At 41.6% G+C, this 1,153,433-nt stretch overlaps 8 protein-coding genes, 2 long non-coding RNA genes and 5 pseudogenes across 78 annotated transcripts; 9 read left to right on the top strand and 6 right to left on the bottom strand.

Annotated features, from left to right (window-relative positions):
* Window positions 1-2,379: 2,379 nt before the first annotated feature.
* LOC100407012 (glycerol-3-phosphate acyltransferase 3 pseudogene) lies at window positions 2,380-3,056 on the bottom strand (annotated as a pseudogene).
* Window positions 3,057-3,185: 129 nt separating this feature from the next.
* LOC100406650 (gamma-tubulin complex component 6 pseudogene) lies at window positions 3,186-8,793 on the bottom strand (annotated as a pseudogene).
* A 13,026-nt stretch (window positions 8,794-21,819) lies between these two features.
* Window positions 21,820-70,415, top strand: LONRF2 (LON peptidase N-terminal domain and ring finger 2). Its single transcript, XM_017964097.4, has 12 exons — window positions 21,820-22,640; window positions 34,759-34,877; window positions 40,857-40,979; window positions 43,185-43,328; window positions 43,929-44,130; window positions 44,523-44,616; window positions 44,894-45,008; window positions 48,910-49,031; window positions 50,030-50,188; window positions 53,989-54,151; window positions 56,966-57,115; window positions 59,670-70,415. The coding sequence occupies exons 1-12, from the start codon at window positions 21,965-21,967 to the stop codon at window positions 59,862-59,864; spliced, it is 2,262 nt and encodes a 753-aa protein (XP_017819586.4). The 5' UTR covers window positions 21,820-21,964; the 3' UTR covers window positions 59,865-70,415.
* On the top strand, window positions 31,072-31,229 carry LOC144579406 (U2 spliceosomal RNA; annotated as a pseudogene).
* Window positions 70,416-125,855: 55,440 nt separating the features above from the next.
* Window positions 125,856-131,797, bottom strand: LOC118147458 (uncharacterized). Its single transcript, XR_004733892.3, has 4 exons — window positions 131,629-131,797; window positions 128,867-128,912; window positions 127,565-127,620; window positions 125,856-126,976 (listed from the first exon to the last, which is right to left on the bottom strand). It is a non-coding gene; the product is annotated as an uncharacterized LOC118147458 (long non-coding RNA).
* Window positions 131,798-233,943: 102,146 nt separating this feature from the next.
* AFF3 (ALF transcription elongation factor 3) lies at window positions 233,944-800,512 on the top strand. 13 transcript variants are annotated; one of them, XM_078348796.1, is made up of 24 exons: window positions 233,944-234,210; window positions 235,340-235,462; window positions 329,037-329,111; window positions 331,350-331,470; window positions 333,086-333,398; window positions 333,528-333,913; window positions 503,028-503,075; window positions 587,823-587,903; window positions 599,844-599,880; window positions 613,661-613,712; window positions 672,314-672,365; window positions 696,129-696,166; window positions 743,703-743,889; window positions 752,317-753,411; window positions 758,604-758,728; window positions 762,455-762,656; window positions 766,355-766,479; window positions 775,636-775,699; window positions 780,525-780,661; window positions 785,272-785,343; window positions 788,256-788,349; window positions 792,302-792,351; window positions 792,548-792,723; window positions 796,165-800,512. In XM_078348796.1, the coding sequence occupies exons 1-24, from the start codon at window positions 234,152-234,154 to the stop codon at window positions 796,284-796,286; spliced, it is 3,834 nt and encodes a 1,277-aa protein (XP_078204922.1). In that variant the 5' UTR covers window positions 233,944-234,151; the 3' UTR covers window positions 796,287-800,512. The 13 variants fall into 13 exon arrangements, with proteins under 13 accessions (XP_078204922.1, XP_035127639.3, XP_035127640.3 ...); XM_035271748.3 differs by having other exon boundaries at window positions 792,500-792,723; XM_035271749.3 differs by having other exon boundaries at window positions 696,126-696,166.
* On the top strand, window positions 668,821-668,939 carry LOC118147653 (5S ribosomal RNA; annotated as a pseudogene).
* A 53,769-nt stretch (window positions 800,513-854,281) lies between the features above and the next one.
* LOC100412058 (REV1 DNA directed polymerase) lies at window positions 854,282-938,992 on the top strand. 44 transcript variants are annotated; one of them, XR_013526324.1, is made up of 25 exons: window positions 854,282-854,502; window positions 876,396-876,459; window positions 878,757-878,883; window positions 891,400-891,568; window positions 897,643-897,795; window positions 901,053-901,762; window positions 904,408-904,515; window positions 906,229-906,345; window positions 910,798-910,903; window positions 915,235-915,342; window positions 915,866-915,994; window positions 918,467-918,621; window positions 920,822-920,941; window positions 927,113-927,333; window positions 928,823-928,995; window positions 931,578-931,680; window positions 933,011-933,176; window positions 933,407-933,609; window positions 934,825-935,058; window positions 935,644-935,764; window positions 936,373-936,593; window positions 936,682-936,838; window positions 937,142-937,244; window positions 938,121-938,286; window positions 938,536-938,992. XR_013526324.1 is itself a non-coding variant. In XM_078348781.1 (25 exons), exons 12-25 carry the CDS (start codon window positions 915,888-915,890, stop codon window positions 938,230-938,232), a joined length of 2,196 nt encoding a protein of 731 aa, XP_078204907.1. In that variant the 5' UTR covers window positions 854,282-854,502; window positions 867,761-867,874; window positions 876,396-876,459; window positions 878,757-878,883; window positions 891,400-891,568; window positions 897,643-897,795; window positions 901,053-901,762; window positions 904,408-904,515; window positions 906,229-906,345; window positions 910,798-910,903; window positions 915,235-915,361; window positions 915,866-915,887; the 3' UTR covers window positions 938,233-938,530. The 44 variants fall into 44 exon arrangements, 34 of the variants coding, with proteins under 34 accessions (XP_078204907.1, XP_078204895.1, XP_078204906.1 ...); XR_004733382.3 differs by having other exon boundaries at window positions 910,795-910,903; XM_078348781.1 differs by lacking the exon at window positions 938,536-938,992 and adding an exon at window positions 867,761-867,874 and having other exon boundaries at window positions 915,235-915,361; window positions 938,121-938,530.
* A 594-nt stretch (window positions 938,993-939,586) lies between these two features.
* On the bottom strand, window positions 939,587-946,049 carry LOC100414409 (eukaryotic translation initiation factor 5B-like). The gene is made up of 4 exons (XM_078348795.1): window positions 944,635-946,049; window positions 944,448-944,524; window positions 944,150-944,314; window positions 939,587-941,954 (listed from the first exon to the last, which is right to left on the bottom strand). The coding sequence occupies exons 2-4, from the start codon at window positions 944,480-944,482 to the stop codon at window positions 941,762-941,764; spliced, it is 393 nt and encodes a 130-aa protein (XP_078204921.1). The 5' UTR covers window positions 944,483-944,524; window positions 944,635-946,049; the 3' UTR covers window positions 939,587-941,761.
* Window positions 946,050-961,995: 15,946 nt separating this feature from the next.
* On the top strand, window positions 961,996-996,555 carry LOC118147206 (putative POM121-like protein 1). 10 transcript variants are annotated; one of them, XR_013526330.1, is made up of 12 exons: window positions 961,996-972,815; window positions 973,572-973,773; window positions 974,086-974,212; window positions 975,537-976,875; window positions 977,161-977,282; window positions 988,559-988,779; window positions 990,343-990,517; window positions 992,620-992,785; window positions 993,059-993,218; window positions 994,433-994,678; window positions 995,276-995,384; window positions 996,147-996,555. XR_013526330.1 is itself a non-coding variant. In XM_078348789.1 (11 exons), the coding sequence occupies exon 1, from the start codon at window positions 962,521-962,523 to the stop codon at window positions 963,037-963,039; it is 519 nt and encodes a 172-aa protein (XP_078204915.1). In that variant the 5' UTR covers window positions 961,996-962,520; the 3' UTR covers window positions 963,040-972,815; window positions 973,572-973,773; window positions 974,086-976,875; window positions 977,161-977,282; window positions 988,559-988,779; window positions 990,343-990,517; window positions 992,620-992,785; window positions 993,059-993,218; window positions 994,433-994,678; window positions 995,276-995,384; window positions 996,147-996,555. The 10 variants fall into 10 exon arrangements, 6 of the variants coding, with proteins under 6 accessions (XP_078204915.1, XP_078204917.1, XP_078204918.1 ...); XR_013526329.1 differs by having other exon boundaries at window positions 974,872-976,875; XR_013526331.1 differs by having other exon boundaries at window positions 974,086-974,245.
* A 1,055-nt stretch (window positions 996,556-997,610) lies between these two features.
* On the bottom strand, window positions 997,611-1,056,912 carry EIF5B (eukaryotic translation initiation factor 5B). Of its 4 annotated transcripts, none has more exons than XM_017964094.3 (24): window positions 1,056,711-1,056,912; window positions 1,036,668-1,036,793; window positions 1,036,457-1,036,565; window positions 1,035,208-1,035,877; window positions 1,033,501-1,033,712; window positions 1,032,944-1,033,094; window positions 1,028,119-1,028,217; window positions 1,026,769-1,026,858; window positions 1,025,098-1,025,172; window positions 1,020,480-1,020,763; window positions 1,018,004-1,018,111; window positions 1,017,707-1,017,817; window positions 1,014,926-1,014,993; window positions 1,014,229-1,014,370; window positions 1,007,154-1,007,285; window positions 1,006,583-1,006,765; window positions 1,006,293-1,006,454; window positions 1,003,577-1,003,708; window positions 1,002,252-1,002,383; window positions 1,002,065-1,002,141; window positions 1,001,767-1,001,931; window positions 999,837-999,975; window positions 998,434-998,595; window positions 997,611-998,083 (listed from the first exon to the last, which is right to left on the bottom strand). In XM_017964094.3, the coding sequence occupies exons 1-24, from the start codon at window positions 1,056,743-1,056,745 to the stop codon at window positions 997,976-997,978; spliced, it is 3,672 nt and encodes a 1,223-aa protein (XP_017819583.2). In that variant the 5' UTR covers window positions 1,056,746-1,056,912; the 3' UTR covers window positions 997,611-997,975. The 4 variants fall into 4 exon arrangements, with proteins under 4 accessions (XP_017819583.2, XP_017819584.2, XP_002757462.3 ...); XM_017964095.3 differs by having other exon boundaries at window positions 1,020,480-1,020,760; XM_002757416.7 differs by having other exon boundaries at window positions 1,036,481-1,036,565.
* A 1,002-nt stretch (window positions 1,056,913-1,057,914) lies between these two features.
* TXNDC9 (thioredoxin domain containing 9) lies at window positions 1,057,915-1,074,212 on the top strand. Of its 2 annotated transcripts, XM_002757418.6 has the most exons (5): window positions 1,057,915-1,058,009; window positions 1,061,012-1,061,232; window positions 1,066,255-1,066,373; window positions 1,070,854-1,071,108; window positions 1,073,438-1,074,212. In XM_002757418.6, the coding sequence occupies exons 2-5, from the start codon at window positions 1,061,044-1,061,046 to the stop codon at window positions 1,073,553-1,073,555; spliced, it is 681 nt and encodes a 226-aa protein (XP_002757464.1). In that variant the 5' UTR covers window positions 1,057,915-1,058,009; window positions 1,061,012-1,061,043; the 3' UTR covers window positions 1,073,556-1,074,212. The 2 variants fall into 2 exon arrangements, with proteins under 2 accessions (XP_002757464.1, XP_078204913.1); XM_078348787.1 differs by lacking the exon at window positions 1,057,915-1,058,009 and having other exon boundaries at window positions 1,061,182-1,061,525.
* On the bottom strand, window positions 1,068,941-1,119,187 carry LOC128929562 (uncharacterized). Its single transcript, XR_013526333.1, has 3 exons — window positions 1,118,604-1,119,187; window positions 1,117,852-1,117,940; window positions 1,068,941-1,070,556 (listed from the first exon to the last, which is right to left on the bottom strand). It is a non-coding gene; the product is annotated as an uncharacterized LOC128929562 (long non-coding RNA).
* Window positions 1,119,188-1,119,364: 177 nt separating this feature from the next.
* Window positions 1,119,365-1,147,350, top strand: LYG1 (lysozyme g1). Its single transcript, XM_035271722.3, has 8 exons — window positions 1,119,365-1,126,599; window positions 1,127,182-1,127,240; window positions 1,130,551-1,130,646; window positions 1,135,745-1,135,822; window positions 1,138,811-1,138,915; window positions 1,140,039-1,140,223; window positions 1,146,789-1,146,921; window positions 1,147,079-1,147,350. Exons 4-8 carry the CDS (start codon window positions 1,135,780-1,135,782, stop codon window positions 1,147,195-1,147,197), a joined length of 585 nt encoding a protein of 194 aa, XP_035127613.3. The 5' UTR covers window positions 1,119,365-1,126,599; window positions 1,127,182-1,127,240; window positions 1,130,551-1,130,646; window positions 1,135,745-1,135,779; the 3' UTR covers window positions 1,147,198-1,147,350.
* A 2,236-nt stretch (window positions 1,147,351-1,149,586) lies between these two features.
* Window positions 1,149,587-1,149,966, top strand: LOC100402408 (transcription initiation factor TFIID subunit 13 pseudogene; annotated as a pseudogene).
* Window positions 1,149,967-1,153,433: the final 3,467 nt, after the last annotated feature.

The raw sequence follows: 1,153,433 nt of genomic DNA, 5'->3' as shown, positions 1-1,153,433 counted from the left end.
AATCTGACTCTCCAATTTACTTATTTAAAAAGTGGGATTGAACTTGTTTTTTATATTGCAAGAGCTCTAAGTATTCATTCTGAAGTTCAAACATTCTCAACAGAACTTTTTTCTTTGAACTATCTCAACATCCAATAATAATTATTATTTGTGATCAGCTGTCATGTTTTCACACAATAAAAAGAATAATCGTGAATTAAACACATTTTGCTATTTATACTATGTGACTTTAGTTTAGCTGACTTGTTTTCATAGCAAGCGTTTCTCCACGAAAGCAGTGGTGCAATATTTTACATTCTGGTACAAATGCTTAATCTGACAACTCCAGAATGTTTTCCTGTCATTGCAACTTCACCATCAGAACACGTCTACACAAAACCTAAAATCTAAACACTTTTCTGTAATTTTTCTCATGCAGTTCTTCCTACCTGTATACTATTCAGAACTTGTTGTGTTTGTTGGCAATAATGTTGTAATAAGGGATTCTCCACATCAACACAGTGTTCAAATTCTACTAAAATAATTGCCATGTTAATAATATCTGCACATTTATCAAGTTGCAATAAACAATGCTTTGCTAGTTTAATTTGCTCTGTTCGTTTCCTGTAACATTAGCCAGTTCTTGAATCCTTTGCGCTACACGTCACTGGGACATGGTTCTTGAGCTACTAATTCTCTTTGTCTCAGATTCACTCAACATTTTAAAAAAACATCTTTGATGCAGTTTTCCACTAACAGGTAAGTGTGCGTGTACCTATATCTTTTTTCTTAGTGTTTCAATGTATTACTTTGTAAGATGTGCTTAAGGCACTCATGTCATATGTAAAGTATTAAATGTTTCTTCTGTCGGCTTTTATAATCCAATCTTGGCTCACTGCAAACTCCACCTCCTGGGTTCAAGAAATTTTCCTGCCTCAGCTTCCCAAGTAGCTGGGACTACAGGCATGCGCCACTACATCCAGCTAATTTTTTGTATTTTTTAGTAGAGACGGGTTTCACTCTATGTTAGTCAGACTAGTCTTGAACTCTCAAGTGATCTGCCTGCCTCAGAATAATCCTTCTCTTAAAGAATTATTTCAGTTTTAGCTCTTAATTCTTTATGGTTAATTGTAAATGCCATTAGGCTTTGATGATTTTATTGTTTCACTGACCAGGACATCTCTGCAAGTAACACATTGTGGTTTCAGCCTTTCACCATCAATCACAGCCAGAAACCCAAACTCACTATGTGAAAAATCACACTTCTGAGGGAAACTGAAGCTAACGTTTTTGGTCTTTACTTCTTCATATCATTATGTCATCATCACAAGCTTTACTGTTTCACTTCTACCGCTGTATGCAGAAAACCTGTGTCTTCACTTGACAAAATAGTCCAGGGACGCTTGTTTGCCAATCTGCAAATCAGAGTTTCAAATAATACAGATTTACTTCCGTGTTTTAGCACACTAAACCAGAAATTTTTAAAGATGACTTCATGAAAATGAATATAATAAATAACAATTCTAAAATAAAATAAATATTTAAGTTTTGTATTTTATACACTCATGGGATACATTTGGCAAAAATCACATGTCATGTGTGGTCCTGCTGTGCAGAGGCTTATCCTGAGGGCCTGACAACACTAAACTTGTTTATGCCCCGTTCCCTGAAACCCAGGGCTTGGAGAGCCCAACAGTGTCACCATATCACATGCTGCAGAGGTTTCTAAATGTTTACCCTCTGTTTATGTACTCAGCACAGACTGGAGTACTACCTCACTTTGGTAGTACACTCGAGACTCTGAGACTACCTCATGCTTACAATCCCAGCACTTTGGGAGGCTAATGTGGGAGGGCCACTTGAACCCAGGAGTTTAAGACCAGCTTGGGCAACATAGAGAGAACATGTCAAGACATGTTTAAAAACTTAAAAATTAGCTGGGTATAGTGCTATGCAGCTGTAGCCCCAGCTTCAGGGAGGCTGAGGTGGGAAGATCACCTGAGTCTGGAAAGGGCAAGGCTGCAGTGCAGTCTACGGCAGCGCACTCCATCTTCGGCAACAGAGACCCTGTCTTTAAAAAAATATGTTTTTTTTTTTTGAGACAGAGTTTCGCTCTTGTTACCCAGGCTGGAGTGCAATGGCGTGATCTCGGCTCACCGCAACCTCCGCCTCCCAGGTTCAGGCAATTCTCCTGCCTCAGCCGCCTGAGTAGCTGGGACTACAGGCACATGCCACCATGCCCAGCTAATTTTTTGTATTTTTAGTAGAGACAATCATTCTATAGAAAGATTAACAATAATAAAAACAAAACAATAAAACAAAACAAAAAAATAAAGCCATTCCATTTCTAAGGGCTAGTTCTAGAAAGCCAAGTATATGTACAGGCTGTCATCTGTCCACTCAGTTGAGAGACCCATTGCCCACAATCATCTTGCTATAATTTATCTGCTGCTCTTCCTTGAAGGTGTCCTTCATTTTTGCTCTCTTTAGCCCTCCATCCCAGGGAAGTTCAGTCAGGCCTCCTTGTATAGCAGTAGCAGACTTAACCCTGTTGGCAAACTGGACTGCATCTTCTCCTTCCTCTCTGGTCATGGGGGCATGTACCACACGTCACAGACGATGGCCCAGCTGGTCATCATTCACAGCAGGTAGCTGACCATGTTGTACTTTCTACTGTTCCAAAATGCATCACCAAACTGAGGGTTAGACTTAATTGCAACTGGATGTATGGTTCCTCCAATTTCAAAGCTCCCCTTTTTAAACAGCATGACTGAAGTATTGTTGATGCAGGTTCCTTCAGGAAAAATTAATATGGGTAATTTCTTCTTATCAGCAATATGTTCTTTTGGTCTCTTAGTAACCAGGTGTTGATATTTCATTTCTGAGCATTCAAACCAGACATGAGGACAAGGCTTGATCATAGCTCTCTGAGTAATTCCCATCAAGCCACCATGAACCTGGGCAACCATAGCATAACATCCATCTGTTGTCAAGATTAAAACATCAATTGGGGAAGTATGGTTGGCAACACAAATGCCTCCCTTCTGGGATCTGTACTGCTTGTTATGATAATGAATGGTACCAGAGAGGGCTCGAACACAGATCCGGTAGCAAGTCAGATGGACCAGTTCACTCAGCCAGTTTTTGAGGCCATATCTGGCAGCTTCCCAACCAGTGTAGTTCCTATAACCAGCAAACTGATACAAATGAAAGCCAAGGTAACCCTCAGAGGCAGTAGGACACAATAGCGCACTATGATGCCCAGCACCCACACCATAGTGAGTTGCTGTTTTCTTTTTTTCAGGATCCGAGGACACCTTTATTGTGCATGTGCCCCGCAGAGCAGCCTCAGGCATTCTGGCAGTAGCTGAAGTTGATGCGTAGCAGGAAGTCCTCCAGGTGAGGCTGGTAGCCGTGGTTCACCAGCTTGGTCACCACTTAGAAGAGAAAGTGGGAGTAGTACTTGAAGGTGTTGTAGGACTGCTGCATGAGTGCAAAGTTGGGGTGTCCTGCACCCCACGGGCCCCCAGCAGGAACCCAGGCCTGGGATATGAGCTGGCTGCGGAACTTGAGCACAAGGCTGAAGATGCTGTGGATGATGTTCATGACGGGCGCCGCCTTCTCGGTGAGCAGGGCCCTGAAGACGGCCTTGTGCAGGTACTCCGCATGCATGCGCTGGATCTCCTCCAGGTCGCCCATGGTGGCCAGCCTGGCCCCGAACTCACACCAGGTGACGTGCAGGATCTGGTTGGCAATGTAGCCCTGGATGACCCTCACAAAGTGCTGCATCTCGTGCTTGAACAGCTGCAGCTGGCAGAACTGCATGGAGCTGGACATGTGGCTCAGCAGGGCTGTGCGCTTGAGGTGGAAGCAGATGTCCTTGAGTGCCCACATCATGAGCTTCAGCTGCAGCAGGAAGAAGACGCCGCTGTACTTGCTCAGGCAGCCCTCAGTGATGAAGATGTTGAGGGGCCAGTCCACCTTGTACCTGAGCTCCAGGCAGCTCAGCACATCCGGGGCATTGGGGGCAAACACCTCCGGAAGGTACTTGAGGGCGAGGGAGAGGTTGGAGGAATGCGGGGTGTCCCCGTGCAGGCTGCACTGCAGAGCCTTGCTCAGCATGGAGTTCAGCACCAGCGGGTTGAGCAGCTCCCCAGGCATCTGCCAGGCCCCAAGCTTCTCAAAGAGTAGGTCGCTGAGGGACTGGGGGAACTCGCCGTCTTCCATCAGCAGGAAGTGCCCCAGTGCCTCATAGTGTGCCTCCAGGTGCAGCTCCACGAAGAAATAATCAACGGCGGCCTTGTTCACCAAGGAGATGTGGGCGCCCAGCGGCGCCGTGCTGGAGGGCTTCATCAGCACGGGCAGCGTCAGCAACTCACTCAGCTGCACAGCAGTCTTGTCTGTGGCAGACTGGACCTGGGGGTCCCCGGGGAAGGCGAAGGCCCAGGGAAACATGGGGCACAGAAGGTAACTGATGGGTGGCTCGGACATGGACTCCTAACTGTCCAGGTACCGCTCCAGGTGGTACTGCCCTGCCAGGCCTGCCAGGTAAACCTGCTCCCCGTCCCAGGCCTCCGCCACCTCCTCACCAGGTCCTGGGCTGCTCTGGGCAGCTGCGTCTTCCTGTGAGTTCAGAGGCCAATTTGGAGAGAGGTCCTCAGTGTCCGCATTCCTCCCAGGGCCTGGTTCTTCAGAGACGCTGTCTCCCAGGGTGTTGGGCCAGCATGGCCCAGTGGGAGACACACCCGACGCATTCTCTCCCATGCTGGTGGTGTCGTCAGACACTTGTCCCTAGATGTTCCACTGTGGCCGGGAGGGAGCCATGTCCGACATGTTCTCTCCCATGCTGATGGTGTGGTTAGACACATGTCCCTTGATGTTCCACTGTGGCCAGGAGGGAGCCACGTCCAACATATTCTCTCCCATGCTGACACTCTCCTCCCCACAGCCTAAGCTGTTGGGGGGAGAGAGATGGTCCCACTTCTACAGGCAGCCATGGCCCACAGTCCAGAGCAGTGTTCTGTGCTCCCAGGCTGAGCGCTGACTGGGACGTGTGGCCAGGGAGGCTCTGTTGGGGCCTGGGTGTGTTGGGCTCAGTTTCTGGTGAGAGGGCCCCCAGCATCACATGGGGTGGATGGATAGGTCCATGGGTGTTCCACCATGGCCAGGTGGGAGCCATGTCCAACACACATCCCCAAGCTGATGCTGGCATTGGACACGTGCCTATGGGTGTTCCACTGTGGCCGGGTAGGAGCCACATCTGACACATTCTCCCCAATACTGATGCTGGCATCGGACACATGTCCATGGATGTTCAAACGTGGCTGGGTGGGAGCCACGTCCGACACGTTCTCCCCAACCCTGATGCTGGCATCACACACATGCCCATGGATGTTCCACCGTGGCTGGGTGGGAGCCATATCTGACATTTGCTCCCCGACCCTGGTGCTGGCATCGGACATGTGCCCATGGGTGTTCCACCATGGCTGAGCGGGAGCTATTCCAGAATTGTAGCCCCTTGTGGGAACACCACCCCCTGACACATGACCAAAAAGCTGCTCTGTGTGCTGGCTGCTCCCCTCCTCCAGGGCAGCACACCTGGGTGGGTGTGAGGGAGGCAGGGCCACTGCAAGGCAGAGACACAGGCATCCAGCTTCCCATGAGTGTCCTCCCACAGCTGCAGCCCTGAGCCGCCCAAGCTGCACTCTGCAGCCTGGAGGGGCCCTGGTGAAGATGAGGCGGCCACAGCCGGCCTCAGGACAGTACTAAAGTCGTACTCCTGTGGCTTGGAGGGCTGAGTGCTGGCTGCTGCGGGTGCCTCCCCAGGAGCTGAGGCGGGCAGGTCCGAGCTGATGGTCTGTAGCACTGCCTCCAAAAGAGGGATTGTGCCAGTCTGCACAGACTGCTCAGCCCCTGGGCCCACAGGTAGGAAGTCTCCAATGCTGAGGCCATCAGAGAAGGGCCCAGGCTCTTCTGCCTGCTGCAGCCCTGTGCCACCAGCTCCCACTGCTAGAGGCTTAAGGGGCTGTAGGGTCCGCAGGTCTGGCCTGTTTGGACAATCACAGGAAGCTGAGTGTTGCTCTGCAGTCCCAGAATCACAGCCTTGGCCTCCGTCTGGGTGCTCAGGGCCAGATGTGACCTGGGAGTGTGGGCTCAACAGAAAGTCTGATGGCTCCTGGGGCTGGTGAGCCTCAGTCATCGCTTTCAGCATCTCCCGAATGTGTTTCTCATCTTCTAAGAGAAAGCGAAGCCGTGCACTCTCCAGTCGGTGCCTCTGGATTCTCCACAGCGCCTTCTGCTCCCGACAAGCTGCCTCTGCAGAGAGCTTGCTATAGTGGTTGACCAGCGCCTGCCTCGCCTTCCTCTCCAGCTCCTCCTCCAGGGACTTCAGCCTCCTCTCCCTGTCTCGGAGCCCACGGGCATAGCTGAAGTCATCATCCAGCTCCTCCTGCCTGGCCGCCTGGCGTCGCTCCTGGTCCTTCACAAACTGTTCCTTCAGCCTCTGAAACTGCTCGCACTTCCAGTCATCCAAGGCCATCCGCTCTGACATCTGCGGCTCACTAAGTGCACTCAGGACCCTGGAGGCTGCTTCCTGGGCATGAGCGATTAATTCCTGTTTTGCAATTTCCATACGTAATTCCTTCTCCTCCTTGCTGACAGAGCTGTGGCGGGCCACTCTCTCCATGCGCCCAACATAGACAGCACAGTCCTTCTCAATCTCCTTCAGCTCCTCCAGGGAGAAAATCACTGAGATCCAGGGGACGGGGACGTCGGACCAACAGAGGTAATGCCGGAGACAGCAGAGCTTCAGCAGGTTGATGGTCTTCCCGCAGACGTACACGTCATGGGCAATGTGCTTCAGAAACACAGGAGATGAGCACGTAGCCATGGGTCCAGTATGACTTATCTTGGAAGCTGAGGTACTCCTGGTTCACCTGAATCATGAACTTGCCATAGTGAACACCCCACTGTACACCCAGTCATGGATGAAGCGCGTGTAGGGCTCACAGCTGGTCTTCAGCAGGGACAGCAGCACAGGGTAGTGTTCATTGCTGCAGTTATGCAGCGCTTCCTGGTAGAGGTAGGACAGCAGCTTCATGCCAGTGGGAAACTCGGCCCTGGGCCCTCCTCCGCAGGTGCCTGGGAGTGCAGCACCAACACCACAGAGCTCGGCCAGGTACCTGAGCTGCCGGCCCAGTTTCTTGAAGAGAAAACCAAGGGTGAGGAGGCTCAGGGTGGGCAGAGTGGCGAGGAGTCAGGCCCAGTAATACTGCAGGTACCTCCTCAGGCCACTGGTGAAGGCCTGGAACACAAGGCCCTTGCTGTACGAGGAGTCCAGGATGGGCTGCAGAGAGAAGTGGCTCAGGTACATGTAGCAGGTCCCATACTCGGCCACCTCCAAGAGGAGGCTGCTGACGCTCTTGGGAGACACTCCTGACACATGGATGCCCCGCTTTACCACAAAGGCCTGAGCCAGCTGGCAGAGGGAAAACATGGCAGACACAACCCCAATCAAGACGTTCAGCACATCCTTCACCAGCTCGCACTCCTTCACCAGCACGGGCTGTGGGGCCTGCAGGATGCCCCCTGCAAGCAGCTGTAGCTCCCTGTGATGAAGCCTGCAGAACTTGTGGAAAGCCTCCCTTCCTGCCTCTGTCAGGTGAGGCTCCTCTCTGTGACCAGGCAGGCATCCAGCTCACTCCCAGCACCTCTTCTTGCTGGCCTCGTAGGTGAGTGCGGCTTCCCACAGGTCCATGTCTGGGGTCACGCTGGGCTCAGACTGGGAATCAGGAGTCAGGTTGGATGCTGACTAGAATCCTTCATCTTCCCACTGATCTATACTCTGTGGGACCTTAATGGCCAGCCCAGAGTTGTCCGCATTGTCCGGCATGGGGGGCAAGTCCAGTCGGACATCCATGCCGTAGGCGGAGCTGTGTACAAGCACACCAAAGAGTGAGACTCGGGTGTCTGTCTTGAACTTGTCCCCACAAGGGTCACCAAATGAGAAGAGCCAGACGGTGGGCAGGCAGGAGCCTGAAGTAGCCTCCATAACCTGAAGTGTATCCTGGATCATGTTGTGACACAAATACTCCTCTCTGGAGATCTCTCTCCAACACACTCAGGTTGTAGCAATCATAGCCGCCTTATGGAACGTTTCTCCCCACATGCTTGTTGTTAAGGAAGTAATCTTGTTTTCTCGGCAGCACTTGAGGGGGACCGCTCCCTGCCAGCTGAATCAGGAGTTCCAAAACAGACCCCACCTCCACAAGCGGACAGCAAGGGGCTGTCATCGACTGACCTGCTTGGTAGTGTCTGAGGTACACTTTGGGGGCTGCGCACAGCCAGCCATGCGGACACTGGCGGTCTGAATCCCACGGCCGTGTGGGCCAAGTAGGAGGCCATCTCCCCAGGCACGTGGCTTCAGGGTGTTTCCCATTGACTAGTTTGACCCTGGTTTGAATAAAGAGAAGTGCGTTTGGATTAGAAAAAAAAAAAAAAATTACCACGCCTGGCCTAAAAATAAAAATACCATCCTGTTCTTAAAAGATTTTAACCGAAAGTCACCTTTTTTTCATACGTCTTACAAAACTTATGATCTGGAGGGGGTCTATAATTACATATTTCCATGAAAAGTGTTCACTAGTAAAACAAGAGGAGAAACCTTGTCACAGGGGATCTTACAATGTAAAGATTAGATTTGTCAAGGTGGACTCTCCCCTTCTGCAGGAAGGATCAGAGCCCTGCAGCATCCTGTTCTTCCACCCTAGCCAGGTATTGGGCCCTTTCAAATGCAGAACTCCCTCCCTGCTACTCCAAAACATGTTCCAAGATATAGATACTATGACAGCCTTTAGAATGTGCAGGAAAAAAAAGCAAAAAAATACTTTTCCAAAGATGTCATTGCAAAGTCATTTCACATAGAATTTGCAGTCGAATTTTTTCAAAAAGAGTGTAGTGAATATATGGTAGTATAAGGAATGTGTATTAATTTCTTTTTATACAAGAGGAAATAAGACATAGAGAAGTAAGATGATGAGCCTATGGTGATATAAATATTTAGAAACAATCTACAAGTCAGATTGGGAAAAAAAGCTCTGCTGACTATCATAACAAAATTATTACAAAGTGTTTTAACTTATTTTACAGGTAACCATCCACATACATGTTACCATACTTGAATGTTTCTTGGAACATGTGGCTGAGAAGCGATTGGAACATGTGGCTGAGAAGCGACTGGAACATGTGATTCTAAGTTTCTTTTTATAACTTGTATCTTTCATTCCAGTGCTGTACGAAGTGACACATCTCAGCCTCTAGTACATTGTTATTTGTAACTGAAAAAAAAACAGTACTGCTTATCAGATTATCTGGAATTAACTATCAGTTCCTTTAAAAATCTCTAAATTAAATGACAGAGTGCCAGGAATTCTCATTTACTTATTTTATTGGTATCCTTAAAGATATTTATTGCTAGATGAACAGTAGATACTTAGTGCTTTGTTTGAAATGCCAGACCACACTCTCAGACCAATCTTGAAATGCAAGATTAATTTTTTTTTTTAGTCTTAGAGAACTATGACCCAGATGACATTGGGTACCATATATATTTTTAACATTTATTTTATTTTTAATAGAAAAACCATAAAGTTGAATACCATATATGTTTTAAACTTACATTATGTTTTAATGTAAAATATATAGCTCTAAAATCTAGATAACTCCTTAAAATTTTTGAAATACATATATATGCATATTTTTCAAAAACATGGTGCATAAAGAGAAAGAAACATTTTCCATTGAAGAGATCTAGAAACGGTGACCCACTCAGAAGAAACAATGAAATAAGCACACCTAAGGCCAGATTATTTTCTGATTACTATTTCCCACTAAAGAAACCAGAGTTCCTTGGAGAAACAGCTGGTTTCAAATCCAGCATAGAAAATGTACCCAAAGAACTTATAATATCTTGTCATTCCAGAATGCAAGGAAGCTCTCAAAGACTTCCAGGGTTATGTCAAAAAAATATCAGCACCCAAATTTCAGGAGCTTCTACTTCCCATCCCAGGCTGCAGTGTGTGTTGTTCTCTTCCCTGTGTCCATGTGTTCTCATTGTTCAGCTCCTACTTATAAGTGAGAACATTCAGTGTCTGTTTTTCTGTTCCTATGTTAGTTTGCTGAGGATAATGTCTTCCAGCTCCATCCGTGTTCTTGCAAAGGATATGATCTTGTTCCTTTTTATGGTGAAAAGATAAAGTTAAAAAGATAAAGGAGAACGTCTATGTTGAAAGACACTGATGAGAGATATAAACCAATAAGAATGTATGGACCTTATTTGAATTCTGATTCTGACTCAAGCAAACAAAAGTAAAAAGTTATAAGACAGTCTGAGAATTATGAACTGACTGGAGATGTGTATATATATGTGTGTGTGTGTGTGTGTGTATGTATATATATATACATACATACACACAAATATTTGAGATGGAATCTCAATTTATGAACTGACTGGAGATACATGTTATTTATATATATTTGAGATGGAGTCTCACTCTGTTGGCCAGGCTGAAGTGCAGTGGCATGATCTCAGCTCACTGCAACATCCACCTCCCAGGTTCAAGCGATTCTCCTGCCTCAGCCTCCTGAATAGCTGGGACTATAGGTGCGCACCACCACAATGAGTTAATTTTTTTTTTTCATTTTTAGTAGAGACAGGATTTCACCATGTTAGCCAGGATGGTCTCGATCTCCTGACCTCCTCGAGCTCCCAAAGTGCTGGGATTACAGGAGTGAGCCACCGCACCCAGCCAAACTGACTGGATATTTGATGGCATCATGTGACTTTTTTTTTTCATGTGACGAAGGTGTGGTGTTTTCTTTTTAAAGAATTCCTTACCCTTTGGGGATACATGTTGAGTTATTCACAGATGAAACAATTTGATATCTGAGATGTCTGTTGAAAAGGGCAGAGGAGGGAAAAGTGAGAAACAAGATAGGCTGTGAGTTGAAGCTGGGAGATGGACACATGGCGCTTTGTTATTGCTCTCCTCTGCTTTGGCTATGCCTGCCTGAAATCTTGTATAATAAGGGACTTTATAAAGAAAAAAAATCCTTTTAAAAAGAGTACAATTTCACTTCTACTGACCACTTCTTGTCTACACAAGTAGTTGCATCAATTTCTTTTCCTAATACATTTTGAGACTCTTTTATTAATTGCATACCTGCTTAGAATTTAGTATGTTCGTGATGAGTTGAACCTTGTATCATTGTGACTAATGATGCTTATTGCCTTAGGATCTATTTTATCTGCTATTAATATAGCCATCATAGCTTTATTTTTGTTAGTACTTACCTGATATGTCTTTTTTTCATCTTTTTATTGTTAACTTATATCTGTTTTCATAATTTAGGTGTATCTTTTTTAAAGAACTTATAGTTGGATTGAATTATTTTACAACCTATATTCAGTGATTAACTGGTAAGTTTAGTCTTCTTACATTTATTAAAATTTCTTATACATTTAAACTGATTTCTGTCCTCTTAACTATAGTGTTTCATTTTGTTGCCCCTTTACTCTTTTTTTCTCACTTTTGAGTTGATACCTACATCTTTTTCTTACCAAGATAAGAACTATTCACTAGTTTCTTTTGTTTGTCTTCTTACTACTTTTAGAATTTATTGTTTGTTTTTCCCCCAGCTTTTTAAGTTAGATGTTTAGCACATTGTTTTTTAGTTTTTATTCTTTTTTAATATAAGCATTTAAAGTTACTATTTTCTGTAAAATATAGCTTTAGAAGCATCCTATATATTTTTTTAATTTTTAATTTTTAAGTATCTTTTTATATATGTATATCATCAGAATGGCCTTTAAAGTATCTTTAAGTTGACACATATTTAAAAGCAGCCCTAATGAGGTATAATTGCAACACAATAAGATGCATATATTTGAAGTATATAGGCTGGGTGCAGTGTTTCCCGTCTGTAATCCCAATATTTTGGGAGGCTGAGGCAGATGGATCACTTGAGCTCAGGAATTGGAGACCAGCCTGGGCAACACAGCGAAACCCCATCTCTATAAAAAATGGCTTTTGTAATAAAAAGCTTATACTATGGGAAGTTCTGACACATAAATACACCCATGAGATCATCGTTATAATCAAGATAACAAATATATGCATCACCCCTAAAAGTTTCCTCATGGATCTTTGTAATTCCTCTTCCAGTCCCCATACGACCACTGATCTGTAGTGTAGATTTTATCAGTGTAGATTCACTCATACTTTCAAGATTATTATTATTATTATTGAGACAGGGTCTCACTCCTGTAGCCTAGGCTGCAGTGGCACAATCACGGCTCACTGCAGCCTTGACCTCCCAGGTTCAGGTGATCCTCCCACCTCAGCCTCCTGAGTAGCTGAGACTACAGGAATGCGCCATCATGCCTGGTTAATTTTTTGTATTTTTAGTGGAGAAGGGGTTTCACCATCTTGCCCAGGATGGTCTCGAACTCCCGGACTCAAGCAATCTGCCCACTTCAGCCTCTCAAAGTGCTGGGATTACAGGCGTGCACCACCACAGCCAGCCTAAGATTTTTGTATAAATAGAATAATTTATATATATCTACTCTCCCTTGCTGTGTTATTTCACTCAGCATAATTATTTTGGATTTCATCCATGTTGTTTGATACATTAATAATTCATTGCTTTTTATTTCTGAATAGTTTTCAATTGTGTAGATAAATCATAATATGTTCATTCACCCATTGATAGATATTTGAATTATTTCTAGTTTGGGGCTATTACAAATAAAGCTGCTATAAACATTCATGTAGAAGTGTTTGAATGGACATATGCTTTTATTTCTTGATAAATACCTAGAAGTGGGATGTCTGGTTAATATGATAAGCATACAGTTAACATTTTAAGAAACTGCCACACCACAGTCCAAAGTGGCTGCACCATGGTACACTCCCACTAGCAGTGTGTGGAAGTTCTGCATGCCCCCTGTATTTGCCAGCACTCAGCATGGTCAGCCTTTTTAATCATAGACATTCTAGTAGGTGCACAGTACTAGCTGCTTGGGGTTTCATTTGCATTTCCCAATGACTCATAATGCTGAGCATCTTTTCATGTGCTTATTTGCCATCAGTATAACTTCTCTACTGAAGTGACTGTTCAAATCTTCCACTCACTTTTTAATTCAGTTATGTATTTTCTTATTGAGTTCTTAGATCATATTTTTGGATCATATTTTATCAGCTATGTGATATGCAAATATTTCCTCCTAGTGTGCAGCGTGTCTTAGCAGTGTCTTTTAAAAGCAGAAGTTCTTAATTTGATCTGATTTATTGATTTATCAGTGCCCTAGAAGTCCTTTTAAGTTGAGATTTGTTTTATGGCTCTAAGATGTTCTATATTGGTAAATGTCCCATATGTACTTGAAAATAATGTGTATTCTGAAGATAACTGAATAGGACAACTCTGGAGTGCCATTCCCAAAGACAACAATGCAGAGGATGAGTGATCACTGCATTTCCAAATGAGTTTTTACTGCCCACAGATCAGGAGATTTCTGGGCTGAAAAGTGCCACAAGTTTCCAGCACAGCTGTTTCAGATGGACCCAGGGGTCTCTGCATAAAAACTCACACAAATCTGGGTGGCTATTTCAACTGGCACCTGGAATGCCTGGGAGACAGAGCTGCCCACTCAACTGAAAAAAAGGGGGCTGAAACAGGTAGCCAGGTGATCTGGCTCAGCGGGTCCCACCCCAACAAAGACCAGCAATCTGAAACGATCTGGATTGAGAGTTTTGCAGGAAGTACCGCTGGACCCAGGATAGTCCAGCTCAGTCAAGGGAAGGGTTTCAGCCATTACTGAGGCAGTCCACCACTACCGATGCAGTCTGCCACTACCAAGGCAATCTGCCATTACGAAGGCAGTCCGCCATTACTGAGGCAGTTCTAACTGTACCTCTGTAAACAAACTGCAAGGAAGTTCACACAGCAGTTGTGCAGAGACCCTGGCAGCTTGGCAATGCCTCTACTGGAAGACTGTGACTAGACTACCTCCTTGCAGGGCAGGTCATCTCTGAAAAAAGGAAGCAGCATGTCAGGAACTTATAAATAAAGCCCCACCTTCCCAGGAAAGAGCACCTGGAAAAAAAAGGTGGTTATGAGTTCCAATGCAGCAGACTTACACATACCTGCCCCACAGCTCTGAATGGAACAGTGGAGCTCCCAGCTTAGCACTTGAGCTCCTATAAAGGACAGACTGTCTCTTCAAGCAGCTCCCTGACCCCCATATATCCAAAGAGACACCTCATAAAGGAGAGCTCAGGCTGACATCTGGCAGGTACCCTCCTGGGATAAAGATAACAGAAGAAACTGGCAGCAAACCTTACTGTTCTGCAGCTGCTGCAGGTGATCCCCAGGCAAGCAGGGTCTGGAGTGGACCTCCAGAAGTCCTACAGCAGAGGGGCCTGACTATTAGAAGGAAAACTGAAAAACAGAAAGAAATAACTTCAACATCAACAAAAATGATGTCCACTCAGAGACCCCATCCAAAAGTCACCAACTACAAAGACCACAGGTAGACAAATACATGAAGCTGGGAAGAAACCCGTACAACAAGGATGAAAACACCAAAAACGAGAACACCTCTCCTGCTCCAAAGGATCACAACTCCTCACAAGCAAGGGAACAAAGCTGGATGGAGAATGAGTCTGATGAATTGACAGTAACAGGCTTCAGAAAGCGGGTAATAACAAACTTCTCTGAGCTAAAAGAACATGTTCTAACCCAATGCAAAGAAACTAAGAACCTTGAAAAAAGGTTACATGAAATGCTAACCAGAATAACCAGCTTAGAGAACGTAAATGACTTGATGGAGCTGAAAAACACAGCACAAGAACCTTGCAAAGCATACACAAGTTTCAATAGCTGAATCAACCAAGAAGAAAGGATATCAGAGATTAAAGATCAACTTAGTGAAATAAAATGAGAAGGCAAGAATAGAGAAAAAAGAGGAAAAAGAACAAAGCCTCCAAGAAATATGGGATCATGTGAAAAGACCTAATCTACGTTTGATAGGTGTACCTAAATGTGATGAAGAGAATGAATCCAAGCCAGAAAACACTCTTCAGGATATTATCCAGGAGACTTCCCCAACCTAGCAAGGCAGGCCAGCTTTCAAATTCAGGAAATACAGAGAACACCACAAAGATATTCCTCAAGAAGAGTAACCCCAAGGCACATAATCATTAGATTCACCAGGGTTGAAATGAAGGAAAAAACGCTAAGGGCAGCCAGAGAGAAAGGTTGGGTTACCCACAAAGGGAAGCCCATCAGACTCACAACAGATCTCTCGGCAGAAACGCTAAGCCAGAAGAGAGTGGGGGCCAATATTCAACATCCTTAAAGAAAAGAACTTTCAACCTAGAATTTTATATCCAGCCAAACTAAGCTTCATATGCAAAGGAGAAATAAAATCCTTTACAAACAAGCAATTGCTGAGACATTTTGTCACCACCAGGCCTGCCTTACAAGAGCTCCTGAAAGAGCACTAAACATAGAAAGGAACAACCAGTACCACCCACTCCAAAACGTACCAAATTATAAAGACCATCAACACAATGAAGAAATTGTGTCAACTAACAGGCAAAGCAACCAGCTAGCATCAAAATGGCAGGATCAAATTCACACATAACAATATTAACCTTAAATGTAAATGGGCTGAATGCTCCGATCAAAAGACAATGTACCAGGATCTCTGGGACACATTTAAAGCAGTCTCTAGAGGGAAATTTATAGCAATAAATGCCCACATGTGAAGCAAGGAAAGAGCTATTATCAACACCCTATCATCAAAATTGAAAGAGCTAGAGGAGCAAGATCAAAAAAACTCAAAACCTAGCAGAAGACAAGATCAGAACAGAACTGAAGGAGATAGAGACACAAAAAAAACCTTCAGCAAATCAATAAATCCAGGAGCTGGTTTTTTTTGAAAGATCAACAAAATAGAGAGCTAGCCAGATTAATAGAAAAGAAAGAAGAATCCAATAGATGCAATAAAAAACTATAAGGGGGTATCATCACCGATTCCACAGAAATACAAACTACCATCAGAGATTCCTACAGACAACTCTACGCACATAAACCAGTAAACCTGGAGAAATGGATACATTCACGGACACTTGCACCCTCCCAAGCCTAAACCAGAAAGAAGTGGAAACCCTGAATAGACCAATAACAAGGGCTGAAGTTGAGGCAGCAATTAATAGCCTGCCAACCAAAAAAGCCCAGGTCCAGATGGGTTCACAGCAGAATTCTACCAGACATACAAAGAGGAGCTGGTACCTCTCTTCTGAAACTATTCCAAACAATACAAAAAGAGGGAATCCTTCTCAAATCATTTTATAAGACCAACATCATCCTGATACCAAAACCTGACAAACAACAAAAAAAGAAAACTTCAGGCCATGATGAACATAGATGCAAAAATCTTCAATAAAATACTGGCAAAACGATTGCAACAGCACATCAAAAAGCTTATCCATCATGATCAAGTGGGCTTCATCCTGGGTATGCAAGGCTGGTTCAACATATGCAAGTCTATAAATGTAATCCACTACATAAACAGAACCAAAGACAAAAACCACATGATTACCTCAATAGATGCAGAGACGGCCTTTGACAAAATTCAACAGCCCTTTATGCTAAAAGCTCTCAATAAACTAGGTATTGATGGAATGTATCTCAAAATAATAAAAGCTATTTATGACAAACCCACAGCCAATATCATACTATATGGGCAAAAACTGGAAGCGTTCCCTTTGAAATCTGGCACTAGACAAGGATGCCCTCTCTCACCACTCCTATTCCATATAGTATTGGAAGTTCTAGCTGGAGCAATCAGGCAAGAAAAAGAAATAAAAAGTATTCGAGTAGGAAAGGAGGAAGTCAAATTGTCTCTATTTGCAGATGGCATAATTGTATATTTAGAAGACATCATCATCTTGGCCCAAAATCTCCTTGAACTGATCAACAACTTCAGCAAAGTCTCAGGATACAAAATCAATCTGTACAGAAATCACAAGCATTCCTATACACCAATAACAGACTAACAGAGGGCCAAATCAAGAACAAACTGCCGTTCACAATTGCTACAAAGAAAATAAAATACCTAGGAATACAACTAACAAAGGATGTAAAGGACCTCTTCAAGGAGAACTACAAACCACTCTTCAAGGAAATAAGAGAGGACACAAGCAGATGGAGAAACATTCCATGCTTATGGTTAGGAAGAACCAATATTGTGAAAATGGCCATACTGCCCAAAGGAATTTATAGATTCAATGCTCTCCTCATCAAGCTACCTATGACCCCCTTCACTGAACTGAAAAAAAAACCACCTTAAACTTCATATGGAACTGAAAGAGAGCCCACATAGCCAAGAAAATCCTAAACAAAAAGAACAAGGCTAGAGGCATCACGCTACCTGACTTCAAACTATACTACAAGGTTACAGTAATCAGAACAGCACAGTACTGGTACCAAAACAGAGATACAGACCAATGGAACAGAACAGACACCTCAAAGCAACACCACACATCTGTAACCATCTGATCTTCGACAAACCTGACAAAAACAAGCAATGGGGAAAGGATTCCCTGTTTAATAAATGGTGTTGGGAAAACTGGCTAGTCATGTGCAGAAAACAGAAACTAGACCCCTTCCTGAATTTAGACCTTACACTAAAATTAACTTCAGATGGATTGAAGACTTAAACATAAGACCAAACACCATAAAAACCCTAGAAGAAAACCTAAGGCAATACTATTCAGGACATAGGCATAGACAAGGACTTCATGACTAAACCACCAAAAGCATTAGCAACAAAAGCCAAAATAGACAAATGGGACCCAATTAAACTCCAGAACTTCTGTACAGCCAAAGAAACAATCATTAGAGTGAACCAGCAACCAACAGAATGGGGAAAAATTTTTTGCAATCTACCCATCTGACAAAGGGCTAATATCTAGAATTCACAAAGAAATATAACAGATTTACAAGAGAAAAAAAAAACTCATTCAAAAGCAGGCAAAGGACATGAACAGACAGTTTACAAAATAAAATATACGAAGTCAATAAGCATGCAAAAATGCTCATCATCACTGGTCATAAGAGAAATGCAAATCAAAACCACATTGAGATACCATCTCACACCAGTTAGAATGGCAATCATTAAAAAATCTGGAGACAACAGATGCTGGAAAGGACGACGAGAAATAGGAACACTTTTACACTGTTGGTGGGAGTGTAAATTAGTTCATCCATTGTGGAAGACAGTGTGGCGATTCCTCAAGGACCTAGAAATAGAAATTCCATTTGATCCAGCAATCCCATTACTGGGTATGTATCCAAAGGCTTATAAATCATTCTATTATAAAGACACATGCACATGTATATCCAATCCCATTATTGGGTATATATCCAAAGGATTATAAATCATTCTATTATAAAGACACATGCATATGTATGTTCAATAGCAAAGACCTGGAACCAACCCAAATGCCCATCAATGATGGACTGGACAAGGAAAATGTGACAGATATACACCATGGAATACTATGCAGCCATAAAAAATGGATGAGTTCATGTCCTTTGTAGGGACATGAATGAATCTGGAAACCATCATTCTCAGCAAACTGACACAAGAACAGAAAATCAAACACCACATGTCCTCACTCATAGGTGGGTGTTGAACAATGAGAACACATGGACACAGGGAGGGGAGCACCACACTCTGGGGTCTGTTGCGGGGGACTAGGGGAGGGACAGTGAGGGGTAGGGAGGTTGGGAAGGGATAACATGGGGAGAAATGCCAGATATAGGTGACAGGTGATGGAGGCAGCAAACCACATTGCCATGTATGCACCTATGCAATAATCCTGCATGATCTGCACATGTACCCCAGAACCTAAAGTACAATTATTTATATATATATAAATATATATAAATATATATAAATATATATATATATATTTAAAAAGAGAAAAGAAAAGAATGTGTATTCTGCTATTTTTGGGTGGAGTATTCCATAAATATCAGTCAGGTTGAGTTGGTTTGTAGAATTGCTTAAGTCTTCTATATCCTTACTGATTTTCAGTATACTTGTATTAATTGTTGAAAGTGGGGTATTTTATTTTTATTTTAAGTTGCTGGGTACATGTGCAGGTTTGTTACATAGGTAAACATGTGCCATGGGGGGTTGCTGCACCTGTCAAACCATCACCTAGGTTTTAAGCCCAGCATGTATTGACTATTTTTCTTAACATTCTCTCTCCCTCAATCCCACCTCCGACAGGCCCCAGTGTGTGTTGTTCTCTTCCCTGTGTCCATGTGTTCTCATTGTTCAGCTCATACTTATAAGTGAGAACATTCAGTGTCTGTTTTTCTGTTCCTATGTTAGTTTGCTGAGAATAATGTCTTCCAGCTCCATTGATGTCCTTGCAAAGGACGTGATCTTGTTCCTTTTTGTGGTGAAATAGTGATATTTAAATATTTAACTACAATTATTATCTATTTCACCTTACAGTTCTTCAGTTTTTGCTTAAAATATTTTAAAGCTCTGTTATTGGGAACACAAATGGTTAGGACTATTACGTCCTCTTGATGAACTGACACGTTATTATTATGAAATAGCCATCCTTTCTCCTAGCAATGTTCCTGGCTATGTAATCTACTTTGTCAGATATCAATATAATCACTCCAGATTTATTTTAGTTAGCGTTAACTAGAACATCTTTTTCCATCCTTTTACATTAACCTTACTTGTATTTTCATATTTAAATGTTTTTCTTGTAGGCAGCATATATGAGTCTTCCTTTTGACAATCTTTACCTTTTAATTAAGATATTTAGATAATTAATAATTAATGAACATTAACCAGTATAGTTGGGTTTAAATCTGCCATCTTGCTATTTGTTCTCTATTTGTTTTATCTAATTGTTTCCTTCCTCTCTTTTTATGCCTTCTTTTGGATTAATAGTTTTGGGGTTTTTTTTTTTTTTTTTTTTTACAATTTCATTTCATCTCTATAGGCTTTTGAACTACAGCTCTTTGTGTTATTTAGGAGGTTGCTTTAGAGTACACATCCTTACTTCATTACAGTCTTTCTTAAGATAACATTATACCATTTGACATATAGCAACAGAACCTTACAACAATATCCTGCCATTTCTCTTCTACCTGCCTTTGTGCTAGTTATGTGATACATTTTATTTCTACATGTTACAAACCTCACAACACATTAATATTTTTGCTTTAAACACGTCTTCCTCTCAGCAGGCATATTTCCAGCAAGCTTCTTTCTGTTCTCTTGCTAGAAATTTGTCTAAAATAAGAACAAATAGGATCTGAGATCATAAGGTTCCATAATCTTTACTGTATGGTCTGTGCTCTGAAGCTCTTTCCCCATTGCTTCCTGATTGTTAGTTGTGAATTTGCTGGATAGATCACCTTCAAATATAAGTGAATTGTTATTTTATAAAGAAAGCAGATAAAATCCAAACCGTGATTGAAAAAGAGAATTTGAAACAATTCAGTAATGAAAAAGAGACCCGAATAGTAGACTGTTATCAACTAAATTAAGGAGATAGCTGGGGAAAATCCTTCACGGAAAGGGAGGTGGGTACTCTGTATTTGTTTATTGTAGAACTAGAAGGCCAACCAAAAGTTGCCTCTTTTTCCCCTTTTAGGAACTGGTCTAAAATATTCTCTCACTTAATGAGGTATTTCTCCTTTCCAAAAGTCAGATGCGGTCGAGGTATTTTGTATTTTCTTTAGCCAGCAGTTTTAGGTGTAGAAAATCCTTTCCCATCTTAAAAAAAAAAAAAAAAAAAAAAAAAAAAAACTTCTTGAAATATGGATAGTAGCATGAATTCTAGAATATCGTAATGCCTTTTATTGTATTCAAATATAGGATAAAACATACTGCGACAGGAAGAAGGGAGCAGGCTACAGAGGAGAAATTCTGAACCTGGTTAATGTGCACAGAGGATTTTAATTTAATCCTTGTTTGTACACCAACGGAGCGTTTAACTCCCTCTCTCCAGCAACTTCTGTCTGCAGTACTTCATGTTAAGGCACACTTTCTATTTCTACTCTAAATCTGTTAACTAGAATTCTATTTCTAATTCGATTTCTGCTTTCTAATCAAGGGCGCAATACAATTGTCCATTTCTCAAATCCCTCCTCCTCCCCACCTCTGGTTCTCTTGGCCCTCCACGTTCCTGTTCAAATGAGTTCTAAAATGCCTCAGCCTAGAGTTTCGTTAAGGGAAGCTCGCTGAGGGCGGCGGTCTCTGGGTGTCCACTTCCGCCTCCCCAGTCATTTAGGACAATATCCTAAGTCGAAGCTAGAGATGCGTGGTCCGTTTGGTGACTTTTCCTGGGTTCTCGCTTAAGCAGAGCCACAGGTTACGGGGCGACCAGGCCTCTGTGGAAGGGCAGGTGCCTCGGTGCGCGCGCGCGAGCAGCCGGCAGCCAAAGCCACCTGCTTACAGGGCCCCAGCACCTCTGCGGGGAGTCGGAGGACTCGCGTGCAATCGCGCAGGTGCCCCCAGGCGAGGGGGAAAGCATCGGAGGAGACGCAGAGCTGGAGCGAGGTCACCGTGTTCTCGCAGCGACCTGGGTTACCTCAGCCCGCGGGGCTGGAAGGCCCCCCGCCCGCGAGCGCTTGCGACCCTGCGGAGCCCGCCGCCCACGCCGCGCTGAGGACGCTGCCCAAGCCGGGCGCCCGCCCCCCGCCCACGACTTCAGCGGCTCGCAGCGCGCCGCCCCCAGACGCGCTTGGCTGCCGGCGAAGGCTGAGACCGCGCTCCCGCCGGCCAGTTCCCAACAGTAGCAACAGCAGCAACAGCAGCAACAGCGCTTCCTCCCCTCTTCGCGCCTTCGCTCCGGACTCGCGTCGTCCAAGCCCCACGGTGATGAGCCCCGAGCCTGTCCCGCCGCCGCCGCCCCAGTGCTCCGGCTGCGACCGCGCGGAGCCGATAGCCCAGCGCTTGACGGAGGGCGACGAGGCCTTCAGCGCGGGCGAGTACGAGATGGCAGCCGAGCTCTTCCGCTCTTTGCTGGCCGGGCTGGCGCAACCGGACCGCGGCCTGTGCCTGAGGCTGGGGGACGCGCTGGTGCGCGCCGGCCGCCTCCCCGAGGCCCTGGGCGCGTTCCGCGGCGCTGCGCGGCTCGGGGCGCTGCGGCCGGAGGAACTGGAGGAGCTGGCGGGCGGCCTGGTGCGCGCCGTAGACCTGCGCGAGCGGCCGCTGTCCGCGGAGAACCCGGGCTGCGAGCCGGAGGCGCCTGCGGAGGGAGGGCCGGCCTCGGCGCCTCGCACGCCCCGCGACCTCCTCGGCTGCCCGCGCTGCCGGCGGCTGCTGTACCGGCCGGTGACGCTGCCCTGCGGGCTCACGGTCTGCAAGCGCTGTGTGGAGCCGGGGCCCGCGCGGCCGCAGGCGCGGCGCGTGAACGTGGTGCTGTGCGGCCTGCTGGAGAGGTGCTTCCCGGCTGAGTGCAGGGTGCGCAGGCTGGCGGGCCTGGCGCGGAGCCTGCAGCGTCAGCAGCAGCCCGAGGCCGCGCTGCTCAGGTGCGACCAGGCCCTGGAGCTGGGTGAGTCGGCGATGGGGCGGGCCCGCCTCCCCCACACCTGTCGGGCCCAGCAGCGGAGTGGGGAGCTGACTGGTGGAGGCGACAGGCTTTGAGCTTTCGCGCGCTTTGTCCAAGCTTGGGGATCGCTTCGCTTCTTAACTATGGGAAAGTGAAAGGTGGGGCGGCCACACCGTGCCGCGATGGTGGTCGCTGTCAGAGGCCACGTGCACCCCACTGGGTTTGTCTTTTCCAGGATGTTGATAAGTTTCCCGCGGTCCCCGGAGCAGCTCAGTAAGGACCTGTAGGCCTTTCTTTCAGCCCTTCCTGTGCTGTTGGGGAGTGGGAGGATGACGAAATATTTTTGCCCATCCTGAAGGAAAATGCACATAGCTGACACACTGGAGGCGCCAAACGGGGTGCCTTGTGCTGGGGCAGGATTTGCTTTGGGTTTCACCTAGTACAGCCAGGAAGGAACCCCTTCCACTCTACTGTCATCCTGTCACATGCTCCGGCTCCAGACTGCTCTCTGTCTCCAAGGCCATCATTCGATGTCATAGCGTATTTAACTTACTAGATAGTTAGACTGACTAGTGTGTGTCGTTTTTAATTATTCATTCACTCTTATTTATCTTAGGCCTAAGGCCAGCAACAGACATTCTCCTGCCTTCACCCAACCACCACCTGTTAATGGCATTAAACTAAAAAGAAGACCAAACTTCTGTCGTCGTTTTAACTCTGACATATGAGTATGCGCTCTATTAGCAGTTGTTTTTGGCAGTGTGAGGAGAACGGTTTGCTTTCTGGTTTCACTGGTTTTATAACATAGGGTATATGTGATTTAAAGCACTAGCCAAGAAGACTTGTTGAATCTCTTGTTCCTAAAAGAATCTTCTAGCATGCTACAGGCAATATGCATTGTATTTTAAAGTTAAGGTTAAGGTTTTCTCTTTTAGGAGGCATAGATTACAAAATGACTAACGTTCAATTTTGTCTTGCAAAAAAAAAAAAATGATCCGGTAATTGAGCAAGTGTTCAATGTCTGTATCTAACTGGGATATTCTCTGCTGGAACAGCCCACTAAACTCAGCTTAAGTAACAAGTATTCTGGTTTTTGCAACCAACATATCCATACTTTAGCAGGCATATTTTTTAGTTTTCTACTAATTTAGGTATTGATGGTGTTAGAGCAGCACTATCCAATAGAACTATTGTGGAAGCCACACATAATTCGAAATTTTCTTATAGCTACATTATAAAGGAGGGAAAAAAGCAGATGAAATTTATTTTAGCAATTTTTAACCCTATGCATCCAAAATATTATTTCAGCATGCCTTCAGTCTCAAAATATAATTGAGATTTTACTTTTTTTTAAACTAAACCTTTGAAATTCACTATATCTTTTGCATTCACTGCACTACCTAATTCCAACACCAAATTTTCATTGGAAATAACTTCATCTATATTTAGATGTTGGACAAGATGTAGAAAAATGAAAACTGCAATATTCATATGCTGCTGATGGGACTGCAAGTTATACCCCTGAAAATTAGTTGGTAGTAGCTACAGATGTTAAGCTTATCCTTGGCTAAATCGTTTCAAAGAGGTATATGCATATGTGCCCCCGAAAAATGTGCAAGTAGGTCTAAGAGTGTATATCATTGTTAGAGATACCCCAAAAGTTCAAACAACCCAAATGTGCAGTAAGAGCTGAAGGAGTGAATATGTGATTGTGTCGTCTTAGCATACTATACAGAAAGAAAATAAACCAATTACAGTTACAAACTACAGTGTGGACCGATCTCACAAACATAATGTTAAGGGAAAGAAGTCAGACTCAGTCGTTTTTACTATATGATCCTATTTATCTGTAAGTCCAAACAGACAAAATTACTATAGTATGTTAGAAGTAAGGACAGTGGTTACCTTGGGTGGATAAAAAGGGAGTAGTGATTGTGAGGAAGTATAAGAGGGATCTGTGGGGTCGTGGTGATGTTCTGTTTCTTGACTTAGAGGATGGTTACACAAGTGTGTTCACTTCGCAATAGTTCATTGAATTATATGCTTATATTTTTAGCTTTTCTGTGTATGTATTAGACCTAATTTAAATATGTTTTTAAAATAGACTATTTCAGTTAATTCATATGAGAACTTATATAGAATCTACTCAATATATTCATTATTCAAAGGTTAATTTAAAATTTTATAAAAACATTTAGTTTCAAAATAAATTAGCTCCAAAAGAGGTTTTGTTGTAGTAAAAAATACATAATAAAAGTTCAAAAATGTTTGGAATCAAAAATACCTGTGTTTAGATCCAAGCTCTGACTTTTTTTTTTTTTTTTTCTTTTTTAATTGAGACAGGGTCTCGCTCTGTCACCCAGGCTGGAGTGCAGTGTCAGGATCTCAACTCACTGCAACCTTTGCCTCCTGGGTTCAAGGGCGATTCTCGTGCTTCAGCTTCTCAAGTAGCTGGGAGTATAGGCATGCACCATCACACCTGGTAGTTTTTTTTTTGCATTTTTGGTAGAGATGAGTTTCACTATGTTGACTAGGCTGATTTCCAACTCCTGTCTTCACATGTCTGCCTGCACCAGCCTCCCAAAGTGCTGGGATTACAGGCATAAGCCACTGCACCTGACCTCTAATACTTATTTATGTGACCTTAGCCAAGTGTGGTAGTCATTAGTGCTGTTCTCCAAGTATGTATATCTCTATACCTTCCCCAAACAAGACAGGATTGTACTTCCTGGTCCACTTGTGGTTAGGTGGAGCCATGTGACTACTTTTGGCCAAAAAGTTATTAGTGGAATTTAAAATGACTAGTATGTGTGTTAAAAGAAGTAAATGAATGTATGAAAATATAAATCATTCAATAGACAGTTTTCTATAAAAAAGAACCAAATGGGTTTTCTGAAAATTCAAAATACAATATCTGAAGTTGAGAATTAATTAGATTTGTTACAAACCAGATGGGACACATCAGAAGTCTGAATGAGAAAACTCAGAAGCAAGTCAACAGAAAATATCCAAACTGGATCACAGAAAAAGAATAAAAGAGAGCATGAGAGTTATGTGAGACACAGACAAAACTTCCCACAACTATGAAATTGGAATCCTAGAAGAAGAGAGAAAGGAAGGGCAAGAGAGATATTTAAAGAAAAGAGTAATTGAGAATTTTCCAAATCTGATGAGAAACTTTAAATCACTGAATCAAAAAGTTCACTAAGCCCAATAGGGTGGACACAAGTTGGACACAGTGCATACAGAAACATATACACAAAACCCATCCAAATACAGTCAAGTTCCTGAAAATCAAAGATAAAGAGAATTTAAATGCAGTTAGAGAAGACAGGACATACTTCCTTCAAAGGGATCATAGCAAGACTGACAGTTGGCTTTTAAACAAAATTATTAAAGCTAGAAGACAAGGGAATAATGTCTTTAAAGTGCTGAAAGACAAAAACCTAGCTGGAATTCTTTACCCAGCTGGAAATATTTTTCACAAATGAAGACAAAATCAAGGTGCTTTAAACCAAATAAATAAATCAAGTGAAATGATTTTATTGCCATCAGAATTGCATGTCATGATATACTGAGGGGAAGTCTTCAGGCTAAAGGAAAATTATCCATATGGAAGCATGGAACTAATGGACAGAGTAAAGAGTGCTAGAAGGTGTAACAATATAAGACAATATTGACTGTTTCAAGTAACAATATTAATGTCTTGTAGTGTTTGTAACAGACATAAAAATGAAAGATATGGCAATAGTACAAAGTCAGAATGGGTAAATACAGTTAAATTGTTGTATGGTTTGTACACTTTTTTGGAGGTAGTAAAAGTACTCATTTAATAAAAGCAGACTGCTAAATCAGGTTTGTATATTCTACTCTCTTGGGTTACCACCAACAGGACAATGAAAGAAGGTAAAATTAAAAAGCTATAGTGGAATAGCAAAGTAATACTTGATTAATCCAAAAGAAAATGAGAGGGAAGAATAGAGCAGCAGAAAATGAATGGGACAACTAGAAAAGAAATAGAAAAATGGGGATTTAATTTACATTAAGTGTGAATACCTGAATTTTCCCTTTAAAAACTAAATGTTAGCAGACTGTATTAAGTGAAGTATAGCTACATGCTGTTTACATATGAGGTAAACTTTCTAGATGTAAGAACACAAAAAAAGGTTAAAATTAGTAGGATGGCAACTCATACTATACAAAGATTGACCAAAAAAAAACGCCTGATAGGGCAAAATGACTATTCTTTAAGGCAAGGACTATCAGAAGAAATAAAAACACTTATGATGAATGGGTCAGTTCAACAGAAAAAAAGGTAATAATATTCCTAAATTGTTATGTACCTAACAACAGGTATACACACACACATGCAGAGAGAACAAAAGGAGACAAAAATAAAAGGGGAAATAATTGGAGATTTTGAACAAAACTTAAAATAGGTAAGGATATAAATACAACATACTTCAGCACTTTGATTTAATTAATGTGTGTCACTACATACAACCATTGCAAAAATACCAACCATTTAGGCTCCCATGACCATAGGCAGGGCACTGGAGTTGGCCTTTGGTTGTGTTTGCCAACTCCTGGGTTAGGCCATGAAAGAAGTTGAAATAAATATTGAAATCAGTATATGTTCTTTAAACACTGTGGGCTTAAGCTAAAATTAAATAGCAGATAAACAGAATATCTTCAAATATTTGGTAATTAAGCAACATTTTTATCTAATGATGGATAAAATGAATCACAAAAATTGGAAAATTTTCTGATTAGAAATTTTTCTGATTTAGCTGAATGATAATGAAAATACAAATATCAAACACTATGGGATGCAATGCAACAGTACTTAAGAGGGAAACTTACTGTTTTAAGTGCCTGTACTACAAAAGAATAGCTGATAGTCAGTAATCTCTAGGCTTCCTTTTCAAGAGGCTAGAAAAAGAAAAGCAAATAGAATCCAAAGAGGATAGAAAGAAGAAAAAAAGGAGTCAACATCTATAAAAGACAGGAAAAGTACAGTCCAATGTTTCTTACGAGTATATTTGCAAAAATCCTAAACAATATATTAGCAAACTGAACCCACTGGTATCCTTAAAGAACCATCACATCATGATCAAGCAGGTTAAGTTTTGTTTTATCCATGAAAATCAAGCAATGTAATTCACCATCTTTACAAAAAAGAGAAAAATTATATGATGCATGTTAGTATCTCTCAGGAAACTACAAATAAAAGGGAACTTTCTTAATTTGTTAGAAGTCTACAAAAATGAGATGGCAGCTATCATAATTAGTGATAAAATAGTGTTTTCCCATTGAACAAGAAGGTAACAATGTTCTGTTGTCACTGCCATTCTGCATTGCACTGGAGATTCTAGCTAGCTATGTATTAAGACTAGAAAAATAAAAGATTTTTTTAAACTATCATTATTTGTAGATGACATGGTGTACAGGAAACTCCAGAAGAATATATGAAGTATTAGAAATTATAAATGATTTATCCAGATTGCTGACTACAAGGTTAATATAGAAGTATCAAAGATAACTATATACTTAGCAAAAAGCAAATAGAAAACAAAATTTAAAACAATTTATATAAAGAAATTCCTTGGAATAAATCCTGAAATATCTGAAATATGTTTAATACCTCTACACTGAAAATTTCACTGCAATACACTGAAAATATGAAACATTTCCAAGAGAAATTAAAGCAGACTTAAATGGATGGATATGTCGCTTTTTTCACGGATTGCAAAACTCACTGTTGGCAAGATGTCAGTTTTCTGTTGATTGAATGATAAATTCAGTGCCAAAAAAATGTTTCTGGTGGAAATTGATGAATGGCCAAGGCAATAATGAAGAAAAACAACAAAGCTGGAGGATTTACACTGGCAGATACCAGTACTTACTATAATGATGCAGTAATTAGGACAGCATTTTGTTGGCTCAAAAATAAACACATTGAAACTGGCTCTCACATATACAGTGTCTTGATTTACTACAAAGATGCTAGTGTAATTCAATGGGGAAAAAAGAGTCAGTTGCTTTTCTGTATGGAAAAAAATGAACCTGAATTCCTAACTCACATCATAAAACACAATTACAATTAAACATCTAGGAGTCATAGGAGACTGTTTCCATGGACTTGGAGTATGCAGTTATTTCTTAAGTAAGATGCAAAAAGCATAACCATAAAATTTTGTTACCCCCAAAAGAGTGAGAAGGTAGCAAGTATACAAATATCTTACTGAGACCGCTAATGCAGAATAAACAATGCCTGTGATTCCAAAAGAAAAGCCAATCAGTCTAAAGACAGTAAGTGCTCACTTAACGGCATCAATAGAAAACTACAGCTTCAGCTGAAACTATGTGATAGGCAAAGAGTTAAGCAGATGCTTTATAAAACTAGATCTCAAACTGAGCAATTAATATCTAAAAGACTGTGCAACATAATTAGTGATCAAATGCAAATCAAGATTAAAATAAGTTAGTACATACCCACCAGAGTAGCTGAAATGAAAAGAACTGGCAGTACTTAGGGTTTTTTTAATTTTTATTTAATTTAATTAATTAATTTTTTTTTTTTTTTGAGATGGAGTTTCGCTCTTGATACCCAGGCTGCAGTGCAATGGCGCGATCTCACCACAACCTCTGCATCCTGGGTTCAGGCAATTCTCCTGCCTCAGCCTCCTGAGTAGCTGGGATTACAGGCACGTGCCACCATGCCCAGCTAATTTTTTGTATTTTTTTAGTAGAGACGGGGTTTCACCATGTTGACCAGGATGGTCTCGATCTCTTGACCTCGTGATCCACCCACCTTGGCCTCCCAAAGTGCTGGGATTACAGGCTTGAGCCACCGCGCCCAGCCATTACTTAGTTTTTATTTGAAGGAATTGGAACTCTTAAATTACTGGCAGAAGCACAAGTTTGTACAACAACTCAAGAAATATGTTTGGTAGCACCTTCTAGCGCTAAACACATACAACCTCTGATATGACGTTTCTACTTTTGAGTATATTTTAGATAAAAATGAATGCTTATGTCCATCAGAATATGTGTACAGGAATGTTCATTGCAGTTTTATTTATATATGCCAGAAATTTTGGGGGAACAGTTTAAATGTTCATCACTAGTACAATGAGTAAATAAGTCATACAGTGTAATATTACACAATTTTTAAATTTTATTTAAAATATTACTGAGATATAACAATATGAATGAATCTCACAGAATGATAATTTAATGAGAAGTCAGATACAAAAATGTACAGTCCATCTATAAATATCCATGTATAGAAGTTAGGAAACAGGAAAAATGAATCAATAGTGATAGAGGTGAGAATGGTGGTTCCCTTTAGCAGGGGCACACTAAGTAGGATAGTGCTCAAGGGAACCTTCCTAAGCCCTGGGAATGATCTGCATGGTGATTGCCTGGGTGTGTATGTAAAGGTTCAAGATGTATACCTAAGATTTGTGGACTTGACTTGGTAAGTCTCTCATCAGTTTGAATAAATAGGCTATGAGAAGTATTGCCATTCATTCTTTCTATCCACAGGGAACACTACTCAGTTTTTATTGCTTTCTGTGTCTGTTCATTTAACTTGTTTGTTTGTTTGTTATTTGAAACAGGGTCTCACTCTGTTGCCCAGGCTGGAGTGCAGTAGCACAATCTTGGCTCACTGCAACCTCTTCTTCCCAGGTTCAAATGATTCTTGTGCCTCAGCCTCCTGAGTAGCTGCAATTACAGGCACGTGGCACCACACCTGGCTAATTTTTTACTTTTAGTAGAGATAGGGTCTTGCCATGTTGGCCAGGCTGTTCTCAAACTTCTGACCTCAAGTGATCCGCCCAGTTTGGCCTCCCAAAGTGTTGGAAATTACAGATGTGAGCCACCACACCCAGCTCATTTAACTAATTTAAAATAACATACAGTTCTCCATTTCTCAGCACCGCACACATTTGACAGATTTTATAGCAGTAACCCTAGCTCCTAGTACAACAGGGGCTCTGGGTTACAGTTGGAAAACAGCCTTTGATCAACCCTAAACACAAACGTGGTACATATCGCTTCTTTTCCTTGCAAAGCCTGGGTCTTAGGCTGCTCTCTTGTGACTTTTCCCCTTAGAGGGGTCAATTGGCAAACCTACTGAAATTTTATGTCATTTCTTTGGAAAGTACATATGTACATTTTTCTTCCATGTTTTCTCTACACGAAGACTTTTAATTTGCACTTCCTCTTCCACTTATTTTTGAGTGGCCCTTGAATAATTCCTTTAGCTTTGTTACGCCTAAGGTTTAATGCTTAGAAAATGTGTAGGCATTTATTTTACGTATTTTAAAAGACTAAATTGTGAAGTGCTGACCTCATAAATGTATCACCAAATGGTAGAAGTCCACAAAGAGACAGTTTGATTCATTCAGTGTCTAGTTGAGAAGTGACTGCTTCTTGGCCTTTTGGCTAAGATCAAGTATAGATGGAAAGTGAATTTTTTCCGGTTTTTTTTTTTTTTTTTTTTTTTTTTTGAGAAGGAGTCTCACTTTGTCACCCAGGCTGGAGTGCAGTGGCACAATCTCGGCTCACTGCAACCTCCACCTCCCGGGTTCAAACAGTTCTCCTGCCTCAGCCTCCCCAGTAGCTGGAATTATAGACACATAGCATTATACCCAGGTAACTTTTTGTATTTTAGTGGAGACTGGGATTCACCATGTTGCCCAGGCTGGTTGCAAACTCCTTAGCTCAGGTGATCCACCCTCCTCAACTTCCCAGAATGCTGGGATTACAGGTGTGAGCCGCCGCACCCAGCAGGGAAGTGAATTTTATGAAATTTGGACTTCAGTTAAAGCAGCCTTTGGACTGTAAGGAGTAGAGACTTAAATGCATTCATTAGAAAAGAATGATTTAAAATAAATGAAAGTGAAATGTATTTTTAACACTGGAAACTTTATGAAGATTAGTTAAGCTAACAAAGATAGTATAAGCAAAGGAATAATGAACAAGATATTAGCAAAACAGAAAAAAATCAGTTAACAGGTCAAAAACTGGTTCATTACAAAGACCATAAGGAACAAATATTTGACAAATATGTTGAAGAAAAAAGCAAAGCATAAATACCATCAGGAATAAAGAAGAATAATTGTAGATATAAAAGGATATTTTAAAATAAGATTTAAAAACTTATATAAAAAGACAATTTTAAGGAAAATACAAATTATCAAAATTTATCCATGAGAAAGTAAAAGCCTGATATGAACCAGTTAAAGAATTGAAATGCTCCTCAGGGATTCTCTGCTGCTGAAAAGGCACTAAGGTCAAGCAAGTCCTTACAGCTTTCAATGATTAATTTCTATCTTATTTCAGATTATAGAAAAATGTGGGAAGATTTTCATCTCGTGTAATAAGGTTAGTATAATCTTGACCCCACAATCAGGTAAAGCTTGCACAAGGAAAAAATATATAGGCCAGTCTTACATATGTATATACATGTCAAAATCCTAATTAAATTTCTTAGTGTTTTGAGTCCAGCAGTGTAATAAGAGTTAAGCTCAAGAAGAGCTTATACTAGGACCATAAGGATAATTCAGTACTAGACAAATCTTTCAGAGTAATTCACTGCAGCAGGTTGAAAGAGATAGACTATATGTAATCTCTCAGATGCTGAAAGCAGTCTGTAAAATTCAACACCTACACTTGTTATAAAGTCCTTATTGAAAACTTGGAATAGGAGAGAAATCACCTAACTTGATAAATATTTTCTCTCAGAAACTTACAACAAACAGATTTTATATTTAAACATTAGACACATGCTTTTTAAGTTCAAGAATAAGAGAACATGCTATCACTATTATTGCAGTATGAGAGTGTGAGGAAATAGGAGGCACAATATGTAAATACTAGAATGAAAAAGAGCGAATTGCACATGACATTCTTGTTTAAAACATTCAAGAGAATTCACTGGCAGATTGAACTAATAAACTTTAGCCAAGTGGAAACAGGATATGAGATCTCCATTCTCACACAGATTTGCAGCAGGCATAGTTCCCAAGCCTAAAAACCTATAGTTCCAGGAGGACTTTTTTTTTTTTTTTTTAGATTTCCAAAAATATCGAAAGGAGAATTATATATTTCAAAATGCATTTAACTGTGCGATTGAGGCACTTTCACCAATCTTTTAGTTGGAAATAATCCAATAACATGCTAAAAAGGCAGATACCGTGAGGAGAATCTAATTGAATTCTATAATGACTTCCCGGCAATTAAAATGCTGAATTTAACATCATATGAATTGATGCCAGCATTTCACAGTTACTATACGCATTTTCAAAGATGAAATACATAAAATCTCATGTTAGATCATATTAACAGATGAACATTTTCAGTTGTTTTGATGATAGGAAACAATAACTTGGAAACTTAATTAAGAAAAATGTTATTTCCCAAACAAGAATTCCATTCTTCTCATTAGTTGATCTGTATTACAAAAAATACTTAAATTGTTACTGTTACCATATTTTAAATTGCATCAATAAGAAATCTGTCAAAATTTGTTTTCTTTCTTGTTAAACAAGTGTCTATATAATATCCTTCAGTTTGCCTCTTTGTCTGCAAAACCTAAAATATTTACTATCTGGTCTGTTACAGAAAAAAAGTTTCTGCCGCCTGCTGAAGCCAGTTGTTCATACCCAGCAATGTCTCTTTTAATAATTCAAATTGTATTGTTTCATTCTTGTTGTTTCTTTCCCCTTCTGCTTTTTTCTTGTTGTACCTTCTCTGTGTTACACATATGTGGTGATGACACATTCATAAGTAGTTACTGCTCATCATGTCTTGATGTAATATCTTTGTGCATAAGTTCTTTGGTGCACACTTGCTCAGTTACCTACATAAACTAAAAGGAGACTACTAGTTTGGAAATGACCAAGTGGGTAGTTTGAAAAAGAATCAAGGTGAAGGATTTGGAGGAAACTGTTAACATATATGAGGTAGAGGGATGAGAACACATCTTAAGAGCTCAGAAAATTTGTTGATGAACTAAAATGCATAGCTGTAGCCCTCCTACGAGGATCATAGATGGCTATAGGTAGAGTAAGCTAGGCCCTGCAGTGTGGGAAATGGCTGTGATACTTCTGCCTTCCTGAGGTCTGGTGTCCTGCCTTTTCCATAGGACCCTACCAAGTCAATACTTCATAGACTACAAGTCAGCTCAAAGAGAGAACCAATCTTGGCCTTTGTGTAGGTGGACTTATGTCCGTAGCAGCATGTGAGTCATTATCAGGACCTCTGCTGTTGAGGAATGGAGAAAAAGGATTTTTTTTTCTCCCCTTAAGAGAATATATGCTAGGTACTATTATGGGGACAAATCAACATCTACCAAATTGTGTAGAAAGACAAATTATGGTCCAGGTGTGTTGGCTCACGCCTGTAATCCCAGCACTTTGGGAGGCCAAAGCAAATGGATGACCTGAAGTCAGGAGTTTGAGACCAGCCTGGCCAACATGGTGAAACTATCTCTCTATTAAGAATACATAAAATTAGCCGGGTGTGGTGGCACACACCTATAATCCCAGCTACTCAGGAGACTGAAGCAGGAGAATAGCTTGAACCTGGGAGGCGGAGGTTGCAGTGAGCCAAGACTGTGCCACTGCATTCCAGCCTGGACATGAGAGCGAGACTTTACCTCAAAAAAAAAAAAGAAAGAAAATTGTGTTTTACTTTTCTGTTTCTTAAACATGAATTTCCTTGCATACTTTCACAAAAGTTATTTTAAATCTCTTTTAAAAATACCTAGTTATAGCAGTAAGAGGATTCAGCAGTTGCTGAATTTATTATTGGAGATGATGTTGTAGCTTGTGTGTGTGTAGGAGTACTCCGTGGCAGTCTGTTTTTCTTGATGCATTTTGAAGCCTTGTTATCTTCTTCCTGTTTTCCTGAGAGGCACTATCTAAAGTATACTTATCAAACAACTAAACTCTAAAGAAAAAATTCTTATTTATTCTTTATACTTATTTTCTATTGTATTGCATTTATACTTTATACATATATATATATATGTATATGTAATGACATAAAGATTACTTGTTTTTAAATGCAGTCATTTTTATTGATTTGTATTCCTCCTGTCTTTCAGTTCCTGATGATAATTCATTATTGCTGCTGCGGGCAGAGTTATATTTGATTATGAAGAACTATGAGCAAGCTCTCCAGGATGCCAGCGCAGTTTGTCAGAATGAACCTCTCTTGATTAAGGTATTTGTATTTATTAGCCTTGGAGATAATCAATGTAAAGTTTATAGGATTTTCTTAAAAATTAAAATAAGATTATTGTGATCAGGTACCTGTAGACAACATGCATTTCCCTCAAATTACTGTACCTACATTTAGCAATCCACTTTATAAAGCAACCTAACTTAAAAGACTAAATCTCCAACTGGAATTAGCTGAGAAACACTAATGTTGATTACACTTAATAGATATTTAGCTGAATAATATGCTCTGTACATTGAAAAAATATATAAACAAAGTCATCAAATTTTATAAAGTTATAAGTGAAGAGAAAATATTCAAAATTACAACGTAAATAGGAAGATCACTTAATGATCATGATTAGCTGTTGAGTTCTAATATGCATATGAGCAAATCAATGCTGTTGGTGAAGGGGTTAACATTTTGTGTACATTTTACACTAATTTTAGTCTCTGTGTTTTGATTGGAAAGGTTTAATATTTCTGTCTCTCATGACAAAAAATGAACTTTGCTGATCTGATAATGATAGTTTAAGTTGTACTTAAAGAAGTTTAAGAAGCCAAAGAATAAAAGCTTTTTCATGAATCTTTGAATTTTAAAGTGTTAAAGAACTTGTGATGAAATTAACAGCTAGAGCATGCTCTATTAGTCAGTTAATAACTAAAAATATTTATTCTGCTATATTACTTTTTATCATCTTTGTTTTAGAAACATTGAAGAGACATTAAGCCAGGTTAGTAGTCAAGCTCTGGGAAGCCTGCCCTTCTTCCCTCCTGTCTTTTAAAGCAAATGTTTTCAGATTAGCCTGAGTGTCAAGTTCAACCTGGGGGTAAGCCCAAGAATGGGAGCAGATGTTTGTTGGACTAAGTTCAGTTTGTTGCTTGTTTGCTTTCCTAAAAAAAAAGTTTGGACTCCAATTTCAAATGCCTTTTCTCATATGCCTTCACCTATTCTTTAAAATTATGTTTTTAATTGACCAACAAAAATTTGTATATATTTATCATGTGTAATATGTTGATTTGAAACATGTATACACTAAGAAATGACAAAATCAAGTTAATTAACATGCATTACCTCACATACCATTTTTTGGTGAGACACTTAAAATCTATTCTCTTAGCAGTTTTCAAAAATACAATACGTTGTTACTAACCACAGTCAACATATTGTATTGCAATAGATCTCTTGAACTGATTCTACTGTTCAGCTGAAATCTTGTATCTTTTGACCCACATCTCCCCAGTTCTCCTACCCTGCCTCTCTTCTTCTGAGGTAATTTCTATCAGTAATGATCAAGCCTTAGTTATTATTAATTATAAGTATTATTTCTGACTGACAGCCCTGCATTGCACTCTGAAGCTAGATTCCTCTCCATAGTATTAATTCATTGAGCTAAAAACTTGACAGTATGTCTCTGACAAAAGATAGACTTAATTCCTACAGAGGCACATGGCTTTTTAAGGGAGGCAGCATTAACTATTGAGTGTTGGTGTTGGTGGTCATATCTGCAGGGTTTATTGCAAATCTGTGGATCTCAGTTCTTGATAGATGACGAGTGAAGAGCAGCTTCAGCCAAAACAGTTTAGTAAGTAAGTTTAAGATAGTGAAAGATAAATTCTAAATGTATTATTATAACTAAGGATTAGGGAAGAAGTCCTATTGGAAGATAGTTAAGGGAATGGGAAGTAAGTTGACTGAGGGGTAGACTGACTAAGGTGACTGAGTGTGGTCAAGCTGAGATGGAAGCTGCTTTAGAATCAAGCACTTTGAGAAGTACTTTTAGATTCTGAGGGGAGGTGGGGATGTTACAGCAGTGTGTCTTATTCAAACAAAACTGCCCTTTCAAGCAGCTAGTCATGGCTAATATTCATCATGGCTAATGAGACAAAGCTTTTGGAGCAACTGGAGATGAGCCATTGCCAGCAAAATATTTGTCCATTTGCATAAATAGATGTAGGCACATGATCAGTTTGAGCTTATCCAAACATCAAACCTGTAAGATTTAAAATTACATAAAAGTCAGTTAATTCAGTTAACAAACATTTACTGATACACTGTGGTATCAAAAATGCAAATCTTGATTGAGATTCTGCGCACACGTATGAAATACTTGAAACTTTATGTGAAGTTCTTTGTGCATATAAGATAGTATTATTCTTTCAGAAGTTTTGATAATCAAAGCAAATTTAGATACTACTGAAACATGAAAGTCGGGGACTTTTATAAGGCCTGAAAGGGGTCCTAGGAACTTCGTATTCATAATTTTGTACTCTTCCTGACCAGGTGCAGTGCCTCATGGCTGTAATCCCAGCACTTTGGGAGGCTAAGGTGGAAGGATCACTTGAGGTCAGGAGTTCAAGACCAGCCTGGCCAATATGGTGAAACCCTGTTTCTACTAAAAATACACATACACACACACACACACATTAGCCAGGCGTGGTGATGCACACCCGTAACCCCAGCTAATCAGGAGGCTGAGGCAGAAGAATCACTTGAACCTGGAAGGTGGAGGTTGTAGTGAGCCGAGATCATGCCACTTCACTCCAGCCTCAGTGACAGTGACACTCCATCTCAAAAAATAATAATAATAACAATTTTGAACTTTTCCTTAAACAGACTTTCCAAATTATGTAAGATTAAGGCTCCACAAAAGTTAAATCTGCACTTATGAAAGAAGAATAAGATAATTAGTAAAACTTCACATTTATTGTAAATGTAAAGTCCCATAGAGGAATCATTGATTGTCTGAAGTGTATTTGAGACTTCAGGGAGCTCAGGGATGAAACTGATTATTTGTTGTCTAAAATACTCATCATGTGTCTTGAAATGGCTGTTCTTCTAGAGAGCTGCAAGGTAAGGGATATGATAAGTAGACACTTAGCAAATGTTAGGAGAGATGTTGGTGCTGGAGATGGAGCCTGGGCACCATCGGCACGGTCATGGTATTTAAACGGTGGAGAGAGAAGTCTGGTAAGCTAGGACCTGAAAATGGGCCTTTACATTTACCCATTAGTGGCTGTCAATGTTCTGGAGCATTTTTAGTACAGAAATAATTAAAATGATGGTAACAGGGGTGGTGGTTTACCTCTGTTAACAGTGAAGGAGTGAAGTGGTCATGTGAACCCAGAGGGGAAAACAGTTATAAAAACTGGATTTAAAAAAGTACACTGTAAAGCATCCAAAAACAGAAGCTGGAGGAGCATTTCTAAAAAACCTGCACATGAAAGGGATAAGAACTGTGTGGGGGTTTTCTGTTTATTCTTTTGTTTTTGTCTTTTTGGCCCCTGAGTTCTGTCTGTCTCCACAGCTGCAGCTGTAAGAAAATAGTAGTGGGACAAACACTCAGCATCACCACCTAAAAGTACCAGGAGTTCAGAGTTCTAACAGAACACCTGGAAATTAGGGGAATTCCTAAAAGCAGAGAAGTCCCAGCGTGGATAATTCCCAGCTCTGACCAAATCCTGGCTTATTATCAGATTTCATAGGCATTGGGGAGAACCACAAGACTTAAAAACGAGCTGTGGAAGTTGGGCACGGTGGCTCAAGCCTGTAATCCCAGCACTTTCAGAGGCCAAGCCTGGTGGATCACAAGGTCAGGAGTTTGAGACTGGCCTGGCCAATATGGTGAAACTCCATCTCTACTAAAAAACAACAACAACAACAAAAAATTACAAAATTAGCTGGGCGTGGTGGCAGGCACCTGTAGTCCCAGCTACTCGGGAGACTGAGGCAGGAGAATCACTTGAGCCTGGGAGGCGGAGGTTGGCATGAGTTAGGATTGTGCCACTGCACTCCAGCCTGAGCAACAGAACAAGGCTCGGTCTGAAATAAAAAATAAAAATAAAGGAGCTGTGGAATAACATATTAACAGAGCAGAGATATACCAGCTCTATACCATGAAGAAGATAACAGGTCACAGTGGAATCCAGCAAGGTTAACTGCCTATTAAAACAAAAACCCAGTATTCTCAAAAGAATACCACAAAATGCAGAGGTTGATGCAACATGTTTTGTGCAGAGTCTAATTTCAGCCAGAAGTGCTTGCCATGTAAAGAAACAGAAAATGGTTACCTGTACTAGCAAACTGACACAAGAACAGAAAATGAAACACCGCATATTCTCACTCATAGGCGGGTGATGAAAAATGAGAACACATGGACACAGAAAGGGGAGTACTAAACACTGGGGTCTATTGGGGGGAAAAGGGGAGGGCCAGTGGGAGGGGGAGGTGGGGAGGGATAGTAGCCTGGGGAGAAATGCCAAATGAGGGTGAAGGGGAGAAGGAAAGCAAAGCACACTGCCATGTGTGTACCTACGCAACTGTCTTGCATGCTCTGCTCATGTACCCCAAAACCTAAAATCCAATAAAAAATTTAAAAAAAAAAGAACAGTCAATTAAAATTGTCTCTGAGTGGGTACAGATACTATATTTTCCACAAAGAGACTTCAAAGTAGCTATTATGAGTAGGTTCAAAGAGTTAAATTGCTTCCCAAGAACTGAAGGAAAATATGTTATCTTTGAGATTAACAGCAATCTCAACAGGGAAATCGAAACTACAAAAAATGGAAATTCTGACTGGGTGTCATGGCTCATGAATGTGTGCCCAATGCTTTGGGAGGCTGAGGCAGGAGGATCGCTTGAGGTTAGGAGTTCAAGACCAGCCTGGGAAACATCATAAGATCACATCTCTACAAAAATTAAAAAATTAACCAGTTAGGGTAGCATGTGCCTGTAGTCTGAGCTACTCAGGAGGCTGAGGCAGATTGTTTGAACCCAGGAGTTAAAGGTCACAAGGAGATCTGATCATGCCACTGCATTCCAGCCTGGGCAACAGAGTGAGACCCCATCTTTTAACAAAAAGGAAGTTCTAGAGATAAAAATTATCAATGCTGAAATTATAAAAATTATCCATGCTGAAATTTAAAATTTCTAGGTAGGCTCAATCGCACATTATACATGGCAAAATAATCAGTGAAATTAAAGGTAGATCTGTATAAACAAATTATTTGATGCAAAGAACAGAAAGAAAAAAGATTAAAGAAAAATGAAAAGAATCTCAGAAACTTGTGGAATAATATGAAGTGGTACAATGTATGTGCAATTGGAATCCAGTAAGAAGACAGAAAATGTTTGGCAAGAAAAAAAATGAAGAAATAATGGGTGAAAAGTTTCCCAATTTAGTGGGAAACATTAATTTCAGCTCCAAGAAGGTTAACTCAAGTTATAAGCAATGATACATTCTAATCGTAATCAAATGGTTATGCTGTAAGCCAAAGATAGAAAGTCTTGAAAGCAGTAAAGAAAAATGACATGAAATGAGAATGAGCAAAATGACATACAGGGAAATAATATTGATGGTTGCCATCTCATCTGAAATTGTGGAAGCTGGTCGACATTGGAACAGCATATTCAAAGTGCTAAGAGAAGGTCTTTCAACTATATGTAAACCAGCAGAAAACAAAAAAATAGTATTTTTGCAGATTTGAGAAAATACTGCATTCATAAGTTGAAAAGCAAATGCCATGGGAAATTACTGATCCATATTGTATTCTGTTTATTTTTATTGTGGCACTCAGTATATTATGCTTTGTATTGTAATTGTCTTTAGTCGTGTCTGTCTTCGTTCATGAGACTGTAAACTCCTGGAAGGTAGGAAGATGGTAGTGACCTGTAATTGCTGAATAAATTTAAAGTTGATAGCCAGTTTGCTCTTAGCACGTCCCTTAGTACTCCTTTGTGCAGTACATTTCAGGTATGGTAACTCCTTGTTCTGACTGTAGATTGTATTTATGAGCTATTGAAGTTTGCTAAGTTTCCAGGTAGTGAGATACAGTAGCAATAGAGTCATCCTTGGTGGTTTCTGTTTATTCTACTTAATGTGAAATTAAAACAATTTATAATAAATTTGTTCAGCAAAGTTTGTATTCAAGTATGTAATCATGCTGGGTTTTAAAAATGCATAATTTGTCTTGTTGAATCTAGGGACATCATGTAAAAGCTCAAGCTCTTTCTGGATTGGGAAGAAGTAAGGAAGTGTTAAAGGAATTTCTCTACTGCCTTGCTCTAAATCCTGAATGTAATGCTGTGAAGAAAGAAGCACAGAAGGTATGAGTTCTGTTAAAGGACTTTCTCCTTCCGGTCTTTTTTATAGCCTTCATGTTCATGCTGAGTAACCCTTGCATGTGAGATAAACAAGAAATATAATTCTGAATGCTCATGACAATGTGTTACAGAATACATGGTAATAATTATAAGGTTCATGCTTGGATCACTTCTAGGTAAACATTATGTTTTGTCCCTGGGTAAAGTAGAGTGTCTCATGAGACAACATAAACATACCTTAATTCTGTTGACATAATGACACACGTTAGGCAAGGCAAGGTTGCTGTGTGAGGCTAGGGAGGCAAAGTATTTTCTCCTAGAGTTTGTAGTTTCAAGTATTATATAGTTTGTGTAGGAGCCTTATGAAAGACATTATGATACATGTAAAATATATCAACTCAGCTCTATAGGGTGACCTATAATTTTCAGCAAAGCTTCACCAGCACAGTGCAGAAATACCTGCTCTTTTACCCATCATCCAGTCACACTGAATATAGAAATCTATCCTGTTAAAAAACCTATACGATGGTTACCTGACATTTACTTAGCACTTCCAATGACCAGGAGTTTTGTTTTCATGTTTGTGCTTCCCTGTTTTAACACTGTATATTGTCACCTTCTACCATATACTTACCCTGTAATTTTTACTTACCTGTCCAGTTCTTTTCTCTGGAATAACAGAAAATGAATCAGTTCTTCCTTGTACAATTCAACCCACATTAGATATTTGAGAACAGCTATTGTCTTTGCCTTAACATCACCGTGTGGGCCAAACATTCTTTTCTCACAGAATGGGGTTTTTAAGATTTCCTCTTCTGGATACATCCTCTGGATGCATTCTAATATTTCAGCATCTACATGTGACAGCCACATTTGGTGAAATTTTACCTTCACTTGTGTTCAAATTAGGGGGCATGTTTATTTCTAAATATCTAGATCATCTTTTTTTTTTTTTTTAAAGAAGAAGTTTCTAGCAATGTTGTTTTTTATCTTCTCTTTTGCACTTGATTGGTGGATTGGTGTTAGTCCTGTTTAGTTGTCCTGACAGTTGTTCAGTTGACCAGTGTCACTCATTGGTTTTTGAACATCATTTCAACCTGTCAAAATAATATTGCATCTTCAGCCTGCTATTCAGCTGTCTCTGCCTTCTTTGTCCTGTATGCAAACTTCCTAAGAATCTTAAAACATGTCTCAACTAATTCCATGACCCTCTTCTGAGAAAGTCAGCCCAAGCTCAAAGAGATTAAGCATATTCACCAAGGTTCCTGGTGAGGGGTTTAGGTCTTGTGGGTGTTGTCTGCCTGGAGCTTTTTCAGACATGGTGTTTTCCCATGGGCATTCTATGGCTGATAGATACATTGTATCACAGACAGTACCAAAAACAATGTTAGCCTGTTGATGTGGAATGTGGCTCCATCACCAGCAGCTCTGCTAAGGCTCTCAGAACTGGAGGTGAGGACATTAATGTCCCTGCTAAGAGTGCTGGTGCACATTGCTACAGAGCCATGGACTCTAGTGAACCCACCTTGAACGATGAGGAACAGTGGAGAGTGAGAGGAGTCTTTGTTTAGGTTTCAGTCACTCCTTTCTGCTTTTCTCAAGCCTTGGATGCAGCTGAGGCCATGAGGTTTGACAAGACCATTTGAGGGTCCACTAGAATTGGGTGTCAGCTAGAATGCCTAACTGGCCATCACTGTCCACCCTTCCCCTGCCCCCACCAATGCTACTCCCTGGTTCTTGAACCAGAATTATGTCCTTTCCCTCTCTTTTTCTTTAAAGTTCTTTATGAGGTGGCTTTTCTGGTTCTCATAAATAGAGCAGTTCTGTAGAGTGACCTCAGTCCTGTGGGTGATCACAGCTTAGATTTAATTCAAGTCCCCAGCAATCTTTATATCCAGTTTCTCTCTTATCTGTGTGGCTTTTAAGGGAAAGTTTTTGTAGCAGATGTGTAAGGACCAGGTAGAGGGAAGTGGTAATACTATTATTTTGTCATTGGGAAGTGTAAGATGGAAAGGGATTGGAAGCTAAAATACTTAAAACATTGACTCTGGTTTCAAAAATGTTTGTTTCTTAAAAGGTTGGCAGATAAATTATTCTTTTCAACATTTTAGGCTTATTTAGCCTCGTAGTTTTCTTGGAATCTGTAAGACATACTATATTTTTACAAAAGTATTTAAAATTTTTTTTCTTTTCTTGGCAATTTTATAGGTAATGTGTGAAGTGCTGTTTTCAGCTACAGAAAATGTGCATGAAAATTTAACATCTTCCATCCAAAGCAGATTAAAGGCTCAAGGTCACAGCCCCGTGAATGCCCAGTCTCAGCAGGAAGAAGGTGATGCAGGGAGCTCTGAGGTATGAAGTGCGTGTGTTTGTCAGGATTCTCTTGATTAAGGTTTATGTAATTGCTTCATTTTAAACAGTTTACAGATTATTCACACATTATGGCATTGTGTTAGTTAGACATATTTCTCAAGACCAGCTGTAGCTCCTCAACCTGGGAGTTGGAACTTTTACACAAAGTCTATGGAAGTAATGAAAGTGATTAAAGATTCAAAGAAGCTTTAGAACATCACCAAATCACCCACAACGGCAGGAGACTTGAAGTTATCTTGGCTTGGAGAAAATAAAACAAAGGGTTGGTTTGAATGTGATATATGGGTGTGAGAGTGTGTGTGTGTGTGTGTCTATATATGTGTGTGTGTAGAGAGATTGCATATGAAGATAACTTTTCACTTGCCCTGGCTCAGGAAGAAATTATCCTGTATTTTATTGTGAAAAGAATAAAACTCATCCTAGAAATTAATAGATGAAACCAATTTTGAAAGAAGAGTGTAAGCCCTTTTTTTTTTTTTTTTTTTTTTTTCAAAGATTTCTAGTCAGGCTACTGAATTCTTTATTCCTTATGCTATGATTTCTTTAATATTCAGGATTTCTTTTTTTCCTACTTAACAGAATTCATCTGAGAAATCTGATATGCTTGGAAATACCAATTCCACAGTTCTGTATTTCATACTGGGTCTGCACTTTGAAGAAGATAAAAAGGTGTTAGAAAGCATCCTTCCAACAGCACCCAACACTGGCTTGAAGAGACAGTTTCCAGATGACATGGAAGGTGCACCTGACCTGAACGCACCTGGAAAAATTCCCAAGAAAGGTCAGTTAATTATTTTCATCAGGCAGTTCTGTGACTCCAAAGTGATAGAATGCTAGCTAGTATTCAATATATTTTTTAAAATTCTGTACCATTTAATATTAGTAATGAAATGATTATATCAGCTCTATATAGAGCATTTTAGATGTTTTATACAGAAGACTTCAGAGTCAAAAATAACAGAGAAAATTTAGCTATAATTTTAAATTTTATTCACGTTTATCATCCAGATAAATAATTGCTATATGCTGTTAACTGGACAGGAACTATTTCTGTCCAGCGTGATTTGTTACATTGATGCAACCCATTTTGTCCAGAGGAAATACCTTTCTTTGCATGCTGTTGTTCAGATGCTTAGGTGTTAATTACAGCATTCTAAATTTTTTCACATTCAGATTTCTCGCCTCAAAGGAGCCTGAACTCTGATATGGAAGAAAGTCAGTGGCTCTCGCTTGATGTAACTGACTTTGAGTGTGCCCTCTGCATGAGGTAGGATGATACAGATTCCATGCAACTCTTTAAAACTTCGGCATTTCTGAAATGTGTACCAAAGTGTAATGGGCTTTTTATTATTGGGGAAACTATGTAGAGCTCAGTAATAATTGATTTATTTAATAAACATTTGATAAAGAAGATGTAAAAATGGAAGTGCATGCAAGTGATTTCTAAAACAGTAATGGAATTGCATAAGGAATCCTTCTAACCAATCCATGATTTGAAAATCTGTCCTGGACATTTCTTGCTGAAAACAGGTATTTTCTTCCAGGTTGCTCTTTGAACCTGTCACTACACCCTGTGGACACACATTTTGCCTAAAATGCCTTGAGCGCTGCCTTGACCATTCCCCACAATGTCCATTGTGCAAAGACAAACTTTCGGAAGTAAGTACATTTTAGGAAATGACAAGACAGTTCCTCCTGTCATCCCTTGGTAGATGCATATTCCCTGTCTTGCGTTGCATCTCCCACCCAATTGTTAAAGAAAGAGATTTCTCCAATCAAAGATAGGTCTTTTCTCATCTCTTTGATTAATCAAGAAATACACAAGGAAGGTTTACATGGCAGAAATTGCTAAAATTTAAGGAAAATTTTAGGTATAAATTTTCGTTGAGATAGATTGAATTTAAGGAAAATTTTAGGTATAAATTTTCGTTGAGATAGATTGAAAATAGCTAGCATTATTGAGTCCTTACATCACATTCATTGTAAATGGTTGAGACGTTGTCATGTACAGTTAATGTGTTCCAGAAATTCTCATTTTCATCTTGAGAGTTTTTCATAGGATTGAAGGCTTGATCATTTCTGACCCTTAGAGCTTTCACCAATTGTCAGTTATTATTGTCTTTGGTCTAAAATCAAAATCAGTAAAATTCAGGTTCCATGGGGAAGCTATTTAATGATATTTAGCCCTAATATATACTATTAAATCCATTTACGTTAGGTGTGGCAAATACAACGAAGAATATTTAAAAGCTGAAGACCTGTGATCAATTTCTGAAATAGCAAATTCTTATCAGCTGTATTGGGCTCTGGTTCCATTAGTGCCACTAACTTAATATGGAGCAAGTTATTCAACATCTTATGGGGGTAGGGAGTGTCTTCCTTTGTTTTCCATTCGTTAAATGTGACTGATAATATTTGCCTTAATTACTTTCCAGAGATTAAACTTATTGAATGCATTTTAAGTAGGATAAAGGTTTTTCTTTTTACATATGTATAGTAATATTTATTTTTAAATCTTATATGATAAGAGGAGATATTATTCTTAAGTGAAGTTTTAAATAATTGTAACCTTTAAAATTTACTGCCAAAACAGCAAACCCCACCTTGCCATGTATGTACCTATGCCACAGTCCTGCATGATCTGCACATGTACCCCAGAACCTAAAGTACAATAAAAAAAATTACTGCTGGGCACGGTGGTGCATGACTGTAGTCCCAGCTACACGGGAGGCTGAGGCTGGAGGATCGCTTGAGTTCAAGAGTTTTGGGCTGTAGTGCACTATGCCAATTGGGTGTCTACACCAAGTTGGGCATCAATATGGTGACCTCCCAGGAGTGGGGGACCACCAGGTTGCCTAAGGAGGGGTGAACTGGCCCAGGTCAGAAAAGAAGCAGGTCAAAACTCCCATGCTGATCAGTAGTGGGATCATGCCTGTGAATAACCACTGCACTCCAGCCTGGGCAACATAGCGAGACCTTGTCTCTAAAAAAAAATTCACTGCTAAAAGATTAAAATAACTAGTTACCATAGAAACCATTTTCTAAAACATTGTATGTTCATACTTTATTAAATTGTGTGCATACTGAATCTTTCTAAATTCTTCAGAGCTCTCATGGACATCAATGACTGTGCTGTGTGCTGTGCGTCATTCATGGTGGTGGTTCTGTCTGAGTCTGCAGAGCGGTTTCTTAGGCAGCTCCTGCGTAGTCCTCCTCCTGGTGTTTGCTGTCTCTTCTTGCTAGTAGATGCCTCAGACCCATTGCCTCTTGTTCTGGTGCCTGCCTGGGCCAGAACAGGCTCATCTCTTCTAACAAGAATAAAATGCATGTCTGTGTGAGCCCTGTTTTTTTTTTTGAGATGAAGTTTCGCTCTTGTTACCCAGGCTGGAGTGCAATGGCGCGATCTCAGCTCACCGCAACCTCTGCCTCCGGGGTTCAGGCAATTCTCCTGCCTCAGCCTCCTGAGTAGCTGGGATTACAGGCATGCGCCCCCATGCCCAGCTAATTTTTTGTATTTTTAGTAGAGATGGGGTTTCACCATGTTGACCAGGATGGTCTCGATCTCTTGACCTCGTGATCCACTCGCCTCAGCCTCCCAAAGTGCATGAGCCCTGTTTATAACACAGACCTAACTCACTTCCGTTTCAGTGCTGCCTTATAGGAGGCCGAGTGAAGATGCAGTAGCTGGAGGTCGGCACTAGAATAGAAGCTGCTTAAGTACTGAGAATTCCTGTGACCTGTTTTCCCTGTATTTACAGGGACCAGCACATACACCAGAGACTCTTGAAGTCTTTGTTGAATAATGAATGAATTAGTGAATGAATGAATGAATGATTATATGCAAACTATACATGGATTACTAACGTTCCAGAAATTGCAATACTAGAAAATGAAATAAAATCCAAAATTATAGTTTTGTCTTTCTTCATTGCAGAAATCATATCATGCTCATAGACACCTTTGCATGCACTACCAGGGACCTGAATCATCATTTATATATGAATCAACAGAAGTGGTTAGCATCATGCCAAGTAAAGCATGTTTTATTGTATTACTCTTCAATGAAAGGACATCATAAACCATTTATAATGACAATTTTATGAGGCAGTTTTGTGAATTAGATGATAGCGTGTTATTCTACTAGTTGACCTGCAATAGCGGTTCCCAAACAAAAGCTTTTCCAAAGTTTGAACTCCTGGTTCTCAATCACAGCAGTACATTTAGTTTGTGTCACACCAGCTACAGGGAAACATGGCAGTATGCGAAGTACTCCCCCAGCCAAGGTATGTCGGAAATACGTGGCGCCATGCCAAGCCCATAAATGCAGCAGGCCAAAGAGCAGAGCCCTGAAGCCCGCCAGGCCTGGGGTCCTCATTATGCCATGGTGGCTCAGCACTCACCCTTACTTTTTCTGAATCACAGCTTTATGAGCACAGTGGAGAGAAAAACTATAGCATTATACTGCTTTCAGGACTAATAATGCACCTGCAACAGCACCTAATGTGTATCAGAATGTCAGTAAAAAGAGCTACTATTTGGGAGGCCAAGGTGGGTGGATCACAAGGTCAAGAGATCGAGACCATCCTGGTCAACATGGTGAAACCCCATCTCTACTAAAAATACAAAAAATTAGCTGGGCATGGTGGCGTGTGCCTGTAATCCCAGCTACTTAGGAGGCTGAGGCAGGAGAATTGCCTGAACCCAGGAGGCGGAGGTTGCGGTGAGCTGAGATCGCACCATTGCACTCCAGTCTGGGTAACAAGAGTGAAACTCCATCTAAAAAAAAAAGAGCTACTATATGCTAGTATACATGCCTGCAATAAAACAGTGCAAGCTACCGAACTACTACTCTGTGTCCACACACATGCGCACACACACATACACACACACACACACACACACACACACGCATACAGAATAGTAGTTCAGCCACATTGTGGCCCTGCAACCCACGAATCACAGCACTTCCTCGTTTAGTCTCCCACCTTCCCTTCACATCCAGCTTTAATCCATGGTCCCTCACTCCCTTTCTCAATCCCAAAGAAGTCAGCCTTTACCATTTGCATGCATCCTAAGTAACCATAACAAAGCTAGAAAAAAAAAAGCAACATTGGGAAGATTGGTGTCAGTTTAGATTAACAAAATTTTAAGTCTTAGACTTAAAACATCAGTAATCATTCTTACATTCTTTCTCTAGTAGTTCAGTTTTTTACTCTCCAAGCTTATCATTGCATATCTCTCCTCTCCCAGCATGCCCCACTTCACTTCCTCCCCTCTCATTAATATCACGGCACTTGGCTGAAAATGTAGATGCTGTCAAGATTGAGTTGCCTCATCCTTCGTCCAGATGAACACCACCTCCTGGCCTTTTCTCACAGTGGAGGGGCTGCCCCTGCTCCTGGCACAATCTGGCCCTCTTCTCTCTCCACTCTGCTCCTTCTTACCTGCTCAGAGATCCCATCCACCACCTCCTTGTTCACTGTTCAACTGGGAAGCTTGGTCCTTTAGAGTCAATTACCATACGGTATCATTTGACTTTTTTGTTGTTGTTTTATTACAGTTATTGGCAAGCAGAAACTTTAATATAACTGTTCTGGCTGAAGAATTAATAATTCGGTATTTGTCAGATGAATTGTCTGATAGGAAGAGAATTTATGATGAAGAAATGTCGGAACTGTCAAAGTAAGTGCTCACGTATGTCCTTGGTCTTAGGTTCAGATTGAACTTTGTCAACCTCAACTTCACCTCCAGTTTTCTTTTCCTGGCAGGGAACTCTTTTGGTCTGTAAGTGGAAAAAAAAGTTAATTGCAAAATATTTTTGGAAACATAATTGCAAGAAGTTATAAGAAATTTTTTATAAGATATTTTTAAGTGTTTTAACAAAATTACATAGTTGCTTTTTGTATATAAGTAAGTGATACTGAATTTTTCAGGATTTAAAAAGCAAAGAGGGCTGCGCACAATGGCTTATGCCTGTAATCCTAGCATTTTGGGAGGTCAAGTCAGGAGGATTGCTTGAGCCTTAGGAGTTCTAGTCCAAGCTGGCAAACATAGCAAGACCCTTCCTCTATATTAAAATAATTGGTAAAAAATAAATGAAAGAATATAAATGTATTTGTTACTGATGAAGTGTACACTTAAGAATAGTAGATTATATATGTATATTTTACCTCAAAAAATGTGTTAATGTAATATCTGCAAAGTGGAGTAAAGCGAAGCACAATTTTTAAAAGTAGAATGAAAAGCAAGGCCCAGGATTGCGAATCACAACAGGCTTGACAGTTTTCATCATTTAAAATGGTGGAATTTTTGTGTTTTTGTAGAGATCTTATCACTTTTCCACTCTCCTATTTAAAACTCATTGCCTTTGACTATTATGTAGTTTTTGCTTTTATCAGAATTTTTTTAGAGTGCTCAAAAGCTGTAACTTTTCCAAGCAAAGTAATATAATTCAGCATGTTCCCTTTTTTCTAATTAAATAAGACAGATTTGTCAGAAAACCAGGGTGAGCAGAGAATGTTCACATGCTGTGGTCCTTGGCTTTCTTGTCCCTCTTAGCCTGAGAGTTTTGTTTTGTAGCGGGGAGAACTGAGGTTGAGTGTTTGCTGTTTTGGTGGCCACTACCACCCTCTGATCTAACAGATCATACATCTGAGATAACATGTCCCCTTGTTCTGCAGTCTGACCAGAGACGTGCCCATCTTCGTGTGTGCCATGGCCTTCCCCACAGTCCCATGTCCACTCCATGTCTTTGAGCCCCGCTATCGGCTTATGATAAGAAGATGCATGGAAACTGGCACCAGGCGATTTGGCATGTGTTTATCTGCTGAGCACGCAGGGTAAGAACTGTCAGCATTCAAAGGGTCCTAATTAAGGGCATTGTTTATCATCTTTGTTGCAGAATGATTTAGGCTAATGCTTGAAAACCTCCAGTGACTCCCATTACGTAACAAAGTCCAAGTTAAGGCTGCGCATACTGCGGTCCCATCCCTCACTGCCCACCTCTTCCTTTCAAGCATCACACCCGCTAGTCCACTGCCATGCTACCTGCCCTTCTCTTGTGACAGCTCATGCTTCCACCCCTCTGTGCTTCCCTCTGCCTGCAAGTTTCTTTATCCCCATCTATATACAAATAAATCTTGTCCAACTTTTGAGGTCTAGGAAAATTGCAACTGGGCTCAGTGGCTCATGCTTGTAATCCCAGCACTTTGAAAGGCTGAGGTAGAAGAATCGCTTGAGCCCAGAAGTTGGAGACCAGCCTAGGCAGCATAGGGAGACTCCATCTCTACAAACAATTTCTAAAATGAAAAGTTTTTATATCCTTCACAAAGCTTTTTCCCTTTTTTGTCTCTATAGCCAAATCATTTTCAGTCTTATAAAAACACACTACACATGTTTTCACTTCTCTCACTTCATGTCTTTGTCAGGGGAGAATATTGCAAGCCAGCAGGTCGTTCCCCTCTGTGGACTCATTTGGGGACTCAGGACCCTCCCATCCCTTAGGAACTTATCAGCCCTACATGGTCATGATAAGGTCACTGCCTCCAAGTGCTAGCTGTGGAGGAGGTGCACATGCTCTTAAAGGACTCTGAAGAAAGGGGGCTACCTTCTGTTCACACCTGCTGCAAAGGAGCCTGGCAAATATAGTCCACCCACGTACCCAGGAATAAGAGGAGAGTGCATTTTTAGGACCACTCAGAATTTTCTACCATAAATACCTAAATCTTTTAAAAATATATGTAGGACCTTTGTGGAGAAAATTCTGAAACTTTATTGAAAGATACTCAAGAAGTTCTGAATCAATGGAAAGAAATGCCATGTCCATTGGTGACAGACTCAATGTCACAGAGATGCCGTATCTATGCAGTTCCACAAATCCAGAATAAATTCCATGAACATCCCCAGGGGGCTTCTTCATGGACTTGCTCAAGCTGACCTTAGAATCAGTATGGAAAAGCAAAACACCAAGCCTAGATATGGCTGAGCAAACGGGCGAACACTCCTATAGTGTCAGGTTTACAAGCAGTAAGTAGTAAGTAGACCAATGAAACAATAATGCAGAGATCCAAAACAGGTCCACTCATATATGGACAGCATATTTACAGACAATTTTCTGAGAAAAGACAAACTACTCAATAAAGGGTGTCCAGAAAATTAGTGGGTAGTCCAAATGAGAAGGGGGAAAAAAAACTTTACCTTATACCATAAATGAAAAATAACACGTTTACATTGCTAATGTAAAAAACAAAATATAAAAATATTTAAGAGGAAATATTGGGGATCACCTTATAATTAGGAATGGGGAAAGATTCTCATACAAGGTGCTGAGAATACACAACAGAAAAAGAGATTAATAAATTAGAATATATTAAAATGTGATTAATCAAACGTCAGTAAAGTGAAAAAATAAGCTATAAGAGTTTCATGTGCACTGAGAATATAGAACGCTGAAAAGAATGTCATTCCCATCCAAACAACAAGAAAAAATAGACAAACCACAGAACATTTGTTTCTTGAACCCATCAGAGACTGGAGGTTGCTCTGAGTAACCAAACAAAGATCCCACAGGGCAAGAGTAGACGGAGCCCAGGAAGAGACATAAAAGTGTGTGGGAAGAATTCAGCTAATTTTTTTTGTTTAACAAATTGCCAGTGACCTTGTGTGGGCTGGCATCAGAGTGTAGGTCCCTGAAGAGCTGCACTCACAAAGGGAGCTTGCTTCACACACAGGCTCTTGTCCACAGATAAGAGGCTCGTTGGTGAGTCATGTCTGCAGCAAGGCAGGCTTGGAGGAGCTGACCTTTATTTGGAGGCCTCTGCTGGTTGCTGGGGCAGCAAGTCCTCCCTTGAAGAGGGATCTTCAGGATGCCTGCAGGTTCACCATGCTATGAATGAGATCATCCTGTTAGGTGAACAGGAAGAGAGTTTTATTAAGTATATAAGTAGAGGCATCCAGGCGGCAGTTTGATGTACAGACCTGTAACTTGGGAATCATCACTGCTCATTAGTTTGGGGAGGTATAGTAAAGTTGCTCACCATGAGGACTTTAGAATCGTACTGCTTTGAGTTCTCATTTTGGTTCTAAATCTCCCAGTGGCCATAGATAAGTTAATTCCTCTGAGCCTCCATGTTTTGTGGGCTTGAATTCATGTGTATTATAAACTTGTGTGTGGTACTTGGCACATGGTAGTATGAGAATATCACTAGATTACAGGTGATAGTTACAACTGGAATGTAGGTAAGATCTGGGGAGAGCTTTGGAATGAGAATAGACATAGCTTAGGACACCACCCTGTGCTGGGTAGCATGGAGCGGGAGGGACAGACAGAGGTAGGGGTGTGAGGGGCCGGGCTGGTTAGAGAGGGTGCAGGAGAGCAGAGGCATTGGCTCAGCAACAGTCTGCAGGGTCGTGCCTTAGGGGGGTCAGACAGGAGACTGTCCAATGCTTTGAGCAATTCAGAGGACATCTCTGACTTCTTTTGGAGTCATTTTAGTGAAATGGTGGGAAATGGAGCAGTGAAAGGGAGGCAAGGAGATGGAGGCAATGGCCGGGGACTGCTTACCACGGCACTTTGGTTGGGGAGGGCAGCGCTGGCAGAATTGGAATGAGGGGAAGACCTTGTGGGCAAAGGCAGGAGGGAGGAGGAGCTGAGTGCTTTTGAAGGTAGAGAGCTTGCTGCCCTAGCAACCAGCACCAGCAGAGCCTTCTAAATAAATGTCAGCTCCTCCAAGTCTACCTCACTGCAGGGCATGACTCACCAAGGAGCCTCTTATCTGTGGACAAGAGCCTGTGTGTGATGCTAGCTCCCTTTGTGAGTACAGCTCTTCAAGGACCTACACTCTGATGCCAGCCCACACAGGTCATTGGCAATTTGTTTAAAAAAAAATTAGCTGAATTCTTCCTCTGTACTTTTATGTCTCTTCCTGGGCTCCGTCTACTCTTGCTCTGTGGGATCTTTGTTTGGTTACCCAGAGCAACCTCCAGTCTCTGATGGGTTCAAGAGACATATGTTTTGTGGTTTATCTGATTTTTCTTGTTGTTTTTCACATTCTTTTCAGTGTTCTGTATTCTCAGTGCACATGGAACTTCTATAGCTTGTTTTTTCACTTTACTGACTTTTGATGAATCAAATTTTAAGTGTGGGCTTGCATTTGTATGTATTGCTCTGTGTGGTGCTTGGCACGTGGTAGCATGAGAATATCACTAGGATACGGGTGATAGTTACAATCGGTGTGGGTAAGAGCTGTGGAGAGCTTTGGAAAGCCGTGTGTGTGCATGGCACCAGCTAGGCAGTCCTAATGGTGCCTGGCCAAGGCAGCTGAGGAGCCACATTTAAGATTTTTGTCTCTTCCCATCTCTTGGGTCTTTCCCAAAACACTAGCCCACTGGAATTGCTAAGGCACAAGTCCTGTCTCACCTGGAGCCCTTCCTCTGCAGCCACCATCACCACTATATTTAGCATCTGGCAGAAGCGACTGTCTGCACATGTCCCTTAGCAACAGAAAACTTGCTGGTCTGATATGGAGATACTGTTTTGTGTGACTTTGTATTCCTTTTAAAAGCAAACTCTCATCCAGGGAAAAATAAAGGCCTCCTGCATTTTAAAAATCACCGTCATTTCTCCCAACCATCTTTCCAGGCTTTCAGAGTACGGGTGCATGCTGGAGATTAAGGATGTGAGAACATTTCCTGATGGAAGTTCCGTCGTAGACGCAATTGGCATCAGTCGGTTCCGAGTGCTAAACCACCGCCACAGAGATGGCTATAACACAGCGGACATTGAGTATCTTGAAGATGAAAGGGTAAGGCTTATTGTACTGGTGTATTTTATAGAGGTCGGTCCTCTTGCTTCCCTCTGCATTGTAAGAAATCTTTGTCAAACTTGTGTTGACAATATTACTTAAGCACTTAATTCACTACTTAAGTTATTTATTTACCTACTTATTTATTTTTGAATCAAGGTCTCCTGTCATGCAGGCTGGAGTGCAGCAGCATGATCTCGGCTCACTGCAGTCTTGACCTCCCAGGCTCAAGCGATCCTCCTGCTTTTGCCTCCTGAGTAGCTGGGACTACAGATGCACACCACCACACGTGACTAATTTAAAAATTTTTTTTTTGTTGAGACAAAGTCTCCCTGTGTTGCCCAGGCTAGTCTCAAACTCCTAGGCTCAAGCAGTCCTACCACGTAGGCCTCCCAAAGCACTAGGACTGCAGGCATGAGCCACTGCCTATGGCAGACATTTATTTTCTCAGCGGTTTTTACCTGAGTTGGGAGCTGGAAGATAAATCTTTTTTAAAAAGTGACCTTACTATACTTACAGAGCATGTAAACCTGCACATTGAAAAATAGGCTTGTGATTTTCTTACTGGATGTTCTAACCTGGAGCTGGCAAACTTTTTCTGTAAAGGGCAGGATAATAAATACTTTAGACTCCGCAGGCCATATGGTCTCTGTCAAAGCTACTCAGTTCTGCCCTTACAGTGTAAAAGCAGCCATAGACAATGTGTAAAGGCATGAGCAAGACTGGTTTTCCATTAAATGTTATTTCCAGAAACATGGTGGTAAGCATGGGCTGACTCATGAACAGCAATTTGTCAATCCCTGTTCTCTGTGTTGGTGTTAGTTCAGAATGTGACACAAATCTACAACTTAAAAATACCTATCAAAGCTAAATATAAAAGCCTTGAATTTATTGCCCATAAGAACTTTTTATGTATCTAATAGAAATATCAGGACGTATAATTTGACAAATTAGCAAAATGTTTTGAGAGATTCTCTAACAGACTTGCACAGGGATGTCCGTAGTAGTCTTACTCAGTAGTAGCCCCAAACCAGGAGCAGCCCAGGTGCTGATCTCCGTTGAGTCAGTAAACACACTGTGGTACATTCATGCAATGGAATTCTACCTGTCAATAAAAAGAAATGAAATGCTGGTGCAGTTAAGTGAGAGAAGCCAGATACAGGACGAACACGTGCTCTGTGACTTGATCTGTATACTTTCAGGAACAGGCAAAACTAAACTCCGGGAATGGAAGTCAGAAAAGGCTCGTGGGGTTGGCTTTGTAACTGACTCGGGAGGAGGGCGTTCAAGAATCTTTCTAGGTAGTGGAAGTGTCTGTCTGGTTTTGGGTGATGGTCAAACTGGTGTATACAGTTGAGAAAACTCTTCAAGCTAAACAAGATCTATGCACTTTTCGATCTGTAAATTATACTGCAGCAAGACATTTAAAAATACTTAAAATGAGGAAATCCTTGGAATTATTGTATCCCTCTTTTAAATTCTTTGGTTGACATTTGGAAATGCAGAAGTGAGAGTATGTAGCCACCCCACATCACACAGGAAGTCATTTTGTGGGCAGTGGTGTACGCTTAGGATTTTTGAATGGAGTCACATCCAGGATGCTAGCTCTGTGCCACCTCCAGCTGCTGATTCTGATCATCCCAGTGCAGCAGAGCAGTGCAGAGAGCCCAGCCTGGACCAGACAGTTGGGTTTCAAAGCTATAGCTGAAAGTGATAGTTCTCAGGATCCCTCTGCTGGGTTGATAGACCTGACGGCAGGGTTAATTGACTGTTGTTGGAGATGACAGCTTTTAATAGTGTATGTGTTTATTTTTAAATGGGGGCTTAAATAGCTACAACATGAAATAACTTTAGCTTGTTTTTAAAAGAAAATCCTCTATCACATATGAATATTTGAATTCTGTATATCAAATTCAGGGTAGTATATGCCTTACATTATAATTTCTCAGCACACCATAGTTTTTGTAGTACTGGAATTTTATAACAGGAAAGGACCTTCATGGTTTATTCCTATTTTACACATGAGAAAACTCTGCCCTAATGAGGCTTTGAGACTAGCTAAATTCACACATGAGAGTCAGCAATGAAGCCAGAATGAACCCTGGCCCCCTGATTTCCAGTTCCATGCTCTTCCTCCTCTTCCAGGTGTTCCCAAACAGGACTGAGGCGTAACTTAAATGACACACTTGATAGTGACATAGGGACTAGAGGCCAAGCTTGGTCCATCTAAAGTGCTGTGGCCGACCGCAAGCTGGAGTCCACCAGCCCAGGCCAATGTCATGAGTGCAGTGTTGTCCTATCAAGCCTTTAGGAATATAGCTTGATGATATGGAATACAGTTTTTAAAATGTCACTCTTTGTCTTGGTAATTCTGTCAAGGTCTCTAGGAAACTATTCTAAGGAAATCATATCTCCCTCCCTTGTCAAAAAACCCACAATTTTTCATAAATGTTTATATTACTGTGTTATTTTTAAAAATAAAAATCTAGACTATTCTAAATAACTTATGTGAATAGCTAAGTAAATTGGCATATATCTTAAATATATAATTGCATGCGGCCATTGAAAAATATTTACAATTACCTGAAACATGTACTTATAGTATGAAGAGAAAAATCAGGATACAATTGATAGATTTCAATTATGCAAAAAAAATATAGATTTCTATGTTGAGCATGTACCATTTTTGTGAAATTGATGAATTATTAAGGTGCTAAATGTCACAAATCCACTTAGTGGTGGTGCAGAGGTCACTAAATGTGTTGTGTGCGTAACCATGAATGGCTCCCATGGCTGTGCCTTTTCCCCGATCAGGTGGAGGGTCCAGAGTATGAAGAACTTGCCGCTCTCCACGATTCTGTGCATCAACAGGCGGTTTCCTGGTTTGCGTCTCTCCAGGATCGCATGAGAGAACAAATTTTAAGTCATTTTGGGGTGATGCCAGAGAGAGAACCTGAGCCTCAGGTATCCCCTCCTTTCCCCTTTATAATTCTGTTATTTCCTGCTGTAGTGTGCTGAGCCATGATCCTGGTGGAGAGCTTGGCAGTATGATGCTGGGTACCCAGTGTGGTTGCTTGTGAACCAGTTCATCTACTCACAGCCCAAAGTCATGTGGTAGCACATGACTTATGAAGCATAACAACGAAGGCTTAAAGGCTTTCTAACAGAACATAATTTCTTTTCTAACAACAACCAATTTATTCCGCTTGGCTGTCAGCTTTTGTAGCCTTTTGCTTCTTTCACTCACATTTTAAAATTTAAGTAGTAACTTTATTGCATTGGCACAAACACTCTACATTCAGCACATAGCATTGCCTTGCACCTGGTATACAGATGTTGGATAAGTGAGGAAAAAATCTACCATCCTTGTGACGTTAGAAGCGTGAGTTCCTCGTCCTTTGTATACCCCGCTACCCAGCTGTCATGGGTTTTCTCCAGTGCTCCCTACGAGTGCTTTTGGTGAAGCTGGTTCTTTAAGCAATGAATGAGCTTCAGGTTTGTGGAGCATTTCTAAGCTCAGGTGGCCCTCTCCTCTGCATTAGACGGGTAAGCCAGGCTGGGCTGGTTTAAGATGGTGCATGAGAGTGTATACCTCCCACTTGTGCATTGACTGCTCAGCTGTCAAAGACAGCAGGGGAGGGGATCAGCTCCCAGCTCATTTAGGGTGATATGAAATGTCTTTTGTGTCTTTCCCCATCCATTTTAACTCTTTTTCTCTCTCTTGGAGTGTCTATATTTTACCCACTGCCTGAATTCTTTCTTTTCCAAACACAGAATAATGCTTTAAATGCCAGAAATTGCCATTAAGTCCTTCCTAGCTTGCCCTGTTTGTGTAAGCCTTTGTTCTACACTGTCCTGGAACTCAGATTCAGAAAGCAAGGTGGTCGCATTAGAATATAAGTCATTCTTTCTCCTAGGAGTTTTTGTTTATTAACCAAATTAATCAATCTCTACTTGGTCGATACATTAGCTTCCTACTACTACTGTAAGAAATTATCACAAACATGGTAGTTTAAAACAACACATATCTATTGTCTTCCAGTCCTTGTTCTGCAGGCCAGACTATGATGAGGGTGATGGCAGCATGCATTCCTCTATGGAGGTTGTCGGGGAGAGTGTGCTTCCTTGCATTTGCAGCTTGTAGAAGCTGGTGGCATTCCTTGACTTCCTTTCTCCATCAGAGCTGGCAATGTTGCCTCTCTCCGACCGTTCTTCCACAGCCACATGTCCCTCTGACCACAGCCCAGAAAGGACCCCATATGAACACATTGGGCCATCAGGATAATCTCCCCATCCTAAAGTCATTAACTTAATCACATCCTCCAAGTCCGTTTGCCATATAAGGTACCATATTCACAGGTTTCAGGCATTAGTCTTTGAGGGGACACTTTTCTGCTGACTAAAGTGGGATTTTAGGTAATACATCAATTTTCTTATTTAGGGTCCTTCTCATTAAGCATGCTACTCAGTTTTTCTTTCTCTCTGAGATGAGGAGGGAAAAAGAGTGTGAATCTGTATAAAAGGTTGTTTTCTCCATCTGTGCCTTTCTCCCTCTGAAGGGCAGATTGATGTCTTCCTCACAGTGACTTTGGCTACCCCGGGTGAGCTTTGGCCACAGTGCTATTCCTAATCCTCCAGTATAATCTACCTCACCCTAAACTAAGGCAACTTGGGCATCCTGCACATTTTTTGAGGAGGAATAGAGTCAAGAATCCAGGACCCTGGAAACAAAAAGACCTGGATATCTTGGTTCTAATACCAGGAATATTGAGAACAATTTATGATCAGCTTTTGCCTAGTACTCAGTCTAGAAGTGCTTGTTTGATTATGTAAAATAAAGGTTATTTGGTAGCATAATAATTCTTACATACCTAATTTATGATAACTCTTACATATAGCATGCATACATAATACATGTTTCATGCATACACTCATTTGCCACATCAAGTATGTCACTCAAATGTGTACACATACTTTTAGCCTTTATAATATTATGCTTTATATGGCATGCTTAAGTGTTCCACAGAACACTGCAAAGTGAAGGTAAACGTGATGGTCTTCTCTTCTGACCAGAATGTATTCTTAACTGAAGGCTTGAGAAACAAGAAGTAACTAATTCATAGAAATTCCCTGTGGAAGATGCTTCTCTTTGCAGGCTCTTCCTTTTGTGAGTTTCCCACCTTTAAATTTCCCACACTTGCCAAATATTGAGTCCTCAAAAATGACAACTCTGTGTCTGGTGGGATCTGACCTTGTACAAGGTTAGCCTGAAGTCTGAATGGAGCCCATAGTTGGAAAACAACCTAAGAAAATTTCTTGGAGGCAGATGCGGGGAATGCAATGTGTACCATAAAAGTAAACTATGTATTTTGAGAGCTGAATGAATTGTGAAATAGCCCTAAAATACAAGGTGGCATTTAATTCTTGCTCAGGTGTCTGTTGGTGGAGCACAAGACTGTGTGGGGAACAGGCTTTTATTATCAGTGTTAATCTTGCTTTCTTCTCATCTCTTCTACAGAGTAATCCCAGTGGCCCTGCCTGGTCCTGGTGGATCCTGGCCGTGCTGCCCCTGGAGCGCAAGGCTCAGCTGGCCATCCTCGGCATGACCTCGCTCAAAGAGCGGCTCCTTGCCATCCGACGGATATTAGTCATCATCACGCGTAAGATGAATAGTCGGCAGGAGCTGGCAAATGCCAGGCAGAGAAATAATTGATTTTTTTCTCTGTGTTAAGGTTTCTGGAAGCCCTTGTACTTTTATAAATGTCAGGCATGGACGAATAGCTGTCCATTCATTGTGCTTTGTCAAGTGCTTGTGGATAAGGTTCCAAAATGGAACATTTGCCAAATATTGAGTCCTCCTCAAAAATGACAATTCTGTGTCTGGTGGGATCTGACCTTGTACAAGGTTAGCCTGAAGTCTGAAAGGAGCCCATAGTTGGAAAACAACCTAAGAAAATCTCTTGGAGGCAGATGCTTGGGGAATGCAATTCATTGACAGCACAGGACCCTGCAGATGGTTTACATGTGGTTTAGGTTTCACGAGAAAGAAGGATTCCCTTCCAAGTCAGTATCTTGCTCTGCCAGATGGAAAAGGCATGCTTATGTGTCTAGACAATAGGGGGAAGTACGTTTTTATCTGGAAGTGGATTTCTTAGAGCACAGGCTAACTAAAACGACGCTTAGGCTTTGTGTGTTGCTGTGAAGTTATCTGTGATGTGAAATTGAATCATCACACCATTGTTCAGTGTGGGAGCCCAAACTAGTCCTTACCCAAGAAGTAGTAGCCACCGGGTAGAACTGTGTTTAATGTCCTGTTGTAGTCCCAGGTGTTGTAAATTGCATGTTGTAATCAAATGAATGTCAAAATATAAGAAAGTGTACCTTGGATATAGGAAAACCTAAGAACAGTATAGTTTACTTGAGGAGATATATATATATATATATATACTTATACACGTGTATATATATATACACACACACACACACACAGAGTAAAGTGAGCAAAAGTGAGTTAAAATTGTATATACATTGGGGTGTCAAACATAAAACCACCAAGTGCAAAGAATGCCTTGAAAGTAGAACCTTGTCTCTCTGACCAATGGTTAGTAAGCATTTAGAAAACAGTCATCTTTTCTACTGGGATTTGCATTAGCAATTAGCTTCATCAGTAAATTTCAGTTTACTGTCCATTTATTAATACACAAAAACATTAACAGTCTGTCATGCCATGATAATCCGTCTATTTCAGGAAAATAGATCAGAATATATGAAGGGAGATGAACGGTATGAGATGTAAATATTCAGCAAGTTTTTCTCCAACACCAACCTAAGATTATATTTTTGAAAGAAAGTTTTACAGCGATCAGACCATGTGTTATCTGTTAAAGGACAGTAGTATAACTTCCATCCTGTAATGCACATTGGTGATACTGATTGGAATAACTGAATCTGAGATACTCATATGTTCTCTCTGGCCTAACCAGCTGGTGCATTGACTTGGCTTCCTCATCTGCAAGGTGGACATTATTAACCAGAGGGTCACAACCGCTAAAGAGCATATCACAGCTGCAAGTTTTGCTTTGTTCATTGAAGGTGTGTGTGATGTTTCAGTTTTTAAATATATATCTCATAATATACAGTGTTGATGGTTATCAGTCCATCAAGCATTTTATTAAAAAGACTTTATAATATTATTAATTTTTCTTGTAGTTTTCAGTAGATAAAACTTAGTCTTGTCGTGAGAGTTAGAAAATAACAGCGTCACTTAACTATAAAGAGAAAATGTGAAAGTCTTTTCCAATCCAGTGTTTCAAGTGCCTCACTTATTGTGAATCTCAACTATCATCTTGAGATGGTTTAATGGCAGTTTGGCCAAGTGATTTCTAAGAGATTTTATTAATTTATGCATTAACAATAGTATTGAACTTTCTTAGGCATCATAACCTAACCCTGTCATTTAAAAGGAAACAAAATGCAGCTCACATGCCAGAAGACCTTAACCAGAAGTGGTTCATGAAAATTGATCTGCATTGACCATTCTCTGCCTTCCTCTTTTGGAAAGTCTTTTTGTACCTTCATATCACAGCCGAATAGTTATCATTGCTGTTTCCATTTGGAAGTGTCTAAATAACCACAATGTGATCACAGCTTCTTAAGCCTTCCTAGAGTTAACTTGGTACACTTGCTATAACATTTGGAACCTGTTGCTTTCTCTTGCTTACTCTTTAAATGTCATGTCACACAGTTCTTGGAATCAGAACTATTCAGTTATTTCTTCATGATTCTGCCTGCCTTTCTGGTCTTCTCATTCTGCGTGTCATTATGTAAAAGCCTGAACAACAATGATGACGCAGATGAGAGCAACACATGCTTTTATTTTTTGATACCAGAGGGAATTAACTATGATCACATCATGCTCTCTCTGTTCAGCATTCCACCCCCACATGCTGCAGCGTGGGAGTAGATTGGTACTTACTGAGCACTTAGAAACATTACGCATCAGGAACAGAGTCAGGGTGACTGCGTCCTATGGTCATGTTGTGAAGGAAGCCTCCTTTTACAAACCGAAAAGCAAAACAACCCCCAGCTTCAGTTTGCTACCAATCAAGCCAAAGCAGAACGTCTGCTTCCTCCTCTGCCTGCCCCCTTCTGCCCCTTTTCTGTCAGGGAGATGCCAATTCTAAGCATTTCTCGGAAAATAATGTAATTTCTCATTCAAAATCAGGACATTCCAGCTTAATTGAATTGAAAGTGCTCCAACAGTCATGCTCTAGTTACATTGGAATAAAAGCAAAAAAGAGTAATAGCAGAGTGGGGGAGTCATTTTTCTTCTTGAGGAATAATACCTGCTGTTCAGTATTTTTCCATTCATTGCCCAAACCTGCCTGTGTCTTTGAAATTCAAGTAAGTTCCCAAAGGCAGCCTTCCAAAAGCCCCATGGCCTTTTTATCATATCCCATCTCCTATGTGTGTCCTCATCTTCAGAATTGAAAGTTAGGATACTTTTTAAATTTTCAAAAGAATTCAAAATGTTAAGGTTTACCTAAAATGTTAAGGTTTATCCATAGAAACACAATAATTCTTAACCAATTCATATACCAAATTCAACAGTATTATCTCATTTATAGGGTCACAAATGTGTCATTTTTGCACTTAAACCTCTTCCCCCTCAAAAACAAAAAACACCAAGACTGTTTAACAAATTATACAACTCCTAACATATGTCAAGTCTTACCATGGGACTTCTGAATAATAAGGAACAATTGCAGTTTATGGATGGTAGAATTACAATGAACTATTGGCATTATCACTTCATTATAAACTTTCTGGAAAATTGGCAGTTGCTACCATCAAAATAATCCATTGCCTATATTACATAGAATTTGTTATAATTTTTAAGTGCTTTAAAAAAAATACCCATCTGTTTCCTCTCCTTGTCTTCTTTTGTGCCCCACTGCTTAAATTACTTGGGTAAATGCTATTCTTCAAAATTTAAATACTGTCTATCAAATAAGAAGACGTGTGAAAGATATGAAGAAGAAAGGTAATTAGAAACAAATTAGGAGAAAATAAATGTGGGTGATTTCTTTTAGTTGACAGCACAAAGTTTTATTTTTCCCCAGTATCGCTATCAAGTCGAGTAGGGAGGTCCCTATCTCCCCACTTTTTAGCATAGACAGCAGTGGCAGCCAGTGGAAGGAGTTCTTCCCCTTCAACACCTTCCTGAAGGCCACATTCTAATTCTGTTGTTCACCAAAACCTAATTCCCAGGGAAGCTGGCTCTGGATAGGAAAGATCAGCTGTGTGAGCCATCACCCACACAGGGAGATAACTGAACCCCTTTGCCAGCATCACCCCCTCTCTTCTAGGGTGAGACACTTCATTCGGTGCACTAGCTCTGACTCCCAGGGGAAAGTCTTTTTCCCTTTACAACTCCTCACCTCAGCCTCACCTTGACTTTCACTTCTCAACTGCTGAATTTTATAAAATAGTCTTTTAGCAGTAGCTCAGCTTTTAGGAGAGCACAAATAATGAAGAAATTGAAGTGCCCCCATTGCACTTCCCCAAGTTGGGGACGTTAGCTCTAATTTGAACCCAGGTCTGATAAAGGTGACTGGATGAGGACACAGAGAGGTGGATGCCATGGATAGTGTTTACTGTTTCTCACAATTCCTGTAGACACGAGAGAATGAGAGGCAGCAGACCACACCAGGGCATGCAGGGAAGCACGGGAGACAGGCAGAAGCAGGGATGAGGGCGAGTGTGGCTCAGACCCTCTACTGTGTTGTTCTGCAGGACAGGCAGGGCAGGCAAACAGCTTAGACTGTCTGATTTAAGTAACAGCTCAGACTCTAGGCTATATGGGTGGTCTGTAGCCATCTGGCATCTGGCCCTGGGTGATCAGGGTTGGGGATATTGCCTCCTAGTTTATAAGAGCCAGATAGAGAAGGCAGTTTGGAGGATGGGCTCTGGATTGGTTACTTTGCTCCCAGGATAGCACTTTGCTATGTCTAAGAATTGACTCACCCTGGGACAGGCAGTTTCTCCTGGGTCAGCGAGGCCCCTGAGATGTCAAAATATCAAAAAATATAGAAATCACGACTAATACAATTGGTCCTCTGCTGTTTTGAGATACTGAGGTCACTTTTGGAAGCAAAAGCTTTTAAAGAGTAGGGCATTGCCTTAAAAAGCATAGAAAACGTTTTATTCTGAGAGTAGGAAGGAGGAACACACATGGAAATACAGGAGTCCCTTAGGCTGGCCCATAGCTAAGGCTCTCATGTATATGGCATTAGTCAAGAACATAGTTCTGCAATTTGGGGGGGGGGCCTCTAACAATTTCCTGGTGCACTTGTTAACGTGTTAAACATACGAGTCTGGTGATGATATTACGGTGTTTCTTGGCTTGGGGTGGCAGGTCTGGCAGTTGTGTGGTTGGGGGTGCACAGCGATAGTTCAGTAAAGGATATGCAGAGACTCGTGGTGTTCATGTATCACCACAGGGAGGGAGTGGCTATGGAGGCACAGGGCAGGAGGTCATGTGGAAAGCCAGCTGGGGTGGTAGGAGAAGGCCCTGGGAGTGGGTGCTCCTCCCCTAGGGGTTGAGGAGTTGACTGATAGGAGGCAGTTACCTCCTGGGAAATCAAGACACTCCCTTAAGTTTTACAATGGCACAGATAGTAGTCACTTCTTCCAGAGTTTTCATTTAGACATGGGAGTTTAGGGAGCCATGTTTTGGCATAAAGCAGGGTATGTATCAGGATCATGGGCTAAGCAGATGGGAGGCCAGCTGGACTCTTCAATATTAAAAGGAAGAACAACAAAAATGTCATATGCCCACTTGGTGCCTCAGGAGAGGCAGCCTATGGGCATCACTAGGGCAGAGGTTTGAATATCTGGGACTAAGTCATCTCCCATGGTGAGGCCACGGCTGGGGTCATGTCATCTTCAGCCATGAGCTGCTGGGCTGGGCAATGTCTTCCGGGATGTGAGACATGAGGTCTCCTGTTAAGCGGATCCCTACTCGTGCTAATGTGGTTCCCAGCACTTGGTTGAAACGGTGGCTTACCTGGAGGGTCTGGGCCTCTGGATCATAAACCAGTGAAAGCCCCCAGATCAGTGGTGACAGGATCAATAGACACCAGAATGTGTACAGCTGCACCTGACAGGGCTTTGATTCTTCCTTTTTGGTGGAAGTTTAGGTTCAAGTGGGCTCCGTATCAGATGAGCAGCTGCCTGGCCTGTGGGATCCCTGGCGGTTAATGGATTCAGGAGAGAACATATTCTCTCTCTGGTCTCTAGCACTTATCAGGTGGGGACAAGATCCAAAATTTATAGGAATAAGGAGAAACATTATGAAAGGCCCTAATATGTGATGAGCTTTTGTATACAAGAAAGTAAGACATAGTCCTCTTTTTGTTTAAAGGGGACTATAGTAATGTTTTTTAAAGTTTGTGTGAGGTGTGAGTCAGCCAAGAGGCCATAAATTAAGAGAGATTAAGGTTTGTGGTGCAAGATAGAGGCCCATTTCAGGGTCTCTTTGCAGACCAGAGTTTGAAATGGAGCTGTTTGAGGAGACATTATATCTCTTAGTTAAACCGGTTGTGTGGAACCTGTCAGGGCTGTGGAAGTTGTGACGAATGCCTTTTCCCAGAGCCCAGTATGGTGGATTCTGAGACATGGCATGTGTGTCTCAGTTACTTTCAGTGATGCCAGCCACCCTGAAGAGGCAAGGAGTGCCACGGCAAGACCTTGTATCCCAGCTGTAGCACATGGGAACAGGTGTGATTTAGATTTAGGTTTTGGTATCTGTGAGGAAGAGTCCCAGAGTTTTTAACCCTGAAGGGGGCAACTCTTGAGCAGTGGTCCAACAGTCAGCCATAAATGTGAAGTTGGGGCCCTGTGCTGACCAGGGCATCCAGCGTTAAGACCACTGCCTGACATTGGCCATATGCGTTGCTTTTTGGGTTCCATTTTGTATCAGGGAATCCTGGCTAAAGGATGGAAAGCAGCAACATTCTATTGGGCTCCATCATTTATATGAGGGTTGGCAATGCCATCTGTACTGTCTGTGAACTCCCAGTGCTGTTCACTCAGTTAATCTAAGGGACTCCAAGGGATCTGGGGGAGGATGACCTCACAAGGGACTGAGGACATGGGAGACCACCCTCTTGAGGATAGAATGTATCAGAGGGCCCAGACTTGGATCCGTCCTGTGTTAAGGAGGCATCAGGAGTTTTGCTGAGCTTGTCGGGTGCTTATGATGGGCAACTAGAGATTGGGGTCCTAGGCTCAGGTCTCTATGAGCCTCTGTGTTCAGGAGAGCCCAGCAGGCACCCAGCCATTTACTGTTTTAATGGGGTATAGCATGAGTCTGAGAGGGGCAGTTTCTTGCATCTGAAGCCCTTGGGCACCTATGTCCATCCTAAGTGGGCCAGAACTCCAGGCCTGTGTAGAGCTTGCCAGTGTTTCCATAATGAAGGGGCCTCTGAGGGTACCAACAGGAGTGCCCATGGATTTGAATTTTGTTTGATTTTAGAGGTTGTTTTCACAGGGAGCACCATTTAAAGCAAGCTGATTTGTAAGCAGCAACAAGAAAATTAAGTAGACTGTGTAAATGAGGACTACATTGCCATCAGAACCTCAAAAGTATTTAAAGATATTGGTCTTGCATGTCCCTAATGAGCGTGATGATGAATCTCCTCATTCGTGCTACTGGAGAAGGTGAATGTGGTATAGACCTTGTCTGCAGAGATTGTGTGCCATGGCAAAGCTGTGGAGCTCCTTGTGGGTGGCCTGCAAAGGTCTATGTGTCACTTCAGAGCAGGAGGCAAACTGCAGCCGAGAAGCTGTGCAGGCAGACACTTGATGGGACATGTTAGCCAAGTCTGGAAGAGCAAGATGTTGGCCAGTTATTTATAGCATAGAATTCTTAATTTTAATAATACTGGAAATTGGGTAATAGATGGGACCACAGCAATAAGGTTGTAGTAGTCCACCATGAGGCACCCCTTTTTTTTTTTCCAGGTTTAAGGATAGAAAAAATTCAATGGAGAGGCAATGGGTATAATTACTCCTTTATTAGTTAGTACGTTTTAATCCTTGAAGGCCTCATATTAACTGTTTTAACTGGAGGTTCAGGGACATCGTTTATCAAGCTAGTTTGTAAGTGCCAAAGACTGATTTTAATTTTAATTTATATTTGTTATATTAGAGTATCTGTGTCCAATATTGGTTATTAGGGCACCGGGTACTATGACCACGGGAAATTTAGACAGGCTACAGTTAAAGTGAAGCATACCTTCTTTTCCCCTATTTTATGTTTGATTGCCTTCTTTAAAAGCTTATAGGGGTACAGTGTTTAGATTTAGTGGGATCTCCAGGTATAACTATAATTTGAGCCCCAGTATTAAGACTATGAAGCTTTAATGGGTGCATTTTAGCAAATGTTACAGTTAATTTAGAACCTAAGTTATGGAGACTCAAAAGCCAATAGGCACCCTTTTAGCTTTTGGTCATGTCAATTTTTTAGTATATAAATCTTATTTATATGTAATATTAATATATAATTTGTTGCATAAATTTTGAGTGCCTAAGTGTTGGATATCTAACTGGATCAGATAAAGGATCTCCATTTTAGTTTAGTTGTGTATGTACAATACATGTATAATTTATTCTATATTTGCATTAAAATATTCTATCTATATGTGTGTGTCTATATAGATGCGCACACACTCATACACACACAGTCTATTTAGTTACCTTTCCTTTTCTCCCCTTGTACCTAGGGTTTTTCTTGCTTTTCTTTTTTTTTTTCTGATTTTGTGGCTATTTAGTTGAGAGGCAGGGAGTTCAGGAGTGCGAAAACACACTGGCCTCGGCGGGGTTACAGGCTCACATAGCTCAGGGGCTGCTGCAGGTCTCAGGGGAGTGGGGACAAAGCGCCCCACCCCTTCCCCTTTCTTTAAACCTTGAGCCACTGGTCTCTGTGGATAGATCCTTTGTGTCCCACTGGATGGAGAAACAGGTCACGATAGCTGCAGGGCTCTTAAAGCAACATTTAAACCTTTTGGCTGCCGTCATTCTGTGGGGAGGGCGTCTCTCACCAGCCGCATGGCTGGAGGATCCCTGAAGCACTTGGAGACCAATAGCCAGATCCTTTTCCCAGTAGTGCAATTAATTCCTCACTGGATGCCAGAGGAGGGCCCTGCAGGTGAGCAGCCCACTACCGACTTTAGCATTGCTGGCTCGGTTATCAGACGCTCATCCAACACAAGCTCACAGGGAAAGCAGTTCCTTGCTCCTTTTGGAGGGAGTTAGCCTCACTGCCCTGTGACTACCAGCCAAGCAAGTAGGTATGTCCAGGTAGGGAATTCAGAGGGACCCAGTGCATCCAATTATACGTCCCAGAAGGTTCTGCATCGGGGACTATGATTGACATCACCCTAATCTGCAGCACCAAGGACTAAATGAGCTCAGTCCTCTTATAATTTAGGCTGGACTGTCACAGACACTCTGGCAGACATAGCCCACGTGCTGCAGCCAAAGTGCAAACATGCCAGCAGTGGCCATGCTCCCCAGGGTGGATCCAGCTAGTAAGCCACACGTGGCCAAGAGGCGAGGCATGCCCTCTGCCACACACGGACTCACCTGCTCACTGTGCCAGTGGTATCAAAATGCACCCACATTTTTTTTTTTTGAGACGGAGTTTTGCTCTTGTTACCCAGGACGCGATCTCGGCTCACCGCAACCTCCGCTTCCTGGCACCCACATGTTTAATTCATAAAGGAGAGGCTGATGCACTGGAAGAAAAGTTTGTTACTTGCGTTTCTGGAGGAAAAGTGCGCCATGCCATGCAGGGCCGCAGGAGGAGGAGCCACAGGAGTGGTCAGGAGGCAGAACTAGGGACAAGCACAGGCAGGCATCTTTCCATTGTGTCTCCATGGCAAAGGCGCAGCTGGGCAGGGGCAGAGTTTAGGATTGGAAGGTTTGAATGTCTTGGGCTGTAGCTATAGATGTGACCTCCAGCTGTCTGGTGCCTGGCCCTGGATGATGAGGACAAGGGGATGCTGCCTTTTGGGTAGAAGAGTCAGATCGAGGAGTTGGCTCAGAGGACAGGCTTTGAATTGGTTAGTGTGCAAAGGTGCGCTCCCAAGGGAGCCCTTTGCTCTAAGAATTGGCTTACCTGGGAAGGGCAGTCTCTCCCCAGTCAGCGAGGTTCCCAAGATGTAAAAACATTATACATTGTAAAAAAAAAAAAAAAAAAAAAAAAGCATGATTAATATAAGCTCATTCTAGCATTTCAGGTTATAGCTGCTAGAAGAGGTTTGTAGTCTCCAAATGAGTAGGTTTTTTCTCTAGAGAGGGGCGGGCCTGGACCTTCAAGCACTCAGGAGCATAAGCACCTGCCTACAGCCCTGCGGCAAAGGAAGCCTCTCTCAGTCACTCAGAGCAGGGAAGGGCTGGGAGAGGCACCTGACGCTCCCTGGGTACTATGACAGCCCCCAAGGCGGAGGATTGGCCCTGACCATAATAGAGAACCCTGAGAATTTTGCTGTCATGGGTCTGAATTGGTTGGCACATGTGACCTTTAAAGGAATGGAGTTTCCAACATGAATATCTCTAACCTTTTGCTTTTCAGAGATCATTTTTCTTAAAAAATTCCATTGGGACCTTCATTATTTACCATACATTAATAGTTTTGTCACCTTTTGTACTACAAACAGTTCAACCAGTGATCAACTTCTCTCTCATGCTATTTACCCCACACACAATTTTCCACGCAATTCTGAAAAAAAAAAAAGCACCTGTTAGTAGATAGGTTGGAAAGCTGTGTACTCTATTCATATATTGTTCTTTCATGCTAGTGGAGAGTGGTGTCATTAGCATCTTAATTTTAGCGTTGTGAAATGGTTATACCAATTAAGAATTGAATGTGTACTTTTTATTCTATTTAATTAGAGCAAATTTGAATAAATAGGCTGGTATACATAAACGTAATAACCATGCTTTTTCCCGTTTGGAGATAGGCAGTGTGTTGTCATATCCTGTGATAGGGGTCACTCATCTGGCCTCATGATTCCTAAGTTTAAGTCTGGTTTGAAGACGTAATAGTAATACTCAGCATTTCTTGTTGCTTAAATGAGACCAAACTTAAATGTTACGATATTTACTTCATGTATTCTTGTACTGTTTATTTCAATTAATTGGTATTGTATATCTAATATGTGATATTTGAACTCAATAAAACGTACAGTGTTGTAAATGTTCTTTAATAAATAATCACACCTAAGTAATAGGCTAGACTAATGAGAAATTAGGTCAAATCAGTGCCTAGGCTGTGGTGTTAGTGTCATAGGGATGTCACTGGCAGCTTTTCACAATAAATCAAACAGTTTTCTTCACTCACATTTCTGGACATGAGACATCCAAAGCCAGTGTGCTAGTAAGGCCGGGCTTTCTCTGAAGGCCCTAGGAAGACTCATCTGCCTGCTCCAGCTGGTGTGGCTGCCAGCCACCCTCAGCCTTCCTCAGCATGTGGCTGCATCACCCCAGGTTTTGTGTCTGTCAGTAGCCTTATTCCCTCTGTGTGTCTGTGTCCAGATGTCCCTTTCCTTATATAAGGACACCAGTTACTGGATTTAACACCCACTCTAATGCAGGATGACCTCATCTTAATTTGATTACATCTGTAAAGACCCTATTCCCAAATAAGGTTACAGCCAGTCGCGGTGGACATGAATTTTAGAGGAACACTATTCAACCCAGTGCAGATGTGGAATGATTCCAATTTAAGTAGGAAAAAAAGGAAAGAGTACTGCCAATGGCTTTGCCTTAAAACCATAATTACTTTTTAAAATCATTTCTATCCAAGGCAGATAAGATTTAACGGGAACTGAAACATGTCTAGTTGTTTATTGGGGAGAAAGGGGGTAGTTTTCTTAAGGAATACAAATTGCAAATGCTGAGTTAACTATGAAAGCACATATTTATTTACAATTTTTAAAGGCAGAAATTAAAATATTTAAAACTTGGCATAACACACTCTACAAAATACCGATAAGTATTTTTATTAACTTCCTGGCACCTTTGTGACACCTTTTCCATCCTCCTCTTTTTTTTCTTAACCTACATACTTTTTTTTTCTTTTTTGGAGACAGGGTCTTGCTCTGTCATCCAGGCTGGAGTGCAGTGGTGCAAACATAGCTCACGGCAGCCTCAACCTCTTGTACTCAGAGGATTCTCCTGCCTCAACCTTCTTAGCAGCTGGGACCACAGGTCATGCCACTCACTCAGCTAATTTTTTTTACTTTCTTTGGAGATGAGGTCTTGCTCTCTTGCCCAGGCTGGTCTCAAATTCCTGGGTTCAAGCAATTCTCCCACCTTGGCCTCCCAAAATGTTGAGATTACAGGGGTGAGCCACCACACCCAACCCTGCATACTCTTTAATCATCTCTTCCTTCTTAAGACAATTTTGTGTTGGTTGCTAAAGAGAGTGATATTCAAGTTCCTCCTCTAACGTGTATATGGGGCAAAAATCATAGACTAGACGTTTCCGTTTTCACAAGTCATTATTGGTAATGTCATTTAAATAGGATTGTTGTCAAATTTGGGAAAACCTCTGATGAAGTCTTGGGCAGTAAGGGTCAGGCATTTTCCCACTTCCTCATGCAGTGACTAACCTTAAATCCTTTAGCACTGTTAGATGCAACTTTCCATGACAAGGGACATGCTCTGGATTTGTGCTGTATGGTAGCCACCAACCACGTGTCACTATTGAGCGCTGATGATGTGGTTAGTGTGGCTGAGAAACTGAGTTTTTATTTAATTTGATTTTAACACTTGGCTTTTCCCCCAGAAAGCTGTCCCCTCCCGGCCCTGTGGCCCACCTTGCTGTCCTCATTTGGGCCTCCCTCCAGGCCCAGTGACTGTCCGCAGACTCAGGCCTGAGCCAGTGGATTTGGTGAAAGCTAACCAAAGTTTCTTATAAACAAAATTATCCACCTCACTCACCCACCTGAGTATGCTCGGAATGACTGTTGAATCAACGTGTTTGAAAATGAACATGCGTGTGCTTCTGGACGGGTTCCTCTTTATTTTCTTCCCCTCGTTTCACATGAAGTCAGGTGTTTCACTCAGGATGGGCTACATGATATGGTGGTAACAAGCATCCCCCAAATCTCAGTGTTCTCGGTGGCAAAGGTTTATTTTTTACTGTTAAAACATATTTCTTTGTGGTGGACCACAGAGTGTGGTCCACGGCCCACCTTCCCTTCAGTGAGAGACTGGTTGCTGCAGCTGCTGGGATCTCTGCAATAGTGGCTTTCAGCTGTCTGCCCCTTCACAGGGCCACCTCACCCAAAGTCTTCCTTTTTGGGAAAGTTTACATTCTGTGACTGATCAGAGTCATCACATAAAGGCCTGGCGGTCTCAGCTAAACATGCGACAACTCTGAAGGGCCAGGTTGATCTGAGCTCTGAGCCTAGCTGATGCTGTCACTATGCCTTTGGGACAGCTGGACTTCTCCCTTTGCCCACAGACACTTCCTTCCTCAGGCATGAGTCCCACCAGTATTAATCCCAAGAACGTTCCTTAATAAGCATCCTGCCTGCTAAGTCCTTATCTCAGATCTGCTTCTGTAGAGTCAGCCTGCAATGGTTAGTTAGTACCAGGAATGGGGATTACAGCTGAATCACTCATCACTTTCCCCCATCACTGGTGGTAGGTGGAACACGGCCCCATCATGAAGTGACAGTCCAATTTTTAAAACATGCACTGGTCATGAACTGGGATGGCATACTAGCCCCTGCAGCATATCAGCCCTTTAAGAAATATGCAGTAAATCATAACTATAAGGACAATGGAATTGGGTAGCCATCGCTAAAATTGGTCAATGCTCCGGAAAAAAGTTTAAATATATGAATAGTTAATCACCAGCTGAAACCAGGGGAAGAATTTGAATATCGAGATTCCCCTGAATGTGCAGAAGTAGCTTGGAGATGATGGTACAAAGGCTTCCTGCAGGGGCTGATGCCACATGCCCCGCTGAATTTACCTCAGCTTCCCTCCTAGTCACTTAGCCTATAGCTAGGCTGAAATATCAGTGAAACCCATTGGGATGTTCTGAGCCCGATATCGGGGGAGGGAAACACTGTATCCCCCAGGAGCTGTTAAGTCCCAGCCAGCATGGACCAGCAGAAGCCAGGAAACTGCGCTGGGTGGGAATCTGAGGGTGTTTTATCCAGGGGACTGATACGCAGTGTTGAATAAAAGAGAGCTGGTCAATTTGCGCATGCGCTCCTGGAATTGCAGATTTGGCACACTAACGTGGACCCCAGGAGATGGGCGATTATCCCAGTGAAAGGGACATCAGCAACCATGAAGTCCAAGCCAGAGCCAATGACAGGAGAGGCTGCTGCAGAACTCGGCTCCCTCATGGCTATCGGGATGGTACAATTCCAAAACAACAGAGGCCACGCAGAACCACCAGAAGCCAGGGGAGCACAATGGCTGTGATGAGGCACTGTGTCTCGGGAGTCGAGGGAGGGCTGCTGCTGGCTCGTAGGTACAGAAGAGGTTAGTAAAGCAATGAATCTCTTGGGGCAAAATAGCTGGCAGGGAGCCGCTCAGCTCTACTAAAAGCAATCAGGAGTGACAATGAGGAGGCACGGAGGCATGGTCCTAATCAAAATTCACATTCCCTTGGTCTGGTTTCCATGTCTGAGCTGGTTTCAGACCCAGAACCCATTGACTGAAGAAGAGAACCACTCTCCAGGAGGAAGGGCCTGCAGTACCATGGCCAGATTCCCGTTGATAACAGTGCCAGCACCGTTTGCTCAGATAACAGTGCACTGGGGGAAACGGAGGTGGTGCATTTCAAGGACTCTGGGGAGTCCAAATCCACATTGCTTCCAAGAACATGAGAACAAGGTAATGGGGTACATGAGGACCAGGTAATAAATGCAGCCTCAGTCGGGATTTGGGTCACAATGGGTCATTTTCCTGGTACATAATTTTTCCTGGCACCCAATATCAGAATGGGCATATTTTAGAGTATTCTTGGCCTGAGAGGCAGGAGGTATTATAGTGAAGAGGAGAAATGGAAGCCTCTAAAACCGTTTCCTCTTCCCCTCGGCCACTGTAGTAAATAATGGTATCATGTCCCAGGAGGGGCAGCAGAATTTAGCATCGCTGTTAAATATCTAGAGGAGGCAGAGGTTGTGGCCCATCATTTATCTATTTAACTTACAAGGCTTGCCATTGAAAAGTCCTGGTGGACCCTAGAAAATGAGAGTAGACTCCTCTAAACTCAACTGAGGATTAGTACTGATTGCCATCTGCTGTGCCAGATATGTTTTTATATCTTTGTTAGGACACAATCACTTAGACTGAAGCAAATGGTGTACAGAAACTGATTTTGCCAGTGCATTTTCTATCCGAAAAGCACTAATTTCACATGAAACAAACAATGTGTACATTTACAGTTTTGCCCCAGGGCTAATGTTGACCCACCTGCCCTTTGTCATAATTAAAGTAGGAAGAGATCTGGACCATTTAGAAGATTTGTAGAACCTCATTCAATCTACTACATCGCTGATGGTGGCATCTAATCAAACTGGATGAGCAAGAAGTGGCTAGCACATCAGAGGCCTGGGTAAAACACACGCACTCCAGAGGATGGGAGATAAACCTTACAGTGATTCAGGGGCTTGCCACATCAGTGAAATTTCCAAGAGTCAGGGATGAGGGGCATTCAGGACAAATCACTGCATCTTGCACCTCCTGCTGTGAAGAAAGAAGCACCGTACCTTGGAAGCTTCTTTAGGTTTTGGAGGCAGCGTATGACACATCTGAGAGGGCTGCTCAGATCTGTGTCCTGGGCGAAATAAAAAGCTGCCCGCTCTGGGGAGGGCCAAGTGCAGGAAGAGCTCTGCCCTGAGCCCAGGCTGTGGTGCATGGAGTGCTGACACCTGCGCACGTAACCTGGCCGACTATGACCTTAGGAGGATCACTCGGGGGTATTGCAGGCTGAACTGTGTCAGCTGACATCCCCCTCCCACAGGAATTCATATGTTGAAGTCCTAAATCCCGGTACCTTAGAATGTGACCCAAACAGGGTCATTGCAGAAGAGTTAATTAAGGTAAAATGAGGTCATTAAGGTGGGCCCTAATCCAAAATGACTGGTGTGCTTTTAAGAGAAAATTTAGACACAGCTACATCCAGGGAGGAAACTCATGTGAAGACACGGGAAAGCCAGCCATCTGCAAACCCAGAGGAGAGGCCTGGAGCACAGCCCTCCCTCTCAGCACTTAGAAGGGACGAGCCCTGCTGACACCTTGACCCTGACCTCTAGCCTCCACAACTGCAATAAAATACATTGCAGTCGTTTAAGCCTTTCATTCGTGGGACTTTGTTATAGCAACCCTAGCAAAATACTACAATAGAAAAAAGGAGCTTGTGGAATTTATCGCAAATTATGATAGGAGAATCACAAGACTGCCAGCATGCTGGTAGAGACAGAGCCCTTGACCATGGCCCAAAGCGGACATGCAGCCACAGCTGCCCAACTCCAGACCTATCATGTCATGAGATGAGGCGGGCCAGCAAAACTCCATCTTAAGATGGAAGTGGTAACCCTACAGTTTCACACGACAAGACCAGAGCACAGCACACCATGCAGACATAGCCCAGAGTCCGCCATTGTGTGCACCAGTGCGTCTTACCAGTTCATGCCCATGGCTGTGTGGGGGATTCTCTATAACCAAAGGAGGAAGAAAACATCTCAGCTTAGTTCATGGTCTGGGGGCCTGATAGCTTTGAGTGAGCTGAACATAGATGGCAGCTGCATACAGCCTCAATCAAGGGTGACCTCAAAAGAGCAGCGATGGAGACACCTCTCAATGGGCAGAATTGGGGCAGAGTACCTGGTCATCCACTTCATGTAGAAAGAAAACTAGGCCAGAGTTAGAATATATATGGACTCATGGGCAGTGCCAAATGGCTTATCTGGCTCCAGGAGCCTGGAAAGAAAAGGCTGCAAGATACAGAGCAGGGAGTTCTGGTAGAGGCACGCAGGTGGACACGGGGGAGCAATGGGCGGCAAGTGTGATGACAGTCTTATGACATGGTGGTGCTCCCTGGAGAGCATCCACCACAGAAGAGGCTTCTAACAGCCAAGTAGGCAAAACGACTCGGCCAGGTGACACGGGCCAACCTGAGTCATTGGACACCCAGTGCTGGCACCACGGTGGCAGGGATAGAGGCTATGAGCGAGCCCAATGGCATGGGCTTCTGCTTACCAAAGATCATATAGCTACTGCTTCCACCAAATCTCCAATCTGCCAGTAATGGAGACAAATGCTAAAGTTGGTAGAAAGCCGAAGGGCCAGTGATTCATTCTGAAATAGAAATAGACTGGTACTCTGAGTAGAGATTTCTCTCTCCCAACCACAGGGCCTCCATCAGAAGCACTATTACAGGGCTCATGAAGGGTTGGCTTTGTCAGCAGTGGCCAGCACCTCCAGCGTGAAAGACACAGCAGGGGCTGTGATGGCAGACGCATGTCACCTGCTAAACTAGACAGGCACTTCTGATCGTATAGGAAATTGGCATGGCTGTTAAAGGCCTAGTGCCCGCTCACAGGCACCACTTTACAAGAATAGGATGCTGTGCTCCAGGATGCAGGAGGCACTTGGGATCAAGCAGTTTTGCATGACACTTTGTCCCCAGTAGAAAGCCCGTGGATCTGGAAACCAAGACGTGCTGACTCCAGTTCCCGGGAGCGCACTTGGAGCATCTGGCTTCCCATGCCCTGAATTCTGAGCTCTGCAGGCTGAAGTGTCTGGGTTCCCAAAGGGAAATTTTTGAACAGCAACCCAGCCTGTTACTGGAACTCAAAGCAAAGGAGAGAACTGCCAAGCTCACAGACTAACCTGGGCCCATGCTAGGCCTCAGGCCTCCTGGATCCCTGCCTCTGGCCTGACCACAGTCTCAGGCAGGACCACTGCTTCTGATTCACACAGCCTCAGCCACCACCCTTTCATAGAGTGCATGGCCTCCACAGGGTGGATCCAGGCCAGACAGTGCCGGAGCTTCCAGAAGATTCAGCACAGTGTATGTGGGGTGAGCACCTGCACCCAGCTGGCACTCCCTGTAGGGAGGGAGGGCTCAGGGCTGGGCAGAAGGAGAAGGGTGGGGTTGGTGCTGGGGAGGTGGGAGTCTTGCATTTCTCCATGCCCTAGGGCCCCTTTCCTTCCTCGTCCTGGTCTTGAGGTGCGGGCTGTGACTCCTAGCACCACACATATTGTGCCCTTATTTCTAGGGGAGGAGGTGGAGACCCCCACAGTCTGGCCAGAAAGGAGAGTGTGCTGAGTCTCACACCCCTCTATTTCCAGGTAGAGTGATGGGTGTGGTATCCCACAGACCCCTGAGACCTAAGACCCCTAACATGGGCCTGGTGGCATGCATTGTGGCCTGAAGGAGCAGTCGCCAACTGCCCAGCAAATAACCAAGGCACCAGCTGAGAGGAACCAGCCTCACAGGCCTACAGAGACCCAGATCTGTATGTTGTCCCAGGTCCCAGAAATGGAACACTAGGCTGTTCTCAAATCCATGCACAAGGCTGAGCAGGTGCTACCTGCCCCCAGAGGCCACCCCACCTGGGAGATTGTCCCTCCACTGTCATTGAGTCATAATGAAATATTCAGAAACCTGGGGATACTGGGACTGGCCAGAGGCATTGATCTGTGACTCCAATGCTCAACACAGTTCCTGCATAAAGATGCTTGTGAAAGGAAGGAAGGAGGGAGGGAGAAAGGAAGAAAGGAAACAAGGAAGAAAGGAGGAAAGGACGGAGGGAGGGAAGGTGGAAGGAAGGGAGGGAGGAAGGGAGGAAGGAAGGGAGGCAGGGGAGGAAGGAAGGAAGGAGGGAGGGAGGGAGGCAAGGAAGGAGGGAGGGAAAGAGGGAGGGAAGGTGGAAGGAAGGGAGGGAGGAAGGAAGGAAAGGAAGGATGGAGGGAGGGAGGGAAGGAAGGAAGGAGGGAGGGAGGGAAGGAAGGAAGGAAGGAAGGAAGGAAGGAAGGAAGGAAGGAAGGATGGAGGGAAGGAAGCAGGGGAAGAAGGAGGGAGGGAGAAAGGGAGGGAGGCAAGGATGGAGGGAGGGAAGGAAGGGAGGGGGAGAAGGAGCAAAGGAAGGAAGGAGGGAGGGAAGGAGGGGAGGAAGGAGGGAGGGAGGGAAGGAAGGGAGGAAGGGAGGGAGAGAGAGAGAGGGAAGGAAGGAAGGAGGGGAGGGCAGATTCTAGCAGAGACCTTCTCTCATTCAGTGGTTCAACGCCACAGCCTACCATAAGGCTGTGCATGCCCAATGTCTCACTGGATGCTCACAGCGCAAGGGGCACTTGGGGTTCTCCAGTGTGGGCACCAGAAGCCCTGCCGGGGCTGCATCTGATTCACATAACTGCAGCCACTGCCATGAGCCTTCCTCCACCACCTTTGCTGAAGTCAGGATTCCAGGCGGGTCCTGTTCCTCCCTTGCTTTCCTCCCTGCCAAGGTTTCCCGTGGGGACCTCTGAGGAGGTGGAGGCCCGCACCCCACTATCAGGGGGCCTGCTAAAGTGAGTTTCCATCTGCCGAGGGCCAGCATGCACCCCTCGGTTTGGCTGACTGGCACAACTCGGCAAGGGAGGATGCTCTGTAGAACCTGGGAAGCTGCACACTTGGCGGGGGGAGAGAAGAAGCCCCTTCTAGAAGACCTGGGCTCCCCCTGGAGACTCTGATGAGGGTCTGGGAAAGGGGTCCTTCCTCTGCCGACTGCTGTCTCCAAGGCAGTCTTAGGAGAAGTGGGATCGACTATGGTTTGGGTGTCAGCAAGATCAAGGAGGGCTAGGCATTTGGGGATTCCTAGTAAAAGGGGGACACAGCAAGGCACATCTGGGGCAGGATTGGTGAGGAAGCCATGGTCACAGGGAGATCATCCTGGCATTTTCCAGCTACAGGTTGACTTCGGGAGAAATGGCGTTTTCTGTGGATGCTGCAGCTGGCTTTTTCAGAGTCTGTCCTCCCAGCCAGATTATCAACTGGGCTGCTTTATTCTCTTTTCAGTCCAGGCTGATTTTGACTGTCATGGAGAAAAGCGTTCAAGAAAATGTTGAAGAACTGTTCACCCTGACTGCAAATCCCCACTCATGGGAGTATTCTTTCTATTTACTTTGTACCTCCCATAATAACAAGGACAGCCTTCTGCACACGGTTGGCCTACAAATGTCTATAGAATAAATGAATGCATGCAAGAATGAAGGAGTTATGTTTGAAATAATGTTTTGGGGGCTTTTTTACATGTGCTAAATGTTTTAGGTATGTTAACTCCTTTATACCAACCTTATGAGCGCGTCTTAGGGCAATCTATTGTAATCCCCATTTTACAGATAAAGGCGTTTGCACAAGCTTGCAGCAAGTGTGGAATCGGGACCAGAAGACAGACGAGACAGGTTGTTCTGACTCCAGAACCTGCAGGCTGCGATGCTGCTGCTCAAGACCGACACTGACTGTTTCCTCAAAACCTGTGCCACCTGCGGTATTTCAGTTGTTTATTATTCTACTTCTTTATTCTACTCCAGGTTCCTCAAAGGCAAGGGACCCTGTCCTAATTCATCACCTCAGTATCTTGCACAGAGCTCCGCTTTCAGGCTTTCATGGATACTTGATGATTCAAGGAATAAAGAAGAAAGAGAGGGACAGAAGAGAAGGAGAAGATGGAAGGAAGGAAAGGAGGGAGCTATCATTTTGGTCAAATTTCCTTCTAAAGGACAAGCTGTGGATAAGGCGAACCCTTGTCTTCTGCGCCACCTCCTGGACATCCTCAGTACTGCAGAGGACTGGAGTGCTCGCGTTATGAGCTGCAGGCAGGGATTCCCTGCTTTCCAAAGCTTTGGGATACATCAGCGACATTGACAAGGCTTGGCTGAGATCCCAGGATTAATGGCTTCAAGACAACAAAGCATAGGCCAAGTCACTGCGGAGCACGCCCACCCTAGATGTCTCTCCACTGTCACGTGCCCTAGGCAGAGTTGGAAGTCCTTCTGTCAAAGAGGCCAAATGGAAGATCCTATCCTCCACCAATTTCCCGGCTGACCTACACAGCCAGCTGCTTCACCTCTGGTTGATATTCAGGTGGCACTGTGTCGTACACTCTAGCTTTAAGTTTGTCTGTTCTCAGGCCTCTTTCTTGAGCGGCTAATACTTTAAAATATTTTATACTTAAAAATACTGGAGACCTTCAAGACAAAGGATTCATCTTTTTTGTACATCTAAACGATTTTTTTTTTTAATCCTGGACACAGCTGTACAAATAGTAAAAGATGATGGACTGATTATCTTTTACTGATCATGGTGAAACCAAAATTACCTAGTTCCCGTTCCGCTTGAAACTTTAAAAAGAGCCCGAGCTCATTTTCTTCCTTTGATATAACATTGAGTCTTAGCTGGTATTTCTCGGCTATCTTCAGAAGTTCAGTGCATGTCTCTTGAATGGAGTGAAAAACCTCAAGTTTAGCATCCAGTTCAGCATCAGATGCCAGGACCACCACGTGCTCATCCTCCTTTTTTCCTGTTGCTTTGATAAAGACCTGTTTAGTTTCCCAGTATTTCTTTTGCATTCTGTTCACTACTGACTGATTATCTTCTGGTCTGGGTTGCCCAAAGAAATCCATGGAGTGAGGCGACGCCGGAGCCGCGAGGTGACGCTCCTCCGCCGCCTTGGGTCGCGTTAGGCCGCGCGGGGGTCAGTCCCGGAACCCGTTCCGGCCGCCACCCGCGAGCCCTGCGCCGCCTCCGGGCCGCTCCAGCAGCCCGTGCCCCTTCGCATCCGTGCGTGGAGGTGTCCTTCTTTTTTTTTTTTTTTTTTTTTAAGTTAATCTAGTTGTACTCTTTATTGGCTTATGTATTTTAAGAGAGAGGATCTCACTCTGTTGCCCAGGCTGGAGTGCAGTGGGGCAACCATAGCTCACTGCAGCCTGGACCTCCTGGGATCAAGTGACTCTCGTGCCTCAGCCTCCCAAGTAGCTGGAATTACCAGTGTGGGCTACCACGCCAGGCCTAGTTGTACTGTTTAGATTTGCATGTTTTCTTCTATTTAAATTATGCATCCTCAAAAAATGAATAAACACGACAGCCTTTGACGAAGCACATCTGACAAAAAAGAATAGATTAAGACATTTTTTCTCTACAACCAGAAGCATTAAAGAGTAAAATCAATTACGTTGTATGGTTTCAGAAAAGTTTTACTTATCTTATAAAAACTTTATTACATAACAATCACAATGAGGTAGGGTTTCAAGTGGAAACCAAATGCTGTGTGTCCATGCCTACATGGATAGGGAAGTTGAGGAGACCAGAAACGCAAGTGTTAAGTGGGTAACTTTTGGTGGTCCGGCGCCGTGCAGGAGAAGAACTAATTCTGTACAACATAAAACAAGAGTATAAACGAATGCAGAAGAGAAGACACTTAGCTACGTTTCCAACAGACAGATCCATGTTGTACTTCTGATGCACAGCCTGGTGGACCAGATTCACCAGGGACTTCATCTGCAGCATCCTCACCATTAAAAAAAAGAACAGCCCTTATTTACTCTACTGCAGGTTGGGATGATCTGTGAACGTTTGTTGAAAGAACATGAAGAGAAAGTTCGAGAAGAATATGAAAAAAATATTGAACACAAAACTTGCAGAACAATATGACGCGTTTGTGAAGTGTACTCATGATCAAATGATGCGACGATATGGAAACGGCCTGCTAGTTATGTTTCTTGAATCACGTATTCTACATTTTTGGGCTGCCTTGTTCCTTGCTGAGTTGTTGCAAGAAGTCGCAATTATGACATGCAGCAATGCCAATACCCCTTCTGTGAATACAGGTTATTTCAAGCTTTCGTCAGTGGCAACCACTCTTAGGCAGCAGCAACTGGTTTTGGAAATTTCCCTGATGTCAGTACCACCTGGATGTGGACCTTTCCTACCTGTATTAATACTAGTGGCCTCATTTTGCTGTATCATTACAATTTGGCTTCTTATATTAATGTTTGAAAAGGATTAAAGCTGGTATTCTAGAACATGCAAAAACAAACAAAGACTGCAGCTGCCTTGGAATCAGCGGGGCGGCCCCGGCCGCCTGCAGCGCCAGGGGCGGGAGGCTGCGTGGGGGGCCCGCGGGGGCGGGGCGGGACCCTCGGGGATCCGCGGTCACACGCGCTAGTGCCCCGCCCGCACCAGCCCACGCCCGCGCACCTGCGCGCACCCTGCCGTGACGCAGCATTCCAGGGTTGGAGAGGGCGTGCGAAAGCGAGTCGGTGACTTGACCTCCAGCCGAGCTTCCGTGGACTTTCGACTGAGAGCCTGCACCCCTGGCCCCGCTATCCATTCTGCATCCGCACGGCCTCGCTCACCCGCGCCCCCACCCACCTGCCATCAGCACCCCGCGCACACCCACCCTCAGAGAGGAGCCGGGCGCTTGCCTCCCCGCCAGAGCGCGGCGGGTGGGGCGCAGGGGACCAGCAGAAAACGCGGCGACAGCGCAGGTGCAGGGAGGGGCCGGCGGAAAAGCAAAGGGGCCCCAGGTCCACGAGACGCGTGTCTGCCGTGGGAAGAGGCCCTCATGACGCAGCAGCGCAAAGGGACGGTCTGGTGTTGGGGGGATGGACCCCACACACACAGGCCAGCACCCCCCCACATTCCGCCCAGGGCGCTGGGCCTGGAACCACAGCGAGGCTCCAGCGGGCCCCCAGTGGCCTTTTCTTCTTGAAGACGCGTCCTGGGCCTGTCTACGTCGCCAAGGAAACTCGCGATGGCGTAAATGGGCCGTCAGAGGAGTTGCAGTTGAAGTTTGGCTGGAAGGGAACGTCAGAAGCGCAGCTCCTCCTGGCGGGGTCCTGCCCACCCTATGGCGCTGCGAGGCCTGGGGTGGGACTGCGCCTTCTTCTCCGCCTCGGCATCTCCCGTCTGTGGAGAGGCTGGGCTTGCTCTGGGCGTTCATTCCGGGAAGACCCCCGACCCCTCCTCCTCGGTGGTGCTCCCACCCCACCCCCGCCGAGCCAAGCTCCCCCTCAAGCCCTGGCGCTGCTGCCCGCGCCCCACAACCACGTCCCTTCCATGGTTCTGTGGAAGGTTTCTCCTTGAGTCTGTAAGTGTGACAGCAGGTCAGAGAATGGATTAAGGGTCTGGGGAAATGAACTCTTGGGTAAACTTGCTTACTGGATACAGACCCAGGACAGTGCTCCGTCCTTCCCAATAATGGTGACAGCGGCCGCGGCTCCTTCCGCAAAACGCATGTTTTCATGCTACTTTCTCCATTTACAAGGCAGTATTGGTGGTTACCACACCAAGGGAGAGCAGCTTTGTAACTTAGCTTTTAAAGCCTGAGTCCTGTTTCTCTGGCCCTTTGTTGGGTGCTGTAACGTGAAGACCACAGGATTTCAGTCAGAGCTAGGTTCAGGCTTTGTCCCCAGCCCTTACCAGGTGTGGTTCAGTTAACCTGAGTTCACCAAACTTCACTTTCCTTACCTACAAAATGGGATAACAACTCTATCTGCCTGGGTTATTGTGAGGATAGATAAATTCATATAAACATAGTAAGCTCCAGAGAAATGGTAGCTGTTATTATCCCCAGTACAGATGGGTAAGGCCTTTAGAAATCTATACCTTCATTCACCCCTTCCTTCTAGGAATACGCTCAGCTTACAAACTACAATTCTGATGGTCCATACAATAAAAGGAAGTTATTGGGTGAAGCCTCAGGAAATGCTATTGAAAGGGAAGCTTATGCCTCTGACATCTGGCCTTTGAGCTTTCCCTCTTCTTCCCTGCCTGGGACCCCTGAGTGATGGGCAAGCTGAAGCAGACATCATGACCGTGATGTAGCCTTGTGGATAAATGCCATGTTTTAGGACTGGTGAGGCAGAAGACAGCATTGGGGTCTCTCATGACATGGTGGGGCCTTCATAGCAACCCTGGACCACCTGCTTCTGAGACATTTCAGATTATATAAGAGAAAGACATTCCCTACCTAGCTGAAGCCCCTGTGACTCGGTATATATTGGCAACAGCTGGATGCAGTTTCTCACTGGCTCACACATATTAGTGGGTGGCCATAAGAAGAGAACTTGTCACACTCCGGCCCTTGCTGTCTTTATAAAATGTGGGCATGACTTTGATAATCCCATGGGCCCTCCAACTCTCACATGACAGCCCCCCACTTCCGCCTCCTGAGTCTGGGGCTGACTCAGTGCACTTTCCTTGGTCTCATCTGTCTCTCTCTCTCTCTTTTCTCTACAATGCTGCAGCCAGGCTGGGGCCTACAAGGCTTTAGGCCAGCCATCACAATCACCTGTTGCTGCCCCTCCAATGTGGCCTGAAGGGGGCGCTCTCAGCCCACCTTCAGAGCTGGAGGGTTCTTGCGGCCCAAGTGTTAGGAGGACATTGTCCCTGCACGCTCAGCCCCGCCCTCCCCAGTCTGAGCTGCCTCTGTTGCCTCTCCTCCTCAGTGGAATGAAAGCAAAACTTCCAGCAAAAAAACAGCAATTGGAGAATTGTTTAAATGGTGACAAAATAGCAGTCACAGCCCAATGACCATCAAGTGGCTACATTTGGAATTGGCCACATGGGGTCACTGCACCCTCAGGAATGGAGAGACAGCAGCTGGGTGCCTCTGTCTCTGAAGTATGGACTGGAGAAAGTGGCTGCCTGTGGAATGGATAGGAGATGCTCCTTTTCTGCAAAGCTGAGCTGCCTGGGACAAGCTAAGTCCCTCCCTACGGCCAGGAGGGAAGGCGCTTAGTGTAAGGTCTTGACCCAGAAAACAATCTTCCAAAATATGACTCTTAGCATGATTTGCATTACAGGATTTTGGAATTCCTACATACTCTTTTTGTTGTTGTTGTTCACAGCTGATGAAATACATAGATCCGCTCTGTAAAAAGGTACAAATATCAAATGCAATAAATCCAGGTCCTAGACGGTGAGTGAGTTTCTGGCTCTGTCTGCTGGGTGCATGATGCTAGGTAGTGTGGCAGAGTGAAAGGACTGTGCTGCAGGCCCCAGGCCTGGGTTTCAATCCTTGCTAGCTAGGTGACCTTGGGCAAACTGCTTCCATTCTTGGAGTCTTGATAGCCTTATTTATAGAATGGAAATTCTAATATCTACCTTGGTTTGGAGTTAATGTATATGGAGTTCCTGTGAGTGCTAGGCACATGGTGAGCAATTAGTAAATGACTGGCCATGTTCTTCTCGGGTTAGGGAGCCCAGGAAGAGGAGAGGCTAGGGAGAAGGTGCTGAGCTCAGCTGTACGTTCAGATGTAAGTTCTCAGTAGCCTGGGAAAGGCAGGTGCAGGTGGAGCCAGCCATGAGCTTGGGAGACCTGAGGCTGCCACCTAGGGTGAGATACAGGTGCCAGTATGGGCATCAACAGGAAACTGAAGCCAGTATCAGTGATATAGACCTCTCAAGCCTTTACACACTCAGAAGCATCCGGGTTTATTGAAACACAGCTTGCTGGGACACTCGATCCTAAATACTATGTGGTTGGAACCAGTTTTTTTAAGATGCACAACACAAGGCCTGAGCTCTGGGGAACTTCGGAACTTCCGTTTGGTCTGGAATTGTGCCTTAGGACGTGTCTGGCAAGGCACCCCAGCCCTATGCCATCACCTTGGTTGATGCCTTAGTGTTTGGTTTGTTTTTGTTTCTTTGAGGTGAAGTCTTGCTCAGTCATCCAGGCTGGAGTGCAGTGGCACCATCTCAGCTGACTGCAACCTCTGCCTCCAGGGTTCAAGTGATTCTCCTGCCTCAGCCTCCCAAGTAGATGGGACTGCAGGCACACACCACCTTGCCTGACTAATTTTTGTATTTTTAGTAGAGATGGGGTTTCACCATGTTGCCCAAGCTGGTCCCCAACTCCTGACCTCAGGTGATCCACCTGCCTGGGCCTCCCAAAGTGCTAGGATTACAGGTGTGAGCCACCACACCCATCCTCATTGCTTTATTTTTGCCTCCAAAGATTTCATTTGACCAAGGGTTCCCAGGCTTATGAAACATTTGGGTTTAAACGATGGTTCTCAAAGTACATTCCTTAGACCAGCCATGTTTGCATCGCCTGGGAACTCACCAGACATGCCGTCTCGGGCTCCATCCCAGACCGGCCAAATGAGAAGCTCTGGGGTTGTGACCAGCCAGAGACCCAGACTGGGACCAGTCTAACAAACCTGCAGCAGCCACACTTGTGCTTAAGAGTCAGAAAACCACTGCTCCCGAGGAAGGGTGGCGGGCACGGCCCTGCCTCTGCCATTCTCCTGTTGGTGGAGTCTGCCTCCAGCATCAGTTTCCTTAAAGTGATCCTTTCCTCTTGGGCATTCCCGGGCCCTACCTTGCCTGCTGCCCCTCATCATGCTCCAGGTGTTACTTGTTTATTCCTGTGTTCCCTGCTCTGGCATCTAGCAGTGGGTGGCAATGAGATCGCCAGGTGTGACAATTTTTACTGGTCATGTAAGGGGAGTAATAAGGTCCCATCCCAGAGCCACCTGCAAAAAAAAAAAAAAAAAAATGCATGCTTTCTGAATAACATTAAAAAGGAGAAAGTACCACAGGGCTGGATGTAGATATGGGGACATTCTGTGGCCTTTGGACACCCCTCAGATGGCTAATGCAAAGACCCCATTGATTGAGCCATCATAATCGCAGTCCTAAGAATGATCATGATGAGGACAGCCCACAGCGTCTGACACCTGAGGGCTCCTCACCGCAAGCCCACGTGGCTCCACAAATATTATCCCATTTTACAGAAGAGGGAAGGTAGACTCTGGGAGCTTAGGTGACCCTGCCGGCATTCACACATCTGAGGTGTGGGGGAGCAGGCTTTCCACCCCAGTCAAAGTTACAGAGTTACCCCTGCCCTGTACCAATGCCGTCCCCAGCTCCCTGCCCGCCCCCAGGCCCTGTGGAGTGTCTCTGAAGAGATGATGCTAACAGGAAAGCTTATTTGGAAGATACTTTCTTTAGGCCAACCAAGTCTATGCACCTGAAATTATCTGGACACACCTGTGGAATGAGCATCCTCCAGGATCATGAGCATGGAGCCGGGAGTGGGAGGGGCAGGAGCACTGTGTCCACAGGTGGACGATGGACCATGAATGTCAAGTTCTAACTTCAGATGCCCCCTGGGGTGACAGGGGAAGGGAAACTTCTTCTCTGATCCACGAGACGAGAGAAAAAAAGTACCCCCCCCAGCACCCTGTATACAGTAGGTGCTCAGGAAATGCAAGTCGGACCCATGACTGCCCATCTGCCAAGGACCACCAGGGTCTGGATTATTGGTTTGGTTTTTCTGAGGGTCATGTTTTCTAAGGACTCTGTTTTCTCTTGACACGAAAATGTGCCTATTTTTAGCCTTGATTTGTGCAGGCTACAGGACGAACCACCTAAAATGCCCCACTAGAAAGAGCTCAGATTAGAGAGCAGAGAGTTGAATTGGACTCAATGTCCCCGCATGAATGCAGGACCCTGAAGACCCTGGAGGGTGCAGGGCAGGAGGAAGCTGTAGTGCCTTGTAGAGGAAGGGGCTCTGGGCCTTCTGGGTATCTGACCCTCCTGTGTGTATTTAGTCCAAAAAAAGCAGGTTTTCACACAATCCTTCTATCTGATGGAATTCCACCTTCAAAAGGCCCTAAATCCAAAAGCTAAAATGCAGTAAAAGAAAATAAGATGCAAGCCACTGGAGTGATTTTTAGTTTAATTGGGACCCTTCCTGGCTCACCCCTCATACTCCTTGCTTCAAATTTCTCCAGCTTCTCTGGCCAGGGTCCCAGCCACACTATAAAACTACCAATGACACCACCCAGGGTACCAGGGGCAGCCCTGCACCCTCTGCATGTGCTGCCTCCAAGGTGGGTGCTGCCCTGGCCCCACTGCGTAGACAGGGACACAGGCAGAAAGAGGCAAGATGGCCCGCCCAGGGCTACACAGGGGGCAGTGGCACCGCTAAGGATCCGAGCCAGAAGATCAATGCTATTTGTTGGTCTCTCTCATTGGCAGGGCCCTTCCTCTCATCACTCCCTGGCATCCACCTGGGAGGACCTGTGATGCCCAATCTTATGTGTCAACTTGACTGGGTCACAGGGTGCCCAGATGTTTAGGCAGACATGATTCCAGGTGTTTCTGTGAGGTTGTCTGTGCATGGGATTTACATTTAAATCAATAAACAGAGTAAAGCATGGCCCTTCCTAATGTGGGGTGAGGGATTCCCATCAACTGATGGCTCAGATAGAACAAAAAGGCTAAGGAAGCGGGTCCCTCTCCTGCCTGACTGCCTTGATTTGAAAAAGACACCTGTAATCTCAGCTACTGTGGAGGCTTCGACAGGAGAAGTGCTTATACCCAGGAGGCGGAGGTTGCAGTGAGCCAAAATGGTGCCACTGCACTCCAGCCTGTGCAACAGAGCAAGACGTCATCTCAAAAAACAAACAGAAAACATTGTTTACCAGTGCTGTTGTGAAACCATTTTGATTTCAGGTGATCTGATGTGATTGAAAGGTGTCTACTGTGATTTTGATTTGCATTCTTCTGATTTTAGCACAGCTGAGGATTTTTTTTTTTAATAGGATCTCACTCTGTCACCCAGGCTGGAGTGCAGGGGCACCATGGTGGCTCACTGCAGCCTCAACCTTCTGGGCTTAGGTAATCTTTCCACGTCAGCCTCCTAAGTAGCTGGAACTCCAGGCACATGCCACCACACCCAGCCAAGTTTTTAAAGAGATGGGGTTTTGCCATGTTTCCCATGCCAATCTGGGACTCCTGGGCTCAAGCGATTCTCCCGCCTCAGCCTCCCAAAGTGCTGGGATTACAGAGGTGAGCCACTGTGCCCGGCCACGGCCACGGCCACCTGAGGATCCTTTCATAGGCCATTGATCATCCTGCTTTCTTCTTCTATGAATTGCCTGTCACAGCTTTGATATGGACAGTTTCTTAAAGTAGGCGTGTCATGCTTGACGTGGTAAAGTGATGGTCCAGCATCTTCCAATGGGAATGTCTTCCCAGCAGAATGACCCCAACAAAGAAGGCATTCAGTAAAGGCACAGACCATCTCACGAGCCACAGGATTCGTTCAGTCGGCACCTGAGCCAGGTGTTCTAACAGAATGGGACCAATGCTGACTTTAGTTGCAGCGATCCCTCTGCACAGTCCCTTTTAGGAAACTTTACAGGTGAAAATGACGTGTTTTCAAAGCGAACACATGCATCACCAGGTTGTGCTGATGGAAAACTATTTGTATTCGTTTTCTGTGGCAGACATGACGAATCACCACAAAATTGTGAATTAAAACAATAAAAGTGTGTTATCTCACAACAGTGGAAGCCAGAGTCCAAAATCAAGGTATTGGCAGGGTCATGCGCCCTCTAAAAGCAGCGGGTGGGAGCTGCTCTTACCCTTTCCGGCTTCTGGTAGTTGCCAGCCTTCCTTGATTTGTGGCTGCAATGCTCTGGTCTCGGCCTCCCTCTTCACGGGACCTTCTTCTCTGTGTGTCTCCTATAAGACACTCACCATTGTGAGACTTTTATGAAGGGAGAGTGTGTGTGTCTGTGTGTGTGTGTGTGTGTGTGTGTGTGTGTGTGAGGTGGGGCTGAAGGAAAGGTCAGTATTTTAAGCAATCCATGATCTTTTCACTGTTCTGCTGTGTGACCTGAGCCCATTAGTTCGAGCCAATGACCCCCAGCTCTTGGAGTCAGCAGTATTCATGTGGGTGTGAAAGCACCTGGCATGTGATCATTACTCAAAAAATAACTTTGAATTTTGCTCTTTTAAGGGGAAGATGCTTACAATCTGGGGGAAGACAAGATTGAGTGCTTAAAATAATAGGGAACATTTCCATGTGTCTGAGGCTGTTCTCAGAACATTACATGTATTCATTCACTCTGTCCTCTTCATGAGAATGCCAGGCCTGATGTCAGAGTCCAAACATCCTTTCCCAAGTAGGGTGACCACAGAGACATGACTATAAGGGACAGGCCCTATGACCATCCTCAATTTGCAGATGGGGAAACTGAGGCCTAAGGTCACAGAGCTGCTGCGTGTTAGAACTGGGGTTTGAACTGAGGCAGACACATCCCTGATCCTTGCTCTAGGCTGTCTCTCCAGAGAAAGACTGTCCTAAGGGAGGAGAAACAAACTCAGTGTGGACTTGAGGCTCAAAGAAAGCTCACTGTCTGGTTGGAGAAATACGGGAAGAAGTTCAGGAAGGCTTCAGGACCCGGTGGCCATTGACAAAGTGGAGCTGGACAGTCACGAGGTGGGTGTGAAGTGAGAGCCTTTGAGGTCCCTCCCCATGGACAGAGCAGTCTGCTCTTTGCAGCAGTTTCTACTTTCACACCTCCCTCACCTTCACCGGCCTTTCCAGAGCTGCAGGGAAGCAACCCTGATCCCTGACCCATCCAGCAGGGAGCAGGTGACTCAGCCAGGCCAGATGTCAGAGCCCAAATGTCCTTTCACAAGTAGGGTGGCCACAGTTATTGTCCAAACTGAGCACTTTGGTGGGGTGGGGGTTGTAACCATTAGCCAGGATATGAGATGTCATCTTGGACTGTCCCAGCAAACCAGGTCAGAGAGTCACCTTGTCACTTTAGCAGCAGCTGCTTGAACCTATAGAACATAAACTACAGTTTGACAGGACCCTCCTGGACACAAAATGTGTTCAAGAGGAGTTTTGGAATGGTGGGATCCCTGGTGAAGGTGGCCCCAGTCAAATAGGATTGGGTGACAAGACAAATCCAGTGCCAGACAGCAGGGAGAGGCGAAGCCACCCACATGCCCAGACACACTTGCAGCTCCCTCTGTGTTTAGAGTTAACAAAAGGCCAAAGACAAAGATCCGAGCAGACGCCTCAGAGAAGATACATAGATGGCAAATGAGCAGATGAAAAGGTATTCCACACCATATGGCACCAGGGAAATGCCAATTGAAACAACAAGACATACCTACTGGATACTACACACCTACCAGAATGGTCCAAATTCAGGGTACTGATAGTACCAAATGTGGTGAGGACATGGAACAACAGGAATTCTCATTCATTGCTGGTGGGAAGCAAAATGCACAGACTCTGTGAAAAACAGCTTGGCGGTTTCTTCCAAAACTAAGCAGCCCCTTACCACTCAATCCAGCAATCATGCTCCTTGGTATTTGTGCAGATGAACTGAAAACTAATGTTTGCACAAAAACCTGGCCACAGATGTTTATAGCAGCTGTGTTTATTGTTGACAAAATTTGGAAGTAACCAAGATGTCTTTTAGTAGGTAAATGGATAAAATACAGATACATCCTGGCCAGGTGCGATGACTGACACCTGCAATCCCAGCACTTTGGGAGGCCGAGGTTGGTGGATCACTTGAGGTCAGGAGTTCAAGACCAGGCTGGCCAACATGGTGAAACTTCATCTCTACTACAAATATGAAAATTACCCAGGCGTGATCGTGGGTCCCTGTAATCCCAGCTACTCAGGAGGCTGAGGAAGGAGAATCGCTTGAGCCAGGTAGGCAGAGTTTGCAGTGAGCCGAGATCACACCATTGCACTCCAGCCTGTGTGACAGACTGAGACTGTGTCTCAAAATATATAAATAAACAGGTACATCCAGACAATGGAATATTATTCAGCACTAAACACAGCTGAGTAAAATGGAGAAAATGTAAATGCTTCCAACTACATGGCCTTATGGGAAGGGCAAAACAATGCAGTGAAAAGATCAGTGGTTGGCTGGGACTGGGGGAAAGGATGGATGAACAGGAGGGGCACAGGGGATTTTAGGGCAGATAAACTATTCTGTTAAAACGGTGGACGCATGTCATTACATGCTCTCCACACCCACAGAATGTACAAAACCAAGCATCAACCCTAATGCTAACACTGGGCTTTGGGTGACGATGTTGTGTCCATGGGGGTTCATCAGTTGTCACAAATGAATAACCAATGGGGGATGTGAGCAGCGGGGAGGCTGTGTGTGTCCTCAGGCAGGGGGGATGTGGGAAACCTCTGTACTTTCCTCTCAGTTTTGCTGGAAACAAACACTTCTATAAAAAAACATAAAGACTAATTCTTTTAAACTACCATCTTAAACAAAAAGAAGAGGCCCAGGTAAAAGACCTCGACCCAGAACTTTCCACGGAGAAGGGACTTTCTCACCGGTGGAAGGAGGGCACACCGGGTCATTATTTGAGTAATCCCAGCAGGAGACTCTGCCTGGTTTGAGTAATCCAGGTCTCTGCTTCGCCAAGAGACCACCTCAGGTGAAAATAGCTTTGCGGTTGTTTTTCGTCTTTTCACCCAATGGGTCTTTGGGGGTTTGTGGCATGTCCTATGTAACACTGAACTCTCAGTTCCTCTTTCTCATTCTACCCAGGGAGACAAGGCACCCTGCGGGGAGAGTGGCCACCTGCACCAGCTGTGAGAGGAGCTGCACCAGGGCCGAGCCCCGCATCCTGGTCCTGTCTCTCCATCCAGCATCCCTGCAGGAGGCCCTGCCTACAGAAGGTGTGAGAAGCAGCCTCCCTGTGAAAGTGCTTGTGTGTCCCCGAGGGGAGAAGTTGGGACACTGGTTCCTGTCATCAGGTGCAGCTCAGAGCAGGGCCCCAGGATGTGAGCTGCAGACAGGAGCACAGAGAGGGTGGGCGCTACTGGGGTGCACAGGCAGCTTGAGGAGGATGGAGATGGCAAACTTCCTGTCATCATGCTAGGGCTGTGTTTAGGGCCATGTTTAGGGCCAGAGGACCAGCAGGTCCCCAAAGCCTCCAGTGCTTCCAGAGGCCAGTGGCAAGCAGTGTCCAGGGACCCCACAACCACCACTGAGGCCCACCTGCTCATTCCCCAGCTGGATGCCTACTGGCTGCCACACTCCAGGTCTCCAGGCCCTGCCTGGGACGCGTGTTGGGCCTTCTCTCCCAAGCAGGAGTTATCTGCGTGCCCTCGGCATCCCACAGGTTTGCTTTGTCTCTGAGGAAATAATTAAGGAGTGTTAGTATGATAACAGAAAATTGCTAATTATGGCAAAGAGCTAACACGGCGATCCGGGAACTTGTGGAGCTCTAGTTAGTGATGACAGAAGAGGAAAATATTTGACTGTTTTGTGCTGCACCCAGGTTCTCAGGAGGCGGCGAGAGATCAGACTTGGCACCGTGCCACGCTCGGAGCCCTTGGTCCCAGAGATGCTGCTTTCCCTGTGGGAGTTCGGAGCAGAGGCGGTCAGCTGGGAAGCTCAGGATGGAGTGAGGAAGGAGGGCGACTTGGGGTGCTTGGGTTGCAGAGATCTAACACCCCAAGAGGGACTGGCTGTGGCCTGTGCCCACCCCAAACTCACACAGTCTGTCATGCTCACACACATGTACACACATTTCCACACTCATGCATACACATGCCCAGGCTCACACACCACACTCACACGGCTTAGTCACACACATTAACACACATACACACTCAGATTTACACATCCACATGCACAGTTATGCACCACAGGCACACACACTCTCTAAATTCACAGGCCATCATACACATTTCACAAACACGCAATCACTCCATACACACTCTCACACATGGACACACTGACACACTCTCATTACACACATTCACCTGTCCTCCTGCGCACACACACACTTCAAGCCAAGTCAGAGCTCTCTTCTTGGTCCCACAAAGAAAATGGTAACCTCAGCATCTTGGTCTCCATCAGAACTGGGTGCAGGATCCCATCCAATCACAAGAGGGAAAATGAGGAAACAGGTCCTCCATGTCCTCAGACTCTGGAGAACAAAACTATACATGAGGCAGCTCTAATGCTTTCCACACACAAACAGGAGGGATCAAAACAGAGAAGCGTTTCCTCCCAATGCGTGGTGCTGGCAGAGCCCAGTTCTGCCACCTGCCAAGCACCACCTCGCCCCTTGATGATGGAAAATGGTTGCATGTCTTGTTTCCTGGCCCCTATCTCTGTCTTGGTACAGAGTAAGTACTTGAGCCTCCCTTCCAAAGACAGGAGTCCTGCTGAGCTGACCCACCAACTGACGAATGAAGCCCCGCCATCTGCTGACCACATTGCCCAAGACCCCTTGAGCCTCAATTTCTGAAGAGGGTCTGCTCGGAATTCCCTATGTCGGAGCTCTGCTCAGCTGTCGGGACCCCTGTAGCCTCTGTCTGACAGCGGGGCTGGATGACTGGCCACCTCTTGACTGTGCCCACACCTCTACTGCCATGTTCTGCCTGGGGCACAGGAGTTCCTTCAGCCCTGGCAGAGGGGGCTACCCTTAGGATCTGTCCCACCCCAAAGTTTGGAGTCCTCCCAGTCTACGTGGGTCAGCCCACATGACCATCGGCCTCCTAAAACATGAAGGCCTTTCATTTAGTGAGCTCGGGGAAGGATATGACCAGAGAAATGGCCAGCAAGGCTGAGATGAGGGAGCTGCTCTGGGACACAACCTAAATTAGTTTTGAGCCCCCTGCAAATCTTTGCTTCTTCCTTCCCTCAGTTAACTGAAAACCCAACAGCAATTCAGCTCAATTCAGAAGCTGAACACTGAGCCTGGCACTGTATAAATGCCTGGGACCAGCAGTGAGTAAAAGACTGAAAAACATGGCCTTTGCCCTGTGGGGTTTGCAGTCTATGGGGAAGATGGATATTAAACAAATGTGAAGGTACAAAAGACCTATGTGCGTGGGGAGAGGTTACTAGAGCTCTGTAGAAGCATATACAAAACGGAGAAATCACCCTAGTCTAGTGGCTCGGGAAAGACCCTCCTAGGAAAATGGCATTTACTATGAAACTCAAAGTGTGAAACAGTGCTTGGCCAGAGAAACAGGGTGTATGGCTTAAAAATGGTCACAAGACACGCATGAAAGGTCACAATTCTTTGCTCCTCCTTTCTCTAAAAGGTAGAGTTGAATTCCTCTTCCCCGGACTCTGGGCTGGCCCTAGCCCTGCCCACAGAATGTGGTGGAAGCAACTTTCCTGGTCTTCTGAGGTTATGTCATGAGACGCCTTGAGCTTCTGCCCAGACCTTTCAGTAAACATGCCTGGGGGAAGCCAGAGGCCAAGTAAGGAGTATAGCTACTGAGACCACCATGCTGTGAGGAAGCCCAAGCTAGCCTCACGGAAAGGCAGCATGGAGAGAGGGATACCCAACCAGTCTCCTACTGCTCCTGCCACTCCAGCAGAACCCAGGCAAGCCAGTAAGGAAGGCTTTGATGGTACCAACCCCAGCCATCCTCTGACTGCAACTGCAGGAAAAGCCCTGAGTGGGAACCACCTACATAAGCCCAGTCCACCACCAGAATTGTAAGAAATAATAAGTTATGCTTTAAACCACTGCATTTTAGAATGATTTCTTCTACCACTATAGATAACTGGATAAAGGAGTGGAAAAGAATTCCAAACGGAGGAACAGCATGTGCAAAGGCCAAAACTGCACCTGCACCCTCAGACCTCCTTCAGAGAATATGGCTTTTAAACCATCTTAGAGCCAGCTCAAGACCAGCTGCAGTGTCTCACCCTGAGGCATAGGACAGACAGAGAGAGGTCTTTTGTTTGTTTGCTTGTTTGTTTGTTCGAGATGGATTCTTGTCTTGTCACCCAGGCTGGAGTGCCTTATTGTGATCTTGGCTCACTGCAACCTCTGCCTCCCAGGTTCAAGCGATTCTCCTGCCTCAGTCTCCTGAGTAGCTGGAACTACAGGCATGTGCTACTATGCCTGGCAAGTTTTTTTTGTTTGTTTGTTTGATTGACTGATTTTTTTATTTTTATTTTTATTTTTTTGGTATTTTTAGGAGAGACAGGGTTTCACCCTTCCTAAAATGTGAAGGCCTTTCTTTTAGAGAGCTCAAGGAAGGCTATGACCAGAGAAATGAGCAGCAAGGCTGTGATGAGGGAGCCACACTGGGATACAGCCTAAATCTGTTTTTGACCCCCCTGCAAATCCTTCCTTCCCTCAGTTAACTGACAACCCAATAGCAGTTCAGTTCAAGCTAGACTCATGGAAAGGCAGCAGGGAGAGAAGGATACCCAGCCAGTCCCCTGCTGTTCCTGCCACCCCAGCAGAGCCCAGGCAAGTGGGTAAGGAAGCCTTTGATGGTTCCAACCCCAGCCACCATCTGGCCGTAGCTGTGTGAGAAGCCCTGAGTAGGAACCACCTTTATCCGTTTATCTACAGTGGTGTAACAAATCATTCTAAAACTCAGTGGTTTAAAGCTATAACTTATTATTATTTCTCATAATTCTGTTGGTTGACTTGGCTTATATAGGTGTTTCCCACTCAGGGCTTTTTACACAGTTACAGTCAGATGTTAGCCAGGCTGGTCTTGAACTCCTGACCTCAAATGATCTGCCTGCCTCAGCCTCCCAAAGTGTTGGGATTACAGGCGTGACCCACCCTGCCTGACCCCGAGATAGTTTTTTACTCCATCCACAGAGGGACCAGGGAGAGGAGTGATTCATCAGCCTTTTGAAACCATATTTAAGTTAGCTTGGAGATCGGTGCATTAAACTTCTCCCGGGGAGAGGCTCTATCAGATTTTAAAAAGCGCCTGAGAACACTCGAGGAACCAGAGATTCACTATCGTGTTTTCTAAGACAGCCTTAATTATGCTGGGGAACTAAGACATGCACCTAGCTGGGTACAATGCAGGTTCCCCAAAAGAAGAAAGGTCATCAGATCTGAGTTAAGAAATAGAGATTTCCTACTTACTCTATGTTGATTTAGTTCAGAAAAACAATGTAGATTGCTCAAAAAAAGAACCAAAGTCCTAAGATTTAAGAAATAGAGATTATCTACTTATTCTATGTTGATTTAATTGAGAAAAATAAACATTTCCTTTTTGAGGTCTAAGAGTGTGTGGGGCTGGATAACATTTGGTAAGACTGTGAATAAGAGAACCGAAAACAGAAGTCCAGAAAGAGCTGACAGAGCGCAGGGCCTGCCGGGCTCTCCTTGTGTGCAGAGGGTCCCTGGGCCTCATGGGTGAAGGGCCCTGGCCCCGCTGGAGCCTGTCTAGGGCAGAAGGTGTGAGATTGGGGTCTCCCAGGCCTCCTCAAACCGATGAATGAAGGCAGGGACAGAGGGCAGGGCAGACCCTGTCCTGATAGGCATGTTCTGTCTCTGGGGTACCCGCGCCTGTGTCTCTCTGCATGTTTAGATCGCCTCTGCCTCCAGGTGGCACTCTGAGGCCACATCCTGCTTCTCCTGCTTCCTAACAGCCAGGCCACCTGCTCTGGCCTTCAGTATCTTCCAGAGAGCCCAAGCCAGGCCTGCCCTGTGGGGGTCAGAAAACCCCACACAGTGCTTTTCAGAAGTGGGGGAGACAGTAGCATAGCCTCCTGCCTCCTCCGGGTCTTGGCGTCTGGGTTTCTCTATTCTTGAAGAGACAGAATTCACATCCTACCTTCTTCAGCCCACGAAACTGGAGTGCTTGTGAGAGGTCCAGGTCAGCTCCAGGTCAGCACAGCGTTTTCTCTCTTCACCCCACCTGATTTTCCAGTGTCCAGGTGAAGGCTGTCTCCAGAGCGCAGGGGCGCAGGGGTGCAGAAGGCTGCCTGGAGGGATTTCCCCACTCTTGTTCCCCTCCACCGCCACCTCACATTCTTTCCATCAGGCTTCATTCGCCAGTTCCTGGAGGTCTGAGCACACAACACACACCTCAGACAGCTGCCCCATCTCCTGGGCGGCCCACACCACATCAGCCAGGAGGTGGCTGTCAGTGCCTCCCCAGTGCAGCCCCACAGAGGGAATGTGAGTGCAAGAAGCAAGGGGACAGCTGTACCTGCTCTGAGGGGAGTCCCTTTTCAGCTCGCACCCAGTCAGCAAGTGACTCTTCTCTACAAAGAGGGAGGAGATGAACCTCCTCTCTAGCTTTGGCAGCAGAGGCCATGAGACCCATGGCGAGAGGCCAGAGCTGTGCAGGCTGAGGGGGCACCAGCTCAGGGATTCCAAATGGAGGAAGGTACTTTCCAGAGAGTACTGCTGGAGTCCAAGCCTTCTCCACAGTCCCACCACTAAAACCCCTGGGGCTCAGCCTAAACCTAATCCTAGAAATGACATCCCAGCACAAGCTTTGCAGGATAAGCAAAATCTAGAGAAGAGAAAAGGCAGACCCAGGTAACGAGAAATACAGGTCATCTGGACCAGCTCAGAGCAGAAACAGCGCCTTTTCCACATGCAGCAAATGATGTTCTCGTGTTTGCTAGTGTAAGGAATCCAACATTAATCTCAGAATCATTCTGTGTTACCTGCAGCTGGCTTTACGTTGCTATGCCAAAGTCAACTGGATGACAAACTGTCTTCTGTCTTCATTCTAGAGCAAGGACTAACTATTCCTTTCATGGTCTTTATGGAAACTCATGTTAATAAAAACTCTTCTGGGGTTCATCATGAACATATTTCTAGTTTGGGCAACTAGAGAAGCCAAATGAGCAGCTGCCATGCTCACGGTGCACTGCTCTGAGAAGCCATGTTCCTGCCTGGTTCTCCACAGGCTATGGCGTGTAGCAGAAAACACGTGGAAACATCCTGCCTCAGCCTGATTTCCCCTAAAGTGCATCCCGAGACAAGGGCTAATGGGATTGAGGTTTATTCAGGGATGTAATCCCCAACAATAGGAGAAAGGGGCAGGAGAGGGGGCAGGAAGGAGAGGCATTATGGAATTGGGCACCACAATGGGTCATTAGATGATTTCAAGAATCTTCTGAACCCACCAGGTGAGAAACCAAGGAGCACATTGGTTCCCCATTCATCCCCCGCATTCCTCCTCCCAGGGCATGAACTCTCCTGTACTCCCAGGTGACAGGATGTGAATCACTTTCAGGCACCCCACACCTGGGCATCACAGGGAGGTCCTGAGGCAGGGCACTGTTAGTTCTGCACTTCGGGGTGAAGTTGGTTGCCACCAGTTGAGACCTACAGCAGTGATGAGGCCGCAGGAGCTGGGGTGAGTCACAAGAGATGTTATCCACACAAGCGTGGACCACCGTGGGGAAGGGGTCAGTGTTCAGACCACAGTTCTCCATAGGAACAGTGTTATGAATAAACAATGACCAGCGGAGCTTACAGATGAGTCCACAAGCAACTTGAGCCCCCTTCTGAATAAATTGCCCTGGGAAAAACAACAAGACTCTTGAGATGAAAGTCAACGGAAAAGCTATCGTCTGGAGTAGCATCATGTGGTTAGTGTTCATCGTGGATGCTGGCACTTGAGGAAAGCAGACTTCCTTGGAGACATGGAATGAGGTCATTAGAGACAGGACTGAGACTGGAAGGTGCTTCTGGGTCTCTTCCAGAGCTTAAGAAATGAAAGGCCTGGGAGCATCATTGCATTGACCTCCCCCACAAAACATGGGCGTGTGCTTTTCCTCAATGCACTCTGATCGCCAACACCACACCCATGCTGTTCGCCCCTAATTTTGGTTAGTAGTTAGCTCTCAAACAGAAGGAAGAGAGGGATTGAAAATGGACAAGATTTTCCTGGAGAAACTCCTTTGAGTTGCAAGAGAATGAGAAGGAGGAAGAGATTAGAGAATAAAGATGGGCGTGTGTGAGGGAGGATGCCCACAGTGAGATGCACTAGCTCTGCACATCACTCACTGTTCACTAAGGACGAAAGGGCCATGGCACAGGGGGGAGGTGCATGGCACAGACTGGCTCTTCTCAGAAGGATGGGCGGAGTGAGGAGGAAGCCAGCCATCAGGAGTTGGTAGCAGGGGACACTGTTGACCCCAGGAACTGGGTTGCTGCTGCCGATGGGGCTAGAATGCCCAGGGCTGAGGACCAGGGCAGCGATTGTTTGTGTGAATGGAAAACATGTTGTTTCTTAGGGAGGTGGTGCAAGGCGTGCGAACTCCAGTGGCTGGTTTGCATTTTTTTTAAATGTTATGCTAATAATACGTCACTGCAATGGAGTAAAGGCTGTGGTCTTCCGTGGAGTCCATTCTATCCCTGAACTGTTCTTGCAGGTAAAGATTTATATAAAATGCTCAGAGGAGGCTGTAATAGATTTTGAGACATATTTCATAATATTTTCTAGCATACCACTTGATGTCACAGGCAGATTTATGAAAAGGCAGTATTTATTATACAATATTCATGTTTTATTAAATCTGATTACACTGTAGGAAAGAGAGTTGTGACGGCAGCTTCCAGACTGAGCCGGGGCAGAGTTCCCCGCCCCTACCTGTCGCCTAGAGGGGACCCAGATGTGGCACTGGGCTCTCAGATGTGGACCCTCAGCTCTGTCAATGCCTCCCTCAGATAACCTGGGTGCGGGGGCATCCCTTGCCTCTTCTGACTCTCACTCTGTAGGAAAAGAACTGCACTTGCCCCTCTTCCCACCTGGGCAGGCAAGCAGCAGCCAGAGCAGAGTATTAATAACACACGGGGAGACAGAGGACCTCTCTCTTATCTGCGGGAGAAAGGAGCCTGGCTGGCTATCCAGACTGCAGCCCGAAGCTTCTCTAAGGAGCCACACAGTGTGGAATTCATCTCTGGGTCTCAGTGCTCCCAGCTCCCCAGCCAACCTGCCCTCCTTGGAAACCTGAGAAGATTCACTTCAAACAGGGCCCCCTGGGCCAAGAATCAAATTGGCTCCCCTCTGATCTCTGGGAGTCTGTGAGCAGGGGGTCCCGGCAGCTGGAGTAACTCGACCCCTGCACAACCTAGGTTCTTTTCTTTTCCTGGACAAGATTTATGCAGCAGGGTTTAGTCTTACCGTAGATAGACATTCCCAGGAGAGGCCCTCTCAGTCCCTGCCAGCTAACTGGAAGATGGGCTTTTAGATAAAGTTGGGTTGATACCCAAGGAAAAGAGAATTTGTGTGAGATTGAGGAACCACTTTGCACAACCTGATGGACTGTGCTGAGCCTTGGAGGGGAGGAGAAGGAGGAAAAGAAAGGCCTTTGTCAGCTGTGACAGTGTAAAATAGTCAAGGCCTGGGCTTGGGAGATAAGAAAAAAAGCAGATTCGAGCCCCCGCTGCCTTGTGTACTGCTTGTGTGACCTTCGGCACTGACATCTGTGTCTCAGGTCTCTTACCTGTGTAACAAGGAGGATAACAACCTCGTAGGGTTTTTGTGAAATAATGAATATTAAGCACAGCCCTGGCACAGAGAAAGAATTCAATAACTGTCAGCCATTATTGAGAGGTCATTTCGTTAATTCATTTAAGCCACGGAGCCGATGGCTTTGCTGTTGTTTGATACAGGTCATTACTGACCAGTAGACAGTGTCCCCATAGAGAGGGGTGTCGCCCGGGAAATGATGGGGGAACAGAGAAGCAGGCCCCGATTGTGATCAGTCCCCACCCAATGCTAGGTCCACATTGGCCGATGCTTGACCGCTAAGGATGTGAGAGTTAGGAGGATGTGCTAAGTGACCTGAAACAATGAAACACACTGTGCACAAAGCATTCCATGTGGTAGGGGCCGCAGACATTTTCCACAGGAGGGCCGTGCATGCTGTGGGTACAGCTCTGTGCTTTTCCACCGCAGGACCCAAGAATGTGCTCAGGCTGCACACAATCCCCTTTTATTTACCTGGGGATGTCAGCTCCAGACAGCCTGCGCCTGGCTGCTGATCTGAATCCTAATCAGCTCCTCATGTCTCCCTCTCTTTAAGGACCCAGGACACTAATCACTTCCCCGGGGAGGGGCTGCAGCTTTGCCAGCATCTGCAGTGGATGCAGGGTGGGCCTCACTCAGCCTTTAGGCAGTGGCCAGGGAGAAAAAGGATTTTTTTACTTCAACAGTTTCAATTAAAAAACAAAACAGAGGGGCCGGGCGCGGTGGCTCATGCCTGTAATCCCAGCACTTTGGGAGGCCGAGGCGGGTGGATCACGAGGTCAAGAGATCGAGACCATCCTGGTCAACATGATGAAACCCGTCTCTACTAAAAATACAAAAAAATTAGCTGGGCATGGTGGTGCACGCCTGTAGTCCCAGCTACTTGGGAGGCCGAGGCAGGAGAATTGCTTGAACCCAGGAGGCGGAGGTTGCGGTGAGCCAAGATCGCACCATTGCACTCCAGCCTGGGTAACAAGAGCGAAACTCCGTCTCAAAAAAAAAAAAAAAAACAGAGTAAGTTCTGCGTCTGTTGGCCATGCTGGAGTGACATTTGTATTTTTTAAACCACTACTCAAAATTACTTTCTATGCAACCTCCATTTTAGTTTGTCTTTAAAGTTGTCCTAGTCTATTGATGTATAACTCAGTGCCCCCAAGAAATTGTAACAACAGTCGTACACCCCACTCTAGGTTTCCCATCCGCACTCTAGGGGGTTGTATTGGAGGAACCTCCTTTCCATACAGGCGCCCCGAGAAAGGACTTGGACTGTTATAAGAAGGGTTTTAATGTCCTTGGAATTGGATCCAGCCCTTCTTTCACTGGGTGTATATGTGCTGGGGGCACAACTGGGAGGAAGAGGCCCTGCCCTCAGGGGCTTCCACTCAAAGCGAGATTCTAGATGGCTTCAGCCTCTCCTGCTGCCCGGGGCCCCGTTGGTCAGCTCTCCCTGTTGGACAGCCACACACTTCCCCAGCAGATAGTTCTGGGGTGCATCATAAGAAAGGAGGTGACACATCTAGTGAGGATGTTGGTGGAGGAAGGCCCATGGCTCCATGACGCACATCCCCACAGTGGACGTCTGCCCTGCACTGCGCCTGTCACCAGACTGTAGATAATGGCTGCAGGGACTCCTGGGAAGGTTTCCTTTCCTACCGTTACATTTATTCCATCAGAGTTTTTTTGTTTCTTGTGTGTGTGGATTTTTTTGACCTAAGTCTAATGGGTGCAGTCATTATATCAGAGTGAATGTTATTATTTTAGTAAAAAGCAATAAACTAGAAAAGACAGTCGGTATGACAGCTTTCCTCTCTGTCCAGGGCTGATTTTTAGGAGAGGCCCCACAAGACCTGACTGTTTACAGTTGTCATCAACCCAGACCTTCCAGGCCCCAGAGAAGAAATACAAAACTGACCTGTGGAATTTTGCCTCCCATAATCTTAAGTGTAGTTGTGAATGTTCACAAATTCTAGACTACATCTACCTAGAGAAGGAAGATAGCTCTGCGTTCCTTTCCTCCTAGGAGTTGCTTGTCTATCTGGTGAGACTCCTCACCATCGAGTGCTGAATGCAGTAATGGGAGAGGAGTGGGTGTTTGTTGAATGAATGAATGAATGAAATATTCGGCATGTGTGTGTGTGACACACTGTACCATGTTAGTGCTGCATGAAGCAAATTAAACATAAGCCTCACCTTTGGTGAGCTCATGTCCTTCTCACCGCCTGCTGGCTGCTGGGTGACATGAGAAAACATACAAAAAGGAACTTGTGTTTATACTTCCACCCAGCAAAATGCATATCTGATTACAGAAAAATCAGAAATGTCTGTAGTTAGAACTAGAGTGCAGAGTTTTATCACACCATCAAAGTAAACCATCTTTGCCAAATTGCCACAAAATTGTGCATGTTCTCATGGCCCTAATTCGGAATATGTTCCTTAAACAAAGACCATCTTTGCTTGATTCCATTTGTTTTGAAGCCCATATTCTACAGATACATTCTTTCCCAGTATGATACAAAAATGTAAGAATGCTAAGTGGAAAAATTAGATCATTTTGTCAGATGCATAGATTTTCCAATGGCAATTCTACAGAAGACTAACACATGCTTACATGTAATCAATATGCATTCAGTCTAATTATCATCTAATAGTTTGGGACCTTGTGCTTTGAGTGTCATCTCCCTAAGTTGTTTGTTTGTGTGCTTATTTGAAATCTGTCATTAAAGACAAATATTTACCACAGGACACACAACGCTCCTTTCCATAGATGGTTCTTGGAAGGTTTCCCAAGAAGTGAGGGAAATGTCACAGAAAACCCATGGTGATTTTGAGCTGAAATCACTAACTCTGCCTTTGCTGTATTATAATGTGTAATAACTAGAAATAATTCGAAAAAGGCTGAAGCCATCTAGAGTTTTGCCCTAACAGTTCTCTTACACCTGAGAACCGTTGTCCACAGTAAAGGTTTCTCTTAGAAAGACTTTGAAAATGAGCTATTGCATTCATTTGCTAAGGCTGCCATTAGAAAGTACCACAAACTGAGCAACGTAAACTACAGAGAGGTGTTCTCTCACAGCTCTGCGGGCTGGAAGCCCAAGACCAAGGCGTCAGCAGGTGTGTGCTTCTGAGGGCTGTGATGGAGAGTCTGCCTCAGGCCCTTCTCTTTGGCTTGTAGTTAGTTTCCTTCATGTTCACATGGTGTTCCCTCTGTATGTGGATCTGTGTCCAGATTTCCCCTTTTCATAAAGTCATATGGGCTAGGGGTCCATCCTAATCCAGTGTGATCTCAATGGCTCAATTTCCAAATGTGGTCACATTTTGAGGTACACGGGTTAGGACTTCAAGCTGTGGATTTTGAGGACCACACTTCCAACTCATAATAGCTGTGGTGAGAGCTGACTCTGACATTATTTGAGAGACTGAGGAAGGTCTCTCATTCTCCCCTCTCTCCTCTCCTCCTTGCCCCTCCCAAGTCTTTCCCTACCCTTCACCCACCGATGTCTGAAACCCCTTAGAGACGTGTCCCTTTGCATCTTAATGTTGGCTTATCTCTGAGGATCTCACCCGGATTGCAGTCATGCCCAGGAGAGGCAGCCGGAAGCCGTTTCCAGCGAGCTCCCCACCACGTGGCTCTTCACCTCCATGTGTTTAGGTGTGTCCATGCCTTCACTGCCAGGTCCAGCTTTCTGACTGGAAGGGTTCCAGCATACAAGAAAGCCATGGGGCACACTCGGTGGGATGGAGAAAGGGGTGGGAGATCAGTTTGAAAGATTCAAAGCCAAAAATCAAAGGCAGCAATATCAGAGCAAGAGGAACCGGGGGGACCCAGGTTAGAATCCTGGCTCTGTTACTTCTGGCTGGGTGACTTGACCTCCCCGTCTGTTTGACGTGCTTATCATCATACTTACCTGTGGGTAAGGTAAGGCTGGCACAAAGCGCGCAAGAAATATGGGGGCTCTAATATCCTCAACGACTTCATCATTCTCCCTAGGCCCAGCCCCGGCTGGCAGTAAAGGCACAAGCTCTGCAATGCCTCGAAGACTCAGCAGCTGGGAACTTGCCTTTGCCACAAGAGCTGCTCCTACAGTGAGAACAGGGCCTGGAGCCCTCAGCTCCCCAGGCTCCTGACCTGCGGCTGAGTTCTGCATGCACAGCCAGGGCTGCACAGCTTCCTGAGCAGTGGGGAGGCTGTGGGCAGGAAGGGGAAATGAGAGTGGCCGAGGCTGTGCACACCTGGGCTGGATCAATGGCCACGTTGTAGAGCCAGCCCTCCGGGACAGCCCGCAATGCCCGGATCTATAGCTGTGTTAGTCATCGCCTCGCCAGGCCTTCGTTTGTTTTTCAAACTTTTGTTAGTGTGACTTGCACCTCCAGTAACTCATCTTCAACTCCCCTCCCTCCTATCTGACCCAGTTTGTTCGCCATTCATCTTTTCTTCTTCCTAATACATTTATTTTTCTTTACACTCTCCATCTCAGTCTTGCTCTCTCTCTCTCTTTAATTTTATTCAGTCAACTGGAGATGGGGAAGCAGACCACCTGGGATAAAGGAGAGAAAGTGCTGAAGGGGAAAAGGCCACCTAGCTACATTAAGCTGGAAAAGTCTGTTTAGCTGACTCTGAGGTCTGCTAGCTCTCAGACACTTCTCCCAGCAGACATGAGCGGCAGACACCTTCCATTGCTAGGAGTAATCATTTACCTAAATTCCACTTACCTGCAGGCTGAGCCCATTTCAACTAGAGATGTCCTTAAGAAGATTGCCTTGCCCAACCACACTCTGCAGCTGAGAAAACCAGCACTCTAGAAGCTTACAAATTACTTGTTCAAAGACACATAACCAATTGCAACTCTTGATTCAAGGATCTAAATAAACCTTGCCACACAGACTTGCCCATACCATCCTTTGCTTATTCACATGGGAAATTTGTCTCTTCAAGCCTCTATGAAATACTCCCTCGAATGCTCATGCATTTACAAATGTTATGAATAACCCTACAGATAGCCATTGAATGGAAATGTGTTTCAGCAGCACACAAGATGAGCCCTGCCTTTTTGCTCTGATTGCATGATACCAAGTTATGTAAGATTCCAAACCTTACAAGAATGTACATAATCTCATTTCTAGGGACATGCTGCCAAAATTTGGTGCATAATTATCTGTCTTCTTTTTTTACACTGATACTCACTCTCTTGTTGTTGCTGTTGATTATTTTGGATGTAGACTCATACCACCAATGCTGTTCGGAGCTTGTGTGTTTCACTTTACATATCAGTAGGGACCTGAAGGTCTAACCCAGTCTTAAGTTGTGTGCGGTATTTCACCGTTCAGCTGAACCAACGTTTATTTAATCTTCTTCAGAGTTCATTTGGGTTAGTTTTACATTTTTAGTACTTTAAAGTCTTTAAACAAAGCCCCAAGGAACATTCTTGAGGCTTTAGAGGCTTAAATGTTGGAAGTAGAAATACAGAGTTAAAAGATTAGAACTTTAAACATCTCAGTAGCAATTGCTAGGTTGCACGCCAAGAAGGTGTGCTGATTTACACTTGCACCAACAATGTACCTGGGTGCCCATTTATTTCCTCTGCCCTCACCAATGCTGACCTTCATCAGCCCACTTCTACATGGGTCAATTTGACAAATGGAACAATACCTCATTGCAGTTTAATTAGTACATCTTGATTAGCCCTGGTTTCCTCTTCCTGGCCAGTCTCTACTTCGTGACTCTTCTCACCACTTAATGCGTATATACATGGGAAGTATCCACACATTTTTAGTTGATGTTTTAGTTAGCAAAACATAGCCCGAAGGCAAATAAATGGCAAATTCGTACCCTACAGTTTAGAGTGGAGAGTAAGTAACTTTCAGACAAGTGGTACTATCACCTCCATTAGCCCAGCTACATGTCTGTAACAATATTCAAAACTCATGACCAAGACATTTTCTGGCTGTCTTGACACAATAGGGATGATATTAACAGGATGAGAGCACTTAAGAACGATCTGATTTCACAGGCAGGTGTCTTCTCCAGCCAATAAGGCAGACACCTCTGCAATCACTCCTAGGGTGATGCCTCACATCAGGTAAAACTTGCAGGGTCAACCGTGAGAAATGAACCTCAGCCCTGCTTGCCTGCAGTCTTTAATCCTTTTCCACCTCTGGCCTGCTGAGCTACTTCTCATCTCAGTATGGGGCATATGCTGGCTGGTCCCCAATAGACCTCACGTATGGCAGGTGCCGACAGCCATGAGAAGGAAGTTGCTGATTATGACCCAACCCTGGATCTGATTGGCTAGGGTGTCCATGGGGTCTGCTCTGTTTGGATTCCCCATGAAATTTGACCTGCCCCTCCTCCCACTCTCTCTCTTTAACCTCATCTAACGCTGCCTGGAAATGAGCAAGTTCCAGAACTGGCAAGAAACCTGATTTGTCCAGGTGGCCACAAGACCACCCCCAAAGCCAGCTTGGACCTCTGCCCCTGAGTGGAACCAGTCATAAAACATGTTCTGTGCTCCTCCTCTCAGACACCTATTTCTGAAATTAATAAATCACCACTCTCACTGGGGTCCCTGCCTGATGGAAGGCAAGGCTGTGTATACTCATGTACCTGGCGGCAATATCTGACTTATTTTTTTAAGAAAAATGCTCACATTTATAGCACTACATATGTTTCTTTAATTTCCCTAGATTAGTTTTTGAGTACCATGTTGCTTTCATAGTACTCGGTCTAAACACAATTAAGCCTACTTTAAATAAGATTCACACTTGAAGAGTGTGAATAACATAACTCATTCAGCCCCACTTATAAAGAGAGGAAACATGCAAAGCTCAGGCATTCATTTAGATATTAATGAGCAGTTTTTGAAATACCTCATCAGAACCTTTCCAGCTCTCTTCAGGAGCCCTTCCTGAAATCAAGACTTTATTACCGATTTCGGGCACATTTGCTCCATGACACCTTCTATGAAAAGAAAAATTATTTTCCTTGAATATTCAAACCTGCAGAATATTGTGGACTAAAGTATGAATGAAAACTTGTTGAGATATGTGATGAGTGAAAGACATTCTGTTGCAAAGGGCCCAGAAGATTATTAAGGAGTAAGGAAATGAAATAGGTAAAAGACACTGGAATAATTCATCCTGGGGAAAGCCCCAATAAGCAACTTGGGGAAAAAAAAGCTCACTAAGTTCTCACCATCATAAAATTATTCATGCTACTTTTCTTTCTTTGTCGAGACAAGGGTCTCACTATGATGCCCAAGCTAGTCTCAATTCTCCTTTCTTAGCCTCCCAAAGTGCTGGGATTACAGGTATGAGCCACCACACCTGGACAAATATTCATACTAATCCTAGAGAATGAAATTTTAGAGGAAAGGCAAGGGAAAACCACTCCTAAGCCCACCCCTAAAGAAAATTTTTATTAATTCCCAGGCACTTTCTATACACACATCATTTTACATTGTTATAGTCAGATTACATATGTGAATTAACAGTCATATCATCGTACATTGATATAGATTCCCAACATAGTTTGTTTCATGATCATAGCTGCTACTGCCCTCCTCAAACCCTGTATATTTAGTTGCTCATTCAACAAATACTTACGGAGTCCCTCACTAAAGGCAGGTCCTCAGAGGACTGGAGTGAACCAAACAGAAAGGAATCTGATGGAATACACATTCTAGGTGAAGGAGACACAATAAATCAGTAAACAAGTGTTAAGTGTGATGGAAAGTGATCAGAAATTTATAAGCAGAGAGTAGCACTGTCTGCTTTAAATGCCTTAAAAAGTTTCCTTCTGTGTGGAGGGTGGATTGCAAGGAGAAGAGAGCAGCAGTCAGGAGGACAGTTGGGACTGCAGTCATAGCAACCCACAAGATGGCGTGTATTGTCTGTTTTCATGCTGCTGATAAAGACATACCCACCCCAGACTAGGCAATTTACAAAAAAAAAGAGGTTTAAGTGGACTCACAGTTCCATGTGGCTGAAGAGGCCTCACAATTATGGTAGAAGGCAAGGAAGAGCAAGTCACATCGTACATGGATGAGGACAGGCAAAAAGAGAATGAGAGCCAAGTGAAATGGGTTTTCCCCTTAGCCAACCGTCAGATCTCATGAGACTTATTTATTACCACAAGAACAGTTTGGGGAAAACCATTTCCATGATTCAATTATCTCCCCCTGGGTCCCTCCCACAACACGTGGGAATTATGGGAGTACAATTCAAAATGAGATTTGGGTGGGGACACAGGGGACACAGAGCCAAGCCATATCAGGCAGCCTGGCTGGAAGGGATAAAGGGAGGTGCAGAGGAGAGAAATGGACAGCAGTGGGGTCCACAGAGCTTGCTGATGTGTGTTATGGATATGAAACTGATTTGAGGAAAAAGGAGGAATCTAGGATGGCTGCCAGGATTCTAGCTTGAATGACTGGCTGAATGAAGGAGACACAGGTTTGAGGTGAAGTGGAGAGCTCTGCTGTGGGTGGGCAAGATGCCCATTAGACATCCAAGAGGCACGTCAAGCTTGCGGTTGGATGAGTGCCTCTGGAGTCCAGAGCCAAGGTCATCTAATGGAGACTTGTTGATACATGGCAGCATTTAAAGCTGTGGAACTGGAGGAGACCTTGAGGAGACAATGAATGGAGAAGAGGAAGGCCCTGACTTAAAAGCTGAACAGAAGAAAAGGAGCTCCATGGCCTATACCTCGACCACATGCTCTCTGCCCCCACCACAGTCCCGGGGATATGTGAAATAAGAGATAGGCTCTTACCGATAAATTAGGCCATTTTTATAAAGGAATATGCAGTATTCTATAACCTCTTAAAACTGTGGACGTCAAAGCAGCATTCTACAATTTTGATTTAAAAGATGGCAAGCTTTGTATTGACAATCCAATGTTTAAACCACATAATAAAATATGTTTAAATTACTTCGTAAGTCCACATTATAAAACTCTTTGAAAACAAAGGCTGCTTTTCAAATTTGGTGTGCATTTTTATGCAGTTCTGTGTATATTTTTAAATTTCCTTTGGAACTTACTTCTTGACCAAAGAATTAATTAGAAGTGTACTGTTTAATTTCCAAGTGTGTAGAGATTTTCCTGTTTTCCTTACCTTACTGAGTTCTGGCTTGATTTCATTATGGTCAAAGAACACAATCCGTGTGATTTTAATCCCTTTAAACTTTTTAAGGTTTGTTTTATGGCCCAGGATAGTTCATGTCTTCAAAAGACTCTTGGAAAAAATAATGGATATTCTGTTGTAGGGTGGAATGTTCCATATGTATCAATTAGATTCTATTTGGCTAATTGCGCTGTTCAGATCTTCTCTCTTGCTGATTTTCTTTGTAGAAATTCTATCAGCTGCTGAGAGGAGGCTGATGAAACATCCAACTACAACTATGGAATTGTTTATTTTTCCTTTCAACTTTATTAGTTTTGCCTCATGGATTTTGAGGCTCCATTACTTGGTGTGCACACATTTAGGATTGCTATTTTTCCTAGTGGATTGATTCTTCTGTTATCATATAATATCCTTGTTTGTCCCAAGTAATTTTCTTTGCTTTGAGATCCACTTAATCATATATTAATACCGCTACCCCTGTTTTTGTATTATTGTTTGCATCTATCTTTTTCTATACTTTTGCTTTCACTGTACCTGTCATTGAATTTGAAATAATTTCTTATAGGCAACATATAGTTGAGACACATTTTTTAATCTGCTAAACCAATCTCTGTTTTTTAATTCGTATATTTAGGCTACTTACATGTAAGGTTAATTATTGACATGTTAGAGCTTAAGCCTTCCATTTTATTAACTGTTTCTTGTAACTTTCCTATGACTCTTATTTCTGTTTCTCTTTTTTGCACCTTCCTCTAGATTACTTACACAAGTTTTAGAACTCCATCTTGATGTGTTTATAATGTGTTTGAGTGTATCTCTTTGAATATCTTGTTCATTGGTTGCTCTGGATATTGTAGTGAACATATGTGCCTTATCACTATCTACTGCTATCAGCATTTTACCACTCACTACAAGCGGTGTGTGAAAACCTTGCTGCCATGGAGGCCCTTTTACCTCCCCTTCATTGACTCAAATGAGAACTCGTCTTGTAATTTTTATTCACTTAATCAAATATGATTAATGACACTCATAAGGAATAGGATAGCCTATTGTATGTGCCCATATATGTTCTCTTTCCATTGTATTTTCTTCCTGATGCTCAAGATTCTTTCTTTCATCGTTACCCTTCTGTTTGAAAACTTGCTCTAGCCATTCTCTAAAATTAGGTCTGTTAACTGCACAGTCTTTTGGTGTCCTGTCATCTGACAGCAGATTTATTTACCATTTATTCCTAAAGGATAGTTTTGCCAGTTATAGAATTTGTGATTGGCAGGTATATTTTTTCCCCCCTTTCAATTTCAGAGCTTGAAAAATGTGTCACTTTCTTCTGGTCTCCAGGGTTTCAGAGGAAGAGAGATCCACTATCACACAAACTAGTGTTTGCCATAGGTAATGTGTCCTTTTCCTCTGGTTGCTTTTAAGAATTCTTTTTAGGCTGGGCGTGGTGGTTCACACCTGTAATCCCAGCACTTTGGGAGGCAAAGGCAGGCAGATCACCTGACATCAGGAGTTCAAGACCACCTGCCGAACATGGTGAAACTTCATCCTTACTAAAAATACGAAAAATTAGCCAGGTGTGGTGGCAGTTGTAATTCCCCCTCCTCAGGAGGCTGAGGCAGGAGAATCACTTGAACCTGGAAGGCAGAGGTTGCAGTGAGCTGAGATCAGGCCACTGCACTCCAGCGTAGGTGACAAAAACAAAACCCCATCTCAAAAACAAAAAAAAAGAATATTTTTGGTCTTTATGTTTTCAGAAGTTTAATTATGATGTGTCTTGGCATAGATTATTTTGGATGTATCCTGTTTGGGATTCACTCAACTTCTTGAATTTATAGGTTTATGTCTTTATGCCAAATTTGAGAAGTTTTCAGCCATTCTTTCTTTGAATTCTCTTTCAGCCACATAATCCTCTGGGACTCTGATGTTACAAATGTTGGATTTTTTTGTTGTTGTTTTCACACAGGTCCCTGAAGCTCTGTTCTTTTCTTTTTCAGTTTATTTTCTCTCTGCTGTTCAGATTGAGTGAAGCCAACAGGTCCTTCCTCAAGCTTACCAGTTGTATCCTCACTCAGCTCCACTGTACTATTGAGCCCATGCAATACCTTTTAAAATTTTCACATATTGAATTTTTCCATTCTGTAATTTCTGATTGCTTCTTTTTTATAACTTCTATTTATTTTTTGAGATTTTTAATTTTTCCATTGTGTCAACAGAATTTGTTCATTGTTAAAGCAGTTTTACAATGACTACTTTAAATACTTGTTAAATACTTTCAACATCTGATTTGTGTCAGTATTGGCATCCATTGATGGTCTTTTTTCTTTCAAATTGTGATTTTCCTGGTTCTTGGTCAATGGGTAACTTTTTACATTATATCCTGAACAGCTTGGCTATTATGTTTGGAGATTATCCTTTTAGGTTTTGTGTTCATGCTTGTTTTGTGGGCTGTGGTTGCAATGGTAATTTCATTTTCACAGCCTGTGTGGTGCTACTTCGGTCTTCCTGGTTTGTCTGGAGCTGCTGAAGCTGCCACTGGACCCTCCTGGTGCTACCTGAGGGGATAGGAGGAATTTCCCTAGGCTGGTACCTCTAAAGGTGGAAAGGGACCCTTCTATGCCTTGGAAATAAGGAGCACTTCCTGGGCAGAATCACCCTTGCTGGGGCCATCCTGCCATCCATGTCTCTGGGTAGGAGGGAGGAATCTCAGATCCATGGAGACCAAGAGGATGTCTGGGCTGGAGCTTCCCATGGCAAAACTGCTCTTGCCAGTACTGCCCAGCTTCTGGTGTCTCTCAATGGAGGAGAATGGTCTCAAGCCTGCAAGAAAGGAGAGCACTTCCCTTGTAGCTTTTTTCAGTGGAGCTCCCGACCCATCCCTCTTGGCATTGTCCAGGAAACTCTTGTTTCATCCAGCAGAGGAATGAGCCTTCTTGGGTCACTTTCTATTGTAAATTTGGTGGTTGGGAATCACAGATGAGAGTCTCGTTCTTTGCGTGGGTGGAAGGTTGCACACACAGCATAGCTATGCTCCTCCACTCTTTAGTTTCCAATCAGTTCACCTTCCTCTTTTCACCTTTCATAGCACTCTTGTGGTTGCCTCTTACATTAAAGAGAAATTCCTTGGAACTTAGGGCCAGGCAAACAATTCTTAGGCTTGACACCAAAAACACAATCCAACTGATAATTTTGACTTCATCAAAAGTAAAAACTCTCTATGAAAAATTCTATGAAGAAGATATAAAGGCAAGCTACAGACAGGGAGGAAATATTTCCAAGCCACATATCCAATGAAGAATATCTAATCTAAAACTCAATAGAATCAAGAGAATGAGAAGACAAGCCACAGAATGGGGAAAAAATTTGCAAGAGACACATCTGATAAAGAACTGTTATCAAAAACATGCAAAGAACTCCTAAAACTCAACAGTGATAAAACACACAACCCAGTTTAAAAATGGGCAAAAGGCCTGAACAGACACCTAACCAAATGAAATATTCAGATGGTGAATAAGCATATGAAAAGACATTTCACAAGGGTACATATTACATAGTTCCATTGATATAATATAATTGAAGTAAAAATTATAGAAGTGGAAAACAGATAAGTGGTTGCCAAGGCTAGGGACAGACAAGAGTCTGGGGAAGGAAGTGTGTGTGCCTATAAAACGTTAACAGAGAGATCTTGGTGGTGAGGGACCTGTTCTGTATTTTGACACAAACACACTCTTACATATGTGATAAAACTGCATAGAAGTAAATACACGCATGCACATACACATACACACACACAAGTACCAATAAAACTGAAGCAATCTAAATCAGTGGATTTTTATCAATGTGAATATCCTGGTTGTGGTATTGTACTGTAGTATTACAAAACATTACCATAGGAGAAAACTGGATAAAAGCATCTCTGTGTTACTCTGAACTTGAATCTGTAACTATTTCAAAATTTTTAAATTGCTTTAAAAACAATCCGTTTGTAATTTACTTCTTTGGGTGAACTGAAGCTGGGGTGTGTGTGTGCAGGTGCACATGTATGCAAGAGAGAATAGAGCCTCAGGTTTAATATTTGTGCTTTTGGGGTCCCATGGGGTGAACTGGCAACTCAATTGTCAGCCTCAACCCTTCCTGGATTCTGGAGAATGAGGACACTGGGAGGAAACTCCTCTTTGTCTCTTCAGCCTTCCAAACACTACTGATTCCAACACTTCACACAGCTATCTGCATTCATTCTAAAAGGAGACGTTGGTCTAGGTGAGGCTTTTCCTGTCAATAACACTTTTCTGTTGTTCTTTGATTGTTTGCTTTTTAATGGGAAAAATGGCCACACTGTGGTAGAAAATCAAGAAGTTTATAGGTTTCAATATTTGTAATAGATGTTAAGTGCTGTGACTTATTAAAATGCTAATAATTCTTTAGCATGTAAAAATTACGCATAAAACCTCTAACATGATCAACTTAATTGTGTGTGGTAGTCATGGAGAAGGATGGTAATGGATAATGCAGAGTGAAATCTTTACATTATGTATTTGTAACAAAAAAGAGGTTGGCCAAAGCATTATCTGAAGAGAAATGTAATTAGACCATTGGAAGCACAACAGAAGACATCGAATCGGTGATTGTGAGCTGGAGTCAAAATTTTCCAGGCTCCTAAAGGAAATCTGTGGATGTCTTTTGCTTCCTATGTGGATAACCTGGCAGCCTCCCAGGGCTGATTTTTTTTAAACTTAGTATCAGATTACAGTAGAAACATTTCTTCAAGTCAATAAAACTCTTAATACACATAATTTGAGTGTCTTTATAATGCTCAATGGAGTAGATGCATCATTATCTTCTTAACTATTTGATATGTAGGCCTTTTTATTTTATTTTTATTTTTTTTAATAGCCATAGTGTTTATTATATTCTTATGTGATAGTCCTGGGAGAAACACCAGATGAAAAAGAATGAACATCTTGATGTAATATGATGTATTTTTGTCTAGATTTTCTTTTCCAAAGGTGTTGTATAAATCTCATCCCTTAGAAGAGAGTTCACCCCAGGAAAGCCTTTCCAGAATCTAGCGGTGTATGCTTAGAGAGAACACGTGCTAATTTAGTAACAGGAATGTGATATCCCACAGTTCTTTTAATTTGCTTTTTTGTGTTTGCTAGGTGGGTGAAACTTTGGCCCTGTGCATCTGTTAACAATTTAAAGTCGCTTTTTAAAATTGCTCGTGTCCTTTAAGTAATACTTATGAATGATTTCATCTGTTTTATTGACTCTAAAATTCCATTGAGGAGCCAAAATGTAATTTACTTCATCTTTTTTTGGCTGTTGGACATGGGTTGCTTATGAATTCCACTATTGTTAATTGACGCTTGTATTCAATAGTGGATGTTAAAAGGGTGGCTTTTGCATGTCAGTCACTGTTCCTGTAGCAGTGAACTGATCAGAGGGACTGCCCTCAAGGAGTTCACACTCCCCTGTAGCAGAAGAAACAGACCATAAACAGATAAGCACATGATATGTCAGCAGGAGCCAAGTGATGTGAAGAAAAATAAACAAGGTAAGGGGAAACAAGGGTAGTGGGAGGTGGACTCCAGGCTATTTCACGGAGAATATTCAGAGAGAGTCTGATTTATAGGAGACCAGAAGGAGATAGGGGAGCAAGCCAACAGATATCTGGGGAGAAAGTACTCCAGTCCAAGGATATAGACAGTGCAAAGGCCCTGAGGCTGGTATTAGAGGAAGGACAGGAGGCCCATGGGCTGGTATGTAGCAAGTTAGGATGAAGTCAGAGACATGGCCAGGGACCAATTTGTCTGTAAGCAGGTAGAAAGCCATCTTGAGGCTTGAGGCATGGAAGTGGCCAAGACCAATGATGTGGCTTTTTGTAAAAGCTGTCTCTGGCTGCATGGAGGGAAAGGTGATAGAGGGGCACAGGGGAAGCAGAGCCCAGTGAGGCCACTGCAGTATTCCTGGTGAGGTTATGCTGGAGGTGGTGAAAAATGATTGGATTCTAGACGTAGTTCGAAGAATTGGCCAATGGGTTAATTGTGGCATCTGAGAGAAAAAAATTTTGAGTCAAGGACAACTCAAAATTATGTTGGCTTAAAGTACTACTCATATAGCAGTATAAAATAGCACGTTGGCTCCAGAGCCCTATTATGGATATAGGAAGTTTGAGACGATCCTTGAGCCAATGACAGATGTGAAGTGGGCAGCTGGTGGGAGCCTGCCACACCTGGAAGAGGCCTAGGCTACATATCCAAACCCAGTGATCACGAGGAACTGAAAGTCATAGTACCTCCTAGGGAGCAGGTTCAGTGGGGAGGAAGAGCTGAGAACCAAGCCCTGGGCACTCCATCGATCCCCCATTAGGACTGATGAAGAGGAAGCAGTCTGGGAAGCAGCACTGAGGTAGGAGGAGAGCCAAGAGATGTGGTGCTCAGGATGCTGGGTGAAAAAACTGTTTCAAGGAAGAGCTTTGGAGGATGCTGGAAACCAAGCACGTGGCTAAGCATAGGGATCTTGACAGAAGCTGATGTAGATACAAATGAAGGTCAGGTTGGAGCGAACTGAAAAGAGATTGGAAGAGAACGTAAAGATGGAGACCACAGACCAGCATTTCGAAGAATTTTACCATAAAGAAGAGCTGACACCTGGGGCTATAGTTCACAGGGGACGAGTGACAAGAGGGTTATCTCTTCCTTTTTTGTAAATTGGGAGATATTTCAGCATGTTTGCATGGTCATGTAGAGAGGCGAGAAATTATGATTTGGGGAAGAAAAGGGGACAATTGTTGGTGTGAAGTCCTTGAGTAGGCAAGAGGAGACCGGACCAATGCCCAAGAGGAGGTGTGGGCTGTGGTGGGCACATGATCGATTCCTCCATGGTAAGCAAGGTGTTCCTGCAGAGTGCCTAGGTCTAGACTCGGGTGAGTTCCTAGGTTTGCTCATGGAAGTCTGCAGTTCTTTTCTGATTGCTTCTATCTTTTCATTGGAATAAGAAGCAAGTTCATCGGCTGAGAGGATGGTTGGAGGCAAAGCGGGTGTAAATAGCTGTCAAGGAGAGCAGAGCAAGCACATAAATGGATGAGGGGACTTCAGGAGTGCTCAGGCACCACTTGACGCAAGTGGGCAGGATTTTTCATTCAGACCTGCTGGCTGGCTGTGTTTATCATCAGCTCCATTCAGCTGCTCAGTTGCAGGTGTGCGGAAGGTTGGGTTTCACCATGATTGGGGATTTGCAGGCAAGCATAGTGCAGGGAAAGAGGGCCAGAAATTCTAAGGAATAAGCACAGGAATGATGGATCTCACTGGAATCTAATCCTGGTCAAAAAGGAGGCAAAAATATAAAGGATCTACTACAATGTTCGTCATGAACATAGCTTCTTTCATATTCCCAACTTTAGACAAGAGTCACAGCACTACCTACAGAAGCATGAATGTACAGTGCTAAAAGTTTAAGAGAGAGAAATTGAAAAATTAATTGCCTTACTAATTAGCTCCTACTTAACTTCTTACTGACTTGATTTAGGAAAGTCTGGACTTTATGTGGTTAACCAGGTTTTTAGTTACACCTGGCAGCTGCTTGAGTGATGAGACGTCAGGCAGTGTAAACCACATTCTTATTCAACCTCCAATCCCTTCAGTGAACAAATAGCAAAGCTCTGCCCTCATGTAGCTTACAGTCAGGTGGGGAAGGAGACAATCGCAGAACTGAGAAGTAAAATACAAGGCAATTAAGAGGGTAGAGTGTTTTAGGGGTTGGGGTTGGGGACTTCCTTGTAAATAGGGTAATCATGGACAGCCTCACTTTGAAAGTGACATATAAATACCTGAAGGAAGTAAAAGGGTGAGCCAGTGAATATCTGGGGAAAAGTATTCCAGGCAGAAGGAATAGCAAACGCAAACGGAGGAGTGTCCCTGGCGTGTTTAGGAAGACCACTGAAACTGGAACTGGTGGAGAGGTAGTGCTTTCCTCTGGTCTGTGTGATAAGGATAAACCTGGAGGCAAGGGAAGAAGCAGAGGGAGCTGCAAGGTGATCCCTGCAGTCACCCAGGTGAGAGGCTACGGGGGTGTGGTCAGTGGGGGATGCCATCATGGCCCTTCACTCTCAGTTCTCATTCCACCTTTGCAGACCCCATCAGGGAAGAAACCAATAGAACTTTGAGACAAGGAAAGTCTAAATACTTGAAGAAGTTTGATGACATCTCCCCTCGGGAACAAACTTGAAGAACAAGAAAAAAAGTGTTTCTGGGTTCCAGGCAGGAGGAAGTCAATAACCATAGTCCGAGAATGGGAGAACTTGGTTGGATTTCTTTATTCTGGCAACTTCCCCACATTTATTAGCTTGTCACCCTCAGTACATTTGTCGTGATTAGCAGTAACTGCGAAATGCCTCACAGAGAAAGAAAGAGATTGGGATGTCAAGCAAATGGCAACTTTCTTTGCAGCCAGGCTGGAATGGAAAATAACTCACAAGGAACTGGGGCCATGGTGACAACTCAGGAAGGCTGTGGTGCAATGGGGTGGGGGAGGTGCTTTTGTTGATGACACCTCTCTAGAGGCCTCTGAACTATCTGAAAGTGGTAGAAAACAAAGACATTGTTTAATGCTTTTCCTAAAAGCTGACGATCTTCAAGAAGCCACATAATATCACCTAGCCATCTCCATCTTCAGAGAAGTGCTGCCGGCATCTGAATTAACAGCTGTTGCATTTTGTGTTGGACTGCAAAATTATGGGAATTTAATTTCGTCACACTTTTGCTCATTCACAAGCTCATATTTTGGATCAAATGGTTCAGGGAGTTCAGCTCACTCAAGAAAAGTTTCTAGATGACCAAACACAATCTAGTTGCTTGGAAGAAGGCCAAGACTCAGCCTCGAGTATCAATTTGGTAGAGTTTTTGACTTTTACCTCCAACGGTGTTCACTCTTAAAGGTGACTTGATTCCTTTAAGAGCTTCCCAATCAAGAAGAAATGGAAAAAATCTGAAAAGACTAATAACAAGCAGAGAGATTGAGTTAGCAATCAAAACGTTACCTACTGAGAAAAACCCAAGTCCAAATGGCTTACTGGTGAATTCTACCCAATATTTGAAGAAAAACGAATGCCAATTCTTTACGAACTCTTCTAAAAGATAGAAAAGGAGGGAACACTTCCCAGCTCATTCTATGAGGCCAGGATAACCCTAAAACCAGACAAAGACATCGCAAGAAAAAAAAAGCTGTGGACCAGTATCTCCTGTGAATACAGATGCAAAACATTCTCTGCAAAATACCCCCAAACTGAATTCAGCAACATGTAAAAAGGATTATAAACCATGATCAAGAAGGGTTGTATTAGTTAGTGTTCTACAGAGAAACAGAGTCAATAGGATGTGTATACATACATTTATAATCACATGTAAAATTGACTCAGGTGGTTCTGGAGAAGCCCAGACTGGGATAGATTCAATTTGAGTCTTAGTCCAGACATCCCGGCGCAAAGACAGTGAGGCAGAAGAGAGAATTCTTCACTAGGCGTGGTGCCTTGCACCTGTAATCTCAGCACTTTGGGAGGCTGAGGCGTGTGGGTCACTTGAGGCCAACAGTTTGAGACCAGCTTGGTCAACATGGCGAAACCCTGTATCTACTACAAATACAAATATTAGCTGGGCGTGGTGGTGCATGCCTGTAATCCCAGCTACTTGGGAGGCTGAGGCACAAGAATTGCTTGAACCTGGGAGGTGGAGGTTGTGGTGAGCCGAGATCATACCACTGCACTCTAGCCTGTGCCACAGAGCAAGACACTGTCTCAAAAAGAAAAGTGAGAATTCTCTCTTACTCAGCCTTTTGTTCTGTCCAGGCCTTCAGCAGATTGGATGGGGCCCCAATAGTGGGAGGGCCATCTGCTTTAAGGGGAGGAGCCTCTGGTCAAGATTACAACTACAAGTGGTCCCACATTAACAACAGCGATGTGATTACTCCCAGCAGGTTCACAGATCCATGCAAGTTACCCTGGGTTCCTGTGGAAAACTGCTCCTTTCAGACCACATCCCTTCACCACAGGTGAAGCAGACAGCTACCTATCGATTGAATTTGGGGAATCCAACAGGCCTCCCTGGCCTCAAATGAGTCCCTTAATCCCTCATTCAAAGAACTTTAGCAGGTCAGATCAAAGTTTTGTTTCTTGTAACTAAGAAAATGTCCCCATGAGAGACATTTACACTTTGGTATAAATAAAGTTACACCCATTTCATGCTATGCATGAATAAAAATGGAGAGAGGTTGAGTACCTCTGAGGACCTAAAGATAATCTAGGAAACAAAAGGTGATGAAAAGGAACTGCTCTTGATTCTCAATGTTGGCTTTGACCCCTCTAATAGTAAATCAAAAATAAAGGAAGATCCCTTATCCTTGGATAAAACTTTTTAGTTGATAGTACATGTGCATCATCTAATTTGGTCTTTATAAGTAGCTCAGTGATGTAAACATGAATGTGATTCCCATTTTCAGGGAAAGAAGGTAGAACATAAAGATAATGATCACCCAAGGCCACCCTGCTGTTAAACAGTGGAGCTGGGACCTAAGCCCAGGTCTCTAAATTCCAAATCACAGATTCTTTCAGTTACACTAATGTGGAAGGAGTTTGTCTACTTTTCCCCAGACAGAGCTTTTAAATCACAGCTGGTACCCTTTAATATGAGACAACAATTATTTCAAAAATAATTTTCAAGGAGTTTCTTAGATCAACTGAAAACCGAAGAGAAAAAGAATGACAAGCACTCCTTTTATAAATTCATCATCAGATTGCTTAAGTTAATCTCTTGTCCCAAAAGACCGTACCCTATAGAGGATGTGCTATGCCATGAGCCTGTGTTTGAGAATTGGTTGTTTTAATTCAGGCCCTTGATGCAGCAATCGGGTTCTGACAAACGAATTAAGGCGAGTTTCAGAACCCTTGCTAGAGGGAGGAGGGGTTTGATTGAATTATTCCAAATCCTAGGAGACATGCTAATGATATCAGCATTTGTGCTGTTCTGAGTCAACAGGAATCTGCTTTACCCAAGAGTACCTGTGCTGGTGGCCTGAAAGTGGGTTAGAAATTTTTTTTAAGATAAACATTCTTATATTTCCATATTAAACACTATGTAGGTCATCCCCTACCAAAGGGCTCAGTTGATATTGAAGCTGAAAAAATCAGAATTGTATGTCTTTCTGCTACACAGGGCTGTGGTGTCAGGGGAAGCGGCTGTTTTTGATGCAGGAGGTGGGGTGCAGTGGAGCTGAATGGGAAAAGACACGAAGGAAGAGCCTGTCAGCCTTAGATCTTCTCTCTGAGAATCAGAGACCTTGGAAGGTAAAACAGGACAAGCATGGGGTCTCCAAGGTAGGGCACTTTGATATAAAAGGAACTTTCAATCTTCATGAGCAAACATGAACTGCACCCCCAGATCACAGGAGACCTTGGTCACCCCTCTGTCCTTCTCTTCTGGCTAGCTAGGGGACCAGGAGCAGGCCTGCATTGAGTCTGGTGAGGTGTGCATTGAGTTGGGGGTGCTGCTGAGGCAGGAACTGCACATTGTTCAATCAGTTGCATTAGCAATGAGATTTGGAATCTTTGCGCCTTCTATATCTTGCAGCCCCGACATAAAACCTAGGGTGCCCCACCCTAGTTAGGACTCTAGCACTGAGGATACCAGATGGGATCAAAGGATCACCTCCATCCCTGCTGATTAGTTTTTCTATGATCTTGGAGCTCCTGCCTGTTTCTATTAAAACATTCCAGTTAGAGAAAAGCCTTTCTGGGAAACAAAGGGAAGCGTGTCGTTGTATTTTTATTAAGACATCTGGGAATGCTTTTAAACATACACCTTTAAAGAGTCATACTTCTAAGGCATGAAAAAGAACGAGGAGGTGAAGTGACCTTGACCATGCAACTTCCTTCCCCTGGCCTCAATTTCTTCATCAACTGACAAACTGCTGAAATCAGCAAGGAGTTTTGGGCTTGCTGATATCATAACTGGAGGATTCCTCGAGGACACTATTCTGCTTAGGAAAGCCTGGAATATAAGGATGTTAGAGAGAGGCTGGTCAAGATCTTGTGCTGAGGCTGACATATGACTACAGTAAGAGCTCTGCATCCCCCAGCAGGGCTGTCTGATGCCTTGGCAGCAGGGAGTGGGTTTTTCCAAAACCAATTCCTGAAGAAGACCTTAGTTCACTACACCTGGTTTACCTTCCACAAGTGGGTACCCGAGACTCAGCTCTCAAAGTGAATGTGTCTAACACGTGTGAGCAGCTCTTGGGGCAGAGCTGACATGGACAGCTCTGAGGGACCATCCCGGTTCCAGAGCTTCCTGCGTAGTTGGCTGAGGCCTTCACTGGGCGTCAAAGCCCAACTTCTCACCCTCCCAATACTACCTCCTTCTCCAGTATTGATCCTGGGAGCCCAGAGGAACCCCAATGGCGGAGATGAGATTGCAGATCAGACAAAAAGGAAGAGGTTGGACTGGATGGCCACTGAGGTGTGATGCTAAGTGTTCGCAGCCCTGAGGGCTCTGGGCTGCTCACTAATATGACAGATACCTTGGCCAGCCCCACTGACCAGCATTTTCAGCAAGCTCCAGGCCCATTCACCCAACCACTAAGGGAGATCTGCTGCCTTAGCAAGGAATCCTTGTGGTCTTGATTCCTGCATAGCTACAAAGCAGGTCAGTTTTAAAAAAAAAATTTAATTTTATCTTGAAATTTTTATTTATTTATTTTCTTGAGACTGGGATATGAGACTGGCTAATTTTTGTATTTTTGATAGAGACGGGGTTTCACCATGTTGCCCAGGCTGGTCTTGAACTCCTGACCTCAAACAATCCATCTACCTTGGCTTCCCAAAGTGCTGGGATTACAGGCATGAGCCACCATGCCTGGCCACAAAAGTTCTGAGTCACCTGAGGTCAGTGTGGAATTTGGCTAACAGTCTTCTGGGCATAAAGCAAGAGGGCTGGGATGACAGGAGAGCTGTATCTTTCACAGAAGCAACTGTCATTTAAGGAAATATTGGCACCCACTGCCACCTCTTCTTGGTCCAGCAGGCTGTCCTCACTTCTCATAGTGAAGTGACCTGCAGGTTTGAATGGTTTTGCTATTCATGTTTCCTGCCAGGCCTGTTACTCCAAACAGATTTTTCCGAAGAGGTAATTTACATAGGTTATATTGAAAAATACAAGGGTCAGAGATCATTTGCAACCTTCAAGTGCAATTATGCAAGGATGTTGATACCCATCCAAAAAAAAGAAAAAAAACCTCTAATCAGCTATTAAATATTTATAGGTCATTGTATTATTAATTTATTCCGGCAGGAACTCAGGAAAGCGCCCACATTTTATAGTTGACCTAATCATTTAGAGCTAACCCTGGCCACACAAAATGAGCATGAATCATATCAGGAAATTCTGCAGCAAAAAGCTCAAATCTTTGCTTTGTACTTTCTTAATTATTGAGCTGGCTTCCAGCTTTGCCCCCAAACACACTTTCTCTCTGGTCAGTCCTTGCTTCTCCAAGACATAGCCAGGGCCGCATGCTGCAGACAGGCACGAGGTTTTGCATACAGAACTCCCGCACTGGGTAGCCCTGTGGCCTGTGGAAGCTACTCGAGCTCTCTGAGCCTCACCTCCCTCACCTGTAAAATAGAGCCACTAAACTCTTTCCTTTGCAGGTTTCTTATGGGGCTTGGCTGAGATGAAGGCTCCTAGCACATAAGAGGAGCCGAAGCACCTATCCAGCGGGACTGGGCATGCCTGAGTGCATGGTAAACAGTCAGATAAATTCTCCTGTTAGCAGTTTTAGGTGGAATTAAACAAATACCCACAGCTGGGGCAATGGCAGGGTCCTCACCACCTATTCTGTGAAGAAGAAATAACAAATGACAAGACAAGGAGACAATGCTAAGCACCAAATGAGCAGCGAAGATTAATACTACAGAATTAACATTGCAGAAGCACATGATGTGGAAGGCCCAGGACGGCTCTCTAGAGCAGCGGCTCTCAACCTCAGCTGCATAGTGGCACCCTCTGAGCAACCTAAACAAGGTGTCGAGACCCACATCCTGCTCTCAGTGACTCTAATGGAATCTCTCTGGGGTACAGCCTAGGCGTTTGTGTTTCTGGAAGTCTCCTGCTTATTCCAGCACGTAGCCAGGTGGGGATCTGCTGCGCTAGAGAAATACAACCTGAAAACAGCACTTATTTACTCTGACATCTGAACAGCACTTGGCTATTTCCAGGCACTTTCACCTGCATGGCTGCAGGAGACCCAGACTGGTGGGAGAAGGGGAGGAGTTTGGAGCAAGGCCTGGAGGGTTATGATGTGACAGTGACGTTTCCCTTCCAGAGAATTCTGGGTCTACTCCTTGGGTTCTGTGGTCACAAAGCTATCAAATTCACCATTTTACTTACTCCTTAGAGAGAAAAACATGATTATCCCTTAAAACAGGTAAATAGCCCTCAACAATGGGTGGAAATAACCCCAAGTCTTCACAGCTCATGCCATCTGAGGTGCCCTCACAAACAAAGGATTCAGACTTACAAAAACAAAACCCTTGAGCTTCATCAGCTTTAGGATAGATCAGCTGCTGATAGGGGGTCACAGCGTTTGCCCCTCGCAGGGTTAGCTAATGTGCCCGAGGTCCCACGGTCAGTACCGGGTAGGACTGGCACTGGAGTCCAGGTCTAACTCTATAATCCCTTCAGGGCTACTGGGAACCCCAGTATCAGCCTTATCAGAATCACTCAAATGTTTTTATTTGAATGCTGGTCCCTCAGTGGAAGTTAAACTTGTCTGAGTCCTGATCAACTGTTTGTCTCCATCCATAAGTGTTTCCCAGCAAGGGGGCCAGGAAAACCTCTGCCACCAAGGCCCACCCTTGCACAGTGGCCCCCAGGCAAAGTGCCAAGGACTGCAAGGGGAAATCTCTGGTTGTGGCTCCAGCCAAACGAAGGATGTTTATGGGCTGGACCTGCCAGAACATTTTCTGGGATTTAAAAACTGAGAGCTGTACTAAGTCCCTTTAGGGAGGCAGAAAACCAGTGCAGAAGCTGCTGCTGGCAGAAGGGAGCCAGGGGCTGTGAGGAGTCTGCCTGGGGCTGGCAGAGAGGGAGAGAGAGAAGCCCAGGGATGGGATGGGGTAGGGGAAGAGCCAGGGGCCACCGCAATCCTGGGAACACAGGCCAACCCCAGTAGTGGGGAGAGACGAATCAGTGGCCAGCCACCTCCCCTCAGCCTGTTGGCCTTAAATGTTCTTTCATCCTTGCAGAGGGGAGGTACCTGCTCAGAGTCCAGGGATCAGGGTTCAGCTGCGGGCTCACACTTCCACGCCCTCACCCTGACTTTAGACTAGACTGTGTCTCTTTTGGCCCTGGTTTTTCATCTGAAAAATGAGGAGATAATTATAGCTTCCTTGCGCTGACCAGAGAGGAAGTATGCAAGGGCTCGGGCATGGATTAAGGCCTCAGTGAACCACAGCTACGCTTGCGATGCTAGCTTTTTTGAACATTTTATTTATTTTGAATGAATGAGGAGTAACATTGCTTACTCTCACAGTGAAATAGACACAGAGAACCTCAGGGCAGAAATGGGGACCTTGCCACTCCCAGAATCACTGCAGCCTCTAGAACTTAGTGGCCTGCAGATGGTCAGCAGTGAAGAAAGCCTGGTGGATTGATTGGGCTCAGAACTCCAGAGAGCCCACGGTTGAGGCTGACTCTTCTAAGTGAAGGCCTGCCTAGTGGCAACCTCCAGTTTGACTTTTAGTTATGGCCCATGAGCCTCGGGCTAGGAACACTGGCTGTGGTGGGCTAGGTCAGAAATGCATGGCTCCCGTGCTAAGCCACAGTAGACAAGTCACCATGAGGCTTTAGAAAACCTTTTCTGCTGTTAAAAGGAGAGGATTCTTTTTGGCATCTCGTTATAGGCTGTACTGATGAGCGGTGCCGGAGCGAGCCAGGCGGGCTGGCGTCCAGACCTGGCTCTGTTGTTAGCCAAGTGTGTGACCTGGAGATGACATTTTCCCTGATGAGGTCCAAGAGGCCTCATTAGCCAAATGGAGGTGTGGCCTGGATGACCTCCAAGCTGCTCATGCACTTTATTGCACCTATTGCAATAGTCCATGGAAATACATCTAATAAACTAACTTTGGCTCTATTATCAAGCAATAAATACAGTCAATGAATAAACGAATCAATCGACCAGGCATTTAAAGAGGACCCATTAAGGGTTTAGTGTGGTTCTAAACACTTGGGGACATTCAAAAGAAACTCTGCTGACAGTTAACTCTCAGCCTCAAGAACCTGCAGTGCAGCTGGCATCCAATGTCTCTGCAGTGGCTTCTCCCAATCCTATCACCCACATCTTTGTTTGCAACTCTCTTGTGCACAGCGATCTTGGTCTCTAAATGCCATTTCCCATAAAAGAAACCAGGGCTGCTTGGAGAAATGGCTGATTCCAGGACTGGGGCAGGAAAGAACAAGATTGACCCGGAGCATCTTGTAATGCCAGAAAGGAAGGAAGTTCTCAGAAAATGCTGGGGACATGTTCAAAGGACTCAGGAGACAGATGCCAGCTTGAAAGGGCTCCTGCTGACCAAATATGGGATAATTTGATTAAACAAGTCATGATTGTAATATATTTTAAGTCATGAAAATAATAAAATTCCTCAAGTCTATGCCTGCATAAATACATAGCCACTACTGGAAAAGCAGTCACGTGTGGTCTGTGCATCCCGCTCAGCTGTGGAAGATGGGCCTTGGGCCTGGAACATTTCCTTACAGGAAGATAAAGAGCCTGTGTAGCCTCTTTCTAGGCTTATCACCTGGGCAGAGATGTCGTTTCCTGTTACAAATTCTATGTGGGCGCCTGTGTTCTGCTTTAGTGTGTAGGCTGATGGCCATCAGACACATCCCCAGTTTTTTGTATTTCAGATCTTAGGTGGGGAGAGTCTGGGGTTCCATGAAGAGAGATGTGTGTGGTCACACTGCCTACATCCCCTGTGGAGTGGACCCACCGGCCATGGGGGCCAGTGCAATGCAAGGGGCTAGATCTTGGGTACACGCTGACTCTCCCCTGGCTGCAAGTCATAGCTGGGCCATTCGAGCCAGGTGTGCCTGCTGTCTGTTCTCAGAGACCTCAAATCATGTCTGGTGTCTTCCCTGGGTGATACTTACCTTTTGATGTCAGCCATATGCATGTTATGTTCTATCTTGCAGCCCAGTCTGACGACCTAGTAAACAGGAAAACACCCTCGGATATACAGTGGTGGGAAAGCTCTTTCTTACAGTCAATTGCCAACTAATATATGTTGAACAATGGAGTTAAAAAAAGAATGATGGAGTTTTTTTATCAGCATTTTGCAACCATAATGGTAATAATTAATTCAGGCAAAGAATCAGCAATTTTGCTAAAATGGTGGGGTGAAATTTTGATGAAGACTATGACACTAATTACAAAAGGAAAACTGGTAAATTTAACAGATGAGATACCTTCACCAAATAATCAGAGTTAATATCACCAATAACGGGACAAGCTGACATCAGGTGCTGATACATTAAGAAGGATAATGAGTTTGGTCACTGTATAATGTTGACAGACAGACACTTAAGGTGGTCTTCATGATCCCACCGCCTTGTGTTCTTTTTTGAGCTGGAGTCTTGTTGCATTGCTCAGCCTCGAGTGCAGAGGCATGATCTTGACTCACTGCAAACTCCACCTCCAGGGCTCAAGTAATCTCCCTGACTCAGCCTCCCAAGTAGCTGGGATTATAAGCACCCACCACCATCACAGCTAATTTTTGTAGAGATGGGGTTTCACCATGTTGGCCAGGCTGGTCTCAGATTCCTCACCTCAAGTGTTCCACCCACTTTGGCCTTCCAAAGTGCTGAGATTACAGGCATGGGCCACCACGCCTAGCCCACCTGGTGTTCTTGACTTGTGTGACACCCTTCCCTTGAGAGTGGGAAAGACCTGTGACTGTCTTCTAATTAATAGAGTACGGCAAAGTGACTAGAGGTCTGCAGTTACGTGTACATCATTACATAATTGTTATGTAAGACTGTAACCCCTTCCTGCTGGAATCTCTTACTCTGTTGCTGGTTTTGAGGAGTCAGGCTTCCATGCTATGGGTGGCCTGTGATGGGAGTCCCTGAGAGTAACCTCTAGGAGCTGACAGCAGCCTCCAGCAGAGAACCCACAAAGAGCTAAAGCTCTCAGTCCTACAGCTGAAAGGACTGAACTCTGCCAAGACAGGCAGATTCCTCCCCAGGTAAGCCTCAGATGAGGCCGTAACCCGGACCCACCCTTGTGCAACCCTGTACAAAGAATCCAGCTAAGCCAAACCCAGACTATGAGATAATCCCACGGAAACTATGGGATCATAAATGTTGTCTTGAGCTGCTAGGTTTGTGGTCATCTTTAATGCAGTAACGGAAAATGAGAGTGAATGTGTTCTGTAACAGAAGGTCCTCACTTACAGAGGATGCATCCTGAAGTATGTAGGGAATCATCACACCGACAACTCTGAAAAGGATCAGCAGAAAATAAATAAAATAACATAAAACTATCTATGTTCACAGAGAGAGCGAGATAGAGCTTATGTGGCAAAATGTGAACATTTTGTGAATCTACATAAAGGATATATAGGAGTAATTACTTAGTTTCTCTGTAAGTTTGAAATTTTTCTAAGTAACAAGTTTTTTAAAAAGAAAGGCTCTGTCCTGATCACATGACAACCTAGTGTCCTGAATGCCCCTCACATTCTCAGACCAGTCCATATTCCACTGTGTTGGAAGGAGTAGACTGAGGAATCCACAACTTCTGATTTTTTGGTGTCTTCCCAGCCACACCCTCCCCGAGCCTGACCTTGGGGGTAACTGACACAATCATCATCTCATTGGCTAACATTTTCTGTGTATTGTTTCTTTTGGTTTTGGAAACATGTGCCTTTGATTTTATCATTTCCTTCCCTTTCTTGCAAGTAAGAGGTAAATTAATCTTACGGCTGATGTCCTGTGTTTTGGCATTTTGAGCTTGAGCTTGCACTTGATTGTCCATCCTACTATTATTAATTTGTGTTTAAGGGTTGTGGGTTGGAAAGTTTGTCTGAGGCATTTTAGTGAAACTGGAGCACCCCATTATTTGCAGTGTCCACAAGAGAAGGAAGCAAGTGACTTCATCACATTTAAATGCACAATTTCTGTAAAGAGTCAGCTGGGTTTTGGAAGAAATGGGCTGCTTGATGTGTTGGCTCATAATTGTGGTGGAGGTTTAGATCACCTATTGGTTCGGGTGCCCCAGGGGACTTGGTCTGAATGGTCCCCAGACCCTAATCAGATATTATGCAAATTTTGCTCTTGAAGACTTGGTCTGGGCATAGATTTTTTTGAGTAAGATCTCAAAAGCATAGGCAACAAAAGCAAAAATAGACAAATGGGATAATAGCAAGCTACAAATCTTCACAGCAAAGGAAGCAGTCGAGAGAGAAGCAACAACTCACGGAATGGGAGAAAACATTTGCAAACTACCCATCCTATAAAGGGTTAATCACCAGAATGTGTAAGAAACTGAAACAACAATAATAATAGGCCAGGCACAGTGGCTCATGCCTATAATGCCACTTTGGGAGGCCGAGGCAGGCGGATCATGAGGTCATGAGATCAAGACCATCCTGGTCAACATGGTGAAACCCCATCTCTACTAAAAATACAAAAATTAGCTGGGCATGGTGGCGTGTGCCTATAGTCCCACTCGGGAGGCTGAGGCAGGAGAATTGCTTGAACCCAGGAGACGGAGGTTGCAGTGAGCCAAGATTGCACCATTGCACTCCAGCCTGGGTAACAAGAGCAAAGTTCCGTCTCAAAAAAAAAAAAAAAAGAAGAAGAATCAGGTTTTAAAATTGGCAAATGAGCTAGGCACGGTGGCTCATGCCTGTAATCCCAGCACTTTGGGAGGCCGAGGCGAGTGGATCACAAGGTCAAGAAATCGAGACCAGCCTGGCCAGTATGGTGACACCCTGTCTCTACAAAAAATACAAAAATTAGCCAGGCATGGTGGCATGTACCTGTAGTCCCAGCTACTTGGGAGACTGAGGCGGAAAAATCGCTTGAACCTGGGAGGTGGAGGTTGCAGTGAGCCAAGATTGCGGCATTGCACTCCAGCCTGGGCAACAAAAACTCTGTCTCAAAAACAAAAAAAAAAAAGCAAATGACTTGAAAAGGCATTCCTCAAAAGAAGACATACAAATGGCTGACAGGCATATGAAAAAATGTTCAACATCACTAATCATTAGGGAAATGCAAATCAAAACCACAATGAGATATCATCTCACCTCGGTTAAAATGGCTACTATCAAAAGACAAAAAAATAACAGATGCCGATGAAGATATGAAGAAGGGGGAATGTTTGTGCTCTGTTGATAGAATGAACGTATGTGCACCCACTGTGGATAACAGTAAAGAGGTTCCTCAAAAACTTAAAAGGGGAATATTATATGATTCAGTAATCCCTCGGCTGGGTAGATATCCAAATGAAAGGCAATCAGTATGTTGAAGAGATGCCTGCACTTCCACGTCCATTATAGCACTGTTCACAACAGCCAAGATATGGAATCAACCCATGTCCATCAATGGTTGTTTGAAAAAAGGAAATGTGGTATGTATACACAATGGAGTAGTATTCAGCCATAAAAAAGAATGAAATCCTGTGGTTTGCAGCAATGTGGATGGAACTGGAGGTAATTATGTTAACTGAAATAAGCCAGGCACAGAAAGACAAATATAGCATGTTATCACTCATATGTGCAAGTTAGGAAAAGTTGACCTCATGGAGGTAGAGTAGACAGTTATCAGGGGCTGGGAAAGGTAGAGGGGAGAAGGGATTGAAGAGGCTGGTTAATGAATACATACAGTTAGATAGAAGAAATATGTTCTAGGGTTCGATAGCACAGTAGGGTGACTATAATTAACAATGGTATATTGCGTATTTCAAAATAGCCAGAAGAGAAGATTTGGAATGTTCCCAACACAAAGAAATGATACATGTTTGAGGTCTCAGATATCCCAATTACCCTGACTTAATTATTATGTATTGTATGCATGTATCAAAATATTACATGTACTCCATAAATATGTACAACTATTACGTATCAATTTAAAGATAGATGACAGCCAAGGAAGAAGGGCCTCCAGAGAACCTGATAGGCCAGGACCATGTGAGTAAATAAGCTTCCCAAGATTACCTGAGCCTTGGTGTGTCCATCTATGAGGAGGCCTCTTTCCTGAAGAGAGAATGGAGACTGAAGGGTCCGTGCTGCTCCAGATGACACAGACAGAGCCTGGCAGGGAGGCACTGGCCACCCTCCCCCACCTTTCTGCTGTGCACCATACTGACTCAGCTGCAGATCTGCTGCCAGGACATTGGGCCCTTGGGAGTCTCTGAGAAGCAGTCATTGGTCTTCCAGCTCATTATGAGCCAATGGCGGGCGTGCTTGTCTCGTGGAAATAATTCCTTTATTCCCAGTGCTCCAGTTTCTGATAGCTTTACCACATGGATGGGTGTTCCTTTCTTTTCCTGGACAGACGATGGCATCATAGCACTTCCATAGCATTCAAAGCACCCGAAGCATCTTCCCTTGTTTGACTGAATCAAACATGCTGGAAGAGTCTGAGGTTCAGAGTTTTGCTTTTCAAGTCCTGGATGAAACAGATGAACGCCATAATCTCTGTATTTCCTAAAAGGGAGACATGAAAATCTTGCGTTTATACTAAAAAGTGTTCCCATCTCATTGAAATTCAGGCTTGAACTATCCACCCTGAACACGTCCAGAAGCCCTTTCTCTAATTCTGGAAACAGCGATCTCGGGAGAGAAGTTTTCCATCTGTCTCCTTATGATGCTAAGCTGTTAGTGCAGTTCATTATTTATTACATCTCCTGCTTTATGTTAAGCTGTGATTTTCTTTTTTGCCATGTATTAAGAATTCAGTTGGGATAGTATAAAAATAGGGTTGTTACCCGTGTCTCCAGACTGACTTTTTGAACAGCATATTTTTGGGGGTAGGGGAGGTGGTTATAATTCTTTCCAAACTACTTTCATTCTTATCCAGTACTTAACATTGATTCTGGCTATTCACAATAATGTTGCTTCTTATCAGACACATGTGCAGCGAGTGTGGCCGGAGTGGCAGTAAAGAGATTCCGAGGCCCTATATGTGTGTGTAGAACTGGCGGACATTTGCTCCCATAGGCAGAGAGATGGCATGGGAGAATGTCAGCATATCAAGGCACAGCGTCTCACGATCACAGCAAATCCACAGTCTCCAAATAGGCAGTTTGTGGCATGTGCTTTTAAAATACAAACATATTAACAGATACAACCACTGGCATTCCAAACATCTCCTGGTCCTTCAGGAGAGACAGTGCCAAGGCAATAATGCATTCATTCATCAGAACTAAGCTGCCCAGGCTCAGGTGGTGAAGGGAGCTGTGCTTCGGACTCTAACTCCCTTTCTTCTGTAAGGGTCCAGTTTCCTCCTCTCAGCCCCGGGTCCTCTGCTGGCTAATGCACAGGAGGAATCGTGGCCCGCCAGCCTGCAGAGACATAGCTGAGTGCACTGCCATGGGGCAGGAAGGCTGTCCTGCACACGACAGCCCCAGGAGGGACAGAAGGAGGAAGGCACTGACACTGTGGTCCATTCTCTTCTTGGCAACTCCTGGCCCCTCATGTCCTGCTCACAGAGGCTCAGGGGTGGTGAAATTGCCTCAAAGGATGGTTATTTTATTGCAACAGAGTCAGATCATTTTCCACTCAGCATCTTATTTGTAGAAAGATCCTATTAGACACAGAAAGGAAAAGATCAGTATCTTTTACACCATAATTAAAATATCACTTTTCTCAATGAAACATTATCTAGATTAACCCACAAAACAGTGTTGCTTACAACAGTGACTATAAATGTGATACTGCCAGCTAGAAAACACTAGAAAATGTTAGTTACTGCAGCATCTCCCACAGTTGTTCTTTTGATGTACTGGCTTGGAATAAACAGACTTATCTTTCCTGTCATACAGCACTGTCTTTAATTTAATGGAGACGTTATGAAGATAAAATCTCTATTCAATTCCATATTGTACCATATTAACACACACAATTAGTAATGCTTTATCAGTTATGAAGAAAGATGATGACTGCTTTTAAGCTAAATTACCTTTATCATAGTAGCACATGAAAGAAGCGACAAATATTTATCTGAGTGTATGTTAATTCTTATTTAATTTTAATGCTGCTTTTATCAACCAAATTAACCAATGAATGTTATTAAAGGGAATGTATTATAGAAGAGAGCTTCCAATACTCCATTCCATCTGTTTTTATTTATGTAATTTCCATGGTTTCTTTTTCTCTTTCATTTCATTTCTAATTAAAAGGAACACGTGGAAAATTGAACAGTTGGGCTTAATTTTAGCAGCATTTGGAATAATTCGAAATGCTGTTTCTTGTTAATATAAGGATTGTCCGCGCTGCGATTGCAGGCCTTGTGTCTGTGTATCTGAACCCCGCCCCCTGACAAGACATCTTACTCAGTAAATCTCATGGGGTCAGGGGGGCATTGTAACACAAAAAAATAATCTCACCTTGGTGATTTTACATTTAGGGAGGCCAAGCAATTCCCTTTTACAGTTTTAGAAATGCAATTTTTAGTACAAAGAGGTAGAATGTGACAGCAAGACAAATCTTAAATTCAGGTTGGAGCATTCTTCTCGGCAATATATAAACCTCGCTTCCCTTGGCCCTGGAATCACCCAGGAACTTGTAATGTGTATTCTAGTCATGGATGGCACATACAGATGGGAGAGACTGAAATAAAGTAAAACTCTCCTCCTTGGACTACGACTTTTTTTTGACTTAAACCTCTTGACCTTTTTTTCTCCCAAGGTGAGACATCAAGTGTAGTAGCAATGTCATTGGGAATTAATATACCCTCAGGTAACAATCTGCAATCAAAAGGGACATACTTATTCTATCTTAGAGCATGTTCAAATTTGAATTACGATAGTTCTGATTTTTTGTTTTTGAGACAGGGTCTCATTCTGTCACTCAGGCTGGAATGCAGTGGCACAGTCATGGCTCACTGCAGCCTTGACCTCCCTGGCTCAAGCACTCCTCCTGCCTCAGCCCCCCCAGTAGCTAGGGCTACTGGCATGCAGCCACTATGCCTGCCTAATTTTTAAGTTTTTTATAGACATGGTGTCTCACTATGTTGCCCAGGCTGGTCTAGAATCCTGGCCTCTGGTAATCCTCTCCTCTCAGCCTCCCAAAGTGCTGCAATTACAGGCGTGAGTGATGGCGCCCCAGCCTGTGCTAAGTTTCTTATTTGCTCTTTGGAAACCTACAGGGACACAAAACTTATTCCCATCTTTCATTACTTTCAGGAAGGAAACCACAGTGACTGAGTGACTTGAGAGATGCCTTTAGATGCAGTCAGTGAACAGATGGCCCTGAAGGCCCTTGGCAGTGCGGATGGCATAGCTGGTGTCCCTCCAGCCACTTCACATGTGCCCCACTCTCCAAACATAGAGCCAACCCAGTTTTGGCTGTTTCAGACACCCCTTCACATCAATCTGATGGTAAGTGTGCAAAACATAAAGACACCAGCCCATGAGCTTGGCAGGCCCTCACATCGGACCAGTCTGGCCAGATGGCACATTAAAGGTCACATCCTTCTGTACGAGCCATGCTCAGGAAGATTGTGGTGAAAGTGCATTGTGGGTTAGTTAACAGTAAATGGAGTGGTTTGCATTTCCTATTATCCATATTTCACCTTCTATGGTTGAAAGCTGCAGAGCAGGACATGTGGAGCCTCCCAGTCTTCATGCTGACACTTACTTAATGTGCGACCTTGAGCAACCGGTCTCTCTAAGCCTCAGTTCCTTGTCTGTAAAATGGAGCAAATACCTATTTAATCTGTAACGTACAGTAAATCACACAAATTCTCCTTATGCTTGGGATCTTTTAAAGAGAGCAAAAATAACACGTAATTGTTTTTAAATAGCTGAAAACGTGACACCATGCAAACTATCACTATTATTATGTTTTTAATTGAAATCTGAGTCATTTTTTATTCCTTCTAAGCCAGAACAAAAAAATCTGAACAGTTTACTGAAAAAGAGATTGGAAAATGTCTGTGGCTGGCTGATAGAAAACTATTTCCAATTCCAGAAATACCGAAATCTGAAAATCTAGCTCTGGTTTGGATGCTAAGGGCATTTATAATCATATAAACTTGAAAACAGTCAAGGGGCATTTTATCAAGTTGGAAACAATAGTTTGAATTTGGTCCATACGTGTCTGTCTTCAAGTAGGAACTTGCTCATCATACTGGCAGTGTCATTATTACCACTGAGAGATGATAGCCATCTGAAAGCTGGGTTAGAATGGATAGGCTTACGAAATTTTATAGCAGCTCTAAATGACAATCGAATGCATCCAAAGCCTCTCTATTCCTTACTTAAACCAGCACTTCACAGCTATGGAAGACTCATAAAATTCCTAGCCTGGCAATTTATACTTAATCTCTCTAAAGAGCATGTGTTCAGGGCAGCCCCCTACTCTGTGAGATGGCATTTGAGCACCAATACCTCTGCTATAAAATGCCTTATCAGTAGTAAACATATTAATTTGACCCCAAGGGAGAGAAGGTGAGAGCAAATCAGCCGCAGCAAGCCATTTACATTCTTTATTTCTGCAGATGAATTCTCCATCTATTTTCATCTTGTAATCAGGCACTTGCCAAATACACAAGAATTTCATTTTCTGTCTCCACAGCATATGTGTCTCCTTACTTTGATATGTCCTGTTTTTAGGAAGTAGAGATGTTTTAAAATTATATTTCAAACAGGAAAAAAAATCAGTCTCCATATAATTAGTGAATGTAACCAGATTATTTGCAATCAACATATACTTAATGCCTTATTACCCTAATGCAAGTTATTGTAAGTGATGATAAAATTGGCAGAAAGAAGTTATGCTAAGTGATGATAAAATTGGTATTATTAAGTGATGAAAACCTTTTACCTTCCGCTGGGTTTTTTTTTCCCCATCTCTAATCTACCCAAATTCATCTTTAATGAGAAAACCTAGAGGACGCATTTATGGCACCTAGGCCAATGAGGAAAATACAGCAGCTTTTACCCACAGCCAGAGCACACATGCCAACTTCCAACCTCAAAGGGCAGAGGCGAGATGGACAGTTGGAAAAGCTCTCATCCTATTGTTTATAAGCTTCATATGCTCTTGCCCGTTGGTGTCCTCCTCTTTGTTCCTAATCTATGATTTTCCTCTTGACCTGTGACTCCCAGGATTTGTGTAAGAAATCAGAAACAAAATGATCATCCTCCCAGCAGAAGAAAAACAAATAGAAAGGTATCCTCCATTAGCCAGGTGCAGTGGCTCCTGCCTGTGATCCCAGCACTTTGGGAAGCTGAGGTGGGCGGATCACCTGAGGTCAGGAGTTCGAGGCCAGCCTGGCCAATATGGGAAAACCCTGTCTCTACTAAAAATACAAAAAATTAGCCAGCAGTGGTGGTGAATGCTTATAATCCCAGCTACTCAGGAGGCTGAGGCATGAGAATCCTTTGAACGTGGGAAGTGGAGGTTGCAGTGAGCCAAGATCTCACCACTGCACTCCAACCTGGGGGATAGAGTGAGACTCTGTCTCCGAAAAATAAAATAATAAAGAAAATAAAAGGAAAGCAAAGCAAAGAAAAGAAAGGTATGTGCCATGTAAATGAGGGAGGTCCTGGAGCTGGGAGGGTGGCTTCTTAAACTCGTACTAGGAACTAGGAATGGGTAACAACTAGGAAATCACTCTCCTTTGGCAAGTAGCACATCACCCACTCGCACTTGGCTGATACTTGTGGGACTCCTTGGCTCTTTTTAGGAACATGTCTTTGATAACCTGAAGGGAGAAACAAAATAAACGTGGATTTCTAAGTTGGCTATAACTGACTCCAGCTTTCCTGCTAAAAGCTCTAGTGACATCTTTATGTCAGTGTGAGAGAGGTGGATGAGGCAGATGGCAACCTGTTTTCAGGGGTGAATAAATGGCAAGTCACTGGAGAAGGGCATGGGGGTCTTTGGCCTGCAGTTCCTAGGTCATAATGCTCTTGAAAGAAAAAAAGCCTTGTGTTCCTGTTCCTCTTATCCCCTGCCCCAGAATACAAGCTCGGTGCAGGTGGGCACTTTGGCTTGTTCATTTAACCACGTTCTCCTCAGCACCTAGGACAGAGCCTGAAGAAGCTCCACACACACTTGGATGAGGACACACACGATGATGACCATCATCCGGGTTTAAGAAGAGGAACTGAAGAAGTTACTAATCCCTTACTTCCAAACCTTCTCATCTTTTCAGAACTTCCCTTTCTGCCTCAATTTCCTCTCTCTTTCCAGAGGCTGGCTTTTGGAAGCCCTGGGTCATTTTGATTCTTCCTCCACTGCTCACTGCTCACCACATTCCTTTCACTGGCAAATCATTCCTTTCTGATCTACAGTGTCCTCTGGATTCCCTCCACCAGGTACAGGGCTGGACCCTCTTGTCTGGGCAGCTACCACAGCCTCCTCTCTGATCCCGCTGCCTCCGCAGTGCCTCCTACAGTCTAGGGCCAGGTTGGTCTTCCTCAGGGACATCTGCTGTCATTGTCTGTGTGCTCAGGAGCTTGCAGAAGCTTCCCACTGACCCAGGCATGGAGTGCAGTTGCCTCATGCAGGCATGTAAGGCCCCCAAGATGGGGTCCAAAGTCACTTTTTTGGCCACATGACACTCTCTGGTCACATGACATTTTGATGGGGTTTCTTTGATGCTGGGTACATTTTGATGTGACTGTTTTAAGATGTAGGTTTTAATATTGTTCCAGTATGGTAAGGCCTAGAGATCAGGAGATGATAGCTGTTGAAAAGATAGTTTGTTACTCGCAATTCCTGAGAAGTGAGGACAGGCCATGCCATGCAGGGCCACATGAGAAGTGCCAGGGACTGTCAGGAGGTAGAGTGAATGAGGGGGAAACATGGGTGAGAGCTTTGATTGCGGTTTCTTCAGGAAGGAAAGAACAAGGCAGGGTAGGCAGGCTTAGGATTGGCTGGTTTGAATAATTTCAGCGGGCTCTGGGGTGTACAGGCCTTCCCAGGTTGTCTGGTACTTGACCATGGGTGATTACAGCAGGTGGAGACTGTGAGAGCTTGATGAGAGAAGCAGTTGGGGGTGTAGGTTCTGAGTGAGTTAGCTTTTGTATGAAAGCCTGTTGGCATAGTAAAGGCAAGTCACTTACTATCTCTAGGATTTGGCCAGCCCTGGAAGGGGCAGTATCTTCAGAGTCAAGCAGGACCCCAAGATGTCAAAGTACCAGGAAACATAGACAAGAAAAAGAACAATTAATACAATGGTCTTAAAGCCCCCTCAAGTTATTTGACTGTTAAATAACCCCTAAAATAGTCTCACCCCGTCCCTGGGCTTCTCCCGCTCTAAGACTCACTCCAATGCAGATGCTCCCCACACTCCTACTTCCAGCTTCAGACTCACCCTTAATTTGCTAGAAATTTCTCAACAATGATGGTAAATTAGACTTGGGCTTTTCTCGTTTGCTCTCTGGGGAACTGCTGATCCTTAAATTTAGATGTACCCATGCCGCCGTTGCAGCACGGACGGCTACTTCTGTGTCTGAAAGCCTGTTGTGGTCCATTTCCCTTACAATCGGCTATTAAGAATCCAAACCAGTCATCTGTTCAGCTAGGCATTCGCCATTTGCCAATTCATAACGCTTAAAATAGTCATCTCAAACTATTTTGTTAATTTTTAATAGGCTCTGTCTGTGCAACTGGATGCTGATTCCTGAGAACAGCCCCTCGGCTTAGCCTCCCAATTATTTAAGAACTTGGCCAAGCCCCCTAAAGGCTTTTTTTCCATCTCATAGACTTTTATTCTGGCTTTAGGATAACATAAATTCCACCTGATTACTCACTTCCCTGTTTGTCCACACTTAGTCATTAATCAGTTTTATTAAAAAACGGTGGTTGACTCAACTTGCCATTATATGTAAAAGCAGTTAACCCTCAGTATTTGTCTGAGAAGGATTCTCTTTTGAAAATTGATTTATTTCACATTTCTTCCCAGAAAACATATATGGGTAATGAACACAGATATTGAGATAAGAATAGGAGACTGTCATTTATTATATATTTCTCAACATCCTTCTTTAAAAGAAATACATTATTACCTTCTTAATCTATTGAGAATTATTTACTGTACTGTAGCAACTTTGAAAAACACTATATATATACATATGTATATATGTACACATACATATATATATACATATGTATATATGTACACATACATATATATATATGTATATATATGTATATGTACATATATACATATGCATATATATGTATATGTACATATATACATATGCATATATATGTATATGTACATATATACATATATACACATATATACATATGTATATGTACATACGTATACATATGTATGTATACGTATACCTATGTATATATATAAAATAGGTTAAGAATAATTGTTAAAAATTATAGTTAAGGTCTATCCCCTAATCTGACAATAAATGAAACAGTAGATGTAAGAAAAAATGCTTTTATGATTAAATTTTTCTCCTCCAAATTTCTTTTGCCCTGGAGGATTGGGAAAAAAACTCTCACAGAATACTTTTGTTGTCTACTATTCATTATGGCAGTGTTTTTAGTGCTCTAGACTTTTTATCTATGCCTAGATGCATATATAAGAATAAAGGACATTCAACTTTGAGTGGTGAATTGCACGTGAAGTAGTTAATCCCATAGGACACAATCATTTGCAAAACTTGTAGGACCAGCTAATGCCAAATTTGCCCATTAGTGAAGATGATTAACATTGGGGCGAGCTTGCCTGAGTGGGTGATAATAACAATTTTGGACACTGTGCTAGGCAAATATTTTTATGTAGATTTTATTCATTCAATCTTTAGAATATGCCTAGGAGGCAGACACTCTGATGTTTTCCATTTGGCCAACGAGAAAACCGGTCCATAAATGGACCAAATATAAATACTTTATAAATACGTAATTTATAAAGGAATACCATTCTTTATAAATACCTAAGACTGGGTAATTAACAAAGAAAAGAGGTATAAGAGGCTCACCATTCTGCAGGCTGCACAGGAAGCATGGTGGTATCTGCTCAGCTTCTGGGGATGCCTCAGGAAACTTACAATCATAGCAGAAGGTGAAGGGATGCTGGCACTTCACGTGGCCAGAGCAGGAGGAAGAGGGAAGAAGGAGGTGCTACATACTCTTAAATGACCAGCTCTCAGGAGAACTCACTGTCATGATGACAGCACCAAGGTGGGGGATGGTGTTAAACCATAATCCCATCACCTCCCACCAGCCCCCACCTCCACACTAGGGATTACATTTCAACTTGCGATTTGGGTGGGTACACAGATCCAAATCTTATCAGTCGCCACCACTTTTCTCACAGTGGCCAGCTCACCATCACAACATGTCCTTGAAGAAAATAAAATGATCCCAACATGCCCTGGAGATTTGAGGACTATGTCTTGGTGATTATTTGGGCCAGGAACTGCTGAACTTCGATTATCCTCATGAAGACTGTAAGCTCCATGGGGGCAGGATCCGTGTGACCCTCACTTCCATTAGTCCTTCCAGACCCAGCCCAGCGCCAGGCACATGGTAGAGCCCCACTGAGGAGAACCTCATGGACAGAGCTCCTGCCTAGGGGGTCACCTGGGGAGTCAGGCGCCTGGTTTTGACTCTTGCCTCTGCTCTTTGCTGTGTGACATTAGGCAAGTCACCTCACCTCTTTGAGTCTTGGCTTTCTCATCTCTAGATATGAAGATGAAATCTGCTTCCTGGTGTGCTTGCTAAAACAAGTGAGAAAATTATTGTGAAAGTGTTTTGTAAACTGTAATTAATACAAATATAAAGAATTAAGTGAGATCTAGTTGCCTTGCAAGGCACTGATGGTGAGGCCCAGGGACCTCCAGCCGCCCGCTCTCCAGGCAGCCTACCTGTCCCACAGCTCCCAGTGCCTCAGTCCACATTGGGTAAGTTCCCTTGGAATGCTGAGAGTAAAGATGAATATACTTCGTAATGCCATAGGCACTTCAGGTCAAAACCCCACACAGCTGAGTCCCTCTGCTGGCCCCACTCCCAGGTAAAAGAAGGGTGATCTCTCATACTCACCATCACTCACCGTGTGCCGGCTGTGTCCCATCACCAATGAGGCAAGCGGAACAGCCTCATTCACTGGGTGACCAGCTGAGAGCACAGGCTGGAGGGCACAGGCTGTGGAGCAGGGCAGAGGCCACGACAGGCTGCCTTCCAGGCCTGCTGTCCAGCTCCAGAGCCGCCACCCAACCAAGGGGCTGTGCTGACAGGCTCTCCACTGAGAGCCTGAGGAGTTTTGAGGCTAGAATCTGTCTATCCCGTTCACTGGGGCCCAGTCCCATCTGGGAGATAGTGCCACAGAAGCTGCTGGCTCACTAAAAATTAAATCTTCCTCCAGCTAAGTCCGGGCATAGACTGGAAGGACTGCCTTCACTGCTTGTGAGGAGGTGCGACCGTGCCTGGCCAGGTACTGAGTTGCTGAGCCTCTTGAGGGGTGGGTGAGGGCAAATGGGGGTGCCCCAGGCAGAGTGAGGAGGACAAGGAGAAGGGCTGCGATCTGCTGAGGGCAAGTTTGCAGGAAAAGGGTTTTAGTTTCTGTTTTTTATTAAGGTGAGATACACATAAGATTAAACATTTAAAATTATACAGGGCAACTCAGAAGCATCTAGTATCTCCCCAGAGGAACGCAGCCATCACCTCTTTCCAGTCTTAAAACATGTCTATTCCGCTAAAGGAGAGCCTGGGGAAATTCTGGAGCTGTGAGCCTGACCACTTCCTCCACGTAAGTCCTCAGGGCGCCTCGTGCTGCTTTCGTGTAAATGGATTTCAGGGGACAACCTGGGGGAGTCCACATCTGATTCTTCCTAAGGACACGCAACACTGAGGCCGAAGGCTGGTGGGACCTGCATCTAAAGTCAGTCTGGGGGTGGCAGGAGTCAGCAGGAGGCAACTGAAAAGAGGACATTTGTGAAGCCACCTTTACCCCAACTCCAAGGACAGAGAAGCTCCAGCTAACCCCTGGGTTATATAAGCATTTTATGAGTCTAAAACACAGCTTCTCAAGCTCAGCACAGAAATTTCTAGTACATAAAATGCCTTCCTCTGAGCTGTACCCATTGTGCCTTGCATTCCACAAGCAACTGTGCTTCAGACAGCTGCTGTAAATTGTCCATGAAGCAAGGCTGTTCTCCTATTGGCTCTGTGATCATCTCCAAGGCGGCTTCCCATCTCTCACTGTTTCTGCCTTGGGCTGATAATGGTGCAAAGCAGGCAAGGAAGCGGGAGGGCGGGGAAGAAGGGCCGAGCTCCCTGCTGGCCTTGCGGGCAGCCGCCTCCCAGGAGCAGGCGGCATCCAGCTACGCAGAGCCACAGCCAGGCCCAGGCACAAGCTGCGCCCCTCCCCCAGCCTCTGCTCCCTACACCCAGCCTCTCCTCTTGTCTGAGTCAGAGCCACATTTTTTATTTCCCTCTGGTGCATTTCTGGTATTTCTTAGTTGCTTTACCGAAAAGCCACTTTGAAGAACATCTCTATTCTTTAAAGCGAGGTGTCCCTATGTACTCTTGAACTAAGATTTTATTTTATTGAGGATTTCCTTATATTGTGATTATTTAATGGACAATCTGCCCTGCTGGGAATGGCAGCAAATAAAACTATTGACAGGAAAAAAAAAGATGCACTTTCTGAGACGCATTTGGCAAAGTAAATCCAGCTTCTTACAAGAAAAGAATGTAATGAATTTTTTCTCTATTTTTAGTCACACATAAATCCCTTTAATAGGTTCGAGCTCAAAACTCCATATTTGTCTTGGCCTGAAGTTCAATTTACAGGGTAAGTTTAAAGGACAGTGTTCTTGTCCGGCTCTGTGCATCGAGTCCCCCAGTGGGCAGAGAGGCCTTCAGGATCCGGGATGTCACAGCCACCCTGCAACTGGGGCCCTCAGACATGTCCAGGGATAGAAAGGAAAGGCCCTCCTCTCGGCTTTTCTGGGAGGAGATCAGATGGGAATAAAATGCCCACTGTGGGCCTGGGAACAGCAATTGTCATATCCTAGTCCAGACAGATGGGAGGGGACACTTTTGAAGTCCACCCTTAGGGAATTTAAATGAAGTCCCCAGTGAGAAGGGGTGGATTCACTACACTGAAATGAAAGATGGAGGGGAAAAAAAGCATTGCAGTGGCTGGGCGCAGTGGCTCATGCCTGTAATCCCAGCACTTGGGAGGCCAAGGCAGACAGATCATCGGAGGTTGGGAGTTGGAGACCAGCCTGACCAACATGGAGAAACCCTGTCTCTACTAAAAATACAAAATTAGTTGGGCGTGGTGGTTCATGCCTGTAATCCCAGATACTCAGGAGGCTGAGGCAGGAGACTTGCTTGAACCCGGGAGGCGGAGGTTACAGTGAGCTGAAATCGTGCCACTGCATTCCAGCCTGGGCAACAAGAGTGAAACTCCATCTAAAAAAAAAAAAGGAAAAAAAAGAAGAAAAGAAAATTGTTGCAGCCTCAGGTCACTGTAAGACTCTAAGCCTCCCTGTTGGACGACTTAATTTGTGTTAGGTCTTAACACAGAAAGCCTTTGCCCTGTACAAGGGATGTGGCCAGGATTATGTAGAGGGAGGTAGGCCCAGCATTGGCAATGAGGGGTGACTAAGTAGACAACATTAGCAAGGGAGATTAAGGCCAGGGCCACACCGAAAGTTGCACGAGGGCCACACCATGTCACCCACCCTGCAGGAAGGCAGAAGTACTGGAGGCTACAGGCAGTGAACAAGAAAGGGTGGTGTCTTGGCTTCAGAGATAAAGGACCCCAAAGGACCACATGTGGCTAACCTGGGAGCCCTGCCAGGAAGCTAGAAGGGCATTGTGGGCTGGTGGGGGAGAGGGGTTCGGGAGTGATAGGCAAATCAGCCAGTAGACCCAATACCTCCTTGACCACAGCGTCAGGTTGCCATGGTCTGGGAGCCCCAGTGCATATATGGTTACATCAGGGCAACACACTTGAGATGAAAGAAAAACACTACAGCTCAGGTTGTCTGTAGTCTGGAGATCTCCCCTATTCTTATCACATGCCCTGTTTAGTGAAAATACAGGGTTCAGAGTTTCTGGGACCAAGGAGGGGCTGGCATCACGAGCTAGGGGTGTACCCACGGCTCACCTCCTTCAACATCTGCCCAAACCGGCTGCCAGCCGAGCAGTCAATATGCACTGCATCCTTTCCATCCACCCCTCCGCCTTCCAACTCCCACAGGAGTCAAACCAGGTTACACTCCTGTGTGCCTGGCAGACTGCCTTTGTCTGATGCTCTGTGCTGCTTGAAACACTTGAACATGCTTACACTCTGTCCCCATCGGCCCTCAGTGAGACAAGCGAGGCAGGGATTTGTATCACAGCTTAGTCATTGAGAGACTAAGCCACAAAGAGGCTCCACCACTGCCCAGGGTCAAAAGCCCTGCACTAGAGCCCAGTCTCTAGCCCAGACAAAGCCTTTGTCTCTCCACTCCAGTTCTGATGGATGCACCATGGCCCCCCCACCCCACGCTGGCAACCCATGGGATATCAGCATCCTGCACATGGCATGGACATAAATAACTCATTTTTAAAATCTATGTAGTCTTAAAAATTACAACATACAGAGAATAGCCTCCATGAGACTGCCATCATTGACGGCACAAACCAATAGAGAACTGGAAATCAATCCGCTTTCCAGGTCCAAATCCTTTAGTATAAGCTCTTATTAAAGACTTTTTTTTAAAGTATCTTTGCTGTCTTCAAGTTCTTTAAATGTCTTTTGCCTTCTTACCGCCTTTATGTGTGTGGTAAGAACACTTAACATGAGCTCTACCCTCTTAACGTTCAAGTGCACAGACTGCATTGTTAACCAGAGGCACTGTGTTGTGTAACAGAGCTCTCTCTGGAACTTGGTCTCTGCACTTTAAGCATACACAGCACCACCTGAGCCCCTCCAATGTGGTCACCAGGTGTGTCTGTTATTCCGGCCATCGCTGGGAACTTGCACAATGCCTGGCCCCTGGGTGTTTACTGGGGAGGCAGGAGTGCACGCCTGTTGTCCCAGTCTCATTTTTCAGAACTTCTAGTGGAGAGACAAAGGCTTTGAGATTGTTCTGACTAAATCACAGTAAGAAATCTACTCCGAATTTTACATTCTAAACCTCATTTGAATAATAATGGGATCTGAGTTCCTCTCAGTCTATGCCCTGGTTCATTCCCTGCAGTGCAGAAATCGACCCCCAACCGTTCTCCCTCCAGTCATGGAGGAACCAAATCCACCGAAAGTTCCTTCTGTCTCAGGAAACAAGGACCAAACCAATCCAAATCTCACTTTTTAAGAGAATTATGTTTTGAGAGGAGGACATGTATGCAAGTTTTCTGTTTAATTCAGAGCTATGGGGAAATCTAGATTGATGACAAAAGTTGCTTCCACCCTTCTCTGTGTCACTGACAACAGCACGTGCTGCACATGCGATTGTGGAGGCCTGAGCATCAGCAAATGCACCCGTCACTGAACGAACAAAACAAAACCCCTACACAACTGAGTACTTCGTTTTCATTTTTACTCCCAAGGCCAAGTGTTACATAGAGCTCCTCTGCCGTGGCAGCAACTTCCCCAAATATAAAAATGGTAACTGATAAATAAGTCAAATCAAACAATAACATCAACAGCAAAAAACTCTAAACTAAAGGAACCAAAAAAAGAAAATCTTGAAAACAGGATCTTTTCCTCCATCGTTTCCTGCACACTTCTGCCTCAGCTCCAGAGTGAGCTCTTCTTGGAAGAACTCTGCACTGGTTGCTGTCTGCTTGCTCCCCATACAGATCCCTTCTCTCCACCCCTCTGCTCTGTTCTGTGTGTGCCCCAGTAGTAGGCTGCCCTCTGCAAAATGTGTTGCGCTGGCAGGACTTCCGGTTGAGTTCAGCCAATAGGAGAGGCTGGCAAGAGATTGGAGGGCATGAAGAAAAAGAGGGAATTTCTTCCTTCTTCCATGCTTTGGGGCCAGGCCTCTCATTGTAACCAGGTCCACAACTCTGCCTCTTTGCTCTAACAGGACTGTTTTCTTTTCTTGTCCCTTAGCCCCAGGAGAAGCAATTGAGGACAGGAACCCATTCTTAGGGGCATACTCGGCCTGCCCCTCCTAACCCCACACCATACACAGAAATCAAGGAAAGTCTTGAGTTCTTTCAAGGGAAGCTCTAGGAACCTAGCTAGCCCTGAGAAAATAAATGAACAACTTGATAAGCAAGAAGGTGATTGCAGCTTAAAACAATAGCAAATGGAAGTTAAAATCAGAGATCTTTGGTTCCCTGTGGAAACTAAAGATAACATCTTAACATGTGTCCCTGAGTTGTTCCTCAGACACCCTCCCCTCACCAAATGGATCTGCTGGCCTGCAGACCTCAGATAAGGGGAAATTGTAAGCTAAACTCTGACCACCATTGTTTGTTCTAATGTTCTTCCTGGGGGACCTGGAGGAAGTCTCACCCATGGGCCACACCCGGCATTATTTTCTGCTGACTCCAAATCTTTAGACGAAGCTTCTCTTCTTTAGCCAATTGCAAATCAGAAAATCGTTGAATCCACCTATGACATGTAAGGCCTTCCCCAAGCTTCAAGATATCCCAAATTTTTAGGCCAAACCAATGTGTAATCTGCACACATTGATTTACAATTTTGCCCGTAACTTCTGCTTTTCTGAAGTCTACCCCTGCCTTTAAAAACCTTTGTTTGTAAGCCATCATGGAGGCAGGTCTTAAGCATGAGCTGCCCAGTTCACCTGGCTTGGCACCCTCCTTTCTCCTGCTGCGAAACCTCAGTGTGAATGTTGGGCCCTATTGCACCAGGTGAGCAGACCCCAGGTCGGTTCAGTAACACAATGACTCCTCAGTGTTACAACACATTCCTTGTTGGTTCCTTAAGCTTCTCACACCTTTGTACCTGATCCTTTCATCACACTCCCTCTACCTGAATCACCTAGCATGAATTTTGTTTCCTGGTGGGACCCAGACAGATACAAACTCACTTTACCACTCAGGATACATGAGTCAGCTACCCTCTGATGCCCCCCCCCTACATTCTACTCTGTTGGCATTTATCAGCTTCATAGTAATCATAATATTTATGTTGGTCTCCACATAAGACTCTGGGCTCACTGTGGCCTAAGGCTGGCACATTCACCTTTCACCCCTGGCATCTACCACACTATCAGGCCTATGGTGGGAACTGTGTCAACACCACTTGAATGCACATGGAATTGCAGACTAAACGAACAGGGTCTACGTGTTCTTCCAACACAGACAAGTTACCCTTTACTTTTCACTTTAGTCTGTACATTCATTGAGCACTTGCTGCAATGGAGTATGATACATGATTTTGTTACAGGAAAGGGGTCCTGATCTAGACCCCAAGAGAGGGTTCTTGGATCTCACACAAGAAAGAATTCAGGGCAAGTCCAAAGAGTCAAGGGAAAGCAAGTTTATTAAGAAAGTAAAGGAATAAAAGAATGGCTACTCCATAGAGCTGTTGTTTCCCTATTTTTATGGTTATTTCTTGATGATCTGCTGAACAAGGGGTGGATTATTCAGTCCTCCCCTTTTTAGAGCATATAGAGTAACTTCTTGACGTTGCCATGGCAACGTCATTTGTAAACTGTAATGGTGCTGGTGGGAGTGTAGCAGTGAAGACGACCAGAGGTCACTCTTGATGCCATCTTGGTTTTGGGGGTTTTAGCCGGCTTCTTTACTGCAAACTGTTTTATCAGCAAGATCTTTAGGATCTTTAGGATGTGTATCTTGTGCTGAACTCCTATCTCGTCCTGTGACTTAGAATGCTTTAACCATCCAAGGATGCAGCCCAATAGGTCTCAGCCTTAATTTACCCAGCTCCCATTCAAGTTGGAGTCACTGTGGTTCAAATGCCTCTGACATTTTGACTCATGGAGGGAAAGTCACTCTAAACATCCAGCAAAAACCCAATCCAGATTAAGAGTGGGCAGTCAGGAGTAGCCTAAACCAGGGTTGGAAATCACCAGCGTCCACAGGGCCAAGCAGGTGATATAAGTGATTAACCTAGCCAGGTGGGAGCTGAATGAGTTAGAGAGAGCATGCCCTGCCTAAAGTGGGCCACTGATCCTCAGCTTCAGCAAATGGGGTGCCGAGACTATGTGGATCTGGTGTCTGTTCCTAATGTTCAAGAGATGTCCAAAACACTGGGTTTTTATTTTTAAATGTCCAGAACTAATCCAAAAATAGAAAAACACTGAGGGAACTAAATGCAATATGTCAAGAGACCAGAGGCTGCCAACTTCCCATTTCTGGCTTAAACTATAGACCTAAGGGCCAAGCAAGAGTTAGCCAGATGGAGGTCTGTGTGTGTGCATGCACGTGTGTGTGTATTAGTGTACACACATGTGTGTGTGCACGCAGTGGGGGCTGGGGATAGGTGCTTCCTATCCCCAGTGGAAAGAGAATTCCAGGCAAAAAGAACAGTGTGAGCAAACACCCCAAACAAATTCAGAGCTGGCAGGTTGAGAAAAGAAGAGGAATTTCACTGGCTGAGGAATGGGACATGAAGGGGACACGGTCATGGAGAGGCTGAATGAGCAAGCCAGGCTGGTAGAGAAGGTTTGCTGGGCTAGTGTGGTGTGCACTGCTGATTATGCTACCCCTGGCCACACATCTTCACAACTGGAACCTAAGTTATTTAACTAGGAAGCAGCAAGTCACTGGGAAAAGGCGAGGCCCCTGCCCCCTCCAGGGTCTAAGCCAATTATCGTAGTTCCATGACCTCTCCAGGATTGGTTTCACACTAAAAACAATGCAATGCTGTGCTGTGGAGAAGACAGTGGGGAAAAGTGCTTTCTACAAAGGTTTTCCTGATGACTAAGAGTGGCACAGGAGCAAAGGTCCCCTCCCCACCTTTTGCCTTTATTCCTCTGTGGCTATATTCTGGCTACATCTAATCAATATGCTGGAAGGCAGAGTGGCCAGATGGACAGAATTTCATCCATGATAGGATCACTGGGCTAAAGAATCAAGCGGTTCTGAAGCTTTTTCCTGGGAATTCTTGTTCTGTGAGATATTAAATTTTCTTCTTGTTGACTCATTATGAGTTCTGTTGTCTGATAATTACTGCAGAAAATGTATGGAGTGATCACCACTGCTTAGGAAGTTAGCACTTTATCCAGAGGGCACTGGGAAGCCATTGAGGGCTTTAAGGACAGAAGGGCCCTAGGTCTGAAGGATCACTCCTTCTGTGGTAAAATGAAGGGACAATGACAGGCAAAGTAAGAGTTGGGGAGGAACTTGTGTGTTTCATTTTGTCCCAGAAACTCGGTTTCCTGGGAATCTCTTCCTTAATCTGTCACAGCTGCATGTTTCGTATGGCTGGCCCTCATGTTTGTTCAGTGACAGATGAATTGCTGAGTGGTCATCCCTTCCTTTACTGCAGAAATAGCTGGAAGTCCACCTCCAGCTGCATCAGTAGAAAATACCCACAGGTTTGTTTGTTTTTTTTTAACAAGAATTTCCAGTTAACTTTTTCTTTTCTTCCTTCTTTTCTTTATCTTTTCCTTTTTTTTTTTCTTTTCTTTTTTCCTTTTTTGGCAAAAAGTATTTCTATCAGCAGAACCAGCTCTGTAATCAATTGAAAGAGCATAGTGCAAAATGAATACATGAAGCGTCTTGTCCAAAAGGAAGGAAAAAAAGTGCCATTAAAATTACTAAAATACAACCAGGTGTGGTGGCTCACCACCATACCACACCCAGCTGTAATCACAGCACTTTGGGAGGCGGAGGCCGATGGATCACCTGAGGTCAGGAGTTCAAAACCAGCCTGGCCAACATGGTGAAACCCCGTCTCTACTAAAAATACAAAAATTAGCTGGCCATGGTGGTGGGCACCTATAATCCCAGCTACTCAGGAGGCTGAGGCAGAAGAATCGCTTGAACCTAGGAGGCGGAGGTTGCAGAGAGCCTAGATGGCACCACTTCACTCCAGCCTGGGTGACAGTGAGGCTCTGTCTCAAAAAAGAAAAAGATAGTAAAATACAAAGGTTTTCACTTCCCTGCGTACATTTCCTCTGTTCATATGCATGTTCCATTGCCACACTGGACTTGACTTGCAAAGCACAAGTTCAAAGAACTATTAAGAATTTAAAGCTGGTGAGACCAGAGCATCAAATCAGAAGCCTGGGACCCTTCTGAGAGTGCGGCCCCGTGGGCCTGCACAGGTCTTGCATCCATGAAGCCAGTCCTACCCGGAACCAAGAGCTTTAAGCTGAGAGGTACACATGCAACCAGTGGGCCGGTAGTGCGAATGAGTACACAGGGCTGGGTTTCTAGGGTGCTAACTGCGTTCCAGTTATTGATCTGTGGGTTCTTTATAATTATGACTTACTGGAATGTGTGTTTTTAATACATTTCTCTCTATCTGTATTATATTTTCCAATTATAAAAATGCAAGGAAGAGATAAAGATAAATTCATCATCGTGAGTTTAATGAATTTTCTACATTTTTCTCCCCTGGAATCTTTTTCTCTGTTTTCATGATTGTTTTGGGTGTTTCTACCTTTGGGAGGTTTCCTTCAAATGTCCCAGGAGTAATCCAGATGCACAGGTCCCAGGTTGCACACTTCTTTACAATCCTGCAGCAAGGTAAATAAACCCAGAACAGAGTTCAGGGGCAAATTTAAAGGGTTAACCTTTCCCAAAAGCACTGAGGGAGATGAACAAATTATTTCACACATCAGAAAGCACAAGTGACTCTCTTCAGTGCACAAACGATGTCCACTTCCCTGTCTCCTGGCTAAAAACAAGACTTTGTGTTTGTTCCATACAGGTCTTGTCCTTCTACGAAGGACCCGACTAACCTCTGTCTCCAAGAGTAACAGGGTGTGCATCGTGCAGGCCACCCAGTGTGCCTTCTCCACCTGTCCTGACAGCACTGTTACTCCTGCTTTTGTGGCTTCTTCAATGAGGTGGGCCGTGCCCTCCTTGCCCTACTCACCAAGTTATTAAGTAGTAATTTTAAATAAGGGGCTGGGCTAGAGCAGAGGCTTCCTATCAAGTGATCCATGTGCAGAATACAATACTTACCTATTATACTTTATCAATCTATGTCATCATTTCTAAGACACACATTTGTTTTTTTACTTTAACCTTCCAGGAATTAAGACATGCCTTGCAATCCATGACATCATGTGACTTTTGTTAACAGTCCTGGCATAATTGCCCCTGCCGGGGCAGGCACTGGCTTCTAAAACACCAGCATCAAAACCATGCAGAATAGGATCAGCTGCTGGGATGAAAATCTCCAGGTCAGAGTGGAGTGCTGTTTAAACTCCTGGGAGCTAAAGGGTTGCCAGGACATGGTAGGGAGACTGTATTTAGATGGTAAACCAGGCATATTTAGCAACATTCTCAAAGCAGAGTCACAGGTGGGCTGGCTCTACAGAAAGAAGATTAGCTGAGGAGCCCAGCACCAGTGCTTTTAGGGGCTTCTTCAGAAAATGCTGCATCACCGGTCAGTTTGATGGCCTTACAGCACAGAGCATAACACTGGGCAGGAAATGTCACCTTCTCTGAATCACACCATGCCTCAGGAAAGTCAGACTGGATGTGAAGAACTTTCAGGAATGCCTGAAATAATTAATTTCACTTATATTTTCATTTTTACGGAACTGCAAGAGTGCTATCTTATACGAATCTGTGTCTCATTAGGATGGCTATTATTTTAAAATGGTAAATTGTAAGTACTGGCAAGGGTGTGGGGAAAGGGGGGGGCCCGTGCACTGTGGGTGGGAATGTAAAATGGGGAAGTCAATGTGGAAAACAGTAGGGAAGTTCCTCCAGAAATGAAAGATAGAATGAACATGATCCAGCAACTCCAGTTCTGGCCATATACCAAAGTAACTGAAGGCAGGGTTCAAACAGATATGTGTACACCCATGTTCATAGCAGCGTATTCACACTAGCCTTAAGGAACCTGAGTGCCCATCCTTGGATGAATGGACAAATTCATCCTTTGTGCCTTAAAATGGAAGGAAGTGCGGACACAGGCTGCAGTGTAGATGAACCTTGAAGACATTTTGCTAAATAAAATAAGCAACTCACAAGAGGACCACTACTGTATGATTCCACTTACACGAGGTACAAGAATAGTCGAATCCATAGAGACACAAAATAGAGTATCAGGGCTCCGAGGAAGAGTTACTGGGGAATTGTTTAATGGGTACACAATTTCAGTTTGAAAAGTTCTGGAGGTAAGGGGTGACGGTGGCATAACAATGCGAATGTACTTAGTGCCACTGAGCTGTGCACTTAACAATGGTTGGAGGCCAGGTGTGTTGACTCATGCCTGTAATCCCTGTATTTTGGGAGGCCAAGGTGGGAGGATTGCTTGAGCCCAGGAGTTTGACAGCAACCCTGGCAACACGTGAGACCCTGTCTCTACAAAAAAGGTTCATTTAAATTAGCCGGCGTGGTGGTGCGTGCTTGTGGTCCCAGCTGCTTAAGAGGCTAAGGTGGGAGGAACTCTTGAGCCTGGGAGTTCAAGGCTGTAGTGAGCCATAATCACACCACTGCATGCCATCCTGGGTGACAGAGAGACCCCCCTCTAAAAAAAAAAGGTTGGAATGGTGAATTTTATATTATGGATATTTAACTCCAATTTAGCAAATCTATCTTATTAAACCTATGTTAGCTCTATTACTAAGCATAAAATTATAATTTAAGTGATAAGAAAGCATTTTGCTACAGCTAATTTACATCATTTTTTTTCCTTAATGGTAGCTAAACAATGGTCCTCTTTCAGACACTGACATCCTAGATTTGTGAAATATGACCATATGCCTTCTTTCACCCTCTCCCTCTGTATGAAAAAGGTCCACGTGAGAGTTTCAGCTATGGAAAGGGAAAGTTGTGCCCTGCAACTTTACTTCTGATCAATTATAGGATTTACTTCACACCCAGCATGAAGCTAGGAGCTGGGATTAGAGACCTAATTCCCAACCTCAGTGACTATATGGCTTCTTGGTCAGGTAAAAATAATGCAAAATGCTTAGGGGTGGAATTGTAAGTTCTGGGCCTGGAATCTGAAGAGGAATATTCTAGTCCAAATTGCACCTGGCAAGTCATCTTGCTTCTCTGGGCCTCATCTGTAAAATGAGATGTTTGAATTAAACTTCTGTGTCCCCTTAACACTTTTCTGTATCCATGAAGATAATTAGACAACATATAATCACTGTGAAGCATCAACAAACAGAGCAGAGACAGTGCTTATGTGCCCACCAAATGTGTCCCTTTTCCTCCTGGGCCAATAACTTCACTACATTACAGTGTCCCTGGCAGAGAGGCACAGCCAGCTGCCTGAGTTCTGGCCAGAAGAACATGGTTAGAAATTACATGTGCCACTCTCAGGCCTGGCCCCTGGGACATTCCAAGGAGATCCTCCACTCTCCATCCTTCTTTGGTGCCTTAGGAGGTCATGGGATGAAGATGCTTCTGCCACAATGGAAGGGGCTTGGTTCCAGTTCCCAACCCACATGGACTGTGACATGAGCAAGAATTACATTGTCATTCCTTTAAGCCATCCAGCTTTTATTTGTTTGTTTGTTTTTAATAACTAACCTACCCTGAATGAAACAAAAAGCAAAGAGTTTAATAAGAGTTCTGGTCATGTATGGTGGCTCATGTCTGTAATCCCAGCACTTTGGGAGGTCAAGGTGGGTGAATCACCTGAGGTCAGGAGTTTCAAGACCAGCCTAGCCAACATGGCGAAACCCTGTCTCTACTAGAAAATACAAAAAATTAGCCAGGTATGGTGGTGAGTGCCTGTAGTCCTGCTACTCATGAGGCTGAGGCAGGAGAATCGCTTGAACCCAGTAGGCAGAGGTTGCAGTGAGCCCAGATCACACCACTGCACTCCAGCCTGAGTGACAGAGCATGACTCTGTCTCAAAAAATAAAAATAAGAGTTCTTCAGATGTAGGAAAGGTCAGAGGGGAGGTCATTGACACAGGCCCTAAAGGCACGAACAAAATGGAAAAGGGAGATGTTCAGCCCTGGCAGAAGCAGAAACACTCAGAACGTGGATATTTGGCTTTGGTTTGTTCTGAGAGCTGGAGACAAACGTTTGATGTTATAATCCACCTCCATGCCCAGCTCCCCTTGCCCACCTGCCCCCACGCACATCCAGAGATTCTCCATTGTCCAACAGTATCACCGGAAAAATCTTCTAAATGAGCCTGGATGGATCCAATAATATGGAAACAAAGTACGCATCACCATAAAGAAGCCAAATCACTGTGAAGCCTGGGTAGACACACTGTGCGTGTGCCGAGCATTCCGCTAGCCTGAGATCCACCTTGAATAATACACGCCAGAAAACCCAAACTGAGAAGAGGAGGCAAAGAGCAGCTGGACAGGGGTGGATGAAATCCCAAAGGCGGAGCTTGCTAGGGTCCTTCCAGGCAGGAGGCCAGGATGAACTCTAAGACCCTCACTGTGCAGGTAACAGGCAGCATGGGGGCTATCAAGGAGGAGCCCCTCCACTAGTCCTTTGGGGAAGACCCACCAGCCTGAAGCTGCATCACTGGGTTCATCACAGAACACCAGGGGAGGTGTGGGTAGGGAAGAGGGAGACAAGGGAGAAAAGCAGATTGGGAGAGGGAAAGAGGTGGGGAGGAAAAAAGGGAGGAAAGAAAGTAGGAGCGCAGGTGGGTGGCAGGCTGTAAGAATTGACTTAACTTTGAGGGAAGTTTGCTAAGGATCTTAAATAAAAGGCAAAACCTTCCTAAATGGTTCAGGAGCAAACATCCAAGAGGTCAGTTGATCCCTTCTCCATGACCAATTGATCTCCTTACATAAATAAGAAGGGTCAACACGTAGCCAGAAAGCAAAACAAGGGTTTTTTCACTTGTCTACATCCAAGCCTCTGAATTCCTGCAGCTTCCAGGAGGGATTTCAGCCATTTAAACAAAACTTTGCAAGCACTTTATTGTAACTGCAAACTCAGAGACAAAGATGAGAATTAAGCACGTGTGAACAATGATTGGCCTTGGCCAGGAGTGGAAAATGGGATGGGGCAATGGATTGGAGCCAGGCTGAGAGATGGGGATGGCAAACGGATGTCGAGTAGGCTTCCACCCCAGGGCCTTTGCACTTGCTGTCCTCTGCCTCAAAGGCTCTACCCCTGGATATTTTCAGGGCTGGTTCCCTCACTTCAATCAGTTCTCTATCCAAATACCATCTCCCAGAAGCCTTTTTTTTTTTTTTACATTACCATTAGCAAAATAAGTCCCTAGGAAACTCCATCTCCTTACCCTGCTTTAGTTTTCCTTCATTATGTTATTTTCCCTATCTGACATTCAATTGTATACCTGTTTGTCTACCTCTTAGGAGGGTATGTGCTTTCCTGTGTTTCCTGCTTTGCCCTTAGGGCCTAGAAGGGTGCTTGGAGCATAGGAGCCACAGATAGTTACTTGCTGAGCAATCTTCCTTGCTAACACACCTGAAGCTAGAGGCCATTTGGAGGGCTGCTTTGAGAAAAATTTGGGAGAATCAGAGTGTAGTCATCAATGACCAACATCCTGCTCAACTTTGGGAGGCAGAGCTACACTGCCTGGTAGGCTGGCAACACTGCTGCCTGGTAGAGGAGTTGAGATGGTGCTGAATTGGGGCATCACCAATATGCTAGCCAATGAGTTAGCACTATGGGTATACAGGTGGAAGGAGGATCATAAGAAAAATGTGATAGGGTAAGAGATTTAAGGGATTTCCCCTGGCGATGTACACAGCTTCTGTCAGAATGGTGCTGATATGGGTTAAGACTGGAGCTGGAGGCCGCTGTGGGAAGCAGCCCAGGCTGGGGTGGTGAGGCCCTAGGCAGAGAGAGTGCTTCAAGCAGGCTGCACTGGATGGTGAGCAGCCTTTGAGATCTCACCCCCCGGAGGCAGGGCTTGTTTGAGATATTGCCCAGGGTTAAAGGAAGGACAATTAAGATGAGAAGGGACCAATCTGTCCACTGCCACTGCCCCCACCTCAGCATCCCAGCATCCTCGAGTTACCCACAGCTGTAGGCCCCTTCCCAGTTCAAAGCAGAGCTGAGAAGAGTCCATGAAACAAGAGTCAGCAGTGAATAAATAAGCTCACCAGTTAATGTGTCATTAGGCAATATCCTTTAAACACTCCTTAAATTTGGACTTGTGACACAGTTTCTCTTGGTTCACAAAGCAAAACTTGACAGAAAGGAAAAAACCTCTTTCCCCTTTCCAGCTTGAAGAGTCTGCCAGACCAGGCAATGCCAGGAATCCTTTCCGTCATATTTTTAATCATAAGTTGATTGTGAGCTCTTAAGCAATGCCCTCAGTGCCGTGCCAGGGCCCCGCACAATAGTGCTCACTTCCCAGGTCTGAAACACCTTCCAACTCCCTCTCTCTCCCTCCCTGTCTCTCTCTCTCCTCCCCTCCCCTCCCCTCCCCTCCCCTCCCCTCCTCTTCCCTCTCTCTCTCTCTCTCTCTCTCTCTCTCTCTCTCTCTCTCTCTCTCTCTCTCTCTCTCTCTCTCTCTCCAAAGCAAATAAATGAGCATTACTGAGCATCTTGGATCTGCATCGCCCAATTTCTGGGATAGAACACAGAACTGATAGGCACATCTTTATTTCTCCCTACAATATGTATTCTTGTGTAATAATCTCCCTCCCATTTCCTAGAGTCTCTTCCAGCCAAATGATGACAAACATGATACCAACACCACTTGCAGAAGAGATGGTCTTTTATTAGTTCTTAGAAAGGGCTTCATTTCCTTCCAGGCTTGTCTTTGTGACTGGGAACCAGCTGATGGTTGGGAATAAAGCAAACACATTAGAAGAGTAAACACCAGGTTTTGGAGAAATGATTATGTTTACAACAGTAAAATCATTATGAGCAGGAACCTCAAAGCAGACTGGAGTTTGCCCCAGGAAGAATTGTACTATTAGAGTTTTATGATGGATTAAGATTGGGGTTTCAAAGGGTTTAATTGCATCTCTTTTGAAGTGCTACCACTTTATTTCTGATATAGGGAGAAAATAATATTTTGTTTCATATTTATAATTTTTTTCTGAGGAGCTGTTTGGGTTTCAGAACTGATTTCTCAAGCAGAGGAGATATGAGAACATCAGGAAATTATTCAGAGTTCCATTTTAGCAATCACCACTCGGGATGATTTAGTCTGCCGCAGAAACCAGAGTTTCTGGTTCTGGTACATAGGCTCTTTTTATGCAAATAGAATTTTACACAAATGACTCCAAATCCCAGGTCATTCATTTCTCAATTATCGTTCACTCTTAAGCAAGAATTGAGTTCAAAAGTATCCCCATTACAGACTATCTGTACAATTTGTGCCACCTGCATACTGCCTTTCCGACCGAGTGACTTTGTTGATGCCACCGGAAATTAGCAGCCATTAGGGCTTATTTCTGCAAATCTACGTGCCTCGGCCCAGATATTGCAGATCATTAGTGAGCCCAAATGGAGGCGTAGGGAACGAGCACCCGCCAGCACTTGTCACTTCACTTTGACTGCTGCCTGGTCTGATAAAATGGAACGAACCAGCAAGTGGGACTTTCTTCCCGCCCAGGACGATTGAACTGTTGCATAAAATGAGATAGCACACGGAGCGGAGACAGTATGATCTCGCTAGAGAGACTGGCGTTAATGTGCGTCTCCCAAGTCACTCAAGTGAAGGGAAAGATTCCAGCGGATGGCAGGAGGCCAAGTGACAAAGAAAGCCAAGGGCACAATGGGAAAGACGCTCTGAGGCCGCACTGGGGAGAGGTAAGAGACCCGGACAATGGCCCAATTACTGTGAAGAAATCAAAGGCGCGCTGGCTGTGCACCAGGCACTGGATTTTCAAGTGACTCAAAGAATGGAAAGGCTAACCCGGTGTGCGTTGTCTGATGGATGCAAGGTGGTGCATGCGGGTGTCTGGGCCTTTACAGTGTGTCCTCGCTAGATGAGGTCCCCTTTTAGGCCTGCCCAGGGAGAGTCACGGTACAAGGGGAGTTCCTGCAAGGTTGGAGGGGTCGGACCTCCTGGAAGGAAGAGTCCCGAAGCCCAGATTTTCATCCTCCCTGGAGGCCTTTCCCTTCCATGGGGGCCTCTCCCTCCACCCAGCTGTTCCTACATCCCCCACCTGCAGTGGCTTTAAAAGCCTGAGGATCCCCTTAGCCACATCATCCCTCTATTAAACAACAAAGCAAAATCATCCCAGGATGCAGGAGAAGAAAGCCACTGCTTAATGAAAAGCAAATGAGGGCCATTATACTTAAACTACAGTATTAGTTGTTGCCAGAGACAAAATCACCGCCGCAGTGATGCCTTTGTTGCCAAGCAAAGTAAATCAGTGAGAGTCCATAGAGATATATTTCTTCCATCTAAATAGCACAGCTTTTTGGATGATCAACCATTCTGGTTTGCCTGGATGCTCCCCGCGTTAGCACCGAAAGTCCCAAGACAAACCTGCAGTCTTGGGGAAACTGGGGTGGTTGGTCACCCTTTAGCTAATATCAGGGTAGCCAATTTAGGGTACAGTAAGATAAATGACTCCACGTTTTCAGACCTGGGTAACAAAAATCAAATAGAAGATTCAGTCTCTTTGCTTTATCTACAGACATGAAGGTGTTATGACAAATACCACGTGACCCAGTTTAGCAGGTAGACCCCAAAGACTCTGGAGCCAGGCCAGCTGGACTGGGATCCCTGCTCCACCACCCACAACTGTATGAACTTTGGCAAGTCTGCACTCAATTCCTCCGTGCCTCAGTTTCCTTCTCTGTGAGGTGGGGATGCTAATAGAATAAATATGTCTCAGAGGGTTGTTATTAGAATTAAATGAACTGATAGAAGTGAGGGGCTTAGCACAATGTCTGGAACATAGTGTTTACCATGACTTAGTTACTGTCATCATTGTTGTTATTATTTCTCTTCTTACAAACTCCAAATTGCCAACAGGTATAGCAAGGGTTAAAATAAATGTAACCCCTGAGTACAGATTAAGCCTCCCTTCGCTACTTAACTGCTGTAATTCCTATGTCAGTAAACACTGTCTTCTTTGAGACCTAAGAATGTGATTTTTTTTCCTTCTTGACTCTGTGCTGGCCTGGACCCTTCCCACGGCCCTGGCTGCGGCTGCTCATCCTGCTCAGGGAAAGGCACTCATTTGCTTCCTAACAGCCCCTCTGCCAAAGTTTTCTTCCGAACCTGTAGTTCAAAATCCTGCTGTCTTTCTTTTTTTTTTTTTTTTTTTTTGAGACAGAGTTTCACTCTGGTTGTCCAGGCTGCAGTGCAGTGGTGCAATCTTGGCTCACTGCAACCACTGCCTCCTGGGTTCAAGCGATTCTTTTGCCTTAGCCTCCCAAGTACCTAGGATTACAGGTGAGCACCACCACATCCGGCCAAATTTTTCAATGTTTTTTTTGTGTGTGTATTTTTAGTAGAGGCAGGGTTTCACCATGTTGGTCAGGCTGGTCTCAAACTCCTGCCCTCGAGAGATCCACCCGCCTCGGTCTCCCAAAGTGCTGGGATTACAGGCGTGAGCCACTGCGTCTGGCCGCCCTGCTGTCTTCTGTCTCTACCATGGGGCACTAACTTCCACAACACACATACACACACACACCACACACATATGTCACACACACACATCACACACACACACACACACGCACACACACAGTTGTGCACCATTCCTGGTGCTCCATGGACTCCATTTCACCCCTAGAGAGTGCACCAGAATGTTTTCACTATTTCCACATGGATTCAAAGTTGAGCGTCTTCCTAAAGAACTTTTAAGAAAAGAAAAAAAGACACTTACAAAGGTCATTTATATGTGGTTTTCTTCACTGTCACATTACAGACATCGCTTATGTAAAAGTGATGTAAAAGTGATCACTTACATCAAATATCAAAACTGTCATATACATGCAGGTCCTTTGATATATTCAACAAATAATTAAAATTGCAACCTTTGTCTCCAGGACTTCACACAAGATGTCTCCCAACGTGTCATTTCATGTATTGAGGAATTCTTATATGCAAGGCTCGGCATTAGAGGCTATGAAACTGTCTAGTCTTGGAGTAGGTGTGCGTGTGGTTGGGGGCAGCTCCAATGTGAACTATCTGGGGTTAAGCAGAGGTCAAGAAATGTTAACTAGGAGTAGAAGGAATAGAGGCTCACCTGGCTCCAAAAATGCAGCTTGTGCTCAGGCACCATGGTTGAGTGGGGACAATGGTTCTGATATGTGAGTTATTCATTCTAAGTGACCAGCCAGGCCGCTGAGGAAAAGTGGCAGAGAGGCTGAGTCCTGGTTCCTGGCGACCCATCCACTGCCTATGGAAGATATTTGGGATGCTGGATCCATGGAGCTGGAGACCGATGGTGAGAGTATAATAGCGAGGTGGGCTGGATCTCAGGGAAAGACATCGTGGTTAAGGGAAACTGAGGAAAGAGCAGACCACAAGAAGCCCCAGGTGGGATGGGAGGTAGAAGATGCTGCAGGTTGGGGGGTACTCCTGGGATTCTGTGAATCCTTGTCTGATTGGAAGGAGACATAGAGGGGGCCAAGGGCATCTGTGGCTCTGGCCCCCAACTACCTTCTCTCAGGGCCAAGCATTGCCAGGTGGGAACTGAAAAGTATTAATGGGGGTTGAAACTGTTCATCCATGTATCACTCAGTCGGACACAGAGAACACCACAAACTGGGTAGTTGGATGATTTAATAAAGGAGCTCTTTACAAAGGTACAGGCAGAGTTTAGGGAAGTCAACAGAAGCATTAGAAACAGTCATTACCACCCTGAGATAGGACTGGAGTGTGGAGAGAGCAGGGCTGCCTGATGGAAGCTGTGGCCTTCGTGGAGGGAGGCAACCAGCCCAACACCATCCGTGTGCAGGGAGCTGGCAGAATCAAGCCCTCCACCTCACTCTCCTCCCACCCTCGAAATAACCAGGAGGCAGAGGGCAGTGACATCTGTTGGTGTGGTCCACAAAGGCTAGCCTCCCCAGACAAGGGGACTAGCCAGTCGACTTCACCCTGCTGCCCCTTAGAGTCCTTTCTTTTATTCAGGAAATAATTGGTATCTCCAACCAAGGGACACACAAAGTCCCCTCAGTGACTGTATTACGGTTTATTTGGTCGTACCCTCTCCTGAAACCTAAAACGTTATCCATGACTTGTACTCTTCATGAGGGGAGAAGACAGGAGGAACCACAAATCATCATCAGACACACAGATGCTACCGCCCCCTCTTCTGTAGCGGGTCATGGTCTGAGCTGACATCACTCCCTTCTTCCACCTTTCCCTCTGCCACCACCTTGGACAGACAGGTAGGGTGACTCAGATCTTTATTCCTGAAAATCTCAGTCCTCAGTGGTCTTGCCTTCATCAGGTTGCCAAAGTTTTTTATTTGTCCAGGATTTCTGGCAAGTGAGTGCTAAAAAGCACCCTAGGGAACCCCCTGGTTGGAAACAGAGTTCTTCCTTCCCCCATACTGTTGCAGTCACTCATCACCCCTTTGGTAACTAGATCAACCTGTGGATTTACTTCAATAATTACAGCGTGATCAGAACCACCACGGGAATCATTGGCCCCCTCTGGTTAACATTGTGATCTTCTTAGTTATCCTCCTGGAGCCATCTGGCTATTTCAACAGGTGATTGAAGTAGAGATGTGGCTGGAGTCTCTCCTCTTGCTTATATCAGGTCTTTGATAGCAGCACTCATCTTTGCAAGTTCCCAGAAACATGGCTCTCTTTTGGTTTACTTTCTTAATGTTGAGTGCTGGGGGCAATTTCAGAGACTTCCACTTGACTCTTCCTACTGTAGTAATCTTCACTCCAGGTCCAGGAGCCAATGTTAAGATTGGACCAGTTACTAAGTGTATTTATTCCCACTGTAATCCTGATAGGGAGGAAATTAACCACAGGATGGGTTCACAGTCTCACTAGACCTACTGTGATATAGTGTAGGCCAAAGACTTTATCACTTATTTCAAAATGTCTCTACTGTGATATGAGGCCCACAGCTGTGGCAAAACAGCTGAGTCCCAAAATTGTGAGGTGTTTTACCTTTACCCAGGAAAGAACTTAAGGATAAGCCAGTGATGTTAGACGGCAGTCGTTTATATAGAGATACCTCATAAGTAGTTTACCCAGAGTGGCAAGGAAGGCTCTTGGTAACTCTATTTATACTCACATAAACCCACTTTCAATTATATACAAATTAAAGGGTGGGCCAATGCAAATTAAGGGGCAGGTTATTTAGAACTTTCTTGGAAGGGGGCAGTAACTTCCGGGTTGTTGCTATGGAAGAGGGTTGGGTCACTGCAATGGCATCTGCAAACTGTCATGGCGCTGGTGGGAGTGTCTTATGTTAATGATCACTTTCATCATCGTCTGCTGGTTCCTGCCAGTTTTTCACTTTATCCCATCTGGACCAGATTCTGTTCTTGTCAGCAGTGTTGTGACCAGAAAACAAATCCTGCCGGTCTCTTACCTCCTAGTGGCTACTGGTTCTCCAGGGATTAGCGCAAGTTCAGAGCCAGGACCTAATAACACCTGGAAAGTCTGAGTACCTCAGGACACAGTCTTGAAAAATGGTCTCAGGTCTCTCTGGGAAGGTTTGGAAGATTCTGCACAGTATACTATACCTCTGTGTACACAGTGCTTTATCCTTCTTCAAAGGAACCCAGTCACCCCTTCAATTAAGAAATTCTTGGCTGGGCATGGTAGCTCTTGCAGGCCGAGGTGGGTGGATCACTTGAGGTCAGGAGTTTGAGACAAGCCTGGCCAACATGGTGAAATCCCATCTCTACTAAAAATACAAAAATTAGCCAAGCGTGGTGGTACATGCCTGTAATTCCAGCTACTCAGGAGGCTGAGGCAGGAGAATTGCTTGAACCCAGGAGGTAAAGGTTGCAGTGAGCTGAGATCGCCACTGCACTCCCATCTCAAAAAAAATAATAATAATGTTCTTGAGCTACAAAATGGCTTATGTCTTAGAACTGCACAGAAGACCTTGAATTCCCACTATGGCAACTCAAGTTAGGTTTCGATTAATCAGACCTCAAATTTTTTAACCTCCATAGATCAAGCAGCACCATCTATTTCATTCTCAGGGACCCCAGGGACCCAGCTCTTGTCATACTCACATTAAAGCATTCTGGTAACAGCCCGCTGTTGTTTATTGTGATGATTGCACGTACCTTGTCCCTGAAGGTTAAATGCAATCACCTGGATTCAAAATGTCAAGCCTACATTTAGATAAGAAAATTCAATAAATTGCCACACCTACCAATATCTCCAACTTTCAGAAGACACCACCTCAGAGCTGCCTTTCAATAACTTTCAATAACTGCCCTGGGCAGTTGTAGCACAAGGCCCACTGCCAGCTGCCTTGCTGCCTTGAAGCCCTAAAGAGAGTTCATCTCATTGCAGCCCTGATGCAGGGGCACGAGGCCTGCTCTGGGAGGTGATACACCACACCCTCAAAAGAATTTCAGAATTTGAGTATTACTGAAATTCTCAAGGATTGCAGGCTCCACTTCTTTTCCAGTGCGATTCTTGTGGCCTGGTCATTCTTATGCACACCAAAGTTTCCAAAGCTTTATGAGGGAGTTCAGCCTCATTGACTATAGGCCACTGTTTGAGTCCAGACCTCCATGAATCCTAACCAACTACTAATGCCACCATCAGGTGCACAGATCAGTATTTTATTTATTTAGTTATTTAGAGACAGAGTCTTGCTCTGTCACCCAGGCTAGAGTGTAGGGGCATAATCTCAGCTTGCTTCACCCTCGGCCTCCCGGGTTCAAGTGATTCTCCCTGCCTCAGCCTCCCAAGTAGCTGGGATTACAGTCGTACACCACCACATCAGGCTAATTTTTGTATTTATAGTAGAAATGGGGTTTCGCCATGTTGGCCAGGCTGATCTCGAGCTCCTGACCTCAAGTGATCTGCCTGCCTTGGCCTCCTAAAAGTGTTGGGATTATGGGCGTGAGCCACAGCACCTGGCCCAGACCAGTATTTTAAATCCCAAACCCTGAGCAAGTACATCTATATTAATTAATTTGGCACCATCTTGTTTTAGATTTTTCTTCCTTGGCTTTATGTCCAGAGAATTCACTTCCATACACGCTTCCTAGACCGTTGCTAGTAAAACTCAGCAAAGTTCTACTCTCTAAGTGTGGAGGTTATCACCTCATAGAGTAGGCCTGGCACATCTCCCTCCGGCCTGCAATGAGATGGAGCTCTCCTCAGGGTACAGAGGCAGTGAGGGTGGTGGCAGTGGGTCTTCTCCTACAACTGCCAAGTGCAGTTTTGAAAGGCTGGAGGGAAGGTGTTTGGGAAAGGGCAAGAGTCTGCTTTCTGCCTCAAGGGCTTAATGGGGATTTGGTAGTTCAAGACTCTCCTCTATAGTCTGTGCAAATATCCCCATCTCATTTCTTAGTGTGCATCTTATTCTCTACAGTGTCCTAATGCAATGACATAAGAAAAGTTGGCATAAGAGACCTAGCAGAATTGAGTAATTAATGGGTGCAGCAACACTGCAGTTATTACAACCAGACCCTGGCCTTGGTTTGTAGCTGCCCCACAACTATGTAATAAGGAACTCACTCAGTACTTCCACAGAGGTTTTCTGATTGTCCGAGAATTCTGGGGTTTTTTTAAGTTTGTCTCTTCCCTATGTTGACTCCATAAGGCTATCAAAAGCAGTCATCTGAACCACATCATTTATAATGACTATCATGCCTGCGCTGGGTTGGATAACGCCCCTTCAAAACTCAAGTCTACCCAGAAGCTGTGCATATAACCTTATTTGGAAACAGGGTCTTTGTAGATATTACCAAGTTAAGAGGAGGTCATAGTGATTCGGGTGGGTCTTGAATCCAATATGACCAGTGTCCTTCTAGAAAAAGGAAAATTTGGACACAGACATACAGGGGAAAAGGCCAGAAGCAGATTGGAGTGATGCATCTGTAAGCCAAAAGACACCATGGATTTCTGATTCTTCCTGGAGCCTTTGGAGGGCGCGCAGTCCCACTGCCATCTTGACTTTGGACTCCTAGCCTCTGGAACTCTGAGAGAATAAATTTCTGTTGTCTTAAGCCACCTAGCTTGTAGTACTAGAAACTAATGTATTGCCATGGCAACTGATTGTCACAGCCCACCATCTCCCAATACTTGTGCTGCCCCCCACCCACCCCCCTGCCAAACACACACACACTGCCCAAGCTGCCATGGGAAATCATTGAGTGGTGCTGCTCTGTTCACCCCCACTCCCCCAGTCTAGATCTAACACTACTCAGGGCCTGGAAATCTGCTGTCATTTTTTGCACCCATCCATCTGATCATGCACATGAAAATTTGAGAATCATTGGCTTAAACCTTAAGGTGCTTAGGTTGGTGTTCTTTATGGCAGATCTTACTGGAATGAGTCTCCAGTGATAAAATAGGATAGGATGGCAGTCAGAGTAGAGTAGGCTTTAGAAAAGACCTAAGCAACTCATCAATTTTGGTGATTTTTAGAATATACATTGTTTTGGAATATGAGGACCTAAAAATCCCAACCACACTTCTACTGACTGAATAGCCTCGAGCAGGTCATATAATATCCATGTCTTAGTTTCCCTGGAACTCCTATATGTTACTATTCTTACTTCTCCCCTTTCTGCCTCCAGAGTTCTTCCATTCACAGACATAGGGTAAAAAGGTGTAGGGAGGGGCTCAGATCACTTGGTCAAGGAGGGCTGCTTGGGGCTGGTCATCAGCAGTTGAGTTATCCCACCACTTGCTGCAAGGAGGCAAATGCAGGCAAGGTGTGCTAGCTCTGGGAACTTCACTGACGCCTTTTTACCTCTTCACCTGCTTTCAATCCTTTCACTTCATTTTCTCTATGTTTCTATCTTTCCGTCTTAGACTTCATTTTCTCTTCCTCCTGCTGCTGCCTCCCCACACACTTCGGACACTCCGACCTTTCTCTCCATTCTGATGGTTTTAAACCCTCTCCTGCCCATCCTGGATCACAAGCTCCTGGATGCCATGCCCCCATTTAATACCCTATGCTTGTTCCCTTCCTCATTTTCTAAAGCTACAATTTTTCTAAGAAGCTGAATCCGACTGCATATCTAGCTCAACTACTATCAAAAGAAAAGTCAGGATGCATCACTTTTTCTACCCAGAGTTCAGATACAGCAGCATTTCCTAGGGTTGAGCACTTTCTTTTCTTTTCTTTTTTTTTGAGGCGGTGTCTTACTGTGTTGCCCAGGCTGGAGTGCAGTGGCTCCATCTCAGCTCACTGCAACCTCTGCCTCCCAGGTTCCAACAATTCTCCTGCCTCAGCCTCCTGAGTAGCTGGGACTACAGGTGTGTCCCACCACACTCGGCTAATTTTTTTTTTTTTTTTTTTAGTAGTGGAGATGGGGGTTTCACCATGTTGGCCAGGCTGGTCTCAAACTCCAGACCTCAAGTGATCTGCCTGTCTCAACCTCCCAAAGTGCTGGGATTACAGGCATGAGCCACTGTTCATGCCCACACTCTAGGGCTTGCCCTCCAAACCCACCCGGCAGAATGCTGGTCTGAGAACACCGTGCTCAGAGAGTCATCTTCTTATCTGTCCTGTGGGTCACAATCTCAAGGTTTCACCCAGCCCCCGAAAGGATGAAGGTTCTTGGCTCTGTTGAAGTCTGGACACAAGAATGTCCTTGAGAAAGCATTTCTGAAATCTCTATTACTGGAATGTGGATTAAAAAGGCTTGCTGGGGTGAGCTGCTAAATCTTTACAAATGTTTAGGATAAAGCACAAATGAGAAAAATATGTTAAACTAAGCTTTTTGTTTCTAACGAAAGAGTGTTCTTAATTCTCTCCTACTGAAATAGAAGTGCTGTGATCCAGCACAATGACTGCGGGCCAGATGCTGGGGCCATTGTCCTCAAGGGCTATGCTCCTCTCCATTGCTTTCCAACTCTGTCTTGCTTCCTCTCTCTTTCTCTCTCTTTCTCCATCTCTCTCCCACTCCTCATGACAAGGAAAGCCAGTATTTTGCTTTTATTTAGCAACTGTCGGGTGATGATAATCTTCCGAGCCACTGGCAAACATTTTAGATGGCCCTGGGTATTTTGGTGGGCTAAGATTTTACTGATTAGGACAGTTAAAAAGAAACTGGCATACAGTTAAGAATTGGCAAATTTTATTGGCAACTAAGAATTGTGGGGGGAAAACTGAACTTCAGTGATTTTATAGGATTTTTAAGTAAAATTATTATGGAAGTATAATATACATTTAGAAAACTATATAAATCATATGTGTATTTCTAAGTTTTCACTGAATGCATACACATATGAGGACTGCCGAGATTAGGAAACAAAACTGCCAGCACCTCAGATGCTCTCTGCGTACCCTCTTCCATCACTACCGTTATCCCCAAAGGTGACTGCTATCAAGCCCTCTACTGTCATCAGTTTTGCCTCGAATTACATGTATGTATTCCTCTGAAAATGGGTTCTGTGAGGCAAAATTCTGTTTGCGACATTCATTTGTGCTATTGCATGCAACACTAATACATTCATTGCTATTGATCTAGGGCAGGGACCGGCAGACTACAGCCCACCATGACCTGTTGTTGTATGAGTCGCAAGCTAACAATGGCATTTATTTTGTAAAGGACTGTAAAAAAAAATGAAGAATAGCAGCAGAGGCAATCTGTGATCTGCAAAACTGAAGATGTTAGCTATCTGGCTCTTGACAAAAAAGTCTGCTGACCCCTACTGTAGAGTATTCTGTTATAGGACTATACCACAATTTATTGATTCATTCTACTGCTGAAGGATGTTTGGGTTGTTTTTTCATTTCAGCATTCATCAAGTACTGCTGCTATAAATATTATTGCATGTGCATTTTGTCGTGTGTGTATATACATTTCTGTTGGGGATATACCCCAGGGGCATGAGGTATGCAGCTATTCAGCATTAGTAGATTAGTAGTGTCAGAGTTGTACAAATTTACACACTCATCAATAGTGATTTGGAGTTCCAATTATTCCACCTCCTTGTCAACACTTGGTATTGTCTGTCTTTTTAAAATTTTAATCATTTTGGTGTACATGTAGTAGTATCTCCTTGTGATTTTTGGTTTGTATTCATCTGATGCCTGCAAAACTCTTTCATATAAACATTGGACATCTGTCTTCCCTTTGTAATATAGTTGCTTGCATGTTTTGTCCAAGATTTATCTGTATTTTTTTCATTTATTGGTACCATTTATTTATCAAATTTCCTATTATATAAATTGCAAATACTTTGGTCTATTCAGTGATTTGCACCTTAACTCCCTAGCATTCTGTTCTTTTGAGGAACAGAAATTTTTAATTTTAATGTAATCTAATTTATCAATTTTCCTTTATAGTCAGTGCATTCTGTATCCTATTTAATAAACATTTGCCTAACCCTGTGTCACAAAGATATTCTCCAATGTTTTCTTCTAGAAATTTTATTGTTTACCCTTCACAGGTAGATTTACAATTCCCCTGGAATTGGTATCTTTGTGTGGTGTGATATAGATGTCAAGATTTTTGTCCCTTGTGGGTATCCAATTGGCCCAGCGCTGCCTTTGGAAAAAATGTCCCCACTGTACTGCAGTGTCACCCTTGTCATAAATCAGTGACAATGTACATGCTTGTCTGGACTGTCTATTTTTTCCATAGGAATTACTCTGTGGTAATGGCTGGGTGCAGTGACTCATGCCTGTAATCCCAGCACTTTAGGAGACTAAGGTGGGAAGATCACTTGATGCCAGGAGTTCAAGACCAGCCTGGGCAACATGGCAAAACCCCATCTCTAGTAAGAATACAAAAATTGTCTAGGAGCAGGGATGGATGCCTGCGCTCCCAGCTACTTGGGAGGTTCAGGCAGGAGGATCACTTGAGCCTGGGAGGCGGAGGTTGCAGTAAGCCATGATCATGCCACTGCACTCCAGCCTAGGTGATAGAGCGAGACCCTGCCTCGAAAACTAAGTAAATAAATAAATAAATGAGGAATTGGAATTACTCTCTGGTTAGATAAGATCTTCATCTTTCTTCTTATTCTTCAAGATTGTCTTGACTCTTCTTGGCCCTTTGCATTCCCATACAAACTTACTGAATCAATAGATCAATTAGAGGAGAAATGAGATCTTTAGAGGATAAAAAAACATATGGTATATCCTCCATTTATTTAGGTCTCCCTTAATTTCTCTATATACTATCTTGTAATTTTCAGTGCAAAAGAATTACACAACTTTCATTAAGTTTATTCCTAGTTATATGATGTTTGCCAATGTTCTTTTAAATGGTATCTTGTTAAATTTTTATTTTGTGGTTGTTTTTTGTATATAGAAATACAATTGATGCTGTATGTTGACTCTGTTTTCAGTGTTCCCACTAAATTTATTATTAATTCTAAGTGTTTGTGGAATCTTTCTTACATAAACAATGATGCTGCTGTAAAGAATAAAAGTTTTATTATTTCCTGTCAATTCTTGTAATTTTTTTCTAACCTTCTTGTACTGGCCATATTATACAGTATAATAGTAAACAGAAGTAATGAGATTGAGGCTAGGTGCAGTGGCTCGCGCCTGTAATCCTAGCACTTTGGGAGGCCGAGGTAGGTGGATCACTTGAGGTCAGGAGTTCGAGATCAGCCTGGCCAACATGGTGAAACCCCATCTCTACTGAAAAACACAAAATTTAGCTGGATGTGGTGGTATGTGCCTATAATCCCAGCTACTCAGGAGGCTGAGGCAGAACAATCGCATGAACCCGGGAGGCAGAGGTTTCAGTGAGCCAAGGTCATGCCACTCAACTTCAGCCTGGGTGACACAGAAAGACTCCATCTGAAAAAAAAAAAAAAGCTACATATAATATTTTCTTTTTAAAACAACCTTGGAAGACCATAATCTAGAATTTGAGAGATATGGTCCATCATTCCTTTATGGAAAAAGAAGTATGAATGGAGCCAACATTCTGGCTGTTTTAAGGCTTCAAAATATTGGAGAATGTCACATAGTAAACCAAAGCAAAGGTAGGGACTGTAACCACGGCACCTGATTCAAAGATCATTTAGTGACTCCCACGCCTCATCCCTCACCTTGATGGCACTTGGCATTTTCTTTAAATTTAATAGAGGTGAAATCATATGTCTATTATTTTTGTCAGTCTTCTTTCACTCAGCATAACTATTTTGAGATTCATTTGCATCGTGCTATGTATCAATAATTCTTTTTTTTTCTTTTTTTGAGCTGAGCGATACTTCCATTGTATGGACACACTGCAATTCATTTAACCAATCACCTCTTGATGTGTGTTAGTTTCCCATTTGGGGCTATTACAAATAAGACTGCTAAAAAGATTTGCATACAATCTTGGCATGGACATAAGCTTCTTTTCTTGTCTAGTCTATCTAGGAGTAGAATGGCTAGGCCATATGGTAGGTACGTGTTTAACTTTCTAACAATCTGCCAAACTGTTTTTCAAAATAGTTGTGCCATTTACATTCCCACCAGCAATGTATGAGAATCACAGTTGCTTCACATCCTCTCCAACACTTGATACGTTTGGACATTTTAATCTTAGACATTCTAATCTATGTGTAATGATATCTCATGGTAGTTTTAATTTGCATTTCTCATATTAATAGTATTGTGCATCTTCCATGCACTTACTTGGCATCTGTATATTTGGTGAAGTGTCAGTTTAAATCTCTGCCCATTTTATATTGAGCTGTTTGTTTTCTTATTACTAAGTTTTAAGAGTTCTTTATATATTCCAGATCCAGGTCATTAATCAGAAACGGGACTTGCAAAGCTTTTTTCCCAGTCGGTGGTTCACTTTTCATTGTCTCAAAAATATATTTTGAAAAATGAAACTTTTTAACTTTGATGATGTACGATTTATCTGTTTTTTGGTGTGTATTCTAATTTTAATATTGTATCTAACATGATATCTAACCTAAGTTCATGAATATCTTTGTTTCTCCCTAGAAATGTATAGTTTTAGGTTTAAATGTAAGTGTATGATCCATTTTGTGTTAATTTCCTTGTATATGGTAGTTTGGCAGTTTCTTATAGAACTAAATGTATCACTGCCTTACAGCCCAGCAGTTGCATGCTTGGGCATTGATCCCAGAGAAATGGAAACTTATGTTTCCATTGCAAAAGATTGTATGCAAATCTTTTTAGCAGTCTTATTTGTAATAGCCCCAAATGGGAAACTAACACACATCAAGAGGTGATTGGTTAAATGAATTGTAGTGTGTCCATACAATGGAATTATCGCTCAGCTCAAAAAAAAAAAGAAGAATTATCGATACATAGCACGATGCAAATGAATCTACACAAATATCTGTACAGAAGTGTTTGCAGCTGCTTTATTAGTAGTAGTCAAATAATGGAAAGAACCCAAGTGTCTTCCAACAGGTTAGGATTAAACAAACTGGTTCATCTATTCATAGCATTCTACGGAACAATGAATAGGAATGAAGCATTAATCATGTTTCACTGTTATTCTGCGCAACAACTTGGATGGGTCTCCAGAAAATTATGCTGAGTGAGAAAATCCAACTCTTGTCTAATTCTGTCTGTACAACTTTATTAAAATGATAAAATTATGGAGTAAAAGAAAGTAGTTGATGCTAAGGATTGGAGATGAAGCAGGAGACAGCAGTAGTAAAAAAGAGGTGGCTATCAATATGTGAGGGCAGTATGAGGGCTCTTTGCAACTGAACTGTTCTGTATTTAGCTTATGATAGTGGTCACAGAAATTCACACATGTTAAAACTGTAAAGAACTAAACACACACACACAAATGACAGCTGTTAAAACTTATGAAATTCGAATAAGATCAGTGGATTGTGTCAATGGAAGTTTCCCAGCTGTAAAACTAGTTAAACTACTTTAATAAAAATGTTGATAATGTGGACAAGAATGGGGGCAATAGAGTGAGAAAAAAAGCAATGTATGTAACACACATACTGTACAATAAAATATAGTAACCTGGAAACTAATGTTCAGCAGAAATCACAGGAAAGCCGTTTGACTAGATGTTCATCAGTTTTGTTAAAGAACCAGATCTTTGTTTCATTGATATTTCTCTATTTTTTGTTTTCTATTGTATGAATTTCTGATTCGATCTTTATTATTTTCTTTCTTACTGCTTACTTTAGGTTTCATTAGCTCCTCTTATTTTAGCTTCTTAATGTTTGTTTTTGATTTGAAATTTTTTTCTTTTCTAGAATAGGCATTTAGTGCTATAAATTTCCTTTTAAATATAATTTTAGCTGCTTCTCTCAGATTTTGATAGGTTGTATTTTCATTTTCATTCAGTGCAAAATACTTTCTAACTTCCTTTTTGATTGTTTTTCTGGGATCCACGTTATTTAGAAGTCTGTAACCTAGTGTCAAAATATCTGAGGATTTTCTATGGATTTTTGTAATTTACTTCTGATTTAATGCCATTGTAGAGAACAATACTTTGTATGACTTGATCCCTTTTTAAATTATCGAGAATAGTTTTATGGCCCAAAATGTGGTCTGTTTTGATCTATTTCCATATGCACTTGAAATAAATGTACATTCTGCTGTTATAGGGTAGAATGTTCTATAAATGTCAGTTATTTCAGGTATGTTGGTAGAATTGATCATCTTTCTCCACTGATTCTCTGTATACTTGTTCTCTCAATCATGGAGGCATAGATGGTGAAATCTATTGTAATTGTGCATGTCTCTATTTCTCCTCACAGTTCTTCTAATTTTTGGTTCATATATTTTGAAGATCTGTTTTAGATATATAAATGTTAGCACTGTATGTTTTCTTGATGAATTGATCTTTTTATTATTATATGACCCTCTTTGTCCTTGGAATACTAATATATCCATTCAAGCTTTCTTTTGACTGGTGTTACTGTGGTATCTCTTTTTCCATTATTTTACTTTTAACCTATTTGTGTACCTATCTGCTAATCTGTGCCTTTAAATTGAGGTCGTAGATCATTTCATGTTATTTTTATGCAGTTGCATTTCACTCCATCATCTTGCTATCTATTTTCTATTTGTTTACCTATTGTATGTTCTCTTTCCTTCTTTTTCTGCCTTCTTTTGGATTGAGAGTACTTTGTGATTTAATTTTATCTTTTTGGTTGATTATTAGTTATAATTGTTTTGTTATTTTAATGGTCACTTTAGGATTTATGATATACAAATTTTACTTATCATAATCTATCTTCAAATGGTAAAATAAACCACTTTACATATAGTTTAATAACATTGCAATAGATTATATCCATTTCTCCCCTCCTGGTCTTTGTGCTATGTGCTATTGCTGTCATGCCTTTTTCTTCTATATGCGGTAGTCCCCACTTATCTGTGGTTTTGCTTTCTGAAGTTTCAATGACCCACAGTCAACCATGGTCCAAAAATGTTCAATGGAAAATTCCAGAAATCAATGGTTTATATATTTTAAATTGCATGGTCTTCTGAGTAGCATGATGAAATCTCACACCATCCTGCTCTGTCCCACCCAGGACATAAATCATTTGTTTGTCCAGTGTATCCATGCTGTATATGCTACCCAGCCATTAGTCACTTAGTAGATGTCTTGGTTATCAGCTTGACTGTCATGGAGTCACAGTGATTGTGTTCAGGTCACTCTTATTTAATTTAATAATGTCCCCAAACCACAAGAATGGTGATGATGGCAATTCAGATATAGCAAGGAAGCTATAAAGTGCTTCCTTTAAGTGAAGAGGTGAAAGTTATTAACAATCAGTAAAGAAACAATGGCAGGCTGAGGTTGCTAAAGCCTACAGTAAGAATGAATCTTGTATCCATGAAATTGCAATGAAGGAAAAAGGAATTTGTTTACAGTATATTTAGGATTCAGTACTATCTGTGGTTCCGGGCAATCCCTGGGGGTCTTGACATACCACCCACGGACAAGAAGGGTATTATTGCATGTTATAAACCTCAAAATACATTGTTACTATTTTTCTTTTACCCAGAAATTCAAATAGTAAGAAAAAGCTTTATGTTTACCCACATACTTAACCATTAGTGGTGCTCCTTATTCCATTGCGTAGATTCAGTTTTCCATCTTGTATCATTTTCCTTCAGCTTGAAGAATCTCCTTTCACATTTATTGAAGTGCAAGTTTGATTGTGACAAATTCTTCCAGCTTTTGTATGCTTGAAAATGTCTTCATTTTTGCTGAGTTAAGAATTTGTTGACAGATTTTTTTTCTTTCAGTACTTTAAATATTTTGCTCTACTGTCTTCTAATTGGCATTGTTTCCACCAAGAGATACGCTGGTGTCTTTCTCTGTGCGTAATTTGTCTTTTTTGTCTGAAGCTTTTATAATTTTTTTCTTTTAATGGTTTTAAGCACTTTTATTATGACATGAATAATGTATAAATAGTTATTTGGTTTCATTGCTGCTGTTGTTCAGAGATTGTTAGAATTTTGCCCAGAGTTTACAATTTTTTGTCAGTAAGTTAATTTAATACAGGCTCCTCCAACATTGTTGAAAACAGAGCCTCTTATGACTTATTTCAAAATATTTTCTAATTTTCATTCTGATTTCTTCTTTGATCCATGATTTGTTTAGAAATGTATTACTTAATTTCCAAGCATTTGGAAATTTGCTGGTTATATTTTGTTACTGATTTATGGCACAATTTCACTTTTAGATGAGATGATCTGAATGATTTCACTGCTTGTGTTACGGACCACAGTGTGTTCAAGTTAGGCAAATACACAATGTAGATTTGAAAACCCTGCATTTTGGGATGCAGTTTTCTATACATCAGGTCAGCTTTCTTAGTCATGTCGTGCAAGTCATTTATGTTCTTACTAAATTTTTTTTTATTTCCTTGTTTTGTCAGTTCATTAGAAATTCAGTTAAAATGTCCCAGTAAGATTGTAGATTGGTTTATTTTAGTTCAGTTTTGCTTTATATAGTTTGTAACCATGTAATCAAGTAAATACAAATTTATAGTTTTCATATGCTGCTTGAAGATTGAACCTTTTATTATTAAGAAAGCCTCTCCTTAACTCTGGTGGTGTTTCTTGCCTTAAAGTCTACCTTGTCAGTTGAGTACAGGTTGTTAGGTTAGTAAAGGTATATTAGCTTTCTTCTCCTTAGTGTTTGCAAGACACAGTTTACTTGAGCCTTTCATTTTCAATCTTCCTATTTTATCATTATTTTAAGATATGTCTCTTGGTAGCCATATATAATTGGGTTTGGGTTTTGTTTTTTTTTTCATCTAGCCTAAGTCTTTGTATTTTAAATAGATCATTTGGTCTTAATGTAATCAGTAATTTGTTTAGGTAGCTGCCATTCTTCCCATTACATATACCTTTTATCTAACCTTTTTTAAAAAATTCTTTTACATAACTAAAAAACATGTTATTATTCTATAATTTTATGTATTTGCTTTTAGTTATTTTTTTACTGTTTTTTTAAATGGTACCCTAGAGACTACTACCTGTGCTTTTTACTTTTTAAGGTTCAATACAAATTAGTTCTCTTACCAGTTCTCAGGCTAGGACTTTTCACTCTATTCCTTTTCTGCTTTTTGTGATATAATTGTCATGAACTTTAAATGTACACACATTTATTTTTTTTGAGATGGAGTTTCGCTGTGTTACCCAGGCTGGAGTGCAATGGCGTGATCTCTGTTCACCGCAACCTCCGCCTCCTGGGTTCAGGCTATTCTCCTGCCTCAGCCTCCTGAGTAGCTGGGATTACAGGCACACGCCACCGTGCCCAGCTAATTCACACATTTTAAGATACATATATTGTTTTTGTTCTTCTTCATATATTCTTCATTGGTACATGTGTGTCTCTCCTTTATTCTCCATTCACTTTTGTACTTCAGTCTGGGATTATTTTCCTTGCCTTAAAAGCCTAATTTACTGTTTCTTGTGTGGGTACCCATGGTGAGAAATTCTGTTTGTTCAAAAGTGTTTTTATTTTTTCTTAATTTTTAAAGAACATCTATTTGAGTATAAATTTCTAGTTTGGCAAGTATTTCTTTTCAGTACCTGAAGATATCTTTCCACTGTCACAGGTTTCTCAAGTTTCTGTTGGAAAGTCAGCTGTTAGCCTTATTGTCTGTTGCTCATTTGAAAGTGCTGCTGTGACTTTTCTTTTTCTGCTTTTAAGATTTTCTTTTTGTTTTTAAGATTATTCATTTTACTATAATGTACCTAGGTATATGGGTTTTTTTCCATCTTTGTTTATAGTGTTTTAGGGTCAGAATGATCCTTACAGTGGTGGCATCATGTCTTTCATCAGTTCTGGAAAACTCTCAGACATTATATTTGTAAATATTATTTCTATATCCCAATCAATCTATCTCTTCCTGAAATTCTAGGTCATATTTTTAGACTTTTTCATTCTAATCCATATGTTATTAACATTTTAAAAATATTTCCTATTCTTTTTTTAATCCTTGTGTCAATGTGTAAATTTTCTACTGACTTTCAGATATACCAATTTTCTCCTTAGCTGTTTTCCGTGTGCTGCATTTATTAGGTCTTAATTTTAGTTGTATTTTTAATTTCTACAATTTTCACAATAGTTTAGTATATTAGAGTTTTCTGTTGAAAGAAGATATCTTGTCATCTTCTTTCAAAAAAAGAATATATGAATATATCCTGTGTCTAATAACTGAAATATCTTGATCACTTTTGGGTCTATTTTTATTGCCTATTTCTATTAACTTTGTGTCATACATACCTGATACTTTAATTAAATGGCAAATATTATATACAAAAATTGAAAAGACTAAGGAGGATTTATCTTCCTTCAGAGAGGTTTAATCCTATTCTCTGACAGGTAACTCAAATACAAGCAGTTTATTTAAATCCCTGGTTCAAAACTATGTTGCAGCCTTTGTTAGTCTGAATCTATCTCATTCAAACCTACCTTTTAGTATGTACCACGGGCTCTAAACAGAGATCTTGAATGTTTACTAGAGCTTGGAGAGACTAGACTCCAATTTTTGTCTCCCCAGCTATGTAAGGTCACTAAAACCTCTGTTTTATTTTCCAGCTGTTTTGTCAGAGATTTCTGAGCCTTTTGCATTGCAAAAATTAAGAATCAGCAAATGTCTCAATGCAGAAACTAGTGTGGCATGTCTGGCCCACTTTTCTGAACTTCACTTCCCCCTGAATGCTCGGCCCTTCAAGTCTTGACTGCCTTGGCAACCCTAAGCTCCTGTTTGCCTTGCCACTCCTATTTGATATTATTAAACATCCTTCAGACTTAGCTGATTCTTGGCATCCTTTTTTTTTTTTCTTTCTTTTTTGGCCAGTTTAATCTTACTGTCTTTGGATCAGGAATCAGCAATTGTCCTAAGAGGATGAATAGAATAAAAATAACTGAGTTCTCCTCAATAAACTTTCCTTTTCTCTAGGAGTTTGGGTCCTGGGATCTATCCCAGCATCTCTCCAATGCCTTCAAACAAGCTTATCTTGTGTTTTCTCCAGCTTTCCTACTTGTTTTCAGCTGAAGCATTAGTCTACTACAAGTCATTCCATCATAGCTTGAAGAGAAATACTCTGATGGATTTTAATAAAATCAAGTTTGAATTATGAGCTCCTAATGTCAAAGATTGGATATTATTTTTATGACCATAGTGGTTCACACTTGCTAAGGTTAGTATTCATAAGTGTTTTCATAATAATGTTTTCTGATGTGCTCACAGTGATAAAATAACTAATGGCCATGTTGGTAGTAGCAACAGTGGATTCTAGGAAAACATAAAGTTCTGAGATAAACCTCCTATTATTTTCACCTTTTGTTTTTCATCCATTTGTACAGACAGTTTGCTCTGTGTATACTTTCTTATGTGATAATATGGTAGAATAGACAAAGGCACCTGTAAGTTTCTGGTTTTCGTGTTTCCAAAACTTATTTTTTTTTTTGAAGTTGGAGTTTCACTCTTGTTGCTCAGGCTGGAGTGCAATAGTGCTAGCTCAGCTCACCGCAACCTCTGCCTCCCAGGTTCAAGGGATTCTTCTGCCTCAGCCAAACAAGTAGCTAGGATTTTAGGCAAGCACCATCATACCTGGCTAATTTTTGTATAGTAGAGATGGGGTTTCACCATGTTGGACAGGCTGGTCTTGAAGTCCTGACCTTAGGTAATCTGCCTGCCTCGGCCTCCCAAAGTGCTGGGATTACCAGCGTAAGCCACCACGCCCAACCCTAAACTTAGTTCTTTCAAAGAACTTAGAGAATTTAAGAACTTCACAAAATTTTTGAGAAAAGTGGAGTAGACAGGGTAGAGTTCTCCTCCCTCCAAGACAAGAAAATAGCTCCCCTGAGTTGGTGGTGATAGGAAAGCATGTCTGGAGAGAGCCACGGTGGAGCAGATGCTGTGGAGGTCTGCCTCATCCCCTAGCCCTCCGGATCTGCCTTACAGTTGCCAGTCTGACTTCCAGCTGCCACCACCTGAACTTCTTTGACTCAGAGTTATCACTGGCCTCCAAATCCCACTTTGCCTTTCTCTATGGCAGACTGGAAGTGCAGAGAATTAATGCCTATAGCAAGCGGCCTTCAACTGATAAGAGTTGGTTGAAATACTCAATATAAATACTCCAGCCCTCCACCCCTGAGCTGAGCTATGTGTTCTACACTTGTTCTCAGGTCATTTCCCCAGAAGGTTAAGCTCCAGTTGGGCACAGTGCTTGATAGTACCCACTTTGGACTGCTTTCTTTTCCCTGTCTCTCTCCCCAGCTCTCCTACTGGTATTTCTGTGACTTCCCAAAGAAGCTATTTACCCTGGAATCTTTGTCTCAGAGTCCACTTCTGGAGCAACCCAAAGCACAACTTTTGGCTTGGACTAGTGCAGATATGCCAGGACCTGGCTACCAGAGAACAACTAGAGGAGGCAAGGAGACTCCAGAGATGAAAGGCTGAGGATGCATGAGGGCTTTGAGCCGTGGGTCATGGTCAGCCTCCCAGAGGGTCCAGTAGCTGTATGTTGGAGGGGTGATACATTTAAAAGAATCCTTTACAATACTGTGTGGTCTGTTTCTTATTTGGGTGGGTATTAATAAGATAACATCTTGAAAATAAGTGAAAAACACCAGCTATAAACCAGTGCTTTTCCTGTACTAAGCTTTTTATCAGGATGACATGTTGTGCTTCCTTTGTCATTATTTGTCCCATACTAGCCAGTGGAATGTTCAAAAAGAGGGAAATTACCCTGAAGGTATACAACCAAGTAGATTTTGATCATTATTCTAGATGACATTCATTTCAGATCTTCTGATAGACTTACAGAGGAATCAGAAGTTAACTTTTTTCTTAAGCCATTAAAAGTGTGATACAACAAGGAGTGATTTTCAACTTAATTCCTTTCTGAAACTTTCATTTTGCTCATTAAACCTTGCAAATCAGGTTATATTATAAAACTGGTGGTTAAGGCTTAAAATCTTACATTTTAAATATGTCTTGTCGCTTTAAAATGCCAGAAAGCATTTCTAGTGACCAAAATGCCCATCACTCCTAGCTAACTCAGTAAATTCACTCATGCAATATTGATGACATTTTTCTGTATGTGTGTATGTATACAAAAATATGCCCCTACACACTTTACCCCTTGTTCTGTTTCTACTCTCTTCTCAATAGAAGAAAAATCTTCTCCCTAGAAGGGAAACTATAGGAGATTACATTTGCCTAGTAGTTATTGTCCAAATCACCATAGTTATGAGGTAATACAGCAAGGGGATCTTATAAAACGAGAAGGTCCATAACAAACTGACCTCCTATAAAGTTTGTTCCCACTTAATGTCAGTCTGCTGAGTCACAAAATCCATGTTTTAAGTCAGTATAAGAGGTATTTTTGTTTGTCCCTCCTGATCCAATTTCTCCCTTCAGGTTTTTGTGGGTTTTTTTTTTTGAGACAGAGTCTCACTGTGTCACCCACGCTGGAGTGCAATGGCACGATCTCAGCTCACTGCAACCTCTGTCTCCTGGGCTCAAGCAATTCTCCTGTCTCAGCCTCCCCGGTATCTGGTATTAGAGGTGCCTACCACCACGCCCGGCTAATTTAGCCATTTTTAGTAGAGATGGGGTTTCACTATGTTGGCAAGGCTGGTCTTGAACTCCCAACCTCAGGTGATCCACCCACATTGGCCTCCCAAAGTGCTGGGATTACAGGCATGAGCCACTGCGCCCAGCCCAGTTTTCCCCTTTCTACCCAACTTTTTGTCCTGGGAAGCTGAACTTTCATCAGTGTGATCAAGGGGCTTTACTCTCTGGAATCCATTAGGGTTTGGCCAGTGGGAGTCAGTGGCAGGAGACCAGAAGACAGGAAGAGAGTGAAATCAGGGCAATTGTTCTCTCAGCTCCCTCTCAGCTGGGTTAAAGGAATGACTGTGACCTAAGTCACAGCTCCTTTGAGGCAGCTCTCCCCTCTGGCTACAGCTCTTTGCGTCACAGGCGGGTTGGGGGAGGGGGTCGTAATGGATTCCTGCTGATGCCAGATATCCTTCAGCATCCTTTGCTTGTTTCCCCAGTCCTGCCCAACAACATTTTGTAAGTTTTCTTTACTAAACTCTCCTCAATTATGCAGTCCGGGTGAGTATGCCATCTGTTTCTTGCAAGGACCAGGGCTGTTATGGTTTGCCCCACCTTGATTGTCAGACAGTAGCACAAAACGACACAATACAATGAAAGGACAATGCAAGTCAATTGCACAGTGAAATAACCTCTTGATGGGATGGTGGGATTTCATGAAGGAGACAAAAGTGATGTTGGAGAATTGTATGAATCACATGTAAAACTATTAATCTGTTTAGTTTGGCAATTTCTCTAGTTATAAACAGAAAGGAAAACCAATGCTTAGGCATTGCAAAAGAAAGAGAGTAATTTCTTCCTTTTGAGACGGAGTTTCACTCTTGTTGCCCAGGATAGAGTGCAATGGCACAATCTCAGCTAACTGTAACCTCCGCCTCCCTGGTTCAAATTATTCTCCTGCCTCAGCCTCAAGAGTAGCTTGGGACTACAGGCATGTGCCACCACAACCAGCTAATTTTTTTTTTTTTTTTTTTTAGTAGAGACGGTGCCAGGCTGGTCTCAAACTCCTGAATCTCATGATTTGCCTGTCTCAGCCTCCCAAGGTGCTGGGATTATAGGTGTGAGCCCCTGTGCCTGGCCAGAAAGAGAGTGATTTTAATGCCAAAGGATTAAGAGAGGCATCAGGCAAATATATGAATCCTTTGCATCTAATTTTTTGTTAATAAAAGAGACACTTTCCTTATGCTTGGATGCAACATTCTGTGTGACGTAAAGGGTGTCCTGATGAGCTACCCTAGTCTTCCGTCAGGAATGTTGTACCCAAAAGCCACCCAAATACCATTCAGTTTGTTCCCTTTCTTTCTTAGGAATTAGCACATACATAATTACAATTATAACATACATTTTAATAAATATAAGATAAACTTACTTTCATAATTTTCACTCTATTTTTCAAGATAGTCAAAATTAAACTTATTATTCCTCTATTGAGTGTCAAACTTTGGTCCTGCTTTAAGTGGATTTAAGTGGTGCTTTCCCAGGACCAGTTATCTTTGGCTAATGAGACCTTCTGAACATCCCTGGAGGAGCCAGAGAAGGCCACCTTGGGAGAGGCTGTTCCTTCCCATATTTCTGAGGGCCTCCCTTCTGAGTTGGGATTTGGCCTCCTGAATCACACAGCCTGAAGTTCAGGTTCTGGCTCCATACTCTGCTACCACTTTCTCCTGGGAAACTGTCATTGAGGCATTCTTTGAAACACTCAGCACAGGTTTCAGACATGTGGTAAACACTCAGCTCACAAAAGCTCCTACCAGAATTACTAGGATTATTGTGCCCTTAGTAGTTCTACTTCGACTCTGTTCAACATAGTATCCATTTTACTAAGCTTCAACCCTTAAATATTGCTTGGTTTTTACCAGTTTCAGAATGATTAGATTTAAAGAAGAAAAGACTAATGGAACTAAAATGGGATCTCTACCTTTTAAAGAAAGTTATACAAAATTCAAATAGAAATATCAAAACAAGTAGCAAGAAATATCAACAAGCAGTCTTAAAAAAAAACAGAAAAGGCAAATAAACTAAGATAATAAAAGTAAATGGGAAAAAGTTCTTTTCTAAAGGACAAATGCCAGATAAAACACAAACCTTAAGTAAGCTTCTAGGCTCCTAACATATTAATCAAATTGATAAAGAAATATTAAAATTTAAAGAATAAAGACTCTTGGAAAATGCTTAACATAAAGGAAGCAGAGTTTATGGTATTTCTATTCAAACAAGTTCAAATACAATGTAAAATGAATTTCAATTATAATGAGAAATGGAATCATTTTATAAATTGGTTAATCAATATCAAAACTAAAGTTAGCAGGAACATTCATGTGCCCCAACATATAGCATCAAAAGGCAGAAAGCAAAAATTTTAAGACAAAGGAAGGGCTACAGTAACAAAGATGTTTCAACCAATGGCATATTGAGTTTGAAAATAATAGCCAACTCTTAGCTTCTGTTCTTTAGAACAGTTTCCCAAACAATAAGCACCCCTGTGCCACAGGATTACCTGAGCCCTTAGGTCACCTACAGAGCTTAGGGCTGCTGAAAACTTCAGGTTGGCCACCTCCAGGTTGACCAGCTTTTTCTGGACTCCTTAATGACAGCCTAAGCTGACTGGAGTCTGACCACATGGCCCACAGTATGCCAGAGACAGAATACAAGAGTTACACCTGGCTCTCTCCACTGCCCTGCATTAATTGAACATGGACCAGGAAGCGTCTACTGCCTGGGCATCTGATTACACAACCACCCAAAGAGATCTGCAGGGGCCCCTCATGAAGCAGGAAATTTCATTGAGGGGTGCCTGAGGAGCAAGTCACATAGCAGGGATGAGGCTGGGCATCAGGGAGAGTGAGAGCAGGAGCACGTCTAGGTCTCAGCCCTGAAACTCTGTCATTATAGACTTTGGACATTTCCTTCCAAAAATTTGCTAGGAGCAGAGCAATACTCCTAGCAATGTGTGCACAAACTGCAAATAAGGGCTTTATTACTATTTTTTTTTTTTTTGAGAAAGAGTCTCGCTCTGTTGCCCAGACTGGAATACAGTGGTGTGATGTCAGCTCACTGCAACCTCTGCCTCCTGGGTTCAAGCAATTCTCCCATCTCAGCCTCCCAAGTACTATTTTAAAACATTGATACGTAGCTTAGTTCAATACAAAATCCATTCGCAGTTCACAATTTCTTTCTTTCTTTTTTTTTTCAAATACAGGGTCTTCACTCTGTCATTCAGGTTGGAGTACATTGGCCCAATGACAGCTTACTGCTGCCTCAACCTCCTAGGCTCAAGGGATCCTCTCACCACAGCCTCCCAAGTAGCTGGAAATAGAAGTGTGCACCACCACACCTGGCAATTTTTTTAACTTCTTATAGAGACAAAAATCTCACCAGGTTGCCCAGGCTGGCCTCGAACTCCTTGGCTCAAGTGATCCTCCAGCCTTGGCCTCCCAAAGTGCTGGGATTACAGGAGTGAGCCACTGTGCCTGGCCCACAATTTATTTCAACAATGCATTTTTCAAGAAAAGTAAAGAAAGACTATTAAATTCTTTAAACATAATTTTAACTGTTGTAACATTTTGAGTGGTTATTTGTAAAAGTTTACATTTTTCTGACCTATTTGTGTAAACAGTTTGTATCAATGGTAAAGAAGTATTTGAAGAAATTGTTCTTAAAAAGTCTTGCCTAGGAATTGTATGCAGCCTATCACAAGAGAATTAAAAATAATGTTTATGAAAATTTGGTATTTAGTTTAAAACATTATTTCCTAAAATAATACTTCAAATACATAAGACCAAGCAATAAAAATGAGACACACACACACCAAATATTGGCTAACATTGTGAATTGAAAGTCATGTACCTGTTTAAAGCTCAGTAAGCCATTTAAAATTTATTTTGGTGATGTAATATAGTCAACCCTACATGGTATCAACTTAATGATTTTTTTTTTTTGCCTCCTGACATGCTTTAATATCATGTATGAGGACTTATCACTATCCTGTTCCTGTGCTTTCAGTATCTCATTTGTATGCAAATTCTCGTGTATGCAACTTATTCTTCGGTAAATGCTACCAGCAGATTGAGTGTCTCTGTAATTATGTTCCATCCCTGTCGGCCCTATTTGTGTCTTATTATATCACTGCTGCAGTCCCTGCTTCATGTTCCAGTCATGAATTACATTCAGAGTGGCCCAGGCAGCAATTTTTCTTACTGGTGATGGGCTGCTCCACATCTCTCCCCTGAATGCATTCCCTGCTTACACAATGTCTTTCTAAAATGCATGCATGGGACTTGTGCCTCCTTTCCTTTTGTTTCCTTTTTTTAATCTACTTCTTATTTTTATTTTTTTAAGAGTAGGGGTTGCAGCCTCTAACTCAAGCTATCCTCTTGCCTCAACCTTCTGAGCATCTGGGACTACAAACCTATGCCACCACGCTTGCCTAATTTTTAACTTTGTATAGAGACAGGGCCCCATTATGTTGCCCAGGCTGGACTCAAACTACTGGCTTCAAGCAGTCCTTCCACTTTAGCCTTCCAAAGCACTGAGATTACAGGCATGAGCCACAGCGCTTTTACCTACTTTTAAAACCAGATGTCATTTGATTCTAACAGAGATATGTTGTTCAACTAACTAACTTAGCCTCTTCTCATTTTCTTCCTTTTTTTTTTTTTTTGAGATGAAGTCTTGCTCTGTCATCCAGGTTGGAGTGCAATGGCACCATCTCAGCTCACTGCAACCTCTGCCTCCTGAGTTCAAGTGATTCTCCTGTCTCAGCCTCCCAAGTAGCTGGGATTATAGGGTTGTACCACCACTTTCAGGTAATTTTTTTTTTTTTGTATCTTTGTAGACATGTATTTCACCATGTTGGCCAGGCTGGTCTAGAACACCTGACCTCAAGTGATACACCCGCTACAGCCTCCCAAAGTGCTGGGATTACAGGCGTGCTCTCATTTTCTCCCCTGGTTTGATTTATGTGATTCTAACATATGAGGTAAAATCACTTTGTATACATGTATATGTTTTGGGTTGTTTATAACAAGGCTGAGTAATCTAATGAAAATTTCATGTGGGACAGCCATGCCGGGAATAAATATTATGCATATAGATTTGCATAAAAACATAAACACAATGTGTACACCTGTCTTTACACATACATACAAGTGTATGTGAATGAAATGTGTGTGTGTGTATGTGGAGAGAGAGAGACAGAGATCGTATGCTCTGGAGCAGTCATGCCTGGATTCAAACCCTAAATCTATTTTTGTTTTTTTCTTTTTTTTTTTGGAGATGGAGTCTAGCTCTGTTGCCCAGGCTGGAGTGCACTGGTGCTATCTCAGCTCACTACAACCTCCACCTCCCAGGCTCAAGCAATTTTCCTGCCTCAGCCTCCCCAGTAGCTGGGATTACAGGCGCACACCACCACACCCGCCTAGTTTTTGTATTTTAGTAGAGATGTGGTTTCACCATGTTGGCCAGGCTAGTCTCTAACCCCTAACCTCAGTGATCCGCCTGCCTTAGCCTCCCAAAGTGCTGGAATTACAGAAGCGAACCGCCATGCCCGACCCCTAAATCTGTTATTAATGATCTGTTTGACCTTGGGCAATTTCTTAATCATCTGTGCCTCATTTTCCTCATTGGTAAAACAAGGCTAAGATTAAATACATGAATGTACCACAGAAAGTGCTTCTCGGTACATAGTAAGCTTCAGTAAATGACAGCTTTTTTTAATCACATAGGATAAACAAGAGATATACATAGAACAGGCATTGATTAGATTCAATTTCCTGTTCACTCTGCCAAAATTCATGGTACCTGCTGAGAGCAGCTACCCTGCCAGCTGTGAGCTGGGAGTCCTCAGGGTCAATGAAGATGAAGTCAGTGTCTGATGGGCATTCATGACCCTCCTCCCTCCTTGCTCATTCCTGTACCCAACCTCACACCAGGGCAAAATGGGCCACCAACGCCCAGCCTGGTTGGAAATTGTGATAAATGGTCCCAGTCAGCTCTAACCAGTCTTCCCTCACCCACTGCCACCTTAGCTGTGCCTTTGCTCAATGGGGATTCCTATACACATGTCTCAGTCCCCTCTCAGCCTCACGAAAAGACTCATGCAGCCCCTCTGTGTCCTTGCCATCCTTGTGCCCAGAGAGTACAGGCTGCGTGGGCTTGTTTCCAGGGTTCAGGAGGACAGGACAGGCTGTGTTTCCTATGGCCTCATTCCCAATCACAGGGCATGACTCGGCTGTAAGATGCACTTCTTCCCTCCAGGAAAGCCAAAGGAACTTTGTATGGTAAACAGGGAAATGGCCCAGGGGAGCTACAGCCATAGACACTGTCCTTCCTGGAGGTGGTGGTGAAGCCCCGGCTTTCTCCTGCTGGAGAAGTGGGGCCTGCTTGGTGTACAGTGTTCCTGCCACCAATCTGCTTAGACACAGAGCATGGCCCAGAACTCTTTCACCATCCTCTAGCCTCACGCCTTGCTCTGCTGGTTCCCCAGGCTGTCTGGGCATCCAAGAGACCAAAACCAAAGGTTCATTCTGCGTCAGGACTGTGACAAGTGTTCCAGACCTTTCTAGAACAAAGCTACCCCAGGAAAGGAGAAGGGTCCAGATACACCCAGCCGCATCACTTCTGTAAAAATCTTTGCAGTTTATGGCCTGCTTTGGCAGCAACCATGCCCCTGTGGGAGGATGGGTATTGATTGGGCTTTCCATTTTACAGCTGGGGAAACTGAAGCTCCAGGATGTTACAACTTGCTTGAGGTTACACAGTGACTATTTGACCAAATTGGTGCTCAAGTTTGTTTTCCCCCACTGCAGTCCAGTAAATGTTTCATTCATTTATTCACTCGACAAATATTTACTGAGGTCCTACTATGTGCAACAGATCCCACAGTCACAGACATGGCCAGACAGACATGGTCACAGACGGACATGGCCAAGGCCAGCACCACCTCCACCTCACAAAGCCTCCAGTCCCAGGCGGGAGATACACAAGTGACTGATTGATTGTAATTAAGTGAGGTGGATGTTGCGGCAGAAGTACATTTATTAAACATCATGCTAGATGTTCTGCCAGAGGCTGGAAATAATTTTAAATGAATGAATATTGTGACCAGTCCAGCCTTAAGGAACCTGTTGCTGCTCACACTGGACGTCTGCCTTCAGCATGTCCAGCTGCTGACCATGGCAGGGATGTCTGCATGGGGTAGATGGTGGCAGCAGGCTCCTCTGAGTCCTCCCAGGCAGCTCAGGGACAGCAAGGACCTCACGCAGATACACAGTGGCCAGACACAGCCCAGAGAGGTTGGTTGGAGTTTGGCAGGCAGCAAGGGAAAAGTGGAGGGCAACGTGGATGTGGTGTGGCTGGAGACGTCCACACCTAAACAGCTCACAGAGAGTGCCTTCTAGAGTCTTGCTCTGTCACCCAGGCTGGAGTGCAGTGGTGTGATCATAGCTCTCTGTGGCATCAACCTCCCCAGCTCAAGTGATAATCCTCCCAATTTGGCCTCCTGAGTAGCAGGTACTATGGGTGTGTGCAAACAGCTGATTTTTTATTTTTTGTAGCAACAGGGTCTCACTATGTTGCCTAGGCTGGTCTCAAACTCCTGGACTCAAGCCATCCTTCCACCTTGGCCTCCAGAGTAGTTGGGACTACAGGTGCATGCCACCATGCCTGGCTTTTCTTTCTTTCTTTCTTTCTTTTTTTTTGAGAATGAAGTCTCACTCTGTCACCAGGCTGGAGTGCAGTGGCACAATCTTGGCTCACTGCAACCTCTGCCTCCCAGGTTTGTTCTAACAATTATCCTGCCTTAGTCTCCCGTGTAGCTGGGATTACAGGCATGTGTAACCATGCCTGGGTTAATTTTTGTATTTTAGGAGAGATGGGGTTTTACTATGTTAGCCAGGCTGATCTTGAACTCCTGACTTTAAGCAATCTGCCAACCTCAGCCTCCCAAAGTGCTGGGATTACAGGCATGAGCCATTATATCTGGCAACCTAGCTATTTTTTTTAATTTTTAATTTTTTGTGCAAACAGGGTCTCACTCTGTTGCCTAGGCTGGTCTTGAACTCCTGGCCTCAAGCAATCCTCCTGCCTCCCAAAGCACTGGGATTACAGGCATAAGCCACCATTCCTGGCCAACTGTGTAATTAAAATGAAGACATTCTGCCTTAGAGGTAGTAGCTCTCCTTGGTATGAAATTTATAAATTTTGCAAGGAGTTTACAGAATAGTGAGATAAACAAACAGAATAACCATCAAGATAATCCCCACCACTTGCTGAATACTTACAACATCCTGAACAGACACTATGTTGCTCAATTTCTACAATCACTCTGTAAGTGGGTACTGTATAGACGAGGATGCTGAAACTAACATCCTCAAGGTACCCCTGCTAGTAAATGGTAGAGTCTGGACCCAAACCCAGATCTTTCTGGAGGCAGAGCCTACCCTCCTGACTGCCAAAGTGTTCACAGTATCATCTGACATGAAGGCAGTGGCTTCAGTGCCCGCAGCACAAGGTGAGGAATTCTGCTTTGAGAGGAGCAGGAGGAAGGGTTTTTAACATCCATGGGGATCTGCCAGATAGCCGATGGATGTGAAGGCACCCTGAAAGAGGAAATAGCATGTGCAAAGCTGTGGCCTAAAGCAGCCTGAAAGCTCAAGAAACCACGAGTGGTGTGGGATTGTTGGGTGGTGAGGAAGGAAGCGGTATCAAGGATGGTGAGAGATGGTGTTGAGAATTGAGCAGAGGCCGCTGAAACCAGCATCTCGCCTGCCCAGCCATGGAGCCTCGGGATTTTCCTGTGGGTGACAGGGAGCCACTGAAGAGTTTAAGGACTGGTCATCGGGTAAGGAGAGTCATCATTTTTGTAGTCTTTTGCAGAGAAAATTTGGAGGCAGTCTGGAAATACTCTAGAGCCTGACATGTGGGAGATGAGTTAGGAGGTCACGTGTCCCCACATTTCTAATTTTGTATCCTCTTCAGCAAAAAGTCTTTGCCGCCTATTCTGAGCAGATGTATAATTATTCACAAATGATATACAATACAACTGTATTCACACATTGCATGCATTGAAACATACACAAAATGTAAACAGTAAAAACATGACGTAAAAATAGACGTAAGTCTTGGAACTCGATGGAGGTTGTGGCAGCACAACATTGTGAGTATACTCAGTGCCGCGGGATTCCCCATCTTAAAATGGCTCATTTTATGGAATGTGAATCTTAACTAAATACAAAAACCAGACAAGTGTGGGTGGATAGACATTCAAGTCCTTTCTTCTCATCCGTCAGTGAATGGTCTGGTGTGCCCTGGGTGCACATACCCTCTCGGGGATTACGGCAGTGATGACAGGCGATGGAGGGAGGGCGTGGCTCTGGAGATGGGGACGAGAAGAAGGAACTGAGGAGTGGCTGAAGAGGTAGAATGGGCAGGGCTTGGTGATGGAAGGTTGAAGAGTATTCAGGAAAGAGAAGAGCATGGGAAGCCTCCCCATTTCTAGTTTGGGTATAAGACAAAGGTTTTCCCATTGCCAGGACATGAGGCAGCCGATACTGGAATAGTTTCCCAGGGCTTGGGATAGGACAGGGTGGAGAAGTTTCTAGGTCTCCAGTCTGAGGATGAGGATGAACCTGTTTGGATGAAGATAATGGAAGGTCAAACCTGAAGAAGCCAGATTAGCAGAGGCAAAGCAAGAGGTCAGAAGATGGTAAACTCAGAAGTGCAAGGAGCAAGCCGAGGACCAGACAGGAGGATATTCACAGGCCGCATGATAAGTAATGAGCGAGGCAGAGGATCCAGCAAGGTTTCATTCCAGCCAGTCGGACCGGAGGTGCTGGGGGATGTTCTGGAGAATAGCAGAAGCTCCTGGCGCTGCAGATGTGGGCTTGGCAAGTAGCAACTGGAAGGGGGAGAGGCCACCCACGGAGAGCAGGAACCATGAGGCGGAGAGTGGAGCTTGCAGGAGGGTGAAGATTAAGACCAAGGAATGGAAGCCTGACGGTGTGAGAGACCACCTGACAAAAACCGGGAGAAGATGGCATCATGGCGGCCCAGCCAGAAGTTCTGAGAGGAAAGAAATGGTCAACACTACAGGGGAAACAAACACAGCAGGGGAGGCAAATAAGACGGGGACCGAAAAAGCATCCATTGGTGAATCTCTGGTGTCCTTAGTGAAAATAATTCCAGGAATGAATGGGGAGAAGGAAGGGTGTGGGGCTGGAAGCCGAGCAGAGGTGGGTTGATGCCTGGGAGATGAGGAGGTAACCCCTGGCATGTAGGTTATGAAGACCAGCCTTGGGACATCTGATTCCTCGCCTAAGACTCTTCTCTTTTCCTGGTGTAGCTTTGTTCTAGAAAGGTCTGGAAGACTTGCCACAGTCCTGACACAGGATGAGCCTTTGGTCCTGACGTCTTGGATGCCCAGACAGCTGGAAAACCAGCAGAGCTTTGGACAAGTTAAGCAGCCCATTGAAATCAACATTCCTGATAATGTATCTAAGAGATTTCAAAACGTTCCTGGGATCCTTTTACAGGGTCCACATACGGTTGGAAAGCAATTGTGTCACAGAGGCCTTCTCCCTTGGCCTCCATGGCCACCTTCCTCTGCTTTTGCCAACTGGTCTCCCCAGAGTACAGTCCAGGTTCCTGCTTCCAGCCGTCTGGTAGACCAGGCCTGCCACAAGTGAGAGTTGGCCGGTTGGGTATCTGGTTTAGTCACTCGCCTCCACACTTTCACATCCTCTATCAACACCTGCACACTTGGGTTGCGACCACACATGCTCTTCCTGTTTGTACAGAAAGTGCCATTCAGAGAGCTCACCAGTGAGAAGGGAGCTCCACGCTCAGCCTCAGAAGAAAGACATTTAACGACTTACTGGGGAGAGAAAGAAAAGGAACAGGAGCTAAGAGGTAAGATCAAACTGGAGGGTGTGCAGGCCCTCTGGGCTGCCTTGGGTGGAAGAGAAGTAGCCCCCACTTTGTGCCCTGCAGGGTGGCACTCCAAGTAGCTGGACCCATGCTCCGCTGGGCTGGGCAGCAGGGAGCATTCTCCGTCGGCCCCACTGGGATGGTCCAGGCCCTGGTGAACAGCCAGAGGAAGTGAGAAGGAAGAGATGGGATGTGTCCAAAGTCGGTCACTGAAGCCATGAAAGACAAAGAGAGAGGTGGAGGGTGCATGTGAAGAAGACTTAGCCTGGGTGTGAACATGCTCACGCACACATTTATGATGCTGCCTGCGGCCTTATGAAAAGCGTGTCTTGACTTCATGTGGCCCATTAGCTATAACCTCAAAAAAGAGAAACCATGACATGGCCACAGACTGGACCCCAGTCATTGACCCCAGTGAGTGAACTCACAAGGAGAGAGCATGGGTGTTTCCACCTAAGGCCACCGTCACTCCTGCAGAAATGACTTTGAATGCATGAACTTCTTTCTCACTGTTAGGGCTAACGGCACTATCTTTGTATTCCTTGGATGGCACATTTTACATGTGTGTATTTGTGTGTGTGTGTCTGTGTGCATACACACATCATATATTTATACATATTACACTGTGTGTATATGTGTGTTTATGTGTGTATATATGTATATATACACACACACATATGATTTAATGCAATATACACCATGACTAGATTTTTTAAACTAAAGAGAACTAATATTAAGACAAAGAGTTTTTTTCCTAATATGTGATTTCCTTGCTATTTAAGTCTCCCAAATATAAAAATGAAATAATACCTAGATATGCATTACATAATTCCTTTTATTCAAAGGGGTTTCAGGTAGCTAAAAGCCAAATGTTTACAATAAGAAAGTGGGGTGAACTCATTCTTTGAATGTTGATTACACAAACTATTCATCAAAAAATATTGTCTCTGCCTTTATTAAAAGCATGTGTTCCTTGGTGCAAAATTTAAGAATGTTCTAAGTACAAGAGCACCTTCTTTACCTGGGACTGTCCCATCTCACTGTTAAGTGAAGTGATTACAGTGAAAGTAATTCAGACATTCAGTATTCTTTGAGTTTTGGTTGTGTTTCTGTCAACTGCTATTCCCTTGTTCTAGGCGCTACCCACATTTAGTGTTTTTGTTCTGTTATGCATACTTATATTTGATTTGAGTTTAGAAACTAGAAAAATATATACATTGCTTATTTTCTAGACTTGGAGGTTTAAATCCTCACTCTAACATGATGACTTTGGGCAAGTCACTATACATCTCTGCATCAGAGTTCCTACATTTGTAACACAAGTACAATCGTAGTCCCTTCCTCTTAAGTAAGAATTAAATGAGCTAATACATGCCAAGTGCTTAGAAGAGTGCCTAGCACATTGAATGGGCTCAGTAAGTATTAGCAGCTATTATCATTGTCACCATCATCATCATTATCATCACCACTGTCTTTTGTACAATTAAGCCATCAGACTTGAAGGGACATGGTAGGAGGTTGGGAAAGGTGGAAGTTGGGAGATGGTGTGTGTAGAATGGGTTTGGAAAGTGACACTTAAGACCAGAGCAGTGACATCAGAGTCCTTACACTGCAGCTGCAGACAAGTAGTGAGAAGAAGGAAAAGCACAGAACAGCCCTCCCTGGGAGGCCCACTTGTGAGAGGAGCATGCTTTGGAGCTCTGTGGCCTCGATCACGTGTACTCATACACATCTTGTACAGCAACCCAGGAAATAGATACATGTAACAATGACATCCAAATGGTAGTACATAACATGCGTTCAGTGCCTGTCAGGTGTGAGACAGGCACTCAGCATTTTACGCACATTTTGTTATTGTAGCTAAGCCATTGCGATTATGCTTATTTTAGAGGAGAGTCTGGTAGATAGCCTAAGAATACAGAGCTAGAAAATAGCAGCATTGGGTTCTGACCATCTCCAGATTCTATGCCTCAATGTCCCATGCATCACACCCAGAATACAAAGCAAGTAGTAACAAAATGTGACCAGTGAGGACGCCCAGTCCCAGAGAGTTTAAGAAGCAAGTTCAAAGTCACAGTGAGAGCTAAAGGCATGGTGAGGAGCTGGATTGTGGTTTCCAAATTTCAATTCTTTTTTCTACACCACTGCTCAGAGGATGGACCCATAGTCTGACATCCTGCCTATCAAGGTTGACAGCTCATAAATCACTTTTATCTTCTGCACTTCCACATCTTTTTCTGTGAAGTGGGTATGTCTTGTCCTTCAGAGTTCACAGGATTTTATAAGGGCTGAAGGAGTCTACATATGTAAAATGTTGTTATATTATTTCTGAGTCATGTAGTGAAAATGTATTGAAAGCCACCTTTGGTAAAGACAAGTTAAATGGAAAGGAAAAGTACAAATGATGTTGGTTCTTAATGACACGTCATTAGGTATGATTTAACTTGTTCTTTCAAATGACCCCTTTGCACTCTCTGGAGTCGATATTCCATAATTTGCAGAACCATTCACATATATGAAAATGTAGTTGATTTCCAATTTTTGAATATTACAAGTTAAATTGCAATGGCTGTTCTAGAAATCCTTTAGTGCAATCATCCTATTTGTTCTTTTAGTATTTCCAAGTCTGATAAACAAGGCATATTTCATTTCTGTTTTCATTTGCCTTTTTTTGGTTATTAGTGAGTTGATTCTCAATGTTTTAAAACATAGCTTTGCCAAAAACAAAAAACATTATTCTTCATCCAGAAAACAGCCAAAAATACATGCTACTTTTAAAATGAAATGGCACCATTGTTCTCATCATTAAAATACAAGCAGGTGTTTGTGTACAAATATAAACCTATTAAAAAGCATCTTGCACAGATATTTCTCTTTATAGCTTTTATCTGTGCTAAAAATGGGGGGTTATAATGAATACAAGACAACTAGACTCCTGCAATAACTAATAAACATGACAATTTGATTTATTGCTGTTCCTTGACTATAGCCTGTTGACAGATTTTTCTTTATGGAAAAATTACCATGGTTTAAATCTCTATCATATGGCACTTAATTCAATCAGCAATATGTTACCAATTAGATCCTGCTTAAACTATCATCAGCCAGCAGACCAGGGGACATGTTAAATAGAATGGCAATCAGATAACTAGTAAAATGCTTTGTGGCAGCTTTCTCAGGGCCAAGGAGCAATGTGGAGACCATGGATAATGAGGAGAGAAAGGGCAAATAGAGCTTCTACTTTTCCCCATCCTAAAAATTGAAATAGTTAAAAGCTCTCCTAAAAGCATGCAAAGAGTTTGTGTATGAGTGGTGGTTGTATAAGTTATTTACCACTCCCCTTCCGCCCCTTCATCTTCTTGCCCCTTTGATGATAAATTGGCAAACAGAAAGGCGTTCTACCCCCAAATCCACTCTAATGTGATGAGGCATAACTTCAGCTCAGTTTTGTGTCCCATTTAGTGGTGTCTTTTTTTTGAGATGGAGTCTCACTCTGTCACCCAGGCTGGAGTGCAGTGGTGTGATCTCAGCTCACTGCAACCTCCACCTCCTGGGTTCAAACGATTCTCCTGCCTCAGCCTCCCCAGTAGCTGGGATTACAGGTGCCCACCATCACACCCAGCTAATATTTATATTTTTAGTAGAGATGGGGTTTCACCATATTGGCCAGGCTGGTCTCGACCTCCTGACATCAGGTGATCCGCCCACCTCGGCCTCCCAAAGTGCTGGGATTACAGACGTGAGCCACTGTACCTGGCCTAGTGGTGTCTTTTAATATTTCACCTTTCTCCCCAGCCCTGGATGATAACAACATAAAGAAAAATCTTCGTAAGTGCTCCCTTTTTCTATTTTCCTCTGGTTGTATCAGACAATGCTCCTGTTGCAAAAGACAGAAACAGAATCAGGCTATGCTGAACAAAATGTCAATCTATCAGAACAATAGTGGGAGCTGACCAACTTAAAATAGAGCAGCAAGAAGAGGTAAGAACACCATTAAGAACCACAGGAATGGAAACATGGCAACAGTCTGGGCCATAAAATGGGCTGCCACAGTGACAGATACAACCTCAATTGTCACCATATTGGGATGTCACTTATTTAAAATCCCAGAAGAGGGGACAGAGTGATGACCCCTGTTTGGGTCACATGCCTGTCTTTTGGGGAAAGATCAGACCCTCCATTATACTCCTACTTCCCAGAGCTATGCATAGTGAGGCATCCCCAGAAGGAAGACTGCAGTGGTAACAGGAAAAGTAGATGGTCGATGTTGACAGCAAAAAAAAAATCACAAATTTCTTCTACAGAGTCATTGCATGGTGAGCTCTGAGTGGAGGCCGGCTTGTTATCATGGGCAATCTATCCGTTGGTGGGTTTGTTTGCAGAGATAGGCAGACAAAAGAGAGAACTGGCAGATGGCCACCCCATGCTTCCTGCATTCGCATTCTGGTTGCTTTGCTTCTACAGTTGGGAGTGGAGTATGAAGAGTAAGAAGTTTTCTTAAAGATATGAGCAGTTATCTGGAACTCCTCACAAAATCATAGTAATGAGTAATATTTCCCAGCTCCTACTCTACACTGGGCATATATGTTATGGACATTTTCTGAGTCCCACAAAACCCTTGCAAAGCAGATATGATACACTCCTTTCACCTATGGAGAACGGAGACTCAAAGAGCCTCAGTGACCCCAGAGGCTAAGTGACCCTCAGTGCACACAGATGAGGGGTCCCTGGCCAGTCTACCCAACTCTGAAACCTTCCACGCCAGCTCCCTCAGGGCGATCCTGAGTCTAGGCTGCACAAGCAGTTCATGTGGTAGCATTTGAATAAAATCCCTTTCCTCCAGGATGTGTATGTGTGTGTGTGTGTGTGTGTGCGCATGCACGCATGTATGTGCCTGCACATATGCACGCACCAGACGCACATAACCAGGAAGAATTCAGGAAAGTTAGGGGCTCAGAGGAAAAACATCCCATGTGTTACAACTTTGCCTGAGCTGTCCCTATTTCTAAATACCGTGACAATATTTTCTGAAGCAAAGATCAAAGGACATATGGTCTGACTCATGGGTTAACAAAGGGAAAAATCTTTGAAATTGAGAATATCTGGGACATTCCGAGATGTGTGGCTACAGTTATTCCCAGAGCACCTGGAAATCATGAAGTTCTTTGGGAAACACCATGAAATGCTGAAACATTAAATCCCATTCTCCAAACTAAGAATGATTTTACTAGCAGAGATTAGGACAGCCTTATACACCAGTTATATAACTTCATACATGTGAGATCTCATGCCATGAAAATAATAAAGGTCTTGTAATCTGTTTGTATCAGCTGTAAAATCATTCAAAATAATATAATTCTTTATATAAAAATAGATTTCTTGTGGCAAAAAAAAAAAGAAGCCAGGAAGAAAATACACTGGGGAAATGGAATGCAATTCACAAAAGGCATCAAAACTTAAATACCTAGAAAAGAATTTAAGAGGAAACGCACAAGACCTATATAAAGAGAATCTATAAAATCTACTGAGCGATGTAAAACATATATAAATGGAAACATATACCAAGTAGAAAACTCAGTATCAACTGTCAACAAACTAATTTTTATTTTAAAACATTAAATTAAAAGTCCAATGCATTTGAGGAGGGAAAGGACTTATTAAATTTAAATGTCAAATTTTAAATTAATTTTAGATAAGTACGACCAGGATACTTCTGAAAAAAAAATGAGGCAAAGAAGAAGTGTGGTACCTGCTTTGTCAGATACAAAAGCGCCAGTGGTCACATAGCTCCAGATGGATAAACAGATCAATGGGGGGGAAGAGAAACTGTGAAAGTGCACAGACATTCACACGGGCCCATTTAGAACATGGGAAAAGCCCCTTTTCAAATCAGTAATTTCAAGAATGAGGACAGTAATAGAATTGTCAGTCTTTATTTGACTTGATTCTTCAGCTGATTTGACACATTCACTCCTTCCTTCTGGAAACCTTCCTCCCAGATCATCATTCTCTTACTCTTTTACTACTTCAATGGCCGCGCCTTCTCTGTCTCCCTTTTGGATGCCTTCTCTATCTCTCCCACATCTCTGGGTGCTGAAGCGCCTGGTCCCCGGATCGCTCTGCTTTATCTGCATTTGCTCCCAGATGATCTGGTCCACTGTGGCCACTAAAACACCAACGACGCCCAAACTTACATCTCCCTGCCCTGACTTATTTCCTGATGACAGACCCAGCTCTCCCACAACACCCAGTCTCTCCTTTTGAATGTGTATGCAACCTCACATCTTAACATGTCCAAAACAGAGCTGCTCATTTCTCTAACTCCAGCCCCATTCCACCCACGGTTTTCTCACATTCCCACAAAGCCCCTTCCTTCTTCCAGTGTCAGCCTAGGATCTTGAAGCCATCCTTCACTTCTTTCCTTCACAACCCACAGCTAATCCGTCAGCAAATCCCATTCGTGTGTTCCTTGAAATCATCCAGAATTAAATCGCTTCTTGCCACTTTAGCCCCTACCTCCCTGGTCCTGGACACTATGGTCTCTCCTCTGCTCTCCAAACGAATCTCCTTCTTTCCATGCTCTCCCTCCTTCACTCTGTTCTTAGCACAGAGCCAGACAAATTCTTATAACACTCAAGTCAAAATTTGTGATGGTTCAGAACTCTCCTGTGGGTCCCTACTTCACTGTCCCAGTTGTCCCTTGCTGCATAACCAACTACCCTAAACCATGGTGGCTCAAAACAACCTTCTGAATTTCCTCAAGCTGTCATGGGTCTTCGGTGGTCTGGGCTGGCTGAGCAGGAGGATCCCTTTCCACTCACGTCTGATGCCTTGCAGCTACCTGGGCGCTCTCTCTCTCCACGTGGCATCTCCCTCTCCAGGGCTCCCCTGTGCCTTGGGCTTCTCACAGAATGGCTGTCTTTTGATAGTTGCACTTTCCACATCGTGATTGGTTTCTAAAAGGCAGGAAGCAGAAGCTGCCATACCAATTAAGAGTTGCTCCTAAAATACACAGCAGGTTTTATGCCATCTTCTATCAACCAAAGCTGTCACCAGGCATGCTCAGACTCAAGGAAGTTGAGGGATAGATTCCGCCTCCTGAGGGAGGCATGGCAATGTCACAATGCAAAAGAGCTCATGAGCACTACTGTGGCCTTCTTTGGGAAATACAAGCCACTGTCCTCACCCAGTGCACAATCCAAGGCCTTCACCGTGACCTAACAGGGGCTATATGATCAGGCTCCCATCACCGCCCTGAACTGTTCTAGCACCCCCTCCCTTATTTATGGCACTGCTCCAGTAGAGCGGTCTCTTCATTTCTTGAACACTCCCATGTCATGGCCTAGCGCTCTGCTTGGAGCTCTCCCCTAGGTGCATAGGTCATCTCTCACTTCCTTTAGCTCTCTGCCCAATGCCAGTATTTCAGAGAGAGCTTCCCTGACCACCCTGTACAAAATAGCCAGCCTCTCCCTGTTCACTGCATTTAGCTCCATTTAACATGTATATTTAGTTGCCATTATCTGCTGCCTGTTCACTGCATTTAGCTCCATTTAACATGTATATTTAGTTGCCATTATCTGCTGTTCCCATTAGAATGAACGTTCCTTCTTGTATCCCAAGGACCTAGAACGATGCCTGCTCAGAGTGGCTCTTAGATAAACTGTTTGCTGCATAGGTGAATGATTGGACAAGTAACTATTCAGTAAATGTTATTGAGACACTGTCTAAGTGCTAGGGGTGGTGGAAAGGAGAGTAAAAACTAGATGCAAACCTAGTATATTAAACCAAAATAAATTCTAAGAGGATTGTCATATGAGATAATAAAGCTGTAAAACGGCCAGGCATGGTGGCTCACACCTGTAATCCTAGCACTTTGGGAGGCTGATGGCAGGGGCGGGGGTGTGGATCACGAGGTCAGGAGGTTGAGACCAGCCTGGCCAAGATGGTGAAACCCCATCTCTACTAAAAATACAAAAATTAGCCGGGCATGGTGGCGGGCACCTATAATCTTGGTACTCAGGCGGCTGAGGCAGGAAAATTGCTTTATCCTGGGAGGCAGAGGTTGCAGTGAGCTGAGATAGCACCACTGAACTTCTGGGTAACAGAGCCATACTCCATCGCAAGAATAAATAAATAAATAATACAGCTGTAAAATTACTAGGGAAAATTCAGGTAAAGATTAAATGATCTTGGGATGAAAGAGGTTTTTGTAAGCCTGATGCTAAATAAATAAAGTATAAATGAAAATAAGGATAGCTTTGAGTCTTTTGAAAATACCACAAAAACATATAAAAATGAACAGCAAACCTGGAAAAATACTTCAATATGTAATGTCAACTTACTGTCCTTCATCTATAAGGAGCTCTGTCAAATAAATTTGGGAAAAAATACAAATGTCTAATAAGTAATTGGGAAGAATAATTGTACTTTATTAGTAAACCAAAGCTACACATTGAAATACAATAATATTGACGAAATTTTAATGCTGGTATTAGTGTTAGAAAATGATATAATTTCCTACAAGGCTTATATGAACACATGTTGGTACAAACTTTCCTGTGGATAATCCCCTGTAGCTGTCAAAACCCTTAAAAACTAGATATTTCTCCTGATGGGTGTGTGTGTAAACATATTTATCATAATGTGTTTTGTCATAGCAAAAACTTGGAAACAAGCTAAATTACAAAAAATAGTAGCTTGAGAAAATTGTGCCATATTAGTCCAGTGAAATACTATGCAATCATGTAAAATCCTGATATATATTTCTTTTGAAATATAAAGATGGCCCCTACATATTATTAAGTGAAACAAAGTTGGTTAAGAAGTAGTACATATTAGTCGGGCAGGGTAGTGGGCACCTGTAAACCCAGCTACTTGGGAGGCTGAGGCAAAAGAACTGCTTGAACCTGGGAGGCAGAGGTTGCAATGAGCCGATATCGTGCCACTGCACTCCAGCCTGAGCAACATAGTGAGACTCTGTCTCAAAAAAATAAAAAAATAAAGATTTTAGGCTGGGCGTGGTGGCTCACACCTGTCGTCCTGGGCAAATTGCCTGAGGTTGGCAGTTAGAGACCATCCTAACCAACATGGAGAAACGCCCTCTCTACTAAAAGTACAAAATTAGCTGACGCGGTGGTGATGCATGCCTGTAATCCTAGCTACTTGGGAGGCTGAGGCAGGAGAATCACCTGAACCCTGGAGGTGGAGGTTGCAGTGAGCTGAGATCATGCCATTGTACTGCTGTCTGGGTAACAAGAGCAAAACTCTGTCTCAAAAAAAAAAAAAGAAGAATAAGTAGTAGCACATGATTGTCAGCATGGTGGCGGCATGTGCCGTAATCCCGGATGCTGGGGAAGCGGAGAAAGGAAAATTGCTTGAGCCCAGGAGTTCAAGGCTGTAAGCCACTATCATCATGCCTGTGAGTGGCCACTGCACTCCATCCTACACTACATTGTGAGACCCTGCCTCTAAAAGAATAAAAAGTAATATGTATAGTATGACTGCACTCTGGTTCAAAAACAAACATCAAAACATATATAGCAAAAGATATATATTCAAACATTAAAGTGGATATTTCCAGTGCTGAAATTGTGGACAAGTCCAGGGTTTTCCATTAAAGTGGATATTTCCAGTGCTGAAATTGTGGACAAGTCCAGGGTTTTCCATTAAAGTGGATATTTCCAGTGCTGAAATTGTGGACAAGTCCAGGGTTTTCCATTAAAGTGGATATTTCCAGTGCTGAAATTGTGGACAAGTCCAGGTTTTTTTTTTAATCCTTTTTACTTATTTATTTTAGAGACAGAGTCTGGCTCTGTTACCCGCCCCAGAGTGACGTGATAATCACAGTTCACCGCAGCCTCCAACTCCTGGGATCAAGTGATCCTCTTGCCTCAACCTCCCAAAGTGCTGAAATGGGTGTGAGCCACCACACCCAGCTAACAGCGTTCTCTTTTAAAATATAAGAGCCGGCCGGGCACCGTGGCTCAAGCCTGTAATCCCAGCACTTTGGGAGGCTGAGGCGGGTGGATCACGAGGTCAACAGATCGAGACCATCCTGGTCAACATGGTGAAACCCCGTCTCTACTAAAAGTGCAAAGAATTGGCCGGGCATGGTGGCGTGTGCTGTAATCCCAGCTATTCAGGAGGCTGAGGCAGGAGAATTGCCTGAACCCAGGAGGCGGAGGTTGCGGTGAGCCGAGATCGCACCATTGCACGTCAGCCTGGGTAACAAGAGCGAAACTCCGTCTCAAAAAAAAAAAAAAATATATATATATATATATATATATATATATATATATATATATATGAGCCAACAGGGCACAAAAGCTCAGGCCTGTAATCCCAGCACTTTGAGAGACTGAGGTGGGTAGATCACGAAGTCAGGAGTTCAAGACCAGCCCAACCAACATGGTGAAACCCTGTCTCTACTAAAAACACAAAAATTAGCTGGATGTGATGGGAGGCACCTGTAATCCCAGCTACTCAGGAGGCTGAGGCAGGAGAATGGCTTGAACCTGGGAGGTGGAGATTGCAGTCAGCCAAGATCGCACCATTGCACTCCAATCTGGATGACAGAGAGATTCTGTCTCAAAAAAATAATAAAATAAAAAAATATATATGAGAGCCAGATATGGTGGTGTGTGCCTGTAATCCTAGCTATGGGACGCTGAGGTGGATCAGTTGAGCCCCAAGAGTCTGAGGCTGCTGTAAGCTGACCACACCTCTGCACTCCAGCCTGCAAGACAAAGTAAAACCCTGTATCTAAAAAGAAAAAGCAAAGAGTGGTGGAGGCCAAAATTTTAAGAGAAAAACAGAACATTGAGAAAACCCAACCCACTGACCTAATTTTTTTTTCAAATTTGAAAAGACCAGCATCATTCAATTTAAAAAGTTGTTTAATAATATATTTTATTTAATACAAAACAAGAAAAATATTATCATTTCAATGTGTAATCAATATAAACACAGGAAATGAGACATATAACATTTTTTGGAGTACTAAGTCTTCAAATTAGATTAGCCATGATTCGAATGCTCAGCAGACACATTCGGATAGTGGCTACCATAGCAGACAGCGAGGGTCTGGCTATTCACTTGGCATTAGTGTATACTGCCTTGATACTTTGCTTAATCTTCAACTAAGCCGAAAATAGAAAGGAAAAAAGATATCACACCTTTTTATTTCCAAGAAATTTCTCAAAATTTCTCTAGTCCTTTTCTTATCTCTTCATTAACTTATTATATCTTATTGATCTTTCCCTTGATTAAGCAGAAAAAAGACTTAACTACATTCTTTGTCTTTTTAGTGGTGTTGGCTTTGTTTTGTTGTTTCTGGAGCTGGACTATCTTGTTTTACTTATTTGTTTATTTTTAATTATTTTTTGATTGACAAAAATGTGTATATTTATGGCACATTGCATGATGCTTTGATATAGGTATACATTGTGGGATGGCTAAATCAAGCTATTTAACATATGTATTAATATGTATTACTTGTCATTTACTTATTTCGTGTGTTGTGAGGATACTTAAAATCTATTCTCTTAGCAATTTTCAAGTACATAAATTTTCAAGTTATTAAAGTCTAGTCACCTTGTTGTACAAGATCTCCTGAACTTATTCCTACTGTCTGAGGCATCCTTCAATTTCAATAGCAGAATCCTAAGTATAACCTGTGGTCTTAGATGGGGAACCAATTCTTCAAGATGTGAAACTAAGAATGTTCTGCCAAAGGAGGTGGAATGTGTGGCAGCCCGGTCCTTCCTCAGAGCTGGGAGCAGTGTGCCCCTTAAGGCAGGTGCTCCATCCCACCCTGACTCCTTCATGTCCTAACTGGGTGAGGGTGAGTCAGCTACCTGTTCCATAAAAGGGGATGGCAGATTCAATGAGCAAAGATATGAATCTTTCTTAGAACAGTGTCTGGCATATAGTAGGTGCTCAACAAACATTAGCTTTTAACAGTACTATTATCTTCTAATGCTGGCATGACACACAGATGGAACTTTAAAAATGTTTATCCACGCCTGTAATCCCAGCACTTGGGGAGGCCAAGGCAGGTGGATCACTTGAGGTCAGAAGTTCGAGACCAGCCTAGCCAACATGGTGAAACCCTGTCTCTACTAAAAACACAAAAATGAGCCAAGCGTGGTCGTGTGCACCTGTAATCCCAGCTACTCAGGAGGCTGAGGCAGGAGAATCACTTGAACCTGGGAGGCGGAGGTTGCAGTGAGCTGAGATCATGCCACTGCACTACTCCAGCCTGGGAGGCAGAGTGAGACTTTGTCTCAGAAAAAGAAAAGTTTATGCATTCTCTTTTACTCATTCATTCCTAGATCCTTGGGGTACGTGTGGTACTCTTTGGCAGCAACACTCTTGCTTTCTTTCAACATTTGACTCATATAATGGAGAGGGTACTGCAAGAGTTGTTTAATTCTTGAGAAATCTATTTTAAAAGGCAGCCTCTCCCAGGAAAACTGCGCTCACATCATATCATTAACACTAACCTGAAAATCATACTCATTCAAGTAGTTTAAGGGATGAGAAAGCACTGTGGACAGACTGAACCAGCACTTCCTCAGTTTGGTTAAACAAATAATAAACTCTGTCCCCGGGTGTGAGTTTCCCAGGATTAGTAAGCTGCCCTGTTCTTAAGGAGTGGCTGGAATGCTCAGTGCATCTTTTTTGTTTGTTTGTTTTTTAAATAGGGTGTTTATAATCTGGGGCTAGAGAAACTCAGAGCTGAAAATATTGCTGTGGAGTTTCTGACCATTAATTTTATGAGTCTATTATTCAATCTTTATTGTTGTCTGGCCTGCAATTATATTTTTGTACTTTAAGAGATGCTTGAAAATCTTTGTTTAGAAATGAAGAGTGAGTGGTTAACCTTCTGGCCTGGCAGGTGCCCTCTGTCATTTCAACTGAGAAGTCTGCGGTATTGCTAGCATCTCTGTAGGGCTGTCCCGGAGGCAGCTCATGCCCCGGGGAGCTGTGACAGCAGCCCAGCAATCTCATCAACCCACACTGCAGCAGATGATTTTGCTCACAAACCTCCTAAAAGAACACCAGGAAATTTCAGACTCCGAGGCTTCCTGGTAATCAGTATTTGAAACTGCCCCTTTGGTGCCTGGGGGCTTTTATTTCTCGTGCAATGCATGTGCTGTACTATGCACTGCTATAAGATTCGTGCAGGCAGTGATGTGCCTGTGGGCACTAGGCCTGTGGATGGAGACTAAAATTCAGCACACACTCCATTTACTCAGAGAAAGGGAAACCTGTTTTCTAATTCTCATAAAGGCATCGGCATCTCATCAAGCCCTGTGACCATGGGGTGCGCTCTTCAGAGTGGGTGTCTGCAGAGGACAGGCCCAGGTGAGGGGAGTGTCTGCTCTGGCAGAAATCTGGAGTGCAGAAAAGTGGAGCTGAAAAGGAGCCACGCCTGCAGAGCAGTCTCGGGCACATCAGTTTTAGGAAGGATGACATCTGCAAGCTATGAGACTAGTCATGACACCGAATGCACTAACACCGAATGTGTTGACGAACTTCTGGAAACTTCATGCACCCTACCTGAGTTTGGAGACTCCTATCTTAGTCATTCTGCTTCACGTGCTACATGCTGTCAACTGACAGTGAGCTACTAAAAGTGTGACATATACAAAATGCCTCCGTTAGGATAGGGATTCCCACTGGCAGCATTTGGCCATGGCATGCTTCCTTTTCATGCACAGTGTGAGTTGTATGAGGCAGAACTACATGGAGGCCACGTGTAAAGGCTTCAATGAGTGTTAGACCTGGACTGAAATCCCAACTGTGCCTCCTACTATAAATTATTATTAATCATCACTCATTGAGCACTTACGTGCCAGGCACTAGAAGCTATGTGACCATGAGCAAATTACTTTTCTCTCTGAGTCTCAATTTACTCTTCAGTTAAAATGGGGACAACAATGGATCTCTCATCTGGGTTGTTGTGAGGATTTATTGAGGCTGTGCAATTCATTTAGAGTGCCAGGAACATGCTAGGCATTCAGTAAAAATTAGCCATTTTTATTATATAGACACTGGACCTGCATCAGCTTTAACGTGCCAATTACTTGAAGAACAAATGAATTAGACACATTGGGAAGAGGGTTAATTCCTCAGGCTGGCGGGGCATTTTGTGAAGCACAATAGTAATTTTCTAAATAGCTCTGAGTAACCAGTAAAAAAGCATGCATGTAGCGCAGGCCCCGTTAGTTTCCTGGAGAGCAAATTGCCCAGCAGAATGACCTGACAATTACTTGCTTGTAAAGAGAACTGTTTTATACATGAATATGTACACACACACACACACACACACACACACACACACACTTAGTTGCAGCACATTTGCCAAGAAAACTACTAAACAGATGTTTTTGCCTAAATGCCCAATTGCTTTTGTTTTGCATAAAGTTTGACACATATGATTTAGACCTTACGATCAGCCATTGTTTACATTGGGAAGCATCAATCCAGAGTAACTGGCAAGTAGGGTACACATTCCAGTGATACAGTGATACCTGTGCTGCAGTTTCCTATGATTTAAGGGGAAAACTCATTCAGGATTTTTGTTTCAGAATCTCATCAGAATTGATCTTTTGGTTATGTTACGTGGTTGCTGCTGCTAAGGCAGTCAATGGTGACAATGTCCATGAAATCAGGGGATCTGAGAAGGTGGCCAAGCCTATGAGCTGTAGTCCTGTGTTGTGTCCAGAGACAGATGCTCTGGAGCTGCCTGACCATTGGCCCTGAACTCTGACCCCACTCCCTCCCTCTGTACTCCAGGACACAGAAATGTGTCCACAGGAAGTATATACAAATTAAATGTCTCCATGCTGAGACCTTAGAGGTCATCTATTCTAACCATCCTCTCCCTTCCCAGCACACTTTGATATGTAGTCAACAACTCTGTTTAACTACTTCTGGCAATGAAACCTTTTGACAGAGCCATTCCTTTTCTCAGAGTTCTAATTACTTGAAAGTCCTTTATTTCAAACTGAAGTCAGCCTCTTTGTAATTTCTACCCTTGTGTCCCATTTCGCCTTCTGGTGTCACAGTGGATCAATCTAAGGTTATGGGATTAACTTAGGCATGCAGGTCATAATTCTCTGCATTCAAAGCCTCCTCCGGGCCTAGTAACAATAACCAACATTTATTAATCTCCAGTGGCATGGGTTTGAAGAGGCAGACTCTGGGAAGGTCATTGCTTGACCTCTGAAATTAACTTCCTTCAGTGGGTCATTCTGGTCTTCCTTAACCAACCACAAAAAACATCAGAGGCCTCTAGAGAAGTTTTCCCATGAGGCTGGGCTAGAGGAAAGAGAGAGAACTAGGGTGGCATTGCCCATACCTGTTCTAAAGGAGCCTCTGTTACAGGAAAGGGGTCCCAATTCACACCCCAACAGAGGGTTCTTGGATCTCTCACAAGAAAGAATTCATGTTGAGTCCACAGAATCAAGTGAAAGCAAGTTTGTCAAGAAAGTAAAGGAGTAAAAAATGGCTACTCCATAGACAGAGCCTCCCCGAGGGCTACTAGTTGCCCATTTGTATGGTTATTTCTTGATGATATGCTAAACAGGGTGTGGATTACTTGTGCCTCCCTTTTTTTAGACCATATAGGGTAACTTTCTGACATTGCCATGGCATTTGTAAACTGTCATGGCACTGGTGGGAGTGTAGCAGTGAGGACAACCAGAGGTCACTCTTGTGGCCATCTTGGTTTTGGTGGGTTTTAGCCGGCTTCTTCACTGCAAACTGTTTTATCAGCAAGGTCTTTAGGACCTGTATCTTGTGCTGACCTCCCATCTCATCCTGTGACTTAGAATGCCTTAAATGTCTGGGAATGCAGCCCAGTACACTTCAGCCTAATTTTACCCAGCTCCTATTCAAGATGGAGTTTCTCTGGTTCACATGCTTCTGACACCTCAGCTCAGAAAGGGAACTAGCAAGACAGGGTTGAAGATCTACCCACTCCATGAAGAACTGTTTTCCGATGAATGCAGGCGATGTCTGGCATCCTGAGAGCTCTCCAGGCCTCTGGGTAACTCATCAGTCCCTGGACAGGAGCCTCCTTGGACTGCTCTTCTCAGGATTTGTTTATTCAAACATTCAGACCATTTGTGCAGCAGTGGCGTGGAAGGGCAGTTGAAGCTGAGAGGTCAAGCAAAACAGGACTGGAGGTCAGGGAGTCCACAGGAAGTGCCCGCAAGGAATCAGAAGACCCCCAGGCTAGTTCTGACTCTGCCACCCAGCAGCCTGTGACCTTGGGCAAATGTCCTCAACCTTTTTGAACCTTGTGTTCCTTACCTATGGAAGGGGAGTGACGTTCACCCCCACCCACATTACAGCAGGAATGTGAGATTCAGATGAGACAATGGAGGTAAGTGACAGAGAGAGGGAGCAGGACTGAACATTCAGATTAAAATGAGACAAATGGGGTTCGTAATCCTGGATTTTCTAAACAGCTGAGTCAGGAGCACTAAACACCTGGGGGAACCTCGATCATTTTTTCTCTGACTGGATGAATTGTGATTGCAAACTTACCTCCTAGAGATGATGGGATGATGTCTCTGAGAGGGCCACCACTGGGGATCTCCCAGAGAGGATGGAATGATGCATATAATAGTGCCACCACCCGGAACTGCCAATAATATTTCTATAACCTCACAGAGCAGCCGACAGCTCATTGAAGCAAATTTATATGCATCAGCACTGTTTCCATCTTAGACTTTAAACAACTTTAATTAATAATACCCTCCTTTCCCAGTGTGTCAACATAACTCCACCTTTTCATTTTGAAAGAACTTAAATAAATATAGAAATAAAATATTCAATTATTGGAAACAGAAATGAGAAAATATAATTGATTTGAGAGGCTTTTGCTACAAAAATTCCCTGGGGCCACTAACTACATTTTATTAAAAAATATCACACACTTATATTTCTACATTTCTTATGTAATAATTTTGAGTTTCTCAGGGGGGAAATAGTATTATTGAAAGAAAAATAATTATGACAAGTATTAAAGATTAGTGAGCCGGATTCCCCTGGTGTGCAACCAACATCCTGGGAGTAAGTTAAGTGCCTTAGAAAGCTACATGAACTCTTGTCATTGAGTAAATTACTGCTTCGATGCACTAACAAGGACCCTAGTGGGTTGGAAGAGTTAATTCAGCTTCCCAGAGCACCAAGCCTAATCCCCATGCAGCATTTGTGCTCTGCGAGAATCTGGATTTGTGTGCATCCACATCTATTTCTGTCTTCTAAGAATGGGCACTTCTTCAGAATAGAGCCCATATCTTTACAATTATCCTTGGCAGATGGCCCAGCCCCGTGCTCCTGAGAGCCCAGTAAATGCTCCTCTGGCTTCTCGAACAGAACATGCTTTGCCACTGATCAATGCCTAAATTGTCCTGATCATGTTTCTCTGCCTCCCTGTTAAACCAGTGTCACAACTTCCTGACAAGTAGCAACATCTTGGTGTGGAGAAAATCCAGCCATTTCCCTGGCGTTCCCAGCACATCTCCATCACCTCATGCAATAAGCACAGGATGGGTACGAGAAGTTGGCCACACTCTATTCGGTTACCTAATAGGTAGCATTTTCTGGTTGCTCAAAGTAATTAGATTCCATACATCGAATCCAAAGGTCCAGGCCATTTCTGATCAGTGAGGAATAGAATGTCGTGGTAGCCCTTGTCCCAAGTGTGTGCACAGAGCATTTCTTGAGCAATTCATCAGCATCCTGGATGTGGCCTACCATGCCTGCATAGACCTGGCCCCTGTCCACCTACTCAGGCTCATGCAGAGCCCGTCACCCACCCCCCCTGCTGTGCTCCAGACACCGAAATCTGTCTTCCTTCCACCTTGAGCCTCCACACTATTTCCTCAGCTGGGAACACCTCCTCTCCTTCCCTGGCTGGCTCCTCCTCCAGATCTCTTCCTACATTCCCCTCCCCAAGGTGACCACCCTTTTCACGGCACGCCTCATTCTTCCATGAGTTTTTGCAATTACAGCTTTTCTTTTAAATCAAAATAATACTGCATCCACAACCCCTCAGTGTTGGAAAGTAACAGCCCTTCTCCCCACCTCCAATACCATTGCCCATGGTGAACTTATTTTCATTCATTCATTAAACAGGTATGTTTGGCACCCAACCATTCTAGGCTCTAGGGATGCAACCTCGAACAAATGCGACAAGTATGGGCCCCACCCTGCAAGCGTGTTTCCATTTTTCCATTCTCTATTCTGCTAGTCTTGCCTTTACATAGACAGCATGCTTACACCTCTATTTTTTTTCATCTGTCATCGATAGATCATATTTACAGCTTCTATAACATGGAAGTTGAGGGTATAGCTCCATAATACCACCCCTTTCCTCTCATAATCTTGGACATTCCCAGAGTCTGACATGAGCATTTTTATCTCTGTTCTTCTTGTGTTTATTGTTGTAATGTTAGGTGTTACACTAAATCTCTATTTCTTGCATCATCAACTTTCAATATGTCTCTTGATTTCCCACTTTAAAAGATAAAGTTATTGGTGGCCCTCCCCTCTTCTGCCCCCTCACCCCCACACCCATCTCCCCACTTCTGCTTCATCTGTACTGGCTTCCCTCTAAGTTGGTAATGCAATTGCCATTTTGTAAATTTCTTCTAACTGCTATCAGGGGTCTGGATTGGAATCACAATTTGCTGGACCCTGAAACTTCCTATTTCAGTCTTGTTTTTCTGGAGAATGTCTATAATAGCCTGTTAAAAAGGATGTCTAAAAAATAAACTTTCTGAGATCTTTCTGTCTGAAAATACCACTTGATTGATATCTGGCTGGGTATAAAAGCCTTTAGAAGTTTGTTTCTATCCTTGGTACTCCGACACATCAAAGCTGTGTCTAGGCAATGCTTTCTTTTCACTAATTGTTCTGGACACTCAGGAAACCCTTTTAAGTCTGAAGAATTTTGTCCTTCAGCTTTGGAAATTTTTTCTTCAAGTATTTCTTTGATAATTTTTTTTCAACTCCAGCCTTGTATGTTAAGCCTCCTAGACTCATCTTCAAGGATCTCTCTCATAGTTTTCAATTCCTTTGTCTTTCTTTCCCTACGTTCTGAGAGAGGAAAGAGTTCTTGGGCTTGTTTCCTAAGCATTTTAAATTTAAAAAATGCAATTAGTCCTGTTTTTAAACCTGTGAACACTCTCTTTTATTCTTTGTTTCTTTTTGTCAGCATTTTGTTCCAATGTTAAGAGTGTAGTATTTTCTCCCCTGGCATATTAATTAGAGTGTTTTTAATGTTGTCTTCTGTCCCTTAGTTGTCATTTTTTGGTGGTGGGGTGGGGGGCTTTCTTGTTTCCTCTTCTTTCATGCTGCCATTCTCTTTATGTGCCTGGTGGTTCCTTGGTTTTACATTTCTATCTTAGGGAGAGGGGCTAAGTGACTGTGTTTCACATGCTTACATAGACCCCTGATAGCAGGTCTATGTTTTGGCTCTGACTTCTTTCCTTTAGAACTGTGAGTGGAATGGGGTGGGGCATGTCTGTGAGGACACTTTGCTTTAGGGTAGGAGGATGATGAGCTATGTTCTCCTGGAGATTTCTAAGTGCCAAAACGAGGAGGCCTTTATTCTACACTATTCAACATTATATGCCAACATGTATATGCCATTTTACAAAATGGAAGCACAGAGACTTATTGTTAGAAAGCTACAAGTAATGATGCCAAAATTTGAACTGGAGTATGCCCGATGAACACATATGTTCTCATTCCACAAACCCAAACACATTTCAATGTAAAGTGAAAAATAGTGTTATATGAATATTAGCTCTACTTTTTATAATTATCAACTTCCTTGATGGTCATGTCATGAGGAGCACACCAGGAACTCTGCAACCTTCCACCTATGTAACAAGACATTTTTTGTTCCTGTTAAGCAATTAATCGACCCTCCTTTAATCAACCCATGTAAAAGAAAATGAAATAATTAAACTTCGCTCACAGTCAGAAGGCATCTAAGCAGAATGAGCAATTTCAGAGGAACTATATGCTGTAGAAATTGAGGGAATAATTTATCCCTGGGTTGGCCAAGTCAAATGGTAGACATTTTTTCATTATTTTGCTGGATGTTAGTAAAGCCATATTCTTCCTGATTCTAAGGTTTTCGGTTTTCTTCTGATTCTGAAGGTCATGGCTACTTCATTTTCTTTACATCCATTTTTGAACAACTGTTGACAACAGATACAGATTTTTTTAGAAAATTGCTTCTAAAAATTCAAAAATAAGCATTTATTGATCACCTACCAAATTAAACATTCGTGTCTTAGCTCAGGGTTTCCCACACCTTCCTGGGAGGTGGTAATAGGTATTCCATGAAAAATGCATTCCAAGGTCAAGTTAGTTTGGTCCACATTGGGTTTAATGAAGTTAAATCGTTTTCTTTGCTGCCAGTATTCTCAGAGTCTTTCATTGCTGGTATGCATCGTGAATCTCTAAAGATTTAAAATTTGAAAAATGTACATTTTGGGAAATGCTCATTTTAGAAAACTCACATTTTGAGAAACATTGATTTCATTTATCATAGAACCATTTTGCTTTCCTCTCTTCTCTGGAGACATACTTGTTCTCAATTACACACACCTGGGTCATGACTCTCAAGCATGTCATTTTCCAATCCAGGGTCTCATATGTTCAGTTTTTACTACTTTGGGTCGGGCAACCTTGTTATTATAGTTTTCATTCTCTGCCTTTCTGCTAAGACTATCTCTTAATTTGACCCTGCACATCCTTGAGTGATGCTTTATTTTAAGGCGTTCATTTCTGCATCTACAGAATGTTGACACAATAACACATAGCAAGAAATGAAATCAAGTGACAGCCTAGCTGTTACTGGAAGGTGATGATAAATAAATTTGAAATAAAGTTCCTGATTTGGGATGGTTCTCTCATGATCATCTCAATCTTTAGTAAATAATATCCTGTTATGCCAAACAACAAAATTAAAAGACTGGCTCTAGGACAGTCAAAGAATGCACCAATAAAAAAGATTGTAAAATGATTCAAGTTGTGTCAATATGGAGAAGGGCAACTTTAAACAGTAACATTTGTCATGATGTATCAGTCTTTTAAACATTAATTTCCCCAACTTGTGGCAAAGTATCATACGCTTGTTATTAATTTGACTGACACCTCTTTCCCATCCACTATCTTTTTTTTTATCAATGGCACCACTGCCCACCTAACTGCCTGAACAAGAACTTGAAGGTCATCCTCACCCCAGGTGCCTTTGCATGTGCTTTCTTTGTTTTGAACTCGTTCCTTCTCCACTGGCTGAATTCATCCTTTAAGATTCAGCTGAAAAGCTCAGACACTGTCAAAATCAATTTATTTACATAGCAAGCATTCATTGAGCACTTAGTGTGCCAGGCATTATTCAGGATTACTGCCTGGCAGTGTACAGAGCTAGTTTATGGAGAACTTTACTTACATATTTCATCATGGGAAGCCACTGCTTTATTCTATATAATCACTGCTCCTTTATTGCCACCATCTTTGTGAAGCAGGATATTCCCATCCCTGGCCGGACTCCCCTCCAAAGCTACACTGTCAAGCTGTCCCTCTGAAGTCAAGCCACTTCTCTCTGATGTCCAACTATAGTCTCCAACACCCAGCTGCTTCTCCTCTCTCTGCTGGCTGAGCCTGGTGTATTTATGGGTACAGGGAAGGGGGCAGAGCATAGGTGGTTTTGGAAAAGGCAACATTCAAGCAGGAAACCCAGGATGCCAGTTCTCACTTTGGCGTGTGGTATCAGGCTTTTCAGCTAGAGGGTGGGGCCCTCAACAAGGACCTGACCTCCCAGAATTTCTCTGCCTCCTGTCCCTATCATTTGGAATAAGTATTTTAGACCTTTTTACCTTCACACTTAAACCTTGACATTAACAGTCCCTGAATCTATTTCTATCCTTACTTAGATTTTGGTCAGACTAGGATAAAAGGTAAAGGTGGCCAGGCATGGTGGCTCATGCCTATAATCATAGCTGCTCATGGAGGCTGTGGCAGGAGGATCACTTGAGGCCAGAAGTTCGAGACCAGCCTGAGAAACACAGGGAGACTTCCATCTCTAACAAAATTTAAAGGAAATATTAGCCAGGTATGCTGGCATGGAGGTATGGAGGATAGCCTGAGCCCAAGAGTCCAAGGCTATAGTACGCTATGATCACATCACTGCACTCCAGCCTGGGTGACGGAGCTAGATCCACTCTCTTAAAAAAAAAAATAAATGACTAAGGTGGAATGAAGGAACTCTTCAATTTCATAATAGTTTTCCGAAGCTGCATTTTAATTGCCTCAAGAAGTTAAGGGGAGAATTTCTTCCCTTCCCTCAGATATGTAAGAATAACTAAAACTGTTTGGGTAAATGTGGGTCTCAGCCTTTGGCTACAGGCCTTTGGTTGGATAAGTATTCACAAGGCAGAGGGTGGGGGCGGGGGTGTAGAAGCAAAGTAAAAAAGAAAACCTTGCCTAAGAAGGCAAGGCAGCCAGACCACTAAGTAACTTACCATTTTTTTTCTTATTTTAATTTCATTTTGCCTTCATAAAAGATACTCAAATGCAATGATTTCTGTGGAATGCCTCAGACTGGGCTGTTAGAATCAATGGGGGTAAATTCTGTGACCATGGATTTGTGCTGACTGTGTCTAGTCAGAGAGCCCGTGGAAATACATATTCTAGCTGGGCCTGGAAGGCTCGTTTTTCACAGACCTATACTGGCAGGTGTGTCACCTTCCATTTTGTCAATTGTAAGCCTCTCTAAGAAGCTACTTCTCAAGACCTGATAATGCTTCTTGTATGAACTATGTATTAAACATCATCCCTTACATGACTAGATGATATTCCTTTGCTGCCAGACTTTTCTCCCCCTATCGAGATGGTTTGATGTTTGCTTTAATTTGGTCCCCAGGTTCTATCCCTGTCGGGATAGTCTTTAGAAGCGTAATCTACCCCATTCTAAGAGAGCGATTCTGTTAATAACTATGGACCTGTTCATTTGTTAGCATTCCTTCAAAAACTTCCTCCATAACGCACTGAAGGTCTGCGTTTCTCAGGCTAATATTCTATGTGGGGCACACACAGACTCCGGGAAGGGCTGACATGAACACTGTTGCTGGCTTGTGGTCTCAAGTTAAATAGTTTGCCCCCTGTAAACTACACTCTCTTTCCTGTAAAACGGTGGGGGGCGGGTATTGACAGGGCCCACCTCATTTGGTTGTTATGTTAATCAAATGAGAGAATGTGTGCACATTGCTTGACACTTTATTAACACTCAATACTTGTTAGCAACTATTAAGCAATAATTAACTATTGTTTGAACTCTTTCATTGTTTTGCAAAGTCTGCCAAGAATAACATACCATTGTTTGCTGCTTGTATTGACTTTTCACGGGGCTTTGACTCTGGGGTCAAGACCAGGTTGGGAATTAAGCAGCATGAGGCCAATGAAGACTCCTAGTTACTGATGTTTAAATGAGCACGCTTTCAAATGCCCAACAGTGGGAATTGGCAGGAACGGTCTCCTGAAGAGTGGATAATCTCTAGACAAGTAAAACAGGGACAAGTGGCTTAAAGTAGGGCTATAACAATGAAGCCCCTGAGGGTAATCATAGGAACTTTACTAGTGCACTTTTGGCCTTACTTGTGGGTAAAGAGGGAGCTAGTAAAGGCATTAAGACAACTGGAGCAATTGTAGAAACTGAGACACATAACCAGGGATCTTACACATCTCTGGTTGAAGGTATGCATTAAGACCAGGTGTATACAAAACTAGAATTAGGCCCAGGTGGGGTGGCTCATGCCTGGAATCCCAGCACTTTGGGAGGCTGAGGTGTGTGGATTACCTGAGGCCAGGGGTTCAAGACCAGCCTGGCCAACAGACTGAAACGCCATCTCTACTAAAAATACGAAAATTAGCTGGGTGTGGTGGCGGGTGCCTGTAATCCCAGCTACTCTGAGAGGTAGGAGAATTGCTTGAACCTAGGAGGCAGAGGTTGCAGTGAGCCAAGATCACTGCACTCCAGCCTGGGTAACAGAGCAAAACTCTGTCTCAAAAAAAAGGAGCCAGAATTTTCCTTAGTTGGAATTTGTTATCGATCCAAGAATGCGAGGAAATACTCCAGCAGGCTGAGTTCTAAAACATAAACAGTGCTAAAACTTGGGTATGGAAAAGTTATGACGCAGGTATTCCCAGGACTCAATTCAAGAGAATAAATGACCTAAGAGTTCCTTCCTGAAATACAACAACCAGAAGGAAAAAACTACCATAATTATAACCATTTCCAATCTAAACTACTATTCCTCTGTAAATGTTACATTTAAATGGCTGATATCAACTAAGAATAGATGCCATTTGCTGGCTGCTTAGACTCGATGCCAACACTGTAATATACCTTTGCAATGTTATTTTATTGATTTATCAACAATGAAGCTATAATCATCGGCTCCCTTTACCAGTCAGGGAAATGGTAACTAGAAAGTTTAAGTAAGTTGCCTAAAATTACACTGCTTCTAGGAGCATAACAAGGATTAGAACCAGATTTGCCCACTCTAAATCTTGCACTCTTGGCCCAAACACAGGACAGTTTGCAGCTGTCCTGTGAAGGTCAGTGGAAGAGTATGTTACTCAACTCCAAATAAAACTTTATAGTTTTCACAGAATATATATGCCTATATTTTCCACAGAATATATATGCCTTTATATATGATATAAGGGGATTAGGGATCTAGCAATTGAGTAAAGAATTATAGCATCTTGCTCCAGAAAAAGATAGAAATCAAAGGAAGTAAATGTGTTTAGGACCACTTTCCCCCTGGTGGCCTTCCCTGGTTTTGGAGGCGGTGGACGAGAGGTGAACTATGCTCTTAGTTCTGGAGCTATGGTGAGGCCATGAAGTGAGGGTCCAGCCAGGAAAACTAGAGTATAGTGAATCCCTATCATTTTCGTTGGAATACTGAAAGCACACACTAGAAGAAATGGGGTCTTAAAAGTACACATGTCCCTAAAGGGACTGCAATATATTTTAAAATCCCCTGAACTTGTGAAATTATGTAAAGATAATCCTGAATTACTAATGCCCCCAAGTACTTGGCAGAATTGGGTGTGCTCTCTGAAGAAAGGTAACATCACCCTAGGTCTCAAATATTTTTGCACATTATTGTTTTTCAAATACGATGTTGATCACATAATTAGAAATAACTAGCTATAAGGAGATGAATGAAATGTCAGCAGAAACAATAGACAGGAGAAATAAGACATCTATGGGCTCCAGATAAAAGAGTCAGTAGACCCAAACTTTAAGATAACTATGCTTAAAATCTACAAAAGGCAAAAAGATAAGGTTGAGAATTTGGCAGAGGCATAGAAAGCATAAAAAAGAACCAAGCAGGCTGGGCGCGGTGTAATCCCAGCACTTTGGGAGGCCGAGGCGGGCACAAGGTCAAGCAATCAAGACCATCCTGGCCAACATGGTGAAACCTTGTCTCTACTAAAAATACAAAAAATTAGCTGGGCACGGTGGCGCGTGCCTGTAATTCAGCTACTCAGGAGGCTGAGGCAGGAGAATTGCCTGAACCCAGGAGGCGGAGGTTGTGGTGAGCCGAGATCGCACCATTGCACTCCAACAGGGGTAACGAGCAAAACTCGGCCTCAAAAAAAAAAAAAAAATCGACAGCACTCAAAGTACTTAAACAAAAGAACTGTTAATCTGTCAATTAACTGTTAACTGTTAATCTATTTAAACCTGGCAAAAATACCCTTCAACTATAAATGTAAAATTGATATTTCTAGACTGAAAGAAACAAAAGAAAAGTTGATGTTCCCATGCTAAAAGAAACTAAAAGAGAATGTTTCACCAGTGAAAACATGGGAAATAATGGTATTATTTAAGGAGAAGAAAAACTATCCTAAATGGAAGACCAGAGATGCAGGAATGTATGAAGGGCAAGCAAAATGCTAATGAAAATTAACCATAGAGAAGGACTCAAGATGGCGCTGTGAGAACAACCGAGGATTGGAGCTCGCATTGTGTCCGCGGAAAGGTGAGTCTGAGCTGCATTTCCAGACTGATCTCTATTGCCCATGGAATGGGGAAATTCCCAAGTGAAGAGGAGACGCGGGACGCCAGGCAGAACCTCCGCCTGGCGAAGCTGGCAGCCGGGGTGGCGGCGGCCGGCCCTACCCAGCGCTCCCCACAGGGCGCGCTTGTCCGGGTGCCCCGTTGAACCGGCAACAGGAGACGTGAGAGGGCTGGACTTGAGACTGATCTAGACTTGGACAGTGGGCCAGCCAGGGGATCGCAGGGATAGAGCATTAGGGTTGGCCCAGTGGGACGAACAAAACCGCAATTTCAAACAAGCCCCGGGCAGATGGCCCGAGACGCTCTGATGGGGAGGGGCGTCCACCATTACCGAGGCAACCCGCCCCAACTGAGATACACGCCCATTGCTGACGCAGCCAGCCGGTGCCGAGGCAACCTGTCCCTACTGAGATACACGCCCACTGCTGATGCAGCCTGCCGTTGCCGAGGCAACCCGTCCCTACTGAGATACACGCCCACTGCTGACGCACCCTGCCATTGCCAAGGCAACCCGTCCCTACTGAGATACACGCCCACTGCTGACGCAGCCTGCCGTTGCCGAGGCAACCCGCTACAACAGAGAGACTCCGCCGCAGGGCATGGCGGAGACCACAGCAGAGCCTGCAGGAACAGGGCTAATCACACAACAGCAGGGCAGAGCCTCGGCAGCCAAACAGCGGCTAGTCTGCGTCCTAGCTGGGCAGGACCTCAACGGACATCCAAAAATAAAGCCCAAAACCCTCAACACAGAGCATTTGGGAAAAAAAAGGGTTTTTTAATGAGCTCTGTTGCTGCAGAATCAAACATAGCAGCCTAACAGCCCTGAATGAACAACAGAGCTCACAGCTCAGCAATTAAGCCCCTATAAAGTACAAACTGTCTCCTCAAGCAGCTCCCTGACCCCTCTATATCCAAAAGACTGACATCAGGCAGGCATCATCCTGGGACAAAGATAGCAGAAAAAGAAACTGGTAGCATCCCTCGCTGTGCCACAGCTGCTAGAGGTGCACCCCAGACAAGCAGGGTCTGGAGCGGACCTCAGCAGTCGTACAGCGAAGGGGCTAGACTGGTAGAAGGAAAACCAAGCAACAGAAATACTTTATCATCAACATGCTGGGTGTCCACTCAGAGACCCAATCGAAAAGTCAGCAACTACGCAGACGACCAGCGGACAAATCCACAAAGATGGGAAGAAACCAGCGCAAAAAGGAGGAAAACACCCGAAACCAGAACACCTCACCTCCTAGAAAGGACCAAAACTCCTCACCAGCAAGGGAACAAAGCTGGACTGAGAATGACTGTGACGAAATGACAGAATTAGACTTCAGAAGGTGGATAATGAGAAACTTTTGTGAGCTAAAAGATCATGTATTAAATCAATGCAAAGAAACTAAGAACCTTGAAAAAAGATTTGAAAAAAGATTCGAGGAAATGATAACAAGAATGGATAACTTAGAGAGGAATATGAATGAATTAAAGGAGCTGAAAAACACAATACGAGAACTTCGCGAAGCAAACACAAGTTTCAATAGCCGAATTGACCAAGCAGAAGAAAGAATATCTGAAGTCGAAGACCAACTCAATGAAATAAAACGAGAAACCAAGATTAGAGAAAAAAGCGCAAAAAGGAATGAACAAAGTCTCCAAGAAATGTGGGACTATGTGAAAAGACCTAACCTACGTTTGATAGGTGTACCAAAAGGGGACGAAGAGAATGAATCCAAGCTGGAAAATACTCTTCAGGACATCATCCAGGAAAATTTCCCCCACCTAGCAAGACAAGCCAACACTCAATTGCAGGAAATACAGAGAACACCATAAAGATATTCCGCAAGAAGAGCAACCCCAAGGCACATAATCGTCAGATTCAACAGGGTTGAAATAAAGGAGAGAATACTAAGGGCAGCCAGAGAGAAAGGTCGAGTTACCCACAAAGGGAAGCCCATCAGACTCACAGCAGATCTCTCGGCAGAAACACTACAAGCCAGAAGAGAGTGGGGGCCAATATTCAACATTCTTAAAGAAAAGAACTTTCAACCCAGAATTTCATATCCAGCCAAACTGAGCTTCAGAAGTGAAGGAAAAATAAAATCCTTTGTGAACAAGCAAGTAATCAGAGATTTTGTCACCACCAGGCCTGCTTTACAAGAGCTCCTAAAAGAGGCACTACACATAGAAAGGATCAACCAGTACCAGCCATTCCAAAATCACACTGAATGCTAAAGAGCTTCAACATAATGAAGAATCTACAACAACTAACAGGCAAAACAGCCACTTAGCATCAAAATGGCAGTATCAAATTCACACATAACAATATTAACCCTAAATGTTAATGGACTAAATGCACCAATCAAAAGACACAGACTGGCAAATTGGATAAAAATCCAAAACCCATCAGTGTGCTGTATACAGGAAACCCATCTCACATGCAAGGATACACAAAGGCTCAAAATAAAGGGATGGAGGAAGATTTACCAAGCTAATGGAAAGCAAAAAAAAGCAGGAGTTGCAATTCTCATCTCTGATAAAATAGACTTTAAAGCAACAAAGATCAAAAGAGACAAAGAAGGCCATTACATAATGGTAAAAGGATCGATACAACAAGAAGAGCTAATGATCCTAAACATATATGGACCCAATGCAGGAGCACCCAGATACATAAGGCAAGTTCTTAAGGACTTACAAAAGGACTTAGACTCCCACACAATAATAGTGGGAGACTTTAACACTCCACTGTCAATACTAGACAGATCAACCAGACAGAAAATCAACAAGGATATCCAGGGCTTGAACTCAGACCTGGAGCAAGCAAACCTGATAGACATTTACAGAACTCTCCACCCCAAATCCACAGAATACACATTCTTCTCAGCACCACATCACACCTACTCTAAAATTGACCACATAATTGGAAGTAAAGCACTGCTCAACAAATGCAAAACAACTGAAATCATAACAAACAGCCTCTCAGACCATAGTGCAATCAAGTTAGAACTCAGAATTCAGAAACCGACCCAGAACCGCACAACTTCATGGAAACTGAACAACTGGCTCTTGAATGTTGACTGGGTAAACAACGAAATGAAGGCAGAAATAAAGAAGTTCTTCGAAACCAATGAGAACGAAGACACAACGTGCCAGAACCTCTGGGACACATTTAAAGCAGTCTCTAGAGGAAAGTATATAGCAATAAGTGCCCATATGAGGAGAATGGAGAGATCCAAAATTGACACCCTATCGTCAAAATTGAAAGAGCTAGAGGAGCAAGATAAAAAAAACTCAAAACCCAGCAGAAGACAAGAAATTACTAAGATCAGAGCTGAGCTGAAGGAGATTGAGACACGAAAAACCCTTCAAAAAATCAATAAACCCAAGAGCTGGTTTTTTGAAAAGATCAACAAAATAGACAGACCACTAGCCAGATTGATTAAAAATAAAAGAGAGAACAACCAAATAGATGCAATAAAAAACCACCATGAACTGGAAAAAACCACCATGAACTTCATATGGAACCAAAAGAGCGCCTGCATAGCCAAGTCAATTCTAAGCAAAAAGAACACAGCGGGGGGCATTATGATACCGGATTTAAAACTATACCACAAGGCTACAGTAATCAAAACAGCATGGTACTGGTACCAAAACAGAGATATAGACCAATGGAACAAAACAGAGGCACCGGAGGCAACACAACATACATACAACTATACAATCTTTGATAAACCTGACAAAAACAAGCAATGGGGAAAGGATTCCATGCTTAACAAATGGTGTTGGGAAAACTGGCTAGCCATGTGCAGAAAGCAGAAACTGGACCCCTTCCTGACACCTTACACTAAAATTAACTCCAGATGGATTAAAGACTTAAACATAAGACCTGGCACCATAAAAACCCTAGAAGGAAATCTAGGCAAAACCATCCAGGACATAGGAGTAGGCAAGGACTTCATGAACAAAACACCAAAAGCATTGGCAACAAAAGCCAATATAGACAAATGGGACCTAATGAAACTCCACAGCTTCTGCACGGCAAAAGAAACAGTCACTAGAGTGGATCGGCAACCAACAGAATGGGAAAAAATTTTCGCAGTCTACCCATCTGACAAAGGGCTGATATCCAGAATTTACAGAGAACTCAAACAGATTTACAGGAAAAAAAAAAAACAAGCCCACTCAAAAGTGGGCAAAGGATATGAACAGATACTTTACGAAAGAAGACATATATGAGGCCAACAATCATGTGAAAAAATGCTCATCGTCACTGGTCATCAGAGAGATGCAAATCAAAACCACATTGAGATACCATCTCACTCCAGTTAGAATGGCGATCATTAAAAAATCTGGAGACAACAGATGCTGGAGAGGATGTGGAGAAAAAGGAACACTTTTACACTGTTGGTGGGAGTGTAAATTAGTTCAACCATTGTGGAAGACAGTGTGGCGATTCCTCAAGGCCTTAGAAATAGAAATTCCATTTGACCCAGCAATCCCATTACTGGGTATATATCCAAAAGTCTGTAAATCATTCTACTATAAGGACACATGCACACGAATGTTCATTGCAGCACTGTTTACAATAGCAAAGACCTGGAATCAACCCAAATGCCCATTGATAATAGACTGGATTGGAAAAATGTGGCACATATACACCATGGAATATTATGCAGCAATCAGAAATGATGAGTTTGTGTCGTTTGTAGGGACATGGATGAATCTGGAGAACGTCATCCTCAGCAAACTGACACAAGAACAGAAAATGAAACACCGCCTATTCTCACTCATAGGTGGGTGATGAAAAATGAGAACACATGGACACAGAAAGGGGAGTACTAAACACTGGGGTCTATTGGGGGGAAAAGGGGAGGGCCAGTGGGAGGGGGAGGTGGGAAGGGATAGCCTGGGGAGAAATGCCAAATGTGGGTGAAGGGGAGAAGAAAAGCAAAGCACACTGCCATGTGTGTACCTACGCAACTGTCTTGCATGCTCTGCTCATGTACCCCAAAACCTAAAATCCAATAAAAATTAAAAAAAAAAAAAAAAAAAGAAAATTAACCATATAAAATAATAATGTCTTTGGAGGTTTAATATATAGAAAGTTAAATACATGACAACAATGGTACACAATCTTGGAGAGGTGTAAGTGGATTTAAAGTGTTCTAAGGTCCTTGAATTTTCCTGAAAGAAAATAAAATAATAATTAATTTAAAAAATGACAATATTGGACTTTGATAAGTCAAGAATTGATTACTTTCAAGTTCAAACACTAAAGAATGGTAAAAAAAAAAAAATGTATATTCCAAGGTAACAGAGAAGGAACATAGGATAATAAAAACATACCCAAATAATCCAAATGGGGACAGCACAAAAATAGACAAAGGAACTGAACAATCAGAACAAATAGCTCCCTGCAAACGGTAGACTTAAAGCACAATAGAAATGTGATTACATTAACTGTAAATGCAATTTTACAGTTACAGATTAATTTCTTTAATTAAAAGGCAAAGTTTGTCAGTCTGAGTTAAAAAAAAGCAAACATAGAGCTGTATGTTATTTACAAATGACACATCTAAAGCATAAGTATATACAAAGGCAAAAAGTAGAAGCATGGAAAGATACTTTTCCTACAAACATGAACCCAAGGAAAGCTGGTGTAATTATATCTGTATGAGACAAAGTAAAAAAAAAATTTTTTTTTGAGACAGTCTTGCTCTTGTTGCCCAGGCTGGAGTGCAATCACGTGATCTTGGCTCACTGCAACCTCCACTTCCCGGGTTCATATTCTCCTGCCTCAGTTTCCCAAGTAGCTGGTATTGCAGGTTGCTGCCACCACACCTGGTTAATTTTTTTGTATTTTTAGTAGAGATGGGGTTTCACCATACTGGCCAGGCTGGTCTCAAGCTCCCGACCTCAGATGATCCACCCATCTTGGCCTCCCAAAGTGCTGGGATTAAAGGCATGAGCCACTGTGCCAAGCTTGAGACAAAGTAGATTTTTAAGGCAAAAATCTAGGTAGATTAAGAAGGACCACTCATCACTATAACAGGGCAATTCAACAGTGCGCTGTAACTATTCTAAATCTTAGGAACATTTATTTATTTATTTATTTATTGAGACGGAGTTTCACTCTGTTGCCCAGGCTGGAGTGCAATGGCACGATATTGGCTCACTACAACCTCCACTTTCCGGGTTCAAGTGATTCTCCTGCCTCAGCCTCCTGAGCAGCTGGGATTAGAGTCATGCGCCACCACGCTCGGCTAATTTCGTATTTTTAGTAGAGACAGGGTTTCTCCATGTTGGTCAGTCTGGTCTCGAAATTCTGACCTCAGGTGATTCGCCCACCTCAACCTCCCAAAATGCTAGGATTATAGCAGTGAGCCAGCATGCCTGGCCAATCTTACACACTTAATAGCCTGACTTCAAATATGCAAAGAAAAACTTTAAAAAAATTATGACTTTTTTTTTTTTTGAGACTGAGTCTCCCCATGTCACCCTGGCTGGAGTGCAATGGCACGATCTTGGGTCACTGCAACCTCCATCTCCTGGGTTCAAGCGATTCTCCTGCCTCAGCCTCCTAAGTAGCTAAGATTACAGGTGCTACCTGCTCAACTAGTTTTTATATTTTTAGTAGAGATGAGGTTTCACCATATTGGCCAAGCTGGTCTCGAACTCCTGACCTCAAAGTGATCCACCTGCCTCAGCCTTCCAAAGTGCTGGGATTACAGGGGTGAGCCACCACTCCGGGCTGGTATACACATATTTTAAAGCACGCATGGGATAATTACAAAATTAGCTATATGTGGGATCACAGAGCAAATCTCAACGAGTTTTAAAGTATCAAAATGATAGAGTCTGCTCTGTGATTACAATGCAATTGAGCTACGAGCCGATTTTAGGAAGATCACCAGGAAATCCCAGGTTAATTTTGCAGAACCGTTTCCTCCTCCTCTCAGGTTCCCTAAACTACATCTCGATTGTCACCTTGCAAAACAAACAAAAGTCTTTTTGAGGACTCTCTCTTAAGGGGAGAAAAAAATTGAAAGTACATACCTATAATTTGACATTTCCCCCCCAAATACATACTTACTGCTGTGCATGGCTTGAATTGTCTTCCTGCGTGTATATTATCAATACAATCAGGAACCAAAATAAACTTTTCATTTTGGAATGGACTCAACAAGGGAGTTTGCATGACATTATTAGTTCAGTGCAGAGCTCTCAATGTGTTACTCAATTAGTCCTTGTGACCTCAGTCTCCAGGAAGCCATCGCCCACCCATTTTGTAGAAGGATGCCTGAAAGGGCAAAAATGCAGGGCTGGCTGGTTGCAGTGGCTTACACCTGTAATCCCAGCACTTTGGCAGGCTAAGACAGGTGGATCACTTGAGTTCAAGAGTTTGAGGCCAGCCTGGCCAACATGGTGAAACCTCATCTCTACTAAAAATATCAAAATTAGCCGGGTGTGGTGGTGGGTGCCTATAATCCCAGCTACTCAGGAGGCTGAGGCAGGAGAATTGCTTGAACCCAGGAGGCAGAGGTTGCAGTGAGCCGAGATCATGCCACTGTACTCCAGCCTGGGTGACAGAACAAGAGTCTGTCTCAAAAAAAAGAAAGAAAGAAAAGAAAAAAAAAAAAGCAGGGTTGCAGGGTTGGTTTCATAGACCTGCAACCTGTGCATTCACACAGGGCTCTACCCTTAGAAGGGTGCTATCTCTATCTAAAGCTCTGCTATCAACATTTTAAATGTTTAATAATTTATGAACAACACACTTCACATTTTCACTGTGCTCTGGACCCTGCAAATGATATGGCCAGCTCTGTGCAGAGGGAAGGGGTTTCCAGACTTGCTGTATTTTATAACCAAGAAGAGAAAAAGCCCTGGGCTGAATCGACGTTGAAATACTTTCTCTGGCTTCTCAGAAGCCATTTCCTCTTTTCAATTCTCAGTTGTCCCCCTGGGTTTGGCAGCTGGGTGTTCACTTGCTGCTTTACTGAATCTCTGATCTTGGTTTCCTGCTCACATGAAAATGTTTTTACATCAGTACAGGTTTCTTTCCATCTGGCCCCAATCTCTTGCCCTGGCCTTGGCTCCTTTTCCCTCTCTTCATTCTGCTTCTTCTCCAAACCCCATTTGACCTACTGACTTCTACAATCCTCCACCTCAAGGCAACATTCGGACCACATAGAAGCTTCTCTGTTAGGGGTTTGTGTTGTATGCTTCTTCTGGCCTCTGTGCCCCGTTCTGTGCTTTCCCCTCTGCCTGGAATGCTCTTCCATCACTGCCACCTCACCCTCACTGAGACTTTCATTCCATTAGACCCAACCCAATGTCAGGGGCTGTGTGAGGCCCTTTAGGAGTGCCTTGGCCATCACCCACTTGCTCCTGCTCCTACAGCTCCGCAGATGTGCTTCTGTTAGAGCAGGTAATACATTACAGTACACGGCGTTTGTTCTATTCCATTCTCCCCAATTCACCTAGTCCTGATAATTCAGTTCTTGACTTATCCAAGTCAGTCATTCTTTCTGGGAAGATCTCCCTGAGTACCTGCACTTCTCTCATCATAGCACTAAGCATATTTAAACATCATTATATATGGCCTGTTTCATGAGACCATGGCTGTTTCACTTTGGTATAACCTCAGTACCTAGCATAGTTCTAAGTACCTGAGTCAAGAAATATTTGTTCAATTCAAGGATGAGTAAGTGTATTAAGATGTGTGTGCATTATCTTCTAGACGGTGGGCTTTTTGGCCTTTTAAGCTTCTCTTTCTCATCTTTTTTCTTAGCTCCCTGCTTGGCACATAATAGGTACTCGATAATGTTTGTTCAGTGAATCAACATCTGAAATGACTTGTGTGATCATTGAGATCATCCTCTTGGGGCCTGACCCCAGGACCCTGGTTTGGGAATGCATCCCCATTGACTTCAGCCCTGACTTGAGGTTGCATTCTTCAAGGGAAGATGACAGGGATGACAGCATGGGGATTTGGGCTGACACTCACTCAGGTCCGAGAGGATGAATTTCCCTTTATGTTGTAATAAACCTCGTATTGTTGTCTAGAGAGTGACAGAAAGCAATGCTAAATTCATAAAATTGTAACTGTCTGTGCCAAGCATATAGAATTATAATAAGCAACGCCGGTGAGTAGGAGCTTTGGAAAAACACTGGGAGCCATCCCTGGAAAGAGTTGCTCTCATTATTGATAGTGGTGAAGCAGGGCTAACCCTCAGGCCTGTAGCTCTAGTAGGAGCCCCTTCCTTCATTCTCCTCCTCTCATGACCTTGGGCTCCTGCTTTCTACCTCCCATTGTGCAGCTTCTTTTTTTTTTTTTCCATTGGAGACAAGGTCTCGCAGCAGTGTAATCATAGCTCACTGAAGCCTTGACCTTCGGAGCTCAAATGATCCTCCCACCTCAGCCTCTTGAGTAGCTGGGACTACAGGCATGTGCCACCACGGTCAGCTAATTTTTTATTGTTCGTAGAGATGGGGTTTCACCACAAGGACCAGGCTGGTCTTGAACTCCTGATTTAAGTGATCCTCCAGCCTCAGCCTCCCAAAGTACTAGGATTACAGGAATGAGCCACCATGCCTGGCCCAGCCTCTTTCTTGAAAACTAGCAGGGAGGTATCTTTCTTTCCAGGGGTTTCCTGCCTCCTTTCTTGTAGTGGGCATTTTCCTTCTTGTGGCCAGCTCCAATTTTCTTTATGAAGCTCCCTTCTTCCAAGAAACCAACTCAAATTAGAAGGTGGGGTTTCTCTTATCTCTATGCCCACGTGCTCCTCTTAAGAGACTGACTCCCCATCTCTCTATGGTATTCCACGGAGCAAAGACTTCTTTCTACCAAAGTGCTGAGGAAATACTTGAGCCCATAGGTCTCAATATATGGAGGACCAATAGAACGAATTCAGGGAAGCTGAGCTCTAACTGCATGCTTACTGTGAGCTTGTGATATGTTAAGAAGGTACAGGGAAATCAATTTGGGATCCATAAATATAAGGAAGAATGTTCCAGCCAGAGCTGAGCTCTTGAAAATAAAATAAGGAGGCTTTTCAGAGAGTGCACTCCCTACCACTGGAAACATACATGTGGAGACTGGCCATACCAGGGTTCATACGGAGGGAATTGCTGCAATGGGTAGGAGGTTAGCTAGAGAGACTCCATGCTTTCTCCCAACTTTCAAGCTTCTGTGATCTTATTATAGGGTTCTAACCCTGTAATGCAGTTTATATTTCAACATACTGTACTTAATTATTTGTTTTCCTAAACTTCTTCTGAAGTAAATCAGCTTCATACAGTGATAATTAGTTTATTGGTAGAAACAATGACAAACTCTGAAACATGCATATTTCTGTGTATGTGGCAAGGACACAAGAAAGGCTGACTACTATTATTCCTACAGTGTTTTTCATAAATGCAATCTGTTAGTATCCCTGTGAGGATATAACAGCAACTTAACCAGGTTAACTAACATGAAAATAAAGAAACAATTAATAATGTGGAATATTAAAAATATGCTGGAGCCAGATTAATCAGTCTTCAGACAATTCGGCATGAGTTTCTTATTAATTAACTTGCTTACAATGAGAGTGAACTCAGAAGGCAAGATTACATGTAAGGACACAATCATAGTTTTTTGTAAATCACACTTAATTCTTTGACAGTGCTGCCCCCATTGGGGCATATAGGCTGGGATGTCTGGTAGACCTGACTATACCTAGCAATGTGCGGGACACACTTAAGGGACTGTGACTTCTCTAATGGGTTAGCTGCAATGTTCAAAACACTGCTAGAGTGCCTTAGCCACATAGGGTCTTCTTTTGTTCCTGAAAGTCCAGATCTAGGTAGGATTGTCTAAAGATGGTAGAGTTATATGAAGCAGTCATCAAGGATCTAGCTTCCTTTTAACTTCAGACCTGCCAAATTTAGTCTCTGGCTTTTGCTCCTAAAATCCATGATGGCTTTTCCACCTCAGGCTTCAACCCGCATTCTGGACAGGAAGAAGAAAGTGACCTAGAAGAAGGGGTGGTATCTACTGCAGGGAAGCAAAACATTCTGAGAAATCCCAGCTGACATAAACTGGTGTCTTATTGTCCAGAACTGAGTTACATGTCTAGTTCTTGCAATAGGAGAGACTGGAAAATACACTTATATGAGCTGGGCTTGTGGCTTCCTCAAATCAGACTTACGCTTTGCTATGAAGGACAAGTGCAGATGGATGTTAGGTGAGCAGCCAGCCATGTCTGGGGCCTGAACTTGTTTACCTCAAGCTCCTGATTAGGTGACCTCTGCTGTCTGTTTCTTCTTGTTTGGGACTTAGGGACTTCCTGCGAGACTGAGCAGCGGGAGATGCCTCTATCTGAAAGACCTTGTGAGGATCTTCTGTTGCTGCCCCTTCCCCATCAATGTTTTACACATTAAGATGCAATTTTGAAATGTCACTGTTTTCAGGTTGTGAGCCATAATTGCTGCATTTTCAGCTTCAGATTCCTCTGGGGGCTGCATGGGGACCACCAATCCATGCTTGAATACTCTCTGGTGTCCCAGAAAAAAGAGTCTGATGCCCACAGTTGTATTGTGACTTTTTCCCCATACTTCCCCTAGACCTAAGCTAAGTGTCTTCCTCATGAACACATTCCTCTTGCCATCTGTTAATATTTCACCGATAGCATAGCATTCCCATTTGAAGCAGACCAACACCTTGAGATTTGTTTAAGCCATGAAGGGGGTCCTACCTTTAAACAAGAAAAGGTTTATGACTCTCCTGACATACTCCAGGGATTCCTGTCTGGCAGTGCTAAGGCAGAACAACTGAAAAAAACAGAACTCTAACATTTCAGAACTGTCAGAGACAAAAACTGACAGAGACAAAGAACATCCAATCAAGCCTTCTCATGTTGCAAAAGAAGATGCTGAGGCTAGAGACAAGGAGCACCTCACTCCAGGTGCCGTTATGGCAGGACCCAAGGGGCAAAACTGGGTGGGAGGAGAATTGCAGAGAGGGGTAGAGGGCTGTCTCTCACCTTCCAACTGGGACTGTATTACTTTCATTATTTCAGTGTCTGTGAGCATGAGAATGCACCAGTGCTATAGATAATTAAGGCAAAGGTTGTGGGAGGTGGAGTATGGTATCACAGCTACCAGTGATACCACACCAATTCCCAATCTGCCACGCTTTGGTTTGTGACACTAACCTGTTCCTTAGCATACTCACCTGTAAAATAAAAACAATGGCAACATAACTTACGTGCTTTTGGGAGGACTAAATGGAGTTGATACTTAGAACAGCACCCCGTTGATAGTAATATAGACATGTTTGCTAATGATATGGTTAGTTACCTCTCATTCTCAACAAGGTCTCAACAGAGTCTTCGAAACTTGCACGAATGGCCAGGGCACATCTTGAAGAAGCATAACAAAGAACCTGTGGGGATATTAAGATTTAAGTCAGGATGACTGGTTCTTGTTACCAGCACCAACGGATCTTTTCATATCCCAAAATAATGAGATTATCCCCCAACATAAGTCAGCATGGCATAGAATACATATTCTGTGATAGGAGATGCTTTTTGGATCCTTTCATGGAAAGTAAATGTCCTTCCTGATTGCATTTTCAACTTTAGTATGTATGCCTGCCTTTTTCTTCTTTTAAAAATGTAGTAAGCTTCACCCACCAACCTTTAGTACCAGCTGTATAAGGAGCAACTAACATCAAGACAAACATGCATGAAATGCTTATGCCCCATCCACTTTGTTTTAAAACACTCTTCAATATGTCAGTACCTTAATCTCTAAGCAATGTTATAGTGGCTGACCACTTTTGAAATTATCTGTGTTTTGTTTGGTGCTTGAAGGGCATGAAAAACTTCCCTCCACTTCCTTCTTCTCTCCCAGGGCTCATTTTCTCTTTTCTTTACTCTGCCCTGCTTGCCCTCTGACCCTGCCTAGCTCTGCTGTTTCCACGGACTTCTGAATCTAATTAATGTCATAGTGGCTATATAAGTGAATTATGTAGGCAGGAGGATGCTGGAAACTTTGAGGAAGGTGCATTCCTTAAGGAAAAACCTGGTTTTGTTAAAAAGGAAGAAAGGAAGAAAGAAGAAAGAAAGAAAGAAGAAAGAAGAAAGAAAGAAAGAAAGAAAGAAAGAAAGAAAGAAAGAAAGAAAGAAGGAAGGAAATGCACATTCCCAGGAACATTCATTCCCAAGGGGGCAGAATGGCAGTGAAGTGTAATACCTCAGCAAGTACTTACGCTTAATAAATATCTGTTGTCTGATGAGCAGATGAAACCCTAGGAGGATCTCTTTTGACATCTGGGCAATATTAAGCTATTATGGAAGCTGGCTGCAGGGACAGATAGCCCAAATATGGTGCCATCTAAAACAGGTCTCCGCCCTTGACTGGGGTATTGGCCTCCTTTCTTCCCTCCCTCCTTTGCCCAGCCACTTCACAACCATTTGCAGGGAGTATGTCCTTAGATGATCTCTGAAATGACCCTGGCTCCCAGGGCCCCAGAAAGGTCTCCAAATCCCCAAGACAGCAAACAGGCTAGGGGGAGGGGCATGAGTACTGAAGTTCTCCGCCAGAGGATACTGTCAGAAAGCCCAAGGCGGAGATGGTCCCTATGCCCCATGTTTCCATGGAAACATAGGAGGAGTGATGACAGCCAGCACAGCCACACCATCTGCTCAGGACCTGGTGAATGATGAAAAAAACAGAGAAAGAAAGGCACCTCGAATTCTAGGTTAGAACCATTCAGAGATACCTGTGGAGAGAGAGGGAAAGGTCTGAAGACACAAGAACTCCTGGGAGATTCTAAAATCTATGCTGTCCTGGAGTTTACCATATTAGCATGTAATTTGCAAGGAGAAAGCCTAGAAGGTTTATCCTACAATCCCTGGATACAGTTTCAAACACCCAAGAAGCCTCTGGAAGAAGAAGCAGATCGAGTGATGCATCTGCAGCTTTGCTGGAACAGGGGAGAATGGTGTCCTTAGTGATAAAGCTGGAGATGCTGTAGGGGCTGAGGAATCTTGATGCTGCTCCTATCAACTTCCAGCAGGACCACCTGAAGAGCTAGCTTTTGGCCAGACATATTTTTCTACGGGAATGGTGGGATTATAAAGAGAAAATATCCCACTTGGTTACAAGAGTGACCTCTCAGTTGCAGCTGAGGCTTCAGAATAAGGCATGAATTAAAGCCATGCAAGGCTTCTCTTCTATCAAATCATATCTGGAGGTAGATCTTAGATGCTATAGGTTTGTTTCTGGGTCTGTTTAGGAAGCTTCCAGTTCTAGGTTGGCAGAATATAAGTAGGGCCCCAGACTGAGGAGGATTCATTTGTTAGTCTCTTTCTTTGGTACATTTAGTCTACACCAACCAATCAACCAACCAACCAACCAACCAACCAACCTGACCCAGGAAGCCAAGCAGCTCCTCTCATTTAGCTGCTTCCCCAGGAGCCCTCCCCTCACCTGGGTGGTTTGATTCAGCTCTCAGGGGTGTTACTTGCATCCATGTGGGGAGAAAAGCCCCTTGGGTCACAAGCAATATAGGATGAGCAAAAGCTAAGATACAGTTTCATAGAAAACATCATTCTAAAATTTTTATTTTTAGATGGTCTCTTTCTCTTTTACATAAAAAAAGTCCCTTTTACTTCTGACATTCTAATCTCCAAAAGTCCAAACCCTTTTTTCGTTTTGTATTAAGGAGTTAAAATTTTGACAACTAGATTAAATGCTCGTTTTAGTTTGTGTACCCAGAGGCTGGAGGATAACAGGAACATCTTCATAAACCAGATAAATAATAAAGATCTCCCATAAAGGCTCTCACTAACTGTTCTACATGTTACTTGTAAAAACTATTAATTTGGATTTGTCTCCATGACAGCTTAGTAAAAACAGTATCTACAACTGTTATTTGGGTTTCCTCAAAAGTCCTCATTCTCCAAGACAATATTACACGAAAATGTAACACTGGAAATAATCCAACTACCCTCATGTTAGAGGCACCAGACAGAAAATCATGGCAATTTCTGAAGACACATTTTTAAATACTTGCCTTGCAATTGCTTTAGGTGCATGCACTCTCATATATTAACACAAGACACGAGAGTTTAAATTCAAATGTAAATCTTCCTGTTACTACATGGTTTTTGGGAGAGCCGTTCATGAGTAAACCCCTCAAGCAGCTCTATACTATCCCAGGGACTTCTGTCTTTCCTTTTCTGGGATCATCTATTTATCTTCAGCCTCCATGGTGAGGGCAAATCTGTATCTGAGCTCCAAGCCCAGCATGGGACTCGCAGTAAACACGGTTATGTTTGTCCTTCAGCGGCCCTCCTTTGTATAAACAGATGTGGTGGGAAGGAAAGGAAAGCCAGATCCCGGTGAGGCCCGGGAGGTCTCCTTTCAGAAGAAGCTTTCCAGCTGCAGCCAGGAGCAGGGAACAGGACACATTTCTTGTTCAGGCCTCAGAACTTGCAGTTCTTCCAGACAGGGGCTGTTCCTGCTCCCTCCTCCACCCTCCACCCCCAGCCTTTGTTCCTGGGAATGCTGTCTCAATGTCTCGTTCTCACTTTTCACCAAAGCAAACATTTCCAACAAGGCTTTATGCTAAGGAGATATTAGGAAGACAGATTTTTTTTTTTTTTTTTTTTTTTTTTTTTTTACCTTTTCTCCAAATACACTGTGCATTGGGATTTGGGCAGCCAGCCCTTCACACCTGTACTTTTCCCTACATTCGTATTCTCTATGTTCTTTCCTAACCTTGTTGCTACCTTCAGCTAATGAGGGGGAGTTTTAAGGGCTGGGAATTATCAGCTTGTAAAATAACATCCATTTTCCCAGACTATGTTGATGCCGACTCTGCCTTAATTTAGCGTTTTACATTTTGCACATTAGTTATAGATGCTAATGAAGAAAGGATTGATTCAGAGCTGGGGGAAAACGGGGGCCAGGCTGAGCATTCTGACATCTAGTCTCAAACAGGAAAGAAGTCTCAGTCTCACTGGCCTTTTGGTCTTCTGTGTCCCGAACTGAGTTTGTTAATCCTCATTCGGAGGTGGGTGAGGCGAGAGTGTGACTCTTCGGTTTGACGTTGGAGGGATCCCGTCACTTGCACCCAAGGGTTTCCATTTCTGGCAGCCCCAGTCAGCGGTTCTTGTCCAGAAAAAGGAACAAAGGGGAGAGTGCTGGAAGGGACTCCCTTTTGGCTGGGAGTGCGAGGTTTGGTGTGAGTGGTGAGGCACAACTGCAGGCTCTGTGCTGCTCTCTAGGAATGCTGGGGAATCCCTGGTGAGAATCCGGAGCTGTGGCCAAGAGGTCAGGAGAGTCAGGGGGCCTTGGAGGCGCTTCCGGTTCTAGGCCAGCTATGGAGAAGCAGAGGTATGGCCCTGACCGAGACAGGCGCTTCTCAGCATGTCTAAAAAAGTAAGCCGGGGGAAGAGCTGTCTGTACAGTGAGGGAGGTTATTATTACTCTTTAGGAGCCACGATGAGACCCCTTCTAGCTGATCACCTGCCTCTCCAGACCGGAGACTAGCGGCAAGTTTGCAGTCGACACCCGGAGGCCAGTCTGTACCCCTTCCCCGTAAGAAATAAAAAGAAAGGAGGCTGGTTTCCAGGGCTGGCCAGCTGGAGGGTGGGTGGGACCCCCACTGGAGGCCAAACCGCAGAGGAGAGCAGGTCCGGGTGTAAGAGGTCTCCTCCGCGCCGCCCCTTTATTTCGCTGAACTTGCGGGCTCCAGAGACCTTAAACGGTTTGTTTGGGGCGCTGCTGCGGGCGGCACAGCTCTCTCCCTGCGCCTGGGCGGCCGGGGAATTCCCACGCACCCACCCGGTTCCGCCGCCCGCGGGAGCGCCCAGCAGGGTCAAGTGGATCCTGGGCCTAGGGAGAAGTGCGTGCAGCCCCGGCAGGGCCGGGCGGGGCCAGGAGCAGGCGGGCGGCGGAGGGATGCGGCAGAGCCAGGCAAAGCTCCGCATCCCCGCGCACTCGGTGCTGCCGCCTCTCCGCCCTCTCCCGCTTGCGGGTTCGCCTCGGGCACCGCCGGGCAGCCGTGGAGCGGGCGGGCCGCGGAGGCGGCGGGAGAGTGGCGGCGGGGCGGCGCGGCCTGCGAGCGCCGCGGGACCCCGAGGAGCGGCGCGGGGAGCGCAGGGGCGCGCGGGGCGGGCGCGGCGCGGGGCTCACGGCGCGCGCGCGCGCGCCTCGGCCTCGCCCGCGCACACGCGCCTCCCGGAGGAGAAAGAGGCGGGCGGGCGGGCGCAGAGCACCGCGGCGGCGGCGGCGGCGGCGGCTGCAGCGGGCCGGGCCGCCGGGAGGGAGGGAAGGAGGGGCGGGCGCTGGGCCGGGGGAGGGGGGCGGCGGCGGCGCGGCGAGCTCGCCGCTCTCTACAGAGTGTGCCTGCACGCAAGCCGGGGAGCGGGTGAGTGCGCTGGCCGCTGCCGCCCGGCCGGCCTGGAGTCGAGGGTGGGGGGCGCCGGGAGCCCCGACCCCGGGGCGGGCGGGCGGCGGCCGCTCCGGCGCGGTTGGGATGCACCTTGAGCGGCGCTTTTCGTTGCAGCGCGCGGGCGGCCCGAGCCTCGGCAGCGGCGGTAGCGGCAGCGGCGGCGGCGGCGCTGACACCTCCCACCATGGACAGCTTCGACTTAGCTCTGCTCCAGGAATGGGACCTCGAGTCGCTGTGGTGAGTACCCGTGCCGGCTGCTTCGGGCGGGCGGGAGCGGCGAGGGGCGTTCGCGCGGCCCGCGCGCCCTCACCTGGGCCGGGGGCTCCGGGCGGCCGGCCGTCGTGGGGGCGGGGTGGGTCGGGGGCGCCCGCCTCGCCGGCCCTTTCCTGCCTCCCCGGGGGGATGCGCGGCCGCCTGCGGGTCTGTTTCCTCCTCTCCCGTCCCCCTCCCTCGCGGCGGCCAGCCCCAACCAAGGGGCTGGGGATGTAGGTAGCCAGGGGCAGAGCGCAGCTTTGGGGAGGAAAAGAAGCGATTTGAAGACTGTCACTAATGCCTGGGGATCCACCCGTCGGCCCCCTGCTCCTCTCACTTCCTTTCCCTCCGATTGCTCCCCCTTACTCCTCCCCGAGAGCCTCCGGCTGGCACCAGCGACCCCCTGGAGTTGGCGCTGCTGTGAAGTGCCCTTAGAGGATGCTCCAGCCTCCCTGCCTGCGCCTGGTCTCGGCTGCATCCTTTCTGTCTCCCACCCACTCCTACCGAGATGGAAAAGTGAACACCCAGGGCAGGAGACGAGTGTTTCTCCGTGCGGGAATTCCAGAGGCCTTGGCCCAGGGAGACTCTTTTTCCTCGAGGTTCACGATTCCTCTGGGCCCTTCACACCTCTTCACAGTTGCACTCCTCCTCCCCACCCCACACAGGCGCCCCGGGTATCCCTTTTTGCCACCCTCACAGCTCGCAGCCCGGGGGCACTCCAGGTTCTGTTTCTTGGGGATCTCACACTGGGGAGCTGCTGTAGGTACATCGCTGCTGGAAGCAGTTTAATTCCAGTTGCGGGTGTCTTAAAAATTCCATTGATTGGTTCAATATCCCTCTTATTCCCTCTTCCTTCTCTGCCCCCTCCCGCCCCCCACTATCTCTTAAATGTTTCCAACCAGCACTATTCAGGTGATAAAATTACTGCCTGCATATTCCTGGAGGAACTTGTGTTATGTTTAATATTTACGGGGATGAACATCTGCTGGAACAAGCATATTAACTGCACTCTGTTCTGCCTCTGGTAATCGCTTATTGTAGAGCTGAGCTTTTTTTTTTTGCTTTTACTTTAATTCAGTAAAGAGTTCACATGTGTCTAAAACTGCAAGTGGTGTGCACATGAATATGCAATCAATGTACAGTTTTAAAGCTAAACTGCTTTATGATTTATGACTCATATAGATGATATGTGGATCTGCGTGTATTTTCTGTGATTTGGGTTTCCAGTGACTTTTATTTTCCTAAAGACAGGTGTAACAAAATAAACTGGACACAAAGCTAGCTCATTATCGAACGGTTTCTTACAAAAGATCCTGTGATGAGTAAGTACAGCTTGCTCTGCATAATGTTGGTGCCTATAAAACATACAAGGATGGGCCCTAATGTAATAAAACTTTTACATATTGCACTAGAAACTTCAAAGAGCCAGGGCAGAGAGAATGTGAAACATGTTATGACTCTGTAAAAGTTGCTAATTACTGTGTTGCTGCTCCTAGGGTTTCATTTACAGACACCTATTATTTTATAGGTTTACATTTAGAAATGTTGGTTTCTGGCACAAATTCAATAGCTTTCCAGATAGCAACTGTACTTGAAAAATGACGTTTCCTTTTAAAAGGCAGTTTTTCAGTCAAAGGGAAGAACTTAACTGTTTTGGTATGTTTTTATGCTGCTTGTCTGTTTGCTGACTCAAAGTGAACCCCCTCATGACTTTTATAAGTAATATTTTGAGATTATCAGCCATAATTTGTGGGCTCTTCCTGCACACGGCTTGAGCTCTGTTTCCTTTTGTATCCTTAGTTCCCAGCTGAATTACCCTGGAGCAGTATCACAGAATAAACATCTTTTGAATTGACTTAAAATTTACATTAGATACGGTACATTTATTATTTTTTAAAAAGCAGAAACATACATGTTTTTTTAAAAAGTTGATGCACATGCAATCAGATTTTAATCAGTGCATTGATTATTGGCTTATGACAGCGTGCAGACTTTCTTGATCACAATATATTAGGGCAGTTTGGCTTGACCAGGGAGGGTTTCCAGTTTTGCAGATGTAGAATTACGTTTTACAAAAGCTTTTATGGTTCTGGTAAGTTAAAGATAAACCAGACTTGAGTATGCATTTCTAACATGTTTAGACATTTTTCTCAGTTAACAGATGAATTTTTGGATGATGTTCTCAGTCTTATGGTTTACATAAATTTTTAAGTTTATGGTTTATTTTTAAGCTTATAAATTGATTCAGAACATGAATATTTGAGTACTTTCTGCATGTCCAATATTTTGATATCCATTGTTTTCTTACTTGAATGTCTTAATCCTGGAAAGGGTAAGTGGTAGTAGTCCCATTTTATAGATGAGGAAATAGAAGCTTTGAACTATTAAATGACTTTACTGAGGTCATAAAACAGATGACAGTAAACTTTTAAAAACTAACATTTACTTATCAGACACGGTTCTGGGTACCTTTGATGTTTTAGCTCAGTTAATCTTCACAACATTATAAAGCAAGTATTGTTATTAGTTCTGTGTTACAGATAGGAAAACTGAAGATGAGGAGATAGGGTAATCTGCCCAGCGACACACATCTAAATAGGTAGCAGCTGTATTTCCACCAAAAATTAGCTTCAAAGCCCAACTATCTGACTTCAAATCCAGTCAGACAATGCCATTTTCTAGAGTGCTTCAGATGTCTCTCAGTTTATAAGGACAGCTCTGAAATTAATTACAAAACAAAATCTGATGGACTGAAAGTTAAGGTTCTTTTAAAATATCAAAGAGAAAGTTAGAGCCCTAAGTGGTATTAAAATTAAAAATTTGAAAATCAAATACCATAGTTACGAAAGTATACCTGTTAATTATGAATTACTGTATTAGAGCAATATATATTTTAAATAAAGACCGTTGAAAACTTCTTCTTTAATTCATCATAGAAAACCTTTTTTTTTTTGAAGGGGGAAGGAGGAGATACAGATTAATGGCAAAAGAGAATCTTATTTTAATCCCCAACAACTTTTTCTAATTGATGAACATCATTTTCCAGTTGAACAAATTGGAGTTTATTAGTTGTGACTGTGGCTTTGAATCTGAGCCAGTTTATTCTTGCAGTCACAGAAAGTGTCCTCAAATGACTGTATAGATAATATGAAGGGAAAAGCTCAGTTCTGTTGAATATAATCAATATACACAATCAATTGATACTTCAAGAACTACCTCCTTTGCCTCCTTGCATACTCTTCCCCCGACTCAGAAACATCTATACTTATTTTTCAGTATGGGTTTTTTGAGCCTGAATTATCCAAATGGCTGTTTCAACCTTTTTAGCCATACCATAAAGTTGAAAAAGATAGTCCTAATTTCCATCTCTAATTCCACTTCCAATTTATGCTTTGAAGCAAGACTGGAGGACTTGGAACAAGGTGAAGGTGCTCATTCAGAACCCGACACTGTAGCTTTGTTCTGTAGTCTTGAGAGTTGGGCATTCAGTGAGTTAACAGGGACCGATATGCAGAAGCTCAAGACCCTCCCCTTCCACTCCCTGCTCCTCCTTCTGTGGTATACCAGCTTTTGATTAGGTGCTAGACATATAAGCCATTCCTCAGGGCCTTTAAAATAATGACCATCCTTTTTAACAGGCCATCTGTTGCTTTCATTTATTCATTTAACAAATATTTATTGATCATCTCTTAAGTGCAAGACCTTTTGCTGGTTGCTGTGGGGGATGCACAGATGAGTAAAGTGTAGGTTTTATATATTGATATTGTCTAGTGAGGAAATTAAGACAAGTACACACTTGAAAAAAGGAAGTTTTCAAAACTGGTGATTCAGAAAAAGAGACCATATTTGGGACTGGGGTGGTAGTAGAGGATGGAAAGAGGGAAGATTGAGTTAAAAAAAGTCTTCCATGAAAATAGGTGACCTTTGAACTAAGTCTTGGAAGACAGATGGGATTTTTACAGATGGTGGGGCTGGGAATATTGAGAGTACATTGGGGCATCTTGGGCAAAGAAAACTTGAACAAGGGCTTTCATGGTGTCTTTGAAAGATCCTTTTATGCGTCATGGTGGAATTACCTATACTGCATATTTTAAAGATGCAGACTCATGAGGTAGGTTTAGTGAAGTTTTCCAAAATGAACTTGTATTTCATCTTCCTTAAATCTTAACACATTTTAATCATTGGCGAGAAAGTCTATCAACATACAATAGTATAATAAATATTCTGATTTCCCTGGCACTCACCCCATTCCTCCATAGCTTCATATAAGCCATATCCATATACTTTTGTTCAGATAGGCATTATTCTTTGTATTCCTTTAAGGTGGAGCCTTCGAAGTTATAATACATGCATCATTTCATGCTCATCAACCTGTTCAATTCAATAAGTATTCACAGAGTATTAGGCAGAGGAGAGGTACCATTAAGGCAGTGACTTTCAAATGCTTCAGACCGTGACCCCCAGTAACAAATACACATTTAACAGTGTCGCCCACCACCCCTTGCACATGCATACATATAACTGAAACAAGAGTGTCATGAAATATCTCTTGTTACTATGTATAGTACACTTAGATATATCCTATCCTGTTTCTTTTTATTTTTCTCTTTAAAAATTTTCCATCCATAGGCTGAAACCTGCAGTTTAGACAACCCTGCTGTATCCTCTAACAAAGGATAGAGTGTGTTTGTTGAAAACTTACAGGAGAATAAGCCATACCCATAAATACTTGTAATCCAAGGCCTACACTGCCTGTTGGAGGGGGTTAAGATATTCACTTAACCATCCATATCTTACTTTCAACAGGAAGATATTCCTGATTAAGTGGCATTTGAAATGGGTCCTGGAGTAGAGTTTCAGGAGGAAATGAAAAGGAGGAAATCCACGTGGAAGGAAGACTGTGAATAGAAACAGGGAGGGAGGAAAGTGTGGATCTTGTTTGGTGAAGGTAGGCTAACACAGGCAGGGAGGGACGAAGAGCCACTAGCAGTTCAGGCCCCCTAAGGGCACTGCCCGGTAGTGCCCACTGACGCTTTTGCTTGTCTTCACATCAACCCCCAGGGGGCATGCCCAGGCCATTGGACGGCTTCCTCCAGGCCTCTTTAGACTTCCCTTCATAGTGCCAGAAAATGCCACAGATCCCTGATCTTGACCCTCAGTTGCCTCTACCCTTTCCTCCAGCTGCAGTAAAGCAAACATTTTAAGGCCTATTTCTATCCTTTGGTCAGCCCTTTTGGGTCAAAGCAGAGCACAAAGAAAGGGCAGAAGGAGAGTACAGGTGTCTGAGCCCCAGGTGTCCTAGAGTTGATTAGCAGAGAGCAGCCCTGCGGAGCTGGAGCTGTGTGATGTGCTTACTCACACTGGCCAAAGGTCACCATGTAGTGTAGTTGACTGCTTGGCTCTCATTGGTTCTCAGCGTACCCCTGGAGGGGCCTCGGCAGGTACTGGGAGGCAAAGGCTTCCCAGAAGAGTGGCTTCCAGGGCTAGGGCTGTCGGCAGCAACGGGGAAGGGGCCGCTCACCATGGAGGAGGCAGGGGGCCTCAATGGGAAGCAGTGGAGTGCTGCATCTGCTGTGGAGGAGCTCAGGCTTTCTGAGAAAGCCAGGTGGAGAGACTGGTTATTTCAAGGCACTGAGAACTTGGGGACTCCAGCTGGGCTGGGGTCCCAGAGGATGCCAGGGAGGAGGAGCCCAGGGAGAGTGCGCATTAATGTGCGGATGGGTTTTTGACCAAATGTCTTTTGATGATGATGAAGATGAATATTGTGTGTAGGGAAATGATTCCTTCCTGTGTTCCAGATTCTCCTTTGTGAAAATGTAGGAGGGTTTTAAAATGCTAAGAATCTATTTTTGGAGAATGTCCTTGTTAACCACAATCGGTGTAATCAATGGCACTCGAACAACTTGAACCGACGGCCTTTGCTTTATACAGGTTAAAGTAATAGGCAAATTAAGAAAAAAGGAAACCTCTCAATATAAAATGCAAGATTTTGTGTGTGTGTGTGTGTGTGTGTGTGTGTAAGTGGAATTTTTAACCTGGAATAGATTTGCCTGTTTGGTTTTTTTTCTAATTTTATTTTTTGGGAATAAAGCCTTGGTGGCAAAATCAAGGCCATAAAAGATGATTTTAATATCATTTAATGGTAACATAATGTTTTTTTGGTTGTTGCTTTATTTCAAAGCTAAATCCATAAAACTTATTTTCAATGTTGGCTGTTCCCTTTTGTCTTGGAATTTAATTGAGGTTTCTGAATTCAGCTGGCTCCAACCTTGCTTTTTGTTTGGCCCTGGGCAGCTCATGATTTTTCTCATTTCCTATTCTCAGTCTTGGTTTAATCACTTATAAAATGACAGCACTTAGACTGGCCTACCTCATAAGGTTGTGATGTTAAGTAATAAAAGTGTCAATTGCTTTGAATGCCAAATGTAGCTCTTCTATACCCTTTGCTTTCTTAAAAATGTCTCTTTTTCATAAACAAGGAAAGATACAGAAAGGCCACATGAGGTCAGATTCAGCAGTCCATGTAGTGCAGCGTTTTGTCCCTAGCAATAGGACCCAGGGACGGTTTTTAGTAGAGGTTGGTAGTTTCTCTTAGTCGTGCATCATAGTCCAGCAGACAAATATGCTCTTTCTGTGGTTGTACTACTAACATATGTAGATCTATTAACCATTACATAATCTTTTATGTTTCACTGAGAATGTATTGCATTACCAACCATTACATCGAATGACCTCATTTGGCACTGTGGGTCTCATTAAATTATGTCAGGCTACTCATAATTTAGTTTCACTAGAAACAAAATACACAGTGTTTATACCAGAGTAAGAGGACACCACCCAGTCCAAGAAACTAAATGGATTGAATCTAAGGAAACTTACACCCAGGACATGATAGGGGCCTCGAGTGTTTGAAGGCATTCAGCTGGGAAGTGGGTATAGAGTTATTCTGGGTTGCCCAAGGGCAGGAGTAAGATCAGTGGGTGTGAGAGCATTTAACAGTGATGTGATGTGGGCCATCTCAAATTTGTAGAAAGACATTCCTGGGTGAGCAGAGTGGCAGCAATATGCTATCTCTGAGATTCCTTCCAGCTTCAAAATTCTATGATCATTCCCCTCACAGGGTAGCAGGAATCAGAGTGCAGAAGTCATTAGTTGTATTCACTTGTGTATTTTCCCTCTGCAATTTCCCCACTCACCTGTGGAGAAAGGCACAGAGGGTACTTAAACTTCTTCACATAATTTCTTCCCAGGAGGCTCATTGTTAGTGGAGGTAAACAAAAAAGACTGTAATTTGGAGACCACTTTAACATAGCAACTCCGTTTAGAGTTATGTGCTTAACTTGATACTGGAAATAATTTTATTTTTCCTTTTTTTATGGACAGGAAATTAGTTTTCGAAAATCCCCTAGAGGACTACGATGTGAGTCTGTTGGTCTTAGTTAAATTTTCCTTGTCATATCTGTACTGTTTACCTGCACTATGAAGTGACAGAACAGAATTTCAGTCAGTGTTCATTGACATGTTAATTAGCTACCTGGCAGTTTAGATAGAAAAAGGCTTTACTATAGTGGATCACCACCAGTGCAGGGAAACCATCTGATTTTGTTTTAAAATTTCAAAATATGTTTGTTTTCACATAGAATGCTTCTAGAAGAAGAAAAGACTCAGGGTGTACAAACAGTTTTGAGAGCATAGGTCAGTATGCTTAGCTCTCACTCGGGGAATGCTTCTTAGACTTTCATGTGCATCCAAATAATCTAGAAGCCTCGTTAAAATACACATCCTAATCTAATAGAACCAGGAGTCTGCATTTCTTTTTCTTTCTTTTTTTTTTGTTTGAGATGGTATCTTGCTCTGTCGCCAGGTGCCAGGCTGGAGTGCAGCGGCATGATCTTGGCTCACTGCAACCTCTGCCTCCCAGGTTCAAGCAATTCTCCTGCCTCAGCCTCCCAAGTAGCTGGGACTACAGGTGCACACCACCATGCCCAGCTAATTTTTGTATTTTTAGTAGAGACAGGGTTTCACCATGTTGGCCAGGATGGTTTCGATCTCTTGACCTCGTGATCTGCCCGCCTGGGCCTCCCAAAGTGCTGGGATTACAAGTGTGAGCCACCGCTCCTGGAGGAGTCTGCATTTCTAACTGGCTCCCAAGTAATAGTTTGGTTCACAAACCAAACTTTGACTTGTAAGGACTAAATGGATAAACATTTCCTTTAAAAAGAAGCAGTTTCAACATTTGCATCTTCTTCTCCCTGTTTTGGGGATGCCTTTGTGTGATAATGGTAGAGTTCCACACAGCTTGATAGTTACATTTAGATGCAGTATTTATCTTATTTTTGTGAGTCTTTCTAATACAATTCTGATGAGTGAGGGTGGTTAATTGTATTCTACTAGAGATACAGTGGGAAGTAAACATAAAAACCTAAGTGAACATAATTTGTAATAAATAGGCTAATCACTTTTTATAGCCTCTCGGTTCTAATCATTCTTTCAAAGCCCAGGATCTGCTGTACCAGGCCTGAATGCTGACAGTAACTGGATAGTCTTATAGACACTTTTGGATTTGTGGAGAATCTCTTAGTAACTCCTGTAGGTACTCAGGATTCAGACCAAATGTCCCTATTTTCTCCTAGCCATTCTGTCTTTGGGAGGGTTGGGGTGGGGAGGATAGGAGTATTGGGGGTGGGGTCAGCTGTTTACAGAATTATTGCACTATCCCATGGCCATAGCTGCAAATTGTAACTTTCCTAGTGTCCTAGGAGAAATTACAACTCAAGACTCTACCTGCAACCAACAGTAGGTTTCAGATACCTCAGCTGGGAACCTTGCATCCCAGCTCTGCTATCCATCTTCTCTCTGCCCATTACCGGAGTACCCCAAATCCATTAGGTGGTCAAACTTACATGCCGTTTTCATGTGTAATTTCCCGTTCTATTTCATTAGAAAAATGTTTGCATATAGAATGGATGATGCAAGGAAATATGGCACAATTGACTTTGCATGTTCTGTGATACTGACAAGAAGCTTATTGACTTTATCTTTCTAAGGAGGGTGTTTGTGTGCACATAAGTACCTGAATGTACATACACACATTTTCATTCTCTGAAGTAGGCATTGAAAACAGCAACTAACGGCTGGGCGCAGTGGCTCACGCCTGTAATCCCAGCACTTTGGGAGGCCGAAGCGGGTGGATCACAAGGTCAAGAGATCGAGACCATCCTGGTCAACATGGTGAAACTCCGTCTCTACTAAAAATACAAAAAATTAGCTGGGCATGGTGGCGCATGCCTGTAATCCCAGCTACTCAGGATGCTGAGGCAGGATTGTCGGAACCAAGGAGGTGGAGGTTGCGGTGAGCCGAGATCACGCCATTGCACTCCAACCTGGGTAACAAGAGCGAAACTCCGTCTCAAAAAAAAAAAAAGGTGAATTTTCGTCAATAGTAGGGCAAATTTAAATCTTGCTGTCTTGAGACACATGTGAACTGGTGAATGTAGGGCTTGCGATAGTATTTAGCATCATTTGGGGCCACAGTTGTTATTTATACTCCTAGGGGCTGTGATACTGCCTTAATACATCATCGTCCATTATGTGATCTCACTAATTGTTTGCAATATTACTTTCTACTCTTCTAACTACCTTCAGATTTCGGGAGAAGAGAGAGGAAAACAGTTGCCCTCAAGCCTGAAGACAGATCAGACCTATAATAAGATAAGCAAATATTTGATTATTGCTTCAGTACGAGTGTCATCAAATTAATACATTTCAATTTTTATTTTTTTTGAGATGGAGTCTTGCTCTGTCTAGAGCGCAGTGGCATGCTCTTGGCTTACTGCAACCTCCACCTCCCGGATTCAAGCAATTCTCCTGCCTCAGCCTCCCGAGTAGCTGGAATAACAGGTGCCCACCACCATGCTCAGCTAATTTTTGTATTTTTAGTAGAGATGGGGTTTCACCATTTTGACCAGGCTGGTCTTGAACTTCTAACCTCGTGATCCACTTACCGTGGTCTCTAGAGTGATGGGATTATAGGCATGAGCTACTGCATTTGGCCTACATTTTCTTTTACATTGAAGAAAACACAGTTTACTGACTATAAATATATAGTACAAATAACAGATAGGTGATTTAGACAACTTCCCCACCAAAAAAAAGACTGTCAGACTCAGAGGTTTCCTCTATTGGGTCCCAAGAAGAAGCATTCAGGAGTTTCTTAACAGGAAAAGCAACTGATGATGGTCAGGTAGGTTCTGACCTTTAGATGCATTATTCGGGCTTTTGCCCTGGGACCCTGCCTTGGCTGAGAAGTGGGCCCCATAGGGCCCACTTGCTTCTTGTCCTACTAGTCATATTCCATGGCAGGGAGGCTTCTGGTGTCCTTTCTTAGCACTGCTGAGGTAGAAAGTGAAGTTGGATGTCGAAGACTTTTATCTCATGCTGTAAAGTATGTATCTTCATTGGTCACAGACTCTGCAGTTTACTAAAATAGAAGCTCAGAGTGTCCTGGGAGGAAGCAGGTAGACTTTCCTTGCTAGGCCTTCTCAGTGTCCTTAGGATTTGAATGTTTACATCCTTCCACGTTCTGAAACATCCTGCCAGGTCCCTTTTCCCTTTAGGAGTGCCAGAGTTCCCAGCCCCTGGGCTGTGGATTGGTATTGGTCCAGGGCCTGTTAGGAACTGGGCTGCACAGCAGGAGGTGAGTGGAGGGTGAGCAAGAGAAGCTTCATCTGTATTTACAGCTGCTCCCCATTGCTCATAGTACTGCCTGAGCTCCCGTCTCCTCTCAGATTAGCGCTAGCATTAGATTCTCATAGGATCATGAACCCTATTGTGAACTGTGCATGTGAGGGATCTAGGTTATGTGCTTCTTATGAGAATCTAATGCCTGCTGATCTGTCACCATCTCCCATCACCCCCGGGTGGGACCCTCTAGTTGCAGGAAAACAAGCTCCGGGCTCCCACTGATTCTACATTATGGTGAGTTGTATAATTATTTTATTATATCTTACAAAGTAATAATAGAAATAAAGTACACAATAAATGTAATGCACTTGAATCATCCTGAAGCCATCCCCCCACCGCTAGTCTACGGAAAAATTGTCTTCCACAAAACTGGTCCCTTGTGCCAAAGAGGTTGGGGACCACTGCTGTTGTGGGAGTGGAAATGAGGATTCACCTGAAAGGAGGATACAGCTCTAGCAACCCTCTGAGCAAAATACATAAGCTGTCTGTCATCTCGAGGAAATAGATGGCAACCTCAGGATTAGAAAGACCACAGTACTCCAACTCGCATCTATGATTATGTGCAGTAGCCTGTCTGTTTTGATGGATAATCAAATGGGCTCACATTTTACCATGGTGGGCCAGCTGTGGCCCTAGCTGTATGACTCTCTAGGATGAAGCCATTAACCTGTCTGGACTTGGGTTATAGTGATACGGATAAAGTCCATTTTGCCTGAGCACCAGTGATCATCAGGTGCGGAGGAATACTGTAGAGCCCAAGACAGTGTTTGATGCGAGCCTGCTTATTCCTTCACAGGAGCATGTCCATGTTCAGGAGAGGACAACTCAGTGGGTACCACCAGGACTCTTACTTACATTCCTTTCATTGAAGGTAGTTCCTTCCCGATAACGTGGCCTAGCTGTTTTTGAGAACCAGTCCTTGTAAGTGACTTCCTTTAATTTTTTTCAATAAGTAGAGTTTTATCTTTTAGTATGAACATAGCACCTGAGAAAATTCTTTGGAGTCTGAAAGGAAGTAGGGTGTTTTGGTTTCTAATATTTAGGTAAATAATTAGTTACATAAGTTGATTTCTAATCTTTTTCTTACTTTTATTCCTCAGCAGAACAAAAGTAGTATTTTAGGCCAGGCATGCTGGTACAGGTTGATCGCGCCTGTAATCCTAGCATTTTGGAAGGCCAAGGCAGAAGGATGGCTTAAGCCTAGGAGTTTGAGACCAGCTTGGGCAACATGGGGAGACCCCATCTCTACAGAAATACTAGCTGGCCATCGTGGTGCAGACCTGTGGTTCCAGCTACTTAGATTGCTTGAGCCTGGAAGGTCAAGGCCGCAATGAGCCGTGATTGTGCCACTGCACCCCAGTCTGGGTGGCAGTAGGAGACTTTATTTTAGAGCCCTATATACAATAATGTAACACACTCTGTCTACAGTATAGAGGGCTTTAAGCTGCTCTTTGTAACTTTCTTCCTCTGGATTTGTAGGTTTCTGGGTTGAGATGGAGCATCCTTTTATTGAGTCAGACACAAAAGTGAAGAGACCACATTTCTAGCCCTTGATATGTTTATACTTCAGCCTGATAATAAGAACAGATTATTATTTCATTAGTATAAGTGGAGTTTTTACCTGCCCAGAATCCTGTGGAGTATATACAGGGGTACCCTACCCAGCATGGTATTTTAGGGAAGATTTCCTAGAGAAATGACATCTGATTAGAGTGGTTTTTGTTTTTGTTTTTGTTTTTTTTTTGAGATAGAGTCTTGCTTTGTCACCCAGGCTGGAGTGCAGTGGCACGATCTCAGCACACTGCAACCTCTGCTTCCTGGGTTCAAGCGATTCTTCTGCCTCAGCTCCTGAGTAGCTGTGATTACAGATGCATGCCACCACGCCTAGCCAATTTTTGTATTTTTAGTAGAGATGAGGTTCCACCATGTTGGCAAGGATGGTCTCGATTTCTTGACCCCCTGATCTGCCTGCCTCAGCCTCCCAAAGTACTGGGATTACAGGTGTGAGCCACCGTACCTGGCCCTGATTGGAGTCTTAAAGGAGGAATAAGAGCTATCCAGGTTGGAAGTGGGGTGGGGATATGGTAGGTACAATAATGTAAGCAAAGGCAAAGAGGTGAAAATTAACAAGTTGTGAACAATAGCAGTGACCAGTGTCAGTTTCAGGTCTGTGGGATTCAGGTAGGGAATGGCAGGAGGGGAGGTTGGGGAGCAGAGCTAGTAGCAGTTCTCGGAGGGCCTTGCATGGCTTTCTAAGGAGCTTGTACATTTTCTAGTAGGTGATGGCCTGCATGAGGCCTTTAAGCAGGGGAGCAAAATGGTCACATTTGCATTTTGTTATTTTGAGAAGGCACTGTATGTGGATGAGTCTGGTGGCTGTGAGAGGCCATGTCTGAAGGTTACTCAGGAGTGAGGGCTGACCAATCCAGGCCAGTGAGGATGGAGAGGAGGAGAGGGACTAGAGATCTGTTGGCGTGACGGGCAGAATTCACTCATTTTCTGGGTAGGAGGGAATGAAGGTGCTTTGAGGCTATCTAGCTTGTGTGATGAGGTAGGGAAAGGAGGAAGAAGAGGGAGCTGAGTGGGGAAAGAGGAACCCTTTGGATTTAAATGTGTTGCATTTAAATGCCCTTGGGCCATGAAGATAAAATTGCCTGCAGGAAGTTTACTAGAGAGCATGACATTTAGGGAAAAGGTCAGGATGGAAATAAGTGGGCGTTATCAGCATACAGGTGCTGGTGAAAGCCATGAGATTGGACAAGATTGTCTAGGGCAGAAGAGGAGAGAATAAGAAGTAGGCTGCAGGCACCACAGTACAGTGGTAGGGAAAGCAGCCAGTGAAGAGTGTTAAAAAGGAAAGGTCAGTGAGAGCAAGGCCAAGAGCTGGTGGGGTCTATGGCCAGTTGCTTTATGGAATTGGCAGTGGGAGTGAAAGAATGAATGGGCGGTGGGAAGAGGGCTGTGTGTGCTCATCCACTCTTGAAGGGAAAGATGGACAAACTGATGGAGGAAGGCCTCAGAGGACATGTGGGCAGGGCAGGCCCAGAATCAGAGGAAGAAGGAGAGGTGGAATCCATGTAGATACTTTGAGGTAAACCTGTGGGCAGGGGCAATATTTAACAAAGTATCTATGAGAAATGGAAGTTTCACAGAATGAACTACAAAGAAGAGGATAATATGAAGTATCAGATTGTAAAGGGGAACTAGTAGGTTCTTCCTAGTTATTTTTGAAAATACAACTTAAAAGTCTGCGTAAGTACCTTTGGCATACATCTATGTCATACTATCTGTAATTTGAAGTAATTTTGATTGAGAAGTAATTGGGTGAGGGTATGTAACCAGGAAAAATTAGTGAGGTTGTCTAATTGTAGGCTGTTTTAAATGGATTTTTTTTTTTTTTGAGTTGGAGTCTCACTCACTCTGTCATCCAAGCTGGAGTGCAGTGGCATGATCTTGGCTCACTGCAACCTCCACCTCCTGGGTTCAAGCCATTCTCCTCTCTCAGCCTCCCAAGTAGCTGAGACTACAGGCTCATTCCACCACGCTTTACTAAGTTTGTGTATTTTTATTAGTGACGGGATTTCACCGTGTTAGCCACGATGGTCTCGATCTCCCGACCTCGTGATCTGCCTGCCTCAGCCTTCCAAAGTGCTGGAATTAAAGGCGTGAGCCACTGGGCCTTAAATGGATTTTTAAAAGCTGTTTTCAAATGGGAAAGACAGAAAAGAGTCCCAAGATGTTGTCCTAATGTTTGATGGCAGATTCTCCTTGGAAAGGCACCTAGGCCAGCTGGCCTCGGTGTTTTGTTTCTTACACATAAGAAGTGTCCTGAGCCCTTCACAGGTATGCATTATCTTATTTAATCTTCATTACCTGTGGGATGGGTTATGGAGAAGGAAACAAAGGCACAAGGTAACTTGCCCAAGATCCCATAGTTAGTAAGGCAGAGTTGGGAATTTAATGCAGGTAGTCTGGCTCCGGAGCCCTTACATGTCACCACCCTTAAGGACAGAATCAGAGGGCTTGAGTCCTGAGGTCCCATGTGACCTTAAAATACATGTGATATAGGCTGGGCACAGTGGCTAACGCCTGTAATCCCAGCACTTTGGTTGGCTAAGGTGGGCAGATCACCTGAGGTCAGGAGTTCGAGACCAGCCTGGCCAATGTGGTGAAACCCCATCTGTACTAAAAATGCAAAAATTAGCTGGGCTTGGTGGTGGACGTCTGTAATCCCAGCTCCTCTGGAGGCTGAGGCAGGATAATTGCTTGAACACGGGAGGCAGAGGTTGCAGTGAGCTTAGATCGCGCCATTTCACTCAAGCCTGGATGTCACAGCGAGACTCTGTCTCAAAAAAAAAAAAAAAAAGTGTGTGTGTGTGTATTTTACACATATAAGATAAACATCTTGAGATTTATTTTGAACTTCCAAACTCTGAATAATATAGTATATTATGTTCAAGCTATTATAGATTTTGGACTACTGGAATTCTAGTTAAACAGGCTTCACTGTGCATAGATTGCAGTTCATTGTTATTTTAGATTCTGCTCTTTTTGTATTTAAAATGTATAAAAATATACTGCTTATATATTTTCTCCTTATTATTTGTATACTCCATAAAACCTCCAATTTGACAAATTTTGTGGGAGAAGACAATGGTAACAACTGTTTGCCACATCTGGTCAAATCTACCATAACATCTAAATGTAACTTTATTAATAACAATAATGATAGTACAACAATATAATTTGTAAAATTACCTTATGAAAGTCATCTGAAAGTGTAAGGTGAATTTTTTTTTTTTTTTTGAAACGGAGTTTCACTCTTGTTACGCAGGCTGGAGCGCAATGGCGTGATCTTGGCTCACCGCAACCTCCACCTCCTGGGTTCAGGCAATTCTCTGCCTCAGCCTCCTGAGTAGCTGGGATTACAGGCACGCGCCACTGTGCCCAGCTAATTTTTTGTATTCTTAATAGAGACGGGGTTTCACCATGTTGACCAGAATGGTCTCGATCTCTTGACCTCGTGATCCACCCGTCTTGGCCTTCCAAAGTGCTGGGATTACAGGCTTGAGCCACCGTGCCTGGCCAAGGTGAATTTTTTCCATGTAGATCATTTTACTGTTTCTTCTTAGGTTCTATACAAAGTCAGACCATCTCTTCTAGCTTTATGACTCTAATTCTAGAAAGAAGCATTGCTTCGGTGACCTGGAAGGAGTAAACAGGCTTCATTTGTGTCATGAGATAGTTGGGTAAAGTAAAAATTACAGATTCTTAGGTTAAGGGATTGGGACATATTGAAACAGATGACAAAAAATAGCTATAAATGTCGTCTTTAAAAATCTTTGAGAATAAGATGTTAATGTTTAAGTTAAATTAAAAAAAAAATCCACTTGGCTGGCAAAATTCCAGAAAGGCACAAATTAATTTTGGGAAGGGCAAAGGATTCAGAGCCAGCCAGCAATGGGTTCAGATTCTGACATGCCATTTACTAGCTGTGCCATCTTTAGTAACTCAACCTCTCTGAGTTTCAGGTTCCTTATATATAAATTTAATCCATATATATATATATATATACTGCCACTGATTTGTTATGGGGATTAAATTAGATAATGTTCTTTTATGCTATCAAAAATCTCTGCCTTAGACTGTGTGGTTTTCTTTTTACTAGACTTTATCATCTGTTGAATTTTCATGGCAAAATGGGGGAAGTGATGAAGAAAGTCACTGAAATGTTTCCATCAAAAGGGCTAAAGTTTTCATGTGATAGGTTTAAAATATTAGGGAAATTGTCTTTCAAAGTATGTGTTTGCCTTCACCATGTAAAGAATACGATAAATTTATGTCCTCTTTTTTTTTTTTTTGAGACGGAGTTTCGCTCTTGTTACCCAGGCTGGAGTGCAATGGCGCAATCTTGACTCACCACAACCTCCGCCTCCTGGGTTCAGGCAATTCTCCTGCCTCAGCCTCCTGAGTAGCTGGGATTACAGGCACTTGCCACCATGCTCAGCTAATTTTTTGTATTAGTAGAGACAGGGTTTCACCATGTTGACCAGGATGGTCTCGATCTCTTGACCTCGTGATCCACCCACCTCGGCCTCCCAAAGTGCTGGGATTACAGGCTTGAGCCACATCCTGACTCTTTAATTAATAATTCAACTTTGCTTGCCACTTAAACATTAGAATTGAATTCTGAATGGAGAGTAAAGCCTGCATATATATTGGAAAGGAACCAGGCAATACACTTTCTGACTTACAGAAAACAAAGTGTTTCATGAATGCTTTCTTTAACCCAAACTTTACTTGTAACTTGAGCCTGATTTTGATTTTTCAAAAAATTTAAACAGCAAAAATATGTGAACCTACAAATAAATAGGGAGTGATAATCAACTGTTGTGGCCAATGAATGAACATGTATTTGATGTAGCCCTGAGATAGAGGCTGAGAAAGGAGTTTCCTGGATCTTATCAGGAGCTCCCAGAGCATAGGTTCATACTTTACCTCATGACTTTTAGAGTAGGCAGGGTCTGTATTCAGGTCTGCAGAAAAATAAATATAATGCTTTTTTGAGATGTAGAACAATGTTTGGTTTGGTTTGGTTTATATTACCTAAGAAGCATGTTCTGTAGTATTAGGGTAGATACCATTTCTGTGTTTGTTCTAATGAAAATGAAGAAGGAAACAGTCCCTACCAATTGTGAAGTACTTAATGGTATTTAAAATCTCTGGGAGACTGGGCCAAAGTAAAAACATAAATGAAAGAAATGGGAATGTAGCCATTACTTTCCAGTTTATATGAGTATCTCGATGCAATATTTGAAATTGATTGCATCTGCTATAAAGTACTTCGAAGGAAACCCATTAGAAGAGAATTAAAACTTGAACAGATTAGCTGCTCACTAATGGCCCTAGCAGAAGATACTTTGTTGCTTCAGAATCTTTTCTGATTCTCATCGTTCAACCTTCTTGGCTGCTTAAACAAAGCGAGCTTTCCTTTTTGTTTTCCAGACATTTGGAAAACAAAATTTACCAGAGGTGTAAATTACCAGGAAACATTTCTTTTAACCTAATACTATATATAGTTTTAAAAGCTAAAGTAAATTCTGGATTTTAGATTTTTATATCCCAGGTTGAGAGTAATCAAATGAAAACAGGAAACTTTTTAGATGCCGGTAATTATTTAGTGATTGTAACATGGATCACTGATATTTTTAGTTTCTATTTTTGTATATTGATTTTGTATCCTGTGACCTTGCTGAGTGTATTCATGAGTCCTAATAGTTGTGTGTGTGTTTCTTAGGATTTTATATATCCACATGATCATATCATCTGTGAATAGAGATAGTTTTGCTTCTTCCTTTCAAATCTGTTTTTTCTCCTTGCCTGATTGGCCTGGCTATGACTTCCAATAGAATGTTGAATAGTAGTGGAGTGAGTAGACATCTTCGGTTTGTTTTTCATCTTGAAGGGAAAGCTTTCTCATTCAGTATTGAATGTGATATTATCTGTTGGTTTTTCATAGATGCACTTTATCAGGTTAAGGAATTTTCCATCTGTTCCTAGTTTGTTGAGTGTTTTTAATCACAAAAGGTTGTGTAGTTTTTGTGAAAGGCTTTTCTATTGAGATGCTCTTAGGGTTTCAATCTGTTAATGTACTTTAATACATTGACTGGTTTTTATATCTTGAACCAACCTTGCATTCCTGGACTATCTTACATGATTATGGTGTATAATCCTTTTATGTATCACTGCATTTATTTTGCTAATATTTTGTTGAATTACTTCCTTTTTCAGAAGCATAGTTGTCCATTTTCTTCTTTGATGATGAAAGTTCATGAACACTTGAGATAAAAATAAAGGAATATGACTTTCTCAGGACTTGTCCATGGAACCATGAAAGCATTGTTTCTGCACATACTCTGAATGATAGTCTTCTAAGTAAGAATAATCAAATCTCAAAAGAGATTTGAGTACTTAAGTACTCAAGTCAGAAACTTTTATGTAATGCTTTTCTAAAGAATTTTAACTTGACACATGCATAAGAAATTCTCACATAATGTGATTTCTTACATGACACATTTAGATTTTACGTCCTTACCTTGTGCGTGTCACTCATTTTTTTTTTAGCTTAGTCTTCTAATCAGTAAACAGGATTATAAGGAAATAAAATATGGTGTGAATATGTTCATAAGACATTACATGAGGGGAAGATATTATTTATATACATATGTAAGTATAATTATTTAGCACAATGGTCACAAATTCAAATACCTTCAGGGGCCAGTTATACCAAATAAATGTCTGAGGCAGTATCACAGTTGGATGTGATGGGGCTTGTGGTCCATTTGAAGCTCCACTAGCTTGCTTCAGTACATTCAATGCTTCAATACATTCAAATGAAAAGTAAAACAAGCAAATTACAATGAACAACACAAACCCAAACCTGCACTTTCCTGGCCAGACATCATACATCTGCCTCTGTGGAATCCCTCATTCTAGGGGTCACTGATCAAGTGTAAGGCCCTAGGGTTGAGCTTCAGCTCCACTGTGGGGTCTGGTTTTACCTTATCCAAAGCTTAATTTTCTCATTAGTAAAATGCAGATAATGTGTGTCTTGCCTAACTTAAGTGATGTTGTGAGAGGTTTGAATGACATAACAGATGGAATTGACTCAAGGTATTAAGGCCTTTATAAATGTATGGAATGTTGTTTTACTGTTTCTATAAATCTTAACTTTAAAGTAAAGATGATTTTCTTGTTAAGAAGGTTTAGTAGCCAGACATTGGAACACTCCAGAAAGACCAGCTAGAAACATCTCCTTTCAGTAGTAGAATAACCTTGGTAATAGATGCAAGCCCATTTAATGTATTTCCCCACTTGAATTGTTAACCTGGATCACCCCACTGCAATTCAAGTAAAAAGAACTATGTTATGTTCTTCTCACCATTAGGTTCTCTTAGATATGGGAATTCTTATGACAGTATGGCAGCATGCATCATAATTCTTACAAACCAGATACATTGTCTCTGAGGGCTTTCTGTGGTTTCCTTAACATATAAACAGAATGTCAGAACTTGTTGTCTCTTGGTATATTAGCATTTGAAAGAGTTTGATTTCTACAGTTTTCTGACCACAGTAAATCCAGTGTTGACATCTTGATGCCTCTGTGGGAGGTTCCTTTGGAGCAAGATGTAACCCAGCGTCTGCACAAGATCTGCCAAGTACTCCACCACAGCAGTGCCTGGCTCAGCTTACTAGTTACCCTCGGTCAGCAGGCACAGCCATAGAAACCCATGAGTCACAAGTTTATTGAGCTTTTTCTATGCTAACACACCATGTTGGCTTGGCGACAGTGAAAAAGTAACGTGGCCCCTGCTCTGAAGAAGCATGGAGTCTGTATGGAGAGAAACCAGTATCCATGAAATAGCTGTAGTGTCTGGACTCTTGGACTGTTAGATCTATCTGGAAGGAACTATAGAGACCATCTTTCCAGCCCAGCTCCTTCAGTGGACAGGAGAAAAACTGATGCCTATAACTAATTGCTTATTTCTTTGGTGTAGTGCAGGGCTTTTCAAATTTAACTGCTTATCAGAATCAGTTGGGGATCCAGAGTGCCTGGGGTAGGGACCCAGGTATTTATTTTGGAGTACATAAATCCAACAGTTTGCTTATTGGATTTGGGAAGGGTAATAGGAATTTGGAATCTCGGATTTTGGGAGCTTGGTGAAAGATCAAGAAGGAGCCCCAGGGAGGACATAATGTTGCATAAATGGCAGGTAAGACTGAGGGAGACTGGAGCCTTTGGGGACAGGGGTGCAGTTAGGTGAGGGTATGGAATTGGGAACCGACATGGCTGAGGTGATGAGCAAGATTTTTTACATCATGTGACTCTGTTGGGTAGCAAGGGGCTGTAGGAGATTTTGTATATTTGCTTTGAAAAAGAGCTGTGAGTATGTTTCTGCTCAAGATACCTTGATAGTCACTTTGACTTTTTTTTTACGTTTTAAGAAAGTATGTAATTGCATCACAAGTAATTCTTCAATCTCAAATTGATTGTATTTGACAAAGTATGATTTCTTTTCTTTAGTTCATCATCAGATCATGGTTAGTCTGTTCACTGCCATCTCAAAATAGTTTTGAGAGAGACACTGATAATTTTGTATGCTCAGTTTCTGAATTTCTTGGTAATAAAGTAATTTATATGTAATATGCTAATATATTTGAATAAAGAGGTGTACTGTGGACAACCAATAAAACACTTAAAATCTATAAGTGTTTTTCTTATTGAAAAAATTTTATTCTCTTAAAGTGAATTCTCTTTATGAAACTTGTGATATTATAAAGATATATGAAATTGGGCAATCTATATGAATCCTTCATAATAAATTTTGTTTATGCAATGTATAAAAGACATGAAACAGAATTCCCCTTTTATGAAAAAAATTTATTTAATACCTATGCATATTTTATGATTGTGTTCATTTTCTTCTTCTAATAAATATAACTCTACTATTTAACTTATTTTTAAACTTGATGCATGATGTGCACATTTTTATGGGGTACATAAAATATTTTGTTACATGGATGCAATGTGTAATGATCAAGTCTGGTTTCACTGTTGAACTGTCAAACACACGCAGTGCTTTTTGGTACTGTTACATTTCTCCCTGTTGTGTGAGTTGGTTGAAGGCAGGAACTGTAATGATATAAGAGCACAGACTCCGCACTAGGTAGTCTGAGTTCTGATCCCAGGCTCTGCCACTTGCTAGCTGTGGATAGCTCTATTTTGTGCATTGTGAACAGTGGTAAAGAAAGAATAATACCTACCTCAAAGGATTGGTGTGAGGAATAAATGAGTTAATATGTGTAAAGTATTTGGTACAGTACCTGACACATAGTAAGCGCGCAGTGTGTTTAGCTGTGATTGTTTGTTAAGTTGTTATTAGTTGTACCTGACATATAACCTGGCACATAGCATGTCGTCACTGAGTATTTATTGACTAAATGAGGGACTGTACCAATTACTGTAAAGTTTTGTTAAATAAGGTACTTTTTTCCCCCTAATTCATTTCCTTCATGTATATGCCCAAAGGCATCAACAATTTGTAGTGGAGTAGTTTAATCAATGAGAGAGAATATTTGGTCAAAAAGATTGGTGTGGTCACATGGAACAGCTAATGGCATTGTGGGCAAGGGAGCATTTTTGATGAAGTCATAGAACATTGTGGCTTTCACTGGGAAGCCTGAAGCAGAGCCAGAACCCACACCGTCTGATTCCCGGCTGAGACAAGAGCAACACTTTGTTCAGCGGCTGGTCCCTGGGGCTGGCTCACTCTGTATTCCTTTCTCTCCCTCTCCACCTTTCCTTCCCCCACCCACTCCATTCTTCCTCCCTTAGTCTTCTAAAGCTGGAGATCCTTAACCTGGAGGTCAGGGAATCCCTCTCATCATCTCTGCATTTCTCTTTCTTTCTTTCATTTTTGTCTTTCCTGAGAAGAGAGCCTACAGCTTTCATCAGACTCCCAAAGGCAGCTGTGACCCCACTTCCGTGAGGGTGGAAGTGGCTCTGGCAGCAGCCGTTTTCCGTTATGAGCAGATGCTGAGGTGGAGCTCAGAGAACTGTAAGAACTCTATTCCTTTGTGAGTGTTTCCAGCAGCAGAGGAAACGGTGGGCATTAAGAGGGCAGCTTGGCAAAGCCATTGTGCCCGGCAGAAGTGCAGTGATTGTGAAGACACTGTGGAGTCCCTTCTTGACTGCCTGGACCAGCAGGGGCTTGCAGTGACTAGGTCAGGGCATAAACACAACGCAGGCAATGGTTTGGAAGGTACTCCAGGAAAACCTCAGTGCCTGTAGGGTGCTATCTCTGTCTATCATTTCCTTATGGCACAGTGGAGTCAGGTGGCTTAGATTTGCTTTAATTGGAAACCAGCTGATTGATGTAGTCTTATACTGAGGCACAACTGCTACATGAAAAATACCATTGTTCCTTGCTTAAAAAAAAATTAAGGGACCAATGTTGTATACAAGAACTTAGGAATTAAAATGCGTTATTTTAAGAGCCATTGTATTTAATTTAATTTAATTTATTTTTTTGAGATAGAGTTTTACTCTCATTGCCCAGGCTGGAGTGCAATGGCGTGATTTTGGCTCACCGAAACCTCTGCCTCCCGGGTTTGGGCGATTCTCCTGCTTCTGCCTCTTGATCTTGAGTAGCTGGGATTACAGGGATGTACCAGCATGCCTGGCTAATTTTGTATTTTTAGTAGAGACGGGGTTTCTCCATGTTGGCCAGGCTGGTCTCAAACTCCCAGCCTCAGGTGATCTGCCCATCTCAGTCTTCCAAAGTGCTGGGATTACAGGCATGAGCTACTGTGCCCAGCCAAGAGCCATTTTATAAGAGTGCATAGCATGCTATGTCCCAAGGGATTTTCAAGTGTTAATTGGAGTTTGAGTTATCCAGGTCACTACTCCATGACAAAAACGTGACTAAATAGCTTCACATATCCCTTTTATTAGCTGTAGTGTAAATCCTTGATTATTTCCCCCCTCCATTATGCAATATTCAAATTTATCGCACAACAGCTTTAACATAACTGATGGTAATGCACTTTTTGTTGCTGAGGCAGGATCAAGGACTTTTTAATATAGACTGGCTAGACATCAAGGGTGCAGAAGTGATCCATTTCTACCCTGGCAGCTAGGTGGAAGACAGTCCATTTTGGGGCATTTAGTTAAGCATGGCCAGACAGGAGGGCTTTGTCAGGATCACATTCTTTTGCCAAGTATGTGTGATAAAGCTAGAGTTAGACTTTGGGAATTTAGACCTTGCCTGTGTTTAGCATCCAGAAACCACGATGGGGCTGTCATTGGTTAAGTGTTTGCAGTCCCAGTTCTTGCTGCAGTTGGATAGTTTAGATGTACTGGACAGTAGTGTACCGTCTGTTCTGAAGTTTGTCCATTCATTCATTAATTTGTTCATATTTCAACATATCTCACTTTTTCCTGACATTGTTTACTTAAAAGACATTTTTAGAAATATCTGAATTATTTTTGATGAGAAAATCTCATAATGAGAAATTAAACTAAGAAAAAACAGAAATGCTTATGTAATTTGGCACATCCTCTTAAAAAGCTTTTCCAGAAACCAGATATGAAAAAGTACTAAATCACGGGAAGAACTATCAATATGAATTTTTCTTTAAAGGTATTTAAAAAATACAGAGGAGCTTTCTGTGAGATTACATCTCATTTTCATCCTTAAGAGACACAATTCCTCTATAGAGGCTGCCTACTGAGAACTATTGCTCAATGAGAGGCCAAATGTGAGCTTACTTCTGACCATGCCACTCATGGAATCTGATTTTTTATTTTCATATCTATAAAGTGAGCATGGGGACACTATCCTGTCTACTTCATGGGAGTTTGTAAGAATTAAATGAATTCTTGCAGCTAACCCATGACAGTTACTTATGCTCAACCCTCAACAAATCAGAGGAATTTTCCCCCAATGATTTTATTCTGTGTGTCAGAAGGTGTGAAGGGTGTGAATCAGAGTTAATTTTAGAGGCCCTATGATCCTAATCCAGGTTCTCCCTATTCTTTTGTCTGTGAATCTAGAATGTACGTGGGTCAGTGGCCAAGCAGTTCCTAAGCCAGGTGAGGGGGTGCAGGTTAGCAGACATTCAGGAAGGCAGGATACAGGGTGGAGGCCAAACAGAAGGTCCTCTATTGGAGCAAGTGCCTGAGTAAGCAGGTGGTCACTGATGTGGAGGCGATTTTCCCACTTGTCCAGCTCTGCTTGGCTGCCCAGAGGCATCCTGTTCTGTCTCCAGGTTTGAGCGAAACAGAGGTGCTTTTAGGAAGAATCGGTTTGTAATTTGGAAACTCCTTCCTGGTTAGAGAGAAAATGGGCCTCTGTATCAAGACCTTTTCTTTTTTTAAAAAATATTTGTGTAAATTTATGGAGTACAAGTGTAATTTTATAACACGAGTAGATTGCATAATGGTGAAGTCAGAGATTTTAGGGTATCTATCACCTGAATGACATTGTATGCAGTAAGTAATTTCTAACCTTTATTGTTCTACTTCCTGAGGACAGTGACCTGAATCTATTTGTAGACTGTGGGCTTGACTTACCTTGTGGATGGCTCCTGCCCCCAGCGGGAACTTGGGAGCATCAGGTCTTAATTGCTGTGGCTTTCTGTCTGTGGCTCAGGCTGCATTGCTGGTTTCTGAACCTTGCTTTTCCTTGGCTGTGTGTGTCCCAGATCTCTATTGTGATCTGAGTTCATAGCCCCTTCCTTGATCCTGATTGCCAGCTGCTGGGTACAACTTAGTCTGCTCTTAGCCCAATAAAGATCCTACCTCTGGTTCCACCTTGTCCTAGCTGTCATCCTAGGTTTTCACCTTCTTGAGAGTCATCCCTTTTAGGGAAGTACAGAGTTCACTGTCCAGGTCCTTTGGCGGCATCCTGTCCAGGAGTAGGGGCACATGCAAATCATTTTTGTCAAGGAAAACATTGAGGCACTCTGATTAGTGCCTGGTTCATGCCTATGTTTTCTCTTTTTCTGGAGTCTTGCCTTAATTTTTGTTTTGTTTTTCTTTTGTAGACTGTCCTTTCCTCCCTCCCTCCGTTTAGAAGAGATGATAGGTTTCACTTTTGCCTCTTGTCTCCAGGTTTCAGGAAAATGATTTATAATAGAGGTGACAAATCTGCATAGGGTTTTTTTTTGTCTGTTTGTTTCAGCTAAGGCACCAGATAAAAATGTAAAGAAAAATAAAATCTCCAAGATGAACTATATTAATGTTTTAATTAAAAGTAATATTCCTTGACAGAGCTAAGCAAAATTACAATAAACATCTACTAGTAATAGCATCTTTACCTATATTCTCTCTAGTCCTCACAATAACCTAATGCAGTAGACATAGTGCCTCTATTGAACATGCAAGGAAAGTGAGACATAGGTTTCAGCCCACTTATGACATCCGACCTGATGCCATTCTGCCATGCCATTCTCATTTGCAGCAAAGCAGGTTGCTCACTCTGGCTCTGGGTATTCTAAAGGATAATATAGTCCTCTTAAAAAATGTTTGTAAATTCTGGTTCTTATTCTTGGTTGGTTTGTAGTGTCTAAGCTAGGCCACTGGAGTGCTGCTGTATGATGTACTCTGCTGAAATGATAATGACAAGAGTCACAGTGAAGTGCATAGTGAGTTAAGAGCAAGGAAAATAAGATCAGGATGTTCTGTCTTCATGGCCAGGCACTTGAGGAACATCAGACATCAAGGAGGCAGACTTACTCATCTTTTTGTGTGGTGAGTCTGTTAGCACCCTATTGACCCAGAATATAGACAGCATCTGCGGCATTAGACCTTCCTTATACTCCGAGAAAAATAAGCTTCAGACCAAAGAGCAAACACTGGTACAGGAACCTGGACCATTAGGACAAGTTTAAATTATGCCTGCAAGTGGTTATGAGCTGGGTAGTGTGAGTTCCTTTGGAGGGCCAGAAGAAAGTACAGTTCGTCATATTGCATCATATTACTAGATTCCTAGAAAACGTATTCTAGATTCCTTTCTGGGAGCTAAGAGGAACTTTGTATTCCAGTTGGATTCAGCCCATACAGACTGTGCCCTTGTGGTTAAATAAGGTGCAGCAGGCAAGAGAGAGAAGTAAGTTTAGACAGTGTCTACTGTCAATGAGTTTGTAACCTAGTTGAGAATCTTGAAATCTGTTTTCTAGTTTGCTAGTTTCTAGTTGGCTTAAAAAAATTTTTTTTTGATTCAGCATACTACTATGTAAGTAAAACTTAATTACATTTGATGTGATATACTTGGCCCTCTGTATCTGTGGGTTCCACATCTGTGGATTCAACCAAACTTGGATTGAAAATATTCAGCAAAGAAAACCCAGTAAAAATACAACAATAAAATATATTACAAATAAAGAAGCTATAGTATAACAGCTATTTACATAGCATTTACATTGTATTAAGTATTGTAAGTAATCTGTGGAGATGCTTTCAGGTATATGGGAGCATGTACTTAGATTATATTGAAATACCATGCCATTTTATATCAGGGATATCAGGGACTTGAGCATCCTAGGATTTTGGTATCATCAGGGGTCCTAGAACAATCCTTTGAGGATACCAAGGGATGGTTGTATAATTCCTCATTTGACTTTTAATTCTTTCATTTAGGGACGTTTACAAGTCCATTTAACTCAGTTCATTCTGCAGCTGAATGAGCCTGTTCTCTGTGCCATAATTTACAACACTGATTATATTAAAAACAAGAACTGATGCTCTTGGCCAGGAGCAGAGAGCCCTCTGAGACATTGTATGTGCTTGGGTCAAATCCAAGTCCTACATAGATATTCTTGCAGAGAGAATTCTCTGAAAGGATTGAAATAATGATCACAAGGTCACTTCCAAATCTAAATCTGTGATTTTGGTTCAAATAAATAAAAACAAGCCCTGTAAAAGCTGTAAATTTAGGGTGGTAAAAACTCTCCTTAGTATTTTGGATAAAATACAGAGACCTTGACAAACCTGTATGTTTGCTCACAATATTTTCTGCATTTCAGCAGAAGCTGAATTCACCAGGTTTCAAAACTTCAGTCTTTGGTAATGTGGTACCCCTGGGCCGAGCCTGTGAACGGATGTTGTGATATGAACTCAAGTTCTTTGAGCCAGTCTAGCTTGGCATAAATTTGCTGGCCAGTCTGTGGTACTTTCTAGTTGGAGTATGCAAAATATGCATAGTTTACTAATTGAAATATTCATTTTAAAGGAAAATTTGCCAAGGGAACTGGCTGAGGGAAGGAAGAATGCTTCTGAAGGAGTGAGTTGTCGATAATACTAGCAAGAGATGAGAAATTTAGAGAAGTGGATTAGAAAGCCAGCAAAAGTCACACATCAACTGGTGTCCAAAGGCATTCCTTGAACCCTGCTTTGTCCTTTTTTCTTTTTTTCCTCTTGGATAAAATTAGAGGCTTGTCTTAAATGGCCTCTAGTTTATCCAGACTTAACTATATGATGCTGGGTGGTTTCCAACTAAAGAAACCATCACATGGTTAGCTTCTGTTAATGGACAGATACTTGGTAGTAGAAATAGTAGAGAAATAGAATTTGGGTATTAGCTGGATTTCCCCACTCCACTTTCCCAAACGTCTGGATTGGATTAGATCAGGAGGGGAGAAGTAATAGATAGTATAGTTTTTTATTGCTGCTGTAACAAATTACCACAAATTTAGTGACTTAAAACAGCATACATTAATTATCTTCTGCTGAAATCAGAAGTCTGCAATGGGTTTCACTGGGCTAACATCAAGGTGTTGGCAGGCTTGTGCTCCTTCTGGAGGATCTAGGGGAGAATCTGCCTCCTTGCTATTTCCAGCTTTTAGAGACGCTCCACACTCTGACTCATGGCCTCATCCTGCATCTTCGAAGCCAACAACCTCACTCTGGCCCTCGCTTTTCTAACTTTCCTGCTCCCTCTTTTCCTTAGAAGGACCTTAGTGACTACATTGGGCCCTGATCTTATTTAAATTAATTTTAATTTTTTTTTTCTTGAGATGGAGTTTCACCCTTGTTGCCCAGGCTGTAGTGCAATGGTGCCATCTTGGCTCACTGCAACCTCTGCCTCCCAGGTTCAGATGATTCTCTTGCGTCAGCCTCCCAAGTAGCTGGGATTACAGGCATGCACCACCACGCCTGGCTAATTTTTTTTTTTTTTTGTATATTTAGCAGAGATAGGGTTTCTCATTGTTGCTCAAGCTGGTCTTGAACTCTCGACCCCAGGTGATCTGCCTTCCTTAGCTTCCCAAAGTGCTGGGATTATAGGCATGAGCCACTGTGCCTGGCCAATTTTAATTAAAAAAAAAATTTTTTTTTTTTTGAGACAGAGTCTCAGTCTGTCACCCAGGCTGGAGTGCAGTGGCATGATCTCGGCTCACTGCAACCTCTGCCTCCTGGGTTCTAGCAGTTATCCTGCCTTAGCCTCCTGAGTAGCTGGGATTATAGGTACCTGTCCCACGCCCAGCTAGGTTTTGTATTTTTAGTAGAGACAGGATTGTACCATGTTGGCTAGGCTGATCTCGAACTCCTGACCTCAAGTGATCCACCTGCCTTAGCTTCCCAAAGTGCCGGGATTATAGGCATGAGCCGCTGCACCTGGCCAGGCCTGATCTTTAACTTGTATCTGTACAATCCCTTTTGCCATAGAAGGGAACATATTCACAGGTTCCAGGCATTAGGAGGTGGGCATCTTTGGGGGAGCCATTCTTTTACTTACTGCACATACATAGCATTGATAGCATTACAGAGCTGGGACACCATACTTCCCTCTCTGGAAATAAATATTTCCAGCAGATTAAGTCATTTTTATCATTATTGAGAGACTTTCAGCTTGACCATCCCAGTCCCGTGTACCACAGCAGGGAGTTTATTAAAAGGAAAAAGGAGAAAATAGGAAAAAGAACTACGTGTTTGGGAGGCAGTTTTCTCAACTCAAATGGAGTCAATCCCAGTGCCCCCAGAAGCAGAGTGTGCGGTTTACTTGGGCTCAGCTGTGCAGAGGAAAATGCAAATGGGTTCCCAGGGCTGGAGCCCTAGGTGTTTTGAGACCTGTCTTTTAGGCAACTTGGTGATGTATTAGGTTTTACATTTCTGAGAGTTCACCTGCAATGGCCACATTGCCTTTGATGTTGAGGTGACATGTATTTACTTTTAGGTATCGAGGCTTTTTTAAAGCCCTGGGAAGTTATCAGATCCTCCATGGGGAATAAATTCCTGCACACAGTCTGAATGTGATACTGGCTGTTTTTATAGTTCTCTGCAGCAGAAGCCCTACTCTTATTGTCGCAAGGGTGACATTTTAATTGTCACTGCATTAGATAAGGTATCTTGGTTTATAGTTAGACATAATTGAGGATGAGGCAGAATTTGGGAGAACCAGTCAGTGGCACTTGAGTCCCATCTTTTTCACCATGAACACCAGCTGCTTTGCATCCATACCCTGATTTGACGTAGACATTCATGTCATCAGAGGAAACTCATTGATTCCTGAGACATTTACACTTCTGCAGGCCATTTTTATATTCGAATTTGCTTTGGTAGAAGCATGCTAACCTGTCTGCAAGCCAGGTGTAATACTACGTGGAGTGGCAGAGAAACACTGGCCGGGATCTTCTAGGAGAATCTGAGCTGCCTTTGGGTATGGCTGTGTCTAAGTAGCCAGGTCACGCCAAGCTCCATCCTGCCGGCCCCAAAGCATTTGGACCGTGCCATGACTCCAAAGGCACAAAACATCTTATCAAGGGTGGGAACTATGGAGAAATAAGCAGTGCAAACAAATGGAATATAATATACTGTGTTTGCCATCACTTCAGATATCATCAGATAAATGCATTCTGGGAACTTGGCCAGAACCTATCAGAAAAAGTAAAAGCTGGAAACATAAAATACAGAATTTGAGATTTTCCCTAATTATAGTGAAATTTCCATAATTATTTCTCTAATAAACAGTTTTTTTGGCCACTGTTGTTGCCATGCCTAGAAATGAAATTATTCTGGTCTGACAGTTTCTAGGAAATATAAGTACTTATTCTCCAAGCTCTTGTCTGGTGGTGCTTTAGTCAAGAATCTTAATAGGATGTTCTGAGAAAGAGAAGCACACAGCCTGGATGATAATTTGTTGCACTTTCTACATATTGTTTTTCTTTAATTCTCAGGGCTCTAATAGAAAGAAATGCCCCCTCACTAGAGGGGCAAAATGATTGCCCCAAACACGAGCTGTGTTTGGTTCTGGAGGACTTGTTTGCTAAATGAAGACACTGGTCGTCATGTTTCTTAAGAGAGTTTTAGAAATTGTAAACTGGGGAATCAAGAATGTTTGCCTTGGTTTACCTGGGGGCCTTGTGTTCTAACTTAGTTCATGGTGTGCTTCTGTTTGCCCGTGGTTCCCCTAAATGGAGCTTCTGCAAACTTATCCCATCAACCACCTACAAACATGAGAAGTTAGCTCAGGTCCTTCTTGTGAAAGCTGTAGATAATCTCTGGAGCACAGAGCTCCTGTCTTTTCTTTCTAGAGTGGTTGTATTTATACTCATTGTAATTTAAGTACATGCTCTATTTGCTAGAAGGAATTAAGATCCTGTAATGGTCCTTTTAACATTTATATTAGGATGCTTTTACCTCTGCAAGCTTCCTGCCTTCTCTCTACCTGTGCTCAAAGGTGGACTTTAATGGACCTCCAAGTGGCAGTGGCTGTTTCCAACATCCCTTAATTCTCCAGAGTCAGAGTTTGTGTTATTGGCATAGATAAGGGCTTTGTCCATTATCTCTTCCTGGTTGTTGAGTCTTGGGAAGGACCTGACATCCTCACCTTGGATGCAATTGAAAGCACTTTGCCTGTTGTGTACCCTTCAAATTTAGAAGTCAGAGACAAATTGGGCTTTAACTTTTCACCAGGTAAAATGAGATAAAAACCCTTGTTAAACCAAAGAATACTGTAAACCAAATGCTGGGATGTGTGACCTTTTTAAAGAATCTAATCTGTTAACAAACCATTTTTCAAGTTAACTTATCTCTCCATGCTGTATGGATCAACTGTAAAATCACAGTGTTCAGCATAGTATAAATATATGTAAGTGCACGCATATTATCATGATTATTAGCATAGCTGCTCTCCTAGAGACTGCTCTTGACACGTGACAAGTCAGGTTTGGACATGCAGGCAGTGAAATAGTGGGTCAGCTCCCTCTGGGAGAGCATAGAGAGTGACAAGAACAAGAGGGTACTGAGGAGTGCCTTGAACAGGTGGAGTAGGAACAGAGCAGGAGGAGGGCCAGGAGGCAGAAAGGGCCGGGAGCTCGGGAAGTGGGAAATTGCAAAGAGTGAGGGGTCAGCAGAGTAAAATGCAGCAGAGTCATTGAGCTCCATGAGACTAGGAGACACTGGAGTGGGTAGCCTTGCCTGAGACACCTGACAGATGCACACAAGGAAACCAAGGCTTGCAGTGATTCAGCGTCGGCTCTGTGGCTGAGTTACAGCCAGGGCCCAGAGGTGGTCTTCCTGCAGTTTTCCGCTCAGTCTCCTGGTTTGTGAGAGATTATATTCTCTGATATGACTGTGTTTATAGCACCCTATTATGCAGGTCACATGCTCTTGTTTTTTGTAATGCAATTTAACAATTTCTCATTTCATTAGTCTCTCATTCAGGTCTGTAATATCATGGATGAAGTAAAATGTTGCATTTTGTTCATTAGGTTCCTTATTTGCAATTTCAAACTTAGATGCAACACAAAGTTTTCACAGGCAAAGAATAAACAGGATTCCTATGAAGAGGTCATCTGAAAGGCTCTTGACAGCAACCTTTGAATTGCAGCAACAATTGTTCTTTAAATTTTTAACTTCTGACTATGGTATATTAACTTGCCTTGATTTGAGAAAGAGGTTAGTGTCTCAGTTATTTGGCACTCTGTGTTACATTTTATTCCACCAAATAACACATTTTGTTAAATTTCTGGCTGGACAGAGAAAATGCATGGTATGTATATTAATCTGATGAAGTTGCCTTATTAAGTCCCACTGCCTGGACATCCTCAAAAGCAGGCCAGTCCTGGGGGCCGGAACGCTGAGTGGAAGGTGTTGGCAAGGCTGGTTTCCTCTGAGGGCAGCAAGGGAGAATCCTTTAATGCCTCTCTGGCTTCTGGTGGATGCTGATGATCTTTGGTGTTCCTTGACTTGCAGATGCATCACCCAACTCTGCCTTCATGTTCGCTGGGTGTTCTGCTCATGTGCATGCCTGTGTCCACGTGTCCCCTTCCATAAGGACACCAGTCACACCGGATTGTGGGGCCCACCCTACTCCAGAGTGACCTCGTCTTAACTAGGTCTGCAATGACCCTCACGTTCAAATAAAGTCACATTCCGAAGCACTGGGGATTAGAATGTCAACATCTGAATTTTGTGAGGTCTAGGGGAACACAATTCAACCCATAACAGCGTGTTAGATGACAGTATGGGAAGATCCTCTGAGGCTGAAGTTAGGGAGCCTGTCCTCAACATTCACACTCACAGTGTTGGCCTTTATCTTGTACTCCAGCAAAAAGAGACATTGCAGTGAAATCCAACAATAACTTCTTCATATTTTAATCAAAAGTAAACTAGCCAAGTCATTTAATATGGGAACTGCAGTAGAAAACTCAGTTAAGGTAAAAGGAATGGCAGGAAAGAGGGAAATGAAGGTGAAAAGGCAAAGATAAAATACAAATAAGAAGAAACAGTGATGAGGTTATTTTGGGAACAGGTTGACCCAGTAGGTCAGTGTTTGTCATATGGTGGATTCTTAGTATTCATGGCGTTAATCCTACACTTAATACACAAGAGGAACAAGGGCACAGATATTGGTGTGACTGGGGACATGTTTCTCTTTGTTGTGAGCCCCTCCCTTCTTGGTCTGAAGTGGGCACTTTCTCTGGAGTTGCAGGCTTTACCAATAGGACAGGCAGCTCACGGTATGGCCCAGTCAGCAAGCCTATTTCAACCCAACTCAGGATCAGCTCTCCATGGATCCAGCTCTAGGTGTGCAGTGTGTTCCGTTAAAGGCCCAGGGGTAGCAGCGATCCCCAACTCTTTTTTGGCACCAAGGACTGGTTTTGTTAAAGACAATTGTTCCATGGACGAGGAGACAAGGGTGGGGATGGTTTTGGGATGAAACTGTTCCACCTCAGATCATCAGGAGTGAGTTAGATTTTCATGAAGAGCATACAACCCGGATGCCTTGCATGTGCAGCTCACAGAAGGATTTACTCTCCTATGGGAATCGAATACCACTGTTGACCTGACAGGACGCAGAGCTCGGGCTCGCTCACCCACCGCTTACCTCCTGCTGTGTGGCCCAGTTCCCAACAGGCCATGGACTGTTATGGCCTGGGGGTTGGGGACCCCTGATTTAGAGGACAGTCTGAGCATGGGCTGGACATGGGGAGGCCGAAATGTCTTGTTTTGTGGTTAAAGTGCAAGTGATTTTACTAGCTATCTCATCTCCTAGAGTAAAAATCTCCAGTTTTCGGAGACTCTTTCACTGTTTATATTTAGTTGCAGATGTCAGAAAGCATAAAAATACATGATAAATGCTCTATTTAGTTGAGCAAGCTGGGTTTACAGGCTGTACTACCTGCAGATAACCACATCTGCTCTACAATATGTGCCTTGAATAGATATCCCCGGAGACCCTGAAATGGGTGTCTTTGTTGGAAAAAGACAGCTAATTCACAGACAGAGTAAAAACAAGCCACAATCGAGATTTGATAAAGAAAGTAGCAGCCCCTTTACTTCATCATTTGTTATTTACGGTTTCGCTCAAAGTATTTTTAGGGGTATCCCTTCTAGTTCCCGCTAATCCCCATGCCAACACTAGCACCTTTAAAATAAGGCACTAATACTGAGCCAGCTCATTTGTGTAGCTTCAGGTAGGAGCCAGACAGTGGTGATTCCTTTCTTCAGACCAGGGGCCTCACAGAACCACACTTTCTCTCTCCCGATGTGTTTCAGGGGTAAAGTGGATGCATACTTTGGGTGTTCTTCAGACCTCAGTCTGTGTTTGTCAAGTATGGCATCATGCAGTCCTCTCACTCACAGATGGTCTAGTATATATTTCACAATTTATGTTTTATATGCTATTCACAAAAAGTTCAGAATTGGGAGACTTGAACACCCCCTGTCACTTTTATACTTTCATGTAAAAGATATCTCAGATTTTTTTCTAGTATAAAACATTTTTGTTTAAAAACTTTATTGTATATGATGACATTTCCAGAATTAAAAGCTGTTGCATGCATTCTATTTATTCTTAGAAAAAGGTCATATACTGTTAGACCCTGGTTGACAAGAAGAAATTTAGCATTAAATTGCAGTGTGTTTCAAGTCAAATGTTTTAATGCTACAACTTTTAAAATGTAGAATAATTTTAAACAAATACTTGATTACCTTAATTGTGCTGGATAAGAATTTAGCTACAATATTATTCTGTCGTGTCCTTTTATATATTACAAAATGTTCATTCCTATCAGCAATTTTAATACTGAAAATCAGAAACAATATATCTCATTATGAGAAAAATCTCATTTATTAAAATTAAAAATAATCACGCAAGTTCACTAGAGGTGGCAGTTCACAATACAAAAAAGGCTTTTGTGAAAAAATGTCTTCAGGGAGTAGATCTCTTAGGTGTTAAAGATAATTACTTCATTCAACAAATCTTGGTTGAACATCTACCATGAGCTGACACTTGTAATTATGTGACAGAAATGAATGTAGAGAAGTGGAAGGGAAGAGAGAATCATCAGAGAGCTGTGGCCAGTTAGGATCAGTTGGAAATGAAGATAACACCTTCTTAAAATTATCATGTGCGATTAAGAAAACTAAGTGTTTTAATGGGAAAAAATTATTATGTATGGAATGGTGTGAAAATATAACTGATTAGAATTCAACTTACAACTTTCTAAAAACATGTCTATAGTATAAATGATGAACATTCTATAATTCAGGAGAATCACAGTGTGAGAATAAATGAAAGGCTGTGATTGTATCTCAGTCATGAACAGGAAAATTGACCTGGAGCATAAACATGATTGCTCCAGAAAGTGTTTTATCTTCTAAAAATGCTCAGATTTCTACTTCTAACAATTATAGCAACAATGATTTCACATCTGTTAGTCAGACGGTTTTAATCTGTAAAAGGTTAAATGTTTGACAGTTACTTGTTCTCACATACAGATTAGCTGCTTGGAGTTTAACCTTTAGGTGTGCGTACACAACCATGCTTTACAATTTTTTTTTTTTTGTATAAAACCCACCCAAACAGAAACTTGCAACTAGGAATACAGAAATCCAGGAGACACTTTTTTCACTTGATATAAATTGCTCCCATTACCTCCCTTCTTCCTTTCTGTCTAGGGGTATCTTAACACTCACCCTAGTGTATAGAAGTAACTTCACAATTAAAGAACTGAAGCCATTTGCAGAGATAAATGTCAGGACAGGATGATTCTTCCACACTGCCTTCCAAGATTTTAAATGAGTGAGTGTAACTGCATGATACAGAGAAGAGACGTGGGATCTTTTATCTTTACTTGAAAATGGGGAGACAAATATGAATTTTAAACTTTGTTGAGTGAGGAATTTATATCTGAAGCTTCTGATTATTACAAAAGAGCAAAAAATCACAGGCTTTCTATTAACTACATTCAACTTTTAAATGCCTGTTGATGATACATTAATTTTAAGGCATTATTCATGTAGATAAGGCATTTGAGTCAACAGATTCAAATTGTATCAGATTTCTTTCTGATTTTGTGTTGCTTGAGGAACAAGACAGGATTAAAGAGAACAGGCAAGGAAACAGGAGATAAACATTAACTCTATGTAAGCCATACTCTCCTCATTTTTAATCAGTGAGTGCTCTTAACCTTGATCATGTTCTGCAGAAAATATTTTTTAAAGGGACTATGACTGTTTTCTAGGTAGAGACATCATACTAGGTATTTTACATGTTATTTTATTTAAATATTCCATGACTTATTAGCAAAAACTATCATGCTTCCTGTTTTACAAATGAATTCATAGGCTAAAAATGTTTATTGTCGGTTCCCCAAATTGGACTGCTAGCAACTAATGGGAAGCTTTTAAAAAATGGACATTCCTGGACCCCCCTCTGGAGGGTAGGATTTTGAAGTGCTGGGGTATAGATCTGAGTATCTGGTTAAGTAGTTTCCCCAATTGATTCTAATAAACACCTAGGTTTGCAGGTCACACTTGCTTGAAAGAGCCACTCAGTATCACACAGTTAAAAAAAATGATGGAAATCCATCCATGTTCCTGTAAAGGGCATGATCTTGTTCTTTTAGTGGCCTATTGGAGGGTGCAGGGTGGGAGGAGGGAGAGGATAAAAAAATTAACTAGAGGGTACTAGGCTTAATACCTGGGTGACAGGATAATCTGTTCAGCACACCCTTGTGATACAAGTTTACCTATATAAGAAATCTGCACATGTACCCCTAAACTTCAGTTAAAACCTAATAAAAGGTTTGGTTACCATCTAAGGAAAAAAATAAACCCCAAAGTGATAGAACCAAGGTTGGGACTGAGTTCTGTGTGAGTCTGCATCTTGTAATCTAGAAGCGACTGTCATGAGGACCTTGAAAATCACCTTCAAATCCCAATGGTTGAAAGAATCCTAGCATTTATCTTGTTCATCGTCTTTCCAAATGTGGGATTTCCCTCACAGCATCCTCGATGGTGGACCTCAGAGCCCCATCTGGAAGCAATTCAGAGGAGATGAGCCTCTGAGTATTCCTTGCTATGGACGAGCAATCCTAATTATTAGCAAGCCCTGCTCTACTCTGGGTACGTGTGTTCCTGCCAGACACTTAGTAGTTTTGCCCTCTGGAGCTATCCAGAATAAGTCAAGTTCTTTGTTTGCGTGACAGCTTTTGGGCTATTTTAAAGAAACCCATCCTCTTACAACTGAGGCTTTTCTACTTTAGGATAATTATGTAAGGTGCCAAGTTCACATCACCTTGCACCCTCCTGAAAGAGAAATCCCAACACAGCCTCAACCAGCAACCATGATACCAACCACGAAAGCGTCCCAGCTCGTCAGAAACCATGTACTATGGCTGTTTGTCCCAGTGTCAGATTGTTTCTTAGCCTCCCTGGATCTCCCAGTTAATTTCCTTTGTTTTCTGTATTTCTTAGCACCCTGTATCAAAATTAGGACACTTGCTTACTGTTTATAACACACATTTAAATTTTGTCAGAAAGGATCACTCATATTTCAGTCAAAGCTATGAAGAAATTCCAAGAACATGAACTTAGAGCATTAAGAGAGGAGTTAGTTGTGCTGAAGTAAGCTGGTGTCTCAATTCCAGGTAGCTTATGATCTTGTGGCCTTCGGCAGTACAACGAGGCCAGCCTTTTACAGAACAAACTGTTCCTGAACAGTTTCTCCACTGTATTAAAAGCAAACATATTTTTTCTCCTATATTGAACCCTTCAGCCTTTTGTGTTTAAACTATTTCTCACTTGTTTGAACTGTTTTTTCTGGAACAAACATTTATTATAGGCAGTGTAAATAACAGCTGGCACTCTGTTTGTGTTGACTTTTGTATGTCTCTTCTGGGCTGTTATTTAGTTAGAAGAGAGTTTGGAGACCCAGATTCATGTCTCTACCTTGTTACCAGTTTAGAGCTTAGACAAGTCTTTTAATTTTCTGGGCCAGAGTTCTCTTGTGAAATAGGGATAATAAGTACCCTTGCCCTACCTCGTGGAGAGGGATGATAAAAATATGGGCTAGTCTTAAGATATCTAGAAAAATGTGCCACAGAAAATGACATGCTAGTGTGCACTATTAATTGACATTATTATTACTACCACTATTGGCTTATCAGTGGAATTTAGACTAGCATGCTGTTTAGCTAAAATTTTTGTTGTTCTTGACTTTAGTTTAGGCAGGGTGGAATTATCAAAAATATTTACCAGAAAGTTCTGACCTTTCAGGGAACAGACTGATTACTCAGAAAGGATTCTTTTAATTGACTTCAGTTGCATTTTGAGAAGGGCACATGTGTGCACACATGTGCACACTCACATCTGTATGCTTGGTCATTTGTTCTCAGAAAGGAAACAGGTAAGAGGTATTTCCCCTTGCAGATTATTCTGCTCCTTCCTTTGGCTGTAGATTGCACTGGAAGAAATAAGCTTTTAAAATCCTTCTGGGACGAAAGGGGTTTAGGATTATCTGTCTGCCTTTCGAACAACACCCTCCTCCCCTTTTTTAAAAACTGTGTGTAAGTATGAACAGATCTGAAAGTGTGCTAGGTAAGAGGGAATGAATTATGGGTAAGATGGTTTGGATGAAGATACAAGTCCATGAATCCCAGTTGCATGTGATCATGAGTGCATTTCCTTCAGGGCATAACCCCGGAGTTGAAGATGTGAATCAAGTGACATTTTCTGCAGGTTCTGTTTGTAGAAGCGCTCAGACTTTTGTGAGGTTCTCCAGATATCTGTCTTCTGTTGTCCTCTTTAAAATGTTAGTACAGCACAGTTCTCCTCTAGTTTACCTTGCAGAGATGTTGCATGGGTTAATTAACAGATTACTAGCAAATGCTTTGAAAATCAAAAAGTCCTTTAGAAGTAATCAGCATTGTTTGGTTCTCATTTAGAATGAGTAGAAAGGATATCTTATTTCTTCAAAGCAGTATAACTAAGATGGAAGAGAGAATGGTCCTCTTGCAGTGATACCAGCTACTGAGTTCTGATGCACTACTTAGGTTGTATTGTCATGCCGTTGTACAAGTGAAGAAATAAATGGGGCCTCACTGGGTCTGCCAGAACCTCACTGCTGCAGAACATTACAAATACGTTAAAGTGTAATTGACATCGAGTATCTGTACGTCTACAATGTGCCAATTAGAATATTTAGCTGTGCAATAAAAGAGGAGTTAATAAACCACATTTAAGAAATGGAAAATAAGATTAGAAGTGGCATTTTGGCCCTTATTCAAGTGGCAGGGAACAGAAGAGGATGTGGAAACCAAGCTCGACTCAGTTCCCTGTGTCTTCATTCCCACTGGCTCATTCATTACCAGTGAACGAGATATTCAGATATCACCCCTTCCTCCAAAGTATTCTACTCTCCATTTGATTCAGTACTATTTTATAGCTTAATGTCATATGGAAATTTTAGAATTCAACTTCAAAGTAAACAGTAAAATGAGTTTAAATTACAGTTCATCGATTTCTTGCTGGCTTTTTAATTTATTTGTAAGACAAATTGCATAGAGTTTCTACTTTCTTCCCCTCAAAACTCACAACCCCAAAAATATCTGGTGGGGGGTGGGGGCTTTTCTTTTAACCACGAGTGAACTACTGTTTAGCAACATTGACTACAAATGTGCTTCTTGGGAATTTCACCACCATATAATTGCCTTCTTCATTTCTTTTCTTGCTTAACTAGTGTATATAATCACTGATTTATAAGTGTGAGCTGTAATAATGTCAGCTGTCTGCTGGCATGATTGGAGAACTTATTATGAAATGAAGTTAATTTTATATCTTCTTTTCTTGGAAACTCTTTTATACTTAATTTTTAGCAGATAAGTGACATAAAAGACCAAACTACTTGAAGATAATGCATTTAGAAATTGCTGATTGATGAGCTTATGCTTATCTAATTTTGTTTTAAAAAGATCCTAATATATCTTTTGAGAATAGATTTTTGAAGGGAAGAGCAAAACTAGTATAGGTGGATAAGATATCAGCAAAAGAAAAATGGAAGGGTTCTGTTTCTCTGTCCAAAAATTATTGTAACATTAATCCTAGAATTCATGTTTTAGTCATGGTTGTCAGTTGTGGAAAATATTATTTAGCTTAATAGTTTTGCTTAAAATAAATGTTTGTGTTTTAAGCAAAACAGTTTATGTTGTAAAAGGGTAACAGCTACATTTTATGCATCTCTTTTTGCTGGATTTTCTTTTAGAAATAATGATCTTTAGGGCTGTTTTCTATAAATATGCATATCATACTTGTGTTTCTGCTTAAATGCATGCAAGTGTAAGAAGCACTGAATTTGATTAACTTTATTAACAATAAATAATGAAGTGTACTCTTTTATGTTAACCCTTATTTTATTGTGTATCAGCCTTTAGACATTTGGCTATCTAGACAAGCAATCATTTATATCCTTTTAAAAAAATATTTATTGCTCTTTTGACTAATTGCTTTTTATATGACTTAAAGCCTTTTGCATTGATACCATTTGTTAAAACACAGCCAGAAGCAGGCAGAGCAGTCTCATTTTTCAAAAATTTAGTGTCGTTTTTATAGACAAATAACACTTGTAAATGATGGATAATAGCTAGCAGGATGCTGCATGGTATAAAATGTGCATGAATTATATTTTCTGGGAGTTAGAAGGTTAACTTGTCTATGAACTAATTGAAAAGCTTTATGGTAAATGGAAAGTGCTGTGTGCACATTATCGGCATGACTTAAACCAGCTGAAAAAGGGATTTTCCTTCCCTTGGGTATTATTCATTATCTCCTCCCCTTTTCTGGGTAGCTGATGTATATGGAGAGTGATCAAAATGAATCTATAGAATTTATATAAAAGAGAACAGCATAGATGCTTTTCATGTGTTGGCAATTAATACTTTGCATATTAGAAATGGGATGGAGGTAAGTGCAGGCATTGAAATTATCATTGCATGATGATATATTTTTGCATTTGCAAAGTCCATGTTTATCAAGATGACAGTGGTTTCTGGCCCTGGGAAAACAAATGGTGGGAGATAGACTTGGTTTCTTCTGCGGCTTGAAGTGTAGACATAACAGGAATTTATCATAGGCTTTTTGTTGAGGAAGGCTAACTCATACGTCTTTCTTCTTACATTGCACAATTGAGTTATGTTGAAAACACACCATCTTAATTTAGTAGCAAGTCAGATATTCAGTTGAGAATATTAATATGTTAATGAGAACTTCAGAAACTTTACTTATTCAAAAGTAATACTTTCTTTGCCCATGGAAGGTGACCCTAAACCCACCTCCTCCAACATAATCTAGATAGATGCCTACAGATTCTGTCTATCCTCTCCCCACCCCGTCTAGCTACTCTTTCTCTTTGAGTGAATGTTGGGGAGAAAAGGAGTAGAGGAGGGGAAGGTGATGCTAAGAAAAAGAAAGGATTTCTCCCTGGATCTGGTCACACCCTGACTTTGTGTTTTCTGGGCTTTGTTGCTATTTAACATCTGTTTTCTTTATCATTGATGTTTATCAGTTTTATGACAATTGCCTAGATTTAATTTCTTTTTATTTACCCTGATTAGTATATCTGTGGATTCATGTCTTTTAACATTCCTGTAAACCTCTCAGTTATCATCTCCTTAGATACGCCCTTTCTTCCTTCCTTTCTATTCTTTTCTTCTAGGTCTCTGATGAGACATATTATGGACCTTCTCATTCTATTCTCCATCTGAGTTAACATTTCTTTATATTTTTCATTTTTTTGTCTTACTGTATTAGTAATTTCTTCATTTCTTCCTTCCAATTAACTAATTCTATTTTTTGCCTTGACTAAATGCTGTATAATCTTGCTAGCAATGTTTTTTTATTTCAATAATGATAGTTTTTATTTAAAAAATTTTTAGTTCTTTTAAAATCTGCCTTGTCATTAAAAAAAAAAATTGTGGTAAAATACACATAACATAAAATTCACCATCTTTGCCACTTTTAAGTGTTCACAGTTTAGTTAATAGTACATTCACATTGTTATGCAGCCAGTCTCCATAGCTCTTTTTAGTTTGCAAAGCAAAAACTGCCTGTTCATTTTTGATAGTCACTTGCGACTTGCTTATTTTTGTGATTCTGTCTTTTGCTTCTTTAGCCTTTCTTATGTAGTTATTTTATAGTCAATATTTGGTAACTGAAGCGTCTGAAGTCCCTGGTACTTCACATCTGTTCTTTGCTGTTTCTTTAGTCTCTTGCTTCTGATACTGTTTCGTTTGCCTGTCTGCTTAACCTTGATTGCTAGCTCATACTCGGTTGATCCTAATCTGTAGAAAAAGTCTTGGGGCCTAAGTCAAAGATGCTTTTCTCAGAGTATTTGCTTTTGCTTTTGCCAGTAGCCACTGAGGGCATGCTGCTGTCCTGAGACCATTCCATTGCCTTCCAGATGCTGCCATGTAACCCAGGACTTTTAGTTTAGTTCACACACCCAGCCATAGAGCTGAGGCCCAGCCTCCCAGAGGTTATGCAAGATCACCATGTGCCCTTAAGGGACCCTTCCCCTTTCTGAGGCTCATTGCCCAGGGATTTTTTGGTTCTTATTCTTTGTTTCTTTTCCTTTTTGTCCTTGTAGACATTTTTTAAAATTTCCTCTGAGTCCAACAAAACAAGAATTGTTTTAATTCAGATGCTTGTTTTACAGTAAAACAGTAAGAGTATTAGTCTGCTATACTTCTGGAAGCCTGAGCTGATTTTAAAGGATCTTTAACATGGGCACTCCATGTGCTCCTCTGCTGGGCCCCACCACCTTGCTCAGGCTCAGCCACCTTGCTCAGGCAGCCTTGCTCTACTCCCACGTTGCTCACAGCTTCTGATTTTGAGGTCTGCCTCATCTAGACCCTGCTGGGTCTATCTGACCCCTTGGAAGAAGTCTCTTGGGAAGGATGACCTTGGTTGACATCCCTATCATAAATTTTACATCTGGAAATTAAATTGCCTTTCCTCCACTTCAGAGGGAGAATGGGGTGCAGGTCCTTCCCAGTGCAATTTTAGCTAGCCTGTATCTTCTAGGTGTATACCAGCTTCCAGTTCAGCAGTCCTCCAAAATTCTAGGGAAATTATATCAATTGCTGTGTATTTCTGCTTTGAAGTTTCTGTCAGTGGACTTGAGAGTAGGCATCCCATCCCCACTGTGCTGCCCAACTATTTGGTGTTGGTGGAAGGATCATAACACAGCTGTTTTCCCCTCACAGAAAAACAGAATTCTCTCTTGATTTCTGTTGTTCATTCAGTGGGTAAGGGTTATAAAAAATCATGAAACTAGTTATGACACATTAACTTTGAAAAGCTCCTTTTGCAGAGACTTGCACCTCACTTTGGAAATTTATATTTGTTGTTTCTTGGTAACTTATTTGAAACTTCCAGTTTAATACCTGTCCATACAAACATAGGCAGCATGTATTGCCTCCATCTTGGGGTAGTTTTTTCTCCTTTCCCTGACTCAGGTTGTTTGTAAACATCATCTAGAATGGAATGGACTTCTCTGTTTCTATGTTGGCCAGTTGTTTTACTTTTTCATTACCCTGGAGGTAGCACTTCTTACCCCCTGTGATTCTGAGATATAAAGATGATCAGGAAGCCATTACAGCCACTGCAGAGTCAGCAACAACAGAGCAGGGCCTTACACTGTCACTTGGCATGTTGTTTTATTTTTTTAATGCCATATGGATTAACCGTCATTATTTGTATATAGTTACTCCCCATCAGGGAGATGGAGATTAACTCTCCATTCCTATAGCGTGGGGTGCACTTTGGGACTTAGCTCCAAACAGAACAGCAGGGCAAGGAGAGAAAGGAACATAGAGGTGGAGAAACCTGGCACACAGTTCCTCGGCCTAGTCATCAGTTCACGTTGACCATGTGACACCTTGACAGGAGTGGTGAGAAGGGTATTTCACCTCTGTGACCTGAAAAACCTGTAATCTTGGTCTACTGATGAGTGAGAAAAGCATCAGTCACACCCACATGGAGGGATGTTCTACCAAATGCCTGACAGTGCTTCTCAAGACCGTCAACGTCATCAAAAACAAGGGACATCTGAGCATAGTGTCACCGACCAGGCCCGGCAAAGGAGCCACGACCTTTAAACATAATGGGATGGGTTCCTGGGATAGAAAAGGACATTAGGGGGAAAAAGTGAAATCCAAGGAAAGTGTAGCATGTAGTTAATAGTATCTTACCAGTGTTGCTTCCTTTGTTGTGACAGATGTATGTAGTAATGTCAGTGGTAACAACAGAATAAACCAAGTGAGGGGTACATGGAGGGTGACGGGTATACAAGGGTTCTCTGCACTATCTTTGTAAAGTTTCTGTACCTCTAAATCTAAAACTATTGTAAAATTCTATTTAAGTAGAATTTTAAAATATTTTTAAATATAATTATTTAAGCCATTTCTCTAATAGCTCAGAGAACTGATATATATCTATAGTTTTATCTGCATTTCAGCAACATCTGTGACCATCTTTCAGAAGAGATGAGAAATTGTGGTGGAAAAGGAAGCCCAGTTAAGCAGGTGGCACTTAGCACAGTGGTTAAGATAGCCTTTGGGGCCAAAATGACTGGCTTTGAAGCCCTATTTTGTTCCTTCTAGCTTTGTGACCTCAGGCAAGTTGACATTCCTATGCCTCAGTATCTCTGCCTGTAAGACGATCAGCCTATGTTGAGTGACTAATGAGGTAACACATATAAAGCTTCTCTGGCATGGGCTACACCGTGTTGTAGCACCAGGACCTTCACTGTTTTTTTTCCAACCTCTTCAAGTGACTATAAAGGTGACAAGTTTGTGGATAACACAAAGCTGAGCAAGTCCTATGAAACTGTTCTTGGAGGCTGGGGTTCAACCAAAGGAGGATGGAGGGTATGCTTCCCACATGAGTTGGGAGTGACTCCTTGACGTGTGTGTGTGGAACCCTTTTGGTGCTCAGAAGAATACACTTAGTCATACGCATTTTGTTTGTTACGCAAAACCGTATCTGTGATCTTAAGGACATGCATCATGACTGCCAACATCAAAGCTTGTTCTTTAGATCCTGCTGTATTTCATGTCAGATACATTTTCATTGTGCTCTTTCAAAGGCACTTCCAGGGTCTCTGCCAGATCCTGGAAGTGGTCATCTTCCACTACTGGCAGCTGGGTTCTTGGCTGACTCTTTGTCCAGATGGGAGCACTGTTGTGGCCTCTGAATCAAAATTAGCCCTTTTTTCCCCAGTGCGCCTTTGCTAACTTACCTTGGATTTGGAAGAAATGAGAACTTGCTATTTTCTTTAAAACAACACCAGCTATATTCAGATATAATTCACATACCATACACCTCATCTATATAAAGTGTACAATTCAATGGCTTTAGTATATTTACAGAGTTGTGGAACCATCACCACAATTTTAGAACATCTTCACGACCCTACCAGTAAACTCTCACCAGTGGTGTATGAGGGTTCTAGTTTCTCCATAGCCTAAGACTTTTTACTATGTGTCTTTTTGATATAGGCATCCTAATGCTATGTGTGGTGGTGTCTTATTGTGGTTTTGATTTGCATTTCCCTATTGACTTAAGATGTTGAGCACCTTTTTATGTCCTTATTTGCCATTTATCTTTTTTAGAGAAATGTCTATTGAGATCCCTTCCTTTTTTTTTTTTTTTTTTTTATGGAGTCGCACTCTGTTGCCCAGGCTGGAGTGCAGTGGCGTGATCTTGGCTCACTGCAGCCTTTGCCTCTCAGGTTCAAGCTCTTCTCCTGCCTCAATCTCCTGAGTAGCTGTGATTATAGGCACCCACCACCATGCCTGGCTAATTTTTGTATTTTTAGTAGAGATGGGGTTTCACCATGTTGGCCAGGCTGGTTTGAACTCCTGACCTCAACTGATCCACATCCCTTGGCCTCCCAAAGTGCTGGGATTACAGGCATGAACCATTTGCTCATTTTAAAATAGGTTTTCTTTTTATTATTGAGTTGTATTTGGTGTATATTTCAGGTATAAGTCCCTTATCAGATACATGAATTACAGACGTTTTCTCCCATTCTGTCTGTATCTTTTCACTTTTTTGATAATGGTTTAATTTTGATGAAAACTTTTGTCTTTAGTATTTGTACTTTTGGTGTCATATCTCAGAAGATTTTGCTAATCAAGGACTATTTTTTCTAAGAGTTTTATAGTTTTAGCTCTTACATTTAGGTCTGTGATTTATTTTGAGTTAATTTTTGTTCATGGTACAAGGAAGGGATTTCTTGCATTCCTGCTAAGTGGTCTGTAATTTTGGTAGAAGCTATGCAGTGGGTATACGTGACTAGTCAAGAACAAAAAAAGTCTTTGATACTGAGTGCCTAATGAGCTGCCCTGGCCAGACCATTGCACCTATGTGGCTGTTTCATCATTCAGAATTGCTAATTAAAGGTCAGCTGTTCACTTAACCAACAAGGTTTATACGTTTTTTTCTAAAATGTATGTAAATATTGTTTTTTTCTTGGAGGCTTTTTATTTTTAACTGGGTCTAAAAAACTAGTTTGGAGCATGTTCAGGAAAAAAATACACATAGCACGGTATGTCTGAAAGAGCATGAACTTAGAGTGCAGAAGACCTGTGGGAAATCTTATACCTTCCATTTACTAGTTATGTTCCTTGGGGACATGCTTCCTCTAAGCCTCAATTTCCAGCAAAATTGGTGAGAGGAATCCATGAAATCATGCTTATAAAATGCTTAGTATGCCATTTCTTGGCATATCTTAGTTACTCAGTAAATGGTTACTATTTTTGTAGTTGATACTAAAACTGCAGCCATCATTCATTTTTCTCCTGTGTGGTCCCTTTTATGATGCCCCTATGTGAATATGCCTTGGGTCAGTCTTTTTCTCAGAAAGTTAACGTCATTTTATTTTCTAGCTAGGGTGATTTACTCAAGCTATTTGAGAGTTGCAGTCTCCTAAGTTTTCAGAGTGAGTTCCCAAGGGAACCATGAAGAATAATAGTTTATCTTGATTCCAGGAAAGACAGTTGCTGAGAGATTCATGGAATACATGTTTGCATTTCTTTCGAGAGCGGCTCACAAATTATGTTGGGTTATAAATGCTGGTTGCTTCTTTGCCAGCAAAGAAACTTCATTGGAGTATTTCAGCTTTCTAGTGAAGACAAAGATTTTTTGACAAGATGGGAAAGACTTTACAAGATTGTGGGGAGGTAGCATTGCATTTAAACCAACAGCAAGAAATTGGTGAGAAAAAAAGATGTGACATTCAGAAAAGGAAGGACAAACAGCACCAATAGAGAACCACAGATTCCATGCTGCTGTGGGGGGGTTGAGGGAGTTAATAATACTGGTAGTAATACTGGTAATAATAATTGGTCTTGAGCGTTTATCATGTGATATGTGTAAATGCTATGTGCTTTAATCATGCCTATAGTCATTGAATAGGCACAGAGATTGCAGCGAGCGGAGTTGAGAGTTGAAGAGATTGAATAACTAATTCTGTGGTCATATAGCTAGTAAAAGGCAGGCCTAGGATATGAATTGAGTATGGCTAGAGGTTTTTTTTTCTTTTTTTTTGAGACAGAGTCTCGCTCTGTCACCCAGGTTGGAGTGCAGTGGTGCAATCTCAGCTCACTGCAACCTTTGCCTTCTGGGTTCCAGCAATTCTCCTGCCTCAGCCTCATGAGTAGCTGGGATTATAGGTGCCTGCCACCATATCTGGCTAATTTTTGTATTTTTAGTAGAGATGGGGTTTCACCATGTTGGCCAGGATGGTTTTGAACTCCTGACCTCAGGTAATCCGCCCATCTCAGCCTCCCAAAGTTCTGGGATTACAGGCGTGAGCCACCACATCTGACCCAGTGTGGCTGAAGTTTTCAATAGAAATTGTTTTCTCTTTTGAGTATGGGAGACCTGAGACCCCATCAGTCCTATGGAGTGCTTTACCATTTCTTTAGCTTTACCTAGGGAACCAGCTGTTCAAAAAACCAGACACTTTTCAGAGAAAATGGGCTTCTGTTAGATTTTACCCGATGGCAGACAGTATATGCCCTAGGTGAACCAGAAAAGTGTGGTTGCCTGTAGATGAGAGTTTTAAAACAGTACTATTTGGAGCTCTACCCACAAAAAAGGATATAGCCTTATTTAGAACAGATGGTTTGGAGTAAACGAATGACATGGAGAAAACAGAACTGCTCAACTTCTATTTTGATTTTATCATCTTTATCAGGAAAAATGATCTTTAAGTTGGGAAGGGTAGAATAAACATGGTTAGCAGATATTAAAACCCAAGATAGAAGAGATAATGAGAATGGCTAAAAAATGCCTTTATGTCTCCTGGGCACGGAAGGAACTTGCAGATGTGATTGTGGAACCACTTGAGATAATATTTTGTGAATCAAGGAGAATAGGATACCGGAAGATTGTAAATGATTTCAACAAACATGTCCCTGTTTTCAAGGGGGAAAGCATGGTTTAGAAACTGCAGATGGGTTAGCTTAAGTCAGTTTCTGAGGAATTCTAGAAGAACTATTAAGCAGATGTTTATGAACATATAATAAAGCAACAGTGAGTAATGGGAGACAAAAAGGATACTCTAAGAACAAGTCTTTTTCTTGTTTAGATGGGATCATTCATCTGATACATGAAGGGAATGCCAGATAGAGAGTGAATACTGATTTCAGCCAGCCACTTTGAGAGTCTCTGGTGTCACAGACAAGATGGAGAAATGTGACTGGGGTGATTATACAGTTTGATGAGTTTATATTTGCTGCCACAACCATTGTGTGTGTTTATTTATTTATTATTATTATTATTTTTTGAGACAGGGTCTTACTCTGTTGCCCAGGCTAGAGTGCATGATCATAGCCTCATTGTAACCTTGAACTCCTGGCTTCAATCAATCTTTCCTCCTCAGACTCTCAAAGCTCTGGGATTATAGGTGTGAGCCACTGTGCTGGGCCTGCAACCATTTTTAAACTGGGTGATGAATGGATTGATCAACTAACTATAGTCTCTGGGACAAAATAACCTGTTTGTTTTTATAAATAAAGCTTTATTGGAACACAGTCGTGCCCATTTGTTTATGTATTGTTTATGGCTGCTTTCATGCTATAGTAGCAGAGCTGAACAGCTGCTTTGGAGACCATTTAGCCTATGAAGCCTATAATATTTGCTTTCTGGCTCTTGAATAGACAAAGTTTGCTGTCCTCTGGCCTAGGCAGAACACTTGTTCTCAGCCTGCTGTACATTAGAATCACCTAAAGCATTCTTACTAATGCCCAAGCATCTTTTCTCCCTAGCCCCTCCAACTAAATCAGAATCTGAGATTAAGCCTGGCTTTTTTTTTTTTTTTTAAGATTCCTGGGTGATTGTAATGTGAAGTCAGAGCTGGAGACCACTGGCTAGGAGGGAGGGTGCTAGTGGGGAGTCCAGCAAGGGACTGGGCCCCATCTTGTGTTTTCTATGAGGGTTAATTATATACTGTGCAATCCAATCTCTGGATGACACAGAGGAAGAGGTGGACATGGCTATTTAGATGACAGGGTAAGAACTGTAAAATTTGTGGCCCTAAGGTAACAAGATGATGTTGGTATAGTAAGAAATGTAAAGGCCTTTCCCTAAGTACTAAAAATTCTCTTGTAGAAGTATCAGGTGGTGATTTGGCCATACACAGTGAAATGCAAGTGAAAATGAGTTAAGGGTTAGCTGCAAACTCAGTATTAGCCAACAGTATGTGATAACCAGAAAACCCAAAATGAGACAAAACCAACAATAACAACTAAGGCAATCTCAGCCTATATTAACATAATTACAGTGAAAGCAAGGATAAAATTTCTACTGTATCTACTCAGGTCAAATCTCACCTGTTGGAGAAATGCTTTTTGCAGGTGGGAATGCAACTGGTTCAGCTTTGGAGTGACCTGGGGTAGTGCTTCCCAAGAAACTAACCTCTATTCCCCAGAGAGCAGGGTGAGCTGCCACAGTGGGTAGTGTAACCTTGTCTCTGAGAGGTGTGCAAGGAGGGATCAGATGGCCATTTGGCAGGGGTTAGAAATGAATGTTCATCTTTGGGGATTGTATTAGGATTCTCCAGGGAAATAGAACCAATAGGATGGATGGATGGAAAACAATATATGTAAAGCCTTATGATAAGGAATTGGCTCATGTGATTATGGAGGTCGACAAGTTCCAAGATCTGCAGAATGAGATCGGCACACTTGAGATGCAGGAGAGCCAGTGGTGTGAGTTCCAGTTCAAAGGCTGTCAGGCTTGAGACCTATGAAAAGCCAGTGTTTCATTTTGAGTCCTCAAACAGGGAAAAACTGATGTTGCAGCTCAAGGCAGTCAGGCAGAAAGAGATTCCCCCTTACTCTAGGAGGGTCTGCCTTTTGGTTCTGTTCAGGCTTTCAGCTGATTGGCTGGAGCCTACCCATGTTAGGGAGGGCAACCTACTTTACTCAGATTGAAATGTTACTTCTCTCCGGAAACAGCCAGAATAATGTTTGACTAAATGTCTGGCACCCCATGGCCCAGCCAAGATGACACATAAAATCAGCTGTCACAGTGATCATCTAATGTAACTTCTTCATTTTGTGGATCAGAAAACAGAGTCACAGAGGATGTGTTTCCCAAGGTGCCCCCGTTTGGTCAGTGGCCAAGGTAGCTCTAGGATGATTAGGTCTCCTCAGTCCACAGCCCTGTGTTCTTCCTGCCACACTGTTTAGTAGATGTAGAGGTTATGTTAATGACCTCTGCTGCCCTCTCCAGTCCTCAGAATTAGACTGACTGTTAAACGAAATGGAAGATGTTGTTTTCCAGAAGGAGATGCCTTAAACAGGATGGAGAACTGCAGTTCACTGGGAGTGTAGTGCTTGATTTTGAGGAGACCCTTACCCAGATACAGAGGGGTCAGCGTAAACCCAGTTGATGTCCACTGTCTTATGTACTCGGATTCTGAGCTCTTCCTTTTATACACAAACACTCTTCAGGCCCCTTCAAAGCCCCAAATACTACTTAATCCTTTAATGCTGTTGCTGTCAAAAGGATGAGGAAGATGGATGTCAGGCAGATTTCAGGCTGGCGTGCATAATTAGATGAGTGCAGGGCCACCATGCGGGGCCACCATCTGAAGCTCTGTGGGGGAGTTTCCTTTGTGCTCTCTGCATATGGTCTCCTCTTGTTGCATCAGCAGATGATTCAGCCAGAAAGATGAAGACACTCAAAGGGACACTACTTTTGGATATGGCTCATCATAATAGGCTAAGCCCCCACCCTATGTCCAAGACGATTCTAGATGCTTCTAATACATTATTATTCCTGGTCTAAAAGACAACTGTGCAAGCTACACATTATCATCCCCATTCCATAAATGAGAAGACTGAGCTCTGGATGTGTTTTCTTCACAGTGGAGGAAAATGATATTGATTGACAGGTAAGTCCAGGTTTCTAATGTAATGCCCCTATGTGTTTTCACACTCTTGGCATAACATCTTGTTTTAGGAAGCAAGAATACAGTTATTAGAAGACCACTCTCAGAGTCAACTCTCAGGTACTGTCAAACGGCAACATTTGAAATTCCACAGTGGCTAACACACTGACACCCAACACAGTTCAAGTGTTGTATAAATAAAGTCAACAGGCTGACTTTTGAGTAAAACATAATTTTTCAACTGCTGCCAAGAGGAAGATAATTGATGATAAAAGGTAAACATGAATGACTTTTTGATTACCTGTTGTTTTAGATTATCTCAGCTTCTCTTCATCATTACTGCAAAGTCTTCAAAGCTATGCAAAGTAAACTCTTAGGATCAATTTCCCCCTCTCCACTTCCCCTCTTGTCATATTTCCCCACACCTTTTAACAGAAGGGGAAGTCAGGAATTAGTTGCTTCACTTTCTAATTATTACAAGTGTGTTAAACAAAATCACTGATAAGAGCCTCACACGTTGCAGGTGCGCATGCCTGAGCTCCTACTGGAGAAGGCGGCTGGGCTGGAGGAAGCATGAGCAGGTGCAGTGCCCTGTCCCACCCTGCCCCACCCTTCCCCTGCAGGAGTCCTCATTAGTGAATGGGCTGAGAGTGGCCTGGGCAGTGTTCTGTATGTACAGATACAATATTTTTAGGCTCTAAAACAGTATGATTTGGCAAATGGACCTGCCAAGTTGAATCACAATCTCTAAACCCAAGAGCATTTCCCGGGTTCCTCTGGAGTAGTTCCTTTGTTTGGGTAGGGGAGGAGTGGAGACAGACCCTGGACATAGAGTGGGGACAAGGAGTGTATGCGGTGTGAAAGTTTGCTTTAATATGGGATCCTTATGGATCCATTCTAAGTCAGGGTAGTCCTGGAAGGCAGGATATGGTCAGCTCCAGGTAGGTCCCAAGCATACTGGGTCATTGCCCTTCCATAAATCCATGTTGTCGAAGGGGTGGGATGGGAGACAAGGTAGAAGATCTGGAGCTACTTCTGCCTTTTTCTTTTTAACTTCACAATGTAAGTTTTGTGGATTTTTGAAAACACAAATAGAAATCTTAATCATATTCTTTCTCCTATTAAATGAATTTTAATGCTGCAATTTTAAAATGGATTGAGTGGCATGGCTGCTCATCCCTGGGTTAAGGTTCTTTGGTAAAACTAATTCATACGTGAAGTACAAAATAAACATGAAAATAGCATGCCAATGAGGGAAGGAAATGAAGACTTCATACAGCAAGCTCCTTCTGTTGTCTGTTTCCTTCCTCCCCCTTCCCTCTGCAGTCCTTCTCTCAAGCCTGCGATGAACATCCTGAGGCTCTTTGAAAATCCATTTGTGTTTTTGGTTGAATGCACCCTAGGTCTTGAAGACTCACAGGCTAGAGAAGTATTGATTGCATTTAAGGGTCCATTACTTAGGTAAACCAAATAATGTAACTGATCTTGGCTTTAATTGATCAAATCTCTCCCACAGTGTTGGAAAGATTGTAATCTAATTACTCTGGTTCCTGGTTTCTAAGGTGAAGGTTACATTTTGCTGAAACTTAGCCTGCTTCAGTAACCTCTCCTTATCTGGGCTGTCCCTTTTTGAAACACATACACAGTGTATGTTGTCTATCTGTGAACTCAGAAGTACACACACAGGTGGACACTTAGCTGTCCATGTAGAGCCCCTGTGAATTTTAATTTAGACTCTATATTGACAGTAGGTAAGAAATGTGAGCCATGCTAGTTTTTTCATCTTAATTCTTTACAGCTTGGGAAAGGGGACTAGCAAGATGCTCCTGTCTAATCAGGTTCAATACCAGCCTCTCTTGTTTCTCCTAACAAGCTTGGCCTCATCCTAATTCTTTCCTTTTCTGGAGATAGAAGATCTATTTTGAGCCTCAGAACATTGCAAGTGCAGTATGTTTGAAGACTGAGTTGAAAGCTGCTGAGCTGCTGATTTATCTGCAGATTGGCTACCCTGTTAACTAGTTCTTCATGGAAGCGCCTCGACATCTTCCTGGGAGCTGTTGCATGGGCTCAGCTCAGATTCTCCAGCTCTCTTTCAAAATACCCCTTTACCTCCTTTATTAAGGCTGGTCTACTCCGGAGGTTAAAATCCAGGGCTAGGGTGGCAGTGGGTGCGCTTTTAAACAAAGGAGCTTGATATCTGCCCTAACCAGCAGGATAACCACATTTAAAGAAGACTACCTGAATGACTATTTGAGTTGGAAGAAATGGGCTCTGCCATGGGGAGAAATCAGGACTCTAGTAAATAACTTCCCCAGCATTCCTAAAAATGACATAGGGTGCTAGAAAGCTTTATGTCATTCATGGGGATTAGTGGAGAGCATGTTGGGCAGTTTCTCTGTCTGAGTAGGGGAGGATGGGAGACAGGAAACCTGGAATGTGGCATTCTTCTGGCAGGTCTTCTTTCTGCAGGACTTCCCTTGTTGGCTGTTACTCTACATTAGTCAACAGCAGCATCTGCAGAAGAGGTTGTCAGCATCAGCTGCTGCGTGGAAATTGGTGCATCAGTCAAGCCCATCTGCATCTGCAGGAGCAGTGTGGAAATGTGAAGCAGGGACTGCTGGGAGATGAGGGGTAATGATCTGCCTTTCAGGGTGCTTGGGGATTTCTTTTGGTCAGACAAAATCCTACATGCCCTGACATTTACTTTCCTTTAAGAAAGTATGTTTTTGCAAGTACACAGTGCTATGTAGTAGACCTTATAAAGGATCTTAAAATTGAAACACTCTGCAGATACAGCTTTTCTAGACAACAAGTACAAGAACTCTCACCTAAGCTGGCAAGATGTCTGTGTCTTTTTACAAGAAACATCTTGGTGTTCTGTGGCATGGATTCTTTCTGGGATCTAAGAACAGGAATACTCAGTCCAGGAGTTTAAGACTACAGCGAGCTATGATTGTGCCACTGCACTCTAGCCTGGGTTACAGAGCAAGACCCTATCCCAAAAATAAAAAATAAGTAAAATAAAACATGAGAATGTTTATGTGACAGTGTGAAGAACGTGTTTCATGGGAATGTTTTGAGAGACAGCCGTGAAGCCATTTGCAAGTGTAACTGTGATTTTTTTTTTTTTCCAAGGTAGAGTATTGCTCTGTTGCCCAGGCTGGAGTGCAATGGCATGATTTTGGCTCACTGCAACTTCTACCTCCTGGATATTTACATCCTGGGTTCAAGTGATTTTCCTGCCTCAGCCTCCTATGTAGCTGGAAGTATAGGCATGTGCCACCATGCCCAGCTAATTTTTGTATTTTTTGTAGAGATGGGGGTTCACTATGTTGGCCAGGCTGACCTTGAACTCCTGACCTTGTGATCTGCCCACATCAACTTAGCAAAGTGCTGGGATTACAGGCATGAGCCATCGAGCCCAGCCACATAACTGCCATTTTAATGGGTTTAACATTAATGCTAGAAAGCTTACATTCAGAGCAGGGCAGTAATGTTTCTTAAAGGTTGGGTGTAAGATGTTGTATGAGGAGTACTCTTAGTTTGGCCTCCCACTCTGCCCATTGGATTACTTATATTTTCCTAACTCTGATTTTTAAAAGTTTCAAGTGTATAAAAAAGTTGAAAAACATGTCGCCATGACATGGGAGAATAGTCATTACTCCCATTCTGACATATTTGCTCGATACTCACTTTATTTTCTGAACATTTGAAAGACTCTTTCAGGTCATGACAATTCATCCCTAAACATTTCTAGTGTAACTCCTAAGACTTGTTTATTCTTTTTTTTTTTTTGGTACTTTTTTTTTTTTTTTCTTTTAGTAGAGATGGGGTTTCACCATGTTGACCTGAATGGTCTCGATCTCTTGACCTTGTGATCTACCCGCCTTGGCCTCCCAAAGTGCTGGGGTTACAGGTGTGAGCCACCACGCATGGCCAAGACTTGTTTATTCTTTTACACAGTCTATTGCCATTAAAACATCAGGAAATTTTAACCTCAATATAATAATATCTAGTGGTCAATCCATATTAAAATCTCCCCAATTGTCTTAGTAATTTTTCTTATGGCCATTATTTTCTGAAGTCTGAAATCTAGCCAGAGATCACACATGATGTTTAGTTGTCACATCTCGTTAGCCTTATTTTAAGTCTATAATAGTCCTCCAGCTTTTTCAAAGTCTTTTTGTGACATGTAACATCTTGAAAAGTCCAGGCTAGTTCTTGTTCTTGTGGAATGTCCCCCAATCCCAATTGTTTCCTCCTGTGAGATGCGAGGATATCCCATCAGGACAGAGTGACCTTCCCCTGTGGCACCACAGGAAGTACAGGGTGTCAGTCTGTCCCTTTTGTGGTGATGTGTGGTCACATGAATAAGGCAGTGGCCACCAGATTTCTCTGTGCTGTCAGGTTCTGTCTTCCTTTTGTGGTTAAGGGGCTTGTGGGATGATCTTTTGAGACCAGTGAACATCCTGTTCCCAGCAGTCTTTAACAGAATGACCTTTGCCTGAATTGGTTATTGCTTTGGTAGTTACTGTGCCCCAATATTTAACAAAAACAAAAGGCAGTTATACTTTGGAAGCCAGAGAAATGACTCCAGAGAGGAAAAAAGCCACATCTTTTAAAATTTAATAAAACAATTTACCTTTTATATATTAAAGTAAGATTTTTAAATTTGTAAGTGTGCGTATCAATAGGATTTGATGAAGTAGGATTTGAAATTTATGAGTGTGAATATCAATAAAGAAATTCTGTAATTTTAGTTATAGATTTTTAAAGGTTGTACTTACACATTTCTACATTTTGCACACTGTATCTTAAAATTTGCATTAAAAATTTCCAGAGCTGAAATCTTGTTATTTGTTACTCTAGAGCGGAATTCTTGTTAATTATTTTGAGTTATTAATTATTTTGGTGATTATTGCAGTATTTGGAACAAAAACAGGAAATGCTCTAAACTCATGAGTGAAAAATTTCCATGTAGATAGCTCTCTGTAGAAATACCATCCAAGGAATTTATGAAACACTGAAAGAATCTGTTGTATTTTGTAAGCAGTACTCATTTGAGAAATTGCTCTTGATAAATAGGTTTCACTAATTAAATCATACACTTCTATAGTACATTACAGATAAAACTAGACTAGGAAATAAATATAATTAAAGTAAACATGCCCTTCTAATTAGTAATTGTTTCTGCCATTTTAAGCAAATTTCAGAGTCACAGAGAGCTGCTCCACTATAAACCTAATAATGAAGCTTGAAGCTTGTGATAACAGGTGTAAATTAACACAATGGAAAACATTTACACTGTAACATGCTAAATTAAAAATGACATTAACAAGTCCCATTTTCAAATTCTCTATAATTAACATTTGTTCAACCCAGAGATGAGTAAGTGCAGTACAACGGTAAATGTCTTTATTTATAGCTTAGGATATTTGTCAGGCGTTATCTTTGTTAAATTGTAAACAACAGAGATGCATTCCTCCTTAAAATATGTCATGTTTATATAATCTTAGACAGTTCTGACAAAGGGTAAGACATGATATTTATTGGTGCTGTTATTGTGGGTATTCTGCAGGTATGCCACCAGAACAGCTTTGATTGGGGGTAGGGCTTGACATGAAATATCGAGAGTGGGTTGAGAATGGAGATACGCAGGTACAACGGCAGTAACATCTACGACATGATAAAATATTAGGATTCCCTCGAGTGTTCCCCTCATTGCACATATGTGCTTCTAAGTGCTTTGAATCAGTGTTTGTTTCTGCAAATAAATATTATCTTAAAGGCTTTCTTTTATGGTGCTAGTTAATATAAGCTAGAAAGCAGAGAACAGAGGAAACAGCTTTGTAGTGTAATTTGTCACAGAGGACGTGATGCTTTACTCCTTACAGAGAATTTCATCAGCACGCTAATGGTTGAATAAGGAACTGAAGCATTACTGCATTGCTAAACATTGTCTTAGAGCTAATTGTTGACCTTTTCTTAACTCAAGATTTTAATCACTTTAATTGTATCTCTTTTAAAAAAATGTGAGAGTACATACTATGGATTTTTTTTGAATAATTAAAAATGTTTTCAAGTTTTATTTAGATTGTTTGGAGTTTATCCTTGTGGAGGAGGATGGTAATGTGATAAGGACAGGTTTGTGTTGTGCCCTTGAGAGTGGTAAGACTCAGCATTTACCGAGTTCTGGAGCTCACAGTCCCCTTGGGGAGATAGAAAAGTAAATCAGTGATTGCATTCATCTTCTGTCACCACTGTAAGAGAGCCAAGGAACAAAGGGAAGGACTGTCTAAATAGTAGAATAATGTAGTAGTGACAAATATTATAAGAAGTCCAATGTTTTAAATAAAGTACATTGAGCACACGTTAAAGGAAGAGTTACTAGTCTGTGGGGCATGTGGCTCAGCATTGCTCAAAAGTGCTTTTAGTGATGGGTGGAGAGGCTGTAGATCTGAGCCGTCCAGCACGGGTGCCACTGGCTCCACTGGCTATTGAGACTTGAGAAACTGAGCTTATCATTTAACTTAATTTTAATGAATTTACATTCAAATGCCATATGTGGTTAGTGGCTGTTGTAGTGGAAAGTGTAGATCTATATTTTAAAGTCTTACGCTTAAAATCATTATTTCAAGATTTTTTTTTTTTTACTGTTAAGAGAAGTCATAGATTCGTTTTTACCCTGAGAAATTCTATTCTGAAATAGTTTCAAATCCACTGAGTTTAGACAGTTGAAGTTTCTTTGTCAAGGTTTCAATGTGATGAAATAAAGGCACTTAGTTGTGTCTCTGACTGCAGGCAGGTTCCTGCCCTCACTTTGCCACAGCCATCAGTCAAGGGGGGGATGGTGCCTGCTCAAGATGCCTGGCAGAGAGTGTGTGGGAGTCTGGTTGGAGCCCAGCTTTTATATATTCATATATTTTATTTAACTTTGACCAAAAAGTGAACATAAAAACTGAGTCATGGCAATGAAAACTAACAGATAATTTATATAAAATAAATCTTGATATGACTAACATTGGTCGAACATGACATGTGATTTTTTACTCCTTAGAAGCCCCATGTGAGGTAAATAGAATCCTTCCCTCACATTTTCTAGATGGGAAGCTGGAAATGCCAGGAAATGAAGTGAGGGAACTCAGCAGCGAGAGGACCTAGACTACAGCCCAGTCCGACAGTGCCAGTCGAAACCTAGTTTTCCAATGAAGACCGCCTTCCTGCCCTTTCCTCTCCTCTTTTTCCCACAGCTTCACACCTACCACTTATTGAATATTTAGGTTAACGGTTTGAGAACATGGACTCTGGCATCAGATTTCTAGGTTTGAATCCTGTTGTTACTGCTGGCTAGCTCTGGGTTTGGACACATTAGTGGACCTCTCTTGTGCCTCATTCCATTTGTGTGTGTAGCGCTATAGAGTAGGTATAGGATAATGTAACCGTTAGCCGTTGTCAGGATCATTGTCCGCACCAGCTAAGTACATGCCATGCATACATTATTAATTCTGTTATCCCTGTTTTACAGATCAAGAAAGGTTTTCTTTTGAAGGTTGAGTTACTTGCTTTAGATCATGTGATCAGCGGGTGGTAGACTGTCCTTAGAACCCAGGAGTGTGTGCTGTTGACCCTTGGACAGCTTAGGGGCTAGAGGTGCCAGCAGTCAAAAATTCGCATAGAACTTTTGACTTCCCAAGGCTCAACTATGAATGGCTTCATGTTGACTGGAACCCTTACCGGTAACATAAACAGTTAACACATATTTTGTATGTTATGTGTATTATATAATATGTACTATATAATATATGATAGGTATTATTCTTACAATAAAGTAAGCTAGAGAAAAATGTTATTAAGACAATCATAAGCAAAAGAAAAGCAGAAGTAGATCATCTTAAAGGTCTTCATCCTTTCTGTCTTCCCATGGGGTATATTGGCTGAGGAGGAGGAGGAGGAAGAGGAAGGGTTAGCCTTGCTGTCTCAGGACTGGCAGAGGTGGGAAAGGACGAGGGAGGGGAAAGGGAGGCAGGAGAGGCAGGCACATTTGCTGTAATTTTTATTGAAAAAAATCTGCATGTAAGTGGACCCGTGGAGTTTTTTAAACCCATGTTGTTTAAGGATCAGCTGTATTTTTGAAAACCCTCACTAAAAATAATAAATATTCATTGATTCCCTTAAGGGGGAAGATTTGAGGCCGTTCTTAGCGGAGTATCTGACATAGGGTGAGAACTCAGTCATGGCAGCTGCAGTTCTTATTAAGAAGTACATTTGTCTGCAGTTGGTTGGCTGTTTTCTGTGCCTCTTAGAGGCAGAACGAGAATACAGGAGTGCTGGTGAATATGCGACTGTTGCCGGCAGGTAGTTAACTGTGGCACTCAGCTGCTCCCTAGCTCATTTGCATAGTCTTCTGAGTGACCTCACAGTCTTCTCTGACTACCGCTGGTCACTTGATTAAAGAAAACAGCCAGCTCCTCACTCTCCTCGCCTTCCCCACCTCCGTTGCCATGGCCAATCCCCCTCCCCTTCCTTTTGCTTCCCTTCCTGACCAGCCACATCCCTGAGTTTCACCAGGGAGGCTGGGTGGGCTGAGGAGGTGCTTCTGAGACTCTCTTGGTAAGATTGGAAATGATGCTCTGGGCTGAGGCTCTTCTTCCCAAAGCAGATTGCTGTCTTGTCCACGTCCCCCAAGCTTATTCCTCTCTTTCTCTCTACATCTGTTTCCCTGCTTGAGACAGTGGTCTGACTTGCTGGACAGCGAGGCAGCTGTGGAGTATCCCCTGTGTTTAGAAACAGTACTGTCCATCGAGAGGCCCCATCAGACATCCCCCATATTTGATGGGGACTCTCAATGGACAGTACTGTTTCATTTTTCTTTGGCATATCTATGGATTATTTTAAAGACTATAAACCTGTTAATTACTCCAAAGTAAATCTCAGAGGTCAACCTGGGGCCATTGATATGTTTTCTATATTGAAGGCTCAGTTGACTGCCATGCCGATCATTCATTGGCAAGTGAACTGGCAGGCATCCGTCCAGCCATGCTGATCATTCATTGACAAGTGAACCGGAAAGCATCCGAAGGAAAGAAGTGTGATAGTATGCCTTTCTGTATATTGCCCAGGGAAGTTTATTTTATTTTTAGCATTGGCTAATGCAGTGGGACAGGAAAGTCAACTTAGGTGTTGAGAATGAAAAACAGCTTGAAAAAAAGACATTGAGGTTCGTTGCACTCCATGACTTCAGTAGACGGATGGAAGAGGGTGGTGAGAAGGAGTTGTTCTGAATACATGCAGTGTTTTCATTTAGAGATGCAGAGGTTTTCTCTTTATTTGTATCTTAGTGGATGATGATAGTTGAAAACAGAAAGAGCCATTTCCCTCAAAACATGTAGCTGTGCATGAATACACAGGGTGAGCTGTTTTCTGTGAGAGGGGATCCTGCTTGGTGCTGAGAGGGTAGAATGGAGGATGCAGGTCCTGCCCTTTAGGTATCCCTGGTGTAACTGAGAACCCTGCCATCCTGAAATAGGTTAAAGTACTGAAGAGGTCAAGACAGTGGCACACCACACTCACAACTCCTCCATGTGTTCGTTCCTGGCTCTGTGGGTAGATTGGCTGGGAAGGAAACTGCCGAGGTGAGCTCTAGTTACCAGAGATGGAGATACTCAGGTGCAAGCTGCCTAATTACAAAAGCCCAGAACACACATGCTCTCAGGAGGCCCACCAGGGTTAAAGAGATTAAAAAAATAATTTTGGCTGCAAATTTAAATGAAGATGAACACCACGAGGAACTTCATATGCAGAAATGGAGTCTTGGCTTTCTTAAAAAAATAAAAACACTAATGCCTTAACAACTACAACAGAACCCCTTCGGGTTTATTATTTCAAGCCAGGTCATGCTAGTTTCACAAGAGTTTGTGAAAATCGATGCACATGAATAGAGCCTTTTAAAAGCTCAGGATTAAGGAGAAAGATTTCACAGTTGATAGTTCAGTAGATGGCAGTCATAAAACAATTGTTCTTTGTTGTATGTATTGGTTAAAAAAAGTTTTATTTTCTAATGTCCTGCATTATGAAACTTTTTTTAATGCAGCAATTTTTTTCCTTCATCTATGTTCAATTTCTTAGAAGATAAAAAATTTCAAGTGCAGTGAAACTATTTTGCATCTTTTTCGATGTTACAGTCTCCCCGTGTGTGGAATTCATTTTGCATGGCCTCAGACCAAATGTTTCCAAGCCCTGTTCTTATATATAGCAAAGCCATGTATTTTGCTCATGCCTTCAAGCCTGGGAGTAACATAGTTTTGCTGTCAGAAGAAGACGGTTGCTGAGGCAAGTGGGAACAGGCATCCTGCACCATGCTGTCCCACCTGCCCTTCCCGATTGGAGCTGAGGCCACAGGGTTTTTCACCGCCAAATCGATATGCTTTTGAACGAAGCATCTGGTTCTTTGGCAGCTCCACAGGAGTAATCTTGGTCGTTGGAGAGTTTCTTCTGCATCTATCACATAGTTTTGTTATCGAAAGGGTTCCTGGCATTTTCACGTCCCAGTTTCTGGGCATAGGAATGTGAAAAAGCTGAAGTCTGTTTGCACTTGCAAAGCCTCTTTGAAATTTGTAGGGCTAAAAAAAAAAATTCTCTGTTAAAAAAAAAATTCTTCTGGGTTGTTTCTTACCTGCATCCATGGATGATTTTTCAGCTATTTAAGTTTCATACTCATGTATCTGGTATTTATTCCAAGAGAGAAACATCAGTAAGACTTATAGACAAGTAGTCTTTAAAAGTATTCACTAAGAAAGCTAAAATAACATTTTAACATTTTCTTAGTTTAAGAATTGCAAAATTCAGCAGTATTTATTGAGCAACTCTGATATTCTAGGCATTGAGGTGCCATACCATGGACCACGTTAGAAGGTTCAGTTTCTCATTCTCAAATCTCAGAGAGCTTTCCCAGCCTAGGTCATTAGCATTTCCATATGACTTGTCTTGACTTAATAATTTATTCACATTTGATATATTCAACTAACTTTGATTCCTTAATCATAATTCAACATGCAGCTGTTAATGATTTTTCTGTGTTTCGTGGCTATTTGTCCACTTGTTTCTCAATCATTAGCTCTAAGCGGGTGGGCTGCCATGTCTTTAACTTGCTTTAGCCACATTCTAGCACAGCATTCATCTGTGTAACCAACACTTATTGTAGACCTATTGTGTGCCAGACACAGTTGTAGACCCTGCAGTGGAAGCAAACTACTTTCTTGTTGGAGCTTATATTTTCGTGGTCCAGATAATCAGAAAAAAAAAACTAACATATTTCTGATTGTAGTATACTTATGCTCTAGAGAAAATGAAGTGAGTGCCAGGAGCATAATGATGATTGCAGGTGAAAGGCAGCACTCATGGGGGTGGCTGTGGAGGGCCCACTGTGGGGTGACATTTGACCTGAGATCGGAGAGTTAACTACTACACAGAGGTTTTGGGAGAAAGCCTTTCAAACAAAGAAAATAGCTGGGACAAGGGCCTTTCTCTTAGCTCTTTCAAGGGACAAAGAACAAAGGAAGAAGGCCAGTGTGGCAGGGCAGAATGAGTGATGGTGGGGCTGGGCTGGGGGCTGGAGAGGTTGGGATGGAGTGGGGGTGGTAGAGATGGACTCAGAGAACCTTGGAGGTGATGTGAGGATGTGAGGGGTTGGATGTTGGATAAACGTTTATACTAAATGCCAGGGGAAATATGATTTTATTAATGATACAGGTTTATTCAATAAACACCATTACGGTAGTAATATTGAAAGTCTGTATGTAATTACATATAATAATAGCCTGTGTACTTGTGATGATGCAAATATCTCTTCTATATGTTTGGTTGAAAGCTAAAAGAAATGTTTTATGCAAAATGAGTCAATGAATTATATCTCTCTCTGTTTCTAACTGTTTAATATTCATCATTTGGAGAAGATATTTGCAGTTTTATCTATGTGTGGGTATAAATTGTTCATTCGAGTAGGGCATGCCAATTTTATCTGAGGTCTCATCTTAATTTTGATTGTATATCCCTTGTGGCTACATGTCAAAATATGACATATCAGCATTAGGCCAACCTGGATTTAATGACTAGGAAACTGTGGAATTTATATGATTTGGGGGCACGTGGGGGCTTTTCTAATGCCGATTCCAAGGATAAGTGGCGTAGAAGTTATTTGATTAATTGGACAAGCATAAACTCTAGCTCAGCTTCCTGCCTGTCATCTGAACACAAAACACAGAAGATTAGGTGACCTAGTACTGCAGAATTAAAATCATGATATTTCTTTTCCTATTAACATACTGTTTTGTTGTCTTTTAGGCAAGCATTCACTGTGCCCCTGCATATGTAATCTTTACTCACGAGTGAGGAATTGTCCAAGATATATATTGAAGACACTGTGCTCCTTGAAGTCCAGCTGTGGTTGAAGCCGTACCTTTGCAATGAGGCCCATTTAGTAGCTTCCGTGTGAACCCATCTATAACTTTAGTGGAGATAGAGAGTGTCATCTGCTCACAAGGCGCTTACTAAATTCTTTTGCTGAGATGGTATTTGTAGAGCCATTAGTCAGACACAGATCTCATTCTTGTGAGGTTATTCGTTTTTGCATGGGTTTTGGCTCTGCATTGGCTTGCTTAGGAAGACCCAGAGACCTGGATAATGGCTTAACTTTCATGGTGATGAAACAGAGGCAGTAACCTGATGATGGCTTGACTTTGAGCCCCAGTGCCACCTGACCCACTGGGATGATATGCCTTCTTGGAGGGCGCAGCCAAGTGGGGCTGTCTCCTCTAAGAGATCTGTCTTCTCGCTGCTCAGCATGATTTCCCAGGCAGTCTAAAACAACACCGCCTCCCCAAGCCCTAAAGCTGTGTTTTCTAACACTGCTTTTACTTGTGATGGTCCATGAGAAAATCTTTGAAAGAAATGGCAAGCCTGTCAGTAGCACAGGATTGAAGCAGGTATGCCAGAGCCGTGGTTCTGCCTTGTTCTCTCATAGGCGCGTGACCTGACATCAGCCCTGGTCGTTGCATCAACATCCTGTTCTCATCAGGAGTTCATGGTGGCATCTGATTAAAAAAACCAGGACATTTTCGTTTCTCTTATTGCTAATGATTAGAAAAGGGATCTTGTTTTCCTTCTGTCTCTTACTGAGAAGAGTGTGGTCTCTAGGAACAGTTGGAGCTTTTGAAACTCAGTGATGTATGTTGGCTAAATTAGTAAAATAATTGCATCTCAGCTGGTTGGAACTCTTTCCTGGAGCAAAGTAGTGCTGCAATCATTGGGTTGGAGGTCTCTCTTTGTGTGGAATACTGTTTAGGGACTCGGGAGAGATGGAAGTCCAAATAATATGTCACATTTTCTTTCAGGAAGGAGATTGCAGTCTAACAGGGTAGATTATACGCAATAATTGTCATATTAATAACACTGGCCAAGGAGGGGAGACTTCTTGTGAAAGAGCGTGGAGGGTCGAGAAAAGGGGGCAAAGGTATAGGTCATTCAGGTTGATGAAATTCCAGTTAGGAAGCGTGGCACACACAGTTAATGGGTTTGCAGTGGTCCTTAATGCTGAGGCAGATGATTGTAAGACTGAGGTAATGAGTCTGCATTGGAGATTTATAAGAAAGAACAATTAAGAGGAAAACACAGTTTAACAAACTTTTATCTCCTGAGGCTAGGCATTGAGCTCCATGCTGGGGACATTAAAGAGGAATTCCTGTTCTAGAGAGAACAATGAAAAATGAGTCTGTACTGAATGTGAGCATGAGGTGCCTGGAACAAGGAAGAAGCAACAGGCAGTCACCTCAGGGACTATTTCCAAGAAGAGGGGACCTTTCAGCAGAGCCAGCAAGTAAGTGGGATGTGGTGGGGATAAGAGGAATTTCAAAGTTAGAAAGTGAATGAAAGCGTGTGGACCTAAAGAAACATGACCCATTAGAGGAGCCGGCCCAGACATCAAGAATGGGAACAAATGTGGGAGAGTAACTATGGGAAGAACTATTAAGGGAGACAGGTTAGGTCACTGGCCAACTGGGAGGGCTTTTTTTTTTTTTTTTTTAAAAAGAGGGGGTCTTGCTTTGCCTTCCAGGCTGGAGTGTAATGGTGCCATCATAGCTCACTGCAGCCTTGACTCCTGGGCTCAAGTGATCTTCTTGCCTCAAGCTCATAAGTAGCGCAGAGACTAGAGGCACAAGCCAGCACACCTCGTTTTATTTTTTATTTTTTTGTAAAGATGGGGTCTCACTGTGTTACCCAGGTTGATCTCGAACTCCTACGCTTAACCAATCCTCCTGTCCAGGCCTCCCAAAGTCCTGAGACTATAGGCTGGAGCCACTGTGCTCTGCCCAAGGGGACGTTTTATGTTATGCCAAGAGTTCTGGATATCGGGTCTGGTAGAAAACACTTGAAGGACTGTGAATTTGGTAGTATAGCTATTGGGGAAGCCATTGTAGATTTTTGAGGACGAAAGTGACACAGTGAAGGCAGTATTTCACTTAACCACAAAAATTTTAGACACTGCTGTAAAACCTTTTCTCATTGTAAAATAGATTAATTTCAGAAAAATTCAAAAGTAGGAAAACTGTAAAGAAAATAGGCATGGTGGCTCACGCCTGTAATCCCAGCACTTTTATCACCTGACATCAGGAGTTCGAGACCAGCCTGGCCAGCATGGTGAAACCCCGTTGCTACTAAAAATACAAAAACTTAACCATGCATGGTGGTGGACACCTGTAATCCCAGCTACTTGGGAGGCTGAGGCAGGAGAATCTCTTGAACCTGGGAAGTGGAGGTCGCAGTGAGCCAAGATAGTGCCATGGCACTCCAGCCTAGGAGACAAGAGGGAGACTACGTCTAAAAAAAAAAAAGAAGAAAATAAATATGCTGCAAAGTCCCATGACCCATAGATACAAATTAAATTATTTACATGCTTCGTTATATGGCACTTTTTGTGCATATATGTGTCACGGGTAACGTCATGGGGAGATTTTGGACCCATGCCCAGCCTTTGTCCCCTCAACTGCAAGCCATATGATGTCTTTTACCTCGCCCTCCTATGTGTATAAAATATATGAGAAATAAAATCAAAGCTCTTTGTGTTATTAGCTCACAAATTGAGATTGTTTACACTTTGTCTTTGGGTAAAAGACTTTTTGATCTGTGCAGCCCTTCCCTTTTTAATAGTTGAACTTTTTTTTTTTCCAATTTGAGGAAAATATAAGACAACTTGATTGTTGCTGGAAGGCTGGTATCCCAAAGTGAATGGGCTTGGGGTCCAGGTTGCTGATGTGGTTTTAGTCTGCAGGAGTAAGTCCAGACGGCGACTTTAGCCCTTAGTGTGGTGGAGAAGCAGGTGGAGCTTACATGTGCCAGCCCAGCCGAGATGTCCTTTGGCACCTCCTTTGTATCCTTCTGTCTTAGACTTCATTGCAGGGGACTGATGGTTACAGTGTCTTCACCCTCACCTCTTCTCTTAATGGCTTGATGAGGACTTCTCAGGTGCAAAGAAATAAAGCCTAGAGTTTTCTAATTTGAAATAATAATTGACTTTGAAAACTTTTCTTTTACTCATTGTCATTTCAGAGTCTGCAGAAATGTAAATCCAGTAATTCCAAAACAAAACTAAAAACACTAAAACATTCAAGGTTGAAGTTGAGTACTGTCCTTGACCTTCTCACTGATTTATACATATGTGTAAATCTATATATGAGATAAATAACATCAAAGCTATGTGTGACTGTGTATACACACACACACACACACACACACACACACACACACACGTATGTATGTATAAAATACGTGTATTCCTGTTTGGCCCTTTCACTTATGTTCAGATTATACCATGCATAAAGGCAGTATAAAGTTTTGACTCTTACATTTTCACTAGTATTGTAAGTATTATTAAATATCGTATTTTTATTGAAAACACGTTTGTAAACTAAATTACATAAATATACCATGACTTGTTCAACTATTTTTCCATTGGACATCGAGATTTTTTTCTTCTAATATTTTGGCTGTTACATGAGCATGTGCATGTGCTATTGTGAACATTTTTGTGCAGAAATCATTGTACCCATCACTGTTAGTTTTCTTAGTAACAGTTTTTAACAATAGAATTACTGATTAGAGGACGTGAGCTTTTGATACATTGCCAAGTTTCCCTTCAGAAGGATTTTACCTGTTTGGCTGTTACCAGGAGCACATGAGACCTCCTGCCGCTCTGCACAGTTGTCTTTAGGTTATTGAGGGTTACACTTTTTAGTTCTTTGCCTGTTTGGTAGGTAAAAATGGTATTTCCTTATTTGTTTTTTTCTTTTTTTTTTGGAGGGGGTGGATTATCAGTAGGCTGCTGCTTTTGTACATGTTTGGCTACTCTCTTCTTGCTCTCTCGTGCGCGTGCTCTCTCTCTCCCTCTCTCTCTCTCTCTCTCTCTCTTCCCCCAACCCCCTCTCTTTCCCCCACTGCCCCCCTCTCTCCCTCCCTCTCTCTGCTTCTCCCGATCCCATGACTTACTGTTCACATCCTAACTCATATTTCTCTGATTTTCAACCATTTTCATTTCTAAGAGCTCTTTGTATATGTATCATGAGACTACTGCCCCTTCTCTTATATGTCGTATATCTTTTTTCCTAGTTTAGTCTTAATCTTATAACTTTGTGGTAATTATAGATGCATAGAAGTGTATCTCATTGCATGATCAAATATATGCATTTTTTTTACATTCTTTCTCATTGCTTTAATGATTAAGAATGCCAGCCCCTGCCTTTCCTTCTTGTTTTTTAATGGCTTCATTTAAAAATAATTATTCTTTAATTCATCAGAATTCATTTTTTAATACAAGGTAGGAATAAAATATATTTTTTCCAAATATTTTACCTATTATTCTAAAATGTAAAAGTGAGTTGATTGAAACACCCACTTTTCTTCATGGATTTGTAATTATATGAAGTTAGGTTTTAGAAAAGTTGGTAAGATACTAATGGGTGCTAGGCTAACATGTACGCAATGCTAGGATTGTTAAGTAGAAGGACCCTGGGTGGCTGGGAAAGGGCTGGCACATTGTGAGCAGGGTGGAGCCATTGTGTTAGTGGGGAAATTCATGAGGGAGACTGTTGCCAGGAAAGACTTAGAGAGAAAGTCTTTTTTTTTTAAGCACTATATTTTTCAGAGCTTGGCACACACTTTTAGATTTTGATTAGAACCATATCAATTTTCTCTCTCGGTGAGTTGAACACCCTTTTAAGCCAAAGGTAGATTTAGGGATTCAAGGGACAGAGGAGAAATCTGGGCTTTTCAAGGCCATCTTCCTTGAAGTAGCCTCATTGCTTCTACCACCCCCAATTCGAAGAATGCTTCTTTACTTAACAAGTGTCCTTTGTAACAGACTTTATCAGATAACTTTTATATCTGCTAGTTCTTTCAGCAACCCAATGTAAAAGGCATGCATTGCCTTACCGTGTCCCTGTTTTTAAAGATTTAGAAACTTAAACCCAAAGATGTTAAGTGCTTAAGGTCACATATATCCTATATATTCTCTTGTTCTTTCATTGAGGGTTCACAGTATTGCAAACACTGCTAGGTACTGAGGATATAGATGAAAAGAAGGTTTTTGCTCTTCAACTGCTTAAGTAAACTAAAAGGCTGAGCTGGAACTAAAGCCCATATCCCGGACTCAAAGTAGTACTCTTCTGTTACACCATACTTTGTGGTATCTGTTCCCATATGCTTCTTGGCTAAGGCCAAAAAAGTTAGTAGGTTGCTTCAGCTGTAAGAATTTGATGGTCATCCTTAGTTCGCTGAAGAGTCATCATACTCTGCAGCAATCATTTTTGTTCATTGTTGGGATGTCTGCTTGCTCCTGTTGGGTAAATGTGATTTATTCACCCTTGGAAGCTCCTTGCACACCAACAGTATTCCTGGATAGGGAAAAGTGTTGTCTAATTCAGTGAGGATTTCTTTAGCATAATAAAAGGCTCCATGTATAACGTTAATACTTTTGTGAAATATGCTTCATAAAAAGCCTTGTTTTGACAGAGTTGGTGTAAAGTGAGGTTATGTCTTGGCCTTAGCATCCTCAAAACATGTTCTGCTTTGAGCATCTGTACGATTCTGCAGGTGCCCAGAGACCAAAATTTAAATGGAGGCAGTTGATTGTAGCCATAGCAGAAAGAGCAGTGGTTGGTATATAGGTGTATTGTTTATGATGTGGTGGTGTGCTACCTTGTTGGTGGCCTTGAGGATACAGGAAGCTGAAGTCTGGGACATGAGGATCCCCAGGGGAATGGACACTAGGACGAAGATTTGACTCCTTTCCTAGGTCAGACTCCATAGTTTACAACCAGGCCCTACAATACTCATCTATTAAAACAATTCACATGAGGCAGTTAATGTGAATTACATTGAATACTTCATGCATGTGAACTTGAGTGACCTTGATGGAATGGGGACTTAGGTGATCGTTAGATCTTGTGTATTATGTTGATTTCAACCTTGGTATTCCATGTGTACCTTTCTGGTGCTCTTTTTATAGGCACTAGATCAAAAGCCAGGCATCTATATTTCTTGGTCATTTGTTATGTAGAGTGTAATTTAGAATCACTCAAAATCCTTGTTTTAAAGAGAACTGTTTTCTTCACTGATATTCTGATATAAATGTGCCAGCATTATCATCTGTCTAGAAAGCTTAGTTTTTGCAGGTTTTTTTTAATTTAAAAGGGACAATTAGGTTTCTGTGGACTTTCATTGTATTGGAAGAAGCTAGTCCTTCTAATGAGTTTTTTGAATTCTGAAATGAAAAGAGATTGGTATATTTGAAAACTGAGGATGGGAGTAAGTCTATTCAACTGATTTTTATCCTTTAGGTTTAATTTCTATATTTAATTTCATTTTTGCATTTAAATCTATATTCATATATATATGTTAATTCTGTTGTATACAGGCATGTTAATACTTTGTTATATGTGTATATTTTATATAAAATGCCATTTTACATTTCTATTTTATATTATTCAGTGTACTTTTATGTGTTGCAATAAAATAATTGTTTCTACATGTGTTTTCTGATTGACAAGTTGAATAAAGAGATTGATTTTCTTTGGCATAAATATAAGTATTGAGTCATGCCACAAAGCCTTTGGAAAACAAATAGAGCAATCCTTTTGTCAATGCTAATATGTCAGGTTTTCAAGCTACTTGCACGACTGGAGTGATGACCAATCTTAGAACAAGCATTTGCTATTGATTTGCCAGTCTAAAGTAACAAGTTACTGCTTCACTTCTTATTGAGAATTAAATCAAAATAATTCTGTGCCCTATGTAATATGTATTGTGAGAATTCGCCTGCATGATTTATGGACTGTGGTTGTAGCAGTTTATAAATGTTGAAGAATCATATGACTTTACATAGAGGTTGAATATTATTACTACATAATTTTATTATATAGTAAATCTTAATTTGATATACACAAAAAGCTGTTGCAGAGGTTCTTATAAACTTTTGTGGAACATTGTATTATAAGAATTTGCATCTTTTTTATTAATCCTGATGAATTCTTAGCCCATATGGCTTTTATTAGCCAATAAAAACAGCAACTGGGAAATGCTGATTTATTAACAAAACATAGACCATTTTGCAAATCAGAATTGATTATCATTCAAAGCTAATATTAGAAATAAAAATTCTATATTATTTCCTCTTCCCAAAATTAAAATGTGAAGTTACAATTAGGTACTCTGTGTTTCGTATAAACATCAGATATCATTGTTTTGCATATTTTATCTCCAGAATTTGCCATCTGGTAAATGGTTTGAGTTAATTTCAGAGTTGCAAGTAATTCACGTATCCCACATCTGTGTTCAGGAGTATATGTGTGCATATAAGCTTGTAGTTCAGATATTTAAAATAAATTCACAGTTAATCTGAAATCTCTCTCTTTTAATGCTTCCTCTTACCTTAAGTTTTAGGGCCACAGAATTTAATTTTTTTAATAATTTGGTTTATTACTTGCTAACCCTGTATGTTCATAATGTATCGATGGGGGTGGAGGCTCTTTGCAACATTGGCCTCACTCAGGGACTCAGGTAAAGGGGAACTCCGTCTCCACGTTTCCACATTTGGCAAGGAAGGAAATATGAGTATGATATATGCAAGGATGTGATATACTTGTTCCCAAATTAATTTCCAACAGTTTTGTACAAAATTGTATGTGGAAATTGGCAAGCTTATTCCAAAACATGTATGAAAAGTGCAGAGGTTAAGGAATAACAAGCCAATCTTGAAAAAGAATAAGGTTGTTGGACTTACTCTACTGACATCAAGACTTAAATCTATAGTAATTATTACTTATAGTAATACTTAATACTTATAGTATAAATTTATTTGAATTTATACTAAATAATTTATAGTAATTAAGACACACACAGTTGGTGCAGGGGTAGACAAATACACACATGGGATTGAAAAGTCAGTCCAGGAACAAAACCATACCAATATGAAAGAAATGACTTGTGACAAAAATTGGCACTGCAGAGCACTGGGAAAATAATGGTCTGTTTAAACATTAGTGGGTCAGTTGGATCACCATGTGAAAAAAATTATATTTGATCTCTTTATTACATCGAAATCAAGTCCATATAGTTTTATTTTCTTTTTCTGAACTGAAATTGGTTTTGTATTAGTGTGAGGTACCCAGTTCATTGAATTGGTTAGAACATTGATGGAACATAGATCAAGTTTAACAGAGCACAACTAGAATCCCAGAAATCTCTCTTGGGTATACTTCTAGTCATTACCCTTTCCATTTTCTCTAGAGGTAACCATATGCTGAATCCCAGCGCTGTAAGTTGACTCATTTGGTACATCACAGACATAGAGTTACATAGTAGATATTCTCTGTATTACTTCTTTCAATATACCATACTTTCAATATGTAACACTCAATATTATGTTTGTGAGATTGATGTTGTTGCATATAGCTGTAATTCTTAGAGAGTGCAGCGCTATGCTTCACCTCCTTAAGGGCGGAGTATCTACATAAATAATTTGGAATTCTGTATGGGTGATTTAGCTGTTCCGCATTTATTTATTTACAGTGTGGACTCATGGATATTTGTTTTATACTTCAGGTGATAAGCCAATACTACTTTTTTCTGTTGCTCAAATTCCTCTAGCTTTAGCCACTCGAAACTCTTTCAGTTGCCTCCTGTAACCCTTTGATACATATCCATTATTGTGTTGTTGTTGTTGTGAGCATTTTCTCCCTTTCTGCACTACAAGATGCTTCAGGCCTATTTTGTATAGTGTTTGCCCCAGTCCTAGAATCAGCCATTTTTCCAAGTAGCCCTGGCTAATGGTATTAGAAACAAAGATTGGGATGCTAGGTATACTCATTGCTACTGGGTGTCGGCTCACTCACCTGATAGGGCAAAGAAATATACGTGTGTATACTAATTCTCTCTCTCTCTCTCTCTCTCTCTCTCTGTGTATACATTTCTATATGTAACCCTCTGTCTACAGTAAGCTAATATATATGCTGTTAAGTTCATCCTGATGTCTCCAGCTCTAATCCATTTATCACACGGATCATTCTAACATCTTGCCCTTGCTTATGTGTAATCTCCCGCCCACTATTGAGAAATCTGGGTCCCATCATTCACCCTCTATTTACTTAATTCTTCAGTTCCAGGATACATGTATAGCAATTTCGGAATTATATCCCGTATTCCCATTGGGAAACAGCTTTATCAACTAGAGTACGATATTTATATGAAGTTCCTTTTGTCTTTTTCTCACAGACTCCATTCATTTCAAAGTTATTATTCGGGTCTGTATTTTATTTCCTGATAACATTAAGTGAGTTTTTAAAAATACGTTTGAAATGCATATAGACTGTTTTAGCACATTCTGTTTTTCTTCCTGGGATTTTCCTAATCTCCTGAATGAGATTTAAGGTTTACTCTTTGTGCTTATAAAGTTCTATGCATTTTGACAAATGCTTAATTTCTTGTATTTATCATTACAGTATCATATAGAATAGTTTCACTGCCTTAAAATATCCCCTGTACTCCACGTTCAACCTTCTCTACCTTCCCATCCCCAACACCCTGGAAACTACTCTATATTTTGCTTTTCTCAGCATGTCATATAATTGGAATCATTCAATGTGTGGCTTTACAGACTGGCCTCTTCCACTTAACAATATGCATTTAATATTCATCTGTGTCTTTTTGTGACTTGATACCTCATTTCACTGTTGAATAATGTTGTATTATGGATGCACCACCAATGGTTCATCTATTAAAGCACGTCTTGATTGCTTTCAGATTTTGGTGATTATGCATAAATCTCCTATAAATATTTGCATGTAGATTTTTGTATGGATGCACATTTTCAGATCATTTGGGTAGATATCTAGGAGCGTGATTGCTGGATTGCATGGTGGGATTATGTTTAGTTTCTAAGAAATTGCCAGACTGGGCCTGGTGTGGTGGCTCACACCTGTAATCCCAGCACTTTGGGAGGCCGAGGAGGGTAGATCATCTGAGGTTAGGAAGTTTGAGACCAGCCTGGCCAACATGGTGAAACCCCATCTGTACTGCAAATATAAAAATTAGCCAGGTGTGGTGGCATGTGCCTGTAATCCCAACTACTCAGGAGGCTGAGGAAGGAGAATCCGGGAGGCGGAGGCTGCAGTGGGCTGAGATTGGGCCACTAAACTCCACTACACTATATCAAAAAATAAAATTAAAAAATGTAAGCTCTAAAAAAAAAAAAAATTTGCCAGACTGTCTTCCTAAGCAGCCGTATCCAGCTGCTTATATTCCAGCCAGCTCTACATCTTTCCCCTCAGCTGGTATTGTTAGCTTTTTGGATTTTAGCCATCACAGTAGGTATGTAGTGGTATCTCGTTGTTTTATTTTGCAACTCCCTAATGACAAATCATATTGTAAAACTGAGGTAAACTTCTAGAATACGGTTATTTTGCTATTGATAGCTAGTGAGGAAAATTACATATGTAGTGTTTTATCTGAAATATCAATGAAATGTAAATGTGTCAACATACATAATTGTGAAAGTTTTTTAAAGCTCAAATCTACTTTTAAAAAATTGCAGTAAAATACATATAACAAGAAGTTTACCATCTTATTATTATTAATTATTTTGAGACAGTCTTGGTCTCTCACCCAGGATGGAGTGGAGTGGCATGATCTCAGCTCACTGCAGCCTCGACCTCTCAGGCTCAGGTGATCCTCCCACCTCAGCCTACTGAGTAGTTGGGACTACAGGCACATACTACCATGCCTGGCTAATTGTTTTTTAATTTTAATAGACACAGGGTTTTGTCATGTTGCTTAGGCTGATCTCAAACTCCTGGGCTCAAGCAGTCTACCTGCCTTGTTTTCCCAAAGTGCTCAGATTACAGGTGTGAGCCACTGTGCCTGACCCAATTATTTTTAAGTATACAGTTCAGTAGTGTTAAGTACATTCATATTGTTTCACAACCAATCTCTTCATTTTGCAAAGCTGAAATTATATCTGTTAAACAACAAATGTTCTTTTCCCACTCCCTGCATCCTCCAGTGGCCGTCCTTCTACTTTCTGTCTCAGTGAATTTGACACCCTGCGTTCCTCTTACAAGTCGAATCACACAGCATTTGTATCTTTGTGACTGGTTTATTTCAGTCTGCATAATATGCTGAAGGCCCGTCCATGTTATATGTGTTTGTTTGCAAGGGATGCTGTCACAAAATGCCACAGACTGGGTGGCTTAGGCAGCAGAAACTTATCTTCTCACCGTTCGGGAGGCTGGAATTCACGATCAAGGTGCTGGCCAGTTTCCTCTGAGGCCCAGCTTGCAGATGGCCTCTTGTTGCCTCTTCACATAGTTTTTCTTCTATGCCCAAGCATCCTTGGTACCCCTCTGTGGTTGTCTCAGTTTCCTCCTCTTATAGGGATACCAGTCAGATTGAGTTAGGGCTTACCCTAATGACTCCATTTTAACTCAATCACTTCTTTAGGGACCCTGTTTCCAAATACAGTAGATACTGGGGATTAGGTCTTCAACATATAGATTTTGGAGGGACATAATTCAGCCCGTTGAATAATATTCCATTGTATGAGCATGCACACTTTAAAAATCTGTTCATCCATTGATAAATGCTTTAGTTGTTTCCACCTCTTGGCTGTGGTGCATTATGCTGCTGTGAACGTGGGTGTGTAGACATCTCTCCATGACCCTGCTCTCAGTTCTTTTGGATATATACCCAGAAGTATGATTATTGAATCATATGATAATTCTACTTTAAATTTTTTGAGGAACTGCCCATACTGTTTTCCATAGTAGTTGTGCCCACTTTGTATTTCCACCAGTAGTACTCGAGTTTCTTTGCGGCATCTCCACATCATCACTAACACTTGTTATTTTCTGGTTTTGAGAGTAGCCTTCTTAATAGATATAAGGAATAATAAATGCTTAATATAAAAAAGTTGAGAAGTAGGCAGGTTGTGGTGGCTCACGCCTGTGATCCCAGCACTTTGGCAGGCCAAGGCGGGTGGATCTCAAGGTTAGGAGTTTGAGACCAGCCTGACCAACATGGTGAAACCCCACTTCTACTAAAAATACAAAAGTTAGCCAGGCATGGTGGCACGTGCCTGTAATCCCAGCTACTCAGGAGGCTGAGACAGGAGAATTGCTTGAACCTGGGAGGCAGAAGGTTGCAGTGAGCCGAGATAGTGCCACTGCACTCCAGCCTGGGAGATAAAATGAGATGCCGTCTAAAAAAGAAAATTCAAAAATAGAACAGAAAAATGGAAAAATAAAATTTTATTTCTTCTGTATCTCAGGAATAGCCACTGTTAACATCTTAGTATTCTTTTAGATTTTGTTTTGTGGATATTTTCATATATATATATATGCATATGCACACAAATATCCATTTATATAATATAAACATTTTTATCATATTGTTTATATGATTTTTCCCATTTAACATTACATTATGAGCCTTTCCTGTATCATTCAATATTATTGAGGTACCTGAGTATTAATTGCTACATAATGATTTAATTATTTTCTGATTATTACCCATTAGGTTTCTTCTGTTTTTCCTCTCTTATATACAATTCTCTGATGAAAATTCATTCATATAAATCTGCATATTTCTGACAGTTTTCTTTGGTCAGATTCCTAGGAGGAGACTGTCGAGGTAAAAGGTTCTTTTTAAAGATTCTGAATATGTATTGCAAAATGCAAAATTGTTTTTAGGATGTTTCTTCTGATTTACTCTTCCTCCACCTGCATGAGAGAGACCAGTGTCACCTAACACCACTGTTACCGGTATTGAATATTGTCTTTCCAACTCATTGAAAACAACTTTTTCAACTTCTTGGTAAAAATGGTTTCACCTTGAGTTGGTTTGTAATTCAGGTATTTATAATTCTTTTGTGAATTTAATATGCCTGATTAAAAAAATTCACATGGATGGGAAATGGCACAGTGAATTTGTAGAAATATCAATGTTTTCATAGTAAATAATGAGATACTATTAGTTAACAACCTTTAATGTTTAAGAAAAATATATGCTTAATATTAATATTAAGAAATGATGATTTCCTTGCTGTTTAAGACTGTTAAATACGAGTTGGAAAAATGGCTTAAAATGTAAATATTTGGGATCAGGGAACACATTTTTATCTAAAATTCTAGTTTTATTACATAATAACTTGAGAAGAAATAATAACTCATGTTTATTAAACAGCGAAGTTTCACTAGACAGGGGTAAAGAATACAGTTTTATGCAAAAACTGAGAAGAGTACTGATGAAATTTTAAAGGTAGGAGAGATACGGATGGGGGGATGGATAAGGAAGAGAAATAGACAGTTAGTATATCTGTAGCCAGGAGAATAGAATTCAGAGTTCCTGGAAGGCCTTAGCAGTTTAGTAAATTGTTATCTAGCTATGAATTAAAAAGTTTTAGAAGCCTTGTTATCCATGTTCAGTCTAGAGGTTCTGTATATCTTGGAAGGAGACAAGTTGAGTTTATAAAGAGAAGTCCCCAGGCCTGATGTCAGAAGACCTGCTGTCTTCCAAGATATCCTGGGGAATAATGCAGTTTATTTATCAGAGATGCGCATTATTCTGGAGTAGATGCAAATTAGGTGTTATCAGAATAAGTATAGTGGGTTTCTTTTTGTGTTTTGCCTGCCTGAGTACAGAGGAATTACTGAGAGATTTGGGATTAAAGCCTATAGGTTAGGTTTGTGGAAAGATTGATCTAGGTTTGGGGAAAGATTGAAAAGATTCACTTTTTTCTCTATTTATTTATTTTTATTTTTCCATAGGTTATTGGGGTTCAGGTGGTGTTCAGTTACATGAGTAAGTTCTTTAGTGTTGATTTGTGAGATTCTGGTTCACTTACCACTTGAACAGTATACACTGCACTCTATTTGTACTCTTTTATCCCTTGCTCCCCTCCCACCCTTCCCCCGAGTCCCCAAAGTCCATTGTATCATTCTTATGCCTTTTAGTCTTCATAGCTTAGCTTCCACATATCAGTGAGAACATGTGGTGTTTGATTTTTCCATTCCTGAGTTACTTCACTTAGAATAATAATTGGCAGTCTTATCCAGATTGCCGCAAATGTTGTTAATTCATTCCTTTTTATGGCTAGGTAGTATCCCATTATATCTGTCTATCTATCTGTGTCTCTATCTGTGTATGTATTTGCCTATATATACACTCTCTCTCTCTCTCTCTCTCTCTCTCTCTCTCTCTCTCTCTCTCTCTCTCTCTCTCTCACAGTTTCTTTATCCACTTGTTGATTGAGGGGCATTTGGGCTGGTTCCATGATTTTGGAGTTGTGAGCTATGCTGCTAAACATGCATGTGCAAGTATATTTTTCATATAATGACTTCTTTTCCTCTGGGTAGGTACCCGGGAGTGGGATTGCTGGATCAAATAGTAGTTCTACTTTTAGTTCTTTAAGGCATCTCCACACTGTTTTCCATAGTGGCTATACTAATTTACATTTCTCCCAGCAGTGTAGAAGTGTTCCCTGATCATTATATCCATGTCAGCATCTACTGTTTTTAAATTTTTTGATTATGGCCATTCTTGCAGAATTAAGGTGGTATCGCATTGTGGTTTTGATTTGCATTTCCCTGATCATTAGTGATATTGAGCATTTTTTCATATGTTTGTTGGCCATTTATATATCTTCTTTTGAGAATTGTCTATTCATGTCCTTAGCCCACTGTTTTATGGGATTTTTTTTTCTTACTGGTTTATTTGAGTTCGTTTTAGATTCTGGATATAAATACTTTGTCCGATGTATAGATTGAGAAGACTTTCTCTCACTCTGTGGGTTGTCTGTTTACTCTGCCAACTATTCCTTTTGCCATGCAAAAGCTCTTTAGTTTAATTAAGTCCCAGCTATTTATCATTGTTTTTATTTTCTTTGCTTTTGAGTTCTTGGTCATGAAATACTTGTCTAAGTCTATGTCTAGAAGGGTTTTTCTAATGTTCTAAAATTTTTATAGTTTCAGGTCTTAGAGTTAAATCTGTAATCCATCTTAAGTTGATTTTTGTATAAGGTGAGAGATGAGGATCCAGTTTCATTCTCCTACATGTGGCTAGCCAATTATCCCATCGCCATGTGTTGAAAAGGGTGCCTTTTCCCCATTTTATGTTTTGGTTTGCTGTGTTGAAGATCAGTTGGCTGTAAGTATTTGGGTTTATTTCTGGATTCTCTATCCATTGGTCTATGTTCCTACTTTTATACCAGTACCATGCTGTTTTGATGACTATGGCCTTATAGTATAATTTGAAATCAGGTAGTGTGATGCCTCCAGATTTGTTCTTTTTACTTAGTCTGGGTTTGACTGTGTGGGCTCTTTTTCGGTTCCATATGAATTTTAGAATTGTGTTTTTCCTAATTCTGTGAGGAATGATGGCATTTTGATGGGGATCGCATTGAATTTGTAGATTGCTTTTGGCAGTATGGTCATTTTCACAATATTGATTCTACCTATCCATGAGCATGGGATGTGCTTCCATTTGTTGGTATCATCTGTGATTTCTTTCAGCAGTGTTTTGTAGTTTTCCTTGTAGAGGTCTTTAGCCTCCTTGGTTAAATATATTCCTAAGTATTTTATTTTATTTATTTTTTGCAGCTGTTGTAAAAGAGGAGTTCTTGATTTGACTCTCTGCTTGGTTGCTGTTGGTGTATAGAAGAGCTACTGAATGGTCTAGTTCATTTTTGAGGAGTGAGGAAGGAAGGGGTTGGTTAGGAAGGAAGGAGAAGGAAGAAAATAGGCCTAGCTTGGTAGGGAGAGCCAGGATCCTGGTTTAGTGTAGCATGTAATCCTGTGCTGTAGCTGATAGTTACTACCTTAATTTTACATTTTTCATGTTTATAGTTTAGAAGGGAAAGAACAAATTAAAACTTAAATTGTCAATATTTAAAAAATATTGACAAAAAATCTTTTGTTTTTAAAAAGTAGCATGTGTGGTAAAACCTCCAAGTAAGGTAGAAGAATATAAATTTTTCCCCATTCCTCACTACTCTGTCCTTCACCTTGAGATAACTATTTTAAAATTTTCATGTATCTATATTTCATGTATCTATTATATAAAATGTGCACACACATTTTATGTAAAATATATTATATAATCCATGCTTTTCTACAAATTATTCTTTTCACTTAATATTTATATCTTGGATATTTTCCATATCTATATGTTTAAATCCACTCCATCCAATGTAATGACTACAGTCTTCATTGTATGAAGTGCTATTATTTCTTAACCAGTCTCCTATGAATGGATATTTCATTGGTTTTACAATTTTTTTTTTCATTAGTATAAATGATTCTGTAGTGAAATTCTAAATATGAAAGGTATATTTCTAAATATGCTGTTGCTGTTTCAAAGTCAGTGTTTAATGGCAGCCTATGCAGGCTACCTGTCTGAGGTGGAGAAATAGTGTTTCTTTCTGAATTGTGGCTATGTTAGTCATCTTTCATTCAAGTATTAATGCTATTTTACCTTGGCAGAGCACATGAACATTGCCAGCCACCAATCACAATGTATGGATTGTGATTGACCCTGCTTGAGATGAGGGTCTAAGGCATAGAGTGACTCCTGACTTGTCTCTGCTTGGACCTCAGCTGAATCTTCTCATTTCTAGCCCGATGTTAATATCTTTGAAAGTAGAGGAGGGTCCTTGGAAACTGCAGGTCCAGTGATCGGAAGTATTCTTCTTGTTAATGGGAGGCCTTCCTGTGTCTCCCTCTTCTGTAATTCTGAATCATTTGCTTCTTATTCAAGAAGACCCTGAATCATTTGCTTCTTATTCAAAGACATCTTCAAGTTCGGTAAATTTCAGTATGTTTCCCAGAAGATATGTAAGTGTCTTCTGTTAATGCATATAGACCTTTAATTGCAAAAGGACAATTTGACACTTCCATATTTCTTTGTGCCAATCATAAATAAAATTTGGTAAAAGTTAGCTTGATCAACTCCTTGAGGCTACTGCTTCTAGAATGTACCTGAAGCAGCTTTATGTATTATAGCATGTGCTTTACTCTTCGAGAAGACCAGACAAATCTCACTTATTGTTTATCCTTACTGACTCACTGAAGGGAGGGCTTCAGTGAGAAGGAACACCAGAGATGTATTCATCCATCCATTCGACAAATGGTAATTGAGTGCTTACTGGGTGGCAGGCATTGTTCTCAGCTAAGCTGAGAGGTATGTTCTCTGAAGTCCAGTGGATGGAGACCCCGAAGGGCCCAGACAGCTGGGAACCCCAGATGGAAGCCCACAGAATGGAGGCCTGCTAACTCAGCAGAGGGCTAATTGATGTTGAGCTGGCAGAGATCAAGGATGAGGAGAAATATGAAATGTCTCTCCCCACGTCTTCCTGTGTGTACTACTAAATGCCCAATTCCACCTACCCTAGCTTGTCTTTTGTTCTGTGCACAGTGTTTTGAGAAAGAAAAGCCTTTTCCCTGGGCTCTCTTCACATTACTTTATATCCATATCACAGAGCTGGCTGTTTATATTGCTGGTGGTGTTGGACTTGCTGTGTTGTATATGGGTGTATATGGGAAACACAAAAAGAGACAGACAGGGCTGGGCACAGTGGCTCATGCCTATAATCCTAGCACTTTGGGAGTCTGAGGCAGGCAGATCGCTTGAGGTAGGAGTTCAAGACCAGCCTGGCTAACATGGTGAAACCCCATGTCTACAAAAAATTTAAAATTGGCCAGGCATGGTGGTGCATGCCTGTAATCCCAGCTACTTGGGAGGCTGAGATGTGAGAATTGCTTGAACCCAGGAGGTAGAGGTTGCAGTGAGCCAAGATCCTACCATTGCACTCCAGCCAGGGTGATAGAGTCAGACTCTGTCTCCCAAAAAAAAAGTGGGGAAGGGAGGAAAAGAAAAAGAAAAGAGGGGAGACATTTAAGGTAAGAGGAAACAAATATATTGTCAGAGTAGACATCATGTCCTCTTTGCAGCATTTCTTAAAGATTTGTGATAATTGTCATGCTTAGGCGGCCCCATGATATATAACATTCCTAAGTTCTAGGGAATCACGTAAAATATTTGTATGATAGATTACATGTCTAACTGAAATTGGGAACTTGGGGGTGATGCCACAGCTATAGGAAGATCCCTTGATTTTCTGACATTGTTATATGGATATTTAGAATTAATCATCTTTAGTGTCACTAGCACAGAATGAATTATAGAACTGTGGAATGCAAATAATTCATAATTCTTAATGTCTTCCTCTGAGTCAAGCGTAATTGACTACAGAGTTTTCACTAAGGAAGTTATAGAAATGTCCTCCACAGTATCCATGTAGAAGCTGTGGTCACAGACATTTTTTGTCCTGTGTAGCTGGTACCTTGAGTATAATGAGTATTAAATAACATTTTTAAAATTAAAAAAATATAAATGTTTTAAAACTTATATTGTTTTTAATATCTACAATTTCCATGCAACTTAGAATCCCAATTCTAATACTTTTTGTGTGACTGGGCAAACTGTTTAAATTTTCTAAGCCCCAATTTTTCATTGATGAAAGGCTTTTATCTATAAAATGAGCATAATAATGTTTATGGCATAGATATTATATCATTTTTAGAATTATATGCTTTTATTAAAATTTTGTGTTTTGTATAAATAAGGGCAATATTAACAGGTTTGTTGAGAGGGCTAAATAAAATAACAAATAGAAAACTATCTTTACAAGCTCTCCAGCACCAGACAGTTGCTCAATATTGCTGTTATTATGATTCCCATTATTACTAAATTCTTTAACCATAATGTAGGACCCAGGATCTGAATGGGGTTTAGTTCTGTGTGTTCAAATTGTGGTATGTGTATAGCCTAAACTTTGAAAAGGAAGGAAAAAGCATGAAACAATTCATTTACCACATAATTTTAATGTATCTTACAGTATTTTTTTCAGTGCCCACTCAGTGCCAGTTTGTGATCAGGAGAACCAGATTACATGTTTGGGGAAACCAGGAATTATAGTGCCAGGTACTCTTCTAGGTACTGAGGATACAGTTTGATAGAAATTAGACATAGACTTTCTTCTTACGGAACGGTTTAATAGAGGATTCAGATAATTAGCATAGGAAGTGCCATTATCGGGGAGAGTGGAGGGTTCTACGTAGGACTTATGCAGGGCCCCAGGGTTTGGTGAGGGGAGTCTGGGAATGTTCCCAAGGGGGAAGAATCACTAAGGTGAGACCTTTAGGATCAAGAGGAAGTGGGCAGGTGGAGAGCAGAGGTGTTCAAGGCATAGGGAGGAGCCATAACACAGAGATTGGGAAGATTGAGAGCTGGCGTTGAGCAGGGGCTAAAGGTGCTGCAAGGCCATGCCTACCAGATTGGGACTCTGTCTTGAGGGCAGGGCAGTGGCATAATCAAACTGAGCTTTTTTTAAGAAACACCACCCTGGCTTGATGGGTGAGGACGGATTGGGCCGGTGCAGGAAGAAGAGCTGGGAGACACATTTTAACAGTCTCTGCAGTGGGCTGGGAGGGAGCCTCTGGTGGCCTGGACCAAGGAGTTGGCTGTGCAGAAGGAGAGCACTGGACAAATGTGAACGGTCTTCAGGTAGTAGAGTTGACAGTCTAGAGGGTTGATTGGATATGAGGGGCAGGGGTGTGAGAAATGGCAGAGTTCAGATGATGCCCAGGTTTCTGACCCAAGCAACTAGGTGGGTAACGCTGCCGTCTGCTGACACAGGCAACAAGCAGAGGTTGGGGTTGGAGTTGGCATGGGTGTGGTGGTGAGCTAAGTCTGGACATGCAGGCTGGGCATGTCTATGAGAAACTTGACTTGAGAAGGCCACATAGGGAGTTGCATAATTGGTAGCTGAGAAGAGAGATTTGAGTGAATGAGTCTTAAAGACTTGTCCAGCTCATCAACATAAAGATGACACCTGAAGGTGAGGAATGAATGACATCTACCAGGATGACTGTCACTTGAGAAGAGACCAGATTTTATACAGAACCTGGAGTGGCACGAGAGGGAAACATGGCAAGCAAACTGAGGAGCAGCTGGAGAGACAGGAGGGAGACCATGATCTCATGGTACCAGAGAGCTGGGAAGGAGACCTCTGAAGGGCAATGCTAGCCAAGGGGAGGTAGGGGAGTGAAAAGCATCCACAGATTGCCCCTTGAGGAAGCTGAAGCCTGGCTGCAAACAGGAGAACCAGATTGCATGTTTAGGGAAACCAGGAATTGGAGAGAGACAACAACTAGAGACAGCTTTGCAGAAACTTATGGCTGTTAAGAGAAGGTGTAATGGCAAGAAAGAGGGTAAGGGAGGGCTTATCATTCTCTTTTTCTAAATATTGAGGGGCCTTGACAAAGTTTATTTGCTGATTCAGGAAAGCTAGTTGAGACCAAGACAGTGAGTGAGCAAACAGGAGAAAGTGGCATTTATGGGAAGGTGGGGTTGTGAGGGGGTGGGCCTCAGAGCCCAGGTGGGAGAGTTAGCCTGGGAGGAGAAAGGGCTCCCCCACAGAGAGAGGAAAGGGTATGAACACTGAGGTGGGGAAACATTGGAGGGAAGGAAATTGAGGCACATCTGACCACTGGTGACTGAGGAACCGAGTCCCTTATCTCATACCCCAGTTCTGTTTTTGTGGTGACCACAGGGGTTCTGTGTTCTCTTCCAGAGTCTTGAGATTTTTACTGTCTTATTTCTCTCTTCTGTGTCCTCTTGATCCACTGAGACTTCTAGCTAAGCTGACAAATTGCCTGTACCAAAAGAGGTCATTCTCATCTTCATACAGGCTCTCTTTCCTCTCAGGTAAATTAGTGAGTTTATTCTGGTAGTTTCCACCTATGTTATCTCCATGGAGAACCGTGATGGTTGGCCTGTCAGGGTGATTAGCTATCATGAGGCATTTGGGGCTATGCATCTTCTTTTAATTCGACCTCTTTGAAAAGTCAGTTCTATTTGTCTTCTTTCTAGCCTAGGGCTTGTTCTCTACCTCACAGGTAAGTTAATTCAGTACTATGGATAGCAGTAGTTCAAGGTGACTCTTACTCCTGCTCAGAAATCCCATTTCAACCAGAGCCTATCTCCTTAGTGGTTCTGGGAGAAAAAGAAGTGGAGTTGGATTCAGGAAGAGCATGAGCCATTTTTTTTTAAGGCAAACGTTGAGGGTCTCTGGGCTTTCAGGGTCCATGAGAGTGACCCATCTGAAGTGTCGGGATTTGGATGAGAGGACTCAGACACCCTTCTGCCCTCTGACTTCAGGCACCAGCCCATGACACTGAGTGGCTGCAGCAAGGATTGCAGGGAAGGGCATCATGGTTAAAACATAAGCATGTTATAAAATTTGACGCATTGTGTAGATAGCTTTTAAAATTCCTAGGAGCTGAAGTTTAGAAACTGGAGCTGTAAAGTGAAAATGAAATTTAACTGAGCATTTGGTGGAGGAAAAATAATTTATTGTCTCTCCCATGAAAAGCCTTGGGAGTCAGCATCCTTCTCATCGCAGATACCTGTGATTGATGATGGCTCTGTACCGCTGCCGGGAAGGGAGCTCTTTGAAATAGCATAGTAGGGACTTTGCAAGTGGGTCTCATTTGGTTAAGTTACTGCCTTTGTGAGGCTCTACTGCTTCTTTATATTCTACCAAGGAGAAGATGGTAAATCAGAGTAATTGCTTCATCCCAAGGCACTTTTATATTGTAAAGGAAAAAGGTCCTGTTAAGAAACTCAAATTAACTTCTGCTGTTTATACTATATGGAAAGACTCTGAAAGCTGCTTGTCATACAGCCTGGCAGTTTATTTATCATGGAACAATTCCATTAGAGCCTGACACTTGTTCTCATGGCACCAAGTCTTAGGATCCCTCAGGAAAAGCATTTAACCCTTGGAAATGCAAAGCTGTCATTTATCTGTCATCTCTCTAAAACCCACTGGAGTACATTTACGAGAGAGATTTGAAACAGTCATTGTTCCACTGAACTAGAAATAGAGTTGGGACTCAGTAAATGATCAGTAAAAAACTGATGAGTGTCCAATATCAGTTTGCAGCAGCTCAACTGTGCTAGCTCTCTCATAAAATGAACTTACTATAGCATTCTGTAATTCTTAAGGAGTTTAGTATGCAGAATTCACACTTAAAAATTGATAAAATAGGTGAGTCGATTTACCTTACAGCTTCTGAAATCTACTGTTTGACAAAGTTTAAGGAGTAGAATATTAGTTCACTGCTAGCACAGTGTCATTTGAATTGTGCATTCCAGTTATATTTTATAGATTTTAGAAAAATTATTAAAGTTAACCTATATATATCAACCAAGGAAGTTTAGCAGATCTTGGAAGAATGAACGGAAACAGTCATGATCTGTAAATTCATACCGTTTTGCCCAGCATTTACTAACAAAGGATGAAGGTACCATTTGTCAAAGCTTGTCAGTGAGCAGTTCCCCGGGGAGGTAGTGGAGGAGAGTCTAAGAATTTGGTCTCTGGTGCCAGACTGCCTGGCTTCACATCTAAGCAATGTTGCTTACTGGCTATGGGACTTGGACAAGTTAGTTAACCCCAGAGCCTCTTGTTTCTTCACTGTAAATAGGGTGAATGCCTCTTGGGGTTTTAAATGCAATAATTTATGTAAATTCCATGTAGAGAAGTTGTTACTAGCAACATTTAACATGAGCCAGATGGGCCTGGGAGGATGACATAGATTTAGAAAATTATTTGGGGTGCTTGTGGGTTAAAGTTGTCTATCGGTGTTTGTGATTTTGTGACTCCCTTTAATGTCATGGTTTCTCAAAAGATATAGTACAGAAGTGGTTATGGGACACACCACCCTCAATCTCATTCCTGTTCTGTGAGAACAGATCAGCACAGCTAAGGTAGAGACTGAGAAATGCTCCCAGAAAGTATTTTCAAGGTTGAATTAAGATTGAGATAACCTTTCCTTGTTTGTGATCAGAGACAAACAAGTAAAAGGGGACTGATGTTTTTGAGGAGTCCGTGGTAGAAATAATACACAGTGGGTGGAGGGAGTGCTGGTGAGCCAGTGGTATAGTGCTCTTTGGGGAAAGTAGAGTGGGAACTGAAAGTCCTTGGCTTATAAAGAAAATCCAGTATCAGTAAGCAGGGGCATAGTCATGTTATTTAGGATTTAAGAATTTGTTATATACCCTGTTGACTGTTTCTCACTTCTCCACAGATTTTTAACCACCAGCACCTTCACTGTCACTTTCACAACCACCAGTACCATTACCACCAACACCACCATTGTCACCACCAACACCATCACTACTGTCACCACCATTATCATCACAACCACCACCATCATCACCAGTACCAACACCACCATCACCATCACCACCATCACCTTCACTACCACCACCACCATTATCATCAGTCACTACTATATCATTACCACTGCTACCACCACCACCATCACCCTCACCAACCTCATCACCAACACCATCATCACCATCACCACCACCACCATCACTGTCACTACCACTAACATGTTCCCCAATACTATCACCATCGCTACCACCACCACCACTGCAACCACCACCACCATTACCACCACCACTGCCACCATCACCACCACTACCATCACCATCACTGTCACTACCACTAACATGTTCACTACCAATACTATCACTATTGCTACTACCACCATCACCCCTACCACTACCACAACCACACCATTGCTACCACCACCACCACCAATACCACCACTACCACTACCATAGCCACCAGCATCACTACCACTACCAACATTACCACTACCACACCATGGCTACCACTACCACTGCCATCACCATCACCATCACTACCACCACCACCATTATCAACACAACCACCACCATCATCACCACCACCACCAATACTGTCACCGTTACCATCACCACCACCACCAGTACCACTGCCACCTGATTGGTGCTGCCACCACCACCACCACTGCCATCACCATCACTACCACCACCACCATCACCACCTGTAACACCAGCACCATCACCACTTTTATCACCAACACCATTACCACCACTGTTGCCACCACCATCACTACCACTGCCACCACAACCGTCACCATTATCATCACAACCACCACATCATCACCATCACCACCACTACCACTAACATGTTCCCCACCACTATCTCCATCACTGCCACTACCATCATCACCACCACTACTGCTGCCACCACCACCACTACCACTACCACTGTCATCACCACCACTGCTACCACCATCACCACCACTGCCATCACCATTATTACAACCACCGTTGTCACCACTACCACCACCATCGCTACCATCACCAACATCACCATCACTACCATCACCACCATTATCACAATCATCGCCATCATCACTCATCACCACCACTACCACCACCACCTTCACCACCACCAGCAACATTGCTACCATCATCACCATCACTGTCACCATTATCACAATCACCACCATCATCACCCATCACCACCACTGCCATCACCACCTTCACCACTGTCACCATTGCTACCACAACCACGACCACCACTGTCACCACCACCACTACCATCATCACCACCACTACTGCTGCCACCACCACCACTACCACTACCACTGTCATCACCACCACTGCTACCACCATCACCACCACTGCCATCACCATTATTACAACCACCGTTGTCACCACTACCACCACCATCGCTACCACTGCCACCACCACCATTGCTACCATCACCAACATCACCATCACTACCATCACCACCATTATCACAATCACCGCCATCATCACCCATCACCACCACTGCCATCACCACCTTCACCACTGTCACCATTGCTACCACAACCACGACCACCACTGCCACCACCACCACAACCATCATCACCATTACCACCACCACCACCACCATTGCTGCCACTATCACCACTACCACTGTTATCACCATTACTACAACCACCACTGCCATCACCACCATCACCATCAGTACCACTACCATCACCATTGTCATCACAACCACCGTCAACACTACCACCACCAGTATCACTGTTGCTACCACTACCACCACCACCTTCACCACCACTACCAGCATTGCTACCATCACCACCACCATCACCATCACTACCATCACCACCATTATCGCAATCACCACCATCACCCATCACCACCACTACCACCTTCACTACTACTGTCACCATTGCTTCCACCACCACCACAACCATGTCCACCACTGCTACCACCACCACCACTACCATAACCATCATCACCATTACCACCACCACCACCACCACCACTACCACTACTGCTGCTGCCACTGTCACCATCACCACCACTGTCACCACCATCACACCTATAGCACCACAACCACAACAATTCAGGGCTTCAAAAGACTTTAGTTGGGAGATTGTTGCCTTTTTACCACATTCTGCCTCCAGCCTTACCTTCTCTCTGTCTGAGCTGCCTCTGTCCCATGCTCTCTCTATGACTATCTTTCTGCCTTTCAGTCCACCAGCTATGTCTATAGATTAAGAAGGGAATTTGCAAGTACACTTCAGCAACCTTGCTTTACTCTAATTTAAGAAACAATTTCTGATTTTGATCATTTGCTTTGTAAATAACAAGAGGTGTTAATTAGTTTGACTCATTAAATTTAAAACAATTGTTATAATTCGGAATGTTTGATTAAATTTCTTTAATTATACACAGTTGCTTATGCTGGTGCTCTGGAAAGCAGGAGAGTTTCTGGGGAATGTTCTTCTCTCCTTCTTCCTGCTGACCCTCATGGCTCCAAGTCCATGCCTACGGAGCATGTCAGCGTGTTGTCCCAGGTCTCACAGTATCTGAAAAGATTGTCTTCTCTGTGGGTAGGCTGCTTAGGGCCAGCCTGATGCAAACTGTAAAAAGGGAAAGAGTACTTCTCTGTTTCCTCTGCATCCACCCTTCATGCATTTGCTCCAAACCAAATCTGCTCTTAGGAAGGGATCAGAGGAACCTATTCAGAGTGAGGTAGCCATGACAGGTAAGCAGTGGTTAAACCACATAAATGAAACTTTAAATGGGGAGTTCTACCTTGTTAAAGCCATAGGTAGTATGGAGAGGGTAAAGTAACCTCAGAATACTCCCAAAGGCCACTTACTAGTAATCCTTCCATTTTGTACCTCTAATCCTGTCTTCCTTTCCCTCTCCTTAACCTGCCCTTTTTTTAAGACCCAGCTGAAAGCTGGTCTCCTGCTGGAAACCGTGTGGATTCCCTGTCTACCCCTGCCAGTGCCCTGACCACAGCCTGCTCTCATTGTTTGCTTGTGAATAGGTCCCCTTCTCCCTTCTCCCCATTCTCCTTGCCCTGAGACTGTTGTCTTCTCATTCGCAGGTTAGCTCAATCACCGCCCCACGGCCCTGTCTCCCCAGCATCTGACACAGTGGCATTCAGAAAATGCTTTTGGGTAAAAGTGAATTGTATTTTTGCTGTTTGAAAAGGACAGTATTTTAAAACATGGAAAACATGATAACTTGTTCCAAAAGATAGGTGAGAGGTGGTTCATTCTCTTCTCATTGAATCACTTATTTCTTAGACCCGCACAACCGAGGAGACACATCAATAGTTTGCATAATGTTTAAAAAATAAGAATAAAACATTTTGATGATTCTAGACAGGGGATGCAATTGACTTCATATACCCTTGCCTAAAAGCCTTCTCCATGGGAAATGCAGTTTATTTAGAGTGAGTGCTCAGATTTCATCAGGCTGCATGTGGATGAGTGCAGTGGGGAGGAGGTGGTCCCCGTGGCTGGCTGGGTCTGCTGAAATCAACCTGTGGCTCGTCTAGAGGGCCAACTGTCCTGGCTCCAACACCTTTCTCACCGGTAGGCAGCGTAGAGAGAGATTGGAGATTGGAGCAGGCTGATGAATGGGTAGCATTTGATTAAAAATAGTGACATCATTAACCCTCGCTGGGCAGCTTTAGAATCTACCATTTTTATTTTTGTATTCACTCCTCTATCTTCCATTCCACAGTCCTAGGTTACATGGGTCTCCTTTGTGTGTGTGCTGTGGAAAGAGACTGATTTCTGTCTTCTGTCAGTAGGGGCTGTAAAACATTATAACAGCTGAGACTTTATTCCAGAATTATTCTCATGGTTCTCTGTGTCTGAATGGGAAATACCTTGCCTTATTTCATTTATTCCTGTTTTGCTTCTGTGGGGCTCATGTTGACTACTTCTCACTGCTGGGCTTGTAGACACCTGGGTTTAGGACGTGTGGCCATTTCTTGGCTCGAGGGTAGCTCCTGTTCTCTGGGCAGAGCTGAGTAAGGTGCTTTGGACATTGCTGTTCCTTCTACACAATGTCTCTTTATGACATTGTTTTGATGATCAAACTCTTATCCTAAGTTTCTTGATCTTTAAAAAAGTTAACCTAGTCATAATATTCACCATCACTGTCTTTCTCCAAGGGGCATTGTAAGGATAATTAAGGGACATATAGGTGAAACGTTTTAAGCTCAGTGGAAGAGAAAAGCCATCAGGCTCATAAACGTTACTGTTATTTAACTTCTTGCTATTAACATATGATCAAGAATAATTTTGGAAATGATGACAGTTTCATGTTTAGACATCTATTTCTACTTAACCACCGTAATTGGACTTGACTTGAGCTCTACAGGATACCTCAGTTTATAGATCTAAAACAATTAAGTGAGAAATGATAAAAAATGTTTTTACTACATTTTTCATTTGCTATTCCTTAAAAAAAATCTGAAAATAGTCCCTTTAAAAGGAGTTGATTAAAAAGGTTCATTTTCTGGGAATTTTATGCATCTGCAACAAATAATAAGTAAAATTGAAGCAGTTGGCTACCTTCACTTTCATGCAAAATAAATAAATACATTTGGTGACATACATTTGAGAAATGGGATTTTTGTAATTTTTATGGGATAGGAACAACTTTACAGATGATAGAAGTTTTTATCATCTGCTAGTGACAAAGAAACATAACTGATAACGTGTGACACTTTTTGAGTTTAACATATATGTTGGCATGCCAGGAACCGGAATTCTCTTAGACCTAAGTCAGCCATCCCAGGGGAAGCTGACCTGACTTTCAGCTTGTCAGGGGTAAGCTTTTTTTGCTTTTAAAGCATGGTCTTCACATTGCTCAAATGGCAGAGGGACAAAGAGAGCTAAGCTTTCATGGCAAGAGATGAAGAGAAAGGCACTCTGCAGGCTGGTGAGCACCTGCACGATTTTCACTTGTAATTAGTGGAATGGGGGGCTCACTGTTGAGAAGATACTGTCTTTATGAGTCAAAACATTTAGTGTTGGTGGAAAGGTGAGAGTTCAGACACTGAGGGAGATACAGGGGGTAGGAAGCCCAGCCTTTTTCTTGCAGTGACATCTGCTTTAAGCAAATGACATTTTAGCTCCCTAGCCATGAAATAACATGTGGTGGGGGGCTTGTGGCTCTAGTTAAAGAGAAGTAACGGGTTGGTTAGTTTTAGGAAGTAGCTCAGTGGAGGCTACAGAGCTGCCCACCAAGGAAGGAGGAGAAAAACCAAAGGGAAGGCTTTGCCTTTCTTTTTGAGTCCTTTCCTCTCCTTTGAAGAAGTGGGGATGTTACCATTTTGGGTCATTCTGGCTTCATCTTATGGTGTGGAAGCATGGCACAAGCATTATGGTGGGCCCCTAAAAAGATGGCTAGTGGATTTCTATTAGTAGATTATGAGTAAGTGGTCCTGAGGGTGTTCACTCCTTCTTAGTATTAGGAGCTGTAGACTGATTATGCAGGCAGAACCTCATTAGTGGATGTTTGTTGTTGTTGTTGTTGAGACAGAGTCTCACTCTGTAGCCCAGGCTGGAGGTCAATGGCACGATCTCAGCTCACTGCAATCTCCACCTCCTGGGTCCCAATTTAAGCAGTTCTACTGCCCCAGCCTCCCAAGTAGCTGGGATTACAGGCATGCGCCACCATTCCCAGCTAATTTTTGTATTTTTAGTAGAGACAGGGTTTCACCATGTTGGCCAGGCTGGTCTTGAACTCCTGACCTCGTGATCTGCCTGCCTTGGCCTCCCAAAGTGCTTATCTTGCAATCTGGATGGTTTAGAAAGCATCTTGGAGTGCTTTTGGGTATCTTTCACCTTAAAGGGGTTGGGGGATGAGGCAGATTTAGTTAAAGAGGAGCAGCTTTCCTCTCATCTCCGATTTCTTTAGAGTAGGACATGACTCATAACGAATTTCCAGACCCTGGAAATGTATTGGCTCTGATATCTGCCTAATTGATTTTGTTTTTTATCCTATTGCCTTTGTCTTAATTAAGCCACACTGAAAAATAAATGGAGTTTATGAATCTGTTTTCATGGCTTCACCGACTGTTGTCCCTTCCTTTGTTCAATATGCCTCCTCCTTAGAGGTTCATTCTGACCCTCTGAGATTCCGGACCCTTTCCCCTTGGCCTCTGGAAAAAATGCTGACAAACGAATGCACACTAAGATACTCACGGCTAATCAGGTTTAAAGTGTTTCTCCTTCTTGTGGTGTTTATATTTCTTGCAGGGGTGAAGACATCTTAAACCAGAGGAATGACTCTCTAGTTGTGGAATTTCAGTCATCAGCCAGCAGATGCAGGAGGTATTATTTTGGGCATGGGGGCCTTCTGAGAAGCCCAGAAATCATTCTCAATGACCACCTGCCTGCCCCATCTTACATAAGGCCACTTTGTGCATCACACCTGTCTTGTGTCTGGTTGGGTTAACGTGACTGAAGGCAGCAAGCATGTGTGTGGGAGTCCCTGTATGTACGGGAAAAGGAAGGGTTACGATGCATGCTGGGCAAGCTTTTTGTTTTTTAACTGCACATGTCAATGTTGTTTCAAAAACTAGGAGTTAATAATGAAACCAGAATTCTCCTGTTGATTAAAGACTGCTTCATATCCATCCACAGGGTGGGTCATATGTCCTCAGAGCAGTCTCCATTTGAAATCCATGAAAGCTGGGGTTTCCTATTACGAATATCCACAAGTAGGGCAGGACCATCATACCCTCTGCTGGGAACTAGAAGTTCTGTGAATAAGAGTGTCATTCCCATCTCCTGCCTTCTTTGAGCTGGCCACTGTCACCGCAGCCACTGAGAGAGTTCTTAGTGATCAGTGATTGTGATGTCAGAGCTGTGAGCCTCTCAGTTGGTAGAAGATTCCAGAGGCTGTAGTCCCCTTTATATGAAGGTCACTGATTGGACTCCCAAATCTAATAACTGTGGGTAATATACTAAGGATGAATTAAAATGCTAATAGGCTCCATGTTCTGGATATCTTTACATTTCCTAATCTTAAATTTAAATTAAATGCCTTAGGTGCTGCAACAGCCTTGCCAGAAGCATGTTTAGCATTGCATCATCCCTTAGACAGCAAATTCAAAGTGCATCCCAGCCACACGGGCAGAGCTAGGATAAGCAATATTTATTTTACAATAATTCGTGTGTCCCCTACAGCTATATGATATAAATACTCTCTCTTTTACTAAATATAGTTATTTAGCTTTTAAAAAAAAATCACAGTTTTCATAAGTTCCTTTGAACCCACAGATCCTTTTATTATTAACAATATTTTATTAGCAATACATTGGATTTTGTGGCACCTAAAGCTACTCCAAAGCCATTTTATAGAATACCTTCATGTTTAAGCCTTGTAACAATGCCTTGAAACACCCTTGCTTTATAATGGAGTCACTAGGGCGTAGAGAGACCGAGTGGCTTTACCATTCCCATGCCACTGATTTGGGGAGAACCACATTTTGTAGGGGGGTGTCCTGGCTCCCAGCTTAGCATCTGCCCACTAGACCAAGTGGAAGCTGGAAGCACAGTGATGGCCAGATCACTGCACCCACCTGCTTCTGCTGGGAAACAAAGACAGAGCTCATCTTGAGGGATCTGTGAGCACTTTCCGATTGGTAGTGTTGGTTCTGTTGTCTACATAGAGGCCAGATTTCTCTATCCAGGGAGACAGAAAAACAAGTGCATTTCCTTCCTTCAGTAAACAGGTCACTTCCTCATCACTAGTTGAATTAGCCCCTTTGTTTTCTCCTTATTAGGGGGAAGGAACACTTTATTTCTTTCTCATTTTTTCCAGTTGTCTGGTGCCTGGCCACTTCATAATTGTATTTTGAGAGAATAGATATTAATTTTCTTCAACAAAAGGCCAAGTTACTAGATGACACAGCATAATTCAATTTCCGTTCTCTCCCCTCATTGCCTGCACCCCTTCCTCCTGGCACATTTTTCATAGTTAGGAGGACTGATAGTGTCAAATATATCAGAAGAAAGAATTGATTCAGTAGTCGTTTGACGACTTGACTGATTAACAGAGATCAGAAGAAGGCTCATAACTGTGAAAACCACTGCAGCATGGAGTTTTAACAGCTCTTTAGGGAGCTAGGTAATGAAAGAATCACTACAGAAACACAGCCATGCAAAAAAAAAAGAGCAGGAGCATTCCCGTATAACACTCAGAGTCTCTGTCATAGAGGAAGTATGCTCATAATTTCTATTTACACATCACCGTAATTACCGTCTGCCTTAAGATTACTTTCAGTCTTCTCCTGTCAGAGTTGCTTAGATAGTTCCTCTTTCACATACTAGGAAAAGAAACCTAGTACTGGTTGGAACTGGTCCTAATGATCCTTTTTTCCCCCAAAGAATGTAATTGTCAGACACCCCAGCACACTGCCTGATTACGCTGGCTTCAGTCTTATCCATGTTCTTGTCATCATCATTTGTCCATGAACCAGACTTCTGCACTTATATGAGTGTCACATTGGGCTTTAGAGTTTAATTTGTGCCTGTGGTTGTTCTGTCTTCCTTCTCCTGATGCAGTGTCTATGAACCAGATAGAAATGCATTACGGAGGAAAGAAAGAGAAAGAAGAAATCAAGAAACTCAACAAGATGATGGCACGTTTAATTCTAGTTACTCTCTCTTCAGTGAGCCCTACAAGGTAGATGGTTTTCAGTTGTTCATTTCCATCTCTCACTTATTCCTCTCACTCCCTGCGATGGTGGCCTCGACGGAAAGAACTGACCCACCAAACTTCACTGAATCTTCTGTCTGTTCAGCCCAGGGAAGACAGCTCAGCTGCCAAGTACAGGGTCTTCCCCCAGAAATCGAGGTGTCTGGTTCACTCCTTTACTGGCTACTCCTTCAGTAAAATGCAACTTTTGTTTATTATTGAGATCTGCTTGCTGTGATTTTTGTCAATAATACAGACTTTATCTCTGTGTTGACATATCAAGGTCAATCCCATTTGTTAAGTTTTCTTGGATTGTAGGAAACAAACGCTATTAGAAAGGGCTTGGGGACCGGGCACGGTGGCTCATGCCTGCAATCCCAGCACTTTGGGAGGCCGAGGCAGGCAGATAACAAGGTCAGAAGATGGAGATCGGCCTGGCCAGCATGTCTCTACAAAGAAAATACAAAAATTAGCTAGGTGTGGTGGCAGGCACCTGTAGTCTCAGCTACTTGGGAGGCTGAGGCAGGAGAATCACTTGAATCTGGGAGGTGAAGGCTGCAGTGAGCGAAGATCACACCATTGCACTCCAGCCTGGCAACAGAGTGAGACTCCATCTCAAAAAAAACAAAAAAAACAAGAGGGTTGGGTTACTTATTTGTCATGTGTGGATCATGTTAGGATTAGAGTACCGTTAGGGCTAATGAGAAAGAAACTAAGATTATTTCTCATTTTTACCAAAGGCCAGAAACATAACCTCTCTTCCAAAATGAAATGTCCCAGATTTCACAAATATATGAGGCTGCATGGAGCTCTGGGTCACTCAGGCTTCCTGCACATTTAGCCCCATGTTCCTTTAAGCTTCACATTGACATCTCTTGCCTGTCACTCTGGATTTCTGACAAGAATGATATTTAGACCAATCCTGAGCGAAATCTGAATTTTCAAGTAAAGCTTCTAATGGGACTACAAATACAAGACAGTCCAATCGTAGAAAGACTTAATGCAGATCATTTTTTAAAGTTGTAATAATTAATTTTCCTGATTTTCCAGGCAATCTGTTTTAGCTGCAACACACACAAGACCAAGGATAGATCCTTATGTTTTTGGAGACTGAGTCTCCTGTTGCCCAGGCTGGAGTGCAGTGGCATGATCTTGGCTCACTGCAACCTCTACCTCCCAGGTTCAAATGATTGTCTGGCCTTAGCCTCCTGAATAGCTGGGACCACAGGCACCCGCCACCACACCTGACTAACTTTTGTACTTTAGTAGAGACACAGTTTCACCTTGTTGGTCAGGCTGGTCTCAAACTCCTGACCTCATGTGGTCCACCTGCCTCGGCCTTCCAGAGTGCTGGGATTATAGGTGTGAGCCCCCACGCCCAGCCGGATAGATCCCTTTTCACGCACCCCAAGGCCATTACAGGCTTCCTATTCTGGTGCCGTTCCAAGGGCTGGCTTGGATGTCTATGTTCAGAAACGATAAAGATTTCAATTTTACCTCTCAGATCTCATTCCACTTGTGGCACCTCTGGCTCTGTGATGGATAAGGGCACTTGTCCATTGTTGTCTCTAACAATAGTGTGGATGTGTTTTTTTTTTTCCAGACTAACAAGGGGGATGAACTCTCTAATCGGATCCAGAACACTTTAGGCAATTATGATGAAATGAAAGACTTTTTAACTGATAGATCCAATCAGAGTCATCTCGTTGGTGTTCCCAAACCTGGGGTTCCTCAGACTCCTGTGAACAAGATTGATGAACATTTTGTTGCAGACTCAAGAGCCCAGACCCAGCCCTCATCTATCTGTAGCACTACAACTTCCACACCAGCAGCTGTCCCTGTGCAGCAGAATAAGAGAGGCACCATGGGCTGGCAGAAGGCTGGGCATCCGCCCTCAGATGGCCAACAGAGAGCAGGTAAGCATGGCCACAGGTTGCTTGATTTGCACAAATCTGCTAAAACCCAGAGAACCATAATAAAAAAAGAATATCCCCATGTACCGAGCCCCTCATTCTCATCTTCCTCCTCTTCTTCTTCCAACTCAGCACAACAGGGCTCTCTCAGAACCTTGCTTGGAGATGGTGTTGGCAGACAGCAGCCGCGGGCCAAACAAGTGTGCAATGTGGAGGTGGGCCTTCAGACCCAGGAGAGGCCACCTGCCATGGCAGCCAAGCACAGCAACAGTGGACACTGTGTTCAGAACTTTCCTCCATCCCTAGCTTCAAAACCCAGCCTGGTTCAGCAGAAACCGACTGCATATGTGCGGCCGATGGACGGCCAAGATCAGGCCCCTGATGAGTCTCCTAAGCTGAAGTCATCTTCGGAAACCAGCGTGCACTGCACATCATACAGAGGAGTTCCCTCCAGCAAGCCGGAGCCAGCCAGAGCCAAGGCCAAGCTCTCCAAGTTCAGCATCCCCAAGCAGGGGGAGGTGAGTATTTCTCAGCACCGTGTACATGCAACTGCATAGTTACAAGTGATGACCCTTGTGAATTCAGTTCCCACGTTTCTTTTTTTTCAGTGATGTGGTTGGCTTTATGTGGTAGGATTTGTAGCAGTCACTAAAAGGGGAGGTAGATTTAAATAATGATTTCTTAAAATCTCAAATTTATTGTAATTGGAGTTTTTAAAGTTTTGGCAAATGCAGTTGTGTGTGTATGTATTAGTTAGGGAAGGAATGTCCCCTTCAGTATGGTTCAAGGATTTTCTTCTGAACAGCTGGTATCCGCTGCGGTATAAATAAAATTAAGGAATGAGTGAATAAGTGATTAAGAAATAAGAAAAGCACTGAAAGCCTGTAATTTTAGTATCTAAATAGGTAAATTTTTACGTAAAAGAGTTCCAAAACTCTTTCAACGTTTTTGTGTTTGCAAATATTTTAACATGAATTTTATCAAGTAAACCTCATAATAGTTTTTAAATTAATTGTTTTAATTATTAGACATTGAATATGGTGTATTGTTCATGGTTTGGAAATCCTGTTACGTGGTTTGGAAATCCTGTCCCGTCTCAGACTGTATTCCGAATTGACGATGATTGTGAAGAGTACATGAAGAAAAAAATATGATCATGCATATAGATTTTTTGCTGTGATATGTTATACTAACTAAAATTAAGTGTGAGTTCTAGAACATTATACTTAGGAACTGTTCAGCCTTTTCCTCTTTTTAACGTATTCTTTACAGACAGAGTAGCAGTGTGGCCAGAATATCTTTGTATCTTAATTTGATTGAATAACCAAATGAAATCAATGATTTGACAGATGTTGCATTTCTGACAAGGGTGAGCTTAAACATTTCTGAACTATGGACTGATAGTCCATGGACTGATAGGGAGATCAACATATCACCTTTAGAGAAGACCTCTCTTTTAATCTGTGAGTTGTTTACACTGGTTTTGTAGAGAAAATTAAGTGACATGTATACCAATAACTTTTTTTTCGATTACACATTTATGATAGATTATAGAAAATGTTCACAAGGAATTAATGGAAGCAAAGTATAATTTCTATAGGCATTTATGTTTTTAAGTTTGTAGGAAACACACATAAATACCACCTTACAAAACTGAATTCATCAGGCTGTTTGATTCATCATCATCAAATGACTGGTAGTGGCAAATAAATCCTGGCTTATCCTTGAGCAGTGGCCACTGACTTTTACAACCATCAGGAATCCCTTCATTATTTCAATATCAATTGACTTCCTGTTAAAATGGTCTTTATCTACCAAAGAAACTTCCAATTTATTAGATAATAATTTACTTGTTTATTTTGGAATACAGCCAGTTCATAAAACTCTAGTTAAAACTAAAAAGATGAATTTTTGATTGCCAGTAAAGCCTTAAGCAGATAACTGTGCAGTTTTTATGAGGCTTTTGGGTATGTCATTAATAACCTGGACAATTTCAGAATGCCCTTTGAGGATTCAGATTGGAAAGAACATGCTGTGTGTGGTGTTCGGTTACCACAGACAGAGGGGGATACCTCAGACAGAGGCTCATGCTGAGAGAAATCAGAGCTTTTCTATGGGAAGTGTTCCATTTCCCCTATACGTAGTGACATTGAACTAGCAAGCCTGCCCTCTTCCTAATATTTTGTCCTGAATATTTCAAAAAGGCCAATCATGCTTTGATAGAAAAGAGATAAGAGGTGATATTTGTAGAACAAAGTTAAAAATTGGTGGGGTTTTTTTTTTTTTTTTTTGGTGAGGGGGGTGCAATCTTTATTTTAGTAAAAAGCACATTAGGAAAAATATTGTAATTTGAATCTCATAACACTTGTCTGTTTAATCAACCCACTCCCACAATAAAAACATGACTGTTTCACAGTTATCAGCCAAGTAGTAACTTCTCCTACCCTTCAAATTCAGGTTTTTGTTGACAGTATTCCAAGAGAATATTAAGAAATACTCTTTTGGCTGGGTGCGGTGGCTCACGCCTGTAATCCCAGCACTTTGGCAGGCCGAGGCGGGTGGATCACGAGGTCAAGAGATTGAGACCATCCTGGTCAACATGGTGAAACCCCGTCTCTACTAAAAATACAAAAAATTAGCTGTGCATGGTGGCACATGCCTGTAATCCCAGCTACTGAGGAGGCTGAGGCAGGAGAATTGCCTGAACCCAGGAGGCGGAGGTTGTGGTGAGCCGAGATCGTGCCATTGCACTCCAGCCTGGGTAAAGAACGAAACTCCGCCTCAAAAAAAAAAAAGAAATACTCTTTTGCAGGTACGTTGTTCAATCTTTATAGGCTATTCTGATAAAATGCACAATCAAGCATGGTGGCTCATGCCTGTAATCCCAGCACTTTGGGATTGCTTGAGGCCAGAGTTCAAGACCAGCCTGGGCTACATAGCGAGACCCCATCTATACAAAAAATAAATAAATAAATAACATTCGCAATCATAAGATAGAAGCTGAAAAATTTTATCAACCCGATTTTACTTTTGAGGGAATAAATATTTTTGTTTTTTGAAAGAGGTAAGACAATTTAAAGTGGCAATTTCAAAAATATCCATGCCAATATTTTTAAAAATAAAGATACTGCCTGTGCGAAAATGTCCTCTTAATAGTACAGATATTAATTTCCAGTGAGGCAGAGAAGGTGTTTTCTAGGGAAATTTCCAAAGAAAATGACCCAAAGGTCATTACTTGACTATGGTTTTTCAAGATGTTAGCTGCAGAGCAAGACTTATCACAGTGTAAAAAATTTGGGGGCTGGAAACGTTTTTTTTGGAGGGCCATGCAAAAATAGCTTTTTGGCATTGTATAGGTACATTTCTCATAAGAAAATCAGATCAATGACCAGGTGCAATGTGATGAGAGAAATTTTTTTTTTAAATGTAAGATGTAATCTCTGCCTCCAGGAAATTTACATTTACTGAATAAATTAGACTCCAGCACATACCTTTTAATTTGCAGTTTCTTTCATTTACAGTTCAAATTAAATTTAAAATTGGCCTTTTAGCCCTAGGAAAATTCCCTCACTTTCATCACCCTTATAGTAGAAAAACAATTCTGTATTATTTTTTAAAACTGGAAAATTTTGAATTTCTTTTCCTGGTTTTACACTTTATAAACTCTTCATTCTTTCCCTTACAACATCTGCACCCTATCTGCTGCTATGGCAAATTATTTGCAGTAATTCCTGCGTCTTCAATAATAGGTAATTAGTGCAGAAAACTCCAGTGCAATTTGATGTGGAAGTTAAAGACCTCAAGAGAATTCCTTAACTCATACACCTGCCTCTTGGCTGGCTTTTCCCGACTCAGTTTTGTGTTTAATGAAAAACATATTTTTGTTGTTATAGCTGAGTCTTTTATTCTGAACACCACCTCTCATTAAGTGAGTCTCCCTGGGAGTGCCCCTTGGAAAGGTGTCTACAGTTAGGTGAGAAACCAGGGAGGAACGAATGGCCAAACCATGCTCTCTAGAATGTTCTAGGGCATGGCACACTGAATTTTATTTCCAATTGAAGCAAATTATTTTTTGTTTCTCTCTCTCTCTCTCTCTCTCTCTCTCTCTCTCTCTCTCACACACACACACACACACACACACACACACACACACACTAATATTTTGTGCTCAGCATGTAATTCCAGATCCAGACATTGGAGAGAGTTAACCTAGAGGGGCAGATACAGTGTTGTGGGACCTCAAATTTGCATAGTCTCCAGGATCTTCTTTAGTAATAAAGGAATAGAAAAGATCTCATCCTCGCAGTTATTTCAAAAACATGTAACAGTGTTAACATAGTGCTGCTCGCCCCCCTCCTACTACCAGGACCTTAGAGACCCTGAAGCTTAAGTGTCATTAACTTCATAGTGTATCTGTCTTTGGCTCATGGAATAATATAAAATCATTACTAAGATTATCATTTTAGCCTCAAACTTGAAGAATTAAAAAATACATATGTATATGTTAGGTGATGGGGGCAAGGCACAAAATAGGACAGTGCTGTGAGAAGCCAGGGGAGCAAAGGAAGCCAGGAACTGGTGCCCATAGCTTAGTCAGTGGTAAGGAAAGAGACACCTGAATTTGAATATCAATCAGTAGACTCTGGTATCCTAGGAGTTTGCGTAGCAGTTGATAATTCATCTACAAGAACAGAGAAACCGTTTATGGTTGATCAGAATTTTATTCGTTAAAATAAGTAATTAAATAATCTAAGATGTATTGATTAATCATAGCATTTTCATGAAGGACATTTTAAAATCGCCGTTTATGCCATGAAAAAGAATAGAAAGATGAAGCACCATGATTCCACAAAATAGCTTCCTAGAAAAGCAATTAACTGATTTTTTCTAAAGTTCAGAGAAGATAAATGATGTAGGCTTCCTATTTCCTGTCACTCTTGGTTACCTTTGTATGAAAATGGATTTCTTCCAAATTCAAGTCGGCACCAGCCTGTCGGGCAAAAAAGGCATCTGTAAAGCAATGTGTACATTACATATTCATGCCAGTTGAAATTTCTTAATTACATCGAGATGTATAAGGTTTTCAAATTGAAGTACACTATCTGATTGCTCCTGGAAAAAATGAGGGTGTGTGGCAAACTTGAAGACTCAGTTTCCCCACCTGTCATGGTGTCGTCTTTTCCCATTACCCTCGCTCACCCATGGCAGTTGGAGCCCACATTCCACAGGACAGCCTGGCATAGCAACAGCATGGATGGTTATGCTCTGTACTTCCTCCTCTCTGCTCGGTGGGCAGCCTCCATCCTCTTAGAACGTGGAGTGTCTGTACTGCATATACTTGGAAGAGTGGAGACCTTAATCTTAGATGCTGGAGGGAAGCACTTGGTTTCTGCAGTTTAGATAGGTTGTTCTGAAGGTTGTAATGAAGACTGGCAAGGGGAAATATTTCCACATTTTTCAGTCCTTTTATGTTCAGCCAATGGGGACTTAAAAGGTAAGGCACTTGAGCCAGGCACAGTGGCAGCCCTTTGGGAGTCCAAGGCGGGTGGATCATGAGGTCAGAAGTTCGAAACCAGCCTGGCCAGCATGGTGAAACCCCCATCTCTATTAAAAATACAAAAATTAGCCAGACTTGGTGGCATGCACTTGTAGTTCCAGCTACTTGGGAGGCTAAGGCAGGAGAATTGCTTGAACATAGGAGGCAGAGGTTGTGGTGAGCCAAGATTGCACCACTGCACTCCAGCCTAGATGACAGAGTGAGAGTGTCTCAAAAAAAAAAAAAGTAAGGCACTTAACATGAAATAACTTTAGTTTCTGTAGTCTTGTGATGAGAAATTTGAAGAAGATGCATTAAAGTGTATCCAGTTGTGCGAAGGTGCTAGAGTCCTTTTCCTTTCTCTTTCCTCTCTCGGTTTCTTCAGATTTTTATCATTAAGTCAAGTTTTCTAGCCTTAAGGATGGGAAACTACCACTGACTAGGAGGTATGGAGGGCGGGACCTGGAGGGAGGTTATTAGCAAGCCTACTTTGTTTTCCCAGTTCTCATAAAGCTTCCTCCCTCAGAACAGATTACAGGGCTGCTTTCCCTTCAGCTGTGGCCTCCCGGGCCTGAGCTCCACACCTGGGGCTGCTCAAGAGCTCCGCAGGCCTCTGTGTTTGGAGTCAGTTGAAAGTGACATGTGATCCAACCCTGAAAGGAGGTGTCACTCTCCAGTTTCGTGAGAAAAGCCTCTTCTTGCATATTTCATCCCTTCTTTGGTCAGAAATCTTGTGTAGTCTTTCAGATATACAGGAAAGAGGTAGAATGTCAAGGAATGAATGGAGCTGTGGAGACCAGCAAGAACTGGGCCTGCCACCTGTCAGCCATGTGATGGGGAGCAAGCAGTTTAATTCCTCAGGGCCTCAGTTTCCTTATGTGTGAGGTGGAGAACATGATAATGATACCTGCTTGGCAGAGTTATTGCAGCAGTGGGGAGTGAATGAGACGCATGTAATGTGCTTAGCACAGTGACAATATAGTAAGCACTTGGTAAATATTGGCTACATTTCTGTTTTTAAACACCTTTGAAACAAAAGCAAACAAAATAGAAAAGTGAGTATACTATTGAGAGTGCTTTTATGTTTGTGTGTATGTGTATGTGCTAGAGAGAGATGAAATTCTGAACGTTCTTTTTTGTTTATCTTAGCAATAACTGAAATCTTGAAAACCAAGAGTATCCTGGATTAATATCACAAAGCCTGAGTAGCATGATTCTTTTTTATTTGATACTAGCCCCCTCCTGAGATTTTATTTTCAAGTGTGAGATCACCTTTTCTCTCTTTTTTTCTGTGTATTTATTTTTTTCTGAGCTACTATTATCTATGGTGGAATCTATCACATGAGAGCTTTATTTCCAATTAAATGAAATACCAAATCAATAAGATTTGAGCTGAGGGCAAGTGCTAAAATGTTCACATAGTAAGCATTTCGAGTGACTCGTGGAGATGGATCTGTGTGAAGCCACAGTGTATTAAATAGTGTGTTTAATTGGGCTAAGCAGTAGAATCACGTATCTCCACATGATTAACCAGCATTAGCAATACATTTACAGTAGATGAAAATGGAGTCTCCCTGGTGCTGTTTGCAGGTCCCATTCCATAGCTACACATGTGATAAGCACCCATTGACCACACCTGGACACTCCAGTTGCTTTGTTTTGATCAAAGGTATGGCTGAGAGACCAACAGATGCCTCCAGAAGTGATACTGACTGGGACCCTGCTGTAAATGGCCCACTTCTAGAGCAGCTCTAGAATTCTAGGTCTAAAGCTGAAATGTCTTGATTTTCTTCACTCCATTTGCTGGCCAGATGGCCTGGTGCCTCAGTTGCCTCATCTGTGACAGAATCACAGTAGAACCTCCTGATAGCATTTTTATGACTGTTAGATGAGTTAGTACTTACAGTGCTTAGCACAGTGGCTGGCACATAGTAAGCCCTCAGGAACAATCCACATTCATAATAATTCCTATAGTTATTTATAGTGGCTCTGTTTGCTTCGCATTTACCAGATCTTGTGTCCAACCCCAGATGGGTTGACAGCTCTGAATCTAGAAATTGAAGAGAGGTGGATCAATTTCACTGGATTGTAAATTCCACAAAAGCGGGGATTTTTGTTTATTTTGTTTCATTTTATGGTTCTGCTTGCCTGGCACATAGTTTGTGCTCAGTAGATGCTTATTGGATGAGTTAATTAATTTAAGGATATGGATGAAAGAAGGTGCTCCTCGCCAATCCTGGGCCTCCCTGTGTTGGGGCCTCAGTAATCTCTGCCAGATCTTTATGGGAAGAGAGAAGCCAAACACTTCCAACATATAATTTATAGCTGCTGTTACAAAGAGAAATGGAAACCATATTTATTGAGGTATGTAAACACAGCACGTAAAAAGCCGTAGAGCTAGATGCTGGCCTCAGAAACAAACGCTTACCAGGCAGTGCTCTGAGTGGGACGTTGTGTTCTCTGCCTCTTTTTCCTTGTTCTCCTTTGTTTGATTTTCATGAGCAGAAGTCCTTGCCTGGGGGTAGTGTGTGCAGGTGTGCTGTGTGTGTGTTCCCACAGATTGTCATGTTCTCTGGCCACAAGATGATGTGGAAATGAGGAGGGTGATGAGGGGAATGGAGCAATGCAGGAGAGAGCCCGAATTTCCAGCCTGTCTGCCACATGAACTAGGTTTTAATGTATGAAAGCCCTAAAATATGCAGAGTTCTTAGAAGCACTCATTGGCCCCATGGGGTGCTGTTTCCCATAATGTCTCTCAACCTTTTTCTCTGCATGCCATTTAGTACTTCACCAATTCTGTTTCTGTTACAATTCCTCATTCAGTTATTCATGGGAATGCATTGTTTCATAATTTAGCAAACATAAGCTGTGTATGTACGTATCCTGAGCTCAATGTTTATTTATTGTCCGACAGACAACCTTCAGGTATAACATCTGTGTCCACATAGGCCTTAGCATGTCTTTAATACACTCTAAATGGTTGACCCTTTATCTGTTTAACAGATAAAGCGAAAAATAGGAAAATGTATGCATTCAGCTATTTCTATAAGCCCTGACAAAAGGTATCTCTGCCCACTTCCACCATTCTTGGATGTTTCCCATCAGTGACAGAGGTCTCCTCCATCCTGCAGAGGGATGCTGGACGATCTCTGTGGCATTCCTGTTGAGTCTCATGCTGCTATATAGCAGAGGGGGACTGTGCTCTCCTGGGGTGTCCTTTTCATCTTGGGCAGCTCTGACCCTTACTTAATGCTGATGGACAGATCATCCCTTCTGTAACTTACGCTTCTTAGCTTTGCTTATGCCCCTGGGATTTCTTAACTGCTGGCGATTTCATTTTCATCCATCTTTGATGACTGATTTGTACCTGCTAGGTCTTTACTGTGTCCCTCGGGACAGTGCCTCATACAGGGTCATGCCGCCCTGTACCAGACAGACATGAAAGTCAGAGGAGCCCTCCTGTGTCACCATAGCCTTCCTAAATTACTGTTACAGTGTTGATTTTTAACCCTTTGACAGTTGATGGTAAGTGGTATGGAGAGAGGAAAAAGCAGAACAGGGGAAAGAGGGCTAGGGATGCCCATCGGGGTGGAGGATGGGAGCTGGCAACAGCATCAAGAGGGTGGCTGGGTCACCTGCACTGAGACAGTGAGATGTGAGCAGGAGGTCAGTGAGCCCGGAAGTGGTAAGTTAGCCAGGAAGACATGGTGGGGAGAAGGCGCATCACAGGTGGAGTGGGATGGAGAGCTGGAGCAGAGGCCAAGTGGGAATGTGCCTCCTCACCCGGAATAGCAACAAGACAGCATGCTGCAGTGGCATATGCAGGGCAGGAGAAGTGGCAGGCGAGGCCATGTCTTGCAAGGCCTGCCAGGCCTCAGTAAGGACCGTGGCTTTACTATGAGAATCGGAAGCCATTGAAGACTTTGGAGCAGAGGTGTGTTGTGATCTGACGTAGGTATGTAAAGGACTGATCTGGCTGTTGCACTGAGAATGAGCTGTAATGGGGCAGGGGAGAAGGGGGACATGGCTTGGCAGGTTATTATGCTGATCTAGGGGAGGTGATAGTTGCTGGGACCATGGGGACAGCAAAGATGGTAAGGTTGGATTCTCTATATATTTTGAAGGAGAGCCAGTAAGATTTGCTGACAGCTTGGATGACAGACAGAGGAACTAAGGCAGATATTTTATCTGAGCAAATGAAAGGAAGAAGTCACTATCTACTGAGATGAGAAAAACTATGAGTGAAACAAGCTTTGGGGTCAAGGGTTTCCTTGCTCACTTGGGCTTATTGAGTTTGAGTTGTCTCTTAGACATTCAAATGGAGGTGATAAGCAGAAACACGCATGGAACCCACAAGTCTGAAGTTTGGAGAAGGAAATCTATATCTGGGCTGGAGGTGTAGATTTGGGAGTTGTGAGAATACACATGGCATCTAACACCTTGAGACCGGATATCATAACCCAGGCAGTGAGGGCTGGTGACGAGAGGTGAGCTGTGGTGTATTCCTACCTAAAGGGGTCAGTCTGATGAGAAGGAATGAGCAAAAAAGACAGAGAAGGGATCAGTAGGTAGAAAGTAAACCGAGTATGGCATCTGGAAGCCATGAGGAAAGGAGGTCGCAAGAAGGGAAGGGAGTTATTACACAGTGTCACCTCCTCTGTGTTGGGCTTAGTAACCTGGAGGTCAGCATTTTCATTGATGAGAGTTTCTGGGGCCAGTGTCTATTTGGGTTTGAGAGAGAAACAAGAGGAGTTAGAGACAAGACATACAGTCTTTCTGGAAGTTTTGCTGCAAAGGACAGCAAAGATTTTGAAAATAATAAGTCTTCATTATAAAAATTTGGATAACTTTAAGAACATAAGAAAAAAATCACCTGTGGTTCTGTAATCTGGAAATAATCACATTTAATGTTTTGGTTAAAGACTAGATCTTTCTGGTATTTTTTCTGTACTTTATCTTTCTTATTAAATTGGTATTAAAGCTATCATTATTTGGTTATTATCTAATTTATTTTCCTTACTTATTGTAACCACTTTCCCATGTCATTATACAGTTTTTGGCAACATTCAGTGTGTAGTGTTTAGTGGTTTAGCATCTCATTTATTTGGATAACTTCAGTGATTTTATCCTATAATTTATTTGTATAATCCTTTTGTTAGTCATCTAAACTGTTTTTGTGTTTTTCACTATTACAAATTATTCTGCAATGAGTGGTTAAATTTTGTGTATATATGTGTATGTGTGTGTGTGTGTGTGTGATTTGTTCCTAAGAGAAATTCTTAGACATCTAATTTATAATTCCAAAATGAGCAAACAATTCTCAAATATAATTCTTTGTGCATTTTTTGTTTATGTCCTTTACCCATTTTTCTGCTGAAATGTTTATATATTTTTTTCTCACTGAATTAAAAGAGTTGTTTAAATATTAAGAAAATCAATCTTTCCTTAATTACATTGTAAGCAGTTTTCACAGTTTGTTGATTAACCTTTGTTCTTAGTGGACAAATTAAATTTTATATCTCTCTCTCTTCCTTTTTGATCTCTTCCTTTGTTAGTGGTTACAAAGACTGTTACCAAAGATTAGAGTTTAATCTAATGTAGGAAACTATAAAGGAAATAGATGAAAAGTTATCTATCTGGAATTTGTTTTGACATTAAGATAAGGCTTTACTTTTTATTTTTTAAATAGTCAAATCCCAGCATAATTGATTTATTAGTCTCTCCTTTTAAAAATAATTTCAACAAGAAAAAAATGCTTTCTTTTTATGGAATTATAGCCAAAAGTCGGAGTCACCTATGAAGACAATTCTTTGTGAAACTAGAAATCTTAAGTCAGAATGCTCTGTCCTTCCTTCAAGACCTAGTGGAAGTCTTACCACTTCCTCTGCCTGCTCCAGCCACCAAAGTACTTCCTTTCTTCTCAATTCCTGTAGTGTCCACGTGTGTTAAATTATCATACATTATTATTTATTTTTCTTTGGTGTCTTCTGATCTCACAGATTTCCTGAGGACAGGCCCCTTTTCATTTGTCTTTGTGCTATCGTCTTCTAGATGGGGTCCTATTAGAGCTGGTATTCCAGCTCTAATAATTCTGTCCCTGAGGTCTGGACTTGAGTTTTTGTATCTCAAATATAGGGAGAACCCTGCTTTCACTGGTTTGAATGATGTCAGGTAGATCAGTGACAAAAATAAAAAAATAACACTAGAATGAGGTTTGAGCATAGCATATAATCTGACCCAGGCTTTGACCTTTATCCACTTATCAGACCTCTTGCCATTTCCTTAAACTCATTTTCGTTCATACCTTTCTATCTTTGCTTATGCCTGGAGTAATATCCTTTTCTAGTTTCCCACCAGATTATTCCTTCAAGGCCTGTTCCTCTTATTTAAACTTGATAATAATCTTTGGAAATTGGTGATTGTTAATATCTTGGGATACCTGCATTCATCTTGATATTTTCCTGTTTAATTTCTAACGGTTTTTAATGACAGATCACATGCTCATATAAATAATTTGCATAATGAAGAAAAACGAAGTTTAAAAATCAACTCAAATCCTACCATCCAGAAAAAAAAACTAACAAACATGAATCGAGCTTAATTTCAGATAACATTGTTTCACTTTTTACCTCCCTTTCTGTTTCTTTGGTTTCATTGAATTTGGAGCCTCTCTTGAGCTTTGATGTCCATTCTTTTAAGATGCCCACTCAGTTTGCTCTTATAGGTCATTTGCTCTTTCTATTTGAGTCCCTAAAGAATTATTTGAATTTCTGAACCTTAACCAAAACATGTCTCTGTATTATGCATTTCCTGAGACATGAAGTATTCTTGTTATCAGTTTGTTCTAGTTCAGGGAATTTTTTAAAAACAGATTAAGTGTGGTCGGGCGCAGTGGCTCACGCCTGTAATCCCAGCACTTTGGGAGGCCGAGATGGGAGGATCACCTGAAGTCAGGAGGTCGAGACAAGCCTGACCAACATGGTAAAACTCCTGTCTCTACTAAAAATACAAAAATTAGCTGGGCATCTTGGCGGGTGCCTTGTTATCCCTGCTTCTCAGGAGGCTAAGGCAGGAAAATTTCTTGAATCTGGGAGGTGGAGGTTGCAGTGAGCCAAGATAGTGCCATTGCACTCTAGCCTGGGCTGACAACAGGGAAACTCTCTCTCAAAAGAAAAGAAAAAGAAAAAGATTAAGTGTTTGTACACATTATTTGCACAAATTGTGTTTGATTTGTCCCTTACTGAAACTATACTTATGCTTAATCATTTTTGTCTTTCTTTCATATCTATTAGTTTCTCTCTAATTGCTCTGATCTGTATCTTTAGCCACATTCACTGTTCTTGTTCTAAGCTTTTCTTGTATTTTGTGCCCATTCTGTTTCTGACTCTCTAGTTTTTGTATATTATTTTTATCTTAAGTTTTTAGTTTTCTCATTTTTAAAATCAGTTCTAACGTGGTTAGTTTTATTTTTTAAATTGTGCCACCAATAAGTACTTAAATTACTTTTTTCTGAGAATTTGTAAGATTTTAGTTATCTCTATTTTTTATTTATAAGATTAATTTATTGTCATAAAAGTGTTATTTTTCATGAAAAAGTTAGAAATTAAACTTTTCTTCACTTACACTATTCAATTTTGGTTCTTCCTTTTAAGGGGGCATTTTTTTAGTACCAAAGATCTTTAGAAAAGGAAGCATCTTTACTACATGTTAATTAGGGCACGGGGCTGCTTCATGGGTTGGATTCCAAGTAATAGTGGCTTAAATACAAGACAAGAGCTTATTTTTCTATCATTGTTAATCTGAGGCAGTGTGCTAGTTCTGCTCTGTGACATTGGGCTCCCTTTATTCTGTTGCTCTGCCACCTGTAGGAATATTAGTCTTATCCACATGATCCAAGATGGTCCATATTCCCTTCCAGCCATCAGGAAGACGGAACAGAAAGGGGAGGGTATATCCTGCCCTTAGAGGTGCAGCCTGGAGGAGCAGGAACCACTTTTTCACACACATGTTAGCCAGAGCGATCACCTGGCTATAGCCTTCGTCTGAGACATGAGGTCTTTAAGCTGGGTCACCTTGTGTTTAGACATGACTAGATATTGGGGAAAAACAAGCAACCCCTGCCTTACGGTTGTCATTACTTTAGGTCAGTGGTTATTTAAGGATTTATCTATCTCATAACTCTGAGCCCTTCAAAACAAGGAATCATTTTCCCCATCCTCATTTTCTTAACACCTGAGCCCAACATCTAATAGGTGTTTAGTAGTTATTTGTAGAATTGCTTTTGAGTTAAAGTGACACATTCTAATTTTTTGAATTTCTGGAAGAATGGGGACTATAAACTCAAAGTGTTTTAGAACATTCTAGAAATTTTTGATAAATACAGGAAGGTGCTATTATCTTATTCTAATTTGATAATTGTGCTCAAAATCAATGATAGCTGTGAAGTTTATAAATTTGTTTGAAGTAAGTATAAATAACAGCTAGTAATGTATGCTCTCCTTACTTGATATGAAAATGTCTTTGGATAATAAGTGGATTCCTATCTAAATTCATGAGTTCTCTTATGACATTTGGGTTAAGCCTGAAATGGATTAATCTTTTTCTGATAAAGTTTCATAAGCTGTGATTTCTCTGGTGACCACATTTAATTAGATATTAAATAAACTGCTTATCTTTATACCAACAGGTTTTATAACTGCATTTTTTCCCTGAGCTGTATTTCAGAGATTAAATAGCTAGCAGAAGTAAAAAATAAAATAAAATTTTAAGTAAACCATAATTTCCTTAGATTAGAAATTAAAGGATGCCAACTTTTTAAATAAAAAATAAATGATTAAGCTTAAATTTAAAGGACAGAGATAGGGAAGATACTCTAAATATATACATTCTAGTGAAAATAAATTCACTTTTCTAAGTACTTATTTTTTTAATCCTGGAAATTGGCTATGCATCTTGTAAGTGGAAAAGTTCCATTTCATCTGTCAAGACTGAAACACCTTGTGATAAGGTTTTTTGGTGGTTTTTATTTTTTTGAGACAGTCTTGCTCTGTCATCTGGGCTGGAGTGCAGTGGCATGATCTCGGCTCACTGCAACCTCCACCTCCCGAATTCAAGCAGTTCTCCTGCCTCAGCTTCCTAAGTAGCAGGGATTATAGGTATGCCCCACTATGCCTGGATAATTTTTGTATATTTAGTAGACAGAGGGTTTCACTTTGTTGACCAGGCTGGTCTCGAACTTCTGACCTCAAGTGATCTGCGCACCTTTGCCTCACAAAGTGCTGGGATTACAGGCATGAGCCACTGCACCTAGCTCATTTTTTGATAAGGATCTGAAAGTTTTAATTAAAAACCTGAGTTTTCTTTTTCTTCTTCTTTTTAAAAAAATGCTATTTATCACAGTAAGATTCTCCAACTTCAAATCATGACATTTTGACTCAGCTTTTTTTCTTCTAAGTCTTCCAACAGAGAGGAGACACTTGCAGGTCTTGTGAATGTTGAATACCCAGGATTAATTTAATCTGCTGTTTTATTGAGAGGAACACTGCAGAGTTTGATCTGGATACACCAAATGACTGTCTGCACAGATTATAAGAGAGTTTCTGAGTTTCCTGAAGTACTAAGACCCAAACATGGAAGGAAGATCAACAATTGTCAGATTCTTGAATGGCATTAAGGGTGTGAAGGGCTTGACTCTTCTGTCTCCCTAGAGCCAGGGAAATTTTCTGAAGAGATCTGACCCTCCAGAAATTTCTTTAGTCTCATCAAATTTGAAGTGAAATTATTTTTACCTTTCTCTGTTAATCCCTTCTCCCTGCTTGGGTAAACCTCAGGTGAAGACTGGGTAGGGGCAGGTGAGCCGGCTGGTCTCTTGGGGAGAGCATGAAGGCTCCACTGATGAAGGTAAAGGTTGGGGAAGGTTGGATGCAGCGGGGACTCATCTGAGCCTACAGTTCTGGCATGTACCGCAGATGGGCATCTTTGGGGCCATGGTGGTTCAACATCTAAACTATGGTCTCCTTTTTTCAGCTGCTCCCTGGGCATTTTCATTTTCTTGGTTTCAACTCAGGTTGACCATGACCATAAGCACCATGTTCTTGCTGAAATTTCATATCCTGGGATCATCTTGGATTCTTTTTCTGTATCCATACCATATCCATACCTTGTTGATTGCTCTTCTCAAAGGTTTCTCAGATTCTTCCAAATTTTACTGCTACCTTCCTATTTAAATATTTCACTTTCATGCTGGCTTTCCTGACTTCTGAGTATCTACTGATTCAACTTCTCTTTGATAAGCCCTGAGTAGCGTTATTTGGTGAATCCTCTGAAGATCTAATTTCACCTCTTTCTCCCTCAGCTCAAAAAAATTTACAAGCTCCCTATTCCTTTCAGGATGCAGAACAAACAATTTATGGACAAATGTCAGTTATTTACAGATATTTTAATTTCATGATTAAAAAATTTTTTATTGTGTGAAAATGATTAAGATGGTAAAATTTTATGCTGTGTGTGTGTACACACAGTTCACTTAAAATGGCAAGCATTGCCATCTTAACCATTTTAAATGAACAGTTAATCATGTTATGTCTGTTCATATTGTTGTGCAATTAAACTTCCTAATTCTTCAGGTTTTGATTTTATTCCTCACAAAAGAGACTTGGAAACCCTATTACATTTAATGCAGGATTGTAAATATATATACTGAAGTGTTTAAGGACTTCATACTGGTCACTGAAAGCACTGTATTCAATGATGGCCCCTGGAAACTTCCTTGAACTTAGTTGTGACTGGGCTACTCCCTCATCCTTTTCCTGGATGTCTCCTCTGGAGTAAGGACTGCGCTCCACTCATGTAAGGCCCTTGGTAATGTTTGTTGAGTGTCTGTGTGGGCTGATAAGATCATTGTTGGTCTAGGATATTGCTTTTCTTGACCATCATTACAAGAATACAGGCTGATTCCCATGATACTCTGATGAAACACAACTGAACTACATCAAGAAAAACAGCTAATATTGTTAGCACTCTCATATCATAGCAATTAAAAATAAAAAGATGAGTGAAAGCAGCAAAATGCTTTTCTAATATCTAATAATCTCATTTTCAAGTGAATTATCTGATTTTATTTGCATTCGCAAATGCCTTAGAAACAAGTAAAATGAAAGAGAATATTATATTTTGAATTAATTTTCAGCCTTTTCCATAGACTTAAAAATACAGTTTTGATTAAAATTCACAGATGGACCTCTCAAGGTCCTTTTCAGACCTGAGCCCATGATTCACTCTTTCTTTTTTTAAAAAAATCATTATTGAACTAGTTGCAAATGAGACTAGGTGCAAGGCTTTGGTCAATTCTCTTAATTGCTCTGGCCTTCAGGTATATTTAATTAGGTCCTATTCTGTTTCAAACATATTTTGATTCCTTTATGCTATGTACCAATGACAAATATTAAAAATATGAACCATTGTTGGTCCCAGCACTGTATTCTGTTCTGAATAACATAAAAGCAGATTTAGGACCACAGTGTTAAAGAATGTTTTATCTCCATAAAGCTGATTGATTAATTTTGTATTTTATATGTTGAAATGTGGGTGTCCTGGATTCTGGGTTCTTTTGTCCTGTGTGCTTCCTTGGAAGGACTTTATCTATTCCAATGACCTCCTCTGTGGGCTCTGTGATTATAGTGTGTCTCTCTAGTCCTGACCTTCCTTGTAAGCTGAGGAACCATATTTATTTTTTTTCTTTTTAATTTTTAAAAATGTTTAATGGAGGTAAAAATACACTTACCATAAAATTTATCAATGTAACCATTTTTAAGTGTACAGTTCGATAGTGTTAAGTACATTTACACTGTTGTGCATTCAATCTCCAGAACCTTTTCATCTTGCAAAACAGAAATCCTGTACCCATTAAACTGTAACTCCCCTTTCCCCACTCCTACCTGGTAACCTCTGATCTACTTCCTGTCTCTATGAATTTGCCCATTCTAGGTACCTGGTATAAGTGGAATCACACATTATTTTGCCCTTTTGTATCTAGCTTATTTCACTTAGCATAATGCTTTCAGGGTTCATCTGTGTTGTAGCATGTACCAGAATTCCCTTCCTTTTTAAGGCTAAATAATGAGGAACCATATTTCTAACTGCTTTCTTGATTTGCCCATGTGAGTGTTTTTGCAACATTCCATACTTAAAGTGACCAGCATTGGCCACACTATCTTTTCTGTAGAGCAGGCTTCTCCTCTGTAATTTTCTTAGTTACAGGAGAGTCTGTCACCTGGTCCCTAAGCTAGAACCTTTGAAGTTATTCTTTGGTGTGCTTCCATCATTTCATCTCTACTCCATTGTGCATACCTTTTAATTTTATCTTAGAAAGTCTCTTGAATGGGCTCCCTCACTCCTGCCTTTCGTCACCACTTGGCTTTTTGCCATTAGTCTCTTCCAAACTTAGTTCTACCTCCGTATCACTACCAGACGTAGACTGCTAAATAAATACTTTTCTGTAGTAAGGAAAGGAAAAAATAAATCAGATCATGTTAGATTCATGCTCCGTTAGCTCCTTTTGTTCCTGTCTTTCCTAGAGCAGTGTTCAGCGTCCCCTGATGTGCTCTGCAGAACCCAGTGCTGAGGGCTGTCAGGAGTTCTGCGAAGATGGTGTCCAAGTTAAACTGATTTCTTTATTGCCGTGATTATCAGCCCTCTTGATACCAAATATAAGTTATGAATCTCTGAAAGGAGATTATAGGAGTCCGCATTTTCCAAATGTACTTGGCCACAAAACGGTTTTTTTTGTCTGTTTTTGCTTTTGCAAAGCAACCCATAGAATTAGTACTCTGGGAAACTTATGCTAGGAAACACTAACTTAGAAGAGAAAAAGCTGGAGTTGTGGGTCCAGCATACAAGATTCCTTTACGTCTACTCACTCTCCAGCTTTAACCTGAGGATGCTGTGCCTGGTACACTATAAATTAGCCATTTAGAGCTGGACTGTGCCCCCTGCCTCGCCACCCCGCAACATGCAGGCCTCCACGCTTCTAGTGGAATTTCTCCACACCAGAAATATTCATCCACTCATCCCCAACCTGATGAAATCAAGCTGGCCCTAAATCTTCTTTATCATAGCCTTGAAGAAGGCTTTTCTACTCCTCATGGAATGACTTGCTTCCTATGTTCCTTCATAGCACTTCTACCCCGGGCTTCTCTGTTGTCTACTATCTATCTATCATCCTTCGTCCCTTTGTTCCTTTTTTCCTTCCTCCCATCCATTCATCCATCCATCATAGTATATTTTCAGTCAGTTCACATAGCTGCCTCTTTTATTGTTCTGAGAGCTCCTGGAGGTCTGGCACTCTCTCTTATTCATCTTTATATCCTTGGCACTGAGTACCGTGCTTAACATGCAGGTGCTTCATAAATTAATGTTGAATTAAATAAAAAAGCTTTAAAAATCACAGAGCAGTTCTTTTCATAACAGGTTCATAGTGTTTTATAAGCAAGCATTATCCCAGTTTGGAGATTGAGAAAATAATACACTTTATTTCTTACATTCTGTCAGAGTTTTACCTGGACTTTAACTTCTTAAACAGCATAGAATACATTTTTAAAATGTATGGGCATTGGAAGAGTAAGCTCACAGGTGAACCTTCCTTTAGGGTAGCAGATGATTGGCAGGAGAGTGTACACACTGTAAGAATGAGTGCAATTTAAAATCTTATAATTTCATTAAGGATGCAGACCTAGTTTTTTTTTCAAATTCTGACTGCAGAAAAAGTGTTTGAAAACAAATGCCCCCAGTCAGGCATGAGGGGGTGTCCAGGTAGCATTGCTTATTTCAGCTAAAGATGAGAATAAATTAAAGTTAAATGAGCCCTGCACTGCCCTGGGCCCCCAGCTAGATCTCAGACTGGCATGACAGGAGCGTCTGTGGATGAATCTAAACTGATGTTAGCTTTGTGCACCCGCTCGGACTATGGTGTCTGATTTCTGCAGTCATTGCAGGTGAGAGCTAAACACCCATCTGCAGAGTGCTTCATTGTGCTAGGTACACATTGTCTATGACTTTTGCTTATAAATGAGGACCCTAAATTGATGAATGGAAAGACTGTGGATAAAGTTCTCCGTACTCCTGTCTTTTAGGTTTAGTGGTTTAAATACTAATGACTTCAGCCTTTGCAACAATATTAAAATAGATGAACAAACCCAATGGGTGAGGTCAGAGAGCCCCTCCTCTTAGGAGAAAGAAAGTCTTTATGCTGTTGACCCCTGGTTCATGCATTGATGGTCACCAATTGAGAAGGGCAGCTGGGAAGCCACTTAGAGCAAAGTGTGTGTGATTATGTTTGTAACGATCAGCCTTTTCCTTCACCAAAGACCTATCTAGGATGAAAGAGCCTGTAGAGCACTCCACATGTTTTATCACCACCCTCATCATTAACAACCACCACTTGTTATCTAAGTTTACTTCTCTAGGCCCTCTAATGCCTTAATACTTGCTCAACAGCATAACTTCAACAACTTGGAAAACTGCATTTCTGAATGAAAACTCCACTCTTTAAACTTCCAGTCAACCCTACTGAAATCTCATTTTAATTCAGGGTCTTAGAAAATACTAGGTCATCTTGAGTAGGCATTATCTTAATTTTCTACTTTTATATCAGCTTATTTACATCTATGGATTTCTTTATGAATTATTGTTCTTTAGGTAAAACAGCATAATAAGTCATTTTAAAAATGCACTTAGAACCACATTTTACTGCAAATTACAGGTTTAAAACAGCTTCTTTGCTTTGAGTATAGTAATGATAATGCAGTACACAATAAAAAATTATGTAACATTTGCACCTTTGGGGAGGAAAATCAGTGTAGGTATTAAATAAAGGACTCTCCTAGAACATTGTGCTATTTATGGTTCAGCATTTGGCCAATTTATTCATTTAAAGAGTGAAATTTATGATTTGATAAAATGGGTAATAAGGACTCTGCTACTACAGTGTCATAAAGGTTTGTGAATGCAGGATGGATTTTGTCAGTTGAAGAGACTGTGGCTAAAAGTGGTCAGTAAGCGCTGTGGTCGACACTGAAAATCAGAAAACTCAGTGTGTATCCTAACTTTTTACTTTTTTTTCTTCTTATGAAAGCACAATTTATATGTAGAAAAGTGATCCTAAGTATACAACTTGAATAATTTTTACAAACTGCACACACCTGCATAACCATCACTCAAATTCAGAAAGGAATATGACCAGACCTGAAGAAGCTGTCTTATGCCCCCTCCCTGTGATGACCCTACCCACCCAAGGGTGACCACTGTCCTCACTGCTAATGATAAAGTTACTTTGGCTCATTTCTGTGCTTTATATTATTGGCCTTTTTTGCTTAGCATTTTGTTTGTGACATTCATCCATGTTGTATGAATTTTAAATTGTTCTTTCTCATGGTAGTTGAGTGGTTCCATTAATTTATCCTTACCTATCACTTTTTGCTGTAATTTTATCATTTCATTAATTTTATTTCTCTGATTTAACTCCACACCAATTTACCTTTAAAAAGGTCAAATGTGATTCCTTTTACTGCATGTGCCATGCAGCCTTTTAAAACATGGATAAATGAGGCAGCAATAAATTTAGCAAATTTTATGAGTAAAAGAAATGGGCAGCACATTTTCATTATTCAAAGGAGGTCATGTTCATGGCAGTCCATTGCAATTTCGAATATGTAAAAAGAAAGTGAATTTGGTAGAATGCCAAAATAAATTTAGTTGCAAGATGATGACAGAAATATAGTTGTACTTAGGTTTGAACATTGCCTTATACTTTATTATTGACTGGATATTTTTAAGGGAATATTTTAAAGCAGAAAAAGTAAATTTGGTTTGGTTACCCAGTACACAATTTCCAATATGCAAATTCCTCACATCTGTGCATTTGTTTTGCTGCAGACATCACCAGGAAGAGTTTAGTGATGAAATCTGTTCTTAATTACGAGAGCAGCTGTTGGAGTGGTAGCCATTTTTTTTCCTCCTGATGTGAAGTTGCCTGATTTACTCATTTTTGCCTGCATTTTTCAGGCTTGCTAGTGCAGAAAGGGGCGGCTTTGTGAGAGGCTGCAATTTGTTTTCTGTCTGAGAGCCAGTGCCAATGGACTAAATCTACACAGCAGGGTGATTTTATCTGTCCTCCTCACATACTGCAAGCTGTCCTACCTCTGCTCAGCACCAGAGACCTATAAAACCACCCAGCAAATGAGGGAGCTGTTAAGTGTTCTGGCAAGAATTTCAGGCAGCAAGCAGTTCCTGTGAATTAACTAGATCCTTGTGATGGGGTCGGGGGTTTGGCAGGGTGGGCAGACTTGGACCATATAGAACTGGAACAGATGGTATTAATACACTATTTTGTCTTTAGATTTGTACATTTTTAATATGCATCTTTCCATTTCTATTCCATTACTTTTACATTGATAGAACTGCAGCATATTTATGATCCTGTAGGTTACCCAAACAAGGCAAAACACATTTAGATGATCTTTTAAGGTTAGTTCTTAAGCAACCTTAGGTCCAGGCTGCCACAGAAGGGGACTGTATTTATTTCTTCTCAATATGTTTCCTAGCATACTAATAAGGACTTTGCATGAAACTGGAAACAGAAGCTTTGCATGAATCTGGAGTGAAGGTGATCTCCTTCACTATTATAATTTTCTACTTAGGACTGGATTTCAAAGCTTCATAGATTGCTTTCCTGTAGAGAATTCAATGAACTGTTACATTGGAAGCAAATGATACCTACATATCAATTGTGGATACATTTTGCATTTCTTCACTCTCCATATTATGTTCAACTCTAGCCACAATTGCCTTAACACTTGAAGTTTGACATTTTAAATATTAGTTTATACTATGTTGTAAAACTAAAACATAGAAGACTAAAACAAATGCAAAAACAAAGTTTATTCTTACAATCGGGGGAAAAGCACTTCTGCATTTTGTTTTATTTTGTGTAAATGATCTTTTTTTTTTAGAAAGAGCTTTTTTATTGTATTTTTTGTTTTATGTAAAAGAGCTTTTCTTTCTCATGCTTGAAAACCAGAGTTTTACGAAAGCTTTTTGAAGTTGATTTTTTTAAAATGAGTCAAATTAAAACTAATGTTATTTAGATTAATTTTTCTGCTCTGCTGGCAGTTTTTGGAGCTCTGTGGTATGATTGCAAAACTCTAAACCTTCTGAAAACTGCTTCCCTGACAGCATTATTCTCTTTCCTATTTTAATTAAACTCAGGCCAATGCAGAAGAATTATCTGAGTAATGCAGTCCATTACAGCCTCCTTACACAGAGAATTCAGGGAAAAGTGAATTTTTCTCACCTAGATTGCCCAGATCATTATGTTTTCTGCCTTCTGTCTGGCCTTTCTGAAGTCAGTAGATAAAAGGGGACTAGTCTTGTTGCCCTTCAGGTTCTCCCCTCAGAGGGTAAACAACAGACCCTTGAAGATCAAGTTGCTGCCTGGTTAGCAGAGATGTTGTCAAGTATTTGTTATTATTCTGGGCTATATTAATAATAATAATTATAGTAGTAATTACAAGGACATTGACAAATGATTCACAAGTAATGGACACAGAAAAAGAATTATATCATCTTGGATTAAAAAAAAAAAAACAGAGATAGGATCAAGTCCTACTGGGGACCAGACTTTATTGGAAGGATTGAAATGTTGTAAACCGTTCAGAGCAGGATGGAGCAAATGGGCCAGATGAAGAGTAGGCTTCAGTCAGCTCTGCTGCCTCTGCCGTCGGATAGTTGGTGGCTGATCACGAGGCCATCCTCTTCAAAGAAAACTTTGAATTAATCACATACTTGTACCAGGCTCTTCTGATTAAACAGAAGTTAGATTTCATCTAATACATTTCTAATCTCTTACGATTGAGTTCTAATCAGCCACAGAAACATGGATAGTTCTTTCAGGGCTGAGACTTTTGTCTTTATTAAACTGTGTGTGTATTATACTGTGTATGCCTGATTACGTACTTGAAGTATGAATGAGTACTTACAAATTGTGACTAAGATTCCATCCTGTCCCTCAGGGGGGTTACCCGTATGTGGAAATTACCTGGGTCATTATAGGTGAGCAAACCTAGGTCACAAAGCACAGAATGTTCTATTTCCTCCACTGTTGAACTTTCCCATCTTTGGATTTTTTTTTTTCTGTTCTGATTTTCTGCATTTTAAAAAATCATAATTCCTTTCTTGATTGCCTGTTTTTTAGTTTCATTATGAGTTAAATACTTCCTATGTAAAGTTTTCTGCAAAATGTATAGTAGATTTAGAATCCTGGGTCCATAGCATGAGGAGAGTAGAACCTCAGACCTCGAAAGTCATAAGGACTGTTTCCAGTAGCTAGAATGCCAGTATGAAACTTGGAAATGCAGATAACTTAGTGTCTGTGGTTGCCTAAGCTCCTAAGCTCCACATCATGGTGGAAGGCAAGGCAAGAAGGAGCAAGCCACATCTTACATAGATGGCAGCAGGCAAAGAGAGAGCTTGCACAGGGTATCTCCCATTTTTAAAACCACCAGATCTTGTGAGACTCATTCACTATCAAAAGAACGGCCGGAAAGATCTGACCCCATAATTCAATCATCCCCCACTGGGTCTGTCCCACAACAGACAGAAATTATGAGATCCACCAGATGATATTTGGGTGGGAACACAGCCAAACCATTTCAGTCACCTTGGATTGCGTTGGGAGGCCAAACTGAACTCCAGAAGGTGGTAGTTTGGTCCCGCCTGCCTCTGCTTGCTTGTGTGTGTCTTCCCCAGGCTGAGGAAGAGCCTTGTGCAGGGATAGCAGCTTTGAGGTGGCGCCAGATCCTGGCACTATGAATGGCAAAAAAGCAACAGAAGGTACTGGCTGCTTTTGTCTTCCCACAGTTGACAATTCAGGGTTCTCTGTTTTAAAAAATTCTGGTGGTTAACAGTCCATAGACAGGAACATAACATTCATCTGATTATTGTAAATGGAGTAATTCCCAATGATATTTTGAAGTTCGGGTGAGAAATGATACTAAGTTCCTATTCATTTGAATTTTTTTAAAAACATAATCTCAAATTTAAAGGCAAATTTGGGAAAAAATTTGCAGACAGTTTGTTAATATTATTAAGATATAAAGGACTCTTATATATCAATTAGAAAAAGTCCCAGTGCTCTAAAAACAATAGGCAAAGGTCCTGAGCAGACAATTTGCAAAAGATGATTCCAGCCATTCAAAATCATATAGGAAAATGAACATGAAGACATGCAGATGAAAATATCATTGTCATAATGTGTTACCTATCAAACTGGAAAAACTTGAAATCCTTCACTTAAGAAATTGGAAAAAAATCTCTATGCCCTAATGTGATAGGAGCATGATTTTGAAAAGGAGTTAATGTCATAAGAAAATTTTCATATGTTAACTGAAAAATAAGTACGTAAAAACAGCATATACAGTATGATCCCAATTTTATAAATACACCGTCTGTTACTAGAACTTATCTTATTGGTGACATTATGAGTTATTCATTTCTTTTTTGCTCTTTTCCAATTCTTACAAAATCAACTTGATTTTTTTTTTTTTTTTTTTGAGATGGAGTCTTGATCTGTCTCCCTGGCTGGAGTGCAATGGCGCAATCTCGGCTGACTGAAACCTCTGCCTCCCGGTTTCAAGCAATTCTCTTGCCTCAGCCTCCTGAGTAGCTGGGATTACAGGCGCCTTCCACTGCACCAGGCTAATTTTTGTATTTTTTAGTAGAGAAGGGGTTTCACCATGCTGGCCAGGCTGGTGTCGAACTCCTGACCTCAGGTGATCCACCCACCTGAGACTCCCAAAGTTCTGGGATTACAGGCATAAGCCACCATGCCACACCTGGCCCTGAATTACTTTTATAATCAGAAGTAACTCATATACTTTAAAAATAACTGTGACTTAAAGGTGCCTTAGATGGACTATAAGAGCATGTTGTACCAACAAATATTTTGGTTAAATACAATATACAGTGACTGAAAGGCATGCATTTTTTAAGATAACGGACCTGTATAAAAGAAAATTGATACAGATAATAACTGCCCAGAGAGCGCTAAATAAGAAAAAAATACCTGGCTCTCTGCTTAAGACCAACAAACCTGGCATTAATGGAATTAGGAAAAGAAAAGCAGTTGCCACAAATCAAATCCTTTCGCTGGGTGTATCTGTCTATTATTCCTTTGACATCTGAAAATTGCCACATATTGGGAAAGAGAAATCATTGTCTTTCTTCATGTCCCTCCAGTATAGTTGTTTCTGAGATGTGCTGTCTCTAACTGCCAGTTTGTGTAGGCTCCTGCCAGAGAGTCATTCTGTCTGCACTTAGAGGAAAGAAAACATGGACTCCTTGACACTGCGTCTCTAAGGACTTATCTTGTGTCTTCCATCCTGGCATAAGAGCCAAGTATGCCAGACAGCCTTTAAGGCTGAAATGAGATCAAGGAACAGCAGGGGAAAGGCAAATAGCACAGCTTTTGTTTCCTCAAGTGATGTTACTACAATGAATATATATGAAACTCAGAATCCTCTGTTAAGTCAAGCAGTAGCTGAGGTTGAATAGCATGCTATTCAACAATAATTGTGTTATAAACGCAAGGACACTGTTAGAGTTTTCACATTTAAAAAATGGCTAGAAACTTAGATTTAATTAAGGGCACACAATTATGGCAAGAGGTCTAGTTGAAAACCATAGAGAGTGAGAAATACAAGCAGTGAGATTCTCAGAGCCATGTTTGCATATCTACATTGCCTGTACTTTATGGAATTCCAGTTCTTGGTGATATATGGAGTTCAGATAGTGGATTTATAGTGAGAAAGAAGATGTCAAATATAGAGACAGTAGAACTAGGAAATGATTTTTTTTAAAAATTAAAGGTAAAGAACAGAAAAGGCCAGCTACAGTGGCTTATGCCTCTAATCCCAGCACTTTTGGAGGCCCAAGAGGGAGAATTGCTTGAGGCCAGGAATTTGAGACAGTTTGGGTAACATAAAGAGACCCCATCTCTACAAAAGTTAAAATTAAAAAGTTATCTGGTCATGGTGGGATATGTCCGTAATCCCAGCTACTCAGGAGGCTGAAACAGGAGGATCACTTGATGCCAGGATTTCAAGGTTGCAATGAGCTGATTGTACTCATTGTACCACTGCACTTCAGCCTGGGTGACAGAGCAAGACCCTATGTCTAACTTTAAACAAAAAAAACAGATAAAGAATATTAAAAAATTCTAAAGGTGGGAGCTGTTCATTCTCCTTTTCATGGAATCTAAATAGTCCTTTCTCATGTTATGAGACCTCTCTGAATCCAAACATTCTCAGCCTCAGAGCCATCGCTGTTCCAAGCTTTGGACCAGCCCTCTTACTGCTTTTCTTTAAAAGCCCATTGCACAGGTTGCCTCTCACTAAGATGAGCTAGTTGTTAAGGCACTGATTTTTCCCTTGGGAAAAAAAGCAGTGGCATTCAGTATAAATTTTTGTTGCAAACCCACACTGTGTAACACACTTTAGGGTCTTAATGCGATACGACAACAACTTAGTCCTGCTTCCCAACTTTTGAGGATACTAGTGAGGCAAGGAAATACATCTATTAATACAATATGCCCTATTTATACCCTTCCAGATTTTCGACAGAAAATATATACTGTCATTACATTGATCTCTCCAGTTGGAGAGCCCATGTAGTCAGTCCTTACACCACCTGCCTTTGATCCTGTTAGTTGCTGTGTTAGGTCATGTGGGCTGCTGTAACAAAAAGACCATACACTTAGTGTGTGTGGTGTATAAACCATAAACATTTATCTCTCACGGTTCTGGAGGCAAAGAAGTCCAAGATCAAGGTGGTGGCAGGTTCATTATCTGGTGAGGGCCTGTCCCCATAGGTAACATCTTCTTGTTGTATCCTCACGTGGTGGGAGGGTAAGACAGTTCTCTGGGGTCTTTTTTATAAGGGCACGAATTCTCAACTTTGAGAGCTCTGCCTTTATGATCTAGTCACTTTCCAGAGTCCCCTTGGGGTTATGATATTCAACATGTGAATTTTGTAGGACACAGAGAGTGAGATTATAGTGGTTGTCTCTTCCCTGCCATGGTGTGAATAAGCGTGACCCCTTGGGTTTGTCTGGGGAAGAGAATGATGTTCCTGTTATCCTAATGGTGTCCATCTTTTGTATTTGTCATGTCAGCTGCTGGACCTGTCTTAGAGAGAAGTCACTAATCACTTCCATTTTTATGTTACTCTCATCGTTGCATTGGGTTTTTTATTGACCAATAAATAATTTAGACATTGGCAGTGTTAATAAAACTGTAACATAAACCTTTTCTAAGTAATTTTTATGTGTTGAGCTTATTAGCATCTTTTGGTATCTGCTGGGTTTTTAGCTTTACAACAGGCACTCACATATAAACATGTTTATCCTATTTAGATTTGTAGTTCCTGTGAGTCAGAGTTCTGTAAGCAGTCTTAACTTATAAAGCATGTTCAGACATGCTTTTCAGATGATTTTGTTTCATTTTAAAAGGGGAAATAGCACTAACCTAGTAGGAATTCTGCTCCTGAACCTCAGAGGAAGCAGACGGTGCAGCTTTCTTTGAACTTTACTGCCTAGGCAAATGTTCTCTGCATTTAGATCTTCAAGAGTTTTACAGACTAGTGTGGAGTGGACATGTAAGGGCAAGAGGAAGAGAGAGGCAGGTTTAAGCTGAGCTCTCTCTCCTCTTTAGAGCAGGACAGTGTTAAGATGGGCTGATTGTGGGTATGGAGTTTTTCTTTCTGGAGGAGCTCCGGCAGGAGCTGAGCAGATACTGGGAGCTGCGACTCAGGGACATGCATTGCAGATAAGGTTTGACCAGAGATTTTCCAGGATGCCTGAACAACTCAGCACCTCTAAGCCCGTGACGACACAATGGGTGAGATGAAGGGGGAGTCAAACTTCCAGCTCCTTGTGTGTCCCCTAGGGTTCCCCTTTGAGTCCACACAAAGGCTTTTGAGCCCAATCTGAAGGTCTAAGGCTGTGGACATTTCCTCCATTTCTAAGTTGGGATAGGGTTGTCTAGCAAAAAAAAAGCAAACACTGATGTAATCTTAGAGATGTTTGTTTTAGAGGCAGAGCTGAGCTATTACCTTTCCTCAAGAAGGAAAAAGGAGTGCTGCAAAGTTAAATACTGATTTAAAAAAAAAAATTGGCATTTCCACAATTTCTACTACCACACATGAGACCTCTTTTTGTTTTACTCAAAAACATAGGTTCTCCACAGGATTGGTGGAGGCTGGGGTATGGTGAGGGAGCAGAGCTTTCCACCATGTTGGAAATCAGCCTCAGACAGGAGCAAACCTTGGGTTGAAGGTGGAGAAGGTGAGTTGAGGGATGGTAAGGCGGTGAGAGTGATTGATCCACTGCTACCCTGCATTGGAGAGATGACTCTACATGTCCTGGGCTGGCGTTCTGGCTTCTGACATGCCAGTCAAACCCATGGATGCATACATCTGAAGGCACCATCAGTGGGAAGATTTCTCCTCCTGACTTCAGACAAAGCCACATCCAAGCCATCTCGGGCATTAGGATCCTCTATTTTTGAAGTCTCCAAAAAGGATCCCTTTGTCTCTTAGTTTAATGTTATAAACTCTTAAAGTCAGGAAATTTAACTTTAGAGCAAGCTCAGATTCTTCGTATGGTTCAAAGACCATTTTCTTTGGTGATCATCCTCTCTCTGAGTACCCTTCATGTATTTGAAAACCAATACTAACCTGGCTTTCAGCTTTCTCTTCTCCCCAGGTGGAATAATTTCAGTTCTAGTGACTTGAATTCAGAAGAAAAAGCATGCTAGCAAAATTCAAATCAAGTAAATATAAGCCTTTTTTAGGGCAACCACAACAACAGAGGAACAAAAAGAAATGATTTTTCCACTGAAAATGTTTCATCTGAAGTTCAGGCTACCTGAAATGAAATTAAAAGTTTTATATTATATTTTTATCACTGCAGAATTAACCAGTTGCTGCCATTCCCCTTCCAGTGGAGGCTGGAGTTTGCTTTTCTTTGTAGGCCTTGTGGATTTCCTTTGTGAATTTAAAAGCAATTAGGAGAGTTGAAGAGATTTAGGGGCTACTGAGAGAAACAAGATTCTTTAGTAAGGATTCCTTACCTTTGCGAAAACCGCAGCTCTATCTGGAATAGAAGTTATTAATCTTTTTGAAGAGTTACAGATCCAGTTGAAAATCTGATAAATGCTAAGAACCTTTTTCCTAGGAACATATGTATGTATACCTACAGAAACTATGCTATAACAATTTCATTGAGTCCTTGCGCCTCAGATTCTAATCTCGAAACCTAAAATAGGATGCATTTTAATCAGAGATGAAAGTGACACATTTTACATAAAACTCTTAATTGATGACCAGAAAGAAAAAAAGTGAAATTTTTCTTTATAAAGGGGTAGAGTAAAACAGATTCCTCTTGAAGTACAGTTCTCTGTGACTTAATTGGAAATTTAATTTAATTTAAATTGAAAATACTTTTTCATTTCTGAAGTATTCCCACCAGAAATCTTTAATATCTAATAGAATTTAATTTTGAATAAGAATTGGAGTTAACTCCTCCTTGCAATGCAGTGAGCATTGTAGAAAAACCCTGGGCAGGCAGTAGGAAAGTGAGCTCTTCTGATGGTTCTGCTACTGGCTGGTTGTGGGGACCTGGGTACATCTGTCACCTTCTTGGACCTTCTTAATCAGGAAATGCTGCTTTCAGAATCTGTTTCTTAGTTTCATTTTTTTGTGGGTTTTAAAAAATTTTTAGTTATTATATCTCCATGGCTCTGCCTTTCCAGAATTTAACGAAATGTTTCTTGATGCAGACTGTTACAATCCAGTAGGATGGTTTGGCAAAAAAAAATGAGTGGAGGGAAAAGGTAATGAGATGTTGGCAAAAAAGGGCTATGCCCACAATTGCTCATCAAAGCTCATGTGTCACTCACCGCATGCTGAGCTCCAAACACTGGTGCAGTAGAATAAAAATGAAAATGAATCCCGCCTCCTACTGCCTCCCTCCTACACACACCTTAAGGAAACAAGATCCAGGTTTTTTAAACAGTTTTCTTCATTTTACTTTATTTTGATTGGCAATATGTCATAGGAAATGACTTGTCAGTATATCAGGTTTACATGTATATTTCCATTATCATACCTAGAATGTTGGCACCCATAGATTTGAAATCAGACTTTCTTACTGTCATTGTTAGTGTTTCATAAGCAGGTATATACTATTCAAGTAAAACAGTTCAGTGTAGTTAGATAATTTTGATAGATTGTTGGGTTTTCTCTGCTTTGTATAATAGTTCAGAATATCTAATTTACCCCAGTTCATTGGGGTTAAAATGAGAGGACAGTGATTCAGTAATTCAGTGGGTCTGGTGGATGGATTCCAGCTTCAAGTCAACCTATATCACTCACTTGCCTAATGGCTGTCAAGAGAACAGACCCGGTGAGTTTTGGTGAAACACGAAATGGAGTTGACCTTGGCCTAACAGTAAGTGAATATGATTGCCCGGGTATGAATGCATTGCAGTTCAGCTGGCTTCTGGGATGGCCCACATAATCTTGGTTATTTCAAGTGGAGAATCTTAATATTCCCTTAGTGATCAAGCTACAGGTTTCAGGAAGTCATGATGAAGTAGCACTACGTTGAATTGAAACCTGATGATGTTTTCTTCCTTTCACCACGCCACAGAGCTGGATCGCCATACCTTTCCCGGACCATCATTCACTCTGGTAGAGTTTGTTATGTGTGTCACAATTTGGGAAGGCAGTATGTCTGTATTCTCCATGGGTACCAGTGGGTGCATTGGGAGAAGGGACTCCAAGAGATCTCATTAATTAGCCTTTTATTTCTGCTGTAGATGACAAATGTCAGCTTTTGCATTTATTTCATACTGAACTGCCGAACTAAATCTCCACACTCAAAAGAGAGCCTTCACTGCTGCAGGAACAGTAGTGAAAAATTATTTCCATTTTCCACTGGTCAAAGAGACAAAAGGTTGTCAGATTGGTTAGAGGCAGGTTTGAGGTAAATGCTGTCGCACCCTGGTAGTAAAGGAGAGAGGGTTATCTGTGCATCACCGCGGCAATTACTCACACTCTTAGTGGTGCGCCTTTCATCACTGCAATTAGCTTCTTGTCTGCGAGTGTCTGGATGCAGAGTCTGTGGTTGTCATGCAGTCAGTGTCAGAATCGCTCAACACTGTGCTCACTTTTGTGCTTGAGTACACTTATTGATGAGCACACAGGTGTTAAATTAGATTGGTTTCAATCCATTGTATGAAGTCACCAGGCACCAACTAAGCCTCCTCTTGCTGAGGTTTCCGAAGTCTAGGTTACAGGAAAATGAGGACTAATCAGTTTCAATCAAATAGGAAGTATTATAAATATTCACCTAATTAAAAAAAATTCATCACATTTCACTTAGGGGGAAAAATAAAACAAGCCTTGGTAGAAAATAGACATTTAGAAAAGACACCTACATTTTACATGACAATGTATTTGACTTTCATTTACCTCCATTATATTAACATAATTTGTACATATTCAACATCTAAAGTCCCTTACCTTTCCAGCTCAGAAAATCACAGGTGAAATTGTTCTTCTGAAGTTATGTTTAAATGCAAATTAGAGAGGCAGCTTCAGAAATTCATGACCATTTCTGCTGCTTGGGGTGTCTTGGGTGCTCTGGCTCCTGGCTCAAGGCAGGACTCTTATTACTGAAATGGCTCATTAATGCCAGCTTTCCAGAGGAGGAACCCACCCCAGGCACCCCTGCCTCAGAGCGGGCCACAACAAAGGGCCAGCAAGCAAGCAGCCCCCCTAATTAAAACAATAGCTGCAGAGACAAAATGTGCCTACAAGACCTGTACCTGGTGCAAGTATTTTCCATTAAACTGCTCATTAAAAAAACAACAACAAAACAGAAGACTTTACCTAGAAAGGGGAAAACATTGAAAATTAGAATCAGGCAATTAGAACTAATGCAGTATGGTTTTATATCCAAGATGAAGTGGTGATTGGCAGGTATCAAACTTTGAAGAAATTTAAGTCCAATTTTAAGTGACTTTTACCCCTATGTGCACAAAACAGAATAAACCATAACCATCTGTCTTAGGGAGAATCTGAATCTATGGGTAAAAAATATTTGGGAAATACTCTGAATTGACTTAGGTGGTGGGAAAGTGGAACCAGTAGAAAGACTTGCTTATCTGCTCTCTTTTCCCACCTTGCTGAAAACAGTGCCCACACAATAGAAGTCCTGAAGTCTCTGTTTTCCCTCCTTATATCAAACCTTACAAAGGGCTCCTTTGCTAGGGAGCAGATGGAATGCTTTAGAAGCATCTGTGCCTTGATAAGGAAGCATAGACCAGAGTTAAGAGAGGTAAGTGCGACTGGAAAACAGGAAGAAAAAGAAGAGCAACTTTCTCTACAGTGAGCAGTCAGTGGAGAACAGCTGGGGGTCATGGGAATCTAAGCATGAGAAACGACACAAGGTAAACCAGGGAAAACAATTACAGATATCATGTGTTGTTTTCGAGTTTATTTCCGATCGGATCAAGTATATCAAAAAGCCTACTATTGTGCCCAGTAAGATCAGTAGAGGAGAAAAGCTTGCATGGCCATCTATTCCTAACCATTTATAGGTGTTGAGGTACCTGTTATGATGGTGCCAGGCTTAACAAAGGAATAAAAAAAGAACCAGTGCAACATTCCTTTTGAGCAGAAGTGGCTGCAGAGCTGGAGCCAAGAGGCACCTCTCACCTCTGGGAGCTGGGCGAGGCATTGGGAGCATACCTTTGCCTCCTTCCTGTTCTTTCCTTGACCATTCTTAAAGTTCCTGACACTCTACAGTCATTCTCCATTCTTTTTAGACTTACAGATTCTTCATATCACTTTGCACCATCTGCAATTATCTTACTCATTTGCTGACTTATTGCCTGCTTGCTCAATGAGTTAAGGGTTGTGTCTGTTTTGTTTATTGCTATATCCTTGGCACGTAAAAACGCCTAGCATATTGTAAAGGCCCAATAACTGTGTGTCAAGCGAATGAACTAATGAAGTAAGATACTATCTGTGATGAAACGCAAAGCAATATGGACATTCCACTCTGTGTGGTGTCACTTTTTGTTTTTTTTCTGAACTTCCCATTCTTTCCACATTCCCTAAAATCGCCCCTGTGCAGACCAGGCAGAGAAGAAGGACTTGCCTGAATCAACAGTTAACCAACTGTAAGCAGCTATGAATGTAAATAATTCTCTTGGACTTGCTCCTGTCCAAATGTTTCTTCTGGATAGATCTTTGGGTCTTCTTATGGCCTCTGAGATCTCAGGGTAGACACATGGATGACTGTGAAGCCAGCCTATGTCTTCTGAGCCTGAGAGGCCACTTCTTTTGATTTCTGTAGTAGACCCATCAGTGACACCAGCACCAGGATTTGGAATACATTTATGTGATGCCCAATCTTATAGTCCTCTGCTTTTGGTGCCTGGTGGATTTCTTAGAGCCACTAGCCATCTGGCAGATTGTCAGCTGGCGCTGGTGAGATTTCTGTGACACTGGGAAAGGATTCTGGCTTAATGTGGGTCCACTGTCAGTTGTTTCACCTGTTAATGGATTTAGGCTTCTTTTATCTTTAAAACAGACATGTCAGGTTTTTTTGGTTTCCTGTTCATGATTTAGATAGTGGACATCAATTCAGATTTTTCTTTTCTTCTGCCATAAAGCTTTCTTAACCAGGCATCAGGATATGTTTCCAGATCAATCATGCTGAACTGAAGCCTCTAATGCACTGACTCTTGTCGCTCATTTTTTTGGTTTGGTTCTGGGCCTGACTTTCCAATGGAGGGCTCGATGGTGAGTCGTTATTTAAACCAAAATGCCCTTCAGATTATATTTTATGATCATATTACCCTGCTTAGAGTTTTCGTACATGCTCAGTCAACAGTGGACTCGCAGTGTGAATTACACAAAATAAATTTAAAATGTAGACACACACACATACACACACTTGGAGCTGCAAGGGGAGATATGACATTTACATTTAGGAGTATTGGGTTGTGGTTAGTGGCTTTAGATGAGCTGGAAATAATTTTGGCTGGAGAGAAAAGGTTATATTGTAGAGAATTTGAGAGTCAGCCAGAAGAGTTTGGATATTTTCCTGGCCATAGTGGGAAATAGAATCAGTTTAGTGAATGGGATGAGATGTGGTGGAAGTTAAGTTCTAGGAAGATTATTCTGGGGGTAGCAGAACAGATCAAAGAGGAACAAATTGGAAATGTGTGAATTAGGCCACTCTTGCAGGAAGCAAGTCCTGGTGGATGGAGACCTGTGTGGAAAGAGCGAGGAAGGAGGAACTAGACGGCAAGAATGGGCTTGTGAGACATGTCAGAGGAAAACCGTAGGACATGGAGATTCACCATCCGACTGAGGTGAAGGGAGAACAAATTGGAGAGGATTTAGATCTTGTGGCTTAATGAAAAGAGTTATTTAGAGACAGGGGGGTGGTAGGAGAAGAGATATGGCAATACTTTTTGTGTTTATAAAGACTTAAAAACCATTCCATTATTCTAACCACCCTCTGGATCAGGCAGGAAAGATATTTGAATGCTCATATTATAGACATAGATGCCTAGGAAGCTTAGGGAGTGCAAGGCTAGTGAGTGTGGAGAAGCCGGGTTGACTGAGGGTCGGGGATCTCCTGCAGTGCTGAGGAAGCACGGGAGGTAGAGCAAATGTGTGTGAGACGTGCCTCCTCCATGTGATCATCCACACAGTGATGCAGACTCTTAGTGAGGGAGATGTAGAGAAGAAAGAGTAGGAGGCTAAGAACTCTGCCTCAAAGACTCTGCTTCCCTAGGGGCAGCGGTAGACCTCCCTTCCAATATGGAAGGGTGGAGAAGGAGGGCTAGAGGCTCGAACGTGCAGGAATGGGCGAGCATGTCTGGAAAAGGCGGGGCAGGGGGAAACGGTGTCCCATGTCTGGAGAGGCTACAAGGAAGTCTAATTTCTGTGGCAAAGAGAAGGTCGTTGTGGACTTTTATGCAAGCAATAAACATAGTTTAATAAAGAATTTGAGCCAGGTCATGAAGAATGTCAAAGTGTGTGGGTGGGTAGGTTATGTTGATTCTAAACCAAACTTAGTAATGAAGAAGAGAAAGGGGAGGGGAGGGGAGGGGAAGAAACGGGTTGGGAGGGAGATGTTTTCATCTAATCAGTGGCTGTGTCAAGCTGTGGAACATCTGTGATTGTTTGAAAGTGGAAGGGGAGAAAGGATCGTCAGGCAGAAGGTCAGGATGATGAGCTGAAAAGAGAAGGGACGTCTCTGGGTCACAGGTGGAAAGAAGATGGGGACACCTCTCCTGTCAGGACAGTACATAGACAACCCCAGTCTGTTGTCAGCTATTGGGTAAATGCCCCAAAGAAAAACTAGAGAGCACATCCTTTTGAGTCGGTGCTTTTTGCCATTTTCTTCCTTTTATCCCTTATCAGAAAATGTCTTTACCTCTCACAGAGCATGATCACCATTCGTCTTCTATTATGCGATATGCTGTTTCTTCACCTGCAGCATTCAGAGAGCAGTGCAAAGAGAACCTGCTATGAGACAGAGAGAGAATGCCTGTAAGAGGAGGACATTATACAAATGGATGACACTCTTCTGATAATTCTGTGTGAAATTTCAGAAGTTCTAATTATAAAAGATACTAAATGGATATTCAGACTCAGAAATTTTGAAAATTATTTGTATTGGTAGGTGTTAATTTTAAAATTTGTGTCTAGATTTGGCCAGAACAGTGACTCACGCCTGTAATCCCAGCACTTTGGGAGACTCAGGTGGGCGGATCACCTGAGGTCAGGAGTTTGAGACCAGCCTGCCCAACATGGTGAAACCCCATCTCTACTAAAAAAAAAAAAAAAAAAAAAAATTAACCAGGTTTGGTGGCAGGTGCCTGTAATCCCAGTTACTTGTGAGGCTGAGACAGGAGAATCACCTGAACATGGGAGGCTGAGGTTGCAGTGAGCCGAGATTGTGCCATTGCACTCCAGCCTGGGCAAGAAGAGTGACACTCCGTCTGAAATGAATAAATAAATGAAAATAAAAATAAAATTTGTGTCTAGATGATCTGGTAGATATGGTGCAGATTTTCAGTTAATAACATTTGATTAATAAGAAATAATCTGTCTTCCTAGACAAGGGAGTTTAAATTGGAGCTCTCCAAACGTGGATCTTTCCATCAGTTAGTACATTTTGTTGAAAGTGAACTAAGGTCACTAGGCACCCAAAGAGAACATGAAGTTGTATGTAACCTCCTAGGGTAGAAACAGAGTGACACTGTGGCCTGACACCCACGGGGAGTCATGAACAAGAGAGGCAGAATGCATGCTGGGGCAGTGCACCTTGGTCTTCTCTCCCTTACACCCACGCAACGGGGAGAAGGAGCCACAAAACTGCTCCCACACTCCACTCCCTCTTCTTGGATCTTGCAAGGACAGCAGGAGTATGGGGCGGAAGTCAGTCAGACCTGACTCCAGGGCCTACTGTGCTCTTTCTACAGCCACTCTCCCTCTTGCTGCTTTTTCATCTCATCTCACTTAGAACCCTGACGCTGGTGGTTCTTTTTTTTTTTTGCAATGGCACATTTCTAAATGTTGGCACATGATGAAGAAGATGTCACTTCAGTTGCTTAAGGAGTGGGGAGCAAAGAGAGGTAAAGGGAGGTGAGCTTGGAAAGGGAAGGGCGGAAGGAAGGGTGCAAATGCACCTTCTGGCCGGAAGGTGTTGTGGCTGCCTGTGCGTTTTATGACAAACCAAACTTATCATGGACCATTTGTCTCCTGTGGCTCCCTTTTTGTGTTTCCCGTTTCTCGCCTATGTTGATGGCACTCTTGTTCTTGTTTCTTGGTGTTCCTGTGTACTAAATTATTCCAGGGCAGTGAAACCATCTCTATTCCAAGTTGTACCAAAGCAGAAATGTCAACTGAATTATCTTTAATGAAATCATTTTCTTTTATAATCATAGAGTCAACCAAAGTGGAGAAAAAAAATAAGAATTGCTTTAATTGCAGCCAGTTGGAACACCCAGCCTGGGGTTAAACATCCTTTCATCTTGCTTGATTGTGACAGACAGAGTTAGGCATCCTTAGCTCTCTAGATGCTTATGGTTTGGGGATAATTGCAACTGGGTTAGGGAAGCAAAATGAAGAAAATGCATGGTTGAGAGGAAAATAGAATCCACTTAAGGGCAAAAGTAGGTTTTAAAAATGGAAGGAAATAAAGTCAATTGCTGACCAAGTTGAGCACATGGGAGACACTAAAGCATGAGGCCAGAAGAACACCATGGTACTGAAACAAAGGGCGTGGAGGCGTGGAGGAGGGAATAGTTTATTCTTACTGAGGGAAGCAGGGCAGGGGTCTCTCAGCTGAGTGGACCTTGAGAGGAGGATGCGGGAACTCACGGGACAAGGCATAGATGGATGTATGTGGATGCATGCTTTTGTGTTCAGGGAACCCAGAACGATCTGTTTCTTAGAAGATTTGGGGCTTTGTTCCTTAGAACATGGTGAGGCATTAAAGCAGAATGGTATGTTCCAGGCTATGTTGAAAGGAAGACAATCCTGTGGCTGTGTGAGCGATGGATTGTGTTATCATAGATGGAAGTCAGAGAGATCCATAAGGAAACTGTTGCAAGAGCATAGGCACACACTGGTGACCTTGAACTAAGGTAGTGGCGTTGGTTCTAGAAAGAAGGTGTATTTGTGAGAGTCATTTCAGAAATAGAATACAAATAACCTGGTAATTAATTAAACGTGGAGGGTAAGGTGGGTGAGGTGCCTGAGAATGCTCCAAGTTGCTTTGCTGTTTAAGGATATGGTGGTACCATATGAGCAAGGGTGTGCTTTTTTTTTTTGGCGAACAAAGAGCTCTGCTTTATTGTGTTTGCCAGTTTCCATGGCATAAATGCCCTCCCCTTGCCCATTTCTGCCTATCCCCAGGACAGTGCTACTGAATGTGGAGGTGGGAAGAGGTGGACACAATCAGTTCACAAGCTGGTGTGAGCCAGCTCCAGCACACCCCTGTGTCTGGTAGGTTATGGAGAAAGATGCCTATTTAGTTTTCAGTGGTTCAAATTTAATGCAACAGTGGAAGGTCCATAGGAAAGAGTCAAGTAGGCATTGGAAACCTAGAGCTGGCATTCAGGAGAAAGGACCGGGTAAGACCAGGTAAGAAGATGGAAGTCATCAGCATTAAAGTGCTGGGGGTGGTGGGCAAGAGAGGCAAAGAAATTGGGAGAGGAAGGGAGGGAGGGAGATGGGATTTACAGAAGTGGACTGAAAATGGAACCTTGGGGAATACCTGTGTATAACAGTGAGAGACAAGGAAAAACACAGAAGTGAAAGACGGGGGAAGAGAGCAATGTGAGGGCTGGGGTGAGGATTGTGAGAAGAGGCAGAATTGCAATATGGAAGACAGTGGAGTCCAAGAAACACAGTGATGTCGTCAGGACATAGGATGTTTTGACTTCCAACTTATGAATATAAACATTTTAATCAGAACTGGCCCAGCATGAATTAATTTTCATGAAGCTCCTGAGGGAACATCATTAAGCCAATTTAATTTCTTCCTATAATCAATTTGCCATAGAGTGCTATTAATCTGTTTCCAATTTCTTCCCATTTTTGTATCTTAATGAAATTATTGAAATCAGAATCAACTATTTTCCTCATAAATATTATGAAAAAAGATTTTGTCAATAACTTTAAACAATCTCTATTGAATTTTACTGATTATATCCTCTGTCATTCTTCATTTTCTTTTGAAGCCATCTTCTCTGGGTTCAGTTTCCCTGGATTATTTATTTATTTATTTATTTGTCCATGAATAGCAGATGACCTTTTAGGCAGTATTTCATCTGTGTAAATTGTAATCTGTGTTCATTATAGCCATGTAAGTTTTACTTTGTCTTTAAATACAGACCTACTAAGCCCATCTAATTTAGTTGCTTTTTCCTGAGAGGCCACTTGAGCACTGGGCATTAGGAAACTAGGTGGGAATCCTAATGGAGAAAGATAGATGTGGTTTGGAAAACTCAATATAAATTTATTAATAAAAGTCTTAATTAAAATCTGGTATTGGAAGAAAATAATTTCATTGTCTCTGTTATAATAATTTTAGTATCTTGGAGTTTTCATAGTGCTTTAAAGTAAACAAAAATGCAAAATTCTTTCATTTGCTAGTCAAAATAAAAATCTCACGTATAGTATATTTATTTCTACTCATCATGAGGCAGTTGTGTTAATAAATAGTCAAAGAACAAAGCACTGTGTCTGATTAGCTGGTTTTGGCAGAAATATGACTAGTAGGTTTGAAAGATCACACTGGGCCCAAGACAGACAGAAGGAATGTCCATCATCTTGAGAGCTTGCCCCACTTCTAACAGGTCATCTGTGGTTGGTGGCATTTCAGTGGTGAATTTGCCACAGCCCATAGACTGGAGTGGACTCACGTAAACTAAACTAACAAGACACACAAGTGAAACCATAATGTCATTTTATTCATTTAAACAGGAAAAGGACTTAAGAAAAAGCTTAAGAAAGAATATACGATTGTGATCTTGGCTGGCTTAGGATAAAAGCAAAGTCAGACATGCGTACAACCATAAATTTCAGCTATTGTCCTCAGTTTTCCGATGCAAGTTTAATGTGGATTTCTAAATATTTTCATTCATCTACTATGCACTCCAGGAGAGAGAGCAGTACTGGAATAATTAAAGTCCAGTGAGTACCATTCTGTGTTTCTGCCTCCATCATGCAGATGCCTTACCAACAGGGTATTAGTAATAGATTTGGCTAAGACTTCTTTTTCTCTGGGAAGGAGCGGGGATGGATGCTGTGTGCTTTCTTTGTTTCTTTGTTAGCATGGTTGATTCAACCACTCTTCCGAGCCACATGTCCTTTCTTTAAATAGGTGGGTTCTGTCAGGTTATAGTCTAGTCTTAAATGTTTAACAATCGTAGTGATTTTTTGGAAAATTTGTGTATTTAATCTGCTCATTTTGTGTGGTTCATAAAGTTGAAATCTCTGAGAACAATCTCAGACCCTAGTTTTGGGGAGTCTTACCCCTGAGTATCAACAACCACAACACTGTCAGTCTTTTATAACAAAACATTGCTTAAAGATTGATGGTTGAATTAAATTACAGTCAGCATTCACAGGTGCTTTAGTTTTTGAGATCACTGTAGAGTCACATGCAGTCATAAGAAAAAAACACAAAGAGATTGTGTACCCTTCCCTTATTTTCCTTCAGTGCTAACATCTTGCAACACAACCATGAGCATATTGACATTAACAGTCAAGATACAGAAGAGTTTCATGACCACGAAGATCCCTTATGTTGCCCTTGCATCCTAGGAATAAATCCCAAATAAATCATGGTGCATAATTCTTTTTACACATTGCTAGATTCAGTTTTCTAATACTTTATGGAGAAGTTTTGGACATAATACTTTAGACTTTTCCTCATTCTAATATAGGCATGTAGTACTGTAAATTTCCCTGTCAGCATTACTTTCGCTGCATGCTACATATTTTGGTGTGTTGTATTTTTATATTTATTACATTCTATGGATTTTTAAACATACTTTTTGAGATGTCATCTTTGAACCATTCAGTATTTAGAAATGTGTTTAATTTTTAAGTATCTGGAGATTGTTCTGTTACCTTTGTGTTATTGATTTCTAGGTTGATTCTGTTATGGTCTAGAGAACATGGTCTATATGATTTTAGTTCTTTCAAATTTGTAGAATTTTGTTCTGTAGCACAGAATATGCTCTATCATGATGAATGTTCCATGAACACTTGAAAAATGTGTATTCTGCTGTTGTTGAGTAGAGTTTTAAAAATATATGTCAATTATATCTCGTTGGTTGATTGTGGCATGTATTTCTTCTGTATCCTGGCTGACTTTCTGTCTAGTAGTTCTCATTATTGTTGAAAGTAGGGTATTTAAGTCCCCAGCTATAATTTTGGATTTGTGTCTTTCTCCTTTCAGATCTATCAGCTTTTGTTTCACGCATTTTGAGGCTCTGTTGTTTGGTGCATATACTTTTAGGATTGTTGTACCTGCCTAGTCAATTGATTGTTTTATAATTATGTCACATTCTTCTTTGTCTTTAGTCTTTTACTTTGCTCTTAAGTTTACTTTATCTGATATTAATTTAGCATGGTATGTTTGCATGGTATGTCTTTTTCTATCCTTTTATTTTCAAGCCACATATGAAGTTGTATGTAAAGTCTACACTTTCTAATAGACAATGTATTGTTGGATCATGTGATTTTATCCACTCTGACAATCTCTTTTATTTGGTTTATTTAGATTTATTTTAAGGTAATTAGACTTACTTTTAAGGTAATTATTGTTATGTTTGGGCTAAGTTATTTTATTGTTTTCTAACTGCCCCTCATTCTTCTGTTTCCATTTTCTTAATAGTCTGTAAGTTGTTAGAACATTTAAAAAATGGTTCTGTGTTGATTTGTTTTCAGCGATTTTTGTTTTTTGGGTTTTTTTGGTTTGTTTTTTAATACACCTATTTGTATACTTTTCTTATTGGTATCTCTAGATATGACAATACACATAAGTAACTTATCACAGGCTGCCAATATCAGTGTTTTACCACTTTGAATGAGTGTTAAACCTAATGTAAAATGTAGAAACCTGACTGCCATTTGGGTATCTTTATCCTTTCCTCTCTTTAAATGTAATTGCCTAAGTACTTCCTGTATATACATTCTGTGCCACATCAGGTGCTGCAGTGATTTTCGCTTCAACCATCAATTTTACCCATTCTCATGTTCTTTTTTTCCCTGAAGTTTCAGACTTTGTTCTTTTTATCTTTTCGGTTTAGACAACTTTCATTAGCCATTTATTAAGGGTGGATTTGCTAGTACAAATTCTCTCTCTCTTTTTTTTTTTTTATTTAGGAATGTTTTTATTTACCCTTTCTTTTTTTAGGAATATTGTTACCAGATATAGAATTCAGTTGATAGTTCTTTTCTTTCAGTATTTGAAAAATGCCAGCTACATTTTTTTCTGGCCACCATGGTTTCAGATGATAAATCTACTTTCATATGTATTGTTACTCCCCTAGAAGTAATTCACCTTTTCTCTTTGGCTGCTTTTAAAATTTTTTGTCTTTAGGTCTTAAAAGTTTAATTATGATGTGTATCGTTGTGGATTTCTTTGGGTTTGTTTATCCTATTTGAATTTTGTCAATCTGCAAGTTTATGTCTTTCACCAAATTTGAGTTTTCAGCCATCATTATTATTATTATTATTAGGATACTTTTTTATCCATACTCTCCTCCTCCCTTTTGGTACTCTAATGATTAAAAAAGAGGTTAAATATCAGTGTAGATGTGGCTAATATTACAAAAAAAAAAAAAAGGAAAAGGCAAGTTAGATGTATTTTTTTCTCTGCTGTTTAGATTGAGTAAATTCTGTTGCTGTGTCTTCAGGTTCACTGATTCTATCCTCTGTCATTTCCACTTTCCTATTGAGCTCATCTAGTGATGTTTTATTTCTGTTATAGTACTGTTTAATTACATAGTTTCAATATTGTTCATCTTTATAACTTCTCTTTCTGCTGAGATTTTGGTGTTATTTGTTTCAAGACAGTTTAAAGTTCATTGTTAAATTATTTTTTTGTTGACAGCTTTAAGGTTCTTGTATCATTTTAACACCGGATCCTCTCAGCGTTGGCATCATCTGATTGTCTTTTTTAATTCAGGTCTTGATTTTCCTGGTTCTTGTTGGGTGATTTTTTATTGCCTCCTGACATTCTGGCTATTATTTTAAGAGTCTCAATTTTTACATTTAGCACCCAGGCTACTTTTGTGGGCTATGGTTGTAGGGAAAACTTAACATTCAGAGCCTTTGTAGTGCTACCTTGGTCTGCTTGGTTTATCTTGTGCTGCTGCTTGAGGAGGAGGAGGAGGGAGTTTCTGCCAGGCTGGGTTCCCTACTGCATTAGGTGGAGCAATGGAGTATGTAGCCTATAAGAAGGAAATGGATTAAGAGTGCTTCCTGGGCTGGGTACTTGTCATAGTGGGATCCCCTCTTCTGGTGTGCCTGGCTGCCACATGTGTCTGAGGCCTGGTAAGGAAGGAGAACCCTTCCTGGACTGAGTGATCCGCCTTGCATGGTGTGTCTGAGTTGGAGAGAAGAATCTGAGGCCTAGAGAGTAGGAGGGAGAGTGCTCCATCTGGCCAAATTCTTGTCAGTGGGGTGATTGATCTATTCACTTTGCGGGTTCTGCCCCTCCTCGTTTTGTTGGTGGGACTCTTAATTTGCAGAAGGAGTGCACTTACCAGGACTGCCTTCTGTTGCTATATATAGGCTGTGGGTTGGGAAATGCCAGGTCTGAGTTGCCTTCTTTTATTGGCGGGGCAGCATCGGGATGCCGTGTCACCTTGTGGTTCTCTAAACCTAGCATCTCTGATCAATTTATCTTACTCTTTTCACCTTTCTCGTGGAACCTTTGGCTGCCCCTCATGGTATTTTCAGGGTTTATCATTGTGCTTAGTAGGAAGGAGCAGGAAGAAATGAGTCTACACCATTTTTTCCAGAGTAGAAGTACACAAGTCTGTCCAAAATAGTTTTGAGACCCACTTTGTGTAGGACTGTGGAAAACTCAGAGACAGATAATCTCTAAAACCTGTGTCTATCAAGTGGACCAGTGAGTTGGGAACAAAGAGCTAAGGAAAATGGCAAAAGTAAAACCACAAATGTCTCAGGGCAAAATGTGATTAATTACCAAGTGAGTGATATGGGCGAGAAACACTGGGGACCCCAAGAGAGGAAAGATCAATACATCTTCCAGCCTGACTTCAGCAATTAATAACCACAGTTTTTCAGCAGTGTGATGCCCAAAGCATATGATCTTCACATGAAAGAGGCTTCTAGCTGGTAGAAAGGAACAGAAAGCTGGAGATTAGCATCTTAAAACAAGACGCCTTCCCCAAGTTGTCTTGGCCCTGCTTCTCCATATGCTGGGGGAGTGGGAGGCAAGGTGGGGAGATGTTAGTGGATGAACGGCAATGGGGAAAACTGAGAATGAATGGCTTTAACATACCAACACATGGTGACTGAATCCCCACCAGCAGTGACTGTAAGTCTGAAAGGGTATCTGGCAGGCTCAGTGTGAGTTCCAGTTTTGAGAACGTAGCAAGTCCACCCTGTGGAAGGGCATTGCCTGTGGGGAGCCAGGAGCACAGGGCTGTGTGAAAGTAGGTCACAGGTTTGGCAGCTGCATCAGGACAGCTCAGAAGGAAATGCATGGCGTCATGGTGGCTGGAAAGGGTGGAGGCCAGGTCCTGATTAGCATATCAGAGTGCTCTAGGAGTCCCGGAAGGCCCTCCTCTTCAGTGCGCTGCTGCTGACACCCAGGCCGTTTTGGAACCTGCAAATGTCTCTTCCCCAAATGCAGCCAGCTCCAGGCTGAATTTAGAGGATCCCTGTCCTAGTTAGTGTGTAAGTAGGCACAAAGGATAGAACAGGAGAGAGAGGCAAAGAAGAAAGAACAGAGGACAGAGAGGGCAAGCTTGACTTCTTAACGAAAGGTTGTAATATAAAGCAAAGCACTTGTTAGAAGAGAAAGTGTTTGCGTATTATCATAAGGAGAGCAGCATTTTGCGTATTGTTGATAAAGCATAGCATCTCAGCAGGATACCTCTGAGTCCATATGGTTCTAGTCGTTTTTTTTCAGTAAACATAAAAAATTATTGTAAATAGTAATAAATGAAGTGTCAGAATGACTACAGTACTTTCTTTTTAACAGTTAAGAAAGTGTGATGTTATTTATGGCCAGAAAGTTCAGGTTGAGTCTAAAAATTACAGAAGAGACTAACCGACATTATTATTATTTAAATACAATTAAACATTTAAAGATGAGTTCTGGGGAGTGATTACTCAGATGTTAACACTAGTGCCCACGAAAGAAGGGAAAGAAGTTTTACCCTTTTTAAAAGATACATTTTTACATTTCACTTACTGTAACTTCTTGATTATGCTCCTCCATTAATATGAATAAACTTAAGTAGCAGATAAGCAAAAAAAAACACGTAATTTTATTTTGGCTTATCTGTGTGAGTTTACAGATCTGTTTATTCAACAACAAAATATTTATTGATCAACACACTCTGTGCCAGGTACTGTTTTAGGCACTAGAAATGCAACAGTAAGCAACACACACACAAATCCCTGTCCTTGTTTATTCTATTTAGGATACTATTAAAATATCTCTGGTCCTTTGCTTGGGTGCAGATGTGATTGGTTGAAGCAGGGAGAAGCCAAAGGCTATGCTAGGTGTAGGGAGGAAGCTAACACAGGGTTAAAACGGGGAACATATTGTGAACATGGATTTAGCAAGAGTGGGCTGTGTTTACAAGCAGGTAGAAAGGGGAGAAACACATGACTGACTTTTGGAGGAAAATTGCCAATAATTGCATATATATATTTGCTGTACACCATTTTTTTAAAATGTAAGTTCAGCTGGCACTGTGGCTTATGTCTGTAAGCCCAGCACTTTGGAAGGCTGAGGCGGGTGGATCATGAGGTCAGGAGATCAAGACCATCCTGGCCAACATGGTGAAACCCCGTCTCTACTAAAAATTCAAAAACTAGCTGGCTGTGGTAGCACACCTGTAATCCAAACTACTCGGGAGGCTGAAGCAGGAGAATGACTTGAACCCGGGAGGCAGAGATTACAGTTAGCCAAGATCGCACCACTGCACTCTAGCCTAGTGACAGAGCAAGACTTTGTCTCAAAAAAAAAAAAAAAAAAAAAAAAAATCACTTTTCCATTCAACTAGGCAATCTGTTTGTGAGTACTTGCAATGTGATGGACTAAAAGGATTACATGTAACAGAGGGATTGTGAGGAAGTTTTTTTATGCTTCATTTTCCTAACTATGTGATGAGAACATTATAACATTTTTTAAGTACAAATATGCCTTGGAAATATGTGTTAGATGTGCTAATCTTTTATGTCTTTTCTTGTCAAGCCCTATTTTCCAGGCAAAAGTAGACTATTCTTGATATTTTCCAGCCCCATACAATTTGTTTTCTGACTGTTTGTCCTATTCTTGATAATGTTCTTTTTTTTTTTGAGACAGTCTTGCTACAAAAAATTTGAAAATTAACTAGGCATGGTGGTGCTCAAGACCCTGTCTCTAATACAGACAACAAAAGCAGTGTTATATTAGAATTCAAACTACTTAGGGCTTAGCCTTTTGACAGAAAGGAAGCTGATTAAATTGTAACCTCCTTTTTCTTCTCTAAGAGTATTTGGTCCTTGCCTGCTCAGCATCTACTCTTGTTCTCCTCTCCTTTATTTATTTGAGGTGGGATCTCACTCTGCCGCTGAGGCTGGAGTGCAGTGGCACTGTCACAGCTCACTACAGCCTCATACTCCTGGGCTCAATGGATCCTCCCACCTCAGCTTCCCAAGTAGCTGTGAACAATGCCTGGCTAATATTTGTATTTTTTATAGAGATGGGGTCCCACTCTGTTGCCCAGGCCGGTCTCGAACTCCTGGGCCCAAGTAATCCTCCTGCCTCAGCCTTCCAAAATGCTGGGATTACAGGCATGAACCTCTGTACCTGGCCTTGATAATGTTCGTGCTCTTTACCCTCCCCTCAAAAATCCTCTGGCTTCCAAAATCCTATTTCTCAGGAAGGTCATCTAGTGAAACATGGTCTTTTCCACCTTTAGGCCTGTTTTGTGTTTGTTACTTATTTCCACCCTCCCCTTCCCCCATCCCCCATTTAGATTGCAGACTCTCTAAGAACAGAAGCTGTTTCTTATCAATCTCTGCATTTCCCACCTTGGTACTTAGCATAGGATTGTCTACCTGGAAGTTGCTCAGTAAATATTTATTGAATTGTATTACATTGTATCTAATTTTTTTTTTTTTCCCCAGACAATTTCTCTCCGTCTCTTAGGCTGGAGTGCAGTGATGTGATCTTGGCTCACTGCAGCCTCCATCTCCCAGGTTCAAGTGATTCTCCTGCCTCAGCTTCTCGTAGCTGGAATTAAGGCATGTGCCACCATGCCCAGATAATTTTCGTATTTTTAGTAGAAACGGGGTTTTGTCATGTTGGCCAGGCTGATCTCGAACTCCTGACCTCAGGTGATCTGCCCACCTCAGCCTCCCAGAATGCTGGGATTACAGACATGAGCCACCACACCCGCCTGTATCCCCCAGTTTTTTGAGATAACTACTCAGTTCCACCAATTTTTCCAGACTTTACATCTATGGTTTCCCTAAGACTGTCAGCATTTCTGAAGCCCGTATTTCCATTTGGTCTGTTTGGATGGTATCCCTTTTGCAGTGTATCTGAAACTTAAAACAGTGTTCTTATTGGGGCAGGACATAGCACAATGACCAATTTCCTCATTCAAGGGTAACAGTACCTAGGAGTTTGAAAGCCATCCTGTTGTAATTACTGTGGCAAAGTGAGTTCTACTAAGAATTTTTCAAGCATCTAAAAAGCATGTTACATTGACCTTAGCCCCAGTGACTGAATGTGACTGGGCCAGGCCTGCTGCCTGCTGCAGAAGTCCTGGCCTGCCGTCCAGAGACCGCCCCCTGCTCCCCGCATCAGATGCTGAGGGTTCCTTAAGCAGAACAGGACCAAGCCTTTGTCTCCGTACATTCAGTGAACTCCCCTCTGAAAAAGACTTGATGTGTATGTCTTCTACAAACCTTCACAGCCTGACAGTGGTTTCTTTATTGTCTGTCACAGATGGCTCTAGTGAAAGATCTTTATAACCTGGATGGGCCAGTTGGTCCTTTTAAAACTTTACACTATCTTTGGAGACTGTGCTGCCTCGTGAGTGCTCTGGAGGCCAACACCAAAGGGCTGGTTGTCTTTGTGACTGCACCATGTCGTTTTTATTTCGTAAAGAAATATAATGGCTCCCTTCTGTGCTCTGTTTTCTCCCCCGTCCACAGCCCACACACATACATAAATGAATTTTCTAATTTGACAGGCTGTGGAGGTGAATTTAAGTGAAATATCACACTGGATTATTGTCTTTAGATTTTAATTGATTTCTGCATGCCACCCTAAGGTGTTAAGCATTACTTCCTTTCCTGTAAGAGTGATAAATTGTTTTAAAAAATTGTTTAAAAATAACAGGGGAATGACTGCCTAGATTTTCAGGGGTCTACATTGAATGAAATAAGGTATCTAATTGGTCTCTACCTAAAAATGCATGTACGTGTCTGCACACACACACGCCCACACACAGCCTGTGAATGTGAGTGTGCCTTTGCAGTTCATGCAGTTACAGAGCCCTGCATGCCAGAGATTTCACAGGCAACAGAATGCATATTATCTTTGTAGCCCAAGGCTTTAGCACAGGGTCTGGGATTTATTGAGCACCACTCTCAGCTGTTTCTGCCAAATCTTCCATAAATTTTAATTTTTGTGGGTTGGCGCTTATATTGTTTTATATTTAACCTGTTTTACATTGTGATTCTTATGGCGTACAACTCACATTTCCTCTTCAGTCAAAGGCAGCAACAGTGGTAAATTTCCATATAGTATCAATTACTTTCTTATTCCATTTTCTGTTCCTCTCTCAGAAACTCCTTGCCAAAATTGCCTAGCACCACACTCCAGGTATAAAAAATTGCCTCTTGCTCAGTTATGCTGAAATGTTCTGTCATGAATAGAGATGGATGATGAACACACATGTCTCTGGAACTTCTTTAGTGGTATAATTTTGAGTTGTCAAAATCCGGCACATTTAAGGAATGATGCCAAATCATTTAAATTTATTTTAATATAAAAACAAAGCTTTACAGGTGAAAGATAACTTTTGTAGTAATTTAAAATCAGGTCCTTAAACCATAACTTGCTTATAAAAACTAGATGGTTAGGCTTTGTGTTAGTCAGCTTCTGCTAATTTATGCTTTGGTAACAAACAGACCCCCCTTCAGTGGGTTTTGCTATCAGGGTTTCTATTACATGTCCATCGCAGTTCCTATTCAGCTCTGTTTCAGGAAGTATTCATTCTGGGACTCAGACTTCTCCCCCACATCAATAAAGGAGGGCCCCAGTGCTTGCTAATCGTGTCTTCCTCCTTTGTCCTCAGTCTCTTACCCTGTAGCTCTTCTCTCAAACACATATCAGTTGGTTCTTCCCTTAATTTAATGACCCTGTAGTATTATCTGCACTTGTGCTGGGGGTATCTTTGGACTAAAGCAATATATTTTTAAAGAATCTTTTACAAACCAAAAACAAAAGACGAAATGAGAAGGAAAAATGAAATACAATTGGATTTTTGAAGGCTGTTCTCCAAACACAGTTTTCAATTTTTCTGCTTTTATTTTGCCTTTCTGATGCCTGTACATGATAATTTTACCTACTAAAGTCATGTTCATTTTTCAGTAGTTAAAACATTTGTCAGTATAAAAATATACCCTATTCTTCTCTCACCCCCAGAAGCAGTGTGAAAAAGTTTGTGTTTACAGCTCTCTCTATGTAGAGAATTCTCTGCACTCTCTGAATGTATATAAGGCCAAAAGGGGAGATTTTTGTAGGCTTTTAAAAACATAATGCTTCCCAGAAGACACTGGAATGATTTCGTGGAATGGTGTCCTGCTTCCTTAAATGATGACGAAACAAATTTGTATTTAAAATGTGACCTGGTAATTGTTAATAAAAAGATATTCTGCCAGTCTTTCTGCAGAATATTACTTCTACGTTAACATTAAATTTTTCTTCAGTATTAAACTGTGCTCAGATTTGGCTATAGAAGAATTAGACATTCTCAACTGGAGCAAAAGTCAATCCTGTGGACAACAGAAATATGACAAATGTAGCAGAGTCATAAGCACATTAAAAGTTCATTTTTTTAAATTTATAACATATATATTTGAGTTTATGGCAGTACTTATTAAGATGTTAAACAATGATGAGAATTTTTTGGAGGCAGTTCTTACTCAAAACGTCTTGAATTCACAGTAGTAAAGCGTCACAGAAGAAACTTAACAGTTTTCTATAAATTTAATTGGTGCCTTGGAATAATTATGTCTAGAGGACAGAATACTCTATATATTTTATTATCCATCAGTTTCTTTTTAATAGGAGTGCTGTGCTTTGTACAAGTCAATTATTTTTGATAGTTTCTGTAATTAATGTTTAATTATATTTTATTATCCTCATTTAACTACATCACCTTGGTGATAACTGAAGCATTTCTAAACACTATACTTCCCTATAGTGTTTTGTATATTATACAATTACCTTGGTAACATTTCTACAAAGGTTCAGGATTTGTGTTATGTGTAAGTCACAATTTATTGCAAAATATATGAAACCTATCTTCTGTATACTTTTAAATAAGAATAGCCCTAAAATGTGACTAAAGATAGAAAAACCTAAGCAATGCCTTCTATGTATAATTATCAGAATGGCAAATTGTTAATTAAGTAGGTTTCTTCTGTACCATGCATTTTAATGCCCCTGTATTTAGATAATGCTAAATTTTTACAGAAATACATCACTGACCCTCTGTTGGTGGTACTTATTCTTTGAGGTCTCTCATTTGTGTCTGGTAGTGGTAAAGGATCCATTTCACTCCATTTACACGTAGACAAAAAGTCCCTGAAATAAGTATACAAGGCAACTTAGGCCATGCCCTTGTCCAGCAATCAGACCTACCACTACAGGCTCTCCATGCTTACTGAGCATTTACTGTGTGTCCCAAGTCACTCATGCAGGTGCATGTAAGAGCTGAGTCTCTCCCATTTTGGACCATTGGTAAAGGAACATGCCAGAGAAGCCTGGTGATGTGGAGGTAAAGGCGGTGGAAGCCCAGCTTCCCACCTGGGTTCTTCCCACACTGCCCCTCATGGTCTCCCATGTGTCCAGCCCATTGATTTGGTTCTACAGTTCTTGCCATTCCTCACTTCACCTCTCATTTTCATGTCATTTTTTTACCTATTTTTGGAAACTGATATTTTTCTCTTCTTCTATATAAAACACGGCCCCAGAATGGGTATTATAATATAACTTTCTTAGCTTCTTGGTAAGCCACTTCAGTACAGGATGAAAAAATAAATTTTGAGGAATTTGAGAAGTTATGGCTATTACTGATCCTCAGTCTTCAAGGACTTGTAGTTTGGACATAAGATTTAAAATTAATCACAGAGCACTTTTATTTAAATGGTACATCTTCTTCTAGGTATTTGCATGTTACATTTAAATCTCCTTTAAAAAAGAAAGAAAGGGAAATGAACATTTGCAAGTATTGGGGTGAGGTCTATTCTAGACGCTTTCTCAAATGTGTCTTATATGCCATACTCATTCCAAAGACCTTATGAATTAGGGTATATTGTCTCTATTTTTTTTCTAGTGGAGGAAAGTCTGAAAACATTAGAGATGCCCAATCTAGAGTCATAGGGGTGCCAGGAGACACTGGTGGCACTTTATGTCCATCCCAGCTCCCCCATTCCCAAATTGCATAGCTTGTGAATATGAAGACACCTTTGGAGTTCTAAAATCTTAGAACCCTTTTCAGATCTGAGGCATGTATATGATCTCTGTATTTCCAGGCCTTAGCGTGGGGCCTGGCATTTGCTGAGCACCAGTTGGTGTTTGATGTTCCTGGTAAAGACTAGCACTTGGTACCCAGGCACCTTGGAGCACTTTCCACGTATTATCTTATCACTTAATCCTGTTACTCATCAGAGTAAGTATGGCACTATGCTTACCTCAATTTTACAGATAAGGAAACTGAAACACAGGATGATTAAACTGAAACACAGCTCGCCTGCCATCACGTAGTAAGTCTGAGAGGCAGGATTTGCACCCAGGCCACCTGTCCTCCACACTCACGTTCCTGACCAGGAGAGCATAGGTGCCTTGCATGGGTGAGTCAGTCCTTTGAATAAGGAGCAGAAGGACACTGGTAAAGGAAAACATACACATGAGACATGTGAGAGGGCTTCTGCAGGCTCACCCTTTTCATCATGAACAGTATTGTTCAGATGAGTTTTTATATAACTTATTTATATTTTGCTGTATTTATTTTTCTAATAATGCCTAGAAATAATAACACATGGGACTGGCAGTCATGGAAGGAGGAAAAGCAAGACATGAGAGGTCAGCCAAGGCAGGGCACTTTCATGATGGGGGCATCAGGACAGAGGGGGCTACAAGAGGGTTTAGGAGCTTGGAAAGTGGATTAGTCCATTTTCACATTGCTATAAAGAAATGCCTGAGACAGGGTAATGTATAAAAGAAAAGAGGTTTAATTGCCTCCTGGTTCTACAGGCTGTACAGGAAGCATGATGGCTTCTGGGGGGGCTTCAAGAAACTTACCATCATAGTGGAAGGCAAAGGGGATGCTGACACGTCTTACATGGTCAGAACAGGAGGAATGGTTTGGAGGAAGTGCTGCATGCTTTTAGATAACCAGATTTTGCAATAACTCACTCACTGTCACAAGAACAGCACCAAAGGGGAAATCCCCCATGATCCAGTCACCTCCCACCATGCCCCACCTCCAACGTTGGGAATTATAATTTGCCATGAGATTTGGTTGGGGACACAGATCCAAACCATACCAGAAAGCAAAGGCCTTTCTCAAGTAAAGGGAGAGAAACCAAACCTATACCTCTTGCTCTCTAAGCAAGGGAACTTAGCACTTCTTTCTATATCCTTCAAGCTGTTATTCTTGGAGAATTCAGTCAGTTCCAGGGTTGCAGAGACAATCAAAAGTTATTGTAATGGGAGGCCAAGGCGAGCGGATCACCTGAGGTCAGGAGTTTGAGGCCAGCCTTGCCAACATGGTGAAAACCCGTCTCCTCTAAAATTATGAAAATTAGCTGGGTGTGGTGACACAAACCTGTAGTCTCAGCTACTCGGGAGGCTGAGGCAGGAGAATCACTTGAACCCAGGAGGCGGAGGTTGTAGTGAGCCAAGATCACACCATTGCACTCCAGCCTGGGCAACAAGAGTGAAACTCCGTCTCAATCAATCAATTAAAATAAAAAGTTATTGTAATATGACAGTATTTACTAATAAACTGAGTATTTGTGAAATTGATCCCTACTCAAACATCCCTCTTTCCTAACCTGCCATCTCTTGTACCCATTCATTCTATTTGTCCTTCACTAATAGATTGTTGTAAGCATCTTTTAAGAAATTGCAAGTACAATGCATTTTGGAAATATGAAGTGTAAATCTTATGAAAATATGGGATTTCATGATGTCAGTGAAAGTGATGTTGGAGAGCTGCTCGCATCGCAGGCAGAGGTACTGGCAAACGAGCATTTGGCAGAGTTAGGCAAGTTAGTAATTAGAGAAAATTGAGTGGATGATGGCATAGGAGGAATCTTAAAAAAAGAGAAGCTCTTGCAAGAATTGCAGAAACCCTTACTTATTTTTTGCAAAAATGATCATCTTTATGAATACAGAATCACAAAGATATTTTCAAGGAAAACCATATAATTCTTGTCAGAAAAATTATTTTGGAAAATAATTATGATATGATTCATTATTTGCTTAAGGGTAAATGTATAGTTTCAATTAGAACATTAAAAAATGTTAAGCTATAAAATAAATTTTTCTTAGTCTTTAAATAAAAGCTTATTTCACTATTGAGTATAGAACTTTGACCTCTGTTTCAGTGGATTCATATTATGCAGCCCCTTCTGGATCCCACATCAGATAATAAAGGGACATCTGCATACGTGTGTGCACACAGGCACGTGTGTTTGGATGTAGACATATGTAGTCTCATTATCTTTTTCAACTTCAGCTTTTGGTCTGCAAATTGGATTTTATTTGTCATAGACAGGAAGTAATGTTTTCATCTTTTCAAGAGTTTGAAACAGTAAGGCAAGAAACATAAATAATACATAGTTTAAAATTCACATATTGATATGAGTCTGATTATAATTATGTATAGTAGGTGTTTATGAAATATTTTCTAAGTGGATACATAAACTCTTAATCTATGAATTGGAATGGTTAAATCTGTCCTTATTTGGGGGTTGTAAGATAAAATGATTTCATGGATATGACAATTTAGTGAAAAAGAAGAAAAATCCCTCTGAATTTTCATTCAGTCATATTATCTTCATTTTTAGGAGTAGCAATGAATTACTGTGATCATTCATTCAAGAAACAAACATGACCCAGGCTCTGGTATACAGAATACGTGACTTTCTATGCCTTTCACCAGAGAATATTCAGATTCAACCCATTTATTTTCATTCGTCCTCTCTTAGAACCTCTACTATATATTCACTCACATACTAACTCTTAATTTATTTCTCCCTTATTTTTTGACAGGTTAAAATAAAAAACAAACAAAAACCAGAATTCCAACCACACATGCAGAAATACTTGGCAAAGGAAAAGAGTATAGACATAATCCATTTAATCTTACTATTATGTTACATTTAATGTTTCTGCGCAATTGTGTAATTATTTGTCCAAACTGAATTGATGCAGTTGCACATGTAAATAACATTTAGCTAAAGTCACTTTGTTAGTAATGTGGTGGTGTCTGTATCTTATAAATCAAATTGCTAGTGTCAGAGATTGGATGTTTTAGAATTTCTTTGTGTGGCTAGGGAAAACAGAAGAGTAGAGGCGATTTCAGTAACTGGGTGTCATTTCATGGTTATGTGTGATGATGTGAAAAGACATTTTATTCCAGTATTTGGTATTTGAAATATTTATAAGAGTTAATGAGTATTTAGAGCATTCATACACCAATGGAGTCTACATATTTACCTAAAGTTTGTCCATTCTTCTGCCTTTAGGGCAGGAGAAAAGTTTTTGATACTTCTCTAAAGTTTATCTTTTCTTCTGCCTTTAGGGCAGGAGTCCCCAGTCCCTGGATCATGGACCAGTACTGCTCAGTGGCCTGTTAGTAGCCGGGCCACAGAGCAGAAGGTAAGTGGCTGGCAAGTGAGCAAAGCTTCATCTGTGTGAAGCTCCCCATTGCTGGCATTACTGCCTGAGCTCAGATCAGTAGCAGCATTAGATTCTCATAGGAGCGGGAACCCTATTGTGAACTGCACATGCCGAGGGATCTAGGTTTTTCCTTATGAGAATCTAATGCCCGAGGATCTGTCACTGTCTCCCATCAGCCCCAGATGGGATCATCTAGTTGCAGGAAAACAAGCTCTGGGCTCTCACTGTTTCTACATTATGGTGAAGTATATCATTATTTCAATCTATATCACACTGTAATAATAATAGAAATAAAGTATACAATAAATGTAATGCCCTTGAATCATCCCCAAACCATCCTCCCCATTGCTCCCCAATTTGTGGAAAAATTATCTTCCACAAAATTGGTTTATAGTGTCAAAAAGAGGACCACTACTTTAGGTGAACTAAAAGAAAGAAATATTTTACTTCAGGAGATAGAAATAGTTAAAAAGCAGTATAGATATATGAATACTAGAAGCAATAAAATGCCCTAAATGGATGTGTTAAGAATGTTTATATGCAAGTATTTCACTTAATTCTTGACAGCCCCATTGTGTCGGTAATATGACTTTTCCATTTTCCAGATGAGAAATCTGAACCCCAAGTTACTTGCTTAAGGTCACCCTTGAAAGTGACAGAGCTAGGATTTAAATCTTGAGATATTCTGACCCCAAAATCCATGGACTCACCCCTTTTGCCCCGGCATAACCTCCTAACTGAAATAAACACTGTCAGATATTATTGTCAACTGAAACAGAGGCCCTGTGTTACATATTTACATTTATTTTCGCAAATAAAAGTTACTTTGGAGGAGTTAAATTGAAATACTTTGGAGGTTTTCACACATTTCTTTCCCAGTATTCATATTGCCGTAATCGGGGAGATTGGATCTTGTTGTGAACTCATGATACAGAAGACGGTTTGAGGTTTTTAGTCTGATTGTTTCAATTGTATGTTTTGAGACTGGTTTTAATTCTATGTGGACTACTGGTTTGGGATGAGAGGAGGCTGCACAATGCTGCTTGCCCTGCTCTGGGCTTCCAGGCTCTGTCTGGAGAAGTTTTATTCTTTTCGAGAATTAGGCAAGGAGGTCGATTTGGGGGGTAACAGAGAATCTGCCAAAAGCTGATTTAAAGTCGGAGCACCTTACGTGGAGGTATTTGCTGCCCTCTTTTCTCATTCATCATCCTTCCTCCTTTGAGTTTCTCTGTTCCAAATGAAACACAATAGAATAAAACATCAAAGAAAATTATTCATGTTATTTGCATATAAAGCCAACCAGGGCCCTCAAACTGTGCTGCAAAAATTAAAACGTGTGATGGGGCAGCGAGATGGAACCCGAGGCACTATGAGCAGTTGTTGCAGGATATGTTAAGGGTAGGAGTCTTCAAAACTTGGAGCTTCATAAAGGGGTGAGTTATGTGGGAACTGAGCACTGCAGATGGGGAGCAGTCAGGTCACCCTCAGGAAAAAGGTGGACACAGGCAGTCATGACAGCGGTATACCTCACCCACAGAGCAGAGAGTGCCTAGTCCCAGCCTAGATGGTGACCTGTACAGCAGCCTCTCATCAGCACAGACCTGCATGTGAGAGGGGAGTCAGCCAACCTGAAGGAGGCTCCTTTAAGTTATGGAGGACTAAAGAAGCAATTTGGTTTTATTGCTTTTAAATATAATTATCACAACCTTCCTGGTTTAAAAGCATTCAGTGACACACTCTGGACTGCCAAATCTAGATGCCTGATCCCAGCTGTAGGATGCTTTGTGCTGTGTCTATATTCTTTTTTCTGAGTCATCCCTTTAACCCCACCCCTTCATTTATTCCATGCACTGATGAAAACAAATGTCTCAGTGTTGCCCGTGATCCCTGTGCCATGCTTTGCATCTCATCCCCACATGCCAGAATCCTGTGCATTCCCCAGGCTGGTCCCGAAAGCCTCCCTCTGATCTCCCTGGTCAGATGCCACCTCCATTTCCTGTGACATCTTCACTCAGTGTGCCTGTGGATGTTCACTTTCTGACTTTATATCCCATATATTCGTACAGACATATTATTATTATGTGCCTTTATATTCAGTTATTGCACTTGATATGAGCTTTGCACATAACTGGTATTGAATAAATATTTACCCATGAATGACTTAATCAAATAATGTATTTCCTTGCAGGAGATGACCCACATGTTGCCAAGTAGAAGCCCATAAGTGACATATTTTAATGAAGATCATTTTGCTTAGAATGTGGGGCAAGGCCCTTTTAGTGACATACAAGTGAAAGACAAAGTCACTGCCTTAATGGTTTGTAATTAGTTTGTTAGATATTTGTATATAATTGTGGATGCAGAGATGTCTGAGATACTCCAGTCTATGTAGGTTGAGTATGACTTATCCTACACACCAGCTCTTGGTTCTGTTATTTCCTCCAACAGATCATTTTCCATGTGTAGTAAAAAACGTAAAGTTTGGCCTAATTCCTGTTTATATATTATTGATTTCAAATTAGGCTACCCCAAATTAATTTGCTTTCCTATGTCTTTGGGAGTATGGGGAAATTCTGCAGACAGTGGGGCATCCTGAACCCTTCGTCAGAAGTCAGAGCCTCCTTGTGTTCCATCTCGCCACCTTTTTTTTTTTTTTTTAAGTTGGAGTCTTGCTCTGTCACTCAGGCTAGAGTGCAGTGGTGCAGTCTTGGCTCACTGCAACTTCCAACTTGAATCCTGGGTTCAAGCAATTCTTCTGCCTCAGCCTCACAAGTAGCTGGGATTACAGGTACTTGCCACCACTCCTGGCGTATTTTATTTTTTTTTGTATTTTTAGTAGAGATGAGGTTTCACCATGTTGGCCAGGCTGGTTTGAAGCTCCTGACCTCAAATGATCTGCTCACCTCAGCCTCCCAAAATGCTAGGATTACAGGCATGAGCCTGGTCCCATCCCCACCCCCATCTTTTTATCACTGTGTTGCTGCCTATGTGGTCTCCCTATAATCTGCCTCTTCGGGGTACATACATGGTCATCGATACTAATCATTCAACAGTTACATTCTGAGCATCATCCAGACTTCTGCTGGGTGTGCTGGATCTCTCTGTCACATCCTTCACGGGTTTTCTGATAAGTGCCGAGTGACTGGGAGAGGTTTTGTTGACAGCCTCTGTTTTTAAACCCCAAGCATCTTCCACAAGTATGGACTTACTTTCTGAGAGTAAGGCTCCTATAACAGTTGTCTCAGAGTTTAGAGCTGAGGCATCTGTAACCATACTGGTAGACGAGGTTATAAAGTCCACAAGAAGCGGTTTGAAGGAAAAGTTGTTTACCTAACCTGGATCACGTAACAGTTTCTCCAGTCAGGGTGAGGACGATGGAGAGTTCCCCATTTTTCCCTGCTAGATAGCAGGAGGTAAAAATTGAGCAAGTAGAAAGCAGGAACTGCTGCTAACTGCCTTCCTGTTCATTGCCTTCATGAAGAGAAGAAAAGGGGCCAAATCTGATGACTCCCAGGGTAGGAGCCATTGGGATACCTGGCTGGGCAGCCTGACCTCATAGGTGAGAAACTGTGATGGGAACTGGGAGACCCAGGGAGGCTCTTTGACCTCCACTCTTTGCCCCATCAGCAGAAATAGGAGGTTCATATTTGCCATGAGTTTTCATGGAAAGTGTAAAAACTTATTTTGGGGTTTGATTAAGCTATTGGCTTTACCCGGCTCAAGATCTGTTTTGCTGCTAGTTTTGCTAATTCTGTGTGTAGAGAAGACTTAAGCATCTGTATGCTAACGTGGTCTTCCTGCACCCAGCCAAAGACTGTTTTGTGATTGATCACAGTTGCAGTGTGCTTGCTTTGCATCTCTACACCAGCCATATCATTCTACATGAATTATCTCTACACATGTGCTCGTGTCTAAGGGTGAGGTCTCCTCAAGAGCAGCAGGGTGCAGGTTGTGCCTTTGTTACTCCAGCACTAACAGTGCCTGTATGTATAGGCATCCAATGAGTGGGGTACTTAAATGGATGAATTCTACTCAAAGACTCACATGAACTCCTTACGGCTGCATTTTCTCTAGGTCTGTTTATCAAAAAATCCAATAATTAGCTTCTTATAGTTTATGTCTTTTCTCTCTTAAGTGTAAGACAATGTATATTTTAGATTTTGATTATTATATTTTGCTGGAAAAAACTTTCTGGACATAGATCCTGTGGACCCTGGACTGTATGTCACTCTGGCTAGAGGGGATCCCCCAGCAGCTCTGTCACCCGATGCCTCATGTTATCCTTCCTGTACCTTTCCCAAGCATGGTTCATAGCATGTGAGTGCTTGGTTCATAGTGTGTGAGTTCAAAGGAAATAAAAAAGCAAAAAGTAGTCGACCGGGTTTCTTTAAAAATAAACATCTTGACCTTCATGGAAGGAGAGGCTGACCCTCCCCATATTCTAGTTATCACTGGATTTCCAGCAGGGTGTATGAATTCAGTGGAATGGGAAGCATTGACCAACCTCTGTGTTGCTGAAGAAGTGAGAGTTTTTGTGGGCAAGCAGATAATATATTTAAATATCTTTAATTTTACAGTGAAAAATATTCACAGCATGACAATATGGAAAGAATATAATTAATCCCAACTCCAGATACTCAACTCCAATCCCAATTTTGGCAGATAGAACAAAAAGTCAATACATGTTAGCTGGCATTAAACACAGAGAGCTTATGGAAGACGGAAGTCAGTGAGGTGGATAGGCCATACCCAGTCAGATGCAGATGAACAACAGGAGTAGAGCTGGGTGTGCAGTGCTTCATGCTTGTAATCCCAGCAGTTTGGGAGGTTGAAATGGGAGGATGGCTTGAGCCCAGGGGTTCAAGACCAACCTAGGCAATGTAGGGAGACTCTCTATAAAAATTTGAAATCATTAGCCGGGCATGGTGGTACATACCTGTAGTCCCAGGTATTTAGGAGGCTGAAGTATGAGGATTACTTGAGCCCAGGAGTGGAGGCTGCAGTGAGCCGTGGTGGTGCTACTGTGATCCAGCCTGGGGAACAGAGCAAAACCCTGTATCAAAAAAAAAAAAACTTGGAATACAGATTTTAGTGGGAAAAATTGTCATGTAGTCTCAGTTTTAACTGAAACATTTACCTGAGGGAAATTACTGGAAGACTCCACTAAACTGTCATCAGCTCCATTGTTAGATGGGAGACCGAGAACATTGAGTGGAGGCCTAGTAGAAAACCAGTGAAAAATTACGATTCTGTATTCAACTTCTTTTTTAACCAAGTAGAATTCACTAGAAATAGACCAACAGGTAATAATCTGACAATTATTTAGTGCAGTGAATCTATGAAAGGAAAGAGTCTTTGTTAAAATAGGGAAAAACTCATTCACTTGATAAAGTCATTGTTTTCAGAGGAAAAGAGCTAGGGTTTGGGAAGAAGTGTCACATTTTCTTTTACGGATCAAAGAATCACTCTTTATATAAATAACATCACTATTCCTTGAATATTAGATGTATCGCCCCTGAAGTCTTCTACAGTTGGTTCTGTGGCTAGTGCACTTCTAGTGCATTTCCTGATAGGTAAATAATAGTGACTAAACTGAAAGATTAGGGATGTCATCATCTTTTTGGTATTTGTCATGAAGCTATTGGAGGGTACACAGGACTGCATACACTTTCCAGCATGCTTGTGTGTGTTGGTGGACCCTCGCCGGGTCCCAGCTTAGGGTTTTGGAGTAAGGGGATGGGTTGCGTCAGTTTATCCTGCCTGGTGCTCTCTGCAGCTTCCTATGTTGGGGGCTGTTGCTCTTCTACACAGGCATGGACTATGACCCATGGCAATGGGGTTGATCTTTTGAACTGTGGTACTGGGCAAACCTTGAACAGGATTAGTGTTTTAGTGAGGTTTTGTATGGACATTGATCTGAAAGCGGACTGGTTCTTATTTAGGACACCTACTTTTGAAGTGGTAGTGCTGCTGAAAAATGGTTTTCTCTAATGCAGAAGGAGAAGGAGGGGTTTCTTCTCCCCCCCCCCACCCCACTCAAGTCTCATACTTGGAGGGAGGGGGCATCCATATTGCTCTTCAGGGAAGGAAAATATATTGGGATTAAAGCATAGATCATGGTGTCACTGGGCCAGCTGTGAGGCCAGGTGGGTGGAGAGGGGGTTCAGGCAGGTGTGCTCCTTCTCTGATGGGAATCCCCCTGGCTCTAGAGAGGAGGAAGACTTGGCTGCAGTCAGGGGCAACTTGGGAAACTTCCCTTGACGTCTCCCTTTCCTCACAATCAAAGCTTCTCTCTCAGCCATGAGCATTACCCTCTAACATTCTATCTGACCTATTCCTGCCTCAGGACGTTTCTACTTGCTCTTCCTTCTGCCAAAAATGTTCTTCCCCAAGCCCTTCACAAGCCATTCCCTGTGCTGTGACCTGCGCCCTCCCACCTCCTGCTTTATTCATAATCTTAGTTTAAATATCACCTGTAAAGCTTTTTCTGGTCACCATGTCTGAAATAGTTCACAGCAGTCAGTCACTGTCACATCACTCTTATTTTCTGAAGTTGTCTTGTTCCTTAATTTTCTTCTTTATTATTTTTGTTTTCCACCCTCCAACTTGCTGTGCACCATGCCATCTAAAACATAGACCATGTTTGTAGCCCTAGGAGAGTGCCTAGCAGCACTCAGTAGGTGTGTAACAGACATCTGTTAAATGGATGTACTACATATATCTTACCTGTTCATACAACAGGCACCACTGCTTCTTGAGTGTGATCTCCAGCAGATCGTCATTTCCTTGAGGGCATGAGCTGTGTCTCGTCCTGTCTTCAACACTTGGCTCATAACTAGGCACTCAGCAAGTGCTGAATGATTCACTAGACTGCTGCTGCCTGGGAGGTAATCTCTCAATGATTGATTGGTTGATCTCAATAGGCTGCTTACACTTATATATGTGTTGTATCTGTGTATTCATTATACATTCATTCAGTTAGGAATTGCAGTTGTCTGTGGATGACCTGAAAATCAGTGGTTTTATCAAAATGATATTTGTGTTTTCTTTCACATGCCATGAAGTATAGAGGTAGGTGCTGCAGGAGTGGAGCAGAGGCTCTGTGATGTTATCAACACCCCAGATTCATTCTTTTTTATTATGTCATCCTTAGTGTGTGACTCTATTCTCAAAACGGCTTCACTGTCACAAGATACTATGGCTCCAGCCATCACATCTCTATTCCTAATAGGAACGAAGAAGGAGGAAGGACAGAGTTGGGGGTTTTAGCTGAGTCCCCACTTAGGAAACTTTGTCAGAAGCCCCCAGATAGAGCTGCTTCAATCTCATTAAACAGAATTTAGTCACATGTATAGTCACAGTGGAAATTTGGAAATACAGTTTTTAAGCGGGGTACATTGCTTCATCCAACAAAATTCAGGGGCTGTTAGTCATGAAAACTAGAAGAATGTATCGTGATATGCAGCTAGCAGACTGCCACCATATATACTTAATCATGTAAAATTCTAGTAGGTTTACTTTACATGGTGTGCTTGGCTGCTCTAATAAGTGCAGTAAATGACAATAGTGTGGTACGTCATTAAACTGCCCATGCGACAGTTAAGTCTTTCTTTCAGGTGAAGCCTTTCGTAGGAGTGAGAGCTGCCCAATCTAAAGAATCCTTGCTGTCTGTCCTATGAGCTCAGGGTCTTGCTGAGATCATTGTTTTCTTTTTATCTCTGACGGTTTGCCAGAGAAGCTCCCGTATGGTCACTGTCTGTGGCCCTTGGTGGGACCCACCTTCCTGGCAGAGCTTAGTTGTTGCTGATGTGCTCTCAGCAAGAGTTCACGTTTCCCACCCAGGGCTTCAGACACACAGCCTATAATGCCTGGGAATCCTCCTGCTCTAGCACAGTGTCTTTAGCCTCCATCAGCCTTTTCTGATTTCCTTTCCGATGGTCCCAGAGTGCTGCAGCAGACAGATGGGAGCCGGGAGCAGAATTCCCTCCTAGTTCTAGTTCTGGTTTTGGTTTTTGACACTGTTAGAGGAAAGGGGTCTTGATCCAGAGCCCAAGAGAGGGTTCTTAAATCTCGTGCAAAAAAAAAGAATTCAGGGGGAGTCCACAGTGCAGAGCTAAAGCAAGTTTATTAAGAAAGTAAAGGGATAAAAGAGTGGCTATCCTTAGACAGAGCAGTGCCAAGAACTGCTGGGTGTATATTTTTATGATGATATGCTAAACAAAGAGTGGATTATTTATGGCTCCCCTTTTAAAACCTGACATTGCCATGGCATTTGTAAAGTGTCATGGTGCTGGTGGGAGTGTAGCAGTGAGGACGACTAGCCGTCTCTCTCACCACCATCTTGGTTTTGGTGGGCCTTGGTTGGCTTTTTTACTACAACCTGTTTTATCAGAAGGTCTTTATGACCTGTATCTTGTGCCGACCTCCTGTGTCATCCTGTGACTTAGAATGCCTAACCATCTGGGAATGCAGCCCAGTAGGTTTTAGCCTTATTTTACCCAGCTTCTATTCAAGATGGAGTTGCTCTGATTCAAACGCCTCTGACACTGTGAAGATAATATGGAAAACTGGAATATTCTGTCCATTTCAGAGCAGTATTATTCTCATGGCTTAATTTGTGTAAAATATTTTATAATCCCAGAAGAAAGCCCATCTAGCAGGTTATATGTACCAGTATACATAGACCGTATTCACACTCACACACAGAAGTGTCTAGAAACCCTGGAGCATTGGGTGTCCTGACTTCAGATTATAGCATGAGGCATTTGCCACATCAGACATATGCATTTGGGAGTGGAAGTTGTTGAAAAATCTAAGATCTTAGTATTTGTTGAGGAATTTTGTTTCCCCAAATTTAGCTTTTAAATCAATGTAGCATAACACATCTAACTATCATTTAAAGGTATATAGGCCCCACCAGAACAGTACACCCATCATTGAGAGCAAGACTTAAATATAAAGCTTTTATGTACTCTTAAAACTTTAGAATTATCCCAATGGAAATCTGACAGTAGAGCAGAGTGGTTCTTATTAGTGCTGTAAACAGATAATGAGAGAAATAATGATTGCATTTTTTACATTGAAAGTGTTTCATTAACGTCGCAGAAGTAGTCAGAATATCAGATGCTTCAAATCACTATATACATTCCTATGTGTAAGACAACTGGTAGTTTCTATTTCAGTATATCATAGCCTTTCTAAAGCTGCAGTGTGGAAGTTGGATTTTTCATCTTGGGTGATTCATTTCAATTTGTTGCAAATATTTAAATGTTCCTTAAATATAATGTCAATCCAAACTGAAATGAGCTATTCTGTAGGAGAGGAGCTTAGGTGTTTTTTTTTTTTGAGGCGGAGTTTCGCTCTTGTTACCCAGGCTGGAGTGCAATGGCACGATCTCGGCTCACCGCAACCTCCGCCCCCTGGGTTCAGGCAATTCTCCTGCTTCAGCCTCCCGAGTAGCTGGGATTATAGGCATGCGCCACCATGCCCAGCTAATTTTTTGTAATTTTTAGTAGAGACGGGGTTTCACCATGTTGACCAGGATGGTCTCGATCTGTTGACCTCGTGATCCACCCGCCTCGGCCTCCCAAAGTGCTGGGATTGCTTAGGTGTTCTTTAACAGAGTAAAGAGACTCACTGGGGCACTTTTTCCTCCTTGATCAAAGAACTTAGTTATGTTTATGTGATTAACTGAGTTAAGTGTGAAGACCTTTGCCCCATGGTGTCATTGGGAAGGTTAAATGTTACCCAAGTTTATCTTAATTAAGCATTTGTATTTATTTTCTAATAGAAAGGAAATTACCAGGTATGCATTAAGTCACTTTTTTGTCATTCTGCCAGTGTATTTATGGAACCAAGATCAAACAGGATAGTCCTTCTAGGGCCATGCAGAAAAAGTTGATCAAGCAGAAATCTTGTTTGTGATATTGATTTCTCATTCTTTCTTTCTTAGCCATAAAATGATAATAAAATAACAAAATAGCATTTGTATTAGATTAATAGGATATGTCAAACCGAGAAAGAGAGAGAGAGAGGGAGAGAGAGCAACAGCGCTTTTGAGTATTATGCTAGCACTCAAAAACTTTCAAATTTTGGAGCATTTCAGATTTTCAGATTTGGAATACTCTACCCATATAACTGCCAATGATGTCCTGGTTTGAAGGGCTGAGAGAGAAAGGAAAAAGGTAATTCTAGGTGTATACAGAGGAGCTGCTCGCTCCCTGACAAGTATATATTATATTTATAGAAAGCGAGAGAAAAGTCTTAGTGAAGACTCATATTAGGGAATTGGCTCACATAATTGTGGGGACTGGCAAATCCCAAATCTTCAAGGCAGGCCAGCAGGCTAGACACCCAGGGAAGAGTTGATGTTGCAGTCTTGTCCAAAGGCTGTCTGATGGCAGAATTCCCTCTTCCCTGAGGACTTCAGTCTTTTTCTTTTAAAGCCTCCATCTAATTGGATGAGGCCCACCCACATTACACAGAATAATCTGCTTTACTCAGAGCCTACTGATTTTGATGTCAATCTCATCTAAAAAATGCCTTCACAGAAATTACTAGGCTGGTATGTAACCAAATGTCTGGGTCCCATGAACTAGACAGGTTGACGCATAAAACTAACCATTACAACATTATCATCAACATGAACTGTGTGCCATGTGATATATATATTTTTTTTTGAGATGGAGTTTCACTCTTGTCACCCAGGCTGGAGTGCAGTGGCATGATCTCTGCTCACTGCAACCTCTGCCTCCCAGGTTCAAGTGATTCACCTGCCTCAGCCTCCCAAGTAGCTGGAATTATAGGCATGTGACACTATGCCTGGCTAATTTTTGTATTTTTAGTAGAGACGGTGTTTCACCATGCTGGTCAGGCTGGTCTTGAACTACTCTCCTCAGGTGATCCACCCACCTCGGCCTCTCGAGTGCTGTGATTAAGGCGTGAGCCACTGTACGTGGCCTGACGTGTGCTATTTTTAGCACCTGACATCTATTAACTCATGGATCCATACCACAACCATGTCAGGTTGTGCATTCTACAGATGTTAGGTTTGCAATCAGTGGGGTCAAGTAACATGCCCACAGTTTCCACAGCTAGTCTGATTTGGTTGTGTGTGTGTCTGTCTTGCCTATCACTTTTCCTTGAAGAGATGGCTGATGTTATACTCCATTGGTATGTGCTCAGTAATTGTTCACTGAGTGAATGGTAGTTACTGTTTTTTGAGCAGTTACTGTGTGTTAGAACTAGGGTAAGCAACCTAATCTTGAAAAGTATCTAAAGTGTAGGTATTTTAACTGATGGGAAGCTGAGGCTCTGAGAAGCCACTAACCTGAGCAAGGTCATGGAGCACTGAATGATGGAGCCAGGATCCATATTCATCTCTTTGTGATTCTGAGACACCTAAGAAAATTTACTAGCTATTAAAAGAAGCCAACATTAAATAATAGATGATTCTGGAAATACATAAACAACTAGTTACTTGCTTTTTGTAACCCTTCCCTTAAATCCAGGGATTGTGCATTCTGAATATTCTAGGACATTTTTCAGAATTTTACCAGGTATTAAATTTACCAAGTATTAAAAGAATCAAGCCAATATTAAAGAATAGATGACTCTGGAAATACAAAAATGACTAGTTTCTTGTTTTTTGTAACCTTTTCCTTAAATCCAGGGATTCTGCATTATGAATGTTCGAGGGCATTCTTCCCAATTACAACCACCCTCCCCTAACACTCTCATGTTTATTAGACCAATGCCACTAGACATACCATCCTTAAACAAAGTATGTTCCTCTATTATTGTTTTCAAATCTTCTCTCTTAAAAACCATTCAATTCATTTAAATTCTCTGGCCTTTATATACGTAGCTCCTCCATATCCTCCTAAAGGTCTTTGTGAATGACCTTTTCCCTTCTCTCTCAGCCTTTCAGACAGGACATCACTGGCTCTCACACAGGTTGAGCATCCCAAATCTGAAAATTTAAAATCCAAAATGCTCCAAAATTCAAAACTTTCTGAAAACTGATGCGGCACTTAAAGCAAAATGCTCATTGCAACATTTTGGATTTCAGATATATGGATTTGGGATGCTCAACCAGTATTTATAATGCAAATACTTTTTTAAATTCCCAAATCCTAAATGTGTCCAGTCCTGGCATTTTCAAATGGACCTGTTCCTCTCCATCGAGAAATATGTCCTACCCTTCTCTTCTTTTTCTGAACATAAATCATCATTTTAGAATGTTATTTTCTGTTTTTTTTTGACCCATGAGAAAACTATAGATGTCCTGGGATTAGACCTGAGAGGCCGAGAGCATTGCTTACCGAGGTGTCCTGAGTCGACGCTGCTCATGAAAAGTGCCACAGTTGAATCCACCTTGGGCGAGTGTCTGGGCTGAGGGGAAAAATGCATGATGATAGTTGCTGAGGGAAGAAACCCTTCTTAATGAAGGTCGTTAGAACTCTCAAGTGTGTTTGCCTTTTTAGCGAGTGTGTTTATACTTCAGAAGTTCAGTCATTTCTCCCCTTAAGCCCAAGTCTGCAGACAAAATGAATGCACACTCCTGCCTTTTCCTTCCTGGGGCTTTGTGAGTTTGAAGTTGGACTCTGTCCCATTAATTTTGGGTAATTTCTCCTACAAGTTAGAAGATGAAGTTATAGTCTGCGGCCATACCGCCCTGAACGCACCTGATCTCGTCTGATCTCAGAAGCTAAGCAGGGTCGGGCCTGGTTAGTACTTGGATAGGAGAAGATGAAGTTACAGCCTATAAACTGTGTAAGTACACAACCTCAAATAGCATTTCCTCTCGTCCATGTCAGCGTGTATGAGGATTTGACAGATAACAGGAATGCCTTTCCGCTCTAATCCTCCTGGTTGCTTCTTGGACATCTCCCTGAAACTCAGCTGGCTTTCTTGTCCTTTTCATTTCTGGGTGGTCTGATTAGGGTAAAACCTGTCATCAAAGCAGGCCAGGTGCTGATACTCAGCACACGAAGCTGTAAGGAAGTTATGCTTCAGATTTCCTGGGGATTCCTGCCCACACAGCCCACCAGGCTGTAACAGCTCCTGTGCCTTAGATGGGGGATTAGCTGAGACCATGTGGCTAGTGATTGCTAATCTTTCCATACCAGCCAACCAAGATCTTCTAATTAATAACAAGCTCATAAATACCTGAATCTGTTTCCCCAAAGGCCGTAGTTCCTGAGGATTAGAAAGGAAAAAACAGGAAGAAAAAAACAAAGCAGAATACAGCATGAGCGTGTTGGGGTGCACTTTCCCTGCTCGTCTGTGTTTTCTTGGGGAAATCTCTTTCTGTAGGTCTTTCCATTCATCTCTTTTTTCCCTACCGACATAGGCTCCACCATCAGCCAGTTAGTATGGATTTTCCTCTGCTGATTTTATAATATGAATAGTGGAGATTTTTAAAAAGATTTATGTTTGAATTTATATTCTTAGTTCCTACCTCCTCCTGCTTTTATTCATTTATTCGTAATGAAACTCCCATAACTGAGGATGAGTAACCAGGTTACTTACTGGGAAGACCTTTTGTTTGAAGTTGTATTGTTTCATGTAAATGGTCTCCATTCCTTCCTCCATGTTGCTGAGGACTCTGATATCTGACTCTCCTAGCTCTTTTAAGTGGAATGGAAAAAATCAAAGTGTATTCACATTGTGAGGTGATGCTCCCGTGATACTCAACAACCACAGCTTCTTCTGAGGCACACTCTGCCAGAATAGAAAAGTGGCACTAGAGTATTCGGATAGATAATAGACCTTTCAAAACAGTCTATTTATGGGGTCCTAGAAACAGTGATGGTAGTTGTCAACCATCATACGGGGCATAAGATTGTCACAGTCCATCAGGGGATGGCCATTTTCTCTGCACACTTGGGAATGTTTCAGTACTCTTCTTCCTAAATTGTACACACTACTGTAGTGAGAATATGTCTTCTCAGTAAGGTTAATGCTACTTTGTTCATTGCACTTTATTATTTCAGAGAAGATCCTTAAAGAAAATCCCTGCTCCCCTCTCCCTCAAAAGAGTTAAAAAGTGCTCAGGAAATATTTGCAGAATGGCTGAATGAGAGTAATGACTATAGGTAAATTGTTTGGCTAAGCGCAGTAAAAAGGAGTTCTACCGAGAGTAACATGGCCAGTGTCCCACAAGCAGATGTCAGCCATAAAAAGTAAGTGATATTTCATGTTGCAGTGGTAGCCACCAGGTGGCTGCCCCACCACAAACACCGTGTAGGCAGGGATTCTGATGGGTCTTCATGGCAAATGCTACATGTGCAAGAGAAGGCAGTAGGCATTTGCCATTCCTGTGCTAATGCTAAACATTAGATGACCTCGCATGTTCAAACATGAATGTGTTAGGAGTTTAGGAGGCTCATAAACACACACCTTTTCTTTCCCTCCTGAATTCAAAACCAATTGAAAAATGAGGCATAAATGACAGTCAAATGTAGATCAATGTCCCAGCTGATTAGGCAGCTTAGAGAAGGTGGCGTTCAGTCTGTTTCTTCTCCCTGGAATTAAACATCCCAATCCCATTGGTCTCAGGTGATCCTCAGCAGCTACAGCTTCTCCTGAGGGCAGACCCTGCTCGCTAAGTTTTCTTACGGCAGGAGAGCAGCACAGATTCACTCTCCTTGGGAAGATCCAGAAGGACCCAGCTGAGCTGTGTGCACCCATCCTTCTCCCTAACAGAGGTACTAACAGAAGACACCCTTCCTGCCCATGGAGTTGTGAGCGCGAGGCTGAGCATTGTTGGAAGTGCTCCTTCCCAGTGGCTTCTGAGTGGGGCAGGGTTCTTCCTCCCTGTGTGAAATGTGAAGAGGGGAATGCCTCACAGTAGCCAGTTCCATGCAGACATCTATTCTAATTCTAGGGCTCTGGAAAGTCAACCTGGATCCATTCTCCATTCTCTCTAGGCCCAGTGCAGCCCACACGGTTGCTAAGCCCCGCAGCCTCCCTTTTCCTTATTTGTATTTGGAGGTTTTGTGGGATATTCCCTTTCCTTACCCTGCTCCTGTGCTTTTTGAGAGGTGATTTGCTTTACTTGTCACTGGCTGCTTGTGAGATGCTTAAGAACATGTGTGCAGCACCATGGAGGCCCTGGAGGCTTGTCTGTTGTTTTAGGGAATTTCCCTTATAGATCGATACAGGCAAGGTCACAGAGGGGTCTTCTGCTTAAAAACTTTTTAAGTAGAACTTTATGAAAACTCACAGAACATGTTCATTCACCTTCCAGACATGATACCCGTTTGGTCAGTGTTCAATGTCAAACCGTAGAACTTAACATGTCAAACCACAGAACTAAAGGGGACCTCACACTTCATTTGGACACCCCTGTCTAGATCCTACTCCCGCCAGGCACATGACAGAAAGAAGCATCCCAAGTCCCAGTCCAAGCTCACCTCTGGTGTGGAGATTTGGGCAAGGTTTTCTGTTTCTCACCTGCTGTATTGTACTGAAGGTCCCTTTCAGTTCCTGGTACTGTTGTTCTACACCATTCGAGAGAAATGGCTGGCTGCCCTAGAGATACTGGCACTTCCTTCAGAGCCTATAATGCATGGTGGACATTATGCAGCCATAGCCACAGGGACCCAGGGGCAGTCATGGTGCTCAGTTGGGGTTGGCACTGGAGTTGAAGCTTGTCTTCCATCCCTCCCTTTTTAACTACCTCTGTACACCATTGGTCATTTGTTCTACCAGCTGTTAAGTCTCATGTCTGAGCCTGTCACACATGCACACATATGTTTATTGCAGTGCTATTCACAATAGCATAGACTTGGAACCAACCCAAATGTCCATCAATAATAGACTAGATAAAGAAAATGTGGCATATATACACCATGGAATACTATGCAGCCATAAAAAGAATGAGTTCATGTCCTTAGCAGGGACATGGATGAAGCTGAAAACCATCATTCTCAGCAAACTAACACAAGAACAGAAAGCCAAACACCGTGTTCTCACTCATAAGTGGGAGTTGAACAACGAGAATACACGGACATAGGGAGGGGACCATCCCATACTGGGTCCTGTTGGGGGTTGGGGGCCAAGGGGAGGGGGAGAGCACTAGGACAAACAACTAATGCATGCAGGGCTTAAAACCTAGATGATGTGTTGGTGAATGCAGCAAACCACCATGGCACATGTATGCCTATGTAACAAACCTGCGTGTTCTGCACATGTATCCCAGACCTTAAAAAAAAAGTCTTTCCAATGTTTAAGCTAAATAATATGCTTTATGTTTCAGCCCCTTGCTTTCTTGATGACTTCTCAAAGGAACTTTTCCCAAGTAATCTCCAAGTTTTTGATTTTTAGAATGTTGCATTTGTCTGAAAGAGAGCCCATAGAATTCCAAGAAAGAGAAATTAAGTTTTTATTAAAAAAAAAAAAAAAAAAAGAAAAGAAAAGATCTTAGGTGAAACTCATCACTAGTAGCACAGGGCTCAGCCTTTCTGCACCACCTACTTCATTCCATTATGCTCCTTTCTGGAAATATCAATCTGTTTTAATTATGCACATATATATTTATTATCTAAAAACTGAATCCAGTTTGCCTTTCTCTGAAATTACTTCATTGCAGTGCAGCTTCTAGGAGCATATTTAACATCAATTAAAAAACCACATTATTGAAACTGTACATTATGATCAGGAATAGAACAAGAAGATCTATGTAAGCACAACGAGAAAGTTAATTGGAAACTATGATTAACGGAGAAGTCTACAGGGTCACGTGGAAACTGTTTACCTTGCTGCTTCTCTGTAGTCATTAAAACTCTTAAAAATGCATTTTTTTGTTCTAAGTATGGAACTGACATTGAGGAGCATTTTGCACATGCCAGACACGAATTCAAGACACAGCTCCTACCCTCCAGGTTTCTACAGTTTGGTTGGGCAGACACAGGTGAACAAAATTGCAGTGGAGAGTGTAAGGTACCATAGTGTGCATGGCCCAGCGTCCTCCATGAGTGGAGGAAGTCAGCACTGGTTGGCGGGATCCTGGCCAAGCTTGCTGTGAGGAAGTGGTCGATGTGGTGTGGGGAAGGCCGTTTGCATCGACGGCCCCTGTGGAGCAGAACATTCTCATGGCTCTGTTACCCAGGTAACTAGAGGATGCTCTGTGTGCAAATCTTGTTTCCTTTAATCAGCATAAAATCTGGAATGAGGAGAAATAGCTTCTAAAATGCCCTTTCTCAGAGAAGGATGAGCAGAGTGGGCCATACCATCTATACAAGGAGTATCCAGTCTTTTGGCTTCCCTGGGCCACATTAGAAGAAGAAGAATTGTCTTGCACCACACATAAAATAAACTAATACTAATGATAGCTGATGAGCTAAAAAAAAATTGCAAAGAAATATCATAATGTTTTAAGAAAGTTTCTGAATTTGTATTGGGCCATATTCAAAGACATCCTGGGTTGCATGCATCCATGGGCTGCAGGTTGGACAAGCTTGATCTATACCATCATATATGTGATTGCAGTGCTGTATTAAGGGAGATAAATGCATCTAACAGGTTGGGTTTGGGGAGTTTTGTTTGTTTTTTGAGACAGAGTCTTATTCTGTCACTCAGGCTGGACTGCAGTGGCGTGATTTTAGCTCACTGAAACCTCTGCCTCCCTAATTCAAGTGAGTCTTATATCTCAGCTTCCTGAGTAGCTGGGATTACAGGTGCCCACCACCATGCCTGGCTAATTTTTGTGTTTTTAGTAGAGACTGGGTTCTATCATGTTAGACAGACTGGTCTCAAACTTTCAACCTCAGGTGATCCATCCACTTCAGCCTCCCAAATTGCTGGGATTACAGGTGTGAGCTACTGCACTAAGCCTAGAGTATGTTTATATATGTCAGATAACTGCAGGAGAATCGTAGTGATCTCTAAACAGCACCCTATCAATAACTGTTGTTTTAAGTAGTCAATGAAAAAATAAAAACAGAAAAAGGGATCTATCAATCAGTGTTCTTCTAACACCTCAACACCATGGCCCTTCTGGATTTATACCCACAAAGGTTCCGTCTGTTTCTAGCCATATCAGTTAATACATTTTTCTCCCTAAATAAAAGATCTATATATTGTCCAAAAGAAATGGCTATTTTTGCTATTGCTTTTTAGTGGCAAACCACAGTTACACCAACCTAATACTCTGGCTTTCCTGCAGAGAGACACGTCACTTTTCTTGACATCTCCAGGGAGTGGTGTGAGTTCAGTAACTGTTCTGTGAACGGATGATTCTTAAGTCCTGACCCATCCCACCTGGGACATAAACTAACCAAAGTAATGAGATGGGAAGGAGGTCCTTACGTTTATTTCATCATTTTGCTGATTTTTGTCACAGATCCAACTGATTCTAGAGTCATGATAATCCATGGTTATTTAATGTCTTAAACCTGTGAACCATCTACAAGATTACAGAGATTAAAAAAGCAAAGATTGGGTCTGTGAATTTCAATTCTAAATTTTAAGCTGGTGGCTGTCGGATCATCAGTATGTAAGCACTTAGGCAAGTTACTAAATTGCTTTAGACATGCTGTGAGAGCCATTATAAATGTGACCTTAAAAAAATATGTACATCTCTCAGATCTCATTAGACCTCATAGAAATGGAACATGTCCTTGAAAACCATGGATTGGAAAATACATATATTTTGAGCTTGTATTTGGGGACTAGCTATCTGGATCCCAGTAGTAAACGTAGCCCATTAATGGCTGATGCTTTAAAGAAATATAAAAGCCCCTAGGCTAGTCTCTTCTTCCCTCCCCCCATCTGCATAGCAGGTACAAATCATCAAAGCTTTTGAACTCAAGTCTCAGATTGCCTTTGATCAGAAGCCTGGTTTGTCCCACAGTATAGAAATGTAGGAGCTGTGTGAGAGAAATAGGGAGAGACGGAGGGAAAGAGGAGGAGAGAGAGAAAGACAAAGAAAGGAAGAAGGAGCGGGAGTGAGAGGCCTGTGTCACCTACCACAGAATTCTCTCAATTGCTTTGTACTTTATTGCACTGTGAACTTGGCGTCTGAATCAAGTGAAGGCAAGGCAACGTGATGCCAGAGCATGCTCTAAGAGGGCATTTTTTGGTAAAATGATAAGTGTTGTATAAGCTTGTTTATCCAGATTATTAATATGGGAACTCCAGGGTAACAAGAAACTAGATTCATTAATAAATAACCACAGTCAACATAAAATTAAAATGAAGAACATAAGCAGTCAGACTTAACAATAAAAGGGCTGACTAGATTCTTTCTATTGCTTGAACTGAGTTGTTCCACAGGTTTTATTAATTTTAATTAACACTGAGTCGTGAGTTTTCTTAACCCTTGCTGAGCTTGTTTTTTTTTTTTTTTTGAGACAGAATTTTGTCCTTGTTGCTCAGGCTGGAGTGCAATGGCACAAACTTGGCTCACCGCAACCTCTGCCTCCCAGGTTCAAGCAGTTCTCCTGCCTCACCCTCCTGAGTAGGTGGGGTTACAGGCCTGCACCACTACGCCTGACTAATTTTGTATTTTTAGTAGAGACAGGGTTTCTCCATGTTGGTCAGGCTGGTCTCAAACTCCTGACCTCAGCTTGCTGAGCTTTTACTTTCAACCCATGCCATTTCTTAAATCATAGTCCAAAATGTGGTAAACTGATCTAAATTATTAGTTTTTTACTTCTTTAAAAGGTGACTTGAATCTACAGTATTTCCTTCTAGACCTGAAAGCGTGGCTCCTGTGGTGTTTCTGTGATGTGTGAGTTGCACACTGCTGTGGAGTGTTTGTGTGGTCAGAGTTGTTATAAAAGGCTGCTTCCACTCCAAGGGAGTGGGTCAGAGCTCACCCCGCACTAATTTGACAGGTGCCTTAGAGCTGAGATATTCAAGTGAACTGAAGTTGGGGCGGTCTCAAGCCACAGCCACGGTATTACCTTACCCAGCAAGTGGCCAGGGCTGTTCTGGGAACTGCATCTTGTCTTCTGGTTCCTTTCTGTGTTTCCTGTTGACAAATGTGTGTAACTGGCCTTATTTACTGAAGTGCTACAATAAGAAAAGGAACCCAACTTAGTTTACACGGATATAGTTACTGAGCTTTTGAAGGAAGAATCTGTCATCCATAGCAACTTATAAGCACCACCTGATACTGGAAAACAAAATTTACTAGAATAACAACTTGTTCTAGTTATAGAAATGTAATTAGTGAGTATGTGCTGTGAAGACAACCTGGAAACATCAGCTTTCCCTTGTAGTTATCTGTGGGGACAAAGAGCTTGTATTCAAGGAAGAAACCCTAGCTTAATGTTGTACATATTTTAAAAACTTACATAATGGCATTTACCTGTTGCGTTGAGGTTTTCATGAAGTTATTTAGTCTTAAACTTTCATTTCCCTTCCCACATTAGTACATCTGCCCCACAATAGCTATGTGGACTCTGCAGCATGCAGCAGCCTCTGTATTAGTCTGTTTTTCACACTGCTGATAAAGGTATACGCAAGACTGGGCAATTTACAAAAGAAAGAGGTATAATTGGACTTACAGTTCAACATGGTTGGGGAGGCTTCATAATCATGATGCAAGGTGAGGAGGAGCAAGTCACATCTTAAATGGATGGCAGCAGGCAAAGAGAGAGCTTGTGCAGGGGAACTCCCAGTTTTAAAACCATCCAATCTTGTGAGACCCATTCACTGTCATGAGAACAGCATGGGAAAGACCTGCCCCTAAGATTCAGTCATCTCCCACCAGGTACCTCCCATAACGTGGGAATTATGGGAGCTACAAGATGAGATTTGGGTGGGGACACAGAACCATCCAAACTCTATCAGCCTCCCACATGCTCTGTGGCCTCTCAGTATATATGTTCCTGGTTCTCTGATTAGGAGACTTAGTATTTTTTTTAATTTAAATATTTAAATAGATTTAGTATTTTAAAAACATACTAAGTGTCCTAATTTTTTAAAACTTTAAAGTTCAAGGGTAGATGGACAAGTTCGTTACATAGGTAAAATTGTAAGAATCTGTTAAACAGATTATTTCACCACCGAGGTATTAAGCCTAGTAATCATTAGTAATTTTTTTCTGATCCCCTCCCTCCTTTTGCTTTCCACCCTCTGGAAGGTTCTAGTGTGTAATTTTTCCTTCTGTGTGTCCATGTGTTCTCATCATTTAGCTCTCACTTATAAGTTAGAACATGTGGTAGTTGGTCTTCTGTTCCTGTGTTAGTTTGCTGAGGATAATGGCCTCCAGCTCCATTCATGTTCCTGCAAAGGGCATGATCTCCTTTTTTGTGGCTGTATAGTATTCCATGGTGTATATGTGCCACATTTTCTTTATCCAGCCTGTCATTGATGGGTATTTAGGTTGATTCCCTGTCTTTGCTATAGTGAATATTGCTGCAGTGAATATATGTGCTCATGGCATTTAGTACTTAAAATTTATGTGTGCATGACACTCAGTACTTTTAAGAGCACCCTGGAGAGGCCCTGTGGCTGGATTATTTCTGACTCACTTAGAAACCTTTGGGAAATTGTTTAATTACTCATCTTCTAAGCTTTTGACTTGAAGCAGGCTTTGATTTGTGTAAGTAGGGGCGTGATGAGAAGTAGGGATATCTTAAGTGCAGTTTTCACATCCTTTCCTTCAAGGAGGCAGGAGTCTAGGCTCTCAACAATTCTAGGACCACCCTACATATTAGCTTATGCCCTGGGCCTGTGTAAGATTGCAGGGCTCAGTCAGAGGCAAAGTAAAAGTAGACCAGGATTGATACCACCTGACTATGATGCTGCTGTTCACATTTTTTGGAGATTTACATTTGGGGGCAAAATTCTGATTGTGCTTACCTAAGAAATTATGATTTAAAAAAATAATCTGTTAACATAAGCAAAGGAAAGAAATCGGACTTCAGAAAGAGGTCATCAGAAGCATAGCTAAGCATGTGTGATATTTTTGAAGAGGTTGTTGAATCATGACAGCAGACCATCCTTACTCCTCTGCAACCCCACAGACAGGGCAGGCTTGCCCCTTCAGCCAGGTCCTGTGCGTCTGAAGCACTTTCCATGCTCCATGGAGCCATTAGATTCATACTCAGGATATGAAGCAGAAATCACATTAGTCAAAATTATCCTGAGGCTCCCTAAATCTCTCACAGAAAACAACTAAAGCATGTTCTAATTTTCCCAACCCCGTATGTATGTATGTATGTGTAATGTGTATGTAAAATTAATAATGCATGAAGTAGGTGGTTTGAGTTTGGAAGCTTTGTTGTATGAAAAATTTGTATCTTTAAACAGTAGCATCCAGCTGATTGCAGGGAAATGAGATGCATAAAGAACCAGTGCCTGACTGTGGGAGTAACAGGCCCCGGGCTCTCACTCCAATGTACTTGGGTGTGGGTGCTTACTGGAGAAAAGGGCAGGTGGGAGCAGTGGCACTGCTTAAATTTCTTTTGTGCTCTTGCACACCTGTATGTGCACTTAGCACTTGCAGTCTCACTAGCCCTCTCACTTTCCTTTTGAGGTGTATATATTTAGATTCTGGGATAGTACTTACTGGTTTATGCTACAGCTGTAACCCCATGCCTAAGAGTTGTATGAATACTAATGACTGCAAATTATTTATTTTTGTATCCTCAACTCCTTGAACAGTTGAATTGGGGCTCAATGCATGTTTGCTAAATTATCATTTCATTTAACTATGAGCAGCCTTTTCAGATATTAATCAAAATGCCTGGAAAGACTACATAGTTGCAAGGGACATCAGCTTACATCCCAGCATTATTGCTTCCTGATCTATAGTTGTGAGACCTTGGTTGATTCCCTCATGGTAGAGCTATTCCCTGGGAATGGAAGTTCAGCTTGTTGGCTTTAAAACAACATAAGCAGTTTCACTGAACATTCACCGAATGTCTCCTCTGTGCTGAGCCCATGTTAGGAACTGGGTCTTTAATCATGTTCTTGTATGCGGCACCCCCACCCTCCACCTGCACTTGACTTCTGAACTGTATGTTCTGCCCAGACAGCCTCAGTGAGGGCTGGGACTTGACCTCTGGGGAAACTTGTAAAGGCATATTTCCATGGTAACAGAAGGCTGAGAGTTCAGCATCCTCTCTGTCGTCACTTTTGAGTTGTTCTTTCATCTGCCCAAGACTCATGGCAGAGTACTCATTTCACAGACTTTCACTGAGTACCTGCTGTGTGCCAAGCACTGTGACATGTGCCAAAAGTGTGAAGACTAATGTGTAGTCCTTGACCTCAAAGAGCTCAAGAGTAATTGACAGAAATTCCCAGTTTATGATCTGTGATGAGAATCATTCCTTAGAAAGGCTTGCATATAAACATATTTATATACTTATTTTGTAGGAAAATATCCTTAGTAAACTTGAAAAAATAAGGATTGATCATCCATATTAAGCCTCATAAATTTTAATAAATTAGTGTAAGCAAAAAAAAAATGTATAATAATAATAAAACCTTAGTCATTTACACTTCATGCTGTGGTTCTAAAACAAAAATTCCCTTTTGGGGCTGGTGTGGTAGCTCACACCTGTAATCCTAGCACTTTGGGAGTCTGAGGCAGGAGGATTGCTTGAGCCCAGGCGTTTGAGACCAGCCTGAGCAACATTAATAACACCCTGTATCTAAAAAAAAAAATCAGCTAGACATGATGTCACATACCTGTCATCCTGGTTATTCAGGAGGCTCAGGTGGAAGGACTGCTTGAGCCCAGGAGGTCAAGGCTGTAGTGAGCCATGATCAAGCTATGTCACTCCAGCCTGGGTGACAGAGTGAGACCCTGTCTCAAAAAAAAAAAAAAACTCTTTTGATGTGTATGAACACAGGAAAATTAAGTTGATGAAGTAGCATTTTGGGTTCTATATGTCATTTTAATAATTTCTAAATCTGGAGCATAGCACATGATAGACAGATGTAGATAGACCTGATGATGTAGCTTTTTCCAGATCAATGTTGAATTCTTTGCAATAAGCAAAGGTAAAGGAAGTTTCAGTTTATAAGACAGACTGGAGAATGGTGCTGGTAATTAGAAGCAGGATTTCTACTCCTTAACCCTCCTTGTCATAACAGCCCTCTTCCATACTCCAGCTTAAATGAAAAGGTCAGAAACACAACTTATTTTTCAGTGACCGCTAACTGCATACAAGGTGCTATGCTAAGCACCATGGAAAGAATTCTGAGAGGGCTGGAGTGGAACTTAGAACATACTACATATATTTCACACATGAATTGTAAATAAGAGCTATAATAAGGATGCTAATCATAATGTGGGTAGCAAGGTTAATTTCTTTGGGGACTCTAGGAAAAAACTAAAAGGAGGTGATGTACAAGTGGAACCTTGAAGGATTTTAAGATTTGTGTTCGGTGAAGGGAGAGGAAATACATTGTTATCTTCATGTGTATGTTTTTTGTTTGTTTGTTTTCCAAAATAATTTAATGCCTGTTACAGGGATCATATCTTTTGGGAAATTCTCTGAATCCCCCAGTCCAATGTGAAACACAGAATGTTGTTCAGTGAGACTTAGAAAGGACAGGGCAGGTGAACTCAAGGGAGGAATGTTGCAATAAACATATGGGAAGTATGAAAAGCTGGCATGTCTTTTGTTAAATTTATCCCCAAGTATGTATTTGATGTTTTTCAAACTTTTGTAAAAAGTATTTTTACCAATTTTTACTGCTAACAGATTAACGTTTTATTCTGAAGTATCACTAAATTCATTTAGCAGATCTAGTAGTTTTCTTGTAGATTTATTCAGATTTTTTACATAACACATTATCAGTAATAGAGTTTTACTTCTTCCTTTTCAATCTGTACACGCTTTTTTCTCTTGCTTTTCTTTTTTTTTTTTTTTTTATTTTTTTTTTTTTAATTTTTATTTTTTTATTTTTTTTAATTTTTTATTGGATTATAGGTTTTGGGGTACATGAGCAAAGCATGCAAGACAGTTGCGTAGGTACATGGCAGTGTGCTTTGCTTTTCTTCTCCCCTTCACCCACATTTGGCATTTCTCCCCAGGCTATCCCTCCCCACCTCCCCCTCCCACTGGCCCTCCCCTTTTCCCCCAATAGACCCCAGTGTTTAGTACTCCCCTTTCTGTGTCCATGTGTTCTCATTTTTCATCACCCACCTATGAGTGAGAATATGCGGTGTTTCATTTTCTGTTCTTGTGTCAGTTTGCTGAGGATGATGTTTTCCAGATTCATCCATGTCCCTACAAACGACACGAACTCATCATTTCTGATTGCTGCATAATATTCCATGGTGTATATGTGCCACATTTTTCCAATCCAGTCTATTATCAATGGGCATTTGGGTTGATTCCAGGTCTTTGCTATTGTAAACAGTGCTGCAATGAACATTCGTGTACATGTGTCCTTATAGTAGAACGATTTATAGTCTTTTGGATATATACCCAGTAATGGGATTGCTGGGTCAAATGGAATTTCTATTTCTAAGGCCTTGAGGAATCGCCACACTGTCTTCCACAATGGTTGAACTAATTTACACTCCCACCAACAGTGTAAAAGTGTTCCTTTTTCTCCACATCCTCTCCAGCATCTGTTGTCTCCAGATTTTTTAATGATCGCCATTCTAACTGGCGTGAGATGGTATCTCAATGTGGTTTTGATTTGCATCTCTCTGATGACCAGTGACGATGAGCATTTTTTCATATGATTGTTGGCCTCATATATGTCTTCTTTCGTAAAGTATCTGTTCATATCCTTTGCCCACTTTTGAATGGGCTTGTTTGTTTTTTTCCTGTAAATCTGCTTGAGTTGTTTGTAAATTCTGGATATCAGCCCTTTGTCAGATGGGTAGACTGCGAAAATTTTTTCCCATTCTGTTGGTTGCCGATCCACTCTAGTGACTGTTTCTTTTGCCGTGCAGAAGCTGTGGAGTTTCATTAGGTCCCATTTGTCTATTTTGGCTTTTGTTGCCAATGCTCTTGGTGTTTTGTTCATGAAGTCCTTGCCTACTCCTATGTCCTGGATAGTTTTGCCTAGATTTCCTTCTAGGGTTTTTATGGTGCCAGGTCTTATGTTTAAGTCTTTAATCCATCTGGAGTTAATTTTAGTGTAAGGTGTCAGGAAGGGGTCCAGTTTCTGCTTTCTGCACATGGCTAGCCAGTTTTCCCAACACCATTTGTTAAACATGGAATCCTTGCCCCATTGCTTGTTTTTGTCAGGTTTATCAAAGATTGTATAGTTGTATGTATGTTGTGTTGCCTCCGGTGCCTCTGTTTTGTTCCATTGGTCTATATCTCTGTTTTGGTACCAGTACCATGCTGTTTTCATTACTGTAGCCTTGTAGTATAGTTTGAAATCCGGTAGTGTGATGCCCCCCGCTGTGTTCTTTTTGCTTAGAATTGACTTGGCTATGCGGGCTCTCTTTTGGTTCCATATGAAGTTCATGGTGGTTTTTTCCAGTTCTGTGAAGAAAGTCAATGGTAGCTTGATGGGGATAGCGTTGATTCTGTAAATTACTTTGGGCAGTATAGCCATTTTCACGATATTAATTCTTCCTAACCATGAACATGGAATGTTTCTCCATCTGTTTGTGTCCTCTCTGATTTCGTTGAGCAGTGGTTTGTAGTTCTCCTTGAAGAGGTCCCTTACATTCCTTGTGAGTTGTATTCCAAGGTATTTTATTCTTTTTGTAGCAATTGTGAATGGCAGTTCGCTCTTGATTTGGCTTTCTTTAAGTCTGTTATTGGTGTAGACGAATGCTTGTGATTTTTGCACATTGATTTTATATCCTGAGACTTTGCTGAAGTTGTTTATCAGTTTCAGGAGTTTTTGGGCTGAGGCGATGGGGTCTTCTAGGTATACTATCATGTCGTCTGCAAATAGAGACAATTTGGCTTCCACCTTTCCTATTTGAATACCCTTTATTTCTTTTTCTTGCCTGATTGCTCTGGCTAGAACTTCCAGTACTATATTGAATAGGAGTGGTGAGAGAGGGCATCCTTGTCTAGTACCAGATTTCAAAGGGAATTCTTCCAGTTTTTGCCCATTCAGTATGATATTGGCTGTTGGTTTGTCATAAATAGCTTTTATTACTTTGAGATACGTTCCATCGATACCGAGTTTATTGAGGGTTTTTAGCATAAAGGGCTGTTGAATTTTGTCAAATGCCTTCTCTGCGTCAATTGAGATAATCATGTGGTTTTTGTTTTTGGTTCTGTTTATGTGGTGAATTACGTTGATAGACTTGCGTATGTTGAACCAGCCTTGCATCCCTGGGATGAATCCTACTTGATCATGATGAATAAGTTTTTTGATTTGCTGTTGCAATCGGCTTGCCAATATTTTATTGAAGATTTTTGCATCTATGTTCATCATGGATATTGGCCTGAAGTTTTCTTTTCTCGTTGGGTCTCTGCCGGGTTTTGGTATCAGGATGATGTTGGTCTCATAAAATGATTTGGGAAGGATTCCCTCTTTTTGGATTGTTTGAAATAGTTTTAGAAGGAATGGTACCAGCTCCTCCTTGTGTGTCTGGTAGAATTCGGCTGTGAACCCATCTGGACCTGGGCTTTTTTTGTGAGGTAGGCTCTTAATTGCTGCCTCAACTTCAGACCTTGTTATTGGTCTATTCATAGTTTCAGCTTCCTCCTGGTTTAGGCTTGGGAGGACACAGGAGTCCAGGAATTTATCCATTTCTTCCAGGTTTACTAGTTTATGTGCATAGAGTTGTTTGTAATATTCTCTGATGATGGTTTGAATTTCTGTGGAATCTGTGGTGATTTCCCCTTTATCATTTTTTATTGCATCTATTTGGTTGTTCTCTCTTTTATTTTTAATCAATCTGGCTAGTGGTCTGTCTATTTTGTTGATCTTTTCAAAAAACCAGCTCTTGGATTTATTGATTTTTTGAAGGGTTTTTCGTGTCTCAATCTCCTTCAGCTCAGCTCTGATCTTAGTAATTTCTTGTCTTCTGCTGGGTTTTGAGTTTTTTTGATCTTGCTCCTCTAGCTCTTTCAATTTTGACGATAGGGTGTCAATTTTGGATCTCTCCATTCTCCTCATATGGGCACTTATTGCTATATACTTTCCTCTAGAGACTGCTTTAAATGTGTCCCAGAGGTTCTGGCACGTTGTGTCTTCATTCTCATTGGTTTCGAAGAACTTCTTTATTTCTGCCTTCATTTCGTTGTTTACCCAGTCAACATTCAAGAGCCAGTTGTTCAGTTTCCATGAAGCTGTGCGGTTCTGGGTCAGTTTCTGAATTCTGAGTTCTAACTTGATTGCACTATGGTCTGAGAGGCTGTTTGTTATGATTTCAGTTGTTTTGCATTTGTTGAGCAGTGCTTTACTTCCAATTATGTGGTCAATTTTAGAGTAGGTGTGATGTGGTGCTGAGAAGAATGTGTATTCTGTGGATTTGGGGTGGAGAGTTCTGTAAATGTCCACCAGGTTTGCTTGCTCCAGGTCTGAGTTCAAGCCCTGGGTATCCTTGTTGATTTTCTGTCTGGTTGATCTGTCTAGTATTGACAGTGGAGTGTTAAAGTCTCCCACTATTATTGTGTGGGAGTCTAAGTCCTTCTGTAAGTCATTAAGAACTTGCCTTATGTATCTGGGTGCTCCTGTGTTGGGTCCATATATGTTTAGGATCGTTAGCTCTTCTTGTTGTATCAATCCTTTTACCATTATGTAATGGCCTTCTTTGTCTCTTTTGATCTTTGTTGCTTTAAAGTCTATTTTATCAGAGATGAGAATTGCAACTCCTGCTTTTTTTTGCTTTCCATTAGCTTGGTAAATCTTCCTCCATCCCTTTATTTTGAGCCTTTGTGTATCCTTGCATGTGAGATGGGTTTCCTGGATACAGCACACTGATGGGTTTTGGATTTTTATCCAATTTGCCAGTCTGTGTCTTTTGATTGGTGCATTTAGTCCATTTACATTTAGGGTTAATATTGTTATGTGTGAATTTGATACTGCCATTTTGATTCTAAGTGGCTGTTTTGCCTGTTAGTTGTTGTAGATTCTTCATTATGTTGAAGCTCTTTAGCATTCAGTGTGATTTTGGAATGGCTGGTACTGATTGATCTTTTCTATGTGTAGTGCCTCTTTTAGGAGCTCTTGTAAAGCAGGCCTGGTGGTGACAAAATCTCTGAGTACTTGCTTGTTCGCAAAGGATTTTATTCTTCCTTCACTTCTGAAGCTCAGTTTGGCTGGATATGAAATTCTGGGTTGAAAGTTCTTTTCTTTAAGAATGTTGAATATTGGCCCCCACTCTCTTCTGGCTTGTAGTGTTTCTGCCGAGAGATCTGCTGTGAGTCTGATGGGCTTCCCTTTGTGGGTGACCCGACCTTTCTCTCTGGCTGCCCTTAGTATTCTCTCCTTTATTTCAACCCTGTTGAATCTGACGATTATGTGCCTTGGGGTTGCTCTTCTTGCGGAATATCTTTGTGGTGTTCTCTGTATTTCCTGCAATTGAGTGTTGGCTTGTCTTGCTAGGTGGGGGAAATTTTCCTGGATGATGTCCTGAAGAGTATTTTCCAGCTGGGATTCATTCTCTTCGTCACATTCTGGTACACCTATCAAACGTAGGTTAGGTCTTTTCACATAGTCCCACATTTCTTGGAGACTTTGTTCATTCCTTTTTGCGCTTTTTTCTCTGATCTTGGTTTCTCGTTTTATTTCATTGAGTTGGTCTTCGACTTCAGATATTCTTTCTTCTGCTTGGTCAATTCGGCTATTGAAACTTGCGTTTGCTTCGCGAAGTTCTCGTATTGTGTTTTTCAGCTCCTTTAATTCATTCATATTCCTCTCTAAGGTATCCATTCTTGTTATCATTTCCTCGAATCTTTTTTCAAATCTTTTTTCAAGGTTCTTAGTTTCTTTGCATTGATTTAATACATGATCTTTTAGCTCACAGAAGTTTCTCATTATCCATCTTCTGAAGTCTAATTCCGTCATTTCGTCACAGTCATTCTCCGCCCAGCTTTGTTCCCTTGCTGGTGAGGAGTTTTGGTCCTTTCTAGGAGGCGATGTGTTCTGGTTTCGGGTGTTTTCCTCCTTTTTGCGCTGGTTTCTTCCCATCTTTGTGGATTTGTCCGCTGGTCGTCTGCGTAGTTGCTGACTTTTCGTTTGGGTCTCTGAGTGGACACCCAGAATGTTGATGATGAAGTATTTCTGTTGCTTGGTTTTCCTTCTACCAGTCTAGCCCCTTCGCTGTACGACTGTTGAGGTCCGCTCCAGACCCTGCTTGTCTGGGGTGCACCTCTAGTAGCCGTGGCACAGCGAGGGATGCTACCAGTTTCTTTTTCTGCTCTCTTTGTCCCAGGATGATGCCTGCCTAATGACAGTCTTTTGGATATAGAGGGGTCAGGGAGCTGCTTGAGGAGACAGTTTGTACTTTATAGGGGTTTAATTTCTGAGCTGTGCACTCTGTTGTTCATTCAGGGCTGTTAGGCTGCTATGTTTGATTCTGCTGCAACACAGCTCATTAAACAACCCTTTTTTTTTTTTCTCAAATGCTCTGTGTTGAGGGGTTTGGGCTTTATTTTTGGATGTCCGATCAGGTGTCCTGCCCAGCTCAAAGGCAGACTAGCCACTGTTTGGCTGCCGAGGCTCCGCCCTGCTGTTGTGTGATTCGCGCTGTTCCTGCCGGCTCTGCTGTGGTCTCCGCCACGCCCTGCGTCGGAGTCTCTTCGTTGTAGTGTGTTGCCTCAGCAACGGCAGGCTGCGTCAGCAGTGGGCGTGTATCTCAGTAGGGACGGGTTGCCTCGGCAACGGCTGGCTGCGTCAGCAGTGGGCGTGTATCTCAGTTGGGGCAGGTTGCCTCCGTAGTGGTGGACGCCCCTCCCCCACAGAGCGTCTCGGACCGTCTGCCCGGGATAGTTTGAAATGGCGGTTTTGTTCGTCCCACTGGGTATCCCAAGCGATCTGTCCCTGCAATCCCCTGGGCTGGGCTACTGTGCAAGTCTCGTTCAGTCTCAAGTCCAGCCCTCTCAAGTCTCAGATTGCCGGTTCAACAAGGCACCCGGACAAGCGCGCCCTGTGGGGATTGCTGGGTAGGGCCGGCCGCCGCCGCCCCGGCTGCCGGCTTCGCCAGGCAGACCTACTGCCTGGCGTCCCGTGTCTTTTTATACTTGGGAGTTTCCCCGTTCTGTGGGCAACAAAGATCAGTCTGGAAATGCAGCACTGACTCACCGTTTGCGAATTCAACGCGGGCTCCAATCCTGGGTTGTTCTCACAGCGCCATCTTGAGTCCCCTCTCTCTTGCTTTTCTGATTGTACAGGCTGGGACCTCCAATACAATGTTGAATACAGATAGCCTTCTTGACCTAAGAGAGAAACATTTAAAATTTCACTGTTCTGTGCCCTTAGCTATACATTTTTTCTAGGTGTCCATTATAGGCTAAGAAATACTATTCCTAGTTTGCTAAAAGTTTTTAGAATAAATGGATGTAGTAACACAACTGGGTTATGTTAAATACATAAATGAATGTGTCAGTGTTTTCCCTGCATCTAATGAAATGATCATGAATTTTCCTACTTAATGTGTTAATATATTGAACTATGCTAAATTGATTTCTGATCTTTAATTCCTGAAATAAACTCTAGTTGAGTGCGGTGTATTATCTTTTTTATATATTTCTAGATGAAAGTGTTTTGTTAAAGATTTTTGCACCTGTGCTCATGAGGGATTTTGGTTGGTAATTTTCTTAGAATGTCTTTGCTTTTGGTACTAGGATTATAATAACTCACTCTATAGGATCAGTTGGGAAGTATTCTCTCCTTTATTTTCTAAGACACTGTGGAATTGGTATTATTTCCTTTATTCATTTTTCGGAAAAACTTACTAGTGGAGACATTTAGTCCTAGAGTTTTTTTGTGGGGGGGAAATTGTTTAATTTCAAATTCAATTTCTTTAGGAGATGTAGAGTTTTTCAGATTTTCTATTTCTTTGTGTGCCCATTCTGGTAAGTTGTATTTTTCAAGGAATTTCTCTATTTCATCTAAGTTGTTGAATATACTGGCATAATACTGTTCACAACATTCCCTCATACTTTTAATTTTTGTATAATCTGTAGTCATATTCACTGTTGATTCTTGATATTGGTAATTTGGTTTTCTATCTTTTTATAAACCTTCATTGATGTTGCCAAATAGCTATCAATTTTATTAGGCTTTTTAGAGAACTGACATCTGGCTTTGTTGATTTTTTTTTTTTATATTTTTCAGTTGTTTTATTGATTTCGTTATTTCTAATTTTTTTTGTATACATAGTTTCGGATCCATTTGGGAAACTATTGCTTTTGACTTTTGTATTAAAGAAACTACCAGTTGGTTAGGAAGGGGACAAAAGAGGTTAAGTCGTATGAAATGCTTTATAAATAATCAATACATTTTAATAAAAAAAATTGTAGGTAAGTTAAACTTAATATCAGTTCTCTAAAAATGAACAAAATTCACCATTTCAACATAAAATAAAGTGAACAGTCGTGGCTTCTCTGCTCTTAATGGCAGCTGCTGGGGGACTGGATTAGTTCATAGAAGGAGCCATCTCATATTCCACAATGCATTCTAGAATTGGCAAAATAACACCTCCAGAAATATATATACAAGAGGGCATAAAACAGATTTCTTCACATAATTAAATTCTTCTGAAACGTGAAAATTATACATCTAGTTTTAATTGATGTGTTCAGCCGTGGGCATTGATGTGGGAAATATGGTAATTAAACTTAAGAGATAAACATTAATAGTTTTATGCTCGTGGATCATCCATAAAGGAAGAATTAGGTGCCCCAAACGTTTTCCATCCATGTCCTGTGTGAGGGAAAACGTTGCAGTGAGGGAGATGATTCTATACTACTGCTGGGGGGATTTAATGATTATTGTCTGTATTCATAAAAATGAGATAGTAACTTAAGATGTAACATAAAGCAGTAACAATAATGATTAGGATTGGTGTTAATTTCTTCTTTTTAAAGCATGACAGCCAGGCATTTTCATGTCCCTGATAATATAGTGGTTTTGTGTAAAAATGGTTTTGAATGACAAAGAGGTTACGATACCCAGGTTTGGTCTTCATGCAGAACTTTTTCTGCTGAATTTTGTTGGTGCTATTCATTTGTATAATAACCTTTGAAAATGAGATTAAAACCTATGAAAAGGTTTGCCGTTGGAGAGGCTGCTTCTACTGGGTTTTGGTTTCAAGTAACTACTAGTGCTAACTCTTCATACTGCTTGCACTGAATTACCACTTTTGTGAAATAGTCTTTAGGTTAGCATTGACTGTAACAGTCATTGAACACCTATTTGTGTTAGGTCTGTGTCACCTCATAAATATTTGTCACAATGAATGAATAAAGGAATGCAAAATTGTTAATGAATTAAAGGTTAGAGCAATTAGTATCACAAACACTGTCAGGAGAACAGACATTTTCCTTATGGAAGGCGGAGCCTGAGCATCATATGTGGTGACTTGATCTGTTATTGTCTTCTAGAGTGCTGCAGAACTAAAAATCAGGTAGTGAATAGGTTTTTAAGGAGTTTTGAAGAATGTAGAAGGTGATGTGAATTATCTAATTTATTTCAAATTATTTTAAATGGCCCAAGATATACCCAGGATGTTTCAAACTTTGATTTTATCCTTTCCTTATTGTCTCTAAAGCAAGATGTTGTTTCAAAAAACTTTACTTTATGACTTTTGAGTTGCCATTCTCATAATCAGAAGATACACAACAATGCAAAGGGCAAGCCAGGAAAAAAAAATGTGCTCTATTTTGTAACAGCAACCAGTAAATATTTTTAAATAATAGAGAATTTCTTGAAGGAATAGTGAATTATTTATTCCCCTTAGAAAACTACACTAAAAGAAGAAAGCAAGGTTTTCTCTTTCCCCTGTTTTCTATCAGAATTGATTGTGTACTAGCATATCACTGTTCAGGCCTGTAAGAGTTTGTGAGGACTTTTTTCTCTTCCTAGGATTTTTACCTCTGTAATATTTTCATATAATGGCCATGTGATAAATACCTAACAGCATTTTTTTGTGCACTGTTTGTGGGGCAGATAATGTGGTTTCCTTGTCAATAGCTGCTTTCCTCCATTTACGTGTCATACTAGGCAGTGCTGTATCCTGTGTAGAAATGTAAATTCGTTGTGTAGAACTCGGCTACTGTTAATGAGATAGATGCCTACTGCTATCACTATTACCAGAATGTCATAAATTCTCATGCTTTTGGGTCTTTTTTAATACAGAAAAATCTGGCAGTCCTGTTCAATAATCTATTATATAATCACTAAATTATTGTCATTTTGCAGTATATGATTATATGATAAGCTCTTTAGGGGATGTTTACCTCCCCTGACGAGCTTAGAGTCTAAGCTCTTAAAGGGAGATGAGGCAAGCACCCAGGAAACCAGGGCAGAGCTCACACAAAAGGGGGTAGAATCCACGCTCCCTGTTTAAAGTGTTAGTGTGAGTATGCAGAGTCTCTTCTATTTGCCTCTCCCAGATCCACTCCCCCATCCCCCTTAGTGAAAGGGAAGTTCACCTGTAGGAACCACATCAGAGTCTCCTGCCCTCTGGCTTCTGGGTGGGTTCAGCCAATGAGGAGCATCAAGAGACAAGAGGGAGGGAGAAGAGTGAGGTCTTCTCCTCTTCCCCAACACCCTGTTAGTAGTCTCTGGGCTCTGGCCCTTCAGGCCAAAGGGTGGTCACTACCCTTCTGTTTCTAACCTCAGACAGAGTAATACCATATCCTTGCAATGGGGTAGGCAAATGGTCCTGTTATTAAACCCTTATCTGCCAGGACCCAGCTCGCCCCATTTGCCAGGATCCTGCCTGTACAGTGGGCTCAGTTGTCATAGCAAGTGTATGAGGGAAGTTTGAGTCTGTTGTTGGAAGTGGGGGTTGGAACAGCATAAGCAACAGCAGAGATGCATAGAAAGTGCAAATATTCTGAGAGATCTCTGGCAATCCTAGGCTCACCAAGGAGATGCTAAGGAATCCCTGCCCTTAAGCATCAGGCCCTCACCTTTGCAGGTGTCTTTGCCCTGTGGCGTCATGAGGATGAGATTCTGTCCCAGTCTTCCCCTGATGTGAAGTTTGAAATGACCAGAACTGATGACCTAGGGAGGCCACTGCACCTAAAGAGGTGGCTCCTAATTCTGCCCGGGAGGTTACCACGATGCGTGTGCTCAGGGTAGGTGAGTGGAGACTGTGACTTTTAAGAACCAGGATGCCACTGGCCTGTTCTGTGACTGCGGTTGCACTGTGCTTGCATACTTCAGGCTGCTGGAAAACCTGTTAAAAGATCTTGCTCTGAGCATTTTCCAAAAGGATGGATACTGTTAGGGCTCCCTCCATCTTTGCCAGTCTCTTTCTCTCTCTGTCTCTGCTTCTCATTCTAAGTTCAATCCCCCAACCTTTATTAGATGCCTGCTATGTGCCAAGTCCTGTTTTAGGTGCTGTGGATCTGGTAAAGCATGTAGACCGCCTGACCTCCCAGGGCTCAAGTTCTGATGAGGGAGAATAAAATACCCATAACTTCTAAGAAGTGATAGACTTTTGGGCAGTAGGAAATGCTGTGCGAAAAATAAAGCGGTGAGGGATGAAGTGATAGTCCAGGCAGGAGGGGAGGGGTTACAGATGGGGAGTTTAAGCAGACATCTGAAGAAGTGATGCCAAGGCCTCACAGAAGGGAAGAGCATCCCAGGCGGAGAGTCTCTTTCAGCTGAGCACTTATGTAGGGCCATGCACTTTGAAATGCTGAATTTTTTTTTGTTATGGGGTTTCCCCCCAGTTTTATCACCACAGGCTGCATTAACACCTTCAAGTGCAGTTCACATGTCTCTTTAGGCTCCTTTGTTAAGTAGCAGTCCCTCAGACTTGCTTTGTTTTTCACAAACTTCACATTTTTGAAGAATAAAAGCCAGCATCTGTTACTCTTCCTCAGTTTAGGTCTGTTTATGTTTTCTCATGATTAGATTCAAGTTTTACATTTTTTGCAGGAATACCCAGCAGAGATGCTGGTCCTTCTCAGTTCAGTGCCAAAATTAAAAATTTGAAAAAGAGATTTGAATCCTAAAAAGTACATAGACTAATACAGTAAACACCTGGGTGTGGACTACCCAGAAATAGTAAATTTGTTTCTGTTATTTTTTATGAAAGTAAAATAAATAGGACTGGCTGCATAATTCATGGGGCCCAGTGTAAAATAAACATGTAGGAGCCTTTATTTCAAAAGTATTAAGGATTTCAAGGCACCAGGCAGAGCATTACACCAAGCTCAAGGCCCTGTGTGACTGTCCAGATTGTGCACGCGTTGGGCAGCCCTGGCTCCCAAGGGATTTGAACTCCCCTCCCTGGCTTTTGCTTTTTACTCCCGTTCTCAGTTCCTTCATTCCCACCCCAGAGATCATTAGTATGATGAAACTGAATAGGTATCCAGGCCAGGTTTGTATGACTTTTATTACATTTGTAAGTTCATTTAAGTAACATGTAGTGATGTTTCCCATATGTTTTAAATTACATAAATGGCGTGCGCTGTCCATGACATTGTCTAACTTGCCTTTCCCTTCAGCGTGTTCACAGCATCTATCCCTATTGATACATGTGGCTCTGTTTTTTTTTTTTTCTTTTGAGATGGAGTCTTGCTCTGTCACCAGGCTGGAGTGCAGTGGCGTAGTCTCGGCTTACTGCAACCTCCGCCTCCTGGATTCAAGCAATTCCTCTGCCTCAGCCTTCCGAGTAGCTGGGACCATAGGTGCATGCCACCACTCCCAGCTAATTTTTCTATTTTTAGTAGAGACGGGGTTTCACCATGGCCAGGATGATCTCGATCACTTGACCTCGTGATCCGCCTGCCTCAGCCTCCCAAAGTTGCTGGGATTACAGGCATGAGTGTCCGCGCCCAGCCCGGCTCTGTTTTTTTTTTTTTTTTTTTTTTGTTAATTGCTGTTAGATGATAATATGTAAAGTTTTAATTAATCTGTTCCATTATTGAGAGCCTTTAAAAAATCTTTTTATGTCAGTCTGATATTTAAGAGATAAGAATTTCATACTTAAAAGTTGCAAGAAAAGTCAAATAATTCCCTTACGCCTTTTATTCAGATTTCCTAAACATTAACACTTCACCACGTTGCTGTGCCCTACCCCACCCTGCCTGGTCTGCCCCTTTCTGTATGTGTATGTATGATAGATGTATTAGATATCTACAGAGAGTAAGTTGCAGGCATGATGTTTATTAACAAATACTTCAGTGTATTTCCCAAAAAGCAAGACTATCCTCTTACATATCCACAATGCAGTGATCAAAATCTGGAAGTTAACATGAATACAATACTATAATCTACAGACCTTATTCAGATTCCTCACATTGTCCTAATGATGGCTCTTTTTCCTTCCTGGTCCAGGATCCATTTCAAGCTAATGCATTCCATTTAGTTCACCTGTCTCTAGGCTGCTTTAATATGGAGCAGTTCCTAGAGCTTGCTTTGTCTTTCACAAACTTTACATTTTTGAAGAATAAAAGCCAGCATTTCAGACTCTTCTTCAGTTTAGGTTTGTTTAATTTTCTCATGATTAGATGCAAGTTTACGTGTTTTTGCAGGAGTACCCAGAAAAGATGCTGGTCCTTCTCAGTTCATTGCACATCATGTCCAGGGGCAGTTGACACTCATTTGTCCCATTACTGGTGATGTGAATATCATCACTTGGTTAAGAAGGTACCTGCGAAGTTACTCTACTGAAGTTATTAATATGTATCTTTTTGAGATCATGAAGACATCTTCTCGTCAAACTCTCAGTCACTACTTTTAGCATTCGTTGGTGATACCTACCTGAATCAGTTGTGGTGCTTGCCAAATGGTGGTTATCTAGAAATGCATTATTATTTCTACATTTATTACTTGGCATTCCTCTATAAGGAAGACCTTTGTCTTCTACCTTATTTATATTTAATCAGTATAAATTCATGGATTTTTTTTTTATTCAGGAGGTTATGATTTATTATTCACACTAGTTTTTTGCTCAAATTATCTGAGATTTGGTCAGTGGGATACCCTTCAGGTTGGCTTGTTTTCAGTTGACACGTCCCCATCATTCCTCATTGTTTTTTTTTTCCAGTACAGCAAGATGTTCTAGAATCATTTTATCATTCTACATCCCCGACCAAGAATGAGCCAGTTTTCAAGGGAGCCCTGATTTTTTTCATTGCAGACATAATATTTAGAAACCAAGATCTGGGTTCTGCGTGTGCTCATTACTACTTAAGTGTTTTGTCTTGTAGGCCCTTTCATTGGAAAAGCTAGACTGTGTGTGTATTTCATGTGCATGTATACATATGCATATGCACATCTGTCTGCATCTACTTCAATATCAATCATCTATTATCTGTCTGTATACCACTCCATCTAACAGAAACCAGGTTTCATACTGCTATCTCCAATTCCAGTCCGGTTTCACAGGGTTTATTCTAGTGTTCTGCCTTCTGCATTTATAACTCCCTTCTCTGACAATAAGAAACCTTGTTCCACCATCTGCACTATACTTACTTATTTGGTCAATATTGGAATGCACAAAAAAGTAGATTCAAAATTGCTAACATATACAACTGAAAATCAAGGCTTCTGTTTAGAATCCAACATTTGTTTAATATGAATCTTAATATAAGTTTCCTGCTGTATATAGGTACAATAGGCAATATAGCTTTATATGCTCATTAAATTACTGCCTTCTCTTCTTTCTTTCCCCCTCTGAATTGAAGGAGTTAAATTGAATTGATTTTGTTTCAGTGATTATCAGAACACAGTAAAGGGCTTGTGAATCCAGGCCGTAATGGAGTGTGGGGTTAGCGGGGAACAGTGTATTGGAGTGTAGATGGAGATTTTTCTTTTCTCGTGTCTATTTTGGTCCTACTTAGTCTGTGTCTTGGTAAAGAGGACAGTCATTCACGTGCATCTCTGCATTCTCCTTAAGGGCATGTCTGGGTTAGCTACTGCCATGTAACAAAGCACTGCAAAATTAAGTGGCTTCAAGTAGCCATAACAATTTATTTTGCTCATGGATATGCTATTTTGGCAGGTCAAAAATCAATCCCTGATAGAGAAACAGTAAGCCAAGAATTTGTTTCCCTATGTTATCATTTGGGGATGTATGACCCGGTGAGATGTTGCCTCATTAAATTTATGGTTTCCTGATTGAATATGTAGCTCTTTATCTCTTTCATATCCTAGTGATTTCCGATCTCGAGGGCCTATTTGGGAAGAAATACAACTACATTTATTTGGGTAAAAAATATGATCTTTAAGGCTGGGTGCGGTGGCTCAAGCCTGTAATCCCAGCACTTTGGGAGGCCGAGGCGGGTGGATCACAAGGTCAAGAGATCGAAACCATCCTGCTCAACATGGTGAAACCCCGTCTCTACTAAAAATACAAAAAATTAGCTGGGCATGGTGGCGCATGCCTGTGATCCCAGCTACTCAGGAGGCTGAGGTAGGAGAATTGCCCAAACCCAGGAGGCAGAGGTTGCGGTGAGCTGAGATCGTACCATTGCACTCCAGCCTGGGTAACAAGAGCGAAACTCCGTCTCAAAAATAAATAAATAAATAAATAAAAGCACTGCATGACTGGAAGCTACTCTAATGAAAAAAAAAATCTTCATAATCATTGGTGCAGAGAAGTTATTTATTGGGTTTTAATGGGAACATATAGCATAGTTATCAATTTGAGGACATGTTATGACAAGTTATATGGTATTTGGAAGCACATATGCCCCAAGTGTGACTTTTGACTAGTTTTTACCAATGCAAGTTATCAAGTGGCATTTATGGACTATGTTTGTCATCAAGCATAAAACTTTAGCTAAGTGTAAAACGATTGTTAGTTTCTGGGCAAATATTTTACCATGGGTCACAGTAGATTTTCGCCCTAAGCCTCTAATAATGCTAGGTTCTTATGTTAATAAATAGAACAGTCTTCCTTTATAGGCTAATCTCTTGTAGAAATCAGGACTCACTATTCCTTAATCATGTGAATGTAGCCTTGTTCTCTTTTGGGCTAAAGAGCAATATATTGTTCCCATTGATCTCTGGATCACTTCCACATGCCAAGGAATCCTGTTTCTGAGGCTTGGTGTCCTGGCTGTAGATGGATTCTGTTCCTCTCTTTCATTTGGGCATTTTTCCCTGCCAGCTATTATTTTGTGCTTGTAAATTCTGCCACTCTTAACAAGACAGTCCAGATGAATCACCAGGGCAGTTAACCTTTACCACCTAGAGCTTTTAAAATGTTAAATTGCTTTGCAGATACTCAGCTCGTTTGAAAGTTCGCATTACACAGACTTCTGTAACACCTGGCACAGATAGTGGGTTTTGTCTCTGTGGTGCACGTGTGTTTGGTACAAGTCTTTCTATGCAGCCTCTGGGCTGACAGTTACCACTGAGCCTCCTTTCAGAGAGATGATGGCAGCTGCTGCTGAGTTGAGCAGCTTAGTTTTTCAAAGGAATATTTTGTAAATAATATATAACACCTGCATTTACAATCTGCATTTCTATGCAGTTCAAGTGTTGATCAGTATAGTTAGTTAGGATTCCTAGGGCACTGGAAATCCCAAATGACTACTGAACCTTCCTACTTGGAATTTTCCTTGTGAAAGGGGTCAGAGCCTGTGACAGCAGCTGGACCCACGTCCTTTGTACTGCCTGTTAATCAGCATAAAAAGTGCAAAAATTTATTTTCCGAGATGGAGTCTCACTCTGTCACCCAGGCTGGTGTGCAGTGGTGCGATCTTGGCTCACTGCAACCTCCACCTCCTGAGTTCAAGTGATTCTCCTGCCTCAGCCTGCTGAGTAGCTGGGATTACATGCGTGTGCCACCATGCCTGGCTAATTTTTGTATTTTTAGTAGAGATGGGATTTCACCGTGTTGGCAAGGCTGGTCTTTAACTCCTGACCCCAGGTGATCCAAATGCTTCAGCCTCCCAAAGTGCTAGGATTACAAGCATGAGCCACTGTGCCTGGCCAAAAAATTCAAATTTCTAAATGGGCACAAATGTTCAGTAAAACCAGTTGAATCTATTGAGGCACCTAGTCCATAATTCCAGTTGTTTGTACTGAGTTTTTGAGAAAAATCTTTTTCTTATGAAAATCTTCTATTTGTACTAAATTTGATATGTGCTTAGTCTCAGAAAGAATAACACATAGAAATAATCGATCAAACAATGGTTGAAATAAATGTGGTAGCCACATGCAACATCATGAAGATTCATAGTGCCACATTTCCTACAAAACAGGTCAATCCACTGTCAAAAGGAAAGCATCTGACAGCTGACAGTATAGATGGACTAAGATGTTCCACCCCAGGAAGCCCACATCCTAGCAGCTCTGACTCAGACGCTGCACTGGGTTTTTATACTGCATGTATACACAAATCAAAAGCATTTTTTGTGCCTTCCTTAGCATTTATGTAACAGCTTTCTTTTAAGATTCTTCAGTTAAACTTCACCAAATGTCAGAGTAACCTTGGACAGGAGGGAAGGAATTGTAGAGTCCTAATTTCCTGTTTGGAGAAGTGTCTAATGTTAGCTCTAATTACGTGAGCCAAACAGCAAAGCCCTTCAGAACTCCCGAAATGATCACATTTATCTTAGTCTTCCAAACCGCGATGCTGTTTATACGTCCTTCTTTAGAAAAGGATGTAAGGTGACTTACCAGAATTCATGCAATTATGACATTGTGAAGTAAAAGTCGCCTGTAGACAGGCTTTGAGCTTCCTAGCAGCTGAAGTTAAAAGAGAAACTCAGAGGGCTTTGAGAGTCATTTTGTCCTTAAATATCAACTTATCAGCAACTTAGAGAAGTACGTATTTCCTTACACTTTGGCCCAAGAGACATTATTCCTGTTTGCACTATTGCACAGTGATGCAGAGGCAAGATTGTTTATGGCATCCTTGTAATAATTAGCAGTTTTTATCCAGAAGTTTTGATGCATACCTTTGGGCATGCAGTGATCAAAACGAAGTACAGTAGCAATGGAGGAAGAACATATTTGTATCCTCTATCTAAATCTTTCCTTAATGCTTTATGATATCCAAATGCTACTACATAATATAGTACATTAAATTATTAATCAAGTTTAGTTTTGAAAAATCTACTTAGGAATGAAAACAAATGAGCAATAAAAATGTTAACTATCAATGCTTAGTGAATAAATAAAGGGAGAATCATTTTCTGTCATTGACTAAACAGAAGTATGCTTATTTTCAAATCAGGTATTAAGAGTGCTTTTCTGCTCTTGAATGGTCATTTTAATAAAATTAATATTAGGTGAGTAGTCTCTGAGACAGGGGATAGCATTGTAGTAATGCTCGTTTCAATCCAAATCAGTACCTTTTATATTTCAGAGTTTATTTCAGATTGAACATATTGCTGCTATACATAAAAACGTGATTTTTATACATCTTTTGATCAGTAACATGAGTGAAAAGTTGAAAACTATATTCAGTGGGAAATAGGTTACCAGTTATTGGTTTAGACCAATAGGCAGGAGGTGACATAGCCAAAACAGATAAAAATTTATTATGGGAAATAGGAGAAAATGGACAAACATAAGCCACTTGAATGGAAATAGGCATCAGGTAGACAGTTTTGTGAAAGACCAGATAATTTGTACACATCTCCTGGTCATAGGCCAGTACTTATTCACTCAAATCAAGACTGACAGTAAAGGATCAAGATTCTCTCTGCTTGGAAGGGGGGAATCAGCAGGTAGACTGTAGTGGGACAAGAAGGATACAGTGAACCCAAGACTGAATGTGGTTAGTAAACATAGTGTTTGTTTTATATTAAGAATAGCATTCCAGCCAGGCACGGTGGCTCACACCTGTAATCAAGAGGCTCAGCTGGGAGGATCTCTTGAGCCTGGGAGGCAGAAGTTGCAGTGAGCTGAGATCACGCCACTGCACTCCAGCCTGGGTGACAGAGTGAGGTCCTATCTCAAAACAGCAAAACAAAACAAAACAAACAACAAAACCAAAGACAAAGAGCAGCATTTTTCAACAATTCAGAGTCATTTATTACAAGACTGAAGGCAATGTTAGCTACTTTGAATGAGAGAAAAATGAATAGTACAAGCTCCACAGCAGGCAAGGGAAGTAATTCCAAGTCTAGGTACATGGTTCACGGTGAAGCATTAAGAAAGCGTGGGTTATTTAACCTGAAAAGAAGAATAGGCTTTTCTAAACTGGTGTCTAAGGAATAATGTTTTGGTAATACTCGAAATACTTCACTTTAATCTTGCACGTAGAATGACTGAGTTTTGCATGAACTTGTTAATTATGTAAAATAATAAAATTATACAGAGTGAACAGAATTAGCATAGTGTTAGGCAACTTACAGGTTTTACATAATTTTAACATCTTTTTATCAATGACATGATAAACACTTGAATGGCTTCAGATGTATGAAGAGGAAGGGTTGTTTTCTACATCCATTAGGATAAAAAGAGGCCCAGCTTACAAAAGGAGAGATAGCTGTGTGTGTTGCTAGAATTAAATTGCTTCTCATTAAGGGGCTGAGGGAGGTTGATTTTAAAGAATATGGCTCATTCAGTAATTGCCTGGCATGTAGTGTACATATAGACTTGTAGTACATTAACAGGTGAGAGTGCCTAGCATAGTATTAGCACCCGAGAGCTCTTCATTCATCAATAAAAGCTCTTTAGTGGTGTACCAGTATGAGCTCCAACAGAGAAACAGAAACAGGAGATATATGGACATGTGCATAGATGTGTGTGTGTATATAATATGTGGATAGGTAGGTAGATTGATTGATTGGTTGCAAGGTGTTGGCTTATACAACTGTGGGGCTATTGGGCAAGTCCAAAAGCCATGGACAGGCCATCAGGAAGAGCAGGCTAGAAACCTGTGGTCAGGAGCTGATGCTGAAGTCCGCCGGTAGAATTTCTTCTTCAGGGAAGCCTCATTTCTGCTCTGAGGACCTTTTAACTGATTGAATCAGGCCCATCCAGGTTGTCAAGGATGTTCTTCCTTAAAGTCAACTGATGGTAGGCTTTTTTTTTTTTGGGTGGGCGGCAGCGGGGGGTGATCAACTTTAGTCATCTCTATGAAATACCTTCGTAGCAACACCTGGATTGAATAACCTTTCTGTTTGATTGAATGACTGGGGACTAGGCCTTGCCCCGTTGACACGTACAACTGACCATCCTAGGTAGATAGGGGTAGGGTTACACTGCCAGCTGACATGTAGGTCCCAAAGTGCCCACTTGGTAGTTGAGAAGTCCTGAATCTGAAGCCCAGATGTGTCACATCCTCACTCTGTGGTAAAGAGTGTTTCTTAACCTCTTTGCTTCACTTTCCTCCTACATAAAATGCTGTCTTCATGGGGCCCTTAAGACAATCAAGTGAATATCTGGCATGATAAGAGTAAACAGTCAAAGGTAGTTATGGTTTGTTACGTTTTAAGATTTAAAATTGACTTTGGAGAGTTTTATCTTTGCATTATTTAGAACAGCATCTAGAAATGTAAGAATGCCTAAAAATCACCTAGCTGGAGTATTAGGAATAGGTCAGAGTATTTTGGTGTTGGGACCTATGAAAGTTTCTTTTCTTTTATGTTTCCAGCTATGCATTAGTCATGCCTGAATTTAATATTCTTTTATTGTGCAGAGCAAAGATTATCAGCTTATTTATCAAACACGGGGAATTAAAAAAAAACATTGAATGGGAATGGTTCTCTGATGGCAGTGGAGGGCATGATACATGATAACATCTGTATGAATACCAAATGGAGTCATTAGGATGTGCTGCTTCTGGTATGCGTACCAACTGAATTCCTAATGACGGGACTCTTAAAATAATGTATTGCTTAGGATGTGAGGAAGTGGAGCGCTTAATTTTTCAGTTGGTTTATTGCAGCCCTTAACAAGCATGGCTGCTAGTAAGTAGACAGTTAAATTAAACTCATGAATATCTGTTATAGTTTTTGAAATACAAAATAGAAACAAAAGCCTTTTATTTGTACCAATACGGAGAAATGCAGGAAGCTAGGAATAAACACAGGAGAGCAAAGGGAACAAACAATAAGCCAGCGTGGTTCCTCCTTGGCATTTTACAATAATTGACATCTAAGATGATAAGAGAAGAAACTGTAGATGACGATATAGTCTTAATTTCTGAGCAAAAGGAAGGGAGGGCAGAGGGACAGACAAGAAGCATTCGAATAGAGAATTTGAGGCAGGCTGATCCTTGGGCTTCCGTGTTGATGGTCACCATGACCAAGAGAGCTCTTATGCATGTTCTCATTGGAAGCTTCTCCCCAGACAGGCAGGGTTAGGCCAGCAGGAACCCGAGCAGTTATCTTCAGGGCAACTCTGTTAAGATGTGGACTCCACAGAGAGTAAGAGCAGCGAGTTCCTCCAGAACAGACACACACCGTCACACTCCCATGAAGCTGTGGGAAGCAAGAACGCATCCTTTGATGCTGCCATGGGTAGCATGGTTTCTGGGCTGTCTCATCATCGGGGCAGAGGTGGTAGAGATAGCGGGAGGAGAAAAAGCTGGAGTGACAGCCACAGAGAAGTTCACAGAGTCTGGGATGAGGAGGAAGAAACCAGTGGTGGGATCAACAGTGGGGAGATCAGAGTAAAGGGAAGTCAGGATGGTGGGGCCACTGAGTACCTGGGCATCATCCTGGAGCAGCCCAGCCCAGCACTGCCATGAGGAGGGGTGCAGGCACCAGCAGTATGGGAAGGGCTCGAACTCTAGACCGAAGAGGCCCCACAGGTCATGTTAGCGTTGCAGAGAGAATCTTGAAGGAGACAGGCTGTGGAACGTACCATGCTCATTTAGGACATCTTCCCCTCTCCCAAAGGGAAAGGCGGGTCTCCTGGGTTGTCTGGGGAAGCAGCAAAGATAAGGTTGATTATAAGAAACAAAATGAAAAGCACGCACACTACCAATAGTTTCTTCCCTGAAAAGTGTATCAATAAAAAGAAAGCCCCTATAAATTAATAACTGTGCAAGGAAACTAAATCAGAGTATTGAAGATATATCAATATTGGACTCTGAAATAACACCAGATGGTGAAAATTTCTGTTATAGTTTGCAATATATTTCTATTTGTCTCCTAGTTGACTTGTATCTCAGGTCTGGTGTTTGTCTCACAAGATACTGAGAGGAAAGGGTGTAAATACATTAATTCAAAATCAGATAAAAAGGGCTCCAAGGCAGAGTGTATTTTTGGATAGGACTTTTTTCCCCCGAACTCTAAATTTAACCAAGTGGAATTCATTTGTAAGTACTGTCCTATTCAACCTTTAGAAATGAAGGATTTGCCACTTAATGGGAGGATGTGCATTTTACTTTAAAGACAGAACATGATGTCCTTGCATAGCTACTCTCCAGGGGCATAGACCCCGTTTTGCATTGTGTATTGAGCACAGAGGAGACACAGATTTATCTCAGACCTGACAGACCCAGCATTTATACATGAAGATCAAGACTTGGGGAAATCGTAGCTTGCATTTCCAGCTGAGCATCAGATGGTAAAGCTCTCAGAAATGACATATCCAGTTTCCAGTTTCATACTCATGAGCCAGGAAGGCAGAACAAGTGAGGAGGAAAAGGGAAGAGTTTTCAGATGAATGATAAAATTAATAAAGAAGATATATAAAACGATTGCTTAAAACTTAGCAAATTTAAGCAGGAATGAGATGTTATGAATTCTTTCTTTGTTTAGAAAAGGGTTGTCTACTGGGAATCTCTTAAAAGGATGTCAGATAGAAAAGATTGAATAGAGGAGATAAATAGAGTGGACTTACTGTAATGTATTTAGGAAGGTGGTTTGTAATTGGCCGCATCAGCAGGTTGTTAGCAATGATAAAACGGCATTTTCCATTCAAATGGATGTGATTCAAGACAGAAGCCTACAGGCTGTCCAGTAACGTTAAGATACCCCAGACCTGAGATATAAGCCAACTAGGAGACAAATAGAAATATATTGCAAACTATAACAGAAATTTTCACCATCTAGTTAAAAAAAAATCTCAATTGAATTCATGTCTGATTTTGTCTTAAACTTGTTGTCTGTTTGATGGAACTCTGTAAATAGTTTATTTATATTCCAATTTCTCGAACTCTAATTTTAAAGAAGAGATAATCTGGTATATAAAGCAACTACTACTTTTTAAAACATTTAATCAGTGCCAGTCATTTTATAATTATCTTAAATGCAAAATACATATGTATTTCATTGTTTTGAATATTCACTTATTATTTTTCCTGTACTCAACAAATATTTATAGAGTGTTTACTATTGCCAAGCACTTTTCCAAATGCCGAGGATAAAGCAGAAGAGAGTTTATTACCATATATCATTGATTGAAAGAGCCACATTTTCTCACATTTTAATAGTTCTGAAATTGGAATGTGTCTTACAATCTATTACATGTCATAATTTGGTTTGCAGAAGTTTTTCTCTCTAAATGGCACACAACGTGGTGTTGTCTTATACTGGTAGCATCTAAGAATCCTTGAAAAAGGGTGTATGGGTACAGTTACAAAAGAATATTATACCTTTATGCTGGTTTATCTAAGAAACTGTTTACTTATTCATGTTTATTTAGAAGATTGAGATTCGTCTTCCATGAAACTCATTTTTATGTCTCTGGAGGGGAAATGGCTTCAATATAGAGTGCTCTATGTGTCCTTGGTAGTTGTAAATTGAGAGTAAAAGAGGGAGAAGAATTTGAATTAGTAGATAAAATGGGCTTCAGAACAATATAAACTCTAAACTTTCCTATATTTCTTCCATCATTATGCATGGGAGGCTTTTCAGACAGCTTAATCATCTCAGTGTTTGCATTATGTAGGATGTTGGCAGTGTATAATGTGATACACGTATCTTACTACTTTTTCTTTGTGTTTTGTTCTTCGTTAAAATCAATTTAATTACTTTATAATACTGCTTTAAGTAAATCCAATTATGAAAGTCTGGATTATTCAAGAAGGTTAAATTTGGAGGTGGTGTTTCCCTTTGAACATACAATTACCCTAGAATTTGCTCAAATAGGACATTTAAAATCAACTTTGATTCACAAAAATTGAGTTGGCATGCAACTTTAAAAGAATGTCTACCATGTAAAATGAGGTACCCCTGCATTGATGAGGTACCCCTGCATTGATGAGGTACCCCTGCATTGATGAGGGACACCTGCCTTGATGAGGGACACCTGCCTTGATGAGGGACACCTGCACTGAGTTGAGTTGACAGTTCAATTCTGCTGAATATGCCCAAGCATGTAGTGAGTGTGCACATGCATGTGTGTATTTGTGTATTTATGCATTTAAAACATTATTCAGAAGAGTCGCACACTGGAAATCAGAATGTATTCCTCCTTGGTTTTAAACAAATGCTTAGTTTGTCCATAAAAAAGAACTGTTTTCTTCATCGTATGTGTATAACAAGTCAATACTAATTGTAGCATGTGACTTCCAGATTTTAAGAATTTTCAGGTTTATAAATTATTTATACTGTTTATTAAAGTTTGTACTGCTTTAAAGCCCATGAGCCAACAGTTTAAGAGTCATAAGCAAATCTACTTCCAAATATGTCAAATATCTATACTTAAACAGTATTCACCTATACACAGGGGTTCTGTGGGAGCACCCATGAGGGACCTCTGCCTCAAAGCAAGGAGAAAATTATATCCAAGCAGAGACACAAAGGAGGCACAGAGGGAAAGACATTTGCAAAGCCCTGAAGTGTGGGTGAGAGTGGAAAGAGGCCGAATGTGGAATTGTGACAGGAGCTGAAAGAGATGACTGTGGGCTTAGTCATGAAATGCCTTCTTAGCTGTGACAAGCAGTTGGCCTTCTGTTCTAGGGGCACAGCCATCAAAGTGTCTCAAGCAGGGAGCGACATAATCAGATTGGTGTTTTAGAAACATCCTGTGACTGCAGTGAGGAAACCCACTGGAGAAAGAGCAGATGCAGAGAAGTGACTCCAGCAATTTGGTAAGAATGAGTGGAAGCATGCATTAGACTCAGTACTGCAGGGATGGAGAGGAGTCTCCAGAGAAGAAAGCTCTTCAGAAAGACTGAAGGATGCATTGGATGGGGGTGAAATGAGGAGGGAGGAGAGACTGAGCCCCAGATTCTCAGTTTGGCCTGTGGGAATGGTGGAGGTGCCAACCATTCTCTGAAATAGCGAACACCTGAAGAGTAGCAGGTTGGGGTCACAATAATGAGTTTCTTCTAAGTGGAGGTGTCCTTTCGACTGTGAAGAGAAAGGAGGGCAATGGTTTAGTAGTACAGCAGGGTTGGCAGAACCCACTGAATAGTGGGAGAAACAGATTGCTGCACAGCCCAAGCACCCAGACAGAGCTGCAGTGATGTTTAGATTTTCTATAGCCAAACTAAATAATTCATATGTAGAGGAGATCCATGGTACAGAAAGAGGAGGCTCAAAATATGCAGACGTGATGCTGTGGGAGGTATTTTCAGAGACTCCAGGACACCTCAGAAGAATTGAGGGGTAGAAAAGAGACATCCCATCAAAGATAACTTCACCTTATTTCTTTAGTGCCGTGATATCAGAGACTTTTTGCAGTGTGTTCATAGCCAGATTGCATGCATGCACACACATGCACATACACAGTCTGTTTCTTCAAAAGACATGAGCGACCTGCCATTGGAGGGGACCTGCATTTTTACAAGCCTGTGGCTTATCCTGCACTTGAGGCACTTTATTAAAGGAGGAGGAAAATGAGGAGCATTGTTCACTCTTTCTAGCCAGAAAGAGTCATTGTGGACTCTTTCTAGCAACCTGCCGTCACGGAATGGAGCCAGACCTATTTCGTGGAGATCATCCAAACCTGCCAGACAGCCTTTCGTTATGGGCATTTCCCCCTTTGACTGTACACATGGCTACCGCTCTATTCTTGCCCAGAGTAGCTCTAGCAGCTGCTAGAACCACATTGCCAACATCCTGTGACCTTCAGAGAATCCCAGGCCTGGTCTGGCCACCCAGACACTTCCAGTCAGTAAATGCCATTGTATCCACGGCCCAGTCTGTCCTGCTGGGCACTGCACCAGCCCACTGGAGATACAGCTCTTTTAGCTGCCTTGCCAAATGCTGAGTGGGCTTTCCTCCAAAGGGACCCTGAAAAAACATTGTCGCTCTGGGCAGGGGTCTTTGAAGGCAGCAGTGGTCCAGTGGTCTATGTGAAGCTAAGAAGAAAAATAAGGACCTTCTGAAGGAGCCCTGTGTGGTCACTGAGAATGGGAGTGGAGATGGGCCTGAATCTAAGAGCTACATATTTGGATGGGAAGTGTTTTAAAGCTTGAGAGCCCTCTTAAAGGTGACCCAAACCAAATTTCTGATCGTTAACAGTCTCTGCATCCTGAAAGCTGTATGTTCCCCTGGGGTATGGTAATTTAAGTGAAGTCTTTATTGAGCTGAAATTACAGTATCAACTCATGTACTTTCATCATCATCACTTTGTTTCATCACGAGATGGTAATACTGTCCCCACACAAGCGCAGTAAAACTTTGCCAGTATAATTTCTCATGCTAAGTTATAGCCTCTTCCCAGGGTTCCCACATTTCCTACACTTGAATTAAAATTCTTCTGAAGCCTTAATATCCTGTTACAGCCACGATGTTGCGAGCTCTCCGTGGTCTTGCATTGAAATCTTTATGGGATCATTGCAATGCAGTTAAGTGGTTATTGGTGCAGCATGGTTTAACAATAAAGCCCTCAAAAGCCACTTCAGAGTGCATACCATCCTGATTTTCTAAGGCTAAACAGGTCTGCCATTTCCAGATGCACCTTCAAAATATCCAAAGACATGTGTCTACCTTGGAGACCCCAGCAGTTACTTTCTAATAAGGCAGAAAATATTTTTATTTTCTTTCTTTGTATTTCATTAGGACTTGACTTTTGCCCCTCTGTTTCTTGGCCATGTGGCTCCAACTTTGACCTGGCCACATGGATTATGCGGGCAAGATGAAAAAGAATGGTTTTATGTGGGTAGCTACTATTAAAACTACCAAAATATGAAGCCAATTGTGTGGCTTTCAGGTAGCAGAATTGTCTGTTCTTTTTTCCTTCAAATCCTTATGTCAGCAGTACTTCTTTCATGATAACATTTATTTATCAAAGTTTATGCTACTTTGACTTTTTGTAAAATACCAGTGAAGATAAATGGATCGATTGACCCCCGGAGCAGTTTATTTATCCCTTTAGTCACACTTCAGTGGCAAAATCAATACTCTTCTGAAATATCTGATATTACAGTGGTTCCAGTAAATAGTGACATTCCTGAGCTATGTGCAAGGGGAACTGAAATTTATTATCAACTTAGATTTTTTAGTACCTGTATTGATTTTCCTGTAGATGCTTGTGAATTTTTATTTATCTGTAGCTGAGCAAGTGACCTTTGTTTCAGAAACTGTAGTTTAAGCTTGCCAAGATTAGGAGAGTTGGAAGAACTTGTATATATTTGTGAATGTGGCATGAAAGAAGGAAAAGGTATTTTTTCCACAAGTAGACATTTTTGTTTTCTTACGTATTCAGCATTTTGCGTTCCATTTGGGTTGCCAAAATCCAGACATGTCAAATCCACAGGTACTTAGTAAAGACACCTGTGTGCCCAGCCCTGTGAGAATGGCTGTAGCAGAAACATGGCATTTGCAGTGGTCTTGGTTTTGAAGGTGAGATTAGCATAAGCAGAGGAAAGAGTGGGAGTAAAGAGTGGAGGACAGGAAGCAGGAAGGAGGCTGGGCTGCTGGTGGGGAGGAGGCAGGATGGGACCTGTGAGGGCAGGTCAGAGTGGGAGGCAGTATTGGCCAAAGCGAGAGCCCCAGGCAGTGGAGCTTTGGATGTTGGGCCTGAAGCCATGGCGGCTGTCTTCGAATTTTATGCTGAGATGAAAATGTATGATTGAAAAATTGGTCTGGTAGCAGGAGGCGAACAGAATGAATGGCTCCAAGAGGCTTCCTGGGGAATGGGCTCCCTCACTATCCAGGTGCAGCAGGGGGGCCAGAGGTGACCCATGGCAGCCCCGAGTGTTGGCATGAGCAAGTGTAGGACTGGGGACAAGACTGTGATGCGTGCCAGGAGCAGAGAAGAAGTTGGAAAAGGAGACAGGGTCCCAGATCCAGTGGCTCACAGAAGCACTTTTTCTGAGGAAGAGCTTGTTTTTGCAGTTTGCACTTGCAGCCTCTCCTAGGCCATGGGCTTGGAGAGCTGTGGTCAGCATCAAGAGCTAGCCTGTCAGCAGGGCAAGGACATGGCTGTGAGATGGCATCATGGTACCCACTCTCTCTCGGTGCCTCAGTGTCCCTGTGGAGAACCTGGCCCATATGACTGGCGTGATGGTAACGTGAGATGATCCCGTAGGGCGTTTGGCACTGAGCTGCACACAGGGAGGGTGTCCAGTAAGTGGGAGTGGTTATTAGTTTGAAGATCCTTTCGGGAAAAATGTCCATTCTTTAGGAAGCTAAAGCAGAAACTAAGGGAATAAGTGCTCAGGAATCTCCCACTCTGCAAACACTTCTCTTAACAGGAAGGAAGAGAAACAGCTACATTTTTTTCTGTGGTCCTCATTTAACTTTGTTATGTACTTGGTGGAAATTACAGAGGGAGCTAGACTTTGGAAAGCCTTAAGGCTTGTCAACCCAGCTTATCAGATGAGGTCTTCAGCATTTTTCAGCGGTTAATCACTTGAGAGGCTTTGTTTCTTCTTATCAATTCACCATTAATGTGTTTTTATTAAACTGGCAGATTATAATTTTGCATTAGGGTTCTGGGGCTCTTAGGTGTATAAAATTCATTTGCTATGCCTACATCTTTTTATCAACTAAATATTTCAATTCAGAATTTATTGGCATTTGCCAACTATATATTCATTACCTTACTGGTCAAATAAAACAATATATGTGTGTCTCACTCCTAAAGGATCTCATCAGAAAGGACTGTCAAATGATGATATAAGACAGTAAGTAAATGAGGACCAACAGAAGCGGTCTAGACACTGAGCTCTCCAGAACTGGAAAGAAGTTAGAAACAGGCACTGAAATCCTCAGCAGAGGCCTTGCAAGGGGCGAAAAGAAGCCAGTCCGAAGCGGCGGTCAGGTGTGGGCAGTGGGAGGTTGATGTGAGGAGATGACCAATGTTAGCAGAGGGACCCAAGTGGGTCAGAGCAGGTCTGCACTGAAGGATGAGTAGATCCTGGCCAGAGAGACCTTTTGAGTAAGTCTTAGGGGCTTGATTGCCACAGTCCGTGTGACTCTATTTCGTTCCTAAGATTTTATGAAAATCAGGCTGGAATGACATTTTAGGGGGAAAGAATGGGAGCAGGGGGGTTGTTTTATTTTCAAATTAATTGCACGTGACTGAAAATGAAATTTCAAAGTATATATTGCTTACCATCCAATTTGTCTTACACTTGTTACTGAATAAAAAGTCCTGAAGTACAGTTTAAATATCGGTCTTTGTTGTCCCAAAATGGCCATCGTAATTATGGTAAATTAGTTGAATTCACCTTTCATTTATTTCGTAGTAAATAATGATTTCATTTAACTTTAGTAGATAAAGTAACCAACTATCATTCAGTTTTTAAATAAGTCTTTACAATACAATTTATAAAATAATATATAGTAACTAATAAAAGTAAACTATTTCTTTGAAATTTACAGGGTGTACTTGCAAAACAGTTCATGAACACCTGGGAAGATGGAGAGAGAGCTATTGAATAATAATACATTTTGACAGGGAAATAAATGATCAAATGAAACATCTTCACTAGAAATTTAGAGTTGTTTGACTTAAATCTGCTTCACTTCAGATGGAAACTTCTGACAGGTTCTTGGGTGAAGGTGTATGCAAAAGGCATCAGGCACTGACCTGGGAAAATACTCCAAGAACCAAAGACTTCTGCAGAAGTGGCAGGAGTGGTCTTATGGACAGGTGGCTGCAGCATGGGAGTGGGTTAGGATGGCTTTTTATATTTCTGGAATTTGGGGATCATTGGGGAGTTTTTAGAAGGGGAAGCTTCAGAGGCCCCTGATAGTGGTAGGAAGCTCCTCAATGTGGAATGTTTGGTTCATTCCATATTACACAGTTTCATACAAATTTACAATGTCATTTAGATGCCCTACTTATTATACATCCAATTTAGGCCTCCCTAGTTATTTATCGAGAAACTTAAGGTGGACAGAGTTTTCTTGAGTTTGCCAGTTTCTGCATTGAAATTTAGGGGAAAAAAAGAAAAAGGAAAATTAGACAGCTTTTTTTTTTTCCTGAGAGAGAGAGAGTCAGTCTTGCTCTGTCACCCAGGCTGGAATGCAATGGGACGATCTCTGCTCACTGCAACCTCCGCCTCCCAGATTCAGCTGATTTTCCTGCCTCAGCCTCCCAGACTATAGGTGTGCACCACATGCCTGGCTAATTTTTGCATTTTTAGTAGAGACACGGTTTCACCATATTGGTCAGGCTGGTCTCAAACTCCTGACCTCAGGCGATCTGCCCACCTCTGCCTCCCAGTGTTGGGATTACAGGTATAAGCCACTGCACCTGGCTGAGTCAGCTTTTTATAACTGTGGAAGCAGCTAAGGAGAATGTGCAAATATGATTTATTCCTTTCTTCAGTTCAGTACTTCAGATCACTCCCAGAGTCCCTGCTGTGTGCTCTCTCTGTTCTATCAGCAAGGATGGAGAGCATAGCCGGGACGGTCACTGTGGCTGGCACGGCCGTCAGGGGCTGTGCAGTGTCAGAGGTCAGCCTTTATCAGGGGTAAGATCCTCTTTGCCTTGAGCCTGGTGGCCTCCTTGTAAAACTGACTTCGAAGGTTATATAAATAGATGCAGTTGAATAATACATAAGGGAAGGCTCTGATCCCTATTCCACAAGAATATCTCTGCACTTTAGCATATCTAAATTTCAGCATGTCATCTTTTTAAAATCAAAGACACGCTTCTACTCTATGTTGCTGAAAGGCAGTTCAACTTAGAAAAACACATTAAAAATGTTTACATGATTTTTATATTAACTCTTTCCAAAGTGTGGGAAACACCTTGTTGGTGGGATTGGATACAGGCATTGTCTTTGCAGAGTGTAGATCAGCGGAATCTATACAATTTGAAAGTGTGAGCCATCAAGCTTGAAGTTCCACACTAAGAACATATCCAGCAGAAATAGCCATGCTCATGCACTAACTCATAATGCACAAAAACTGTCAACAACCACAGCACTTTCTTATAGCGAAGAAGTTCAATAGTGGTATAATCATGGTGTGATTTCTCATGTGTCAGTTACACAAAATGGAGCCAGTCTATGTGTGCTGGTGGTGAAAGGGCCTCAAGAAGTGCTCAATGAAAGGCAGCTCCCACACCAGTACATAGCGTGGTCCCATTTTTATTTTTAAATAATGGCACACAAAGCTGTTAATAATTGGTTAATTTTGGACCTGGGTACACACTGATGCAGAAGTAAAGAGGGATTTAAATTTTTAAATCTATGTATTTTTGTACTGTTTGATGTTTCTAAAAGCATACATCTATGTATTATGTAATTAAGCATTTAAAAAATATTTTTCTGACATTGATCAGAAAAAACGTCAAACAACCAGAATGCTAATGAAGTACCAGATACCACCCCTCCCTCCCTCTCTCCCTCCCTTCCTCCCTTCCTTCCTTCCTTCTTTCCTTCCTCCCTTTTTTCTCACCTCCCTTCCCCCCCTTCCTTTCTTCTTTCTCCTTCCTCCCTCCCTCCTTCCCTTCCCTCCTCCCTCTCTCCCTCTCTCCCTCCCTCCCTCTCTCCCTCCCTTCTGAATAAGTAATATTTCTAATGTAAATAATATATATATATTTTGAGACAGAGTCTTGCCCTGTATCCCAGACTGGAGTGAAGTGGTGTAATCTCGGCTCACTGCAACCTCCACCTCCCGGGTTCAAGGGATTCTCCTGCCTCAGCCTCCTGAGTAGCTGGGACTACAGGCACATGCCACCATACCCAGCTAATTTTTTCTATTTTTAGTAGAGACAGGGTTTCACTGTGTTAGTCAGGATGGTCTTGATTTCCTGACCTCATGATCCGCCCGCCTTGACCTCCCAAAGTGCTAGAATTTCAGGTGTGAACTACCGTGCCTGGCCATAAACAGTATTTTAAACCACATAATGGAATTGTGTCACCCCTTTTCCCTATGTATTCTCTTTTCTTCCACTATATCTTTCCTCAACATTCAACCCACCATAGCTATATTTAGTATTATCTTTATCTGTGTGTCCTTCTAGAGTTTTCTTTAAGCAGATGCACATATAGCTATAAATAATCTATTTTTCCTTTTTCTTTTTTTTTCAAAAAAGGAATCCAGGTGCCATATCAATGTGTATTTTTCTGCGCTTTGTGAGGAACATTTACACCTACTGTTCCATTATTGGAGCACTAAGCTTGTGGGAGTTATTTATATCCTACTGCTCAAGGTCATTGCCAAGGTCTGATTTTTCTCTCACACACACACACACACACACACACACACACACACACACACACGCTTTGCAGTCTCCAGCATAAATGGGTTAATTTCCATAACTATTCATCTCGCTTAATTTCCATAACTATTCATCTCGCTTAATTTCCATTTAATTTCCATTCCATGAGAGAGGGCCGGTTATTAGCCCCAGTTTACAGATTGTGATTCAGATACGTGGAGCCTCAAAACTTAGAAAGTGGCAGAACAGGATGTAAACTCAAGTAGTCTGAACCCAGACTCCTAGTTTCCGAGTCCCTTAAATACTGATACATAAAAATTTCAAGTCGGAATTTGAGGATAATGATAAAGGTATTTGGAAGTTTCGGTGTCTAGCCCCTCTCAATTTATAAAAACCAAATAGTGTTCATTGATGTTCTTCACCAGTCTCTAAAGCCATCTGAGTGTTATTGGGCTGTATTGCTGGGGAGGGAGCAAGTGGAAGGAGCTGGGATTTGGGAGCAGGCCAATGCAGGCAGGGCCCTTTGAAGACCTCTGAAACAGGAGGCCTGCTTCCTTTGAAAGGCCCCACCCCATCCTGCAAGACAGATGAAAATAGACTCACACCCCATATTAAATACAACAATTAAAAAAAATTCTTTAAACCTTCTAAAGGGTTTTTATAATTTTGCTTTTGGAGTTGACTGTGAGTAATTCATTTAATTTATAGTTGGCTTCTCCATAATCAGTAGGCAAACTCAAGAATTCTTAGAATATGGGGAAAATATCTAAGCTACATATTATTTTCAAGTGTAGTGAATTTTGTAATGAAAACTAAATGTAACAGTTAATAAAAATGGCTTAATATGTTTTTAGAATTTAATTAAACATTAATTTTGACATTATTACTTTCTCTTTTTATTTTGGGGCTCATATATTTTCCTTTTAAAAGTCTCAAACATTTGTGTGAGACCTTCAAAAGCTGGTAGGCTTTAAGTCCAGGGCCTGAGAGAGAAAATGGAGACAATCCTGGCTCTACCAAATACTAGCTGTGGGACCTGGGGAAAAGCGTGTCAACATTCTCTGAACCTCCGTGTCTTCATCTGTACAGTGAGGTAGTATCACCTCCCACAGTAAGGTTGTGTCTGCTTGCTTGGTGTTGGGTGCAACCTGCAGCTGTCCTCCATTTGGCACAGGACCAAAGTGGAAAGTTCAGTCGCCCTTCACCCGCAGCTGCAGCAGGGGTGAGAGGTGTCTGTCTTCCCCAGCCTCAGCATCCTGACAGGCTGGGCAGGACTCCGGCTGCCTCTGCTGGAGGCTGTGATGCTCACCTGCCTGCTGCTTGTTCCCTTCTGTATTAATCATGTCTTTTTATTCTGCATTTTTGAAGCTGTGACATGTTAGGGCCTCGCTGACCCTGAAGGGCTAGCTAATTCCTGGAGACAGCAAAAGACTGGCCTGCTGCTGCTGTGAACACAACTTTCACTCACAAACAACTGCTCCAAAGCCCATACCCCACCTCCTTTTTCTGGCTCCTACGCTCTGGGACCCTGTCCCCAGCTCTCATCAATCCAGGACACCCACCAGATAACTCAGAACAGTCTTTCTGCCCCGAATCCCACTGAGGTTATTCCAGATAGCCAATCCTAAACCTGCTCACTCAAATCTTTGTCTGTTCCCTTCCATGGAAAGCAATAAAGGCTCTTGCCCACATTTTTCCCTGGCTCCCTCTACCTCCCTACCGACGTTGATGCTTCCCTGTGTGACCCCCACCCTATGTGGCATGCCCCTCCTATTGGGAACTGTGAATAACAAACTGTCATTTCAATTGCAGTCATCTCCTGATCTGTTGGCCACACCACACATGAATAATTAAATCTGCATTTCCAAATACCTTCCATTCCTCAGTTTGGCTATCAGAAGCTACCAGCCTGGGGAAGGCAGGCCCCAGTAAGCAAGGAAATGAACTCCCAGTCTATGCCGGTCCCTGTGGTGGAGACGGGGACAGCCCAGCCGATAGGCCAGGGACATGCAGCGGTCACTCTGCCGAGACAGAAGTGGTACCCACCAAAGCCTGCCCCCAACACCTCCGCTATCCTGTGCTTTGGACAGTGGGCACGGAGGAGCAGTTAGTGTGCAGCCTGTGAGAAAGCGGTGTTTGGGAGAAAGTGCAGAACTCAGGCAAGTTACCAGTTTCTTCTTCCTGCCCTAGGGCTCCTGCGCACTCCAGTCCCTGAGCGTTCAGTGTGTCCGGTCAAGCCTTGTGATGGTCCAGGCAAGGCCTGTTTTGTTTTTGTCGTAATTGAAAGTGAGCTGGGAACGCATGTATCTCAGTCATTTGTTAAAAGTATTTTTAATTACATTTCTGATGAATGTTCCCTTGAAGTGAATACTGAAACTAAAGGATTAGAAGGAAAGCATTTGAATGTATAGAGCTAGGTGTGAGAACCCAAAACATACACCTAATGACAAAGCATGTGTGTTCCCTGAATTGTGTACAAATCAAAACCCTTCTCCTGCCCTGCCATTTTTCTCACTGCTGCCTCACTGGGTGGAAGTGGCCGCCTGTAGTTTTCCAGAAAGTTCCCAGAGCACTGCTGGCTGAGCTGGTGTCACTCCAGGCACATGCAGGTACATGTACCACACTCACACAACGCCCCGGGCACTCGGGAAAGAACACTGTGAGAACAAAAAGACCAGACAGACAGCCTAGCTATTTCAGAACTTGCCTGCACACACACAAAAGGACACCTGAGTTTTCTGGTGGATGAGGCAGGGACAGATTTACCATTATAGAAGCCTGAGTTTCAGGCCAGGCACAGTGGCTCATGCCTGAAATCCTAACACTTTGGGAGGCCAAGGCAGGCGGATCCCCTGAGATCGGGAGTTTGAGACTAGCCTGGCTAACATGGAGAAACCCCATTTCTACTAGAAATACAAAAATTAGCTGAACATGGTGATACATGCCTGTAATCCTGGCTACTCGGGAGACTGAGGCTAGAAAATCACTTGAACCCAGGAGGTGGAGGTTGCAGTGAGCTGAGATTGTGCCACTGTACTCCAGCATGGATGACAGAGTGTGACTCCATCTCAAAAAAAGAAAGAGCCAATGTTTCAGGGCTCCTGGGTTAAGTGGTCTTCTAAGGCTGTCTAATTAATTTCAAACCCATAATTTTGCTGTTTTCTTTAGAGTTAACGTTAGAGCCTTTAAGGGCCCAGAAAACCTGCCTCTGCCCCTGGGAAGGGGTTATGTGGGTGCTTTGTGATGTTTTTACTTTTTTCATATAAATCTGTCATAGTGAGCACACATTTTGGAGATGGCATGTGTCAACATCATTCAAAAACAATGGCACCAGTACCTCTGCTAATAAATACATTTCAAATACGTTATTCATAATGTCTTAAAGGACTTGGATCAAAACCTATTGCCTTTATTTACAAGAATCGGATCTGTCAGAAATCGAAGTGGAGCCAGTTACAATGGCACATGCCTGTAGTTCAGCCACTCAGGAGGCTGACTGAAGGATTGCTTGAGCCCAGGAGCCTGATCTCACATGTTAATAGCCACTGTACTCCAGCCTGGGCGACACAGTGAGACCACATCTATAAAATTAAAAAGAAAATCTATCGGGAATATGAGAAAAAGAACTGATAAATCAGTGCTTTTATTTCTAGGCATCATGTCTGTCTGCCTTCTAGGTTTTAACCCTAAAAATATATTTTTAAAGGTTTAAAGCATACAGCTGCATCATTATTTTTATGGCAGTCAAATTAATTTTTCTATCCACCACTTGAAGCCAATGGAGATTGACGGTCATGTTTTCTTACTTTAATGATGTAAACCTTATTGAAAATGAAGATTCTGGAGGATAAAAAATGGTGCTGTGACTGCTATTGATTAAGTGTCTTGTTGGTTTCATTGTTCATCCCTCCATGGCCTCTTGGGCAGAAGGAGGCCCAAGAATAACATTGCTGACATTTCCTTGAAAAGATGCAATGCTTTGACAAAGACAGCTGCATGCTTTAAAAAAGAAGATACAGTTCTGATGTACATGCTCTAGTCTTTTCAGGACAAGTGATTGATTAAATACGTAGAAGAAAGTGTTCTTAAACTCACATCGAGTCAAATGTCCATCTGACATACTTAAGAATAAAAGTCGTTGTAAGATGGTGAGTTTCAAAAACTGCATGACTTACACAATTTTTAAAAAGAAATCGATGAAATAGGAAGAAATAAAGGAGGAGAATACACAGGAGAGTAATTGTAACATTTAATTGGAATAAACATTTTTAGTATTGTAGCTGTGAAATCCTGTGTGAGTTCAAAATGTGGTTTCTAATGATGCAGAAAATGAAATGCTGCTTTTAAATGGCAAAGTTCAAACATTATATAGATACTGACGCTTCTGTTTAATTTTTTATTCATTTGAAATTAGTTGTAAGGTTGTCCTCGATATCTGTGCTTTATAGATGAGCTTGCTTTATTTCAATACCTTCATCATCTTCTCTCTTCATTTATTCTCAAATTACAGTGAAGTTTTACAATGTTTTACTTTTCGAGTTGTGCCTTTTCATTCCTGTGTTTTATTGGGAATATACTTTTTCATCTCTCTTTGGGATTATGAAAAGTATTGTGAATATTAGGCTCATTACTAAGACATTTGATGCAAATTTTTGTCTATGACAGTTTCTGAAGTTATCAATATAACATTTGCTAATTTTGATTACAAATAGTGCAGATAGCTAGTTCTCAGAGTCATGGACGTTCATGGATGTTTAGCGTAGCATTTAAGGACATGCCTGTTTGGAGTTGGGTGGCCCTGGATGGAAGCCTGTATCTTCCCTACACAGCTGGATGATCTGGAGCAATTATCTACCTTACTAAGCCTTGTTTGCTCACCTGTGAACAAAGGGTGGTAATACCTGTCCCATAGGGATGCCATAAAGGGATTAAATTAGACAGTGTATGGAAAGAGTTGAGCATCATGCCTTTTGCAATAAGAACTCAATAGTTGATATCTACTAGCATAGCTTAATGATAAGTACAGCAATAACAAATATTTATTGAATGCTAACCATGTTTCAAATGCTGTATTATGAACCATGATTTTTTTTTAAAAAGGAGTAACTCCTGACATTGAAGAGCTTATATTTCCTGGTAGGCAGCACAGATATTTAAGTGATAATTACAATATAATGTGATAACTTCATTTCTAGTAATACTATGACATTTTGTGAGCAGGGATAATGTGTTGCTTTAAAAAGATAATCAGTTTCATAAACTAGATTCTGAATTAACAAGCACAGTGCTAAGACTACCCTAACTGAACAGTTATACCAAAGGCTAAGGGTCTTAGAAGAATTTAATTACCTTTCTTACCAAAAGATGATTCTAATAACAATAAGGTTCTCCCTCCCCCGCATAATATTGTGTTTCCAAAAACAAATGGTGAGGAAACCATAGAGTATTTTTGCTTCTCTGGAGTCAGGGACAGGATCTCTGAATTGGGGCTGTGTTTCCCAGCCGCTATTTGCCTTAGACCTTTTACGTTGTGTTTCTGAAGATTGAGGCTAAATTGAACATGACAGAAAGGGTTCAGGTGAACAGATTAGCTCATCTGTCTTCCATCAGCACACCTGCTGCTTTAGGGATCCCAGCCCCCAACAGAGGGTAGAACCTTTTCTCTTTCAAGCATGAACTACTGATAAATTCAGCTAGGTGAGGTAGTTCAGCCTTCTCATTAAGAGAAGTTAAGAAAGAAGTGATGAAATTTTAAAAATCAGGAGTAACTGGACATTTCATTAAGGGAAATGTGTTATTTCCTGTAGCCCACTAGGTACAAGTTGAAGTCAGTACATTTTAAACACGGTTTTCCTAAATTGAAGTCTTTAAAAAATAAAACTTTTAAGAAAGTATCCCAAATTAATATGGTACATTTTTTCACAAATACTGCCAATCAAGAAAACGTGATGATGACATTTTTTCTGCAGCAGTTATTTTGATGTAATATACATCTGCCTTATTTTTCCCATCACTAATTTTCTTTAGTTTGGCTAATTAAACTTTTTCATGAAGCGTGGTATATAGACCATTTTTAAATGGCCCTACTCCAATGGACTTGAAGTTAAAGTTGTCCAAAAGGCAATGAGGAGTTTTCCTAACAGCAAATGTGCATCTTTTGCATTTTTCTAGCAGGGAGGAGGAGGCAGTAGAGGACTGTGAATGCATTTAGCTCTGCTCTTAGGCCTGACATCATGGAAATGTGTCTGAACTGCTTTAGGAGGCTCTCTAACCTTGCGCATATCTCCTTTATTCCCGAGAAAAAAAAATGTAATGACTCCAGTGTATAAATTTTAATTTACTGTAAACATCTTGGAGCATGTATATGCTGGGGCAGGTTAAGTCCAGTCCATTTAAAAACAAAGTTCCCCAGCAGGAGCTGGCCAGAGACAAAGTGATTCCACCCACTTTAAAATGTATGCATGAAACGTGGTGATCAGACCTTGCTAGCATGGTCAGGTAAGGTCAGGTAAGCCTTTCTGAGGTAGGAAAGATGCAATCTAACTGGACAAAATTTGATCAGGGTTACGAATGAGGCAGAGGATACATACAAGGTATGTTTGAAAGAGTTTTTAAATGCATTTTGTGGCTTCAAGAAGGAGGGGAACACTTAGTTAAGAACTTGTTCCTCTTTCTACTAATCAATCATTAAAAGTAAACTGAATCAATAAACTTTCACTGTTGACATGTTCCCTGTTCCAGTATCTGCTGGCATATCTCCAGACAATAGGTGATGAAACTAGATGGTAACAGGTAAGCCTCTCTTATGGGGTAATGTAGTAAAAGAAGGTAGGTGGAGAAGCTGTATCACATGATAGATTCTAAAGCCAACCCTGTAAGTATGATCTGCCCCAAAACTGAGATCTGCTCTCCAAATGACCTTGTTCTGGTGGCCCAAGTGAGTGGTTGAGCTTCTCTGCCAACCAAGAGTATAAGGCAGTGAATGCACAGACTCACGACAGATAAATTCATGGTCACTGAAAAGAACCCCAAGGATTCATCTTTTACAACCTCTAAAACTTACAAGGGGCCATGGATGGAATTGTCAAGACTTAAAAAAACCCTGTGCCCTTTCCTTGAAACTCCCATCCCTGAATCAGCAACCCCTGGCTACAAATATAAATTTAGGGGTCTAGACTATTTCTGAGACTCATGATTCGTTGCTTGAAAGTAGGAACAAGAAAATAATTTTTAAATGGTTACATTTTTGTTTTAGTCTTTATTCTTGAGAAGGTGTGATGTTACATGCAGGCTGTGTGCATGGGAGTGCCAAACACAATTCCTGTTCTCACAGAACATTGATAAGACTTAAACAAGGGAAACATCAAGTAACCCAATGAGACAGGAAGGAATGCTTATCAAGCAAGAGAGTGTGGACGTGGGGTTTTGAGGAGGAAAATGGAGGAAAATCCTTTGTATGTGAGGTAGGGTTACCTGGACTTTCAGAGGACGAAGAATTTGAATCACAGTTTGAAAGGCACGGCAGGTGGGATGGATGAGCAGATGTTCCCAATATGAACGCCTGTAGACCGTTCAGAAGAAAACACCTGAATGAGCCAGACTGGTCGGCTGAGGACAGGGCTGCCCTTGGCTCTGAGGACTACAGATTTATCCTCTAGGTGATGAGGGGCCATTAACAGTTGGTAAGTGTGGAGAACTGAACAGTGGAAACTCTTTTTTAAAAAAAAGATTCATGTAACCATAGAGGATACATGAATCTTTGGAAGGGGTGGGCAGTTGGCAAGCTACAAGGGAAACATTTCTGGCTTAAGAACACAAAAAATGTGGGAATACAAATGGATTGTTCCAGTGAATCACCCAGGTGGAGAGAGAGTCTGGGGTTGGAGGATGGTAGAAGTGAATGTGGTGAACCCAGCCACCTCCTCACGAAAAAGGGTCTCCTCTGGGAGCGGGCTCATGTGGTTTTCATAGTGAAAATTGATAGAGGGGTGGTATAGACATACTGTGTTTTAATTAAACATCAAACTTTGAAAATCTTGATTAATAAGCGGTGTGTGCAGTGGATCATGCCTGTAATTCCCTTTGGGAAGCTAAGGCTGGTGAATCACTTGAGGCCGGGAGTTCGAGATTAGCCTGGCCAAAATGGGGAAACCCCATCTCTACCAAAAAAATTCAGAAATTAGGCTTGGTGGTAAGCGCCTATAGTCCCAGATACTGGGGAGGCTGAGGCAGGAGAATCTATTGAACCTGGAGGCAGAGGTTGCAGTGAGCTGAGATCATGCCACTACACTGTAGCCTGGGTGACAGGGCAAGACTCTGTCTCAAAAATAAACAAACATATACACACATATGCAAATAAGCATGGTGATAGAGTTAATAGTAATGTATATTTCAGAATTGCTACAAGAGTAGATTTTAAATGTTCAAGCCACATAGCAAAAATATGTGAGGTGATGGATGATTTAATCATTCCGTAACGTAGAAATTCTATCACAATACCACATTGTAACCCCATAAATACATATACTTTTTGTCAATTAAATAACCAAAAAAGAAATAATTACTTGCTTTTCAAAAATAGTTATCTGCTTAAGAAGGAATTACAATCAAATTACTTTATGGATCAATCTCTCCTAATGTAGTAGTCACAATATGATTTCTGTACCTTTAGTATCATGCACAGTGGGTAAAATGAGGCAGCATTTACCGTGACTGCACACAGATTTCCTCTCTTCATTTGACCTATTAAACAAATGCGCATGATTAATGGTTGGTGACTTCATGGAATAATCAAGGAGAGTTCCATCTGCTTGATAAACAAGGCCCTGAAATAGAGAATAAGGTCTGAACCATTTTTAATTCGGTAAAATTGTGTGAACAATAATGCTTCCTTTCTTCCTGAAATGTATAATAATAATTCTACCTAGTCTTGTTTATATTTTCACATATCCCTAAAGCTAAATTTTAGTCCCTTGCTGACTCGGTAGAAGGCTGTTTGTTGATTTTAGGTTTAGGATGTTTCAGTTGGGAAGGGAAGAGAAGCCACCCTGAGGGTGAGAATGAGGAAATGATAAAAGAAAGATTGTGTTATTTTCCTTCTCTCCATGAAATCATGGCTTGCCAAAAGAAAAAAGACCTTTGAGAAATGTAGTAGTTCTCCAAATGAAATTGCAGGGTCACTCCAAAGATTAATGACTCTGAGATGTTAATTCAGAAGAGAATTTATTTTTAAAGGCTGAGATTTATTCTGGGCCAGAGATTCTGAGTTCAGCTGGGAGACTAATGAAGCATGTATTTTATTTTTTAGAGTTTTTAGTGGTACTGTTCGTCATTTAGCATGGGGCTTATTCGCAAGAATTTTAGGTCTGGTTAAAAGTCTATACACTCAAACTGTGAGAACCTTCCTTTTGGGAATTTTTTTTCAGAAAACCTTTAGGGGGTAGTGTATTTCTTTTATACTTGAAAGGTTTTATACAAGAGAGTTCTGTGTTTTTATGAAAATATTGTATTGGTGTGAGTTTACATTAATTATTCACATGTTACAAAGGTTAAAATGCACATATTTCACGGTAAGGCACCATCCTGTCCCTGGCTTGTATGTTATTTTTCCTGCCTGGGGTCAAATATAAAACAATTTATTGATGTCCTAGCCAGTTCTCTTCCTAAACTGTGGATGAGGCTTCAGTCCCACTTTAAAATATATCTGTCATTGTTCAACACGTCTTCAGAGTTAAATATCTGTCCAGAATAATGCCTATCTTCCTTTGTGAGAGATACCACTCACTTGATTGCTTGAACTGCATTGGGCCCTGTCAACACACGACATTGGCTTCTCCCTCACTGATTAATGTTGTTGTTACATCATAAACCAATTAATGTACCCATCAAAATGTGCATTATTGGGAAATTGATAGGATTGTGGCTTGGGCCCAGACTGCAGTTTCTTTATGTGGCCAACTGTCATGACGACAGCCTTGACCATTGCACTGAGTTCAGTTATGTCAGATTAAAAAGAAAATTCTCCATTAAAAATAACTGAGTAAACTGGAACAGTATGGCCTGTGGATTACGCAGTCTTTACCAAGAGCTCCGTCTGTCATGATATGTTCTTTCATGAGCTAGACCTTCAAAGAGAGATGCCTCTCCTCTAGAGGTTAGCCTGCATTGAGCACTGCTATGAGGGATGAGTACTTCCCAAATGCAGCAGTCTCGTGAACCCAGGCAGACTTTGGGGATGTCCTTCAGCCAGGGATGCAGCCGGTCTGTAGACACTGCAGGACCCCAGGCTTCTGTGCAATGCTGTCACTAGCTTGCTTCTTTCACAGCTGGATAGTTTTAGCCCTCCCTCTGGGATATTTCTGCAACGTTTGACCTCATAAAAATATAGTGTCTTTAGAATGCCTAGATTGGTTAACGATAATTTATTCAGCAGAGTGGGACTTTTGAAACCCCTTTGCACAGATTAATGGCTATTCCCTGGACATCAGGCAAACCTCAACAGTGCCGTTACTTGTGTCTTCATTTTATATATGTTCACCCACACAGAGCTGGGAGCTGGAGAGACACATGGGTGAGCTGAGCTCTCTCACATAAGCAGGGACAGCCAAAGAATGCGAAGAATGATTTATGGGCTGCAGTGAGAGAGAGTGGGGAGGGTGAGGGAGATAGAGAGAGAGAGAGACAGGCAAATGAGGACCAATCATGCCAAAATGAGACATGATTTGCTGCTGTTTTCCTTTCCCAGCGTGTTTTTCCTGGGTGCCTCCCCAGCAGAGCTTTTCAGTCACTTCTGTTGTGTGTGCTCATGCATAAATTCAGGTCAAGTACAAAACCCTGATTTCTCTATTCATCATAGGAACGGATAATGTTCTTATCAATACATAACAAGAAATCGCAACTAATTTGGCTCATGACCTTATTCTTTTATCATTAATGGTTGAAATGGTGTTTGTTTAGCCATTAATGCATTCACTTCAGTAAACTAAAGCTGTTTGAAATTTTCACTAATCCTTTTCCATTGTGGGTTTCCCTGGACCAAATCACTTCTGAATAAAACAAAAAAGCAAATGCATGCACAGGTTTCTCAGATTTTCTGGATCAAACATAATTTACAGGGCATACCATTTTAAAATGCGATTTTTTTTTCTTTTCAAATCACCAATCCCATAGTGTTGGAGAATGAATGAACTGTTTACTGAAAATATGAATTGCATGAACTTACCCCATAAAGTGTTCAAGTACTGAGGGCTTTTTTTATTCAATGAAAGAATGAGCTAGTATATAGAATACAAGCAGAAAAAATGGTTTCACACCTAGTTTTTTTTTGAAAGATGCTTTTCAAATGAATTCATCTTTGCGATTTAATTTACATTTTGAGGGCTCATTAGGATGATAAATGATGAGGCAAGAGAATAAAATATACTTCTTGAACAAAAGACAATCTCTGTAGCCTAATAACATTTTATGCCAGCACTTACATTTGTCAGAAGTGGATGCTATTTATCCCTATGATTATTTAAAAATCATTTTTATTGTCCTTTGTGCTATGTCCTCTTCTGGGAATTTTAATTCAGAGTTTGACACCTACTTATTAACTTCCATGAAGTATGGAGCACAAAAGCCTATACTCTATAAAGAATTCTAAATAGCCGTGTTTATATTGCCTGCAGCTGTACACAAATTAGCTCAGTTTGGATTTGTTTCTATCAGAAATAGAAAGCCTGTTGGAGTAGCGGGTAGCCTCTGCTTCCTCCGTGAAGTAAGTGCTCTCTGCTGTCTGCCCCCATCTGAACCAAGCGAGACTTGCAAGGTAGACAGAAGGGGAATTTTCCTAATTATGATACAGCCCTTATGCATAAATACATTACTTCCATTTCCTTTGCCTCCTCCAACTGCTTGTCCCAAACAGCACTCCGTCATCTGTCGCCACATACAGATGCCCGTTCTTTCCTCTCTGATCTCCTTGCCCAGCCTACACTCCGACTCCCACACCCTCACTATTATTCCAGATTGCTTCTTCCTGAGCCATCTGTCTCCCTGGCTGTGGATTTTCCTAGCTACTCAGTGGGCTAGATTTTTTTCCAGAGTGGGTAGCACGTTTTAGAAATTGAGTGGGAGTCCTCGATGCCAGATGACATGTAGGCCATGGGTCCTAGAGGGATTCTCCATGCTATGGCATAGTCTGCTGTGCCAGCCCACGCTGCCTGTCCTGTGGATGCCTGTCAAGCCTTGATTTCCACCCACCACCTTGGAATGGCAATGAACTTTACTTGTGATTCATCCTAGAGGTTTAATAAAAGGTCAGGTGTCTGTTTGGTCTTTCGTGAGGGGAGAGCTCTGCCCCTGAATCAGAGGCCTCAGGGTGAATCGTATCCTGGAGAGATGCCTCAGCCAGCCCCAGAGCACAGTTGTGCTCTCCAGGGGCTCGTGACACAAAACCAGGCAGTGTATGTCTTGCTTCATTAGCTTTAATATCATGTACAAATGTTTCGTCATCATTTCACTCCTCATTCCAGGCTCATGCCTGCTTGCTTCAGGTGATCTTATGGTTTTTAGCAGGCTGGAAATAAAACAATCACCCAGAAGAATTCAAAGATAAATCTTTGGAAAGTAACGTCTTTACTCTTATTTTAAATCTCTCTTATCAAATGATCCTTGCTGCTAATACCTCAAATCAATATTCTACAGGGAATCCAGCTTTGACTTATTGGTCTGGCTTCATTAGCAATTGAATGAACATGTAACCATCTGACCACCTTCATTGTTAGATAATATTAAAAATGATACTCTATTTGGTTTTTAACTATTTTTTTAATGAACATTACAGTGATGATGATACTCATACATGTTAAAAGAGTTTGTAGTGACTTTATCTGTTCCCATAGACATTAATAATAATCAAAAAGGACATAAAAACTCAAAGTGGTGGACATTATACTAGGGTTTCTGTATTTAGGTCACAGAGCACAATATAGTCCTTGGGCAAGACATGATGGTTTGTGAACTTGGTCATGTGTAAAATGATAACCAATTTATTTTGCTGCCTTTGGCAAATACACAAGAATATGAAGACCATTTGTTTATACCCTGTTGACTCAGAACAAACTATCCAAATGCTCCGAATTATCTTGACAGAGAACCTCTTTTCATTCTCCTGGCCTCAAGGTGATAGAGAAATTCTACAAAGATTGCTTGCTGTACCTCAAGGAAATAGAAGAAACACTGATACACAAGCTGTAGTTTTTACTGTAGTGCTTCATTAATATTATTAATATTGTTGTTATACACATTTATGGAGCTACTAGGAAGTTGATGAGCACAGCTCAGAAGATATAAACATGGTCCCTGTTCACAGTCGGAATTTAAATAAGCTGGAAGATGGATGTGATACTATGGATGGTATAAACATAAAAGTTCAGGGAAAGGAAATGATTTCAAGAAAGGAATTCCATGAATCTGCAGAACTCATTATGAACTGTGTAGGGACGTCACTGACTTTTTTCAATAGCATAAATAATAGGTATCTTTGTTAAAGAATACAATCTGGAAAACAGTTTTAGAACTGCTTACTTTATGTTTCCTTCACCATGACCAGCTCTGGAATTTTTTTCAACCCTATGAGTTATCACTTTAGTGCTTCTTCCCCACAGACTCCTGGGCTGCCCATGAGTGTAGACATGATGCACATTAAAAAATCCTGACATCTTCTCTCTGAAGTTACCTAGTTTTGTGGCTTTGGGATTGTCTAGTTTTGTTTTTCTAACTTCTGTCTATGTTTTGTTTACATATTTGAAAGACAGTCTGTAGACTTAAAGAATCAAAGTGTATACAAAGGGCTATTGTTTAAATCTCTGTGAAGCTTATTGGCCAGGCTGCTCTAAAACAGAAAGTCTAAAGCAAGTTTTGTTGGTAGGCATTGGGAATCACCTAGCCAACCCTCCTTTTACTTGGGAGATTTCATTATTTCCAAATCAAGAGTTTAGTGATAGTTGTCTTAGGGAACTGATGGAAGTGTCTTACCTCTTCTTAAATTTACATTTACCATTTATTACGTTTTTATTTTATGAATTTCAATAGATGCATACCCCCAGAGAGCATGAGACTTGGAAGAAATACAAGTGAGTGCCTCCTTGCAGAAGCCTGAATTTTTCCCTTAATTTTTATTATAATCTACTTGTTGTAAAGTTACATATTAAATGGAGAAATCATGAGACTTTGAATTAATTTGGAAGGCTCTGGGTGTTTAAAAATCCATCATGAACTCTTAATGTGTCCCGATAAGTAAGTGATTATAGGTTGAAAATTTCCCCTGACTAAAGTACAAAAAAGTCTGATGAAGTCTAATCACACAGGGAAGAGTGTTCCATAGCAAGAACTGTTTCTCCGCAGAGTTGTAATTTGGCCACTTAACATTCAACCACAAGAATTTTGTTCCAAGGTTAAATTGACCTGCTTGGATTTTTCTTCTCAGCTCAAAGGTCATGGATGACCTAGAGAATATTGCCATCTTGGTGAGGCAACCTTCCTCTTTCTGCTTCTTGTTTTCTCCTACTGCTTACCACAAAATTGAATTTTATTGGATTTTTTTTTCAACATGGGACTTAACCATTATGTGTTTTTGCAACATTTAATGATACTAATCAAGGTAAGCTGACTGATAGTATCATGTCTGTGGAACTGGGAAGCAGTGTTGAGGATGTAATGTAATAATAGAGTGATTTGATTTCATGTGTTCATCCAACGTACATTTTTTAAGTGCCTTCAGTACTTACCGCTCTCTCTCTCCGGCGCCTAGAATAGTGTCTGGCCCACAGTGGGATTTAGTGAATATTAATTACATGAATGGATAGTGCACTTTTATGTAAACTAGTTTGTTTTTGAGTGGAAAAAAATTAACACCTAGAGTCTAGATGATAGTGTCTAGTCTCTATTTAGCAACCTTCATACTAGTAACAAACAAAAGGTACTTTTTTTTCTAAATAAAGTAGTATATTACGCTCATAAAATAGTTTTATGTTTTCATTTAATCTTTTCATTGCATTCCAAAAATAGTCATGTTGGCTTCCTGTGTTTTGTGAGCATCCTCTGAACTTCTGGCTACAGAATGATGGTCTTTAATAAAGTGCCAGTGACAATCTTGTGATAAAGGAGGTTCCCATCAATTGTAATGGCTTTCACCACCCATGGGCTTCATGGCCTCTTTTTCCATGCTTCCAAACACTTTTAGTCCCATTTCTCATAGTTGTGATTCCAGCTGTCAGCATTCTCCCAAGTCCCCATCACAGCAGATGTTGGACATTTGTACCTGAAGGCCCCTTGGTTTTCCAAATGGATGCCCCAAACTGAGCCTGTCATCTTCCTCCTACTCTTCATACCCATCACATATCCCCCTTAATCCCTCATCTCAGTGGCATCACTGTTTGACTAGTCATTCATCCAACCCAGAAACTGAGAGGGCCTCTTCAGCCTTTCCATGCTGGCTACCATGTCCAGCTGATTCCCATGATTGTCCTTAAAGAATGTCTTCCAAAATGGTGGGAGAAAGAAATATCCTAAGAATTTGTGTTTTCCGCACTGTCCTGGAGATGCTGTTAGGTTATACCTTCTTATTTTCCTCTCTCCCTCAGCGTTAGCAGCTTCCACCTGCTCTACCAACCTGCCCTTATGTCCTGCACCGCTCCAGTTCAGCTTCTGCTCTTTTACCACTGTAAAATTCAACTCAACTTTAAGCAGTTTTCCTTCTTAAAACCTTTCCATATGAATGAGAGCCCATGGATGACTTAGAGAGCTGAAAAGCTGGAGGAAATACATTCCAGGTTGAGTAACAGCATGTGCAGAGGCCTTGGGGGAGGAGATATCTTTATATTTTAGGGAAACTGAGAGAAGATCAGTGTTACTAGAGCTTTGTGAGCCAAGAGAAAGTATTTTGGCATGAGGGTAGAAAGACACTAGATGGTATAGGACCACTTAGGCTATGTTAAGAATTTTGATTTTTATTCTACTGGCCATGGAAAGCCTTTGGAGGATTTCAAGCAGGGACATGACATGATCTAATTCCTCTGTGTACAGAGACTCCTCTGGGTTCTGCGTAAAGAATGGAGTTGGGTGAGAATGGAAAGTGGGACACAGGCGAGGGGAGAGGTGATGATACATTAGGATACAGTGACAGCATTGGAGATGGATAAGGGCATCATAGGTGTATATCTTTTGGAGGCAAGATTGTCCTGACTTACTGATGAGGTGAATGTGAGAGGGACAGATCCGGGGGTTTATAAGGTGGACATTTCCTGAGACGAGAAGGATGGAAAAAGGAAGAGTTTAGCAGCAAAGATCAAGAGTTCAGTTTTAGGTATTTTGAGATTTCTGTGAGATATCCAAATGGTTCTATCAGCTATGCAGTTGGATAAATGCGCCTGGAGTTCAGCCAGCAAATCTGGGCTGGAGATGTACATTCAGAACTCAACTTAGAAAAACAAATGGTCTTCAAAGCCACAGGAATTCATAACAAGTCCTAGGGAATGAGCATGAAGTGAGAAGTGGAGGAGACCCAACACTAGGTTCTTTGTAACCCTTTGGGATCTTAAGTGATTAGAGAAGAGCTGGCAGAGTAGAGTGAGAATCAGGGAAAAACTGGAAGTCACCAGTGCCATGGAGCCTGGAGAATAGTCACTGAAGAAGGAAGGGCCCACTCTGTCAAGTACTGCTTAGAGTGACACGGAAGGGAAAGATGGAAAGACCTGTTGGATTCGGCAACGTGCAGATCATGAATGGCCTTCACAGGGACGGCTTTTGTGGAGCAATGGAACAAAAGCCAGACTGGAGCTGTTTGGAGAGTGAATGTCAGAGTGTGTGCCTAGAAGACCATATTGAGCCAAGCTCCGTGTGGGTTTCTGTGTATAATTCCTGAGCTCACTAGCCTGCAGAACTAGTCCTCTTTAGAGTCAGAAACTTACTCTAATTTATCCACTCATTCACATACTGTCATTCAATCAGCAGATCTATATTGAATACTTGCCATAGAAGAAGAGTTCAAATGCCCACTGCCAGATCCTGGGAACATCTGTTCATTCATTCAGCTAACAAATATCTAGTGTGTGCCTACAACATGCCAAGCACAAGTAGTAGTGACCAAAAATGCAAGGTCTCTACCCAAATGGAGAATAATCTGTTGGAGGAAGATAGATAACTGTAAATAAGACAATTTTGAGCAGTGGTAATATTATTTGAAAGATAAATAAAATAGGAATGGTTATAAAGAGTGACAAAAGGGGAATTGAGGGGTCTCCTTTAAATAGGGGGTCAGGAAAGGTGTCTGGCAACCCAGGATGAGGAGAACCTGGAGAGTGATCAGGCCTAGGGAGCACCCAGGGCCATAGGCCTTGGACAGGGCAGGTTGGGGCCCACTTGAGGGTCAGAAATGAGGGCCCAGAGACTGCAGTGCTGTCTCAGGATAAGGAGATAGTACAGGATAAGGCCAAACAGATAAGCAGGGAGTAAATTGCCTTGTTAGCAGTGTCATTAATAAGTAGCACAAGAAGGTCAGGTGCGTTGGCTCCCACCTATAATCCCAGCACTTTGGGAGGCCTAGGCGGGCAGATCATGAGATCAGGAGTTTGAGACCCACCTGGCCAACATGTCTCTACTGAAAATGCAAAGATTAGCCAGGCATGGTGGTGCGCACCTGTAGTCCCAGCTACTTGAGAGGCTGAGGCAGGAGAATCGCTTGAAATCAGGAGGCGGAGGTTGTGGTGAGCCAAGATTGCGCCACTGCACTCCATCCTGAGCAACAAAGCGAGACTCCATCTCAAAAAAAAAAATTGGGGGTGGAGACACAAGAAACTCAAAAGACTGTCTTGTCCTTTTTGTAATGACATTTTAAAACATTTTATTTTGATTATTTTATGATTTCAAACTTACAGAAAAGTTACAAGCATAATAAAAATCCTATATACACTTTGTTCGTATTCCACAATTTTAAACATTTTACCCTATTTGCTGCTTTTTCTCTCTCTGTGTCTCACTGTAATGCTATTTCCCTAATCATTTTAGAGTAACTTGCAGACATCATGCCCCTTTACTGCTAAATATTTCAATGTAATTCCTAAGAACAAGGACAGGCTCTTATATAAACACAATCTATGAGATTCAGGAAATTTAACTTTGATGTAATACTATTATATAATCCACAGTATATAGTCACATTTCACCAGTTTTCTTAATAAAGATCCTTGTAGCTCTTCCCACGCCCCAACCTTCTGCCCTGTAATCCAGAGACATGCATTTCAGTAAGTTGTGTTTCTTTGGTCACAAAAAAATTGTCTTAAAAAGTCACACAAGTTTCTATTTTACTTCCTAATATATCCACATCTGCTTTAATTTTTTAAAATTTAACTTAATATCATTAGGAAAATACAACCCCCAAATCAGTTTCCTGTCTTATTGACTAAAGGGACAAATATCTTTGTTCGGAGTCTGTTCGTTTCTGAAAACCATGTTGAACCAAAGAGAGCTGACATTGCCCATCAGGTACAGGGACCAGGCAATTTCTCTTCTCTCTCTTGGTGTCACAATATTTTTGAGAACACAGACACACAAAAGGACAAGAATATAAACATCCACTTTTTTTCTCCAGTGTTTTTGAGTGGCAACCTCTAAGACATGCTCTGAAGTCTCCACAGAAGTGGGCTAGGTAATGTTCTCAGGCCATGTCAGGGGAAATTAAAGGGAGTAGAGCTTCTTAAAGAGAAGTCTAGTTGTTTTGGCATTTCAAAGAATCTCTGACCTGTTGGTTTCTCTAACAGTCTCAGGGAAATAACCAGGAATGTTCTCAGTGGCGATAACTGATAAATGCAGTGGAGATAACTGTAAGTGCTTTTTATTTTTAACCGCTAAGATGGTGATTTTTGTCACACCTGGATTAATCTAGAGCTTCAAATGAGGCCTGATCTCTTTATAGCCTGTGCTTATATGACATCTCCATAGGCCAGCATTGTTATTCAACGTTTACATAATTTATTCCGTTTGGTCCTCACCACATCCCTGTAGGATTTGTACTGCGAATCCTCTCCATTTTACAGATGAGAATACTGAGTCATACAGAGGTGTAGGAATCTATGTAAGGCAGTGATTTTCCAAGTTGTCTTTGAAAGCCCAGTGATCCCTATGATGCATAGCCAGGATCAAAACTATCTTCATAATAATATAAAAATGTTGTTTGTCTTTTTTCACTGTGTTGATAATACACTAGATAGATGTAAAAACAATGGATGGCAGTATGCAGGCGCCTTGGCAGGAATCAAAGCAATGCCACCAAATGATATTAGCAGTCATTTTATTCTTCTCTACCATAAATGCTCAGTTTTTAAAAAATGCCAGTTTCACTTAAGAATGTCCTTGATGAAGCAACAAACGTTACCAATTTTATTAAATCTCGGTGGTGGAGTATGTGCTTGCTAATACTCTGTAAACATGAAATATGCGCAAGGCACTTCTGCATTTTCAAGTAGGATGGGTGTCTTGAGAAACGCTACTTTTATTCACAAGACACTATTTTACTTTAAAGAATGGGTGAGAGATAGACTACGATTTTCAGACTTGAGTATTTGACAGACATTTTCTCAGAAATGAATGGAGTGAACTTGTCACTTCAAGGAAAACAACTGACAGCGTTTGTTGTTAATGATAAAATTTGAGCTTTCAGGCAAAAATTACAATCTTAGAAAACTTGTGTCTGCCACCAGGAGTTTAACTACAATACTTAACTAATTTTTTTCAATAAAATCAGTGGTAATGTTAATGAATGTGGATTTTTAAATGTTGTGTAATGAAATATGTTATATTGGAAAATAGTATAACTCAGTGAACCAAGATTTTCTAAATGACTGATTGCACAATGTTATAGAATTATTCATTTGTAAAAGATTCTTTAAAGTGCAAGATAAAGTGATAAATTTTATTTTATTTTTATGGGAAGCATTTTTGCATAGGACTTCATTGGGAACTGTGTGGGTTGAAGAGGTATTTCTTCTCTGAAAGATATTTTTAAAATGAGACTTAGGATTTCTCCCGAGATTGGAGAGATCGTTCCTAGCCAGAGACGACACTGTGCTTGCCTGTCTGCGTGTATAGGTCCCCTTCGCTCTGTGGTGTTCTTTCTCAGTGCCTGTCTCCACATTGTTTGAAACAGAAATGCTTCCCCCAAACTCCCAAAATGCAGTATTGAGACAAATAGCTTTGGACTCAGAGGCAAAGGCACATATATGGAACAAGTTCTTAAGGCATTTCTATAGTGATCACTAATTAGAGATGTTCTTGCCACGTGTCACTTTTCCTTTTTTATATTTATTTTAGATTGGGAAGGAAGGATACATGCACAGGTTTGTTACATAGATATACTGTGTGATGCTGAGGGCTTCTTCATGTATTGCGTGGGTTACCACTAAACCCATCACCCAGATGGTGAACATAGCACCTGAAAGCTTTCAGACCCTTTTCCTCCTCCATTCCTCCTGTTTTGGAGTCCCCAGTGTCTGAGACCAATAGATTTTAATGTGACAGAGTTTTTAAAGTTCATTGTTATGATTTCAGAGTTCACATTACAATTTTTATCATTTATTTCTCAAAATATCTTTTCCATATGTAATAATATTCACAATATGGCCTTCGATTAGTTGTTGATTAAGGGTCAGCCTTGAAGAAACATCTGCAAAATAAGCCAGTTTTATGAGCCTTTCCTTATCATTAAGGTGAACAGTAATTTTAATCACCTTACCTGCATTTTTAATCTATTTTCCTGATGGATCATAGAGAATTCATTGCAGTGAGAAATAGAACCAGGCATAGTTCTATGATATAAATAAAGATTTAATAAAAATAATGATAGCCCATATTTGTTTGGTTAGATGAGCACTCACTAGGTGCCAGGCACTTCTGCTGTGTACCAGAAACAGACTGAGTATCCCTTATCTGAAATGCTTGGGACCAGAAGTGTTTCTTCATATGTTTTTGAATTTTGGAATATTTGCATAGACATAATGAAATATCTTGGGGATGGTACATGAATCTATATATGAAATTCATTTATGTTTCATATATACCTTGTACACATAGTCTGAAGGTAATTTATACAATGTTTTAATAGTTTCATGCATGAAACAAAGTTTGTGTTAATACTTATGTGTAGAATTTTCACCTTGTGGTATGTCATGTCGGTGTTCAAATAGTTGTAGACTTTGGAACATTCTGAATTTCAGATTTTCAGATTAGAGATGTGTAATCTATAGTTACAAAACACCTATGAGGAGCATAATTTTATATTGCCTATTTTCTAGGAGAACAAACTGAGATACAAAGAGGATTGAACTCAGGCAGCCCAATTCCAGAGTCCAAATTTTTAATGACATATATGGTATTTGAATGAATTTGAGAGACCACAGAGTGGTTTCCTGGTGTGTTTGAAAAATTGTCAAATTCTGTTTCTTTCTTTCTTTTTTTCTTTTTTTGAGATGGAGTTTCGCTGTTGTTACCCAGACTGGAGTGCAATGGCACGATCTCGGCTCACCACAACCTCTGCCTTCTGGGTTCAAGCAATTCTCCTGCCTCAGCCTCCCGAGTAGCTGGGACTACAGGCGCACACCACCATGTCCAGCTAATTTTTGTACTTTTAGTAGAGATGGGGTTTCACCTTGTTGACCAGGATGGTCTCGATCTCTTGACCTCATGATCCACCCGCCTCAGCCTCCCAAAGTGCTGGAATTATAGGCGTGAACCACTGCACCTGGCCCAAATTCTGTTTCTTATGGTTGCTATTTTTTTTCCACTTAAAAGTTACATCGTCTGCACTTATTCCACAGCTTAAGAGAGAAGGGTCCAGGGTGGTTACAAAGTGCCTTCAATTTCTTCTTGAGGGAACTTGCCTGCTGGCCTGCAGAGGATGGTCAGGTGGGCACTCATCTTCTCCATGAGTTTCACCTCCTCCTCTAGGAAGTGGCTTTCCAGGAGCTCACAGGAATGGGGACTGTGTGGGATCCAGGAGGGCTGGTGCAGTTTCTTCTCCGAGCTAGGATGCTCAGGGTCCGACTCCACTTGTCTCGGCCAGCTCTGCACATGATAGAAGAGGGCAGGGGTGACCTTGCCCTCTCCTCCACCTGTGGTGGGGAAGGGGCCCATGTGGCTGCAGAGTTGGGATGGAAATCTAGGTCCAAAGGGTGTTGGGTATAGGAGGTTGATGCAGGTTGTCCAGATAGCCAACTACAGCCTAAACCTCAGAGGAGTATTTCTGTTGCCTCTAGTGGCTTATGGTTTATCAGCAACAAGTTGCTAACTGCAGACTGCACTATTTACTGCTCCTGGCAGCAGACCAGAGCCAAGAAGATGGTGCAAGGGCTAAAACTGAGTGGGGCAGAGGTTGGAGGGGGATCAGAATATGCCGGGCTCTGTTCCATCCAGACACTTTTGTTGAGGTAAGAGACTGACCTGCAGGACCACAAGGCACACAGTTTAATTGATTTTCATAGAAATTTACTAATGGGGTCCCTGCAGATGCTGAGGAAACACACAAGTGCACAGACCTGTCAGGCACAGCCCTTTTAGGCATCGCCTCTGCTAGGTCCTTTGTGCCTTGTTCAGTGCAGGTTCCCCATCATCCAGCCCATCTCTCACTGAACATAAAATGTTCCTATTCTTTCTGGACTTTCAGGAGCAGCATGAACATTGCTCCCAGAGAAGAGCAGGATTTTGAGTGCATCCACCAGTGATCAAAATTTTCAGAATATGTAACTTTCTCCCCTGAATCTTTGGGACAAGGTTCTGTAGTTAGACTTTGGTTTTGGTAGCTGTCTGGCACATCACTGCTTATATCAGGGTGCTGCCCAGGGGGACTCCAGAGTAAGCTGTGCTGCCCTGATGTCCCTTGAAAGGATGCACAGTAATGGCTATACTGGGCTGGAGATAAACGGGCACATTTGAGTAATTATTTTTCAACATTATATGTTAGTCAAAGTCCTGTGAAGTCCCAAAACTTCGTAATTTCCAAGATCATATCAGTGGCATTTTAAATGTTGGGTTTCTATGCAGTAGGGAGCCTATCAAGTCATCTTAGATTCCCTCCTCTCTCTTCCCACCCCCACCCTCCGGCTCTACAGCTGACACAGGGGCATAGTAGGTGCTGAGTAAATGTTTACTGAGTGAATGCCTTCTTTTTATGGAAGGCCCTTGCTGAGATTTAAGAAGTACTATAATATTATCAGCAGCAAAGTCTTCACAGATAAATGCTGTTGGGTATTTTCTGGGAATATTGGAAATCCTGTCTGTTTCTTACAGTTTATAGCTTCCTGGGGACCAACTTTGCTTGGTATCAGGTTTTTTTTGGTGAAACCCCTAAGCTGACTGGGTACAGTAGGTGTGGCAGGTGCCACCCGGAAGTCCAAAATGAGGAACTTACATGAAAAACAGGACTGTTGGCTAGGCACAGTGGCTCACACCTGTAATCCTAGCACTTTGCGAGGCAGAGACAGAGGGATCGCTTGAGGCCAGGAGTTCAAGACCAGCCAGGGCAACAAAGTGAGACTGTCTCTACAAAAAATAAAAATGTTAGCGTTGCACATTAGTGCACATCAGTAGTTCCAGCTACTCAGGAGGCTAAGGCCGGAGGATCACTTGAGCCCACAAGTCGAAGCTGCAGTGATCTGTGATCAAACCACTGCACTCCAGCCTGGGTGACAGAGCAAGATCCTGTCTCTAAAAGAAAAAATAATAGGACTGTTGGACCTTGGCATAGCTCCTTTTCTTCTAAGCACAGAGTCAGCTTCATACAAAAGAGAACACAGTGTCCACCCAGAGAATAGGAACCTTACCCTTTGCTTCTTTCATATTGTTCAAAGGATCATTGATGATACTGATTAAAATGCTCAAGAAGCCTCCGGATCATCTGAGACAGACTCACAGTTCTTGGTCCTCTTCCTCCAGGCCTCATTGTCTCACTGCTTCCATGTTAGAGCACTCAGCCCCTTGTCCAGAACTTTTATAACAAGATAAAGGATTCCTTCCCTGAGCCACTTCTTCCTGCTTTGGGACACATCTTCCCTCAGGGCACAACCTGTCAGACACTCGCTTACCCGGCCTGCTGTCTCCTCTCCTGGCCTGACACTGGATTTCAGTAGGTTGCAGCTAATATTGAATATATTTAAGATGCTGTGCCCTCTCTGTAAACTATAAAGACATGATTAGCAGATACAATTAGCTGCTTTAGAATTAAAAAAAAATCAAAACATCTAGATTTTAGTTATTGCCCAGTTAGTTATTACTATTTGGAATGCTGGCTTCTGCGATAGTTTATTTCTAAAGCAGAAAGAGAGTGGAAAATGGGTAGACATGAGAATACAGGATTTCTTTTTTCTTCTGAAGGAAAGAAACCCAGCACTCTTTCAAAAGCTGCAAAAGCATTCTCATGATCTGGTAGATCCCATCTGTGCATTTTTCAGTGACATACTTCAAGTACACGAGCTGCCATCAAAGGACCTAGAAAAAAAAAAGAAGGAAAGAAAGAGAGTCGTGGGTGTTAATGAGAGGGGCCCAGCTTGACAGCTGTGGGGGAACGCTAATCTCTCCCTCCACGTGCCCGCCTGGCCCAGGGGCTTGATTAGCATGCTCACACTTCCAGGAGGAAGCCTGGCGTTCTGAAGTGTCACCCAGAGTCTGGAATGCCCCAGTGGATGCATCACTGTGTAGCCAGAGAGGTTATCCTGGCTCTGACCCCAGCACTGTCCTCTGGAATCCACAGGGAAATGGATGGAAGAGATGGTGAGCCTCTCCACTCTGCTTTCACTGCTGGGGTTGGGGGGATATGGAGGGTAGGAACGAGACATTAGCAAAGAACATTCTGACCACCTGCAATTCTCACTTATCAAATGACTTTCTCTGAAAGCTTTTGGAGAAAGGGGGCTGCCAGCCATCTTTTTTTCTTTTTTTTTTTTTTTAAAATATAGGCCTTGGGGAGACTGCATGGTAGATTTCTTGACTGCTGGAGGTTTCTCCTACTCCTGTGATACGAGTAAGTTATTCTTGGTCACTTAGTTTCCCAGCAGAATGACCTGAAAACTCATCTGCCGTAATACAAGCTGAAACTCCTGGTTTCTCTTCAGCTTGTCCTCCTGTCAGTTCCATTCAGGAGAGAGCCGCCTTTTCTCAAACCCACTAGGACAATTTCCCGTCAATGTCAATCCTGTTTGTGAGTGACTGTGACCATCAGAATTCTTCCTCAAGAGAGATTCTTCAAAGCAAATATCCTTCCTCATGTTAGGGAAGTATGTTGTTAACTAATTTTCTCACCTTTTGTCTTTAGTTTCAGGTATTGATTGGGCTTTGGTAAAGGAATTGTGGGAGAAGAATGGCTACGCCTTCCTTTGAATGTTTTTGTCTCTGTTGAGGTGTTGAAACTCAGCATCTGGTGTACTCATAGAATCCCCTTTCTCCTGAGGCAAGACCCACCTATGGAAGCTGAAAATGCCAGTGCTTGATTATTTATTTATTTATACTCTGTCACCCAGGCTGGACTGCAGTGGTGCAGTCACGGCTCACTGCAACCTCCACCTCCTGAGTTCAAGTGATTCTCCTGCCTCAGCCTCCCAAGTAACTGAGGTTACAGTTACGTGCCACCACACCCAGCTAATTTCATATTTTTAGTAGTGACAGGGTTTCACCATGTTGCCAGACTGGTCTTGAACTCCTGACCCCAGGTGATCTGCCTTCCAAAGTGCTGGGATTACAAGCATGTGCCATTGCACCTGGCCGCCAATGCTTGATTTTTCATCCTGCCTTAAAGCCAGGACTTAGGCCCGTGACCCGGCGTGACTCAGACTCTACCAGTCTGATTCAGCCTTACCAGACTTTCAGTTGGAGGCTGGTGATACAAAGACCCAGGGAATGCGTGGAATCCCTTCCAGTGAGGAGGATGATGGTAGTGGCAGTTTCTTCCGGTTTCCAGGCTGCTGTTTTCCTGTAGCACCATCCAGTGTCCTTTGCTAGTGATGTGAGCTCTTGGTTCGCAGCAGAGGTGTCATCCCAGACCCAGCTCTGCTGTGCATGGTTGTGCATCGTTTCTGATGATGAGGTCTTCAAACCTATCTTTACAGGTCTCCCGGAGAGTCTGCGGGAAGCCCAGTATTCTCTTTTAAAAATGCCATTCATTTCCATTTAAATTTGCCAGTGTTGGCTTTGGCTGCTTTCTGCTGAACACCGTGTGGTGTTGGTTAGCATCTCTCTTGAAATGTGAAAGAACTGAGAAAGTGAGATGCATAGTGTAAGTCACAGACGATTGTAAACCTCTCTCAGGTAGGGAGCTTAAAGCACATGCATTCCATTTCCAACCAGTCTAAGACTGAAATGTTAACTTTTGCCCTCCTCTCTTCGGCAACCGTGTGTGCACTGTCTCCAGAAGGTAGCCTTGTTTATTTCTGGAAAGTGAATATTGGAAAAGTTTTTCTTAACTGGCAATCAGGCAGCCTAGCACAACACCTGACACACAGTAGGAGCTTAACAGATGTTTTTTTTGAATGAATGATTGACCTGTAATGTCCATCATTGCCTCTCATTTTGTTCATAATCACCTTATAGAATAACTCTAGTCTCTTGTTCACATCATAACCCTTTAAATATGTGAGCCTTTATGTCCTTGAGTTTTCACACCCCCGAGTAAACACTCAGTGACTTATGTATTCCGCTTCTTTGAACACCTTCCTAATGGATGGCATCTGGAGCCCAGCACAGTATACTACCTTTGGTCTGTAAACAGGGTTGTCTTCTTCTTTATTTTACATAATTAATCAAGTTAATTTTTCATCAACTTGCTTCTTTGATGGCTCCCAACCATAACTTCTAAGTTTTAGACACACAGGGCTGCTAAGCTGGACTCATATGTTCTTGGAGTTTCATCATGGACCTAAATATAATACCCATTTATCTCTATTACATTTCATTTTGTTGCGTTAGCCCATCCAGCTTACCAAGATCTTTCTGAATCTGATTCTGTCGTCAAACCTGTGAACTCTGTGTGGCTCACCCAAGCAGTTTGACAGCCAGGACCTTCCATGCTCATGTAAATAATTCTTTGGCTTATTATTTCACCACTCTCTGTCTCTAGGGCCTATTGTTCATGGGCCAAAGCTGCCTGCTATTTTCCTTAAAGGCTTCAAAGAGTCTGCTCAAAGAAACTGTCCCATTTTCACTGGCCAAGATCGTCCAACTGTTGCTTTTCCCCCCACCTGATGGCTGGGCCATAGCAATGGAGCTATGCCATTGTGCCCTTAGAGGATTTTGTCCACCCACCCAGCTTCTGTTCTGTCCATTCAGCATCTCACCCGGCCCTTGCTTAACTGTCTGGTTTCCATCCAACCACCACATGTTCTCAGCAGCTTGGGCTCAGCAAATACTGTTGCAGTGTTGTCAGATTGGCTCTGTTTCAGAATCTCTTTCCTTTCTATTCAATGCTACAGGAAGTTCTTAGGGGACACTGATTAAAATGCCTCAGGAGCAACATGCAACATTCATGTCACCTCTAAGTCTCGAACTGCAAAGAAAGCATGACTCTGCCCTTTTGTTTGATTTCGAGTTTTGTGAGGTCTTCGTGATGCTGAACTCTGCCTGTCACACTCCTAAAGAACATATGAGCTAGCCCTTACTTATTATTTTATGCCCAATGAACACATTGGACTTTGAACCAGTCAAAGCTTTCAGTTCTCTTTCCCCGATGAAGTCCTTTGGTTACTTAGTGTTCTCTGGCATTGGCTAACGTGTTAACCTCAGTTTCTAATTGCTCATTGTTGGTTTGTCAGGTACTAGTCGCCCCAGAGTGTTTCTAGTGTCTGGAATACAGGTGTCTTTTAGAGTGGTTGTCGGCAGGCAACCCTTGAATGGCTGGTCATGAGGCCTTTTCATGACAATGGTAGTCTGTTACCTTGAGAGACTTTCCCAAAGACAAGATGGATAGTTCTGCCAGTCTACAAATCTATTTTCATGTTTTTAAAAACAGATGTATAAAATAGATTGAACACAAGAGAGCCGTCCTGAGGCTGTATTGCAGGCACACTGGAGACATTGCTGGCTCAGCCATTTTGGCCACTCCTGGCTTCCTTATCAAGGAAGAGTAGGGGGTACACGTAGGGACCTTTATCAGCAGATAAACTTATCAGGGACGCAGAATCAAGGTCCATCAGTGGGATCAGACACCCTTGGTAAAGGTGACAGACTCAGAAAATAGACCTTGAACTTATTCCCTGTTTTTGCCCATGTTATGCAGCCATCATCAGGCTCCTTTGTATCACATAAGCAAGGGAAAGCTAGTTAAGCTGTAATTCTGCAAGACCGCAGTGGGTGAGATTAGCAAGTAGCTCATCGAACCAGATGTTGCCAGTAGTGGTGAATTATTGCTCAGGACTGTGGCCACAACGGACTTTCTTGACTTTCTTTTGAAGGATACTGCGGAATGGAGGCTCCAAGTAGATGGTTGATGTCTGCTTCTGTTTCCTGATATTCTGATGGCTTAGAAGGTCCTCGTGTTATCTGTCTTTTGTCCCTTCTTTGTCTTTTCCAACATGGAGAGTTTGCTCCACCATTGTGAAAGAATTGACATCTTTGTGGCATATAGATTTCAAATGAAAATTGAGCATGAACCTGTCATGTTCTTTCATCTTCTGTATCCATGCTAATCTAGCCCAGGGCTGCTCAGTTAGATGCTAACCACCAGCTGACTCATGCATTCCCACCACACTTAGCCCAATAACTTCTGGATATACCCTGTTTAAAAAGGGTCTGCCATGTGGGTAAATTAGTCTCCATTAAATAATATTGATTTTATCTTGGGATCAGAGCATCACATCTACATCAACAGCTGGTTTTTTTTTTTTTTTGAAGCGTTCTCTATAAAACTGCATGTAAAAAATCATATATTAGACAAATCCAAGTAGTTTCCAGTGTCTCTAGGTAGTATTTAAGATATTTCATATAGTCGCTGAAGAGTAAGGGTTGGGATTATGCAAACTCTTCTCTGAAACTTTTTTTCTTAAAGAGGAGACAAATAGAATAGTCTGACTCTTGATATTTGTGTGGTTTAAGTCAGTCATCATCTGACTTCATAGCCCAAAAGAAAATGTAATATTTATACTGAAATAGTTATCTTGATTGCCCAAAAGCATTACTTTTACTCCGAAATAGTTATCTTTTTAGCATGAGATAAATTTTTACATTTCCCCATGACATAAACAATGCAGAAGCCGTTGGCAAACAATAGAAGCATCCACCTGTAAAAAAGCTTACCCTTTTCTTCTCAGCCTCTGTTATTACTTGAAAAAATCAATGGCCATAAGGAATGAATAGTAGTTTTTACTGAGCAAGGTGGGCAGCTGTCTAGAAGGATGAATTAGTTTTTAATTTCTGTGCTGCCATTGCCTTTGCAGGAAAAAAGCCACTGAGATACTTGAGTGTTTCATCTAAAATCTATTTATTTTAATAAAAAATCTTTATAATATTAGTTTGCCAAGATAGCATCATTAGATTATAGGAAGTGGTTAGAGTACAAAGTAGTGTGGAATGACCAAAGGGGTCTTTTTAATTGCCTTTGTAACTACTTAATAAAAGAGGGACAGGAAGAGGAAACCTTTTGGTGTCTGGCACTAGATTTTAATTTAGAAGAGAAAATTGAGGAAGTTTAACCACAGCCTCATTTGGTCCCCTTTGTGATGACTTTGACTTTGGCAGACTGACACATCAAATAAGTTTCAAAGGTTCTTTTTATGTTTGTAAAATATTGTTTTACACTCAGTTCTTACACAGCGTGAAGAGCATAAAGGAACAAGCTAGGAATGTGGAAATTCCCTTTCTCAGTAATTTGGGCCAACATCAGGACCACACCGTGGAGTGCTGGCCCAGACCAAGTGATGTGGGACATTATCTGAAATTGCCTGAAAAATTAGACAAGGCTGTGCAAATGGAATTTTAGTGATCCAGACATTGAGAAAAGTTCTCTCCACTGGAGTAAGGTGTTTGGGTGGGTCATATGATTGTTTCTGAAACATGAAACTGAGTACCCAAAAAATTCAGTACGTTTTGGCCCCAGTAAGTAGAAAATGCCCTGGGCATTACTTGTGGATGAAATAGTGTGCTGCAAAGAACAGTCCCTGGCGGGAAGCTGGTGCATTCCAGTGAGTTCAGCAAAGCCAGAGAACTCTACCCCTTGTTTTGACAGTTTTAAGAGAAAATGCAGTAAAATTCAGCTTTTAGGAAAAAAATAGAAAGTATAGAAATTAAAACAAAGCCTGGAAACTTTAAAATCATTTATCATTAGCTACCCAGCATCACAAGGATCCTGGGTAGTGTGTGTTGGGGTGGGGGGTGGGGTGGACTTCAAAAACTAATCAGTGAAGAAAAGCAGTTTGACCAATGTGTAAAATAAAACATCTTTCCAAATCTACAACCGTTCTCTGGGTGAGGAAAGCAGGGAAGCCTAAAAAAGGTGGGAGATGGGAAATATAAACAAGAAAATAGGCCATAAAAGAATTTATGAGCAGCTTGCAAAGTTTTTTTAAAAATAGTGATAAACAAATATATAGTTAAACTGTAAAGAAAAGCAAAAGAATGACAAAAACACCAATTAGGATGTAGAAGGGAGTTTGGTGAGATAAATGAGGAGCGCAGTGGCTCTGGACATTTATTTTTATAACTCTGTCTTAGCTGTTTGGGTACACAAATATTTATTTTACTGCTATTCTCTACAAGGTACATGTACGTTATGGCCATTCTTTTGTATATATGATGTGTTTCAAGATAAAACACTTAAGAAAACAAAAAGAGGAAGTGGTTAAGTACAGAGGAGACCAACCAAAGCTTTGTAACAGTGCCAAGAATACACTCCAGAATTTCAGAAGAATAACAACTTTCAAATGTTGGCCTCTTCTAATGCATGAGGCATTACTTAAGCATTGATTTTAAGTGCATAACCCATCTTACACACAGGTCTCTGCAGTAGGTCAGTACCCCCATTTATGCAGTGGGAGAAACTGAGGCACATAGTGTGACCAGGGTCAAATCCAGGTAGTTTGACTCTAAAGCCTGTGTTCTTGGGCACTTTGCTACTCTCCATATCATACCCATAGGAAGAGCCTACTACATATAAGTGTGCATGTGTTCTTACATAGAAAGGACCAGCACATCATTTGAATTGGCGATGTTGGAAGCTGCACCTGAAACAGAATCAGTGGCAACATCAATTTTGGAGCAGTTGATCAAAACCACAATCTGGTCTGTTACCAATATGATTTCTTTCTACTAGAAACCCAAAGAATTCGGATTTTGAGTCACTTCTGTCTGAGGCTGTCTCTCCTATAGTGGAGAGAATCACTGAATTTAAAGAGGGAGCTATTGGTTAAGGGTACAAACTTTCAGTTATAAGATGGATAGGTTCTGGGGACCTTGTATACAGCATGGTGACTATCCATAATAATACTGGACTGCTTACTTGAAATTTGATAAGAGAGCAGATTTTAAGTGTCTTAACTTGTACACGTATACAAACTCACAGAGCATGATAATTGTGGGTGGTGATGGACATCTTAATTTTATTGTGATAATCTTTATTCTCTCTCTCTCTCTCCCCCCCCGTATATATATGTATATATAATTATATATAATTCATATTATATATGTAAAATATGTATTATATATAATTCAAATTACATATATATATATAATTGTATACCTTCAATTATATACACAACTTTTGTCTGTCAATTAAATATTTTATTGTTACTATTTTTTGAGTTGGAGTTTTGCTCTTGTTGCCCAGGCTGGGCAATGATGCAATCTCAGCTCACTGCAACCTCTGCCTCCCAGGTTCAAGCGATTCTCCTGCATCAGCCTCCCAAGTAGTTGGGATTACAGGCACCAGCCACCACACCTGGCTAATTTTTGTATTTTTAGTAGAGACAGGGTTTCACCATTTTGGCCAGGCTGGTCTCAAACTCCTGACCTCAGGTGATCCGCCCACCGTGGCCTCCCAAAGTGTGAGATTATAGGCATGAGCCACTGCACCCAGCCACAGTTAAATTTTTTAATATAAACAATTGTTAATAAATTAAAAAAATTTTAAGTGCATGGACAACACTTTGAGGAGCAGAGAGTATGCTTTCTATGTGGAAATACCTGACTAATCGAAGTATCACATTTTTGAGAGAATATATGCATTTCTTAGTAAAGAAGAGCCATTGTAATAACTTATGTAGGTTATCTTTTTTGGGTTGGGGGGCGACTATAAGCTTTATTGGCTGAAAGTTCTAGGAGCCTGGTGTGCTGGGACTGGATGCTCCTGGCTGGGCACCCCTGGCCTTAGCTGCTGGTTTCTTCTGGCCCTTCTGTAGCATGTTGTGGGTTATGACCATCTGATCAAAGATGATTTTTCCTGGTGCTTGTCAGAATTTTGCAGCTTCTTCTTTCGTTCAAACAAAGGCTTTGAAAATATTCTGTACCAAGATTACTTTTTAAAAATATTGAGCTTTCATGTGATAAAAAATGAAGAGAAGAAAAAGTAACGTGTTGAAGTAAATGGAAAATGAACACATAGAAAACAAAAATTAGAAACAGACAGATGCATTTCTAGATGATAGTGGATAATCATCGAAATCCTCTAGGATTAGGTATTGGCTTGGGATCTAGTTAGTTAGCATATTCATAAATCAGGCTTTCGCAAACCTCGTTGTAATATAAGAATTTCCTAGGGAGCTGGTTAAAAATGTAAAGTCTTGGATCCTACCCAGAGATTCTGACTCAGTAGGTCTGGAGTGGGCCCAGCAATTGGTAATTTTAACAACCGTTCTAAATGCTTGTGCTGCTGGTGGTTCCTGGACCACTCTCAAAAGAAAAAGAAATTCCATGCTAAAAAGGATGTAGTTCTAGAAGGCAGGATGCAGTGGCATGTCCACAGATAGCTCCAGCTATTCTGAAGAGTAGTGCACCAGAGTGCTGAGGATAACTTGCAGGAAAATCTTGGAAGACTGAGTGGGCAGCAAGGAGAAACATTAGCTTTGATGTGGGCAAGTGTAAAATAATTCTGTTAGAGGAAAGACATCCAAACTCAATTTAGCACTGTGCTTATGACATAGGAGAAGCAGAGCTGCTTTATTTTGGCAGTTTTTCCAAAATGTGATTTAACCCAGTCATATTCATAGAGAATAAAGTTCTATGTTAATAAGGCAGGTTTATCAGTCAGCTGTTACTGTGGAACAACACCCAAAATTCCAGGGCTTAGAAGAACATATTTTTCTTTTTTATTTAACTTTTAAGTTTGGGGATACAAGTCCTGGTTTGTTACCTAGGCAAACTTGTGTCATGGGATTTTGTTGTACAGATTATTTCATCAACCAGGTATTAAGCCTAGTACCCTTTGGTTATTTTTTTCCTGATCCTCTCTCTCCTCCTGCCCTCCACTCTCTAAAAGTCCCCAGTGAGTGTTGTTCTCCTCTATGTGTCCATGTGTTCTCATCTTTCAGCTCCCACTTATAAGTGAGAATATGTCGTATCTGGTTTTCTGTTCCTGTGTTAGTTTGCTAAGGATAATGGCTCCGGCCCCATCCATGTCCCTGCAAAGAACATGATCTCGTTCTTTTTTTATGGATGCATTTTTTTCCTTAAGACAAGGTCTCACTCTGTTGCCCAGGCTGGAGTGCAGTGGTAAGATCATGGCTCACTGCAGCCTCAACCTCCTGGGCTCAAGCAGTCCTCCCACCTTAGTCTCCAGAGTAGCTGGAACTATAGGTAAGTGCCACCATGCCCAGCTAATTATTATCATTATTTTTTTTTTTTGAAGAAACAGGGTTTCACCGTGTTGTTGCTCAGGCTGGTCTTGAATTCCTGGGCTGAAGCAATTAATTTGCCTTCCTCAGCCTCCCAAAGTGCTGGGATTATAGGCATGAACCTCCATGCCTTACCAAAACAGCAATTATTTATTAACTTGCTTCCAGGCTGAAACTGGCTGGGCCCAGCTCCATGTTGAATTTAGATCTGATCTGCAAGTCAGTCTTCAACCATATGATACCTGGAGTGTGTTGTTTTCATGGTAATGGCAGAGTTTAGGTGGGTGAGCCCTGCTGAAGAAGCACGTTTTAAGCCTCGGCTGCTGTCATGTCTAATCCATTCCATTGGTCAAAGCAAGTTAGTTGGCCCACCAAAGTCAAGGGGTAGAGGAAGGTATTCCATCCACAGTGAAAGGAGGAGAGGAGTGAATATTTTCGGGAGAATCCAGTATAGCAGAGTAAACTAGTTATTTTTCTTTGGTTTATGACAGGGGAAAAGAAAGCTATTAATGAGATCTTGAATTCCATGGGTTTAAGGTCAATTTTAGGAGAAAGACTTCCCTAACTTAAAGGTAGTCAAGGGCAAATGTGACAATGGAGACACAAAGTACTTTGGAAGAATATATAAGAGAGTGATTAATTATCTTTGGGATCAAGGTTGAATTGAGTAGGGTTGAAGGATGAGTGGGATCCTTCACCATCAGATGCAGGAAGCTGATCTGCTCAAGCTGGGATTTGTGTGTGTATGAGCTCTAATGTTACGTTCCTATATCTTAATGTTATTATACCTAAAAAGCACAACACATATTCACTTTAGTTTATTTTTCTAATGAACTCTTGACAGAATGACTTGGAAAAACCTCCCAATTCTTGGACATAAAGCAAATACAGTGAAACAAAAAGCCCCGTAGTTCAACATCTGAGAATTCAATATTGTATTAAACATTTTCTAAAAACTAAATAATACAGAATTATTTCATAATCAGCATAATTATTTTAGGATTAAAAATTATTCAGTCTTATAAACTGTGACAATTGATCAAAATTAATGCAAATAAGTAGGGTGCGGGATTATGTGCTGATTCTCTCTGTTGTGCCTGTAAATGAGTGGCACAATTATAGGAACAGTTTGCAGCCGAGCTCCCGGACATAGATACCAATGATGATTATTCATTTATTTAGAGTGAAAGTTGATCAGTTTCACAGATTTTTCTCTGTGAGAAAATAAATACTCATTTGAGCAATCTTCTTGAAACCTATGTACCTATGCAAATAGTTTAGTAAAAAGTAAAGATAAAAATTAGAACACTATTTGTCTCTGTGGTTCTTTCTAGGAAAGGACTGAGGACCTTAATGAGTAGCACCCTATAAAAGCAGAACTCATTCATTTCTAACAGTAATTTCAATGCCAGAGGAAGGGAGAAAGTTGAATAGTTCTCTCCTATATGCCCCATGTCATCATTTTAGAGAGTTTTCTAAAATTCCTACCTTTCTTCCAAATTGCATCTCCAAAATCCTTTGAGAGATACGAATAACATTGACATACTTACATATAACCTAATACCCAAATAATCAGAAGCCTCATGTTCCTGGGTATAAGATGGAGTCTCTGGAGTTCAACGTTTTCTGAAATGCTTGGCCATTCACTTAAGAAAGGATTAGGTGCCAGAAGGTTTTTTGTAAGCTGATTGTTTGAAACTTAAAACATAATTTTTCCAAGAAATAATGATATGGATAGTGGTTTATTTCGTTCCAGAATGGTCCATAAGAATCAATTGATCTCACACTGAAGCTAAATTAATGCTAATGTAATACCTGAGTGTTATCTGTCCTCTTTTTAAAACTTTTACTCCTGTTATCTGTCCTCTTTTTCTTTGTATTCTTTCTGTTTGTTTGTTTGTTTTGTTATAGAGCCCTTCATGATCAATGCAGAATCTGTCCTCTTTTAACAGCTTTTACTCTTGCTTTGTTCCTTTTTCTTGGAAGCATAATTATGTGTAATAAAATTCACTGATTTTAAATGGACAATTCAATGAATTTTATAATTTCAGTATCCGGATGATCTCACTATTGGCATCTGTTGTATCTCCCCATGTGAGTTCAGATTTTCCTGGTTGTTTGTATGCCTAATAATTTTGGATTATATCTTGGACATTTTGAATATTGTGTAATAAAATTCTGGTTCTTGTTTAAATCACATTATTAACATCTTATATTAGTATTGTATATTTATTACAGCAAAGGAACAAATATTGATATATTATTATTAACTAAAGTTAATATTTTGTTCAGATTTGCTTAGTTTTTACCTAGTGTCTTTCTTATCCTAGAAGTTCATCTAGGATACCACACATGTAGTTGTCATATCTTTTTAGACTTCCTAGACTGTGACAGTTTTTCAGACTTCTCTTGTTTTTGATGACCTTGAGTTTTGAGAAATACTGGTCTGACATTTATAGACTGCCCGTCAATTTGGGGTTCGTCCGATGTTTTACTTACGTTTAGGCCGGGATTATGGGTTTTAGGGAGGGAGACCACACAGGTAAAGTGCCCGTCTAATCACATGATATCGGGTCTACATACTATCAACATGACTTAACACAGTTGCTGTTGACCTTCAGTGCTTGGCAGAGGTAGAGGTAGTATTTCCCAGGCTTCTTCACTGCAGAGTTATCTTTTTTCCCTCCTTCCATGCTGTACTCTTTGGAAAGAAGTCACTATTTGCAGCTCAGACTTAAGGGCCCGGGAGTTATGCTCCATCTCCTTGAGGGCAGGGTAGCTACATTAATTATTTTAGTTCTTCAGCACAGCATATTTATCTATCCTATTTATTTATCTATTTATTTGGGTATTTATTTATATCAATGTGGGATCATAGAAATTTTTTTAATACTTTCAATGCTACTTTATTTAATTATTTTGTTGTTCTAGTTTTAGCCATTAGGACTTGTTTCTATTGGTTAGCTGTCCTTCTGACATACCCCATTAAGGTGTTTTTTTTTGCTCTCATTTAATTGAGGTGGTCTTCTTAGTGAGTTCTAAGAGTTCTAAAGCCTGGTTACAAACCTTCTGCCAAATGTATGTTTTGCATATTTTCTCCCAGAATGTGTATTCTCCTAATTTTTTTGTAACAGCTTTATAAGACATAACTCACGTATCATACCATTTGCTAATTTAAAGTGTACAATTCAGTGTTTTTACTATATTTACAGACTTAGGCAACCATCACCACAATTAATTTTCAGACATTTCCATCACACCCAAAAGAAGCCCTTTACTGCTTATCTCTTCATTCTTTTCTTTCCTTTTTTTTTTGGATGGAGTTTTGCTGTTGTTACCCAGACTGGAGTGCAATGGCACGATCTCGGCTCACCGCACCTCCGCCTTCTGGGTTCAAGCAATTCTCCTGCCTCAGCTTCCCAAGTAGCTGGGACTACAGGTGCGCACTACCATGCCCAGCTAATTTTTTGTATTTTTAGTAGAGACAGGGTTTCACCATGTTGACCAGGATGGCATCAATCTCTTGACCTCATGATCCACCTGCCTCGGCCTCCTAAAGTGCTGGGATTATAGGCGTGAGCCACCGTGCCTGGCCTCTTCATTCTTTTCTTTACAGTTTTTTGAAGAAGAAAAATTTTTCATTTTAACGATTTTTTTTTGTACTTTGTGTTTTTTTATGTCTTATTTAGGAAATATTTTCCTAACCCAAGGTCATTAAGATTTTCACCTGTGTTTACTCTTCTAAGAGTTTTGTATTTTGGCTCTTATATTTAGGACCGAGATCCAGTTTGAGACAATTTAATTATGTGCTATGGGGCAAGGATCAAGGTTCATCTATTTGCATATGGATAGCCAGTTGTACTAGAACCGTTTTTGAAAACATTACCTTTTCCTCACTGAGTTACCTTTTGACTAATCATTTTCATCAAAAATAAATTGAACATTATATGCAGATCTATTTCTTAACCTTCATTTAAAGTTTTTGGCAATGTTGCAAAATGCCTTTTGTATTTCCGGTTATGATGCTCTAAACCTTAGTGTCTTTGTTCTCAAGACTTCCTGATGAGTGAAGAGGCCATGCTCTACCTACAGCCAAGAATTGCAAAAATAAAATGCCACTCTAGATCAGAGATTTACCAAGCACCTCAAATTAGAAAATAAAAGGCAAAAGTGATGGGAGGTTGTGAGCCATAATTAATGATTATGTGTTTGGTGAATTTGTTTACATGGAGTTTTCTGTGATAAATGTGTAACTTCTCAACTGCTTATCATGCTGACTTGTTTTACCCAAGTTGTTGTTCATTTGCTTTGTTTTATTTATAATCTTTTGGCTGCATGAGATTTAAAGGGTTGCTAAAGACAGACAACATTGCTGTCAAGAGATAAGATCATTAGGCAAAAGCAACAGAGAGAGAGAGGAATGCCAAGTGAAAGTTTTTGGAAAGTGTTTGATAAGACCAAATAAAGTACTGCACTGAGACCATTGCCTTGGGCCATGCGCATCAGTAATTCCTTTACTTGCTGACTTGTCCACCCAAGTAAAGAGCAAAGTAGCTTTGCAGATTTTTGGAAATCACTGGCCCCATGTGCATCTATTTCTTCTTCTTCTTCTTTTTTTTTTTTTTTTTTTTTTTTTTTGCTATTGATAGTGTTACATATATAACCTTGTTTATATCTCTACATTTAGAGAACTTAAGTGTTTGGCAGGTATTCCTACTGCCTAACTTCCCTCAGGTTTATTCTAAATGAGTCATCGTGTTTAAATATGCTTTGTAATTATTTAAAGTCTTCTTAGGATCCAGATATAAAAAACAACTTTAGCATTTAAGATGCATGCACCAGACACTGACCATTTGATGTAATATTTTTATATGTGAATTGATACTGCTGTTAGTAATCATGTATTGGGTCCCACTGTATCCGCAAGATACTATGTGAAGCTAACAAGTTAAATGAAACTAGTTTTTTAATTCATTTGAAACACCAAGGATTCCCATCATAAATTTGTAATTCTCTGGCCCTTTATACATTTTGTAATTTAAAAAATTATTGGCCAGGTGCGGTAGCTCACACCTGTAATTCCAGCACTTTGGAAGGCCTAGGCTGCAGATCACAAGGTCAGGAGTTTGAGACCAGCCTGGCCAATATGGTGAAACCCCGTCTCTACTAAAAATACAAAAATTAGCCAGGCGTGGTGGCATGTGCCTGCAGTCCCAGCTACTCCAGAGGCTGAGGCCCCAAGAATCACTTGAACCTGGGAGGTAGAGGTTGCAGTGAGCCAAGATTGTGCCACTGCACTCCAGTCTGGGTGACAGAGTAAGACTCTGTCTAAACAAAATAATAATAATAATTACTATATATATATAAAATTATATATATATATTTTTATAATCATATATATATGTTTTTGTAGAGATGGGATCTTGCTATGTTACCCATGTGGTCTCAGTCTTGGCCTCAAGCCATCCTTCCACCTCAGCCTCCCAAAGTGTTGGGTTTGTGGGCATGAGCCACCATACCCAGCCAAATTTTGTAATTTTTACCAAACATTGGTATTGGCTTATGACTTTTGAACAATTAAGCAACCCATGGACTTCACATTACTTTTCTGAATATTTATCACAAACTCTTCACTTGATTTGCCAAATACACATCTCTGCAATGCTGGTCAGATACTGTGTTAGGTGCAATTGGCCTGTCCTCAGATAGATGCTGGAAAGTTTACTCAAACAGAAATTCTGCTGCTGTAATTGCAATAGTTACTCACCTGGCAGTAGGTGCTTTTTGTTATGCAGTAAGGCATATCATCTGTTGAAGACAGTGTAACTGAAGGTTTATATAAAGGTCATTTTGAAAGTCAGGCTGAAATTTTGAGTGTTTGACCTATTGTGGGGAGCAGGGTAAAATTTTTCTGATCTTAATCTTCTAAAACCATGGTGATGCTGTTAACTCACTCAGTTTCTTGCATTTGCTCCTGCTTTTCCCAACTCTTTGACTTTGTCTTCTGCCTCTTCAGTAATTTTTCTTTAGGCATCTAATTCTGTTGTTTAGAGCAAGCTTGTTCAACCCATGGCCTACAGCCTGCATGAGACCCAGGGTAGCTTTGAATGCTGTCCAACACAAATTTGTAAAGTTTCTTAAAACATTATGATATATTTTTGTGAATTTTTTTGAAGCTCATCAGCTATCGTTACTGTTCATGTTATTTTATGTGTGACCCAAGATGATTCTTCCAACGTGGCTCAGGGAAGCCAAAAAATTGGACACCCCTGGTTTAGAGTTTAGTTTAAAACACTTCTCCAAGATTCTCTTTTTGGTGAGACAAGGGAGCTAATTCTACCCTCAAATATATATTGCTCATTTTTAACCTTGAGAAGTCAACGCAAACATCTGAACACTGAATTGTTGCATATAATAGCAGTTAAGAGCACAGACGTCCCTCACACAATGGTTTGGACTGTGGCCCTGCCACATGCTACCAGTATGACCTTGAGGAAATTTCGCATCTAGAAAATGTGGATACTAACAGCGTCTACTTCATAAAGGTGTGGTGATTGAATGATATAATGACTATAAAGCACTTAGCAGAGAGCCTGGAAAATTATGATACTCAATGAGATTAGCAATTATTACTGAGACTGTGAGATCAGGATGGAGGAATCAATAAACCTAAAACAAGATGTGCTCAACAATTTATATAGAGTCATCTACACATTCTTGAACAGGTGACTTTTAATCTTGCTTACTGTCTTATCTCCTACTTTGGAAAGGGTAAAACAAAAATTATGCTCCAGGTATAATTCAAGTAATTGTAAACACCAAGAAATTCAATGGAGAGAAAAGGTACTCAACGGGAAAAAGAAACATGTTTTAGAAACCATTGGGTTGAAGTAGAAATTGCAAGCAGGGCGATTATTTTTTTAACCTGCTGTAGGGCCATATGGTTGCTGAATGTGTTGATGCTGGTTTTAAGATTCTTGAGTATTTTAAACTTGACATGTTATTTTTTTAATGATTTCAAACATCATTTCTTTCAGAGCCTTTTCACAATGTTGCTGTAATATTGAGCAGATGGCTCAGCAGCATTTCCATTTGCATTTTGCAATACTGCCATGTTATTTGCAAAATTGCGTTTCAAAAACCTGTGTTTTTTTTTTTCTCTACCTTTTCAGATTGGCTGCAATAAGCTATAAATAGGTTTTTCCAAGGGTCTTGGGAATGTGGTAGAAATTGAGATTGCATATTGCTTCTTCATTTGAAATTTACATTGTTGTATTTTTGGCTTTTACACTTATGATTAATATAGTCTCTCATCTTAGGACTTCCATCCAAAGGACTAAAAGTCCTCATTATACCTTGTGATAAGAGGGGAAGCTTCATGCTGAAAGGAATAATAATGATCAGACCAGCCCTTTCATGTCACACTGTTTACTTTGCTTGCAGGCACTTGTCACTATCTAAAATAGTTGTATTTATTTATCTTTTGCCTGTTCCCCTGTAGAATGTAAGCTCCCTGAGAGGTTGGGCCTATGGGTTTCATTTACCATGGTATCCCTGGTACTGGCACAGCATTGGTGCCCAGCAGTCATCTGTGAATGAATGAATGAGCACATGAATATATTAATCAGTGACATTCTAGATACTATAATTTTTTTCACAAGCTGATTATAAGCTCCCTGGACATAATTTCTTTCTCTAGTCTTTTTGACTTTTCTTTTACTCAGGCATGTTTTGGGGAGGGTTTTTCCAGGAGTGTTCTCCTGATAGTCTTCATTTCCTTCGGTTTTTGTTTTGTTTTGTTTTTCTAAAAACTGACTCTGTGGATATTAAATAGACAGTCCCTCTTGAGAGGTTTTTTTTTTTCTTCTATGGGGGCACAGTGGGATTCGTGCCAACATAAAGGCATTTTCTTCCTTAACAGATTGAAAGCAGGAAGTAGGAGAGGCTGTATTGATCAGAGCTGACTCCAGGACTTTCCTTTAAAGGCATATGATCATGAAAAATAAGCCCTCCAATCTCTCTAATTAAGATCCTTTTTTTTTTTCTTTTTAAATGAGAACTGCTGGGGTGCCTGCTTGGCTCTGAGGGCAGTTCATGTAGCAGGCCACACGACAGATGGCTGCTGGGTTACAGTTCATATGTACTGGAGTTTACCCTTGATCATTGCTGTCCTGCTCATGACCTGCATTAAAGGTCGCTGTGACTTCAGGCTAGGACTCATCTTAGAGTTGTTCTGTCTTAGGCCTATACCCATTGGGGAAAAAACATTAATATTGAAGGTTACATTATGTTATATCTAGAAAAAGACCATTTCCTCTAATTATTGGGAAGGTTGGCGGGGGTTGTCAGTGGAGTAACAAATTGTATCTATCAGCTCAGAACTACAGTGGGAGATGAAGACACACTTTTATTGCTACAATTATGTGTCTAGAAAGCATTTTAGGCTTCACCGAGTGGGTCTTTATAGATATTAGAGTTTCTGTGAAAAGGGTAAGAAGGTTCTTCTCTGCTGAATGACAACTTTGATTTTTCTAAAGCCAGAATTACAAAAGGATCTAAAAAGCGAGGGTGTCTGATTGTGGGTTTATGTTTCCCACCTCTGAGCCTCGATTTTGCCACTGGCAAGCCCCTGAGAAGCCTCAGTGTTCAGACTACGAGACAAAGTGCTGTTAGAAGGCAAACTCCAGCCCAGAGGCGGAAAGGGAAAATGAAAAATTTTTCTCCACTGGTCTTCCCAATACACAATATATTTTTAAGAAAACATTAATGCAAAGAAGACTTGAGAAACCAGAAAGAGAACATAAAAGCCATTAGCTAGACTCAAGTACTACTAACGCAGTTGGATGAGTCAAGTCCAGCAAAGTTACGGGATGTCATGGACTCCCAGTACTTCCTACCTCACTTTGGAAAATCTTGCCTGGTCTTCTGAGAAGCATTATTTGTGATGTATTTTCTAAGGGAAGGCTCTGCCTGATAGGATTAAGTGTTTAATAAATGCTGCCTAAATGTAGTATTTTCCTCAATAATGAGCTTAACCTTTTGTTTGCTGTAACCTGTAGCCATGTGAACCCTTCTCTCTGTGCAAATGAATCTAAATTATCATTATAAATAGTTCTTCTCATTATGTTTTTATGGATGGCATCTTTATAGCTTGCTAATTATAAGCATATAGAACTGAATGCTTGAAGTTAAATAACATAAACAGGGTTGTAATAGATTTTCATGTGGAATACTTTATTGATTTATCACTAATTATAATCTCTCAACTCTCTACCCAATTAAACCATTTAGTTTGTTGGCTACTATAATGACTCTTATTTCATACTTTTAGATTGGTACTTTCAGAATAAATAATCTTTGTATTCTCTGTATGGATTTTCTTTACAAAGAACTAGTAGATTTGCAGTATTATACTAACCCAGAAGATACAGACATTTGCCATTCAACATTTTATTAATCAAAAATTTGTCAGAAATGACCAGAATTTAAAGTACATCTTGGAGGCGTAGGTTAATAAGCAACTTCCACTCAGTCATTTAAGTTCCGATTGAACATGAAATCAATCATACTTCCTTTTGTTGTAGATTATTCTTTTTTTTTTTTTGAGATGGAGTTTCGCTATTGTTACCCACACTGGAGTGCAATGGCACGATCTCAGCTCACTACAACCTCCGCCTCCTGGGTTCAAGCAATTCTCCTGCCTCAGCCTCCCGTGTAGCTGGGACTACAGGCACACACCATGATGCCCAGCTAATTTTTGTATTTTTAGTAGAGACAGGGTTTCACCTTGTTCACCAGGATGGTCTCGATCTCTTGACCGTGTGATCCACCTGCCTCGGCCTCCCAAAGTGCTAGGATTATAGGTGTGAGCCACCGTACCTGGCCTGTTGTAGATTATTCTAATTGTGAAAAAGAACTTTTGGGAAGCTGGAATCATCCCTGGACTTTCCTCCATTAGTTCAAACTCCTGGGTCTGGAATGACCCAGAATGAGTTTGAACCCCGTCACAAAACAATGTCCCTTAAATATATGAGGTTTCTAGTATGGTCCATTTGATTCTCCTTCTGTGACAGTTTCTTTAGCCATTCCTCAAATGCTGAGACCCTTCCTCAGTCTTACCATTCTCCCTAGACACTGGAGCTTTCAGCTTAATGACAATGGTAAATATTAAACATGTAATTATGACTCAAAGTAATGAAGTTCTCATAGTGGAAGGAAAAAAATATTACAGGTTTATAGGTAGGAAGAGCGGAGGAGGCTAACAGCCTGGGACTTATACTGTGTCTTGGTTGTTCAATAGCATGCTCATTTAACAGACATATTATAAGCATAAAGCCCCATCCCTGACTCCCATACCCTTACCCTGGTCTAATTTTTCCCCATAACATTTCGTATTCTACTATGCTGTGTAATTTATTTATTATTTTACTGTCTCATCTCGGGGATATAAGCTCCACTCTGACAGGAACTTTCGTCTTACTCACTTACGAATCCCTAGCATATAGGGCATGCTGGACACAGAGTAAGCACACAGTAAAATATTTGTTGAGCAATACTCCTTAGGCATGGTGGTTCAATTAGCTACCAGTCTGTCCAGCTGTATGAGCAACCAATCTATCATCTCCTTCTACCCACTGGGAGATCGTTCTTGCAGAAATCTAAACACATTATATTTAAACAAGGGGAAAATGGTAGCGATAACATCATCTGGTTCTTGTGCACTCTTGTTGCCTCCTAGTAACCATTGCTTGCTTTTCTAAATATGAAAATACTTTGTATGTAATTCTAAAATAAATAATTGCATTTATGTACTGATCAACTGTTGTGTAGTAGGCACCTTACTAAATGCTTTATTGCATTGCTTCATTTTTAGCCCTCACATTTCCTAGGTGCTGCTTTTGTTTGTGTTCTAAAATGAAAAACGTATGGTCTAGAGAAATCAGGTGACTCCCCGCTGGGGGGACACATGTAAGTAATGGCAGAATTAGGTTTGCAAAGGTCCTGCCTACTGCAACACACAGCCTCTGGTGAATTTTCAGACCCAGCAACAAATTAGTCTGCAGTTTGGGGATTCTACCTTAGGGAAGAGCCTAGGACATTGGCCTTTTCCTGATATGGCTGTGGTTTCCTTCAGAGAGTTGTTCTGTGACTGTATCCGTTAGTCCCTCCAATGCCATTAGTGCTGTTTTCTCCATGGCTGCCATGTAAAGTGGTTAAAACATTCCCTTACAATGGCCACCTAACGTGGGTGAGTCCTCTCTTAATTTGTTCTGCTTGTAACTTTGAGGATGGTTTATGGTGTGCAGGCAGAAACGAGGTAGAAGTGGAATCATGCTTTTCTCTGTCATCCGTTGATTTTGTACCATTTCACACTACACTGTCCACCTAGGCAGTAGCCAGCCTTTTCTTAGGTTCACTCTTTAGACTACCTTGCAGATTTTCCAGGTCCCCCATTTGGTTGCATGTTACATTAAATAGTCTGTGTCGTTTACTCCTTTACTCCTGCTAGGTTTCCGTGTGTCCTCTTTTTTTTAGCCTAATGGAAGTAGTTCTAAAAACCATCTACTTTCCCAGTGCTAGAAATCAAGTCCATAATCAAGCACATTATTCCTTAGCATAATTATGTTGGAGAGGAGATTTGAGAGATAACGGAGTGATTTTTTTATTTTATTTTTCTGTAAGCCTTTAAATCATGGTGTTAGATAGAAAATTACCATGATAATTTTTCATTTACACTTTCTGACTTAATTTGACTGCTCTTATGGGTGTTTATCACAAAATGATCATTTTTTGTTAGATTGTTCCAACATCATCTTGGGTATGTTTTAGTTGTTACAAGCCTTTTTAATTAATTTATTTTGTATTGAGTTAACACAAACTTTTCTCCATTGCAAAGGTAAGTTCTTGGTGCAGAAATTTGCCTTATGATCAATTCTATACTCTAATATTCCCTTGAGAAAAGCCAAAGGTTGTAAAACCAAAAAGTGACGTAAGCACGTGGTTTTCTTTCCAGTCCTTCCTGTACTTGGAGGATCTCATACACAGTGTTAGTGAAGAGGGAATGTCTGCATTCTGTCCAGATAGAATCATGCTAGAATAATCTCAGCATATTTTACATGTAATATCTACTTTTTATTTAATTTTTTTGTTTTAGTCAGAGTCTGGCTCTGTCACCCAGGCTAGAGTGCAGTGGCATGATTTCGGCTCATGGTAACCTCTGCCTCCCAGGTTCAAGCAGTTCTCCGACCTCAGCCACCCAAGTAGCTGGGATTACCAGCACACACCACCATGCTCAGCTAATTTTAGTGGAGATGGGATTCCGGAATGTTGGCTGGGCTTGAACTCCTGACCTCAGGTGATACTTCGACATCGGCCTCCCAAAGTGCTGGGATTACAGGCATGAACCACCATGCCCAGCCTGTGATGTCTATTTCTTATTGACCCTTTTGTTTGGTACAACTGTTTTTTCTCCCTTTGGATTACAACACCATGGAGTTTTATAATACTAGTGTGGGTGTGGAGATACAGAGAGATTGTCTTCTCCTTGGGTCCCACCCAGAGGCTTTCGAATGAGGATGGAAAGCAGTTCTGAAGCCTCCCTTCCCTTCTGAGTTGCTGAGCAGCATCACCTGGGGCTGACTTTATCTGGTAATGGTTTATGTGAAAATTCAATGGTCAGCAGTCACTACTGAGATGTTCTGAAGTCAGCTCTGAAAAAGGAGAGGGGACACATGTGAGGATTAGTATCTGGATTCAGCCCCAGGTACCCCAAGTTCTATAAGCAGAAAGACTCACTCTGCCTTTTACTGGAACATGCAACTTGTTTTTCAAGAATCTGAACATTTTGGGGAGTGGAAGGAAAAAGATAAAATCCATTGTCACTGTAATAGCTCTCTTCATATCCTGCAAATATTTTCCCAAGACTAACAGTAAAGCTACACCAGTAGAATAAAAAATGAAAATGCACCTGCCTTGGCCTCCCAAAGTAATGGGATTACAGGCGTGTGAGCCAAAGGTCAGGAATTCAGGACCAACCTGGCCAACATGGCAAAACCCCATCTCTACTAAAAATACAAAAATTGGCTGGGTGCAGTGGCTTACTTGTGTAATCCCAGTACTTTGGGAGGCCGAGGCGGGTAGATCATGAGGTTAGGAGTTTGAGACCAGCCTGACCAACATGGTGAAACCCTGTCTCTACTAAAAACATAAAAATTAGCTGGGTGTCGTGGTGTGCACCTGTAATCCCAGCTACTCAGGAGACTAAAGTAGGAGAATCACTTGAACCAGGGAGGCAGAGGTTGCAGTCAGCAGACATTGAGCCATTGCACTCCAACTTGGGTGACAGAGCAAGACTTCATCACAAAAAAAAAAAAAAAACAAACTAGCTGAGCATGGTGGTGGGCACCTGTAATCCCAGCTAGTCAGGAGGCTGAGGCAGGAGAATTGCTTGAAGCCAGGAGGTGGAGGTTGCAGTGAGTTGAGATTGTGCCATTGCCCTTCAGCCTGGCCAACAAGGGAATTCATCTCAAAAAAAAGTAATAGGCCAGGTGCAGTGGCTCATAACTGTAATCCTAGCATGTTGGGAGAACGATGGGTGGATTCCCTGAGCTTAGGAGTTTGAAACCAGAAACACACTGAAACCTCATCTTTACTAAAATACAAAAAATTAGCCAAGGGTGGTGGTATGCACCTGTAGTCCCAGCTACTCAGGAAGCTGAGGCAGAAGAATTGCTTGAACCTGGAAGGCAGAGGTTGCAGTGAGCCGAGATCATTCCATTGCACTCTAACGTGGGCAAAAGAGGAAGACTCCATCTCCAAAAAATAATTAATTAATAATAATAATAAAATGAATGAAAATGCTATAAATGTTTATAAATTTTTAAAAAAAGCTCTTTAAGTAGGGTGTTGTAGATAGATCAGTTTAAAAATATAAATAAAACTCAGAGTATTGAAAAATTCTTCAGCAAGCAAAAAAAAAAAAAAAAGCGCCAGTTTCTCACTCTTGTTTTCCTGTGCTGCCTGTTCCCGCCTCTCTGATAAGCCTTCCCCCCTGTGCTCTGGCTGATTTCCACTGGATTTATTTATTCAGCATTTATTTCTAGCATATCTCCTCACAGAGCATATACAGAAGTTGCTGATGTTGAGTATGCAGAAGGAGCTTTGTTGTAGGGGTTAGGAAGAGCTGAGACCTTGTGGGAAAGGCCAGACGATAATGGAGAGAAAGATCCATAAAGAATGTGAAATAGAAAGGGTGATTTGTGAGTCTGCACTTTACCTCTTTTAGCAAAATGCTTAAATAAAATTAATAGAATGTGCCAAATAGAATATCGTCAAATATGTAGCAGCACTTTTGCCATTTACAATGGTCATTTCCATTCAGGCTAAAAGGGAATTGATTATCCATCTCACTGTGGGACACAAATTAGAGCAGTGCTAAGCAGGATCTTTAACTGGTTAGTTTCTCCAGCCACATTGGATTACTCTGCTCGTCTTGCAAGCTTTTGTGTTCAGAATTGCATGATTAGAAAACTGACTGTAAGTGATAATCAAATGTGTTTTCATGTACATCCTGTCATTCTTAAAAAATATTAGATTATATAAATGGAATTATATAAAGATTCAGGAAAATATTCGGCCAGGCATGGTGGCTCACACCTGTAATCCCAACATTTTGGAAGGCCAAGTTGGGCACATCAGCTGAAGTCAGGAGTTCGAGACCAGCCTGGCCAACATGGTGAAACCTCATTTCTACTAAAAAAAAAAAAAAATTAACCGGGCCTGGTGGCGGGTGCCTATAATCTCAGCTACTCAGGAGGCTGAGGCAAGAGAATCACTTGAACTCAGGAGGTGGAGGTTACAGTGAGCCAAGGTTGCACCATTGTACTCCAGCCTGGGCAACAGAAGTGAAACTCCATCTTAAAAATAAATAAAGTAAAAATAAAGATTAAGGAAAATGTTCAAGAGGAAATGATACATTTAAAAAGTTTCACCAGGCTGGGTGCGGTAACTCAAGCCTTAATCCCAGCACTTTGGGAGGCTGAGGAGGATGGATCACTTGAGGCCAGGAGTTCAAGACCAGCCTGGGCAACATGGTGAAACCCCTTCTCTACTAAAAATATAAAAATGAACTGGTGTGGTGCTGTGTGCCTATAATCCCGGCTACTTGGGAGGCTGAGGCAGGAGAATCACTTGAGCCTGGGAGACGGAGTTTGCAGTGAGCACAGATTGCGCCATTGCACTACAGCCTGGGTGACAGAGCGAGACTCTGTCTCAAAATAAATAAATAAATAAAAGTCTCGCTAAAGTTTGCCTATAATTTGAGAGTTAAATGATTTCAGCATTCTCACTCTTGCCTGAACCTGTGTGATCCTCTTCTTAGTATGATTAATGACTGCAGTTTTAGGTGAAAGGAACACAGAAACCTCAAAGTATTCTTGTCAATGTCAAGTTACAAGTGGGAAGCACTGTAATGTGGTTTCTTGGCCCAGTGTGGACAGAGCAGTGTGGAAGATGACTCCAGTAGACAGTACTGCAGCACTTTATTGAGACATGACCCCACAGATAAGCACTCGGTATCAATTAGTGATCAGAATATGAAATCACTGTCTCTGCTTCTCATATCTTTATGACACCAATAGGTTCTTGACATTGTCAGCATGCTGACCACGTAACTGTCTGAAAACCAAACGTACTTTTAACTACAAGCTCTGATTCAGATTGCTAATTTCTGTTCATAAAAATAATAACATAATTGAAAGACCTTGTCCTATTGCTAAATGTCTGACAGAAAATATTAACTCTTTAACAATATTGCCTGTTAATGGAAAGCTAATACTTACTCTCTAATTTACAGGTACCAATGTAGGAATTAGGGAAGTCAAATGACTGCTAATGGTTTCTGTACTAATGAGTATAAGCTGATTTTAATGAAGTAAATAGATGTTGATGTTCTAAAAATTTAGAACATCATTGGTGGTTTGCTGCTGTTGTAGTTTTTGGATTAAAGCAAAGAGTTTTTTTGTAATGTAGATAACCAGCATTATTCTTATAAGGTTTAGGACTTCCACTTTGTAAATACCTTTTCTTTTTTGGTGTATTGGCTACTAAATATAATTGAATGCTTGCTCTGTTGTACCGAGTTTTTTGCTAGGAACTGGTCAAAAACACATAAATGAGAGGCAGCACATCCACTGGAAAATATACCAATACAAGCAAATGGTACCCATGAACATTTCCTCATTTTCTTCTTTTCAGAGCAGTGTAAAATGTATTAATACAGTAAAATCATTGTAAAACATAGGGCAGGCACAGTGGCTCATGCCTGTAATCCCAGCACTTTGGGAGGCCGACACAGGTGAATCACCTGAGGTCAGGAGTTTGAGACTAGCCTGGCCAACATGGTTAAACGCCATCTCTACTAAAAGTACAAAAATTAGGGTGTGGCGATGCATGCCCATAATCCCAGTTACTCAGGAGGCTGAGGCAGGAGAACCAGTTGAAACGGGGAGGTGAAGGCTGCAGCGAGCTGAGATGGCACCACTGTGCTCCAGCCTGGGTGATAAAGCAAGACTCCCTCTCGAAAAAAAAAAGGTTCACGTGTTAGTGGGGAATGGGGATAAACTCTACTCATTGGGTACAGGGTTTTATTTTGAAACAGTGGAAATATTTCAGAACCAAATAGAGGTGATTATGGTTTACAACACTGAGGTTGTACTAAATGCCCCTGAATTGTTTGCTTTCAAATGGTAGATTTTTTTGTTATTTGAATTTTGCCTCAATAATTTTTTTAAAGTTAATGTAGTCTGTGGTTTGTCCCTCTTCGTATATTGATTTAGCTTTGTATTATATATTAGATTTGGGAGGTATCTGAAAAGTCTAGCTCAGTCCCTTTCAGGTCTTTTTTTTGTAACTTTCAATAAAACTGAAGTTTTTTCTTTTTCTTCCTACCCTCCCTCCCTCCCTCCCTCCCTCCCTCCCTCCCTCCCTCCTTCCCTTTCTCCCTCCCTCCCTTCCTTCTTTCCTTCCTTTTTTTTGTTGTTTTTGAGACGGAGTCTCACTCTGTCATCCAGGCTGGAGTGCAGTGGAACAATCTCTGTTCACTGCAACCTCCCCATTCCGGGTTCAAGATATTCTCCTGCCTCAGCCTCCAGAGAAGCTGGGACTGCAGGCGTGCACCACCACGCCTGGCTAACTCTGAAGTTTTAAAAACAAATCTCAAACATTTCGGGCCGGGCGCGGTAGCTCAAGCCTGTAATCCCAGCACTTTGGGAGGCCGAGGCGGGTGGATCACGAGCTCAAGAGATCGAGACCATCCTGGTCAACATGATGAAACCCCGTCTCTACTAATAATACAAAAAATTAGCTGGGCGTGGTGGCGTGTGCCTGTAATCCCAGCTACTCGGGAGGCTGAGGCAGGAGAATTGCCTGAACCCAGGAGGCGGAGGTTGCAGTAAGCCGAGATCGTGCCATTGCACTCCAGCCTGGGTAACAAGAGCGAAACTCCATCTCAAAAAAAAAAAAAATCTCAAACATTTCTTGGTGAGGTTATCCTTATTTATTTTTCTTAAATTGTGAATGGGTTTTTTCATATTTTTAAATTGTTTATTGCTGCTACACAGGAGAGCTATTGAGATTTGACTTTAGTTTATATTCAACTAATATAATTATTAATCTGATCTTAAAATAACAGTGGAATATTTTCAGTTTTTCTAGGTTTACAATAAAAACTCTGCAGGCTGATATGAATACAGTTTACTTATTTTCCCTTGGTGATACAATACTTTAAAAGAACACTAAAATTGAGTATTAAAGCTGAACTTTTGTATCCTTTGTCTGTTAGGAAAAATAGGGATGGATTAAATACTTCTAACTATTGTAATTCTATTTCTCCTCCTTTTTCCTAGCATATCTTATTTTGATGCTCTATTAAAGCTCTGACTGCTTGCATATTTTTCCTCTGCATTTTCCTCATCTTCATATGTAGATGATGGTGGAAGACAGCAGGATCAGAGGAGGACCAGAGGCAGCTGGGCTTCTAGCTTGGGGAGTGGGAGCAGAGTGAAGCCCGCAGCAGGGCCCTGCACAGGTTTAGGTGTGAGACAGGCTGAATTTGGGAGAGAACTGGCTGTCTGCCTCTGTTCACAAATGACCCTGTCCTTAAAGGTAAGGCAGGAGGCATAATTGCAGGGATGGGCTTCCCATGGAATTATGATGGTCCCTGTATTTGAGCTCAGATCCTCACCAATGGTTTTGTGTCACTGGCAGCATGCCTAATTTTTTGTATGTCAGGTTTTTTTTAATATAAATCAAGAATAGATTGTTTTAAAAATAGTTCTGCAGGAGCCTTTAAGAGTGTATATGAGATACACAATTTCTAAATGCTTAAGGGTATTTTGAGTGCTTGCAGTTAAACAAAGACATTGCCACTTGAAAGTAGTAGTATTTTAGAATGCAAATTCTGCCTGAAATGTGTCTGATAAAGAGTTAAACTATTTTCAAAAATGAGGGCATGTGCAGCTCATCTCTACAATGAAATGCCATTTCTTTCCCACTGATTTGATCACACTCTTTCTCCTTAAGCCCTACTTCTACCTATGCTCTGTGCTTGGCATGGTAATTAGGGACTTCCGCCATCAGGGATGGGATGCTCCTGGCTATTCCCCGAGCTATACTTCCCACGGCGTAGTTCTTTACATTTCCTGGCAGTGTGTGGCGTGTACATTTAAGTGGTAGGATTTAGGGAAATCACGTGATAGGCAGCACTGTAGAGGAGGAGAATCAGCTGGGGTTGCTAGCTTTTAATTGAGGTTTAGTTGGAGGTTCAATGAGGTGAGACTGTTACGACAGATTTCAAAATGTAATGGTAGGAAAATGAGGTGGGTTCGTCAAAGTCGGAGTAAATACGGAGCAACAGCTCAGCAACTCAGCATGAAGCAGCTACAAACCCTCAAAAAACACAGAGTAATTAAAATGTGCATTGTGCAGCCCTCCTTCTCAGTGGGTACCTTTCCAAAGAAAGCAGTTACTTTATTGTGAAAAATATAAACACGAATTTGGAGATGTAAATTACATGCATATTTTAATCTTGTTCATAAACATGGAAAGTTTTCAAAATGTAAATACAATCAAACTAAGCACACAACTGCAGCTGAAACCAGATTTGAGAAAGACTTCAAGAAGGTAAAAGTTCCCCCAGATCCCCCAACCTGGGGGATCTACACTATTTACCTACCTACCCTTTCCGTATGTTTGGAAAAGATAAGGTGGAATTCCATCCTCCTACTTCTAAGGACACAAACCTTTATTCCTTATTTTTTAATGTCACAGAAGGGGTAGTAGATTTGACCTTGTCTCTCTTCTTCCCCTCTCCTCTCTTCTGCCTTTGGCCTACATGTGTGGTGTTGGAGATTAGCTAGTGAGAGGCAATGATCAAGCGCTGAGGAATTTGTCACGTGGAAAGGAGGAGGAAATTTACCCCAATACTATCTGCATTCTTTTATTTCCGTACTATGGGCATGCAAGTTGCCTCAACATGAGCCAGCTCTAGATATTGAGCTGAGGGAGGCAGCATGAGATAGTAGAGAACTCACTGAGCTGCTGTTGAAATGTGAGTAGATTCTGCCTCAACTGCACCTTGCTGCCAGAATGATTTTTGGACAGAGCCCTTCACTTCTCTGAGGCACAGTGTCTCCATATGTTAAAGTCATTGACTTGGCCTGAAAGGAGCTCCAAGGTTCTTTCCCATTCAGATTTTCTATAAGCCCCATGGATTTACTCTAATCTAAATGGGGTCCTGGAGATTCAAACCAATGTGGTACCCTTCTTGAGTCCCCAGAACGTTTCTCAGTGTTCTGAAAAGACTCAAGAGGTGCCTCTGCCAAAGACTGTCCATATTGTAATTTAAGGCCAGGACTTTCTGAGGTCCCTCATTCTGGCTTTACTTCTACCACCTCCTAGGCTTTACAAATGGTCTTCCTAGTAGGGAATGTCTGTCCAGACCATCCAGGCTTGTGGTTGGAGCTGCCGTAAAGATGACTTAGTGTAAAGATCCTACGTCTCTGTCTCCAGTGATGAGAGAAGTATCTAATAGGGCATCTATCCTGCATTTCTCTCTCACTGCATTTCCTTATCAGAGTAGGACAGTTGAAATTTATAGAATTATAGGGGAGATAGTTATAAAAGCAACCTGTCATTTATATAAACAACATCAAAAGAAATTAAAGTGTGGTATTCAAGGAACCTTAGCTTTAAGGAATCAAACCTAAAGTTTACTTTGAAGACTCTTTTTAGTATGCTATTATATCTGGGTGATTCCACCAGGAGAACATGAGGTCAAGTTTTTCTACGGTAAAAATAAAGCACACCGACAATTCAGCATTTGCCCTGCCAGCATGTTACACAGTAGGAAATGGTTGGGACTTAGAAGTAGGGTAAAAGATGTGATTAATGCTTGTAGGTTTGACAGTACATTTTCCAATTCAGACCACTCATTCCCACCATGAACACCAAAGGAAATTCTTCCAAGTCACCATCAAGCCCTGGCCCGACTGAGACTTTCCCATATAACCTTTGTGATGGTCACCTCAGGCTTCCCTAGAAGAGGAGTAGGTTCCAAAAGAGCTCTCTGATCTAGTTTTATTAGAGTGTCAGAATGGTGACATTTCCAGAACAGTCCCAAGGTAAGGAATTAGGGATGGGAGTGAAAGTTTGTAATGAGTGTGTGGTCAACTCAAGCTTTTGGGAAAACAGAAGGAAGGATGAGTATAGGAAAGGGTGTGAAGTATTAATAAGTGCATTGGTGTCATGATATTGAACACTATTTTCCTTGGCTTATAAGGATGGATATACATAATCTCCTCATGCACTGCTAGTAACAGTAGCTGTGCCTTGCACATTTTGTTGTTGATTTTTTAATGATATGACTAGAAAGGAGCCAAAAAATAACATTCCCGTTTTAATGAAAATTCACCACATAATTAACAAGAAAATAAACTTCACCTAAAAGTTCCCAGTCTATTGTATCAACGACCTATACAAAAGAGGTAAAACTGTCTAAAACTCTTGACAGAAAACAAACATAATGGTAAATTTTCATGGCTTGAATTTAGCAGTGGTTTCTTAGATATGACACTCAAAAGCTTGAACAGCAGAAGGAAAAAAACGGGCAAATTGGACTTCATCAAAATTAAAGTTTTGTACATCCAGGAACACTAACAGGAGAGTGACAAAACAACCAATAGAATGGAAGGAAATATTTGTAAATCATGTACCTGCTAAGGATCTAATATCCAAAATATACGAAAAACCCCTACAATAAAACAATAAAAATGCAACCCAATTAAAACATGGGCGAAATACTTGAACAAACATTTCTCCAAGGAAGATAAACAAATGTTCAGTAAACACAAGATGCTCAGCAGGATTAGTCATTAAGAAAATGCAGATCAGGCCGGGTGCGGTGGCTGAAGCTTGTAATCCCAGCACTTTGGGAGGCCAAGGTGGGTGGATCATGAGGTCAAGCAGTCAAGACCATCCTGGTCAACATGGTGAAACCCTGCCTCTACTAAAAATACAAAAAATTAGCTGGGCATGGTAGCACGTGCCTGTAATTCCAGCTACTCAGGAGGCTGAGGCAGGAGAATTGCCTGAACCCAGGAGGCGGAGGTTGTGGTGAGCTGAGATCATGCCATTGCACTCCAGCCTGGGTAACAAGAACAAAACTCAGTCTCAAAAAAAAAAAAATGCAGATCAAAACCACATGAGATATCATTTCATATCCACTAGGATTGCTATTATAAAGTAGAATAAAATAGCAAGTATTGGTGGAGAAATTAGAATCCTCATACATTGATTGTGGGAATATGAAAACAATTTGACTGTTCCTCAAAAAGTTAAAACAGGCCAGGCACAGTGGCTCACACCTGTAATTCCAGCCCTTTGGGAGGTCAAGGCAAGTGGATCACCTGAGGTCAGGAGTTCAAGACCAGCCTGGCCAACATAGTGAAACCCCATCTCTACTAAATATACAAAAATTAGCTGGGCATGGTGGCAGGCACCTGATTGCAATCCCAGCTACTCAGGAGGTGGAGGCAGGAGAATTGCTTGAACCCAGAAGGTGGAGGCTGTAGTGAGCTGAGATCGCGCCATTGCATTCCAGCCTGGGTGACAAGGGTGAAACTCTGTCTCAAAAAAAAAAAAAAGTTAAAGCAGAGATTACTATATGGTAACTATATGACCTTGGGCAAGTCAATGTAAACTTTCTGGGCTTGAGGTGGGAGACTTCAGTAAATCCCTTAATTCTGGGTAGAAGGTCTCGATCATGCGTGGGACCTTTTCAAGCCTCACTTACCTTCCTTCACCCTAGCCCTTTACTTGAGTGAAGGATAAAGTGTTTCAAAGAAAATGCTCTACTGTAGGACAAGGAATGAGCTGGCAGTGTGATGGCATGGTAAGTTGGAGCCTTCGTAATGCTTTTAAAGTTCTAGTGCTGATTCTGATGAGCCTCATGCCACTCAGAACTGCAGGAAGTAAACTCCTTCATTTCTTCATACACCTAACACCAGCCAATAGTTATTGCATATGCCCCATGTTGTGTGGAGCACAGTGTTGGAAGACAGGGAGCCCCAAAATCCAGGGAGCTGATGTTTTAGAGGGACAAGAGATTACTGGATTACTTCATTATTGAATTGCATTTGTGGCGAGGGCTCTGTGAAGAAGTGGAGGCTGCTATGGGCAAGCACTCCAGGGTCAGGGGTGGCTGCTCTGAGGAAGCCATGGATAAGCTGCTCTCCGAAGGATGACTTAACTAGGAATTAACTAGGAAATTAATTCCCAGGAAAGGTGCAGATAGCATTCCTGGCAAGAGAGAACAGTGAGAAGGAAGGGAGAGTGGGCTTGGAGAAGAGCCTCATTCCTGGATGTCACAGTGACATCTACTCTCAGGATGACATCCTTGAATTGTAGGACCAAAAGAAGTGATCTCCCTGAGACCACAGGTAGGCACTTTCACCATCATACACTGCTTCTGTGTTCCCACAAACTCACATCCGGCACTCTTGGCTGGATAGCCAGCAGGAACCACACCGTGTCTCTGGAACTTGAAATGCTCCCCAGAGTCAACTGTGACCTGAAGCCACTGCACCTTGGAGCATCTTCACATCTGCCCAGCTCAGGGCAGTGTGAGTGACAGAACAAGTGACTCAAGCATGACGCCCCACATGCCAGGCCAACATCCAAAGGATGTTTCTCTTTTTTGTCTTTCAGTTTACTCCCTATCAAACCAGTAAACCTAGGCTCTAAGGACAGTGGAACTACCAGAGTTTTACTTAAGCCGTAGCAACCATTGTAGTACTTGGTAGGCCCGTGGCATGTATTTGGTGGATAAATTGGATCCACTGTTGTAGCAGAGGCCACGGTTTCCACACATTAATGGCGCCGAAGGTGGTTGGAGCTCATACCTGCTGGTCACATTTTGTACGCTTGAAGTGGGCTGGTTGGAAAGGCCATAGTTGAGCCTCTGGGGTACATGTATGGTGCTCCAGCTGGGGATGGAGCAGCAGCAGCCACAATGAGACCTGGCTGTTAGGGAAAGGAACCTGTCCTTCAATCCCAGCAGGCATCTCCTCAACCTATAACTCAATTAATAATTTTTTTTGGACACTAATTTGGAAGCTTGCATGTCTTCTCTGTGATCATCAATCTATTCCATCAGGCTTAATTTTTTTTTCCTTTGCTTTCAGGAGAATAGATCTGGAGAAAACAACAGCTGTGTTGAAGAAATAATCCGGGTAAGATTATTCTTTAAACAGTCTTATCAATCTGTGGGACATAGACTCCAAATAAAAAGGAAACCTGTGGCTCCATGATAAAGGAACCCATAGTTTTGTTGTCTGATGTTTACCTTTTCTGAGATTGGTCACATAAGTTTTTGAAACAACAGCTTCTTTTAGTAATCTAGGAGCTGCACCCTCTCTGGACACCTCTGCACAGGCTGAGGTGACACCCTATTAAAGTAATCAGCTGGAAGACATTAGAACAGAATTGAGATGAAAAATATGCTGGTGCTCACATTTAGAAGCCCCATTTATCACCCTGCTATTTAAAAGCATCCTTTAATAGTCTGCACTTTTTTTGAGTCAGGCAAGGGTTGCCTGGTTATTTTTCCTGTAAACTTAATTGGAATCAGAAGCACTTGACAAAGAGGTAACGCTCAGGATCTGGACCTGCATTTCCCTATTGTTTCACATGCTATTTTCCCTGTCACCCTCTGTGTTTACTGTGGGTTCCCTCCCTGAACCAGTTTCGTGCCCAGAATGACTTAGATTGGGCTGTTGTGCACATCAGTGTTTTCTCAAATATTCAGACATATGATCAGGATTTCATTATCAACCCATATTTTTTCTTCACTCATATTTTTTCAGGGGAGTTACCTAATAATTTACAGTTCTCAAAAAGCTGATACTACACTGGGCAAAACACCAAGACAAATTAGGCCAGATGGTACAGAATTTCACTCTAAAAAAATATTAATATGGTCTTTTGGACATCCTACACACTTATTTTTTAATTGCTAGTGAACTACAGTAATATAATTACGTGGGTTAAAATTTTACATTAACTATTTTAAGAAGCAGGATGTTTTTCTTTCTGGAAAGCATTATTTTATAAATAAATCTAAGTCTCAAGTTGAACCAGAATAACTAATTGAGGTGAGATTTGTTGAATTCATATTGATTTTTTTTTCTGGCAGAGATTTATAGAGAAAACCATTGTCAAAACAGACAGCTTCATTTCTAGCATTTACCTATATGTTAAATAAAATACATAGTTACTTTGTATCCATATTGTCTCTCTTCTGGGGCTTTGTTTCTGATTAAAGAACAGTTAACCTGAGATGCTGATATAACTTTTCCTGTTTTTCTCTTTCAACATACTTTCATGTTTGGAGTTCACATATTCCTTTTTTTTTTTTTTTTTTTGAGATGGAGTCTTGCTCTGTTGCCAGGCTGGAGTGCAGTGGCATAGTCTTGGCTTACTGCAACCTCTGACCCCGGTTGAAGCGATTCTTCTGCCCTAGCCTGAGAAGCTGGGATTACAGGAACATGCCACCACGCCCAGCTAATTTTTATATATTTTGAGTAGAGACAGAGTTTTACCATGTTGGCCAGGATGGTCTCGATCTCCTGACCTTGTGATCTGCCTGCCTCGGCCTCCCAAAGTGCTGGAATCCCACTGCGCCTGACCCACATACTCCATTTTTAAGCCATCTTCCTTTAATCGGTTGTGGTGTTTATGTCTGCAAAAGGATAGTACCAGAACACACCAATCCCTTCTTTGGTTTCACAAAGTAGAAAAATTCTAACTTATTCTCTCTTGGCCCTTCTGAGGATATGGAAGAAATCCATCCTTTGACCTTCCTATTCTATTCTCCAAACAGGACTTGAAGTTTTAATAAAGACTTGAGTAATTCACATACCGAAAGGATAGAGTTTAGGTAAAGCAAAATTCTATTCAAATAAAACTGACTGCCACAATCAAGAGCTCATACAGCTTTGTAATTATTGTTTTCTAAAGAGAACTGATGAGAACCTCATGCCCCCTTGCTGCGGTCCTTCCCTCCCTCCCACTGCCAGTGCCACCGCTGTGCCACGAACCTCTTCAGATGAGGCCTGAAACAGAGGGAGACAGAGGGAGAACATGGACCCACCAGATGACTAATTTGTGTCCCTATGCAAGACTGAAGTCTGCAAGTAGAGATGGTGGCTGGATTAGGAGGCAGCCGAGCTCCGAATTCTACTCTTCCTAACCCATGAACCTCAGTCAGGGGTGGTGGTGGGATTGATGAGGAGGAAACAGAGATGATGGTGGCACCAGCAGCATCCACTTGACCTGGAGCCTTTACTCTCTCCACTTGTCATGCAAAGTGTGAGTAATAGTAGTTGGTATTTGGGAGCTCCTAGGGGATCATGTTAGTATTCCCAGTGTTTCCTGACGTCAGTCATTCTCCAAAATCACCTACCCCTCTTACCCTCCAAACACAAGCACAGGACTCCTCAGTTACCGCCCATGGTATATGTTTTGTATCTGTCACACACCAGCCTTCCTCTGAGACTGTGGCCTCAAGGACAGAGAAAGCCAGAGTGGTTGATGAGTAGATAAAGCTAAGCAGGAGAGGCAAAAGGAGCCAGGTCAGAGCTCCTATAAGACGCAGATGAGCTGAGCATTTGAGCAGAGTGATGTGATCACATTAGCAGTTTAAATGCACCACTCTGGCTGCTATGGAGAGAGGATCCACTGGGAAAAGGAGAAGCAAGAGAGAGCGGAAGGCTGTTGGCGGGAATCCGGATGAGAGATGCTTGGTGGCGTGCTTACGGCCGTGGGAAACATTAGGGGAGATCACAGTTTGCGGGGAGGGAGGAAATCATAATTTCATTTTTAGACATGGTGAGTTTATGTACCTTTGGAACGTTCAACTAAACATAGAGAACATAGCATAACATATTGGAGGTCAGGAGGTTAGAGCAGAGTTCTGAGGTGTTAGACCAACATTCTGGATTAATTAGTATGTCATTTGTAATAACACCATAGAAATGGGTAACTTTTTCTGGAGAGAGACTAGAGACCGACGAACAGTAAAAATCGGAATTGTGACTTTTAGAGACTCAGGGAAGGAAGAGTTGCTGGGAAATGGAAGTGAGAGAGATTGACCAGAAAAGTGGAGGGAAAATTATGACAGTGAAAAGTCATGGAATCCAAGGAATAAGATTCAAGCTCAGTGGTGTTGAGAGTTTCTGAGAGGACAAGAAAGATGAGGATCTAAAACCACCCAATGGATCAGACCACAGAAACGTTGCTGGGGACTTTTGTGAGTGCTGTTTCCACGAAGTGGAGGGGGCAGAAGCCCAACTAGAGAAGACAGAAAATGTAGTCGGTGAGTTTAGAGACTTCTTGGGAGGAAAGGTTATCACTTCCCTTCCTCTCCCTTTCCAATTGTAATACATCCTGCATACAGGAGCAACCACTAAGTGATGAAGAGCTGACGTTTACTGAGCATTCATTGTGTTTGAGGCACAGTTCTAAGCTGTGATTTAACCATCGCAGCTGCCTCAGGAGGTAGGCATTGGTAACATTCCCATTTTACAGATGAGGACATGGATGAGGAGAAGTTAAATGCAATTTGCCCAAGGTCACACACATAGCAAGTAGTAGAGCTCACGCCTTACAGGGTAACCTATCTCTTAACTACTATGCTGACTTATTAGATGAAGAAGTCCCCCTGGCTTACTAATGAAACTACTCAGGCAATTTGTTGTGAATGGGAGTTTTCCCATTTCTACCTGTTTATGGTTTGGAAGTGCCAGATCATGCATTTATGCAGTTAAATTCAGAGGTTTTATAGCCTGTGCTATCAACCTCATCTTGAACTTCTTCCTCTCTCCTCCTTATTTTTGCTGAGGTGACTGTTTTCAAGTCATTTGAATATTACATTGTGTTCTAACATATAATTATTTTTTATTCTTACGCAGAGAGTTTTAATCCTGGGACCCAATAAATCTGTGTGTTATTGCAAAATTCTCTTCACTGAGGGAGAAATTAGAACAGAGTTCTGTGAGGATGGATGATCAGGGCTAGAAGCCTTCATGGTGACATATGTTTGTAACAGGCAGTTTTCTAAGTTGCACTCTATTTCATCCTTAAAGGTTCCAGTGCTGTAATACTTAGGTGCTTTTCATAGCATTATCCATTAACGTAGAATGGCATTAACATTTGTTCAGCAAATAAAATTCGTTTACAACTTAATGGGTGGGGGTGCAGGGCTGGAATCTGGGATGTACAGGTTTTGTGCAAGGCAGCTTTAGATGGCATTTGTTGAAGGCACTCATAGCATAGAGTGCCTTTGTAATAAGAGACCAGTGTTTGAGATTCTGGTTTGGACTTAAGGAATTAATTTAGAGACAATTTCAGTGCAACATCTGAGCAGATTACTTTCTTGGCTTTCATCATCTTTAGCCACTAATTTCAGTGTGCTGTAAAATATTCTTAGTGAATATTTACATAGAGTTGCATTTCTGTTTATCTGAAGGGGGTTAGTGGTACTTGTTTAAATTTTGGAGACCTCAGCCAGTTTCCTGACATTGTAGTGGAACAAACTTCAGGCAAATAAAGGGAACTCATTTTTTCCTTGGTTTCCCAGAAACTCAGGAGTAGCCTGGATGAGATGACTTCTAGTTGTTGTGCTGGGAGATTTGTGAGTTGAGGGCACTGATCTGGGAAACGCACATTAACATGGCCCTCGCATGTGCAGACCTCGGATGAGGGGACAAGAGAAGCCTTGTGCTCAAAAATATCAATCAAATGAAAACATACTCGCCATTCTATGCCTGCCGGAAGGTGGACAACAAAGAGATGACTTGTTTTCAGTGACCTATTTGGGTCATTTGCAGAGCTGGACCTAGGTCAAATCTTTCCTGCTTCAGAGCAGGCAGGCTTTTTTTCTAGCTCATACTGTTTCCTTTATAAGTTATTTCATTTGTTTCCAACAGCAAAGATTTCATTTGTGATGAAATGAAGCCCACTAATGGCAAAATCAATCCCAGTGTAACTGTAGAAGTGCTCCATTAATACATCCCATTACTTGGGATTGAGCCATATAATCCCATATAGTAAAATAAACTCAAAACAAAAGTCAGCCTGATGGAGGTCTAGAGAAATTCACTGAGCAAAACTTTAAATAAGACTAGCCAAGATAAATTCGTTTACTTGGTAGTGCTATGTTTTCTTTTTGCATTTGACCATCTGAACAGTTAGGAAGAGAAATATCGTACTTTTATTTTATTTTATTTTATTTATTTATTTTTTGAGACGGAGTTTCACTCTTGTTACCCAGGCTGGAGTGCGATGGCAGGATCTCGGCTCACCGCAACCTTCGCCTCCTGGGTTCAAGCAATTCTCCTGTCTCAGCCTCCCAAGTAGCTGGGACTACAGGCGTGCACCACCATACCCAGCTAATTTTTGCATTTTTAGTAGAGACGGGGTTTCACCATGTTGACCAGGATGGTCTCGATGTCTTGACCTCGTGATCCACCCACCTCGGCCTCCCAAAGTGCTGGGATTATAGGCGTGAGCCACCGTGCCCGGCCAATACCATACTTTTATATCTCATTTTATATCTGTGAGATGAACTGGTAATAAATGCTGTCATACTAATCCTTTGGGTGAAACAAAAAGCCTTTCCAAAATAACTCCACTTTTACCAGTCAAGGGCATGCTGGCGCCTGCGAGCTGTGGCCAGTGGCTTGCCACTGTGCTGCAGGACCATGTGGTACAATCTGTGGTCTGGCAGTGACATTTTCTAGCAGAGGTAGGACAAGAGATCACCCTAATTCAGAATCTGTTCTGAGCCCAGAGGCTTTGGGGTGATGGCTGAAGGAGAACACTGGAGGTCCAGAAGCTTCTGTTGAGAATGAACAGCTCCACCCTTTGATATTTACCTGTTTCATTTTGATGCACATCATTAGAAATCACTAAGTTGCTTGCAGAACCATACGCCTGGAAGATGAAGGGAATGTTGGCAGCCCAAGCATCTAAAAGTCTGTGAGATTATAACTTCTGCCCTGATAGTAAACCGTGGGTTCTGATACTGCAGTCAATGTCTGTTCATGGGATGTTTGTTGATATTTTACTGCAAAGGTTTCGCAGTTTCTTGGAGAAACTTGGAGACCTTCAGCACTGTATTAGAGGACCAAGGCAAGTATGTCAAATAGAAGTAGATGTACTCAGTACCTTAGAACACCTGCCGTATGTAGAAGACACTGAGTAGGTGGGATTAGTCAGTTAGAGGAAGAATGCAGGGGAGAAAACAAATAGAGGTGTGCTGCTTTCAACAGCAGTGCTTCCCTGAAAGGTGGTTTGCAGAGACTACAGCCCCAGCAACACAAAACAAGGGTGGGATTGGAGCTGAGAGATAACAACCTTACTGGCCTCATAGGTATGTGGGTCACTGGACTACACGTTGTCATCCATATCGTCCGTTCACATTTTCATAACATCTTTATAGTTTTTTCTTCTTTATAGTTGAGTGACCATTTTCCAAAAAATAAGGGCTTAAATGTGAATCACATAGAAAAATAAGCGCAAATTCTTATCTTTATCCATGAAGGAGGTTTTCTATTGCAGTGTTTTTTAATTGTACAGAGCTGATTGTCAAATCGTAGTATCTATCACAACTTTCAAATGTGTAAATTCCCCAAACACTTAACTTATTTTCAATCTGGTTTTCATTTGAGTGCTCTTCTCCAACAGTGAAATGCTAGGGTTCAGTACTAGCCAACTAGCCTGGTTTATGTCATTTGTTAACTTTATTTAAGAGAACCAATGCAATTTTATTTTTTCTTTGTTTCTATGCTTAATATCACCATACGTATTCATCAGACTTTGAAAACTTGCTAGAGATCAGAACTGAAAAATTATATAGTTATTATATTTTAAGGCACTTAAAAAAGATTTTAGAATACTAATTGAGAAGCATACAGCAGGTGCTTGAATAATGTAATCTTATTAAACTTTGTTTTGTTGTAAGGTTACTGAGGAAAAAAAACCCAATTCCCATCCAGGGCCATTGTGTGTGGAACCTGACATTGCCCTTATGTCTGTGTGTGTTTTCTCTGGGGACTTCAGTTTCCTCTCACATTTCAAAGATGTACTCTCTAGGTTCACTGGCATTTCTTCATGGTCCCAGTGTCAGTTAGTGTGGATGCATCTGAGTGCGCTTTGCCAGGGGGTGGCATCCTGACCAGGGCTGACACCTGCCTTGCTCCAGCTACCCACCCCACTTAACTGGGATAAGCTACCTGAAAATGAATGAACGAATACAAATTAATCTAACCCAAAAATTCATCAAGTCTCAATAGTCATACAGATGCACAACAATAAACGATGTGGTATGAAAACAGCAGGTGAGCAGGCCCTGTTGTGATTGTCTTTGGGTTTTTTTGTTTGTTTGTTTGTTTGTCTGTTGTTGTTGTTTTGAGACAGAGTCTCGTCGCTCTGTTTCCCAGGCTGGAGTCCAGTGGCATAATCTTGGCTCGCTGCGGTCTTTGCCTCCTGGGTTCAAGCAATTCTCCTGCCTCAGCTTCCCAAGTAACTAGGATTACAGGTGCTCGCTACCACACCCAGCTAATTTTGTATTTCTAGTACAGATGGGGTTTCACCATGTTGGCCAGGCTGGTATCGAACTTCTGACCTCAGGTGATACACCTGCCTTGGCCTCCCAAAGTCTGGGTTACAGGCATGAGCCACCACACCCAGCCTGTGATTGTCTTTAAACTTCGTGGTGGGAGGAGGTGCTCGTTACAGTTTTTGCTTTGCAGACATTTATTCCTTGATGGAAACCACTACCACTATGACAGCAATCACTCACTGATTCACCAAGAATGGTGTAAGTAATTATCTTACTTGGTTTTCTGTTTTGATTTGTTATGTTTTTTTTTTTTTTAACTTTAAGTCCTGGGATACACATGCAGAATGTGCAGGTTTGTTACGTTACATAAGTATACATGTCCAATGGAGGTTTGCTGTGCCTATCAACCTGTCAACTAGGTTTTAAGTCCTGCATGCATTAGGCATGTGTCTTAATGCTCTCCCTTCCTGTGTTCCGTACCCTCTGACAGGCCCTGGTGTATGATGTTCCCCTCCCTATGTCCATGTGTTTCCATTGTTCAGCTCCCACTTAGGAGTGAAATATGCAGTGTTTGTTTTCTGTTCCTGTGTTAGTTTCCCGAGAATGATGGCTTCCAGCTTCATCGATGTCCCAGCAAAAAACATGAACTCATTCTTTTTTATGGCTGAATAGTATTCCATGGTGTATATGTGCCACATTTTCTTTATCCAGTATGATGACCATTAGGGTTGGTTCCAAGTCTTTGCTATTGTAAATAGTGCTGCAGTAAACATATGTGTGCATGTGTCTTTATAGCAGAATGATTTATAATCCTTTGGGTATATACCCAGTAATGGGATTGCTGGGTCAAATGGTATTTCTGGTTTTAGATCCTTGAATAATCACCACACTGTCTTCCACAATGGGTGAACTAATGTACCCTCCACCAACAGTGTAAAAGCGTTCCTGTTTCTCCACAGCCTCCCAATGTCTGTTGTTTCCTGACTTTTTAATGATCACCATTCTAACTGGCATGAGATGGTATCTCATTGTGGTTTTGATTTGCATTTCTTTAATGAGCAATGATGATGACCCTTTTTCATGTTTGTTGGCTGTATAAATGTCTTCTTTTGAGAAGTGTCTGTTCATATCCTTCACCCACTTTTTGATGGGGCTGTTTTTTTCTTGTAAATTTGTTTAAGTTCCTTGTAGATTCGGATATTAGACCTTTGTCAGATGGGTAGCTTGTAAAATTTTCTCCCATTCTGTAGGCTGCCTGTTCACTCTGCTGATATTTCTTTTGCTCTGCAGAAGCTCTTTAGTTCGATTAGATCCCATTTGTCAATTTCGGCTTTTGTTGCAGTTGCTTTTGGTGTTTTAGTCATGAAGTCTTTTCCCATGCCTATGTCCTGAATGGTAATGATCTTACTTGTTTTATTACTCTTTCTTAATGTATGCATAGCTCACATTTTTTCACTGTTTAATATTAAAAGTGTTTGGACCTTATGGAGAAGTTTGATGTTTTTGTGATCAGAAATGTTCCATAGGAACTTTTTATTTTTTCTTTCTTGTTTCCATACTTTTATCACCATATGTATAAACTCTTGTTTATATCAATCAGCCTGAAAAATTGGTTTTATTATATGGCATTTCACTTAGAAGTCTCAGTTTCAAAGACCCTATTGATGACATTACGTGAGGACTTCATGTCGAGACACCAAAATGTCTGATGAAATGATGTTAGTATTCAAAATATGAAGGCAAATAAGATTCTACTAAAAGTATTTTTGGGCCTGGCTCAGTGGCTCATGCATGTATTCCCAGCACTTTGGGAGGCTGAGGCAGGTGAATCACGAGGTCAAGAGATTGAGACCATCCTGCCCAACATGGTGAAACCCCATCTTACTAAAAATACAAAAAAAATTAGCTGGGCATGGTGGTGCGCATCTGTAGTCCCAGCTACTTGGGAGGCTGAGTCAGGAGAATTGCTTGAACCTGGGAGACGGAGGTTGCAGTGAGCCGAGGTCGCGCCACTGCACTCCAGCCTGGCTCCTGGTGATGGAGTGAGACTCTGTCTCAGGAAAAAAAAAAAAGTATTTTTGGAGTGGGAATGTGTGTATATGTGTGATGTGTGTGTAATTTTTGTGCCAGAAAATCCATAGCATGAAGGGCCCTGTGACCTTCAGCTCTACCCAACATTTTTAACTTTTCACTCTGACCTAGGAATTCCATCAGGCAGCTCATCCTTGCAAACAGGTCCTTGAGTATAACCCACCAAAGACCTTTCAGTCTGATAACTGCCTCCATCAAATTCCTTAAGGACATTACCATGTTTCTTCCCAAAAGCCTTGCTGGTTTCAGCCTGTGGCTGGGATCGTCATACCCAGTCATGGCCATTCTTGGAAGTGGCTCCCTCTCTTGGCTATCTCTGCTAGCCCGATACATGTTCACGCTTGTTGCCTTGCTTGTCCACTCTCTGGTCTGCACTGCTCATGAGTCACTCCAGGACTGACAGGATGGAGTCGAGGCTGCTCCTCTCCAGTAGTCAGCACTGGAGGGCTGGATCCCAGACTGCTCCAGGCAGCCAGCCGGTTATGACCTCTGCTTCATGCTGGATCTCACTTCCAGGGCAGGATCACAGTTTTAACCAAACTATGCTCCCTTCCTTGAAGGAGCATACTTACTCCTCTCTGGAGCTCATCATCAATGTGATGTTCAGGTCCTTCAGTCATTTTTCCATTGACTAGTTAGTGTTTATCAACCCCCTCAGGAACCTTTAAGACACTTTTCCCCAATTGCTCCCCAGTGAAATTCTAATACCACAGAGATACTGCATGTCTGTTTGTATGTAGTATGTGAGTCTGTGCTTTATGCACAGAGAAAAGTTTTCTCATCCCCAAGAACCAATTTTGTAAGGCGTCCATTGGGAATGCATGGTTAAGACCACCCCTGCTTGCCACACACCTATGACACCAGCACCTCCTTGTCATTCTCCTCGTCACCCTCTGCAGACACTTCACCTTCTCTGCCCCCAAAGAGATGGATGCTATCCAGTGGGCACCTCTGGGCCAGTGGCATCAGTCAGTCACTGTGTCAGGCTCTGGTCTTGGCACTGGGGGTACAGGGGTGGACGAAACAGGTAATACTGGAACGAGCACTTCCTCTCTCTGTCCTCTTTTAACCTCTGTCTCTACTAGCATCTTGTTTTCAGAGTAAACAAGTATAGATTCTTTCCATCATATATATATGCACACATACATATTCAATGCTGTATTTCTTCCAGCTCCTTCTTTCTTCCTAGCTAGATTCTCCAGACCAAAGTCTCTTTGCGTCTTCACTTTCATTTCCTCTTCAACCAACTGCCATCTCTCCCACCAGCCTCCTGCCTGAAATGGCTTTTACTGAGGTCACCACCCCAGGCTTGCTTATCAGAAGTACAGAGAGCATTTTCCCACGTGATCTCTGGCAGGCATTTGATGTTGCTGACTGCAAGATTCACGTGAAAATGCCCATGCCATTGGTGTCTCTGTCACTACATCCTCTCGGGTTCACCCACCATATGGTCCTTTCTCCTTGATCTCCTCTGTGAAACTCTCTTCCTATAACTACCCGCCCCCCTATGTTGGTATTCCTCAGGGTCCCGTCCTGACTCTTCTCACATGCTGTACTTCCATGGTGGCTGGTAACATCCATGTGGGGATGGGTCTCAAGTGTGTCTCAAACTGAGCTCTGTTTCTGAACTTGATGTCACCTGCCCAGCTGCCACCAGATGTTCCACTTAGATGCATCATGGACATCTGCACCTTAACTCATCTCGCACCTCCACTGGCTTCTACAGCTTGGATTATTTCATTGCCCAGCTGTCCGTGCTGTCAGTTTCTTCTTCTCCCTCACACTCACCATGTTGAGTTCCTCACCAAGCCTGTTAGCTCTGTCTCCTTCCAATGAATTCACTTCTCTTCACCTCCAGCCACCCCCTTGCTCATCCACCATCCTTTCCAACAGAACTCCAGAGACCTGCTTGCCAGCCCTCTGCCTCTTGCCAGCTCTCTACGATGGAGGCAGAATCCACTTCCCACAGCATAAGTTTGCTGGAAACATGTTCGTGGCTCTCCCCGGAGCTCAGGATAGAGTCAGGCCATAGACCCCCAGATGTGGTTTGCAGAGTCACACATGCTGTGGCCACGTGTATGCTTCCGGCCTCATCTTTCACCATGTTGCCCCTCATACTCCATGCTGCACATCTGCAGGTGTAACCACTGCCCTCACTATCACCTCTGGGCACAACTCACACTCTTCCCCATCCCTGGCATATGTTCTGCCTACTCCTGACCACACATTTAGCTGACTGACTCCTACATATCTTCCAAGCCTCACTTGAGATGTCACTCCCTCCACGAAGCCTTCATGATTCCCAGAGTCCGAGTTAGAGGCTCCTCTTCCATGTCTGCCAGCTAGCCTTTATTCTTATTACAACACTTAATATGTAATGGTCTTTCTTATTTCTTCCTGGGCTGTTGTCATCTACCTCCATGAATAAGCGCGATGACTGGCATGTAGTTGATGTTTAATAAAAAGTGAATAAATGGTCAGTCATGGTGGCTCATGCCTGTAATCCTAGCACTTTGGGAGACTGAGGCAGATGAATCATCTGAGGTCAGGAGTTTGAGACCAGCCTGGCCAACATGGTGAAGCTCCATTACTACTAAAAATACAAAACTTAGCCAGGCGTGGTGGTAGCCACCTGTAATCCCAGCTACTCAGGAGGCTGAGGCAGGAGAATCACCTGAACCTGGGAAGAAGAGGTTGTAGTGAGCCAAGAGCATGTCACTGCACTCCAGCCTAGGTGACAGAGTGAGACTCCGTCTCAAAAAAATGAAAAAAAAAATTTTTTTAAGTGAATAAATGGACGAAGAATAATGAATGATTTTTATATTTTGCCCAATGTCTCCTCTTGCTCTTCACCCTGTTGTTTTTCTAATCCTGAAGCAAAAGGTTCAAGGTACCATCCCTCTAAAACAACAGCTCCAAGGACTGCCAAGACTGTTGTGCTGCCTGGAAGCATTAGAACACATTGTACAATTGGCACAAATGCAAGAGGGAGGAAAATTCACCTGCTAACTCCCAGTGGCTAGAAACAGGAAAGAGTACAGCAGCGACTGCTTAAGTGTGTGTCAGAAAAGTCACACCTTTTGTATCTGCCACTTGTATCCGGAGTGTCTCTGATGAGACTGAGCCTTTCATTTTGATAGGCAATGAATTTTTACAAGTTGAAGAAATTAAGATAATACATTTGCAGGGATAATTTGGGTAATTACCATGTTGCTGCTGGTAGAATCAAGGGCCGGAAGTCAAAACTGTTTCCACTGCTAATATGCTCTGTGTAAAGCAGTTCTTGGAACAATTAAAATATATCTATCCAAAGTGATCAACTCGAGACATACATTTTAAATTTGTATTTATTATCATGAAAATCACATACAGTGTCCTCTGTTATTTTTTCAAATTAAGGGTTGTGAAATTACACTGATTTGCTGCAAATTACTATTGTACACACACAGATCTTAGGAAATAATTTCCAAGGTAGAAAATGATCATTTGAGGATGAAAGCTATGTAAGCCTTGAAAAATTAGAACATCTATCTAGATAATAATCATATATTTTAAATAAGACATAATTACCTCCTTATAGTCTTGTAATCATTTAGTTCATTATAACCTAAAAAGCCTCAGAAACCTAATTTCTCCTTTGCCATTGCATTTATCTGTTGTTTTGTAAGTTCTGATAAATTTGATGTGTGGATGTGCCATTCTTTGTTTTTATGCTCATTGGATTCAGTGGAATGTAAGTATTGGGAAAATGCAGGGGTTAGAACCAGACATTTCCAGAACTCTTAGAGCACACTCCCATATTTATTTGCATGTTGTTTCTTCTGATTTTGAGAGCAGCCCATAATTTCAGAATAGGTAATCCACTGCCGGGGTTCTTTAGCCTCCCAAATTAACTGTTTTTTGAACATGAGGCATTATTTAATTTGCCCAGAACTCCATTCCTGGGCCCACTTGTACCTCAGAAATTCTAGAAAAGTGCTGTGCACAGCATCGCTGCCCTCTAGAGACCCTCCCTCTGCCAGCCTTACTTTCCTAAGCAGCTTCAGTTTCTGATGACAGATCAGGGCAGGTGGACCTCTTCAGGTGTCTCCAGATAGTAGGTTTGAAAGGAATTATCATACGCTAGCACTGGCCCATAGATTTTATTTCTCATGCTAATACGGTATACCTATGTATGCTAATATGTGTCTCTCTCCCCTGGATTTCTTAGAAAGTTAAAAAAGTTGTATCCTATGGGCAGTTCATTGTTTATTATTGCATTTCTTGTTAGTAATTTTTATTTTAGTGACTCTAAATGATTAGCTGTCTGTGGTTCTGTGGAAATAAAAATATTAAGGATTTTATATTCTTTTTAAAAATAATTTAACTTTTATTTTAGATTGGGGTACATGGCACTTTTGTTACATGGGTATATTGCGTGATGCTGAGGTTTGGGGTACAAGTGACCCCCTCATCCAGTAGTGAGTCTGGGCATATCAGATTGGTGGTTTTCAGCCCCTGCCATCTGGTAGTCCCCAGTGTCTGTCTTTCCCATCTTGATGTCTCTGTGTAGTCAGTGTCTAGCTCCTACTTATGAGTGAGAACACGTGGTATTTTATTTTCTGTTCCTGCATTCATTCACTTAGGATAATGGCCTCCAGCTCCCATCCATGTTGCTGCAAAGGACAGAATTTCATTCTTTTGTATGGCTGCGTAGTATTCCATAGTGTATCTGTGCCACATTTTCTTTATCCAGTCCACTGTTGAAGAGCACTGAGGTTGATTCCATGTCTTTGCTACTGTGAATAGCACTGCAAAGAACATACAACTACTCAATTTTTAAGTGTCTTTCTATGAAGAGTGATTACATTTCTGAAACCTAGTTAAAAATCTTATGATCAGTATGCTTATTTATCCACTTATGTTAAGTACGTATAAATATCTTTTTACTAGTCTCAAATATAGATTTATTTCTACATGGAAAGTACATGTCATTGTTAAGTCACCCTGGGATTCTACGCTCATTACCTTAACATTACCAGAATACTCATATCTGCATACTTACTAAGACTTTATGAATCATTGTAGCTTTCCCTTCTGTGGCAGTAACTTGTGACCTAACAGTATTTTTGGTCAGTTCTTTAAACATGTTTTTAAATTCAGTTTTGGGGTGGGCGGGTAGTTGGGGAAGGATAGGCTTTTAAAAATAGTACCTTTATTTTTTTATTTTTTTTTTTGAGACGGAGTTTCGTTGTTGTTACCCAGGCTGGAGTGCAATGGTGTGATCTCGGCTCACCGCAACCTCCGCCTCCTGCATTCAAGCAATTCTCCTGCCTCAGCCTCCCAAGTAGCTGGGACTACAGGCACGCACCACCATGCCCAGCTAATTTTTGTATTTTTAGTAGAGACGGGGTTTCACTGTGTTGACCAGGATGGTCTCGATCTCTTAACCTCCACCCGCCTCGGCCTCCCAAACTGCTGGGATTATAGGCATGAGCCACCGCGCCCGGCCCAAAAATAGTACCTTTAAAGTTAGCTAAAAATGTTTGTAAACGCTTATTTAAAAAATGATCAACTTCCCAAAACCTACCTAGGCTGTATCTCTGGAAACCCAATTACAGATAGAGAGCCTGGTGAGTCAAAGCCTGGACTTTCAATATGGAGCCATTCGCTAACTTTGTTACAGATAACTAGAGGGAAAGCATGAAGGGAAGAAGAAAAGCCAGCCACAGTGCAGGGAATAGGAGGATACTGCCCAGAAAAAATGAGGTGCAACAGGTTCTGTCCAGACAGTGAGACAAAAACCTCCTGTCTGGTCTACAAAATAAGCATTTATCATTCTGACTTTTTAACTTATGATTTCCTTGTTTTTCCACTGAAATCTGCCAGGAACCCCTTCACGCACACCCCCACCCTGAACTCTGGAAGAAGGCAGGAAATGAAAACAGAGCTCTTTCGGAGGTTGGCTAGTTATCGTATGGATGAGGAGCACACTGTGATGGGAATGAAGCCCTGGGAGCAGCAACAGATTCCTAGCATGTTTCAAACCCTGTAGATGCAGGGAGGGGTCATGGCAGCAGAGTCATCTAGAAAGATTGTCAGCAGCCCTCGGATAGTGGAAATGATTAATCACTTCAGCACAAAAGAACACAAAGAGAGATTTGTTAAGAATAAGCAGGGGACACAGTGCCAGCTCCAGGGGTGACGGGCTCATCTGTTTAATAATGTATTTTCAAAGTGTGTGCCACTTCAAAGGTAAAGCTTGTGCAATTGGAGGAAAATGAAATGAAAAGCAGTGGCTAAAGTATTTGATGAATGTTGAAGAAATATTGAAAAAATGAGATCAGCAATACATTTGGTTTGGCAATTTTTTTAAATGTGTGCCTCTATCCGCCCCCACACCCAACCTTACCTCCACCTCCATCCCCACTGTCTTAGCATCACTGGGAAAACTCATCTTCCCACAAAAGATGTGTCCTGGACCTCTTATCCCCAGAATGATAAAGGGCCAATCAAGTCAGTATTGCGTGACCATCCTTTCTTTGAGGTATAGGGATATGAACCGTCTTGTGACATCATCCTGTCTTACAGAGAAGGAAACTGAGATTCAGAGAGGATAAAACACAGCAAGTAAGAGATGAGGTTTAAACTTAGGCCTCCCAGAGCCCAGCTCACGTTCCTAAAACTACAGAGTAATTTTAAAAAATATGAATATTTCCAAAATGTAAGACGGAATAAATTCTTGTGGGGACACAAGACTTCACAAGACTTGAGTTTATACCACCTCTTTCTCACAGCCTTGGGGAAACAGAAGGTTGTGCCTTGGCTGCCTTTTTTTTCTTCTTTGGTGAGAAGCTGCAGATTGCTTGTGAGGAGTTTCACTGAGGCTCTCAAATGCCTGTAGTGTGACATGAGGAGCCCTAGTGAGCTTAGAAATACTCGTGTACCGCAAAACAACATTTTGGTCATCAGAACGTCATAGCACGAGGCGTCACCACTGTGGTGATGCTGGTGTAGGCAAACCTACTGTGCTTCCAGTCGGATGAACGCCTAGGACGTACAGGTATGTACTGTACAGAACCCTTGAGAATCACAAGAAGCAATTGTGTCACTGTTTTATGTATTGACTATACCAAGCTGGTCCAACCTGTGGGCCGCATGCAGCCCAGGACGGCTTTGAATGCAGACCAACAAAAATTTGTAAACTTTTTTGAAACACGAGATTTATGCACATACTTTTTTGTTTTTTTAAAGCTCATCAGCTTTTGTTAGTGTTAGTGTGGACAATTTTTCTTCTTCCAGTGTGCCCAGGGAAGCCAAAAGATTGGATACCCCTGGACTATACTGTATTTCTTATCATTATTTTAGAGTATACTCCTTCTCCTAGATATTAAAAAGTTACCTGTAAAACAGCCTCAGACAGGTCCTTTCAGAGGGGTTCCAGAAGAAGGCATTGTTGTCCCAGGAGATGATGACAGCTTCATGCATGTAATTGCCCTTGAAGACTTTCCGGTGGGAAAAGATGTGGAAGAGGCCAGGTGCAGTAGCTCACGCCTGTAATCCCAGCACTTTGGAAGGCTGAGATGGGCAGATGACTTGACGTCAGGAGTTCAAGACTAGCCTAGCCAACATGACAAAACCCCATCTCTGCTAAAAATACAAAAAGGAGTCGGGCATGGTGGTATGCACCTATAAGCCCAGCTACTTGGGAGGCTGAGGCAGAAGAAGCGCTTGAACCCAGGAGGCGGAGGTTGCAGTGAACCAAGATTGCATCACTGGACTCCACACCCTGGGGGACAGAGTAAGACTCCGTCTCAAAAAAAAAAAAAAAAGAAATAGATGTGGAGGAGAAGACAGTGATATTGATGATCCTGACCCTTTGTGGACCTACGCTAATGTGTGTGTTTGTGACTTAATTTTGACAAAAAAAGTTTAAAAAGTAAGAAAATTTTTTTAAACAAGCTTTTGAAAACAGGAAAAAACATACAGAATAGGATGTAAAGACACTTTTTATACAGTTGTACCATGTGTTTGTGTTTTAGGTGTTACTACAAAACAGTCAGAAAGTTAAGAAACTTTAAAAGCTTGTAAAGTAAAAAGCTTGCAGCAAGCTCAGGTTAACTTATTATTGAAGAAAGAAAAATATTTTTATAACTTTAGTGTATCTTAAGTGCATAGTGTTTATAAACTCTATGGTAGTGTAAGGTAATGACCTAGGCCTTCTCATTCACTCCCCACTCACTCACGGACTCTCTCAGAGTAACTTCCAATCCTGCAAGCTCCATTCATGGAAAAGGCCCTATAGAGATGGACCATTTGCAACCTTTTATGCCATATTTTTGCTGTTCCTTTAATATGTTTCAGTATGTTCAGATACACAACATATACTTACCCTTGTGTTACAGTTGCCTACCATACTGAGTACAGTAACATGCTGCACAGTTTAGTTGGCTAGGAGTAATAGGCCTCACCATAATGGCTAAGTATGTAGCAGGCTGTGCCACCCAGGTTTGTGTAAGTGCACTCTATGATGCTTGCACAATGACTAAATCACCTAATGACACATTTCGCAGAACGAATCTCTGTCGTCAGGGGATGCATGACTGTGCCTTTGATAGTTCCTTACAAATTGATCCTGAGTGTGTATTCATGTGTAACCTAGTTACTGAATAATACATCTTGAAATGTTGGGTTCTTTTTGTATCTGCTCGTGCTGTGCTGTCTTCCAGGGAGCTCTGTGATGACTGGCACCTCCTGGCGGAGGTCTGCTTTCCACATTACCCCCGGTAAGAGCAACAACAGGCAAGGATGCCCTCTTCCCCAGCAGTGGGGAGGTAAAGATGGAGAGTCAGGCGGAACAAGAGTTCCCGGGTGGTAGAAGCTCTGGCTCCCCTGACCACTCAGTGTGGGTTTTTACCAGAGCTTGAGCCTTAGCATCAGCCACTCCTACATTCAACAACAGCTTTGGCGCTTACTGGATGGGTGACAACCTAATATAGATGTTAATACGGGATACATTTTGCAAGGAAGAAAGCAACTGTTCTCATTTATTGTTTCATATGCTTGTTATATCAATTGCTGGATAAATTTGTGAATATACATATCTTAGTGAATCAATATTTAATAAAATACTTTCATTCATCAAATGTGGTTGTGGAGGTAAACCAATTTTGTAAATCTGAATTTGAAGGAAACTTTCTCTTTTGGGACTAATGACTGTTAGCTACTCTCATTCTTGTTAAAATAATTGAATATTTCCAGATTCATTAGAGATGAGGTTTACTTAAAGAAATCTCAACCTATAAAATCCATTTGTAGAATGTTTGTGACCTTGTATTTAATACTAAGAAACAATTGCTTTCCTAAAGGATTCTTGGCTATAGGAAGGAATCTAGCATTAATAGCAAACTTCCCTAAAGAATCTAGATATTTGCTTACTGTTTCTTTACCCTTAGCATTAATTTGAAAAAGAAAAGTGTTGGAAATAACTTTGGATTTAATTGAAAAGCAATAAAATATAAAGACAAAGCTTCCTTGGAATAAAAATGAAAGCCAGTGGGATATCATAAATCATTCTACAAAAATATGCTTTTCATTCAACTGTTTTTAGGTGCATATGCCAGGTAAATTGGCTTGCAGACTTAATAAATGCATACTACACCCCCTGGTGGAATATTCATTTGATAGGTAGTTGATAGCATTTTATCTCTTTAAATACAATGTGCTTGTTTAAATATCTTTGCCTTCTTAGTTGATTGTCAGTTTATGTTCATTTATGTCAACTTATACCTGTAAGTTGCATTTATAAGTATGTATATAGCTATACTAAGTATGCCCAATGATGAATTAGATTACTCAGGCAAAATAATTTTTATAATACATGTTCTAGTATACTATCTTTCTAAAGATTTATTTTGAGAATTCAAAAAGAATTTAAAATCATGTAAATCATGTATAACTCCTAACTTGTAGCAGTATTTTCACATGTAAATAAACTTGATAGATTGCTTGAACCAGCTATCTCATTTATTGGCAAATGACTACACCCTCCTACTTAAATATACGTGCTGTCTACGTAAAGACTTACCAACGAGGGAGAGCAAAGTGAAACTCAGAAATTTACCTGGACTTGAAAGGACCGTGAATGAAAATAGTAGGAGTTTCCGAAGATACAGGCTCAGAAAATCCCCAGACTCTACATAGACCTTTAAACAAAGACACAGGAGGGGAAATTAACATTCCTTTACCATGGATGAAAGATTATCTGTTTCTTTTCAATATTGTATTTTTCATTGATGTGTGGTTTTAATTTTTTTTTTTTTTTTTTTTTTTTTGAGACGGAGTTTCGCTCTTGTTACCGGGGCTGGAGTGCAATGGCGCAATCTCGGCTCACCGCAACCTCCGCCCCCTGGGTTCAGGCAATTCTCCTGCCTTAGCCTCCTGAGTAGCTGGGATTACAGGCACACGCCACCGTGCCCAGCTACTTTTTTGTAATTTTTAGTAGAGACGGGGTTTCACCATGTTGACCAGGATGGTCTTGATCTATTGACCTCGTGATCCACCCGCTTCGGCCTCCCAAAGTGCTGGGATTACAGGCTTGAGCCACCGCGCCCGACCTGGTTTTAATTTGGATTAGAATGAGATTCCCTACATTTTTATCAGGAAGTGATTTTGTAACACCCACCCAATAGTCTCAATAAGTGCTTTAATGATTAGAGTATATCTTATCTGAAATGCTTGGGACCATAAGTGTTTCAGATTTTTGATCTTGGAATATTTGCCTTATACCAGTTGAACATCCCAAATATGAAAGCCTAAATGCTACAATAAGTATTTCCTTTGAGCTCATATTGGTGCTCAAAAAGTTTTAGATTTTGGAGTATTTCGGAGTTTGGATTTTTAAATTTGGAATTTGGGATTCTCAACCTGTATTGGATATATTACTTGTTAAATTATATTCAGTCCCTTGAGTTATTACTATAAAAAGTCAGTTATTTCCAGAGTCCAGAGATGGGATTCTCCATATGTCTTCATAAACAAGCAAAGGCATTTAAAATTACAAACTTAGTTTTTAACTTCTGATAAGAAGTCACTTTTGAGTGAATTTAGAAGGTTTTAATGACTTGAAAATGAAGGATTGGGCATGTCTATTCAATGTAGTAAATATAGTAAGTTTTCTAACTCATTTTCTTCTCTGACCATGGAAGCTGCAACATGTGCTTGACCCAGGCTGGTTGTGTAGCTCAGAGATTAAAGATTGATCACAACTCAGTAAAGTGCTAAAAAACAGCAACAGGCTGGGCACCGTGGCATGCACCTGTAGTCCCAGCTACTTGGGAGGCTTAGGTGGAAAGATTGCTTCAACCCAGGAATTCAAAGCCAGCCTGAGCAACAAAGTAAGACTTCATCTCTTAAAAACAAAAAAACAAAACCCCAAAAACTCAGCAATATTTCAAGTCAGACCTACAGGTAGAAAGCTGGAAGGAGCACTAATCCCCCTCTTACAACAGGAAAAAGTCAGAGAAAAACTCCTTTGAGAGATCTGAAATAGCAGGGCAAACAACAAACTGAAATATGAAGAGACACAGGCGCGTAAGGAAGAAGCACGACCTGAACATTCGCTTGCGTGGGATACCACACAAGACCATATGAACCAGTAAGATCTGGCTAGAAACTTTCAGCAAATTGCTAAAGGCTGAAAACGGGTTCACAGGAGAGGGCAGCAGACCCAGGGAGGTTGTACTTTCTTGTAGGCTTCTCCTCTGCCAGGTGCTCCAAGGGAAAGCCTGGGAGAACCTGGAGAAGCCTTTCCCGTGGTCTTGGCCAAGGAAGTTGAACAGCAGCCATCGCAGAACCTCTAGCTGGACCCATGTCTTCCATCTCTCCTACCAATTAGAACATTAATCTGCAGGAAGGACACAGAACTGTAGCCCGAAGGCACTGGTGGGTCCCGTAGAGAAGGGGAAAAAGAATGGCAACCATCAATCAGCAATACTCAACTCAGAATTATATCCCCTAAGAAACAGAAGCCCTAATCTATAGGAGGAGGAAGGGCAACCAAAATGTATCCTGAGGTTCCTGGTAGAAACTCACTGTACCCAGAGGAGGAGAAAAGAACACAAAAAGTTTTGCCCATGGGGAAGGGGCAGGAATGTGTGCTACCTAACATTATGATATATTTGGAGAAAGGTCAGGGACATTCATGAAGGACATACCACCAAGACTGTTTAGAGTGCCTACCTGAGGCTGAGGCTTAATCAGAACATCAGACACCATCTTCTCTCCACACCAACAAGCTTTAAGAAGAATCACAGTGGAATACAACTTGGAGAACCACACAAAGGGAGACCCAAAGCCAAGGAAGGAGACTCATAGCCAAGCAGAGAGCAAACTTCACACCCAGCCAGAGTCTGACCACATTAACAGAAACCTCCACACTGAGGAACTAACAAAGGAGGAAGGCATCCTCATCTCCAAGCAGGGAATGTACTTACCTCTGAATCCACTGTCCTATTAACATATTTGGCTTTCAACAAAAAAAATTGCCAGACTTAACACCACCACAGGAAAGAACGGTCTGAAGGGACAAAGGAGTCATCAGAAGTAGAATTAGATTTGACACAGATGTTGGAACTCTCAGGCAAAGAATTTAAATGGCTACAATCAGTATTTTAATGAGTATTACAGAGAAGGTAAATAGCATGGAAGCTTATATACAGGTCATGTCACGAGCGAGATGGGAACTACAAGAGAGAGCCAAATGAAAACATTTAAAAATGGAAAACAGATAAAAAATGCATTTAATGAATTCATCAATAGACTGGACACTGTTGAAGAATCAGTGAGCCTGTAGATAAGTCAACCAAAGTTACCCAAACTGAAATGCAATGAGATTTAAAAAAAAAAAAAGAACACAGTGTCCAAGACCTATTGGATAATATCATATGGTTGAACATTCACATAATTAGAATCGCAGAGGGAAAAAAGAGACAGCAGGGCAGAAGAAATAAGGGCCAAGAATTCTCCAAAATTAGTGACAGACACTAAACCATATACCCTAGAAGCTCAAATTCAAGAGGATACTTTGCAAGGTAAATACATACATACAGAGAGAGAGAGAGAGAGAGAGAGACAGAGAGACGACAGAGAGTGCATGTGAGAAGGGGTATATTTTATTCAAACTGCTGAAAACCAAAGGCAGATCTCAAAGTTAGCCAAAGAAAATGATGCATTACCCACAAGAGAACCAGGATAAGAAGTGAAGCAGAATTCTTGACAGAAACTAACAAGAAAACAGTGGAGTAACATTGTTAATGTGCTGAAAGAAAACTCTCAAGCCAGAATTCTATGCACGGCAAATCCTCAGATGTTAAAGAGAAATACTTTCTCAAACAAAAACTAAGGGGATTAATTGCTAGTGGACTTGCTGTACAAGAAATGTTGAAGGCAATTTTTTAGGCAGAAGGAGTATGATATATTCAGACACTCAGATACACAAAATAAGAGCAGCAGCATGGTGTAAGGACTTGTGCGGAATTCTTCTATTTGCTCATTAAAATGCAGTCATTGTGTATTGTTTAATGAGTATGGCATTTCAGTTTTGGAAGATGGAAAAGGTCTACAGATGGATGGTGGTGCTGGTTACACAACAATGTGAACGTACTTAAACGGAACTGTACACCTAGAAATGGTTACAGTGGTCAAGTTTATGTTATATGTATTTTGCTATAAAAAATGGAACTGGTACATCCAAGGAATAAGACTGAACAATTCATGATCATAAAGCAACTCTGTTTTTCTTCTCGTTGGCTCTCTAGACCTTTTTTTGGGGGCTACTTCTTCCCTGGATGAAATCGTAGGTATCTTCCATGATGTTTCTAGACATTGTTATATAATAAAAATGTTATCCACAGTCACTCTTAGTGACAAAAATGTGTCATTTTAACACAAAAATTAGCTGGGTGGGGTGGCACATGCCTGTAATCACAGTTGAGGCATGAGAATTGCTTGAACCCAGGAGACAGGTTGCAGTGAGCCAAGATAATGCTACTGCACTCCAGCCTGGGTGACAGAGTGAGACTCCATCTGGGAAAAAAAAAAGTGTATAGTTAAAATGCCAAATCATATGGCATAGTCAAAGCTCTAAACTTGGAAGTTCTTCCTTCCTCTTCCTTGAATCCTTCAGGCTGTAATCCTGAGAAGGATGGAGGGACGTGGTTGCCTCTCTTCCACTGCCTTGCATTCTTCCTCCTCTTTTTATTTTTTAGCTGAGGTCCTGGCTCCTCTGGGAGCTGGAGCTAGTATGATAGAAGAGTGGCAAGGGGCTGGAAAATCTTACTTGGCTATTCTTGTGAGCTGGCATTGGAGATTGGGGGGTATTGATACTGGTTCTTTCTCTTGTGGGATGCTTTCATGGTTCCAGAAAGATTTTCCCCGTGTAAATGTCAAGCTGTAGCTCCTTTGAGGAAGGTAGTGCTTCCCTTTCAGTATTCCACAGGACCCACTCTTCCTTTCCTGTGAGTGCTCCAACTCAGCATCTGCATGCAGTGGTATATTTTGTCTCTCTGTAGGTGGGAGTGCAGTTCATATCCAGTCTCCCCTTCTGTGCTACATCTCAGGCCATTCAGTCGACTCTCACCTGTGGGCTTTTTCAGGATTAAGTTAGGCCTCCCCAAGCCCCCAGAACAAATATAAAGTCCTTTGAGAGTGGTGGTGGAGGTTTGTGTGTTTAGGAGCTCTTTTACTTAGGTCAGAGGTGAGGAAGAAATATCTGTCATCCCCTTGCCCACGTCAGAGAGGGGAGGAGAAGTGCCACAGTATGCAGCAGCGTTCTCCCAAGAACGTTTCTTTCTTGGCCTTTTCTGCTTCAATCCTTGTAGACCCTCAGGTGGGCATTGAGCTGAAGGTCATAGCACTCTTCTCAGACCTCTCCATTGCAAGGTTGGCCCTTCCTAGATACACCCCTTCTTTGAGTATTTGGCATCTACTGTTGGTTCTTAGTCAGAAAACACAGACAGAATGAGTTTCATTAGAACAGCTCGCCCAGTGGCACTCACCTTCGTAGCCTCAGCAGACACCTGTTTAGCTGGAAGGTGCGCTTTATAAAAGATGAGCTGTTTTGTTCTATGTGACTGTGATCTTTGTTACCGTGGTGGCTACCATTTAGGTTACAAATAAAGCAGAGTTGTCAAGGAAGCCTGGGGAGATTCTCCCTAAAATTCCCTCTGTGTGAAGCTGATATCTTAGATACAGAAAAAGCTCTAACCAGGTAGAAATAGGTGTGTTTGTTCTCCTTATTCTCAGCCTCCTTGATTCTTTTTTATATTTTTATTTGCCTTTTAAAATAATGAATTTGGTCTCAGATAAGGTGCACAGACCTCACTGAAATAATGAGCCAACATGAGCATGAGGCTTGTAGTGCACAGGCCTTATTAGGTTCTCCAGGTCAGGTTTCATTGCTTCAGCAGGATCAGCCTGAGGACAAAGTAAAATCTTACTGTGACCTAGTCCTCTTTTAATTTAGTAAATGTTTCTTTTCCTTGGCTTCTGAGTACCACTATTTAAAGAGTTGTTTTGGAAACATCATGTTAGCTTTTCAATAAAACCAGTATAAAAATCTATTACACAAATGACATTTTCATTTAGAATGAGAACATGGCACTGTGACTGAGCTGTAGTATGAACTGGTGCTGTCTCATCTTTAGAGAAGCCTCGTGTGAGCAACTCCATAGCCTCCCCTGCCCATCACCCTCCAACCTCTGCCTACAACCCTGTCATGTGCACCTACTGATGTCCTTGAAAATGTTGTTTAAAGCATGTTATCACACAGCATGAAAATGTTTAAGAAGGGAAGCACAGACTTGTAAAACTATGTTAGTATTTCCTGATTATCCTTTTTTTGGAGGTCAAGCCCTTCATTTTGACACTTAATGAATAAAATGCCTGCACTGCAAGAAATAGGATAATGAATTATAAAAAGACATAATCAGCAATGACTAAATAATTAAGAGAATTGATATGCAGAGTCATCTGGGAATGCATTAATAATAACACGATTTGTTCCATATGCTAAAGAATTCTGTTTTTAGAAAATCAGTCATCACACATGCTTCATGGCAAAAAGGAAAAAAATTAATGTTGACTAATAGGAACTGTAATTAGATGTTCTGCTTTTAAACAGCTGAATAAAAGATGAAATCATATAGAAAGTATATTTAGATACAAGTCAGAAAGTAAACCGATTATTATTCATAGTGCTGTTAATAGAACTGCAATTTATGCATCTAGTGGGAATTGTGTTAGGCAATTAAGAAAGGGAGTCACACTCGACTTCCCTTTATGCATTTACATTTACGTATTTTCCTCTATGATACCGACGACTATCTTTTTTCTTATCTGTCATAAGAGGAACTGTCAGAGTCATGGATGATGCCACGTACAGTGAGAATTTGGGGATTCTGGGGAAAATCTTATCTCCAGAGACTGCTGTATCAACTACCATGCAGCACATGTGTCCTCTGTGTCTTTGTGGGGCTAATTTACCAGCAGGTGATCATGACTTTTCAGCCTCTGCTAGTGTTTCACCTTCAGAGGTTTCTTCAGAGGGTATTGGAAGGAAGACAATAATCTTATTTCAGAAGTAGTATCTTATCCACTGTCCGTGGCTTCTAGAATCTGACTATTTCTGGAAAGGAAAGGAAAAAAATGGAGAGAGTGGGAGGCAAGATAGGGCCTGATTTGCTGGCTGGCAGGCTCTGGATGTCTGAACCTGGTCATCAGGACTGGCCACCTTACACTAACCATCAGGGCATCTCTTTGCATTGGGTGCAAGAATCATTGCCCACCCCCTTAGGTAAGGCATCAGGACAAACTGTGAGATTGTGGTTAGAATGAGCACATTTCTGCCTTGGATTCTCTATTGAAACAATGAAGCTTTATGGAGACTAAAATAATGCTCATTGGCTAACATGACTGAAATATTTTAATGAAAGTCCCCAACTTCTCTCATGTGTGTTCAGGTACATAGTTACCACTGTTCACACAAGGCCAAGGCCATTCTACAGCTGCATTCCTTTATTCATACAAAGAAAATGCAGACGTAAGGCGTGTGATTTATTTTAACTGTATGCGTGAAGTGCCCCTGGTGCCATGTTGCTCCACGTCCAGATGGTGACTCTGCCTATAGAAAGTTCTTTCTGTCTTCTTGTTCTTTGTGTGTTGCTTTGCAGCATGGATCAGGGATAAGACTTAATTAATGAAAGAATCTGGTGCCTCATCTCTGCAAGAGGCATACTTTATTAAGTTTCTGAACAACCTCACATCTGTTTTCCTTTCATGAAATAGGAGCAGGATCTCTTCTTTTGGCAGCATATGTCATTATGACACATCCTGTAAAGAAGGGTCTGTGCAGTGTGGAGAGGACAAGGAACACTGGACCAGAAATCCACATGCCTCGGTTTGAATATGCTGTTTTGTGACCTTAAAGAAAAAAACAACCTCTGTTCCTCAGTTTACTCATCTGTAAATAAGAGATCATAATAGTTTCCTTACTTGTCTTCCGAAGTAGATGTGAGGTTCTGACAAAAAGGATGAATACCAAAATACTTTGCAAACTACAGGGTTGGTTTTGGTTCTTAATATTTTACATGCTTATCACCTTCCTGAGAGCATAAAGTTCTGAAGGCAATAGATGGTCTTACATAAGGTCCTCAGTTGTACCTATAGAATCAATGACCTATCATGGTTCTCAATAGATAAATAATTGTAGCCAGACACACACTGTGGTAGGCAGAAAGGTGCATCCCTCCCATGTCCTATACCCAGAACATATGAATATGTTAGGTAACATGGCAAGAGGGAATTAAAGTGGCTACTCATCTCACCTCGAGTTGGGGCTATTAACCTGAATGATCTCAATGGGTACAATGTAATCATAAAGGCCCTTAGACACAGGGGAGGAAGACAGAGGAAAACGAATTCCAGAGATGAGAGCATCAGAAAGATTTGTTCAGTGTTTCTGTCTTTGAAGATGGAAAAAGGGGCTACAAACCAAAGAATGTGATGGCCTTCAGAAACTGCAAGGATCAGGAACAAAGTTTCCCCGAGAGCCTCCAAAACAGAATGTAGTCTTGCCAGCACCTTCATTTTCCTTTTTTTTTTGAGACGGAGTTTCGCTCTTGTTGCCCAGGCTGGAGTGCAATGGCGCGATCTCAGCTCACCGCAACCTCAGCCTCCTGGGTTCAGGCAATTCTCCTGCCTCAGCCTCCTGAGTAGCTGGTATTACAGGCACATACCACCATGCCCAGCTACTTTTTTGTATTTTTAGTAGAGACGGGGTTTCACCATGTTGACCAGGATGGTCTCAATCTCTTGACCTCATGATCCACCCGCCTCAGCCTCCCAAAGTCCTGGGATTACAGGCGTGAGCCACCACGCCAGGCTAGCACCTTCATTTTCATTCATGTTAAACTTCTTAGCTGCTGAACTCTTAAGTTCATACATCTGTGTTGTTTTAAGCCACTTAGTTTAAGGTGATTTGTTAAGTGGAGATGGAAAACCAACACACACCCCCACACACTCCCTCTCTCTCTCTCTCTCTCTTTTGAACTAAAGTGGATAAACAAGATTTTTCAGATACTACTTTAAAAGGCCCTAAAGACAAGACTAATGTGTGGCCACAATTACCTGGAGGATTTAAGAGCCTGATGCTTCTGTGGTGCCCCATTTGCCCAGGTATTTGTACTAATCCTCTGCTTTGCTGTAGCTTCATTTCCTGGCTTAAGTGCACAATAGGTTTATTGCTCTGTGTCCTATGGGCATTCCATAAATACTTGTTGACTGCCTGACATGGTAAGTGTTCTAATTATCTCCTAGATGGGGGAACAGGTGCGGTGAGGTTAGAGAAGCCAGGTAAGAGAAAGGACTTCTTTGGGTTGCAAAGCAACAGGGAGGATCCTGAGCTGACATCAAGTTGTCTTTGCCTGGAATTGTCCACCCTTTCCACTAACCACAGCATTCCACTTCACAGTATCTGTCTTTTTGCTCATTTCAGTTAGGCTGTGAGGTACCAGTATTGATTCAAGCCCCAGAGGATCCTGAGTAAAAATCACTGGTCAATCAGCATATCAGGAAGACCTTGAAATTCCTGAGTGCATGATGTTGATTTTGTACCTATTTACTGAGTACTTACTGTAGTCCAACGCAGGTGTTGAAGATAGCACTGTGATTAAGACAGATTCCTTTCCCCAAAGATTCCATAAAACAAAGTGACCTTTGCCCTATCTACAAGTTGTCCATTAGTATTTACAGGAGGTCTCCTGAATAAAATGCTCTATTCAGCAGAAAACAGTTTTTAATATTATTTCTTGTAAAAATATAATACCTGCCCCTGTACCAAAGGAGTTAGTGAACAATAAGTAAGAAGCTTGCAAAAAACCATGGAAGCGTACAAGTTAACAAATGTGCACATAAATACAGTGCAGTGTGATGTGGGACTCATCAAGAAAGTGGTTTCTTGTTTTTTTGTTTTATTGCTTCTTTGGAGGAAACAGGTTTTCTCCTTACTTGTGCTCCGTGGACACTAAATGGCAGCAATCCCAGAATATCCCCCACAGATGGAAATTAGTGGCAGCCAATGGAGGTAAAGGTGTGTGGTGGCTCTGAAGACAGACAGATTGGGTGTTGGATTCCAGCTTTCCAGCTCACTAGCTGAGAGATACTGGGTAATCACCTAATCCCATTGAGTCTATTTTCTGCTTCTATTGAATGGACTTTCATAGAAGGATGAAATGAGTTAATGTATGTATGGCCCCCAGCAGGGCACAAACCTGTGCCTGTTCACCCCTGCCAGAGGGGCAGGCTACAGTAGGAGCACCAGCCTCCCACATTGAGGGCTTGCCCCATGGCCACTGAGAGCTGGGCGCCTCTGTTAGCCGCTCCTTGTTCTTCTCTTCTTCTCAGCTAAAGCTCTCTGCTGTCACTTTCCTTTTTCTATTGAACCTTCAGTCCCATGTCCAAGGATATGTCTTGGAACCTCAAAGGCTTTCTACCTTCCAGAAACTTCTTTCATATTCTAAAGAAAAATTTTTAAAGTCAAGAAACAGTAATACTGCACTTCGACTTCATTCTCTGCTTTCCCTTTGAAAGACATAAGAGTGCACCTTCCTCTCTTCTCTCACCTTTCGTATGTGAATTCCAGTGCTTTGATTCATATCCATTGCTACCTGTTAAATTCTCCTGCCCAGGAAATGAACTCCTGTGCTTAAAAGGAAAAAAAACTCCTCCCTTTTCTGTATCCGTTGCCTCACTGGGTAGTTATTAAGTAAATTCAGTGTTTTAATGTACTAACAAAAACACATGATTGTTTAACAGTGTATTATGGAAAATGGTAATGTTAATAGTCTCTGTGGAGTTCTAGTTGGGGGAAAGTACATTATAGCATTGCCAAGGCAGGGGGCTGCTTCTCTATGTGAAAATAAGTTATTGACATTGTACATCATTTTTATATCTTGTTGCCAGGCAACATATAAGGATGCAGTTGTTGCAATTGTGTCTACTTTCTTTTTGTTCTTTTGTTTTTAAAAAAGCCACTTCTTAATTCTGTAAAATTAACCTTGTTATTGATTCTGCAGTCTTTCCTGAGTATATTGATTGAGGTTCATCCATTAGCTCAGAGGAGGGGGAGGGGCAGGTTTGTGTGTGTAACTAGAGCACATGCATTAATTGTAATCACTAGTTTTCTTGTTCATCACTCTGTGTTTTCATACAGAGGCAGATAGAGTTCTGGTACCTGGGATGTGATATCCGAAGAACTGCAGTAAGAACCACAGAGAATGCTGGTGAATCTAGTGAATAATGACACTTCTTTTCTTTTCTTTTTTTTTTTTGAGACAGAGTCTTGCTCTGTCGCCAGGCTGGAGTGCAGTGGTGCAATCTCGGCTCACTGCAAACTCCGCCTCCTGGGTTCAAGCGATTCTTCTGCCTCAGCCTCCCGAGTAGCTGGGACCACAGGCATGTGCCACCATGACTGGCTATATTTTTGTATTTTTAGTAGAGACGGGGTTTCACCATGTTGGCCAGGATGGTCTCGATCTCTTGACCTCGTGATCCGCCCACCTCGGCGTCCCAAAGTGCTGGGATTACAGGCGTGAGCCACCGCACCTGCCACTTATTTTCTAGAGTAACCTTATTGTCATCTTGTCCTGGGATCCCAGAATATTTCTTTGTATCCCTTTTCCTAAAGTATGACTTTCTTGATTCTGCCTTGTTCTTGTTTTCTGACATTGTGTTACATCAGCCTCCATATTCACAATCACTTAAGAAACCCAGAGAGTAGTGGTTAGAAAAGGTGGAAAGAGTGAGGAAATGGGAATTTTAAATTCTAATCAATCGAGTTCTTCTGTTCTCACTGTAACCCACTCTTCTAAGGTTCCTAGGGCCTCCTACTAAGATGTAGCTGCTTTTGGTTGCCTCCCCTTCACCCCATTGGCAAGGGTGATTCCCATCCAATGATAATGGGGATGGCTGAACACAACCACTGACAATGAACAGATGAAATTGATAGCTGCATATTAATTACATATACTCACAGCCTGGGAAGGGGCTCTGGGGCACACAGGGGTTGTGTTCAGGAACGGAGTGAGCCAATGGGGACTGCCAGAGGCTGGCTTTGTAGTAACAAGAGGCTAGGTTGACCCCCGGTTCTCACAATAGGATGTGATTGAATTGTTTGAATAATTCAACAGGCTGACAGGGAGCTAAACCCGCTACCCAGTGATAAGCAGGAACTGTGCCTGGTCCCCTTGCTAAAAAGAGGGTGTTTGGCTACAAGACCTTATCCATGGGGGCATTGTGGGGAGAACTTGTGGTTAGGCCATTTGAGGCCTTCCTTGTTTTACCAGATGTTAAGGCAGCGCATAATATTAACTCTTAATTTCAGGACTAAGATCACAGCATCAGGTGACTAGATTGGTTCTTTTGACCTCAGAGTGAAAAACCAAGACCCACGGAGTAGAATTTGTGGATTGGAACTCAATGTCAAGAAGACCTTTCTATCAGCTAAGGTATCAGAAAGCTGAATGGTCAATTAGGTGATATGACAGTTTTCCATCCCTGCAAGAACAGAAACTGGGTGTGTTGGTAGGAATTCACACATAAGATATGTGGTGAGTCCAGAGTACTTCCCAAACTTTAGATTCTGTCATCTTACCAGACTTCAGGAGCAAACAGACCATGCAGCAACCCACCCACCACTCCATTTTCTCTGCCTTGTCCTGTGTACCATTTTCTTCCACCCATGACCCTGTTTCCTTATTTATGAGGTGACAGCCAGCTAATCTGATGAGCCACATGTGCATTAATGGGTGACAGGTTCAATTAATGAACCTGTGAACAGCAACTTGCTCTCAGTATCTGTTGATGAATGCAAGGGATATCCCTGGCAGTGCCAGTAATGCCACATAAGCAACACAGGGAATGTGGGAGGTTAGGTTAAGATGGATGCCATGCTTCCCAATTTTGCAAAAGACTCAGCGGAGCTTTGAACTTGTAAACCTCTGAGGTCATGATCAACTCTGTGATAAACCAGGAAGTTTCCATGTGCCACATTCCAGTAATATATCTCTTTCTTCAGAGATGATGAAAATCTGTTGGAACAAAACAAAAAAACACAGATGTATTTTACTACGAATTCTCAGTGGCATTCATGTAAGGATTCAACATTCATCATGGCGTGCTTTCTGTTTGCCATATGCTGTGCTGGGCTCCGGTCATCTTCCCAACAAAGATTCATTGGTGGGGTGGGTGGGGACAGGTGTATGAAGAGGGGATGGGACTCCTGAGACTAGTAGGTCTGCTAGTCCAGGTTCTGGGGAATCAGGGTTGTTCTAAGTTACTTGCTCTATCATATCAAGTTCAGCAGGGATTCCCCCCATCAATTCTGGAGTGGTTAGCCAGAGGAAACAAATAGGAAGCCAGATCCCTGGTGCACCACATTGAATTTGTTCAGGGGTCCCCATCCTACTCCATGCTCCCGGGGTCCTGGCACACACTCCCATCACAGAGCTGAGCATTTGCAGTGTTAGGCTTGTTTATGTGTCTGGCCTGTTACTGGAACATGAACTCCATGACAGTAGGGGCCATTTCCCGCTCTGTGGTGCATAACCGATGCCCCACATGCTGCTTCACGTATAGTAGACAGAAGCTCAATAAATGTTGATGGGAGTAATTAATTAATGAATTGAACATTAACCTACTGCACATGAATTCACAAGATGGTTAGTGCTAGAGCAGTCTGCTGAAATTGGGCTATCCTAGAACCAGTTTGATTGGATCAAATTCAGACCTTATTTATCGTGGCTGATGCAATGCATAATATGGGGGTTCTGCCTGTGGTTTACTGTAACTGTTCTGCTCTTTTTTTTCTACCAACCCGGTGGGACACATTCTTTTATTTTGTATGTTTTTTATTTTGTCCGAGAATAAGTTTTCATTTGAGAATGGTCTTTATGAACATTTCCAGATTAAGCTTGAGTTTTAAAAGATAAGCTCGGTCCATGTGCTGTGATGAAACAAAAACATTCTTTTCCGTGAAAAGAGCAGGCAAATATTCCTTCATCGTGTGTGTGTGTGTGTGTGTGTGTGTGTGTGTATAAGTGTGTAAGTAAGACTCCTGCAGGCGTTGAGTGCAGGTTAGAAAAATGTTTCCTGCTCTAAGCATTTGGCTTCCTGAAACTCACATGCAAAAGAAGAAACAGACATGTTCATAATTATGAGGCCATAGGGTAAGTGTTATGTTATTAGTGATTAAGTATGTACAAAGTGTTACAGGCAGGTAGGGATTTTCCTGCACTGAGTGTAATCGGCTGTGGTGTTGATTGTGACCAGAAAAATCAATCATTGCTGCTTTACACGATTAGGATTATAGCCTCAGGCACCAAATTATAATGATTTATTATTAGATTTTTTTAAGTTTTGAAGCCATTGCTGTCCATATTCTCTTTTGTGTTTTATTTATTGGCTCATGTATCTGTCTGCACAACATAAGACCAGAGAACATTGTCATTTTATCCACAGCATCAAGCACAGTTGAATTATTATCATACTATCATTGATGTAACACACTTCTCACTTTTCCAAAAATGTTTCTTCTTTAAGTTAAACTTACATGAATATAGGTGGATGTTTCTTATTATCAAGCAAGTATGTAGTCAACATTTATTTTTTTAAGTAACATTATGCGTTTGAAACCAAGCATGGACTTTTCTGGAGCTGAATCAGATATACCATTTTTCTGGATTTGCCAAAACACAAGCTGGGTGATGACTTTTATACTAGTCATAACTGCTCATTCTTTTCATTCAACTACATTAAGAAAACTTTTAAAAATGCATATGTTTTATTTTAATAGCTTTTGGGGTACAAGTAGTTTTTGGTTACATGGAAGAATTGCGTAGTGATGGTGTCTGAGGTTTTAGTGCACTTGTCATCCATGTAGTGTACATTGTACCCAGTGTGTTGTTTTTTATCCCTCACCCCCATTTCATTATTCCCCCCTCTGACTCTCCAAAGTCCTTTATACCACTCTATATACCTTTGTGTATCCATAGCTTACCTCCACTTATAAATGAGAATATAGGGTACTTGGTTTTCCATTTCTGAACTACTTTGCTTAGATTAATGGCCCCCAGCTCCATCTAAGTTGCTGCAAATGACATTATGTCATTCTTTTTTCATGGTTGAGAAGTATCCAATGGTATATATAGAGAGAACGCGCATTTTCTTTATCTATTCATCAGTTGATAAGCACTTAAATTCATTGCATATATTTGCAATTGTGAATTGTGCCGTGATAAACATTATGCAGATGTCTTTTTAACTAATGACTTATTTTTGTTTTGGTAGATACCCAGTAGTAGGATTGCTACATTGAACAGTAGGTCTACTTTTAGTTCTTTGAGAAATCAATATACTGTTTTCCATACAGGTAGTACTAATTTACATTCCCACTAGTAGTGTGTAAGTGTTTCCCTTTCACCACATCCATACCAACATTTGTGGTTTTTTAACTTTTTAATAGTGACCATTCTGGCTGTGTTAAGGTGGTATCTCATTGTGGTTTTAATTTGCATTTCCCTGATGATTAGTGATGTTGACCATTTTTTCATATATTTGCTGGCCATTTGTGTTTCTTCTTTTGAAAAATATCTATTCATGTCATTTACCTATGGTTTGATGGGATTATTTGGTTTTTCTTGCTGACCTGTTTGAATTCTTTGTAGATTCTGGATATTAATTCTTTGTTATATGAATAGTTTGCAAATATTTATCTTATTCTTTGGGTTGTCTATTTACTCTGATGATTATTTCTTTTGCTATGCAGAAGCTTCTTAGTTAATTGGGTCCCATTTATTTTTCATTTGTTTGTTTTTGTTGCATTTGCTTTTCGGTTCTTGGTCATAATTTTTTTTTTTGCCTAGGTCAGTATCCAGAAGTGTTTTTCATAGGTTTTCTTGTAGATTTTTTTCTGGTTCCAGTTTTTAGATTTAAGTGTTTGATCCATCTGGAGTTGATTTTTGTAGATAGTAAGAGAGTGCAATCCAGTTTCATTCTTCTACATGTGGCTCTTGAGTTTTCCTGGCATCACTTATTAAATAGGGTGTCCTTTTTCCAATTTATGTTTTTTTATGCTTTGTCAAAGATGAGTTAGTTGTAAGTATTTGGCTTTATTTCTGGGCTCTCTATTCTGTTCCATTTTTCTGTGTATCTGCATTTACACCAGTACCATGTTGTTTCGGTTATTATAACCTTATAGTATAGTTTGAAGGGTCATGTCATGCCTCTGGCTTTGTTCCTTTTGCTCAGGATTGCTTTGGCTCTTCGGGCTCTTTTTTGCTTCCTTATTAATTTTAGGATTTTTTTTATAGTTGTTTGAAAAATGATGTTGGTATTTTTGAAAGGAATTGCATTGAATCTGTAGATTGCTATGAGCAATATGGTCATTTTTATGATATTGATTCTTCTAATCCATGAGCATGGGATGTGTTTCCATTTCTTTGTGTAACCTGTGATTTCTTTCAGTAGTGTTTTGTAGCTCCCCTTGTAGGTCTTTTACCTCCTATCCCGGATGAACATAGATGCAGAAATCCTCAATGAAATACTAGCAAACAGAATCCAACAGCAGATCAGAAAGATAATTCACGATGATCACCAGGGATGCAGGGATGGTTCAACAACACAAATCACTAAAAGTGAATTCAGTAAAGTCTTAGGTTGCAAAAATCAATGCACACAAATTAGTAGCACTACCATACACCAATAATGACCAAGCCGAGAATCAAATCAAGAACCCAGTCCCTTTTATAATAGCTAAAAAAATTAAAAAGGAAAAAAAAAGCCCTAGAATTGTTTTTTAAGAGAACAGATCTTGCTTTATTAGCTATGCTGGTGTGCAGTACCATGATCATAGCTCACTGCCATCTCAAACTTCTGAGCTCAAGAGACCCTTTTGCCTCAGCCTCCTGAGTAGCTAGGACTACAGGTGACACCACTGCACCTGGCAAATTTTTAAATTATTTTTTTGTAGAGGCAGGGTCTAACCATCTTGCCCAGGCAGGTCTCAATCTCCTGGGCTCAAACAATCCTCCTGCCCAGCCAAGAAAACTTTTAATGTAAGTGGTAATAGGTTAAAAATGCAGTCAAACCTCATGATCACTTGAAGAGAGCTGCTTTTTTGTCTCCTTTTCCTACATCCAGATGCTGTGCTCTTGAAGGTTTCCACTATTCTCATAAGATAAAAATCCATTAAAAAAATGTAAGGTATTCAACATATCATGTGAAATAGCTGGCTTACTGGATTTTAAGTCATGTTTTTAGTTAAAATGTCTTTTAGAAAGCCTAAATAGTGAACTTTGAAAGTTTATCTTCCATACATGCATTATTCATTTAAAAGAAATAATTTACATAACTTTTAAACTTGGTAATTACATGTTTTAATTATGTAATTACACATTCTAATTATACAGTTAAATCCGATTATAGTAATTATGTAATTATATGATAATTGATACATAATATACATGTAAAAACCTGCATATGCATGCATTTAACAAAGGAAATAGTTCTATTGGGAGGTGGTTATGGAAAGAGTAGCAAAAGGATTGACTTATGGAAAATAATGCAATTTTGCTGATTAATGACTTGAAATAATAGAGACCCCACATACAATTATATAACCCATCCTATAGAATTTGTTTTTACAATTTCTACTTTTCTGGACAGAGGTAGATACATGAGCTCAGGAGCTGGGATTCAGGGAGATGATTAAGAACGAGAGGCTGTAAAAGTAGATGTGAAGCTAGTGACATGGTGAAAACATTTTAGCAGAGCAGGCTCCTGCATCCAGATTGTTCTGAAGGAAATGGGAAGTACAAGTTCTGTGCTTCAATGGTGGGAACTTGAGACTCGCTGCAGAATGGGGAAGTATCTGCTCAAAACAGTCTCCTGCTTTGTCTGTGGGTTACCTTGCTTAGGGGCACACCCCTGCCTTTCCAATCAGCAATGCTATTGGCTTCACTTTGTTGACTCTGTATATAGCTACAGTCACTAAAACCTGTTGAAGCACTGAAGACCAGGTTAATGAAAACATGAGAAAATACTTTATAGCATATTCGTAAGATTAGAGAAGAAAGTTAGCCTATGCAATTGCAAGAAGAAATTGAAGTTAACATATTTTGAAATTTCTGATAAATTTCACCAAATTATTTAGCTGATTTTGATGAAAGAAACCTTACTGAGAGCTTACAGAAAGTATTACATGTACAAAGTCTAAACTGCATGTAATCAGAAAATAATAGCATTTTTGCATTTCTTTATTGAGATATATTTGACATATAAAAAACTGCAAATATTTAGAAAGATAATTCAGTAAGCTTTCACACTGGTATATACCGTTGAAAATATCCCATATATATAATTACATATAAGTAACTCATGTAGAATTTGTATTATTTTTTATTGTTTCGATAAGGAAATGAATGTTTCCATCATTCCCAAATTTGTTCTCAGACCCCTTGTAATTGATCCCTCCTGCCCTTCTACACATGCCCCACTCATCCCCAGGCCACCAGTGCTCTGCTTTCTGTCACTGTGGGTGAGTCTGCATTTTTCTAGGGTTTTATATGTGTGGAATCATACAGCATGTACTTTCTTGTTTGGCTTCTGTCACTCTGTTAATTGTTCTGAAATTTACCCATGTTATTTCGTGTATCAGCCGTTCATTACTTTTCATTGCTGAGCGGTATTCTATTGTACCGACATACCAACATTTGTTTATCCTTTAACCTGTGGGAGGATGTTTGGATTGTATCCATTTGGGAGCTGTTATACATAAAGCTATTATAAAATTTGGGCTCATGTTTGTAACACACAGAATGTCTTTGTGCTTTCTCTTCCCCGGGTGTGGAATGTTTATATCAAATGATAGGAGTATGTTGAACTTTTTTAAAAAAACCGATTAAACTGTTCTCCAAAGTGCTTATATCATTTACATCTCTCCTAAGTGCTTATATCATTTACATCTCTACCAGCAATGTCGGAGACTTCTTGTTTCCCCACATCCTTGCCAACACTTGGTCTTTTTAATCCTAAACATTCTAGTAGGTATGTAGTGGTTTCTCATTGTCATTTTAATGTGCATTGCCTTCATGACTAATTGTATTGGGCATCTTTTCATACATTTATTTTCCATCCATATATCTTCTGTGGTGATATGTTCAAAACTTGGCCTTTTTTACTAGGTTGTTTTGTTCTTATTGTTGATTTTTGAAAATTCTTTGTTATATGCTCTACATTCAAGTCAATTACATACTTTGCAAATATCTTCCCTAAGTATGGCGCTTGTCTTTAGAGATTATAAAGACATGCCTTTTGAAGTCTTTTTTAAAATTAATTTCTATGAAATTCTGTTTTCCATTTTTTAACTTATGGTTCTTGTTTTTGGAGTTGTGGCTAAGAAATCTTGGTATGATCTAATGTCACAATGGATTTTTTTGTGTGCTAGCTTCAGAACATTTTGCAGTTTTAGACTTTACATTTGGGTTTAAGATTCATTGTGAAATGTAGGTGGAAATTCAGCTTTTGCACATGGGTATCCAGTTATTCCAATACCATTTGTTGAAATACTGTCCTTTCTCCATTGAATTGCTTTTGCACTTTTGTTGAAAATCAGTTGTTCGTAGATGTGTGGTGTGTTTCTGGATTCTCTGGTTCTTGTCAGTTCTTACACTGATATCACACTGTCTTGGTCACTATAGCTGTATGATTTTCTATCAAATAGTATAGTCTTTCTATTTTATTCTTGTTTTACAAGTTGTTTTGGTTATTTTAACACTTTTACTTTTCTATGTAATTAATTTTAGAACGAACTTGACAATTTCCGAACACACAAAAGCCTGTTAGGGTTTTTATTGTGATTGCATTGAATCTACCAATGAATTTAGAAAGATCGGCATCTTAACAATATCAATTCTTCTAAATCATGAACATGGTATATCTCTCTATTTGCTTTTCATCAAATGTTAAGGATTTTTTTTCTTTCATTATTTATTCAAATATATTCCCACCCTTCCCCTTCTCCTTTAGCAAACTCCAGTTTTATGTTAGAACACACACAGAGTTATTCCAGAGCTAACTTATATTATTTTTTCTTTTAACTATTTTTTTCTGTTTCATTTTCTGTAGTTTCTATTGTTATGCCTTGACGCTCACAAGTGCTTTCTTTTATAATCTCTATGCTACCCTTAGAGATTTAGATCTCTTTAATTTCTCTCTGCCATGTTTTTTAGTTTTTAATGTACAGAACTTGAACATCTCTTGTCAGATTTATTCCTAAGTATGGTCTATTTTTGATACTAGTATACATGGTATTTGTTTTTAAATTTCACGTTCTATTTACTAGTTGCTGGCATATAGATATGTAATTTATATTTGTTTATTGATCTTGTATTGTGCAACTTTGCGAAACTAACTTACTAATTTTAGTGGCTTTTTTTGTAGATTTCATTAAATTTTCTACATAGACCATGGTGTCATAGTGTTGTTCAAGGCTACATTAGTCAGAAAATTCTGACTAATTTTCTTCCTGTTCTATCAATTATTAAGGGAAGGATACTGAAGTATCGGACTATGATTAAGGGACTATTTCTCTTTGAAGTTGTATTCATTTTTGCTTCATGTATTTTGAAGCTCTGTTGTTAAGTACATGAGCATTTAGACTTTTATGTCATATTGATTGGTCACTTTGACATTGTGATATAAACTTCTTTATCCCTGACTGCATTGAGATCTACTTTAATATTAATATACCAAATTCAGCTTTCTTTTGATTAATGTTAGCATGTAATATGTATCTCTATCATTTTGTTTTAGTCTATTTGGGTTTTCTTATACTTCTTATGAACAGCATATAATTGGGTCTTGATCTTTTAATGCAGTTTGCTCATCTCTGTCTTTTAACTGGGATATTATAGTGTTTACATTATTTACTTATCCAATTGGATAATAAAAAGTTTGGAAAATAGACAGTCCTAACCATATCAGTAATTACACTCAATTGAATGCAATTACATTAAATACAATATTTAATCAAGTAGTATTTTACCACTTCATGTTCAGTATAAGAACTTCACAGTAGCGTACTTTCCTTACTCCTTTCCTTGCCACCTTTTTCCTATTGCTGTCAGATATTTTACTGTATATGTTATCAAGTCCAAAAATATTATTTTTTCTTAACTAATTGATTATATTTTAAACATATTCGAATCATAAAATGTTTAATAGACTTTCCATTTTTCAGTTCTCTTTGTTCCTTTGAGTATATTTAGATTTCCATTTGTGAGCACTTTCCTTCTGCCTCAAGGACTTCCTTTAACATTTTCCATGGTGCAGATCTGCTGGTTATGAACTTTTCCAGCTGTTGTATATCTGAAAATGTCTGTTTTTACCTTAGTTTTTGACAAATATTTTTGTCATATATATATGGGTTATTTATTTTCTTTCCACGTTTTAAAGATGTTGCTCCACTGTCTTCTTACTTGCATTGTTTCCAGCAGTAAATCTGTTTTAATCCTAATCTCTGCTTCAGCTTTCTCTGACGGGTTTTAAATGTTTTTCTTTTACCACTGGTTTTGAGCAATTTGGTTATACTTTGTCCTTTTGTAGCTTTCTTCATGTTTCCTGTGACTATCATAACTGAGTTTCTTACATTTGTGCTCTTCATCAAATGTTGTTTATTCTTCTATTATTTATTCAAATATAGTTTCTCCTCCTTTAGGGACTCCAGTTTTGTGTACATTAGATCACACATGAAGTCATTCTGCAGTTTACTTCTGCTCTTTTTTCTCTGTTTCAATTTGTGTAATTTCTGTTATGTCTTCTAGCTCATTAATGTCTTATTTACAGTCTCTATTCTACCATTAATTGCATTCAGTGTGTATTTTCATTTCATATAGTTTTCATCTCTAGAAGCTCAGTTTGGGTCTTTTGTATATCTTCTATGTCTCTACTGAACTTTTTGGACATACATATTACAAATAGTCACTTTAATATCTTGGTCCAGTAAGTCTGACATCTGTGGCAGTTCTGGTTGTTTTATTATTTTTTCTCATTATGGGTTGCATTCTCTTGCTTCTTTGCATGTATGGTAATCTGTCTGTCTGGTTGGACATCAGACAAGGTTTTGCTTTTTTATTTCTACAGAGCTCCCTGTGCTTTGTTCTGAGATATAGTTAAGTTACTTGAAAATAGTTGGATCTGTTTGGGTTTTGTCTCCACAAATTTTTAGGTAAGGAAGAGCATCATTTAGTCTATGGCTAATTATTATGTAGTACCTAATGCCCTGTTAATTATAAGATATTACAGTCTAGCTGGTGAGCACCATTTCTGTTCCTGGCCTTGTGAGCACCTGGTGTTTTCCTCTGTGATCCTTTCAGATGATTCTTTCCCTAGCCTCAGGTTATTTTTTCGTGTACTTACACTACTCAGAACTCTGCTGAATACTCAAGGGAGACCTGCAGATCTCCAAGATTCTCTCTGTACAGTAATCTCTGCAGTTGTGTTCTGACCACCAAACTCAAGTCGACTTGTTCATCCCATGCTCTCAGCTCAGTGTGTTCACTGGACTTTCTTAGGGTTTCCTCTCCCAGAAGCTTCTATAGCCCAGAAGCTCTTAGTGTGCTGCTCGGGGCAGTCATACAGCTTGCCTCATCAGGTTTTCATTTCCTGGGAATTAAGTTGTTGGTTGCTTGATGTCCAGTGCTTGAAAACCTTTGCTTCATGTATTTGTTCCAAATAGGAAACTTTTTGAATCATAATCTGTTGTCTTATAAAGCAAAACAAATTTATGACACAGTGTGATTCATTGAAGAGTTTTGTATCAGATAATACATTTGTGAGCACAATATATTCATATATGTTGGTTGTAATGGGTGCTACAATGGAATATTAAATATAGTTTAGCAGGAAGATTGCAGGTGGTTTGTCAGCTTGATCCTCACCAGATTTTGGAAGGTTTGTTTAGATCATAAAATACAGAAAACCTTCATACTAAGATCTTTACATTTTAAAATTCTGGTTTTCTGAATTGGTTTTAATTGAGGGTAAGAGTTTAAGAGGAAGAAATGGGGTGATTAGGTGTTAAGAGGCCTTTGGGCTTCTTTAGTGCTGAAGCCTGCTGTTAAATAAGAATATAGATATTAAGCAATCTCCTAAATTGCCCTTGTTACTCATCCTTTATCCAAATTTTCACAAATATTGTTTCTGGATTAATTTTTCTAAAACAGATTTCTTGGTTTTTCTCTCACTTTCTCAAAAACCTAGTCTATAAGAGGAGGCAACATGTAAACAAATTAATAGAATACTGTGAAGTGCAAGCCAAATCAGGTACCAAACACTGTGTAGACCTAGAGGAAGAGAATGTTTCACCCACCTGGGGGGCAGAAGAGGAGTGTATATATAGGTAAGTAGACGAGGAGAGGTGCTTCAGGAAAGAAATACAGTTCCGTAGAGACATTCAAGCTTAGGGAATGAAGGTGGAAGGGAAATAAGGAGGGGGGAAGTAAGGAGGGCCTAGAAGCCAAGCCAAGGAATTTAGTATGACAGAGGTCCTAGTTTGCCTGTAATCTGCACCTTTTTCTTGGATAAATTTAAGGGCTACAAGTGCTGTTTGTTACATGAGTATATTGCATAGTGGTAAAATCTGGGCGTTTAATGTATTTACCATGTGAATAATGTAGATTGTGCCCATTATGTAATTTTTCATCCCTCACTCCCCTCCCACCTGCCCCCCAACCACTGATCTTCTGAGTCCCCAGTGTCTGTCATTCCACACACTATGTCCATGTGTATACATTATTTAGTTCCCACATATAAGTGACACTATCAGTATTTGACTTTATGAGTTGTTTCACTTAAGATAATGGCCTCCCATGCAGCCAGGGATGTTGCTGCAAAAGGCTGATTTTATTCTTTTTCATAGCTGAGTAATATTTCATGGTGTGTGGATGTGTGTATATATGCTACTTTTTCTTTATCCAGTCGTCCACTGATGGGCAGTTGGGTGGATTCCATATCATTGCTATTGTGAATCACTTCTGATTAGCATTTTAGCACTTCAAAAATGTCCCAGTATAGAAAGTAAATTATATAGTCAGCATGGAAGGGTTTTAAGCTGGAGAGTGATATCATCAGGTTTGTACTTTAGAGTGACTAGTTCCTCTTATGAAGTAATAAATGGTATAGCATTTGCCCTCTTGCCATAAACAACTAGAAAACTACACACAATATGCAAAATCACTGTTTTCAGACATTGGAAAACAGTCAGTACAGAATCATGATCCTGCAAAGGGAAATAAATTAGGTGACTACTGTAGTTATCTTGGATTTATATTCAGAGCTGCTTTCTAGACTGTAGTGAAGAGAGGGAGCTTTAAACAGAAACTAGAAGTCTCACTGAGTTGAGGGAAAATAGACTATGAAAAGGCCTAGGCAGCTGGAATTTGCAAGACAGAATACTAAAGTGGAGATGGAGTTCCAGAAATCTGCATAGGGGACCCCTTGAGTCTTTGGCTGAATACTAATCCTTGCATGCATAATATGAAATTCCACAAGGCTATGCAAATAAAAATTGCCATGGAGCTACTAGAGGAACAATTCCCGGAGCTCACATACAGCAGAGATATATTTAAATTCTCACAAGCCATAATGGAAAGACGCTGTTAACAACCCAGAGCATTAAGTAGAGTTACCAGATATGTCTTAGTAATACAGCTAAAATTCTTCTAGAATAGAGGTTTGGCTGCACCCTAACAAAATTTAAAAATAAGCTTTGATACACAAGTAAGCTAATTTCTCAACAAAACAAACTTCATCAAGCTCTGAAGAAAGAAAAGCATTACCAATATCCAAAATGTTAAGCGATATTCCCTAATTATAAGGCAAAGCAGCAGCAAACACGACCTGCAGCAAAAAGAAAATAGACCATGTTTGGGTATAAATAAATCTCAATAAATTAGAAGGACTGAAATAATACAGAATGTTTTCTGACCAAAACAAAATGAATTTAGAAATAAAAGAGATGTCTGGAAAATCCCCAAATATGGGGAAATGAAACAATATATTTCTAAATCCATGTGTCAAAGATGAAATCATCAGAGAAATCAGAACAAATATTGACCCTAATGAAGATATGAATGTAAAATGTAGTTAGAGCAGTTTTTCAAGGAAATCTTCTAGCTTTAAATGTTCATAAAAGATAAAGAGGAAAGGTTGAACATCAGTTCCTTGAGCTTCCACCTTAAGAATCTAAAGTACAAGGAATAAATTAAACCCAAAGGAAGCAGAAGGAAAAAGTAATAAAGATAAGAGCAGAACTCATTAAAAATATAAAATGGACGAAGATACAGAAAATTTATGAAATCTAAAGCTGCTCCTTTGAGAAGGTCAATAAAATTAATGAAGTTCTAAGTGTGCTAAACAACAGAAAAGAGAAAACATGAATGATCAGTATTGGCGATGAAAGAGAGGACATCACCGTGTAACCGGGTCGTGGGACGCAGTAGAGAGGCAGAGAGGTGACCCAAAGATGCTCCCAATGCCCTGATCAGGAGCGGGACGCACTCAGCTCCCTCCCCTTCAGATTCTTTTCCCGATGTGTCTGAGGTTCTTGGCCTCTCTTTGCCTCAAGAATGGGAGAAAGAGCCCTGGCAGCGCAGTGACCTTACCATTTAAGTAAATATCATACCCAAAGAGTTTAGCAGAAAGCGATTTATTAGGCAGAGAGGGGTGGAGAGCGCTCCCACGCTGTTGTGGGAGGGGATCCCAGAGAGGGAAGGTAAGGTGCAGTGGAGTTTTAACTTTGAAGTTATTCCCACCTTATTCATGTTCTTGTCCAATGAGAGGAGTTCTTTCAAACTTCCTCTGGAGTGATTTATTTTCGACTCTGATGCTGGATTGGCTGTCCAGCCCAGAACTGATGCCCTTCCTTTCAGAGCTTTTCGAGTGCCTTTTTTTTTTTTTTTGAGACGGAGTTTTGCTCTTGTTACCCAGGCTGGCGTGCAATGGCGCGATCTCGGCTCACCGCAACCTCCGCCTCCTGGATTCAGGCAATTCTCCTGCCTCAGCCTCCTGAGTATCTGGGATTACAGGCACGCGCCACTGTGCCCAGCTAATTTTTTGTATTTTTAGTAGAGACGGGGTTTCACCATGTTGACCGGGATGATCTCGATCTCTTGACCTCGTGATCCACCCGCCTCGGCCTCCCAAAGTGCTTGGATTACAGGCGTGAGCCACCGCGCCCGGCCTTGAGTGCTTTTTTAAACGAAGGAGCACACCTGAAATTTTACCTAGCTGCGGGAAAGTTAGACAAAGAACTCTAGGTTCCTGGATGGGGAGGTGGATGGAGGCATGGTGCTGGCAAGTTTTTGCCTTTGAAATTACACCCGTTGTGGACCTGGGAAGACAAGTTTTTTTCCTTTAACACAGTCCCTCAACCACAGATACTACAAACATTAAAAGAATAAGGGGCTACTGTTAGCAACTTTATGCCAATAGATTCAATAACCTAGAGGCAATGTACAAATTTATTTAAAGATAAAAATAACCAAATCTACACCAGAAAAAATAGAATCTGCGTGGTCCTATCATTGTTAAAGAAAGTGAATTTCCCCCAAATTCCATGTGTGTTAGTCAGTTTTGTGTTGCTGTAAAGGAATGCCTGAGATTGGTAAATTTACAAAGAAAAATGTTTGGGCTCAGGGTTTTCTGCAGGCTGTATAAGGACGGTGCCAGCATCCACTTCTGGTGAGGCCTCATGAAGCTTATAGTCAGGAGCAGGCGTGCCACATGGACAAAGAGTAAAAGGAAGTGCCATGTTCTTTTTTAAACAACCAGTTCTTGTGGGAACTAATAGAGCTAGAAACTCACTCATTACCATGGGGAGGGCACCAGGCCATTCATGCAGCATCCGCCTTCGTGACCCAAATACCTCTCAATAGGCCCCACCTCCAACACTGGGCGTCATCGCATCTCAACATGAGATTTTTTTTCCCAGGAACATGTACACTTTATTGAACGCCATTGTAGAAAAGTGCGTGAGGATAAAGGGCTGATGTAGGACTGGGCTCGGGGGCAGGGTCAGGAATGGAAGGTGGAGTACATGGGAAACAGGTCACCCGCAGAGCCCCGCCTGGATGATTTCTCTTCATCTATCAATAGATTTGCAAGATCAGTACTGGGATGATGATAAGCAGAATGGTCATGATGATGCCCAAAATCAGGGCCCAGATGTTCAGGCACTTGGCAGTGGAGGCATAGGCCTGGGCCCCAGTCAGGTTGCCAACGATCTTCCTGTCCCTAGGCTTCACGGAGTAGGCGAACTCTATGAAGCCTAGGCAGCAGGAGTTCATGAAGAGGGTGTCGAACAGGGACCAGGCCACATGGTTGAGCATGGAGATCTCACTGAGGATATGGATCACAATGGATGTTGGGGGAGCCAGGTTATGGGGCACCCCCAGCGCAGCCACCTCATGCTCCTCCTTTAGCATCTCATAATTGGGGGGATGGTCGATGTTGGCAGGAGTGAAGAAGGTTTGGGCAGTGTGGTTCATGCTGTCCAGGGAAGACCAGCTATGGTCGGGTTGCTGGGATGGTGGTTCTCAGTGGGCCTCAACATGAGATTTGAAGGGGACAAATATTCAAACCATATCACCCTGATCAGATGGCATCACTCAAATGTTACAGGTTGAGGAAGAAATAATATTAACAGTACACAAAATTATTCAGGAAACAAGTGAGGAGGAAACGTGTCCCAGATATGTTTTTCATGAGGCCAGCATTACATGATATCAAAACCAGACAAAGAAAATAACAGACTAGCACCTTTCACAAAATTTGGCTAGTTAAATTCAGAAATATGTAACAAGTAAATTATTCCAGGAATGCCAAGAAAGTTTAACATTTAAAAATTAGTCAGTGTAATTTTCCATATTAGCAGAATAAAGGATAAAATTATATGACTATTTTAATTGGTGCAGAAGAAGCATTTGGCAAAATTTAATATATATTTAACTCTGAACAAACTAGGAATATGTGGAAACTTCTCAGCTTGATAAAGGGTATCCGCAAGAAACCTGTAGTAGCTGTAGCTTAACTAATGATAAAGGAACAAATTGTTTTCCTCATAACATAGTAAGGCAAAGATGTAGACTCTTGCCAATTTCATTTTGGCTTTTTTGTTTGTTTTGTTTTCGTTTTTTTTCTTTAAAGAGACAGAGTCTCACTCTATCACTCAGGCAGGATAGAGTGCAGCAGCTCAATCATGGCTCACTGTAACTTCAAACTCCTGGGCTCAGGATATCATCCCACCTCAGCCTTCCAAGTACCTGGAACTACACACATGCACTGCTAGTGTGCCCAGCTAATTTTTTTATATTTTGTATAGATGGAGTCTTATTACCCAGGCTGGTCTCAAGCTCCTGGCTTCAAGCCATCCTCCAGCCTCGCTCTCCCAGAGCGCTGTGTCTGTTCTCATTATGCAGTCTATTCTCATTATTCATGGCATTGTGTTTTACAAAGTCATACTGAATTAGCAAATTCCATACTGAACCTAGGGAAAATGCAGTTAAGTTCCTGTGAGCCTCTGGTCACGCATCAGCCGATCAATACATAACGTTGTTGTATGTTTGTTTCTGTTTAAAGACACCTTATTTAACGTATATTGTTGATTTATTGACATTGAATTCACAGCCAACAGCACTATAACCCATGCCCAAATGAAGCATAAGTGATGCACTTTTTTCCTGCACAGGGGACATCACAACCTTCTTGCACTTGGGATCACTAGACAGCACTGATCATGATGCCTGGGGCCCATTTTAAACAGAAAAATTACAAACAAAAGGTCACGAAATTACAAAAAATGAGGCACTAAATATACTACAAAAAGGACAGTCATTTACAGTATGAGAGCTGAAACAAGAAGGCAGTGTGTCACCTTTTCAGCTTTCAGCCTTGGCTGGAAACATGCACATTGGGCCAGTCACGGTTCTGATTATTTTGTGCATGCCCATGAATGATCAGGAAAGCACTATGAGTATGGAATTTGGGGCACCAGTAAACTTTAATGAGGGGCAAATTCAGAAATAAAGAATCTGTGAATAATGAAGATTGACTATACAGTTGGCCCTCTGTATTTCCACATTCACGGATTCAGTCAACTGCAGATCAAAAGTATTCAGGGCCTGGGGAAAGAATGGTGCATCTATACTGAACAGGCACAGACTTTTTTTCTTGTCATGATTCCCCAAACAGTGCAATAGAGCAACTAGCTACATAGTATTTACATTGCAGTAGGTGTTGTAAGTAACCTAGAGATTATTTCTTAAAATATATATGAGAATTGCATGGAAATACATCATTGTATATCATTTTATATAAGAGCCACAGATTTTGGTGTCCACGGGGTCGTAGAACCAATCCCCCAAGGATACTGAGGGGCCACTGTATATTGCCAACTAATTTTCCATACGTTTTCATCTTGAAAAAAGAAAAAAACAGGAATGTTAGCCCTTACGCTCCTATTCCCAGGCCAACGTGATCACTAAAGTGCTTGCAGTCTGTATAGTTTAGTTCTGCATCACCAGTTCTGGAACATCACCTGTCTAGAATCAAATGGCATATACTCTTTGTGCCTGGCTGTTTTTACTTATCAAACTGTTTTTGAGATTTACTCATGTTTTGTGTACGCAGTTCATTCTTTCTGTTGCTGAAAAGTGTTCCGTGTATGGGTATATCATAATTTCTTTATCCATTGTTTATTTGCCATGGATATTTTGAGTTTTCAGTTTGGGTTGTTGTAAATAAATCTGCTGTCATTTATCTTGAGTAAATACCCAGAGTTACAATCACTGTACATTTATCAGAGTTGTAGATTGTTGTGTATTTATCAGGGTTTCTTTGCCTTAGGACTATGGACATTTTCAGCCAGATAATTTTTGGTTGTGCGACTGTCCTGTGCACTGTAGGATGTTTAGCAATACCCTTGCCATCTGCCCGGTAGATGCCAGTAGCACCCCCCTTTGTTACTACAACCAAAAATATCTCCAGACATTCCATGTCCATGGAATTATGGACATGGCACCACACCTGGCCAACAACTTCTTATTAAAATTTTGAATGCCAAGCTTTGTACTTAGCATTTCATATGCAGTCAAGCATGGTACAACAATGCAGATACATTCTGAGAAATGTGTTGAAACCTGCTATAGACTTTAGTTACTACTTAATGGATATTGATAATAAAATTGTAAAAGCAAACTCTTGCATAAAGGAACATCCTCAAATGCATGACTGCAGCTCATGGTTCCTTTGCTAGGAAAAGCAAATCTTAGATCTTTCATTTATTCACTAGAAGGTTCTATGTAGTGCATTTCATTCAAAAATTACAAAGCCTTAGGCCCATTGTGTATAGATGTTGAAAAGCATATGGTAGTTTTATTAATAAATTTTGAGTTGTTTTGTTGTGGGTGCTACTGTCAGACACTGCAGTTACCACATTAGCCCAGTTATTAGTTCATGTCCTTATGGCTCTTACTGTATGGGCTTTTCAGCCAGTTGAAGACTCTGATGTTACTGTCACATTTCTTTTCTTATCTGTGCTGGATACACATTTTTGGACAAGAAACATTAGCTTGCACTATTTTCTAAGGCAGGTTGGTAAATGCTTGAGTAGTCATTTCGTTGGAAGAATTTATCACAGGCAAGAGTTTCATATGGGAACTCAGTATGTATTTTCTGATGAGCAATCACTTTGCATTTATTTTTGCAGGAGCTGCCATCAACAGTCTAATTTTAGGTATCATCACCAGGGTCCATGCATGTGTAATTTTTACTGGATCTACATTCCTTTCATTGTTGAAATTAGTTGAATGATTCTGTAATTTGCTTTAAAATGCAAAGAAGATCATTTTGTAGCCATCTTTTAATTTGCAGAGCTTGCACTTCTGCTACTGATGTTCATTTTTCCTGAAAGCCTTTAGAAAGTGTGGAAGGACTCAATTAGGTCTGTAACTTCCCATGGAAGTGGCCTCTGAATCCTTGAGCAATATCACTTTCAGCCTCTCCTGACATGACCTGTTCTTGGTATGATTGTCAGTGGTTCCAAAATGAGTCTCTCTTGAGGTCAGAGGCAGAAAGAGGCAAGCTGCCATCTGTGCTGGTCAATCTCAGCAGCGATACAGAAAGGCCTGCATGGTGGAAGTTCTGGGAGAGGGCACCCATACTGTCATTCTGATCCCATTTTCATGATTTCTAGGTTGTCTAGAAAAGAAGGCAGAACCAGTGGCCTGAATCTTCAACTTTTTTTTTTTTTAAGACAGGGCCTCACTCTGTTGCCTAGTCTGGAGTGCAGTAGCACAGTTAGCTCACTGTAGCCTCGGATCCTTGAACTCAAGTGATCCTCCCACCCCAGCCTACCAAGTAGCTATGACCAGGCATGTACCACCATGCCCAGCTACATGCACTGCCATGCCCAGGTAATTTTTCTGTAGAGACAGGGTCTCGCTGTGTTGCCCAGGCTGGTGGTCTCAAACTCCTGACCTCAAGCAATCCTCCCAGCTTGGCCTCTCAGAGAGTTGGAATTATGGACATGGCACCACACCTGGCCAACAGCTTCTTATTAAAAAATTGAATGCCAAGCTTTGTACTTAGCATTTCATATGCAGTCAAGCATGGTACAACAATGCAGATACATTCTGAGAAATGTGTTATTAGGTCATTTCATTGTTTTGCGAACATTGTACTTCATAACTAAGATGGTATAGCCGACTATACACCCAGGCTATGTAGTATGGTCTTTTGCTCCTAGGCCAGAAACCTGCACAGCATGCCATATATATATATATATGGATACTATAGGCAGTTGTACCACACTGATTACTATATGTGCATCTAAACACAGAAAAGGTAGAGTAAAAATACAGCATAAAAGATTTTTTTAAAAAGTACACTTGCATAGGACCCTTACCACAGATGCAGCTTACAGGACTGGAATTTTCTCTGGGTAAGGCAATGAGTGAGTGCTGAGTAAACTGAAGACCCAGGACATTACTGTACACTACTGTATGCTGTGAACTTAGACTATGCTACGTTTATTTTTTTAAAAGACTTTCATTTCTTCAATAATAAATTAACCTTAGCCTATTCTTACTATACCTTTTTACTTTATAAACTTTTAAAGTTGTGTAACTTTCACTCTTTTGTAATAACACTTAGTTTAGATACAAACACATTGTACAACTATTAAAAAATAGTTTCTTTATATACTTATTCTGTAAGTTATTTTTCATTAAAAATTCCTTCCTTTTTAAATTTTTTGGGCTAAAATCAAAGTCACAAGCACATTAGTGTAGGCCTTCACAGGGTCAGGATCATCGGCATCACTGTTTTCCACCTCCACGTCTTCCGCCCTCCTACTGGAAGGTCTTCAGGGGCAGGGGTGGTAACATGCATAGAGCTGTCATCTGTGAAAGCAGTGCCTTCTTCTGGATAACTCATGAGGAACTGCTTGAAGCTGTTTTATAGTTACATTTTTTTTCAATAAGTAGAAGGAGTGCACTCTAAAATATCAAAAAAGTGTTGTGTAATGTAATAAACATAAACTTGTGACATTTGTTTATTATGATTATGAAATAGTATATACTGTACATAATTGGATGTGCCATACTTTTATATGACTGGCATCACATTAGGTTTATTAATACCAGGATCACAACAAACTCATGAGTACCGTGTTACATTGTGACATTACAGTGGCTACAACGTCACTAGGTGACAGGACGTCAGCTCTATTATAATCTTATGGGACTGCCCTCATATATGCAGTCTGTCATTAACTCAAATGTTGCCAAGTAGTGCATGACTATACATTATCTAATTTTATATATGTCATCTAGTTCTGAGAAGTATCAGAATTTTAGGAGGAATTTTGCCGATAAGGAAGCAGACCCCAAGAATGGCCAGCCACTGCTCTCAGAGCTGGTATACAGCTGAGCAAACCCAAAGCCAAGCCTCTTACCAAACTCCAGGGTTTTTTTTCTTCCCCCTTTTCCCTGCTCAGCCAAAACTGTTTTTATCCAAATTGGAAATCCAGCCTGGCCTAAGGTCTCCAAGTATGTAGACTTTCAGACCAACAGCCCCATTGCAGACCTCTGCAATTAAGTGGCTAAATGACTTGTTTCTGAAACAGAAATGTATGCTCTCTGTGGCGAGGGGTGGGAGATGGGCAAGAGCTGGTCGGGGCATATTACCTGAAAGCCTCGTGCACCAAAGAGCCAAACCATGAGGCTTTGTCAGAAAGCAGAGCGCAACACTCACACGGCAGGTGTGCCGGCACAGGTCTGGAATCCTATGCTGATGCCAAAACTGGGGGTCACAGCTACCCAAAGGCAGCCTCCAGAGAACACCTCAAACATTTTTGCTTGTTTTCTCCTGTCTGTGCTCAGCCTGGCAGTCACTGGTCTCTGATTTAAAGAGTTGAGTTTGCGGGTGGTTTGCTAATTATGACCCAATGAGCACTTCTGGCTTCGGTCAGAGTGAGTGGGGTGTGAGCCAGCACACAGCCATGGCCTCCCACTGCCATCTGTGATTTAGAGCAAAATCTTTGAGAGAAGTATAACTGCCTGAATTACTGCTCTTTTATATGTTTTTAAATGAGAATGTAAAGGCCAAGGGCATTTTTACCCATTTAATGCTATTAAATCCATCATTAAATCTCTCACTGAACACTGGCTGATTTTAATGATGCCCTCAAGTACCGATCCTGGTGCTTGACTGTGTTAATATTGTTGTATATATACATACAATAAATAATGCTTAGCTAAGATGGTATGAGAAGCGTTGCTGCGTGTATCAATAAAAATAGTCGTACTAATGAGACCAAGTGTCAGGAACAGATGGTGTGGTGGGAATTCAGCCATTGCAGCTAAAGTTTGGGAAAGGACAAAACTCCATGGCACATTGAATCCGTCACTAAAACCAACCCGAATCCTCTAAATATTTTACAGCAAGCTGGCGTAAAAGGATTAGTTTGAAGTTATAGCAGTTTTTTTTTTTTTTTTTACTATGCAACTTTATAGCACTATGGGCATAAAATCCACAAATGCTTTTCAGTATCTGTTCTATTTAGTAGCCCCCACACCCCTGATTTCTGGGCAGAGTCACAGTTATCAGCCCGATCCTTACTGCATTGCGCTGTTATACTTGTGTTATTACCATATAAGATCAAGAAGCAAAAGGTGGAAAATCTTGATTTTTTTAAACATTTGTCGTTTAGAAGGTGAACTTAATTTTATCTTAACATTCAACATTCTACCCTTCACTTTATGGCCATGTTAATCTTTAATCATTGCAATAGCCACAACTGACATTTACGGATGTACACTGAGCTAGTGTGTGCTGATTGATGGTGGCTTTAATGCCAATATCTCAGGGAGCCTCACTTTGGCCTCATGAGTCAAATACCATTATCAATCTCCAATCCCCATTTACAAATGAGGAAACTGAGCCTGAGAGATTAAACAACTTTCCCAAGAGTATAGAGAAGTGGTAGTCAGAATAAAAAGCCTAAATTCTTCGTCTCTCTATTGTCCTTTTGCCAAAAGCACCCATAATTGCACGAGATTTGAGAGTCTGCGCTCAGTGAAGGCCATGGGGCATCATGCAGAGACTATGTATATGGGGCGCAGGTACTAAGTGAACTCAAGTTCTTCTTAAATCACTTAAAGCACTTTGGGAGGCCAAGGTCAGGGAGATCACTTGAGGTCAGGAGTTTGAGACCAGCCTGGCCAACATGGCGAAACCCCATCTCTTCTAAAAATACAAAAAATTGGCCAGGCATGGTGGTATGCACCTGTAATCCCAGCTCCTCAGGAAGCTGAGGCAGGAGAATCACTTGAACCCGGGAGGCTGAGGTTGCCGTGAGCTGAGATCACGCCACTGGACTCCAACCTGGGTGACAGGGCACAAATCTGTCTCAAAAAAAAAAAAAAAAAAAAATTTACTGCTGATTCAAACTCTCAGATTCTTCAGTTTATGTGAAGAGTTGAAGTTTTCTGAAGAGTTCTAAACTCTTCCACATATCAGTGGAAGGAGACAGCAGAAAAGCCTTTTATCTACAACAGTTTTTAGAACTTTTAAGCAAAAGAAACCTGAAGGGAAATAAAAATGTCCCCCTTTTATTGCCCCTGTAGAAGCTCTGATAAGATTCCATTGTAAAAAAGAGAAGAGGAATAAGGAGAGAGTAAAGTTTTATTATTTCCTAGCTAATTTTCCTGTCTCTGGTAATTTTAACCTTTACAGGTAATTTTTGGAGATTTGGATATAATTTTTGAACTAGCACGATTCTTATAAAGGCAGGTAGAATCTACTTCTGTGCTATTATTACTTTAAATTTGGAAATGACCATTTAATGTGAGTGTGGCGCTAAGTAGTAACATAGATTTTCATTAGTTGTGGACTGCAGGTCTGTAATTCTCGATTTCACTCCCTTTCTGTTAGAGGGGTCCACATAGACTAGAACTTGGAATGGCTTTGCCAGAGTTCAATTAGGAACAGACAAGCCAATTCAGGCTGACCTGCAGTAACTGGAACTCACTCTCCTGCTCTTTCCACGTCTGCATCCTCTCCTGGCTGCCAGGACACAAGCAAGGAGATAAATGATGATAAGTGACTAAAACCTCAGAGGGCACAACATCACCGCTATGTGCAAACACTCAGCAACATACAGTGGTTTAAAAACAACAGTCAGGATAATTGCAGAGCTGGAGTTAAGGAGTGAGGAAACACACCAGCCAACGTAGCAAAAACATACTGGCAAAGAGGAAGCGGAATACAACGCCCTGATCAGGTGATCACGAGTTTTTAAACTCTGTTAACTTAAAATGTACTCACCTCAGAATCAGCCTATAGAGATAATCTGAAAGGTATGGACTGAATTATAGGACAATACAGTTACATTTGGTATATACTTATTAATACTTCAGATCCTAAAATTAAAAGTGGCCAAGAGAAAGGAAGTCCACATTACTCAGTAGAATAAAATTGCTCTTGCAGTGAGATACCTGGTAGAGCTTATTCCCTCAAATGCCAACAGACAGCCCAAGATTCTAAAGTTGGAAACAGAATGTCTCAGTACTGCTCACAGCTTTATGCTGTTCTGATGTCATACTGGCGTGTAATGTGAATTTGCATAATTTACAGAGATATGCGTTTTTATTTGCCATCCGGCCGCCCTTTGTTTTGAGCTTGTTCCTGGCCTCTAAAGGGACTAACTCCCAGGCTTGGTATCTGTCATCTCCTTTCTGTGCTGTGCAGCACAGGCTCTCCATGAGATTGGTTGTGCTCTATCATATTTGGAGCCTGCAGAGATTTGGCCGGATGTCACTGCACTGAAATATGCACACATGCACCACAAAAACCCAAAGAATGCCTCCAGACCATCCATGAGGGTGCTGAAAACAGCAGACCTGTGGACACTCACCAAAATCTTGTTTCTAGGTGGGAAACTATCCGAGAGGGCAAAGTGCTGGTAACTGGGCTGTCTGGGCTTGGTTCTGATTGACAGATGCTGTATCCTGATTCCCTGAGGGGCTTGGGGCTTAAACAACCCCTCTGCTAATCATTCAGGCTGGAACAGCTGGCAAGGTGAATACAGACTGGCTTCTCAGCAAGGTATCTGCAGAGGTTACCTTAGTGTTTTCTTTGACTACTTTTTAAGTTTTTGATCGAAGAGAGTTAATGCAGCTTCCAAAAGTACTTGCAATGGACCAAATATAATTGATGAAATATAATATCTGTATTTGGCACATAGGAGGTGTTGAAAGGGAGTGTTGATTTACTGCTGCAGTCAGGTATGAGAGATCCTCCTGAATCACTTTCCCTTTCCAGGGGTTCCTGTCATGTACCAGAGCAAGAATAAGGTTTTTAAGAAAATTGGCTGGATGTATACCTTCAGGATGGTCTCTTGACCATTCTTTTGTTTTCTGGAAGTTTCTGCAAATGACAGCTTCCACATCACAAATTCTAGAAAGACAGCTCTGGATTCCAGAAAAGCAGTCAGGCTAAATGATTTTCTACAGATGATTTGAGCAAAGATGCTTTTTGGTTGATAACATGTATTTCATCAGTGACCAGCCTGGCTTAGTCCTTAGGGCAGTGTGAGGCAGAAATGAATCCTGTGCCGTGTATTCCTCTGCTCTCACAGGGCATCTTCTCGTGAGAGGCCAGAGTTCCTGAGATGGATGGGTGCCCTCACACTGCAGTGCAACCACTGGCACCCAAATGCAGACTTTACACTTGTACCCTCTCCTTTGCATTGTCTACCCAGTGTCCCAAGACACTGGCAATCCGTGAGCCCCTTGGGATAGGCAGGCTCTAGAAGAGGAGGTGGTATGCAACAGCTTTTCAGGATCTCCGTGGTTGGAACCAGAGTAGGGGGTTTCTCTCCCCTTGAGTTTGGAGGAGGATATTCAAGGGGACTTGGGAGGTAGGGGTTAGCAGTGCATGGCAATTGTTTGAACTTTGGGATAGAGCGAAAGCTTTATTGCCTTTTTGAAGTTGGGTAAATAATGAAGCTTTCTCGTTTACTTCTCTGCTCATTGTCTATTTTCTTTCTGTCGATAATGGGTTTTTGTACCAGCATCCTCTGCCAAAGACATGCCAAGAAAAGATAAGGCCAGCCTGGGCACCAGGTACCAAGTACCCATTCACTCTCTTTAATCCCCTATAAAATTTGCAGAAACCCTACGAACTTTTCTAAAACAGCAAGGCAAGACAGACTTTGGATGTTTAAAACTATTTGTTTGGAAAATATTTGTCCTTAAGAAATAGATCCTCTACATATTTATCCGCCAAAATAATAATTTGTGTCATTTTTGCTTCTGGGTGTCTAAATGCCATTAGTTTAAAATACTTTGTGTCTTGCTGTGGGTTTTAGAACCCTCATGTTACCTTCAGAAGTCTCGTCTCTCAGTTTGCCGTGAACACTGCGTTCATACGTGTGTTGGGTTGGAGGTGTTCATCCACGAACCTAATTACCAGTCAAAATGGTCAAATATCAGGAGAGGCCTGAACCTTTAAGGTTAAACTCAAAGTTAAAGCATAGAAAGAATTGAGCAAATGCTTTTTGACTGTCTCTCTTGAGAACCAGTGTTGCAGGTCAAAGTTTACAAAGTTTCAGGAGCAGTTTCAAATGGATTACCGCAGAAAAGCTTTGCAGGGCCATGGCAGACCCCTCTTCCTATGGTGGCAGCACAGCTCAGGCAGTGTCTCCTGCAAATGTTCAGTAGGGACCTTGTACCATCTTTTAAAATTTTAACCTTGACCTTGTACTTTTGAGTTCTGTCCCTACTACTGTCTCTCATGCTGGCAGAATTCGTGCCTTAAAAAAATACCATCATAAAAAGGGAATCCTGCTTCTTTATTTTATAATGTTCACTAGCATTTACAGATGTTTGGGCCAAAGGGCTTTTGGTAATGTCTACATTAAGCCTTTCAAGTGTACTCTGTTAACAATTATTACAATGTGGGGACCCTAACTCCAAAAGAAAACTGTCTTCATGCCCAAGGGGAAATGGAAAATCAAAACATTGGCTCGAATGTAAAGAAGAAATATAGAAAAGAAAAAGAAAAAAACACTTTCAGGTTTCTGAAGCAGTCGTTTTTGGTGTGTGTGTGTTCATTTATTTGAACTGAAGTCCCCCAGATAATAAAGTTCTACATAAGCTTGAATGTCATACAGGCTAGCAGTATTCACCCCAGCAATTCCCTCACCTCATATAATTCCCAGTTTATAGAAAATAGAATTATAAGACTTTTTTTCCTCTTTATTTGGATTTCTGTTAGGTTTAAATCACTCTTTCTAGTAATTTGCTATACTTGGTTAATCTAGTAACAAATGCTAATGCCCTTTGGTATAATATTTCTTAATGCACTTCTAGATTTCTTTCTTCTTTTATTTCATTCATTTATTTATTCATTGAGCAAACGTGTTTGGTGCCTCTACGTGTTCCAGCAAACATTTTCTGGAAAGGACCACATGGTCAATATTTTAGGCTCTGAGGGCCACCTAGTCTCTGATGTGACTACCCAGTTATGCCTTTGTAGCACAGAAGCAGCCATGGGTAACAGCAGTGAATGAAGTGGTATGGCTGTGTTCCAGTAAAACATCATTTAAAATAACGTGGTGGGCCACTTTGGCCTGGCAGCCATTGTTCTGCTGCCCTGGCCCTAAGATATAGCAATGAACAAACAGAGAAAGTTTCCCGTTCTCATGATGTTTACATGTTAGCGAGAGGAGACAAGAAACAAATAAACCAATAAATATATAGGCAATGATAAGTGCTAAGAAGAAAAATAAGGCAAAGTAAGGGATAGAGAGTGACTGGGCTGGTATTATTTAAGATACGGCAGACAGGGAATGCCTCTCTGCTGAAGTTGTGGTTGAGCAGAGACCTATCAAGTGAGGGTCATGGAGGAGGATGGACAGGCCAAGTAAATAGCAGGTGCAAAGGTCCTGAGGCAGGAACCTGTTTGGTTTGTTTGGAGAAAATCATTGTAACTAAAGTAGAGTAAGTAAGGGGAGAATGATGAGAACTGAGTCATGGGGGGAACCAGGACCAGATCCAAGGACCTTGGGTTTCATTCTCCATTAGCTGGGAAGGCCCTGGAAGTTTTTCAGCAGAACACTGACATGATCTGTTTTGTGTTTTAAATGATCCCTCTGCCTGCTGTAGGGAGAAGAGACTTGTCAGGGAACAAGGGTGGAAGCAAGAAACCTCAGGAAAAGTCAAATGAGAGATGACAGTGGTGTATACCAAGGTGGCAGCCTTGGAGGTTGTAAGTGACTAGATCCAGGATACATTTTGAGGGTTGAGCTATCAGGATTCACTAATATCTTGCATACTCAGGGTGAAAGAAAGAGAGGAGTCAAGATGAGTCTCTAATTCACAGATAACATTATCTTCTACATAGAAAACCCTAAAGAGCCACGCGCGCGCGCGCACACACACTCACACACACACACACACACACACTCTTACAGCTAATAAACAGTTTGCATCTGATCAGCTGGAAGAATAAAGTTGCTATTCACTCAGGTGGGGAAGATGATGGAGAAAGCAGGTTTGTGGTGAAACTCACGAGTTCAGTTTTAAATTGTTCACTTAGGGTTCTATTCAGGTATCAGAGTGGAGGTAACTGGAAGCAGTTAGATGCACAGTCTGGCATTCAGGTGAAAGGTGTAGTTCAGCCGGGGAAACATGGCCAGGATGAGATCATCCAGAACATAAGTATATCTGGAAAAGAGAAGTGATTATAGAGCTAAACCCTGGGTTTCACAGTCATATAAAAATCAGGAAGGTTAATGGATAAGCACAGACTGGCCAAAAAAAAAAAAAAGAGGGGGAGAGAGAGAAAAAAAAATCAGGAAAGTGAGAAGGATCTTACAAAGGAAGCTGGGAAGGAGAACCTAGAGTAGATGTTTTGATGACCAGGAGAAAAGTGATTCATTGAGGAGAGAATTATCTACTCAAACAGAGCACTGAGAGGTTCAGTAGATGGGAAACTGAGAATCAGCCCCAGGAATGCCAGACTGACGTCAGCTCGATGCACAGACTGGATTCTGGACAGGGAGTTTAGAAGGAGAGTACAGGCAGCTCTTCCTAGCAGTTTTGCTATAAAGAGGAACAGAGAAATGGGATAGTTGCTCAAGTGTGCTGTGAGGTCAAAGCAGAGTATTTGGAGATGAGAGATAAGTCCTGATGTTTTACAGTGATCGGAATGACCCATAGAAAGGGATTATGAACAGATGCTCATTAAACACTTCAGCAGCTTCAGTGTTCCTTCAGATGCTGGGATTCTGGTTTTGAATGAGATGTATTCTTTTTTTTTTTTTTTTTTTTTGAGACGGAGTTTCGCTCTTGTTACCCAGGCTGGAGTGCAATGGCGCAATCGCGGCTCACCGCAACCTCCGCCTCCTGGGTTCAGGCAATTCTCCTGCCTCAGCCTCCTGAGTAGCTGGGATTACAGGCACGCACCACCGTGCCCAGCTAATTTTTTGTAATTTTTAGTAGAGATGGGGTTTCACCATGTTGACCAGGATGGTCTCGATCTGTTGACCTCGTGATCCACCCGCCTCGGCCTCCCAAAGTGCTGGGATTACAGGCTTGAGCCACCGTGCCCGGCCGAGATGTATTCTTTATCTTATAATGATGCTGTGGCTATCTTTTCAGTGTAACTATAAGACTCTTTCTGTGCATGTGACTGTTCATCTGTGTCCTGTGTTCATGGATTGGAAGACTTAATATTGTTAAGATAGACTGACATACCAATGGCATATAGAGCACACTGATAGTCATGCGAGAGAGCATGGAAATGAGAAGACCTGAATCCTGCTCCTGGCTCTGCCATTTGCCAATGTTGTATCTTTGGAGAAGTTTCTGAGATTTTGTTTCTTTCCTTGTAAAATGAAGACTAATAATAGTAACTGTGTGCTCAGAAACAGAAAATTAAATACCACATGTTCTCACTTACAAGTGGAAGCTAATCAGTGGGTGCACATGGACATACAAAGTGGAATAATAGACCATGAAATATGGGAGGGTGGCAGGGGAGTGAGGGTTGAAAAACTACCTCCGGGTACAGTGTTTACACTCTGGGTGGTGGGTTCACTGAAAGCCCAGACTTCACCACTACCCAACATATGCATGTAACAAACCTGCACTTGTACCCCCTAAATACACAAAAATACGTAACTGACTAATAAGAATAATAACTGTGTGGTCACTTACCCAGGGTTTTTCGTTTGTGAAAATTCCCTGAAAAATGTGAATCACCACACTGGTATGTAATATTATGAGCATATTTATAATCTACCTGTTGTCTTGAGAATTTATTTCTTAGGGATTTGTGCCAAGAATTCAAAGTTAATTTTATATGTTGAAGTTAATGTAATATACTCTAACTGTAAATAAATGATAACAGCCACATGGCCATCTCAATATTTACAGAAAAAGCATTTGACAGACTCCAACACCCCTCCATGATAAAAACACCCACCAAACTAGGAGTAGAGGCAGACCTCCTCAAACTAAAAAGTTTTCTATGGAAAACCCACAGCTAACATCATGCTTAATGATAAAAGAGCAAATGCTTTCCCCCTGAGATCTATCTTCTCACTACTTCCAGTCAGTGTCATCCTGGAAGTATTAGCCAGAGCAATTAGTCAAGAAAAGAAAAGGCGTCCATATTGGAAAGGAAGAAGTAAAACTATGTCTAATTCACAGATAACATTATCTTCTACATAGAAAACCCTAAAGAGTCACCCCCCTGACATGCACACACACAAGTATAGCTAATAAACAAGTTTGGCAAAGTTGCAGAATATAAGATCAATATGCAGAAATCAGTTTTATTTCTATACTAGCAATGAGGAATCCAAATTTAGAGAATTTCATTTATAATAGCATCAAAAGAATAAAACACTTAGCAGTAAGTTAACCAAGAAAGTGCAATACTTATACACTGAAAACTATGAAACATTGTTGAAAAAAAAAAAACTTTAAAAAGTGGAAAAATGTCCTGTGCTCGTGGATTGAAAGACTTAATATTGTTAATATAGATTGACAGACCAATGGCATAGAGATCACATTGATAGTCATGTGAGAGAGCATCTGCAGGTGAGAGTGGGGAGAGACAGACTGCCAAGCATTGTCCCAGCCAGTAATGGTGGGAGTTGGATGGAATCCTGCTGGTGTGCTTATGCATAAACACATCTATTGCTTTCTGCCCATCTTGTTAATTCCCTCTGTTTCTGCCTTTCTGAAGCACCTACTTGTGTCATCCCTTCCTTGTATCAATGATACATTCCTTCATTCTTTGAGCAAATATTTTTGAGTATCACCCAGTGCCGGGTACTGTGTAAACTGCTGGGGAAAGCCACAGACCTGAAGGAGGTGAGAGATGAGGAGGAGATCAGAGGAAGAAAGAGGAGAAGGGCGTTCCAGGCAGGATCCAGAAGGGATGTGACGTGCAGGGGTCACTTGGGCTTTGGGGCTTCAGAGACTGCTCTGCCTTTTGGCCCTCAGGCCTGGAACAAACCAACAGAAACCAATCTTTATTGCACAGTCAGACCTGCAGGAGCCCAGCCATATGGACATGCACACTGCCCATCTGAACTGGCAGTGCTGGAACTAATTTTTGCAGGTTTTTTTTTTTTTTTTTTTTTTTTTGCTTTTGCTTGTTTAAAGTACCGCAGGGCCTGCTTTAGTAACGCTGTGCAAACTGATCCTGTGCTCCCAGGGCCAGGGGTGCAGGACACAGCCTGTGGCGCATCTGCTCTGTGGGGCCTCTGGGAGCTGGTAGAAGGCAGCCAATCTGTCTGTGTGCATGAAGACATGGCCTGCAGGTAGCTTGCCTGGCTGAGACCAGCTCTTCAGAACATTTTCATAGAGGCAGAAAGCAAAGGAACCAGGTGGAAAGCCTCCCAGATGTTGGAGGCAAAGATCTAGCAATCCTTATCTGAGGTATTTGAAACAGTTATGAATGAAGAGCCTTATACATGCATCTATTAGAGAAGCTTACCAGGGAAGGCAGGCGGGAATGCTTAGCCCAATCCAAGCAAGGACACAAGTATCCAGTTCAGTATCTCCCTTTGAGAAAAGCCCAAAGACCACTCGCCATGACTCAGCGTCTGAGCCCTGGGATGCAGCAGCATTCAGTCTGCAGATGCCCAGGGTCTAGGGCCTCAGGACTCTGAACATGTACCCTTCAGAGTTGCACCAGCCACTGTCTGGTAACTGGCTTAAAGCCCAGCAGGAAGGGCCTGGGGTCAAGTAGGATCAAGCAAACATTTTGGAGGAGTGGAAACTTTCCTCTCTGCAGAAAGAACTGTGGTCTTCTAGTGGCACTTGTTCCTGGGAAGGAATCAGGTAAATGAGCAGACCTGTGTAGGAACTTAGCATAGAGACTTACATGAAGGAAGTTCTCAGAAGATGCTCACATCCTGCCTGCTTTGTGTAACACTGGCTACTGCCACTCACAGTGGGCTCTGACTTTGCTCAATTCCAAGTATCACCGCCCACCCCTCATTTGGAATTTGCCACACATAACTGAGGGACTGTGGTGCTTGTGCCTATGTGTATTTGTAGATTCCTGTCTCCCCAATTGCTCTGTAAGCTTCTTTAGAGCAGGGTGCATGCTTCCAATTTTCTTTGCCCCTTGACATGCTTGGCCCCGTGCCCCACACAAATTTTTAATTGACCCATGTAGATCCTGGTACCGATGATGGTCTGATTTTCTACCTTATCCAGGGCTGCTATCAGATGCCTCAGAGCTGAGCCCCTAAAAATTTTGGCTGGAGTCTACCATTGAGCCCCAGATGGAGCTATTTGCTGTGCAGACAGGAATAATAAAAGATGATTTTAGCAGTTTTTTTGTGGTTGTACCAGCAGCCCTTCATCTGAGAGCCTGGAGCCCACTGCCGAAATGGTAGAAATAGCTTGCCTTCTCATGCCAGTTTTCTCTCCATTGTAATTAGGAAGTTGGCTTGTTTGAAATATAATTTCACAGGTGCAGGATTCAGCCTCGACAGGTGATTATGTTTTGATTTTTATCATCACTTATAAAACAGAGTGAGGAAAGAATTCAGACCATAAAGCATATTCCACTGCAAATGAGATATTAGTGTTAAAAATTCTTCAATGTTGCTAAATATTTACCCAGTAGAGGGTTCCTACCTTCTGCCAACCTGAAGCATTTTCTTGGCAAATGTGCCTCATCTGGAACTTTGGAAGTCTTTCTGCATTGCTCCTCTAACTACAGAAATACAGCCATCTGTCTGTGCTAGGTAAACAAACTGACCCCTACTCTTCTGTGGTTTTTTTAAACCTTTGTTTTAATTTCTTGAAATACGCACAAAATAATTTTGACTCCGCTGCTGGTTCTTTTTGTTAGGAGCCAAAAAGACAATTATAAGGAACTCCAGGAACATTGAGTGCATTCCTCTTTTTTCCGGTGCTATTTGAAACCCCTCTGAGAATTGTATTTTAAAAGTTCCCCACGCTTTCCTTCCTCCTGAGAGCTGGTCATGCATTTTCACATGTTTCCTACTGTTGTATTATTTTATTGTTCTACTATAGAAGCTTGGTATTTTTAAAGCTTTGGATTTATTTTAAAGTTTATATTTGCCCATAACTAAACTAGTCTTCTACCACAACTAGGTCAGTGGGTGTTGACTCATTTCCTTCTATGTGCTAGTTTCTCGATTCATTTTTTAAAAAGTATTCATGGCCAGGCATGGTGGCTCACACCTGTAATCCCAGCACTTTGGGAGGTTGAGGTGAGTACATCATGTGGTCAGGAGTTCAAGATCAGCCTGACCAACATGTTGAAACCCTGTCTCTACTAAAAACACAAAAATTAGCTGGGTGTGGTGGCACATGCCTGTAATCTCAGTTACTCAGGAAGCGGAGGTTGCAGTGAGCAGAGATCGTGCTATCACACTCTGGCATGGTGACAGAGCAAGACTCCGTCTCAAAAAAGAAGTATTCATGTTTGAGGGTATTTTTAATGCATTCAAGGAACTACTGTCCTTTGAAATTGTCATCTTAAGAATCTAAATACTCATTCTAATGATGTTGTCATTTTTCAGGAATTCCTATAATGGCTTTTTTCTTGAGAGCAAGAAGGATGAGCCATGAGGAATGACATCCTGACTTGGGTTTGTTTTTTTCCCCCAACTTTTAAGTTCTGGGGTACATGTGCAAGATGTGCAACTTTGTTACATAGGTAAACTTGTGCCATGGTGGTTTACTGCACAGATCAACCCATCACCCAGGTATTAAACCCAGAGTCCATGAGCTATTCTTCCTGATTTTCCCCCTCCCCCTACTTCCTTCCATCCTCTGGCAAGCCCCAGTGAATGTTTTTCCCACACGTGTCCATGTGTTCTCATCATTTAGCTCCCACTTATAAGTGAGAACATGCGCTATTTGATTTTCTGTTCCTGCATTAGTTTGCTAAGGATAATGGCCTCCAGCTCCATCCATGTCCCTACAAAGGACATGATCTCATTCCTTTTTACAGCTGCATAGCATTCCTTTTTGTATATACACCAAATTTTCTTTATCCAGACTGTCATTGGTGGGCATTTAGGTTGATCCCATGTCTTTGCTATTGTGAATAGTGCTGCAATGAACAAACACATGCATGTGTCCTTTATAATAGAACAATTTATATTCCTTTGGGTATATACCCAGTAATGGGATTGCTGAGTCTAATAGAAATAACAGTATTTCTACCTCTAGTTATTTGAGGAATTGCCACACTGTCTTCCACAGTGGTTGAATTTACACTCCCACCAACAGTATAAAAACATTCCCTTCTCCACAACCTTGCCAACATGTTGGTTTTTGACTTTTTAATAATAGCTATTTTGACTGATGTGAGATGATACCTCATTATGGTTTTGATTTTCATTTTTCTAATGATGAATGAAATTGAGCTTTTTCCATATATTTGTTGGCTGCATGTATGTCTTTTGAGAAGTGACTGTTCATGTCCTTTGCCCACTTTTTCATGGAGTTGTTTTTTTCCTTGTAAATTTGTTTAAATTTCTTATAGATGCTGGATGTTAAACCTTTGTCAGAAGCATAGATTGCAAACAATTTCTCGCATTCTGTAGGTTGTCTGTTTACTCTGCAAACAAAGGTAATTTGACTTCCTCTCTTCCTATCTGAATACGCTTTCTTTCTTTCTCTTGCCTGATTGCCCTGGCCAGAACTCCCAATGCTACGTTGAATAGGACTGACTTTTGATTAGTTTTGATAGGGAACTGCTGTCACTAGCTTAATCAGCCACTTCAGTTAAGGCTTGGCCCTTAGTGACTTTTGTCTCTTTGTTAATTCATATCCACTCTTAACTCTGCAATTCCCCACTCCTGTCACCCCAGCCTTCACCGTCACCACCTGAACCCCAGAAATTGATGTAGCAGGGATCCCAAAGAAGAATTCCAAAAACATTTGAGCACTGCAAGCATTTTTTGAATAAAAGACTTACCTGCCTAGGTGACAACTTTTTAGCAAAAAAAAAAAATTACATGAATTTATATTATAGCAAGTAGTTTAAGAATCAGTCTCATTGTCTTATCCTACCTCACAAGTTAAGTAAACATTCGTTGATTTTGCAATTCTTTAATGGGCATCTGGCTAAGCTTGACACTGGGGAAGCAGTGAACGAAACACAGGGGGTCTCTGCCCTCAGAAAACTTAGCTGTAGTCTCAATCAGTGGACTGAGAGCTACAAACTGTTAACACCATAGACATTTAGAGAAAAGGACTTAAGAAAAGGAGGCAATGAGCAGGTATTTCCTGAAAAGTGTGAATCTTCTTGAAGGAAGATGTGATAGAAGGGTAGGATGTGGATGGGGAAGTGACAACGGGTGAGCACAGTCTGCAGGTGAGATGCACAGAGGCTCATTCCTGTGGGCGGGAGTCGGAACCTGGCTGACGTGAACCCAGGCTCCTGTCAGGGATGGTGGGAAGTACTCCAGACACTCCAGGGCCAGACTGGCCTGAGATGAGGCTGAGAACTTAGAGCTAGTCTGCAGGCGGCCACAGACCTTCTCAGGCAGGAAAGGCTTTTGGGGAAGAGTAATCGCCCCTTCCTTGTGTTTGACTTCATTTAATGATAGATGGTTCTAGAATTAGCTGGAGACTAGGACCCTAACTTCCCAGGTTTGGGAAATAGTTTGAGAATTAAGTAATGGTTGTTTAACTCTGAAATAAAAGTTGTAGTAGGCTTAGCCACATCACTTCAGGCTGGTCAGAATAATTTTTCTTTTAATTGCCACCATGTCTTCCTGAGGAGATACAGAAGAAATAACAAATGCTAGAAAAAGGAAGACACACGTCTGAAAGCATTAAGATCTTGGTTATATATTGATACAAGATTTCCAGAGCAAATACTTTCTGTTTCTCTCCCTGAAAAGAGCTGAACACAGCCAGGCCAGTTCTGTGTAAAGTTCAGGGAAAATCCTGACATGTATTTGTGTACACATTGTTCTTGACACAGGGTGGGATGGGTTCCATCTAATTCACTCCCTTCTTTTGGCAGACACTTTGGCTATCACAGCTCTGCTCACAGGACTCACAGATGGGAAGCCGTAGGCCCCGCATGCCAAGCAGGCAGCCTGGTCAGACCAGAGCAAAGTGCCCCATTTGCCTTCCCTGCCTTTCCCGCACCTGCCTCCTCGCCCAGTGCTAGTTGCCACTCTTTTTTCCCCTCTCTCTCCTTTACTATTTTGTCCCACTTCTTGTTTTCTGAGGGGGAGGGGGATGGGAAAGGGGACCAGAGTTGATAAGGCAGGAATACTGCATGTCGACTGCATCCACACTTAAGAAATCCTGCCGAAGCTAATCATTCTACATTAAGTGGCATATTTGTGGTTTCCAATATGGCCTTACTTCTCAGAAATCCCCAATTAGCTATTGCTATTGCTGTTTTACAGACTGAAGGAACAAAGGACACAGTAGCCCCTGCCCTGCATTCTAGCTGTATCACAAGTGACTGAGAGGCCTTGGGCATCTCACAGAAATTCTTGGGGCCTGGTGTCCTCATCAGAAAATTGAGAAACACATCACTTCCTGGTGTCTTCATCTCCAGATTCCACAGCCCTATGGTTCTGAGACCAGAGTCTGTGCCTCCTCATTCCAAATTCTACTTCTTTATACCATGTTATTCTTTTTTTCTCTGGGAGCTTTGAAATACTGGGGGAATCATAAAGTCTTAAAACATAAATATTATGTAAACAAGGTGGCCTTTCAAATGCTTTTGTTGGAACTTTGCATCTCTAGAATGTGTTGCTATATCCATTTGTGCCAGCCTTCTTCATTTTCAGAAACTGCGCTTGTCAGGACACCAGGGCTGAGACATCTTCTCTGGCTTGCTGTTGAGTCTAAATTGCTCTTTTATTTTAAGTTCTGGGGTACATGTGCAGGAGAGAGTGGCATGACATGTTTAAAGTGCTCAAGGAAAAAAGTTCTACCCTAAAATAGTATATCTGGTGAAAATATCCTTCAAACAGGAAGGAGAAATTAAGACTTTCCCGGACAAACAAAAGCTGAGGGATTTCATCAACACTAGACCAGTCCTACAAGAAATGCTGAAGGGAGTTATTTAATCTTAAAGAAAAGGACATTAATGAGCAAGAGGAAATCAACTGAAGGCATAAAACTCACTGGTAACAGTAAATACAGAGGAAAACAGAATATGATAACACTGTAAGTGTAGTGTGTAAACTGTTCTTAAATAGAAAGACTAAAAGATGAACCGATCAAAAATAATAATTACAAAAAAGAAGACACATTTGTATGCTGTGTTGGGAAATATGCTCAATGAAAAAGCGTATGTCACCAAACAGTATGACCTCATTAAATATACATATGTTAATATAATACCCATGTTAGTGCATGTGTATAAAAATCAGATGATTACCCAGTGCTTAACACTGTTCACCATGGACTGTCTGCAGGTGTTAGGATCCTGGGGGATTTCACTCTCCTGCATCTGCTATTTTTTGCAATGTTCAACTTTTTAGCCAGAAGCATATGTTATTTGTGTAAGCAGAAAATGTTATGGAAATACTTTTAAATTAAATTAAAAATTAAAATGAAATCATGTGTCCCAAATGAAGTTAAGAACTTCATTGAGTCAGGAATAGAGACACAAAAAAAAATTGAGACACAACAATTAAGTCATTAAAAAAGGAGAGAGAGCAGAAATTGCCCTGAGTCCCCCATGTGGCTCCACCAAAATCAGAGGAAGCTACTCCAGGCTGGGGATTCCCAGAGACATCTCACTCTACTTGTGATCCCAGATGCCTCCAAGATAAGCTCACCATTTTACTGATGGTGATGGCCAGTTTACTTATGCACAGTTTTAATGGTTACTATGTTATATTACATTATGCTAAATTTTGCTGCTTTGGGTTACAACATTGATGTTTCATAGTGTCCTGTACATGTTTACTGTCTGCCTCATTTTACCAGAATGTAGCCACTTGTAACAGTGCTTAGCACAAAACACTTATGGGATGTTTACTGACAAAAATTGTTAGGAAGATTATTAAAACCAGTATCTTCCCTGTAGCTTTAAATCACGCATAATGTCTTTTCCACAAGCCATCCCCTCAAATGTCTGACACAGAATCCATGCCCTTCTCATGCTTCTTCTTTGCCAAAATGCTAATTAGACCCGTCAGACCCACACAGCAACTGTGCGAATATAGATCTGTTGCGTTTACGTCTATTCGTTCATTGTTTATTGCTTATCTCCTCTCATGGTGCTTACACCTCCTGAGAGCAGGGGCCACGTCTGTTGTATTCTGCTTTGTTTCCCAAGACCTAGAGTAGCCCCTGGCACGTGGTGAGTGTTTAAATGTGTGTTTAGTTGAACTCATGCCTGAGTGCACAGGTGCACTAATAGAAACTGAACTGATTGGCTCTATTAAGTCTCAGACTGTGCAGCATGATTATTAGACTTCTTTTCAAAACAGGGAACTGCGTCTGTGTTGTCAGTGAACATCAAGGGATAAAAACAACCGTCTGAAATTTGTAGATTGCCTATTTGCCCTTGAGTATAAGAACCTTCCTTTTCACCTTCTCATGGAGACTCTTGCAAGATCATGTTTGCTTCCTTTCCCTCTTTAAAGACACATTTAGCAAGTGAGTTCAGGCTCTCACCTTCTTTAGCCATTACTAATTTAGTGCCTTCCTCTTTTATCTTTATTTATTTGCTCCCATAGAATATCTTTTCCCACTGTATAAGCACTTTGTCAGGCTATACTAATTCAGTCTTCTAGAAAATTCTATATTTTCTAATAAAAGCAGTTGTTATCCTGTTTATATTTTGGTCCTAACTTCTCTTTTTTTGAAGAGCTATGAACTTTCGGGGAGAAATGTTTTAATATTTTCCTTCTTAAGAATAGTTTAACCTTATTTTTTAAAAAGGAGAAAGAAAAGATGGTTTTTCCAAGGCTAACCAGCTTTCCTCCAGCCTCTGGATTTGACTATCAACAGCATGGAGCATGTTAGTAGACATTCTCTGTTTCCTATAAAGTCATCCCGCCTTTTGCATTCATCCTTTAGAGCCAGAGACATCCCTGCTGGCCTATGGCAATGCCTTTCAGTGATTAATAAATCACATATCAAAACTGAGGAAAATACTTGCATAAAGTTCGTAGAAGCCTGATCATTTGGAAGGGATTTAGCTGGGAAACATTTGAAAGAGAGAAAGGCATGTGCCTTCAGCAGAATTGGCCTAACCTTTCCCCTGGTAAACCAGAATTCCCTGCTGATTGGGGACTTTGATCCTGGCCCCAGTAGTTTCCAGGGTTTATTATTGCCCAGGCTTGTCACCTTGCTCAGCACCTGCCTGGACAGTAATCACCGCCCTGTCATCATAGCCGGGTGGCCTCCTCCTATACTCCTAGCTTGCCGAACACCTCCTATACTACCTGAGCTGGTGCCTACAAGGGTAGTCTGTAGGCATGAAGGCAAAGCTTCTAATATTTAGAGCCCCAAACTAGAAAGAGGATGCATGCTGATTTCCAGTAACTGTCCCTTTCAAGAAAAATTCCAGACCCTGAGATAGCATTCTTCCCTCCCTTTATGCACATGCTGCTTTAGTGGTGAAGGAAGTTAGGGAAGCAAATTATTGTTTAATAAGCACATTTTTATTAAGGCTTCTATTTGACTATGAATAATTAACCAGTTAAATATTAAATAATTAACTGAGTAAAATAGATTAAAAAACAAATTCATAGACGTCTTCTGTATTCATCCCTTTTCCTCACTGGGTCGAATCCAAAACCAGCCAACACTAGTTATAAAGGTAATACAGCAATAATTATTTTTGTGAGCACCTACTGTGTGCCAGCTGTTATGCTAGGTTCTTTATATATTTATCACTAACCATTCAGGTAATCCTGCAGGATAGGATGACGAATACCAATTTACAGATAAGGACACTGATAATTGGAAAAGGAAACTTGCCTAGGGTCAGTCTGCTAGTTTGTGGCAAGCCCAAAATTATACAAGGTTTCTCAGATGCTGACCCCAAGCCTTATCTCTTCCACTGTCTGCTTCTCTGCAATTGCCACAGGGGTTTTATTGAGTGCACATTTCCAGATTATCTGTGGAAAGGGGTTCAGGAATGGGTTATGTGGAACACATGGCCAAGGATGCAATTTTCACCCTCTGGAAGGAGACTTCCAGCCTCCACAGTCTTCCGGTCTGTCCCAAATGATGCCATCTTTTCTTTTAAGTGCATATGAAAGAACATTTTGATTGTTGCAAACCAGTTAGTTCAATGATCATCTGTTTGTCTGTTAGGAAGGATCACTTCTGGGTGTTTGTGCTATTATATGAGTCAGAAATAAGGTATTATATGAGTCAGAAATAAGGTGTCAGTTGCATAGTTAGTAACATGCATTTTCTCCCGAGCTGATCAGAAATTGGCTCACTTTTTATAAACCTCAAGTTAACATGATTTGACTTAGAAATGACACAGTGATATCACTGTGATATCAGCCCCAGATTCAAAATTTGGGAAATTCTCTCAAGCCCCTCAAATTCTTTTATTTTTTTCTTTGTCAAAAATGCATTTTTAAAATTTAAGTTTAGACCAATTATTGCTTCTCCTCATGAGCACAAGATTTGTACAAGTGCCAGAAATTAGCAGGTGCCTGTATATTGCAGCAGGGGTGCCATGGTGAAGTTGGAGTCACCTGGATTTAACAAGAGTCCTGTACACTCCGCAGCAAAACCATCTTCCTAAAATTCTGAAAACCCAAAATAAATTTTACTACTTCTAGTATTTTGACACAATGCTCAGTTCTAAAAATCTCCAAGTTAAAGAATGAGAATCATATTATTTAAACACAATTAATAAAATGAACATTGAAAGCCAGGTGGATGGAAGAAAAAATTTAAAATGTTTCTTTTTTTGTTCAAAAAAAGTTTCAAGTAAATAATAGAACAGGAATGTACTTGACACAGAGAGACAAGACAATAAGACAAGTCACTCTCATCCTCTACCCCAGAAGAAAGCTGGAAAAATGCAAAAGGAGAAAAAGGCAAAAGAATTATCCAGAAAGGTACAAAATTAAGGGATCTAGCATGAAACAAACTTTTAAGATGAGGACTGTATCTTCATGTTTCTCAATGTTCTAATCCTCTCTGTGGAGAGTTCAGTTTCCAGGGAAGCTGAAGTCACAGAGGTGAAAGGTGGGATCTCCAATGGCATGGAATTGACTTCCTTGCAATTAGGAGCCCTTTTGATGATGTGAAGGAAACAATGAAAGGCCAGATGCCCAGTGGCCTCTGCTTTTTAATAAGTGAGTTTCTTACGGACCAAGGAGCAAGTGTGTTGCTCAGGTCTGAGTTACCCTCAGCGTTTCCAGTTTGAAGGGCTACTTTAGTACTTGTCAGTCTGCAAAACCTGAATTGAAAGCTGCCTCTCAAACTGATTCTATTGATTGTTACCCCATTTTATCCCTTGGTGATTAGCGTCATTGCAGGCACGGGCAGAGTTCTGAAGCCCAGGCATTGCAATAAATTAGATTAATCAGCATCCCATTCTGAGGTTCTGTCATCCAGTGGGTCAGTATAAGACCCAAAAATACGTGTACAGCTCCTGGGAGCCCCCTTCTCAGGCCTGTTTAAGTTCAAATTGGACATATTCCTGGGTTTTCAGATTGAAGAAACAAGATTTTGGTATGATTTTTGTTAGCCCTGTTTTTGGCAGTCTTTTTGGTTATTTGCTCATTTGTATCTGTGTTTGAATCAATTGCAATTTTGGTTTGTGGCATTTTACAGCCTATGTTATACTATGAGAAACAGATTTTTTAAAGGTACTTTTTTCAGCAGCTACCTTTTTTCTAAAAGCTTTTAATCAGTAGTATTTCCATCAAAATGGTAATTGTTGTTATGATTAGAGATCGGGTCTCCCTCTGTCACCCGGGATATGGATGGAGTACAGTGGCGCAATCATAGCTCACTGAAACCTAGAATTCCCAGGCTTAAGCGATCCTCCCACCTCAGCCTCCCAAAGTGCTGGGATTGCAGGCGTGAGCCACTGCTCCTGGCCTATTACTATTAGTAATGGATATGAATGCGTTATATGTATTACTTTTCAAACTATAGGTTATTCTTTCTTTTTTACTATAAAGTGTTTGTGAATTTTCATTGATTTAGAGGCCAACTTAAAAATTTTGAGTGTGAATTACTAGTTCTGAGCCTTCAAGTCTGACCCTGTGCTTAAAGGGTAATATGAGGTCTTTGCCCACAAATGCCGGGAATGGATTGAAAGGCAGAATGTACTGCAGTCCCATTAGGGAAGGAATATGTTTCTCCCACTTGACCTTACTCCAGAGCTGGTGCTCGGCGTCCCAGGTACAGGCCCATGGGAGTGTTTTCCTCTTCACCAGGTACAGTGGTCCTGTTAGCTGCTGGCATTTAGAGGAAACGCAGTGTAGTAAAAATTACCGTGTCTGTTGTTGGCAGCACTTATCTGATAAAAGTGTCATAACATGAATAATGTGTGAAAGAACTGAAAAGCTGAGTGATTATTCTGATACAGAAACTGAAAATGAAATCATGCTCTGATCAGCAGTCACTGCCACACATAAACGTCAGTGTTGGCATCTTGCATTTTTATTCCTGAGTCACAGAATTTATTCCATATCTTGTTTAGAAAACAGTACGTTTCTGAGCACAAAGAATTCTGGAGTTAACTGCGGTCATCTGCCAGGCAGATCCCTCGATCCTGGCAACAGTCATATATGCTTAGTGAAACAAGTGTCATTTCTTGTTACCATCATTTTACAGGCAAGAAAAGAGAATCTCAGAGAGGTTTAATGAATTGCTATTATTTTGACCATTGGGCTGGGCCTTTGAGGAGTTACAAGAACATTCTAAAAGATGATACCTTACCTCAAAGAGGTTATAATCTAGTAGGGATTTTAAAAATAATCTGATTGTGGTAACACATAGCAAGAAAGTTCACAGCACCGGGCAGCATGTAGTTGCTACATAACTGGCATTAGCTGGGCGTGGTGGCTCACATCTGTAATCCCAGCACTTTGGTCGAGGCAGTGAATTGCCCGAGGTCGGGAGTTGGAGACCAGCCTGGTCAGCATGGTGAAACTCTGTCTCTACTAAAAAATACAAAAATTAGCTGGGTATGGTGGTGCGCACCTGTAATCCTAGCAACTCAGGAGGCTGAGCCAAAAGAATCACTTGAACCTGGGAGGCAGAGGTTGGAGTGAGCCAAGCTTGGGCCACTGCACTCCAGCCTGGGCAACAGAGCAAGACTCCATCTCAAAAAAAAAAAAAAAAAAAAAAAGTGGCATTGATCATGTATAAGTGGAAGGTACAAAGAGAGGGCTTGCTCAGGGTAACATAGGTCACCTTCACAGAAAGGCCAGGATGAGAAAAAATACAGAGGTAAGCAAGATGGAATAACGTGAAAGGAAAAGTGAAACAAAGTAGGGGCAGGAAAGCCTGGGGAAGGACAGGAAGTAAGCCATCCGGCTTGAGGAAGACAGAACAGAAAAGTAGCAGACAGTAAGCCCACAGCGGGCCTTGATGGTGCCATGTGGCAGAGCTTCTTGAACAATTGCACCGGGGTCACTGAAAACTTTGAACAAGGGTGACATAGTAACTGTTCAAGATGGAACACTCCTGTGGCAGCTACAGACAAGGGAGAGAGACCAGGAGAAGTGTGTTTTCCCTCACTTGTTTTAACATGGTTTAATTTTTTTCTTGTTGGAAGTATTTGTAAGCTAAATAGATTTTGCATATCTTCATAGCTGCATGTTCTGAACTCAAAACATTCAACTTCAGACTAAAATTCTATTTTTGTTTCTTCTCTCCTTTGGTAACAAAGAGTGGCTCCATGAGGTGAGGATGCCCGAGGCCTCCTACCACTTCTCCTAAAACAGGCAGAGGCAGCTGGCATCAGAAAAGTGGGCAGCTACATGGAGGGAGAAGGGCATTGTGCAGACTGAGCACAGGAAAGTCTACGCACCATTGGGGTGTGGGTTCTTGGAGACGGGGGTCAGTCTTGCTGTAGAGTAGATGTGAAAATGGAAACTGGCCAGTGTGCCCCGTGACCTCCTAAAAATTGGGATATGGAGGACAGAGAAAACATTAGACAGTTATGAAGAGCAATATTCTGTACCCTTATCATTTAATCATCTGTTCTTTCATTTTAGGAGAAAAGTGAGTATATTTACAAAAAGAATCTTAGCATTATAAGCCTATTCAGGGAATAAGAAGCCACCTGAATGTATCCCTTAAGTAACTAGACATCTGTGTAGGGAGATGGAACTGGCAATGCTGTGTTAAGACAGATATGTGGATTCTCAGTTTCATCACTTAGATTATCTAAAAGGCTAAGGAGGGGACATGGCAGCGTGCACCTGTGGTTCCAGCTACTGGAGAGGCCAAGGCTGGAGGATCATATGAGCCCAGGAGATTGAGGCTAGCTTGGGCAACTTAGCGAGACTTTATCTTACAAAAAAGGGCAGGTGACTAAGAACCTAAGGGCAAAACTGAGGACCTCACAAGGCTGGGGGAATAGGGTGCAGCCTTATTCCTGAGTGACAAGAAAATGAAAAAGGAGAGAAAACAGATCAAAGAGAGGGCTGGGGAGTTTTTACAGTCGGAAGGTCACCAGCTAGATTTTGGGGTAAGTGACTTTAAACATTATATTTCTCTTCCTGTCTTCCATGTGGTCTGGGAAGTGGTTAAAGGATGGCCAAAGTAGGTCAACAGAAGCATAGCAGCAGTGAAACAGTGGTCTGGGGGTGAAGTCAGGAACACCGGTAGGGGTGAGGACCATGGCCACAGTGACATGGTATCAGTGTCCTTGTAATGAAATAGCGTTCTTTCTCTGTGATAAAATAATGTGGAGCAAGCTAAGTGCAATTTTAGCAGGAACGATAAATTTTACCTTCGCTTATATTTTAAATCATTACCAGAAATGAGGTGCAAATGAAATACATTGTTATCAAATCGTATCACCCCACTGACTGCTATTATTTGTCAGAAATCTGTTTCTGTGAAAAAACTTAGGGACATTTTCTCCAATAAAAAGTACAGATCATACTTAGGTATCATAATTATCTCTTTAAATATCTTTCTCTTTTAGTAATACATAGTTTGTGTTAATAACCCTAGCTTAATTACAGGCTATATTTGCATGATACTTATTCCTTTGTTTAAAAAACTCTTTCTCATATATTCTCTCATCTCAGACTCCCAACAACTAAAGCTCAGAGTGAGGTTTTATTTCTCATTTTAGAGACAATTAAGAAACGTAACTTGATATTAATCAGTGCTGTCTTTTATTGAATGCTTAAATGTGAAGGGAACTGTGCTAGTTTTTTTATATATGTATGTATGTATAATCTCATTTAATCTTTATGGCTAAGCCATGGGATAGTTATATCCCCATTTCCTCTGGTTCTGAGGTACCACAAACTGAGATCTGATTGATCGTAAAGTCCGCAGCTTGAAATTTTGGTAGTTTACTGAGCATGTGACTTACCTAAGCTCAGGAGGCTAGCAAGTGATAGAAGAGGAAAATGAAGTAGTTTATTCGCCCTTAATTTTCCCATGCAATTCTAGTGTGAAATTTTAATGTAATGGATAATCAATTTCATAAAAGCATTGCACCTTATAAATTACATTTTATTCTGTATATGTGTATTATGTAACCTATTATGTATTTGTGTTACATTACAAATGTATTAAAATAACCCATACAAATAATTCTTATGTTTTTGGAAATTCTTAGAGACCTGAATGCTTTAAGTACTATATTTTCTTTACTATTCCTTCATGTAGTTAGTAGAATTCATTAGGTGGAAAAATCACATGGAAATGCTTAGCTATAATTAAAGCAAAATTAGCAAGCAAGTTTGCATTGAAATGTGGGTGTTCAATTCAACAAGTTTATATAGAGCACTTACCGTGTAAGATGTTCCAGTCTACACAAAGATAAGTAGATAATATCCCTCTCAGAAGAAATTTACGGTCTTTCTTTAGGCGATTATGTTGAGTAAATCCAAATGCTCTTGAAAGGGATTATTAGAATTCCTATTTGGGGATTATGCCTAGTAAAACTGAATGCTCTTAAAAGAGATTATTAGGATTCCTAAGTATTATTTTTATTTTACATTGGAGAAAGAGCATTCAAAGAGAGAGAAATGGTTGAGTGTAGATTGAAGTACATATTCATAAAACAGTAACACAAAATAGAATGCAAGAGAAAAAGAAATAAGGGTTTTGGAGGAGCGTAAGCAGGGAACTGTCCTATTATATTGACATAGAAGGGAAATCTGCAAAAGTCTCAAGACACAAATGATGTTTGAGACGAGCCCTAATGGTTAAAGAGAGACCCAGAGACATATGGTAAAGGGCATAATGCACCAAGGGGATGGTGTAAGTAAAAGCAGAGGCTAATTTTTCTTGTAGGTAGAGTACTTGTAGAGCAATAAAATGCATGAGATTGAAGACTGGGGCCTTATTGTAGAAGGTCTAGAGTACTAGGGTGAGGTTTCTTTTTTTCTTTTTCTTTTTTTTTTTTTTAGGAGGGAACCACCGGTCGGGTCCACTTGTGCACCCGGGGGTGGGGGGCTCACTTTATTTCACCATTAGCACCTGTATGCTTTTCCTGCCTGGGGAAGGGCGGATGAACTTGAGCAGCGCCCCCAGCAGGGCCAGGACGGTGCCCACGAGCAGCACCAGCTTTAGCCCCTTAAGCACGAAGTCTGCCCTGCCCCATGGGGTCTTCCTTGCCTCTTGCCACTGGGCCTCGTTCTCTCTCCACTGAGCCTCCAGCGTCTCCGGATTGGCGGTGGGGCTGAACTGGGCCACAAGCTCCTGCTGCACGAAGCACTTGTAGATGGCCGGCTGGGAGACCTGCAGCTGCCTGCCACCGGTGGAGGGGTCCAGGAAGGTGGTGAAGTCCCGGTCGGAGAGCTGGCTCTCCCACGTCAGGGGGTTGTCATTGGCACGCCAGTTGACAGGCCTGTAGGTGAGGTTTCTAAGGGTAAATGTAATAGAGTGGAAAACAAATACTCGTCTGGGAATAAAGAGTTATCTGGGCAAACTTAGGAACTGAGTGACCTTGGACTAATCGGTCAATCATTTTGAGCTTTTAACTTCCTTGCTGTAATATGGAGATGGTAATAGTGGTTTTAAAGGTTGGGCATCAGTGAGAAAATGCATGGGGAAGTATTTTGAAAACTAAAAAGCAACAGGAGGCATCACCATCTTCAGAGTCACCATCGCCATCGTCATCATCATTATGATGTGATGATGCATATAAGTTGCTTTTCGTTTTTTGGTTTTTTTTTTTTTTTTTTTTTGGTTTGTTTGTTTGTTTTTCTTTTTTTGAGATGGAGTCTGGCTCTGTCACCCAGCCTGGCGTACAGTGGCACACAATCTCAGCTCACTGCAACCTCTGTCTCACAAGTTCAAGCCATTCTCCCACCTCAGCCACCTGAGCAGCTGGGATTACAGGGGTGTGCCACCACACCCAGCTAATTTTGTATTTTTAATAGAAGCAAGGTTTCACCATGTTGGCCAGGCTGGTCTCCAACTTCTGACTCTGACCTCTGGTTATCCGCCCACCTGGGCCTCCCAAAATGCTGGGATTACAGGCATGAGCCACTGCGCCCGGCCTCATATGAAGATTTTTATAGCAGTGAAGTTTTTCTGAATTAGGAAAATTCAGTTTGCAGCTGTGTGGAGGGTGGACTGTGAACAGAAATAAGCAAACCAATCAGGACACTATTAGAGTACTCCAGGTTAAAGTTAATGAAAGTGTGATTCGGTTGGCAGTTCAGGTAACAGAAAGGAGAGAAAGGTAGACACACATTGTGGAGATTCAGGTCTGAATGTTAAAGTGAGCACCCATTCTGCTTCAGGCTCTGTATTAGGTGCTTGGCCACCAGAGAAAAATTATACAGCCTTGAGGGGTTTATCACAGGTTAGAGGGGAGGCACAGATGTATAAACAAGTAACCACAACAGAAGGGACGAGTGTTCTAATAGAGACCTGTATGTGAGAAATGTGGCACAAAGGAAGGCTGAGTCAACCGTGGCTTGGTTTGACCAAAGACGCCTTTTTTGGAAAGGAGGAAATGGAGCTAGGTCTTGATGGATGAGTAAACAACCCAGCAAACAATAGGAGGTTGGGAGGTGCTACCAGCATGTGCAAAAAGCATGGTATATTCAGGGACTCTCAGCTTGGGAGGCTGGAGATGGCTAGAATGTACAAGGTCTTGGATCCACTTAGCGGTAGCCCAGGATATGGTAAGTTTAGCTACTGGGTGAACTTCAGCAAATCACTTAACCTTTTAGTGATTTAGTTTCCTTCTCTATAAAATAAGAAAATAATAAATCCTACCTTTCAGGGTGGGTATGAGAATTAAGTAAATCATGTAAAGCATTTAAATTCATATATAATATATTTTAAATGTTTAATGAATGAGAATTTTTGTTATGAGGGAGGGAGTGAAAGAGAAGGAATGTGGGATAACTCGAAGTGTGCTGACTTGAAGAGTTTATGTTGCTGCCATTAATGGGATATGAAATACAAGAAGAGGAAAAGTTTGTGTGGTATAGAAGTTTAGTTTTGAACATGGTGAGTTTGAATCGCTCATGAACACCCAGGTTGAGACATCTAGAGTGGGCACATTAGACCTCAATGTGCATTTAGGCATCACCAACATGCTAGATGGTTTTTAAATCCACAATAGCGAGATCAGCCTGGGAAAAAAAGGTAGTGAGAGGAAGGCTGAACACAAAACACCCAAGGAACAGTGAGAGAAAAGAAGCTTCAGCAAAAAAAGAATGAGCATGAGATCTCTGAGAGTAGAGCTGGGCCAGGAGGACAGCTTGGGAGCCAGGGGAGAAGAGAGTTAGGATGAAGTGAGCATTCAGGGAAACCTAATGACCTTGGCAACGGAGGGCTTATGTAAGGGCTGTAATTATGCAATGTTATGTATATTGAAAGTGGTTGATAAGTTCTTAGAAATGTGAAGGTGCGTCGTGAGTTTACAGGTATTCATTTCATTAATCTTAAGCTTCCACACACACACACACATGCACAATATTGTCTGAACTCGTGTATAATCTGCAACAAGAAATCTTAATAAGTCAAAAATAGAAATGGCAGATGAGGATGTCAAAACAGCAAATATAAAGACTTTTTTGAGAATATTAGCTATCAATTAAAATAGAGAAATGAAGAGCAGCTGGAGGAGGAATACAGGGTCAGGAAGGTCTAAGACCTGAGATCATTTGTCAGTCTTGGGGGAAGAAGGAAGTGGAGAAGGAAAGATTGATGTTAGAATAATAACAGTGGGATACTGATGGAACTAGATCCCCAAGGACAGAGTAACAGACAGACAGAGGGCCCAAGCAGGTATCAGCTTGGAACTCATGCCTCTTCCAGTCGTACCAGAGGGAAGGCAACAGGGTCAGGTACAACACCCATAGATCTGTCCTTGGGAAACATTTACACTTAAGAGCCTTTGTTTATTCAGTGCCATAAGGAGGCAAGGTCACCTGTTGTGAGAAAGCAAGGATCAAAGTGAGGCTCGAGAAAAATCACCAATGTGGAAAGGATGTCTGAGGAACTCAGAAAAAGGAACAGACTAGGAATGAATGCAAGGACTGCCCAAGCCACCACCAGATTGCCCAATTGTGTTTAAAAACCAACAGAAAGATATTGTGAAGATAGGGAGGGCAGGAGGCAATTTTTGAGGGAGTCATAAGGCTGATTTAAAGGGGTGGAATAGACAGAGAAAGATGCAGCTCATCTTTAGTGAGGATTCAAAACCACCTGGTGAGAGCCTTGAAGGAAAAGGAAAGGGAGCCCCAAGTTTAAAGAAGACAGTGTCCTACTTCTGTATTGCCACCATTGTGCACAGTTACCTTTTCCTAAGTATCCCAAGCCTAGAACCAGAGAAGCCAGAGTGAGAGCTTGATCCAAAATTGGAGATGTGAATGAGGGCTTGATCCAGATGTGTATGGACCTACAAGTAATTCTCACTTGTGTAGGAGAAGCCAGCTAAGATGTCTGCTAGGTGGCTAGTGTTGGGTGTTGAATTTCAAGGGCAATTTAATATGCCAGTTTTTTACCTGATGAAAAATAGGGCTTGGAGACCCCTTGGAATGAGCTGGCTCAGAGTAGACTGGAAAAAGCCAGGATTCCGATGCCTCAAGACAAAGTCTGAAGGTCAGAGTTAAAGTCAGGGTTGTGAAGCCAAACATGTGAGGGAAGCAGAGATAGACTCTAAAGAAGAACATGTCAAGAAGATGAAGTGAAATGCCTGGGGGTGCCCACAAGATTGCCCAGTTGCCTTGAAAGCCAACAGGAAAATATCATGAAGGCAGGGACGGCAGGAGAAAATTTTGGAGGGAGTCATTAGTCTTATTTAAATGCCTAGAGTGGACAGAGAAAGATGCATCTCATCTTTAGTGAGGGTTCAAAACTACCTGGCCAGAGCTTCAAAGGAGAAGGGGTATTTGCATGAGGACAGCAAGCTAAGAGAATATGTCGTCTGCCTTCTTTGTCAATTGCTTGTGAGGTTGGGTGGTTACTGGATGGTTGGATATGTGAGTTGGAGGGAAGGAAGGAAGCGAAAGAAATGGAAAGATTACAAGCACGGCTGAATTAGAGAAGACTGATACTAGACATAGCCAGAACTGATACCCTAACTTTCAAATTCAGTAGATGCTGAAGTGAGCCCTTTGTGTACATAAGACACAGTCACAGTGCCTGCCAATGGTGAGCTTTCAGGAAATGTTCATGCAGGGAATGAGTGGGTGCTCAGGGATGGACCCCGATTAAGGTACAAAGATTAGGAGGATGGTTTCTACCCTTAAGAATCACAACTTAGTGGTCTCTCAAAGTTTGTCTGTTGCTCCTCTCTTGGACAAACTGTATATTAAACAGATTTTAACCTGAAAGTGTCAGTTATAAGAAGCTGTTTGTCTAGGAAGTGTTCATTTGAAAGTACTGTTACTCATTTTTTCATGGACTTTTCATTTTATTTATTCATGAGTTGCTGGAGGACATGCTGAAATAATAATTTATCTCTTTGGATTTTAGTAACAGTCAGAGACAAAATACACAAATGTGAGACATTCTGTTACACAGAGGGAGTCTGTATGTAGAGTTAACATAAACATCCCGGGGTGGTATGTGCAAGTCTGATGTTTAATCATGAGTAATTAGTTGGTACTTCGCAATTTTGGCCACCGAGGATCATACGGTGTGAACTGTGTAAGCCAAAGAGTGATTGTGGAGAAAGCTATTGAGTGGCTGATTAGCAGTGGAATGGACTCAGGGACACATCAGAGAGTCAACGTAAGAGGGAAAAGACGGTTCAAGTGTTTGTAATTGATTAGTAATTTCTCTGCAAAAGAGTTGAGGCCACTTATAGCAAAAACACATATCCTCTCCAGTAATGAAATGGAAGAGGAAAATCAGAAACTTTGTAGAGGAGGGATGGCCCTGTGGGAGAGCCAAGGTGTAGAAAACCCACTCGTGTCTTCATGGCTTTCTTAATCAGGTAGCAACAATATGGGTGAGAGTTGACCAGGTCCTAGATAAGGTGGCCCAGCTCTGAGAATGACGAATAGTTCCCTCACTCCATGGACAAAGATGCCACTGTGGACACAAACTTGATAGTCCTGCTTATCAGCCTCCTCAAAGGGAGACCAAGGCAGCAGCAGATACTTGCGGGGCAGAGATGGGAGGAGAGAGGGACATTTTAAAGGGTCGCTGGATCCGCCTTTGCTTTCCTGGGGGAGCGTTGGTAACGGCAGAATGGAGAAGGGACACCTGGAATGCATATATGCGCACCCCACCTAGTGCCTGTGTCACGTGTCATGGCGTGGAAGAGATGATATGGGGTCATGGCTTTGAACACACTCGCGCTCCCATGGCTTCCTATGTGGTTCTGCACCATCTGAGGTGCTGGGGAAGGTGAATGACTCAAGAAAAGAAGGCACACCACCATTCCCAAGAGCCCTTTTATTCCAAAGCATGATGGAATCCCTTTTCAACACCCACCCGCCCACCAAAGGGAGGTAAGGAAATGTCCTCAGCTCAAGAGTGAGAATCTCTCACATTTCTGAAAATGTGTCAACCACTGCTTCTGTGCTTGCTTAGGTTTGGAAGTGCAGGCAAATCAAGAAATAGGGTTCAGCTGGGCTCAGTGGCTCACACCTGTAATCCCAGCACTTTGGGAGGCTGAGGCAGGTGGATTGCCCAAAGTCAGGAGTTTAAGACCACCCTGGCCAGCATGGTGAAACCCTGTCTCTCCTAAAAATACAATAATAGCCAGGCGTGGTGGCTCACACCTGTAATCCCAGCTACTCAGGAGTTTGAGGCAAGAGAATCACTTGAACCCGGGCAGCAGAGGCTGCAGGGAGCCAAAATCATGCCACTTGTCCACCAGCCTGGGCAACAGAGTGAGACTTCATCTTCAAATAATAATAATAATAATAATAATAATAATGGAATTCAGATCCAATTCATAAATGCCAAGTTGGCGTTCTGGTCATTAAAAATCAATATAATTCTATAATCATTTATTGATTGCAGCTCTCTTCCAGAAATGAAACTGAAGGTGAATATTGGAAGTGAATAAAACTACCCCTCTCTCCATCTCCCAAGGCTTAGAAAAAGTGTGTGTCAAAAAGTATATGAGAAATTATTCCATGTTAAGCTCACACTGTGTTCTTAATACTGTGTTATAAGAAATGACACCATTCTCTCTCTGTATTTCATAGGCATGATTTGTTTTTTCAGTCTCCATGAATGACATTTTTATGAAGACCAAAGTGATGTGTGGACCTTATTGAGAACTGATACTTTATTTCTTATTGTATAAATAACACCTCCATCACGCCTGTAATCCCAGCACTTTGGGAGGCTGAGGCGGGTGGATCATGAGGTCAAGAGATCGAGACCATCCTGGTTAACATGGTGAAACCCCGTCTCTACTAAAAATACAAAAACTTAGCTGGGCATGGTGGCGTGTGCCTGTAATCCCAGCTACTCGGGAGGCTGAGGCAGGAGAATTGCCTGAACCCAGGAGGCGGAGGTTGCGGTGAGCCAAGATCACACCATTGCACTCCAAGCCTGGGTAACAAGAGCGAAACTTCGTCTCAAAAAAAAAAAAAAACCTCCTCCAATAAAGATACCTAAAGTAAAAGTACCTTATGCATTCCTTCAGAGACAGCCTCCTATGAATTTTATGGGATCAAGTCCAAGTCCCCTTTGTGTGGCATTTTCCATAGAACTTTTGCTACTAGATTGTCCCTTTACTCAGGGCCTTAAATTAAGTGAAAATAGGACAGCCTTGCAGACCTTTTTAAGGTATAAAGGAAGCATGGGGAGAGCCAAGGAATCAAGAATTTAAAATTAGGAAAATAAATCATAAAAGTGGATTTCACATCTTTTAAAAGAAATGCTTTCAGCTTTTGTACATTTCTTACCCTTCTGCCTTATGGAGGCCTGTTTGTACAGCTGCTTTACATACTGCTGATTACTAATACTGTCTGTATCACTGTATTTGTTTTTATCCCATCCTTCAGGAGATGACCTGGCTTCCACCACTTTCTGCTATTCAAGCACCTGGCAAAGGGGAACCAACCAAATTTCCATTTCCAAATAAGGTGAGATCTTGCATCCCTCAAGAGGAATATGCTTTACTCATGCAGGCATTTCTAGTGGGCAGTGGGTTTACCCTTGGTTGTCTTTTCTTCTATAAATATTCCTGCCAGAGGCACCTGAATCTACTCCTTAACAATTTGCAAGCACATATGAATTCATTTATCAAAGGTAGAGAATCAAGCCTCCAGTCTTACTTACCTACACTTCTCTTCAAAATGTGATACTTACTGTAATTATCATTTTATCTAAAAAACATTTGTGAAGTTGAAATGCATCTTATAATTATTTTAAATATTCAATGTAATGTATAAAATTGTATGTCCTGGATTTTTCTGAAAAGCTGTTATTAAATTAATGATGTATCTTAAATCAATGTCTTAGAGTTGAAGACATGTGGTATTTAATTTCCCTGAATATCTTTTTTAAAGCTTAAGATATTTTCTAGGACTTAAAAAAAGATAATCTATATTTTCCAAGGAAAGCACACCAAAAAATCGGCTACAAAATAAATGACTGTATACATGAGTCTAATAGTCTTTCTTTGATTTGAATAACTGACATATACTACATACTCATTATAAAGGATCAAATTATACAAATGGAAAGAGACCAAAATCTCAATGTCCCTGGCACCCCAAGCAGAGATTATTTCCCTACCCAGAGGTTACTATCAAGAGTTTAAAGTATGTGCCATTTCAGTCATTTTCCCTGTGCTTTATAGGTACATATATACATGTGCAATTTTTCCAATTCCTAAGTTGTATACTACTAAAAGTATTCTTTCCAAAAGCTGATTTTTTTCACAATATGTATCATTGCTAATATCAATATCACAGCTTTCTGGTTGGGCACAGTGGCTCACATCTGTAATCCCAATGCTTTGGGAGGTCGAGGCAGGTGACTCAGTTGAGGCCAGGAGTTCAAGACCGGCCTGGCCAACATGGTGAAACCTCATCTCTACTAAAAATACAAAATTAGCCAGGCATAGTGCTGTGTGCCTATAATCCCAGTTACTTGAGAGGCTGAGTCAGGTGAATCACTTGAACCCAAGAGGCAGAGGTTGCAGTGAGCCGAGATTGTACCATTGCACTCCAGCCTGGGAGATAGACGGAGATTCTGTCTCAAACAAAACAAAAGAGAAAAATAAATTAATAAATTAATATCACCACTTTCTAATGTGAATTATTGAAAGAATTGATCATTGCCATTATCACAAAAATCAATTCCATTCTAAGAATTGATTTTTAGTTCTCATAATAAAATGTATCTGAAGACCTTGTCAAGTGAATATATGGAGATTTTCTTCATTCTTCAAAACGGCGGCAAAATATTTTGAAGTATAAATTTGCAATAATTCATTTAATCAAATTCCTTTCAGTGAACACTGAGATTCTGTATGGCATGTTGTTATTACAAACACTGTTAGAACAAATCCCTTGTTGTATGCCTGCTATTGGCATAAGGATACCTTAAGTAGGAATTGTGGTAGGCTGGGTGCAGTGGCTCACGCCTGTAATCCCAGCACTTTGGGAGGCCAAGGCGGGTGGATCACGAGGTCAAGAGATCGAGACCATCCTGGTCAACATGGTGAAACCCGGTCTCTACTAAAAATACAAAAAATTGGCTGGGCATGGTGGCACGTGCCTGTAATCCCGGCTACTCAGGAGGCTGAGGCAGGAGAATTGCCTGAACCCAGGAAGTGGAGGTTGCAGTGAGCTGAGATCACGCCATTGCACTCCAGCCTAGGTATCAAGAGCGAAACTCCATCTCAAAAAATAAATAAATAAATAAATAAATAAATAAATGAAAGTAGGAATTGTGGCTCTGGGCATCAGAAGCCACAGTTACTTTGGACTGTGTTTCAAGAGTACTTTTGGCCAGGTGTGTTGGTCCACACCTATAATCCTAGCATTTTGAGAGATCAAGGCACGAGGATTGCTTGAGGCCTGGAGTTGAAGACCAGCGTGGGCAACTTAGAGAGACCCTGTCTCAACAAAAACATGAAAAAATGAGTCAGGCATGGTGGCATGCCTGTAGTCTCAGGTACTTGGGAAGCTGAAGCAGGAGGATCACTTAAGCCCAGGAGGTCGAGGCTTCAGTGAGCTATGATCATGCCACTGCACTCTAGCCTGGGTGACAGAGCAAGACCCTGTCTCAAAAAAAAAACAAGACAAGAGAGTGTTTTTAACATCTCTTTTCCAATGGTTATTATCATCTGGGTTTTTTTATCACTGTGTCTGTATGATGAATGAAAAGTTGATGTCTTGTTGTTTTCATTTGCATTTTCCCAATTCTAAGCTTGAGCATTGATGCTTTTTCCTTTGCAAATTGCCTATTCATTTCCCATTGCCACTTTTTAAAAACTGATTTGTAGGAACTCCTTAACTCTTATTCATTTATCTATTATATATGGTGCAATGACTTTTTTGCAAACCTTTTTATCTGCCTTTTATACTAGCAAAGTGTTTAATTTTTCTGTCACAGAACAAAGATCTTTCCTGCTGCAACGTTCTAACAATGTTCTCTATTTTATTCTAATTCTTTTATACTTTTTTTTAGTTGTAGATTCATGATGTAGGATTCTAGTTTTCTTCTTTTCGATGGTCAGTACGTTGTTTTAATACTCAGTGTAATAGCCATTCTCCCCACCACTGGTTTGAACTGTCAGTAGTTGAGTTTCTCATAAATACCTGGATTTGTTTCAGGACTCTCTGTTCTGTTTTCAGACATGTTTATCTAATTCTTTCCCAAGAACTCATTGTTTAAATCAGAGATCAAGAAGCTTTTTCAGTGAAGGATCAGACAATAAATAGTTAAAGCTTTGTAGGCAACACCTCAATGAATGAAATGTGGCATTTCATTGGTGGAATCCACAAGAGAACCCATGTGAAGTTCCCAGGCTTCTAGCCCTTTCATTCAGTACAGAGGAATTTAGCTGAATAGTTTGTTCAGTATGTACTTCCAGTGGCATCATGCCATTCTTAGAATAAAATGCACAATGCTTACAAGCTTTGCATATAATCTAGCCAAAATAATGCCGATCCAAAATAGAATCATACACATTTATATTATAAATAGGTATCATGGTATAAGTACAACTTTTGATATAACTGGGCACAAGCCAAAGCAGTTTGTTGTGACTTTTTCAAAAATATTGTACCAGTTTGTTCTGTTTTGTTTCATGTAGATACTTAAGTGCAAGTAACAACCTGACTTCTGAGGTAAAATTGAGACTTTAAATCATTGGTACAATAATTTCATTTTTTAGCTCTATTGAGGTATAATTGACAAATGAAAAGTGTATATATTTAAGGTAAACAACCTGATTTTTTGATATTGTGAAATAATCATCAACAATCAAGCTAATTAATATCTCAATAATCTCACATAGTACCATTTTCTTTTCTTTTCTTTTGATGGTGATTAGAATATTACCTCCTAGTATATTTCTAAAGATTACCCTCTTAGCAAATTTCAAGTATACATTATTGTTATCTATAGTCACATTTCTGATCACCATGCATTTTCATTCACACACATGTGAACACACACACACAGAGCATACACATAGCATAGACTGCACTGAGTGAACTAAACCAGACACAGAAAAACAAATACTTTATGTCATCACCTATATGTAGAATCTAAAATCGACACACAGAAGCAGTGAGAAGAGTGGCGTTTGCCTGGGGCTGGGAGGGGACAATGGGAGTGTTAGTCAAAGGATACAAAGTGTTATTTATGCAAGATAAAATAAGTTCTGGAGATCCCATGCACAGAAACATGACTATAGTTAAAATTTTATATTTTAAAGATGGAAAATAGGCTGGGCATGGTAGCTGAGGCCCGTAATCCGACCACTTTGGAAGGCCAAGGTGGGCAGCTCACCAGAGGTCAGGAGTTCGAAACCAACCTGGCCACTATGGCGAAACCTCATCTCTACCAAAAGCACAAAAATTAGCTGGGTATGGTAGTGCCCACCTGTAATACTAGCTACACGGGAGGCTGAGGCAGGAAGATTGCTTGAACCTGGGAGGCGGAGGTTGCAGTAAGCTTAGTTCCTGCCACTGTACTCCAACCTGGGAAGAGTGAAACTACGTCTCAAAAAAAAAAAAGACAGAAAACAAGAAGTGTTTTATTTTTCACTCAAAAAAAAATACATTATTATCTATCATGCAGGGCACAGAATTTCAAATTTAAATGAAAAAAAGAAGTGTCTTGTTTAGGACCACTATAGGATTTGCATGGAGCTATTTCATTTCTAGATCTTTTCACTTTGCCCAAGAAAGAAAGAATAAGTGATTTTACAAAGTGTAGGAGCATTGCAGATTTTAGTAATGCCTTTTTTCAAAAAGCTCACTATGAATACTGATAATATATCTTGTACCAATGAAGCAAGACTGCTTGAGTTTCCTATTTCTATTATAACCAATTGCCAAAAACTTAGTAACTTCAGACAACACTCATTTATTATCTAACATTTCTGGTGGTCAGAAGTCTGAAATCTGTGTCACTGAGCTAAAATCAAGGCGTCAGCAGAGCTGCAATCACACTGAAGGCACCAGGGAAAGGTTTATTTTCTTGCTGTTCCCAGTATCTAGAGGCTGCCACTGTTCCGTGACTTCCACTTCCCTCTACCCCTCCACATCTGCTTGGACACTCCCGCCTCCTTCTTTCCCCTTGTGATTATATTGGGCCTGCCCATATGATCTCCCACCTCCATATCATTAATCACATTTGCAAAGTCTCTTTCCATGGAGGTAACATAGTCACAGGTTCTGGGAATTAGGGCACAGACATCTTTGGGGGTACCATTATTCTGCCAATAATCAAGAGCGTTACTAATTTTCTCACAGAGTGCACCTCTTTTAACCTCCATCTCAGCAAATATATATTGACAGCTGGGCCTTGCAATTCGTTAATGAGACAATTAACGTTTGAGATGATCATCATTTCTAGTGTGTAGGAGCTAAAACTGTTTTTGGAATTTTAGGTGCAAAATCTTTGAAATGACTAATAAACAATGGAATTAGGCCCTTATTAAGATTGAAGGGGCAATTTGACCTCACAAGGAAAGTTGATTTAACTATGGGTTTGAGTCACCAGTACCACTAAATTAATTAGCTGAATACTTCTGAGAATTTCCTCATTTTGTCTGGGTATTAAAGGACATCATATATAATAAAGTCAATTGATGATGAACTTAGCTATTTTCTATTCTCTGTGGACTTAATTTGGAGTCGTAATTCCCTAGACAAACACCACCAGACATTTCTGCCTCATTCTTCAAATTTCAAAAGTAATTGAATTTGGTAAAGAAAAGAATGCATGACTCCTTTAAATTGGCTGCCATTATCGAGTATTTCAACCAAGAGAGAAGAAAATGTATTTTCTTTGCTTTTTCCCTTTCATTTCTGCAGCAATCTTATACATTTTGAAATGCAAATAAAGAACTCAAAATTGTAGGGCATTTTCCACCTTCAGGAAGGTGGATGTCCAAAGCTAAGGCCATTTCTCAAGCATTCACATGGCCATGGGTGCTGTATCTGGTAGGATCAGACGTGGCCTGAAACAACTTTTTTTTTTTTTATTTAAAACGAAGTTTTGTTCTGTCACCCAGGCTGAAGTGCACTGGTTCAATATTGGTTCATTGCAACCTCCGCCTCCTGGGTTCAAGGAATTCTCATGCCTCAGTCTCCCTAGTAGCTGGGATTACAGGCACCTGCAACCACACCCAGCTAATTTTTGTATTTTAATAGAGATGGGGTTTCACCATGCTGGCCAGGCTGGGTCTCAAATTCCTGACTTAAGTGATCTGCCTGCCTCGGCTTCCCAAAGTCCTGGGATTACAGATGTGAGCCACCGCACCCGGCCCTGAAACTGTCCTTGCTGATTGATTTTTAAAGCATTATACGGAAGAATTCTAGCATCTTCACAGAATTGAGAATCCTCTTGCCTTTCTCTTTACCCATCAGAATGGGAAGGAAAGCTAGCAAGTGTGAAGGGAAAGTACTTTGAGGTTGGAAAGTTTATTACACAGCTCCTTCTTTGGGTTGCTCATGTGCTTCAAAAACTACTGCAAAATTGTGTGCACTAAAACTCCATGTTTAACATTACCTCAAAATAAGCATTTCAATTAATTGGAAATCAAATTATTTCAACTATTTTGAGCTTTATAGAGTTAAGAGTGAGGGTGAAGGGAGACCCAACTAAATCAGGCGCTAATTTTTTCTACCATAATTAGCTTTCCATGAAGTCTGAAAATATAAGATGTATTTCCACTTCTTGCCTTTTGTAGTTCCAGCAATGGACTGATAGAGTAAGAAGGAGAGGCGTGAGGGGTGGAGTCATTCCCAGCTGGTTTCACAGAGCCATTTTTTAAGTAACGCCTTCATGGTATACTATCTTACATCACAGACATGACTAAAGAACTGCTGTATTTCATTGACATAAGGTGCATTTTTTTTTTTTTTTTTTTTTTTTTTACATTTTAAGGTCCCTAAAATCAGGATTTGTTTTACAGTTGATGGCATCTTCCAATTAATTGTCAGCAACTGGTAGTACACGAGATAATGCAGCCTTACATGATTTGGATGACTTGTTCCAGTTAATGAAATATGATATTTAGTTAGTATTTCATTGAAGGGCTTTCTCAGATACCAGTATATCTGATTATTTCTGTCTTTAGCAAGGTGATTTGTATAAACTTTTCTTCACAGCTAAATATCCTATTTAAAGGAGTTTTAGGATTCCCATGTACCAAAAAATAGTTTCGGTTTTGGGACTTTAGGATTTAAAGATGGAGAATTAATTCCCATGTGTAGATATTCTTCCAGGTATCAGGGAGTGGCTTTCCCTCTATGCACCTGACCTCCAGAATAACACACATTAGTTGAACAATGCTAATAAAAGTAGCAGATTAACCTTGAAAATGTCCTGATAGGGGATGACAGGCAACTTTTTTATACTTTCCTGTTTTGCTAATTTTTCTTTAATGAATAGGTGTTACAGAGCCATCCTTGGGTCAAGAAGGTAATAATAGTAGCCTTCCTAATGTGGGGCTTGTTATCAAATTGTACACGTTAAATATGTGCAGTTTGTGTTATGTCACTTACACTTTTTAAAAAAAAGTCATTGTTGAAAAATAATTATAGTAATGGAAGTGTGACACAGTGCAGCAAAAACATTAGAGTCAAGAAGATTTCAAAGAGCAGGGTAACCCTTGAGCTTACCTGTGCAGAGCCTCGAAGGAAAAATGAAGTTTGCCAGCAGAAAACAGAAAGCAGCAGGATGGAGCATTCTAGGGGGAGGGGATCAGAACATGATACACAGCTGGAAGTATTGTGGGTGGCAGCCACACTTTCAACCCTGGGTTCTAATGTCATCTCCACTCTTAACTTGCTAGACTCACTTCTGTGACCCTTAAAAAGTCTAATAGAGAATCTTACAGGCCTAGTAGAGTGCTCCTAGAGGAGGACAATACCAGTGCACAGAAGGGGTGGACTTCCCCAGGCATCTACCTACAGAAGACATTTGCAAGGGGAGAGAAGACCTGTGAGACAGAAGCTACACGTATGTGGGTATCTGGGTGGGGTGGCAGGAGACACAAAAATGGAAAGGGTTTCAGTGTGTATTCCCTTTGGAGAAAGGAGCTTTGGTCTCCCTGTGTTCTGAACCCAGCCTTGCTCTGGCTCCATGAAGAATGTCCTGCATAGTATGTGGGGCCCCTGGGGTTTTACAGCTGGCTGGACAGAACAGTGCTCCTTCAGGAGCCGCAGCCCCAGGAACCCTTATCAGGGTATCTGATAAAAGGAACTAAAACCTGGGAGTGGCCTGGTAAGGTAGCTGATCCCTCCACAAGCAGGCTGGCCAAATGCCAGTAAGAATGATATTGGGACATTATTTGTACCCACAGAGTGGCACAATTTAGAACACTGGGGTGAGAGTCGATTACTGTTGAGCTAACATTTGTTGCTGCAGTGTACCGCCAAGAAAACGTCAGCTAGCAACATGAGCTTGTATGTTAGGGACAAAGTCTTTGATTTTATTCTTGCCTCTCCTTCAAAAGACTTCAACAGAGGTTCGTTTTGTTTTTTATACCAATTACTTGAACCATTTTCAGTCTCTCTTCACTTCCCACCACACAAAACAGAAATGATAGCAGTTAATTACACAGGTGTTTTAGTTAAAATTTAAAGTTTACTATCTCTGAGATACATGATTTTATGGTATATAATCCTAACTCAGGTCATCTGTAAGCTCATCTTACATTTTCTGCTGAAGAGTCTGATCAACAATCATCCTCTGGGTTTTAGTACACACCAAGAAATTAAAAATTTTAGCTGGGCATGGTTGCACATGCCTGTAGTACCAGCTACGAAGGCAGGAGGATCACTTGAGCCTAGGAGTTTGAGGCTGCAGTGAGCCATGATCATGCTACTGCACTCCAGACTGGGTAACAGAATAAGATCCTGTCCCTAAAAAATAAATAAAATAAGCCGAGCGCACTGGCTCATGCCTATAATCCTGACACTTTGGGAGGCCAAAGCAGGTGGATCACCTGAGGTCAGGAGTTCGAGACCAGCCTGGCCAACATGGTGAAACCCTGTCTCTACTAAAAATAGAAAAAATTAGCAGGGCCTGGTTGCTGAGGCCTGTAATCCTAGCTGCTCTCAGGACGCTAAGACAGGAGAATTGCTTGAAGTCAGAAGGCAGAAGCTGCAGTGAGCTGAGATCATGCCATTGCACTCCAGACTGGGCAACAAGAGCAAAACTCTGTCTCAAAAATAAATATATAAAATAATTCGATTTCCCATTTGTGTTAACAGTCTTAGAAAAAAATCTGTTCTTCTTTTTAAATGAGCTTAATGCTAGAAACTATGTCAGTTACCATTCTTGTCCATTTGTTGGTGTGTGAGTATTTCCCCTCCCTAGTACAGATGCCTCCAAATGGCCCAGATCTACAGATAGCACAGAGGCGTTAACTAAATGGGACTCAAAGTTTTTTTCACATGCCAAAGCTACAACTAATTTATGTACACATATAAACTCTTAAATTCCCTAGAAGAGAAGGAAAACATACCAATCTACTTGGGAGATTTAATTGTGTATGCCTTCTTAGTAACGGCATCTATCCAAAATAGGCCAAAATCATTTTTACAGATGATATTTTAGTCCATCATTTCAGGAACAATATTTCATCTTTATATAATCATTTCCAAAAACAATCTCAGGGTGAGAGTTGAGCTTGTTCTTTTTCTTCAGATGAATAGCTCATTATTACCATAATTGAAAGAGGTTTATTAGGCATCTGCATATGACTCAAGCTGTTTAAAAGTGGGAATCCCTTATCCTCTCAATTTTCCCACCCAACCTCTGCCTGCCAGACTGGCTCATTTTATACTGTTTCAGTAGAATTTGTTTTTAAAACAGACATTTGTACTTGGATTTGAGTGTAACATAAGTCACATCAAACGACATCCCTTACCCCATAACAACCTATACTCATGGAGCAAAATTCTGGTAAAATATGTTAAGCTATATAATAGAAGTTAATTCAATTTTGCTGGATTTTGTTTTATGTGCTGGAATTTTAAAGGAGTTTTACTGGATTTTATGTCCTGCTATTTGTTCTTTGTTTACATTCCTACCATCTCAGTTCACTCATTCTTTTATAAGTCTCTCATATTTTTTATTTTTTTTCACTTTAATAGCTTTTGGGGTATGACTGGTTTTTGGTTACATGGATAAATTGTATAGTGGTGAAGTTTGAGAGTTTACTGTGCCCATCATGGGAGCAGTGCACATTGTACCCAGTATGTAGTTTTTTATCCCGTGTCCCACTCCTGTCCTCGCACTTCTGGATTTCCATACACTATATTACTCTGTGTGCCTGTGCATACCCATAGTTTAACTCCTACTTAAAAGAACAATATGGTATTTGGTTTATTTTCTATTAAATGAGAATTTTTCAAGGAAAGAGGATGTAAATCCTCAAAATGATTTCAAATTTTGTTTTAATGCAAACTAAAGTTTAATGTAAAATTAAATTCAATCTCTATTTACTTGAGCAATAACTAAACTTAAAATACTGTATAGTACTGGCTTTATTCCATTGCAGATAAGTAGATACTGTAGTAATCTTTTTATCCACCATCGTGAGATTGACAGCAGTTGTTTAATAGAGTGTTTCTGGTGGTATAATTGCCAAACCCATCTATAGGAAGTGGGTTGAAGTAAAGGTTTATTCAAAGATAAATTAATTAGATTAAAAGTCAACAGGTCAGTGTCTTAAATATAAGAACCCAAACTATAAGTATCAGGGAGGAAAACATAGGTTTAAATCTTCATGGCCCTGAATTTGGCAATGGATTCTTAGCGATGACACCAAAAGCATAAGCAGCAAAAGAAAAATTAGGTAAATTAAAGTTTATTTAGAAGTTTTAAAATCTTAAATTTTGAAAATTTAGAATTTTTGTGCATCAAAAAACATTGATAAAATGAAAAGACAATTGACAGTGTGGAAGAAAATGCTTGCAAATCATAAATCTGGTAACAGTTCGTATCTAAACTCTATCAAGAACTCTTTCAACTCAACAATAAAAAGACAAACCAATTAAAAAATGGCAAAGGACTTGAATAAATATTTCTCTAAAGATGTACAGATGGCCAACAAACCCATGAAAAGATGCTCAACATCATTAGTTATTAGGGAAATACAAATCAAAACTACAGTGAGACACCACTTCATACCCACAAGGATAGCTATAATTTTTTTAATGGGAAATAACAAGGATTGGCAAGGATGTAGATAAATTGGAACGTCATACATTGTTGGACTGAAAAATGATTTCACTGCTGTGGAAAATGGTTTAGCAATTCCTTAAAAAGTTTAACATAAAGTTATTATATAACCTAGAAATTCTTCTCCTAAGTATATACACAAGAGGATTGAAAACATGCACTTGAACTAGGGTACATACACACATTTCATAGCAGTACTATTTACAGTATCCAAAAGGCAGGAACAGCCCAAATACTCATTAACAGATGAATGGACAAACACATTGTTGTATATACATGCGATACAGTATTATTCAGCCATAGAAAGGAATTGAGGTGCTACAGGATGGACGAACCTCAAAAACGTTATGTGAAGTATAAGAAGCCAACCACAAAGATCACATATTTTATGATTCCATTTATATAAAATATCTAGAATAGATAAATCCAAGAGACAGATGGAAATTGGTGGTTGTAAGGCACTGGGACATGAGGGATATGGGGAGACACTGCTTAGTGGGTAAGGGATTTTACTTCAGAGTGATGGAAATATTTTAAACTAGATAGAGGTAGTGGTTGTACAACCTTTTTTTTTTTTTGAGACAGAGTTTCACTCTTGTTACCCAGGCTATAGTGCAATGGCACGATCTCGGCTCACTGCAGCCTCTGCCTCCCAAGTAGCTGGGACTACAGGTGCACGCCACCATGCCTGGCTAATTTCTGTATATTTAGTAGAGACGGGGTTTCACCATGTTGACCAGATGGTCTCGATCTCTTGACCTCGTGATCCACCTACCTCTGCCTCCCATAGTGCCGGGATTACAGGCTTGAACCACCGCGCCTGCCCCTGTACAACCTTATGAATGTACTAAACGCCACTAAATTGTTCACTTTAAAATGGTTAATTTTATATTACGTGAACTTCACCTCAATAAGCAAAACAAAAAGTCGTTAATACAAAATAAAAATGATTGTGAAGTGTATTCCCAGAACTGCTTAACACGTACATGTACACTTTCATGTATATGTTTCTCATCAAAGTAGCTGGTAGAGATTAAGAACAATGAATTGGTTCTGAATGACCAGTAATAGATCTCATATTTAACTTGGGTTTTGAAAGTCAAAATAAGAAAATTAATTGCTATTTCTTGTTCTTTCAGGACTCTCAGCTTGTATCCTCTGGACACAATAATCCAAGTAAGAAAAGACTTCACTCTAGGTTTCATATAGAGAGCAGGTGGTAGGGGTGGAGGGCAGAAGGGGAGGGAGGATGAGCACGCAGTAGACAGTAGGTTTCAAAGAATTTTACTAAAACATTGGGAAAGGGTTCGTTTGTTCAAGTGCTGCCCAAATGAATGATAAGATTTATGATGACCTTGAGTGTACATATTCAAGGAAAGGAGGGCCAAAACAGAAAATGGTGAATTTCAAGGCCATCCTAAGAGAAAGAAATATCATGCTTTATTGTAGTTGTTTCTAATATATATGGAGGAAAAAAAAACTTAAAAGGCACATAATTGGTTGTCTAAATTAAAGGAAAATGAGTGAGCAAAGAAAACCAATCAGTAGACCTTAAGATAAATGACCTTAGAATCCATGAAAAAAAAAGTCACAACTGGCTGGGTATGTATACCGTGCCCTCTTCCAGATATAGAGACTCAACTATCTAAGAAGCAGTTTCCTTTTTGAATTGGCAGCTAATAAAACACATGGGCTTTTTTGTCAAAGAGAGGATGTTATCATTCCATGAAGTAGTGTTTTAGTTCTCTTCTTTGGCACTACTGATTGGTATTAATGTTGTCTTGAGCATTAAAAATGCATAAACTATCCCATTCATGTCCTAAAAGCACACTCACAAAGACTGGGCTCTGTTAGTTTCACGACCAGCCAGCAAGCTAAGAGCACCCCTTGCCAAGTACAAAGCTGCATTTGAAGACTGAGCATCCTCTGAGCTGTAGATCTGTCTGTGGAACTGAGGCTCAACCACTGGGCAACAGCGAGGCAAATGGTCTGGACAGAAAAGATGTCCAGGCAAATGCAGCGGGAAGCAGCAGAATTTTCAGGCACAGCTAGAGAAAGGCTGGTGGAGGGGGTGATAGCACAGTGGTGTAGGGCAATATCACTTAATTGTCCCACCCTCTGTTGGGATTTGCTGTGGGCACAGGCACCAGTGATGAGGCAAAATGCCCAGAGACATGAAATCTGAAGAAAATGATGAATTTAGTCACAAGAAAAGTGATCAGAAGAAGTGCTTGGTTAAGTCCGTGTGAGGTATACAGGCATCAGCATCACACACCACAGACTAGAATGTCGTGAAGAGTTGCCGTTGCTTTCCTCACTGTGTCTCACTGTTGAATTTAAATGTTCAGGGTGAAGGGAAGATCTCATAGATGAATGAGTGCACCTTCTCCCATCCTGACATTTTTGACAGACAGAAGAGCAAAGGAAATTCTTGTTGAGTGTCTATTCTGTGCTAGCCTCCTGACTTAACGGTATTCCGCTTAATCTTCACAATAGCTGCATGAGCAAGGCATTAGGATCTCAATTTTACACATGAAGAAGATGAGATTCTGAGGCTAATAGCTAGTCATTTTTTAGTCACCTTGCTAAGAAAAATGACGGCTAGAATTTGAATTCAGAGATCTCTGCCCCAAAGACACAGCTTTTCATCCCACTGTGTTGATTCCCAGAAAGCTGTTGCTGTCACTTCACCATGAGATTGAATTCTTGTCCAGTAACTATCTGCTGTGATTTCTGTGTATATCCGGCATATTTTTATGGCATGCTGTAATATTCACTGCAATTTAAATTATGTAAAAACGGACCCTTCTTCTATAGGACATGATATGGCACTATCCCTGTGTGGTATAAAACTCTCTAGCATTTCATTGTCCAGGAAAAGTTTTTTATTAGCTTTTTCTTTTCTAGGAGTTAGGGGACTTTTTTTTTCTTTTCGTTTTCTTGAGACAAGGTCTTTCTCAAGCCCAGGCTAGAGAGTACAGTGACACAATTATAGCTCACTGTAACCTTGAATTCATGGGCTCAAGAAGTCCTTCCACCTTAGCTTCCCAAGTAGCCAGGACTATAGGAACATATCACTTTTTAAATTTTTTGTTAGAGACTGCAATAAACTATGTTGCACAGGCTGGTCTTGAACTCCTGGCTTCAAGTGGTCCTTTTACCTTGACCTCCCAAAGTGCTGAGATTATAGGTGTGAGCCACCATGCCTGGCCTTTTTTATTTTTAAATAAATCTTTCTCCAACACCCCAGCATGTGTATATAAAAATAATATTCCTATTATAAATCTGAGCATTCTCTGCAACTTACAGCACATTTGAAACTTGAGGAGAACTGACCCCACCAGCATTTCCTATGCTGTTTTTGTATTTGGTTTGGAGTCATGATTCCAGTAAACATGTAGGAAATAGAGAAATACAGAACTTCAGAGAAACCAAAACCAAAATGTATGTGTGGATTGATTACTAACTCTCATTATTTTAGGCCAGTGATTTTATTCTCTTTGAAGTGAGAAAGACTGTATTAAATAGATACTAAAGAAAATATTGTATAAACAGAAAATGACTTTCAATACAAATCTTTTAAATGATAGATTGTTTGCTGAATTACTGACCAATCGAACTTGATATTATAAAATGGAAGCTTATTAAGTATTGAGATGCTTGAATATTTACATGGATGATTTATGTCTACATTTTTAAAAATTATGAGAACATCCTATTCAGTTGAGAGACTGCGCTTAAGCAATTCTTCCTCTCCCTTCAAAATTCCCACCTAACAGCCATGAAGCCGTAGAAATGGAAATAAATCCAAAATAGCACCGAAACCAGGAAGAAGTGTCATCAGCAAACCAGAAATTTAGCTGTGTTTCTGGAAAGCCAAAAGTAATAAGACCCTACTGAAAAATAATCTTCAACAGGGAAAGTCATGACACAGCAAAGGAAGAAAGATCAGACAAACAGGAACAAGCTTTAGTGGTGGTGGGAATAGCCCCCAGGAGCCCCAGGAAAGACCACATTTCCACTGGACCCCGAGAGAGAACAAGTGCAAATTGCTTGCAGTGATGGAAACACCTGGCCATCCTTCAACCATTACCCCTCCACCCCCATCCTTGCAGATTCCCACACAGAGCTTTCAGGGTAATTTTTTTTCTCAGAAACATAACAGATTCTAAGATAATACCAGATCTTAAAAATAGATGACATGAGGTAATGGCAGAAGAGTCAGCTGTTTCTTGAGGGAAATACACAAAAATCCTACACACCTAAAGTACAGTACTTTATATTTTTCTTGGAGAAGTGAGTGGAGGATGGGTTTTGGCTTGCAGCTTGCCTGGAGGTTTCTCTTCTCTTGAGCCCTACCTGAATCCTTCAAGTCAACATACCCTGCCCACTTACAAAGGGCCATATATCAGCTCTTCCCTACAAGGAATAGATACGTTAGAAAAATGGATCAGTACACTATTACAGGAGAGCCATGCCAACTACCTTTGTCAACCAATTTGTTATTTAAAAATATGAATATATAATCAGTGAGCACCAAAAAGAAAGACTAGTCCCAAGGGAAATCTAGAAAATCTAATTCAAGGAAAAGGAGAAAAAAGTTTCAAGCATAATTACAGTCCTTAGAAAAATTTGAAATTATTTGTGTTAAATAAAAAGAGAACAGATTGATATGAAAAATAGATAATTACAGAACAAATGAACATTTGAGAATTAAAAATGTGATTGACAAAATAAAAAACAATAGGAGGAATGGTAATAGCTGAAGTCTGGAACCTTGAATATAAAGTTGAAAACTCTTTTTTCTGAATATAAAGCAAAACACGGATGGAAAATATTAAAGGGATTGAAGTTACACAGCCAGTCAAGGTGGAACAGTGAGAATCCAGCTAATAGTAATACCATTAAAAGAAAATGGAGAGGAATGAATAATAATAGAAATAGAGCACCAAGGGAAACGAGCAACTTAAAATGAGAAAAGAAACCCTTACAAAAAGGAATCGAGACTGTGAGCAAGAACAGGAACAAACAGGACAGCAGAGAGTCAGACTCATTCAGAAACTGGAGTTGTCAAGCCTAGAATATAAAATCAGAGCCCTTACTTTAATTTCTGGAATTAAGAGAGGATTGGAAATGTGGTAAAGAGAGAAAAAAAAAAAACTTAGTGAAGTGTTAAACAGAACTTCTAGGAATAAAAGAATATAAACTTCTAGGAATAATAGAAATTATAATTTCCATGGGCAGGCATAACAGCACATTAGACATGCTGAGAAAGAATTAATGAATTGGAAAGACTAATTTAGGAAATTATCTAGAATGCAGCCTAGAGAGACAGAAATGGAAAATAGATAATGAGTTAAGAGACACGGGGATAAAGTGGGGAAGTCTAACATACATCTAACTAGAATTTCAAAAAGTGAAAGGGAAGCAAGACAGTACTGAAGAAGATGATTGATAGCTGAAAATTTTCCAGACTTGAAAGACATTAATCCACAGAGTCAAGAAACCCAGTGAATACCAAGAATGAATGAAAAAAAGTCCACACTAAACACATTGTAGCTAAACTGCACATAAAGAAAAATTAAAATACCCTTTAAAATCTTCAAAAATGCAGGCAACTTACAGCTAACTTCACAACAGCATCAGTGGAAGCCCGCAAACAGAGAAATCGAAATGTCACTGAGTTGAGAAAAAGTAACTATCAGTTTAGGATTTTGTGTTTTGCAAAAAAAAAAAAAAAAAAAAAAAAATGTAATGAATCAAGACATTTTCAGACAAAAGCTGAGAAACTTTGCCACCAATAAATCATCACAAAAAGAAATTTTTAAAGACATATTTTGTTCAGAGGGAATGTGAGGTGTAAGAAGGATTAAATGCAGTGAAAGTAAATATGGGGAAAATTTAAACAATGATTGCATGTACCAATATTAATTAATATATTGTTAAGTAATAAAAATAAAAGTACAGTTGGAATCCACAAAACAATAGCATAAAATAAGATGAGAATCTGGAATTAAAATCTTCTAAGTTCCTGTAATTATTTTAGAGAAGGATAAAAATTTTAACTTTGGACTTTGATAAATAAGGTAAATATTTGCAATATTTATGGTAGGCACTATAGTAAAACGTATTTAACCTACAAACCAAATGTGGAGAACCAAGTTAAAAATAGAATATGAATATTGTTAGTTAATCCAGAAGAAGTAAAGAAGAGAAAATTGAGTATATGGAAAAATATGGTAGCATAAATTAATCAGTAATATAAAGGCCGGGCATGGTGGCTTACGCCTATAATCCCAGCACTTTGGGAGGCTAAGGTGGGCAGATCACTTGAGGCCAGGAGTTGGAGACCAGCCTGGACAACATGGGGAAACCCTGGCTCCATTAAAAATACAAAAATTAGCCAGGCGTAGTGGTGTGTGCCTATAGTCCCAGCTACTCAGGAGGCTGAAGCAGAAGACTCACTTGAACCCAGGAGGCAGAGGTTGCAGTGAGTCTCGATTGCACCACTGCGTTCCAGCCTGGGCAACAGGGCAAGACTGCATCTCAAAAAAAAAAAAAAAAAATGAGTAATTTAAAGAAATGGATTAGATGCAATGATTCAGTAGCAAATATTGATCAAATGGACCAAAAAAAGTAAACTCTAGCTCTATGCTGTTTAAAGTGACACATTTAGAAATTAAAGATTCAGAAAATTTGAAAGGAAAAATGATAGGAAAATATATGCCAGCCAAATATTGATGAAAAGAAAGATGATATATTTATTTTGATACCAGAAAAATAAACTTCAAGCAAAAAGCATTACTAAAGTTAAGAAAGGCCACTACCCAAGGAAAGGTACAATTTACCATATGGACAAAAATTCCAAATAACATAGCTTCAAAATTTTAAAAGTAAAAATAACCAAATTACAAGGAGAAGTCTATTATCTTAATGGGAGATGTAAACATAAATTCGTAACTGTTATAAAATGCAAACAGAAAAAATAGTAAGGATGCGTGAGATTTAAATAGCACAGTGAGCAAGAGCACATTACCTGACAGCTGCAGACTATGCATTATTTTCAAGCAGACAGGGAACAATTATGAAAATTGACAACTACTGGACCATAAAGGAAGTTTCGACAAATTTTAAAGGATAAATATTATATTGACCATGGTCTCCGACCACAGTATGATTAAATTATAAATCGATAATGAAAATATGACTAATAGGGAGAACACATGTTTAGAAGTTAGGAATCACGTTAGATATTACTAAATATTTGGGATTGAAAGGTAATAGAAATGCCTAATATTAAACCTGGAAGATGTAACTAAATTGGAGGGAAAGTTGCAGCTTTCCCTCTGAAATATTCATACTAGAAGTCAGGTGCAGTAGCTCACACCTGTAATCCCAGAACTTTGGGAGGCCGAGGTGGGCAGATCAGTTGAGGTCAAGAGTTTGAGCCCAGCCTAGTCAATATGGTGAAACCCTGTCTCTGCCAAAAATACAAAATTTAGCCAGGTGTGGTGGCGCCCACCTATAGTCCCAGCTACTCAGGAGGATGAGGCAGGAGAATTGCTTGAGCCCAGGAGTCGGAGGTTGCCATGAGCCAAGATCTCACCACTGCACTCCAGCCTGGAAGACAGTGAGACTCTGTCTCTAAATAAATAAAGAAATTACTCATACTAGAAAACAAAAAAATTAATGAACTAAGCATGCATCTTAAGAGCTAAAAGAAGAGAAAATAAACTCAAAAATGGAAAAGAGACTTACAAAAAAAGACAAAAACAAATTAATAAAATAGCGAAGATAAAATTTTAAATATCAATAGAGCCAAAAGTTTATTCTTTGAAGATACAATAAAATTGACAAATTTTGCAGAGAGGTTGATCGGGACAAAAAGAGAAAAGGCACAAATAAATAATATCAGGAATCAAAAAGGGAACAAACTGTGATGCAGATCAAGAACATAAACGTGTTAGGAGCAAAATTATGCCAAAACTTTTTCAAAACTAGATGAAATGACTGTGATTAAAATGATTCTTCAGGTATTATATGTATATATGTAAATGTTTTATATGAAATTTGAATATAAATACAACCCGAATAATCCTATAACCATTTTAACAATTGACCCAGTAATTTTTAAAAAATTATTACACACACACAATTTCAAGGCTAGACATTTTTACTAGGAATTCTTCCAAACCTGAACCTACACCCTTCTTCAGAGAATTAGAAAAAGCAAGCAGTTCTCAAATCATTCTGTCAAGCCAGTGTAACCTTGATACCAAAATTTGACAAGCCAGTACAAGAAAAAGGAATTAAGGTATCATTCATGATCATAAATGTAAAAATTCTAGGTCAAATATTTGTAAATTCCATCCAGCAAAGTACAAAAAATATTTTAAAATATAAATAATTGTATTTAGGAATTCAAAATTGGATCCTTTTATAATATTAACATGATTCATTATGTTTAAATATTATAGGAGAAAAATACAATTGTTTCAATAAATTAAGAAAAAGCATTTGATAAATTCACTACACGTGGTTTAAAGGAAAAATTCTTAGCAATTCAAGAATAGAAGGCCACTTCATTAACACAGTAACAGTATCTGCCAAATAAACAAATAAACAAACCTCAGAACCAGCATCCTATTTAGTGTTGGAACATTTACAGCATTCCTCTCAAGATGAGGAACAAGACATGGGTTTCACTTTTATCCAACATTATACTAGAAATCCTTGGTCAAGGCAGTAAACTAAGAAAAAAAGTATCTGTTAGAAAGGAGAAAAAAATTCATTTTCTCAAATTGTCTATGCAGAAAACTCAAAAGAATCTACAGATTATCAGGATTAATAAGAAAATTTAGCAAGATTGCTGTATACACAATGAATTTCATTTTCCTACACCAACAACTGAAAAATTATAGTTTAAAACAACTTTTAATATTAGCATGAAAATAACTTACTAAACAATAACCCTGTCAAAAAACATGTTAAGACCTCTAATGGAGAAAACTAACTATTGAAATATGTTAAAGAAGACCAAATTAAATGCAGATGCCTAATACCAGGTATATGAATTGGAAGATGCAATGTTGTAGATACAAGTTCTCTTCAAATTGACCTATAGATTTAATACAGCTTCAATCAAATTTCCAACTTTTGTATATATGGAAATTGACAAACTGATACTCAAATTTATAAGGTAGAACAAAGGTCTAAGAATAGCTAAGATGTTCCTGAAGAGCAAGGTAAGCCTTGCCTTACAATATTTTAAAAATACATATTAAAGCTAAGTAATGAGGGCAGTAATAGACAAATGGAGCAGTGAAAGCGAGTGAGTAGAGACCCAGAAGCAGAGCCACAGGGGTATGAAAACTGAACTCATGGCAGAGATGATGATGTAGATCAATGGAGAAAGAACGGACTTAGACACAGTAATAACTGGTTATTTCTAGGGAGAAAAATGAAACTAACTCCTACCTGACACCATGTATAAAAACCAATCCAGGTACTTTTTAAAGATCAGTAAAAGTATATGCTTTTAGAAGACAATATAAAACGTTTTTCTGATGTGTTTTTTAAATCACAAAAAATGTCAAATAAAATTATCTATAAATTCAAGTACATCAAAATTAAGAACTTTACATTATCCAAAGATAACAGAAAAAATAGAAAGGCTAACACTCAAAAAAGTTTTATTTATATATTGAAAAGTTTTATACACACACACGACTGTATATATGACTTATTGATACAATAAAATTTTTCTATGAACGACATTAATACTAAAAAATAATTTTTAAGAAATTCCACAGAGCAAGTACAAAATATTTACCTAATTAGTACTCAGAGAAATGCAAACACCACAACAAAAGTTTATTCTATATTATTAAGTTAGAAAAAACATTAAAACGTTAACCTTAGCAAGTGTTGGTGTGGATGTGAATCGGTTTGAAGTCTCATATACCATCTGGGGAGTGTTAATTCGGAAATCAGTTTTGGATTCCTTGCTGAAGTTGACCATATGGAAATCTTAAGGCCAAGAACTCCTAACGTGTGCATGAGGAATGGTGTTCGTGAATTTTTGCAATTGCATTGTTTATAATGGAAAAAATCTAAATGTCCATCAGGGTAGAACAAATAAAAAACTCTGGTATATTTGTGCAGTAAAATATTGCACAGCAGTGAGAATGAACAAACTGTAGCTACATGCAGGATGATGGCTAAATCTTAAATTCCTAACACTGTGTAACAGAAGTGAGTCTCAGAAGAATGCCTAGGTATGATTATAGTCATATGAAGTTTAGAAACAACAATGACCACAAAATAGTTAATTTATTAATACATAATAGATGGTTAAAAAGAAAAAAACTCTCCAGAAAATGAAGAGAATGATTGACACACGGTTACTTTGCCAATAGCTGGTGGGAAGGATGGGAAGAGATGGGAGCCGGTCTAGACGCTTTTGATGGTATTCCATCCCTGGCTGCCTGGAAGGTGTCTTCACAGTTCATTCATTGTAATGCTTGGAAAGTGTCTACATACATTTCATGTAAATATACATTTTATGTTCACTAAATGCATGCCCTATTTAACAGCATTTTAGGGAGAACATAACCTTAACTTGAGAGAAACCTGTGACGTGGTGGAATATAACAGTAGGAATTCATTTGACATAAATGCTGGGAGCATTTGCACTCATTCCATGTTAGTGACATTTCCTTCTGTTCAGGTCTACTCAGACTGCCTTGTTCTTTAGCGACTAATATTTATATTGTCACAATATTACAAATTCTCATTATTAGTTTATAATTTTTTATTTGACCTATAGGCAAGACCAAAAATTAAATTATTAACTAAATTAATATTAAGGAGGATGACTCAATAATTACTGAACAGAATATAAACATTTTCAATCTTGGCAATATAAAATGAAAGGTACAGCTGTGAGTGGGGAGGTGGGAGGGAAAGATAGATGAGTGAGTTTCCTCATTTTACATGTTATAAAAGAAAAGATACTGTCAGAAGTTGATTAATCACAAAAAATAAGATTAAATGTATTTAAAGTTACAAATACCCACTAGAGGCACTAAAAGTAATAACAGAACTAATAAAAATTACAAGGGGAGGGGAGGGGGGAAAATATTAAATACCTTGCCTCCTGTCTTTCATATCAGAAGTCATTAGGCACTCTCTAAAGTTGGGACATCTAGAAATAAAAACACATCAACTGGGTGCAGTAACTCACACCTGTAATCCCAGCACTTTGAGAGGCCAAAAAGGGTGGATTACTTGAGGCCAAGGGTTCAAGAGCAGCCTGGCCAACATGGTAAAACCCTGTCTCTACTAAAAATACCAGAATTAGTCAGGTGTGGTGGCACACACCTATAATCCCAGCTACTTGGGAGGCTGAGTCAGGAGAATGATTTGAGATCACCCAGGAGGCAGAGGTTGCAGTGAGCTGATCATGCCACTGCACTCCCCTTGCCTGGGCAACAGACTGAGACTCCATCTCAAAAGAAAAAAAATCACTTAAAGTAATGATTGAAGGGCTAATACAATTTAAAATGAAAGCAAGCAAAGTCATTACCTTTTCTTTTCTGATTATTTTTTTTACGATAAACATGGATTGTTTTTAATATAACTGTAGAAATGCGGTATGGCAAAACTTTGCTCTGCAGAATTCAGTGTAATGCAGGTTTGTTTTGATTTTCCTTTTCAAAAAGCATATTTAGTCCCTGTATGACACTATGGATGGAAAGCAAGATACTCCAGCAGTGCGGTCCATTTAAATGTTTAAAGAGCGTGAATTCCTTATTATTTATCTTTATGCTCAACAGAGCACCCAACATAGAAGTCCTCACTACGTTGAGTTAAAAAGGTAACTGATACAATTTTTTTAAGTGACCTATTGGAGTCAGCAAGCTGTTTCATACCTCAGACTGTATATTCCATCTTACTGGTGTGGGTACCTTAAGCATCTTTTTCCACTGCAGCATAGGATTCTGTATTACTGACAGATGATCTGAACAGGAGACTTATACTGACCACCTAATGTATGTTAGGCACTGTGGAAGGCCCAGGCAGACAAATACAGACTGTCAAATTCAAAGTGTGTAATACACATAGACACATATATTTACATATATACATATTCATTTGCATATATAGTTATTTCTTGGGCTCATTTTTACCCCTTCCTCTCTGTAATTATATTTCCACATGTAAAATGGCTTCACTGCACCCAAGTCAGTCTCATGTCCAGCTTATACATGACCAGTGCAGGTTCCCTCCCAAAGAGACCAGTGTGGTATCCATCATGAAAACAGCTGACACAAGCAGGAGGACCCTGGACAGCCCTCTTTGGGTAGAGATGGGGGTGGAAAACATCTCCTGAGTACCCAACTAAAAAAAAAAAAAAAAATTGTACTTATGTTCTAGAATGTTCCAGCTTACATTCATCATTTTCCCTTGGGTCCTAACAAAGAGACCATATTTCCAATGGTGTATACACTTAAACATTTCGAGTTAACTTCAGAAATTGCATCACCAAAAATTTCAAGATGTTGGGGAAAATTTTGTGCTTTATTCTTTCTGAAGGATGAAAATAGTTTTAACCCCATCTCAGTCCTGACCAGCTTGCTTTTCTCCCTGCAGAAAGGCAAATTCATTGTCAGCACTGAAGTTGCTGAGAACACTTCCTCTCAGACTGTTCACCATGTCCTGTTTGGCCCCACTGTATCCTTCCTATTTGCCAGAACCTATTCTGTTTGCCCTGTTGCCACAACATAAGAGCTGCTACAAGCAAAGATAATCAGCTGCGGCTCTGTCCCTGTTCTGAAGCCAGCCCAAGACTCAGGCAGCGTTATTGGTCAAGGCCAAACATATTTCTTCAAATATCCAAACAGTGCCTTCGTTTTTATTTTCAATTTCCTGTTTTCTGACATAAATTGTTTGGGAATTTTACCATTGCCTGCTCCTTCCAAGCCTCCTGTTTTACGTCCTTCATTGAGATGGGATGTGGTGACTACTGGAGGCTACAGACGAGGGAAAGTAACCACTTCCACCAGATTCAAGGAGGTTGGGGGAAAGGATCCGTATATTTGAGAAAAATATACTTCCATTTAGTTTTGTCTTCTGTAATGCAGGTGTTGTCACTTTCTGTTTTAGAATTATGGAAGAGACTGTGGTTAGGCCATGGAAAAAAATGTTTCTGCAAAGCACTAAATGATTTTCCAGCACTGAAGCCAGTTGGGCAGGCCTTACTTGCCTCCTAAATGAGCACATCACAGACCTTGCCTGGAAGACAAAATACATGAGAATGAACTTTAAAGCAAGTCTATTAATTTGCTACTTTAGCCTTTATTCCAACATGGTTTTATATGTATTGAGGCCCTGTCTGCCATGTTTGTTATCAAGGCAGTTAAAATCGATTTTGTGGCTTTTTTATTTTTCCCCTCATCTGACCCAGCTTTTGGGCACTGGGTAACACAGGCTTGTGACTGAGACAGATGTACAAACGATAGAAACTGTGTTTTATTTTCCTCACAACTGTTTGTTCCTATAAGAAAAAGAAGAGAAAATAGAAAGTTTGCTTTTGCGTTTCGTTTGGGCAGTGCCTTCAGGATATGTTCACATGTAATTTAGGGAGTCATTCCTGGGACTAAATAACCACAAACTAGCGTTGACAGCTGACAAAAGGGGTATGGCACAATGCGTGGGCCCAAGGACCTGAGCAGTAGACCAAGATATTCTAGAGATCTCCAGGCCTGACTTGAAAGAGCACAGCAAAGCAAGTTACTACCACAAACCTATTTCCTGCAAGTCACAGCCTTCTCTGGGGTGTATTAGCTCTGCACAACCGTCAGGAAACACACAAGCTGACATGCTCAGTTATAAGTTACTTCTTCCATCTACGAGTCTCAAAGAAATATAAAGAAACTCCTTAGAAAATGAGGATGCATGGTTCAAACCACCAGTTGATTAAGGACTCGGAATTACATTATGCCTACTGCAAACTACAAGAAGTGAACTGGTTCCAAGCTCCCTCAACTACGTACAGCTCATTAGTTCCTCAATGATCACAGCCCGCAGAAGCATGTCTTTAGCCTTTCAGATAGTCAGAAAGGATTTCTAGTTTACATCTCATTCTTCTTTAAGCTAGGGATCCCAAAACCTGTGACCAGGGCACTCCATGGGATATAAAACTGGGATCTTGGAACATACAGTGCAACCTCAGTGTTTTGTAAAATTTCTCTCCTCCTGGCCAGGTCCAGTGGTTCACACCTATAATCCCAGTACTTTGGAAGGCCAAGGCGGGCAGATCACTTGAGGTCAGGATTCGAGACCAGCCTGGGCAACATGGTGAAAACCCCCATCTCTACTAAAAATTTAACAGTTAGCTGAGTGTAGTGGCAGGTGTCTATAGCTCCAGCTACTCGGGAGGCTGAGGCAGGAGAATCACTTGAACCTGGGAGGTAGAGGTTGCAGTGAGCTGATATTGCAGCACTGCACTCTCAAAAAAAAAAAATTATCCTCCAAGTTCTGATTCAGCCTGACCTGGTTTGGCTTGTGTTAGTGGAAGCAATCAAAGTTCAAAGTGCCTTGAATATAGAATGCCAATGGATTTATCTCCTGAAATTTTCTGTAAAGTGAAGTGGAAGAAAACAGGTTCCATCTGTAAGATACTCATCTTCTGGCAAGGTCTCCACTCCAAGCCTCTGGTTGTTTGCAAATAGCTCTTTAGTACCTACTCACAGATCTGTGCCTGGGCAATTGCATTGCAGAGAAGATATTATTTTGCAAATTCAGTTCTCAGACAATAAAAGATGTTTTAAAAGCCTCCTGCTACACATTTTGAAAGATTGTTAATAGGAGCATGGAAAGGTATTTAATCTCTCTTAAATCTTAAAGACTATAAGATTCATACGTCTGTATTTTTTTCTGCTTCCTTTTTAAGAGAAAGGTGATGCAGAGCCAGAGAGTCCAGACAATGGCACATCGAATACATCGTAAGTCTCTTTCGTTTTTCTATCAGAGATGCCCGTTCTTAAATATGCCTTATAAAATGAGATAGTGTGAGTATCTTGTAATAGTATTAATGATGATGGAAGGAGGCCCATGGTTCTCTTTGCTCATGATAATGTCTCTTTAAATACTTTGGGTGCAGATGCATTTTGAGGTCTTTTTTATGCTTTAGCAAAGTAAGAGAAATATTGAAAAATGCAAATGCTTCTCTTTATGAAGTAGAAATGTAATGAGATTTGAGCATGTATGCTGTGGGGATTTGGTTGGAGACTTTCAACACCATCTTAAGAATTGCAGAACTTTCGCACTTAAACTGGGAGGTATGCTGTTCCACACAGCTGTGCAGTAACAAGGGCATTTCAGAAGCTTGCCCTCTGCAACCTCACCTTGGAATTATGTGACAAGTACAATTATAAATATCTCTGGAATCTCAAGAGTTTGTTGGTATTTTCGAATTAACAAAAACAGTTTTATAAAGATAAGCAAAGGCCCTTATAAAACATGTGTTCCTCACTCGGTGTTTTGTCTGTTTGTTCTCAATATTCAAGAAATCTAAGTATATTTTTACTGATTAATTTGATGCCAAATTGATATACCAACATTTAAATTAAAAAATTCATGAGCTAGCAAGTGACTTTATTTTAGCTCCGTAAGAGTTGGTAACAGATTTGTTCCTTAAAAATCTTTATTTGTATCGCTTAGGAGCAGTGACATGTGTTTTTGTATTGTGACAGGCTTTGTGAATTTATCTGTATGGGGATCAGTGTTCTTATTACTAAGCATTTTCTAAGTACCGTTGATTAGAAATCACTTTGTGGTAAAATATCGTGTGTCTTATTTTGTCTAAAATCTGTTTCTTAGTCTAGAAAGATTTTTTTGGCTTGAATTGGACAGCTATATATTTCATAAGAGACATGATTATATGTTTGTCTTTCTTAAGATACTTAACTAAATGTTCTAAATAGTTCCATTGTCCTGCTTTCAGGTGATATAATGAATGTGGCTGGTCTTAAATGGCTAAAATACTACTAATTTTTAATTTTTTGTGTGTTGTAAAATATAATGGGAAAGGCTTTTAATGCCATCTGGAGGCATTCTAGAGAACTGAAAAGGGTAGAATCATTGGCAATTCCATTATTTTGAGTAAAACTTGAAACTGCATAAAAATTCATGCGACCAGGATGTAAGCTATTTGGGGGAAGTTGTATTTTCTAATAAATTATTTTATAAAATTTTAATTATTATAGAAACAATTTTTTTCAAATTCTAAATAACAAAATTATTTTAAAGATAGACAGTGGAACATATGAAGTATGTTGGAAAGTGACTAGCATCCTACATTTAATTTTACATATTTTAAAAGCACATTCAGTAGGCACCCATTCTGTTAAGGCAGTTGGATATGCTTTTAAAGTTCTCCTTCCCTTATGTATTTCTAAAACATCTGTTCCCAGCTGGGCTCAGTGGCTCATGCCTGTAATCCCAATACTTTGTAAGGCCGAGGCAGGTGGATCATTTGAGGCCAGGAGTTTGAGACAAGCCTGGCCAACGTGGCAAAACCTCATCTCTACTAAAAATACAAAAGTTAGCCAGGTGTGGTGGCACACCCCTGAAACCCCAGCTACTTGGGAGGCTGAGGCACAAGAATGGCTTAAACCCAAGATCATGCCACTGTACTCCAGCCTGGGTGACAAGAGTGAGACCCTGTCTCACAAATAATAAATAGAAAAATAAAAAGTTTTTTCCCTAAAAGCATTGGCTTGCTTTACTCTGTACCTTAGTTCTTACAACATCTATGAAAAATAGGTAAGTTGTCTGAGGAATTACTTTTAAAACCTCTGGAAATATAAAAACAATAGGTGCTAGAAGCATCACCGCATGTTCCTGCCTCTTTGAGCAAAGCAGTTTCTTAGGCACCTGCGTCTTAAACTAGAAATAGCAGGTTGCAGTCATCTCTCTTAAAAGTGGAGAATTCTGAACTTGAAACCGCTCAAGAGACCTCTAAAAGAGGTTCTGTTATAATTGGGTGTGAGGTACAGTACGTTACGGATGAAGAGTGAGATTCAGGATGCCTTTGATTGTGTAGCATTTTACATTCTTACATGCAGTGTCTATTTGAGCTTTTTTAGGTAGGTAGAATACAGACAATATCCCCATGTTATGGATAAGGAATCTGAGGACCAGAAAGCTCATTTCAGGCCAGGCATGGTGGTTCGCACCGATATCCCAGCACTTTGGGAGGCCACCAAAGTGAATGGATCACCTGAGGTCAGGAGTTTGAAACCAACCTGGCCAACATGGCAAAAACCCATCTCTACTAAAAATACAAAAATTAGTTGGGTATGGTGTAATGTGCCTATAAAGCCAGCTACTCAGGAGGCTGGGGCAGGAGAATCACTTGAACCTGGGAGGCATAGGTTGCAGTGAGCTGAAATCGTGCCACCATACTTCAGCCTGGGCAACAGAGTGAGACTCTGCCTCAAAAAAAAAATAAGTCATTCCATTTAAGTAAGGAGTTAGAGCATGAGCTTTCTGATTTTTGCCCATTTTCCATACTAAAGGGAGTGTGGGTCTCAAGAGACAAAGCAAAGCCATGAGTGGCAATCAAGTAGAAAAATTGGGAGTAGAGGATTTGTTAAGAAGTATGCATATTAGTTTGGCAGGGCTGCCGGAACAAAGTACCAGCAAGTAAGTGGCAAAAATAACAAATTTATTTTCTCATGGTTCTGAAGACTGGAAGTCCCAGTCAGGGTGTCAGCTGGGTTGGTTGCTTCTGGAAGATATAAAGAGAGATGCCATTCCAGGCCTCTCTCCTTGCTTGTCAGTGACCGTCTCCTCCCTATGTGTCCTCATGTCATCATCTCTCTGTGCATGTCTATCTCTCTGTCTGTTTATATAAAGTCAGCAGTCATATTGGATTAGGGCTCACTCTAATGACCTCATTTTAACTTGATTAACTCTGTAAAGACCCTGTCTCTAAATAAGGTCACATTCTGAGGCACTGAAGTTAGGATTTCAACATAAGAATTTTGGGAATAAATAGTTTGGCCCATAACATTAAGGGGCAGAGTATCAGAATGATTCCAAAGCCAGGTAAACAGAACCGGGGGCACGTAGATGTCTGAAAATGGGAAAAGGGGAGACAGCCTAAGTACAACATGAAACATGATGGGCTCCATGGCAGCTGAAGGAGTGGAGCAGAGCAAAGAAAACAGGGCTAGGAAGCACAGGGCACTAGGAAAGATGCCTCTTCCATATTCATGGTGTGGTGGAACAAACATGGCTTCATTAAGGCCTGTACATCCCTCTGTCTGTATAACTCTATGACCCTGAGTCACTAAAGCCATTATATGGGCTTAAATTCTAATACAAGGTTGAGTGTCTCCAAACAGAAGAGACGTTTCCTAAGGAAACGTCTTTCTTCATGGCCTCCTTTAAAAACAGAAGATCACTCATGATTGGTTTCAGATGGTCAATGACTGGCAGTACAACATAGTCTGGACAACACCTGAGGAACCCTTCAGTATATATTACTTAATGATCCTATGAACATGCAGGAAGATGAAAGCGATTTAACATGTAAGTACACACAAAAACATAAATTAAAATGTCTTTGACAGACTTCTAGTTATATTAATGATGGAAGAACTTATCTTGGATTAACTCTCCTGCAGATAGCTGTTATAAACTCAGGACAAAATACTTTTGTTAAAAAAAGCTGTTTGTAATCTAACTAAAAGAAGGCAGAGAATGTAGAAAATTTGATCCTTGAGAGGGTCACTGGACTGAGGGAGAGCTACATTTCTATAGCTTCTCCTATGAGGGCATGCCCTGGTCCACAAAGAACTATTAGAACTCAAGGAGGAAGCCACAGCTGCAATAGCTTGAGGTCTCAGGATATAGAGTTCAGGGCTTCCAGAGTGGCTGAAAATTGAGTAAGTCACAGAAAGAAAAGAGCCATAAAGAAGAGAGCCCTCCATTCTGTATACAAATTTCCGTCAATCCTTGAATAACCCATAAACTGCATATGTGTGGGGAGTATGCCAATGAGCCTAGTGGAAAACAATAACTAGAAAGCCAAAAATGCTGAGCAGAGATTTCAGCTGCTGCCTACTGCTGACAGCTACTGCCTACAAAGTTCAGAATTTGAATCCCACCCAAGTTACAGGGGCTTGGTAAATGCTGCAGATTTTCTATTGAAACCCCAGAAGGGTGTGCCTTCAAAGGAGTCACACTAAGATTAAGGGCAAAACCAAAGCAGATTCTTCCTAACAAAGTATAACACTAAGTATCCACAAGTTGAAGCTAATCAGCTAAAAATTTTGTAGCCTGATAGAACAACAACAACAACAAAATCAACACTGTTTAAAAGAAGAAAAGAGAATTTAGAATCTCTAAAACATGAAATTTACAATGTTCATTAACCAAAATTTTTTTTTCAATGAGTAGGAAAATGGGATCCATAATTAGGAGAAAGAATAGCCACTGTAATAGACCCTGAGGTGACCTAGATATTAGAATTTTCAGACAAGAGTTGTAAAGCAATTACTCTAACATGTCCAAGGATATAAAGGAAAACATAGTCATCATGACTGAAAAGAAGGAGAATCTCAGCAGGGTAATGGAAACCTATAAGAATAACCAGATAAACACTTTGGAACTGAAAAATGTAACATTTGCAATAAATGAAGAGTAGAAACTACAAAATAATTAGTAAACTTAAACTCATATCAGTAAGAATTGTTCATGTGAAAAACAGAATAAAGATTAAAAACCAATCAACAGAGCCTGAGTGAATTATAGGAAAATATCAAGCAGTCTGATATACATGCATTGTGGTGCCAGGAGGAGGGTAGAGAAAAAATAGACCCGAAAAAATATCTGAAGGAATAATAGCATAAAACTTCCCAAATTGGATGAAAACATTAATTTATAGGTTCAATAAGCTCAACAAGCTGCAAGCAGGATAAACACAAATAAAACTACACTGTGGAACATTATGGAAAACTAAACAGAAAAAGAAAATCTTTAAGACAGCCAGAGAAAAATAATGTATTATACACAGAGTAACACAGATACAATTTACTCAAGAATTCTCATCAAAAACATGGAGGCTGTAATACAGTGCAAAAACATCTTTAAAGTGCTGAAAGACAAAAAGAGAAAAAGGAAGTACTGTCAAGCTGGAATCCTAAATAACCAAAAATATCCTTCAGAATTGACAGGAAAATAAAGACGTGTTAAGATGTATGAACTATGAGAGAATTCATTTCCAGTAGGAGAACACTACAATAAATTGGCAAAGAAAATTTGCCAGGCTGAAGGGTAATAATATGAGATGGAATCTCAAACCTATAAGAAGAAAATATGTATAGGAAATGATAAATATATGGGTAAATTTTTTTAATTACTTAATATAAGAATCAAAATATTTTGTGGGATTTGTGATATATGCAGATGTAAAATATGCAACAAAATAGCACAGACAATAAGGGAAGGGAAGTGAAATTTTACACAGCTGCAAGGTTTTCACATTTTATGTGAAGTGATATGATATTAAATCTAAGTAGACTGGGGATAAGGTAAAGATGCATAGTATAATACCCAGAGAAACCACTAAAAACAAATACCCAAAAGCAGCATAGCTAAGAAGTCACTGCAGTAATTAAAATACAATACCAAAAAATAGATTAACGTAAAAGACGGCAGGAAAGAAAGACCAGAAATGAAAAACAACAGGTATCAATAGAAAATAGAAAAATAGTAAACCTGAACCCAGCCAAATTAGTAACTGCATTAAATACCAATGGACTGTCATAGTCCGTTTGGTGTTGTTATTACAGAATATCTGAGCCTGGGTGGTTTATGGAAAAAAAGAGGCATCCTTAGCTTGCGGTTCTGCAGGCTGTATGGGAAGCAGGGCACCAGCATCTACTTGGCTTCTGGTGAGGGCTTCTATGCTGCATCAAAACATGGTAAAGAAGGGCAAAGGGTAAGTGGGCAGGTACGAAGAGGGAAACGTAAGAGATGGCCTGGCTTTATAGCAACCCACTCTTCCAGGAAGTCTTCATTTCCTCTAGAGCTATTTTATTCTCTCAAGAGTGAGAACTCACTCACCTTCAGGGAGGACATTAATCTATTTATGAGGGATTCATGCCCATCACCCAAACACTACCCTCTAGGCCCCAGCTCCCAGTACCACCACATTGGGGATCAAATTTCAAAATGAGATTTAATGGGGACAGACAGACCATACCCTAACTATAGCATGGACTGAAGACTCCAATTAAAAGGAAAAGATTGTCAGACTGACTATAAAATTAAGACTGCCTCCTATCTACATGGTATGTATTTTAAATAAAACACAAGTAGATTGAAGCAAAAAACAGAAGAGATAAACTATCTAAATAATACACATAAGAAAGTTGATATGACTGTATTAATGCTACATAGACTTGAAGACAAAGAATATTACAAGAGGCAAAAAAGGACATTTTATAATACTCAAAAAGTGACTGGTAAATTCTATGAAAACGTTAAGATATGTTTCTATCAGTGGAACACCAACAAATGAACTAAGAGTCTTACACAAACTTTCAGAAAATAGAGAAGGAAAATTACCCAATTTATTGTATAAGGCCAGTACAACCCTGATACCAAAACTGACATAAATTTTATAAGAAAAATATCATGCAATATCCCATCAATGTTTGAGCAAACCGTGATGCAAAAATTCTTCACAAAATATTAGTATATCTGATTCAGTGATACATGAAACTAATGTAATTCACTATGACTAAGTATGATTTATCACAGGAATACATGCTTGGTTTAATGTTAGAAGATCAATTAATGTAATCTACTGTACAAATAGCATAAGGGAGAAAAACCATATGGTCATCCAAACAGATGTAGAAGAAGCTTTTGGCAAAATGGAATACCCATTCATGATTTAAAAAGAAAAAAAAAAAAACACTCTTCTGGCCGGGCACAGTGGCTCACACCTGTAATCCCAGCACTTTGGGAGGCCGAGGCAGGTGGATCACGAGGTCAAGAGATCGAGACCATCCTGGTCAACATGGTGAAACCCAATCTCTACTAAAAATACAAAAAATTAGCTGGGCATGGTGGCGCGTGCCTGTAATCCCAGCTACTCAGGAGACTGAGGTAGGAGAATTGCCTGAACCCAGGAGGCAGAGGTTGCAGTGAGCCGAGATCGTGCCATTGCACTCCAGCCTGGGTAACAAGAGCGAAACTCCATCTCAAAAGAAAAGCACTCTTCTGCCAGCTAGGACTAGAAGGAAACTTATTTAATCCAATGATGACTATCAGAAAAACAAAAACCTGTAGGTTTTGGTCAGTGCAATAAGGCAAGGAAAGGAAGCAGTAGACATAAAGATTGAAAATATTTATTATTTATGGACAAAGTCCTAAGAATCTGAGGACAATTACGAAATAACTAATAGAATCAGTAAGTAAACTTTTAAAAGTCAATATCCAAAAATCTATTGTGTTTATTTATCAACAATAAACAATTGGAAAATGAGATTTAAAAAGCAATTTCATTTACAGTGACATAAAAAACATAAAAACTGAATAAATGTAGCCAAAGACATATATGAGCTGTATAGTGAAAATTAACAAAACATTTGTGAGAGAAATTTTAAACCTAACCAAATGGAGAGATGTTCATGGATTGAAAACTTGACAGTGTTGACATCTCGATTTTTCTCATACTGATCTATAGATTCAACACAATCTTGATCAAAAGGCCTGTAGGACATTTTTGAAGCAAACGGTTTTACAGATTCTAAAGTTTTTATAGAAAATCAAATGACTTAGGTAGCCGAAACAATCTTGAAGAGCAACAAAGTTGGAGGCCTTACAGTACCTGACTTTGAGACTTACTGTAAAACTAATTTAAGATAGTGTGGCACTGATATAAAGACAGACAAATCAGTAGTAAAAATAGTCTAGAAATGGATCCACACACATATCCTCAATTGATTTTCCTCAAAGGCGCCAAAGCAGTCCGGTGGAGAAAGCTGGGTCTTTTCATCAAATGATGCCAGAGCAACTTCTCAGGGGAAAAATGAATCTCAGACCACAGACAACTGAGTTGAAATGGAGCCTAGATCTCAATATAAAAGCTGAAACAACAAAGCTTCTAGAGGAAAACAGAAGACAGTATCTTTACAACTAGGAACAGGGAAAAATTTCTTACAGAGGTCACAAAACCACACAACATAAAAGAAAATTCTAATGGAGTGGACTTCATCAAAATTTAAAGATACCTGCTCATCAAAATGAAAAGGCAAGCTACAAACTGAGAGAATATATTTGCAATACATATATCTGACAAATAATTTGCATCTAGAATATCTTATAATATTCTGACAATTCAATGACAAAATTATAAACAAATTTCTTTAATGGACAAAAGCTTTGAACAGACAAAAGAAGATAGACAAATTGGCCAATAAGCAGATGAAAAGGTGCTTTTCACTAATAACATTCATTTTAGAGAAATAAAAATTAAACCCACAATGAGACACCACTATATACCCACTAAAATAGCTCAATTTAAAAAGACTGACACCACTAAATCATGGTAAGCATATGGAGCAATTCAAACTCTCATGCATTGCTATAGGAGTGTAAAATGGCCTCACAGTTTTGGAAAACTGTTTGTTTCTTATAAACATGTGTGTTTATATCAATGGAGCACCAACAAATGAACTAACAGTCTTACACAAACTTTTGCCTGCAAATTGCATTTGTAGGCATTAATACAGGAAAAATGAAAAACATTCATTAAAGATATTTGTACAAGAATATTCATAGCTACTTAATTCATAACAGTGAAAAACTAAACCCCGATGTCCATAAACTGGTGAATAAATAGTTGTGGTATACTTATACAATGGAATACTTCTAATCAAATAGCAACAAACTGCTCACCTATAGCAATGGATGAATCACAAAAGCTTATATCAAATGAAAGAAGCCAGATACAAAAAGGTATATACCGTAAAATTTGCTTTATATGAAGTTCAAGAAAACAGGCAAAACTAATCTACAGAGATAGAATCCGGAGCAGTGGTTGCTATGAGAGGCTGGGAATTGATTGAGAGTTGCCGTGATGTGAGATACAGAAATATATATATATGTATATACACACACACATACATACATGTATATATTTATTTATATGTATATATGTGTATATATTTAAACATAAAATATATACATAAAATAAATGTATATACATATATATAAAATACATACATATATACACGTGTGTGTTTGTGTGTGTATATATATATTTTTTTGAGACGGAGTCTCATTCTGTCACCCAGGCTGGAGTGCAATGGAGTGATTTCAGCTCACTGCAGCCTCTGCCTCCTAAGTTCAAGAGATTCTCCTGCCTCAGCCTCCTAAGTAGCATGCCCAGCTAATTTTTGTTTTTTTTAGTGGAGATGGGGTTTCACCATGTTGACCAGTCTGGTCTTGACCTCCTGACCTAGTGATCCGCCAACCTTGGCCTCCCCAAAGTGCTAGGATTTTAGGTGTGAGCCACCATGCCCGGCCTATATATATATATGAATGATAAAAATATTTATGTGACAGGTTTTTTACCTAATGATAATAATTAACGCATTTTGAACACTTACTTTAACAAGGTACAACTCTTGGCACTTGATATATTTTATCCCCTCTGACCCTTACAACAATCCAGTAACACTCACATTTTACCTGCAGAAAGAGGCTAATTAATGTCCCTGCATTTATATAGCTTAAAGTGGCAAAGCCAAGATTTGAACCTGAGATTCAGATCCTGGAAGCCAAACTCTTAACCACTGTCCCATTCTGTTGCTGTCTCAGAGCTTTTATATTGTTTAGCTAGAGACAATAACCATCCCAGAAAGACCAAGTAATTGAAGTAATACCTGAATTATCCTGCTATTATTAATCCTGCTAGACTGTCACCTGTACTAGAAAAATTCTAGGAATAATGAGCAAATAGAGTTTTCCAAGATTCTGTGAAGGCCCCAGTTTGGCAGGATCACTGTGCTTGCTCAAACCACATTTGCCCACCACTGAAAATACACTCTCAAGTCGAGGGTCAGTTCACAGGCTTGTAGACAGATCCCAAGAGCATACCCTTCTACATTTGAAGATGACTCTCAATTGTACAAAGTAACTGTAGCCTTAAAGAATAAATGAAGATTTGAAATGACCTCCATAAATCAGAAATAGGATTAAACACAGTGTTGAACTCCTTGAAGAAAAAAATAAAACAAGGCAGAAGGAAAACGATCCAGCCGGGAGTGTACCATTGTACAGTAAAAGACTTGGAAACTATTCTAAGCTCAGACTGAATTAGAGTGAGCCATGAAATGTTCCTTCTTCAAAAGTTAACACATGAGTTGATATTAATATATGGGAAGTACCTGTTTCCTAGCAGGCACTAAATAAATCATTGTTCTTTTGTTACAACAGTATTTATGACTTATGAAAGCTATAAAACAGCCTTATGTCTACAGTTGGTACTGATCAAAGATTTACTAGAATTTTTATTTTCTTTTTTAAAAATAAAAAGTGGAAAACTAAGAAGATGTTAAGGATGGTAAAAACAAAAATTAATAGAACATTTTTAAAGATCTAGTGAAGCTAGGGCTGAAGGAGAAGAAAGACTGAGTGTTCTACTCTGGAGATGCCAGCCAGAGTGAGCTCTTCTCCAAAGTTAGGATCTTCTCCAAGAGAAGCTAGACATGCATGGCCTTACCTCTCCCCAGAGTGAAGGATGCATGGCCTGTAGGAGGCTGAAGAATTCACTCTACCACTAACTTCTATTTTAAAATGTCTTGGAAGATGTGAGCACCACAGATTGGTGGAGCAGAGCAGGTCGGGATAATGCCCCAAGGTTCTTTACTGGTACGTAATGTGCAGCTTGGAGTCATGTGTAAAGATGAAAAGTGCAACATGTTCATGCCAGTGTTCCTGCATGTATACAGCATTCACGATACAGTATTCATTAAACTTTTTTATTAGCTCATTGTAGCACTATCTTAGAGAATGTTAACTATGGAGGAAAAAAATACAGAGGTACAATTGTGTGCTAAACATATAAAGAAATCTATCATTTATGCAAGTGGGTTTAACAATAAGGTTACACAAACTGATCATAGAGTCGTGTCTGGAAGCTGAGAGATTAAGGTCAATTTGAGAATTGTTACCGAAAGATACTTTTTTCCAGAGAAACTTGAAACCTTCCTAGTATTTGTTTTGGCTCTAGTGATACTTGTCTAAAATGATGAACTGTGGCTGATTTTTTAGTCTATGAGGTGTCTGCCCACAGAGACCTCCTTTTTGTATCTGTTTAAGTGATTTGCCACGATCGTGTCAGCTAAGAAAATGAAAAACCTAGCATACAGCCTGCCTAGAGAAAGTTGGGTAGATCCTGTTTCTCCACCTACTAGATACCAAGAACAAAAAAATAAAATAGGAAGGGCCTCTTCAAGTTCCTTAGACCCTTCCTCATTCTATAGAAGCACAAATCAGACTGAAGGCCTGCAGAGGGGCCTGCAGAGGGACATGGCTTATTCAATGAATAAGGAAGGAAAACTCTGACCAGCCTTTGCCCACCAAGGAGTCAGCTTTGGGCTGGGGAGAGTTACTGAAGAAGAAGAGGTGAGGAGGAAAGGTCAGTTTCACCTGAGAGGGCGATTAGGTGTTGCTGTTGTATTTGTTTTGCTCTCAGAATAAAAGACTAAAACACAGGAATGTCTACTGGAAATAATACCATCATAGAATGAGGCTGCAAACCTCATCTTCAGTGTTCTGGTAACACACTGGAAGGCCCAGGGTCCCAGAGGTCGTAAAAGAGAGTTCTGCATAAAATTAGGGAGTCTGGCCAGGCATGGTGGCACAAGCCTGTAATCCCAGCACTTTGAGAGGCTGAGGCAGGCAGATCACCTGAGCTCAGGAGTTGAGCAATCTGGCCAACATGGTGAAACCCCATGTCGACTAAAAATACAAAAATTATCTGGGCATAGTGGCAGGCACCTATAATCCCAGCTACTCAGGAGCCTGACACAGGAGAATCACTTGAACCCAAGAAGCAGAGGTTGAAGTGAGCTGAGGTCACGCCATTGCACTCCAGCCTGGGCAACAGAGCAAGACTCTGTCTCAAAAAAAAAAAAAATTAGAGAGTCTATTCCCCTGTCTCCTGTTTGGTTGCCCAGGGGCTCACCCTTTGTCTTCTACACGCAGGCTCTTTCCGAACATACCTTTCCTCAGAGGATTATCTGGGTCAAGGTTCCTCAAATATTTTTTGGTTTAATTTTTTTTAAATGTTAATTGTGGCCAAATGCACATAACAAAATTTAGCATCTTCACCATTTTCAAGTGTACAGTTCAGTGGTGTCAACTGTTAATACATTCACATGTTGAGCAGCTATCACCAGCTTCTTCCTAGTACTCTTTTTATCTTCCCAGAATGAAACTCTGTACCCATTAAACAATAACTCTGTTCCTGCTCTTCCCTGTTTCTGGTCCTCATCATTGCTGTCTCTTTAAATTTGACGACTCTGGGGACCTCATGTAAGTGCAATCATACAGTATTTGCTCTTGTGTGTCTGGCTTATTTTACGCAGAGTAATGTCCTCAGGGTTCACCCATGTTACAGCATGTAGCAGAATTTCCTTCCTTTTTAAGGCTGAATAATATTTCATTGTATGTACAGGCCACGTTTTGTTTATCCATTTATCCATCAGTGAACACTTGGGTTGGCTCCACCTTTTGGTCATTGTGAATAAGGCTGCTATGAACATGGGTATACTTATCTCTTCGAGCCCCTGTTCTTAATTCTTTTGAGTATATTCCCCCCTCAATACTTTTTTGATATAACCTACACAGTCAGAAGTACATTTTACAGCATATCCTTTGAAAATGTATGTACTGAAGCAAAAGTGTCACAAGCATCACCTACCATCACTCTGACATTTTCTATTCTTACTTTGTATTTTTAAATGCAGGTCACAATTGCACACATTGACTTTTGTCTGCCACTGTTCACAAAACACAACAGAGGTTACTGACCAACTTCTGAGATGCTTTGTGCCAAAGGAGTGAGGAAGGAGAAGGAAATGGTGTCACTGGGGCCTGCTGTGTTTCTAGCCCTGGCCTGGTCACTTTGTGTAAATGATTTCTTCAGTCCTCTCAGTAGCTCTGAAAGGCGGGTTCTTCTTTCCTCATTTTACAGATGAGGAAACTGAGGCTGAAAGAACTCAGCCAGTGTCTTCCTACACAGGCCCTCCCTCTGGTGCACGCTGCCAAGAGGTGACTAGTATATATGATTCCCTGAATTATTCCCCTCAGAGAACCCAAGAGCATTCCAGTGGGACCTCGGAAAGTTTTAACCCAAAGGACTGACAACCTGGAATATTTTAGGACCCATTCACAGGTTCCACAAGTAGGCATTTGGAATATGTCTTGGGAGAAGGGAAGTTCCCAGTGACTCCAGTTAGACCACATAAGCAATGACTTACTTCACTTATAATTAAGGTGGGGGGCACAGTCTCTGGAAGTGAGTTTGGCACTTTTACAATGAGCTCTTCAGGCCACAGAGACATGAGTTGAGGAACTTTAGCTACATTGTACTCACTGTGGCTTTAGCAGATGCCAACTTTTTCTAAGGAGTCACTGGGGCTGTGGGAGAGAGTGGCTCATATTACAATATTTACTGACCACAGCAAGCAATCAATAAATATTGCCTGACATTAACAGACTGCCTGTGCTTCCTCCCAGTGTTATCTTTAATGAATCTTCATGCTCTTGTGTTGAAGTCTTTCCCAGCATTGTGAGCATAGCACTTATTCAATAAGCAAGTATGGTATGAATACATGAAGGAATGCAGGATAACACAAAGGATGGTTGGAATACATACATTCGCTGTGGCTCTTCTTTCAGAAATACCATCAGCTGGATTTGTTCTCACTCTTCCTGGGATTCTAGTTAAGATGTAAACCTCCTAAATACTGAGCTTGCATATTTGCACACTGAAGCCCACCCAGTTTCCACCCCTAGATCGCAGGTTTCTTTGCACCTCTAATGCTGACCCCTTTTTAGGCATCCCGGGACCATAAAGATACTTCCCTTGCCTTAGATGCCTATTGTGTACCAGGCAGTCTACTGGACATGCCTCATTTAATCCTCACAACAATCCAATGAGATGTATTATTACATTATTACATCTTATATTAGAGAAGAGAAAAACGAGAACTCAGAGAGGTGAGTTGGCTCTGGAGGGTTTGCAGCCATGAGCTGCAGAGCCAAGGTTCCAGCTGGGTCCGCCTGCTCCAGAGCTGCTTAGAGACACCGCACGCAACCTGGCACAGAGGGTGCATGAAACAGGAGAGATATTAAGGAAGAAACCCTGTTTCTGAGCAAAGGGCTGGTATTTCCCTAAAAGCCCTTAATATCTGCCCTCTCTTCCTAATGTCAAGAGAATTGCATCTAAAAGAGGCTGTGAGGAGGCCAGGAAGGAGCGACAGGAGGAAGCCTGGCTCCCGATGCTGAGTGAGCCTGGTATTTCTGTGCAGTGATGGGGGCCTTGGAAACTGCAGCGGCTGCAGTCTGGGATTCATCTGACAATCCGAGTAGCTGGCAGAAGTCAAGTGACAGCTTCCCAGCCTCAGCCCACCTGCTCACCTCAGAGGGCCTTCTGCTGTTGGCAGAGTGTATTTCAGTAAAGCTATGCTCACATGATCCTGCCAAAGCATGTAAAATATGTTAGCCTCTGCCTCCAAGGTTCTACCGCAGAGAGTTCCACCCCCACTTTTAGCTTCTTAAATGACTGAAATATCCAAAGGGACCGGGAATATGGAGATAATGGGCAGGTGACCAAACTTTCACACGCAGGCAGGCACTCACTTTTTCATGTCAAAAAAGGCTATGCCTGCTTTAAAAATGAGGATTCCAGGTGATTTACAGATTTAGAATACTACAGGTTTGGTATATATCATGATTAAGAGGTAACAAATACTGAATACTGGCTGGGCATGGTGGCTCACACCTTTAATACCAACACTTTGGGAGGCTGAGGCACGTGGATCACTTGAAGTCAGGAGTTCAAGACCAGCCTGACCAACGTGATGAAACTCCGTCTCTAACTAAAAATACAAAAATTAGTCGGGCATGGTGGCACACGCTTATAATCCCAGCTATCTGGGAAGCTGAAGCATGATAATCCCTTGAACCTGGGAGACAGGTTGCAGTAATCTGAGATGGCAGAACTACACTCCAGCCTGGGCGATAGAGTGAGACTCTGTCTCAAAAAAAAACAAAACCTGAATACTGTATGCCAGGCTGTGTATTAAATGCTTTATAAAAATGAGGGTAATTGTGTAACAGTTCTGCAAGGACAACAAGTGTAAACTGAAACATAGGATTGCCCTGTAGATGAATCAGCTCTCGAATCTTCATAGCAACTCAGAAAGGAGACACTAGAATCTCCCATTGTATAGATAAAGAAACCAAGGCCCAGAGACCTCACCCAGGTAGGCAGCATGGCCAAGCCAGGATTTACCCCAGAGGTGTCTGACTCAGAAGCACTTGTTTTCCTCACTGCCACAGACTACAGACACCTGAGCTGTATTAAAAACATGGATAAACAAATGAAGTTCAAAGTGGTTTCCAGATGGCTGGAGACGCAGTGATTTGGGACTATTTCATTTGAAAATCTGCTTAACACTAAAGCTAGATGATTGAGTTTGATTAACTGGCTTTTGTGGGTAGGGATGAGAAAGAGTGTCATTTATTTGCTTCTGGAGTTTCTGGGAGGAGATAGAATAATAAGCAGGATGAGACAATTCGAATAACCAATAGCTGGATAGAACTGATAACCTTATAGCTTCACTTATTGGAACAGTAAGTATCATGCTAATTTCATACAACCTTGGAAGTTGTATCCTCTGAAAATAAAGTTTCTTTTTAACAAGTAAATACATAAAATATTGTTATTTATCATTATGAAAAAAATATCCATTTGACTGCAAGAGAAAAATCTTTTCTCTCATGACCCAGTTATGAAAGTGGAGACATTCTCTGGGTTCATGAGTTTTATCTTTGTATTGACAGCTTGGGCTAGATCATGTGATCTTCACCCCCAAAATTTATTGACTATTTACTGTGTTCCTGGCACTGTTCTCACAGCTCTCTGGGGTGATTATCCCCATTTTCAGGTAAGGAGTAGTAGATGCACAGAAAGGTTAGGAAACTGGGCCGGGCTCACACAGCTAGTTTGTGACGGAGCTAGGATTTGAACCCAGTTTGACTCCTAAACTCATACTTTTTTTTTCTTGAAGAGACAGAGATCTCACTAAATTGCCGGGCTAACCTTGAACTCCTAGGCTTAAATGATCCTCCCTCCTCAGCCTCCTGAGTAGCTGGGATCACAAACAGGTGCTAGAGTTCCTGAATCTGCACCCACCTAGAGCCCATACTTTTAACCACACCTCTATAGAGACTCCATTTCAGCTACTACGTTTCAAAACATTTCCAAAATACTGAATATCAATGTGTCTCTAAATAAGAGAACGGCATTTTGGAATTGTGTGTTACCCTCCTGAGTTTCTTTAGATGTTCAAAAATACACCTGAATTAATTAATGTAATTAAGATTTGCATCTTATCTTTAAATGTCAGGAGCATATCAGTATTTTTATCTGCCCTTTTAAAATGCCCAGGAAGTGATCTTTTTTATTACATTTCAACGTTCATGTGAATTATATTGGTTTTTCTAATAATCACAATTACTAATCATGCTAAATTGCCCCAAAGTGAGCACTGAAGAGAGAAAACTATATCACTGCCTTTAAAGTACTAAATTTGGTGTTCACATTTTGAAAGAAAATATTCAGTTAAAACTGGAGTGTTTGCCTTGTTCTGTTGCTGCACTAAGGTCCCCTGTTGCCTGGGGGACCAATTTTGCAAGCTCTGGCCTGGGGTGATACTGAGTGAGACCTGAAACCTGGGGTGGACTTCTTTAATATCAGGATGTGGCATGCTCTGCGGAGCTTTTAGTATACAACTTACTGGGTCGAAAATAAATTAAATTGATGCCACCAAGAACATTACACGTAGACAGAAAGCGTTCAAAAGGATAGAAGGGGAAATTTCTCCTCTTCCATGAGTTGTAGATGCCTTTGTTTTTATTTTAATCCCTTTCATTGAACCTCTAAAGTAGTGTTGCCAGATAAAATATAAGACGCCAGTTAAATTTGAATTTCAGATAAACAGGAATAATTTTTTAAAATATGTATGTTCCTTGCAGTACTTGAAAATAATTTTTAGTGTACCTGTGTCTCATGCAATATTTGGGACATACTTAAGCTAAAAATGTATTTGCTGTTTATCTGAAATTCAAATTTAACTAGGCATCTTGTATTTTCATTTGCTAATTCTAGCATCCCTACCCAACACATAGACTGTAGTCCAGTCCACCAACTGGACTTTAAATTCTTAATTCAGTTCACAGAACAATACAAGATAGATGCAGAAGGAAGAGAAACAGAAGGGGGGAAAGAGAGAAAATACCAGGAGGAGAAAGAAACTAAGAATGAATTCTGGCGATCTGCCAAGTAAAATAACTAAATTTTGCAAGAAAGAAATCCTAAAACTGAGGTCATAGGATGGAAAAAGTCTGCTTCACAGACTCTTTAGCCTGAAGATTGGCCAAAAAAGAAAAGGCATCCTATTAACATCTAAATACCAAAGCTCTTCCAGGAATGGAAAGATTTGGAATGTGAAGATTCTTAGCCTTGGAACTTTGTTAAAATACCACAACATGTTTATTAATTGCAAAGGGGATTTTGTTTTCAGTGAGATACTTTGGTAATTCAATATCAAAGAAGGCTACCTAACTTCAGTTTACATTACTGAGACCTGTTTGAAACTTCATGGATAACATTTTGTTTGTTTGCCTCATGCTGAAATGCAAAAAGCTATCTGATACCTGATACAAAGAGGAATTTACCTCTGTTTAAAAATCACACATTTCTCCCATGAAGCATGAAGATGGCTTTTTTAAATTTAAAAATATTAACTGACAGCTCCAAGATTGATTTTTTTTCTTTAATCTCTGACCAGACAAATTACTAAAAGCAAGAAGACTCTTGCCTTAATCTTGGACATGTCACAGATGTGACACTATTCTATAAGAGATGGCTTTTTAACTGTGGATGGGTAAGAATAACCTTTGGAATTTTAGGATGTTGTTACAGGCAAGTTTACTAGTTTTTGACTTGCTAAGCCACAACTGGAGCCAGCCTTCATCGGGGTAAGAATATTTTCATTTTACTATTATATCTTCAGTATTTCAAGAGTAGGATGATTACATTCTGGGGAATATGGCCTTTGAGACTTGTGCTGTCTGCTGAATATGCAAATGTGAATGTCCTATAAAAGAGAAGAGGAACTGACAGTTTCTGTCTGTGCTGTAAACTTAAAGAGTCCAACAGATGATATGTTGGGGCTGCTGGAGCAGGAATTGCATCACACCATCATTTTAGATAAAAGAATTTGTATTTCTTTGAGGGGCATTTAGAGGGCTGGGCTTACAGCGTCCCTCAAATATGCGAGACTCTCATTTCTATAGTTGTTTAATGGTGTTACTGCTGCTTTAAAAAAAGTCAGCCTAATGGTGGAAGGAATTTTCTCACCAAATTAATTATGGATCTGCCTGATGATTTTATTTCTGATTAGTGAAATATGAACCATTATTGCTTTTTCTATAGTCCTTCCTCCATGCTGTGTCTTACTATTTCTTTTATAAGGTGCATCGTGTGGTTCAGATAAAGAACAATGGTGTTTCATCTACTTTCCATTAAAGATCGTGGAAAGCTATCTTCCAAAGCCAGGCTCTTTGCGGAGAGCCGGAGATGGTAACCCCACAAGCCTGGCTGCCTAGGGAAATCCACTGAGAAGCCACAGGGAACCATAAGCCCACCGATGACACGCAGGATAGAAGCAGGTGCTGTTTTAACAGGAGAAAAGTGCAAAGGGAACTGTCAGGTGAATTCGTGTGGTGAAGTCAAGTATCCTATCCAGATCGTTTATTTTTCCAATCCAGTCTCCTGACTGTGGTTTATATCCAGGGTGTATATTAGAGCACTTTTGGAGCTTTTTAAAAATATTAATACCTGTACTCCAGAGAGTCTGGATCTACCGATACCTGCCTTGTGATTTTAATACACATCCATGGTTGAAAATCATAGCTCAAGAGGTCCCAACCCTGGTTTAACCCTCTGAATCACTGAAGAAACTTTAAAATGCTGCTTTTTGGGTCCCCTCTACCAAGGATTCTGCTTAAGTGTGGCTGGGTTGGGCCTAGGAATCTATTTTTGCAAAGTTTCTTAATCAGTGTTGATGTTTGGACAGATTTGGAAACCACCATTGCCCCAACAGAATCACATTAATCTCAGCAACCCAAAGGGCTTTTTTGTTTTGTTTTGTTTTGTTTGAAGCAGAGTTTTGCTCTTGTCACCCAGGCTGGAGTGCACTGGCACCATCTCAGCTCATTTCTATAGTTGTTTAATGGTGTTACTGCTGCTTTAAAAAAAGTCGGCCTAATGGTGGAAGGAATTTTCTCACCTCACTGCATCCTTTACCTCCTGGGTTCAAGCGATTCTCCTGCCTCAGCCTCCCAAGTAACTGGGACTACAGGCACACGCCACCACGCCAGGCTAGTTTTGTATTTTTAGTAGAGACAGGGTTTCACCATGTTGGCCAGGCTGGTCTCAAACTTCTGACCTCAGGTGATACACCCACCTCAGCCTCCCAAAGTGCTAGGATTACAGGTGTGAGCCACCATGCCCAGCCAATCCAAAGGGTTTTTAATGCAAAAGAAAACTAAGCTAGTCAGCTCTGTAGTGCATTTGGAGTGGCATCCTAAATTTCCATTTTTTTTTTTACCTTAAACTTACTTCTAGTTTGATTCATGCCTGCTTCTCTCCCATCTCAGGAAGAAATGCCTGATCCTTTTCTCCTCTGATGCTCTTGACCTCATTCTTTCTCTCATCCTCCCCTCCCAGTCCCTCTCTTGTTGTTTTCTTAATTGTTCTTCCTACTTAGGCTTATAACCTGTCCACATTTTCCCAAACAATACAATAACAGGCAAGTCCATCAACTATTGTGACTACTGAGCACACTCTCCCTTCCCATCCTTTAACCACTCACTGGCCCTTCCTCCCTTACAGCAGGTTCCCAGCATCTGTGCTTTGTGGGCCTCCATGGTTTAGTTGCCACTGGGCCAAGCCTGTGACCTCTTCCCGGTCTTTTAACTTCCTTGACCTCTTTGCAGCATGCAGCCTCATTGACAAGGCCTTCTTCAAACTGTCTATTCTTTGCTGCCATCTTGCTATATCCTCTTGGTACTCTTACCAGGGTTCAGCCTTTGGTCTATTTCTTTTTCTCTGTATTCTTCTCATGGTGATCTCATGCATTCCTATAGCTTCAGTTCTCATCTGTGTCCAGATGCCTCCCAGAGCGAGATCTCTAACTCTGATGTCTTCCTGGAGCTCTTACCGAATCCTTCTGCTAAGAGTTTTTGACATCTGAGATTTGAGCGATAATGAATGGCTGTATTCTTATTCCTGTAAGGTACACAGCTGGGCATGAATGAGGGTGTGTTATATGTGGTACCTTCAGGCCTTCAGGCCTGGGGCCTGTGCCAGTAGAGGCACAGGATATAGGAATGGCTCTGACACCTCAAGGTCACTAGAAGTTCAAGGATTTCAAGGCTCACACGTTTTAGACTCAAACTTCTAGAACACTATTCTGACCCCACTGAGCTACTGAAGATACCTTTCACAGCACTCCTCTCCTTGATTGACCTCCTGAAGGATCTGTCTTTCTTGAGAATAGGCCTTAACTGTAATTTCCACCAAATGTGGGCAAGGGGAGCCTAGCCTGCATCTGGCCACCTGGCATTGGTCATTACCAGCATACCAGGAGCTGAGGTGGTGCATATTAGTGTCCATAGAGTGCCATGTGGGTAGCTGCTAGCTCTTCCAGCAGGCTCAGCCGCTGGTGACTTTAAGGCATACAAGTCTCTAGCATGGCTGCAAGAAAACTAAGAGAACTTGTTTCTAGTAGATCTGCCCTTAAAGAATAGCTACAGGGGCTGAGTGCAGTGGCTCATGGCCTGTAATCCCAGGACTTTGGGAGGCCAAGGAAGGCAGATCATGAGGTCAGGAGATCAAGACCATCCTGGTTAACACGGTGAAACGCTGTCTCTACTAAAAACACAAAAAATTAGTTGGGCATGGTGGCGGGTACCTGTAATCCCAGCTACTCAGGAAACTGAGGCAGGAGAATTGCTTGAACCCAAGAGACAGAAGTTTCAGAGAGCCAAGATTGCACCACTGTACTCCAGCCTAGGTGACAAAGCGAGACTCCATCACACACACACACACACACACACACACACACACACACACACACACTCTCTCCACCAGAAAGAAAACGGTAACAGCACAAAGCTGAGATTTTCAGAGCAGGGAGAAGAGGATGAACAAAAATAGAAATAAACATACTAGACTGTCCTTTATCTCGTGAGCTTCTGTCATCAGATGAGAGAAATGGTGATGTAGAATTCACAGCGACGTCTGATGTGACGGTCAGTGAATGTAGAAGGAATACTTAAGATAACTGTATTTTAGAACTGGAGAGGATACAGACATCTAAACGGAGGCAAGGTTTCTGTACTTCACTGTAAGTGGTAAAACATTGACGTCGATGAGCTGTGATAAGCTATTCATGTATATGGCAGTACTTAAGAACAACCCATAAGTAAACTGTGTACAAAACAGTGTACTCAGAAACATTATAAATAAATCAAAATGCAACTCTAAGAAATGTTCAAGGCCAGTCGTAGTGGCTCCTGCCTATAATCCCAGTGCTTTAGGAGGCCAAGGCAGAAGGATTTCTTAAGGCCAGAGATGTTTGAGAATGTAGTGAGCTATGATTACGCCACTGCACTCAAGCCTCGGTGACAGAGAGAGACTCTTTCTCTAAACAAAAAGAAAAAAGAAGAAACATGTTCAAGTAATCCATATGAAGGCAGAAAAGAAAAAAACGAAGAGAAATAAGAAGGAAAAGGAATAAAACAGTAAAGGAAGAAAATCACAGACTTAAATCCTAACATATCAATAATTATTTTTAATGTAAATGGTCTAAATATATCCATTAAAAGACAGAGATTGGTGGAGTGGAACTTTTTCAATAAATGGTGTGGAAACAATTGGACATTCATAGGCTAAAAAAAAAATGAACTTCAACCCAAACTTCATGTCGTATCCAAAAATTAACTCAAAATGGATTCGAACTTCTAGAAAAATACTGTGATAGGCCGGGCACGGTGACTCATGCCCGTAATCCCATTACTTTGGGAGGCTGCGGAGGGCAGATCACTAGGTCAAGAGATCGAAACCATCCTGGCCAACATGGTGAAACCCCCTCTCTACTAAAAAATACAAAAATTAGCTGGGCATGATGATGTGTGCCTGTAGTCCCAGCTACTTGGGAGGCTGAGGCAGGAAAATTGCTTGAACCCGGGAGGCGGAGGTTGCAGTGAGCCAAGATCGCGCCACTGCACTCCAGCCTGGTGCCTGGCGACAAAACAAGTCTCTGTCTCAAAAAAAAAAAAGAAAGAAAGAAGGAAAAAAACTGTGATAGAATAATGCCCCCCCACCCCACCCAGCCCCTGCCATATCATTTACATCCTAATCCCTAAAACCTGTGAGTACGTTACCTTACATGGTGTAAGGAACTTTGCAGAGCCAGTGAGAAATTTGGAAATATTGTGCTGCTGGCTTTGAAGATGGAAAAAGGGGCCATGAGTCCAGAAAGGCCACCTCTAGAAACTGGAAACAATAAGGAAATGGAATCTCTTCTAGAGGCCCCAGAAGGAACGCAACCCTGCATCATCTTAATGTTAGCCCAGTGATGCTGATTTTGGACTTCTCATCTGCAGAATGGTAAATAAATTTGTGGTGTTTTAAGCCACCAAATTTGTGTAATTTCTTATAGCAGCTGTAGGAAATGAACATGAACACATAGGAAAATATATTTGGGACCTGGAAATGGACAAAGAGTTCTCTGACTTAACACAAAGAGCTTGATCCATAAAAGGAAAAATTGGTAAACTGGACTTCATCAATATTAAAAACCTTTTTCTCTGTGAAAGACCTACTAAGAGAAATTATGGCCTGAGAGAAAGTATTTGTAAACCACATATTCAACGAAAGACTTGTATCTGGAATATATAAAGAACTCCCAGACCTTAACATTAAAGAAACCATCCAATTACAATAATGGATGAAAGACATACACAGACATTTCGTTAAAGTGAATATGCAAATGGAAAATAAGCACATGAAAAGATACTGAACATCATTAGCCATTAAAAAATACAACTTAACGCCTGGCGCTGTGGCTCACACCTGTAATCCCAGCACTTTGGGAGGCCGAGGCGGGTGGATCCCGAGGTCAAGAGATCGAGGCCATCCTGGTCAACATGGTGAAACCCTGTCTCTACTAAAAATACAAAAAATTAGCTGGGCATGGTGGCGCGTACCTGTAATCCCAGCTACTCGAGAGGCTGAGGCAGGAGAATTGCCTGAACCCAGGAGGCGGAGGTTGCGGTGAGCCAAGATGGCACCATTGCACTCCAGCCTGGGTAACAAGAGCGAAACTCTGTCTCAAAAAAAAAAAAAAAAAAAAAAATACAACTTAAGGCCAGTCCCTCGATCACTCCTGTAATCCTAGCACTTTAGGAGGACAAGGCAGGCAGATCATTTGAAGTCAGGAGTTCAAGACCAGCCTGGCCAACATGGTTAAACCCTGTCTCTACTAAAAATACAAAAATTAGCTAGGCATGGTAGTCTGTGCCTGTAATCCCAGCTGCTCGGGAGGCCAAGGCAGGAGAATTGCTTGAACCTGGGAGGCAGAGGTTGTGGTGAGCTGGAATTATGCCACTGTACTCCAGCCTGGATGACAGAGTAACACTCCATCTCAAAAAAAAAAGAAAATGCATCTTGAAACCACAATGAGATATCACTACACACCTACCAGAGTGTCTAAAATAATGATAACACCAAACACTGGCCAGGATGTGGAATAACGGGATCACTAACATATTGCTGGTAAAAATGTAAAATGGTATAGGCACTTCAGAAAATAGTTCGGTAGTTCCTTTCGTAGCTTAAAATGGACCCAGCAGTTGCACTCTTGGGCATATATCCCAGAGAAATAAAAATATATTTTCACACGGCAACTTGTACATGAAGGTTCATAACAGCTTTATTTGCAATAGCCAAAAAGCAGAAACTACCTAAATGTCCATTGAATGCTACCCAGCAATGAAAAGAATAAACTATTAATACATACAACTTGGATGGATCTCAGGGAATTTATGCTGAATGGAAAAAAAGCCAATTTCATCAGGATAGATACTTTACATTCCACGTATATAACATTTGTGAAATAGCATAATTATAGAGATGGAGAACAGAGTAGTGGTTACTTGTGATTAGGGTTGGGGTTGAGGGGTGACTGACTATACAGGGCTAGCATGAAAGACCTTTGTGGTGATGGTGTGGTTAAATACTTTGATTGTGGTTGATTGTTTCGTGTAGCTACATGTGTGATAAAATTACATATAGCTACATGCACACACGTGCACAAATGAGTCCATGCATAATTGGTGAAATCTGAATAAGCTCTGCAGATTGTTCCAATGTCAGTTTCCTGGTTTCAACATTTTGCTACAGTTACGCATGACACTAACCTTGGCAGAGGCTGGGTGAAGAGTGCTCAGGACTTCCTGTATATTTTGTGACACCTTCTTATGAATCTACAAATATTTCAAATTTAAAGTGTTTGAAAACATACTCATCATCCTCAAAGAAGCAGCTTTCTATTTTTGTGTGTTTTCTTCTAGTCTTACTCTGTCTCATAAACAACATACCTGATGAGAATGCAGCAGAATCCTCTAGTATGCCAGTGACTTCAGGCCTCTAGCAGGAAGTCATGAGGTACCAAAGAGATGTTCTTTCCTTTTTGCTTCCTGGGCATTAGCAGGCCCTGGCTTTATCTGTCTGCACGACCACACCTCACTTTGGTGCGCCATTTGTCATTTGTAGCCCGAGCTAAAAATGTGTGGGAGCATCTTGTGAGTGTTACCAGTCTACCCTGCTGCCACCTTGTGCACATCCCCACATCCATACCCACACATCCCCACTTTGCCACCTAACCCAGAGTGCCAGCTTACTGCACTGGCCGCTGTGGCATCCTAAATCCTATGGAGTCCAGCATGCCTAGTACTCTGGTCCTGGACATTCTGTCAGTCAGGGCCACACTGTCCCTTTCATTATGAGTGTGGAATGGTCCCCAGGAATTGACAAAGTGTGAAAGCATTGGGCCTCCTCAATCCCTGAGTACACATGACTGCCTCACACTCATTCCGAGGAGGTCAGGCAGGAGAACAAGGTCAGCCCCAGCAGAGCTGGCGACAGACATTGTCTTTGGCCCTTTCTGTGCCTCCTCCTTCCCCCCATCCCAGTCCTCCACTAACAGATAACAGTTTGTCCTTTGGCTGCACAGTTGCAAGTCTGGCATCTGGATGTTGTTCCAAGCTCTGGAACTTCGCAGCTCCTAATACTTAATTCTCCCACCCAGGCTTCTCTGCCTTGTGTTCTGTTCCCTCGGGACACTTAAAGGTAAACCGAGCTGACAAACCAATTTGTACTGAGGATTTAATAAGTGATATAAGCCAAAATGCAGGTGGCATTTAAGAATGTAATTTGTAAGTCCCTATCTTTATCTTCCTGCAATTTGTATCTTAACCAAAGATTTTAATGAATGCCTTCACCTCAAATAAAAATGGGAATGTGAATGTGGGGATTTTGAGCACCAAAGAGGAGCCAATAAAAGAAAGGCTTTGAAGCAAGTCCCAGCAGCTGGATGTTCTCCCATGGACTCATTTTTACCTTGCAGGCAGAGTATATACTGCCCTAAACATCAGGAATGTTATTTGCAAAATCCAGTTTCTTCCATACTAAATGGGGAGCAGGAGCCCTAGTTCTGCAAGAAGGAGATGACCCTAAATTCAGGAAGCTTCCGCTGTGTTAGGAAGCCTGTAGACACCACAGAATGAGATTGGTTAGAATCATGTTTACCCCTCAATTCCCTTTCGGCAGTTGCCCACAAATAATTGATACACAGAAACTATAACTGTTCTGAACAGAAGGAAGGCATTGTGGTGACTTCAAAGAGTAAGGCAGAGATCAGCACAGCTGTAGATGAAATTGCCCTTGCCCTATGTCCATAATCCTGTTTTGCACTTGTGTGTTGAGACTGAGGGGCAGGGAGAAGAGTTCTCCTGTAAACCTGGGACACAAGCCGAGGGAAGCCTGTGCCACTACCCACCTCTGTGGGCACTACCATCTGAGATACAAATTCAGTCTCAGTTTAATTCTCCCAGAGGGTACTTTATCCCTAGAAATTCACTTGGTGATTAATGCAGGTTTAGGAAAATACAACAGAAGTTGAGAGACTTGTTCTCCCCACTTTTAGTAGGCCAGGCTATAGGTCCTCTCACATCCGGAATTTTGATGTTGTTATTAAACGAGTGTTATTTAGGTAAACCACATGATCCCTCTTCTTACATTTTCATGTCCTGCCCATGACCAGTGGCCTAGGAAATTGGACTGACCCGAAGATCAAAGGGTGCCCGTCAGAAACCAGCAAAAGCCACAGGTGAAGGGGTGGAAGGTGGCAGGCAGCTGGAGAAGCACAGCTTCAAGCACCTGAGCAGAGGGTTTTTTTGCCTTCAGAGGAAAAACCAGTGGTTTTCAGCTATAATACCTTCGTGTGAAACCCTTCTGTTTTATAGTTGTTATCCCAAAATGATTGCATCATTTAAATGTCTTATGCACAGAAACCGCGTGTGGTTGCTTAGATCTGCAGCTTCGTAAGGAACTGGCATTCTGAGTTGGTGAAGGGATTAGAGTTTTTTGAATCCCTGTTTACCAAAGTTTGTTATATATTTTGATAAAGTCATACACTTTTCTTACATTGGTGCGCTCCTCTTACACTGATGCATTCCCTTTACTGTTTTTTCTATTTAAATGTAAATATTCACATCGAAAGAATAAAGCTAGAAAGGGTAATCACATTTTTATAGAATTCAGTACAAACTAAAAATAACGTTTTGATTATATTTATGTTTCTTTTGATTAATAGAATAAAAAGTTACCACCTAGTTAAAAATACAAGGTTTCTCTAAGGTACAATAATAAAACTAAGCTTATACCTAAAATGTTCTCAGGAGGGGGGAGCCTATGAATGCAAGACTATTAGCACTGTGGAGCAATTTCTTCTTCAGAAGAGTACTAACTCTATCCATTGGAGCCTTGGAAATCCCTGGTAAATGTGTAAAAGATCAAGTGCTTAAATGGATAGCAATTATTGGCAGGATCTAAACTGATATAAAAGTTTTCTGCTGTCTCAATATCAAAAACCCAAGAATGCCAGATTCTCAAAGTGAGTCAAAGTGCTTGGATTGCTCTGCGTAAAAGTGGTTAGCCAGAATCAACACCCTGGGAGTGGAGCTTGAGGTGGAATTTCCAAATCCTGCAAATGTTATGGCGACAGCCCCCCAGCACCCCGATGCTGGGCAGCCTAAGGCATGAGTCACAGGCAGACTCTTGGCCAGTCACCACTTTGCAGATACCAGCTTGGCCCTAACACTCCATCATTAGTGCTGCTGGAAGATACGGAGCTATCCTGTGGGTGGAAAGATGAACTTTAAAAAATGCTAATAAGCTGCTAAAACAGTAGTCCGAAGGCAAGTACGAGAAATGCCTATCTAGGGATTGTTGTTGCACAGCTTGGATTAGGGTTTTCAGGCTGGTGAGAAGTTCAGAGATGGGCTAGCTCTTGGAACTTTGGGTTAGATTCAGGAACAACAGTGCTCTGCCATGGCCCAATTCTACAGATGATACACACTTGGAATTATATTTTGACCAGCTGGGAATACACTGAAATTTTTAAAGGAGAAAAATAACAAACATAGAACATCAAAAATGAGACCTTATGATGCAGGCATGGATATATTGGCAGCATGCAGATTCACAAAAGGCAAGTGTTTGTTCACTACCTTACATTGTGTTCATAAAACAATGTTTGTGAAAGCACTTCCAATTCTATTATATCATGTTGTCTTCAGCAATAGCCTGTGAAGAAGATAGAGCTGGTTTTATTATCCTCATTGTAAAGAAAGTACAAGAAGTTATGGCTGAGTAGTTAACACCAGAACTAGGGCTAGAACTCAGATCCACTGCTTCTCAGCTCTTCATGCCTAGCAGAGATGTCAGACCCTAAAAGGTGTTCTCAGAACCTGGGTCTTCACCAGGATCTATTTTCCTCTTATTCTGATTCCAAGGCCCTTTCTGCAAGAGCAGAATGCCCTACCTATTTAAATACAGAATTATTGTTAATGATAGAGATATGTACAGAAACCTAATTTAGTGTTTTACAAATTGCTCTTCCTGACTACACTTGCTGTGTAGTCCTGAAACTTGCATTTTTTTCTCTGTGAAAACTCTGGGCTCTTCACAATTGCTCTTTGGGCTGGAAAGTCCTTTTCAAAGTAAGATATCTACAATCTCAACCATATATATACCCCCCACACACACTCTCCCACACCTAGGACAGTGATGGGCAGAAGTTGGACAGGAAGGCCATCTCACTCCACCTGCCATGCCGCTCGGCTGAGTGAGTGGCAGGACTCCACGTGGCATTTAGGATTCTCATATCTGCAGGAAGTTGACTGGAATTCTTGTAAAACACGCCCTCGCCAGCTTTCTCCTACTTCTTCTAGTCTCTGCTTATCAAAGGCTAAGTGGACTTTTTTCGCTGGACTGAAATTGTGAGGTGTGAAGAGAAGTTGGATTAAGAGACGTGATGCCTTCAAAGCTTTCAGGGTATGGCATAAGTCTCACTCCCTTAGAAACAAATAGATGGTGGAAGGGAGAGCAAAGGGAACTGCAAGGCTGGCCAGCCCCTACCTATAGCCATCATCATCAGGCCAGGCATGGTGGTTCACACCTGTAATGTCAGTGTTTGGGATGCCAAGCTAGCACGATCACTTGAAGCCAGGAGTTTGTAAGCAGCCTGAGAAACATAGCAAGACCTACCTCTACAAAAGACTTTTAAAATTAGCTGGGCATGGTGGCAGTTGCCTGTAGTCCTAGCTACTACAGAGGCTGTGGTAGGAGGATTGCTTGAGCTTAGGAGTTTGAGGCTGCAGTGAGCCATGATTGTGCCACTGCACTCCAGCCTGGGCGACAAAGTGAGACCCTGGGCTTCCAGAGACATGTCTAATACAGAAGGAAGAAAGAGCAATACAAGTATAATAAGTCTGACCAGATTCTCTTCTCTTTGTAGAAGACCAAGTGAGTGTAGTTATAACTGGGCAGGATGCTGATGCACACCCTGGATTAGACCTTTTGCAAATATTAAATGCAGAGTTTGAGTAATAGAAGTGTTCAATAGACAGACTTAAAATTGCACACTATTTGGCTGAGATGCAACGATTTCTGCTCCCTGTGTGTAAATCACCTGAGCCTTGATGCTCTAACGTGCCATGAAGTTGGTGCAAAGAGTTGGAGTGGAATGAAGCTCTATGTTAATGAAACTTTTTATAGTTCTTCCAAGCAGCAAAGATTTTATGGGATATTATGTCAAACTGACTTCTCAGGCGATTCATTTGAGAATTTTATCTGCACCCCTCACCAAAAAAAGAAATAGTAATCAATTTTGTCTGAATGGGTTTGGACAGCTAACTGTTGTCTGGGGCTGTCAGGCTGCAAGGAGAGAATGTCATTCTTGGGGAAGGGATGACTAATGTTCAGTAAAGAGCCCTGTTGGAGAGGTTGGTGCTTTGTTTTTTGTTTTTTCCAGCAAGTAATCTTTTCACAGATTCTGAGAGCGCTCTGGCTAGGGAAAACGACCCTGTGATTGATCATCTTTGTTTTCACAGAGATTTTTTTTTGCAGTGTCTTCATCACCTCAATCATCTTATGCCATTAAAGTGCTTATAAGTGCCCACGAATTCTCAGAATTATACATTACAAATGAAATCCCATCACTTACCGGTAAAAAAAGTGGAAATGGAATAATGTGTTGCTCATTTGAGAAATTTTCTGCTTATTAAAGTTGTTGGACCTGAACATGTTCATTTATAAGAGTAAAGTAGAAAAGAGCGGCCTCTCCCTCTCTGCCCTGTGTGGCAGCCCTGACTGTGGTGGTTGTGGGCATGTATATAAAATCAGAGCTTTTACAGAAAAAGGTGTTTCCCAGATTTTTTTTCCCCCTGCAGTTTAAGGGCACACTTCCAGGCTCTCTCAAGAGATCTGACTAAAAAGAATACGTGTGTGCCCATAATGTAGGAGCCAGCAGTACATCCCCTGGTTGTTGGGAAGCTAATGAATTAAATGAATCAAGCTGTCAGCAATGAAGGCCTTGAGTATCTGGGCGTTCCACCCTGGGAGGCTCCCCCAGTGGAGAACTGAATGTGGGGCAAGAAATACCCAAGATATGAAGGACTGACTGACCCAGCCAGGGTCACTGCTGCTGTCCAGTCCAGGAACACCAGGCACCCGTGGCTGTCAAACACTTGAAATGTGGAGTCTGAACAGGAGGTGGGCTTAATTGTGAAATACACATATGATTATAACACTTTCTGCCAAAAAAAGAGTAAGCGGTATCATAAGTAATTTTCATATGTTAAAATGGCAATATTTAGACAACATATTGGGTTGAGTAAAATATATTATTAAAAATAACTTCATTGGGTTTTTTTTTGTTTTTTTGTTTTTTGTTTTTTTGCGTTTTAAACATAAGTCCTAGAAAATTTAAAACTACATGGGCGACTCACATATTTCTGTTAGAGAACATTCTTTTTTTTTTTTTTTTATTTTTTATTTTTTATTTTTTTTATTTTTATTTTTTTTTAAATTTTTTAGAGAACATTCTTTTAAAGAATCATTCAGTATATGGGGTGGACGGGGAAGGGACTTAAGGAGAGCAATGCAAAAACTGTCACACTGTTTAGTAGGCGTTCCTGTTCTTAAAGGCCATTAGCCTGGACGGGCACCATGGTTCACACCTGTAATCCCAGCACCTTTGGATGCCAAGGTGGGCAGATCCCAAGGTCAGGAGTTCGAGACCAGCCTGGCCAACATGGTGAAACCACATCTTTACTAAAAAAACAAAAATTAGCCAGATGTGGTGGCAGGCGCCTATAATCCCAGCTACTTGGGAGGCTGAGGCAGGAGATTCACTTGAACCTGGCAGAGGTTGCAGTGAGCCAAGTTCACACCACTGCACTCTAGCCTGAGCAAAAGAGGAAAATAGTCTCAAACAACAACACAACAAAATGCCCTCAGCCACCCCAGCTTCTTCCCGGCTCCTGGCTCCTGGGTTGCCTCAGCACACACCCAGCACCCTTACTCATGTCCAGGGCACCCAGCTTCCTCTGCCTGCTACTGTGGCCTGCTTCTCATGGCTCACACCAAATATGCCCCTGTCTTTACACCTGCTGTCTGGCTAGTGGGGCAAGAGTGCCCAGTGGGACTTCCTTTCAGTCAGAATTTGACCTTAATGTGCATAAAATCCTTTGAATGTCTAAAACACCTATCTCTGATGTACTGGCTAGAAGGTTCTAACAAAGGATTAAGGAATGAGGCTGGACACTATGGCTCATGCCTGTAATCTCAGCGCTTTGGGAGGCCAAGACAGGCAGATCACCTGAGGTCAGGAGTTCAAGGCTAGCTTAGCCAACATGGTGAAAACCCATCTCTACCAAAAATACAAAAATTAGCCGGGCATGGTGGTACACACCTGTAATCCCAGCTACTCAGGAGGCCGAGGCAGGAGAATCACTTGAACCTGGAAGGTGGAGGTTGCAGTGAGCTAAGATGGTGCCGCTGCACTGCACTCTGGGTGACAGAGCAAGACTCTGTCTTGAAGAAGAGAAAAGTATTAAGGAATGAGAAACATGGATTTCCACAGTGAAAAGGCTAGATTTTAGATAGGAAACCGTAACATTGGAAATAATGATGCAGTGGGAAATAAAACAGGTGTTTGGGTGAGTTTCTTATTTATCAACCTAAGAGTACGAATAAGGAGCCAAAACTTACTGGCTTTCACTTTTACTTCTTAAAAAAGATTTTAATGACATTACTTTTTGCTAATAAGGGAAAGACAGAAGTATCGGAATCACTGGATAAAAAGAATCATGCCTGGGAACGTAAAATAGCCATTTCTCTGCTAATAAGGAATCGGCCATTAATCTGAGACTTACAAATTGAGGTATCCAAGAAGCCATTTCTGTATTAGTATACTCATCAGTGCTTTCATTTTTCTTTGGCTGAAATCATCTTGACTTTTCAAAAAATACGCATTTTTCTTTAATAGAAAAAAATTTAGAATTACTATAAATGGTGATACTAGATTAAAAATCCTAACAGTATATCAACTCTCTACATATGAAAATTAGATTTGGACATATCCAGTGTTTGCAGTGTTCAGGAGTAGAAAGAAAGTTTATTTCCAAGAATCTGATTAAACATACACAAGAAAAAATAAGATTTTTTTCTTGCACAGTCACATTTAAAATTACCCATTTTGGGCAATAGTTTTCATGTTACTATTAGTTACTGCTGACTTTGGTCCCAGTTAATAATGGAATTTGCATCATGACTTTTTTAAGTCCTACTTATCCTTATTCGTCACTCAGCTCTTTTTTCTGTATCATCACAGTAGTCTCTTAATTTCCATTTGGTTTGTTGGGAATCTATCCATTTGTTGAGTTCCTACCCTGTTAATTCTATGCAGTGTCCTGGAAATAACAAAATAAATATGGGAATATGGATTGGTGACTGCAGCAGTTTGCCCTGCAGAGGGTGAGGCTGAGGAGTGAGAATGGTCACTTCAACAGAAGGTAACAGGAGCTATGAGAGAGGTACCCGTTCAGAGAGGCTCAGGGCCCTACAGAGTCACCTGGGCCTACAGGAAGTTGATACAGCTTAAGACTTGGTCACCTCCTTCTGCTTTAGGCTAGTGCCTGATAACCTGGCTCTCTGGAGGACACAGAAGTTTAATTCATCATCTCAGTCCATACATCCAGTGAAGGGAGATCTACAAGGGCTCAGTCCAAGACAACATATCCTCCATAGGGTTCGGAGAATAGGGAAGGTTGGAGAAGGCAGGAATATCTGGTGAACTTCTTAGAGGAGTGATACTTTGGATGGACCCTCAAAGGTGTATAGCATTTGAATTGGCAGAGACAGGAGGCCAGGCATTGCAGGTGGGAGCCTAGCACGCAGCACCGTGGGATGAGGCTCACTGCTCCCTCCCCACTCCTCTCCTAACCTTCTTCCAGGCCTTTCATCAGCCTGTCCTTTGCAGTCACTCACCTGTCTGAAGCATAGCCCCTGCCTCCTGCCCCCATACGCTGTGACTTCTTCCCAGCTCTTGCTGCTGTTAATAAGATGAGAAGTGAGAATGAGGAATGCGCTGCCGGAGAAGGGAAGGAGCAGAATCCACTCTCCTGTCTCCCTGGCTGTAGGAGCCATCATGTCCATGGAGAGCTCAACAAGGGCCAAATCAGAGTTAGCAACTGGGGCTTTTCTGGGCCTTGGGACTGAGTCCTGCAGGAGATAGAGTTAAGAGTCCTCTCTGGATTTGGGCAGGAGGAGGTCTCTGTCCACAGAGGCAGGGTGTGGGCCAGGGCTTGCTGAGGCGGCCACACCAGCCCTGGCTCTGAGCAGGAGCTCTTCTGACCTCACCATGCCCATGGGCTCTGCTGCCAGCTCCAGAGGCCAAGCCCACTCACTACTTGAAACAGCTGCCTCCAAGAAAGGGGAGAAGGCTGTTCAGAAACGTACATAAAGCCTTTCATACTTCAGACCATCTTAATGCATGAACTTAGTCCTTTCCTGGGCCCTCACCACGAATTAAATATGCTTGTGAACAAGACGTCCATTCGAATGAATTTCTACCTTCTAACTAAGAGCTCTGCTATTGTGGGAGCTTTTCCCTGGAGTTCTTCTCCCTCTTGACCTAATCCTATGATCATGGTCTCTGCAGGGCTCGTCCCATTACCCCATACGCTGTCACTGACAGCAGGTGAACAGTTGACTCTCTTGACAGCAGAGTGACCACTTGCATTTTTACAACTCTGTGTCCCCACAGGAAGGGTAAGTGATACCACTTTTCTAAAGACTCCTTCGAGGAAAAGGTTGGGGTGCCAAAAACAAGAGCAAAAGTTTATAAACTGCTGTCTTGATGATCACTAAAGCCCTGCACCTCTAAAAACTTGTCTAGGTTTGTTTTGAGGATTATGAGGCAGCATTTGGTGCCTCCCTGCTTACGTGGTTTTGCCTGGTGCACAAGCTCATTGATAGTGTGAATCCATTGTGGCCTTGAGTGAAGGCAGCTCTGAGAAAGCAAGGAAATGCTGCAGTTTGGACACCAAGTGGGGATAGGGGCAAAAGAGCATCAGCAACACTGAATGCTCCAAAATAACACTCTGTCCCGAACGGCAGGCTGCGGAAGTTCAGGAGTAACGTGCATTTTTAGCAGAACTTTATTACGGGGCCCTCAGTGAACAAATGAGATCCTAAGTATCCCCTTGAACCTCTTCCCCCATAAGGTTGGAATGAGCAGTGACTGAACACAGCCTGGTTTGGTTCCACCTTGGTGATTACCAAAATCTCAGCAGCTTGAGATTTTTCTGGAACAGGGAGTACATTGTGAATAAGAGGCAAGGAAGTCCTGGCTGATATCATTTTGGTGAGGGAGAAGAAGAGACAAGGCCAGAAACGTCCGACAGTTGCTTGGTGTCAGCTCTCCTAAGTGACTGGTCCTCTGGGCCCTCGACATTAGAGAAAATGAGAGATGGGTCCCTCCAATGGGCATTCCTCACTTCCCTTTGTCACAGCCTGGACATTCAAACAGAAACACACCCAGCATGCCAGGCACTGCCTGCCTTGCCTTTGTCTGTCCCCATCTCCCTCCTCCTGGCCTCTCTACTTCTGCCTTTCCCACCAAGAAAACAGAAAGAAAGGACCTCTGCTATGCCTGAATATATACTCTTCAAAATACACATTTGATTTTCTTTTTTTGAAAAAAAAAAAAAGAATTTTTACATTGGGTTAGTATACCTTGAACCAAAATATATTTGTGAAAAGTCTGATGTTTTCTGGGAAAGCTCTGGATAAAAAGTCATACATGGATTCTAACAGCAGTACATCTTCACTCATTCTTGCAACTTTTATTTCATAAGAAACCAACAACTGATTGAAGCCCTGGGATTCTCAGCACTTTCCGATTGAGCCCTACCCACTGCTGGTCTGATTCTATAACAGACAGATCTGCCCAACCACTCCTTTGTTTTAAAGTTAATAGATAACGAACTTTAAATATTGTGGTTATCATAAATTTAAGTGTTGTGTTTTTTTTATTTTTTGTTTGGTTGTTTTCTGAGATGGAGTCTTGCTCTGTCACCCAGGGTGGAGTGCTGTGTTGTGATCTCAGCTCACTGCAACCTCCGCCTCCCGGGTTTAAGCAATTCTCCTGTCTCAGCCTCCCAAGTAGCTGGGACTACAGATGCACACCATCACATCCAGCTAATTTTTGTATTTTTGGTAGAGACAGGGTTTCACCATATTGGTCAGGCTGGTCTCGAACTCCGGGTGATCCACCTGCTTTGGCCTCTTCGTTTTGTTTTTTAAAGTAGCAAGTTATTTTGAGCTCATTTTTATTCTTCTGCTCACTCCAGATGTATTTTAAATGTATTCCATTCCATTTGGAGTCTGGAGTGAGTGTTTCTGTGCTCTTTTGCAGGTCTTCTATTTTGAAGGGGTGAATGCTTATGTTTTTTTGCAATTAAATAAATGCCTGTGTCTCCCAGGCACTAGAGACACAGAAAGGAGTAAGGCTGAGACACTACTCTCAAGGAGCACATGAGTCAGGTGGATGAGGCAGACACGAAGACTAATAATTCCAATGTGAAGTGGCAAGTGCACTAATAGACATGTGCAGCAAAGGGGTCATTCATTAAGGTCACTGAGCACCAAAAAGCTGTGCCCTTTGGGGTGGCCTTTGAAGAGTGAGTAATAGATGAGAACAGGGAAAAGGACATCAGGCAAGAAGGGCAGCCCAGGCCGAGACTCAGAGAAGTGGAACTATAAAGAGTTTGCATCATTCCAGTGTTGAATTCTAGGGCTGGGACCAGGCAGCAGCTACAGTGAGCTGATGCCAACCATGAAGAGCCTTATATGCCTTAAGAAGCAGCAGCTGTTAGGAATTTAAATTATAGGTGGGGGCCGAGTGCCATGGTTCACGCCTGTAATCCCAGCACTTTGGGAGGCTGTGAGGGGCAGATCACACGGTCAAGAGATCAAGACCATCCTGTCCAACATGGTGAAACCCCATTCCTGCTAAAAATACAAAAATTAGCGGGGCATAGTGGTGCTCATCTATAGATACTCAGGAGGCTGAGGCAGGAGAAATGCTTGAACCTTGGAGGCAGAGGTTGCAGTAAGCTGAGATCATACCACTGCACTCCAGCCTGGTAACAGAGCAAGACTCCATCTCAAAAATAAATTAATAATTAATTAAAAAATAAGTAAATCATAGGGGGACTGCAGTGAGGTGGGAAATACAGCCTGGAGGAGGAAATGAAGAAAGGAGTTAGTAGTTACACCAGTGAGAAATGAAGTGTGAACCAAAGTAGCATCACGAGGGATGGAGAAAGAGAGGGATTCCAAATAAAGTTTGAGAAATAGGATGGACGCTGCTAGGAGTTCTGTTGTCTGTAGGGAGGAGAGAGAGGAAGCCAAAACCCACATGCAGAGGACCAGGTGGGTGCACATTGGATTCCAACTGGGGAGGTAATAGGTTCTGGTTTGGGGCCATCAAGATGAAGGCATATCCAAGTAGGGATTAATTTATTGGCTCAACAAACCTTTATTGTGTGGTGATTGTATGCCAGGCATTTTCCTAGATACTGAAGCTGCCCAGTGAGATAAAATATGAGCTCAAGCCTCCAGGAAGCCACAGTGCAGAGATGCTCAGGTGCAGTGGCCCGAGGAGGCTGGCATTTGGAGGAAGCAGTCATGGATGTCATGCCTCGGAGTGGATGAAGACATGAGAAGAGTGCAGAAGAGAACTGAGGTCAGATCATAGGGTGACAGCAGCTATGAATAGTGGTCAGAAAGGGATAGAATCATCAAAGGAAAAGAAAGAGCACCTCGAGAATCAGAGAAGCTGCACAGGAGCAGCTCAATGAAGGAATATATGAAATGCCACATAGATCAGAATGACCAAGAAAGACAAGGAGACCAATCTTTGATTTGGCAATTGAATGTCCCAATAGTTTTAAGGTATATGTGTGGATATGCAGATAACTATAATTTTTTTTTTTTGAGACAGAGTCTCGCTCTGTCACTTAGGCTGGAGTGCAGTGACACTATCTTGGTGCACTGCAGCCTCAACCTCCTGGATTCCAGCAGTTCTCCAGCCTCAGCCTCCCAAGTTGCTGGGATTACAGGCATGTGCCACCATACCTGGCTGATTTTTTTATTTTTAGTAGAGACAGGGTTTCACCACATTGGCTAGGATGGTCTCCATCTTCTGACCTCATGATCCAACCACCTCGGCCTCCCAAAGTGCTGGGATTACAGACATGAGCCACCGTGCTCAGCCCTGCAGATAACCTATAATTTGGAAAGAATACTGCTTTTGCTGGTCAAGGCATCTGATTGTCTTGTTGGGACTGAAAATGCCTTTTTGACCAGAATTTTAACCACTTTGCACAGGTAATGATAAGCCTTTGATTTGTGCCCATTACTACATGGGTAGCATATGGTAATTCTGCCCCTTTGCTATATCTACAGAGTGCCTACACCACTACAGTGTAGTATCTTTTATGTGATTCAGAAGCAGTTGACTAGTATTGGATTATAATCCAAAGCAGGAAAGTATGCAAGAGCCCATGCTGATAGAAATAAATGATTGGAATAAATAAACAGGGCAAATAAATCTTCCATACAACAGAATTGCAAATGACCTAAGTATAATAGATAATGCCCCTCAAGGAGGGAACATCACTGCCCCCTTCTAAAGTGTGGGTTGTGCTTGGTGGCCTCTGTGTCCTGTCTAGAAAGGGAATACAAAGAGTAACTTTAAAGCAGAGAAACCCAACAAACACAACCTCAGCCACATCCCCAGTGGTAAGTCATGTTGATGGGTCGTGATGAAAATGGCTTTTTACCTCTGGGGTCTTCCTCCTAAAAACCTATCACCTCCATCTAATCTTGAGAAAAACAGCAGACAACCCAAATTGCAAGACATTCTATAAAATACATGGCCAAGACTCCTCAAAGCAGTCAGGGTTATCAAAAACAAAGCAAGTCTGAGAAGCTGTCCCAGCTAAGAGAACCCTAAGGAGACATGATGACTAAATGTAACATTCTATCTTAGATAGCATCATCCTGGGACAGAGAAAGAACAGTAGCTAATCGAAATAAAGGATGGGGCTGGGTACGGTGGCTCATGCCTATAATCCCAGCACTTTGGGAGGCCGAGGCAGGTAGATGGCTTGAGCCCTGGCGTTCAAGACCAGCCTGGCCAACATGGTGAAACCCCATCTCTACTAAAAGCACAAAAATTAGCTGAATGTGGTGGCATGCACCTGTAGACGCAGCTGCTTAGGAGACTGAAGCAGGAGAATAGCTTAAATCTGAGAAGCAGAAGTTGCAGTAAACCAAGATCGCACCACTGCACTCCAGCCTGGGTAACAAGGCTCTGTTTAAAACAGACTTAAGTTATCATATCAACATGTGACAAATATATCATTCTGCTGTAAGATCCTAAGGACAAGGAAAACTAGATACCGAGTATTCAAAAACCCTCTGTGTGCTCTTCGTAACTTTTCTGTAAGTCTAAAACTACTATAAAAGCTTATTTAATCTTGAAGTACATTTGAATTCAAGTTGCTGGAAAGAAAAGAAAAAAAAGTTTATTTAGAAATAACAGCAGTTGACTGGCCACCTGCCTGATTTTCCCTCTGAGCCCTGTGCTTTCCTCCCAGCTAATGGGACCCTCACTTGGCAAGTTTTGTCAGCCTCTTTATTCTGCAGGCCAAGAGCCCACCTCTCCTCTGGCTCCCATCTCCCAGAATTCTGAGAGCCCAGCCTTGTGGCCTGAAGAGTCTCACTGAGTTCATAGAACACTCCCTCTGTTCTCCTTGACTGGAAGCTCCCACTCACTCGCCTTACTCACCTGGCTCATTTGATGAAACTGATTCTCCTTCTCCCACATCTGGCCCCTCCCACACTGGGACGTTTCTCTTCTTATCTTGGTGTCCTGGCAGTGTTTCTGTAGCCTGACACTACCCAAATCAAATAAGTAATTGCAAAGCGCCTATTTCTGTTTGTTTAGCTATCTATTATTAAAAACGGCTGTGTAGGTGACAATGATCGCAGTGCATTAGAAGCTGGGGATATGTTTATGTTAGGAACATGTCTCTTGGCCATATAGGAAATTGCATTCCTAGATCCTTCTCTCTGTTCTGAGTTTAATGTTATATACTCATTGAACTCAGGGAACTGTTTCAAAAATTCTGGGACAGTTTGTTGCCTGGATAAGAAAATTCAGTTCACCTAAGTTCCCTACCAGACTGGAGCTCCCTGAAGGCAGGAACCATTTTCTACTCATCATTGATTTTGTTATTGGCTGGCAACATGCCTAGCACACAAAGGCAATCAATGAAATATGGCTTCAATAATTGATTACCATTGCCACAATGATAGAGGTTGCTGATGTGCTGTTTTCACAGGGTGATAACAGGGTAGGCTCCCAGCTTTAAAGGGCCCTTTAGGCGCCGTGCTGCCTGGAATGGGTCAGACAGTCTCATCTCTGATTCCTTCATGCCATCACCAGGGTTCTCGGTCAGGAATGCCTGCTGCTGCCTATATTATCATGTAATAAGATGAGATGAAGGAAAAATGGCCCATTTGGGGCCTACTACTGTACCTAAAAAATCCTACCATTAATATCACGCCTTCAAAATCTTTGTTGCTTTTGGGGTTTTATTTATTCATATGCTTTGCAATTACACGTCAGTAGTGCTTGGGAACCTGTTAGAAGGAGTCAAATCTTACCAGCTCTTCAACATGCAATGTGGCTGGCTCAGAACCAGTCCCAAGGGTATGAGACTGAGAAGAGAAACATTTTAGCAAGTAGGCAGGAATAGCTCCAGTTCCTTGGTCAGAAAGGAAGAGTCTGCATGAGGGCATGAGCTCTGGAGAGGCAGGGATATACCTAAAGGGTGGGCATCTTCAAAGGTAAACTTAACTTCCTTCACAATGTTATTTCGTGTTGGCCCTGACATCAGTTAACTTTCTGTCATTTTAATTGAAACTGTGGATCCGGACTCTTGACTCATCTAAAATAGGAAAGTCAGAAAGTCTGGATCGGACTGGGGTCCTGCCTGTTTTTTCCCTACCCTCCTTTCCTCCGTCAGTGAATAGACCCACTTTAACAGTATAGACACCATGACTTCCAGGATAGTAACTAACTAAATAGATCATTGTTTTCCTGGTTATTTTCTTAAACACTAAGCAGAAGCAACACTATACTGTAGTCTGATCCTATTTCAAAAATGTGCGTTCACACTTAGAGTTTTTCACATGAATTGTTTTTCTTATACTTAAGATTTCTTTCTTCCACCTGAAAGAGAAATAGATGAATATGTTTAAAAAGTTAAGTAGGTGACAAAGGACTTGATTCTACAGTTTTACTCTTTTTTTACTTAAACTCAAAATATACCTGACATAAAACCATGATGAAATGCTGAACCTTTCTTAAGGAGTGGCCTTAACTGGTTTTGGTGGCCCTGGTTCCACCCCAGTAAATGGACCCCTCTGGGTTGTTTGACAAATTCTGTGTCATCATGAGTTAAACAACTCCCAATAGAATGTAATTGATGGATAGAGATGCATGTTGACTGGGTAATAAAGTTTTTTTATTGCAAAAGCCAGTTCTATGTACCTGAAAATGGATTTAAAACACTTAATATACTTGGCCTAATTTTCAACTCTATTTTTTAAAAAGAAAGAAAGAAGGCCAGGGGCGGTAGCTCATGCCTGTAATCCCAGCACTTTGAGAGGCTGAGGTGGGCAGATCACTTGAGGTTAGGAGTTTGAGACCAGCCTGGCCAACATGGTGAAACCCCATCTCTACTAAAAATAGAAAAATTAGCCAGGTGTCGTGGTGGGCACCTGTAATCCCAGCTACTCAGGAGGCTGAGGCACAAGAATCACTTGAACCGAGGAAGTGGAGGTTTCAATGAGCCAAGATAGTGCCATTGTACTGTAGCCTGGGTGATAGAGCTAGACTTAGTCTCAAAAAGAAGGAAGGGAGGGAGGGAGGGAGGGAAAGAAATAGTCCTGGCATAGAGTGAGAGTTACTGGAGATTAGAGTTCTATATTCAAACCACCTGGAATCATTTTATAATGAAAAATTCTGAAAGTATGAGAGATAACATGCAAAGTGCTACAAAAGTGGTAGCATTAAAGCTGAATTCTTGGGCCGGTCACAGTGGCTCAGGCCTATAATCCTAGAACTTTGGAAGGCTGAGGTGGGAGGGTCACCGGAGGCCAGGAGGTTGAGGCCGTAGTGAGCTATGATCCTGCCACTGCACTCCAGCTTAGGTGACAGAGTCAGATCCTGTCTCAAAAAAAAAAAAAAAAAGAATTCATGGAAATGCCTTAGTTTGAGGATCATCTACCAATCTCCAGCCAATGAATCGCTCATAGGATGCTTTTTCTTTAATATGGAACATTAAAGTGTTTTCCTCTTCACATTTATACAATCTGCTTATGATGTTTGTGGCTGAGAGGATAAGTGGATTATTGTGAAAGCCTCCATCTAGTCACAAGCATCTGAAAGTCTTGGGAGCACGTGTTCTGGGAACAGGACAGCTGCAGGGGAGGCAGGGTGGCTGCACCCCTGTAGTACCCAGGTACAATGTGGTCCCCACTGCAATCACAGGAGCCAGACGGTCATCTTGGTCCATACATAGGATAAGGTTGTTAAAATTCCATGGTAAGTCTTAAATGACCCCATAGCTGTCCTGGAAAAGGAGGCAGATGACTTTTTTCTTCAAGACAGTTGGGGAAGGAGTGACTAAATGAGCTTAGGTGGAGAAAGCTTGAAGTTAGGAGCCTTAGGTCTTAATTCTCAGAGCTGTTGACTTCCAAACGTAAAGTGAGTAATCCTCCCCCTACAGTCAATCTTGGCAGAGCCCGTAGAGTGAATTATGTCCCACATATAACTGTAAATTGGGAAGGACACTGAGAAACTTGCAGGAGACACAGAAGAGAACTACAGACTGAAGGATAAACCTGCAAGGAAAAATCAAAAGACCAGGATTATCTGACAAGGAAAGAAGATGGTCATCTGTGCTCCCATAGTATTTATCACCTCACTGGCTTCCTTTCCTGTTCTGCTCCCAGTAAACAGTGAGCCACTTGAAAAGGAAGACTTCTCCAGTTTTCTATCTAGAAAGCGCTCATTGGAGGTGGTCAAGAAATTAAGAAGTTTATCTTCTCTGTTAGAAAAAGTAACTGGCTATAATCACAGCACGTCGGGAGGCTGAGGCAAGTGGATCGCTTGAGCCCAGGAGTTTGAAACCAACCTAGGCAACAAAACAAAATCTCTTATCTCTACAAAAAAAAAATACAAAAATTAGCCAGGCATCGTGGGCTACCTGTAGTCCCAGCTACTTGGGGGGCTGAGGTGGGAGGATCACTTGAGCCTGGGAAGTCAAGGCTGCAGTGAGCCATGTACCACATCACTGCACTCCAGCCTGGGCAACAGAGTGAGACTTTGCCTCAGAAAAAAAAGAAAAGAAAAGAAAAGAAAGAAAAACAAAAGGAAAAATGGTTTTAAATTGTAGCATAGTTACTGTAACAAGATGGAGTGGGTAATAAAATACCGGTTAGAATACTGAATATTTATTGAGTAATTACTACCTACCAGACACTGTATAAAATGTTTTACATATTTTCCCTATATAACTTCTGCAACATTCCTAGGAGGTAAACACTTGTTTTTCCATTTTACAGATGAGGAAATAGAGGCAGAGCAACTTTAAGCTCTTTGCATAAGGACCCAACTAGCATGAGGTATAGCATCTGGATAGAAATCAATAAACCAGGCTTTCTGACTGCAGAGCTCATGTGCTTAGTTACTATAAACATCAGTCAGTTTGATCTGGAGAAGAGAAACCACTCTAGGTATTTCAAGTAGGAAGACATTTAACATAGGGAATTAGTGCCTTCCAAACCCATCAGGAGGGCCAAGGAAGGGGAACCAACAGGAAATCAGAAATCAGTTCAGAAAGTCATTTCAAAAAATCAATAAATGTAAGAATAACAGAAAACTGCTAACAGTAATCTCAGATGTCTGCGGCACTTGCAGGTATTATTCACAGAAGGGTGCCTGGAAGCCACTCACAGAACCTCATATCTGCCATCTGCTGAAGCTTCTGCACCTGCTTCACTGTCTTGGGAGCAGTAAAGGCTTCTGTTACTCTTTGATTTCCAAGCCCCATTCAGGTGCCTCTCACTGGTGACATTTAACCAAAAACCCTATTGGCAGGGATTTGGGGAAATGTAGTTCCCAGGCCTCCAGTCCCTGTGATAGAAAGGAGTGCTTCAAAGGGGAAATGATGCCAAGTTGCCACTAGACAGAAAACCCAGCACACTATGCTATGCAGTCTTGACGAAACTGTGGGGACTTCTCCAGGGAGCTTGAAAGGTGTGGCATTTATATAATTTTCTGTTTCCTCCCAGAGGCTGAAGAACAAGCTGGGGGATCTGATTCCCCAGCACTGCCCTGTGGTTTCTGAAAACCACCACTGAAGAATTCTAAAATGCCTCGTGGTATTCCTTAACTTCTTAGTAATGATGGGGTTATGCCTTATCGTAGGCCTTGAGGAAGCACACCCCTTCCCTTCAAGCATTTTTATTCCAATGGAAGATGGGGGAAAAGTGAAGCCAGATAAGTTAATAGAAAATTCTAACACAGTGCATTAGCTATGTATAAATTAGTCACTTAGATAACAAGTGACTCATTCTGTCCTGTTATTGGAGATGACTTTAATAGGAAGATGATAGTTCAGTTAGAATTAAGGCAGTGGTTCTCAATCTTGACTGAATAGAAGATTCACTTAGGATGTTCATGTCTTAGTTTATTTAGGTTGCTGTAACAAAATACCTCAGGCTAAAGTAACAAAATACCTTAAACTGGGAAGCTTATAAATGACAGAAATTTATTCCTCACAGTTCTGGAGACCGGGAAGTCCAAGATCAAGGTACCACATTTGGTGTCTGTCGAGAACCTTTAGTGTCTGGGTTCATAGAAGGCACCTACGAGCTGGGTCCTCATTTGGTGGAAAGGACACAAACTGGAAATAGCTCTTTGGGATCTCTCTTATAGGGGCACTAATACCACTCATGAAGGTTCTGCCCTCATGAGCTAATCACTTCCCAAAGGTCCCATCTCTGAATACTATCACATTTAAGGTTAGGTTTCAATATGTGAATTTTGAGGGAACACAAAACATTCAGACCATAGCAGGCTGTCAGAAGTACTGATGCCTGTGGCCAATCCAAGACCAATTAAATCAGAATCCCTGGGGATAAGGCCCATAGATCCGTATGTTTCAAAACATCCCGAGTAATGCTAATCTGTCACTGAAAACTCCTATGAAGCCTTACAGTTTACAGTGGGCTCACACCTTTATTTTCTCATTTGAATCTCAACTATTATCACCTTGTTTTAATTAACAAACTAAAACTTAAGAGTGTGAGACTTTATCCAAGGTCCAGAGCTATTCATGACCTTCAGCTCTTATGACTCAATCCAGCCCTCTATGTTATATAGTGGGTCCCAAACTTGGCTGTGAATCAGTGTCTGGGGGTGAGGCCCATGAAAAAAAAAACTAGATGCCCAGATTGTACCCCAAACCTATCCCATCAGAATATGGGGTTAGAGTGGAGCCTGGCATCAATAGTTTTTAAAGATCCCCGAGTGACCACAGTGTGCAATAAAGTTTCGAAACTACTGTGTTATGCCATCCTCAGGTAGCATGTGAATGTTGGTGCAGCTTAAAGTGCATGAATTTGCTAATTAGGAGATTATGCTTGGTTCTCTTTTCTAAGTCTAACAGTTATCTGTTCAAATAAATCTCTTAATTAGGGACTCTCTTAGCAATTAGCTTGTCAATAACAGCAACCATAAAAATGCAAAAACTGATGTTTCTAACTAAAGAACAAATCTTAACCTAATGTATGTTACAGCCTTTATAGAGTCAATGCATTCTTATTGTCAAAAGTTATTACATCAGCAAACCATTAGTTAGCAAACAGAATAGGCAGCTAACTTACTTATTTACTGATAATGAATATTCAGTGTCAGATTTGAGCCAGATAAATATGTGCATATCTCATTTCCCCCTTCAAAGAGGTTAAATAATGTTCACCATAGAATCTGTACAGCCACGGAAACTTTATGTTCCCAGTCAGGATCCTCTGACCTGTCCTCTGCTGCCTGCCAGGAAAGGATTGTGTTCTTTCACACAATGTAATTGCATTTATTTAGCCTTAGAAACTCAGTTCTTTAATACTGAGAACATCAAGTTCAGAAACTAATTTTCTCGAAGTCCTTATAATAGACAAAGACAGGAATTTAAACCCATCTTCAGGGAGAAAGCAGTCAGTGTTAAAATGCTCTTTCTAAAGCCTCAGTTTTTTGATAGAAATGATGGAGTACATCCAGCCCTCTTTCCCTGCAATTCTTTTAGGAGGAAGCAATTTTAAAGTCTAATATGTTTGGAGAATGCTGCTTCATAACTGTGGCCTCCATTGCCCTAAGTGGAAAAGATGGAGCATTTTTATATTTTCACAATCACACAAACTGTATGTGGCACTTTCATATTTCTGGGTGGAAAGCATCATGAGATGTTCAAGGTAAGGGGGCCCAACCTCCCAGTTCTGTAAGACACAGGAGTCACTCTGGGCTGCTCCACTAGCTAGCATTGTAATTCTAAGTGAAAAAGATAACCAGCAGACTTTATAAACACACAGGTTTTTAAATTTCCTATCTTATTTTTTTTAACTTTTATTTTTATTTCAGGTTCAGGGGTACATGTGAAGGTTTCCTTCATAGGTAGATTCATGTCACAGGCGTTAGAGTGTACAGATTATTTCATCACCCAGGGATTAAGCTCAATACCCAACAGTTATCTTTTCTACTCCTCTTCCTCCTCCCAAACTCCACCCTCAAACAGACCCCAGTATGTGTTGCTCCCTTCTTTGAAATTCAGGTTTTTTTTAAGCTGGGAAATTTCAAGTAACTTTAGTGATTTACTATGTGTCTTTACTACATCCAAGAGAAATGGGAAAGAGATAAATCAGACCAACAAGGGTATGGACTTACCTTGCCAAATGGTCAGTTTTACAAGATGTATTTGTGAGCCTGCCTGCTGTTCTGTTTTCCTAGGACATGGCTCCTAACCCCTTTGCCCTGAGCTGAGCATATTCCTCTTGTGGGCTACCTGCAGCTGCCTGTTAGTCTCTGCTTCCCACCTCTTCCGTGAAGCCAGTACTTATGGGTACCTTGTGGAGTGCCAGACCCTAAGTAAACAGCAGCATCAGAATTAGTTGCAAGATGTGTCATTGACAGGTTTAACTGGGACAAAATGGGCCTTTAGGATCCCAGTACCCACCAGGTACTGGTATATAACTTGTCTTATATTATACTTCTTTTGGACAACTTGAATGATAGCTCTGAACGCTTTGGCTCAGCAATTGGGAGCAGTCTTGAAGAAGGACACATTAAATATCAAATACATCCACCAGCATACCAATTATTTATTGATATATAACAAATTACCCCAAAGCATAGTAGCTTAAAACAGTATTATGTCATAGTTTTGTGTGGTCAGGAATGTGAGCTTAACTCAGTGGGGTCCTCCGACCCAGAGTCTGACACAGGGCTGTGATTGAGGACTGTAGTCATCTCAAAGTTTGGCCAGGGGAAAGATGCACTTCTTGTGGCTGCAGGCAGGGATCGGATCCTTCTGAGTTTCTGGGCTGAGGGCCTCAGTTCCTCAGTGGCTGTGGTCCAGAGGCTGTCCTCAGTTCCTTGCCATGGGAACTCACAACATGGCAGCTTGCTTCTTCAGAGCACGTCAGTGAGAAGTGCAAAAAAGTATGCATGCTGGTGAGCAGATGTCACCTAATCTCACAAGTGACATCTCACTGTTTGAACTATGCTATTCAATAGGGGCCAGTCATGCTACAGCCCCCTCAGGGGAAGGCACTACACAAGGGTGTGAATACCAGTAGTTGAGGCTCATCAGGAACCTTTCTACTTGCAGATAAGAGTCCAGAGGAAGCACAGTGGCTCACACATGTAATCCCAACCCCAACACTTTGGGGGACCAAGGTGGGAGGATTGCTTGATCCCAGGAGTTCAAGGCCATTCTGGGCAACATAGTGAGACCCCCATCTCTACAAAAAGATTTTTAAAAATTAGCTAGGCATTAGGTGACTGGGGAGTCTCCTGAATTAACTACTCGGAAGGCTGAGGTGGGAGGATCTCTTGAGCCTACGTGGTTGAAGCTGCAGTGAGCCATGATCACACCACCACATTCCAACCTAGGTGACACAATGAGACCCTGTCTCAAAAAAAAAAAAAAAGATTCCCAGTTTCCCAGTTAGCCTCCTGTTCATCCACCACATGGTTGCTCTGTAATGTCCTGTACCGACTCTAATGGGTCTACATTCATTTGCATGTTAATACATGAAAAAACTCTGAAATAATATATAAGAAACTGTAAGCAGTTGTGATGGTGGAGGATGAAAGTAGGAAGTAGGCAAGTAGACACAAGGCTGGAAGGGAGACATTTCACCAGATTCCTTTTCCTACTTGGGGATTTTTTTTAGCCATGTTTATGTATTATCTTTTTTAAGAAAAGAAGTCCATGGGAATGAGGGAAATAAACCGCCTCCATTCCCCACACACTCGGTGCTGGACTGTCCTTCCTTTGCAGGACTGTCACCCTGTGGAGGGTGGGCTGGCTTTTCCTGGCCTTGCTGGACTCTCCCAGGACAGCTCAGGCATGCCCTCCTCCAGCTAGTGTTTCCTGAGCCCCTGGTCTCTAAGGGCCCATCTCTGCTCTAGAGCTCATCCCATGTTAAAATCATGGGATTACTTGTCTCTGTGCCCTACAAACCAGGGGTTCTTTGAGAGCAAGTCCAAGGCCTTTGTGGAATTTGTATTCCAGTGACTTGGGCTCAGCTGATTGAAGGAAAGTGGAGCAGTTTCTAGCAGTGATAGAGGTGGGAAAGGGGACCCCTGATTCTCTTTAGGATCCCCCCTATGGACAGGCAGTCACTGTGGGTGAGATCTGATTAGGAATATACACCAGGGCAGTGTCTGGGTGTCCAGGCCTCAGGCCCTCACCATTCCGCCAACCCTAATATGCTCTAGAGAGCCTCACAGACTCTGCTTTCAGCTACTAGTTCCAGATGTACACACCATTGTGGGTAGGAGGTGTGGCCCAGCTCACCAGTTCCCAAGGTGTGGCCCCTGGACTAGTAGCCTCAGCATCACCTGGAGACTTATGAGAAACACAGACTTGAGGCAGGGGGGCCCACTCCAGACCTACTGATATGGCTTGGCTGTGTCCCCCCCCAATCTCATCTTCAGTTGTAGCTCCTATAATTCCCAGGTGCTGTGGAAGGGACCCAGCGGGAGATAACTTAATCATGGGGCGGTTTCCCCAATGCTGTTCTCAAGGTAGCGAATACGTCTCATGAGATCTGAGGGTTTATAAGGGGTTTCCCTTTTGGCTTGGTTCGCATTCTCTCTTTGCGTGCCACCACATAAGACATGCCTTTCATCTATTACCATGATTGTGAAGCCTCCCCAGCCATATGGAACTGTAAGTCCATTAAACCTCTTTTTCTTTGTAAATTACCCAGTCTGGGTATATCTTTATCAGTAGTGTAAAAATGGGCTAATACACCTACTAAATCAGAAACCCTTGGGGATGAGATCAGCAATTGGGCTTTTAATTAGTCTTCTAATGCAGGCTCAAGCATGAGAATCACTGGCCTTTTAGTCCTAAAGCTCCCAAGGAGCTTTCTACTTACCCACAGCTAGAAGTAAGAGCAATTCATGCTCTAAGAACACCTTCCTTTGTAAACGTTTTCCCCCAGCACTTGCAAAGTCTTTACTTCCCCTGAGGACTGATCAGATGAGGAACTTAGTACATTCAGACTACTAAATGATTTGAAAAGAAAAATGTGGACTGTTTTCAGAGCTTTAATTGGTAAATCCTCATTTATAGATTATCTCTTGTCAAAATATGGAGAGCAGTATTTTGGTATTTTATGTATCTGGCTGGTGAAGGCCATGTACTCCCCAGCAATGCTGTCTCTCCCTTGATACCAGATGACTTTTTTTTTTCCCCAAGCTATTCCATGTATTGTTTCAGTTACCTTGAAGAGCATTTTGTGACTTCATGCTTTTCTAAATGTGTCTTCATGGTGGAGTTTGGGAACAAGCTCTTCCTTTTGAAAGAATTAAAGGATCATGTAGAATTTTTGAGAGGACACGGACTTCTGGTGATATGTGGAACACAGCCTAGAGAACAGGTGAAACCTCGCCTGAGACACTCACCCTCTTCTTATATGTCATCTGAACTCATTTATTGGTTCTAACAGGTTTTTTTTTTGGTGGCATCCTTATAATTTTCTATATACAGGATTATGTCATCTGCAGAGACAGTTTTACCTCCTTTTCAATTTGGATGCCTTTTATTTTTTTCTCTTTCCTAATTGCGCTGCCTGGGACATCCAGTCCTATGTTAAATAGATATTATAAGAGTGGGCATCCTTTTCTCATTCCTGATCTTAGAGGAAAAGTTCTCCATCTTTGACTGTTAAGTCTGATATTAGCTATGGGCTTGTCAAATATGATGTGGCCTTACTATGTTAAGGTGTATTCCATCCATACCTACTTTGTTGAGTGTTTGAATTTTTTAAAATGTTGGATTTTGTCAAATGGTTTCTATACATCTATGGAGATGATCAACTTATATGCCATCTGATTGTATTTATAGAAAAATCCTCTTAGGCTGTTTTTATTTTCTTTTAAAAAGTTTTATTTTTAATTGACAAATAGGTAGATATTTGTGGAGTGTGATGTTTTCATACATATATAAATTGTGGAACCATCAAATCACACTAATTAACATATCTATGACTTCAAATATTTATTATTTCTTTGTAGTGAGAACATTTAAAATCCATTCTTTTAGCTACTTAGAAATATACATTATTAGTAACTATAGTCACTATACTATGTAATAGGTCACCAGAACCTTATTCTATCATATAGTTCTTTTTTAACTACCAAAAAGCTGTTAGGCATGAGTGGGGGGGGTCACAATTCACCAGTATAGGGAAGAGTCTAAAGAACACTAGAGCTGACTGGGTGAGTTTACAAGAGAGGTACAAACACTTCTTCTGTCTCAATCCCAGGTGGGGAGCTGGTACCATCCCCCAGTTCAGTAGTTGGCATACTCTTTGCAGGCGAACTTGGGTACAGTCTGGCTGTTGCCTTTATTCTTGGTTTCAGAGATGCCACTTCAGTATTACATGTTTACAGGACTAGAGCCTGAAGGGGAGGTTTTATCCCACACACCATATTACATGAGGAATATCTTCATAAAGTGTTCAGACATTCTGTGTTTACACAGCACTCCACTGTCTGAAAGCACTGCCACATCCCACATCCATTTTCTGTTGAATTCTTAGAAAAACCCTTTGGAATGTTTAACTTGAACATAAGGAAATGGAGAACTTCGCCCAGGACTCCTGGCTCCTGTTGGATCTTGGTGCCATTTACTCAGATACCAACTTGTTTGTTTTACTTTCAACTGAGTAGTATCAGATCATCTCAAATGCCCTTTCTCATTCTCCAGCAGTCTTCTGGGACATTCCACCCACTGGCAAAGGCACAAAACCACGGAATTCAGACCAACAAGAGAATATAGAGGTTTTTTATCCAACTCTCACTTTAGAGATGCGGAAACAATGTCTACAGGAAGTGGCTGATTTGCCTAAGTTCACAGAGCTAGTTAGGGACGGCATTCAGACGCTAATGCTGGCTAGCCTCGAAGCTGCCATTTCAAAACTTATCACCACCCCAGACTCTATGCCACTGTTTCTTCTTATGACTGTTGATTTCCATTTTCTTTTTATTTATAGTTATTTCCTATTAATATAGATATGCATATTATTGGGAAAGGCAGTTGACTGATTGAGATTTTGAAGAAACACATCATCCGGTATCTCACCAGGATTTGGCAGGTTTCCCAAATGAGATTGGCTTTTGTGAGGATCTTCTAGGGTAGGAAATGAGATGCTATTCCCCGGGGAAGATGGACCTGCAGAGAAGGTGGCAAGTGGGCTCAGCATGTCATTGGGGAAGAGGATTGTCAGAAGTCGCTGTCCCTAACTAAAAATAAGAGCATAAACATAAGAAAGACAGTGCACCTTAACCTCAGGTTCAACACAGAGAGCTACAGGATCATTGATGATTTCACTGACAATCACAACAGATCCTGGGAGGGAGGGAGTCCAGGAAGGAGATATGCATGAGCAAATACCACCTTGCTATGAACCAAATTGCTTCAAAAGATATAGAAATCCCTGGGTTTGAAAACATCAGAGTTGGAAACACTTAGGTCAAGTACAGCACCCCTTCATCTTGTTCCTGATTTCTCTGTTGGCCTCCAGACTAATAGACTTCATCCGTGCCTTGGATGCACTAAATTGCCAACTCCCAGAGTGAGCCCATGCTAGCCTTCCCTGTTCCCAGTTAACTGGGATGGCATGAGCTAAGTTCTTGCGAACAAATGCCGAGAAAAGAAGATGGTTAATTGTTAATGAAAATATCCACAGACAGATGGTAGCACTGACCCTGACAGAGCAGTAGCCTTCAGAAAGAATGAAATGAGTTGTGGAACTTTCCCTCCCGTGTTCCAAGCAGTGGAGATGATGGCTTGGGGAATACCTGAAGAGAGGTGCACTTGCATAGTGAATAGGCTCTCAGGCAATGCTAATTGTTAGAATAGATATTTGCGTATGTGAATATGTTTAATGGAGATTCATAAACCTTTGTCTTTGACTTTAAATCTCATGTAGGTGAAGATAGTAGCAGCACCAGCTATAGAAACAAATCTGAAAATCAAACAGCCCAATTAAAATTCAGATTTAAAAAAAAAAACACACACACATTAAAACGAAACAAAATGAAATGAACTTTAAAGGACGAAAAGGATTCCGATCTGTTAAGGGCCCCAAATGACAGGTAATTCAGGGAAAATCCTATTAATTAAAAACCACTACTCTGTGAAATGGCTGCCATTACATTTGAAGGTAGTTAATGTGCCCGTTTGCAATACCTGTGGAAACTATAGATGAGCTTTGGAAGCAGTTGGCCATCTGTTAAGGGTAGGCTGCTATTTCTGCTTTCCAAGAAATTTTAGGCCTCAGAAATGCAGGCACCAGCTACAACATAAATTTATCACTTGATCAATTAAGAAAATAATACACACAGGAAAATTATGGTGATCAAATGTTAAAATTGTAAAGGTTGTATTGAATTACTCCCTTTTCTGAAAAGTACTGAGTTTACCTTCAAATGACACGGTTGGGTTCTGGAAAAGTTGTATACACCAGAGCTTCACAATTGTAAGGCGTTTAAAAATAGGTAAAAGGACAATGCTGATGTGATGATGTGAATGTCATGAGTGAGGGGAACCACCCCGGGAAGACAGTACACCTTCTGTGGATAGGTGCCTGCCACACAGTGGACACAGAAATAATTGAATGAGTCAGCAACGAGGGGTTTGGCCAGGCATGGTAGCCAGTGTCTGTAGTTTCGAATACTTGGGAGGTTGAGGTGGGAGGATTGCTTGAGCCTAGGAGTCCGAGGCTGCAGTGAGCTTTGATTGTGCCACTGCACTCCAGCCTAGATAACAGAGCAAGACCTTGTCTCTAAAACAAAACAAAACAACAATTGAGAGTTTGGATGCTGATTTCGCTGGTGGTGATGAGGCATGTTTCTATTCATTTTTCCCTTTCAGAAAGAAAAAGGTCCTCCAGGGTAGGAGGCGGCAAACTGCAAATGGGCTTGTTTATCTTTGGCTCCCTCTGTAGAGTTCTGAATCAAAGTCCCATTGTGTTCTTTCCTCCACAGAGCTCCTGCAAGACCCTCTTCCCCTGCATGAAAGTGTGAGCCAGTGCAGCTGGGGGATCAAAACCCTTGACACGCCTTGTTTGCGTGTGTCAGGAAGGGTGTTAAAACATGCCCAACAATCATTTTAAGAACAAGTTCCCAAGTAAAAGTGAGTGGAATCTCAGTCACTTAATAACACATTAAAAAAAAAATCTTGCTTATGTCCTTAAAGTGTCAAAATTCTCATGTACCTGATTCAGACTCTGTGGTTACCATGAGGTGCTAACGTGGAGTATTCCTGACAGTAGTTTGATAACTCTTCAGGTGTTAAGGCCATGAAGCCCAGGTCTGTCCTCACCTCAGGCTGCACCTCTGCTCTCTGGTCTCAATTCAAAAAGTTCAATTTTTTTTTTTTTTTTTTGAGACAGCGTCTCATGCCCAGGCTGGAGTGCAGTGGCGCAATCTCAGCTGACTGCAGCCTTGACCTCCAGGGCTTTTGAAAGTCACCACAACAGTCTTCCCACCTCAGCCTCCCTAATAGCTAGGTTTACAGGTGCACACCATCATGGCTGTCTAATTTTTATATTTTTTATAGAGACAGAAGTTTGCCATATTGCCCAGGCTAGTCTCAAACTCTTGGGCTCAAGTGATCTGCCAGCTCGGCCTCCCAAAGTGCTGGGATTACAGGAGCGAGCCAGTGTGCCCAGCTGAAAAGTTCAATTTTAGTATCTATTTTATTTCAACTTACCCATTGTCATCTGGCAGCACCCCTCCCCACCCTTGCTTAGAGGGACTCCTGGCCTCGCAGCCACTGGCTCCCAAGGCAGACCTCCCTGTGCAGTGGGACTGATGGGCACATAAACCATTCAGACCAGCGGAGAGCAGTTGAAGGCCAAAATATATTCCCCTCCACCATCTCTCAGGAACATCACCCTTTCTTTCAAAAAATGGCCTGAAAGTAGAGCATTAGGCATCATTACAAAGACATCTCAAAGTCTCTCGACTTCTTTATCCTCATGAGTTTCTTAAATGCTCAGAGGCCTATTTCCCTTCTAGGGAAAAGGGAATATTGGTAAAAATGAGCGTTGACTGGGGGCTCTTTGGTAGCAGGTCCCACGCTTAGCACTATCCAAGGATTGAGGAATAAGTTCTCCGGGAAGCGCTCTGAGGCAGGTCCCAGGGCCCTGGGCTAGATGAAAGGCAGAGCTAGCATTCCTCCTGGGCAGTGGGATCCTGGAGTCCCTGCTGTGACCACCGCAGTCTGCAGCCCCTAAAGCACCCATACCCCAACTTAGAGGAGTTGCTGCAGGGATTAACAAGTAACATCTAGAAAGCACTTAGCTGGGCTGGCACGGTCAGACATCGCTTCAACAATGAGAGCTGCTGCTATGAGTCGAGGGCTCCATCCCCTGGGGGGGATCTGAAGGGCTATGAAGAGGAGGGGCTGAGGGAACCGTGAAAAGGGTGGCCCTGGGTGGGGGCCCTATCAGCTGAGGTCGGCCTGGAGGAACCAAGAGTAGGGGTGTAGCCAGGGTGGTCCATGCAGATGGCCAGTCCTGGACTCAGCCCTCGGGGGACCCCTTAAAGCAGCAGGGTCTTTGCCTTCCCTTTAAAAAAAACAAAACACACAGTTTACAGCCATACCACCCTGAACGCGACCGATCTCGTCTGATCTCGGAAGCTAAGCAGGGTCAGTCCTGGTTAGTACTTGGATGGGAGACCGCCTGGGAATGCTGGGTGCTGTAGGCTTTTTTAAAAAAAATAAATAAATAAATAACACAGTAGGAGATCTCCACCTCTGCCCAGTCGCCTATCCAGCACTTAATTTGTATCTTCCTTTTACTCTTGGTTGAACACTTAGTTCGTTTGTTTATTGTTTGATATACCTATGCCAATCTGTTTCCTTTTGGAAATAGACAAATGATAAAAATGTTCCCCAGGGTTTGGGAATGGGTCTGGCACATGACCCCCATAGTGCCATTCGAGTGTTTGGTGACGGTGGCCATGCCTGCCATCTGCTGGCCACACACCAAGTATAGACAGTTCCTGTGATCCTATGGGTGTCACGCGTTTTCTCTTCTAACCATTGTTAGAAGAGAGTTTCATTGTTCAGCTATGAACTTCAGCCTCTCCTTGCGCCCTCTGAGAGGCCACCCGGATACGTTCAGCATTAAACATGGAGTTGTTTGTGAATGTTAAACTGGACTTGAAGATGCAGTGGTCACAGACAAGAATAAGCACCATGTATAGGGAGTTGAGCTGAGGGCCTGCTCATGACCATCAGAATAAAGCAGAGGGCTGCTGCTCTCAGACCTCAGGGAGCCTGGGTCTCCTTGGGTGTGCCTGTGTGCCTCTCGGGGCTGGGGTGCGGCATGGCCATGGTTGTCTGTCCCGAATCTGTGACTTTGTGTTTTGGGAGTAGCACCACCCAGGATTGCTCTGGGAATGTTGTATAAGGGTGTGATTTTGTGTTTCCATGGCCACCTTCTCAAATTTTGAGATATTCTGAAGTTTAACTAGATTTGAACTTCTCTTGAAGTCTCTCTTGAAGGCAGACTATTTTTACATGTGATTCGTTGTTTTTAGAACCTAGCCAGAAACACAATAAATTCATTTTTTTAATATAAGAGAGGTAAAGTCAGTGATAGAGTGATGATTATTCACAAAGCAAGGTTGATCCCCTACTGCTTTTCTTCTGGAAATGACGATGAGATAGATTAGTCTCATTACAGAAGCACAAATACTCAGCCCCAGAAGTGCACCTCACACGGGATGTTGGTACAAGGGACTCTGAGATTCAAACAGACACGTGTTTATGTGTGGGCACATTTAGCACATGTTTGAAATAAACAAACATGAGCTGCATTCTCTACCTTGAAAGACAGCCTCACACAGCATTTTGACTGTTTTGGTGACTTTCAGCCATGCCAGCCTCAGGTGGTGAGTTGCATAGCTACTTTGCTGCCAACCTAAGCTCTCTCACTTCGGGGTCTGTTGGGCTTTCCTGCTCTGGGAGATGGTGGCCTCCCAATCCATGCACACTATCGTCCATTTAAAGGTTAAATTTCCCAGCCACATAACTTCCATCTGACAGCAAAGGGGTTGTTAACCATGATTGTGTGAGTCCTGCTCACGCTTTCCACTCCCACCAGCAGGACCACCCACCCTTAAAAGACCCAGTGCTTGTTGGGCAGTCCTGGAGATTAAACCACACTGCAGTGGGGTACAGGAGTGGAGGGAAGGACACATCCCCTTCTCTGGCCTTTTTCGTTAGGAAGAAATCTGTGCCTTTGGGTAGAAAAATGGTCTTGGGCAAGGTGCCTCAGCCCAGCCAGCAAACTGGTATTGTGCTTCCTGCACAGTGCACTGTGCTGGTCACTGAGGACTCAAGGACAAAGGAAACACAGTCCCCTTCCCTAGACTACTCCCGAACAATGCTCTAATAAATCACAGAGAGGTCTCTTCTCTTTGAAGCAGAGCATGTATGTCTGGAGGGGAAAGAAATGAATGGTATGCTGGATGTGCAGAGGAATAGGGGGTGCCACTCTGCAGCCTCTGCTGACATGTTCATTTGTTCACTTGTGGTTTAAATAATACAAGAACGACATCTCTCGGCACTGGGAGATGAGCAGGAGCCTGTGAGGAAGAGATTTGATGTCCTGATGATAATGGCTCAAATGGTACCCCAAAAACTACTTAGAAGTTTCTTCATTGTGTTCTCTAGAACAAATAAAAGCATTTTTCTACTTGACAAAACTAGGGAGCATGTTCATTTTGTAGGCTCACAACAGAATCTAAAGCAGGATTTGACATTAGGATTGCCCTCTACAACTCGTCACTTCACAAGTAGGGAAATGGGGACAGGGTGTGTGAAGCGACTTGCACCAAATGCATAGACAGGTGAGGCAGAGCTGGGGCCATGCCTTATCCTGCCAGTTCTTTAGCCCCCAGTTCACCCCAAAAGTGACTGAAATGACTTCTACCAGTGTTCAGAGCATATATCAGTGACAGGCCTATAACCGGCTTTTAAAGGACACTGGGTACATTTTAGGGGACAGCCTTTGGAAGCGCTTCAATGAGGCCTTTGAGCACAAGGGCTTGGCGGCCTCCACACTGATGTATGGAGCCCCAGGGTCCCTCAGAAGCGGGCTCTCCCCTGCTTGCTGGCAGAGCGGCTCTGAGCGGAGAGCACGCTTTTATACAGTGCACTTCTGAGTAAGATTTCTTTTGAAATGAATTAATCTGAAAACTACTATTCTATAAAGAAACAATTCAGCCGTGCTGAAAAGAATACGGTACTATCATCACGAATAACAGAGTCTGAAGTTGTGTTTCTTTTTTTCACTTTTAACGTGCTTCCCCACTGTCTCCTGAGGATGAATGGGGGGACCTGAGCGGGCTGGGGAATCACCTTCACAGGCTTTTCAGAAAGCACTCTCCTGCTTTGTTTTCCCCACTCGGTAGGCTTTGGGGGACAATGTCTTTTCCAGCTCTTTGAATGATGGCCTGAGTTTATGGTTTTATGGCTCTTGTTCTCACCTCTCTTTTCCATGTAAGCCCCCAGGGCAGGTGTGGGGACACAGCCCAGCACTGGGAGCATGGAAAACACTAAACAAGTAATTGTGGAATGCAAACTGCCCAAGGAAAAGCCCCTATGTATTTTGGGAGGGAAAAAGCATCTTCTTTTTTATTGCTATTTTTGGAGTACTTGTGATATTTTTATACAGGTTTTCAAGGTATAATGATCAAATCAAGGTAACTAGGATATTCATCACCTCAAATATGTATCCTTTTTTCTTGTTGGGAACATTCCAGTTCTTCTCTTGTAGCTATTTTGAAATATACATTATTGGTAAGTGTTATTTCCCTACTAACGCAGCATCCTCTGAAAGCTGCCCGTCTTAGCTGATGACTTCTATGAGGGTTAATTTTTATGAAGGGACTGTCTGCTGTTTCCTAAGTGCACCAGAGGAAAAGTGCATAAGAAGGAAAGAAAAAAATGAGGAAATCAAACACACTTTTACTCCTGAAATGTTGCTCTAATAAAGGTGATTTTTTTTTTTTTGGGTACAGAATTATTCTGAATTTACTGACTATCTGCACCTCTTTTCTCCTTCTTTCAGAATGCTGGAAGATGACCTTAAGCTAAGCAGTGATGAAGAGGAGAATGAACAGGTAAGATTCTCGTTTATGTCACCATCCTTTGGAGATAGCATTGACAATAGTGACCTGGTGGACTGTGCTGAGTGTTAACTGAGCTGAGTGGTGGCGCTCCAGGCTGCTGGTCTTTTGTCTGCCAAGTGTGAGCTTCTATATAGTTGGGCCAGTATGTCAGAACAGCTACCCATAATTTCCCTTACACCTTGAATTCTGTAATTTTTATGATGTTGAGACCAACAATGGATATTACAAGGAAGCTAAGATCAGGCTTCCCTCAGAAATAGACACAGCGCCCCCCCCTCCTTTTTTCTCTCTTGTATTTATTTGTGTGTGTGTGAAGCTAATTGGCATTCTGGAGATCAGACATATGACCTTAACCTCATCAGCATGCAACAAGCAATCTGTAACATTAAATATTGAGAAGTCTTAATATAGATATTATTAACATTGAGAAAGGAGCACATGTAGAGCAGTGAGCCAAAATGATGAATAAAAAATAATCATGGTCCGTATAGGCTGTTTGTCTTCAATGATAAATGTGCTTGAAATATTCTCCCCTGGTGTTGATTTATCAGCTCAAGACATCAGTTAGGGGTTATAAATACTCTTCTGATCAGTCAGTTAAGGTGAAAAAATCTCCACTTAACATTCATCACATTCACTTCTGCATTTCAAGAAATGTTTGTATTTCAAAGCAAGTTTTAAAACACTAAAGACAGATTTTTTTCTATACTTCTCTTTTCTTTTTCTCATCCTGTATGTTGTATTTTGTCTAGTTTAGATACATATGATGGGTAGAAAGATAATTCAGAGACTTTTTTTAACAAGTCATTTTTGTATGCGATACAAAATACTAAAGCTATTCTATTGGTTTCGGAATAGTGAACTTAACGGAAAGGTATCATGAGATGCTTTGCAGATGATTTGCGTCCAGACATGCAAATACAAATAAGGTACATAGAAAATAAGCAGAGGTTAAATAAAAGTCAAAGGAGAATTTCGAGGAAGAGTATCTGAGCAGAGCATGGCTATGAAGTCACAAAGGGGGTTGCTCATCTCTTGAGAGAAACTGAGGCATCAAGACGGGAGAAGAGCTTGAGGAGTCTGGAAACCAGATTGGCAAGCAGAGAATACCCAGTGCAAGAAGGTTAACTGGGCAAAGAAGGCCACTTGGGCTTTGAGTTTTTTAGATCTTTGGTTTGTTTCCAGGAGTACCTACCAGGGCAGCCAGATATCTGCAAAACAGCAATCTTAGCAGGAATGTAGAATGGCTTCACTCCTAATTTTGGCTTCTTATCTGTGTGATGATAAGCAAATGATTTCATCCCTTTGTGTTTTTTCTCATTAAGTGGCTTGGATACATAGATTATGGATTAAGTCATATCAAACATGTAAATTGTGTATGCTTTTTATTAGAAAAGGGGCTCACAGAATATTTCAATCTGCAAACCTTTTTAAATTTGGAAATAATTTTCTGAGCTATTTCCAGGAAGTGTTTCCAATGAAAACTCAGTTTTAGTAAGCATTAGTAAGGATGTGCTGTACATGTTCTCGAAGACAGTACGAGCTTTTAGTTGACTCATTTGGCTTTTTAAGCTACTCTCTTCCATTCTGTACTTACGGATAATATTGTGTCATGAATGTACAGGTCAGATCCCTTATTCTTGCATTTAATTCCTATATGAGTACACCTTCCTATTTCTACAATAAAAGGAACTGACAGAATGAATATTATACAGTAATCCCTTTTTCCTAATTAAGACTCCAGACAGTGGTTTTGCATATGATAGTTTAAGTTATTGCTTCAGCAGTGATTGCATTAAGTCGTCCTGCTTTGGCCTATAATTATAAGCTGGGCTAATTACAAGATTGTAATTCCCATACTTTTAAACAAGACTAATGATATGGTATTTTTCTCTCTTCAAGACCAAACTATACTTTATCCCTGAGAAAGTGTAGCCTGTGCACCCACACACACAACACTCACACACACTCATTCCCTGGCATTCTGAGATAATTGAACATTTAACATAAATGATTTTTCTAGATGGAATCAGAGTTTGTACCTTAAACCCAAAATCTTTTAAGAATCCCTTGCCTCGATAAACAGAGTACAGTGTACGAAAATCCTTAACCTTTTCTGACATTATATCTGGCTGTCTTTGCTAATATTGGTTCAATCAGCCCATGTGCCACTGGCATAAAGAGGTGTCTATGAGAGCTTCAGATTGCTATACCTGCCTGCCCTTCCTCAGATCACCTCAGACTCTGTGCTTTTGAACAATCCTATCTGAGGCTTCCTTTTCTCCTCATTGCCTTTGCGCTCTTAAGGATTAAGAGACAGTCTAGTTTAGTGGTTAAGAGCACAGCAGCCCCACTCCAGGGGTTCAAATCCCCACTCCACTACTTACTGGTTCTGCAACCTTGGCATAGCCTCTGAACTGCTGTCTGCTTCAGTGTCTCTGTAAAATTGGAACACACACACACACACACACACACACACACACACACACACACACATTTTGAGACAGAGGGTCATTCTTGTCGTCCAGGCTGTAGTGCAGTGGCACAATCTTGGCTCACTGCAACCTTCGCCTCCCGGGTTCAAGCAGTTCTCCTGCCTCAGCCTCCTGAGTATCTGGGATTACAGGCGCCCACCACACACCCAGCTTATTTTTGTGATTTTAGTAGAGACGGGTTTCACAATGTTAGCCAGACTGGTCTCAAACTTCTGATCTCAGACAAACCACCTGCCTTGGCCTCCCAAAGTGCTGTGATTACAGACGTGGGCCACTGCGCCTGTAATTTTTTTTATATTATTTATAAAAATGATGAAAGTCTTTAAAAATGATTACAGAGATATATATATATATATCTGATGTAACCAATACCCAGATGAAAATACAGACAAGACCAGCCTCCCAGGTACCTCCGTGCTCCCACCAGTCACCACTGCAGAAGAGTAACCACTTACCTGTTTTCTAACACCATAGAGTAATTTTGCTTATTTTTGCACTTTATATCAATGGAATTACTCATCATGTACTTTTTTGTGTCTGGCTTCTTTTGTTCAACATTGCTTAGGAGATTCACCCATGCTGTTACCTGTAATTGAAGTTTGTTCATTTTCATTGTGCATGTATGCCGTAATTTACTTACTCATTCCACTGCTAATGAGCATGTGGATATTTTGGTAGGGATGACGGGGAGGGTAGAATAGTGTGCTCTTATTAGCATCCTTGTACAGGTCTTTTCATCCTTGTATATGTCTTTTGTTGAGCACATGAGAACATTCTTGTTGCGTCTATGCCCGGAAGTATAAATGCTGAGCAGTAAGGTATGTTCATGTTCAACTTCAGTAAATTATCTAAAACCATTTTCCAAAACGGTTGTTCCAATCAACACTCCCACCAGCAGTGTAAGAGAATTTCAGTTGCTCTACATTCTCACCACCCATTTGTCTTTTTAATGTTCGTAAGAAATATTGGTTGGAAGTTTTCTGTTTTGTGCTGTCTTTGCCTAGTTTTGATCAGGTTAATACTGACCGTATAAAATAAATGGAGAAAGATCTGCCTTTTTCTCAAAAAGATGTTAATTATTTAGAAGAATCTCCAGTGAAACCATATGGGCATGGACATCTTTAAACTTAAAAATTACATATCCTGGCCAGCCGTGGAGACTCACACCTGTAATCCCAACACTTTGGGAGGCTGAGGAGGGCAGATCACAAGATTAGGAGTTCAAGACCAGCCTGACCAACATGGTGAAACCCCATCTCTACTAAGAATACAAAAATTATTTGTGCATGGTGGTGTAAGCCTGTAATCCCAGCTTCTCAGGAGGCTGAGACAGGAAAATTCCTTGAACCCAAGAGGCAGAAATTGCAGTGAAACATGATCAAGCTGCTATACTCCAGCCTGGGTAAGAGAGCAAGAGTCCATTTCCGGGGGGAAGAAATCTATTTTCTTAATTGTTATAGAGTTTCTCAGATTATCTGACAGTCATAGGGCTATTCAATTATCTGTTTCATACTGGTTATGTTGTGTTACTGTGTTCTTCAGTAGTAAGTCTGTCCATGTCACTTAAATTGTCATGTTTATGCCTATAGGGTTGTTTGTAGTATTCCCTTATTATCCTTTTGATGACTGCAGGGTCTGTAGTGTCAGCCCCCATTTCATTACTAATGCTCATCATTTGTCTTCTTTCTTTTTATTTATCAGTCTTGCTAGAGGTTTATTAACTGTATTTATCTTTTGAAAGAACTAGCGTGTTGTTTCATTAGTATTAACTATTTGGTTTTTCTGTTCCAATTTCACTGATTTCTTATCTTTATTTCCCTCCTCTTGCTTGCTTTGGGTACATTTTTGCTGTTTTCCTAGTTTCTTGAGGGAGATTAGATTATTGATTTGAGATTTGTTCTTTTTTATGATGTAATAAGCATTTAGTGCTTTACATTTGACTCTCAGCAGTGCTATAAACTTTATCACACAAATTTTGATGTGTTGTATTTCATCATCATTCAGTTCAATGAGACTTCTTTGACTTATGGATTATTTAGAAGTGTGTTATTTAATTTCTAAGTGCTCAGATATCTCCTTTAATCTTAACTTTTATTGGTTTCTAGTTTGGTTCCTTTATGGTCAGAGAACATATTCAGTATGATTTCAATTCTTACACATTTGTTGAGTATTTTTTATGACCCAAGATATTGTTTGTATTGGTATATGTTTTATAGGCACTTAAAAGAATGTGTTTTCTTTGGTTGTTGGGTAGAGTGTTCTGTTAATATCAATTATATTTATCTTGTTAGATGTTCTTTTGTATCTTTTCTGGACTTTCTGTCTAATCACTCTATCCAGTGTTGAGAGAGAGGTGTTGAAGTCTCTGGCTATCATTGTGGATTTATTTCTTCTATTCTGTCAGATTGTTTTCACATATTTTGCAGCTCTGTTAGTTGGTATATGTACATTTAGGATTGCTATATTTTGTTAAATTGACCCTTCTATTATTATGTATGTTCCACTCTGTCTCTGGTCATTTTCTTTTCTCTGAGATCTACTTTTTCTGATATCAATGTCACTACTCCTAATTTCTTTTGATTAATGCTTATATAATATATCTTTTTTCCATTCTTTAACTTTCAGCTTACCAATATTTTTATATTTGAAATGAGTTTCTTATATACAGCATATCTTAATAGTTGTCATATTTGTATTCACTTTGCCAATTTCTGTCTTTTAATTGATGCATTTAGACCATTTACATTTAATGTAATTATTGACTTATTAAAGCGTAAGTCTACCACTTTATTTCTTTGTTTCATCCTGTTTTTAATTTTCTTTGTCCTGCCTTTCTATGTATTCCTTAAACCTTTTGAATTCTATTTTGATTTGTCCGTAACATTATTGTGTGTATCTCTTTGTATAGCTTTTTTAGTGGCTATTCTAGGTATTACACTATATATACAGAACTTGTAACCGTTCACGGGTGCTGTCGTTTTGCAAGTTTTCTCCCTTAATATTCTATAATCACCTTGTTACAGAATTTATAATAGTATATAATACAAGTGTAGCTTTTTATCTTCCCAGCTTCATGAGTAAACAACCTGAATCTCAGTGTGTACCTTATTTATCTTTATTTCCCTGCCTCATACAGTGACTGACTGGCTTCTAGCAGAGAAACCTAATCTTCTCAATACCACATTAACACTACCACTTCCATCTTCACTCATCCTCCCTCTGCCCTCCTGTTGCAAGAGGACACTGCCCCACTCCTATCCAAAGTTCATTCATTTCCTCAGAGCTAGTTAGAGACTTATTCTTTTGATCTAATTATGCCACCATCTCTTTACCAGAAATGCTCCTCATTGGGTCTGCATGACCTCCACAGAACCAATTGTACTGGGCTCCTTTCAGCCCCATGTCTTACTAGAAGACTTACAGCATTGAACACTGTTCATCACCCACTTCTCTGTAAGAGTCTAACAGCACACTCTCCTGGTTTGGGTCCTGCCCCTCCTGCTTCTCTTCTCAGGCTCTTTTGCTGACTCTGATTTTCTGCCCAATATTGGAGTCTTTCCGTGTTTATTCCTGACTTTTCTCCTCCATGTCTGCTCTCTGGGTGATCTCATCCATTCCTACCTATGGCCTTCAATTTTTATATACCGACAATTTCTAAAGTTATATTCTCAGCTCAGAACTCTCTTCTGAACTGCAAATCTACTTGACTTTTCCACTTGGATTTTTCACAAACATTTCAAATTCAGTCTGTGCCCAGCTGGGCTTCTGGCCTTTGCCACCGCTCTACCAGACACACAGGTATGTTCCTCTTGCTATTGTTCCCATTTCCAAAACTAGCACTGCCAGATGCCCAGCTGTTCAAGCCTAGAAACTTCAGACTCATCCTTGCTGATTCCCTGTTCCTCATTCAGATATTCCCTTCATCTCTAAGTCCTATAAACTCAGCCTCCAAAATTAAATATTGGTCCATCTACCTCTTTCCATCCCAGCTAGTCTAAACCAGTCTGGTATAAATTATCATATTTCTGTTCCCTGTCCTCTGTAATACAGCTTCCCCTCAGTGATCTTTTAAAAATCATGTCAACCAATTCCTTGGTCTAGAGACTTAAATAGGTTTCCGATCCCACCTGGGATCAAATTCGGAGCCCTCAGCATGGCTGACACCACCCTGTACCATCTGGTTTGTCTACATCTCCTCTGCACACTGAGCTCATTTGCAGCCCTCTAGCAGCCCAGCCCTTCTCTCAGCTCCTCCAGGAAGCTAAGCTCAGCTGCCTCAGGGCCTTCATAGGCTTCTACTCCCTCATTTATGCCTTACTAACACCTACTCATGTTGGAGGTGCAGCATAACTTTCACTTCCTCAGGGAGACCTCCCTCTTACCCAATGAACTCCCAGTTAGTCCTTCTCACGGTATCCTTCATCTTTTTACCTAAATCTCATCACAATTTTAGTTATATGTTATGTTTACTTTTTCTAACATCTGTCTATACCAGCTAAACTGGAATTTCCCTGAGGGCAGGGACTGTGTCTGACACAGCAGAGCTGCTAAATGTTTGTTGAATAAATGCATGGATAAATGCACAGTGATGCCTTCAATTGAGAGTGTTTCCCACTGTCCATTGTACAGTATCAAAGATGAAAAGATGACCTTTGCTCTGCCTTTGTTTCTTTTCCTGAGCACTATGATTTTTCAAATTAGTTCTATCCAAACATTGAAAGTATTGACAGAGATGACAAAAATATAAGACCCGAGATCTTAAAGTGGCAATAGATTAATACACAAATAACCTATTGGAGAAGAAAAGCATTTATCCCATCTCCATGGAAATGTCTACAGCCACTTCTTAAACATGGTTACATCAAGCCATATTGAAGTCACAAGTTTTCATAAGTATCTCGAACAGAAGCCTTCAAAACAAAGAGACTGAATTTCTCCACAGCCTTCCCTTTCAAGGAAAACCCAGTTTTGGCTGTAGCCTATAGTGCTGGAGTTGTGACTGGGTTTCCTTAGAAAGTTTACAGATATAAATGAAATGGAAGCATAACTTTATGGTTGCACCTATGGTCTTCATACTGGATGAGGTTCCAACTGGAAATAGCACAAAAGATTTGAGCATCAGTTTTCTTGTTTATCTGGGTAAATGAAAGATACGCGATACCTGGAGTAGTTTGTTTGATCTCCTTTCTGTAACTATTGGTTTTAACAATTCCAAAGGCCAATATTTCCATGAAATAATGTAAAGGAATTAGAAGACTTAAGACAAAATTATTTCTGAGGACACTAAGTACCAAAATAATAATAATAATAATAATAATAATAATAGATTAGGAAGGGAGTGATGAATTATACTGCATGCCTTCCCATTGGCAAAAAGATGAGCTCAGCCTCACAAGTCAAGGTAAGCTTGGGAGGTTGGACACAAGCAAATATGTAGGTGGCATTACTATAGCTAAGGCATGCGGAGAGGGACACATGATTAAGACTTTCAGCAAGGAACAGCTGTGATAGTGTCAACTGCAGACAAGTGTTTCAGAGATGACAAATGCATAGCTTAGGGAAAGGAAGGAACCAGGGATCTAAATTGAATGGCTGTGTACACGCCTGCAGCTTCCAGTAATTACGTTATCCAAACATATTGGGCAGTCTTTTCATTTTAACTATGTAGCCACATTTTTCTCTTTAAATGAGCATGGTTTATCCACTTCAACTGACGATTTTAATTTTACAGGCAACAATCATTGGATCTAATCTGTACAGGGAAATTTCCCCATTGGCGTTAATTTACTTCTTGCACAATGAAAAGTTACCTTTTAATCCCCAATCAATATTTGGAGAGCATGCAATTAATTTAATAGATATCTAGATCATTAACATAAATCTGCAAATTAAAGAGCTAATTATTTTCTTATTTATAATGCACAGAGTAATAATCGTGTCTCTTAGAAAGAATCTAAAGCCTCACTGCATCAAGTTATCAAGATTGTAGGTTAGGTTGCCCTGAGTGCCACGTTGCAGTTCCTATTGCTGTTTGTCTCCTTTGGTTTCTTATGGACCAGCACAAGAAACATTCCCATCTCAAGTCTGTGCTCTTTACCATGGAGATCACTGGATGACTCACATCAGTTTTGGGTGTACTATTAAAAACAGATTCCCAATTGTAATGGAAGCTCTTCATTTTTTCCCTTGTTTCTTTTTAATATGACAATTGCATAATACAAAGCAGAGCTTTTAAAAAGAATGAAGGCATTGACAGTACATGTCAATCAGTGACTAGATGAATTAGCTGAATGATACATAGACATGGAATAAAAACATAGGAGGTTTTTTGCAGCCCAGCTCGACTTCCTTAGGTACATTTTTCTTCTCAGGGTCAGCTTGGTTGATCCTGAAGTTCTTGGCCTGTGAAAATTTATTACCCACAGAGTCAATCTGCATTCAGGCAGCCAAGTCTGAATAAATAGAGTCATTGTACTTGTCTGGGATTTGTGGCCAGAGTTCATCCAGTCAGCGTGACATTCACATCCCAGGAGATGCATAAAAGCCAACACCCTGGTATGTGCTCTTGAATCCTGCCAAAATTGTGTAGAATTATATAAACAGGAGTTGAAGCAGTAATCAGGACCAGGTTTCAGGGGCAAGGCTCCAAAATCAAGTTTCTCCTACATTAGAAATGAACTGTATTGTCAATGTTATTTGTAGGCAAACAAGAGCTAGTCAGTTTTTACAAAAAAAAACTGAGCATAGTCTCAAATACCTACTAAATACCAAACATCATATAAGATGCTGGCTTGTTGGTCTCGATGAATTGCACATTAGTAATATTCATTATGATAATCACAGATATTTTAAGTAAATTTTCAGTGCCAGAAAATGCCTTACCCTAATGGACCATACAGAAAGTATGTATTACATATAGTAAACCTCATAGCAACATAGAAAAAAAGAGTACTGTATGTTTGTTTGTCTTTTTAGTCTTGCATTTTATGTTGTACGTGAGCTAAATACCCAATCTGTTCATAATAACTAATTGGTTTCTTATTAATATGGAAATAGAACAGTAACTTTAATTGAAAACAAAACTGCCTATCAGACCTTTTTCACATCCATATATGAAGTAATCATATGTTTGAACCTCCAGTTATAATCAGTGAAACTCAGATATTTAGGAGAAAGATTGGTTGGTTTGTTTAACCATCCTAAAGCTTTTAGTTAAGTAATTGTATTTTTTTTTTGAGACAGAGTCTCGCTCTGTCACCAGGCCAGAGTGCAGTGGTGCGATGTCGGCTCACTGTAACCTCTGCCTCCCGGGCTCAAACAATTTTCTTGTCTCAGCCTCCTGAGTAGCTGGAATTACAGGCGCGCACCACCACGCCGAACTAATTTTTGTATTTTTAATAGAGATGGGATTTCACCATGTTGGCCAGGATGGTCTCAATCTCTTGACCTCATGATCTACCCACCTTGGTCTCCCAAAATGCTGAGATAAGGCAGGAGCTACCATACCAGGCCAGTAATCATATTTTATAAATAAAATTTTACTGTCACCAGAAGCAAACACAAAAGTATTTTATCATGCCACTCTTTATAAACAGTTGCAAAAAGCCCAAGCATAGGTAGAAATACACAAAAATGCAATTGCTTTTTTCATGTTTATGGACTATAATTTCCAAATTTGAAATGGTCAGCCAACATAAATATCACTGAACACAAAGGCTCACAACCCTGTTTCCTAAAATATTTTCTCATTCAATCTCCTCTGGAGACTCAATGGATATTTATGTAGATTTAGTTGTGTCCCACCCTCTTGGGACATGGATATGCCTAATTTCAGCCTGAGTACCCTGAATGGAAGTCTGGAAAATTAGAAAATTGTATAAAAATCAAAACATGATCCATCGAATTTGGGCAAACATACAATTAACACAAAAATGGGAAACCATTGCCTTTGTTATACTGAAGAATTCCTAAAAGGATCTACATTTTTGAAAGTAAGCCAAGTTTTTGTTAATGGTGGATATCAGTACCACCAACACAGACACTCTATTCAGAAGCCAGGAGAGGAGCTAGGCATCATTAGTTGATAGGCATGCTTTTCTCAAACACAGCTGCCAGCAGGGTTGCTGGTTGGCAGAGGAAGTGGAATTCTCTCTCCAGGGTATGTTCCTATTTAACTCAGAGGAATAATTCCTTGTCCCATGACTTCAGTGGTTTTTTCTTCCATAGGTTTTTAGGAAACGAAACCATACAAGAGATGTTATTCCTTAGAGTATATACTATCCCTCATATCCAGGCATGGGCCATGTCGTATCGTAACGGATTTCCCTACAGTTACTCAGGTGTTTGGTCCAGATATATAATTATGAAGTTTAGATTTTGTTTTTGTTTCTCCAAAGCTTCTCCAGGTAGGGCTGGTTATCTCATAAGCCCAGCTATTCTCAGGAGATTCTCTTAGCCTGTTGTTTCTACACGGAGAAAAATCATGTATGATCATTCAAGGTCCCTTGGCACTTCCCAGTTCCATGCCCACCAGATCTGCAGCCAATGGGTTGTGTTCATTGAAACAAGACCATCTTGAAGAAACAGACCAGATAGTGGCTAGAAAGTTAGGCCCCAGATTTGGTCATCTACACTAGAAAACCCTGCACACAAGGATTCCAGTAGAGAGATCTCATTCTCTAGAGAGATCTGATTCGTATTATTTCTCTAGGTACCTGTTCTTTCAACCTGGATTTCTTCTTAAAGTTCAAGGTATTTCAAAGAAGAGTGTGTGATTATTATATACTACATGTGAAAGCACTTTCACATATAAATCATAAAGCACTGTTCACTTGAGAGGTGAAAATCCTAATACAATAATAACACACTTAGAATTAGTTCAGTTGTATAATTGGTTTGCAAAGTGCAGTTACAAGAATCTTTCCTAATCATTACAAACCTATTTTTACCTTCAAATATTGCTATTTTGCCTGAGGAAAAAAAAGGTTTAAATGAAATGTAAAGCCAGACTTAGATTTAAGTTCTTCAAGCTTGCATTTTTAACAAATTTAAGTTCTTTAAGGTTGCATTTTTAACAAAATTAACAAAACGTTTTGTGTAATTTTCATCTGGTCTTCCTGCAAAAACAAAGTAACATTTGTATTTCACAATTTAGGCCCTAGTTGCTTTCATAATACTCAACCACCTGCCAAGGCCAGTGGAAAGTGGACAGAACTCCACCAAAGCATCATATTGAGATAGCATAAGGACTTTTTAAAGGTCCAAAATGTGTTGGCAAACTCAACAAAATAGCAAATGACTAATCCCAGTATCCACCTGCTGAGCCAAAGATGAAAGCCATTAATGGGCATCACCATCTTGGCCTTGCTCAAGGTCTGGCTTGCATTGAAATTGCCCTGTGAGATGAGTTCCGGGAACATGTGAATGACCAAAGCCCAGACAAGCAGGCCACAGAATCATGATGGAGCCTACATCTGGTGAAGGGGTTGGACCACAAAACAGGGTTTCTGCGCACACAGGTCTTTCTGTGCTAGGACACTTGATCCATTTTCCAAGCAGAACCTAAATACTCTAGGCTGTGATGAGGAGCTACATCAGTATCACCTTGATGCAAAGCTTCAGCAGTGTGCATACGATCACCCCATAGTCCAGTCACTCTGACGTGTCATCTCTTCTGCATTAAATCCCAACCAAGGCTGGAACCAAGGCTGGAACTATCTGGAAAGACAAGTCAACTGGCACTTTTAGAACTTAGCACTTATTACTAGTGACTTACTTTCTATTTTTTGCCCTAAAATTGTGTGTCACAGACCTCTAGAAAAGATCTCATTCTAGTGAGATCTGGAAGTCAAAGCAGCTATCCAGAAGGTAAATCACCTCCTCACTTTGACCAGCATCAACATCTGCACTCCACATTTCAGCTTCCATTCCTAAGAACCAGGAATTTAAATGTATATACTACCTGCATTGTATCTCCTCGCAGCTCAGCCAGCGTTGGGTCTGATGGCTACTCTTGTTTGTTTGCTGGCACTTTGAAATTGTAGCTAGATAAACAGGCACGTGTATGTGTATGCACACATCCAGAAGGCACAATGGCCTTGCCAAAACTCAATCCCAGAAACTGTTCCAGCCACCTGATTCTGAGAACAGGCAGCTGAGCATGGATCTTCCAACTGCATCAGTAGGTTTACCTGCTGTGCCAGGTGAATCTTCAGTGATGTTTGCTCCTACCCAGACCTAACCCAGACAGGTATTCCTTTAGATAGTTCTGTTATGCTGAGCCCTGCAGGTGCAAAGAAGAATTCTTCCCGAGATTTTGACAAGTGTTGAGATCAGCAATAAAGATATAACCCTCTTGAGAAAGAGAAATTAGTCTCAGAAATCTGAAGTCCTCCTATCTCTTTTGCCAACACTTGTCTAAGTGGTGACTCCTATGGTTCCCCTTCAGTGGCATCCCCAGATAAAGGTTTCCCCAGTGTCTGTTAGCATCCACCCAGTGTTCGAGCAGTCCTCTTCTCACTGAGACCGCCACGATTCCGAATTCACCTAATCCCCATTGCTTTCAGCCTCCAGCCACAGGAGTCCACAACGAGGCCAAGGCAGAACGGGGCTGCCTCACTGGCCTGGTTCCTTTATTTGCTGGCTCTGAAACCATGGGCAAGCTAATCTTCCTGGACCTCTGCTTCAGTATCTTAAATGCTCTGGGACAAACATATCAAAGTAGGTTAATATAAAATATTTTACATGAATATAAACAAACATTAGTATAAAATTATGAAAGCAAGCCCAGTCAACATGGTGAAACCCCCTCTCTACCAAAAAACAATTACAAAAGTTAGCGGGGTGTGGTGGCAGGCACCTGTAATCACAGCTATTCAGGAGGCTGAGGCAGAAGAATTGCTTGAACCTGGGAGGCAGTCATAGTTAGCCAAGATCATGCCATTGCACCCCAGCCTGTGTGACAAAAGCAAAATTCTGTCTCTAAAATAAAATAAAATTATGAAAACAGACATTTAAACATCCTCCTTCTCCCTTCCTCCTCAACTCCTTTCTCCTCCCTTCAGGAGTGTTCTTTATTTGCATCGCTGAAACTTTTTTTTTTCAACGCTTATTTAAGTAAGAGAAGAAAAGAGCACAGGAAGAAGTCAGGAAAGTTGATTTAATAAGAAAAGGCAGGGAGCTGTCTATGGAAGAAGAGATCTAGAAGACAGGGAAGAGGAGGAAGAGGTGAAAATGGTGCTCTGGAGTTTTAGGAGAGAGGATGAGGGGAAGGGGAAGGAGACTTCTGCCTCCTCTCTGAAAAGGAGAGGAAATTGGACAGCTGCCACAGAGTGTGGAACTTAGAAAAGGCATAGTGCGGGCTGGGCCCAGTGGCTTATGCCTGTAATCCCAGCAGTTTGGGAGGCCGAGGCAGGTGGATCACTTGAGGTCAGGAGTTCGAGACCAGTCTGGCCAACAAGGCGAAACCCCACCACTAAAAAAAATTCAAAAATTAGCCAGGAGTGGTGGCGGGTGCCTGTAAGCCCAGCTACTCAGGAGGCTGAGGCAGAAGAATTGCTTGAACCTGGGAGGTAGAGGTTGCAGTGAGCTGAGATTGCACCACTGCTCTCCAACATGGGTAACAGCAGGGAGAGTCCATCTCTAAATAAATGAATAAATAAAGGCAGAGAGTACAGAAGATTCAGAGGGAGTTTTATGATATATTACACAGTCCGTTTCTTCCTTGGCCTTCTCTTGTCAAGAGACATTGATATTTATGTTCTTTATCCAGACTTCTTTCTTTCTGATGTAACATTTTTGGACTGGCCCTGAAACAGCCCTAATTTATTTGGGTTGCATGTAAAATAGGGATACATTCACAGCAAACTGCTAATGGTAGAATCACCACAGTAGTGAGATGGAGGTGGTTTTTGTTTTGGTTTGTTGAGTTTGTGTGTGTGTGTGTTTTACTTGGTATATGTGCTATTTTTTTCTGCAGTGGACATATACTACTTAGTACATGTAGAACAATTAAAACCCCCACCTGTTATGTGTCATATGCGTGCAATAAAGATGAAGTTTGAAATCTGAAGACTTTTAGCTAGATGTCACAGATTGTTATTTGTATGACTCTATTTTCTCTTTCCCAAAGCAAACTAGAAGTTTTGAGGATGGAGAGTTTTGTGAATACATTCTTTAGGAGGACAAAATAGTTATGTTTAGAACAGAAAGGAGAAAGATTAGTTAACTTTACCACCTGTCCAGTGGGAATCATGTCTAGTTAAATAGTCCCTAATCTAGTACCTTGAGAGAAATTTTTGCTGAAAAAAATGTCACAAGAAAAAAAATAAATTTCTTACAAGGAGAACCACAGACAGTACCACTTTAATTTTTTACAAAATAATAGTTCGGCGACAATTTTTCAGATCCTTCTCCCTAAAAGAGGAAATGACAATTGAAGATTTATGCTTATTTAAAAGCAGATATTCCTTTAGGAAAAGAAATGGAATGCTTGATTTGTAATTGTACTAACAGAAGCTTGAATAAACTTTAGAATCCATGTCAAAGAATGAAGCCTAGTTTCCAGTTTGATGGTCTCATCCTCTGACACAAAAGCTTTTAAAATAGGTTGAATCAGAAGAATGAATGAGTTAAAGGCTAATTCATCATCCTCCAAGAGGTTCGCTATTATAGCTTAGTCATCTGCTGACAATTGTCAAGCATTGGTGCATGCACCCTGTGCTATTATTGTACCTTTGACCAAGGATTGTTCAGTCATATAACTGGTACCATTTCCTGTCCTCAAGGAGCAGGTATCTAGCCACCCTATGCCTGGCCCTTAATGGAGTTAGTGTCTAGCTGCTACTCACTGTAGGGCAGTGATGCCACATCTCTTAAACTGTTGAGTTGTCCCCCAGAATTCGGCTTAGGGCTAGATATCACCTACCCCACATCATGGCGAACACTGATAACCTCATGCATTGTCACGGTCTTCTTGCCACCATCCTCCCACTTCAGAGGGACCTCTTACCACCCCCACACCAGCCATGTGCCCCCACAGTCCTCCTCCAGGCCTCCTTCAGGGCCCCTGTCACCCATAATGTTGCTTTCATGGTGTTCAGAATCTCCTGCCCTGCAGGGTGCCATGTATCTTCTGTGCCCTCCATAGAGCCTTAGCCTGGACAGGGACAGTCCCTGCGGTACCCACTCATGTTGTTCTCACACCTTTCTCTTCTTGCTCCTGACTGATAGCAACTGCCTACATTTTCATTTGTGATGGCAAAAGCCTCCAGGGACTAGAAGACACACGTGCTTTGGAGCAGGGAGACCACGAGGTGGATGTCACACATGGGTGTATCTCTAGGGAGTGAAATGTCCTAGAAATGCTCAACAAAATGAGTATGCCTGTCTCAGCCCTCTCAGATTCGACTTGCCAAATTAGAGCCTTCCCTGACTATCTGACCTCATGTAAGAACCCAGATCACTGTGTTGATAACAGGATCCGCCTTATGAGATAATGTTACCTATGCAAACTTCATCTGGTATGGTCAACCCTAATCAGCATTTTTCTCAGGCTATACTAGGTGCTCAAGAAATGTTTGTTATTGTCTATCAAATTTCTAGTAGACATAAACAAACCTAAGCAATGTGGGGAAGCGGAAGGTAGTCAAACATTTTTCAAAGAGGAAAGTTTGTTCAAGCATCTAAATAAAGCAAAATTAAGGAAATAATACACAGATATTAAAAAACATGTATTTCCGCAAACCTCTTAGATTGGAGATAGTGGCAAATAATAGTATTTGTTATCCCCTGAGGTTACCGGCTCACGTCTTATAAGTATTATAGATTGAGAGAGAGCTCTTTTAGGTAGAGGGAAAATGAGCTAGAATCTCTGCCTTCAGTGTTCTTGTAAGGAACTTAGGGAGCCAAACTAAAATTGTCATAAAGTGGACGGCATACTCCCCATAAATGACTGGAATCCAGGGCTACCCCATGTTATTGACTAGAAGTACATAGAGAGAAGTTGAGCATTTTTACAAGAGTTCAACACTTAACAAAAAGGGTGAGCTAGACCTCAGAGTGTCTACAGTGAACAGAGGGAGGAGCTGATGGACAGAGAGCCAGAAAATCACACAAGCATCAGCTGGACTCAACGTTAGGAATTGGAGGGATTTGTCCTATGCTGACCCCATTCAGCTCTGTGCTTTCTTTATTGACACGGCCCCCAGGCCCTGAAGTTCTGCCTTCTTATTGTGATCTTATTTAACATGATTTATAAGCAATAAGTCCTATTTGCCCAGAGCAGTCCTTACTAGAGTGATCTGTACAACCCCAAGTGCCCAGAACAGCCAGATTTTCTCGTTTTGTCTCTGCAGTCTGGTTGGCATCCCCTTTCACTCTCAAATTTGTTCTTATTTGGATAATAAATTATATTATGATCCCTGACTCTGCTTGACCCCTGTAGAGAATGGGAAGAGGTCAGAGTTGACTGAACAAAATGCTTCCTAGGCAGCATTTATTTCTAGGAATCTGAAAATGCAAAATACTCATTGTTACTTAGGAAAAAATAGAGGAATAAGAATTTTTCTTTTGTCTTGCAAATATTACCAAATGGGTTGAAAAACACTAAATGGAAGCCCACAACATAAAAAGTTAAGAGACCCATTAGCTAGGACTGAAGTGAAAAACAATGGCATAAAAGTTAAGATAATGACACATAATATTGCTTATAGATGTGGAGGGAAATTAAACCATGAAATAAATTAATAAACACAAGTCTCAACTTGAAAAAGAACATCAAAAATAGTGAGGCTTTACAAACAGAACTTCTATAAAAATATGTGACTGGATCTAAATTTTCTAGTGTGCTTCAATAACAGCAAAACACAAACTAAGATGTGCTGTGAGAGCGTTTATTCAAGTACTTGAAAATGGATATGACGTCCTACCACAGGTGCCACGGGCTGATTAAAATTCCTATGCAGAGAAGCCTGCTTTATTGTCAGCAGAATAAATCTGATACTTTTCATAACAAAAATGGAGGTTACTGACATCCATAATAAAAACACAAAGATATATCCCAAGCAGCTGAAACCCCATCTTCTTCTCTTAGAACAGTAGCAAAATGTAGATCTAGAAACCTCACTTTATTTTTATGACTATTTTTGATATTTCTTACTTAATTGGCATTTAACAACTTCAGTCTCATGTATCCAGCTAGCACCTCAAAGTCTCCACTGAAACATCTTTTAGGCAACTTTAACTTCACACACCCAAAACTCAATTCTACCTTTGCCCCCTGCTCTTATGCCCCCAGTCTTGCCCATCTTAACACGTAGATCTCCATCCATTCCAGGTCCTCAAGCCAGAAACCTGGGCCTCACACCTGATGCCTCTGCCTGGCCTGCCACATCCAATCAGTCACCTGTTCCCCCTGTCAGACCTTCAAAATGTAATACAAGCTCTCTCCATCTTCACTGCTACCGTACACATCTCTTGCCCAGATCACTGCAATAACCTCAAACTTTGTCCCTTCCTACCCAGTTCCATTTATCACGCAGAAGCCAGCGAGATGTCTGAAAAATCTTACTGCCTCACTCCCTACTATTTTTTAAAATTATATTCACAGGAAGTTGCAAAGCAAACACATAAGCAGGCTTTAGGCATGCTTCATGTAGCTTCCCTTCATGTAAACCTTTCAATGACTTCCTATTGTCCTGTAGATAATACCTAAAATACTTCACTTAACCTCTAAAACCCTTGGGATTGGCCTCATCTTGCTCTACTGCTGTCCCAACCACTTGCTGAACTGCAGCACAGTGACATCTTTTGGTTCTTCAACTGAGCCAGGATCTAGGCGCGCTTCTGGCCTTTGCTCCCAAACTGTTTTCCCTGCCTAGAGCATTTCCCTCACCACCCACCCCCATGTCTTGGATCGGATCATTTTTCTTTATCCTTTAGGCCTCAGCTTTGTTATTTCTTACTTAGTGAGCCTTCCTTGACCACTCATTCTAAACAAGGTCTCCTTCCTTAGTTGGTTTCAGAGCACCCTGTCCTCTTCAGCCATGCCCCTTGGAATGTAGGCTGTTTTGAGTGTGTGTAGCTTTTCATAGTCTCTAGACACTAAGCACAATATGGTAAGGGCTTGTCTGTTGTGATTGACACCTAAACCAAGCCCAGTCTTGCACGTAGTAGGTACTTCAGACTGAATTACAAGCCTATCCAGGCATAAGTTCTGTTTCTATGAAGTAAGAAATGGGATCATTCTAACAGCGCTCTGAATTTCAGCCTCTCCTTTTGTTTTCTTCCCTACTCCAGTATCCATGAACTTGCACAGTGCTTGACCCAATTCCAATAGGGCATTTAATTTCCTCTTTGATTTCCCTTCAATAACAGATTGTGACTTGTAATTCATTTAGCATCCACGGAAACCGGCGTATCTACTGATTATGTTCCCAAACAACAAGCTTGCTATCATAAAGACAGAGAAAATATGTCATCTCTTAAGGAGAACCTGAAAATGGCAATTTCTGGCAGAAAAAAACGTATTTTGTCTCATAGACTTGAGCTTCAGAGTCAATCATGAATGAATAATGAACTCAGGAAAGATCAATGAAGTGTTCTCTTAACCTTCTCAACCTATTTTTCTGAGAACTGAATAAAAGGAAAGTTGTAAGGAAGAGATGATGAGAGATTTAGGAAGAGAAAAATATAGTTGCTATAATGTATAACTCTTGAAGGAATGAAATTGGGCAATTCATCTAGTTTACTATGAGTACTTTTTCAAGCTTCAATCATGAGTCACCTAAGTAATTTTTTCTCTGATGCCATTTAATTCCAAAATTTATTTGTTTTATTATTTTCCAATAGTAAAATAAAACAGTGAACAAAGCTGAAGGTCTTTTTAGAGAGGAGTCAGTGAAAAACATCTTGGTGGTCTTCGCTCTGGTGTTTGACATACAATTAATATAATGCCATAAACGGTTTTTTCCTCAAGGAATTATGTAAAACACATAACATATACTCCTCTTGTTTTGTAATAGATGATGAGTTTTTATAAAAATTTTTAATGATATAGAATAACTGCAAATTAAATAGCACAATGAAAATCAGTCATTGAAAAATAGCAGAGCAGTGGCGCATGCCTGTAATCCCAGCTCTTTGGGAGACTAAGGTGGGTGGATCATTTGAGATCAGGAGTTCGAGACCAGCCTGACTAATATGGTAAAACCCTGTTTCTACTAAATACAAAAAATTAGATAGATGTGGTGGCACATGCCTGTAACCTGTAATCCCAGCTACTGTGGAGGTTGAGGCAAGAGAATCACTTGAACCCGGGAGACGGAGGTTGCAGTGAGCTGAGATCGCACCATTGCGCTCCAGCCTGAACAACAAGAGTGAAACTCCATCACACACACACACACACACACACACACACACGCACGCACACACACAAAGCAGTGCAAGCAATTGATGGTGCTAAGCACCACCTTGTTGCATGTGTGGTAGCATACATCACGTGGACAGATTGGAAGAGTGAAGAATCACAGGAGAACACTGCTTAGTGCCTGGTGGAGTGCCCTGTCTCTCAGCCCAGCAGGACCCTTTGTTCCCAGGATCACGCCAGTCTGCTAAAGGAAAGTGGCGCTTGCTCTAAACTTCCAGCTCAGCTTATATTAGAGGGCAGGGCCAACATCAGTCCTGTGGCACTGCCAGCAAGTACCGTCAACTGGGATTCCTCAATTCCTAGGCACTCCAGTGGTGGCCAGACAGCAGCGTTTGTTGCTTTTTGCTTGTCTGTTTTGCTTTTGCTTTTTAAATCATTTTCTGACAAGCTGCACATCAGCAAGCAATGTTTCCATATCACAGAAGTCAGCAGGAAGTGTTTGGAGGTGGGAGAGAAAAGAGTCAGTAGCCTTTTAAAATATTGGACAGCCTTGGTGCATTTCCATGGCTAGGGGGAAATCAGATGCCATGTTGAAGATTTCTATTGAACTCTTAGCCACACCTCTTAACGATTTCTGTTATTCCAGGAAGAGCCTGTCTCTGATGGCTCCTGCTGAGATGATGTTAAGAGACAATACTAATAATACATTCCACCTTTCTTTGGGGCAGTTCAAAAATACTTCTTGTGTATTCAACCACACAGTCAGAAGTAGGGAGGTAAGCTCAAGTGTCACTGCCTAAAGCGAAAGCTATCTTGCTGAGTGAGAGGGAAACTCTGCAGGAGACAAACCTGCCAGCAGTGATGCCACCTGTTACCTGCTGGGTGGATTTTATCAGTGTGCTCTAGGCGGGCTCCCTGGAAGAACACAGGAAAAGGACTGAGGGGAGAGGGAAGCACCCAGTCCTGGAGGTGTCTGCACGGGCTCCTCAGGCTCCGGTCCTCTTCCCCGGCCTGCCACTGCTGCCTCAGCTGCCCTTATAAAGAAGATCAGTAGATCTGTATTCTTTTATCTATTGAAGTAATCCTATGACACTGGAATGCCAGGACATGGGGTCCTCTTCATTCAGAATTTAGGGAACGAGGAGGGGACAGTAATATCTTGTATTGTCCATAGTAGCCTGGACATGGACTCACTGGCTCTTTCGGCACCCCGTTCAGAAAAGGAAAGGGTGCTTTGGAAACCAAGCTGGAGGTTGAAGGCCAGGCGTAAGGTCCATAGCAAATGAATGGCAAAACCTGTCCCAGAGTGTCGGACTCTTCATCCCCAGCTCAACATACTGGATGGCTTTCCTAATTCAGTGTTGTTGCATTACTTAGGGAAGTTGTCTCGGTTCCTCTTACCTTTGCCAGGCGCTGGAGCTCATGTTCCTTGTGTCCCTTCTTTCCGCAGTTCTTTCATACCTACTCTCCTTTGTCATTCCTTTGTCATTTTAAGGGTGTCTGCAGAGAAACACTGCAGGAGACAGTTCTTGACTGTACAAGGGACCTTCCTGCTCTTTGAAGGGCTTTAGTATACCCAGCCCCAGACACTGACTGCCATTATTTGTCCTGCTCATGAACGTAATGCGCAGAAACACCCTCATCATTTCCAGACAGCCAGGGTTTGGGGAGTCATGGGTGCCCCAGTTGAGAGCTGCTGCCAGAGGCTGGGCTGGGACAGGCCCCTGCTATGCCGTCTAGCCCAGTATATCAATGCGTCCTCTCTCCTGACCACATCCCTCCTTGTCTCTAAACGTATGCTCCGATTTCAGTGGGAAGCCTTCCCTGACTGATTCGTTCATCTAACATTTACTCAGCAGGTACGTATTGATACCTGCTCACAGTTCCAGGTACCATTTGAGGAGCGGATGCCCATCCCTGCACCTTCCTGACACTGCCCTGCTTTAATCTTTCATTTTCATGTTATTCTAAAAGTGTGCCAAGGTAATCCAGCTCCTACCTAGGAATGAGCTTCTCTGGGACAATGACTTCTTCTACTTCTATTTTTATCCCAAGATATGGAACTATCACCAAGGGTGTATCTTATTTCCATAACAGGGAAAATAGTTCTGAGGTATCATTTTTTTTCTAACCTGAAGATTCTATTTTTCATGATATCTGAATTTGATGGGATCAGCATGAGAAGTATTGTGAGGTCCTTAGTCAACAGTAAACATAGGCCAGGCACAGCGGCTCATGCCTGTAATCCCAGCACTTTGGGAGGCGGAGGTAAGGTAGATCATTTGAGGTCAGGAGTTTGAGACCATCCTGGCCAACATAGTGAGACCCCATCTTTACTAAAAATGCAAAAATTAGGCAGACATGGTCACGGGCACCTGTACTCAGGAGGCTGAGGCAGGAGAATCACTTGAACCTGGGAGGCAAAGGTTGCAGTAAACTGAGACTGGGCAACAGAGCAAGACTCATCTCAGAACGAAAAAGAAACAGTAAACACGACCTGTACATCATGCAAGGAGGAAAGGACCATTGCACACTCTTTGTTTCCCAGTGTATGCTGAGAAGTCATGATTGAGGGGTCTTAAGACAGAGACAGAGAGCATCGGGTGCCATCTGCCTTCCTCGGCCTCATTTGGCCCAGAGATAGAAGGCAAATGGGCAAAAAATAGAATAGGCAGAGAGGAAAAAAGCAAGTACAAAACTTGGGAGAATCTGATGGAGAAATGGAATCTTCTTTATGTTTTTTCTTTTCGTTTTTTATTATGGGAAATTTCAGTGTGCATGCACACACACACACATTAATTTTAGTGAATGAAAAAACAACAAACCAATATGTTTTCAATAAAAAATGAAAGTTTTATTCATTTCATATAGGGAATGGCCAGAATAATATAAGAACCTTCCCTGTGCTCATCACCCAGCGCCAGCAGTTCTGAACACAGGGCCATCTTATCTCATGCATTTGCCCATCTACTCTGCCCTTCTCCCACTATATTTTTTTCTTATTTATTTTTTTGAGACAGAGCTTCACTCTTGTCACCCAGGCTGCAGTGCAATGGCACAATCTCAGCTCACTGCAACCTCTGCCTCCCGGGTTTGAGTAATTCTTCCTCAGCCTCCGTAGTAGCTGGGACCACAGGCACACACCACCACGCCCAGCTAATATTTCTATTTTTAGTAGAGACGGGGTTTCACCATGTTGGCAGGATGGTCTCTCCTGACCTCAGGTGATCTGCCCACCTCACCCTCCCAAAGTGCTGGGATTACAGGCATGAGCTGTTGTGCCCAGCCCTCCCACTGTATTATTATAAGGGAAATCTCAACATCAGATAATTTTATCCATTAACATTTCAGTGTGAATTTTAAAAACCATTGCCATAATATCATTATGCCTAAAACAAATCAATAATCTCATATCATGAGATTTCTAGCAGCATGCCATATTCCAACTGTGGAGACTTTTTAACCTGAAATCCAAGTGAAAAATTACACCTTCACTGGAAAAGAAGCGACAAAGAAATCAAAACAGACCTTTTCTTTCTTATAGAGAAGGACAACAAAGCAATGGGAAAATGATTTCAGAGAAGTAGCTCTGGTCTTTGCCAATTTCCTGAGGCCTGTCCAAGCTTACCAGGGTGCAGTCCTTTGCCCCCGCACACTCACTCCCGAGTTGCAGGTGTGCATTGCCGAGCTTCAGTTAACTCTCCGTGAAGGTTCATTTCATGACATACATTTCATGTTTTACAGCAGGGCTCTCTACTACATTGCTAGTCATTTAAAATTTGGCCACATGGCAAAAATGTGTGTAATGCAGGGTTTTTTTTTAAGTGTTGATTGAGCACATAATTCAAAAGTTAATATTAAATAAACATCTCTGCCCTTTCTTTCTTCCAGCAGGCAGCCCAGAGAACAGCTCTCCGCGCTCTGTCTGACAGGTACATTTTGTCATTTTTATGAACTATAAATTGCTTTATGAAACATTGAGCCCTATTTATTGTGGCATATAATTCATAATTGGGTTTTGTCCCTAAAGTATCTGTGAACTGGGATGTTAAACATTTTGCATGCTTGGATTTGTCATGCATGTGTGGAGGTTATCACTGCAAAAATCATCTTGCTCTGTTTCATAGCAAGTATGAAGCATCCCTTGTTGTGCAATGAAACAAGACACAAGAAACTTAGAAAGGCCTGAATGGTTTGGTAAATTCTGAGCGTTGGAATTGGTTGAGATCTAAGTTCATTTTTCAGCAATAAGTACTTCATTTATTTTGAGATGTTTTCCTCCGAGTTTTTTCATATCATTTCACCGGGAGCTACCTATCTTTCGATAAGATTCTCTCTTGCTATATGTTAGGCACATAATCCAGCAAGTCACAGTCCTGCCTGCCTGACTTTTTACTCCTTGATTTAGCTTCTTTCTCCTGACACACGTTACTGAATGAGATGTATAAACCTCATCAAGAAACACACACAAGCTGTATTTTATATCCTGCTTTGCCTAAAAGGCTATAGACAGATAGTTGAATACGGGTATGTAAAGTTGCTTCTAGAACAGACCAGACCATTGGTTTGGTTTCTTTTTTTTTTTTTTTTTACTTACTAAGATTGGAGAAAGGTGGGGAGGGAGGGAGCAGGCACACATACGTGCATGGTTTGAGGTACTGTCAGGAGGTAAAGATGAAATCCCTGCATGTCTCCGCAGCATTAGAAGCAGCAGGAGGAGGTGTGCCCTAGCCTAGCTGGCAGGCACCTCTGCATTGTCTAGCTAACCTTCACCACCCTGCCTTCCTTCCCAGTTCCTTTTTCATGGAATGAGCCATCATTGACTGTGTAAACCAGCTTAGCTCGGTGCTTCCTCCAAAGTAAAACCTGTCACTTGGGCGAATTATCTGCTGTGCATGAGTGAAAAGCATTTTCTCTTTGGTGGCAGACTGAGTGTGAATATTTTTATTTCAATTACAAAACCTTCCCCATGACAACCACACAAGCCTGTGTGTCCTGCGTGGCTGGCACGTGATCTTCTGGAATTGCTTTTGGAATTTTCACAAAAGCTGATGACTGCACTGCTTCTGAGTGTGTCAGTAGGAGGAAGAAGGAATCTAGATCAAAACACATTTAGAATATAACACAGTCATTTCTTTCCTGTGCATACTTCTTTTTTCTGTTTGACTTTTCTTCTTAAGTAATTCCTTCAACAAAATGCACTGAGATGCAAGGGAAGGCCCTCAAAGTTGACAAAACTTTGTCATTAACGAGTACAAGGTTTCTCTGGGAATGATGAAAATGTTGTAAAAATAGATGATGGTGATGGTTGCACAACCTTGTAAGTATACCAAACACCAGTGAATTGTATGCTTTAAACGGGTGAACTTTATGGAGTGTACGTTATATTTTAGTAGAGCTACATATATAAACACAAAATGTCATTATGACCTTTAGTAGAATGAATCATTACCTATTTTAGGAAAATATGGATTCATTTTGAAGACATGGTTACAAATACAAAGGCAATTCATCAGAAACTAGGACTGATACATTTGAAGATTTCTTCCCGAATGATAAATGTCTTTGTCCTCAAGAGAAAATGTGCATGGATTTTAATGATGAACAATGCCATTTTCTTTACATTTTTTCTGATATTTTTAATTTAAAAAATCCCTTTGTCAAGCCCATTCCCCACCCAAAAATGGAGGTTTTCATTGTCACCACTCAGAAATTTCTCTGTCCTCAAATATAATAGGGCATTTCCCTTACTTTACTGTAGCACTTTTTCTATTCAGAATTGGTCATTTCAAAGTGACAAGTTGACTTTGTCTGCTGTCCTAAAGCTACCTTCTCTATGCTTTTGCTTTTCTTTTAATTCAACTTGTATTTTAAGTTCAGGGGCACATGTGCAGGATGTGCAGGTTTGTTACACAGGTAAACGTGTGCAATGGTGCTTTGCTACACCTGTCAACCCATCACCTAGGTATTAAGCCAGCATCTATTAGCTGCTCTTCCTGATGTTCTCCCTCCCCCAACACCTCACTGGCAAGTGCCAGTGTGTGCTTCCCTTTCATGGGTCTCATCATTCAGCTCCCACTTATAAGTGAGAACATGCAATGTTTGATAATGGCTTCCAACTCCATCCATGTCCCTGCACAGGACATGATCTTGTTCCTTTTTATGGCTGTATAGTATTTCACGGCATATGTGTACCATATTTTCTTTACCCAGTCTGTCGTTAATGGACATTTGGGTTGATTCCATGCCTTTTCTATTGCGAACAGTGCTGCGATAAATATACACATGCATGTATCTTTATAATAGAATGATTGATATTCCTTTGGGTATATACACGATAATAGATTGCCGGGTCAAACGGTATTTCTGCCTCTAGGACTTTGAGGGATCGTCACAATGTCTTCCACAATGACTGAACTAATTTACACTCCCACCAACAGTGTATAAGCATTTTTTTCTCCACAGCCTCTCCAGCATGTTGTTTTTTGACTTTTTAATAACAGCCATTCTTTTTCTATTCTATATTTTCTGCTCAGGACCACAGAAGTAATCCCAATAAGTGATAAGCATTTGTAACCATTTCAAGATGGAAATTAAAACCTTTCTTCAAAATAATGACTTTAAAATACCTACTGAATTCATTGCATTCATATTTTCTAGTTTCTAATTAGAGAATAACTTTTCAAGTGACAGATGTCATTTTCTATCACATTACTTATTCTTTTGAATAAAGCAATATTTTCTAGAAAAATGACCCAAGTGCCTCAAGTCAGACCACCGTATGACTTGCCTAATGTACTGTCTGCCAGAGAAATCTCAGGGAGGAGTGGAATTCATTAAGGTCTCCCCATGTCCTGAATATCCCAAAGTGGGGTTCTAGGCCCAATATCTCTGGCTACTTGGAGCCTCGTATTAACCTATTATACACAAACCATTTATACAAACCATTTACACAAACCATCCTGGTTTCCTAAACTCTCTTTGCTCTCAGCCTTTTATCACCTCTTTATATAAAATTCCATAGTGATTAGGCCATGCCTTCATCTTTTTTCTCAGGGGGGAAAGCACTTTTCAGACCTCAAAAGGTGCTTCCTGAGTTCTGCAATTCTGGAATGGGACAGGAAAGCCTGCACTCGCTCTGACCATGGACATTGGTTCTTTGTGGAGCAGCATGCCTGTGATACACTCTGGGTCTTATCCTCCAGAACCTCAGTGTCCTGCAAGTTTGCTCATCCAGGGGCTCATTTCGCTTCCACTGAGCCTCAACATTGAGTACCCAGTGTACAAATCGATGTTTCAACAGGATTTCATTGACTTGGGTTTGGTGGAAGGACATGAGTTTACACTGTACAAAGCCAGTTTCTGTTCTCTGTTTCCCTATAAGAAAGCCCAACTTCAAAGTCTTGAGATCTGACCTGATGAGACTAGATATAAGAAAAAGAAAGGGGTGCATTTTCCTTTCCCTACCTAAGGGTGGGTAGAAATCTAATCCCTCTAGGGTGTTAAGAGGTTAGAGAATGTCCAGATGTCTTTGGAAAGTCAATCTTATCTTTTCATTTCTCCTGTCTCCTGGTTTCTTTTCTAAATTGGCATTCCAGCACAAATTCAGTGTCTGATAGTTCAGACTGTATGCTTTAAAGTTCAGAGAATCTTTTATAATCAATACACAATCTTGATAAATTAAAACTGATATTTCCATTACGTAAATTTTTAAAAACCTCTGTGATCATCCCCCAAAAACCTTTTCTCTTGCTTGGTTTTGCCTGAGCAATGGACTTAATTTATGGTTCACTCCAAATAGGCAAAGTGTACTTCAGGTTGAAACTGGATCACCCTGGCAAGGCAGAGAGGGAGTTTGGGCTTCAGCTGCACTCACTCACGTCTCCTGTCCAGCAGTGATAGAAAGGGGTATGTGAGAGTGGGATGGTGCATTGTCTGTTCTTTTCTACTCATGACGGTAGAATTGTTTTCGTCTGTCTATTTTATACCACTGCGAGTCAACTGGCCTACCAGAGGCCCACTCATGTCCCCCAAAAATGAAAAAAGCAGACAAACAGGACAAGAAGAGATGGCAAAATTATTTTTTCTATTTTTTGTTTTGTTTTGTTTGAGACAGGATCTCACTCTTACCCAGGCTAGAGTAGAGTAGTGTAATCACAGCTCACTGCAGCCTCCCCCTCCCAGGCTCAAGTGATCCTCAGCCCTCCCCGGGCCCCACCCAGTGCCACAGTAGCCACCACACCTTGCTCATTTTTATACTTTTGATAGAGGCATATCTTCATCATGTTGCCCAGGCCGGTCTTGAACGCCTGGGCTCAAGTGATCTGCCCATCTTGGCCTTCCAAAGTGCTGGGATTACAGGTGTGAGCCACCACACTCAGCCAGGCAAAATTCTTGGCAAGGTAAAGCAGCCAATTTCAAGAAAATCTCAGTTTGCAAAGGGACACAATTAGTCTTGCTTATTCAGTGCTTATTGTGTGCCTCTCACGTGTTTTTCTTCTTATGGATCGGTGTATTTGATGCTGGTTGGTAGAGGCAAAGGAGAAGGACAAACAGGATAAAGGTGGATCTTTGGTGTGGACCCTCTGCACTGCGGAAGATGCCACATCACCGCCAATGTGGAAAATATGCAAAGTGCTGTTAGGAAGAAGGAAGGATATGTGTGTAGCATATGAAGTGCTTTGAATACGATTAACTTCCCTTCGTGAGTAGTAAATAGTAGATAACTCTGATCAAAAGAGGGATTCATGTGATTTATCAAGCTGAGCGACTGTGCATCTGCAGAGAAGCTGGAGGTCAATCTTGAAATCTAGGGCAAGAGAAGCATGAGGAAATTGCCAGGACTAAGGAGTTAATCATACCCTTGGACTACTTCCATCTGTCTCAGAGCGACAGTGCTGCTCTTGGCGAGCAGGCATGCTTTATAGCAGCAGATCAGGAATTAATATTTTCTGTGAAACCTCAAGCATCATTTGCAGTAACTTGGGTTTTATAAAACTGGAACATAATTTTATATGAATAAATCACATTCAGCTAGAAATATGAGAGGCTGCAAAAAATTATGCTTGACTTAAAAAAAAGAGAGGAACGAGCAAAAAAGCCAACACGAAAACAGTTGTTGAAGCGATGGCACTTGGAGGGCACAGATAGCCATGTGGTTAAATTGTGCATATAATCATCTTCTGAAATGTCAGTCTGCGACTCCAGCAACGGCTATGTTTTTATAGTCTTGGAGATGCATCACCAGACTGTAACCTGTCTGCCCATCTGGCTATATCTCAGGCCCCAAATCCTTTTATATTGAAATCCAAACAACTGCCATTGATTTATTCATTTATTTCACAAATATTTACTGAGCGCATCCAGCATGCTTCGTGGGGTGCTGTGCTGGGGCTGGGGGTGCTGGGATGAGAAGCAGCCATGTGACTGTGCCCATGGCTTCACTGGCCAGATGAGTGTTGCCTTTGCAAGGAGAGAGAATCAAGGCTTGTGCGTTTGCTGCACTCAGTTTTGCCCTTTCTCAAATAAATCTCATATATCCAATCTCCTTGTTGCCAATAGAACCTGGCAATTAGGAGATACAGCCAGATGGGCAGATAGGTTACATTTATGTAATGAAATTACGTAAATGAGGAATTACCTAAAACTGAGGGAATTTTACCTCCACTTAGGTAGAAGAATGTGAAATGGTTTGTGCCTAGAAGCCAGATCAGAAATGGCCCCATAGCCAGGTGGAGAGGGCAGTGGGTAGCCACCTAGCAGCGTGGGGGGTTGGATTCAGCCTCATCTTCCTGACCCCTTGTCAAGTGGACCAGCCCCAGGCAAAAACAAAGGAAGTGTGTTGGAGTTGCCACCAGCAAAGAAGTGTACCTTTCTGGGTACCATGTCACCCAGTCCCTGGCCATGTGAGAGGACAGACCCAGTTGCAACACGGTACTAATAGTTGGTCTCTTAAGGGTCAAAAAAAAAAAAAAGGTGAAGCACTTTTAAGAACATTTTCAGCTTCTGTGAAGATGTTAAAGTAGTGTGCTGGCAGGTACATATCAACCCTGCCCTGAGGCCCTCGGCAGTCTTCCGTCTCCCCAAAGCAAGAGGGCTCCTTATAAAGGGGTATTTTAAGTATGCCTTGTGAATAAAAACTTTTTAAAAATCCATTTCCCCCAAGCATTCATCCCTGTGTTATAAACAATCCAGTTATACACTTTTAGTTATTTTTAAATGTATGATTAAGTTGTGAATAAAAACTTAGTTTGAGAACTTTAGCGTTTAGAATGACTATCACATTTATTGTCTCATGATCTTCACAACAACCCTGAGAGATAGATGGGACCCATTTTACAGATGAGAAAGCTGAGCCTCCAACAGGTGATGCGACTCACCCAGGGCCACACAGGAGCAAGTGGCAGAGCCGGAACTAGATCCCAGGTCCCGGACTGCTGGTCAGTACAATTTTCTTGCCTCTCATCATGCAACAATAGAGCAGCTTGGCTGGGGTAAGAGATAGGAGGCTTGTGCCACGTTTTACATCCTAACATTATTTCTGGCTTGGTTTTTTTTTTTTTTTTTTTAGACAGAGTTTCACTCTTGTTACCCAGGCTGGAGTGCAATGGTGTGATCTCGGCTCACCGCAACCTCCGCCTCCTGGGTTCAGGCAATTCTCCTGCCTCAGCCTCCTGAGTAGCTGGGATTACAGGCACACGCCACCATGCCCAGCTAATTTTTTTTTTTTTTTTTTTTTTTTTTTTTTAGTAGAGACAGGATTTCACCATGTTGACCAAGATGGTCTCAATCTCTTGACCTCATGATCCACCAGCCTCAGCCTCCCAAAGTGCTGGGATTACAGGCATGAGCCACCACGCCCAGCTGGTAATCTTTTTATCCCTAGCACCTAGCATAGTACCTGGCAATTAGGAGACACAGTAAGTCATTTGATAAATATATGGATGAACTAGATCAATGCTTTGTGGTTAAATAATGGCAACTTTGGGCTCAAAAGAGAAAATAATTTTTTTTTTGTAAGCGGCTATCCACCCTTGCAGTAGCTGCCTCAGGAGGCAAAGGTGGGCGATCAGGGGTTCATCACTAAGTGGCTCAAGGTGTTCATGACTGCTGGCATGGATGTTATAGAATCCACAAACAGAGGTAGGGAGTGGGGTTGAAATGGAAAAATTGGGGAAAAAAAGTCCAAAAAGTAGGCAAGCAAGTCTCAAAAAAAAAGATCAAAAACACTCAGTATAATTAAGTTAGAGTGGAATTAGAATAGAACTCAATAACAAAAAAGAGAACTATGCCATGCTTTCGAGAAGTCTCTTGTACCAAGTTGGGACTGGTACAAGATGGCCCCTGGCTCCTCCTTCCCTCTCCTGCTCCTCATTTTTGTGCTTCGTACTATTAACGTGACTTAAAATGTGCTGTCTTCACCAACTATTCATATTTAGGCTTTTCATTTGTACTTCTTCATTCATTCAGTGAAATATTTACAGTACTGAATCTCTACAATGGTAAGGCGTTCTGCTGGTGTCTATAAAATACACAAAAATTCATTACCCATGGATTCCACTCTCAGGAAATCTGCAGTGTAGTAGAGGACATGTTGGCATGCACATAAATACTGAGTATGTTAACAACCTCCACATACACATAAGTACTTATAGATCTCCTTAGAACAGTCGTGTATCCGGTAGTGTACTGATCATCTCACATACCTTACTTCAATTAATCCTCGCGGCGACACTCTCAATGAGGAAGGAAGAATGCAACGTGAGGGCCTTAAAGAGATGTTTTCTATGAAACTCCATTTCATTTCATTTCATTTCATGTTCTTTTTTGTTGTTGCTCTTTTCTTTTTGTTGTTGAAACAGACTCTCGCTCTGTCACCCAGGCTGGAGTACAGTGGTGTGATCTCAGTTTGCTGCAGCCTCCACTTCTCAGGTTCAAATGATTCTCCTCCCTCAGCCTCCCAAGTAACTGGAATTATAGGCACAAGTCTCCATACCAAGCTAATTTTTGTATTTTTAATAGAGATGGGGTTTTATAATGTTGGCCAGGCTTGTCTCCAACTCCTGATCTCAGCCTCCCAAAGTGCTGGAATTACAGGTGTCAGTCACCACACCTGGCCTCATTTCATGTTCTAGTGAGTCTTGGTTTCCAAACTCATGCAGTTCACCCCCAGTCTTATAGCTAGAAAGCCATAGAGTGGTCTGGCTCCAGAGGTGGTGCTTTTAGCTAATTTAGTAGCAGCCCCCTGCATCAGACTATGAAGAAATCAGAGTCACTGGGGGGACACAGATACAACATTGTTGTACTCTCTGAGTACAGAGGAAGAGGAGTGGGGAGGGGACATATGAGGTGGCGTGTGGAGGACAGCAAGCATTGGGTGACCCAGGAGTGGAGAAGGGAAGAGAACACAGAAGGAATGTCCTGGGCAGGCCCAGGCTGCAGGGTGGACAGGTAGCGGCAGGCCTCCCCACTGTGGTGTGGGCATCTGAGTAGAAAGTGTCTGAAGACTCCAGACAGCTGCCAGTGCAAGGAAGCATGGGAGGGTCTTCTGCTACGCAGTGCATCCCTCGAACTCAGGATCAAGCATCATCATCCACAGAAACCTTAAAACGCCAACTGCACCAGCCCCCACAGCTCCTGTTCCATCAGCACCTCATGTAAATGCTGGCATAGGCCAGCTTACAGTCTCTGCCTCCTTTATGTATTTATGTCTGGTCTCAACAACTGAGAGCAAGAACCACATCTTGACTATTAGTAGTACTTCATACAAAGTGACTGCTCAGTCATGATTTACTGAATGCATTAAGACAAGAATGCAAATTATGCCACTCATTTATGCTGTCATGATAAGGAGAGAAGAAAGCAAAAAAAAAAAAAAAAAAAAAAAACTCCACAAAATAGGGAAAGGGCCCAGCTTTCCCTATTCTCTCCTCTTTTTACAAGACATCATGAAGCAAGCACAGGACTTTGAATGCTTGAACTTGGTCTGGAATTTACTTTGGGCCAAGCATTTACACATCCAAATCTCAGCTTTCTCAGTTGCAGAAGCAAGATGCTGCTTACGCCTCCTTGTTAGGTTTATGTACAGATTAAAGGACGTGATGAATAGAAAAGGAACTTCCTTTCTCCCTCCATATGATACTAATCACCTCATTGCACCACCAAGAAAAGTCACACATGAGGTACTGTGAGATACTTTTAAGTCCTACCAAGAGGCTCAAAAACCAAGAGAAGAAAATAATGGGTTTAATATATGAAGCAATTCATAGCTAGCAGTATGGGACCTGTTTTTACACTGATATTATTTAAAAAACAAATGTCAACAAATCCTAAGAAATATTCCTTCTATTACTCATGCCATCCCTATTTTGAAATATGCTTTAGTAGAGCCTCTTTTCCCCTAAAAGCCAAATTGTGGGTCTTTGGGTCCCAGATGAGGCTCCTGCATGCCTCTGAGGAGGCTACCACCTGTCTCTGCCACATTGTCTTTCTATTTTACTCATGGAAAAAAGTCATCCTGGGCCAGGCACAGTGGCTCACGCCTGTAATCCCAGCACTCTGGGAGGCAAGGTGGGCAAATCATGAGGTCAAGAGATCAAGACCATCCTGGCCAATATGGTGAAACCCCATCTCTACTAAAACTACAAAAATTAGCCAGGCATGGTGGCATGCACCTGTAATCCCAGCTACTTGGGAGGCTCAGGCAGGAGAATCACGTGATCCTGGGAGGCGGAGGTTGTAATGAACCAAGATCGCGCCATTGCATTCCAGCCTGGGTGACAGAGAGAGACACTGTATCAAAAATAAATAAATAAATAGGTCATCCCTGGGTCATTTCCTGACACCTTTCCAGCTGATCTCCAAAGAATTGGTCTCATTTTATAATTTCAAAGTAAATAATATTTATTATTTCAAAAACAAACAGTAATGCTTGGATAATATGGGGGCGCTCAGGCAGAGAACTGTCTGGGGCAGTGTGAAGAGAGATAAGTGCCAATTGAGTCTCTGTTCAGCCCTCTCCTCTCTAAAGAGCCCAGCGAGTACCATCTGTATTCACAAAAGTGGAGCCCGTTGGCCTCACCACTCCAATAGAGAGGCCACAGAGGTGTCCCTCACAGCCCTCTGGTGGCTGTTAGCTCAATCCACTGCATTAACAACGTGAGCAAACGTAGGCTGTTGGGTCTAAAAATCGGCTTTTAAAAGCCCCCCTAGTACTAATTTCCACAATAAAACAGAATGGCTCCAGAGAAGCCATTGAGTTCTATCAGGTAAATAATACGCATTTTAAAAGGTCCCAAACATGTATTTTACACAATAGAAAAAGAGAGCAGGCCGAGGATACAGTCTTTTGAGTAAATAAATAACGAGTTGTATAAAGCCACTAATTGCCCTTTAAGATGGTTTAGTGGCCAGGGATTCCTGAGGATTAATACAGACTTGCTGCCTGATGTCTGGCAAAGTGGCTGCAGCCCAAGGTGCCTCTGGGCGAAAGTCAGTTTTAACCCATTCAGTAAATGCCCGCAGTTGCCACAAGCCCGCAGGAACACATGGGGTGACTCGAGCTGGGGCACAGTTAGAAGAGTTTTGACCTCTTTTAGAAAGAAAAAACTGGACACCCTTGGCCAATTTGATGTTATGTGTATGTTTCCAGAATTAAAAACAGGAAAAATTTGGGGATCGGGGGAAGAGTGAACATCCTGCAGATGCCAATATCCCAGGTTCTTCCAGATGCCCCCTTTCTCATAGGCCTGGGGTAGGAATCCCATGTTCTGTCTCCTGGATTTGAGGTGCTAGAGTTCTAGGCTGGACATCCCTCCCTTCCTTTTCTGCTATGGAGAAGACTTTCTGCAAGTTACTCAGATCCTCTGTGGTGGGGACAGCTGGGTACAGCCCCACCCACCATCCCTCCCCTGCTCCTTAGCCAGGCGTCTGTGACCACGAAAGAGAAAGCTAATCTGTACTACTGGAGTCCCCCAGCCTCCTGGCAGTCTGCAAACACAAAAAAGGGCCAGAGGGAACCAGACTCTTCCTAGATGCAGTGAAAAGACAATTAGAACCATACTTTAAATTACTGGTTTTGGCTGGGCGCAGTGGTTCATGCCTATAATCCCAGCACTTTGGGAGGCTAAGGTAGGTGGATCACTTGAGATCAGGAATTCGAGACTAGCCTAGCCAACATGATGAGAACATGGTGAAACCCTGTCTTTACTAAAAATACAAAAAGTAGTCGGGTGTGGAGGCATGTACCTGCAGGAGGCTGAGGCAGGTGAATTCCTTGAACCCAGAAGACGGAGGTTGCCATGAGCCAAGATCATGCCACTGCACTACAGCCTGGGTGACAGTGAAATTCCATCTCAAAAAAAAAAAAAAATTACTGGTTCTGACCTATTGTCATCCCACTCTGTGCTCCCTCTTTTCTCAACTCATCCTCAGACTAAGTATATTAAGTTACAAAGGGTAAAAATTGAAATTACAAAACTATAAATTATTTTTACTCAAAGTCTTTGTCATTATGTCATACTCCTTTTGAATACCTATGTAGCTGTCCCTTCTAGACCGAGAACAACATACACTGTGTGTCTAATGCTTAATGATTCATTTAACTTGTACTTAAATTTACATCCAAAAAAATTTAAATACACATGACATCTCAAAGTTGGAATTAAAAGAGAGAAGACTTACTTAGCATAGTTTTCAGTATTTGTCACTGCTATCTACCCTACTTCTTTTTTAAAATGTCTATTTCTGAAGTAGAAGTACACCTGTTCCTTCTTGAATGTACTTAGATTAAATTAAGCACTTGCTGTCTGCAAGGAATGTGTTGGTTGGTGATTGGTTAATTGGTGGTTGGTCCTATTAGAATGTTTATACTGACACCACGTGAAGTTACAACTGGTAGCCCCCACCTTTTTAATTTTGCATATGTGGTCACCATTCTCATTGAGCCAGATCTGACCTTAAAAGCAATCCAAAGGCAACAAATAATATATTTGACAGGGGGAAAAAAAGATTCAAAAAAGATGCATTGTCAGTGCCCATATGTGTTTCTGAGCACAGTTGCTCCTGTCTTCATCACTCATGCCTGTGCCTGCAGTGGGCGGAGGCCACGCTGTAGAAGCATTTGTGATGAGTGGGTGGTTTTAAAGCCAGTAGATGGACTGAGGTGTTGTGCTTTGTTTTGCTATGTTTAAAACCAAACTACTTAACTGCTTTTCATGGGAGTTAAAATCATCATATCAAATCGTTTTATTTTGTTCTGTTTTTCATCTCCTCTTAGTGAAGAAAACTGGCCAAAGCCCATGGAACCTCTTCTCTTTGGCCTTAGGAGCCCTTCAGGCCCACACCCCCGACCCACTCCCATCCTCTCCATTTCCCCTCTTTTCCCACCCCTGAAACAGTCCCACCCTGATCATTCCACTCTCTAGCCTGGGACTCCCAGAGCCAGCTGGAGCACGCCACACTGCAGCTGCTCACTCTGGGCACAGGGCCTGCCCTCTCCTCCACTCACAGGCTGCCACCCCATGACCTGCTCCCAGAGGTAGCCCCAGGCCAGCCTTGGCTGTACTGGGCTGGCTGGACTTTGATGACTGCATTTTGGAGCCTGATAAGCTCCCCCGCTGCTATGGAAAGGTTAATGTGCTCCCTGTTCACTGGGGCAGCCTGACCTTCTGACTCCATCCAACTCCCTTTCCTGTGCTGGCTCCTGGCTGTGGCTGGCTGGCCCACTGCCGCGTCGTGTCCTCCTGCTGGCCCTCAGAATGCAGCGCCTGCCTCTGCCCCCGATAGGCAGCATCAGACCCCAGCCATCTGCATCCCTGTTATTTGGGGACAGCCATTTGATCCACCAAATTCCGAGCAGACTTCTCAGCCTTGCTTTCTCTGTGTGATTGTCCATGGCCTTGGGTTTCAGTTGTCCCACTGCCTTCTACCCATTGCCTATCTCATCCCTAGAGGCAGTATTTACTCAGCCTGGCAGTGCTCATTAATTTCAGGTCAATTCCATTAAAATGTTGAAGTGAACCAACTGCTTGTGAAGGGTGAGTCCATGGCCCCTTTTTCCATTTCAGAGACCAGGTCAGCCTGCTCACTGGCCTCAGTCCAGCCAATTGGACAGGGCCTTGATGAAACCCAGCCCAGGCCAAGAGTCTGAAGCTCTGGCAGCTCCCCGCTTGGCCTTCCTGTGGCCCTGTTCACTCTGTTCCCAGCCAGTGATCGGGAAGCCGCATTAGGCCACAGTTCTTCATCTTACCTTGGAGACAGAAACCCCTATTCAGCCAGTCTAATCCTGGTGCTGAGAGAAGCCAAGAAAAATAACCACGGACCCAACGTGAGCGCAGCAAATTAAGGGACTATGTGAAGCAGGTCCAGGTTCTCTTTGTGTCATGGCCCCAGCCACTAAGCTATTTAATGGAATTATAAAAGGACTGTGGTCATGGCCTTTGCTGTTGTTGGAAGATGCCCACCAAGCCAGATGATAACCTGTCCCTCTCTGACAAGGACATCTGGTCCCAGCAGGTGTGGTCTCTCAGGATTGCATGCTTGCTGCCCCAGGCCCTGTGCTGAGGGCTTGCTGCCATCATTCCATTTCATCCCCAGACAACCCAGGAGGCAGGTGTCAATATCCTGGTTTTACACATGGGGAAACTGAAGCCCAGAGAGGTGGAGTCACTTGCCCAAGGTTAATGAACACAGTAGGGGGTAGAGCCAGCTGGAGCCCAGGTTTAAAGGTGGCAGCGTCGCATTGGGCAGGGAAGGCCTAGCAGCTAGATGCCTGAGAAATCCCTTTTACAGCAGCCTGGGTGCCCTTGAAATAGAACAAAATTGATCAGTCGTGGTGGCTCGCACCTGTAATCCCAGTACTTTGAAAGGCTGAGGTGGGAGGATCACTTGAGCCTAAGAATTTGAGACCAGCCTGGGTGCTATGGGAAGACCTCATCTCTGCAGAAACACACACACACACACACACACACACACACACACACACACACTAGCATGGTGGAACACACCTGTGGTCCCAGCTACTTGGGAGGCTGAGGTGAATGGATTGCTTGAGCCTAGGAGGCAGAGGTTACAGTGAGCCGTGATCATGCTACTGCACTCCAGCCTGGGTGACACAGCGAGACCCCATCTCAAATATATGTATATATACAGAGAAAGAGAGAGAGAGAGAGAGAGAGAGAACAGAATCCAGCTCTGTCTTGAGTCATGCTCAGAGCACAAGTCTGAGCACTGCACATGGGGCCAGGGGCTGCTCTGTTTTCCTGCCCAGATGGCTGGATTCTGCTGGGGACTTCTTGCTAGAACACACCTCATCTAGTTCTGTTCTGTCCAAGGAAGTGGATCTGGGGACTTCAGCTACCCTTCTGTGTTCTGCATTTAAAAATAGAAGATGACAAAAAAGCTTGAAAAGTGCAGTGGTCGAGTTTAGATACATGATGAAGGAGGGAATGCCAAGCCAGCATTATTTCCTAAGATTTATTTCTTGAAGCTTTTCCCTCCATTCCAACTGACTGGAGAACTACTACCTATTCACTAATATTTGAAAATGAAGGACAGATTCTGCTCCCTTCTCTGCACCAATTTTGTATCCCAGGGGTCTTTAAAATGTGAACCCTGCCCATATATTGTTGCTCTGGCACCAGTCTTCAGTCGTCCCTTGCCTCATTAAGGAAGTGAAACTCCAGGGCTGTGGAGACCACACAGACTCTCTGAATAATCAGAAGGGCTCACCAGTGACTTCCTGAGTTCCCTTCAAGCCTTGGATCTTCCACAGCCTTATCTTGTGACTGCAGGCACAGAGGTTTCGTTCTTCCTCACCTGTGCATGCACATTGTCTTGTCTGTCTTCTCTTGCTATACAGGGATACCTGAGACTGGGTGGTTTAGAAATAAAAGAGGAGATCAGGCATGGGGGCTTACAACTGCTTGGCTCCCAGCACTTTGGGAGGCCAAGGTGGGCGGATCACCTGAGGTCAGGAGTTCGAGACCAGCCTGGCCAACATGGTGAAACCCCATCTCTACTAAAAATACAAAAAGTAGCCGGGTGTAGTGGTGTGTGCCTGTAATCCCAGCTACTCAGAAGGCTGAAGCAGGAGAATCACTTGAATCTAGGAAGCAGAGGTTGCAGTGAGCCGAGATCACACCATTGCACTCTAGCCTGGGCGACAGAGTGAGACTCAGTCTCAAAGAGAAAGAAAGGAAAATGGCTTATTTGGCTCACGTTTCTTCAGGCTGTACAGGAAGCGGGGCACTGGCATTGGTTTGGCTTCTGGTGAGGGCGTCTGTACTGCATCAAAACATGATAGAGAAGGTCAAAGGGGAACTGGGCAGGTGCAAAGAGGGGCCAGGCAGTGGGGAACCTCTGGCTTTGTAGTAAGCCACTCTCATGGACTAATGCTTTCCATGAGCGCTAATCTCATCTTTCCAGAATGAGAACTCACTCTCTACTGGGAGAATGCCACCAAACCCTTCATGAGAGATCCACCTCAGCCATGACCCAAACACCTCCCACCAGACCCAAAACCACACAGGGAGGATCAAATTCCAACATCCGTTTTGGTGGTGGACAGAAAAGCCATATCCAAACTATAGCACAGATGCTGGCTCCTCTCCCTGGAGCCGTTTTTCTTTCCCTGCTCCTTTCCTTTCCTCCTCTCCAGCTTACCTGGCCACCTCCTACCCATACTTTAGTGTGCAGCTGAAACACCCTATCCCCCAGCAGGCCCTCCCCTCATTGCCATCATCCACACAGTGCCCTCTGCTTGCCTCTTGGTGGCCCTAATCACTGCTGGGCCGAGACACCTCATTTCCTGACTTCCATGGACAGCAAACCCCAGCTTGTGCCTGTCAGATCTCGGCACACATACGGTGCCTGGTGCACCCCTAAATATTGACTGAGTGACTTTATTTATCTGAGTCTTTTTTTCCCATCTGTCAAGTGGAGAGAGTAATAGTCACCCCTGTCCACCTCTCAGCACTGTTGTCAAGCCTTAGCAGAAGATTTTGGGGAAAGAGCTATGTAAAACAAAAAGCCGATTCCAAATATCACATCTCTAGGTAGTACAGTTGCATTAAAAAACAAAAAGCAGCATGATTTGCCATTAGCCTTGATAAGTGATAAAGGATAAAGTCAAACACTCCATTCTCTCCTTTACCCTCAGCTCTTCACCTCATGGTTAGGGTGGCTTCTCTCCATCAGTGCCTGATGTGTTGAGGTGCTACAATAGTAATAGTAATGCTGAGACATATTATCATAGACAAGGAATGACTGAAGTGGCTATTACACTCAAAATCATTTTCATTATGTGAGACTTCAACTAATTTAAAATCCTATTTCCACAAGAGCCTCCTTGAGCTTCTAAGACTGTCTCCACCTTGATTACCTGTAGACAGTCTGGGAAATTTTCTTCCATCTTTACATCAATGAGCAACTAGGGGAATTCAAGTAGACAGGTAGCTGGGTAGATGATAGGCAGGAGCTGGAACCCTAAGAAGGCCATTCTGCTCTCCAATGAAGCTTGGCACTCTTGTCTTTCAAACCCCAGCCCCCGGGGAGCTGAGCAGGCCACAGCAACAGCACTCCCGGTGCAATGCCCCAGATAGACCATAGCTTCCGTCACCCCAGCTTGCGGTTGTGCCCCTGTATAATTACGGGTGGTGCCTCCTTCCCTGTTAAAAGTGCCCTGGTTTAAACCACAATGAGATATCATATTTTCCCAAACTGAAACTCAGTACCCCTTATCACACCCATTAGGACTCCTACTTAAATAATTAAGAAGTGTCGAGGCCAGGCGTGGTGGGTCACTTCTGTAATCCCAGCACTTTGGGAGGCCAAGGCAGGCAGATCACCTGAGGTCAGGAGTTCAAGACCAGCCTGGCAAACATGGTGAAACTCCATCTCTACAGAAATACAAAAATTAGCCTGGCATGATGGTGGGTGCCTTTAATCCCATCTACTCGGAAGACTCAGGCGGGAGATTTGCTTGAACCAGAAGGCAGAGGCTGCAGTGAGCCGAGATTGTGCCATTGCCCTCCAACCTGGGCAGCAGAGCAAGACTCCGTCTAAAAAAAAAAAAAACAAACAAAGAAGTGTTGGCAAGCTTGTGGATAAATTGGAACCCTTATGCATTTTTTATAGGAAGTAAAATGGTGCAGACACTGTGGAAAACAGTATGGCAGTTCCTCAAAAAATTAAAAATAAAATTACCACATCATCAAGCAATTCCACTTTTGGGTATTCCCCAAAAGAATTGAAAGCAGAGACTTGAAGAGATGTCTGGGCACCAATGTCCACAGCGGCATTATTCACAGTAGCCAAAAGGTAGAAGCAGTCCTCGTGTCCATCGACAGATAACTGGACAAACAAAGCTGGCATATCCATGCAATAGCGTATTACTCAACATTCCAGAAGAAGGAGATTCTAACACAGTGCTGCAACACGGATGAATCCTGAGGACACTGTGCTAAATGATAGAAGATGGTCACAAAAATACAGATATGATGTGATTCTGCTTATATGCAGTATCCGGAGTAGTCCAGTTTGCAGAGACAGGAAGTGGAATGGTCATTGCCAGGGCCTGGGGTGATGGGAGATGGGAGTTGCTGTTTAAGGGGTATTGAGTTTCAGCTCGGAAAATGAAAGAGTTCTGGAGTTGCGTGGTGGTAATGGTTGTACAGCAGCGTGAGTGTATTTAACACTACTGAACTGGACACTTAAAAATGGCTAATTTTATGTTGTATGTATTTTACTATAACTAAACTCTTGATAGGCATATGGAGACAAATTTAAAGGACATTGTCTAGATTGGGTGTCATGACGGGTGGCAGTTCACACAAGAATCGGGCCACCTATGGAGAGAAGTCCAGCTTAACCCTTTCATTGACCTGGGGCTGTGGTTCTTTGGGAAAGAAGAAGCACACATGTATTTCTGGAGTGCTAGTCCCCAGGACTCTCGAGGTGGAGGGGAAGGATCACATGTCCAGGCACTCCCAGAAACTGGGCCCTCCCTGAGCCCGACTGCATGTTCTGCTCTGCCTGCTTCTCTGCAGCAGCCCGCAGTGCTTTCCTGTCTTCCAGCCTTAGCTGGTATCTGCTTCCTTCTGAAATGCCCTCCTCTGTCTCAGCTCCACTGACCCTATTGAAACTCCGTGTTTTCTACCAGGTTGCTTCCTCCACAAGGTGAGCCCAGGACATGCCTGGTAATATGGTTTGGCTCTGTGTCACCACCCAAATCTCATCTCAGATTGTCATCCTCGCATGTCAAAGGAGGGACGTGGTGGGAGGTGATGGGATTATGGGAGCAGTTTCCCCCGTGTTGTTCTTGTGAGTGAGTTCTCATGAGGGGTGATGGTTTTAAAAGTGTGGCACTTTTTGTTTGCTCACTCTCTGTCTCTCCTGCCACCATGTAAGACATGCCTTGCTTTCCCTTCACCTTCCACCATGATTGTAAGTTTCCCAAGACCTCCCCAGCCATGCAGAACTCTGAGTCAATTAAACCTTTTTCTTTTTCTTTTTTTTTTTTTTTTTTTTTTTTAGACAGAGTTTCGCTCTTGTTACCCAGGCTGGAGTGCAATGGCACGATCTCGGCTCACCGCAACCTCCGCCTCCTGGGTTCAGGCAATTCTCCCGCCTCAGCCTCCTGAATAGCTGGGATTACAGGCACGCGCCACCATGCCCAGCTAATTTTTTGTATTTTTAGTAGAGACGGGGTTTCACCATGTTGACCAGGATGGTCTTGACCTCGTGATCCACCCGCCTCCCAAAGTGCTGGGATTACAGGCTTGAGCCACCGTGCCCGGCCAAACCTTTTTCTTTACAAATGATTCTCAGGTAGTTTCTTTACAGCAGTGTGAAAATGGACTAATGCACCTGATCCCTCTCTTTCCACCAAGGCAGGTGCCCCTTTGCTATACCCCAACTGTGTGAAAGCACCCCTGTGGATTCTCTGTAGGACTGTACTCCTTTCCACTCTGGCCTAATATTCATTTTTGTTGTGAATTTGTTGAGGAAATAGTAAATACTGTATCCTAGCCCTGTCTTTAATTCTGAGACAGGTGTTCAGTAGCTATCGCAGCATGATGTTTGCTAACATCACTGCCGTCACTTTGGTTGGTATTTAACATTTCTGTGTCAACCTCCTCCTCTGCAAGCTTCATGCAGCACATCCCCATCATGCTTCCAGTGTTATCTTTACCTCTGGCCATGAACTTTCTGATGAAGAACATCTCCTGGAAGTCTTGATGATAAAACCTTGGAAGAGGCAAAGCTCCTAAAAGAAATGTGGGTCTTCCTAAGCTCACCCTTTTATGATGCTAGCGCTTCTGAGGTATGGGGATACTTCCCCCACAGGCAGCCCTCAGAAGGGGGGTCTATAGAGAAACATGGTACTTGTCACCACCTAATCTGTCTCAGCACCTGTTATGAACTAAATGTTCATATCCCCTTAAAATTCACACAATGAAGCCTTAATCCCCAATGTGATATTATTAGGAGGTACAGCCTTTGATGGGGTGATTAGATTTAGGTGAGGTCATAAGGGTAGGATCCCATAATGGGAGTAGTGTCCTTATGAGAAGAGTAAGAGGGACAAGACCACTCAAAAAGGAGAGGTCATGTGAGCACAGAACAGTAAGATAGCCATCTGCACACTGGGACGAGGGGCCTCCCCATGGGACCAAATCCACTGGCACCTTGACGTTAGGTTTCCAGATTTCAGAATTGTGAGAAATAAATGTCTGTTGTTTAGACCTCCCAGTCTATCGTATTTTGTTATAGGCAGCCCAAGCCAATCAAGATGCCATCCTACCTGACAGTTCCGAAAAAGGGAAGCTGCACTCAGTGCAGTGGGTGTCTGCATAATCGGGTCTACAGGGGAATCGCATCGTCTCTGATTTCTTTGAGCAGTGTTTTGTAGTTCTCATTGTAGAGGTCTTCACTTCCCTGGTTAGCTGTATTCCTAGATATTTTGTTCTTTTTGTGACAATTGTAAATGAGATTGCATTCCTGATGTGGCTCTCTGCTCAGCTGTTGTTGTTGGTATAGAGGAATGCTAGTGATTTTTGTATGTCGAAGTTGTATACTGAGACTTCACTGGCAAAAGTCACTCAGGGCCAAGCCTTATCTGAAATGGCTGATTAAGCTAGCGAGAGCAGTTCTGTGTTAAAACTGGTCAAAAGTCAGTCCTATTCAAGATAGTATCAGAAGTTCTGCCCAGAGCAGTAGGGAAAGAGGCCAGGTGTGGTGGCTCACACCTGTAATCCCAACACTTTGGGAGGCTGAGGCAAGGGGATCACATGAGGTCAGGAGTTTGAGACCAGCCAGGCCAACATGGCGAAACCCTATCTCTACTAAAAATACAGAAATTAGCTGGGCATTGTGGCACACACATGTAATCCCAGCTACTCAGGAGGCTGAGGTAGGAAAATCGCTTGAACCTGGGAGGCGGCGATGGCAGTGAGCCAAGATCGCGCCTTGCACTCCAGCCTGGGTGACAGAGCAAGACTCTGTCTCCAGAAAAAAAGAAAAGAAAGAAAGGGTATTCAAATAGGAAAAGAGGAAGTCAAATTATCTTTGTTTGCAGATGACACCATCCTATATCTAGAAAACCCCGTGTGTCTCAGTTCAAAAGCTTCTTAAGGTGATTAGCAACTTCAGCAAAGTCTCAGGATACAAAATCAATGTGCAAAAATCACTACATTCCTATACACCAACAACAGGCAAGCAGAGACCCAAATCATGAACTCCCATGCACAATTGTCACACACAAAAAATAAAATGCCTAGGAATACTGCTAACAGGGGAAGTGAAGGACTTCTTCAAACAGAACTGCAAACCACTGCTCAAAGAAATCAGAGAAGACACAAACAAATGGAAAAACATTCCATGCTCATGAATAGGAAGAATCAATATCATGAAAATGGCCACACTGCCCAAAGCAATTTATAGATTCAATGCTATTCCATTAAACTTACCATTGACATTCTTCACTGAATTAGAAAAAAAAAAACTTTTAAAATTCATATGAAACCAAAAGAAGAGCCCTAATAGCCAAGGCAATCCTAAGCATAAAGAACAAAAAGCTGGAGGTGTCACACTATCCAACTTCAAAATATACTATAGGGCTACAGTAACCAAAACAGCATGGTGGTGGTACAAAAACAGTTACACAGACCAATGGAACAGAATAGAGAACCCACAAATAAGGCTACACACCCATAACCATCTGATCTGCAACACAGCTGACAAAAACAAGCAATAGGGAAAGGGTTCCCTAGTTAATAAATGGGGCTGGGATAACTGGCTAGCCATATGCAGATGATTGAAACTGGACCCCTTCCTTATACTATATACAAAAATCAACTCAAGATAGATTTAAGACTTAAGTATGAAACCCCAACACTATAGAATCCGTGGAAGATGGCCTAGGCAATATTCTGGTCATATGAATGGGGAAAGATTTCATGACAAAGACTCCAAAAGCAATTGTAATAAAAGCAAAGTTGATAAATGGGATCTAATGAAACTAAAGAGCTTCAGCAAAAGAAACCATCAACAGAATAAACAGACAACCTTCAGAATGGGAGAAAAATTTTGCAAACTATGTATCTGACAAAGCTCTAATATCCAGCATTTATAAGGAACTTAAACAAATTTACAAGGAAAACAACCCTGTTAAAAAGTAGGCAAAGTACATGATCAGACACTTTTAAAAGAAGACATACATGTGGCCAGCAAGCATACGAAAAAAGCTCAACATCACTGATCATTAGAGAAATGCAAATCAAAACCACAGTGAGATACCATCTCACACCAGTCAGAATGGCTATTATGTAAAAGTCCAAAAAATAACAGATGCTGTCGAGGTTGTGGAGAAAGCAATGCTTATACACTGTTGGTGGGAGTGAATGGGTAAACTAGTTCAGCCATTGGGGAAAACACTGGTGATTCCTTGAAAATATAAAAACAGAACTGTTCAACCTAGCAATCCATTACTGCATATATACCCAAAGGAGTATAAATTATAAGACACATGTATGCATATGTTTATTGCAGCCCTATTCACAATAGTAGAGATGTGGAATTAACCCAAATGCTGATCAGTGGTGGACTGGACAAAGAAAATGTGGTACATACACACCACGGAATACTATACTACTATGCGGCCATAAAAAAGAATGGAATCATGTCCTTTGCAGGAACACGGATGGAGCAGGAGGCCATTATCCTTAGCAAACTAAAGCGGGAACAGAAAACCAACTACTGCATGTTCTCACTTATAAGTGAAAGCTAAATGATGAAAGCACATGGACACATAAAAAAGAACAACAGACACTGGGGCCTGTCAGAGGGTGGAGGGTGGGCAGAGAGAGAGAGGATCAGAAACAATAACTAATGGATAATAGGCTTAACACCTGGGTGACAAGATAATCTGCACATCAATCCCATGACACAAGTTTACCTATATAACAAACTTGTACATGTACCCCTGAACTTAAAATAAAAGTTAAAGAAAGGGGAGGGAGGAGGAAAGGGAAGGGAAGGAGGGAGGGAGGAAGGAAAGGAAAGGAAAAAGGAAAGGAAAGGAAGAGAGGGAGGGAGGAAGCGAAGGACAGAGGGAGGGGAAGAGAGAATAAAGAAAAGAAAGGGAAGGGAGGGAGGGGAGAGAGAAAAAGAAAAGGAAAAGAAAAAAAGAAAAAAGAAAGAGAAAGAAACCTTTCAAAGGAATTTTCTACTTTTTATGTGGTACAAAAATAAAACTGGCAACAGCGATCAACATGAGCTTGGGAAGTGGACTCTAGGTTTGCAGATAGTGTGTTCTTTCAGTAAAACACCACAAAGAGAGCTTGTCTTTATTAAATTCCAACATTTCTACCAAGCTGGTTCTGTTGAATAAAATAAATAACATCTCCTAGTGTCCAAATGCAACAGCTTCAGATGGGTAGCACATGGCTGGTGGGGATGAACAGAAGACCCTTCAGTAATTGCATTCTCCATACCTGAACTGGAACGCAACTGGGACATTTCTTTTTATAGAAATTCTCATCTATTCATATGGCCACTTGAGAATTCTAAATTAGCAGGAAGGTGTTTCAGTCACCAAGATGTAAACAGGTTTTATCTCACTGGAAAAGTAGTTACACAAAGCTTGCCTTTCATCCCCTTCAACTAATTCAAAAGCTCTAACGAGAAGTATTTTAACCCTGAATTTTGCAACTTTGAAATAGACTCATATGATATTTTATCACTGCTTTACTTTTATCTTCTGAGTGTTCTTCCATCACAACTGTTGTATTACATTGCTTTTTAAATAGCTTTGGCAACCCAAAATATGAATTCCCAGGCCCCCAAACTTTCCTTCTGTGATTAATTATAATTAATCCTCTCACTTGTCATTTCATCTAGGATCCTGTCATACAACCCAGAAGACACTTTGCAAAATTTCAAGCAGGAAATCTCCTGCACATGATTTAATGTTAATGCTGTTTCCAGGTGTCATTTATCTTCCTTAAGTAATCCATACACAAACCCTCCAGGAAAGCCCTCTCTGTGCTCAGCACCACGCATGCTCAGCACCACACATCTTTATGTTGGATGGATAAGAAAGATTGAAAACCTAAGGTTGCCAGATTTAGCAAATAAAAATCCAGGAACAATGAATAATTCTGTAGTCTAAATGTGTCCCTAATATTACATAGCTCTCATTGTTTATCTGAAATTCAGATTTCACAGGGTGCCTTGTACTTTGCCTGGCAACCCTACACTAATGATATTTTGATTGAAAGACCATTAAGGAAAAAAAAGTTCGCTAAAAGTATTTGATCTTTCTTGGAAATTACCTAAGAAAATGTCCGGATCTTGAAAGACCATCTATCTGTACACAAACAGTGGATGCAACTTAAGTCAAAATTCTATCTCGCCCTTCAGGAGACCTTCCTTGAAAATGAATGCTCTCTCCAAAGAGTAGAATAAGCATCTCACTTCCAGCAGGAGCTGTGCACAACTGTTCCTCCAGATTTTCCCTGAGAGACTGTGTCAAGTGTGTGTTGTGCTTGCTGCAAGCATTGGGCCTGTTTGGAACCCAGGGAGGGTGGAGCCGTGTGCAGGTCAGAGGCATCTGGCAGAGCTCCCACTTGCTCCCCTCCTTCCTGAGTCTCCTGAGGGCAAACATGAGACTGCCACTTTCTCTGAAGCATGGCTGGCAGCCTCAGCACCAGGCTGGCCTTTGGGTGCTATTTCTTTCAAATTTGTATTTTTGCTGAGTTACTTGTGCCAAGAACTGTCTGCCTTGATAAAGTGGAAGCTTTTTTTGCTGTCACTGAGGAGAATTCCTGACCTGTTGCCACATCTGTGACAAGGCTAAAGAGATTTTCTGTTGACCTCTAATAACAGGAGGCGATGGGCCAGGGCCTCACCTCCTTGCAAGTGGCGTTGGACTGCAAAGCTCTCATTAATGGGGCTGCGTGTGGGTGACACTCTTTCATGCTCTGTTCTTAAGCACCATTACTCCCTGGGTTATCACATCCTTTTAATTATTCATCGACTAACTTTTTTCCAGCAGTAACTAATGAGGTAAGTTACACAATGGCAATGGTAGTAAATATTACAATGTAAAAGCAATTACTCAAGTGGTAGTTTTAATTCAAAATTATTTTAATTACATGGGACTCCAGCTTGTTTAAAATTCTGTCTCCCCAGAGCTCTCTGTAGCTTCCCAAACTATCACCTCCTTGGTTACCTGGAGATAGTCTGGAAAATTCTCTTCTACCTTTATACTAGCAAGCACCTAGGGAAATTCAAGCAGATAGGTGACTGGGTAGATGATCAGCAGGAGCTGGGCGCCCTCAGAAGGCAACAGTCCCCAGAACTTAAGAGGCAGCTGTGGCTTGGGCATTTTCTTTTAGGGGAAGACAAAGGTAGAAGAAACCTGGTGGCTCCAGGCAGGACCAGCGACCTGTGCAGCCTTCCAGGGCCCTGTACACAGATGGTCTCTTATTTAATTTAATGTTCTATGGTTGCCTTCTTGAAATCCTTAATAAATTTATCTTTGAATTCATGTTTTGTAAATGAAGTCCAATGGAATGATGGAGCATCTGCCTGGGCTCAGAGCCTTGGCTCCCATGGGTTCCTCTCAGCTGCCAGCTCCAGCCCGCTGCCCTGGCCCCACCCGACCTTCCCTGCTCCACCCTACACAGTGACTGCTGCCGTCTAGCACCCCAGGAGAGCATGGGTGCACGCCAGGTCAGGACAGGGCTCACAGGCCCAGACGTGGCTCCCGCATTTTGCCCCAAGCTGACAGCACAAGGGCACATGCAGTGGGTGGCCAGGTGGGGGGGCGAGCTTCTCCTTCACCCTAACCCAGGAACCTCATGTGACCCAGTTCAAAGGTTGCAGTCCCCATAGGGATGTCTTCTTTCCCATGTTGGTTGTGCCCATGAGACACAGAGATGCCTGGCTTGGCCTCACTAACCCCAGCCAGGGCATTGCATGCCCATCCTGGGCTGGCAGGAGGGGAAGCCAGCAGGTGGTGAGCTCCTTGCACATTCCAAATTGCAGGGTGAGCCTCCAGATGCCTGTGAGATCCTGCACTCACCCCAAGAGTATTCCACTGCCCAGAAAGCATGATATTAAATAGCAAATTAAAATGCCTTGACCAATTGAGAGACCACAGAAGAAAGGAAGAACCTTTGTATTTTGAGTGGCTAGGATGGCACTTTTATCTTGCTATTTGAACAAGGGGCTTCCATTTGCATTTTGCACTGCAAATGATGTGGCAGGTCCTGGCTCCAGGAATGGGGAAGCTGCTGATTGCCCTTATTTGGCATCAGAAAAGGCCTATCTTGTAAGTTAAAAAAAAAAAGTCCAACAAAAAAAATTGAAGGTCCCAAATGCATTTTGCTCCTTGGAGTTAACTGAGGCACACGCTGCCAGGCATGCTGTGAAGTCTGACTAAATACATTCCTCTTGTCCTCTCTCCCTTCGACCACCAAAAGTCTCCTGGGAACTCTCACTCATTTTTCTGCTGTGGAAAAAGGCAAGGCTATCTTTGTTCGAAGCAGAGTCATTCTGATCAAAGACATGAACCAGAGCTTCCACTGGGAGCTCCCTGTCGGCAAGGACTGTCTCCAGTCCATGTCTGAGTCGTCCTGCCTGTGCCCATGCCCAGCCAGGGCCTGACTCTGCATCCACTGACCCTGTGGTGTGAGTTCAATGAAACAACGGGCTGCAGCCCGACAGGCCTGGCTTGTCCTCCAGCACTGATGCAGGTCATTCAGACCCTGCTGGGCGGACTCCATCCAGTCAGGCTGGGCTGGGCTGAGAATTTTATTGGTCTGTTCCGTGATGTGGTGATGCTTTTTCTTTTAGTGGGGAGCTCATTTCTGGAAGTGAGATTGCTCACATTCTCTGTGATGGTGGAGCTGGGAGTCGCAGAACTCAGACTTATTGGCACCATACTCAGGAATAATAAAGCAAATAAAATTATATTGACCACATTCTAGTTTATTTCATTCCCCCTTCTTTTTCTTACCACCCCCTCTCTGCTTTCTCTCTCTTTGCTCAGCCTGCCCATAAAACAACCTTTCTATTTTCAGCAAACCTTAAAGAAACAAAGGCCTGGCTTTAACAATCCTTCTCTTGAATAAAATGTCTTCGTGGTAATTTGCCTCTCATGGGTTGGGCTCTTTCTCAGTTTGGGGTCATTCTCCATTTTCAGTCAGGACCACCTCCCTGAGAGTCCTTTGGGGGCATAGGACTCTGAAGTGCATTCAGAATGAGTTACCATGGTTGGGGGAGAACCCACCCACCCTGGACTCATTTTCCCTCCACTCCAGCAGTGACTATATCAAAGTAGGGGTAGAGACCCCTGGTCCTGTATTGTTCTCAGCACGTCCTACTTGGTATAGTCTTATTTAAATTACATAGATTTGCTTATAGAATTTCAGCTTCACACCATGTAGCAGGCAATCCCAGTCTTTTTCTTTTCTTTTTTTTAGACAGATGCTCGTTCTGTTGCCCAGGCTGGAGTACAGTGACCTGATCTTGGCTCACTGCAACCTCCACCTCCCGGGTTAAAGCGATTCTCCTGCCTCAGCCTCCTGAGCTAGGACTACAAGTGTGTGTCACCACACCTGGCTAATTTTTGTATTTTTAGTAGAGGCGGGGTTTCGCCATGTTGGCCAGGCTGATCTCGAACTCCTAACCTCAGGTGATCCACCCACCTCTGCCTCCCAAATTTCTGGGATTACAGGCATGAGCCATCGTGCCTGGCACTGCAGTCTGTTTTTTTAGCTCTCTTCCTTATCATCACCCACATGTCTAAATAGAAGAGCTGCTTGGTGCTGGATGCTATAAAATTGAAGGAAGGACAAATGGTTCCTCCCTATGGCCTGCGTTTATTTCAGCTTCCCCCACACAACCTGCCCTGCAAATCCCAGGCTCCTGTTATGTATGCCACCCGCTTTGCCTGGAGCTTCTGTCTTTTCCTAGCAAATCCTGCTCAGTGTTTCAGGCCCCACTTCCTCCACGGATTCCTGCCTGGAAACTTTACTTCTCATTCTTCCCCCTGGTCTCTAAAGTCTTAGACCTAAGAATTAGGACTAGGAATTTTGTCTCTGCCTTGAGCATTTGACATATACTGTTTTCTCTTGAACATTATTCTAGGCCCTCCAACAACAAGGGCATGATTAACCGTGTGCATTCTGCCCCACCACACCCATAACAGTACCAGGCACACATGGGTGCAGAGCAACAGTGCCAAGCAAGGAGCACCAACCATTCTGCATGGCAGAAAAGTCCTCACCCACCTAAGCCTGGAATCCAAAATGCTGTAGGTGAACGTGGTTGCGGACAGATCCCTTGAAGTCACTTGATACACATAGCAAGATGAGAAATCTCTACCCACAGCACAGACCCTGGCATAGCAGACTTAGATGGAAATTCCCATAGATGGGAATTACCTAGACTCCTAGAGATAGCAAAGCCAGGAATTTATTGTTACACAGCAATCCTGTGTGCGAATTCAGGGAGGAAACACCCAGCGGCTTGTCATAGTCAGCTGAAGATTAGCAGGAGCGAATCATCTGTGACACTGGCTCCTGATGATAACAGGGTTCTCTGATCTTTTCTTGGCCTTGCCATTGCTCATCAGCCTAAATGGGAGAAACAGAAGGAATTAAAATAGGAATTAACACTAGAATTTCCGATTTCTAGTTGGAAATTCAGGTTAGGCTTCTCTAAGGATAAGTAACTAAAAAAAAATGGTGCTTTAGTCTATTTGCATTGCAATAAAGGAATACCTGAGGCTGGGTAATTTATAAAGAAAAGAGGTTTATTTGGCTAATGGTTCTGCAGGCAGCACTGGAAGCACAGCACCAGCATCTGTGTCTGGTGAGGCCTCAGGAAGCTTCCACTCATGGTGGAAGGAGAAGCGGAAGCAGATGTGTCACATCACGAGAAGAGGAGGAGGTACCAGCCTCCTTTAAACAGCCAGCTCTTGAGTAAACTAATAAAGTGAGACCTCACTCATTATCTGCGGGAGGGCACCAAGCCATTCATGAGGAATCCTCCCCCATGACCCAGACACCTCCCACTAGGCCCACTTTGAACAAGGCAGATTAAATTTCAACATGAGATTTGGAGGGGACAAATAAAAGTGTCAGAGGGTCTTTGGGGTTTTTGGTGTGTTTTTGCAGACAGGGCCTCACTGTCACTCAGGCTGGAATGCAGTAGTGCAATCATAGCTCAGTGAAACCTCTAACTCCTTAGCTCAAGTGATCCTCCCACCTCAGCCTCCAAGTATTTAGGACTAAGGTCCTAATGGTGCTTTAGTCTATTTGCATTGCAATAAAGGAATACCTGAGGCTGGGTAATTTATAAAGAAAAGAGGTTTATTTGGCTAATGGTTCTTTTCAAAGGCTATGTCATGGAGCACAGCTGATAGACTGTATCTGGTGATGGGGAACAGGGACCACAACTAAAATGAGTGAAAACACAGTAAGAACATGCATGTCTCACCATCAGAAGCCCTAAGAAGGGGCGTGCCCAGAATAGGGTAATTCTGAGGCTATTACCCTATTAGCCCCTGGTTAATTTTTTTGACTTTGCAGAGTCAGGGGTCTCACTGTGTTGCCCAGGCTGGTCTCGAACTCCTGGCCCCAAGCACTTCTCCCACCTTAGCCTCCCAAAGTGCTGGAATTACAGGTGTGAGTCACCACACCTGGCCTGTTTTTTTCTTTTTAATTAACTATACATTTATCAGAGGATATTAGAAGTGACAAGGACTGCAGAAATCATCTAGTCCAAGCCCATCAGCGGCTTGAATGTCACCACATGCCCATGACTAAACCAGTTCCACAGTGAGGGTAATAAGGAGGTACCAGCCTCCTTTAAACAGCCAGCTCTTGAGTAAACTAATAAAGTGAGACCTCACTCATTATCTGCGGGAGGGCACCAAGCCATTCATGAGGAATCCTTCCCCATGACCCAGACACCTCCCACTAGGCCCACTTTGAACAAGGCAGATTAAATTTCAACATGAGATTTAATAAAGGAATACGGGGCAGTAATATTCCTTTCTCTGGACACTGTCATCTGTGTGTGAGGAACGCAGCAGCCATTGGGGCAGGGAGGAGAGTCAGCCTGAAGACAAGCCAAGGGTGGCTAGTAAGGAAAGACAGAGCCCAAGTCCTTGGTGAAGCCCCTGAGCCTCAGAATTACCCTATTCTGGGCACGCCCCTTCTTAGGGCTTCTGATGGTGAGACATACATGTTCTTACTGTGTTTTCACTCATTTTAGTTGTGGTCCCTGTTCCCCATCACCAGATACAGTCTATCAGCTGTGCTCCATGACATAGCCTTTGAAAAGGCCCTCATGAACAGCACTCCCTGCAAAACACCTGAGTAATATTTTACACATTTGCCCTGAGAGTCCTCATCTAGGGAACAAACCCAGCTTGATTTATGACAGCTAACAGGATCACAGCTTGAGCTGATACGGCCACAAGCCTGTGTCTCAGATGCTGTAATTTGGTTTCCATAAAAATCTTTTTCGCTCATCATCCTTAAGTCTTGTATTCCTTGGTGAGATGCAAATTAAACACCACATGCTGCTGACATTCAGAGCTCACTTTATTTGTGTTAAACACTGGAGAGAAATGGAATTGGTTTGTTCAGATAGAGATTGGGTTAGAAAGAGGGTTTTCAGGAGCCAAACATGATTCCAGACTAAGATCCAGGCACTGCCATCTCTCTGGGCCCTTCCAGTCTCTCTTGGAAGCTTCCTTGACCTTGTTCGAAATCAGAGCTATCCAGGCCAGGCATGATGGCTCCACGCATTATCCAAGCATTTTGGGAGGCCAAGCTGGGAAGACTATTTGAGACCAGGAATTCTAGACAACCCTGGCCAACATGGCAAGACCCTGTCTCTGGAAAAAAAAAAAAAAAAAAAAAAAAAGATCAGAGCTCTCTGCAGCTTTGCACCGAAGTAGCCAGGTTTATGGAAACAGAAGAGGAGACTTGTGAGAGGCGGTGTTGGAAAACTCACTTGCTGTGTGAGTTTTATACACACTACTTACCTTTTCTGGGGAATTGGACTAGCTGATCTCTTCAGTTACTTCCTGAGAAAACATTTTATAATTCTACAAAATGACCAGATGGGTAATGTGAGTTAATAATGCAGGTAAAGTGGAAAAATTCATACCTGGTTAGACTGCTATGTTGGAAGAAGCATTACAGTTACTAAAATTTAAAGAATAATATTAACTTATTAATTGAGCATTTGCTATGTGCTAGGCACTATGTTATAATGTTATGAGGCTGGGCACAGTGGCTCACACCTGTAATCCCAGCACTTTGGAAGGCCAAGGCAGGTGGATCACCTGAGGTCAGGAGTTCGAGACCATCCTGGCTAACATGGCAAAATCCCGTCTCTACTAAAAATACAAAAATTAGCTGGGCATGGTGATGGGTGCCTGTAATCTCAGCTACTCAGGAGGCTGAGGCAGGAGAATCATTTGAACCTGGGAGGTGGAGTTTGCAGTGAGCTAAGATAGTGCCACTGCACACCAACCTGGGTGACAGAGCAAGTCTCTGTCAAAAAAAAACAATATATTATGAGCATTTTCTCATTTAACCTACCTGGCAACCCTATGAGGTTGTTAGTTTTGTTAGCCCTTTAATGTTGAGGTGGTCAAGGCTCAGAGAGGGTAGGTAACTTCCCAGAGGTCACATAGCCAGCAAGCAGAGGCAGTAAAATGTCCACCTGGGTCTGTCTGCTATGCACCATCTTGCCTCACAGGGAAAAATGACCTAAACGTGTCCGAATGGGGCCAGAAAGGCTGGGAATTTATCCCTACTTGTTGGGAAAGTCAATCCTCAGAGAACACAGGATAGGAGCCGGAGATCTGGGCTCAACCTCCCTCCTCCACTAACTTCATGTGCAGCCTAGAGTACGTCACTGAACCTCTCTGCTCTGCCTTCTGTAGACATAACTATAGCTGACTTTCCTACTCTTTTGGTTTGTTGTGAGGCTTAGAGGTAGGACTTGAAAATGCCTTGAAAAAAAGTTAAAGAATCCTACACATTTAAGCATCTGTTACTATTAAGCAGAGTCAAGTCAGAACAAGTGACAAAAGAAAAAAATAGGTTACTTAAACTACAGCAAAATAGAAATGTTGGTGCTATAGCAAATGATACCGTCAAGGATGTAAAAACACAAACCACAGGCCAGGCGCAGTGCTCACGCCTGTAATCCCAGCACTTTGGGAGGCCAAGGCATGCGGATCACGAGGTCAGGAGTTCATGACCAGACTGGCCAACATGGTGAAACCCCGTCTCTACTAAAAAAAAAAAATACAAAAAAATTAGCTGGGCATGGTGGCTTGTACCTGTAATCCCAGCTACTTGGGAGGCTGAGGTAGAAGAATTGCTTGAACTGGGACCAGGGAGGTGGAGTTGCAGTGGGCAGAGATTGCGCCACTGCACTCCAGCCTGGGCTACAGAGAGAGACTTCATCTCAAAAAAAACAAAAAACCACAAACAGAAAGTATTTACACAATGTATATCAGATAAACAACTCCTGTCCAGAATATGTAAAGAACTGTGACCCTTGAAAAAAGCAGTCACAAAAGACCACATACTTATATAACTCCATCTCTATGAAATGTCTAGAATAGGCAAATTTGCAGCTACAGAAAGGAGATTAGTGCTTGCTTAGTGCTGGGGGCAAGGGGAGCTGTTTGGAGTGGGAGGAATGGTAATTGGCTACTGATAGGTACACCATTTCTTTTTTTTTTTTTTTTTTTTTGAGACAGAGTCTCGCTCTTTCTCCCAGGCTGGGGTGCAGTGGCACAATCTCAGCTCATTGCAACCTCCTCCTCCTGGGTTCAAGCAATTCTCCTGTCTCAGCCTCCCAAGGAGCTGGGAATACAGGCACACACCACCACACCCAGCTAATTTTTTTGTATTTTTAGTAGAAATGGGGTTTCACCATATTGGTCAGGCTGGTTTAAACTCCTGACCTCAGGTGATTCACCTGCCTCGGCCTCCCAAAGTGCTGGTTTTTTTTAAGGCGTACAAAAAATATTTTAAAATTAGATTATGGGGATAGTTGTACAATCCGATGAAGATTATTTTTACCAAACGTTGAATTATATACTTTAAATGGGTGGGATGTAAATTATATCTTAATGAAGCTGTTTTGTTTTGTTTTTTAAGTCAAAGAGCTCTGGTAAAGTGTTATTGCCCTATGGATTATGGAGTTTCCATGAAGCTGGCAGTTTGAGGCAGCACTATCCTCCGAGAACTGAAAATATATATGAATAAATGGGAAGACTTTTATCAATAAGTACATGGGTGGCAGGATCTGTAATGGGTTATTGCCTTAAGACTCTCCCATTGCTTGGGATAAAAGAGGTGTTCCTCACAGCAGAACCTCTCTCTTCCATGATTGAAGTAGGGAGCAGATGTGTTTACAGAGATGCCTTCAACATAATTTCACCTCTGCAAGCAGTCCCTGGGACTGTAACCCCTGAGGACAGGGCTAGAAAGAAGCTCAGAGTGTCAGGCAATTCTTGTAGCCCAGAATCTCCCAGCATTTCCCCATAGGCCAGGCGCCTGAAAAACCACTGAGTGGGCGCTTCCCTGCCCACATCCAGCAGCTGCAGTGGCAGGGGAAGCATTCAGAGGAAGTCAGAAGCCCTCGGAAGCTGTGTCCTATGAGCAGGGCAGATGAAACACTGCTGAGGTTATTCACTCATCTGGGGCAGCCAACTCACTCTTGGCAGCTGGAGCACAACGGCCCCCAACCCCTGGCACGGCCATCCCAGCCACCAGCTGGCCAGCTCAGCCTCCAAAGAGGCAGCGCCTCCCATCCCATGCACCCTGGCTCCCACATGCCCACCAGATGGCCATCACTCCATCCACGCATTCAACTCTTACTGCCAGGGGAGGAGTTGTCCCAGCGGATCGTCTCAGCTTTCTCATGGCTGGGCCCAGGCCACATGGCAGCTCCCATCCCAGTTGTCAAGAAAGGATGTTGAATTCTCTGCTTGAGGTTCTCTCTGGGCCAAGAAGGGCTTTTCAACAGTGTCTCTAGTGGTACCACCGCCTGAAAGTGGGGGAGGCAAGTTTGTGTCACCAGAAGGCAGCTGCCACTTGTCACAGTCTCTCAAACAATGCCCAGGACAGGCAGGAAATGCAGCTGCAAACTGGTCTTGCCAAGCTCTGTGGTGCAGAAGGGGCCTGGCCAAGGCAATGCAAGGCTTTCAGAGAAGGCTTTTATAGGGGACAAGCCTGGCGTCCTCCAGGGCTCTCCGCCATCTGGACTCCCAGCTTAATTCATGTCCATACATAACAAGATCCAGAGCCATTTCCATGCTGCCCAGTGACATGTACAGACCTCCAAGAATGCTTCCATCTGAAGGACAAGGCTAGAGGCCTCTGCCCCATTCAAAGCCTTGGTCCGGAGAAGATGGCTGTATAGGGACTGGACTTTTCTCTGACGGACTTTTATTATTAAATAAACATATTATTAGATTATATTCAGAAAAACTATCAACAAGCCCAGGAATATTTGGGAATCAGTGAATGTCTGTACATTATCGTATTTTTCCTTTATTTGTAAAATGCCTTTCTCCTTGGTGGGGCCACACGTGGGTCTTTATTCAACTAAAAGTAAAACTTTGTTCCCAGTATGACCCAGAGCTCCAAGCAATAGCTTTTTTTTCATGGTTCATCTACAAGAGAACATTCTTCACCCATCAAAAAAAAAGAAAAAAAAATGATAAATCCAAAAGCAGGGCTGAATCCTGAACAAAAGAAATTGTATTTTTTAGAAAATGTCAGTAGTCAGGTAGCGATGCTGTAAACCCAGGGGTTCTAAACTGAGAAATGTTTTGATTGTTGAAACAGATTCCACAAGCCACGGCACCCCTCTAAGTGAGAGAGCAGAGGATCCAGCAGCTGGTTAGGAACTAATGGCTTATTGTCACCTATGACATTTTATGTCATAAAGGGTACAAACCCAGGAAGTAACCAGGACCTCACAAAGTGACATCTGTGCTCTCTGGGATCTCAAATTGGGGACCAAGCCTTGTGTCTGAACACTCTTCTTAAATGGGATGTTGGGACTCATCATCTCACTCCCTGATAGGACTGTGTAAATGGCCTAATGGACTGGTCAGGAGGATCTCTGAATTCTTTGGTTTGTAACTGAAAGAGTTCCAGATGCTACGATAGCATCAGCAGTGAAATATGAGACTTAATTTATGTCCAAGTTTATGGGCCTCCTATATTACTGAGTTTCTCCTCTGCTAAACGTGGCAGGTTCTGTTGACTTTTATTGTTCCCTAAGGCTAACAAAAGGTTTCAGGGCCCTCTGGGATATCACAGTGGTGCATAAGTCTTCTTTATGGCTTAATCCCTTCCTCAGGCCAGTCCCTACTCCCATCTCACTCCTGGTTCAGAGTTAATGAGCTGTGCTGCCTGTCCCTCCTCTCACCTTTTCTAAATCGGCTCAAAACAGTGATAAGGTTCCTGCTCCAGGCTGAAGCCGCTGACCACTAAAGTTTCCACATGTGTTCATCTATTACATATTCCCATCCTGTTTATTTTTGGACCTCAGTGTAATGTTTATCCCACTTAAATGTCATCAGGTATTGAAAATCTTTCTTCTAAATGATCATTTGATCAAACAAGACTTAAAAACTACTTCAATGATCTATTTAGAAAGTAAGGAAAATAAAAACATAACAAGGATGATGGCCTGCAACCATGGGTATACTCAGAGGCAGAATGATAGTCCCAAAGGCTTCCATTATTAAGGAAGAGTAAACATAGCTGAAACAAGCCTTCAACTGAAGAAGTTTATATAAAAGTATTATAAATAAACATGAAAAATGTAAAAGTAAAGTCAGAATATGCTACAATTATTACTATATATTAATCAAAAGCTGTTTCTTTGAAAATAAATTAGAAAACTTTTGGCAAATATAATGAAGAAATAAGAGGAAAAATTTGAAATGAAGTAATACAATAGACACTATGTTTTTATTATAAGAGAATATTATATAACTTGTATGGCAATAAAGTTGAAAATATAAATTAAATAGGATCTTTTGCGGAAAAAAATTTAAAATTGACAAAAGAATTAATGGGCAATAACCAAATAATAAATTGTGAAAGATACCAAAGAATTGCCATTCTAAACGCTTCTGAGATTAGATGGTTTTACTGGTAACAAATTATTTTAAACTTTCAAGGAACGGATAACTTTCATACCACTTGAAATTTCCCAGAACACTATGAAAAGTTAAAACACTATTCAATTTACTCTTTTAAGCTAAAACCACCATGATACAAAACCTGCCAAAAATCTTCTCCAAAATGTAAAATATGTAAACACAAATATCAAGTTCACCTGTGACTATCAACCCCCTAAACTCCTAAAGAAAATGCTAGCAAGCTAAATTTAGTAAAACATCAATAATCATTTTCCACAGTCACGTAGACGTGAAAATGGTGTCGTGTTTTATTCGTGAAGAAAAATGAAAATTCTGAAAATGTAGAAAAGTTCAAAAACCATTTAATCTCCATAATTCCATCATCCAAAAATATCCACAGTTAACATCTGAGTATCCTTCCAGCATTTTTTCCTCTGTGTATATATTTTTACGTAACTGTGATCATGCTGCTTTGTAGCACAGACGCTGGCAGGGAAAGACCATACACTTACACTCTATGAGTTTAGATGAGGTCCTCTCGGCTTATTTAGGCACGGTCACAGGAACGGCTGAGGCAGAGGTGCTCCCACAGAGCTGGAACAGGTGTGCCGCGCACGGGTTCAGATCCCAGGTGCCCCGAGATGCTCTAACTCAATCTTGAGCAAAACCCAGCATCAGCAAAACTCTATCCTCTCCCAGGGAAAAAGCAAAGTCAGCACCTAGATATTCCAGTGCATTTCTCGGTCGCCAGCTAACTGGAATCCTGGAAAGCCCATTTCCTCACAAATGTGTTGAGAGAATTTTTCACTATGAACATAACATTTAAAGCACTCAACTTTCTATTCTTAACATTTTTACACCCTCATTTCACTTGAGTTATTTTTGAGGCTGTATACATTCTTGGCAACATGTCCTTTTCAGGTTTGGTATACACCCTGGTAAAATCTGAGCTTAATTCTGATAATAGCAGTTTTTAAATGAATGAATTAATGCCTAATTTGACTAGGCAATAAAATGGACAGGAACTATAGCAGAGACCTTTGTAATTGTTTCATTCATCAGCTTTTTAGATAATTAACCTGAGCTGGAGGTTGGAAGTATTGAGAGAGGGTTCCTTTCTACTTGCTAAATACCAAGTGGGTGGTTGCCTGTTCAGGGACAAGATGTTAGTATACTTCTTCCTCTTCCTCCTGCTAAGTACAACTGAACTCCGTGGATGTTCTATATAAAACAAAATCTGAAGGCTGAAAGGCTGGGAGGTGGGGTGAGGCAAATCAGTTTGGGCCTTAGGGCCTGAGGAAAGACATGGTGGTGAGTTTCCAGGTTTCCTTTTTTCTGATATAGCAGAGTGGATGTTGGAGAAGCTGGCAACGTGGCAGCAGACACAGACGGAAGCCACAGGAAAGCCAGTTTCTCTCTACCCAAAGGGTCAGGAAACACATATCCTAGCAAGAAGAAACCTTTTTTTTTTTTTTTTTAAGATGGAGTCATGCTCTGTCACCCAGGCTAGAATGCAGTGGCACAATCTCGGCTTACTGCAACCTTTGCCTCCCAGGTCCAAGCAATTCTCCTGCCTCAGCCTCCAGAGAAGTTGGGATTACAGGTGCATGCCACCATGCCCAGCTAATTTTCGTATTTTTAGTAGAGACGGGGTTTTACCATGTTTGCCAGGCTGGTCTTGAACTCCTGATCTCAAGTGATCCACCCACCTTTGCCTCCCAAAGTGCTGGGGTTACAGGTGTGAGCCACTGCGCCTGGCCAGAAGAAAACTTTTAGACAATAACTATCCTATTCCAGACAAACACCATGTGAAAAAAAAAACTGTGGCCCCCATCCCCATCAGCAAAGCCTGAGTGGGGAGCCTAAACTTCCACCTTCGCACAACTGTAGGGAGACAACCCTCCCTCCCCCTGCTGACATGGCATTAGCGGAGGCTTGCTAAAACAAGTAATATTTTTTAAAAATCTAAGTCTTACAATACCAAAAATGTTCAGGATAAAATAGAAAATCACTTATCATACCAAGAATCTGGAAAATCTCAACTTGAATGAGAAAAGACAATCCACAGATGCTAATACTGAGACGACACAGATGTAATTATCTGACAAACATTTCAAAGCAATTGTCATAAAATGCTTCAATAAGCAGTTAAAAACAAGCTTGAGACAACTGAAAAAGTAGAGTCTCAGAAAGAAAATACCAAAAAAGGCAAATAGAAATTTTAGAACTGAAAAATTTAATAACCAAAATTTGAAAAGCTCAGGGGGTGAGCTTAACCACAGAATGAAGTGAGCAGAGGGAAGAACTAGTGAACTTGAAGCTGGAACAAGAGAAATTGCCTGATATGAACAACAGAGAACAAACAGACTGAGGGATAGGGAAGGACACAGCTTTGGGGACCTGCAAAACTATAACAAAAGATCTTACATGGGTATCAGAATTCCAGAAAGACAAGAGAAAGAGAGTGAGGCTGAAAATCATTCAGAAAGTGTTTAAACTCATAATGGCTTTAAAAATGCCAAATTTTACAAAAGACATATAAACCTACAGACTCAAGAAGCTGAACAAATCCCAAACAAGATAAACTCAAAGAAATCCCTGCCGAGACACATCAGAGTCAAATTTTGAAGACAAAAGACAAATTTGAAAGTCATGAAAGCAATGTCACAGAGAAATGGACATTTACATCCACATAAAAATCTATGCACAAATATTCATAGCAGCCTTATGAATAGTACAAAACTGGAAGCAGCCAGAATGTCCCTCATTGGGTGAATGGTTAAAAAACAGATGAATCAGGCCGGGCGTGGTGACTCAAGCCTGTAATCCCAGCACTTTGGGAGGCCGAGGTGGGTGGATCACGAGGTCAGGAGATGGAGACCATCCTGGTCAACATGGTGAAACCCTGTCTCTACTAAAAATACAAAAATTAGCTGGGCATGGTGGTGCATGCCTGTAGTCCCAGCTACTCAGGAGGCTGAGGCAGGAGAATTGCCTGAACCCAGGAGGCGGAGGTTGCAGTGAGCCGAAATTGCGCCATTGCACTCCAGCCTGGGTAACGAGAGAAACTCCATCTCAAAAAAAAAAAAAAATGGATGAATCTTTAAAGGTCCATACCATGGAATCCTACCTGGCAATAAAAAGAAACAAGCTATCAATATATTGAAAAACTTGGTTGGGTCTCATGACATTGTGTTCAGTGCAAAAAGGCCCGTCTCAAAAGGATACTTACTATGAATAAATTGTATCTCAGTAATTTAGTTTAAAAAAGAACATATAACTATATGATTCTATTTATATAACATTCTCAAAATGACAGCATTTTAGAGATGGAAAACAGGTGAGTGGTTGCCAGAGATTAGGAATGGTAGAGGGTAGAGGTCAGTGTGAGTGACCCTAAAACAGTGTCATGCGGGAGATCTTTATGCTGATGGGACAGTGCTATATTTTAATCGTGGTGATGGTTACATGAAACTATACATGTGATATAATGACAAGGAACATTTTGCCATTGTCAGTTTTCTGGTTTTGATCTTGTACTGTAGTTACATAAGATTTAACCTTGGGAGTAACTGGGTGAGGGATACATAAACAGTCTGTACTATTTTTTTCCAATTTCCAATGAATCTGTACTTATTTCAAAATAGAATTTTTTAAAAAATAAGTGGACGGATCCATCAGTCAACGAGTGGATAAAGAAAATATGAGACAGATATATATACACACACACATACACACACACCATGGAATACTCTTCAGCCATGAAAAGGAATAAATTAATGGCATTTGCAGCAATCTGGTTGGGACTGGAGACTATTATTCTAAGTGAAGTGACTCAGGAATGGAAAACCAAGCATCATATGTTCCCACTGATATGTGGGAGCTACGCTATGAAGATGCAAAGGCATAAGAATGATACAATGGACTTTGGGGATTCCGGGGGAATGATGGGAGGGAGATGAGGGATTCTCACAAATCACTGCTAAAGAACTTGCTCGTGTAACCAAATGCCACCTGTTCCCCGCAAAACCTATGGAAATTAAAACAAATTTATTTAAATAAAATCCTAAGGTCAAAATAAATAAATAAATGCAAAATGGTGTTTGATAGCTGCTCTGTCTATGGAGTAGCCATTCTTTTATTACTTTTCTTACTTGCTTTCACTTTAAAAAAAAAAATGAGAGTATTTGGTTCACCCCTTTTTGTCCCTGGGGAATGAGAGTTGTCCCTGAGGAATGAGAGTATTTGGTTCACCCCTTGTTTTCCCTGGCCCTGCTAATCTAAATTCCTGAGTGGGTAAAACTTGTCCTGATGGTGGTCTCTATATATTTATCTCTATATTTGAGCCATCTGAAAATGTGTGATAATGGGACATAGATCAGAGAGGCCTCAGAATGGTGCTCCACAGGCCTCATCTTACCCACAGATATGTTTTGTTGCTAAAATACAGTGAAACTTTTCATTGTTAAAACTTTTCAAATTAGTTACCAGCATTTTAAAATCAGGAGATTTGATATAAATATCAGGATTTTAGGCTTCATCTGAAAAAAATCAAAACATTCGGTAATAATGAGCTCATGTTCCCAGGTAAAGGGATAGGCTGGCCTGGAGAAACAACATTTGACCTAGTGGGATTCCCCAGTTTGGTGCCTTCCCCACTGGGGAGCTCAGGGTCTACTGCCATTTCTAATCACATGTTAGGCATTTGTTTTTCTTACACCTGAACACTTTACTCATGGATGCTACCTGCGTGGCCCCTGTGGGTTCTCAATTTTCAGCCTGATACATATATAAATGAATAGTGTTCTAAAGTTACCAGTTTTAAGAAATCCCACATTTTCCCAAGGGAACAGAAAATAAATACATTGCATGGATAAATTAGATGATTCAGATCCTTGCGGCAAGGGCTGCAATCGAGAAGTGGGCAGTGTGCTAGAGAGACTCATGGGAGGAAACATCATGGATGCCTGGGAGAGCTGGGAAAACCTTTACAGAGCTGGGAAACAGCCACTCAGTCTGGCAGAGGGAGTAACAGGTAACAGTAACTCAAAAAGGGAGAAAGGACTTTCTGGCACAGAAAATAGCGTGTGCAAGGTTACCCTGCTTGAAACAGACCCAGCCTGTCCAGATGCTGAGAAATGTATTATTGCCAAGAGTTAGGGATAGACCCATTGAGGTGAAGCTGGAAATCTGATTGAGACCAGACCCTGAAGAGCATCAAAAGCCAAGTTTTGTTTTTTTTTTTTTTGAGACAGAGTTTTGCTCTTGTTACCCAGGCTGGAGTGCAATGGTGCGATCTCGGCTCACCGCAACCTCTCTCTCCTGGGTTCAGGCAATTCTCCTGCCTCAGCCTCCTGAGTAGCTGGGATTACAGGCACACACCACCATGCCCAGCTAATTTTTGTATTTTTAGTAGAGACGGGGTTTCACCGTGTTGACCAGGATGGTCTCGATTTCTTGACCTCGTGATCCACCTGCCTCGGCCTCCCAAAGTGCTGAAATTACAGGCATGAGCCACCGCATCCGGCCAAAAGCCAAGTTTTATAGAGAAATTATTCCTGGAGGTATTGCAGAACAAACAAATACATTAATACATTTCAGGATAGCAGCAACCGGCCTACCAGTTGGTTTTTTTGCTTTTGGGTTTTTTTGGAAGATAACTTTAGCCATAGCAAACCCCCTCAACCCCACATTTACCGTTTTTACTTCTCATCATGTGGTATGGTTTTAGATGAGTTAATATCAATAGTGATGCTATTAATAAAGGAATACTGTTACCAGGACACTGGTTACGGTTTGGATAGCAAGCATTTGTTCTCACACAGTGTTGAATGAGGAGGAGCTAATCGTTATTATTCAGTCAGTCCCAGTGGAGTGCCCGCAGCATGTGTGGTGAGATGTGGGCACCACAGCTGTCCACACAGCACCAACCAGGCAGAGAGCCTCTCTATAAGTTACTTGTCAGTTAAAAGTGTGTGGACCATTTTGGATGTGTATTCAGGCCCCACAATACACTTGGCAGGCAGGAGCACCCTTGACTGTGAGATCCAAGATTTTGTCATTTTGATTCCAGGTCTTTTCTTTTACAGTCTACATTCAGACTTAGCCAAGGCCAGATTCCAAAAGGAAAGTGTCATTGCATCCATAGGAAGAAACACACCAAGCAGATCATTTAGAGTAAAGCTGGACCTCTCTCAAAGGTGTGTTTGGTTCTGACCACTCACAAAACCAGCCAAACATTCCAGGAAATCAAAATGCAAAAAGTAAGCAAACCATCCAAGAGGGAACTGTGCTTAAATTATGGCAGATGAAATTTAGAGTATATGTCAAGAAATATTCTCAGAAAGGAAGAAGTCTGTCTTAAAGATTGCTGAAGTCCTCTTACATATTTTTAATTCGAAAAGAGAGATTATAACCTTTTCGAAAGGTTCAGTCTCTTTTAAAAACTCATTAACCCAGTAATGGATTTTTTCCTTTACTTTTTCATTCAGTAATCATACATGAACACCTATTATATGCCAGGCACTGTGCTAAGCTTTGGTTACACAAATACTTTTTTTTTTTTTGAGACGGCGTTTCGCTGTTACCCAGGCTGGAGTGCAATGGCGCGATCTCGGCTCACCGCAACCTCCGCCTCCTGGGTTCAGGCAATTCTCCTGCCTCAGCCTCCCGAGTAGCTGGGATTACAGGCAAGCACCACCATGCCCAGCTAATTTTTTAAATATTTTTAGTAGAGATGGGGTTTCACCATGTTGACCAGGATGGTCTCGATCTCTTGACCTCGTGATCCACCCGCCTCGGCCTCCCAAAGTGCTGGGACTACAGGCTTGAGCCACCACGCCCGGCCACAAATACTTTTATTCCATGATCTTAATAATGTTTCATGGCTGCTGTCAATGGCACCATTCATGAGATGGCACTGGGTCCAAGAACTTGGTAGGTATTATGCTGAAACTTGTCCAAGCTGTCCGTGTTATCATTTCAGGAAAAATTCCACTATAATTTTTTTTTGGCAGGGCCTTGCTCTGTCACCCAGACTGGGGTGCAGTGGCACAATCACACCTTACCTCCCAGGCTCAAGTAATCCTCCTGAGTAGCTGTGACCACAGGCGCATGCCACCACACCCAGCTAATTTGTTTTTTGTTTGTTTGTTTTTTGGTAGAGACAGGGTCTCACTATGTTGCCCAGGCTTAAGTTAATTTTTTTAAAGTATGTTTGGTATGTAAACATGAAAACCAATTGGCACACTAAAATTTTCAGTTTGTAATTTTAAATATATAAAGCCTAGGCCAGGTGCAGTGGCTCATACTTGTAATCCCAGCACTTTGGGAGGCTGAGGTGGAAGGATTGCTTGAGGCCAGGAGTTTAAGATTAGCCTGGACAACATAGAAAGATCCTGTCTTTTATATATATATATATTATTTATGTATATTATATATATAATTGCATATGTTTTTATATAATATATATTTGCATATATAATATATATATATGCAAAAATTAGCCAGGTGTGGTGGTACATGCCTGTAGTTCCAACTACTTGGGTGGCTGAGGAGGAAGGATTGCCTGAGCCCAGGAATTTGAGACTGCAGTGAGCTATGATTGCCACTGCACTCCAGCCTGAGCAACAACAAATTCCATAGATGTATGTATATGTGTGTGTATGTGGCTTAGCAAAGTTCATCCTTTCACTGGTACTCGTCTGCAGGGAGGGCCATTCCTGGCTTCCTCACCTTGGCTCTGCCACCCTTGCTGCTGCAGCTGCCCCATGATGGGTAAAGCAGCTGTGAGCACCCATGACGGGAGCAGTCACTACATTGAGGCCAGAATGGTCAGCTGACCCCAAGTCTCCATGCAAGGACAGTTTAGAGCAACTGCCTTCGTGGAAATGGGGAGAGTGATCTTGATCCCACAACTGGAGCCACCAGTGCCCTTCCAGGAAAATCTGTCCCCATCTTTGCCATGATTGTTTCTAGACATAATACATATTGTACCCTCTACCAGAACCACTGAAACATGAGTGTATTTAATCCAGACATCGTAAGTTTCACAACCCTTATAAGTAACGAATGAAGAAAAACCTAAACTCTTGACTCTCTCAGCTGTTGTAAAAATAAATAATAGTTATGCCAGTAAAACTGTCATTTTAAGTGAATTTCCTAATTTAAGAAAGGAAGACATTAAAGTGTAAGGTTTTTCTGCCAATATAATTCAGATCGGAGATGCTGCCTCCTTGGGCTGGTGTGCCTCATCACTTTAGGACGGCAGCCTTTAAAGACAGGCAGCATGGTAACTACTGAATGGACACTTCTTAGAAATTAAAGTGCTACTTTTCAAAAGACACTCACTTTGTGGTACAAGCCTCAAGGAATCCCACACATCTTGCTGCCTCTGCTATACACAGAAAGCCCAGTGCACACAGGACCAGCATCATGTTTTTTGTTCAGTGAAAGCAGATAGAATGTACTGATTGGTTTTCTATGATGTCCAGTGGCTTTGATCACCAATCAGAATGTTCTTTATTCATCTTCATTTGCTAATCTTTGGCAGAGGTCACTCCAGACGGTGGCAGAGAAACACATATCTTTCCTCCACATCTATGCCCCCCACCCCCATTCTTTTAACAAGGACACTTTTGAGCCATATGTCATTTTGCTTTTTTGTTTATTTTTGTGTGTCTCCCCTGCAGTGTTTTAGGACATGCCAAAAAACTACTTTTTTAAGTTCAGGGGCACGTGTGCAGGATGTGCAGGTTTGTTACATAGGTAAATTTGTATCATGTGGGTTCGTTTTACAGATTATTTCATCACCCAGGCATTAAGCCTAGTGCCCATTAGTTTATTTTTCCTGATCCTCTCCCTCCTCCCATCCTCCACCTCCAATGGGCCCCACTGGTGTGGTTCCCCCTCTGTGTCCATGTGTTCTCATCATTTAGCTCCCACTTATAAGTGAGAACATGTGGTATTTGGTTTCCTGTTCCTGTGTTAGTTTGCTAAGGATAATGGCCCCCAGCTCCATCCATGTCCCTGCAAAGGACATAATCTTTTTTTCTAAGAGTTGCATTATATTCCATGGTATATGTGTACCACATTTTCATTATCCAGCTGTCACCAATGGACAATTGGGTTAATTCTATGTTTTAGCATAGAATTGTGAATAGTTTGGCTACTGTGAATAATGTGGCTCTTGCGAATAGCACGGCAGTGATGAACATATGTGTGCATGTGTCTTTATGATATTCCTTTGGGTATATACCCAATAATGGGATTGCTGGGTTAAATGGCATTTCTATCTTTAAGTCTTTGAGGAATCGCCACACTGTCTTCCACAATGATTGAACTAATTTACACTTCTACCAGCCGTGTGTAAGTGTTCCTTTTTCTCCACAACCTCGCCAACACCTTAATTTTTGAACTTTAAATAATAGACATTGTAACTGGTGTGAGATGGTATCTCATTGTGGTTTTTATTTGCATTTCTCTAATGATCAGTGATGTTGAGCTTGTTTTCCATATGCTCGTTGGCCACATGTATGTCTTCTTTTGAAAAGTGTCTGTTCGTGTCCTTTGCCCACTTTTTAATGGGGTTGTCTTTTTCTTGTAAATTTGTTTAAGTTCCTAATAAATGCTGGATATTAGAGCTTTCTCAAAAGCATAGTTTGTAAAAATTTTCTCCCATTCTGAGGGTTGCTTACTCTGTTGATAGTTTCTTTTGCTGTGCAGAAGCTCTTTAGTTTAATTAGATCCCGTATGTTGATTTTTGCTTTTGTTGCAATTGTTTTGACATCTTTGTCGTGAAATCTTTGCCCATTTATATGTCCTGAATGGTATTCCCTAGGTTGTCTACCAGGGGTTTTTTGGTTTTAGTTTGTACATTTAAGTCTTTAATCTATCTTGAGTTGATTTTGTATATGGTATAAAGAAGGGGTCCAGTTTCAATCTTCTGCATATGGCTAGCCAGTTCTCACAGCACCGTTTATTGAATAGGGAATCCTTTCCCCATTGCTTGTTTCTGTCAAATTCGATGAAGCATTAACATGGATCCCAGATGTTCATGTGCAGTCAGAATTCAATAGTCTTCTTTTATTATTCCATTGATAGTAACCGTCTCAATTCAGCCAACAAGAAAGACAGATTCTTGTTCATAAGAAAGGAACGAAATATTACAGTCCCTGAGCTCTAACTGTCCCTTGCCCTACTCTGTCTTAAAATTCAGGATCCCTCACTCAATTCCAGACACAAATAACAGGCTAGAAAAGAAATCGCTGCAGCTCAGGCAAGGCATGAACATGCAGATGTTGTCTGATGCTGAAGAATTTTGTCAGACAATCAGTACGGACCGTGACATTGGTGGAAGAAATAAAAACCCCTCTAGGGAAAGTTATGTTCAAACTCTGGTTCCCCTAACCCTGCCATTCCAAAAGATGCTTTTATTTTTAGACTTCCTGCAAGACAGTTTCTTTTCTGGTGGTTTTTATAGAAACAGATCTCCAATGAGTATTACCTCCATTCCCACCCCCATACCCAGGATTTATGAAAGTCCACCTTGGGCAAAGCATGTATCAAAGATTTAAAGGATGGGTAAAAGGAGTCCTTTACCTTGTCCAGGCTGCTTTGCACTTGAGGCCATAAACCCTCACAAGCTCCCGGGCCCCTGGCCTTCACTGATGCCTGGTCCTATGGAAGCACTGGTCACAGTTGGAAGGAAGCAGATATTTGCTGACTCAACATGCAAAAGTGACTGGCATTTTTGGTGTTTAGAGCTTGACCTCAAAAGAACACATTAAGGTGTGTTTCAGTTTTGTTAGTAAAGGACTTTGAAGATGTTGAATATTATGTGAGTACTGAAATTTTCTTTTTCACTCAAACACTTTCTGGGTGGATGTGTGCTATTTGAATGTTTATGGTTAATTACTATTGGAAAGCATCCGTCAATTTTCTTGCTATCTTTGAGTTTGTAATGACTTTCTGGCGAATTTCAGCGTAGATATAAGCATCACGTATAAATGTGAGATGCACTTCATATAAGCCACAGCACTGGGATTGAATTTTAAAGTCTAGAACATGCAAAAGTGTGTCAGTGAGGGATCTGCAGTTCTCTAGGAAAGCGCTCAAAGGAAGGTTACTGTTTGTAACAACATGCCAGCATCTGTAACCACTGCAGCAGTCAACTACAGGTGGGAAAAGGGAGGAAGCAAGACATTAACTTGGATAGTCCGTCAGTCTCTGGAACCTTCCAGCAGGCCATGAATGGTCAGTGCAGAACGTTGTGCCCTTCCTGACAGCCCTCTGCCTAAGCCCTGCCATCATGCTGCATTTTCCTCTAGGGCAAAAATAAAGCAGTCATTTTCACACTTGGCAAAATAGTTCAAGCTTTTTGGATTTCCTTGCATTTTTTGTAGATGATTGGATTTGGGGATGCATTTGAAAAGCCATTCCCAGAACAGCAGCAAAATAGAAACAGCCATTAGTATGTAATACTACCTTCCCTTCCAAAATAGCCACACAAATAACCAGCGCCTGACTACCAAGGGGCACCGATTTCACTCCTGATTTTATTCTATATATGAGTTGCTTTAACCTTTAGGATGATTTGACCTCGACGCCTGCTCTTTGAGTTCCAGGTCAGGTTGACAGATGTGTGGGCTGTGTGCCTCCTCTCTCTTGGGGTGCATGGCAGCTTGGATGGTATTTTCCTGTTTGCTCACTTGGCTTTTTCCTTCCCTCTCCTTCCCGGGGGCCTCTCGGGCTGGCAGCGTCGTGGTCCAGCAGCCCAACTGCAGAGCCTCAGTGCCTTCCAGCAAGGGCAGCAGTAGCAGCAGCAGCAGCGGCAGCAGCAGCTCCTCCAGCGACTCGGAGAGCAGCTCCGGATCCGACTCGGAGACCGAGAGCAGCTCCAGCGAGAGTGAGGGCAGCAAGCCCCCCCACTTCTCCAGCCCCGAGGTAAGCACTGCCTGGCTCAGGCCCCTCCTCTGCCCACTTCTGCGTCTATGAGGATAGCAAGTCCTGGCATCGTAGCCATCACACTGCTTCAGGTCTCTTCCCTCCCGCAGACCCCCAAGCCAGGTGCTGGACAGGAGGAGGCTGTGGGCTTCGGGGTCCACATTTTCCCAGCTCTGTCCCCTCCTCACAGTCTCCTAATTACACAGCTTCCTTTGAAGTACAGAAACATCAACTTTCATTGCCCCCAAATCTCTATCTCGACTTTCAGAAATCTCCAAGTATGCTGTAAACATCATTGACAGGAAATAACCTATGGCCTAGGTCTCCCTCCAGGTCAGCCAGGGCAGTTGCTGGACAGGGCCACTCACTGCCTGGGAACTGTGGCCATCCATAAATCTCAGGGAAAGGGGTTTTATGGATTGGACACGGTCAGATTCTTAGCTTTTTGCAGTTTGTCACAGATCAGAAGAACAACGGCCATAAATATTAATAAAACCTTCTTAACTATGTTTTCTTGGTGGAAATATAAAAAGAAAAATTAGCATCAACCTACAAATAATATTGAAACCTTTTATAGCTATGATGAGTATCTATGTGGAAGATTTAGGTGCCTCCTACAAAAGCATTAGAAGGTACCAATAAAAACCATTGCTCTTTCTACTTTAAAGTAGAAAGGGGAAAATTAAACAGTAATTCAGAGCATGAAGTTTCTTGGGAGACGTCCAGGAGAAACTTCTCCAGGCTGCAGAGCTCTAAGGATAGACTCTAATTTCTAAACAAGGAATAAAATACACACTCTTCTTGAGCATGTAAACATTTGACATGACCATGATTGTCAGGTTTAATTTTTTATTTACAACCGTCTCTATTATTTGGGGGAGCAAATTTCTAAATAGCCTCTGAAATGGAACCAAACCCACTTCTACAAACCATTGTAGTGAGAGGGGAGCACCTTAATGGGCCCAATCAGCCCCCAACCCCTCAGCTTTTATAGCCATGCCTGAGGCATTGGCACACTTGAAAGCAGTGGTGTTTCCATCTCAGGTTCACGGAGTGGCTCTTCAATTCCTTCAGGTTTTTCTCCTCCCCACTTCTTTCAGGAGGCTAAGGCTGTTTGCAGGAGCACTGTGAAATCAGGGAGATTTTGTTTCTTCACAGCCCTCCTTTTCTTTTTAGCACCTTTCTGCCCCGCCTCAGGACTCTCCATTCATCCTGAACCAAGCCGTCTCTCCACGCTCTCCTTCCCGTGAGGTTCTGTCTCTGCCTTTCCATCTATCTGTCCATCTATTTATCCATCTATCTACATTTGTTTAAGGGGAAGGCTGTTAGCAACATCAACCTTTGAAAACCTTAGGGTAACATAACCTTGGCTTTTCCCAGAAACTAAATTATTATTCCTTCAGCATAATTTCATTTACTCATTCATTAATTCATTCGCTCATTCAGAATTCATTCAATAAATATTTACTGAGCGTTGGTCGCACAGTACTTGGCTCTGGAATACAGCAATTATGTGACAGAAAATGTTCCTATCTTCATAGCTGACATTCTAATGGGGATGATTCGAAATGAAAAAATACAGGAGTTAACTAAAGTAGAGGAGTTAAGCAGGCTTCAGAAGCCTGCTTTATGCTATACTTCATGGAGAAATTCCAGAATATTTAGTGATAAGAAATAGCTGAGTCCCAGGGACAGGGCAGGCAGGGGGCATGTCCAAAAAGTGTGTGTGTCTGTGAAGATCACCCATCCAGGCTCCTCCTTGTGACTTTGTGGGTTAAATTCATGAACATTCAGTCTTATTTTCATGCCAAAATGTAGGTCCTAGAGCTCCCGCGTTGGCTGAAACCTCATTGAAGAGCAGTACAGTTATAAAGTGCTTTAAGCAAATGCTTTCTAAATGTCACTGAGATAATTACAAAGACTTGAACTCCTGAGTGATGAAAGGAGGCTCTTGTCATTTCTCCCAGTAGCTATCAGAGGCCCCTCGCTCAGGAGATGGGGCAAGAGCCTCCTAAAGGAGTCAGTCCTAAAAGTTTAAGTCACCCGAGGCTACGTGTGGTTTTGAATTACTGGCTTCCCTACGAAGAGGACTGCAGAAGCAGCAGGTGATGTGTTAGCCACACTGCCCGTTCTTTCTTTCTGCAGGAAAGAAATGTATTTGTTGGAATAAAAGTAAAGTTATTCTAACATTTTTCCTAAGGCTAATACAGATACATACACCCTTTAGGAAGAAAGTGAGTTTGCAGACTGCAAATGGCAAAGGCGGGAAGTAACATCACCCTGCGTGTCCTCCACAGCCTCGCTGCCTGGTTGTGGCAGTGCTGGCTCAGGTCACCTTAGAGAGAGCAGTAAGACTCCTTTTCCTGAACCCCACATGACAGTCGGGCTCTTCATAGCCGTGCACCTCACATTCCGCTGCTCAGATCCATGTGTGCTGCTTTGAAGCAGAAAGCTTCTGTTCCTCACTCCCCTGCTGTAACATCCTGCTGTGGGCCTAGGAGGCTCCCTGAATTCTCCCCACCATGTGCCAGCACTCAGAAAACCCACTGGGCTCAGCTACGTTGCGTAGGTGTCCTTTCTGACTGTGTTGAGAGCCAGTTTGTTTCACGTAAATCACTGTAGTATGGTAATGCCATGTTCCTGCGTAGCATGGAGGGGCCCTCTCTGTGGCATGATGTGGGCTTCATTGGTCTCAGACTTCTTCTCACTGGAATCTAATCTGCTTTCCGAGCATTGTACAGCCTCTTATACCAGAGCCTTGCAGGGGAAGCTGCTTTTCCACTCAGATAACACGTTGCCCCCACACACGGAGCTCCCTCGACCTTTGTTGGACAAGTAATAAATATTATGTGGAAGAAAAAAAAGCCTAGACGCATAATCTTGAGGAGATCTCCCACCTCTTTACCTACAGAATCATCACCCAGCCCTTAACTATTGCTCAGGTATACTGTGTTTTCTATTGTGGCACTTCCCAAATTGATCTGACTCTGGAAACCCATCTTCTTCGGATAGATGAGCTAAAAGCACATTTTGGAAAATGCTGCCCTAGATTATTCTTAAAAATCAGCAGAAATGTGATTCAAGTTGCTCACTGATTCAACAAGCTTCTCATTTATTAGGTGCCTACACAGTCTCTGGCAGTGGGTACTTGAAGGATTTAGATGAAGCGGGGCCAGAGTGCATGGTGAAGAGCTGATGCATGAGTCAGAGGGAAGGTCAGTTAGGGAGGAGAGTCATGGCTGAAAATAGAAAGCAGGGAGCCAGCAAACAAGCAAGAACCTTGAGCAGAAACCCTAGGTGGACGGCTCAGGAAGCAGACTGTGGCCAGCCACATACCAGTGGCCTGGTGTCTGCAGCCTGAGATTCCCCTCCTCACCGCTACTAAATTCTGTGTCCTTGAAGCTTCCTTGGCCACAATTGCCTCATTTCCAGAATGGCACACATTCCTGTCCTGCCTAATCTGTGAGGTTGTGGGAGGAAAAATGATGATGATAAAGGAATAAATGATAAAATTTGAGTGACAGGTCATTGTGAGTTTCTCTTATTAGGAGCACCATAGTAATCTGCCTCCCTGACCTAGTATAGATGCTGCAAGGGATACTAAAGAAACAAGAGACCTGCCCCTCACCTGAAAGAAGCATTTGGCTTTTTTGAAGACACAATACATATGAAACAAATATAAACGTCAAAAGACTGCGATTGAGTGCAACAGAGGGCAACAAGTACTGTGTGGAGTGTTCTTGGTGTTTTCACCAAAATTCAGATCTGATTCTGTCATTTTAGGATGAAGACAGACATTTCTCAAAGGAATGCAGTCTCCCTTTCACGAGGCTATGCCAAACAGTGGTTTGGAAACACGGCAATGCAGCAGCGGAGACCATTGGTCTTTAAAGCTAGATTGAGTACAAAGTCAGTCTTGGTGGAGCTCAGTAGCTGTGCAGCTCTGGGTATGTCCCTTCGCCTCTCTGAGCCTCATCTACAAGTTAAGGGTGATAACATTTCTTATCTGTAAAGATTAAATGAGATAATACATGTGAAGTGGGAGTTAAAGTGTAGGTATTCTGGCAATGAAAGATGATTGCAAGATAATGGATACCCTTGAATTCCAGCCTTAGGAATTTGGATTTTGTTTGAGAGGCAATAGAAGATTACTGTAGATCCTTGAGAAAAAAAGTATAATTTAGTGATGTGTTGAAAGTGGTACTTCAAACTGATTTCTTCAGCTGTGAAGTGCAGGAAAAATGACCCTGAAGCATACCGTACAGTGGGCCTGTACTAAATGTATTAAATTCTGTCCTTCTGTTAATGCTCCTGCTAGGAAGTGTCAGTGTGAATTTTCCCATATGCAGCTGTGTTTGGGCCACAAACAGATTTCCATGTTCTCTCACATAGGAGACTTGAGCTGTAGAAGGCTCCGGATGGTGGCAGTGAGGGAGAGCTAGTGTGAAACGCAGTGGCGGGGCCAGCCTGAGGGCTGCGTTCTGCCATATCTGTGTGTGTCCTCTCCCAGTATGTGTACCCTTTCTGCAGGAGGCCCCTTCAGCATCCATTCTTATTTACTGTGCCCCATTTGTCTAGGGAAGCTGAGGCACAGGCGAAGGCAATGACTTAATGAGAGAAATGGGGGTTGAGGGAGACAAAATTAGAAGTCATTGATTTTTGTAACCAAATTCGTTTTCAGGCACTCTCAATCTCAGGGGAGATAAGGGATTCCCCCTTGGCCAAGAAGCTGTTCTACGTCCCACTGTCCTGCTTTCTCTGGCCATGGGAGAGCATCTACCACTGCCACATGCACTGGCCATGCTCCATAGTTTCCCATGTTCCCTTTCTCTGGAAAAGCCAAATAAAGCGAGGTCATGATTTACATAGAACTTATAGGTGTAAAAACGATCTGTCTTTCTGTTCATTTGCATGTATCTCTGGAGCCCCTAGTTCTGTTGGCAGCACGAAAACAAGCAAGAAAAAAAATCAAGTCAAAGACCAGAATCCGTGTCAGGGCCAGGGGATCCCCCCTCCCCACCTGCACTCTAGGATGGCTTCTTTGTCATCACAGCCCAGGGAAGGGGCCTCCGTCCTCATTCTGGCCTCCACTAAAATTTTCTTGCTTCTCCAAGTCACCAGCCACCCTGTGCCAGTCTGCCCTGAAGTGCGGTTGGTCCCATCTGGTTTGGGACAACCAGCTGGATGTCCACAGTCCCTGCTATAGCTCTGGTTGCCTGATCCCCATGCTCTATGGCCAATTTCTCTTGGCCCCAGCCTACTCTGGCCAATCAGAGGCTTCCCGTTTCCCTGAGCTGTGCCCTGGACTCAGCCAGGGCCCCTGAGTCTGTGATATAGCGCTCTCCTCCCCTCTTGAGATCCTTAATGCCTGAGGTGAGGCCCAGAGCCCTGAGTTCTGCTCTTAATACAGGCCTTGCTGTTGAAAAACAAACCTTGATATTTCAGAGGAAGCTTTTAAAATTTACTATGTTGTTTTAACAAGTGTGTGTGTGTGTGTGTGTGTGTGTGTGTGTGTGTGTGTGTGTGTTTATATATATATATATAAATTGTGTTTTAGGTTTGGGGGTACATGTGAAGAACATGCAGGATTGTTGCATAGGTACATACATGGCAGTGTGGTTTGCTGCCTTCCTCCCCATCACCTATATCTGGAATTTCTCCCCAGATTATCCCTCCCCAACTCCTCACCCCCTGCTGTCTCTCCCCTAGTTGCCCCCCAACAAAGCTCAGTGTGTGATGCTCCCCTCCCCGTGTCCATGTATTCTCATTGTTCAACACCCACCTATGAATGAGAACATGCGGTGTTTGATTTTCTATTCTTGTGTCAGTTTGCTAAAGATGATGGTTTCCAGGTTCGTCCATGTCCCTATAAAGGACACGAACTCATCATTTTTTGTGGCTGCATAGTATTCCATGGTATTTATGTGCCACATTTTCCCTGTCCAGTCTATCATCAATGGGCATTTGGGTTGGTTCCAGGTCTTTGCTATTGTATACAGTGCTGCAGTGAACATTCCTGTGCATGTGTCCTTATAGTAGAATGATTTACAGTCCTTTGGATATATACCCAGTAATGGGATTGCTGGGTCAAATGGAATTTCTATTTCTAGGTCCTTGAGGAATCGCCACACTGTCATCCACAATGGTTGAACTAATTTACACTCCCACCAGCAGTGTAAAAGTGTTCCTGTTTCTCCACATCCTTTCCAGCATCTGTTGTCTCCAGATTTTTTTTTTTTTTTTTGAGACGAAGTTTCGTTCTTGTTACCCAGGCTGGAGTGCAGTGGCGCGATCTTGGCTCACCGCAACCTCTGTCTCCTGGGTTCAGGCAATTCTCCCGCCTCAGCCTCCTGAGTAGCTGGGATTACAGGCACGTGCCACTATGCCCAGCTAATTTTTTGTATTTTTTTTAGTAGAGACGGGGTTTCACCATGTTGACCAGGAGATGGTCTCGATCTCTTGACCTCATGATCCACCCGCCTCAGCCTCCCAAAATGCTGGGATTACAGGCTTGAGCCACCACGCCTGGCCCCGTCTCCAGATTTTTTAATGGTCGCCATTCTAACTGGCGTGAGATGGTATCTCAATGTAGATTTGATTTGTATTTCTCTAATGACCAGTGATGATGAGCATTTCTTCATATGTTTGTTGGCCTCATATATGTCTCCTTTTGTAAAGTGTCTGTTCATATCCTTCACCACTTTTGAATGGGCTTGTTTTTTGCGTGTAAATCTGTTTTAGTTATTTGTAGATTCTGGATATCAGCCCTTTGTCAGATGGGTAGATTGCAAAAATTTTTTCCCATTCTATTGGTTGCCGATTCACTCTAATGATTGTTTCTTTTGCTGTGGAAGCTCTGGAGTTTTTTTAGGTCCCATTTGTGTATTTTTGCTTTTGTTGCCAATGCTTTTGGTGTTTTAGTCATGAAGTCCTTGCCTATGCCTATTTCCTGAATGGTTTTCCTAGATTTTCTTCTAGTGTTTTTATGGTGTTATGTCTTATGTTTAAGTCTTTAATTCATCTGGAGTTAATTTTAGTGTAAGCCGACAGGAAGGAGTCCAGTTTCTGCTTTCTGCACATGGCTAGCCAGTTTTCCCAACACCATTTATTAAACAGGGGATCCTTTCCCCATTGTTTTTGTGAGGTTTGTCAAAGATCAAATGGTCAAATTTATTGTGTTAAGATATTTTTTCTCTGGGAACAGATCCAATTTGCTCTAGACTTGAACTGATCAAGTTTGAAGTATGGAGCTAAGCAGTGTCTTCTTACTCTAGCCTGGTATCTGGTCTCCCCTAAAACAATGTGTGCCACAAATTCGAAAGGTGGAAGGCCATAGGGAAGGAAAAACACATCACCTTAATCAGCCAAAATATTTTACTGATTTCAATTTGTGAAATTGAAAATACTCTGGCCAAAATTCTAGACTTCCAAATACACCTGTTTTTTCTTAATAATCATAATGCTGGATAAATTGACTTTTCTTAGGCATCAGCATTTACTTCCTATAAAATTATTGGATTGGTCCTTAATTTTTCTTTTCTGAGACATAGATTCTTAAAGACACAACTGAAAACTACAGACCTCTTCCAGTAACAAAATGCATGTACACATTTCCCATCCATTTCAGGGCATTCCCTGGCCACCCCACAGCCTCAACCCCAGAGCCAACCTGTGGGCCACAGTTCAAAACCAGTGACTTTCTCAAGTTGCTATAAGTTAGCAAAACTGCTTGCAGGAAAGGTTTCCATCTCACCTCCATGTCTGAAATAGTTCTAGCAAAGTGTGATCGAAGCAGGTTGAGGATAGACTGACCCAGTCAGGCTGCCAAAGATGCACAGGTCCCGCTGAAATAGTTCTACATGCAAAACAAGCCATCTTCCCAAGGTCTTTGCTCCTACCACCAAACAACGATAGCCTGCCTGCCTTCAACACATAACTCATGTTAATCGTTTGGGATTATAGGTTCCATTTAGTCCTCTCTTCAGATCTCCCCGAAGTTTTAAGTCTCACCAAAGAAAACAAGTGATTTAATGTTCAGGGCATCTAAACTATTGTCCAGTTTTGGGGAATCACAAGTTCACATATGTATGTATAATTACTTTTGTTAAAATGCATACTAACACTCAAAAGTACTAGGAAATGGGTTCTCACAAGGCACAATGCTTTCCTTATTTTTCCAAAGAGACTTCGAACTGCTGCAGGGACATTTAGTGCCATGGGCCAGTAAGGACAGCATCATCCAGGCATCCTGAGTGCAACATGGGGCTGCTGCACACACTTAATGCTTCTGTTTTCCTTTTTGCTTCTAGCCCATTCGTTTTCTGCTCATACACTTAGAGGAGCAAGTCAAGATAAGAACAGCCAGGCCCCTTTTAAGTGAGCCTTTAATGAAAGATGTTTCGTTTGTCACCGGTTTTCTGTTTTCAGGCTGAACCAGCATCTTCTAACAAGTGGCAGCTGGATAAATGGCTAAACAAAGTTAATCCCCACAAGCCTCCTATTCTGATCCAAAATGAAAGCCACGGGCCAGAGAGCAATCAGTACTACAACCCAGTGAAAGAGGATGTCCAGGACTGTGGGAAACTCCCCGACGTTTGCCAGCCCAGCCTGAGGGAGAAGGAGATCAAGAGCACCTGCAAGGAGGAGCAGAGGCCGAGGACAGCGAACAAGGCCCCTGGGAGTAAAGGCGTGAAGCAGAAGTCCCCGCCCGCGGCCGTAGCCGTGGCGGTGAGCGCAGCCGCCCCGCCGCCCGCAGTGCCCTGTGCGCCCACGGAGAACGCAACCGCGCCCGCCCGGAGGTCAGCGGGCAAGAAGCCCACCAGGCGCACTGAGAGGACCTCGGCCGGGGACGGCGCCAACTGCCACCGGCCCGAGGAGCCCGCGCCCGCGGACGCGCTGGGGGCGAGCGTGGTGGTCCCCCCAGAGCCCACCAAAACCAGGCCCTGCGGCAACAGCAGAGCGAGCCACCGCAAGGAGCTGCGCTCCTCCGTGACCTGTGAGAAGCGCCGCACACGGGGCCTGAGCAGGATCGTCCCCAAATCCAAGGAGTTTATTGAGACAGAGTCGTCATCTTCGTCCTCCTCCTCGGACTCCGACCTGGAGTCCGAGCAGGAGGAGTACCCTCTGTCCAAAGCACAGGCCGTGGCTGCCTCTGCCTCCTCCGGGAACGACCAGAGGCTGAAGGAGGCTGCTGCCAACGGGGGCACTGGTCCCAGGGCCCCTGTAGGCTCCATCAACGCCAGGACCACCAGTGACATCGCCAAGGAGCTGGAGGAGCAGTTCTACACGCTGGTCCCCTTTGGCCGGAACGAACTTCTCTCCCCTCTAAAGGACAGTGATGAGGTCAGGTCTCTCTGGGTCAAAATCGACCTGACCCTCTTGTCCAGGATCCCAGAACACCTGCCCCAGGAGCCAGGGGTCTTGAGCGCCCCTGCCACCAAGGACTCCGAGAGCGTACCACCCAGCCACACCTCGGACACTCCTGCAGAAAAGACTTTGCCAAAATCCAAGAGAAAACGCAAGGTAGGCTTGGGGCTGACTTGGGCGGCGGGGCATGGAGGGGAAGCGGGGCAGAGCACTCACAGGCTGCTGGTTGGAACCAAAGGCTGCCGCAGGAGTTCTGTGCGTCCTTACCTAACACACACTTCTAGAGTACTTTCTATATCCAGACACTGTTGTAAGCAGTTAACATCTAATCTGGGTGACTCCTTAGAACTAACTACTCAGTGAGGGAAGTACTATTATTATCCTTTTTTAAAAATTTTTTGAGAGGGAGTTTTGCTCTGTTGCCCAGGCTAGAGCGCAATGGCACGATCTCTGCTCACTGCAACCTCTGCCTCCCAGGTTCAGCTGATTATCCTACCTCAGCCTCCCAGGTATCTGGGATTATAGGCGTCTGTCGCCACCCCCACCTAATTTTTTTGCATTTTTAGTAGAGATGGGATTTCACCATGTTGGTCAGACTGGTCTTGAACTCCTGACCTCAGGTGATCCACCCGCCTCAGCCTCCGAAAGTGTTGGGATTACAGGCATGAGCCACCGTGCCCAGCCTATTATCCCTATTTTATAGTTATAGACAATTAAGCCTTGTCCCACTGCATGTCAAAATAGAAAATATTTATCTAGTGTGTGCACATGCAGCTGCATGCAGGGCCTGTGAGAAAGCTAAACACATGAAGAACCCCACTCTTTGCCGGGAGGAATGGGATGAGATGACATTGATGATGGGATCACTCACTGACTCAAAAAGCCAGTGGCCTCACGAAGTTCAAGGCTGTGGCAGGTGAAAATGAATACAGCAGACCCTGATGCAGCATCAGAACCAGTACCTGTTGCCTTCCTTGGCATTGATCAAGGAGAACTTCATGGTGGAGGGGCCCTGAAAATGGCTCTGAAGAGGAGAGATATTTGAATACATCCAGGCTCAGGAATGGAAGCGGAGAGACCAGGGAGTGAGAAGGCAGTACAAGGACAGGCAGAGCTGTGGGGCGTCTCTGGCAGCAGACACTGAACGCACAGCCCATTTCAAAGGTTTTTGCACAGGGGAATGCCTTAATCACCTATTAAAGCCAATTTTGAGGATTTTTAACCCCTCCTGTTAATGTATCTCCAAAAGTAATTTTTACCACAGTGAAAAATATAGCGGGTGACAAACCAAGATCTCAGTACTCATGGATGGCTCCAAATTTAGGACAAAGTTTTCAGTAACAACAGCTCACAGGTATATAGGTCCCCATGATGGGTGCTGCTCCAGACACTTTATACATGTTAAATCATTTCATCCTTATAACTTTATGAGGCAAATATTATTGTCAAACCCATTTTACAGAGAGGGAACTGAGGCTCAGAGGCCCTAAAGCAATTTGCCCAAGGTTGTGTAGGTCCTAAGGGGCTGAGCCAGGAATAAACCCAGGCTGTTTGGCTTCAAAGTGTCACAATAAGAAATCAGTCTGAGGTTTATATATTTTCCAGTTTTCTAAAGGCAGCCTAGTCTTATCAGTAAAAAAGTTAGACTGAACAAGTATGATTGTCATAAAAAAGGAGACTGTGTGCCTTTTCCATGCACACTTACAAAGTGAGGAATACATTCATTGCGGCCAGGACAAGGTAACAAGCTGTACTCCTTAGTCCCCCTCTCAATCAGGGATTCAGAATAGCTGTGAAACATACGTGTTCAGTCTAACTTTTTTATGACAATCATCTTTGTGACGTAAGGGCACCTACGACCAGAGAAATTTATTCTAAAATCCAGGCCAGGCATGGTGGCTCCCGCCTGTCATCCTGGCACTTTGGGAGGCTGAGGTGGGCAGATTGCCTGAGCTCAGGAGTTCGAGACCAACCTGGGCAATATGGTGAAACCCCATCTCTACTAAAATACAAAAAATTAGCCAGGCATGGTGGTGCACACCTGTAGTCCCAGCTACTTGGGAGGCTGAGACAGGAGAATCACTTGAACCTGGGAGGCAGAAGTTGCAGTGAGCCAAGACCACGCCACTTTACTCTAGCCTGGACAAAAGTAAGACTCCACCTCAAAATATATAAATAAATCATATGAAAAATAAAGTAACAAAGGATGTGTTTCTTCACATAGTATTAATAACATTAACTAATTTATCCCTATAAAGTAGAATTTGAAGCCCTTGCAAGAAAGCTCATGAAAAGAAATATCGCCAAGAGGCAGCTTTTTGTTTTTCCTTGGTATGGATGCAAAGATAATTTTATAAAGAGATCCCAACATAGTTTCCACCCAGCAGTGGCCATTAGTCTGCAGCGGGTGCCCATGGTTGGTTCCCATTGCCCTGAGAGTGCTCACATCTAATGGAAAGTATGTGGATTTTCAAACCAAAGTCACCTGACCTCAAATCCCATCTTTACCATTTACCTCCTATAGGGTCAGCTTTTCATGGGCCTAATGCATGCGACCACACTGGTGTGCATCACACAGGGCCCCTTGGAGTTGAATGCTTATGGCTGCCGTCTTGAAATTTTTCCTTTTATCTTTCAGTTCGTGATGCCGCAAATTAATGGCACATGTGCAGGGGCATATGGAACTTTGAATCTATGTGTTCCCACCTACTGCCTGTTTTTGCAGGGCAGGTTCTGCCTGCCCTTCCACCTCCTGCCACCCCGGGCCCTAGACAGTCTCCCCCTTCCCATCTTAGTCCAGTGACCATTGCTGCCCTCACCCCAAGAAGGGCCTAGGTGCAGGCATAGGACAGCTCTTGGCCAACCTTGATCCAGGTAGTGAGACATTCCAAAGGGGGTCTTGCAATACCCTGGTGGCTGCCCATTCACTGTGGGTTGTTGGGGAAATGCCTGACTGGACTCGGGCACCATAAGCAGGGCCTCTGATTGGCAGGAGGGGAAGACCCACACTGGTGGGCTGCACACTTATGCCTCGTCCCAGGGCAGACTTGGCTCTTAAGAGGCTACACTCACCCCCCATCCTCAGGTATCCCAATGCCCAAAGAAGTACAACACATATAGCAAATAGTGTAGACACCCCCATGACAGAGACTGAAAGAAGGGAAAATGTTTTCTAGTTGAGGGCTTTATAACATCACTTTTTTCTTGCTTTTTGAACAAGGGGCCCAGCATTTTCATTTTGCACTAGACCCAGAAAATTATGTAGGGTCCTTGGCCTCCTGAGTGACCTTAATCAGGTGACCTTACTTTCTCTGAACTTCAATTTCTCCATGTAGAAAATGCTGACATCTTTGCAGAGGTGTTGTCAGATTCACACAATATGTTCAAGCAATGGAAGTCAGTAACACATGTCAGCTCATTTATTCCCTACCCGCTGTTCCTCCTGCGGTTTTTCTCTGTACACCCTGTCTTCCTTATTACTTGCTGGTGCTCAATCTTTGTTGAGCATAGGAAATCAATCAGTTAATCATCTGGGAATGAGTGTGGCTGTTACCTCTGGGATGGATGGCTAGATGAATAGACTGATAGAAATACACATATACATGAAATATGCAGCGACAGACATTGGTAACATATAGACAGATGGGAAATATATGTAGCTGCCCAGGCATACAGAGTTTGCTAGAGAGAAAGAGATGTGCAGAAAGATGTACATAAAATTCCATAATAAACTGTATTTAAATAGTTGTATTACTTATGGCCATTTTTATCTTAAAAAACTTCATTTATACTAAGCCTGACACCTGGCAGTACTCATAAAATCTAATGAATCATCATTAAACACAGACACAAGAGAAGTGAAAGAACATTTTTATAGTGCTCTTTACTTGGTATTCTGGGCATTAATACCCCAGTACTGGGTGCTGGAGATGGGACCCTGTAGACCTGGCTGTCAAGCTTGTGGAGTCTCACCCTGCTGGAGCCCTGGAGTTAATTTGGGCAATGTGGGCATCTGGGAGCCCCTGTGGCAGAGGCTGTGTGGCAAAATCCCAGTCAGAGCAAGAAGGTCAGTCTTTCTCTCTTTGGTGCTGGCGCTTGTCTCCTGGAAAACACTACAGACAGCCCTGAGGATACCATACTAGGTTCCTGCTATCTCATGGAAAATGGAACTTTCTGAACATATTCGTGTTGCACCCTAACACATCTAAAGTTAAACACGGGCTGGCCTGATAGCCCACGCCTGCCATCCGGACACTTTGGAAAGCCAATGTGGGAGAATCACTTGAGCCCAGAAGTTTGAGATCAGCCTGAGCAACATGGCAAAACCCTATCTCTACAAAAGAAAATACAAAAAATTGGCCAGGCTTGGTGGCACACACCTGCAGTCCCAGCCACTCTGGAGGCTGAGGCAGGGGGATCGCCTGAGCCTGGGAGGTCGAGGCTACAGTGAGCCAAGATCACACAACTACACTGCAGCCTGAGTGACAGAGGAAAACTCTTATCTCTAAATAAATAAATAAAATTAAACACGATCATGGCAACAAGGATCCAATCAAAGTACAGTTTAGAAAAAGGTACTTTATGGATTCTAAGATGTCATGGGATAGTAATTGCAAACTAGAATTAAGGCACCAAGAGATAACAGCCTCTGCTTGCAGATCACAAAAGGCAAGATTTTTTTGTTTTTGAGATAGTCTCGCACTGTCGCCCCAGCTAGGGTGCAATGGTAGGTGCCTGCCACCATGCCCCACTAATTTTTCTGTATTTTTAGTAGAGACGGGGTTTCACTATGTTGGCCAGGCCGGTCTTAAACTCCTGACCTCGTGATTCATCTGCCTTGGCCTCCCAAAGTGCTAGGATTACAGGCATGAGCCACCATGCCCGGCCAAGAGGCAAGAAGTTTTAAAGCAGAAAAGTCCAAATGTACCACTGCCCTTACGGCATGAATTCCAGAGAACACACACTTGCTGTACCTTATTCTGATACCAAGAAATGCGAAGGTAAGTGCCATTGGAGCTACAGTGGAAACAGACCAGGGCTGCTTTGGGAGGCCTAAATTCTGGGCCCATTGACAGCAGAGCAGTGTTCAGAATTCCCAAAATGTTGAATCATGGTGTCATGTCGTGCCTTGCCTCTCCAGCAGCTGTTAATTGTAAAACCAACAGATTTCATCAGTTGAGGAGCTGATGGGGAAGCTATGGCAGGGGCACAGCTGTGCAGGCTGCTCTTCAGGGAAGCTGGGTGAGTGGGTTTCCCAGGAGGCCTCGCTCTGTGGAAGTTGGTGCCTGGGAGCTCATAATGACCTCTTGAAATCCAGAGCTGATTGACTTTAGCTTATTCCCAAACAGTGTGACGTCGAAGACGACTACAGGGAGATCAAGAAGGCCCAGGGAGAGAAAGAGAGCTCTTCAAGACTGGCCACCTCCGCCAGTAATACTTTGTCTGCAAACCACTGCAACATGAACATCAACAGGTACGTGCGTTTCCTCCAAGGTGGAAGTGAGCTGGAGGGATCTCTGGGTCTGAAAGTCACCTGCTGTGTTGGAGGAGGGTCTGGCTTTTTGAAGACTGCTCTGGTCTAGGTCTGCAGACTTGCCTCCCTCCTTTAACCCAAATCTTATTATTATGGCTACACAATGCCTCACATTGTAGCTCCCGATAGTCATGCAGGGTGCTTGTCCATAACCAAAGACAAGCTACTAGTTACATACAGCTCTGCACTCCCCAAGATATGCCCTTCCCCCCAAAAAAGCTTAATAACTGAATTTCAAATCAGTATTTTAATGGCAACCGCTAAACTCATAAGAACACTAAGCTTATTACACAGATGAAGAAAAACACACTTCAAGCTGAATCTCCATGTGGAGCACCTAAAGCAATTAATTGGATATCGACTAAAATTGTGGTTTTAGAAGAGTCCATGCTCCCAAGGTTAAATGGCCACCCAGACACTCCTCTTAAGGGGTTCCAGATGGACCCACCCAACACTGAATCCCCTCTGTGATAAATGGCTTGCTAGCAAGGCAAGATCCCAGGTATTTATTAGAAACGAGTAGCTTATCAGTCATAGAAGCTCTTTCTGTTTTGAAATACCACAGGACGGAAACCACTTTTCCTCTCTAAGACACTCCTCACCCTCCCTGACCATATACATAGAATTTTAGAGGGAGATGAATGTCTCAGCACAACACATAAAAATGAAAACTGAAAGGTTAGGAAAAGATGTAGAGCGGTGCTAAAACTCAGCAAGGAAATTGGAGAGCGAGGGTGCACACATGCAGGCCCACTGCAGTGCAGGATCACCTTGGAAGGAAGGCAAGGGCTGCCCCTGCACGCTGCCCACTCCTCAGTCCTCTGTGCAGGGTGGATGGCAGCCCAAAATATTAGGAAAGGGGAAATGGGGAAAATGTGGTCCCAAAATATTTTTAAATGTCTGATATTATTAGGTATGTGCTTGTTAATGCACTAAATAACCTTTCTAGCCGATCCAGTGGCTTCCATAATTTCTTAGCAGTGAGGAATATAAACCATATATCTGCACAACTGCAATATGATATGAAAATAGCTGTGATTTGGCTGGGTGCAGTGGCTCACACCTGTAATCCCAGCACTTTGAGGTGGGCGGATCACAGGTCAGGAGCCTAGCCAATATGATGAAACCCCATCTCTACTAAAATTATATTAAAAATTAGCCAGGCATTGGGGGCGCGCACCTGTAGTCCCAGCTACTCAGGAGGCTGAGGCGGGAGAATCACTTGAACCTAGGAGGCAGAGGTTGCAGTGAGCCAAGATTGCGTCACTGCACTCCAGTCTGGGTGACAGAGGGAAACTCTGTCTCAAAAAAACAAAAATAGCTGTGAGTGATTTCTACTGGTGACACAATCACAAGTGTTAATACTTATACTCCTGCCAAACCATGACTCTGATTTCATACCTTTACTCATAGTTGAAGGAAATGTTCTATTTCAGTGAGAGGTTAGTAAAAATGAAGTGGTCATGTCTCCATTCAAGTTATTGGACCCTAGGTTAAAAAACTCTTGCTCTAGAGACAGCCTGGCTAGTTCTGATGGTTTTATTTATTTTAAGTAGTAACACATTGGATGCAAAAGTACTTAGAGTTCTTTCTGGGAAAGATGGTCTGCATACCTCTGGAATAGTGATTACTACTATCAAGTTTTACCAGTGCTGTACACCAATCCCAGAGAAGGAGATTGCCAATTTCAAAGAAGAGCTCCAAAGGGAGTTTCTTTGGTCAACTTGAATGTATATATAAACCTGCAGTGATGAAAAAAGGGCCATCATATGATGTCCATCATAATATTTAATATCATAGTTTTGTTTTCCATGAACTGTAAAAATCATGAAGTATGTCAAATAATAGAAACCAAGGAAAAGGTCTTTTTTTACCACATTTCGAAAAACAATTCGTTTCTCAAGCTGTCCACATTATCTTCAACATCAGCATTTTCGCCATCAGTAGATGAGCAACTTTTGATTCTCCCAGAGCACTTTTGCATAACACATCCTCTCTTGTTGTTAGACACACAGTGCTTTTGGAACCAGAAATCTATCCCCAGAAATTCTATCCCCACATGTATCCGTTTGTATAATATTAAGAAGCGGGGTTTTGTCATTTGTTCTAGAGGCCTGTGTTTGTGATTTCTCCACAGTGACCACCAGCTAAGGAAATTACTTTTTGAAGTGACTTTAATGGCTTGTTTGCAGTGACAACCAATACATGCAGCTAAGAGAGACCAACCCCAAGAATAATAAGTAAATCTTTGTTAGATGTCTTTACCATTTTTTTAATGGACTCTACCAGTTGACCTCTATAATTATCCTAAATTAGCAATGACTAAGTTTATTTCAGACTAATCTGTCTTCCCCAAACAATACTTCTTTAAAGTAATACAGCCCTAACAATGTAATATACATTGCAAACTCAAATATAAGTGAATCCCTCTTCATGATGGTTGATTTTGGAGAATGTTATATTCAAGCACAGACAGTAGTTTTGAAGATAAAATAAGAAGTGAGGAATCAGAAACTATAACTTCTCATCCTTTTTATATTCTAGGTTTAATCTGACCAATCCCTGGTTAAGTCGTAAACTCACATATTAAGAATTGGCTTCACATATTGCAGGTTGTTCTCTGGTTTTATTAGTTTCTATATAATATTTAGTACAAGCTCAGATAAGAGAGCAGAAGTCTTTTTAGAAATGTAGAATTCGGGCCTGTAATCCTGGCACTTTGGGAGGCCAAGGCAGGTGGATCACCTGAGGTCAGAAGTTCAAGACCAGCCTGGCCAACATAGTGAAACCTCGTCTCTGCTATACAAAAATTAGCCAGGTGTGGTGGCAGACACCTGTAATCCCAGCTACTTGGAAAGCTGAGGCAAGAGAATCCCTTGAACCTGGGAGGCGGAGATTGTAGTGAGTCGAGATCATGCCATTGCACTCCAGCCTGGGTGACAAGAGCGAAACTCCATCTCAAAAAATAAAAAGAAATATAGAATTCTGCCAGGCACAATGGCTCACACCTGTAATCCCAGCACTTTGGAGGCTGAGGCACCTTGGGTCCAAGAGTTCAAGAACAGCTTGGACAACATGGTGAAACCCCAACTTTTCAAAAAATATGAAAAATTAGCCAGGTGTGGTGGTGCATATCTATTGTCCCTGCTACTCAGGAGGCTGAGGTGGGAGGATTGCTCAAGCCCAGGAGGTTAGGGCTACAGTGAGCCAAGATCCGGCTACTGCTCTCTAGCCTGGACAACAAAGCCAGACCCTGTCTCAAAAAATAAAAAAAAAAAAAAAAGAAATGTAGAATGTATTTATTGTTGTTGATTGACTTTCCCACTGCTTGTCGCTTATGATTGTTAGGGAAACAGTAAGTTGTTTGTTGGGTATTTTGAGATACTTGGATAAAGAACTTGGAAAATGAAAGTGTTATTCTTAGTCATGTTCTTTGGTCCTAGCTCCAGAATTACTATTCATCCTGATAAAGAAAAGAAACAATGAGTGACATTTGCTTATTGTTTGTTATAGTCCTAATGCCATTAACTTGTTTCCTGGTATAATAATTCCCAATAAGCTTCTCCTACCAGCAGGTCCCAGTTGGGTGGTTTGGCTCATATGAAAACATTTACCTTTCCCCGTGCTAACTCTGTGACATTCCATTACTATAATTTCCTTTTTCAGCGTGGCAATACCAATAAATAAAAATGAAAAAACGCTTCGGTCGCCCATCTCACCCCTCTCTGATGCATCTAAACACAAATACACCAGCGAGGACTTCACTTCTTCCAGCCGACCTAATGGCAACAGCTTCTTCACTTCAGCCTCTTCCAGCAAAAAGCCGAAGGCCGACAGCCAGCTGCAGCCTCACGGTGGAGACCTCACGGTTCGTTGATGCTCTTCCTTTCCTAATTGAAACCAAAATGAAAGTGAGCACCCCTGAGCTCTGTCTCTAACCTAGCACAGTCCGAACACATGCTTGAGGTCCCTTGAGAATTCCTGAATGCAGCCCACTTCTAGCAAGACTCAGCAGAGGACAGCCCCCTTCACCCTCACAACAGAGCGGGGAAAGAAGAACCCTTAGGGGGAGTTCTAAGCCTCTGTTGCTTAGGCAGGATTTCGTTTTTCCTTCTGTAAAGAGAAGACCTAAAAGTAATATGCCATCCCGCAACGAAGTAAATTAGGAGTTTGAACCAACCAACCTTTCTATTGGGAAATATTTCTTACCCCAGGGCAGAGTTAAATCTGGGATTAAAACCCCACACCAAAATCTACAGGCCCCCCACTTTATGTTTGTTGGCCAGTGTCTCAGCCACAGTGGGGGACCCCTACCACCACCCCTTTTCCAGTGATCTCACTGGTGATTCCAGCACACCCCAGGGGAAGAGCAAGGGACTTGGGTTCAGAGTCTGACCTCACCTCTTAGCTACAGTGTGATCTTGGGCCAGTTGCTTAATCTCTCTGCTCCTGTTTCTTTACCTGCAAAACGGTAGTGATAAAATTTAAAAGAGACAATATTATGAAAAGACCCTGGGCGGGCATGGTGACTCATGCCTGTATTCCCAGTACTTTGGGAGGCTGACGTGGGTGGATCGCTTGAGGTCAGGAGTTCAAGACCAGCCTGGCTAACATGGTGAAACCCTGTCTCTACTAAAAATACAAAAATTAGCAGGATGTGGTGGCGGGCACCTGTACTCCCAGCTACTCAGGAGGCTGAGGCACAAGAATTGCTTAAACCTGGGAGGCGGAGGTTGCAGTGAGCTTAGATCTCACCACTGCACTCCGTCCTGGGCGACAAAGCAAGACTGTCTCAAGAAAAAAAGACTCCAACACCTAGGGTCACCTATGCAATTAACACTACATGTTAGTTCCGTGCTGGCCCTGGACCACTCATCCTTTCAGGAACATTAGTTACTTCCACACCCTCCCCTGTGGTAATCACTGTGCCTATCAAAACCAGCTAGGTGGCCAGGCATGGTGGCATATACCTGTAATCCCAGCTCTTCAGGAGGCTGAGGCAGGAGAATCACTTGAACTGGGGAGGTGGAGGTTGCAGTGAGCTGAGATCATGCTACTGCACTCCAGCCTGGGCAGCAGAGCAAGACTCCATCATTAAAAAAAAAACAAACTAACTGGGCTTTGTAAGGCAGGGAGTGATATGAGACTTAAGAACAGGACTCTGCAAAGAAAGATGACGGAGGGAGCAGTGTATAACACTTTATCCATGAATTAAAGACTATTAAAAGTTGCAGGAAGTGCTCACAAGAGCTTAAATCTTACAACATCCTCAGGAACTTCCTTGTACACCCTCACTGGGAGCAGTGGTCTTTAATTATAGACTGAAATAATTGGGGAAGACCTATACTAGAAAAACATGGAACAAAAAGCCACCAATTCATGGTTTTTTATTTGCCTCTATATCCTTATGTAATGAGCAACTTTGATATGCAGAAAACTGTAAACCAAATATACATTTTATTTAGTTACTCTTCACCAAACAGGTGCTTATTCAGTAAATACTTAACGTGCCGGGCACTGTGCTGAGCACCAGAGATGCAATAACAATCCGGAAGATTCCATCTGTGCCCACATGAAGCTTACGTTTGGCGGGGGAGAGAGCCTTAGACAGGGAATCACACACATCCATGATTCACCAGAGGCTTGAGTTAGTCCTGGAGTGGCAGACTTTTTTTTGCGAAGCAGGCTTTGACATTTTGGACTGAGTAATTACTTGTGGTGGGGCTGTCCTGCGCAGTGTAGGATGTTTGGCAGCATCCCTGGCCTCCACCCAGTAGGTGCTATGGGCACCTACTCGCACTGGTGACAACTAAAAATGTCTCCAGGCATTGTCAACTTGCCCCCAGTTGAGAACTGCTTCTGTGAAGAGTTCAATAAATAACTTAAATGTTTATGGGCTGCACTGTCTCCATCCCAGCTACTCAACTTTGCCATTGTAGCAGGAAAGCAGACAGTAGATGAATACATAGACAGGATTGGAAAATTGTCTTTACAAAAAGGGCCAGGTTTGAATTCCCGGTCATAGATTGCTGACCCCTATGCAAGATCTCTAAAAGGCAAGTAGCCACATAGTGAAAGGCAAAGAGCATTACAGGCGGAGGAAGCAGCAAGTGCAGAGGTCCAGAGAAAGAACTGGACACCGGCCCCTGAGTCTGGGGCAGAGTCCACAGGCAAGCATGGCTGAGGGGCCGCTTGGCTGAGATTGCTGCTTTTCCCAAGAGCAGGCAGACACCACTGGAGAAGTTTAAGAACAGTTTTAAAATGTTGACATCTGAGTTTCCTGGTCTTCTGTAACAGTAGACTCTAACCCTTACAGTGTTACACATAAAAGCAGTCCATATTTAAAGAAGCATTTGTATACACTCAATTTTAATTACTTCAGAGAAACCATTTGCATTTCCTAACCACAGACTGTGGTTTTATGATCCATGTGTTTAGCACACAATAGGTGCCATGTAAATGTTTGTATCCCTAGTAATGTGTTTTTTAAAAATTTTCCACAGACTAATGTGTTCCTCATATATATCACATGTAACACATTATATATATATATATTTGTTTGTTTGTTTTTGAGATGGAGTTTTGTTCTTATTTCCCAGGCTGGAGTGCAATGGTGCGATCTTGGCAAACTGCAACCTCTGCCTCCTGGGTTCAAGCGATTCTCATGCCTCAGCTTTTCCCGAGTAACTGGGATTATAGGGTACCCACAACTACGCCCAGCTAATTTTTGCATTTTTAGTAGAGATGAAGTTTTGCCATGTTGGCCAGGCTGGTCTTGAACTCCTGACCTCAGATGATCCGCCCACCTTGGCCTCCCAAAAGTGCTGAGATTACAAGTATGAGCCACCAAGCCCGGCCTAAAATATATTTTTTAAGTAATTCCTAGTGGTTCCCATTGACTCCTTCTGGTCTTCACAGACAGCCAGGGAGAGCCAGCAAGCCTGTGAGCTGAGTGACTTCTCTTCTGCTAGAGGCAGTGTTGGTGAATGGTTCTGAAAGCGTAGTTCCAGAGTCGCAGGTGATCTCGGCATTTGCATCACCAGGAACCAGATAGAAGGGCAGATTCTAGGGTCCCACCTAGCCCTGCTGAATCCCAGACTCTCAGGCTGGGGCCCAGCAATCTGTGTTTTCACCTGCCCCCTGGAGGACGCTGATGAAAACTGAACTGGCCAGTCCCCAGTCTAGCAGACTGGGGAAAGTAGGCGTCTACACCCAAAGCCTTGGCCCCCACCACAGTTACTGTTTGAGTGTGGGCAAGTTGTTGAACCTCACCAAGCCTGTTTCTGGATCTGTGCGAGTGGATGTCATGACTTCCCTTTTGATAGCGTCATGAGAATGATAGTTGAGAATACATGTAGAAGCCCGCAGCTTAATACCTAGAATGCATATGTTTCTTTATTGAGACAAAATCACCATCAATTCTAATACAGAGCACAAAGATATTCTATGTATGTATGTAGGTAAGTAGGTATGTACATATGTATGTGTGTACGTATGTAAGTAATGGGCTGCTCGCTTCACCAGGTGGCCAGTTTCTCAAAGACTTGTATGTTGTTTGTTGTTTAGAAAGCAGCTCACAACAATTCCGAAAACATTCCCCTCCACAAGTCACGGCCACAGACAGAGCCGTGGTCTCCAGGCTCCAGCGGCCACAGGGACTGCAAGAGACAGAAACTTATCTTCGATGATATGTAAGTTCATCTTTAATATGGTGAGGGGCAAGACAGAACAGAAGCTGCTCAGGTGGAAAGGGCTCGGGCACCTTGGTGTGGCCACATTCAGCTACAGTGTGGCCTTTTTGTCCCCCCTGGGACTTGGTTATTTAAATGTCCCTCTCAAAGGAAATTGGAGCCTTCATTTTGAGTGCATGCCTGCGTCCTGTTGGGGATTTTGGGCAGACGGAATAATCAGTCCTAATGGGGTTGGATCCAGGACATCAGAAAACAAAGGCAAATAGCATTAATGAGTCTTACACTTCTAAGCGCTTGTACTGTGGGCTGTTGGCAGTTTTATGCTACTAGAAAGAGAAGCATTGTTGTTTTTGTAAATTATAATAGGCAACGAATAATAGTGATTTACTACTGAAAGCTTTTTTCCCCCAACTGCTATATTCTTTGTAATAGTATAAATGATTCTTACAGTGGAAAAAAATGCCATCATCCTTCACCCAATTCTAGCACTTTCAGTTTCACCCAAGTATAACTTCCATTCCCAGCATCATTTTAAAAGGAGGAGAAACAAGAGGAGAAGATGAATAAAAATAATGTCCTGGAATGCTCTCAAGAGGCTGAAAATGACAAATGAGAAATGATAAAATGATGCTGAAAATTATTTTGGCTCTTAGGGAAAATATATGTGTCAGGGATAAGCCTGGAAGGCAGGAGATACTCAGCTTGAATCATCTTCGGCTTTAGCTGTCCTATGGGCATCAAATACGTGGCTGGGTGAGGCAGGATAAATTCAGCCCAGGGGTGGAGCAGCTGCAGAAGTAAGCACTCCTGCCTTCTGAGGGCTTCCAGTCCAGCTGAGGAGACAGACTACCAGCCACTAACCCCACAGGAAGTCAGAAAATAAAATGGTTCTACATGTCTGAGAGTCCAGTGGCAAATGGCACAACTCCCTCGGCAGGCCCTCCTAGGATCCATTAAATGCTATCTCCTAAGGGATACCACGTGAGCACAGAAGGCACTGTGCAGGGGTGGCTACCTCAGCCTCATCATCCACCCCAATCCTCCATCCCTAGCTGCCACCCAGTCTCGGCATGATCTATTTATCCACCTCTGCACACTTCCCTGGGAAATTTAAAATACTATGTTGTAGTTTTCAAGTACTGCGTGGACTCCTGTAGGCTATTTGGGGCACAGAGTTTTGGGGGTAAAAGCCAAATCCTCATTTGTTGTTTGTTTTGTTAAGTCAATACATTCCAGGTAACTGGGTTTTAGGAAAGCTTGAGGACAGCCCAGGAGGGCGTGTGTGTTTCTTTTCTTCCTGTGGCGGCAGCTGTGTCCCACCCCACGTACACTCCTGCCCCTCACCACCCTCCTTCCTCTCACTGTCTGAATTGCCCTTGCCAGGCAGCCACGGAGATAGGTGGTGATTAATCCCCAGGGAGGGCATGGAATGGAACTACAGTCAGGTGGTCAACTTCATTTATAATTAGAGTTCAGGGATATAAATGGTTCATGTGAACTTCAGCCATTTGTGGAAATAAGATATTAGAATTGTATATAAGGATAACATAGAAATTTGCATTTGGAAGTCATAAGCCAACAACATGATCAAACAGAAGAAGCATTAGACCCTGAGGTGCTCAAAACACCACATACTTGCAGTGGATGGATTTGAGGCCATAGTATGTGTATGTGTGTATATATATATACACACATACACACACACACACACACACACACATATATACAAAATACAAACAAATATGTAAGATTAAAATCCGAGGAATTTAGCATAGTGTATGTGTGTGTATATATAAAAAATACAAACTCATATGTAACATTAAAATGCAAGGAATTTTCCAGTGTATGAACCAGAAAGCTAAGTCAGAAACAGCAACAACTAAATAATTATACTTTGATCTGCAGGTACTGGACTTTTTTTTTTTTTTTTGAGATAAGATCTTGGTCTGTCACCCAGGCTAGAGTTCAGTGCAGTAGTTTTATCATGGCTCAGTGCAGCCTCAAACTCCTGGGCTCACACTATCTTCCCACCTCACCCTCCTGAGTAGCTGGGTCTACAGGTGCATGCTACCACACCCAGTTAACTTTTTTTTTTTTTTTTGAGAAATAATGTCTCACTATGTTAACCAGGCTGGTCTTTAACTCCTGGCCTCAAGCAACCCTCCCACCTTAGCCTCCCAAAGTGCTGGATTATAGGCATGAGCTGCCACGGCTGGCAGTCCTTGGACTTTTTATAAGAGGAAATGTTTCTCAATCTGCTATGGCTAAAACTAACATAATTTTGTCACTATCTGTGTCAACAAAGAGGCTGTTATCATTTGTTCTTCCCATTAGCAATATGTATAATTTTCCTGGCTGACAGCTACAATAAAACTGTTTCTCCTTTTATGCATGTAGATAGAATAGAATTAAAAAGCACTGTTACATATCCATCATATGGAGAGATAGATGTTGTGTTCCAATTGCCATGTGTCCCAGCTGACTTGAAATCCATAACAGGAAAATAAATATGCAACTCAAACAGCCACTCAACCATCGAACTAAGCAAGTTGTGGAAAGATTCTTCAAGCTTGAAATGCAAAAACAGGCTGGGCATGGTGGCTCATGCCTGTAATCCCAGAACTTTGGGAGGCCAAGGTGGGTGGATCACTTGAGGGCAGGAGTTTGAGACCAGCCTGGCCAATATGGTAAAACCCCATCTCTACTAAAAATGCAAAAAAAAAAAAATTAGCCAGGCATGGTGACATGCATCTGTAGTCCCAGCTACTCGGGAGGCTGAGGCAGGAGAATCACTTCACCCTGGGAGGTGGAGGTTACAGTGAGCCAAGATCGCACCATTGCACTCCAATCAGGCCACAAGAGTGAAACTCCATTTCAGAAAAAAAAAAAAAGAAAAAGAGAAAAAATAGGCATCATCTCTTCTTTAAACAGTAAAAACAAGCAATCTTCAAGAGATCACTGAGCTAGGATGTCACCTAAAATTGTGCAAAACGTCTCCCAGGTTCCACTTGGTATGTCTGGAGCACTTACTAAGAGCCAAGTACAGGTGCAAGAGCTAAAGTATAATGATTAATTAATTTTCGGTTCTTCAGGGAAGAGAGGGGCACGTGGTGACCTCTGCAGGAAAGTTTCGTAGGATTACTAAATTCAGTTCTCCGCCTCCTCCCTGCCCATCTCCATTCCGTGCCAGCTTCCCCACCAGCACCCTCAGTGAGAGAGGAAGACCTCAGCCCGTGTCCCTTTCCTTGACTTCTCTTCACTGAAGGTGAAGAGTGAACTTCAGCCCTATGTGAAACAACCAGTGAAATGACCAAAGAGAGACCATCAGTGGGAGAAAAGAAAGGACTAGATAATTAGCACTGGAGTGATTTCGAATTGATGGAAATCCAGTTACAGTGATCCAAAAAGTAACAGATGCCACACTGTCATTTAATTTTTAAAGCCAAATCATGCAGCTTTTTTAAAAAAGTAAACTCATCTCTTTGTATTATAAATACTTGTTAATGGTTGAATAAACATGAGATTCAGGCAACAGCTGAAGCCAGTAGGCTCTCAATAACAAATGTTGAATGAACCCAGCTGAATTATAAATTACATTCCCAGGGGAGAGTGCCTGCAGTTTTTTTTCTGTGACTGTCAAGAATCTACATGCAGGTGAATGTGAATTAATGGGCTTCCAAGCCCCTTTTCCTATGTTACTTACCAATTAAACAGGCACCAGTTAGTGCCTTTGGGATATGGACAGAACTAAGCAGAATAACATTCATTTTTAAAATGTGATCCAGGTCAGCATGTTCTTTGTACGTTGCGGGCTCATATTGGTGGCAGTGCGACCTCACCTCCTCCCCTGACATTTAGTAAATGCACACCATTTATTACTTGACAGCCACAGTATTAAGGTGACACTAGTATGATTACCAAATTTCTGTTTAAAAAACAAATCTATAAAAATGTATGTCAATGAATGACAGCACTTGATTCAACTCGAGGCCTAGAAACTGGTCTTATTAGTACAAAGCCATGAGCTGTAAGTTACTTGGTGTCATAATTAGTGACAGGGGAATTCTTGGCTGGGGAAAATTGAGACCAAACAACTGTGTCATGAAGCCCTCACTACGGAAGTCCTCAGAACAGAGCTAAGTGGTGGTGAGATGCTTGGCTGGAAAACCAGCTCCTCTATCCTACCCGCTGTACTGCTGTGCTAGGAAGCCAGAGAACCCCAGGTGCCAGGGCTGCCTGCCGTTCCCTGGAAGAAGTGCTGGCTGCTGCCTGTGTGTCACGTTAAAGTCAGTCACAATCAGCACATATAGCCAAATCACCAAACCTCCCATCTGTCCCCATGGTGCCTGTAACAGGAGCCCGGCTACCTGAACCTCCCGACGGTGAGGAAAGACTGACTGTAGACTCTAGGCACTGAAGGCAGTGGCCGGAAGGAAGCAAAAAAGGGACTTGACATTTGTAATGTACTTAGCACAGCAGTCTCAGAGCTATAAGGATTTTAATTTTATAGAGGATGGGAAGATGCCCATATGTAAAAGGTTGGGTCTCTAGTAGCATGACTTAGTCAAAGGACTTAGTTAAAATCCTTGAGTAGGTAAAATTGCAGCTGGGAAGGCACTCCTTCCCAGGGCTTACAATGGACATGTTCTCCTGAGGGTCTCCTCTCCCAGTCCTTTCAAAGCAGGACCCCACCTTTTTATTTTCCTGATAAATCATTAAGCCTTTATTGGTCTTCATGTGGAATTTCTCCCATTATGATAGCCCTGTGTCAAGGCCAGGTGCTTATTTTGTTCTGATCAAAATAGAGACAGAGAAATGGAGTAGGATTTGTAAGGGGTGAGGGGGAACAAGGACATTCAGATCTCCTGGATTGAAATCTCAGCTGTCTAATCATTTTTAGGGTTTTCTAAGATTATTTTAAATGTCATACTCAGAGAAAAACAACCATCAGATTGACTAATTTCCCATTTCAACAGAAAGTTACTTTTTATTCAGTGACCCAAACCTGCCCCACATAGCCTGGGCATCCTGCAGAGTAGCCCCTGCCTTCTGTGCCCAGCCGAGAAGGAAGTAGTCGCCTGCAGGAGCCTGTGGCCTGGAAGAAATAGTGAATGGCCGCTTGTGCCTTGAAGAAGCCAGGTGCCAGGGACTAGGGGGCCCCAGCCAGCATCAAAGTTGTGGAAATAAAAGCTGTGTTTGAATCCTTGCTACCCAGATACAATCTACCTGCTTCCATGGGGAAGTGCCAGTGCCAGCATCCCAGAGTGCCTGACTCTGAAGTGCCCTCATCCATAGTCATCACTTACTCTGTGTATTAAAAATAATTACTTCTTATGCATTCTCCTCAAAGCTGGGGACATATTAACACCTCTGGGGCTTATCAGATGACAAGCTGACATATCGGATAGCAGATGATGAATTCATTTGGTATGCAGTTGCCTATTTGTCTGATTTGGGTTTCAACTTCCCTAAGAAAATCATCCAGTTTCTGCCGCGCCGAGGAACTTGTTGTTCAAACACATTGAGCTCTCATTCCTGCCAGCTTTCGCAAAACAGGCTGGCTCTGCCGAGGGCGGCATTTCACAGAGGTAGGAATTACAGAAAGGAGTCTGCCAGGCTCTCCGTGGGAGACCATTCAACTCTATCCCAGCCACAAAGGAGAACAAAAAGCAAGGTTGCTTTAATATTCCTGTGCCAGAAGAAATATGGGGTTAGCTCAAACCCTGATGCTGCTGAGAACCAAGACCGTGTGTTTCTAGGTGGGGGTGGCGGGAGGGGGAAGAGAAGAAAGGAAAACATTCTATTTTGTTCAAGTGCTCAGAATCCTTTTGTTGGAGGGAGCTCTCATAACAAAGATACATGCGGCTAAGCTCTAGCTTTCATATCACTTAAGCCCTGTTTCTGAAGAGCCCAAGATTCACAGTTAGTTACATTTATGGTGTTTAATTAAACTTTTATTAGGTTTGCTCATGTATCATCATAAAATACCATCACTGCGGGAAACAGTGTGAAGAATTTTATTACCTAAATGAAAAACAAAAACTCTAGATTTTCCATGTTAAAAAAAAAATAGATGGAAAATCTGTTCAAACACTGAGATAAGATCAAATTTTAGTACTTTTGCCATATTATATTCTATAACTGTCACAATGGTGACAGCAATTTTACTTTTCCTACTGACTTGTATATTGCTGTCAGAAGGGATGCCTTTGTGAAAGTGTGCATTCGTGGCAAGGCTGGACACTGGGTGACATCCCATTGGTCCCATTGGCTTTAGAAGGATCTGCTCTGGAAGTACAGCACTAGAAATCACCCGAAAGGAGAAAATGGGCCAATCATCAGGCAATCTTCAGTGACTCATTATAGTGAGCCCCTCATTGTATGCAAAGATGAGAGTTCTAACAAATGTGTTCATAAGTGGCCTCCAGATGGTATCTATGCTATTAGCATCTCAGGTTACTATTATAGTTGCTCTGATACAATCAGAAAATTAGGTGTGTTACTTATCCACATGCATTATTGTGAGATTCTGTGATTCAGCCTCCATATCAGGATTAAAAAATATGCTCCTATGCTGCAGATGAACACAATATTGATTAAGGAGCTCATATTAGGAATTGTGAACCACTGCCATTCATAAGGGTAACTTAGAAGGCTGGTGGAAACTAAGATGCCATAGCTTTATAACCAAAATAATCCTTTAATGAAAACAAATGCATTTGAAGTAGTGATCTGTTAGCGACGAAACAGGGCAAGAAAAAAATGACCTAACTTATATACTAGAGTATAGAACAGATAATGATGTGGAGAATTTCAAGTTGCCATGGAGACGCTCTCTGGCTCATTGGATGCAATGCTACGCCTCATCGGAAGGCACCACTCCTTTCTAAGCTCAAAATGAACTCAGTGCCATTCATTCAAGAGGGACCTGCTTACCTTCTACCGTGTGCCAAAAACTCCAGAATGGGGAAGATCAAAGAAGTCTGTGGCATGGTCCTGCTAAAAATGTACCAGCAACCAAGTTACCAAGTTGCACACATGCCCAGTACGGCTCAGAAGATAATGAAACACCCGGAAGTGTAGTAAACAAAGAAGTGTTGTGTGAGATCAGGAAGGACAGAGGTGAACATGGACCAAGGTTACTTGGAACACCTTATGGCAGAAGAATTTGAGGGGCAGGTAACATTTGACTCATAGAAGGCACTCAGTGAATGAGCAGGGAGGAGAGTGTTCCAGACGGGGGAAGTGATAAGCAAAACTCCTCAGACCAGGATTCCATGTTATCAACAAGAGGAGCTACCTCTGACTTTAGCCAAAGGCCTTCATGAATAAGCAATATGGTTAAGAGGGTTAGGAAAGATTATTGGGGATCTGAACTGAGATTTGATCTCATAGGCCCTGGAGATTGATTTTTGGTCCATGAGTAGGATGGTGATAAAATGAAAGCCATGTAATCCCAGTACTTTGGGAGGCTGAGGCGGGTGGATCACTTGAGCTCAAGAGTTCGAGACCAGCCTGGGCAACATGGCAAAACCCCATCTGCTAAAAATACAAAAAATTAGCCAGGTATAGTGGCATGCACCTGTAATCCCAGCTACCTGGGAGGCTATGGTGGGAGGGTTGCTTAACCACAGGAGGTTGAGGCTGCAGTATTGGTGATCGTAATCACTGCCCTCCAGGCTATGCGACAGAGTGAAAAGCTCTCTCAAAAAACAACAACAACAAAAATAACACCAATTGCTGGAGTTGGAACCAAAGACCAGACAGTATGTGAACATATGTGTCAATATGTGGACAAAAGGAAAACTCACCAAGGCAACAATAAAGTTATTCATATGGAGGAAGCATGGGCATCCAGGAGATGGAAGAAAGAAAATGGAGTGGCAGGAGGAGGGCCTTAGTAGGAAGGAGACCGCAGGCCTCACCCCCAGTGAAAAACCCACCACAATGAATGGACAGTTCCAGCCCTCAGTGGGGGGCATGGGGAAGAGGTGAGGAGCCATTTTGACCCAAAACTAATGCTGTGATTCTCGTTTGTTTGATTTAAATGCAATGTCATTGTTACAGAAAAACATTGTCACACATTGCTTTTTTAAGCATTTTGACTTATTTGGATAAATGAACACCCTGACTACGTAATATTAGAAAAAGGTAAAAGACCCATTAGGATCTGAAATAAGGCAGTTCAAAATAAGCATGTAATAATAGGTTAAATAGCCCGTGATTAATATCACCACTTTCATCATGTCTTCCATTCAGAGAGTCCTGGCTTATATTTGATATTCATGAATAGGTCAAGTTTATTGATTATATAAAGTTTATGTCGCCAGTGCCTAAAGGATGTCATCTTTTTAAATCTGTCGGGCCAGACACTTAAGGGTACTGTCGAATGGGTAGCTTAGCATAACTGGGCATGATTATACACACCCAAATCAGTCTCTGGATGAGTTACCTTCATCTCCCAGCAGAGTCAGTACCAGCCAGGTTATTGCTTTAATAATGCAGATGTCTGCTGTTAATGTTTACCAGCTAGCTAATCAGAACTCTAGAGAATACATGCCATGTTTGCATTGTTACAAGGCAGATATCATTTTACAATTAACTTCATTACAACTGGAATGTAATCATCTAAATTACCTCTTTTTATTTTTCACTGTGAGGCTTTAAGATAATTCGGTATATAAACATAAAACTCTAGGCACTAGATATGCATATAAATGATACTTATTTTCATAAGGATACATAAATATACTCACCCATATATATCCATACAATTATTATGAGGTATATTTACAATCTTTACATTAAAAGGAGATTGTTTTATGTGAATATTGAATAAAATAAGATTTCTCACTTGGTTTTTTTTAACCGTACAGTAAAAAATATATTCACAAATTAAACACTAGGGGGCCATGTTAAAGCCACAATAAATATAGACTACTGGTATATATTGAGTGTGTTTCAAATTGCTAACGTAAAAGAAAATGTATTGTGGTATTTTACATATAGGCAGTAATTGGAAGAATAAAAAACACTTAATTCCACATTGAGCAGAGTTTTTAAATTGTTTCTTAAGTTTGAGTGAAAGGAAGGAATATTTTAAAAAGATCTTACACTTAAGCAATAATGACATTTAATATCATTCTCTCCTCGTAGGCCTCGAAGTGCAGATTACTTTATGCAAGAAGCTAAACGAATGAAGCATAAAGCAGATGCAATGGTGAGACCCTTTTCTTTCCAGATATGTTCTTCCAAATTGTGTGTGTACTGCGGCTTCATCACTGGGACAATATAGCTAGGGTAATTATAAAATCTATTACAGGGATGGCTGGGTCTATTAAATGGAGAAATGTTTATATAATCAAGTATTCATACCCCAATAAATTATGACTTCAACCAATAACGCCTGACTGGGAAAAAGCCCTGGATAAATGAATATTTCAATTTAGTCCTAAGGTTTGAATAGTAACTTGAGCCAGTGGAGGCAGTATTTTTTTCCCTTTAAAAAGTGAAAGTTCGATTTGCATTTTTCTCTTGTTAGCCTAACAAACCCTTGGCTTGGTCCCAGGATCAAATCTCTTTTCAAAAACACTTGTGTTCTTCACATGTATCTGCCAAAATGAATGCTTTCTCTGAAACTGTACAGCACAGAAACTGTTATCTGCACATGAGACTCTAAAGTCACCATGATTTGATGTTTTCAAAGAATAACTTTTCTTGCTTGGATAACCACCTGTTTTGGAAAGCTTGAAGCTCTCAGGCAGGAGATTGAAAACTTTATTTTTTTCTAAAAGAGATCATATGGTCGTTCCATCGTCAATGAATGAAGTCCAGAGGGACTGCTTCCCACCTAGTCATTCCAGTTTTAGTCTCCTCCGGTGTTCGTAACTGATACTGAGGCAGGTGCTGGAAATGAAGACAGCATTTCCAGTGACCTTCAGAATACTGAAGATGTTTAAACAGTATCAGTACACCTCTTCCAGTGCTACCTATATCACCTATTAAACACTTATTTACGTGAGGACCACTGCCTAGGTACACTGGGGTACAAGACAAATAACCCCTAAGTGTCAGAGAATAGAGAAGGGCAGTGGAAGTACAGCTCTTGTCCACACAGTCCAAGTCTGATGAAAACGTCTGCTCATCTGGGGAAGCTGATGCATGACCACTCTTGGAGAAGAGCATCAGATTTTTTTTTTAAATTTTTTATTGGATTTTAGGTTTTGGGGTACATGAGCAGGGCATGCAAGACAGTTGCGTAGGTACACACATGGCAGTGTGCTTTGCTTTCCTTTTCCCCTTCACCCACGTTTGGCATTTCTCCCCAGGGTATCCCTCCCCACCTCCCCCTCCCACTGGCCCTCCCCTTTTCCCCCCAATAGACCCCAGTGTTTAGTACTCCCCTTTCTGTGTCCATGTGTTCTCATTTTTCATCACCCACCTATGAGTGAGAATATGCGGTGTTTCAATTTCTGTTCTTGTGTCAGTTTGCTGAGGATGATGTTCTCCAGATTCATCCATGTCCCTACAAACGACACAAACTCATCATTTCTGATTGCTGCATAATATTCCATGGTGTATATATGCCACATTTTTCCAATCCAGTCTATTATCAATGGGAATTTGGGTTGATTCCAGGTCTTTGCTATTGTAAACAGTGCTGCAATGAACATTCGTGTACATGTGTCCTTATAGTAGAACGATTTATAGTCTTTTGGATATATACCCAGTAATGGGATTGCTGGGTCAAATGGAATTTCTATTTCTAAGGCCTTGAGGAATCACCACACTGTCTTCCACAATGGTTGAACTAATTTACACTCCCACCAACAGTGTAAAAGTGTTCCTTTTTCTCCACATCCTCTCCAGCATCTGTTGTCTCCAGATTTTTTAATGATCGCCATTCTAACTGGCGTGAGATGGTATCTCAATGTGGTTTTGATTTGCAACTCTCTGATGACCAGTGACGATGAGCATTTTTTCATATGATTGTTGGCCTCATATATGTCTTCTTTCGTAAAGTGTCTGTTCATGTCCTTTGCCCACTTTTGAATGGGCTTGTTTTTTTCCTGTAAATCTGTTTGAGTTCTTTGTAAATTCTGGATATCAGCCCTTTGTCAGATGGGTAAACTGCAAAAATTTTTTCCCATTCTGTTGGTTGCCGATCCACTCTAGTGACTGTTTCTTTTGCCGTGCAGAGGCTGTGGAGTTTGATTAGGTCCTATTTGTCTATTTTGGCTTTTGTTGCCAATGCTTTTGGTGTTTTGTTCATAAAGTCCTTGCCTACTCCTATGTCCTGGATAGTTTTGCCTAGATTTCCTTCTAGGGTTTTTATTGTGCCAGGTCTTATGTTTAAGTCTTTAATCCATCTGGAGTTAATTTTAGTGTAAAGTGTCAGGAAGGGGTCCAGTTTCTCCTTTCTGCACATGGCTAGCCAGTTTTCCCAACACCATTTGTTAAACAGGGAATCCTTTCCCCATTGCTTGTTTTTGTCAGGTTTATCAAAGATTGTATAGTTGTAGATATGTTGTGTTGCCTCCGGTGCCTCTGTTTTGTTCCATTGGTCTATATCTCTGTTTTGGTACCAATACCACGCTGTTTTGATTACTGTAGCCTTGTAGTATAGTTTGAAATCCGGTAGTGTGATGCCCCCCACTGTGTTCTTTTTGCTTAGAATTGACTTGGCTATGCGGGCTCTCTTTTGGTTCCAGATGAAGTTCATGGTGGTGAGCATCAGATTTTTAAGGAGAATGAGATTTTCTGCCTGAATCCAGTATCTAAGGTTTATGACATTATTTATTCATTGTCCTCTTGCCCAACCTTACCTTTCCTGGAGACACTCTGCTCCAGCCAGGCTGGTCCCCTACTGGCCACTAAGCACACCTTGCTCCTGCCAGCCAGCGGGCCTTTCCACCTGCAGAGCTTCACTCTCACAGACTCTCACAGGCATACTTGCACCCTCAGCGTCCTCCCCAAATCAAGCCAGACCCTACCATTCCTTCCCAGCATCATGTTCAGTCTCCTCCCTGCGGCCTTCCCAGCCTCTCTGTGGCCCTATCACTAGCTTCCTTCCCTCCATCTCATTTGCACTGGATACCTCGTTTTGCATTTTGTTGGGTAATCACAGACTGCCTTGCACTTTGAACTATCTTGTAGGTGTACATTTTCTCTCTCCAAGTGTATGTTCTGGGAAAGAACTTTGGCTTATTAAGTGTACATGCCACAGAATTGGGTGCTTTAGGAAATATTAATATTAAGTGAAATGACTTCATCTGAAAGTATTATCAAGAAATAATGCATTATAGGCCGGGCACCGTGGCTCACACCACTTTGAGAGGCCGAAGCAGGTGGATCATTTGTGGTCAGGAGTAAGAGACCAGCCTGGTCAACATGGTAAAACCCTGTCTCTACTAAAAATACCCCCCCCCAAAAAAAAAGAACCAGGTGTGGTGGTGCACACTTGTAATCCAAGGTATTCAGGAGGCTGAGACACAAGAATTGCTTGAACCCAGGAGGCAAAGGATGCAGTGAGCTGAGATCATGCCACTGCACTCCAGCATAGGTGACAGAGTGAGACCCTGTCTGAAAAAAAAGAAAGAAAGAAATATTGCATTATAGCCTACACTAGTTTTATAAGCTGTTTAAAATTTTGATTTGCTAATGAGGGAAGATTTGCTCTACATTTCTGTTTTCAAAGCTATCATTACTAATGAAATTTGGCATGTGTGTGTTTTGTATTTTGTTTTGTTTTGTTTTTGTATTTTTAGTGGCAAGGCTTGGAATAGTATTTGAATATTACATCATTCTATGTTTTGAATGATGAATGAATCATTTGAAAACTGGGGATTATAAAGCTGATTTGTGGTTGCCCTTGCTGATGTGGGGAAAGAATAACACAAATTTAGACAACTACAGATAATCCCATAGAAATTTTTAGAATTTGTTTGTCTTTAGAGAACAGGGTCTTGCTCTGTTGTCCAGGCTGGAGTGCAGTGAGGTGATCATAGCTCACTGTAACCTCAAACTTCCGGGCTTAAATGATCCTTCTGCCTCAGCCTCCCAAAACACTGGGGTTACAGGCATGAGCCACCATGCCCAACCAAAAATAATTTTTATTATTAATTTTCAACTTTGTGTCCTATTTTAGCAAAGCTGAGATAGCTCCCTGAGTTTTATCTTCTCTCCTTGCCCCTACTGACACTCTTGAGTGAGGTCCTAACTATCAACAACAAAAAATAAATAAGTAATTGAGGCCATGTGTGGTGGCCTAATTGTAATCCCAGCACTTTGGGAGGCTGAGGCAGGTGGATCACTTGAGGTCAAGAGTTTGAGACCATCCTGGCCAACTGGCAAAACCCCATCTCTACTAAAAATACAAAAATTACCCAGGCATTTGTGGCACATGCCTGTAATCCCAGCTACTCAGGAGGCTGAGGCAGGAGAATCCCTTGAACCCAGGAGGCAGAGGTTGCAGTGAGCCCAGATTGCACCACTGCACTCCATCCTGGGCTACAGAGGGAGACTCCACTAAAAAAAAAAAAAAAAAATTTGAGAAGAGGAAGGCATAGAGATATAAGTGCCACAAGTAATGTTAAAGATAATAACCAAGGCCTGGAACCATCCAAGTTGGGGATGTACCAAAAAAAGTATGAAAACTCCTATGGGACCAGACCTATCAACTTTGATGTATATTTAGCATAGCATGGAGGAACAAGGAATGAAGTCACCAAACCACTAGGGGTTAGAAAGAGGGAAACAGAAATTAGAGCAGCCATGCAGTTCTGAGCTCTGTTGATTGGCAGCTATCACATAGGTTTGGTACAATTCTGTATGTAACTGTTTGCTCACTTACTCCAGACCAGTAGCAGTTTGAGAAAATAACTAGGAAAAGAAGTATGCTGTTTCTTTCTTCTCTTGGCTTCATTCACAGGATTTTGGAAGTCAGAGTTGGGTTTCTCAAATAAAGTGTATAAACTATATGACAATGCCATTTTTTTAAAAAAAACTGTTGTTTAGGAAGACACTGTGTATACTCTGTTGATCAGGTGGAAAAGTTTGGAAAGGCTTTGAACTATGCTGAAGCAGCCTTGTCGTTTATTGAGTGTGGAAATGCAATGGAACAAGGCCCCATGGAATCTAAATCTCCTTATACGATGTATTCAGAAACAGTAGAGCTCATCAGGTAAGCTGGATTTTGCCAGGTGTGGGGAGGAGATGAGGAATGTATGAAAGTACCATGGATAGAGAGAAAAGAATGTCAGCCTGCACCACCCACCACCAGGAACCAGTGTTCATCCCCCCACAATAAGAGGGTAAGGTTGTGCAAGGCACCTTGGCACATCCTGCCCCCTCTCTCCTCTGTGAGCAAGGAAGGCAGCTGCTGTAGCCCCCAGTTGGCGAGGGAGGAGTCTGAGTCTGAGTGGGCTGTGACATGCCTGCTCCTCCCAGCTAGGAAGTGGCAGATTTTGAGCCTATTTCACTCCCTAGGCTGCTTTTAAAAAAAAAATCTGGTTCAGGTTAGTATCATCTAAATCTTAACTCCATCAGTAAATACATCAGGAGTATTCAGTGAAAGAAGATTCAGGGGGATTTTATGGAAGGAGAAGCCATCTTATAATATACTGTCTGATCAAAAAACGGCATGGTCACCATTCCCCAACCTATGTTAAGACCCATGAGCAGACATGTCAAGGCCTTCGATGAGAAACACTTGTCCATAATGGACACCTGGAAAGGCACCTTCTTCACATCTCTGTAATGAACAGTTAAGGGAATTTTATCCCTTAGCCCTACTGAGAACCTGCATAGTATGGTTTAAACTGGTTTTTAGCCAGTTTAACTGCTTGACATAATGGCTAATATCCATTATGAGATATAATTCTTCCTAAAACTAACTTTAAAGATTTTTCTGATTCTGGGGTTCTGTGCAATCAAAGCTTCGACATTTTCCACCGTGTCCCAACATTCTGCATGGAAGATGTCCAATCATCTTAGGATGTGATCCTTTTGGTCTGCACTGCCCCAAAGATGCTGCTTGGTGTTTTACACACTGCTTTCCCTCAGTAAATAGTTTCCAGCCTGCGAAACTGTTATGCTGACATCAGAGAACACATCACCTCCAAAAAGCATTTTTCAAGAATGTTTTAAAGTCAACACTGCCCATTTTTCTTAATAAAGTATTTCTACTAACTCAATCTATTGGCAAATCCTTTATACTGTCTTTTTATATGGCACATTACTTTCAGCAGTGATGAAATGAAAACAGCAAAATAAAAAGATGGGTAAAAATTACTCTAAGAGATCCCAGTGCCATACATTGCTTCCTCACAACAAGGCCCAGCCTCAAATGCTGATAGGCAGGCAGGGAGGAAAGTGGGTTAAACCGGACAGGGACAACGCTGGAAGATACCCTGGCGTGTGAGTACTTTGAGCACAGGCATATTTTTGGGTTTTGTCTGATTTGCTCACTGGGGATCCTTGGCCCCTAGAACATTTTCTAGCCCATAGTGTATGCTCAATAAATAATTGAGGAATCAATGAATAAGCAAGCCATAGGGCCAGCTGAGAACTGGAGTATCATGACCTGCTTAAAGGCATTCACACTTGAAAATTCAAACAAGCAAGCCCAAACAAACAAAAACCCATGCCAGCCAGACTCACCATCAGGGAGAGGGTGGTAGGTTGCCACACCCACACTGCCCACTGATGGAAGTAATCTTTCACAGATAGAGAACACTGTTCACCTTCTAGATACTTCAGAATGAACAGATCACGTAAAATACAGAGACAACTAAGATAAAAAGAGAGGTTTGGCTTTTTGTCAACCTACATTAGAAAACAACATTAATTACATCTGCACATTGCCCACCCTGCCTGAGCCTCCTCTCCTCTATTGAGACACCAGGGGACACAGAGCACTGGTAAGAAGATATTACCACCAAGAAGACCCAGCCAGGATGTACATTTTGTCCTCACAGGCAGGAAAATTCCTTTCTCTACCGTGGGACTTCAGAGGGCCAAGGGTCGTGGGTCAGTGGAGCACTGCCACCACGAGAGCCCAGCCTAGTGACCCTCTCCTGGCATCCTCCCATTCCCCACAGGCAGCACCATCAGGGACCAGCTGGAGCCCCAGGGCACCAGATTAACCACACAGACTAAAATAGTATCAGAAAGACTCTGAAAATTAAATTATAATTGGAACCCAGCCCCAAAAGCAGCTAGGACCTTCCTGCTAGACCTAAACAGGGTGACTGGATTTAAAGTAGGACTCAGTCTCCTAACCTAATGGTCAAAACATCCTACAATATCCTGGACATTTTGACCATTAGGTTAGGAGACTCTTGAGTCCTACTCATCATACCAAGAACCAGCACAATCAAAGAACCAGCACATCTTTCTATGAAGAAAGATGTTCAGATGACCTCAATACAAAGATTCATCAGTTGCTGGAATTATCTGACAAGGATTTTTAAAGCAGCCATTGTAAAAATGCTTCAATAAATAATCACAGTTATTCAACAAACAAAAAATAGAACATATTGTCAAAGAAATGAAAGTTATTTTTAAAATAACTAAATGAAAATTGTGGAACTGTAGAATTTGATAAAATAAGCCCCAAAAATGGGCTCAGTAATAGAGTAGAGATGACAGAGGAAAGAGTCAATGAACTTGAAGACAAAAAATATAATTTACCCAATCTGAGTAGTAGAGAAGAAATAGACTGAAAAAAACTAAATGAATATAGCCTCAAGTAAAATAAGAAAAGATCCAACATTTGTTTCATTGAAGTCCCAGAGGAGAGGAATAGAGAGTGGGACTGACAGAGTATTTGAAGAAATAATGGCTGAAACTTGCCAAATTTGTCAAAAGACATAAACCTACAGATTTAAGAAGCAGAGAAAAACCCAAATAAGATAAACCCAAAGAAATGCATGCAAAGACACACCATAATTACATTTCCAAAAACTACAAACAAAAAATTCTATAAGCAGCCAGGGGAAAATGACACATTATCTGCAGGGGCGCATCAATTCAAATGATAGCAGTCTTCTCTTCTGAAACTATGGAGGCTGGAAGGGAGTGGCATGACAGTTTCTAAGGGTTGAAAGAAAGAACTATCAAGCCATGAATTCAGTGAAATTATTCTTCAAGAATGAAGGGAAATAAAGATACCCTCAGATTTAGGAAAACTACAAGTATTTGTCTCTAAAAGGCCTACCCTTCAAGACTGGCTAAAGGAAGTTTCTCAAACAGAAAGAAAATGACAAAAGAAGGAAGAACAGACAGATATACACAATAAACTATTCTCTGTGTGAGTTTTATAAACCAGGTTTGATGATTGAAACAAAAATTATACCACCAGGTTAGACTCATATCTGTAATCATAGCACTTTAGGAGGCCAAGGTGGGAGGATAGCTTCAGGCCAGGACTTTGAAACCATACTGGACAACATAGTAAGACCCCACTGCTACAAAAAAAATTTTTAATTAAAAATTATACAAGCATCTGATGCTCAAGACAATGCTATTCTTAAATGGGGAAGTTAAAGGTATCTAAATTGAAGTAAGACTTCCATACTTCACCCGAGTGTTTCTTGAGCAATTTGCAAGCCAGCCAGCTATCCCAAGAACTTTACAACACTATCTTAATTAATTCTTTCAACAATGTTATGTGATTGGCAGTATTAGTCTTATTTTATAGATAAGGAAATGGAGGCTTAAAGATGTTAACACATTTGTCTAAACTCTTAAAACTTACAAGTCGCTGAGCTGGGATTTGAACCTAGGACAATCTGATCATTACACGTACTGCCTCAGCTCTCTCAAAGAGTCTACATGTGTAATTTGGTATGTTGATAAGAGAAAGCAATGGCCACAGTCCGCTCGGTTCAGAAAAATAAATGCAACTAAGTGCAGTCCATAAAAGCCAGTAGTTTCTTGTAGCACCTGTCTGTAAAAGCAAACAGAGATTAAAAATGTACTCAGGACACTTACGTGGCTGTCAAAGTAACAGTTACCTAACAAAGAAAGGAGGGTGAATGTGAGCACTCCTCTGCATATCCAGGATGGAAAGTATTCTGGAGGTAAGCACAGAAGGGCTGAACGTCCCCTCCATCTGTCAGCCACTCAGCCATAAACCAAAATTTGGAAAAATGAACAAGTTACCATATACGGGAATAGTTCTTGAACTGATATCACGCCTGACAATCTGTAGCATTTGAACTTGTATTGCTAAAGAGCAGAAAGCCGCTAGGCGGTCCTAACAGTGGTTATGTTCTAGTCGTCACAGTAACAGAACACTTGGAAAATGGAGCAGCACCAGCTAGCTTTTAAGAAAGAATTATCAGGCTGGGCGCAGTGGCTCAAGCCTGTAATCCCAGCACTTTGGGATTTGAGGCCAAGGCGGGTGGATCACGAGGTCAAGACATCAAGACCATCCTGGTCAACATGGTGAAACCCCATCTCTACTAAAAATACAAAAAATTATCTGGGCATGGTGGTGCGTATCTGTAATCCCAGCTACTCAGGAGGCTGAGGCAAGAGAATTGCCTGAACCCAGGAGGTGGAAGTTGTGGTGAGCCGAGGTGGCGCCATTGCACTCCAGCCTGGGTAACAAGAGCGAAACTCCGTCTCAAAAAAAAAAAAAAAAAAGTAAATTATCAGCAAGTACTATGAAAAGCTAAGTGTCAGTCAGGGAGAACTACCATCAGAAGTTCTGTTAATAAGAAAGCTTGTTTTACTATTTCTTTGTTTTTAATTTTTTTGTTCTATTCTTCCCCCGCTTTTCCTAAGGTATGCTATGAGACTAAAAACCCACTCAGGCCCGAGTGCCACACCAGAAGACAAACAACTGGCTGCATTATGGTGAGTGCCCGTCTCCACTTAGAATATCGGCAAAGCAGGTGCTGAAATGCAGTGTTTTCCCAATGCCTTCAAACATGCAAAGCCTAGAGCAGTTCTGTTGGCCAGGGAAAGTCCAGGCTGTTGTTTGCTGCTGTACTATGCATGATCTGAATTCACAGTGATTGAAAATCAACAGGCCAGTTACACAGGGTACTTTTTTTCTGTGTGTGCATGTGGTTTAAAATCACACAGGTCTGTGGTTTAGTAATTGAATCTGAACTGTGCCAAGTGGAGTTTTGTGTTTTAACATTTTAGATGCATTCAAATTAATTCATGTGTTGCTTTACATGCCGAATTAGTATGACTGAAGCAAATGACACATTAAAGTTTTTTCGTTTTTCTTTGTTTGTTTGTTTGTTTTTGGAGACAAAGTCTCACTCTGTTGCCCAGACTGAAGGGCAGTGGCACGATCTTGGCTCACTGCAACCTCTGCCTCCCAGGTTCAAGTGATTGTCATGCCTCAGCTTCCCCAGTAGCTGGGATTACAGGAGTGTGCCACCACACCCAGCTAATTTTTTGTATTATTTTAGTAGAGATGGAGTTTCGCCATGTTGGCCAGGCTGGTCTCGAACTCCTTACCTCAAGTGATCCACCTGCCTCGGCCTCCTAAAATAAAACCCTGGAATTAATTACAGGCATGAGCCACCAAGCCCTGCCTCATTATACTTTGATAATAAAATCACTTCTTTCAAAAAGTTAGCCTACATGTAGTAAATTTCATTCTATCTTTATAATGATTACAATGATAATGATTGTCATTATAGTAATAATAATCATTTTCCCCATGACTTCTCCCAGGGTCAACCCCCTCCACTTGCAAAACGACACGACACTTTCTCCACAGATCTCCTGTAAAAGGGATCCAGATCTTTTGTTCTCCAAAGGCTCATATTCTACTCCACAACCTGATCTGCAAGTTAGAGAATCTAATTGAGTCTCAAAACACCTAACAGCATAAAAATGACACAGTGGACTTTGGGGACTCAGGGGAAAGGATGGGAGGGGGCTAAGGGATAAAAGACATTGGGTACAGTGTACACTGATTGGGTGATGGGTGCACCAAAGTTGCAGAAATCGCCACTAAAGAATTTACTCATGTAACCAAACACTGCCTATTCCCAAAAAAAGCCCTATTAAAATGAAAGATAAATTTTTTAAAAAGAAGAAATATGAAAAACCTAGGAACCCCATCACATCCTTTCTTACCCATGCTACTTCCCCATATCAGCTGGCCACTTGCTTTGTTTTTTTTTTTGTTTGGTTGGTTGGTTTGGGTTTTTGGGGTTTTTCGTTTGTTCGTTTTTGAGACAGAGTCTCGCTTTTTTGCCCAGGCTGGAGTACACTGGCGAAATCTCAGCTCACTGCCACCTCTTCCTCCCAGGTTCAAGCCATTCTCCTGCCTCAGACTCCCGAGTAGCTGGGATTACAGGTGCATGCTGCCATGCCCGGCTAATTTTTGGTTTTGTTTTTGATTTTTTGAGATGGAGTTTCGCTTTATTGCCCAGGCTGGAGTGCAATGGTGCGATCTGGGCTCACTGCAACTTCCACCTCCCAGGTTTAAGCGATTCTCCTGCCTCAGCCTCCCAAGTAGCTGGGATTCCAGGCATGTACCACCAGGACTAGCTGATTTTTGCATTTTTAGTAGGGATGAGGTTTCACCATGTTGACCAGGATGGTCTCAAACTCCCAACCTCAGGTGATCCACCCACCTCAGCCTCCCAAAGTGCTGGGATTACAGGCATGAGCTACCATGCCCAGCCTAATGTTTGTATTTTAGTAGAGAAAGGATTTCACTATGTTGGCCAGGCTGGTCTCAAAACTCCTGACCTCAAGTGATCTTCCCACCTCAGCCTCCCAAAGTGCTGGGATTACAGGCATGAGCCATCATGCTCGGCCCAGCCACTTACTTTGAAAATGATGACACAGAAAAAAGGAAATGATCAGGTAACCTGTATTTCCTTTACCTGTCAGTCCTTCCTTACTCATCAGTAAGTGGAAGGCAGAGAATATGGGTAGAATACATGTCTATCAAGCAGTGAAATAAAAACAGTTGAATTAAAAAAAAAAAAAAAAAAAAACAGCAACAGACACAAAAAAGAAGGTGTCAGGTTGTTACCCGTCCTGGGTTCGGTGTGCTAGGAGGAGATGGTGCCATTGTACCCAGAATGTTGGTATTCTGGATGTCAGCAGCAGATCCGAGTTAGCAAATCACTGAGTGAAGAGCTCCAAGGAAGAGAGGATAAGTCTGAGAAACACCTTTTGTGCCCCTTTCAAACTTTAAGTCCTATATTGGAATAAAACACTAAATGACAATAATATGATTATATAAGACAGAATACTCACATATAAACAGATATACAAAGTATCATAGGAAATAATAAAATGATGGCACCTACTCCCAGCATAGTGTTTTTATTGTTTAAAAAGTACATTCATGTTTGTGACTTTAGTGGAGCTAATTATATATAGTTCAGTAAAAACAGGTGGCGGTGCCATCCTTTCCACAGAGCGGGGTTCGCCCTAAACAGTGAAGGCTGCGTGCTAGAGCTACCTCTACCTCGTACCTCTCGTGGAGACACACTGCCCTCTGGTGGTGGGAAAAGGAAGCGGTCGGTCCCTGTGACCCAATGAAGTGATTCAGCTAATGCTGTAAAATGATCTAGTGGTAAATGTATGTATGGAATACCTTCTTAGAATTTTGAATTCTGTTTTTGGACAAAAGGTGGTCACTCACAGACATTATATGCAGATGTAGAAAGATTTCAAATATGTAAACAAGGTTTGGTTATTGAGTGCCTTAGAACAAAACAACAAAAATATGTAAGTGTTGTTTGCGCAGGCCACACTCAGCCTGTTTCTCTTTTCGGCCGCAGTTACCGATGCCTGGCTCTCCTGTACTGGAGGATGTTTCGACTCAAAAGGGACCATGCTGTAAAGTATTCAAAAGCACTTATCGACTATTTCAAGGTACCATCTAGTGAATGAGCAGAGTTGTTCCTTAAATTCACTTGTCTCCCTGTCAAGGTCTTTTGTGAAGCTCCTGGTAGAATCCATTGCTTTGGGCTAATGCAAGTCACCTCTGACCCCCAAGCTAAGCCCATTTATGCCACACTTGTGGCTTTCAGAGCTCCGAATGGGCCTTGGAGAGCTCGTCTAATGTATCGCCCTGCCTTCTTTTCCAAGTATTTTTATTTATTTATTTATTTGTTATTTTTGTGTTTTTTTGAGATGGAGTTTCTTCACTCTTTGTTGCCCAGGCTGAAGTACAATGGTGTGATCTTGGCTCACTGCAACCTCCACCTCCTGGGTTCAAGCGATTCTTTTGCCTCAGCCTTCTGAGTAGCCTTCTGAGGCACCCACCACATGCCCAGCTAATTTTGTATTTTTAGTAGAGACAGGGTTTCACCATGTTGGTCAGGCTGGTCTCAAACTACTGACCTCAAGTGATCCACCTGCCTCGGCCTCCCAAAGTGCAGGGAATGTAGGCATGAGCCTCTGCAGCTGGCCTTGTCCAAGTCTTTTTATGGTTTCAAAGAAAGAAGATCCAGTTACTCATTCCAGTGTCCTAGGAAATTCATCTTTATAGCTAACATAAATTCCTCGTGCTCACTTAGAGCTTCTTTTCCTTAGAATTAACCCCTTAGAGCCATTTCCTCTCAGCTATCTCTAGTAGCTAATTAAATTTTTAATAGAGGTGTTATTTAAAATGGTAAGAGATGGATTGTTAGAACTCAGAGGCAGTAGATAGCAATGTATATAGCTATAGGGACAAAATTGCAAACCATGCCAGCTTTCGCTTATCTCAAGGAATGAAATTATTTTCGCTTGAAGAATAAATTTTTAAAAGCCTTCTCTGATGTACTGTTGTGAGGTCAACCTTACATTAATAATTCATTTCTGGGCCTCTATCTATAGAAAGTAGAAATTATCCTATCTCTACCTCCACCAGCCCTTTGTCATATACACAGTCATCATTTGAGATCCACTCATGCCCAGCCTCCTCTTCCCAGAGATGCTGTCTAATGGCCAGGCTGTGCTGGCGGTTCCTGAGGTATGTTAGCACATTTTCCTAATTGCACATGTAGAGTAACCAGGCGCTAGATCATGAACATCGCTTTCTCGGCCCATTGACCATGGTGTGTCATCAGGACAAGAACCAGCATTGAGCCTTCCCTTTCCTTCAGGCACCTAAAATCAACATCAATGGTGTTCAGAAATCCAGACCGTAAGAGCTAATGCTAAAGAGAATTATTACAATGAAGGAAAATGCTTGAATAAAGAAGGAAGCTGAATTCTATAAGCCACCAGGAGCTACAACAAACTTTGAGGGATATAAGTTCTTAATATTCTCTGCAGCCCACAAATACAAACAAAATGGGTAGAAAACACCACCGGAAAATCAGTTTCTCCTCCAGGAGTTAATGTCATTTACCCTTTATCAAAAGCTATTTTTGAAATTTTTTTAATTAACCAACAACAAATTGCATGTGCTTATTATGTATAATGTGAGGTTTTGATATATTTATACATTGTGGAATGATTAAACCAAGCTAATTAACATATTTATCACCTCACTCATCATTTTCGTGATGGGAACATTTAAAATGATCCTTTTAGAGATTTCCAAGTATGCTATACATTATTATTCATTGTAGTCGCCATGCTGTACAATAGATCTCCAGAACTTATTCCTGATTCCTGATAACTGAAAGTTGTATACAAAGTTTCAAGGGCTTTTTTTTTTTTTTTGAGTCTTGTTCTTTCACCCAGGCTGGAGTACAGTTGGGCAATTGGAGCTCACTACAGCTTTGAATTCCTGAGCTCAAGCAGTCCTCCCACCTCAGCCTCCCAAGTCACTGAGACCACAGATACAGGTCACCACACCCAGCTCATTTTTTCATTTTTTGTAGATGTGGGGCCCCCCCAGGTTGTCCAGGCTCTCCTCAAACTCCTGTCCTCCAGCGATCCTACCACTTTGGCCCCCCTAAGTGCTAGGATTACCATTGTGAGCCACACACTCCACCTCAAAAGGCTATTTAAATGCTACTTTGAGTACCTAAAATGAAATCTTAAGGTACCCAAAACAATTTGGCTATAGAGAATATGTTTTATCAGTACAGCACTATCTCTATTAAAAAAGAGCGTTGTTGGTATTTTTTTTACCAACCCAGTATTTCTTGGGCATGGGGATTAGTGGTGGAGGAAGACAGCTCAAGACTTTTTTTTTTGAGATGGAGTCTCACCCTGTCGCCCAGGCTGGAGTGCAGTGGTACAATCTCAGCTCACCCTACCTCCGCCTCCCAGGTTCAAGCAATTCCCCTGTCTCAGCCTCCCAAGTAGCTAGGACTATAGGCATGCACCACCATGCCCAGCTAATTTTTTGTATTTTTCGTAGAGATGGGGTTTCACCATATTGGGCAGGCTGGTCTCAAACTCCTGACCTCAGGTGATCCGCCTGCCTCGGCCTCCCAAAGTGTTGGGATTATAGGCGTGAGCCACCGCCTTCTTTCTCCGTTCAGTAGCCTTTACTGGACTGTTTCTGCAGCTCCCAAGCCTTTCTCCCCCGTGTTATATGCAGAACATCCATCCTATAGATCATGTTCCCCGAACCACAGGATGAAATGGAAACAAAGTGATCAGTCCAGTAGCAACAGACTGAGAAAGGTGTCAGTAACATTCTGTCAGGAAAGGGAGGATCAGCTCCCCTATTCAGGAAGGTTTCCTTTTTCTAATTCTCCTCACAAAAACAATTGTATTTCCTGAGACAGGTAAAAGTGGCATGGTTTGCAATGCTGTCCTTACATTTACATCTTGCCATTGTGGCACTTCAGAGCTCTGACGGGCCATTTCTTGCCATTTTAACGACACCCACACTAAAACTAGAAAAATCAGTCACCATTCCATAAAGCTCTTTCTAACCAAAAGAATACTTAGTCTCTGGAGAATCAGGCTGAGGCTATTTTCTTGTCTCTGGAAAGGAAAAATTCCCATCAGCATCACAAAGACCTCTTTCTTCCTTAACAGTCCTATGAAAGCATGATTGGGTTCTTAGAGAGGAAATCTAACTGTGCATTTAGCAACTTCCCTGACTAGAGGCAAAACTTTTAAATATCTGATGCAAACATCTGGCTTGTGCAACTGAACTTCCTAAGCCAGAATATTCAGATAAAACAGAATGTTTGAACATCATGTCTGTTATGGAAATATATTTTAATCAATTCTGTTAGGAATATGCAAGAGCAACTTCCTTTAAGAGAAATACTTTAAACTTCCTAAGTTAAAACAATAGAATATGATGTCATATATTTTCAGGCATTAAGTAAAGATATGTCTATGTTTCTCCAAATAGGTCCTACTTTTAAATATAAAGTATATAAGAGGGGATTTGAGGGAGTTCCTGCTCTTTATTCCTTTAAAAAAATCGTTTACAATGAAAAAAATAAGGCTGCTTCAAGATTTGACAGACCCTTGGGATTATGATTTAATGTGTTAACTAAAATTTGTACATAACCCAGGCTCTGGGTGAAGCCTTTCACTTACCCCACTGAGGTCTGATGCAAGTACCTTGTTCATGCAAAATAACTTTCTAAATCAGAATATTTAGGTAAACTAGAACTTTTGAATATCCTGTCTGCTAGGGAAATACATTTTAATACATTCTTTTAGGAATATTCAAGAGCAAGCTCCTTTAAGAGAAGTACTTTTAAACTTTCAAAGTCCAGGCAGCTGCCCCAACTCCCTTCCAGAGAGAGAACAGAAAACTGCAATGGAAAATTCCCAAGTCCAGTTTCTCTGAAGGTGCCTTTTGCCTGCAGCGTCTGCCTTTGCTTCTCTCTGCAATTATCTGAAAACACATTCCTGTCACCTGTTTCACCTCATGCAGATGGCATTCACTGTCACTGTTTTTATTTTCTTGCAGAACTCATCTAAAGCCACCCAAGCCCCGTCTCCGTGGGGGGCCAGTGGAAAGTAAGTTCACTTTTCCAAAGTCAATGCCATAAGCCAGACAGTGCATGGTGCTGGGCCACTGCGCTTTGCTTACCGTTCCCCAAGGGGCTGCCCCGCCTCGCTTGCTCCCGGCCTCGCCACTCTGGTTTTTCTACCTCTCCCCTTCCAGGAGCACTGGAACCCCATCCCCCATGTCTCCCAACCCCTCTCCCGCCAGCTCCGTGGGGTCTCAGGGCAGCCTCTCCAACGCCAGCTCCCTGTCCCCGTCGACCATCGTCAGCATCCCACAGCGCATCCACCAGATGGCGGCCAACCATGTCAGCATCACCAACAGCATCCTGCACAGCTACGACTACTGGGAGATGGCCGACAACCTGGCCAAGGAAAACCGAGGTGCGTGTGCCCCTCGGGGAGCAGGAGGCCCACCTGATTGGGGCAGTGTGGGCAAGTTTCCATGGCCTCTCAAAGGAGAAATAGGAGGAGTTGCCACCAATGGTGGGAACCCTCCTGACTGCTGACCTCTCCCCTACCGTGGGGCCTCTGATGCCTTTGTCTCCCCCTATCCTCAGTGGAAAATGATGTGAGACACCCAGGGGCAGGTATAGATACGCACACCTACACTTTTCCCTTTAGCCAGTGGGCTTCTCAAAGGTATGAATTACATTGTATTCAACTTTGTATTCCTAAGACCTAGCCCCATGCCTAGAACACAGGTGGAGCTCTGCAACGCTGAATGAATGAATGAGAATGTTACTAACTCTGAGTGCCAGCTGCTTGCAATTGAAATGAGGAGTTTTACGTGTAGCAATAAGCTGTATTTCATTTTGAATAACATTTGTTTTTACTGATTATAAAAGTAATGTAAGGCAGGGTGTAGTGGCCCACGCCTGTAATCCCAACATTTTGGGAGACCGAGAGTTGCTTGATACACACACCTAACACTTTCCTCTAGCCAGTGGGCTAAATCAAGTGATTCTCTGCCTCAGTCTCCTAGGTTTAAGCAATTCTTCTGCCTCAGCCTCCCAAGTAGTTGGGACTACAGGCGCACACCACCATGCCCGGCTAATTTTTGTATTTTTAGTAGAGACGGGGTTTCACCATTTTGGCCAGGCTGGTCTCGAACTCCTGACCTCATGATCCTCCCACCTTGGCCTCCCAAAGTGCTGGGATTATAGGCATGATCCTCCGTGACCAGTAAATCATCAATAATTTTATCAGAAAGAAGTAACTACATAAACATTCTACTAAAGTTTCTGCTACTATTTTTCCTCCCAGTATGCATTATTTCACCAAAATAAGATCATAGTGTATACTCCTGCAGTTGTGTGTCCTTTCTTCATCTGACATATCAGGCATTTTCTCATGTCACTAACTTGTTCAAAAACAGTTTATAGTGGTTCTGTAATACTGGCCTAGTTATTGATTGTATAAAGTATCATGAGTTCTCAAACCATTTTCTTATTGTTAGACATTTGTTCCTTCCAGTTTTTTTCCACTGTGACAAATAATGTTGTGCTAATTATCCCTACATAAGTCATTGTTCATATTTCTGATTTTTTTTTCTGAGACAGAGTCTTCCTCTGTCACCAGGCTGGGGTGCAATGGCACGATCTCAGCTCACTGCAACCTCCGCCTCCCCAGTTTAAGCGATTCTCCCACCTCAGCCTCCCTAGTAGCTGGGACTACAGGTGCACACCACCATATAGAGCTAGTTTTTTGGTATTTTTAGTAGATGCAGGGTTTCACCATGCTAGCCAGGCTGGTCTCAAACTCCTGACCTTGTGATCTACTCACCTCAGCCTCCCAAAGTGCTGGGATTACAGGCTTGAGCACCGAGCCGTATTTCTGATTGTTTTCTTAGGAGGGAGTTGTGGAATAGAATTTTGGGGTCAACAGGTATAGATTCTTTTGAGATATAGTTTATTCTATATATTGACCTACGCTGTTAACTCTTCTCCTGCAAGGTTTTACTAATTTTCTGCTGTCCCTGCAGCATCAGGTAAGAGTGCAAATCTGAGTTCACTTCCAAGCCATGAAATGCAAATTATGTTCCTATGATATCATAACCCTCCAAAGTCAAGAGCAAGATGTTCAGGATGAGATAAGGAATGTATAGCAGAGTGCAGGAGATGATAAATAAAACCACATAGTACGTAACATGCAGCCTAGAGGTGATGTACTCTGAAAATCCAGTAAGAATGCCATTGGGGTCAGAGGCCACCAGCAGGAGCTTGCTAGAGGAGCTGGCATCGAACAATGGAACAGGGCTTTGAAAAGCACTTAGACTTTGGGAGGCTGAGGTGGGTGTTTGAGACCAGCCTGGCCAACATGGCAAAACCCCGTCTCTACTAAAAATACAAACATTAGCCAGGCACAGTGACACACGCCTGTAATCCCAGCCACTTGAGAGACTGAAGCAGGAGAATTGCTTGAACCTGGAAGGCGGTGGTTGCAGTAAGCCAAGATCACACCATTGCACTCCATGCTGGGCGACAGAGTGAGACTCCATCTCAAGAAAAAAAGAAAGAAAAGCACTTAGCAGTTGAGTGGCTGAAATGGGTGGGTTGGGTGTTACTGGTGGACAAAACAGAAAGGACAAATGTATAGAAATACATCTGTCCAGTTTGGGAGAACCGGAGCAGGCCGAGCTCCAGATGGCACTGCCAGCTGCCTGCTAGATGTCTCCTCCCTGAGGGCTCAGTGCCAAGTGTCCAATGCAAACTTGCCATTGTTCCCCCACCCCCCTACCTCTTCCTCTGCTCTACCCCTGGATCCCTGACCTGACCAACCTCCTAGCCACTTCCCATCGCTGCACTTTTGAGACACTTTTCCCAGATGCTTACTCCCAAGAAGTGTATTCAGTTACCAGCCATGACAGCAGAGTAGCCATATGAATGTGTTTGTCTCTATCAGCCACTAAACTGTGATCTTTGAGGCAATAGATTTGAGACCACACATGATTCATCCTGGTATCCTCCCCTACCCCCGCTGCACCTAGCGGAGTGCCTTGGTACATCATAAAGGTTTGTTTGTGTTTGAAGTGGAGTCTTGCTCTGTCACCCAGGCTAAAGTGCAGTGGCGAAATCTCGGCTCACAGCAACCTCCACCTCCCAGGTTCAAGCTATTCTCCCACCTCAACTTCCTGAGTAGCTGGGATTACAGGCACCCACCACCACCACCTGGCTAGTGTTTGTATCTTTAGTAGAGATGGGGTTTTGCCATGTTGGCCCGGCTGGTTGCAATCTCCTGACCTCAAGCAATCCACTCGCCTCTGCCTCCTAAAGTGCTAGGATTACAGGTGTGAGCCACCATGTCCCGCCACATCATAAATGTTTAGTGAAAGGGCAAACCTAGAGAATGTTCAAAAGCTAGAAGGTGACTTCAGTCCAGATGTCTCATGGTCCATCTCTGATTTGCCCCTAGGAGTTTGGAGCCTCAGCCCTTGGACTCACTCCAGGGGCTCAGCAAATGCCAGAATTGAGTACAGGGTGAGAGGCGACAGAGTCACATTCACTTTCAGGAGTGGAGGAAGCATTACTGGACTAGGAGAATGCAGCCAGAGGATATATGGATTTTCTTTACTTTTGGCTAAGCAAATGCTATTCATTTGACTTAGAAATGGCAGATAGAGTGTATTTATTTATTTGGATATAGGATGATTTCTCCGCTCTTGGATTTTATTTTGTTCAAAGGAATGCTAAAGTTACATGATGGAACAGAGAATTCTTGATTTATATAGAGACCATGAATGGAATTTTTTCTACATCTAATCAGTTGCTCAGCGTAGCACACCTAGCATGTGTGGCATTCTTAACAACTCTCTCTGTCCCCTAGAATTCTTCAACGACTTGGATCTGCTCATGGGGCCAGTCACCCTGCACAGCAGCATGGAGCACCTGGTCCAGTACTCCCAACAGGGCCTGCACTGGCTGCGGAACAGCACCCACCTGTCATAGGGACCTCACCCTTGAGCCAGATTGAGCTCTGGTCTCGACAGATGGCTCAACATTTTTTGACACTGTGCTACTGAAATTCCCAGCCACAGCATTTATCAAACTGCGGTGAATATTTCCTCAGCACTGAACAATGGTCTTTTCCAGGGCATGTGTGTTTGTATGTGTGGGTATATAAGAAGCTGCCTGTGTATGTGTGTAAGATACACAGCTCTTCAGAATACACCTTCTTTGTCTAGTTTCCATAATCCCAGGCTAGACAAAGTGATCAGAGGTTTCTAATTAGAGGAAATACACACATACACCATACTCACACACATTCACAGACACACACTTTCTATTCCAGTGCTAAACCATGACTTCTTAGAAAATTCAACCAAAATCTCATGGGTTAGTTAACCAGTTGCAATACAGCACACCAAAAGCTTGACTGCCAGTTAAGATGGACCTGCTCTTATCTTATTGATTACTTTCAGTATTAATAAACTATTCCCCAGTTATTTTTTGATTGGTATGTATTAATGGGTAACTGAATAATGAAAATAAGCCAGATATTTTTGTGCCAGAAGTTTACTAGATTGCATGTTACCAAATACTCGACTCTTCCTCTAATTCCCTTCCCCCATCTGACTTTATTATCAACTAAATGCATTCCAGGCAAAAGGATGGACACTCACAGCCCGTCTCAGCCCCGCCCCCAAGTAGTATGCAAATGGCACTGAGATTTGGCAAACAGATACTAAAGCAGCAGTGACTGTGTGTTGGAGCTCAGTTAGGAGTTGAGGTTTTCGGCACCTGTGATAACACACACATTTCTTCTTCTTGCCACTGTGACTTGATGCTGTAGAGGCACGTGGCATTTGTCAGTCAATCTGTGTTCAAGCATTTTCTTTCCACCAATAGCTTTCTTACAGATTTCCTTGGCTAAACAGGCCATTACCTAGAATGTCACCTCAGTAGGAGCCTGAATCCTTTGCTTTCCAGGCTAAGAGCTATTTGCCATGATAATGCTGTCTGATCCTCTCACTCCTCATGCAGAATGTGCCACTGCAGTCCTTGGGTGCATTTTGATTTGGGGTGATTTTTCAGGCTTTGATTAGCAGGCTGCTTGCAGTGCAGGAGATCCTAGTTCCTGTCTGGGGGCAGCAGCAACCAGAGCCTCTTCCTGTGTCCTGTGCGTCTGGTATGTTTACATCTTGCTCTGGGTTTTCTTCTTGTTTTCTTTTTTAAAATTAAGTTTACATTTTAGGGTTTTTTTGACATCTTGTTTACAGTTTTTGTCTGACTTTTTTCTTTTATAATGTCTTATGCCCTAGATTTAGTTGTCTTGTTAAATATATTTGGATATAAAATCTTGGTGAAAAGAAAATAACTCCTGAAAAAGAAGGTCTATCTTGCCACACTTTAAAAACAAAAATAATGTCCTTGAGGCCTCTTACTTGATAAAGTTGCACCAGGACAGTCTGAGAAAGGCAAGCAGTGCAGTCTGTGGAATAATCCATTTATTCAAGGTGATGGCAGCACAAAATACTTAAGACCAGCTGCTGATTATATACATTCACTGTTACTCTTATGATTATATACATTCACTGATACTCTTATGATTATATACATTCACTGATACTCTTATAGGTTGGGTTGCAGCGTTAACATTTTTGTCAGCCTGATCTGTAGGTGGGAAACAAGATCATTCTAATTCCCTAGCTCTGAGCACTGAATCAAAATCATATAAATGATTGAACAACTTAGATGACTTGAAATTAATTGAAAATAAGCAAGTGAAGGGCTTGTGGAATTTGCGATTTTGGCCTTCAAGCATTTGGGAATATTAAGAAGATTTCCATTTTACGTATCTCCAACTAAGGTGCTTCTTACAACCCTTTCACTTTTTTTTTTTCAGGCGGAGTCTCGCTCTGTTTCCCAGGCTGGAGTGCAATGGCACGATCTCAGCTCACTGCAATCTCTGCCTCCTGGGTTCAAGCGATTCTCCTGCCTCAGCCTCCCAAGTAGCTGGGATTACAGGCATGCACCACCATACCCAGCTAATTTTTGTAATTTTTAGTAGAGACTGGGTTTTGCCATGTTGGCCAGGCTGGTCTCAAACTCTTGACCTCAGGTGATCCATCTGCCTCTGCCTCCAAAAGTGCTGTGATTACAGGCATGAGCCACTGTGCCCAGTCCTTCCACTAATTTTTGGCAGAGTTCACAATCCCATCCTATGTCAGAAATTTGAACCTAACTTAAGAAATTTTGAGTCATTTTTTTTGCAGGACTGACACTTTGTTCTACTTGAAGAATCCTGATTAAATAAACATAAAGGGATGACCCTCAAGGTCTGTCCTGCATCCCCAGAGAGCTTCTCTGGTCCTGCTCACCTTGAAAGTTACAGGCTTTGTTGTGGCATCTATGTGATGAGCTTCCCTGTGAAGCCTCATTTGACAGGTGGCCTCTGGCTGATTGGGCCAGCAGTGTTTTATCAGCACCCTGATGGCTCACATTTCCCAAGAAAACTTCTTGAAACTTGCCCCTGTGAGCAGTGGTCAGAGCCTGCAGTTCCTATCACTGTCTCTCGCTTCATCTGAAGAACACGTTGCTACAGCAGTTTCTGTGGAGTTTGGCGTAGATGACTTTGGTTAGGAACCGTCTTCCTGTTGTTGCTTGTGAAAGTCATTCATAACTTGTTCCTTTTAATTAGTTTTGTTGTTGCTGCTGTTGTTATTGGTTTGGTTTGGTTTTGAGACCGGGTCTGGCTCAAGCTGGAGTGCAGTGGTGCAATCACGGCTCCCTGCAATTCTTGGGCTCAAGTGATCCTCCTGCCTCAGCCTCCCAAGGAGTTGGGAACATAGGCACATGTCACCATACCCAGCTAATTTTTTCTTTATTTTTTTTTTAGAGATGGGGTCTCACTATGTTGCCCAGGCTGGTCTCAAACTCCTGGGCTCAAGTGATCCTCTGGCCTCGGCCTCCCAAAGTGCTGGGATTACAGGCATGAGCCACCATGCCTGGCCTGTTTACTTATGTTTCAAGTTGAAATATCTTTCTTGTGTTTTCTGATTAGAAAAGTAATACCTGCTTATTGTAAAAATTCAAACAGTGCAGAAATGTAGAAAGTAGAAAGTGTAAGTCCCTGGTTGTTCCTTCTGCCTGAGACAACCACTGCTCACAGTTTAATGTATATCCTTCCAGAGACTCTCAAATTTAAGCAAGTAATTTTTATTACTACATCTTTCTATTTGAAGACCTACACTTGTCTCTGAAGTTCAACACAAGTTGAACTGACCATATCCTTCCCATGACCTGAATGGATATTATCCTTTATCACAATGTTCAATTACCTTTGAAAGACAGTAGCCCAGATATATTCCTAATGAAAATTTGGCATTTTTGATGATACTATTCCATACAGATCAGACTCAGTTGCAGAATTGTGCCTGGAGAGAGAGGTTTGGTTAAGACAGAGATTTCTGGAAACATTCAAACATTCAAATTGCAAATGGAAACTTGAAACCCACTATCTAATGAGGAATGTACTGGAAAAATAATCTGAAGAGTTGACAAATTGTGTACTAGATTGAACACATGGAATGCAATGCTATGAGACTTTCTGCACTAAAACTTACCGTAATATGTACAACAATGATGTGTGTATTATATAACAGTGATGTGTACATTTCTGACACCCCATACATAATATACACAGTTTGTATAAATGCATACATTTAAAAATATATATGTACAATACAGCTAACATAAAACTGTAGTATGCCTGAAGGATATTACTAGTGCCTAATATTGAGTGTAAGTCACTGCGTGTTCGCATCAACTTGGAAGTGCAGTAATTGTTATAAAATTAAATCAGTGCAGCCAACATTATTTATGAATCACATCTTTGAAACTGTGCAGTAGCATATACATATATATTTTTAAATAACATTTTTCACAGTTTTCCAGAGTTACTGTTGAAATCTGCATCACCAAAAAAAAAAGCAAGATTTTTTTAACAAAGTAGACACTCTTCTGGCCCAGTAATCTGCGTGTGATTTCCTATTTGTAGATTCCCAAGAGACTTTAGCAGTCACCAGCCTTAATGCATGTACAGGATATTATTGTGACTTAATTTATCTGCAGTTTTTAATCCATGTGAAATTGGAATTTATAAACGGACTTGGATTAAATATGTCTGCCTTTCTAAGGTTGCAAATGTTACATTAAATGATTTATGTTGTAAATGACAGAAGTTGAGTTGTATGTAAAAGATGTTCACCAATTTCTGTGAATATTTTTACAAGGAAACTTGAGAATCAAAATACGTTCAAGTCAGTTGTTCTGGCTCCCAGTTTATAATCTCTTTAAAAGCAATCTTTTTGTTTCATAAATGGTTTAAATGTAGCTCCCACAGATTATTAGTATGAAGTCTGACATTTTTCATGAAAAAAAGTATGTTTTTCTTTATTATAGCTATAGTTCATTATTTGTCTTTGCTGTTTCCTGATACACACACACACACGTACGCATGCACTCACGCACGTACGCACATGTAGAAACATCCTCCAGTGTCCCAGTGAGGGCTGAACAGGAAGTTTGAGAAGGTCATCTCAATGGCCACAGGGTTCCTGTTCAGCCAGTAGTCCTGGGATGTTGCTCTGTCATTCTTCAGTGTCACAAGTTACTTCCCTGATTTGTGTGCCAGGCTCTTCCATCTGAAACCAACGTGGTGGAATCATGTTTGCAATATTTGGTAGAGTAAAATAGGAGAATTTTGAACTAAGAAGATGGAGCTACTAGACCAGTGGCTTGACATGAAGTATCCCCTACATGGGAGGGCACGTTTGTTAACTTCATCTTTAGCCTTCTCTCCCTCCCCTTTCCTTATCCTCCTCCCCAAACTAAAGAAGCAGAAACAGCAACAAAAACAAAACCATCGCTTCACCCGATCTAGCCCATATCCTTAAATTCAAATAACCTTTGTCTTTTTCCTCCTATACCATCTGACACAATTCAATTGTGTCTAGAAAGAAAAATGCAGACAGGGTTTGTTTACAGAAGGGCAGTTCAGTTGAGTCCTCATTAACCAAGCAGAGGGGTACAGAAGAACCCTGATGCAGGGTCACCGTGGAGAAGCCCTCATCCCAGCAATGGGTGGGACAGGGGACTTGGCTTTGCTTCACGAACCACTGAACTTGATATTCTTTCTTTTTGAAGACCTATCAGAATCATAGGTCTGTATTGAAGACATATCAGAATTATATGTCTGTTCCTATCAGAATTATACTTTCAAGAAGTCATACATTTTCAAAGATACCTGGATCAAGTGGAGTCTTGAAAGATTTTTTTTTTTCTCTAATGAAAGAGGAAAAACAGCCTTACCACATAAACTGCCCTTCCAACCATTTGGAACCAGAGTTTATGTGCTCGTTTTCCCATTCTCAGAAGAGCACCGTTTTTCAATATTACAACTTCCTGGCAAATAGCACAAGAAATGTTCAGACTTGAGATTTGTGTTCCCTTTGTCCAGATTATTCTGTATATGTCACCAAAGGGGTTAACTTGTTTGCTTGGCATGAGGAAAATTATAAACTCCATTCTCAAACTAATTACATCTGACCACGGTTTTGGTTTTTATTATTTAATTGGCACTCTGAGGCAGCAGGGGGTAAATTTTGGGTCAGCTGCAAGGGGATTTAGAGTCACAGCTCTTACTCACAGTAATGGGAGTCAAGGGATTAAATCTCTGTGTGTTACTTTGAAAATCCACCTCTTTTACAGCCAGTTTTATAGACATTGATCTGAGGGTGAATTCAGGGCACTAATTGCAAGTCAACCCAAGGATCAGCATTTGTGTTTAAGCACCAGGAGTGTTGATGTGACCTGAAAAGCTGAATCAAGGACTTGGTTTTTTTTTACCCATTTTTAAAATAGGAAAGCTCATCCAGAAATACTTGGATCTAGACATAATATAACATAGCACCAAGGTTTAGGATTTTTAGAGGGCTGTTGTTGGGTGACTAAAATAATATGGATGTTTTAGTTTTCTTGTCGTTGGTTTTTCAACTTTCCATAAAATAAAACAACTTTCCCCAGTATTCAGGATCCCTTTATTTCTACATGCCCATAGGAGCAAAAAGAAAATACCCAGCAGTGAGGAATATGCATAACTTCATTACGCAGCATTCCATCCTCAGGGGCCAAGGGTATCTGACTTTTCAAAGAACATTCTTAGAGTCTCCCATCTTACTCATCTGTAGCATGCGTGATTACAAACCTCAAAGGATGGCTATTTAGCTGAGATGTCTGTAATTCTAAGCATGTGTCACACAGGTCTTTACTTATAGACACTTCCATAGCATCACCAGCCATCTCTGAGGCCTGTTTAAATGGTGACATAGCAGCATTGACACTTTATTTTGAGTAATTTGCAAACAGATTATTAATCCCCTGAAGTTCCCAAAGCGTCACACACACAAACACACACACACTGTCCTACTCTGTGGGCTGGGTTGATCTTTTGTTCCTTTAGAGTTTTTTCCTTGCAAGTTCTATAAGTCGGATTTCATATCTTGACTCCTTACTATTAATAGAACAATTATTAGCAACAGTGGAGGCTTTAAGGAAATAGAGCTCCAGCACAAGAATGCACTCATGTTGGGCCCACATAGTCAGACTGTAGCTGGAGTGCCCAAGCACCCTATTCCTTTGTCCTGCTGCACCTGGTCTTTGAATAAAGCAGTTAGTCCTCTAAGTGAAGTGCAATGCAACATGTCAGCCACCTTACTGAGCGACTTTGAGGATCAACAGATCTGCACAAGCTTTTTGAGATACTAATTGTCACACTTGGCAGGGTTTTAAACAGAAACAGAGGCGAAGGGAATACATTATGTCTGCAGACACCAATGTGTACACGTGAACAATGTGGGAGATGGAACTTTCTCCTAGGGTCTAGATTGGATTAGGATCTAGCAGACCAAGAGGGGGATAGCAGGATAGCCATACCCACCCCCATGAGATGGGAAGGGGACAGGAACAGCCAGGGAAGACACCAGAGGGGGAGCTTCTTCACCTGTGTGGCTACCACTTTGAGTTCTTCCTGGCTACAGGCAGAGTTCTAACACCAAGGTGGAAAGGGCAGCAGCGCTACCTAGTACCCCACTGTGGGTGGTATACCCCATCCTCCTCTTTCTCATCACACCCTAGTTTTAAAAAATCAGGGGCTATCCAGCTGGGAAGGGGAAGAAGCAACATGGGGTCCAAGCTTCCAACAGCTGCCATCTTCCTTGAGAAAATAGCATGCCTACTGCACACCAAGCTACAAGCATCACCAGAGACCTGTGGCACAGTCAGGCTTCCTGTGCTCCCATGGTGAGTTCTCTTCATGTGAATCTTGTGACTCTGATGATAATTTTTGTTGAGGGGTGGGGGTTGGAGGCAGAGGACAGCTGCTTGGGGAGGTTCGTCTCTGAGAAAGGAGATCTGTCAGAAGGGACTTAAGGTAAGCCGTGCTTAAGCTTCGGAAAAGAAAGAGGAAACCTCTCTTGAGAAAATGGATGATTTTTTTTTCTCTAGTGGGTTAGGTGGTTGCATCAACATATAATTATTTAATTGTAGGAGAAACTTTAGTAGCTGTACCAGTAGAGAGGAAAATCAACATATGACCTCATTGAATTTTGAGATGCACAACTAATGACTGGACATTCTAACCCCAATCATGAAGACAAAGACTGGAAATCCAATGAATGATCTGGATGTTGCCCTCAAGGGTGCATTGAAATTTTTAGCTCTTATGTTATTTAGGCACAGGGCCACTGTGTCTGCCTTGCATCAGTAAATCAGTGCTTTGAGCTTAACCAAAGTAATCGTGACATACGCAAGAGCCCTTCTTTTCATACTCACTGGAAATCCCTTTCCTAATTTTTCTTCAGTTTAAAAAAAAAAATGAAACGATGGCTGGACATGATGAAAGAGTCAGCCTGATTTATGCCTAACTCAATACTAATGTCCTTTTCACAGAAGCATGAGATGTTGCCCAGTGAAAATTCCAGGTAGTTAGCTAAAAAGTTCTAAAGTGGCAACACAATTTTTTTTTGAGACAGGGTCTCATTCTGTCACCCAGACTAGGGTTCAGTCACATGATCTTGGCTCACTGCAACCTCCACCTCCTGGGTTCAAGAAATTCTCCTGCCTCAGCCTCCTGAGTAGCTGGGATTACAGGTGTCCACCACCACACCTGGCTAATTTTTGTATTTTTAGTAGAAACGGGGTTTTCCCATGTTGGCCAGGTTGGTCTTGAACTCCTGACCTCAGGTGATCTACCCGCCTCAGCCTCCCAAAATGCTGGGATTACAGGCGTGAGCCACTGCGCCCAGCCTGGCAACACAATATTTATCAGCGGAAGGAAATACACCAGGTGGACACTTGGACCTCACCCTTTCTCAGGCAGAGTGCTAAGGAACAGGTACTCCTGTTACAACGTAATAGTCTCTTGCTTACACAGTTCTGTAAACATTTAAAGTCCCTCACATGAAGTCTGCCCCAGGCAGTGAAGGAATTGAAAATTCCATTTTTTGTGTTGTGTGTATCATCTTGGAGGTTTATTCATGGAGCTAGCAACTCTACTTCAGTATTCTGATATCAAAGACATAGTGTGTCACATCAAACACCTTTTCAAATTCTGCGTTTTGGTCTTGGGAAAGCTGTCAGCAACTTGGGAGCCAGCTTATCTCCTTCGAGACTTTTCTGGTGATCTAGGTTTGGCAGTCACAAAAACAAATTATAGGGCCTTCATCTTGCAGGCATGGATCTTAGGATGGTTTCAAGAATTGAAGAGGATTTTAAATAGGACAATTCTCTATAGTAATTTATGTTGTGAAAATGTACATATTGTAGTATTAATGAAAACTCTATCTATTAGAGCCAATACCATTCTTGTGTCTCTTCTAGTTATTCTCTATTAAAATAGATCAAGTTCATTTTGATATTCATTTGGGGGTTCTTGTTAGTGCCTTTGGATGTGATTGTGGAGAAAGTGCAGAATCTGTGTTGATAGTTATTATTTTAATCCAAGTAGCCATAATGGCTCTGTTAAGCAGCAACATTACAAATACTGCTGCTGAGAAAGTGGCAGGCTCCTACCTGTGTCTCTGAGTATGTGGGGAAAAAATGTTAATCCAAGCAATTAATTAAAGACCGGTGACTTTAATAAGAATCACTTCTTCCAGCCTTTCTTCTTAAAATCTGTGAATACTTCTTGCAATGAAACTTTTTTCTACTCCAAAATATCGCATACAATACAAATTCATTTTGAGGCATTCATATAAATAGACTGGAAAGTACATGCATCAGAATATTTCACTGTTTGGAAGATTGGTGTTTCCTTTTGTGTTTGTCTCTATTCTCCAAATTTTCTGTAATGAGCTTGTGATTTTTCTGAAATTAGAAATTCTAAAAACCTACAATAAATGTTACCTTCTTCCTGAAAGAACATCTACATAACTATGAGGACATTGCACATAGTTGTAGTGTAGAAATGTGCAAAAATAATTTGCAGTCTGCGGTGAGGTTGCAATGTATATCAGCTGAAACAGTGACCCTGTAAGTCTTCCAGGGAAGTTTAAGTGGTTCCCTCTCCCTAAGCAGGCCAAATCTCATTTCTGTTCAGGGATCCCATCTCCTAAGCTGCTTCTAAGATATCTGCACACAAGGAACCTAAAGTCTTCACTCTGGGCATTACTGTTATCTGCATGTGGCAGTGCAAATGTAAAACCCGCTTTCTCTCTCTCTCTCTCTCATGTCCCCACAGTTACATTTATCATATTGCAAAGAAAACTCCACATTCAAATCATAAATAATTTAATAGTGTATTGTTTTGGCAAGATCTTAGGGAGGAGTGGAGAACACATCTAATATTAAGAATTTGTCTAGAACGATCTTGTATTTTGTCTGAGTCTAAAATTTACAGGTGCAAAGACACTGGAGTCGTTGACACTTACTTTACTGTTTGGAGATTTTGCTGTTTCTGTAATTCACCTGAAACTCATGCAGTACAGTTTCTGGGATGCGGCAACCTCTTGCTGTACTGTAACAGAATGAGCCTTAAGGATTTGTAAGCATAAGCACTTTTATATTTAAAGGGAAATATTAATTCGTGAAATTACTTTTTTAATGTCTCAATAAACCTTGAAATCAACATCCTCTGTCTCTAAAACATCCTAGTGTCTCTTCCTTGAACTTCTTTCCAAGTAAAATGCCCATTGGTATGTGTTACATTTTGTCTTAAATATAATGAACTAATCATAAAAAACTACCTTTTCCCCCACAAAAGTATGAATCCACCCAAACTACTAAAATGGATAACATCATTGTAAAGAAAGGAGAAGCAGCTGTGGGCAGTGGCTCACACTTGTAATCCCAGCACTTTGGGAGGCCGAGGCAGGCAGATCACTTGAGCCTAGGAGTTCGAGACTAGACTTGGCAACATGGTGAAACCCTGTCTCTACAAGAAATAAAAAACTTAGTAGGGCATGGTGGCGCACGCCTGTGGTCTCACCTACTCTACTCAGGAGGCTGAGGTAGGAAGATTGCTTGAGCCCAGGAGTTCAAGGCTGCAGTGAGCTATTATCACATCACTGCACTCCAGCCTGGGCAACAGAGCGAGATCCTGTTTCAAAAAAGAAAAAAATAAAGGCACACCAATCTAGAATGTTCTTGGAAGTAAATGTTATAAATGTCAAGTTAGAGTAAAAAATGAAACAACCTGTAATAGAGCCTGGAATATTCTTGCTAAAGGGATTTTTTTTTTTTTTGCTTTTTTGTTTCTTCACATGTCAAAGTTTTATTTACTGTTAAGCAGTGTGCAAATGTAAGCTGTTACTTATGACATAATTCAAACTACCAGCAGACAAACATTTAAAATATTCAATGCTAAATGCTAACGTAAGCCAGTTTTAGTTCACTACATTTCTTTTCCCTTTTCTTTTTTGAAACTTAGTTTAAATCAAGTAATATAATACTGTTTTTTTAAAAGTTGCACAATACAAATAGATAAGAGTTCCCCTAAATCCCCATACTGTTTACCCCAAAGAGAGCTACTCTTGTACCGAGCTCCTGGCCTCTGGTGATCCTCCACCTTGGCTTCCCAAAGTGCTGGGATTATAGGTGTGAGCCACAGCACCCACTCTTGTCAATTAGATATATCTGTCCATATTCATTTACACGTGTGTGTGTGTGTGGTTTTGTGTGTGTGTTGAACACAAATAGATTCACATTGCACATGCTGCTTTGTGTTCTGAAACTTGCTTTTATCATTTAGTAGGAAATCTGGGAAATTGTTCAGTACCAGTACAGAAAGATCCACCTCATTGCTTGGAACCTCTGCTCAGTATCTCCATGGTACAATCCATCTTGGTTTATTTAACATTCCCTATTTATGGATATTTAAGCTGACTCATTACATTTTTTCAAATTGATATATAATTCACAAAGCATAAAATTTCTCTTTTACAGTAAAAATAAATTCCAGTGGTTTTTAGTGTATTCAGAAGATTATGCAACCATCACCACTATCTAATTCTGGAATTTCTTTTTTTTAAGATGGAGTTTCTCTCTTGTTACCCAGGCTGGAGTGCAGTGGCACGGTCTTGGCTCACTGCAACCTCCGCCTCCCAGGTTCAAGCGATTCTTCTGTCAGCCTCCAGAAAAGCTGGGATTACAGGCACCCACCACCATGCCTGGCTAGTTTTTGTGTTTTTAGTAGAGACGGGGTTTTGCCATGTTCCCCAGGCTGGTCTTGAACTCCTGACCTCAGGTGATCTGCCTGTCTCGGCCTCCCAAAATACTGGGATTACAGGTGTGAGCCACTGCACTTGGCTTCCACAACATTTTTATCACTCCAGATCGAAATCCTGGACCCATTAGCAGTCATTCACCAATCTCCCCACAACCCCTGGCAACCATGAATCTAGTTTCCATCTCTATGGATTTGCCTGTTCTGGACATTCATATAGATGGAATTATACAACATGTGGCCTTTTGTGTCTGACTTCTTTGACTTAGCACAATATTTTCAAGGTTCATCCATGCTGTAGCATGTATCTGCACTTCATTTCTATTTACAGCTGAACATCATCTCCTTGCATGGAGAGAACACATTGTTTTTATCCATTCATCAGTTGATGGGCATTGGGTTATCTCTCTACCTTTTGGCTACTATGAATAATGCCAGTAAGAACATCTATAGCACAAGTGTTTGTGTGAAGATATGTTTTGAATTCTCTTGGGTATATGCCTAGGTGTGCAGTGGCTGGGTCATATGCTACCTCTATGTTTCGGCTTTTGAGAAACTACCAATGCATTTTCCACTGGAGCAGCACCATTGTACATTCACACCAACAAGGAAGGAGTTTTCCATTTCTTCATATTCTTGCCAACACTTCTTATTGTCCATCTTTTCTTAGTCTATCCTAGTAAGTGTGATGTGGTATTGCATAGCCTTTCTGATTTGCATTTCCTTAATACTAAGGATATTGAGCATACTTTTATATACTTATTGGCCATTTTATATCTTCGATGGAGAAATGTTCATGCAAATCCTTTGCCCATTTTTAAAGTAGGTTGTTTGTCTTTTTATTGCTAAGCTGTAAGGGTATATATATATATATATATATACATTTGTAATAAGGGTTTATATATATATATGTGTGTGTGTGTGTGTGTGTGTGTGTGTTCTGAATACTAGATCCCTATCAGATATATGATTTATAAATATTTTCTTCCATTCTCTGGGTTATCTCTTCACCTTCTTGATAATGCCTTTGGTTGTGCAAGTTTTTCATTTCAGTCAAGTCTAATGTATCCATTTGAAATTTTGTCTCAAGCTTTTGTGCCATATATAAGAAGGCTTTGTTCAACTCAAGGTCATGAAGATTCACTCTTACATCTTGTTCAAGGACTTTTAAAGTATTAGCTCTAGAATTTAGGTCTGTGATTCATTTTGAGTTAATTTTTGTGTGTAGTGTAAGGTCGGGGTCCAGCTTCATTCTTTTGCATGTGGATATTCAGCTGTCTCAGCACCATTGGTTAAAATAGAGTATTCTTTTCCCCCATTGAATTTTCTCAGCACCCTTGTCCAATACGAATTGGCCACATACATGAGGGCTTATTTCTGGACTCTCATTCCCATCCAAATAACCACTATGTCCATCCTATGGCAGCACCACAATATCTTGATTACTGTAAATTTGTAGTAATATTTGAAATTAGGAAATGTGAGTCTTCCAATTTTGTTCTTCTTTTGCAAGATTGTTTTGGGCTAAATGTGTCTTTTAAAATTAACTATCCATTGCTTATTATATTTCCTATAAATGAACTTGTTCCAAGCAGGGGACTATCTGTCCCAGTTTTAAAAAAAAAAATTACATACCTTACTAGCATGGCTTACAGGACTGTATGAAAAGTACAGAATGACTTCATGAGCCTTTTACTGCCCTCCGAGTTCCTGACCATTCTCAGTCCCTGTTCTCCAAAGAGACAAGGCCCATATGAGGGTTATTGGACTGGTGTCCAGTTGCCCCCTGCCCATCAAGCTGGAGTGTTTTATATATGTAATATGTCTTCCCAAGCCCTGGCGGCCTGGGGGCAAAAAGAAGCACAAAGTTGTTCCAGTAATTTTTATGACTTCAAACTCCAGCAGCTTCCCTCTGCCCTTCTGTCCCTGGTCCTGTGCCCCCAGCTCAGGCCTTGATGTACCCTGCATAGACCTGTTGTTTTTTCCACTCTGTCCCACCCAAAGGCACTGCCTGGAGTGGGTATGACAGGTCATCAGAGGCAAAGGGCAGTGGCCACCTCTTTACTGCTTCCCTGCCCAGCAGACCTTCAGTGACTTCCAACTCTAACCCATAGTGCAGGGAGGGAGGCTTTTCCTTCACTGGCTTGGATGTGCCTGGGTTTGGGGTCCTGGCCTGGTGCTGACTGTGTCTTGGAGTGTCCTTAACTTGTTTCTGGAAGAAAACTCCCTTCCTCCTGCCTCCTCCACTCCTATCACAAGGATCTCTCACCTGTGGTTCCCCAGACAGGCAGAAGTATGCCAACTTATATAGGCTGAGCATGTCCCCACAATTCACAGGCAGAAGTCCTGGCCCCCAGTGCCTCAGAATGTGACTGTATTTAGAGACAGGGCCTTTAAAGAGGTAATTAAGTTAAAATGAGGCAGTTAGGATGAGACCTGATCCACTCTACCTGGTGTCCTTCTAAGGAGATTTGGACACACAAAGAGCCACCAGGAGTGTGCAGCACCAAGAGCCAGGCTTGGAACAGATCCCTCCCTCACAGCCCTCAGAGGGAGCCAACTCTGCCAGCAACTTGATCTTGGACATCCAGCCTCCAGAACCGTGAGATAGTCAATTTCTGTTGTTTAAGCCCTAGCTCTGTGGAATTTTGTTAGGGCAGCCTGAGCAAATGAATATTCAGCCCCTCCTCAGCATCTAGGTATCCCATGGGAGCCCCCACCCTCTCTCTGCTGAGGCCTCCACATCCCTCCAGGACATCTCTTGGGCAGGACTGGAGGCCAGGCTCTAAATCAAGCCTAGACCAGCTCTCTCTTGCATGTGGCTCCACCTGATACACAGGAAGACATGCATTTGACCCAAGCAGGATGGGGAGCACTGGTTACCTCCCAAACATGCCCCTTCTCTGCTGCCACAGGCAGCTTTGACCCCCACATCTGTGTGTGTAAGAAATTATCCCACTCTATTGATTTCTGAAATAAAAGAAAGAAAGAAAGAAAGAAAGAAAGAAAGAAAGAAAGAAAGAAAGAAAGAAAAGAAATTATCCCACTCCCCAAACTGCAGAAGCACAGGCCATGCTTTCTTCACGGCCCCTCGCATTAGATGTGAGGTGATGCCGGAACACTGGGAGTAGGACTGAGACTCAGAGCGCAGCACCTCTTCCTGTCTGTAGTCCTCGCCCTTCCTGTGGCCTCTCCAGCATCTTCTCCAAGCCCAAAGCAAGTCATCTCAGCTCAGATTCTGAAGAGCAGTTCTCAGGCATCTGCGCTCCCCATGTGGGAGTCCTCACCTCACTGTGGGATGTGGGAGTGGTTGACACCTACTGTCTTGGGACTCCTCAGAAAAGAGAGACAGTCCTATGAACCTCCCATTAACTAGAAATAAGACCTGGGTGGCTTCAAGTGAGGCCTAATGACACTGTGGGGTTTGTCTCTCTTTGCAGTGCCCAGCAAAGTGGCCACCCTTCAGGCAGAGGGCAGGTCCAGCTGGTGGGAATAGAAACCGGTGCAAAATAGTTTGGCAGCTCGTCAGACAGTGAACACCACAGTTACCATGTGACCCAGCAATTCCACTCCTAGGTATACACCCAAGAGAAGTGAAAATATGTATTCGCATAAAAATGTGTACATGAATTTTCATAGCGGTATCATTCATAATAGCCAAAAAAAGTGAAAACAGCCCATCAACTAATAAATCAATAAACAAAATGGGTATACCCGTACGGTATAACAAAAAAGGAATATTGACACATGCTACAACATGCAAGAACCTTGAAAACATTGTGCTTAGTGCAAGAAGCCAGACACAAAAGGCCACATGTTGTAAGACTCCATTCATATGAAATGTCCAGAATAGGCAAATCCAGAGAGAGAAAGTGGATTGGTGGTTGCCAGACGTTGGGGAAGGAGAACAGGGAGTGACTGCTGATGGAGATGAGGTTTATTTTTAGGGTGATGAAAATATTCTGGAATTGGGTAGTGGGATGTTTGCATAACCTTGTGAATATACTAAAAATCACTGAACTCTATGCTTTAAAAGAGTGAATTTCCCTGGAATGTGAATTATATTTCAATTTAAAAAGTAGTAATACTTATTTAGACTTAATAAGACTTCCCAGTAGCTTTGTTGCTTCTTGAATCATACTTCTTCAGTTAATTCTTCTTTCTGGCCAAGTGTAGTGGCTCACACCTGTAATCCCAACACTTTTGGGGGTGAAGTTGGGAGGATCACTTGAGGTCAGGGATTCAATACCAGCCTGCCTAATCTAGCAAAACTCCTCTCTATTTTTTAAAACAAAATTAAAAATTAAAAAAAAAAATTAAAGATAGGGTCTTGCTCTTTTGCCCAGGCTGGGGTACAATAGCATGATCATTGCTCATGCACCCTCAAACTTGCAGGCTCAAGGGATCCTCCTGCCTCAGTCTCATGAGTAGTTAGGACTACAGGTGCATGCCACCATGCCTGGCTAATATTTTAATTTTATTGCTTGTGAAATGGGTCTTATTATATTGCCCAGACTGACCTCAGACTCCTGGCCTCACGCGATCCTCCCACCCTGGCCCCATCAAGTGTTGGGATTACGGGAGTGAACCATTACACCCGGCCCCTAGTTCCTCTTTCATATCAGTGGTGAGGATGTAAACTTTTTGAGACTTTGTGTGTCTGAAAATATCTCACTGTGCCCTCACATTCGTATCATAATTCTGTTTGCTGTGGAATACTCTTTTTTTTTTTTTTTTTTTTGAGACAGAGTCTCACTCTGTTGCCCAGGCTGGAGTGCAGTGGCATAATCTTGGCTCACTGCAACCTCCGCCTCCTGGGTTCAAGCAATTCTCCTGCCTCAGCCTCCCAAGAAGCTGGGACTACAGGCCTACACCACCACCCTCAGCGATTTTTTGTGTTTTTAGTAGAAATGGGGTTTCCCCATGGTTGCCAGGCTGGATTCGTTTGTTTTTTTTTTAAGACGGAGGCTTGGTCTGTCTGCCCAGGCCAAAGTGCAGTGGTGCCATCTCAGCTCACTGCAACCTCCACCTTCTGGATTCAAGCAATTCTCTTGTTTTAGCCTCCTGAGTAGCTGGGATTGCAGGGACACGCCATGACACCCAGCTAATTTTTGTATTTTTAGTAGAGATGGGGTTTAACCATGTTGCTCAGGCTGGTCTCAAACTCCTGACCTCAAGTGATCCGCCTGCCTTAGCCTCTCAAAGTGCTGGGATTACAGACGTGAGCCACAGCACCCAACCTTGCTGCAGAATTCTAATTTAGGAGTATTTTCCTCAGAAGTTGGAAGATACTACTCCAGCTTCTTCTTGCGTTCAGTACATCTTTGTAGTAATATGTTCTCACCTCTCCCCACTCCCCTGACCCCAGACGCATTCCGGGTTTTCATCCCTATGTCTGAAATGTCACCATGCCGTAGCTTGTCCATGATTCTGCTCAGCCGTCCCAGTCTAGGGCTGTTGCCTGCCCTCACGCTGGGAGCCCATCCTCTCTCTGAGCACGCTCTCTACTACAGTCCCTCTGTCTTGCCCTCTGAAGCTCTGTTAAATGCATGTTGGAAACCATAGGGTCTCTCTTTGAATTCTCTGAACTATTTCCGGTACTGCCTGTCTCCTTGTCCATGTTTGCTATTCTAAGAGCATCCTGTGGCTCAGCCTTTCCGTTTATTCTATCATCTTCAATGCTTCTGCCCATTTACAGAGATTTTTATTTCAGTCATCAAATTTTTCATTTCCAAGATCTCAGAAACATTCCTTTTTATGGGTGCAATATCATTTTACTTCTCTCTGAGGATTCTAATTATATATATATATATATGCCAAATCCTTGTTCGGGTTCCTCTAGTAATGCTGCTTCTTTGAATGTAAACTTTTCCATTTGTTGGGATTGACGCCTCTCTTTTATGGCTTTTCTCAAGTGTTGAGGGGTTATTGGTGTGAGCTCAACTCTGGGTTTGGATTTGCAGCCTCTCCCCCAATGCTCTTTCTATAGTATGCATTTCACGTCATGGAGAGAGAAAGCACGCCATCCATCCTGGGCATTGCTGGGGCCCCAGTGACCTCTGCATCCCAACCATCTGAACCCTCTGCTCTACACTAGTAGAACCCTCTGCTCACATCTTGCTGCCTGCATCCCGGCCTGAAGATGGAGGGGTGGCTGCTACTCTAGGAAATCCTCCACGAGCATGAGCAGCCCATGTTTTAGTTTTTTTCTTTTTCTTGTAGTGTCTTTTCTTTTCTTTTCAAGAGACAGGGTCCCATTTTTTTTGCTCGGGCTGGAATGCAGTGGTGTGATTGTAGCTCACCACAGCCTTGAACTCCTGAGCCTCCTGCTTCAGCCTCCTGAATCACTGGGACTGCAGGTGTGCCTCCACTGCAGGCAGCTAATTTTTTTGTTTTTTTTTTATTTGTAGAGACAATGTCTCCCTATGTTGCCTAGGCTGGTCTCAAATTCCTGGCCTCAAGTGATCCTCCCACCTCAGCCTCCCTAAGTGCTGGGATTACAGGCATGAGCCACTATACCCAGCCCTTATATTTTTCATTCTGCATAGCCTCTGGGCTGTGATTTCCTTCTTCACCATGATCCCAGGCTTCCTCCATCTCTCAGAGGTGCCTCAAAGCTCCTGGACCTTTTAAGGCACCCCTTCCTAATTTTTAATGAAGTCCTGGGGTTTATCATTATTATTCTTATTTCTCTATGGCCATCTTGAGCCTCTCTCTCATTTAAAAACATGGGCCGGCATGGTGGCTCACTCCTGTAATCCCAGCCCTTTGGTGGGCTGAGGTGGGTGGATCACCTAAGGTCAGACCTTCAAGACCAGCCTGGCCAACACGGCAAAACCCCATCTCTACTAAAATTACAAAAGAAATTAGCTGGGCGTCATGGCACGTGCCTATAATCCCATCTACATGGGAGGCTGAGGCAGGAGAATCGCTTGAACCCAAGAGGCAGTGGTTGCAGTGAGCCAAGATCACAGCACTGCACTCCAACCTGGAAGACAGAGCAAGACTCCATCTCAAAAAAAAAAATTGTCTTAATGTTTGCCACTGGCAGGAGAATTTCCATGTAAGACCCGATGCAGCTCAGACTTTCCCACAGGTGTTCTGCATGCTGGTGCGTGAGTTCCTTCTTCTTCTAACTTGCTTCATTTTTTTTCTTTTTGGCTCACTGCAATCTCCTCCCCCCAGGTTTAAGTGATTCTCCTGCCTCAACCTCCTGAGTAGCAGGGACCACAGGCATGTGCCATCATGCCTGGCTAATTATTTTGTATTTTTAGTAGAGACAGGGTTTCACCATGTTAGTCAGGCTGGTCTCAAACTTGTAGTGAGCCAAGATTGTGCCACTGCACTCCAGTCTAGGCAACAAAGTGAGACTCTGTCTCACAAAAGAAAAAATAAAGTTGTTTCTGCCCTTGTTCCTGGCCTAGGTTCTTGGTTCATAGCCTGCAGAGGATGCACCATGCTGACCTGCAGGGGGTCAGAACCATCTGGCCTGACTTCTGAGTGCACCTGTTTCAAGGCCAGAGTAGAAATGGTCTCACTGTGATCTCTGATGAAGAAAATATTTCTGCCACAAGGAGAAATATATATATATATATATATATATATATATATATATTTTTTTTTTTTTTTTGAGATAGAGTTTTGCTCTTGTTGGCCAGGCTGGAGTGCAATGGCTCTATCTCGGCTCACTGCAACCTCCACCTCCTGGGTTCAAGCAATTACCCTGCCTCAGCCTCCCAAGTAGCTGGGATTACAGGCATGTACCACCACGCCCAGCTAATTTTGTGTTTTTAGTAGAGATGGGGTTTCTCTATGTTGGTCAGGCTGTTCTTGAACTCCCAACCTCAGGTGATCCACCCACCTTGGCCTCCCAAAGTGTTGGGATTACCAGCATGAGCCACCATGCCTAGCCCATAAGGAGATTTTTTTTTTTTTTGACACAGAGTTTTGCTCTTGTTACCCAGGCTGGAGTGCAATGGCGCGATCTCGGCTCACCGCAACCTCTGCCTCCTGGGTTCAGGCAATTCTCCTGCCTCAGCCTCCTGAGTAGCTGGGAATACAGGCACGCGCCACCATGCCCAGCTAATTTTTTGTATTTTTAGTTGAGACGGGGTTTCACCATGTTGACCAGGATGGTCTCAATCTCTTGACCTCGTGATCCACCCGCCTTGGTCTCCCAAAGTGCTGGGATTACAGGCTTGAGCCACCATGCCCGACCAAGGGGATATTTTTAAAGGCTAAATTAGGGGTGCCTGCCAAAAATCCAACTCACACTAAACTCACAACTATGGCTGAGACAACAAAGGCCACAAACAGCTCTCATGGAGGAGGGACCTCCCCAGGGTCCCACTGGATGTATTGAGCAGAGATGTGGCAAAGCGGCCAGAAGGAATGAACAGCAAAGTTAACCAGGAAGGCCAGGGTAGCCAGAGTTAGAGGCAGTAGGTGCAGCCTCAGTGAGGTGCCCAGCTGACCAAGATACTCTCAGAAAGCAAGTTAGACAGGGCCAGGCATGGTGGCTCATGTCTGTAATCCCAGCACTTTGGGAGGCTGAGACAGGCAGATCACTTAAGGCCAGGAGTTCGAGACCAGCCTAGTCAACATAGTAAAACCCGTCTCTACTAAAAATATAAAAATTAGCAGGGCATGGTGGCGGGCACCTGTAATCCTAGCTACTCAGGAGGCTGAGGCAAGAGAATCACTTGGACCCAGGAGGTGGAGGTTGCAGTAAGCAGAGATCATGCCACTGCACTCCAGCCTGGGCAACAGAGAAAGACTCCATCAAAAAAAATATATACAGCCATTAAGCCTGAGACATTTCAAATGTGGAACTTGGAGACATCGAAGTTGGTGACTGAGGTCATCACAATGCACTGAGGGATACTTGTGCAAGACCCACAGCAGGGGGCTAAAGTGCTGAGTGGCCAGGGTGCTGAGCCTGGCCACCAGAGTATGGGACCAGCCCCTTGGGGAGGTGAAGGCAGCAACAGCCAATATGTACTTCATGAAGTGCCAGGAAGACTGCTGCCCTCCCTCAGGGACCAAAAACTTCTGAAGGTCCACCTCCAGGCTCCTCTTTGTAAAAACCCACGTTCCTGGTTCACACACCAGTCCCTGGCACTTCCATGACATCACATCACTCTTCCTTTTTGATTGGCAGGAGGAGACCACTGTCCCAGCATTTGCCATTAACTAGCCATTAACCTCCAGTTGTTTGGTTGGAAAATGGGACCTTGATCCCAGAGAGAGCTGACTTTATGTGAATACTCCTGGTCTGTCCTCCCTATGCAGCCAGCACTGGGATCGAAGTGGAGACCCCCGCAGTGGGTGAACATCGCAGCCTCCCTGGGAGGGTTCAGTGTGTTTATCTTGGACTGAAGGTTGTAATTATGATGTAGGGGAATGCCGCTTTATAATGTCATTTTCTTCATTTCATGTAAATTAAGTTCCCGGTGTGCATGGGAATGCATGTGTCTCTATTCCTAAGGGGAGCTGAAGATATTGTCCCAGATATTGTCTGGGAAGCATTCTGCAAATAAAAAACTCTCCAGAAATGCAAGGTATTATTACTAGGTGCCTTCGATTTGTAAATCATCTTGAATGGCTTGTTTTGTTTTATTCTGTTTTCATTTTGGCGTAAAAAAGGTAGTTTCAAACCCTATGTTCAGCGATGGCCAGTACACATATCAAAGAAAACAAGGAAGACACACATGCAGGTATTTCACTGGGCCTGATGTGTTCCCTCCAAGAAGGGTTTAGGAACCACTGACAATTCCAGCCGAGGACTCTGACACCAGGGGATGGTGCCACTAAATAACATCTGTGACCTTGAAAAGTGCATTAACTTCTCTGGGCTGTGGTCTCTGCATCAGGAAGGTCAAGCAGTTGGGCTCAATGACCCCTACAATCCCTTCCGCTTTGGCATTTCCTGTAATAACCCATTGCCCACAGGCCTGCCATTAACTGAGCCCTTGCAACATGCCGGGCAGGAGGCTAGGGCTCCCTATTTGGTCTGAGGTTGGCTTACACATGGCGAAACCGGAACCGTGCGTCTTCTCCATGGTCACACGGCTGAGGACGGGGGGATGGTGCTCAGCCCCTCTCCTTCACTCCACTCATGGAGCTTCCAAATGGTCCAGGACACAAAGAAGAAATCACTGAGCAAAGCAGGGACAGGTTCTTCTCATTCTCTGTTCTTCTCGTTAGGCACATAACCCAACCTCACACTAGCCAGGAAATATGAGGACTGTTAGAGGTTTTTGTGAATTCTATTCCCTCTATCCCTTCTTTGTGGTCCCTGGGTAATAGAAGGAGAGACCTGCTGACCGTGGTGCACACCTGAGGGGGAGAAGAAAGTAGGGAGAAGAAAGGAAATGAGGGAGCAACAGAGGGAAGGAAGGAAGAAAGAGAGAAGAGGCAAGGAGGGAAGGAGGAAGAGAAACACAGTTGAATGACGTCTTTAGATCTGCCTGATTTCTTTTTTTTTTTTTTAGTTGGAAGGGAGAATCACAAGGAATCAGGTGTTCAGAGGAATGTATTGAGTAGAGGTGAGGAACTAGGATGTTGAAAAGTAAAAAAAGGAGAGAAGGAGAGGAAGAAAAAGAGGGAGAGAGAACAGGAATATTGCTTCATTCTAAAAATGGGTATTAATAATGGCCGATCAATATTTTGTGTATTTAAAATGGAGAACTCTATAAATATTTATTGAGTTTACTTGTTCCGGATCTGAGTTGAAGTCCTGGATATCCTTATTAATTTTCTGTCTCATTGAGTCTAAATCTCATTATGGGTCTTATGTATCTGGGTATTAAGATCTCTTATTTTTGCATTGATCCTTTTACCACTGTATCTTTGTTGCTTTGAAATCTATTTTATCAAATGTGAGAATTGCAACTCCTGCTTTTTGTTTATTTATTTATTTTTGCTCTCCATTTGGTTAGTAAATTTTTCTCCAACTCTTTGTTTTGAGTCTTTGTGTATCTTTGGATATACCATTAGGTTTTGGCTGTATCTTTTGATTGGGGGATTTAGTCGATTTAAATTTAGGGTTACTGCCATTTGATGTTAACTGGCTATTTTATCCATTCGTTGATGTAAATTCTTTATGTTGATGCTCGTTACTTTTTGGTATATTTTTAGAAAGGCTCATACTGGTTGTTCCTTTCTATGTATAATGCTTCTTTCAGAAGTTCTTGTAAAGCAGGCCTGGTGGTAATAAAATCTCTGAGTACTTGCTTGTTCATAAAAGATTTTATTTTTCCTTCAATTGTTAAGCTTAGTTTGGCAGGATATGAGATTCTAGGCTGAAAGTTCTGTTCTTTAAGTATGTTGAATATTGGCCCTCACTCTCTTCTGGCTTGTAGGGTTTCCACTGAGAGATCTGCTGTAAGTCGAATAGGCTTCCCTTTATGGGTAACCTGGCCTTTCTCTCTGGCTGCCCTTAGTATTTTCTCCTTCGTTTCAATCCTGGTGAATATAATGATTATGTGTCTTGGGGTTGCTCTTCTTGAGGAGTATCTTTGTGGTGTTCTCTGTATTACCTGGGGTTGAATAGTGTCCTGCTTTGCTAGATTGGGAAATTTTCCTGGATAATAACCTGAAAAGTATTTTCCAGCTTGGATTCATTCTCTCCATCACATTCAGGTACACCAATCAAACGTAGATTGGGTCTTTTCACATAGTCCCATATTTCTTGGAGACTTTGCTCATTCCTTTTCATCCTTTTTTCTCTATTCTTGTCTTGTCGTTTTATTTCATTAAGTTGGTCTTCAACCTCTGATATCTTTTCTTCTGCTTGATCCATTCTGCTATTTAAACTTGTGCATATTTAACTAAGTTCTCGTGTTGTATTTTTAAACTCTGTTAGTTCATTTATATTCCTCTCTATATTGTCTATTCTTTTCAGCATTTCGTCAAACCTTTTTTCAAAGTTCTTAGTTTCTTTACATTGGGTTAGAACAATGTATTTGTTTTAAGTTTCTGATTTCTTTTAAGTCATATGGATTCATTAAGATGGAGAGGAGGGAGCCATCATTCGTACTAAGATGAATGTCTATCAGAGGTCAGGAAAATAATTTCCCACCTTCAGGGAGATCCCTTCCATCTGGTTGAATGATCCCGACAGTCTGACAGATTCTGACAGGGCACACAGGCTGAATCTTTGCCCACCAATCCTTTCCCACTGGACTGCCACATCATATCTTTCTATGAGAGACTCATTGTGAAAATGGACAGGTTTGGCCTGGAGAATCTCCAAATAGTTGGTGTCGCTTGAAAATTTCTGCATCTGAGGTCAACAATTGGGAAATAGAAGAGGTAGTAAAAGAGTGCACCGAAAGTAAGATGTAGGGAGGCTCTGAACAGGAAGAGAAATTGACCAGAGTACCCTCTCAAAGATGCAGGCTTTTGCATGAGGATTGGTGATCCAGGGTCCTAGACTTTGAGAAGCCCCGTGAACCACCTTGGCCTCCAAAACCAATGTGAAGGCCTGTGGTGTACTGTGCAGAGTCCTGTCTTTGTTGAATGAATGAATGAATGTTGATATTTTCTGCCTTCTTAATATCTAGAAAAATAGTGGGTTTTTCTTTTTATCTGTTTGTTGATTCATGGGAGCAGCCCAAAGAAAGAAAACTTTTGAACAGGTTTCATTCACTGTAAACATTGGAAGAAGGAGATTTACATGAGACAGAGGTACAATAATTGGGCATTTGTTGTCATGATGAAAGGGAGCCCTGATCAGCACATTAGGTCAAAAGTCATCTTCTTCAGCTTCATGAAGCCTAGTGTATTTCTTTTCCTGCCCAAATCTTTAAGACTTTATTTTTCAGAGCAGTTTTAAGCTCCCAACAAAAGTAAGAGGAAAGTGCAAAGATATCCCATATGTCTTCTGCCCCCACACATGACTAGCCTCCCCCATTATTAAAGTCCCTCCCCAGAGTGGTCCATTTGTTACAACTGGTAAACCTACATTGATACATTATCATTACCCAGAGTCCATAGCTTGTATCGGAGTTCACTCTTGGTGTTGTCCATTCTGTGGGTTTGGACAAATGTATACTGACATGTATCTACCATTACATGTATCAGAGTTTCCTCTCCACACTAAAAATCCTCCATGCTCTGCCTGTTCATCCTTCCACCTAACTCCTCAGCCTAATAATACTTTGCACATACTGCAAAATTGTCGAGTGTTCAGTTAAGAGTGCAAATAGCCTTATGAATTGACTTTCAGGGCAATGTTTGACAAGGAAAGGGCTAGACGTTTCCCTTGGCAACACTCACGTACTCTACCTGCAGACTCAGGTAAAGAGAATTACAAACCTTTATGGGCAGAATCTGGCGCTGCAAATCTAATACATGCATTTGCCTTTTTACTTTAATTTGTACCAATCTAAAATGCATTACTTGGCCAGATGCAGTGGCTCATGCCTATAATCTCAGCACTTTGGGAGTCTGAGGTGAGCAGATCACTCGAGGTCAGGAGTTCAAGACCAGCCTGGCCAACATGGCAAAACCCTGTCTCTACTAAAAATACAAAAATCAGCCAATGTGGTGACTCACTCCTGTAGTTCCAACTACTCGGGAGGCTGAAACACAAGAATCACTTGAACCCAGAAGGCAGAGGTTGCAGTGAGCAGAGATTGAGCCTCTACACTCCAGCCTGGGTGACAGAGTTTTATTTTGTACCAAAAATAAAAAAAGTTAAAATGCATTACTTGAATATGTATTTTAGACTTAAATTATTCAGTGTCTAATGGAGCATTTCACCCCTAAAAGGGTCATTAGACAGGTCAAGGAATAATTTTCATTTGTATCTTTTCCCAGATCACTATGTTAGATCCTGCTGTGGTTTGAATGTGTCCCCTACAACTCATGTGTTGGAACCTTAATATGCAACAATGTTGGGAGATGGGGCTTAATAAGAGGTGAATGAATTAGTGTTGTTATCATGGATGTGGGTTAGTTATCTTGAGGGAGACAGATGTTATAAAAGGGAGGGCCAGGTGCAGTGGCTCACACCTGTAATCCCAACACTTTGGGAGGCTGAGGTGGGTGGATCACCTGAGGTGAGGAGTTTGAGACCAGCCTGGCCAATATAGTGAAACCCTGCCTCCACTGAAAATACAAAAAAAATTAGCTGGGTGTGGTGGCACATGCCTGTAATTCCAGCTACTCGGGAAGCTGAGGCAGGAGAATCGCTTGAACCTGGGAGGTGGAGGTTGCAGTGAACTGAAATCACACCACTGCACTCCAGACTAGGCAACAAGAGCAAAACTCCGTTTCAACAACAAAAAAAAAGGATGTTATAAAAGGGAATCTGATCCTCATGCTTTCTCTCCTGCCCTCCCTTGCCCTTCTTTCTATCCACCCCAGGATAAGGCAGCAAAAAGGCCCTCACCAGATGTGGCCACTCAATCTTGAGCTTCTCAGCCTCCAGAACAGTGAACCAAATAAACTTATACTGTTTATAAATTACCCAGTCAGTGGTATTTTGTTATAGCAGCACAAAACAGACTAGGACAGCCCTTTGCCTATCAGGGTTACTTGTGCCTGTTCATAAAGCTGTAATTGTGCCTTTCACAATTTATGACTTTTATTAACTTTTTTTTGGTGGGGGGGGATGGAGTCTTGTTCTTGTTGCCCAGGCTGGAGTGCAGTGGCTCAATCTTAGCTCACTGCAATCTCCAACTCCCAGGTTCAAGCGATTCTCCTGCCTCAGCCTTCTGGGTAGCTGGGACTACAGGTTCATGCCACCATGCCTGGCTAATTTTTGCATTTTTAGTAGAGAGAGGGTTTCACCATGCTAACCAGGCTGGTCTCAAACTCCTGAAATCACGATCTGCCCGCCTCAGCCTCCCAAAGTACTGGGATTACAGGGGTGATTCACTGTGCCTGGCCTGAAAACCTTAACAATGATTAGAAACCAAACCAATTTTTAAGTGTCTTACTGGTTTTTATGTATGTGCAGGAGGTATGTGATCACTCCCACACCACTGGTCTCAACTTTTAAAGAAAGAAAATAAGATGCCAGACATACCTCTCAACCCAAAATATCTTCGTCTTCAAACAGGTGCCTAAAATAGAGATTCATACATTTGCATCTTTAAGTTTGTCTACCTCCAGATCTCCTAATTAAAAGCACTTGAGGAATTACTAGCTGACACATTAATGGAGTGTGTTAGTTTTCTATTGCTTTGTGATGAATTACTAGAAACTTAATGATTTAAAACACTACCCTTTTATTATCTCACAGTTCTGTGGGTCAAAAGTTCAGGTAGACTCTACTGGGTTTTCTACTCAGGGGCTGAAATCAGGGTGTCAGCTTGGCTGGGCTCTTAACTAGGTGCTCTGGGAAATAACACACTTCCAAATTCTTTGTGGGTTGCTGGCAGAATTCAGTTTCATACAGCTATAGGTCTGAGGTTCATTTCTTTGCTGGCTATTGGTGAAGGGTCACTGTCAGCAAATGTGGCTTCTCTCTGGTCCTTCACTGTGGTCTCTCTATCTTCAAAGCCAGCAAGGACACATCAAATCTTTTTCATGCTTTGAATCTCTGACCTCCTCATCTGCCAGCAGCCAGAGAAAACTCTGCTTTTCAAAAGGATGTGATTAGTTAGGCCCACTTGGATAATCTCCCTTTTGATTAACTCTAAGCTTAATGGTTATTAGCCTTAATTACATCTTCAAAATCTCTTTTACTAGTAGTAACACAACATAATCATGGGTGGATAATCTCATTAAAGTCACAGGCGCAGGGATTAAGGTGGAAAATCTTGGGGAGCCAGTTTAGAATTCTGCCTACCACATGGGAACTAGCTAAGAGCAAAGCAGAAACCAGGAGAGAGGAGTGTTGGCTGCAGAGGACAGAGGAGTTCTTACTATTCCAGTTCACACTAGACATTGAATGTGCACTGGTTCATTAGGCACAACCTTCCCATTCGTGCATCCTAAGCCTCACCAATCTTACTTCGCTGTGGAACCCAAGGACCATCAAACCTCTGGCAGTCCTCTGCCCAGGGTGATGGAGTCATCTTTATTCAACTTCACTGTGACATGTAACTGTGGGTGAGTCACAAAGCCTCCCACAAGATGTACACAACAGTGACAATACACCCCCAAAGGGAGCTGTTATGGATATGAGTCAACTGAGAATGTCCAGCAGAACCCCTTCCCCGCTTCTCTAAGAGTTCATTCTCTCTGTTCCATAACAAGATGGTACACCTTTCATCTCAGCTTGCAATGGGGTCCTGTCTTTCAGACAGGATGCCTGTGGTTGAGAATATCATAAAACTCAACTGCAGTTTGCTTCAAACTGGAGTAAGCCATAAAGAGGATTGTAATGCAAAAGGTAAGAGCCTGATGGGAGGAGGCTTTAGGTGTAATTCAGTCAATGATTTGGCTCAATTTATTAGCAGTTCTCTCTGACAGAGAAGAGGCAAACACTGTCACTTTAAGTACCAGCTCCCTTTCTAGCCTCATGCATTTTAAGGAAATTGCATCTCTTCTACCTATAGGCAGCCAGAAAGAGCAGACAATAAAACACAGATAAGACAGCTTGGACAAACTTAACTTCATACAATGGGCCCCAGTAAAACACTGGATCTTAATAAGCATATTCTTCTCCCTTCAGGTGCACTAAGATAGGGAAGCTAAAAGCAGACTCGGGGGTGGAGGGAGGGATTTGCCTGCAGTCACAGAAAGATGTATGGGAACAGACACATAATTCTGCCTCCCAGATGAGCCCAACAAAGAGACACAGAAGCAGTCCAAGCGTCTAATAAACTCTCCCACTCTGAATCCTTAAAAACTCTTAGTCTGTAAGAGAATGTGGCTTCTAACCCAACTCAGTCAAAAGTCCCTCCCAGATTTGTTTCCTGAAATAAACCTGTTGACTGTCAAGCCACCCTTTGTGCTTCTCTCCTCTTTAATTCTTACACTCTCAGCTCTCTCTTCCTTCATGTGTTGGCTTTCTTGCTAACATGGCTTTCCTCATCATGACAATATGGCTTCCAGTGGCAACTAGGACTCCTTGTTTACACCAAGAAGGAGAAAGCAACCAGGTCCAAATCATGAAACAGAAGTCCTGGCATCAAGTCAGTTGGCCACTTCTCTTCTGTGGCCATGGGATTGTCATTGTCTGCTGACTTAGGCCTGAGTTATTCAAGCTGATCACTAGGCTAGGGGATGGAATTAACCTGGTTGACTTAGACTAGTAAGGACCCATGCCTGGGGCTGAGGTTGGGGTCAGTTCCCCACACAACATGGCTGCTACAAAATGGGGCAAGGAGATCATGGATGTTGAAGCAGCAATTTAAATGGCACTGCTAATTCCACTCACCAGTATGTATGGTAGGCCAGTGAATGGCCACTCTAGAGTAAGCATGGTACAGAGACCAGTGTCTGCTCTCCTCCCAGTCAGTTTTCAGTACCTGTGGGCTGCTGGGGGCATGAGCATCTCCCCACCTTGAGCACAATTTCAGTGTTTAAACATTTTCCATGCAACACAAATGCTAAACATAAGCTCCTAGCTTAACACACCATCTCAATTGAAGGATGAACAATCTGCACCCAACCTGGAGGAAACCTGGTTGGATCAGGCACATGGCAAGCAGGTGTGACTTTCACCACCCAGCACCTTCCTAAGCAATTTTAAGGATATTTGACTACATGCAATTGTTTCAATCCACACTTTAAAAAATATATTAATGGCTGGGCATGGTGGCTCACACCTGTAATTCCAGCACTTTGAGAGGCCAAGGCAGGTGGATCACTTGAGGTCAGAAGTTTGAGATCAGCCTAACCAACATGGTGAAACACTGTCTCTACTAAAAATGCAAAAATCAGCCAAGCGTGGTGGCAGGCACCTGTAATCCCACTACTCAGGAGGTTGAGGCGGGAGAATCACTTGAATCAGGGTGTGGATAATATATATACACACATATATATATGTATATGTATATATATGTGTGTGTGTGTATATATATATATTATATATAATAACCCTCTCCTCTGCAAGAAAGATGCAAGTCCACTTTTCCCCCCTACTTGGACTGAAATGCTACACAACCTGTCTGAAAGATTCTTCTAAAGTGTAATCTGTTCCTGCCACCTGTCCCCAAACTCAGTCTTCTCAACTGTTTAAAATCCTCTGATGGCTTTCTATTTCCTTTAGAACAGGGTTTCTCAGCCTCAGCAGTATTGAATTTTGGGCCACATACAGGGCTGGGTTCATGAGCGTGCAACTCGCACAATCCCACGGGGCCTGGCGCTCAGAAGGGCCCTGTACCTGGTTTCCTGCTCTCCTTCACTATCTTAACATTAAATGTGTGTTTTGTGGCTGAGTGTAGTGTTTTATACTTGTAACCTCAGCACTCTGGGAGGCTGAGGTGGGCGGATCAACCAAGGTCAGGAGTTCAAGATCAGCCTGGCCAACCCCATCTCTATTAAAACTACAAAAATTAGCTGAGCATGGTGGTGCACACCTGTAGTCCCAGCTACTCAGGAGGCTGAGATAGGAGAATCACTTGAATCCGGGAGGTGGAGGTTACAGTGAGTGGAAATCACGCCACTGCACTCCAGCCTGCAGAACAAGACTCTGTCTTATGAATAAACTTGTCTTTGTAAGTTAAATCCAATGCAACAACGGAGTGTGCCCATGAGCATAGCAGATGCCTGCAAGACACATGCCCATGGCCATTGCTGCCCCATTTGCAATATAATTTTCCCAGTGCCCCACAGCATGGAGTTCGGGTGGACCCACAATGCATGGAAGTTCAGTGAAAAAGAAAGTACAAAGTAAGTGTGTTGAGTTAACAGTAAGTGCAGTGTTGAGTAAGTGCAGTTGAGTAAACAGTGTCCCTGATAGCCCCAAGGTGCTTTCCGACCACAACCTGCTTCAGTTGCAGAAAGCAAGCAATGGCTACTAAGAAATGCAAATGACCAAGAAACTCTAACATACTGTTTCTTACTAATGTTACTTCTCTGAACTTGCCAACTACTTATGCTGAAAATGATGTTATAGAAGTATGGTTTAATTTAGCAAATAAAAATACAGGATACCTGTTAAATTTGAATCTCAGATAAACAGTCAATAATTTTTTAATATAAATACATCCCAAAATATATCATGCCATGTACTTAGAACAAATTCTTATTTACTGTTTTACCTAAAATCCAAATTAAACAAGGAATCCTATATGGTATCAGGTAGCCCTACATAGAAGGAAAGGGAAACTCTGTTCCTTTTCCTTTCAGCCTTTCTTCCCTCTTTACTAAGCAGAAGGTAGAGCGCATTGGTAGAATGTGCCAGTATGAAGAAGTGAAATAAAAACAGGTAGCCGAGTTTTGTGCACCATTTCTACTTTCTGGTAAAAACAAAACACATATGTATGTACGAACTATGAAATACAAATAGCATAATTTTGGTGATTCTGCAGATGAATTAAATATTCTTATGTTTGCTACTTAAAACTGGCAGTGAGTGATAAAAAGGTAAATGGTAAAATTCATGCTCATAGTTTAAAGGTTTTAATTTTTATTTATGTAGAATGACATTAAAGATTAAATAGAAAACACCATGACAAATAAAAAGAGACCATGGAAAAAAGGGGGAAAAAACTTCAGGTTTTAATACTTTTTTTGAATTTTAGAGACAGGGTCTTGCTCCATCACTCAAACTGGAGTGCAGTGGTATGATCTCTGTTCACTGCAACCTCCAACTCCTGAGTTCAAGTGATTCTCATACCTCAGCCTCCCAAGTAGCTTGGGTTATAGGCACGCACCACCACACACAGCTAATTTCTGTATTTTTAGTAGAGATGGGGTTTCACCATGTTGGCCAGGATGGTCTCAACCTCACGAGGCGATGTTCTCGTGATCCACCTGCCTTGGCCTCCCAAAGTGCTGGGATTACAGGTGTGAGCCACCATGCCGGCCCTTTAATACTTTCAGAGGCACCTTTTTCCTGCTTCTTGAACAATGGGTCCCATAATTTTACTTTGCACTGGACTTTGCAAATTATATAGCCAGCCGTGTCGGTGAGGTGGGGGAGTGGGGATATCCTGTGCATTGGAGAATGTTTACTAACATTGGCCTCTTGACCATCAGATGCCAGCAGCAACCTGCCTCCGTGATGTGACAATGAAAACTGGCTTCAGACATTGCCAAAGGTCTCCTGAGGGGCAAAGTTATCTCACATTGAGAACTGCTGGTTTAGAAGAAAATCCAACCTCTTTGATACATAAGACCCTTAGTGACCTGGACCTTGCCTCTCTTAGCCCACTCACTTCTCGCAATGGAGTACTACCATTATGCTGAGCCTACTTGGCAATTCTTGAAGAAGCCACACTTGAATGCCTCCGTGCCTTGGTGTACCCTCTTCTTTAGACCACCTCTCTCCAATTTCACTCAGCTGATTCCTTATCAGTGTTCGAAACTCACTCTGGGCTGGGTGGGGTGGCTCATGCCTATAATCCCAGCACTTTGGGAGGTCAAGGTGGGAGGATCGCCTGAGGTCAGGAGTTCAACACCAGCCTGGCCAACCAACATGGTGCGACCCTGTCTCTACTAAAAATACAAAAATTAACTGAGTGTGATGGCGCACACCTGTAATCCCAAATACTCGGGAGACTGAGGTAGGAGAATAGCTTGAACCTGGGAGGTGGAGGTTGCAGTGAGCTGAGATCGCACCACTGCACTCCAGCCTGGGCAACAAGAGGGAAACCCCACCTCAAAAACAAACAAACAACAACAACAAAAACTTACTCTGGCATCATCCAACCAACCCACTCCCAAATCCAACCTTTATTGACTCCAAAGCACCTTGCATGGGTCTCCATCCAGCCACTTCCCGCACTACCTGGTAATCACCTACATGCAAAACTTTAATGGCACCAGATGGTGAGCTAGCCTGTGAGGGCAGGAGGATTTCTTTTATTTCACTTTGCAATACCTAGCCCAATGTCTAGCACATAGCAGATGTTCAATAAATAAATGTGAAGGGAAGGAAGGAGGCAGGGAGGAATAAAGGAAAGGAGAGAAGGAGGGAGAAGGAAAGTGGAAGAGAGGGAAGGGGGAGAAGGAAGAAGGGAAGGAGAGAAGAAAGGCAATTAGAGATTTTACATGAGTAGTAAATGTTGCTATCTATATGCAATTTTTATTTCTAGGAGTCCATTAAGCCATAAAATAAATGGTGGTCTCTCATTAAAATGATGTCTGTCAATAAAGTGAGATCCTTAGTATTTAGATCAGTTACCCAAGCTTTTTTGAATCCCAGGCAAAGTACATTACCATTTATCTGATGACGACTGCTTATTCAGATGGTCCTTGTTCAAACACTGGCCTTTCACAGGTGTCCCTTCTTGCCTAATGTGTTCTTAGCAATGATTGGCCTGTGACTGCCCCTGAGTGTGGGGGAGGAACCCATCAGTGACCAGCCCAGCCATGGAAGCCCCTCAGACCTGCTTCTCAGGTGAAGCATGCCCTGCTGCCAGACTTGCTCTGCACTCTTAGACAAGCCCATCATCTGGAGCAGCGTTAGCTAGCCGCTAGCTTTTTTTTTTGTTGTTGTTGTTAGGAGGGAATGGGGGAAGACAGGATCTTGCTCTGTCACCCAGGCTGGAGTGCACTGGTGCAATCTCAGCTCACTGCAACTGCTGCCTCCTGGGTTCAAGGGATTCTCCTGCCTCAGCCCCCCAAGTAGCTGGGATTACAGGTGCATGCCACCACACCTGGCTAATTTTTGTATTTTTAGTAGAAATGGGGTTTCACCATGCTGGCCAGGCTGGTATCGCCCTCCTGACCTCAGGTGATCTGCCTGCCTTGGCCTCCCAAACTGTTGGGATTACAGGTGTGAGCCATCGCATCCAGACCTGGCTCCTTCAATTGAGCAATCAAAATTCCCTTAAAGGTGGCCACAGAGCTCCCACTCTTCCTCCACCTTCCCACCTGATCCTGCGAAACTGCCAAGGAGACTCCCAGAGGCCGCTGAACTGAAGCATTTCTGAAAGAAATGCTGGTCGTTCTTAAAGCAGCAACTAAGCACAGGCACTTAATCCCCTGGCGTGCCTAAAGCTGAGTACTGGAAGTGAAATGGCATGAAGCAGTATGAAAATAAACTCCGGGCTGGGCACGGTGGCTCACGCCTGTAATCCCAGCACTTTGGGAGGCCGAGGCGGGTGGATCACGAGGTCAAGATACCGAGATCATCCTGGTCAACATGGTGAAACCCCGTCTCTACTAAAGATACAAAAAAAAAAAAAAATTAGCTGGGCACGGTGGCGCGTGCCTGTAATCCCAGCTACTCAGGAGGCTGAGGCAGAATTGCCTGAACCCCAGAGGCAGAGGTTGCGGTGAGCCGAGATCGTGCCATTGCACTCCAGCCTGGGTAACAAGAGCGAAACTCCGTCTCAAAAAAAGAAAAGAAAAGAGAGAAAGAAAGAAAATAAACTCCAGCGCTGTACTATGCTTAGGATCAAAAAGTCATCCTGAATGAGCCAAAACACAAACAAACAAAAGAAAATGAAAAAAAGGACAAAAGAAAGGAAGGAAGACTGGGCACGGTGGCTCATGCCAGCCTTTATAATCCCAGCACTTTGGAAGGTCAAAGCAGGCAGGTTACCTAAGGTCAGGAGCTCGAGACCAGCCTGGCCAACATGGTGAAACCCCATCTCTACTAAAAATACAAAACTTAACTGGACACGGTGGCAGGTGTCTGTAGTGCCAGGTGCTCCAGAGGCTGAGGCAAGAGAATCACTTGAACCCAGGAGGTGAATGTTGCAGTGAGCTGAGATCATGCCACTGCACTCCAGCCTGGGCAACAAGAGTGAAAAGCTATCTCAAAAAAAAAGAAGAAGAAGAAAGGAGGAAAGAAAGAGAAGAATTAGGTAGAGTATATAGAATATCAGCAGTCAATAAAGAATTAAATATTTCCTCTTCTGCTAGAATAATACGTTTTGAGGTATTTGCCAATTGTTTTCCCACATTTTTAAACTTATCACCTGTCCCCACCTTAGAATTCAAGCACTCTCGATATTCTGTATTCATTGTCTCAGGAGAAAGATGTGTCAGGCTAAAAGAGAGGGAAACCCCAAAGCCAAAATCCCCAGGGAAGGGGAGAGGCTTTTAGGGCACAGTCCTAAAGTGAATGAGAGTAAGAGTGTAGGCTTTCAGGAGAGTGGTTGCCTCCCTGGAGACTAGAGAGTAATCCCAGGTTGGCTGAGGGAAGTGTGGCTGAGGATATGTATGGTATGAACACTGACTTATAAGGGTTCCGGGGAGGCCCAGCAACTGGCTCCAGGTCAGAGCCCTACAGACAGTGCAGCCCCCAGACACGGGTGTGGGAGCCAAGAGCAGAAGGTGGCCATGCCCTCCTCCCCAGCAGAGCCCATGAAGGCAGCAAACCCAGAGAGGAAAAGTGTGGAGGGGCTCGGGCCTGGGGAAGACATGGATGTGGACCAGCAGCCAGCATGGATGACAGCAGGATCGGCCTGTGTAGATGGAGACTGTCAGGACCCTGAGTGCTCAGATCCCACGAAGACCCCCAAATTTGGACAAAACTGAAGGAAAACAAATTGACTGAAGAGGAATTTTTGTCATTCACGGGCAAAGGTGGCTCAAAACAAAAATTAGCTAGGATCTTGTTCCAGCACCTGTGATAGCGACTTGACACTAACAATGACTTCATCAGGAAAGGAGTTGATAGCTCTGTGGCTCTCTCCAGCAGTCCCAGCACTTTGGGAGGCCGAGGCAGGTGGATCACTTGAGGTTGGGAGCCTGGCCAACATGGTATAACCCTGTCTCTACTAAAATACCAAAATTAACTGGGCATGGTGGTGTGCATCTGCAGTCCCAGCTACTCAGGAGGCTGAGACAGGAGAATATTTATTTGAACCTGGGAGGTGGAAGTTGCAGTGAGACGAGACCACGCCACTGCACTCCAGCCTGGGTGACAGCGAGGCTCCATCTCAGAAAAAAAAATGTGAGCAAGGATGTGGAGAAACTAGATCACTCATGCATTGTTGGTGGGAATGTTAAACAGTATGGCTGCTCTGGAAAACAGTTTGGCAATTTCTTGTGAAACTAAACATGGAACTACCATATGACCCAGCAATTATATTCTTGGACATTTATTTAAGATAAATGAAAACTTATGTTTGTGCAAAAACACGTACGTCTATCCTCATATCAATTTCTCTTCATTAGAGCCAAGAACTGAAAAAACAGCCTAGATGTCCTTCAGTGGGTGAATGGGTAGAAGTGGAATACGACTCAGCAATAAAAAGGAACAAGCTACGGATACATGCTACAACTGGATGAATCTCCAGAGAAGTAAGTTGAGTGAAAAAGGCCAATCTCAAAAGGTTACACACTATATGATTTCATTTACACAACATTTTTTAAATGATGCAATTTTAGAAATGAAGAATGCATTATTGGCTGCCAGAGTTTAGAAGTTTGGGGGAAAGGAGTAGGAGAGAGGTGGATAGGTTTAGGGGCAACAGGGTGGGTCCTCGTGATGATGGAACTGTTCTATATCTTGACTGCAGTGGTGAATACACAAACCTACACATACTATAAAATTGTATAGAACTAAGTACACACACCCACAGAAATGCATACAAGTAAAACTGTGGCTATCTGAACAAGATGAGTAGATTGTATCAACATCAATATCTTTGTTAAATTGTATTATAATTGCAAAGTGTTGCCATTGGAGGAAACCAAGCTAAGATTTAGCTGTATTATTTCTCAAAATTGCATATGAATTCACACATAACATTTAATTTTTAAAAATTGAATGCATTTTACTCAATTGGGAGTACTTAAAGTACAGCAGGCGGGTGAGAACCTCTGGAATTATAACACAAGACCTTCCTGCTAAAATAAAATGGTAACAAGATTACTGCAATGATGTTGTTTTAATTTTAAAAATAAAAATAATAAAGAAAATAAACTGGACCTTGATTCAATATTGCAAATTGCAAAACAGACACCAAAGAGACTTTGAGCACATTTAGGTAGTGTTCTACGCTAACACCTGATTTGGCATTTCTAGTGCCCTTTCCACCTTTTTTGTTGGATGGATATGGAACATAAACTCAAAAAACAAATGGCTTACAAATTACCATATTGGCTGAACTTCAACATTTGGCTGAACATTTTGAAGAGGCTTTAGATATCCAAAAGGAAAACAAACACACAAACAAAGTACATCATGTAACAATTAAAGCGATTAGATCTCTCCTCCTCTACCTCAAGAGACAGTAAAAACTTTCCCTTGGACAAAGACACTCACTTGTGCAGTCCTCCCTTGATATTCAGGGCGTTTGGTTCCAAGACCCACTGCAGATACCAAAATCCACAGATGCTCAAGTCTCTAAAATAAAATGGTGTACTTTTTGCAGATACCTATACAAATTCTTTCCTATACTTCCAGATTTCTTATAATATCTAATACAATGTGGTTATACTGCATTGTTTTTAAATTTGTATTATTTTTTATTTTTGTATTATTGTTTTTCATTTTTCTCCAAATATTTTTGATCTGAGGTTGGTTAAATCCATTGATGTGTCATCCACAGATACAGAGGGCCAACTGTACTCTTTACAAAGGGGAGAGCACTAGGAAAAGTAACCCATCTTGGCTGGGCATGTGGCTCACGCTTATCATCCCAGCACTTTGGGAGACCAAGGCGGGTGGATCACGAGGTCAGGAGATTGAGCCCATCCTGGCTAACACAGCGAAACCCCATCTCTACTAAAAACACAAAAAATTAGCTGGGAGTTGTGGCACGCACCTGTAGTCCCAGCTACTGCAGAGGCTCAGGCAGGAGAATCACTTGAACCAGGGAGGCGGAGGTTGCAGTGAGCTGAAAGCGTGCCACTCCAGCCTGGGCGACAGAGAGAGACTCCATCTCAAAAAAAGAGTAAAGTAATTCATCTTAACTGAAATGAAGCAGAAATAATGCTTCTTCCCTGTTATTCCAAACAGGAATAATGAAGGGACTCCGAGCGATATTATGGTGTGCAATTTCTCCTTCAAATCATTAAGAAGGATTATCTTTCATAATAGAAGGAGAAAGCAAACCTTTCTAATAGGTACAAGTGCTACTCTGTCAGCTATAAATTCTAATATGATTCCTACCCATCTTTCTTAAAGTCATTAAAATATTCTGGAATTTCAAAGCAGCACTCAAACACTTCCCATTATACAGCCTGTGACTGTAATTCTTGGCCCCTTCACTAGTCAGCATTTCTTCTCTGTGACACCATACCAGTACACTGCATTGGGATGGACCTTTTTTTTTTTTTTTTTTAAACAGAGTCTTACTCTGTCACTCAGGCTGGAGTACAGTGAAGTGATCTCAACTGACTGCAATCTCTGCCTCCCAGGTTCAAGCAATTCTCCTGCCTCAGCCTCCCAGGTAACTGGGACAACAGGCACATGCCACTGCGCCTGGCTAATTTTTTTTTTTTTTTTTAGTAGAGATGGGGTTCCACCATGTTGACCAGGATGGTCTAGAACTCCTGACCTCGTGATCCGCCTGCCTCGGCCTCCCAATGTGCTAGGATTACAGGCGTGAGCCACTGTGCGCGGCCTTGGGAGGGATCTTTTATGTAAATGGAGCTGCCAACTCAAATGTTTCTCAGATGGGCTATTTCTAAAAACACCTGAAAACTCTCCCAGGCATGATCCTTTAATAATGAGATTTATATGGCACTTTGTTTGTCCCTGTACATTTAACCCAATGTCTATTTGAGAAATAATGTAATGTCCCTGATTCTCTCTGGCACAAGAGTTCTGATAAGGGAAGCATTCTGGGGACCAAGGCCATCAAAGCAGAAATTGACTTTTCTAAACCTTTACCTGTTCTTGCTCAATATCTTTTAAAGCCCGAAGGTAAAAAAGCATTAAGGCCCACAATGGAAGATTTTATAAACAGGGACTCATTATTCCTTGAACTAGCCCTTGTAATACTCCAGTGTTGCTCTGTAAAAAGCCTCATAGGCATAGATATTGATTTATGCAAGACCAGAGAGCCATAAATAAGATTGTGATTCCTCTTTTCCCAGTGGTCCTTAATTCAAATTCTATTTTGTCTTCAATACTACCTGAAGCCACTCACTTCACTGTGATAGGCTTATGTTTTTTAGCATCCCTTAGATCTAGGCAGTCAATATTTATTTCCCTTCTCATGGGAAAATCAACAATATACTGTACCTGGACTGTTTTGCCTTAGGGATTTACTGAATATTCTTTCTTATTTCTCTTAGGTTCTTAATTGGGACCTCCAGGATTTGAGATCTCCTTGTGAGTTTATTATAATATAATATGAAGATGATCTAGATGATATTTTACTATGTTCAAAAAAATGAGCAAAGCTTTAAGACTGATTTTTTGTATTTATTAAAGATCTTAGTTCAGAAGAGACATAAAGCCTTCAAAGAGAAATTAAAATTCTGCTGCAACAACAATAGCAACAATAAAATGTTCCTTATTTAGGGCACACACCATCACAAGAAGGCAAATCTCTTGCTGCATAAAATTATAATCTATTCAGAATTTCTCCAAACCAACTATTACAAAGCAACTTTGAGGATTCCTAGGGTGACTATATATTAAGGGCAATGGGTACCAACCTTTTCTGCCATTGCAACCCCTTTCCATGAATTAAGTCCTAAGAACCAAACCTCTTACCATAGAAAGATACACATGAATAAGCCTTCTGTAACCTGAAAAGGTCTCTGCAACAGTTCCCAAACCTGGAATCACCTTTCTATCATAAACCTTTTTCCTATTTTTTTTTTTTATTAAAAAGTCTGAACACTAAGAATACTGACTCAATTACCTGACAACCATCAGAGGCCCTTTGCTTATTTTAGTCTTCCTTAGATGCAGTAGCTAAGACCTAGTCACCTTGTCTAAGAACTGTAGTAGCACCAAGAAATTTATGAAAGCCTCAGGTGGCTCATTTCTAGTTTCTCCATGAAATTTAATGGTTTCCCATGCACACACTCCTTTATTAACGGAAAACAGTCAGCGTTTCTCAGCTAGCTAGCTGCCTGACATCCTATCAAATACTATGCTTTCGCCTTCAAATATCACTGTCACGGCAACACACTAAACCCAGCCACTCCCCTTCCTTTATCTGAAGGAGAACTTCACAATTAAGTCTGTCTTACAGATTTACTTGCATCTTATACAGATTTGTCACCAATTTCCCTGACGGTATTATTATTATTATTATTATTTTTGAGATGGAGTCTTGGCTCTGTCACCCAGGCTGGAGTGCAGTGGCACCATCTCGGCTCACTGCAACCTCCACCTCCCGAGTTCAAGCGATTCTCCCTGCCTCAGTCTCCTGAGTAACTGGGATTACAGGCACCCACCACCGTGACTGGCTAATTTTTGTATTTTTAGTAGAGATGGGGTTTTGCCATGTTGGCCAGGCTGATCTCGAACTCCTGACCTCAAGTGATCATCCTGCCTCAGCCCCCACAAAGTGCTGGGATTACAGGCATGAGCCACCACACCCGACCACCTGATGTAATTTTATATGTGGATGGTTTCTTTTCTTTAAATTGAAATTTAGACCTGGGCCCTAAATTTATGATTCCCACTTTTACTCTAGCTATTTCCTTGCTTATAGAATGCAAGGATCCCAAATCTCATAGTAATGCTTTAACCGACCACTATGCCAAAAAAGGCAACATTAGCCAAGCATAAATTGTTCCTGTAATAACACAGAAAGAGAGGCTTTGGAGAATTTTAAAAGGCCATTATTGACTGTCAGAGACAAGCTCCTGGTTTGATAAAAACAAAATGGAAAAATATTAGGATGCTCATTGCATACAGATATTTGGCACTCTTGCAGAATGATCATCCAGTAGCGCCAAAAAATGAAAAAATGGAATTTACTAAAGATGCTTCTCAACAGGATGTGGGTTCAATCAACTAATAAAAAAGTAAAGACGCTTCATGATATTACACGTAATAGCAGAAATAAATTGGCAACAATGTTAGACTAACATAAGCGAGCTAAATTTAGAGGTATTGCAGAGGATGTTTCCAAAACATCTCCTGCCTTCTGGTGACACAATCCTGGTACAACTGTAAAGATCAGACATGGACAGGAACCAAACCTTGAGGGCCCTTTGAACACTCCAGATGGACTTTATAGAAATGCCTGCTGCACTGGGTTATGAATATGTTCTGGTTATTGTCTACTTACTCTCAGAGCAGGTTGAATCTTCTTGCCAGAGAGCTACCCTTCTAAGTATTGTGAGAAAAAAACTCTTGCTTTTGTTTTTCCAACTTGGGAAATTCCCAAGTTGGAAATTATCACTTATCACTCTAGGGAGAAGGACATTCTTTTTAGTAGTACTATTAATATAATACTCTGTAAAGTTTTGCCTTTTACTCAAAAATGCATTATCTGAAGAAAAAAAAAAAGAACTAATGGAATTATAAAATAAAATTAGCAAAGCACTCAGAAACTCTTAATTCCCATGCCCTGAAGTACTACATTAGATCTAATATCTCTATAATGAACCCCCTCTGAAAACCCAGAGATTATATCTTTATGAATTAATAACAGATTGCCCCATGTATTTGGGAATTTCACCCCTAAGCTTATACTCTACCTTAATTGTCTCCCCTAAAATATATGTTCAAGTTCTAACCCCTGATACCCGTGATCCTATTTGGAAATAGGATCTTGGTAGATGCAATCAAGATTAAGTCACAATGGATCACAGTAGGCCCAAATCCAATTACAAGGTGTCCTTGCATTCTTTTTTCTTTTCTTTTTTTGGAGACAGGGTCTTACTCTGTTACCCAGGCTGGAGTGCAGTGGTGCAATCTCAGCTCGCTGCAGCCTCGGCCTCCTGGGCTCAAGCAATCCTCCTGCCTCAGCCTCTGAAGTAGCTGGAACTATAGGTGCACACCAACATGCCTGTCTAACTTTTGTACTTTTTTGTAGAGACAAGGCTTTCCCATGTTGCCCGGGCTGGTCTCAAACTCCTGGGCTCAAGCTATCTGCCCACCTTGGCCTCCCAAAGTGATGGGATTACAGGCGTGAGCCACTGTGCCCGGCCAACAGATGTCCTTTTAAGAAGAGAGAAATTTTGGCCGGGTGCAAATGATAGGCTCACGCCTGTAATTCTAGCACTTTGGGAGGCAGAGGCAGGCAGATTACCTGAGCTCAGGAGTTCAAGACCAACCTGGCAACATGGTGAAACCCTCTCTCCACTAAAAATACAAAAAATTAGCTGGGCATGTCAATGCATGACTGTAATCTCAACTACTAGGGAAGCTGAAGTTGAGAAATTTGCTTGAACCCAGGAGGCGGAGGTTGCGGTGAGCTGAGATCACACCACTGCACCCCAGCCTGGGTAACAGAGTGAGACTCTGTCCAAAAAAAAAAGAGAAATTTGAACACAGAGACACACACGGAAAGATGGCCATGTGGTGATGGAGGCAGAGATTGATTGGAGTGATGCTTCTACAAGCTAAGGAAACCCAAGGGTTGCCAACAATCACCAAAAGTTAGGGAGAGGAAAATCTTTTCCTAGAGCCTTCAGAGGAAGAATAGCTCTTCAACACATTGATTTCAGGCTTCCGGCCTCCAGAACTGTTTTCTGTTGCTTTCAGCCATTTAGTTTGTGAAACTCTGTTTTGGTAGTCCTAGGAAACTAACACATACATTATCTTCCTGTAGGAAGATATGATCAATTATTTCATCAACAAGCAAAAAGTGCATTTCCAAACCACCCTCTGAACAACATCTATATAATCTGCAATGTACAGGTTTAGTCTTCTGGAAAAGACACTAGAGAAAGACTGCCCTTGAACCACAATGAAAGGACCTTGGTAGGTACTATTAACAAATAATATAGCAGTAAAACTCCAAAATAAGGCACTTGGATTCATATTTCCCAGTTCAAAAGATATATATCTCTTCCTCCTGACTACTGAACATCCATTTCATCTGAAGCCTTAAACTGAAGATTCTTAGGAATTCTCTAGAAGTTGTCAACTTCAGAAACTGACAGCATTGACCCACGATTATGGAAGAAATAATGGAGTTCCAAAGTGGACAGGTTCTCCTAAAGATGAGGGAATAAGATGCATTTTCAGATTCATCATCAATTTTCTGATTTCACCTAACAATACAATGTTGTCTAATATACCACTTCAACAGCTTCTAGAACACTAATATAATCCCTTTTATTTTCATTCTAATATTTCTGACCCTTGTGATCTTCTTGTATTCCTTAATGAAAACTAAAACTCTCATATGTTTTTCCCAGATTGCAGCTGTGGCTCTGAAGGCAATGGATTGCTGAATCTGTAATCCCTTCACTGACCCTGTGGACAAAAACATAACAGCTGTTCCTTATACTTCAGAAGGAGAATTCCCTTTTACAGAATGCTTCTGGTTCTTGAGTTTTCCTCAAGCCATTAATCCTAACCTCTAATCTTGCAAAAAATTGATCTTAACTTTATATAAATGAAATGTTTCTGAGATCATTACAATCTGATCAGCAAAATCTAATCAATAGGGAATAAGCAGTAATATTGGGCTATCCTGATCATGATAGTTTGTTCTCTTCAGAGATATTTCAGCCTGCCTTGCAGGAACTGCTTAATTCCACTCAAGGGATTTGTTCATATTGAGGGAATTCAGTCTGTATTGCACTAAGGATACTACTCCTTAAATGGACATCAGGCATATAACTCCCTACCTCACACTCACTGATCCCGTGTATTCAGAGCAATTGTCAGAGATTTCCAAATATTTACAACTATCATCCTTCTTTTAATTTCTATATCCTTGAGAAAGATATCCAGAAGCCTCCAAAGTGAAGTAAACACAATTATTTGGGGGAACTTTCAGGAGAAATACCTCATTTCCTCTTCATGTATACTCTGCAAGCTGTAATTCCTATAATAGAAATAATGCAACTAAAAAAGTGGTTTGAGGCTGGGCATGGTGCCTCACACTTGTAATCCCATCGCCTTGGAAGTCCAAGGTAGGAGGATCACTTGAGCCAAGGAGTTCAAGACCAGCCTGAACAACATAGTGAGATCCTGCTCAGGCACAATGGCTCATGCTTGTAATCCCAGCACTTCGGGAGGCTGAGGCAGGAGGATCACCTGAGGTCAGGAGTTCAAGATCAACCTGGCCAATGTGGCAAAAACCCATCTGCACTGAAAAAATACAAAAATTAGCCAGGTGTGATGGCACGCACCTGTAATCCCAGCTACTCAGTAGTTGAGACACGAGAATTGCCTGAACTCAGGAGGCAGAAGTTGCAGTGAGCCGATATCACACCACTGAACTGTAGCCTGGGCAACAGAGTGATACTTTGTCTCAGGAAAAAAAAAAAAGTGAGATCCTATCTCTACAAAATAAATAAATAAATAAATAAAATTAGCCAGGTATAGTGGCAAACACATACAGTCCCAGCTACTCAGGAGGGTGAGGTAGGAGGAAGAGAGAGAACCCAGGAGTTTGAGGATACCGGGAGCCATGATCATGCCACTGTACTCCAGCCTTGATAACAGGGAGACCCTGTCTCAAAAAAAAAAAAAAGTAGTTTGAAATTTGTTCCTGACTTTAGCAGAAGTTGTAAACAACACTACTTCTGCTCTTAGAGCCCAACGAACTAATCTAAACTCATTAGCTAGAGTTGTCATGAATAATTGTATAGCCCTTGATTTTCTCTTAGCCAGCCAAGTAGGAGTTTGTGCCACAGCAAACATTTGAGCTGCACCTATATAAATATTTCTGGGTAAATAGAACAGTATATGACTAAGCTAAAGGAAAAAGCCATCTGGGTCTCTCAGATGTAATATGGGACGGGGTTTCATTGCCTGGGTTTCAAAATCTATGCCCTTGGCCTCAAACCACAATGTAAAGACTAATTGTCAGTTTGCTTCTGAGAATGGCCTGTGGTGCAGTTGGCTGATGGATCCTGTCCTCAGCCCTAAATGCTTTTGTGCAGCTGTTGTCTCATCAGAGGTTCAACAACTCATCCTATAACAGAAGTTAAAGGAAAGATTAACCCTAGATCAATCAGAAGCTCCATTCAACAGGCAATCTTCTGAACTTAGTCAACAATATCTTGGCAATGATGAAAATCTGGATATAATCATTCATGTACTGTGATCTGACTTTGTCTGCCATTGGCCAAAAGGGAGGAAAGAAAAAAAAGGCGGCCCCTGACATTCAGAAGCAAGTCTGACTCTCCCAACTAGACATATTAATCTCCTATTAGCTGGTATAAACAGGCCAGGCACGGTGGGTCACGCCTGTAATCCCAGCACTTTGGGAGGCTGAGGCAGGCGGATCACCTGAGGTCAGGAGTTTCAGACCAGCCTGCCCAACATGGCGAAACCTGGTCTGTACTAAAAAAAAAAATACAAACATTGGCCAGCCTACTGAGCCAGATTAGGCTCTGAGATTCCAGTGTAGCCACGTGGTGGAAGAAGATTTATGGACTGAAAAAGGCAAGCGACCGACAGAAAACAGAAGTGAGGTACAGAAATGGCTGGATTGATTACAGGTTGGCGTTTGGCTTAATTGAACACAGTTCAAACAGTTGGCTACATTTGATGGGCCAAAACTCAGTGATTGGCACAAGTGTAGGCTACAGTCTGTTCCCACTTCCACTTGTTAGAGTTCACCATGTATAGAGAAACTTTTAGGCCAAACTTCAAATACGCACGGAGGCAGCTTTAGGCTAAACTTGATTTAACAGGTGTGAGCCACCGTTCCCTGCCTAACAGGCTTTCTAAGCAGTGATGTCCTGGTCCCAGGTCCACTAATGGGCCACCTTCCTACTTCTTGCTGACTCTTAAATTGGACAACCTCTGCCTCTGAGTCAGCATTTCAAATTAATTTCCGGTGCGGGAATTTGCAAATAATCCTTAGTAAGAATCAATGTGTGCAGGATGGCCCAGCCACTGGCTTTCCCTCATAATCACAGCGATGACCTCAAGAAGTGCCCAAAGTTTGGTTATGTGTGACTAGTTTGTGTCTAAAAATGAGACCAAATAGTGCTTCTAAAAAATTCCAGTGACTTTCCCAAAGCTTTCTTGCTGGTCATTTTTCCACAGCAGGTTTTTCATTTCTAAATTGTTGTATACTCTGAGTTGGTCTTTCTGTGTTGTTTTTTGTTTTCTTTCCCTTCAAGGTAAACTTGCCACTTCCTATTTTAAAATCTTTCTTCATACGGGTTGTTTTTTCCCATAATCTGTTTTTCAAGTTTCACCTATCTCTCTGTTTATTTGCTGAACACTCCCGAGACAATAATATTTGGGCTTGGCACTCTGCTTGGCTGAAATGCATTCTGCCTGTTAATCATTTCTACTATCAGCACACTTTAACTCAGCCTCCTGGATATCAGCTATTGCTCCTAGAAGTGACTCTTCATTTTGGCAACTCTCTACTCGCACCCTCTGTGAGTAATGAAATTGTCTTTTCAAAACCTAGTCTGTCTTTATCCCTTTTGTACTTTGAACACTTCTTTTTCTCTATGTAATAATATTTTATGTCTGTGTATATGGTTTAAAAGCCTATGAATATGAATACTGCTTGCAGTATTGAGCCTCTTGATTTTTAAAATCTTTTCTTTATTAAACTCATATCATGATTAATTCTACTTGTCTTGTATAATTCTCTTATCCTTACTCTGGTTTCTTCATATTATTTTTTTAAAAAGACCAAAAACAAAAGTCTTCTTTATTGTCCTTTTTTTTTGCTATAGAGTCTTGCTGTTGCCTAGGCTAGAGTGCAGTGGCACGATCTTGGCTCACTGCAGCCTCCACTTCCCGGGAGTCAGTGATTCTCCTGCCTCAGCCTCCCAGGTAGCTGGGATTACAGACATGCGCCACCAAGCCCAGCTAATTTTTGTATTTTTAGTAGAGACAGGGTTTCATCAGGATGGCCAGGCTGGTCTCAAACTCCCGATCTCAGGTGAGCCACCCTCCTTGGCCTCCCAAAGTCCTGGGATTACAGGTGTGAGCCACTGTACCCAGCCTATCTTTCTTTAATTGAATATATTTCTGTCACCATTTTATCTTTTTAAAGTTATAATAAATGAATTGTATTATTTTGAATATTTCAAGACTACATGATACAACCATCATTTCAATTCATCTTTACTTTTAAAATATTTAAAATTAAGATATTCATACAATTTTGGAGCTAGAGAATATATAATGTACTAAAGCACTTTGATTTTCAGACTAAGACTTTGAGGTCCAGAGAAGTTAAACTATTTGTCCAAAATTAAACAGCTCATTAGTTTTAATATCAGAACCTGAAACTTGGTCCCTGACTTCCTGTCCAACGCTCTTTCTACAACAGGACTGCATCTCCATTTAAAGTGTCATTTATATTTGAATGCCATCAGTATAAGTCATCATTTTCACATCGTGTGTATTTTTCTCCTTCAGTATTCATAATTAGAATACCCCAAAAAGAGAAATCTTCCAATAAAATTCGATGTCCTTACAGGTCCCCAGGGTTATTATTGACAGAGTGGACTATGAAAGTCCTTGGGCCTTATGTTCTGTTATTCTGCTGGTTTGGTGTATAACTTTGAGATTATTTCTCCTTTGGGCTTTCCTAATGTGTTGGATTCCAGTTATAGACAGACTCTCTGAAAGCCTTCATCTAAGTCAGTCTATTGAGAAAAATGTGTATGCTAAAAAGAAAAATAGAAAATAAAAAAGACAATTGGAAAACAAGATACACAGCATCATTTAGGACATTAAATTTGGAGAAATGCACTTACTTTTAATTCAGAAATTGATTCTCATGTCTCTCATGGTGGTTAAGGGCACATTGCTAAGCGTCTCCTCCTAAGTCCAAGAATTGGGGCAATTTAGAATTTTTCTTTGGTTTGCTTACTGTTTGATAAAGTGGGGAAATAGGAAGTACTCATAAACTAGGCCAGTATCCTCAGGCAGCTTTATTCCACATGGTGAGACATGGCCAGTGCCTGAGATCAAGTTCTGCTAAAGCTTTGCTTAGGGTCTAAGATCATGGCAATTTGTTTGTTTCCAGGAAAGTTGCACTGAGACCTGTTGGTCTTAAGCTGGGGCTCTGGTTCTTTATGATGTCAACAGGGAGAGATGGAAGGCTTTAACTCTCCATGGAAAGTTTGATTAGACTTGCAGATCAGTGAAACACACTTCTTATATTAGTAAGTACCTCTTGATTGTAGGTATCTGAAACCAACTTGGGTCAGCTCAAGCAGGAAAGAGAAAGTCACTTCAAAGACACAAGCCTGTGTCATTAGAGCTCAGAGGATGCACAAAGCTGAGCTAAGAAGGTGTGGAAAATCCCAGGAAGGGAGCCCAGGAGAGATTCTCTCCACCTTTGGCTTATTTGCTGTAAGAATCTGCTGCAAAAAGCTACAAGCATAAGCATTCTGGCTCCCCATCTACAAATTTATGCAAAGCTCCCAAGGTTACATGTCACATGCAGACAGCTTCTCCTTGTTCTGATTCCAAATTCCCTAGGAACGGAGTACTACGTGAGTCTGGTACCCACCCAGCTGAGGCTTGCAATACATGGAGCTGGACTGCAGTTAACGCATGCATGTGTCCTTTGTGACTTTCCAATCAAAGGATAAATATGAATAAGGGCACAGCTTCAAATTCAAAGAGATATTCTAACAGACTCACATATACTCACACATGCTCACATCATCTATGTGAATGCTCCTTATAGTTTTAAATGGTTATGAATTTTTTTCTGCTTTTTCCAGGGAGGCACCCAGTGGTAGTATTCCCAGGCAATTCATAAATAAAATACACTGCTTTATGCAAGAGAAGTTCTATCACTTACATAGATTATCGATCTATCTTAGCCAGAAAGCACAGACTGTGGAACATCTGATGTAAGTGTTATAAAGGGCCAATTAACTGACCTAACTATGAAAATAATCATTTGTTAATTTAAAAAAATCAAATGAGATGACCTCTTGTTAAACTCTTGATTGGACACACAGTATTTTCTCTGGCCCTTTTCAAATATCATAAGAACGACTGTAAATGGATTTTTTTTAAAAATAAAAGGGGCTTAAATGCACAAGGAAAGGAGAATGGGAGACGAGAGGAAATGTCTACTAAAGTTTGGAAGCTGGAAATCAGAATGTGCATGGTGATACATGTGACTGGCAGGAGACGCTGAAGGCCAGGTGCCAGTGGGGTGACAGGAGGAACAACAGGAGGGCTCTCAGAAATAGGAAGTACCATGACCCTCTGAAGGCAGGGATGAGGGTGAGACCATAAAGACACTATCACCTGTCATCTGGATCCGCGTACTTCGACTCTCCTAATTTTCTATTGTGGCATTCAAGATTTCATCCCTACCTCTATTCAGGACTTGTCCAAGTTATAAGTAACCTCTGCAATGTCAAACCCAGTGGCCATTCTCTGTCCTTACTTCACTTGGATTATCAGCAGCATGAGGCTCAGTTGATCTTCATCCTCGAAACAGCTCCTTCTTTTCAGAACACTGCTCCTTCTTTTATCCTTGAAACACCTCCTTCTTTCAGAACCTTGCTATCTTTTCCTTCTCCTGCCACCTCACTGACTGTGCATCCTTCCAGGCCTCATTTGCTGGTTCCCCATCCTCTCAGTGACACCCTTATTGCAGAATGCTCCAAATCGCAGTCATCGTGTGTCTTCTCTTTCTACTCGTTCCGTATTGATTACATCCAACTATATGGCTGTAAACATCATCAATAAACTAACAACTCCAAAATGTACAGCCCCAACCTGGACATCGCTCCACACTCTGCAACTAAACTGCCCATTCAATACCTCCACCTGCCTATCAAACAGACATCTCAAACTTAACGTGATGGAAGCAGACTTCTCCTAAAAAGCCTGTTCTTCCCCTAGTCTTCCCCACATGGCAACCACAGAGATTCCTTTTAAGAGTCAGATTAAGGCCCAGCGTGGTAGCTCACGCCTATAATCCCAGCACTTTGGGAGGCCAAAGTGGGTGATCACCTGAGGTCAGGTGATCAAGACCATCCTGGCCAATATGGTGAAACCCTGTCTCTACTAAAAATACAAAAATTAGCTGGGCATGGTGGTGCATGCCTGTAGTCCCAGCTACTCGGGCTGAGGCAGGAGAATCCCTTGAACCAGGGAGGTGGAGTTTGCGGTGAGCCAAGATCACACCACTGCACTCCAGCCTAGGTGACGAAGACTCTGCTTCAAAAAAAAAGTCAGATTATAGGCCAGGCGTGGTGGTTCACGCCTGCAATCCCAGCACTTTGGGAGGCCAAAGCGGGCGGATCACGAGGTCAACAGATTGAGACCATCCTGGCCAACATGGGGAAACACTGTTTCTACTAAAAATACAAAAATTAGCTGGGTATGGTGGTGAGCACCTTTAGTCCCAGCTACTCAGGAGGCTGAGGCAGGAGAATCACTTGAACCTGTAGTGGCAAGATCACACCACTGCACTCTGGCCTGGTGACAGAGCAAGACTCTGTCTCAAAAAAAAAAAAGTCAGATTATATATACACCATTCTTCTGTTCAAAAGCCTCCAATGGCTCCATCATACTCAGCATAAAAGGTCAGGGCTCAGTAGCATTGGCTTTCTGCCACTCCCAGACCTTACCTCTAACTCTCCCCATCCTTGTCACTCTGTTCCAGCTTCACTGTCCACTAAATATTTATATTTATTTTATTTATTTATTTTTTTTTTTTGAGACGTAGTCTTAAAATAACTCCTTCACCCAGGTTGGAGTGCAATGGTGCAATCTTGGCTCACTGCAACCTCCATCTCCTGGGTTCAAACAATTCCCCAGCCTCAGCCTCTTGAGTAGCTGGGACTACAGATGTGAGCCACCACACCTGGCTAATTTTTTGTATTTCTTTTTTTTTTTTAGTAGAGACAGGGTTTCACCATGACCAGGATGGTCTCAATCTCCTGACCTCATGATCTGCCTGCCTCGGCCTCCCAAAGTGCTAGGATTACAGGTGCGAACCACTGCACCCGGCCTTTATTTTATTTTTGAGATAGAGTCTAACTCTGTCACCCAGGCTCAAGTGCAGTGTTGTGATCTCAGCTCACTGAAAACTCTGCCCCATGGGTTCAAATGATTCTCCTGCCTCAGCCTCCTGAGTAGGTGGGATTACAGGCACACGTCACCATGCCTGACTAATTTTTGTATTTTTAGTAGAGATGGGGGTTTCACCATTTGGCCAGGCTGGTCTCGAACTCCTGACGTAAGGTGATCTGCCTGTCTTGGCCTCCCAAAGTGCTGGGATTACAGGTTACAGGTGTGAGCCACCATGCCCAGTCTGAATATTTATATTTAGGTGTATTCCCATAACAGGGCCTTTGCTCTCACCATCCCCTGTGCCTGAAATGCTCTCCTCTAAGACACCTCCGTGGCCTCATCCCATCTTGAAGGGGCTCCCACTGGCCAAATCTGTGACTATTTGTTTATTTTGAAAGGATTATTTTATTATTTATTTTTAAAGGATTATTTGCTTATTTAAAAATTTTAATTGCAAGTTTGTAATACACAAAAATCTGTTATTAGGATTTTCTTTTTTTTTTTTTTAATTTTTTATTGGATTTTAGGTTTTGGGGTACATGAGCAGAGCATGCAAGACAGTTGCGTAGGAACACACATGGCAGTGTGCTTTTCTTTCCTTCTCCCCTTCACCCACATTTGGCATTTCTCCCCAGGCTATCCCTTCCCACCTCCCCCTCCCACTGGCCCTCCCCTTTTCCCCCCAATAGATTTTCAATAAAAAGTAGGAAGAATAAAGATAGAAGAAAAAAGCTCATTTACCACTACTGGAGGTTACTACCAGAGAACTTTTTTTCTGTGAAATTAGTTATGAAGGGGAAAGCATTAAGCATTTGCCCTGTTTTTTAAGGAGAAATTATAGTTTATCCCAGTTAGGATGGGAGGTTCTTTGAAGAATGCCAACTAATAAATGCAGGAGGAATGATGGAATTAGGAAAACATCCTTCGCAACCCACTGAATATAGTTTGGATGTTTGTCCCCTCCAAATCTCATGTTGAAATGTAATCCCTAATGCTGGAGCTAGGGCCTAGTGGGAGCTGTTTGGGTCATGTGGGCAGATCCCTCATGAACAGCTTGGTGGCTTGGTGCCATCCTGAAAGTAATGAGTGAGTTCTTGCTCTATGAGTTTTTGAGAGAGCTGACTGCTGAAAAGAGTCTGGCACCTCCCTGTCCCTTGCTTCCTCTCTTGGAATAACATGCTTATTCCCCTTGCCTTCTGCCATGACTGGAAGCAGCCTGAGGTCCTCACCAAAAGCAGATACCAGGACCATGCTTCTCATACAGCCTGCAGACCTGTGAGCCAAATAATCCTCTTTTCTTTTCCTTCCTCTCTTTCTCTCTTTCTTTCCTTCCTTCTTTTTTTCTCTCTCCCTCCCTTCCTCCTTCCCTCCCTCCCTCCCTCCCTCCCTTCCTCTCTCTCTCTCTCTTTCTTTCTCTTTCTCTCTTTCTTTGACAGAATTTTGCTCTTGTTGCCCAGGCTGGAGTCCAATGGTATGATCTTGGCTCATTGCAACCTCTGCCTCCGGAGTTCAAATGACCTACCTCAGCCTCCTGAGAAGGTGGAATTGCAGGCACCCATCATCATGCTCAGCTGATTTTTGTATTTTTAATAGACAAGGGGTTTCACCATGTTGGCCAGGCTGGTCTCAAACTCCCGACCTCAGGTGATCCACCCACCTCAGCCTCCCAAAGTGTTGGGATTACAGGCATGAGCCACTGTGTCTGGCCTTCCTCTTTTCTTTATAAATTACCCAAACTCAGGTATTGCTTTACAGTAACCAAAATGGACTGAGACACCAATAAAATGGTTTATTTGGGCTGGAATCATTAACAGATGCTGAAACCATTCGATGAAAAGATTGCTGAAGAGGATATATACTGGGTAAAAAAATTACCACTCTAGAGCTCACCTAAGGGAAAATGTAGTCTTATAATAGCGAGAGCTGACTATTGTCACCCAGCCAAGTGATCCAACCTAGTATCACTAGTAGTAGGAAAACCTATACTCCCTGTTATGATGGAATATGAAATACACATATGTAAGAAATATTCTTGCCAATGTGGAGTGGAAATGAGGGTCAAGGTATCCAATCCAGTTCCAAAGTTTGAGAAATTGTACACGTCCTATTAGTAATGATGGTTAAGACTAAAATTAAAATATTATTTTTGCCCTCAACTTATGTGTATTATTTCAACTGGTCACCAAGTTCTTAGGTCATCAATAGTTACGTTGTTTGGCCCTACCTTTTTAAAAACTTTTATTTTTGACAGAGTCTCACTCCCTCATCCAGGCTGGAGTGCCATGGTGCCATCTCAGCTCACTGCAATGTCCACCTCTGGAGTTCAAGCAATTTTTATGCCTCAGCCTCCTGAGTAGCTGGGATTACAGTCGCGTGCCAGTACACCTGGCTAACTTTCGTATTTTTGGTAGAGACGGAGTTTCACCATATGGCCAGACTGGTCTCAAACTCCTGACCTCACCTCAGCCTCCCAAAGTGCTGGGATTACAGACGTGAGCCACTGCACCTGGTCTGGCCCTACTATTTAATAACCAATACTGTGAGGTACAGCTTTTGGCAAAACTCTTAGGGATGTTGGAAAACAATTACTACCATGAACAGAGAATATTTGGAAATTTCTGCCCTAGGACCACTTCTATATTAGAATGGAGCATACTGAATGATCTTCATCCTTCTAACCTGGAGCTACCAAGATTGTATCCTGGCTCACTTCCAATATGACTCTAGTCTTTATTCTTGATGATTCTCTCACTCCGGCCCCTCATATCCTGTACTTCTCTCTTCCACTTTGTCATCCCTCATTATCTCAGCCACTAACTCCCTTTGCCATCTTGTCATTGCTACATACATAACATCATGTAATGTAATGTTAGTGACTGACTCCAAAGAGCCTTTAAAACAACCTCCATGTCTTCCCCTCAACTCCCATCCATGTAAACTGCCTTTCAGCAACCTCCACCTATCCTTAGCATGTGCTCTTTTCCCTTCAGCTTAAGTTCCACAATCAATCATTATGATTCCCCCCTTGCTTACACCCTCAACTTCCTTGCTCTCTTCTTGTTTCATTATATTGCTTTACAGATGCCCCTACCCTGGTGAAATCTAGCCCTCTGCTTTCTCTGGCCTATACCTGTATAGCTAGCTGGACGGTTGCAAGACCCCGTGACTGCCTCTTAAACCCATTCTCCATGCATCAGTCAGAGAGACTTTCAAAACTCACTTTATTGCTTAAAACACTTCTAGGTTCATTGAACCCTCAGAATACAGTCAAAATGCAGTAAGATACTTTATGGGGCCTTATATGGTTTGGCTCTGTGTCCCCATTCAAATCTCATTTCAAATTGTAATCCCCACATGTGGAGGGAGGGAGGTGATTGGATCATGGGGGTAGTTTCCTCAGGCCGTTTTTGTGATAATGAGTGAGTTCTCAGTTTCCCCCATGCTGTTCTTGTGATAATGAGTGAGTTCTCACTAAAGCTGGTGGTTTTATAAGGGGCTCTTCCTCCTTTGCTTTCTCTTCTCCCTCTTGCCACCTTGTGAAGAAAGTGCTCGCTTCCCCTTCTGCCATGATTGTGAATTTCCTGAGGCCTTTGGAGCCATGTGGAACTGTGAGTCAATTAAACCCATCCTTTATAAATTACTGAGACTCAGGGAAGTTCTCTATAGCAGAATGAGAACAGACTAACATAGGGCCCTCCATGCTCTGACCCTCTCTTGCCCCTCCAACCTTCTTTTTCAACATGCACCCTTCCTCACAGCCCACACTCTGCACTTTGCATTCTGCAGTTCCTAGAATGTTTCCTGTTCTCCATCCTTGGCACATCTTGTTCCCTCTGGAAATGGCATTTCCTAACCAACTGGACTAGTCTCTCAGAGCTTCCTGAGATGTCACATTTTTCGGAAGCCTCCCTGACACCCGTCCTGTGTGCTCCATAGATTGCCATCAAGTAACAGCCCTGAGCCTGTACTGCAGGTACCTGTTTACTTATTTGTTTCCCTCACTACACTGGGAGCTTTTCGGGGGCAGGCAATGTGTTTTGTCCACTGTCGACCCTGCAGGATATGGCCCAGTAACAGGCATATAGAATGTACACCATAACTAATTGTTGAATTGTCATAAAATCTGTGAATGGTGTTTTTAAAATACAGATATATACACCTGTCCATGTGTTTCAGAGTTCAGTCATACTGTCAAAGGTGATGGTATGTTTGAAAGAGTTCAGTCTTGCCGAACCAATTCTGCTTCCAAATTCCTAAGTTTCTGGGGTGTGAGCTCATTCTCCCTTATTATTTCATCTTTCAGCATAATGCACTACTGAATCCTTATAACAATCAGCACACTCTTTCCTACGGAGTAAATCATGTGTTACTGTCTGTACATCAGCCAAGAGACTTCAGTACAAACCTCTGTTTTTAGTAGTTTCATGTTGTTTGATTTTTGTATTTGAGAGACTAGATGTAAATGTTTCCAGGGAAGTTTACTGCCAGATGCAGAGGTGAAAGGACAGTAGAAGCCATGTCCTTATTCATGGCTGTCCCTCCAAGGATCACTTTCATAGGTTGGCACTTTCATAGGTCCCTTGATATAGCAGTAATGATATAATTTTCAAAAATGTATTTTAATGAAGTTTAGAAAACAGAAATAAGGTACAGGGCCCCAAAGCACTCCCCCAAGTGTGGGGGCCCAGAGTGGCCATCTCTAGACCCCCAGAGTGACCCAAAGATCAGCTTGACTCCCCTTACATGAGAAAGATAATCCTGCGAGAATAAATATAAGTAGATAAATGGATGAATTAATATAAGTGCATGAAATTGAAACAAGAGGACTTCAACCATTATGTGATGGCATAAAACAGAATATTCTGGAACTACAAAAATAAAACTTTGGACTGGGTGAGGTGGCTCATGCCTGTAATCCCAATGCTTTGGAACACTGAGTCGGGAAGTTTGCTTGGGGCCCAGAGTTTGAGATTACACTGAGCTATGATCTTGCCATTGCACTCCAGCCGGGACAACAGAGCAAGACCCTGTCACAAGGACGCTGGAATTTGTCCATAAATACATTTTTATTTATATGTTCTCCATCTCTCTTTGTATCCTATTTTGTGTAGAGAGCAATGTGATTTTTTTTTTTTTTTTACTTACCAGGCTGCCTACTAGTTTGCAGTTAACACCACTTTACTGTATTCTATAAAGGCACTGCCAAGGTCAGTTGGCTCAAGGTTTGTGTTTCTTCCTTGAGAAAAATACAGAAAGAAGAAAAATAGATCTTTGGTTTGAATAGGAGAGTGGAAAAGAAAATTGGAATTGAAATACAATTGTACATTTTCTGCAGAGTTCACCAATTATTTTTCATTTTCGAATTGAGTTTTGCCATTTCTCCTCAATGGGAATGCTGCCACTTAGAGATAAACACAAAAAAATAAATAAATAAAAAACAAAACAACAGCAAAAAACCACACACACAAAACATCCATAGTAAGGGTTGCCACTGTTTTACTGCAGCATCTCAGCAGATGACCTCCAGGTGTTGCTGTTGGCAAATGGTTGTGAGTCTATTGAAATTACGGCCTTACATGGTGGCTCACATCTGCAATCCCCGCACTTTGGGAGGCCAAGGCAGGTGGATTACCTGAGGTCAGGAGTTCGAGACCAGCCTGGCCAACATGGTGAAACCCCGTCTCTACTAAAAATACAAAAATTAGCCAGGAGTGGTGGCACATGCCTGTAATAACAGCTACTCAGGAGGCTGAGGTGGGAGAATTGCTTGAACCCTGGTGGCGGAGGTTGCAGTGAGCCGAGATTGCACCACCTGCACTCTCGCCTGGGCAAAAGAGCAAAACTCCATCTCAAAAAAAAAAAAGAGAAAAAAGAAATCACGCCATTTGTTTTAAATTATGACGTCTTTGAAAAGCATGCAATCAATTCGCTGGGTTAGCGACGAGAATACGGAAGTTGAAGTGCATGTATAGAAAGAAGTCTATAAAATGGCAAAAACCGAAAGGGAAGGAAATGAGCTATTCGAGTATTCTCTGTCTTGCTAGTAAACAAGTTCCAACTCTGCAAATCAGTTTTCAAAAGAATACCGATTGTTTCATAAGTACCTGCAAACTCTGAAACATTTTAGGCAAGGGAATGAGGGGAAAAAAGTATCTTCATGTTTTGTGCATTACAACAATAAATGCTTTTACATAACAATGTGGAGTCTTCAAAGCGACCCTGCCAAGAGGGAGAAAGTGGTCCTTTTCGACGTATTGTTTTCTGCTAGAAGGCCCTCAATTAGAATTGTACTTAAGCATACATAATATAGGATATTATTTTTATATTAGAATATTGCTAGTGCTGCACGTAGGATGGGATACCTGCTCTCCGTTTACAAATACCCAGGTGCAACGCTGCGCGGGCCCCCAAAGGACAGAGGACAGAGTCTTTGCCGTGGGGGAGCGGGTCACGAAAACGCCCTGCCGCAGTGCTCCTTCCCGCGAACCTGGCAGGGCAGTGATTCTTGGTTGTTTCCCACATAGGAAAGTGTCAGTTCATGTGTGTCCCTTTCTCCACTAGATGTCACTGTAAATCAACTGCTTGAGGACGGGACCCCGGTGTTTGGCGCATCTTCACACAGTGCCGGGTGTTGAAGCCCGGTCAGTGCCTGAACTGGTGTCCTTCCCGACAGTGGAGCCCAGAGCGGGGCGGGCGCAGGGACTCGCTGTGCAAGGAGCAGCGTGCTGTCTGAGCGGCGACCAAGGCGCCGCGACCAGGGCACGAAGCGCAGGGGTGGCCGGGGCAGGGAAGGAGGGCGCACGGTGGGCGGGCGGCGCAGTGCGGGGGCGGGCCCGCGCCGCGCTCCCCTCCGCCCCCGCGAGCGAGACGGTCACGTGCCACCGAGGCGCTGCCCGCTGCGGGCGGCTGCAGAACAGGAGGGCGGGGCCGGAGAGGGGAGGGACGCAGCGGTCGACGCGGGGCTCGGAGGTGCCACGCCCGAGGCAGGGGTCGCCTCGGGCCGGGGGAAAGCCGAGCGCGTGCGCTGCGCGGCTGTGTGTGCGAGCGGGGGTGGGGCGGGGTGTGGGCGGGGCCAGGGAGCGCGCTCAGGACGCCAGGAGGCGTGGCTGAGGCGCGCGCGCCAGTTGGAGGGGGAGGGGCGGAGAGTCGTTGCGGAGCGCGCGCGGGGCTGGTAGCCGCGAGCGTGGGGGAACGTGGACCGCTTCGCGGCGCGGCGGAGGGGCTGCCTTCTGTCGGCCCTCCACCGTGGTCCGGGCGAGGGCACTGGCGACCGTGGGGCCGGGGTCGGCCAGGCCGGAGGAGGCGGCCGGGCCCGGGCATGGTGGTCTCGGGCAACGCGGAAGGTGAGCGACCCCCGGGCTGGCGGCGGGGTGGGGGAGGGGCGGAACCGGACACGCGTCGCCCGGAGGCGCTGTAGACCCGCCCGGCAGCGACCAGAGCGCGGCCGGCCTGAGGTGGGGCGGGGGTGGGGCGCGTCGCCCCGGCCCCGGCCAGGGGCCGTCTTCTCGCGGCCTGGGCGGCCCGCGGCGCCCGCCACTCGCGCCTGCAGCCGCCAGATTATGTAACGTGTGACCTCCTCTTCTCCTCAGTCACGGTGCGGCCTGCCCCGCACGGCCGCCGGCCCCATGGCCCTTCTCTCCGCGCTCTCCGCGCTCCCCGCGTCTGGCCGGCCCGGTCAGACCGCGCCGCAAACTCCTTCCTCCTGCGCCGGCGCCTTGGCTGGCCATTCAGTCCCGCGCCATTCATTGACGCGCGCGTTCGGGCGTTCGTTCCGCAAGCGTTTGCGGAATGTCGATCTGGTTGAACTGCCGCTCCTACTCGGCCTCCGTGGCCCCGGGTGCATCCCGCAACCTCGGTCGGAACGTCCGAAGGCGGTTACTACTCCCTTATTTTTCCTTGCAGCTTGTCGGTTCCCTTAATAACCAGGGCGCTGTTCCCCAACTGTCCTTCCGAGCACCCCTTGCCTACTTCCGTACTGTTACAGTGATGCCGCCCTGGGTGTACCGAGCTCCTCTGTGTTTCGCTGCTCTTCCTACCGATTCCCAGTTTGTAAAGAAATAATCTTAACACTGCTTAATGTACTCTAACATCAAATACACTGTAGGTAATATACGTCTGCTAATTCTCGTTATCTCCACGTCTTCTCACGCTATGTACTAAGTAGAAATGGTTTCATTTAGGTGAAAATAATGCAGGCTAGCATGTAGCAGTAACAAGGGCTTGTAACTATTAAGGACTTTATGTAACAATCCGTAATTCTGTGTATCTGCCTGGTCTTTCTGGACTTTGCACTTTAGTCTCCAAGAATAAGCCATTTCCTGTTTAGGTAGAGAAGGACCAACCATAACCTTGGTTTTTCTTCTCGAGTGCTGTATACAGTAAATCAGCCTGTGGGAACCATTAACCTTTCAAACACATCCTTGGCTTGCCCGTGCAAGCACAAGTGCAGCGTGGTGTTCTCTCCCTTCCCGTACTGGACACTTAAAAGTTCCTCTTGTTCCAGGAATTATTCTCCAGTAAACAAGGATCTCTTCCATGCAATTCTTAGGATATCTCTTTGCCACTTTTCCTCTGTTATGATTTATCTTTTTATTCCTGTCTTATTTTGTAGGACCTTTGAGGATAGAGACTGTACCAAACTCCTGTCCTTTGTTTTGGAACCATAACCACTTTTTTATGGTAAACAGTACATATTTAATATTTTTTCTAAAGATGAGGATTGCTCTTTTAGCATTAATTTCTAGAAGGTCTCAAGTAGAACATCATTTTTTAAAAATAATGTGCTTGAATAAATAAGGTCACTACATTTCCCCTACTCCCAACTTCAAAACTCTGATTCTACATAGGAGAATTAAACCTTGTCCTCACCAGCAACAGACTAGTCATTATACATAAGTTTCAGTGACTACAAATAAAATATATTTGAAAGCCTTTTCTTTGATAGCTGTTGTAGTGGGAATATAGGAACTTCAGTTAGATGTAGGTTGGATTTCTGGCTCTGCCACTTGTTAGCTGGTGACTGTGGACAAGTTACTAGTATCTGATTTTTTCTCATTTGTAGAATGAAAGTATGATTTCCCACCTTGGATAGCTAAGGATTAAATGAGTTCTTAAATGTGAGACATCTAGTGAGACCATGGTACCCAGGAGGTGCTCAGTAAATAAATCCTCCCTTTGGTATACCCGTTTATTGCAATTCACAATCTAGAATGAGCCAGGTTGTGCTAGAGACAAAGCGTGAGAGGAAGATAATCAGAAAAGGTGACAGGTACCTCTTGTCTCCAAATAAATGAACAATTCTGACACTAAAGAGCACTGTGCCTGTTTCTCCTTCTCAATAATGTATGGGTGGGTGTATGTGGCATATTACTAATCATAGGATATGTTAAACAGAACATTTAAAAATGAAAAGTTTTTTTTCTGTTGTTATAATAGCACCAACTGAGGCGTTAACATGGACATTAAGAAAGAATCTTATTTTTTTCCAAAGAAAGTCAGGAGAGGAGACCGGAAAAGGGATATTAAAAAGACTCTTCAGAGACAATTAGGTTGCAGGCTCCTCTTTTAGCATCTGGTTGTGAACAGTACATGAATCCTATTCGTAAGTTCGAGTATCTCTTGTTTGGACTGTTGCCTTAGTGCCTTTACTGGTGTCTTTATTTCTCTTGCTCCCTGACTGTCCCCAGGGATTCCCCTTGACAATCAGAGGGAATCTTTTTAAAAATGTAACTCAGATTCTCACTTTCTTGCGCAATATTCTCCAAAAGCTTCTTGTTAACACAATTGAATCTAAGTCCCTTAGCACATCTCATCAGGGCATGGCAGCTGCCAGCTTCTAACCTTACCTCTTACCAGGTGACTGAGCACCCTACCCAGTCCTACAGTCCTTTTGCCGGTTCTTGAACAAACTTCCTACCTTAGGATGTTATACTTGCTATTCTTTTAGCTGGACCACCCCATCCTCTAGGTGGTCATGACTCTTCACGTCTTGTGTTTCTGCTCAAGTGTCATGGCCTCAGAGAGGCCTTTTCTAATTCCAAAATAGGAGCGAGCCCCTTCCTTTATAATTTTTGATTCTTTATTCTCTTTTTCTCCATAGCATTTATTACTAGGTGAAGATACTCGATGTTTTTGTTCACTTACTTAGTGTTTTCCCCCGTTAGACTTGTTTAGCTCCCAGCCTTCTTCCCAACTAGAGAGCAGATGCCTTGTCTTGACTTGTACACAGCTTTATGCCCAGTGCTTAGAACTGTGCGTTGTACATAGCAGGCTCTCAGTAAAACTTGTTGAGTAAGGAAATAGTATAGTTGATTTGAATATTGGTTCTGGAATCGGACAGCCTGGGTCACAATTCTCTGGCTCCTACCATTTACTGATTGTGAGACCATGGGCACCTTAATAAGTTGGTGGTGCCTCAGTTCCGCTCATTTGTAAGATGGCTATAATAATACCTATCTCATAGAATTATGGTGAGTAATAATTGAGTTAATAAATGAAAAGTGCTTAGAACAGGGTAATTTTAAACCTTCTGGTAACTAATTGAAATTAGCTTGTTCACTTAGGATTTTGTATTTTGGCATGAGGTAAAGGTGGATTCATTGAAATTTTTTCTTTCTTTAAATTTTTTGAGACAGGGTCTTGCTCTGTCGCCCAAGCTGCAATGCAGCGGCCTGATCACGGTTCACTGCAGCCTCAACCTCCTGGACTTGAATGATACTCTCCCCTCAGACTCCTGAGTAACTGGGACTACAGGTGCATGCCACCATGCCTGGCTAATTTTTTAATGTTTTGTAAAGATGTGGTCCTTCTATGTTGCCCAGGCTGGTCTCAAACTCTTGGGCTACAGTGATCCTTCTGCCTCATCCTCCCAAAGTGGTGGGATTACTGGTTTGAGCCACTGTGCCTGGCTAAATTTTTTATTTATTACTTTTGTGCTGAAGTTTTGTTAGCTGCTAAAATTATATTTGTGGAACTCCTTTAAAAAATACATTTTGTGGATGTCTAGAACAAATTAAAAAATAAACTGCTGAGAATGGTGACTGGTGTTTGGTTTTAATGTGTAAGTCAGATTTTTTATTCTTCAATCTGTAGAAGATGCTTAGAGTGATTATCTCAACAACCGCCCACCGGAGTGGCTTTTATATAGTTCCCTTTGAAGTTCAGCGGGAGATCTGATTGTGGTGATGAAAGTACTTGCTAGAGGCTTCCTGTCTTCAGACAGGAAAGTCCTTGAAGATCCAGTTGAAGTATGAGTCTTGTAGTATTTGGGAAGGAAATTTTTATCATCTTTAGTGTGTTCAGTTTCTGCTGCCTTAAACTGTGAGTTTTTTCCTCAAATTATATTTGGTTATTAATTGGAATTTAAAGTAGCCCAGCTGTGCTTTGTATGGTTTTGTTCTTTTCATAATAAGATTTTTTTTTTCTTTAGCAGTTACAGAAATAGGAAAAGAAAGAATTAATGGAAGTAGTGACTTTGTAATAATAGATACTTTGAGCTAATATAACTTAAATTATTCTCATAAACTAAAATTCTGTCTGTGGTAATGAAACTTTCATAATACCTGTTATTTTAAATCAGTTCACTTGTCCTTAGTAAAATGCTGGGCTGTTTTCTCAGTCTGAACTTTAACGAGTAATAGGATCCTAAACTTTAGACCGAAGTTTTTTAAAAGTCAAAGGACTGCTTCTTTGTGTATTGTTTCTTCCAAAATTTAATAATTATAAGTTATTAATATTTACTGTGTGTTAGGCTCTTTGCTAAGTGCAATGTCTCATTTAATATCTACAACTACCATGTAAGGTTGACACCATTATAAAGAAACAGATATAGAGAGGTATTGTTACTTGGCCGGTCACACAAGAAAAGAGCCAAGATTTCAGGCTAGTTCCCAAGGTCATAACTGGTCTGCTATGAGGCACATTAAAAACAAGGTTTTTGGTTGGAAGTGTGCCATTACATTTTATCACATTAGTTGTGAGTGTGTGTTCTTAACTACTGGCAGCTTCATCATTATTTATGGCTAATTTTTTAAAATTTTATTTTAGATTTTACTACTACTGTACTTAAATGCGTGTATTATAAATGTGAAATGTTTTAATAGGATGATAACTTGCAATGTAATGTTTTTCTCATTTACTCGTATTTAAAAGTCATTAAAAATAAGTCAGCATCATGTGTCTTGGTGCTTCAGCTTTGTAAATAGTTTGAAAAGGTTTTGCATATAATACGTCATTTAAGAAAACATAAATGTCTAATTTTGCTTAAGGCTAAATTACAGATAGCAAGTAAATATTTAATACAAGTTGCTAGTGATGTGTTCCTGCTGATTCTTTTTTTTTTAAATAATGAGCAGGTTTTTTTTAAACTTTTAAGTTCTGGGGTACATGTGAAGGTTTGTTAAGTAGATAAACTCATGTCATGGGGGTTTGTGGTATAGATTATTTCATCACTCAGGTATTAGGCCTGAAATACAGTAGTTAATTTTTCCTGTTTCTTTCCCTCCTCCCTCCACCCTCAAGTCCCCAGTGTCTGTTGCTCCCTTCTTTGCATTCATGAGTTCTCATCATTTGGTTGCCACTTACAAGTGAGAACATATGTTTGGTGTTCTGTTCCTGTGTAAGTTTGCCAAGGATAATAGCCCATGGAGCAGATCTTTACCTGGTTTTCCTTCAGTAAGGAGGAACACATAGGTTGGATATTTTTACGTAAATTTTAATGGTTTCTGACATTTCCTTGTGAGGCTTTTTTAATTTGTAAGAATATCTAAATTATGAGTTGTTGGCTTCTCAACACCTTAGAATGCCAAGGGTAGAAAGAATCTTTCAGATTCCATAGGCCATGCCCTTACATCTTACTGTAGGAAAGTGAGAGCCTGATAAATAGAGGAGAAATAAGACTAGAGCATGGCATTTCCCCTCAAGGCCATCGCCGCCCCCCCCATACACTGAACTGTTCCCTGCATTACCCAGGGAAAGACCAGCAACACTTAGTATCTCATATCCAAGATGGCAGAAAATAAAATGATATATTCTCGTAAGATTGTGATTTAAAGTCTTGATTTTGTTACCATTGGAACATAATAGAAAAAAAACTTTGCCCTCTATTATAATGCAGTTGAAAATTATGCTTTCTCATGTAGGCAGGTAACTGCCTTATCCACATAGGATGATTTGAGAAGCATTTTAAAGACCAGTCTTGTCCCATGGCTTTATGCTTGAATTAAAATATTAGGGATGGGCAAAAGAAGTTGGTTGTGATGTGAGTAGTTCATATTCAAACCCATATCTGAGTAAGCAAAATGTTGCCAACTGGTTTCAGTCATTCCTGATTATACCCAAGGCTAAAATGAACTTTTTGAAGATTCATTTCAAAACAATGGCTGCATCTTACATTCTCTAAGCTCCAGCATTTCTACATCTAAGAATGGACTTAATGCATTTTTATCTTTTAGGCACTGGTCTGGATTATGTAGTTGAAACTGTGATTTAGATTTTTTTGCTCTTTTAAATGGTTTTCATTAAGTTCTGTATGTTACTCTTACAAGTTTTATTTCTTGATGACTCCTTAGCTGTTTATTTTAAGCTTTTTTTAAAAAGCCATTTAACATGGACAGTCCTGAACTTTAAAAATATTTTAACAATTTCTTTAACATTTTAAGGAACATAACAAAAAAGTTTACTTTTTGTAAGGCTTTATACCTTTTATGTTTTTTCTTTTTTAATAAAGGTTTTTTTTCCCCATGATAATCTCTTGTCATTCCAATTTTGGATATGTGTGGCCAAAGCAAACCTAACACTTTATATCTTTTTTTTTTTTTTTTTTTTTTTTTGAGACACAGTCTCTGTCACCCAGGGCTAGAGTGCAGTGGTGCAATCTCTGCTCACTGCAACCTCTGCCTCCCGGATTCAAGCAATTCTGCCTCAGCCTCCCGAGTATCTGGGACTACAGGCATGTGTTGCCACACCGGCTAATTTTTGTGTTTTTAGTAGAGATGGGTTTTATCTTGTTGGCCAGGATGGTCTTGATCTCCTGACCTCGTGATCCGCCCACCTTGGCCTCCCACAGTGCTGGAATTACAGGCGTGAGCCACCACTCCCTGCCATATATATATTTTGAGACTGAGTTTAGCTCTTGTTGCCCAGGGTGGAGTGCAGTGGCGTGATCTCGGCTCACTGCAGCCTCTGCCTCCCAAGTACAAGTGATTCTCTAGTCTCAAAAATAGCCTCCCAAGTAGCTTGGATTGTAGGCATGCGCCACCACACCTGGCTAATTTTTTTGTATTTAGTGGAGACAGGTTTTCACCACATAAGTCAGGCTGCTTGCGAACTTCTCACCTCAGGTGCTCCCACCTGCCTTGGCCTCCCAAAGTGCTGAGATTACAGGCATATGCCACTGTACATGGCCAACACTTTATATCTTAAAGAGTGCTTTTACCTAATTTTTTTCTCATTTAATTCTCTTAAGAGTCCTGGGAAGAGATGTAAGGCAGCATATCCTATTTTATAGCTGTAGTGTAATCTGGGCACCAGCTACCCAGAGTTAGGTCAGGCATCGTTAGTTAAGGGTGCAGTCTGCAAGACTCTCCTCATTTCATGTGTTAGCCACAAACTCTAGGACTTGCAGGTCACCCACACTTCTGACCAACTGGCTACAACTTTGGGAGTTCCCACTACACCTCACGTTTGATAAGTTGCAGAATGACTCAGGCCTCAAAAAAGTGCTGTTCTTGGAATTACAGTTATTCTGTAAAAGATACAAATCAGGACCAGACAATTAAAGAGACACATAGGACAGGATCTGGGAGAGTCCCAAACATGAAGCTTCCAAGTCCTCAGGACGTATCGTCCTTCCAGTACATCAGTGAACAGTTGCCAGCCAGGAAAGCTCACTCACTCTACAGCATCCAGAGTTTTCATGGAAGTTTTATCACATAGGTATGATTAAACTTAGTCCCCAGTCCCCTTCTCTGTAGAGGTCAAGTTGTCAGGCTGATGTCAGGTTGCTCAAAGCCCTAACCCACTAGTCACATGGTTCCAGCATGGCCAACCCCCATTCTGAAACTGGGGGCATACTGGGAGTCACCCTGTTAATAGAAACTCAGATGTGGGCCAAGGAGGACCTATTATGGGATTCATGGATAACAAGATATGCTTATCAGTTGGGAGGTAAGAGTTTTCCAGGAATGAGACAATGGCCAGCCAAATTCTTTTTTTTAGAGACGGGGTCTCATTCTGTCACAGTGGTGCTGTCATAGCTCACTGCAACCTCTAACTTCTGATCCTCCTGCCTCAGCCTCCCAAGTAGCTAGGACTACATGGATGTACCACCGCACCTGGCTAATTTAAAATTAAATGTTGTGCACACGTGCTTGATCTCCCCATGTTGCCCAGACTGGTTTCGGACTCCTGGCCTCAAGTGATCTTCCTGCCTTGGCCTCCCAGAGTGCTGGTACTGTACCTGGCCCTCAAATTGTTTATTACACAATGCTGGCTAAAGAAGTGAGAACAGATAATTGCTTAATTTGTGACACCTAAAACTAGTAGTAGTGATAGTAACCCAGTAATCGCTGTTAAAAGTTGGAACAGATTGTATTTTGAATATATATATAGAAGGATTGGCTTCTGTGGAGAATTACTACATAACATTTTCTTTTATTGATACAATAGAATTTAAAACTTGGGTCATTCACTTAAGTTAAATGTTTTAATTGCATAGTTGTCACTTAGGTTATAAACTACATACTTGTTGATATTTTAAAAGCTTAATAATTGGCTGTAAAAAGTTTGAATTTTAGTATCCGGTTCTTTTAGATGTAGGTAATTCATTAGTTATTTGGAAGAAAAAATTATGGAGGGAGATTTTTATGTGTAGGGTGGAGGCGTTGATCATCTATTTGTGTTAGGGTTGTAAAATGTTTCAGTAATTTAATTGCTATTTTGAATTTTAGCATTTGAGTCGAAGTTACTTACACTGTTTAAGTTTACTATGTTGGGGGCTAATACTCTTTTGCAAATTGTTTATGCCTAATAAATCTTATTTCAGATTGTCACTTAAAGATTATATTAAATTATCTTGGAACTCGCTGTTTCTCAGAGATTATAGTGTGCCAAACTGTTACATTGAATAAGACTTCTGGTGTATTGAAGAATGTAGCATGTTGTTGTGGTTTTTTTTTAAATGTAATTTTAAATATATGATATTCTTGGTTTGAAGCAAAGGAAGAATCCAGAAGCAAGCAATGACAACTTCTTCTGCTCCCTTTATGTTTGCTTGCAGTTCTATTTAATAGAAGGATTTGTGAGAAAAGGGATTTGTGAAAGCTAGAAGTGATAGCAGGTCCAGAAGAGTGTGACTATATTTTTGAATTGCAGTTGCTCTGAGGGATTTGTTTTTAGTTATGTATCATCATTTATGCCAGTTACCTTGTGAATTCAGAGATCTAATGACTTGTATGGGTGGAATGCAGAAGGTGTGGACTTCTGCTAAGATTTATAGGTTATGGTGTAGGCTAGGCTCAGGAGCCAGAAACTCTCCCACCCATTTACATACACAAATAACACTTTCTTAAAACTTAAAAAGTAAGGTTTACACTTCTTAGTATGATGTATTCAATATTCAAGGTCTTCTCTTATATTTCTCCACCTACGTTAGTTTGTCTATCTCTACATCTGGCCATGTGTCCTACATACCAGTAAATTCTAGAATGTTGTCCTAAACATTTTTTTATTTTTATTTTTATTTTCATTTTTTATGAGGCAGGGTCTTACTCTATAGTTGAGGCCTGAGTGCAGTGACATGATGACGGCTCACTGCGGCCTTAACCTCCCAGGCTTAAGCAGTCCTCCCGTCTCAGCTTCTGCAAGTAGCTGTGACCACAGGCGTGTACCAACATGATTGGCTAATTTTTAATTTTTTAGTGTGTGGAGACAGGGGTCTCACTTTGTTGCCCAGGCTGGTCTCCAACTCCTGGGCTCAAGCAGTCCTCCTGCCTTAGCCTCCCAAAGTGCTGAGCTACAGGTGTGAACCCCACTGTACCTGGCCCTTTTATGTTTTTGATTGTGAATTTTCCTTCTTCCTGAAATCTTTGCTTTCCTGTTACCCCTTACCACTGCCCTTCTATCCCATAAAATCCTGCTGATTGTTCTTAGTTCAGATCTACCTCTCAGTGATGATTTCTTGGGTGTCTTCTCGAACATGAGATTTATTGCTGTTTTCTCTGCATTTATTATTTTTACTTTTTTGGTCTTGCTCTATCACCCGCGCTGAGTGCAGTGGTTCACTGCAGCCTTGACCTTCCTGGCTCAAGTGATCCTCCCACCTCAGCCTACTGACCACAGGTGTGTGCCTGGCTTTTTAAAAATTTTTGTAGAGATGACGTCTTGCTGTGTTTCTTAGGCTGGTCGCATGCAAGAGATCCTCCCACCTTGGCCTCCCAAATTGATGGGATTACAGATCTCATAGTTGTATACAAATCTTTCTTCTCTGATAACCTTGGATTGTGGTTTATACTCCTTTTACTCACCTCGAAAACTAGATTATAGTAAATACTAAGTGAATATGGAGAAAAACCATTAGCTCAGACCTGGAATTTGGGGTAAGGAGAAGTAGTGAGAAGGACGGCAAATTTTGTCACCTGTAATCTAATTAAAACCTTCAGCTGGTGAATTACATTACTCCTGATGTGAAATTCATTCTACTTAGGACACATTACAGCGTCATTCTCTCTACCATATTAACCTTTCTCATTACCACTGAACTGTTCTTTTTTCTGTTCTCACCACTATAGATACATTTTTAGGTACAGGCAAAACCAGTGGTTCTTAAAGTGTGTGCCACAGTCCAGCAGCATCAACATTACCTGTGAACCTTTTAGAAATGCAGAGTCCCAGCCCTACCCTAGAGTCACTGACTGAATCAGAAACTTTGGAGTTGGGGCCCACAGCAGTCTTGTGTTTTAATAGGCTCTGCTAGTGATTCTAATACCTGCTCAGGCATGAGAATCACTGCTTTAGATACAGTTCCCTCTTCTTTGTTACTATCTTCTTTATTCTCCAGTGAAGTTCTGTTCCTATTACTAGTTCTTCTGTGGCCTTTGGAATCCCTGATTTATTGCAACCTTGAGCTTTTCTGCAGATAATCATTTGGCTTTCCTGTGAGATTATACCACTTCTGCTTAGTGAAGATTAGTTGCTTCTTACTCCTTCCTCTAGACTCTTTAATTTTTATCATTTCATCTCCAGAATATTCTTTTGTTTTCCTTTGTAGCTTGATCCCTACTTACGGACATGCTGACTGAGATGTATAGAACATCCTAGTGGAGATGCTTAGTAAATGCAATTGGGCCTCATGGTTTGCAACACAGGAAAGCAGGAAAATTGAGGGGAAGGTGTTTGGGAGGTGGGTGATTTGGTTGCACTCTGAAAACTAAAGAAAGCAGTTGTCCTTTGTACTTTCTAAGAAAATTTTTGTTTTTTATTTTTTTGAGACCAAGACTCAGTGTCTCCCAGGCTGGAGTGCAGTGGTGTGACCTCAGCTAACTACAGCCTGTCTCCTGGGTTCAAGTGATCATCCTGCCTCAGCCTTCTGGGACTACAGATGGGCACTACCACGCTTGCCTAATTTTTGTATTTTTATAAAGATGGTGTTTTGCCATGTTGGCTAGGCTTATCTCGAACTTCTGACCTTAGGTGATCCACCTGCCTCGGCCTCCCAAAGTCTTGGGATTACAAGTATGAGCCACCATGCCCGGCCTCCTTGGTATCTTATTAAAACTGTGTCTCTACATCGTTCCCTTTTTATGGAAATCTGTAATTTAAGGGAACAAAAGCAATAGTCATTCTTGAAGAAAGCCCCCTTCAGTTTGTATTAAAGATGATTTTTGTTAAATCAAGCATCTTTTTTTGGTAGTTCTGAATAACAAAAAGAATAAGAGGGAAAACTGCTATATTGAATTGTTTAGGATAGACACTTTCCTTTTAGTCAGATCAGCCTCAAACTGGAACATTACAGATATTTGTTATATTCAGGTTTAATATATCCAAATATTTTTTTATAGTACATCTTAATTGTTTGTCTCTCTATCTCTGTGTAGATATTGAGTCAAAATAATTAAAATGCTCAAATGTACTTACACATTAGGGTACAGGCTAAGCTGCTGTAATGGAGACTTCAGAATACAGTGGCACAAACAATATTGAAGTTTATCTTTCTCCTATAATAGTCCAAACGTAGACAGGCAGTCCATAGTGGGTGAGCACCTCAGTATTTTATGTCATTCACAGTTCTATATTTCTTCTGTTGGCTTAACCATTCCATAGGGCATTGTCACTATTCTCATGGTTCAAGCTGGGTTACCTCTCAACTGCGTTCCAGAAAAGGAAGTAAACAGCTTTCTTTAGGAATGTGGCTCATATTTTGTACATATCCTCTGCTCATAACCATTGGTCAGAACCTAGTCACATGGCCACCCCTGATTTTAGAGGAGCCTGGGAAATGTGATCTCTGGTTGCCCACTCTGCCTCCTGCTAAGAAGAGTGGGAGAGGTGTTCCATTACTAAAAATAAGAAAGAAGAATGAATACTGGAGGACAGTGCTATTTTACCATTGTGGAGTTGGGAGTCCCAAGACCACGCACGCTTATAAGACTAACTGCAAGTTTGGGAATCCACACCATTCTTAGGTTCAATGATTGGCTAGAAGGGTTCACAGAACTGAAAGGGCTTTTACTTTTGGTTGGATTTATTACAGTGAAAATATACAGAATAAAATCAGCCCCTGTGTATGTGGGACACACAGAAGAGTTCCACGTGTGAAACTTCAGTTACCCTTTGCCAGCGGAGTTGTGGGCAGTGCCAACTTCTGGCACTGATATGTGACAGTACTCATGGAGATTGCCAATTAGGGAAGCTCACCCAAGCCTTGGTGAGCAGCATTTGTACTGGGGCTTGGGCACTTAAATATGATTGACTGTTGGCGTGGTTGACCTTTAGTTTTCAGTGCTTCCGGAGGTTGATAATGCGTAGCTCAAAGCCCTCACCATAAATCACAGTGTTAGACTATCTGGAGTGGCTCAAAACAAAAGCATTTAACAGGGTGGACATTCTAAGGGCTTAGAGGTTACCTTCCAGTCTCAACTTGGATCATGTGAAGCGGGGAAAAAAGAAGATTCCCTCCCAGGAACCAAGGGCAAAGGGCAGACCTCTGGGTTAGGAACTGTACTGCACAGCCACATGGGTGGATAGGCATAGCTTGTTGTTTTTGGAAAGCATAGAAAAAGTTATATGAAGTAGTATAATATGTATGCTTTTGTTGAACGATTTTGAAAACTAGATAGATGTATAGAATCATACACATTTTATTTATGTTTTTAAGGTGGAGTTTTGCTCTGTTGTCTAGGCTGGAGTGCAGTGGCGCGATCTTGGCTCACTGCAACCTCCACCTCCCAGATTCAAGTGTAGAATTATATACATTAAAAAAATTGCAAAAAACTCTAGAATTTGCAAGGTCCGACTCCACGTACGGAGGAAGTAAAATATAACTTGCTTATTAGTTCAGAGAATCAGCAATAAAGTTCATGCTGGCTTTTTTCTTTTCTGAAACAGAGTCTCCGTTGCCCAGACTGCAATGCGGTGGCACAATCTTGGCTCATTGAGACGTCCGCCTACCGAGTTCAAGTGATTATCATGCCTCAGCCTCCCTAGTAGCTGGAATTACAGGTGCTTGCCACCATACCCGGTTGATTTTTGTATGTTTAGTAGAGACAGGGTTTCACCATGTTGGCCAGGCTAGTCTCAAACTGCTGACCTCAAGTGATCCGCCTGCCTCAGCCTCCCAGTGCTGGGATTACAGGCATCAGACACTGTGCCCAATCTTACTTCTCATTAATATGGACTAGTTAGGGTCTAGAGGGAGGTTATTTGTGGGACCTATTTTCTTCCTTAGTCTTGTTACATATATGGCTTTTTTTTGTGATCTAGATAGGTACTAGATGCCCTAGTGAAGAAGCATCTGTTTTGTTGAATTGTGTTAGGTTACTGCAGTTCAGTAGGATTGTTCTTCCTTTTTAGCAGTTCATATTGATACTATGATTTTTCCGTTGATGATTTGGGAACATAAGTTTGTAGAAGATGATAAGTATGATTATATACCATAAACCAGCAGTGCAGCCTTACAGAACTTTAAAGCTTCTCTACCCTAGAAGGTAACTGTGTGCAAAATAAATAGTACTTGGCTGACCTACTCTATAGATGAGTTGTAAAGATAAATGGTAGATGTAAAAGGGCCTTGGAAAACTAAAGACACTTCGGAAATGAAAGATACTACTCATAATATGTTTAAATGTAAAGAAATTAAATTTGAATGTTAAAAATTAAAGGAACACTAAAAGAAATATAAAGTGTCAGTTAATAGGTGAATTTTTTTGGTGGGAATGTGGGTAATTATTTCCTCCCCTTTTCTGTTTTCTGTATTTTCCAGTTTTCTGCAATAAATATGAATTGCTTTTATAAATAGCACAAGAAAATCTATTTTGAAAAGGAACACTTAGCAGGATTGTATGCTGTACTTAGCATTACAAAGCAGTGTGTTTGAGACCAGCCTGACCAACATGGTGAAACCCTGTCTCTAAAAATACAAAAAAAGTCAGCCGGGCATGGTGGCAAGCACCTGTAAACCCAGTTACTCGGGAAACTGAGGCAGGAGAATTGCTCTATTATTCCCTCATCACAAGTCAGTGATAAGGGATTAATAGAGAATGTCCTAAGAAAAAATGGAAAGATCATACTGATTTCGAGAAAAGGCTTATGTACCAAAGGCTATATATTTTTTTCTGTTGAGGGTGCTGTATGCTACTTTAATACATTGAAGTTCTTTAAATTCTGTGTTTATCAAGATTGCATCTCATCTGGTACAGGAATTGTTTTGTAGCAGAAAACAATTAGTAACAGGAAAATGTTTTAGTGTGCTGAAGGTGTAAAAAGTGGCACATAAAGTGGCAAAAATGGGTTCTATTAGGTTAGGAATAAAGCCTGGTCTAAATACTTGGACTTGTATATTTTTAAAAGATATCATAAATACGTGAAAGATACACAGCTCTATTCTTAGAATGTGAACTGTTGCCTTGGTTTCGAATCAGTCACTAAAAGCAAGTACAGACTGATTAGAGCTGGTACTTAAACTTTTGGGAAATGGTGCCCTTCACCTAGGTGTATGAATTTTGTTGTTGTTGTTGAGACAGACGCTCTGTTGCCCAGGCTGGAGTGCAGTGGCACGATCTTGGCTTGCTGTAACCTCTGTCTCCCGGGTTCAAGCAGTTCTCCTGCCTCAAGCCTCCCGAGTTACTGGGTTTACAGGTGCTTGCCACCACACCTGGCTGATTTTTTGTGTGTATTTTTAGAGGCAGAGTTTCACCACGTTGGTCAGGCTTGTCTCAAACTCCTGACCTCAAATGGTCTGCCCACCTCAGCCTCCTAAAGTGCAGGGATTACAGGTGTGAGCCACTGCTCTCGGCCTTCTGTTTTGTGTTATATACCGTGTGGAGAGTGCTTTCAAGATCAAAACCTGACTGTAGTTTGTGGGATATGCATGTCTGTAGTGCCCTTACAACCTCACCAGTCTGTTTGAGAACTGTAGTCTTAGACAGTAGGTATGGTCTTTAAGGTTGAATCAAAACAAAATCCACAAACAGCTGTATTTTTGTATCTAAATGTTACATAAAAAGCTGTTTGTTTTGTGTTAAGACTTTTACCTTTAAAGGACAGAATAAGAGCACACTGGAGTAGGCTGTTAACCAAACTTTTTCAGGGCATGTGTGCTAGTACTTTATGTACTTAGTCACTCATAAAGGCAATACCTGATTCTTGTAATGGCCTCCCACTGCCCCCAATTCAAAGTTAAAGAAAAACAACCCCAAAACACCCAGATACTGCTGTCCAGATTTCTTTCCCAGCTTTGCACCCCATGTGAAGATCCTGTTACTCCCTGTTACTGCAGCTTGCTGGACTCTGTGATCCCAGCTGTTAGGAGTGTTTTTCCAGCTTCGGAAGTACTTTTTTTTTTTTTTTTAAGAAAAACCTTTTTCTCCTTAATTTTGGTAAGATACATATAAAAGTTTACCATTTGAATTGTTTTTAAGTGTACAGTTCAGTAACATTAAGTACATTCCCGTTGTGCAGCCATCATCACCATTCATCTCCAGAACTCTTTCACTTGCCTGAGACTCTGCCTGTTACACAGTAGCTCCACCAGCAACCACTATTTTGCTTTCTGTCTCTGAATTTAACTACTTTAAATACAGTAAATGTATTTAGGTAGAATCATACAGTCTTTGTCCTTTTGTGAATGCCTTATTTTAATTACCATAATGCCTTCAAGGTTTGTGCAAGTTGTAACATGCTTTGGAATTTCCTTCCTTTTAAGACTGAATAGTATTTCGTTGTATGCATATGCCACATTTTGCTTACCCATTCATCTGTGGTTGGACCTTGGGTTGCTTCCATCTTTTGGCTATTGTGAATAATGCTTATTAGTATGGTAGTGTACAAATAAATATCTCTTTGTGTCCCACCTTTCAGTTTCTTTGGGTATATACTCACAAGTGGAATTAACATGATAATTTCTGATTTTTTGAGTAACTGCCGTATTGTTTTCTATATCAGCTGCGCCATTTTATATTCCCACTAACTGCACAGGGGCCCAGTTTCTTCCCATTCTTATCAACTTTTTTTTTTAATAGTAGCTATTCCAATGGGTGTGAGGTAGTATCTCATTGTGGTTTCTATTTGCATTTCCATAGTGATTAATGACACTGAACATTTCGTGTGTGTGTACTTATTGGCCATTTGTCTATCTTTAGAGAAGTGTCTGTTCAGAGCCTTTGTTTATCTCTTAATTGGGTTGTGTTTATTGTTACTGTTTATGGTAAGAGTTCTTTATATTGCTATGAACCCCTTGTCAGATATATGATTTGCAGATATTTTCTCCCATTCTGCGAATTGCCTTTTCACCCTCTTTTGCCCTGTGATTCACAGAAGTTTTAAATTTTGATGTCCAGTTTTTCTGTTTTTTTCTTTTGTTACTCAGATTTTCCCCAAGAAGTCACTGCAAAATCCAGTGTCATGAAACTTCTATTTATGTTTTCTCCTAAGAGTTTGATAGTGTTAGCTCTTAAATTTATGTCTTTAATATATTTTGAGTTTTTAATATGGCATGAGGTAAAGGTCCAACTTCTTTGGCATGTGATACCCAGTTTTCCTATCACCATTTGTTGAAAAGATTGTCCTTTCCTCATTGCTCATGAAGAAGTTGTTTTTTTTTTTTATTTTGGGGGGGTGAAGTTCATACCTTAAGCCAGTTATTAACCAGTTCCTTAGTTGTCAATAAATGCCTTAGCCAAGGATTGACAGCTAAGTAAGATAAAGAGGCACTGAAAACAGAGAGGTATTGAGTAGAGATAAGGCAGGATGCTAAAGGCAAACTTTGTTTTAACCTTGCCTAGAGATGGGGTGGCCACAGGCTGCTTTCTTTGCACTTGTGTCACATTCATGAATTATGTTATTCTACGATAATGTGCACATTCATTCATTGAATATTCTTTGCATGTCATTCTTACTACATTCAGCAAATATTTCTTAAATACCTATTACATGAAGATAGGATAAACCTATACATTTATATAGGACTGTAGTAATAAGACTGATTAAGAGCCACTCTAAATCACTTTCATTGTTAGTTAATAATCAACAGACTTTAGAGTTACAGATATGTAACCATCAGATTAACACTGATGAGTATGTACTTGAACATTTTGTGGATGTGTAGTGGGAGTTTTGCTAGTGTGTGTTAAACTGTTTAGAACCTTGTGATGTTAGTAATTCTTTTGTAAATAGATGAAATACCGTTTTTACATGAAAATGAATGTTCCTGATGATAAACATCATTCGCTTGGGTAGATACTAAAATTCACCAATAACTATAGTAAAGAAAGCATAATGATGTTTAGGAGGAACTGATAGTAGTGTGCTCCAGCAAAAGATAAATGTTAGGAAAAATGCATGCATAAATAATCTTGTTATATCTTTAAATAAGCATGTCCTTAATGAGACCCTTCATAGAGATTGAACATCCCTGTTGAGAGAATGGAGTCAGGAAGTCTTTTGTGTAGGTATTCGGGATCCCTGGGCTCCTCATCAACACAGCTCTTCTCCCATTTGCCTTAAATTTAACTTACCCGGCTACTGGTTGTTGCATGTTAGCACTGGGGGCTGGGCATGGCTGCGTTGAAAGCCTGTAATTTAATTGGTCTTTGTAGCTTACTTGAGTTTTAGCTTATAGGTGAGATTTAGCTTGTGAACCTTTCAAGGGTTGGGAGATTTCCACATGTGACTCTCTTGTAGAATCACATGGAAACAGAAAAGAGCCAAGAAATTTTGTACTTAGTTTTTAGTTCATTACTCTCTATTATCAGTCTTTTTCAAGTTGTTGTGCTTATTCTTCGTGAACAATCTTGTTCAGACCCTAAATCTAAAACTTACCGGGGGGAAAAAAAAGCATGGCTGCTAAAATTGAAGGTGGGTTTAGAGAATGGAACCTTGCTTGCTTGTGATTTTTACCCCCAACTCTTTTCTCTCTACCACATCCACCCTTCATCCAGTCATGGCCCCACAAAGTTCTGCAGTAAAACTTCCTTGTTGTATAGGTGAAGAAATGTTAGGCTAAGTGCTGTTGGACTCACTCCCAATTATACTGCTAGGCAGTTGTAGAACTGGGATTTGAGCCCATATCTTTTATCAATGAATCTATTAATCTGTTTTCATTATTTTGTAGACCATGGATAACTAATGTAAAGTAACTATGTTCCCTATGTTATAGTTTTCAAAGAGTTTCCACATAAGTAGTCTCATTTGATTTTCACTCTGTGAACTGGCAGAGTAGATTACTGTAACAGTAGCTAATGTATATTGAAGGTGTGCCCTAAATGTTAAGGGTAAGGGTACCTTTGCAGTCATGTTTTCACCCTTCATCCATTTTTAAACTAAATTTTTGAAACACAGTAATTGGCTGCTCTGTTAATGTTGCTGGATAAGGAGAGATTGGCAGGTTATTTTAGGTTGTAAATCACAGTTTCAGAAACTGCTACCACTTTCCTCAAGGTCCTCAAGTTCTGTGGAATTAGATTGGGAGCCTGGTCTGCAGGAGTTCCTCTGAAAATTAGAAGGCAATTTTTGTTTAAAAGTCTGGCTTGAAAATTGGATGGTTTGTCAATACAGGGCAGTCACTTCTTAGTGAGTAGGTTTAGTCAAGAGGACACATTGTAATTCAGGAGGTTGCTTGGAACAGGATAGAAATTGAGAGAGTGTGTTATTTTTGAAGGCTATTTCTGTCAAGTAATGGTGTCCTGATTAAATGGATTAAATGCCCTCCTTGTTCTAGGAAAAGTTCTATTTAAAGAAAGCAAATCAGTTATCCAGAGTGGAGAACTTTTCCCTGGATATGATTACAGAGGCATTTGCAGAGTCTCCCCCCCCCCCCCCCGGAGGTCCTTGCTGATTATCAGAAACAGCCACCACACTGGCTAGTTTTTTTGTATTTTCAGTAGATACTGGGTTTCACCATGTTAGCCAGACTGGCCTTGAACTCCTGACCTCAGGTGATCCACCCACCTTGGTCTTCCAAAGTGCTGGGATTACAGGTGTGAGCTATCTCGCCCAGTCCTCGATCACCTTAATCTGTTTTCAGAGATTGAGATAATAGAAGGCAGAATACAGTTTCTGCAAAGTTTGGTCTACTTCCAATTTATTGTTACTTGTAGGAGGGTTCTGATACCAATTGTGGCAGTCTATATCCTTGCAAGACCCTTGGACTCTATTTTTTCTTTCCTAGCACTGTTTGTCAGGAACTTTGCCCAGTCTTTCAGCCACTCTTCTAGGATTGCCCAATGTTCTGAGAGGGAAAAATTGTCCTGTTTGGGGAGGAGAGGTGAGGTGGCAGATCCCTGAAGACTTTTGTCCTCTTTGGAATGTTGGCCAGTAATTTTTGACTATTTGATTTCTGGATCAATAGGAGTTGTTGTTCATGAATCAAGTTATTGGAAATGACAAAACAAATTTTCAGTCCTTCACTCTTTCCTTTTCCTTTTCAAGTTTTAAACGTTTGTCTGGAATAGTTTTGTTATTTTGGAGTTGAGGGGAAGAACCTTTAATACCTTGGATTAAAAAAAATTTTTTTATTACTACTCTTTTTCATGCTTCTATCCTCATTAAACTGTCATTAAGGAATTTTCTTACTGGCCTCATGCAGTAGGTATACAATAGACGTTAAACAATTGGAGCTCTTAAATGATTGGGCCACCATTTGGTGTAAAATATACTTTACTCTTTTATTTACCTTTAACAGTTTAATAGTTGCATTTAATTATTGTCTATGTTTTTAAGTGTGTAATGGCCAGAACTCCTAAACTCTTTACTTGTTAGAGCGGGTGTATGGATTCAGTTTATATGTAGTCCAGAGCTGTGTGTTAACCTATGTCCTAGATTTCCTTTAAGGGCTAAAGCCTGTTGGGACTGGACAAAGTGAGACTCCTGAAAAGAGAATAAATATTTACAGAACATATGGCAGTTCTGGGACTTGATAATGAGCACATTGGGGTATTTATGCTTCTACGTTTATGAAACTTAAAAAAAAAACAAAAAACAAAAAACCTCTCCTCAGGGTTAATCATTTTGCCAACTCTTCCCAGAGCACTTTGCACATGCCCCCAAAACAGTTACATTTATCTTGTCTTTCTATCAGGACTTAACTTTTTGACAATATTTCTGCATATCTTTTAAGGGTAGACAATAAAAATTTATAATTACTGTAAATGTCAGGAAAGAAAAATTAAATCCTGCGGTATACTAAGAACAAAAATACTCATAAGAAGGTATCTGCTGGCTGTGCTGAGTGTCTCATGCCTGTAATCCCAGCACTTTGGGAGGTGGAGGCGGGTGGATCACATGAGGTTAGGAGTTCAAAACCAGCCTGGCCAACATGACAAAACCCTGTCTCTACTAAACATACAAAAATTAGCCAGGCATGGTGGTGGGCGTCTGTAATCCCAACTACTGGGGAGGCTGAGGCAGGAGAATCACTGGAACTTGGGAGGCAGAGGTTGCTGTGAGTTGAGATCATGCTGGCCACAGAGCGAAACTCTGTCTCAAAAAAGAAAAGAAAGTATCTGTTAATGTGTGTGGGGTAAAGTGTCATGGTTTAAGGTATTGTTAAGTAAAAATTTCTCATAGATCATATCAGAGCTGATTTGACTTGGATAATATATAAGGCTTCATATGGTAACCATTTGGTATAAATGTATGTAGTTACTAGAAGAAAGTTTTCCCTATGTATCTGACAAAAAGAAAAAAGAAGAAAATTATCTAAATAGAAGTTATATTAATTTTGGTAAGGATAAATGTAGTCATATCCCAAAACGTAGCCATTTGTGTTAGAAGACTTTGATTTTACAAGGGGCTTCGTTTAGCTTCTTTTGATTTATGAATTGTATTTTGTATTTTGCAAGCCACTAAGCCAGCTGCCACTTAATTTGAGCCATCATTTGGTCATCTGGTGGTTTTATAGTAAAGTAAGCGTTGACAGATTTACTGTTATAGTTTATTATCAATGATAATCTTTTATCGTTGATAATTAAGGAGTATGACAGATTTACTGTTATAGTTTATTATCAATGATAATCTTTTCTGCATCATTTTTAATTGACATCTTAGAAGACTTGCAGAATATGTGGATCACACTATGACTGAACTCTTAAGTGTCCAGTATGTAATAGGAAAGAGTTTAAGAAGCACATTATACGACAACTCATGAGGGGAAATGTTTTGTTTGATTATCTTACACTAATGATAACAAGTAAAGTAAGCAGTTAGTTGGATTTGGTGATGTTTTATGTAAGTGAGTATTAGGACTGATGCTCAGGAATGCATAAAGTTTTTTTCTATTGAGTTTTAAATTTAACAGTTACAATTTAAAAATACCTATAGGAGAGTGTTATGCACAAATTTCACTTGTAAAGCTGGAGAATGGAGAACTTTAGAAAAAGTTTATTTAGTATTGTATTCTTGACTTTTGTCAATTGGACATTCGAATATATTTTAATTTCTCATTTTCTTGATATTGAAATAAAATGTCAATTAGGAATACATTATGTTTTTAAATTGATTGACATATTCTTTTTCCTCCCCAATACAGAAGCTCCACCATGAGGCGAGGTGGATGGAGGAAGCGAGCTGAAAATGATGGCTGGGAAAAATGGGTGTGTTTTAAAAGAGTAAAAATAATTATATGGAACTGTCTAGATAATTTTCATTCTTCTTTTAGTTTATAATGTGGTTTAAGTTGTTTTCTAAATTGTGAATTACTTTAGGCACCAGATCTTTGAGTTTTCACGATGTATGGAAAGCCTTAATGATGTTTATAAACTTATCCCCTAAACTTTACTCTTAGGATTTTTACTCCGAGGAAATAAATATGCCTAATGCACAATAATTTATTGTCTGATGATTTTATTGCAGCATTGCTAATAATGCTGAAAAACAGGAAAACACATAAATATCCAATAATAGGGGATTGGTCAAATAAGTCATCTGTATATAGTAGAGCATTATACAGTCATTATTTAGCTTTACATATCTTAACCTGGAAAGATAACCTTGACTAAAACAGTGTGTTACAAAGAAATATTTTGTATGATTATATTTTTATAAAAACTCTATGCTATGAGATACAGAAATAAGCTTTAGAAACAATACCCCAAAGTTTTAATGAATGGGATTATACCAGTTTTAATTTTCTTCTCTGTATTTCCTGTATTTTCTGAAAATAAATTTCACAGTGAGCATGTAATATTTTTAATAATTAGCAAAAATAATGCAGTCATTTCCATTTTGGGGAAAAAAAACCCCATGTACTTCTAAGCCTCCTACAGCTTTAATTTAGAGACCTAATAATTCAAATCAAGCTAATTATTTCAAAGTTCAGGAAAAGTGTAGTTGAATCCCTAGATCTGTCAAGATGTTTAGCAAAAGTAATTATTTTTTGATGTTCTTTGTGAGGTGGATGTTATCTAATGAAAGTTAATATTACCATCAAATAGATTGATTAGATCCAGAATTTAGACACTGGAGCATTCATTGTATTCTTACCCATGTGTAGGGAGGACTGCACTGGTTTATCCAGTTGCCTCATTTTTATCTGAAGTAATTCTTTTTTTTTTTTTGAGATGGAGTTTCGCTCTGTCACTAGGCTGGAGTGCAGTGACACGATCTCGGCTCGCTGCATCCTCTGCCTCCCAGGTTCAGTCGATTCTCCTGCCTCAGCCTCCCAAGTAGCTGGGATTACAGGCGAGTGCCACTACAATTTTTGTATTTTTAGTAGAGATGGGATTTGACCATGTTGGCCAGGATGGTGTCGATTTGTTGACTTTGTGATCTGCCTGCCTCTGCCTCCCAAAGTGCTGGGATTGCAGGTGTGAGCCACTGCACCCAGTCTGAAGTAATTCATCTTAAGCTCTCTGTATATGGGAGACAGTGGAAGCCAGTCTAAAATATGCTCTGAGGCCGGGCGTGGTGGCTCACACCTATAATCCCAGAACTTTGGGAGGCCAAGGCAGGCAATCACCTGAGGTCAGGGATTTGAGACCAGCCTGGCCAACAAGGTAAAACCCTGTCTCTACTAAAATTACAAAAATTAGCCAGGCGTGGTGGTGGGTGCCTGTAATGCCAGCTACTTGGGAAGCTGAGGCAGGAGAATCACTTGAACCTGGGAGGTGAACTTTGCGGTGAGCTGAGATCACGCCACTGCCCTCAGCCTTGGGGACAAGAGCAAGACTCCATCTCAAAATAAATAAAATAAAATACGCTTTGAGACCACTTGTCAAATTTCTAATTGGTTTAAACTTTGGTGTAACTTGCTCAATTATGTACATAGGAACAACATTTTGTGGTATTACTATTATTAACTTAGCTTTTTTCTTTAAAAGTAACTTCTATAATCATAATGTAATAAAATTATTAAAACTTGATGGAAAATTCTTCCTTGACCTACCTGTTTTATTTATTTGTTCAAAATTTTTTTTTCTTTTTTGAGATGGAGTCTTGCTCTGTCACCCAGGCTGGAATGTAGTGTTGCAGTCTCGGCTCACTGCAACCTCCACCTCCCGAGTTCAATCAATTCTGACTCAGCCTCCCAAGTAGCTGGGATTACAGGCACCTGCCACCGTGCCCGGCTAATTTTTGTATTTTTTGTAGAGATGGGGTTTCACCATGTTGGCCAGGCTGGTCTTGAACTCCTAACCCCAGGTGATCCACAACGTCTCTGCCTCCCACGGTGCTGGGATTACAAGTGTGAGCCACTGTGCCTGGCCCAACCTACCTGTTTTATTTAGTGCCTTGTCTTATAGTTTATGTTTATGAGGTCATCATTATGTTCTGGTCACTAGCACAGAATAATATCTGTTGTTTAGTTTTTTAAATATGAATTTCTTTTTTCAAAAACAAAGGAGGTAGAGAAAATGTAACTTTTGTGATTGGTTTACCTTTTCTTTAATTCTAGGGTGGGTATATGGCTGCCAAGGTCCAGAAATTGGAGGAACAGTTTCGCTCAGATGCTGCTATGCAGAAGGATGGGAGTTCATCTACAATTTTTAGTGGAGTTGCCATCTATGTTAATGGATATACAGGTTGAGTACTTTTTACTTTTTAGGTACCAGTTTTGGCATATATTTTTATTAGGATTGAGAATGATTTGTTTTAGAATTCAATTTTTACTCATTTATCATAGATAAATCATTGTAAGATGATAAAAAACAAATCATCTGCTTAGATACTTCTTTGTCCTTTCCATGCTGCTTTAACCTGCCATTGTCTTTAACTTTTATCAAAGTATGTAGTTTCAAAAAGTCACATGGGGTTTAAAATGAAAAACGGTAATCCTTTTGCTTACACAGCTAATTGGGAAATTACTGCACATGGGTAGTAGGACTTGTAAACTGTGAGCTTCACTGTCTGTCCATTTCATTGGTAAATCTCTAGATGTAATTATCCATAGGTCCTTTGGAGTGGGGTGGTGTGTGGGTTTGTCAGTGTCATATTTCCTAGAGAAGAATCTTGCTCCCTTGTCTAGGGAAGAGTGTAAACTGCCAGCATTTGGGTCGCTAAACAGGGAAGGAAAGGACCCGAATTTTCAGAGTTTAGGAAATAAAATTTCACTTAGTCTCTCCATTCATTTTTTCATTCCTACCTCTTCCCCACCAGCTGTGCCTATTGTCATTGAGTCCGATATCTGGAAGGGGTAGGGTTGTCTTTATTCTTGGTGACGGAGGAAAGAAATCTGGAATTCTTATTTGCCTGTTAAACAGTTTCAATGATGAATTTATTCACGTGTCCACTTTTTGAAGGTGCCAGTGCCTTTATTTCATTACTTTCTTTGTTTTAGTGGCAACAAGCAGCTTCTTTCCGAGCTTCCATATGGCCACCTTCACTTTATCTTTCTCTGAACTGTAAAGTCAGTTAGTACTTGTCTGTTATCAGATTTTCTGCCTAAATTTTTCTCTTTATTTTCTTGGAGATTCTTTGCCTTATTATCATTTCATTTTATATTTTGAAGTGAGTGGCTCTAAATATTTGTGTCAGTCTGTTACATCCCTGTTCTGTTCTCAGCTGGCTGGTCCCTGCTGTCTTTCAGGTCTCCATACCTCACTTCCCCTTGATAGTTTGACTGTCTTCATACTGATGTAGGTGACTTCTTGTGCTCTTCTGGAGCTATGGCTCCCTGAATGAATTTGCATCTTAGAGTTCTTTAGACCTTTCCATAGTTGTCTGTTTACTGGACAAGAACAAGAGCTACATTTTCATCACTGTATCCTTGGTGCCTCTGCAGTGACTGGACACAGTCATTCAGGACATATTTCTTGAATTGGAGTCAAGTATTAATTAACGGGTACATTTATCTGGTTTAGTAAGAGGAGGGTGGGTTGCTTGTAATGAAGTGTTTTATTAGGCATCATTGATGATGAGTTTGGTATAAGGACATCATCTCAAAATAAATGCTGGTACCGCATTGGGCAGTTCACATGCAGAAAACTTCTTAACTTTTCTACTTAGGTATCCTGACAAATTCAAGCTCTGTGGACTTTCCTGAGATACACTATGAAAAATTTAAAATGTTAGTGAAAACAGATAGGCATTGGTTCTTACGTTAGCCAGTCATGGAAGTCTCTAGTTCAAGAGAGGACCCTTAAGAGGAAGAAAAAGAGATTCTTTCTGTGAGGGAGGAAAAATGAATATTACAGTAATCACTTTCTTGATTGAGAATCTGAAATTTTAATTCTGCTTTTGTCATTAATTTTTGTGTGAATATAAGACATTTTCTGTTTGTATCTATTATTTCTGTCCTTTAGGATAGGGATGATAATATTTTTGCTTTTTTTACTAAGACTTTATTCTAACTGTACGAATAAAGTTCTATTTTGCTGAATTTCACAGACATTCAAACTGGTGCTATAAAATAACCTTATTTTTAGAAAAATTCGGTTTTAGTGTCATACTTACACTAAAGTTACTAATACTTTATATGTAAAATAGCATTAACAATTAGCAAGTAAAGAACACTTTAGATACAATAAGACAAGTCGGGGGTGGTGTTTTGTTTTTATTTAAAAAAAAAAAACAAGCTTTATTTCACAGTTTTGAGGCATACTGGCCAGCTATTTTGTAGAATGCCTCTCTATATTTTTTTATTGTATTATCTTTCTTCTCCATTAGCATGTAAGCACCAAAGTTACAGACTGTGTCAGTTTTGTTCATTGCTTTTTGTGAAAGTTACAGTGGCTTATGCCTGTAATCCCAACACTTTGGGAGGCCAAGGCAGGCAGATCACAGAGTTAAGAGATTGAGACCATCCTGGCAAATATGGTGAAAACCTGTCTCTACTAAAAATAACAACCATTAGCTTGGTATGGTGGTATTTGCCTGTAGTTCCATCTACTTGGGAGGGTGAGACAGGAGAATTGCTTAAACCCTGGATGTGGAGGTTGCAGTGAGCCGAGATTGCGCCACTGCACTCCAACCTGGTGACAGAGTGAGACTCCATCTCAAAAAAAAAAAAAAAAGGAAAGAAAGAAAGTTCTCTGAAAAGGAATATGGGGGAAAGAGACTTCATTCCAGTGAGGAGTTTGCAAACCTGGGAGATGCAGCCTTCACTGTAAAAGAAGGTGTGGTCCCTTCTTTTACAGTGAATTCTTAATGCTCCCCACAGACTTTAATAATCCAGATCTGTCATCTGAGCCTCTCTTTTATAGTCTTATCCTTTCCAACCCAATTAACATTGAACTTGAACTTGGAGAGGGTTGAACTTGGAGAGGAGACCCTCCTATCTGCTGATGGTTCACCTGTCAACCTATTCTTCCCTCTGCCTGGCTCCAAAAATGTTTTTTGCTTGTTAAGATGGACTTCTTTGCCTTCTCTTTTTTTTGTCTGTTTGGTTTGTTTTGAGATAGGGTCTTCCTGTGTCACCCAGTGCAGTGGCACTGTCACGGCTCACTGCAGCTTCGACCTCCCAGGTTCAAGCCATCCTCTCTCAGCCTTTCACGTAGCTAGGACCTCAAGTGTGTACCACCATGCCCAGCTAATTTTTACATTTTTTGTAGAGATGAGGTCTTGCTTTGTTTCCCGGGCTAATCTCAAACTCGTGGGCTCAAGCGATTCTTCTACCTAAGCCTCCAAAACTGTCGATATTACAGGTATGGGCCACCACTCCTGGCCCATCCATTTATTAAATTAAAATTTTTTTTAGATAATTGTAGATTCACATGCAGTTGTAAGAAATAGCACACAGTGATATTGTGAACCCTTTACACAGTTTCCCCAAATGGTAACATCTAATAAACTAGCAAATAATGTCACAACTAGGAAATTTATATTGATACAGTTAATATACAGAACATTTCCATAGGACAAAGATCTTTCATGTTACTCCTTTATAACCACACCTACTTCTGTTCTCTACCTTTCCTTAACTCCTGGCAACCACTAATTGTTCTCCATTTTTATAATTTTGTCATTTCTAGAATGTTATATAAATAAAACATACAGGATAGCTTTTTTACTGAACATAAATTCTCTGTCAGTTCATCAAAATTGTTTCCTTTTTATTGCTCAGTTATATTTCATAGTGTGGATGTACCAGTTTGTTAACCTTTCACCCATTGGGAACATCTGAGTTATTTCTTGGTTTTGGCTATGAACATAAGAGTACAGTTGTTGGTTCAGGTAATAGTTACATCTTTAGTTTTGTAAGAAACTGCCAAAAAAGTGGTTGTACTATTTTATATTCCCACTAGCCTTGTATGGGATCACCTTTCTCCTTGCCAGCATTTAGTGGTATTCATTTTATCCATTTCAATAGATGTATTGTATCTCTTTGTAGTTTTAATTTGCATTTGCATGGTGGCTAGTAATGTTGAACATCAATTCATATGTTTATTTCCCATCTTTACATCACCACTGGTGAAATGTTTGTTCATGTTTTTTGCCCATTTTCTAATTCGATTTAGTTTTTTTTTACTATTTAGTTTTGAGATTTCTTTATATATTCTAGATACTACTCCTTTGTCATAAAAGTGGTTTGCATATATTTTCTCTCAGTCTATAGTTTTTCAATCTCTTGAAATGATCTTTTGCAGAGCAAACATTTTTATTTTGATGAGATCTGATATATTGATCTTTCCTTTTATGTATTGTGCTTGCAAGTCTAAGAACTTGCTTTGTTGCTAGATCCCAAAGATTTTCTACGTTTTTTCCTAAAAATTTAATAGTTTTATGTTTTACATTTTGTTTCATTTTGAGGTTTTAAAATTGGTTTGTTTTTTGTTTGCATGTGGATTTCCAGTTGCTCTTCTCAGGGATGTTTGGGTGGATCTGTTTGTGGGTTCTCTGTTCTGTTCCCTTGATGTTTGTGTCTATTCCTTTACCAGTACCACACTATATCAAATGTTGTACCTATGTGGTAAGCCTTGATATCAGGTAGAGTCATTGCTTTCACTTGTTTCTTCTTTGTCAAGGTAGTTTTAGCTATTCTAGGACTTATGCCCCCCAACCGCCCCTCTCCTTATTTTATTTATTTATTTTTTTTGAGACAGAGTCTTCTTATGTTGCTAGGCTGAAGTGCAGTGGCGCAATCTCAGATTACTGCAACCTCCTCCTGGGTTCAATCAACCCTCCTGCCTCAGCCTTCCAAGCAGCCGGGACTACAGGTGCACGTCACCACGCCCAGCTGATTCTTTATTTTTAGTAGAGACAGGGTTTCACCGTGTTGGCCAGGATGGTCTCAATCTCTTGACCTTGTGATCCACCCGCCTCAGCCTCCCAGAGTGCTGGGATTATAGGCATGAGTCACAGCGCCTGGTCTGTTTTTTTTTTTTTTTTTAAGTCGGTCTTGCTCTGTCATTTAGGCTGAAGTACAGTGGTGGCGTGATCTCAGCTCACTGAGCTTTCTGCCTCCTGGGTTCATGCAATTTTTGCACCCCAGCTACCCAAGTAGCTGGGATTACAGGCACATGCTCTGGCGCACAGCAATTTTTTATTATTATTATTATTATTTTTTGTATTTTTAGTAGAGATGGGGTTTTGCCATGTTGGCCAGGCTGGTCTTGAACTCCTGACCTCAGGTGATTTGCCCACCTCGGCCTCCAGAGTGCTGGGATTACAGATGTGAGCCACTGCAGCTGACCTATATAAATATTAAAATAAGTCATTTATCTAGAAAATCCCTTGTTGGGATTTTGATAGGAATTGCATTAAACCTGAAGATCAGTTTGGGGAGAATTGACACCTTTACTATGTTGAGTTTTCTAGTTTAGAAACCTTCCATCCCATTTTATTTTACTTTAGTTGATTGAACAAATACATTTTGGATGCTGCTTGTGGGTTAGGAACTGTGTTTCAAAAGAGATAGCAGTTGATGGAGAATGTGGATTTTGCGATGAAAAAGTAATCTCTAGGCCTTAGATATGAACAGAGAAAAGGTAAGTGGCACCACAGAAGAGAGGAAGCAATTGCCTTTGGGAGTGGGAGTGAACACTTCATGAAGGAATTGACATTTATAGCTTTGTTTTAGATAAACAGGCATTTTCCAAACGAAAATGGGGAAAGACATTCTAGTCTTAATTATAACCTACGTTTTCAACCTCATGTTCTCAAGTTTTGGTCAACAGGATTACTTTGATAGTCTAGACTTGTATTTTTACTTTACAGTTCTGTGTTTCTGTTTGTTCTTTCGCCTCTGGTGAAAAACTCCTTCTCTCCTCACTTCTGTGAATTATATTCATTTATTAAGATCCAGATAAAATTAGTTTGCCTCCTTCCCTGTTTAAGCCATTTCATAGTATTATTACATATATATACATACATATATATGTATGTATGTTTCATAACATTATTACTAGAAACATTTATTTTGACACCTGGGTTTTGTCTTATGTTGTTAGGTCTTATTTCTGTATTAAGTTATTTGGAGTTAAGAAGCCTGTTTTATATGTAGTAAACCCTGGCCAAACATGGATTAGAGATAACACCTCAGGGCCTTAAATTTGCTGTTTTTTCTGCTTCCTCGGGTCTTCATCATTCAGATCTATGTTCAGATGTTACTTTTTACAGACTTTCCCTGACTTTGCAAAATAGGTGTACTTTGTCCTACAGTTGCACTCTAACCCCTTACCCAACTTTATTTCTCTTCATTGCATTTATTTGCACCTGGACTGGTATTACTTGTATGACTTATTTCTGTCTCCTCAGTGTAATACAAGTGCTGCCACAGGGCACAGACTTGAGTCTTGTTCATTGCCATATCTCCAGTGCCTAGAACTTTGCCTGGCACATTGTAGATGCTCAATAAATATTAGTTGAGTGAATAAATAAATAAAAGCGTTTTATACATCAGAATGTTAAAATATTTTCACTCACATGCTAAGTCAAGTCAGTCTTAAGGAATGGGCCACATTCCAGGCCTGAATTGTAATCTCTGGAGATAGGCTCTGGGCATGTTTATTTTTGTGAAAGCTTCCAGGGGAGTCAGTGCTTCAGACCTTGTGGACAGTGGTTACACTCTAGTGGTATGACATCGGAACGGTTCACATGGAAAAAGATGTTCAGATTATTTTCTCCTTCCTTTAATGTGTGGGTAAAAGACCAGGTCTAGTGATTTTGACACTGCTAAAGTTTGTGAAAAGGCAGGTGGACAAGTAAATTAGCACAATTCACAAAATGAAACAAGGTAATATACAAGTGTAACAGACATATTTCAAGTGATAGGGGTTTGTTTGAAAGCTGACATCTTACATTGATGTTTTCTGAACATACAAATGTGATTAGGAGAAGATTCTCTTTAATATTGACAAGTGTAATTTTTTGGAAATAAATGCCTCCCAGATGTTATTTTGTATGACTATAATATCTCTCCTTCCATTTCCTGTGAGACTCTGATCTTGTAGATCAGAGATGGAAGAATTGAACCTCTGACATAGGAAAGGACTTACTCTACTAGTTTATGCTGCCTCCTGTAATTTTGCTGGCACCCGATGTGAAATTTGCACCTAGTTGGTACTCAAAAATGTGTTCCCTAAGTATTTGAAACTTTTCTTCACTTTTTGTTTGATCGAGTGTTAAGTGGCTTTTAGTTGATGGTGGTGACTTTGTTGGTAAGTCTGAGGTAGTTAGGTGTGAGAGGAGTCAAGAGAGTAAGTATCGCTGTTGCAGGAACTGAGGGATAGGAGTCCAAAGACCGAAGGGTGTGCACAGTAATTTTTCTCTCTTTCCTCATCAATATCTTCTAACTCATAGGATTGTGAAACTTGAATGAAATAATGAAGGTCTTGCCATGGTGGGACTAAAGGAGGTATAAGCAGCCATTCACCTCACTTCTTTCTGATTTATGTAGCACAGCCAACAGGATGAAATTGTGCATATCATAAATGTTTTCTCAATGGAGATCTAACTAGGAAAGCTTTTGTGCAAGATTTAAAAGTTTTGTTTATAGAATTTGTTTTAACCAGATGAGCAAAACTTTTTATAAGCTGTGCCTACAGACATGAAAGTGGTCTTCATGTGGCTGTTTTGATGCTATGTGGTGGCATTTGCTGTTGTGACGTTTTACTTGTAGAGCTTTAGGCCTAAATTTGGGGTAAATTGTTGTCCTTGTATGGTGTATATAATTTACTTTTATTGTGCTTTCAGTTGTCACGTACTATGTCTGGTTTTACTTAAACCTCAAATTTAGTTGCATATAGAATGTTCTGCAAAATAAAACTAATAGTAGGAGTATTGTGGAACTTAACTTATTTATTTTTTTGAGATAAGGTCTTGCTCTGTCACCTAGGCTAGAGTGCAGTGGACTGATAATAGCTCACTGCAGCCTCAAACTCCTGAGCTCAAGGAATCTTCCTGCCTCAGCCTCCTGAGTAGCTGGGACTAGAGGTGTGTGCTACCATACCTGGCTAATTTTTAGATTTTTTTTTTTAAGACAGGATCTTGCTGTGTTCCCAAGGCTGGTTTCAAACTCTGGCCTCAAGTGAACCTCCTGCCTCAGCCTCCCAAATCTTTCAAATTAGAAGCATGAGGCAGGAGGTCAAGGTTACAATGAGCTATGACAGAGCCATTACAGTCCAGCCTGGGTGACAGAACCAGACCCTGTCTCTAAAAAATTAAATAAAAACGAAAAGAACAATGAGGAGAAAAGCACTCACTCTGACATTTCAAAACAGTGACATTGGTTGTAAAAATTTGGAGAATAGAATTTCCCTGAATCTAGTTTTGTTTTGTTTTGATTTTTAATTTTCTGTTCTTATTCTTTGCCAATACGTCAAGGACAGTCTTGAAGGAATATATACTGAAGAGCAACAAGAGAAGGATTTGTAGACGGGATTATGAATTGCAGAATTTAATGTTTTGTGTGAATAGAGAGCAGCCTTAGTTCTAGAGCTCCTTCTTGCTTCCTGGTTTGGGGTAGGAGATGGTAAAAATAATACTGATAATATTTTTAAGAGCTGACACATAATTCTTACTATATGCAAGACACTTTTCTCAGTAATTTATTGTTTTTAGCTCTTAATTCCCACAGAAGTCCTCTGAGACACTATTATTATTCCCAGTTTACATATGAGAAAACAGAGGTTCTGAGAAATCCACGTAAGTAGCAAGTGATGGAGCTAGGATTTGAACTTAGTCATTCTTGCTTTGGAGTCTGGCCTCCTAATACATTACATGGCCTCTCTAATTTGTGAACGAGTAAATAAGTGTTTTGAGATTTAAAGTATTGATGCCACTTATACCCCAATTTTTTGGAGGATGGATTCTAGGCAGGAGTCTGTGATGCATTGAGAATGTTAATGAATTTAGCAAATACTCACTGAACACCTGCTTTGTGTCAGGGATATGAAATTATTTGATAGACAAGGTTCCTGCCTTCAAAGAGCATATGTTCCAGCAGGGAATCTGACAGTAAGCAAGTAAACAGGCCGGGCTCCGTGGCTTTTGCCTGTAATCCCAGCACTTTGGGAGGCTGAGGAGGGTGGATCACCTGAGGTCAGGAGTTGGAGACCAGCGCGACCAACATGGAGAAACCGTGTCTTTACTAAAAATACAAAATTAGCTGGGCGTAGTGGTGCATGCCTGTAATCCCAGCTACTCGGGAGGCTGAGGCAGGAGAATTGCTTGAACCCAGGAGGCGGAGGTTGCAGTAAGCCAAGATCGCACCATTGCACTCCAGTCTGGGCAAAAAGAGTGAAACTCCATCTAAAAAAACAAAAAAACAAGTAAACAAACTGACATGGTAATTTCAGATTATCAGTGCTCTGGGGAAAGTTAACTGGTATAGTACACTGCAGGGATGGGTTCTGTAGACAGTTTGTCACACAGTGTTTAATGTCATATAGCTTTCATGGTGTTGGATATTATCTCCCCATTTTTTTCTTTTCCTTTTTTTTCTTTCTTTTCTTTTTTTTTTTTATGTTGATTTGAAACAGTCGCATGCACCACAATTAGTTAATTTTTTTCTATATTTTGTAGAGACAGGGTTTTGCTTTGTTGCGCAGGCTGATCTCGAATTCCTTAGGTCAAGCGATCTGCCAGCCTTGGCCTCCCAAAGTGCTGGGATTACAGGCGTGAGCCACTGTGCTTGGCTCCCAGTTTTTTTTTTCTAATTAACCCCACATCTGCTGAATTAAAGGAGAGTGTTAAATACAAAAATGAATTTATTATGCAAATCTGCAGTTACTGTATATATTCTTTTGGACTTGTAATAAGGGAGGGAGTATGTTCCAGTATTGAGAAATAGAACCAGAGAGAAATACTATTATAAAATTTTTAAAAAATCAAAATGGGGTAGCCACTAGCTACCATACATGCCAGAAGTTAGCATGCCAGGCAGTTGAGCCTGACAAAGTGGTTCCAGGCTACTGTCCATATTCACTATTGACAGGTCTGTTTTTGTTGAAACTTAGGGCCACCATGTGCTAGCCTATGTATATTGTCTTCTGTCATTTTTTTTTTTTTTTTGTAGAGTCTAGGGCAGGAGCCCGGGCATATATACATTTCTTGAAAGGAGTTCTAGTGTGATCATAGTTTATAATAATAGCAGTTTTCATATTGAGTGCTTTCTATGTGCCAGACTCATTTCATTGTAACAGCTTTGTTTATTTATGGAGAAAGCCTAAAGAAGTTCTATAACTTCTCCAAAGTCACACAACTCAGGAGTGTGAAAGCTGAGATTAAACTTAGATCAGTCTTGCTCCATATTTCATGTGATATTACCTTTTAACTAGATCGGTTTTCATGCTTCACTTCACACTGAAGAATATGTAAGAGCTTTCAAAAGTGAACTTCAGAGAGCCCTCTTAACTTCATCTAGTAGAAGGGCAGAGTATTTTCCAGTTCCAAATTTCTGGAGTAATTAGTTTTCAAAGAGTAACTAGTAGAGGGGAGAGTATTTTATGAGTATGTATATGGAAAGTTAATGTGTTCTTGACATTTTTTTTAATTCAGTAAAGGACAGCCATTTTCTGTTTAAGTCATTAAATGGAATTAGTTTAGGAAGGTTATAGATTAACTTGCAAAGTAATTTTTTAGATTTCTGTGATTTCATTGGATTTGCTAGCCTTTAATTTGGTATTTCTCACTGTTATTTTATAAGATTAGCCAAGTTCTTCAATATTAGAGAAAGAAACTAAACTGTAGATTTCTAACTGGCTAGCTGTTTAACTTCTACTGCGTTCAGTTTTTTAACTTAATCCTGAAAATCTTCCATTATGAATTTTGAATTTATTTTATTTAAAAGTATGCTTTTAAATCTCTTTGTATGATACCGCCCACTGTGGTAGCCACTAGTAACATGCATTAAGCACTTGAAATATGGCTATTCTAAATTAAGATGTGTTGTAAACATAAAATACCCACTGGATTCCAGAGACTTAAGAAGAAAAAGAATGTAAATATCTCATATTTTTTTCTATTGATTACGTGTCGAAATAATATTTTGGATCTATTGGGTTAAATAAACTTAATTTTACCTTTTCACTATTTTTAATGAGGCTGCTAGAAGATTTTTATTTATATGACTTGCATTATGTTTTCTACTGAATAATGCTAATATTTGTACTCAATAATGTCAAATTCTGTGCTGTAAATTAGACAAACTGGTATGTCTGACAGTATATGCTGTTTTTTAATCTCCTAGAAACTAAAGCTCACCTAATTATTGTCATAATGAAAATGTTTACTTAAATACTTGGACCTATATTGCTTGGGATTAAGGCAAATCTTTTTTTTTTCTTTTTGAGACAGTCTTGCTCTGTTGCCAGGCTGGAGTGCAGTAGCATGATTTTAGCTCACTGCAGCCTCTGCCTCCCGGGTTCAAGTGATTTTCCTGCCTCAGCCTCCCGAGTAGCTGGGACTACAGGCGCGTGCCACCATGCCCAGCTAATTTTTGTATTTTTAGTAGAGACAGATGGGGTTTTTCACCATGTTGGCCAGGATGGTCTTGATCTCTTGATCTCGTGATCTGCCCGCCTTAGCCTCCCAAAGTGCTGGGATTACTACAGGCGTGAGCCACCATGCCCTGTCAGGAAAATCTTTTAATAGCAAAATGGATGCATAAGCCACATGTGAAAACTCCCTCTGGCTACAGCTGTTGTTAGGGGAGGTGTGAGAGCATTCATTAGGATGATAGGTGAAAGAGAAAGAACCGTGGTGATTAATGTGATGGTAGTAATGCAGGTCATAGTATACCTTTGGTGAATCAGACATTTCTTACTGGAGGAAGCATAAGTCATATTGATTAAGATATTTTCTTAAAATATTTCCAGTATTTAAGATATTTTCTGTAGTTTTATTAAGAATAAATCATTTGAATCAAAAACATTTTTTTTAAAAAAGGTGTTTTTTGGTTTGCAATCTTTTTGTTTAGTTTTGAGTTGGAGTTTTGCTCTTGTTGCCTAGGCTGGAGTGCAATGGTGTGATCCTGCTTAACTGCCACTCCTGCCTCCCAGGTTCAAGCATTTCATTTGCCTCAGCCTTCCAAATAGCTGGGATTACAGGCATGCGCCACCATGCCCGGCTAATTTTTTGTATTTTAGTAGAGAGATAGAGTGTCTCCATGTTGGTAAGGCTGGTCTTGAACTCCCGACCTCAGGTGATCTGCCTGCCTCTGCCTCCCAAAGTGTTGGGATTATAGGCATGAGCCACCGCACCCAGCCTGCAATCTTTTTTGTATTGCTTGACTTCATTTTTTGGTCTTGATGCCATTTCATATTAGGGAACTGGATAATATTTACTATTTGATTAAGTTTTAAGATATTTTATTAAATCATAATATCAAGGTCATGTGCTAAATATGGTAAAAAATGTAAAAATATTTGTTCGGTTATTAGTATTTGATTCATTACTTGAGGTCTCTATTTGCTCTGCTAGGCACTTCTTAGATGGTTTTGTATTAGTTGGCTGTCTGGCAGCCAGGGACGGAGGATGTGCTAAAGTAACATAGCTTTCTCACTTTTTGATTTACCTCCTAGCTTTGTTTACTAGCAACACAGCAAAGGAGAAGGTGAGCCAATGGTATTCTTTAAGTGGGTCTGTTTAAGGAGTTATTCACTAGGGTTCTACTTTCTTACACATAAGACTCTTAATATATTTTAATATAAATTTTACAGATCCTTCTGCTGAGGAATTGAGAAAACTAATGATGTTGCATGGAGGTCAATATCATGTATATTATTCCAGATCCAAAACAACACACATTATTGCCACAAATCTTCCTAATGCCAAAATTAAAGAATTAAAGGGGGAAAAAGTAATTCGACCAGAATGGATTGTGGAAAGGTAAGTCTAATTTTTTATTAAACTTAATTAATAAGTTTTTTAAAATTAGGAAACTTTCTTTTTCTCTTTTTTTTTTTTTTGAGAAAGGGTCTCGCTTTGTCGCCCAGGCTAGAGTGCAGTGGCACAATCACAGCTGACTACAGCCTCAACCTCCCAGGCTCTGGCAACCCTCCCACCTCAGCTGCCCGAGTAGCTAGGACTACAGGCATGCACCACTACACCTGGCTGATTTTTTTTGTATTTTTTGTAGAGATGAGTTTCACCATGTTGCCCATACTGGTTACAAACTCAAGCAGTCCTCCAGCCTTGGCGTCCCAAAGTGCTGGGACTACAACCACTGCACCTGTCCTTTTTCTTTCTTTTAAAAATACGTAACTCTCTCCTATGTATTGCCTCCTAATTGACAGGGTAAAAAATAATGTCTTAACACTACTCTTTAACCTCAGGTTGATGGTTCTATAGCTTAGGATTTGGCATTCTAATAAAAGTAGTATGATAATGTTTTTGCCAGTAATTAGGGGTGATGACTCAGGAAGCAGTTATGGGAGAAAGTGGGTCAAGCATGTGATTCAACAATTATTTGTGCACCTCTGACGGAGTAGGCAGTCTTCCTTGTTTTTGAGAAATAACAATGAACAAAAAGATTCCTTCATTCCCTCATGGAGTTTATATTCTGTTGAGGGAGAGAGACTGAGTACTATGAATAAATTATATCATGTTGTCTATTATATAGGTTTTTAGCATGTTAATGCATCAAGATAATGTGGACCTGGAATGCTGGGAATAGGGGAAAAGTAGGGAGCAGAGTTTGAAATATCATTTGCTGTTTTTTAATGATTATATTGTGGTTCCTCTGCTGTCAGTTTGGAAATGATAAATTGTGAATCGGTGGTGGCCATTCATATTGACTTCTGCGTTTAAATATGTCATCTGAAACCTGGGGAATGAGCCAGAACTTAAGTGGTTTATATTTTTAAATGGCATGCAGTATACAATACATGTGAGCAATTGCTGATTTATAAAAAATAGAAGTAAAAATATTAAAAATAATAATTTTATGTATGGATAGATTATAATCAATATATGAGAGCTTGTTTATCTCTTTGAGTTGCCGAATTTTCTTTTTTCTAGTTCTTGATTTTACTAATTACGACACCCTCCATGAACTGTTCCACAAATTATTAACTCAGTTCCTTTGTATAGTGTATTTAGCTGCATAAATTCACGGAGAGAAACAACATAGTGGAGAAGCCTGCGCCTGGGCTCTGGGGACATTCTTGGCTTCACGTCCAAACTTGGCAGTTCAGTATCCATATAAACTGGTATAATTTTAGAAACTTTATGTGTGACCAGGCATGGTGGCTCATACCTGTAATCCCATAACTTTGGGAGGCTGAGGCGGGCAGATCACCTGAGCTCAGGAGTTCGAGACCAGCCTGGCCAATGTGGTAAAACCCTGTCTCTATTATAAAATTAGCTGGGAGTGGTGGCTTGCACCTGTAATTCCAGTTACGAGGGAGGCTGAAGCAGGAGAATTGCTTGAACCCAGGAGATAGAGGCTCCAGTGACCCGAGATTGTGTCACTGCACTACATCCTGGGCGACAGACCTAGACTCCATCTTGGGGAAAAAAAAAACAAAAGCAGCTTTACGCAGTCACTCAGAACCTGTTTCCTCATTTGTGAAAGAAGGCTAATACCTACTGTGGTATGTGAGAAATAAAAATTGTTTGTGCATATAACCTGGCACAGTGCCTAGCATGTTGTAGAGGTATAATATATAAGAAGGTACTGTTATTTTATTTTCATTCTGTAAATTAGCAATTATTAGAAAATTCTGAAAATTCAAAAATATGTTACTACCTTTAGAAAATCAAATATATTTTACATATTAAGGATTCTTTAAACCTTGAGGGATAAAGTCAAAGGTTAGTTCCTAGAACAACCCACTGATTCCTTCCTTTACACTGTGGTCTCATGACCTAGCCGCTATCTGTCCATGATATAGTATTGATTAAAATGGCTTTTAGGAATGTGTCTCTTCAAAGGACTGAGAAGTTTTCCATATATGAAGCTGTATCACATAGTTGAGCTGTGCTGTCACTAGGACTAGAATTTTTTTTCTGGGGTCAACAGGTAGGCTTTGGAGGGAATGGGAGATTTCTATGGACAGGAGAGTTGAGGGGAAAGGGCTCTTGCTGGGAGGATTTGATTTACTTAGAAAATGGTGTTTTACAGCTGGGTGTGGTGGCTCACATCTATAATCCCAGAACTTTGGGAGGCTGATATCGGTGTATCACGAGGTCAGGAGTTCAAGACCAGCCTGGCCAAGATGGTGAAACCCCATCTCTACTAAAAATACAAAAATTAGCCAGGCATGGCGGCACATTCCTGTAATCCCACTACTCAGGAGGCTGAGGCAGGAGAATCGCTTGAACTTGGGAGGTGGAGGTTGCAGTGAGCCAAGATCATGCCACCGCATTCCAGCCTGGGTGACAGAGCAAGACTCCATCTCAAAAAAAGAAAATAAAAGAAAATGGTATTTTCCATTATAGTTGTTTTCTTTGCATGTGTTCTTTTTGCCAAATGCAGCTAGGGAGATAAATAAAACAGAAGAAACAACTTAGATAGTTACATGTTTTAAAATTCACTTTAATGGATTTTATCTTAGTCTGGAGTGAGGCTTAATTATTTGTCTTTAAATAATTGAAAGTGACTTCGGACAGCATGATTATATATCCTGTTGGCCTCATTTTGTATTGAGGAGACAGGGCTGGTAGGGTTCACTGATTTGCCCAAGAACAGAGCAGGATTTAGTGTCCAGGTGTTCTGAATCCTGTTTGTTTCCTCCTTTACCATTTATTTAAGCTTGTTATAGATGAGCTGGCCCATGTGGAAATGGATCAGTGTTGGCATATGTCTTAAATGCCAAGAGTTCATTATGTCATTGTAACATGGAATCCTTTCGGTTAAATCATGACACTGTTTTTATTCACACTCTAATCCCTGATTGATCTCTTTTTAGCTGTCTTTTAATGAGATTTTATTATACTTAAAACTCTTAACATTGTGTTGGCTATTTAATAAATGATGCATATTATTCTGTATAATTAGTTTTTGTTTTTATTCGAGCAGTTTGATAAGGAACTGCCACTTTTAAGAATGTGCGTTGTTGCTTTCATTCCAATTCCCTGATGTCAGTGTTTGTGTCATTAGATCTGAGTTAATGTAGGCATGATTATAGGGCCCTGACTTTTAAGAAGCAAGGGAGTCCTTTAGAGAGAACCCTGTGTACATTAAAGTATGAAATTATTTCACTAAAACCTTTGTTTTGTAAATTTCATACTTGTAGATAGTGTATTAAAAGTAATGCTTCTAAAAACTTTTGTCATAGTCTTTGTCTTGAGACAATTTTACATTGAAATTTGAAATGCAGAATAGATAATGAGAAGCCGCTATGACATATCCCACTGGTCCATCAAGCCTGAGGAGTGTCATGGAGCATAATTTAAAAATTGGTCTTGTTTTTTGTTGTTCTCGATTTTGTGTTGATCCTTGTAGATTGGGAACCTTGTAGTGTGGGTTTTTTATATTTGTTTATTCTGTGATTAGATGGTCACATAGGTCTGTTGTCAGTTGAAACAGAATGATAATTTATTGTTTCCGTTCATGCCAACTCAATGGTATCTACTAGTAGGACTTTGAGTTTATCTTCTTTCTAAACTCCCAAACCGTTTTACACATGTTTGTTATGTGCTTACATATGAGCCAAAACCTTGGTTTCGAATCACATTCAGTGTAAATATTAGAGTGCTTATTCAACTCATTTAAATAAAAGTTGATTGCAATTTTATCTCTCATGACTTGTTTTTTCCCATTTCCCTTGTGTTTTTGTGTTCTGCCTAAACACAGAGGCCATAGGACAAAGCAAAAGTAAAATAGATTAATATTTAGCTTGTTATGACTATGTTTTGATTTGTTGTATAGAATGTAAACTTTCATATATATATATATATATATACATATATCAGAATATATTTTCAATGTACATAAAATTCAGCATATAAGGAAACTGTAGTAATATCTTGTGGATAAAGATAAGTTTTATTATCCTCTCTTTTTGGTTTTGAAAGAATAGTAGAAAATGTCAGTATAGTTCCTTTGTGCTTAGGACAAGAGGGGAAATTAGTAAATGTGAGAAATTAATCCCAGATTTTTGAAGAGGTCTTATACAAAAAGGTCTTTTTTACTAAGAGTCCCTGAGGATATCTGATTTGAGACCTACGGTATTTAATTGGCTGTCTAATTTTGTAACGGTCTCCATGGACTGACTTATGTAAGCCTAAGAATTCTGCTGGGTGTCCACATAGCTCTTGTTAGCAGTTGGACAAGGCCTTATACCCTTGTACATGATATGATTAGTGCTGACCATAGAGAGCACCTGTAGAGTCTGCATCACTCCAGCATGCTATCAGTAGGGCAGGAAAAGTGAGCATGATTGGAGGGCACTTTGTTTACCTGAGATGTGCAGCTGGCACAGTGGATGTAGTTTCACTTTTTACTTATCCCTTAGTTATAGTGGTCTGTGATAAAGGATGGAAAGCTAAGATTAGGATTTTACTTCGGATGTGGAGTACCTGTACTACTTTTGGTGGGGGAAGCAGGTGACTTGAGGAACATAATGCCGTAGAACAAAGATTTATCGTTAGGCAATTGAGACCAACTATTAAAGGAAGAAAAGTTGGTTTGAGGAAGAATAAAGTAAAAAATAGTCTAATTTTAGGATTTTGATTCTAATATCTGAATATAAGCAGAAATTTTGATAAAACATTTAGCCTGTTAATAAATCCATTTGGGTACATGTCTTGTGACTAGTATAGTGTGTTCTTTACTATCATAATTTAGTAGTTATAGCATCTGATATAGTTTAAGGTATTTTAGGGAGAATTATTAAATAGATATTGACATAATTATATAAAGGACATATTCTGTATCATATATAGTTCCATTTTTAGAATCTGTTTTCCTGTATTCACACTTGTTGATTCAGTATTTTTAATTGGTTTTCTGTAAGCCCATTTCAGTCATTTCTTAAATGATTACTGTTTTTAAAAAAGTTTTGTGAGGTGCCATTTAAATGAAAATGTCAAAAGTCTTGGATTTCTGAGACAATAAGAATAGTATTTTTATTATGTTATTTATCAGTCTTTTTCCTAAATAACTAAGGGATGATTCTGTGGTATATATTTTGGGTTTAAAATCCAGAAGTTGTTTTGAAATATTTTCTAATATTAAAGGAGCTTGTATTGGAATTTGGTTGATAGCATAAGTATATTGGTTGGTTATTTCAAATTTGAAGTGAAACAATAGTTTTAAAGGTAGAGTAGCCATATATAACTGAGTTTATTAGCAAGAAAATACCAGTTTAAGATGCTGCAATCAAATTAGTTTTAGTTCTGAAGTACAAAAGGAAGCAGACATTAGGGAGCTTACAGTGCTGGTACCACCTAGTGTTATAATACTGGCGTTCCCCTGGATTTGAGTAGTGATGTGTATGTTGTGAGGATGTACGTGGTAGCTTCGGCCTTTGTAGAGTTCATATCTTCAAATGGCCTTGGCTCTTATACACATAAAAATAGTATAAATTATTTATTACTCTTGAAGTTGAGATTCTTTATTTTGTCCTGTATTTTTATTTTACAGTTTCTGACATGAATTTGAAAACTGAGAATCCTTATTCAGTTTATTTATCCTGGAAAAGCTTAATATGTGAGATGAGGTTTTGAGGAATTCTTAATGATTCTCTGTTAACTGTTGACAGGGGGAATAGTGGTAAATATTAAAGTCATGAGGATTAAAATATTAACTAGTTCAGCTCTGTGCTTGGAGTTTTTCTCATCCCGCTCTAAGATCATATTGTATTAGGACCACTAAAACTGAGCAAGAAGGAATAAAGTAGGAAAACAGATGGCCTGTTGTTGGTGAAATACTCTATGTTTAATGACATTAATTTTTTTCATGAGGCTCATTGTCACCAAGTATGGAACTCTAAATTGGTGTTGCTTTTTTGTTTCAGCATCAAAGCTGGACGCCTCCTCTCCTACATTCCATATCAGCTGTACACCAAGCAGTCCAGTGTGCAGAAAGGTCTCAGCTTTAATCCTGTATGCAGACCTGAAGATCCTGTGCCAGGTCCAAGCAATATAGCCAGACAGCTCAACAACAGGGTGTAAGTTTGTCTGATTGGGAATTACTGCAAAGCTAGTTTTTAGCAGTAAGCATGGCCCCTGCTCTGTTGCAGACAGGCAGAAGCAGATATGAACCCTAGTCATTCACTTACAGTAAACATAATGAAATATGTGTGTGCGAGTGTCTTATCTAAAAATTGTTTTTATGATGAAAATTTCATAAATGTAAATAAGTTTTTATAATCATAGTAGTTTCTCATGTTAAACTAGTGGATCTTTATTAGTAAGTTTTTTCATGGATTTTCATGGAAGTAATTATTTCCTCACAAATAATATGTGCTACATTGCATTCTCAAACACCGAACTAACTGCACCAGCTGTATTTTCGTTGTGTTCCATGCGTAGAAAGTCAATGAAAATGTTAACATTTCTAGATTGCATAACCACAATTCTAAATATATTAATATTTTACATAAATGGAAGTTTAGCTGGTGACTGTTGGTTATAGAATTGAGAGTTAATCTAGACTTTATTCCATGTGGCTTTTTTTTAAAGATTGATTTAAGCTTTAATTGCAATCCTGGATAAATTGGTTTCACAATTAATTGGTGGGTTGCCTTACCATGTATATATCAGGTGGTTCATTATGATTAGCCTCTTTATTTATTAAATTGCTTGCTTTGGGAATCAGATATATATATTTTTTTTTTCCAAAAGACCAGGAGTCTAATTAGTCTGAGAGGATCCGGTATCACTGCCTTCTGTAATTTTGTTGTCATTTTTATTTAACTTGTACTCATAAGCATAAATTTTTTTCATGATACCTAAAGCTTTTAATTTTTTTTAATGTACTGTCAGGGTGTATATAGCAAATAATACCTGAAAACCTTTTCACAGAATACACAGCTTTATCTTTTCTTACCCACACTAATAAAAGTAGAAAATAGATACGTTTTTTCAAAATCTTCTTGGTGACACTTTTAGGAAGAAATTACCTATTAGATTTTACTTCTTAATACATTTATGCCATTGCCTGAGAAATGTATTCTCTACTGGTGATATTTCCAGTATAGCTACTTTGCAAATGTCCATTTGTCTAGGCTGAGAAACTATAGTACAGGAAGAATGTATGTTAACAATGTATTCTCCTGCCAATATATGGACTTCTATTGCATGTGTTGCTGTAACGCATTTAAAGGATCTTAATGTTTTTGGCACAAAACTAGATGTAAGACTTTCTGACGTGCGTCAGTTTTGTTATTTTCTGTGTTTTTGTGTGTGTGTATTTAATACATTTTGTACATTTTTTTGAAATGGGCTTCTGTAACTTCTTGTTCCCTTTTCTCTTTATCTCAGGGGCTTTCTCTGCATGTGACATATTAGGTTTTCTTTTTTCTTTTCTTTTCTTTTCTTTTTTTTTTTTTTTTTTGAGATAGAGTTTCGCTCTTGTTACCCAGGCTGGAGTGCAACGGCGCGATCTTAGCTCACCGCAACCTCCGCCTCCTGGGTTCAGGCAATTCTCCTGCCTCAGCCTCCTGAGTAGCTGGGATTACAGGCACGCACCACCATGCCCAGCTAATTTTTGTATTTTTAGTAGAGACGGGGTTTCACCATGTTGACTAGGATGGTCTCGATCTCTTAACCTCGTGATCCACCTGCCTCGGCCTCCCAAAGTGCTGAGATTACAGGCATGAGCCACCGCACCTGGCCTTCTTTTTTCTTTTAATCATATCCAGTTTCTCTTTTTCCCCCTTCACTGGCATGATCATCTGTGAGGATGTGATCTACTCAGAGTTGCCTGTCACATTCCATGCAGTGGTTAGCCAGAGCCTGAGCTAACCCAGAAATGGGTGATCATCCAACTTGTGGGACTTTTCTGTGTAGTCAGGTTCTCATTACTAATAAACCAAGTTAGTATTAGGATGAGGGGCTTTAGGTGAAACCTGGTAATACTGTCGCAATTTCACCTGTGCCTTACTACTCTGTAGGGTAGCCCTTCATCTGGAGCCTGCATGGTAATTGAATTAATTCTGTGGACATGTGGACATTTCTAAGTAGAATAAATAACTGTTTGTAATTCAGGTTTTTGTTGTTGTTACTTAAATGATTCTCTTGAAGTCATTACTAAACAAACTTCTAGAGGAGCCAGGATGTGACTTTAGCATAGCATTTGTCATAGGTTCTGCATTTATAAAGCTGTCGTAAAGCAACTTGGTACAAACTGCCTTGTACACCCTGGCATCTAAATATGCTTTTCTTAGCAATGAAGTACAATTTCCCTTGTCAATAAGGCAAGTGTCCTCATTTTTCTAGGTATAAATTTTACTGAATTACCCCACACGTTGACATGACTCTTACTTTTTGTAAACTTGTGCAACAGTTAGCTCCATTAATAGGTTAATTAAGATAGTCAGTTTTTTTCTACCGAAACCACTGGTTTCATACTGGATTTAATGTGTTGAATAGTACCTTTCATAAAAACTAAAACTAGGAACACGAATTTAAGTAAGGTTTTAAAATCCATTTTTATGTAAATTATTTGTAGTATATTCAGCAGATATTTATTGACCTTGTAGTAAATGCCGAGCATTGTGCTTTAGAACTGGATATTTAAAACTTATATATTCCAATTAATTTTTTATGGAAAAAATCATTGAAAAGTTTTTTGGGTTTTTTTTCAGCTGTGAGAAAGATTCTGTTGCATTTCTTCTTTGGGACTATCTGAAGTTAAAATGAAAAAAAAAACAACACCCAAAGGGCTGTTAATATTCTAGAATTTTTCTAATTACCTTGCTACTTTTGAAAATAACTTTTTGTCAAATCAGAATGTAAAGTTTGTGGTTTAATTTTCAGGGTTTTTTTTAATTGTCAATATTCAATATAATAATTCTCAAGTTTTTATTTTTTTGAGATGTAGTCTCGCTCTGTTGTCCAGGCTGGAGTGCAGTGGCGCGATCTCGGCTTACTGCAACCTCTGCCTCCTGGGTTCAGGCGATTCTCCTCCCTCAGCCTTGAGAGTAGCTGGGATTATAGGTGCTATCACCACCATGCCCAGCTAATTTTTTGTATTTTTAGTAGAGACGGAGTTTCATCATTTTGGCCAGGCTGACCTTGTGATTCACTCGCCTCTGCCTCCCAGAGTGCTGGGATTATGGGCCTGAGCCACCATGCCTGGCAATTCTCAGTTTTTAAAGAGGGAAATACCAAAGTATGTGCCACTAAGAAAATGTTGCAACGAAAAGATTATTTTAACCTAAAAGTCAGACATTATTAACTTAAAATTTTTTTCCTGCTTTAGAAATCACATTGTTAAGAAGACTGAGACAGAAAATGAAGTCACAGTCAATGGAGTAAACAGCTGGAATGAAGAAGGTGAAAATACTGATTTTAGTTTTGTGGATCTGGAGCAAATCTCTCCGGGAAGGAAACAGAATGGAATTCCGCACCCCGGCAGCAGCACTACCATTTTTAATGGACACACTCATAGCTCTAATGGTGCCTTAAAGACACAGGATTGCTTGGTGCCCAGGGGCAACAGTGTTGCCAGCAGGCTTTCTCTAGACATTTCCCAGGAGGAGGAGAAGGCTGAGAAGAGCAGCACTGATTTCAGAGACTGCGCTCTGCAGCAGTTGCAGCAAAGCACCGGAAACACAGATGCTTTGCGGAATCCACACAGAACTAATTCTTTCTCATTATCACCTTTGCACAGTAACACTAAAATCAATGGTGCTCACCATTCCACTGTTCAGGGGCCTTCAAGCACAAAAAGCACTTCTTCGGTTTCCACTCTTAGCAAGGCAGCATCTTCAGTGCCATCCAAACCTTCAGACTGCAATTTTATTTCAAATTTCTATTCTCGTTCAAGACTGCATCACATATCAATGTGGAAGTGTGAATTGACTGAGTTTGTCAATACCCTACAAAGGCAAAGTAATGGTATCTTTCCAGGAAGGGAAAAGTTAAAAAAAATGAAAACAGGCAGGTCTGCACTTGTTGTAACTGACACAGGTAGATACTTACTAAAATTGTTTTCTTAAGAAATGCTTGATCATTTTGTTCGCTATTATTGCTATTTCTGGTCAATACGAAGTTCTCATAAAAGTCTCCAAGAACTCAAGTCATATAAGTTACAGTAAGCATAACGTAGAAAGCTTATTTATTCAAATTTTTTTAAACGATTAGATTTAATTGTGGCTGACTGAAAATTTTCAGAGAATTTAAACAGTAAGATGGTTGGGATTCTGAGCATTCATTCCTCACATAGACCTGATCAGTTGAAGTTTTGAACTGTGTCAATATAATATCTATTCAGTGCTTAAACTCTGTAAGAATGAAATTTATTTGATAAGAGCAATTGTTAATTTCTAAAAGCTTGCATCATAATGATTTTTTAATTAATTTTGACAGCTGTTAGAATTACAGTGGTAAACTTTTAGTGAGCTTATTTCATATCTACGTACATTGGTTAATTGTACTTTGTTTTTTAGTACTTTTCTTGTCATCAAAAAACAAATGCACAGCTAGTAGCAGACTGCCAGTCATTATAAATTAGTATCTGGTTTGAAGTTTTAGTTCCTTTTACAGAGTATAGGATTTCTTTTATGGGAGAGATCTCAGATTAATACTATAATTTATAGCTGTGGAAACTGAGATATAGAAAGAAGCTCATGGTTCTGTTCTAGAAAGTGATAGACACTCTGTGGTTTTTTTTCTGTTTTGTTTTACTAAGTTTGACATATTTCTACGTACTTTTAGTCAAAAAATGCTTTTTGGTATTTATGAAACATTTCAGAATAATAGATATTAGATTCCTTATGTCATGTCTTGGCCTTGTTACCTGAAGGTTATTTAATTCTGAATGCTTCAAAGAACTATGATTAATTAGTTCTATAAATGGGAATAAAATGAGAAATTTTGTTATTGTATGAAAGCATTTGGTAGATATTTGGGTTATGAATTCTGTACTATTTGAATGTTTAAAAGCATTATTTTGGGTTGTTTGCATTATGTTTATATGACACTTTGAAAAATACTTTTATACAGCAGAACTGTGATTAAGATTACTTTATGAATCATTTCTTGAGATAATATAGAAGGTGGTAAGGAAGTACCTGGCTTTGGATTTAGGTAATTTAGCCTGAATCTGAATCCTTACTCTGCCACACTTATGCTGCAGGAGTATGGGCAAGTTAGTTTACCTCTATGAGTCTTAGTTTTCTTTGTGAAGAGCAATGATAGATAGTTCAGGATGTTTGCCTCGTGGAGTTGTGAGCATAAGAATACATGAGCAGGCTAGGTTCAGTGGCTTACGACTGTAATTCCCACACTTCGGAAGGCCACGACAGGAGGATCGCTTGAGCCCAGGAGTTCAAGACCAGCCTGGGCAACACAGTGAGACCCTGTCTCTACCAAAAAGAAAATAAATTAGCTGGGCGTGGTGGCAACGTGCCTTGTTCCCAGCTACTTCAGAGGCTGAGGTGGGAGGATTGTTTGAGCCCAGGAGGTTGAGGCTGCAGATCAAACTACTTCACTCCAGACTAGGCAGCAGAGTGAGACCCTGTCTCAAAAAAAAAAAAAGGGAGAACTAGTTACATGCTACCACAGTCACAGTTTGGTAAATGGAGTAGGCTGAAACTTTTAGGGGATATCTGTTTTTGGAAGCCTATTATAAAGGCTAACCCTCAGGTACTAATATTTTTAAGTCTGAGGAAAACTCTTTTTCCCTCTTAAGGAGAAAAGGAAGACCCTTTTATGAGATCAGAACTTTTTACAGGCTGAGGGTTCTTATTTCTAGGACTGTGTATCTTTAGAGGACCAGAGGACAAGGCTAAGGATGAGACTGATAATAGAGGAAAGCTCTATTTGTGCCTGAATTACAAATGTAATTACAAAAGTTAAAATGACCCTTTATAGCTCAGGATGATTAGAAACTTTTGTCCTTAGGTGAGGACACTCATCTTTATGTCCTTAAATGTGGTATATGTCGCCAGATCTGATCTTTAATAGTATTTAATGACATAAGGGTAAAAAATTTCATTTGCAAACAGATTTATGTTTATATTATAGATTGTTTTTCAAGTACTTAGAACAGCAATGTGGTAGTTGAGAGGCTCTGAAATCAGACTGCTTGGGACAGAATGACTGTTCAAGCAATAGGCTGTGTGACTTAATTTAACTTTTAATCTACAAAATGGAGATAAGATTACCTACTTCATAGTTCTGAGAATTTAAATAAACACATACATGTAAAACACTTACGGCAGTGCCTGGCACCTGCCAAGCACTGGATAATAGTAGCCATTTTTATTGTTATTTTATCCAGGTGTGTTTGTAGATTGCATGGCATAGTGATAATCAAAAAGGGTTTTACTTAGCTTCATGTAACTAAATGTATGCCAACGCCTTTGTATTTTTATAAAATAATCACAATGAAATAATTTTAAGATGTACTTTTTGACAAATAATTAGGGACTTAATTAAATTTGGCTTCTCTTGAGATAATAGAAATAATCCGTAGTCGATTCTGGTTTTTTTTAAAAGCCTCCATTTTGGGTGTAAGCATGTTTTAAATGTAATTTCTAAAATTAACTAGACCTGATGTTTTAAATAATAAAAATTAGTTTGGGGTTTGAATGCTCTCTTTTTCCTTCTAGGAGACATGTCAGTACTGAATTCTCCCAGACATCAGAGCTGTATAATGCATGTTGATATGGATTGCTTCTTTGTATCAGTGGGTATACGAAACAGACCAGATCTCAAAGGTCTGTATTCTTATGTTTTAAGAAAATTGATACATTGTTATAAATATATATTAAAAGGGATTACAAAATCTTTTTAAAAAAATTCCGATTTTCCTTGGGAAAATCAGTTCTTCCAAATTTTCTGTATTCCATTATCAAGGAAGGTGTAGGGAAATTAGAGTTTTTCTTTCTCCCTATAGAGATCTTCAGGGAAGAATATTCATCTTCAACATAAGGATACGTCATCGAAGACTAATAGAGACAGGTTCCATATTGGGCATTTTCTAAATTTTTATCTGTACTCTTTCTTAATGAATGGAAATTTTATGGTTTCTCTTGTCTTTGAGACTTGGGTAACTATGCTTTTTCTTGAGCAAATATCTTGATTAACTGTCCTGATACCTGTGAACATCCCAACTTCTTGATTGTAGGATAATGTAGCATTATTGAGTATTGCTAAAATATGTTAAAGTCATCTGGCTAGTCTTTGTCATAGTGAAATTGCAGATATTTGTGAACTAGTCAGTACTTTAAAAAGCATACATTCTGGGTTTTCCAGTGCTTACCTCTGTCTGAAAGACATAACTTAATGTTTTCTTCTGGTAATCAATTCTTTCCTTAAATAAGGAATCACTATGGCACAGAAATGGCTGTGTTAAAACCAGGAGTTTCTTTTTGTCATGGGTAGTTTGCTGCTTAAGCTCTGAAAGGAGTTTTTAGAATGTTAAATAATTGATTTTCATAGAGTAACTTTTTTTCTGAGACAGAGGTTCACTGTTGTTGCCCAGGCTGGAGTACAGTGGCATGATCTCGGCTCACTGCAACCTCTGCCTCCCAGGTTCAAGTGATTCTCCTGCCTCAGTCTCCTGAGTAGTTGGGATTATAGGCGTGCACCACCATGCCCAGCGAATTTTTATATATTTAATAGAGACGGGGTTTCACCATGTTGGCCAGGCTAGTCTCGAACTCCTGACCTCAGGTGATCCCCCAGCCTCAGCCTCACAAAGTGCTGGGATTACAGGTGTGAGCTGCCGTGCCCGGCCAGAGTAACTTTTTAATGCATTGTTGATTTTATTTCATTTCTTGGTCCTCAAAACAATGCATTTAGTAAATACATATTTGTCATCCATGCTATTGCTTTATAAAATTATAGTAATCTTATAACTTAACACACATACAAAAGGAAATGATACAGGAAAGTAAGTTGTTACCAAAGCAAAAACTGAGGGGGGCTGTATGCTGATGTTTGATGATATGTTAGGTCAGATTGTGATTTCTGTGCATATATATTTAGTTTCTGTTGCTGTACAATTGAGAGATAAGTATAGATGTTAACTCTACTTTTCTGATACTAGAAATACAAAAATATATATATTTAGTTTTTTTTCCCCCACCACTTTAGTCTGGATCTAGGCTCTTGAGTTGCCTGTTTTCTACAATAAGAAATCAAATGAAAGCCATGGAAGGCCGAGTTGACTGCTGCTTTCAGGTTGAATAAATGTATCAAAACAGTCACAAATAATTGGCTTTTTTTGGAGGAGCTAAGAAACTTAGATGACATTTACGTGGTGATTGATAATCTTTAAAGTGTTAGCTTCTTTAAGGATTTATGTCTAGGTAAAGCTAAAGAAAAAGAAAAGGACATGTTTTAAAAATCTTTTGAAAAATTTTCTCTTACATTTTGTTAACATTCCTGTACCCAGATACAGAAATATTTTAATCTTTTCCTCACAGGAAAACCAGTGGCTGTTACAAGTAACAGAGGCACAGGAAGGGCACCTTTACGTCCTGGTGCTAACCCCCAGCTGGAGTGGCAGTATTACCAGAATAAAATCCTGAAAGGCAAAGCAGGTACAAATGCGCTCTCTTTGAAATCTTAGTGCTCCTGTGGACGGCTTCTGGATTTTGCTGTTGGTATGGTTGTTATAGAAATGAAAGCAGAGTTGTAGCAATTAGCTTTTTCATTCAGGGGTTTTAAGGATATCAGTGTTCGGCTTTGTTGAATTGGAAGCTGTTTTCCTGAAGCAGAGAGTGAAGAATGATTTACAAGGTTTGATTAATTTGCTCTGTATGAATTTAGATTGGGGATAAAAATCATGGGCATAATTTAAAGAAGCCTCTAACTTGAGAGCTAATTACTAGTCATTTGGTCATTATGTCACAATAAGAATGTTCAAGTTTCTGTTGCTCAAAATTTATAGGAGGAAGTAGAATAACAAACAGTAGAATTTTTAATTTATTGGAATTAAAAGTAAACACCAGTAATCATTCTCCGTAGCCTTTAGTGAACCTGTTTGTTAAGAGATATAACCTTGTTGTTGACTCTCATGACTTTTTAGTTTTGGATATTAATAAGGAAAATCATAAGTTGTACTAATCATAATACTTATTAAGATTTCATGTGTCTATTATTTTTTTCCACTGAGTAAATTCACTCAGTGGAAATGTTTTCTTAGAAATTAATCTTTTTTGATAACTGATTAGTTTTCTCATGGTTGTTTTGCAAAGCCAAAAAGAATTTTTTTTAAATTAATTTCTCAGAAAAATATTACCTGGAAAGTAGTCAGGAGTTAGATATACAGTGAAATGGAAGGCATGCAGATTAGTTTTATTGCAATTATTTCAGTGCCCTTGTTGTCAGTTATAAAACGTTGGGCTGGCTTGTCAAATGACCCCAGTGAAATTAAGGCAAAAGGAAAGCAAGTGAATATCTCTGAGGACCTTTTTTGGGATAATAGTCTTTTTGTTGGTTTTGATCATCTGTTTATGTGGTCTTAAGTATGAAAAAACATAATTGTAGATACATATTTATGCTTTGTGTGTACATTTATTTCAAGTTTTATAAAGGTTTTCTTGGTCTTTCAATCTTTTCAGAGATTTCTGACATTCTAGAATTTTGTGTGGCATGAGTAGGTCTGGAGTAGCTGTTATTGAACTTGTTGAGATTTAGTTGTATTATGGTCTAGGTTTTTTAAGTATTGCTAATATGGTTTTGTGGTAGATTGGTTTTTCTTTCTGTATTTTCTGTGTGCTACTAAACAGATGGAATCTTAAGTTATAAGATAAAAAATAAGTAGCTTAAGGAAGTGCACAATACTTGTCATGTGTTAGGCATTTATGAAATATTTACTAAAGAATGTTGAAAGAAGAAAAACCACCATGTATATACGTGCAGTAGCATCTTCAGTGCTCAGAGTCTCTCTGGTGGGTAGTCTTGTTACACACGTCCTTTTATCGGCAGTGTCTGCATTTAAAATGTTGACCTTAAGCAAACGTTCCTTAGGAGTAGCAGAGAGCTAGTCCTCTTTTGTCTTTCCTTCTGTTAGAAACAATCTTACTGTAAATGGTTTATTAACACAGTACTGTCATTGGTTACTTAAATGTCTTCATCAATTTAGCCACCTGATTTTTATAACATTTTAATACCTTCTATAATCACATCCCCTTCACATCAAAATGTGGGTGGTAAACCAGAAGGTAAATATTAGGGGAAATATTTACATTTCACTTACCATTGAAAATTGTCAAAAGGAGATTGTCCGGTCACTAGAAAAGGTGATAAGACAGTTTGTATTTTATACTCTTACTACTTTAACCTCATGTCATTTACTTTTATATCCTAAGCCTTTTTACCCATTAGCAGCTTACCAAAATATTTGCTACATATAAAATGAATAGATTGTCCTTTATTATAAAATTTGATTACAACTAAGCTGTGCTCAGAACTTTTTTCAGTGCCTTGTTTCTCTTTGCTTGTTATACCCTGATCTTTCTTTCTCTGGGTTAATATCAAACATGGCACTAAATATAAAAATATTGAGGATCCGTTTAGGAATTAGAATCTTTGGCTTCTGTGCACTAGTTTTGAAAAAAAAAAAAGATCAATTCTAATGTTTGGCTTATATGTCTAGGCAAAGTATTAGGACAAATAGCATCCTTAGTCCTTTTTGAAACTTTAGTTTCTTAGTTGTCATATCCAAAAGCTCTTTAATTAGACCATGCAACCAGCGGATCTCATCCATCCATAACTTCTTTTGCAGGCTGCTTCCTGAGCAGTACTCATTAGTGACACTTTTCATTGATGATCTCATTGTTTGGAACAATTTATGCTCCAAATGTCATGGTTGGGGCCTTTTACCCTTTCCTGGATTTCCAGGATGCAGATGTTTTCTATTCCTTCGACAACTTCAGTTTTCATTCTAAAGAACAACAGTTTTAAAAATCGTATTAGTCATAGATTTATTCTCAGCGATTTCTTTTTCACAGACTTGGGTCCTGGCCTCTGATTTCTCCAACCGTTCCTCCACATTCTCCATGTGCCCGTCTAGTTTGTCAAGTTTTGATGAGCAGTTCTCTACTTTGCCCTCCAGTGAGGACAGTGTGTCCCTGCATTTCCCTGAATCTCACATGAAGCAACTCACTCCGCTCGTGGAGGGACCCACGCACTCTGCTGCACTGTGGAACAGGTCAGCCAGCCCAATGGAGAGGAACACAATGGTGCTACCTCTCAGGCCAGGGCATTGGGGGCGCATGGACCACAGAGACTGTTCTCTCCTCAAGCATAAGTTTTCTGTTATTTTCAAGACAGTATCTTAGATAACTAGCCCTTCAGATATCAAAGTCTGGTAATTCTCCAACTTGTAAGGCATAACTCACGGTTACACCTTTGAAAAGCAGTTGGTTGTGGCTGTTCAAACTTGAGCACTCCTTTTTTTTGGAGTCTAGTTGTACCCTCTGTTGAAGTGTGTTACTGACAGTCCTGAATTTCTTAACAGATTTTCAGCTTAGATGAATTGGACTATTAAAATTTATATTTAGCCTTTTAAAACCCTCCAGCAACACTGGGTAATCTGCTTGGGATTCTGTCTTTAGTTTGTAATCATATAGCTAGCATACTCTATTCATATGTCAGAAACTATAGCTCACAATACACACACTGCTATTTTGAAGCAAGTAGGATTTGACCCCACTGAGATGCCAATCAGTTTGATTTGCATTTATGCTGTTGATACATGGTTGCTGAAATCCGGAAATGCTTGTATGGGTTGCATAGTTAGATGAAAGATGTTGATGATTACTGGTCAAACCAGGAAGAATTGTTTTAAGTCCATGAAACCCAAGATTTTGCCAGTTTTCCTGGTGGTGCATTAACTTGGCTGACTTTTCACAGAACAAGTCTAAAATAAACTGAAGAAAAATGCTGGGTTTGTAAGTTATGTATTGTTACAGTGTACACAAAATAGATTTGTCTGGAATAGCTGAAGTGATATATTTTGGTTTTGTTTTACTGATGGTATTTTTGTTTATAATAGTAGAGATGTGGCTGAGATTCTGGTTTTAGAATGTGATTTTTAAATTCTTTTTTACAGCATACTCTTCTTGGAACCTAATAGTAGTATCCCAAGAGACCTATGACTGAAGTTGTGTTTTAAGTCTATTTCTCAATTACTCGTGAAGCTAAAGGTGATAAAGGAAGGAAAGTGGCAGGCACCCAGTAGGCTCTCCACAGTGTGTGCTTTTGTATTCTTGTATTAAGTTGTAAATTTGGTTTGTATATTAAGAGATGTTGGTGAGCCACACTAGGCTACAGTTGTGTTCTCTAAAGCATTGATATTCTGATCACACTTGAATGTTTTTAATTGAACATGCATTATTAAACCAAAAGTAAAATTACCTGTAGCAGGGGCTAGTGTGAAGCTGGGGATAATGTGATGTGTGTTCAAAAGAAAAAGCCTGAATTTATGATGAAACCTCTTTATGGTTTGTGACCTACTAAATTATTGTTTGATCAGATGGCTGGTAGGAATTTCATGTTTCTTGTACATGTTAATTAGCTCTAAGTTCTACAGACAGTTCTTTTAGGAAACAGCAAAGAATATTCAGAGAAATTTATATTTTTCATTAACTTTTCCCCATTACAGAGAGCTGTACAGTCCTCGTAAGGCTATCAGAGGGGGTTCATCTCCCTGATCACTTCTCATCCATGTCCACCTCAAGGGACTGTGTGTTACAGGATATTTTATATATATCTTTTGGTGTATTTTTTTTTAAAGTCACAGGACACTTTGAATTTATTATAAGTTTTTAATCTGCTGATGAAGACTATAATTGAAGCAAACCATTTTAAAGTTACAGAGTTGCCTTCTATTAGATAGGGAGATAATATCAGTAGAGATAACTGTATTTGGAATTTCCTAAACTTTTTATATGAAAGTAATGGAAAACAACTTTCTTGAAAAAGTTAGAGAAAATCAGTTTATAACATTTCACCATTAAATTTTCTTTTTTTTATTTTTAAAGCAGATATACCAGATTCATCAGTGTGGGAGAATCCAGATTCTGGACAAATAAATGGAATTGATTCTGTTTTGTCAAAGGCTGAAATTGCATCTTGTAGTTATGAGGCCAGGTACGTAGAAGTTGTGTGTGATAATTCTTAATGAATAATTTGGTCGATTACTTTTATATAATCTTTTGAACTATAATCTTTTGAAGTGGATTCAGGCATGCCAGTCAGGCCAGTGATTTAAATGTTACAGACCTCTTATGGAAAGAAATGGTTTTAGCCTTAATCATTTTATTCATGTCCCCCCACAGCCCCTCACCAGTGCTAGATAACTTTAAACAAACAACTTACTAGTTCCTTGATGAGAGCCAGTAGGTTCTGTAGTGGAAACCAAAAGAAATTGGGCATTGTCATTTTTATTGTCTTTTGAAGCAAGAAATAAAATAATTAGATTTTTTTGAATGGGAGAGGACTTTAATGTTTATCTACTCCAATCTTTTGTTTTTGTTGCTAAGAAAAATCTCTTGTAATCCACACTTCCTAATATTCAGTTTTTTTAAATGTTAAAACCCAATTGCCTATTAAATTATAAGTAAATAATTTCATTATTGGCATACTTAGTATCTCTTCACTTAAATTTGGCAAGAGTGTTGTTAACTTGTTAGCACCAGCATATAGGTCTTTATCTTACAGTGATCTGAAACCATAATTAGAATTGGCTCTTTCAGTATAGGAAGAAACATACATATATGTTCCTCATAATTTAAAAAATCATTTTTAAATAATTGGAATAGGTGTAAAAGTAGAGGGAGTAAAAATTAAAAAGAGAAGTCTTCATTTTTTTTTTTTTTCCTGTAAATTGAACACAGACATTTTTACCTGTAGAACACAGCAAACCCTTACACATTGCTGGCAAGTGTTAAGGTATTCAATAATTACATGAAAAAACAGAGTCTTCTTAGATCAGTTACATCTTTTTAGTCTTGATTCAGAGTTGTGGCTATTGAAGCATTTAATCTGAAGAAAAAATATTTGAGCTCAGCATCTAATCATAATTTTTTAATTTGCTAATTGTTTTTTTTAAAGTATATTTAAGTAAAAAAGCATGAAGTTCAAATGTGCATGCTTATATTTTAAATTGTTTCCCATTTATGAAATGCTACACTTTTACTTCTAGGCTAACTTTGCCTTTCTCGTTAACAGAATTATGTTTTAATGATTTACATTGTCACTTGATGCTGTGGCCAAGGAATTGAAACTTACTTTAAATGATAATTAAGTCAAATACAAATGTTTCGAATAGTTATACCACTTTTGGTTAGCACAGACACTCGAGCTGAGTTTATGTTGTGCTTAGTAGGCTAGTCTGTTTCTCCCTACTAAGTTATTGAATGGTGGCCTGGTTTTCAGATGGCAAGACAGTTATGTGCACTATCTGGAAGGTGTGATGAAGCCCAGAAATATTCTCAGTCCTTGAGTTTCACTAGTTGGTAAAATGTGAGCTCTGTTTACTCCTGCGAGGCTGCCTCTGCAGGGTCTCCCTTTATACCTTCATTCCCAGTCCCCACTAAGATGAATGCTGGCTGGGGAGCAGGGCTGCCTCCACGTGAAAGTGCCACCATCTCTGGTGGCTTTGGACTCCAGGAGCCACAATTGTGTCTAGGCGTTAGGCTTCTCTTGGGTATTTGGATGGTACATTTGTATTTACCCACAGTTGGTGACTGTCAAGCTTAATGCCTTGCAAAAAATGGGTGGGGACAGTATATGAGGGCAAAATACTATATAGTGAACCATTTAAGTGCAGATGTTTAAGAAGTTACATAAAGTGATGAAAATGAATTTAACTTGACAAAAAAAAAATACAGCCATGAAATTTTTGTCACTTAATTGTAATTTTCTGTTTTCTAGAAGGCTATTCCTAATGAAAGTTTCTAGAAAATAGTTTCTGGATACTTGTTTTTGTTGCCATCCAAAGGGTTATATTTTCCTTATCTGAGGAAAACTTTTTTTTTTTAACAAGTATAAGTAACTGCATGAGAGAAATGCTTCTAAGTTTGGAGTGAGGAATAGATTGTGGGGATGATCTGCTCGGTTTTCCACATTGGTGAGTTTTCACTATACATAGCCTAATAATGGGGCCAGCAAAGGATAGAATGTGAATATGAAATGGTAGAAATACAAGGTAGAATGTGTATATGTGGGTTACAGTGTGCACAGCTGTTAGTACTTGGCCTATACTTACAGTAGAGAGCAAACTGTGTGTAATAAATGAGAAGGTAGATTGTACATGAATAGGTAATGATACACAGATATTCTAGAATCGTAGATTTTTAAAGCCAAATAATTTCTAAACCCCATTTTCATGATAGTTTTGTAAGAACCCACTACTTTTCTTACTTTTTGGTTGTCTTTTAGGATGTAAAGTGGACAGTGACAGTGGTTTGATGGCAGTTTATTATTATTTATTTATTTGGAGACAGAGTCTTGCTCTGTCGCCCAGGCTGCAGTGCAGTGGCACGGTCTTGGCTCACTGCAACCTACGCTTCCCAGGATGAAGCAATCCTCTTGCCTCAGCCTCCTGAGTAGCTGGGATTTCAGACACCCACCACCATGCCTGACTTGTTTTTGTATTTTTAATAGATTTGGGGTTTCACCATGTTGGCCAGGCTGGTCTTGAACTTCTGACCTCATGATCCACCTGCCTTGGCCTCCCAAAGTTCTGGGTTTACAGGCGTGAGTCACTGTACCCAGCCGGCAATATTTATATATTGTAGACTCTAACACCAAATACAACTGTCTGAACAAAGCATATTGGCAGATAGAATATGTCCTCTGAGCTTTAAACATGGGAATAAGCTGTTTTTGCAGCATGTACTTACGAAGTTATGGTAATTTCTCCTGCATGGGATTTTAGTTGGAGTAGATGAGTCATAGTAATGAAGAGTCACTTCAGACATTTTTGTAATTGTCTTTAATCATTTATTTTCTAAGAAACAAACCTCATTTCCCAGCCATTTTCCACTCATTTCCCACTCAAGGTATTTGGCTCCCTTAGTATGGCAAACCTAAGGCAAACCAAAGGGAAAAGGTTTTCCTTTTTTGTTTGTGACTTCCTTATAGTGTCTAATAGCTTTTAAACATTTTTTTCTCTGGGTACATTTTACATGAATACATAAGTAGATGTACCATATTTTACTAAGTAATGTGCCTCGGACAATTTTTTCATAAATCAATGTTTTGAAAATGAAACTATCATAAATATAAGAACATGTTATTTGTAGGGATTATGAACACTTTGTTGAGATGGAGTTTCCCTCATTGCCCAGGCTGGAGTACAAGGCACAATCTTGGCTCATTGCAACCTCCACCTCCCAGCTTCAAGCAATTCTTCTGCCTCAGCCTCCCTAGTAGCTGGGATTACAGGCATTCACCACCACACCCAGCTAATTTTATATTTTTTGTAGAGACGGGGTTTCTCCACGTTGGTCAGGCTGGTCTTGAACTCCCCACCTCAGGTGATCTGCCCGCCTCAGCCTCCCAAAGTGCTGGGGTTACAGGTGTGAGCCACCATGACCAGCCTTATAAACACATTTTTAAAAATTTAATTGTTATCTTTAATTTGTAAACTTAGCTTTTACATGCTGAATCTGTGTATCTGGCATAATTATATTACCCGAAGAAGTTTACCCTTTTCAACAGTAGACCTTTTTTCTGCTTTAATAATTTCTGATAACTTTTTCTAAATGATTTTATGTTTCTATATATATGTCTGAACTGTTATGTATCTACTTCTGCATTGGTGGACAAAGCCTGTTGATCATAGGTCATCCTTTTCTAGGTGAGTGTAGGGATCGTCCCCATGGACATCATGGAGTTTTCTTTATTTACTCTCCCATAACCCAGTACCTCACTAAGTCCCTGACACTAAGAATTGTTTTCTTTATAGCTCTGACAGCCATAACTTCCTTTACTGTCATTTCCTTCCTCTTAAGTATTTCTTGTCTACCAGGGGCTTAGCACTGAGACCATTTATAATATTTCTATTTTTATAAACATAATGCATGTGATTTTGTATCTACTGCTGAGTAACTTGGAGGACTCTTCCTTCTTGGCTCTCATGGTCTGAATGTTGGGAGGGTGCCAGAGGCCTATGAGTAATTGGTGACTCATAAATGTAAATGTAAACAGGGCATGTCTCCATGCTGAATAATTAGTAAATATTTATTGAACAGATATGTAGAATAACCATATTATATAATAATATGTAATTTAATTGCTTTATTTTGCTTGTTTTTACTATAATGTTTTTCCTTGGTTCTTTACAGAATGATAATACAGAATTTTACTAATTATGTGTAATTCCATAGTTATAGTTTTGTGGTGATTACTCCAAAAATCAAAGGTAATATGGGGCATTGAGACACACAGATTTAAAATTTACCATTTTCAATTAGGTCCCTCAAAGTTCTGGAACCCTGGCTCCTGCCCAGAGTGATGTCCTACCATATACAATGCTGTTGGCATCTCAACCACTGTGGAGCCACTTCAGGAGCATGGAATTGGTCAATTGGGAATTGGGTGGTAATAGGATGAGTACATTTTGTCTGTTTGTCACATAGCACTGTTTTGTGTAATTCTTTTAGTTTATATTCTTTGTCTTTGGGGGATGAACCCTGGTCAAACTGTGCCATGTATTAGGGGAAGAAAATCTTTTTTTGACAGCATATTCCTGCTCTGTGGTGGTTGTGATATCACCAGCATATGGCATGCTGGCATCTCTGCAAAGGGGCCAGAGGTATGAATTTTAGCAGAAAGCTTCAGATACAGACAAGAGCCAAACCTGGTCTTTTAATGACATATTTGGCATGTCTTACATGTGTCATTTACACTATTCAGTCAGTTGTGACTTTCTTTGGGGGGAAAAACAAGCCTGTAAATTTTAATGCCTCTCTTTAACCCCTAATGAGAATGGAGTTAAATGGAAGTTATAAATTAGTGGCATGGGGAGATAGCAACATATTTGATAAATATTTGAGTTTAAAATTTCCTAGAATAACCTCCGTTGTGTTTTTGTTCTCTCTCTAGGCAAGTTGGCATTAAGAACGGAATGTTTTTTGGGCATGCCAAACAACTATGTCCTAATCTTCAAGCTGTTCCATATGATTTTCATGCGTATAAGGAAGTCGCACGAACAATGTATGAAACATTGGCAAGGTACAGTGTATCAAACTGCCATTTTGTGTCTGTGTTTTCCTTCTTGTAGCTAATAGTAAAGATAGTGCAAGTTTTCTTTACGATTGTCAGGATCACTTTTGCTAGACTTTTATCTTTCAGGAACCGTCTACTCGGCATCCCAGGTTTTGAGGCCTTCTTTCTTTGGGCAATTTCCAGGTAGTTCAGTCTCAAGGGATAGTTTTGTATTGCTAAAATTGTTCTTGTGCTTCCCTTCGTTGATGGAGGATCTGATTATTCGCATACTACTTCTGGTCTGTGGTTCTCGTTTCCTTCCCGTGGAGCCAGATAGATGAAGGATGGAATTTTTTAACCTGGTTATTCTCTTATATTTCATTTTAATTATACTTTTGTTCAAAATTAGAACTGATGGGTTGATAACAAGTGGAGACTCTTTAAAACTTTATCTTCTTAAAATCATTAGATGTCCCAAAAGTTAGTTTTCATAAAAGTTGTTCTTTAGTAATAGTTCCAAAATGATTGATGAGTTGGCTTGAGCAAAGGTGATTAACTTTAAAACTGCAGATATACTTAAAAATATTTAAAAGTGTGTACATAGTTAATACTGACCCAGAACTCAAATTTGTTAAAAGTATATTCCAGCTTATTGTGTAATTCTTTTAGTTTATATTCTAAAGTTTCTGTCACCCAGCAGAAATAGGGAGCCAGATAAAGTTTCTGTCACCCAACAGAAATACTCAACTCTGCGTTGTAAATGGAAAGCAGAGCATGGTACAGTTACAGTAAAAATGTGTTTACTGCATGTTAGGCCTAGGTTTGTCAACTCCTGGGCAGTATTAATGTTCCTAGAGATAGACTTCTTGCCTCTGTCTTCACTTCTGCCTCTTCCTTTTTGTGTTAATTTGAACAGGTGACTGCTAGATGCTGCTAGCCTCAGAAAGGAGTATCTAATCCTTTCCCTGTGGGAGCTTGCTCTTTAGTAGGAGAGAGAGAAAATGTAAAAGAATTGATTGTTTCCTGGCATGAGTATGTAGGATTGAATGCTGAATGATAAGCCACTTACTGTTATAGCTGTCCTATTAACACAAAGAGAACATACTAATTAACTTTGCAGTTAAAAGTTGGGTAACTAAATAAATAAATCTCAAATACAGGAATGTTAGTATTGCCAAGTGGAATGTGCTTTAATTCCTCTTTGAAAGGTGAAGCCAGTGGTAGCATCCAAACGAGGGGTAGGTAGGGATGGGTCACTGAGGTGCGTACTATGGTGCTTCTGTGTCCTGGGCGTTGAGGCTCTAGAGCAAACCATCAGCCAGCGCCTGAGGTTAGGAGGATGTGAGAGAGAGCTGTGACACATACTCCTACACAGTCACATGTACATGGTCCCAGTAGAAGGCTGGACACAGTTTCAGTGGCATGTTTCCATTCTTAGGGGAAAAATATCCACAGTGTTGTTCTTCTACCACCCTTGGGAAATCTCGTCTCAGCTTCTTATTCTCCCTGCCTCAGGGCAACTTTGACTCTGAAGCAAAATACCTCATGCCAGGTATACCCGTCTGTTCTTAAAAATGTCACGCTTGAAGCCCAAACAAAACATGCTTATTTCTTGAATACAGAGAGATTATTTCTCAAGAGAGATACTAATCTGATTGTAACCTACCTACGGTAAGGTGTAGGTGAGAGATAAGGACCGCTCTCCTAGTATACATTTCCAAGTGGATTATGAAAGACATAGTTTTGATCCTGAGGCCTCTTAGATTTCCTCCCATTTCTGGTCCAGTTCTATTTTGTGCTTTGTTAGTCCTTATATTTAATTACCATGGGGGCCATATAGCAATTCTTGTCTTCCTTTTTCTTTTCTCTAATTAAAACAAATCCTTTCTGTGGATAGATCCTGTGAGATGATTTTGTAAAAAGTATCTCTACATGCACGGAGTGTAGATGTTATTCTCAGACGGGCAGTTGGGATGACTGGCCACTTTATCTTTCTGTATTCTAGGCTTGGTACAGTGAATGGAATTTAACTGCGATGTTTTTGTTTTAGAAGAGCAGCAATTACTTATTTGACTGATTCATCTAATTTTTCTGTTCCTTAAAGGATTCTCATAAACTATTAGAATAAATGTTTTGACAGTTCAGATTTACCCACCAGTTTTCAACTCTTCAAAGGTTTATAGAAATGTTCTCAGTATAGAGAAACTGGAATAATAATGTATGCTGCATTTTGGTGTTAAAAATTTTTTTTTTGTTATTTTACTCCTTATACATTTTCCTATCCAATTTGCTGTATTTTGGTAGTTAATATGGAGAAAGAGAACACATTATTTTTGCAGTTAAAAGTTGGGTGACTAAAATGGCACTTCAGCCAATTGATTTAAAATGCCTTGTGAGGAAGTAGAAAAAACATAGGATAAGAAGACTTTATTTTGCAACATTGGGTCTACCAGGTGGTGGCTGTGGCTGTGATTTGTTGCCTTTGCTCTGTGTTGACAGCTACACTCATAACATTGAAGCTGTCAGTTGTGATGAAGCACTGGTAGACATTACCGAAATCCTTGCAGAGACCAAACTTACTCCTGATGAATTTGCAAATGCCGTTCGTATGGAAATCAAAGACCAGACGAAATGTGCTGCCTCTGTTGGAATTGGTTAGTATCTAGCTTATCTTGTACTCAAAAGAGTTGCTTTGAGATTCTTGAATGTCAGTTAATTTTAGGGAGTTCTTGTTTTTATTAGCTTCCTCTCACTTGTAAAAGTTTTTAGCATTGCTTGCAGTTGTGTGATATACAAGATAAGTGTTGGAAATACAAGTGAATGGTTGTTAATCTTTGCACTAAATAAGTTGTAACATTTCTTATTTGTTCTTTAGAAATTGGGAAGGTTTAATTCAGCATTTGTAAACAAATTTTTTTCCCCAAAAGTGAATGGAAGCTTTTTAAAGCTAAGTGGTGGTATGGGTTTAGAGTTGCGTATTAAGTCTCAGTCTTGTTACTCTGCACTTCAGCGTCCTGGAATATGGAGCTATTCCTGTCTTCACTCAGTTCTAGAAGTCACCCTGACTACCAGTGCTCTCAGTAACTGTCCAGTTTCTCCTCCACCTCCATCCATGCTGTCTTTAAGCCTTGTACTTTGTCTCTGCAGCTGCTCCCAGCACTTCACCCTGCTTTTGTTGATTCTTTCAGCCATGTCCTCTGGAACTCTCTCTGTCATACTTAAGCTTCACCTCTTCCTTTCTTAACCCACTTACTACCTTCTGGCAAGATACCCCTTTTCTTGCCATTCTGTTAGTAGAGCCAGTTTGTCCCTGCCATACTCAGTATGCCACAGGCTTGGAAGGTAAAGTTAACTTAGTCTTAGCTTGCCGTTGTCACTTTCAACCATTATTCCTCCATCTTCATTCAAAAACTCTTCTTTCTCCAAAGTTCTCTGTCTCCTTTGTACCCATGAAATTTACTGGTTACTGAGTGGTGATATAGAGAGGCTAATGCCATTGAAAGAAGAATTTGTTACTTCCGTTTCCTGAGAGGAGGGGTCACACTGTGCTACACAGGGCTACTGGAGAAGCACCAGGGTGGTTAGGAGACAGAAGCAGAAGGAATGGCGGACGGAAAGCCTGGGCCCCAGAGCCTTTATTAGGGTTTTTTTCAAAAAGACAAGGCAGGACAGAGGAAACAGTTTGTGAATGGCTAGTTTAAGTAATTCTGGCAGACTCTGGGCTACAGGGGTGGTTGCTAGTTGCCTGGTAGCTGGTCCTGGGACAGTTTAGGGCAGGGGGTGATTAGGTTGCATAAGAGAAGTGTGCTTCCAAGTAAGTGGTTTACTGTTTTTAGGAATTAGCCAGCCCTGGAGGGCAATCTCTCCCCAGCCAGCAGGATTTTTAAGATGTCAAAAACAATACAAGATACACAAAATAAAAAGTATGATTAATACATTCCCAGCATTCCTAGTTACTGGCTAGCCTACTTTTTACCCCCTGATGTTGGCCCATAGATCTTAGTAATATTTCAGTTAGGAATTTGTTTTTAATTATACTTAATTTTCATTTATAAATGATCACATGAATCCATTCTTTTAAGTTCAAGCATATGTAATGACAAAGTCCCACTTTATATTTCTACTCCTCAGTTCCTTTCCCTTCCACTGAACTCACTACTTTTATCATTTTGGTATGACTTACCAGAACTTTCCCTCTTCATGAATCTCTGCATTAACCTTAGGAAAGTGTATAGTTTTTATACAAGTCTTCAGTAAAACCAAGATATATCCTCAATATAAGTCTTTTCTTTGGAGATTTTAGTATTCACAGAGAAGCCCATCTAGCAGCTGAACTCTGCAGATCCCTGCCCCTTCTCAGGGCTTGGCGGCCTTTTCCTTTGCCACTTCTGTGGCCGCTGCCCACACCCACACCTTGAACCTTACTGCCTGTCTCTGTGTTTTGAAGACTCTTCCGCCCTCAGTTCCCACTGGTTCTTTGGGCTTTCTGGTTTCCCAGTCCAGTAGCACTCTTTTATTCTCACTTCCTTACCTGTTGTGGGTCCCATGGTTGGGAACATGAACTGCTCTTTCATCATTGCCTTCAGTCCTTATGAACTCCCACTCTTGAGATCAGGATGCTTTCTCTATTCCTATATCCGGGTAGGTGCTGAAATGGCACTTAGGTTAAAGCAAAGAGAAACCTCTATCCAGGCACCCTGTTGGTTATAATCTGAAATACTTAGCAAAATTCTACCAATTTTACACCTTATTTTTAGAAAGTTGATAGTAACCTGTATGAAGGAAGATATTTTTGTTGGGAAATTTTAAAAATAATTGTGAATATTTCTTGGATGACTTTTTTTTTTTTAATAGGTTCTAATATTCTCCTGGCTAGAATGGCAACTAGAAAAGCAAAACCAGATGGGCAGTACCACCTAAAACCAGAAGAAGTAGATGATTTTATCAGAGGTCAGCTAGTTACTAATCTACCAGGTAAATACAAATATTTTCACTATAGTTTTATTACAGGTATTTGTAAATACTTTTTAACATCTATATTATAGAATTATGAGACTTTTTTCCAAGACATGAATATTATAAAAATGTTTTAAGTCCTATTGAGTGCCATGAAAAACATAATTTGGAATTCTGCATTGAATATCCCCTCAAATGATTTCTCAGGACCTTAATGTTAAGTTTTTGTTTTGCCTCTAATGGCTTTTACTTTAGGTATTTCTCAAGTAGCAAGATTCTAAACATTTAAAGGGAAGATGATGAAATTGACTTTCGGTGCTTTAAATAAATGATCATTAAAATAGTTTACTCCTGAGCCAAAGATATGTTTTGAGCATCGAGTCTCTTATTTCATGCTGCAGGACTAGAGATAGTTTTCTGAGTTTATTAAACAAGTAGTTTTAAAAGTATAAATAGAATGTATGTGAGCTGTATTAGGTTTTCAATTAATTCCACTTATTGAAGAAAGCCTTCCATCTTTACCTTTCTCACCCAAGGGGCAGGCTGTTCAGTGATTTCATACTTTTGTGTAGTTACCTATTTATTATAAAGTGCTTGTGTCAGCTTTGCAAAGCCTTCATGTTCATTTATACTGAAAGTTTTAAAATTCATTTGTTTGTTAAAAATAGATCGAATGGCATTTTTAAATGCCTGTTTTGAAGCCTAGTAAAAGTATTCTGAACTAACTTGGAAGTTTCTGTTACAGGCCATAAATATTAAATGTCAGAAATGCCATTTTATGGTATGTTAGTTTTATTTGTTTACTTATTTTATTGAGATGGAGTCTCACCCTGTCACCAGGCTGGAATGCAGTGTTGTGATCTTGGCTCACTGCAACCTCCATCTCCCAAGTGATTTCCCCTGCCTCAATCTCCTGAGTAGTTGGGGCTACAGGTGCATGCCACCAAGCCTGGTTACTTTTTTTTGTATTTTAGTAGAGATGGGGTTTCGCCATGTTGGCCAGGATGATCTTGATCTCCTGACCTCGTGACCCGCCCCCCCCCGCCCCCCCCCCCCCCCCCACCACCTCAGCCTCCCAAAGTGCTGGGATTATAGGTGTGAGCCACCGAGCCTGGCCTGGTAGGTTAGTTTTAAAGGTTCCTGACCCCCTTAGTATATAACTTAAAACAATGTATTGGTGTCAGAAATGTGTAATATGGCATTTTGATGGTTAGTTTCACGTTTAATTTGAGAATACTTAACCTTATAAAATCAAACTAGCAAATTACCTTAGTAGACAACACAATTGAAACACTTTTTTTTTTGAGACGGAGTTTCGCTATTGTTACCCGGGCTGGAGTGCAATGGTGTGATCTCGGCTCACCACAACCTCCGCCTCCTGAGTTCAGGCAATTCTCCTGCCTCAGCCTCCTGAGTAGCTGGGATTACAGGCGCGCACCACCATGCCCAGCTAATTTTTTGTATTTTTAATAGAGACGGGGTTTCACCATGTTGACCAGGATGGTCTCGATCTCTTGATCTCGTGATCCACCCACCTCGGCCTCACAAAGTTCTGGGATTACAGGCGTGAGCCACTGCGCCTGGCCAAAACAGTTTTATAAGAAATCTTACTGCAGTTTTATGTAAGAAGGAACTGGTATATTTAAAGCTGCATGTAAAATCTGAGTTTTAAGTTTATTATGCTAGCCATCTCTATTAGTTTTCTAGGAGTGCCATATCAAAGTACCACAGACTGGGGGGCATAAACAACAGAAATGTGTTCTCACAGTTCTGGAGGCTGGAAGTTCAAGACCAAGGTGTCAGCAGGGTCGGTTCCTTCTGAGGCCTCTCCTTAGCTTGTAGGTGACCCTTTTCTCCCTGTGTCTTCACATGGCCTTCCCCATATGCATGTCTCTGTCCTGATGTCTTCTTTTAAGGATACCAGTCATACTGGATTAGGGTCATCCATATGACCTCGTTTTATCTTATTTACATCTTTAAAAGATTTTGTTTCCAAATACAGTCACACCGTGGCCAGGCACGATGGCTCATGCCTGTAATCCTAGCAATTTGAGAGGCCAAGTCAGGTGGATCACTTGAGGCCAGGAGTTCAATACCAGGTTGGCCAACATGATGAAACCCTGTGTCTACTAAAAATACAAAAAAATTAGCCGGGGTGGTGGCACATGCTTGAAGCACAGGAATCACTGCCCTAGAGGCAGAGGTTGCAGCGAGTCAAGATCGCACCATTGCACTCCAGCCTGGGCAACATAGTGAGAGTGAGACTGTGCTGGGAAAAAGAAAAAACCAACTGAAGAAAAACACCAACCAAATATAGTCGTCACACTGTGTAGTACTGGGTTAGGACTTCAACATATAATCTTGGGAAGACATAGTTTAGTTCAAAACACCATCTTTGAATTGAAATTTTTTTGTAGTTTTCTGTGTGTGTGTGTTGTGTGTGCACACGCACATGTCTGTGTGTAATAGAAATAGAGAAGTTTTAGCTCCTTGACCTAGTAATCCTACCATTCACATTCATTTGCTTCCTGGCTGGAAAGACTTTATTTCTTGAAGGGCAAGTGTGAAGTTACATATCCTGGCCAAGCTGAGGCACAGCCTTGAATTTCCTAAGTGATATTTAAAAGATAGGGCAGCAGAGTTGGCTTTCTCTTCTTCAGAGCCAGATTCTGTATCACTCACAGTAGTTCATGTGGTTTTTATAAAATCCCCAAATTCTTAATCTGTTATAGAGCATTTCAGGTATGTAAAATATCTACTTTCTCCATTGTTATTCCCATCCTGAAGTGTGCACAGATTATAATCTGTTCCTTTGAAAAGGAACAGATTTTATATACGAGAGGGAACCATCTGTGGTGGGGGGCTTTATACAGTGAACATCCTGAGAATTATTTTAGTAAAGAAAGCTGTTTATCTTTGTTAAAGACTAGTAATTTCTCAAAGATATTTGGTGATAAACATACAGTACCTACTTATATCTTGTGGAACATACTTTGGGGAAACTTGCTTCTCTAACCCATAACCAGGAGAATTTTGGTGGTAACTTGCCCCATCTCCAACCTCTTTAGCCCCTTGTACCCATAAATGTTTATTGACCACATATGTGCTGCGCACAGTAATAATTAGAATAGCTACCTAGGGAGAGAAAACACAATAGTAAGTTTTTGCTTTACTCCACAGAATAATAACTATGTCTTACACTAACAGTTAAGTTACCTAATGTGATCTGGTTACCTAATGAAAGAAAGCGTTGATCCCAACAACTGTTACAGTATAAAGAGCGATTTCTCCTTTTTCTTTGGATCTTTGCAGGGCTTTTCACCCATGCATGTGCTCTTCAGTGAAGGGCCCTCTGCACCTCATTCAGCCTTTGCTGGGTTTGTGCATCCAGCGTATGGATTCCTTCTCTGTCCCATTTTCAGAGAACCACCATGAGCACGTAGGTGTTCATGTAATCTGCACTAGTATAGGAGCCATGTAGCCAAGTGAAGCTAGTACAATTTAAAGTTAAATAAAACTACCAGTTCAATTGCTCACTTACCCTGACTACATTTCAGGAGCTCAGAGCAGAAAGTTCAGTTGAACAGCGCTCCTGTAGATGGTGAAAACTTTATTCTTTGAAGTTTACTCCTCTGTGTCTGTATTGGATAGCCAAGTTCTGGATGCCAAGGAGGGGACATTATTGGCCACTTTTAACCTAGGGTAATAGTTCCCCTTCGGGGACAGATGCCAAATCTTTGTTGCAGTTGCTTGACCAGCAGCATCTTTAACTCTCTCTTCTCTTCTTTGAGGTTTAGTTCTAAAGGAGCATATTTTTCTTCACTTTTCTTTTAATAGGTGGCTGTACTGTTTGGACCTGGAGCCCTCTTTACTTTTTCCATAGAGTTTCCATCTTTACCTGAGAAATACCTGCTTAATTGAGGCATTTAGTTAAAACTGGCAGCCCTCTTCAAGATTTTGGTCCTATCTCCAAGCTTAATTTTCACACCCCAACTCAAAAGTAATAGGAGTTGGAGGTAGACCACACCCCCTGCCTCCCTCCCCCACCTCCAGTTCAGGTCATTTCATTCCATCAGATGAGCTTGCATAGAGAAGAGCTGTGATTCTTTCCTAGAGGGACATTCCACTTAGATTAGATTGATTATGTTTAACTTGGCAATGTTTAATATAGCCTTTCCTTTACACCTGTACTGCATAATAATTTTGTTCTATTATACTAAAGATACTCCAAAAAACTATGAGTTTCTCCCCACGTCCATCCACCCCAACACCTGCACACACGAACACAGTCCATAACGATGATTGTCTCTTGCTAATCTTGCAAGTTCCTGAGAACAGATTGGCTCCCCAGAACTGTAAGGGAAAGATCATGGTCAGATTATGGGAGTGGGAATTGAGGCAATAATGGGAAAGAAAAAAGAGAGACAGAAAGTCTTCCTGATGCTAAGAAGTCTTATGACAAAACAGATATACAAAAAGGGAGGCAGAAAGCCTTTCCTAAAAGCAAATAGCTGTGCAAAGTGTCTGTCTACCTTTGACCAACCAAGTACGTGATTTGTCGGTTCCCTTGTGTTTCTCCTCCCCATTTTGGAAAACACTTAGGTTTCACTTAAAATGTTACGTTTTGGTGAATGGTACTTCTCTGGAAGATTTTGTTTGTTTGTTAACTCAGGGTCTTTGGTATTTACTTGGCCTTTGTTCTGGCTTGGATTTAAAAATGGCGCAAATGTGAACCAGCACCCTTAACACCTTTTCATCTCACTTCCATTAAGGAATAAAGTATCTGGGTTTAAACTTGTGTGACACACATTGACGACTTCGTAACCTTGTGTTATATACTGGTTCCAGAGATTTTCCTGGCAGAACTTGGACTAGATAGTTGTTCTGCTACTGAAGACCACTAAGACGGATAGGAGTTAGAAATAACAATAACAATGAACAGAAGTTAGCAGACTTCACTCTGAGTTCTCTTTTTTAAAGACAGGGTCTTGCTCTGTCACCCAGGCTGGAATGAAATGGCAGGTTCATAGCTCACTGCAGCCTCGAACTCTTGGGCTCAAGGGATCCTTCTGACTCAGCCGGCCATGTAGCTGGGACTACAGGAGTGTACCACCACACCCGGCTAATTCTTTTTTCTTTTTTACAGGACAGGGTCTCCCTTAGTTTCCCAGGCTGTCTTCAAACTCAGACTGCTGGCCTCCAGCAGTCATCCTGCCTTGGCCTCCCAGAGTATTGGGATTGCAGGTGTGACCACTGCACCCAGCCTGAGTTCTCTTTTGACAATTTCTTACAGAAGAACAGAAACACAACACTGTCTTTTCCTCATTGATGCAAAATTTTTACTTGATGATGTGGAACCATTTTAATAATAAGCATTATAGTTTCCTTAGGTTACTCCAAACCTCTTTCCCAGATTTGTATACCTTTTTAAAGCATTTAGGGCAAATTAAAGAAAACCAAGACTCCAACTTAAAGCAACAGAGTTTATCAGTATCCTTCTGGTGGGGCTCAAACCTTACGTCTTGCAGAATAGGACACAGGGACTGCTACCTGCTGGCCCAGCTGTAGGAGGGTTAATATCTCCTCAGAGAGAACCACCAGTTGGTTTGCTTAGGATCCTTCATCCTCAGGTCAGTGGTACTACTTTTGTTCAGGATGATAGCATGTAATATTGTTGGATTTGGGCCCATTTTTTGAATTCTTGTTCTGTTTTTCACTGAAAAAATGCAGCTGAAACCATTGTGAAATTTGATGATGACCGAAATCATGATAGAGTCCCTTACATTCTGTGAGTCAGCTAGTGTATCTGTAAGTCACACTCTAGACTTGTTTAAATGATGGTTGATTTCTTAGTTGATTTTGTAAATAAGATAGATATTTTGATATTATTCACTAATAAGGAAAGTGACATTTTTGATAACTTGAGTTACACATATTTTAAAAGTCTCTGGTTCATCTATATGTGGAGTCTAAATTGAGGAGTAGATTCTAGAAATACTCCTATTAGCATGATTTTGCACCAAAAAAATTCTTCAGTCTATGGATGCTTTCGTTATGTCACCTAAAGACTTTAGAAATTATTTTAAATTAGTTGTTTTGTGCGTAATTGGTGGGTATTTTGTATTAATACCGTTGTTATTAGTAGCTTATTCTGCATACTTAAAGAACTATATATATTCCCTTTCCTAGGAGTTGGACGTTCAATGGAATCTAAGTTGGCATCTTTGGGAATTAAAACGTGTGGAGACTTGCAGTATATGACCATGGCAAAACTCCAGAAAGAATTTGGTCCCAAAACAGGTCAGATGCTTTATAGATTCTGCCGTGGCTTGGATGATAGACCAGTTCGAACTGAGAAGGAGAGAAAATCTGTTTCAGCTGAGATCAACTATGGAATCAGATTTACTCAGGTACTGATCATTGAACAGATTTTACCATCTGTTGTTCTTTATATTTTTACACAGTCCTACCTCTCTAATGAAACCATAAGACTCTTGATGCTTGAAATTAAGTCTTAAAACTGTGTATTCCCAGAGCCTCAGAAGGTGTTTTAAGGCAGTGTGTGGTAAGATATAGCCTAAGATAGGATTGAGACTGAGGAAACCTAGCTTTTGGGGAAATATACTAAAAGATTATGCTTTAGGGGCCAGTTCTTAGAGAACTTGAGATTATAATTATTCTCATTTACAGTGAAAAAAAAAATGAGAAAAATATTTTTAATGTTGAAATGCTTTTTAAGCTGTAGTTAAAATTAAGTTTCAGTGAACCCCTCCTTTTGCATGCTTTTGGAAAGCTGCAGCACAGATGGCTGAGTCGTTTCCATTTTCCTTCAGATTATGGATTTGGAAGTGTCTTGAATTTGTATGTACAAATGACACCATATCATAAGGATTTGAAATGTGATGAGTTAATTATACTCTCGTTCCTACACTGTGGACCTCAGGAGTTTGTTTCCTTGGGCATGGAGATAGAGAATGGTTGGGCTATAAGCACAGTGTTGGAACACATATTTTATTAGCATAGCTTATTACCATAATTACAAAATAATTTCAATAAGTCATTGATGGCATAGAAAAGAAAGAAAGGAAAAATATCTTTTAAAGTACTCATTACTTTTACTTTGTTAAGAAGGTGGGTATTTTTATTTAATAGTTGAGGGTATTCCAAACGTTTTCTTCTTCCTCTTCTTTTCCTTTTTTTTTTTTAAATGATGGAGTCTCCCTCTGTCGCCCAGTCTGGAGTGCAGTGGCGCAATCTCAGCTCACTGCAACCTCTGTCTGCTGGGTTCCAGCAATTCTTCTACCTCCCTAGTAGCTGGGATTACAGGTGCCTGCCTCTATGCCCAGCTAGTTTTTGCAGTTTTAATAGAGACAGGGTTTCATCATATTGGCCAAGCTGGTCTCAAACTCCAGATCTCAGGCAATTCGTCCTCCTCGGCCTCTCAAAGTGCTGGGATTACAGGCTTGAGCCACCATGCCTAGTCACTTTTTTTTTTTGAGACAGAGTTTCACTCTGTCACCAGGCTGGAGTACAGTGGCATTGTGTCGGCTTACTGCAACCTCCGCCTCCTGGATTCAAGTGATTCTCCTACCTTAGCCTCCCGAGTAGCTGGGACTACAGGTGTTCCCTACCACATCCAGGTAATTTTTATATTTTTGTAGAGATGGGGTTTCACCATGTTGGTCAGAATGGTCTCGATCTCCTGACCACCTTGGCCTCCCAAAGTGCTGGAATTACAGGCGTGAGCCACTGTGGCCGGCCCACATTTCTTTTTAATAGATGCTGAGCATGATAGTGAGTGACCAACATGTTTAATACTCAAAGTTAAAAGACTTACAAACAATTATTAGGTACATAGGAAAGTGGAATGGAAGTTTCTTCCTGTTTGCCTTTCTATAGCCAAAAGAGGCAGAAGCTTTTCTTCTGAGTCTTTCAGAAGAAATTCAAAGAAGACTAGAAGCCACTGGCATGAAGGGTAAACGTCTAACTCTCAAAATCATGGTACGAAAGCCTGGGGCTCCTGTAGAAACTGCAAAATTTGGAGGCCATGGAATTTGTGATAACATTGCCAGGTAAGCTCATCTCAAAAATGATATTGGTAATTATATTTCAGTACAGGTTGTTATAAGTAATAGAAAATGAAGAAAACCAAGGAGGAGTTTGAATAAAGAGCTGTAAACCCATGTTACCTGGCGTTCTGGAGAAGCAGGCATCAGTCCAAGGCATTCAACTTAGGTTAATGCACTTGGTTTCAGCCAGGTCTACCCCCATGGAGGTTGGTTTGACAGCATTCCTGACCTTGGCAGCCCTTGCTTGGGGTCTTCAGGCTGTTAACTTTACTGCATGGACAGAAAGGGCAAGGCTGCAGACCAAAGGGACTGCTATAGCTTTTGGACTTGGTGAAACTTTATTCCTTAGGGAAATTTCAGTGTAGTTCTTAAAAACAATGATACAGGCCGGGTATGGTGGCTCATGCCTGTAATCCCAGCACTTTGGGAGGCCAAGGCGGGTGGACCACTTGAAGCCAGCAACTCAAAATCAGCCTAGACAACATGGCGAAACCCCATCTCCAGTAAAAATATAGAAGTTAGTTGAGCATGGTGGTGCTTGGCTGTAGTCCCAGGTACTCGGGAGGCTGAGGTAGGAGAATTGATTGAACCTGGGAGGCAGAGGTGGCAGTGAGCCGACATCACGCCAGTTCACTTCAGCCTGGGTGACAGAGCAAGATTCTGTCTCAAAATAACGATGATACACAAAGACAGACTATAGTAGCTATAAAAATGATGGTGAAGGAGAGCAACTTCATTTACATAGGTGTATAGATTTAATTGGTGAAAAGATGAATGAATCACTGTAATGTCTGAAAACTGGCAAAAGCACTTAAAAACCCTACTTTTTTTTTTTTTTTTTTTTGAGATGGAGTCAGGCTCTGTCGCCAAGGCTGGAGGGCAGTGGCGTGATCTCAGCTCACTGCAAACCTCTGTCTCCTGGATTCAAGCGATCCTCCTATCTCAGCCTTCCAGGTAGCTGGGGCTACAGGTGTATGCCGGCATACCCAGATAATTTTTTTTGTATTTTCAGTAGAGATGGGGTTTCACTATGTTGGTAAGGCTGGTCTTGAACTCCTGACTTCAAATGATCCATCCACCTCAGCCTCCCACAGTGTTGGAATTACAGGCATGAGCCACAGTGGCCTCTGACATTTTGATTTTTTATGTCAAGGCCAGCCGCTTAATATTAAACTTCATGTAAGATTTGTGACCACTATGAAGATCCTTGGTTTTACATGTCATTTTACCTGTCAAACCAAAACCGTGTTTTATCTGTTAAACCAAAATTTTGAGACTTTTGTCACTGTGAAAGCTACTTATAAGGAACTATAAAGTATAGTTTTGTTGACGTTTAACTCAAGCCAACCGTCCACAGTACATTCGTGTATATGATGATACTGCCAGACTATGAGGTGACTGCTCTTAAACAGAGAAACTCCAAGTTCACCGTAAATGCGTTTGTTCACCATGAAAGCAGGAATTACAAGTTACGATTAAACAACATAATGTATAAAATACATTTTTATCAGTTGCTTATCTTGAATTTTTATATTTACCTACCCAAGTGTTACACATGTATCTCAAATAGTAAGTAGTATTGTCATGTGTTTATTTACTTTAAAAATGTATTTTTGTAGAAACAGGATCTCGCTCTGAGGCCCAAGCTGGTCTTGGAACAATCCTTTTGCCTTGGCCTCCCAATGTTTTGGGATTACAGGTGTGAGCCACTGTGCCCAGCCTTTAGGGGTTATTTCTATAAGTTGACTAAGTAATACGATTATCTTTTTAAATAGTCTCTAAGTGAAAATCAGCTTCAATTTATAATATTTTTTTCTGGGAATATTTCCTGTTTAAAGGTCTGGAACTTTATTTGTTCATTATACATGGAAAGGACCATCCAAAACATAAAATAACTTTCCTTTGGAAAGAGAACTGGTAGTAATTTATTAATCTATTACTGTGTTAGAAATTCTATTTGCCATGAGACACTCTGCTCATGCCAGAGAAGCTCAGAAGGCTTTGATGAAATGGTGCGTGAGGTCAGCACATCTTTGGGACCTAATAGAGCTGATGAATCATTTGGTCCTCCTTCAAGAGTTCTTAAAGATCTAAGAATTGTATATTGGTTTTTCTCTATAAACACAGTGAAAGGAGAGTCAAGAACCAAAATACAGAGAATATTTGCTGTACCTCAGCATATATTATTTGTACATAATCTTAGAACCTAAAACTTCTCTTGGAATCAAGAACATTGTGTTTACCATTCATTTGTGCTTTGGTTGAAAAATGTTATTTATTTTTGTATGTGTTAACTAACATTTATCTTTTTCTAAATTTCTCAACTTTATTTCCAGTTGACTCACGTGTCCATTATCGTTTTTACCTTAAAATTCCAGTGCAGCATAATTTTTCTCTTTCCCCTTTGTTGCCAATGTAACTAGTATTTTTGTCTTTTTTGAAGGGAGATTATGGCATTCACTTTTAGAACCTTTGTTGTAACTGTTTACAACTTTTCTATAACTCTTTAAACAGTTCCATACTACTGAAGTACTAGTGAATATACATGGAATGAAGCTTTTGTTTTTTAATTCTAACACTTACAGGACTGTAACTCTTGACCAGGCAACAGATAATGGAAAAATAATTGGAAAGGCGATGCTAAACATGTTTCATACAATGAAATTAAATATATCGGATATGAGAGGGGTAAGTGTTTGATAAAATTGTAAATTCTGACTTTCTGTAATGTTTCTCTCATTTGAGGCTTGCCCTCAGAATGGCTATTGCTGGCATGTAGAGACTTTATATGTATCTTTAGCTGCTTTATGATACAAGAAAAAGAAACAAAAATTCTTGACTTTCTCCGATTTGATCTCCTTCATTTTCAAATAATTTTCTTAGATTCTTATTGTACTTTCCAAGTTACCCCTAATTAACCAGGGGCTAATATACATGTTCCCCCGTTCTTGTTTTTTAGAAGTGAATATAACTGTTAGGAGTATGAATACATAAATTTTGTACCTTTAAGTCCTTTTTAATCAGACACATACTCTGCTATATGAAGACCTAGAAGGAAGTGAAACCACAGGCACATCAAGATGCCTTTAAAACAGGCAAGAGGCATCAAAATGTCAAAACCATAGATTACAGGTGCCCACCATCACACCCAGCTAATTTTTTAATTTTTAGTAGGGACAGGGTTTCACCATGTTGGCCAGGCTGGTCTCGAGCTTCCTGACCTCAGGTGATCCACCTGCCGCTGCCTCCCAAAGTGTTGGGATTACAGGTACGAGTCACTGTAAGTGGCCACCATCCCTACTGAAAATACAAAAATTAGCCAGGTGTGGTGGTGCATGCCTGTAGTCCCAGCTACTCGGGAGGCTGAGGCATAAGAATCACTTGAACCTGAGAGGCAGAGCTTGCATGAGTCACTCCAGCCTGGGTGACACAGTGAGGCTATCTCAAAATAAAAAAATCTTTAGAGCTTTAGTTTTATGTGTGCATGTGTAAGTAAGGGTTGTTTTGGCTTGATGTGGGCTTTGTGGAAGTATGAGTCGCTAAGCCAGACATAAGTGAAATTTCTACCTGAAATACTGTTACAATGGCACTTTATGGAGGGATCTGTGGTGTATGTACTGTTCTTCACTCCCATCGATATTTTTTGAGAAGTACTTCCTTTTAAAAAGATAAAAATAGTGAGGTTTCCAAGTAGACTGTCCTCAATTTTTTTTTTAATCCTAATTTAAAAACTCAGTTGACTAGAACATCAGTGGAATACTGTATTCCACTTGTTTGGATTTTCTGATTTTAAAGACCTTTTGGTGTATTTTGGGAGAACTGGATACTTTCAAGATTGAGATGAAAATCTAGAAATTGTTTTTTAATAAGTCATATATAAGACTGAATACTTTGATTTACCTTTATTCTATAAACAGGATCTAGGAGATAGTGAAAAGGATTTGCTGAGGATTTTGCTTTGTTGAATTCATATTTTCACTTTAGTTTTCCTAGAAGCACTCTTTTTTCTGGGTTCTAGGTTGGGATTCACGTTAATCAGTTGGTTCCAGCTGATCCGAACACTTCCACATGTCCCAGTCGCCCATCGATTCAGTCAAGCCACTTTCCTCGTGGGTCACACTCTGTCCGTGATATCTTCCAAGTTCAGAAAGCTATGAAATCCACAGAAGAGGAGCACAAAGAAGGTTGGTGGTCATCAGTGTGGTTCTTGTTTAAGTGCTGCTTATGTCCTTGGAAAAGGTGGAAGTTGGTTTTAAAATTGACACAGCTTTATGTGATTTAAAAAATATTTATATTCTTCATTATGATGAATCAATAATAAAGTTATTTTATTTGCAATAGACAGAGGAAATCAGGGATTAAAGGCCCTGCCCGATGATCTGAAGGGGGTATTTTCTGTATTTTCTCTTTGTAGTATTTCTGGCTGCTGTGGATCTGGAAATATCATCTGCTTCTAGAACTTGCACTTTCTTGCCACATTTTCCTGCACATCTGCCAACCAGTATCAGTCCTGATACTAACAAGACTGAGTCTTCAGGGAAATGGAATGGTCTGCATTCTCCTGTCAGTGTGCAGTCAAGACTTAACCTTAGTATAGAGGTCCCGTCACCTTCCCAGGTACACTTTTATGGTCCTAAATATAAGTACAAAAGTCGTTTACAAATGAAAATGGTATTTTTATTTCTTCATCCTAAGAAAGGGAGAAAGGGCCACTTGTTAGGGTAAGTTATGATGTTGATTCTAAGTAAGCAATAATTGGGTTGAGTGAAAGTGCTTTTGCAAAGATTTGCAGCTCTTGCAAGGTATAAAGCATGGTTGAAAGGCAGGCCTCCTGGGAACTGCCATTGTCTGTGACAGTGGTCATTGTGTAGACTTACTGTATTCAGCAAGGCAGCTTTAGTGATTAGTGGGGAAGTAGAGGCCTTACTTCAAAGCTTTTTTTTTTTTGCAGTATTTGCAAACAGGTTTCTGGGATGGTATTTAATTCAGCTTGTATGGGCTGTACATGTGTACTGCTGGCATGGCTGTACTGCTGGCGTGGTAGCACCTTAAGCCATATTGGGAAGTTTATTTGTGCCCCTGCTCCCCTTCCATGGAAGGAGGTCGAAGGAGATGTTAAATACTTGCTGTAAAACTAGGGGATGGGGCAATTCTGATATGCATGTTGTATTGGTTCCCAGCTGCTGGTGACAGATACCCGCAGTTGTTCCTGGCAAGATAAGATTGGCCTACCCAGCTGATGGGATTGCATGTTTCCAAAGGGCCAAACGTGCATGGACAGGTGGAGGGAGGTCCTGGCCAACGGATAGTGGATTCTGTACTGCAAGTTGAGAAAAGTCAGCTTCTAGAACCCTTTCTTCTAGCGTGCCATTCTCAGAGTACAATTATTTGTATTTTGGGCGGGGGGTCTCTCATCTGAAAAGTGAACCTTTGACCCAGGATTGTTACCTGTCCAGACTTTTAACATGTGCCTCAGGCCTTCCCCCCTCCTCAGGGTGGAATTTGGTTTCAGCTTCATCAAGGCTATTCATTTCTGTTGGCTCCATCTGCAGGACATTCCCTGAGTATATTTGGCCTTACCTGGTCACGTGGTAGTGGCCGGTAGTGTATACACTTCTCTCCAGACTATGCGTATTACTTCAGGCTTCAGTGACAAAAGGCCAAGACATTCCAAAAATGTGCTTATTTGGGGGTGCCTTTCGTAGCTTGATGGTCTGTACCTTACACTAGTTATCCACAGTGTTCAAATTGAAATTTAAAGTGGCATGTCAACTCCCCAACACCTCGTCTCTGAGCGTGCTTTAACTTCAGACTCTGTTCGGCATTTTATAGCTGGATCAGTCTGTTTTAGAAGCACTTCCACCTGATCTCCGGGAACAAGTAGAGCAAGTCTGTGCTTTTCAGCAAGCAGAATCACGTGGCGACAAAAAGAAACAACCAGTAAATGGCTGTAATTCAGGAATTTTGCCACAACCGGTTGGGACAGTCTTGTTGCAAATACCAGAACCTCAAGAATCGAACAGTGACACAGGAATAAATGTAATAGCCCTTCCAGCATTTTCACAGGTAAGTTAAATAGGGGGATCCTCTGCTGTAGTTTCAGTATTCTTACCCGCTGCTCCAGTTCAGGCCCTGTGTCACTTGCCTTTCTCCTCTGTATCTTACACCTCTTCTGCTGGGGAGAGGAGGGGAGGGTGGGCTTGTCTCCATCTCCTGCATCTGCAGCTTCCTGCTGAAGCAGCAGAGGGAAGACATGGGGGAAGGCATGGTAAGACAGAAACACATGGATCTGGCCCAAACATATCAGTGGCCACACTTGCATACAACACAGTGGAGATGTATAATCCTACACGGGGGACAGTAACAGCCTGAGTTTCTGTTTTAATGTTTTGCTTCCCATTTTCTACTAGTGCATTTTACCCTGGTGGTTTTGCTGTTGTTGTGGGTTTTCTTAAGTTAGTATTCTTAATTCCTTATTCTTGCTCTAACCATTTTGAAGATTTAACCAGCTTTGATAATTGGGGACCTGTTAAGAATTCGTAAAGATCAGAAAAGTATTATTTGAAAACAAAATCTATTTTGTGAAAAACATAAACCAGTTACCATCTAGAATTAGCTCAGGTTCGAGTTTGACCTTGTCTTTTCCACTAGGTGGACCCTGAGGTATTTGCTGCCCTTCCTGCTGAACTTCAAAGGGAGCTGAAAGCAGCATATGATCAAAGACAAAGGCAGAGCGAGAACAGCACTCACCAGCAGTCAGCCAGCACATCTGGTGAGCCTTGGAAGTGGCATGTAACAAAAATGAAAATAAAGAGTAATGGAGTCACTCTGGTGTGTAATTATTGGCAGTGTATAATGGCCAGAGTCTAAGCTGTTAGTGGCATTAAGAGCTCTTTGTATTGGGATATCTGAAGTATACAATATGAGTAAATACCATATTTCTAATTGGGTTTGTGTCTGTATTTTCATGATTTAAATACACTTTTTACTTTTTAAAAAGTTGGAATAGGACATTGCCAGAAGTGTTTTGAATTACTTGTTGAGCTAGTTGTCCTTTGAGATGAATACATCAAAGAATGTAGGTTCAAAACAAAATCTGAAAGTTTCTGGATAAGCATCACAAACACCAAACCCACATTTATTACTGCTTATCATAGATGAGCAACATGCCAAAGGTCAAATTAGTAAGTGGCAAAGCGAAGAGAGAATTGGAGAGCCTGCACTTTCAGCCATGGCCATCCACTGCCTCTCACTCCTGGCAGGAGGGGCGGGGTGGGCTAGGGAGACTGTTACATTTTGGAGGAGGAAAGAGAACCCAATGCAGACTGTCTGTACTCATATTATCATTTTGTGGAGGATCTTATATCCATCTTCTTTTAGTGCCGAAGAACCCTTTACTTCAGCTAAAGCCAGCAGTGGTGAAAGAAAAGAAACGAAATAAGAAAAAAAAACCCATCGGTTCCCCAAAAAGGATTCAGAGTCCTTTGAAAAACAAGCTGCTTAGTAGTCCTGCAAAAACTCTGCCAGGGGCCTGTGGGAGTCCCCAGAAGTTAATTGATGGATTTCTAAAACATGAAGGACCTCCTTCAGAGAAACCTCTGGTAATTCTTTAATGTGGACCTTTATGAGATCTTAATGTACCTGGATAATGTGTGAATATAGCAATTTTATCCTTTGTTTTCTTAACAGGAAGAACGCTCTGCTTCTACTTCAGGTGTGCGAAGCCTTTCTAGTTTGCAGCCTGACCCAGCTGGCTGTGTTAGACCTCCAGCACCCAATCTAGCTGGAGCTGTTGAATTCAATGATGTGAAGACCTTGCTCAAAGAATGGATAACTACTATTTCAGGTTGGCTTGGCCTGTGTTAGATGGCCCAAGGCTGAGATGTTGTGGTTTCATGATTTGAGAACATAAACAGACTAAACTATGGAGATTTAACCCATTTCTTTAACTCTAATAAGCTTAAAGGAGCTACCCCAAATCTTTTAAATTCTGGGGCTTGCTTTGAAAAGTAACAAAGCCCATTCCTTTGAGAGCCGTAGGTTAGTGGTATAGTTGTAGAAATGCAGTTTTCCTTTATCCTTGCAGATTTCTGCCTTTCTCCTTCAAAAAGATATACTGGTCCTCATTTGAAGTTTTTCCCCTTCCTAGATCCAATGGAAGAAGACATTTTGCAGGTTGTGAAATACTGTACTGATCTAATAGAGGAAAAAGATTTGGAAAAACTGGATCTAGTTATAAAATACATGAAAAGGTAATTCATCACTTTTATCAAATGGGGGAAAAAATGGCATGTCACAATGACTAATTGAGGGTGTACTACTGAGAATTTGTAAACTTTCTGGGAGACTACTCATTAGGATTAATGAAAAAGTGATATCCTTTATTTTGAAATCCCAGAGAAAGAAGTGCTATATTGACTGAGTAGTAAATAAGATCAAAGTGTGTTGTCTTCAAGGTCTTTCTTACACGTGATTAAAATACCATAGGAAGTGGGCTAGGCACAGTGGCTCACATGTCAGGAGGCTGAAGTGGGTAGATCATTTGAGACCAGACTGGCCAAAATGGCATAATTTAATCTCTACTGAAAAATAAAAAAATAAATAATATGGGCGTGGTGGCATGTGTGGTCTCAGTCGGGAGGTGGGGGCTGCAGTGAGCAGTAGTTGTACTACTGCATTCTATCCGGGTTGATAGAGACCTTCTCTCAAAAAAAGAAAATGGTTTCTTGGGTGTTTTGGGATTTTTAATTTTTTTTTTGGAGACAAGAGTCTCACTCTGTCACCAGGCTGGAGTGGCTCACTGCAGCCTCTGCCTCCTGGGTTCCAGCAATTCTCCTGCCTCAACCTTCTGGGTAGCTGGGATTACAGGCGTGTCACCATGCCCAGCTCATTTCTGTATTTTTTTGTAGAGATGGGATTTCACTATGTTGACCAGGTTGGTCGTGAACTTCCAACCTCAGCTTATCTGCCCGCCTTGGCCTCCCAAATTGTTGGGATTACAGGCATGAGCCACTGCACCCGGCCAGGATTTTTTTGTTTGTTTGTTGGCCAAAGTCAATTTTTATATGTAAAAAGGAATAGTCTTTAAGGACCTTTCCTAATGATGTTTCTTTTCTCCCCACCTTTAGGTTGATGCAGCAATCGGTGGAATCGGTTTGGAATATGGCATTTGACTTTATTCTTGACAATGTTCAGGTGGTTTTACAACAGACTTATGGAAGCACATTAAAAGTTACATAAATATACCCAGAGAGCCTGATGCTCTCCGATAGCTGTGCCATAAGTGCTTGTGAGGTATTTGCAAAGTGCATGATAGTAATGCTCGGAGTTTTTATAATTTTAAATTTCTTTTAAAGCAACTGTTTTGTATATTTCTTTTCAAAAAGTGCCAAATTTGTCAGTATTGCATGTAAATAGTTGTGTTAATTCTTTTACTGTAGCATAGATTCTATTTACAAAATGTTTGTTTATAAAGTTTTATGGATTTTTACAGTGAAGTGTTTACAGTTGTTTAATAAAGAACTGTATGTATATTTTGTACAGGCTCCTTTTTGTGAATCCTTAAAAACTCAACTCTAGGAAGCAACTACTGTTTATTATACTAAAAGGCTGAAAAACCTCCAGGCCAGACTGCTAAGCTCTGAAATTCCTGAGAGGTCTCAGACCGGGATTCTACTTGTTCCAAGAAAGGGTAAAGCTTCTAAACCATCTTATTCTTGTCTCCAAGCACGAACACAGGAGCATGTTAAGAAAATCTTTACTTCTTCCATGCGGAGAAATCTACATATTTTGAATTAGAAACACCCTCACACCCACTTGAAGATTTTTTCCTGGGAACATTATTGTCCCACAGATCAGAGGTGGTATTGTCTTTGCCTCTACTGGCCATTGAGAAACTTTGATGATAAAAAGGAACGGTATAGATTTTCAAGCGTATATAAAGTATTTTTATGCTATATGTTTTGCCGTGACTTTAAAATAAAAAAATAGTTTAAAAGTCTATGCTAGTGGGTATTTGGAACTTTTTCCTCAGACACCCCACACTGACTTCAAAACAGCCACAAAACTAGCTACAGATTACTACATGAATGAATCATTAAGGTTTGCCTGCTACAATTTAGAAGCACTAAGCCCAAATATCAGGAAATGTATGCATGATGGAATTTTCTAGGACAAAACATACCGAGATTAATGTATAAAAATCTCTACTGTTACCAGGTGCTGGCATTCAAGGTAGTGTGACCATTGTTGGTAAGATGATTCTTGTCCTAGGAGGACAACTTTTGGGAGAGAAGCTACACTAACAAGGAAGCCTAACAGAGCTTACTGATCGATGTCTCTTTTCTTTATTGGTAGTTTGGTTTGGAATTGGGATGATTACAATGGACTCACGACTACACAAGCAGTAAAAAGCAGCCAGCTGTGCTTTTACACCATGGTTTCACATGAAGCAGATAAATGTCAGAATACCTAATTTTCTATTTTATAAAAGCCCTAAAGGCATATGGCAGAAGAATGCTGGGAAGAATATGCATAAATAAAGAAGTATTTCTGACATCAAAAAAGTCCCAAGAATCACAAAATCTGCGGAAGCTTGGTTAATCAAATACTGCAGTACTGATTTAATCAGTATAAAATTGAAAGAGCTTTAGATCTGTAATAAAAATCCAAATTTGGGGAAGGGCAAACTTTAAAACAGCAGCCAAGTAGAGAAGGGTTGGGGAAAGGAGGGGTGAGTGAACAGGCACATTGGAACTGTGGGGACATGTAACTGACCACTGTCAAACCAGTGTAAGTTTCTTGGTTTCTCATGGAAAACATTTTATACACCTATTTTTCTTCCTTCCATATTTAAGTCCATTAGTGTCCAGATATATCTGTTCCATTTTTTGTCTTGTTTTGTTGGGATGTTACAACACAGTATTGCATTTTCTCCAGTTCCCGTTCCACGTGGAAAAATTAGATGATTTCAGATACTTTCTTCAGCTCCACAATAAGCTGCCAATCACTCTTCTGCATTTCATCTCTGAACCAGTCTTTGAGTGCATCAATGGACTGCCAGCTGTTCTTCAATGCCCGAGGCACAAACAGGGTAAACACAAACAGGTAAAAAAAAAATCTGTGGCCCCAGATGCCTGCTGTCACTGTAATCAAGCTTAAGCAGAAATAAAAACAGGGCTTGCCTGCCTAGGGGACTAGAATTCCAAAATCACATCTGGTTGGCATGTCAGGCACAAGGGGACCTAAAAGTCCTAGCTGCTTCTCTGTTGGTGCTGCTTTCCTGATGGGGCAACTTCCTCATCAGCCAAGGCCCAGCTAGAGATCAAGCCCTAATGGGGGATCCAGCCCCATCAGATTCTACAATCAACCTGAAGCCCAAGGAGCTTCTGCCATGTTTCCTGAAATACTTACCTTACTGACAAGAATGTCTGTAGCTTCAAAATGTCTTCCAAACATTTTGGGTGACTCACCAGGGATAGGTTCTATTTTTACACAGACTTCTTGTCCTTTTGTGGCAACATCCACTTGTTTATGGTTTATTTCAATACTTGTTACTATTCCGATGTCAACAAACTGTAAAATAAGAACAAATTACAGGGGCATGCAGGAGAATTCATGCCCATCACAGGATCCATGACTGGATAGCTGAAGTAAGAACTGGAGCACAAGAGACTGTTTTCAAAGTCATGGCAGTGCGATCCTTCACTCATCACTTAATGTCTCACAGTGTAGCATTCTCATCTGGTAAATTAGGCTTGCACCACCACACAGCCTATTCCCTTCACATGTTGTAAGAGTGACAGGAGATAATGCGCTCTGCAAAACATTACAAGTGCCCTGTTGACCCAATGTCATTTTCTATTTTTGTTGTACTGTTTTACGTGACAGGTGTCCTAACAGGAGGGATCAACAGGGACAGAGGGTCTGAGTCAGGAATGAGCTTGAGGTGACTGGTGGGAATGAAGTCATATTGAGGACCTCATCCTGAAATTAAAGAATGATGGCCTGTGAGCAGATGACTGACGTGATCTCAGAGTTTTGGGGAAAAAACCCTGACTACCTTGTGGAGAAAAACATTCAAGAGACTAAGAGGGAAAACAGGGAGAGCTTTGGTTTAGGAGGCCAAAGCCACATAGAAAATAATTACCACAAATAAATGCCCTGGCTTAGTCCAGTGAAATGGTAGAGAAGCTATGACAACTTCTAAGTGCCATTGCCCATTACAGGAACCAGTTTGGGGCAGGGAAAGTACTAGATGAGGCTGAAACATTTCACTGCACCAGAAAGAAAGAAGATGCTCCAGCGTGTTGTGTGTCAAGGATACAGGGGATACAGGAACCAGTTTAAATCCTCTGAACACACTGGATAATCTGAGTATCCAAAGAATAAAGGTAATGGATTGTAACACATCAAAAAAACCGCTGAGTCTATGGGATAACTGGATAAAAAAGTCAGTGGGAAGGAGGTTGTTTCTAAGAGATGGGGGGGATGGGTTACCCACAATTTTCTAACTGTCTATTTGATAGCTGACTTAAGCAAGGCTTGCCAGTGGGTACTAAAACCACTGCGATAAAGGCTGTCAAGAAACAGGATGTCCATCAGGAACTCTAGGTACCAGACAGATTACGGAGTAATTACCAAGGGGCAAGTTTCTAATGGAGATGGTTGGCAGCGAGCACTTTCCCCAAGGAATCAGAGCATCGGCAGCAGTGATGCAGCCTGGGTCATGCAAGAGGCAGGCACCTGTATGGGTGTCTTTCCAATAATTCTAACCTGTGTCTAGTAGGGAAGGAGGGAAACGAAATGTGCAACTGAAACTTATATTTTTGCTTGGGACGCACATGGGTGTCCCCCGTTTCACCTGACCTGCTTCCACCGTCACCCCCATCACTATCGGATCTCGAGGATTAAAAATGTACTGAGGGAGTATTTTCATCTTGCAGGGAAATACTGCTATGTGCCTGAAAGAAAAAAGAATTTTTAAGCTTACAGAATCACCTAAACATGGAAAGAAAAAGTGCAGCTGAACATGAAGCTTCTGTCTTTAGAGGAAAGCAGCTTTCCTCAGCGGCCACAGGAGAGGGGCAGGCAGGGTGCTGCAGCCCAGAGCTATCCCATACCCAAGGCACTTCTTCCTTTTTTTTCTTTTTTTTGAGACGGAGTTTCGCTCTTGTTACCCAGGCTGGAGTGCAACGGCGTGATCTCGGCTCACCGCAACCTCTGCCTCCTGGGTTCAGGCAATTCTCCTACCTCAGCGTCCTGAGTAGCTGGGATTACAGGCACGCGCCACCATGCCCAGCTTATTTTTTGTATCTTTAGTAGAGACGGGGTTTCACCATTTTGACCAGGATGGTCTCGATCTCTTGACCTCGTGATCCACCCGCCTCGGCCTCCCAAAGTGCTGGGATTACAGGCTTGAGCCACCGCGCACAGCATCCTTTTCTTAACCTCTTCCCATTCTATTGCTTCCCAAGTCCTTGCTTTCTTCTCTTTTAAAACCCTAACCCCAAAAGAAGCTGTATCACAGGTTCTGTTCCTAGTTTAAAACTCTGAGCATGGCTGCTGAAGATGTCAGCCACACTCTAGGGCTTAGAATCTAGGTCGTACCTGGTGACAGGTCTTTGTTTGGCACATGTGTAGGCTACTGGGGGACCAAATAGACATCAAACCATATTATCGCCCTCCTTTTCTCCACCACGTTCCCAAACCATTTGATCCAAAAAGGTCACTACATAATTAGCCTGCTTATTGAGCACATGCTTAAAGTGCTTTAAAAGTTTCCAGCAGTCTTCCTAATCAAGTAGAATCTTCTTGAGGTTTCATGATCTAAAGTGAGCATATACCGGTCTAAACCCTAATATTTACTAGTAAGCTCCACTTAAAAATGTATCCCAAACTCTGCCGTCACTACCGTCAGTGTGGTGTGAATCACCTGAGCGTCTTGCTTGGACTATGGAAGCGTCCTGAGAGGCTTTCGTCACTGACTTCCTAACAACCCAAGGTCCACATAACAACCCAGTTAACCATTCTGATTGTGAATCAACAGCCTTGGCAGTGCTTTCTTGCACAACTCAGAGAAGCTAAATGCTTCCCATGGCCTGTAAGATCCTTGACAATACAGGTCCCGCCACCCTCTCTGACCTCATCTATCACTGTCCCCTCTGGTCACTCTGCCTTGCACTGCCATTCTATCTGGACACTCACCACGTACCTGTGCAGCTTACTGTCTGAAGAGATGAGATGCCTTCCCCAACCACATCATTAATCACAGCCCCTCCTCTCTTTATCTAGGCCCTTCCCTGCTTTATTTGGTTTTTAGAACTTCTCATACATGTGTTGATTGTCTCACATAAGACCATGTCCCAGGCCAGGTGCAGGGGCTCAAACCTATAATCTCAGCACTCTGGGAGGCAAAGGCAGGAGGATCACTTGGGTTCAGGAGTTCAAGACCAGCCCGGCCAACATGGCAAAACCCCGTCTCCACCAAAAATACATAAAATCAGCCAGGCATAATGGTGTGAGCCTGTAGTCCCAACTACTCGGGAGGTTGAGGCGGAGGATCACTTTAGCCCAGTAAGCAGAGATTGGGGTGAGCCATGATCACGCCATTGCACTACAGTCTGGGTGACAGAGAAAGACCTGTCTTAATGGAAAAAAAAGAAAAAAAAAAAAAAGTGTCCTCTCACCTCCAAGAGGGGGGAGCCTGACCTGGTTCTCTGCTGATCCCTCCTCTACCACTACAGCAGTGTATGCACTGTGAGTACTAGCAAAGTTTGGTACAGGAATGGATTTCTCTCCCACAGAATCTCTTACCTTATTTACCAGTTTTCCTCACTCAAATTTTGTTACTTCTATGCAATCCCAGATAAAGAACCCATACAAGATAAAGTCCCCAAATTTAATTAACTACTAACCCGTTAAAGACACCCAAGACTGCCAAGATCATTAAACTGAAAGGTCACAGACAAGACTTGTTTGCACACTGCTGGAATGTCCCCAGGATGCTGGGCTGGTTTGTAACACACCACTTCAGGATGCAGCCTCTGGTAGATGAGTAAATGCCATGCTCTTGCTGTTGACAGCCCTTTCTAGAATTCAGTAATTCTCAACCATGTTCATTCACAAAGACTTAAAGTAAATAAAAACAGTAACTTACTTAAATTCTTCTTGTTTCTGTTTCTTGTAGTCTTGTCTATATTTTGTAAAGGCATCAAATAAGTGATAAATAATTTCTGCACTAAAAATTCTAACTCCTAAACTATCAGCCATTTCTTGGGCATCTCGTTCAATTCTCACATCTAAGGCCAAAATTACTGCATACCTAAAAGGTTTAAACACATCAAAGACCCTTCAATCAAAACCAGAGTAAGTCACAGAGGACAGTTTTTTAAGATAGAACAGTTTTAAGACAGGTAGGTAACATGAAAGCCTTCATAGCAAGAGAAATTACTTACTGAGGGTCATGTTCCAACATCACCGAAGCCTTCATAACATCTTTTTTATGCACTGGGCCAATGTTAATTCCTGCATACTGCAAAAATGGGAGTTTCCAGGTTTATCTCTATGTATCAGGTAATGTGATGGCACCAAAAAACCACGACCAACCACCACCCACTTGTGGAGCTAGGTGTAGTTACTTACGGGCACTTCTGATGTTTTCAGAAATTCAAGTAGAGCTTCCAAAGAACCCAGTGTAGATGCCTGGACATAGACTCCTTTTTCTTCTAACTTGATAGCATTTAGTGTCTGCTTTAATTCATGGATCAATTCATCCTTGAAAGGAAATCAGATTTGATAAGGCTGTCAACACACTTCTATCATCAGCAGTCTAAAAATTGTGTTTCTCTCTTTGGTTCAGTACTCATCTGCAAATATGAAACCAAGGCTTAGAGAGAGCAAGGCATAATAGAACCTGTGCTGGAATGGAGGAGATTCTGGGGGCCATACACGAGCTGTATGCTGATTCACCTTTGTCTTAGGTTTACCAACTTTGAAATACATTTAATCTCTGCTCCACTTGGCAAATACAGTAGGTGGGTGGGCAGAATTAAATAGTAGAGATGAAAAATTTTTTTAAAGTTAAAAAAGCACCACATAAATGTAATGTGTTATGGTAGCCCGAAAGCTCAGTACGACTTATAATGGTAGGAACTATCATAATCTCACGATCTCAGCAGTTCCTTCCTCATCACTGCTCCTCTGGAAATGGAGAAGAGATTTTTAACCAGGACAAGTTTATCAATGCCATTGAAGGGACATAAGTCTACTCCATACTCAGGACTAGGCGAAGAGGCAGGCCTGCCCTATTCTGTCACAGGCCCTGAGAGAGCTTATTCCCAGCGGCATGGCTCGATGCTGCCTAAATAAACACGGCCCCAGAACACAAGAGCCATGAGCTGGGAACAGTTGTTTTCTCTTTGGCAAGTGAACAAACTATGGCTCAAAGTCTACTTTCATGAAACTACAATGGACATGGGCCAACTGCTCGTTTAAACAGGCAAACAGGCTTTAAGATGACTACTAGTAACTATAAAGAATATACAGCTTCTAGCTTCTTTTTGAGATAGGGTCTCGCTTTCACCCAGGCTGGAGTGCAGTGGCATGATCTCGGCTCACTGCAGCCTCTTTCTCCCGGGTTCAAGTGATTCTCCTGTCTCAGCCTCCCAAGTAGCTGGCATTAAACACATGCGTCACTATGTCAAGCTGACTTCTAGCTTTTGACTCTCTTTTTTATTTGAATAAAATGCATTATTTTTAGAATTCCAGTACACATAAAAATGATACAAACTCCTAGGATTGTGCAAACTGAAATAATTTAAAAGCACCAAGTTTGCTAAGAAGCCAAGTGATGGCAGGCTTCACAAAGACAAAGAGCAGTTTTGGTCACCATCCCTAGCATGTGTACTGCTGACACTTGCCAGAACTCAAATAGCTTTTGAGGAATAAAAATATTAAATGAACTTATTTTAAGAACAGGGATTTCATCTTCTTTATAAGCCACGAGGAGGGGTAAACCAGCCAAGGTTTTCTCCAGGTCTTTTCCAAGAATCTTTACCCCCTAAGCTGCTTCTACTTCTTTTCATACTGGTTCTGTAGAGATAAAAAACATTTGCTACCAAATGTATTTGATAAGTGGTTAGCAGTAGGAGATGGTATAAGAGAATCTCATCATGACCTTGGAGTAAAGTTTCTTAAACTAGGCACAAGAAGCAATAACCACAACATAAAAGATTGATAAATTTTACATTAAAATTAAATATTTCAATTTCTCAAAATACCACAGTGAAAAAAGAGTCACAGAGTAGAAGATACTGCAAAACATACCAATAGACCTGTATTGTAAATATATAAGCACATATACATGTATAAGATAGATAATGGAGAAGAAAAATGTACATTTCATGAAGGAGGAAATAAATGGCTAATAAACATTTCTAAATGACCAACTGGGTTAACAAGTAAGCAAATGCACACTGAACTGGCAATGAGCTACATACACACTTACCAGAATGGCAAAAAAAGTGATGAAGATGTAAAACAACGAAACTGAAATACTGCAACTGAATATCTAATTTGTTATACCCACTGTAGATAAGTGTGGCCTTCACTTCTAGGTACACACACCCTGGGACACTGGCACAAACACACCAAGAGATATACACAAAAGGTCACAGCAGCAGCATCATTAGCAAGAACAAAACTGAAAAACTGGGCTGAGCATGGTGGCTCACGCCTATAATCCCAACACTTTGAAAGGCTGAGGTCAGGAGTTTCAGACTAGCCTGGTCAACATGGCAAAGTCTTGTCTCTACTAAAAATATAAAAAATCAGCCAAGTGTGGTGGCACACACCTGTAATCCCAGCCTAGATGACAGAGTGAGACTCCGTCTCAAAAAAAAAAACAACTGGAGATCACCTTTATTTTTCCATCAACAGAACAGATATGCTGTGATATACTCATATAATGGAATAGAAATCTTAAAATTATATACTTTTTTTATTGAAAACAGTTTTACTCTTTTTGCCCAGGCTGGAGTGCAATGGTGCAATCTCAGCTCATTGCAACCTCCGACTCCTGGGTTCAAGAAATTCTCCTGCCTCATCCTCCCGAGTACTGGGATTACATGCGTATACCGCCACACCAGGCTAAATTTTTTTGTATTTTTAGTAGAGACGGGGTTTCTCCAGGCTGGTCTTGAACTCCCGACCTCAGGTGATCTGCCTGCCTCAGCCTCCCAAAGTGCTGGGATTACAGGATGTGAGTCACTGCACCCGGCCAAAATATATACTTTTTTTTTTTTAACTAAAGGAGGCCAGATATAGGCCAGCCATAGCGGCTCATGCCTATAATTCCAGCACTTTGGAAAGATCAAGATGGGTGGATTGCTTGAGCCCAGGAGTTTGAGACCAGCCTGGGCAACATGGCACAACCCCATCTGTACAAAAATTAGACAGGTGTGGTGGCACGCACCCATAGTCCCAGGTATTCAGGAGGCTTAGGAGGGAGATCACCTGAACCTGGGGAGGTTGAGGCTGCAGTGAGCTGTGACTGCAACACTGCACTCCAGCCTGGGCGACACAGTGAAAGCCTATCTCTCTCTCTCTCGCTCTCACACACACACACACACAGACACACACACACACACACAAAGCCCGATATAAAAGTATACACTGAGAATAACTCCATTTCTACATAAAGAAAGTCCACAGACACTTTTAAGGGAAGCACTCTCAGACACCAAATCTACAAAGCAAAGCAAAAATAAAAAAGATATTAGTTACTATCATAAAATGCAAACGTGGTTACTCTAAGAAAGGTCGGGGGCTGGATGGGGAAGGCGGGGGAGCCAATCAGGAAGAAGCACACAGGAAGCCTCTGGGTGCCAGCAGCGTCCTGATTCTCCATCTGGTTGCTTCCCAAAAATTTGTTAAACTTTTCTTCTATATTATGTGTACTTTTCAGGAGCAATGTTTTATTTCACAATTAAATATGTTAAAACAAAAACAACAACTACAATTGATCCTTCAACAACATGGACTTGAACTGCATGTGTCCACTTAAGAATTTCTTCCACCTCTGCCACCAGAGACAGCAAGACCAACCCCCTCTCCTTCCTCCCTCTCAGCTTACTCAACATGAAGACAAAAATGAGGACCATTATGATGATCCACTACCACTTAAAAAACAGTGAAACTATGTCATCTTCCTTGTGGTTTTCTTAATCACATTTTCTCTTCTCTAGCTTATTTTATTGTAAGAATACAGTGTGTGAAACATATAACATACAAAACATGTTAATTGACTGTTTATGTGATTGGTAAAGTGTGAGGCTGAGGCCAAGAAGTGGCAGAAGAAAGGGGACTTGTCTCCTTGAAGCTGTGCATCCAACATGTCCCAAATGCATTCCCTACTCAAAGTAGATGAGGCACACACTCCTCCACTGACTCACTCACCAGAGGTTTCTGGAGGAGCCACCAGCCCCAAAATAAGAAATCATCCTGCTGATGTGAAGTTGGTTCTGACTTGAAGCATCTTCATCTTTTGCAGACTCCACTCATGGAGAGAGGAGGGGGAGAGAATACATGGCTCTACCCACCTCCCAAACCATACAGAAACCTTAGGATGCCTGGGTCCTCATGGCAAAATATAAAATTAACTCGAGGTGGGTCAGAGACTCAAATGTAAAATGTAAAACTATAAACATTTTAGGAAAAAACCATTGAAGAATATCTGGGGCCTAGGGCAGGGTAATGAGTTTTTAGTTAGACCTAACAGGAAAGTACAATCCATAAAGGCAAAAATTGGTTTAAGTTGAACTTCATTAAAATTAAAAACCTCTTGCTCTATAAAACAAGTGAAAATAAAATATTACATGAGAATAACAGTAAAAAGGCATGTGGGGGAGTGATGTCAAGTCCTTGTATTAATTGAGAGAAAGTTGCTATGTTCATTAATTCAGTCTTTTTAACCAGCAAGTTAAAATACAAAGAACTAAAACTCCCCTTATTTGTAGATGCTGATGGTGTACACAGAAAACCCAAAAAACAAGTTTTTAGAATTAATAATTTTAGCAAAGTTACTGGATATAAGATTAACATAGAAATAATAATTGCATTGTTATACAGTTGCAACAAACATATATTTAAAAATTTAAAGTGATACCATATGCAAAACCATCAAAAGCAGAAATCAAATACCAAGGAATAAATCTAATAAAATGTGTGCTGGAGGTCTGCACAGAAACCACAACACCTAAATGAACAAGATGTATCATGTTCCTAGATTGGAGAATTTAATATGGTAAAGATGTTAACTGTCCCTACACTGACCTTAGATTCGATAAAACCAATCACAGCCAAAATGTCAACAGGATTGTTAGAGGGACTTGAACCACCATGCCAGGCCATGAACATTATTAATGGAAAGGAATATGTTTTCTAAACTTATTAAAAAAGGGAACACCCAACTCACCTTTTAAAGACTGAAAAACAAATATCAATATCTCAGAACACTTGGGGAAATGGTGGCCTGAGAATAGGATTTAAATTCCTTGACATAACTTTTAAGGAATGCCATGAACTTCCCACAACTTTCATGTTTTGCCTCCATTATCTCTCTCAAATTTCATAATCCAGCCGAGATACAACAATAGCAGTTCTTCAAGCAATTGTGTGTTCTTTAAAGAACTTTGCATTGTGAAAGTTTTTAAACATGTCTTCCATGTATTTCCAATTAGTTGGAATTTACATCTAGGTTTGATTAAATTCAGCTTGATTTTGATGTCGTTGCTAAGACACTTGGTCAGGCTTGCTGTCTACTTCAGCTTGCATGGGATCTGGAGGCACATGTGCCTGGACCTGCCACTTTAACGGCCACACGAGTGACTGATCAGTGTATCAAGTGGTGGCAGCCACATCCTTTCTTTGTAAATGTCCTGTCATTGCAAAACAGTGATTTTGCTAATGCCATTCTTTTCCTTTACTCTTTTAACATGTGTTAGCTAAAATTCTTGTGTAAAAAAACTTCTACAGAATTATTCTATAAAGAAAGATTTTCTCTACTGCTACAGCTATTTGAGTATCCTTTAGTATAGTTAAGGAAGTCAGAATAAATGCTTAATTTTTTGGGGAATACAATTCTTGTTCTAATGAAATGCATTTATTTGGGGGACAATGTATAAATTCCAGTAGATCTTGAAGGAGGGACATTTTGTCATCTTTGTCTCACCATATTTTCCTAGAACCATTCATTTAACTTAAAGTAATGTGTTTTAATTTTAGTCATCAGTGTTATTAACAGAAATTATACATGATTACTTTTCTAGATATCTTTGGGTAGTGTGGTAAATTTTTAGTTATTACTTATTATACAAATTTTTTCTGAATTACTCTAATGTTGGCTTGATATGTTTTGCTTCCATTTGACATGTCTCCTCCTTCTTCATATCATTTAATATTTAAGAGGCCCAAATCTAGACTATCTTTTTTTTTCTGGTTATCTAATAGGAATAAATGTAGCTTATTTTACGTATTTCAAAATACATGATGTATTCAGAGCAATGCATCTTTTCTTATTCCCACTCTTCAATTTTGTAAAATGAACACATGCAAAGCACTTGTGTTAGGCCATTCTGGCATTGCTGTAAAGAAACACCTGGGACCAGGTAAATCATAAAGAAAAGGCATGTAATTGGCCCACAGCTCTGCAGGCTGTACAGGAAATGTGCTGGCATCTGCTCAGCTTCTGGGGAGGCCCCAGGAATCTTCCAGTTGCGGCAGAAGGTGAAGGAGGAGCAGACATCTCACATGGAGAAAGCAGGAGCAAGCATGAGAGAGTAGAGGGAGAGACATCACACATGTTTAAACAACCAGATCTTGGGAGAACTCACTGTCTTGAGGACAGGTTGAAGGCATGAGGGTCTGCCCCCATGATCCAATCACCTCCCACCAGATCCCACCTCCAACACTGGGGATTACTTTTCAACAAGAGATTTGCTGGGGACACAAGTCCAAACCATATCAGCACTGATCATTTATTGTTTTGTTGCTTAATTTTTGTTTGCAATAAATGTATATTTGTACTAATTAAAAAATTTTATTTCCAAAGTTTTCCATTCCACTTGTTTTATCCTGAAAAACTACTCTTTTCCATTCCCAATCCTGTCTTCAAATTTTGGTTAATGATATTTTTGCTGTTTGGAATGCCTTTACCTTTCTTTTCTATCAGTGGAAATATCTCACATGTGCACTTCTGAGCTGCCCACAGTGGGATTTTGCTCTCCCCCAGCAAAACTGTTACAAAAAAAAAAAATTAAAATTGTTACAGCTGTAACAATTATATCACCACTGCTTGTTCAGGTGCCTGTCTTTTTTGATGATGGGGGTAACTAACTTACCTCGATGCTCCTCGTGACCTCCAGCCACTGCTTCGCATGCAGTCGATCAAGGAAGTATTGGCAATTTAAACATCATCTATGTACATTGTGCATAATCCACATAATAAAAGGATGTAAGACTTTTTATTTGCATTAAAAGAATGTAAGACTTTAAAGGGATGTTTAAGAACATGTACTTCAGTTATTTTAGAGCTGTGAAAGCTGCAGGTGTGACTTGCCCAAAGACACTGAAATTGCAGTTGCACTTCTGAAGTTAGCTTCTTGAGTACTCACATGTATGGGCATTTGTGATTCCTAGAGTAGTAGTGTGGCATTTTGATGATTTATTTTGGTGCTTATTTTACAGTTTGAAGGGTGTTCTGTGTTATGTTTTTGGTGCTAGCAAGGATGATACTTATATAGGAATTGATCACTGCTCGGCCAACCATTCTAATAACGTTGATTAGATGTTGATTAATCAAGATGATTTCTTGCAGGTTGGAGGTTGGCAGAAGTTCTAAATTTACCTTCTCATTTACCATTATTGACCATAATTTTATAAAACAGGTTTTAACAAAAATGAAAACTGTGTCTACAATAATCATTTCATCATGATTTTTCCATGATTATGCTGTACTTAATCTCTTTAAAAATCCATTTAAACTACCAAAGTGTTTGACAGTTGGTATTGCATAAAATACTTAAGGTCAACTCGAATAAGATATTTGTCCAGTCAAACATGTGACACTCCTATTGGGCTTTAATACTTTATCTCATGTGAGCTCTGGCAATAAATGTGCATAGCACATAATATCTAGTGTAACTTCATTGAGTATGGAGAGTCTGCAAGGTGGTGTCATTGCTATTGGTGGTAGCAACATACATCAGTGATATTTCTAACTTTAATTTGGTAAGAAACATCTTACCATTTAATGCCTCTTTTATCACTTTCATTTAGCTTACCCACTAAGGTAACATGTAGCTCTTGTAATTTTTAAAAAATAAGAACTAAAATAATCCCCTCCGCATTTATAGGAAACTACCAGTGCCTTTTAGAACATTGTATTTCCCACTTTTTCCTGCTATAGTGAGCTTTTGTTCAATTAACACTTGTTAGTTCCGTTTCCTTGTCAGGGCTTTGGTTAAGTGGGAAAATAATAAAATATAATAAGCACAAGGTAGAGGTCAGAACTTTTTGCCACTTAGCTCTAATACACATCTTTTGTTTTTAAGGTGTATTTTAACTGTACATATTGTTTATGTAGGACTGTTGTGTATTTGTATATATAGGCACATGCGTGTTTCTAAGTATATGATCTCCTTGATCCATCTTTAATGGGATATGCTTTTACCTCTGGCCCCATGTTGATAAAAGGTTTAAAATGAGCTATAAACATTTTTTTCAATGGATAGTTATTATCACAAGTGGCATTTATTTATTTTGTAAGATGAATGATTATTATTGCAAAATATGAGATCATTTTGTAACAGATTAATTTAAATCTTTGTGAGAGATTCAAATATAGTGTAAATCTTCTATTTTTACTATTTGTCTTCTTAGATACTGTGTTGAACAATTTTGCTTTCTTAATCCACTAATCTTTAATGGCTGCCAAAAACCAACCAACCAAACAAAAATCTCATAGTTAAGTTACTTAACTGATCTTTAAATTTTGTGTTTTCATTAGTATTTAGAGGTGGCTGGCTTCTCAGTTAGGGTAGAACAGGTTAAGGGGAAGAAGAGGGAAAATTTCTTTCCAAAATGTTTAAGAGGAACATCACACGGGAGGGGAAATCTTCAAAAGTTTTGTTTTAGGCAACAAGATGAACATTGGTACCATCACTGTAGACATTTGATACATTGAAATGTTGATAAAACAGCACGTTTTGAGGAAGAGAAAGACAAATAATGACTTCATTAAGCACATCCTTTAGTTGGAGAAGGCTTTGTATGATCTTCCTTCTGTAGACAAAAACAAAACAAAACAAAAAAAGTGAGTCTGGACTTTAGAATGTATCTAAAGATAAATATTTGGTGTGGTTTTGGCCATCTAGGGAGAAGCTGGAGGGAGGAAGAAAAAAGTAGAAAATGGATAAAAACAATATTGAAGCAACATTTAGTAGAGTATCCCCCAAAAGGCTAAGAAGGTACTGCAAGGTAAGAGAAAAATCAGTGGAATGACTTCAAGAATGGTGAAGTAATCTGTAGAATTAGACATCAAAAATAAGTAAAGCCAGCTGTCAAGGTTCATCTTATATTTTGTATCATTGGGAGGGAAATAAAGAAAAGTAATTCTCAAAATTAATTCAACTACCATGTAAATGAGAAGAAGCTTGCTGTTAACCACAGTGCTTTACTTTCCTCCGTTTGCTAAACAATTTTATTATGTGGACAAAAAAAAATTAAAACGGATATAACTTTCAAAACTGGTTCTTACTCTTAAAAAGATAATTCTGGTTCAACATACACATGTTCCTAAAACAAGGAAAAACTATATAAATTGAATAAATACATGTATAATCTTAAAACAGTGCTAGGTAAATCATGGCTCTTAATATTTTTTGACTGAACATTCAGGGTGAGGTTTTATTGGGTGAGGTTTCCAGAGTAATTGGAAATACCATAATAGCAGAGCAATTCCAGTGGGAAAGTGCTCATGTTGGAGATGAATCTTCAAGAGTGTGACTTGCCCTCACTAAGCAACAAGATCAAGTGTTATTCAAGGGTGATGTCTAACAAGCACAAACTTTAGCTTTATGTTTATATGCAAAATAGGTGATTATGATAGGAACCCGATAAGTGTAAAGATTGGATTACTTTAGTCCACTTTAGAAAATGCTTGGAAGAAGGAGTTCGCCATTTTTATATGGGTAAATATGGTTTCCCTTGTTGCTATGCATCTCTGTTTCTCTTTGCGTCTTTCATGAAATAAGTCTAATTTTCTTTAATTTAGCCTATGTGTGGCCATGTTCTTTTTAACTCACACAAAAAAATACATACCGCGTCCTGTACATGTTTTCAGTTATATGCAACGGAATCTATTGCTGTTGCATAATGTTTCACTTTCAGAAATTTTTATGGAATATTTTGCTTTAGTTAGAGAAACTATTCTTATATTATGCTCTAAGTTGAAATCTTATGGATTACTACCTGTGAAATTAGGTCTGTACCTTTTTGAAAATCTGTCCTTAGCATTAGATATGCTATATTGTAATTAAAATTCCTTATCAAGTCAGGAGTTTTACCAGTTGCCGCTATGAGGGGTTGAAGAGAAGGCAGGGTCTTTCCCAAAAGCAGTTATAACAGAGACACATCAGAAATTGTGGAGCGCATATTTTACCATAAGATCTAGTTAGTTAATTTAAAATCATTTATTATGTGAATTCATTCAAAGATGGACTAAAACACTTCAGTCTGTAACTCCAGCTGCACAGAGGAGCCTTGCTGCAAGGTTTCCAGTCACCTTCCTGTAAGTGCCTTGCATTCCCAACTGTCTGGCTACAAGTCCAGATGGACATGAGCCTGACTGAAGCAAGTTTGGAAGTTTTAGTTGAACCAAAAGAACTTATGATTTTTGTAGGTAAAAAATGACCAAATATCAGCAATTTCATGTGAATCATCCTATTGGAGTTGTCCTTTTAAACCTGCCCCACTGCCTTTCATTCAGTCCACACAGGCTGCCCTCAGACCACCTTAGATCCCTGGTTTCCTCCTCCCAGCTTCCTTGGCAGGATCCCCATGATGGAGAGCGATGGGTGCCTGGGAGAGAAGTCCACAAAGGAAGAGAGAGGAAATGTCAGAGAGGTAGAAGAATAGTGCCAGGTCCTGGAACACATTACCCCAACATGTGGCCCCTTGGCCTGCTGAGTATTTTATGGAAGGAAATGGAGAAAATGGCAGCAGCAGGAAGGTCACTATCTGACACTTTCTCCCCTGAAGCATGGTCAGAAAGGAATTCTTGACTTGCCTTGCCTGAAAGTAGGTCAGGAGACCCTCATTCCAGAGAAGTCCTGACTTGGTCCCCATATCGCCCTCTCCCATGCTGGCCTCATCAAAGCCTCTGCTTAAGGAGGACTCCAAGTCCATCTTTAGCCGCTCATGGTGAATTGATTCCTCACCCTCTAAGGGCATTTTCCTGTGAAGCTTTGTTCTCTATGACATAAGAGGAGAGGGATGTTTAGAGGACCTGTTTAAATCCCCAGGGGATTTCCTTGTCTCCACAGATTCATCTCTGTGTGAGGCAAAACACACAAAGCACCCAGCACAGTGCCCAGCACACAGTCAGTGCTCACAAAGCGTTGATTCCCTCTGCCTGCTGCAGTTGGGACAAACAACACACAGGGTGCCAAGATTCAGCTTGGTGAAGACAAGTGTAGCCCGCATTCCTGTTCCTGGGCCTTGTCCTCTTTGTTGCAGCTCAAAGTTAAAGGCAGGTCAGACACTGGCATTGCTTGTGCTGAGGATAAGCCAGCACGTCCTGTGCCCAGTAGTCCCCAGAAATGCTGTTGCCTGCCTGCTGACACTCTGCATCTCCAGTTCATCCCCCCAGGCCTCTCCAAAGCCCTCCCCTCCCAATCCACTTGGAGTTCCCACCTCTCATCTTTCTTTCCCCTCTGGATGGTGGGTAGCTATCTGCAGACCTCCCTGAAAGAACTTCCCCTACCCTGTCTGAGATGTTGAAAGCCAGGGACACTGATCCAGCACTCAGTACAGAAAGGATGGACTGGGATTTTTCACTGATGCCCTCGGGGGTCTGAGGATAGAGCAGGCAGAGCATGCAGGGTCTATAGGCAGTAAGACGGAGGCAGTGAGCTGAGCACAGACAGGAAAAGAAGAGCATGTGGCTCAGAGCTAAAGAAGACATGGCCTCGTGACCAGAAGACTCTGTCCCAGCAGGAAAGGCACATCTCAGTGTGGAAGGGTCTGGAGCTCAGGAGGGATTCAGACTCAGCAAGGGCTCAGCCTCACTAACCTCTGCTCAGGAGAGCAAAACCCTCTACGTGAGGTTTCCTCTCTGTGTCTTTACTCCAAGAAGCAGGTGTCAGAATCAAGGGCACCATCAAAATAGAATGCCAGGGATAACTGACATGTGTCAAACAAATTCCCAAAGGCCTAGCTATCACAGCTGGGGGCGGGTGGGGGACAGTCTTCTCACGGGCCAACCCTGTTCTTTATGGCACAACCCAGGACCCTTCGGCCAAGGCTGGCTTTTTCCACCCTCAGAGCAACGTCTCATTTGTGCTTTATTTGTGACTCACAACAGGCTTCTGAGTTAGGCAGGGCCTATATTATTCCAATTTCATAGAAAGGGAAACTGAGGAATGGAGTGGGCTAAGTGACTTAGGCCAGAGGGTAAGTGACTTGGGGTTAGGACTCAGATCTCCTTGGATCCAGCACCACATGTTCTCCCACATGGAACCCTCTCCCTAATCTAAACACTTCCATGGCTCCATGGCTTCATAGCCCATCACAGGATAATGAGGCCACAGAAACTGCATGCATGTTCACATGTGTATACATGTGTGTATGTGTGCATGTTTATGCACACATATACGTGTGTGTACATGAGTAATGCGTGCATGTGTGCTGAGCAAAGCGTGGGGGTGTGGGGTTGGCAGTGCCTAATGATTTTCTCCATCTTGAACATTGCAGGTTCTTTCCTGGGAGAGCCATGAAACCATGGTGTGTCAGCAGGAGGGTCTCAGGACGAGACCTATGAAGTGAAGATGAACAAAGACGCAGAGGCCTGCATTGAGCCCAGCCTCCTCTCCACAGAGATGTGAGCTCTGCTGTCCTCTTCCCAGGCTGGCCTCATGTGAGGATGGCTTTGGGGAGGCAGGGATAGGTCCCTGAGATCTCACCTCTGGCTGATTTGCAGGAAGAGAGGGGATCGCAGAGAAAAATCTGTACAACCTCTGATGAGAGCCTTTCTCTCTCTTACACACACACACATATACACAATGCCCTTTTAGCTCAACCTTTATTCATCAGAACATTTCTAAACATTGCTTCTTAAATCTTTTAAGTTGTAACCGACATAAATCATCTATTTCCTGGCGAGACTCAGTGCACACACACAGATGTTGACAATTAAACAATGTTATGAGACACGACTTATAATAAAGCTGCCCAGAAGAGGGCACTGGTGGCAAATCTAGGCCTGAGTTTTTGTCTTTGCTGGAATTTTTGGAGTACTTTAGCTGCAGACTTAGATTCATTAGAAAGTTGTGACATCCACTTGGTCAGTTATAATGAGCTCTTAAAAGAATAGCATAGCATAGCATAGCAATCACAATAGAAACTATCGGAGTGCATCATATTTCACAAAGGTAAGTAGTATGTTGTGCAGCACTTGCTTAATTGCCAATATCTGTATATATCTAGGGGATCTCTTGTGAAAAATCTTTATGACTTTATAGCAGTTTGAGACACACTGTTTCAGAAGTTTTTCTGAAAGGACTTTAGAGTGAGGAAGGACTAGCCTTCTAGGCTTTTGAAGACAGGACAGGTGTGGCTGGAGGTGATGGGAGGGGGCACCAGGCCTTTAACCCCGAGGAGTATTGGGGAGCAGCAACCAGGCCACAGCATGTGGCTTCCAGGGGTCCTGGTGCTTTCTTCTCAGGAACTGGGTGGGAGGATTAGCAGAGATGCCTCCTTTTCCTCTGGCATAGAAAGAAGAATCTACTGAGTAAGAAAAAACTTGGAAATAGTCCCAACCAGTGACGCTTGACAGATTATTCAACTGTCCTGTGCCTCTGTGTCCCTGACAGAAAATGGGGCGATGGGAGTGGCAGAACTACTTTTTTGACTCAATGAAACATAGCCATTATAAAACCAAGAGAAATATTTGATGTTCCTTATGAGATGATATTCTCTAAATTGATTTTTAGGGAATACAAATTAATACATGACCATCTACCTTAGAAATAAGAAAGCCTATATTTTAACATATTTTCGTCCTTCTAGAGTTCTTGGTACACTCAGGCACTCTACTCTACATGAAGAAGCTAGTCTCTATCCTCAAAGACATTCTACAAACTAGGAAGCTAGGAGGGTCTCAGAAGAGGAAGATAATACAGACAGTTTCTCACTAATTGCCCCAGAGTGGTACAACCCTGAGAGGTACAGGCTGCAGAGAAGGTTGAGAGCAGGGTGACTTTAATGGGAACCATGCACAAGATCAAGCAAACAGAAGTGTGCTGCAAGAGTGGGGGTGATATGCAAAAGAAAAAAATATGATAGGGAGGCTTACCTGGCTGAGAATGAGAATAAGGCTTGCAGGCATAAGCATGTGTGGTTTTTGCTCAACCAGAGTTCTTGCACAGCTAAAAGTACTTCAAGGCTCTGTCCTGTGCTGGGAAGAGGTGTGAGGTCACCCTCATGCTTCTGAGGTGTGGGTTGGCCCTATGGACCAGTGAGTCTGTGGTCTTGTCTGGCAAATGGGGTTGGAATGCAACAGTGCTTCTTGGACTGCAGGCTGACCCAGTAGGGATTGTGAATTGATTTTTAAATAAAATACACAGATTGAAGTAGAGTAGGACTCAGCAGGGTGCAATAAATGCCCCTAAGGTGGGTACAGGACATGAGGTTTCATTCCATGGGGTGTGTCTATGCATGATGGGAATGTGTCAAATCTATGTCTCACTGAGTCTTTTTAACCCCTTCAGCTCACTTCGAAGTGAGCACCCCACTTTGGGTGGTGCTCAGAAGAAAGGTGCTCACTTGGGTCAGAGCAGAGAGAGCTTCCCAAAATGAGCCACTCTTGGCTGTGACTACCACTGCACAGAGCCATGTTTTCCCTTCCTCTGCTTCCAGCTCCCCTGCCTTCTCATATCACTCCTGCTTTTCAGCTTTGCCCCCCACTTTCTGAATTTCCCTCTACCCAGTACCCTTTTTTGGCTACAGCCCTTTTAGCGCTCTTCACATGCCTCCAAGCTTCTGATTTTTTAATATCCCAGTCTCCATTCAAAAACTTTTACTACTCAAACTCTCTTCCAAATTTTTCTAACTTAAAAACAATTTTCAACGGTTCTATTTTCTTCAGTTTGATTTTCACTCCAACCTCCTCCCAGTCTAGCCCCTTTAAATGCTGCCAGGTTTCAATATCCCCAATGGATTAAATGTCCAATTTCTTTCCTCCTTTGCCCCTACCGATGATCTGGTTACTCCTTTTTGCTTCAACATTCCCCCGAACCTTCTCAAACACTGATATTTCCCCTCTTTCCCCACAAATCTCCCTGTCAGGCTTCTGCCCCCAAACATCTTCTCACCCCTTCACACCACATCACCCAGGTCCTTTAGATTCCTATGCAGCCGATTTCTCTGTCCCCTCACACCCGCTTGCTTCCCTTGCTCCCACCATGGCAGTGCCCATCTGCTCCTCCCCGCTCTCTCAGGTCTGTTGCTCAGGACGTCTTTGGCGACGGCGAGGGAGATGCTTGCTGAAGAGGGGCTCCGGGGGCAGCATGGCAATCCGGGGGACCTTTCTTCTCATTGTTGGCCTTGGCCCCAAGTGTCCCCAGGTGCTGATGGAGGGCGTGGGGTGTGTGAGCCCTGCCGCCAGGGCCTGGCTGGCGTTGTGCCAGGAGCTGTCCATGGTCCTGAAACGATGCCGGTTGTGATTGTTCGAACGAGCGTTGTCCGTGGTGCTGAAGAGGTTCCTGGACTCCGGCAGTGGCGGCAGCAGTGCCTAGGAGGCCGGCAGCCGGAAGACCACCAGGTAAAGAATCCTGGCGGAGGCTAAGCTTGCAGCAGCTGCTGATACTCCCACAAGCAGCGATTCTCCGCGCTCAGCTCCGTCCAGCCGCCGCTCCAGCTCGTCGATGCTCTGGCGCTGGGTGTGGACAAGGCTCTGCTGGTTCTTTTTCTTTTTTCTTTTGACAGAATCTCATTCTGTTGCCAGGCTGGAGTGCAGTGGCACGACCTCAGCTCACTGTAACCTCTGCGTCCCAGGTTCAAGCGAATCTTCTGCCCCAGCCTCCCGAATAGCTGAGACTACAGGAGCGTGCCACCACTACCAGCTAATTTTCGTATTTTTAGTAGAGACGGGGTTTCACCGTGTTGGCCAGGATGGTCTCGATCCCTCGACCTCGTGATCCACCCACTTAGGTCTCCCAAAGTGTTGGGATTACAGGCCTGAGTCTCCGCGCCCTGCGAGGTTCTGCTGGTTCTGCATGATGGCCCTGAGCTCCTTGAGGTAGAGCCCGGCGCACCAGATTCTCCGGCAGCCTCTCCAAGCCGCCCACCCGCCGCCCGTGCCCTGCCCGCGCCTGGGCGGGTGGTGGGCAGCGAGAGGGAGCCGGATCCTAGCAGCCCAGCGTTGGGCTTGCTTCCTTCTCCCCCGGACCTTACTTCCCTCTCGCCGCTGGCGCCGTGTCACCGCCACCCTGGCCTTCACACACCCACCGCGGGGCGGTGCCAAGCCCCAGGGCAGCCCCTCCTGTCTTGGCGTCCAGAGGAGGCTCTTACTCGCCGGATAGAGAGAAGAGGGAGAAAGCGAGCAAGACGTTCGGATGTGGGAGGGAAGCAGTATAAATGCAGGGGTCTGTAGAAGGATGGTGAATCTGACTGGCAAGACGCAAAAGTGAGTGAGTGAGAGTGAGTGAGTGAGTAAAAAGAAAGCAGCGATACTGGGAAGGTTACTCCTTTTTGCTCCAACATTCCCCCAAACCTTCTCAAATACTGATGTTTTCCCCTCTTCCCCCACAAATCTGTCAGTCTTCTGCCCCAAACACCTTCTCACCCCTTAACACCACATCACCCAGGTCCTTTAGATTCCTACGCAGCCGAATTCTCTGTCCCCTCACACCCGCTTGCTTCCCTTGCTCCCACCATGGCAGTGCCCATCTGCTCCTCCCCGCTCACTCAGGTCTGTTGCTCAGGACGTCTTTGGCGACGGCGAGGGAGATTCTTGCTGAAGAGGGGCTCCGGGGACAGCAAGGCAATCCGGGGGACCTTTCTTCTCATTGTTGGCCTTGGCCCCAAGTGTGCCCAGGTGCTGATGGAGGGCGTGGGGTGTGTGAGCCCTGCCGCCAGGCCCCGGGTGGGGCTGCGCCAGGAGCTGTCCGTGGTCCTGAAACAATGCCGGCTGAGGCGCGGGCTGTGACTGGGTGAACGAGCGCTATCCGTGGTGCTGAAGAGGTTCCTTGGCCCCCGGCTGTGGCGAGAGCGGTGCCTAGGAAACCGGCAGCCGGAAGACCACCAGGAATGCTTCTTGGAGGAAGTAACCCTTGAGGTGGGGAGGGTTTTCCAGGAAGGGAGAGGATAGCATGAGCAAAACCTTAGAGATATTAATAATCGTGGACTGATAATCATGGCCTTGTGTGCGTGCCTTGTCACGCCAATCCCTTAAGATTCCGAGCCCTTTGTGCTCGCCTCTCCCTCCAGTACCTAGTGCGCGCGCTGCTTCCTACCCGCCCCCAATCCCACGGTTGCCAGTAGCTGCCTTGTGCCCGTACCTTGCCGCGCCAATCCGTTAAGGTCCCAGGTCCTTAGTGCGTGCGCCTCTCCCTACGGTACACCACGCGCGCGCGCCGCCCCTTCCGTTGCCAACAGGTGCCTTGTGCGCGAACCTTGCCGGCCAAACCGTTAACGTCTGGCGTCTTTTGTGCGTGCGCCTCTCCTTCCAGTACCTATCAGGCGCCCCTTCAACCCCGCGCCCTTTCCCGCCGCCATTGCTCGCAGGACGCTCAGAGTCCAGCTCTCCAGAGTTCAACGATCCGAAAATACCCCACTGCTCCCAGGAGCGGTTACCTGGGCACTCTGTGCCCTTTATCCCTGTCCCGGTCCCTTCCTGGGGTTGAGGACCCCAGCAGTAGGACTCAGTTTCCTTGAGCCTGCTGCCCGCATCCCTCACTTCATTTTGCTTGTGGGATCTCTCTGTTGCTCCTGCCCTTGGACGGAGTGGCAAGCCTTCCTACAAGTACCCAGACACTTAAAATCAGCCTGGTGTCGAAACAACTCCAAGGATTTATCCTTCAAGCCCTGTGTTCTGTCCGGCGATCCTACCTTCAATTTGAGGCACAGGTACCGCAGCAAGCCAGTGCCCTAAGGACTCTCAGAGAGGCCCTGGAGGAGGTAATCACCTTTTTGTGGCCCAGAACACCCAGCTTTACCCCACACTCCCATCCAGAGATCATGTAGAGGGCCCTCATGGAGAGTGGGGCAGGGATGCCTGAGCAGGACAAGGACCCCAGAGTCAAAGAGAAGCCCGATGATCAGAAAGGGGGCCCTGAGGGCACCAGCAATGCACGGTCTGCATGTACACCCCTGCAGGACAGTGGAGGCCCCTCTCCCTTCATACCCACGCCCGGGCCCGGGCCCCTGCAGAGAGCCCTCCATACCCAGAGGTCAGAAATCCCATCTGACCAGACATCCCAGCCCTCCGGGATCTCCAAGCACAATGCCATCCACAGCTCCTACAGCTCCATGGGAGGCTTCCCGTGGCTAAAGAGGAGGAATGGGCCAGCCTCATCCCACTGCCAGCTGCCCCTCACTTCTTCAAAGACAGTGAGTGAGGTCAGCCCTCAGGCTGTCTCTCAGGGTCAGGCCCAGTGTGAAAAGGCAGCAGATTCAGCACCTGGGGAGAAACCGGCCCCCAGGAGTGGCTCCCCGACATCTCAGGCCTCTAGGCCTCATAGACGAAAGTTCTGTCTGCTGCCATGCAGATGAGGGGAGCCTCTGAGGCTGCCATCTCCCTTACAGCTTGGGTTCCGGGTCACCGCTGAAGACCTGGACCTGGAGAAAAAGGCCAAAATCATGTGCCTTAATAGTGCACTGCAGGGTGAGGAAAAGTCCCTCTGGGAGTGCAGAGCCTCACTGCTGTCCCATGCTTTGTCCTCACCGGCAACAGGGACGTCTTCTCTGCCTGCTGTCCCTAAAGCATCCAGCACAGAGGCACAGCAGGAGAGACGCAAGTCCCAAGATGTCCTGGACCCCATGGCTCTCCAAGCATCTGCTGCAGGGTCCCCCTCTAGACCTCCTGTGTCTGGGAGGAAGTGCAGGTCAGCAGGCCCCCTGTTCTCCTCCTCAGACACCCTTTCTGCCACCTCTGCATATTTCCGGGACTCAGCCCAGGCCTCATCGTCTGCTCCAACACAACCAGACCAGGGCGCCACAGCACACTCAGCCGCAGGGGCTTCCTTACCAACCACTTCCACCTCGAGCCCCCGCACCAAAAGAAAGTCAACCTGGGCTGCAGACCTGGCTGGGAGCCTTCCTGACCCATCTTCTGCCTCTCCCACCACCACTCTGGCCAGACAGAGGGTCAGTGGTCCCACCTCACTACTGAAACTTCCCGTGACCACTGCAGCCACCACCCAGCCCAAACCTGTGGTCCTTCAGCTGCAGGGGTTTCCTTACCCACCACTTCCACCTCAAGCCTGGCTGGCACCCTTTCTAACCCATCTTCTGCCTCTCACCACCCTGGCCAGACAGAGGGTCAGTGATTTTGCCTCACTACAGAAACTTGACGCTATTGCTGCAGCCATCACCTAGCCCAAACTGGTGGTCCTTCATGGACAGCAGCAGGAAACCCACATTTTGAAGCGGGCTCATCCATATTCCCGTCCAGCTGCTTCAGCTGCAGCCCAGGCCTCATCTTCTGCTCCAACACAGCCAGCCCAGGGCACCACAGCACACTCAGCCGCAGGGGTTTCCTTACCCACCACTTCCACCTGAAGCCTGGCTGGGACCCTTTCTAACCCATCTTCTGCCTCTCTCATCATCCCCCGGCCAGACCTAGGGTCAGTGGTCGCACCTCATTATGGAAACTTGCCGTTACGGCTGCAGCCATCACTCAGCCCAAACCTGTGGTCCTTCATGGACAGCAGCAGGGAACCCGCACCTTGAGGCGGGTTCGTCCATATTCCCGTCCAGCTGCTTCAACTGCAGCCCAAGCCTCATCTGCTCCAAGATAGCCAGCCAGCCCAGGGCACAACAGCACACTCAGCCACAGGTGTTTCCTTACCCACCACTTCCACCTTGAGCCAGGCTGGGACCCTTTCTAACCCATCTTCTTCCTCTTGCCGTGATGCACATGCTGCCTCCTCAGACTGTACACCTGCCAAAGTTAGACGGCTCCACTAAACAAGATCCAGAAGAGCGTTCTCTAGATTTCCTTCTAATATTTTTCTAGTTTCGTATCTTGCGTTCAAGTCTCAGATCTATCTGGAGGTCATGTTTGTATACGGTGAGATAAAAAGTGTCCACTTTCATTCTTCTGCATGTGGTTATCCAGCCCTCCCAGTACCATTCACTAAAGACGGTGTCCTTTCCCCAGTGTGTGTTTCTGTCAGCTGTGTCGAAGATCAATTGGCTGTGAATATGTGGCTGTCTTTCTGGGCTCCGTCATGTGTCCCATTGATCTATGTGTCTATTTTCCTCCTAGCACCATGTTGTTTTAGTTACCATGCACTTGTCAGAAACTTTGTCTTTCTAATTTGTAGTGAAATGGGATGCCTCCAGTTTTTTTCTATTTGCTGAGGAAGGCTTTGACTCTTTGAGCTCTGTTTTGGTTCCATATGAATTGTATGATTTTCAAATTCTGTGAGTGATGACACTGGTATTTTGGCAGGGGTTGTATTGAATCTCTAGGCTTCTTTGGGCAGTACAGTCATTTTAATGCTACGAGTTTCTTCCATCCATTAGCATGGGATGATTGTCCATTTCTTTCTCTTATTAAAAATTTTCATCAGTGTTTTGCAATTTTCCTTGTAGAAATCTTCAAACTCCTTGGCAAATTTATTCTGTGGCATATCTTTTTTCATTTTGTTGCTACTGTAAATGGGACTGCCTTCTTAATTTCCTTCCCAACTAGACCATTATTGGTGTATGGAAATGCTGCTGATTTTGGTACATTCATTCTGTACCCTGCAATAACTGTTTTTATTTATTGATCAACTCTAGGGGTTTTCTGGTGGAACCTTTACATGTTTCTAAATCCAAGATCATATCTTCATCAGATAAGGATAATTTGATGTCCTCTTTTCCAATGTGGATGCCTTTTATTTTTTCCTCTTGCCTGGTTATGTGATGTTGAATAGCAGTGGTGAGAATGGGCATCCTTGTGTTGTTCCTGTTTACAGAGGAAATGCTTTCAATGTTTCCTCATTATGTAGTAGGTTAGGCATGGCTTGATCATAAACAGCTTTCATTATTTTCAGGTATGTTGTTTGTTTGTTTGTTTTTTAGATGAAGTCTTGCTCTTTTCACTCAGGCTGCAGTGCAATGGTGGGATCTCAGCTCACTGCAACCTCTGTCTCCCAGGTTCCAGCAATTTCCTGCCTCACAGTCCTGAGGAGCTGGGATTAGAGGTGCCCACCACCATGCCCGGCTAATTTTTGTACTTTTAGTAGAGATGGGGTTTCACCATGTTGACCAGGCTGCTCTTGAATTCCTGACATCAGGTGACCCACTCACCTCAGCCTCTCAAAATTCTGGGATTACAGGCGTGAGCCACGTGCCTGGCCATTTTCAGGCATGTTTCTTATATGCGTAGCGTGTTTGTTCCTTTTTCAGGACATGGCCTCACTCTGTCTTTCATGTTGGAGTGCAGCGGCAACATCAGAGCTACAGCTTTGAACTCCTGAGCTCCAGCCACCTCAGCCTCCTGAGTAGCTGGGACTCTGGGTGCATGTCACCAGAGCTGGGTAATTTTTATTTTTATATTGTTGTAGAGATCTATGTTCCTTAGGTTGGTCTTGAACTGCTGATGTCAAGTGATCCTCCCAGCTCAGCTTCCCAAAAGCACTAAGTTTACAGCATGAGGCAGCGCCTGGCCCAGAGTCACATGTTAACATCACCTCCTCACTGCAGGGCTCTGATTTTGGCAGTGACTGAAAACCTTAAAGGAGAGTTTCTGGTCAGGCCCTGCCCAGTCTGTGAACAGTGGGGAAATGGAAAGATGGCATGTGGATGGTTCTTTTGGAGAACTGGCCAGACAAGTGTTAGATGCTGTTTCCTGGAATACAGGACCATGAGATGTCCAGTCCAGCTGCCTGGTCCAGGGCCCCTAGCACCATCTAGTTTGGGAGCTCACCCAGAAGGTACCTTGGTTGCCCAAAGCAGCTGATCTTCCTACCAATCTGGTCCCATTTGAGAGATGTAACTGGGCCCTGTCCTCCAGGAAACCATTCATGTGCTTGCCTGTCTTTGTCCTCACCTTGCCTGGCCTCTCTGTACCATTAGAACTTGGATTTGCAAGGCTCTGCCTGTCAGCTGAGCATCACAGAGCAGCTCTCTTCTGTTCCAGTGAGGATGCCCAGGCTCCTACACCCCTGCCCAGATTTGACCATTCTCCCCTTCACCCACAGGTGACCTCCAACCTGATTCTGCTCACTGTCTTCTGGAAGCTGCTCTGAAAAAGGGCATTTTGGCCTCAAGGGCTGAGCATGTCACTCCCTGTTTTCTGTTGATCTTTCCAGCGCTCTTTGGGACAGCCCATGCATTTGTCCATGTACTGCTTCTTTGGAAGGCAATCAGGGCTTTCTTTCAGGGGCAGGTATAAAAGTTCTTGTGAGATTTGTGTATGAAGTCTGCCTTCACTACCTGGATAGGACTAGCATGCCTCCGCTGCACAATTGCAATCTTACTACACATTTTTCTTTAATTTTTAATTTTATTTATTTATTTATTTTGAGATGGAGTCTGGCTCTGTTGCCCAGGCTGAAGTGCAGTGGTGTGATCTTGGCTTACTGCAACCTCCGCCTCCTGGGTTCAAGTAATTCTCCTGTCTCAGCTTCCTGAGCAGCTGAGACTACAGTCACATGCCACAACACCCAGCTAGTATTTATATTTTTGGTAGAGACGGGGTTTCTCCATATTGGCGAGGCTGATCTCGAACTCCTGACTTCAGGTGAACTACCTACCAGAGCCTCCCAAAGTGATAGGATTACAGGCTTACATTTATTTATTTCTTATTTATTTGAGCTAGAGTGTTGAGCAGTCATTCTAGCTCGAGTGCAGTGGCCCAAACTTGGCTCACTGCACCTCTGCCTCCCGGGTTCAAGCGATTCTCCTGCCTCAGTGTCAACAGTACCTGGGTATAAAGGCAAGTGCCACCTCATCTTCTAATTTTTACATTTTCTGCTCCCTGCCTCACCAGGTCCACAAGCAGAGAGGAGTGCAAGGCAAGGCAATTCTAGGAAAGGTAATGCCAGGCAAGGCAAGGCAAGGCAAGGCAAGGCAACAAAATTCCAGGCAAGGAAATTCCAGGCAAGGCAAGGAAAGGCAACTCAAGGCAATTCCATGCAAGGAAAGGCAAGGCGAGGCAAGTCAATTCCAGGCAAAGCAAGCCAAGCCAAGGCATATTCAAGGCAAGAAAATTCCTGTCAAGCAAGACAAGACAAGGTATTCCCAGGAAAGGCAATTCCAGGAAGGGTAAGGCAGGGCAATTCCAGTAAAGACCATTCCAGGCAAGGCAAAGCAAGGTAAGGCAAGGCAAGGCAATTTCAGGCAAGACAAGGCAAGGCAATTCCAGGCAAGGCAAGGCAAGGCAAGGCAATTCCAGGCAAGGCAAGTCAAGGAAAGGCAATTTCAGGAAAGGCAATTCCAAGCAAGGCAAGGCAAGGCAAAGGAAGGCAATTCTAGGCAAGGCAAGGGAAGGCAAGCAAAGGCAAGGCAAGTCAATGCAAGACGATTTGAGGCAAGTAAATTTCAGGCAAAGCTAGCACTTTGCCTGAAATTGCAAGCAAGGCAATTGCAAGCAAAGTAAATCTAGGCATGGCAGGCAAGGAAAGGCAATTCTAGGCATGGCAATTCCAGGGAAGGCAAGGCAAGCCAAGGCAAGCCAAAGCAAGGCAATTCCAGGCTAGGCAAGGCAAGGCAATGCAAGAAAATTCCCGGCAGTGCAAGAATATTTCAGGCAAGGCAATTTCAGGCAAGGCAAAACAAAGCAAGACAGGCCAATTCCAGGCAAGGTAATTTGAGGTAAGAAAAGGCAAGGCAAAGCAGGGTAATTCCAGGCAAGGCAACTTGAGGGAAGGCAAGGCAGGGAAATTCCAAGCAAGGCAATTCGAGGCAAGGTGAGGCAAGGCAAAAAGGGCAATTCCAGCCAAGGCATTTTCAAGCAAGGCAAGGCAAGGTAATTCCAGACAAAGCAACCCCAGGAAAGACAAGGAAAAACAATTCCAGGCAAGGCAAAGTAAGGCAAAGCAATGCAATTCTAGGCCAGGCAATTCCAGGCAAGGCAAGGCAATGCAAGGCAAGGCAATGCAAGGCAAGGCAATTCCAGGCAATGCAAGGTAAGGCGTTTTCAGGCAAAGCAATTGCCCAAAAGGCAATTCCAGGCCAAGCAAGGCAAGAAAAAGCAGGGAAAAACAATTCCAGGCAAGGCAATTCTAGCTAAAACAAGGCAAGGCAATTCCAGTCAAGGCAAGGCAAGGCAATGCAAGACAAGGAAATTCTAGGCAAGGCACTTCCAGGTGAGGAAAGGCAAGGCAAGGCAATTTAAAACAAGGCAATTCCAGTCAAGGCAAGGCAAGACAAGGCAATTCCAGGCAAGGCTATTCCAGGGAAGGCAAGTCAGGGCAATTCCATGCAAAAAGAAGCAAGGTAATGCAATGCAATTCCAGGCAAGGCAATTCCAGGTAAGACAATTCAAGGCAATTCCAGGTAAGACAATTCAAGGCAATTCCAGGCATGTCAATTCCAGGCAAGGTAATTCTAGGCAAGGCAATGCAAGTCAAAGTAATTCCAGGCAAGGCAACAGAAAGCAAAGCAAGGCAATGCAATTCCAGGCTAGGCAATTGCAGGAAAGGCAATTCCAGGCTAGGCAAGGCAAGACAAGGCAGGGAAAGTCAATGTCAAGCAAGGCAATTCCAGGAACGGCAAGGCAAGGCAATTCCAGGGAAGGCAACTTCAGGCAAGGCAAGGCAAGGCAAGGCAATATCAGGCAAGAAAATTTCAGGCAAGACAATTTCAGGCAAGGCAAGGCAACACAGGGTAAGGCAATTCCAGGCAAGGGAAGGCAAGGCTATTCTGGGCAAGGCTATTCCAGGCAATACAAAGCAAGGTAAGGCAAACAAATTCCAGCAAGGAAATTCCAGGCAAGGCAAGGAAAATCAAGGACAGTCAAGGTCATTCCAGGCGAGGCAATGCAATGCAACACAATTCCAAGCAAGGAAATTCCAGGCAAGACAAGGCAAGGCAATTCCAGAAAAGGTAATTTCAGACAAGGTAATTCCAGGAAAGGCAATTCCAGGCAAGGCAAGATAAGGCAAGACAATGCAATTCTAGAACAGGCAATTCCAGGCAAAACAAGGCAAGATAAAGCAAGGCAATGCAATTCCAGGCAAGGCAACTCCAGGCAATGAAAGGCAAGGCAATTCCAGGCAAGGCAATTGCCAGAATGGCATTCCAGGCCAGGCAAGGCAAGAAAAGGCAGGCAAAGGCAATTCCAGGCAAGGCAATTCCCACTAAGGCAGGTCAAGGCAATTTCAGGCAACCCAATTCCAGTCAAGGCAAGGCAAGGCAATTCTAGGCAAGGCAATTTCAGGTGAATTGCCTTTCCTTTCCTGGAATTACCTTGTCTGAAATTGTTTTGCCTTGCCTTTCCTTGCCTTTCCTTGTCTTGCCTGGAATTTCCTTGCTTGGAATTGCCTTGCATTGCATTGCCTTGCCTTGTCTGAAATTGCCTTGCCTGGAATGACCTTGCCTCTCCTTGCCTTGCCTGGAATTTCCTTGCTGGAATTTGTTTGCCGTGCCTTGCCTTGCCTGGAATTGCCTTGCCTTCCCTTGCCTGGAATTGCCTTACCCTGCATTGCCTTGCCTTGCCAGGAATTGCCTGGAATTGCCTTGCCTGATATTGCCTTGCCTGGATTTGCTTTCCCTGGAATTGCCTTGCCTGGAATTGCCTTTCCCTGCCTTGTCTTGCATTGCCTTGCCTGGAATTGCCTTGCCTGATATTGCCTTGCCTGGCCTTGCCTGGATTTGCCTTCCCTGGAGTTGCCTTGCCTCACCTTACCTGGAATTGCCTTGCCTGGAATTCCCTTTTCCTGCCTTGTCTTGCCTTGCCTTGCTTGGAATTGCCTTTTCTGGAATTGCCTTGCTTGCCTTCCCTTGCCTTGCCTTATCTGGAATTGCCTTGCATTGCCTGGAATTCCATTGCCTGGAATTTCCTAGCCTGAAATTGTCTTGCCTTGCCTTGCCTGGAATTGCCTTGCCTTTCCTTGCCTTGCCTTGCATGGAATCATCTTTACTGGAATTGCCCTGCCTTGCCTTGCCTGGAATTGCCTTGCCTTGCCTTGCCTGGAATTGCCTTGCCTTGCCTTGCCTGGAATTGCCTTGCCTTGCCTTGCTTTTTCTTGCCTTGCCTGGAATTGCTAGGCATTGCCTTGCCTTGGCTTGCCTTGCCTGGAATTGCCTTGCCTTGCCTTGTATGGAATTGCCTTGAGTTTCCTTTCCTTGCCTCGCCTCGAATTGCCTTGCTTTGCCTTCTCTTGCCTGGAGTTGCTTTTCCTTGCCTTGCCTAGAGTTGCCTTGCCTGGAATTGCATTCCCTTGCCTTGCCTTGAATTGCCTTCCCTGGAATTGCCTTGCCTTGCCTGAAATTGACTTGCCTGGATTGGTCTTGCCTTGCCTTGCCTTGCCTTGCTGGAATTTCCTTGCCTGGAATTTTTTGCCTTGTCTTACCTTGCATTGACTGGAATTGCCTTGCCTGGAATAGCCTTGCCTTGCCTTGAATTCCTTTGCCTCGAATTGCCTTGCCCTGCATTGCCTTGCCCTGCATTGCCTTGCCTTGCCTGGAATTGCCTTGCCTTGCCTGGAATTGCCTTGCCTTGCCTGGAATTGCCTTGCCTGGATTTGCTTTCCCTGGAATTGCCTTGCCTCACTTTACCTTGCCTGGAGTTACCTTCCCTGGAATTTCCTTGCCTTGGCTTACCTGGAATTGCCTTGCCTCGAATTTCCTTTCCTGGAATTGCCTTGATTGCCTTCCCTTGCCTTGCCTTGCCTAGAATTGCCTTGTGTTGCCTTGCCTTGCCTAGAATTGCCTTGTGTTGCCTTGCCTTGCTTAGAATTGCCTTGTGTTGCCTTGCCTTGCCTTGCGTTTCTTGGAATTGCATTGCCTGGAATTGCCTTGCCTTGCCTTGTTTGGGATTGCCTTTTCTGGAATTGTTTTTTCTTGCCTTGTCTTGCCTTGCCTGGAATTGCCTGGAGTGGAGGAGAATGGCTCCAGTGTCAGACTCCCCAACATGCTGCATGCTCAGCAGGATCTTCTGACGGACATCCAGGGAATACTCACCTTCCCCACCTTAGGAGAGGTCACCGGACAGAACTGTACTGGGTGTTGGTGTCATCCAGGACCCCACACACTTTCCTGAGTGTGATCCTGCTTCCCTCCTCTGGGCAGCTGCATCCTTTTCTCCTGCAGGATTTTCTGGAAACTCAGCTCTGGGTTTTGTCTCCCTTCTCCCCTCTCCTTGCCCCAACCTCCTTTTTCTGAAAAAGTGAGGGAATTGTTTACAGGTTAATTTGTTGAAAATAAGTGGTGGCCTCCACGCTTCTGTTTTCTTTCAGCCTGCTGGTAATGCAGGGTTACAAAGGATGCCTGGGCTCCCACACAGGTGCTGGCAGAGAGGGTGGCAGGTGGTGCTGTGCCTCTGTCTGCTCGAGGAAGGAGGCCATCCCCCTGCCCCTCGTCCCTAGGCCGGGCTTCTTCCTGACCTTCTGAATATCCTGTAGTCCAGAGACCTCAGAACCCACTCCTGAGAGAGTGGAGCCAGGCACTTAGAGAAAGACAAAATGGTGCCATTCTAGGATCTTATTATGTATCTAAATCTGTTAGAAAGAAAATTAGGAACTATGTATAAAACTTAAAATATTCAAGTATTAAAAGGTTATTTGAATCAAAGTTTTAAAACATGCCATCAGCAAGCTTCTACCACTAAGTGGGTACTTTTACAGAAGTTGAGCAAGTTCCATGAGTTGAGAGAAAAATGAAGCCACCTGTGCAGGGAGAGTGTGGGCAGAGGGAAGCCAGAGAAGTCCCAGGCTGTGGAAGCCAAACAGGAGAGCATGAGCCAGGAGGACGGTCAGGATTGGGGATGAGGTTGCTCTCCCTGGAGGAGGAATCCTAAAGCGCACAGCCTGGGACTCCCTCCCGTGGGGTCCAGTCCCCCAACATTTCACAGGCCTCCTGGAGCTGCCTTCCAATAAGGACAAACACAGCAAGAAAAGATCCATTTCTGCACAAAAGTCCTGGAAAGAAGAAAAAAAAAGCAGTGAATGGAGTCAAAACGTTACCAGTGCTGAGTTAGTCTCTCGATTCTTTTCTAAATGGAGTGTGGTTTCCTAGTCAGGGAATGGAAGAGGCCCCTCCCACACAGGGACAGGGTCATGACCCCAGAGGATGAAGCAGCAGCATTTATTCAAGATACAACAGTGAGGGGATCCTGTCACATTCCTGTCTCCCTGGAGAGGGCACATCTCAAGAAGTGATCCAGGAGACATGTAAGTTTCTAAAACCACTCCCTTCACTCTGTTCCCCAGGACCTGGCCCAGACTCTGAGATGCACTGGCTTGGGGTACCCTCGGGTGGCTGTGTAAAAAACCACAGTTTAGGGCCAGTCTGGGGCTTCCAGACCTGGCCAGATGTCCCCAGGCCACCTGTTTTTCTGCTTTGTCTCAGTGTCCATTGGCAGATGGCCTGATACTTGGGGCTGGCCCAAGGACACCTCAGGAAGGTTTGGTTCCCACTCTACAATGGTCCGATTATCCAGAGGTTTTAGGGACATCGATCTGCCTTCGGGAGATGGACAGGGGCCTTAAGACTTCGGTTGAGAACAGGATGCTCTGTCTCTTACTGTCTGGGCAGGGATGGCCTCCAGCTGCAGGAAGTACAGCAGCACCTGGACCTGCCAGAAAGAGTGGGAAAGAGGAGAGAGGCTCAGAGGGTGCTCACAGCTGGTGATCTTTAGCCCCCAAGTCAAGCTCAGGTGCTGGGTCCTCTGCTGCTGCCATGAAGCCTTTACAGCAAGATGGGAGGTGGGGGTGTGGATGTGGACAAGGCATGACTTGGGGGGGTTATTTTAGAGGCGCACAGGGCCTTGCTCTGTCACCCAGGCTGGAGTACAGTGGCTCTGTCATGGATGACTGCAGCCTCTAACTGCTAGGCTCAAACCATCCTCCTGTGTCAGCCTCCCAAGTAGCTAGGACTACAGGTGTGTGCCACAATGCCTGACTAATTTTTCCTTTTCTCTTTTCTAGAGATGGGGTTTGCTGCATTGTCCAGACTGGTCTCAAACACCTGGGATCAGTTATCCTGCCGCGGTCTCTCAAAGTGCTAGGATTACAGGCATGAGCCTCCACACCCAAACACTTGGGGCGGTTTTAAGCCCCCAGTAAGGTGCATCAGCAGGACCAAGTGGGGACCTGGGCCTCCCCAACACTCTCATCCATGCAGACCTAGGCAAGTGTCTCTCTCTGAATCTCAGGCACCACCACAGACAATGCAAGTAGGAAGCTGGGCAGGGCAGGACTGGGGGTGTAGCAGGCAGAGGCCACCTCTGTCAGGTCGGGGTGGCATGGGCTGGCTGGAGCCTGTCTTCTCACATGTAGCTCATGACTTCCAAGGACCAGCTGTCAGTCATGGTGATGGGCCACTGGGATTGGCAAAAAGCTTGCTCTCGTTCTCTGAGGCTGGAGCAGTGTGGGGCCAAAGACCATGGTGAGGTTGTGCAGGGACTTTTATTGACTGCCTTTTTCTTACCAACCTATGCAGGACTGAAGCAGAGGGTGCTGTTTCTATGCCACCACCAGGAAAGAGGCAGCGGGGATGGGCCGTGCTGGAGTCCTCTGGGAGGGAGCGACCTCAACCCTTGCTGTGCTGCAAGCTGATTCCAGCCCTGGTACTTGTGGGTCTCAGCAGCTCAGGACGAGGGGTTAGCTCTGGGCTGATGGGGAGGTCTCCTCCACGGTTGGGGAGTGAGGGAGTTGGGGGATTAAAGTGCACTGCTGGCCATGGCCAAAGCTCTGAGCTCTTTGTGAAGCCACAGTGCAGAAGGGGGAGCAGAGCAAAGAGGAGAGGCTGGGGTGGGGGTGGCAGTGGTGCTGGTCCCCAGAGGCAGTGAGGGACTGTAGATGGGTTGGGGGGAAAGGTCCTTGGTGCTGGGGGTATGATGTGAGCAGAGGGGCACCCTGTGGCCTGGGTTTTTGTAGCCCTCCCTGGGCAGCCATGAGAGAGCTGGGTTACCTTTTCAGCTGGTCCAGAAGGAAAAGAAAGGTGAGCAGGTTGGCCTCCAGCCAGGACAAGGGCAGGTTAAGCATGGAGTTCTCCTTTGGAGTGGGGTCTGAAATTACTGCAGAAGGCAGTGGGTTACTCCTTGTGGTCACAACGAGCTGGAGACCTCTCCTGAGTTGGTGACATGGAGCACCCAGGACACATGTTCATGAACAGCCCAGGCTCATCATCATCCTCACTCCCACAGCACTGGGCCAGAAAGAGGACACTGTGAAGGGTGCCAGTGTGAGATATGAGCCACCTGAATCCCTTTTCTCTGCCCCACAGGGGTCAGCAGCACCTGGAGAACAGCAGCAGGAGGTGGCGTGAGAGCAGTGGCTCATGGGTGGAGCTTCCCATGGGAAACTGCGGTTGCCACCCCTTCCCGAGGGCAGCCCAGAGTAGTGGAGGCTCAGCATAGAATGAAAAAGGGAGTGAGATACACAAGGAGGTGGGAGGTGGGTGGCCCCAGCCCCACAAACTAAGCAGAGACCCTCTCTTCACCCTAGACTCCACAGGGGCACCTCAGGCTGGTAGACCAGGTCCTCTGGGCATGGGCCCGGGAGGCAGGCCTGCCCTAAGGGTCATGCAGAGGATGCAGGGCCACACACACCAGTGCTCTGCTTAGACATCAGCCTCCAGGTTGACTCAGGGTCAGGCCAGGTTTGATCCTGTGCTTGACTGGGCCAGGACCCGTGGCTAGAGCACCTGGGGACCCTCGTTCAGCCCTGGTCTGCTGGAAGAGGGACAGCAGACTTTAGGACCCCACAACACAGCACTGCTGAGCATTTTCCTCTCTTGGCCTCCTTGAGGAATAGGACAAGGAGTCCTCTGGGGACAGACGAGGACTTACACAACAGCCTCAGTTGTGGCCCTTGCTTTCTGAGCCTGGTTAAAACACTGACCATGGCAGAAAGGACACAGCTTGGGTTCCCACACCTCACTTTCCACAGCCCTAATGGCAGCAGTGCACATGGAGGAGATGCCTCCTATGACGCCAAGGCCTCCAGTGTTCACCGATGCCCTCATCAAAGTTGGGTAGAACTTGTCAGTGAAGAGGGGCTCAGGCAGCTCAGAGAAGTAGAGCTTCAGCCTGTCTGCGATGGTATGTACATCCATCTCACTCATCATCGACACGTCCCTGTCATCCGGAAAGAACATGGAAATGCTGTGGCCTCCTTGAGGATCCCAAGTGGGTCTCCTGCCATCCCTGCCTTGGCTAAAACACCATCCCTGCCACACTGGCCACTGTGCGGGTCCCTCCCTGGCTTTGAGCAGCTCATCTTCCTCCTCCCAAGAGCTGTGCGTGGTTCTGCGTCTGTGTAGAAATGATGGAGGGGTGTGTGCATCCCCATATTTCTCCCCTGCTTGGCCCAATGTGATGTCCAGGAGGAGGCTAGGGCAGCATGGGAATCAGGTATCTCTGCCCTGTTCATAGCAACACCAGTCTTCTGACAGCAGGAAGGCTGTGGGAGAATCCGATGGGTTTCAGTGTTTGAACAAGTGTCTTCCTTTGGATCCACTGGAGCTGACCTCCCCACCACAGTCCAGGTCCATCCTGGGCCTCCAGAGGGAACTGAAACTACCGCATGACCCACCCAGGGGTGCTGGGCATTCTAGGGGTCCTGGTCTGGGTGGGTAGTGTGTGCCCCAAAGAAAGGTCACAGGCACAAAGTCCTGTTGCTTTGAAGTTGCTGGACAAGGACACTCTGGGTTCTCAGTGCCCTCCCCTGGCATTTGGGGCAGGTCCAGGTCCTTAATAATCCATGAGGGGTAGTGAGATGGAGGTGGAGGTGGTGCAGCCTTAGCCTGAGCTGGGTCCCATCAGTGCCCTCTGCCCGCCACATCCTCACACAGGGAAGTGGACAGAACACACTGAGTCCCAGGCTTCCACACCTCATGTCCACCCTCAAGGCAAGAAGTCCAAGGCCCCCCGACAGCCCGGGTCTGCCCAGCAAGTGGCATGGGTGGGTAAGATGGTTCAAGAACTGGCTTCTACAGAAGCTCCTTCTACAACTCTTGTCTTCTCTTTATAAAAAATAATAAAACAGTAAATGACAAAAAGACACAGTGAAGAATGTGATGTGACCCGGCCATGGAGCGCTGTGAGATCTCATTGTGGACATTGACGCCCACACCTCCATCACGACACGATCTGGTTGATGACAAAGGCTGCCTTCAGTGCCTGGATGACCGGGGCCACTCCAGACCCACAGTAGATGCCCACCTCCTTCATGCCACGATGCTTGATCCACTCCACACATTGGTGCAAGAAAAAGGGCACCTTGGCAGGTTGTTCAGTGATTTCATATTTTTGTGTAGTTGCCTATTTATTATAAAGTGCCTGTGTCAGCTTTGCAAAGCCTTCATGTTCATTTATAGTATAAGTTTTAAAATTCATTTGTTTGTTAAAAATAGATCAAGTGGCATTTTTAAATGCCTGTTTTGAAGCCTAGTAAAAGTATGTCTGAACTAACTTGGAAGTTTCTGTTATAAGCCATAAATATTAAATGACAGAAATGCCATTTTATGGTAGGTTAGTTCTATTTATTTATTTATTTATTTAATTTTTTTGAGATGGAGTCTAACCCTGTCACCAGGCTGGAGTGCAATGGCGCGATCTTGGCTCACTGCAACCTCTGTCTCCTGAGTTCAAGTGATTTCCTCTGCCCCAACCTCCTGAGTAGTTGGGAATACAGGTGAATGCCCCAAAGCCTGGTTAATTTTTTGTATTTTAGTAGAGGTGGAGTTTCGCCGTGTTGACCGGGATGATCTTGATCTCCTGACCTCGTGACCTGCCCGCCACGGCCTCCCAAAGTGCTGGGATTATAGGTGTGAGCCACCGTGCCCGGCCTGGTAGGTTAGTTTTAAAGGTTCCTGACCCACTTAGTATATAACTTAAAACAATGTATTGGTGTCAGAAATGTGTAATATGGCATTTTTATGGTTAGTTTCACGTTTAATTTGAGAATACTTAACCTTATAAAATCAAACTAGCAAATTACCTTAGTAGACAACACAGTTGGAACACTTTCAATAAGAATTCTTCCTGCAATTTTATGTAAGAAGGAACTGGTATATTTAAAGCTGCATGTAAAATCTGAGTTTTAGGTTTATTATGCTAGCCATCTCTATTAGTTTTCTAGGAGTGCCATATCAAAGTACCACAGACTGGGGGGCATAAACAACAGAAATGTGTTCTCACAGTTCTGGAGGCTGGAAGTTCAAGACCAAGGTGTCAGCAGGGTCGGTTCCTTCTGAGGCCTCTCCTTGGCTTGTAGGTGACCCTTTTCTCCCTGTGTCTTCACATGGCCTTCCCCATATGCATGTCTCTGTCCTGATGTCTTCTTTTAAGGATACCAGTCATACTGGATTAGGGTCATCCATATGACCTCGTTTTATCTTATTTACATCTTTAAAAGATTTTGTTTCCAAATACAGTCACACCGTGGCCAGACATGGTGGCTCATGCCTGTAATCCTAGCAATTTGATAGGCCAAGTCAGGTGGATCACTTGAGGCCAGGAGTTCAATACCAGGGTGGCCAAAATGATGAAACCCTATGTCTACCAAAAATACAAAAAAATTAGCCGGGGGTGGTGGCACATGCCTGTAGTCCCAGCTACTCGGGAGGCTGAGGCACAGGAATCACTTGAGCCCTAGAGGCAGAGGTTGCAGCGAGTCAAGATCGCACCATTGCACTCCAGCCTGGGCAACATAGTGAGAGTGAGACTGTGCTGGGAAAAAGAAAAAACCAACTGAAGAAAAACACCAACCAAATAAAGTCGTCACACTGTGAAGTACTGGGTTAGGACTTCAACATATAATCTTGGGAAGACATAGTTTAGTTCAAAACACCATCTTTAAATTGAACCCTTTTTGTAGTTTTCTCTGTGTGTGTGTGCATGCACACGTGTGTGTGTTTAATAGAAATAGAGAAGTTTTAGCTCCTTGACCTAGTAATCCTACCATTCACATTCATTTGCTTCCTGGCTGGAAAGACTTTATTTCTTGAAGGGCAAGTGTGAAGTTACATATCCTGGCCAAGCTGAGGCACAGCCTTGAATTTCCTAAGTGATATTTAAAAGATAGGGCAGCAGAGTTGGCTTTCTCTTCTTCAGAGCCAGATTCTGTATCACTCACAGTAGTTCATGTGGTTTTTATAAAATCCCCAAATTCTTAATCTGTTATAGAACATTTCAGGTATGTAAAATATCTACGTTCTCCATTGTTATTCCCATCCTGAAGTGTGCACAGATTATAATCTGTTCCTTTGAAAAGGAACAGATTTTATATACGAGAGGGAACCATCTGTGGTGGGGGGCTTTATACAGTGAACAACCTGAGAATTATTTTAGTAAAGAAAGCTGTTTATTGGGGAGGACTCAAGATGGCGCTGTGAGAACAACCCAGGATTGGAGTTCTCGTTGTGTCTGTGGAGAGGTGAGTCTGAGCTGCATTTCCAGACTGATCTTTGTTGCCCACGGAACGGGGAAATTCCCAAGTGAAGAGGAGACGCGGGACGCCAGGCAGATATTCCGCCTGGCGAAGCCGGCAGCTGGGGTGGCGGCAGCCGGCCCTACCCAGCGCTCCCCACAGGGCGCACTTGTCCGGGTGCCCCGTTGAACCGGCAACCGGAGACATGAGAGGGCTGGACTTGAGACTGAGCTAGACTTGGACAGTGGGCCAGCCCAGGGGATTGCAGGAACAGAGCGTTAGGGTTGGCCCAGTGGGACGAACAAAACCGCGATTTCAAACGAGCCCCGTGCAGACGGCCCGAGACGCTCTGAGGGGGAGGGGCGTCCACCATTACCGAGGCAACCTGCCCCAACTGAGATACACGCCCATTGCTGACGCAGCCAGCCGGTGCCGAGGCAACCTGTCCCTACTGAGATACACGCCCACTGCTTACGCAGCCAGCCGTTGCCGAGGCAACCCGTCCCTACTGAGATACACGCCCACTGTTTACGCAGCCTGCTGTTGCCGAGGCAACCCGCTACAACAGAGAGAGTCCGCCGCAGGGCGTGGCGGAGAACAGCAGAACGGTGGAGCCAGGGCGAGCCTCACAACAGCAGGGCGGAGCCTCGGCAGGCAAACAGTGGCTAGTCTGCATCCTAGCTGGGCAGGACCTCAACGGACATCCAAAAATAAAGCCCAAACCCCTCAACACAGAGCATTTGAGAAAAAAAAGGGTTTTTTTAATGAGCTCTGTTGCAGCAGAATCAAACATAGCAGCCTAACAGCCCTGAATGAACAACAGAGCTCACAGCTCAGCAATTAAGCCCCTATAAAGTACAAACTGTCTCCTCAAGCAGCTCCCTGACCCCTCTAGATCCAAAAGACTGACATTAGGCAGGCACCATCCTGGGACAAAGATAGCAGAAAAAGAAACTGGTAGCATCCCTCGCTGTGCCACAGCTGCTAGAGGTGCACCCCAGACAAGCAGGGTCTGGGGCGGACCTCAGCAGTCGTACAGCGAAGGGGCTAGACTGGTAGAAGGAAAACCAAGCAACAGAAATACTTCATCATCAACATTCAGGGTGTCCACTCAGAGACCCAATCGAAAAGTCAGCAACTACGCAGATGACCAGCGGACAAATCAACAAAGATGGGAAGAAACCAGTGCAAAAAGGAGGAAAACACCCGAAACCAGAACACCTCGCCTCCTAGAAAGGACCAAAACTCCTCACCAGCAAGGGAACAAAGCTGGACGGAGAATGACTGCGACGAAAAGATGGAATTAGACTTCAGAAGATGGACAATGAGAAACTTCTGTGAGTTAAAAGATCATGTATTAAATCAATGCAAAGAAACTAAGAACCTTGAAAAAAGATTTGAAAAAAGATTTGAGGAAATGATAACAAGAATGGATAACTTAGAGAGGAATATGAATGAATTAAAGGAACTGAAAAACACAATACGAGAACTTCACGAAGCATGCACAAGTTTCAATAGCCGAATTGACCAAGCAGAAGAAAGAATATCTGAAGTCGAAGACCAACTCAATGAAATAAAACGAGAAACCAAGATTAGAGAAAAAAGCGCAAAAAGGAATGAACAAAGTCTCCAAGAAATGTGGGACTATGTGAAAAGACCTAACCTACGTTTAATAGGGGACGAAGAGAATGAATCCAAGTTGGAAAATACTCTTCAGGACATCATCCAGGAAAATTTCCCCCACCTAGCAAGACAGGCCAACACTCAATTGCAGGAAATTCAGAGAACACCACAAAGATATTCCGCAAGAAGAGCAACCCCAAGGCACATAATCGTCAGATTCAATAGGGTTGAAATAAAGGAGAGAATACTAAGGGCAGCCAGAGAGAAAGGTTGGGTCAACCACAAAGGGAAGCCCATCAGACTCACAGCAGATCTCTCGGCAGAAACACTACAAGCCAGAAGAGAGTGGGGGCCAATATTCAACATTCTTAAAGAAAAGAACTTTCAACCCAGAATTTCATATCCAGTCAAACTGAGCTTCAGAAGTGAAGGAAAAATAAAATCCTTTGCGAACAAGCAAGTACTCAGAGATTTTGTCACCACCAGGCCTGCTTTACAAGCGCTCCTAAAAGAGGCACTACACATAGAAAGGATCAGCCGGTACCAGCCATTCCAAAATCACACTGAATGCTAAAGAGCATCAACATAATGAAGAATCTACAACAACTAACAGGCAAAACAGCCACTTAGCATCAAAATGGCAGTATCAAATTCACACATAACAATATTAACCCTAAATGTAAATGGACTAAATGCACCAATCAAAAGACACAGACTGGCAAATTGGATAAAAATCCAAAACCCATCAGTGTGCTGTATCCAGGAAACCCATCTCACATGCAAGGATACACAAAGGCTCAAAATAAAGGGATGGAGGAAGATTTACCAAGCAAATGGAGAGCAAAAAAAAGCAGGAGTTGCAATTCTCATCTCTGATAAAATAGACTTTAAAGCAACAAAGATCAAAAGAGACAAAGAAGGCCATTACATAATGGTAAACGGATCGATACAACAAGAAGAGCTAACGATCCTAAACATATATGGACCCAATGCAGGAGCACCCAGATACATAAGGCAAGTTCTTAAGGACTTACAAAAGGACTTAGACTCCCACACAATAATAGTGGGAGACTTTAACACTCCACTGTCAATACTAGACAGATCAACCAGACAAAAAATCAACAAGGATATCCAGGGCTTGAACTCAGACCTGGAGCAAGCAAACCTGATAGACATTTACAGAACTCTCCACCCCAAATCCACAGAATACACATTCTTCTCAGCACCACATCACACCTACTCTAAAATTGACCACATAATTGGAAGTAAAGCACTGCTCAACAAATGCAAAACAACTGAAATCATAACAAACAGCCTCTCAGACCATAGTGCAATCAAGTTAGAACTCAGAATTCAGAAACAGACCCAGAACCGCACAGCTTCATGGAAACTGAACAACTGGCTCTTGAATGTTGACTGGGCAAACAACGAAATGAAGGCAGAAATAAAGAAGTTCTTCGAAACCAATGAGAACGAAGACACAACATGCCAGAACCTCTGGGACACATTTAAAGCAGTCTCTAGAGGAAAGTATATAGCAATAAGTGCCCATATGAGGAGAATGGAGAGATCCAAAATTGACACCCTATCGTCAAAATTGAAAGAGCTAGAGGAGCAAGATCAAAAAAACTCAAAACCCAGCAGAAGACAAGAAATAACTAAGATCAGAGCTGAGCTGAAGGAGATTGAGACACGAAAAACCCTTCAAAAAATCAATAAATCCAAGAGCTGGTTTTTTGAAAAGATCAACAAAATAGACAGACCACTAGCCAGATTGATTAAAAATAAAAGAGAGAACAACCAAATAGATGCAATAAAAAATGATAAAGGGGAAATCACCACAGATTCCACAGAAATTCAAACCATCATCAGAGAATATTACAAACAACTTTATGCGCATAAACTAGTAAACCTGGAAGAAATGGATAAATACCTGGATTCCTGTGTCCTCCCAAGCCTAAACCAGGAGGAAGCTGAAACTATGAATAGACCAATAACAAGGTCTGAAGTTGAGGCAGCAATTAAGAGCCTACCACACAAAAAAAGCCCAGGTCCAGACGGGTTCACAGCCGAATTCTACCAGACACACAAGGAAGAGCTGGTACCATTTCTTCTAAAACTATTTCAAACAATCCAAAAAGAGGGAATCCTTCCCAAATCATTTTATGAGACCAACATCATTCTGATACCAAAACCTGGCAGAGACCCAACAAGAAAAGAAAACTTCAGGCCAATATCCATGATGAACATAGATGCAAAAATCTTCAATAAAATATTGGCAAGCCGATTGCAACAGCAAATCAAAAAACTTATTCATTATGATCAAGTAGGATTCATCCCGGGGATGCAAGGCTGGTTCAACATACGCAAGTCTATCAACGTAATTCACCACATAAACAGAACCAAAAACAAAAACCACATGATTATCTCAATTGACGCAGAGAAGGCATTTGACAAAATTCAACAGCCCTTTATGCTAAAAACCCTCAATAAACTCGGTATCGATGGAACGTATCTCAAAGTAATAAAAGCTGTTTATGACAAACCAACAGCCAATATCATACTGAATGGGCAAACACAGGAAGCATTCCCTTTGAAATCTGGCACTAGACAAGGATGCCCTCTTTCACCACTCCTATTCAATATAGTACTGGAAGTTCTAGCCAGAGCAATCAGGCAAGAAAAAGAAATAAAGGGTATTCAAATAGGAAAGGTGGAAGCCAAATTGTCTCTATTTGCAGACGACATGATAGTATACCTAGAAGACCCCATCGCCTCAGCCCAAAAACTCCTGAAACTGATAAGCAACTTCAGCAAAGTCTCAGGTTATAAAATCAATGTGCAAAAATCACAAGCATTCGTCTACACCAATAACAGACTTAAAGAAAGCCAAATCAAGAGTGAACTGCCATTCGCAATTGCTACAAAAAGAATAAAATACCTTGGAATACAACTCACAAGGAACGTAAGAGACCTCTTCAAGGAGAACTACAAACCACTGCTCAACAAAATCAGAGAGGACACAAACAGATGGAGAAACATTCCATGTTCGTGGTTAGGAAGAATTAATATCGTGAAAATGGCTATACTGCCCAAAGTAATTTACAGAATCAACGCTATCCCCATCAAGCTACCATTGACTTTCTTCACAGAACTGGAAAAAACCACCATGAACTTCATATGGAACCAAAAGAGAGCCCGCATAGCCAAGTCAATTCTAAGCAAAAGAACACAGCGGGGGGCATCACACTACCGGATTTAAAACTATACTACAAGGCTACAGTAATCAAAACAGCATGGTACTGGTACCAAAACAGAGATATAGACCAATGGAACAAAACAGAGGCACCGGAGGCAACACAACATACATACAACTATACAATCTTTGATAAACCTGACAAAAACAAGCAATGGGGAAAGGATTCCATGTTTAACAAATGGTGTTGGGAAAACTGGCTAGCCATGTGCAGAAAGCAGAAACTGGACCCCTTCCTGACACCTTACACTAAAATTAACTCCAGATGGATTAAAGACTTAAGCATAAGACCTGGCACCATAAAAACCCTGGAAGAAAATCTAGGCAAAACTATCCAGGACATAGGAGTAGGCAAGGACTTCATGAACAAAACACCAAAAGCATTGGCAACAAAAGCCAAAATAGACAAATGGGACCTAATGAAACTCCACAGCTTCTGCACGGCAAAAGAAACAGTCACTAGAGTGGATCGGCAACCAACAGAATGGGAAAAAATTTTCGCAGTCTACCCATCTGACAAAGGGCTGATATCCAGAATTTACAAAGAACTCAAACAGATTTACAGGAAAAAAACAAACAAGCCCATTCAAAAGTGGGCAAAGGATATGAACAGATACTTTACGAAAGAAGACATATATGAGGCCAACAATCATATGAAAAAATGCTCATCGTCACTGATCATCAGAGAGATGCAAATCAAAACCACATTGAGATACCATCTGACGCCAGTTAGAATGGCGATCATTAAAAAATCTGGAGACAACAGATGCTGGAGAGGATGTGGAGAAAAAGGAACACTTTTACACTGTTGGTGGGAGTGTAAATTAGTTCAACCATTGTGGAAGACAGTGTGGCGATTCCTCAAGGCCTTAGAAATAGAAATTCCATTTGACCCAGCAATCCCATTACTGGGTATATATCCAAAAGACTATAAATCGTTCTACTATAAGGACACATGTACACGAATGTTCATTGCAGCACTGTTTACAATAGCAAAGACCTGGAATCAACCCAAATGCCCATTGATAATAGACTGGATTGGAAAAATGTGGCACATATACACCATGGAATATTATGCAGCAATCAGAAATGATGAGTTTGTGTCGTTTGTAGGGACATGGATGAATCTGGAGAACATCATCCTCAGCAAACTGACACAAGAACAGAAAATGAAACACCGCATATTCTCACTCATAGGTGGGTGATGAAAAATGAGAACACATGGACACAGAAAGGGGAGTACTAAACACTGGGGTCTATTGGGGGGAAAAGGGGAGGGCCAGTGGGAGGGGGAGGTGGGGAGGGACAGCCTGGGGAGAAATGCCAAATGTGGGTGAAGGGGAGAAGAAAAGCAAAGCACACTGTCATGTGTGTACCTACGCAACTGTCTTGCATGCTCTGCTCATGTACCCCAAAACCTATAATCCAATAAAAAATTAAAAAAAAAAAGCTGTTTATCTTTGTTAAAGACTAGTAATTTCTCAAAGATATTTGGTGATAAACATACAGTACCTACTTATATCTTGTGGAACATACTTTGGGGAAACTTGCTTCTCTAACCCATAACCAGGAGAATTTTGGTGGTAACTTGCCCCATCTCCAACCTCTTTAGCCCCTTGTACCCATAAATGTTTATTGACCACATATGTGCTGTGCACAGTAATAATTAGAATAGCTACCTAGGAAGAGAAAACACAACAGTAAGTTTTTGCTTTACTCCACAGAATAATAACTATGTCTTACACTAACAGTTAAGTTACCTAATGTGATCTGGTTACCTAATGAAAGAAAGCATTGATCCCAACAACTGTTACAGTATAAAGAGCGATTTCTCCTTTTTCTTTGGATCTTTGCAGGGCTTTTCACCCATGCATGTGCTCTTCAGTGAAGGGCCCTCTGCACCTCATTCAGCCTCTGCTGGGTTTGTGCATCCAGTGTATGGATTCCTTCTCTGTCCCATTTTCAGAGAACCACCATGAGCACAAGAAATGGTGTTTCATGAAATCTGCACTAATACAGGAGCCACGTACCCAAGTGAAGTTAGTACAGTTTAGAGTTAAAGTTAAATAAAACTACCAGTTCAGTTTCCCACTTGCCCTGGCTACATTTCAGGTGCTCAGAGCAGAAAGTTCAGTTGAACAGCGCTCCTGTAGATGGTGAAAACTTTATTCTTTGAAGTTTACTCCTCTGTGTCTGTATTGGATAGCCAAGTTCTGGATGCTAAGGAGGGGACATTATTGGCCACTTTTAACCTAGTCTTTGAGATTTAGTTCTAAAAGAGCATATTTTCTTCACCTTTTTTTTTTAATAGGTGGCTGCACTGTTTGGGCCTGGAGCCCCCTTAACTTTTTCCATAGAGTTTCCATCTTTACCTGAGAAATACCTGCTTAATTGAGGCATTTAGTTAAAACTGGCAGCTCTCTTCAAGTTTTTGATCCTATCTCCAAGCTTAATTTTCACACCCCAACTCAAAAGTAATAGGAGTTGGAGGTAGACCACACCCCCTGCCTCCCTCCCCCACCTCCAGTTCAGGTCATTTCATTCCTCTAGATGAGCTTGCATAGAGAAGAGCTGTGATTATTTCCTAGAGGGACATTCCACTTAGATTAGATTGATTATGTTTAACTTGGCAATGTTTAATATAGCCTTTCCTTTACACCTGTACTGCATAATAATTTTGTTCTAATATACTAAAGATACTCTAAAAAACTATGGGTTTCTCCCCACGCCCATCCACCCCAACACCTGCACACACGAACACAGTCCATAACGATGATTGTCTCTTGCTAATCTTGCAAGTTCCTGAGAACAGATTGGCTCCCCAGAACTGTAAGGGAAAGATCATGGTCAGATTATGGGAGTGGGAATTGAGGCAATAATGGGAAAGAAAAAAGAGAGACAGAAAGTCTTCCCTAATGCTAAGAAGTCTTATGACAAAACAGATATACAAAAAGGGAGGCAGAAAGCCTTTCCTAAAAGCAAATAGCTGTGCAAAGTGTCTGTCTACCTTTGACCAACCAAGTACGTGATTTGTCGGTTCCCTTGTGTTTCTCCTCCCCATTTTGGAAAACACTTAGGTTTCACGTAAAATAGTTATGTTTTGCTGAATGGTACTTCTCTGGAAGATTTTGTTTGTTTGTTAACTCAGGGTCTTTGGTATTTACTTGGCCTTTGTTCTGGCTTGGATTTAAAAATGGCGCAAATGTGAACCAGCACCCTTAACACCTTTTCATCTCACTTCCATTAAGGAATAAAGTATGGGTTTAAACTTGTGTGACACACATTGACGACTTCGTAACCTTGTGTTATACACTGGTTCCAGAGATTTTCCTGGCAGAACTTGGACTAGATAGTTGTTCTGCTACTGAAGACCTCTAAGAAGGATAGGAGTTAGAAATAACAATAACAATGAACAGAAGTTAGCAGACTTCACTCTGAGTTCTCTTTTTTAAAGACAGGGTCTTGCTCTGTCACCCAGGCTGGAATGAAATGGCAGGTTCATAGCTCACTGCAGCCTCGAACTCTTGGGCTCAAGGGAGCCTTCTGACTCAGCCGGCCATGTAGCTGGGACTACAGGAGTGTACCACCACACCCGGCTAATTCTTTTTTCTTTTTTATAGGACAGGGTCTCCCTTAGTTTCCCAGGCTGTCTTCAAACTCAGACTGCTGGTCTCCAGCAGTCATCCTGCCTTGGCCTCCCAGAGTATTGGGATTGCAGGTGTGACCACTGCACCCAGCCTGAGTTCTCTTTTGACAATTTCTTACAGAAGAACAGAAACACAACACTGTCTTTTCCTCATTGATGCAAAATTTTTACTTGATGGTGTGGAACCATATTAATAAGCATTATAGTTTCCTTAGGTTACTCCAAACCTCTTTCCCAGATTTGTATACCTTTGTAAAGCATTTAGGGCAAATTAAAGAAACCCAAGTCTCCAACTTAAAGCAACAGAGTTTATCAGTATCCTTCTGGTGGGGCTCAAACCTTACCTCTTGCAGAATAGGACACAGGGACTGCTACCTGCTGGCCCAGCTGTAGGAGGGTTAATATCTCCTCAGAGAGAACCACCAGTTGGTTTGCTTAGGATCCTTCATCCTCAGGTCAGTGGTACTACTTTTGTTCAGGATGATAGCATGTAATATTGTTGGATTTGGGCCCATTTTTTGAATTCTTGTTCTGTTTTTCACTGAAAAAATGCAGCTGAAACCATTGTGAAATTTGATGATGACCGAAATCATGATAGAGTCCCTTACATTCTGTGAGTCAGCTAGTGTATCTGTAAGTCACACTCTAGACTTGTTTAAATGATGGTTGATTTCTTAGTTGATTTTGTAAATAAGATAGATATTTTGATATTATTCACTAATAAGGAAAGTGACATTTTTGATAACTTGAGTTACACATATTTTAAAAGTCTCTGGTTCATCTATATGTGGAGTCTAAATTGAGGAGTAGATTCTAGAAATACTCCTATTAGCATGATTTTGCACCAAAAAAATTCTTCAGCCTATGGATGCTTCCGTTATGTCACCTAAAGACTTTAGAAATTATTTTAAATTAGTTGTTTTGTGTGTAAATGGTGGGTATTTTGTATTAATACCGTTGTTATTAGTAGCTTATTCTGCATACTTAAAGAACTACATATATTCCCTTTCCTAGGAGTTGAACATTCAATGGAATCTAAGTTGGCATCTTTAGGAATTAAAACGTATGGAGACTTGCAGTATATGACCATGGCAAAACTCCAGAAAGAATTTGGTCCCAAAACAGGTCAGATGCTTTATAGATTCTGCCGTGGCTTGGATGATAGACCAGTTCAAACTGAGAAGGAGAGAAAATCTGTTTCAGCTGAGATCAACTATGGAATCCGGTTTACTCAGGTACTGATCATTGAACAGATTTTACCATCTGTTGTTCTTTATATTTTTACACAGTCCTACCTCTCTAATGAAACCATAAGACTCTTGATGCTTGAAATTAAGTCTTAAAACTGTGTATTCCCAGAGCCTCAGAAGGTGTTTTAAGGCAGTGTGTGGTAAGATACAGCCTAAGATAGGATTGAGACTGAGGAAACCTAGCTTTTGGGGAAATATACTAAAAGATTATGCTTTGGGGGCCTGTTTTTAGAGAACTCAAGATTAGAATTATTCTCATTTCCAGTGAAAAAAATGAGAAAAATATTTTTAATGTTGAAATGCTTTTTAAGCTGTAGTTAAAATTAAGTTTCAGTGAACCCCTCATTTTGCATGCTTTTGGAAAGCTGCAGCACAGATGGCTGAGTCGTTTCCATTTTCCTTCAGATTATGGATTTGGAAGTGTCTTGAATTTGTATGTACAAATGACACCATATCATAAGGATTTGAAATGTGATGAGTTAATTATACTCTCGTTCCTACACTGTGGACCTCAGGAGTTTGTTTCCTTGGGCATGGAGATAGAGAATGGTTGGGGTATAAGCACAGTGTTGGAACACATATTTTATTAGCATAGCTTATTACCATAATTACAAAATAATTTCAATAAGTCATTGATGGCATAGAAAAGAAAGGAAAAATATCTTTTAAAGTACTCATTACTTTTACTTTGTTAAGAAGGTGGGTATTTTTATTTAATAGTTGACGGTATTCCAAACATTTTCCTCTCCTCCTCCTCCTCCTCCTCCTCCTCCTCCTCCTCCTCCTCCTCCTCCTCCTCCTCCTCCTCCTCCTCCTCCTCCTCTTCCTTCTTCTTCTTCCTCTTCCTCTTCCTCTTCCTCTTCATCTTCTTTCTTTTTGATGGAGTCTCCCTCTGTCGCCCAGTCTGGAGTGTGGTGGTGCAAAATCAGCTCATTGCAACCTCTGTCTGCTGGGTTCCAGCAATTCTTCTACCTCTTGAGTAGCTGGAATTACAGGTGCCTCCCACCATGCCCAGCTAGTTTTTGCATTTTTAGTAGAAACAGGGTTTCAAACTGCAGATCTCAAGCAATTTGCCTGCCTCAGCCTCTCAAAGTGCTGGGATTACAGGCTTGAGCCACCATGCCTAGTCACTTTATTTTTTTTTTGAGATGGAGTTTCACTCTGTCACCAGGCTGGAGTACAGTGGCACTGTCTCAGCTCACTGCAACCTCCCCCTCCTGGATTCCAGTGATTCTCCTGCCTCAGCCTCCAGAGCAGCTGGGACTACAGGTGTGCCCCATCACATCCAGGTAATTTTAATATTTTTGTAGAGATGGGGTTTCACCATGTTGGTCAGAATGGTCTCGATCTCCTGACCACCTTGGCCTCCCAAAGTGCTGGAATTACAGGCGTGAGCCACTGTGGCCAGCCCACGTTTCTTTTTAATAGATGCTGAGCATGATAGTGAGTGACCAACATGTTTAATACTCAAAGTTAAAATACTTACAAACAATTATTAGGTACATAGGAAAGTGGAATGGAAGTTTCTTCATGTTTGCCTTTCTATAGCCAAAAGAGGCAGAGAAGCTTTTCTTCTGAGTCTTTCAGAAGAAATTCAAAGAAGACTAGAAGCCACTGGCATGAAGGGTACATGTCTAACTCTCAAAATCATGGTACGAAAGCCTGGGGCTCCTGTAGAAACTGCAAAATTTGGAGGCCATGGAATTTGTGATAACATTGCCAGGTAAGCTCATCTCAAAAATGATATTGGTAATTATATTTCAGTACAGGTTGTTATAAGTAATAGAAAATGAAGAAAACCAAGGAGGAGTTTGAATAAAGAGCTGTAAACCCATGTTACCTGGCGTTCTGGAGAAGCAGGCATCAGTCCAAGGCATTCAACTTAGGTTAATGCACTTGGTTTCAGCCAGGTCTACCCCCATGGAGGTTGGTTTGACAGCATTCCTGACCTTGGCAGCCCTTGCTTGGGGTCTTCAGGCTGTTAACTTTACTGCATGGACAGAAAGGGCAAGGCTGCAGACCAAAGGGACTGCTATAGTTTTTGGACTTGGTGAAACTTTATTCCTTAGGGAAATTTCAGTGTAGTTCTTAAAAACAATGATTCAGGCCAGGTACGGTGGCTCATGCCTGTAATCCCAGCACTTTGGGAGGCCAAGGCGGGTGGACCACTTGAAGCCAGCAGTTCAAAATCAGCCTAGACAACATGGCGAAACCCCATCTCCAGTAAAAATATAGAAGTTAGATGAACATGGTGGTGTTTGGCTGTAGTCCCAGGTACTCGGGAGGCTGAGGTAGGAGAATTGATTGAACCTGGGAGGCAGAGGTTGCAGTGAGCCGACATCACGCCAGTTCACTTCAGCCTGGGTGACAGAGCAAGATTCTGTCTGAAAATAACAATGATGATACACAAAGACAGACTATAGTAGCTATAAAAATGATGGTGAAGGAGAGCAACTTCATTTACTTAGGTGTATAGACTTAATTGGTGAAAAGATGAATGAATCACTGTAATGTCTGAAAACTGGCAAAAGCACTTAAAAACCCTACTTTTTTTTTTTTTTTTTTTTTTGAGATGGAGTCAGGCTCTGTCGCCAAGGCTGGAGGGCAGTGGTGTGATCTCAGTTCACTGCAAACCTCTGTCTCCTGTATTCAAGCAATCCTCCTATCTCAGCCTTCCAGGTAGCTGGGGCTACAGGTGTATGCCGGCACACTCAGCTAATTTTTTTTTTGTATTTTCAGTAGAGATGGGGTTTCACTATGTTGATAAGGCTGGTCTTGAACTCCTGACTTCAAATGATCCATCCACCTCAGCCTCCCACAGTGTTGGAATTACAGGCATGAGCCACAGTGTCCTCTGAAACCTTGATTTTTTATGTCAAGGCCAGCCTCCTGGGTTCAAACAGTTCTCCTGCCTCAGCTTCCCAGGTAGCTGGGATTATAGGTGCCCACCACCACACCCACCTAATTTTTTTATTTTTAGTAGAGACAGGGTTTCATCATGTTGGCCAGGCTGGTCTCGAACTTCCTGACCTCAGGTGATGCACATGCCTTGGCCTCCCAATGTGCTGGGATTACAGGTGAGAGCCACTGTAACTGGCCCCCATCCCCACTGAAAATACAAAAATTAGCCAGGTGTGGTGGTGCATGCCTGTAGTCCCAGCTACTCGGGAGGCTGAGGCATAAGAATCACTTGAACCCGAGAGGCAGAGGTTGCATGAGTCACTCCAGCCTGGGTGAAACAGAGAGCCTATCCCAAAATAAAAAATCTTTAGAGCTTTAGTTTTATGTGTGCATGTGTAAGTAAGGGTTGTTTTGGCTTGATGTGGGCTTTGTGGAAGTATGAGTCGCTAAGCCAGCCATAAGTGAAATTTCTACCTGAAATACTGTTACAATGGCACTTTATGGAGGGATCTGTGGTGTATGTACTGTTCTTCACTCCCACTGATATTTTTTGAGAAGTATTTCATTTTAAAAAGATAAAAATAGTGAAGTTTCCAAGTAGATTGTCCTAATATTTTTTTTATTCTAATTTAAAACTTCAGTTGACTAGAACATCAGTGGAATACTGTATTCCACTTGTTTGGATTTTCTGATTTTAAAGCCCTTTTGGTGTATTTTGGGAGAACTGGATACTTTCAAGATTGAGATGAAAATCTAGAAATTGTTTTTTTAATAAGTCATATATAAGACTGAATACTTTGATTTACCTTTATTCTATAAACAGGATCTAGGAGATAGTGAAAAGGATTTGCTGAGGATTTTGCTTTGTTGAATTCATATTTTCACTTTAGTTTTCCTAGAAGCACTCTTTTTTCTGGGTTCTAGGTTGGGATTCACGTTAATCAGTTGGTTCCAGCTGATCCGAACACTTCCACATGTCCCAGTCGCCCATCGATTCAGTCAAGCCACTTTCCTCGTGGGTCACACTCTGTCCGTGATATCTTCCAAGTTCAGAAAGCTATGAAATCCACAGAAGAGGAGCACAAAGAAGGTTGGTGGTCATCAGTGTGGTTCTTGTTTAAGTGCTGCTTATGTCCTTGGAAAAGGTGGAAGTTGGTTTTAAAATTGACACAGCTTTATGTGATTTAAAAAATACTTATATTCTTCATTATGATGAATCAATAATAAAGTTATTTTATTTGCAATAGACAGAGGAAATCAGGGATTAAAGGCCCTGCCCGGTGATCTGAAGGGGGTATTTTCTGTATTTTCACTTTGTTGTATTTCTGGCTGCTGTGGATCTGGAAATACCACCTGCTTCTAGAACTTGCACTTTCTTGCCACATTTTCCTGCACATCTGCCGACCAGTATCAGTCCTGATACTAACAAGACTGAGTCTTCAGGGAAATGGAATGGTCTGCATTCTCCTGTCAGTGTGCAGTCAAGACTTAACCTTAGTATAGAGGTCCCGTCACCTTCCCAGGTACACTTTTATGGTCCTAAATATAAGTACAAAAGTCATTTACAAATGAAAATGGTATTTTTATTTCTTCATCCTAAGAAAGGGAGAAAGGGCCACTTGTTAGGATAAGTTATGATGTTGATTCTAAGTAAGCAATAATTGGATTGAGTGAAAGTGCTTTTGCAAAGATTTGCAGCTCTTGCAAGGTATAAAGCATGGTTGAAAGGCAGGCCTCCTGGGAACTGCCATTGTCTGTGACAGTGGTCATTGTGTAGACTTACTGTATTCAGCAAGGCAGCTTTAGTGATTAGTGGGGAAGTAGAGGCCTTACTTCAAAGCTTTTTTTTTTTGCAGTATTTGCAAACAGGTTTCTGGGATGGAATTTAATTCAGCTTGTATGGGCTGTACATGTGTACTGCTGGCATGGCTGTACTGCTGGCGTGGTAGCACCTTAAGCCATATTGGGAAGTTTATTTGTGCCCCTGCTGCCCCTCCATGGAAGGAGGTCGAAGGAGATGTTAAATACTGGCTGTAAACCTAGGGGATGGGGCAATTCTGATATGCATGTTGTATTGGTTTCCAGCTGCTGGTGACAGATACCCCCAGTTGTTCCTGGCAAGATAAGATTGGCCTACCCAGCTGATGGGATTGCATGTTTCCAAAGGGCCAAACGTGCATGGACAGCTGGAGGGAGGTCCTGGCCAACGGATAGTGGATTCTGTACTGCAAGTTGAGAAAAGTCAGCTTCTAGAACCCTTTCTTCTAGCGTGCCATTCTCAGAGTACAATTATTTGTATTTTGGGGAGGGGGTCTCTCATCTGAAAAGTGAACTTTTGACCCAGGATTGTTACCTGTCCAGACTTTTAACATGTGCCTCAGGCCTTCCCCCCTCCTCAGGATGGGATTTGGTTTGAGCTTCAACAAGGCTATTCATTTCTGTTGGCTCCAATTGCAGGTCATTCCCTGAGTATATTCGGCCGTACCTGGTCACGTGGTAGTGGCCGGTAGTGTATACACTTCTCTCCAGACTATGCATATTACTTCAGGCTTCAGTGACAAAAGGCCAAGACATTCCAAAAATGTGCTTATTTGGAAGTGCCTTTTGTAGCTTGATGGTCTGTACCTTACATTGGTTATCCAGTGTTCAAATTGAAATTTAAAGTGGCATGTCAACTCCCCAACACCTCATCTCTGAGCATGCTTTAACTTCAGACTCTGTGTTCGGCATTTTATAGCTGGATCAGTCTGTTCTAGAAGCACTTCCACCTGATCTCCCACCTGATCTCTGGGAACAAGTAGAGCAAGTCTGTGCTGTTCAGCAAGCAGAATCACGTGGTGACAAAAAGAAACAACCAGTAAATGGCTGTAATTCAGGAATTTTGCCACAACCGGTTGGGACAGTCTTGTTGCAAATACCAGAACCTCAAAAATCGAACAGTGACACAGGAATAAATGGAACAGCCCTTACAGCATTTTCACAGGTAAGTTAAATAGGGGGATCCTCTGCTGTAGTTTCAATAGTCTCACCCGCTGCTCCAGTTCAGGCCCTGTGTCACTTGCCTTTCTCCTCTGTATCTTACACCTCTTCTGCTGGGGAGAGGAGGGGAGGGTGGGCTTGTCTCCATCTCCTGCATCTGCAGCTTCCTGCTGAAGCAGCAGAGGGAAGACATTGGGGAAGGCATGGTAAGACTGAAACACATGGATCTGGCCCAAACATATCAGTGGCCACACTTGCATACAACACAGTGGAGATGTATAATCCTACACGGGGGACAGTAACAGCCTGAGTTCCTGTTTTAATGTTTTGCTTCCCATTTTCTACTAGTGCATTTTACCCTGGTGGTTCTGCTGTTGTAGTGGGTTTTCTTAAGTTAGTATTCTTAATTCCTTATTTTTGCTCTAACCATTTTGAAGATTTAACCAGCTTTGATAATTGGGGACCTGTTAAGAATTCGTAAAGGTCAGAAAAGTATTATTTGAAAAGAAAATCTATTTTGTGAAAAACATAAACCAGTTACCATCTAGAATTAGCTCAGGTTTGACTCTGACCTTGTCTTTTCCACTGGGTGGACCCTGAGGTATTTGCTGCCCTTCCTGCTGAACTTCAAAGGGAGCTGAAAGCAGCATATGATCAAAGACAAAGGCAGAGCGAGAACAGCACTCGCCAGCAGTCAGCCAGCACATCTGGTGAGCCTTGGAAGCGGCATGTAACAAAAATGAAAATAAAGAGTAATGGAGTCACTCTGGTGTGTAATTACTGGCAGTGTATAATGTTCAAGGTCTTTCTTACATGTGATTAAAATAGCATAGGAGGTGGGCTAGGTACAGTGGCTCACATGTCGGGAGGCTGTGGTGGGTAGATCATTTGAGACCAGACTGGCCAAAATGGCATAATCCAATCTCTACTAAAAATACAAAAAATAAATAATATGGGCGTGGTGGCATGTGTGGTCCCAGTTGGGAGGTGGGGGCTGCAGTGAGCCATGGTTGCACTACCGCATTCTAGCCTGGTTGATAGAGACCTTGTCTCAAAAAAAGAAAATGGTTTCTTGGGTGTTTTGGAATTTTGTTTTTTTTTTGGAGACAAGAGTCTCACTCTGTCACCAGGCTGGAGTGGCTCACTGCAGCCTCTGCCTCCTGGGTTCCAGCAATTCTCCTGCCTCAACCTTCTGGGTAGCTGGGATTACAGGCGTGTCACCATGCCCAGCTCATTTCTGTATTTTTTTGTAGAGATGGGATTTCACTATGTTGACCAGGTTGGTCTTGAACTTCCAACCTCAGCTTATCTGCCCGCCTTGGCCTCCCAAATTGTTGGGATTACAGGCATGAGCCACTGCACCCGGCCAGGATTTTTTTGTTTGTTTGTTGGCCAAAGTCAATTTTTATATGTAAAAAGGAATAGTCTTTAAGGACCTTTCCTAATGATGTTTCTTTTCTCCCCACCTTTAGGTTGATGCAGCAATCGGTGGAATCGGTTTGGAATATGGCATTTGACTTTATTCTTGACAATGTTCAGGTGGTTTTACAACAGACTTATGGAAGCACATTAAAAGTTACATAAATATACCCAGAGAGCCTGATGCTCTCCGATAGCTGTGCCATAAGTGCTTGTGAGGTATTTGCAAAGTGCATGATAGTAATGCTCGGAGTTTTTATAATTTTAAATTTCTTTTAAAGCAACTGTTTTGTATATTTCTTTTCAAAAAGTGCCAAATTTGTCAGTATTGCATGTAAATAGTTGTGTTAATTCTTTTACTGTAGCATAGATTCTATTTACAAAATGTTTGTTTATAAAGTTTTATGGATTTTTACAGTGAAGTGTTTACAGTTGTTTAATAAAGAACTGTATGTATATTTTGTACAGGCTCCTTTTTGTGAATCCTTAAAAACTCAACTCTAGGAAGCAACTACTGTTTATTATCCTAAAAGGCTGAAAAACCTCCAGGCCAGACTGCTAAGCTCTGAAATTCCTGAGAGGTCTCAGACCGGGATTCTACTTGTTCCAAGAAAGGGTAAAGCTTCTAAACCATCTTATTCTTGTCTCCAAGCACGAACACAGGAGCATGTTAAGAAAATCTTTACTTCTTCCATGCGGAGAAATCTACATATTTTGAATTAGAAACACCCTCACACCCACTTGAAGATTTTTTCCTGGGAACATTATTGTCCCACAGATCAGAGGTGGTATTGTCTTTGCCTCTACTGGCCATTGAGAAACTTTGATGATAAAAAGGAACGGTATAGATTTTCAAGCGTATATAAAATATTTTTATGCTATATGTTTTGCCGTGACTTTAAAATAAAAATATAGTTTAAAAGTCTATGCTAGTGGGTATTTGGAACTTTTTCCTCAGACACCCCGCACTGACTTCAAAACAGCCACAAAACTAGCAACAGATTACTACGTGAATGAATCATTAAGGGTTGCCTGCTACAATTTAGAAGCACTAAGCCCAAATATCAGGAAATGTATGCATGGTGGAATTTTCTAGGACAAAACACACCGAGATTAATGTATAAAAATCTCTACTGTTACCAGGTGCTGGCATTCAAGGTAATGTGACCATTGTTGGTAAGATGATTCTTGTCCTAGGAGGACAACTTTTGGGAGAGAAGCTACACTAACATGGAAGCCTAATGGAGCTTACTGATCGATGTCTCTTCTTTATTGGTAGTTTGGTTTGGAATTGGGATGATTACAATGGACTCACGACGACACAAGCAGTAAAAAGCAGCCAGCTGTGCTTTTACACCATGGTTTCACATGAAGCAGATAAATATCAGAATACCTAATTTTCTATTTTATAAAAGCCCTAAAGGCATATGGCAGAAGACTGCTGGGAAGAATATGCATAAATAAAGAAGTATTTCTGACATCAGAAAAGTCCCAAGAATCACAAACTCTGCGGAAGCTTGGTTAATCAAATACTGCAGTACTGATTTAATCAGTATAAAATTGAAAGAGCTTTAGATCTGTAATAAAAATCCAAATTTGGGGAAGGGCAAACTTTAAAACAGCAGCCAAGTAGAGAAGGGTTGGGGAAAGGAGGGGTGAGTGAACAGGCACATTGGAACTGTGGGGACATGTAATTGACCACTGTCAAACCAGTGTAAGTTTCTTGGTTTCTCATGGAAAACATTTTATACACCTATTTTTCTTCCTTCCATATTTAAGTCCATTAGTGTCCAGATACATCTGTTCCATTTTTTGTCTTGTTTTGTTGGGATGTTACAACACAGTATTGCATTTTCTCCAGTTCCCGTTCCACGTGGAAAAATTAGATGATTTCAAATACTTTCTTCAGCTCCACAATAAGCTGCCAGTCACTCTTCTGCATTTCATCTCTGAACCAGTCTTTGAGTGCATCAATGGACTGCCGGCTGATCTGCAATGCCCGAGGCACCAACAGGGTAAACACAATGGAAAAAAGTACCAAAAACATCTGTGGCCCCAGATGCCTGCTGTCACTTTAATCAAGCTTAAGCAGAAATAAAAACAGGGCTTGCCTGCCTAGGGGACTAGAATTCCAAAATCACATCTGGTTGGCATGTCAGGCACAAGGGGACCTAAAAGTCCTAGCTGTTTCTCTGTTGGTGCTGCTTTCCTAATGGGGCAACTTCCTCATCAGCCAAGGCCCAGCTAGAGATCAAGCCCTAATGGGGGATCCAGCCCCATCAGATTCTACAATCAACCTGAAGCCCAAGGAGCTTCTGCCATATTTGCTGAAATACTTACCTTACTGACAAGAATGTCTGTAGCTTCAAAATGTCTTCCAAACATTTTGGGCGACTCACCAGGGATAGGTTCTATTTTTACACAGACTTCTTGTCCTTTTTTGGCAACATCCACTTGTTTATGATTTATTTCAATACTTGTTACTATTCCGATGTCAACAAACTGTAAAATAAGAACAAATTACAGGGGCATGCAGGAGAATTCATGCCCATCACAGGATCCATGACTGGATAGCTGAAGTAAGAACTGGAGCACAAGAGACTGTTTTCAAAGTCATGGCAGTGCGATCCTTCACTCATCACTTAATGTCTCACAGTGTAGCATTCTCATCTGGTAAATTAGGCTTGCACCACCACACAGTCTATTCCCTTTACATGTTGTAAGAGTGACAGGAGATAATGCGCTCTGCAAAACATTACAAGTGCCCTGTTGACCCAATGTCATTTTCTATTTTTGTTGTACTGTTTTATGTGACAGGTGTCCTAACAGGAGGGATCAACAGGGACAGAGGGTCTGAGTCAGGAACGAGCTTGAGGTGACTGGTGGGAATGAAGTCATATTGAGGACCTCATCCTGAAATTAAAGAATGATGGCCTGTGAGCAGATGACTGACGTGATCTCAGAGTTTTGGGGAAAAAACCTTGACTACCTTGTGGAGAAAAACATTCAAGAGACTAAGAGGGAAAACAGGGAGAGCTTTGGTTTAGGAGGCCAAAGCCACATAGAAAATAATTACCACAAATAAATGTCCTGGATTAGTCCACTGAAATGGTAGAGAAGCTATGACAACTTCTAAGTGCCATTGCCCATTACAGGAACCAGTTTGGGGCAGGGAAAGTACTAGGTGAGGCTGAAACATTTCACTGCACCAGAAAGAAAGAAGATGCTCCAGCGTGTTGTGTGTCAAGGATACAGGAACCAGTTTAAATCCTCTGACCACACTGGATAATCTGAGTATCAAAAGAATAAAGGTAATGAATTATAACACATCAAAAAAACCACTGAGTCTATGGGATAACTCGATAAAAAAGTCAGTGGGAAGAGAGGTTGTTTCTAAGAGATGGGGGGGATGGGTTACCCACAATTTTCTAACTGTCTATTTGACAGCTGACTTAAGCAAGGCTTGCCAATGGGTACTAGAACCACTGCGATAAAGGCTGTCAAGAAACAGGATGTCCATGAGGAACTCTAGGTACCAGACAGATTACGGAGTAATTACCAAGGGGCAAGTTTCTAATGGAGATGGTTGGCAGCGAGCACTTTCCCCAAGGAATCAGAGCATCGGCAGCAGTGATGCAGCCTGGGTCATGCAAGAGGCAGGCACCTGTATGGGTGTCTTTCCAATAATTCTAACCTGTGTCTAGTAGGGAAGGAGGGAAACGAAATGTGCAACTGAAACTTACATTTTTGCTTGGGACGCACATGGGTGTCCCCTGTTTCACCTGACCTGCTTCCACCGTCACCCCCATCACTATCGGATCTCGAGAATTAAAAATGTACTGAGGGAGTATTTTCATCTTGCAGGGAAATACTGCTATGTGCCTGAAAGAAAAAAGAATTTTTAAGCTTACAGAATCACCTAAACATGGAAAGAAAAAGTGCAGCTGAACATGAAGCTTCTGTCTTTAGAGGAAAGCAGCTTTCCTCAGCGGCCACAGGAGAGGGGCAGGCAGGGTGCTGCAGCCCAGAGCTACCCCATACCCAAGGCACTTCTTCCTTTTCTTCTTAACTTCCTAGATGTCAGCCACACTCTAGGGCTTAGAACCTAGGCAGTACCTGGTGATAGGTCTTCGTTTGGCCTATGTGTAGGCTACTGGGTACCACATAGACATCAAACCATATTATCGCCCTCCTTTTCTCCACCATGTTCCCAAACCATTTGATCCACAAAGGCCACTACATAATTACCCTGCTTATTGAGCACATGCTTAAAGTGCTTTAAAAGTTTCCAGCAGTCTTCCTAATCAAGTAGAATCTTCTTGAGGTTTCATGATCTAAAATGAGCATATACCAGTCTAAACCCTAATATTTACTAGTAAGCTCCACTTAAAAATGTATCCCAAACTCTGCCATCACTATCGTCAGTGTGGTGTGAATCACCTGAGCCTCTTGCTTGGACTATGGAAGCGTCCTGAGAGGCTTTCGTCACTGACTTCCTAACAACCCAAGGTCCACATAACAACCCAGTTAACCGTTCTGATTGTGAATCAACAGCCTTGGCAGTGGTTTCTTGCACAACTCAGAGAAGCTAAATGCTTCCCATGGCCTGTAAGGATCCTTGATAATATAGGTCCCGCCACCCTCTCTGACCTCATCTATCACTGTCCCCTCTGGTCACTCTGCCTTACACTGCCATTCTATCTGGACACTCACCACGTACCTGTGCAGCTTACTGTCTGAAGAGATGAGATGCCTTCCCCAACCACATCATTAATCACAGCCCCTCCTCTCTTTATCTAGGCCCTTCCCTGCTTTATTTGGTTTTTAGAACTTCTCATACATGTGTTGATTGTCTCACATAAGACCATGTCCCAGGCCAGGTGCAGGGGCTCAAACCTATAATCTCAGCACTCTGGGAGGCAAAGGCAGGAGGATCACTTGGGTTCAGGAGTTCAAGACCAGCCCGGCCAACATGGCAAAACCCCGTCTCCACCAAAAATACAAAAAATCAGCCAGGCATAATGGTGTGAGCCTATAGTCCCAACTACACGGGAGGTTGAGGCGGAGGATCACTTGAGCCCAGTAAGCAGAGACTGGGGTGAGCCATGATCACGCCATTGCACTACAGTCTGGGTGACAGAGCAAGACCCTGTCTTAATGGAAAAAAAAGAAAAAGAAAAAGAAATAAAAAGTGTCCTCTCACCTCTAGGAGGAGGGAGTCTGACCTGGTTCTCTGCTGATCCCTCCTCTACCACTACAGCAGTATATGCACTGTGAGTACTAGCAAAGTTTGGTACAGGAATGGATTTCTCTCCCACAGAATCTCTTACCTTATTTACCAGTTTTCCTCACTCAAATTTTATTACTTCTATGCAATCCCAGATAAAGAACCCATACAAGATAAAGTCCCCAAATTTAATTAACTACTAACCCGTTAAAGACACCCAAGTCTGCCAAGATCATTAAACTGAAAGGTCACAGACAAGACTTGTTTGCACACTGCTGGAATGTCCCCAGGATGCTGGGCTGGTTTGTAACACACCACTTCAGGATGCAGCCTCTGGTAGATGAGTAAATGCCATGCTCTTGCTGTTGACAGCCCTTTCTAGAATTCAGTAATTCTCAACCATGTTCATTCACAAAGACTTAAAGTAAATAAAAACAGTAACTTACTTATATTCTTCTTGTTTCTGTTTCTTGTAGTCTTGTCTATATTTTGTAAAGGCATCAAATAAGTGATAAATAATTTCTGCACTAAAAATTCTAACTCCTAAACTATCAGCCATTTCTTGGGCATCTCGTTCAATTCTCACGTCGAAGGCCAAAATTACTGCATACCTAAAAGGTTTAAACACATCAAAGACCCTTCAATCAAAACCAGAGTAAGTCACAGAGGACAGTTTTTTAAGATAGAACAGTTTTAAGACAGGTAGGTAACATGAAAGCCTTCATAGCAAGAGAAATTACTTACTGAGGGTCATGTTCCAACATCACCGAAGCCTTCATAACATCTTTTTTATGCACTGGGCCAATGTTGATTCCTGCATACTGCAAAAATGGGAGTTTCCAGGTTTATCTCTATGTATCAGGTAATGTGATGGCACCAAAAAACCACGACCAACCACCACCCACTTGTGGAGCTAGGTGTAATTACTTACGGGCACTTCTGATGTTTTCAGAAATTCAAGTAGAGCTTCCAAAGAACCCAGTGTAGATGCCTGGACATAGACTCCTTTTTCTTCTAACTTGATAGCATTTAGTGTCTGCTTTAATTCATGGATCAATTCATCCTTGAAAGGAAATCAGATTTGATAAGGCTGTCAACACACTTCTATCATCAGCAGTCTAAAAATTGTGTTTCTCTCTTTGGTTCAGTACTCATCTGCAAATATGAAACCAAGGCTTAGAGAGAGCAAGGCATAATAGAACCTGTGCTGGAATGGAGGAGATTCTGGGGGCCATACACGAGCTGTATGCTGATTCACCTTTGTCTTAGGTTTACCAACTTTGAAATACATTTAATCTCTGCTCCACTTGGCAAATACAGTAGGTGGGTGGGCAGAATTAAATAGTAGAGATGAAAATTTTTTTTAAAGTTAAAAAAGCACCACATAAATGTAATGTGTTATGGTAGCCCGAAAGCTCAGTCTGACTTATAATGGTAGGAACTATCATAATCTCACGATCTCAGCAGTTCCTTCCTCATCACTGCTCCTCTGGAAATGGAGAAGAGATTTTTAACCAGGACAAGTTTATCAATGCCATTGAAGGGACATAAGTCTACTCCATACTCAGGTCTAGGCCAAGAGGCAGGCCTGCCCTATTCTGTCACTGGCCCTGAGAGAGCTTATTCCCAGCGGCATGGCTTGATGCTGCCTAAATAAACACGGCCCCAGAACACAAGAGCCATGAGCTGGGAACAGTTGTTTTCTCTTTGGCAAGTGAACAAACTATGGCTCAAAGTCTACTTTTATGAAACTACAATGGACATGGGCCAACTGCTCGTATAAACAGGCAAACAGGCTTTAAGATGACTACTAGTAACTATAAAGAATATACAGCTTCTAGCTTCTTTTTGAGATAGGGTCTCGCTTTCACCCAGGCTGGAGTGCAGTGGCATGATCTCGGCTCACTGCAGCCTCTTTCTCCCGGGTTCAAGTGATTCTCCTGTCTCAGCCTCCCAAGTAGCTGGCATTAAACGCATGCGTCACTATGTCAAGCTGACTTCTAGCTTTTGACTCTCTTTTTTATTTGAATAAAATGCATTATTTTTAGAATTCCAGTACACATAAAAATGATACAAACTCCTAGGATTGTGCAAACTGAAATAATTTAAAAGCACCAAGTTTGCTAAGAAGCCAAGTGATGGCAGGCTTCACAAAGACAAAGAGCAGTTTTGGTCACCATCCCTAGCAATGTGTACTGCTGACACTTGCCAGAACTCAAATAGCTTTTGAGGAATAAAAATATTAAATGAACTTACTTTAAGAACAGGGATTTCATCTTCTTTATAAGCCACGAGGAGGGGTAAACCAGCCAAGGTTTTCTCCAGGTCTTTTCCAAGAATCTTTACCCCCTGAGCTGCTTCTACTTCTTTATGCTTTTCATACTGGTTCTGTAGAGATAAAAAACATTTGCTACCAAATGTATTTGATAAGTGGTTAGCAGTAGGAGATGGTATAAGAGAATCTCATCATGACCTTGGAGTAAAGTTTCTTAAACTAGGCACAAGAAGCAATAACCACAACATAAAAGATTGATAAATTTTACATTAAAATTAAATCTTTCAATTTCTCAAAATACCACAGTGAAAAAAGAGTCACAGAGTAGAAGATACTGCAAAACATACCAATAGACCTGTATTGTAAATATATAAGCACATATACATGTATAAGATAGATAATGGAGAAGAAAAATGTACATTTCATGAAGGAGGAAGTAAATGGCTAATAAACATTTCTAAATGACCAACTGGGTTAACAAGTAAGCAGATGCACACTGAACTGGCAATGAGCTACATACACACTTACCAGAATGGCAAAAAAAGTGATGAAGATGTAAAACAACGAAACTGAAATACTGCAACTGAATATCTAATTTGTTATACCCACTGTAGATAAGTGTGGCCTTCACTTCTAGGTACACACACCCTGGGACACTGACACAAATGCACCAAGAGATATACACAAAAGGTCACAGCAGCAGCATCATTAGCAAGAACAAAACTGAAAAACTGGGCTGAGCATGGTGGCTCATGCCTATAATCCAAACACTTTGGGAGGCTGAGGTCAGGAGTTTCAGACTAGCCTGGTCAACATGGCAAAGTCTTGTCTCTACTAAAAATATAAAAAATCAGCCAAGTGTGGTGGCACACACCTGTAATCCCAGCCTAGATGACAGAGTGAGATTCCGTCTCAAAAAAAAAAACAACTGGAGATCACCTACATTTTTCCATCAACAGAACAGATATGCTGTGATATACTCATATAATGGAATAGAAATCTTAAAATTATATACTTTTTTAATTGAAAACAGTTTTACTCTTTTTGCCCAGGCTGGAGTGCAATGGTGCAATCTCAGCTCATTGCAACCTCCGACTCCTGGGTTCAAGCAATTCTCCTGCCTCATCCTCCCGAGTACTGGGATTACATGCTTATACCACCACACCAGCCTAAATTTTTTTATATTTTTAGTAGAGACGGGGTTTCTCCAGGCTGGTCCTGAACTCCTGACCTCAGGTGATCTGCCTGCCTCAGCCTCCCAAAGTGCTGGGATTACAGGCTGTGAGTCACTGCACCCGGCCCAAATATATACTTTTTTTTTTTTTAACTAAAGGAGGCCAGATATAGGCCAGGCATAGCGGCTCATGCCTATAATTCCAGCACTTTGGAAAGATCAAGATGGGTGGATTGCTTGAGCCCAGGAGTTTGAGACCAGCCTGGGCAACATGGCACAACCCCATCTGTACAAAAATTAGGTGTGGTGGCACACACCCATAGTCCCAGGTATTCAGGAGACTTAGGAGGGAGATCACCTGAACGTGGGGAGATTGAGGCTGCAGTGAGCTGTGACTGCAACACTGCACTCCAGCCTGGACAGTGAAAGCCTATCTCTCTCTCTCACACACACACACACACACACACACACACACAAAGCCCGATATAAAAGTATACACTGAGAATAACTCCATTTCTACATAAAGAAAGTCCACAGACACTTTTAAGGGAAGCACTCTCAGACACCAAATCTACAAAGCAAAGCAAAGATAAAAGATATTAGTTACTATCATAAAATGCAACCGTGGTTACTCTAAGATAGATCAGGGGCTGGATGGGGAAGGCGGGGGAGCCAATCAGGAAGAAGCACACAGGAAGCCTCTGGGTGCCAGCAGCGTCCTGATTCTCCATCTGGTTGCTTCCCAAAAATTTGTAAAACTTTTCTTCTATATTATGTGTACTTTTCAGGAGCAATGTTTTATTTCACAATTAAATATGTTAAAACAAAAACAACAACTACAATTGATCCTTCAACAACATGGACTTGAACTGCATGTGTCCACTTAAGAATTTCTTCCACCTCTGCCACCAGAGACAGCAAGACCAACCCCCTCTCCTTCCTCCCTCTCAGCTTACTCAACATGAAGACAAAAATGAGGACCATTATGATGATCCACTACCACTTAAAAAACAGTGAAACTATGTTATCTTCCTTGTGGTTTTCTTAATCACATTTTTTCTTCTCTAGCTTGTTTTATTGTCAGAATACAGTATGTGATACATACAACATACAAAATATGTTAATCGACTTTTTATGTGATAGGTAAACCTTCTGGTCAGTGGTAGGCTATTAGGAGTTAAGTTTTTGGGGAGTCGAAAAACACGTGTGCATTTTCAACTGCCTAGGCAGTCAGTGCCTCTAGCCCTCATGTTGTTCAAGAGTCAAGTGTAGTTAGCAGTGCAGAACCAAACAATGTAGTTTAGTATTTGGGAAAGGCCTAGTCTGGTAAGTAGGTACTTTCACACATCTCTACTCTGACAGATAGGCTTTCCTGTATGATGACATCTAAAATAAAAGAGAGGGTGAAGGGTATGTGTGTTCTGTATTAAGTCAAACAGCTTTCAAAGTGAGGAAACAATCTCAGCAGAACTTCTAAACACTGTAGAAGTCCCCATGTGTCAATGCTTACCACCTCAGCGTACCTTCACTCGTAATTCCTTCATAGGAGGAGGTAACAGGAGGCCTCGAATCTGAGTTACAATGGGCCCTTCTACTCCAGGAACAATGATTGTATCTCCTTCCTTCAAACGCCCATTGATCAAGATGACATCTATAGTGGTGCCCATCCCTGGGAGAGCTTTAACCTAAAAGACATTATGCAAAGAGAAAGACATACATACAATGCACCATGTTCATTAAATCTAAAAGTATCCTCCACTCGAGGAACTCACTATTTTTTTTAAAGACAATAAACTGAAAAGTTGATCATTACCTCCATTACTTGTGCTCTTAGCTCTTCACAGTGTGCAAGTCTCTTGCTCAACATGGTCTGAGTTAACTCCACTAGAAGGTAGATCAGACTTCCCATGCCATCACCAGTATGTGCAGAGGTAGGTACCAAAGACACGAAAGTGCGGGGATCTTTATTCTCATAAAACAAAGCAGCATTTAAACCCTAGCAGCAAAAATAATTGAAAACACCAGGCTGTAAAGAAAACGTATCTGGAATAGGCGTATTAACGAGAAGCTGGATAAGCAAATGCCTAATCATTTTGAAACTCCTCATAAACACTAAAAGTGATCATGGATATCCTATAGGCATTAACTTTATTACAGCAAAGTAGTTCTAAGTAAACTCAGTTTTCTAAATTATTCAGACTGCAAAGAGATCTTTGAAATATTAGCTTTCTGATATTAAAAAGGAGAAAAGGGAAAAAGAATTTAAAAATTGCTGTCAACGAAGGAAAAGAACCAGTATTAACAAAAACGCTGACTTCATTATAAAGATAACAATAAATATTCTATGAGATAAGCTCTGCATAAAGAAGGAAAGGCCTTCTTACCTGCTGCGCAAATTCTACAATAATAGCCTTTGCTCGCTCTTCAAATTCATCTTTTGTATTTTTTTTCTGCTTCTTTAAAGTAGCAGCCACATCAGAGTCGGGACTCTTTTTCCAATCATATAACCTATCAATCTGTAAAAGGTTTTTCATGAGAAAGAACTCGAAAAAATTCAGAACATTCAAGAACTGTATGAATAGCTCCAGAAAATTCCTCATGTATATCTCATATATACAGAACTGTGTGACTTACTTACTCAGACACTTTATTGTACCAAAAGTTCCTTACAGACTGCTTACCGGCAACCACTCTTAAATTTGAAACTCCTGCGGTACCATGCTGCCCATCAGCCTCCATGTGTTCCTATGTGGCTGCTATTTGTTTGCAAAGGTAAGATCCTAGAATCATCCTAAGACTATTAATATATATTGTTGGAATTCCAAAGCAGTTTTTGTAATAGACAGGAACAATCAATCCTAGCAAGTACCATCACTAGAAAATTACATACCAAAAAAATTTTTTAAATTATTTTCTTTCTTGGGGAACAGCCTATTTTAATTGTTTTATTGATTGAATTAGGGTTATATCTGTTTTGTTAATGACAGAATCTATTTTCCCTCACTTTTCAACGACTGACAAATGAGTATAGAAGAAATGAAAATACTCACTAGCCAAACAAATAAACAATCGAAAGCATAATCTGGGGACTGAGTCTAGGGTGATAAAGAAACAGATGAATCTGAATGCTACTAAGTAGACAAATCAGTAGGAAATGACAAAGATGTTAAAATTAGCATATGAGGTCCTTAGAATACTTATAAACATGCTCAACACCTTTAAAGGAAAAGCCTGAAGCTTGTAAAGCTAAACAGTAACAACATGTCGGCTGGGCGTGGTGGCTCATGCCTGTAATCCCAGCACTTTGGGACTCAAGGCAGGTGGATCACGAGGTCAGGAGATCAAGACTATCCTGACCAACATGGTGAAACCCTGTCTCTGCTAAAAATACAAAAAAAAAATTAGCTGGGCGTGGTGGCGCATGCTTGTAGTCCCAACTACTCAGAAGGCCGAGGAGGAGAATTGCTTGAAACCAAGAGGTGGAGACTGCAGTGAGCCAAGATCGCACCACTGCACTATAGACTGGGCGACAGTGCAAGACTCTGTCTCAAAAACAAAAAAAAAAACAACAACAAAAAAACAACAAAAAGAAAACATGTCTAACTAGTACTTAGAAATTAATACCTTTAAATGTTTTTATTAGAAAAGAATATCAATAAAACTAAAAGCTAGTTCTCTGAATGATGCACATTTCTAAAAAGACAAAAGAAAAACCCTAAATAGCCCTGTATCTACTTAAGAAATGTCATGCTGATGTGGCTTTAATTCTTTCAAACACTTAACAAATAATTCAATTCCTACACACTCTTTCAGAAAACAGGAGGAAACACTTCTCAACTCACGAGGCCAACATTACTCTGATATGAAAACCAGATAAAAGACATTACAAGAAAACTACATACCCCTATCACTCATCAACACAGACCAAAAAGCCCAGTGAAATCTAGCAATATATCAAAAGCATAACAAGTGACAACCAACTAGGGTTTAATAATGTAAAGTTTAATATTTTTAAAATTCAGCAGTAATTATGTTGTTAACAAAATGAAGGAGAAAATCCACGTGAACATCTCTAAATATGCAGGAAAAGAATCTGACAAAACAACCATTCATAATTAAAGAAATAAAAACACAAAACACTCTAAAACAACCTAGGAATAGAAGGAAACTTCCTCAAACTTAATAAAGTGCATTGACTAAAAAAAACCCCACAGCGAACATCATACTTAATGGTGAAAGCCTAAGCACTTTCCCTCCAATATCAGGAATAAAGAAAGGATGATGTCTACTGTCATTTCTTCTATTTGACATTATTTAGAAGGTATACAGTAAAATATTTAGTATAATAAAGAAGAACAAGATGTAGAAAGCATATAGGTAAGGGAAAAAACATACTGGGATTTATAGGCAGACAATAATCATGTACACAGAAAAACCCAATTATTTATAAAAGAAGATACTAGGCCCAATCAGTGAATTTAATAAGGTCACAAGATACCAACTGAATGTGAATGTGATAAACAGCTGGAAATTTTAAAAAATGTTAACACTATTTTAGCATTAAACCATGAAATACTTAGGGAAAAATTCAGAAAAGTAGGTCCAACATGTGGACAATAAAACTAAAAAATATTGCCAAGAGAAAGAGGAAGGCCTGGCCAGGCATGGTGGCTCATGTCTTAAATCTGAGCACTTTGGGAGGCTGAGGCAGACAGATTGCGTGAGACCAGCCTGGGTAACAGTGAGACCTCATCTCTATTGAAAAAAGTAAAATAAAAAACAATTTTAAAAAACGGTAAAGAAGGAGTAAGTAAATGCACAGAGATACCATGCTCACTGATCAGAAGATGCAATATTGCTAAAATAGCTAATTCTCTCAAAATTTATCTAGAGTTTGAAATGCAGTCCCAATCAAAATCCTGAAAGACTTTCTGTGGAAACTAACAAGCTGATTTTAAACTTTATATTAAAATTCAAGGACCTAAAATAGCCAAAACAATATAGAGAAAAACAAAGCTAAAAGATTTACCACTAACTACAAGCTTTCAAAACCTTACTATGAAGCTATAATGAGACAGGGTAGTAATGGCATAAGAATGTATACAGAGCAATGGAACAAAAGATAAATTCTAGGAACAGACATATATGATCAATTAATTATTGACAAAAATTCCAAACTAATTCCATGGGGAAAAGAATAATCTTTTCAGTAAAGTCTTTAACTAACAAAATATTTCCATGGAAAAAAAAGTAAACCCTGACCTCACACTATATACAAACAAGATCGATCTTAATGTAAAAGCTTAAACTATTAAAAATCTAGAAACACCAGAGGAAAATTTAATGAACTTGGGATAGGAAAAGGTCGCTTATATAGAACACAAACCATAAAAAAATTAATTGGGGCCAGGTATGGTGGCTCACCCCTGTAATCCTAGGACTCTGGGAGGCCCAAGTGGGTGGATCACTTGAGGTCAGGAGTTCGAGACCAGCCTGGCCAACAAGGTGAAACCCTGTCTCTACTAAAAATACAAATTAGCTGAGTGTGGGGGTGGGTGCCTACTTGGGAGGCTGAGGAACAAGAATCGCTTGAACCCAGGAGACGGAGTTGCAGTGAGCTGAAATAATGCCACTGGGTGACCAAGCAAGGCCCTATCTCAAAAATAAATAAATAAAATTTAAAAATAAACTGGATTTCACCAAAATCAGAAATTTCTTCTCTTCAAAACACACTATTAAGAAAAGGAGGCCAGGTATGGTAGCTCATGCCTGTAATTGCAGCACTTTGGGAGGTCAAAGTGGTGGATCACCTAAGGCCAGGAATTTGAGACCAGCCTGGCCAACATGGCAAAACCCCATCTCTACTAAAAAAACACCAAAAAAAAAAAAAACACCCAAAAACAAAAACAAAAAACAAAATAACACACACCCTATCCGGCATGGTATTGCATGCCTGTAATCCCAGCTACTTGTGGCTAAGGCACGAGAATCACCTGAGCCTGGGAGGCGGACGTTGCAGTGAACCAAGATTGCGCCACTGCACTCCAGCCTGGGCACAGCAAGACTGTCTCAAAACACAGACACAGACACAGACACAGACACACACGCGCGCGCACACACACACACACACACACACACACACACACACAGAGAGAGAGAGAGAAAGAGAGAGAGAGAGAGAGAGAGAGAGAGAGAATGAGAATGAAACACCAAGTCCCAGACCGTAAGAATATATCAGCAATACATACAAGTGGAAAAGGAGTTATATACACAGAATACATTAAGTATAAATAACTCTTAAAATTCAACAATAAAACAACAATCTAATAAAGAACAAAGGATTTTGAACATACTTTCCAAAGAAACAGATATTGCCCTCTCTCTAAGCCTTAAGTACAAGAAAAGATACATAAAGCCATTAGTCATTGTGGAAACAAAACAGACCACAGTAATTTAGGACTCAACCACACACCTACTAGAATGCTGAAGGTAGGGAAAGTACTGGCAAAGATATGCAGGAACTGGAATTCTCAACAGATGAATGGATAAAGTGCAGTATTATTCAGATAATGGACTACTATTCAGCAATAAAAAGGAAAAACCTACTATACACATAACAACAAATAAAGGATAACAACATGAGCAATAAAAAATGCCAAACTTAAAAAAATTACGTACTGTATAATTCCACTTATCATAAAACAGGCAAAACTAGTCTATATGACACAGAAAGATCCATATTAGCCTAGATTTAGGGAGGGCAGTAGAATGACTACAAAGTAACATGAGGGAACTTTTCTGGAAATATGGAGATGGTCTATGTTCTGAATGACAGTGATTATAAATTTGTCAGAACACATTAAAATAAACACTTAGCATGGGGTGGATTTTCTTATATATGTGTAATTCAGAGATACTGCAGATTCCAGACCACTGCAGTAAAGCTAATATTGCAATAAAGCAAGAATATATCACACAACTTTTTTGGTTTCTCAGTGCTTCTAAAAGATATGTTTATACTACACTATGGTCAATTTAGTGTGTGATAGCATTACATTTTTTAAAAAGCGACGTACACACATTAATTAAAAATATTTTATTGCTAAAAGTGTTAACGAACACCTGATTCTTCGATGAGTCATAATCTTTTTACTGGCAGAGGGTCCTGCCTTGATGTTGATGGCTACTGACTGATCAGGATGGTGGTTGATAAAGGCTGGGGTGGCTGTAGCAATTTCTTAAAAGAGACAGTAAAGAAGTATGTCCTATCGATTTATTGATTATTCCTTTCATGAAAGATTTATCTGCCAGGCACAGTGGCTCATGCCTGTAATCCCAGCATTTTCGGAGGCCCAGGTGGGCGGATCACCTGAGGTCTGGAGTTCAAGACTAGCCTGACCAACATGGAGAAACCATGTTTCTACTAAAAATACAAAATTAGCTCAGTGTGGTAGCACATGCCTGTAATCTCAACTACTCAGGAGGAGGCTGAGGCAGGAGAATCACTTGAACCCAGGAGTCGGAGGTTGCCATGAGCCAAGACTGTGCCACTGCACTGCAGCCTGGGCAACAAGAGCAAACTCCGTCTCAAAAAAAAAAAAAAATTAATCTGTAGCATGAAATGCTGCTTAAAGCATTTTACCTATAATAGTGCTTCTTTCAAAATAAAAGAGCTTCTTTCAATCTTCTCAAACCCTGCCACTGCTTTATCAATTACGTTGATTATCCTAAATCCTTTTTGGTCATCTCAACAATGTTCACAATATCCTCACCAGAAGTAGACTCTACCTCAAGAAACCACTTTCTTTGCCCATCCATAAGAAGCAGCTTCTCATCTGTTCAAGTTTTATCTTAAGATTGCAGCAATTCAATTACATCTTCAGGTTCTACTTCTAATTTCAGTTCTCTTGCTATTTTTCTACCACATCTGCAGTGATTTCCTCTACTGAATTCTCGAACTCCTCAGTCATACATGTGAGTTGAAATCAACTTCTTCCAAATTCCCATCAATGTTTATATTTTGTCCTCCTCTATGGATCATGAACGTTCTTCATAACATCTAGAAGGGTGAATTCTTTCCAAAAGGTTTTCAACTTTTGCCCAAATCCATCAAAGGAATCTCAATCTATGGCAGCTACAGCCATATAAAATGTACTTCTTCAGTAACCATACTATAAAGCTGAAAATACTCCTTGATGCACGGGCTGCAGAATGGATGTTGTATTTGCAGGCATGAAAACAACATTAATCTCCTTGTTCGTCTCTATGAAGCTTGGGTAATCAGGTGCACTGTCAACAAGCAGTAATATATTGAAAGCAACCTTTTTCTCTGAGCAGTCAGTCACAACAATGGGCTTAAAATATTCAGTAAACCATGCTATAAACAGATGTGTTATCATCCAGGTTTTATATTTCCATTTATAAAGCACAGCAGAGTGGATCTGGCATAGTTCTTAAGGGCCCTAGGATTTTCAGAATGGTCAATGAGCACTGGCTTCAACTTAAAGTCACCAGCCACATTACGTCCATAAGTAGAGTCAGCCTGTCCTTTGAAACTTTGAAGCCAGGCATTGACTTCTCCTCTCTAGCTATAAAATTCCAAGATGGCATCTTCTGCCAACAGAAGGCTTTTTTGTCTACACTGAAAATCTGTTGTTTAGTGTAGTCACCTTCATCAATCATCTCAGCTAGAGCTTCTGGATAACTTGCTGCAACTTTTGTATCGGCACTTGCTGCTTCACCTTGTGCTTTTAGGTTACAGAAACAGCTTATTTCCTTAAACCTCATGAACCAACCTCTACTAGTTTCAAAGTTTTCTTCTGCAGCTTCCTCACCTTCCTCAGTCCTCACAGAATTGAAGAGAGTTAGGGCCTTGCTTTAGATTAGTTTGGCTTACAGGAGTGTTGTGGCTGGATTGATATTCTACATGTGACTCCTCCTTTCACGTGAACACTTACACGTCACTGTAAGGTGATTAATTGGCCTGATTTCAATACTGTCTCAGGAAACAGGCCCAAGGAGAGAGAAAGAGACAAGGAAATAGCTGGTTGCTGGAGCAATCAGAATACACACAACATGTATTGACTAAGTGTGCCATTTGATATGGGTGTGGTTTGTGGCACCCCAAACCAATTATAATAGTAACAAAGATCACTTATCCCAGCTCATGATGACAAATCTAATAAAAAAGTCTGAAATATGGCAAATTACCAAAATGTGACACGAGGACAAGAAATCAGCATGTGGTGTTGGAAGAATGGCACCAATAGATTTAATATACTTATTAATGCAGGGCTACTACAAACTTATAATTTGTATTAAAAAAAAAACTACACATACACAGTATCTGTGAAGCACAATACAGTGAAACACAACAAAATGAGCTATGCCTGTATGTTATTATACTTTTTTTAAAATCACAAAAAATTAAGAAACATGTTTTTCAGAAGGTGCACGTACCTTATTAAGTGCAACAATGAAGGGACATTTTTTAGATTTGAGAAGGTTGATGGACTCAATTGTCTGGGGCTCCAAACCATGCATAATATCAACAACTAAAATGGCAATGTCACAAAGAGAGCTTCCTCTATTTCTCAGATTACTGTTGAAAAGAAGGAAAAGATCTGTATGTAGCAAGTCTTGAAATTAACACCTTTCTTAAATTTTTAAAATTCTTTGTAAAACCCAAACAATATAGAGTATATGTATTAAATTGCTCAAGTACTATTAGCCCTTAACTTGCCAAATGCTCATCTGAGAGTCACTTGAATTGACATTAAGTGGAGTGAGTTAGTTTTAGAACCAACTAATATTTCAGATAATTTTACTAATCAAGTTTTCTGTGTTAAAGAATGTGGACAAGAGATAACAGCATAATATTTCACCTGTAACATGGGTTTTACAGGAGATAGGCCTAGTATGTATTAGAATGTTTTCTGCATTCCACATTAAAGGGGTGCTCTTTTAAAGCTATAAAGACTGCCCTCTATAAAAAATAAGTACTCAAAGAAAACACTACTAAACCAATGAGCTAAAGAGGAGGACTGGTAGTTACAAAGATTAAATTACTACTCAAAGGTTAATGACTCCAGTGAACTTTGAGACTTCATGGCTTCAAGTAGTTTGCTTGATGAGAAAAGATTCAAATTGGTCTTACCTGAAAGATTCATGCCCAGGAGTATCAATAATCAGCATTCCTGGAATCCGTACATTCTCTCTATCAAACTAGAAATAGTGGGGAAAAGTGCCAAGCTTAAGGAAGTCAGAACAACGAAAGCTTCTTTACAAAACAATTCTTTTGTCATAAAACCCTAAAGTATCACTACTCCCTTTTCCATGTGAGAAATTTTAAAAACAATGAGTTAACCAACAAAGTACAATAGTTAATATTTTCATTAATATCCAAAGGAGTTTTAACCAAAAAAATTTAAATGAGAAAATATCTCCTTTCTTAAGGTCTTAAAACTATGATCATAGTCCAAGTTTGAGCAGATCGTTAAATGGCGATACAAATCACAGAGCAATCATCTGAAATAAGCTATAGAAATATGACATGCAAGAGGTGATTCTCAGCATTTGGAAAATTTATCTGGTCCAATTTTAAAGCAATTCTAATCTTAAAATATATCCCAAAAGTACTTTCTAAAGTAAATTTACCAGATTGATCAAAAGTGTTAAAGAGTAAATGCATACCCTGCCATATTTAGATAGTGTCATAAATGCTTGACTTTCTGGACAAAAGCACATAAATGACTGAAAACAACATTACAACAGATCTCATTTGGACATTTCCTTTCAGTCTAAAAAGTAACACTAACCAACTAATCACACACACACACACACACACAAACTTTTTTGTATTATGCTTATCTACAGTTTCTTTTTGCTGATCTCTAAATGGTCTTTCAAAATTTGGTATCCTGATCTACATCAATATAATGCCCTGTAAACATTTCAGATCTGCATTTCGGTGGTCATAATTCAATGTTCACTCAACACCATAATTACTTCCACTTCAGTGTCTTATATACTAACAATAAGCAATTACAACCGTCATATAAAGGTTATCCCAATAACTTTAATACAAGCCTAATAATATTCTTGTTCCTCATGTTCTAAAATAACAATGAGAGTTCAAGTTCTGGCAACTGATAGAATAAGGTGTTATGAATCCTCCAATGACTAAAACATAGAAATACTATTTAAATAGGATGAAAATAAATTATAAATTTGAAAACTGTTCTAAAATAAAGATTCGATACTACGTATTGTAAAAGAACACCGTGTAACTGAAAAACTCTGAACCAACACCAAGATGTAAAATGACCATATGCCTTATAAAACGATGAAAATCAGCTTATGATCAAACTTAACAGCAATACTTTATGTGAGAAGAAATTGGACAAAAGATACGTTAAGGAATGAAAATGTCAACCAAGGATTTTATATGTGGTCAACTGACTTTCCAGTATAAAGGCCACAAAATAATTCTTCAATATTCAAAAACTGAAGAAATGTTCATTCTCATAATTCCTTTCTTAGGAATTGACTAGGAGTCAAGCTCCATAAAACCCAAATGCAAAGAAACAAAACAAAAACTGGAGAGACAAAGTCACAGACTCTTTTTACATGCAGAAATAAGACTAAATAAGGAATAAAGGGAGACATTAGCAATAACATATGCTCTGCTTGTTTTTCAACTTACTGGTTCTCAGTTCCAAAGCTACCACTTTTACCTGCTCTGTAATAATGAAACTGAGAAATTATTTACAAGGCCCAGTTTTTGGTCTGGGCAGTTTCTGTATTACATGAGCCTGGAACATCCTGCCATACCAGACAGCATGAATGCAACCAAAACTAGGACAACTAGAATTGTATGAGAAAGACTCAGGAGCCAACCACTGGCCAAAGATGGGACTATCTCAGCACAATAATAACTGAAATAGACTAAAGCACCATAATATGTTTAAACCTATGTGCTCATAATACAAAACAAAATTGGGCTGGGCATGGTGGCTCACAGCTGTAATCCCACACTTTGGGAGGCTGAGGTGGGGGATCGCTTGAGCCCAGGAATTCAAGACCAGCCTGGGCGACATAGGGAGATCCTCCTGTCTCTATGAGAGGCAAAAAAGAAAGAGAAAGAAAAAAAAAAAAAAAAAGAAAAAGAAAAATCATATTGGTCACTTTTTATTTTAGAAGACAGTTAAAAGAAGGTAGAGGATAATGTATTAATTCTGCCTTTTCTAAATAAGCTGTCACTGAATAATCAAAAAGTAGAAAAGTTTCTCTACAGAAGTAATCCAATAATGACGGATGGAGTTAAGAGTATCAACATTTTGCAACTTCTAACACATTAAAAGGTAGAGATTATCTTAAAAGTTGTGGCTGGAGAAGAGATCTTTGATTGGAAAGAAACACCTGGAGGGCTTCTGAAGTAGCTGGCAAAGTTCTAGTGCCCAAGAAAGGTGACACTTAAAGGATGGTGTGCATTATATTAAGTTTCACACTTATCTTACTGTGGTACATTTAACATACATAAACTGAATACTTCCAAACAAGCAGAAAAATATGAGAGATAAAGGAAAGAAACTGATTTGACTAGAAGGAAAAAAGTATGGAAGGAAATAAAATTTCTAATTATGGAGATAATTGGTATCACTGTTAAAGCATGGAGGTGAACAACTAATGTTGGAATAGTGGCTGCCTCTGGGAGAGAGAAAGAGAAGGAAGTGGAATGTGAGAGCTCCTATAACACGTAGGGTTTTAGTCTTTAAAAAGAATGATCTAAAGCAAAACAGGCAAAATTGAACATATTACTTCTGAAAGGTGAGTATATGGGGCTGTTACACTAGTCTCTGTCCTTTTTCTACGTTTGAAATACTTCGTATCTTAATTTTTGTAAGAGATTGAAATACATGAAATACAATGTACTTACATTTTTAATCATCTTAGTCTGTTCATTAATAGCTTCAAGAGGAACATTGGTGGCCCCAATTTGTTGTGTGATACCACCTGCTTCACCATCTTGTACATGTGTGTGACGGAGCTATGAGAAGACAGCAAATTCAGATTGGTATTTCAAAATGGAAAAGACAGCAGCAAAAATAAGAAATTAGTAACTTATTTATTATAAACAGAATTGCCTATATGTCCTATTGGTCTCTAAAATTGTTTTTTAAGGTACCATTCACTTATTTTTAAAGTTCTATCAATACATATAATATTTTCTTACTTTATCTAGAATTTTTGTCTTCCCTGTGTCCACATGCCCAAGTACACAGATAATGGGGGCTCTTAGCTTCTCGGTATTTACATTTTTACTATGTTCAAGTCGCCGTTTCTAGAAATAAAAAAAAATCAAATATTAAATATTATTGCAAATCCTCACTATCTTTACTTTCTGTTTTGCCTTGGCAAAAGAATGCCACACCCTGCATCCAAGTTCTTTGTTGATTTGACTACACATAATTGCAGTCTATAATGTGAACTTTACAATCTAATTTCACAGCACCTTTGGAAAGGAAAAATTTGTTTAGATTTCACAGTAGTACTGCTGAATACAAATAGTAATGTTGTAAAGTCATCTCAAAATTTTTGAATACTTTTGTACAGTTACTTTAATGAAATATAATTACTAGAAAAAGGAATCAATCTTCCCATCATATTGACTATACAGTGCAACCCTGAATTTGTGTGGGGCTTTATATAAAAACACATTTTTTTAAATTTAAAAATAAATGGACATTTTAAACTTGGACATTTTAAAAATTTCACTGGAACTTAAGTTTAAAGATTTTTAAAGGCAATTTATTTCACACTTTTATCCAATATACAAATGCTATAAAACCTTTCAAGGAGGAGACTGTTAATTTAAGTCTCAGCTTAAATAAGTGTACTATGCCCTGCCTTTCCAAGGCTCTACCACTTCCATAAACACTAGGAAGAGCAAGAAAGCTTTTCCTCGAACCACAATGTGTTTCTCTGTGGAATTTACCTAAATGCTTCAGCTTTCTGAGGACCAAACAAAAACATATGCCAGCAATAGTTTTTCTCTGAAATGACCTTTCAAATAAAGTAAAGTTGGCATTCATATTAGATAAACTTGAAGCAAAAACTATGAAGCAATATCAACTTACAAAACTATTTTTCATTTAAAAACCATTTCTGTAAGAGCTCTTTACGTGCATTTCTAGTACTAAACAAGAGATTTTTTGGTAGAAACTGAAACTGAAAATCTTTTAAAAATATCAAAAGTGAGATGCCAGAGATGAACACAATGTGGGACTTATTTACTAGCAAAGAGTAGTGCCCAACAACTTCACAGTACATACAACTTAAATTCAAACATAATGACTTTATTTGCTATGACTGAAAACTGCCTCTCTCTCCCACAACTTAGTGAAGTATTAAAATTTTTGGAGGGCAATGAGTTACAAACTGACTCAGAATTTCTAAGTATTTATACTGAAACAATGACAATACACGAATACAAAGCCCATTCCACAATGGAGAGTCTGACCCAGGAATGGAGTGAATTTCAAAAAAATCATAGTATGTAGCAAGGTTTATGGATCCATGATGTTTGTTATGGACTCAACATTTCCCCAAAAATCATTCCTCAAGGCCCTAACTCCCAATATGACTGCATTTGGGGCTAGGGCCTTTATTTTTAAAAACATGAAGCTCATACACAGTATCATTAACTAATCTAGGGAGCAGGATTACTGAGAAACTCCTCTGCTTTATACTTATTGTTTGTCAATCAGCAAGCACAGTACAGATATTCCATCACTTTCTCAAGCATGAGTATATGGCAAGGGAGCTGGTGGGAGTAGATGCTATGGGAAAAGAAAGTCACACTGGGGTGCCGGTTGAGGGAGACTTGCTACAGGCATCTAGTGGGTAAAGGCCAAGAAGTTGTTTGATATCATACAAGGAAGAGAACAGTCCCTGTCACCAACAACAAAGAATTATCTGGCCCCCAAATTTTAACAGTGCCAGGGCTGAGAAACCTTAATTTAGAACAACAAACCCTCTCGGTCCTTTAGAAATTTAGATAATTTATCCTTACCTAGACTTTACAGGAGAAAAAGCAAATATCAATATACAAGTATTAAAACAAAAAAATGAAAAATTAATCATACATGAAAAGGAAAGCTAAAATAGTCTTTAGCTTTAAAATAGTTTAATATCCTCAAGCAAACTAGTTTTTAATGTATTATTTACATTAGGCTGACAGAACTAAAGAAAACGTTCTCTTGAAGTCTACTGAAATCTGCATTAAGAAGGAGAAATACAGAAAGCTTATCAGGTATTGGACTTTACTAAACAGAAGCCTCATCAACCCACCAGATTAACAACCAAAGTGATCAGATGCCTCATGGTGACTAACCTAAATATGTGAGGCAGAGGGCATATGTTCAGAATACCTATGCATACTTATAAACCATCACTCAAAGAGCACATTAAAATATGGAGAAAACAAGAAAAAAAGTGAAGTATTGACCATATCTTAGGTAAGAGAGGGAAGTCCTTGGGTAAGATCAGTGTCGAAGGCCAATAATATTTCAAGATTACAAAAACTGAACAATATACTATGCTTGAGAACATATAAAGTGCTGTTCGAAGTAGTTAGTTGTGGAGCACAGTTTTAATAATCACAGAAGAGTGGGGAGAAATGAAGTAAAGAGAAAGGGTAAAATAAATACCTCAATCCTCCGTTTTGCTTTGTCATAAGCCCTTTCTTCTTTAGTCCGATCATCGTCAGAGTCATATTCAGAATCTGAGCTCATTTCTTTACTTGGCTTTTTATCTAATGTCTTCCCTGAATCCTTCTCATCTGACACCTTTTCATCTTCCTCATCACCTTCACTGCCCTCACTTTCTCCCTCCTCTTCCTCCACTTCTTCACTTTCTTCATCTTCTTCTTCCTCTTCCTCCTCCTCCTCCTCTTCAGGGTTTTCCTTTACTTCTATATGAACTGTGTTTCCTTCTACCAGAAAAGCAAATATATTTTTAAATAAATAAGCATTAATATGATAGATTTATATCAAGATAAGAGACTTTAAAGTAGGGGTGTCCAATCTTTTGGCTTCCCTGAGCCACATTAGAAGAATTGTCTTGGGACACACAAAAAATACACTAATACACTAACACTAACAATATCTGATGAGCTTAAAAAAAAAACACATAATGTTTTAAGAAAGTTTACAAATTTGTGCTGGACCACATTCAAAACCATCCTGGGCTGCATGTGGCCCACAGGCTGCAGATTGGACAAGCTTGCTTTAAAGTAAGGGAAGGAAATAATGCCTGGACAAGAACTGTTTGATTTTTTAAAATTTGAAATGTTTGCATTCTCTACTTATACTTACTACTGATTTTTTAAAATTTGGAATATTTGCATCTGAAGTCTGAAAAACCTGAAATCTGAAACGCTCCAACAAGCGCATCCTTTGAGCGTCACGCAGGGGTGCTCAAACTTGATTTTGGAGCACTTCGGATTTGAGATTTTTTAATTTCAGAGGCTCAACCTGTATTTAAGGCAGTAATGGTACATCATAATGGTACATTCATACAGTGTAAATGCAAGGCATCTGTCTACATGCTAAAATGAAGTCTGTCACTTAATAGTAAAACCTTAAGGCAGTAATTCATAGTGAAGTTAATGCATAAGGAAAGCATTAAAGCCAGAATCCATGCGAGAACAGAAACCCAAGAAGATGAGAACAGTCTTTAGTACCACTTTCCTCTTAGCGTCATTTGTTAATTCGGGAGGAGGTAGGTGAAAGGCTAAGCTGCATTGGGAGTCTCGATCTACCAGAATACTAAGAATTCAGGGGGGTACACTGAGCAGACATTGGGTTACACACACCCTTACTGTGGGGTAATATCATGAAGAGCTGTACCCCAGGAATAAGGATGAATAAGAAATAAAGAGGATCTCCCCATTACTGGCAGATCACCTTCAGATCCTCTCAATTCTAAGTCGAGAATAAGATGATTCCAGATTGCTAGTTCACTCAGATACCTGGTGGAAATAACACATAAATTTGCTCTGGAGAAAACATCATCCTTGACCTCCAAGTGAAATATCCAGAACATATATAAAAATAACAAGACATATGAGAAAACAATTTACATGAGAAGAACCAACATATAAAACAGCAAAAGGACTTTCATATATTAAAGTTATAAAATTAAAAATTTTAAATGACTATGCTTCTAACTTTCCATCAGAGGCAAAAGACAAAGTTAAAAATTTTAGAAGGTAAATTAAAACTACTAAAAAACAGTTAAATGGAAATACTTAAACTTGAAAAATAGAAGAGATGAAATTAAGAACTCAAAAGATGGGCCTAATCGCAGAACAGAAAGAGCTAAGGAGAAAGTCAGTGACCTTAGAAGACAATCAGGAGAAGCAATCCAGAACGAACCAGAGACTCACTAGGTGGAAAGTACAGAAAATAGGAAACAAGTACACAGTAAGAGAGCCTATCAGAGACATCATTAGAATTCTGAGGGAGATAACGACTCCTAACATAAAACTGATAAAAACATAACACCATGTATTAATAAAGCTTTACAAGTAAAATACATTTTTTAAAAACCTATTCTGGGTATATCATGATAAAACTGCTACAAACCAAAGACACATGAAAAATTTAGGCTGATACCTGACTTCTCAACAGGAACAATAAAAGCCAAGGCAAGGGAATAATAACTTCAAAGTGTTAAACCTCAACCCAGAATTCCTCACTCAGTAAATATATAAAATTAAAGAATGAAGATGTAATAAAGATGTTTTTAGAAAGCAAAATAGAATGTCTTACTAACTGATCCACACTAAAAGAAATTCTAAAGTGTTCTTCAGATAGGAAGAAACAATCCCAAATGGAAGGTCAAAGATGCAGGAAATGAAGCACAATGAAATGTTAAGAATGTGGGTAAACTTGTAAGTAATTAGCATTGACTATATAAAATATAAGCTGAGGTCTAAAATAGATAATGAAATGAGAGCAATGATACCTTTTCTTCCCCTTTGAGACAGTCTCACTCTGTCACCCAGGTTGGAGTGCAGTGGCACAATCTCAGCTCACTGCAACCTCCGCTTCCTGGGTTCAAGCAGTTCTCATGCCTCAGTCACCTGAGTAGCTGGGATTACAGGCGTGCACCACCATGCCCAGCTAATTTTTGTCTTTTTAGTAGAGATGGGGTTTTGCCACATTGGCCAGGCTAGTCTCAAACTCCTGATCTCAAGTGACCTGCCCACTCTGGTCTCCCAAAGTGCTGGGATTGCAGGTGTGAGCCACGATGCCTGGCCAAGAGCAATGATACCTAAACAGAGTATTGGGTAAATGTCATTCAAGGACTGTAAAGCCCCAGCATTGTTAGATGATAACATTAGTCATTGTTAGTTCAAAGGTATATGCTAAAATTTTTCTTAGAGTAAACCACTAGGAAGTTTTTTGGAAAAGTACACAACTTCTAAGCTCAAAGAAGGAGAAAAAATAAAATTTAAAAAATCTGGTAACCCAAAAGATGGTTAGAAAGGAGGGAAAAAGAACCAGGTAGAATAAAAAGGACTTAGTAAGATGAAATGTTTAAAACCAATACACTTCATTAATTACACCAAATGTTACATTTAACAGACTAAGTACTCTAAGTAAAATACAAAGAATGACAAACTGAATTTTAAAAACCTCAACTAGATCCTAGCTGTGATTTGTAAATGGTGTCCCCTCTAAAATTCATGTTGAAAACTTAATCCCCATTTTGCTGGTAGGGGATGGCAGGGTGGTAGGGAAGGTTTGGGGAGTGATTAAGTCACTCTCATAAGTGAATTCATGCCAGCAGAAAAGTGCCTTCAAAGAGAGTTTGCTCCTCTTGCCCTCCCCTCCCGTCCACCATGTGAAGACACAGCCGCCCTTCCCTCTGGAGGATGCAGCACCAAGGCGCCATCTTGGAAGCAGAGAGCAGCCTTTACCAGACACCAATGCTGGTGCCTTGATCTTGGACGCCCCAGCCTCCAGAACTGTGAGAAATATATTTCTCTTCTTTAGTACTGCCCAGTCTGTGGTGTTTTGTTATAGCACCACAAACAGACTAAGACAATGCTATTTAAGAATACAGAAAGAGTAAAGATCATGTAAATCAAAGCTCATGTACTTATATGAATCTTAGGTAGGTAGACTTTTATATCAAAAGACAATGCTAGAAATATATATATATATATATACACACACACACACACACATTTATATATATATAAATGAGTCAATTCATTACAAAGATACAAGACTGTATTTACCTAATGACACAGCATAAAAATACATAAAGCAAAAATTAACAGAACTAAGGAGAAATAGACAATCCACAATCATGATGGGAGATTTTGACACACTGGTCTCAATAAGAGAGAAAAAGCAGACTAGAAGAAAAATAAAAGCAAAAACAAAAAAACCCCTGAGAACACCATAACAGATTTGAGCAAAATGATTAGCAAACTTAACCTAAATACAGAAAGCAAAGCATCCAACTACTGAGGAACAGGAACTCTTCCCAAATATGAAACATACAGTAACTGACCATGCTAGGTTGCATAGCAAAACTCAACATATTTCAAAGGACAGAATCATGTATGCTCTCTAATCACAATGAAGTAACAAAAGACAATTAGAAAATGCCCATTTCTGTAGATTAAGAAAACACTAAATAAATCACAGGTAAAAGTTAATACACTAAAATGAAAATGAGAAAATATCAACATATCAGAACTTGTAGAATCTGACTAAAGCCATGCTTAAGGAAAAATGCATAGCTTTAAAAACAAAGATTGGGGAGAGGTAGGAGGCTGAAAAAACCAAAGAGCCATAGATCATTCTCAGTAAATTAGTAAACTAATAGGAAATTAAATTTAAAGTAGAGATTTTAATAATAAAGACGGGGAAATAATGACAAAAATGCTTACTCTCTATTCATACGTATTAGGAACTATAGTATTTAGCTCTTCGTCACCTTTTAAGTTAACCGTGCTGTTCGTAGGTCAGCTTTAGTAACAACCCTATCTGTAATATCATCACTCTGAAAAAATGCATTCTAAACCTTAGGCAGCTATCTTACAAATAACATTCTGAGGAACCACTCATTCATAAAATGAAGATCCACATGAGGACTTTGAAACCACGGCATAGGAGATAACAGGAGACTGAGCCCTATCCCCAGAAATGTTCACATGGCTTTCATAATCAAAAGACTATTCATTTAACTAGATATTATGCATTTATAATAACCATATTTATCAGCGTGTGCTTATGAGGTATTCACCTTTTTCTGTCTCTTCATCACTGGCCATAGCTTCCCAATCATCCAATCCAGTATCCTCAGTGTCTTCTTCTTCTTCTGTAAGTTAAAAGTTGCATTTCAGACACAAAAATTATTTAGAAATATAAAGGTCTTTTAGAAAAAAGTAAAAAAATTATGCTCTGACATAAGTGTTTTAATTATGCAAAAAAGTATGCAATTATCATCTTTGGAACTATCTTTTTAATACAGCTAGCAAGTTAGAGTTTACTATTACCAAATGCTTCTATTTCCTACTACTGTCAACAAACCATATTACACTTAACCGATTTTCCATTCAAGCTAAATGTTTCATTAATTTAAATGTTTTAGATTTTGAAAAAGGTATATGAATGTACTCGGTTCTTGAAAACAAATGAAATTTCACATATATCTTCTTTTTGATCATCCAACTCATATTTTATGCAAGGAATTTATTATTTTGCTTTTAACCTTTACAGGTATGTAAATATACTTAAATTCCAAAGTTGAAGTTACAAAACTACCACCATCACTCCAGTTCAAAATAAGAATAGAATGCTGTGCTCCTAACCCCAAAAGAGCCAGAAAGCTAAATTCTGAATATTATTTCGATATCGAAGACCTAATACTCTTCTTAACAAGAATGCTTCTCTTTACTGAAATCTAACCAGGCACAACTATTCTTAAATGAAAGGAAGATGGGAGTAGGGCATGTGATATCTGCTTCTCTGTAATAATCATTATTTGTCAACAAGTCTGGGTAAGTTTTCTTGAGGAGAAAATGAGACTCAGAAACAGGTACCCAAAATATCCATCTAGATTAGCAATTCTTTCTAGAGCTAAAAATACGACCTAAAATAGTGTAATGTTATTAAGCATATCAATCTGAATTTCTCTAATTTTATCGTATCAATGCTGGGCTGAGGTCTACCCAAGTGAAATGATCCTATTCACTTAGAAGAGAAAGTAGAAAAAGGAAGGAAAGGAACTATCAATAATATAATTCACCAGTGTAAATCAGGCTTAATATTCTCTAAAGGCTTTTTTCCACTCCTGATCACATCTTTAAAATGCTGGGAATTCTCTTGAATGTCAAACATACATTTCGGCAACCCCAGCTCTCCTGTCGATACCTAGTCTCATGAATTAGGACGATGCTTAATTAAAAAAAAAAAAAAAAAAGATATTTTCCCCAACTCCTCAACACATACACAGATACTCCACAATGAATTAGCTGAATCCTCTAATTATTGTAAATAGAAGCTGACCTTTAAGAAGGTCTAAAAGTGCCAAATTTTATGATTCTTAAAAAGTTCTAGTTAAAAATGCTTCACATTTGCTTCCAAAGCATTAAATGAAGACCTTGAGGTCTTTTTTGAGATTTCTGACCATACTTAAAAGCATCAGAGAAAATCCAAAACCTACTATCCTTTCTACAAAACATTTTACCAACACTGCTGAAAAGAACAAAATTGATTCAAGTCTCACTTGGATACTTATTCAATGCAGAAATGAAAAGAAATAGAAAAGAAAGAACTACGAAGAAAGCAAGCCATCCGGCCAGATACTTATTTGGTTCTCCCCAACTATTTAATGATAACTAAGACAACTTATGGCACACCAACACTGTTTAGTAAGAATTCACTAATTAAATAATCAGATAATGCTACTGGCCTGGTTCAACAGGAGGTGGTGTTTCTTCCTTTTCTGGTACTCCTTGGTCCATAACTTCTACAGCAGCACATAATTCCATTGATTCAGACACTGAAAAAAGGACAGAAACCAAGATAATATTTTTTTTTCAGTGTATAATTTCTGTTAAGATACTCCACTAAGTACTGAATTTTTTTTTCTTCCTCCTGCAAATAATGCATCCAGGCACCTCCTTTATTTTGCTTTCCATCCCCCCACCCCCAGTCTTTTGAGGAAGATCTTCTTCTGGGTCACAGTCTCTTCATGGTGCACTCAATGTAAGACTCCAGCAGGAAGACAGTTTCGTCCACCTGGATCTCACTGGCATCCAACTTGTTGACATTACGTTTCAGTGTCTCTAGCTGCTGACGTTCAGGAGCTGTGATCATCTCCTCTATTCCTTGTAACTGTGCATCCTCTGCACCTGCAGCCTGCATAGATGCAATGATGGCCTCTATCCTCTGAGATTTTTCTAGTAGACGCTTGTTCTCTTTGGTTTCAAACTGCCTCCTTTCTATCAAGTTGGCTATGCTCTTGTAGCACCTATGCAACAACATTCAGGCAGCTGACAAGATGTTCACAGTATGTTCACTCCACTAAGTACTGAATTAAAAAGAGTAGTACAAACCTATTTTTTTTTTTTTTTTTTTTGAGATGGAGTCTTGCTCTGTTGCCTAGGCTGGAGCACAGTGGCACAATTTTGGCTCACTGCAACCTCCACCTCCCAGGTTCAGGCAATTCTCCCTGCCTTAGCCTCCCAAGTAGCTGGGATTACAGGTGTGTGCCACTATGACCAGCTAATTTTTGTATTTTTAGTAGAAGCAGAATTTCACTATGTTGGCCAGGCTGGTCTCGTACTCCTGACCTCAGGTGATCCACCTGCCTTGGCCTCCCAAAGTGCTGGGATTACAGGATTGAGCCACTGTGCGTGGCCTGTGCAAACCTATTTCTTCAACTTTAGAAAATGTTCAAACATAATCATACGTTGTATAGGAAACTACTCTTTCTGCTCAATAAATAAAATATAAACATTCTAGAAGGCTAAGAAGGAAACCAAGAAAAGATAACAATGGTAGTTTTACTTTTCAGAGTTAACAACAGTTACAATATTCATAGGGTAGAACCCAGATTTTTCAAAGTAAAATACTTTTTCCATTAGCTTATCATTTGAAACAAGTGAGAATGATGGCATCAATAAGAAATAAGTTTAGAAATAAGTTTCAACATGCATTTCAGATTTTTTCCTTTTTTCTTTACAGATACTGTTTTGAAGATTGTGGGGGAAAGGCAAACAAAATAGCTCCTATATTAGAAATTATTTTGTATACAAACCTTCTTTACTTTCTAGCTGCTGTGGTATTTTTTTCCTCTTTTTATCTTCATAAACTGGCCTCTTCTTTGGCAAAGAGTCTTTTGATGGCACTTCAACACCTGAGAGAAAAAAATGAAAAGCTTCAGGCTTATACTACTTGCATGTCACCTGAGAAGTACTATTTAAAGGATAGCACTGCATTTCACCACAGAGATACATACCCATGGAAAAATCTTTATCTTTCTTATATAAGGTATTTTAAAATTTACATACAGAAAAAAATCCTTTTTTTTATGTATAGTGAGAGTTTTGATACATGCATCATCATCACCATGAAGATGCAGAACAGCTACATCACCCTGTGCTGCTCCTAGTAGTCAAACCCTCTTAGCCTCTGGTAACCACTGAACTGTGCTCCATCCAAAAGATTTGCTTTTTTTAAGTGTCACATAAATGGAATCTTAGTCTGGCCTCTATCATCATAATGGATTTGAGAGTCACACACTCTGTTGCACTATCAGTAATTCGTTTCTTTTTATTGTTGAGTAGCATTCCATTGTGTAAATGTATCAGTTTGCTTATCCGTTCAACAGCTGAAGGACTTTTTTGCAATTATGAATAAAGCAGGTATAAACATTTTCAGACAGATGTTTAAAATTTTGTGTGAAATTTTCTCTTGGGGAAATATTTTGGAGTGTGAATGATGAAACATAAGGTAAATACGATCTTAATTTTATAAAAACATTGCCAGTGTTTTCCAAAGTGGCTATACTATTTTGCATTCCCATCAATAATACAGAAGAGTTTTGGCTGGGAGTGGTGGCTCACACCTATAATCCCAGCACTTTGGGAAGCCAAGGCAGGTAAATCACCTGAGATCAGGACTTAAGAGACCATCCTGGCCAACATGGTGAAACCCTGTCTCTACTAAAAATACAAAAAAGTATATTATTTTTTTAAAAATTGGCTGGGCACAGGGGCTCACACCTGTAATCCCAGCACCTTAGGTGACTGAGGCAGGTGGATCACAAGGTCAAGAGATCCAGACCATCCTGACCAACATGGTGAAACCATGTCTCTACTAAAAATACAAAAATTAGCTGGGCATGGTGGTGTGTGAGAGATGGAAAAGTTCTTCTTCAAAGTTTATATCTTAGACTACAAATAAGGAGAAGGAGTTACAATCCCTTGCTCTGTGACCATTATCCGCTATTAGCATAAACATATACCATGTATATATATTCTCTAATTCAGCTATGTCCTAAATCAGTTTACCTTGACTCTCTCTGGCATGTCTAAACAGAACGGGGCAAGGTCCAAACCCCAGAGCATGCCATTCCTTATTTGGAAACCTCCTGACCTTCTCCTGACTAGCTTCCTCTCCATCCTTATCTTCTTCTTCATCTTCTTTCCCCTTATCTATTCAGGCAATTTCCAAGTTTTCAGCCAATTGGGTCAAGCATAGAATGAGAGGTCCCGTTCTAGCCAATGGAAACTGGACAGAGCAGTAGGCAGAAGAATCCCTTGAATCCAAGAGGTAGAGGTTGCAGTGAGCAGAGATCACACCACTGCACTTCAGCCTGGCGACAAAGAGAGACTCTGTCTCAAAAAAAATAAAAAAAATTATATTGTGGTGGTGGGTGAATCCCAGCTACTCAGGAGGCTGAGGCAGGAGAACCACTTGAACCTGGAGGTGGAGGTTGCAGTGAGCCGAGATGACACCCCTGCCTGGGCAACAAGAGCAAAACTGTGTGTCCTCAAAAAAAAAAAAAAAAAAAAAAAAAAAAGTTTCAGCTGCTCTAAATGTGGTAAAGGTAAGTTTCTCTTTTTTTAGAACATTATTTTCAGGTGCATATCACTTCTTGGTGAAAGCGTCTGTTGAAACATTTTGCCCATTTTTAAATGAACTTATGAATTGTCTTACAGTTGAATTTTGAGAGGTCTTTATATATTTTGGACATTAATTCTTTGTCAGATATCTGAATTGGAGATACTGTCTTGGAATTCTCTTGACAGTGTCTTTTGCAGAGAAAAGTTTTGAATTGGTCTTCTTAAAATGTATCTTTTTTCCTTTTATGAATTATACGTTGAGAGTCCTATCTAAGCACTCTTTGCCTAACACAAAATATCCCCCTATATTTTCCTCTGAAAGTATTATTGTATAACCATTTTGAGTAAATTTTCATATAATGGGGATTAAAACTAGAGTTATGAGTTTTTCTGCCTACAGATGCCCTACTGTTCTAGTACCACTTGCTACAAATACCGTATTTTATCCGTGGAATCACCTTTTACCTATATACTAACCATGTATAGACTATTTGTCTGTTTGTCTATCCTTCTGGCAATATCACATTGTATTCATTCCTACAGCTTTAGACTAAGTCTTGAAATCAGGTATTCTAGGTTTGTTCTCCTTTTACAAATATATTTTGGCCATTCTAACTTTTTGGTCTCTTCATATCCATTTTAGAACTAGTTGATAGATATCTACAAAATATCATGCTGTGATTTTGACTGGGATTGAACTGAATCTACAGATTACTAGATTACTCACAGTCTCTCACTATGGGCAAAAACCTTAGAATAAAGAACAGAAATTGTATACCATGGGATTTTGAGTGAAGTCACTAATAAAGGAAAATGACTAAAATGTTAACTCTAAAGTATGAATATATATGGATGTGTGTTATGTATGTGCTAAAGAATGGATAAAACAGTAAAACCAGAGCTATAATGATAAGACAAACATATTAAAGAAACCAAAGAAAGAGGATAAAGTCAGCTGATAATGCAGAGATAATCAGTTTTATTAGAGTTTTCCTTGCCTAGCAGCCTACATCTACTAAGATGAAAAGCATGGGCCTGAGGGGAAACTGTAGGCTGGATTACTTGAAGGGTGGTCCCTATAACACCCTAGACTTAATCAACTGACTACTCCTCTAGTCATGGACCCTCAAATAAGCTGTTGTATTTGTAATCAACACCAAGACTTGTATGTGTTTAGACATTCCATTCAGTTTGCAAACTGAGACATCACAATCAAGTTCTTGAAGAAGCTCTTTGCCTGAAATTAGTTTATTACATATTATTGATAAGGTATGCATATTATATATGAGTATATATTATAAATATACGTGTGTGCATATACATATATGCTTAGTAGTCACAGGCTAAAGGATGATTGAAAAGTTAACCTGCTGCACATTTCAGAGTAATTATATGAAAACACCTGCAGATGACTACACTCTGAGAGTACATTTTCAGCTCAATGAGTAAGTTTTACAATATTCTAGGTAATAAATGTGGTAACCGATCTTTATTTAAGAAGCTGTCTTTCAAAGATATGATGAACCAACACCGTAGATCTTTTAATGAGATGACTCACATGAGTGGACTGTGGGGGAAGGACCCTGAATGTCAAGCTAAGGAATTTGGACTTTTATTAATAGACAATAGAGAACTAATAAGATGGTAAACATTAGACAACACTATGAAGAATAAGAGACCAGGGTCAGAGATGTCACTGGAGAGTTCATCTCTTACAAGCCTATCCCAAAGACTGATGCTAAAAGTATGTCATTTTACACTGTAATTTCCATAACTACAAGTCTAACTACTCCTTAAAAACAGTATTTTTGAGACTGGCGAACTACTCCCTGCTTGGTCCCATCTCAAGTTCTTCATGGGTGCTTTTAGCCTCTCCAACAGTCACCAATGAAATCTGATGTTTCTTCCGTGCTAACTATATTCGAATCTGTACCTAATTCCATTAAAAATTTTTAAAAGGCTATATTCTCAGTAAAGAATAAAACTTTCTAAAATCTAAGTACTGGGTTTCTTTACATCTAATGCTTCCAGCTGAAATTATGGGTAAGAAAAAGGTAGTTGCACAGACCAGCTTTAATTTTAGTTCTGTGGTCTCGGACAAGCTGTTTACACTCTCTGAACCACCATTTCCTCATCTATATGGTGGAAGTAAAAGTAGCTATAAGATTTTTTATGAGGGAAAAATAGACAATGTAGAGGACAACTGTAGCATCAGTTACATACTACACACAGAATAAATGGTAGCTATTACTATAATTATACCATAAACACCAAAATGACTGTATTATGAAAATCTAGGGAAAATAGGAACAAAAATTAAGAGAGGTCCCAATACATTCTTCTTATTGGAGCAAGGACACTATTTAAAATAATCGTACCTTTCAAAAAAGTAATATATTATATGCCCAGTTGTGGTTCTCTAAACACTATTCCCCGCCTAAAAGGAACCAAAGCTCTTTGGATAAACAACTGATTCCAGGTCTCAGGCCATGCAAGATGAACCTGGGATATCTTGTGTCAGAATGCAAGGAAAAGGTTAAAAAAAAAAAAAAAAAAAAAAGTCATGAATATTTTTTCACTGTGGTCATATGGGGAAACTAATATGCTATCTGGGAATTGCTGTATTTCTTTTTTATTTTTTAGGATTCACTTTAAAACACGCCAGGAAAAAAAGTAGATGGAGAGGTACAAAACAAGAATGTCAAATGTTCTTAACTGTTGAAGCTGGCTGATAGGTATATAAGAACTTATTCTATTATTATCGCTATTATGGTTTGTGGAAAGAGAACTTATTTAGACATACTATCATTTACATATATATTTTTATCCGCACGTAGAAGTCATCTTCCTAAACAATGAAACTACATCACCTATTCCTTATGTTTTCTTGAACTTTTTCACAGATTTTCATAGGAACTGTCCTGATGCAAATTCAATTCTGCTTCTAAACATTAAGGGATATAACTACATGTGCAGAGCTCTCTGACTGTTCAGTTAATGAAGAGTATCACTCACCCTGAGCTTGTAGGAGTTTAAGGGTAGCTTCAGCTCTGGCTCTGGCTTCTCTCTGTGATTTAGTTAAAAGTTTTCCTTCCTTTTTCAAGCGTTCTTTTCTTTCTTTTTCTTTTTGCTTTTTCCTTTCTCTTTTTTCTTGTTCTAATCGTTCCTATAAAAGAGTACATGTCAGACAAAACCTGTATGCATTTAATGAACTATATAATTCTAATGTAAACAATCCAAACTTCAAATAAATCTGTTGAGACACACGCAAAGTATTATGTCAGGAGATTCCAAATCAAAGTATTTTAAATATTGTACATGATTATTAATTAACATCACATCAGATTATTGGCAATGATACATACACAACTTATGTGTCAAGCAATCTGTTAAGGAAAATAAAGATAAGATGTGCTGTACCTCTTCATCTTATTATTTGTATCAGAACAATAATATAACTGAATTACCATGCAACTATGAAATTTTCATTATTAGAAAACTAAAGATATTTTACAGAGAATAGATTTTAAGTTAAATACAATATCAGTATAACCAACTTCATGAAAACATACCTCTTCTTTACGCTTGGCTTCTAGTTCTTCAAGCCGTTTTATACGTTCTTCCTCTTCTCTCTTCTGTCTTTCTTCTTCCTCTTTAAGCTTAGCCAGAGCCTCTTGCATAGCTTTAACAGTGGCTTTGCTAGGTCCTTTTTTCTTCTCTTTCTCTTCCTTTTCTCCTTTCTTTTTCTTCTTATCTTTCTTCTTTTTGTCTCCTTCATTGTCATCTACCAAAAACGAATAAAGGTAAAATGTTTAAACCCAACCAGAATTCAAGAACATAATGGGCCAAGGCTGATGCCAGCAGCAGACTAAGTTTTACAGGCATCAGGGCATCCTGAGCACTTCAATAACTAGAAGAGTTCAGAGTAACTCACAGATGGCCTCCTGAGAAGTCTGCAATTCCTCAGATGTCCTGAGGAATACAGTATGACCGAAGAATACTGTAAGTAGCAAAAGGGCAATCCGGTACCTACTGTATCTTTTAATCCATGGTACCTGAGAAGAGTGGCTGGTTTCTGACAGATGCCTATTTGAAGTCCTAACAATGAACCTAAGTTCTGTAGCTAATTTCACTTCTACAACATGGAGATAATGAGAATAATGCCTACTTCAGGGGGATATTAGTAGGATAAAATATAAAAATATACAGTTATACCCCAAGAACTCTAAAGAATTAAAAGCTATGAAGGTACTTTCATGATGCTCCTCCTCAAAGATATCCTGATAATAAAAATCCTAGCATTTTAAAAAGTTGCTGGGCGTGGAGGCTCATGCCTGCAATCCAAGTACTTTTGAGGTGGGTAGATCACTTGAGATTAGGAGTTCGACACCAGCCTGGCCAATATGACAAAACCCCATCTCTACTAAAAATACAAAAATTAGTTGGGCATGGTGGTGGGCACCTGTAATCCCAGCTACTTGGGACGCTGAGACAGGAGACTCACTTGAACCTGGGAGGCAGAGGTTGCAGTGAGCTGAGATTGCATCACTGTACTCCAGCCTGGGCAACAAGAGTGAAATTCTATCTCAAAAAAAAAAAAAAAAAGTTATGTCAATTTTCCCATTAAAAGTTTTCCAGTCTGCAAATATGTAGGGCATACTTGGGGAGAAAGGAAAAAAAAAAATTTTCCAGTCAAAAGAAAAACTACTGTTTTAAGAGGACAGTATGGCCATACAAACCATCTGATCTTTAGCTAGGACTTCTATTTTTTAATTGGTTCTGTTAAAAAAAAAAAAAAAAAAAAGGCTCATTATTGCTTAAAAGACATTAACTAATTTTAGCATGCTGAGTTTTAAGTAAAGCACAAAGTATCAGCAACTTCATGAAAACAATTCTTTGTGAATTTCATAAATTGAACTAGGTTTTTAAAGACAGGAAAGAATTCAAGTATTATCTGACAGTTAGTTATTAGAAAGTAAGAAAAAATTTTTCATTAAGTAACTTTCATAGTCTTTATCAACAGCAAAAAATAGTTTTCATAATGAAATTCTATAAAAATTCCAGTCTGTATGTAATTTGAAAGATATTTATACTATGTATGTAAAGGATTAACAACACAAATCAAGTCAGATTCTTAGATGTAATTTTTTAGATGGCTCCTTAAAATAAAGTGCCTTTATAACCATGGACAAACAACGAAATGACCTTGGGGCATAATGATTACAACTTACACTGTAAATCAAAAGCCTTTTGCTCTTTCCTTTAAAGTATTAACCAACCTTCTGCAGCTGTGGGAGTCTCTGCTTTCTCTTCAGAGGCGAGGATTACTCCAGTATCAAGAGTCACTTTGGATTTTTCAGTTTCTTCTTCAGATTTCCTCTGAGATTCCTTTTGTTTACTCAGATCCTTTTTACCTGTTTCTAATTCTTCTTTTTCTTTCAGCTTCCGCAGTTTTGCTTTTTCTTCATCTCGCTTTTTTCTCTCGCGCTCCTTCTTTTCTGCTTTCTTTTGGGCCACTGTCTTGATTTTGAAGGAGGAATCATCATCTTCATTCCCACTTTCTATATTAGGACCTGGCTTGTTTTTTTGATTTTTCTTCTGTCCTTTTCTAGATGACAAAAATTCATCTGATTCATCAAGACTTTCACCAGAAGAATTTACTCCTGAATGCTCTTTAATTTTGTTACTGTTATCCTCATCCTCTTCAGACCCATCCCACTTCTTATTTGATTTTTGAGCTTTCCCTTTAGCTTTTTTAGGAAGTTTATTAAAATCATCATCATCATCACTCCCAGAGTACATTGCCACTTTTGGTTTTGCAGTCTTTTTTGATTTTGAATCTTCCAATTCTTCACTATCATTATCATCAAAACTCTGTTTTTTGCCCTTCTGTCCTTTCTTTTTTTTATCTTGTTTTGAGGTGAACTCCTCTTCATTGTTTTCTGTTGGCTAAAAAAATTTCCATTGTTAGATAAAATTAACAGAATTATAATCGAGATCAGAGTCATGTGCTTCATTAAGTAAACATTTAAAAAAATCTCAAAATGATTTCAAAATCTTTTTCAAAGTCTTTTTCACAGGAATATAAAATTCAACCAAGTGTGAGAGGTTGGCTTTGGCCTCAGATACGCCTCACATTCATTTTAACTTTCAGAATCCAAGGGCTCTCGAAACAAGAACGAATCACCAGTCCACATTTACTAACTTTAGAAAGCCTAAGGGGCAAGTTGAAAAAAGAAAAAATATCTATCATTTTCCAATTACTCTGAGGCTTATCCAAATTTGAAGGATTAAAAAAAGAAACAATAGAGAAAACTGAAGGTGGGGATCAGGGATTACATCATATCTCCAAATGTACCAATTTTCTGAACAAGCAACATACCATAAAATACCTTTACATTCCTATTTATCCCTTTGGCATCAGATTCCATAGAAGTTTTAACATATTGTACACTGTTCAAAGTTTCCAAATGTAGCTCCCCAAAACAACAAGAGTAGGAAAGCAAGAACAGAATATGAAACACGAACAGGTAGCAAAGATCTGTCTTTCACCTTCACTGCAATAGTTTCTCTGTCAGCTTTGATGCCTTGAGCTTCCAAAGACAATTCTTCTAGTTCTTTCAGGATATCATCTTCACTAGAAAAGGATTAAAATACATTGTGAAGCACTGGCATGCTTTTATTAAATGAATCTAGTACCAAAACAAATAAAAATCAAATATGTTTAAAATATACTTACTCAAAGTCCTGCTTTTTTTTCTCTTTTTTCTTTTTCCCTTTTGACTTTTGAGGCTCTTGTTCTTTGGCAGCACCAGCTCCTTCTATTTCTGCAGCCAAGGCATCAAGATCAATGTCATCCTTGGCACTTAAATGAAAACAAAGAGGTCCTAAAGGTTACTCAAGAGCAAAATAATCACTCACTATACAGAAAATTTTATCATTTTAACCTTTTTCATGCATTACCAGCACGATGAATAAAATAATTTGGCAAGTTGTTTCATGACAACACAAGTTACATCTACTTATCAGCCTCCCTGCATCTGCTTCAGTGAAGTTTCTGGATTACTCTCAAATAAGGGAGAGTGATAATGAAAAGCTCCAGAAAAAAATCAGGGTAATCAAGAAAAGAAATTAACTTTTGCAGATACCAAAGGTTTTTTTGTGTGTGTGTCTGAATGAAGTTAATTATAAAATGGAGAGATATTAAAACATAAAACAAGTCTTATTTCTCAACTATCAATAACAACACCTAAATATTTGGACCCCTGTGCATTTTTACTTTGAATAGCAAAAATTTCAGAGTTGGAAGGAAGTTTAGAGATCAATCATCTAGGCTATTATTTCATTTTACCTATGGGAAAACTAAAATGCACAAGGATTGATTGTCCTAAGAAAAACATAACTTCATATCCTAATCTAAATGATTTAGGAAGGATTCACTAAATACTCAACCAAAAATCCAGAATTAAACCTGCTCACACCTGGGTTCATTTCTGTTTCCATCCTATAATGTCCTTATCTACCAACATTACTTGAAATAAACCAAAGTAAGTTCCAGCTAAAACCTACAGAAAATGAAGGAGGTCCAAGCTGAAATGCACACGTAGCAAAGGCACGCGAATCCAAATAAATGGCACAGTAAGAAAACAACTCATGTAACATGGCCTTTATAATGAACATCTTGTAAAGAGATGCTTTATTTCAGTAAAGAAAATTTCTAAAAATAAGTAACTTCCAACCATGTGATAAACATAATTAAGAGTATATGACAAGACATTGAGGATATAGAATTTAGACTTAAGGAGCTTAATAGGGAAGACAGGCAGCAACCCAGTAAACCACAAATGGCAAAATGCTTAAATGCCTTGAAGTAAAAGAACTTTTATAAATAGTTGGCCAGAACTGAAATGTTTCCCTTTTCTTCCTATGTTTTAGATAATTTGACATTGATCTGCTACAGTGGTGACTTCCTACAGTACCAAATCCAGAATGGGCAAGTCAGAGGCTTCACAGCAAAGGGGTACACATACTAGACAAAGTAAGTACAAAAGCCTAAAGGAAACAAGGTGTGTCATGCCTCTAGAAGGCTCACAAAAGGCTATCCAAACCACCTAAGAAATTTTTGTGCATGATGTATTTCTCGATTCCACCCAAGATATAGGGAACCAGAAACTGAGGATAGGAGCTACACAGTATATTTTTAGCAGCAATATTTCCAGGTGATTGTGCACCAGGTATGAACACTGTTATTCTTCTTCCTTTATAGATGAAGTAACTAGTTAGTAATTGAGGCACAGAGAATCTGCCTGAGATCACACAATTCTGAGACATGGGATTTGAATCCAGGAAGTCTGATTCTATAGCCAGATGTCTACTTCTGCTAACATAATCCAATTTGCATTTTAGGGCTGGATGCAGTGTCTCACACCTGTAATTCCAGTGCTTTGGGAGGCTGAGGCAGGCAGATCGCTTGAGCCCAGGATTTTGAGATCAGCCTGGCCAACATGGTGAAACCCCGTCTCTAAAAAAATATATAAAAATTAGCCAGGCATGGTGGCTCATTCCTCTTGTCCCAGCTACTTGGGAGGCTGAGGTGGGAAGATCACCTGAGCCCAAGAGGTTGATGGTGCAGTAAGCCAGAACTGTGCTACTGAGTGAAACCCTGTCTTAAAAAAAAAAAAATGCATTTTAGAATGCTACCTCTGGTATGAGTGGCAGGGCTGAATCCTGACTCATCAGGAAGCAAGGAGAACAGTTAGGAAGGTTTTGTAGTAACTGTAATGAGAAATGATGAGCAGCTGACTTGTAGCAGTAGCAGGCAAAATATAAATCAGTTAAATATTAAGAGAATCAAACCAACAACACTGAAGTGATCAATAGGATGTATATAGAAAGGAGTAAGAAAAATATCAAGGACAAGTCTCAGGTCTCATCAGTTAACAAGAACATAACTCTGCCCCAGCATCTCCCAGGAGTATCCCCAAAGGCATCTCTGGCATCATTTCACACTATGGCAGCTTTTGACAACTATATGAGAAGAGAAGGCTGAAGTCTGGCATCTCATTTCCAAAAATTTATCTGCCCTCACCCAAACTATATTGACCTTATCAAAACAGCTTCAAGAATCTTCTTGTAGTTAGCCACATTTCTGGAGAATTCACCAATAAACATCTCTTAGATAACAGTGTACAGGACTACATTTGTACACTATTAAGTCTGAAATGCTTATTCTGGTTAACAATAAAAGATGAACAGTTTTTTAATATGCTTATATTCAGGCACTGTGCTGACCAATGCCTAGACATATACACTGTCACTTAATATTCATAACAATTACATGAAATTATTCTTAAAGATGGTAATTTTTTAAAGGCCACCCACCTACAAAGTAGCACACCAAGAATTCAAGCCCACATCTTAACACCAGATTCTACTGTCTTCCTAGAAAATGGGAAATAATCTAGTTTATTACTTGCTTGAAAAATTCAAACATAGCTATGAAATTCAATGTGTACTGAACTTCCTACAGTTTACATAGAAAGGCAAAAGACTTAGCGTAAGTAAACATAATACTGAAGAGCAAAGCTGCAAGACTCGTTACTCAATTTTAAGATTTATTATAAAGCTACTATCAAGACAGTGTAATACTGGTGAAAGAAGAGACACACAGATCAATGCAACAGAAGAGGCAGCCCAGAAATAGAACTCTGAGAAGGATACTAGTAATAAAATAAAAACACTAACCACAGACCAAAAGAAATATTTGCAAAGCACTACTAGCTGTAAGACCTGTATCCAAAATACACAGAGAACTCTTAAAACTCAACAACAACAGCCCAATTAAAATATGGGCAGTCACCTTGTCAAATTAGAGGCAGGGGGAGTGGATGAAAGATGCTTATCATTATTTGTCAATGGGGAAATGCAAATTAAAACAAGAAGACAGTAGTATATACCTATCAGAATTGCTAAAATCCAAGAAACCGACAATACCAATTCCTGGTAAGAAAGCAAAATGGCTGATTCTAGTATGGGGGCTGGACAGAGACAAAACAAGCCTGGAGCACTGTGTAATGGTAGGAAGTGATGAAGTGATTTAAAAACAGAAAACACCCAAATAAGAAATGCCAAAACACATGAAAAACACACACACAATGTTGAGTCTATGACAGAGGGACACAAGCCAACTGAAAGAGCTCCCAACGGTCAATGGGAGCAACAAATTAATATGTTAATTAATTAGAAGAACAAATTAACAATATTAAATTATAAGCTAAAGTATGAAATAATTCCACAAGTCACACTAACAGAAATGATTAAATAAATGGGGAAGAGACAAATATGTGCAGAAGAAAGCTAAATAAATTACGCAGAAGAAAGCTAAATAAATTCCATCCTCAAGGAAGTGGAACATAATTTTCCACTCCTAAACTATGAGCTGTGTACAATGATGTCATTCCCAAGAGTACAATATAGAAAGAGGAAGAAAAGGGTAACCTTTTAATGAAGAAATCTGACAAAGACAGCCTCAGTCAAGTGATCAACATGTAGATCAGTGATATAATAAAATTCGAGAAACTATCACAGATAAGACAGACCTAAGGATAAATGACTACTAAATGTACTGTGATATCCTGTATAGGATCCTAGAACAGATACAGGACAGTAGAGAAAAACTAAGGAAATCTACAAAGTATGCACTTCACTTATAACATTGGTTCTTCAATTGAAACAAGGTGTGGGGCATATGGAGACTCTGCAATATCTTCACAATCTAAAACTTCTATAAATTAATTTTTTAAAAACTGAGAGGGGAGGTTAGGCATGGTGGCTCATGCCTGTAATCCCAGCACTTTGGGAGGCCCAGGCGGGTGGATCACCTGAGGGCAGGAGTTCGAGACCAGCCTGGCCAACATGGTGAAACCCAGTTATTACTAAAAATACAAAAAAATTTAGCTGGGCATGGTGGCATGTACCTGTAATCTCAACTACTCCGGAGGCTAAGGCAGGAGAAACACTTGAACCTGGGAGACAGAGAATCTCTAGAACCTGGGATGCAGAAGTTGTAGTGAGCTGAGATAGCACCACTGCAGCACTCTAGCCTGGGCAACAGAGGGAGACACCACACCATCTCAAAAACTAAGTACAACAAATTAATTTTTGACAAAGGTGCAAAAGCAGAGAAGGACAGCCTCTTTAACAAATAGTGCTCAAAACTCAACAGTAAAATAAATCCAAACAATTAAAAATGGGCATAAGGCATGAAAAGACATTCCACTGAAGATACACAGATAGCAAATAAACATCCACATCATTAGCTATTTGGGAAATGCAAATTAAAGCCACAAGGGGATATTGCTACATACAATTCACCACATATCAGAATAGAATGCCCTCCTCCCCCATAATAGTGATAATTACCAATATTGGTAAAAATAGAAAGGAACTGGAAAATTCATACACGGCTGGTAGAAATATAAAACAGCAACGCCACTCTGGAAAACAGTCTATCAATTTCTTGAAAAACTAAAAATGTACTTGCACATTTATACCTAAATAACAAAAATTTATTTCCATGAAGAAACTTGTAGAAAGTTCATAGAGTTTTATTTTCAATAGCTAAAAATTGAAAATATCTCACATGTCCTTTAATAGGTGAATGGCTGAATAGACCGTAGTTCATTCCCATTCTGTGAATATTATTCATCAATAAAATGGAATAACCCATTGATATATGCAAGAACTTGGATACCTCTCAAGAGAATTAGGCTGAGTAGAAAGAAGCCAACCTCAAAAGGTCACATACATATTTAATTCCATTAATACAACATTTTTGAAAGGACAAAACTTAGAAATGTAGAAGACATTTGAGGTTAGAGAAGGTGAGGTGTGTGTTGGGGTGGGGAGCACAAGAAGGAGGTGGTTACAAATGAACAACATGAAGGATTTTTGCACTGATGTTCTGCATCTTGACTGTGTAATGGATTTACAAACCTATATATGTAATAATATTGTATAGAACTAAATACATAAACACACACACACAAATACAAGGAGTATAAATGAAACTGGGCAAACCTGAATATAATCAGTGAATTGTATCAATGTCATTATCTAGGTAATGGCTGGGCACAGTGGCTCATGCCGTAATCCCAGCACTTTGGGAAGCCCTCAGGGGAAACGCTGCTTGAATCCAGAAGTTCTAGACCAGCCTGGGCCCCATCTCCACAAAAACTACAAAAAAATTAGCCAGGCAGGCCAGGCACAGTGGCTCATGTTTGTAATTCCAGCACTTTGGGAGGCGGAGGTGGGCAAATCACGAGGTCAGGAGTTTCACCATATTGGCCAAGACAAGCCTGGCCAATATGGTGAAACCCCGTCTCTACTAAAAATACAAAAATTAGGTGGGTATGATGGTGCATGCCTATAGTCCCAGCTACTCAGGAGGCGGAGGCAGAAGAATCACTTAAACTCAGGAGGCGGAGGTTGCAGAGAACCGAGATCACACCACTGCACTCTAGCTGGGTGACAGAGCAAGACAGAGACAGATAGAATTAGTCTGGCATGATGGCATATGCCTGTACTCTCAGCTACTCCAATGGCTAGGATGGGAAGATGGAGAGCCGGGGAGAGGGAGGCTGTAGTAAGCCATGATTGTTCCACTGCACTCCAGCCTGAACAACAGAGTAAGAGCCTGTCTCAACTGCATATGAATCTATAATAATCTTGAAATAAAAGTTTAACTTTAAAAAAGACACCATTAACAAAATAGGCCAGGCACAGTGGCTCATGCCTGTAATCCTAGCACTTTGGGAGGTGTGTGCATCACTTGAGGCCAGGAGTTTGAGACCACCCTGACCAATATGGTGAAATCCTTTTCTAATAAAAATAAAAAATAAAATTATCCAGGTGTGGTGGTGCATGCCTGTAATCCCAGCTACTCAGAAAGCTAAGGCATGAGGGCCACTGTATTGCAGCCTGAGCAACAGAGCAAGACTCAAAAGGTCTCAAAAACAACAATAACAAAAAAGACACAATTAGCAAAATAATAAGGCAATACAAAGAGTGAGAGAAAGTATCTGCAATACATGTATCTCACAAAGGATTTGCCTATGGAAAATAAAATACAATTTTTAAAATGGGAAAGTGATTTGAACAGACACATAACCAATAAGATGAAAGAATAACAAACACATGACAGGATGTCATCAATAATATGGAAATGTAAATTAAAGTCACAATAAGGGCAGGGCACAATGGCTTGCCTCTGTAATCCCAGCACTTAGGGACGCTGAGTCGGGTGGATCACTTGAGGTCAGGAGTTTGAGACCAGCGTGGCCAACAAGATGAAACCCCATCTCCACTAAAAATACAAAAAAGTAGCTGGGCATGGTGGCTTGTGCCTGTAATCCAGCTACTAGAGAGGCTGAGGCAGGAGAATTGCTTGATCCTGGGAAATGAAGGTTGCAGTGAGCCAAGATTGTGCCACTGCACTCCAGCCTGGGCGACAAGAATAAGACTCCATCTCAAAAAAGAAAAAAAAACCACAATGAGCTGTCACTACACAGCCACTAGAAATACTAAAATTAATGACTGGTAATAGCAAATGTTGAGATAGGATATAGAGTAACTAGAACACATACATCTCTAGAGGGAACACAAAAATGGCACAGCCACTTTGGAAGAGAGTTGGACAGCTTCTTGTTAAATACACACTTACCATATGACCCAGCAATCCCACTCCTAATCCCACTCCTAGGTATTTACCTAAAGAGAAATGAAAACACATGTCCACACAAAGACTTAAACCCAAATGTTCATTGAAGCTTTACTCAAAATCAGGAAAAGCTGGAAACAATCCAAATACCCACCTACCAGGTAATTTATAAACAAATTGTCAAATATCCAGGCTATGGAATAATACTACTGGGTAATAAAAGAGAAGAACTAATGCTACAAGCACTAACATAGATGAGTCTCAAAAACATCCTGTACTAAGTGAAACCAGGTCAGCCAACAACGACTATGTACTTTATCATCCTACTTATATGAATTTCTAGAAAAAGCAAAACTACAGTGACGAATATAAAACATGAAAACTATAGTCACTACTGGGCTCAAGTGATCCACCTGCCTTGGCCTCCCAAAGTGCTGGGATTACAGGTGTGAGCCACTATGCCTGGCCCATTTATGCATTTTTATAAGTTACTAAAAGAAGAACAAATCTATAATATTTTTCTAGTATCTTTACTAGATGCTAGAAAACACAGTATGTGGAGTAAAAATAATGTTTAATGAAGGAGTCTTTTAAAAATGTCATTTATTCTTTATTTCTTCATTAGTGTCTCTCACCACTTAACAAAAATCAACTCAAATTAATTAAGAACTTAAATGTAAAACCCAAAACTATTAAACTATTAGAAGAAAACAGGGAAGATACTTTATGACATTGTTTGAATAAGACCTAAAAAGCTCAGGCAACAAAAGCAAAACTAATAAATACAATAGAGAAAACAGCCAACAGAGTGAAGAGAGTCTACAGAACGGGACAAAATATTCACAAACTATGCATCTAATAAGGGGTTAATATCCAGAATATATATGGAACTCAAAACAACAACAGTAAAAAAGCAAACAATCCAACTAAATGATTGGCAAAAGATCAGAACAGACATTTCTCAAAGGAAGACATAAAAATGGGCACCAGGTATATGAAAAAAACACTCAATGTTTACTAATCATCAGGAAAATGCAAATCAAAACTACAATGAGCTATCATCTCACTTTAAACTGGCTTTTATTAAAAAGACCAAAAAATATTGTGAGGATATGGAGAAAGAGGAACTATTATGCACTGCTGATGGAAATGTAAATTAGTACAGCCATTAGTGACATCATAGAGGTTCCTCAAAAAAACGAACTATCATATAACCCAACAATTTCACTACTGGGTATATATGCAAAGGAAATGAAATTGCTATGCGATTTTTACACTCCTACAGTTACTGCAGCACTGTTCACAATAACCAAGATATGGAATTAACCTAAATGTCCATCAACAGATGAATGGATAAAGAAAATGTATGAATACACAGTAGGAATACTATTCAGCCATAAAAAAGAATGAAATCTTGTCATTCTGTGATAACATATATGAACTGGGATGCAATTACATTAAATAAAATATGCCATATTTTATTTAGCAGAAAGACAAATGCTGCATGATCTCATTCATATGTGGAATAAAAAGCAGTTGATTTCATAAAAGTGGAGAGTAGAATAATGGTTACCAAAGGCTGGGAAGAGTAGGAAAGAGGGGAAATGGGGAGAGGTTCATCAACAGGTAAAAAGTTACAGTTAGGAGAATAACTTCGGGTGTTCCACTTCACAGTAGGATGACTATAGTTAAGAATAATGTATTATACTTCAAAATAGCTAGAAGAGATAATTTGGAATGTTTTTACCACAAAGAAATGACAAGTGTTTGAGGTGGTAGATGTGATAATTGTCCTGATTTGATCATTACACAATGTATACAGATATCAAAGTATCACACTGTACCCCCAAAATATGTACAATTATTATGCGTCAAGAACAAAATACAACTTGTATTTTTTCAGTTGTATAAAAACAGTCTTTCTTTATTGTGTATGCAGGTATGTACTCAACTTTGGTGTCTGGCTTTTGGAATTAAATAAAAATCATATATAAAAATAAAAAAAAAAGACATGTACTTTATCTTGAGACCAATATGGTACAAAGTCTTTTCAAGACACATATTACAAAAAAAAAAAGTTGTTCACTGAAAAGAAGTAAATAACCTCATGTACAACTCTCCTCTGAATTCCAAACTTAGCAAATATTTTTTTATTTTTTTTTACGGGTATTTTCCACTGAAAAATTGCCTAATGAATGTAAAGTTAGACAAGAAACACAGGAAATCCAACTCCTTTCCAAATTATTCCACACTTGAAAATCTCCAAGATGGCTAAGATTCCTTTTTACCAACCTCTCTTCTCCAATGCCTCTTTACCCACTGCAGAGGTTTTTAAACCCGGCCCAACATTTCTCTGACACTCTTTGAGAGGTGGAGGTCTATCTCTAACGTGAGGGTTGTATGACTGCTTGCTAAAAAGAATGACAGAACTTACAGTTTCTGGGCCTAGGCTTTAACCTGGCAGTTTCCTGTCTCTTGGAATGCTCACTGCTAAGCTAATGGGGATGTCCAGGTCAGGAGCAGAGATCAAATAGAGGTGCTCCAGCTGACAATGCCAGTTGATTTAAGCCCAGTCAACCTCCAGAATCAAAAAAATAATCACAAATTTTCTTGTATTAAGTCACTGTTTGGGATGACTTGTTATGAGACAATAATAACTGAAGCTTCCCCATATTTATTCCTGTTCCTAATCAACACCAGTGTCTATGGCGATGCAAAGCATGTTGGTAGAAGAGTAAAATCCAAACTACACTACTCCTGCCTCCTTCCCCACCCCCAAGTTGATGGACAAATTGTCCAAAACCTCAAAGTGCTAAAGGAAGGATAAGTCACATATAACCCTGTTGCTTCCCCTTTGCACTTACCTTTGCTTCTACCTCCCATCCCTCGCCAAAACTCTTAATAGTAAACAAGAAGAAGAGCATAAGAGGGAATGCTTTTCTTTATTCTTAACTCTATCTCAGCAGTAACAGCTGCAATAAGAGAAACGGGAAAATCCAGTCCCGTCTTTTCTACAGGTGGCCTTCTGACTTCTCATCTCCTTAGTGTTCATCTTCTTACCCAGAACATCCTTGATCTTCAACAGTTACACATAAAAAGAGGAAAAACAAGACAAAAGAAGGGAAAGCCCAGCAGTCATTGCTGCTCAGTGGCTCTCACCACTTATAACCACAAGTCCCAACAGTTCTCACTCTCCACTCCCTTAATGAAGTTCTACCTCAAGTACTACAATCAGTAAGTTGAGAACTATGTCTCAAAAGAAAACCCTCCCAGCTTACAAAGTCCTTATGAAAATTTGACTCTTTTAAAAGGAATATGAAACCACACTGCTACTATATTATACAATGCAATGCAAAGGACATGTATATCTTATCACCTTCTACAAAATTAAACCTAATCCTTTATTTTCTAAATCTCAGATACACTAATTTGATGAGAATACAAACCTTGTAGACCCCTCCATATACATATCCTAAGTTCATATGTATTACAGATTCCAGTATGCCTAACTACCAAATCAGTACAGCTTTTACAAACTAAAAGTGGAGAGGAACACAGAGTTGCAGGGATTTCAGAAGCTTCAAAATTCTCTCTAGTAACTTCTGTTTTATCTGTTATAAATTTTAATTTGATAATAAAGATTTAAGATGAATATGGATAGCCACCTTATCACAGTATACTGTCAAAGAACATCAACCTAAACTTTTGTTTACAACCCTCACCCCCCAAAACTGTTTCAGGTTAATAAAAAAGATCAGATGCACATTTAAGAGGTAAATTAAACCTTCTTGTCAAGAGAAGCTACTGTGATAAAATGCTCAAAATCATTAGTTCAAATTGGAAAAAAAGTATCAGAAGAATTGAGCTCTTATTAGTACAGGCATGATGAACTCAAAAGGAATCTATTATAAAAGGCAATATATTCACAATGGAAATGGTCATTTAGATCCTGCTACTCAAAGTATAGTTATAGGACAAGCAGCATCAGTATCATCACCTTGCTGAAAATGCAAAATCTCAGGCTTGTTAAAAAACACTGAAAAATTCAGAATCTTAGAAACCCACCACAGACGTATTAAATCAAAATCTCCATTCTAACAAGATCTCCAAGTGAACAAAGTTTGAGAAGCACTGATTTAGATTCAACAAAGTGGCATCATCTTTCAAATCAATGCTGCAGACTGGAACTTTGCAAAATTTTATACTTGTTACTATTTGATATAAGACTATTTTCGGGCCTGGCACAGTGGCTCATGCCTGTAATCCCAACACTTTGGGAGGCTGAATCAGGAAGATCACTTGAGTTCAGGAGTTCGAGACCAGCCTGAGCAATATAACAAGACCTCATCTCTACTAAAAATCAAAAAAATTAGCTGGGCGTGGTGGCATGCATCTGTAGTCCCAGATACTCAGGAGGCTGAGGTGGGAGGATCACTTGAGCCCAGGAGATCAAGGCTGCAGTGAGGTATGATCAGACCACTGCACTCCAGCCTGGGCAATAGGGTAGAATCCTGTTTCAACAAAATAAATAATAAAAGAATAAGAGCATCACACACTGGGGTCTGCTGGGGGGAAATAGGGGAGGGATAGCGGGTGGTAGGGAGTTGGGGAGAGAGAGCATGGGGAGAAACGCCAGATATAGGTGAAGGGGAGGAAGGCAGCAAATCATGCTGCCATGTGTGTACCTATGCAACAATCTTGCATGTTCTTCACATGTACCCCAAAACCTAAAATGCAAAAAAAAAGAATATTTCGGGTTTTACAATTACAGAGATACAAGTTTACAGTTAGGATTCTCTAGAGATACACATAATATTGTTAAAAATTCAGATCCACATTCTCAATAAACACCTTAAGAAGAAATACAACTTATGTTCTAAAATAACTGATCACATGGTAAGCACTCAAAGCAAATTCAGTCTCTGTACTCCATAGAAGTTAACTCTGATCCTTAAGGATTTTTCCCTCCTAACTTGTACAGGGCCTGGCACTGTAAATATTAATGAATCATTAATATTAATAAACTAATAATTACTAATAAATTTTAACAAAAATTTTTATGTATACAACCACTCTTAAGACCAGATTTCTGGATAACCAACTTGCTGAACACCATCATTAGAATGGTCTGGCTGTACCTGTGTAAGAAATTATTGGCAATACAGTAGCAACTGAAGATCTCAAATATTCCTCATGGTCACCCTTAGTATTCCAGAGACACAGAAACAAACAGCATACTTCCGTTCTTTCCTATCTGCATGCTCTCTTGATTGCAAATTTAATCAGAAAAGGATTTTAAAGACATGTAGACAATAACTTTAAGAGGCAAATGTGAAATCTCAAGGGTAGTACTCCCATACTTAACCCAAACCCCATTTTCTTCCTTGATTACTTTACTCTGTATTATCTGTGCATATGCCTATTTGCTACATTAAAATGTAACACCCTCTGAGAACAGAAAACTCTGTTTTGTTTTTTTTTTTTGAGGCAGGGTCTAGCTCTGTCACCCAGGCTGGAGTGTACTGGCACAAACACGGCTCACGGCAGCCTTGACCTTCCAAGATTCAAGCAATCCTCCCATCTCAGCCTCCTGAGTAGCTGAGACCACAGGCACATGCCCCCACACCCAGCTGTTTTTTTAAGCAGGTAAAGATGGGGTCTCCCCATGTTGCACAGGCTGGCCTCAAACTCCTGGCCTCAAGCAATCCTCCTGCTTCAGCCTCCCAAAGTGCTGGGATTACAGACATGAATCACTGCACCCCACCCACCTACCTATCTTCTACAAGTAGCAACCAGCAAGGCTTGTTAGACATTCCTTTCTTTTTTATTTTTTGAGACAGTCTTGCTCCATTGCCCAGGCTGGAGTGCAGTGGTACAATCTTGGCTCACTGCAGCCTCCACCTCCCAGGTTCATTCAAGCGATTCTCGTGCCTCAACCTTCCAAGTAGCTGGCATTACAGGCGTGCACCACCACACTTGGCTAATTTTTTGTATTTTTAGTAGAGACAGGGTTTGTTGGCCAAGCTGGTCTCCAACTCCTAGGCTCAACTGATCCACCTGCCTCAGCCTCCCAAAGTTCTGCAATTACAGGCATGAGTTCTGCAATTACCACCATGCCAAGCTGCATGTTAGACATTCCAAATAGGCATTAATAAATAAGAAAAAAGTACTATTCTGGAATGGCAAAGCTAACCAGTTTCAACGCAGCAGTTTAATTAAAAAACATGCCTAACACTATAATGACTACTGTACTTTTGATCATAAAACTTCCAAATGGAATTTTCTGAAGCAATAAATTCAAACGCTAGTTTTAAAAATCCCTCTGAAAAAGTGCAATGACATTTCATTTATGTGACAACACGAAGATTCCACTGTATTTGCATTTTCCAAATGAATGAAATATGCCACTTTTCAAAATCAATATTTAAGATATAAACATGTCTTATAATGGATTATATAATATCTTGAAATATTTACAAATGTCTGAGATTGTATCAAGATAATGTAGAAAAGAAGGGAGGGGGCAGAATGCAGATGAAACAAGATCATTTATGAATGAATTTGAACCTGGGTCATGGACATATGTTTGTTGATTAGACTATTCTACTTTTGTATGTGTTTGAAATTTTTCATTTAAGGAAATTCACATTAAAATAATCAAAACTGTGGTGCCAGCTGGACACGCTGGCTCATACCTGTTATCCCAATACTTTGGGAAGCTGAAGCAGGTGAATCATTTGAGGTCAGGAGTTTGAGACCAGCCTGGCCAACATGGTGAAACCCCGCCTCTACTAAAAACACAAAAATTAGCCAGGCATGGTGGTGCCTAAAATCCCTAAAATCCTAAAATTTTAGGTGTCACACCTAAAATCCCAGCTACACAGGAGGCTGAGGCAGAAGAATCGCTTGAACCCAGGAGACAGAGGTTGCAATGAGTGGAGATCGCGTTGCTGCACTCCAGCCTTGGTGACAGTGAGACTTTGTCTCAACAAAAAGAAAAAACCACACACATACAAACAAAAAACAACAAACTGTGGTGCCAACATAGACTCAGACATACAGACCAAAGAAATAAAATAAATCCATATATCTAGAACCTAATGATCTGACAAGGGTGCCAAAACCTTTCAATAAGGAAAGAAATCTTCTCTTCAACAAATTGTACTAGAACAACTAGATATCCGTATATAAAAGAATGCAGATGAACCACTACATCATAACATATACAACAATTAACTCAAACTGGTACAAAGACTAAAATGCAAGCAGTAAGGCAATAAAACTTTTTTTTTTGAGACAGAGTCTGGCTCTGTCACCTATGCTGGAATGCAACAGCACGATCTTGGCTCACTGCAACCTCTGCCTCCCAGGTTCAAGTGATTCTCCTGCCTCAGCCTCCTGAGTAGCTGGGACTACAGGAACCCACCATCAGGCTCAGCTAATTTTTGTATTTTTAGTAGAGATGGGTTTCATTATGTTGGCCAGGCTGTTTCGAACTCCTGATCCACCTGCCTCAGCCTCCCAAAGTGCTGGGATTACAGGCGTGAGCCACTGCCCCCAACTGGCAACAAAACTCTTAAGAAAACATATTTGTAAATCTTTAAGATCTTGGATTTTAGCAACAGATTCTCTTAGATACACCAAAATACAAGCAACAGAAAAAAATAAACAACAAAATAAAAACGTTTGTGGACTTTTTCTGGACTTCCACAAAATAAAAACTTTTGTGAAAAAGAAATGAAGGCAGTGAAAAAACAACCTACAGAATGAGAGCAAGTATTTGCAAATCATGTATCTGATAAGGATCTAGTATCCAGACTATAGCAAGACCTCTCACAACCCAACAACAAAAATACAACTCAAGCTGGGCACGGTGGCTCATGCCTGTAATCCCAGCATTTTGGGAGGCTAAGATGGAAGGATAGCTTGAGGCCAGGAGTTCAAGACCAGCCTAGGCAACACAGCAAGATCCCATCTCTACAAAAAAAAATTTTTTTTAATTAACTGAGTACAGTGGTGCACACCTGCAGTCCTAGCTACTGGGGAGGGAAGACTGCTTCAGTCCAGGAGTTCAAGGTTGGAGTGAACAACGATCACACCATTGCACTCTAGCCTGGGTGACAGAGTGAGTTCCTGTCTCTAAACAGAAAGGAAGGAGGGAAGGAAAAAAAAGCTTTACTATTTACCAAAAAAGAAAGTGGGCGGGGGTGGGGGGGGAGGAGAAATGATTACATTAACAGTAACCAAAATTCTAAGATACCTGGGAAAAGCCAAATCCTAAAGATTAAAATGAAGAAAATAATAATATTTTACTGTTATACGATTAACCAACTAAATCAAATCATATTAGTTATTTGTTCACAAATATATTTCTAGCATCTAGAAAAATATCTGGCACTCAAGTGCTTAAACCTAAATATATTTCTTGAATGAGATGATTTTACACCATAAAGATGTCAAGTGTCACAAATAATCTAAAAACTTAATGGACTCCCGATTAAAATCAATCTCAACTGATATTTACCTTAACAAGTATTACATTTAAAAAAAAAAGGAAAATCTCCAATTGTTAAAATAGCAAGAGCATTAACATGCCCACATATGTCTTAAGTTGTCTTTAAGGGATATTCTCAAGCATTCTCAGCACCTGTAAGACATACATTAATGATGATCAAACAACTTAAGAAATGTCTCACAAATGCCTAAATCCAGTTTAGAAATCCCTAGGCCATCGGTCCTCAAATTCATTCCCCAGATCTCTTTAGGAAATCTAAACTATTTTAGAAGATCAAAACTATTTTCAAAATAATACTAAGAGGCCACTAGCCTTTTTCATTCTCATTTTCTCACAACTGTACAGCAGAGTTTTCCAGAAGCTAAATGATGTGTGATAATGCTGCAGATCAAATGCATAAGAAGATATGAGAATCTATCTTCCACTAAATCATAATAAAGATGTCTGCAAAAACGTTTAGCTCTTCTCACTATTTTTGAAAATGTATTTAATAATGTTATATAAAATAATGTAAGTTTATTTTTATTTTAAATATTTTAAGAACTTTTCAGTTTTAATTTGTAATACTTCTAACTGGTAGATATAACCCACATAAACAAAAGCCTTCTGTATTCCTTAGGAATTAGAGTGTAAAGGAGTCTAGGACCAGAGTTTGAGAAGTGCTACTCTAACCTAACCACTGACGCTCACACTTCCTCGGTAAAACAACGTTCTGCTCACCTTATAGATTAACTGCAAGACTGGAATAAACTTAGAAGGATAAATAAAGCACAACTAATGAGCAAGCAACATTAAAATTAGCTGAACGACCTCCCCAAACGGAATCTCAGCATGGAAGGCTAGAGAGGTTAGTTACTACCAACAAAAGTCTATAAGTCTGCTTTCTTTTTAATTTATAGCAAACTAGGACTACTTCTCCTATCAACTTAATAAAGCATCAGTACAGGAACAGTCTAGACTAAAAGAACTCTGATTATGCATCTTTTTTTGATGGAATTTATGCAGACAGGAATTTTATTAATTCAAATACATGCAAGTAAGAAATGCATTCCTTTATTAAATCTAGGCTATTTGTATTATATTTGTTTGATATATGGCTATTGAATCCTAGCCTTTGTCTCAACAAGTTTCCTGAGGCAACTGAAAAAGGTCTGGAGAACTTGCTGAACATACACCATATCAAAATCTCATTCTCAGAGTAACACAAACTGAGGCTGGGCATGGTGGCTCATGACTGTAATCGCAGCCCTTTGGGAGGCCAAGGTGGGAGGATCACTTGAGGTCAGGAGTTTGAAACTAGCCAGCCAACATGGTGAAACCCTGTCCGTACTAAAAATACAAAAATTAGGCGGGCATGTTGTTGGGCACTTATAATCCCAGCTACCTGGGAGGCTGAGGCAGAACTGCTTGAGCCCAGGAGGGGGAGGCTGCAGTAAATAGAGATCATGCCACTGTACTCCACCCTGGGTGACACAGTGAGGATCCACCTCAAAAAAAAAAAAAAATTTAACAAACTGGAAGAGAATTCTAGAACTTCGAATTTAAACAAAGTTCTAGAATTCTAAAAATACACAGACAAGAATAAATATCTCAATCGCTAACATATGCTATGCAAATAAAAGTAAATAAGTTAAAATCTAATTTTAAATGATACTGAGTGGGTAAGAAGTTAAAATAAGGATTAATTAAATATAAGAATTAAGGACAGTGAAGTATTTTATGTTCTTTCCAAAAACTGAAAAGTGGTTCCATGCCTTATCTTGATAACTAAATAAAAGCTGTGCATTTCTTACCCAGTTTGCACCTTGCCAGAAACATGCCTGGCACAGCCGAGGAAGGTGGGATGACAGTAAAATATTTAAAGTGTGGACCTTCACACAGGAGAATAAACCAATCTCTATCTCATTTTACACAAACAAAACTATTAATCCTAAAATTGGACTTTCTACCTCCAGATTTTCTTTCCAGTCTGTGTTTTTGTCCTGTTTACAAATATTCAAAATAACCTTGAAAAAAGGAAAGAAACAGTAAAATAAACAAAGGAAAAAGCTAACTCACACAGCATGGAACTTCCTATTCCCCATCTCCCAATCTCATGTGGAAGACCAAAATAAAAACCCAAGCAGTTCTGGTCAAAGGAGACTGCTAAAGCTCAGGATTTCTTAGATACAATCTGAAAGCTATTCATAAAAAGGAGTCCATGACGCATTTATACACACACACACACACACACACACACACTCACAAAATGTTTCAACTTCATATATTAGTATATGAGAAAGTGTTTTAAAATTATATTGCCACCACTTTCCCATCAGCATGAGCCAAAAAATAAAAACCACAGATTAGTTTGAGAGGAAAAACAAAAAAAACCCAGCAGCATGTCTTCTACAGTACCAAACCAATCATTTAACAACAGGGTCTAGTGTGCAATTTAAACTTTACACCATCCCTGAAAACCATTATAAAACAATGAGACACTCACTTTTCCCTAAAAATACACAGACAAGAATAAATATCTTGTCTCCCAATGGCTTTCTTCCATTGTGAAAGAGCCTGGAAAGTAAAAAGTGGAAGTAGGGTAATATATAACGCCTGTAATCCCAGCTACCAGGGAGGCTAAGGTGGGAGGATCACTGACCAGGCGTTCAAGGCCAGTCTGGGCAACATAGTGAGACTGCCCCTCCATCTCCAAAAAACAAAACAAAACAAAACAAAAACACATACATATGTAATTTTAAATCTAAAGAACACATTTGTGTAATCCTAAACCAAACAAACGAAAAATTTTTAAAAATGTAATAAGACAATCAGAAAAATTAGAAAACTGACTGTTAATGTTTAAGAATCACTGTTAACATTTCTTACAGATTTACTTGGTGGATTTACAGATGAAATGCTAGGGAGATTTGCTTTAAAATATCTAGTAGCTGGGGACCGGGCGCTGTGGCTCATGCCTGTTATCCCAACATTTTGGGAGGCCGAGACGGGCAGATGACCTGAGGTCGGGAGTTTGAGCCTGACCAACAGAGTAACCTCTCTACTAAAAATACAAAATTAACTGGACATGGTGGCGCATGCCTATAATCCAGCTACTTGGGAGGCGGAGGCAGGAGAATCACTTGAACCCGGGAGGCGAAGGTTGCAGTGAGCTGAGATTGCGCCTTTGCACTAGCCTGGGCAACAAGAGCGAAACTCCGTCTCAAAAAAAAAAAAAAAAAAAAAATCTAGTAGGTGGGATGAAACGAAATAGGCCATGTGTTAACAATGGTTGAATCCAGGTAACTAATACATAAAGGTTTATTATACTCATTTATTTTCTAGATGCAGCTGAACATTTCTCTCAGCAAGGAAAAAAGTACTCTTTGCATCAAAAATTCCTGTCAAAAATACAGAAATTTGTGTTCCACTACATCACGCGTAGTCCTTTTTTCTCATTCGTCTGGTTTGATTAACAATAATTCTATTCTCCAAACCAATTAACTTCCTCCAATCGACCTAAAACTGAAATACAAGACTATCTTTGTTGTCTTTTAATTCTACTCGTAAGCTAGTCAAACGCTAGGTGAGAAAACGATCCAGGATTCCAATTTATAATTAGTAAACTTAAGTTCAAGACCACTCATCTGTTTTGAATCAGACTGATGAACAAGCATTAGTTTTGTTTTTTAATTTACCTTACTCTCCGCCTCGTATTTAAATTTGGTGGGCAGTGTATGAACGTGAAAAGTAACACATGTTGTTCACTCCCAGGAAGTGAACTCTTTCAATCATAAGAGTTCAAAACTCAATCGAATGTGACACAGAAATGTCTCAAAAATCTCTAGGTAAGTAAGTTGCGTACACCCTTTCCCTCCCAGCCCAAAACATTTTAGGTGGTTAGAAAGGAGCGACCCCGGTTTGTTTCTTCTTCTTCCCTTCCTTTCTTAGGGGAGGGCTAGAGAGCAAAGAAACGACCAAAAGAGACAGGCCGGAAGAAGGAAAGTGAAAAGCATGGAGGCTGGACAATCAGTCCTCAAATAAATGAGAACTGTATCCAAATCAGATTAAGTTGAGAGACAGCGAACTGCTAAACACCTCCCCATAACTCTAACATACCTGAGCCCGCGAGTAGAGAAACCTGGCCGTACTTCACATTCAGGCTGCTTTCTTTCCCAAGTACTCACAGGTACAAAAAGCATAAAAAGAACTTCCCGACCCTCGCCAAGTGTAGCGCGAAAAAAAGCTCGCACTGGCCTGGGCCACGCTGGCGAAGCCGTCCGACCCTCCCGGCGCGGCCGGGAACCCTCAAATGACTGTCCCGCTCCTCAGGCCGGGGAAAAGATAGCTACGGGACCGAGGCTCGGCTGGGAGGATCCGCCCGCCGTCTAGGCCCTAAGTGCCCGCCCGGCCCGGGGGCGTGGGCCCGCGCCGCCCAGTCTGGGCCCTGGCCCAGTGCCGCACGAGAGTGGTCGCGAGCCTGGACCCCGATCCAACCCCGCGCCCGGCGAGACCCGCACACCCCCCAGAGCCACGGCGGCCGCCGCCGTACGCACTCAACCCCTAGCTACCTGTCTTCGCTCTTGTTTTTCTGTTTCTTCCCCATTGCTTGTCAACTGGCGCTCGGCCCCTCTATTCGGTCTCCAGCAGACCCACTGTCTCCTGGCTCACTTTGGTCTCCGCTCAGCTCCTTTCCCCAAGTGCTGCCGCCGCTCGCACCCGGCTCTCCACAGACCCGCGCACTGGAACAGGGCACATATGGTGTGAATTCTCAGTGCGCAAGCGCATCGCCCCGCCGCTTCGGCGTGAGGACGCAGGGCGCGGCTCATCGAGAGCTGCGCTTCGGGTAGAGCGTCTTTAGTTGACCCGTCGGCCAGGCAGGAGCCCGAGCGCCCCCTCCCCGAAAAGCGTCCGCCACAAGCCGACGCCCGCGCGGATTCCAGGTTCTAGAACCCGGAGGTGGACAATGAAGCTGTTAGTTCTCCAACCCAGCCCTCTCCCGACGGGTAACGCACGCTTTGATTCAGGAGTAGGCCTGGGCTTCCCTTTATATCTTTGTATTCTCAGCTGTACGAAGTTCAGTAAAGAACGATAATGAGTACTCTGGGGTTTGCGAGAGAGAGAGACAAATCCAGGACAAAATAGGAACCTCTCAGTAACATCCGTGCATTATGCATTATGTACAGTCACTGAATAAAACATAGAACAGGACATACCCGATCAATTCCCTAACATAGGTCTTCATTTTTATGCTCAAAGCAAGAGCAAGTTCTAAAAATTCCTGTGTTTAGGGGAGGCAAGGGGGAACCTACAGGAGTAGTGGAAAATGTTCTATATCTGGATCTGGACGGTGATATTTTGCGTTTTAACTATGCAGAAGGTAATTGTGCTGTATGTGTTTATGCCTCGACTTTAAGAAAAAGAAAAATGTTCATTCAACAGAACGGAAACGCAGTTCGAGCGTCATTGCTGAGCAGGAGTGCAGCTGTCTCATTTCCAGTCTCGCGCACTGGATCGTGAGTTCTGAAGCACCGTCCTGAGAAAGTCCGACCACGCCAGCCTGCGCACTAAAAAACTGCAACTCCCAGCATGCCTTCCAGTTCGGCCGTGTACCGGGAGAAAAGCAAGGGCCGAAAACCTCGGGTTCCGGGCTGCTGAGCGGCAGGCGCACGCGCAGAACTGCTCCCACCCGCTCTCCCGCCCCTTCCTCGGGCGTCCAAGGTGATATCGCGCGAGGTCCGCAGCCAATACGGAGGCGGAAGTGACGGCTGGTTTGTAGCTGCCGGCAGGTATTGCAAGGCTAAAGCTAGAGTGGACCTCTCTTTTGAAACTGCTGCTCTCTCACTTCTCAGGCATCACCGAGAGCTCAGGTGAGGCAGAGGATAATGAGCAAAATCCGACCACTACGTCCGGGTGCTGGTGGACACTACGTTGCTCCACATCCGGAGCGGGGGGGGGCCCCGAGGCCCCGGCACCGGCACCGGCACCGGTGTTGGTGTCCTTCGGAGGCTCTCGCACATGCGCACGAGCAGGCGTTGAAGTTGGGGCCGCCGGGACTGTGCCCTCCCCCGTCTCCCCGGGCACTGGGTTGCCATTGGGGAGGTACCTGGGTGCGGTTAGGGACCAGGCCCCTTGATTGTTTTGGCGGATACCTGTAAGGATGTCCAGGAAATGACTAGGGAATTTGAGGACGCGCTGTGTCCCACCTTTCCAGCGGAGTAGTAAAAAGGAAGAATCAGAGGCTGTGGTTTGACGAATAAAAAGCTAACGGAGTTGTTGCATGGTCTGCTTACCCGGTTCTCAATGCTCTAACCACCAACACTTACCCCCAGAATACCTGCTCTTAATCGCTTCTGTTTCCATTTATCCCAGAATTAAATTCTGGCCTCATCCTTAAAGCATTCTCTGTGCTTATCTCTGGAGCACAGGTTCTAATGTATAATTCAGTAACTTATTTTCTCCTTCCAGCCCTCTCCCTGAGGGTCGCAGTCCTACTGACATTTTCCTTGGGCAGTAGGAAGTGTGGAAATCTTTTGCTATTTGAAATACAGTACCTTTCCAATTTTATAGCACTTACAAGGAGCTTACAATTTGGTTTTTTAAACTCAAATACTTTTGAAACTTAACAGCGTAGTAATTTGAACGGAAGCGAGGCAAATGTTCATTCAACATTAAACATGTTTATTGAGTACCTTTTGTGTTCTGTGGCGATACAAAGATGAAATCAAGTATACTTTTCAAATGCTTTTCCTGTAAAGAAGAAGGAATCAGAATTGAAGTTTGCAAGAATATTTCTCTTCAGCTCAGCGTTTATAGAGGGCCTGTGTGGGTCATGATCTGTGTCAGAAGCTGAGTTAATGAATTCACACTCTGTTATGAAATTTTGGGTGCTTCGGTAGTATTTGCAAACGTATCGTAGTTTATAGACATGCAACAGCCTTCTGCTTTGTTAGACAAATTATAAATAATTTCTGGGTTAATAACCCCGAGAGACACATAAAATTGCCCTCTAATTGTTGGTATAAAATATTCCCATTTCTTTTAAAATTAAAGTTTCTACTAATTGCTAGTAGAAAATGCTCCATTTCTTTTAAAGCATATAGTCATGTGTCACGTAAGGACATTTCAGTTTTATGAGATTATAATACTGTATTTTATTGTACCTTTTCTATGTTTAGATACACAAATGCCATTATGTTACAGTTGCCTACAGTATTCAGTACGGTAACATGCTGTACAGATTTGTAACCTAGGAGTAATAGGCTGTATGGTATAACCTCGGTGTGTAGCAGGCTGCACCTTCTGGGTTGTGTAAATACAGTCTATGGTTGGGCGCGGTGGCTCACGCCTGTAATCCCAGCACTTTGGGAGGCCGAGGCAGGTGGATCACGAGGTCAAGAGATCGAGACCATCCTGGTCAACATGGTGAAACCCCGTCTCTACTAAAAATACAAAAAATTAGCTGGGCATGGTGGCGCGTGCCTGTAATCCCAGCTACTCAGGAGGCTGAGGCAGGAGAATTGCCTGAACCCAGGAGGTAGTTCTCCTGGGAATTGCAGGAGAACCTCTCCGAAGGTTGCAGTGAGCTGAGATCGCGCCATTGCACTCCAGCCTGGGTAACAAGAACGAAACTCCGTCTCAAAAAAAAAAAAAAAAAAAATACAGTCTATGATGTTTGAACAACATCAAAATCACCTAATGCACACATTTCTCAGAATGTATTCCCATTGTTTTATGGGTTTTTGTTTTTTGAGACAGGATCTAGCTCTATGGCCCAGGATGGAGTGGAAATGGTGTGATCTCAGCCCACTGCAACCTTGGCCTCCTGGGCTCAAGCTATCCTCCTCCCATCTCAGTCTCCCTAGTAGCTGGGCTAGAGGCTCACACCACCTTGCCTGCTAATTTTTCTATTTTTAGTAGAGACAGGGTTTTACCATGTTTGAGACCAGACTGGTCTCAAACTCCTGAACTCAAGCAGTCTGTCCAGCTTGGCCTCCCAATGTGCTGGGATTACAGGTGTGAGCCATGGCACCCAGCCTAGAATGTATTCTCATTGTGAAGTGATGCATGACTCTAATTGAGATAGGTCTTTCTTTCTAATCTGGATTAGTTATATTTTGAAACTCTTATTTTGCACAGAGGAGTGATGATGGGGAAAAAATTTTTTTTAAGTGTTTGGAGTGTTTTACATCAAAGTTAAGAACACTGTCAGTAAATGGAAACCAATATTAATTTTTTAGCCTCGTCGATTTTTTTTTGTTAGGTAATAGGAGAACAAGAATGGACATTGATGCTTAGGGAACACCAGGCACTGTTCTTTACATAAATGGTAATGAGACGTTTTAGGAAACTAAATGTCTGGAAATGAAACTCATTTGGGTAGTGACTGTGAAAAAAATCTGTGTTTTGCTCAACTCTACTCTGTGTCTGTTTAAAGTTTAATATATATATTTGTAAAACCACAGTAGCTGTACCTTCCTATTGTTCGCAGTTGTTTCTGATTTCTCTTTTCTGTTGGTAAAGAACACTGAATGTCCGTCTATATCACTAGGTATAACTTCACAACTCATTTCTCTGTGGTTTGGTGATGGTCTTAAAGACTGTCTTTGCTTTAGTATAGTAAAACACATGCTAAATCAGAAGCATCCTAAATTTGCTATAAGTTGTTTTTGAGTGGTGTGACGGGAACCTATTGAAAATTAAATTTAAAAACACACAAAAATTCTTAAGCCCAGTATCAAGTGCTTGGATGTCATTAGAATACTCCATAGAGTTCACATTATATATTCACCAGAATTTTTGAAGATGGTAAAGAAAAGCTTGCTTATTGTTTGCATTTTTTTAAAGTGTGCTTTGTAAATCTTCTCCCCAGCACCCAGGCTGAACTCTGTACTATTTGGAAGAATGGAAGCCGATGCGTCTGTTGACATGTTTTCCAAAGTCCTGGAGAATCAGCTGCTTCAGACTACCAAAATAGTGGAAGAACATTTGGATTCTGAAATTCAGAAACTGGATCAGATGGACGAGGATGAATTGGAACGCCTTAAAGAAAAGAGACTTCAGGCACTAAGGAAAGCTCAACAGCAGAAACAAGTAACCTCTCTGCCCTGCTTTCTGAAATTGCTATAACAGTATGCGCCTAACAACTTATATATACATGTGCTGTAGTACTTACATTTTGTTCTTTGTTTTTAGGGATTTTGGAGTTCATAGTACCTATTACTGTTAAAAAATTTCCCAGAAAAAATATGTTTGAAGACACATTCAAAATTAGCCCAATCTCTGTATTAATCTACAGTCAAGTAAAAGAAAGATATGCCCAAGATCGTTTTTCTGAATTTGTTTGGTTGAATGGAGGGCTAGGGAGTCATTGGTTTCCATTTCAGGTAATATTAAAGCCTATCACAATTTAGCTGTTTTCAAAGCAAATGAGATAACACACGTGAGATAAGAGCTATTAAGTCAATTTATGTTAAAAAATTATTTCAGGCATTTCCAACGAAATATTTATGTGGCATATTCAAAAGAATGCATGCTTTGTAACAAAGAAAGGTGGCCACAGCTCTATCCTTGTTGCCTCTTAGAATGTTCGTATAGAATAAGCGCAGAGTTGTAAACTCTGATTGAAACCAATAGATTAAATCCTGTAAATTGAATTTTTTTTTCCTTTTTGAGACAGTCTCACTATGACACCCAGGCTGCAATGCAGTGGTGACACCTCGGCTCAAAGCAGCCTCTGCTTCCCTGGTTCAAGCAGTTCTCCTACCTCAGCCTCCTGAGTAGCTGGGACTACAGGAGCATGCCACCATGCCTGGCTAATTTTTGTATTTTTGATAGAGACAGAGTTTCACCATATGGGCCAGGCTGCTCTTAAACTCCTGACCTCGAGTGATCCTCCTGCCTCAGCCTCCCAAACTGCTGGGATGACAGGCATGAACCACCCCATCTGGCCAAGTTCTGTAAATTGAATTTTGATTAAAACATATTTCCATTGGGTTACATTGGAAATACATTGTTGCCAACTCTGGTTCCTTTTCAGTTGACTGACTAAAACATGAGGCTTAACTTTTATGATGAAATAGGGAGTTTTGGCCAGGTGTGGTGGTTTTCAGGTCTGTAATTGTAACACTTTGAGAGGCCAAGGCGGATAACCTGAGGTTTGGGAGTTCAAGACCTGCCTGGCCAATGTGGTGAAACCCTGTCTCTAATAAAAATACAAAAATTAACCAGATGTGGTGGTGTGCGCCTGTATTCTCAGCTACTTGGGAGACTGAGGCAGGAGAATTGCTTGAACGCAGGAGGTGTAGGTTGCATTGAACCAAGGTTGTGCCACTGCCCTCCAGCCTCAACAATAGAGCTAGACCCAGTTCCCCCAAAAAAGGGGGAGTTTTGCTTGTATTACTTTAGCATGACTTTGATATATTTACACCCCCATGTTTAGAACAGTTGATATGTTTAGAAGAGTTACTGTGAAATAATCTTTTATGAATGAGTCCAAATTTCTATATTTTGAGTTTTCTAAAATAGAATATGTTACATGGCTTTTACTTGTACCCTATTTTAGAAAATAGGTTGCTTTTCTTTCTTTTTTTTTTGAGAGGGAGTCTTGCTCTGTTACCCAGGATGTAGTGCAGTGGCATAATCTCAGCTCACTGCAGCCTCCGTGTCCTGGATTCAAGTGATTCTCCTGCCTCGGCCTCCCAAGTAGCTGAGAGTACAGGTGCCCACCACTACACCCAGCTAATTTTTATATTTTAGGAGAGATGGGATTTCACCATGTTGGTCAGGCTGGTCTCAAACTCTGACCTCAGATGATTCACCTGCCTTAGCCTCCCAAAGTGCTGGGATTACAGGTGTGAGCCACCCTGCACCAGGCCCAGTTGGCTGCTTTTCATAGTATAGGGCTGATAATTAGTATGCAGGCGATGAATTGTTGAAATTTAAGGTAATATATGTTTAGGTTCTCCCACAAATTCATATTTCATGATTACATTTAAGTACACTACTAATTGCTAATGTGCAACTGAAAGTAATTATTCATAACAAGGATATTTTTGTAGAGAGACTATGAATTCACCTGATTTGCAGTGATGAACATACATTAAATAATGTCTTAAAGGAACTTTTTGGCAGTTCAAAACAGTGGTCTGAATATTTATGGTTAAAACCAACTAAGTCAGGGAGGCTGGATATAGGCCCTTTTTTATTATTAATGTATAAATCAATTTAAAATGAATTTGTCATGGAGTAATTTAGAGGGTCTTATTTTAAAACTTTCATTGCATTTTAATAGGTCTTTTTTATTAAAATGTCTTCTGGAAGTCGGCAAGAAGCCTAGTGATTTGTGTAGATATTCTTTTTATAATAGATTATACAGTAATTTTGATTTTTTGATCCACAATGATATTGGCGAGATCAGTGTATGCAGTGACTTATACGTAGCACTTAATAGGCCTAGGTGAACCTGTATTATTCTCTCAGCCAAGCACCCTCCTATTCTTAACTAGAGTTGGTGCACATAGGTAGGGAGCAGAGGGATAAGGTAAGAAATAGGAGGAGTTAAGCAGAGGCTTGGGTGATGGCCACTGAGAGCTGGGTGCTGCCCAGCTGCCATGCCTCAGGTAGGCCTGACCTGCCTCATTCTGTTCTGCAAGTACCTTAGGAGCACACACTGTCTATAAGGGGCTATGCTAAGAGCACAGGGGTGTGGTGAATGTGTCAGCAGAGGCCCTGAGCATTGGTAGAGGTTCAGGATGGGCACATCCTCCCTCAAAAAAGCCAGGACAGTTTCAGGTCTTCAGCCTCCTGATTAAACACTTGAGAATAAATAATGAAACGAAATAGCAGCTTTTTTTTTTCTTCAACAGAGTCTTGCTCTGTCACTCGGCTGGAGTGCAGTGGTACAATCTTGGCTCACTGCAACCTCCACCTCCTGGGTTCAAGAGAGTCTTCTGCCTCAGCCTCCCTAGTAGCTGGGATTACAGGCACCTACCACCAAGCCCGGCTCATTTTTGTATTATTAGTAGAGACGGGTTTCCGCATGTTGGCCAGGCTGATCTTGAACTCCTGACCTCAGGTTATCCGCCAACCTCAGCCTTTCAAAGTGTTGAGATTACAGGTGAAGAGCCACCACATCCAGCCTAGAAATAGCAGCTTTTTAAAAGACAAATACTTTTTTTTTTTTGAGAAGGGTCTTGCTCAGTCACCCAGGCTGGAGTACCGTGGCATGATCTCAGCTCACTACAACCTCTGCCTTCAGGGTTCAAGCGATTTTTGTGCTTCAGCCCCCAGAGGAGCTGCGATTAAAGGCGTGTGCCAACACACCTGGCTAATTTTTGTATTTTTTGTAGAGACGGGGTTTCGCCATGTTGCCCAAGCTGGTCTTGAATTCCTGTCCTCAAGTGATCCACCTGCCTCAGCCTCCCAAAGTGCCGAGATGACAGGTGTGAGCCACTGCACCCAGCCTAACAAATACTTTTTAAGGGCACATATCATTGGTAAATTGCAAAAGCAGTCATGAAACTTCATATGCCAAAGAAAATATCAGGGTCTCCTGTGCATGTCAGTTCAACATAAGCAGATGTGAACCACAGTTCACAACCACAGTTGTTATAGTCTGGCCATGTTCATTGACATCCAAAGGAGGAAGGGAGATGGCCTTCCTGGCTCTTTGGTTGGACCTCTTCTGGAGGGCTGGATTGAGACGTCTGTCACATTTTAAGAAGACATGAGTGTGTTTAGATGATATCCTGGAAGAACAGGAATTCTAGAAATCTTTTCATATGAGAATGGTTGAAAGGAACTGGAAGTGTTCAGTGTGGAGAAGGGAAAACTTAGGCAATTTGTGATGTTTGAAGGGCTGACATGGGAAAGAGATTAAAACTTTAATCTTTGTTCAAGCTGGAAGCCACAAACCAGAGTTATGAATATATTACAGTTCATTGTGAGAAGACCTTCCTAACAATTAGTACAGGTACAGATGCTTTTTAAACATTTCTAAGGTGGTTACCAAAAGCAGACAGAGCTCTTCCTCTTCAGAGCTGCAGTAACCTCCTTCTGTCCCCAAAAGAAGGCTTTATCTCATAAGCATTATTTTTACTTTTTTCTTTTTCTTTTTATTTATTTTTGAGACAGAGTCGCTCTGTTGCCCAGGCAGTGATGCGATCTCAGCTCACTGCAACCTCTGCTTCCCGTGTTCAAACAATTCTCCTGCCTCATCCTCCCTAGTGGCTGGGATTATAGACACCTACCACCACAGCCAGCTAATTTCTTGCATGTTTTTTAATAGAGACAGGGTTTCGCCATGTTGGCCATGCTAGTCTCGAACTCCTGACTTCGGGTGATCCAGCCGCCTCGGCCTCCCAAAGTGGCTAGGATTATAGGCGTGAGCTACCACGCCCAGCCTCATGAGCATTATTTTTAAAAGACATATAATAACTTGTATCAAATATTTCTGATTTTAGTAGTTTAAGAGTACCTGGATAAAGTTAAGTGGACATTTACATTCTGAGTCTATGATCTAAATTTTTATTTTTGAGGTTATGAGAAAAACAAATACTTTTAGTTACCAAGACAGGTAATTGTCTTGAACCCAGGCCATGCTGTGGAGACATTCACTGCCCATAGACTAGTTTTGCGTTGACAGTAGAAACAGGAAAGTAAACTGCTAAAAGGAATGCATTTCTCTATAAGATAAAATTGACTTCAGTCAGGCACAGTGGCTCAGGCCTGTAATCCTAGCCCTTTTGGAGGACAAGGTGGGAGTGTTGCTTGGATGTAGACATTTGAGACCAGCCTGGCAATATAGTAAAACCCCATCTCTACCAAAAAAGAAAAATAAATTAGCCAGGCATGGTGTGGCATGTGCCAATGGTCCCAACTCCTTGGGAGACTGAGATAGGAGGATCTCTTGAGCCTAGGAGGTTGAGGCTGCAGTGAGCTATGAGCATGCCACCACACTCCATCCTGGGCAACTGTAGCGAGATCCATTCTCAACAATAAAAAACACTTAAAAAATGTATTACAAAATACAATGGTGATTTAGACACTTAAAATGTCAAGCGGTGCTGAAAGAGATGTTTCACATGTGTGATGTTTTGCTTCTCTCCAAATTAGGAATGGCTTTCTAAAGGACACGGGGAATACAGAGAAATCCCTAGTGAAAGAGACTTTTTTCAAGAAGTCAAGGAGAGTAAAAAAGTGGTTTGCCATTTCTACAGAGACTCCACATTCAGGTAACTTGGTTTCCATTCGTGACTTTTTCTCAAAGAAACACAATGAACTTTTTCTAAAAAAAAACCCCACACAATCAACTGTTTGGATAGAGATATACTGGCTTACTAGAGAAATGAAGAAAACTAGGCCGGGTGTGGTGGCTCACGCCTGTAATCCCAGCACTTTGGGAGGCCGAGGCAGGTGGATCACGAGGTCAAGAGATCGAGACCATCCTGGTCAACATGGTGAAACCCCGTCTCTACTAAAAATTAGCTGGGCATGGTGGCGCATGCCTGTGGTCCCAGCTACTCGGGAGGCTGAGGCAGGAGAATTGTCTGAACCCCAGAGGCGGGGTGCGGTGAGCCGAGATCGCACCATTGCACTCCAGCCTGGGTAACGAGTGAAACTCCGTCTCAAAAAAAAAAAAAAAAAAAAAAAAGAAATGAAGAAAACGAAAAAAAGTTGTTTTATTGTACTCTCTCATGTTTTTTAGTATTAAGTTAGGCAGTCTGGGCCCAGTGGCGAAAGCCTGCAATCCCAGCACTTCAGGATCCACTCCAAGGCAGGTGGATCACTTGAAGTCAGGAGTTCGAGACCAGCCTGGCAAACATGGCAAAACTACAAAATTAGCCAGGTGTGGTGGCAAGCACCTGTAGTCCCAGATACTGGGGATGCTGAGGTGGGGCAATTGCTTGAACCTGGGAGATGGAGGTTGCAGTTAGCCAAGCTTATGACACTGCACTCCAGCTTGGGCAATAGAGTAAGACTGCATCTCAGAAAAAAAAGAGAGAGAAAAAAGTTAAGCAATTGTTAATTTTAAAGAGTAACTTAACAGTTACAGGCAAAAATATAAATGAATATTACTGAAAGTATTCCCACATAAATAGCTATGTTTTTGAATTATATTTTCACTAGCTAACTCTTAAAAACATCTTAGAAATGTACGCTTAAAATTCTTATCATCATGACAATAATTATTTCCATCTAGTATTGTGATACAGACACAGTGTTGGGAACCAGCAACAGCTGTTGAGAGTCAGTGTTCTTTCACTCAGTCCTTCTCAGCTAACAACTGTGATAGAGAGATGGTGGCTTGGCCAAACCTTTCACCAAAGCAGAGTTGGGACTGCCAGTCTTGGCTAGAAGGAGAAGTGATTTTTCTTAAACCACCCTAGGTCTCCAAATCTCTCTAAGGAGGCAAATCCCTTATGAAATATTAATACCTCCCCAGAAGAGGTTATGTCTTAAACCAAAGGACCCAAGCCTTTGTGGTTTTGCTCACAGATTTGATTAGTTACCAACACTTAAAAATTGAGAGATAAACCCTTTTGAAAATATTCATATTCAGAATTTTTCTTTAGAAAGCTCAGAAAACTATAATAGCAGAGCTGAAACTAATGGCAGTCTTCTGCTAACTGGCAGCTGCCCCCACCGAAACAGACAAGCACTGTGCTCTAGGTTCTCTGGCACTCACTGTGGTGTCAGCCCTGCTGTCTTTATTTCTGTGGCCTGCCTGCCCCTTTTTCTTGACCTTACAACCCAATAGCTTCATTGTTAGTTGACACCTTTCAAGAATTGATTGCTGGGATTCATTGACTAAGAGAATAAAAATGAAAGAAAATATTGAGATGGTGTTATCTCTTGTGAGGAACAGGGAGAGAAGGGATTAGGCAGGCAGAAGGGTATCAGAGAAAACTCTGCCCTTGTGGTACACAACTAACTTCGATTGCCACACATTCTTCAAGTTGCCAACCTTTCACAGATATGATGAGGTGATACGTAAATATACTGGTATATAAAATATTATTTGTCCACTTTTTTTTTGTTTAGTTTTGGGTTTTATTTTTTTCTGGCGGGGGGGGTTGGTTTTTTTTCTTGAGATGGAGTCTTACACAGTCGCCCAGGCTGGAGTGCAATGGCAGGATCTTGACTCACTGCAACCTCCACCTCCTGGGTTCAAGGGATTCTCCTGCCTCAGCCTCCCAAGTAGCCAGGACTACAGGCATCTGCCACCATGCCCGGCTAATTTTCGTATTTTTAGTAGAGATGGAGTTTTGCCATGTTGGCCAGGCTGGTCTCAAACTCCTGACCTCAGGCGACCCACCCATCTTGGCCTACCAAAGTGTTGGGATTACAGGCGTGAGCCACGGCACCCAGCCTCACTAGTTTCTTCTATGTCTTACCCAACTAAATTGTTGGTTTTGTAGAGGCAGAGCATTTGCCTGTATTGTGGCCCACTGTGCTCTGGGATCATAGCCCTAAAGCAACTGCCTGACACATAGTAGGTGGTCAATAAACACATTTGATGAGTGTATAAACGGTACATCACCAGCAGTACTCACCTTCAAACAGAACTGAAAAATTAAAATGAAAATCATCCAATTAACTTTATATATTAACAGAGTTCCTCATACATAGTAGATGGAATGCTTTTGTGAATATTATCCCTGGAACAGTCACAATAATCTTCAGAGGCACTCATTTCATGTGTGGAAACAAAACTTGGAGAAATTAAGTGACTTACCTAATATCACTCAGATATTAAATGATAAAACAGAGAGAGATTTGAGCTTTGAACCCAGCCTACTGCTTTTTAAAAATTTTTTTAATTATTGTGGCCAATAGTAGGTAAATATGGGGTACATGAGATATTTTAACACAGGCATGCAATGTGTAATAATCACATCAGGGTAAATGGAGTATCCATCATCTCAAGCATTTATCCTTTGTGTTATAAACAATTTAATTATGCTTGTTTAGTTATTTTTAAATGTACATAAAGGCCTATAGCTATTTATACCATGACTGTTGCTTTTGAATTTTTAGAAATTGATTGACAAATGGTATAATTATAGACTTATTTAAAATAGGTTCCTGGCGGGGCATGGTGGCTCACACCTGTAATCCCTGCACTTTGGGAAGCTGAAGCATGTGGATCGCCTGAGGTCAGGAGTTTGAGACCAGCCTGACCACTATGGTGAAACCCTGTCTCTACTAAAAATACAAAAATTAGCCAAGCATGGCAATGGGTGCCTGTAATCCCAGTTACTCGGGAGGCTGAGACAGGAGAATCGATTGAACTCAGGAGGGTGAGGTTGAAGTGAGCCGAGATTACACCACTGCACTCTAGCCGGAGTGACAAAGTGAGACTCCACCTCAAAAATAAATAAATAAATAAATAAAAGTTGATCATAATGAACACCTAGGGTTCAGAACCACCAGTCTAAAAGATTGTTGCAACAGTCTGTTTTAGAAACAGTCATGAATTGGCCAGTTGGAAGCGAATTTTTTTTTTGAGACAGAGTCTCACTCTCTTGCCCAGTCTGGAGTGCAGTGGCGCAATCTTAGCTCACTGTAACCTCTGCCTCCCAGGTCAGAGCGATTCTCATGCCTCAGCCTCCTGTGTAGCTGTGATTACAGGTGCCCAACATGAAACCCAGGTAAGTTTTATATTTTTAGTAGAGATAGGGTTTCACCATATGGACCAGGCTGGTCTTGAACTCTTGGCCCCAAGTGATCTGCCCACCTCAGCCTCTCAAAATGCTGGGATTACAGGCGTGAGCCACTGCATCAGGCCAGAAAATAAATTTTAATATAAAGAAGATGTCACTTTTTTGTTTGTTTTGTTTTTTGAGATAGAATTTCACTATGTTACCCAGGTTGGGGTGCAATGGCACAATCTCGGCTCACTGCAGCCTCTGCCTCCCAGGTTCAAGCAATTCTCCTACCCCAGGCTCCCAAGTAGCTGGGATTACAGGCACACATCACCAAACCCAGCTGATTTTTTAAATTTTTAGTTGAGACAGGGTTTCACCATGTTAGCTAGGCTTGTCTCAAACTCCTGACCTCAAGTGATCTGCCCACCTCAGCCTCCCAAAGTGCTGAGGTTACAGACGTGAGCTACCGTGCCCAGCCAAGAAAATCTTACTTCTATTTCCCTCTTCATTGGAAGATGGCTTAATAAAAGTTACTATGGGTATTTTTTAATTCCCTAAAAGCATAATGGCCAAATTTATTTAAATATTATTAGTAACCCTTAGTCTTAATGTGCTTCGAGTTTCATATTTAGAAGCAAGGAGTTTTTCCTCAGTGATGCTATTCAGTTCTTCTTCATGACTTCCAAATATGGCACCATGTGTGCATTTCTGATTCTTGTCTCTTCTGAGTTCTGTGAAGTTTCACTTTGTCCCTTCTCAGGTTTTCCTGTATGAGATAGGACAAATTCCTTTATGACTTAAAGCATATATTTAATATTTTAAAGGATAATATCGTTAATGCAAATCTGACTTTCTAGAATCTTACAGGCTGTTTTCCCATCTCATAATCAGGCAGCTAACCTTTGATCTGGAACTGAGGTCATCTGACACACTTGCAGGTTGGCTGCCATGTTATGAGACTCAACAGAAAAACTATATAATTATTAGATTTACCTTAATGACATTTATTTTGGAAAAAAGATTTGTGGTTTTAGCTTATAATTTTCTATGTGGTTACGTACAGGTGTAAAATACTAGACAGACATCTGGTGATATTGTCCAAGAAACACCTCGAGACCAAATTTTTGAAGCTGAATGTGGAAAAAGCACCTTTCCTTTGTGAGAGACTGCATATCAAAGTCATTCCCACACTAGCACTGGTAAAAGACGGGAAAACACAAGATTATGTTGTTGGGTTTACTGACCTGGGAAATACAGATGACTTCACCACAGAAACTTTAGAATGGAGGCTCGGTTGTTCTGACATTCTTAATTACAGGTAACTTTTAACAAAAGATCATACTGATTTTAGTTCATATAGTTGATATTTTTACAGAGGACTTTTGTATTGTAACATTTATTTTATGAAATTAATACCTTTCGGCTAAGGCATAGAAAGTTTCTCAAAGGAAAAGCATATTTCTTAAAGCATGTGTTATTAGAATGATTTTACAGCAAAATCAGATTTACAGATAAAACTGATTTTATAAGTAAAACTGAATCTCACCGTACTTCTGACTATAAAAGTTTTCAGTTTAACATGCTATTGAAACTAATTTTGTATTAATCTGGAAACTTAAAATGGCAATCTCTAGTTGACTATTCCCTAATTTAAGCCAGATTACTCAAATGGACACTGACTTAAGTGATTCTCTTTGATAAAATAAAAATTAAAAACACACTATTGCAAAGAAAGTTATACTTTAAAATACTAGATTTTTAACTTAGATATTTCCGTTTTACTTATAGAAGCTGATAAATACAAAAAGGTTTCTCTGCCTAGCTTACATTACTTGCTATGAAGAAGTTTTAGTTTGAAAACAATCCAAAACCCAACTTTCATTTCTTTGTCTACTTCTTCAGACAAATAATTTATCTAATTCCACAAATCAGAGCATATCATCTTGTCTTTTTTGCCTTTTCTTGATTTGCAGAAGTAACAGGTAAAATTGTGCAATCATTCCAGAGTCATGGTGCCTTTCAAGAAGTAAAAGGTTCTCACTTTTTTCTTTCTGCCCCATTTTCCTCCCCTCTTTTCTCTGACTCTCCTAGACATGCCGAAATCATTCCTATGTTGTAGAAATTGGTTTCATTTTCTTAATATTAACATAAATATTAATATTTATTAAATAAAGTTATATTTTGAAGTAATTTTAAACCTTAAACAAATTGTATACTGGCGGAGTGGCTCACTTCTGTAATCCCAGCACTTTGAGAGGCTGAGGTTGACAGAATTGCTTGAGGCCAGGTGTTTGAGACCAATCTGGGCAACATAGTGAGATGAGACCTCATCTCTACAAAAAACTAGTAGAAACAAACCCCTACAAAGTAGTACAAGGAATCCTCATTGTCCCTTTGCCCATATTACCCAATTTTAAACGTATTTGTTGTATCATTGTCTGTTTAGATACTATGAAGTATTTGGGGGACCATTTGAGCAGAAGTTGTGGATACAGTGTCCCTTTACTCCTAAGGACTTCCATATGTATTTCTGAAGAACATTTTCCTTTTTTTTTCCTTTTCCACTTAAAAAAACATTTTATTTTTATTTTATTATCTTTAACTTATTTATTATACTTTAAGTTCTGGGGTACATGTGCAGAACATGCAGGTTTCTTACATAGGTATACACGTGCCATGGTGGTTTGCTGCATCCTTCACCCTGTCAAGACTTCCATATGTATTTCCTAAGAACATTTTCTTACATGGAGCCACAGTGCAATTATTAAAACAGGAATTACTGTGTAATTTATAGCTCTTATTTCAAATGTTATCATTGTCTCAATATTGTCCTTCATACCAAAAATGCAGCACGTTTAGTTATTATAGCTTTAGTTACCATTGTTATTCTTTGGTTCTTAAGACTGATGTTTTTGAAGAGTACAAACTGTTTATTTTGGAGGACATCTCCCAGTTTGGGTTTGTCTTACATTTCCTCAAGACTGGATTTAGATTATCGATTTTTGACAGGCATGTTATGGAAGTAATGCATCATATCAGGAGGTATGCGATGGTTTCTCTCATTTCTGGTGAGAGCTGAGCACTATGTTAACCAAATGTTAATTCATAATGAATGATAAAAAGGAAAATAGGTCTGGTGCGCTGGCTTACACCTATTATCCCAGCACTTTGGGATGCCAAAGCAGGAGGATTGCTTGAGCGTAGGGGTTCAAGACCAGCCTGGGCAATATAGTGAGAAGTCATCACTACAAAAAATTTAGAAATTAACTGAGCATGGTGGCACATGCCTGTAATCCCAGCTGCTCAGGAGGTTGAGGTGGGAGGATCGCTTGAATCCAGGAAGTAGAGGTTGCAGTGAGCCGTGATCACACGACTGCACTTCAGCCTGGGCCACAGAGTGAGACCCTGTCAATATTTAAAAGGAAAATAATATTGATTTAAAACAAATTTAATAGTATAAAATAAGGTTTAAGGCTATTAACCATCAATATAAGCATTATACCTCTTCCCTGACACCAGCATTTTAAAGAAATTTTATTCTATATGTTACAGGAAGGAAACAAAGGTAGACTTTTTGTGCAGTTTAGCATACTAGTACTAAATCATAAAGAATAAAATGCTTTTTCTATTTTTTTTTAAATTTCTAGTGGAAATTTAATGGAGCCACCATTTCAGAGCCAAAAGAAATTTGGAACAAACTTCACAAAGCTGGAAAAGAAAACTATCCGAGGAAAGAAATATGATTCAGACTCTGATGATGATTAGAGCTCATTAATTCTTTGTAAATTGTCTTTTTTCTTCTGCTTCAGATTTAAATGTGTTTTCTAAATTCTATTGATGTCTATACATTAGTCATCTAAATACTCATATTCTCGAGTTTTATACAGTTGTATCACATTGAAAGGTATCTTTACTATTTTCTGTGTGGCCATCATGTTTAAGTTGAGGAAAACTTCTCCGTTCTTAAATTATCTGGGACGGGTCTGGATTCTCTATTTTTGAGATTGACTTTATCACAATAGGATTCATACGTCTTTATACCATTCACAATTGTGTTTTTGATCTACAGAGTTAGAAATTCAAAAACTATTCCAGAACTAATTAATTGGTATTATTTATACAACAGGTCAAGTAACATTTACTGGTGCAATACTGCACTTGTAAATGAATTATAAACACTCTTCTAGAATATATTCAAATAGCTATTAAAGAACTGGTTATTTATTCTGGACACTGCATGTTGATGTTGAATCAACTGATGCCAGCAGAAAGCTATTTTGGGTTGTGAACATACTGCCTTATTTAAAGGGTCCTGATTGCTTGTATTTTAAACATTAATTAAAAAGAAATCAGGAAACACTTTTGAAATAACAGCATAAGGAACTCCACTGTCTCTGCTCAATAAAATACTTGTAACTGGAAGTTTAAGTTTATGTGGAAATTGTCATAAAAGCATACATCCAACAAAAACATTTTTTCAAGTCTACTAAATCTTAGTAAGAATAGGGACTCGGTGGCATTTGAGCCAATGCCTCATTCCCTCTCTCCAGTTCCCAATCCTGGACTACAGTTTCTCCTCTGGAAGAATAGGTTACTAGCATGCCTCATTCCCCCATGCTCTGTGTTGCAGAAGCCCTTTTGCAAGCAAAAGTAGCCAACAGATTTAGGGCACTCCTTCCTCCACCTAGTCCCCACTTATGGCACAGAAAATCTACCCCAGGAATAGCAGACTGAGAATACTGGGCCTCAAATGTTTTTACCCCAGCTTACTCATAGGATGGAGGCTTTTTACTTGTATGTAGGGTGATGGTTCCATGCAAGAAGATGCACTTGGAGGAGAGCAAGAGCTGTATCACCCTTTTATCCCTTGTAGACTGTGGGTATAACTCCTAGAAAAGCTGGCCAGTGTCCTCATCCCTAGCTCTGGAGCAGCAGAAGAGAGGTTTTGTCCAGTGGAAACGGCAAGTCGTAAAAACACCTCCATAACACTCCCTAAAGGGACTATTTAGAACAGAATGAGAGAAGATGTTCAAGTGTAAGGGTGCCAGCAAATACAATGGGTCTGGGAGGGGGACTATTAAGAGCAGACTGATAGCTCTCTGATGGCAGCAATCAAAAGGGAATGTCAACAAGCTCAACAAATAAGAGAAAGAGCCTGGCATAGTGGCTCACACCTGTAATCCTTGCACTTTGGGTGGCCAAGGTGGGCAGATCACTTTAGGAGTTTAAGACCAGCCTGGCCAGCCTCGTGAAACCTTGTCTCCACTAAAAATTTAAAGCCAGGCATGGTGGCACGTCCCTTTAATTCCAGCTACTTGAGAGGCTGAAGCATGGGAATTGCTGAACTCCAGGAGGTAGAGGTTCTAGTGAGCCAAGATTATACCATTCCACTCCAGCCTGGATGATGGAGTGAGACCCTATCTCCAAAAAAAAAATAGAGAGGCAGCTGTTAATAGTCCTAGGGTTAGAACAAGCCTCAAGGCTGCTCTACAGGGGCCTGAACTTAGATTAAACTCTGCAGTGACTTGTGCCCCAGAGCATTGTGAGAAACAAGAGTGGCCAGGTATGGTGGCTCATGCCTGTAATTAATACCAGCATTTTGGAACGTGAAGGCAGGAGGACCAGTAGAAGCCAGGAATACAAGACCAGCCTGGGCAACATAGTGAGACCTAAAAAATGAAAACAATAGAGTGGTTAGCTAGTAAATTAGTGGGTGCTAATAGTAGGATGTGGTAACAAAAGAGGTTCTAACTAACTAGAACCTTTCCAAAAAGATCAGGAAAAGGTAAAAGAGCCCTATCCAAACCACTGTCCTTGGGGCTAGGAGTAGTCATCGTGACTGCACACACCCAGACTGTACTGTGAGGAGGAACACTGGAGGCTGCATCCTTCAGGGTAAGTGGATTAAACTGAAATCAGCCAAGAAACTAAACAAGAAAAAATGGAGGTTAGGGAATGGGGGTTAAAGGGAAATTAGTATCCAGAGCTGCTATGATGTAGTGTCTAAAATATCCAGATCTCAACAACAAATTACAAGACATGCAGAAGATCAGGAAATTAATCCATACAAGGAGGGAAAAAGCAATCAAAAGAAACAGAGGTTCAGTAGGTTGGAAGCAGATAAAAACTTCCAAGTGTTCATTCTTTATAAAATTATAAGTGTGTTCCAAAAAAGTCTAAACGAAACTGCTGGAGGTAAAGGAAGGTATGCTTACAATATTCCATCAAACAGAGAATATCAACAAAGGAATTTAAAAGAGCCAAATTGAAATTCTAGAGTTCAAAAGTAAAGCAACTGTAATGAAAAATTTATTAGAGGAGCTCCACAGTAGATTTGTGTACACAGTAGAAAGATTTAGCAAACTATTGGAAGAAATTATGCTTGAAAATCCAATATTTGGTGAAAACATTAATCCAAGAAGATCAAATTGTAAGATAACAGAGATAGATCCATACCCAAACTGTAGTAAAAACAATGAAAGAAAAAAATCTTGAAAACAAAAAGGCTACTCATTGTGTATAAGAAAACCCATTGGCCCAGCTGTGGCTTACTCCTGTAATCCCACTTTGGGTGCTTGAGGCCAGGAATTCAAAACCAGCCTGGGCAATATAGTGAGACCCTCATCTCTACAAAAAAATTCAAAAAAATTAGTGAGATGTGGTGGCATGCAACTGTAGTCATAACTACTCTAGAGGCTGACACAGGAGGATCATTTGAGCTCAGGAGTTTGAGGCTACAGTGAACTATGATTGCACAACTGTACTCCAGCATGGTCAACAGAACAAGACTGCCTCAATTTTTTTTCCTTTTCATTTTTCAATGATCTTAAGTTTAAAAAATAAATAAATAAATGCAAAGCTTTATTTTATGAGTCAGAGACTTGTTATTAAGTCTTAAGATTGTAATACTGCCCCTGGCCAGTTAATCTGCAGATTCAACAAATTAAAAAAAAACGAAAACCCCCACTCCCAGATACCTTTTTGCAGAAATTGACAAGTTGATCTTAAAATTTATGTGGACCCAGAGTAGCCAAAATAATCTTGAGAAAGAACATATTTGGAGAACTCACACACTTATATCAAAACTTAGAGCAAAACAACAATTATAAGACAGGCATAAAGATAAATAGAATTAAAAGTCAGAAAGAATCCCTTGTGTTTTGTGGTCAATTGATGTTTGGCAACAGTGCCAAGAATAGTCTCCAACAAATGGCTTTGGGACAAGTAAAAACTGACCCCTGCTTTCTGTGATATACAAAAAACTCTAAATGTATCAAACGCCTAAATATAAGAATTAAAACTACAAAACTTAGAAAATCGAAGAGTAAATCTTCACAACTTTGGGTTACACAAGGCTTCTTGATGTGACATCAAAAGCACAGGTCACAAAAGAAAAAATAGATGAACATCAAATATAAAAATGTTTTTGCTGTAATTGATGCCATCAGATTAGAATAATAACTCAGAATTGGAAAAATATTTACAAATCATATATCTGATAAAATGTATCCAGAATATGTAGAGAATTCTTTCAACCAAATAAGAAGAATACGAACACCCAATTTTAAAAATGAATAAAGAATCTTCCCAAAGGAAATGAACAGTCGGCCAATAAGTGCACGAAAAGATGCTCAAATCATTAACCATCAGGGAAATGTAAATCCAAATAACAAGACATCCCACTTTGCACTAGCTAGGATGATTATAATAAAAAAAGCACACAAGTATTGGCAAGGATGTGTAAAAATTGGAACCCTCATGCATTGTTTTAGGATTATAAATTGCTTCAACCACTATAAAAGAGTTTGGCAGTCTCTCAAAAATCATACATAGTTATTAGCCCAATAATTTCACTCTTTTTTTTTCTTTTTCTTTTTTTGAGATGGAGTTTTGCTCTGTTGCCAAGGCTGGAGTGCAGTGGCTTGAACCTCGGCCTCCCAGGTTCAAACAATTCTCCTGCCTCAGCCTCCCAGGTAACTGGAATTACATGTGCATGCCACCATACCTGGCTAATTTACATATTTTGAGTAGAGATGAGGTTTCACCATGTTGGCCAGGCTGGTCTCAAACTCCTGACCTCAAGTGATATGCCCATTGTGGCCTCCCAAAGTGCTGGAATTACAGGTGTGAGCCACTGTTTCCAGCCTAATTTCACTCACGCGTATGCTCAAGAGAACTGAAAATGCATGTTCACATAAAAACTTGTACATGAATGTTTATAGCAGCATTATTTATAACTAAAAAATGGAAACAGACTAAATGTCAATAGATAAATATGCCATATCTATAAAATGGTATGTTATTTAGCAATGAAAAGGAATGTTATGGATAATAGCTTGGTGCAAAGTAATTGCAGTTACTTTTGACCGCATATTGTATATTGTATGTTGTGTATTAATTGATAGCTCACATCTCCCTAAAATGTATAAAACTAAGCTGTGCCCTGACCACCTTGGGCACATGTCAGGAGTTTCTGAGGCTGTGTCACAGGAACTGGCACATATTCTACCTTGGCAAAGTAATTGCAGTTAACTTTTGCACCAACCTAATACATGCTACAACATGGATGAACCTTAAAAACATACTAAAGGAAAGCCGGTCTACTTATATGAAATGTCCAGAAAAGGCAGCTCTATAGAAACAGAAAATGGATTAATGGTTGCAGGGGACAAAGGTTTTTGGAGGATGGGAAGTAGCCAGTCTTGGCTATGGTGTTCTTTTTGGGATGATGAAAATGTTCTAAAATTGATTTGGTGATGGTTACATAAGTCTGTGCATATACTAAAAATAATGGAATTCTATACTTTAAAAGGGTGAATTGTATGATGTGAATTATATCTTAATAAAGTAAATTAACAGAAATTGTGAAGGAGAAACAAAAATAAGACAACAGGACTATGAAAAAAAAGTACTGACAGAGGTCAAGAAATAATTTTTTAAATTTTAGAAATTCATGAATGAAGATTAAAAAGTAAGAAACACAGGAGAAAATAGACACAACCAAGGGAGATTAAAGGGCTAAATATAGGGATTGGCAGGCAGGCTCACACCTGTAATTCCTAGAACTTTGAGAGGTCAAAGCAGGCAGATAACTTGAGGCCAGGAGATCAAGACTAGCCTGGTCAAGATGGTGAAATGCTGTCTGTACTAAAAATGCAAAAAATTACCTGGGCATGGTAATGTACGTCTGTAATCCAGCTATTCAGGTGGCTGAGACATTAGAATCACTTGAACCTGGGAGGTGGAAGTTGCAGTGAGCTGAGCTCATACTACTGCACTCCAGCCTGGGTGACAGAGCGAAATCCTATCTCAAAAAAAAAAAAATAAAAAAGTGTTAAATATAGAACCCAACCAAAGAAGATTCATCATAGCAGGAGTCCCTTCAGGAGATTACCAAAACAACTGAACAGAAAATACTATGAACCTAGAAAATCTGAGACAGGTCTCAGCTAATTTAGAAAGTTTATTTTGTCAAGGTTGAGGACATGCCGGTAACATAGCCTCAGGAAGTCCTGACAGCATGTGCCCAAGGTGGTTGGGGCACAGCTTGGTTTTATACATTTAGGGGAGACATGAGACAACAATCAATATATGTAAGAAGTACATTAGCTCCATCCAGAAGGGTGGAGACAACTGGAAGCAAGGCCCCCACCCCCAGCCTCCCTGGGGCTTCCAGGTCACAGGTAGGTGAGAGACAGATGGTTCATTCTTTTGAGTTTCTGATAAGTCTTTCCAAAGGAGGCAGTCAAAATATACATCTGTCTCTGTGAGTAGAGAGATGACCTTGAATAGAATGGAAGGCTGATTTGCCTTGAGCCGTTCCCAGCTTGAAGGCCCAAGGTATTTTCCTTTTGCATTTCCCCCCTTTTCTTTTTTAACTTTTTGGAGAAGGCATTTTACAAGAAAATGAGTTTCTGGTCTCAGGTTCCATCTGATATCTCATGGCTAGGATGGTTTATTCCTAGACAGGTAGGTCCCAAAAGCTCATTTTTAGCAGGTTATGAAGTCTCATGTCCTATTAAGGGAAAATAGGGGGAGGAAGGGAGAAAAACAACAACATACAAAAGAACAATCCTGGGAAAATCAATACAGGCCACATTACTCTGAAGTCCATGCATCCATAGTATGAAAGTGGCTTATGTATGTAAATAGATTCCTGTTGTTTTCTTATAAAATTTAAGTTGCCTGACTTCAGTTGGCAGGGTTTTAAGAAAGCACAGCTTAGTTTTCAGAGACTCCAAATTAGGAAAAATGGGGGAATAAAAAGAAGGAAAAAAATTGAAAACCTTATTTTGAAGATTTGTAGCCAAGAAAAATTAGAATTGTTTGGGAAAACTCTGCCCCTACCGCGAAAGCTCTCTCTCTCTCTCTTTCCCTCCCCCACAAAGAGGCTCCCTTATCTCTCACTTTACATACCGGCCCTAGCCCTCCCGCCGCCCAGCTTCCCGCCACCCAGCAGTTCAAACTGACCAACAGTTGCCCACCACCTCGGCTTTTGGCTTCCCCACCCCCCAGCCCTTCAGCCCCCTATAAAACAACCCTGCCCCTCTGAGCGGCGTGGCCATTCTCCTCTTCCTCCCGGCTGGTCCGCCCGGAGGCTCTTTCCTCTCAATAAAGCCTGAACTTAAGGAATTTCCTCTAGCCTGCGGTCCGGTTTTTTCCGAACGAGCTCAGTATTCCAGCAGAGGGTAGGTCGGACAAGTGGTGCCGAAACCCGGGACGGGAGGGGCCGTTGGCCCAGCCACGGCCCCCCTCCCCAACCTACCCAACACTGGCCCTGCCACCACGCTCCGATTAAGGTAAGCCAAGTTTTTTCTTGCTTTGCCTTCCCCCGCTTCCTGTCTCCTCTTCCTACGGCACGGTGCAGTTGCTCCCTCTCCGGCGTTCCACACGGACTCCTTGCCTAGTCTCGGCCAAGCCAAGGTAGTCTTCCGTTCCCACGAGCCTTCCGAGGGACAGCCGCCAGACGGGGGACGCCCCTCTGACCGCTTCCCTTTCCGTACTTAATTGTACTCCGGGGAATTTGCAATGAACGGGGACGCCTTTTCGTTGCATCTGCCCATCCGCGCCGGAGAGTCTGTAGCTGCGCCTGCCATGGGAAATTCGGAGTCCAAAATACCTCTGAGCACCCCCCTTGGGTGCTTGCTGCAAAATTTTACCAAATTGGGATATTCCCAAACCCTCAGAAAGAAAAAGCTTATTTTCCTGTCCCAGGTGGCTTGGCCCCAATACAAACTCGGTAACCAGTCACATTGGCCCCCGACTGGCACTTTTGATTTCAACACCCTCCGAGATCTCGACGATTTTTGTCGCCGCGCAGGCAAAGACAATGAAATTCCTTACGTCCAGGCTTTTTGGGACCTCCGCACCCACCCCGACCTATGTTCTTCCCGCTCCACCTACCAAATCCTCTTAGCTCGAACCCCTCGTAAATCTTCCTCCACTACCTCTCCCTCTCCCTACTCCTCACCGGAGGATCTGCCTGAACATCTGTCCTCTCCTGCCAATCTCAGCAACCAGTCGCCATCAGCGGCACGCCCTTCCCCCACTCCCTCTGCACCTCCTACCTCAGAGGCCATGCCTCACTCTCCCTCTACTCCCTCCGAGCCCCCTCCCTCAGAGGCTGCACTTCCTCTTGCCTCTCCGGTGGCGGCCCACACCCGCTCCCACCAGCCAGCTATCCTGGCCCCACTCCGAGAAGTAGCAGGCGCAGAAGGTTTAATCAGGGTCCATGTTCCTTTCTCACTCCAAGACCTGTCCCAAATTGAGAGACGTTTAGGATCCTTCTCAGCCGACCCGTCCACCTATATTAAGGAATTCCAATACCTCACTCAAGCCTACAGCCTCACTTGGCATGATATTCGCGTTATCTGTTCCTCCACCCTCACAGTGGAAGAGCACGAGCGCATCCTAGTGGCAGCCAGAAACCAAGCAGATAAAGACCATGCTATAGATAACCAGATCCCCCTAGGCCCCGAAGCAATCCCAGGTGAAGACCCCCAATGGGACTATCAGGCTAATCGAGGGTCTGATATACCCAAGAGGGACCACATGATTAGATACCTCCTCAGGGGAATGGATGCTGTATCTAACAAAGTTGTAAACTATGATAAACTGAGAGAAATCACCCAACTACCTGATGAGAACCCCACCCTCTTTCTCGCCCGCTTGCAAGAAGCCCTAGTCCGGTATACTCGATTAGACCCAGCCTCCCAAAACAGGGCCACTGTATTAGCCTCCCATTTTATCTCCCAATCAGCACCCGACATAAGAAAGAAACTAAAGAAAGCAGAAGAGGGGCCAGAGACTCCCATCCAAGACCTGGTAAAAATGGCCTTTAAAGTATTCAATGCCAGGGAAGATGCGGCTAAGGCTGCCCGCCAAACTCGCATGAAGCAGAAGGCTGCCCTCCAGACCCAAGCCCTAGTGGCGGCTCTAAGGCCAGCAGGGAACCAGAAGCCCAAGGCCGAAACCCATGCCCCTCCAGGGGCATGTTTCAAATGTGGAAAAGAAGGACACTGGTCCCGAGCCTGTCCACAACCACGGCCACCAACTAAGCCTTGCCCTATCTGTCGGCTCCCGGGACACTGGAAGTCAGACTGCCCCAGCTTCCCCAGGGTGCCGGTTCCTCAAAACAGACACACTGGCGTTACGCAGCCGGCGGTCACCCTCAGTAGGGAGGAGCCTGCTTGCCAGGAGCCGACCTCCAAGGGAGCTCCGTTCCCCAGTCTACTAGGGCTGCTAGATGACTAGCGGGGCCCTGGCTTACTGACTCCGGTTACCGTCGCTGAGCCAAGGGTCAAAATTCAGGTAGTGGGTAAAAGTGTCTCGTTCTTGCTCGACATGGGGGCTACCTACTCCGCACTTCCTTCTTATTCTGGCCCAGGTCTCGGTCATGGGAATCGACGGGACCCCGAGTATCCCCTACCAAACCCCACCACTCATGTGCTCATGTAACTCCACTCCATTCACCCACTCCTTTTTAGTAATCCCCACCTGCCCAGTTCCCCTTCTGGGGCGAGACATCCTTTCAAAGCTGAAGGCCGTCATAACCTTCCCCTCCGCCAACCCACACAGTCTCTTTCTCCTAGCCTTCACCTCAGACACTGAACTCCAAAAAGCCCTGTCAGAACTACTCCCTGGAGTCCACCCTCAGGTCTGGGACATTAACAACCCGTCTGTAGCTACCCACCACCAGCCAGTTCAGGTCTGCCTTAAAGACTCCTCGCCTCATTTTCTCCGCCACCCTCAATTTCCCACCTCTAAAGCCCACCGTATGGGTATCAGATCCATCATAGAGAAACTAAAAGGTCAAGGCCTCCTAATTCCTATTAACTCCCCATGTAATACCCCCATCCTCCCAGTACGAAAACCATCAGGACAATATAGGCTAGTCCAGGACTTGGGCTTAGTTAATGAAGCTGTAATTCCCATACATCCAGTTGTCCCCAACCCATACACCATTCTCTCTAACATTCCCCCAGGGACCACCTGTTTCTCAGTCCTAGACCTAAAGGATGCCTTCTTCACTATACCTCTACACCCTAATTCCTACTTTATCTTTGCCTTCACTTGGGATGATCCCCTCACGAACATGTCCCAACAACTGGCCTGGACAGTCCTTCCACAGGGCTTCCGAGATAGCCCGCACCTATTCGGCCAGGCACTCGCCACTGACCTACTCCACTGCAACCTCAAGCCCTCTCACCTCCTCCAATACGTAGATGACCTTCTTATCTGCTCCCCCGCCCGCCAGGAGTGCATCCAGGCCACCACCGCCCTACTCAATTTCCTAGGAGATAAGGGATACCAGGTGTCACCAACCAAAGCACAAATAGCCTCACCCACCATCACCTACCTAGACATACAGCTCACACCTGGGCGACGGTCCATCACAATCGACCGACTACAAGCCTTAAAGGCGGTCCAGGCCCCTGAGTCAGCGAAAGAAATCCTCTCCTTCCTAGGACTAGTAGGGTTTTTTCGCCACTGGGTACCTAATTATGCTTTGCTAGCAAAACCTCTATACCATGCTGCTGCAGAAGCCCCCGAGGGACCACTCTCTTCACCAGGTTCTGTCAACCGGGCATTCAAGTCACTGCTTAATGCCCTTTGCACCTCCACCAGCCTAGCCCTGCCCAATCCCAACTTACCCTTCCAACTATATACAGACGAGAAACAACATACAGCTGTAGGAGTGCTAGTCCAACCAGTAGGAAAGACCCTTCTGCCTATAGCCTACCTGTCTAGACAACTTGACCCAACTGAGCGAGGATGGCAGCCATGTCTTAGAGCCCTAGTTGCCGCCACCACCCTAACCACAGAAGCTCTTGAGATCAATCTACAACTCCCACTCCAAGTCTTTTCTCCACACAGGTTGACTGAACTGCTCAGTCAACACTCTCTGCCCCACCTCGGGCCCTCCCGTATTCAACTGCTTCACCTACTGTTTATTGAGAACCCCAACATCACTCTTTCTCACTGCTCCTCATTAAACCCAGCTACACTCCTCCCTTGCCCTCCGTACTCCAGCCCCCTACATTCCTGTACTGAAATCCTCAAATTAGCCCAGTCTCCTCATCCCGACTTGCTACCTCAACCCCTACCATCTGCCTCCATTACCCTATTCGTTGATGGCAGCTCTATACCTCATCCCACCGGCCCACGGAGAGTGGCCTATGCTGTAGTAACTCACTCTGAAATCATAGAGACCCGCCCCCTTCCTCTTGGGACCACTTCACAACAGGCTGAATTAGTCGCCCTCACTCGGGCCCTATCCTGGTCCCAGAACAAAGAAGTAAATATATATACTGACACCAAGTATGCCTTCCTCATAGCTCACTCACACTGCATGATCTGGAAGGAACGAGGCTTCCTCACCACTAAGGGCACGCCCGTTCTCAATGGAAAACTCATTGCTGCCCTTATTCAAGCCGTTCAACTCCCTAGCAAGGTAGCCATCGTCCACTGTAAAGGGCATCAGTCCCTGAACTCACCCATAGCCGCAGGGAATGCCTTTGCAGACAGGGTAGCTAAAGACACGGCAAGAAACCATCCACCACCCACCTCCACTCTCTGTTTCTTGTCCAAATCATATAGCCCTCAATACTCTACCTCAGAACTCCAGGCCCTCCAGTCTACCCCCGGGGTACGGTTCAAAGATGACTGGGCCTTCAAGCATAACCTCCTCATCCTCCCCGAAAAGCAAAAGTACCAGATAATCCAAGACATCCACAATTCACTCCACATTGGGCCTAAAGCCTTATACCGATTCCTCAACCCACTTTTTCACCCTCACCATCTCCTCAGTACCATACAGGAAGTCCAGTCCTCATGTACTGTCTGCGTGAAAACTAATTCCCAGGGTTCCTGTCATCCCTGGCGCCAGCTTCATCAGCTATGCGGGTTCCTACCTGGCCAAGACTGGCAAATTGATTTCACCCATATGCCAAAGCACAAACAGTACCGGTATCTGCTAACCATTGTTGACACTTTTTCAGGCTGGATTGAAGCTTACCCCACAGCCTCTGAGTCTGCCGGGACAGTAGCCACTCATCTCATTCAAGACATCATCCCACGCTTTGGACTCCCAGCCACCATACAGTCAGACAACGGCCCAGCCTTTATCTCCAAAGTCACTAATGCTGTTTCTACCTCTCTAGGAATTCAGTGGAAGCTACACGCCGCCTACCATCCTCAGTCCTCTGGTAAGGTGGAACGGGCCAATGGCCTAATAAAGGAGCATCTGACTAAGCTCATGCTTGAGCTCCACCAATCCTGGGTAACCTTGCTTCCTATTGCCCTCACCAGGTTGACAGCAAGCCCCCGGGGCCCGTCACAGCTTAGCCCGTTTGAGCTGCTGTATGGTCGCCCCTTCCTACTTTCAACTCCCCCACCGCCAGAGACCACTCCTCTAGATAGCTACCTCCCCTACTTTACTCTCCTTTGCAGCCTTCTCCGAGAACACGCCAACGCTTCTCTTCCCCCAGCCATCTGAAAATACACAGAAAGTCTCCCCCGGAGACTCCTTATCAGGTCCCTCTCCCCAAAGCCCCTCGCCCCCAAGTGGGAAGGACCATACACAGTCCTCCTTACCACTCCATCAGCTATAAGAATTGCTGAAATCCCATCTTGGGTCCACCTGTCTCGGGTAAAAAAGGCCCCTCATGGACCCTCCCTATGCTGGAAGGCTGTTCCTACTGGCCCTTTATCTGTCAAACTTACCAGGGCCTAGCAGCCACACCCCGTAGAGATGGAGATTCTTCCTAACTGAAAACTATACCAAAACCACCTTCATCTGTAATACCCCCCAATACAGCCACAACCATCTTCTTGCAACTTCCGACTGCCCCGCAGCCGGATGCCAAAGTGCCATATATCTGAACTTCACCAAATTCCGCAACGTCCATACTGATATACCTCTCATGTGCTTCAACCATGACCAACCATCAGGAGCATGCAATAATACTCCTTGGCGCTCCTGCATGGGATGTACTTGGATGAACTGTCGACTACATATAGCTATCGAGTCCACAGTACCTGCCCGATCTCAGCTCAAAATCATCCCAGACATAGATGGAGAAGGAAACACCATTATCGGTTCTACACAGTATTCCCTTCTCATACCTGACCCCTGGGACAACCGGTGGAAAAGCCCCCAGAAAGCTGCCGTGTATCACCACATAGATACCAAATATCCCTCTTCCCACCTGTACATCTGGCGGACATACGTACGTACAGTCCACCAAGTCCACTCTGATATTAGCCTACAAGAAAAATCTCTGAATGACCAATTACAACCACATTCGTCTCCGTTTTCCTGGTTAACTTTTCTCCAAGAAGGAATCAAGTTAGCTAACCTCTCAGGACTAACTGACCTAACCTCATGCCTCATGTGTGCCTTCTTAGGACAGACTCCCTTCATTGCAGTCCCCTACCCCATCCCTCTCAACCTTTCAGCCTCAACTTCTTCCTTCTCCCCCATCAAGGAAGTTGATCTCTACACTCCACCTGATTTTGAACAGCTACCTGTGTGCTATTTCCTAGGCCGAAACTTCCCTAGCTGTAACAGAACTATACGGGTAACCACTAATATAACAGCCCCACGAGGAACGTTTTTCTGGTGTAACAAGACCTTAACAAAAACTCTCTACATTGGTCTTTCCTCATCTCTTTTATGCCTCCCAGTAACCCTAGTCCCTCGACTCACTATATATTCCCCAGCCGAATTCCAGATGCTGCAAACTCCCCATCGCCGCACCCGACGAGCTGCCTTCCTACCCATTGCCGTTGGAGTCTCCCTTGCTGGTTCAGCACTTGCAGCAGGATTAGGGGGAGGGGCACTAGTCCACTCTCACCTGGCCATAGCCCGACTGACCTCACAACTCCAAGCGGCTATCGATGACTCTACTGAGTCTTTAGCATCACTCCAACGACAGATCACCTCAGTTGCCCAAGTTGCCTTGCAGAACCGAAGAGCCCTGGACCTGCTCACTGCTGAACGAGGAGGGACCTGTATCTTCCTACAGGAAGAGTGCTGTTACTACATCAATGAATCCAGCCTAGTAGAAACCCGAATCGAGAGCCTCCAGAAACTCAAAACTAACCTGTAGAGTCAGAAGTTCTCGGCTGAAGCCACAGCGTGGTGGTCTTCCTCTATGTATACCCTCTTGTCCCCGCTGCTTGGGCCCCTAGTAGCTGTTTGCCTAATCTTACTTATTGCTCCTTGCTTTCTACAGTTCCTACAGCGGCGCTTTCAAGAACTGACTCGAGTCACCATCCACCAGATGCTGCTCCAACCCTACCCTGAACGAGTGCAAGAAACAGACCTCTCCCCGAACATCCAGGCTCCTTAAGAAAAGAGACCTCTTCAGAACCCCCCGTCGACCCTTGTCAGCAGGAAGTAGCTAGAAAGACAACCGACGCCCCTGACCCCCTCTTTTTCTTTTCTTTAAGGAGTCGGGAATGTTTGGAAAACTCTGCCCCTACCGTGAAAGATCTCTCTCTCTCTCTCTCTTTCCCTCCCCCACAAAGAGGCTCCCTTATCTCTCACTTTACATACAGGCCCTAGCCCTCCCGCCGCCCAGCTTCCCGCCGCCCAGCAGTTCAAACTGACCAACATGCCCACCACGTCGGCTTTTGGCTTCCCCACCCCCCAGCCCTTCAGCCCCCTATAAAACAACCCTGCCCCTCTGAGCGGCGCGGCCATTCTCCTCTTCCTCCCGGCTGGTCCGCCCGGAGGCTCTTTCCTCTCAATAAAGCCTGAACTTAAGGAATTTCCTCTAGCCTGCGGTCCGGTTTTTTCCGAACGAGCTCAGTATTCCAGCAGAGGGTAGATCGGACAAGAATTAAGTTCAAACTCTGAAAAATAATAAAAATGGAAAAAAGCATTAGGCAAGACTAGAATCTAATAACAGGTATACTATGGTTTTGAAACATAATTTTTTTTCTCACTCCAGTTTCCCATTTTTACTAAAGACAAGTCATGGTACGACTGGTTTGCTTTATTATACTTGGCCTAATTATTTGTATACAATGCAGAAAGAATAATTATTTTTTACATAGGCTTTTAAATTGGCTTTGATGGAACTTTGTTCCATAGGAGGAATCTCAGATAAGACTTTTTTAAAGCCAAGCCTAGGCATGGATTTGTGCCATCAAATACCTATGAGTTGGGTAAATTTTCCCTCCTCTTGAGGTTCCAAGTTAAAGCTAGAGCTTCTGCGCCTGTCAGAAAGTAACATTCTTTACTTACACAGGTCAGAAACCCTGTACAGAGACTGTATACAAAAAATATGAGGCCAATGTTTTCAAGGGCTTTATTGATTCCATAAGTCAAGTGTGATTCCTTAAAGGAAAGCACCATTCCAGTCAAAGACTTGGTAAAAATAACCAATTTCTCCAATTGCGTCCTGTTACAAATGAAAACAGATTCTTTCTTTTAATTTGTGTGGTTTTTGGTTTATTTATTTGTCGGAGACAGGGTCTCATGCTGTCACCCAGGCTGGAGTGCAGTAGCGTAATCACGGCTCACTGTAGCTTTGACCTCCTGGGCTCCACTGATCATCACTCCTCAGGAGGACATCAGCACTCCAGACAGATATCAGGCCCCAGGTGGACACTGGACTTGTGGTGTACACCAGGCCCCAGATGGACACCAAGGCACTAGGTGGACAGAAGGCCCATGTTGAACACCAGACTCATGTGGACATCAGGCTGCAGGGAGACACCATCCCTTAGGTAGATATGTAGGGTCCAGGTAGAATTAGACCCAAGGTACACACCTGGTCCCCAGATGATCACCAGGACCAGGTGAAGACTCAGGGGACTTAGGTACACATCCAGCCTTAAGTGGACACCCAGGCCCCAGGCTGATACCTAGGTCCCAGGTGATCACCAGAACCCAGGTGGACACCGGGCCTCAGGTGACCAAGACCCAGTAGACCCTCAGGCCCCAGCTGGATATCGTGAACACAAGGCCCAAGGGAGACATAGGCCCAAGGCAGACATCAGGCCCTAGGTGGAAATCAGACCTCAGGAGGACATCTGGCCTCTGGTGAACATCAGGCGTAGATGTCCAAGCACAGCCTGGGTGAACATAACTGTGTACAGGCAAGGAGTTGACCTGGGGGTGAGAGTGAGCAGTCAGCAGCCCACTGGAGTCCTGAGTAGGCCTTATGGAAGGAAGGGGCCTACGGGACGGAACCCTAAAGAAGTGACCTCACTTCCTTGAGGACAGACCTGAACAGAATTCAGAACTCTGGTAACCAGGCACCCATCTCCTAGAGTCAGCCCCTTAGCCAGATCACTTGGTAGGAGACACTCAAGAGAGCAAGATGTTCTCATGCTGCATCCCCACGAATCGAGGCTCCTGCTTCAAAAATGGTGGGAGTGAGAGCCTTTTCTGTCGCTGCCGACAAAGGCTCATCCCTCACCCCAGGCGCCTGTGGCCTTTTGGACACAGGTGCACCCAGGTGCCACAGGGTAGCCCAGGGCAGACCCTTGCAAACCAGGTCTCACTAGATAGCATATCGGATCCGTATCTGCATATTGTCCTTGTCCAGCAGGCAATTCTGAAGCACATGGAGGCACAGGCACATGGTGAGGTGGCCTGCAGTCTGGAAGACTTTGTGGGGGCGGTATTTTGGGGTCGGAATTCCTTTCAATTCAGTGAAATTTTTTCCACATTGGTGACCCTTTCACCTTTTCAGCTCCTGAGAACTTAAAATACAAGAACTTCCAGCACCAGCAGTCCAGCCAGAGCCAACTGTATCAGAGGAGCCCCCTACAGAGACATCGCAGGAGCTAGAGCAGCTCCACAGCCCTCCTGCCCCTCTGTTGGGGCAGCCAAGGACCATCCCAGGAGGAGCTGCCTGACAGCCTGCCACCTGCTGCCACCACTGGCCTCAGAGAGGGGGTGGCCAGCACGGCCCCAGCCAGCAGCTCCAACACTGCCCCTAGTCCTGGGTACACTGGGAGCCATGGAGGCAGAAACCAAGGTATGCAGCCTGGGCTCCTCTCCCTCGCTGGAGAGAGGCTTCTCTCATTCATAAGAGCCACAGCCCTGCTGCTGCTGCAGGAACGCTTCTTCTGCTGGTGCTGGTGGTATCGATCTGCATGGATGAGGTGCCTGAGATCAGGAAAAGAAGCCTTCGAGGAAGGGTTCCAGCAGCTCCTCCCGCGCCCAGAGGCGGCCTCCTCCTCCAGGCCTGGAGGTCTCTCCACAAGTGGGCATCTGGGCTGTTTGCCCCTGAAATCCTGCCCAGGGTGGCCTCTTCTTAACAGATGGGCAGGGGGTGAGGGGACCAGGGGTGGGTCCAACAGGTACAGAAACCAAACCTTCCCAACTCTTGTGTCCTGGGCTCTCCATGTTGCCACCTGCCCTGGGTTTTCTTCATAGCTCTAAAATTAGTAGTTTATGAAATAAACTTTTAAATAAAGTTTGGCTTTTGGAAACTTCACATCTTTTTAAAAATTCTCTAATGTTAAATTATTTTTTTGAGGCTATCCTGAAAATCTCTGATAGTTGTGTCTTTTTGCTGTGGTTGTGAGAATTACCATCAAATCAGCTGCTACTGGAACCCTTTCAGGTATAGCTTTTAGAAGATCCTGACTTACTTTTGCCTGTTTTGACTCTCTGGTTTATTGTGGAGAGAGGAATGATGTAGTTTCATTTATCCGGCAGATCAATCATGTTTGCCATTAAGAACCTGGCATTGGCTGGGAGCGGTGGCTCACGCCTGTAATCATAGCACTTTGGGAGGCCGAGGTGGGCGGATCAGCTGAGGTCAGGAGTTCAAGGCCAGCCTGGCCAACATAGTGAAACCCCATCTCTACTAAAAATACAAAAATTAGCCAGGCGTGGTGGGGGATGCCTGTAATTCTAGTTACTTAGAATTACATAGGAGGCTGAGGCAGGAGAATAGCTTGAACCCGGAAGGCAGAGGTTGCAGTGAGCCGAGATGATGCCATTGCACTCCAGTCCAGGTGACAAGAACAAGACTCCATCATCTCATCTAGGGCATAGGGCAAGAGGCCGTGCTCGTAAAGGATGAAGAACCATTGCTGCCATTTCCGAGACCGGTGCACTGGGTTGTCAAAGTCGGTCTTATCTGGAGCCGGGAGCAGCCAACCGCCATAAATGGGTTTTGCCTGCATCAGGTCCTCATCATTGAGCAGATGCGACTCACGGGGCTTGAAGCAGTTCTGACACTTGCTCTTGTTGAAGATGTTGGCCTGGAATTTCCTGCACCGGTTCTCCTTGGCTGCCGACATGGTCGGCGTGGCAGTGGCGGCGGCGCAGGCCCAGCCGGCCTGGCTCCTGGCGGGCTCGGGGCTCAGCGTGGCCGCTGCCGCATCCCTCGTTGGCCCCGCCACAAGTCCGGACGGCCTCCTACCCTGCTGGCGGCTCGCTGCATGCGCAGAGGCTCCACAGCATGGCGTGACACCCCACGCGGGGACGCATAGCCACCACCCGGCAGCCGTGGGCCCATGGAGGCCTCCGCGGGCCCACTGCCTCCTGCTGTGGCCTGCCTCTCAGGTGCTGGTCGCCGCCAGCCCGGCTAGTCTGCGCTGCCGCCGCTGCCCTCGGTGCCCCGCAGCAGCTACAACTCGAAAACAGATTCTTATTGCACTTATGCAAATAACTGTATTGTCATAAGTTAAGACTAGTCACAAATCATTTCCAAATTCTGGAGAATTCAGGTAGAGAGAAATAAATCTGCTACAAATTTTGTTAATAGGAGTATACAAAAAAATTTAAAGCTGTCACTAGCTCAAAATAAAAGTTTTAAGATCTGAAAAACCAAACAAAGGATTAGCAACCGTTTTAAGCAAAAGTTAAAAAGATTGGTTTAGTCCACGCAGTTAATTCCTGTTCTGCTTGATAATCATGGACATTTTAGCTCTCCATGAGTCCTGAAAGTTTTTCCTCTATTCTGATGTCACAATCTCCAAAGTTATCAGAAACCTGCATTTAAAGCACCTGTTGGAGTTTTATAGCTGATTATTAAGCCACCTTCTAAAGAGGACCAAAACAAGACAAAAACTGTCCATAGATGGAAAAAAAAGGTTTAAGGCAGCCATAGTCAAAAGACACAATTCACACTCTGTGGCACACAATAATTTTAACATAACAATTATGATTATTAGTGATAATACACACTAAGTTATATCAGAATTACAGGAGTTTCCCACAATTTTGAAATACATACCAATTTATACAAATATGTTGTATAAATACATACAACATATTTATACAAATACAGCCCAAATAAAACCAAATATCATTTTATATTTGACAATGATCCCTGTATAATTTTTATACTAAAGAAGCCAAATTATGTCATTTTTAGACTTTAGAAACCTAATATCTTAAAGGACTAATTGGATTAGAAAAATGTATAATTTATAATTTGATTTTGGAAAATTTGTCAAATATAAAAGGTTTAAAACACTTGATATTACAGAATAGGATTACAGGTCATTGTAAAGTCATTTATTTAACTAAAGTGATAATTCAAGTATTTCAAAAAAAAAAGCAAAAACTTTTAGTCTTTGAGAGAGGAGACTTACCTAATTAAAAACAGCATGAAGCCAATTACATTTGTTTTATGAAACTTTGTAAACAATTTATAAAATTTAATCTTATTGTAAAATATAATTTCCATAAGCCTTTTATAACCTTTATTAAAGAGTTGTTTAATGCTTCAAGAAAACCTTGTTAACCTGATACAGGAAACCATATGCTGGTTTTGCATTTGTGTGCCTCTGAAATTAATGATTAATTTATAGAGAAAATGAACTTATTTTATCTTTCAAAATTGGCCCTTACAATCTTATATACCCACTTCTTCCACAATAGTCCCTGAGCCTTGAGAAGTTGAATAGCTTTAATTTCTGGCCCTGTGTCTTAGGAATGCAGTTTATTTTTATTGGCATCTTCTACAGCGTTTGAAGATGAGGCTTTAATTGCTGTCAGTGTTTACGATTTAGCAGAACTTGGTGTTCTTTTCAGACCCAGGAGTTAAAACCCTGTAATTCAATGTCACAAGGACTTTCAAAGCACATACAGGAAGATACCTGGATATAATAACCTATTAAAAGAATGTTTATCTCAATTTTTTTTTTGGTAAGCAAACCAAAACTTAACAATAATATGACTTGATTATATAAAAGGTTTTGGGTTTTTAAAATATCTAAATCTTCTTGTTGTTACTTACACCAACTGTTATGACATGCTTGGACTTTCTGGTTTATCCTGAACATTCCTCCTTTTTAAACAACCAGTTATTTTATTTTAGGACTAAATTTACCATACAAGATTCTTTCCTGTATAAAATTATTTTTCTTTAAGATTTTTACCTCAAAACAAAATTTTTATAACTTTCTTTACATCTCTTTTTTTAGACAGAGTCTCACTCTGTCTCCTAGGCTGGAGTGCTGTAGTGCAATCTTAGCTCACTGCCACCTCTGCCTCCCAGGTTCAAGCAATTTTCCTGCCTCAGCCTCCTGAGTAACCGGGATTACAGGCTAGTAACACCACACCTGGCCAATGTTTGTATTTTAGTAGAGACAGAATTTCACCATGTTGGCCAGGCTGGTCTCAAACTCCTGACCTCAGATGATCTGCCCACCTTGGCCTCCCAAAGTGCTGGGATTACAAGCATGAGCCACTGTGCCCAGTCTTTACATCTTTTTTTTTAATTCCTGGTTGCTTTTACCTTGTTTTATACATAGCCTTTACATAAGCTTTGAATTAGACAAACTTGTTCAACTTTTTTCTTTTTTAAAAAAAGGACACCCCTCTTTTTTTTTTTTTAGCAAAAATGTTTTTCTATATTTATTGCAAAATATCCAAATAATGAAGTATCTATTATTTAACTTTATATTCTAAATTATGACCAGTTTGTCTACAAGTATTTATCCCATTACATTTACCTACTTATTTTAATTGTTTACCTAGATTATTTACAAAAATTGTGATTGTCATAATTTAAGTTATTAAATTGCCATTGCAAAATTATAACTGAGACAGTGAAAAAAGATTTGACCTGTGTTTTAAGAGTATTACCTAATTCTTGGGAAAGAGACAAGGAAAGGAGTTACTTCTCAACATGAAAACAAAGACCACAAGGTAGTTCTAATAATGACCTCAGCCTAACTTGTTCAGTCATATCCACCACAACAAAATAATATCCCACCTCTGGTCAGTCTAGAGGTCCAGTCAACACACTGCAAAGCCAAGCTGTTGTAGGATCCTGGAAGTGGCTGTTGGGAAACTTCTTTTCTTACATACCTCACTGCCTACCTCATTGTGCCAGTTGACGCAGGTGTTGAGTCTTTATATGATTGTTAAGATTGGAGAACACACCTGTCTTCTTGGTTGTTTTCTACTTGCTCTGTTCAGCTTCTAGGTAAGAGCTGCCTCCTTCTCTGAGTATGTTAAATAACTTCTCTACCTTATTAAATAAAAACTCTGAATTCCTCTAGGCAAGACACGATTTTGAGACTGTGATCAAAGAGAGGCTGGGGCATAGCACTGGGAGGTGATAGTCTGAGCTAGGGCTGTTCCAGAGAAGATGGGAGAAAGCAAGGAAAGTTGTAGGGGATATTTGGAAATAGGATATAGTGACTGATTGGGTGGGGATGCTCAAATGTTGTGATAGCAAGAAATGAGGGAGTGGCTGAAAATAACTCACTTGAGTAGGTCTCTTTAATGAAACTAGGCATCCAAGGATAGAACTGAGTAGTAGGGTCAGCAGAGAAGACAGTGAATTCAGATGGAGATAGACTAAGTGGAATTAAGAATCAAATATATACAGTCATCCCTCAGTATCCATGGGGGATTGGTTCTAAGACCCTTGTGGATACCAAATCCAGAGATGCTCAAGCCCCCTATAAAAAAGGGTGTAGTATTTCCATATAACCTGCCACATATCCTCCTGTACACTTTAAAACCTCTCCAGATTATAGATAATACCCGATGTATTATAGATGCTATATACGGCCAGGTGTGGTGGCTCACACCTGTAATCCCAGCACTTTGGGAGGCCAAGGTGGGTGGATTATGAGGTCAAGAGATCGAGACCATCCTGGTCAACATGGTGAAACCCTGTCTCTACTACAAATACAAAAAATTAGCTGGGCATGGTGGCATGTGCCTGTAATCCCAGCTACTCAGGAGGCTGAGGCAGGAGAATTGCCTGAACCCAGGAGGCGGAGGTTGTGGTGAGCCGAGATTGCGCCATTGCACTCCAGCCTGGGTAACAAGAGCGAAACTCCATCTAAAATAAATAAATAAAAATAAATAAATGCTATATAAATAGTTGTGATACTGTATTGATTAGAGAATAATGACAACAAAAAAGTGTGTACCTAACAGGTACAGACAAACCAGACATTTTTCTTTCCTGGAATATTTTCCATCTGCTGTTGGTTGAATCCACAGATGCAGAACCCAAGGATATGGAGGGCCAAAGAAGCACTTACAGAGAAAGGAGAGTGTAGATTTGTGAAAATTAAGGAAGGAGATTTGAAACAAGAAGACTTGATTCATAGTTTTAAAGGCTGAAAAGGAGATAAATTGAAAAAAAAAAATGCTAAGAGGCTATGTGAAGGTCATCAACCATCATCAGGAGAGAAATTCCACAGAGCAATCAGTACAAAAACCATGTTTTCATTACCAAAAACCAGAAAACATGGTCTGATGACAGATTTTTATTGATTTATGAACTTATCCATATGAAGTCTTTCAGTGGCCCCAAAACAAATCATGTTTTTAATCAATAACCATTACTGAAAAAAATATACACTAAAAAGTAACCATACTGGAAAATTCACAATATATTGTTACTATTGTATTTGGGAGAGAAGCCAGATGTTAGAATGTTTTAGGAATGAAATAGGTCAAAAAAAGGAAAATGTGAAGAATATGAATAAACGGAGAAATGCAGAAGGGACAAAAGGAACCACTCCTTAGACTGTCAATGGCAGGCTAGAATTGTTCTTGCTGATGAGGACCTGAAGTCCCTGCAGAGGTCAGGGTGGCCTCTAACATTGTATGCAAACCCATATTTCATCAGGCTAGCAATAATTTTGATGGCTGACCTGCTGAGAGAAGATTTTTTTTTAAAGAGACAGGTTTTACTCTGTTGCCCATGCTAGAGTGCTATGGTGGTCATAGCTCACCATAACCTCAAACTCCTGGGCTTTAAGTGATCCTCCCACCTCGGCTTCCTGAGTAGGAGGGACTACAAGTATGTACCACTGCACCCATCACAAGATAGTCTTGAACACAGACATTTATTTAGGGATGAAATGTAAAATGACTGACTTTGTATAACCATATTACTATATTCAAAATGTCTAAAAAAAAGTGGGGGGAAGGACTGGATTAGGCCAGGTGTGGTGGCTCATACCAGTAAACTTAGTACTCTGGGAAGCCAAAGCAGGAGGATTGCTTGAGGCCAAGAGTTCAAGACCAACCTGGCCAACATATCAAAACCCCACCTCTATTTCAATTGAAAAAATAGAAGAAGAAAAAAGACTTGGTTGTTTTTTGTTTTGTTTTGTTTTGTTTTTGCTCTTTTTGGCCAGGCTGGGGTACAATGATGCAATCTTGGCTCACCACAAACTCTGCCTCCCGAGTTCAAGTGATTCTCCTGTTTCAGCCTCCTGAGTAGCTGGGATTACAGGCATGCACCACCACACCCAGCTAATTTTGTATTTTTAGTAGAGATGGGGTTGCTCCATGTTGGTCACGCTGGTCTCAAACTCCCGACCTCAGGTGATTTGCTGCCTCAGCCTCCCAAAGTGTTGGGTTTGCAGGCATGAGCCACTGTGCCTGGCCTTGGTTGGCAGTTTTTACGATTAATCATACCATTAATTTTTCTGATTACAAAAGTAATAAGGCATACAAAGTCAATCATTAAGGAAATACAAAATATGAAAAATCAGGACGTTCTCTAATCTCATCTCTCGCAGATAATTTCTTTCAAGATTTGATGCATTTTCTCCCCAGTTTTTGTTTTCTGGACATAAACTAACATTTGTCTTTGTTAAAATGGGGTCACTGAGTACATTCTATTTTGCAACTTGTTTTTTTCAATTTACCTCTACAGCCAGCACATTTTCCTATGTCATCACGGTAGTGTTGCCTCTCTTAATAAATGCAAAGTGTTCTATTGTGCAGATGAAAATACTCTTTTCTTTCTTTTTTTGGACCCAGGCGGGAGTGCAGTGGCGCAATCTCAGCTCACTGCAACCTCTGCCACCCAGGGTCAAGTAATTCTCCTGCCTCAGCCTCCTGAGTAGCTGAGATTACAGGTGCCTGCTAACATTCCCGGCTAATTTTTTGTTTTTTTTTTTAGTAGAGGTGGAGTTTTGCCAGGTTAGCCAAGTTGGTTTCGAACTCCTGGCCTCAGGTGATCCTCCCACCTTGGCTTCCCAAAGTGCTGTGATTACAGGTGTGAGCCACTGTGCCTGGCAAACATATTTCTTAATCAGGCAAAGTGGAGGAAGAAAGCCTCTGGACTTCTGTTTCCTTTCAACCTATCTCAAATCCCTTATTTTAGGAAATACTTACCCTGTTTCTTCAGCTCCACAAGAAAGAAAATTTGTACTACTGTGGACCAGCAAGCTTGACTATGGTTTTGGGGGTTTTTAACCTCTTCCGCAAAGCAAGAGGAAGCCAAATTTCTAAATGAGATCTTAGGGTATAAACATGAAAAATCTCCATCAAAGTACTAGGTTGTATAGGTTCATAAAATGTAAAGCACATATTACAGATTATGAAATAGGCTTAAGAGCTGTTTTAAGCTTTTAATTGTAGATAAAAACACATTACTGAATATGCCATTCCCACCGAGAAGTCCAAGGCTTGCAATGAAATTTCTCCAGTATTTCCCATTTTAAAGAGTCATGTTCCAAGCAAAATTATTTTCTTTTTTTTTTTCTTGAGATAGAGTTTTGCTCTTTCGCCCAGGCTAGGTGCTGGGAGTACAAGTGTGTACCACCATGCCCGGCTAATTTTTCATATTTTTAGTGGAGATGGAGTTTCACCATGTTGGCCAGGCTGGTCTTGAACTCCTGATCTCAAGTGATCCACCCACCTCAGCCTCCCAACGTGCCAAGTAAAATATTTTATTGGGAAAATGTCCACAGAATAAGGGGTGTGGACTTGTTCAGCAGGTAGTGGTTGAAGTGGTGAGAGGGAATCAGGGCTCTTCCTGCTATTTTTTTCGCTAGTGCTGGCCCCTTTAGGGAGTTCCCTTCCCTTACCAGGGTCTTTATTTTTTTCTTCCTTTTTCTTTTCTTTTCTTTTTTTTTTTTGAGACAGAGTCTCACTCTTTGCCCAGGCTGGAGTGCAGTGGCGTGATCTCGGCTCACTGCAACCTCCAACCTCCGTATCCTAGGTTCAAGTGATTCTCCTGCCTCAGCTTCCTGAGTAGCTGGGATTACAGGCATGCACCACTATGCCCAACTAATTTTTTTGTATTTTTAGTAGGGATGGGGTTTCACCTTGTTGGTCAGGCTAGTCACAAACTCCTTACCTCGTGATTCACCCATCTTGGCCTCCCAAAGTGCTGGGATTACACCACACTCAGCCTGCGAGGGTCTTTAATACCTACTTTCTGCCCCTTCTCTGAGGAACCTGAGCCCACTCGGCTTCTCAGGTTCATCCAAACAAGTTATGGCCTTCATAAAACTGTCTGATTAAATGTATGCTGTTATTTGTTCTTAACTATTACACATGATATAAATGCTTAACTTATTTCATGTATTTTAAAACCAACTGACAAATAATTTGAAACTCGTCATTAGCATCCTTGTGCTAATGTAATAAAACTTCAGGTTTTGTTACTTAAAAGTATGGTTTTCTAAGTTTTACACTGCATAGAAACAATAAGGATCTGATCATAAGCCAAAAATAAGACTGGGCATGGTGGCTCATGCCTGTAATCCCAGGGGACTGGGAGGCCAAGGACAAAGGATGGCCTGAGGCTGGGAGTTCAAGATCAGCCTGAGGGCTGGGTGTGATGGCTCATGCCTGTAATCTCAGCTTTGGGAGATCAAAGCTGAGGATCACTTGAGCCCAGGAGTTCAAGACCAGCCTGGGCAACATAGTGAGACCACTCCCATCCCCCACCATCTCTACAAAGCATTTAAAAATTAACTGGGCATGGTGGTACACACCTGTAATTCTAGTTACTTGAGAGGCCGAGTTAGGAGGATCACTTGAGTCCAGGAGGCTGAGGCTGCAGTGAGCTGTGATCACATGACTGCAAGCCAGCCTGGGTGACAGAGAGAGACCCTGCCTCAAAAAGAGGATGTTGGGGGACCAGCCTGGGCAGCATAAGATGACTCTGTCTCTACAAAAGATAAAAAAAAATTCTCCAGTGTCAGAAGACCACTTGAAAAACAAATACAGTTTAATCAGCCCAGTGTGGAGGTACACACCTATAGTCCCAGCTACTGGGCAGACTGAGATGGGAGGTTCACTGGAGCCCAGGAGTTTGAGGTTACAGTGAACTATGATTGTGCCACTGCACTTCAGCCTGAACAACAGAGGGAGATCGTGTCTCTTAAAAAAGAAAAAAAAAAGACAAAAATAAAACTAAAGCAATGCAACAAAAAGAGCTAACAATCCTAAATATATATGCACCCAATATAGGAGCACCCAGATACATAAGGCAAGTTCTTAATGACTTACAAAGAGACTTAGACTCTCACACAATAGTAGTGGGAGATTTTAACACCCCATTGTCAATATTAGGCAGATTAACAAGACAGAAAATTAACAAGGATATCCAGGGCTTGAACTCAGACCTGGACCAAGCAAACCTGATAGACATCTACAGAACTCTCCACCCCAAATCCACAGCATATACATTCTTCTCAGCACCACATCACACCTACTCTAAAATTGACCACATAATTGGAAGTAAATCACTCCTCAGCAAATGCAAAAGAACGGAAATCATAACACACAGTCACTCAGACCACAGTGCAATCAAGTTAGAACTCCGGATTAAGAAACTAATTCAGAACCGCACAACTTCATGGAAAGTGAACAACTGGCTCTTGAATGCTGACTGGATAAACAATGTAAGGAAGGCAGAAATAAAGATGTTCTTCGAAACCAAGGAGAATGAAGACACAACATACCAGAATCTCTGGGACACATTTAAAGCAGTCTCTGTAGGAAAATATATAGCAACAAATGCCCACATGAGAAGCAAGGAGAGATCTAGAATTGACACCCTATCATCAAAATTGAAAGAGCTAGAGGAGCAAGATCAAAAAAACTCAAAACCTAGCAGAAGACCAGAAATAACTAAGATCAGAGCAGAACTGAAGGAAATAGAGACACAAAAAACCCCTCAAAAAATCAATAAATCCAGGAGCTGTTTTTTTGAAAAGATGAACAAAATAAACAGACCACTAGCCAGATTAATAAAAAAGAAAAGAGAGAATAACCAAATAGATGCAATAAAAAATGATAAAGGGGAAATCACCACAGATTCCACAGAAATTCAAACCATCATCAGAGATTATTACAAACAACTTTATGCACATAAACTAGTAAACCTGGAAGAAATGGATAAATTCCAGGACACTTGCATCCTTCCAAGCCTAAACCAGGAAGAAGTTGAAACCCTGAATAGACCAATAACAAGGTCTAAAGTTGAGGCAGCAATTAAGAGCCTACCACCCAAAAAAAGCTCAAGTCCAGATGGGTTCACAGCCGAATTCTACCAGACATACAAAGAGGAGCTGGTACCATTCCTTCTGAAACTTCCAAATAATCCCAAAAAGAGGGAATCCTCCCAAATCATTTTATGAGACATCATGCTGATACTGAAGCCCAGCAGAGACTCAGCAAGAAAAGAAAACTTCAGGCCAATATCCATGATGAACATACATGCAAAAATCTTCAATAAAATACTGGCAAGCTGATTGCAGCAGCACATTACAAAGCTTATCCACCATGATCAAGTAGGATTCATCCCGGGGTTGCAAAGCTGGTTCAACATATGCAAGTCTATAAACGTAATTCACCACATAAACAGAACCAAAGACAAAAACCACATGATTATCTCAATTGATGCAGAGAAGGCCTTTGACAAAACTCAACAGCCCTTTAGGCTAAAAACCCTCAAAAACTAGATATTGATGGAACTTATCTCAAAATAATAAAAGCTATTTACTACAAACCAACAGCCAATATCATACTAAATGGGCAAAAACAGGAAGCATTCCCTTTGAAATCTGGCACTAGAAAAAGATGCTCTCTCTCACCTATTTAATATAGTACTGGAAGTTCTAGCCAGAGCAATCAGGCAAGAAAAAGAAATAAAGGGTATTCGATTAGGGAAGGAGGAAGTCAAATTGTCTCTATTTGCAGACGACATGATTGTATCTAGAAGACCCCATCGCCTCAGCCCCAAAACTCCTGAAACTGATAAGCAACTTCAGCAAAGTCTCAGGGTACAAAATCAATGTGCAAAAATCACAAGCATTCCTATACACCAATAACAGACTTAAAGAGAGCCAAATCAAGAATGAACGGCCATTCACAATATCTACAAAGAGAATAAAATACCTAGGAATACAACTAACAAGGAATGTAAATGACCTCTTCAGGGAGAACTACAAACCACTGCTCAAAGAAATAAGAGAGGACACAAACAGATGGAGGAACATTCCATGTTCATGATTAGGAAGAATCAATATTGTGAAAATAGCCATACTGCCCAAAGTAATTTACAGATTCAACGCTATCCCCATCAAGCTACCAATGACCTTCTTCACAGAATTGGAAAAAAACACTTTAAACTTCATATGGAACCAAAGGAGAGCCTGCATAGCCAAGTCAATTCTAAGCAAAAAGAACAAAGCTGGAGGCATCACACTACTGGGCTTCAAACTATACTAGAAGGCTACAGTAATCAAAACAGCATGGTATTGGTACCAACACAGAGATACAGACCAATGGAACAGAACAGAGGCCTCGGAGGCAACACAACATATCTACAACCATCTGATCTTTGACAAACCTGATAAAAACAAGCAATGGGGAAAGGATTCCCTATTTAATAAATGGTGTTGGGAAAACTGGCTAGCCATGTGCAGAAGGCAGAAACCAGACCCCTTCCTGACACCTTACACCAAAATTAACTCCAGATGGATTAAAGACTTAAACATAAGACCTAACACCATAAAAACCCTAGAAGAAAATCTAGGCAAAACCATTCAGGACATAAGTGTAGGCAAGTACTTCATGACCAAAACACCAAAAGCATTGACAACAAAAGCCAAAATAGACAAATGGGGCCTAATAAAACTCCACAGCTTCTGCACAGCAAAGCACACAGTCACTAGAGTGAATTGGCAACCAACAGAATGGGAAAAAATTTTTGCAGTTTACCCATCTGACAAAGGGCTGATATCCAGAATTTACAAAGAACTCAAACAGATTTACAAGAAAAGAGCAAACAAGCCCATTCAAAAGTGGGTGAAGAATATGAACAGACACTTTACAAAAGAAGACATACATGAGGCCAACAAACATATGAAAAAATGCTCATCATCACTGGTCATTAGAGAAATGCAAATCAAAACTACATTGAGATGCCATCTTACACCAGTTAGAATGGCGATCATTAAAAAATCTGAAGACAACAGATGCTGGAGAGGATGTGGAGAAATAGGAACACTTTTACACAGTTGGTGGGAGTGTAAATTAGTTCAACCATTGTGGAAGACAGTGTGGCGATTCCTCAAGGACCTAGAAATAGAAATTCCAATTGACCCAGCAATCCCATTACTGGGTATATATCGAAAGGATTATAAATCGTTCTACTATAAGGACACATGTACACGAATGCTCATTGCAGCACTGTTTACAATATCCAAGACCTGGAACCAACCCAAATGCCCATCGATGATAGAGTGGACAGGGAAAATGTGGCACATATACACCATAGAATATTATGCAGCCATCAAAAACCATGAGTTCATGTCCTTTGTAGGGACATGGATGAACCTGGAAACCATCATTCTCAGCAAACTGACACAAGAACAGAAAATAAAACACCACATGTTCTCACTCACAGGTGGATGTTGAACAATGAAAACACATGGACACAGGGAGGGGAGCACTACACACTGGGGTCTATTGGGGGGAAATAAGGGAGGGACAGCTGGGGGGGGAGTTGGGGAGAGATAGCATGGGGAGAAATGCCAGATATAGGTGAATGGGAGGAAGGCAGCAAATCACACTGCCATGTGTGTACCTATGCAACAATCTTGCATGTTCTTCACATGTACCCCAAAACCTAAAATGCAATTTAAAAAATAATAATAAATAAATAAATAAAAATTAAATACCTTCATAAAAAAAGAAATTGTGTTTTATATATATATATATACCACAATTCTGTTGTATTCCATGGTGTGTGTGTGTGTGTGTGTATACATACACATATTCCATGGTGTGTGTGTATATGTATATATACACACACACCATGGAATACTACTCAGCTATAAAAAGGATTGAAATAATGGCATTCACAGCAACCTGGATGGAATTGGAGACCATTATTCTAAGTGAAGTAACTCAGGAATAGAAAAACAAACATTGCATGTTCTCACTCATAGGAGGGAGATAAACTATGAGGATGCAAAGGCTTAAGAATGATATAGTGGACTCTAGAAATCAGGGAAAAGGGTGGGAGGGGAGTGAGGGATAAAAGGCTACACACTGGGTACAGTGTACACTGCTTGGGTGATGGGTGCATCAAAATCTCAGAAATCACCACTAAAGAACTTATTCGTGTAACCAAACGCCACCTGTTCCTCAAAAACGTACTGAAATGAACACAAATTTTTTTAAAAGGTGTGTCGGGGGCCATGAGGTAGCTCATTATATCTAGGTCCAGGGTTACAAACTCAAATGCCTACAATGGTCAAAGTAGGAAACATGTACAAGTGAGGAGGACTGGGTTTCGGTGCATATGCTTATACCACGTATGTGATACAGATTGTGCAGAGGTAGAGAGCAACCACACCAAGGTGGCAGAGTTGCTACACCAAGGGTTAACAGACTGAGGGCTGTGGGGCCAATGTCATCAGAAAAAAAGAAAAGAAAAGAAAAGACTAAAGCAGGCTGAATCTCATAAGTAAAAGAAATAATTCTGATCAAGAAGACTGGAAACAGATAGGACCAGTCCTTGCCTCTTAGGAAAGAGCTGAGAAAAGATTTTGGCAAATGATGGCCAAGAGGCAGCAGAACCCTCCTGCAGTGGTTCATAAACTTGGCTGCATTGCCCACTGCTGCTATAAAAATTACCACAACATTGGTGGTTTAAAATAATGTAAGTTTGTTTTTTAAATTTTATTTATTTTTGGAGACATGAGTCCCTAGCTCCTGGCCCCTTCCTTCTGTCTTCAAAGGCAGCAATAGCTGTTCCCATCTCTGTGACACTTACTCTTCTGCCTCCATCTTCCACATTTAAGGGCCCACCTTGATAATTCAGTCTATTCTATCTCTTTTAAGGTCAGATGATAAGGAACTTAATCCCATCCACTACCTGGAATCCCCTCTGCCATGCAACTTAACTTCAGGGAGTAGGCTGGGGCCTTCTTTCAAAGGTCATCATTCTGCCTACCCTACCTGGAGATCTTCAGAAAGTACAGCTGCCTGGGCCCTGTCCCAAGATTCTGATGTAATTGGCCTGAAGTGTGGCCATCAAGATGCTGTTATGCTCCCCAAGTGATTCTAATGAGTAGCCATTGAAAATCACTGCTCTGGCCCGACGTGGTGTCTCGTGCCTGTAATCCCAGCACTTTGAGAGGCCAGTGTGGCAGGATCACTTGAGGCCGGGAGCTCAAGACAAGTCTGGGCAACATGGTGAAACCCTATCTCTTCTCTCTCTCTCTCTCTCTCTCTAGTTGGAGGCTGCAGTGGAGCTGTGATTGGGCCATTGCAATTGCATTACAGCCTGGACAACAGAATGAGACTCTGACTCAAAAAAAGAAAACCCCAAAGTTTTCTGCTCCAAGGAGAATACATATTCTATTTCTATACAAGTACCTGGCACTGCCATAGATGTGTTCATTATATATGTGTCATTTAACTTTCCCAACGACCTATTTTTAGTTAACAACTAACATTTACATGCCAAGCATTGTGATGAATTAGTTGTGCTACTATTGTGATGATCTTTTACAAAAATTTTATCTTGAGTAATCATCACAACTACCCTATGAAGTAGGTACCGTTATTATTCCCATTTTATAGACAAGGAAGCAGACTCAGAAATTTGCCCAAGAAGGCTAGGTGCAGTGGCTCATGCCTGTAATCCCAGTGCTTTGGGAGCCTGAGGCAGGCAGATCACTTGAGGTCAGGAGTTTAAGACCAGCTTGACCAACATGGCAAAACTCCATCTCTACTAAAAATACAAAGATTAGCCAGGCATGGTGGCGCATGCCTGTAATCTCAGCTACTTGGGAGGCTGAGGCAGGAGAATCGCTTGAACCTGGGAGGTAGAGTTTGCAGTGAGCCGAGATTGCGCCATTGCACTTCAGCCTGAGCAAGAGAGCAGGTAGACAGTAGAGCAAGAGAGCAGGTAGACAGTAGAGCAAGGCCTAAACACAAATATAAAACAAAATAAATAATAAATATTTATTTATGTATTTATTGAGACTAGGTATCACTCTGTCACCCAGGCTGGAACACAGTGGCTCAATCATGACTTACTGCAGTCTCAGCCTCCTGGGCTCAGGTGATCCACTTACCTCAGCTTCCCAGTTATCTGGGACTACAGATGTACACCAGCTAATTTTTTGTAGAAACAGGGTCTCACTATGTTGCCCAGTCTGGTCTGGAACTCCTGGGTTCAGGTGATCTGCCCACCTCAGCCTCCCTACATGCTGGCATTACAGGCTTGAGCCACTGTGCCTAGCCAATATTTATCATTTTTTACCCTTTTCAAAAGAGAACATCCATGATTTTTGTTAGGGATCCATGTCATCATATCAGCCAAACTGCAGTTTAATTTCCCAATAAACCGTCATTCACCAGTTTGGGCAGCTTCTATCTGAGGAATATGGAAGATTCTCTAGGCCTTGCTGGGAAACTTCAAACCTTTCCAAGTGGCCAAAGTTGTAATACTTCTAACCCCCTCAATGACCACACTCACGTCATGGCTTACTGCAACTTCCCCCCTCAACCACCCTTAACTCTTTGCAGGTGCAAGCTAGAAATGTAATCTTTATTCAATACCATGGGCAGCAAACATTCCCCAGACCCTCATCTTTGAGAGTAGAAAGGGTTTGAGTGACCACACACCCTACCGGTGGGGACTGTGGTATGTGGTCACAGATCAGTTTTGGAAGGCATGTGTGTGAGGGCCAGGCAAGGTGGCTCTTGATGGGACTATTGATGGGACTTCACAGCCTCACACTGACAGGCCAGGGCAGTGACCACGAGTCTGTCTCTGAAAACCTTCCAAGCCTTGAATGCAGCTATATACAATGTGGATGCATCCTAGCAATAGAAATTTGTGTTAGAAAATAAACTAAACAAAAACTTTTAGGAAGGGATTTTTTTTTTGAGACAGTGTCTTAGGCTTCAGTACAGTAGTAAAATCCCAGGCTGGAGTACAGTAGTGCAATCATGGGTCACTGCAGCTTTGACCTCCGAGGCTGAAGTAATCCTCTCACCTCAGTCTTCCGAGTAGCTGGGACCAGGTGTATATTACCATGCCTGACTAATTCTTTTTCTTTTGAGAGTGAATTTTGTTCCTGTTGCCTAGGCTGGAGTTCAGTAGTACAATCTTAGCTTACTGCAACCTCCACCTCATGGGTTCAAGTGATTCTCCTACCTCAGCCTCCCAGGTAACTGGGATTACAGGCACATGCCACCACACCCAGATAATTTTTTGTATTTATAGTAGAGACAGGGTTTCACCATGTTGGCCAGACTGGTCTTGAACTCTTGACCTAAGGTGATCTACCTGCGTCAGCCTCCCAAAGTGCTGGGATTACAGGCATGAGCCACTGCGCCTGCCCCCTGGCTAATTCTTTCATTTTTTGTAGAGATGGGTTCTCATTATGTTGCCCAGCCTAGTTGCAAACTCCTTGGCTCAAGTGATCCTCCCCTCTTGGCCTTCCAAAGTGCTGAGATTACAGGTGTGAACCACTGTGCCTGACCAGGAAGTGATCTTGATGTGAAAAAATTTTTGGCATAGCAGAAAGAAAAAAAAGAACAAAGTCAGCAAAACATAGTAATTTTTATGTTATTATGTAAATACAACAGACTTCTTTCTCCCTCCTTTGGTTCTAGTGGGAAATCCATACTTCACCAACTCCCAGCTGCATGTGGGTACTTTCCCCTGTCCCACCCTCTCGCACTATTAATACCCAAGGCATTCTCTCTGCCTCCCTCAAGCCAGCCCTGACCAGCTTGTGCCCACTCTGTTCTCCCCAGGGATCTCTTGCGTGACTAATTCACTTTCTTTTACATTCTCTTGCACGAATTGTCACCAGCCTCCATAACCTACAATGTCTATTAACTGAGAGGGGTCCACCTGCTTTGGCAGAGTGACCACAACATAATGGCTTTATGAAGAGGATGATCTAGGCTATGATAACACACTTTTCTCCCTTGCTCTTAGCTTCCTAGCTAGGTATAAACCACTGCACCCAGGGTGTGGACAGCTCTGCTGCCTGTAGTGAGCCTGCACTGGGAGTTGTGTGTGCTGAGTGGTGCTGAATTTATTGAGTCTTCCAGAGCCTCTGTTATAGGTTTAACCAACCTAAATCAGAAGTTTTGGTAATTGGGAAGGAGTACTGGGTTGGATCCCTCTGTAAAGTGGCTCTGTGTTGAGTGTCTTGGCATAGACCTATCTATGTATCTCAGATTAAATCATATGTCTGAATACCAGCATAAGCCATGATGGAGCTAGGCTCAGGGGAGTGACTTCTACTTTATGACCATAGGCTGAGACCATACGCCTCAGCCAGGCATTAACCTCTTTTCTATAGAGTGCTTAAGGGAAAGACTGATATTTTATGCAATGTATGGCCCCATTGAATGGCCACTCATGGGAGAAAAAGCAGTCATCATGTGATATGCTTGATGTGAAATGTGATATAAGGTCTATACTCTTAAGTGCAGACATGTCTCTGTAACTCTGTGATGGTTAATTTTAAGCCTCAAGTTGGCTGAGTCATGGTGCCCAGATACGTATGTGGTCAAACATTATTCTGGGTGTTTCTATGAAGGTGCTTTGGGATATGATTAACATTTATGCCTCAGAAGAAGGAGCAAAAAAGAAATTAATATTTTTATGAATGGAATTTGAGATGAGTAGGTCACTCATCATAATGTGGGTTAGGAGCTTCATCCATTCGGCTGAAGGCCGTTATGGAACAAAAGACTGACCGCTTAGCAGTAAGAGGCACATCTTCCAGGAGAGAAGCTTTACACTTGAGCTGCAACACCGGTTCATCCTGGGTCTCTCACATACTGACCCACCCAGCAGATTTTGAGACTGTCCAGTTTCGATAATCACATCAGGAATTATTTTAAATAAATCTCTTTCTCTCCATATACACAGCCTATTGGTTCTGTTTCTGTGGAAAACTCTGACCAATACAGATCCTTCAATGTTTCTGCTGCTTCTGCTTCTACTGGCCAGGCCTCTGTCACAAGAAAGATCTTGATAACTCAGTGATAGAGAAAACACCCACGGTGTCCTACAGATAAAACACAAACGATAGTCCCCAGTGCCCTACCCTGGCCACCACTAAAAGGCCAGAGGACATTATAACCTTTTAGCTCCTTGTAAAACAGACTGACAGCACACATGGGTCCTCTGAAGTGCTACAGACTAATGAAAACAGATGTGCAGTGTCCACTCGGCCCAGCAGTCATGGGTGTAACTCCTGGCCTGACCCTGCTCCACTGGGTGTTCATGGCATCTCAATGATTAACGCATGTGCTCTCACCAATTCAAAGACCTTAGAGGAGTGACACCATTAAGGAAAGGAAAGGCTGGGCTAGGAGGCTCATTCCTGTAATCCCAGCACTTTGGAAGGCTGAGGTGGGTGAATCACCTGAGGTCAGGAGTTCGAGACCAGCCTGGCCAACATGGTGAAATCCCATCTCTACTAAAATACAAAAATTAACCAGGAGTGGTAGTGTAATCCCAGCTACTTGGGAGGCTGAGGTAGGAGAATAACTTGAACCTGGGAGGTAGAGTTTGCAGTAAGCTGAGTGCCATTGCACTTCAGCCTGGGTGACAAAGTGAGACTCCGCCTCAAAAAAAAAAAAAAAAAAGGAAAGGAAAATTGGGATGTTTTAAATGACATCTTACTTTTATGATGCCCCAATGGAGAGGAAGTCCTATAGTCAGCGGTAGGCAGGCCCTTTTTGACACAGACACTAGGCAGTACTTTTTCTAGGAAACATATACCAACTATAGGTCTTCCTCATCCCCTTAGTCAAGTGGCCACTATTAAAGAGGCCCTAGATGGTTTGAAGTTATTGGCTACTAATGAGAAATGCCCAAGATCCAGGTCTTTGCTTCCTGAGGCAAAAATTCTGAATACCGAGGTAAGCCTCCATTTCAGAATTCCCAGAGTCACCCTCCAGTACCACAGGATCTTCATGAAAAGATCTGGTGTCAGTGACTCTGCAACCTGGGCTTCCCCCGCAATGCACTGATCTGATTTTAGTTCAGAACACCCAGAGCCCTATGCTCTTTTATAGAAGCTATCCAATGCATCCACTCGCCTCTCCCCAAATGCAGTCCCCAGCATGTAAACCCAGTAATCCATCCCTTACCTGAGGCAACGGCAACGATATAGCATGCCCCTGGGATCTTAGACACCATCTAAGGGGAATCACCCCTATACAGTTATGGTGGGCCATTGGTCCTTGCATTATGATTATTTTTATTTAAGACAGAGTCTCTGTCACCCAGTTTGGGGTGCAGTGGCATGATCTTGACTCACTGCAACCTCTACCTCCAGGGTTCAAGTGATTCTTGTGCCTCAGTCTCCTGAGTAGCTGAGATTACAAGTGTGCACCACCACACCCAGCTAAATTTTGTATTTTTGGTAGAGACAGGGTTTTGCCATGTTGGTCAGGCTGGTCTTGAACTCCTGGCCTCAAGTGATCCACTGCCTTGGCCTCCCAAAATGCTGGCATTACAGGTGTGAGCCACTGCACCCAGCTGGTCCCCACATTATAATCAACATTTTGTGGCCTTGATTCATAATGGTTCCCAAATCACAGTACTTCCCAGAGGCCCCATTAAATTTAAAGGAGGAACACTCTACGTTCTCTGGGGAGTCATAGGACATATGAATGAAAGCAAATGATTCTACCTTACCTGACTGTTGGCCCCTTGCTGGTTTGGTAACTTTGATTAGTCATTACTTTATTAAGTATCCCATCTGTAAAATATGAGTAATCATTATGCCTGCCCTACATTCATCATGAGCGTGTTAATAGCATACATGAAAGTGCTTTATTCCCTGGGAAGTAATCCACAACTTTGAGGTATGACTGGGCACCAGTCCAGAGATATTTGAGATATTGTAGACAAGCTGCATGAGTCACCGCATCCAAGACAATGTTATTGGTTCCTAGATATGGCTTACATGCTCATGCCTGTGGACACTAAAGAACTCTAGTTAGTGTTATCTCATCAGTTTGTGCCTGATGGGCTGGTGGATTCCATGGAGTTCTATGACCTGTACATAAAGAGTTTGATGTTGGTCCTGATGGGCCGGTGGATTCCATGGAGTTCTATGATCTGTACATAAAGAGTTTGATGTTGGTTCTAGCGAGAACCAGCAACTTAGCCCCTTAGCCCAATATAAAATAGGAAAATGTCAGTAAATACCCATTCACTACCTAGCAGTGAGATTCTTTTTTTTTTTTTTTTGAGACTGAATCTCGCTCTATCACCCAGGCTAGAGTGCAGAGGTGCAATCTTGGCTCACTGCAACCTCCATCCCCCAGGTTCAAGTGATTCTCCTGCCTCAGCCTCCCGTGTAGCTGGGATTACAGGTGTCTGCCACTGTGCCCGGCTAATTTTTGTATTTTTAATAGAGACAGGGTTTCACCATGTTGGCCAGGCTGGTCTCGAACCCCTGAACTCAGGTGATCCACCTGCCTTGGCCTCCCAAAATGCTGGGATTGTAGGCGTGAGCCACAACGCCCAGCCAATATAGTGAGCTTCTTGAGGGTAGAAGCTGTGTCTTACTAAACTTTTTATTCCTGGCCTATAGCCTAGTGCTTAGCACATTGTGGGTGCTAAGTAAACATTTGTTGTATGGATGGATAGAAATATTCTGGAAGGGATAAGGTTGTTACTTGCTTCCTGGAGTTCCTTATTTCCATAACCATTGTTTGTCTTGTTTTTGCACTATATTTTGTTGCCACATGGGGTCGATATTTTATTTTACACTTATGGGAGAAAAGGCACCATGAATATAAATTGAAAATACACACTCAGTATCTATATCAGGTTCATCATTCAAATGCCAAGTTATTCTTTTTCTGTGTATAAACTAGAAGAAATCTAAAACAAATTAAAGAACCAGCTTTCTTTTGAAGCCCTTCTCCCTTTTGCTTTCAGGCAAAGGTAGTTTCAGGTCCATGTAATTTAAGGTTTTTGACAATTGAAAAGTATTTCTCTTGGAGATTTTATTAGCTACAAGAGGAAAGCCAATAAAAGATGCATGTTGACATGTCTAAGTTTATATAAGTACTCATGCGTTCTAACTTGGTATTAGTCATTGAACACACAGGGGAATTTTCACAATTTAGGGATGTGCCTCAACAAAGATGAAAAGTAGAAATGCAAAGTAGAGGGGTTTTTATTCCAGAAAAAATAAACAAACATGGTAGAACTTCTCAACAGACTGCGGTTTAACTACTAAGGAAAGTTCACAGTCTCTGAACCCCAGAGCCGGGGTTTTCCTGGGCGAGAGGGACCAATCTGCTTCTCCTCTTTGAGGAATCACTCACGAGAGGAGCAGGATTTTCAGTTGCCTTTGCCACAGCCAGCAATAAGCTTAGACATGGCACTCTTTTCCATCTGACAGTTTTACATAGGCAAACCTTTCTTATGCTGAAACTTCATCACAGTTTTCTTCCATGACCTTAATTAAATGCAAATATATGAGAATGCTTGGCTACATGTAGACTTTTGTTTCTGAAGATGGCATCAGACAGTGTGAAAATAGAAAAAAAATGCATAAATTCTGTGCTTAACGTGTGAAACAAATAGTGTATATTTCATTGTTCCTAAAGTACAAGTTTATGGGATCTCTTCAATTGACTACAAAGGTGCTCTATGCGCGCATTGAATCAAATCAGTTCCTTCCAAAAAACCACTAACAAGATCTTTCCAAGATGTGGAAAGACATCTTGGAAACAGAGAGCCCTCTTATGTCTGCCTGTCACATGAGTGTATGCCACACCCCGTATTTACTAGGTACTTGCTGTGAGCTAGAACACTGTCATAGGAACAGCCTCAGAGAAGGGCAAAGAGACCTGCCAGTTTTCTCCCGCAATGTTAAGAGAGCCCAGTGCAGCATCTGCCCCATCCAGCCAGCTGCCTGTTGTGAAATGCCACCAGAATGATGCCTGGACTCCAAACCGTGCCGTAGTACAGAACTTCAAAAACTGACACAACTGAAGCTTCCTACTGGACAGAGTCAATAGCATTTCTCAAGGGGACACTGAATGCCAGTAGCATACTCCAGAATTATGACAACTCAAAATACTGTATTTTCAAATGCCTTAATTGAAAACAGTTTAGCCTGTTCTAGTGATCCAAGTAGGAAGAAGACTTCATTTTTTTGTTTGTTTTACTTGTTTTATTTTTTCTGAGATGGGGTCTGGCTCTGTTACGCACACTGCAACCTTCACATCCTGGGTTCAAGCGGTTCTCATGCCTCAGCTTTCTGAGAAGCTAAGATTACAGGTGCCTGCCACCATATGTGGCCTTTTTTTTTTTTTTTTTTGGTATTTTTAGTAGAGATGGGGTTTCACCATGTGGGCCAGGCTGGTCTTGAACTCCTAACCTCAAGTAAAATGCCCACCTCCACCTCCCAAAGTGTTGGGATTACAGGTGTGAGCCACTGTATCCAGTCTGCATATTAGTCCATTTTGATGCTGCTGATAAAGATATACTCGAGACTGGGAAGAAAAAGAGGTTTAATTGGACTTATAGCTCCACATGGCTGGAGAGGCGTCAGAATAATGGTTGGAGATGGAAGGCACTTCTTAAATGGTGGCAGCAGGAGAAAAATGAGGAAGAAGCAAAAGTGGAACCCCCTGATAAATGCATCAGATCTTGTCAGACTTATTCACTGTCACAAGAATAGCATGAGAGAGACTGGCCCCCATGATTAGATTACCTCTCCCTGTATCCCTCCCACAACACGTGGGAATTCTGGGAGATACAATTCAAGCTCAGATTTGGGTGGGGACACAGTCAAACCATATCAGCCTATTTTAGGGTTAGTTTGTCTGTTTCACCAAAAGAAAAACTAAGAATGTGGGAAGTTCAGTGATTTCTACAATAAAACATAGCAAGTTGGTGGTGTCCAAAGCCAGCATTGATGGCTCATTCTTAGTTGCCCTTCTGTGACGTATTTCCTTCTGTCTGTTTCTTGGTGCTGTGACTAGAACCGCCCATAACCTAGTAAAACTGTCAAAAATGATTGAGGAACAATGACATCTTGGTCCTTCCTTTGTTTGGGAAGAGGACGCTGCTGACTACGTTCTTTTCCGAGTAGCCAATATTCTTGTCAGCAGGATTTGTGTAATAGCCACCTTGAAGAGCTCCTCAAGGACTTTGTTAAAGCTTCCTTGGTAAGGAACTTGAGGCTATTTGGTGAAAAAAGCCTTGCAAATATAAATTTATATCCACCTTTTCTCCTTCTCCGCTATTCCCTCTCCCATTCCTTTAGTGTATTACTAGGTCCAATAGCCCCGAAATACAATCCAACACTTAACTAGATGTTTATCACTGGCTTAAAATGATTTGGTACAGTTGTTGGGTTGGAAGGGGGAAGGAAGAAGGTCTGAAGAAAACGAAAAGATATCATTGAGTCATTTACAAGCATCATCTCATTTAATCCTCACAACATACTTGTGAAGTAAAGCTTCACCCCCATATAAAAAGGCAAGGAAACAGGCTCAACGAGATGAACTTGCCTGAAGTCACCCGGATCCCTTAGATGTTGAAGTTCATGCTTCAGTCCCTCTTCCTCCTTTCCCAGTAAAAGCCAAGCCCTCACACCAACTCAGGACCCCACCCCTTCTCATCTTCATGGAGACTTTGCTTCATTTCTTATTCCCTCCATGCATTTTCAACTTCTTCCCCTGCTGAATCCACACCTCCTAACCACCCCATTCATTAGTATTCAGTGATGCTCTAATAGCTCCTCTTGTTAAAATCATAAAAATGGCCAGGCACAGAATCTCACGCCTGTAATCCCAGCATTTTGGGAGGCCAAGGTGAGCAGATCACCTGAGGTCAGGATTTCAAGACCACCCTGGCCAACATGATGAAACCCTGTCTCTGCTAAAAATACAAAAAATTATCCTGGGGTGATGGCAGGCACCTGTAATCCCAATTACTCAGGAGGTTGAGACAGGAGCATTGCATGAACCTGGGAGGTAGAGGTTGCAGTGAGCTGAGATCCTGCCATTGCACTCCAGCCTGGGCAACAAGAAAGAAACTCCATCTCAGCTGGGCGTGGTGGCTCATGCCTGTAATCCAAGCACTTTCGAGGCCAAGGTGGGCAGATCACCTGAGGTCAGGAGTTCAAGACCAGCATGGCCAACATGGTGAAACCCTGTCTTTAAAAAAAAAGAAAGAAAGAAAGAATGAAACTCCATCTAAAAAAAAAAAAAGTAATAAAAACCCTTCCTTTGCCTCTGCTTCTCCATCCAGTTAGCACCTTTTATCTCTACTCCCCCTTGACAGCCAAACTTCTTGAAAGCGTTGTCTCCGTGTGTCATGTGTTGTCCCCAGTACTTCACCCCATTCACTATTCAATCTTCTCCCATCCAACTCCTTCTCCTCTGCTGTGTTCATTGTGGTTGACTCCTTGACATCCATTCCTTTTCTCTTTACAACTAACCTGATTTCCACTGGGTTATGTATATACCTGAAACAGTTTAGATGCTTCAGAGGCATCTGATTCCATCTTGAACTCTAGGATCGTCGAGGTTCTAAACACCATAACAGTCCCTAGTTACAGTTACATTGCTTCTTTATCACTAACAAGGGATGGACATAGGGCTCAACTACAGCCAGTAAGACATGAGGCAAGGCTTCCTGGTTGTTTTGGGGAAAGAAGCTTTCTCACTTTCTGAGAGTTGCTAACATAATCACCTGTCCTGCAGATTTGGATAAGTAAGTCTGAACCCTGGGAGTTGTTGGCAGCCATCCTGGGCAGTGGATTGGGGAAGGCAGGAACCTTAGGATGAAGCTGACACTCAAGAAAACAGAGTGGAGAGACAAAAGGATTCCAGGTGCCTGATGACATTGTTGAAATGCTGGATCAAACCTTCCCTGAAACTCACCCTAGCCCTGAGCTTTCTGTTATGTGAGTTCATAAATCTGTATTGCCTAAGTCAGTTTGAATCAAGTTTTTAGTTACCTGCAATGAAAAAAATCTTGAGACACTTGTATTAAAATTGTTCTTGCCTGGTTCCGGATTGATCTCTACGTAGCTAAATATAATAATCTCTTTCAGTCTCATTTTCTCTTCTTGACAGCATTTGACAAACATACCACTGACTCCTTAAGGCATCTCTTAGCTTGGCTTCTGTGAGATATATACACATTGAGACAGGTTATTTCTCTGTCACCCATGCTGGAGTATAATGACATGATCACACTCACTGCAGCCTTGACTTCTCAGGCTCAAGTGATCCTCTTGTCTCAGCCCCTCAAGTAGCTGGGACCAGAGATGTCAGCATGCTCAGGTAATTTTTAAAATCAGCATGCTCAGCTAATTTTTAAAATTTTGTCTCACTATGTTGCCCAGGCTAGTCTTGAACTCCTGGACTCAAGCAATTATCCCACCTTGGCCTCCCAAAGTGTTGGGATAACAGGTGTGAGCCACCACACCCTGCCTTCTATGATATTATGGTCACTGGTTTTTCTTCTCCTCTACAGCCTCTGTTCTCTGATCTCATTAATCCACTTTTTTTTCTCTACCTAACTCCTGAATATTCGAGGTCTTCAGGGACTGGTCACATGCACACTTCAATAGTCACTTGATACCTTCTCCCTAGGCAATGGCCTTTGTCATCCAGACTGGAGTGCAGTGGCTCAATTATGGCTCACTGCAGCCTCAACCTCCCAGGCTCAACTGATCCTCCCAACTCAGCCACTCGAGTAGTTGGGCCTACAGGTGCATGTCACCATGCCCAGCTAATTTTTATATTTTTAGTAGAGACAGTGTTTTGCCATGTTGTCCAGACTGGTCTACAACTCCTGGGCTCAAGTGATTTACCCACCTTTGCCTTTCAAAGTGTTGGGATTACAGGCATGAACCACTGAACCTGGCCTATTGTGACATCTTGGCAGTCTCACAGGACCTGAAACCCAACTTGTTATATTAAAGAATAAACTTCATGGCTAGGTATGGTGGCTCACACCTGTAATCTCAGCACTTTAAGAGGCTGAAGTGGGTGGATCACCTGAGGTTGGGGGTTGGAGACCAGCCTGGCCAACATGGAGAAACCCTGTTTCTACTGAAAATACAAAAAATTAGCTGGGCATGGTGGCACATGCCTGTAATCCCAGCTACTTGGGAGGCTGAGGCAGAGGTTGTGGTGAGCTGAGATGGTACCATTGCACTCCAGCCTGGGCAAAAAGAGTGAAACTCCTTTTAAAAAAAAAAATTCTAGAATATAAACTTCACAAGGTCAGGGCCCATGGCTGTCCTTTTTGCCACTGTATCACCCATCCTCAGCATTCTGCCTCACATAGTAAGTAAGATTCCATAAAACTTTTGAATGAATGAATGAGAGACAAATGAGTGAATAAATTAAGTAATGGTGCCCTCTGGTTGCAAATAACATGATATCCCAACTTAAAGTAGTTTAAATAAAAAGAGGAAGTTAGTATAGACAACTGGGGCTGTCTCAACTGAACTTGGGGAGTGTGGTTGAACCTCAAGACCATTTAGAACGTTGGCTTGGGACACTGTCAGGACTTTCTTCAACTCTCACCCCTTCTTCGTGTGCAGTTGCTTCATTTTTCTCTCTTGCTGCCTTTTTAGTTCCTCAGACCAAATGGAGATTCTAGACCTCCACTGGGATTGGCAGGTTTTTTAAAAGGCCCAGACCTTGATGATATCACACTTTTCTGGTTTTCACTCCTCTACAGCCTCTCTTAGCTGGTGTTGTTTATCAGCTTTGTCCTCTACCCAGCCCCAAGTTTTGGAGTTCCTCAGGAACTGTTCACATAGGCTTGAGGGTCATGAGGTCTTTCTCATAACTACTTACCTTGGCCATTAGAGCACAAAAGAAGTCATAGACAGTAGGTAAATAAATGGCCACTGCTGTGTTCATAGAAAACATTGTTTACTCACGAACTAGAGTAAAAGAAAAAAAACAAAACAAAACATTATTTACAAAGAGATGATGGCGCTTTGTAGGTTGTAGGTTGCTGGCCCTGGTCTAGAATACCAACAGATACTGATATGGTTTGGCTGTGTCACCACTGCCCCCCACCCCTCCCCCAAATCTCACCTTGAATTCTAATAATCCCCACATGTCAAAGGCAGGGCCCGGTGGAGATAATTAAATTGTGGGGACAGTTTCCCTCATACTGTTCTCATGGTAGTAAATAAGTCTCACAAGATCTGATGGTTTTATGAATGGGAGTTTTCTGGCACAAGCTCTCTTGCCTGCCGCCATATAAGGCATGACTTTGCTTCTCCTTTGCCTTCCACCATAATTGTGAGGCCTCCCCAGCTATGCTGAACTGTGAGTCCATTAAACCTCTTTCCTTTATAAATTATCCAGTCTCTGGTATGTCTTTCTTAGCATCATGAGAACAGACTAATACAGATACTTAGTCCACATGTCATCAGTTCAGCAATTTGGAGAGAGACAGTCACAGCTCTCTCTTGGTTCTGTGCTGTGTTTTTGCCTAGCTTGGGTCACTTTCCCATCCCTGATCCAAGGGACTGGTGGAAGAAGCAGGGTCAACATATTGCTCTGCAATTCAACATGGCTACTTTCATGGCACTCACCTGTACTATAAGAGGACTGAAGATTGGGAACAATTCCTGGGAAAAATCACGTTGCAAAATTCCAATGTCTAAAACTTAGTTTACTTGTATTTATTTGGCTTTAAAATAACATTTATTTCTCGGGGCAGTGAGACTTTGGGCATTAAATCCAGGCTTCACTCCACCGCTGGGGTGCCACTGGTGGCTATCATCTCCCATGCTCCACATCTGAGTCTTGTACGGATCCATGTCATTGCAGACCCGGCAGTGGTTCAGCCTGCCATCCAGGCATTCTGGGTTGACCCAGGGCTCTGAGTCCCATGCAGTTTCTTGGTTTTTAGTCTGTGTCTGGGTCCTTCTCCCTTGGTCCTTGGGGAGCGTGGCGAATGAGATTCACACAGCTGGCGCCTGCAGGCTCCTCCAGGTTACCATGCCAAGACATGGGCTTCCTGGTGATCTGTGGACCTCGTGGGGCGTTTCACGTGGTGCAGCACATAGACGTGCTGGGCTGGTAGCTCTTTGAGGTACAGCTCCCGCAATATCTGACGGTTCTGACGGACCTCATCCTGGATCACCTTTTCCCTGGGGTGATCCCTCGTGCTCCCAATGCCTCCCTCCTACCTCTTCCCAGGCCGGGACTTCTCCTGTCTCCAAACAATGGCATCCCACGCGGTCTCCAGGCAACAGCGTCCCACGCGGTCTCCAGGCAACAGCGTCCCACGCGGTCTCCAGGCAACAGCGTCCCACGCGGTCTCCAGGCAACAGCGTCCCACGCGGTCTCCAGGCAACAGCGCTCCCGCAGCCTCAGCCTCTCGCGCCCCAGCCCTTACCCTAACCTCCCGTGGACACCTCCAAGAAAGGGCTTCCCGTCAAGGGACAGACCCGGAGGTCATCGGCACGTAGTAGGCCTCACCTTGGCCAGTCGTTTCCCTCCCCGCGAGCAGAGGCGCTGCTTCCTCCTGCTCTCCCTTCTCGGGCCTGCAGTTTGCTGGGTGGTTACAGACCAAGGCCCGCGGGAAAGCCGGTTCTAAACGCAGAGGCTGGCGCGGCTGGCAGCGCAGGCTGCGGAGGCCGAGGGTGGGTGCCCGTGGTCCTGGGTCCCGGTGTCCACAGCCAGGCCGCAGGGACCCCAGGGCTCGCTTCTGCGCCGCCCGGGCTCGGTCCCTGCAGGGGGCCCTCTCCGTTGGGCCTGTGGACGGTCAGGACCGCAGGGTGGCGGGTGGCAGCGGGCTGCAGGCCGGCTCTAGTAGCAGGGGCTGGGCGGGGGCGTGGGGGGATAGGGAGGCATGTAGTGGAAGTTGGGGCCCCGGCGGACGTGCCGGCGGCAGATACAGGCCTTCTGAAGACTCACGCAGGAGGAGCTGGGCAGGGCGACGCCCACTACGGGGTAGTGGACAGGGACGAAGTGGCTGAGAAGCGGGAAGCAGATGCGGCAAAAGGCCGAGTAGGTGGGATTGAACTGGAGCGGAGTCTTTGGGTCTAGAAGCGGATGGCGGATGGGAGGGAAGAGGAGCTGCTGGCGAAGGCTCGGCGCGGGGCCGGAAGGGAGCAGGGGCTGGAAGCCTAAGATGCGGGGCAGCCTTCGGGTCATTTACAGCCAGAGCAGCGCTATCCCGTCGGAACGGTCGGAGTGCGCGGCGGGCGCGGGGCCTGCGCGGCTTTTATCTCCTCCGAAGTTTCCAGGGCAGAACGCCCTTTGTGATGAGACACCCCTGAAGCCGGAGCTTCCCGCCAGTCAGCACAGGGCCGCGTCTCCGGATTTAGGAACGCACAGGGGAAATGGAAGACAGAGGAAATGGGGTGACAGAGCAGCCCCTGTTCCTGGGCACCCTGTAGTTTTGCCCTCAGGAGGCAGACGGATCAGAGGGCTGGGATAGTTAGGGGCCGGCGGCCTGGGAGAGCGGCTCTGAGCAGGAACTGGGAAAAGGGGACGAAGTCAGTGTCCCAGGCCCCTTCCCTTACGACAGCGTTCAAAGCCCTTCAGTCCACATCACTGCGGGAACACGCGCGATTAGACATGCTACGTCCATTTTACCCATGGGACACGGAGGACCAGAGAGGGAACCTCCATAGGCTGGCGGTGGGTGACGAAGAAGGTGGGACTAGAACTTGCGGCAGGAGGGGGCAGGTAGAAGGGAGCGCAAAACCGCCCCAAGCGCGCACCAGCGGCCTTGTCTCTCCCGCGTGTCTGAACGGGATCCTGCAGGGGGCGCGTCAGAGCAGACCTGGGCGTTTGCTAGCTTAGCCTTGGCCTCCGTCTTCCTTCGTTTGATGTTTCATTTTTAACTGGAGCCAGAAACAGTCACAGTGGGTGGGTGCGCCTAATAACTAGATTTGGACTTCCTTGCTCCCTACCTGAGATGCCTCACTCCCTGCCAGATGATTAAGGAGGCTGCACTTTAGTCTGATGCGGAAATCCTCTCTGCTGAACATTACTGGTTTCTTTATCACCATCCAAAGCATAAGCCCCTTTAGTCTCCTATTCTCCCTTATACTTTTATCACCGAGGACTAAGCTCTAATTTTTTTTCTCTTACCCAAATTCCTACCTAAGAGGTCTAGGGAGTCATGCCCTACAAACCTTAAATTCTCATCAGATGGGTTTTATTGAACTCTGTATGTTGTGACTTACTTTTCAGTCTAACTCCGGCATAGCACTATAAGACAAGGAAAAAATATTTAACCCCAAAATATGTTTTTCTGTCATACCTTAAAACTGCCCTGCAAAGTCTCTTGTTAGAAAAATCCACACTTTATAGAGAATCCCTTTGTTTTCCTTCCTTTCTTTCCAGATCCAGGAGAGAACCAACTAAGAGCCAGGCACCCTTTTAAGTTTGATAAGAAACATTTTACAACTTGCTCTTTCTAAAATTTGCTGTCTGAGAGCTTCCTCTGCACAGTAAAACTTAGTCTCCACAATCCTTTATCTTTAAAGGATTTAAATGGTAAGTATATGAGGTGATGGATATTTAGCATATCCATCACCTCAAATACTTACCATTTCCTTGTGATGAGAGTATTAAAAAACTTCTCTTTTAGATATTTTGAAATATACAATGCAATATTGTTAAAGATAGTCACTCCAATATGCAATGGGACACCAAACTTATTCCTCCTATCTAGCTGTAATTTTCTACTTAACCAATCTCTTCCCATTCCTCCGAAGCCTCTAGTAACCACTATTCTACTCCGTCCTTCTATGAGGTCAACTTTTTTTTTTTTTTTTTGTATTTTTAGTAGAGAGGGGGGTTTCACTATGTTGGCCAGGCTGGTCTTGAACTCCCGACCTCAGGTGATCTGCCTGCCTCAGCCTCCCAAAGTGCTGGGAATACAGGCGTGAGCCACTGCACTCAGTCATTACATGAGATCAACTTTCTTAGATTCCACAAATGGGTGAGATCACATGATTTTGACCTTCTGTGCCTTATTTTGCTTAATGTCCTGTAGGTTCATCTGTGTTGCTGCAAATGACAGGGTTTCATGCTTTTAATGACAGTATATTATTTTTCCATTATGTATATATACTGCATTTTCTTTATCCATTCATGCGTTGATGGACACTTAGGAAGATTCTACGTCTTCGCTATTATAAATAATGCAGTAAACATGGGAGTACATATTTCCCCCTGACATGTTCATTTTCTTTGCATACATACCCAGCAGTGAGATTTCTGGCTCATATGGCACTACTTTTAATTTTTTGAGGGGCCTCCATGCTGTTTTCCATAATGGCTAGATTAGCATATATACCCACCAAGAGTGTGTAAGGGCTCCCATTTCTCCACGTCTACATCATCATTTGTTATTTTTTGTCTTTAAAAGCATTTTTAGATTGAGGGGGTACATGTGTAGGTTTGTTACATGGGAGTTAAAACTTAATCCTTTCTTTTTCTTTTTCATAAACAAAGGCAGGGTCTTGCTATGTTGCCAGGGTGGTCTTGAATTGCCTTGACCTCCTAAAGTGCTGGAACCACAGACGTAAGCCGCTCCACCCAGCCTAAAACTTAATCTTCTTTTAGAAATGTGCTTTCATATTCAGCATTCCAGACTTAGTACCATCCTCCCAGGCACTTGTATCCTCTTGTTTTCTCTCATCCTTGGCATCTTGTCCCAAACCGAGTCCTGTCAATTCCACCTCTAAAATAGATCTGTAATATCTTTCCTTTTCTCTTAGCCATCTGTATTAGTCTGCATTCATGTGGCTGATAAAGACATGCCTGAGACTGAGAAATTTACAAAAGAAAGAGGTTTAATGGATTCACAGTTCTGCGTGGCTAGGAAGGCCTCACTATCATGGCAGAAGGTGCAAGGCACATCTCACATGGCAGCAGACAAGAGAAGAGTGAGACCCAAGTGAAAGGAGTTTCCCCTAATAAAACCATCAGATCTCATGAGACTTATAAACTACAATGAGAACAGTGTAGGGGAAACTGCCCCCGTAATTCAATTATCTCCCACTGGGTCCCTCCCACAACACAAGGGAATTATGGAAGCTACAATTTGAGATGAAATATCAGTGGGGACACAGCCAAATCATAACATTCCAGTCCTGACACCTCCCAAATCTCATGTCCTCACATTTCAAAACCAATCATGCCTTCCCAACAGCCCCTTGAAGTCTTTTTTTTTTTTTTTTTGAGATGGAATCTCTCTCCATCACTCAGGCTGGAGTGCAGTGGCTCAATCTCAGCTCACTGCAACCTCTGCCTCCTGGGTTCAAGTAATTCTCCTGTCTCAGCCTGCCAAGTAGCTGGGACTACAGGCACCTGCCACCACACTTGGCTAAATTTATCGTTGTTGTTGTTGGTGGTGGTGGTGGTTTTGAGATGGAGTTTTGTTCTTGTTGCCCAGGCTGGAATGCAATGGCACAATGATCTCTGCTCACTAACCTCTGCCTCCTGGGTTCAAGTGATTCTCCAGCCTCAGCCTCCCAAGTAGCTGGAATTACAGGCATGCACTACCACACAGGGCTAATTTTTTTTTGTTTGTTTTTTTTTTTTTTTAGTAGAGATAGGGTTTCTCCATGTTGGTTAAGCTGATCTTGAACTCTCTCAGGTGATCTGCCCACCTCGGCCTCCCAAAGTGCTGGGATTACAGGCATGAGCCACTGTTCCCGGCCTTAATTTTTGTATTTTTAGTAGAGATGAAGTTTCACCTTGTTGATCAGGCTGGTCTCAAACTCCTGACTTCAGGTGATCCACCCGCCTCGGCATGCCAAACTGCTGGGATTACAGGCGTGAGCCACCACACCCAGCCCCCTAAAGTCTTCATTCATTTCAGCATTAACTCAAAAGTTCATAGTCTAATGTCTCATCTGAGACAAGGCAAATCCCTTCTGCCTATGATCCTGTAAAATTAAGAGCAAGTTAGTTACTTCCTAGATACAATGGGGATACAGGTATTGGGTAAATACGGTCATTCCAAATGGAAGAAATTGGCCAAAACAAAAGGGCTACAGGCCCCATACAAGTCAAAATCCAGCAGGGCATTGATATCTCAAAGTTCCAAAATGATCTTTGACTCCACATCTCACATACAGGTCATGCTGATGCAAGAGGTGGGTTTCCATGGTCTTGCAGGACTTTGTAGGGTATAGCCTCCCTCCTGGCTGCTCTCATGGGCTGGCATTTACTGTCTGAAGCTTTGCCAGGTGTGCAGTGCAAGCTGTCAGTGGATCTAACATTTTAGGGTCTGGAGGATGGTGGCCCTCTTCTCATGGGTCCACTAGGCAGCACCCCAGTGGGAACTCTGGGGGCACCCATACCACATTTCTTTCCTCACTGCCCTAGCAGAGGTTCTCCATGAGGGACCCATCCCTGCAGCAAACTTCTGCCTAGACATCCAGGCATTTCTATACATCCTCTGAAATCTAAGCAGAGGTTCCCAAACCTCAATTCTTGACTTCTTGACTTTTGTGTACCTTCAGGCTCAATGCCATGTGGAAGCTGGCAAGGCTTGAGGCTTGCATCCTCTGAAGCCATGGCCCAAGCTGTACCTTGGCCCCTTTTAGTCATGGCTATAATAGCTGGGACACAGGGCACCAAGTCCCTAGACTGCACACAGCAGAGGGACCCTGGGCCCAGCCCACAAAACAAATTTTTCCTTCTAGGCTTCTGGGCTTGTGTGGGAAGGGGCTGCCGTCCAGGTCTCTGACATCCCCTGAAAATGTTTTCTCCATTGTCTTGGTGTTTACCATTCAGCTCCTCATTACTTATGCAAATTTCTGCAGTCAGCTTGAATTTTTCCTCAGAAAATGGGATTTTCTTCTCTATGGCATTGTCAGGCTGCAAATTTTCCAAACGTTTACTCTCTGGTTTTCTTAAAAACTGAATGCCTTTAATAGAACCCAAATCACCTCTTGAATGCTTTGCTGCTTACAGATTTCTTCCAACAGATATCCTGAATCATTTCTCTGAAGTTCAAATTTTCACATATCTTTAGGGCAGAGGCAAAATGCCACCAGCCTCTTTGCTAAAACATAGCAAGGGTCACCTTTGCTCCAGTTCCCAAGTTCCTCATCTCTATCTGAGACTACCTCAGCCTGGATTTCATTGTCCAAATCATTATCTGTATTTTGGTCAAAGCCATTCGACATGTCTCTAGGAGGTTCCAAACTTTCCCACATTTTCCTGTCTTCTGAGCCCTCCAAAGTGATTCAGCCTCTGCCTGTTACCCACTTCCAAAGTTGCTTCCACATTTTTGGGTATCTTTTCAGCAGTGCCCCACCCTTGGTACCAACTTACTGCTATATTAGTCCATTTTCATGCCGCTGATAAAGCAATGCCCGAGGCCAGGCGGGGTGGCTCTTGCCTGTAATCCCAGCCCTTTAGGAGGCTGAGGTGGGCAGATCACTTGAAGTCAGGAGTTTGAGACCAGTCTGGCCAACATGATGAAACCCTGTCTCCACTTAAAAAAAAAAAAAAATTAGCCAGGCACAGCTGCAGGCACCTGTAATTCCAGCTACTGGGGAGGCTGAGGCAGGAGAATCACTTGAACTCAGGTCGCAGTGAGCCAAGATCGCCCCACTGCTCTCCAGCCTAGGTGACAGAGTGAGACTCTGTCTTAAAAAAAAAAAAAAAGACATGCTTGAGACTTAGCAATTTATAAAAGAAAGAGGTTGAATGGACTCATAGTTCCATGTAGCTGGGGAAGCCTCATAATCATGGCAGCAGGTGAAAGGTACAGTTCACATGTACAAGACAAGAATGAGACAACAGATAAGAATGAGAGCCAAGCAAAAGGGGTTTCCCCTTATAAAACCATCAGATCCCATGAGACTTATTCATGACCATGAGAACAGTGTGGGGGAAACCACCCCAATGATTCAGTTATCTCCCACTGTGTCCCTCCCACAACACAAGGGAATTATGTGAGCTACAATTTGAGATGAAATTTCAATGGGGACACAGCCAAACCATAGTCCCATCACTCTAGTCCAACCATCATCTCTCATCTGGTCTTCTGTGAAGTCTCCTGAGCCACTCTGGCTCACTTCCAATGCAATCAGCAGCCAGGGAACACTTTCAAAAACAGTCAGATTTTATAAATGTGACTGTCATGTCCCTGAGGAGTGTCCAGGAGGCTGGATGGAAAACGCCCTCAGCTTCTAGGATTCTTAGGGTTGGGGGCCCAGTTGCAGCAGCTAAGGAGTTGGAAGTCATCATAGAGAGGCAGCATCTATAAGAAGTCATTTCTCAGAGAAATATGTGGGAACCAGAGACAACAGCTCCTTTGGGGACTGAAGGTGGCTGGAATGTGGAACAGGAGACCAAAGAAGCAAGAGTCCAGGAAACACCTGCCTGAAAGGAATTACCTAGAACTTAAGAGCTGAATGCAGCTGGGGGCAGCATCCACAGGAAGAGAAGCTTTGATGCCAGCCTCGACTTGGGTTTCTAGTTGAGCTCCCCCATTCCCAAGGAAGCCGCTTTCCTCAGCTATCAACTCAGGTGATTAAATGAGAAGCCAAAGACATGACATGCGCAAAAGATCCTGATATCTTCAATAAATACTTTCAACCGGTATGCAACAATGTCTTTTCCTATAATATTTATTACAATACTGGAGTAATAAGAAATGTTGAGAGAGGTACCAGACAGAGGGAATGAGGAGGAAAATTATATTTATTTGTTTGAGACAGAGTTTCACTTCTGTTGCCCAGGCTGGAGTGCAGTGGTGCAATCTGGGCTCACTGCAACCTCTGCCTTCTGGGTTCGAGCGATTCTCCTGTCTCAACCTCCTGAGTAGCTGGGATTACAGGCGCACACCACCATACCTGGCTAATATTTTGTATTTTTTATAGAGATGGGGTTTCACCAGTTTGGCCAGGCGGGTCTCAAACTCCTGACCTCAGGTGATCTGCCCACCCCGGCCTCCCAAAGTGCCGGGATTACAGGCATGAACTACTGCATTGGCCAGGAGGAAGATTTTTAGGAGACATTTCAAAGAAGAAATAATATGGGTGGGAGCAGACACTTTCTGAAACTTGGAAGAGATCACTGAACAACTAGGATTTGAGGAAGTCTGGTTTTGAGATGTGTGAAATGATTCTTTTTGGTGCCCCTCAAGGTAATTTTCTATAAAGTTCTGTATTCATTTTGCAGGCATTTGGTGACTAATTTGTGCTCTGTGGGACAAGTACTAGGCAGAACCTGGACTAAAGGTGAGAGTTAGAAGACTGAATTCATTTAGACAAAACTCAAACTGAGAAGAGGATCTTGCATTTGGGAAGTAAAACAGGCATGGGGGTGGGGCTGTCACAGCTTACCTGGCCCTGAGGGTGTGCCCAGGAAGATCTTGTGCAGTTTCTGTTTAGTCCCACCTAAGCCCAGGTGCAGTAAGCTTTATTTTCTTTCTTTCTTTCCTTCTTTCTTTCTTTCTTTCTTTCTTTCTTTCTTTCTTTCTTTCTTTCTTTCTTTCTTTCTTTTTCTTTCTTTCTTTCTTCATTTCTTTTTCTTCCTTCCTTCCTCTTTCTTTATTCCTTTCTTTCTCTCTCTCTCCCTTCTTCTTTCCCTTCCCTCCCTCCCTCCTTCCCTCCCTCCCTCCCTCCCTCGCTCCCTCCCTTCCTTCCTTCCTTCCTGCCTTCCTGCCTTCCTGCCTTCCTGCCTTCCTGCCTTCCTGCCTTCGTTTTTTGACAGAGTGTTGCTCTGTTGACCAGGCTGGAATACAGTGGCAAGATCGCAATCTTGGCTCACTGAAACCTCCGTCACCCAGGTTTAAGCGATTCTCATGCCTCAGCCTCCTGAGCAGCTAGGATTACAGATGACCACCACACCACACTAATTTTTGTATTTTTAGTAGGTCTCTACAATGGGGTTTCACCATATTGGCCAGGCTGGTCTCGAACTCCTGACCTCAAGTGTTCCGCCTGCCTCAGCCTCCCAAAGTGCTGGGATTACAAGTGTGAGCCATAGTGCCCAGCTATCTTTTTTTTTTTCATTTCTTGTAGAGATGGAGGGTTTCACTATGTTGCTCAGGCTGGTCTTGAACTCCTGGCCTCAAGCAATCCTCCCTCCCCAGCCTCACAAAGTGCTAAGACTGTAGATATGGAACACCATGCCTGACCTGGCTTTCTTTTCAACACTTCCTCCATTCCCACACTGGCTGTCTAGGATTCTCCCTCTGTCTGGGAGGGGAGTATTTGAGAGTGTACACCAGGTCTTTGAAAGGAAGGTTATCCATAAAGGGGATGGGGAGGACTGGAACAAGCCTGAGGACACGGGTGGGCGTCATCTCTGTGGAGCCATTGCCAGACAATATGCTGGCTGCTGCCCAGGAGAACCTCCCAGGACGCTAACGTGGCCCTCTGGGCTGATGACAGGGTGCTTTGGTAGGTGGGGCTGGGCATCCCCAAATTTCCCCATACTGTAATATATTTTAATTGTTGGTATGTTCTAGAGCTTGGTGGAAAAAATAAAATGAAAGAGTTCAATTTTGGGGGTCAGGATATAGTTTTTAATGGGTGCATTAGTTCTCTTTTTACCCCAAATCTGCCAAAAACAGAGAGGAACCCAGCTTTCTCACACTCCCCTCCCAGAGTTAAAGTTCAGGAACTCCCTGGGTGTCCAAATCTGGATCCTTGCTAACAGTGCCCTGCCTGTGGTCTCACTATCTCAGCCACACGTAGAAAACAACAAAATCTTTTTTTTTTGAGATGGCGTCTCGATCTGTGGCCCAGGCTGGAGTACACTGGCATGATCTTGGCTCACTGCAACCTCTGCTTCCTGGTTCAAGTGATTCTCCTGCCTCAGCCTCCCAAGTAGCTGGGATTACAGGTGCCTGCCACCAGGCTCAGCTAAGTTTTGTATTTTTAGTAGAGATGGGTTTTTGCTGTGTTGGCTAGGCTGGTCCGAACTCCTGACGTCAAGCAATCCACCTGCCTTGGCCTCCCAAAGTGCTGGGATTATAGACGTGAGCCACCATGCCTGGCCAAGAACAACAAAATATTAACCCTCAATGTCTGCCCTGGGGATGCGGAGTCAGTGACTTCCCAAAAGTCATAAATGCTCTTTACATGATTCATTTATTCATTCCGTAAACATGTACTGAATACCTCTTATGTGCCAATTGTTTTTGTTCTCAAGACAACGACAAACCAAAGTGCTACAGGTGCTATGGTAGAAATCTCCATACGTTGCTTTAAACACAAGGAACACAAGTCTAACCTGGGACCCAGCATTGGAAACCCAGTCCAAATCTTGCTGGGTGAAACTGTAGGAATTCTTCATTCATTGACTGATTCTACAAAGATTTACTGAACACTTAAAATGTACCAGGCGGTTATCTGGGCACTGAAGACTCAGTCTTACAAATGAAGTAGCCAGAGTCACGGCTCTTCTGGAGCTTATGTTTGAAGTGTGGTGTGGGGAGGGAGCTAAGGCAGGGAATGCAGAAGAGACAGACTATGTACCAGTCAGCCAATAAGCAAGCCATTGATTCCATGTGTTTTATTGAGTGTCTAATTTGTGTCAGGCAGAGTGTTGCATGCTAATATTATAAAGACAAATGAGACACAGCCCTTGTCCCTAAGGGGTTAGATCAAAAGGAAAGAGCCTGTAGGATGGCCTTGTGCAAAGGATGGTGCTGTGTTTGGGGAAAATCAAGGTGTCCAGTTGAGCTGGGGAACAGGGTGTGGGGAGGGAAGGGCTCCCTCTTTCAGTCACGAAACCTACACTTTCCACAATTTGGGAAATAATTCTTCCCAGAAACTTCATATGAACCTTCTCAAAGTATTTATTGATGTAGAGATTTGGAACACACTGTAGGTACTGGGTGTCTATAAAATAGCATCATTCAGCCGATCATCTCTCCCCGCATTGCTGAACTGAGGATATGTGGATCAATATCTCATGGTAGTTTGGAACAGGAGCCAGCAACCTACGGTCCTAGGGCCACCACCTGTGTAGTAAAGAAAGTTTTTTTTTGAACACAGTCATGGCCATTCATTTAAATATTATCTGTGACTGCTCTTGTGCTACAATGGCAGAAGTCAGTAATTATGACAAAGACCATGTAGCCCAAAAGCCTATCTGGGCCCGTAAGTAAAAGCTGCCAACCCCTGGTCTAGGAGCTCTACTTACCTGAAATACAAACCAATAATGAGTTTCTGACATGCCAAATTCAATTCCCTCCCTCCCTCCCTCCCTCCCTCCCTCCCTCCCTCCCTCCCTCCCTCCCTCCCTCCCTCCTCCTTTACTCCCTTCCCACCTTCTCACTCTCTCTCTTCCTTGCTTTCTTACCTAACCCACATTTCCAGAAACTGATGGGACTAAAAACAAGTGATGGACCCAAATGTGGCAAAGTTAAACTACAACTAGGATCTGCCTTCTAAGGTATGGCAAGAAACAAATTGGTTAATGTTTGCAAAATGCCATGACATTCTTGAATAAAAGGCCCTATATAAGTTCAAAGGATTTATAATTATTATGATGAGTATTATAATTTATGAGATGTCATAAATCTCTCCAAAATAGGATGAGATCAACACTTTTAAAAAGAGAAAGAGGACAGAACTCTATATAAACTGCTTGGGCTCACTACCTCTAAGGAGGAGTGCTGACTGAAGACGGGTGAGTGTAAAGCAGAGGCATGGATCTAACACTTAGGTTTATTTAAGGTGAAAATTCCGTGTATGGTGATCAGTTGGCAATGATTGTGTCTCTGCTGCATAAGAAATGTTGGAATCAGGGGAAACTTAAGGACCTTGCAAAGAAAACCCAAGTTTGAAAAGATATGTAGATAGAATAATTTTTCCTGTTCATTACAAATTATCAAATTATAATGCAAATATGTCATTACTTTTGTTTTTGTAAGCATGTGCAAATCGAAGAATGGGAGAAAAGAAATGCATGTGCACTTAATTGTAGCTGTGACAGGGCCAAATGCAATGTCTTACTTGTTAACTGAAAGCCAAAAGACTAAGGTGTTTGTATTTTGCCAGATGGTAAATCCCTTGCCTGCCCTCATGGGCAGTCTTGCCAATGCCATATTAACCCATACACTGTAACTATTGGTTCTGTAACAGTCTTACTTTTTCTGCAAGCTGAGAAATAACTAAGGCCAACATGTCTAACTGTCTTGGCTAACAGAATAAAAAGAGAAACTTCTAGAGTCCATAGATGGAACTGAGAGGCCAAGGTCTCTCTGATTTGCTCTTTGTGCACAGTGGAGCATTCATGGGGAAATATCCCGTGTAGGAAGATCCTTCCTGAAGTTCTGAACTCTCAGAAACCGAATGGGAAAGCAGGCACAGAGGGTGCACCGAGAGAAAGAACTCCCTTCCAGCTCACAGCTTCTTTCTGCAGGGATAAGATTTGCCTGCCCAGAGGGAAGAAAATGATCAAATTTCAGAGCTCTTCTAGGCTGGCAATTATTGATTAGAATCTAAATATACATTTTCACAGGCCATGTGAAAGTGAAGCTCTATACAGCGTGACAACTTAAAATGCAGCTTCATGTTGTTGCCTTATATTTTACTTTTATTTTACCTTATGTTTTTATCAAGACAATATGATCTTAGTGGCAGAATAATTTTATATTATTTTATATTTGTGACTGCATTGCTATACTATTTTAATTTTAGGCCTGTTGGTTCATAGCAATCTGTGAGGCAATGGGCTAGGGTGTCGCTGTACATGTGTGCAAGTGTGTGTGTGTGTGTGTGTGTGTGTGTGAAGGAGGAAGGGAGAAGATTAAAATAACAAGAAAAGGATGAGTACAATGTGATGCTACTGGAAAGTCCTTTAACAAATTAAAAAATTTAAAAGCTTTTTAAAGAAAATAAAACAAAAATTTAAAAAATGTAAAAATAAAAAACAAAAATTTTTAAAAAGTAAAAGTAATAATAAATTTAAAATAATCCAAAAATAGACCAGGTGCTGGTAGTTCCCAGCACTTTGGGAGGCTGAGGCAGGCGGATTGCTTGAGCCCTGGAGTTCGAGACCAGCCTGGCCAACATGGCAAAACCCTGTCTCTACCAAAAATACAAAACTTAGCTGAGCATGGTAGCACATGCCTTTAATCCCAGCTACTCATGAGGCTGAAGCAGGAGGATCACCTGAGCCCAGTCAGGTTGAGGCTGCAGTGAGCCAAGATCATGTCACTACACTCCAGCCTGGGAAACAGAGCAAGACTCTATCTCAAAAACAAACAGACAAAAACTCAGGGGCTGGGCATGGTGGCTCATGCCTGTAATCCCAGCACTTTGAGAGGCTGACGTGGGTAGATCACCTGAGATCAGGAGTTTGAGACCAGCCTGGCTAACATGGTGAAACCCCATCTCTACTAAAAACACAAGAATTAGGCAGGCATGGAGATGTGTGCCTATAATTCCAGCTACTTGGGAGGCTGAGACAGGAAAATCACTGAACTCAGTGCACCACCGCACTCCAGCCTGGGTGATTGAGTGAGACTCCATCTCAAACAAAACAAAACAAAACAAAAAATAATTTAAATATAAAATTAAAATTAAAAATTTTAAAAAAGAAAGACCTATCAACACACAATGAGTAGGTAGATGCAGAGGCATGTTAGCAATAGACAAGGATGACAACACAGCCTAGAGAAGGAGACTGTGCCTACTGTGGATGTGTACAGCAGTTCTCAGTTCTCCCAGGATTACATGGGGACACTGCAATGAGGCAAGGGCTACCTTCATCACTCGGCACATTGAGGTGTTAATACATCACATTTCTAGGGTGGATGGAGGGCCCTAAAGATCTGCAATAATACTGTTTAAGGCTAAGGTAAAGGTTGAAGAGCATTCATGGAAAAGGTTCTAAGGTGAGAAAATCACAAGACCAAAGACACCTGTTTCTACCTTTTCCAGAAAAATTGATCAACTGAGGAAGACATGGCCTATGATGCCTTATAAACTTAAACAGTGCTTTGGGAATTCCAAAGTGGTCAGTGGAGAGAGGGTGGGTAAAGGAAGATGCCCCCATCCAGGCCACAAGGAACATAAGGTAGCTCCTGAGGGATGCTCTGGTTGTCAGTTTCCAGGGTGCCTGGCAGGCCTGTCGCTCCGGCTTGTTGGCACCCCCTTGCCGTTTGTTAGTATTTTGCTCTCCAGGTAGGGAGAAGAGGGATGCCACCACAGACATCGTGCTTGGCATCATGGCCACTGTGCTGCCTTGGTCTGACATCTTCATAATGGTTTTAAGCAGGGAGTCACAGGGGAATTAACAAATGAGTCATAGGTAACTGACAGACACTCCTTGAGCACACCCGAGTGACGCTTCAACAATCTCTTCTAAACATAGAGACTTCTCAGCACGTGTTAAGTTGGGCCATAGAGTTTGGGTTGCTTCAACATGTATTTATGGACAAAACACATTGTTTATCCACTGAACAATTCCAAGCTAGGTGTGGTGGCTTAAGCCTATAATCTCACCTACTTGAGAAGCTGAGGTGGAAGGATCACTTGAGGCCAGGAGTTCAAGACCGGCCAGGGAAATATAGTGAGACCTATTTCTACAACAAAACTAAAAAATTATTTGAGTATGGTGGCACATGCCTCTAGTTCCAGCTACTAAGGAGGCTGAGGTGGGAATACCACTTGTGCCCAGGAGGTCAAGGCTGCAGGGAGCTATGATTGTGCCACTGCACTCCAGCCTGGGTGACAGAGTGAAACTCTGGTCTAAGAAAAAAAAGAAAAAATTCATTATGACTTCTTGCTCTTCCCTGACAAAACTGAAAAAAAAAAATTACCTTGAAGAAAGACCTGGTCCCAGGGGCAACCAGAAAGTAATTCTATGTTCCCATCAAGTGGCACATGGATTTACACAGACTCTTTCATTGAAATGACTTGTCACCACAGATATTTAGTTCCATGCATGGAAAATAAGGTAACTCTCCTGTTACAATAAAAACTAAGTCCTTCCACTTGGTCCAAGAAGAAGTATTTTTCTTTCCTGGAAAAGCAGCAAAAACAGTGAAGTACCCTGGGTGGAGCATTTGAATGTGAGCAGTGCTTTTTCCTGAGGGGTCCTGCCATAAAGCCAGTGATGCACTTTCATGAGCCCATGAGCTTCTCCTGTACCCAAGCAGCTTTTTCTGCATTTTTTTCTTCTGGTATCGGTTGTCCTCTCTCATTTACTGCTAGAGACTCAGGGTGCTGAATAAATGACTCCTGTTGGATTAAATCTGAGCGTTCCTGGAGACTTAGCTAGGATTCCAAGTCCCTGAAACTTTTTGGTGTTGGGACTGAGCATGACATTTTCTGCTCAACTAAGCAAAATTGGACAGACCATCTCAATGTTGTAGAGTAAATAACAAAAAGTATGACTGCATCCGAAGGGCATGTGCCCCTAAGTTTAAGGAGACAGAAATTGAATTACTTCTTTTTTCTCTTTTATTTTTATTTTTTGAGACTGGGTCTTGTTCTGTTTCCCAGGACGGAATGCAGTGGTGTGATCATTGCTCACTGTACCTTGACCCTCTGGGCTCAAGCAATCCTCCTGCCTGAGCCTCCCGAGTAGCAGGATCTACAGGTGTGTGCCACCACACCTGGCTTCAAATAACTTCCTTAAGGACTCTCCATCTTCAGATGTAATCTCTTCCTGGGCATTTGAAGGAAACCACCAATAAGATTAACCTTAAAACAAAAGAGATGAGAAAAGCACCATGAAAGAACCAAGTACCATGTTTATATGCACATTTCCACATGTAACAATAGTGATAATTCAAAATGCTAGGCTGCCAGGCTCCACTGACCAGGACGATGATGACATATATCCTGCAGTGGGAGGGCTTGGTTGGAGGTGTCTTGGAGGCAAGGGGCCAGAAACTCTACCATTCCCTGGGGTCACCGGTAAACTATCCTGGGTGGTATTTGTGTATTGGTTTGGTAGCTAGTAGGAGAACCAGGGCTGTTTGTACTCATGGACGGTGATTAGGGGAATGGTTGGGATAAGAGAGAGAGAGAGAGCACATGAGGGGGTGCTCCATGGTGGCCAAGTGTTCATTCTCCAGTCTTGTGAGCACCTTATGAGTTCAGTCGTGGAATCCCTGCCAGCTTCTCGGGGATTTGCTGGTGGAGGTAGCTCATCTTTCCATTCTCCGTGGGCTCTGGTCCAGGTTTGTTGCCACAGTGGGGGGTTTTACAGAGGGAGAATGGGGATAAAGGTGATAAAGGGGGTCTGTAATTCCAGGCTAGGGGTAGAGCAGTGGGAAACATCTTCAACCAGTGTACATTCCAGGGCACTGAGGAAAGTGTGGTCTTTCCTCAAACCTGAAATAGAAGGGACCTAAATTCCAAGAAATCACTAATACAAAATTCTCCTTTTGATAATAGAGATAATAAAGAGCCTCTTGAGATGAGGCATGGGCATCAAAAATTTGCTTTTCAGCATCTGGAGCCAGGTCAGTATGTTTCTTAGTGGCTGAGATTCAAAGTATCTTGCCTTCTTGAGATAAGGTAGTTGGTAACTTGACTCTATGTTGAGTTCCTGTGGGCTAAGAGTCTTCTCATTTTTAGGTTAATTGAAAGGGAGAATGGAGCACTTACTTGTCCTACTTTTGCTTTTTTTCACTATGATGCAAATCATTCATTTTCTTAGGTCAGATATGGGAAAAAAATTTTTTTCACCCTTGCTTCCATAGAAACATTACATGTTGTTATGATGATGATTGACATTTTTGCATCCTCAAGCTAATTTTTGTTTTTAGAAGTGTTTCAGGAACTGTAGAGCCAGATCGTCATCATGCCTGCATTGTGGCTGCTGCTGGGCCTTCTTGCCCTTGTGGGTGAGTGTGACTGACTTTTCCAAATGACTTTGGACATGGGAAGGATGAGCACAGGAACATAATGGCACTTCTGATACTTGAAAATGCAACAAACCATTATTTTTTTCCTAAACTGTCCAATAAATCCTGGAGTTAGGAATGGCCACCAACAAGCAGTCTCTCCCTAAATGCCCCACAGAAAAGTGGGGTTCTCTGGAATGCAAGGTGGTCTTAAAACAGCATTGCTTGAAGCCAGGCTTTAAATATACACCATTGATAGCTGCTCATTGTCAACTGTAAAATATGCCAAATTGAATTTGTTTCTAGAGCATATATTTTTATAGAAGAATTGAGGTGGTTACCATAATAAGACTAATGAATAAGACTAATTCAAATAGAAAACCAGAATCAAGGCAACCAAGTAGATGTGACTAAGCTGACCATTGAGGCTGACATAGTTGCTGTGATTGAACTTCAGCTTTGCAGTTGGTGCAAAAATGGAAATTACTTTTTGTTTTTTGAGATGGAGTTTTGCTCTTTTGCCCAGGCTGGAGTGCAGTAGCGATCTCAGTTCACTGCAACCTCCATCTTCCAGTTTCAAGCAATCTCCTGCCTCAGCCTCCTGAGTAGCTGGGATTATAGGCACCCGACACAACTCCTGGCTAATTTTTAAATTTTTAGTAGAGATGGGGTTTCACCATGTTAGCCAGGCTGGTCTCGAACTCCTGACCTCATGATCCTCCCACCTCAGCCTCCCAAAGTGCCAGGATTACAGGTGTGATCCACCACGACCACCCTACTTGTTTTTTAATAAATAAAAGGAGTAAGCAAAGTTCCTCAGGAGAAGCTAAATTTTCCTAACTCCAAGTTCAATAAATTTCTCAGATGAGGTCTTACAATCATTCATTTAGTTATTGACCTATTCATTCAACAGATATTTAAAAATTTCTACAAGGTGCTAAGCATTGGGAATACAAGGAACTTTGAGGATCATAGAATATGGCTGAGGAGAGGTCCACAAGGCAGGAACCAAGGAGTGATAGAACCAACTGCAACACTAAGGGTATTTGTCGCCAGTCATAAAGATAAAAGCGCACTGATTAAAAAATAAAAAACATGTCAGCTGGTTTAATTTTTAGTATACTCATAAAAGACCCGGTCTTTTTGTTTCCACTTTTCTCTTAGGTTACTTATCACAAGTCTCTGAAGTAGAAGTGTTTACTCCAAAATACTAGTATTTATTAACTCCATAAAGCTCTTAGTAAGAAAATAGAATCTTAAAATGCATTTATATAAACATACAGGACACATATGATTATATACAATAGATATAGCTCCAAAGATCTGCAAATCGTTAACTTTTAATAATCTAATATACTTTGGTCAAAGGATCAAATAAATCAAAAAGAGTAATCTGGCCGGGCATGGTGGCTCATGCCTGTAATCCCAGCACTTTGGGAGGTCCAGACGGGTAAATCGCTTGAGCTCAAGACTTTGAGACCAGCCTGGGCAACATGGCGAAACCCCATCTCTTCAAAAAATTAGCCAGGCGTGGTGGCTTGTGCCTGTGGTCCCAGCTACTCGAAAGGCTGAGATGGGAGGATAGCTTGAGCCTGGGAGGTTGAGGCTGTGGTGAGTCTTGATCATGCCACTACACTCCAGCCTAGGCGACAGTGAGACCCTGTCTAAAAATAAATAAATACATACATAAATAAATATAAGAGTAATCTAATGAGACATTCTTACAGCCTTATAATGGTGAGATAATTCTCAAAAGGAGCAATTTCCTGCCTACTGTAGGTATCTTAGTACTGGCTCATGTGCCCCCATTCTGGTGTGAATTGTAGATGTATTATAAATACTTGTGCACCCACCTTGTGTAAATTGTAGATATATTATAAATACTCGTGCACCCTCCTCCTGATGTGAAGGGAAGAAACATCCTCTTCTTCTATGGCCTTTGTGAAATCCTGAGTATCTGAAACCACTACTCCCCTTCAGTGTCAACAGGAATGACAGAGGTAGAGAGAGATGGAAAGGAGAAAAGGAAAAAGGGAAGAAGCGGAAAGTGGGAGAGCTCATGTGGAGACTGGTCCCATGCCTGTCTCCTTGCACTCTCTTTTGCAGCCTTAGGCTCTTATCTAGAAGCGTACCTGAGAGAAATTGTAGCCAACCTCAAATCCCCATTTACAAGCAGTGCCTTACTTTGGATCTGGGTTGATACCCCAGAGAGATTCAGGTTTTATGCTTGTTTCTTCAGAGCAAACATAAATACTTTATCAGAGCAACAAGTTAGGAGTATTTGATAAAGTGCTCAGAGTTTATATAAGATGTAAGATGAGGCCTTACATGGTGGCCCACACCTGTAATCCCAGCACTTTTGGGAGGCCAAGGCGCGTGGATCACCTGAGGTCAGGAGTTCGAGACCAGCTTGGCCAACTTGGTGAAACCTTGTCTTTACTAAAAATACAAAAATCAGCTGGGCATGGTGGAGGGTACCTGTAATCCCAGCTATTCTGGAGGCTGAGACAGGGGAATCACTTGAACCCAGGAGGCAGAGGTTGCAGTGAGTTGAGATCGTGCCACTGCACTCCAGCCTGGGTGACAGAGCCAGACTCTGTCTCAAAAAAAAGAAAAATATGTCAGATGAGGACTACTGTACAGGGAACAGATCCTCCCTGATGTGTTCCAAGACACCACCTAAGAACATCTAAGGGCACCAGAGCTTTACAAAGAGTGTAACTGCTTCAGTAGCTTCAATAGTTACTGATGTCCACAGGATAGCAAGTGAGAATTTAGTATTGAGGTAGGTCTTGTGATAATTTATTGGCATCTTTCTCATTTAAATTTCAAGAGTTTCAATTGCAGAATGAAGTTGATGTAATTGATTTTATTATAATTACTTTTATTAATGTCATTTTATTCATGGATGATTCATGATTCATGATTCATGAATGATGAGAACTATCCTAGTTCCATGCCTTAGGTTGAACTTTTCTCAAATTGTAGATTTGTCTGAAAGCAGCAACTGGGGATGCTATGGAAACATTCAAACCCTGGACACCCCTGGAGCATCTTGTAGGACTGGAAGACGTCATGGCCTGAACTACTGTGGTAGTTATGAGCTCCTTGTCCACTCTCGCCATCTCAACCTATCCCCTTGGCTCTCACTGTTTCCCGTGCTGGAAAGAGTTCCAGGTTTCGGGTCCCAAAGCCTTGTCAGAGCCCTGGTTCTGTTTCTTGAACAAGTCACTTATCTGTCCCCTGCATCTGTAGAAAGGGGGCTAGCAATATAATATTTACAGTGTTGTTGTGAGCTCTGATTGACACAATGTGTACAAGAGTGCTTTTCATTTTGTATTTTTTTTTTTTTGAGACCAAGTTTCTCTCTTGTTGCCCAGGCTGGAGTGCAGTGGTGCAATCTCAGGTCCCTGCGGCCTTCTCCTCCAGGGTTCAAGCGATTCTCCTGCCTCAGCATCCCAGGTAGCTGGGATTACAGGCATGTGCCACCATGCCTGGCTAATTTTGTACTTTTAGTAGAGATGGAATTTCACCATGTTGGTCAGGCTGATCTCAAACTCCTGACCTCAGGTGATCCTCCTTCTTTGGCCTCCCAAAGTGCTGGGATTACAGGCATGAGCCATTGTGCTTGGCTGAGAGTGCTTTTTAAACCACGAAAGCACCTAGAAGGAAAAGCTAGCCAGGTAGATTAATACGGGCTTTCCTTTTGCCCAGCATTCTTATTATTTCAGAAAGGTTTAAACTTGCACAATTTCTTGGTCATGTTTAGGAGTGCAAAACTGGGCAATTGTGAACAAACCTGCTGAAGAACACTATCTAAAGACTTACCGAAGGGTTTGGCAGAATTTCTCCTTCACGTCATGTTGTAGCTGATGGGCAGGCAAATTTTATTTCATTGGGGTGCTTAGAATGGGACCAATGGTTCCTATGCCTATGGAATTGTCCTGGTGGGCCAGAGCAGCCCCTGAGAGCCCAGTGAGGGGCACCCACAGCCACAGCGGACCCTGGCTCAAGGGATGCTGACTCAAGCTCACAGGAGGAAAGCCCTAACCTCAGGTCAGGGAGTGGCCACTACTAAATATTTAAGACCAAAATCTGGGATTCTCAGTCCTTGATCACTACCCAGATCCTTGGAGAGTTCTTTCTTGCCCCCCTTGAGCTCCTGTTGCAGCATAAGTCACACCAAGCTGCAGCCTTCCTTTTGTGTTTGCTTTAGGAGTTCGTGCTTCTGAAAGGCTGGCTGAAATAGACATGCCATACCTCCTGAAATATCAGCCCATGATGCAAACCATTAGCCAAAAGTACTGCATGGATCCTGCTGTGATCGCTGGTGTCTTGTCCAGGAAGTCTCCCAGTGACAACATTCTGGTCAACGTGGGCGATAGGACTAGCTTGGTGCAGGTACCTCTCCATCTGTTGACACATGGCCATTCTGCTATGCGGCGCAACTGCTTCATTTTTCGGTTGATGGCAAAGCTTCATAGATCGCAGAATGAATGAAGCTCTCTAGAGCTGTGACAGTCACAGTTCTGCCTGAGAGATATGGGCAGCAACATTTCTGCTTCATGCCGAGCCGCAATTTCTTTTCACAGTAAATAATGCTGTGTTTACAGAATATTATCTGGGCTACCCTATTCTGGATTTTCAGTAAGTGGTCCAAGAGAAAGACCACAAATTAAATCTTTCCTCAGTTATTTTGTAGCCATTTGACCTTGAATAAGTTATTTAATCTCACTGGGTCTTTGTTTCCCAACCTATAAAATACCATTCTTACAGCATAATTATGATGATTCAATGAAATAATGCAAAAAAGTACCTGATATCTGTTGGATTCTCAAAAAATATTAAATTTCTTTTCCTTTATCTTTTTTTCTGTACAATTCTTAGTTGTGAAGATCAAGTTTTATTTTTGCATGAATTCTCCCTGGTATCATTTGTCAGATAGAGAGTTCTGGGGAACTGGTCACTAATCCACTGTTGAATTAACTCTGCACCAGGGAATCAGTGATGGCAAGGGTGAGAATGAGGCTCAATTTTTTCCATTGATCTCACACTGCTTTTGTGGTTGTTGTTGAGAAACCTGTGATTATTGCAGTCATTTTTTAAGATTTTACAAAAATTTATTTCTCAATGATCTCTTTAAATTTGCTTACTTTTAAAGTACTTTCCAATGCTTTATACTTTATTTTACTTGGATTTGGAAACCCATCCAATAATCTGATGAGATGGGATGAGAGACATGTAATCCATCCTTGACAAGGGAGGAAACAGAATCACAAGGAAGGAGTTGTTGCTACAAAGTCACATAGCAGCTGCAAGATGCAGAACTGGGACTGAGAACAGTATCTTGTGATATTAGGGCTGGCATCATTTCCGCTGCGCTGTTCTGTCTCCTTTGTAAAATCTGATTTTTGAGGAAAGAATGAGTCTATCTCTTTTGAAGATGAAATAAGAATTCCCTAGATTTGGGCCAGGTGCAGTGGCTCATGCCTGTAATCCCAGCACTTTAGGAGATCAAGGAGGGCAGAAGGGCAGATTACTTGAGGTCAGGAGTTCAAGACCAGCTGGGCCAACATGGTGAAACCTGATCTCTACTAAAATTCAAAAATTAGCTGGATGTGGTGGTGCATGCCTGTAATCCCAGCTACTCCGGAGGCTGAGGTGGGAGGATCACTTGAATCTTCAAGGCAGAGGTTGCAGTGAGCTGAGATCATGCCACTGCATTCCAGTCTGGGCAACAGAATGAGACTCCATCTCAAAAAAAAAAAAAAAAAAGAGAGAGAGAGAGAATTCCCTAGATTTGGAGACATTTGTCCCAAATATGATGAAACCTACATGGAAGTGGTAATCAAAGGTGTATAAGAAGGGTTAGACGTCTCTTTGGACACTCAGACCATCTGGAAAAAGAATTGCAAGTTCAGACAGAAAAACCTTTCTGGCCTATTTGGAGGGTTTGCATTGGCAGCATTGAAGGAGGGCATCACTGCTACCTACACTAACTCAGTCATTAACTGGTGAATGAGTTAATATCTGCTCATCCCTTTCTTAGCCCAAACCTTGTAAGTTTACTACATTTTTTCTTTGGCAAGAACACTTAGCATAATATCTATCATCTGAACAGATTTTTTCTTTTTTGAGACAGGATCAGGCTTCATCACCCAGGCTGGAACGCAGTGGCACCATCTCAGCTCACTGCAACCTCTGCCTCCTGGGCTCATGTGATCCTCCTGCTTCAGCCTCCTGAATAGCTGAGACTACAGGCATGTGCCCTCATGCCTGGCTAATTTTTGTATTTTTTGTAGAGATGAGGTTTCTTGTGCAGGCTGGTCTTGAACTCCTGGACTCAAGTGGTCTGCCTGCCTCAGGCTCCCAAAGTACTGGGATTATAGGAGTGAGCTACTTTACCCAGCCACAGATTTTTTTTTTAAAGTGTAATTTAGTGACTCTCGAAGCTTATTGTGCATATGAACACTGGGGCTCTTGTTTACATGAGAATTCTGTCTTGGTAGGTCTGAAATGGGGCCCTAAGTTCTGCAAGTCTAATAAATAAGTTCCCAGTTGTTGCTGATGTTGCTGGTCCCTGGACCACATTTTAAGTAAAACCCAGAGTTTAGGTTTGGTCAACATGATGGGGAGACAAGAAATCAGAGAGTCCTTGCCTTATTAGGGTGAGACATAGTGTCAATTACAACATAGGCTGGGCAGCGTGGCTCCTGCCTTTAATCCCAGCATTTTAGGAAGCCAAGGCAGGTGGATCATTTGAGGTCAGGAGTTCGGGACCAGCCTCGCCAACAAGGTGAAATCCTGTCTTTACTAAAAATACAAAAATTAGCCAGGTGGTAGTGGCGGGCATGTGTAATCCCAGCTACTCAGGAGGCTGAGGCAGGAGAATCACTTGAGCCTGGGAGGCGGAGGTTTCGGTGAGCTGAAATCATACCACTGTACTCCAATCTGGGTGAGAGAGCGAGACTCTGTCTAATAATAATAATAACAATAAAGACAGGAGTAAAAAGAAATGTAGAAAAAGAGGGACACATTGAAATAAGAAATTAAGATGATAGTAGCAATTAGAAGACATTAATAATTATGGTTAATATAAATAGATGAAACTTTTTGGTTTAAAGACACAGATATATGAATTAGATTAAAAGCCTAGATTTAAATGGTTTATGTGAGAAACAGCGCATTTGAATACGCAAAAGTTTGAAGTAAAACTATGGTAAGAAGAAGACGTATCAGGAATACAATAATCAAAATAATGTTGATAACTATGATATATTAAATAAAATACACTTTAGAACAAAAATATTTGGGATAGAGAGAATCATGACATAATAAAAAGACAGAATTTATCAAGGAAGTATAGCAATTTAAAACAAATAGACAACAGTAAAATAGCCTCAAAATACGTGCAGCAAAAATTATTATAATAATAAATGTGCTATCATAGTGGAAAATATCAACACATCTCTTTGATTATTTACTGGTTATACAATAAATAAATCAGCAAAGATAGAGATGAAAAATCAGTAAAACAATTGACACATGTCACTGTTATACCCAAGTGAGTTAGAAGGAAAGTGCCACACTCTTTGTTCCAATTGAGAATCCTTTATTGCCGGCGATGGGGAGTCAGCTCGTGCTCAAACTCTCTTGGCTGAAGAGGCTTGATTCCTTGCTTAGAGAAGGGGGCTGGGAAAGCGGAATTACAGAAGCAGAGCAAGCAAGTTGGTTAAGGAAGCTGGCAACCAGGAGGCAGGAGGTTCCCAGGATTGTTGGTTACCAAGGGGGGAAGCAGGGAGTCTACATACAATCAGTCAGTCACCAAGTGTGGTAGGTTACTCACAATAGCAGGTAGACTTGCTAAGCAGGCTGTAGTTACAATGGTTACAAGTTACTGGGTACAGTGCGACCCAGCTGTGCACACAGAGAAATGGTGGGGAGGGAGAGGCTAGGATGGAGTTTGTCAGGCTTACGTCTAAGATGGAGGCTGTTAGGCTATCACATAACAAGAACAGAATTAACAAGCTTTATTGTTAATTGGGGGTCAGGGGGAGAGAGAGAAGGAAAAAGAGAGAGAAGGGGAGGATATAATTATAATTATTTATGTATCCATTAGGATATATACAATGGTCTCATATTCATGAGGAACATTTTACAAAAGTTGATCATATATCATCTACTAAAGAAATCCTCAAAAATTTCAGATCCCACAATAATACAGTTATGCTAGAAGATAATTTTTAAAATATCTCTAATCATATGGAAATTTAAAATACACACACATACATACACACACACACACACACACATACACATACACACACACACACCACTAAGTAACTCTTAGGTTAAAAAAACAAATCATAGTGAAATTTAAAAATAACTAAAATAGGGGTGGGCACAGTGGCTCATGCCTGTAATCCCAGCACTTTGGGAGGCCAAGGCAGGCAGATCACCTGAGATCGGGGGTTAGAGATCAGCCTGATGAACATGGAGAAACCCTTTCTCTACCAAAAATATAAAATTAGCCATGTGGTGACACACACCTGTAATCCCAGCTACTCAGGAGGCTAAAGCAGGAGAATCACTTGAACCTGGGAATCAGAGGTTGCAGTGAGCTGAGATCACACCACTGCAGTCCAGCCTGGGCCAGAGAGTAAGACTCTGTCACACACACACACACACACACACACACACACACACCCCTACCATATGATTTAGAAATCCTCTTTCTGCGTATTCATCCAAAAGATTTGGAATCAGTATCTTTTTTTTTTTCTGAGACCGAGTTTCGCTCTTGTTACCAGGCTGGAGTGCAATGGCGCGATCTCGGCTCACCGTAACCTCCGCCTCCTGGGTTCAGGCAATTCTCCTGCCTCAGCCTCCTGAGTAGCTGGGATTACAGGCACGTGCCACCGTGCCCAGCTTTTTTTGTATTTTTAGTAGAGACGGGGTTTCACCACGTTGACCAGGATGGTCTCTATCTCTTGACCTCGTGATCCACCCGTCTCAGCCTCCCAAAGTGCTGGGATTACAGGTGTGAGCCACCGCGCCCGGCCCCTGGAATCAGTATCTTTAAGAGATATCTACACTCCCACATTCATTGCAAAGCTATTCCCAATAGCCAAGAGGTAGAAACAACCTAAATATACCTGACAGATGAAATTCTCTTTCTGGGTATTCATCCAAAAGAATTGGAATCAGGAGATCTAAGAGATACCTGAGCTCCCACAGATGTTTGCAAAGCTGTTGCCAATAGCCAAGAGGCCAGGCAGGTCTCGAACTCCTGACCTCAGGTGATCTACCCACCTTAGTCTCCCAAAGTGCTGGGATTACAGGTGGGAGCCACTGCGCCTGGCCCATATAGTAGTTCTAATTTTATTTTTTGAGAAACCACAATACGGTTTTCCATGGTAGCTGCACCATTTCGCATTGTCATCAACAATGTACAATGATTCCAGTTTCTCTACATCCTCACCAACCCCCGTTGTCTTAGTCTGTTTTCTGGTGCTTATTAAGAATACCTAAATCTGGGTAATTTATGAAAAATAAAATTTATTTCTGACAGTTTTGGAGGCTGTGGACCCCAAGGTCAAGGGGACACATCTGGTAGAGCCTTCTGGCTGGTGGGGACTCTCTGCAGAGTCCCAAGGTGGCTCAGGGCATCACATGGTGAGAGGCTGAATGTGCTGGCTGTCTCTCTTCTTCTTCTTATAAAGCCACCAGCCCCACTCCTGTGATAACCATTAACCCACTAATCCATCGATCTATGAATGGATTCATCTAATCATCTCTTAAAGGCCCCACCTCTCAATACTGCCACATGGGGGATTAAATTTCAACATGAATTTCACAGGGGACAAACATTCAAATTATAGCACCAGTCTTTTGCATTTTTGTCAATAGCTATCCTAACAGGTACAAATAGCTTTACTATTTAATCTCCAGGTGTTGTTGGAGGGCCAGTTCAAGTTCTTGACTTTGCTGCACGGAATAATTTGAGAGCAAGTCCAAAGTAAATGTAGGTGAGGAAGTTTATTGCAAGGCAAAAGTACACTCTGGTAGCTGGGTGGAGAATAAGACAGCCTCAAGTGACTTTGGGAAAATTCCTTTATGGAAAGCTTTTATGATTATTTATGAGAGAGAGGGAATGGATGTTGCTGTTAAGCATGTTTTGGGGTCTCCTGGATGCACATGTGCTATTGCTGTGCAAGTTAGCACATACATCATATGTCTCAGCATTTTAATTCTCCAACCAGGTGTGTGCTTTTCTTTTTTTCACCCTTATAATGAGCATAGGTCAGCCCAAGGACATTAATTGTGGATTTCTCTTCTTGCACCGATTTGGGGATTTTCCCTTCTGCTCTTTGTCCTCCTCGCTGCAGAATTTTCTTTTTCTTGAGACAGGGTCTTACTCTGTTACCCAGGATGGAATGCAGTGGTGCAGTCATGGCTTACTGCAACCGCTGCCTCCCAGGCTCAGTCAATCTTTTTAGGCTCAGGTGATCCTTCCACGTCAGCCTTCCCAGTAGCTGGGACTACAGGCACACACCACTGATTTTGGTATTTTTTGTATAGATGAAGTTTCCCTGTGTTGCTGACGCTGGTCTCGAAATCCTGAGCTTAAGTGATACACCTGCCTCAGCCTCCCAAAATGCTGGGATTATAGGCATGAGCAGCCTTTCCTGGCACTGTAGGATATTCTAACCATGAGTCCTGAATGTCATTTGTGCACTGTCAGAAGTTTGTTCTCTCCATCTATCTGGCAAGTTTGTTCCCTGTAGGGAGGCTTTGACCACCCTATCTAACCTGCCTCACAGGGAGATTGAAGGTGGCATTGGTTCAATTGAAAGGTAAAAGAACAAGAAAAGGGAAAGTTCTGAACAAGTGCCACTGAGCCCAAGAAGCTGGATCATCCTCCCACTCAGCTTACTTGGCTTCTTCTCTGCCTCCCTCCCTCTAGGACCCTGGCTCTTATGCTCCCACTTCCTGGATTAGTGAGTCTCAGGTTTCTCAGATGACTGAGGTTCTGACTACTAGAATCAAAGAAATCCAGAGGAGGTTTCCAACCTGGACCCCTGACCAGTACCTGAGAGGTATGTGTAACACTGTCAGTCAGTTGTCTCAAGCACAGAATTAATAGGGACAAACGTAATACATTGCACCAGATTCCCCCAAACCCCAGTTGCCTCCTGATAGAGAATCAGACTTAACTGCCGAGTAGGTCACATTAACCTATCTCATGCGTTTCAGGTGGACTCTGTGCCTACAGTGGGGGTGCTGGCTATGTCCGAAGCAGCCAGGACCTGAGCTGTGACTTCTGCAATGATGTTCTTGCACGAGCCAAGTACCTCAAGAGACATGGCTTCTAACACCTCAGATGAAACCCAAGATCATGATCACATATGCAGCCTTGAATGTTACACAGATAAAACTAGCCAAGGGTGCCTGTAACTGGGAATCTGAGTTTGACCTAAAAGTCATCAAAATAACATCAGTCACATTAAAAGAAGAATTATAACCTGCATTTGTGATTATGTAGCATGTGTCTGTGTGGATCAAGGGCCGTGTCTCTTTAAACGGGCGTTAGCAGCACTGTGGGTTTCTGTGAGTGAATTTTATTTTTCGCTGACTAGTGTGGCCAGATTTATAAAATAAAAATGCAGGAAGCCCAGTTTAAATTTGAGTTCCAGGTAAATGACAAATAATTTTTTAGCATAAGTCCCACGCAATATTTGGAACACATTTATACTAACAAATTATTCAGTTTATTTGAAAGTCAAAATTATCTGGGCTTCATGTATTTTATCTGGCAACCCTATCCTTGACTTCTTTGATAAAAATTAGTGTTTCAAATTTTAATTGAAAAATTTTGATGAGAAAAAGGGTAAAATGACAGCCAGCCCCATCTGCATGAAATGGCTTCAGGAAAGTCACTTGCTAACTTTCTAGCATCATCTTAACTCCAGAATTGTCTCTCTGTCATGAAAGTTATTGTCTCCTCTCCTTTCCTGGACCACTGAGCCTTCTCCTACACCCAAGCTCCCTAATTTTCCCACCCAAAGCATCTCTAACTCAGCTAAACTATTCCCTTGTTTGGGAGCACTTAAGTTACCAAGAGAGCCAGGCCACGGGAGGTGATTCATCAGCTGGAGCTGCCCCCAAGCACACTGGCTGTGCACTGTACTAATAAATTATTGAATTTGAAGATTTGTATTCTATAAAAGTTATTCATGTCCCATTCTATCAACTGTACAATATCAGCACTTACAGAATAATAAAGATGATATAGCAACTAACAAATCCTATTGAACCCTCTATCTGCAGCCACTGCATTAAGAATTATAAAACCAGGATGCAAAGACATTTTGCCTTTTCACAAAGGCTTCTGTATTAGTCCATTCTCACACTGCTATAAAGAACTGCCTGAGACTTGGTAATTTATAAAGGAAGAGGTTTAGTTGACTCAGTTCCGCATGGCTGGGGAGGCCTCAGGAAACTACAATCATGGCAGAAGGGGAAGCAAACACATCCTCTTCACATGATAGCAGGAAGGAGAAGTGCCATGCGAAGAGGGAAAAGCCCCTTCTGAAACCATCAGATCTTGTGAGAGCTCACTCACTATCATGAGAATAGCAGCATGGAGGTAATGGGAACGTGGGGGTTATGGGAACTACAATTCAAGATGAGATTTGGGTGGTGACACAGCCAAACCATATCAGCTCCTTTTCTAATTCAAATACAGATAATTAGTTTAGAACACAATAAGCTAATTTCACTAAAGAAGAAATAAAAAGAATTGAGGGTATGTCAGGAGGAATTTTGGAAAACAGAGGCCCAAATTCACGTAAGAAAGAGGGAAGGCAGCCGGGCGCCGTGGCTCACGCTTGTAATCCCAGCACTTTGGGAGGCCAAGGCGGGTGGATCACGGGGTCAAGAGATCGAGACCATCCTGGTCAACATGGTGAAACCCCGTCTCTACTAAAAATACAAAAAAATTAGCTGGGTATGGTGGCGCGTGCCTGTAATCCCAGCTACTCAGGAGGCTGAGGCAGGAGAATTGCCTGAACCCGGGAGGCGGAGGTTGCGGTGAGCCGAGATAGCGCCATTGCACTACCGCCTGGGTAGTGTTGCTTCCACACCAGCCCTGACAGGTTGCATCATTTTTATTCCCTTAAACAGGCAAGAAAAGTGCCAACCAGAGTTGTTGATAGTATAATTGGCCCTCCATAGCCATGGTTTCTGCATCTGTGGGTTCAATGTGAACGGAAATTATTATTTTTTAAATTTTTTTATTTTTTATTTGAGACGGAGTTTCGCTCTTCTTACCCAGGCTGGAGTGCAATGGTGCGATCTCGGCTCACCGCAACCTCCGCCTCCTGGGTTCAGGCAATTCTCCTGCCTCAGCCTCCTGAGTAGCTGGGATTACAGGCACGCGCCACCGTGCCCAGCTAATTTTTTTGTATTTTTAGTAGAGACAGGGTTTCACCATGTTGACCAGGATGGTCTGGATCTCTTGACCTCGTGATCCACCCGCCTTGGCCTCCCAAAGTGCTGGGATTACAGGCGGGAGCCACCGCGCCCGGCCCGGAAAATATTTTTTAAAACATTGCATTTTAGGAAGCTGAGGCAGGAGGACAGCTTGAGCCCAGGAGTTTGAAGTTGCAGTGGGCTATCCACCACAGCACTCTATCCTAGGCAACACAACGAAAACTTGCCTTAAAAAGAAAAAAAATTGTGGGCGCTGGGGGTTGGCTGGCTAGTGGGATGGCAGATGAGGAAGAGGACCCCACCTTTGAGGGAGAAAATGAAGAAATTGGAGGAGGTGAAAAAGGTGGACAGGGTAAAAGAAAGACACTTTTTTCTAAAGAATTGTGATGTATGATGTATGGCTTTGGGGATGACCAGAATCCTTATACTGAGTCAGTGGATATTCTTGAAGATCTTGTCATAGAGTTTATCACTGAAATGACTCACAAGGCAATGTCTATTGGAAGACAAGGTTGATACAAGTTGAAGATACTGTGTTTTTGATTCGAAGGTACCTAAGGAAGTTTGCCAGGATTAAAGACTTGCTTACGATAAATGAAGACTTGAAAGAAGCTAGAAAAGCATTTGATGAAGCAAACTATGGATCTTGACACTTTTTGTAGTTTCTGAAAATTACCATCTGGGGAAATAATATATAATAATTGTATATTTTCTTTTTTAAAAAAATAATTGTATATTTTCTAAAGTAAGGTTCTGATATTTGGCCATGTAAATGAAAGATGGAGAAGCACAGTTTTCACCCTTTATTTTTATGCCTTTGATTTTAGAGTGATATTGGTGCATTTAACAGCCTGCCTTTGTATTACCATACTTGAATTACTTACTGGGTTTTAGTAACCATGCATAAGTCAAAGTACCTTGCAAACCATGCAGCTTCTTCTGACTTTTGTCTATCTAAAGAATAAAGTATTATTTATGTGTTAGGCATGTTTATACTTTTGTAAGCTAGACTGTAGCTATTTAATATGTGAAATCTAAATGGCATTTTTGACTCGACAGCTCAGACATTTTCTTCATGTATTTGGAAGATTTTAGACAACTAGTTTATTGTCTAGTTTATTATGAAAGATTATTAAAATAATTATTATTAAGGATAATGAACTGGGTTGGGTGTGGTGGTCCACCCCTGTAATCCCAGCACTTTGGGAGGCTGAGGCAGCAGATCACCTGAGGCCAGGAGTTTGAGATCAGCTTGGCCAACAAGGTGTAACCCTGTCTCAACTAAAAATAAAAAATTAGCTGGTTGTAGTGGCATGCACTTGTAGTCTCAGCCACTCAGGAGGCTGAGGCAGAAGAATGACTTGGACCCTCGAGGCAGAGGTTGCAGTGAGCCGAGATCAAGCCACTGTACTCCAGCCTGGTGACAGAGTGAAACTTCATCTCAAAAAAAAAAAAAAAAAAAAGCCAGGCATGGTGGCACGTGCCTGTAATCCAGGCTATTTGGGAGGCTGAGGCAGAAGAATTGCTTCAACTGGGGAGGCGGAGATTGCAGTGAGCCAAGAGGGTGCCACTGTACTCCAATCTGGACAATAGAGCGTGACTCTATCTCAGAAAAATAAATACAGACAATGAACTGGTTTGTGTTTCTTTTAAAGAGATGATAAAGGAAAATACAGTTTTTTTTTATAAGAATGTTTATCTCTCTTAAAAGATAATTTGTTTTAATTTTCCTTGGGCAACAAGTTATTTTTTTAAAAGAAACTAAGTTTCACATGAATAATGCTGTGTTGGAAGGCTTTTTGATTTAAAATCTTTTCAGACTTATAACATCCTATTAACTTTTAGGAGAATTTGTTTTCCCAGATTCAAGCTTCTAAAAGTAAATGCTTTCAGTAGCAGGAATGGCATTGCTTAAAGAGCTGATGACAGGATAAGCATTTGCATTAGTGTTTTACTAACATATGTATAAGTACTTGTTCATTGTGGAAATGTGTCCTTGACTGAAACCGTCTGTGGCCATGGAAACCATGTTTATAGTTCTGAATATATAGGTTTTGTGTGTATTTAGTCTATTGTATTAAATTATTGCCCTTAGCTTTCAGTACGGATTACAATTGCATTTAAGTAAATCATTGAATGTTATTGTTTCTGAAACTTAACTTTTTGTGTTCCACTTATAAGCATGATCTATAAATCAGTGCTTGGGAAAAGTTTACTTTCTTAACCTATTGATACAGGAATAAAGTATGAACAATTAAACCGGAAAAAAAAAATTGTACCTGTACTGAAAACGTAGATTTTTTTTTCTTGTCATTATTCCCTAAACAGTACAACTATTAACATATCATTTACATTGTATTAGGTATTATAAGTCATCCAGAGATGATTTAAAGTATACATGAAATTGTGCATAGGTTATATGCAAACCCTACATCATCTTGTATCAGGGACTTGAGCATCCGTGGATTTGGGTATGAGGGGTGGTTCCTGAACCCAGTCCCCCATTATTGTAACTCATCAACAGAAACTTGCCCTAGGTCAGAACACTGGTAAGGGACAGGGCCATAATTCAAACCCAGATTTCTTCAATGTTAAACCCTATCTTTTTATTTTAAGTTTTATTTTTTTCCTAAGTGGCACACGTACATAATTAGATGGTTGGCACATGCATGCACATGTGTGCATATGTCAGGGGCTGTTCAGTTGACCAACTATCCCAGTTATCCTGGAACTAGTGGCTTTTCTGGGACATGAGGCTTTTAGTACTGAAACTGATAAAATTAAACTGGAAAAGTCCCAGGCAAACTGGGATGAGTTGGTCACTCTAGCTTGGCCTTCCTTTTCCAGGAGGTATTTGAGGGCAGTTTTCTTTCTTCCGGCCCTTCTCCTTATTCTGTCTTTTGTTATTGCTACAATGCCTGGAGTAGGGGGTTGGGGCTTGACATTACTGGTATTTTGGGAGGGGGGTGGACAAAGACTGCTAAATATTTCGCAGTTGGCACTGGCTACGATGGTCCCACCCAATGAAAAGTATATAAAAAATAATTTTTTTTTACATCTTCCTGAGTTAGCCTTTTGTCAGCTTTAAAACCAAGATTTTTTTTTTCAGAAATCTGAGAGCTTCTCTTTGAAATGTAAACACCTAGGAAAATAGTATCTCTATGTCCCTTTCACTGTGGAAGTTTAACCTCTGAGCACCTTTCTGTCTCCATCTTCATCTGCTTGTCACAGAGATAATAAAATTTTATTACTCCTTTCTTTTTTTTGAGACAGGATCTTGCTCTGTCACCCAGGCTGGAGTGCAGTGGCACAATCACAGCTCACTGCAGCCTCTACCTCCTGGGCTCAAGTGATCCTCTCACCTCAGCCTCCTGAGTAGCTGGGACCACAAGTATGTGCCACCATGGTTTGGTAACTTTTAAATTTCTCGTAGAGATGAGGTCTCACCATGCTGCCCATGCCATTATTATTCCTTTTGATAATGGTGAATGTAGGCTAAACTATGAAAGAATGTACAGCAAAGGGCTCTGTTAAGTCTTCTCATAAGAAGACAGGTTCCTGTTACTAGAGAACATATGTATGTAATGGCTGAAAATAGAGCAGTAGAAAAAGATTATAACTTCTCACCTCCTTTGAGAATGAGAAGAAAGAAAGAAAAAAGGATAGTAACTTTTTGGCTGCATAAATAGGGTGGAATTTGTTTCTATATATAAAATCTCTTTGCAGATGATCAGCCTTTGTCCATAGTACTCTGATTTATGCTTATTCAATAATAAAACTGCTTTCTTTCTTTTTGATGTTTTGTAGAGATTTTAATTTTCCTAACAATACAAAAAGGAAAGAATATTTGGTTAAAGATCACTAAACTCTGGGCTGACAGTCAGCTGGGTATGCAGGGGAATGGTGTCTCAGTATAAATCTTAATCACATTAAAGTTGTTTTTGTTCATTTTTACATACAAGATTTTTCTATCAGGATGCCAGAGATTTTTTTCTAGAGACCATGAATTACATCACACCAAATGATTTGGTCCCAGATCAGATAATATGCAAACATTGTTCACAGCTGAGTTACGTAATCAGCCAGATTGTTTCTTGAATAACAATGGAGTTAACAA

This window comes from Callithrix jacchus, chromosome 14 (genome assembly GCF_049354715.1).
Source record: "Callithrix jacchus isolate 240 chromosome 14, calJac240_pri, whole genome shotgun sequence".
Lineage (NCBI taxonomy): Eukaryota > Metazoa > Chordata > Mammalia > Primates > Cebidae > Callithrix > Callithrix jacchus.
This window is presented reverse-complemented; position numbering and strand designations above follow the sequence as displayed.

What these genes read in the sequence shown, in the direction of transcription:
- LOC100412058 (XM_078348763.1), top strand. Translation starts at nt 854,785, where the DNA reads ATGGCCCTTCTCTCCGCGCTCTCCGCGCTCCCCGCGTCTGGCCGGCCC. An exon ending in ACTTCAGGAGCATGGAATTG is followed by an intron (nt 915,343 to 915,865) that starts GTCAATTGGGAA and finishes TTCTCTCTCTAG; the next exon opens with GCAAGTTGGCATTAAGAACG. An exon ending in CCCTTCCAGCATTTTCACAG is followed by an intron (nt 935,059 to 935,643) that starts GTAAGTTAAATA and finishes CTTTTCCACTAG; the next exon opens with GTGGACCCTGAGGTATTTGC.
- LOC118147206 (XM_078348788.1), top strand. Translation starts at nt 976,803, where the DNA reads ATGCCCACCTCCTTCATGCCACGATGCTTGATCCACTCCACACATTGG. An exon ending in GAAAAAGGGCACCTTGGCAG is followed by an intron (nt 976,876 to 988,558) that starts GTTGTTCAGTGA and finishes TCCCTTTCCTAG; the next exon opens with GAGTTGAACATTCAATGGAA. An exon ending in AGAAGAGGAGCACAAAGAAG is followed by an intron (nt 992,786 to 993,058) that starts GTTGGTGGTCAT and finishes ACCTGCTTCTAG; the next exon opens with AACTTGCACTTTCTTGCCAC.
- LOC100414409 (XM_078348795.1), bottom strand. Translation starts at nt 944,482, where the DNA reads ATGAAGGCTTCGGTGATGTTGGAACATGACCCTCA. An exon ending in ATGTTGGAACATGACCCTCA is followed by an intron (nt 944,315 to 944,447) that starts GTAAGTAATTTC and finishes TAAACCTTTTAG; the next exon opens with GTATGCAGTAATTTTGGCCT. An exon ending in CAGAAACAAGAAGAATTTAA is followed by an intron (nt 941,955 to 944,149) that starts GTAAGTTACTGT and finishes TTTTTCTTTCAG; the next exon opens with GCACATAGCAGTATTTCCCT.
- EIF5B (XM_017964094.3), bottom strand. Translation starts at nt 1,056,745, where the DNA reads ATGGGGAAGAAACAGAAAAACAAGAGCGAAGACAG. An exon ending in TGATGAAGAGACAGAAAAAG is followed by an intron (nt 1,020,764 to 1,025,097) that starts GTGAATACCTCA and finishes CTTTTCTGGTAG; the next exon opens with AAGGAAACACAGTTCATATA. An exon ending in AGACTAAGATGATTAAAAAT is followed by an intron (nt 1,014,994 to 1,017,706) that starts GTAAGTACATTG and finishes CACTATTTCTAG; the next exon opens with TTTGATAGAGAGAATGTACG.
- LONRF2 (XM_017964097.4), top strand. Translation starts at nt 21,965, where the DNA reads ATGAGCCCCGAGCCTGTCCCGCCGCCGCCGCCCCAGTGCTCCGGCTGC. An exon ending in CGACCAGGCCCTGGAGCTGG is followed by an intron (nt 22,641 to 34,758) that starts GTGAGTCGGCGA and finishes CCTGTCTTTCAG; the next exon opens with TTCCTGATGATAATTCATTA. An exon ending in GAGTGTGCCCTCTGCATGAG is followed by an intron (nt 44,617 to 44,893) that starts GTAGGATGATAC and finishes ATTTTCTTCCAG; the next exon opens with GTTGCTCTTTGAACCTGTCA.
- TXNDC9 (XM_002757418.6), top strand. Translation starts at nt 1,061,044, where the DNA reads ATGGAAGCCGATGCGTCTGTTGACATGTTTTCCAAAGTCCTGGAGAAT. An exon ending in AAGCTCAACAGCAGAAACAA is followed by an intron (nt 1,061,233 to 1,066,254) that starts GTAACCTCTCTG and finishes TCTCCAAATTAG; the next exon opens with GAATGGCTTTCTAAAGGACA. An exon ending in TACAGAGACTCCACATTCAG is followed by an intron (nt 1,066,374 to 1,070,853) that starts GTAACTTGGTTT and finishes GGTTACGTACAG; the next exon opens with GTGTAAAATACTAGACAGAC.
- AFF3 (XM_035271747.3), top strand. Translation starts at nt 234,152, where the DNA reads ATGGAGAAGCAGAGGTATGGCCCTGACCGAGACAGGCGCTTCTCAGCA. An exon ending in CTCTGGACACAATAATCCAA is followed by an intron (nt 599,881 to 613,660) that starts GTAAGAAAAGAC and finishes TTCCTTTTTAAG; the next exon opens with AGAAAGGTGATGCAGAGCCA. An exon ending in ATGAAGAGGAGAATGAACAG is followed by an intron (nt 672,366 to 696,125) that starts GTAAGATTCTCG and finishes TCTTTCTTCCAG; the next exon opens with CAGGCAGCCCAGAGAACAGC.
- LYG1 (XM_035271722.3), top strand. Translation starts at nt 1,135,780, where the DNA reads ATGCCTGCATTGTGGCTGCTGCTGGGCCTTCTTGCCCTTGTGG. An exon ending in GGGCCTTCTTGCCCTTGTGG is followed by an intron (nt 1,135,823 to 1,138,810) that starts GTGAGTGTGACT and finishes CTCAAATTGTAG; the next exon opens with ATTTGTCTGAAAGCAGCAAC. An exon ending in CCCTGACCAGTACCTGAGAG is followed by an intron (nt 1,146,922 to 1,147,078) that starts GTATGTGTAACA and finishes CATGCGTTTCAG; the next exon opens with GTGGACTCTGTGCCTACAGT.